This window comes from Oryctolagus cuniculus, chromosome 5, assembly GCF_051225735.1.
Source record: "Oryctolagus cuniculus isolate XC-2025 breed Fujian yellow rabbit chromosome 5, ASM5122573v1, whole genome shotgun sequence".
NCBI lineage: Eukaryota > Metazoa > Chordata > Mammalia > Lagomorpha > Leporidae > Oryctolagus > Oryctolagus cuniculus.
This window is the reverse complement of record NC_142871.1, coordinates 73842745-74996177: the sequence shown is the minus strand read 5'-3', so window position 1 is coordinate 74996177 and position 1153433 is coordinate 73842745. Positions and strand designations below refer to the sequence as shown.

Genomic DNA, 1153433 nt, shown 5'->3' with positions numbered 1-1153433 from the left:
GAAAAGCACCTGGCTCCTGGCTCCTGCCATCGGATCAGCGCGGTGCGCCGGCTGCAGCGGCGGCCATTGGAGGGTGAACCAACGGCAAAAAGGAAGACCTTTCTCTCTGTCTCTCTCTCTCTCACTGTCCACTCTGCCTGTCAAAAAAAATAAAAAAAAAAATAATAAAAAAATAAATAAAAAAAAAAAAAAAAAAAAGCTCATGAGAGCATTTCAGCCGTGGAAAGCCAAGACACTGTGACAAAAATGTCCTACACAAAGGACCTTTGTGGGTGAGACCCCAGTGGAAAGAAGTGGTCTTTAAAGAAGGATGTACTTTTCTCTGGAGAAAGGAAAGAACTTCCACTTTGCTTATGGCCTTATCTAAATACTGAGAGTTTGTGTATTCAAAGGCTTCCATAGCCTTGACAGCTCATGTCAAAAGTCTTGGGTGATCACTGACATCATACTTAAGAGTGTTAATTGCTAAATTAACAACAGGAGACACTGTGCACTAACTTCCCATGCAGGATCTCTGTCCTCAAAGAATTGTATTATAATTATGTCTAAGTACTCACAAAAGATGCATCATTGGGTGCTTCTTTAAAGTTAATCAAGTTTCTAAAAAAAAAAAAAAAAAGAAGTGAAATTAACTTCAAGATGCAATGACTTTGAACAGCCCTTGTCTTGACTGTTGAGGAACAGAGTTTTTGTTTTGTTTTGTTTTGCTTTTTATTTTATGGGTTTTTTCCATGCAAATTATTGAACTCTTTACTGGGTATAGAGTTGGTCTTCTGTGTATAAAGTTAATTGAAAATAGATCTTGGCCAGCGCCACTGCTCACTTGGCTAATCCTCTGCCTGCAGCCCCAGCACCCTGGGTTCTAGTCCCAGTTGGGGCATTGGATTCTGTCCTGGTTGCTCGTCTTCCAGTCCAGCTCTCTGCTGTGGCCCAGGAGGGTGGTGGAGGATGGCCCAAGTGCTTGGGCCCTGCACCCGCATGAGAGACCAGGGGGAAGTGCCTGGCTCCTGGCTTCGGATTGGCGCAGCGCACCAATCGTAGCAGCCATTTGGGGGGTGAACCAACAGAGGGAAGACCTTTCTCTCTGTCTCTCTCTCTCTCACTATCTAACTCTGTCAAAAAAAATAGATCTTGGCCAGCCGCGGCTCAATAGGCTAATCCTCCGCCTGGTCAGGGCACCGGATTCTGTCCTGGTTGCCCCTCTTCCAGGCCAGCTCTCTGCTGTGGCCCGGGAAGGCAGTGGAGGATGGCCCAAGTGCTTGGGCCCTACACCCGCATGGGAGACCTGGAGAAGCACCTGGCTCCTGGCTTCGGATCAGCAAGATGCTGCGGCAGCCACTGGAGGGCAAACCAACGGCAAAGGAAGACCTTTCTCTCTGTCTCTGTCTCTCTCTCACTGTCCACTCTGCCTGTCCAAAAAATAAATAAAAAATAAATTTAAAAAAATAGATCTTAATGGAGAATGGGACTGGAAGTGGGAGAGGGATGAGAAGGAGGGTGGAAGAGTGGGAGGGAGGGCAGGTATGGTAGGAAGAATCTGTATATTCCTAAAGTTGTACTTATGAAATGCATGATGTCTGTATTCTTCAAATAAAAAGTTTCTTTGTGTGTGGGGGGAGGGGCAAGGGCTTTGGAGAACATATTTAAAAAAAAAAAAAAACTCAGGGAACCCACTTAAAAAAAAAATAGAATACAGGTATAGTGATGGTGAGGCAGCCCAGCAGGAGCCTGACAGTCAAAATCAGGGATTTGGAGAAGAACCTACAAGCAATGGCCCCTGCCTCCATTCACTTGCAAGACAAACTTGTGTCAAGCTAGCACTTAGCACTCCAATGTTGTTTCCTTACCAGTAAACTGAGAATAATATAAGAAACTACCATGTAGAATAATTGTGAGAATAAAATGAGTAAGGAAAGGAAAGTCCTAAGCACGATACCAGGTAAATAATAAACACTGCCAATACATGCCATGGTAATAGCATTATTGCTATCATCATTTTCATTATAAACTCAATGGTTCACATATTTCTAGTACTCTACAAAGCAAAGTTTTACTTTTGTGTTTCCCACTGATTATTAGTTTCATAAAAATTTACCTTCACTGGAGTTACATTGAACTCTTCCAAGTCAAGCTAGCAAAAGCTGAAACTGCACTAATGACATATCTAAACTATAGAGTATTTTTCAAGGATATAATAAGAGATTTAATTTTTCTCCAAGGTTTTACATCTCATAGCACCTCTCCTGAGTTATCAGAAATCAAGTTTGACATTCCTTTTAAATTAAAGATTATATTACAAAATTCTACTCTTTCCTTTGAAATGATTAAACTCTCAGTAGATGAAACCACTTTATTTTATACTGACACACTGCACTATTAATTCTGAAAAAAATTCAAAATTATAATGAACGCTTGTAATTCTTGGAACACATTTGAAATAGAAAGGATTTAACTTTACAAAGCTGTGAAGATAATAATAGCAAGAAGAGAACTTTCAGAGATCCAGAAATTAATTTTTTACCATTGTCAGAGTCTGGTAGTGTGATTTTATTCTTACAATAATGTGGTATTGTTTTATTCTGAAAACCACATCCTTATTTCTTGTTCTTTTGTTATATTCTTATTATGTAAATTGTGGAAGAACTTTGCCAGTGGAGAAATGAAATTCAGAATGCTTAGGTAACTCAGCAACAGGGCAGAAGGCCAGTATGTGAACCCAGGAACACATTGTTGCTAAGCTATATAACTTCTAATACACTTACACAAAATTATCATATGTATTAAATATAGTTTGCAAATACTTTCAAAGCATTAAAATAAAAGTAGAAGCCTTTAACTGAAAACTATATCTACTAATAATTTTATTTTTAGAAAATTTTGAGAAGCAGAGAGAGAGAAAAATAAGGAGACAGAAAGCTCCCACCTATTGGTTCACTCCCTAAAAGTCCACAACAGCCAGGGCTGGGCTGGGCTGGGCTGGGGCAGGAGCCTGGAACACAATCCGGGTCTCCCACAATGGTGGCAGGAACTCAGTTTAATGGGCAATCACTGCTGCTTTCCAGGACCTGTGTTCATGAGAAGCAGGAGTCAAGAGCCAGAGCCAGGAATTGAACCCAGGCACTTACTCAGTGTGGGATGCAAGCATCTTAACCACTAAGGTAAATTCCTGTTCCCCACATTTAATTTCTGATAGTAAACAGAAATTAACATCCTGCAGCATCTCCATATCATCTTCAGAAAATCCAGGGTTGTTACCAGGGGGATAAAACATCTCATGGTGGATCAGGAACTCTTGAATTCAGCCTCTGCTGTTGTTCCACTTTAGACACCATACCTGAATCTGCAAAATGAAAGAGCACTACGGCCTCAGTGTGCAGAAGTGCAAGTATCATTAAAAGAAATGTTCAGTGTCCATTGCAGCATAAATCAATGCAAAATGCACTAGGATCATATTATGTCCTCAAAAAATGATTACACGTGGCTAAAATCTGACACGGGCTGAATTATGGTACATCCCCCCAACATTCACATGTTGAAGTCCTAACCTCCAGTTCCTCAGAACGGGGCTGTGTTTTGAGACAGGGCTTTTAAAGAAATAATTACCGTTAAACCATGTCATGAGAGTAGGCCCTAATCCAATATGACTGGTGTCCTTCTAAGAACTAGAAATTAGACACAAGCAGGCAGAGGGAGGAAGGATCAGGTGAAGACAAAGGCAGAAGACAACAATTTGAATGCCTAGGAGGGAGGCCTCAGAAGAAACCAACACGGCCAACACTTTGATCTCAGACTTCCAGCCTCCCGGAACTGTGAGAAAATACATCGCTGTTGTTTACGCCATTCATTCTGTGGTATTTTGCTTGGCAGCCTGAGAATCAAAGGATTCCACGTACATAGATATAAATGCTAGGTGTAAAAGGGACATTAGGTGTCTAATGAAATGTGAAGCTCTGAGACTTCACCAGGGGTCACACTTTCCTCATAAACACTGAAGAGAGCTCTCAGAGAGAGCTTGCAGGAGAGCTGTGTACAAAAGCCCCACGGTGAGCAGCACAATGGCGTCTCAGCCTCTCGGCACCAGCCAAGCAATGCTCTGCAAGGAGAAAATAAAGATGCCAGCACCATCGACCAGCACAGGAAAATCAAACTACACAATGGCAAATACTTACAATAGTCTCTCTAAAAGGATGAGTGTGTTCACAGAAAGTGGACGACCTTCTGCTGAACTAATTACTTTTATGTTTTTCCTCTTAAGTGGCAGAGTCATTTTCCTCGGGATACCAGCATTGATCAAGGTGAGTTAAGCTCTGTTCAGCAGGGCTCCCTGCCCCTGTCCCCACCTCTCTGCCTTCAACAAATCCACGTTGCACTGTATTCTTCTTTTTTAGGATACTTATTAAATTTTACCCAGTAGTGAGATAATTTGTATTCTGCCCTTATTCCAACTAATGACCAAGGACATTTAATTTTTATAACTCCTACCTCAGTACCTAGCTCAGAGCCTTGAACCCAATTAATATTTAGTAACATGCATTAACTAGAAGTGAACTAAATTACTATTCAATAAACCTCTGAAATGTTACCTTGCCTTTTAGGTCATAGATAAATACATATCTCAGTAGGAAACTTAGTAAGGAAAGCTGCAGTTCACATCGAGAAAAGAGATGAGCTTGGACAGATTAAGCAGGCAAGGAGCTTCTTCTAATTTAAGGAACTTGGATTTAATCCTTAGGATAATGAGAAGAATTGAAGCCAAGGGAGTGGCATTTTCACACTTGCATTTAAAAAAAAAAGATTTATTTATCACATTTGTATTTTTTATAAGAAGATTAGTCTGGTGCCAGCTGGAATATGGTTTACTGTACCCAGACTCATGACTAAGGCAGGACTGAATTAGAGAAGCGTCAGAGGTATCTGAGCTTTGCGGTCTTTGTAATTAACAGACTAGTGGAATCACTATCAAAACAACCAAAATAAGAACAATAGGTCAAAGTATGAAGGTGAAGATAGTGAATTTAATTTTAATTTTTTTTATTTTTTACTGAGGTGTTAAAGCAACATACTAAGATACATAAAATGCTTTACTTTGAAATGTAGTGATCAGTGTATTTTACATTTATATATACTAATGCAATGTCCACACAGATCAAAATAGGGGACATTTCCAGAACTTCTAATGCCTTTTTCTAAACAATAATTTATTAATTACAAGGAGATAAATAGTAATTTCACAGTGAAAATCTGGCAGATGCTAACTTAACAGATCTATCAAAGTTAACATTATCAAGATAAGATGAATTGACATCAATCATCTCCTGATATGATGCACTTCAAATGACGAAGATGGCCACAAATCCCGACACATTTCCCATACAGAGGTGTGGACTATGTTCCTTACCCTTGAATCAAAGCAGGCTTTTTGCTCTGACAAATAAAGAAGTGATGCTCTGCCAATTTATGAGCCCAGGCCAAAGAAGCGGACAGCACCACCGTCTTTGTCCTGTAGTGTTTGTTTGTGGAACCCAAAGCATCACCACACTACACGAGGCCTACACCACATGGACAGCCAACCTGTAGATGCTCTGAGCCACAACCGTGGCTGAACTCAGCCAACGAACAGCAACAACTGCTACCAGGAGTGGGGGATCTTCACTGTCCAGTCTAACTCAGATGACACCAGCTCTAACTACATGAAATCCCAAGGGAAAACTACCCAGCTGAGTTCTCACAATCTGCAGAACCATGAGAAACAATAATGAATTGTCACTTCAAGCTACTAAGTTTTGCCATGGCTTGTTATGGAGTAAGAGGTAACTGAAGAGCAGCTAACACTATAAAACTGCATGTTGAGAATTTATCTTTCCTGAGTCTGGTACATATAATTATTTTTGATAAATGAATAATATTACTAACTTGAGAAAACTATTTTAACAGCCACTTCTCTTTTAAAAGCTATTAATTTAAGTGCTTATATTTCTTTTGCTTAATAAATTACTTGAGGGAGAAAAGTTTTTAAAAATCACACTATTAATCTTATATCTACAGCCCAGAAGTGGGTCACATATTGACCTACCTAGAAGTAGGTTTCTTACAAAATAAAATGTGATGACCTAAATATTTAAAGGCCTCATTAAGAGTGTTGTTTTAAGGTTTTAGAATCTCTTAAGTTTGGCCTTTAAAAATCTTCCATCTTGGGGTTGGGGCCGGCGCTGTGGCTCAGTGGGTTAACACCCTGGCCTGAAGCGTCGGCATCCCATATGGGTGCCGGTTCGAGTCCCAGCTGCTCCACTTCTGATCCAGCTCTCTGTTATGGCCTGGGAAAGCAGTAGAAGATGACCCAAGTGCTTGGGTCCCTGCACCCACCTGAGAGACCCAGAGAAGCTCCTGGCTCCTGGCTTCAGATTGGCACAGCTCTTGCCATTGTGGCCAATTGGGGAGTGAATCATCGGAAGGAAGACCTCTCTCTCTCTCTGCTTCTCCTCTCTCTGTGTAACTCTTTCAAATAAATAAATAAATCTAAAAAAAAAAAAATCTTCCATCTTGCCTTTTGTTATTGTTCCAGAAAGCATTAGGGGCATAACAGAAGTAAAAGAGGTAACCTAAGAGGCAGAAAGGTAGGTACTCTTGCTTTTGGTGATGGTATTTCTGGGACATTAGCAAGAAGCAAATTTGCAGGAAGCAGCAGGAAGGCTAATATAAATACTGAATAATGAATGGATAATGGAGTAAAGAACAATGGACAGACCCAATCAGAGCTGAACACACTATGACCTTATGAAAGGATTTTCCTATACTAATAATAATCTAAATAATTAGGGGCTCTTCTGCATTTTATTATGTGGATAATTAAGAAGCTTCTATATACTCATCAACCCATATAAAGATATATAAAATTATAATGTACATTGAAATTAATTAAAAATAAAAATAGAAAAACATACTGATTTATAACAACTATCATCAAAAAAGGAAATGAAATAATAGATAATTCTAAAAAGTAGCAATCTTCATTAGATGGCTCAAATTACTAGATGATTTGTATTATGCTTACCTTGAAATGAAGGCAGACTTTTAAAATTTTTTATTTGGGAGGTAGGTAGGTAGAGAGCTCCCATATCCCAGAATTGCTAGGGCTGGGTTGGGGCTGAAGCCTGGAGCTCAGAACACAATCCAGATCTCCATGAGCATGGCAGAACTCAATTACTGCAGTCATTACTGCTGCCTCCTAGCATCTGCACTTGCAGGAAGCTGGAGTCAGGAACTGAAGCCAAGAACCAAAATCAAGTACTCTGATGGGGGTGTCTAAGCCACTAGGCTAGAAAGTGGCTTCAAATGAAAACATCCAAAGAAAAATTTGGCTGTTATATTATTCATATTGACAGTCACAAAGTGTGGGGGAAGCATGAATCATGGAATCAATGACCCAAATGTTCTGAATTAAAAACTCTGCATTTTTATAGTTTTAAACCAATAAGTACTTTTGATATTTCTTCAATTTTCCTAAAAAGTAATCCAGTCCTATTGCTCCTGAAGCATAAGAAATAGAGTATGCATATACAGATAAACTGGGTACCCACTCCCTTCTCTCAAACTGTTTCATGAATTAGTCTTTGTCAGACCAAATAAGACAGAGCAGCCATCAAACAATGAGTGATGGCTATTTGAGGTGCATAAAACCATTTTAACCTTTTACATTTGCTTATTTATTTGTATATTTCAACTTGGATCTACAAGCTATCTTTGAGCACAATTCAGGGTATTTTGAGCCACTTTAATTCAATCCTTCCAAGTATGGGTAGAAAAGTTTCCTTAACACTACCAATTATCTAGAGCCCCACTTTCCATTTCTTGGTATTACAGGTGTTTAAGGGCATTGAGTAAATATAGAGAAGAGAACATCCAAGTACTTGGGCACCAAGCAAAACCCTCTGCACATGAAGGAATCATTACTGAGTGAACATGAGATGTTAAATACTGGTAACTTGGAGCTAAGAGGGTTATATCCAGTTCCCAGGTGATCTTCAAGACCTCCGATAGTGTGTTTATTTTGTTTTTGACAGGCAGAGTGGACAGTGAGAGAGAGACAGAGAGAAAGGTCTTCCTTTTGCCATTGGTTCACCCTCCAATGGCCGCCATGGCCGGCGCGCCACGCTAATCTGAAGCCAGGAGCCAGGTACTTATCCTGGTCTCCCATGGGGTGCAGGGCCCAAGTACTTGCGCCATCCTCCACTGCACTCCCTGGCCACAGCAGAGAGCTGGCCTGGAAGAGGGGCAACCGGGACAGAATCCAGCACCCCGACCGGGACTAGAACCCGGTGTGCCAGCGTCGAAAGGCAGAGGATTAGCCTAGTGAGCCGCGGCGCCGGCCCCAATAGTGTTTTGTGGTTACACCTCCCACTGTAGCCAGGATATTCTAGTTCATGCCTATTGCCCCTATTGTCTTAATGTTAACTGATGCCTCCTTTCACTCTGGTGTCTCATTTCAAGTAATGAAATTATATGGTTCTCCTACTTATTTATGCTAAAACTCCCAAATCCAACCACTTTTCTACAGAAAGCCTCTCCTTATCAGCCTCATCAGTTCCTTGGATCCCAGTTCTTCTGACCAATTAACCTCCCACCTCCCTCCCCTTACCCTGCTTACCCCGCTTACCCCTAATCTCAGCTCCAAGAATTTTTGTCCTTCTCTCCATCAACTGGAAATCTTCCTTTCTTCAAACTTAAAACCTCTCTTCTGTTTATGCTCCTTCTCTTCTATCACAATGATTTGCTGACATTCAACTGCATGGATGAAGGGCACAGTATTGACATTCTTGGTGCCAGCGGTCATTAAATGTTTAAAACGCCCTTGGATCCAGAGTCCATCAATGCAGGAGTCTCCCAAACTAACCCAGTCCCTCAGGGCCGAAAGGATCCAAACATCTTTATTTTCCCCAGTGATCCTCATACAGTGATCACCGGTATTCCTAATCTCCACTTTCCCAGGCTGCCTGTGTGCCATTCCACTTCTCATAATCCTGTAGAAAAGCAATAAAGTACAGCAGGTAGGAATGCAAGGCTCTGAAAATAACCTACCAGGCTTTAAATCCAGGACTCAACAGTAAGTTATCTTCAAAAAGTTACTGAAGCTCTTTTAATTTTCCCAGTAATATTGCTAACAGCATTTATCCTTACATCTCTGGTAAACATTAAACAAAGAAACATCTGTAAAATACCTAGAAAAGTGTCTACACTTAATTTTCTGGTTTTAAACTCCATGTACTACCCAAGTGCTCTCCTATACATAATAAAAAGCAGTGTACTAGGCCAATGAATACGAGGCACTTTATCATGAGACACCATGTAACAATAGCCCTAACTTAGAACAGGGAAGATGGGTCAGACCAAAGCAGTAGACAGTAATGCTAGTATTCAGGTGTTGACCTTTACATGATAAAAGTTTTCATTTAGTTTCAAAAAGCAATTCTGTATTTTTTAAGTTCTTTCATGTTCTTCTTTAAACTATTCAATATATTAGATATGTCAATGAAACTCCATTTAAAAACAGCATTACCAGAAATGCTTCATTCCATCACCATGCTGAATCCCTTAGCATCTTCCATACCTCTTCCAAAGAAACCTATCTTCCTTCAGCAGTACACTGATAACACTAACATTTCCACAAATCACATATGCTACCCTTTGGAGATATGCTTTTGTTTAGCTTAATAGAAAAACTCACTAGGAGGATTCTGAAAACCTAAATTCTGGACTGGGCTATGTGACTGAACTACAGAATCTGAGGTCATGTATCTCCTCAGGGGTATGTTCTCAATCACAAACACCACCACTGTTCTTGGTCCTTTGTAGTCCTTTATTATTTGCCTTGACGTAACCCTTGGGTTTAAGTAAGGAAGCATTCATTATACTCATTTTATAGTAGAAATTCCATCTCAGAGGCTGTACAACCTACCCAAGATTCCACAGGTGCCAACATATTAAGTAAAGCTAAACTCAAAACAGCCAAGTACCTAGTACATGTGTTTGTGCTCTCAAGTTTGTGAATGGGTAAAACAATTTCCCAGATTCCTTTCAATAATCACACTTTACATTTCCACTTGCTATTCTTATTATTCTCACTATTATTAGTATCAGATTATATTTGATCAACAAATTCTTTAACATGGTTTCTTGGTTTAATTATTTTTTAAATTATTCTTGCAATTCTGTATCAAATAAAAAAAGCTATTTTTTTTTTCAAATAATTCCTACTACTATCTTTCTGAAAGCTTTTGATTTACTTGGCAATGCAAAAATTACTAACATTTTACATTTTATAAACATTAATTATTTTTTAATAATTACAGTATTCCACACCTAAATCAATTCAAAACAAAACAAAAAAACAGGAAGCAGGTGTTTAGCCTAATGGTCAAGACACCTGCACTTCATATTCCCGGCTTCTGCTCCTGACTCCAGCTTTCTGTCTATGCAGAGCCTCAGAGGCAGTAGTGGTGGCTCAAATAACATGGAGACCTGCATTTGGTTCTCAACTCCTGGCTCCAGCCAAGTTCATGTGGACATTTGAGGACCGAGCCAGAGGACCAGGAACTCTCCCTTTCTCTGTCTCTGACAAGTAAAAAAAATTTAAAGTCCTTGCTAATTCTTATTGAAGTAGTTTTCTAATTTTCTGTCCATCTCCTATCTGCCTTTATTGGAAATATTCTTATTCTACCTCACTGTCAAATCCTCCTTTTCCTAACAAGAAAATGTGTTAGGAAAGCTTACTTTCAACGTTCCATGGTAAAAAAAATAAGCCACCTAAATTGGAAAGTGAAACTCCATATGTTAAATGAGGGATTCAAGACATTTCCCAAGAGGCCATATGACTAGTTTAAAAGCTGGTAAGATGTGCCTAAAATACTTTAACTCTTTGACTTATAGTCATATTTTAAATCTGCCAATTAGACATATTGACATATACATTCAAACTATGCCCAAACCAAATTAAAATCCCAAAGAAAACAAAATACATTCAATGAGCAATACTGAGAAGTTAATAGCACTCAATAAGCAGTATGCTCTCAGAAGTAGGGAGCATTAAACACCCAGCAGTTTATATAATTTAATATGCTAAAAATGAGGAAATGAATGGGATGGTGGATGGGAAGTACACACACGAACAGTAATTTCACGATTTTCTTCATTTTGGTTGTATCGCTTTCTTGTCTTCAGGAGGAAAGACTTTGACTTCAAAAGTGACAAAATATTTGAGAAGGGAATTTACATCTTTCAGTTCTAAATGGTATTCCTGTGCTATTTTGTTAGCAGTCCACGTCTCTGGATGAAGCTTATGGTTATTGAGCAGTGTCAATGCTTCTACAATGGAAATTTTGCCTTTGGGAATGTTCTTAATATCCATCATATCAAAGTGATGGCCTTTCGGCAATCTGAATTCCTTTGGCTCCTGCTGAGTTTTGGCATCTTTTACCTGGTATGGAAAAAACAAACAAATAAATAAGGCTTTTAGAATGAGAGAAAAGATTAGATATCTACTTTCATACTTCTCAAATCTATACTATTCTCCTTCAAATAAATACTCCACATGCTTTCCCAAACTGCATTTTCTTATTACAATAAACTATGGTTTAGTTGCACTTTTGCTACATTATCTTTTTTTTAATTTTTTTTATTTATTTTTTTATTTGACAAGCAGAGTTAGACAGTGAGAGAGAAAGACGGAGAGAAAGATCTTCCTTCCGTTGGTTCACCCCTGCAAATGGCTGCTACAGCCGGCTCTGCACCAATCTGAAGCCAGGAGCCAGGTGCTTCCTCCTGGTCTCCCTTGCGGGTGCAGGGCCCAAGCACTTGGACCATCCTCCACTGCACTCTCGGGCCACAGCAGAGAGCTGGACTGGAAGAGGAGCAACCGGGACTAGAACCCAGGACCATATGGGATGCCGGTGCTGCAGGTGGAAGATTAACTAAGTGAGCCTCGGCATCGGCTCCTGCTCCACTATCTTTTCATTAACTAAAATTCTATGATCAAGAATTCATACAATTCTTGGAAATAACAACTGAATGGATACCATTCATCCCATATGTTCATCACATTTCATATACAGGTTGAGTATCTCAAATACAAAAATCTCAAATGCTCCAAAATCCTAAATTTTCAGAGCATCACCATGATGTCACATGAGGAAAATTCCCCCAGTTTACCACCTGGGACAATTCATTGTCAAAACACAGGTGCACTCATAACAGCGTAAATTACCTTGAGGCTATGAGTATAAGGTGTATGTAAGGGTACTTCAGAAAGTTCAGGGAAAACATAAAAGGCAAATTTATTGTAGAGTACAATTTTTAAAATCTGTGCTTAGAGGCTGGAACTGTGGCACAGCAGGTAGAACCACTACCTACAAATCTGGCATACCATATGGGCAATGGTTAGAGTCCACACTGCTCCATTTCCCATCCAGCTCCCTGCTAATGCACCTGGGAAAGCAGCAGAATACAGCCCAAGTGCCTGGGCTGCTGCACCCAAGTGGGAGAGAGAAGACGCTCCTGGCTGCTGGCTTCAGATCAACCTAGCTCTGGCCATTGCAGCCATGAAGGGAGTAACCAGTGGATGGAAGACCTCTCTCTCTCTGCCTCTGCCTCTCTGTAACTCTGCCTTTCAAATAAATAGATGAATCTTTGGAAGAAAAAAAAAGAAAAAAAAAAAAAAACCTGTGCTTTGGAAGATCTCCTTCACTCTCCTGCTCTCCCTTTCAAATAAATATTAATTTTTTTAAAAAAATAAGCAAATAAAAGCTGTGCTTGTGTGTGCTTTGGAAGGGCATGATTCTCATGCTGCCCTAGCAGCTTACTTGATGATAGGCTCCATTCTGTTTCCTAGTTTCACTTTTCAAAATTTTTTTCAAGATTTATTTACTTTATTTGAAAGGCAGAATTACAGAAAGGCAGAGAGAGAGAGAATCTTCCATCCTCTGGTTCACTCCCCGAATGTCTGCAATGGCCAGAGCTGGGCCAATGCAAAGCCAGGAGCCAGGAGCTTCTTCTGGGTCTCCCATGTGGGTGCAGGGGCCCAAGCACTTGGACCATCCTCTACTGCTTTCCCAGGCCACAGCAGAGAGATGGACTGGAAGAGGAGCAGCCAGGACTAGAACTGGAGCCCATATGGAACGCTAGCACTGCATGTGGCGGCTTTACCAGCTACGCCAAAGCACCGGCCCCTCACTTTTCAAATTTATTATTTTTCTTAAGATTTATTTTATTTATTTGAAAAGTCAGAGTTACAGAGAGAGGGGGAGAGACAGAAAGACAAAGATTTTCCAATCTGCTGGCTCACTCTCCAAATGGCCATGATAGTTGGGACTGGGCCAGGAATTCCACCCAGTGGGTAGAATTCCATCCAGGTCTCCCACATGGGTCACAGGGGTCCAAGCACTTGGGCCATCTTATTCTGCTTTCTCAAGCACATCAGCAGAGAACTGGATTGGAAGTGGAGTAGCAGGGACTCGAATCAGTGCTCCAATATGGAATCTTGGTATAGTAGGAGGCAGCATAACCCACTGTGCCATAATGCAAGCCCTGCTTTTCACATTTAATGCCTTTGAACACTTTGAATAAATTAAAATACTTCCTGAGAACTTGCCTGAGAAAATAAACTATTGCCTCCAATATAAATAGGACCTAAGCATACACAGAGCCATCCATATCTGTCTAATCCAAGCTTAACTCCTGAATTTGTGTTCTGTATTCCATTCTTATTATCTAGCTACACCAACCATTCTCTCCTTCTCTTCAGCTGCACTCTGCCTACTGCTGCTTCCTGCCCAAAATATAAAATCTAGTCACTATCTTTGTAAAACTCCCACTAAACCTCAAACCAATACCTCCTTTAAGAAGTTTCTTTTTCTTTAGTGAAGGTTTAAAAGCCAATGACATCCACTATCCCTAATGATACGCTAGTTGCTTTATTCAGATGGCACCTTTCAATCTTTCTCTTTGGTTTTCATGCCATGCCTCTCCCAGTTTCCCATCTATTTCTCCAGTGATTCCTGCTTGGTATTCTTTGTGGTCCCTTTCTCATCTGCTGCCACTTAAATGCTAGTGTGCCACGAGTTCTCACCCAGGCCCCCTTCTCACTCTACACATTCTTCTAAAGTAATCTCACACATTCCCCATCTTCCATTACTATCTGTGATCTAAAACTTACACTGCTTCATGACTTCTAGACTTAAAGTCCCACATGCCTAATGGGCTTCTCCACTTGGATGACCTACATGCACTTCAACGTCAGTGTCTAAAACTGAACATACAACCAATTCTACCCCCGTATTCTCAATCTCAGTAACCAATACCACCCACCTCCCATACCCATGTCAGAAAATAAGGATTATACCTGACACTTCCCTCTCTCTCACTGCATCCAATCAATGACCAAATCCTTTTGACACTGCCTCCTAAGTCTCCCAAGAACCCATTCACTTCTCCCCTACAGCCACAGAATTACCCAAATCTAAGCCAATGTCACCTGCAGAAACTATTGCAAACATCTGTTAGCCGGTCTCCTTTAACTGAATAAAAGTGCATTTTGTTCCCTCCCAGCCCACTGTCTTGTCTGACGCCATTTTGCAATTTGAAGCCTTTTAATGACATCCCATTGCCCCTAAGAGCAAAATTTCTTAGAAAGACAAATCAGGACCTTCACTCTGGCTCTATTATTTCCTAACCAAATCTTTTCTTCCAAATTCACCCTTCTCACTCTCCCGCAAAGGGAAGCATCATTCACTCTCATATCTTCATAACACAATCTTGGCCTGAAATACTCTTACTCACTTCTTCACTTTACACAACTCAAAGCTTCTCTCACTTTCCTATTACCAAGTACATCTTCCTTCCACTCCGAACACATCTTTATTCAACCCTTCTAATTAGTATTAAATACTAAAATTAATACTAACTTTTTGAAACTGGAAACATTTAACAAAACTCTCTCTTAATTAAGAAATACCAAAAATGTCTGAGGCCAGAAATGGGATAAAAGTATTTTTTAATCAGAAACCGCTATCATTTTATTAGAATCAATGCTGAAAGATCAGAAGCATCCTGTAAGGACGAAAACAGGTGAGAATGCTTTTTTAATGTTACAGACAACATAAAAGAATTTAGGGAGGATTCCAAGATGGCAGATTAGGGAGGGACTAGACTAGAGATAAACAGTGAAAGAAAGGGGTGTACAAAGTACACTTTCAGGAGAGAATTGGAGAGAAGACCGCAATGGAAACCCTACAAAAGGACGAGAAACCCTGTGTACCTGTGTGAAGGGTGTGGACGTGCAGCTCAAACACAGGCACCAGCTTGGAGAGGGAGGTGAGACCAGACTGCAACAACCCATGGCGATAGAACCGAGGGAGAGCGAGGCTTGAGTCCCGACTGGAGCCCTGGGAGCCGGCTGTTGCTAGCAGTTGCCAGCAGACCCAGTCGAAGTACAGGGGGCATATTTGTCTCACTCCACCTTCCCCACACAGCGCCTACTGCCCCGCTGAAAGAGGGCAGGCACCATCTTGGGTCTGGGAGGCAGCTGCACAAGACTTTGTGCACGTGCACAGGAACTAGCTGATAGAACATCACCTTCACAGCAGTACTGGCGGCGGCGGTGGAGCAACTTCCAGCCAGTGGCTCTTCTGTGCCCGTGTGATCCAGTGATTCTAGCAGAGGGAACAATCTGCAGTCCCCACTGACTTTGAGCCTAGCTGGGAGGTGGCTGGGCTTAGAGTAAACCCTGCGCAGGTCATCTGTGCAGTTCACACAGTGGCACGGAATACACTGGGGGCTAACACCTGGGCATTGAGATCTACAGGATTCTCGCTCCACCCTGGAGCACTGACCAGAGCTCCCTGGCCACACCCACCACACACTTTCTGATATTCGCTCAAAGTGCAGACATCCCACTAAGCCACACAGAGGCATAGCTCAAAGATAAAAGCCACCAGAGGAGAAAAACAAAAATAATCCCACTAAAAACAAACACAGAAATTCAAGAAACAAGAACAGGAAGGCACCATGAGCCCCCAAAAGAAACACAACACTTCAATATTAGTATGCGAAGATGAAGAGATTGAGGAAATGCTGGAAGCAGAATTCAAAAAAATTATGAAAACACTACCCAAAAACAATCAGAAGCAAATTCATGAATTAAAGAAAACCATACATGAATGAAAATTTTTCCCATGAAATTGAAATTTTAAAGAGAATCAAATGAAATATTAGGCATGAAGAATACAATAGATCAAAATGAAACATTAGAAATGAAGAATTCATGCCAGCACCATGGCTCACTTGGCTAATCCTCCGCCTGCGGCACCAGCACCCCGGGTTCTAGTTCCGGTTGGGGCGCCGGGCACTAGTCCCAGTTGCTCCTCTTCCAGTCCAGCTCTCTGCTGTGGCCTGGGAGTGCAGTGGAGGATGGCCCAAGTCCTTGGGCCCTGCACCCGCATGGGAGACCAGGATAAGTACCTGGCTCCTGGCTTCGGATCGGCGCAGTGCCGGCCGTGGCGGCCATTAGGCGAGTGAGCCAACGGAAGGAAGACCTTTCTCTCTGCCTTTCTCTGTAACTCTACCTGTCGAATAATGCATCTCAAGGATCTAGAAAAACAACAAACCAAACCCAAAATTAGTAGGAGGAAAAAATAATTAAAATTAAAGAAATAAAATTGAAACAAAAAAACAACACAAAAGATCAGTGAAATGAGTAACTGAAATGTAATGTATTGGAGTAAAATAGACATTTCAAGATCTAATGATTGTTTACAACCCTTTTCTCTTCCATTGAAGAACAGTGCTTTTTCTTCTTCATACTATTTGTTGAAATCTTTCACTCAGTGTAGGGTTACCTATGTGATTATTAAGTTCAGCTGAAAATAGATCTCTGTAAAAACTAGTAAGAGTTGGAATGTGAGAGGGAAGAAAAAGAAGGGCTGGAGCATGGGAGGGAGGGAGGGTTGTGGGGGAAATGTCACTATGTTCCTAAATCTATTTGAAATACATGAACCTTGTATAACTTAAATCAACTTTTTAAAAAAAGAATTAAGTAAATTAAGCAAATATTAGAAAAGGAGAGTAAGTATAATTTCTTACAGATGGGAAATTATCTTTAGAACAACAAGAGATATAATAACTTAGCATGGAGAACAGCTGCAATATAAAATTACTAGCTTTCTAACAATAAGCAGTTTTTTAAAAAAAACAGGGTAGGGGCCGGCACTGTGGTGTAGTGGGTAAAGCCGCCACCTGCAGTGCCAGCATTCTATGTGGGGGCTGGTTCAAGTTCCAGCTGCTTCACTTCCAATCCAGCTCCCTGCTATGGCCTGGGAGGGCAGAAGATGGCCCGAGTCCTTGGGCCCCTACTCCCATGTGGGAGACCTGGAAGAAGCTCCAGGCTCCTGGCTTTGTATCGGCCCAGCTCTGGCTGTTGTGATCTCTTGGGGAATGAACCAGCAGATGGAAGACTTTCTCTCTCTCTCTTGCCACAGCCTCTAACTCTGCCTTTCAAATAAATAAATCAATCTATAAATCAATCTTAAAAGGGGGGGGTGAAAAAGACCCTACTTATAGCAATAACCTTCCTTCTATTTCTCAAAGACTCAACAATAAGAAGATACTGAGTCTTCCTAAATTAATCTATAAACTTCAGTTCAATTAAACTCAAAAATCCAAATAGGACTTTTTAAAGACCATATCAGGGAGCCAGCATTCTGGTGGAGTGGGTAAGGCCACCACCTGCAGTGCCAGTGTCCCACATGGGTGCTGGCTGGAGTCCTGGCTGCTCCACTTCTGATGCAGCTCTCTGCTAAGTCTTGAGAAAGTAGTAGAGGATGGCTCAAGTGCTTGGGCCCCTGCACCCACGTGGGAAGATCCAGAAGCTCCTGGCTTCAGGTCGGCACAGCTCCAGCTGTTTTGGCCATTTGGGGAGTGAATCACCAGATGGAAGATTTCTCTCTCTCTCTCTGCCATTTGTAACTCTGCCTCTCAAATAAATAAATAAATCTTTAAAAAAAGAATTTGTAGGGCTAACATACAAAAATAGAAGGAAAAAAAGTAGAACTGATGAGTTCATACACAGACCTTAAGATGTAAGTACAGTAACATTTTGAGTAAAAAAGGTCTAGGTTGCTAAACAAGTTGCATATAAACAACTGGCCATCCATTTGAAAAGATGTTAAAATAGTCTCTGCAAATACCTTATTTAATGCCAAGTAAATATTTTAACATGAAATAGTTATAAAACTACTAGAAGAAAATAAGATTTTTTATGATGCTACGCTGGGTCCAGTCCTCCTGTATCATGAAGGACAAACAGGCTGACATATCTGACAGAATAATGAACAGCAACAGCCAAGTTGGACAACAAGTCTAGACATTGTTTGCTATATGACAGGCACAATTATCACTGATGTACAGACATCACAAATCATTAAGAAAACTATGGAATGCAGAAAACAAAAAGGACACATAGGCAATTCAATTTTTTATTATCACTTCCCTAGAGGAGTCTTTTGAGACTTTTCCTAATGCTTCCCATGAAATTTTAATGCCACTATATACTTTTTCATGTATTACATGTATACCTGTGACTTATACATAAAAAGTGTTTTCCCTCATGCCCCAAGAGCCAATTTTTGAATGCATAATTTAGTATGATGTAAGAGGAAAAAACTTGAAAGTATTACTCAAGACAAGCTTAAAAATAAAGTGGACATCACTCTCTTAACCTTTTTACTGTGAATATCTAGTGTAACTGAATCTTACAATCTCTTTTACAAGCCAGTTACAGTTTTATTTTTCCTTTTATGAAAACTGTATTAAAAACTCTCTGTGTTGGCCGGCGCAGCGGGTCACTAGGCTAATCCTCCACCTTGCAGCGCCGGCACACTGGGTTCTAGTCCCGGTCGGGGCGCCAGATTCTGTCCCGGTTGCCCCTCTTCCAGGCCAGCTCTCTGCTGTGGCCAGGGAGTGCAGTGGAGGATGGCCCAAGTGCTTGGGCCCTGCACCCCATGGGAGACCAGGAGAATCACCTGGCTCCAAGTTTCGGATCAGCGCGGTGCGCCGGCCGCAGCGCACCGGTGGCGGCAGCCATTGGAGGGTGAACCAACGGCAAAGGAAGACCTTTCTCCTCTCTGTCTCTCTCTCTCACTGTCCACTCTGCCTGTCAAAAAGAAAAAAAAAAAAAAAAAAAAAAAAAAAAAAAAAACCTCTCTGTGCAGGCCAGCGCCGCGGCTCACTAGGCTAATCCTCCACCTTGTGGCACCGGCACACTGGGTTCTAGTCCCGGTCGGGGCGCCGGATTCTGTCCTGGTTGCCCCTCTTCCAGGCCAGCTCTCTGCTGTGGCCAGGGAGTGCAGTGGAGGATGGCCCAAGTGCTTGGGCCCTGAACCCCATGGGAGACCAGGAAAAGCACCTGGCTCCTGCCATCGGATCAGCGTGGTGCGCCGGCCGCAGCACGCTGGCCGAGGGGGCCATTGGAGGGTGAACCAACGGCAAAGGAAGACCTTTCTCTCTGTCTCTCTCGCTCACTGTCCACTCTGCCTGTCAAAAAACAAAACAAAACAAAACAAAACAAAACAAAACAAAACAAAAAAACCCAACTCTCTGTGCAGTTTAATTCCTATCTAGCAAAAAGTACCAGAGAATTTTAGAATGGAAAATAAACAAACCTGTAAGTAGCTGTGAATGCTTTTTTATCCATCAATAAAATTCTTCCCATATCTAGGAACTTCCTGCCCCTGCACCTAGTTAATTCCAATTTTTCCTTCAGACCTAAGTTTACATGTCATTTCCTCTGAAATCATCCCTGATTCAATGTCAAATAGATCCCTCCGATACACTCTCACAGTGCCTATACGTCTCCTTGAGCAGTGATGTACCCCAGGTATAGCTGCACAGTAGCTCCTCTGTTATTACCTGTGTGCTTGACATCAAAAGCCCTGTACAAACAACTAGGTCTGTTTTGTTTAGCACTAAACACAAAGTACTCGTATCCAGCACTTACATGGATTTATGGATTTACATATAAAGGGGACTTTGGGCCAGTGTTGTGCAGCAGGGGTTAAGTCATTGCCTGCAATGCCAGCATCCCATAATGGTGCCAGTTCGAGTCTCAGCTGCTCCACTTCTGATCCAGCTCCCTGCTAAAGCACCTGGGGAAAGCAGTAGAGGATGCCCCCATCACCCACATGGGAGATCTGGATACAGCTACAGGCTCCTGGTTTCAGCCTGGCCCAGCCCCACCATTGTCATCATTTGCAGAGTAAACCAGTGAATGAAAGATCTCTGTATCTCCCTCTTAATCTGTAACTCTGCCTCTCAGATAAATAAATCTTTAAAAAATAAATATATACATGAAGAAACTTCAAAAAGCTCATGGAAAATTCAAATTACCTTATGATTCCATTCTTTCACAAGCCTTCTGAATTTCTTCGTACTGTGTGGATAGACTTATGTATTTACAAATTATACAAATGTTAATATAGGGATTCCCATTTCCAATATATTCTGTGACACTCTTCCTAATTTACATATCCAACCTGAATATATACTTAAAATAACAATAAACTCAACAAAACCCCAAACAACACTAAAGGAACCCCTGAAATTAGAATATACTTCAATTGATATTAATTTGAGAAAACAGTATTAAAGCCCTCCTTTTGCAACTCAAATGGCAGTGGCGCAGTAGGTTAATCCTCTGCCTGTGGTGCCAGCATCCCATATGAGCACCGGTTCTAGTCCTCGCTGCTCTTCTTCCAGTCCAGCTCTCTGCTGTGGCCCGGGGGTGCAGTGGAGGATGGCCCAAGTGCTTGGGCCCCTGCACCTGCATGGGAAACCAGGAGGAAGCACCTGGCTCCTGGCTTCGGATCAGCACAACTCAGACCGTGGCAACCATTTGGGGAGTAAACCAACGAACGGAAGACCTTTCTCTCTGTCTTTCCCTCTGTCTGTAACTCTACCTCTCAAATAAATAAAATCTTAAAAAAAAAAAAAAAAAAAAAAATGGTTGGCCAGCGCTGCTGCTCACTAGGCTAATCCTCCGCCTGTGGCGTCGGCACCCCGGGTTCTGGTCCCGATCAGGGCACTGGATTCCGTCCCGGTTGCTCCTCTTCCAGTCCAGCTCTCTGCTGTGGCCCGGGAGTGCAGTGGAGGATGGCCCAGGTCCTTGGGCCCTGCACCCGCATGGGAGACCAGGAAGAAGCACCTGGCTTCTGGCTTTGGATAGGCGCAGCGCGCCAGCCGCAACGCGCCAGCCATAGCGGCCACTTGGGGGGTAAACCAACGGAAAAAAGGAAGACCTTTCTCTCTGTCTCTCTCTCGCTGTCTAACTCTGCCTGTCAAAAAAAAAAGAAAAAAAAAAAAAAAGAAAAAGGCAGTAACTGGAAGTACTTTACCAAATCCTACAAGTTCTGATTGGTTATCAAATAATTCACATAGAGGCATTCAACTGATGCTTCCACATGTCTTTTTAAATAATCAATGAATCAACCTGGGTACATACTAATACTTTTACGGGTAATTTTAAGTATCCAATAAATCAAAGAGAAAATATCTTACTTAAACCATTGTGCTTATATTTAGTACTTAACTCTGATTTCAACTACAGAGTAGAGCAATCTCTGTGTACCACTTGCCACAGTTCTCTCATAATTTTCCTGGAGCTAAAAAATAAGTAATTTATTGACAATTAAAATACACATTACCTGACATCCACAATGGCTAAATAGGTTATAGCCACACTAACTTAAGCTGCTCTGAGATATAAAAAGAACAAGGGGAAGACTATGTTTCCAGGGGTCTGACAGAAATTTTCAGCAAATAAGTGAAAAAAGATAATGAAGACTGTGGGACCAACAGAAAAGACAGGAGCTGGCATTATGGCGTGGTTAAAGCTGCCGCCTGCCAGCCTTCTAGAATCCCATATGGGCATTGGTTTGAGTCCTAGCTGTTGTGCTTCCTATCCAGCTCCCTGCTAGTGTGCCTGGGAAAGCAGTGAAAGACGGACCAAGGGCTTGGGCCCCTGCACCCTCTTGGCAGACCCAGAAGAGGCTCCTGGCTTTGGCTTGGCACAGCTGCAGCAGTTGTAGCCATCTGGGGGGTGAACCAGCAGATGGAAGATCTCTTTCCTTCTCTCTCTCACTACATAATAAATCTTTTTAAAAATTTTTTCTTTAAATAAAAAAAAGAGAAAGAAGGCAGAGACGCCACTGCAGTCAGCCACAGGGCACAGCGCACTGCCAGCTTATAGCTGCCATCTTATCATGCCACATAGAAGAAACTTCTACAAGCCCCAGTGCTCAGTTTTAGCTGACAGGAAATTCTAGCTACCCACTGATCCCCCTCCCTCTTTTTTTTTTTAAAGATTTTATTTATTTGAGACGTAGAGTTACAGACAGTGAGAGGGAGAGACAGAGAGAAAGGTCTTCCATCCACTGGTTCACTCCCCAAATGGTCGCCATGGTCGGAGCTACGCCAATCCGAAGCCAGGAGTAAGGAGCTTCTTCTAGGTCTCCACGCAGGTGCAGGGGCCCAAGCACTTGGGCCATCTTCCACTGCTTTCCCAGGTCACAGCAGAGAGCTGGATTGGAAGTGGAGCAGCCGGGACTAGAACCAGTGTCCATATGGGATGCCAGCACCATAGGTGGAGGGTTAACCTACTGCGCCACAACACCGGCCCCTACCCACTGACTTTTACTTCAGCCTGGAGAGCTGACTGGGGTCTGAGCAACAGCAGGGCTTGCAGAAGAGAAGCAGCCCTGCTTCCTTTCCCTCCCTGACTCAAAGAGTGCAGGTGCACCACTGTTCTACCAGCACCACAGTCAGAGTCAGGGCAACGTGTGGGATGAAAGGACAGATCCCCTGCACCCTGCAACTGTGGGAGTTTTTGGGCATTAACCCCAAGTTATGCTCTCGCCTAACTTGCTCAATGTGAGCAAGGGGGATTCATCACCTTAGCTTCTGAGGGCTAACACCAGAAGCAGCCCATGAAAAAAATCCGCTCCCACCCTGGGAGATCTGGGTAATGACCTCACTATTCTCTGCAACACTAGCATTATAACAATCCATTTGAAATTTCTCGATGCCACTGGAATCTACCCAGTGGAGAGGGAAGAACCTTATCCATGTTCTACCTCTTTGGACTTATACCCTCCAGAGTAAAATCTGTATAATTGTAGTCACCCTGTAGGACTGGAACAGGGTCAGTTCACATCCCCTAGTTCCAGGACTAAGGTTGCTGGTATTATAAGCCATAGCACCAGTTGAACTTTCCTATGCGAACCTGAACAAGGGTCCATCCATATCACACAGTCCTGGAGACACAGCAATTGGTGCTTTAAGTCCCAGCATCACTCAGGCTTGCCAGTAGGACAAGGGGGCAGCCACCTCCGTCTCCCTCAGCACCAAGAACACCTGAGCTGTCATATTCACCACGGACACTGACACTGAACTCTCTGTAGACCAAAGATACACACCCAAGGAAACCTTTATTCATCTCAAAGCCACACTTGTATCCTTACAAACTGCAGCAGACTAGTCTACTGTGTCACTTGAAGACACAGCTGACATTGATTAAGACAAAGAAAATTACTCAGAGACCACATTCTTGGTCTTCCTTAGACCAAAGTCAGAGCAACAAGTTAAATGATATCCTGCATTCCAGCTAAACCATCAACTCTTTTCAGTAAAACTTACTCCATAAAGAAGGGACAAATACACCACATGGTAGATGTCAACAAAGGAACACAGCAGATATGAATAAGCAACATGGCATGCCTCCAAAAGAACATGATATTCCTCCAGAATTAGATTCTGAACTGAAGGAAATCTAAGAAACGGCAGATACAGAATTCAAAATAATGATCAACAAGATGCAAGAGACTAGATAGATTAAAGAAAAGAGGAAATCAATGAGTGACATGAATGAAAATATTACTAAGGAGATAGAACTCATTAAAAGCCAAATAAAAACTTTGGAGATGAAATCTTCAATCAGTGAAATTAAAAAAATAAAAAAAAAAAGACTGAACTTAAACAGCAGAATAGAATTTCTAACCCTGAATCCAAAAATTTTGAAATAACCCAAACAAAAATAAAGAGGAAAGAATTAAAAAGAATGAACACGGACACCATTACATGACCAAAATTTGTATTATAGGTATTCCTCAAGCAGAAGAAAAGGAAAAAGGCATTGAAAACCTGCTAAAAGAAATAATAGTTGAAAATTTCTCAGGTCTTGAAAGAGACATAGACATCCAGATACAAGAAGCTCAAAGAACCCCAAGCAGACTCAACCAATAGTCTTTTCCAAGGCATACTGTCATAAAACTGCCAAAAGTTAAAGAGGAGAATCCTAAAGACAATAAGAGAAAAGCAACAAGTTACATATAAAGGAAAACCAATTAAATTCACATCAGACTTCTCAGTAGAAACCATACAGGGCCAGAAGAGAATAGGGTGATATATTTTAGGTCTTCAAAGAAAAAACTTTCAAACAAGAATATTAAATCCAGCAAAGCTATCCTTTAAACATGAAGGAAAAATAAAGTGTTTTTCTAGATAAGCAAAAACTGAGAGAATTCACCACCTCTAATCCAGCCTTAGAAGAAATTCTGAAAGGCATCCTGCATTAGAAGTAAACATCAAGAAAACACACGACTGCCAAAATTCACTGACAGAGCAGACAGATTCAATGGTAGTTCAACATCTGCAAGTCAATAAATGTCATAAATCACATCAACAGAAAGAAAAACAAAACCATATGTTGTCCCAATAGATGCAGAAAAAGCATTTGATAAGATTCAACACCGCTATATGATAAAAACCCTCCACAAATTAGGTATAGAAGGAAATTCCTCAACATTATAAAGGCTATATGTCACAAATCAACAGCCAATATCATACTGAGTGGGGAAAAAACTGAACGCATTTCCCCTCAGATCTTGAACAATACAACAATGTCCACATTCAACTCTCTCACTCATTACAGTACTGGAAGTTTTGGTAAGAGCATCTCAGGAGGGGAAAGAAATAAAGGGCATCAAAATTGGAAAAGAGGAAGTTAAATCATTCCTGTTTGCAGATGACATGATATTGTACATGAAAAAACTTAAAACATTCCACCAAAAGCTGTTAGAGTTGATAAACCAATTCAGTGGCCGGCGCCGTGACTCACTTGGTTAATTCTCCGCCTGCAGCGCCGGCATCCCATGTGGGCGCCGGGTTCTAGTCCCGGTTGCTCCTCTTCCAGTCCAGCTCTCTGCTGTGGCCCGGAAAGGCAGTGGAGGATGGCCCAAGTGCTTGGGCCCTGCACCCGCAAGGGAGACCAGGAGGAAGCACCTGGCTCCTGGCTTCGGATCGGCGCAGCATACATATATGTGTGTGTGTGTGTGTGTGTGTGTGTACACATGTATATATAAGTGTATATATATATACACACACACACACATATATATATATATATATGTAGAGGCATGAAATCAGATCCATATCTCTCACCATATACAAAAATCAATGCAAGATGGATCAAAGACCTAAATTTAAGACCTGAGACTCCAAGACATTGGTGTAAGGGATGACTTCTAGACAAGATCCACAAAGCACAGAAAACAAAAGCAAACTAAACAAATAGGACTATATCAAACTCAAAAGTTTATACACAGCAGATGATTCAGGGGGCGGAGCCAAGATGGCGGAATAGTGAGGGCACGCACCGATAGTCCAGGAAAATTTAGTTTAATAAAAGGGGAGTTACGGTAGCCGCAGAAAAAAGAACCAGGAAAAAATTGCACGGGAATCGTGAATCGGAGGACCTACTGGGAGAACAAGGTCGCCCACCGCGCGGAAGCCAAGTCGCGGGACGGAGCCGCAGAAGCCCCAGTGCTCCAAGGGGAGTGCATGCCACACAGACAACAGCGGGGAGACTTGGGACGCTCCACACATCGGCGCTGGAAGGGGAGGTGAGCTCAATAACCCGAGACATTGGTGGGGAAACGGGGGTCAGAATCTAGAGGGGGGCCGGAAAGTGCAGCAAACTCACTACCGGAAAGAAGGAAAAAAAAAAGCTTCGGGGTTTCTCTTCCCCCTAACCTTGCAAAGGTTACAAGGCTGCAAGGCTAGAATTCCCAAGAGACAAAGAGCAGGCCTGCGCTCTGGATTTACATATCAATGGGGGAGAGCTAAGGAACTGAGTCACTACAATTCAGTAGCCTAGGCAACCCAGTGGGAGTCCAGAGGAGCCAAAGACTGGAAGCTAAATACCATCAATTCTGCACAGCCGTGCCCTGTGGTGTTACTTACCCCCTGAATAAATAAAATAAATAAATAAATAAAAAGAGAGAGATTTACCACGCATAACCTGAGGGTGTCACCTTTGCACACCCTTAACCTGGAAGAACCAGGCAGAGCTCTCAGGCCGCACCCATCTCAAGCCTCCAAGGCTCCTCCAACAGCAGGCAGTCCACTTAACACGGACACAGTATAAATAAAAAAATAAAAAAAAATAAAAAAAAAAAAAAAACGCACAGTGACGCAAGAAGAATTAACTATGCCGAGTAACAAACACAGAAATAGAGGGAGCAAGATCAACGATGACACTATGATGCCTCCAAATAAGCAAAACACCCCAAGCCAAGAGTATGAAGATGATGAGATAGAAGAAATGCAAGATACGGATTTCAAAAAATTTATGATAAGAACATTTAGAAGTTTTCAAAAGCAAATCCTTGAACTACAGAAATCCTTAATGGACAAGATTGAAAATCTCTCTCGTGAAAACGAAATTTTAAGGAAGAGTCAAAATGAAACTCAGAAACTAGTAGAACAGGAAAGTGTTATAGTGAAGAGAAATCAAAATGAAATGAAGAGCTCAATAGATCAAATGACAAACACATTAGAAAGCCTTAAAAACAGAATGGGTGAAGCAGAAGAGAGAATATCGGACTTAGAAGATAGAGCACAGGAAAACATACAGTCAAACCAAAGAAAAGAAGAGGAAATTAGAAACCTAAAAAATATTGTTGGGAATCTACAGGATACTATCAAAAAAACCAACATTCGAGTTCTAGGAGTTCCTGAAGGCATGGAGAGAGAGAAAGGATTGGAAGGCCTTTTTAGTGAGATACTAGCAGAGAACTTTCCAGGTTTGGAGAAGGACAGAGATATCCTAGTACAGGAAGCTCATAGAACCCCCAATAAACATGACCAAAAGAGATCCTCACCACGACACGTGGTAATTAAACTTACCACAGTGAAACATAAAGAAAAGATCCTAAAATGTGCAAGAGAGAAACGTCAGATTACTCTCAGAGGATCTCCAATCAGACTCACAGCTGACTTCTCATCAGAAACCCTACAAGCTAGGAGGGAATGGCGAGACATAGCACAGGTGCTAAGAGAGAAAAATTGCCAGCCCAGAATATTATATCCTGCCAAGCTCTCATTTGTGAATGAAGGTGAAATAAAGACCTTTCATAGCAAACAGAAATTGAAAGACTTTGTGGCCACTCGTCCGGCCCTGCAAAAGATACTTAAAGATGTGCTACACTCAGAAACACAGAAACACGGCCATCAATATGAAAGAAGGGAAGGGAAGAACACCTACCAGTAAAAGAGCATGGGAAGCTCAAAGCATATACTAGAAAATATTTCCGGGAAAATGGCAGGGCAAAGTCACTACGTATCAATAGTCACATTGAACATTAATGGTCTGAATTCTTCAGTTAAAAGACACCGTTTAGCTGACTGGCTCACAGAACACAACCCAACTATTTGTTGCCTACAAGAAACACATCTCTCTAACAAAGAGGCATGCAGACTGAAAGTGAAAGGTTGGAAAAAGATATTCCATGCCAACAGAAACCAAAAAAAAGCAGGTGTAGCCATATTAATATCAGACAAAATAAACTTTAATACAAAAACTGTTAAGAGAGACAAAGAGGGACACTATATAATGATTAAGGGTTCAATTCAACAGGAAGATGTAACTATTATAAATGTATATGCACCTAATTACAGGGCACCGGTCTATTTAAAAGATATGTTAAGGGACTTAAAGGGAGATTTAGATTCCAATACAATAGTACTGGGGGACTTCAATACTCCACTCTCAGAAATAGACAGATCATCCGGACAGAAGATCAACAAGGAAACAGCAGATTTAAATGACACTATAGCCCAAATGGATCTAACAGATATATACAGAACTTTCAACCCTACATCTACAGACTTCACATTCTTCTCAGCAGCGCATGGAACCTTCTCTAGGATTGACCACATACTAGGCCATAAAGCAAGTCTCAGCAAATTTAAAAGAATTAGAATCATACCATGCAGCTTCTCAGACCACAGCGGGATGAAGCTGGAAATTAGCAACTCAGGAAACCCCAGAAAGTATGCAAACACATGGAGACTGAACAACATGCTCCTGAATGAACACTGGGTCATTCAAGAAATCAAAAGAGAAATCAAAAACTTTCTGGAAGTAAATGAAGACAACAACACAACATATCAAAACTTATGGGATACATGGCCGGCGCCGCGGCTCACTAGGCTAATCCTCCGCCTAGCGGCGCCGGCACACCGGGTTCTAGTCCCGGTCGGGGCGCCGGATTCTGTCCCGGTTGCCCCTCTTCCAGGCCAGCCCTCTGCTGTGGCCAGGGAGTGCAGTGGAGGATGGCCCAGGTGCTTGGGCCCTGCACCCCATGGGAGACCAGGAAAAGCACCTGGCTCCTGGCTCCTGCCATCGGATCAGCGCGGTGCGCCGGCCGCAGCGCGCTGGCCGCGGCGGCCATTGGAGGGTGAACCAACGGCAAAGGAAGACCTTTCTCTCTGTCTCTCTCTCTCACTGTCCACTCTGCCTGTCAAAAAAAAAAAAAAAAAAAAAAAAAAAAACTTATGGGATACAGCAAAAGCAGTATTGAGAGGCAAATTTATAGCAATAGGTGCCTATACCAAGAAATTGGAAAGGTACCAAATAAATGAGCTTTCAGCGCACCTCAAGGACCTAGAAAAACTGCAGCAAACCAAACCCAAATCTAGTAGGAGAAGAGAAATAATTAAAACCAGAGAAGAAATTAATAGGATTGAATCCAAAAAAACATTACAAAAAATCAGCCAAGCGAGAAGCTGGTTTTTTGAAAAAATAAACAAAATTGACACCCCATTGGCCCAACTAACTAAAAAAAGAAGAGAAAAGACCCAAATCAATAAAATCAGAGATGAAAAAGGAAATGTAACAACAGACACCACAGAAATAAAAAGAATCATCAGAAATTACTACAAGGACCTGTACGCCAGCAAACAGGAAAACCTATCAGAAATGGATAGATTCCTGGACACATGCAACCTACCTAAATTGAACCATGAAGACATCGAAAACCTAAATAGACCCATAACTGAAACAGAAATTGAAACAGTAATAAAGGCCCTCCCAACAAAGAAAAGCCCAGGACCAGATGGATTCACCGCTGAATTCTACCAGACATTTAAAGAAGAACTAATCCCATTTCTTCTCAAACTATTCAGAACAATCGAAAAAGAGGGAATCCTCCCAAATTCTTTCTATGAAGCCAGCATCACCTTAATCCCTAAGCCAGAGAAAGATGCAGCACTGAAAGAAAATTACAGACCAATATCCCTGATGAACATAGACGCAAAAATCCTCAATAAAATTCTGGCCAATAGAATACAACAACACATCAGGAAAATCATCCACCCAGACCAAGTGGGATTCATCCCTGGTTTGCAGGGATGGTTCAACATTCGCAAATCAATCAATGTGATTCACCACATTAACAGACTGCAGAAGAAAAACCATATGATTATCTCAATTGATGCAGAGAAAGCATTTGATAAAATTCAACACCCTTTCATGATGAAAACTCTAAGCAAATTGGGTATAGAAGGAACATTCCTCAATATAATCAAAGCAATTTATAAAAAACCCACAGCCAGCATCCTATTGAATGGGGAAAAGTTGGAAGCATTTCCACTGAAATCTGGCACCAGGCAGGGATGCCCACTCTCACCACTGCTATTTAACATAGTTCTGGAAGTTTTAGCCAGAGCCATCAGACAAGAAAAAGAAATCAAAGGAATACAAATCAAGAAGGAAGAAGTCAAACTATCCCTCTTTGCAGACGATATGATTCTGTACTTAGAGGATCCAAAGAACTCTACTAAGAGACTATTGGAACTCATAGAGGAGTTTGGCAAAGTGGCAGGATATAAAATCAATGCACAAAAATCAACAGCCTTTGTATACACAAGCAATGCCATGACTGAGAAAGAGCTGCTAAGGTCAATCCCATTCACAATAGCTACAAAAACAATCAAATACCTTGGAATAAACTTAACCAAGGACGTTAAAGATCTCTACGATGAAAATTACAAAACCTTAAAGAAAGAAATAGAAGAGGATACCAAAAAATGGAAAAATCTTCCATGCTCATGGATTGGAAGAATCAACATCATCAAAATGTCCATTCTCCCAAAAGCAATTTATAGATTCAATGCAATCCCAATCAAGATACCAAAGACATTCTTCGCAGATCTAGAAAAAATGATGCTGAAATTCATATGGAGGCACAAGAGACCTCGAATAGCTAAAACAATCTTGTACAACAAAAACAAAGCCGGAGGCATCACAATACCAGACTTCAGGACATACTACAGGGCAGTTGTAATCAAAACAGCATGGTACTGGTACAGAAACAGATGGATAGACCAATGGAACAGAATTGAAACACCAGAAATCAATCCAAACATCTACAGCCAACTTATATTTGATCAAGGATCTAAAACTAATTCCTGGAGCAAGGACAGTCTATTCAATAAATGGTGCTGGGAAAACTGGATTTCCACGTGCAGAATCATGAAGCAAGACCCCTACCTTACACCTTACACAAAAATCCACTCAACGTGGATTAAAGACCTAAATCTTCGTCCTGACACCATTAAGTTATTAGAGAACATTGGAGAAACCCTTCAAGATATTGGCACAGGCAAAGAATTTCTGGAAAAGACCCGGGAGGCACAGACAGTCAAAGCCAAAATCAACTATTGGGATTGCATCAAATTGAGAAGTTTCTGTACTGCAAAAGAAACAGTCAGGAGAGTGAAGAGACAACCGACAGAATGGGAAAAAATATTTGCAAACTATGCAACAGATAAAGGGTTAATAACCAGAATCTACAAAGAGATCAAGAAACTCCACAAAAACAAAACCAACAACCCACTTAAGAGATGGGCCAAGGACTTCAATAGACATTTTTCAAAAGAGGAAATCCAAATGGCCAACAGGCACATGAAAAAATGTTCAAGGTCACTAGCAATCAGGGAAATGCAAATCAAAACCACAATGAGGTTTCACCTCACCCCGGTTAGAATGGCTCACATACAGAAATCTACCAACAACAGATGCTGGCGAGGATGTGGGGAAAAAGGGACACTAACCCACTGTTGGTGGGAATGCAAACTGGTCAAGCCACTATGGAAATCAGTCTGGAGATTCCTCAGAAACCTGAATATAACCCTACCATTCGACCCAGCCATCCCACTCCTTGGAATTTACCCAAAGGAGTTTAAATTGATAAACAAAAAAGCGGTCTGCACCCTAATGTTTATTGCAGCACAATTCACAATAGCCAAGACCTGGAACCAACCTAAATGCCCATCAACGGTAGACTGGATAAAGAAATTATGGGATATGTATTCTTTAGAGTACTATACCGCAGTAAGAAACAACGAAATCCAGTCATTTGCAACAAAATGGAGGAATCTGGAACACATCATGCTGAGTGAAGTAAGCCAGTCCCAAAGGGACAAATACCATATGTTCTCCCTGATCGGTGACAACTGACTCAACACCAAAAAGGAAACCTCCTGAAGTGAAATGGACACTATGAGAAATGGTGACTTGATCAGCATAGCCCTGACTGCTAATGGACAACTTAATACATTATCCCTCATAGTATTTTTTTTTGTCTGTTCTACTTAATATGACTGGTTTAATTCTGTAATTATCACACAGTTATTCTTAAGTGTTGAAAATTAACCGAAATGTGATCCCTGTTAAACATAAGAGTGGGAATAAGAGAGGGAAGAGATGTATAATTTGGGACATGCTCGGGCTGACTTGCCCCAATTGGTAGAGTTGGAAACATACCAGGGGATTCCAATTCAATCCCATCAAGGTGGCATGTGCCAATGCCATCTCACTACTCCAAGTGATCAATTTCAGTTCACAATTGATCATAATGAAAGGACTAAGAGTCAAAGGGAGCACATAAACAAGTCTAGTATCTGCTAACACCAACCGATAGAATAAATAAAGGGGAGAGTGATCCAACATGGGAAGTGAGATACTCAGCAGACTCATAGAATGGCGGATGTCCTAAATAGCACTCTGGCCTCAGAATCAGCCCTAAAGGCACTCGGATCTGGCTGAAAAGCCCATGAGAGTATTTCAGGCATGGAAAGCCAAGACACTCTGGCAAAAAGATCTCTGTGAGTGAGATCCCAGTGGAAAGAACAGGTCTTCAAAGAGGGAGGTGCCTTTCTCTGAAGGGAGGAGAGAACCTCCACTTTGACTATGACCGTGTCTAAACAAGATAAGAGTCGGAGAACTCAAGGGGCTTCCATAGCCTTGGAAACTCATGACTGGTGCATAGGGAGATTACTGATGCCATAAACAGGAGTGTCAATTGGTAAAGTCAACAACAGGAGTCACTGTGCACTTACTCCTCATGTAGGATCTCGGTCCTTAACGTGCTGTACACTGAGGCTTAATGCTATAACGAGTACTCAAACAGTATATTTCACTTTGTGTTTCTATGGGGGTGCAAACGACTGAAATCTTTACTTAATGTACACTAAACTGATCTTCTGTAAAAAAAAAAAAAAAAAAAAAAAAAAAAAAAAAAAAAGAAAGAAATTTTCAATTCCCAACTTGACTCTCACTGGGATTAAACATGACAATAGGTCTGATCTGATTTCATCATCATTTAAAAAAAATCATCTATTATTTTTCACTTTATGTTTCTGTGTGGGAGCAAACTGTTGAAATACTTACTTAAGGTATACTAAGCTGATCTTCTGTATATTAAGATAATCGAAAATGAATCTTGATGTGAATGGAAGGGGAGAGGGAGTGGGAAAGGGGAGGGTTGTTGGTGGGAGGGACGGTATGGGGGGGGAAGCCATTGTAACCCATGAGTCGTACTTTGGAAATTTATATTCATTAAATAAAAGATAAAAAAAAAAAAAAAAAAAAAGTTTATACACAGCAAAGGAAATGATCAATAGAGTGAAGCCACATTCAACAGAGTGGGAAAGATATATGCAAACTACCTGTCTGACAAACAATTAATATCCCCAACATATCAACAACCTTAAAAACTCAACAACAAAAAACCAACCAATCCAGTTATGAAATGGGCAAAGGACTTCAATAGTTCTCAAAAGAAGAAACACAACTGACCAACAAATATACGAAAAATGCTCAACATCACTAGCCATCAAAGAAATGAAAATCAAAACCACAATGAGACATCACCTAACCCCTGTCCAGAAAGGCTATAGTCCAAAAGACAATAACAAATGGTGGCGAGGATGTGGAGAAAAGGGAACAACTTATACACTGCTGGTGGGAATGTCAACTAGTGCAGCCCTTGTGAAAAACAGTGTGGAGATTTCTTAAAAAACTAGAAATACAACTGCCATATGATCCAGCAATCCCACTACTGGACTTATAGCCAAAAGACTGAACACAATGTATCAGTAATACCTGCACCACCATGTTTATCACAGCGCTGTCCACAACAGCCAGCATTTGGAACCCACTAAGGTGTCCATCATCAGATGAATGGACAAAGAAAATGTGGTATATGTGTATACACACACACACACACACACACACAATGGAATATTATTCAGCCGTAAAACAGAATGAAAGTCTACCATCTGCAGCAAAATGGACTCAACTGGAGGACATTAGGTTGAGTGAAATAAACTGGACCCAGAAAGACAAATACCGCATGTTTTCCCTTTTATGTGGGCGCTACATTTTTTTAAAAATGTGTGTATCAGTATTGTTGCAAACAGTTTTGTAAAGCTTTGTTTTATGCCTTTGTCAAACCAGTGGTTAAGAATTCTATATACTACTACAGTTTTAATGATCTGTGATTACCTTAAAATTTACTGTAAATGGGTAAAATGGTCATGTTTCCATTATTGTTTATAACTATTGTCTATATTCCTACTAAACTGGGGTCTTTCTGCTTTTTACTTGTTAAACTTATTTGGTGAAGTATTAAGACTGTTTACTGTAATGTAATTTTAAAATGTCATCTCAAAACTAAAAAGAGAAGGAGAAAGGAAAGGAGGGAGAGAGTAAGAGGGGAATACCATTCAGTTCTTAGAATTGTATCTACAAATCACATCGGAAGGTAAAAACTAAACATTTACATTTCAAATAATTTTTTAAATACACATTACCTGCACGGTAGTCACAGGATCTGTGGAATCAACATACACATCTTTTAGTAACGACAGCAGCTTGTCATCTTTTCTAGCAATTTCTCCCTTAATTTCTGGATGGTCTGGGTGGAAAGAGAAGGAAAAGTCACAATATATGAAAGGCGAGAACTCCCTCAGATTCTAAAAGCACACAAAACAGTCACTTCAACTTCTTTTTAATAAACAATCTTTGGGCAGTTCAGGAAACCTTTTAAATCGACGTCAAAACACTAGGCCCTCAGGGCCCGGCGTCCTTCGTTCTGGGAAGACACCTGCAGCAGACCTGGCTGCACGCGGCCCCCTGCTCCCTTGGATTCTCTGTACCCAGTCGCCACGCATGAACCACCAAGGCCGGCCAGGGACTGTCCTCGCCGGTCTCCCGCCCCCGGGCGAGGACAGCGTCAATGTCACCGACCCGGCGCCTCCACCGTCCCGCGCCCTGCCCACCCGAGCCGCTGTGGCCGAGCAGGCGGACCTGCGGATCCAGGTCCCCGGGCGGAACAGCCCGGCCGGCCGCACCGGGACCCCGCGCCCCGACGCGCCCCCGCGCCACTCACGGCTCAAGTGTTCTCTGAGAAGACTCTTGGTGGAGGGGTGCTTGGGAGCGGGAGAGGGCTTCATCTTGCTGATTTCCCGTTCCGCTCGGTTCTCCAGGTTGAAATTCCTGATCGCCCGAACCACCTGAGCCCCCATCTCTTTAGGACATGATGTCCTTAGCTTCACTGCGCACGTGGGAAAACACCGGCGCGGACGACCTCTGGAGCGCACGGAGCATGCGCACGTATAGCGTCGAGCGGGCCGGGAAGCGAGTGCTAAATGTGCGCTCATCGCCCTCTCGTGGTCTGGAGGCCACACAGCGCGTTTCAGGCTCCATCGTTTCAAAGGGAGTGGCTCCTCCCCGGGACACTCGGGGGTGGGGCCTAAGGCCAGGTTTTCAACGTTGGAGCCCGTGGAGTCACGGAAGAAGATAAAACACAATTTCATGCTAGGCACCACTCCAGACTTATAACTCTCAGATTTATTTATTTATTTAACTTATTTAACTCTCACATTGAGCCCTGGCGTTAGTTAGGATTTCCCACGTGATTCCAATATTGCAGTCAAGAACTGAAAATCAAAGTCATGAGGAAATTGATTTTGAAGAAAAATAATGTAGGGATATTCATTCTTGATGAATATTCTGGGCCATTCTTCATTTCCTGTCCCGTTGCCTGATGCATTTCCAGCCACCATATTCCCTTTTTCCATTAGATTTCACATCCTACTCTCATAACTCATTTGACCTAAAGCTATTGATTTTAGTGTATGTTTTCTTTGCCCTCTGTATTTTTGTTACTAATTTATTTCTCCATACTATTAAATACTGAGTCTCCTAATTTTTCTCCAATGTTTCTTCTTTCGTCTGCCTCTCTCATTTTATGTACTTCTGGGAGAACTCTGTGTAACTTAATGAAAGAAACAGCCCGTACAGGGCTAGGGAAAACTGAGTGTTAGATTCATATTCTCTCTCTCTCTCTCTCTCTCTCTCTCTGTGTGTGTGTATGTGTGTGTGTGTCCTTCCCTCTATCCATCCATTTCTTTCTCTCCTTTCCATTTCTGGTACAATAGTGCTGCTTTTATTTAAGATTCTTGGGAAATATTGTGATTAATCCACAATAAAAGAAATCCACCAGGAAGAAAGCAGTAGTGTATCTAAAGTTAAAATATTTGGTATTTGAGAATAGCAAAACAAAACCTGGTTTTGGTATTCTCAGCTCTGCTTCATGAAATAAGGTAGATGGATTGTTTTTGGCCAATTTAAAGTGAGAAGAGAATTGATGTTAATTGAATCGGGACCAGCATTGGGGCACAGCAGATTAAGTTGCTGCTTCCAATGCCAGCATGCCCTATCAGAGCCCCATTTCAAGTTTTGGCTGCTCCACTTCCCAACCAACTTCTAATGCGCCTGGGAAAGCAGTGGAAGATGGCCCAAGTACTGGGCCCCTGCCACCCATGTAAGAGACCTGGATGGATTTCTTAGTTCCTGGCTTCATTCATACTCTCTCTCTCTCTCTCTCTCTTCTCTCTCTCTCTCTTTCTCTTTCTCTCTGCCTTTCAAATAAATAAATATCTTTTAAAAAGAGAGATAATTGAGTCAAAGCAGTGAAAAAATAAGAATCAAAGAGACAGTTTTAAGAAAACAGAAGTAATTATTAAATATAGTGCTTAATCATAGCAAAAGCATTATTAGAAGGAGCACAGCTTCCACCATGGATTATCAGGAAACATTTTCACATGAGTGTTTAAAATTTGTAGAATTAAAGCCATTTTGCTCTGCTGGAGTTAATTGGAACATTATCCTGAAGGTGGCAGGCTGCTCCAAGATTTCCATCTTTGAGATTTTGAAGCCTGCTCGTGATTTGGTGCTTCTTAGTCAAGGTATTCATATTTCTGTGGATGTTAGAAAATTTTCATCTGCTTCATTATGTCTATAGATGTTAATAATAATTTTGATAGCTATTCTGCTCACTCCCTGTTAAAGTATTTTAAAAGTGAAAATGTTTGCAAGAAATCTACCAGACTTCTGACAGCATGAAAATGTAATGTTAGTAGTCTTGGGGTATGGGGCTGGCGCTGGTGGGAGTCCCAGCTGCTCTACTTCTGATCCAGCTCTCTGCTATGGTCTCGGAAAATAGGAGAGGATGGCCCAAGTCCTTGGGCCCCTGTGCCTGCATGGGAGACCCAGAAGAAGCACCTGGCTCCTGACTTTGGATTGACTCAGTTCCGGCCATTGCAGCCATTCGGGGAGTGAACCAGCAGATGGAAGTCCTCTCTCTCTCTCCCTCTCTCTCTCTCTCTCTTTCTCTCTTTCTCTCTGCCTCTGCCTCCCTGTAACTCTGCCTTTCAAATAAATAAATAAATATTTTTTTAAAATTTTTAAATAAAATATAAAGAAGTGTTGGGTCAGTGGAAATTACTATATGAAAGAATTTCTTAAATTACTCCATTCAGTTAAAGCTCTGATTCAACATTTAAGGAGTATCTAACCTGTGTTAGCTGCACTGCCTGGTCTTGTCCAGGACTGCTCAGGCAGGCATACTCCCCTAGAAAAGCACAATTAGCTGCCACCTTGGGGAATCATCATGGAAATACAACCCAAACTATGAGTGCATAATTCCAGCTCTTCTTGTCAAAACATATAAATTATCTGAAAGTCTAAATTTAAAAGCTTCCTTGAGGCCTGTGTTAAAGGTTGAAGTCAGATCCCCAAGGAAAGTGTTACTAGACTGCTGCTCAGAATTAAGCTTCTATCAGAGTAGAATATTATAATGCCTGTGTATGTCTGAATGTCTGAAGGTAGTAATTAAATAAAACCAGGATCTTCTAAACACACTGGACTGTAAATTGTTTGAGGACAGGAATTTTTGTGTGTTTTCTTCAGCACTGTACCAAACACACTGAACAGTGCTAGTACACAGTAGGTACTAAACAAATATCAGATTAATCGAAGGACCCCTGACTGGAGTTGGACCCTGGATGTGCTGCCTCTGCCTGAACATCAACCAAGCTGCCAGAGCTGGGACCTTGTGCAAGTTACTACATCTGGTAGAAGCCACTTCCCTCATGTGTATTGGGATCATCACATTTATCTAATGGACTTTCAGACAGATTAAATATATATGTCTAGTACAGTGCTTAACTTAAAATATGATTTCAATATTTGTATTGCATTCCATTGTCCAGAGGAGCTGGGAGAAGTTTAAAAAGAACCAAAGATATTATGAAGCTCTGGTATATAGGTGAAGGAAAGGGACAAAATAATTAAATATCTGAAAGTAAAGTAAGATCCATTTTCTCCGTGGATCTTATTATTTGATTAAAAAATTGGTATTCTGAATTTAATTTTTATTCAACTATTTTTAAAGGACTTTTTTCTGAATGGTCACGTGGTTATATCTTTTTTTTAAAAAAAGATTTATTTACTTAGTTGAAAGAGTGACAGAGAGGCAGAGGCAGAGAGACAGGCAGATGTATTCCATCTGCTGATTCACTTCCCAAATGGCTGCAATGGTCAGAGCTGGGCCCTTCCAAAGCCAGGAGCCAGGAGTTTCTCTGGGTCTCCCACACAGATGCAGGGACCCAAGGACTTGGGCTATCATCTGCTGCTTTCCCAGGTCATAGCAGAGAGCTGGATGGGAAGTGGAGCAACTGGGATTCCAAATGGCACCCACACATCCATCAGCACTGCAGATGGATGCTTAACCTATTATGCCACAATGCTGGCCCCTAAATTTAGCTTTTTATTTCCTAACTAGCATGTTCTTCACAAATGGTGGCATTGTTAAACTCATTAAGATTGAAATATGAATGAGAATCAGCCTAGGGGCAAGAACTGTCACTAGCCTTTGGCAGGAGAAATGGTTCCTAACCAGTCCTCCTGGCTTCCCCCTACCTCTTCCTCCTCAGTCTTCCTCTGCCCACACATTTTACCATTGTGTACTCCTTCCTTTGAACAAAGTTCAACAGCATTCTGTGTTCTCGAAAGGACTGCAGTCACAAAAGCCAGGTGACAGATGACTCAAGGAACAAAGGGGAGCTGCAAGCGGTTTTAGTGGCCTAAGTGCTACGGGCACAGCAGATTTATGGATGGATGACTGATCTTAGTAGAGATGTTGATGTTCAGGCAGCAAGAATCTCTCCAGTGCCTGCACTGGAGCTCAGGAGCCAGCAAATTCTAAGAGTTCTACTCAAGTTATTTATAGGATGCCCAAGCTTGGCCAGTTTCATAGAGGCAAAGGGTTGTAGGTTTGTGAAATCTAAAATAATTGGGATAAATCCCAAGCCCAAACTTCAAGCCATCTAGGCCTTGTGCAGATGCAGTATTTAGACTGCGAAGCACTGGGTCTCATAGACTGGAACTGTCAACCAGCAATTACACCCAGAAGGCTGCTGTGCGGTTACTGCACTCATGACTTTTGTCACTGTTAGTTCTCCATCACTACTAGTAAGTGACCACAAAGGAGAGACGAAAAACAAAAGTTTATCATCTTACAGTTCTGGAGGTCAGAAGTCTAAATTATGTTTATGAGGATGACATCAAGATGTCGGCCACGTGGTTTTCCTCCTGGAACCTCTCCGGGAAAATCCTCTTCTTCTGTTTTAGCCTCCTAGTGGCTTCTTGCATTTCTCGGCAGGCCACAATCGCAACACTGTCTTGTCACATTTCCTTCCCTATCACTTTCTTGCTTCCCTCTTCCCCCTTTAACACCCTTATGGATTTGTGTGGATAATCCAGGATAATTGTTCCATATCGCTATCCTTAACTCCATCACACCTGTAAAGTACCATTTGTCATGTACGGTAACATGCTCACAGCTTCAGGGATTGAAGGATGGACTTCTTGGGAGTGAAGCTATTGCTGTTTTTATTAAAGATTTATTTATTTACTTATTTGAAAGGCAGAATGATGGAGTGGGGGAGAGAGAGAGAGATTCCATTATTTGGTTCAAAAGCCAGCAATAGTCAAGGGTAGGCCAGGACAAAGCCAGGAGCCAGGAACTCCATCCAGGTCTTCCATGTGGGTGGCAGAGATCCAAGTGCTTGATCCAAGAACATCTGCTGTGTTCCCACAATGCATTAGCAGGAAGCTGGATTAGAAGTAGCTGGGACTCAAACCAGCACTCTGATATGGGACATGGGCATTTCAAGAAGTAGTTTAACCCATTGTGCCACAGGGGCTTTTGTTCTGTCCACCACAGTCAAAAGTGTGGAGAGAATGCCTTGTGCTCTTCATACGGTCACAAGACACTTATAAATCATCGAAAGTACCTAATTATTGAAAGATTTGACTTGGGCAGTAGCATTTTTTTTAAAGATTTATTTATTTATTTGAAAGTCAGAGCTACACAGAGAGAGGAGAGGCAGAGAGAAAGAGACAGGTCTTCCATCTGATGGTTCACTCCTCAGTTAGTCGAAACAGCCAGAGCTGCGCCAATCCGAAGCCAGGAGCCAGGAGCTTCCTCCGGGCTAAGGACCTGAGCCATCCTTCACTGCTCTCCCAGGCCATAGCAGAGAGCTGGATCAGAAGTGGAGCAGACGGGTCTCAAAATGGTGCCCATATGGGATGCTGGCACCTCAGGCCAGGGCATCAACCTGCTGCGCCACAGCTCTGGCCCCATGGGCAGTAGCATTTTTTTCTCTTAGGATTTGCTGAAGAGCCACTGCACACCACTAGCAACTTTGCTATTCCTTCACCAGCTAAGTACTTTGCAAGGGGAGCAATTCTGTGATTCCCAACCTCTCACTTCCTGGGGAGCTCTGTATATGAGAAGACCCAGTGAGCAAGAGTTTGAATTGTCCTTGCATATAAGACAGCATGACTAATTTCCCTAATTATGGCATCTTAAAGACACCAGAAGTCTATCGCTTTGCTTTCCTTGTTCTTCTTCCCATCTCATTATTTCCCTGTTGGCTTAGAATTTCACACGTACCCACTCATTGCTGTTTAAATTTGCATTAAAGTTTTTCTCCTCTTCTCTGCCTATAGCCATTTTTAGAACATGGACACTCCTGGGAAAGGCAAGATATTTGTAGAAGAGTTTATCAGTCTCTGGGATCTCAAAGTGGAAGAAGACAGCTGTCTGAAAAGGAGAGAGCGCTGAATAGAGACAACAGCTTCTGGGGAAAAATGGAAGATGAGAGAGAAAGAAAGGGACAAGAGCATGGAGTCTGCGGCAGAGTGGGGCATCTACATCTTCACGTGGCTGACACTTAGCACCCAGCTCCTCTTCATGGAGCTGCTTTTGCTATTTGATTTGTAAAAGCTATTTATCTTTTTTTTAAACTATTTATTTATCTTTTTTTAAACTATTTATTTTCATGTATTTGAAAGGCAGAGAGACAGGGACAGAAATCTCTCTGTTTCCATCCCCACCTCTGCCACTGGTTCACTTCCCTACTGCTCAAAACAGCAAGGGACCGCACTGTGGTGCAGCGGGTTAACGCCCTGGCCTGAAGCGCCAGCATCTCATATGGGCGCCGGTTCGAGACCCAGCAGCTCCTCTTCCAATCCAGCTCTCTGCTATGGCCTGGGAAAGCAGTAGAAGATGGCCCAAGTCCTTGGACCCCTGCACCCGCATGGGATTCCGGAGTCAGCTCCTGCTCCTGGCTTCGGCTCCACCCCGTGGCAGCCTATTGGAGAGTGAACCATCTGATGGAAGACTTCTCTCTCTCTCTCTCTCTCTCTCTCTCTCTCTCTCTGACTTTCAAATAAATAAATAAATATTAAAAAAAAAAAAAAACAGCGAGAGCACAGAAGTCAATCCAAGTCTTCCACATAGGAGGCACTATTTGAGCTATCACCTGCTGCTCCTCTCCCACACCACCCGCCTTGCAGTGTGCACAACATCAGGAAGCTGGAATTAGAGGTGGAGCAGGCACTTGATCCTAGGCTCTTCAGTATGTGGGCATCCCAAGGGGCATCTTAACCACCATGCCAAACAGCCCCCAATCCATCCCCCATACAAAACACTCTGAAATGAACAACATTGAAATAAACACTCACCAAAACCTGTAGAATTCAGCTAACATCATAATGGAAGAACATGTGACCATGTGTATTTTTGTATGTTATTAAACATGTTTGTTAGAAAATTAGAAAGATTTAAAGCAAATACATTTGAAGCAAGCTTTTAAATCAAAAACAAGAAAAAATAACATCACACCAAATCCAAAATATTAAAAGGACTTAAAGGTGAAACAGAAATTAATACATAGAAAACAAGCAAAAGCAGTTGGTTCTTAGAGAATATAGAATCCGATAAATCTGTATAAGAATAAATGCACTGATAAAGTACTTTAGGAATATTTTTAAAAAGAATATGATGAAACTTTTTAAAAATTGAGAGAAAACAATATATTCAACTTCATGATCACAATACTTCTACGACTATAGTACCTACTCCTGAGTGACTTGCTTCTTGCTGCAGAATATGACAAGTAAGAATAGAATTAAACACAACAGAAGAGAATACAAGAACAGGGCACAGAGATAGAATGAAATAGACAGAATACAATATGATCACTGTCATGATTATGTTATGTAAGGCTCCCCTTTAGGAGACAGGAGTGACATAGTCTCCTGCTGGACTTGATGATGACTGCACTTTGAGAACCTGTAAGGAGACCACTTGGCAAAGAACTTCAGGGGTTTTAGAGGTGAGAGGACCTCCTCCTCCACCTGTTCCCACCCCATGGCCTCCAGCAAAAGCAGGAAGTTCAACCCAGTAACCACAAGGAACGGAATTTCACCAGCAACCACAAAAGCCTGGAAGATTATCCCAAGCTCCACATATTAATACAGCCCAGTCAGTAATATGTAATTATTTAAATTTATTCTCAATATATTTTAGTTAATTTCAACATTTATTACTGATTATAAATATAGCTGGTGAGGAATAGAAAAGAACTTTCTTTAACTGACGAGGGTACATATCAGAAAATTATAGCAGATATATTGGATAGTAAAATGTTAGAAATGGGCCAAATAAAATCAGGGCCCTCTATCAACATTCTGAAGGTCCTAGCTAATAAAGAACAAGAAGAAGAATTAACAATCATAAATGTTACATTATTTGTTGTTTTGCAAAATCAGTACCTCTATCTTTCTAGAAAATTTGAGAGAATTATTCAAAGGACTATTAGACCTAATAAATGAGTTTAATAAGGTAACTGAATAGCTAGCTATCATGTACATCAATTAGAAAGCATAATGATAAAAAAATTCCATCGATAATGGACATAAATTCTATTATGCATCTAGGAAAAAAATCCAAAAATGTGCAATACCAAATTAAGTGAACCACAAAATTTATGAAAAGATATCCATCTATATGTCTGTCTTAATGTCTGATACTTTCTCTCTGTTTGTAGCTGTCTCTTTGTTTTCTTAACAGCCATGGTGTAACTTAAGGATTACTAGCAGGTGTGGCACCAGGCAGACCCACATCTGAATGCTGGTTCTGTCTCTTCTTGATTGCGTGATTTTTTGGTAAGTTCCTTAAAATTTCTGGTGCTCAGCTTCCTCATCTGTAAGTAGAAATACAACAATACCTCTTACCCCATGGGGCTGTTCTGAGGCATCACCTATTTGAGCACACAGGGTTCAGCAGGCAGTGGACATTCAAAAATTATTAGCTATCACTCTTTTTCATATCACAAACATTAATGTAACATAAAACATTTTAATAATAATATTTTAGGTCTGATTATTACTTTATAGCTTAGAAATTACTTTAAAGGTATGTGGTCTCATTAATATATTATTGTAAAATTCTTTAGTATTGTACTCATGTTGCAGATACTTGCCTGCCTGATGTGTCTAAAATAGTGCAGAATATCCTAACACATATATGAAGTGCCCATGCTTGTGGACTCTTTGGAGTAGTTTCTCCTTACTGTTAGTCAATGCCCTTGCAGCATAAGGGCCTTTTTTTTTTATCCTGATAATCCCCTCATTTGTCAGCTTCTCTCTCCATTTGTTTCTAGGAATTGCACAAAGTCATCCCAAGCTGTAGAGTACACCGTTTCCTGCTAAGTCTCATTTCTGTTGGATGTGGCACTTCACCCAAGGCTGGTGTGGTAGGCAGAATTGTGGGACTCCCAGTGACCCCAAGCAGAGAACACAGTCAAGTATGCCTGGATCTCTGACTTATAAGATTGTGAGATACTAAATTGATGTTTTAAGACTTTGCATTTCTGGTGATAAGTCATGATGTAATAGAAAAATAATAAAACAGGTATTCTGAGAGTAAGGTTGGAGATGAAGTGGATAGAGAGTGATGGGTAGTAGGAAAGAGACCGGGAGAATGCAATGTCACTACTGTTGAAGTCTCATGGAGCAGGCAGTAGATGTCTTTAAATGATGGAACGTAGAGGTTTGCCTTTATTCTCTATATGTGATGGTCCCTTGAATGGACGTTAGAGAGTCAAAGATCTGTCTTAGCAAGATAAGTGACATCTACCTAAAGAGAAAGAGACCAGTAAGAATCTATTCATATTTTTCATGTGATAGGCAAGCTTTTTTTTGCTTGATTCTGTTAGGGATATCTATCCAGTCTTTGGAGGGGATTGTTTAGAGATACTTTTGGGGCCAGTGCTGTGGCAGTGGGTTAAGCCTCCATATACAGCACTGGCATCCTATATGGGCCCTGGTTTAAGTCCTGGCTTCTCCACTTCTGATCCAGATCTCTGTCTTCCTGTGTAATTTCTTTCTCTCTCTGTAACTCTGCCTTTCAAATAAATAAATAAAATCTCTTTTTTTAATGAAAGAAATACCATCTACATGAGCTGGACAGATAGATAGCAATCTCAATAGTGAGGTCTGAGATTCAGAATCTGGAACATGAAGGGTAGTTAGATACTCTCAGTGAAGTTAATCTTTCTTAGAGCTTTTTATTGAATAGCAGCTCAGAATAAATAGGTGCAATCATGTTGCAGGTTCCTCACACATAGCCACAGGCACCGTAGCTCCTACATTTCCAGACAAGGCTAAAAATATCTATAGATCTCAGCATGTGATCTAATAAAATAGTATAAGAAGCTTCTGTTTTTGTCAAGACAATTCATGCACCTGGCTAGCTACATTTTAATAAGAGATTTTCATTTGTTTACTGTAATAAATTTTAAGTGTTTATGCAAGTAAGAATCTTGTTATTTAGCAATGTAGCTTTGTTAGAAATTTATGGTAGCTTGTAAAATATAACTTTTAATTATGAAAATTTCAAGATATTTAAGTATCCAGAATTTAGTATAATGAACCCACATATACTCATCATCCCTTATCTATAATGATTAATTTACGATCAATTCATTTCTCCTTTATACCTTCCTCTTTCCCACCTCTTGCAGTTAAAGAAAAGCATTTTTTTAGTAATACATATTTTAATTGCAAGAACATCTTTCACAGACAAGGACTCCTCTTTTAAAAACTAACCACAAAATAATAGCAGTCTTTATAAAAGAACCATGAATGAGAAAAAAGTACAATAGTTCACCCTTAGGAAACATTTTCCAAGACTTCCAACAGATGCCAGAAACCATCTGGGGATAGTCTGAATACTCTGAGGTAGAAGCATGTGTGATGTGGCACTTATGAATACTGATGTTGTCCCTTTAATAACAGCTAAGCCATAACTCCCCCAAAAAAGATCCCAGGCCAGCAAAGTTACCAGTGGTTTAGCTGTGTCTGCAAGGCCTAGCAATGTACTCCTTGGTTGAATACAGGGGAAACAGGAGGAAATTTCAAAATAAATGAAGAGTTTGTTAAGGTCATGGTTGCCCAGGTACAAAAGTACAAGCTGATGGTGACATCAAAGGATATGCTTGAAAATAGAAAACACCAAAACACTGCCACACAGAGGTGTCCAGGGATAAATGCAGACATTTAGCGACAAGGTGGGTGTTACCTGTACAACAGCACATCGGAATGCTTGGGTTCATGCATCATTTTGCATTTCTGAGTATTCCCACCTGCTAGGCCCTTACTAAGACAGTAAGCCTGAAAGAAGAGAGGACCAAAGTGTATCCCTCTGCCCGTCCTGCTTAAAACGTGGCACTCATCATTTGGACTGTGGTGTTGATTGCTTTGAATTATAGGATGCTAGAGCTTACAAATCATCTACGATTCTCGATCCATTTTTCAATGACAGCTGTCCATATCTCCCTCCCCTTACCTGCCCCTTGCTCCCACCCCTACCCCGCAGCGGCCCTGTCACCAAATTCTGGGGCTGACTCTACCATGCCTGCTGGCCACTCCCCGTCAGCTCTCCCTGGATAAGGCCTGTTGCCCAGGAAGGCCAAAGCTTTTCTCTTGTGCCTATTTTATTTCTAATTGTTTGGGGATAGATCTTGTTCTTTTGTTGGAAACAAAAACTGAATGAGCACTTTGGCAAAAAAGAGGATTGATTTGAAGGGTAGAGATCTGATAAAGGAAGCTCTTCCCATGAGCAGCGCTTGGGTTCTCAGCAGCAGGAGGACTAGGAAGCCATCATTCAGAATCTCAAGTCCCGCTGACTTCTGCTGCTGGACTTGTTTTCTGCCTCAGATTTACATTCCCAAGCATGAAGGTTAATAACGGAGTAGGTGTGGCTGATGTGTGCTTGTTATTCGAAACTGGCAACCCTACCAGCACTGCATGCAGATGAGTATGGCAAAAGATAGAGATGCTACAAGGAGGAAAAAATGCTCCTGGCAGCTCCTAAAATTAACTGGTCTTCTCAGGAATTTCACATGTGTGTCACGAAGGCTTATTTTTGGACTTTCTCTCTGGCTTTAATGACCTACTTTTTAGATTCAACAACTGTATGTGACTGCTTTTGATTTTGCTTGTGGACTAAGCTTTGCAAGCCAGCTTGGTTCACCCTTTTAGAAAGAGCAAACACACTGCTCCCCTCTCACCTGTTCTGGGTTACTTGTTCACTGAGGCAGTCCCATCTCCTTATTCCATAATGGACAAGCTTGAAAGGAACAGACTCAGGAAGGGGTGACTTACCTAAGACCCCACAGATGGTTGGGGGCAGGTTCAAGACTGGCACCCACATATAATGCTTCTCCACTCTGCTCTTTCCTCCTGCATCATAATTTGTTTCAGTCCAGCATTTGAGAGCCAACCGTAAAAGGAGAGTAAAATGAGCTATTGCCAGGACACTAGCACATTCAGAGGAAATAGTGTGTGTCCCTTTTGTGTACAAGGGTTGTAATTTGTAGACATTACAGTTAGAAATAGAATGCCAACAGTGGCATCCTGCTGCAATTGCATAATTAAGAAGGCAGAGTGGTGATTTTGAAATGGAAGATTTGAAGGACTTTGTCCTTTGCGTTTTTCCACGAAATAGATGTGATGGATGTGATAGATGGGAAAGGAGAGATGGTGGGAGAAGGACAGGGAGGTATGTGCCACCAGTTCAGAGGCAGGGTATACACAGTCATTTACTGCAGCTCTAACATGAGATGTCACTTTACCCAGACCCAGGAAAGCAGCCTCTCACTGTGGGAGTCAGAGCTATACCTGACTCCTGCTTTCACAATGCACCTCTCCACTACGCTCAACAGATCATCTCCTTCCACTGTCACTGGGGAGTGGCATCTGAGAAACCTCACACCTACAGCCTCTCTGTTTGCAGTAACGCAGTCCTAGGGGAAGAAACATTCCAACAGAAGATAACAAACAAAATAAAACAAAGCAAACACACACACACACACACACACAGACAAAACTTCCCTCACCCCAGAGCTTGAGGTTATTCAAAGGGGACTAGCCAAGTGTGAGTTTATAAGCTGAAGTGAAGAGTAGCTACCTTGGGAGAAACCACTAACAGTGCTTTAGATAAGCAGCATTTTGCAGGAGCACTCAGACTTGGGTTGTTTATGGTTTTTATGTTTCTGCTGGCTTCTCAACCTTATCATAAGACCTGAGCAGCAGTATCATTATCACTTGCCTCCCTGTATCTACAGTACTTGAAGGTGATTGGCAAACAGTGCAGCCTTAATTAGTGTTTATTGCTGATAATAAAATACAAGTTTACAATTTTTGCTTACTTTTAATATCATCTGTGTATTAATAGAAGTTACTGATTTTCTTCTCAATATTTGCTGCATTTCTACATATAATCCCTTAAGCCTTTTAGATAAATCCTCGGCATTAATAGAAACATGATTTTAATCTGGCTTACCATGAGATGATTAGATTTGGCACACAGTTTGCTAATGAGATCAGAGAACCATAAAATTGGAAGGGAGATTCAAACTTTAATTCTCAAGCAGATGAATGATTGTGATTTTTTAGTTTCTACTTTTATTAAAACAATAATTATACAGTATATATGGTTAGTTCTTTGTGCATATGCATTTTAAGTGTTAATTGTGTAGGGGCCATTGCTGTGGCGTAGTGGATAAAGCCACCACCTACAGTGCCTGCATCGCATATGGATGTCAGTTCTAGTCCAGGCTGCTCCACTTCTGATCCAGCTCTTTGCTATGGCCTGAGAAAGCAGTAGAAGATGGCCCAAGTCCATGGGCCCCTGCACGCACAGGGGAGACCTAGAAGAGGCTCCTGGTTCCTGGCTTCGGATCAGCCCAGATCTGGCCGTTGAGGCTATTTGGGGAGTGAACCAGCTGATGGAAGACCTCTCTCTCTTTCTGCCTCTGCCTCTCTGTAACTCTGCCTTTCAAACAAACAAATAAATAAATAAATCTTAAAAAATAAAGAAGAAACCACATATTGATACCTTAACTCCCCTCTTTAAACAAAATGTACATATAAGACACAACAATATTTTAAACATCTTTTTAAAAGCATATAAGCAGTGCTTTGACATTCTGCATTATGTGTCTAGGGAAGTCATAACAGCACCACAAATGAGCTTAAACCCCGGAAATTGATGGTCTCACCATTCTGGAGGGAGGAAGTCTGAGACTATGCTGTAATGGAGTTGCTTCTTTACGAGGCTGTGAGAGAGAATCTGTTCATGCCTGCTTTCATCACAGCAAAAACTACAGCAGAGTACCACAGGTTGGCGGTTTATGAACAGCAGAAATTATTTCTCACAGTTTTGGTGGCTGGACTTCTGAGATCATCATGCCAGCTTGGTCCAGGTGATAACTTTCTTCCAAGTGAAAGACTATTGCCTTCTCATTGTATCCTCACATGATGGAAAGAGAGTAAAAGAAGGTTCGGGGTCCCTTTTAAAGGAGCACAAATCCTATCCATAGAATCTATCCTCATGACTTACATACTTCCAAGACCCTACTGTAAGAGACCTGAATCCACGTGGAGACATCTTCCCCACTCTTTCCTGGTGTCAGGAAGACAAAAACACAGAGGTGCTGGCAACCTGGAGAGCCTCGTTGTTCTCACAATTTGTCCCAGCTGCAAATCAGGGAAAGATCCTGTGCCTCCTGGTCTCTATCACGGCCCCAGCTATGAATCAGGCAGCCTCAGCAACTCCCTGTGTCAGGGACGCCCTGCCTCACGGTATCTGCTATCCTCTCCAGCTGCTCCAGCCCACATCCCACATTCCTTTGTTTGGCTGCTCCAACTCATCTCCCACCTGTCTCCCTCCTCCCTTAACACAAGTTCCCTATAAAGCCCCAGCATTACACATGAGCCCTGAGCTCCTCCCCCTCTGAGGCTGCTCCCGGCAGTTCTTCACCCTAATAAAACTTTTTCTTTGCTCAGCGTGGTCTTGGTTGTTGTTCTCGGTCATAGCTGAAAATCCTAACACCTACCTTTTTTTTTTTTTTAAGATTTATTTATTTATTTGAGAGGCAGAATTACAAACAGAGAAAGAGAGAGGTCTTCCATCTGCTGGTTCACTCCCCAAGTGGCCAGGAGTCAGGAGCTTCCTCTAGGTCTCCCACGGGGGTGCAGACACCCAAGCACTTGGGCTATCATCCACTGCCATAGCAGAGAGATGGATCAGAAGCAGTGCAGCCAGGACATGAACCGGCACCCATATGAGAAGCTGGCGCTGCAGGCCGAGGCTTAACCTACTAAGCTACAGCGTCGGACACAGACCCTACCTTTTAATATGATCACCTTGGGGGTTAGAATTTCAATATGTGAGTGGGGTGAGGGGTAACAAGCATACAGTCTATTAAAATGTCTTTCATCTTATTTCTGGTAGTTTGCTAGCAAGGCTGAAAGTCTAAGATCCAGCTTCCCCAACTCTGTGGCCTCTCATGAGGAGCTTCTTGGTTGGGTCACCACATGGCAGAGAAACAGAACATGGCAGAGAAAGGGAACCAGAACTGCAGACAGGACCCACTGCACTGCATAGGGTAACCTCCCATTGTGAAAACCCACTCTAGCAAGAGTTAATTCATTCTGCAACAATCCCCTTGGTAGATCATGCCCCCAGGATATACTTCACCTACACTAGCCCCACCTCCTAAAGGTCCCACCACCTAAACATCACCACATTGGAGACAAAACTTTCAGGATTTGAGCCTTTGAGAGACAAACCAATTCCTTTCTTCCTAATTGGGAAAAATTGACCTGATTCTGATCCTTACCTAAGGCACAGAAAACGGTGCTCTTTTGCTACCCCATTTTTAGCTTTCACCGAAAGCAAGAAGAAATGATGAATGGTTATCATCTCTTACAATTAGGAGCTAGGTTTCCTTGCACTCCTAGCTATCACTCTGTCCACAGGCCTAGAAGGATCATGGTCTAACTTCCTGGGGGAGATAGGCCTGACCAGCTACCTTGCTAAGTCCGTTCTAGCTCCTCAGCCAAGAGGTGGCTAGACAGTTTCCCTCCATGATGCATCCATTTCCATCACAGTGTTACGGAGGAAGTCAAAACTCTTTGCACGCAATAAAACTTCACAGCCTTCAAACCTACCAGTTATACTGCATAAAGCCAAGGGGAGGCGGTGCCTTTTTTTTTTTAATATTTATTTACTTATTTGAAAGGTAGAGCTACAGAGAGGCAGAGGCAGAGAGAGAGAGTGACAGAGATATTTTCCTGCTGGTTCACTCACGAGATGGCCACAACAGCTGAGCTGATCCGAGCCAGGAGCCAGGAGCTTCTTCCAGGTCTCTCATGCAAGGACTTGGGCATCTTCTACTGCTTTCCCAGGCGATAGCAGAGAGCTGGATCAGAAGTGGAGCAGACGGGACTTGAACCAGTGCCCATATGGGATGCAGGCACTGCATGCCACAGCGCCAGCCTCTCCTACCATTGATGTCCCTTGACCCATCTGGGTATGCATCAGAGCAGCCTGCCTTACACTTATGGTTTGGGAGTAAAATTGTCAGATTCATGAAAAGAGACAAGATATTCCAGTTTCATTTTAGGTCTGAGCCCAGTGCTCAGACTCACCTTTACCAGAGAAGTCTTTGCACTGAAGTTTCTCAGGCACTTGACCAAAGGTTAGGAAAGCCATTCTATTGTTTGCTGGTACCTGCTGTTTTTTTTTTTTTTTTTTTTTTTTTTTTTTGGACAGGCAGAGTGGATAGAGAGAGAGACAGAGAGAAAGGTCTTCCTTTTGCCGTTGGTTCACCCTCCAATGGCCCCCATGGCTGGCACACTGCCTTGATCCAAAGGCAGGAGCCAGGTGCTTCTCCTGGTCTCCATGCGGGTGCAGGGCCCAAGTACTTGGGCCATCCTCCATTGCCTTTCTGGGCCACAGCAGAGAGCTGGCCTGGAAGAGGGGCAACCAGGAAAGAATCCGGCGCCCCGACCGGGACTAGAACCCGGTGTGCCGGCACTGCTAGGTGGAGGATTAGCCTATTGAGCCGTGGTGCCGGCCGCCTGCTGTTTTTCTTGTATGCCCTCACAATGTAGGCAACTCAGTGACATGTTAAGTCTGTTGACACCATTTTCATTTCTTCTCCTACATCTCACTGCTGAAAAAAAGTAAAGCAGGTTTCTGTCATGAGTAACCCTTTTCTCCAGTTCTCATCCAATGCCCTGCCACTTATTCACTGGAGCCAGTGCTTTCTGCTCTTAGCGGACTACAGAATTCTTGACCTCCGTTGCTGGCTTCTGATAACTGCTTCTTTTCTTTCAATTTGTGTCTTTATTTTATTTTATTTTATTTTATTTTATTTTATTTATTTGACAGGTAGAGTTACAGACAGAGAGAGGGAGAGACAGAAAGGTCTTCCATATGCTGGCCCATTCCCCAAATAGGGGCAACAGCCGGAGCTGGACTGATCCAAAACCAGGAGCCAGGAGCTTCCTCCAGGCTTCCCACATGGGTACAGGGGCCCACGCAATGCCCTCCCAGGCCACAGTAGAGAGCTGGATCAGAAATGGAGCAGCCAGGACTAGACCTGGTGCCCATATGGGATGCTGGCGCTGCAGGCGGAGGCTTAGCCCACTACGCCGCAGGACCAGCTCCTCAGTTTGTGTCTTTTTGAGGCACTTTTCATAACTCAGATTCCCACTTAATTTTCAGTTCTGTGCATTCCTGTCTTTGCTATTCTGTACAGCTTTGGAAAGTCTCTGATTTAGGAATTTCAGCTGTTATGCCAGCCTTTGTTCTCTGTAAGCAAGAGTGGAGGGATATGGACCCTCGCTTTACTTCAGACTTTTATGCTAAATCATTTACCACTAGGAGAAAGTAGGTAATGGAGAAATTATACCTGCACCCTGGCACTCCCCAGTTTCTGTAACTCTCAGCTGGCAGAGGACAAGTGGATCCACCTGCACTGCACTTATCAATGACCAACAAGCAAAGCCTTTGCCGCCACATCACTGTTCTTCCAGATTGAGAGATGAAACCGATTGTTCCAAGTTTCCAACAGTGTATACTCACAGTGGTAAATACTGCATTGCAGCAATAGCGGACACCAAGCCTGCTTTTATTGGAAGGCTTTTTTTGCAGTGCTGTGATAGAAAATCTGACTCAACTTCCCTTTCTCTGACTCCATTAAACACCAAAAACTTATTTTCATCAGTAGGGATTTTTATTGTGTGAACATTGTTTCCTATTATCCTCATCCTTATTTATTCTCAGTGATGTTCCCTGTGGGGAAAAGAGGGAGCATAAGGGAATTCGTATTATTGTGTTTGTTGAGACCCTTTATACATGCTGAAATGACAGCACTGAGTCATGAGCCTCCTGGCTAAAAATCACTGCCCTGTAGCAGCGCAGCTCTTGCTCCATCAGCCATCCCTCCCAGCAGGGGTGTTCCCAGACAGCTGTTTCATGCCACAAGGACGGCTTCAGCAGAGAACTTGTTCATGCTGCCTGACTCCAGGCTGACATACTTGCTTTTCCAGCCAGAGACAGCTTATTTACACCAAACCCATATGCTTATTGACCCCGAATTGCAAGGAGTTTCTTATATCTTCCACTTTCTTGATAGATGATCTTGGTGTTTCTTGTAAAGAAAAATAATTCTGTGCCCAGCGAGGTAAATGATTTAGCATAAAAGTCTCAAGTAAAGCAAGGGTCCAACTTGACCCTTCAACTTGACCCTTCCTACTTCCTTGGGGACCTGGAGTAGCTCTACTGCTTTCAACTTCTCCCTGTGGTTCTCACTGATCTGAACTCTCTGGATTCACAATGATCCTCCATCAACTGTCTACTCTGAACTCTCTTAACTCCAAAATATTTTTTTCTTTTCTCACCAGCATTTAAATGTAGCCAGGGCTCCAACAATTTGAAAACAAATAAACAACCTCATTGCTGTTTCCTCTATCTTCTGTCTGGTATCTATTCTCCTTTTAAAGTTAAGTTTCTTGACAGAGTTGTCTATATTCCTTTTTTCTCTTCCTTGTCTCCCAATCACTACTAACACTTGGCAAGCAGAAACTCTACTACTGCAGTGAGCATACAGCTAATCACATCACGGAGCTCCAAACCACTAACTCCAGTCAAAACTCTTTTGCCATCTTACTTGGCCATTCAAGAAATACTTGATTCTATTGCTTGTAGCCTTATTTTTGAAGTGTTCTTTCCCCATATATCTCCAAGACCTATCATTCAATTCCCTGTGGCTTCCACTCTTCCATTTGCACGTTAGATATAGATTTCCTTCATGCTTTGTCTCAGGCTTTTGACTGTACTCGCTCTACATCACTCCCTGTCTCATCTTCCTGCTAGATTCAATTTCCACCCTTACTTTACTGATTCCTGAATCTGTCACTCAGCTACCTAGGCATGAGAGCCACCTGCTTTTTAGACTACCCCTCCAGGTGCTCCAGGGGCTTTTCTCATGCAACATTATGAACTGGATTCCACCTTAATTCTTTGCCTGTCTTCATCCACTCTCTCTCTCTCTCTGCTACCTGGTCCCTACGAGATCTTCCACTGCACAACACTCCACCACTCCCCACTGTCATGTGCCATCCTGACCAGAAGCCAAACCAATGGGGCCACCTAATCATGAATTCTGAACTTCCAGAACCATGAGTTGAAATAAATGTCTTTCCTTATAAATGTAGTCTTCCCTCAGGTATTTTGTTATAGTGATGGAAAGCTGACATTAACAGCGCTCATGAGCAGCAGACTGCAGAAGACATCTCTAGAAGTCAGCAGAGAGGTGCAGAAGCAGATTGTCTCCTAGAGGTTCCACAAAGGAACTCAGTCCTATCGACTTTATGTTAGCCCACAGAGACCAGGCTGGACTTCTAACCTATATAATACAAAATCAACCTAGAGGAAAATGCATAAACATAATTGTACAATTAAATGAATTGCTATGAATGAACCCTTTCTAGAATCAAAACCATACTCAAAACCTTAAGAGAACACCATGTACAACTCATATAAGCACTTTTCATGTGTTGTTTCATACTGCCTTATTAAATTGTGAAGAAGACTGATATATACACACGCACACACACACACACACACACATATATATATATCTTCATATATATATGATGACTGGTGTATTAGCCAAGAGTCTTACATTGGAAATGATCTAAAACAAATTAATGGTCGGCGCCGCGGCTCACTAGGCTAATCCTCCGCCTAGCGGCGCCGGCACACCGGGTTCTAGTCCCGGTCGGGGCGCCGGATTCTGTCCCGGTTGCCCCTCTTCCAGGCCAGCCCTCTGCTGTGGCCAGGGAGTGCAGTGGAGGATGGCCCAGGTGCTTGGGCCCTGCACCCCATGGGAGACCAGGAAAAGCACCTGGCTCCTGGCTCCTGCCATCGGATCAGCGCGGTGCGCCGGCCGCGGCGGCCATTGGAGGGTGAACCAACGGCAAAAGGAAGACCTTTCTCTCTGTCTCTCTCTCTCACTGTCCACTCTGCCTGTCAAAAAAAAAAAAATAAAATAAAACAAATTACTGACCTCAAAGAGGGAATGATAAATTTATTTTACCCATCATCATCTGGGGATGGAGCTAGATTTAGGATAACCTAGGACACTAGCACTGTATTGCTTGATCTCTTTCACTTCCCCTTCTCTCCTTGCTCTGTGATAATCTCACTGTGTTAAGACAGTTGCTCCTAGAGATGTATACCCACAGCACAGACAGACTGAAAACTTATGAGATGATCCTTCTACTTTACAATGTTGTGGAAAGTGACATACATTAAGGAGAACTTGTGCTTATAATTTGAATGTTAGTCTTTCTCCATGCTACTGATATGCAGCGTGATGCTTTTGTGATGCTGGACAGAGGCAATGAATCATCGCTCCCTGTGGACACATGCTCACCAGCGCAAATAATTGATACTAGCATGCTGTATTGCTAAGCTATGTGTTTAGTAAATTACATTCATTTTTTTACTTATTTTATTTTCAATTTATTTGTGGATTTATTGGATGTATCCCTAGTGTAAGTTGAAAAGTGTCTGTACTTTCTAGCCTTCCAACCAGAAAGAAAATTATTTTTGATCAGCTTGAGTAAAAAAGAAAAATATCCTGAAGAAGGTCTTTGTCTGGCTTCCCTGAGTTATGTGTTGCCTGCGCTCCCTGCCCCAAATCAGGGTAGTGGAATCTGTTAACAGAAGAAAGATGATACCAGGGTGAACTGCTGGAAACAAAAAACAACAGCCATGAGGGAGGCACCATTGCTTGTGCAATCCCTCTGTGATCATTACAGCATCCTTAAAGGAGGCAATGCTATCTTTAATGTTGCTCAGGCCCAAGCAGGAGCATCCAGGGATCCCCTCTGGTATTCAGGCCTGCCTGTGCTGGATATGGCCCTGCATGCCACCAACTCCTGTGATGAGCTTAGGAGACTTCTGAGAGAAAAACCTCATCCTAAGGGAAAACAGAGATGAAGTGCATGTTTTGTCTTAAAATAGTCAGAGGCTGATGATTTTCAAGGATAGAACCTCTCTGTTACTCAAGTTCTCCTCTAGGCCACCTCTCTGAAGCTCAGGTCTATGTCTAGAGAAGGATTCTTAGTCATAGAATTGAAAGCAGGGATCAGATAACACTTTGTTGCAAGGAGCTGTCCTGTACATTGCAGGTATTTAGCAGCATCCTTGATATACCCTCTAGATGCCAGTACCACCTGCCCTGTCCAGCTAGGCAACACATTAATGACTTAGACATTGTCCCCTAAGGAACAAGATCCCCCTCCCTTGACAGCTGCTGAGTAGGAACAGAGAGAGAGAGAGAGGAGAGGTGATGTACAAGGCAGGTTGTGGAGGTTCGTTTGTGGTATCTACAGCAAAAGGACCATTCCTTGTGCTGCCAAGGATGCTTCAGGTGAATCATCAGAGTTCATTGAAAACTTTAAGAAAACTTGGAATAAAATTTGGGAAAGCCGAGGCTGCCGGCTTCTGTTAGCAGACCAGTTGAAGCTAAGGAATTATTTTTGTGTTATTTTTGACAGATATTCTGACCTAATTTTATCCTCAGGAGGAGGCCTGGGAAGTGTTACTTAAATGTGAATGAATGGATGATTTTGATGAATGAAGTGAACAAGTCTTTTTTTCTTAATTCCATGCCTAAATTCATACATTACTACTGTGGATTAGAATTTAGAAGCTCCAGGGACATTAATCTACCTTATACTGCAGTAAAATAGCAGTGATTTTTTTGTGAAAATTGATCCCACACAGGTAGTTCTAAAATTAGACACTACAATTTTGATGTATCATTAAGTGTTCCATTTAAATTCCATGATCAGTGGCCTAAAACACAAGAAAGAAATTTTTCAGAATAGAGTCCATGAGATGTCTTTATATTCAGTAGGTTATATTAAATATATTTTAAAGGAGTAATGGAACAGCAGAGGAGATAATAAAAGGAAGTATTGAAAGAAAATAACAGAGATGAGCATTTGGCCTAGCATTGGAGTAAGTCCCATATTGGAGGAGGTTCTTGGACTTGATACCAAGGTCTAGCTCCTGATTCCACCTTCTTGCTATTGTGGACCTTGAGAGGCAGTACTGATACCTCAAAGAATTGGATCCCAGCCACCCACGTGGGAGATCTGGATGGAGTTCCCAGCTCCTTGCTTTAACTTGGCGCAGTCCCAGTTCACTCACCCTTGTGCGCATTTGTGGAGTGAATCAGCAGTTGAGTTTCTCTCTCTCTCTCTCTCTCTCTCTCTCTCTCTCTCTCTCTCCTTCCATCTCTCCCTCCCTCCCTCCTTCAAGTAAGCACTTTTTTTTTGTAAAAAGGAAAATTATACATCTCTTCTATTAAGTCTCCCATTAGAAGATGGAGATAATGAATAGTTACTATTTTGCTTACGCAGCATTTCTTGGCCCTTTAAATTAAAAAATTTTACCATTATTTTTTGGAACCACTCATTCCTCATTCCACATGATCTTGTCCTCCCTCACTTCCCCTTCTTAGTACAGTAATGGGCTCATAATCTGGACAGAGCCAATTAGACTTTCCTGGGAATCTGAATCTTGAATAGAGTGAAGTTATTTGGATTCCAGGTCCCACTAAAATTTTGGATATTTAGGTTTTTCCTTCCAGACCTTCAATTCTATGTCACCAGTATCTTTCAAATAAGTATCTCCAAATTTAAGTTATCAGAATCAATTTCTGTTGTATAAAACAGAAGGCAAAGAACCGTGTCTGATATAGGAGACTGGTAAAAAAAATATTTTGACTCATTCGTCACTGTGGTTAAAGAGAAAGGCAGAGATTCAGGAAAGGGTATGGAATTATGACTCCAGACATTTATCTCGCAGCTACGTTGACCAAGTGTTGGAAATATATGATCTCCTTACATGTATTTCATTTGTTTGTTAGTTTTCCACCTGTACCAGGCACACAACAAGATAGTTCTGTAGTCAACAATGTGGCCAGATTATTTTAAGGACTCCTAAAATGTTTTGAATAATTTTTCTTCCTATGATGCTTAATATCTTGCAGTAATGCAACTAAAAGTGTTATAACACTGATTTCTTTAGGATGATTCTAAAAAGTACTTTTGTTCATTAGATCATTTTAATGTTACAAATGTCATTCAAGCTTATTATAAAAATTGCAAACAGATTGAGCATTTGACTTGCTGGTTAAGATGATGCTTCAGACACCTGTATCCCATGTTGGAGTGCCTGGTTCAATTCCTGGCTCTGCTTCTGATCCAGCTTCCTGCTAATGTATCCTGTGAGGTAGTAGGTGATGATTGAAGATCCTGGCTCCCTAAAACTCAATGTGAGAGTTCCAGACTGGGTACCATGCTCCTAGCTTCAGCCTGGCCCAGCCCTAAATGTTGAGGGCATTTGGAGAATGAAACAGCAGAGGAAGATCTCTCTCTCTCTCTCTCTCTCTCTCTCACACACACACACATACCCCTTCTCTCTCATAGATTGAAAATAAATAAATACCTACTTCTTAAAAATTGTTAAGAGTAAAGAAAGGCATAAAATGAAAAAGATAAGATCCATGTCATCTTCTTTCTCAGAGAAAATATTTTCTTATCTAGGATATTTCTAGATATACCTGCTAACCATTTTAGTTCTAGTGGAAGACATATTACAAAACTTGCCTCAATGGAGGATGACATTAGAGATGACAGTTTGTGAAAACAAACTCTATTTGCTTTTTGGTTTATTTATGAACTTCAAAAGCCCAGGCCTCAGAGGAAAGACAGAGTTTTGGAGGCAATGGGGAAGAATGAAGCTTGTTACCTGGTAAGACTAGATGGGGTTCCTTAGATTGGAATGACGGGAAGACAGTGACAACTTGATAATGAAGCATGGTCCTTGGGTAAGGGCAAGGGACTGGTCAAAAAGAATCCATGGATGGGTGCAGAGTTGACATCAGAGGCACTACTCTCCTCCACTTTCAGAATGGTCACCCCTGCATTGATCAACACTGAATCTTCATTCATTTGAGTCCAACACAACTGATATCTGTGATACAGAGCATGTCAGTCTTCCTTTCCAGTGAGTCCACCAGCTCCCAACACCCAGCAAGAAAGGATTTCATGTGTGTCCTAAGAGGGTCCATCCTGACCTTTTGGATGACTTAGGGCGTAGGTGAGACACTAGGTCACACAGTGAATCAGTATGTCCGTAATAGTGGAGTAACAGGCATTATGTATGTGGGACTGGGTGGAGCTAGCTTGAGATCCACCCCTTTGCTAATGAGCCAATAAAATGGAAAAACACACACTGTTACACAAAGTGATCTTAATACACAAATGATCTTCAACTTGCTTTTTCTCAGAGTGATGTATCTTTAACATCAGTGTAAGAAGATCTCTATTTGTTTGTTTATTTGAGAAGCAGAGGGACTCTGAGCTACTTATTCATTTCCCCAAATGCCCAAAATGACTGGGTTGGGGGCTAAAGCTGAGAGCCAGATCTCCTACGTGGGTGATAAGAAGCCAATTGTCTGAGACATCACTGCTGCCTCCCATCAACTGCAATGGTAGGGGGCTGCAATCAGGAGCCAGGGAGAGTAATCAAACTCAGGCCCTGAAACATGGGGTGGAGTGAATTTACCACAAGGGTACATGCCTGTTCCAGATTTCTATTTTTAAAATGGCTACTTCATATTCTTATACTTTGGTCCTCAAATGATGGGTCTGTATTTTCACTATCTCCCTCCCTCTCTCTTCCCCTCACCTTGGATATTACAAAGCCATCACGAGTGTTCTTTCGCATACATCACTGCGTTTTTGTTTGTGGTAGTCAGGATAAATTCTTGGAAGGGAAGTTGCTGAGTCAAAAGCCATAGTAACCAATGAAAATATTGACAAGTTGTTCTACAAAATGTTTGGTCTTGTATCCATTTGTGCTTTCATATGTTCCTATTTACCAACATTCTCTCTAACACCAGATTTTGCAATCTTTTTACATCTTTGCACTCTGAATAATCATACAGCAATTTATCTTTAAATTGGTCTCCATATTTTGGAGGAATCCATTCCAAATTTATCTGTTTCAATTTAGTAAGGTGATTAAACTATTCTGTCTTGTGGACAGGCACTATTTTTTATTCAGTATAATAGATCTTTACTAAACTCCCATCATGTGTCTAGTTGATTACATTGAATAAGACTGAAAACAGTAACAGAATTTTGTCCCACAGAAAGTGGCAGAAAAATGCAAACATCAGGCATTTTAATAGTAACAATTTTCCTCTGGCACAACTGGTTTTGAGTGATACTAGCCCCTGAAGAATAGGAAGACTTAGCTACAAAGTACACTTAACAGGTAATTGAACACATTGAAGTGTTGGAGTTATTTTGTATTTTTCACTTCAAAACTAGAAAATACCATGGCAAATCAATTTTGGTTTTGGCATAATAAATATTGATCTCTTCTCCCTGGAAGTGTGGTAATTAGAAATATGACTCAGTGACTCCTTCATGTCACTACTGATTTGTGACTGAAAACCATGACACTGGCATTAAAAATGACACTTGCTTCCTCACTTGCTATGGGAGGAGGCAGCTATGACAGGTAATCACTGAGTTGAATAAGGAACTGTGACATAGCTCTCTTTCGTGATGTCATCTTCGATTGAGATCTAATCTGTCTGAAGACAGTTCCAACTCTGCTTCTCACACAGCTGTTAAAATTGTGGAAAAGCTTATGATAACATTAGCTTTATGCTATGCTCTTACATCTTGGTTCATGGACAAGCTGACGATAGATGGGAAAGGAACGGTGCAACAATTCGTGCTTTCCCGAGGAGTACAGAGGTAAGCTGGGGGGCTGGGGTAGCGAGGGGTCCCATACTCAACCAGACTCCAGAATACTTAGGAATTGAAGGAGATTTCTTCAGTATAAGATTTCAGAGTCTTTAATACACCAGTGTGACAAGGATCCATTTTTCAGTGTTTCCCCAGCTCATTTGGCCTGGCACCATATTTCCTCCGATGAATTATGCTACTTTGTGCCACCCACCGTCCACTTTGCTTTCTTAAACCCGATGGGGCTTTGATGAATGGATGCTACCCCACCTTAACTGAGGGAAAAGCCACTGTTCCAAGTTAGGACACCTGGAAGCTGGGACATGAATTTGCAGTATAAAGAGCCATAGATTGGGCTTCACCCCTTCCAGCTGGAGACTCCTAGACACAACATGCCTGCCCTGATTATTCTGTCATCACTGCTTCTGTGTCCTCTAGGGTTGCTCTACCTCCTGCCAGCTCCCTACTCTGGGAGGCTTCCCATCAGTTCTCAGAGCTCCTGATACCCTTCTATGAAACTCCTTTTTGCCTAAACTGGATAGAATAAGTTTTCTAATGTTTGCAGTCGGAGGACACAAGCTTCATTTTTCTTTTTCAGCTCATCTCTCATCACATCACTAGATTGAAAGAGGGACACTAACTAAAAGCCCTACATGGACTGCATTGCCTAACACATTCTAAAAGCTAAGAGAAAAGGGCAGTTTGGGGCTGGCGCTGTGGCATAGTGGGTAAAGCCGCCTCCTGCAGTGTTGGCATCCCATATGGGTGCTGGTTTTAGTCCCAGCTGCTCCACTTCTGATCTAGCTCTCTGCCATAGCCTGGGAAAACAGTAGAAGATGGCCCAAGTCCTTGGGCTCCTGCACTCACATGGGAGACCCAGAGGAAGCTCCTGGCTCCCGACTTCGAATCAGTGCAGCTCCGGCCATTTCAGCCAATTGGGGAGTGAACCAACAGATGGAAGACCTCTCTCTCTCTCTCTGCCTCTCCTTCTCTGTACAACTCTGACTTTCAAATAAATGCACAAATCTTTAAAAAAAAAAAAAAAGAAAAAAAAGGCAGCTTTTAGGAAGCATTGTTTTAAGCTTTTTTTTTTTTTTTTAAGAAACTGGAAAACCAGATATAAGGATACCCGAGAAGGGCTAGTGCCTAAAATTTATTTTCTCTTCTAGTAACAGAATGAACTGGAAAATATCCTTGTGTTGAGTTTTGGTGGTTATCTAACAAACTACTAATTATTTTAAATAAATAAAACACTACTTGGTGCAGGAGCTGAGCAAAGCTGTTAAGCCACATCTTAGGGTGCCTGTGTCTATAAGAGTGCCTGCGTTTTAGTGCTGCCTCTGCTTCCCATCCAGCTACTTGCTAACGCACATCCTGGAAGGCAGCAATGATGGCTCAAGTACGTGGGTTCCTACCACCCATGTGGGAGACTGGATTGAGTTTTGGGTTTCTAGCTTTGGCCTAGTTCCATCCTGGCTGTTGAGGGCATTTGGGGAGTAAATCACTGAATAAAAGATGTCTTTCTCTGTCTCCTTGCTTTTCAAGTAAAAAAAAAAAAAAGAAATAAAAACCCACTTGTTTTTTAAAGATTTTTTGAGTTACAGAAAGACATAGAGCCAGAGAAAGAGACACAGAAAGAGGTCTTCCATCTGCTGGTTCACTCCCCAAATGACCACAACAGCCAGAGCTGAGCTCATCTGAACCCTGGAGCCAGGAGCTTCCTCCAGGTCTCCCATGGGGGTGCAGGGGCCCAAGCACTTGGGCCATCTTCCACTGCTTTCCTAGGCCATAGCATAGAGCTGGATCAGAAGTGGAGCAGCCAGGACTTGAACCAGTGCCTATGTGAGATGACAGTGCCACAGGCCAGGGCTTTAACCTGCTGCACCACAGTGCCAGTCCCAAACCCACTACTCTTAAGAAAATACTTGAGTCTTTTAGGAAAAATTTGCCCTCTCTGAATTAATTATTTAACAAACATTTTCTTAATTAGTTCTTAATAGCCATATGTCAGTAAGCAGTATTCATTGAGCATCTACTATGTGACAGACATCGTGCTAAGGCCAAGGATTCCCCCCCGCCCCCATGAGCTGGTGGTGGGAAGATTTCCATACAAACACAGTTATATTCTTCACTGTTTAATTGTATTTATTTATTCTGAACCAACAGATCAGTCAACCAATACAGATGAGTTTCAGATTCTTAGTGCAGCAACTTCGATGACAATCAACTTTTGAACCTTAAAAGAGGTGTTTTATTGATCTGCACCACTCCTTTTCGGTATCTGGGATTCAAATTGTACTTTCAAATTTGATCTGTTATCAAGCCACACTGAATGAAAAGAATCAAACTGCTCCAGAAAAATTCTAGAAATTGACACAGCAGCTAATGTTTTCAGTCAGCTGTTTTTCGTTCTTTCCTCTTTATCTGTCTTGGTGACCAAGACTTTCCTTACTTTTGGAACTCAGCATCCTGAATTCCAACTATCGAGACCACAGGATCCAAGCGCTGGAAGCCAGCCAGACATGCCCTAGGGGTAGCAAACAGATTGTGGGTCTAAAAGAGGAACACAATTGCTAAACCATTGACTTGAGACTAATGAGAATGTTAAGGACACCTCAAAATAGATGAGGGCACTGTTCCTCTTCTATTGTGTGTGGGAGGATACAAACCTGCAAGAGACAGGACTTAACATTCTGTGAAATTCTATCTTTGCAGTAGGCTAAACCCAGGCCTTCTACAAAATACAGCTGACTCCAATTTCACATTCAGTTCTGCTGATTCGGGCGGTATAATTCCACATGGGACCAAGGTTTTCAATTCTAAGGTGAAATACCTGTAACAATTATTGCTGTGCTTAAGTGTTTCACACAAGTTTGACGTGAATGAGCCGGCAAGTGCACAACAGCATGCCAAGCCCTGGAATTTAAAGGTGTTGCTCTGGGCCTTGTCTGCCTGGAATCAGCTGTGACAACATATCCTTTCATTTCCCAGGTTCAGGACTTCTGTCCACTTCTGGCATGTTGGTCCCCTGTCACTTCTGAAAGTTACCGTGAATCCGTTCTCGAAGATAACCATAAACTATATTACCGGAAGAAGGGTCGCTAGGAGTAGCAGCGGCGCCTTGAACTTTATAAGTAGGCAGGATCAGGGAGGACAGAGGGCCAGCGCGCCCTGGGGCAACACACTGGACACTGTGTCAGGTTGCGCAGGTTGCTCTCCAGACCTGGAAAAAGAGTGGGGGCGAGGCTCCAGGGTCTCAAGCGTCGCAGCAGGGCGGACAGCTGCGGCTGCAGGCTGTGCACGTGACCCACCGGCCGGCAGCGCAGGTGCCAGGGAGGGAAGGGGGGCTGCGCGGAGGAGCGGGACTTCCGGGGAGAGCGGGCACGCGCGCGGCTCGCCAGCGGCGGGGGCGGGGGCGGAGCGGGGAGGGGAGCGCGCGCGCCGACTACCCGCGGAGAGGGAAGGGGCGGGGGGCTGCGCGCGGGCTCGCGTGAGGCGGGAGTGGGCGGAGCCGCTGGGGCGTCCGAACCCGCCCGGGGGGCCCTAAAGGTGCGTCTGGAGGCTGCAGCCGGCTGCCTGGGGCCGAGCGAGCCGGCCGAGCCACCTGCCGCGCGGGCTGCTGCTTTCTATTTACTAGGGACCACAGTATCCGCCCGGGAGTCCGGGGGCGCGCAGGCGCGCGCGCTCCCTCGCCACTACTGCATCCCTAAACCGGCAGGGCGAAGCTACTGCGGTTTCCCTTAACCTCAGCACCGTGAGGAGCAAGCAGAGCCATTGTGCAACAGGGAGAGCCCGGTGCCCGCGCTGCCGCCTCCGGTACATAACCCAGCAGATCGCTCACCCTAGCGGGTAAGCCAGTCTGTCTCGTTGTAACCTGTCCGGGTTTGGTGTCTGCAGACCCAGGGGAGAGGGTGGGAGGCTGCTGGTGCTCCCGGGGTGGGGGGCGAGACCCGGAGTTGAAATTTCAGGGGTAGGCAGCCTCAAGCAGCGTCGTCTAGAGGGAGCAGTTACTACTCTGGTTACTTCTGCTACTAACCCCAGAGTTGCTCCCCCTTCCTCCCCTCACCCCCGGCCCAGGTATGTACAGTGTTCCTCGGTTGCCAAGGAGACTGGCTTAAACATCAGCCTTGGGACGTCTATTGAAAGAACTGATTTCTTAAATGATGCTGTTGTTTGTTTGATTTTTTTTTGTAATAAAATGTACACTGAGGACTTTGTAGTAATTTGGCATTCGTTCATCTGTGTGCAGGTTTCATTAAACTTCAGGAAAAGCTGTAATTGCCCTATGTGGCTTTTAAAAGGATTTGTCAGATGATTTTGCTCAATGGATTGTGTCTTGAATCATAAATTACTCCCATTTTGGTGATATCAAGACTTGACTTGATTGCGATTGAAGTCCCTTCTTCCTCTCGATTTCCATGTCTAGTTAGGCATGACATCCTTAGCATTAAAAGCAGAAAGTGGTTTGTGATTCCCCACACCAGAATAATATGTTGTAAAGTGACCAGAACAGAAATACATATGTGTCCATTCGTAGCATAACAAGATAGCATCCATGACATAGAGCTTTGCTAACATTTCTATATCCATGGCATAATTATTTATGTGCAGTTTTCTGCACCCACCTCTGCCTGTTTCTGGAAAGATTCTGTGTTCTTTCAAGTCTTTCATCGACTTTTGGAAGATATGTCAATATTCATTTGTTGATAGATGCAAAATACGTGCCATAGGTTACTACTCCAGAGTCTAAGGTTTTAGAGCTCATGTTAAACTGTAGATTTTTTTTTTCATAGACTGGCTCCTTTCCAGGAACATAGACGAGACTCTTGAAAGAGGTCAGGGTTTCAGTTCCACGGGAGCACCTGATACCTGGACTGTCAGTTTTGTTTTGAGGCTCCAAGTGCCTTGTGGGTGAACTTATAAACTAGCACGTGAAGGCATCAGCAAGCCAGTAATTACACTTTGCACCAATTTCATACCTTCACCACAGACAGAAATGACCGTGTAAGGAACTACTAGCATTCAACAATTCACATTATTTTCTGTTGTTATTTGTTCGTCTTTTCTACTGTTGTTGAATGAGAAAGGACATATATCAAATTAATATCATTTATATTTTTAAACTATGTCATACAAAGTGTAATAATGGAAAGGAATAAGAAAGTCAAATGACATTTAAGGTAGACATGAGGATTTATCCAACTCACAGAAGGCTGGGAGACAGATAATGATGACAACACTTTACATTATGGTTCACAAAGCACTTTCCATGGACTTTTTAAAATCCTCCTAACAATCTTGTGAGGTCTAGAAATTACCTTCAATTTAAAGCTGCAGGGTCTATGATACAAACCTGGTGGAAGAGCATGGAGCCAGTGGATAGGGAAGCTCTTTCTGGGTCCAGGTTCTATCCCCCCCCCCCTTTTTTTTTCTTTAAGGTGTCTGCATTTCAGGTGTGGGCAAGGATCCAACAGGTGGGATAGAGTGTAGCAGGCCTGATGGGAGACAAGTGAGAGGGAGGGTTATGGAATGTGGCCTCTGGACAGGCAAACCTCTATCAAACATTCTCTATTGGAGTTGATTGTTGCTGCCCAAGCTTTGAATCGTGCCAGATTTTCAAGGAAAACAGAAGCTTTGCATTTTTCATGGGAAGTCCTTAATTTTAAAAACTGTAAGGGCCACTTTAAAATAGTTAAGCTACATTTGATTGTGTTTGGCCAGTGTGCTATCCATGACGACTGAGGTCTCACCCAATTCCAAGCTGTGATTCTCTAATAAAATACTAATGTGAACAAGTATATCCATCATTAAAAGAGTGATCAGGAGTTTTCTGATTTCAGAATTAGCATCTCTAGTAAATGCTTTGTCTGTTCTTCAATACAGGTCCAAGTTTGTTTCTGAGGTTTCCAAGGTCTCTCCTACAACTCAGAGAAAATGAAAAACCAGGAAGTGCTCCACAATAGAATTTTTAAATCTGGTGGAGCAAAAGGATTTATAGTTCAAGGCTTCTGTTTTAAAAAATATTTTAAATTTTTATTTGAAACAATAATTTTACAGTGTGATATTTCAATACATGTATTGATCAGATGAGGGCAATTAGCATATCTACCACCTCAAGTATTTATGATTTGTGTGTGTGTGTGTGTTAGGAGCATTCTAAATCCTGTCTACTAGCTATTTTGAGATATATAATTAATTATTTTCCATCAGTTACCCCACTGTGGTATAGAATGTTGTAAGTATTCCTCTATCCAACTGCACTTCTGTACCCATTAACCATTGTCTCTCCCATTCCTTCCTCCCTTCTGCCCTTTCCAGCCTCTGGTCATCACTATTCTACTCTCTACTTCTATGAGATCAACTTTTGAAGCTTTCACATATAAGTGAAAACATGCAGTAATAGTCCCTGGGCCTGACTTATTTCACTTACTGTAATGTCCTTCAGGGTCATCCATGCTGCTGCAAATGACAGGATTTTACTCTTTTTATGCTTGAGTAGTATTCCACTGTGTATATGGAACCACATTTTGTTTATCTACTCATCTGTCAGTGTACACTTTGGTTCATTCTGTATCGTGGCTGTTGTGAATAGTGCTACAGTAAACGTGGGTGTACAGGTGTCTGTTCCCTCAACTCGTTTCCTTTCCTTGGGATATATACCCATGGTGGTTACTGGCTCATGTGGTTCTTCTATTTCTAATTTTTGAGGAAACTCCACACTGCTTTCCATAATGGCTGTTATGGTTCAAAACTTCATATGTTTCTGGTTTAATCTTTTTCCTCGCAAGAGGCTAAAATGTATAGAAAAAAATTATTTGAGTACAGTTTGCCCTCGTATTCACAGGTTCTATGAACCAAATGCAGGTTGAAAATATTAGAAAAAAATTTCACCTGTGCTGAACATGTACAAACTTTCTCATCTTTAGTCCCCTGACAATATACTGTAGCAGCTTTATTACACAGCATTTACACTGTATTAGTATTACAAGTAATCTAGGGGCTGGTGCTGTGGGTTAAGCCTCTCTGCCTGTGGCGCCGGCATCCCATATAGACATCGGTTCTCTTCTGATCCAGCTCACTGCTGATGGCCTGAGAAAGCAGTGGAGGGTGGCCCAAGTGATTGAGCCCCTGCACCCACTTGGGAGACCCAGAAGCTCCTGGCTCTTGGCATCAGATTGGCCCAGTTCCAGCCATTGTGGTCATTTGAGGAGTGAACCAATGGATGGAAGACCTCTCTGTGTCTCTCCCTCTCTCTGTAACTCTGCCTCTCAAATGAATAAATAAAAAAAACAAACAAACAAACAAGTAATCTAGAGATAGCTTTAAGTATACAGGATGGTTGTATAGATTATACACAAATACTGTATATTATGAGCATCTGCAAATGTTGGTAACTGCAGGGGCTCCTGGAACTAACCCTCCAACAAACCCGAGGAATGACTCTACTTGTAGTAGGCAGAGGTAGAATTTAAAAATTGTCAGAAAAAGAGCTTTGTGAGCTTTTTAATAAAAACTTCTGATTAGGGATTTAAGTTAAAACCCATCCCAGAACACTGCCATGATGCCAAAGGAACAAAAACATAAACGAGAGTGCAGGGATTTGGCTTAACCTTTAAGATTCCGACACCCTTATTGGAGAGCCTGGGTTTGAGTCCTGGCTCTAACTCCCAGTTCCAGCTTCCCCTCAAAGACTGGAATGCAGCAGGGATGGCTCAGTAATTGGTTCCTATCACTCATGTGGGAAACCTGGATTGAGCTCTGGCTCCTGGCATTGGCCCCAGCACAGTGCTAGCCATTTAGGGCATTTGGAGAGTGAGCCACTTGATGGGAGCATTTTCTGACTGCCTGTCTGTAACCATCTCTCTGCTTCTGAAGTAAGTTAAATAAATACATGGGAACTCAAGGGGACATTCAGTCCCAACACCCCGGCTTAGAAAATGCCATTTAAAACCATGGCTGAAAAAGAACGTGTAAGATCAGTCCCATTCACAATAGATTCACAAAAATTTAATTACCTTGAATAAATTTAACCAAGGAGGTGAACGATCTCTATGATGAAAACTATAAAATTAAAGGAAGAAATAGAAGACGACACACAAAAATGGAAAAATCTTCCATGTTTATGGATTAGAAGAATTAATATCTTCAAAAGTCCATAGTACTGAAAGCAATTGACAGAGTCAATGCAATTCCAATCAAAATACCAATGACATTCTTCTCAGATCTAGGAAAAAGAATGCTAAAATTCATATGGACACAAAAGAAACCCTGAGTAGCTAAAGCAATCTTTTTTTAAAAAAAGATTTATTTATTTACTTGAAAGAGATATATATAGAGAAAGGGAGGCAGAGAGAGAGAAAGATCTTCCATCTGCTGGTTCACTCCTCAGATGGCTGCAATGGCTGGAGCTGTGCCAATCCAAAGCCATGAGCCAGAAGCTTCCAGGTCTCTCACGTGGGTGCAAGGGCCCGAGGACTTGGACCATCTTGTACTGCTTCCCCAGGCCACAGCAGAGAGCTGGATCTGAAGTGGAGCAGCCGGGACTCGAACCGATGCCCATAAGGGATGCGAGCACTACAGGAGGCTGCTTTATCCATTACAGCACAGCACTGGCCCCAACTAAAACAATCTTAAACACCCAAAAACAAAGCTGGAGGCATTACAATATCATATTTCAAGACATTCTAATGGCAGTTGTAATCAAAACAGTCTAGTACCAGTGAAAAAAATTGATGTGTAGAACAATGGAATGGAACAGAAACTCCAGAAATCAATCCCAGCATCTATAACCAACTAATTTTTGACAAAGGAGCTAAAATTAATCCCTGGATAAAAGACAGTCTCTTGAACAAATGGTGCTGAGAAAATTGGAACTCTGTGTGCATAAGTATGAAGCAACACCCTTATACCTTATACAAAAATCAACTCAAAATGAATCAAGGATCTAACTATGACAAGATACCATCAAAATACTAGAGGAGAACTTTGGGGGAAGCCCTGCAAGACATTGGCATAGGAAAAGACTTCTTGGAAAAGACCCCAGAAGCACAGGAAATCAAAGATAAAATTGGCAAATGAATTACATCAACCCAAGAAGCTTTTGCATTTCAAAAGAGACACTCAGCAAAGTGAAGAGGCAACTGACAGAATGGGAGAAATATTTGCAAACTATGCAACTGATGAAAGATTAATATCCAGAATCTTTAAAGAGCTCAAGAAACTCAACAACAACAAAACAATCCAGTTAAGAAATGGGCAAAGGACTTAAACTGGCATTTTTTAAAAGAGGAAGTTCTCAAATGGTCAACATATACATGAAAAATGCTTGGGATCACTAGCCATCAGGGAAATGCAGATCAAAACCACCATAAGGTTTCACCTCACCCCAGTTAGAATGGGTTCCATATAGAAATCAACAAACCATAAATGCTGGCGAGGATATGGAGAAAAAGGTACCCTCATCCACTGTTGGTGGGAATGTAAATTAGTGTACCCATTGTAGAAGACAGTATGGAGATACCTCAGAAAGCTGAAACTAGATCTGTCATATGATCCAGAAGTCCCACTCCTGGGAATTTACCCAAATAAGTTTCTGAAAGAATTATCTGTACTGTACTGTATGTAGTTCAGTTCACAATAGCTAAGATATAGAATCAACTAGATGTCCATCAGCTGATGACTGAGTAAGGAAATTGTGTATACATATAGTATGGAATACTACTCTGCTATAAAAAGGATTGAAACCCTGTGTTTTGCAACACAATGGATGCAACTGGAAACCATTATACTTAGTGAAATGAGCCAGTCCCAAAAAAGACAACTACCATATATTTCCTTGATCTATGGTAACTAATAGAGTACCGAAAAGAATGTATATAAGTAAAATTTGACATTTTGAGATTTGATGATTGTTTATAGCTCTTGTCTCTACTGTTGAGGAACAATGTTTTTTTCTTACTCTTTGTTGAATTCTTCACTTAGTGTAGAGTTATTCTTATGGGTATAGAATTGACTGAGTGTAGATCATTATAAAAAATAAAGGAAGGAATTGGAAAGGAAGAAGGCGGGAATGGGAGCATGGATGAGAGGGAGGGTAGAGTGGGAAGTATTATTATGTTCTTAAATCTGTACATATGAAATACATGAAATTTGTTCACCTTAGAAAAAAATGTAAAAATAAAAAAATATTTTAAAAAGGAAATGTCGTTTAATTCTTAAAAGCATATTGTAGTGCTGCCACTTTCTCACATTTCTGCTAAAGCTACTGAAGTGCCGGTGGCTTCACTGGAGCAAATGGTCACAAGGAATGTTATTTTGTTTATGGTGTTTCTTTGGAGGATCCGTGAAGATATACTTTACTGGAAGAGAAGAAAAAGCAAAACAATCTGAGCAGTGACTTGTAATTGTTCTCTTGTTCTAATATAAAGTATTTCAGTTTTCATTTCAGGGAGATGTGCTGCACCCTTAGTAAATCGCTATGCAAGTGTTAAATCTGTGCTGTTATAACAGAGGCCTGGCTGTGACCATTCCGTTTCTACTCTTAGGATTCAGAGCAAACGTGCATACTGTTTCTGGTAGTGTCACATGTTGAGCTCCTCCTGTGTCCAAGTTACTTTTCATATTGTCTTCATAGCATCTCTGTAAGGGGCATCTTATATCTATTTCACAGATGAAGAATCCAAGACTGTGTGAAGTTATACTGGACCAAAGAGAAAAAACTTTAAACCTCAGCTGCTGTCTTGCTTATCCTTTCTTCTCTGCCTGTCACCTAATGGAGGTTATAGACATGTGCATGACTGAGATCTAAAGACTGTTCTACATTAATTGCTATGAAAGAAATTTGAGAGAACATAGAAGCACAGACACAGGAAGACATAGAAACACTCTGATTGTTGATCAGTTTAATCCTTATGTAGATGGGGAGTTAGTGCTGGAGTTAGTGTCTGGGTCTGATTATATTAAATGAAGATCCTTTTACCAATTGAAAGATGGGTGACTCTGCCACAGTCAGTTGGAAATGTGAGTTGGGAGGATGATGCTAGTGGTATCCAATATCAATGAGCTGACTGTGGCTGAAGGGAGGAAATATAATCTCCAAGATGGAGAAATGGGAACTAGGGATGGGTGGGAGGAGATAGAGGAGGACACAGTGGTGAAGGAGACCTGGAGGGGAGTTGTGGATGTGGAAGAGAATTCTAAGAGTGCAGTACTGATGCTCCTAAAATATTGGACAAGGTGGCAAGGGCGAGCCCAGCAGGATGTTCTCCAGGTGGAGTCACCCATGCACTATTGCAGTCTACATTTTTGTTTGTTTGTTTTTGCTTTTGTTTTTTTACAGTCTGTATTTTTAATGTCCAGTGGCTGGCACATAATTTAATCTCAGGATACCATTTTCTCTAGGAAGGGTTTACATATATTTTTACATTAATTGTAATGAATAGATACACAGATTTTTTTAAAAATGGGAAAAGAAGACTGAGTGGCTAAAATTGCTACTTAATGTGCCTGCAGCCCATATCAGAGTGTCTGGATTTGAGTCTCCACTCTTCTCACAGTTCCAGCTTCCTACTAATGCACACCTTCAGAGGCAGCAGGTGATGATTTAAGTACCTATATCCCTGTCACTCATGTGGGAGGTTTGGTTTGAGTTCCTGGCTCATGGCCTCAGCTGGCCCAGCCCTAGATGTTATGGGCATTTGAGAAGTGAACCAGGGGATGTGAGAGAGCTGCCTGTCTCTCATATAAATAAATGGGAGAAGAGATTCTGGCAAATTAGAAATAAAAGGTGCACTCATTTTCTTCTAGTGGAGTCATAAATTTAGAGGGTAGGAAGCTCTTGCAAATTGAGATTTTAATAGGAGATACATTTTTGATAAGTCTCATATCTGTGGGGCAGATACTGAGACATGTAAGCTATTTGTTCACCATTTGAGAACCTGTACTCAGAGCCAGAGGGAGCTTTGGTAATGGGTAAATATACTCTGCTGTCGATCCTTTCCCTGTCAGATGAGTTCCTGCTTGGAAGTAAGATCTTATCTGGATCCTTGGGTCAACATTTTTGTTACCTGCATGGAGATATCAAAGAAATGTGACAAGCGAGTGAGAGTTAGACTTGGATTCAAATACTAGATCTGTAGCCATTGGTTAGGAGAGTTGGCCATGAGAAGGTTGGACACAAGATAACAGGATGAAATAAAATAGAAAATGTCAGAGTTAGAGTTTAGCATAGGGTATGTTTGGCATAACAGGAATTCACTTTAAATTGGAAGGGATTTTAATTCCAATCAAGGACAGTGATGATGATCTGCCTTCACAGGCATATTTGGCAAATAATGGAAAATATTATGAAAAAGTCATATAAAGGGCCTTCTTTCATATTAAACAGGGCTTTTGGTGATGGTGGAGATAGACTTGGCCCTGTCTCTGTTTTCTCTGGTTTTCATTATTTCAGAATTTCTTCCAATTTTCAGAGCAACTTCAGAAACTATTCTAGGCTGGCACCGCGGCTCACTAGGCTAATCCTCCACCCGCAGCGCCAGTACTCTGGGTTCTAGTCCCGGTCGGGGCGCCAGTTCTGTCCCAGTTGCTCCTCTTCCAGACCAGCTCTCTGCTGTGGCCCAGGAAGGCAGTGGAGGATGGCCCAAGTGCTTGGGCCCTGCACCCGCATGGGAGACCAGGAGGAAGCACCTGGCTCCTGGCTTCAGATTGGCGCAGCACCCTGGCTGTAGCAGCCATTTGGAGGGTGAACCAACGGAAAAAGGAAGACCTTTCTTTCTCTCTCGCTCACTGTCCACTGTGCCTGTCAAAAACAAAAACAAAAACAAAAACAAAACAAAAACAAAACAAAAAACAAAAAACAAAACCAAACTCTTCTAGAGCATTTTATTGGAAAATACTAATGGAACTCAGCTGTTCATTGTTTTCCTGGTCATGGCCTTTCTAATCAGGCCCTTCAGTCCCTGACCCTGCTTGCTAAGATCTTTACCAAAGAGGTGCAGAGCAGGAGGAAATGCTCAATCTTTGGCATTTTCTTCGTTCTTGCCTTGCTTCATATGCATATTGCAATACATTAACGCATTGATTTAGACATATGGCATTATAAATTTTGGTAAGATTTTAAAAAGAATTGTGTATAAAAAACAGTTTTGCAGACTTGACTTGGAGTCAGATTAGTTCTACATATGGCAGAAAGCGTTGAATGCTGTAAATTTGTCTGAAACAGCTTTTTCTTTTGAAAGGTTGAAATCACAGACCTGGTAAGATGATTTTTAAATGAAGAAGTAAAATCTTTGGCAGTTTCCATGGACTCTTGACAACATTCCCCTATGTATTTATTTGAGGCACAGTATATTCGACTTTCTATACCAGATGAGCCAGTTCCAGTTACTGAGAAGCAGGGCTGTGCTCCCCTTTCCCACCTCTGACAGTACAACCAGTTTGCTATACAGAATATTAAGAGGGAATAAGTATCTTGTCCTGGCTGATTGCTTCAGTGGGAACGTATTTGCTGTTAATGGCGTAGACAATAAGTGCAGTGGAGGAGGCATGTTGAAGTTTTTTATGACACAAGTTTGGTACCTTGTTTAAAATCATTACTTAGAAGCCTTATTATTTATGATTGTTAGTTCTATAATTGAAAGTACAAGGTAGCATGATACAACCAGAACAGGAGCCTAGGATCCTGGCTTTGAATACTGTGTCGGATACTTCGTGTTCTGTCATTTACAGTTCAGCATTGAGTCCCCTCTAGGACTCATTTTCCTCATCTGTAAAATGAGAATTCTATTCCCTGATCACAGGGTGTCTTAGTCCCTTTCTGGTGCTACTACAGACTAGGCAATTTATGAATAATAGTGGCTTATTTAGCTCATGGTTCTGCAAGCTGGAAAATCTAGTGAGGGCTTGTTTGCTACATGGTAACATGGTAGAGGGGCATCAGCTAGTGAAACCACGCAAGCTCATCAGCCTGGATCTCTCCTAGAAAGCCACTAATCCTGTCAGAGATCTCACCTTCATGACTTCTTTTTTTTTTTTGACAGGCAGAGTGGACAGTGAGAGAGAGAGACAGAGAGAGAAAGGTCTTCCTTTTTGCCGTTGGTTCACCCTCCAATGGCTGCCACGGCCGGCGTGCTATGGTTGGCGCACCGCGCTGATCCGAAGCCAGGATCCAGGTACTTATCCTGGTCTCCCATGGGGTGCAGGGCCCAAGTACTTGGGCCATCCTCCACTGCACTCCCTGGCCACAGCAGAGAGCTGGCCTGGAAGAGGGGCAACCGGGACAGAATCCGGCGCCCCAACCGGGACTAGAACCCGGTGTGCTGGTGCCGCAAGGCGGAGGATTAGCCTAGTGAGCTGCGGCGCCGGCCTCATGACCTTTTTTCTCTTTCTTTTTTTTTTTTTTAACTTTTATTTAATGAATATAAATTTCCAAAGTACAGAATATTGATTACAATGGCTTCCCCCCCATAACGTCCCTCCAACCCGCAACCCTCCCCTTATCCACTCCCTCTCCCCTTCCATTCATATCAAGATTCATTTTCGATTCTCTTTATATACAGAAGATCAGTTGAGCATACATTAAGTAAAGATTTGAACAGTTTGCTCCCACACAGAAACATAAAGTGAAAAATACTGTTTGAGTACTAGTTATAGCATTAGATCTCAATGTACAGCACACTAAGGACAAAGATCCTACATGAGGAGTAAGTGCACAGTGACTCCTGTTGTTGAATTAACAAATTGACACTCTTGTTTATGGCATCAGTAATCACCCTAGGCTCTTGTCATGAGTTGCCAAGGCTATGGAAGCCCCCTGAGTTCACTGACTCTGATCATTTTTAGACAAGGCCATGGTCAATGTGGAAGTTCTCTCCTCCCTTCAGAGAAAGGTACCTCCTTCTTTGATGACCCATTCTTTCCACTGGGATCTCACTCGTGGAGATCTTTCATTTAGGTTTTTTTTCCCCCAGAGTGTCTTGGCTTTCCATGCCTGAAATACTCTCATGGGCATTTCAGCCGGATTCACATGCCTTAAGGGCTGATTATGGCCTCATGACCTTATTTAATCCTAATTCCTTCCCAAAGGCCGCATCTCCAAATACCATTAATGTGACTTTGGGGATTAAATTTCCAACACATGAATCGTAGGGGACACACCCAAACCCTAGCATAGTGCTATTCCATGATGATGAGATATTCATAGAGCCATCTAGACAATTCATGGTATATAGTAAAAATACAGTGCTTGCTCATTCCTTCCTTTGCCATCCTCAAAATGATGGTGGAATCCATTTATATTTTATGTGCCTGGTAAAGTATCTTATTCCAAGGTTTGCCAGACTCAGAGAGGTGGTAGTGCCTTTGTGTTTTGGAGATTTGAGAGACACTCTGTGCTGCATGGGTGGGCTTTGCCAAGGATAGGGATCCATGTCTTGGGTTAATGGTCGCTCTCTCCTCTGGAAGCCACTTGTCCCTCGTTTCTGCAGCTGGTAGAGCTCCAGCCTGGCCACAGGGTAAAAGAAGGAAGATCACGTTCTCTTTGTCCAGGCAAATCTCTGGGTTCTATTATTGGATCTCTTTAGGGGTCCCCACTTATAAAAAGGCATAGAGCTCTCCATTTTGTCCCTTGTGAAACTGATGATAGCATCACCAAATATCTGGTGGGTACAAACCTCTCCGCCTTTCTGCAAGGTCAATTTTTAGTTGCCTACATTGTTCTAGACAACTAGGGGTTTCCCGTCATGCTCAATTATGTAAATTTTATGAAAAGGTCAAAAGCTCACCAAGCTCAAAGAAAAAGCTCCTGAAATTCTCTTTCAAGTCAGATAGGATTATTTTTTTCCCAAAGAGAGTACTTTCTAGTTAATCTGTCTTTTTGCTCTGCACCACTGCCTTCCCCCTTACCTGCCTCTGCCCAGCAACAACTTGTCCTCAAAAGTGGTAGAGTAATTTTTTTTTTTCATTTTAAATCTCAAGTGAGTCTCTGATGATCTTGGAGTACATGAGGTTAATGTGTCTTGGCTTTCTAGAAAGTCGCCCCTACCCCTACCTTCTGGGCTTGTAGACATGAGTAGGAACTACACGGAACCCACTTCACTGGGTGTTCTGTAGTAGGGATAGCAGAGGACATTTTTTGAAGTGTATAAGTAATCCTCTTTTAAAAGCCATACCATATACAGATTATGTGTGATCTTTTAAAAAAGATGTATTTATTTATTTTAAAAGGTAACAGAGAGAGAAAGAAAAAGAGAAAGATCTTTCATCCATTGGTTGATTCCACAGATGGCTGCAATGACCAGGGCTGGGCCAGGCTGAAGCCAGGAGCCAGGAGCTTCAGGTCTCCCATGTGGGTAGCAGGGGCCGTAGCACATTCTCCACTGCTTTTCCTAGGCCATTAGCAAGGAGTTGGATTGGAAGTGAAGCAGCCTGGACATGAACCAGTGCCCATATGGGATGCTGACATTGCAGGCAGTGACTTTATCTGGTATGCCCCAGTGCCGGCCCAGCTGGCCCCAGCAGAGAACATTTAATGGAACTTAACCTGAGAGTAAACTTTAGAAATCCATAAAGCAAGCTAAGTTCTACTTTTCTCATACAATGAATTACAAAGTACATCCTTAAGCAAAAGACTTTCTCGTGCTGAGTGTGCTCTGTTTATACCTGGTACTTATGTATACATGTATCTATTTCAGTGTTTTAAAAAAATGTTGCAACTTCATAATTCATGCATGTTTTGGTTTTTAAGTTTATATACTTAAGAAAGGCATAGGCAATTGCTAGTGATAAATTTGTCATTATTTGCCAAAGGCAGAAAATCCTTTATTTCTTGATGACTCCAGAAGAGAAAATAGTTTAAAAAAGATTATGTAGTAGGCATTGATTATAGGAGGTATAGACTCAAAGATGAAAAATATGGTAGCCAAGGTGGCAACTTGCTGGTCTGCCTCATATTTAGAGACCAGCAAGTTTGCAGCATCTTACTACTTAAGAAAAAACCTCCGCTAAATGTGAAGACACTGATTTATTATCAGCCACTCCCCAAATGACAGCTATGGTTATTATTTTGGAAAGTTCGGTTCATAATTGAGATAGATATCTGACGATTAGAGATTAATTTTTATTGAGTCCTGCTTATACTTGCTTCCTCATCTACTCTGTTTGACATTCCCTGAAAGGAGACTTTAAAAAAAATAAAGCAGTTCTTGTGATAGGCAGTAGTGTAGATATGATCAAATAACCCTGGGCTCTGAAAAGATTCACTAAGATTCCCTAGTCTTTCCTAGCTTGATGTCCTTGAGCTGATAGGGCTGATTGGGCTTTTTGAGAACTCAAAGCCCAAAGAAGCATGGAATCACGGTTTTGGTTTTTCCTTCTACAAAAACATTAATTACTTACAATCTGATTTAATTTGACACAGCTTATCTTCTTTAGCTTGAGGTCAAAGCTGTTTATCATTTCTTGGGGGTGTTTAATATCACCTATAGTTGGGGCTCCTAATTGATCAAAGTTATTTGAGAAACTCATGTACAACCCTTAGGCCTTTCTACATAGCATTTGACTTGACTTTTCGCTGAAATTCTCTTTGGTGAATCTTGGTGTCATCTGTCGGGTTACAAGGTGAATCCCCTTCTCTCACAGAGTTGTCAACTTCTGCTTCCTGTTTTGTGCTCTGCCAGTGTTGATCATCAGATGTCCGCAACTAACTTTTTGTTGGAGCTTTGAGGCTTCCTAAGGGTAATGTCAGAGTTGATCCCTTTCTTAAGGCAGCTCGTATCTATAGTTGCTGGGCTCCCAGAGTAGCACTGAAAGGCCTCCCTGATGGTGTGCCTGTGGTGGAAGTTGAGGCTGAGGTGTGCACAGTGAAGTGAATTGGAAAAGCACGGGCAGGTGGAGTTAGATTCCTTAAGTTTCTGCTCTACATGGAGGCTTGGGGTGAACTTGACTTCAGAACTCTGGGTCTTTCTCCTCTGTGAATCAGAATAATGTGAAGTATCTTGCTTTTCTCATAGTGGTTCTCATGAGAATGAAACCAGATATATTTGAAAAGTGCCCTGTTGAAATAAACGTACTTTGGGGCTGGTACTGTTGCGCAGCGCGTTAACGCCCTGGCCTGAAGCACCGGCATTCCCATATGGGTGCCAGTTCGAGACCCAGCTGCTCCACTTCCCATCCAACTCTCTGCTATGGCTTGGGAAAGCAGTAGAAGATGGCCCAAGCCCCTGGGCCCCTGCACCCACGTGGGAGACCCGGAAAAAGCTCCTGGCTCCTGGCTTTGGATCATTGAATCTCCGGCCGTTGCAGCCATTTGGGGAGTGAACCATCGGATGGAAGATCTCTCTCTCTCTCTCTGTCTCTCTCTGTCTCTCTCTCTTTTTGCCTCTCCTCTCTCTGCGTAACTCTTTCAAATAAATAAATAAATCTTTTTTTAGAAAAGAAATAAAGGTACTTTATTCCTGTGTGTGCCACCGTTCTATAAATCAGTGCAATCTGGTCATTTGCAACCATTCTGATGCTCAGTGTGACCTGGAGTTGTTTTAAAGGTGTGGATTTCCAGATCCTCTATGTATACTGTGTTAGAATCTGCCTTGGTGTTGATCCTTCTTGTAGTAAAAGCAAAAACCAAAACAAAACCCATTCTTGGCTGGTTCTAATGATAACTCTAAGTTGTGAGCTTGCTCACACTCTGTGTCTTATTTCCAGTCTTCAAGGTCTAGCTGTGCCACCTGGATCTGAGTCTCAGCTTTCTTATCATCCACACTCAACAGAAACCAGCAAGTTAAATCAGTTGTGAGGTCACTCAGCTCTCCAGAGTCTCAGTGGACATTTAAACAAGGCAGGCAGTTCTCCACTAAGTAGATGCCCTGTGTGGATAGAAGTCATGCTGTGTGACTAACATCTTCATCGCTGAAACAGAGATTTTCTATTTAAATTTGTGTTCAGCTCAGCAGGTGCGTTACTGTAGAAAGCAGTCTTACAAATGTCCTCATTATATTGTCTGTACAGTATTAGATGGATTTAAAAATGTATATTTCTTCATGAGATAAAGTCAGATGTTTTTAACTTTATACCTTTTTAGATTTTGAGCATTGCTAGTGATTATATGGAATTATATAAGCTAGCTGGAGAATGCAGTTTCTGCTGTGGATAAAAATCTTATGAGTCATTGGTTATCAGGCCAGTAGCGAACTGCTACAGAATAGTACATGTACTTAGGAAGGATTAGGGGAGCAGATATGCTCAAATTGTAGTTTGTTCTTTATTTTTTATGAAGAGTAGAAGAGTAGAAGAGTAGAAGAAATTGAGCTAGTCAGCGACTAAATATAGCATTTTTAATGTTAGGCATTTTGAGGAGATAGGCAATTGTTAAGCTCTGGTGCATAAATAAGAAGAAAAAGAATGTATAAATAAATTTTAGACCTCTACAAAAATGATCCAGGTTATGCATAGTGAGCTATTGCTTGTTTATAACTTTAAAATACTCATTTTGCTGGGCAGATGTTAAGCCTGGTGGTTAAGATGTTGCTTGGGTTGCCAACGTGCTGAATCAGGGTGCTTGGGTTTAAGTTCCACTTCCACTTCTGATTCCAGTTTCCTGCTACTGTGCACTGGAGGAGGCAACAGATGATGGCTTAAGTAGTTAAGTCTCTACCATTCATGTGGGAGACCTGAATTGAGTTTCCAGCTTGCAGCTTACTCCCAGCCATTGCGGGCACAATGGGGAGTGACCAGCAGATGAGCATTCTCTGCTGTCCATACCTCTGTTTCTGTGTCTTTATCTGAAGAAAAACTCACTGTGAAACTGTGTTTACCGTCAGTTAATTTGGGGTCTGCAGCCTCATGAGGTGGTCAGCATTTGACCATTCTGCCAAAATAATCCTTCTAGTTACCTGTCCAAATTGTAGGAAGTGGTAGCTCTGAGCGCAGCTGCTGACTCTAATGTGTGTTTCTAGCTGTGTATTCCTGACAGTGACTACATGGAGAAATCCTCTGGCTAAAATGTGCAGAATAAATGAGGGAACCAAATGCACTCATACAAATTCAGGAGTGAGAGACCAGAGACTCAGTGTTTCATATCATGAAGTGATGTTAGATGTTACTTAGATCTCTAGACAAGAATAAAACCTTTTCTACCTTGATCTCTTCACCGTAGCTTTCTCCCAAGAGGAACTAAATCCCAAGAGAGATTAATCTCTTTTGGTACATCTTTGAGATGCTTCTTGAATTTACCTCTGTCATGGAGATGGATTTCTTTAATATATCCATTCATTAGTCCTTTTCCCAGCTCATCGGTCCCTTTAAGAGAATTAGTTAAAGATGAGTGCCTGCCATTTGATGTCAGTGCACTTTTTATTTGTGAGCTTGGACCAGAAGAGGAATCTTACTAGGCAAATTAAAGCTAATGTCATTAGCAGTATAATTAAGAAGTTATAAGAAATTGAGCTAGTCAGCGACTAAATATAAAAAAGGCTAAGAATCACAATTTTAAACAGACATTTCAATATCTCTCCTTGACATTTTTTCTCTAAAATACCTCAATGGATTATTGGAAGGAAATCTACCCTATGGGGAAAATGGTCTTTAATAGAAAGTCAGTACAATTATGTGAAGTGACTTTGGCACATACAGCTTAGCAAAGTTCCCTATACTTGTTTTTTATTTTTCTTTTTCTTCCAAACTGCCTCATCCAGAGCTTCTCCATCTTCAGCTGCTCAGGTCCCAAACCTCATGCTGTGCTCCTATTGGCTGCTACTTCTCACAGTTTACATTCCAGCAGTTGGGCAATGCCATTGGCCTGACCCTAGAAGTATTTCCAGAATCTACCCATTTCCACTGCCCTTTCTTGTCTCCGTCGGCACCAGCTATCACTTTAGTTGTTGCAGTAGATTCCGCAGTGGTCTCCTTTGCCTCTCAGACTGTACTCAGCACAGCAGACAGAGTGGTCCTTTGAAAACCTGATTGATGTTGTCTCCTTGCTCAGGATCCAGCAGGTTTACTGCAAGCACCAGTACCCCCTGCATCATCCACCTGCCTCTCACTTCCTGACCCCATCTTCTCTCTGCTTTCCTGTGCACACCTGCCTTAGCCTCACGGGCCTTCTTGTCTGCCTTGGCACCTGTGCATGACAGTCCACAGCTCCTCCCCCTGCATTGCTTTTCCTCCAGGTGACTTGCAGGCTCACCGCCTCCCCTCCTTCAGATCTTTTCCCAAATGCTGCCTTCTCAGCGAAGCCCGCTGTGATCACCCTACTTGCCTCTCCCCCACTCCCACCATTCACTTGCAGTTCATCCTGACCTGTATTACTTTTTCCACAGTTTCCATCACTTTTAACAGTTTTACTGACAGAAAAATCTGTATGCCATCAAAAGCACTGTGCTATAAGTTTGCAGTTCAGAAATTCTTAGTAAATGTGTACAGTTGTGCAGTGATCACCACAGTTAAGTTTTAGAAAGTTTCTGTCACCCCAAAATATTCTCTTGTGCTCATTTGTGGGTACCTCATTCCCACTCCATCCTAGGTAACCTCTGGACTATTTGTGCATCTATAAATTTGCTTTTCTTATATATTTGAATATTAGTCTTATTTGACTTTGTGCTTACTCAGCACAATATTAGGTTCAGTGGATGGGAGAGCTGCATCTTTGTGTAAAATACTAATACTACCATATGTCGTGTACTTCTGACCTTATCTGAAGATAAATCAGGTGTCAGGGAGTGTGGAAGTTGGGCTGCGATGGGAAAGAGGTGCAGGGGACAGATACTGCATCTGCATTTTGTCTGTCAGGTGATGTCCTTGTGGTCCTCCGTGGGGACATGAGCTGACTCCTCACACCTATTCCACCTATGAGTGATTCTGTGATTTCCTAATTCAGCCGTGTGGAGTAGGCGGTTGCACCTCCTTCCATACGCAGTCAGGGCCTTCATCCTCCCCTTCCCACCGTCTCGCCTATCCTCTTTGGCCCTTGCTCTTCTAACAGAGGTCCTCAGCACTCCAGCTGAGGACCTTACTGGTCTCTTTGCCACTCTGTTTTTCCTTCTATTCTGTTCAAGGGACTGCTGTCAGCCACAGCTTTAGCAACTTGGCTCGCACTCTTACTGTCCTTTTAGAAATCTCTATGAGTCTCTCTAAGACTCATGGCTTAATTACTTTCAAAAAGCATTTCCTTGCTTGACTTCTTTTTAGAATTTATTTAAAAGGCAGAGAGAGAGAGAGAGAGAAAGAAAAATCTTCCATCCACTCGTTCACTTCCCAAATTGCCGCAACGGCCAAAGCTGGGCCATTCCAAAGCCATGATCCAGGAGCTTCTTCCAAGTCTCCCACCCAAGTGTAAGGGACCAAGGACTTGGGCCATCTTCCACTGCTTTCCCAGGCCATGGCAGGGAGCTGGATCAGAAGTGGAGCAGCTGGGACTCTAACCAGCACCCATAAGGGATGCTGGCACTGCAGGCAGCACCTTTACCTTCCACGCCACAGCACTGGACCACCCTGCTTGACTTCTAACTGCATGTGAACCATCTCTGTTTCTCAGATTCTGTAGATAAACGGACTTTCAGGAAACAGTGATTGCTAGACAGCCTTTACTGTTGTGTTTGATTCCTAAGCATCTTTGTTAAATGACATAAAAAAAAGAAAACTTTAAAGCCTCTGCATGTTGACTATTGAAAGGAATCCAATAATGTATCTCAATGTGTTTTCCCAAGTCAGATATTCTCAAAACATTACAATTCCAAATTTGCTGTATACTTACCAGAGTTTCTCTGGTCACTTGTGAAGGGAAGCACATGACAGTTCCACAGCAGAAACAAAACTCAGTGTATCTGGCTAAGGCCTACAAGCATCAGAACCAGTGTTCAGCTCTATTTGGTATATGCTATTCCCTGCCATAGGGTTCCCTGGCCAGGGCTTTCAGTGTTGGTACTGTTACAGGGCTGGGCTTTGTCTTCTGGGCTCCAGCTTTTTGTGTGCTACAATGCCACATCTGATCTCTGTGCTATTGTTTTGCTTCTGGCTGCTCTGCCCACCTGTCCTTGAAAACCAATATATTAAATGCTGCCTTTGGACCACTTTTCACCAGCCACTCACCTCCTCCAAAGCCAGTAAACTTTGGCTGCTGATCGCTTCCTTTCTTTTTTCCAGCAGTAGCAGCTGCCACCATCACCAGGTCCATCAGTGGAACAGCTTTAGAAGCACGATGGACCTGGGGTTGAATCTTGGATCTTTCCTGTATTAGTTGTTGGGTCTTGGGAATATTAGTTATTATTTTGTAAAGATTTGTTCATTCATTTGAAAGGCAAAGTTACAGAGAGAAGGGAAGAGGCAGAGAGGAGAGATCTGCCATCCACTAGTTTACTACCCAAATGGCCACCATGGCTGGGGCTGGGTCAGGCTGAAGCCAGGAGCCCAGAGTTCCGTCTCCTTCTCCCATGTTGGTGGTACAGACCCAAACACCCAGGCCTCCTCTGCTGCCCTTTCATGCAAGGAACTGGACTGGAAGTAGAGAAGCTGGGATTCAAACCAGCGCTTATGTGGGATGCTAGCTTCACAGGCAGCAGCCCAAACCTCTGTGCCACAATGCCGGCCTAGGGAACATTATATATTGCTTTCAACCCTGGTATCCTTTGTACCCTGAGAACAGTCATACCTCCCCTCTGGTGTAATAATCTGGTCAAGTACAATCATCTACAACAATTTCTTTCTCCAGTGCCTGGCAGAAAGTCAGAGCCCAGCAACTTTTTGCTAGCTACTGTTAAGGTTTTTCTAAGATTTTTCTAAGGTGAATCAGAAAGAGTCAGGGAGCTGATGGTTGCTCCCATTTCATTAGGGGAAGCAGGACCTTCTTCCCATTCTCACCACTCTTTCTGTGGGTGTGGACGCAATGAAAATGTAGGCAGTCCTTTTCGCCACCACTATCTGCATTTCCTGAGACTTGATTTTTTTTTTTTAAAGATTTATTTACTTATTTGAAAGGCAGAGTTAGAGAGAGCCAGAGGCAGAGAGAAAGAGAGGTCTTTGTTCCACTGGTTCACTCCTCAAATGGCTGCAATGGCTGGGACTGGGCCAATCCAAAGCCAGGAGCTTCTTCTGGGTCCCCCACACAGGTGTAGGGGCCCAAACACTTGGGCCATCATCTACTGCCTTTCCAGGCCATAGCAGAGCGCTGGATTGGAAGTGGAGCAGCCAGGACTGAAACCCATGCCCATATAGGATGCCGGCACTTGTAGGCACCGGCTTTACCCACCACGCCAGAGCCGGTCCCAGAAGTCGATCTTTAATTCCAGCAGATTTGACTCATGGTCCACACCTAGTTGGTCTGTGGTAACCCGTGCTCTCATTTCACGAGAAAAGTTAGAAAAGTATTCTTTGTGGTTTGTGTTTCTTAAGTGTACTGCTGTTGGTGTTTTTGCTTATAAAGCATTGCCAGTTTTCTCATTAATATTAGTCTATTCTGTCAAGAATGCTCATTCGGAACATAATTACTGAGCATCTGTGAGGTGTTGGGCACTGTTCCAATGCTGATGATTCAATGGTGAGGGAAACAATCAGGTCCTTGTCATCTCATAGCTGACACTGTATTGGAGCAGGCAGCATTTATCAAAGGCTCTCCCAGAGAAGAGTAACATTACAGTGCAGATAGTGCTGGAAAGGGGAGGTGCATGGTGTTGTCAAGTGAGTAAGCAGGGCGTTCTGACCTGCTCTGGGAGTGTTGAGCAGATCTTCCTTGTGGAGATGGGTTTAGGGGTCTGAAGGAGGCAAGGATTTAATAACATGAAAGGTAGAAGGTAGAGAATATAGATCTTTTTTTGATTTTTCAAGGCTTTAATTAGACTGAAACATTTTATGAGATTTAATATGCTTTAACACATAGGTGAGGTAGTTAGATAAACAGTACTACCCATTTTAATACATACTAAACAAAAGCATAAGAATTAGCCAAATCATAGAAGCTTGGGGTCTTCTTTCTAGTCCCAAACATGAGGAAATGGAATATAACTTTTTAATTTTTCTTTTTAAAAAAGCATTACATCATTTAAGTTTTTTTAACACTTGTTTTTTGCTAATGTACTTTTTCTGAAGTTGGCACCCTTTTCTTCAATATGATTAACTGGGCACAACCCTTAATTCAAGCTAAGCCTTGCTTCTAAACCCAAGTTAGTACAAAATTAAGACATTATCTTGGAAAACTAAAATTGTATTTGACAGTTTGAGAATATAGATCTTTGTTCTGAGAATAGGGGAAAGCCATTTAGGAAGGTTTGTAATCACAGTGGTGGGAACCTGGAAGGCTGATGGTGTCTTCTGATTGGAGGAGAACACTAATTGGTACAGGAAGTTATACCTATTCTGCAGTATAATCAAGTGGACCAAGTACAATAGCACTGGAGTCCACTGACTCATTCAGAGCAGATATGATGGTAGCAACTTAATCCTGGAGGTAGGGATAGAGAGAGAAATTGGCTATTTAAGGACTGTTTAGAAGGTAAAACTTTCAAGGCTTGATGATGAATTGGATGTTGAGGATGTGGAAGAGAGAACTGGATGATTTATTAGTCTCTGAGGATGATGGTGCTGTTCCCTACATCTGGATGAGTATAGGTGCTGTTGTATAAACTGAATGGCTGGATGTGTCACTCCATAAATTGCATGAATGGTGAGGTTATTTGCCTGAGTGGTTATAATAATCCATAGAACTGTGGGGTTATGGCCATGTTACATTTGAGCTGTCTTTAAGATGTTCCAACGAAAATATCAAATAGGAGGTTATTGTAGGTTGGGAGCTCATAGAAAACTGTGAGACTGAGATACAGTTTTTGATTGGGATTCAAATTGCTTAGGGTCCAGCGTAGAAAATTAAGTTGAATCTCAATGAACTATAGCACTTAATGGCTACATAGAGAAGGATGGGCAAAAAGGAGCAAAAAAAGGTGCAACCGGAGAAGAGGGAGGAGAAACAGAGAGAATGGAAGCAGAAAAGCAAGGCAGGAACACAAGTCAAGGAGCGAGTCTTCAGTCATGTGGAATGCCACCAATATCCAATAGGCTGAGGACTCCAAATGATACTTGGATTAAATGATAGTTAAGATAAAGCACGCACGAGTGATGTGGCATCCAAAGCAACCTGTGGCCCAGCCCTCTTCTCTGTGCCACCACAGAAGTCCAAAAACCATGCTGAAACCCTCAAAAAGCAGATCTTCCCAACTGGTAGAACAGAAACTACAGCAAATGGGAAGATGAACGGTTTCTTGCATAACAGACTTTGCACTAAGTATCACATCTACCTTCTAAATGCTGTTTACTAGTTCAGTTAGCAAACTTCATTGGATGCTCTATAATGGAAGCTAGTGAGTGGTGCTCCATGCCCTGAATACTCTTACAGAACAGCAGAGAGGAAAGATAAAACAATACTAAATCTATAATGATTATATAGGCATGGTGCAGAATCACCAGCACAAGGACAAATTGTTGTAGTTCAGAGAAGGCAAAGCTTAACAGGTGATGTAAAATGCACAATGAAAAGTAGAAACGGTGTGGGTGTTGTGGCACAGCAGGTTAAGCCTTCATTTTGGATACCCACATCCCATATTGGGATCCTGGTTCAAGCCATGTTTGCTGTGCTTTGGATCCAGCTTCCTGCTAATGCAATTTGGAGACAGCACATGATGACCCAAGGTTGTGAGTTCCTGCCACCAACATAGGAGATTCGCGTGATGTTCTGGGCTTCTGGCTTTGGCCTAGCCTAGCCCTAGCTCTTGTTGGGGGTTTAGGGAGTGAACTTGTAGATGGAGATTTCTCTCTCTCTCTCTCTCTCTCTCTCTCTCTCTCTCTCTCTCCCCTTTATAGTTGATGAGAATAAATAAATAATAAATAAACAAAATAGAAACATGGAATCCACAATAAAAATTAGGCAAATGGGCAAATGTTTGGTTCAGTGGTTAAGATGCCACTTAGGAAACCCACTTGTCCTATCACAGTTCCTGGGTTTGAATCTGGACTTTGCTTATGATTCCAGCTTCCTACTAGCCTACACCCTGGGAGGCAGCAGATAATGGCTGAAATAATTGGATCACTGTTACCTATGGTGGGAGACATGGATTGAGTTCCTGATTTGTGGCTTTTGCATGGCCCATCCCTCACTGTTGTGGGCATTTGGGAAGCAAACTAGCAGATGTAAGATCTCTCTCTGTCTCTATCTCTTTATATGTCTTTCTGTGCTTCTTTGCATTTCAAATAAAAGTATTTTTTTAAAAAAATAAAACATACTCTGGGATATGAAGTCTGTTATCAACTGGAGATAATTCACACCATAGGATTACTTTAGAGTGTGTCACTGATAGCTTATTAGACTTTTTCAGGGGTCATTTCTTCCTTTATGCTTTTTGTAAACACTTTTCAAGTATTTTTTGAAGATTTACTTACAAAGTTGAAGTTTCAAAAAATGTTTTTTAAAGGTATACCTTCCGTTAGTCACATATTCCAAAAACAGCCAAATTAATTAAATCATCCGAAAAATCAGCACTTCTTAGGATGGAAAATATAATGATAAAGTTATGTTTTGTTCTTTCAAAATATTGACTTTGAGAGCTATCTCAAGCAAATAATTAGTCTTTTCTCCTAAGAAATAGTAAAATATGATTTTGGAATTTGATTTAAGAAATATTGTGATTTTCATATTTTTTCAAAAGCTGTTAGTAGATTGAAGAAATATTGTGATTTTTGTATTTTTTCCAAAGCCTGTTCAAGTTAGGTATACCAAGGAAGGAGTAAGAACAGTAGTTAGCACGTTACTGTGGAAGTTTGCATCGCATTATGGGAGTGCCAGGTTCAAGTCCTGGCTCTGCTTCAGATTCCAGCTTCTTGCTAATGTGCACACTATGAGGCAGTAGGTGATGACTCAAGTACTTGGGTCCCTGCTACCCATATGGGTGACCTGGATCGAATTCCTGGCTCCTGATTTCAGCCTGGCCCAGTTCCAGCTGTTGTGGGCTATTGGGGAGTGAACCTGTGGAAGGGGGATCTCTCTCTCTCTCTCTGAATGTGTGTTTGTCAAGTAAGTAAGATAAATAAATAAAAATTTTTTAAATTAAAAAAATTAACCACACCTATTCTGACTTAATTATTTAAATGTTTCCTTGGTGACTTAGATTCGTTTAGCCAAATGGGACTACAGTTCTTAGGAGGATTTATTTTATTACTCTAAAGAAGTTTTGTGTGAGGTGAACACCATAAAACAGTTCAGAGAAGGCTGGATGCCTCCTTTTCCTTCCAGATTCTCTCTACCAGGGTTAAGCTCAGTGACCATTTACTCCATGAACACCATTCCTGATTAGCTCTGCTGTAGAATATTTCCCCCCCATTTTAGAATTCCTCATCTACTCCGCCACGTAGCTATGTGGAGTTACATTTTTTTGTTCCCTGGTCATCTCATATGTGTTTCTTTAATGTGAAAGTACACTGATGATAGAAGCTATGTCCTGAGGTGCTAGAGCTGGAAAGGACATAATGTTGAGATCCAGTCTTTTATTTCACCTCAGCCACTGAGTTGCAGGGCTTGCTGTATCTGTGTTATGTCTGTTTGTGTGTGCACGTGTGCACTGCATTAAGAATATCCTCCACTGGGGCTGGCGCTGTGGTGTATCGGGTGAAGCTTCCGCCTGCAGTGCTGGCATCCCACATGGGCGCTGGTTTGAGTCCCAGCTGCTGAGACCCAGCTGCTCTATTTCTGATCAAGCTCTCTGCGATGGTCTGGGAAAGCAGTAGAAGATGGCCCATGTCCTTGGGTCCCTGCACCCATGTAGGAAGACCTGGAAGAAGCTCCTGGCTCCTGGTTTCAGATCTGGCACAGCTCTGACTGTTGTGGCCGTTTGGGGGAGTTAACCAGCAGAAGGAAGACCTCCCTCTCTCCCTCTCTCCCTCTCTCTCTCCCTATCTCCCTCTCTCTCTCCCTCTCTCTCTCTCTCTCTCCCTCTCTCTCTCCCTCTCTCCCCCCCTCCTCCTCTCCCCCTCTCCCTCTCCCACTCTCTCCTTTCCAGCAACCCTCCCTCCCTGTAACTCTGCCTTTCAAACAAATAAATACAGATCTTTTTTGTTTGTTTATTTTTTTCAAAGAGTCATTTATTCACTTGAAAGTTAGAGCTACACAGAGGGAGGAGAGGCAGAGAGAGAGAGAGAGGTCTTCCATCCAATGGCTCACTCCCCAGATGGCCTCAACGTCCCGGAGCTGTGCTGATCCGAAGCCAGGAGCCAGGAGCTTCTTCCGGATCTCCCACGTGGGTGCAGGGGCCCAAGCAGTTGGGCCATCCTCCACTGCTTTTTAGGTCACACCAGATAGCTGGACCGGAAGAGGAGCAGTTGGGACTCAAACCAACGCCCATATGGGATGCCGGTGCCTCAGGCAGGGGCATTAACCCACTGAGCCACAGCGCTAGTCCCAAATACAGATTCTTAAAAAAAAAAAAAGAAAGAAAAGAAAGAAAAAAAAAAGGAATATCTCCCCTCATGGTCTTGTTAGACTCTCTAGAAGGGAGGGAGTGGGGAGAAACTTAAACAGATTGAATAAGCCTTTTCTGCGGGTGTTTTCTTCAAGTGATTCTGATGCAGCCACCTCCCTCTCTACCTCCATCTCTAATCCTTTGTTGTCCTCATTCCTGATTCTGCAGAGAATCACTTGTTCAAGCAGAATAGCATCTGAATTGATGGTTATCTAGGCAACCTGTTTTACTGCTCTCTATTGCCCACACACATTCATTAAAAATTAAAACATTCAGTGCCAAAGATTTAAAGTAAGGACAATAGGCAAAAAGGGAAGAGAGGCAAGTAGATTGGTTATCCATGACCCTTCTATGCTAACACATAACCCCACCTATATATACACATGTGTTATTATGCACATGTGCAAATACCTAACCATACACTTGCAAGCAAACATATACTCTCCCCGTGTGTACACACACACACACACACACACACACATTCTCATCTCTCAGGGTAGAAGACTTTGATGGGCCCATTATTCTCTTCCTAAAAATGCATTTGACTTATGGTAATACAGAGCCTGTATTCCTCTAGAACTGGCTCTTGTCAGACTAGGTCTCATGGTGTCATTCACCCAGCATCCATGAGCTAGTATGATTTGTACTTCTATTTCAAAGGAGAATGAAGAAATCTTTGTAATACTATGCCAAGGAAATTTTCACCTGCACACAAATTGACACCTGCTTTACCTATTCCTGATGACCTGTCCCTTTTTTGGTTTATTTCACAATGACTGCGAAGAATTCTCCAGTCAAGTGAATCACTTGGATCCCTCCACTTATGCATGAAAGCAGAAGCTCAGAGAAGAAAACTGGCTTGCCCAAGGAGACAGTGGAGCTGGGACTTGGACACAGGCGTCCTTGATTGGTTTCATGGCCCTAAACAGTGCCTCACACAACGATGTTTTCTAAGCCTACATGTCTGTTTTTAGAAGTTAAATACTTTGAGCTTCCTGCTTTCTTCCCTTGCCATCTGCACAGACACTTGCCCCAGCCAGTGGGAAAGAGAAAAGTCCTATCTGGCAGGGGAATGACTGTGCAGATGCATTCTTTTTATATTACTCCAAAGAAGATTGCTGAAGGTATGATTTATTTAGCCAGTTTCTTCAGATCTAGATTCAAATGCCATGCTCATGTTCAGAAAATATTTTATTTTATAGAAAATGCTGAGAACATTAATTCTTTCTCAATCTGTGGTCTCATTTTTCAGCATGTGTCTCTGATTTGAGTAGCTCACTGACAGCTAGTACACCACCAGCATTAATTTGACCCCCAGCTGTATCTTTCCCCTGTAGTTCCTGTCCTTCAGGCTGTTGCTTATGATTATATCAAAGATAGGAGCAGCTGGAATCAGAGGCCTGTGGTTATTAAGATCCTAATTACTGATCATGCTGATATCCAGCATTATTAAGTAGTGCTTGAAAAAATTGAAAATGTTACCTGTGAGGCATGCATGGATTCAAGGTGTCAAAGTAAAAAGCATTATCTGAAATAGCCTAGGTGATAATAAAATATTTTTGTTTCTGTTTTATCCAGATATTCTGACTAAAAATGCTTTGTGGGATGATAGGACCTCCTTGTGTTTAAATAGTTGTCTTTGTTAACTTCTTTACAAAATAGATTTGTGTATTAGGATCTGGAGAAATGCTAAAGTAAATTTGGGGGAACAAATTTGCCTTCTTAGATTTCTCAAGTTATTAAAAGATTTCCATAGATTAATATTTTACTATTGTGGCTCCATCTACCACAGTAATAGAATGATGATGCTAAATATTTTACAGCAGAGTTTAAAAAGTACTCACATACTCATCATCCCATTTAGTATCAATGAAAGTGTCATGGGGTGATAATTTATCCCTGTTTTTTTTTTTAAAGATTTGTTTATCTGAAAGGTAGAGTTACAGAGAGGCAGAGGCAGAGAGAGAGAGAGAGAGAGAGAGAGAGAGAGAGAGAGAGAGAGGTCTTCCATCTGCTGGTTCACTCCCCAGATGGCTGCAACAGCTGGAACTGTGCTGATCTGAAGCCAGGAACCTGGAGCTTCTTCCAGGTCTCCCGCATGGGTACAGGGGCCCAAGGACCTGGGCCGTCTTCCACTGCTTTCCCAGGCCACAGTAGAGAGCTGGACTCTCTGGAGCAGCCAGGACTCAAACTGGTGCCCATATGGGATGCCAGTACTGCAGGCTTTACCCACTATACCACAGCACCTGCCCTTTATCCCCATCTTGAAGGAGAAATAAATGTTGGCTCAGAAAGGCTGAATGACTTGACCAAGTTACATGAGTGATGAATTACGAGGTCAGATTAGAACACAAGATTTGTTTGTGGCTTCTCAACACTTTCCAAATCAGTGAAGTTGCAGAAAATTCTATAACATGCCCATGCTGCACTTGGGAAAATACAATAAATATTGCCTTCTTTGGTGGACTCTTCTGCATCCACTCTTCATCCGCGAATGGGTATAGGAGAAAAAATATTTTCATGGACTTAATTGGAAGAATGGTCATCTCTACTCATGAATTTATAGCTCTGAGAACATGACTTTGACAAATTCTCATCATGTATGATTAAATTGAAGGACTTCTTTCCTATTTTCAGATTATTTCAGGAGTTTTATTCTGACTTTATAAATCCCTTGTTATAAACCACTCTGAATATTTTGATTTTATTTGGGGAAGCATTTCTCTAGGGATTGGATGCAGCTTCCCTGAGTCCATTTTTATTTACATATTTTTATAAAAGATTTGTTTATTTATCTAAAAGGTAGAGTGACAGGGAAAACAGAGAGCAAGATACAGAGAGACATCTTCCATCTACTGCTTTATTCCCCACGTGGCTGTAACAGGAGCCTGGAACTCCATCCTGGTTTCCCCTGTGGGTGGCCGGGCCCAAGCACTTCAGCCATCTTCCTCTGCTTTCCCAAGTGCATTAGGTGGGAGTTGGATCATAAGTGGAGCAGCCAGGAGTTGAACAGGCACTCATATGGGATGCCAGCATCCCAGGCAGCAGCTTAACCCACTCTACCACAACACTGGTCCTTTTATTGTTGTTGTTTAACATTATTGTTCCAATTTTTCATACTAGCTATGGACAGGGCATGGCAGGGCTAATTTGGATATTTTCCTTTGCTCACCATAATGTCACATAACTTTCAAAGAGTTGCGGGCGGACACCTCACCTCTCTTATAGCAGAAATGCCATCATGACTGTAAGGTTGGAAGAGCTTGTAGGGCAGGCCATTCCAGAGACCTTGTGGAGTCACTAACAGCGTATAGGCTTTGCTCTAGGCCAATAAGCCAGTGTCAGAGCAAGAACTTAATTCTGAGTACAGCACAGTGTCTGTGCTCAGGTGATTCCCTGGCCCAAATCTGCTTAGATGAAAGTCCAAGTTCTAGAAAGAGGAAAATGCTTTAAAAAGAGTAAGAAGAATTTTGAAAGTTTTTTTTTCTTTCAGCAAAACCCTATGGGACTCCACATGATGGTATTAGTGACTTGAATAGTGCTGGCACTTAGGATTTTGGTTGCTGTCAGAAAGAGCATTCTTGGGCAATTGTCTTCTTCAGAGAAGTAGCTCTGTGGCTTCGTGGAGGTGTCACAGGCCCTTGTCAGTGCATTTGCCACGAGCTTGCCTCCTTTGGCACATGCATCAGTGGAGTCAGCAGCACGCATTTTTTTTCATAGAGTGGACAAATGAGAATTTGGGGCCTGGGAGGATGGTAATGTTTTTTGAAAGTCCATGATGCAAACTTTGGATTTGAGGAGTTATTCTCCTCTGTGTAGTTTCTATAGTTTTGAGTGTGGGGTGCAAGACCAAAGAATGTTTTATAATAATTTCTAGGATCCTTGTTTACTCAAGTGACCTTGGAAATATGGGTTTATAAAAATGATAAGATGGAGCCGGCGACGCGGCTCACTAGGCTAATCCTCCGCCTTGCGGCGCCAGCACACTGGGTTCTAGTCCCGGTCGGGGTGTCGGATTCTGTCCCGGTTGCTCCTCTTCCAGGCCAGCTCTCTGCTGTGGCCAGGGAGTGCAGTGGAGGATGGCCCAGGTGCTTGGGCCCTGCACCCCATGGGAGACCAGGATAAGTACCTGGCTCCTGGCTCCTGCCATCGGATCAGCGCGGTGCGCCAGCCGCAGCGCGCCGGCCGCGGCGGCCATTGGAGGGTGAACCAACGGCAAAGGAAGACCTTTCTCTCTGTCTCTCTCTCTCTCACTGTCCACTCTGCCTGTCAAAAAAAAAAAAAAAAAAAAAAAAGATGGGTTTATTTATGAAAAAATAGTCACTTTGATAAAGAAATACAGAGTTAGTAATCTTTTAGAGATTTAAAATTAAGAGCCGGCGCCGTGGCTCAATAGGCTAATCCTCCACCTTGCGGCGCCGGCACACCGGGTTCTAGTCCCGGTTGGGGTGCCGGATTCTGTCCCGGTTGCCCCTCTTCCAGGCCAGCTCTCTGCTATGGCCAGGGAGTGCAGTGGAGGATGGCCCAGGTGCTTGGGCCCTGCACCCCATGGGAGACCAGGAAAAGCACCTGGCTCCTGGCTCCTGCCAGGATCAGCGCGGTGCGCCGGCTGCAGCGGCGGCCATTGGAGGGTGAACCAGCGGCAAAGGAAGACCTTTCTCTCTCTGTCTCTCTCTCTCACTGTCCACTCTGCCTGTCAAAAAAAAAAAAAAAAAAAAAAAAAAAAAAAAAAAAAAAAAAAAAATTAAAATTTAGTTAGGGAAAACATTTTTAAATTTTTAAGTAATCTATGTTCTAACCAATCTTATCACTCAGTATTTCAAATAATGAAGATTTTTTCAGTTCCCAGTAAACATTATTTTCTACATAAACCCTTCATCTTTTTTTTTTTATTTTATTTTTTTTGATAGGCAGAGTGGACAGAGAGAGAGACAGAGAGAAAGGTCTTCCTTTGCCGTTGGTTCACCCTCCAATGGCCGCCGTGGCCGGCGCGCTGCGGCTGGCGCACCGCGCTGATCCGATGGCAGGAGCCAGGTGCTTCTCCTGGTCTCCCATGGGGTGCAGGGCCCAAGCACCTGGGCCATCCTCCACTGCACTCCCGGGCCACAGCAGAGAGCTGGCCTGGAAGAGGGGCAACCGGGACAGAATCCGGTGCCCCGACCGGGACTAGAACCCGGTGTGCCGGCGCCGCTAGGCGGAGGATTAGCCTAGTGAGCCGCGGCGCCGGACCTAAACCCTTCATCTTGATCCCATTTACCTTATTTTTTTCAAAGCACTTCTTACTTCCTAGCACACCAAATTATTTACTTACTCACCATATATATTGTTTATCTGTCTTCTTGGGTAAGTTCCAATGGGCAGACATTTTGTCTGTTTGGTTCACTAGTGTGTTCTAAGAGCCTAGACATATACCCAGATATGGTGGCTACTCAGTAAATACTTGTTCATTCATATGTGAAGAATATGCCCTTGATTACTTATAAACTTGGAGTTATTATCCCTGTTTTGAGAGGAATAGATGATGAGGGGGCCTGGAGAAAGGTCTTCCTTCTGCTGGTTCACTCCCTAAATGGCATCAACGGCTGGAGCTGTGCCAATCCAAAGCCAGGAGCCAGGAGCTTCTTCCGGGTCTGCCATGCGGGTGCAGGGGCCCAAGCACTTGGGCCATCTTCTACTGCTATCCCAGGCCATAGCAGAGAGCTGGATTGGAAGAGGAGTGCTGGACTAGAACCGGCGTTTTAGGGCAGGGCTTTAACCTGCTGTGCCACAGCACTGGCCCCAAGAGAGTTCTTTAATATTGTTAATATTGGGCAGATAGAAAGTGTGGGAGAGAGCAGGGTAATCTTCAGTTTTCATCCTGTTTTTGCCTTTCCTACCAACTCTGCTTTCAGCTAGACCCTTAAGTAGATCCTAATGAGGAAACAACACCGTGTCTTCTACTCTTTCCATTTTCTATGCACTAGAGGGACAGATTATTTCATACCCTAGTTTTATAAGAAAAAAAAAAAGAAAAAGGAAGGGTTAACTTCAATGAGAAGAGGCTGGTAAATGAACAAGGAGTGCCATAAAATGAGCCATGACAATCATGGGGAGATGCATACTGTTGGCTTCAATATACTCACTAAAAGTGGCAGCACATTTAATTCTCTACTTTCTCAGCAGTCTCATTATAAAATGAGAAACTTGACTAATTACTCGATTTAAAGCATTTATAAATGTTAGAGGAAGTTTAATTGGGAGGCCATTAGACTGAGAAGCACACTGAATCCCAGGGTAAATGGTAAGCGAAACTTTAGCCTAACTACCCAGGTATCACCAACTAACTTCTAACTAGGATGTTACACCAGATCATACCCAAATAGGGCAAACAGCTAACTGGAACCAATCAAGAATTATCTTCCCTTTGCATCCATGTCCAGCTTGTAAAAGCCTGCTATTCACACTGCAGAGTCAAGTTCTCTGAACTTCCTCTGGATTCTGAGTGCTGCCTGATTCATGTATCACTCTTTGTTCATATAAACGCTTAAATTTAATTTGCCTAAACTTCCTTTTAAACATAAATAAAACCAGATGTCCAGCAGCATCAGTACAATTCATTTCTTTATACTAGGACCAGAAAAGAATCCATCTCAGGGATTCTTATGAAAAGGACATTGTTTAATGAAATTCATCAAAAGTGTCCACCAAGCATCCTTGCAGAGTCATTGCCTCTCATCTCAAATTCCTTGTTGATTTCATACCTCTGTATACAGGCTGATCATCATTTGGAAGTACAAATGGGGAGATCAGGTAGGGTCAAGCTATTGAGGGGTCTTAAGTTCATGGAAAATGCACAATATAAAATAATTATGCATGGATTTCAAATTTTCTTTGACCAGAATAAGCTTATCTTTTAATTCCATTCTTTCATGAACTTTTTGAAGTACCCTTGAATGTTGTGTTTTTGTTATTTTAAGTTTTCTACTCTATCTTAATGACAGCTAACACTTTCATGGATTTGATGCTGTTAACATTCTTCTTAGTACTTAGACTGACTCATCAAACGCTTATTAACATGCTGTGAGGTGCGTACTGCTAAACTGACTTATAGGATGAGAAAACTGAGGAAGAGATGGGTACTTGTCCAAAGTCATAATGCCAGTGGTTTGAACATTTTCAGAATATTGGCTGTTGTACATAACATTGGAAATTATTGAGCATCATTAAAGAGATTTTGCTCTCTGCAAAATTCCTGGGGTCTAGCTTTTTTGTGTTACTCATATTGGAGGCAGCATAGTTCATGATGAGGGGTGTGTATTCTAGTCAGATTTCCTGGGTTCTAATCCTCCTCTGCTAGTTATGAGCTTGGTGACCTTTGTAGTACTTTACCTTGTACCTCTAAGTTGATAATGGGATCATGTCCTCTGCTTGATATACCACTATAGTTAATGTTCCTAGAAATTTTCCACAAAGACCAAAAGTTTTTGTTTGTGTTTTTAAAGGTATATAAATAAAAAGCTTTCATTTAAGACATCAGATAGTTCCTAGGACTTACAGAAATTTTTTACTATGTACAAGGGTACTTCAGAATGTTTGTGAAAAATGAAATTAAGGGGCTGGCATTGTGGTGTAGCGGGTTAACACCCTGGCCTGAAGCACAGCATCCCATATGGGTGCTAGTTCTAGTCCTGGCTGCTCCACTTGGGATCCAGCTCTCTACTATGGCCTGGGTCAGCAGTGGAGGATGGCCCAAGTCCTTGGGCCCTGCACCCACGTGGGAGACCTGGAAGAAGCTCCTGGCTTCAGATCTGCGCAGCTCCGGCTGTTGTGGCCAATTGGGGAGTGAACCATTAGATGGAAGACCTCTCCCTGTCTCTCTCTCTCTCTGTGTAACTCTAACTTTCAAATAAATAAATCTTTAAAAAAATGAAATTAAAAGATAAGTTTAGGAGCAGCTATTTTAACTTATAAGATGTCTGTAAAGACTTCTACATCCAGGCCGGCGCTGTGGCTCACTAGGCTAATCCTCCGCCTTGCGGCGCCAGCACACCGGGTTCTAGTCCCGGTCGGGCCACCGGATTCTGTCCCGGTTGCCCCTCTTCCAGGCCAGCTCTCTGCTGTGGCCAGGGAGTGCAGTGGAGGATGGCCCAGGTGCTTGGGCCCTGCACCCCATGGGAGACCAGGATAAGTACCTGGCTCCTGCCATCGGATCAGCGTGGTGCGCCGGCCATGGCGGCCATTATAGAGTGAACCAACGGCAAAGGAAGACCTTTCTCTCTGTCTCTCTCTCTCACTGTCCACTCTGTCAAAAAAAAAAAAAAAAAAAAAAAAAAAAAAAAAAAAATTTAAGACTTCTACATCCCATTTTGGAGTGCCTGGGTTCAACACTCAACTCCAGCTCCTGACCCCGGCTTCTGCTAATGCAGACCCTGGGAGGCAGTGGTTACGGTTCAAGTAGTTGTATTCCTGTCATCCACATGGTTGATCTGGATTGAGTTTGTAGTTCCCACCATTGGCCTGGCTCACTCTGGCCATTGAAGGCATTTGGGGGAGTGAACCCAAATGGAGATGGAGTAGATGGAGAGCTATGTCTTTCTGCCGCACAAATAAATGAACACATAATTTTAAAAGAGGTTTTTTTTTTCTGGTACAAAAAATAAAAAATCAGGTTTATTTTTTATAATATCCATTTTCCTTGAACTTTTTAAAGGTCCCCTGCATGCATGGATTTCAGTTTTTTGTTTTCAAAAAATAAGCTTCTAAATTTCATTTTCTAGAAATCTGAAGTACCCTAGTAGGTGTGTTCTTATGAGCCCAGTCTATTTTTTTCCCATTTATACACAATTATGGAAACCATAGGTTATACTTTGAGTGTTTTTCTTCATAAAATAAGCATGATTGTTTTGTTTTCACTAGTGGTCTTTAGCAGTTTTATGTCTAGGATATCATAAAGTACAATGTTATTTTGGTTAAATCACTTTTTAAAAACCAATATTCCATGATAGATTCTGTGTATTGGGAAAACTAGGATTGATGAAGGAAAGGTTCTACTTCAGTCCTTGTGAAATATCAAGCATGATGGATTTGACAGCCTTTTCTCCCCTCCACCTCCCCCACGCTATTCTCTCTCAGATTCTTCCTCCCACGTGTCGAGCTCACCCAAGCCTATTGACTGAGCCAGGAAAACAGACTCTACTCTCCTCCTCCTCTTCTGACTCATGCCAGAAAGTCATGTAGCAATTCAAAACATTTCTCAAATCACTAAACATAATGTGGAAAACTTTCTTGTCTCTGACTTTGGAATATTCTTTAATGTTTGACATTTTTTAAATTAGATTGGCTCCATTTCTTCAGAGCCTTTCTGGAACCACTCAAGCTAAATGCCCATTGACTCCATCATATCATTGGGTCCTTGTGGCACCCACTGCTATACAGTGTTTTCCTGTTTTGTCTGTTCACTGGTATTCTGTTTCATGTTGCCATTTGTCTTTTTTGCCTAATATTGACTAAATTAGTATTTGGTAATTTCATTTTTATTTTAAAAAAAGTTAATGTTTTCCATAGAATGTATTTTCTGTGAGAATAGGAACACTCTTTGCTCTGTTTAAATTGTGTCTCCTGGAGGGAGTGGCACATAGTAGGAATTAATGAATATTTTTGAATGGATGAGTGATTCTAAATTCTCATGTGTTTTACTTCACTTCAGTTGGATCTCCATCACTCTGGCTAGTGCTCTTTTCCTGCCATTCTCTTTGCTGTCCCTCATGTCTATCCGCACTTGTCATCTTTACTTATTCAACCAGATTCAGAGTCTTTGAGTCTGGGGTTTTATTGTTGCCACCATCTTTCTTGCATAATATTGACTAAGCTGGCATTTGGTAATTTCATTTTTATTTTTTTTAAAAAGTTAATATTTTCTACTTACTTCAATCATAGCAGGGTTGTATGAACTGTTGATGACATCTTTTGTTTAATTTCTTAATATATCCCTGGTGAGGGTGAAATGAATGGCTTTGCACAACTGATAAATATTCATAATGTAATTGGTATTGTGATTAAAAAGTGCAACTTTCCTTTCTTTCTCTCCCCTAAATTTGAATATTTCTCAAAGCTATCTCAAGATATTTACCTTAGACCTAAGGAAATGAAACTCGGTATGTAAATGGTTTCCACTGATGTGAACTAAATATACTGACTTTAAAATTTGTTGCTCAAATCAATATTCTGTGTTCCCTTTGATAACTGTAAAGTTGTGACTTCAGTATTTCAAGTGCACTGCAGGCCATGACTTTAACTCACTGCACCACATCGCCAGCCCCTCAGAGGGCCCCATCTTGTTGCTCAGTTGTTCTGTAAAAAGCAGGACAATGTAATATTGTTTTAAAATTGAGGACTCTTGGGGCCAGCGTTATGGGGTCATGGGTAAAGCTGCCACCTGTGATGCCAGCATCCCATGTGGGTGCCAGTTTGTGTCCTGTCAACTCCACTTCTGATCCAGCTCCTTGCTAATGGCCTGGGAAAAGCTCCAAAAGATGGCCCAAATGCTTGGGCCTCTGCACCCACATGGGAGACCTGGAAGAAGCTCCTGGCTTCTGGCTTGGGCCTGGCCCTGCACTGGCTGTTGTGTCCATCTGAGAAGTGAATCAATAGATGCAAAGCCTCTCTCTCCCTCTCCCTCTCCCTCTCCCTCTCCCTCTCCCTCTCCCTCTCCCTCTCCCTCTCCCTCTCCCTCTCCCTCTCCCTCTCCCTCTCCCTCTCCCTCTGACTCTCCCTTTCCCTCTCCCTCGCCCTCTCCCTCCCCCTCTCCCTCCCTCCCTCTGTCCCTCCCTCCCACTTTATCTGTAACTCTGGCTTTCAAAATAAATAAATAAATCCTAAAAAATAAGATAAAATTTAGACCTCTTAATCACAAGAGTTTTCTCAAAGTCAAAATTTTAAAGCGATATTAATTTTTAATTGAAAAGGTTATTTGTTTTTTTTTTGTTCTAGATATCTTAAGGGTCCTGAGGATTATATGCATTTTTCATAAGAGACTTGAAGCGCTTTTTCGATGATAGAGGAAGTTATTTTGTGAAGTGTCTGGAATTTGCATTTCTGGTAAAAAGGCCCATTAACTCCATAAACAAGAACAAGTTATAAACAATCTATTTATTAATATGCCACCTAGAAACACAGCTTATTATGCACAGAGATAACTTGGACATGGTTGCTGACCCTGTAATTCGTAGTTAAGATGTCAGTTAACATGTAGCTCAACGCAGCTAAAGGAATTTAACCTCATGCCTGTGTCCTTTTTTCTACCTTACATCTCTTTTTCAAAAGAAAGCTATTATTTAAATGATAGCTTTTTTTTTAAAGAAAAGATTTATTTATTTATTTGAAAGTCAGAGTTACACAGAGAGAAGGAGAGGCAGAGAGAGAGAGAGGGAGAGAGGTCTTCTCTCCACTGGTTCACTTCCCATTGGCCACAATGGCCAGAGGTGGGCCAATCTGAAGCCAGGAGCTTCTTCTGGGTCTCACAGGGGCCCAAGGACTTGAGTCATCTTCTACTGCTTTCTCAGGCCATAGCAGAGAGCTGGATCAGAAGTGGAGCAGCCAGATCTCGAACCAGCGCCCATATGGGATGCTGACACTGCAGGTAGTGGCTTTACCCACCTTGCCACAAGTGCCAGCCCCCTAAATGATAGGTTTTTTTTTTTTATCAGTTTTCATTTTTTTTTAAAAAAAGACACTTTTTAATGCTTTAAAAAGTCATTCTTTATTTTTATTTTTGACAGGCAGAGTTAGACAGTGAGAGAGAGAGAGACAGAGAGAAAGGTCTTCCTTTTTCCGTTGGTTCCCTCCCCAAGTGGCCGCTACAGCCAGCGTGTTGTGGCCGGCGTGGTGCGCCGATCCGAAGCCAGGAGCCAGGTGTTTCCTCCTGGTCTCCCATGTGGGTGCAGGGCCCAAGGACTTGGGCCATCCTCCACTGCACTCCCGGGCCACAGCAGAGAGCTGGACTGGAAGAGGAGCAACCGGGACTAGAACCTGGCACCCCAACCGGGACTAGAACCCGAGGTGCCAGCGCTGCAGGCGGAGGATTAGCTTAGTGAGCCATGGAGCCGGCTAAGAAGTCATTCTTAATCTTACTCCTTTACACGCTTTCTTAGGGTATGGTAAATGCTATTTAAAGGTTGAATGAGTGAGTGAGTGAATGAGTAGAGGTTAGTGAATGGTGATTTATAGTAAGTTCTTTGTTATTCAGCCATGTAAGGTCTGTTTTCACAGGAAACCAAATATTTTGTCTGAGAGAAGTATCATGTCTACACCAGGAAGCAAGATTGAATAAAACTAGTTGAACAGGTTAGTTTGACCCCCTCACTGTAGACACTGATATTAGTAACATCTCTAAGATGGAGAGTCAGAAAAAATCTTCTGCTGTTGTACTGTGACAACTACCATAGACAAGACCTAGGGGCTGGCGCCATGGCTCACTTGGTTAATCCTCCGCCTTGGCGCCAGCATCCTATATGGGCACTGGGTTCTAGTCCTGGCTGCTCCTCTTCCAGTCCAGCTCTCTGCAGTGGCCTGGGAGGGCAGTGGAGGATGGCCCAAGTGCTTGGGCCCTGCACCTGGGAGACCAGGAGAAGCACCTGGCTCCTGGCTTCGGATCGGCGCAGCGCCGGCCGTAGCGGCCATTTGGGGAGAGAACCAACGCAAGGAAGACCTTTCTCTCTGTCTCTCTTTCTCACTGTCTATAACTCTACCTGTCCAAAAAAAAAAAAAAAAAAAAAAAAAAGACCTAAACAACTAAATGTGTCTGTGTTCCAATCCGAATTTACCAAAATAGGCAGTGGGCTAGCCCTGAGCTATGGGCTGTTCTGTATCAACCTAGATAAAGGGGTAATGCTTAAATCTTAGACTCTCCAGAGGCAGGTAGACTGGAGTAGAAAACCATCCAGTTTAGCCCCTGTGCTGACAGCCTACACAGGTGCTGAGTGGCCTTTGTGGTTCCTTAGCCTTATGCTTTCCTAGGTCTGCAGCACCTCCCAAACTCAGTGCCCTCCCCTGCCCCAAACTGAGTCCTAAAGTGCTCACCAGAAGGGAGGAAGTGGTGTGAAATCCAGCCGGTTGGTCCTCAAGGAGACTGATAAAGACTGATAAAAAGAGAGCCCGTGGTATTTCCTATAAAACTCTCACTGTACTTGGGATTCCACAGCACAACAAACTCACATAAAATCCTAGAATTCATGAGATGATAGCGGGAAAATGCAGTTTGTGTTTTGTAGACATGTGAATAGAGCTGTCCTTGATGGTTTTAAAAAGCTTTGTAAATTGGGGCTGGCGCTGCGGCATGGTGGGTTAAAGCCCTGGTCTGCAGTGCCAGCATCCCGTATGGAGGCTGGTTCTAGTGTTGGCTGCTCCACTTCCAGTCCAGATCTCTGCTATGGCCTGGGAAAGCAGTGGAAAATGGCTCAAGTCCTTGGGCCCCTGCATCTACGTGGGAGACCCAGAGGAAGCTCCTGGCTTTGGATTGGTGCAGCTCTAGCAATTACGGCCATCTGGGTAGTGAAACAGTGGATGGAAGCTCTCTCTCTCTCTCTCTCTCTCTCTCTCTCTCTGCTTCTGCCTCTCTGAAACTCTGCCTTTCAAATAAATAAATAAACCTTTAAAAGCTTTGTAATGCAAATTTCTCAGTTTGAACAAAACTATGCTTTCTACAAAATATGTAATTGTGAATGTTTTTTAAGTTACATTAGAACTGAGTCAACCTGAATATAAAGAGGTCAGTTTTCTTATTTAAAATGTTATGTTAATAATGGAAAAACATACATGGGTCAGACTCACATGGGCTCTGTTTCAGGATAAGGGAGACTTGAGCAACCTGACGAGGACAAAAAAGAAGCCAGGACCAGGTAGGGCTCAGGTAAAGGAAACAGCCTGGACTATCTGGGAGATCAGTGATTCTGCATGTTGTTAATGATGTGTCGCGAACTTGGGTTGTATTTAGCTGTTGTAAGAGAACAGTGACTATTACTCAAAATCAGGTAAGCCATAGGACGGCCCTGGATCTTTTTTTGAGCCTCCAGGGAGGCTTGGGGGTCCTTCTTGTTGCATCATAACATGGTGGAAGGTGTCGGATGGTGAAGGGGGAAGCGCGCACCTCACCCTTTTACAGGGAACGCACTTCCACCACAACAGCATTGATAATTTAGGACAGAACCCTCATGACCCAAGCACCTCTTAATGGTCTCATCTCTCAACAGTGTTGCCTTGGGGATTGAATTTCTAAGCCATGAACTTTGGGGAACACATATTAAACATAGCAGGTCATTATTCCATTTTATACGGCTGTGAGAGTCTAAGTGCTACTCATAATCAAGCCATGATTATTTTCCCTTTCTGTACAACTTTGTTTTTTCCTAGAGTTAGTAATCATCTTGTTTTTTCACTTGCTTAAGCTTCTATGTTATCACTATTTCAATTTCTAAACTGTCCTTTAGCTGTAAACTATAGAAGCCGCATTAGGTTTTCTATTAGTGTTGCCTTCTGAAAGAAGTCGGGGTGTTCTTCATAGTGACCATTGAGGATCTCCTTTCACTGTTACCTGGGTATACCCTTCTTTTTTTTTTTTAAGATTTATTTATTTACTTGAAAGTCAGAGTTACACAGAGAAAGAAGGAGAGGCAGAGAGAGAGAGTTTTCCATCCACTGGCTCACTCCCCAGATGGCTGCAGCAGCTGGAGCTGCACCGATCTGAAGTTAGGAGCCAGGAGCTTCTTCCAGGTCTCCCACATGGGTGCAGGGGCCCAGGGGCTTGGGCCATCTTCTACTGCTTTCCCATGCCATAGCAGAGAGCTGGATCGGAAGTGGAGCATCCTGGTCTCGAACCAGTGCCTGTATGGGATGCCAGCACTGCTGGCAGCAGCTTTACATGCTATGCCACAGCACTGGCCCCGCGGATACCCTTCTCATCTTTCTTGTGCTGACTCTGTTTCTTGAATTATATGCTTTCCTTTTCCTCAGTGTACTCCCTTGTTTAGGTGGAAAACATCTGCTAGTAACTTCCTGGGAAACAATGGCATATACTTTGCACCTTTTTTCTGCTTTTACACTTAGAAAACATTTTTGTGTGTTTGGATATGAAATTCTACATTGAAAAAAAAATTAGTTTGCTTTTCTAATTTTTTCTATTTCTTTTTCTTTGGTGGTTCCCCTTTGTTCTTTGCAAGCTTTTGGTAATTCTTTGATATCCATGCGCATTAAAGAGAAGAAAATATTGGGCAGAAGCTCTAAACACATGGTAAATTTGTTGCCCGTTGGGTACCTTGTAAGGTGATCTGAATCAGCTGCTTATTTGAGGAACCTGTGATGTCAGACCTTTAGGTTTTCCTGTAGGTTTAGTTATATTCTCCACATAATAGCCTTCTGATTCCCTTTGGTAATATAAGCCATTGGCATTCAGAGTTGAGTGCCTCATGAAAGCTTAGTGTTCTATATTTGGTCTGTAAAACTTTCACTCTTCTTGCTTTCTAAATGCCACTTTCACCCTCCAGTGTGCGTGTTTCCCCATCTAAACATAGGTTTATTCCTTCCAGAGAATACCCAATCTGCCTCAGATGAGACAGGGCCAATAGCCATGCCATGTAGAGTATGGGATGGGATCCAGGAGTTTGAATTACTTTTTAGGCAGATCTTCCCCTCATTTTTCTATTGTCAACTATCTTAGCCAGTTTGAGCTGCTGTAACAAACTATTATAGACTGGGTGGCTCAAACAAGACATACTCATTTTTTAAACTTCTAGAGGCTGGAAAGTCCAAGATCAAGGAGCTGGGAGGCCTGGGGTCTAGTGATGTCTGCTACCTGGTTTGTAGATGACCGTCTCCTCATTGTGTCCTCATGTGCAGGACAGCAATTGGAGGAAGCAGCTCTCTCCTGTTGCTTCTCATAAGGTGACTAATTCCAACATGAGCGCTCCACCTTCTTGAATTAGTTAGCTCCCGAAGGCTTTATCTCCAAAACTATCAATTTGGTTATTAGGGTTTTGTTGTGAATTTTAGGGGAGCACAAACATTCAGCTCATAGCATTAACCTCATGCTGGTGCCGTCAGTTCTGTAGTCTTCTGGATGTACATTTGTTGATGCAGTTGGATTTTTTTTTCTCCCCTATTATGAGATTGGAATTCACCTTTGCTGGTTTTACTAAATCAGTCATTGTGCATCCATCTCTTCCCCAGCTTCAAGTTTTATGATTTTTGTTTCTCCTTTTGTTTTCTTTGATGTGTTTGGTTTACTACTGTTGCTTTTTAATTCCTTTACAATGATTTCAGTGAAATAATTTCTTCCTTTACAATGATTTCAGTGGGATAATTTCATCAAATGATGATGATGAAATATTTCTTTTGAAATTTTACATCCTGGGGCCGGAGCTGTGGCACAGTAGGTTAATCCTTCATCTGCAGTGCCAGCATCCTATATGGGCACTGGTTCTGGTCCCGGCTGCTCCTCTTCCGATCCAGCTCTCTGCTATGGCCTGGGAAAGCAGTGGAAGACGGCCCGGGTGCTTGGGCCTCTGCACCCTCGTGGGAGACCCGAGAGAGGCTTTTGGCTCCTGGCTTCAGATCAGCTCAGCTCTGGCCATTGGGGCCATCTGTGGAGTGGACCAGCAGACGGAAGACCTTTCTGTCTCTCCCTCCCACTATCTGTAACTCTACCTCTCAAATAAATACAATAAAATCTTTTAAAAAAAAGAAATTTGACATTCTGAAGTCATGATGTTTGTTGCAGTCAGTGTAAACATTTGAGTAGACATGTTCAATCTACCATCTTTAACTTGAAGACTTTTGGTAGCTTTCATTATTATATACCTTGGACTAAATAAGAATTTGAGGTTTAAGGAAATAAAGTAACTCCATGAACAGTACCACAAACAGTACCAGAACCAGGTTGTGAACCTGGGTTATAGAGTTCCTGAACCCCCTCTTTAGTTTTTTTATTTTTTATTATTTTTTAAAAGATTTATTTACTTTATTTGAAAGGCAGAGTGATGGAGAGGCAGAGGCAGAGAGGGAGAGAGAAATCTTCCACCCACTGGTTCACTCCCCAAATGCCTGCAATGGCCAGAGCTGCACCCATCTGAAGCCAGGAGCCAGGAGCTTCTTCTGGGTCTCCCATGAAGGAGCAGGGGCCCATACACTTGGGCCATCCTCTACTGCTTTCTCAGGCTATAGCAGAGAGCTGGATCAGAAGTGGAGCAGCTGAGACTAGAACTGGCACCTATGTGGGATGCTGGCACTGCAGGCAGTGGCTATACCCACTGCGCCACAGGGCCAGTCCCCAGAACCCCCTCTCTTAACCAGTTCACTACACTGCATTTCCAGCTGGCACAGATTTCTCGTTTTACAAATGTGTAACTTAGAAGTCTCCATATCTGTGTGTATTGAACCATTCATTTCCTTCTCCTTTCTCCCCTTTCTCCTGTGCTCCTTTGTTTACCCTCCCCTGGTGTTCTCACCAATATCGGTATCTTCTTTGGTAGAACAGGTGGTGCAGATGCACATAAAAGAACTGGTTCAAGTCTTGGTTTACCAGATACCAACTTTTTAGTTCAGGCATTTCAGCTTTCTGAGCCTCTGTTTTTTCTTGGAAAATAGAACCCCTTTTACTTTTTTTTTTTCTAAAACATGTTTTTTGGGACTGGTGCTGTGGCGTAGCCGGTAAAGCCGCCACCTGCAGTGCCAGCATCCCATATGGGCACCGGTTTGAGTCCCGGCTGGTCTGCTTCCTATCAAACTCTCTGCTGTGGCCTGAGAAAGCAGTAGAAGATGGTCCAAGTCCTTGGACCCTGTATCCATGCGGGAGACCTGGAAGAAACTCCTGGCTCTTGGCTTTGGATCAGCTCACTTCTGTCTGTTGCGGCCATTTGGGGAGTGAACCAGTGGATGGAAGACCTTTCTGTCTCTCTCTCTGCCTCTGCCTCTCTGTAACTCTGCCTTTCAAATAAGTAAATAAATCTTTAAAAGAAAGTTTTAAAAATTTATTTGAGAAGCAGAGAGAGAGAGAGAGAGAGAGAGAGAGAGAAAGTTCCCATCTGCTGGTTCACTCTTCAGCTGCCTGTAATGACCATGGCTTGGCTGAGGCTGAAGCCAGAGCAGGAAACTCAATCCATCCATTTAATTTTTGCAATGCTAGATTATTGTAAGAATTAAATATAATAGTACATGTATCTGTATGTTCATAACCTCCACAAGTAGGCACTTGAACTACAGTGTTTCTTTAGTTCTGTTTCTCGCATATGTAAGAAGTATATCAGTACTATATATATATAGTATCAGTAATATATACATATCAGTAATATATATATTAATGTATATATTGTTTTAAAGTACAACTCTAATTTTAAGAATTTTAACATGAGAAAAATTTGTACATCTCTTAATAGAAGAAAATACAGAATGTCTTAGAGCATATAATCATATTTTTTTTGACAGGCAGAGTGGACAGTGAGAGAGAGAGAGACAGAGAGAAAGGTCTTCCTTTGCCGTTGGTTCACTCTCCAATGGCCGCCGCGGCTGGCGCATCGCGCTGATCCGAAGCCAGGAGCCAGGTGCTTCTCCTGGTCTCCCATGCGGGTGCAGGGCCCAAGCACTTGGGCCATCCTCCACTGCACTCCTGGGCCATAGCAGAGAGCTGGCCTGGAAGAGGGTCAACCAGGACAGAATCTGGGACTAGAACCCAGTGTGCCGGCGCTACAGGCGGAGGATTAGCCTATTGAGCCGCGGCGCCGGCCGCATATAATCATATTTTAAGTATATAGTATGTAAGTAAATTTAAGTATATAGTATAAATATATTTAGTATATATAGTATAGTTAGTATAATTGAATATGCAGATGTTATCCTTATTTTGTAGAATATACCTTATTTGAAGGCAAATACTATTTTTAATCTTTTCATGTATCTCATTAAATCTTGTTCTATGATGACTGAAAATGTATTAAGCATATAGAAAGTATTGTTGAGTGAATAGTCTGTTTTATAATTAAACAGTATGACCATTTCTCTATTTTAAAAATGTAATTTGGATCACATCAAGATCATAGAGTTGAGGATGTAAACCTTATATTTCCCAGGTGTTATGAGGCATTCTTTAATCAGAGAAGAGTGGTAATTTACTATCTGGTTAAGAACTTTTTTGTACAGAGTTTTCTGATGGAATAAAATAAGTGCATGTATGTAACACATTGATGATTTTACCTTATTTGAAGTAAATAATTCATGTACCAGCAGAACACTCAGGATCTATATTGTACGCTCTGTAAAGCTGCAGAAGGATAATTAAGTTTTAAGTGGCACAAGAGCTATAAGAAATTCAATAAAAAAGTTTTCATGGCAGCATTTTTGTAAAAGCACCTCCGGATGTTATAATTGCAGGTTAGGTTATTTTGACAAGACTGTGTAACTGATCCAAGCATTTTATGTTTCTATTCATAGAGGAGTGATGGAACTAAAAATTCAATTAAAATAAGAGCTGAGAAGAGGTGTGTTAATGTGACTGCAAGAACTGACATTATATTTTCATCTGGTTCCTTTGGTCCCCATCTGTATTCATGAGTGTTGCTGGATATTTTAACCTTGTTCTTATATAAAGACATGTTTGATATTTGGTGTAGTGTTTTGTTTTTTTAGGGAATGGATTTTATAATGTAATCTAAAATTTTGTGGTTCAATATATGCAAATAATCTGTCATTAAGCTCTCATTCTCTTCATTCTAAAATGAAGTACATTGTACTTCTACTTTTTCTGCCTTGGGAGATTTTGTGAAAATAAAAAATAGTCTCTGAGGATTCAGAACAGCAAGCAAGATAGTTATCTGTATGGATTCTGTCCATAGAGATTGGATGACCAAATGTAACATCCAAACTGGAAAATGAAAAAGAAAATTGGATGAAGTACCCTGGGACAATAGGCAACACTGACCACCCAGAAAGACTGGTCATCCACATAAAGATCTACTGCCTTGGGTAAGAGTGAGGTGGGGGCAACTGATGTAATTTCTGGTTCTGAGACTTCTGGTGAATTACTTACCCCAAAGTTACTTGTCAGTACAGTGAGAATTGTATCTCCCACATTAGCTTATCATGAGAATTAAATTAGATCATTCATTTAAAGCACTTCTTAGTATAATAGCAGCCAAAGAAAGCATTTAGTTCATGATAGTAGGTGAAATGGTTATTATTTCAAATATTTTTGAATTACAACTTATAATAGCAGCTGTTTAATAGAAAGGCTTCAAGGTTATTATTCCAGTGAGTATGTTCTGAATAATCAAGACTTTTATATACTAAAGGGGTTGTAGGGTGTTTCTGAGGAATAGGGCAGTGTTGTTCTTTTGGCCTTAATTTCTCTTGAGGTTATAAACTGTGCTCTTGATTATCCTCTGAACTTTTCCTATGAGCGGTCAGTCTTCTCAATTCTACTTTTTTTTTTTTTTTTTTTTTTTGACAGGCAGAGTGGACAGTGAGAGAGAGAGACAGAGAGAAAGGTCTTCCTTTGCTGTTGGTTCACCCTCCAATGGCCGCCGCGGCCGGCGCGCTGTCGCCGGCGCACCGCACTGATCGAAGGCAGGAGCCAGGTGCTTCTCCTGGTCTCCCATGGGGTGCAGGGCCCAACGACTTGGGCCATCCTCCACTGCACTCCCGGACCACAGCAGAGAGCTGACCTGGAAGGGGGGCAACCGGGACAGAATCCGGCGCCCCGACTGGGACTAGAACCTGGTGTGCAGGTGCTGCAGGCAGAGGATTAGCCTAGTGAGCCGTGGCGCCAGCCTCAATTCTATTTTATTTTTAAAGATTTATTTTTCTATTTGAAAGTCAGAGTTATATATAAAGAGAGCGTTCTTCCATCTGCTGGTTCACTCCCCAGTCGGCCACAATGGCCAGAGCTGCGCTGTCTGAAACCAGGAGCCAGGAGTTTCCGCCAGGTCTCCCAAGTAGGTGCAGGGGCCCACAGACTTGGGCCATTTTCTACTGCTTTCCCAGGCCATAGCAGAGAGCTGGATTGGAAGTGGAGTAGCTGGGACTCGAACCAGTGCCCATATGGGATGCTGGCACTGTAGGTGGCGGCTTTACCCACTACACCACAGTGCTGGACCCCTCAATTCTATTTCATTTGGAGGAAGAACTTAGGTGTCTTTGTTCTCTGAAATGGGAACCATCTTCATTGATCTTCAGGAATGAATTGTACCAGTATGATACCTTTGCATATTTGCTGTTCAGAACAAAAGACATTTATTAAGCACCACATGGATTATATCCTGATGTTAAAAAATTACTATTTTTTGCAGTAATCAGAAATTCTAGAATTAAAGATAAATTATTACTATATATAATGCATGAACAAAATTATAACTGTGTCTCAATCCATTTTATGCTTAGAAGCAACATTGCCTTTCAAGTCACAGTAATTTGATACAGAATTGAGATCTACAGCCCTTGAGCATGTTGAAGAATTATCTTGTGTAACTAGGCCTTCTTGGTAAAGACCTATACTTGTAATTCATAATTTTTTTTAATCTCTAGACCTTTTTCTCCAATGTTACACCTCTGTATCTCTGGTATTTTACTTTTGCCTGCTTAATGTCTAGTAATAGTTCCCTTTAATTACTAGTAAAAATTGCTGAGATCAAGAATAAGCAATACTTTGAAATCATCATATATTATTATGAGGAGTATAATTCTATTACATTATTAAACAAATACATAATAATAGCAAGAATAAACCAGTTTCTTTTAAAATATTTATTTTCATCTACTTGAAAAGCAGAGCAACAGAGAGATTGGAGGGGAGAGAGAGAGGAAGAGATCCGCAATTCATTGGTTCACTTCCCCAGTACTGCCAGCAATCAGGCTAAGCCAGGCAAAAGCCAGGAGCCCAGGACTCCATCTGGGTCTCCCACACGAGAGGCAGAAGCCCAAGCATTTCTGCCTCCTAGGAAGCATTAGCAGGGAACTGCATCAGAAGCAGATGAGCTAGGACTCAAACTAGCATTCCAGTTGGGTACAGGAATCCCAAGCGGCAGCTTAACCTGCTGTATGACAATGCCTACCCCCCTTTTAAAAAATTATTTAGTAAATGAAGGGAGACAGTCTGCGGGGGGCAGGAGAAGCAAGATCTCCCATCTGTTGGTTCATTCCCAGATACCTGCAACTGGGTTACCTGCCCCTAGATACCTCCAGGGCTGGAACAGGCAGAAGCCAGGGGCACAGAACTCAGTCCAGGTTTCCTACAAGGGTGGCAGGGACCCATTGCTTAGGCTGTATAGTCTTCTGCCTCCCAGGATGTGCATTAGCAGAAACTGGATTGGAAGTAGAGGAACTGGACTTGAACCAGACACCCCGATATGGGATACGGGCATCCCAAGCAGCCTCCTAACTGCTGTGCCAAATACCTGCTCCCACCAGTTCCTTACATATTGGTAGAACTGGAATGCATCCACATAACTGAGATGACTTTCCTCTGAGTACTTTATGTGTCCTGTGCTTACCATTCTAACCTAGATTAGCCTGTCTGCTCATTCTTGTTTTTCATGTCTTGAAGACTTCCCCCCTCTCTGTTCATACTATTGTGTTTCAATGAGATATATAGCTTTTTTTTTCTGAAAACAGTGTATCTTCAAGGTTCACTTCAAAATACCTAAATTAGACTCTGACAACCTTGAGACATTTTAATGAAATTAAAAACTCTAAAGTTTAAACCCCACCAGTCCTATGTAGCAAGCAGATTATATATTTGAAAAGAAGCTGATCAGTGACTGAGGTAATTCCACTAAGAACATTTCCCAAGAGTGAGGGCAGTGAAGAGTTGTGAGTTGCTGTAGTTTTTGAGAAGTATTTATGGTGTTTCTTGGGGTGCATGGCCAGCTTTCCCTGGGAAGCTTGGAGTGAGGGGTCTGCGTCAAACACTCTGAGGAGGATTGCTGCCATACTCGTTTTTGGTTTAAAAAAACCATTAGTACTTGGCACATGAACTACATTAGCAGGGAGTGAGTGAGATGAAAGTAAAAATCCATCTACATGCCCACCACGCAGGCAAGTACCCCTGTGATTCACATTTGTGTGTACAATAAAAGGGGACACATGTCGATGTTTACCAGTCCTTGAGCCAGGTACATGATATACATTATACTATCCTGTGACAAAGTGGTATTATTTATATTTTTAGAAAATGAGGCATTGAGGTTCAGGAAAGATAAGTAGCCCAGCACGGACCGGCTACTATATTGGCCAATTGATATGTGAAGTTTGCCTGGCTGGGGGACTGCTTGCCTAGCCTATGCAGGAGGTTAGGAGGGTGTGGCACACCATGCCTCCAGGGGTGGCCTGAGTGCTGGCAGATGGCAGGAGCACCAGGCACACCCTCACCCCCCACCCCGTTGAAGTGCTTTGTAATTACCAACCAGGTAAATGGCTCCCGGGTGTGGCCCAGGCCCATAAGGATTACCTGGAAGGCTACTAAGCTACGTGACCTTCAAGCTGATTGGAGAAGCATAGTGGTGCCAATATCGGCTTTATCCTATAGAATTAGTGTTGCACTGAATTAGCTATGCCCCCTCTGCCTGCCCTTTAAAAGGTGTGTTTGATAATAGACGGGCATATTCACCAAAACTTGTTTCCAATGCTTCTGGTTGAAGAACGCCATCGCCCCACCATCCTGGCACTGCAGGCCATGCAGGACAAGTCCGAACATAAATAACAATAAATCCCTTTCAGTGGTGAGTCTTCCTAAACTCATTTTAACTCACTATTAAAATGGTGTCCATGTCACTAACTTTGTAGCATGTTACAGATTACAACTAGGTTATTTGTTAGAAGACTCATTCAGTGAGTCGATCTCCAAACAATAAGCATCTGTAGAAGGGAATTTAATTTATGTTAGGATTTTTAATGAACACATTTGAAATGCCTAAGAAGATCAATTTAGATATTGTCTTTTCATTTTGAAATATTTTTAACTCTCGGGATTCTTCTTGTCAACTGATTGAATTGTTGAGAGGTTTTTTTTTCTTTCTTTTTAAACAGTGGGCTTTTCAGAGAGATAGTTTTTCACTTCCCTATAATAATAACTGTTCTCAACCATTTTAAAGTTCAAGTGTCTGTGTCTATTAGTGTTTGTGTTAGGCTATAACAGCCTGGAGTTTATAACCCAGATTTTGGAAGGAAATTGTAGTAACAACAGGTTGCTAAGCAAGTCTGTTAGCTAATTAAACATCTTGCTTTGAATTATTCCAACTGCCTGTGCTGCTCAGTCATAATGGATTAATTAAAAATGGTGGGGCCGGCGCCGCGGCTCAATAGGCCTAGCGGCGCCAGCACACCAGGTTCTAGTCCCGGTCGGGGCACCGGATTCTGTCCCAGTTGCCCCTCTCCCAGGCCAGCTCTCTGCTATGGCCCAGGAGTGCAGTGGAGGATGGCCCAAGTCGTTGGGCCCTGCACCCGCATGGGAGACCAGGAGAAGCACCTGGCTCCTGGCTTCGGATCAGCGCGGTGCGCTGGCTGCAGCGCGGCGGCCATTGGAGGGTGAACCAACAGAAAAAAAGGAAAACCTTTCTCTCTGTCTCTCTCTCTCTCACTGTCCACTCTGCCTGTAAAAAAAAAAAAAAGTCACTTTTTAAATCTGTCAAAACTTAAATGGAAAATAAAGGAAAAAAATATATATCCTATTTTCAATAATTAAAATATAATAAAAAATACAAAATGTAATTCTATAAAAATGTTTTAAATAGCCTGATGTGCAATAACAACAGAATAATAATAAGCCAAATCAAGATATACCACATGAAGTCTTATACAATCATATTGTATTTGTATATAATTTAATAAACTGTTTTAGTCAAACTACAGATTCTAATTTTAGAGTAATTACCACTTTATTCATTTCACAAGCATTTCTTTTTTTAAATTTTATTTAAAGAATACAAGCTTTCTGCATTTCACGTGTACCAATTGAGGAAGATAGTGATTCTTCCAGTTATACCCTCCCTCCCACCTGCATTCCACCCTTTTTCCTCCCTTTCCTATTTCCATTCCATTTTTCTTTTTTTTACACCTATTTTCAGTTAACTTTATCTCTACCCTGTTGTCACTTTTTGAAATAAAATTGAGATAGAAGGAAGCCTGTTTCATTTATCCAGTGAGTAATTCATTTTAATACTTGAGTGTATTAGAAAATGAGAGCTAGGCCCTCATTTGTAAAGTATAGTCATGGACCAGGTCCCAGACTACTCAAATAATTTATATTTCTGTTTAGAGTTACTACAATGATTAAAAACACAGGCGAGGGTGGGCATTAGAGACTAAAAGAGTAAATATAGAACCAAGGAGCAATTTCAAGCCTGATAACTCTATCCTCGTACATATTTCTGAAGCTCTGGTAAGAATCCATTTTTCATTTCCTCCTAATTTTCATCTTTCCTCAGTGTTGCCTTTTTTCCCATCAAATTTTCAGAAATATGCTCCTTGATTAGAAAATCATCTTTCTATAGACACTCAGCCAAGATATAATTGATTTTTAACTTAATTTCACAAATCATGTTTGGAAGGAAAGTAAAATCTCTGTAAAGGACAAGACAATTTGTATATCATTTTTTTAAAAAAATGTATTCATCTTATATAATTGAAAGGGAGAGAGAGAGAAAGAGAAACGGGCAGAGAGATCTCATCCACTAGATCACTCCCCAAATGCCTGCAACAGCTAGGTCTGGGCCAGGTGGAAGCCAGGTGCCCAGAATCTGGGTCTTCCATGTGAGCGACGGAAACCCAACCACTTGAAGAAGCATCACTGGCTGCCTCCTAGAGGTGCACATTAGCAAGAAGCTGACTTGGGATCAGAATTAGGACTTGGATTCCAGGACTTGAATCTGATATGGGTGTCCCACGTGCTGTTTTAACCTTTATACCAAACACCCGCCTCTTTAACTTAGATTTTTTTTTTTTTTTTTTTTTTTTGACAGGCAGAGTGGACAGTGAGAGAGAGAGAGACAGAAAGGTCTTCCTTTTGCCATTGGTTCACCCTCCAATGGCCGCCGCGGCTGGCGCGCTGCGGCCAGCCTGAAGTCAGGAACCAGGTGCTTCTCCTGGTCTCCCATGAGGTGCAGGGCCCAAGCACTTGGGCCATCCTCCACTGCACTCCGGGGCCATAGCAGAGAGCTGGCCTGGAAGAGGGGCAACCGGGACAGAATCCGGTGCCCCGACCGGGACTAGAACCCAGTGTGCCGGCGCTGCTAGGCAGAGGATTAGCCTATTGGGCTGCGGCGCCGGCCTCTTTAACTTAGATTTTAAAGCTTTATCAAATCTTAATTTTTCCCCTTGACCATCTGATGTTTTCATTTTGCATCAACCTTCAATTAACTCTTATTGATTCTCCAACATATTTTATTTCTAGTCCCCAAAGTTCCAATAATGTGAAAAACTTTTAAACCCTGAAAACATCCAGAACTGTTGCTTGTTAAAAGAGCTTTGTTGGGCTGGTGCTGTGGTGTAGCAGGTAAAGCTGTTGCCTGCAGTGCTGCATTCCTTATGGGTGCTGGTTCGAGTCCCGACTGCTCCACTTCTTTTTTTTTTTTTTTTTTTTAAGATTTTATTTATTTATTTATTTATTTGACAGATAGAGTTTCAGAGAGAGAGAGACAGAGAGAAAGGTCTTCCTTTTTCCGTTGGTTCACCCCACAAATGGCTGCTACGGCCGGCGTGCTGCACCGATCTGAAGCCAGGAGCCAGGTGCCGCCTCCTGGTCTCCCATGCAGTTGCAGGGCCCAAGCACTTGGGCCATCTTCCACTGCACTCCTGGGCCACAACAGAGAGCTGGACAGGAAGAGGAGCAACCGGGACTAGAACCCGGGGCCCATATGGGATTCCGGCACCACAGGCGGAGGATTAGCCAAGTGAGCCATGGCACCGGCCCTCAACTGCTCCACTTCTGACCCAGACCCCTGCTAATATGCCTGGGAAAGTAGCAGAGGATAGCCCAAGTGCTTGGGTCCTTGCACTCACATGGGAGACCTGAAGAAGCCCCTGGCTTCTGCCTGGCTGAGCTCCAGGCACTGTGGCCATTTGGGGAGTGAACCACCTGGTGGAAGACCTCTCTCCCTCTCTCTGTAACTCTGCCTTTCAAATAAATAAAACATAAATCTTAAAGAAAGATTGTGTCAGAATGTTATATGTTGACAATAAAACTCTCCAGGCTGCCTCCTGGGGGATTATAAATCTTTAGTGCCCTCAAGCCCCAGAACATGGTTATTTTGCGCCTGGCTCAATACGCTCTTCTTTGTCTTTTCTGCTCAGCTGGAATGCGTGCTGACTTCTCTGCCAACTTCTAAGACCGAGACCCTGAGGAACCCAGCTGGAGAATGCCGTCTGAACGTTGCCTCAGGTGTGCCTTCAAGGGTATGCCCCGGCTTTGTGTAGTGAGCCCTGAAGCAGTCACAGTAATAGTGCGCATTCTACGACTGGGTTTAGAGCAAGGGCTTGATGTGTAGTTGGAAGGAATGAAGTCTGAGCCTCTGTGAATTTAGTAGGGTCACGTAGGAACTGACTGCTGCGATTGGTTATTGGTCAAACCCGGATATACTTGATGACACCTTGAATGACACTACGTTTTAGCGTTAGCTTATTTAGGATGTCAACCTTGCTCAGACAGAAGGCATACTGCTGTAAAGGTGATTACAGAAGGAATCTAAAACTATGTGAGGGGACTTTGCAAAGGTTGTGGAAAAAATGGATTTAAAAGACAAGTTTATTTGCCGAAATCCATGCATAGTTTTTGAAGAATCTATTTTCCAAGAAGTTTTTTGAAGATCATTTATACATATAAATATATGAATTTGCCTCCTGCAAAGCAATTGTCTGGGGGAGTAAAAACACTTAATTGTGAAATACTCACAACATTTTTCTTTTTTTAAATTTTTTTTATTTTTGACAGGCAGAGTTAGACAGTGAGAGAGAGAGACAGAGAGAAAGGTCTTCTTTTTGCCGTTGGTTCACCCTCCAATGGCCACCGCAGCCGGCGCGCTGCGGCCAGTGCATCACGCTGATCTGAAGCCAGGAGCCAGGTGCTTTTCCTGGTCTCCCATGCGGGTGCAGGGCCCAAGCACTTGGGCCATCCTCCACTGCCTTCCCGGGCCACAGCAGAGAGCTGGACTGGAAGAGGGGCAACCGGGACAGAATCCGGTGCCCCGACCGGGACTAGAACCTGGTGTGCCGGCGCTGCAAGGTGGAGGATTAGCCTGTTGAGCCACGGCGCTGGCCTCAACACAACATTTTTCTTATAATTCATTTACTTAATGTACATTCATTTCTTGGTAGGGAGGATACAGCTATGAAGAATACAGATAAAATTCTTGCACTCATGAAATGTATCTGGGGAAAACATTCAAGCAAAGAATCCCATCAATAATGAAGCAGCTTGAGAACAGGGCTCTGAAGGATGAGTACGGGGTGGGTACAGTAAGGAAACACCCTTCTGAGGAAATGCTCTGTGAACAAATTTGGAGGATGAGACATGGGGGGGTTCCCTGAGGCAGGAAGGAGCTTGGCGCATTCCACATAGTGAGCCGCAGCCAGTGAGGAAGTGCATGGCATCCATGTGAATATTCTCACTGGAGGCAGATTTTTTGTCATCCTCCATGCAGCAAAGAATAAGGGAGGTGATACACTTAGAGAATACATTTTTTATGTTAAGAATTTCACATGTCTAGTAAATAACGGTATCTGCTTTCTTCTGTAACTCCGAAGCTATTAGAAATGACGTTCAGAAATGTGTTCAGAGAGGGTGGCATTGCTCTAGCAGGTGTAGTGTCTTTGTACTGTTGCTTTCAATGGGGGATGATTTTTGTCATCAGAGTACATTGTTCAATGCCTGGCAGCGTAACTTGGGAGTGGTGGTACAACTGACATCTGGAGGGTAAGGAGCAGAGATCCTGGGAAACAGGACAACCTCCACTGCCAAAACAGTCTAGCCCAGAATGTCAGTAGTGCTGAGACCGAAGAACCCTGCTGTAGATCTGGTGTTCAGCCAACATAGCACATGGAGACCATATCTGTTGGCCATCGGCTGTGCTGAGTGCTTTATTTCTGGCTACCAAGATCAGTGTGCACTCTCAAAATAGCTTCTTACTTGAAATCTGACATCCCTGTTTTCAAGAATAAACTCCCACCATGTCATCAACTCCTTCCTCAGTACAATTGTCTTTATAATGGTCTTTCCTTATCTGCTTCAATGCAGAGCCCTCGCCTCCCTACCTCTCATACTCTTCACTGTGCCGCGTGGAACTATTGCAGCATCACCATGCTGTGCCTCGTCTCCCTCGTCCTCGTAGGCTCTGCTCATCTCTGACTGCACTGAGGCTTGTCCTCCGTCGAGGACTGCTTCTCTTGTAACCCTCTGACATCACGGCATTTTATTTCCTCTCATCTCACTTGCTTTGGGATAGGTAGAAAGATTGTTGTAACTCTGGGACATAGTTGTGCTTCCGCATCATTATTTCTTTTTTTTAAAAAAGTTTTATGTATTTATTTGAAGGAGTTAGAGAGAGGAAGGGAGGGACAGAGAAAGAGAGAGAGAGAGAGAGAGAGAGAGAGAGAGAGAGAAAGCGATATCTTTCCATCTGCTGATTCACTCTCCAGATGGCTGCAATGGCCAGAGTTGGGCCAGGCCTAAGAGAGCAGCTTCATCTGAGTCTCCCACGTGGATGGCAGGGGACCAAGAATTTAGGCCTTCTGCTGCTGCTTTTCCCAGGCCATTAGCAGGGAGCTGGTTTGGAAGTGGAGCAGCTGGGACTGGAACCGGCGTCCATATGAGATGCTGGCATCACAGGCGGTGACTTTACCCACTGTGCTACAGTGCCAGCCCCTAGATCGTTCTTTGTTTGTTTGTTTCTTTTTTTAAATTTATTTGTTTGAAAGGCAGAGGTAGAGAGAGGCAGAGAGAGAGAGAGGAAAAGAGAGAGGGAGGGAGGTCTTCCATTCACTGGTTTACTCCCCAAATGCCCACAGTGGCCAGAGCTGGATTGATTGGAAGCCAGGAACCAGGAGCTTCTTCCAGGTCTCCCACGTGGGTGCAGGTGCAGGGGCTCAAGGACTTGGGCCATCTTCCACTGCTTTCCCAGGCGGGAGCCAGCAGGGAGCTGGATCAAAAGTGGAGCTGCCAGGACTCAAACCGACACCTGTATGGGATGTTGGCACGGCAGGTGGTGGCTCTACCTTCTATGCCACAGCGCCAGCCCCCAGATCATTATTTCTTAAACTGATTGTTCAGGAAAGTCACCACAACCAAACCAGTGTGCACCTTCTTCTGAAGGCGATGAGCTTTCTCTCTCTTTCCTCCTTCTTTTCCTGACTTTGGTAGGGCCGCTTCCTGAGCACTTTTTCACCCGGCTTCCAAACTTCCTGTGGATTGAAAACCCTTCACCACCTCCCAGGGCCCATCTTGTCAGCATGAAGGTTGTTTCCAGCTTTATGCCCTTGGTGCGCCAACCTGCTTATTTCCAAAGACCTCCCTCCATTCATCTACCTGCTCCTGTGGTTGCATCTTGGACTTTGTCATCGCCAGTAATTGCTCTGTTTATGAAAATCACTATGCCAGTTACTTCAGTCTTATGACAACTTCCTCTCTTTTTAGTTTGTTATTTACCCACCCTAACTGTGGTAGTATTTGACCTCCTTGCAAGGCCTCATCTACTGGCCCTGCTGCTTTTTATCAACCCATCTTTCTTTCTTCAGTTCTTTTCTCAATCAGTTTTAGATTCTGCCACTCCTGCTTAATCCTTAATTTCTCTCATTCCCTGTATTTTTTATGTATTTTCCTGAGAAAACCTTAATCCAGATAAATCCAACCTTCTATATTTCTTTCTTCTTTTTTTTTTTTTTTTTTTTTTTTGACAGACAGAGTGGACAGTGAGAGAGACAGAGAGAAAGGTCTTCCTTTTTGTCGTTGGTTCACCCTCCAATGGCCACCGCGGCTGGCACATCGTGCTGATCCAAAGCCAGGAGCCAGGTACTTCTCCTGGTCTCCCATGCGGGTGCAGGGCCCAAGCACTTGGGCCATCCTCCACTGCACTCCCGGGCCACAGCAGAGAGCTGGCCTGGAAGAGGGGGCGACCGGGACAGAATCCGGCGTCCCGACCGGGACTAGAACCCGGTGTGCCGGCGCTGCAAGGCGGAGGATTAGTCTATTGAGCCACGGCACTGGCCATCAACCTTCTATATTTCTATGCCTGCATTGTCCAGCTGACTGACCCACAAAATCTTTAAATACAACAAGACAAAAAAGTTTCCAAAGTTTGTGTGTTTCTGGTCCATTTATTCCCTACTGCTTAAGGGACAGTGCTTTCCCACAACTAAGCCCAGCCATGCTTCTGTGTTAGAATGCACTCTTTCTTATCTTCAGCAAACTTTATTTTTATTTTTATTTTTTTTTAAGATTTTATTTATTTCTTTGAGAGGTAATGTTACAGACAGAGAGAGGGAGGGACAGAGAGAAAGGTCTCCCATCTGCTAGTTCACTCCCCAGATGGCCACAACAGCCAGAGCTGAGCCGATGCAAAGCCAGGAGCCAGGAGCCTCCTCCTGGTCTCCCATGTGGGTGCAGGGGCCCAGGCATTTGGACCTTCTTCTACTGCTTCCCCAGGTTATAGCAGAGAGCTGGATCAGAAGAGGAGCAGCCAGGACTTGAACTGGTGCCCATATGGGATTCTGGCGCCGCAGGTGGCAGCTTTACCCGCTGTGCCACAGTGCTGCCCCCCTCAGCAACCTTTAACTATTGACAGTCTCTCAACTATATTCTTGAGATCCAGCTGTGCTTCTGTTACCTTCTTTATGCAGATGAGCCACAGGTTTATAACTCTAGTGAAGACATCTGAGCTCCAGATCCATAAATCAAGATACATATTTGACACTTTTAATTGTCTTTTTAAAAGATGTATTTATTTGAAAAGCTAAGCAAGAGAGAGAGAGGAAGAGACACAGAGAAAGAGAGGGGTGGGGGTGGAGAAGGAGAGAGAGAGAGAGACAGACAGACAGACTGATTTTTCATCTCCTGGTTTACTCCCCAAATGCCCAGATAGCCAGGGCTGTTCAGGCCAAAGCCTAAATCTGGGAACTCCATCCAGGCTTCCTATATGGGTGGGAGGAACCCATACTTGGGCCATCATTTGCTGCCTCCAAAGCACATTAACCGGAAGCTGGATTGGAAGCACAGAGTAGCTGAGACTCAAACCAGCACTACAAACATGGGATGCAAGTGTCCCACAACACCCACCTACTGGGTGTCTTAAAGACAGCTCAAACTTAACACTTCCCAAGCCAAATTCATCATCTTCCCCTTCTGTATTTGTAATCTTCTTCCACCAGTTCCCTTCTCTGAGAATATCAAGTTGCATAAGCCTGAAACATAGGCTTATCACCCACCTCCACATCTAATCCATCACCAAGACCTCTTGATTTTCCAGGTTACCTCCTTGAAACTCTAGTCCAAATCCAAGTCTGTGATTCTCCTGTACTACACCCACAGTCCAGCCTGCTCCAATGTGGCCCAGTCTCCTGACTGTTCTTTGTCCTGTAGGTTGAGGGATCTTTTCTGTGACCTAGCACTGCCCTTAGAATAAACCTGACCCAGAAATTCTGCGCAAGTGGGCTTCAGCGTCTGCTACACAGTCCTCTCCTGCACCATGCACTATCTTGTCCTCTGATCCAGTCATTTAATGTTCTGTCAACCCAGTCTAAGGGCCCTGCTCCCTACTGCCACAGCATCATAGTATTTTGCTCTTCTCCTGTATGGGAAACCTTCTCCCTCCTCTTTGCAGGGTAATTTGTTCTGTCCTTCAGTCTGCAGCTCCAGTGTTACTTTTTCAGGGTGGCCAGATTATTTTACTGATATATAGCTGCCCCCACCAAACTGAGCGCTCCACAGGGCTGTTACCACATATGCTTTACTCAGCATTCTATTCCCGGTACATAGTGCAATAGCTGGCCCATGCTGAATAAATATTTGCTGGGTGCATGAATGAGAGAAAGAAGTAAACTAAACTATTCTTTAATTTTTTTTTTTTAATTTTTATTTAAGGTATACAGATCTCATGTATTTCCCATATACAGATTCAGGAACATAGTGATACTTCTCACTTTACTCTCCCTCCCACACCTGCTCCCACCCTTCTTCTCCTCCCTCTCCTATTCCCACTCTTAATTTTTACAAAGATCTCTTTTCAGTGTATTTTATACTCATAAGATTAACCTTTTACTTAACTCTTTACACTATCTAAAGAGTTCAACAAGTAGTATGAAAACAATCACTGTTCCTCAACAGTGGAGACAAGGGCTGCAAACAATCATTGAATCTCAAAGTGTCAATTTCATTCCTATAAATTACCTTCTAGGTACTCTTAGTTACCACAGATCAGGGAAAACATAAGTATTTGTCTTTTGGGATCGGCTTATTTCACTAAGTGTAATGAAAACTATTCATTTATAATTAAATTTCTTTTTGCTTAGTTTTACTTCTTAATCATTCTGTAAGCATATTGTATCTTTGCTTATTATAATGGCCATTGCTATTAATTGTTATTAATTTAATAGCATTTAAAAATTATAAAGTGTTTTTTAAAAAATAAACTTCACTATATGATCTTTGAAGAGCCTGCCCACTTAAATAAATAGTTAATATATTTGAATATTAATGTTTAATTGTTATAAAAATATTTTGGCTATGCAAGTGAATGGATTAGGACATTTACTTGATAGTTCATCAGTAGAGTGAACTGAGGTAATTACATGTAATTCTATTTCTATTCAGAACTTTTTGCCCAGATTTCTTTCTTTTGTAAAGTAGTCTACTTAAGAAACGAGGATCTTATGCAACTTGACTGTTTTTGATATGTAAAGAGGTACATTACTTGGTAGTATACTTACTTGCACACTACTTACATGATTTTTTATATACCTGAGCAGTAGGTAAACAATGATATAGAAATTGACTTGAATTTTTGAAATGCAGCTGCTTAAAACCATATAGCTATTTTGGAATTTACATCTTAAAAGCTGACTTAACTTGGTTAAAATTTATTCTATGAAGACGTGACCCTACGAAATTTCTGTGACCAGAAATGTTAACTCCGTGAATTTAAAGTAGCAGCTTGAGCTCAAGCCACAGTGATTCACCATGAGTAGGGTGAGCAATGTTATGAACATCATGCTCTGCATTCGATTTGTGAATCTTTGTGATCAGTTCCAAAATGAAGGTTAAAGGCTTGAAGCCATGAGTAGTCTTGTTCCCTGAGGCCGCACTTATTTATCTCCTTGTTACTGGATGCCAACTTATGGCTGATCAAATGGTGGCTCCCTGGCGTTACTAAAAATCAAGTTGCAGCTTAGGGGGTCTGGGGCTTCCTGCTGTTGCACCAGGGCTTCAGCTGGGCTCTGTGAGGTACAGTAGCAGTCTTCCTGGGCATCCTGACTGAGTCAACTGAAACCCTTCAGGTGGAGAGAGGTAGAGGGACATACGCCCTTGGAAAATTGCAGACTGTCCAATAGAACCATAGTGGGAAGCGTATATTACTTTAGATTTCAAATAGTCACATTAAAAAGGTAAAAAGAAACAGATCAAATTAATTTTAACTGTATTTCACTCAATATACCCCAACTAATAAACATGTAATTAATGTAAAAGTTTAATGAGATAGTTGGAATTTTCTTCATGTTGTCTTGGACATCCAGTGTGCATTTTATAATCATGGCACATTTCAACTGGGCTAGTTGCTATTGAGTGTTAAGCAGCCATCCGTGTGACTCGTGGCTACTCTATTGGATGGTAGAGTTCTAAGGGATCCCGCAGAGAAGAGGGCGTTGGGGAAGCCAGGGCGCTCTCTGCATTCCCCTGTGACTTTGGAGGTTTCCCTGGACGACCTTTCCCTACTTCAGGATGGCATTGCAAATCTATATTTCTAAAGAAATGGGGCTCCTGCTGCATGTATTTTTCCAGTAATTTAGGGAATTTTAGAATATATTTTTCCTTTGCTTTTTCTTTGTTTCTCAAATAATAGAATTTTATTGCTCTATTCTGGAAGGTTTGGTTTGCTAACTTGGTGTGTGTTGTAGATGCCAAGGGAGCTCTTTGCAAGCATATGTCCACTCCCTATCTTAACTTAGTTAAGATACATCCTAGTGTTGATTCATCACCTCCCTGGTTTGTGATTGTTGACTTAGTAGATGGGGCCTATTGCACTCTATCTGCATTGTGTTGACACATTTGCCCTAACATTGGGAGAGTTGAGGTCTTCTCTACAGATTTATATTTGAGAGTTGAGTAGGAAGTTACTTTCAGAATGCAATAATGACTTGTTGATTAATAGGCTTTTATTTCTTGCCAAATGTTGGAGTGTTTGTTTTTGCTTTTAAGGATCCCTAACATATTGGTTCCAAAATATTTGGGATCTTGTGCCAAGTGTTGTCTTAAATATTTAGCATGTTATTTTCTTTAAGCTCGAATATTTTAAGCCCAGCTGAATGATCTTGTGAAACTGTGCAGCATTACTGTTGTTTCAAAGCTGAGCCTTTTATTCTTTGCCAGATTTCAGTTTACAGCTGCTCTTTCCCTGACAAGATTTATTCATTCTCAACAGATATCTGAAATGCAAATCCTGTTTCCGTCTTAATAGCAAGGACATGAATTGTAGCACTATATTTGGAAAATGAGTAAGGTGACATATTAAGGCAATCATTTTAATATATTCTTCTGTTATACTCTAAATGAAATTTCAAAATGTATTTATTTAGCAATTGAGGTGACGTGAAAGAGGAGAAGAGAAATTTAAGAAGTTTCAAATACATTTTCTGAAGTTACACAGATTGAAAGTTCCAGGTGGATATTGTGGCACAGCTGCCACTTGGGACGCCCACATCCCATACTGGACTGCCTGGGATGAAGTCCTGCTTCTTTCTACTGCCTCCAGTCCAGCTTCCTGCGAATGTACATCCCGGGAAGCAGATGATAATGGCTTGAGTACTGAGTCCTTGCCATCCACGTAGGAGAACTGAATGGAATTCCTGGCTCCTGGCTTAGGCCTGACCCAACCCCTGCTGATGCGAATATTTGAGGAGTGATCTAGCAGGTGGAAGATCCTCTCTCTCTCCCTTTCTCTCTCTCTTTCTCTGTCTCTCTGCCTTTCAAATAAATGTAATTCAAATAAATGAAATAAATATACTTCTGAAGCAATGAGAAATCTGTTTTCTATCCTAAAACTTTATTCACAATATGAAGGTATTTGTGAAATATGATTTCAAACACTTATTATTAACTTCATGTTATTGTATTCATGCATATTATTCTAAAATGATGGTCTTAAGATTAATTATATATAATTTAAGCATAAAAATAACATGAAATCTCAGCATATATTTTTGAGGTTTTCTTTACAGATATCATTTATTATTTTGGTTTTCATTTTTTATTTTTAAGCATGAAGGGGAGCTACATCATGTTCTTGGTGATATGCTTTTTTTTAAAAAAAAAGATTTATTTATTTATTTAAAAGTCAAAGTTTCAGAGAGAGAAACAGGAGAGCCTGAGAGAGAGAAAGGTGGGGGAGGATAGAGAGAGATACTCCATCCACTGGTTTACTCCTGAAATGGCCACAAACAGCAAGAGCTGGGCCAGTCCAAAGCCAGGAGGAGCCAGGAGCTTCTTCTGGGTCTCTCACGTGGGTGCAGGGGCCCAAGCACTTGGGCCTTCCTGTGCTGCTTTCCCAGGTCCATTAGTGGGGAAATGGATCAGCAGTGGAGTAACCAGGAGTCGAAGGGGTACCCACATGGGATGCTGGCACTGCAGAATGCAGCTTAACCCACTGTGCCCCAGGGCCAGACCCTTAGTGATGTTTTCAAAATGTTTGTCTTGTACTTTGAGTTTTCTTATCTATAAAATGAGATAGTAAGAGCACTTTCCTCATAGGATTGTTATGAATAATAAATAGAATAATAATTATAATCCCTAAGAATGGTTTATGGATTGTGGCAAATACTATGTATTTATTAAATACATAAAAATGCCATCCTAAGTGATCCCTGTTAGGAATTTGGAAAACATTATGCTGAGTGAAATAAGCCAATCCCAAAGGGAAAATTCCACATGTTCTCCCTGATAGGTGACAACTAACTGAGCACCAAAAAGGAAACCTGTTAAAGTGAAATGAACACTATAAGAAATGGTGACTTGATGAGCCCTCACCCTGACTGTTGATGAACAACTTAATATGTTATCCCTCTTAGTATTTTTTTTGTTTGTTCTACTTAATACTTTTGGTTGAATACTGTAATCAATACACAATTATTCTTAAGTGCTGAAACTTAGCTGAAAAGTGATCACTGTTAAATATAAGAGTGGGAATAAGAGAGGGAAGAGATGTGCAATTCGGGACATGCTCAAGCTGACTTACCTCAAACGGTAGAGTTAGAAACATACCAGGGGATTCCAATTCAATCCCATCAAGGTGGCATGTACCAATGCCATCTCACTAGTCCCAGTGATCAATTTCTGTTCACAATTGATCATAATGATAGGACTAAGAACCAAAGGGATCACAGAAACAAGACTAGTGTCTGCAAATACTAGCTGATAGAATCAAAAAGGGAGAGAATGATCCAACATGGGAAGTGAGATACACAGCAGACCCATAGAATGGCAGATGTCCTAAACAGCACTCTGGCCTCAGAATCAGCCCTTAAGGCATGCGGATCCGGCTGAAAAGCCCATGAGAGTATTTCAGGCATGGAAAGCCAAGACACTCTGGGGGGAAAAAAAAAAAGCTAAATGAAAGATCTCCATGAGTGATATCCCAGTGGAAAGAACGGGTCATCAAAGAAGGAGGAGGTACCTTTCTCTGAAGGGAGGAGAGAACTTCCACTTTGACCATGGCCTTATCTAAATATGATCAGAGTCGGTGAACTCAGGGGGCTTCCATAGCCTTGGCAGCTCATGACAAGAGCCTAGGGGGATTACTGATGCCATAAACAAGAGTGTCAATTTGTTAAGTCAACAACAGGAGTCACTGTGCACTTACTCCTCATGTAGGATCTCTGTCCTTAATGTGCTGTACATTGAGATTTAATGCTATAACTAGTACTCAAACAGTATTTTTCACTTTATGTTTCTATGGGGGTGCAAACTGTTGAAATCTTTACTTAATGTATGCTAAACTGATCTTCTGTACATAAAGAGAATCGAAAATGAATCTTGATGTGAATGGAAGGGGAGAGGGAGTGGGAAAGGGGAGGGTTGCGGGTGGGAGAGACGTTATGGGGGGGAAGCCATTGTAATCCAACAGCTGTGCTTTGGGAATTTATATTCATTAAATAAAAGTTAAAAAAAAAGTTACACCATGAAAAAAAAATGCCATCCTCTTGAAGAAAAGATTGTTCAAAGGCTGTCCTAAACCTGTTCTTTGCTGAGGCAATATTTCCATTACTATTTTATGTCCTCATTTCTTTAATTTAATGGTATTAATTAATCACCATTTTGTATTTTGCACAGAAATTTATAAAATTTATTTATGCTTCTGAATGTGGTTTTCAATGACTAATTTTAAACGCCTGCCTATAGTTAGAGCCACTAGATGAATATTCAATGACAGTAACCATTTCAAAACTCGCTGCTGCATTTCAACTGAAAATAATCCTCCCACCTTCCCACGAGAGCTTCCTGTATCATCACCTCCTGTCAAGTTATTTTCTTTCTGTAATTCTGACATTTCTGATCCTTCCCAATCAAAAATGCCCAGTAAAGCTTAATGACTGCAATCTGGCATTTCATGGGAGGTATATGGTTAATTTTAAGGTGATAACTTGTGCTTTACTGTAAGTTACCAGCCAACTGGCACCACAGGCGGGATGGAGCCCTGGCACATAAACTATCCGTGCAGACTAGGCTGGTGGTAATTCTCTGGCTCCCCAGAGAAGCTCTTCTGTGCGCAGAAGGAGGGCTTAGATGCAGGAATTATCAGTTAAGTAGGAAACAATGCTCAATCATTTTTAAGGCATCTGTACTCAGCTTTGTGAAGAGTCCATTGGCTAGAAGTGGACCTTAATGGTTCTTGTTCTCATTCTAGGAATAACTTATCACTGGCACATCTCATCCATACTAATCCCATAACAGATCTGAGATCTTAAAGCACTGGGAGATGTTTGTTGTTCTAAGCTGGAATTGTCAATAGCCATCTTAAATTCAGTTTGTATTTGTGTTTATGGCACTGTTTCTACATTATTTGAGGAAGACCTAAAGTTTCACTTAAGAGTTTAGAAAGGACATGGGGATAAATGTTTTAGGATAGGATAGAGTGAAGGGATATTTCACAATGAGTAAGTTTAGAAATCTCACAAAATACAAAAAAAAATGTAGATTAATTCATAAATCTAGTGCAGTGGTCACACATAAACACTGCAGGCTGATAAAGTGGACTTACTTCCTGCTTGAAATCTTTCATTTTCTTTTGATGTTCTCCTAGTGAAGCAAAATCTCACACAATTAAGAATAACTACAGCCCTTTTCTCTCCTAACCAACAGTTGCTCAGTTTTTTTGTATTTATTTATTTAAAGATTTATTTATTTATTTGAAAGGCAGAGTTACAGAGAGGCTCAGAGAGAGAGAGAGAGAGAGAGAGAACTCTGCCATCCAATGGTTAATTCCCCAGTTGGCTGCAACGGGCAGAGCTGTGCCAATCCGAAGCCAGGAGCCAGGAGCTTCTTCTGGGTCTCCTATGTGGGTGCAGGGGCCCAAGCACATGGCCCATGTTCTACTGCTTTCCCAGGCCATAGCAGAGAGCTGAATTGGAAGTGGACCAGCTGGGATTTGAACCAGCACCCATATGGGACACTGCAGGTGGCAAGTCTATCTGCTATGCCATAGCACCAGCCCCTCTTGTATTTAGTTATAAATGGAGGATTGTACTGTGTGTAGACATGGTCATGTACAAGGCTGGAGAAGGCATCTGAGTGACAGGCAGATGGTCAGATTGGAAAGAGTAACACACACACACTTGTGCACACATCCTGACACATGCAGAGAGTTTTGCAGTGAGATGCACACACACTGAGGAGACAGAGTGTCTAGGAACAGAGACTTGTAGGTATACTGGTTGGACCAGTTCAGACACAGATGGACACCCACACAAATACAAATTTGAGAAGAGGGGCTCTGTTAGAAGAGAGAAAAAGACTCTGTGGGGGTGAGAGGAGAAAATCAGAGGACAGAGAGCAAGAGAGTGGTTGAGAGAAGGAGAGTAGAGGAATATAAATATCATGCATGGAGTGCACCGGAGTCCGGGTCCCCTCAGTGATGTGGAGGTGAAACAGCATCGGGGCAGTGGGGCTGGTGAAAGAAAGCACACTGACTTGATTGCTCTCCTTTTTAGTATTCAAGAAATGCTGACAGGCCAGAGGCTTTGCCACTCTGAATCTCACAATGATAGCGTCCTGGCAGCGCTGAATCAGCAAAGAAGCGACGGCATCCTCTGCGACGTCACCCTGATTGCAGAGGAACAGAAATTCCATGCTCACAAGGCAGTCCTAGCAGCATGCAGTGACTATTTCCGGGTAAGTTAAGGTGGTTTGTTTTATCTGCTAAGATATCACTACACAGAGCATGGCAGTGTTTCCTGAATTGTCACTCAGCTGGTTCCTCAGTAGATCTGGAACTGAAATCATGATCCTATTAGATGGTGGTCCTCAGAGTTTGAATGTTGGGGACCTGTGTTCTTTCTTCAGAAGAATGAGATCTGGGGCCTTGTTGGGATCCTTCCTGGGCTGGACCCCTGGATGTCTGAGCAGACTTTTGTTTGCATCTGAGCCAAGGGAGTTGGCGCTTTACTACTGTGAGAAAGTATAGCACTGTAGTGTTCCATATGGGGATGTGTTTTTGAATTCAGAATAAGAAGAACAATCAACAAAACAGTTTGTTAAAATATAGGAAGTCCTCAAATGTGTTTAGTGTTTCATAATTTTTTTAAAAAAATGTCTATCTATGTTCTTAATGTTTTATAATTATTTGGTGCTGTGACAGAGGTGCAGTTGGCCTAATGGACTTTTCTGGTTGACAAGTGTGGTTGAAGAAGACCTGTTGTCTTGTTTAGTAGAACTGTGGAGTTTGCTCTCCAGCAGCTAAGATGTGGTGATGTGATTGTTGTTTTTTGGAAGATGGAAGTGTACAGTGTAGTTACAGTTGATCATATACCAATTACTTAGCATTTTCTGTGGTTCAGATGGTAGACAAAGAACTTCATATGCATAAATCATATAATCCTCACAACAATCTGCTGTACAAATGCATATGCATACTATTAAAATAATCCTTGAGTATATAAGGAAACTGAATCTCAGAGGTTAAGTAATAAGCTGTACAGTTCCAACATGGCAAATCTAGAATGCAAATTTATATCAACTCTCGTGAGCTGTTCTAACTCTTCCTATGGGAAGAACAAAAACCAGATTATTAACCAGAACTTTAGAAGTATTAATTTCTGAATATCTGCTATTTTAATTATTATGTAATTTTCTCATCTATGTTATTTCAATTAATCAGGGACCAGGTAATACTTTGGAAATGTAACAATCTGTAACTCTGTATAAGTGGTAATGTACATGAACCAGCTAAGATCAATGGGCATTTGGTTGGCTTGGATATTTCCAATAATAATTTTGTTTTTGATGTTTAAGAGAAAATATCAACTGCACTCAGGTGCCAACCAGCAGTCACAGAGAATTTTCAAAAATGCCAAACCATAAAAGGAAACTTTTAAAAAAAGTCATTTTAAATATGATGAGACTGAGTAATGTAGAGGATAAAGAGGTAATTGCTTGAATGTTTCTAAAATGAAAAATAGAGATTTGATCTAATTCTTAATTCTAAAAGAAGGGGTTTTATTCTACAGTAGATCTTAGAGTGACCTTTTAGTTCCATTAATGTAATGATACATTTTATACACCTTCACATTGTCAAGTATTAATCTTCCAGAAAGATGACATTAGTCAGAGGGCCTCTGAAACAGCAAAATACTTTAGACTACATGTACATCATGTGAGTTTTGTCTTCTTGTAGGCCATGGTGTAACCCTGTTGATGTTTAGCTTCTTTTTACATAAGTCTTGGTCTGTTGAGCTTTGAAATCATTTATAGGAAATGTGAGATAGAGGGTGTGAACAAGTGCATGCACACAGGCGCAAGACCATCTCTCTCCTTTGTTAGCCTTTGCCAATGTTTTCTGCTTCACTTGGCTTTTCGTCTGTTCTGCCACTGTGCTTCTTATACTCTGATAGGGTATAGAGAGTGCCTCCTTTATGATACCCATATTATGCAGGTTGTGAAGACAGCTTTATTACTCATGTTTTGCAAATGTCGTATATTTAAGTAACTTGCCAAAGGACTCCCAGGCGTTATCTAGAAGGGTTGATTTTCTCCATATTTGTCCACTGCTAGAGTCATACACAGTTCCTTCCACCTCACAACATGCTTGTAAAGTGAACATTAAGTGGCTTGCACACTGGTCATTCAGAAAGAGAAATCAAAACAAAGTGGGATTAGTTGCACTGAATTCCTCTTTGCACTGTGCAGAGTACCTAGACATACTCTGAGCTGTACAGAACTTGTGTGTAGATGTCATACTGGAAGTAATTTTTGCTTGTACCCAGTGTCTTTTGTTAGCTTTTGCTATGAAACAGACTTCCTCAAAATTTAGGATCTGAGTTGTTTTTCTGGTCTGCTAGCCCAGCTGATCTATGCTGGATTTGCTGTTGCATCAGTGATTAACTGGAGGCTTGGTTGGAGGCTGTATGATCTAAGTTGACCTTGTTTACGTGTTTAGTGATTGGTGGGCTGCTGGCTGCTGTGATAGGGAAAACTAGGCCATGTATTTCTCACACACAGGCTAACCTGGGCTTTTTCACATGGTGACTAAATTCTAAATAGAGATAGGTGGTAAGCTTTAATGCACAGGTGCCTTTTTTTTTTTTTTGGACAGGCAGAGTGGACAATGAGAGAGAGAGAGCGACAGAGAGAAAGGTCTTCCTTTTACCATTGGTTCACCCTCCAATGGCCGCTGTGGCCGGAGCACCGCGCTGATCCGAAACCAGGAGCCAGGTGCTTCTCTTGGTCTCCCATGCAGGTGCAGGGCCCAAGGACTTGGGCCATCCTCCTCTGCACTCCCAGGCCCCAGCAGAGAGCTGGACTGGAAGAGGGGCAACTGGGACAGAATCCGGTGCCCCCACCGGGACTAGAACCCAGTGTGCCGGTGCCGCAAGGTGGAGGATTAGCCTAGTGAGCCGCGGTGCCGGCCACACAGATGCCTTTCAAGCCTTTGTTTGTATCCTGCTTATTAATGTCTCATTGGCCAAGCAAGTCACAAAGTCAAGCCCTGAATTGATATAAAAGGTCCTGGAAGGGCATAGATGCAGGAAGAGGAAGAATTTATTGCCATGTTTGCAATCTATAGCTGTCAACAACTATCAAGAATCTGAGGTTTTACCCTATTTGCAAGCTACCTAGTTAGCCTAGCATGATTTCATGAATGCCAGTAGAAGACATGAGACTCCTAAGTCAGAAACAAAGGACATTTTATTACCCATGGCAGCAGCAGCATCTGTTTCCTGGATCCCAATTCACTCAGGATGACATGAAGAGGGCCAGATTACATTATTATACAAAAGGGTGGGTTGTATTACAGGAGAGGATCAAGTCTATCCTTTGCTCTGGAGAGAGACATTTTATACTGACAGCAAGTATATCTACCCTTTATCATATGAACATGTATTGTCTTTAGAGTTGTAAGAAAACCTGCCCCTTGCTCTGGAGTGAGATACCACACTGTCTTTCAAGGTTATTTGCTATGGAAACATCCTTGAGAATAGAGTTCAGAATAAGGAACAGTTGTCTCACTAACAGTCTATATAGAAATGCATGAGACCCATGAAGAATTGTCTCCCAACAGCCACTTGACTTAAACTTTTTTGTCTTTTCCTTGTCTCTTAAGCTCTACTTCACTGAAGCACCTGGAAATAGTATTCTGTCCTAATAATTGCCATTTCTCCGAATACTTAAAATATCACCTTATTCTTTGTAAGTGCTAAATATAAATATTGAGTGAATGGAGAAATGTTTTCTGATTGTCATAGAACTCCATGTATATTTCAATTGTGAAAATTCTGAATATAAAAATATTCAAGTGATTTGTGGGGTTTTTCTTCTAGGGTGATCTGTTCATGTTAATTAAGTAGTTTGATGTAAACTAGATTTCTGTATTCTATACTCTGATACCTGGCGGAATATTTTGATGCTAAAATAATTGTTGTTTTGATTCAGGAAAGATGGGGATTCAAGGGTGAGATGGACCAAACTTTGGTGTAAACTCTTCCTTTATAATGATCTCAGAGTGAACATCAGCTTCTCTTGCTTAAAATATGAATAATGAATGGTTGAGCAAAAAGTACTATGACTTCCTGTGCTCATCATTTTACAATAAAGCTGTAAAACATATTCTTCAGCCAAGTAATAATGACTTTCTTAAAAAGGTTAAAAAATAGGCTTAATTTCAGCAGTGTGGGCACAGCATGGCATTAGTCCAATGTTATAAATGAGTCAGCCCAGGGACTTCCTTTGTAACAGTGTACAGTAGTGGTGGAAGGAAGAAAAGGATGAACTTAGGAGTCAGATGTGGATTTGAATCTAACAGCAGGGACTTTATCTATCTGATCAAGGTTATTGGTCACAGTGCCTGCTATTTTAATTAATTGTTGTTGAGTTATTCATCTTCACTGTTTGTTCTAAGAGTTTAGGGAAGCCATCTTACTTCTGTGAACCTGTATTTTCTCAGCTGCTAATTGATAATCATCAAGCATAGCTCTCAGGATGGTCTCATATAAACCTTACCTGTTTCACTCCTTAGAGTCACCTACGATTTTTGGCCATGCTGTGCCTAGGTGCTGATGGGAAAAAAGGTCAATTTATCTCTAGGTTTGGCTTGTTGCAGGCCCACTCACCTTTGAAGAGTTAGAATAACTCAGGTTTCATCCTTTCCCATCTTCCTTTTCTGAGTCCTTGCTTTTTACTTAGAACATTAGCAGTAGCCACCTGACTTTTCTCCTCCTCTGTCAGTATCTTTCCAAACCATTGTGCAGATGATTGCATAAACAGCCTTCACTCCTGCTAAGGTTCCCCAAGGCTCCTCACTGCCTGCCAGACTCCTGGAGGGGCCCACATGCTGTCTCATCATCGTTCATCCTCCCCACTTTGTTCTCTCCTCTGTTCATCCCATTGTGCAGCAAATGCTGTTCCCCAGATATACTCTATTCCACTTCCAGGCATTTGTATGCCTCAGCTTTGCACCTGTAACTTCCTACTTGCCTCTCAGTCTGCCCTGTCCATCTTCCAAGGCTTGTTGAAGCCAACCACAAGTGTGATGTCCTTTATAAAGCCTGATTCTAAAAAGCATCCTCTGTCGCCTCCTTATATTCATATACAAGGTCTCCCTTTTCTGAAATTGTGAAACTTTCAGCTGGTTTGCTTCAAGGAATTAGTTTAGCTATCAGGTGTCACAGCCCTTTTCCTAAGTCTCGACTGGCGAAGGTCTGGTGAAGTCCATCAAAGTACTATTGAACGCAATGGAATAGGGAAGTTTCAACTAGAAGTAGCAGGAGAGGTGAGGGACCTTGTGGCCTAGCCTGTGTATACGGGAGGTGGGAATGAGTCAGCCTCTTGTCCCGCTCCCCTTGGAAGTGCCATTGACAGTGGGGACATATAAAACACAGGGCCCCAGTGTGGGCAGCCCTGGGCTGTGGGTCACGTTGTAGGTTCTGGAAACTGTTGTTTAACATTTGCTATCTCAAGCTTAAATTTCCGTGAACGCCTACACTTTCTGGCCAGAAAGCAGATGTCTTCACTGTCTAACATAGCTTCATATATGTGTTGGTAAAGTGATTCAAATACGACATTTTGGAAAGTTAAATATTTGAATTTCTTTTTCCTGTAAAGCCTAAGTGTACTTCTGCCTATGTTAATTTTTAGATTTGAGAGAAGGGCATAAAGCCCATGATTTAAAAAAAAATCTCAGTTTCATGTATCTTTGATAATCATCTTGATAATTGCTAGTTACTATTAAAATGATAGAAATGGCATAAAATTATTAAAATATTAAAGAATATATACTATTTAATTAGAAATGATTTTATTTATTTATTTGAGAGGTAGAGTTACAGACAGTGAGAGGAAGAGACAGAGAAAAAGATATTACATCCGCTGGTTCACTCCCCAAATGGCCGCAATGGCTGCAGCTGCACCAATCCAAAGCCAGGAGCCAGGAGCTTCTGCTAGGTCTCCCATGTGGGTACAGGGGCACAAGCACTTGGGCCATCTTCTGCTTTCCCAGGCCATAGCAAAGAGCTGGATTGGAAGAGGAGCCAGAGGGACTAGAACTGGTGCCCATATGGGATGTTGGCACTGCAGGCGGAGGATTAATCCCCTGTGCCACAGTGCCTGCCCATAGAAATGGTTTCTTTCAACTCAGTAAGCATTTGCTGTATACTGATGCTTTTCTAGACACTGAATGAACTCATAGTCTGGTTGGAAATACAGACAAGAGAAGAAATAACTGAAATACAATGTAATTGGTACTGGAGGCTTAGGGTAGTGTTTTGGGCCCAAACCTTGTTTTTCATTCCTTGACCCTTTTTTGTATTCTCAATAACAACAATAATAACTGCCATTAATTGAGCATTTACTGTGCTCTAGGCAATTACTCTGAATGTCTTGGGTGCATCCGTTTCATCCTCTGAGAAACCTGTAAGATGGGTATTAATATCATCTTCATTTTAAAAATAAAGAAAAGGGGGCTCCATATTTAAATTGCCCACATGCTTCACAACAATGAAGTAAGAGCTGATGCGGGGCCCTGAGTGAGTGAGGAAGAGGTGACTGGACACAGAAGGCAGCCTTTGAGGAGGGATTTGGAGGGGAGAGAATGGACAGGATGACCATCATAGCAGAATGGCAGGACACGTGATGATGGCCAGAAGAGGAAAGACTTACGGGGAAGACCTAAGGCTCCTGCTGTGGGTTTCAGGGACAGAGAGAGCAAGGGGGATCTTCACTCTGATCACAGGCCCGAGGAAAGGAGTGTGTTGGGATAAGGGCAACCACAAGGCATTTTAAAGGCTGCTGTACCACTGAGGGAGTGCATGAAGAAGACTGTGTGTATGAAGATGTTGTTTGAGCCCTCATAGAGAGGTAGCACCAATGCCTTTTTGCTGTTTGGATATTTGTGTTCCACAGTACCTAGCATGCCACAAACCCTCAATCTTCAGCTCCCTGTTGGCTTCCCACAGGAGCAGTTTCCTGCTGTGCTGTGCAGGTGAACCCTCATCAATTCCCTACTTAGAATTTTCCACCAAAGAATAGCCACATGTGTCCTATCTGTTTAACACACTGGCGTGTCTCATTTCCTAATAAGTACCCTGTACAGGCTTGAAGATAATAGCACTGCTGACATCAGAACATATAAGGGAACTGTTGCTGGGTCTGTGTTGTCTCCTCTGCATTCCATCTCTTGATAGGCTCTTCATTAACATTTCTGATTCTCAGAAATCCCATGTAGAGACCTATGGTGTTTATTACATTAAGCATAAACAGCAGCATATTGTCAATGATCTTTCTTCCATCCCCCAAGCCTGTAGCCTGCTTCCATCCCCCAAGCCTGTAGCCTGCTGCCTTTGTTCCTAGCCTGTTTCTCAACCTCCATCAGTTCTGTAAACCCCTTATATGCTTCCTTATATCTCTTCATGAAAATTAACAATAAAAAATCAGTGTACCTAAAAGCTATAGGAATATTAAATAGTTTCTAATAGTCATCCATGCCAGACCCATGTGCTGAGAGTCACTGGATTTGGTGCTATAATTACGATTCATTTGATCTGCAGGAATAGTGTCACAATCTGATTAAAACAGCCTCCTAGAATTAAAGTTTAGCTGGTGAGTAAGCATTTAGTCTGGTGGTTAGGATACTTACATCTCACATTAGAGTACCTGGATTTGATTCCTGCCTATGGCTCCTGAATCCAGCTCCCTGCTAATGCAGACCCTGTGAGATGGTAGGGATGGCTTAAGTAATTGGGTTCTTGCCACTGTTGTGGGAGACCTGGATTGCATTTCTGGCACAAGCTTTGGCCCTGACCCAACCCTGGCCATTGTGGGCATTTGGGGAGTGATACTGTGAACTGTGAAACTGTGATCTATTTCTCTCTTTCTATCTCTATCTGCCTCTAAAATAACTTTTTAAAAAATATTAGCTAGGGGTAACTTGTACCTAATCTTTATAAAAATAATTCCATTAAAACCAAATAAAATAACCCAAAAGCCTTCAATACATTTAGTAATTTTAGTTTGCCATTTTAAACATATTTATTTATTTATGTCTTCACTATTTAAGTGGTAGAGAGACAGGGACAGATAGGTAGAGACCTCCCATCTGCTGGCCTACTCTCCAAAGGCCCAGGATGAATCAGGCTAAGTTCCAGGAGCCAGGAACCCAATCCAGTATCTGTTAGAAATGGAAGAGGATAGCTAGACAATGAGGTTTCATCAGCTTTGAAATACAACAAAGACTCTAAGAAGGAAAGATAATAAACTGAAGAAAGTCTGTAATGGGCAGATCAACAGAGCCCATTCACGTGAGCATTCGCATGAATGGTGCTTTTTTGCAAAGTAAGTATTGTACTTTTTTGTCTGGGTTTTGATAGTAAAAACATTAAGAAAATAATTTGTTTTCCATTGTAGTCATCTATTGTCACTGTACTTTATGGAATTTTGAAATGAACAATTCCTGACAATAGAAAAAGATAACAATCCAAGTATTAGAATCAATTTGCCCCTACTCTGTTCTCTTTCTGATGTCAAATTTCTGATGTCATTCTATGCAACTATGAAATAATTTAGCTGTAATATTTTTTATTTTAAATAACTTTTCAAACATCTGCATTTTAATTTTCTTAGATTTTGCTTGATATTTAATATTTTATTTACTATGTTATTTTTTTTTTTTTGGAACTTAGAGATCTTTATTTTTTTTTTTAAACTTTTATTTAATGCATATAATTTTCCGAAGTACGACTTATGGATTACAATGGCTTCCCCCCCATACCGTCCCTCCCACCCACAACCCTCCCCTTTCCCACTCCCTCTCCCCTTCCATTCACATCAAGATTCATTTTCGATTATCTTAATATACAGAAGATCAGCTTAGTATACATTAAGTATGGATTTCAACAGTTTGCTCCCACACAGAAACATAAAGTGAAAAATAATAGATGATTTTTTTAAATGATGATGAAATCAGAGCAGACCTATTGTCATGTTTAATCCCAGTGAGAGTCAAGTTGGGAATTGATAATTTCTTTTTTTTTTTTTTTCTTTTCTTTTTTTTTTTTTTTACAGAGGATCAGTTTAGTATGCATTAAGTAAGGATTTCAACAGTTTGCACCCCCATAGAAACACAAAGTGAAATATATTGTTTGAGTACTCGTTATAGCATTAAATCTCAATGTACAGCACATTAAGGATAGAGATCCTACATGAGGAGTAAGTGCACAGTGACTCCTGTTGTTGACTTTACCAATTGACACTCCTGTCTATGGCATCAGTAATCTCCCTATGCTCCAGTCATGAGTTTCCAAGGCTATGGAAGCCCTCTGAGTTCTCCGACTCTTATCTTGTTTAGACAAGGTCATAGTCAAAGTGGAGGTTCTCTCCTCCCTTCAGAGAAAGGTACCTCCTTCTTTGATGACCTGTTCTTTCCACTGGGATCTCACTCGCAGAGATCTTTTGCCAGAGTGTCTTGGCTTTCCATGCCTGAAATACTCTCATGAGCTTTTCAGCCAGCTCCGAATGCCTTTAGGGCTGATTCTGAGGCCAGAGTGCTATTTAGGACATCTGCCATTCTATGAGTCTGCTGAGTATCTCACTTCCCATGTTGGATCACTCTCCCCTTTATTTACTCCATCGGTTAGCGTTAGCAGGTACTAGACTTGTCTATGTGTTCCCTTTGACTCCCAGTCCCTTCACCATGACCAACTGTGAACTGAAACTGATCACCTGGAACAGTGAGATGGCATTGGTACATGCCACCTCGATGGGATTGAATTGGAATCCCCTGGTATGCTTCCAACTCCACCACTTGGGGCAAGTCAGCCTGAGCATGTCCCAAATTATACATCTCTTCCCTCTCCCATTCCCACCACCATGTTCAACAGGGATCACATTTCAGTTAATTTTCAACACTTAAGAATAACTGTGCATCAATTACAGATCTAAACCAGTCATATTAAGTAGAACAGATAAAAAAAACTACTAAGAGGGATAATGTATTAAGTTGTTCATTAACAGTCAGGGCTATGCTGATCAAGCCACCATTTCCCATAGTGTCCACCTCACTCCAACAGGTTTCCCTCTTGGTGTTCAGTCAGTCGTCACCGATCAGGGAGAACATATGGTATTTGTCCCTTTGGGACTGGCTTATTTCACTCAGCATGATGTGTTCCAGATTCCTCCATTTTGTTGCAAATGACTGGATTTCGTTGTTTCTTACTGCGGTATAGTATTCTAAAGAGTACTGTTGGTGGGAATGCAAGCTGGTCAAGCCACTATGGAAGTCAGTGTGGAGATTCCTCAGAAACCTGAAGATAACCCTACCGTTCGACCCAGCCATCCCACTCCTTGGAATTTACCCAAAGGAATTTAAATTGGCAAACAAAAAAGCGGTCTGCACCCTAATGTTTATTGCAGCTCAATTCACAATAGCTAAGACCTGGAACCAACCTAAATGCCCATCAACGATAGACTGGATAAAGAAACTATTTTATTTTTTTTAAAGAATTTATTTATTTATTTGAGAGGTAGAGTTACAGACAGGGAGAGACAGAGAGAAAGGTCTTTCTTCCATTGGTTCACTCCCCAAATGGCCAAAGCCAGGAGCCAGGTGCTTCTTCCTGGTCTCCCACGTGGGTGTGGGCCATCTTCTACTGCTTTCCCAGGCCACAGCAGAGTGGATTGGAAGAGGAGCAGCTGGAACTAGAACTGGCACCTATTTGGGATGCCGGTGCCGCAGGCGGAGGATTAACCTACTATGCCACGGCCCCAGCCCCTATTATTTTCAATACAGTAGCTATTGCTACTTCATGCATAATCAGAACCTTTGGATGGTTTTACAAAAGTAGCAAAAAGAAAATGAGATGACAGCTGAAGGGACAGGGAAACAAGGGTCAGCAATATATCAACATATCATGAGGTATGTGTTTAATGAAAGCCAGGAAAGAATAAGTTTTGATAGTGACAGTCTGAGAAAGATCAATGAAAATTCAGAAAAATTGAACAAACTGGTTTCAGTTGAGGGAAAAGAAGCAAAACTAAAAAGTTCTATATAAAACTATCAATCACTGCTACTCAAAATGTGGTCCAAGAACCAGTGCCAGACTGTGAAATGCCTGTTCACTGTCCGTGCTGATGAGCTGCGGAATGTAAATCGGCTACATCATGCTGCTCTGTGTTAGTTCATTCACATTTTTCTCATGGGAAGTCATTCTCTAGGAAGCATGAAGGGAATTCCTTTGTCTTCTGGCAAGGGTTCCCTATGTTGTCTGCATTCACAAGGAGCCGTTTACAGACTATGTTGAGGAGCACTGATGCAGATAAATGCATGATTTCATTCTTAGATATTTTTGACACTGCTAGATAATATATGGTACGATTATAATCTCTATTGAGAATACTTTTGCCATTTTCTAGATATCAAATGAAACTGGCAGCAATTTTTTTCCTGCCCTTAGTATCATTTTTGGTATCATTATTTTTCATTCTAATAAGTTGAAAACAATTTTCTTAGATGTATTAAACATAATTGCTCACATATGGAGCAGTCAGTGTGTTCTTCACCAGGTGAGTAGGTTAATTCTGATATATCCATAAAATGGAATATTATTCAGTGATAAAAAGAAATGAGCTTTCAAACCATGAAAAGAGCTGGTAGAAACTTGAGTTTATAATATAAAGTGAAAGAAGCTATACCGAAATGCCTGTGTACTGTGTGTTTCCAACTATGACATTTTGAAAAAGGCAAAATTATGGCTACCATAAAAAAGTTTGCTAGGGAATTGAGAGAGAGAAGGAGAACTAGATGGCACACAGAATTTTAGGGCTTTGAAACTATCTCATATGATACTTTAAGGTGCCTATCTGTCATTATACATTTGTCAGAACCCATGAAATGCACAATACCAGGAGTGAACTCAAATGTAAACTCTGGACTTTGGCTGGCAGTGATGGGTAAAAGTCGATTCCTCAGTGTTGCCATTCGTCAGTCTTGCCATCAGTGGACATGCTGATGGTGGAGGAAGCTCTGCCCGGGAGCCGGAAGGAGCTGTGTGGAGTTATCTCTACTTTCTGCTCAATTTTGATGCAAACCTAAAAGTGCTCTAAAATAAGATTTATTAAATAGATATTTTATAAATGAAGAAAGATATTGCAGGTGCCGCACAGCTCTTATATAATTTAATGTTTTCAGGGAAGGTGACCTACCAGTGAAAGATCTATTTTTTTTTCTTTTTAAGCATTGAATAAGCAATTAGAATGTGAAAATGAAATGTATCCCTTTAGGGAAGAGTCCAGTTTTAATATAGTAAGTCGTGGTTGATCAGTTCTTAGTTTTAAAGTGGAGTGATTCTAAGAATAACAGGAATGAGTAGTTGTAGATGGAGAGCAGCAATCTGAAGATGAGTTAATGACTGTTCCTTTAAAGAGCATCACTATTCATTCTGATAGCATGTTGAGCACCTGCATATGCAGGACATTGTACTTGGGCTGTTGCAGGCGAGAAAAATAAATAAGACACCATTTTAGCTTGGGTGCTCTGTAGAAACAGATCCAAGAGGAGATAATGATTGATATAGATTGATTGATTGATTGATTCACTGTAAGGAATTGGCTTATGTGATTATGGATGCTGAGGGGGTTTCTGGATCTACGGTTGGCAAGTTGAAGACCCAGAAAAACTGATTGTATATTTCTAGTCCTAGTCTGAAGGCCTGAGAACCAGGAGAGCAACAGTGTATTCCAAGCCTGAGTAGTGAGTCCAAAGGTAGGAGAAGATCAATATTCCAGCTTAAAGACAGGCAAAGAGAACGAATGCTTTCTTATTCAGCCATTTATATCTATTCAGATCTTTAACCAACTGGATGTGGCCAACCCACATTAGGGGAAACATTTTTGCTTTACCTAGTCTTACCTATTGAAATGTTAATTGTATCCAGAGCATCTCACAGACACACCCAGATATAATGTTTAATCAAATATCTGGGTACCCCATGTCCCAGTCAAGTTAACCATCCTGTAAAATTAATAATCATAGGTATTTTCTTTATCCTAAAAATCAGAGTTATAGAATAGGTAAAATATTCATACATCATTATAACTCAAGACAGAATGAATTAGGATCCTGAAATCTGAACCTCACATTTTTAGAGAATCAAGTATTTTTCTTTTTCTTCTTTTTTAATAGAAAATTTTTATTTAATAAATAAATTTTGAAATAGAAATTTCAAAAGTACAACTTTTGGATTATAGCGGTTCTTCCCCCTATAACCACCCTATCACCTGCAAACCATCCCATCACTTACTCCCTCTCCCATTCAGGTATTTTTCTAATGAGTTCCAAGCTTCCACTTTCATAGCTTCTTGCCTCTTAATTCTACAGCCTCTGTTCCAGTACCCTGGCACTTGGTACTATTCTCACTTGTTTGCCCTTCAATTCACTTATTCATTTATCTATTTATTTATTTTAAGATTTATTTATTTTACTCGAAAGAGTTATACAGAGAGAGGAGAGGCGGGGTGTGTGTGTGTGTGTGTGTGTGTGTGGAGAGGTCTTCCATCTGCTGGTTCACTCCCCAATTGGCTGCAATGGCTGGAGCCACACCGATCTGAAGCCAGGAGCCAGGAGCTTCTTCCGGGTTTCCCACGCAGGTGCAGGGGCCCAAGGACTTGGGCCATCCTCCACTGCTTACCCAGGCCACAGGAGAGAGCTGGATTGGAAGTGGAGCAGTTGGGATTAGAACTGGCACCCACATGGGATGCTGGCATTGCAGGCGGCAACTTCACCCACTATGCCACAGCACTGACCCCTACTAATTCATTTATTTAATCATTTATTCATTCCACAGTTCTGTGTTGACTCCTGATACAGGCCAGGTCTAGATTGAGAAAATATAGCAATACATATACTCTATTACAGTAGATACAGAAAGGTATACAACCACAAAATTGTTGCCCATGGCACTCTAATTTTAGTTTATAATCAAATATAAGTAAGTAAATATGAAGCTTGTCTAATGAGCTTAAAGCTTTGGAGGATGATAGAGCATGATGAAGTAGGCAATGCTGGTCATAGTGGTGGTTCAAATTGCCAGTCTTTGATGAGATGATCTGGTAGGTCCATTGATATTTAAAGGAGTGAGCCATGTGCCACCTGGCAAAGAGTGTTCCTGGCATGGGGAACAGACAGAAGTCTGAGATACTAGCAGTGTTTGCGAGCAGCAATGGGGCTAATGGCTAAGGAAAAGTGAGCTCAGAGAACAAGGCTAAATCTGGTATGCTGAGCTTTGCTTATGATACAGTGTTCTTTCCCCCACCCTCTCACTCCTCTCACCAGTGGTACTATTGACAAGGAATGGGATGTTGGGCTTGGTCATGAAATCATACAGAGGTCTTCAATATCTGTGATAATGAAACATCCTTCAAGTGGTTAGCAACTTGTTGGTGAGATTTTGTTCAGACCAAGAACTGGTCTGCAAATGCTTCCCAGTGCTTCTTCTAGCTTGATAGGAGCCAAAGCCTTCCCATTCCACCTGAAAAAGTGAGAGTGCAAGAATAATAATGGTAATATATACCTATAACACTCTCATTTGATTCATACAACGGACCATTAGGTAGATGTTTTTATCCCCAAAGTATAAGTTAAGAAATCAGGCTCACAATAGCAACCGACTTGCATAGCTTTATATATTTGGGTGTTAGCTACCTGAAGGGAAAAATTGGAATTTTTAAGTTTCCTATGGGATATATTGATTTTAATATCACAGATGATGTTTTTATTGAATAAATGAGTGACTTTGAAGGCTGGAAAAAAAATTGGAGTTTTCTGGAAGACCTGCTGTAAGAGGTGTGCTTCATCCACACAGTGAAAGCTCTTGGAGGCTCTCCAGTCTGCAGGGTCTTTAAGGTAGTCTTAGAGGCAGAGGGCAGTTCAGCCTGTTTTGTGGCAGCTATTGTTCCAGTGAGTTTCTTACCCACCCTCCTTTTATTCTGACATCAACCAAGTGTGACAGCAATTCTCACTTACCTATATGAGAAAATAAAGACCGAAAGAGTTTGGGGAATGTTCTAAAGTCTGCTGGTTATTAAGTTGTACAAGAATAATACAGACCCAAAGTTGCCACTTCCAAAGCCATGTTTTGTCCTGGTTTTTTTTTTTTTTTTTTTTTTTAAATCAGGATACTTGCAGCTCTGTCCCTGTCACTTCTGTGGTTATATGAGATTATCCTGCTGTGAGCAGTATCTTGATCAGTTCATTAGAGCACACCAATGTGAGGAGACTCTCTCACTCTTAAAAGAATCAGAGAAGCTGTATAGTTTTAGAGTGAAACCAATCTGGTTGATAACATATCTGGTTCATATATTTTCTGACTGTGTATGCCTTTGGGAAAGTGACAATATCTCTAAAATAATTTTTTCCTCCAGTTGCTAAACTGAATTGTCATTTAATTGGGATGTTATGGAAGTAGGATAATCAATACCAGATGCAAACCAACAGTCTGAAACCAACTGCATGTTAAACTGATGATCTACTAGAATCAGTGGATTAGTGGCGGTGTTATCTTCCGAACACACGAGAGCAAAATGTTGGTTTTTCAACCAAAATTGTGTTAGGAAGCAACATTTTAAAAAGTATTTGAGGGCCTGGTGTTGTGGTACAGTGGGTTAAGCCGCCTTCGGTGCTGGCAGCATATATGGGCGCCAGTTCGTCCTGGCTACTCCATTTCCAGTCCAGCTCCTTGCTAATGCACCAGGAAAAGCAGCAGAAGATGGCCCAAGTGCTTGGGCCCCTGCCATCCACGTGGGAGACCCTGATGAAGTTCCAGCCTCCAGCCTCCTTGGCTTCAGCCTGTCCTGCCCCAGTTGTAGCCATTGGGGAGTAAACCAGGGGATGGAAGATACCTCTCTGCCTCTCTGTTTCTGTCTGTGTCTCTCTGTGTAATTCTGCTTTTTGAGTAATTAAGTAAATAAACCCTTTTAAAAACATTTGAAAGGCAGGTGTAGAGAGAAAGAGAAAGGGAGGGAGGGAGAGAGAGAGAGAGAGAGAGAGCGAGCGAGAGCTGACTCACTAAACAAGGCCAAAGATGAGAGTCAGGAACTCAAGCCAGGTCTTCTGCTTGGGTGGCAGGAATCTGAGGCAATACGTGAGCCGTTGCCTGCTGCCTTTCAGGGTGTGTGTTAACAGGAAGCTGGAATCGGTAGTGGAAGTGGGACTCAAACCCAGGCACTCTGCTATGGAAGGTGAGCATCCCAGCAAGTGGCTTAGCCTGCACCAAATGCCTGCCTCCTGAGCAACATTTTTAAAGGCTACTCAGCAAGGACAGTTTTCACCAATTTTATCTGTAATTTGGATTTTGATGTTTGTTTTTACTTTGAAATAATTTCCCCAGGACTGTGCTTTTCTGATGCAGATGATCAATTTTCCAGATCTGCTCTGAGCTCTCCTGCCCCAAAAGTTTGCTTCCCTCTTGCTTCTTCAGGATTTACTGACCGTGTTGTTGCTTCTGCTTTAATTTGCAATCCAAGATGTGTATAATTGTAATTTTAAATGTTTGCAAAGGCGTGTATGAGGTTAACAACAATGTGAGATGTCTGTTTGCAATATTAGTATGAAAGGGGAATTTTGTATGTTTTGTTGTTATATGTACTAATTTACTGGTTTGAGCATAATTTATTTTCCACTTTGAATTCCGTATTTGATGGAGGTGAAATGGAGTCATATTGGATGGTAGCAAAGTAGGTAGCCTCTATGTCAGGCTCAAATCTACCAAAGCAACATGCGAGGGACCTCTTGACCTTAATTCTGGCGTCTTTGAAACTGGATTTGAAGAGTAGAGTTTTGGGATAGTTGGCATTCTCCTCAAGGGAGCTTTGATTCAGGGACCCAGAGGCACTGTTCGTAGGAGGGCCTCATCTCCAGGCAGGCTGCTTTCTGCAGCCTGTAGCCTTCAGGACAGTGAGCACTTCTATTCAGCCATATATAGAAGTGGGTAAAAACGCAAACTGAAATGGCCCAAACAAGCCATTTTTTTCTCTAAACTTGGGAGAATAAAGGATTGTGCACTGGTTTTTAAAAGTGGAGGGAACATACGTGAAAATGTTTTTCGGACACCCTTGCCATGCTCCTAACTCATTGAAGTTTCCCAGTACGTGGGATAGGAGCAGCAGTGATAGCAGCAGCCGCATGGGTATCAGAAGCAGGAGCAGCATGGCTGGAGCAGTGGTTTTTGGTTCTGCTGTGGCTGGTGGAGCCAGGCTGATGGCATTAGAAGGCTCAGGGCTTGTCCATATATCTCTGTCCCTCTCCTCCCCTCATCCTTGCTGAAAACTCAGCCCTGGGCTTAGCATATCATAAAGTGCAGCAATACTTTTTGAAATATTTATGAACATCATTCAAATCATTATAAAATATTTTATAAATTGTAAAAATCCTATAAAGTGGATTGTTCTCCTTCATTATTTCCGATTATGCATCATCATTTTCTCTGACATAGAATAATTTATCCCTCATCTTTCTTTAATTTTCTGGGTATTTAAATGAAGAAAGAAGTAGAAAAGTGCTTCCTTAAAGAAAAAAAAATAACTTAATATTATCCATGTGTTACATTTTGGTTCTAATATTGAAAAACAAACATGCAAATGAGCTCAAACTTTGGTTTCTAAGGAAGGAAATAGGAAGTATTTTTAGATCTAATGAAAGAACATAAAAGAGTAAAAGATATATTCCCCCTATATTTCTTAATGCCCCCCCCCCCCCTTTTCAGAGCAGCAAAGCAGGCACTAGATAGTCTGAGTCTTTTGCATAGCGAATTAGAAGTTTGGAATATCAAGGCTACTCTTCCTTACTGGATATTTTCCAGCAAGATTTGGTGGAAATAGTGATGGGCATGTGGAAATATTTCCCGGACCTTAACATTTATGGTTGGTATATGCAGCAGCTTGTTCATAGGAAGATTCTACTCCTTGTGGGTCAGTGAGATTCCCAGTGAAGCCTTATTGTATCATAGGTGGGAGTGGGAAGAGGGACAGTGTTGGGACATGGTATATTTATCATATATGCCATAATTTCATTGCTGGGTCATTTATCTCTTGTCTAGTAAAGTCCATATTAAATCCCTTTAGGTCAATTCTTGAGGTAATATAATAAAATTGCTGTTTTGTAGAACAGGATACATTTTCTTTGAATATCTGAATTCTGCAAGAGATGGTTGCTGAAAATAATAGGAATTATAGCTTCACATTCAAGGCAAAGTCAGTTTCAAGAAGCTTTGTGATAAATCACCTACAGAAGTGCTGCATTATGTCCTAATGGTTGGAACGTGGCAAGCTTTCTAATAGTGATGACAATTATTACTCATCGCTAAGTATATATATTGTGGGAGCAAGTCTCACAGCTGTAAAAAGGGGGATTTGTGCTTTTTTAATTTGAGTGAAAAAGTTACTTTAAAGGGGAAAAAATATAAAAATATTGAATTTCCTTGCTAAATCTTTTTAAAGTGTTTATTTATTTTTTGAAAATTTATTTGAAAGAGAGTAACACATGCCTACAGAGAAGAGACACACAGACAGACATATTCCATCTGCTGATTCACTCTCAAGTGCCCACAACAGCTGGGGCTGAGTTTGGCTGAAGCCAGGAGCCAGGAACCACATCTGGGTCTCCCATGTGGGTGGTAGGATCTCAGTACTTAGCCGTCATCTGCTGCCTTCCAGGTGCATTAGCTGGACGCTGGATCAGACATGGAGGTGCAGGTGGATATGGGATACTGGTGCCCCAAGCAGCAGCTTAACCTGCTGCACAACAATACTTGCTGCACCCCGTCACAGTTTTTAAAAACTCTATTAAGTAGTCTAAAATGTCAACTCGCTGAAATGTGCAAAATAGATATATATTCAGTTATACTTTATCTTGAATTGAGATTCAGTCATCACAGATTCATCTCCTAAATGTTAAAAGTGAACCTCTTAGCAGAACAGGATATTGACAGTGCAAATATAGGCCAGAAAATTAGTATATTTTTTACTAAGAATGATTTTATTCAAATTGCAAAGTCTCAACATGGAAGGGACATTGCCATTTACTAAACGTCTTTGTTTGGTAGCCTCAGAGCTAGGTGTATTCACAGTGTTTCTTTTGTTTAATCCTCCAGTTACCCTTAGATGTAGAGATTATAGCACCTTTACAGATGATTAAATTGAACTTCCTGAATATTGAGTAAATTGTTTAAGATGTTCCAATTGCTGAATATCGGACCCCATACCGCAGCTGGGTCCATCTGCCTCCAAAACTCCTAGATGTTTCTTGATAGCAAGCTGTGTGGAACTCAGAGAACTTTCTGTGTAAGGTTGCCATTAGCTCTTGAGCATTATGAACAGAATTATGGCCCAAAAAGATGTCCACCTCCTACACCCTGGAGCCCGTGATTAAGTTAAGGACCTTGAGATGGAGAGAGATTCCGGATTACACAATTGGACCCAATGTAATTGCAAGTATCCTTGAAAGATGTGGAGGGAATCAGAAGAGTCAGAGAAGGAGATATGATGACAGAAGCAATGGTTGCGGTGCTGTGAGTTCTGGCTTAAAGGAAGGGAGCGTGAAGCAAGTGACCTCGAAGCTGGCAAAGACAGATTCTCCTTAGGGCCTCCGGTAGGAACCCAGGCCCAGCTGTCACCTTGGTTTTAGTCCAGTGAAACTCATTTTGATGTTTGACCTTGAACACTGTAAGATAACAAATTCGTGTTGCTTTAAGCTATGAGATTGTGATATTATCGTAGCAGCAAGGAATTTAAGCATCTTAAAATGACTAGCTGAAACTGTTTTCTGTGATGCTTTTGTGAATTTTGAAGTGTGGCTTTGCTCACTATTATTTGGAAGACCTGGTCTCATAGGGGCCACATGAAAATGCTGGGAAATGACACCCAATCACACTTGAAAAGCAATTAAGCCATATATAAGGACTAGTCTAAGAATTAATTGATTCTTTTACCTCACCAAAATAGCAGAAGAGAGTCAGAAGGATTTGAGATGTTAGGGTACATAAAAAAAAATTCATGGAAAAATGAAATTTGGCCAGCACCGCAGCTCACTAGGCTAATCCCCCACCTGCGGCACCGGCACTCCGAGTTCTAGTCCTGGTCGGGGCGCCGGATTCTGTCCCAGTTGCTCCTCTTCCAGTCCAGCTCTCTGCTGTGGCCCGGGAAGGCAGTGGAGGATGGCCCAAGTGCTTGGGCCCTGCACCCGCATGGGAGACCAGGAGGAGGAAGCACCTGGCTCCTGGCTTTGGATCAGCGCAGCACGCCAGCCATAGCGGCCATTTGGGGGGTGAACCAACGGAAGGAAGACCTTTCTCTCTCTCTCTCTCTCTCTCTCTCACTGTCTAACTCTGCCTGTCCAAAAAAAAAAAAAAAAAAAAAAAAGAAAAAGAAATTTAACAATAAAGTAATTTTGGTGCAAAAAGCTTTGGGAAATCCATGAACACTTTTTTTTGTAATATGCATTTCCCATCAACTTTGATGAAGACCTCAGGTATGCATGGATTTAAAAAAAAAATTGGGGCCAGCACTGTGGCATAGCAGGTAAAACTGCTGCCTGCAGTGCTAGCATCCCGTGTGGGCATGGGTTGGAGTCCTGGCTGCTCCACTTCTGATCCAGCTCCCTGCTAACGTGCCTGGGAAAGCAGCAGAAGATGGTCCAACCCTAAATCCATGTGGAAGACCCAGAAGAAGCTCCTGGCTTCTGGCTTCAGATTGGATCAGCTCTGGCTGTTACGGGCATTGGGGAGTGAACCAGCATTGGAAGTCCTCTCTGTCTCTGTCTCTGCCTTTCTGTAACTCTGCTTTTCAAACAAATAAATAAATCTTTAAAAATATTAAAAAATGTTTGTAGTAAAATAAACTTATCTTTTACAAATGTTTATTTATTTGAAAAGCAGGATGACACAGAGAGAATGAGAGACAAAGAGGGAGGGAGGGAGAGAGAGAGATGGAGAAAAAAATTTCATTTGCTGGTTCATACCCCCAAATGCTGCCAACAACCAGGGCTGGCCCAGACCTAAGCCAGAAGCCAGGAACTCCATTCAGGTCTCTCAACTGGATGGCAGTGACCCAAGTACTTGGGCCATCATCTACTGCCTTCCCAGGTACATTAGCAGGAAGTTGGATTGGAAGTGGAGCTGCTGATTCTCAAACTAGCACTCCAATATGGGATGCTGGTATTGCAAATGGTGGCTTACCCTGCTGTGCTGTAATGCCAGCCCTTAAACCTATCTTTTAATCCTATTTTCCATGAACTTTTTAAAGTGTCCTTATATTTTGTGTAGAAAATTATTTATTATTTTGTATTATTTATTATGTTTAATTATTATTTTATTATACATTTAAAATTTATTATCATAGTTATTATTTCACTGTTCCTTCCTTAGCACTGTAACTTTGAAGAAGCCTCTTCTTAATATTTCAGCTTTAACTTGTTAATAAAAAGGATCAGTATGTTCTCCAGTGGTGTCTGGTAAACTTTTTTTTTTTTTTTGTAAACTTAGAAAGCAGAAATCCCATGGCATTTAATTGTGTGTGAGAAAAGGATACTCTGTTGCCCTAGCCTTTAACTAGGCAAAACATAGTTCATGCTTTTAAAATAAGCTCTACATTTTCTTGTGGTGAATACTATTCTTGGTACTTTATGAGGAAAAGATTTTTAAAATTGCATTTTGTAGAAAGATGTCAACATCCAGTGTATTTCAGCAGTGTGGTATCAAGGAAACACCCACCTAGTGAAAGGTGATTTTTTATTAGACCCTTGTCTCTTGCTAGCTTGCCACATTATCTTAGGAAGCTGCCTTCAGTTTTTGTTTTTGTTTTTTGTTTCATTGTTAAAAAGAGGTAATGGTGGCTGGCGCTGCGGCTCATTAGGCTAATCCTCTGCCTGCAGCGCTGGCACCCCAGGTTCTAGTCCCGGTTGAGGCGCTGGATTCTGTCCTGATTGCTCCTCTTCCAGTCCAGCTCTCTGCTGTGGCCTGGGAGTACAGTGGAGGATGGCCCAAGTGCTTGGGCCCTGCACCCACATGGGAGAGCAGGAGGAAGCACCTGGCTCCTGGCTTCGGATTGGTGCGGCATGCCGCCGGCCGTAGAGGCCATTTGGAGGGTGAACCAATGGAAGGAAGACCTTTTTCTCTGTCTCTCTCTCTCTCACCGTCTAACTCTGCCTGTCAAAAAATAAAATAAAATAAAAAAATAAAGAGCTAATGGTAACTACTCTGTTATCATTTAAAAATATATAATGAGATGATACAGACGACAGTATTCAGAAATGAATACAGGGGCCGGCGCTATGGTGCAGTAGGTTAAACCTCCACCTGCAGCACTGACATCCCATGTGGGCACCTGGTTCAAGTATCAGCTTCTCCTCTTCTGATCCAGCTCTCTGCTGTGGCCTGGAAAAGTAGTCGAAGATGGCCCAGGGCCGGTGTTCTGGTGTAGCTAGTAAAGCGGCTGCTTACAGTGCTGGCATCCCATACGGGCGCTGGTTCGAGTCCCGGCTGCTCCATTTACAATCCAGCTCTTTGCTATGGCCTGGGAAAGCAGTGGAAGATGGCCCAAGTCTTGGGCCCCTGCACAAACGTGGAGACCCGGAAGAAGCTCCTGGCTCCTGGCTTCGGATCAGCACAGCTCTGGGTATTGCGTCCAGTTGAGGAATGAAACCAGTGGATGGAAGACTTCTCTCTCCTCTCTCTCTCCCTCCCTCCCTCCCTGCTTCTCCTCTCTCTGTGTAACTCTGACTTTCAAGTAAAATAAATAAATCCTTTTTTAAAAAGAGATGGCCCAAGGGCTTGGGTCCCTGTACGCATGTGGGAGACCCTGAGGAGGCTCCTGGCTCCTGGCTTTGGATGGGCCCAGCTCCGGCCATTGTCGCCATTTGGGGTGTGAACCAGCAGATGGAAAACCCCTCTCTCTTCTCTGTCTCAATGTCTATAACTCCACCTCTCAAATAAATAAATAAAATCTTTAAAAAAAATAAATGAATACAAGTAGTCATACCAATGTTGGGTAATGTTTTTGTTTCTAATAAGAAAGTCCCTGAAGTGCTCCGTCCCCACTTAGATCTGACAATGGAAGACCCACTTAAGGCCTCTTGATTCCATAGAAAAATAAAGTAACATTTAGTAAACGGCCCAAGTAGTTGTGGGGAGCAACCCGGACTAGACTAAGTTACTGGAATTAAGACTTATTCTATGCATCTGCTCTCCCACAATATGGCGCTTGGAGAGGAGGCAACAGCTTCTACACAGCTGCCTCCAGTTCAGCCAATAAACTGTAGGACCTACTCCTGATTGGAGGAGAGCAGCGTACTTGGCGTGTGGGCAGCAGAGTTAGGATTGGCGGAGGAGGACTATATAGGAGGAGAGAGACGGCATGCATCAGGAACATCTAAGGGGAACATCTGAAGGAACACCTGTGCAGCCCCCGAGAGAGCCGGCCGGCGGTGTGCCGCTCCCCCGCGGAAGTGGGGAGTGTGGCCAGGGGGAACTGCCCTTCCACGGAGGTGGAAGGGATAGTAGCCAACCCGGGAAGAACCAGCAGCAAACCCGGGGAGGGCCGAGCAGACAAAAGAACAACGCAGGGTTCTGTGTCGTTCCTCCACGAAGAGGGGCAGCGACATAATGGTGCCGTGACTCGGATATGAAGCCTAGGAGACATAATGGTGCCGTGACTCGGATGTGAAGCCTAGGCAGGGTCCTGTGTCGTTCCTCCACGAAGACGGGGAGCGACAGTAGTTATTAAGGATTGCCGTTCTTTTGATATAAGTTCTACAAATACCTTCAGTTAGAATTCATAGAGCTGAAATGTTTTATCGCCTACTGAGGCAAAGGAAGAAAAAGCGTACAATGGGAGCCAAGCTAATTTTGCAACTTGCTGTGATTACTGCATTAGATTATTTCCTCCTTTGTCCCAAACAAAATTTATCAAAATGGATCAAGTATTGTCTCATAAATTTGTAGCTATAAAATTTAAAAATGTTAAAAGTTAACATAAGGTGCAGTGGTCTCTGGGGTTGGGGTCTGTGCACCCCTGAGGGTTTAGATGAGTCCCAGATATGTGGGAGAAAATTGACTGTCTATAATTTTTTTTTTTTTTTTTTTTTTGACAGGCAGAGTGGACAGTGAGAGAGAGAGACAGAGAGAAAGGTCTTCCTTTGCCGTTGGTTCACCCTCCAATGGCCGCCGCTGCAGCCGGCGCACCGCGCTGATCCGATGGCAGGAGCCAGGAGCCAGGTGCTTTTCCTGGTCTCCCATGGGGTGCAGGGCCCAAGCACCTGGGCCATCCTCCACTGCACTCCCTGGCCATAGCAGAGAGCTGGCCTGGAAGAGGGGCAACCGGGACAGAATCCGGCGCCCCAACCGGGACTAGAACCCGGTGTGCCGGCGCCGCAAGGTGGAGGATTAGCCTATTGAGCCACGGCGCCGGCCTATAATTTTTTTTTAACTAAAAGAGTTGACAATTTTATTTTCACATTTCACAATACAAATGAAAACTGCACTTTTTGAAATCCTATTTCCCCCCAAAACTATTCTTTCTTTGATAAGAAGGGGGAGCAAGTCTTCTTTGTCATGCTGTTAGAAAACACCCAGAGTCACAGCACCATGATCTCCTGGTGAAGCAGAACAAGCGATACAGAACTGCTAGGAAGAGGCCTCCCCTCTCTCCTTATCTGTCCGGCCGAGTCATTCCTGGACTAGTGGGCACCATCATGGGACGGGCAGGAGGTCTCATCATTGGGGGCCCCGGCATCATTGGCATATGGCCTCCCATGGGTGGCCTCATTCCAGGAGCAGGTCCCACTGGCATCATCCCAGGAGGAGGAGGGCCCATCATTGGCATCATGGGAGGGCCTCCCATATGGGGTGCAGGCATCATACCAGGGCGAGGAGGACCTGGGAGACTGGGGGGAGGTGGGATCATCGCTCCTGCAGGAGGAGGAGCAGAGAATAGAGTAGGCGGTATCTTTCCTTGTTGAAATGCAGCCGTTGTTTTGTCGATCAGGCTCTGAGCCTGCTCTTCCATCCATTTCTGATAGTAGTCTTTCACATTCTCTTTGTGTTTCCTACCACTGCAGTGCGTCTTTCTCACAGATGGGGAATCATGGGTGAGGTACGTATCGCAGTAGTCACAGTAAAACTTGGGCATGTTGCTCTGCAGGCCGTTGGCCACTCCGTTCCCGACTGTCTATAATTTTTTTAAACTATCTGTAAATTTCTATGTCAATTCTATTTCTGCTTCAGAGTTTGTTTTATAATATATATGACAAAATGGTAAAGAATACATCTGTATAGTTTATAAATAAGTAAATATTATGGCTTGCTCAGAGATATGTCAGTGATATTTGCACAATCAAAACGTGTGGAGAGCACCACAATAATGAAATAGAACACAGAGTATAATATTTTTTTATTTATTTTTATTTATTTTATTTTTTTTTGATAGGCAGAGTGGACAGTGAGAGAGAGAAAGGTCTTCCTTTGCCATTGGTTCACCCTCCAATGGCCGGCCGCAGCGCGCTGATCCGATGGCAGGAGCCAGGTACTTATCCTGGTCTCCCATGGGGTGCAGGGCCCAAATACTTGGGCCATCCTCCACTGCACTCCCTGGCCACAGCAGAGAGCTGGCCTGGAAGGGGGGCAACCGGGACAAAATCCGGCACTCCAACCGGGACTAGAACCCAGTGTGCTGGCGCCGCAAGGCGGAGGATTAGCCTAGTGAGCCTTGGCGCTGGCCCTAATATTTTTTTAAAAGATTTATTTTATTTATTTGAAAGAGTTACAGAGAGAGGTAAATATAGAGAGAGAGGTCTTCCATCTGCTGATTCACTCCCCAGATGGCCGCAATGGCTGGAGCTGCGCTGATCACGAGCCAGGAGCTTCTTCCAGGTCTTCCACGTGTGTGCATGGGCCAAGAATTTGGGCCATCTTCTACTGCTTTCTCAGGCCATAGCAGAGAGCTGGATCAGAAGAGGAGCAGCTGGGACTTGAACCAGTGCCCATATGGAATGCCGGCGCTTCAGGCCAGGGCTTTAACCCACTGTGCCACAGTGCTGGCCCCCAGAGTATAATATTGAAATATTCTAGTTTTTTGTGAACTCATGACTCTAGTGAGAAAAGTGTTGTGGTTTATAGGTTTTTTTTTTTTTTTTTTTGACATTGCCAGAAAGAAAAAAGTTTAAAAGAAATGATAAACCATAATGATTCATTGAAAATTTACCCTGGGCTGTGAAGATGTGAACCTTTGCCACAGCAGTTGAGACTCCTCTTGGGACATGTGCATCCCGTATCAGTGCAAGTTTGAGTCCTAGCCCTGTCGTCTTAGTCCAGCTTGGGAGGCAGCAGGCGATGGAGTATGTGGGTTCCTTCCCTCCATGTGGGAGACGTACAATAGGTTCCTGGCTCCTTACTTTGGCCTGGCCCGTCCCCAGCTGTTTTGGGCATTTGAGAGCAAACAAGTGGGTGGGAACTCTCTCTGGTTGTTTCTCTCTCTTTCACTTAAATAATAATAATAATAATAAGGCACAACGTGGGCCTTCAGATATTACTCACTCACTTTCACTCTGTCAGCTACCTTAATATAGAAACAGTATTCACTGTTCTGATGAAATTTAATCTGTCTTTTATATTGAAAAATCAATTAGCTTTTTCCTGCCTTAGGGTGTCCAGTACATAGTTCAGTTCTCACTTATGTTGCCATTGATAAAAAGTAAGCATTCCAATTTTTGAATTCTTTACAAGAGGTACTTGCATTTGGTGCTCATGGGAACTGAGGGTTTGGTAGGTAGAGTAACCTGGTCAAGCTCCCTTAGCTGATAGAGGATGTAGTCTAGACTCCAACCCTTATCCCAAAGCTCAAATTCCCAGTACCAGGCTCATTTGCTTTCTACATTGCTCAGTAGCTTAGTATTAGAGCAAAGGTTGGAATTGCTACTGGTTCCTAAAGATGGTACAGCTGAAATCTGGGGAAGAAATTCCAATTACATTATACAGATGCTCACTACAAAATAATGGAATCCTGGACAATCTGGTTGGTTATTACATGCAGTGTGCTTGGCATTTAGGGGATTAAAAAACATCCAGGCTTGTGTGTCTGAAAGATTTGACTGAGCTCAGGGAGAGCTGACAAAGCTAATTCCAGCTGGAGCTTTGCAGATCCTTAGGGTTCTTGTCTACAGTTTAGGCCATCAGAGGGAGTGCACTGATCAGTAGGAGTCTGATCTATCTAGAGGTTAAGATTTGCTGGTAGCGTTCAATTTTGGAGAAGGACTGATGGAACAGATTGTGCCAAATGCAAAACAAAAGCTGGGACCCATGCAAGGATCAAGTGGAAAAGAGCGTGGGGTGGCTTTACCTGCTACGCCACAGTGCGGGCCCCAAATTTTTAATATTCTTCTGTGAAACTGAAAGATCATATAGATTCAAAAACAGATGTGCATAGTAGTATGGGTAGTATACTTGCCTAGCAGGTGTGAAAAGTGTTGTTAACTAGGTTGTTCTGATTGCGTGGTGAGTGGGCCATGAAAGACTCATTAAAACCAGAAGTCAATAAGCAAAGTTAATCTAACCTTGTATCATAAATTTGCAATTTATACAAAAAGTTTGTGACACGAAGGGAGAAATACATGTTGAAATGACAAAATATTTAAAACCAAGTACTGACGGAAGCAGTGTCCTTAACATGGGTGTTGAATGTGTTTCTGCAGTGGGATTCCTTGGCAGGAAGACTCAGAGGCAGTTTAGTGTGAAGAGGCCATGAACTCAGTGCAGGGTACTCGCAGCAGCTGAGTCAATCCCTGAGAAGTCTGGCTGTACACAGCGACAATGACAAATTTTTTAGAAGAGCAGGATCTGTGTGGCACAGCATAATATCTTCTCTAAGTCTTGATGCATTTATTTCAAAATAGGAAATATCTTGTTTAAAAGCTATGTCTTCAACACTAATAAAATGGCTAGAAGGAATTAAGGATAAAAGCAGACATTCATGAGATGGTTTAAAAAATTAATGCTCAAATATTTTTGCTATTTAAAAATAAATTACTTGGATGAACTTTGAGCAAGTTATTCAAGAATGGCAAAAAAAGAAGGAATGTAATATAAAATGAAAAAGGTGATGTTTAGAGCTGAAGAAAAACATTTATCAGATATACTATAAAAACTTTATAACAATAAACTTTAAGGCCTTGATAAAAAAATTTCTAGAAAGACACAAATTACTAAAATTGGGCCAAAGGAAAAAAAAAACATAAGAAATGTGAATAGTAAGGTCTAGAAAAAAGATAAAAAGCCTCACATCTCATTTTATAAGACTAGCGTAAATACTACCAAAATACAACAATGGCAATAAAAATGATAAATATACCTTTATTAAAATAGATATAAAACTTATAAATAAGGTATAGAAAATTCAGTAATTGATTTCCATCCCTCTTTTTTTTTTTTTGAGCCCCTGAGTGTTTTTTTTTTTTTTTTTAAAGATTTATTTATTTGAAAGTCAGTGTTAGAGAGAGAAGGAGAGGCAGAGGCAGAGAGAGAGCGGTCTTCCATCCGCTGGTTCACTCCCCATATGGCCCCAACAGCTCCGAAGCCAGGAGCCAGGAGCCCCCTCCTGGCCTCCCATGCAGGTGACAGGGGCCCAAGGACCGGGGCCATCCTCCACTGCCTTCCCAGGCCACAGCAGAGAGCCAGATGGGAAGTGGAGCAGCCGGAACTCGAACCAGCACCAACATGGGATGCCGGTACTGCAGGCAGTGGCTTCACCCACTGTGCCACAGCGCCGGCCCTTAGCCCCTGAGGTTTTGTTGTGGGCACTGAGATACCCAGTGAGCAGGGCCACTCTGCTCATTGTATTTTTCAAAACAGCGACACTCTGAAGAGTCTGGCCTTCTCCCTTTTTATTTTTTCCCCCAGAAATCTAATGTTCTTATCATCTGCAAGTGACAGGAAGCTTCGAGGGAGTGGCAGTCTGGGGGACGAACCAGGCGGGGAGGGGCGTGGCCAAGGCGCAGGGTGGGCCAGGCTCTCCCCGGGAGAGATGAGCGCTCACAACCCATGGGGGATGACGGCGGCACGTGGCCGGGAGGAGGCCCCGGGCTGTCACAGGCAGAGGGGGACCTCCGACCCCGCGGGAGGCCGACCAGCAGCTCCTGAGGCCTGGGCTCAACCGCGGACTCCCGGGGCGCCCTCTCCCCGGACACCAGAGCCTGTCCTGAGTGTTCTCCAACTGCCCATCCCTCATTTGTATCAGCTCATCAGCATGACAGGTACTTCCTATTCCTTGAAATACTTGCTTGGCTTTTGGGACTCAACATTTTCCAGGCTTTTCTCCCCATTCACTGACTGCTTCTTCTCAAACTTCCTTGCTGGTTTTTCCTCGTATCTCCAACTTCTTAAAATTGGAGTGACCCAGGCTCAGTTTTTGCACTTCGCTGTCTATATTGGCTTCTATGGTGATCTCATACTGTCTCATGGCCCAATATATACAGTAGGATGTAGGTATAGATTGAGAGAGATTTATTTTAAGAAATTGGCTCACACAATTCTGGAAGCATCCTAAAATGTACAGCTGGCAAGCCAGAGAGTCAGGAGAGCCAATGGTGTGGTTTGTTCCAAAAGCCAGCAGGCGTGAGACCTAGGAAGAGCCAATGTTTCAGTTCCTGAGAGTAGGAAAAAGATGATGTCCCAGGAGGAATGTAATTGGGCTGAGAAAATCTCTTCTTACCCAGACTTCTTGTTCTACTCTGACCTTGAACTTATTGAATGAGGCCTGTTCACATTAGGAAGAGCGATCTCCTTTAGTTGGTCTCCCGATCAACATGTTAATGTAGTCCAGAATCACCTCCACAGACACACTCAGAATATCAGAGGACTCCATGCCCAGTCAAGTTGGTACATAAAATTAATCATCCCAGATCAGAATCCAAAATTTACATCTCCAGATTAGACCTTCACCTAAATCCAGAACTTGTGTGTCCGATGACTTGCTGATCATCTCCACTTAGATGTTGAAGAAACAAAAAGTCTGTATCCAAAATCAAACTGTCATTTCCTCCCACAAAACTGCTCTTTGCACAGCTCTCCCCATTTCAGTTAATGGCAGCATTATAGTTAATGGAGTCCCCAAATCTCTGTGTTACCTTTCACTTTTTCCTCTTGCTTCCAAAATGCCAGCAAGTCAAAATATATTCAGACTGCAATCACTTCTATGATCAATATGGCCCAGGCCACCATCATCTTTTGCCTGGAGTTCTGCAGTGTCCTCCTCTGTTTTATTTTCCTGCTTTAATTCTTGATCCCTTGGCATCTATTCTAGTGCTGCAATCCTAGTGACCTTGTTATAAACACAAGTTGGATGATATCATGGCTGCTGAAAGGCTTTTGATGGTTTCCACTCTGTCCAAGTAAAAGCTAATGTCATTTGGCCTCCATGATTCTGTATCACCAGGCCTCCCTCCCACAACTCTTGTTCTCTATTCTCTCCAGTTCGTTGGCCTTCTTGTTCTTCCTCAGACATGCCTGGCATGTTCTCACCTTTGCTCTGCTTCTTCTCTGTCTGAATTGCTCTTTTCCTAGATCATAACTGGCTCCCTTGCCATCCTCTGATCTCTGCTAAAATAGTTCCATCGCAGAAAGTAGGACTTTGATTTTATCTATGATAACCTGATTTTTAAAAATTTACTTATTTGAAAGAGTTATACAGAGAGAGAAGGAGAGGCAGAAAGAGAGAGAGAGAGAGAGCAAGCGAGCTTCCATTCACTGGTTCACTCCCTGAATGCCGCAACGGCCAGAGCTATGCCGATCTGAAGCCAGGAGCCAGAAGCTTCTCCCACGTGGGTGTAGGGGCCCAAGGACTTTCCGGGGCCATAGCAGAGAGCTGGATCGGAAGTGGAGCAGCCAGGTCTTGAGTCATTGCCCGTATGGGATGCCAGCACTGCAGGTGGCGGCTTTACCTGCTACACAGCGCTGGCCCCTGATAACCTAATTTTTAAAGAAGGCTATATTCATGCATTGCTAATGTCATTAAAAACAGTAAAGCCCCCAAATTCTATCATTTAGGTTTAAAATATTTTTTGGAAGGCATAGGGCCTGATGAAGAAAAATCCCCCTGGGAATTTTTTTTTAATTTCATTTATTTGAGAGGTAGAGTTACAGAGAGCGGAAGACAGAGAGAAAGGTCTTCCATCTTCTGATTCACTCCTCAAATGGGCAATAAGCTGGAGCTGGGCCAATCTGAAGCCAAGAGTTTCTTCTAGGTCTCCCATGTGGGTGCAGGGGCCCAAGCACTTGGGCCATCTTCCACTGCTTTCTCAGGCCATTAGCAGGGAGCTGGATTGGAAGAGGAGCAGCTGGGACATGAACCGGCACCCCTATTGGATGCTGGCACTGCAGGTGGAGGCTTAGCCTACTACACCACGGCACCGACCCCTCTCCTGGGATTTTTAAGACATATTTATTGAGCAGTCATAAGATCATGGATCCACACATATGACTGCAAATATAAAACTGATCAGTGCCACCTGTTTCTTTCATGTCTTATAACTAAAAGTTATGTTTCTTAAAACTAAGTCATGTTTAAAACATTTTTATCATAGTGATCTCCCTATCACAGTTGACACTGCGTGGGAGTGAAAGAAGGGCTCAGAGACACTGGGGCACTATCTCCATTTTCCTTCTTCACGTGAGGATATGGCATTGCTGATGCTGAGACCAAGTCAAAATCCAGGAGAGTGATTACACTGTATATCTCCTGATAGAGAACTTAGATTTTTCATACCTATAAACTGCTGAACAGGAGGTTCAGGTGTTGAATCCAAAACATTGTGACCCAGCAGACTTTTGCTATTTTCTCAGATCCATGTGGCCTTGTCTTAACGTGGGCACTATCCTCTGAAGTCACTAAGAAGTTATAGGGCAGAGAAAATTGGCCAGCTGGCTACTTGTAAGTTTTGGAGTCCATGAATAATTAGTTGGGGACCTAACGTAGTAGCCTATAGCCTGTTGCCTTCAACCTAAAACTTTGAGAATCTGATTCAGAAAAGGGACCTGAAATGCTACAATAGAATTTTGTTATTTTTGAAGGCAATTTGACTTAAAAAAAAAAACAACAACAACAAAATAAAACATACACATATGCACACACACAATACAGTTTCAAGGAGCTGTAGAATTTGAGAAACAACCAGAAGAAAAAAAAATGCTCATTTTTTCCACCAAAGTTGTAATAGACTGTTGATTAGGAGTGGAAGTTAGCATTCTATGACTGGTATCTGATGATTAATCACTTAGTTAGTATCTACCAAGAGGATTGAAAATATAGCTTCCAAATTTGGCCAGGAAAAATAGCACCATTAATTATGACCTTGAATTTCAGGACAGCTGAATTAAGCAGTCAATCTGACATTTTATAGACAGCCTGTTACAGAGCCCCACATCCGGTGGACATTCAATAAGTGTTAATTGCCTGGCTGACAATGAGCAGCTGCACGTCTGTTGTTACAAAGGTTGTGCACAGTGGAATAGCTGGGAAGGACTGATTTGATAAGTATTAAGGGACAAGATCTTTTGAGAACCAAGAGGTGTGTGGTTGTTTTTTTTTTTTAAAGTAAAATGGTTTCATAGTTTCCTTTTAAAGATTTATTTGAAAGAGTGACACAGAGGAGAGAGAGAGATCTTCCATCCACTAATTCACTCCCTAAATGCCTGCAAGAGCCAGTTCAGACCAGATCAAAGTAAGGATCCAAGAACACCATCGAGGTCTCCCTCCCATGTAGTTGGCAGGAACCCAAGTAGTTGGACCATCATCTGCTATCTCCCAGGCACATTAGCAGAAAACCAGATCAGAAGCAGAGCAGCTGGACTCAAACTGGCACTTTTATGTGGGATGCAGGTGTCTGAAACAGTGAGTTAAATGCCTACTCTTAGAATTTCCTTTTAAAACTGAGCAAAGTTGTAACCATTTGGTACAGAAGTTGAAATGCCACTTGGGACACTCACATTCCATATCGGGGTACCTGGATTCAAGTCACACCTTCACTTCCCTTTTTGTAATCCAACTTAAAAAGATTTAATTACTTATTTGAAAGGCAGAGTTAGAGAGAGAGAAAGCGCTTTCTTTCATCTGCTGGTTCACTCACCAAAAGGCCACAATGGCTGGAGCTGGGCTGATCTGAACCAGGAGCCTTCTGGATCTCCCATGTGGATGTAGGGGTCCAAGGACTTGCGCCATCTTCTGCTGCTTTCCCAGGTGCATTAGCAGAAAGCTGGATCAGAAGTGGAGCAGCCAGGGCTTGAACCATCACCCATATGCACCATCCCCATACCTCCACTTCCAATCCAGCTTCCTGTTACTGTGCACCTTGGGAGGAAGCAGGAGAAGGTTCAAGTTCTTGGGTCCCTGCCACCCTTGTGGGAGACCCAGATTAGTCCAGGTTCTGGACTGGCCCAGCCCCTGCACAGCCTTGGCTCTTGTGGGCATTGGTAAGTGTTCCAGTGGATTGAAGATTCTCTCTCTCTCTCCCTCTTTCCATTCCTTTTAAAATAAAATGAGAATAAAATAATAGAATAAAACTAAATACATTAATTAAAAACAGAACTCCTTTGTCAATTCAAGGTGAAGTACAATGAGAGTGATCAAATGTTATTTTCTTTTTAAATAGAGAGCTTTGAGCCATCAGCACATTTCTTTTAAAACTGTTTGAATCAATGTGAGAGAAATCATTAACATTTCAGACTCAGATGATTATTATTTTCATTATTGATGATGCTTATAGTTCATTGTGTTTATTACAGTGAATAGAGAATGGTGAACTCTGGTCTGTATTTTATTCCTTTATTTAAACTGATTCACTTCTACTGAATGATTTTCCTTCTACTGAATGATTCTACTTCTACTGTGAAGGTAGAAAAAATATTTATAAGTAATTATAGTAGCTAGCATTCTTTTTCATCATTTATACTATGCCAGTCATTGTGTTAACGTCTTTGTATGTGTTTCCTTCAAGTGTGTATTGAAAGATTATTTTTTCTGCCATATATTTTAATGCTCATAAAATTATAATTTTCGTGCCAAGTTTTAGTAATGTCACTCATTCCCATTTGATCTCTAAAAGCAGAATCCATGTTTGAAGGATAATAAAGCTGATGAAATTTTTAAACCTTTAAAATTGAGTATTGAGTGAAAGCAGATGTTTCATAAGAAAGGCAGGAGAGCTGATCATGTGAACTTGCTGAGTTGGTATAAATGATTATTGGGATCCGGAAATAAGCCATGATTCTGTTTATCATGCTTGTAAAAAACTGATTCAGAATGAATTGTCCACACTGTGGGATGATCCAGCTGCTTGTTGAATCAATTGCTTTTAATTAGCCCATCTGATGATTGGTTTCTGGGCTTGCATTTCTGAATTCCTAAAAGATTGAATTACCATATTCTCGTTTAGAGAGATGTGACTCTGAAATGAAGAGATTTTCCTTATCAAATCATCTGTATCACTTTATAATCAAGTATATGTATTAGATCTGCCTGATCCTGCCACAACTCATGGAAACTAGATCACCTCGTGTGAGATTCCAGTAGGAAGTTATAGTGCAGTTCCAAGAAAGGCACTGAGTTATTCATCGTTCTGAGGTTGGCGGTGGTTGGGAGAAGTAAAGGAGAAGGTATTTGTGTTTGCTTTCCTTAATTTTAATTGAAGGATGTACTAGTTTCCCAGTGTATCCAACTGTACTTGAGAGGGAAGCAGGAGAATATGTGTGAAGAGTGGTAGTAAGTGTGATTCAAGTCCGACACTCGAACTTACCAGCATTGCCATCTTGGACCCGTTGCTTAACTTGACTGGGTCTAGTTTCCCCATGTTAAAAATAAGATATTAGTAGTACCCTCTTCACAGGGTTGTGAAGATGAAAATTTAATTCAAGTAAAACTCTGGCAGCAGGGCCTGGCACCTGGTAAAGGCTGAGTCCACAGGAATTGCTGTTGTCATTGATGTAATTATCAAGCTACAGCTGTAGGGAGACCCTTGGAGAAAATGTTTATTTCCCTTAGTCATTGGGCAAAACCCAAAGAAATGAAGATTAAGATGAATAGTATATACCTATGTATATGTTTTATGTGAAATACATTTATTTTTATATAAATTTTGAGAAGTAAATTATATCTGTACATAAATTTTCATGGATTTAGGCATTCTTCTTATAATTACAGTTGTCTTTTGCTGTTCACATGAGTTTGATTTGGTATCCTACCAAAATCCACAGATGTTCAATTTCTTCAGATAAAATGGTGTGGCATTTAAAAAGAACTTACACACATCTCCTTGTATACTTTAAATCATCTGCAGATTATCTAAATATAATATCCAATGAAAATTAGTTGTTACACTGCATTATTTAGGGAATAATGACCAAAAAAATCCTGTACAGACACATATTTGGGGGAGGGAAGTGATTTGCAGTTGATTGAATCCACAGATGTAGAACCTGTGGGTCTGGAGGGCTGAGTGTATTTTTAAAAAAGCATTTTTAACCCTGGTGGATCATTTGTCAACTCTTCTTTCCTGTTTTACAAGACGTAGAAACTTTGCAGTAGCCTGAATGGACAAAGCATAGAACGTGCAAAAAGTCAAACTTGAACATTCAGGAGGAGCTGAACACCTTTTATTTGAGCTAGCCTGGTCTGCCTTAGATTAGGAAGGTTCCAGTGAAGTGGTTACTTAGCAACTAATGGAGTTAGATGAAACAGTCTGTTAGCCAGGACTTTTGCACACTGCTGTGTGTATGCCTAATAATGCGAGAGTGGCTCCAGTGTGTATTGCCTGACTCACAGCTGTCAAAGTAAAGTGCTGAGTAAAATGAATGAGTGAGGAGAGATTCCGTAGCTGCCTGGACACCTATGTTTGTGGTCTTTTATGCCATATTTTATGTTAGAATATTAAAAGAAAAAGATACTGAGAGAGGGAATTAAAAATGAGAGGAACTGTTGAAATTTTAGGTTAAATTTTTGAGGGAGCATTAACTTATGTTAGATTTTAAGAGAGTAGGATAATTGAGTAAATCTCATACCCTTATTGTCAGCATTCTTCCAAAAAGTTCTCTATTGAAAAGGAGAAACAGCTTCTGTGGATGGCTTTGTAAATTCCAGAACAGAAAGTGTGCTTTGGTGCTCATCCTTTCCTGGTGCCTGTTTACAGCTATGACAGACATGATGGGTAGATCCTTACCACTTTCTCTGGAATTGGATGTAGTACCAGTGTGAGAATGGGCAGGCAAGAAACTTTCTTGTGATTCTTTATAGCTAACTGAAACTCCTTAAATGGATTTTACTCTTTGCATCCCGTAAGAGTATTCCAAATTATTTGTGCTGTCAACCTAAATAATGATGACAGTTGTGGGGAGCAACTGGGAGCAACTCGGACTAGACTAAGTTACTGGAATTAAGACTTATTCTATGCATCTGCTCTCCCACAATATGGCGCTGGGAGAGGAGGAAACAGCTTCTGCACAGCTGCCTCCAGTTCAACCAATAAACTGTAGGACCTGCTCCTGATTGGAGGAGAGCAGCGTACTCGGCGTGTGGGCAGCCGAGTTGGGATTGGTGGAAGAGGACTATAAAGGAGGAGAGAGACGGCATGCACCAGGAACATCTAAGGGGAACATCTATCTGAAGGAACACCTGTGCAGCCCCCGAGAGAGCCGGCCGGCCGGCGGTGTGCGGCTCCCCCGCGGAAGTGGGGAAAGCGGCAGGGGGAACTGCCCTTCCACGGAGGTGGAAGGGTCGGTAGCCAACCCGGGAAGAACCAGCAGCAAACCCGGGGAGGGCCGAGCAGACAAAAGAACAGCGCAGGGTCCTGTGTCGTTCCTCCACGAAGACGGGGAGCGACAACAGTCTCCAAACAATAATGATATTTGGGACTAGTAGAGTATTACAGTGGGGATATGTGTATCATGGTGTATAATGACTGTATTCAAGGAAGTGGGGTCGGGGGAGATCTTTAAAGTTGAAATGAAGAGGATTACATAAGATATTCTAAGTAATATTCCTTGACTACAACAATTAAGAACAGAGGTAGCACTCATCTGAGGTTGGACAGTCAGTTGAAGGGCAGATAGCCTTCAAAAAAGTATTTTTTTGCATAGTTGCTGTGACCTTAGGTTGTGGTTCAGGCACAGTTTTTTTGTGATAGTTATTATCAGGCAATAATCCATGAGAATCCTTCCTTCGTAACTTCCTAGTGTATTTATTTATTTGTTGGGGTGGGACCTAAGTGACTCCATTTTGATTCTTAGAACTTTCAGTATCAGTAGCATCTCTGAGATAGCCACATGAATTTCCTCTTCAGGAAAACATGATAAGGAGGAAACCAACCAGAGAAAACCAACCAGATTAGTTCAGATTAAAAAAGTGGTATGAAGGAGTTGCTTGAAGGCTCTTACAGCTGCCACCATCCAAGAATACTGGATGAGTTGCACTTTCAAAGACCAGGTCCTATCCTCTTATTGCCTGAGCAGTATTTGCCTGTGCCCCTTCAAACGTGGGCATCAGTCCTCCCTAGCTAGGATTTGGACTTAAGCCTTCTGCTCAGGCTACAGGATTTCTGGTATTAACTTCAAGTGCTCACATTTTATGACTCAGAGAATTCGGATTCGATGCCCTTTCCCTGAGGAGACTTAGGAGCCGTTACCAGATATCTGAATAGCTGGTAAGCGGAAAAGAGAGTGAACTTACTGAACTCCTACTAGGACCAATGGGACAAAGTTGTTAGGAAGGTGGCTATGATTGAGTATCTGAAGGGTTTACTAATACTTCTCCAGATGGACAGCCTGGCGTACAAGATGTTTGGTGTCTCACTACTTCAAATTCAAACATGCAAGAAGTACTACCAGGGGTGAAGGATTGATTACAGTGGTACTTCTTAAATATTTACATACATGCATGTGGTTCACCTGTTGATCTTATTAGAATTCAGCTTCCCATCCAGTAGGTGTGGGATGGCATCCAAGTGTCTGCATTTCAAACTAATTCCTCGGTGATACCAATAACTGCTGACCCAGGAATAACACCATAGCAAGAGTCCAGTGATTTGCAAAGCACCTTCCAGTTTTTAAATTCCAGTATTCCATTTACAGGAGAGAAGGTGGGGTTTAGTTGTGATTGTAAACATACCCAGCACAGCTTTGGTAAACCACGTAAGAGCCTTTTCTGTGTTCTACAGAAGTTTCCCTGAATTCCTACGTTACTTTCCTCACTATAGAATCCCCCACTCTGCTCCATTAGTCGCGTCATCTCTTCCTTTCTCTAGGTTTTCAACTTTTAAGGAAAAAAATGTGTACTCCAAAGCATTTCATTTCCTCATACTTACTTTTCTTGATTCTGAGTCCTTATCTCATCTACTCGGTCACTTCTGCATGCAGACCCCAAATTCTGTCTTGGGTCAGCTGTCAAAAATACAGGAAATCCAGGTATTATCACCATCAGGAAGCCCTAAGAAGATGGTGCCCTGTGAAGACAGACGAATGTTTTCTTTACACAGGAAAGGGCCTTTTATTCAATAATGGCTTATCAAATATATTAAATAAGCAAGAATCTAAGTGTGATCCCCAAATATCTTGAAGAGGCAAATGAAAGATGAAAGAATGGACTCCTTACATGGTGGGCTGTAAAGTACTGGGATCCCATACTCAGGTGATACCATTATATAATAAATAGTAAGGGAAACAGCAATCAGCAAAAGTCAAGGAAAGTGAGAGTGATTGATAGCTGAAGTCAAATTTGTGGATGCCGTTTTCCAGAATGCCTAGTAACTGACAAAATACGTGCCTTTCACATCAGGCAAACTAAAGGATACTCTATGGCCAATATCTTAAATTATAACTCAGTGGGGATTCAATGAGGAAACATAGGTAGGCAGGAAAGAAAAGTTCTAGGTTGTTAGACACCAAGTTGTGAAGAAACAGCACAGAAACCAAGTGGTTCTGGAATGTTAATGACAATATAACAAAGCAATTTTACATCTGCTGATTCTAACATCTCTTTGATTTTTAGTAATTTAATTTTATGATATTTTACAACATATTCATTGGCAAATAACTGAAAATAAAGCTGGCGGCTTACCACGGAGAGTTTGTGATGCCCTGGCCTAGCCACCCCTCAGATACAGTAAATGAAAGATCTCCGCGAGTGAGATCCCAGTGGAAAGAACAGGTCATCAAAGAAGGAGGTACCTTTCTCTGAAGGGAGGAGAGAACTTCCATTTTGACTAAGACCTTGTCTAAATATGATCAGAGTCGGTGAACTCAAAAGGCTTCCATAGACTTGGCAACTCCTGACAAGAGCCTGGGGTGATTACTGAGGCCATAAACAAGAGTGTCAATTTGTTAAGTCAACAACAGGAGTCACTGTGCACTTACTCCCCATGTAGGATCTCTGTCCTTAATGTGCTGTACATTGTGATTTAATGCTATAACTAGTACTCAAACAGTATTTTTCACTTTGTGTTTCTATGTGGGTGCAAACTGTTGAAATCTTTACTTAATGTATGCTAAACTGATCTTCTGTATATAAAGAGATTTGAAAATGAATCTTGATGTGAAGGGAGGGGGAGAGGGAGTGGGAAAGGGGAGGGTTGCGGGTGGGAGGGAAGTTATAGGGGGGAGCCATTGTAATCCATAAGCTGTACTTTGGAAATTTATATTCATTAAATAAAAGTTAAAAAAAAATACGTGCCTTTTGGGGCTAACCCAGCTTTGGGGTAAGCAGCACCCTAGTGTTAGCTAGGAAACAAAATAATTTGATTTTCATCTTTTCTCCATTCTGTTCTTTTATTCTCCAGAAGGCTCAGATAATTAAAACATGGCCACACCTAGGAAGAAGAGAATTCTAAAGGGACATAGGATAAAACATAGTGAGGCTGGTTTTGAAGGGCTCCTTATCACTGTGTGGTTAATTTAGGAAGCAGCTATGCCAAGAACCAAGCTGTGAAATGCAGCTACAGCCTGTAATAAACAAACTACATATTGTTTGAAGATGGTGGGAAAATCAATATATGGCATAATTTTTTAGCATGCAATGCAGATTTTTCTTTATTTTATATGGGTAAGATGAAAGAACAATTAAGAAATAAATTCTACTCACAATAGGTTTTATGAATATTTATGAATAAATTTAGCCAAAGAAGTGAAAGACCTCTACAACAAAATTATAAAATATTGATGAAAGCAATCATCAATGACACGCAGAAGTGGAAAGATATTCCTTCCTCACGGATAGGAAGAGTTAATATTGTTAAAATGTCTGTGCCGCATGAAACAATCTACAGAATCAATGCAATCCCTGTAAAATTTCAATGAAAATCTTTACAGAATTAGTAAAAGCCATCCTAAAATTCAAGTAGAACCATGTAAGATCAACCTCAATCAAAACACAGAATACTGATTACGAGAGTCCAGGAAGGGTAGCAGAGATAAAAGCAGTTTTAATTAAAAAAAAAAATGGAATCTGGCTATGGTTCACTCATGTCACAAATATACTAATATGAGATGTTAATAATAGGGGAAGGGAGAAAGGGGTTATTGGGAACTCTTTGTCTTACTACCTCATAATTTTTTTCTAAATTTAAAACTATTCTGAAATAAAATGTTAAAATAAGAAAGAGGAAAGAAAATTAATAATTTAGAGATAATAAGTTTTGCTACCTAATTTTTTATTTACATTAATATAATTTTACAGCTTTAGTTTGTTCTGTGATATTTTATTCCTTGAGTATTATTATATTGTTTGAGAAAAAATTAAAATAGCTCTAAATGTATAGGAGAAAACCCCCAACAACCAAACATCTCCATCCTTGCAGTCCATTAAGCTCCCTGGATGGATTGAGTTCCTTCTGCATTTGTGAGATAAAGGAGGATCCTAGTCCACTTGAACTGTGTCAGGGCCCCCTTCTCCCTAATGGAAGGGAAGGGGGACACTGAGGTTAATTGAACAGTCTTTCGCTGAAAGTCACTGGCCAGTCTGTATGTGAGATATTACCAAAATGCAATAAAGGACAATCATTATTCACACTAAATTGAGCAAAATGTAGTCTTTGTTGATTCTGAAGCTAGTGCCAACCTCGTGAGCACTGTGAACATCACTAATTATGTTACACTGAACTCACAGAAGATGTGAGGGACCAAGCTGGAACTGCTGCAAGCATTGCAAATTGCTCGTTTCATTGAACTTCTTTAAACATGTCTGCTTTCATTTAACTGCCTTACAAGGTAAGGGTGGATTGTGTCCCCAGATTCAATTATTTCACCTGGAAGGTTATTTGGATTCCTGGTTAAAATGGAAATTCATATTAATTTCTTGCCACAACCAGTATAACTTGCCACATCCAGTGTAACCCCAAGGCTGCACGGGCACTACCAGGTGTGTTTCACCAGCTTTCAGTGCCCAGGAAAGTCTGCCATCTGCTATCGTACTTCTTTTTGAAGCTGCAGCAGAAGTCCTGCCAGCAGGTGTTGTGGCACAATGTACCAACCTAAATGTGAGTGTGGCTCATCTTGTGGGTGCATGAAAACTAAAGAGACCCTAGAAAACAAGCACATGTACTGTGATTTAAAGACTCTATCATGTCATTTTTCTGTGAAATAGAGGCAATAACACACCATAAATCCACAACTCCCTGTGTGGTAGGCACTTAATGCTGTGTTATATTCTCACACACTGGGTTTTCAATTAGAAAGATTTGTGGTGGTGGCAGCAGATTATCAGCCAAGAGTGAGCTGTGACAACCGTAAATCACAGCCTGACCAAGCCTCTTCCAAAAAAAAAAATAAAAAATAAAAATGTGAACCAGGCAAGGGTCTGCAATGCTTTCATATTTCTACACAGAGCCTTATCCCAGGCTTGGCAGAGTGTTGAGGCTTGATGGAGGACATTGCCATGTGTTCTATTTAAAAATTCCTTTTCTAAATGTCTGGCTTTGGATGTCTGGCTTTGGGCTCACTTGTATTTCTGAAGCATTTAGCTTAAGGTGGATGCTCTTTCTCTTTAGCTTCATGATTCTATATTTCAGTGCCAAACACACCTTTCAAGCAAAAGCACTTGCTTATGTAGAACTAATTCTTTTTGTTTATAGCACTAATGTAAAACAACTGGACATTATCTGCGCAAGAGTTTTTTAAGAACTCGCTGATGTATTCATTCATTCATTCACCTCCATTTGTTGAATCCATGTCAGGCATGCTAATGTCTATGGGTACTACAGTGAGTAGGGAAGTTCTGATGCCCAGCTTCGTGGAGCTTAGAGTTTACCTTTTCAATAAATGTAATGCTAAAAGATAGCACCATCTTCTTACCCCTTTTACACCAAAGGAGGCTTTGCCCTTCCCTGTGGGCTTAGCAGGTCATTGACATTTTATCATCCTGGGCAAGCTAGCTGGGTAGCTGGTGTTTCACTGTGCCCAATGAACAGGTTCTTCTTATGTTGGTGGTGTTTAATGATGCTTTTCCTAATTTAGGGGCTTTGAAAATTTATTAAACTGAGAAATGGACTTTGATTTTTTTTCTGTTATTTATTTATTTAGTAAATATAAATTTCCAAAGTACAGTTTATGGATTACATGGCTCCCCCCCCATAATTTCCCTCCCACTCGTACCCCTCCCATCTCCCACTCCCTCTCCCATTCCATTCACATCAAGATTCATTTTCAATTATCTTCATATACAGAAGATCAATTCAGTATACATTAAGTAAAGATTTCATCAGTTTGCACCCACACAGAAACACAATGTGTAAAAATACTGTTTCAGTACTAGTTATAGCATTACTTCACATTGGACAACACATTAAGGACAGATCCCACATGAGAAGTAAGTACATAGTGACTCCTGTTGTTGACTTTACAATTTGACATTCTTGTTTATGGCATCAGTAATCTCCCTAGGCTCTAGTCGTGAGTTGTCAAGGTTATGGAAGCCTTTTGAGTTCGCCAACTTTGATCTTATTCTGACAGGGTCATAGTCAAAGTGGAAGTTCTCTCCTCCCTTCAGAGAAAGGTACCTCCTTCTTTGATGACCCATTCTTTCCACTGGGATCGCACTTGAAGAGATCTTTCATTTAGGTCTTCTTTCTTTTTTTTTTTTTTTTTTTTTTTCCAGAGTGTCTTGGCTTTCCATGCCTGAAATACTCTCGTGGGCTCTTCAGCCGGATCCGCATGCCTTAAGGGCTGATTCTGAGGCCAGAGTGCTATTTAGGACATCTGTCATTCTATGAGTCTGCTGTGTATCCCGCTTCCCATGTTGGATCGTTCTCTCCCTTTTTGATTCTATAAGTTAGTATTAGCAGACACTAGTCTTGTTTATGTGATCCCTTTGACTCTTAGACCTATCAGTGTGATCAATTGTGAACTGAAATTGATCACTTTGACTAGTGAGATGGCATTGGTACATGCCACCTTGATGGGATTGAATTGGAATCCCCTGGCACGTTTCTAACTCCACCATTTGGGGCAAGTCCGATTGAGCATGTCCCAGATTGTACATCTCCTCCCTCTCTTATTCCCACTCTTTTATTTAACAGGGATCACTTTTAGTTAAAATTTAAACACCTAAGTATAATTTTGTGTTAATTACAGAGTTCAACCAATAGTACTAGAACAAAAAAAAATACTAAAAGGGATAAAGTATTACATTGTACATCAACAGTCAGGACGAGGGCTGATCAAGTCACTGTTTCTCATAATGTCTATTTCACTTCAACAAGTTTCCCCTTTGGTGCTCAGTTAGTTGTCGCTGATCAGGGAGAACATATGGTATTTGTCCCTTTGGCACTGGCTTAATTCACTCAGCATAATGTTTTCCAGCTTCCTCTATCTTGTTGCAAATGACCGGATTTCGTTGTTTCTTACTGCGGTATAGTATTCTATAGAGTACATGTCCCATAATTTCTTTATCCAGTCTACTGTTGATGGGCATTTGGGTTGGTTTCAGGTCTTAGCTATTGTGAATTGAGCTGCAATAAACATTAATGTGGAGACAGCTTTTTTGTTTGCCAATTTAATTTCCTTTGGGTAAATTCCAAGGAGTGGGATGGCTGGGTCGAACGGTAGGGTTATCTTCAGGTTTCTGAGGAATCTCCAGACTGACTTCCATAGTGGCTTAACCAATTTGCATTCCCACCAACAGTGGGTTAGTGTCCCTTTTTCCCCACATCCTCGCCAGCATCTATTGTTGGTAGATTTCTGCATGTGAGCCATTCTAACCGGGGTGAGGTGAAACCTCATTGTGGTTTTGATTTGCATTTCCCTGATGGCTAGTGATCTTGAACATTTTTTCATGTGCCTGTTGGCCATTTGGATTTCCTCTTTTGAAAAATGACTATTGAGGTCCTTGGCCCGTCTCTTAAGTGGGCTGTTTGTTTTGATGTTGTGGAGTTTCTTGATGGACCTTGATTTAACAGTTCCTTTTTTATCTTTGTTAACTAATTTTTTAAAGCTATGATAAGCATTAAACTATGGTGTTAAACTACTAAGACAGTAAGATATCATAATGGAAGACCTGTGTTTGTAGAAATTGTGCTGATTATTTTTGTGAATAGATCATCCCATAAAGTTGGGGTGTAGGAGTATGCAGCAGAGATGGGAATTTAGAATGGGATCATCATTAAGACAATCTATGAAAAGAATAGATTTCGGCAGGAGTTGAGTGGTCTGGGCCATTTGTCCGCTCTCATTTCAGCTGGTAACAAGGTGGGACCTTGGAAAGTAGAACAGTCAACCTGGATTATCATAACAGTTTGTTTATTTAGCATAATACTGTGTACCAAGTATTATGCTTAACTTGTGCATCATTGTACCTAAACTTTTTTTTTTAAGGGAAGAGGTTTATTGAAAGAAACCCAACAGACCAGAGGGGAGGGGTGAAGAAGGAAGAAGAGAGAGAAGAGCATAAGAGAGGAATGAGAGAGACAGAGAGTGAGAGCGAGAGCGAGCGAGCGAGCAAGCGAGCGAGAGATCAGGAGATGGAGAGAAAGAGAGCCACATGTTCAGGAACAGGTCTTCTTAAAACTTTGCTGGGGGCGGGCAGGGAAGTAGGAGCAGTGAATCCCATTAGGATGGGGATGGAGCTGACACTGGTGGTTGGGCCATGTGGCCACCTGGCTTCCAGCAATGGCGATGGGGGCTACAGCCTAGGATGGCCTCAGGGGTATAGATCCTACCGTAGATAAGACTGCACCATTTTACTAACATTCCCCCTTTTATTTTTTATAAAGCAAGAGTTGTATGGGATTACATTAGTCCCAAAAGTCCAGGAGGAGTAGAGGGATGATAATCTTTAGAGCTACTTCCTGCTGACATGGGGCAATGAGCATTTTACCTAAACTTTAAGACTACTCTGGAAATTGGTATTATCCCCGTTTTACAGGGAAGGAGCTTAGGCCAAGAGAAGTTAATAGATTAACCAAACGTCAGGTATTCAAGTTAAATTGCCCACCTGACCAGTAGTAGGTTACAGAACCAGAATTGGAGTCATATATATCTTCTTGCATTGTTCCAAATATTAAAAAAGCAACACATTTTTTTAAACTTTTATTTAATGAATATAAATTTCCAAAGTACAGAATATGGATTACAATGGCTTCCCCCCCCCATAACTTTCCTCCCACCTGCGACCCTCCCCTTTCCCACTCCCTCTCCCCTTCCATTCACATCAAGATTCATTTTCGATTCTCTTTATATACAGAAGATCAGTTTAGCATACATTAAGTAAAGATTTCAACAGTTTGCTCCCACACAGAAACATAAAGTGAAAAATACTGTTTGAGTACTAGTTATAGCATTAAATCTCAATGTACAGCACACTAAGGACAAAGATCCTACATGAGGAGTAAGTGCACAGTGACTCCTGTTGTTGACTTAACAAATTGACACTCTTGTTTATGGCATCAGTAATCACCCTAGGCACACATTTTAAAAAGCCAACTGTCCGAAATATGCATGTGATACATGTTCTTGTAATGATCCATACAATACCTGTATAAATAGGTTACATTTCCATTCCCTCTACAATCATGAATAGCAGAATAACGTTTCAGTCAATGACAGACTGCTTGCATGACAGTGGCCCCACAGGATTACAGTACAGCTGAAGAATTCTTCTCGTCTAGTGATGTCATAGCCATCCTGTCAAAGCACAAGCATTTCTCATATGTTTGTGGTGACAGCGATGTAAACACATTTACTTACAGTGTAGGTTGTATAAATGTTTAGCATATAGTTAAGGACAAGATATAATATTTGATAATAAACAGCTATGTTACTGATTTATGTGCCATGGTGAACTATAGTATACTATACTTTTATTGTTATTTAGTACTTACTCCATAGATTTAAAAAGTTACTATAAGGGGCTAGCACTATGGCATAATAAGTAAAGCCACCTCCCACAGTGCCAGTATCCCATATGGGCACTGGTTTGAGATACAGCTGCTCTACTTCTGATCCAGCTTCCTGCTAATGTGCCTGGATAAAGCAGTGGAGGGTGGCTCAAGTCCTTGGGCCCCTGCACCCACATGGGAGACCCAGAAGAATCTCCTAGCTCCTGCCTTTGGCCAGTGTGGCCGTTTGGGGGAGTGAACCAGCAGATGGATGACTCCCCCTCCCCCGGCCTCTAATTCTGTCTTTCAAAAAATAAATAAATCTTTAAGAAAAAAGTTACTATAAAACAGTATGCTGTGTTAACACTCTCAGCTGCCTCATATGTCTTATGTTTACTGCTCTTCTGATTGCGTCAGGAGGCTCATTGAGTGATTGGTTTATACCATCTAGGTTTTTTGAGCATCCTGTATGATGTTTGCAAAATGATAAAACTGCCTAATGTCATGTTCTCAAAACATATCCTTGTCATTAAGTGACATGTGACTGTATTATAGCTTAGACAAACTTAATTGCACTGATATAAAGCAATTACCCATTTGGTGGTTTTTCATTGTTTATACAACATGTACAAACATAGCTGTAGATTATTGAAGGAATAGTGTTCTCTCCCCACCTACTAGGCAGGCTTCAAGTTCAGTGGCTCACAATGCTCTGATTGAGGATCTCTGTTTTATAACAGCATCACCCTGGTTACTTTTAAAAGACCTTAGGAAAGCAAATTTTCAAAACTCCTTTGGCAGCCTGTTCTGTATTTCAACCTTTGCTCTCAGAAAGTTTTTCCATTTCATTAACCCAGATCATTCATCCACAATTTGAACGCTTTCTGTCTTGCTTTGTGTATGGGGTGGATTGAATCAGCTGGTCACTGCACTGGGTACAACTGCAACTTGGGAGATCTAAACAAAGAAATTGGTATATGGAATATTAAAAAGCCATCCATCTATATAACAGAAAGCAGAAATTGAAAAGCTGAAATTTATTTCAGGTTCTTTTTGAAATGATCACAAGGAGAAAAAAAAATCAGAAATTCAGAATTATACAAATTGGAAGATTGAGTTTTTGCTTTTAATTTTGAAATTTCATTCTTCTACATACACATAATCAGACTCCATTTAACCCAAAGTTGATTTTTTCTCAGCATCTTTTAAAATCTATAACTACACTTGACACACCACCAAAAAAAAAAAAAAAACCAGTAACTGGGTATTTCTCTTAAAGTATCAATCCTTTTAACCAAGGATACATGAAAGAAACTTCATTCTATTTCATTTTTATCACAGAAAATAAGTTTTTCTACAAGCTTTCCATAAGTTGGGCATTGTAGTAAAGCCTTTAAATGTACTATCTATAATAGTCAAACCAGCTCATGAAGTGGGTACAATTTTTGGAGTTTTTCAGATAAGAAAACTGACTCATTGAGCCGGCGCCGTGGCTCAATAGGCTAATCCTCCACCTTGCGGCGCCGGCACACCGGGTTCTAGTCCCGGTTGGGGCGCCGGATTCTGTCCCGGTTGCCCCTCTTCCAGGCCAGCTCTCTGCTATGGCCAGGGAGTGCAGTGGAGGATGGCCCAGGTGCTTGGGCCCTGCACCCCATGGGAGACCAGGAAAAGCACCTGGCTCCTGGCTCCTGCCAGGATCAGCGCGGTGCGCCGGCTGCAGCGGCGGCCATTGGAGGGTGAACCAACGGCAAAGGAAGACCTTTCTCTCTCTGTCTCTCTCTCTCACTGTCCACTCTGCCTGTCAAAAAAAAAAAAAAAAAAAAAAAAAAAAAAAAAAAAAAAAAAAAAGAAAACTGACTCACTCACTGAGAGGTAGAGTGCTTGCCCACAGTCTCTTGTGTGTATTCAAACTCAGAAATGTTTGGTTATAGATGTGCCCTTACTCATTGTGCTCTACCCATGCTGAGGATTTTGTGACTTCAAATCCAGGGCTTTTGGGGCTGGCATTGTGGTTCAGTGGGTTAAGCTGTTGTCTGTATGCCAGAATCCCATATGGGTGCTGATCTGAGACCTGGCTGCTCTACTTCCAATCTAGCTCCATGGGAAAGCTGGGGTATATGGTCCAAGTTGGCTCCCTGCTGCCCACAAGGGAGACCTGGATGAAACTCCTGGCTTCTAACTTCTTCCTGGCCCAGAAGCCCTGGCCATTGTGGCCTTTTGGTGAGTGAACCAGCAGATGGAAATTCTCTGTCCCTCTTTCTCTGTAACTCTGCCTTTCAAATAAGTGGATGCATCTTAAGGAAAAAAGGTCCAGAGCTCTTTCCTTTCATTTTATTTGTGTATAATTGACAAATACAATTTTATATACATTGAAAGTGTACAGTTTGAGGTTTTCATAAATATGTGCATTGTAAAATAATCATCAAAATTAAGCTAATTAGCATATCTATAACCTCACATAGTTATAGCTTTCTCTTTTCTTTCATTGTTCATCTATTTATTTTTTGGACTAAGAATACTTAAAAATCTACTCTCCTAAGTTAGAAACGTGCCAGGGAATTCCAATTCAATCCCATCAAGGTGGCATGTACCAATGCCATCTCACTAGTCCAAGTGATCAGTTTCAGTTCACAATTGATCACACTGATAGGTCTAAGAGTCAAAGGGACCACATAAACAAGACTAGTGTCTGCTAATACTAACTGATAGAATCAAAAAGGGAGAGAACGATCCAACATGGGAAGCAGCATACACAACAGACTCATAGAATGACAGATGTCCTAAACAGCACTCTGGCCTCAGAATCAGCCCTTAAGGCATTTGAATCTGGCTAAAAAGCCCATGAGAGTATTTTAGGCATGGAAAGCCAAGACACTCTGGGGGGAAAAAAAAAAAGAAAAGAAAAAATAATACCTAAATGAAAGATCTCTGCAAGTGAGATCCCAGCAGAAAGAACGGGCCATCAAAGAAGGAGGTACCTTTCTCTGAAGGGAGGAGAGAACTTCCACTTTTACTATGGCCTTGTCTAAATAAGATCAGAGTTGGTGAACTCAAAAGGCTTCTGTAGCCTTGGCAGCTCACGACAAGAGCCTCGGGTGATAACTGATGCCATAAACAAGAGTGTCAAATTGTTAAATCAACAACAGGAGTCACTGTGCACTTACTCCCCATGTAGGATCTCTGTCCTTAATGTGTTGTACTATGTGAATTAACGCTATAACTAGTATTCAAACAGTATTTTACACTTTGTGTTTTTGTGTGGGTGCAAACTGTTGAAATCTTTACTTAGTATATACTAAATTGATCTTCAGTATGTGAAGATAATTGAAAATAAATCTTGATGTGAATGAGATGGGAGAGGGAGCTGGAGATGGGAGGGTTGCTGGTGGGAGGGAGGTTATGGGGGTGGGGAGCCACTGTAATCCAAAAGCTGTACTTTGGAAATTTATATTTATTCAATAAAAGTTTAAAAAACAGAATGTAAGGGGGAAAATCTATTCACTGAATAAAAAAAAATCTACTCTCCTAGCAAAATTTAAATATACAGTATGGAATTGTTAACTGCGGTCACATTGGTGTACATCGGATCTCCAGAACTTATTCATCGTGCATAACTGAAATGGTGGTCTTTGATCAACACGTCCCTCCCCCCACTCCACCCAGTCCCTGGCACACAAGTCTGACTATTTTAGATTTCATATATAAGTGAGATTATCCAGTATCTGGCATTCTGTGTCTGGCTTATTTCACTGAGCACAATATTTACCAGATTGATCCATCTTGCAACAGACAGAATTTATTTTTGTTTTTTAAGGCTGAATAACATTACTTTATATATATATATGTATATATATTAATCTTCAAAATATTCATAGAAGAATATACAATATCTTTTCTTTTTCCAGTGACTTTTTGAAAATGCCCTTAAATGTATACATAGGGGCTGGCCCTGTGGTATAGTGGGCTAAGCAGAGAGTTGATTGGAAAGCAGTAGAATATGGCCCAAGTTATTGGGCTAGTACACCCACATGGGAGACCTGGAAAAAGCTCCTGGCTCCTGGCTCCAGATGGGTGTAGCTCCAGCCGTTGCAGCAGTTTGGGGAGTGAACCAACAGATGGAAGGCCTCTTTCTTTTTTAAAATTTTTTTATTTATTTGACAGGTGGAGAGTTATAGACAGTGAGAGAGAGAGAAACAGAGAGAAAGGTGTTCCTTCTGTTGGCTCACTCCCTAAATGGCCAGCACTGCGCCGATCTGAAGCCAGGAGCCAGGTGCTTCCCCCTGGTCTCCCATGCGGGTGCAGGAGCCCAAGCACTTGGGCCATCCTCCACTGCCTTCCTGGGCCACAGCAGAGAGCTGGACTGGAAGAGGAGAAGCTGGGACTAGAACCGTTGCCCATATGGGATGCCAGCGCCGCAGGTGGAGGATTAACCAAGTGAGCCACCATGCCGGTCCCAACCTCTTTCTCTCTCTGCTTCTGTCTCTCTGTAATTCTACCTTTCAAATAAATAAATAAAATATATTTTAAAATATGTATATACATATATATGTGATATTAATGACATTTTCTTTATATACGCATCCATTGATGAACATTTAGTTCACTTCCATATCTTGCCATAAATGTGGGAGTGTAGCTGTCTCCTTGAGATACTGATTTCATTTCTTTTTCATTTATACCCATAGATGGGATCGCTGATTCATAAGGTAGTTCTATTTTTAATTTTTTGAGCCACCTCTATACTATTTCCCATAATGACTATACTGGTTTACATTCCCAGTAACAATGAACAAGCATTCCCTTTTCTCCACATGTACACCAAAACTTACATATTTTTGATAATAGTGAGTCTAACAGGTGTGTGGTGATTTTGTAGTTTTGATTTGCTTTTCCCTGATGATATGTGATACTGAGCACATTTTCATACACCTGTTGACTACTTGTATATCTTCTTTGGAGATACATCTATTCAAACCCTTCACCCATTTTTTTAATCCAGCTATTTGGGATTTTTATTTTTTGGCTTACATGGTTTTTTGTTATTGAGTTGTATGATATTCTCATATATTTTGGATATTAACCCCTTGTAATATATATGATTTGCAAATATTTTGTCCCCTTCCATAGATTACCTTTTATTATTTTCTAAATTTAAAATTTTATTTTATTTATTTGAAAGGCAGATAGAGATCTTCTTACCACTATCACACCCCAGATGTGCATAACAGCCAGAGCTGGGCCAGGGAAAAGCCGGAAGCCTGGAAATGAATATGGGTCTTCCACATGGAAGGCAGGGACCCCGCTACTTGAGCTACCAGTGCTGTCTCCCGAAGGCGTTAATTATCAGGAAACTGAAATTGAAATCCCAGTTGGGACTTGAACATAAGCACTGCCATGTGGGATGCAGGTGTCCCAACTAGAGGCTTAAGCACTGCTCCAGATGCTCACCCCTAGGTTAGCTTTTTAATGTCGGTAATTTTCCATGAAGAAACTTTTTAGTTTGGCACATTCTCACTTGTCTATTTTTGCTTCAGTTGCCTGTGTTTTTGTTGTCATATCTAAAAAAGCATTGCTGGGCCAGCACTGTGGTATAGCAGGTAAAGCTGCTGCCGGAAGTGCCTGCATCCCATTTGGTCACCAGTTGAAGTCCCAGCTGCCCCACTTCCCATCCAGCTCTCTGCTATGGCCTGGGAAAGCAGTATAAGATGGCCCAACTGCTTGGGCCCCTGCACCCGCGTGGGAGACCTGGAAGAAACTTCTAGCTCCTGGCTTTGGATTGGACCACCTTCAACCATTGTGGCTGTTTGGGGAGTGAACAAGTGGATGGAAGACCCCCCTTTCTCTCTCCCTGCCTCTGCCTCTCTGTAATTCTGCCTTTCAAATAAATAAATAAATCTTTGAAAATAAATAATTGCCCAGATCATTGTCAAGGAGACTTTCTTCTACTTTTCTGCATAGTTTCAGATTTATCCTTAAGACTTTAATATATTTTTAAATGATTTTTGGGGGCTGGTATTGTGGCGTGGGAGGTAAAGCTGCCTCTTGAAACTCAGGCATCTTATATGGGCACTAGTTCGAGTCCTGGCTGCTCCACTTCACATCCAGCTCCCTGTTAGTGTGCTTGGGAAGGCAGTGGAGGATGGCCCTGGTACTTGAACCCCCACACTCATGTGGGAAACCCTGAAAAAACTCCTGGCTTTGGACTGGCCATTTGGGGGGGATGAGCTAACAAATGGAAGACCTCTCTCTCTCTCTCCCTCTCTCTCTTTCTCTGTACCTGTACCTTTCAAATAAATAAGTAAATCTTTAGAAAAAATGATTTTTGTATATGTTGTGAGACCAGGATCTGATTTTATTCTTCTTTTATTCTTCTCCATTTTTTCTAACACCACATATTAAAGAGGGTGTCCTTTCCCTATTGTGTGTTCATGGCCCACTTGTTAAAGAATGGTTGCCATAGATGGGTAGATTTATTTTGGGGTCCTCAGTTCTGTTGCATGGACCATATATATGTCTGTTTTTATGCTAAAACCTTACTGTTTTGATTACTATAGCCTTGAAAAATGTTTTGAAATCAAGCATGATTCTTCCAGCATCGTCTGTTGCCATTGATTTCTCAACAATGTTGCAGTGGATTCGTTTCTGAGAGGAGCAGCGTGGTGGGGGCAAGAGGCCTGGAGTCACCACACAGACCTTGGGAGTCGGGTAAAAGCAGGCTTGAGGGGAGCAGCCCACAGACTCGTTATTACAGTTGGAACAACATCTTATATAGCCAAGACCAGCCAATCTGGTCAAGGGGCGGTCTATGCCCCAACCAATCACAGCCTGTTGCCAGGCAGGCTCCATTGCCAGGTGGGTTTCAAAGCCATTCCTGAGTAACTGACACTCGCTTGCCAGTGGCCATCTTGGCATGGCCTTCTTATTCCACCACAATTGTCCTTCTTGCTCATGATTGCTTTGACTACTCAGGGTTTTCTGTGGCTTCATTTGAGTTTTAAGATTGGTTTAGCCAAAGGCAGATTAGAGAGAGAGGGAGAGACACAGAGAGAGGAATCTTCCATCCTCTGGATCACTCCCCAAAGGGCCACAACCTCCAGGGGTGGGCCAGGCTGAAGCCAGGAACCTGGAAGTCCATCCAGGTCTCCCACATGGGTGTCAGGGGCCCAACCACTTGGGCCATCTTCTATCTCTTTCCCAGGCACATTAGCAGGGAGCTGGATCAGAAGTGGGGCAGCCAGGACTTGAACTGGTACTTACATGGGATGCTTGCATCACAGGCAGTGGCTTAATCTGATGCACTACAACATCAGACCCTCCATTTGAATTTCAGGATTTTTTTTCTATTTAAGTGAGGAAGACACATGGAATTTTAATAGGGATTTGGATATTTTAATTAATTTTTATCAGTTTATGAATATCAGATGTCTTTCAATTTATCTCTACATTCTTTATTCTATCAATGTTTTGTATTTCAGTGTATAAATCTTTCATGTCTTTGTTTAAATATATTCCTAAGTATTTTATTATTTTTGTTGCTATGGGATTGTTTATTACTTGTTATTGAAATGCCATTGACTTTGTATGTTTTATGTAATCCTACAACCTTATTAAACTTTTGAATGTTGATTTTTAATTCTACAACTTTTCTAAACTCTTTTATAAGTGATAGTTTTTTTTTTTATTGCTGTAGTTGAGTCTAGGATTTTCTACATATAATCTTGTCACCTTAAAGTGGATGATTTTACTTCTTCCTTATATGTGTTTTATATCTTTTTCTCATTTAATTGCTTGGGCTAGAATTTTCATACTATATTGAATAGAGATGGTTTCCTTTTTTGTTGTTGCATTCCTTTTGTTATTTGCTCTTTTTTTGTAATGGTTGGCTTTGAATCTTTTCTATTTATCTTTTTTATATCTATTATAAGTGTTTTTCCCTCTGTGATAATATTGAGGCCTGCATAAAATATTTTGTAGTCTAAGTTGATAACAAATTAATATCAACTGCACACAAAAACTCTGTGCTTTTACTTCCTTGCCCACATTTTGTGTTCCTATAGTCAGAGTTTATTTCTTTTTACATTGTATATACATTAATAAATGTTTGCCTTTTCACTTCTATATTAGAGTTAAAAGGAATTTACACTCCACAATTACACTACTACATTATTATGTATTTGTTTATGTATTTACCTTTACCAGTGAAATTATGCTTTAATGTTTTAACATTATTGTTTTGTATTTTTGTTTGAATTTGAAGAATTCCCTTAACCATTTCTTTTAAAAAAATTATTTATTTATTTATTTGAAAGTCAAATTACAGAGAGAGGAAGAGACACAGAGAAAGAGGGAGCTTCCATCTGTTGGTTCACTCCCAAAATGACCGCAGTGGCCAGGGCTGGGCCAAACCAAAACCAGAAGCCAGGAGCTGCTTCTGAGGTCTTCCATATGGATGGTAGGACCCAAGCACTTGGGGCATCTTTAGCTGATTTCCCACGTGCATTAGCAGGGAGCTGGATAGGAAATGGAGCAGCCAGGACATAAACTTGTGCCTATATGGGATGTCAGCATGACAGGCAGAGGCTTAAACCACTACACCACAACTCCCGTCCCTAAACATTTCATATAAGGTAGATCTAGTGGTGGAAGACAACCTCAACTCCTGTTTGTCTGGGAAAGACTCTATCTCATTGTTTTTTTTTTTTTTTTGTTTTTTTGTTTTTTTGTTTTTGTTTTTTTTTTTTTGACAGGCACAGTGGACAGTGAGAAAGAGAGAGAGAGAGAAAGGTCTTCCTTTTGCCGTTGGCTGGCGCGCTGCGGCTGGCGCACCACGCTGATCCGAAGCCAGGAGCCAGGTGCTTCTCCTGGTCTCCCATGGGGTGCAGGGCCCAAGCACTTGGGCCATCCTCCACTGCCTTCCCTGGCCACAGCAGAGAGCTGGCCTGGAAGAGGGGCAACCGAGAAAGAATCCGGCGCCCCGATTGGGACTAGAACCCGGTGTGCCGGCGCCACAAGGCGGAGAATTAGCCTAGTGAGCCGCGGCGCCGGCCAGATATAGTATTCTTGATTGGCAGGTTATTTTCTTTCAGGACTTTGCATGTATCATCCCATTTTTTCTTGGCCTGTGAGTTTTCTGCTGAGAAATCCACTGATACTTTTATTTCTATATACATCATGAGACACTCTGTTCTTGATACTTTCAAAACTCTCTTTTAACTTTTGCCAATTTAATTATAATGTGTTTGGGGGTAAATATATTTGCTTTGGTCAACTTGTTCAGAGTCCTTTCGGCTTTTTGAATCTGTTTTTCTATTTCTTCCCCTGAATGAGATGTTTCAGTAATTTTTCTTTCAGTAATTAGTCCAAATTATTCATTTCTTTTTTTTTTTCTGATTTTCTTCTACTTCTGGGGCTTTCATTATGTGGATATTGGTTTGCTTGATGATGTTCCATAAGCCCATAGGCTTTCTTTACTTATTTTCATTCTTTTTTCCTCTTCTACTGGATAATTTTAAATGACTAGTCTTCAGATTCACTGGCTGCTTCTCCTATTTGAAACTTATGTTGAAGCTCTCTGTTTCATTTTTCATTTAAGTCTTTTCATTTTCAGCTCTAAAATTCGGTTCCTTTTCATCTTTTGGTTTACATTCTCTTTTGAATGCTTCCATCTCTGTTTAAATTCTCATTTTTCTTATGTACTGTTTTCTTGACATCATTGAGTTGTCTCCCTGTGTTTTCTTGTAGCTTCTTAAACCAGTTATTTTGTCAGACAGTTCATAGATCCCCATTACTCTGGTGTAAGTTCTTGGAAATTGGTGTGTTGTTGCAGTGTAATAATCCCCTGATGGTTTGTGTGCTATGTAGCCTCATATTGGTCTTTGTACATTTGAAGGAACAGTCACCTCTTAAAGACACTTTGGACCAGATTTAGTGGTGAAGGATCAGCCTTGTAGTGCAAATGTGTCAGCCAAATGAGGTGCGCGGCAGTGCTGCATCTGGTACCCATTCTGAGAGGCACATAAGGACATTCGTTCTGGGGGTCTTGAGGCACCATCTGGAACCAGTGAGTGCAAGGCAGTGCTAGGTGTCAGGTGTGAGGCTAGTGACAGCTTACCTATGGTATGAGTATGTGTGTTGGTGATGGGTTTAGGGTACTAAGGAGGAGTGGAGTAGTATGGCAGCTCCAGTTCTGGGGGTGGAGGTTATGGTGCCATGGGCTCCAGGAAGATGCATCAGTTGGAGTCTGTGTTGGTGTCCTGCTCTCCTTTCACCTGTAAGGGGATACAGTGGCCAAAGAGATTTCTAGGATTTCTAGATTCCTTAGGAGATAGGGTAACACAAATAAAGTGTTTCCTGCACTTTTCTATGTGACCATTGCTGTCTCCAAAGGAACATTCAGAGCTTTTTGTATTTTATTCATGATAAGTTTTTGAAAATTAAATATATTCTGAAATTTTCTTTTAATATATCAAATACCACCACATATATTATACATTAAATATTCCTAAAATATTTAGAATATTTTAAATGTTATTTTTATTTTCTCAAATTGTAAGTATTTAAAAATATTCCTTAAAATATTTCTTAGGTAGGAGGGAATAATTTTGTATTTCTAACAGTAAAACTTTAAACTGTGTTACCATAGAGAATCCTCTTCTTTTAAAAATTATTTATTTATTTAATTTATTTGGAGGGGCAGAGAGAGAGAGAGAAAACGAGCTCCCATTTGCTGATTCACTCCCCTAATACTCACAATAACCAAGGCTAGGCCAGACTGAAGCCAATAGTCAGGAATTCAATCCAGGTCTCCCACAAAGATGGCAGGGTCCCCACTACCTAAGTCACCATCACTACCTCCCAGGGTGTGCATTAGCAGGAAGCTCCATCAGGAGTAGACCTGGGACTGAGACCCAGGCACTCAGATACAGGTTATAGGCATCTCAGGTGGTATCATAACTACCAGGCCAAAACAACCAACCCAGGAATCCTCTTTATTATGAATCCTTAAAACTCTCTCTAATGCAGTGAGACAGAAATGGGGATCTTTACAGTGAATAATGGACCAATCAATTTATACTGCTCATTCTATACATATTAATTTAAAATATATGGAATCGTAAAGATTAAAACCAAATTTGTTAAAATAAATTGCTACACATGGGTACATTGGCAAAAAAAATTCACATTTTTAAATAAAAAAATTTAGCATGATTTAAATAAATACCACATAGAATAGTGAGACTTTTTTTGTTTTTCTATGACTACGGAATATATTTCTATGAAGTTAGTCAAATTATAAAATCTGAAGGAATGATCTCTGTAGACTTTCCTCATTTTTAACATCAGATGCAAGTTCAGGGGGTTCCTAATACTACCTTGAGGTTTGTTATTCCCTATAAAGTCACCAGACCCACTGAAAACTTTGTACTCACAGGTATGGTTTATTATAGAAAAGAGATACAAATCTGTCAGTACAAACCAAAGGAAGAGACACCAGGGCAGACTTTTCGAGGGGAACCAGACAGATCTGGTTGTCTTCCCTCCCACCTATGGAGTAACAGATGGTGTTACCTGCTCCTGGACACCATATTTGACAATATGCACAGAGGGTTGCTAACCTGAGGAGCTCCTCTATTCACATATTGACTGTGTGGCTGACCTTTGGTCTGTACCCTCTTCTGGAGTTTGGACTAATATGTTTAGTGTCCAGTTTCTCTGGATATCACCACTGATAGGGTATAATGCAAAGTTCCATCACAAATCACATGGTTAAATTGTTGGTGGCTACAGCCCCTGAGCAAACAAGGACACTCCTATCAAATAGGATATTTCAAGGGCCTAGAGGTTACCTCCCAGAAGTCAAGAGAAAAGGCCAGGTCTCTCTTGGATAAGTTGATTCTTCCCTGTGCAGAAGAACAGGTTTTCAAATAGTGTATATCATCAACAGTAGCTGAAGTTGGATGTATTCTGTATTTGTTAAACTTATTAAAGGTGTACAAATTAACATGAGATTTTGTGTGTTGTTTTTTAAAAAATTAAATTGTTTAACCTGGCAAGTGTTTTTTTTTTTATTTTCAAGTTTTCATTTGAATGCTATCATTTATTGAAGAACAGGTGTTTCAGTTTGGATAATTGAGAGCAAACTGGTTTGCTCTTAGCAATGGCTTTCGAATTCTAGCAGGCATCAGAGTCACCTGGAGGACCTGTTAGAATGTTGACTGTTGGGTCTCATTCAGAGGTTCCAGTGCAGAGGGTCCGGGGTGAGGCCCTGAGAATGTACACTCGCCCAAGTTCCCAGATGATGCTGATGTTGCCAGCCCAGGGGCCACACTTTGAGAGTCACAGGAATGGGACGTGTGTTCCAGGCAGATGAAAGGAACAACATGTGTCTGTAAATGAGGCAGAATAAAGTCAGAGAAATCAAGAGACAAAAGTGCCACTTTCCATGACGTCAGGATAGTGTACATTACTTGCTAACACTGAGACCACAGGATGAGAGAATGAATTCAGTGAGCCTAAACCGTCACCTGCAATATGGCTGTGCACGTGAGAAAAGCATTGCTGTGTGCATTATTACTGTAACTGTGTGGACATCAAAGTGACTCTTGGTGACTTGTGTGAATGAAGTTTTGGAGAAGCATTTCAAAGCTCAAGATCCGTCTCTAACTCCGAAAACTTTTGTGTTTGTTTTCTCTATTCTGCAGGACCTCTCCTTGCTTCCTTGTTAAATCCCATGATTCTACCTCTCTTCTTTCTTTCCCGATTTCAGGCAATGTTCAGCCTTTGTATGGTGGAAAGTGGAGCTGATGAAGTGAATTTGCATGGTGTGACCAGCCTTGGCTTGAAGCAGGCTCTGGAGTTTGCATACACTGGACAGGTATGGTTCCATATGCTGTCTGAGAGCCCGTACACCATAGCTACAACTAAACAGAGGAGATTAACCTTGCAGAATGAGATTGGGTTATCGTTCTTGTTACTCATTGTGGTGTTCCGCAAATTGTTCACATTCTACTTAATTTTTATAACTGAAGTGGTAGAGAGTAAGCAGAGCAATTTTATTTTTAATATGATCCAGTATACACAGTATTTTAATCTTAACGCAGTGCTTGCTGGTATGTTTTAAAAATATACTAAAGAACTGGGGCTGGCGCCATGGCTCACTTGCTTAATCCTCCACCTGTGGCGCTGGCATCCCATATGGGCACCAGGTTCTAGTCCCAGTTGCTCCTCTTCCAGTCCAGCTCTCTGCTGTGGCCCGGGAAGGCAGTGGAGGATAGCCCAAGTGCTTGGGCCCTGCACCTGGGAGACCAGGAGAAGCACCTGGCTCCTTGCTTCGGATTGGCTCAGCGTGCCAGCTGTAGCAGCCATTTGGGGGGTGAACCAGCGGAAGGAAGTCCTTTCTCTCTGTCTCTCTCTCTGTCTAACTCTGCCTGTCAAATAAAAAAATATACTAAAGAATTATTATAAGGACAATTTTGCAGATAACTTGAATTCTCACTGTTACCACTGCAGCTCAGTGATTCATTCATGGCTTTTTGTTTCTTAAAAATTAAACAAAAGAAATTAAAGCTCCAAAAAGCAATGTCCAGTGTATGGCATCCTATCCTCTACACATACCTCAGAGTCTGGGTCTAAGACACTTAGGTTAGAATGTGATGGTTTGAAATCCTAATTCATTCATCCCGAAAATTGTGACAGGATTCATAGGGATCTTCCAAGGGCATCCATCTATGTTTGAGAACTCCTCAAATAAATCAGCTCGATATACAGACTGGATATTTATCCACTTTTGTAAAATTTTGTTCTTTGATTACATTTCATCCAACTTGGATTCAGTATCTTCTATACTTTAAAAAAAAAAAAAAACCTTCTTCTCTCTTGAAAGGTTCATATCCTGGTGAGATAAAGAGGCAAATATGTTATTACACATTCTCATTTGGATTGAAGTGTAAAGGAAGCAAAATATAAAACAGTATGGGGACAGGTGGTTGTGGGTTCATGGGGCCATCAGTACAATATTCCCCCAGAGAAGGTGGTATTGGGTCTGGAATAATGCATGGGAGTTCAGCGTTTCACCAAATTTTCTCTAGAAACACATGATATTGTCTACTGTCTTCTGATGTTAGTAGAGTTCAGGATATGTTCCATATGATAATTGAGGGAATTCTGGCAGCTGCAATGAAAATAGTGAAAAGAAAAGGAAAAATAGCCCATCATACTATAAGGCGTAAGAGTGTTAACTATTAACAACAGGAGTCACTGCACTAACTACCCATGCAGGACTTCTGTCCTCAATGAGTTGTATTGAGAGTTAACTGCAAAACTAGCTCAAATGGTTGTGTGTGTGTGTGTGTGTGTGCAAATTGTTGAAATCTTGACTTAGTATAGAGTTGGTCTTCTGTGTACAATGTTAATAGAAAATTAATCTTAATGGAGAATGGAACTGGCAAGGGGAGAGGAAGGAAGTGGAGGGGTGGGACAGTGGGTATGGTGGGAAGAATAACTATATTCCTAAGGTTGTACTTACTAAATTTATATTCCTTAAAAAATAAATTAAAAAATTTATAAAAAGGTTATGGGCCACAAATTCAAGGACAGCCCAGCCAAATTTTATGCATTGTAAAATTAAAGCAGGCAGGGGGCTGGCATTGTGGCATAGCAGATAAAGTCTCTGCCTGTGATGGAAGCACCCCATATAAATGCTGTTCGTGTCCTGGCTGCTCCACTTCCAATCCAGCTCCCTGCTGATGTGCCTGAGAAAGCAGCAGAAGATGACCCAAGTCCTTGGGCCCTTGCCACTTAACCTGGGAGACCCAGAAGAAGCTCCTGGCTCTGGACTGGCCCAGCTCCAGCCCTTGTGGCCTTTTGGGGAGTGAATAAGTGGATGGAATCAATCTCCCTGTTCCTATGTGTGTCTCTGTCTCTACCTCTCTGTTTGTAATTTTGCCTTTCAAATAAATAATTAAATCTTTAAAAAAATTAACTTAGGCAATGTCTCTTTTTTATCTGAATTATATTCTTGAACTTACGCATGCCTATCTCCAAAGATTTATAGCCATCAGCTCATACTTTACTGACGTGCTATGGAAATGACATAAATACTGTTTTTTTTTTTTTTTTTTTTAAATAAAGCTTACTGGCCTGCGCCGCGGCTCACTAGGCTAATCCTCCGCCTTGTGGTGCTGGCACACTGGGTTCTAGTCCTGGTCAGGGCGCCGGATTCTGTCCCAGTTGCCCCTCTTCTAGGCCAGCTCTCTGCTGTGGCCAGGGAAGTGCAGTGGAGGATGGCCCAGGTCCTTGGGCCCTGCACCCCATGGGAGACCAGGATAAGTACCTGGCTCCTGCCATCGGATCACCATGGTACGCCGGCCGTAGCGTGCTGGCTGCAGTGGCCATTGGAGGGTGAACCAATGGCAAAGGAAGACCTTTCTCTCTGTCTCTCTCTCTTACTGTCCACTCTGCCTGTCTAAATAAATAAATAAATAAATAAATAAAATAAAGCTTACTTAAGTAAGTAGTTTCTGTTCTTAACTGCATTAGCAACCAAATAGTTTAAACTTCGAGGCTAAAGGCTATAAAGCATGTTTAAATTGTCAGCAAACACAGGGCACAACAATTGCTATGAAGGCTGAGCTAAAATACACATACAAATATAAGAACCACCATTCTATTTGCCTTGATTGTTTTGTGTTTTCTTTCAGAATGTCCGAGTTTACACACACTCATATACACATGAACACTCATGGGATCTTCAAAGAAGTTTATGGGAAATGCACATAGTGACAAAACTATGCTTTGATTTTTAAGTGCTTTCTATGAAAATATACTTAGCTTTTAACTCTATTTTCCATGAAATTTTTGAAGACCATATATATGTATGTATGCATGCATGTGTGTGTCGGTGTATGTATGTGTGTTTACTGCCTGTGGCAAAAAATGTCATTGAAATGTGAGCTGAAAATAGAAGGGTAGCTGACTTTTCAAAAGGTCAAAACACTACTTGGCTGGGGCTGGCACTCTGGAGTAGCGCGTAAAGCCGCCACCTGCAGTGCCGGGATTCCCATATGCACGCGGGTTCGAATCCCAGCTGTTCCACTTTTGATCCAGCTCTCTGCTGTGGCCTGGGAAAGCAGTAGAAGATGGTCCAAGTCCTTTGACCCCTGCACCCATATGAAAGTTGCAGAGAAAGCTCCTGGCTCCTGGTTTCTGATAGGCGCAGCTCTGGCTGTTACAGCCATCTGGGGAATGAACCAGCAGATGGAAGACCTCTCCCTCTCTTTCTCTCTCTCTCTGCCTCTGCCTCTCTAACTGCCTTTCAAATAAATACATAAATCTTAATTAAACACACACACACACACATGCACACACACAAACACTACTTGGAAATAGGAAAGAAGTTTATAGAAGGGCAGCCATAGAGATAGCCCAAGAGTCAGGTGCCTCACTGCCTCAGATTCCACTTTTATGAGAAAAAGAGAAATATGAGAAACCGTGTATAGGTAGTTAGTTTATGCACCTTCACAAGGGAAAAAAAAAAAAAGGAAAGAAGGAGAAGGAAAATGGGAAAGAGATAGCAGAGGGGAGACCTAGGGTCGGACCTGGATTTGCATTTATTCTGTCTGGAGACCAGAGACCCATATTTTTCAGGATTTATTTATTGAAAGGCAGTTAGAGAAAGAGAGAGAAAGTAGGGGCCCAAGCACTTGGATGATCCTCCACTGCCTTCAGGTGTACCAGCAGGTTGCTGGATTGGAAATGGAGCATCTGGAACTCGAACTCATGCATATGGATGCTCGGGTCACAGGCAGAGGCTTAACCTGCTGTGTCAGAGTACCAACCCCAGAGAACCGTTCTTGACTCTACCTGCATGGAGCAGTGCTGGGCCTGCAGCGTAGGGTAACTACTCACCTGTTCAGTTTGTGTACGGAGGGGCAGAGCTGACATCTCACGGAATACCTTCTAAGAGAGAGTCTACAGCACCTGGAACTTCCTGTGTGCTGTTTAACCTCCTCTTTAAAACAGCTCAGAGGAAATTGGGTGAACCCATATCAAAGACGACAAGCCCAGGGAGGTGTAGCAAATTGATTGAGATAATTCTCCCAGTACATTTTGACCCAGTTAGTTAAACCCAGTCCTCCTAATTTCAAGTCTGTTGTCTTGTTTGAATGTCCTATGCCATGAGGAAAAAGTTAAGCTGTGTTTATTATATATTGTTGAAGGAGGCAGGGAAGTGTTTAGACATTTTAGAGAATGGTCTCTCAACACAGAAGTTATACCTTTGCAACATTCAGTCTAGGAGTATTTGGAATTGTTACACTGTACTCTTGATGTGATCACTCTCTGCTTCAGAGTGAAAGTTGATATGGTCTTTCCTAGACAAGATCCAAGGAATTCTGTTTCATAAGCATTAAATTGACTTCACAGTCAATGGTTTCCCATTGCAGTAGCAATGTAGACAATGGGGAAAAAAGTGAAATTGTCATATACTCAGGAATCATGAAAAGCTGCTTTCTCTTACTATGGAATTGAAATTAACATTAAGCAGAGTTGGGAATATCAAGGTATGAATGAAGGCATAATTCCTCAGTTCCTGGGTTACTAGTTACTGTAATGGACATTCACTGGTATATAGTCTTTAACCATGCCATGTATATAGATTTATAAAATTTCAGGGTTGACACTGAATTTATCTACTTATAGCGATTTCAACTGACAGCTGATTGTATGTTTTGTCAGTTGTAGTAAGTATAGTATAAAATTTAAGGATTTTAAGTGCCTGAAAATTGTTGCTGTCTTGGAGAGAAGTTGGAAGTACAGAGTGGGAGTGATGAATGAATACCGCTAAGTGTAACGACGTGTGTGTGTCCCTCCTACACACAGCTCTAAAGTATAGCCTTCTTAAAATTGGCCCACAGATTTCATCCTGGATATTTTAATGAAAAAGCAAACTTTCCATTAGGGTAATATATGTCCTGAAAATGCATGCACTTTTCCTACCAAGTAGCAAAGACAGGTCTACATGAGCACTCTGCCTTGGCACCTATTAGAGACGTGCCTTCTCTCTGAGCATGCCCTGTTCAATACTTTGCTTAAGCAGAGCCTGGGATTCATCTCAACCCTTGTGGATATCCTTGCACAGCATACAAAAATGCCATGGTTACAACAGACCCAGCCATGAAGGGAAAAGGGGCCAGCCATGAAGGGAAAAGGGGCCAGGCTACACCTCTTCTGCAGGCAGTGTTCTGAAAGCTAGGTCAGGTATAAATGGTGACATGTCACTAGGTAGATCTGCCTTAAGGAGAAAACAACTACAAAGTGAATCCATCTAAGAAAACATGAAATTCCACTTACCCTAGTGGCAAGGAGGCCCATCCTGTAACCCTAGACTCCTTTACTCTCCTGACCCTCCAGGTGGCCAGGAATGTTTGGCCCCAGTCTTGAGTAGAATAGGAGAAAAGACTGATGGAGATGTTGCCTGGGTTAAGCAATCCCATCCAACCTAGACAGGAAGTCAGCCACATAGAAGCAAGGAGATGATGCTAAAAACAAAACAAACAAAACAAACCGGAAAACAGCCATACAGCGAGAAGCAGACAGCATCTTCAGAACTTTTGATAAAGAGAAAAGCTCTGCTTGGAAAGTGGGAAAACTTTCATCCCCAAGGACCTTGGTTAAAGCCTTTAGGAATTTGAACAGCTTAGGACCAAAAAGAAAGCAAACAGGACTGAGAAGTGCAATAAAAACATGTTTGTCACTCTGGCTATGATGATGTCAAGGAAGAATATAATTTTTTTAAAGATTTATTTATTTTATTTGAAAGTCAGAGTTACACAGAGAGAAGAGAGGCAGAGAGAGAGGTCTTCTATCCAATGGTTCACTCCCCAATTGGCCACAATGGCCAGAGCTGTGCTGATCTGAAGCCAGGAGCCAGGAGCCTCCCCCAGGTCTCCCATGCGGGTACAGGGGCCCAAGGACTTGGGCCATCCTCTACTGCCTTCCCAGGCCACAGCAGAGAGCTGGGTCAAAAGAGGAGCAGCTGGGACTTGAACCGGCGTCCATGTGGGATGCCAGTGCCTCAGGCCAGAGCATTAACTTGCTGCACCACAGTGCCAGCCCCAAGGAAGAATATACTTGTAACCCAAGCACTGAGATAAGCACCTTACCTACAGTGGAGCAAGGGTTTTGACCTATTCAGCTTCCTCTTTCTTTTCAGGGAATGATCCTCTCCCATTCTGTCCCTTGCAGCCTGAAGGAGAGATTCTAGAGACCTGGTGAAGAGAAAAACTATCAAACATCAAATGATAGTGACACTTGTAGTTTCCTTTAAAATTCCCCCACTTCCAGGAATAGTGAACTTGTTGGCCATGAACCTGCTAAGTCATATCTGGGGCTTTGTAAAAGTACGAGCCTTTGGTATCTGTGGTCCCTTGCTTTTCTCTTCATCATCCAATAGCTCCAACTATTGGCTTTTCAACACCACAGAATAACTTAAAGGAGACACCCATCCTAAGTACCCTTCTCTTGAGAAATCTTCAGTGCAGTTTCCCCAAGGAAATATTGTGTAAATATAATTATTAATATTTAAAGCCTTTGGAAATCCAAAGACGTCATATTGTCTATTACTGAAAACATTTTTTTAGCTATAATGGCAATCATGTAAAAATATTCACACAGTCAGGAATTAAAAACTAAAGGAATGCTTCCCATTTAATTTCCCTGTTTCGACATAGTGAAATTTTTCTCTTTGATTCTCATTTCGTTCCCTAATAAATTCTTGTTACTTTTATAAAAAATATATGCCTTACAAGACTTACACAGTAGCATTGAATTTTGGTGATCATTGAGACTATTTATTCTCCACAGAGAAATACTGTTATCTGGAAACCTGAGCATCAGGCCTGGCTGCAGAGTGATGGGAATCTTGATTGGAACAGCTTTTCCATGGACCATCCCTTCAGGGGGTGGATGTGTCAGTTTATATGGGAAAAGTCCCCATCAGATTTACTTGTAAACATAACGTGGCCGAGCTAAATAGTAGCACATGGACCATATCTGGGGTAAATTTTTGTTAAATACTTCTCTTAGGAACAGTATTAAGACCATTCATACTCATATTGAATCTGTTAAAAATTAGTTAAAAATTAACTTTGGAAATTTATATTCACTAAATAAAAGTTTAAAAAAAAGAAAATGTGGTATGTAAACACAATGAAATATGATTCAACTATAAAAAAGAATGAAATTCCATCATTTGCAGCAAAATGGATGCAACCAGAAGAAATCACTTTGAGTGAAATAAGCTGGACCCAGAAAGACAAATACTGCACATTAAAAAACAAACAAAAAAGAAATATCTGTATATCAGTATTGCTGCAAATATAGTCTTGTAAAACTTTGTTTTATATTTTTGTCAAACCAATGGTTAAGAATGTTATACTGCAACAGTTTTAATGATCTGTGATCACTTTAAAATTTACTGTATATGGGTGAAATGGCCATTTTTCCATTAAAATATTATTTATAGTCATTGTCTATATTCCCAATTAACTAGGGTCTTTTTCCTTTTCATTTGTTAAATATCTTATTCTATGAAGTATTAAGTCTTTTTACTGTGATGTGATTTTAAAATGTTATCTCAAAAACTAAAAAAGAGAGAGAGAAGAGGGTGAAGGGAGGGGGAAATGAGGGAAAGTTCACACAGATTAGTCTGTTGCCTGCTTTAGCTGAAGTTATTCTGTGTTCACCTTGCTTATGAAGGCTGTGTGCCTAGTGAAAATTTTCTGGCTACCCAGGATGTCAAATAAAATAACAAACCCTATAATGATTTGGTGTTTAAAAATGGTGAGTACAAGTTGCTATCTGTTTATTGTGAGGCAGTAAGAAGTGAGATTCTCAGAAGTCCAAGTTGTGATGGATCCCCAACACCACCCTTTTCTCTGCTGAGAAACACTGAACAACATTTTAGGGCCCACAGCCTTGTCTGCTGCTCTTGAAGAACCATTGATTGAGACCAGATAGAGTCATGTGGGAGGCCTCCTCCCTGTGGAGCAGGGTCAGTTCTAACTGACCATCTCTGCTTCATGCCTCTCTTCTCCTTTATTTATTTATTTATTTATTTATTTATTTATTTTTGGGGGACAGGCAGAGTGGACAGTGAAAGAGAGAGACAGAGAGAAAGGTCTTCCTTTGCCATTGGTTCACCTGCCAATGGCCTCTGCGGCCGGTGCACCGCACTGATCCAAAGCCAGGAGCCAGGTGCTTCTCCTGGTCTCCCATGCGGGTGCAGGGCCCAAGGACTTCGACCATCCTCCACTGCACTGGAAGAGGAGCAATTGGGACAGAATCTGGTGCCCCGACCGGGACTAGAACCCGGCGTGCCAGCGCCACAGGCAGAGGATTAGCCTATTGAGCCACGGCGCCAGCCCTTCTCCCTTATTAAATCTCTGCGTGCTCTCTGATCACAATGAACACAAAGGGCAGTTGCTGCTGCAATGGTTACAAAACCATTTGTTCAGCAGACTGGGGGAAAGGGGTGTAACTGTGGCCACACTTCTGAGATCAACTTTCTAATTTAGTTACAGAACTAATGTTTTGATTCTTTTAGAAAGCACATCCCAATTTTCCCATAATAATTTGCAAGTTTTGAGTTTCTTAATTGTCTTTTAGTCACTCTGCCAAAACAGGATGCCTACCCTCCATCCACCCAAAATTTGATTCAGATTTGAAATGAATAATGCTGTACACACCACCACCAGCACCACCAGAGGAATAGAAGGTTTGTTACTCACATAATGAGTCTGTCTGTGGAGAGCAGGATGGCTGTATTCAGGGATGATTTGAGTACCTAAAACAGGGTCAGAATTTATTTAGGAAATGATTTTGAGTGCAGCTAACACTCATAAATTCCAATAATCAAGAAAGAACACAACTGTAATGACTTTTGTTGAGAACTATTTCCAGACAGAGCTATCAGCTAATTACCGGGGCAAAGGAGAGGACCCTGGATGCACACCATGGACCATAAAGCATGAGGTAGGGGACTTTTTGCTGAAACATTCAAGAGAAGCAAGCGCACACAGTGGAAAACCTCTCCTGCAGGGATAAGAATGGCTTGAAAAGTTATTTGTACCTCCATGGTTGTTGTAGCTCGATGCACAATGGCTAACATATGGAATCAACCCAGATGCCCATCAACCGATGACTGGATAAAGAAAATATGGTATATATACACTATGGAATATCATTCAGCTTGAAAAACAGTGAACTGCTGTCTTTTGAAACAAAATGGATACAACTGGAAACCATTATACTTAGTGATAATAAAATAAGCCTGTCCCCAAAAGACAAATGCCATGTTTTGCCTGATCTGTGGTAACTAATAGAGTACAAAAAAAAAAAAAAAAAAAAAAGAGCAAAATTGACATTTTGAAAGTTGATTATTGTTTATAGTTCTTGTCTCTACTGTTGAGGAACAGTGCTTTTTCTTCTTACTATTTGTTGAATTTTTTACTTAGTGGAGGGTTAATCTTGTGATTATAAAATAAACTGAAAAGTGTATCAGTGTAAAAACTAAAAGAAAGAATAAGGAAGGAAAGAAGAGGGAGGGTAGCCTCGGAAGGATCACTATGCTCCTAAATCTGTGTATATGAAATACATGAAATTTGCTCACCTGATATTAAAAAGAAATGGTTTAGAAGAGCAAAGAGTGCTGTCTTGTGTTGGCTTATATAATGCTTAGGAGGTGGGCCTGGGGCGAAGGTTCTCCATCCAGGCTGGGGCTTACATGGTTTGAAGGGAGCTTTTGGGCTTTCTTTAGCATTGCCCAGTTAAAGGGCAAGCATGAAAGAGGGAAAAGTAGGGCTTGAAAGCTGTCAGCAGTCAAACATCAAAAATCCAGGCAGACTCTAGCATTCGACTTGAGCAGTAGTCACATTCCAAGCACAGATATTTTCCTTTGGGTCATTGTTAAACTCATCCAAGTAATGAAAACAAAATATGTTTGAACACTATGCTTACAGTGTTTATAATTATTCTTGACACCCATCTGTGCAGGCAAACCCATTGGCCCAAGGTGCTAGAGCTGACAGGTATAGGTCATACACACTAGTAGCACTGTGAGGGTCTCCAGAAATCTGAGGTATTAGGTGACAAGGATGGGCATGGCCCCTCTGTTTTAACTGCATTTTTGTTATGTAAAATTCTATTCAAATGAACTTATTTGTTGCCCTCTTTTTATCTACTCTCCTTACATCTTTTTACCCCACTGCCCACAAAAGGAACTAGAAAGGGAAATAGTTCCTTTTTACTCTTGATAATGGTTTAATTGTCATAAGTAGGGCAATCAATAATTGCCCTTTCTCTTACTGATGTTGAAATTGGACATGACTCCCTAAAATTTACACAAAAAATGTGGCCCTTTAAAGTTCCCCAGAAATGCTATCTGGGGTGCCACATATGCTACTGGAATTTGGGGTGCCATACGATTTCACCATATGCTTATTAATAGATCCCAATATTAATAAGCCCGAGAGGGTTCTTGCCTAATATTTAGAGAAGAATTATAAATACCGGCACAGATAAACGAGGCAGCATGGTAACGTTTTAGGCTTTTATTTAGTGCGAGAGGTATCTAGGAAAAGTGAGGGCTTTAGTTCAGGCTGGAGAGAGGGGAAAGTCTGGGAACTGGGGTAGCGTCCATACCAAGCAGAGAGCAGGCCAAAAGCCACGTGCAGTGAGCACCTTGAGCTGCTATCCATGGCTTTTCACCGGCAGCAAAGCAGAGGCAGAGAGCTTCATTTAAGAGAGAGGTAAGTATGGATTCATACCGAGCACCAGGAACCAGCCACGTGGAGGAGCAGCATCTAGGCTGGGAAGCCTAGGGCGCATGGCCCAAAGGCCACAGAGGCGCTGGGCTACAGCAAGGCCCTCCTGGCAAGACCCAGGAAAAAGAGAAGGGCCGGGCCACACTGTGGCCTTGCTTTTAACCCACTTCCAAAGAGGAGTGGTTAATTAACCTGATTGGCTGGTGGGCACCCAGGTGTGGCCAGGTAGGGAGATGAGGTCACACAGGGGCTTGGTGAAGGTATCAGGTAGGGTGTGAAGTCACAGGGGCATAGCGAAGGCATGGTCTTCCAGCTCACAAATCTAATCAATTTTAGCCTGTATGCCTGCCTACTTCAATGTCTTTGAAAGTAAAAATGTCTGGTACTCAGTAACTAGCAACAGTGGACCAACCCACATATGTTATAGTTATGTGCGCTTGTTTTTCTTGAATGTCTCAGCAGAAAGTTCCCTACCACACATTTTACAATCCATTGTGTGTATCTGGGGTTTTTCCTTTGTCATGGTATTTCTAAACAGAAATCATTACAATTATGTTCTTTCTTCATCAACAGGATTTCTGATTGTTGGATACCCTCAAAATTATTTCCTAAATAAATTTTGATACTTTCTTTAGGTACTCCCTGAAATTGAGTGGAGAGAGGTTAACTGATTATTTAGTAAACCTTCTTGGTTAGCTCCTTAATTCGCTTAAGAAATATCAGCCTATTGATGAATTTTTAAAGTGCATGAATTTGTTTGCTTATTTGACAAAGGAGAACAATTGCACTCCAAGTGTCATCCTGTTTGTTGGACAGCTCTTAATCTATTTAGGAGAAATTATACACATAAAAGATTCCCCAGGAAACATATTGACTCTCCATCTGGTTTGTTGGCCTCAAACTCTTTTGCTAGGCTTTAATATAAAAAGGCCAGCACTGCTTTCCCAAGATGAAATTTTTAGATACTGTAACTTACCTACATAAATTTCCCTAGACTTCAGTAGAATGCCATGGCCATATTTTTTTGAGGGGGGGGGGTTGTTTTCTTTTTTCTTTTTAAACTTTTTATTTAATAAATATAAATTTCCAAAGTACAACTTTTGGATTATAGCAGCTTTTCCCCCCATAACCTCCCTCCCACCCACAGCCATCCCATCTCCCTCTCCCTCTCCCATCCCATTCTTCATCACAATTCATTTTCAATTATCTTTATATACAGAAGATCAACTTAGTATATACTAAGTAGAGATTTTTTTTGACAGGCAGACTAAGACAGAGAGAGAGAGAGAGAGAGAGAACTTCCTTTGCCGTTGGTTCACCCCCCAAGTGGCTGCCGCGGCCTGCGCGCTGTGGCCAGCGCAACCCGCTGATCCAAAGCCAGGAGCCAGGTGCTTCCTCCTGGTCTCCCATGCGGGTGCAGGGCCCAAGGACCTGGGCCATCCTCCACTGCCTTCCTGGGCCACAGCAGAGAGCTGGACTGGAAGAGGAGCAACTGGGACAGAATCCGGCGCCCCGACCGGGACTAGAACCCGAGGTGCCAGCGCCGCAGGTGGAGGATTAGCCTATTGAGCCGTGGTGCTGGCAGTAAGTAGAGATTTTAACAGACTCACCCACACAGACACACAAAGTATAGAGTACTGTTTGAGTACTAGTTTCACTGTTAATTCACATAGTACAACACATTAAGGACAGAGATCCTACATGGGGAGTAGTGCACAGTGACTCCCCTTGTTGATTTAACAATTGACACTCTATTTATGACGTCAGTAATCACCTGAGGCTCTTGTCATGAGCTGCCAAGGCTATGAAAGCCTCTTGAGTTCACCAACTCTGACCTTATTTAGACAAGGCCATAACCAAAATGGAAGTTCTTTCTTCCCTTCAAGAAAGGTACCTCCTTCTTTGGTGGGCCATGGCCATATATAAAGAAGAAACAAAAGGAAAGATATCTGTAATAAAAATAATCATATTTCAGCATGTACAGTCTAGGGCGCAACTCTTCCAAAACACATAAAGAAATAGTTACTTGTTTACACCTATAGGTACAATCATCATGACTGAGATAGCTACATACAGATACTAACTGACACACAGAGGTTGTGCAGATAACACAAGGGCATACTCTAGGTCACACGATTTTCCAAACTCATGAACAACTCCTAGAAAAATTCCAAACAAAGCAAAGTGACAATCTTCTCTTGGTTTTTATGGTGGTAGCTTTCTTGGGGGAAATTCTGTGTATCTTGACACAGAACAAGAGCAGAAAAAAAGGTATTTATATGTATGTAATACACAGTAAGGACCTGTGCTTCAGTCTTTATCAAGCTTTTCACTAGTGCATGCCTAAAAGGACATTCCAGTGTTTAGGCTGCAGGGCAATTTTTTGTGTGGGTGGCTGCCCTGTATATTGCAAGGCATCTGGCTGCCTAGGGCCACTGCCCAATGAATGCCAGTAGTGCTCACCGTTCTGAGGCAATAAAAATGCCCACATAAATGTTCAAATTGCCCTCTGGAATGTGGCATTATGCAACTGAAAAGCCATGCTGAGGGAATCCCAATTTTATTCTTAAATTAAGCCAGAAAATCAGAAAATTGAATATTTGTGTTCTAAAGAATTTCTTTATTAACCTTTACCTCTTTTTTATTATTTAGTAAATATAAATTTCCAAAGTACAATTTATGGATTACAATGGCTTCCCCCCCATAATTTCCCTCCCACTCGTACCCCTCCCATCTCCCGCTCCCTCTCCCATTCCATTCACATCAAGATTCATTTTCAATTATCTTTATATACAGAAGATCAATTTAGTATATATTAAGTAAAGATTTCATCAGTTTGCACCCACACAGAAACACAAAGTGTAAAAAACTGTTTCAGTACTGGTTATAGCATTACTTCACATTGGACAACACATTAAGGACAGATCCCACATGAGAAGTAAGTACATAGTGACTCCTGTTGTTGATTTAACAATTTGACACTCTTGTTTATGGCATCAGTAATCTCCCTAGGCTCTAGTCATGAGTTGCCAAGGCTATGGAAGCCTTTTGAGTTCGCCGACTTCGATGTTATTCTGACAGGGTCCTAGTCAAAGTGGAAGTTCTCTCCTCCCTTCAGAGAAAGGTACCTCCTTCTTTGATGGCCCATTCTTTCCACTGGGATCTCACTCGCAAAGATCTTTCATTTAGGTCTTTTTTTTTTTTTTTTTTCTGGCCAGAGTGTCTTGGCTTTCCATGCCTGAAATACTCTCATGGGCTCTTCAGCCAGATCTGAATGCCTTAAGGGCTGATTCTGAGGCCAGAGTGCTATTTAGGACTTGTGCCATTCTGTGGGTCTGCTGTGTATCCCGCTTCCCATGATGGATCATTCTCTCCCTTTTTGAATCTATCAGCTAGTATTAGCAGACACTAGTCTTGTTTGTGTGATCCCTTTGACTCTTAGACCTACCAGTGTGATCAATTGTGAACTGAAATTGATCACTTGGACTAGTGAGATGGCATTGGTACATGCCACCTTGATAGGATTGAATTGGAATCCCCTGGCACGTTTCTAACTCCACCATTTGGGGCAAGTCCAGTTGAACATGTCCTAAATTGCACATCTTTGTACAATTTGTAAACTTTACCTTTTAAGCAGTATTCTATAAAATATACTTTTGATGGTATTGAAATCATCACCAATTGTTATTAGATGTCAGAGCTTGGAGAAGCTGGAATATGCTTCAGCGTTTTCACTTTTGATCTCGTATTAGGTTTTTTTCTTTTTTAGTTTTGATGCTAGGAAGCTTAGAGCCACCTTTGGCCCACTTCTAAGCATTATCAGGATGGTTATATATCTTGCCTACACATACATGCGTATGGACATACATGTATACGTATGTATCATCTCCTGATCTTGTATTACTTTATGTTTCCCATTTTTTTCTTACCTTCAGGTATTTATTTTCCCCATATTTGCATCAATGCCTACTGTCCTCTTGAAATAGGCAGAGAATAAGTATATAAAATGAATACAAAGACATGGGTTTGTTTCTGAAAGGTTTTGGAGTTGCAGAGACCCTAATGTTAGCCATAGGCATGAATGTAAACTGGCACTGCACATCTTCATTTCTGTTTATGAAAAGGAAATATCTCCAGATTTCTGAGTTACTCCATAAATAACCATTTCTTTTGCTTTTCAAACTTTTTCAATTTGGATTCTATCACTAAGAGCAAGGGAAATGAAAATTTCTTGAAAAATAAATTACTCTTTTTTATCTATCAAAATCCAAATGTTTATACAAACAAATTTTTTAAAGATTTATTTTATTTATTTGAAAGACAGAGCTACAGAGAGAGATAGAGACAGAGAGAGAGGTCTTCTATCCACTGGTTCACTCCCCAGATGGCCACAATGGCCAGAGCTGTGCTGATATAAAGCCAAGAGCCAGGAGCTTCTTCTGGTTCTCCCACGCAGGTGCAGGGGCCCAAGGACTTGGGCCATCTTTTACTGCTATCCCAGGCCACATCAGAGAGCTGGAGCAGAAGGGGCACAACCAGGACTAGAACCGGCGCCCATATGGGATGCTGGCGCTTCAGGCCAGGGCTTTGACCTGCTATGCCACAGTGCAGGCCCCATACAAACATAATTAAGAATAAAAGTAAACAATAGTATAATCCAAATTCTTATTTATTTACACACTGTGTGTTATCTAGACTTTTTCCAGATATCTATGTCATTCAATGAAGATTTTGTGATTATTTTTACTTCAATATATTTCCCATAATTAGATAAGATATAAATTCATTAATGCATAAATGCATAGTATATAAATAATGTAGCTCTTTTGTAATCCAGCCTTCTATTTATAGGATTATATTTAGGTAACTTCTATTTCTGAAATTACTTGATCAAGAAAAGAAACATTTTTATAGGAAATGCTTTCTGTTCTAGTTTTACAGTGTGAGACAATGAACTTAAAAACTTTTCCCCTTAAAATAGAATTCTTGAGCCCTCTGCTGGAAGCATTTGGTATTTATGTAATGTGATAGCATATGGGAGTTTTACAATTTTAAACATGCAATTTAAAAAAGAAACGACCTGATAGCAAAAATACCTGGTCTTTGTGATTGATATCAAGATATATAATTGGCCAAACAGAAATTTTGAGAAGATTCTTTTTATTGCAGATATTCCATTTGAGGATGAGAACCTTGAAGTAGAGCAATGTGAATATATTGAATGCCCTACATTAACTGGTAGGGATTTTATATACTATGTTTTAAAAATCCATTTATATTTTATTCTCAAATTGAGATTCATTAATTTAACAACTAGTTAATGATCATCTACTATGTGTTAAGGATTTAAATGTTGGAGATGCATTGATGAAAAATGCACATTGAATGTTTTCTCAGAGTTAGTCAAACCATCAGTGGAAGTGCCAGTCCAATATACAACTGCATTTATATGAAATTAATTATGAAGGGTCTGAATTTTCTGGTAGGGAGCAGTGAAATATGTGAGGATGTTCAGTGCTCCAAAAACTCCAGTTCAGATAGGAGAATGAATCATTGCGTTGTACTACTTCATAGAGTTCTAGCTGAAGAATAAGTTATTTTTACACTGTACTTTGTGGGGCCAAAAAATAGTAATTTGTTCTATGCTCATCAAATCAATATAACTCCTGAAAAACTGATCATAGCCTTGTATCCTTATATGCATTTATCTGTCAGGGTAGAAATATTTTGGCACAGCCCAAAGAATACAAACACTGCCCCAAAAGGGAGCTACATTGGATTCCAGCTTTTGACAACTTTGGAGAGTTATTGGTGGGATCTAACTCTAACAATCACCTCTGCTGATATTGGTGGAGAAAGTCACTGTTCTCACTTCAAATGCATGCACTCAAATCTCAGATGGATATTCACCCTCACCAGGCAGTGCTAACTCATTACTCTAATAAATTTGCTTTCTTCTTCTTCCTGAAGAGTTTCTCATTCCTTCTCCACTCTTCTTCAAATATTACTCCCCCTGCCACTATCCTATGTACAATACATGTACTACAAACTAACTTTTACTTCCATTGAGAAAATAGAAGTAAATCTGCATCTTCTTTCCATCAAATCCCTAAGTCACCCTGTTTCTGTGAACTCATTCTGTGCATTCCCGTATTTTACAGAAGAGGTGTTCCTGGACTGTCACAGGCTAATCTCAATCTGAGTGCTACTCCCTGTTATCTGTCCAGACATCACTCCTGCCATGCTCACTTTGTCTTTTCTCTCATCAGTTTCTCTACTCCTATGTCTTCCCGCATTACGTAAAACATGCTCTAGGGATGGGTGTTTTTCACAGCGGTTATGCTGCCACTTTGGTTAAACCCATGCCATGTAAGAGTGCCTGGGTTTGAGTCCCAACTCCACTTTCAGTCTAGCTTCCTGTTGATGTACACCCTGGAAAGCCCCAGATAATGACTCAAGGACTTGGGTAACTGCCTCCCACATGGGACACCTGGATTGAGTTCTGGCTGCTAGCTTCAGTATGGTCAAGTCCCAGCTGTTGTAGGAATTTGGGGAAGCAACCAGTAGATGAAAGATTCTCTCTCTCTCTCTCTCCCTTTCAAATACAATGAAAATAAATAAAAATTTAAAAACATGCTCTATTGCTCATCTTTAAAAGCCCCTTTTTTATTCTTATAGTCCCCTTGAGCTATCATGTATTTCTCTGCTTCTCTTCATAACAGAGCTTAGGGAAGTGTTACATAAACTTGCTTTTCCTCATTTTCACTCATTTCTCACCCACTTTTCCAGTCATCAGATCTGGAGAGTGTCATCTTCAGCATTCCCCTGAAACTGTTTTTGCAGTGGCAAAGGTTGCCACATCCACTTAAATACTGTCACAGGTGCCCTCCCAGCTTCCTTCAGCACAGCCATCACAGATGCATGCATGTGCCCTGTGGACTCTTATTCTGGGAGCCACTCCCAGCCCCACTCTCTGTTATTCCTTTCTGGGTGTCTTTGCATGTCCCTCCCCCGTCTATAAGCTCTGAATCCCTTATGCTTCAGGCCCTCCTAGTTGGCCTAACCAGCTCCCTTGGGTAATGTTTTCCAGACCCATGTCATCTGATACAGTCCTGTAATGCTGATCCCTAGCTCTCACCTATATTTTAGACCAGAGATCAGTGTGTTTTTTCTGTGAGAAGCTAGGTAGTACATAATTTAGGCTTGGTGGGCCAGATAAAGTCTCTGTCACAACTACTCAGTTCTGTGGTGTACCAAGAACATCACCAGAGACAAATATGTAAATGAATCTGCATGGCAATTTAGAGTGAAATTGGATTGCATATAATTCCCATCTATCACAACATATTATTCATCTTTTAGAGATTTGACTATTTAAAAATATTAAAAATCATTCTTAGAAATCAGTACCACTTCAAAATAAAATACTTAGGTATAAGTCTAACATAATATATATAAGATTTATGTGAAGAAAACTGTAAGACTCTGACAAAAAGCTAAATTCATGGAGAGATGATGATGGACAGTAAGATATAAGACGGTCAAGAAGGCAGTCCTTCCCAATTTGATCTGTAGATTCAGTGCAACCCCAGTCAAAAACCAGGAAGTTATTTATTTATTTTTACAGGCAGAGTGGACAGTGAGAGAGAGAGAGACAGAGAGAAAGGTCTTCCTTTGCCGTTGGTTCACCCTCCAGTGGCCGGCATGGCCAGTGAGCTGTGGCCGGCGCACTGCGCTGATCTGATGGCAGGAGCCAGGTACTTATACTGGTCTCCCATGGGGTGCAGGGCCCAAGCACTTGGGCCATCCTCCACTGCCTTCCCAGGCCACAGCAGAGAGCTGGCCTGGAAGAGGGGCAACCGGGACAGAATCCGGCGCCCCGACTGGGACTAGAACCTGGTGTGCTGGCGCCGCAAGGTGGAGGATTAGCCTAGTGAGCCACGGCGCCGGCCTATTTTGTAACTATCAAAACACTGATTCTAAAATTTATAGTGAGAGGCAAAGACCCACAATAGCCAACACAATATTGAAGAAGAACAGAATTAGAGGACTGACACTATCTGACTTCAAGACTTACTAAAAAAGATCTGTGATAATCAAGATAGTGTGGTATTGGGAAAAGAACAGAGAAATAGATCAGTGGAATGGAATGGAGAACCCTGAAAAAGACCCACATACATATAGTCAACTGGTCTTTGATAATGGAGCAAGGACAATGCAATAGAGAACAGATAGGCTTTTCAAAAGTGGTACTGCATCAGCTGATCATACATATGCAAGAAAAATCTAAAGACTTTGTACCCTTCAAAAAATTGACTCAGGATGGGTTATAGAGCTTAATAATAGACATATAGCTAGGAAACTTCTAGATGACAGCAGTGGAAAGCCTAACTGACTTTGGGTATGCTGAAGAGGTACAACACCAAAAACATAGCTCATGAATGAAATAACTGATAATGTGGAATTCATTAAAATTAAAAATTTCTCTGCAAAATACATTATCAGGATAATGATAAAAGAAGCCATAACTTAGAGAAAATATATGCAAAATATGCATCCGATAAAGGAATATACAAAAAAACCTTAACACTCAGCAAAAGGAAAACATATAGTCTGATTTTTTTAAAATGGACAGAGGACCCAAACAGACAAAACAAAGATCTCTCCAAACAAAGACATACAGGTGACAAATAACCATATTGTAAGATGCTCACTATCATATGCCATGAGGGAATTGCAAATAAAAACAATTAACACTTCATACCTATTAATACCACACTAACATCAAAACATTGACACACGAAATTCTGGCAAGGATATGGAGCAGCAGACACTCTCATTCATTTCTGGCTGAAGTACAAAATGATTACAGTCCTTTTAGAAGACAGTTTGGTGACTTCTTCAAAATTAAGCATACCGTTACCAGCAGTTACACTCCTTCATATTTATCCAGATGAGTTGGAAATCTGTGTGCACACAAAAACCTGCACGTGGATGTTTATAATAGTTTTATTCATAATTGCCAAATCTAGGTAGCAACAAAGATCTCCCTCAGTAGGTAAATGGATAAACAAACTGTGGTACATCCATGTGATAGAATGCTATTCAGTGCTAAAAAGAAACGAACTTAACCCATAAAAAGACATGGAGGAAACTGGAATATATATCACTAAGTGAAATAAGCCAATCTGAAAAGGCTACATTCTACTATATGAGCTTCAGGGAAAGGCAGTACTATGGAGACAGAAAAAGAGCAGTGGTTGCCAAGGGCTAGGGAAAGGAAACGATGAATAGGCTGAGCACAGAGGATTTTTAGGGCAGTGAGACTATTCTGGCTTAATGGTAGAGACATATCATTATACATTTTCCAAAGCCCATAAAATCTAACAACATCAGGAGTGAATCTTAATGTAATCAATGTGCTTTAGGAAGATAATGATGTGTCAGTGTAGGTTCATCAGTTGTAACAAATGTAGCCTTTAGTGGGAGATCCTGATAATGGAGAAGGCTGTGCATGTGTCGGGGCAGAAGACAGAGATGATCTCTTTGTACTTCCTGTTGAATTTTCCTGGGAAACTAAAACTGCTCCTAAAAAAGTAGTCTCTTAATTATAAAGTTAAAATTTTTAAATGCAAATAAAAGACAAGTTAAACAATTCAAACCTTATGGGCTATACAAAAACATACAATAGGGAAATTTGGCCCGGGAGTCATAATTTGCCAACTAGACTCATTTATGTCTACTTGATGTTTTCTTCTTTTGGGGTCACTGATAGGCGTTGCAAACTTAGCATAACCTCAAACTGAGATTTGATCTTCTCTCCAAACCAGCTAGCTGATGGCACTGCAGTCTACATACATGGCCAGTTATAACTACACTCTGGGTATTATGGTGTCGCTCCCCCTCTTCGTGGAGGAACGACACAGGACCCTGCGCTGTTCTTTCGTCTGCTCGGCCCTCCCCGGGTTTGCTGCTGGTTCTTCCCGGGTTGGCTACTATCCCTTCCACCTCCGTGGAAGGGCAGTTCCCCCTGGCCACATTCCCCACTTCCGCAGGGGAGCGGCACACCGCCGGCCGGCTTTCTCGGGGGCTGCACGGGTTCCCTTAGATGTTCCCCATAGATGTTTCTGGTGCATGCCGTCTCTCTCCTCCTTTATAGTCCTCCTCCGCCAATCCTAACTCGGCTGCCCACACGCCGAGTACGCTGCTCTCCAATCAGGAGCAAGTCCTACAGTTTATTAGCTGAACTGGAGGCAGCTGTGCGGAAGCTGTTTACTTCTCTCCCAGCGCCATATTGTGGGAGAGCAGATGCATAGAATAAGTCTTAATTTCAGTAACTTAGTCCAGTCCGGATTGCTCCCCACAGATCCCCCTTTCTTTTTATTTTTTGGCGTTGATACGCGCCTGTCTTCGGTGTCCCGCGGCACACACTCTGCTCTACTTGCTAGAGTTGCCACAGGCTCTTACAAGTCCTATCAATCAGGCAAACCGAATCCGGGTCCTCTCTTCGCCATGTTGTGAGGAGGTTTTTAGGCACTGATGCATGCCTGTGTTCGGTGCCCTGCAGCGCATGCTCTACTCTGCTAGAACTGCCCGCAGGTGTTTACAAAACCTATCAGGCAAACCGAATCCAAGCCTTCTCATTGCCGTATTGTGGGGGAGACTTATTAGTGTTGGTTCGTGCCTATCTTCGGTGACCTGCAGCTCATACTCTGGTCGAGCTGCTTGCTGGCGCTTACCGCCTTAATTAGGCAGACCGAATCCAAGCTTTCTCATTGTTGTATTGTGGGGAAGCCTTACTGATGTTAATTCGTGCCTGTCTTCGGTGACCTGCGGCGCATAAGCTGCTAGCTGCCCGCAGGTGCTCATCGTGCTCATCGCCTCACTTAATCAGGCAGACCGAATCCAAACTTTCTCGTTGCCATGTTGAGGGGAGGCCTTTCTATTTCTCTATTTCTCTATCTCCGGGCATTCCTATTTCTCCCATTTTACTTCTATCTCCCAGCATTCTTATTTCTCTCATTTTATTTCTAAACTTCTATTTCTCTTATCCCTGCAGCTTCCCGGCGCCTCGCGCTGCCGGCAGCTTCACGGCTCCGCGCAGCTTCAGCCCGCGCCTCATCTGCGCGGCTCGGCTTTGCGCGCGGCTTGGCTTCGCGCGCTCTGCGGTCTCGCACTTAACCCTTTCACGTCTGAACCACGGCCTCGCCAGCCCCGTTCCCTATCTACTTGTGCCCCGCACGCTCTCTCTGCGCACGGCAGCCTCCGCGAGTCACACAGCGTAGCTTACGTGTCCGCCACTAGCATTCAATCTAAGTTCCCCGGGCTAGCCTGGCGAATTCAACCCAGCATACGTCTCCGCCCCACGGTTTGGCTTCCCATCCTTTGCTCCCCGGGCTAATCAGACGGATCCCAACCAGGCTCACGTTTCAGCTTCTGGTTTCAACTTTTCGCCCCCCATTCCCGGGCTAACTTGAGAATCCCAAAGTGGCTTTCGTTTCAGCCTTGGCCTGCACTCGCGGCTTCATTTTCCCTAACATTTTTCTCTACCCGGTATATTTCCCCCAGCTTTCCTCCAACAATATTCCTCCCTCATTTCTCCTGGCCTCTCCCCACAGTCCGCGTCCGAGTCTGTTTGTTCTAGCTTTCACTTTCGCTTTTGACCTTAGAGATTTCTCCCAGCTTCCCCCCGTAGTCCGTATCCGAATCTATGCCTAGGCTTTCAATAGCTTCTTCCGGCTCCTTTTTCGTCCGGCTTTTCCCTAGGCTGTTTGCTAGTCTCTCTCTCCGATATTAGCCCATTTCTTCCCGCTTCTTCCCTCCTAAGTTTGCTATCCGTCCTAGGTTTCCTAATCCGAGTTAGGTTTCCTATCCGAGTCACGGCACCATTATGTCGCTCCCCCTCTTCATGGAGGAACGACACTAAGCCCTGCCTAGGCTTCATATCCGAGTCACGGCACCATTATGTCGCTCCCCCTCTTCGTGGAGGAACGACACAGGACCCTGCGCTGTTCTTTCGTCTGCTCGGCCCTCTCCGGGTTTGCTGCTGGTTCTTCCCGGGTTGGCTACTATCCCTTCCACCTCCGTGGAAGGGCAGTTCCCCCTGGCCACATTCCCCACTTCCGCAGGGGAGCGGCACACCGCCGGCCGGCTTTCTCGGGGGCTGCACGGGTTCCCTTAGATGTTCCCCATAGATGTTTCTGGTGCATGCCGTCTCTCTCCTCCTTTATAGTCCTCCTCCGCCAATCCTAACTCGGCTGCCCACACGCCGAGTACGCTGCTCTCCAATCAGGAGCAAGTCCTACAGTTTATTAGCTGAACTGGAGGCAGCTGTGCGGAAGCTGTTTACTTCTCTCCCAGCGCCATATTGTGGGAGAGCAGATGCATAGAATAAGTCTTAATTTCAGTAACTTAGTCCAGTCCGGATTGCTCCCCACATTATGGCACCAAGAAAACTTGTTTGTCTTATTTATGGGCATCTCTGCAGTTTCTGGAAAGGTGCCTGGAATAACTGTAAGCATTAAGAAAAGATCTGCTGATAGAATGGGTAAATGTCCTTGTCTTCAGCTTTTTCAGCTGCCATTGGGGTAATATTTACTTGCAAGGGTGAGGAGAAGGAAGTACAAGAAAGACAGGTAACATAAATGAAATGTCTCACTTGGCATCTGGTACATAGTAAGCAATGTGTCAATATTAGAAGTAGAAGTGTGTCCTTATTGATGAAGTAGGTTATTTTTCAGGGAATTAACAATAGTAACAAACAGTAGTACATTTTTTGAGCCTAAAAAACATTCTGGGCATTTTTCTAAGCATTTCATCTGTGTTATCTCATTTTATCCTCACTCAAACCCTATGACAGTAGGTAGAAGTCTTCTCCAGTTTTTTTTTTCTTTAAGATGATGTTAAAAACAAATGGATCGGCCGGCGCCGTGGCTCACTGGGCTAATCCTCCACCTTGCGGTGCCGGCACACCAGGTTCTAGTCCCGGTCGGGGCGCTGGATTCTGTCCCGGTTGCCCCTCTTCCAGGCCAGCTCTCTGCTGTGGCCAGGGAGTGCAGTGGAGGATGGCCCAAGTGCTTGGGCCCTGCACCCCATGGGAGATCAGGAGAAGGACCTGGCTCCTGCCATTGGATCAGCGCGGTGCGCCGGCCACAGCGCACTGGTCGCGGCGGCCATTGGAGGGTGAACCAATGGCAAAAGGAAGACCTTTCTCTCTGTCTCTCTCTCTCTCACTGTCCACGCTGCCTGTCAAAAAAAAAAAAAAAAAAAAAAAAAAAAAGGATCTATGATTTTCCAAAGTCTCCCCAGTGAACTCTAGAGCCATACGTTTACCTCCATTTCTTATGAATCAAATGCAAGGAATTCTACATGGAATTGGATATTAGTTGAGAATTTCATAGCTTTCTTCAATGAAATTAGATGCTGCCAGCCTAGCGCTCTTACAACACTCTATGCCCACTGCCATCTTAGCATTAATTATACTGTGTGTGAACACTGGTATCAGCCCTATTCTTTTTTTCAGAGAACTTCTGTCTTTGAACGTTAGTATTTTAAAGTAATATTTCCTCTTTATTCTTGCTAGCACTTTAAGAAATGAACTCCACCATGGAGAAATCCAGCTTCATTAACAGCTCTGTGGCATGAAACCTGCTATCTTCATTACACTTGAAAGAGCACTGGTTATAAAAGTAAACCTTAATAATTAATTTGACTTTTCTTTTAACCTGCACTGACCTTCATGTTTTATTATATTTTAATTGCTGGGACCTCTTCTTTTTCTTAGAGTTAGAAATTATCAAAAATGTGTTCTGCTTTTAAAATAATTAGCCACATTTAAAATAAATAATTTATCTTTACATATTGTTAAATAATATATTTTATTAATTTAAACATAATGAAGAAAGCTATGTTGGAAATGACTAGCTGACAGAACTGTTCATCTCAAAGCTTTGAAATACCAGATTCATACTAATGAAGAAGGGTCCAAAAAGAAAAGGGAGGTTGCTCATGCAATATGAAATTACTGAAATTTTGTCACATGAAGAATTATTCTGCAGCTTTTTTCAATGAAATGAGGCATTTCTATCTAGCAAGTTCTGCACCGACACCCTGTGCCTCTGATAGTGTTAGCAATATTCGCACACAAGTTAGTAATTCCGTTTGATTTTTTTCCCATCTCTCTACTTGAACACCTAGCTCAAATATTTAATTAATCATGCTTCTGTATGTCCTAAAGAAGTAGTGATACATGCGTGTTTTTCAGTCTTTAAGAGCCTTTTTTTGAAGGATTTATTTTTATTTATTTGAAAGGCAGAGTGACAGAGGCAGATGGAAAGAAAGAGAAAGAAATCTTCAGTCCCTTAACTTCTTTTTTTTTTCTTTTTTTTTTTTTAACTTCTCGTTTTCATGATTGTAATTGGTATATCATCTTGCCAGAACTTAAAAGGTGTTCAACAGATTAACCTGATCCCTTGGTTATCAGAAGTAAACTGAGGAAGACCAGATGCTTATCTCCACTTCAGATCTGCACTTTCCACAGTTTTACAGAGCAGTATTCTGTGGAACAGAAGCTCGGCAGGCACCCAAGTATTTCTGAGAACTGCTTTTTGTCCCTGCCACGCCCCCACACGGTGGGGGAAAAGGAGGCAATGTTGCGGTATGGGTATTGCTTGTATTCAGTTAAATGGACAGAAATAGAAAGAAATGTGATCGCTTTAAAAGACAAGGCAGCCCTGTAGTCTAGCAGGATAAAATGTGGTCAAGTATTTCCTTTACAAATAGATTTATGAATGATTATTTTTCAGAAGGTAATTCCTTAATTAACTTTTAAATTCTGTACATAACGAAGCACAGATTCTTCATTTGGCTTCAATTTACTTCTTAGGAGTTTTCATCTTTCTGATCATCCATCGTCTTTTATATCTCTTGGCATTCTGTTTTTTCTGGGTTCCCCAAGCACTGTTCAAAAACTGGGCTGCAGCCTTCTTCACTGGTAAGCGCTTGTTGTCGAGAGACAGGAACTTGTTTACACTAGTTCTGTTGGTTCCTGGGCCATATAAAGATTCGTGTATGAAGGCCCTGGCCGCTTGCTGCCTCAAATCTCTCAGTTCTTGGTCTTTGAGCCTCAGGGCCCCCCGTAGCTTTTATTCTGGTGCCCGACAGACTGCACTTTCTGCACTTTCACTTTCTTGGAGTCGCTTCCTTTTTCGCATTCTTCTTTTTTCTTTTGCAAATTAACTTCTTTCAGCTTTCCTGGCGAGACCAGCATAAAGAAATTGCCAGTCCCTTAATTTCAATCCCTACAAATGGCCACAGTGACCTGGGCTTGGCCAGACCAAAGCCAGGGTCCAGGAACTCCATCCCGGTCTCCCACATTGGTGGCAGGGGCCCAAGCACTTGGGCTGTTACCTCAGGCCCCCCAGGATACATTAGCAGGGAGCTGGATTGGAAGCAGTGTAGCTGGGACTCAAATGAGTCCTCCATTATAGGATGCTGCTGTTTCAAGCAGCACCTTAATTCTGCCACAATACCTGCCCCTATTGCATGATGTTTTTGGAGCTTATTCTCCCAGAAAGTGTAGGAGCTGTGATGTGAAGTGAAGACAGGGTGGCCGCAAGCACATGGTTCACCAGATAGGTGTGGCAGTTTGGAGTCCCAAGAAATTAATTCTTTTTTTTTTAACTTTTATTTAATAAATATAAATTTCCAAAGTACAGCTTTTGGATTATAGCAGCTTTTCCCCCCATAACCTCCCTCCCATCTGCAACCATCCCATCTCCCACTCCCTCTCCCATCCCATTCACATCAAAATTCATTTTCAATTATCTTTATATACAGAAGATCAATTTAGTATATACTAAGTAAAGATTTCAACAGTTTGCACCCACACAGAAACACAAAGTATAAAGTACTGTTTGAGTATTAGTTATACCGTTAATTCATATTGTACCACACATTAAGGACAGAGATCCTACATGGGGAATAAAAGCACAGTAACTCCTGTTGTTGATTTAACAATTGACACTCCAAGAGATTCTAGCCAGGGGTTGTGGTGGGATAAGATTTTGCTAAGCTGTGTACGGAGTGTGGACTGGGTGTTGGCTTTTGAAGGATGAGTAAGATTTTGACACATGGTGAATGAAGATCTGAAAGGTGGACATTCAGGTGGGACAGTGGTATTGCCTAGGTGTGAACAGGGGGCTTTTTGTTTTATTAAAAGGACCAGAAGGTTGCAGAATTGCAAATACATTTTTTTAAAGCAAGTTGAGTCCACATTGTGAAAGTTTCTAAACACAGTGACAAAATGTTTGAACCATTTGATTTAAGTAGAATTTTGAGTTCTAACCAGGAACTTCGAGAGAAATATTTGTTAACATTTACCTATGATACACACACACATAAAGTAGAATTTATGTTTTATAATCCCTACTTAAATTATTTTTCCCTGCTTAAAAAATAAAGGTGCCAGTTATCCAGGTGCAGTACATAAATTAGAAAATCCTTTTGTTTTAAACTTGCGCCACCTTGTGGATAAAGAATCCTTAGAGAACTGGTTTTGAAACAAAGACTACATTGACAGCAATTTCTAGATTTTACATTTCATGTTTCATCTATAACACTGCTCCTTGAAAGAGCGACTTTGTCAAAAAGCTTTATGTGTACTACATAGCTTATTACTTACTACTTAAATGTATTCTGTTATATTCAATTTGCTTGGTGAACTATAAATTCAAAATTGTGAGTTTGCTCTTTTGCTATACTATATGAAAAACAAAAACTCCCAACGAAAAGATGTGTAAAGAAGAAGGGAAATGTGTCAGTTTATATTTATGAGTGCATCAGACACATATAATGTGCAGTTACATGACTGCTTGAGTTCACAAAAGTGCCCACGTTTGTGTGGGTGTGCGTGTGGGTGCATGTGTGCATGTGTGTAGGCATGCATGTAGTGAAGACCTTAGTTATCTGGTTTTAACATGCACAAAACCCTCAGCTCACTTTATCCACTAGCTCAGGAGAAAGTGCTTTAAAAGTCTCCTAAAGCACAAGTGAGGAAGGAAGCTTTGAAGAAAGGAAGATGCAAAATTTTCTGAAGATGCCAACTCACTGATGGGCAGAAGAGAAGGCCACATTGAGATTTGCCATGGCTATTAAAGACAGTCCCTACCAGGATCTAATCAAGGGGCGAGGGAAAAGTAGGAGGGCAAATAGAAGAAGACAGAATTGAGAGAATAGATATCAACTAATGTGGGAGGACGGGCTCAAGAGGAAAGGACCCGGAGGCAGGGAGTTCTGTGTGCTGTCCCTGCTCCTACCTGTCAATCCCAGTTCCACCTTTGAAGGCCCCTCTAGGAGAGGCCTGCACACTGACAGAGGTGCCCACCGAGCAATGTCTGGCTCCAGTCTTTCAAGTTCACTCTCCTGTATTCAATCACATGGAAGCCAGATGTTTGGAGATGCAGGGAGAGAATATTCTATAGAGATGGCCCTGTGGATAAGAGACGCTCATGTCCCATCCCCTTCGCCCCCCAGCCCTGGCCCCAGTTCCATTCCTGATTGCACTAAAACCTGTTTGGAAATCTGGAAAGGCCCTGTTCTGTCTCCACCCAATCAGATGAGTGTCACACACAGGCAATGCCCAGCCCTGTTTGAGTTCTTCACAGGTTTCACCTTTGATGATGGATTCTGGACCGCTGGGATTTATGCATTCTATTTTTTTTTTTTTTTTTTTTGACAGGCAGAGTGGACAGTGAGAGAGAGAGACAGAGAGAAAGGTCTTCTTTTTCTGTTGGGCCGGCACACCGTGCTGATCCGAAGCCAGGAGCCAGGTGCTTCTTCCTGGTCTCCCATGTGGGTGCAGGGCCCAAGCACTTGGGCCATCCTCCACTGCACTCCCAGGCCACAGCAGAGAGCTGGACAGGAAGAGGAGCGACCGGAACAGAATCTGGCACCTCAACCGGGATTAGAACCCGGTATGCCAGCGCCGCAGGCGGAGGATTAGCCTAGTGAGCCGCGGCACCGGCTGGATTTATGCATTCTAGGTTTCCTTTATTTCTTTGTCTTGTCCATGAGTTATGCCCCTGTCTGAGATAAGCTCCTCCAGACTGGGTCTGTCTAACAGTTCACATCAGCTGTTCTCTTGTCTAGCAGGGACTAGTCCTGGCTTCCTGCTGGGGTTCATTGAGTGACCTTTCCTCCTGTCCACCCTTGTTGAATGCCACACTGTATGTTGATAGGCATAAGTTTCTGGAAGGCCTAAATGTAACCAACAGATGGTTGGATTCAGCACTTGAATTTAGTTGTCATAAATGTGGGTGTTTGAGAGCCCTTTCTTCCACAGAAATATTTTGGCCAGTTTTTCAAGGCAAGTGATGGATAAATTCACCATAGGGTATGTAAATTTTGAAAAGATTGAACTTTTGCTCTTATTGCTGCCCAAACACAAATTTTCTGGGAAAATATGTGAGAGCAGCCAGTCGCCAGAGCAACAAAGCTCAGTGTGAAAAACTGTACTGCAAGTGTGGTTTTCAGACACTGGCTGTGTTTCTGTAAGTAAGAACCAGCTGCCTGGTAAGGTTTCTTTCTCCAAATCTTTAAAAGCAGCTAGAGATTTTGTGTAATAAAATATATTTTAGAAAACTTATGTTATCACAAGAGGAAGAAACAAACCTGCAGAACAAACAATAAAAAAACAAGCAAAATCAATTCCAGTATGGGTCCTCGTGTGCGGCTTGAAGTGAGGCTGTTGGGCCTGTGACACGTGCTATGGAATACTCATCTTGTCTCCCTGTGAGATCTGCCTGTGTGTTTGGCATTACTGAACCTGGGAGGTTATTGACAATGCCAGTTGTGTGAACTGAGTGCAACTGACAGGATTTCAAGGCTAAGACTAACTTTTCTAATCCTTCTATTCCCCATTCTCTGCCTTAGGCCATGATGCCTCTACAAGGCCATGATGCCTCTACAAGGCCATGCAACATCATTGCTCCTCTGATGGGAGCTGTGCTCATTTCCTGAATGTCACTCAAAGTCTCCCTCTTGGAGAAGTTAGAGAAATTCAGGTTTCTCCTTCTGACCGGGTGGGAACGGGCTGTTAAGAATTTTCAGAGTAAGCTGAATGAAGATATTTTTTGCCACATGGGCTCAACTTTTTCACTTCTTTGCTGTTCAGATACAGAATGTGTAGTCCCTTTTCCTCTTTATTTTTATGTTATATTGATTCTTGAAATTGATGAACAATTAATTCTGAATTAAAAATGTATGTAGAGATCACTTGATCATTAATATTTGTTTATTATGTTTCATTTATTTGAAAGGCAGAGAAACAGAGACAGACAGAGATCTTTCATCCACTGGTTCACTCCCCAAATGCCCTGAACAGCTAGATTGAAGTCAGGAGCTAGGAACTCAATTCAGGACTCCCAAATGGAAGATAGGAACTCAGATACTTGAGCCACCACCTGCTGCCTCCCATGGGCATTAGCAGGAAGCTGGAATCAGAAGCAGAGCCAGGATTCAAACCCACACAACTTAGATATGGGATGAGAGCATCCTAAATGACATTTCAACCAATGCACGAAGCAACTGTCCAAGAATATATTAATAAAATAAAATCATCAATGTTGAACAACAGGTATATGCTGGGAATACAATAGACCAAGTCCCTGCTTTCCTGAAGCTTATATCCTTGTGAGTGGAGAAAAATAAAATAATTTACTATATAAATACTAAATAAATTTACTATATAAATATGTAATGTGGCAAGCAGTGGTATGTACTAAGAAAAAAATAGAGCAATGTCAGAAGATAGAAATGATGGGTGTTGGGGAGTAGAGTACTATTTTACAGTGGTGGTCCAGGAAGGCTTCTTAGATGAGATGCTAGCTGAGCAGAAGTCTGAGGGCTGTGAGGGAGTGAGCCATGCTGATATCTTGAGGAAGAGAGATCCAGGCAGAGAAAACAATTACTGGTTGAACATCCCATCTCTGAAATGCTTGAGACCAGAAATGTTTCTGATTTCAGATTTTTTTTTCTAGGTTTTGGATAATTGCATATACCTAATGAGATATCTTGTGGATGGAACCCTTTAGACTCCCAAGTCTAAAAATGAGCATTTTTAAAAGATTTTTATTTATTTACCTGAGAGACAGAGTCACAGAGAGAGGGAGAGACAGAGAGAAAGGTCTTCCACCTGCTGGTTCACTCCTCAGATGGTCTCAATAGCTGGAGCTGGGCCACTCTAAAGTCAAGAGCCTGATCTCCCACGTGGGTGCAGGGGCCCAAGGAATTGGGCCATCTCCCATTGCTTTCCCAAGCTATAGCAGAGAGCTGGATTGGAAGAGGAGCAGCTGGGATATGAATAGGTAGGCATATAGGATGCTAGCTCTGCAGGGTGGAGGCTTAGCCTACCATGCCACAGTGCTGGCCCCCAAGATGAGCATTTTTTGTTTCACATACCCCTTATACACTAAAGGTAATTTTAGGAGTGTGCCTGTGTTAAACTGTGACCTATCATATGAAGTCAGAAGAGGAATTTTCCACTCATGTCATCCTGTCAGTGTTAAAAAAAAAACAGTTCTGGATTTGGGGGCATATCAGATTTTGGATTTTTGGATTAGGGATACTCGACCTGAAGTTAGAAGCCCCAAGACACTGAGCAGAGGAGGTGGAGGCTTGAGGAGAAAGGGGCACTTGTGAAATGGAGAAGAGCACATGGCTGACGTCAGTGTTGCTCTCACTTGCCTATGTGTCAGACGCGCCTGTGGGGCTTGGTTGAAACACTGCTTGCCTCACTGTGCAAGTCTGTGGTTCACAGGTCCCAGGGAGACACCTAAAAGTTTGTAGTTTTGACAAGATCTCTGCTGATGCTGATGTTACTGCAGATCCAGAGACCAGAGTTGGGAGCCACTTTATGGGGAAAATCAGTTAGAATGGACAACTGGGGTGGCAGGAAAGGCCTCCTTGCACCTGGTAGTCATGCGTGTGAAGTGAATGTTGCCAGCATGATTGTGTGTCTTTCTACAGACCTGTTTAGCAGCAGAAGAGCTGGCAGCAGCAGGCACATAGTTGGGTTTAGCCAGAATAAAAGCAAAGTATATATATATCACCAATTTATATCACTTGGGAGCTTTTGCCTGTGCAGTCTGTATATTCTGAAAATGTTACTTGTACATCCTTTATTTTAAATAGAAAAGATCAGAGAATCTGAGATTGAGAAAAAGGAACATGAAAATCTGTGGTTGAGGTGTACTGTTTTAGGCCTTAGAAGTAAAATGGAATAATGTCCACCTCTGGTCTTCTAAATAACTATTAACCACACTCTTCTGAAACCACACAATTCTGAAAGACTAAGATTTTTTTTATCGTAAAGATTATATCACAAACTGAAGTGTTAGAAGTCGACATTGTTCTTTGAAGATATTTGAAAATATTTGTATCCTACTACAAAAAAATTACGTGGTTAAGCACAGAGCTTTGCACACAAGAAATGGGTATCAGGCTGTGTAGGAAGAGGAGAATTCAGTTGTTGGAATGAAGCCCAGGTTTCATTAATCAGAAGAGAAAGAAAAGAGCTGACTTCCATAATAAGGAAAAGTCTGAACTCAGAACATATAAGACATCAATTTAAATATAGTATGGGATATTTACATTGAGTTTTAATGTGACTGATAGTTTTCTTTCCATTTTAAAACAACCAACAGATTTTGTTGGAACCAGGTGTGATCCAGGATGTGTTGGCAGCTGGAAGTCACCTGCAACTGTTGGAACTTCTCAATTTGTGTTCCCACTATCTCATCCAGGTATGTGACCTTGCACCCTGCTGCTGTGCCCTTCACATTCCTTTCCCCTACTGTAGTAAGTTGCTCCGAGCCCACCACTGGAGCCCAACAGTAAAAGAGTAGGGGTAGGGGTGGCCTGTGGTGGCAGAACTTCTGAAACAAGCTCCATGGCGGTTCTTGGGTCCTCTTACAGAAGTGGACATTTCCCTCACACCCCTTGCCCATCCCAGGTCCCCACTATCTTTGGGCAGCCAATTAACTTAACAGTCACACAGAGTTCCCAATGTGGCCCTTGGGGGATGACACTGGAAAGGGTTCTGGTGTGAAACGGTGTTGTCTGGTTATACAAATAACCACACAGGCAAGAGAAGTTGAGTTGTTGAACGTTACAGTACTGTTAATGTGTCATGATGTATAATTAATAATCCTATGAATGTCCTCAGCAGTATTCTGGTCATTCCTCTCTTGATTTGCTGGCTGGTCAGGAAAGGCTCCCAAACACCAGGCATCTGCTGTGTGTTCAGAGCTGACTCACGTTCAGCCCTCACAACAACCTTGCTTGGTTTTACAGATAAGAAAGTCAGAGGCTCCCAGTGCATCCCATTGTTGCTTAGGAGGCTTGCACCTTTCTGATTCTGAAGACTGTTTCTCTTGTTGGATGAAACTCTTGGTTTGGTTGGAAGGCAGAGGCCATTTATGCAGACAGTGTGGCTGTGAGACGCTTTGATTTTACAGAGAGAAGAACTAATTTTCTATTTTAGGATCCTCTGGTTTTCCCCGCTGGTCTGACTTTCGCTTGCATTTATTACAGCATTCTAACAACAGTGAAAATTAATTTAAAAAATACATCCACACAATTTAATTCTATCTTTGTGTATATGACATGGTTATTAGGGAGCAGAAAAATCTTATTTTCCTGCCCAATTACTTTATTTTCCTCCATTATCATTTTCTCGGATTCTAAATATGCCTTTCATCATTAGTTTCTGTTACCCATTAGGTAGTCTACAAAGCTCTTTCTCATATAAAGCATCTTATTTCATCTTTCCAGTAACCCTGGGAAATAGGAACCAGTACTTCCCAGGGAGACTGTGAGGAATGCCAGCCCTATTCATTCAACAAGCAATTCAAATACAGCATATGAAATTTTTATCCTTATCTCACCAGGTTTAGTCTAACAGTAAATGTTTAGCTATTTTTATCTTATTTTCCTTTCTTTCCCCCACAATATTGTTGGTTGGAATGGGAAAGCTGTTTTTAATTCCTTTCTGCCAGTAGCAAATGGGAATCACAGAGAAAGGTTACAAGATTTCAAATGTGTGTTTGACTTGTGAAATTGAAATTACATTTGTTTGACATTTCTACATCAAATATTGCAGTGTGAACTTTGAGCATCATAACCTGCATTTTTCCCATAGCAGATAATAATCAGTGATACACATTGACAAAGGTTGGGTGAAAGTGTTAATTATCATGATATGTATTGTAAGTTGTATAGACACATACAAGTGAGTATGTTTGTGTACTTATACCTAGATTTGTCAATACATGAGAATTCCAGATGTACGTCAGAAATTCATGGGTATTTTCTTGTACAACATTAGTTGGATTTATTGAGTTACTAAGTGACTTATGGACTTTGGGATTTAACTCATTATTTTGCTGAAGAAGAAGTATAAATTACATATCAACAAATTTTGTGAACAGTTATTACTTAGGCTTCTTGGATGGTGGTTGAAACTCCCACCATGTTTTCACAAATATGTTTTCCCTTCACTCTCTTGTTTGATTTTATTTTTCCTGTTTGTAATTTTTGCAAAATGTCAGACTTGTAGAAGAATACTTTGACCAAAGGGAACCAAAACCATATATGTTCAGAAATGTTTATTACCTTAGTCTTAAAAAAATATACCCTTCTCTCTTAGGATTTTAAAATAACCAGAATAGTTCATCTGCTTTTATAATTTGATACAATCTTTCTTTAAAAAAAGAGATTTATTTATTTATTTGAAGAGCAGAGTTAGAGAGAGAGAGAGATCAAGAGATCTCTTCCATCTGCTGGGTCACTCCCCGAGATGGCTGCAACAGCTGAGGCTAGGCCAAGCCAAAGCCAGGAACCGGGAACTCTCTCCGGATCTCCCATGTGGGTGGTAGGGACTCAAATACTTGGGCCATTTTCTCCTGCTTTCCCAGTGCATTAGCAGGGAGCTGGATCAGTAGTCGTGCAGCCAGGACTCCAACTGGTGCTCATATGGGATGCCAGGATTGAAGGGGGTGTCTTAATCCACTGTGACACAATGCTGGCTCCTTGATGCAGTTGTAAACTGTACCTATCTGCTATTTGGGGGCAATATTGTTCCAGAGATTGTTAATTTTACTTGGGGACATTTTATTGAGCATATAAAAAATTTTTGTTAAAATTACAAAAACAACCTTAAATGCTTAAAATGTACTTAGAATTTGTGCCTTATCAATCAATTCTAATCTATCCTATTTAGTACTCTGTCCAATTAAAAGTTTTTTAAACCATTCTCAGTAAAATGTTCTGTATCATTTTGTCATTCTTAAATTTCCATTATCTTTGGCTTTCCTACCAGATGTATTAAGGGTAGATTCTTGCTGTAGAACCCCCTGTTGTTCCCCAGGATCATTAAAATGTATGTCTGGGGGCAGACATTCAACCCAGTGGTTAAGCTACCAACTGGTATGCCCACTTGCCATATCAGAGAGCCTGGGTTCAGTGCCCTTCTCTGGCTCCTGATTCCAGTTTCCTGCTAACGTAGACCCTGGGAGGCAGCAGTGCTGGCTGAAGTACTCGGATCCCTGCCACCCACTTGGGAGACCTGGATTTTGTTCTCAGCTCCCAGATTTGGCCAGGCCCAGCCTGGGACATTGCCAACATCTGGGGAGTGAACTAGCAGATGAGAGGTCTTTTTCTATGTCTATCAGCCTGTCCCTCTGTGTCTCTGCCTCTCAAATAAATAACATTTTTAAAAAGCATGTCCAAAAAACATCCTTAGTGGAGGCTTCCTGAGTCTTGTTTGCCTTCAGCCATTGCCTTGGCCAAAGCTTCTCTGAACACAAGTGAAGCTGCCGCTTTCTGTAAGAGAAGAAATGGACACCTTGAGGCCACTGTGTGGATCTCTTGTCTTGCTTTCCCCCCTGGTAGCCTGCCAAGGGCAGAGACCCCAACCAGAAGTGGGAGAGTTGTGTCCCTCGGCATGAGAACGACTCCTGAATTAGCCCACTAGGCTTTGAGGTCTTCACACAGGTTCCAACGCGTGTTTGGGGAGAAAATGGAAGGGCTGGCAGTGAACGAGCTGCCAACTGACGAGGGACTGGGCAATGGCTGGCTGGAATAGCTCCTCATTTCCAGATAAGGGATTTACAAAAACTCCTCGAGTTTTCACCCTGTCTGACCTGCTTTGCAGTGGAATTTCACAAGATGCTGTCCTAGGTCGCCTGTCGGACTTTCCTATGCTTTTTGAGATCCACAGCCTAGATGGAATCCAGGTAAAACGTGGATGCTTCTTTTGCTCTTCCTTGTCCTTTTAAGACATTCATCAGAAGGAGACACCAATTAATTAAAGAGCCATTCCTGGTTCTAAAACGGACCCAGTAAAGTGCTTGAACTACCTTGATTTTCAGAATATGCTTACATTTCATTATCTTAAATTTCATAAAGGAAACCCTAGGAGACCACTTTCTGGTGGGACAGCCTTCTGCACCACCGTTATCTGCTCGTTTACTGAGGTAGAGCCATTCTGTCTTGCAAATAACACACCTGTTCTTTTCTCTGTCTCGAATCTTTTGCCTTTCCTTAGGCTCACTTTTCTTGCCTATGTGTCCTAGTTAGTTCATAACGCCCTCCTAACGGGTCTGCTTGTTTCCAGCCTCTCTCCTTGCCAAACTTGAGTCCCCAGAGCATCGTTATCTTTCCCAGGGAAGTGAACCGCTGTTTACTGAGGGCCTCACAGTGCTGAGTGTTTCGCTAGGACTCTAATGCACACTCTGCTAAGTAACTCATTAAGGCAGGTGGGTATTATTTTTCATTTGTGGATGGAGAAATTTAAATTCAGAACAAGGATGTTAGTCTGGTTTGGAAAGTTCCACTTGAGGACCATCCAAGTGCATTCTTTCACCTATAGAAATCCTTAGCCTCGTCTGCATGGCCTGGCCTGTTGCTCTCTGGCCTCATCTTTGGGTACAGTGCCTTTCCTGCTCTCCTGGATCCAGACCCGAAGGCAGATCTTTGTCTTAGGAGAAGATAAGGTAGTGGAGCTCCTCAGAGGCAGGCAGAGCCTTTCAGTACCCATCATATTGCACCAGGAGGCAGGAGCAGGGAAATCTCATACATGCACGCACCTTTCTCCTCTGTTGATGTCCCTAAGAGGCCATAAGATTAAGGATCGAAGATTAAGGATCGCTGATACTGGCTTCTGCACTTTGTGTTGTATCCCCTGGAAATGATGCTTTAGGAGCCACATGTGATTTGCTGAAGGTGTCTTTTATTGTGGCTAGCTTTCAAAAAAGGAAACATTTTGTACCACCTGTTCCAAATCCCACTTCTTATTGTTAAATTAACAAGGGTTCTTTATGTCCACAAAGTATCACATCCTTTACGATGATATGCAACATAAATGTATTAATAAAAAAGAATCACCATGTAGACTTTTCAAATAAAAATCATCAAAGTGGTGAATACTCAAATTCCCACGATAGGAATATGTTTCCAGTACCTATTTCTGGGCAGCAGGTGGCAGTGTGAATCCATCAGAATTCAGTAGGTAATTTAAAGCAAGAATTGGAAAAAAATGAAAAGAAAAATTATTTATTTTGCTACATATTAGTCTTCTGACCTAATCAGTAAAAAAGTCATTATTCACACCACACTGGGCAATATGCATTGTAATTTTTAACAAATAATAGGAAACTGTTAATGTGTTCACAGGAAATACAGTTTTGTCTTGGGCTGCTGTGGTCATTTATCACTGCACTTTGTGAAATCACTCATTTGTTCTAATTTGAATGTAAATGACTCTAAGGTTTTACAAATAAGGTGACAGACTCACATAAATGTAATTGCAGGGTTCATCTCCCTCTTTTTATATATCACTCATTAGGTTATGAATTAAATACATCGTATTAAACCAGGGGCATGTCCAATGATGATATTGTAATGGCAAATTACTCTATGCTATTAGAGGTGTATTTTTTATTCATGGACATTAATTTGTCATTAAGCGGCATTAGTTTAGCACTTTTATGTGAAAGACGTGACCTGCAAGAGGAGACGTGCTGTGGAGATGTGAGAGCACAGGGAGGCCAGGGCTATAGGTAGAGCATTTTATCACTGTAGGGAAAATAGGGTGAGGGCAGGGGGCTGTTTTGTTTTGTTTTCTGCTTTTACAAGCATAAAAGATCATTTCCCCAGATGGAGGGCGCTGTTCCGTTTACAGGGTGCATGTTGGGATCATCAAGCAAAGCAAAGCCCAGATTCTTACTACTAATCCTTCCGAAGCCAAGGGAATAGGAGAGAGGGAGCAGTTAGTTTTCCACCCCAGCCCTCCTGGTCTTTGAGGGAGGCTCATTTCCCCTCCTGTCTCCTTTGCTTTCACACTCAGTGGGCTACAGTGAAAATTGGTCAGTGAAAATTTCTTCAGTGAAGGTACAAAGGTTTAAAGAGTGTTATTCTCTCACAACAGTGATAGGGAGAATTCTGGGTGATTTTCTTCCTTTTTTCATAGTTGGCAATTTTACTATATTTTTAATTTTTTGTTTGCTAAAAAAATAGTTTTTGAATATTCAGCTTCAGGAAGTCCTGGATCCTTGAAATACTTTCACCAAGGCTGCAGGTGTACGAGTGCTGCTTGTGCACCATCCTGTGCCTGGTTTAATGAGGTTGGAAAATGCATTCCAGGGCAATAGATCTGCAGGTCAGGGATTGCACCTTACACAGACTTTATATCTTACCCCCCTCAACACACAAATAGACACACATACACTTGCTGCATATCCTGGGAGCTTAGTAGGCGTTCAGGGGAAAAAAAGGTGCCTCCATTCAGTCATTTTTCTCTGCTTTTAAACTATTGAAATCTTATATTATGCTGGGAAAATCATTAACACCCTTCTGTTAGTTTTAACCAATGAGTGCATTTTTTTAAAGTTGGAAATTCTCTCTCACTGTCCACTCTGCCTGTAAAAAAAAAAAAAAAGTTGCAAATACTTTATATAGGGGTTGAATTTGACTGAGGGACTCAGATATTTTGCAGTATTATAATAGATTACAATTTTTAAGCTAAGTAATACAACAATGACTTATCGGAGGTCATCTCTTCTAAGCAATGTATTATTGCTATTATGTTAATTATTAAATTAATGGTATTGCCTAAAAACATAATATATAGTGAATGTTCTGGATGGAATAATTTATCTGCGAGGCTGAGAAGAAGTTATAACTCATGCTCATTTTTCTCCAACACTGAGCCTTTTTTTCTAAGTTACAGAAGACAAATGATTACACTAACATATATATTTAATAAGCCCATAGTCAAATACACTCACTGCCTGCAGTTCCACAGTCCACTAGAGCTAATGCTCCTGTGTTGGAAGAAAGTTAAACATTTGGAAAGTATATTACAAATTGTTTATTCTTTTTTGTTGTTTTTAATCAGAGAAAATGATTAGAAAGGGTGCAGAATATATCAGACCTATTAAATCTTAGCCAGCCACTAATTATTTGTTTTAATTAAGAGTATTTGCTGTCAAGGCTTGGATAATGCAGAATATCATATTTGCCAAATAATATTCATATTTGGCTCTGAAAACCATCATAAGCTCTTTGGTAGTCATTTTAAGGTCCCAATTAATTTTTTCGTATGCTATTATGTTGGCTTTTATTCCCCCAGTGCGCACCAAAGGATGCCAGTCAGTGACAGCCCAGAGGCATGCTGACTGGCTCCAGAGTCATCTAGCATTTTAGTTGCTATGTGGATAATCTTGGGCTGACTGTACCTTCTTTGTGAGGTTTTTGTTTTGTTTTTAAGATAGGCCTGATATCTCTTTTTTAAGTTTATATATTTATTTTTATTTACTTGAAAGGCAGAGCAAGCGAGAGAGAGAGAGAGGGAGAGAGAGGGAGAGAGAGAGAGAGGCATCGTCAGTCCTCTGGTTCATTCCCCAAATACCTTTAACAGTCTGGACTAGTCCAAGCCAAAGGTGGGAATTAAGAACTCCATGCAGGTCTCCCATGTTGGTGACAGAGACCCAAGTACTTGATCTGTCATTTGCTGCCTCCAAGTGCACATTAGCAGGAAGCTGGATGGGAAGCAGTGGTGGGACTGCAACCCAGGCCACTGCCTTGGGATGTAGGCAGTGCAAGCAGCAGTTTGTGAGTTTTTAAAAAGAGGAAAGAAATCATGAAGTATTTTTTGAAATTGGAAATTTCTATTCACAGCAAACTATTGTTAGCTAGGCAATTTAAAAATCGCTTTTCAGCCTGGATTTTTCCTCTCCAAAATCAAATGTTTGTAATGTTTTGTTAGTGCTAGAGTTCATAATCAATAAACAATGCAAATATCAATCTCACTTAACTCTATTGTAAATATCTAGGAAATTAGGGAAAGCTAAAATAAAATTGATGTTTCCTTTAGGATATTCCTTCTCCCACCCACCTTCCACCTGCAGATGTTTCTAGTTGTAGAAAATGTTTGCCCTCTTCTCTGAGGCTAAACGCCCTTTTAGCTCCTTATTCCATCAGATAATTCATGTGTTTCCTGTGGGTTCAGTTTCCACTGGTACCTTCCACCTAGTTTATAAATAAGGTCAGCAAGTGGAAGAAGTTCTTTTTCTTGGGTCTGGCATTGTGGCACAGTAGGTTAAATGCTGCCTGTGACGCTAGCATCTCAAATGAGTGCTGAGCCCTAGCTGCTCTACTTCCAATCCAGCTTCCTGCCAAAGCAGCCTGCAAGACAGCAAGTGATGGCCCAAGTTCTTGGGTCCCTACCACCTGTATAGGAGACCTGGATGGAGTTCCTGTCTCCTGGCTTTTGGCTGGCTCTACCCTGGCTGTTGCAGCCATTTGGGGAGTAAACCAGCAGATGAAAGATTCTCTCTCTCTCTTTCATTCTGCTTTTCAAATAAATAAATCTTAAAAACTTATTCTTTCTCTGTCATCACCACAGCCCTTCCTTGCCTTCACTACCCCCCCCCCCAACTGATGTCAGCATTCTTTACTATCTATCCATTCTTCAGCCCTGTCACACTCAGTTTTCTGCCTTCATTCCCCAACAGCTATTCCAACAAAGATCACCAAAGTCTTCTAACTGTCAAATGCAGCAGGGCCTTTTGTTTTGTTTTGTGTGTATGTGTGTGTTTTGACAGGCAGAGTGGACAGTGAGAGAGAGAGACAGAGAGAAAGGTCTTCCTTTTGCCATTGGTTCACCCTCCAATGGCCGCCGCGGCCGGTGCGCTGCGAAGGCAGGAGCCAGGTGCTTCTCCTGGTCTCCCATGGGGTGCAGGGCCCAAGCACTTGGGCCATCCTCCACTGCCTTCCCGGGCCACAGCAGAGGGCTGGCCTGGAAGAGGGGCAACCGGGACAGAATCCGGCGCCCCGACCGGGACTAGAACCTGGTGTGCCGGCGCCGCAAGGTGGAGGATTAGCCTATTGAGCCACGGCGCCGGCTGGCCTTTTGTTGTCTTAATGTGGCCCCTCTGTAGCATTTTGATGGCTGGTGTTTCCTTTCCCAAGACTGTCTCCTGGTTCTCTTCCTGCTTCTTTTCAGTTTCTTTCCAAGTGCTTGTTCCTTGGCTCCTTGACTGTACCTTGGGGCTATCCCTTGACTCTGTGCAGGTGCTCGGGCGCTCTTCTCTTCTGCTCACCACCACTCTCTCTCTGCAGGGGGTTACATCTACTGTTCCCTCTACTGAGCTCCAGCCCTGTGTGTTCAGCCAGTATTCCCATCTGATATCCCATGTGCATTTCAAATTTTCTCTCACCCAATCCCACAAACCTTCCTTACCTGCCCATCTTTGTTAAGGGACCATCATTGTTTTTAGTCACCTAAACCAGAAACCTTAGTATCCTACACTCTTTCATGACTTCATGAATTCTACTAAGTTTTATTGGGTTAGCCTTTAAAATAGTTCTCAAACATACCACCTTCTCTTTCTACTCATCCTACAATAACTCAACTCTGCTCCCTGCCTATAGTTTGAATCTAATCAATATTGTACAGTTTAAATTGTTTTTCTGACCTACTAAACAATGTATTTCTCTGAAATCCGAGCTAGCTCCCCATTTCCTGGTTGCAGACCAATTTCCAGTCCTGTCCTTTCTCTTTCATGTTTTCCTAAGGTATCTTTTTCTTAACTGCACCCCAAGAATGCCTTATTTTATCATCTCCATCCAACTGCCTAGTCAGTACTTCCTCTTAGATATTCCACTGGCACGTGACCTTAGTGTGAACTCAACTCAGAATCTCCTAGAATACTCCATCTCCTTGTGTCCCACCTAACCTGTCACCAAGAGCTTTCAACTCTGTCCCACCGCTCTGTAAATGCTTCTCATTCTATTTTCATTATCACTGTCTTAATTCAGATCCTTTGTTACTTCTTACCTGTACTAAAGAAGCTTCCTGCCAACTGATGAACCTGTCTTCACTCTTGCCCTGCCCAGTAGTGCTGCCTCCAAAATTCTGTTTGATTGATTTTGAAAGTTTTTTAATCTATGAAAAATTCTATTTAATTGATTAGAAAAAAATAACAACCTGATCGTGTCACATTCTTGTGTAATCATTCAATATTCAGCAGTCGGTTCACCATAGCCTTCAGGATAAGGCTCATTCCTCTTAATTTGGCACACAACACATGTTTTTATTATGAAACTTCTTTTCTGTTTAGCCTGTTCTTGTTAACAATTTACTATCCACATGCTATGTCATAGTCACTGAGAACTGCACGCGTTTCCCTGTACCTAACTTCTTCATATGAAGCCTCCTTCTCCATGATTATTTTTCCCTTACTTTGTCATCTTCTGAGTTGCTATTTAATGTTCAAGTACTTGCCTCACATACTTTCTCCTCTTCCAGAATTGTCTGATCGGTACCCCCAGCAGCAGCTGGATTTCCTTCCTCTTCCCTAATTATGGGCAGTCCTGGGAAGTTGATCGCACCTCATTCTTTGTGTGGATTTATTTATCTGCCCATGATAGGAGTCCATGTCCCAAAGTTGTGTGACTTTGGGCAATTACTTAGCCTCTTTGCTCCATACACCTCATCTGTGAAATACAGATATGATCTATATCTCTGTATACAAGAGATGGTTCTCAGGGCCATTGAAAGATTCAGTGAGATGGTGTATGCAAAGTATCTTACAACAGCAGGCGCTCTAGAAACCAGAGCCAATATAATGGGCTGCTCCACTTTTGCTAATGTGTTCAGTTGGCCTTGGTAAATTTTGAAACATCGTTTTTGTGATACTTGGTGATTGGGGCCAGAATTATTAGTTCTTGGCAACAGCCGCGTCTCTGTGCTTCCTCCCTATGAGATTTCCACCTTATAGAGACTTTCCCAAGGAACAATTTAAAATTATTCATGAGCCTTGGATATTATGCATACAATTGATTATGAAAATGTACCAGTAACCTAATTGTAGCATTCCTCTGTTATACAGCACAAATATATTTAAATAGGCTTTCCAAAACACCAAGAATTAGAGCATGCTGGAATTTTTTCCATTGTATTTTTTGAATTGCCACTAATATGTTGCTTTTATGTAATCAAATTGTATAATGTGCCTATTTATATTAGCATATAAAAATATAATTAAATGCAATTGTCCATACATATTTACATGTTTATATACAAATATATCCATATCTCTTTATATGTGTATGTATGTGTATCTATTTACATATATATTATAAAAATATCTGGACTTATTTTATCATGAATAATCTGCCCTGCATTGTCGATGAATTGGTCATCTTTTTCTCCTGTAACTATTGGATTTTATCCTAGTAACTCAAAGATAGTGTTAAGAAAACTCATAATGGCTTTTTATAGATGATAAGCTTTTCTCTCTAGACTATTAAAGATTTGGCTTTTCTTTTTTTGTTGATTTGTTTGAACTATTCCGAAAGGATGGTCTCTCACCATATATCGCCACCAGCGCCCTTCATGTAACTCTCTCAGCTCCTGGAGCACAGTCCTTTCCTGCAGCACCAGGTTGAGTCGTAACACAATACCTTGTATATAACTAAGTTGAAATTCAAATAGGAGACAGGTGGAATCACAACTGGGTATGGTGCTTTGGATATTAATGGCTTGGCTCAGCAGTGGAATTTCTCAAGCTGTATACACTTTTTTGTCTTAATTATGCATTCATTAAAAGCTTTTATACCCAACAGAATAAAGTAAATATTTTTTGATCTCCATAGTGTGCTCCCAGACTGTAGATTTGCACAGCAGGATCTTGATAATCTGAATAAATTGTATTTCCCCAAGGAGTTTATCTTTCAAATAAGGTCATAAAGAAATTCAGCTCCCCCATCCTTAGATTTCTCTGTGTGTCTTTTCTACTATAAGTAATATAGAGCTTGGGAACTAGAGTACATTATAATAACACATACTTTCTTGTGGTCCAGTTAAATGTCTCAGTCCATTCTCTCTGCTTATCTCTGGTAAAGTATCTTTTAAGTACAAAAGAAATGAATGGTTTTACATGGCAACTATCATTTTGATGGATGCTATAGAAAAACAAAGTCTATATTAACATTCAGTGTTTTTTTGTCTGGTCCCCCAATCAGTGGATAAAATTTATTACATATACAAAGCTATAGTTTAAGCACTATTGGCAGCATTTTTAAAATGGAATAAACGGGCAGGCATTTGGCATTGTGGATAAGATCTGGCTTGGGGTGCCAGCACTGCATACTGAAGTATCTGGGTTCAAGCCCTGGCTCTGCTCCCAATTTCAGTTTCCTGCTCATATATACCCTGGGAGGCAGAAGGTTATGGCTCAGGTACTTGGGTTCCTGTCACCTACATGGGATACCAGGATTGAGTTCCAGGCTCCTGGCTTCACGCTGGCCCAGTCTAGACCGTTGTGGGCATTTGGGGAGTGAGCCAGCCGATAGCTGATTCTCTCTCTCTCTTTCTCTTTCAAATATAAATAAATAAGTAATTTGAAAATAAGTAATCACGATCACTGTTGTATGTTGAGCACCTGTTATGTAGAAGGCGCTTTACATACATTCTGGAATCCTTATCACAGATCTGGAATGCATTATCGTTCTCTTTATTTTTAGATGAAGGAACTAGCCTTGGAGAGGTTAAACACTTGCAGAGGCCTTCCAGATGGGTTAGCTTCAAATCATGTACTTTTCCTGCAACTCTAATGCCAAAGAGGGTCCCAGTGCCTTACACCCAAAGGATAAGTGAAGGAGACAGGGAAGGAGACACAGTGAAGGAAACAGAGAAAATATAAAATGATGAGCCTGAATAAATATGCACAATCAGTTAAACTTATCATTTTTCTTAGACAAAAAGAATAAGATGGCAGTACACCTCATATTGAATGATGGCCTAAAAAGAACACACTCATACACTTGTGAAATTCTTAGGCAATGGCTTTTTCTCTCTTTGTGTGCTGCCACATTTATCTCCAGTGTAGCTAACATTCTAGGCATATCCTTTTATTTAATTATTGAAATACTACAATACCTAATAAATTATTTACACTTAAAATATTTAAATATTTCTAGAGGAGCAGGATTATGTTTTATTGCACACTAAGAAATAAAAGCAATAAAAGTTGAATTTTTAAAGATCTGCTATTTTTTTTCTTGCCTCCCACTGTCCATCAATCAAACCTTTCCAAGTAGCCACTGTGTGAAGACAGAAAGATCTGAAGAAGTGAAGGTGCCACCTGCACCTTTGTGCACAGCTGGGGACTCAAGGGTCAAGCAGACTATGCAAGGAGTTAGTGCGGTGACAGTCAGAAGATGGAACAGTCCTTCAAGCTGCAGTGGCTGCCTTTTCGAGGAGGCAGAATCTGATCTGGGTTGTCCCCAGGAGGGGAAGAGGATTTCTGTTACAGAACATCCTCTTTCTTACAAGCTTTTCAGTCTGTTAAATCAAACAGTCTTCAGATGCTTCAGAAATAATAACTGTTTGGTACAAAAGAGTCTGCATATTTTTCTTCTGGTCTAAAGGAAAAGATGAGAATTCATTTCCATTTGATGTTTATGTATTTTTGGCAAGTAGTATGGAGATTCATGTTTTTGTGACCATCACTAAATACCCAGAGAGGGAAGAGGGGGAGAAAACAAACATGTGGACAGCCAGAAGACACAAGATTCACTATGCTAGCCAGGCTGCGGGTATCTGATCCACAAGAAGCCTGGTACCATGTTTACCAGTTGTATGAAAAACCTGACACCTAGTCAGCATCATCAAAGAATTCCTTAACTTCAGATCAAATACTTGAGAGTACTTCATCAGATAATTGTGGGAGATCTGTTCACTTTGCCCAGTTGTAATGCCATACCTACAACCAAGCTATCAATTCTTTTTCTGATGTGTAGTCATGGATGTGTCCCTTATCTTGTTTGGTTTTTTTCTTTCATAATCCAACAATGGTTTTTCAGTTATAATTTAATCTAATATAAAGGGGCATTATGATTGACATGGTGCAGGATGCAAAAAGCATAAGATGCACAAACCCACCTTTTACCTCAGATAGTCGTTGACGTTGGATGGTTTGACCTAATGATTTTTCAGATTGGTGCAAGAGTGATACATATTCAATAAAAACTGTACTACAAATTTTGAATTTTCATCTCTTTCCAAGCTAGTGATAGTGTGGTACCATACTGTTTCTCAATGCTAGCTAGCAGTGATGAACTGCAACTCACAGCTAGCCACCCAGTCATGAGTAGACAGCCTATACTCTACAGTGTTCTGTGTTAAGCTGCGATGCTCAGTAGAGTAAACGATTACAATATTTTCAGCTTAAGAGGGATTTGTCAGGAGGTAACCCCACCATAACTCATTGAGCATCTGTGGTTTACTAGAACATTTCTAATAGTTGGAAGGTAAGCTCTATGCATGGCTATACGTGATGAGAGACACATAGAGGGAAGCATTAGATTCAGTCCATAACAAAAGATCTCACACTTAACATAGCCTCGTTGGCACTTGATCCCTATAAGCAGCAGATACATCATTTTTATTTTACTTTGATAATACTGCTAAAATGTAAACCATTCTAATTTTTATACATAATTGGTTTACCAGGCTATTTGGAATAATTTTAGGAGCAGTTTTAAAAAGAAGCTTTCTTGACTTTCATAACAAGGGTGACATTGAGGAGCCCTCAAAATGTGATGTATTATCAACATTTTATATGGCAACTTCCAATTTCCTGTGTGCTATTACATGATGAGTACAGAAACTACCATGTTTCCTGGCCATCTTTATCTGTAGTGTTGATGTTTAGCAATTGAGGTGCCATTTTGAAGTGAAATTATGTAAATGAATGGCATTACTAATTGAAAATAAAAGACCTGGCTTTGTGGCATAGCAGCTTAAGCCTCTTCCTGCAACACTAGCATCCCTTATGGGTGCCAGTTCAAGACCAAGTTCTTTTATTTATTTGTTTGTTTGCGTGTTTGTTTGTTTGAAAGTCAGTTACACAAAGAGAAGAAGAGGCAGAGAGAGGTCTTCCATCCTCTGGCTGGTTCACTCCCCAGTGGCTGGAACTGTGCCGATCCGAAATCAGCCAGGATCTTCTTCCTGGTCTCCCATGTGCATGCAGGGGCCCAAGGACTTGGGCCATCTTCTGCTGTTTTCCTAGGCCATAGCAGAGAGCTGGATCAGAAGTGGAGCAGCTGGGACTTGAACCGGCACCCATATGGGATGTGGGCAGCAGGTGGCGGCTTTACCCACTACGCCATAGTGCCAGCCCAGCAGTTTTTCCAAATCTGATCCAGCTCCCTGCTAATGCACCTGGTAAAGCAGCAAAGGATGACCCAAGTCTCTCTCTCTCTCTCTTCCTCCCTCCCTTCCTCCCTCCCTCTTCCTTCTCCTCCTCTTCCTCCTCTTCCTCCTCTTCCTCCTCTTCCTCCTCTCTCTTTGGCTCTGCCTTTCAAATAAAAATAAATAAATAAATCTTAAAAAGAAAGTGGAAGAGTTAAAGAAGGGACCATAATTATTTGGTTTCAACAGAGCACTGTTAAAGTAGTCATATCTGTTAAGTGTTATGACCCAGAAAAATCTTGAATCCTGTTCATTTTGGGGTAGGGAGTGCTCTGCCATCCTCTGGCTCATTCTCCAAATGCCTGCAATGACTGGGGATGGGGCTGGCTGAAGCTGGGGACAGGAACCCAATCCAGATCTCTCATATGAGCGGCATAAACCTCATTACTTGAACTATTACTGTGGCCTCCCAGGGTCTAGATTAGTAGGAAGTGTAACATAGGAGCTTGAGCTTTAATATGAGAAGTGAGCTAATTTGGTCATCTTAGGGAAATTTTAGGAAATCAAAATTATATTTTTCTTATTTTAACCTTCAGAAAATTTTAATATTATTTTCAACACAGGTCATAGGCATCCAAATTGGTAATATATATTGTTGATGTTTATTTTTCTTTTAAAAATAGTGACATTCTCAGAAGTATGAAAGGAAACAAGAGAAACAGGTGTGACTAAGGCTGTATTTGCACAGGTATTGTTAGTATTAAGACAAAGGATCTCTATCAGATTTCTGAATTTTCTCAGTTTAATCAAGACTCCTAGATTTGATGGAGAGAGTTTGTGGGGCAGATATTGAAGGTAGTCTCTGATAGAGGCAATCATATGATGATAGATATTTTGTGTTCTGCATAATTGCTGTTGCCCAGGTAAGGGTTAAACTGCAGTGCTGGTTGGGCAAAGAGTTATTGACAGGCCAGGGAGTTATGGGTGGAACCATAACAAAGACTGGGTTTTAGAAACATGGACCACTGACTTTTTTTTTTAAGGGAAAGGGTTTATTGGGGGAAACCCGACAGACCAGAGGGAAGGGGTAAAGAAGGAAAAGAGAGAGAAGGAGAGTGTAAGAGAGAGATCAAGAGAGAGAGCGAGCGAGAGAGATCAGGAGATGGAGAGGAAGAGCCATATGTTCAGGAACAGGTCCTTTTAAAACTTTGCCTGGGGGCAGGCATGGAAGTAGGAGCAGTGAATCCCATTAGGATCGGGGTGGAGCTGACACCGGTGGTTGGGACATGTGGTCACCTGGCTTCCAGCAGTGGTGGTGGGGGCTAGAGCCTAGGATGGTGATGGACCGTTGACTTTCAGCTTATCTCCCCTTAGAAACACAAGACACATCTCTTGGCTGTGACCTACATAAGCTAGACTGGGTCATGAGCAGTGAATATGCAAGCCCTAACTAAAAGGCCACATGTTTTTCTATCATCCAAGGAAGTGTAGTAGAATGCAACTGAATCTGAATCTGGGAGACATTACTGCATAAACAGACTTAAATCTAAATTGTCAAATAAGGAGCCAATATTATGACTCAGCAGGATAAGCCTCTGCTTGCAACACTGGCATCTCATATTGAAGTGCCAGTTTGAGTCGTGTTTGCTTCAGTTCCAATCCAGCTCCCTGCTCATGTGCCTGGGAAGGCATTGGATGGTGGCCGAAGTGCTTGGGCCCCTACCACTGACATGGAGACCCAGATGCTGTGCTGCACTCCTGGCTTCAGCCTGGCCCAGACTTAGCCTTGCAACCATTTAGGGAGTGAACCAGCAGATGGAAGAATTCTCTCCCTTTCTCTCTCTCTCTCTCTCTCTCTCTGTTTGTGTGTATGTGTGTGTATGTCCCTCTCTGTCACTCTGCCTTTTGAATAAAATAAATATTTGAAAAGATAAATTATCGAATAACATACATTTGTATGAATTGGGGTCATTTATGTTGAATTCCTGCTTAAATGAGAAACAGCGTGGAGTCCCTCTGCCACTGATGAGTCCTGCAGCAGGCAGCACCATGGCAGAGACTCGCTGTTTTCTTGCTCCCATCCTGGTTTGGGTAGACTGGTAGAAGAGGCCCACAGTTAACCCTCGGCCTTGAACTGCCTTAACTCCTCCCACTCAGATCCTAACTCCTGATGGGTGCCTCCAATGTAATTGCATTGGAATATAACTCAAAATACAGCAGTATTTGCCTCTTGCATGCCTTTGTTTACCTACCATATTTAGTAGTTTTTCTGGGAATTAAGCATTTTAAGGCTATAGTTAGAGGAATAGGTCACACAGAAAGACTGAATTTGAGGAATATATAGGTTTAAGAATTATTAAACTTGAAAAATGGGTGTTTATTCCAGAGCTAGTACAGGACCAGGCTCACATTTTGTGGCTCTTCTTCTGTTATTTAACTTGCTATTCGAACCATAAGAAACAAATAGAAAGGGAAAGAGAAGCTAAATAGCCCTAAATCAAGGGAAAATAATGTTATTTAAAAATATTCCCCGAAGAACAACAATGCATGCACCATAATTCTGAATAGAAACTAAATTTCAAGAGAGAAGCAGTGTGACAGAAATGAAACCTTTTTAGGAACAGAAGACAAAGATTTTCTTTTACTCAAGAGAGTTTCTTGTTGCTGAGCTGTAATTTCCATTTGAAACCACTGTCTTTACCTGAGAACTTGGATTTTTAAGGCACAGAAGGTAAAAGACCTGAGACAATCTCATAATTAGGTCAAAGTATCACTTGAAATGGTATTTAAGATACTTTAATCTAAATTATCAGTTGATAAAGGAAATAATTCTCTTGGATTGAGAAAGAAATTTTAGATAGATTGAAATATTTTTCTCACAGAAAAATGATTATATAGCATTTTCTCATTAACACTTGTAGCTCTTGTCATTATTATTAATGTTCCATGTCAGAAAACTGAATGGCCAATAGCTTTGCCTTCAGGCATATGTGTAAGAAGGCCAGAAAGTGGAAGGGAAGATGAGGAAGACCAATGAAGTATCGAAAATGGCCCGAAGTGGATGAGGCTCAAAATTGGATAAGCATGTTGGAAAGACATAGGCTATTCTGTTTTTGCTTAATTCTTTTTTGAAAAGATTTATTTATTTGAGAATCAGAATCACAAACAGAGAGAGGAAGAGACAGAGAAAGAGGTCTTCCATTGCTGGTTCACTTCCCAAATGACCACAATGGCCAGAGCTGGGCTGATCCTAAGCAAGGAGCTTCTTCTAGGTCTTCCACATTGCTGTGGGGCCCCAAGCCCTTGAGCCATCTTCCACTGCTTTCCCAGGGAGCTGGATTGGAAGAGGAGCAGCCAGGACACGACCTGGCACCCATATGGAATGCCAGCACTGCAGGCCGAGACTTAACCTGCTACTCCACAGTGCTGTCCTCTGTTTTTGCTTTATTCTAAGCTATTAAGAAAGCTGATGGACATTCTTTCATTAAACACATGTGTTTTGAGCATTACTCCTTACTGGATACCACAGTCACATGAAATATAAAACATAATCCTTGCTACTCAGAGCTTAGATTTGGTAGAGGGAGAGAGAGCAATAATCACTGGGAGCTTACAGTGGCCAAGTGCTGTGCTAGAAAACTAGAGGGCAGGGTAGAAGCCCAAAGGAGGTAATGATCAATTTGACCTGAGCCAGGGGGGTTTGAAAAGCTGAACCAGGTTCACTCATTCAGCAGCTGGGGCTTGCATGGACCTGGCACTGCTTTAGGCACAGGGGACACACCGAGAAGAAAACAGGTCCTTCCTCCCATAGCGCTTATTGAGGCTTTAGAGAAGGAAACAGACACATTATCAACAAGCAGACAAGTAAGCACAGAGGATAATTACTGCTCGTGACGAGTACTGAAAGCCCGTCAGACAGTAATGTAAGTGCGAGTGACATGGAGAGGAATGCTCAGACAGCAGTGGAATCATGCTCCCCCACAAGAATTCTGTACGTGCTGCTTCCTCTGTTTGGAACATTCTCCCTGCAATCCCACCTCTGTCCTGTTTAAAATGTTATGGTATACAGTCCTACAGACTTTTTTTTTTTTTTTGACAGATAGAGTTAGACAGTGAGAGAGAGAGACAGAGAGAAAGGTCTTCCTTGCGTTGGTTCACTCCCCAAATGGCTGCTACAGCCAATGTGCTGCGCCAATCCAAGGCCAGGAGCCAGGTGTTTCCTCCTGGTCTCCCATGCGGGTGCAGGGCCCAAGCACTTGGACCATCCTCTACCGCCTTCCAGGGCCACAGCAGAGAGCTGGACTGGAAGAGAAGCAGCCAGGACCAGAACCCGGCGCCCGTATGGGATGCTGGCGCTGCAGGTGGAGGATTAACCAAGTGAGCCACAGCACCGGCCCAGACTTACTTCTAAGGGTACAGCCAAAAACTTGTCATGGGACTCCAATCCCATTAAAATTTGTGGTAAAAAGTCTTCTTAATTGTTAAAGTAATCATATTAAATGTTAAAGTTAACATATGGATAGGTTTAAGTATAAAAGTGATCATATAAATAACATCAAGTGCCTGGTAATAATAATAATAGAATTAAAAAGGAGGAAATGTCTGACATGAGAAGCAGTCCACACAGCAGACTCCTAGAATGACATTCGCTGTAAATAACACTCTGACCTCAGAATCAACCCTTAAGGCTTCCTGATCTGGCTCAAAGGCCTGTGAGAGCATTTCAGGCATGGAAAGCCAAGCAAAAAATATCCTACACAGAGGATCTCTTTGTAGACCTTAGTGGAAAGAAGGGGCCATCAAGGAAGGATGTACTTTTCTCTGAAGGGAAGAGAGAACTTCTATGCTTCTGGCTGCGTCCAAATACTGATGGAGTCTGTGGTCACAAGGCTTCCATAGCCTTGGCAGCCCATGGCAAGAGCCTCGGATGATCACTGACGTCATAAATAAGAGTGTTACTTGTTAAAGGAACAACAGAAGTCACTGTGCACTTACTCCCCATGTAGGACCTCCATCCTTAATGAGTTGTACTATGAGAATTAACTGCAAAACTTGTTCCTAAATTGTACTCTCTATGTTGTGTATGTGTGTGTATGGGTGGGTGCACGCAAACTGTTGAAATCTGTACTTAACATAGAGTTGGTCCTCTGTATATAAAACTAAACTAAAAAATGAACCATAATGAAGAAGGGGATGGGAGAGGGAGTGGGAAGTGGGATAGGAGTTGGGGTGGGAGGGTGTGTATGGGGGAAGAACCACTGTATTCCTAAAGTTGTACCTATGAAGTGTTTCTCAGGAAAGCCTTCACTAAGTCGCCACTCTAGGGCAAATCTGCATGGTCATTTAGAGTCCTATATTCTATCATTTGTGACTTCTATCTTATAATTTTCCATTTATTTGTAAGTTGTTTGGATTTGTGGCTCTCTCTTTCAGTAGTTTACACACTCCACAAGGCTTGGGGCTCACCTGGATTGGTTCATTGTATTGCTGGTGCCTGCTGTGGTTCTGGTGTGTGATGTGAATGTGTAGGTGGTTGTCATGGTTGAAGCCAAGCCAGAGTGCATGGGGTTGCTGCCTTGTGGGATGAGGAGGTCAGCAGGGTCCAGGTCAGGGAAGAACGTACAATGTTACTGAGTTTGGACTATTTCCCATAAGCAAATGGGATCCTGTTAATGAGTTTTAAACATGTGATCAGATTCAAAACATTATCAGGTTCGTGTAGAAAAAGAGGATTGTGAGATTGATGCTGGAGGCAGTAATGGTAATTTAGTACACTGTAATAGGAAGTATAGACTGGGGATGATGAGGGACAGAAGAAGAAATGCTAAGGAGAAAGAACGAATGGACTTGGTAATTGATTCAACATAAGAGAGGAAGATGGGCCAGCTTTCAAATTCCTGAGGTGTGAGTTTGGATGTGGCCTTTCTCCTAGTGAGGGCATATGGGAAAAAAGCTGCAGGATCACATAAAATAAAATAAATTTGCACAGGTTGAGTTCAGTATGGATGTGGGATGTCCAAGAGAAGATGTATTCTTAGAAACAGTTGGGAAAATGAATTCAGATCTTGGGAGAAAGACTCGTGTTAGTGATTTAGATGCAGGAGATATTAATGTACAATTAATTTATAGCTCAATTCCATGATTTTTACGTTGGCCACCTCATTTCCGTGACTTCACCATATATCTGAAGAGATCACTTTCTTCATTGTGAACTCATTGCATCAGTGATGAGTTAGGGCTTATGGATACCAGACAACAATGCTCAAATATGTCTTACTGTTCTTGCCACCTTCCCTTCAATCTACTATATATTTTCCATGTGCAGAGCTGTGATAGCATTCCTACATTGCCTCCATAACAACCCTGTGAATTGGCTGAGTTTTCTGTTTTTTTCATGGGGAATAGTGGAGGTTCAGTGATTAACCTAGGGTCCTGACCAATGATCAGAGACAGAGTTGAGCCAGGTCCACCTGACTCCATGGGCCTTGCTCTACTCTACCAAGCTGGGCTGCGTCTGAGTACCTGTGGCAGCTTATGATTTGTTCTGCTGTGATGCCATTATTCTTTCTCTTTATTTGACATATAAAAGGCTTCTTATTTAAAAGTCTAGAAATACATATACAAAAACATTAATAGTGATTATCTCTGCGTGGTGAAATTATGAATGATTTTTGTTTTCTTTTTCTTACTTTGTATGTCCTGAATTTTATGGACTGAACATTTATTACTTTTTATAACCAGAAACATAATGGCACTCTTTCTAAAACAGCAATGATTTTTTTCCTATCCAGAGTAATATAGGTAGGCATTTAATGCAATTTAACTATTGCTTCCCACTTTCCCCATCACATTAATGGAAACCCTTAAAAGCAGCATTGTTGGAGCTTAGTTTGCTTACACATGGTCTTAACCATTGGATGAAACATCATGTTTTTTGCTTAAAGCTCCCAGAGTCCATTTGCCCCCGACTGGAGTGTGTGCTATGGCATTCTGGCCTGAGAGAGGGCAGGTTTCCCCCAGCCCCCTGAATCCTCACTTTAACCTTAGTTTAATTACTGAGGTGCAAGCTAAGCAAAGAATGGTGAAAGGAAATCTCTGACACATCCAGAAAGCACTAGAAATTTGGAAAATTCTGTTTCTAAGCAGAAGAGAGGAGAAATAGACATGTAGGGAAGGAAACATCTTTACCTTCTAACCCTTGCACACAAACATGTATCAGTTCTGTTCCTGTTTGCCATGGACATTTGTTCAGTTAGCCATGGACATTTGTCCATTAAGCGTTCTCTGTTTTCCGCTAGTAAACTGGATATGCTTTTGTTAGATTGCATTTGAGGGGTATATAACATTATATGTTTAAGAAATGAAAATATTTCAAGCCTATGGTAGAAGACATTAAATAATTGCCTTCAAATGAAACACAGCAGGAAAAAACCACCAGTTTAAAAATTCTTTGTAAAAGTAATTTAGTTATTTGATTTCCCATAGCTCTGAGTTGAACCACTTTTAAGTTATACTTCAATTGGAAGAAATTCAGTATCTGCATATAAGTATATAAAGGTGAATAATAAACAATGCTGTGTTACCCCACATAATCCAGCTCACCCTATAGTTGGGTTCATTTTCTTGGCAGGTGAACAAATGGGAGAAAAGGTTTTCCCCTATCTTAGTGCCCATCCACCTCTTACTTTGCAGAGCCTGGTTGTTCTTGGCTTCTGGTGATGGCCATTTCTGTGTGCTGTGCTGCTCGGCACTCTAGGCATGCAGCTGGGATAGTTGAAAGGCTATCTCAGACTTCTGAGGGACTGCAAAGTAATTTTATTATTTATTTGAAAGTCAGAGTTACACAGCAAAGGAGAAGCGGAGAGGAAGGGGGAGGGGGAGGGCAGAGGGGAGGGGGAAAGAGAGAGGGACAGGGAGAGGGACGTCTTCCATCCTTTGGTTCACTCCCCAACTGGCCACAATGGCTAGAGCTGCGACAATCCGAAGCCAGGAGCCAGGATTTCCTTCCAGGTCTCCCACGTGGGTGCAGGAGCCCAAGGACTTGGACCATCTTCCACTGCTTTCCCAGGCCATAGCAGAGAGCTGGATCAGAAGTGGAGCAGCGGAGTCTCAAACCGGTGCCCATATGGGATGGTGGCACTGCAGGCAGCGGCTTTACCTGCTATGCCACAGCGCCGGCCCCTGCAGAGTAATTTATTTGGATGCCAAAATCATATCCAGGGCCCTAGTGCTGTAAAACTTGGATAACAGTTACCAGAAATAACCTACTCATCATAAGAAGAGAGTCCTCTGAAGTTTGCAGTGGAAGTTCCACGTGTCAGGATTATCCATTCTTAGCCCCCAGGGCAGACTTTGCCAACCCTAAGAAGCAAGATTTGGAGAACAAGTTTGTTATTTGAATTGGTGCTGGAATAAAAATCTTCAGTGTCGTTTTGATAAAATCTGCTGAATGGGAAGTCAGAATATTTTGATTGAATGGCTGTTTATAGAGCCTTTGATCTCAGAGATGAAGGGGACTTTAATGACCATCTGTGATGAACTACATTTTAAAGATAAGCATTTATTCTTCTTCCAGTCATGTTGGCAAATAGACCTATTAAGAGCCAGAATCTTAACCTGATTCCTGAAGTCTTCTAGCTTGACTCCTACTAGGAATATGATTAAAGTATCATCTTCCACCAGAAGAACCAGCATCTAGAACCAACATTTTAATCAAGTAGCCCTAGTAATAAAGCATCTGATAGTTTAACAGCTGCTTTATAATTTTTTAATTCATTTATTTTTTAAATGTTAACTGATATATATAAATTGTACATATTTATGGAGTACCATGTAATATTTTAATATGGGATATATTGTGTAATGTTGAAATCAGGGTAAACATATTATCAAACATTTATTATTTCTATATGGGGAAAACTTCAAAATCCTCTCTTCTAGCTTTTTTGTTCCCCTATTATACAGCACATTCTGATTATGTAAAAGTAGAGTCACCTAATGTGGACCCTTTAGTTCACTCCAGAGCTTTTTGCCTAGCCATTACTTAGTGCTACAATTTCTTGATATGTATTTTGTTATTTAGAATACTACTTACAGTCCAAATGAAATACAATGGGAGTCACATATGTAATTTAAAATTTTCTAGTAGCTACATTTTGAAAGTAACAGTTAATTCAATTATAATAAAATATTTAACCCAATATATCCAGGCCATAATTTCATCACATAATCAGTATAAAAATTATTGAGTTTTTCCATTTTATTTTTCTTACTCTTTACACTCAAGTGTGTATTTTACACCTATAGCACATACCATTTTAGATTAGCCATGTTTCAGACACCCAATAGATTCATGTGGCTAGTGACTATTGTGTTGGACAGCAAAGATTTAAAAATATTCACTTCTCAAATACCATGGAAGCATACACACTAGAAGAGAATAAAATATTTCTAGGTGGAGACCTTAATACTCTTAAATAACTTAGAAAAGAGGGGGTGTATGTTGATATTATTTAAATAGATCAACAGTGAAATAGCTGTCTGATGGCATTCTGTATTCCTTGAGTTATTGGAGCATATTGATCCCATACTAATAATCATGAATTAAAATGGAAGGGTAACCAGGACATGGCCCATTCTAATTCTAGCAGAAATAGGCAAGTTTTCTGCGGACAAGTATGTGTATGTGTGTGTGTCCACTCTGGTTTTCACAGGGTTACAGTGACAGAGCCACAGTTTTCTAAAGGCATTATTGTCCAGTCCTTCCTCTGAGTTTGAGCTCTTGTAGAGACAGGTGAAACCCAACCCCAACCCCACCCTCTTTGAATCACTGCTACAGAAACTCCTGAAAAAGGGGGAAAGAATGCTATTAGTATCTGAATAAGGCTGACCTAAAACAAAGAACAATTACAAATAATCCATCTTAGGTGGAGTCCTCAGAGAATTGTTAGGTCAGGAGGTTATTTTGTGAGGTTTCCTGAGACTTTACTGGTCAAATCTGTGTTTATATTTCATCAAATCAGAATGAGTTGTTTAATGAGTTGTTTTATTTACTTAAAGAAATATTTAGTTTGAGGTTATGGGAAAGAGCGAATTCGGTCTATCTTCATATGGAATTTGTCACCTAACCATGCATCCCACCTTACCTACCCTTATATTATCTGTAGTAGAAAATAAAGAAAGTTGTAAAGTATGGTGAGGCTAGAAAAATCGCTTGTGTTCATTGGCAAATGGTTTTAAAGAGTTGTGAAATACCATTTCAGCTAGTGAAACCAGAAAGCCCTCACAATCCTTTCTTAAAATGCCTTTAAATGTGAGTGTTTTAAGAGGAGTAAGTGGGGGCTGGTGCTGTGCCACAGTGGGCTAAGCCCTTGCTTCAGGCACTGGTATCCCATATGGGCGTTGGTTCTACTCCTGGCTACTCCTCTTCTGATCCAGCTCTCTGCTATGGCCTGGGAGAGCAGAAGATGGCCCAGTGCTTGGGTCCCTGCACCCACGTGGGAGACCCGGAAGAGGCTGCTTGCTTTGGATCCTCCCATCCCCAGCCTGTTGAGGTCATCTGGGGAGTGAACCAGCAGACGGAAGACTTCTCAGTCTCTCTCTGAAATAAATAAATAAAATTAAAAAAAAAAAAAAAAAAAAGAGGAGTACGTGAAGAAAACTTGACTTCCAGAACACCAGTTCTCTGCCCACCACCTTGTAAGTGGGGTTTGTTGGCTTGCTTGCTTGCTTGTTTTCACACCAGCAGTCACATTTCTCCCACCCCTGTCATGCCAACCTTTTTGAGTCCATCTGCGTTTCTTGCCTGCCTTTTCTTGGATTGATTTCTAAGCGCTCTTTCTTCCTTTTTATTTTTTTGGCACCCAGGAATTAAATAGCTTTAATTACTTGGATCTGTACAGACTCGCTGACCTCTTTAACCTCACTTTGCTGGAGAAGGCAGTGATCGATTTCTTGGTGAAACATCTCTCGGAACTCCTGAAGAGCCGGCCAGAAGACGTCCTCATGCTGCCCTACTGCCTGCTGCAGGAGGTCCTGAAGAGCGACCGTCTGACCTCGCTGAGTGAAGAGCAGATCTGGCAGGTAAGGGCGCTCTGCTCCGCCACCCCCGCCCTTCCCGTCGGCGCTGAAAAGGCGTGATGCGATTATGGAGGGCCAACGACGACATTTTGTCTGGTTTCATCCTGAGCGGGGTTGAAGTGTTGGAAGTTACACTCCCACGCTGAGCAGGAGTTTGGAGTCACCAGCCCGTGAGGCGTGGAGGCCTCAGCTCAACACAGGAACCTGCAGCTGAGATTCCCAGACTCCCCGTGGTTTCCCAGCAGTTTGTGTGACCACATCAAGAGTCAAAGGTTTTTTTTTTTTTCTTTCCCTGATAGAAATTGTTTCTTAATCAGAATATGGGAAGGGTGGGCTGTAAACTGGTATTGATACATATTTAAAACCAGTGGAATCAGAATGAATTCTAGACTTTTTCTGTAAGCAATTCAGAAACGGTTCTTTGTTACAGTACAGACAGCCTGGACTTTGAATGAACTGAAGCTCTTGTGGAATGCAGTGGAAAAATCTCCCTCAGTCCATTCTGCATTCATTGCTATTTGCCTAAGCTCTGCCTTTTCACCTGACATAGCATTCTTTCCACATTGTGTCATTCCTTTGTCTAGGGGACAGGAGCATGTCTTATGTTTTGAAGTTGATTATTCAATTAAAATTCTCCTCTGCTCATCCCGGGTGACTCTCCTGGAGCAGTCCACCTGGTATCTTTGGGAAGCGGTTGGAGCCCATCTTCCCCAGTCCTCTAACACTGTCTGTAGCACTCTCCAAAACACTGGCTAGCCACTTCATTCATCGTAGAGCATCATGGCTGGGAGATTTCATGATCATTCAAAAATAGTTATGTAAAGAATACAAGGGGGAAGTACAGGTCTTCTGTTAATGGAAGAGACCATTCAATCCTGGTATCTTATCAAATAATATCCAGAGAGCACTTTTAATTCTGCCTCCAAGCCTAATGCATTGGCTGATTATCCAGTATCTGCCTCTACTGATTGATGCTTTTCCTGGTGCCTTTCTCCCTTACTTATTCCTTCGTCTGACTTGAATCAGCAGTTTTCCTCTTAATTATTGCCTCCATCAATGAGACCATGAGCTGCAGTGCTCTGAGGGTTTTTTGGGTCCCTGGCTCCTTACAAACTGACTTATCCTGGGGCCGGCGCATAGCTCACTTGGTTAATCCTCCACCTGTGGCGCAGGCAACCCATATGGGTGCCGGGTTCTTGTCCTGGTTGCTCCTCTTCCAGTCCAGCTCTCTGCTGTGGCCCCGGAGGGCAGTGGATGATGGCCCAGGTCCTTGGGCCCCTGTACCCGCATGGTAGACCAGGAAGAAGCACCTGGTTCCTGGCTTCAGATCAGTGCAGTACCGGCTGTAGTGGCCATTTGGGTGGTGAACCAACGGAAGGAAGACCTTTCTCTCTATCTCTCTCTCTCTCACTGTCTATAACTCTACCTGTCAAATAAAAAAAAAAAAAAAAAAAAACTGACTTATCCTCCCAGCAGACCTGCAGAATGACTGTTACCAACTCCATCTTCCAGATGAACAAAATAAGGCTTCAGTGCCTTGCTCAGAACCAACCTTTAAATCCAGGTCTGCTGGTACCTGTCCCCATCTCTCCACTATTCTGCATTGCCCTTATTAAAAACAAAGAAAATAATAAGGAAAAAATGAAAAATTATACATTTTTGCTGCTTCTTGGACATTCCTGTTCATGTTTGTCCAGGCAAAAGTTGAAAGTGTTGGCAAAGATATGATTTTGTCCCCTTTAAACATAAATCATCAGAATTTACATTCATCAATTCAAAGTGGGAAGTAACCAAATTTTCTTCACTTCCCAAGGGACAAAGAAAGATTTGGAATGAAGTCTGCATTTAATTTTTTCTAACTGAATTGAGATTTGATGCCAACCATCCTTGTGGCTTCTGTCTCTTTCTGTGGCATGGTTGAAGGCACTGCCAGAGATCGACATGGTAATGTACAGATGGCTGAGTGTCAAGAAAATTCCATACTGTCCACGTTAGAGCTATAATTGCCTCTCTAAAGGTTACTAATATTATAATGTAGAATTTTAAAAGCTGGTTTCTGCTGCAGGCAATTTTTTTTAATACCTGGTCCTCAAGAAAGAATTAAAAGACTCACATAAATATTATCAATTTAGGCATTAAGCAGGCAATAAGAAACTGTTTTTGCTTTATCTTAGTAAATAAGTAATTCCTTCATACTCAACTCAATAGAGAAAAATCAAATCAGCCCAGCTATATTGCCTCAAGTATAGTTAAGTTCATCATTTTTGCTGAGGTTATACTAGTAATGCAATATACCATGGAAGAATCTAATATTCAGCCCAGGGTGAAGATTGGGTATGCCAGAGGATTAGTGTCAGGGTGCTTTATAGAAGTGAAACTTGATGGACAGGCTGGAGACAGATCTACAGAATCTCATTAAAGTGCCGAATTGTTCATTACAGAACGTCCTCACTGTAATAAAGTGCTCATTGACTTTGACAAATCTCCATCCCATGTCTTAAAGAAGAACAGTGAAGCAAGGGGTGTTGGGGAAGAGAAGGGAAATTGGCACAGAGTAGGACAGGTAATAGAAAAGCAGATGAAGGGGCTGTGCTATGTGATTAATATGTGTAGCCGGTAACTTATTTGAGAGCACCGTAAACACGCATATGTTTTCACAGATGGTTCTTCTACTATATTCTAAAAATGTGTTTTGGGACAACCTCATTTTTGCTGAAAGGTCTGGCTTTTGTTATTCACCAGACTTCACATCGTCTGACTCTGAAGACCTGTCATAGAACCTTCAGTTTATCCTGCTGTCCGTTACCTAGGCCCTTTGCTTCATAAAGTGTGCTACAGGCAGCAGTAATCATTCTGTGGATTCATGAATCTGTGAAATCCTCCAAGACTGAGTCTCACATCTGCTCTTTTTTTTTTTTCCTTCTGACCTCTCTGAACTTTAAGTCTCTTTCTTCACAGAGGACTTCTAGGTCCTCCTAGACAATTTCTTCCACCCTTCCATAGCCTGAAATTCCTTGATCTGTTGTTTAATGTCACTCTACACTCAGAGGTAGAGAGATTTGTATTGCATTCACACCTTACCTGCCTATGGACATAAGTCTTCTAAAAATGTTGTTTTCTAATTCAAATCAATGCAGCTCAACCATTTGATTTCTTAGGTTCCATATGAAAGACACAAAATTGTTACTGGGTTGAAAGAAAGAGGAGGCTGAAAATAAGCAAATTAGTTGAGGGAGAAATAGGAGGCATGAGGTCACTCACATTTATAACCTGGCAAGTCTCCACCAGTTTTGTGTTTCTTTCTGGTTTTATCACTATAAGACCCTGGTAAATGTATATTAGAGTCAACATACAGTTTCAGACTGTTGAGCCAGGGTCCTGCCATAAGGAACTAGGGGGTTGGAGAAATGGGGAGATGTTGGTTACAGGGTACAGAACTTTCAGTTATAAATTCTGAGGATCTGATGTACAGCATGGATGACAACAGCTGTGTTGATTAATCTGACAGTGCTTAATCATTACACAGTGGATACATGTAACAAATCATCAGTTTATACCTGGAATATATAAATCCTTATTTGTCATGTAATCGGTAAAACATGGCAACTTTTCAGAACAACAAACAGAACAAAATAATGGAGTAATTCCATAGCACTCCCACACATTGGGCCTGTTCTCATCTTTTGAAGCTCTGGCTAATCCCAGTTCTCTTCTAAGGAAAGTACATTTCCTGCTTCTTTTATCTTAAATGTTCCTCTAAGTGAGAAGGCGATGACTGTGTTCGATGGGAGTATGGTGTGAAGAAAGAGCCTGAGTATAACATAAATTCTTGTATGTTCTTGCATGGGGGAAGGCATGACTTTTCATCTATCAGTATGTATTCAGCACCTACTAAATATAGCAACCATGCTGGAGTGTAAGGCACAGGACAGGTTTCTTAACCACATTTTCCTCTCACAGGTCTTACCCTGAGTGGGAGGGATTCTTAGGATCTTATAACATTATTCCAGTTATCTGAATAAATCTTTATCTCTGAAGTATCAGAAGCAAAAGGATATTTTAAAGTGGATAGAAGAGGGTAGAAGTTTTGCACAGTGGTTAAGATGCCATTTGGGATACCTATATCCTATATTAGAGTACCTAGTGGGAATCCTGACTTCTCCACTTCCAGTCCAGCTTCCTACTGATGTGCACCCTGGAAGCATCAGATGATAACTCAAATACTTGGGTCCCTGACACCCAAATCAGAGGCCCGGATTGAGTGGTGGGCTCCTGGCTTTGACCTGGCCCAGCCCCGAATGTTGTGAGCATTTGGGGAGTGAACCAGCAGATGGAAAAATCTGTCTGTCTGTGTCTCTCTCTGTCTCTGTCTGTCTCTCCCTGTTCTCTGCCTTTCAGATAAAATAAACAAGTAGGATAAAGATAGTTTATGGAAATAAAAATGAGTCTTTTTTGAGCACCTATTTTATGCTCAAGTATAGAGTTTTTATATTTTATGCTCAGGTATAGAGTTGGAAACTAGATTCTGGGGCAAAAGCTTTACCCAAGGCCGGCGCCGTGGCTCAATAGGCTAATCCTCTGCCTGTGGCGCTGGCGCACCAGGTTCTAGTCCCAGTCGGGGTGCCGGATTCTGTCCCAGTTGCTCCTCTTTCAGTCCAGCTCTCTGCTGTGGCCCGGGAAGGCAGTGGAGGATGGCCCGGGTCCTTGGGCCCTGCACCCGCATGGGAGACCAGGAGAAGCACCTGGCTCCTGGCTTCGGATCAGCACGGTGTGCCGGCCCAACGGAAAAAGAAGACCTTTCTCTCTGTCTCTCTCTCTCTCACCGTCCACCCTGCCTGACAAAAAAAAAAAAAAAAAAAAAAAAAAGCTTTACCCAAATATTCATTGATTAGGCTACAGAGATTTAGCTCACTTTTGTCTTTGAATACAAAGACATTTTACTTTCCTTTAGTTATCAATTTATTAAATGTTTCCTACTTTTAGTCAGGAAGACTTACTATTTTGTTAAGACCAGTACTTTTCTTCCTTTGTTAACCTTTGAATTGTATCAATTCTTTCTTTGTTAACCTTGAAGTAGATGGCACCTCCTCCCTGTATTTTGAGCCTAACTTTGCCTGGACTTAAGTAGATAATAAGGGCAATAATTCAGTGGTCACAGAAATGACAATGAACAAGGTCAGGCTTTAGCAGAGAGGGGAGTCTCCTTTTTCCTGGTTAAGTCCCATTTCACTTTGGCAAAGAGAGACCATGACACCTGGTTTGGGTCTGGGGAGTAATCCTGTTTACATTTGTTTTTGATTTTACATTCCTAGAAGAAGAAGCTGTGGCCTGAAGTGTTTATATGTTCCCTGCCATGTTGTTTTCTTGCACTCTATGAATAATAAATAAAAACAATAATGTAGAGTTTCCATATTAAAATATATTGAATGGATAATAAGACATCCTACTATTCTTATAAAATGTGAATTTAGTCTAGGAAAATTGGTGTACAAAATTAGTTTGGCCTTTTAAAGACTGAATTTTCCCTGTTATTTTTGTTGGAAAATTTTTTTTAACTTTTATTTAATGAATATAAATTTCCAAAGTACAGAATATGGATTACAATGGCTTCCCCCCAATAACGTCCCTCCAACCCGCCACCCTCCCCTTATCCACTCCCTCTCCCCTTCCATTCACATCAAGATTCATTTTCGATTCTCTTTATATACAGAAGATCAGTTTAGCTTACATTGTAAAGATTTCAACAGTTTGCTCCCACACAGAAACATAAAGTGAAAAATACTGTTTGAGTACTAGTTATAGCATTAAATATCAATGTACAGCACACTAAGGACAAAGATCCTACATGAAATTTGCTTCAATAATCCATACTGTTAATAACACATTCACTTTATATCTATAAAGATAAAAGTCACATGTTGTTTAGAGAAATCTACAATCTCAAATGTGATGGTGTTTTGAAAAACTCCTCCTGGGCTTTTATCTGTGCCACAGAATCACCCACATTATGGTTTGATTTAATCACCTTTTTTTTTTTCCCTCAAAAGGGGTCCCAGAAGGTGAAGTGAAACAAAAACCTACTGTCTCTGTGTAGTGGGAAAGTAGGGGACATTAGTGATGTACTGAGCTTTCATCTTTTATCTTTAGATGACAGATTGACCTAACTGAACCACTGGCCAGGCCTTCAGACAGTACTGTATGTCAAGCAATGCTGTCATAATACTTCTGATTTGAATACCACATCACAGATTCAAGAACGCTTCTGCCTTTATCATGGCTCTGCTTTCCAGTAGTACAATAAGGGAAGCTGAGGTTAAAAATAACCTAGAAGTCAGAGTCAAGTCTTTTGTTTCTTGAGCTCTATTTTAGCCTGTGACTTCTAAATTCATAATAGAAGAAGCTCATGGCCGGCGCCGCTGCTCACTAGGCTAATCCTCCGCCTTGCGGCGCTGGCACACCAGGCTCTAGTCCCGGTCGGGGCGCCGGATTCTGTCCTGGTTGCCCCTCTTCCAGGCCAGCTCTCTGCTGTGGCCAGGGAGTGCAGTGGAGAATGGCCCAAGTGCTTGGGCCCTGCACCCCATGGGAGACCAGGAGAAGACCCTGGCTCCTGCCATCAGATCAGTGCGGTGCGCCGGCCGCAGCGTGCTGGCCACGGCAGCCATTGAAGGGTGAACCAACGGCAAAGGAAGACCTTTCTCTCTGTCTCTCTCTCTCACTGTCCACTCTGCCTGTCAAAAAAAAAAAAAAAAAAAAAAAAAAAAAAAAGAAGAAGAAGCTCACCAAATTCAGAAGTGAGTCACAGAAGTGCATCCGATTAAGTCTGTGGCTTTAGAAGGAATTAAGAGTGGCTTGCAGCTCTCTGCTGTGGCCAGGGAGTGCTGTGGAGGATGGCCCAAGTCCTTGGGCCCTGCACCCCATGGGAGACCAGGATAAGTACCTGGCTCCTGCCATCAGATCAGTGCAGTGCGCCGGCCGCAGCGCGCTGGCCGCGGCAGCCTTTGAAGGGTGAACCAACGGCAAAGGAAGACCTTTCTCTCTGTCTCTCTCTCTCACTGTCCACTCTGCCTGTCAAAAAAAAAAAAAAAAAAAATTAAAAAAAAAAAAAGAGTGGCTTGACCATTCCAGTTCCCTGGTGTAGTGCCCACAGATTGGGAGGATAATGGCCTTTCTGCTTGCTTCTATGTCTGTGTCATGTTGCTAATTGTACCTCTGTATTTCATGGCGGGGGCTTCATTCATTCTTTCATTCATTCCAAACAGTCATTCAGTGTCTAGTCTGCCCAACCATGTCCTCTTGAGTACCACTGTTGCCTGCTACAGGGTGGATGCTGGGCATCCAGTAATGGAGAGGACCGACAGGGCCTTGCTTTCATGGACCTTGCAGGCTCTGTTGTGGAGCCTTCTGCTTGCTACTCAGTCCCATCACATGCTGATTCTGGGCATGCCAGAATGATCCGGATACAATACAAAATAAAAAGTTTCTGTGGGACGTTTCCATACCACCCAGGGTAGCTTTGTCTTTTCTTTGTATGCAGCTCTAAACAGCTTTCAAGCTTCTGCCGTTAACCTAGCTGTCTAAATTACTATTTAATTTTTGAAGGAGCAGAAATAAAAAAGGATATATGTTTTAAAAAATCTTTCAATGCTATTTATTTGAAAGACAAAGATAAAAATATCTCATCTGTTGGTTCACTCCACAGATGCCTGCAATAGCCAGGGGTAGGTCAGGCCTGAAACCTGGGAGCCCTGAACTCAGTATGGGTCTCCTGCACGAGCAGCAAGGTCTGAACTGCATGAGACATCACCTTCTGCCTCCAAGGTATATATTAGCCAGAAACCGGAATTGGGAGCAGAGCTAGGACTTGAACCCAGTTACTCTGATATAGGATGAAGACATCTCAAATGTTGTCTTAACCACTGCACAAAATGCCTACCCCAAAAAAGAATATTTAAAAATGGATAAAGGAAGTTTGTAGGAGTAAAACTGTATATTTCTTCAGGATCTATTATGTGCTATGCATAGTGTTGAAAGCTAGCTTTGGTATAAAATCCAGAAAACTGGGTTAACTGTACAGTCCAAGCCTCCAAGAAATCAAACTGGGGGTGATTGTTGAATTAGAAATTGCAGTGGGGCACCAGCATCATGGTACAGTGAGCTAAGCCACTGCCTACCTCAGCAGCTTATATCAGAATGCCAGTTCAAGTCCCTGCCGCTCTGCTTCTGATCCAGCCTCCAGCTAACAGCCTGGGAAAGCAGCAGAAAGGGACCAAGTACTTGGGCTCCTGCTACCCACATGGGAGACCCAGATAGAGTCCCAGGCTGCTGGCTTCAGCCTGGCCCACCCCTGGCTGTTGTAGCCCTTTGGTCACTCTGCCATTCAAATAAATCAAATCTTAAAAAGAATATGACTAATGTTTGTTTTTTTTTTTTTTAATTTTTTTTATTTATTTGAGAAGTAGAGTTATAGACAGAGGGAGAGACGGAAAGAAAGATCTTCCATCCATTGGTTCACTCCCCAAAGGGCTGTGACAGCTGGAGCTGGGCCGATCCGTAGCCAGGAGCCAGGAGCCAGGAGCTTCTTCCAGGTCTCCCATGTGGGTGCAGAGCCCAGGCTCTTATGCCATACTCTGCTGCTTTCCCAGTCCTTAGCAGAGAGCTGGATCAGAAGAGGAGCAGCCAGGATTAGAAACAGTGCCCACATGAGATGCCAGTGCCACAGGCAGAGGATTAATGTACTGCGCCACAGCACCAGCCCCTAGTGTTCACAGTTTTAACACTTGGATTTGGGTAACTAGGAAAGGAATCAAATACTGTAGCCTATGAACTTGTATCCCCAAACAAAATTGCACTCCCCTATGGTGTTCTCGCCCTTCTTTACTTTTATTTTGTGTATGTGAGTGCATTGTTACTTGGTTTTTTTTCCAGATAGGCACTTTTTGGGCATCTTACTGATATCTCCTATCCCCCTAAACTTATCATTTCTTAAACCAATCAGATTTGAACACTTCCCAGTTTTCTTCCTAAAACTTCTTACTGTTCTTTTCAGCCTTTTCTATAAGTGTAACTGAGATGTCTCCGTTTCCTTCTTAGAGCTGTTAGTGAAGAGGCCAGGCAGAGGCGCCACCACTTCCCTGGTGTGCAGAGGGGATGTTTTACCCTCTCAGGTTGCTGAGCCAGACCCTGAGAAATGCTGCTCTTTTCTGGGGTTGGTGCTAAAAGCTGCCAGCATGTGTATTTAGTCATTCTTCCTGGTCTGCATGCAGCTAATTCCTCTGTGAGGATTCATCCCTGAGTAGCAGGACTAGTGGCTTTGCTGATGTTTGTCTGGGCTTGATGCCTTTGTGAGATGCGTGACACATTCAATTCAGAGGGACTTGGTTCCAGGTACCCCTCAGTGCCAGAGCTGTGTGTTGTCAAGTAGCTGTGAGGGGCCATGATTATCAGAAATTGCAGGAGACCCCACTTGTATTCATGTGCTGCTGTTCCCATGAGTTAATAGTTTCTTTTTCTTTCTCTCTCTCTCTGCTCTTTTTTTAAAGAATGAGCACAACAGAACAACAAGGTGATTTATGAGATATGACATATTTATGTTCTCTGCTTCTAATTTTCATTGTGATTCATGTTGTTTCCACACTGATATTTTTGTCATTGCTGCTATGAGAAGGAAAAAGATGACTGGAGAATATTACTTATGCATTGGTGGCCTGCAGTAATATTGCTGCTACCTAGGTTATCAGGGATTTAAAAATAAAACCAACTCTAAGCTGTGTATGAGGTAGAAACCCTGAGGCTAGGCACAGAAGTCCATCAATAATAACAACAGTAATAATTCTTTACAAGCCTAGAGAGCTTCGTATTTTAAAGCATTTTTACACACATAATTTCATTTGAGTCTCTCATCAGCCTTGTTAAGGGTGATGAGGCAAGCACCATCCAAATTTTAACTCGTGGGAAAACTGAAACTCACAGAGGTTTGTTCCATGATTGACTCATTTCACAGTGTAGGTTTCAGTGGAGATCTCATTGTGTTCCTTTGGAATACAGAAAATCCTTTGGAAAGCAATCTTAAAGTACTTTACGCATGTCATAAACCAGAGGTTTTTTTTATATATATATTATTCTATGATATGTGAGCCAGAAGTAGGTATCTCTTTGGTTTTTTTTTTTTAAAGATTTTATTTAATTATTTGAGAGGCAGAGTTATAGACAGAGAGAGGGAAAGACAGGTCTTGCATCTATCTGCTGGTTCACTCTCCAAATGGCTGCAATGGCAGGAACTGGGCTGATCCATAGCCAGGAGCCAGGAGCTTCTTTTGGGTCTCCCACAGGAGTACAGGAGCCCAAGCACTTGGGCCATCTTCTACTGCATTCCTAGGCCATAGCAGAGAGCTGGATTGGAAGAGGAGTAGCCTGGACTCAAACCAGCACCTAAATGGGATGCCGGCGCTGCAGGCAGAGACTTAGCCTGCTATGCCACAGTGCTGGCCCCAGAAGTAGGTATTTCTTAATAAATTACCAGTTTTCATTTTCACCTGTTGTGCTACTTTGTGGGAAGCTGTAAAATGACTCCAATAAAAGGAATACAAGAAGTGTTGCTGAGGCTCTTTTGGTCACAGCCCGGAAGATTGAGTCTGTAGATGGGCTGATGAGAAAGGCTGGAGACAGAATTCTGGAAGAGGAAGGGAACTACCTTTTGTTCTTTCAGAGTATAACGGGGTGAAGAATGAAGCAGGAAACTAGGGTTGGCAAGGGTGCATCGCTTTAAAATCAGTAGATTGAAGTCAGTGTAAAAGAGAACATGGAGCGCTATTACTTCTGCTACAGTGACACAGACTGTGTAGAAAGTCTGCAGGCTGGGGTCCCCATCTGGGATGAGAGATTGGATGGAACAAATGAAAATGATTAATCATTACATCTTCATTTGATGCCTAATATGTTGAAAATTTAGAAATATATGCAGAAGACAGTATGACAGATTCAGCAAACTGATAGGGAGAAATATTACTTTATGGACATTGATAAATGTTAGTCTCTTTCCAATACAGATGAACCTATGAGCCTGTATCCTGCAATATCAGGCCAGTTGAGTGTTCATAGTGTTAATGGCAGTTGGCCATGTAGACCATAGACAGTTCTTGTCCCTGGCTTTCTAAGAGAAAGGATCTAAACTTATTTTTGAGTGGCAGTCATTTGGTTTTGCAGTTAATATGCTGGTTCAAAGTGTGTGTGTCCTACATCAAAGTACTTGTGTTCTAAGCTGAGCTCCAGGGCCTGAGTCCAGCTTCCTGCTAATGCGGACTCTGGGAAGCAGTGGTGATGGCTCAAGTAATTGGGTTTCTGTCACCCACGTGGGAGACCTGGATTTCATTCCTGGTTCCTGAATTTTGCCCTGGCCATGTCCTCTGTGTTTTTGGCATTTGCGGAGTGAACCAGCAGATGGAATCTCTCTGCTTCTCTATCCCTCCCTCTCTCTCACTCTGCTTTTCAAATAAATACATCTTTTTAAAAACTTTTTTTGGGAAAAATTGAATTTAAAGATAAGGTTTTTAATGGAGAGAAAATATAAAACTGTGTGGATGTCATATCATTTGGTGTATAGTTATACATATAGCTTCACTAATTCATAGCATGTAAATAACAATATATTGTTTCCCATTATTATGGAGAAAATGGAAATGACATCTTTTCCAGTATTATGGAAAATTATTATGGTTAAAATATGGAGAAGGTGGCAATAGGACTTTTGGAGTACTAGCAATGTTTTGTGATGTTAGTTATAAGTGTGATAAGAGGACAAAATACTCATGTCTCTGTACACTGATGTGCAACTCTTGGTGTGTATACTGTATTCAAATGACTTTGAAAAGGATTTTTTGGTGCAGTGAGTTTTTAAATGCATGCATAGGTTTTTCATAATAAACATTTCCATGAACTTTTTGAATGTCCTTATATTTCTTATGCTTCAAGAACAGAAGCTAAAAAGAGCCCTGCTCACTAGAGGCTGAATGTACCTAACTTCTCTGTGTTGTTGATGAGAAGTGCCCACACACTACCTCCCTTGGCCAAACCAGGAAATCAGGTAATTAAAGGAGTGATGGATGGTGCGTTAAAGTTTAAACGTTTTAGAAGGACCTATCTTATTAACACTTTAAAACAAGTGAGCATAATATCATTAATTTTGATTAATTCATTTGCTCTTAATATAGCTTTTAATTTGTAATTCTATGTGAATTACAATGTAATTTGGCATTAATTATACTAAATTGACTATAAGTCAGCCAATCACAATGGGAAATTACTCACAGCTGAAAGTAAAACTAAACCTTTCCATCCAGAAAGGATGACACTTGTTAAGGAGCAACTATGCTTTCTATGTTGCTCTTTCTGACTGTGACAATGACATTGGTTCTGAGGACTATAAATGATTCTTTTTTCTTCCCACTGCTGGGACCGTGTATTCCTTGGGGTGAAGCCCCATATAAACCCAGTAGAGGGTAAATAACAAAGTAAACAGAGGGATTGATTTGTCAGGTTTTCCCGGTCCCTTGAAGAATCTTCATGCCCTTCTCATCTCATGTCAGACTTAGACAATGTATAGGGACTCTGTAATGCTGTGGAATGATTAATTCCATACCCTTTGAATTCGGGGGGTTATAATAGGCACTTACCCAAATCGGCCCACTTTTCATTTTATGCTCTGTAAACCAGCCAGGAAATCCTGTTTAAAATCCTAAGTGCATATCCCAAAGCCAGTCTTGTTTGACCTATACATGAACTGCCTTGTGGGCAGAAGGAAGTTGTGCCTTAAAAAGCCAGTACCACCCTGGGAGAACTCACCCGCCAGGAGTTGAAGGGGTGTGCGTATCACTGGTAAAGCTCGCTGGAGGTGCCTGTGAGCAGGCCCTTGAGGGAGTAAGGGAGAGTGATCCAGGATGGATTTGGAAAGTATGTGTGTTTCAACCCTTTGCAGGCTATCTCCATTTGAGAATTGTTGAAAAAACAAAGGGGCTGGTACTGTGGCTCAGCGGGTTTGCTGCTGTCTGCAGTGCTGGCAATCCCAAATGGTTGCAGGTTTGAGTCCTGGCTGCTCTACTTCTGATCCAGGTCCTTGCTAATGTGCCTGGGAAAGCACTGGAGCATGGCTAAGTGCTTGGGCCCCTGCACCCACGTGGGAGACCCAGATGAAGTTCCTAGCTCCCAGCTTCAGCCTGGCCCAGCCCTGGCCGTTGCAGCCGTTGGGGGGAATGAACCAGCAGGTAGAAGATCTCTTTCTCTCTCTGTCTCTCCCTTTCTCTGACTTCAAATAAATAAATACATCTTAAAAAAAAAACTTTGAGATATTATAGAAAGTCATAAGACAGATTTGAAAAACTTCTTCTTGAAGATTCTACATTTGTTTGAACATTCTGGGTACATTCATAGTGAACAACTCAAATTTTGCCAAATAGTGCATGGACAACTTGAGGCTGTTTTAATTCTTCTTTTTACTTCGTTATTTATAACATTCCAACACATAATATAGTAAATAAAATGGCCTAAGTTTTATGTATGAGGGTACTTTATAAAGTTTGTGGGAAATGGAATTAAAAAATAAGCTTCTTTTGATGCAGAAAGTTTTGAAACCCGTGTCTTGATTTTTTGTAATAAGCATTTCCCATGAATTTTTGGAGGCTCCTTGTAAAAATTTTGAGTGAAAACATTAAAAACTACCTTGGATCCTAAGCCTGCAGCTATCTTATTGTCTGTCTTACTAGCAATAATAATCCTGATAGACACCACCCTGAACGACTTAATCCTGCATGTTGAAATCCCAAAAGATCAAAACCCCTAAAGTCTGTTCACACTCACAAACATGGGTTGGATGCATATTAATCTTTGCAGCTGAAAGGCTTCACATTGTTTTTGCATTATTCATCCAAATCATAACATTCCCATGCCTGACCAGTTGATCTAAAATCAGAGAAAAAAGTAGAAGTTAGAAGCTTCTTTTTGCTTCTCCGAATGAATATTCCATTCACCACTAAGTATTTTAAGAACCTTAATGTCTGATTTTTAATAAAACAGCTATGTAAACCCAACTTTATAGTGTTTCAATTTTCTTCAGACCCCCTAGATGCCAAAATTGGCCCAGTGTGTTGTAGTTTTATTCCTTTTCTTCGGATGTTCCTTTTAGCATAAGCATCAGGTTGGTGGGTGCCAGTCCCCTCCCTACTGCTTGTGGTTCCCAGTGTAGCCTCAGATTCTCAACCCAAATCCACCCCTATTTGGTAGATACCTTCAGGTGGCCGAACACTTCTGTGCTCTTAATGGCCTCACTGCTCTTTAAGAGCAGTAGGTTTGGGGCAGCAGAACTAATACCAAGATGAACAGAGCGCTGGTGTTGAGAGAAAACATTTACAGGGCATTCCTGCCCTCAATTTTATCGTCTCATCATTTAGAATGCCAGCAGAATAAATGGGCCTGCTAATCAAACAGCACGGAGAGGTTAGGTCATTGGAAGCCTTTTTAGTCATTTTGTGCTTTTCAAGAGTGAATTTGTTAGAATTATGCTGAATACCCACTTAAAGCCTCAACTGATAACCCTACCTGTGTTTTATAACTCTGCACTGTCAGAACTCATAATAAGTCAAACATTCTTTCAGTGGTGCTCATAAGGGATGAAAAAAACCCCACAAATTTAAGAGTAATTTCAGATTGTAAATGAAAAGGAGAGGCACGACTGTTCATTTGCACCAATCATGCCTGCCTTTCATCTGCTCTGATTAGGCCTGGTGCGGTTTCATCAGACTCCTCCATCACCGAGCTGTCACTCCAGCCGTCTGTTGATTGAAAACAATCAAGGCTCTGATGGCACAATTATTCTGACCCTTTAACTAGAGGCTGCTGTGATAATGAAAGGTTGATTATGATAGTTTGTGCCTCTTTCAGTTTGCCAAGAAGGTTAATTTGGGCATCAGACGGATGTTTAATGGGCGCTTGCTGGCTACACTGAGGTAAATGAGAACGTGCAGTCTTGGATATTGCACGGATATAGTTTGGCTGTCAATCATTGTCATTTGGAGTTTGTGCCTCACACTCTGGAAATCACATTTTATTTTTTCCTTGGGATTTAATTTATTCTGTGCCCTGAGGAAGTTCTTTCACTCGGTGACCTTCACAGCAGCTTTCTCTGCCTTTTTTTTTCTTTTTTCAAATGGAGCTCAAAGGCACAACACATCTAGAAGAGCATTTTTCTTTCATTTTCACTTAAAAATGGAAACTTTAAAAATCCATCCTTATCACTGCCTTCCAATAGAGCAAATGTTTCCATTCTGATTGTGCGGTGGGGAAGTCAGAACGACAGGGATACTTCTGGGCAGTTCGCTACTGCAGCAGCTCACACGGTTGTTCTGCACTGATTCTTACACCAACCAGCAAACGAAGGGAAAATTCAAAGTGGGCCACATGTGTGGAACCGAAGGCTCCTTTCTCCTTGTGCTCCTCTCGCTGTGCTGTCTCATGGCACTTTGTTGGACTCCTGCTTCTAAGCGCAGCATCTTAGTCCTTTTCCCTCCTTCTTGCAAATCCTGGGGGAGGGGTTGAGGTAGAGGGGTTGAGGCAGAGAGACAGATATTTGTCTGTAGAAGGTTGTTAAAAGTTGCAGATTTCAATTTATATAAATCCAGCACCTAATCCTGTAGCTATGTGAAGTATAGGGTAAAAACGAGGTAGGCATCTAATAATGCTGGTGTTTACAATGTGTAACTCATACTGTAATGAGCTTTGTACCTATATTATGCACACCTTTTAAAAAGAAAAATAGAAGAAAAAAAAGGAAACCTTTATTTCTGTCTCTAACTTATGCATAGTGATCTCATATGTAGAGGCATATGAGAGCTAGACTTATTGTTCTGCATTTTTGTGTTGTCCTCATCTTCCCCCCCACCACACACACACTTCAGCATCAATTTCTATTTAGCCTTGGACATTTTTTTGACATGTCAATTGCAAAACTATCAAAGCTATAGATGTTAAAGTGATAGCATTATAATAATTATAATTTTACTTCTAGTGCTTTATTTTCACATTATTTACCTCTTGCTTTCAAAATAAAGCTATTTGTTTTTGAGAGCCATTATGTGATAATTCAGTTTCACCCCGAAGAGGCTCCAAAAATGAATTAAATCATTGAATCCAGTTACTGTTTTAATATGGCTCTTATTTAAACAACAGTGCTATTTAAAATGAATATTTAAAAAAAATGAGAATTGGATTGTACATATCTATATAGTCTTTCCAGATTCTTCACCACATTAGACTACCAATGATTACTTTTGTTTAACTCAAGGGACAATATGGATAAAATAATCTTCAGGGATGCTTTCTAATATTCTGTCTTATTTTTAAGCAACAGGAAGTAATGTGTCAATCAAACCATTGGTATTTAGAAAAAATAGTGTGTGGTTTAATTTTTTTTTAAATGTTATAAGCAGGGAGCAAACTTCATGTGTTTCATATATATATTTTAAAAGCATAATATTTACCACCTTACCCTCCCTCTCTCCCTCACTCCCTTCTTCTTTCTTATTTTTCTTTTTAATTTTTACAATGACATACTTTCAGTTTTCTTTATAATCACAAGCTTAGCCCCTCCATGAAATACAGAATTCAACAAGTAGCAAGTAGAAAAACCACTGTTCCTCAAGAGCATAGACAAGGGCTATTAGCAATAATCAAATGTCAGAATGTCAATTTCATTCATATACATTACATTTTTTGTGTGAGGTTTAATTTTCATATCAACTTGTGGTACCTATGACAATGAGTGACTATTGTATATTTTAAAGTCACACTTCACTGCCTGGCCTGTGCTGGCAGTTCTGCTTGCAGGGCTGGGACTGGTCATCAGGCCTAGTTTCTCTTTCCACTTGAATCCTTCACCTTCTAAGCTCATCTTGCTCTTCCTCCTAACCATTGAAAGAACATCTCCTATTTGTGATTTCCTTCGACTGGACTCCTCTGTTTTCTCCTTCAGCAAACACAGATTGGCTATGGGGGATAAAACAGGGTCCTCCTCTCACCTATCTTACAGACCAGCTTTTGAAACAGCTGCCACAGCTTACTCATCCCTTCAGTTGTAGTCACTCTCGAGATTTCTGAGACTGTCAGGCCACCAGCTCTCTCCCACAAGGGCCATCCCCCCACATATCTGTCTTCCTTGTAGGAACCTATAGATTGGGCTCTCCAGGCCACTTTCTGGACCCCATTCTGTCTGCTGGTCTGATTCTTACATGGTTGATTTCTGTTTTGAGACTCATTTGACATTGACTTGTTTGTTAAGGCCCTGTCATACATCAAAGTCTTTTATATGACCATCTGGGTATCGTCCTAAATCTTCTCTGAAATTTCTGGGTTAAAAAAAAGTTATGCCAATTGTGGTGAAGAGGGTATCTTCTTGGGTACAGCTATTTCTTTGTGTATTGTGCTCAAAAGTGTAGCAAGGTGGAAAGAAAGGATTCCTTGTATCCGAGTTACTTATACTATGATTAAGTGAAATTAGAGAACACAGTGTGGAATATGCTCTTTAAACATCAGTAGACAGACTGAAATTCACGTGGCAAAGGTGGTCAATGGGTGGAATCACCTTTATGTGTACACTTTGCAAGCCATCAACAAGTAGGCCCTGCCTCCCTCTCTGCAGCCCCACCAGCTGGCGTGGCACCTGCTCCAGGCTCTATCCCTGTGAGAGTAGAGATTAGCCCCTGACAATGCCTCGTCCTGTGCCTCAGCTAGCATGTTTCCCACTCCAAACTCCGTGTTCCATGGCTCTGAGTTATATTTAAAGTGACCTTCGAGGATTCTTTCTATTTGGAGACTGCCAACCTTAAACCCTCGAATCCAGCTTAGGTACTTCCTGGACATCTAAATTCTCATAATATCACTTGTTTGAGGGATTTAGTAAATCTGGGGCAGCTGTTTGAGCCAGTGAGACCCATTTATTCATAGTCTTAAAGGTTTAATTTCAGGTGGGGAAGCACACATGCCAGTGAACCTGCTATTGGCTCATTATTCTTGAATCAATTTATAAAGAATATTCAAAGACTTAATGCTCTCAGGATGCTCCAGGGCATGTTTACAAATTAAATAGTTTTTTAAAACCATAAAATTTATAAATGTGCCAGCAACATTTAAAACACCAGTGCAGTGACAACATAGGGAGATGGCTGTGGCATGTGCCTGAGAATCTGTCTGCAAAAGACGGGAACTTAGAAAATTGCAGGATTTGTTTACCCCTAGTTACAAATTCCATGAGTATATTTTACAGCGATACATCAAGATACCTGGGATCAAGTGTAAGCACTGAGTTTTGTGGCAGTAATAGAGTTGGGAGTGAATGGCTTAAATAAGGAGGTATAAAAGTATGCTGATTAGAATCTTCTCACATCAAGTAAGTTTCTGCACAGAATGGACACTCAAGAATTTAAGGAATGGATGAGTGAGAAAAACAGCAAGAAAAGATGTGTGATTAGGTCATTTTCCCAGGGGACAACACAGCCAAAAGAAAGGTAATCAACTGAGACAATCAATCATTATTTTGGGGTTCTCAGGCCAGAGAACTGGTTTATATATAGTTTTCCCTTACCATTAAGTTAACTGAGTTGAGATTTGAGAAGACTCATATGAATGTGAATTTAAGTGTTCTTAATGGAGGACCCAAGCCAGGTAAAGTGAGTGAGTATATGCCAGGTACTTTTCAGAAACAACTAGGTTTACGTGTGTATCTCTTCATTCATTCATTAAATTATGCTTCTCAGACATTCATTTAACAAAGCCACACAACTTAAATTACTGGGTTAGAAATACTGGGTTCATTTGTATGAAAACAGACTCACAATGAACGCTGGTTTTTAATCTGTTGCATTGCCATGCTTTTATTATCACTTTGCATGTGAAGAACTGTGTTTAATACTGTATAGTAAGTTTGTTACCAGCTACAGAAATGTCTCAAAATTTATGTCAGTATCACACAATATTGTATAATATAAGAATGGTCAGAATGTGGTGGCTTTCTCATAATTCAAAAATTAAATGAATTGAGGAATAGTTTCATCTCTCAGTAGCATGTTACCATTATATTAATCCCATGTATTGTCTAAATGCCACAGTTTACCAAACACTTCCACATATGTTGTCTAATTTAACCCTCTGTAGAACCCTATGGTATAGATAATATTACCTTGTCTCCCTTACTGGTAAGGAAACTGACTCTGTTGTTTTTCCTAAAGGCATAAATATGTTAAATTGCAGAAAGAGATATTTTGATATCAAGGCCTGCCTGCTTATCATTAGGTGTGGGGAGCAGCTCGAACTAGATTGTTACTGGAATTAAGACTTATTCTATGCATCTGCTCTCCCACAATATGGCGCTGGGAGAGAAGAAAACAGCTTCTACACAGGTGCCTCCAGTTCAACCAATAAACTGTAGGACTTGCTACTGATTGGAGGAGAGCAGCGTACTCGGCGTGTGGGCAGCCGAGTTGGGATTGGCAGAGGAGGACTATAAAGGAGGAGAGAGACGGCATTCACCAGGAACATCTAAGGGGAACATCTAAGGGGAACACCTGTGCAGCCCCCCAGAGAGCCGGCCGGCGGTGTGCCGCTCCCCTGCGGAAGTGGGGAATGTGGCCAGGGGGAACTGCCCTTCCACGGAGGTGGAAGGGATAGTAGCCAACCCGGGAAGAACCAGCAGCAAACCCGGGGAGGGCCGAGCAGACGAAAGAACAGCGCAGGGTCCTGTGTCGTTCCTCCACGAAGAGGGGGAGCGACATAATGGTGCCGTGACTCGGATATGAAGCCTAGGCAGGGTTTAGTGTTGTTCCTCCACGAAGAGGGGGAGCGACATAATGGTGCCGTGACTCGGATAGGAAACCTAGGAGGGAAGAAGTGGAAAATACCAGAGAGAGAGACTAGCGAAGAGCCTAGGGGAAAGCCAGACGAGAAAGGTGCCGGAAGAAGCTATTGAAAGCCTAGGCATAGACTCGGATATGGACTGTGGGAAAGAAGTTAGGATTGAAAGCGAAAGTGAAAGCTTTCATAGACTCGGATGCGGACTATGGCGGGGAAGCTAGGAGATTGAAAGCGAAAGTGAAACCTGGAGGAGGCTTGGACTCAGATACGGACTGTGGGGAGTAGCCAGGAGAAATGAGAGGAATATTGTTGGAAGAAAACTTAAGGAAACATACCGGGTAGAGAAAAATGTTAGGGAGGATGAAGCCGCGAGTGCAGGCCGAGGCGGAGACATAAGCCACCTTGGAATTCTTCAAGTCACCCCGGGGAGCAAGAGGCGAAGATCTGGAACCCGAGGCAGAGACGTGGGCCGCCAGGTTGAAATTCGCCAGGTTAGTACGGGGAACTTGGACTGAATGCCGGTGGTGGCGGAAACATTCGCGGAAGCCGCCGCGTGCAGAGAGAGCACGGGGCGTGAATAGATAGGGAACGCGGGGCTGGCGCGAGGCCGTGGTGCGGGCGCGAAGTGCGTGGAGACCGCGGAGCGTGCGCGCGAAGCTGAGCCGCGCAGAGCCGGGAGCCCGCCAGCGGGGCAAGGCGCCGGGAAGCTGCGCAGAGCCGTGAAGCTGCCGTGGGGCGAGGTGCCAAGAAGCAGCCTCGGGGCGAGCGCCGCCGGGAAGCCGCAGGGATAAGAGAAACAGAAGTTTAGAAGTAAAAGGAGAGAAATAGGAATGCTGGAAGATAGAAGTAAAATGGGAGAAATAGGAATGCCCGGAGATAGAGAAATAGAGAAATAGAAAGGCCTCCCCACAACATGGCAATGAGAGAGCTTGGATTCGGTCTGCCTGATTAGTGAGGCGATGAGCACCTGCGGGCGGCTAGCAGCTTATGCGCCGCAGGCCACCAAAGACAGGCACGTTATCAACACCAATAAGTCACCCCACAACATGGCAATGAGAGAGCTTGGATTCGGTCTGCCTGATTAAGGCGGTAAGCACCAGCAGGCAGCTTGACCAGAGTATGAGCTGCAGGTCACCGAAGATAGGCACGAACCAACACTAATAAGTCTCCCCCACAATACGGCAATGAGAAGGCCTGGATTCGGTTTGCCTGATTGTTAGGGCTTGTAAGCCCCTGCAGGCAGAGCAGAGCATGCGCTGCAGGGCACCGAACACAGGCACGCATCAGCGCCTAAAAACCTCCTCACAACATGGCGAAGAGAGGACCTGGATTCGGTTTGCCTGATTGATAGGACTTGTAAGAACCTGTGGCAACTCTAGCAAGCAGAGCAGAGTGTGTGCCATGGGGCACCGAAGACAGGCACGTATCAACGCCAAAAAATAAAAAGAAAGGGGGATCTGTGGGGAGCAGCTCGGACTAGACTGTTACTGGAATTAAGACTTATTCTATGCATCTCTTCTCCCACAATATGGCGCTGGGAGAGAAGAAAACAGCTTCTACACAGGTGCCTCCAGTTCAACCAATAAACTGTAGGACTTGCTACTGATTGGAGGAGAGCAGCGTACTCGGCGTGTGGGCAGCCGAGTTGGGATTGGCAGAGGAGGACTATAAAGGAGGAGAGAGACGGCATTCACCAGGAACATCTAAGGGGAACATCTAAGGGGAACACCTGTGCAGCCCCCCAGAGAGCCGGCCGGCGGTGTGCCGCTCCCCTGCGGAAGTGGGGAATGTGGCCAGGGGGAACTGCCCTTCCACGGAGGTGGAAGGGATAGTAGCCAACCCGGGAAGAACCAGCAGCAAACCCGGGGAGGGCCGAGCAGACGAAAGAACAACGCAGGGTCCTGTGTCGTTCCTCCACGAAGAGGGGGAGCGACAATTAGGTCATATTTATCTCCATGGGCATGTGCCAACTAGTAGCAGTAAAAAGTCTCGGGATTTCTCTGGACATTTCAACTGGCTTCAGCCTGATAATGTGCTGTGATGGCATGTAGTAGCTGAGAAAGAATGTGAAATGGCATGGCCCACGTCGTGTCACACTGGTCCCTGTTGCCAATGGGGTACAGAAGAGCTTTCTTCTATTGGCCAAGTTTCTTTTATTTCATTTTCCAGTGTTATTCCAATCATATAAGTAAGTGTATCGTCTTACAGATCAAAGGCAGAGTTCCTTCAGCATACACTGAGACATGCTATATTAATGTACCGGCAGTAACATCCTATTGAGCAGTCTCATGCCATCAGTCCAGCATCATGGAGTGCTCTGAAGCAATCCCAGCCATCACTGAATAGAGGGCTCAGAGACCACCATCAGACCACTGAAAGACAATTACGGGATGTTATTTCTGTAATTGTTCATAGATTTTGCTCAAACATCAGGAGATCAATAACGGGTTTCACTTTCCCTGCAGCATCATTGACATGGGTGATGTCAGTTGTCCTTTATTGTCCTGTAGGACATTCTTGCCATCTAAAACATTACCCTACGTTCTTAGTATGTACATGGTTATGGCATATTTATTTTTTATTTTTTATTTTTATTTTTTTGACAGGCAGAGTGGACAGTGAGAGAGAGAGAGACAGAGAGAAAGGTCTTCCTTTTGCCGTTGGTTCACCCTCCAATGGCCGCCATGGCCGGCGCGCTGCGGCCAGTGCACCGCGCTGATCCGATGGCAGGAGCCAGGTAGTTATCCTGGTCTCCCATGGGGTGCAGGGCCCAAGCACTTGGGCCATCCTCCACTGCACTCCCGGGCCACAGTGGAGAGCTGGCCTGGAAGAGGGGCAACCGGGACAGAATCCGGCGCCCCAACCAGGACTAGAACCTGGTGTGCCGGCGCCGCAAGGCAGAGGATTAGCCTAGTGAGCAGCGGCGCCGGCCGGTTATGGCATATTTTAAAGCAGTCCAGAGGTAAAATTTATGTGAACAGTTTACTAAATACTAAGTAATGGCATTTATTTATAAGATCTCATTCTGGGATTCTAAATAAATAGTACCTTGAAGCAGTCACTTTACAAATGTGAAATGTGTGTTCTTGGGCCAAGATTATTTCAATTTTATAAGAGATATTATCTGTTGACTTGGATAATATATTAAATTGTTCCCAAGAAGAAAAAGACTATGATGTAACCCTGTTCTGTCCTTGGGTGGGCCTGTGTGCATGTGTACCTTCACATGTGCACACAAGTGCGTGTATTTCCATTGAGTACAGAATCATAGAGGAAAAAAAAACCACTTTTTTTTCTAAAAAGATTTTTATAAAAACCATTCATGCTAGCCGGTGCCGCGGCTCACTAGGCTAATCCTCCGCCTGCGGCACCAGCACCCTGGGTTCTAGTCCCGGTTGGGACGCCGGTTCTGTCCCGGTTGCTCCTCTTCCAGTCCAGCTCTCTGCTGTGGCCCAGGAGTGCAGTGGAGGATGGCCCAGGTCCTTGGGCCCTGCACTCATATAGGAGACCAGGAGGAAGCACCTGGCTCCTAGCTTTGTATCGGCACAACATGCCGGCCGTAGCAGCCATTTAGGGGGTGAACCAACAGAAGGAAGACCTTTCTCTCTGTTTCTCTCTCTCACTAACTCTGCCTGTCAAAAAAAAAAAAAAAGAAAGAAAGAAAGAAAACATTTTTAAAAACCCATTCATGCTATAGAAACCTGCAGCTTGAATATTAGAAATACTGATTAATTTTGTTTGCCTCTCCCACTTAGAAGAATTTTGGAGGATGCTAATGTGAAATATTTTTGGTGACATATGTCCTTGAGGTAAAAGAGGCTATCACATAAATTTACTCATGTTAGATAGGAGAAACCAACCGACTGGTCCAGTGCCAGCTATATACTCACCCATCTTTTGTTATTGACTTTTTAAAGATAAGCTCAAATTGATAGCCACTTCTTAAGTAGAAAGAATTTCACAGGATACTAACTTCACCTCTGTTCCTATCTTTATTTTGTCTTCATCTTGATAAGACAACTTAACTTTTTAAAACTCTTGTGTTATAATGTGGAGCCAAAAGACAACACAGGTCACTTTTTGCCTGCCTCTTAAATAGCTACAACTTAAATGTGATCTGTTTCAGTGAGGTGTTTGTGGTGGTTCCTAAAGCCATAGGTGCCTATCCCCATCTGTCAGGAACCAGGAGCTTTATCCAGGTCTCCCATGAGAGAACAGAGGCCTAAGTACTTGGACCATCGTTTGCTGCTTTCCCAGGTGCATTAGCAGGGAGCTGGATCAGAAGAGGAGCAGATGCCGGCTTAGCAGGAGGTGGCTTAATCTGCTGTGCCACAGCACCAGCCCTTATAAAAATATAAATATATTTTTTGAAAAAATATATAATTATCAGAGCACAGATTTTATGCTAATGTTAAAGAAAGAGCATTTATCAATATCCCAACTTAATAAAATTTAAATGAAGAATGAAAGAATATGTGTTATTGTATCTGCTAAGCAAAATGTTCCTTTTTGAAGCTGCAGATTCTTTTTTTCTCACAGTATATGAATCTGGGGCCTCAACAGACTGATTCCATTGAAATATATTTCTTAGAGGGGAAAAAAATAGCCTATGCATCTTATGTAAGTCTGTAGTCAGCTATAATGGTTAATGTGCAACCTCCCTTGAAAAATCTGTTTTACAAGCAAAATGTTGACACAATTTTAATTATAGCACTCGAGTGAGCACTGTTATAATTTTTAATATCCCTCCATGGTAACATTTTCATTGTTCTGGTAGAAGAAAATGCTTTGATTCTGCATCTCTAGTTTCTGGTGTTTTTGGATTTTATAGGAATCACTGCCTTTCATTTGATTTTATAGAAAAGATGTGACTGCAAGATGTGGTACATTCATTTCTTTATATAAGCTTTCCTCTCCACAGCGTTACTATTCAGGTTTAAGTCACTAAATGGACCTTACAAGACACACATTAAGGAGGTGAGCTTCTGTGTAACACAGCATAGCAAATTTCAACACCTGCATTAGGCCAACTTTCACATTTTTAATCTAAAGAAACTTTATGTAATATTAAAAGAATGTCATGATAAAGTTTTATGTTTACTAGAACTCAAGGCATTATAAAATGTTCCCTAGATACGTACTTTCCTCTAATAAATAATAATCCCTGAACTTCCCATTGAGGGCATGGAATAGAAGACAGAGAGCATGGCTGGTCGTCTGTTTAGAAAGGGGAACTTCTGCCCACACAAGTCATTCGTTCTATTAAAAGCAGCATCCCTGATTTCCTACTCTGTGTTGTCCAAACACTCTAACATTCCCAGCTTTTCTGTTGATGTTCAGGAATGTCACTTTCTGGTGATTTACCCCTCGGCCCGCCCTTTGTCCCTTTCTGAATTTGCAGAACTGCAGAATTTATGCTGTCTTTCAGTCACTGAGGGGAGTCTGGTACCCTGGCTGATCTCAATGGGATGGCAAGATTGGTAAGGGTGTAGACACTGTGCCATCACAGCATGGGCCTCTGCCAAAAGGAGGGCTCAGTTTGCACTTTCAGCAAAGCTGTCTACAGCCAAGTTTTCCATAGGAAAGTAACAATAGCTTCTGCTGGCCAAAGTGGTAGAATAAGGCAAAGAACAAAAATAGCAGTCATTGCTTATTCAGCTGTGGCTGATGACTTCTATGATAAGAACATCCTTTTCACAGAGAAACAATATCTATGGGACAAGCCAAAGAAATAGTTACTTTAGACAATGTCATAAAGATTTTGTCTCTTGTTGATGTCACTTAAAAATATTTGATCAACTCATGCGATAAGAACCTGCTTTTGAAGGGAACTTGTGTATATGTATTTGCAAAACAAAGACATTTTGGGGGCCAGCACTGTGGCATAGCGGGTTAACGCCCTGGCCTGAAGCGCCAGCATCTCATATGCGAGCCGGTTCAAGACCCGGCTGCTCCACTTCCAGTCCAGCTCTCTGCTATGGCCTGAGAAAGCAGTAGAAGATGACCCAAGATCTTGGGCCCCTGCACCCGCGTAGGAGACCTGGAAGAAGCTCCTGGCTCCTGGCTTCAGATTGGCACAGTTCTGGCTGTTGCAGCCAATTGGGGAGTGAACCATCAGATGGAAGAATTCTTTCTCTCTCTCCCTGCTTCTCCTCTCTCTCTGTGTAACTCTGACTTTCAAATAAATAAATAAATCTTTAAAAAAAAAGACATTTTGATGGAAGAGTACACTGATTAGTGTTTTTAGATTTGGGAAGACTTCATAAGTAATAATTTTCAAGAAATTTGTGAGATTTCTTATGCTTGGAATCATATTATAGAGTACACACATACATGGATATACATGAGTAGATTTAGACATCAAAACACATACTTATTTAAAAGGATTAGGAATTCTAGATTTCAAACAACAGATTCTGAGTGTGTTTGACATGAACAGTAAAGGAATTTAGATCAAACTCAAGGACTTGATAATGTTAGGAATATATTTGGTCATTCAATTGATGTAGTTCTGAAATACCTGAGAATAAACTGAATAATTTAATTGAACCAGAGCAATTTTTGTAGAATTTAGAATTACATATTATTATATTTAGGATTATATATATATATATATATATATATATATATATTCTGCTTGAACCAAGTAGACTGTAAAGTTTCTCCTTGTATAAACTCATATGATTTATTTGAAGGCTTAAAAGACTATGATGTTCATTGTATTGCCAAGAATTTCAAATACAGGTAGCCAGCATTCAAGCATATAAGGGAAGAAAATAAGGGCTTATATATCTAAGTTTAGTACACTGCATGCTGCAGTGTGGAGCTTTGAGAGCTTAGAAAGGTCTTATTGGAAAGCCATAAAAAATGAGATAATAAAATAGAAAACTAAAGCCTGTGATAGATAAATAAATAAATATATAAAGAAATAAAGATCTTGATATTGTTTGCTTGTTTAAGAGAAATAGCCTACAAAGTTCTGTAAAGGATTTTCGATTTATTCAACAGATCTTTGTAGCCAACTATGTGCCAAGGACTGTTTTTTATCAGAGATAGAGAATGGGATAAGTTGAAGTTATATTAACCTGTGGCAAATGTTCGTTTTAGGAGGGAACAATTCTCCATTGCATCAGATACATTGGGTCAGGCAGAGTGCTTGGGAGGTCACTTGTTGTTCTTGGAGATGATGGTCCATTGTGTTTCAAATCAAATAGGAGACATCTTGCCTGATGGCCTGTTTCCTAAGCACTCTTGGTTGCGGGCCATTCCCCCAGCTGAATTGGTAATCTCTTTTCCACTATTGCTGGCTTTGTCTCCAAAAAAGTGGGAGACAAGCCGTTAGTTATTTTTCTCATTCTCTTTCTGATTAAATGCTAGATTTTAGGGTGATGGGGATATCAGTATGTCAGAATAAACAAGATACGATTTTATCATCCCATGAATTATGCTCTCTCAATGTAGTATCATTATTTTAAAAACCAAATAGTTCCTGTCATAAACTCTCTTAAGCTGAAACACAAAACATGCTGCAAAGCTAGCTGTGGTCTTTGGATTGTGTGATGCCCACTGATGGATCACCCTTCTACCATGACAGTCATTAAGCCCCTAAAATGGGCTGCAGGACTTCCTGCATCACATTGCCCTTAATTCAGCATGGCTTGAATAGTGCACTGGTGAGGTTCACAGCATAGAAGTGATTTGGAAGTGGCCCACTTTTTTTGAATTTTCTTTGCCATTCCTTTCATCATTTGGATACATGAGAATTATCCATGGATTTAGTGTTTTTTTTCTTTATATTTTTATGAAAGTAAAAATGGAGCATATTAACACTTTTATATGTATTTTTATCATTATAAAGGCAAAAGTGCAGAGTGTTTATAAGAATCAGTCCTTGATTTATAGACCCTGCAGAACTAAGGGTGTCAAAACATGCTCTCTTACCCATAATATTGAAGTACTTCAAATTATGCCTGAAAGATTTATTTATTTGAAAGGCAGAGGGGCAGACAGATGGAGAGAAAGAAATCAATCTTCTATCCCCTGGTTTACCCCCCAGATGGCTGCAACGGCTGTGCCTGGGCCAAGCTGAAGCCAGGAGGCCGAAACTCCATCTGCTTTTCTACATGGTTGGGTGGGGCCCAAGTACCCAGACCATCTTTGACTGTCTTCCCAGGTGCTTTAGCAGTGAGCTGGCTTGGAAGTGGAGCAGCCAGGACTAGAACTGGTGCCTATATGAATGACAATGTCACAGTTGATGGCTGAACCTACTATGCCAAAACACCAAATCTTTCTACGTAAAGTTGTGGGGAGCAACTGAGAGCAACTCGGACTAGACTAAGTTACTGGAATTAAGACTTATTCTATGCATCTGCTCTCCCATAATATGGTGCTGGGAGAGGAGTAAAAACAGCTTCTACACAGCTGCCTCCAGTTCAACCAATAAACAGGACCTGCTCCTGGTTGGAGGAGAGCAGCGTACTCGGCGTGTAGGTTGCAGAGTTGGGATTGGTGGAAGAGGACTATAAAGGAGGAGAGAGACAGCATGCACCAGGAACATCTAAGGGGAACATCTATCCGAATAACACCTGTGCAGCCCCCGAGAGAGCCGGCCGGCGGTGTGCCGCTCCCCCGCGGAAGTGGGGAAAGTGGCTAGGGGGAACCGCCCTTCCACGGAGGTGGAAGGGTCGGTAGCCAACCCGGGAAGAACCAGCAGCAAACCCGGGAGGGCCAAGCAGACAAAAGAACAGCGCAGGGTCCTGTGTCGTTCCTCCACGAAGATGGGGAGCGACAAAAGTGTGGTCTACAGAGTAGTAGCATATACAACACCTAGAAGCTAATTAGCAATACAGAATCGTAATTCCACCACCACCTACTGAATCAGAATCTGATTACCCCAGGTAACTTGTATACATGTTAGGTTTGAAGTTGGTGGCAGGATAGTTCCTTGTAACTTATATTCACCTGTGATCCAAAGTATGAATGACTTGTGTGGTCTGAAAATATTAGTAAATTATAAAGATGTGAAAATTATTTGTGAGAAATGTTGCAAAGAAATTCTATAAAAATTACCCCCAGAAAATACAAACTAATGTATGTACACAGAATATTCTGTAATACATAGTATCTGGGGAAATTGATCATGGATAGCAGGAGACATGTGACATGCGGTGATAGTAGACATAAAGCCAGAGTAGAACCCAGTGGTCACTGTTCCAGTGACAGTCTGTTTTGCTGGAGATTTCCTTGAGAGCAGAGCCTAGTTACTTTAGTGCCCCTTGCACAGTTAGTGACATAGTTTCCTAGAAAGATAAAGATGAGCTGGAGAATGTTTGGAGATGGGCTGCAAGATTGATTATGGCACAGGAAGAACTGATTTATGAAGAGAGAGAAAAATAATTAAATGGGCAGCACTCTGCAACAAAAAGAGGCTGTGGAGACCTGGGTATTTACCTAATGTTTCTCCCCAGCTGTTTCCCAGAGTGTCCATGTAAAGATGCAGAACAGTAAGGTGGTAAAATTAAGAGCAAAATTGAAGTTTGGGGTTCAGGAAATTTTACCTGGTACATGAGAAGTGATTTTGAATGAGATGATTTTTTTTCTGATTTTGAAAGCTTTGTGGACAAAGAATGGGAAATCAGTTATTAAGTTGTTGAATTATCCTGCAAGGAAGTTATTGAGATCTTGTCCCTTGAAACTTCTTTTTCTTTAACTTAAGGTAAACAAATTTCATATACTTCATTTATACAGGTTTAGGAATATAGTGATACTTCCCAGCTTACCCTCCCTCCTTGCCACGCTCCCATCCTTCCTTCTCCTTCCTCTCAATTTTTACAGTGATCTACTTTTAATTTACTTTATACTCATAAGATTAACTCTACACTAAAGAAAGAGTTCAACAAATAGAAGAAAAAACACTGTTCCTCAACAGCAGAGACAAGGGCTACAAACAATCATCAAATCTCAAAATGTCAATTTCACTCCTATACATTACATTTTTATACTCTATGAGTTACCTCAGATCAGGGAAAACACATGATATTTATATTTTTGGGGCTGGCTTATTTTACTAAGTATAATGGTTTCCAGTTGCATCCATTTTGTTGCAAAAGACAAGATTACATTCTTTTTATGGCTGAGTAGTATTCCATACTATATATAATACAGTAATTTCTATATCAAATCATGAGTTGATGGATACCTGGGTTGATTCCAAATCTTAGCTGTTGTGAACTGAGCTGCAATAAACATGGGGGTACAGATAACTTTTCATATGATGATATCATTTTCTTTGGGTAAATTCCCAGGAGTGGGATTGCTGGGTCATAGGGTAGGTCTATTTTCAGCTTTCTTTACTTTTCTTTTTTTTTGGCAGGCAGAGAGTTAAACACTGAGAGAGAGAGAGAGAGAGAGAGAGAGAGAGAGAGAGAGAGAGAGAAGGTCTTCCTTCCATTGGTTCACCCCCAAAATGGCTGTTATGGCTGGCACGCTGCACCGAAGCCAGGAGCCAGGCACTTCCTCTTGGTTTCCCATGTGGGTGCAGGGCCCAAGCACTTGGGCCATCCTCCACTGCCTTCCCGGGCCACAGCAGAGAGCTGGACTGGAAGAGGAGCAACCGGGACAGAATCCGGGCACCCCAACTGGGACTAGAACCCGGGGCGCCGGTGCTGCAGGTGGAGGATTAGCCTAGTGAGCTGCGGTGCCAGCCTATTTTCAGCTTTCTAAGGTATCTCCGTACTATCTTCCACATGGCTTTACTAGTTTACGTTCCCATCAACAGTGGATTAGGATACCTTTCCCCCACATCCTCATCAGCATTTATTGTTTATTGATTTCTGTATGAGTGCCATTCTAATTGGGGTGAGGTAAAACCTCATTGTACTTTTCTTTGAAGGGAGGAGAGAACTTCCACTTTGCTTATGGCCCTGTCTAAATACTGATGGAGTTTGTGGCTCAAAAGGCTTTCCTAGCCTTGGTAGCTCATGACAAGAACCTCGAGTGATCACTGACATCATAAATAAGAGTGTCAATCTTTTTTTAAATATTTATTTATTTATTTGAAAGAGTTACACCGAGAGAGAAGGAGAGAGAGAGAGAGGGAGAGAGAGAGAGAGGTCTTCCATTTGCTGGTTCACTTCCCAATTGGCTGCAATGGCTGGAGCTGCACCAATCGAAAGCCAGGAGCCAGGAGCTTCTTCCAGGTCTTCCATGTGGGTGCAGGGGCCTAAGGACTTGGGCCATTTTCTACTGCTTTCCCAGGCCATAGCAGAGAGCTGGGTTGGAAGTGGAGCAGCCAGAATATAAACTGGCGCCCATACTGGATGCCAACACTGCAGGTGGCAGCTTTATCTGCTATGCCACAATGAAGGCCACTATTGTCAAGTGTTAAATCACTGTGTACTTGCTCCGCATGTAGGAACTCTGTCCTTAATTAGAGCTGTACTATGAGAATTAACGGTAAAACTTGTCTTCAAACAGTACTTTATACTTTGTGTGTCTGTGTTGGTGCAAACTGTTGAAATCTTAGTATAGAGTTGATCTTCTGTATATAAAGATAATTAAAAATGAATCTTAATGAAGAATGGGATGAGAGAGGGGGTAGGAGGTGGGACAGTTTGGGGGTAGGAGGGCAGGTATGGGGGGAAGAACTGCTATATTCCAAAAGTTGTACCTATGAAATTTATATTTATTAAATAAAAGCTTTATAAAAAAGAATAATTTATATCAACTATGTTCACTGGACATACAAGGAGTCATCATAAAGCTCATGAAAATGTACATTGTCTTTTAATTACACTTTCCATGAACTTTTAGAAGTTCCCATGTATTGAATATACTTCTTTATGCTGGTATGTGGGGACATTTGCCAAACTTAAATATTAAAACATGTTAAAGAAATTACTTCAATTTGTCTATAACTGAATTACTTTGATTTTTAAAAAGCATTATTTAATTTATTTATCATTTAATGTACCCACTTTAGTTTTAAGAAATTCTCTTTGCCTGTAGTCAAGAGTTCTTACTCCTCTTCTTCTTGAAAGAGATCTGGATGGGAAAATAAAGAATTCCTGTTATATGTCCATAATACAAAGGTAATCCCGTGATAGTCAATTTTTGTGAAAATGGCTCTAACAAATTGCTGGTCTGTTACATGCACAAATAACAACTGTCTTCAAGGTCCAAACTAATGGAAAGAAAAAAAATAAAATGGACAGATTGCAGGCTTTTTTTTCCTTCTTCTTCTCTTGCTTCTAGGCTGTCATACTTAGCAAAAAGGGTGGAGGGAAAGTCTTTTTTCTTCCTAAATCATTCTGCTAGTGTTATATTGATTTTCTCTCAAGTACAGCCTGTGGTCTCAGATGATCACATATTTTCTTACATGATTTCTATTGATACAGCACCTTGATGCATGGGTTGACATACATTACTTCAGCTGTGATGGCACTGGTCACTGCTGACATTTCCTGGTTGGTAGGATGTTCCAAGCTTCTTATGCACAAAACGCAGGGAACAGACTGTTTTTCAACAATATTTGTATTCTTTGAAAAGCAGTTATTACTTATGCCTAGTGATATCTTAAGCCCCCATCAGTGTTGCTTAACACTGTTCTTACAACAATGTCGTGAATTCTCTTGTGTCTCTATTAACACAGAAAAAGGTTCCTCACCTGAATATCAGAATATTCCAGTGCGACACTGTTTCTAACAGAAAGTGTATTAGTAAGTCACAGAAAGAATTCATTGTGACCTGCTAGGCGCCCTTACTGTTGCTTTTTCTTTCTTTTCTTTGTATTCTCCTCTCATTCCACCTCCCTCTGTTTCAGCTAGCTGTGAGGTGGTTGGAACACAACTGCCATTACCAGTACCTGGATGAGCTCCTGCAGTACATCCGCTTTGGCCTCATGGATGTGGATACTCTCCATACAGTGGCCCTGTCCCACCCCCTCGTCCAAGCAAGCGAGACGGCCACAGCTCTTGTCAACGAGGCCCTAGAATACCACCAGAGCATCTATGCACAGCCTGTCTGGCAGACTCGCAGGACCAAACCGCGGTTCCAGTCCGACACCCTGTATATCATCGGTGGGAAAAAGCGTGAGGTGTGTAAAGTCAAGGAGCTCCGGTACTTCAATCCTGTAGATCAGGAGAATGCTCTCATCGCCGCTATTGCCAACTGGAGTGAACTGGCTCCCATGCCTGTGGGAAGAAGCCACCACTGTGTGGCAGTCATGGGAGACTTCCTGTTTGTAGCCGGAGGGGAAGTTGAGCATGCCAGCGGCCGGACATGTGCTGTGAGGACTGCCTGTCGCTTTGACCCCCGCAGTAATTCCTGGGCAGAGATAGCACCCATGAAGAACTGCCGGGAGCATTTTGTGCTGGGTGCCATGGATGAATACCTCTATGCGGTTGGAGGCAGAAATGAACTGCGCCAGGTTCTGCCTACAGTAGAGAGATACTGCCCCAAGAAGAACAAATGGACTTTTGTGCAGTCCTTTGACCGATCCCTCTCATGTCATGCTGGATATGTGGCTGATGGTCTCCTTTGGATATCAGGTAGAACATGCCTCCCTCATATGTTGGGGAGATATATATATATCTATATACACACACACATACATACATACATTATATATATTTATAAAGATGACATGCTTTAATTGTAGCACAAATTTAAAAGTCAGCACTGGTAGTGTGGCCACTTGTAATTGAACAATTGAGCATAGGGTGCTATTTTAGCTAATTAACATTCATTTATTGAGCACCTACTCTATAGAGAACAATGTAATTGGAAGTAATTGACCTTTCTATGACCTTCTGAATAATGAGTGGTGAGAAAATTCAAGATGGACGTTAGTGATCCATCACACCTGTTTTTCTACCAAGCCTTCTATTGTTTGTCAGTTCTTGGTCGTTCTTGATTTATCTAGGTCCTTTGCTTTTTCTTTCACCCTCAACTGCCTGTCTAGGAATGATTTCATTAAAGATAAGTCAGGAGAAGTAAAAGTCCAGTGAATCCATTTTGCTGGGTATAACAATGGGTGTATATCCAGGTCATAGCTATATTGTGAACTGAGGGAAAGAATTTAAGTTACTAAAGCAAACTTTGTGTATTATCTGTAAATGGTTAATTCATGTCATCCTAATCATTCATTCCTATTTATGCTTTTATTCTAACTGATTTTTGGAAAGTAAAATTTGTGCTTTATCTTAGGGTTTTTTTTTTTTTGTCTTTTAAAAAATTTTTTTTATTATGGAAATAGTAGAGAGACTGTTGTTATCAACCTCATGTACTCACAACTCACTCCCAGCAGTTACCCACCCGTTGCCAACCTTGTTTCATCCACACTCACGTACCCCTTCACACCCTTTTCTTTCTGCCTGTTCAGAAGGAGTCTGTGAGGCATGCATTATTAATAGCACATTACCAACCTATGTTTTCAATACTGTTACTGTGAAAGAGACAGAGTGCTTGCCTGTGAAAGGTTTGCCTATCAGGGAGGAAGGTTCCATCTTCTCCATTGTAGCATACCTGTTTTGTAACTCACTTGAAATTTGTTGAATTTCTGTGTCACTAAGGACAAAGAAGAATAGAAAAATCAAGTAACTTAAATATTAAGAGTAACTTCGATGTGTGTTCTTAGAGCAAATAATGACTTTTAAAGATATCTGCACTTTTAAGGATACCCACAAAGGTTTTCTTTGATACTGTTACATCTCTAGTTTAACACCTGTTTTGACAAAATTCTCTTTTATATAAACTAAATCATGTGACCCCTCTCTGTTTGTCCCTCTGCTATATTCAATAAATAGATAGTCACAGCCTCAACTTCTCTGGGTAAGGCCTCAATTATTGACAATTACATGATTTTCATTGGAGAAAACTAGCCCTGTCAGGGTTTAGGTGCTCAATAGACTAATGAGTGAATTTAAGATTAACACTAAGGAAGGGGATAAATAAAGTGGATACAATGATTACTGGCCCTATATACCAAAAAAAGTTACAGAAGTGTATTATGTTATTATATGTAGATGCACGTGGATACTCCAAACAATTCATGGAAAGCGGAATTCAAAGATAAGTTTATCTTGTTGCTAACAGTAATTGAAATCCATGCATAACTTTCACATAATATGCATTTTCCATGAATTTCCTGAAGCCCCTGCATATTCAAATAAAAATCCCACTTTCATTTTTCTTTAAATGTGCATTTCATTAGTTAAAAAAAAAAACTACTGGGAATATAGCCTCAGCTTTGCTGATAAAAATTCAAACTAGGTGCAAGCAAGTCTGCTAATAGAGGGACAGGTCTGTACTTTCTTGGATAACAAAGCCATGATGAATTTATGAAATCAGTGCAATTTATGTTTTCTCCCAGTTTACATTCTTTCCATTGACTCATTTGGTTTCATATATTGTTAATGCACTGTATTCCTAAATTTTGCATTGCACTTTTTAAATTTTGTATGAATTTCTTATAAATATTTTAATAAATATTCCTTATGTTTTTAGCTATAAAACTAGATTTTAAAAAATGTTGGAATTTCCCTTATACAGTCTTAAAGATATGACTACTTAATACCTTCTTCAGTGAGGCCTTAAGAAAGCACAGAAGCTCATCTTGCCTGAGCTAGATCTATCATCCTGGTATCAAACTGATACCCTTTTCAATATCGTCTCTATGTTTCCTTTTGCATTTGATTAAATCTATCAACTTAGTACAGATTTTACTGCTCTCCCACTTTGTTTTTCTCCTACTGTGAAAGGAAATGCATTTTCTTTGTTCTTCCCCTGCACTAATGTATGCTGCCTGTGTTAACCATACTTAATGAAAACAATCACAATTTTCTCAGGTTTGTTTCTCCCTACTGTGTACTTGAGATGAGAAACTCACTTTCCTGTGTACAGTACAATACCATTAATTGGAAAGAAGAGGAAATTGCCAGTGACATTTCTATTCCTTCAGTCATCCGCCTCTTTCCTCAGGCCCAACTCATAATAAATCTATTGTGAATCTAACCATGAATAGGGAGGGGTGGCTAGATTTGCTAATGGGTCCCTTAAAAAAAAAAAAGACAGGTATATTTCACCCTGCTTATCACTAATTTAGGAATGTTAGCCTGGTTGATTGGTGCAGATGAAAATATTTGAGACAATTTCTTATCCTTTACCAAATAATCAAGTTTTTTCAATGTAATTGATGGGGGTTGGGTTATTGGCATCCTTCTGGTACTTCCCACGGTTTGCATGAGGTGGAGGTGTATGCATGACAGTATGTGGATTTCAGGGGCTTAGTTCTGTTCTGTGGAACACAAAATGAATGTTTCTTTTGGGACTTCTCTCATGTACTCGCTCCCTGCTCACCACTTTCTCCTGTTTCTGTCCATTTTGGAGTCAGGACATCTTGAAACCTATCCATAGATTTTAAAGTACTACAAGCAGACAGGAAATCAGAAAATTGGGCTACGTGGATATTCCAATTAGTATTTCATTTAAGATGTTAGATATAGTCGAGTTTCACAGGCTCCCGTGGCAGCTGACATTGTGGTCCAGTGCTCCAGTGTTCCATATAGTACCAAAGTAAAATGAGCATTAAATATCCTGCAGCTGTGTTTTAAAAGATATAGACTCCACTGTAAAGAATAGTGTGTGAACTACAAAAAGATTGTTTTATATGAGGGAAAATTATCCTGAGTTCATCTTGCAGAGCTGTAGCTTTTCATTTTTATCAAATGACAACAAGATAATGAGAAGTTAACCACAAAATTAGTGCTTTAAAATGATAAAAATAAGATAAACATTATTGCATTTATTCAGAAGCAGTATTTAGTGCTCTCCTGATTGCCTTGGTAAGTGCTGTATCCTTACAGAGGGTCACAGATAAATAAGATTAATTCAGCAAGCATGCTTCCTGCCCTCTAGGAGCTGACAGTCAGAGTTTCTCAAACATCTCATTAATAAAACAACATTTCTATTAAAGATTTTGTGACTACCCAGAAGCTATGTTTATTTTCATCTTGATTAAATTTATATGTAGACTGCATTGCCCCATTTTAAATAATTTTAATGTATTCACCCTTACTGAATGGATTTTGGCTTTTCTAATATTCCTTAAAATTAAAACAATGTAGTTTTGTTAACAATTTTTTAAATGCTGTGGCTTTAGCTTTACTCTATCTGTGCAGATAGTTTTACTTGTATCTTGAAAATCATACAAAAATCATATAAAAATATTGGGAGCTAACAGCATGTATGCCAAAGGCTATGTTGTGGTACACCAAGATCCCAGACAGTGGTCACACACAAAAAATAATTGTAGCAATCATGAGGTGCTGAGCCAAGTCTCTGACCTCTGTAAGTCCTGTTCTGAGTACTGCTGGAGCAGCAAAGCTGAGTAAATTACCACAAACCATTAGACATAATGATAACATAGCATGTGATGGTGAGATAATAGAAATGTTTCCCAGGTACAGAAGTAGTACAAACAGGGAATAATTACTGTATGGGGTTGTAAAAGTTTGCCCCTCCGGCCTTATTTGGCCTCATGTCTGTTGGCTACTTTATAATTCTTCACGAACTTCTCTCTGTCCTCACACTTAAACTTCACAGTCCAGTCTTCTCAATGATTCTCCTGCCATCTGGCAAACACACAGTGTTGGAGAAACACAGCTTTCCATTTGATCTGTGTCTGACTGTAGGAGTTGAGCCTGTGGAAGGGGAACAGTTAACAGGAAGGCTTAGTGACCTCACCTCATCAGGCAAGCGGCCCTCTCCGTAGGCTCATACGCCTTTCATCCACTGTCCTTCACTGTCTGTAACTTCTTCACTTTCCTCTAGATCCCCTCTCTTCAGATTCTGTTTCTTAGAGCAGATGTAAGATGTAAGATGTAAGATGTAAGATAGCAGGAGGAGGAGATCGAGAGCATGAGGAGACTGAAGGGAATAGATCGTCTGGACAAAGGCCAATGGTGTTAGGTTGGGAAACACCTGGCAGGGATGGTGCAGGGTAGAGGGAACTAAGGAAGGCGTCAGCAAATGGGGTGTCAGCCAGGTCGGGGGAGGATGAGTGTCACAGAAACCAAAACCAAACAGAAGGATGGAGTGAATTAGAGCAGTCCAATAGCACAGGGACATCAAACTCCAAATAGTTGCACTGTTTTTTTCAAACAGCAAAGTGTGAGTGAAGGCAGCTTCAGGGCACTAAAGAAGGTGGAAACTAGAAACATGTTGTTCTTTAAGGAGTGATTGGAAAGTGAGCTCAGGTTGCATTGGCAAGAAGTCGGGATTAAAGGATGCGTTAGCCTAAGACCCATGAGCGGGGTATGCTCTAAACTTCCTGGAATCTGACTTTATCAGACGACTTTCCATATCTTCCTTCTTGTTTACTCCTGCATCCAGAATGTGCTGTTTCTAGGAACACATGTATTTCAGACCATGTGCTGGCCACAGTGTTTCCTAGTAAATTAATAAACAGCACTTTGGTTTTAGAAGAAAAAAAAGAGATTAGGAAGGAAGAGGCTATCTGAGAAAAGAGAATAGTAGAAGAAGAATACAGGGTTAAAGGAAGGTTTTTTTAAAAAAAAATTATTTATTTATATGAAAGACAGAATGGGGGGAGGTGAGACAGAGAGAGAGAGAGAGAGATCTTTTATCTGTTGTCTCACTTCCCAAATGGCTGCAGCAGCCAGGGTTTGGCAGGGCTGAAACCAGCAGCCTGGAGTCCCTTCCAGATCTCCCATATGGATGTAGGGGCCCAAACACTTGGGCCGTCCTCCACTGCTTTCCCAGGCACATCATCAGGGAGCTGCACTGGAACTGGAGCAGGGGCACTTGAGCCAGTGCTCATATTGGGTGCCCGCATCGCAGACAGCACTTAACTTGCCACACCAGAACACCAGCCCTAGGAAGGGTTGTTTTTTAAGGATGCAAGTGAATGAGGCAAATTTGTAGATAAGGAGAAAAAAGAGAGCAAAATTGAAGGTGCAGGGAAGGAGGGCCTTCATTTGGGGGGTAAAACCTGCTTGTACCTCCTAGGTACCAATAGTGGGATACATCCTGGGACTATAATGCTGACATACCCTGAATAGGCAGGAGGGAGTGAAGAGAGAGATCTTGAACTTGAGAAGACAGAGGCCTCTCAAGCACTAAGCCTGGAAAGAAGAGATAATAATGGGTGTGGACCCAGGTGTGCTCAAGGGTGAGGGGCAGGAAGCTGAGGAGGTTCCTTGTGGATGGACTCAAGTGAGACAGGGATTGTGTGATGGCCTGAGAAGAGTGATCTTGGGGAAACTTTGTGAAAGCAAATAGGCAAGTAGCAGGATTTAAAAAAAATGTTTAAAAAAATTTAGAGCCCCTTCTAAGATTGGAAACTGTAAAACTGTGGTGATCTTGTTGGTAGATTTGTCCTAATTTTTGGTGGTGCTCAGCAGAGAATTGGAGAAGACTGGTCTTTGCATTCACTGATAATAGAGGTTAATAGGCTGAGAATGTCCCGGAGGATCCTGCTCAAGGAGTCCAAAAAGCTGGGATCCCAGTTAGGAGAGACGAAAGAACTGAAGGTCTGCTTTAGGGAAAATAATGTGTTTTGCAGGAGTGAGTATGTAAGATAGTGCTGGCTTGCTGTCCCTGGAGACAGCTGTCATGTCAGGGCACCAACCTGTCTGGTAGAGATTTGGAGTTTGGTGAATTGACGTGTCCTTTTAAAGTTCCTAATGAATTGGTATGTCCATTAAGAATCAAATCATGGTGTGGGTGTTTGGCTTAGCAGTTAAGACATTGGTTAGGACAGCCATGTCCTACATTGGAGTACTTGGGTTCAATTCCTTCTTTGGCTCCTGATTCCAGCTTCCTGATAATGTATACCCTGGGAGGCAATAGTGATGACTGGGTTCCTGCCACTCACTTGAGAGACCCAGATTGAGTCTCCAGCTCCAGGTTCTGGCCCCAGGCCCAGCCTCAACTGTTGCAGGCACCTGGGGAGTGAACCAGGGGATGGGAGTGCTGTCTCTATGTATGTCTATCTCTGTCTCTCAAATAATCTTTTCAAAAAATCAAGGCTTTGTTGCTTTAGATTCTAGCAACCAGCATTTCCCAACAGTTAATGTTGTCTCTTACTTACAGCTGTCCCAACTTTACTGTCCCCCTACTACAGTATTGAACTGAGAGAGAAGCCAGACAGAAATGGTTCTACAGTTCTTTTAAAAGAGCTCAATGATTTGAAGGAGAGAAAGGAATCAGATCACCTAGATCTTCCTGAAACAAACAAAGCTCTCATGCTCATCTGACTGACCTGTGGCTGCTCAGGAAATGAGGTTTAAAGAGAGTAAATGACTCCCACACAGCTAATAGGCACAAAGTTAGAATTTGAATTCTGTGTCTCTTGAGTTTTTAAACTGTGCTTTTCCCAACAAGTAATGGAGATGCCGAGGTTTGTCACTACAGCAAAAGCCTGAACAATAGATGTTTAAATTCTGCAAGAACTTGGCAATGACATATGACTAGAAGTAAATAACTCACAGAATAATGCTACCTGGAGATTTGTTTAGAATCCACAGTCCTGTGACTGTCTTTAGTTGTCAAAGTGCCCATATTTCTCAGGGCACAGCATTGAGACGCACAATATCTTCCTTTTTGTGGTTCTACCACTTAGTTTCTAAAACAGAAAAAGCAATATGAAGTCAAAATGTACAATGAAACTTCATGATTGAATACATTGTCTTAGGTCAGCAAATTGAAATTATGAAAGAATTATATATATAAAATATACTGTATCCTATATAGTGTCTGTATATGTAATATCATATGTATATAATATATATAGTGATCTAATCACCTTTAAAATTAGTAGTGTAGTGGTTTTAAAAAAAATCCATGCTGTTGATTCCAGAATTCCACCCAAAGTTTATTTTTTATTTATTGTAAATATTCCTTTGGCATCAGTTTTCTCAAGGGCCAATACTGAGTTTAGCTTTATAAACTTGAACTCACACTTAATGCCATGTCATTTTTTAGGTAATTAAGCTATAAGGACTGGTGTTTTGGTGCAGTGGGTTAAGCCATTGCTTATGACACTGGCATCCCATAGCAGAGTGCCAGTTCAAGTCCTAGTTGTTCTCCTTCCCATGCAGCTCCCTGCTTATGTACTTTGGGAAGGCAGTGGAAGATGGCTCAGCTCCTTGGACCCCTGCCACCCATGTGGACAATGGAGTTTCTGGCTCCTGGCTGCAGCCTGACCAGATCTGGCTGTTTCAGCCATTCAGGGAGTGAACCAGCAGATGGAAGCTCTCTCTCTTTCTCTCTTTCTTTCACCCCCCACCCCATCCCTCTGCCTTTCAAATGAATAAATAAATCTTTTTAAAAAGGTAAACTGTGGCCGGCGCCGTGGCTCAATAGGCTAATCCTCCGCCTTGCGGCGCCCGCACCCTGGGTTCTAGTCCCGGTCGGGGCGCCGGATTCTGTCCCGGTTGCCCCTCTTCCAGGCCAGCTCTCTGCTATGGCCAGGGAGTGCAGTGGAGGATGGCCCAGGTGCTTGGGCCCTGCACCCCATGGGAGACCAGGAAAAGCACCTGGCTCCTGGCTCCTGCCAGGATCAGCGTGGTGCGCCGGCTGCAGCGGCGGCCATTGGAGGGTGAACCAACGGCAAAGGAAGACCTTTCTCTCTCTCTCTCTCACTGTCCACTCTGCCTGTCAAAAAAAAAAAAAAAAAAATTAAACAGGTAAACTGTAATATAAAACTTCAGTCTTTTGAGAATTGGAGCAAGTTTGCAGAGGAACTGAAGCAATTGCAGAAAGAAAAAGCCCTTGGATAAATGATAAAACTGGCCAGTGATTGTAGTAATCAGTGTTAGCGAAACTGGTGCCATCTTATCTGAGGCACCATCTTAAGCCTAGGGGGCCATCTTAGGCCTAGGCCCAGTGGCCATTGTGTGAAATAAGTTTCAGTTTCCTAAGTCCAGCCTGGTTTACCAGAAATCAGGTGACCAAATGGCCCAACCATATGGGTTGCCTTCACCACACCCAGTGGAATTTGCTTTGCTTACTTCCTTCTCTCTGCTAGGCCATAATAAGACCTGTCCTAGTACAGGCTGCTGTTCTCTGTTCTCTCATGTACAGCGAGGCAGCCTGTTGGGTCACCAGGTCTCCTCCTCCAACACCCCCCCCCCCCCCCGACAATAAAACCTTTCCTTTTACTCTGGTGATTGGTGTTGTTTTATGGTGGCCCTTTCAACTAATATAACTAATTACAAGAAATCTATTTCTTTCTTTTTCTTTTTCTTTTTTTTTTTTTTTTGACAGGCAGAGTGGACAGTGAGAGAGAGAGACAGAGAGAAAGGTCTTCCTTTTGCCGTTGGTTCACCCTCCAATGGCCGCCGCGGCCGGCGCGCTGCGGCCAGCACCGCGCTGATCTGAAGGCAGGAGCCAGGTGCTTCCTCCTGGTCTCCCATGGGGTGCAGGGCCCAAGCACTTGGGCCATCCTCCACTGCACTCCCTGGCCACAGCAGAGAGCTGGCCTGGAAGAGGGGCAACCGGGACAGAATCCTGCGCCCTGAACGGGACTAGAACCTGGTGTGCTGGCGCTGCAAGGCGGAGGATTAGCCTAGTGAGCCGTAGCTAAGAAATCTATTTCTGATGACAGAATTCATTTATTTGTGAATTCAATATCCCTTACATAGCCATTTGTACCTTTTATGGTAATGGTAAGGAATTTTAGTAAGCGAATGACCACAGTACTATAGAAAACTTCCCTTTATGGTATTCTGTATGCCACACACTCTAGTTCATCTAAAACCTGCTAAGGAGATATCATCATTTGCATTTTGTATCTGAGCTAGTCTATATTAAACAGCCCTCCCCCCAAGAACACAGTCACAAAAGAGCCCATGTTAATGCCACAGCCTTCCCCAAACTCTTCCCCTGGTGAGAAGCTGGGCACTGCAGGCCTCAAGCAGAATTGCAGAGGACTTGCCATGGTTCTCCCGATCCTCAGTTTGCTGTGGGATTCCACCCCAGAGCATGCTGCAGCCTAGGAGCATGGAGATGGCCAGTTCTTTGCATCCTGCTCCGTCCTCATTAAGCACTGGTGCTGCTGCTTTAGGAACCATGGCATTCCACTTCTCGAGTTTAGTGTGGAAGAAAAACAAAGCTAGCAGAGCCATCTCGGACTTGACCCACTCTGACCGAAGTATAACGAGAGCAGTTTTTCTAAACAGCCTATTTTATAGGCTCTCTCAGCATTGACTCGTGGTTGCTTTTGAGTACAATATGAGTTTGAGATGTCGGTGATCTCTGTAGCAGAGAAAAAGGTTGCTTGTTTGGCAGTCACTTGTCATCTTCTCTCCAGTGTGCATTCATCCATTTGTCACAATATTTTGTGGGGAGTTGTACAGGGAAGCTTAAGAAAAATGCTTTACTCTTGTCTTGATGATAGAAAGCATTTCTCACGGCTGGTAGCATGGTGGTAACTTTTCATTCCTTCTGGCAGTTTTTAAAGACTTATTTGACTTTGTGGGAACCTGCAGTATATCTTTAAGTCACAGTTCAAAAGTATGAGACAGGGTTGCTCATTTTCAATTTTGGCTGAAAAGTCTTAACTTTGACTGTGGTACTTCAAAGTTAGGGAAACTTGGTCTTAAAAATGGATGCTGATAGGAGATGGCATATTTAATGACAGATGTATCTATAGAAAGCTGTTAAGATGCAGATTATCCCCCCTGGGGTGGGGGAGGGAGATCAAAACTGCCAATCTATAAAATATACTCGATAGAGGAAGGCATGGAATCTATCTTTGCAAGTGCTTTGATTGCAGGGGACAGTATAGCAGCATGTGGCATCATAACCCAGAGCAGACAAATCAGCTTGATGACTTTCAAAGCCAAGAATACTGCTGCAGGCAAGGGTACTCCAGTCTAGGAGAAATTAAAACATATAGAGACTGTTATTAATTCCATATCTATTTTTGTATAGTCAAATCTGTATGCAAATCCTTAGCATCTCATTTCAGCAGATTAATCTAAAAGTGAAGAGTGTTATGTGAAGGGAATGTAATGATAAAGCTTTGCAAATGAGTAACATTGCTAAAGGAATGTGGGCTGCAAACTTGGATGCTTTTTTAAAATTTATTTTTTGTACTGAGAAGAAATGGCTTTTATTTATATGCTCATTTGGAAATTATTTCAAAGAGGGAGAGCAATAGGACCAATTTCCAAGATTTTCCTCTGTAATCCTGATTTGGCAAAAGTTACAGCCCTGGGTTTGTTAGCCACCTCCTGTGGTTTAACATTCTAGAGGTAATCAACCAAATAACTAACTGGGAGTTTTAATTTTGCTCCCAACTCATACCCAATATCTCATTTCTAAACATTGTCATGTGAGTGAAAATTTGTATGAAAGGGTAAGGAATCTAATTACTGAGTGCAGATTAAGAAAAAAAATTGTATTACAGATGCATCTGTGGAAGCTAGTAAATAATAATTCTGAACAATAATAATTCTGAAGAACATGGAGATGAATTGTGTGCCCCTGTTTGGGAGAAGGGATATAATAGCTGCACTCTAATGCATTGGTTGTACATTAAATCTATAATGGGCAGAGTCTGATACAAACAGTAACGTAAATATTTTCAGATAGTGTCATAAAGCAGATAGTTTACTGCAGTATCTATTAATTCTGCCCCATATTTCTAAAACAAGGAGAGAAACTTTCCAAGTTTTAAGATAATATGTGGAGCTTTACCCTCTGCTCCCTCTCAATTGGAGAAATGATTATAGGCGAGCTGGATATCAATCTGGTGGTTATGGCCCAGATCAGAAGCACTGGCAATCATTTTAACTCTGAAGACCTGTGAGGTCTCAGTCGATTTGATTATTCTTGTGTGGTTATGCTGATAAAGAATTATCGAACACTCCATTTTAATCAGATAAGAAAGGGAAGGTTGGGAGCAAGCACACCTCTATATTTATTTTGACACACATCTTGACTCTATGTAGGCATTGCAGCCTCAGCTTTCTTAAGTGTATTTTCTCTGCCTTTGATTTCATTTTAGAAATGAGATATTCAAGGAGAAAGCCAAAGAAGACTTTGTTTGAGGTCAGGAAGCTCATTTCTCTCTGTTCTTTGTGGATTTCCTCTGCAGACAAAGCTTTCGTTGATCTTAAAAGTAGTGGCAAGCTTCAGAGAGAATAAAAAAATAGCCTTCCAGTTAATAATAGCCATGGTCAATTACATGAAAGATATAATCTCCTTACTTGGATTGAGAGAGAGCGTAATGATTGGCCAGGACAGTTCCCTCCTCTTTATGTATCTATTGGTATTGATTGATTATTCCAGTTCAGTTGAGGATTAGGTCCTAATCCTCTGAATTCTGGTTACCTTGACTCCTGGCTATGCAGTTGATAGTGGTGACCTATTCAGAGTTTTAACTGTCAAAGCAAAAATTGCACTGGATAAGGTTAAACAGATGAAGAAAAGTTTATTCAAGGCTATTGCAACAGGGAGAGAGAAATTAGAATGCAGTTTGAAATCAAGTCCATCAAAATGAGGTTTTTAAGAGAATGGTTTTTAAGAACTGGGGTAAGCTAATGGAAAAGTACTAAAGGACTTTTAAGGGGAGGTTGATCTAGGAATGTGTTGAGTATGTTCGGTTATTCTTAAGCTGGCAGATTTTGTTTTTTCTCTGTTATTAGGCCATCTGTGTTTGCTAATTGGTGATTCTCAAAATTAGGCTCCTACCTGCTCATAGAAAGGGGAATGGGGTAGAATGGAGATGGAACACTCCCTTCTTTGATGATTATGAAGGGAGGAATCCCAAGTGCTTAAAGAAGTTATTCCTGGCTTATAAAACTGGGGAGCAGCTCTTAAGATGATTTACATCTCAAAAAGCAAGAGAAAGAATCTACAATTATAAATTTTCTAAAGTACATGCTCTAAGAAAAGGGAGATCAGAGGCCTCGAATCAGGAAGCTGCCTCTCTAAAACTTAGTCAAGCTGGGAAAATGTTAAAGCCATCCTGGTCAGTTTTGTGACTATATGCTTCTTTATTTCAAAAAAAGTGCAATAGGAAACTTTTTTAGTCTGGCTTAAGCTTCACTGTTTACTATAAAGTTAGCTACTACTTTGTGATACTTAATATAATATTATTCATTTTACACTAATGTCTAGAACTATGGATAAGGCAGTATTTCTGAAGATAGATTTTTTTGGTTCCCTTATTCCTGTTGTTTTATTATCAAACATTTAGTATATACTGGTGTTATTTTCTTACTCTGTTGTTTTAAAGAGTTTTTGTTTGTTTGATGATAAAAGAGTAGAATTAATAATCTTTAGGCTTTACAGGGCTTAGTGTATACTACAAGCATGAAAGAAAAGTATGAGAACAAATAGAAACTTACCTGGAAGTGTCATGATTTTTTTTAGTGGTTCTTTATTAAGCAGAAACTCTCAAGCCTCTCAGATCCATGCGTTTTCAAGGAGGCTTCAAAAACATTGACTGTAACAGCAGCTGCCATGGAAAACTCTAGCTGGTAGCCATTAACCACATTTGGATTATTAAGTACCTGAAACATGGCTAATCTGGAGTAAAATATGTGTGTCAAACACAAACTGAATTTTGAAGATTTAGTGTGAATAAATAATATAAAAATCTTGATTTTTATATTGACTTCATGTTGAGATAATATTTGGCTCTACCAAGGTAAATAAGATTTGTTAATAGATTTGATTTCACTGTTCCTGTTTACCTTTTAATGTGGTTACTGAAAAATTTTAAATGTATATGTGACTTACATTTGTGGTTCTTGTATATTCTATTGGATAGCACTGGCTCCAGATGCCTTTTGATAAATAATGCCTTTTGTTAGATGTGGCTTTTCCAAAAGAGATATCAATATATCACTGTATTTACGTCTGGAGGTTAGAGCTAAATTGGCAGTTACCTAGGGAAAGAAATTCCTTTGTGACTATCTCCCTGGCTTATATAGAGAGTTTCTCTGCTTGTGTTGTGTTCAGTCTTACTCCCTCCCTTTGTTTTGCCCCTCATTCTGACCATGCAGAGTAGCTCACCAGAAATGGGGCCCTCTGGGTAATAATTGAATACTTGTTGTGCAACTCGATTGCTTCTGAAATGTTTCTTGAAAATGAAACTGTTTCAACATTAAGCTTCTTAATTATGTCATGGGTTCACCACCAGGGTATACAAACAGATCTTCAGTAGTAGCTGATTTTTCTTTAATTGTATCATCCTTTTGTTGGAATATCCTATTTTTTATTCCTGAGAAGCTCTAACATATGTTAATCCATTACAGGTGGAGTAACTAACACGGCACAATATCAAAACAGACTAATGGTATATGAACCTAACCAGGTAAGAATCTTATAACAAAAGCTCATTACCTTAAAATGAATTTTGAAAGATTTCCACAGTGATTAGTATGTGGAATGCCAAGTCTACATAAATACACATGCATGCTAAGCCTATATAGAGGAAAGAAAGCTTCTGGATAAACTGCTGTGCAGTTCCTTTCTTTTTTTACATTTCAGCCCCTGAAACTTTATGCTCTACATGATGCTTCACTCTTTCAGTTTTGCATAATGTCCAAAGGATTTTGATTGTCCTGGTGTTATATCCTTTGTATCCGTTATATCTGTGCTCAGAAAGGAACGTGCTTGTTGTTTCATTATTCTCAGGTAAAATTAAAATTGTAATTTAACTCAGTGTAGCCAAAGTGTCCTAGAACATGTTGTCCCTGTCTAGGACAAGTCTGAGGTAGAAGTACCTGGAGAGTTTCTGTATGATTTTCATGTAACAGCTGGGGCCTGAATGGGAAGCGTTTTGGTGATGCCTCCTGTCCTTTTTTTCTGACTACTTCTCACGTACACCTTATGACTTTTCCTGTTTTCTCCCAAGGAACTGTTTTTAATTCTTTTTTCCTTCTACCAAAAAATCTATGACCTTGACGAATGCCTGCTGAATTTTATCATTTCTATGAGTTTGCTAATGTAAAGATTTTGCTTGATTATGAAAAATTCCAAAATGATTCGATTGGGGGGATTTACTATACATCAGCTGAAGATAACAGAATATGAAACAACAGGTTGACTCTGGCAGTCTGCGTCTGGATTGGTCACCAAATGTATATCCAGAGTGACCTCAGTGTATCCGGTATCTTTTTGTTTTAACAATTGCTTGATTCTGAATTTAACCAAACAGTTTCTGTCCACAAATGTGTTTCCTGATGTCATTAGAAACTGTACATTTCAAAGACCAAATGTCCATGGGTCAGCCGTCTCAAGAGGGATCATTAATTCCAGTTGCTTGTGTTTGGCGCACACGTGGTTAAAGAGGAAGAAGGTGTAAACATTTCTCAAATGAGTTCTGCTTCATGTTTGTACACACATGCTCTTTTTAAAAATTCTGCTGGCATATTGTTTACGGTGGGTACTGGCAAACATCACATCTGCTTGCGTCTTGCACAGAATCTCAATAACTCTATCATTCAGCTCTGGTGCTTATTTCTCTTCTAGGCCTTTGTGGAGAGTCGATAATGCCTGCCATCTGCCACAGAGCACATCGCTACCTGCCAACAGGCAGGCTGGGGTGACCTCTGCTTCCCCACCACTGATTAGTATTCACACGCTAGCTTATTAGGAATGACCCCACCAGGCCTCTCAGTTTCTTTGCCTTTGCAGTGGTTGGCGGCTCACCTGGCAGGCACTGCAGTGAAGGAAGCTAAAGATGTAATCAGGGGATGCAAGCAGGCTTTGCAAACCAGATGGCATCTCTAGTCTTGTGGCAGGGGACTGGACTGCTAATGCAAACATTGATTCCTAATTCTGTCATGGGTTGTCTCATAGAAAGCACCTAAGAAAAACATTTTCAGTTTTGGGTTAAATTCACTCACTCACATGTAATGTATTAAAGATATTTCTTAGCAAGATGTCTGAAAGAAAGGCTTGGCTATTTCATTATTAAATAAGATATTTGATTGGAAGGATATTCTTATGACATGTTCAAATAGGGGGAACAGGTCAACGCAGGGCTTTCGAACTGTAGAGATCACTCTCCCCTCCCCAACCCCAGGAGTACGTCTTTAAATGAGAAATTAGAAATGAGCCAGGATATATGCTCGTGGGGAATGGACACATGTTTCTACAAGCATGTTTTTGTTATTGCATTTCCTTGTTTCTTCCCTTACACCTTTGTGAACTGGTGAAATTCTATGAATTCAAAACATCATATGATTTTTTTGGTTGAAGTCCAAATTTTTCTTGGCAGAAAAGAAACCAGGTTCTTCCTATGTGTTTAGTGTTTATGTCAAAAGAAAATGGGTTTATTTACCTGTCCATTACTTAGTTGAGATTTAAAATTCAATATTTGCTGTTCATCTAATTTTGCAGTATACATGATATTTTGAATAGGAGCTTTTTTAAGAAGAGTTGGGCATACACTTCTCATTATTGGTGGTGACCTAGAATCAAATACTGAAAGTTTCACCATTCCCTAAAGTTCTCATATAGGCTTATTGCTGAACCACATCTTAACTTCTGCCAGTGATCTCAAGAGTTTAGTTCTGGAAAGAATAACAAAGCCAGCCTCACCCTAGCTTATATAGCAGGCTTTGATGCCCAGTGATTATTATCACAATAATTTTTAAAAAGTGAACGTGGATGTTAGATAGCTTTTCATCACTAGCATACATGAGAGAAGCTAACTTATAAAGAAAAGGAGATTTATTTAACTTCATTTTGGAAGTTCAACATTCAAGGTCAGGAAGCTCTATTAGTTTGACCTCTGGTGGGGCCTAAGAGCAAATGGGGTTAGATCAGGATTCCTGGTACTAATGAAACACCCACTGCTGTTGTCTGCCATGGAAGTCTCCTATTAATAGAAAGCATTTTAATTTCTTTTTTTCAGAATAAGTGGATAAGCCGCAGCCCCATGCTACAACGAAGGGTCTACCATTCGATGGCTGCTGTCCAAAGAAAGCTTTATGTTCTTGGAGGCAATGACCTAGACTACAATAATGATCGGATTCTTGTGCGCCATATAGATTCTTACAACATAGACACTGACCAATGGACGCGTTGTAATTTCAACCTGTTGACTGGCAAGTACCTTTGGTTAAGTAAGCCAATAAAAGTAGAAGTTCAAGAAGTTGCCAGACTTTCCTTAGGCTGCTTTAATGCATCTCTAAGTAAAGTATATAGTGGTGGAACAAAGTTGCTTTTGGTAGCCAGGAGGTGTGCTTCCTTTATGTCACAAAACTGGGCTCATTCAGCAGGCTGAACATCTAGTTTTTCTATTGCCTCTAATGGATCGAGTTTCTCTAAAGGCAGTGGCCTTTGTGCATGTTCTCTCGTGGCTAAGAGAGGCATGTCAAATCCATGATTGTTAAGTCAATATTTACATAGGAATTTTGAAACAAGTAGGAAGAAGAGCAGTTTATCTTTTACTTTCCCCTGCATTTAGTCCTCTTTTATTTCTTGTGAATTCGGAATGGTCTTCATTATTTGTCCCTGCCAAATGTCCTTTCTGAGTGTCTTCTAAAAACAAAACCTTCATGCAATTGTGGGCAGAACGGTTTGGCTGCCTTTCTGGACAAACAAACCCATCCAAGCATTATCATAGGGCATCCCTATGTTTGACCCATTCTCATTCCAAAAGGGAATGAAAGAAAGCAGTAAACAGCTTACCCATGATACTTCTTTATGGAATTGAAAACTTTTTTGCCCCTTGTCAGCTTGTATTATTACCATTCCTTTCAGGGTTGCTCAAATAACAGGAAAAATCACAAACTCCCAACAGTGATTGGATTAGTTCCTGAAGACATCTTAATATGCCAAGTGGGCTCTCAGTCCCTCACAGCTGCTGGGGGAGGCAACACAGGGTGCATAACTACAGATTTAGCTGCTTTGGAGTGAGTTCTTGTTTTTGGAAAATGATTTTTGAGGCCTAGCTACATTAACTTTAAGTTGTAGACCCTTGATCCCTTGATCTGTGATTCTACCTGCTGTAGGATTCAGCTTATTTATTACCCCAGTCAATCCTGTGTCAGCTCATCAATAAAATGAGACTACTTCACTGTCTGTTAGCCTCCAGGGAAGAATATGTGGTACTGAGTTATTCTGTCTTCTTTTTGAAATGGGAAGAGGAATCTTTCATCATTCTGGCGTGTCAGTATCTAGGGATTATCCAGGATGGTCCCAGTTCAGGAACTTTAAAACAATCTTAAAACTGGTGTGTATGTAAAGACAGGTAGAGTAGCAACTTTATCCATTTTTTTTCTGCCATGTGTCTTCATTTGGGGCATACTCATGGCATGGCTTCTTGATGTTGAAGCTGTTAATTTACAGATGTATGCATTTGCCTTAAAAGCACTTGTTAGTACCATAGGTATTTTTCATTTATAAAATATACCTTATTTACATTACTATAAATTAGTAGCATACAGCATAGTACACAACTCTTAGTGCCATGTAGCTTACTATTGCTATATTTACTGCTGTTTTTACTAACTTGGCTGGTTAATGAGTATTTCTGCCTGGTTCTGGTACAACACTGTGAGAAACAGTGGCTGATGCTTCTGAGTAGTGGGAGTCAGTGAATACCTGCCACAAAAAATCCCATGGAGTATACAAGCCAGCCACAGGGGGAAACTGTATTCCTCAGTGGCAAAAGGGTTAATTAAAGCATGTAAGAAATGGATTTATTATTTCTTTTTATTCCATTCTCTTTATGTTAGGTCAAAATGAATCTGGGGTTGCTGTCCATAATGGGAGAATATATTTAGTTGGTGGATATTCAATTTGGACAAATGAGCCTCTGGCTTGTATCCAGGTAAGTGGTTAAAATGGCTTTGAAGTTTGCTCCACTAGATCAGTGAGGTTAAATTTTGCAGTGCTAGGGGATTAAGATAGCAGAGTAGGGAGGGAGCCTGCTGCACTAGTCTAGGAGAAGATAGTTTCAAAAAAGTGGAAAGAGTGCAGTCTCAGGGAAGAGTTAGGGAGAAAACAGCAGAGGAAACTACACAAACAGGGACACAGTGGACCTGTGTGGAGGGCGAGGACATGCATGACCCAAGACCCCATCAGCAGAGAGCCTCTGCAACAGTGTTGAAGAGTGAGGTGAGACCAGACTGCAGTAGCCCAAGCCATTGGCAGAAAAGCTGCAGGAAGAGCCTAGAGGGAATCTAGCTTGGAGACTCGAGAGGGATAGTGTACCTGCCAAAATAGAGGAGAAAAAACAAAGGTGGTGGGGGCAGATTTTCTCTCTCCCTGATTACTCTGCAACTCATCCTGTAACAAGCTGACAGAGAGCAGGTGCCATTTTGGACAAATGTAACAGCTGCACCAGCTTGTGTCCACACCCAGCAACCAGTCAAGTGGAGACTCCTGAGTCTAGTGGGGAGAACAGACAGGGAGCTGGGTGCTCATGACTTTGGGAGGCTTGTGTGCCAGGACTATGAAAACACTGAGGCTGTGTGGGATGACTCAAAGTGTGGCTGGGCCTTTGGGAAGTCACTGTGGGAGGCTCCACATGTTCAGGGCTTCCTGGTTACCTGTTAAGGGACATTGCTGGGGAATCTGAGCTTACACTGAAGACTGCACAGATCCTTTGTGTGGTCCTTGTGGCATAGTGGACGAATAATATACCCACTGGGGCTAGCGCTTAGGCAGGCACTAGTCTTTGAAGAGAGGAGCTCAACTAAATCTATGCCAATAGACAAGAACAAACCTTCCCTCTGAAAAGAAAAAAAAGGATTTATCACACCAAACCTGGGTGTGTCACGTCAGACATGCCCTTCACCCTGGAGCACTGACCAGAGGTCCTTGGCTCCAGTTATTCCCTGAAAGCAGACACTCCACTAATCTACACAGACAATCCAACGATAAAAACTGCCACAGAAAAAAGCAAAGAAGACACCAACAAGTATCTCCACAAATGTCAAATAACAAACGCATCAATTCAAGAAACAAGAATAAGGAAGACAACATGATACCCCCAAAAGAACACAACACTTCAATACTAGATTGTAAAGATGATGAAATCAAAGAAATGCCAGAAATGGAATACAAAAAAAATGATTATAGGATTACTTAGAAGTAATCAGAAACAAATGCACAAACTAATGAAATCCATACATGTTATGAAAGGAAATTTCTCCCATGAAATTGAGTTCTTAAAGAGAAATCAAAATGAAAACTTGGAAATGAAGAATTCAGTAGAACAAATAAAAATGTGGTAGAAAGCCTTAACAGAATCGGTGAAGCAGAAGAAAGAATATCCAACTTAGAAGACAAAACACAGGAAATTATACAGTCAGACCAAACACAACAAGAAGAAATTAGAAAACTAAAAAAACACTATTGGGAATCTACAGGATACTATCAAACAACTCAACATATGGTTCCTGAAGGTGTGGAAAGAGAGAAAGGTTTAGAAGACCCTTTTAGTGAAATAATAACAGAAAATTTCCCAATTTGGAGATAGAAAGGGACATCCAACTACAGGGAGCACATAGAACTCCTAATAGACATGACCAGAAAAGATCCTCACCATTACACATTGTAATCCAACTCTTCCCAATAAAACATAAAGAAGAGATTCTCAAATGTGCACGAAAGAAATGCCAGATTACCTTCAGAGGATCTCATATGAGACTCTCAGGAGCTTTCTCATCAGAAGCCCAACAGGCTAGGAGAGAATAGAGATGTATTCCAAATCTTAAGAGAAAAGAACTGTTAATCCAGAATACTATATCCTGCAAAACTCTCATTTATGAATGAAGATAATAAAGACCTTCCATGACAAACAGAAACTGAAAGAATTTGTCACCACTCATCCAGCCCTGCAGTAAATGCTTAAGGAAACACAGAAACGTGATCATCACTACAAAAGTGGGTAAAGGAAGGAAATCACCCAGTAAAAGTACAAAGGAAATCCAAAGTGAAAAATAGGAATCTTTATGGAAAAATGGCAGGGCAAAATCGTTATTTGTCAAGTCACCTTGAATGTAAATGGCCTCAACTCTCCAGTTGAAAGACACAGACTGACTGAATAGATTGAAAACAAAACCCATGTATGTGCTGCCTACAAGAAATACATCTCACCAACAAAGATGTACACATACTGAAAGTGAAAGGATGGAAAAAGATATTCCATGCTAATAGAAACCAAAAAAGAATTGGGGTAGCCATCCTAATATCATACAGAATAGACTGTAATGGCTGGCGCCGCGGCTCACTAGGCTAATCCTCCGCCTAGCGGCGCCAGCACACAGGGTTCTAGTTCCGGTTGGGGCTCCGGATTCTGTCCTGGTTGCCCCTCTTCCAGGCCAGCTCTCTGCTGTGGCCAGGGAGTGCAGTGGAGGATGGCCCAGGTGCTTGGGCCCTGCACCCCATGGGAGACCAGGAAAAGCACCTGGCTCCTGGCTCCTGCCATCGGATCAGCGCGGTGCGCTGGCCGCAGCGCACCGGCCGTGGCGGCCATTGGAGGGTGAACCAATGGCAAAGGAAGACCTTTCTCTCTGTCTCTGTCTCTCACTGTCCACTCTGCCTGTCAAAAAAACAAACAAAACAAAACAAAACAAAAAAAATAGACTTTAACACAAAAACTGTTAAAGGAGACAAAGAAGGGCACTATGTAATGATTAAGGGATCAATTCAGCAGGAATATATAACTATTATAAATATATATGCACCTAGTTACAGGACACCTGGCTATTTAAAAGAAATGTTAAGAGATCTGAAGGGAGATGTAGAATCAAATACAATGGTAATTGGGGATTTCAGTACCCTACTTTCAGCAACGGACAGATTAACCAGACAGGAAATCAGCAAGGAAACAGCAAATTGTAGACCAAATGAACCTAATATATCTACAGAACTTTCCATCTTACAGTTACAGAATACACATTCTTATCAGCAACTGCATGGAACTTTCTGTAGGATTTACCACATGCTAGGCCATAAAGCAAGTGTCAGCAAAGTAAAAAAATATCAAAATTATACCATGCATCTTCTCTGACCAAAATGGAATGAAGTTGATAATCAACAACTCAGGAATCTGTAGAACATATGTAAATACATGCAGACTGAACAACATGCTCCTGAACGAACAGTGGGTCACAGAAGAAATAAAAAGAGAAATCAAAAAATTTCTGGAAACAAACGAAGATGACAATACAACATGCCACACCTTATAGGATTAAGAGGAGAGTTTATAGTAATTGGTGCCTATATCAAGGAATTGAAAAGGCACCAAATAAGTGAGTTATCAATGGATCTCAAGAATCTAGAAAAACAACAGAAAACCAAACCCAAAACTAATAGGAGAAAAGAAATAATTAAACTTAGAGAAGAAATCAACCAAAATGAATCCAAAAAAATACAAAAGATCACAAAATGAAGAGCAGCTTTTTTGAAAAAATAAGCAAAATTGATACACCATTGGCCCAAATAACCAAAAAAGAGAGAAGACCTAAATTAATAAAATTAGAGATGAAAAAGGATTTAACAACAGACACCAAAGAAATAAAAAGAATAATCAGAAATACGAGCTAGAGCTGTATGCCAATAAATTGGAAAACCTAGAAGAAATGGGTAGATTCCTGGGCACATACAAAGTACAAAATTCAGCCATGAAGGCATAGAAAACCTAAATATACGCATAACCAAGATGAAAGTTGAATCAGTAATAAACACCCTCCAAACAAAAGCCCAGGACTGGATGGCTTCACTGCTGAATTCTATCATACATTTAAAGAAGAACTAACTCCAATTCTTCTCAAGTTATTTACAACAATTGAAATTGAGGAAATAACTCCCAAATTCTTTCTATAAAGCCAGCATCACCTTAATTCCTGAACCCAGAAAAGACGCAACAAAGAGATCTACAGACTAATTTCCCTGATGAACATAGATGCAAAAATCTTCAACAAAATTCTAGCCAATTGAATCGAACAACACATCAGAAAGACCATTCACCTGGACCAAGTGGGATTTATCCTTGGTATGCAGGCATGGTTCAACATTTGCAAACCAATCAAGGCAATTTATGAGAGACGCATGGCCAGCATTTGATTGAATGGGGAAAAGTTGGAAGCATTCCCATTGAGATCAAGAGCCAGACAAGGATGCCCACTCTCACCATTCTATTCAATATAGGCTTGGGAGTTTTAACCAAAGCAATTAGGTGTGAAAAAGAAATCAAAGAGATTCAGATTTGGGAAGAAGTTAAATTATCCCTATTTGCAAATGACATGATTCTATATATAGGTAATCCAAAGACTTCAACAAGAGACTATTGGAACTATAGACAAGTTTGTTAAATTTGTCAGATATAAAATCAATACACAAAAATCAACAGCCTTTGTATACACAGAAAATGCCTCAGCTGCAAAAAAAAAAATCAAATACCATGGAATAAACTTAACCACGGATGTCAAAGATCTCTATAATGAGACTTGCAAAACATAAGAAAGAAATAGAAAAAGATACAAAAAAGGAAAAATCTCCCATGTTCATGGATTGGAAGAGTCAATATCATCAAAATGTCCATTCTTCCAAAAGCAATTTACAGATTCAGTGCAATACCAATCAAAATACCAAAGACATTCTTCTCAGATCTAGAAAAAATGATACTGAAATTCATATGGAAATACAGGAGACCTCGAATAACGAAAGCAATTTTATACAACAAAAACAAAGCCAGAGGCATCACAATACTAGATTTCAAGACATACTACAAAGTGGCTTTAATCAAAACAACTTGGTACTGATACAAAAGCAGATGTATAGACTGATGGAATAGAATATACACGTCAGAAATCAATCTAAGCATCTACAACCAATTTATATTTGACCAAAGAGCTAAAACAAATCCCTGGAGAAAAGATAGTCTCTTTGACAAATGGTGCTGGGAAAGCTGGATTTCCACATATGGAAGTATGAAGCAGGACCCCTCCCTTACACCTTACATGAAAATACATTCAGAATGGATTAAAGACCCAAATCTATGACTTGATACCATCAATTATTAGAGGACATTGGGGAAACCCTGCAAGATATTGACATAGGCAGAGAGTTCTTGGAAAAGACCCTAGAGACACAGGCAATCAAAGACAAAATTAACAAATGGGATTACATCAAATTGAGAAGCTTCTGTACTGCAAAAGAAGCACTCAAGAAAGTAAAGAGGCAATCAACAAAATGGGAGAAATTCTTTGCAAACTATGCAACTTATAAACTATTAATAATCAGAATATATAAAGAGATCAAGAAACTCAAGAACAACGAAACAAACAGCCCACTTAAGAGATGGGCCAAGGACTTAAAACAGACATTTTTCAAAAGAGGAAATCCAAATGGCCAACAGACACATGAAAAAATGTTCAGGATCACTAGCTGTCAGGGAAATGCAAATCAAAACCCAATGAGGTTTCACCTCACCCCAGTTAGAATGGCTTTCATACCAAAATCGACAAACAACAAATACTGGCAAGGACATGGGGAAAAAGGTACCCTAATCTACTGTTGGTGGGAATGTAAACTAGTAAAACCATTATGGAAGACAGTTTGGAGATACCTCAGAAATCTGAATATAGACCTACCATATGACCCAGCCATTTCACTCCTGGGAATTTACCCAAGGGAAATGAATTCAGCAAATAAAAGAGTTATCTGTACCCCCATGTTTATTGCAGCTCAGTTCATATTAGCTAAGACATGAAATCAACTTAAATGCCTGTCAACTAAAGACTGGACAAAGAAATTAAGGGATATGTACTCTATGGAATACTATGCAGCGGTAAAAGAATTAAATCCAGTCATTCACAACAAAATGGATGAATCTGGAATACATCATACTTAGTGAAACAGGCCAGTCCCAAAGGGACAGATATTATATGTTCTCCCTGATCTGTGATAATAGAGCACCTAAAAGGAAATGAGTAGAAGTGAATTGATATTTTGAGAAGCAATGTCTTGAACAGCCCTTGTCCTAACTGTTGAGGAATAGTTTTTTTTCTTTTCTTTTTTTTTCTCTCTTCTTCATACTATTTGTTGAACTCTTTACTTATCATAGAGTTAATCATATGTGTATAAAGTCAGTTGAAAATAGATCTCAGTAAAAAAAATTAAGAGTGGGAATAAGAGAGAGTGGAGGAAGTTTGTAAATGTAAAGCTGTATTGTTCTGCATACATTCCTATGAACTCACTTCTAAGGGTACAGTTTAAAAACTTGCCATGGGACCCCAAATCCCATTAAGCTGGGTGGTAGAAATGCCATCTTAAGTGCTAAAGTGACCATATTAATTATAAAAGTGATCCTATAGATAGGATTTAGTGTTAACAGGATCATATAAATAAGGTCAAATGTCGGATAATAATAATAGATAGAATTAAAAAGAAGAGAATATTCCAACATGGGAAGCAATCCACACAGCAGATTCATAGAATGACAACCGCTTTAAATAGCATTCTGACCTCAGAATCAGTACTTAAGGCATTCTGGTCTGGCTGAAAACCCCATGAAAGCATTGCAGGCATGGATAGCCAAGACTATAAAAAAATGTTCTACTTGAAGGATCTCTGTGAGAGAGACCCCAGTGGAAAGAAGTGGCCATCAAAGAAGGATGTGCTTTTGTCTGAAGGGAGGAGAGAACTTCTACTTTGCTTATGGCCTTGTCTAAATACTGACAGAGATTGTGGATTCAAAAGGCTTTCATAGCATTGGTAGCTCATGCCAAGAGTCTCAGGTGATCACTGAAATTATACATAAGAGTGTTGTTATATTAACAACAGGAGTCACTGTGCACTTACTTCCCATGCAGGATTTCTGTCCTCAATGAGTTGTATCATGAGAATTAACTATAAAACTTGTTCTCAAACAGTAAGTTTTTTGTGCGTGTGCGCAAATTGTTGAAATCTTTACTTAATATAGAATTGGTCTTCTGTGTATAAAGTTAATTGAAATGAATCTTAATGGAGAATGGGACTGGGAACGGGAGAGGGAGGAGGAGGAGTGGGTGTATGGGTATGGTGGGAAGAATCACTATATTCCTAAAGTTGTATTTATGAAATTTGTGCTGATTAAATAAAAGATTTCTTTGGGGAAACAACAACAAAAAACTTTTGCGGTGATGCTTCTGAAGGAAGATGCTGATATAGAGACAGAGGTTCAGGGTCCCTTTTTGTGTTAGCTCAGCCACAAAACTTTATCCTGTATCCTAAAAATGAAGCCCATTAAATGACTAAGCCTTCCTGAAAATAAAGATGGAGACAAGCTTTGAAAATAGATGTAATATATGTTGGAAATGGAGAAAGTGGAACACCTGTCCCTTTCTCATGGAAAAAAAAAAAAAAAACCTAAAAAGCTTGGTAATAAATAGTCCCTCCACAGCCCCCTGAAGCGTTGTAAGTGCCTCCTTTCAGTGCCATTGCCTTATTTTCTGTACCACAATTTGTTTATGTTTCCTAATTGCCACCTACAGAGGTGCTCTTCCTTCCTAGTGGAGGCTGTAAGCATTTGTGCTCTGTGATTGCTTTGACAGGACAGCCTCTGCCCTAGAGAACGGCCCATGGGCATGTGAGCAGTGCAGGCTGGGCAGTTTGCCAGCTGTGCCTTTCAGAACAGCGATAGTCTTTGTTGATATGCACATCTAAGGCACTATCCCTATTATTATTTTACAATTCTTACCATGATTTTCTATTTTACATGTTCTCTGATAAAATATTCACATTTTAGTACGACCTGACATCCAGAAAAGCATATCCTTATAAAAACTCACATTATCTAGTCTCATCTTTCTGGGAAGATTTTTATAACTGCTTCAAAATGTTTAATAGCTTTAGAACTGACCATGCTTTTTAGTTCTTCTAATCTTATCTCATAAGGCATATGTATATTTAAAGGAAACGTTTCCATATTGTCTGTTTTAAAAATTGCTATCACGTAGTTGTGTTATCTTTAGTTACATCTGCCTAAATATTAATAATAATTTCTGTTCTCTTCATTTTATTTGTCTTGCCAGAAGTTTGTCCGGAAATTTTAACATACCTCTATTATTTATAAGATCAAATAGAAGACACAGCAAGAGTAAGGTGGATATGAAAAATATAATTAGCAAACTTGGTCGAATGGATTGAGCTCTGGGTTGAATAGTTGAAGAAGATACATAAAGATATATACATGGGACATTTAGGAAAACCAATCATGTTCCAGGGTTAGGGTAGGAAAAGGTTAATAAATTTTAAACATTAAGTATTATATATCTTTAATACAGTGTAATTAAATTAGAACTTAACAAAAAGTTAAATAAACTTCTGTGCAAGGGTACTTAAGAAGTTTGGGGAAATGGGGCCAGCGCCTCAGCTCACTAGGCTAATCCTCTGCCTGTGGTGCCGGCACTCCGGGTTCTAGTCCCGGTCAGGGCGCCAGATTCTGTCCTGGTTGCTCCTCTTCCAGTCCAGCTCTCTGCTGTGGCCGGGGAGTGCAGTGGAGGATGGCCCAGGTCCTTGGGCCCTGCACCCGCATGGGAGACCAGGAGGAAGCACCTGGCTCCTGGCTTTGGATCGGTGCAGCGCGCCTGCCACAAGCGCCAGCCGTAGTGGCCACTTGGGGGGTGAACCAATGGAAAAAAGAAGACCTTTCTCTTTGTCTCTCTCTCTCTCACTGTCTATGTAAGGATTTCGTAACTGTTTGCGTGAAAATACACTTATTTTGCATTAAAATTTTTAATTTTCCATGAGCATTTTGAAGTACCCTCATCTACCTGTAGATAAAATACATTCCTACATAACTTATAAATAAATCAAAGTAGAAGGAAGACTATAAAAATACGGGAAAATTAATGAAGTAGGAATCAATAATACACTAGAAAAAATTATCAAACACACAAAAGGAAAAGCTTGCAAGCTTTTTTTTTTAAAGTTTTTTTTTTTTTTTTTATTTATTTGACAGGTAGAGTCATAGACAGTGAGAGAGAGAGACAGAGAGAACGGTCTTCCTTGCGTTGGTTCACTCCCCAAATGGCCACTATGGCCGGTGCTGCGTCGATCTGAAGCCAGGAGCCAGGTGCTTCTTCCTGGTCTCCCATGCTGGTGCAGGGGCCCAAGCACTTAGGCCATCCTCCACTGCCCTCCTGGGCCACAGCAGAGAGCTGGACTGGAAGAGGAGCAACTGGGAATAGAACCCATTGCCCATATGGGATGCCAGCGCTGCAGGAGGAGGATTAACCAAGTGAGCCATGGTGCCAGCCCTTAAAACGATTTTTTTAAAAAATTCTTATTTGAAAGAGATGGAGAGACAGGTAGAGACAGGTAGAGTATCCTCCATCTCTTTGTTCACTCCCTAAATGGCTGCAATGGCCGGAACTGAGCTGATCTGAATCCAGGGGCCAGGAGCTTCTTCTGGATCTCCCACATGGGTGCAGAGGACTTGGGCCATCCTCTGCTGCTTTCCCAGGCACATGAGCAGGGAGCTGGAACTGGCACCCATATGGGATGCTAGTGCTGCTGGCTGGAGCTTTAATCCACTGTGCAACAACACTAGCCGTGGCATGTATGGTTTTTAAGGGAGTTAACTGGAAGCTGCCATGGACTAGAGCTGTCTTCTCTTTTGGATCACAAGAAGTGAGCAAATTGTTTTCTCGCACAGAGCACTGCTTCCAGTCTTTATCCAAGCATGTGTTTGTCATTTTCATTGTCTTTGGGTTTCTTCAGGATTAGTAAAATATTGGATAGTAGTGTTGTGGAGTGTGGGGACAGTTTTTCAAGCGGCTTTGGATCACTTCACTTGACTGCTTGCACAAGGGAGTAAGTAAAGTTGCCAATAAGTGACCGAGTCCTGCCAAAAATGGGCACAAGTGAAACTGCACATGTTAAATGTATTCATGAGTATATTTCCACTCATTTTTTTTAAGATTTATTTTATTTATTTGAAAGACAGAGTTACATAGAGAGGCCTTCCCTCTGCTGGTTCACTCCCCATATGGCTGCAACGGCCGGAGCTGCACCGATCTGAAGCCAGGAGCCAGGAGCTTCCTCCAGGTCTCCCACGCAGGTGCAGGGGTCCAAGGACTTGGGCCATCCTCCACTGCTTTCCCAGGCCACAGCAGAGAGCTGGATTGGAAGAGGAGCAGCCGGGACCAGAACCAGTGCCCATATGGGATGCCGGTGCTTCAGGCCAGGGCTTTAACCCGCTGTGCCACAGCACCAGCCCCTCCACTCATTTTAATATCAAGTTAGCTCAAAGAACAGAAAACAAGTTGAAGTCCTAACATCATTAAAAAATAAAGAGGACTCTCTATCACATCATGTATAGGAGACCAGAGTGCTGCCAGAGATCACTTGTTCACATCTCCTGTTTTAGAATAGTCATAGATGTTAGCTTAGACATACTCATTTTAAAAACACCCAAACTAGAAAACGTTACAGTCACATCATTTTTTTTTGTCCCCAAAGAATTTTTCTTTAGAATGACCACATAGCATATGCACTAACTAATTGTTAATGTTTGGCTGTTCCCTAACAAGGAAATCCATCCTCAAGAGATGTAGGGAAACAACTGGCTATTTTAAAGCACAGAGGGTTTATTTATTTGAAAGGTAGAGTTACAGAGAGAGAGAGGGAGAGACAAGGAGATCTCCCAACTGCTGTTTTACGCTCCAAATGGCTGCAACAGCTGGAGCTGGGCCCAATCCAAAACCAGGAGACAGGAATATCTTCTGGGTCTCCCACAGGGTGCAGGGCCCAAGAATTTGGGCCATTTTCTGCTGCTTTCCCAGATGCTTTAGCAGGGAGCTGAGTCAGAAGTGAGGCTACTGGGAATGGAAATGGTGCCCATATGGGATGCCAGCGGCCCAGGCAGCAGCTTTATTCACTGTGCTTCAATGCCAGCCCTAAATCTTTCAAAAAAACAAAAACAAAAACAAAAAAGTACAGGAGAGTGGTAGAGAAAATTGTATACATGCTAAAAATATCAAAGTTTATTTATATAATGAGATGAAATCTATGTAATCCTTAACTCAAGATTAATATGAAGATTATTAATCCAAAAGCATGGTTGATTAATGAAGTCACACTGAAATAGTTCAGATTTTTCCATCAACATCTAGAAGGACTGAGTTTTTTTTTTTTTTTTTTTTTTTTTTTTTGCTTCAAAAATACCAGCCAATGATCTGTCTCATTCAAACCCAAATCCAGGCTCATTTGTCATTTGTAGGATTCAGCCACACTGAGATGGAGCACATTTGGTGTGCTGAAAGCACAGTATTTTATTTCCTTCTCCTGTTCTGATTTAGCAGACTATTTGATCTATCACAAGGAAAACCCAAACAAGAGAAAAGCTAAGATGCTCTTGAACTAATACTTGTTTAGATATTGACATTTGCACTTGTTAGTAATAGACTCATAGAAAAATAGTATAAATAGATTTCTGACAAAAGTGAGGGTCCTTTTTTTTTTTTTTTATGTAGTTGATGTGTAAGCAAATGTCTGGCTTGGAAGTTTGACTCTAATCTAGTGTGCCGTGGATGACAAGTAGCACATAAGGGAGCAGCTGCATAAGTGTGCAAGTGATTAGTCTGTGTTTCCAGATCACCTCTACTGTTCTCTTCATTTACTATTATTTCCTTTTGGCTGGAGGATATGCTGCCAAGCTGGCACCACCTTCTCCCAAATGTCTTCTTTCTGCCAGTTTACAGGGGAGTGTTTTGGAGAAAAACTGCCAATGCTTCCTTTTCCCTTCTCAGATTAAATACATTACATCTGCTTAACATATGCAGTCTCTGTTGGCCCAGGGAACCAGACAAAAGCTCTTTGGATGATTACCTCACTGGTATTTTGCTTCCTAAAAATGTATTCGGCTGAAAGGATGGATATCATGATGGCACGAATTCCTTGCTCTTTCTGGGTTGCATCCTTAAGCTCCAATGCTGGCTCTGCCACTTATTAGCTACGTTTCACAGAGCAAGTCATTTCATTTTTCCTGTATCTTAGCTCTTGTCAGTTGTAGTACGTAACCTTATGTATTCATGATAAATTTTAAATGATATCAAAATTACTGATGAAATACTATTCAAAATCCCATTCAGATTTCTCTCTTTTTCATGGGCTGGAATGACACTTGTCAAACTGTTCTTGAAACTCCTTTACAAACATTAGATGCATAAAAAACAACTAAGAAGTGTTTGAAGATGAACGAGATTTGCCTTGCCTAGTCAAAATAACTGTAAAAGAGACACTGCAAATGCATACATAAATTAATGAAAGAGAACAGAGAAAATATTTGTATTTAGTGTGTATGAGATATTTTGAATTAGCAGTGAAAGGGTATATTGTTCAATAAATGGTTATGACACCAAATGTCCTTTTGGAAAAAAATTGCAAGAAGCTCTTTTATAATTTTAGAGCTTAATGATTTTCTCATTTATGAGCTTGGATCCTCAAATTTCAAGGGTTCTTTTCATTTTTTTAAAGATTTATTTATTTATTTGAAAGAGTTACACAAAGAGAGAAGGAGAGGCAGAGAGAGAGGTCGGTCTTCCATCCGCTGATTCACTCCCCAATTGGCTGCAACGGCCAGAGCTGCGCCAATCTGAAGCCAAGAACCAGGAGCTTCTTCAGGGTCGCCCACATGGGAACAGGGGCCCGAGGACTTGGGCCATCTTCTGCTTTCCCAGGCCAAAGCAGAGAGCTGGACTGGAAGTGGAGCAGCCAGGACTTGAACCAGCTCCCACATGGGATGCCGGCATTGCAGACAGCGCCCTCACCTGCTGTGCCACAGCACAGGCCCCGGTTCTTTTTATTTATAATTTAAAAGCTTAAGCATTAACCATATTTGCTAGATAAAGGCAGGAGAGTGGAAAAATTAGAGGATACCAAGGGGCCTGTGTTTGGAAAATGTGGGCACACCTACTTCTAGAATGCAGCTAGAGGAAATGGGACAAAGGTAGATAGAAGTAGAGCAATGTCTGTGATAGTTTATTTACTGTGAAATCATGGACTCCAAGAAAGGAAAGGTTTTAGATAAGGCTGGAGGAAAGTTGAATAAGAGAGATTAAGATGATTGAGGACTGGAAAGAGCCTGATGAGTCTGCCGAATGGGATGAGAGGAGTTTTCATGAAGATTTTCTAGTAGTAACTGCACCAGGTTCAGTTAGCTGACAGCAGGCACAGACTAACCATGAAGCTGCGTCATGCAAGAGGAGACGGGACTCCAACTTGAAGGGGAGATAAGCTGGGGAAAAATTTCTAGAGTCAACTAATTTGGAACCTGTTACTAAGATGTTTTATATGTGCCAGACATGGAGCTAGATGTCACCGATTTTCACAACAAAGCTATAAGTTCCTGTTTTCATTTTACAGTTACACTTGTGAGCCAACATTATGACACTAACATCAGCTAGTTTGGGCACATTGTTTAACCAGGCTAAGTTGGTTTTATTAGGTGAGGATAATGCTGCCTACTCTCATCATTGTTCTGAACTATAAATGTATGTTTTGTACAGTCCCATGTGTATACATATATAGCACTTAATAGGAACTTAGTATTTCTCATACCATACTAGCAAAAGAAATAAAGCCTAAGGTATGGTGATGGTGGCATCAGTGAATTTAAATTCAGGCTTCCTTTAATGTGTCTGCAGCTTTATTTTGAACAGTTATCTTTGACATACAAGTTGCTTGTCTTCTCTTGTAGGTATTGGACGTGAGTAGAGAAGGCAAAGAAGAAGTATTCTATGGGCCTACACTCCCTTTTGCTTCCAATGGAATAGCAGCCTGCTTCCTTCCTGCTCCGTATTTCACATGCCCTAACCTTCAGACTCTTCAAGTGCCTCATCACAGAATTGGCACCATCTGAAAAGCCAGTGCTCAGTTCATAACCATCATGAACAAAACATGAGGAAAACAAAGGCTTGTCGTTCAGATACTGGGCATGGAAAGACTCAGTGCTCAATGCTTCCTTGTCTTGTTTCATAGGTCTTCTGTTCAGATAAATATTAGCAAAAAATGAACAGTTTTCTAAAATATGTTATTGAGAACTCTTGTCACCCTTCTCATCATGTCAACATACAATATGTATGACTTTTATTGTCATGTAGCTTAGTGCCAACTTAACAATCCATTGTTGTTTCATGGGTCTTTAAAGCATTCTTTGTGACTTTTTCTAATCAGTGCTGTCCAGGACATGACGCTATTAGGCAATTTATTTTACACAATGGCATCCATGATCTTTAAAAGAAAACTTTTGTAGTTCACTATTTAAATGTGGACTTGTAATTTGTCTTTTAAAATTCAACATTATGCAGCCTGCTCAGTTGAGACTCAACATTATTACACCATAAATTTTTAAGTGCCATATTTTATTCAAGGTGATATGAAAAATAGAAATACAATGTAATAGCAGTTGGAATACCCAGATTTTACACTTGGGTTACTCTGACCTAAGGTCAGGTCAGAACCTTAACTTTACAGTACTTCAGCTTTCCCACCTTTTAAGGAGAGAAATTATTGATTTCCATATTAATTCACATGAAAATTAGATAACGACTTTTAAGTTCTTCACCTAAGAGAAAAGGTTACTCAAATCACAAGGTATTTTACTGTCTTAACAACTTTGTAAATGAACCAGCAGATTATTTTTGAAGTTTAAAGATTACCAGGTAGAACTTGGACAGCAAGCTATGGGATAAATGATTCTGAAAAAAACTGCTGAAAGAGACAGACTAATTAGTAAAAAGGGAGTTTACCAACACCAAAGATATCTAACCTTGCACAAATCCTTTCCTCAAATAATAACTCTCTTAAATGTCTCATTTAAAATCATTTAATGAAAAAAAAATGACCTTTTACAGCATAAAAACCTTAGTTGTACTAATTAAGGTACCCTAAAGTGCTTTGACATAAGTTTGAACCTAGAATTGGCAGGTCTAATAAAAGTTTTTCCTCTTTGTTAAAGGTTATGTCAATCTTGAGTGCTTGTGGGATTCTTCACCACGACCAATACATATTTTATTACCAACACTTTTAATAATGCATAAGATTTCTTTTTTAGGCTAGGTTTTTGGGTTTGCTTTGTCTAGAACAAAAAAATAAACAAGTTAATAATCATATTTGAACATGAATTCAACAAGTCTTGAGTTTTCTGTTTTCATAATCATGTCAGGACTTAAGATCATCTTTATTAAGGCTTTACTTTGGCAGTTTAATCATTCAGCAATCCTCCTCTTACAGGAAACTTATTTCATACATGTAGCCATTTTTAGTAAAAAAAAAAAAAGGATGAAAAAAATCTTTACCATAAATAATTCACAAGCTTTATATATACATCATTGTAGGAAGCCTAAAGCATTATTTTTAAAATATATATGATTCAGGTCATTCAGATTAAAGGACACAGGGGAGACTGAGGATTAGGGAAAAAGGTGATTTAAAAAAACGGGTAGCCATGTGGTGCAGCAATGAAGTTGCCACTTATGATGCCTGCATTCCATACTGGAGTGTTTCGTTTGAGGTCCATTGACTCCAGTTCTGATCTAGCTCCCTGCTAATTCACATGTTGGAAGGAAACAGATGATGGTTCAAGTACTTGGGTCCTTGACACTACAGGCTCCTGGCTTGACTGGCCCAGCCTCAGCTGCTGCAGGCATTTGGAGGGTGAACCAGCAGATGTTTTCCACTGTATCAAGAACATGAATTTATTTTAGGCAAACAAAAATTGTTTATGGACAGTCCTGAACAGTGAAAACTGATGCCGACAATTTATATTTAGAGGTTATATTTAGAAAGGCATAAGCCATGTAAACTAAATTTTAAAAGTTAGGAGAGGAGCCAGCGCTGTAGCTTAGCAGGTAAAGCCTCTGCCTGCAGTGCCGGCATCCCATATGGGCACTGGTTCTAGTCCCAGCTGCTCTTCCAATCGTGCTCTTTGCTGTGGCCTAGGAAAGCAATAGAAGATGGCCCAAGTGCTTGTACCCACATGATAGACCCAGAAGAAGCTCCTGGTTCCTGGCTTTGGATCGGTGCAGCTCCGGCCCTTGTGGCCATCTGGGAAGTGAACTAGTAGATGGAAGACTTCTCTCCTTGCCTCTGCCTCTGCCTGTCTGTAACTCTGCCTTTCAAATAAATAAATCTTAAAAAAAAAAAAAAAAAAAGGGCCGGCACCGCTGCGCACTAGCCTAATCCTCCGCCTGCTGTGCCGGCACCCCAGGTTCTAGTCCGGTTGGGGCACCAGATTCTGTCCCGGTCACTTCTCTTCCTGTCCAGCTCTCTTCTGTGGCCCGGGAGTGCAGTGAAGGATGGCCCAAGTGCTTGGGCCCTGCACCCCATGGGAGACCAGGAGGAAGCACCTGGCTCCTGGCTTCAGATCAGCGCAGTGCACCAGCCGCAGCGGCCATTAGGGGGTGAACCAACAGCAAAGGAGACCTTTCTCTCTGTCTGTCTCTCTCACTGTCCACTCTGCCTGTCAAAAAAAAAAAAAATAAATAAATAAAAAGACACATGAATAAGAGAACATACATCATAAAAAAGTGAAGGGATTCTGGGATTCCACTCCAGAATTTCCGGTATCCTTTTTTTTTTTCTTTTTTAAGATTTATTTATTTGAAAGAGTTACGCAGAGAGAGAAGGAGAGGCAGAGAGAGAAGTCTTCCATATACTGGTTCACTCCTCAGAAGGCCTCAAAGGCCGGAGCTGCAATGATCCGAAGCCAGGAGCCAGGAGCTTCTTCCAGGCCTCCCATGTGGGTGCAGGGGCCCAAGAACTTGGGCCATCTTCTACTGCTTTCCCAGGCCATAGCAGAGTTGGATTGGAAGTGGAGCAGCCAGGACTCAAACTGGCGCCCATTTAGGATACCAGCACTGTAGGCGGCAGCTTTACCCACTAGGTATGCCACAGCACCGGCCTCCAAGTATCTTTTCAACAAGAGCAAAGCAAATAGTATTTTGTTTACTAAAATTTCTGCTTGGCACATGAATTATCTCTTCCAGCAGTTTTACCTTCTAACACCACTAAAATCTATTTGTATTCTGAGATACTGCATTAAATTAATGAAAGGGAAACAGTCTAAAATAAGGTTGCCTCACTTGATAATGGAAAGGCAGCCTTAGACTACACTTGATTATTTCTGTGTTAATTTCTAACTAATCACGTAAATCAGAATGTATTATAAAACCCCTCTTTGGTGATCTTTATCATGTATTACTAATATCACAGAATTGAATTCAGGATTTTAAAAAGCTCTGGATAGAACTCAGACACATTCTGTATACTACAGCCAAAGAGTAGCATCAAAAGTGCATCTTTTCAGAGAAAAGAAAAAACCCAGATCACTTACAATTAGATCCTTTTCTTCAAAATTGTAAGAAACAAAAATCCTATTAAATTATGTTTGGTCACATAAGCCAACTTCTGTTGAAACTACTCAGATATACATTTTCTATTTAAGTGAATAATCCTGTCATAAATCTGTTTAAAAAGATTATTTATTTGAAAAAATTAGGGAGAGGGAGGGACAGAGATCTTCCATCTGCTGGTTCACTCCCCAAATGGATGCAATGGCCAGGGCTGGGCCAGGCCAAAGCCAGGAGCCAGGAGCTTCATCCAGGTCTCTCATGTGGGTGCGGGGATGAGCCATCTGCTGCTGCTTTCCCAGGCATATTAGCAGGGAGCTTCATTAGAAGTGGAGCAGCCAGGACCAGAACCGGCACCCATATTGCCTGATGGTGCTGCAGACAGTGGCTTAACCAGCTGTGCCGCAGTGCTGGCTCTGAACCTGTAGTAAATTTAAACATTTACTTACTTTCATTTCACTTGAAAGGCAGAGGGACAAACAGTGATCGTTCATTTACTGACTCCCCAAATGCCTGCAACAGCCAGGGCAGGGCCAGGCCAAAGCCAGGAGCCCTAGATCTGGCAGTCCAGATCTCTCCTGTGGTTGGCAGGGATCCAAGTACTGGAGCCATCAACTGCTGCCTCCCAGGATGCACATTAACAGGAGGTTGGATCAGAAGGGGAATAGCTGGGACGCAACGCATGTGCTGTGGTACAGGAAGTAGGTAGCCTGCCCTGTTCTACAATGATTTATCATCCATTCTCATTCTTCCAAAGTAAAGGCCATATTTAAATTTGTATGGGAGGCAGGCCGGCGCCACGGCTCACTAGGCTAATCCTCCGCCTTGCAGCGCTGGCACACCAGGTTCTAGTCCCAGTCAGGGCGCTGGATTCTGTCCTAGTTGCCCCTCTTCCAGGCCAGCTCTCTGCTGTGGCCTGGGAGTGCAGTGGAGGATGGCCCAAGTGCTTGGGTCCTGCACCCCATGGGAGACCAGGAGGAAGCACCTGGCTCCTGTGTTCGGATCAGCGCGGTGCGCAGGCCGCAGTGCGCCGGCCGTGGTGGCCATTGGAGGGTGAACCAATGGCAAAGGAAGACCTTTCTCTCTCTCTCTCTCACTCACTGTCCACTCTGTCTGTCAAAAACAAACAAAAAAAAAACAAAAACAAAAAAAATTTGTATGGGAGGCAGGTGATGGTTGAAATAGTTAGGTCCCTGTTACCCACACGGGTGTCCTGGATTTAGTTCCTGGCTCCTGACTTCAGCCTCCCCAGCCCAGCTGTTTGGGCATTTGGGGAGTGCCCTAATAGATGGGAGAACTCTGTCAGTATCTTAGTGTTTCAAATGTAATAAAATATTTAAAAATGTTTATTTTTATAGTTAATAACAAAATGCCAGTTAGGTTAAGACTAGGATAATTTTCACATTTTCTTCACATTTTCCTCATACCTTAACTATTACCCTTCAGCAACTGCAATAGCAGAAAACCTAAAATGGAACTGTTTTACTGCAAATATAAAGGCAACAGGAATAAGATAGAAATTATTCCTCCCGGTAACATGCCTTATTTTTGTTTTTCAAGTAGTAAATCTGTTATAAAAGGGAAGCTTAGTAATCATGGGCACAATGTAAGCTGAATTTATACATTCTTGTTACATATACATCTTTAATCTTTAGTATATGTACAAATAACTTACAAACATGCATATAAAGTGAGAATATTCGATTTTTTTAAAAAGATTTATTAATTAATTTGAAAGAGTTACAGAGAGGGGAGGCAGAAGAGAGAATCCGCTGGTTCATTCCCCAGAAGGCTGCAACTGCCAGAGCTGCACCAATTCGAAGCCAGAAACCAGGTCTCTCACTTGGGTGCAGGGGCCCAAGGACTTGGGCCATCTTCTTCTGCTTTCCCAGACCGTAGCAGAGAGCTAGATCGGAAGTGGAGCAGCCAGGGACTCGAACCAGCACCCAGATAGGATGCCAGCATTGCAGGCGGCAGCTTTACCCGCTACACCACAGCGCTGGCCCCCAGATTTTTTCTAAAAGCACAGATCACAAATACAATAAATTGGATAACTATCAGCACAACATGAAAGTAGAAATTCCAGTCACTGGTATTGACTTTGGCTACCTTACTACTTAGATTAGCACAAGAGTCAGAGTACAAACTTCATGTCCCATTAAATATATGAAAGAATATGCTATGTTGCTAGCCTCCCAAACCAACTGTTTTAATCAAATAAAGCACGTTATTTATATTGGCATAATATACTCTTGCCTGACAAGGCAATATTTTTAACCCTGAGATGGGTAAGCATGAAATCAATTTTTGGAAAAAAGCAATGGTTTATAAAACTTTTGGTGAGGATTCTATATATTTTATCTTTGAAATATGAATGCTGATAATGCAGGACTTAGGGAAAGCGGATTTCCTAAAGACTCTCCCCAGCTGCATAGCTTCTCCAAGTTTTATATAACATGTCTTGTGAAAGGACAAGGATAGAAATGGGCCCATGCAATTGTTTAAGATCAAGTATCTTTTAAAATGTGTGACTCAGCATGGCAGATGATGATGAGTAATGAAAACCAACAAATAGTCTAAGGTTCACAATCATTTTCTTAAATAGATACTGAGACAGATGAAGTCTAATATGTCTAACAGAAGAAAACATACACGGGATAGGGAAAGATATGAGTTTTAAAGTATGAAATTTTCCTAATGCAAATGAATTCAGTACTGAATGATTTTTGCAGAGACAATCCTTTTTTTCCCTACAGTATGGACACTTTCAAATTAAATGTTAAATTGAAACTTATAACCAAATCTGAATGTCTAATAAAGTCCTTCCATCACTTTGTTGCTCTTCAATCATTTTTATACTTTATTTGATGTTTTATAGATATTATTTGAAAGGAATATGTAGCATGTACTTACAGTGTACATTTTAATTTTCTATTTAGGTGTCTCAAATATCCATAGAGGGTGGTATTCCAGATTGGCAAAATGAATGAGGCAGAGTGGAGAATGAACAGGGCTTTCAGAGAAAGCTGCTAAGAAAGTCTCTTGTTTGTAAAGATGTGAGACTGAAAAAAGGTATAGACACACAGCAGGAGGTATGTATTGAAAGGGTTTAAATAAATATCAACTTACAAACTATGGGAAGTTACTGGAGCTAACAACAGAGAAGTAACAAGAATAAAGTGCATTTTACCACACCTATTTCAGAACTGTAAGGTAAACTATAGAAAAGGAGACCAGACATTAGGAAATACATTTGCAATAACCAACAGAAAAAAACAGCTTGGATGTGAGGGCAGGCAAAATGAAAAACAAACCAAGAAACAAACAAACAAAAAGCCTAAGAGCCTGTACGGGCGATCACCTGAATGTGGGGAAGAATGAAGAATTTGGTTCCTAAAGTTAAAGGTGATGTGGGAAAATGAAAGTAGGTGCTTGGAATAGGTGTCATGTGTGGTTTGACTTCTTCCTTGAGATTTTGGGAGGTTCCAATAGGACAGGCTCAGAGCGCAATTAGCTTTAGAAATAGATTTTCTTTTTTTAAAGATTTTATTTATTTGAAAGAGAGGGGTAGAGACACAGAGAGAGAGATCTTCCATCCACTGGTTCACTCCCCAGATGGCCTCAAAGGCTGGAGCTGCGCCAATCCAAAGCCAGGAGTCAGGAGCTTCTTCCAGGTCTCCCATGTGGGTGCAGGGGCCCAAGGACTTGGGCCATCTTCTGCTATCCAAAGCCATAGCAGAGAGCTAGATCGGAAGTGGAGCAGCCGGGACTAGAACTGGCGCCCATATGGGATGCTGCCACTTCAGGCCAGGGTTTTAACCTGCTGCACCACAGCGCTGGCCCCAGAAATAGATTTGAGCTAGTATTATCTGCTCACCACTGGGAAAAAAATGTTGAAACATAGCAGATGAAAAGTCCTATTTGGGAAGAGGAAAGAAGACTCTCAAGATACAGCGTATATAGGAAGAGGAAGTATTGGATGAGAAGTTGGGCGAGAGGCTCAACAAATGAGAACATGCTTGCAGATCTGACCAGGAGAAAATGGCTTTAACGGCAATGGTGTAATAAAACTGTCTCAGCAATGAGAAGGTATTTAAGGGAAAATAGACATTAAAGAAGCAGGTATAAGGTACTCAAGTCTGGGGAGGAAGAAGACCACCAGACTGAAGTAATAAGTGATGTGCCACTGAAGATTTTCAAGAAAAGGAATTGAACCATACATTTCTGTCCTTTATTAAGAAAGTTTCTTTACAATTTTACATGTATATAAATACAAACATAAATATACAGTTACAGACTTTTTGTTGTTGCTGATTCTTAGGTATAAGCGCCAGTGATTTTTAGTATGATTCAGTAGCAGGTTTTCATGTCCCGTGAAATTTTCATACTCTAGGTAAGATTCTCCAAGATATCCTTGTCCATCTCCCCTGGAAAATAGTACAGACACACATTCTTTTTCTGTCTCTCTCTCTCTCTCTCACACACACACACACACACACACACATCCTCTTTAAAGGAATCATCTTAAAGACATACCATTCCTTTAACTGCTGAAATGTGCAAAGCAATATATTATTGGCTTTAAATCACTATCATAATGAATAGAAACTCATTGCTATGAAGTCTATAAAGCAACTTTAAGGAAGCTTTTATCCCATTTGTTGAAAGAATGAGTAAAGGTAGTTGATTTGGGCAGGGTGGGGGAGATAGACTATTTGTAAGTCATAAAAAATAACAATCTTTTGTATTTCATAAATTACAATTATGAGAGAGCTAGTAAATACAGAATGCTGATTACAATGTATTTCATCTTTAAAGATAACTTCTTGAGGCACAAAAGGATTGAAAACTTTTTTGAAGAACCATGATGAAGGTTCTAATTCCAAGAAGCTAAGAAATTGTTTTAAAATTAGTAAACATGACACCCAAAGGAGCACTGAAAAAACAGTGGGATAAGTCGACTAGTAGGACACAGCAGTAGGCAAAGAAGAACAAAACTGAGAGGTATTCTGTATATTGCGGATGAATGATCATCATGTCTATATACCTCTAAACAGAATATGGGCCACCAAATATTTCACCTAATTATCCTTGTGATTCTCATCATAACATTGCTCGCCTTTCTTCCAGAGAAATTGGGTTTAGAATAGTTATGTAACTTGTTCATGGTCACAAAGCAGGGCTGGGTTTGAGACTCAGGTGAATTCCAACACTAGGCCTAGAGCTCTTTCTGCCAAATAATGGTCACCACAAAAAGGACTCCAGGACAGGGCCCAGTCCATTAACTAAACAACTTGGATGAGACCGAGTTAAACAGCCGAGAAACAGTATCTACTGAAGAAAGCTAAACCAGTTCCTGTAAAGGTTATAAGATGCTCAGTTGTTAAGAAATTCTGATGGAAAAGCAAGGAGATGGAACAGCTCACTCCTCAGGTCTGTTATTAGTAATCTTGAGAATTTCCAAGAATATTGTTATTTATTCTCTTTTCTTAAAAGACCTGTATTTCTTCTTCTGGATATGTCTTTTAACAACTCTGAAAGGAAGGATGACTAGAGAAAAAAATCTGACAACTCTTGGAACCTAATCATAGAGACTGTTGGTATAAGTTTAAAAAACAAACCAGATTAGGATAGCCAGGTAATTTGAAAAAGTATCAGATTAAAACATAACTTGTAAAACAAAACAAAACAAAATATGGTCAGTCACAAATCAGGAAGTTACATTACAGTAAAAAGTCCAGGGATGAACCTGTACAAATCTGTTTAATAATCACATAGAAAACACTCCCAATTACAAAGTTCCTTTAGTTTAAAATCTCTTCAAAACAGAAGCAGCATTGCAAGATTCAAAGGATCCTATTACATACTTACTAATTATCCTTTATTTTCTTATTTGTACACTTTATATTTACAGGTATGTAAGGAAAAAAAATCTCAGACATTATTTTTAACAGAACATTATACAATTAATTAAAAATAGGAGTTAGAGTGGTGCAAAGTGGCTTTAGATACTGATAATCAATAGAGAGGACAAACCACAAAATATATTAGGTATTATCATTTTCCAGTCTCTGCATCTCATCTTGTCCCATCTGTCCCAGGTAAGACAAGAGTTTGCTATAGGCTTCCCTGTTTAGGAAAAAAGAAAACAAGTATATTTAATTACTTTTCCATTTATATATTTACAAGTTAAGTCTATCTGTGTATATATATCAATCTTTCTAGATAATTTTTTAAAAATATTTATTTATTTACTTGAAAGTCAGAGTTACACTGAGAGAGATGGAGAGGCAGAGAGAGACAGAGAAGTCTTCCATTTGCTGATTCACTCCCTAGATGGTCACAATGGCTGGAGCTGCACCCATCTAGAGCCAGGAGCTTTTTCCAGGTCTCCCATGTAGGTGCAGGGGCCCAAGGACTTGGGCTATCTTCGACTGCTTTCCTAGGCTATGGCAGAGAGCTGGATTGGAAGAGGAGCAGCTGGGACTAGAACCGGCACCCGCATGGGATGCTGGTGCTCAAGGCCAGGGCTTTAATCCACTGCGCCACAGTGCCGGCCCCTCTAGATAAAATTTTTAAAAATATACTTTAAATATATATATTGAAGTTAAATTTAGATGTTAGAATTTACTTACTGTTTGTTAGTATAACTTTTACATATAAAATGTGGGTTAAAATGGCATGTAAAAGTTCATTAAAAATCAAATAATATAATGTTCAAAGTTAATGAAATATTTTTATGGAATACTGCTTAGGGATAATGATGGTATGACTACAATGGGAAGGTTTGAAAGTATTAAAATACAAATTCTATAACCATAAAACAAGCCTGAATAATGGTAACAATTTTAGAACATACTCCACTGTCTTTATTTTTTAGAGGTAACAAAGTTTGAAAATAAAATGTTTTATCCAGTTAGATTCTCTATTACTTCCCTGTATTTGGGATGTGTTTTAGATGATTTGTTGTACCTGGCAGTTCTTTCATTAAACACTTGTGATAATCAGACTCTAAAACCAACCCTCTCATGGCATGCCTGGCCACACCACATGGTAGGTTAACAGGACATCTGCCCCCAAAATACTCTGTATTAGAGAGGTTCACATAAAGCTCTCCAGTTTTTCAGTTCACACTTGAAGACTGCTTAGAGAGCCCAGATGGTAGAGAGGTGTTTGGATGAGCTTGTTTTGTGACACAATAGTAAACACCATTTCCTCAAAACTATGACTTGACGTGCTCTAATCCTCTCTCCAGAAACAGTAAGAGGCTAACCAAATTACTGATTAAGAGAAGAAAAGAAATGTTCCACCCTGGTATGGAAAAGGTGTAACAGGGTAGGTTTCTCTGGTTTTCCCACTTTTTGGTTTTCATTTGCTGTTTTGGAAAGATAGGTTTCCTTAGTTAGCTAATGCTATAATCAATTTATTCATGTTTTTATTAAGTAATATCTCAAAAATGACATTGTACAGTCAAAAATTTTCAACTAAAAGTGGAATACTTAGTAGATACACACACATACAAGATGACTGAAGTACTTTGATCCTTTAACAAATTTTAGACATATAAATTCAGTATGAGTAATGATTCCTCTCAGTTTTTTTTTAAAGAAACTATGGGGGGCCAACACTGTGGAGTAGCAGGTAAAGCTGCTGCCTGCTCCACTTCCGATCCAGCTCTCCGCTGTAGCCTGGGAAAGCAGTAGAAGATGGCCCAAGTCCTGTGGCCCCGCACCCGTGTGGGGGTCCCAGAAGAAGCTCCTGTCTTCTGGCTTCGGATTGGCTCAGCTCGGTCATTGCAGCCATCTGGGGAGTGAACCAGCAGATGGAAGACTTTTCTCTCTCTGCGTCTGCCTTTCTGTAACTCTGCCTTCAAATAAATAATTAAATCTTAAAAAAATAAAAAAGAAACTATGGGTTTCTTTCCACAATGTTGTACCACTCTATAAATAATCCAGCAGTATTTGCGTTATAAACCTTTAAGAAAAAGAACCTTATTATCTATTTTTGACCAAAACCCATATTATCTACTTGAGTCACTCATTCACTGGATATGGATGATAAAGTTGACTTGACAAATCAAGCATCCCTCAAGTGGTTATTATTTGCTACCATAGATTAAACAAAAACAAGACATCTGATGCTCTGAAGTCAACTCCTAGAGGAGGACCACCAAGTTTCTTTTGAGCCACAGGAACACTGCTGAATTATGCAGCTTTCTAAAGCGGTCAGCTCGAAAGAACAACATGTGAATGGATGTATCCATTCTGTCAAGTCTGTTCATAAAGCTGTGCTGCTTTATAATCCAAAAGTTGTACTTTGGAAATTTATATTTATTAAATAAAAGTTAAAAAAAATAGAAACCCGATAATACATACAGAAACATTTAAGCCATTTCTATAGAAAGAAATACAGATTTTAGAAAGACACAAACCTTTGTGTAATATTTCTGCCGAGGCCCCATTTCCGCTCAGAATCCTTCAGAGATTGAGTGAGGGTAGAAATCAAGTGGATGACAACCTGCTGGTTCAGTGTTGCTACTTTTTCTAAAATGTTGTAAACTTGATAATCATATCTCATACCATAATCCTGGATAAACTGCCTGAAAGTATAACAGGTGATTATGATTATTTCTGGGGCAACTCTTTGGGCTGCTATCTACATTGCTATCAGCTATAACCTGAACACAGAAAGATGATTTCATCTAAGAGTACCTTAAGAAGCTGGACACAACACTTTAAAACAGAGACTAGAAATGCCTATTTCAGTGTGAACCAAGACCAGAGTGATGGCTTTGGGGGTGAGGGCTGGAGAAGAGGGAAGAGTTGGAATACTCAGAGGGAGAATATGGAGGAAAAATAGCTAGTCCCAGGGATGTTTTATTTCTATGTTTCCCACATTGAAGTTTCAGGTGAAAAAATGTGGAAGACACTAAGGGGAGGAGGGGGAGTCAAATTTTCTACTTCTTAGTCCTTCACCTCTTCAGATAAATATAATATTTTAATGAAACAGTTCTTCATAACATATGTTTATGTTCTTTAACTAAAGATCCATAGAAAGCCTTTAGAAATAAAATACATTTTAATCCTAAAATTTCCACTTCTCAATCAAAAAAATAAAAACTTAATAGATTGTAGATAACAAACAATCCTTTTTTGCCTTACTAAGGTTTTACAATTTTCACAAATTCATTACCATCAAGTGATCACAATCTAAATAAACTAAACACTTGGCAAATGGCAATTATGTGATGAGAAAAAACTGAGCAATCAAAATCCAGCACATGATGAAGGAACTGGACTCGAATAATTTATTATGGCAATGGTAAGGCAGAGATACTAATCATAAAGGTAAACCGTAGAAACCCTGAGAAAAAAATGTCCTAACAGAAAGCACAGACTCTGAAGGGGGCAAGGCAACAGAGGGAGGGGAGAGAAAAGAAAAAGAAAAGCACTCCCCAAGTTGCATTGTTATTCTTATGCACAACTAGTCTATTCCTAAAAAAGTTCATACTTCACAAATTAAACATAATGAAACTTCCTGAAGGTTTGTAGCCAAAGTCAGTCAGGAAATCAGGGATATTACTTGCACACTGGACCCTGGGTAACATGCTAAGCAAGCTCTGAAGGTTTGTACACCTGTCATCATGACTCACATTTCCCACTTTCTCCTCTCAAATACATGCGAGATTCTTCTTTACTAAATTCAGAAGTAATTTTAAGTCAGCTAATTTAGCTTCTTCCCTGGCACTTTTATTCTTCAATAAAGTAACACAATGTAACAAAACTACTACCAAATATACAATTATTGAAATGCTATAAACAAGTAGTAACACATTATGTTTTGGATAATTAGTTACTTAAAAAACATGTTGGCTGTCAAATGGTTGGCAATAGTCTCCTTGCCAGTTGGCATATTTTCCAGTTACCTAAACACAGAAGTCAGCTGGGCAGCAGGTTCTCCTTCTGACCCCACTTGGCAGGCTTTTACTATGCATTGCAGGTTCTCTGTGGCCAGCCTTTTAACTAGGAGGAAAAATTATAACATTACACACTGTGTCTGAATTGACCATCTGGATTCTCATTTTTAACACTCTTGATTTAGGAAAATATGTTCTCTTCTTGAAGTATGTTCATGCTGTTTTGTTCTTTTTTCAAAATGAAATAATTATGAGCTTTTGTTTTATTCTAATACACCTGAAGGTTCAAAGTCTATTTTTTATCTTAAAAGTCAAAAAAAATATGTGAAGGTCTATCTTTTTCTTAGAAACAGTATGCCAATCTAATGCTGCAAACACTGTTTCAATTGACAAAAGAATGCCTTTACAAATTAAAATTTTCAGGAAATGCAATCTATTATAGTAGAAAAACAAAACATATGATAAACGCAAATATTAAGTAGTATATAATGTTTTTCATGGTATGAGGCTAGTGGATAAGGAACATGTAGCACACCTGTCTTTACTGGACAAATATTTTTTACTTCTCAGATATAATCCTAGAGCCAGTATAATTGGCTCTTCTTAAAAGATGCCTTCTTGAAAGACAAACAAAAGTTCTTCTGTGGAAAAAGTAATAGAACATAAATAGCCTTCATAAAGTAGTAACACCAAACTTTTTTTTTAAATAACAGTTTTACTTAGATATAATTCATATATCATAAAACTAATATTTTAAAGTGAGTAATTCAGTGGTTATTAGTATAAAAAGAGTTGTAAGGTCATCATCACTCTAATTTCAGGATATTTTTACCACCTATTCCCCCAAAACCCATCTATCTATTTTTTTATTAGCCATTCCTTATCTTCTACCACCCATAGTCTCTGGCAACCCACTATTTTCTATTGCTATGGATTTGCCTGTTCTGGAAATCCATATAAATGGAATCACATTAACAGGCTTTTCTGAGACTGGCTTCTTTTACTTAGCATAATATTTTAAGGTTCATCTATGCATAGCATGTAACAGTACAACTTCATTTTTTGTTATCACAAAATAATATTCCATTTTATAAATATATGGAAAAATTTTAATCCATCATTGATTTGATGGACATTCTACATTTTGGCTATAATGAGCACTAGTATTATCAACATTAATGTGTAAGTTTCTGTGTTTTATATTTATATATGTAATATATATATATAAAAAATATGGTAATTCTTATTTTAACAAGTTGAGGAATTACCAGATTGTTTTCCAAAGTGATCACACTATTTATCATCCCCAATAGCAGTAATTAAAGTTCTGATTTCTCTACATCTTTCCTAATCCTTTTCTTTATGTGATTTTTTCATTATAGACAGCCTATTTTATGGCCTCATCCAGTGGAATAAAGTTGTATCCTGTAGTTTTGATATGTGTTTCCCTGATAACCAAAGGTGTCTAGAATCCTTTCACATGTTTATTGGCCATTAGTTTATCTTCTTTGGAGAAACATCTGTTCAGATCTACTGTCCAATTTTTATTTCAGTTATTTGTCTTTTGAGTTTAAGACTTCTTTTCTTTTTAAAATATTTCTTTTCTTTTTTTAAAGATTTATTTATTTTTATTTGAGTGGCAGAGTTACAGACAGAGAGGTCTTCCATTTGCTGGTTCACTTCCCAAATGGCCCCAGTGGCTGGAGCTGGGCACAACTGAAGCCATGAGCCAGGAGCTTCCGGGTCTCCCAAATGGGTGCCCCTCCTACTGCTTTCCCAGGCACATTAGCAAGGAACTAGATAGGAAGTATAGTTGCCAGGACATGAGCCAGCACCCATATGGGATGCCAGTGCAACAGGCAGCTGCTTTACCTGCTCTGCCACAGCGCAGGCCCCAGGAATTCTTAAATAGTTTAGTTACAAGCTTTGCTAAATATAGGACTCTTGGTTGACAAGTTTTGCCTTTTCTGGATCACGCTAAATATTATCTCAGTCTAGGGCATCCCTTGTTTCCACTAGGAAGTAGCTGTTAATCTTATTGGGATCCCTTGTAAGTAAGATTACTTTTATTTTTTCTTTCTGTTTTCAAAACGTATTCCTGTCTTAACTTTGAGCATTTTTACTATCAGATATCTGTTAATGAAAGCTCAGCATTGACTTTACTTAGAGTTAGCTGAACTTTCCTAAAAGTATAGTTGTCTTTTGGAGAAATTTTTAGTCATTATAGTTTCAAATAATTTTTCTGCTCCTGTTTCTTGTTCTCCTGGTCCACCTACAACACGAAGGATAGTGTACTTAATGGTGGCACACATCTCTCAATAACTCTGTTCATTCTCTTAATTTTTTCCCACTGTTTGGATTATATTATTTATACTGATTTTCCTTGATGTTTACTAAATCTTTCTTCTGCCAGTTTCAAACCACTAGGAGCCCCTCAACTGAATTTTTTGGTTCAGCTCAGGATTTCAATTTGATCCTTGTTTAAAATGATCTCTGTCTCTATTTGCTTGCTCCCATCTGTTAATTCATCTCCAAAAATGCGAGTGATATCTGAGGCTAAGCCAGCAGCCAGGAACTCAATACAAGTCTCCCAGGGGAATGGTACAAAGCTAATTACTTGTGCCATCACTGCTGCTACCAGGGTCTGCATTAGCAGAAAGCTGGAGTTAGAAGCCTGAGGAAGGCACTCCGATATGGGATATGAGTGTCATTACTGTTAGGTCAAATGCCTGCCCTGATAATTTCTGTCTCTTTGTTGATACTCTCTATTTGAAATGACACCATCCTCTTCCCTTCATTTACTTCATTTATCATGCTTTCTTCTAGTTCTTTGAATTTATTTATAATGGCTACTTTGAAGTTTATCTATTAAGCCCAATATCTGATTGTTTTCACTGACAGTTTCTGTTGCCTGTTTGTTGTCTTCAGTGTATGGCTCTTATTTCTGTTTCTCTGTCTTGCATTTCACTGCAAAAATCAAACATCCTCTCTATGAAGCTTCTGATGTTGCTCTTCAAGTGTATGTTTAGTCTCCTTGAAGACAATTACTTTGGCAGGGCTCTCTCACTGTCCCCTTTCCCTACCCATACCCAGGTTAAGGTCCATGAAATAATTTCTGGCTAACTGCTCTACAGACTAATCCAATCAAATTCAAGTTCTTTTGACAGGAATTTCTGCAGTCAGTGTTTTGGATTTATTCTGATTCAAGGATCCTTTCCAGCTGTCCCATTTACTGAGTCTATCATACAACTGAACTGGCCTAACAGATTAACCTGTATCTCCAAAGAATCTACCAACCCACCTATTGCCTCTCACCATCATTCCCACTGTTTTTGAGAGCACTCTTAGGCTTGAACTTTTCCACATTCCATTACAAATGAAGGGAGAAATTCAGAGATCTCTATTCTATGGTGTGCTTCCTTCCTTGGCCCCATCTAGGCAAAATCTTAGAGGTGCAGCTTTGGTGATGGTGGTCAGGGCAACGGTGCCCACAAATTTCTTTGTGGCACAGCCATTTGTGGGAAGAGGGGCAGCAATCCCAGATCCTCTTGGCTTGTTTCTCTTAAAAATACTCCACTTAGGGAGACTGCCGTCCCAGCATTCACAGTGGTAACTACACTAGATGTTGAGCTTCTGTCCCATGAGTCGAGGCTGAGCAGAAGATCATGAGCTTTTATCTCTATGACACACTCCCCTGGAACATAACTTCATCAGGCAACAGGGTTGGCCTGGCCAACCCCGGATGTTGTGGGCCTTCAGGGAATGAACCAGCAGATGGAAGATCACTATGTTACATTCACATTAAAAATGAACAAATACATTTTAAAAAAGAAAAAAGGGATTATTTACATCTCAAGTGGGAAAGACTGAGACAGCACAAGATTTCATTCCACTACTCAGAATGACATGTCATTTAAAATTTATTACTTGTTTATTTCTGAAATTTTCATTTAGTACCTTTGGACCACAGCTGACTAGCTGGGTAGCTGAAACTGTGGAAAATGAAACCAGGGATAAGGGGTGACTACTGTTCTACTTGCTCTTTCTCAACAAATTTTGTATCATAAAATACAACTGGCCTTCACTGAAATTCAAAGTAGGCGTAAGTTTTCAATGAGGGCAAAATTACTGGAGAAGAATCTGGAGTCTACCTTTGGATATTCTCCAGTGAAGGGGATGCCAATTTCAAATGTAATAGTTGTAAGCCAAAATTTAGCAAGTAATTTTCAGAAAACTAGGGTTAGGAACAGAGAAGAACATTTTAAATCTGATATAAAGATGGATAAATAAAAATATGCATGTTTTTAAGATGAAACAGGACATTTCAAAGAGTTTTTTGAAGTTTCTGCTTCCACTTTGGGCACTGCCCTAAATTCTTCAGGGTATGCACTGTACTCACTTATCTCAGCATGTGAAAGTACACAGGTGGAAACACGGGAGAAGCCTTCCTTCAACAATCACCTTAAAATGATAACCACACACACCCCCTCCTACTTACATTAGAAACTCCTTTTGGAGAGAATTATGGGTACTATTCTGCATATTACCAATAAGCTTATTTTATGTATTTTTTAAAGATTTATTTATTTACTTGAAAGTCAGAGTTACACAGAGAGAGAAGGAGAGAAGGGAAGAGAGGGTCTTCCATCCACTGGTTCACTCTCCAGATGGCCACAACAGCCGAAGCTGAGCCAATCTGAAGCCAGGAGTCTGGAGTTTCTTCTGGGTCTCCCACACGGGTGCAGGGGCCCCAGGCTGCACCCAAGGATTTGGGCCATCTTCTACTGCCTTCCCAGGGCACAGAAGAGAGCTGGATTGGAAGTGGAGCAGCCAGGACTTGAACCAGCGCCCATATGGGATGTAGGCACTGCAGACGCAACTTTACCTGCTACGCCACAGTGCTGGTGCCACCAATAAGTTTATTAAAGCATGTTACTTACATTAGGGATTAAATAATATTTTAAAGCAATTACTGGAAATGAGGATGGAAATAAGGCTGACACGACTGAAAACAAGAACAGTAGAATCAAAAGATCCTTACAGGTTAGCTCCTAAACCAGCTAGCAGAACACAAGTTATGCTGACCTCTTACAAACAAGTTGCATTTAATGCTGGAATCAGATTTAACAACCATTCTTTGAGAATGGCCCTTGGGGCCGGTGTTACAGCACAGCTGGTAAATCTGCTGCCTGCAACACCTGCATTTTGTGTGGGAGCTGGTTTGTGTCCTAGCTGCTCCACTACCAATCCAGATCCCCGCTAAGGGCCTGGAAAAGCAGTGGAAGATGGCCCAAGAACTTGGACCCTTGCTGCCCAAACAGGAGACTTGGAATAAGTTCCTGGCTTTGGCCTAGCCCAGCCCTGGCCATTGAGGACATCTAGGGAGTGAATCAGCAGCTGGATGTCTCTTTCTTTGTCTCTTTCCCTCTCTAACTCTGACTTTTAAATAATCTGTTTTTAAAAGATCTTTTTTTTAATACTATTCCTTGCAGGAGAAACAAAAAAAAAAACATTAAAATATACTCAAACATGTCCATTTTTAACCATTTAAACCACAGTTCATTCTTTAACTATAATCTATGCCAATAAATTTAAAATGATCACATATCTTTTGTTATTATCAATTCAGCTGATAGGAAACAGTTTCTTGACTTGCAAACATAAGGTGATGACAGAAATGAAAGCTTAAAAACAAACTAACCTTGGGGTTCATTGACCAACACCAAACATTTTAAGATGCCAGGGAGGAGTAGTTCAACTTCACAAATATCTATGTTAGTTTCTTTGAAGAGTTGGAGGATGAAGGCCAGAACGGATGCTAAGCGAGGAGGAGGTGAGGGCCCTTTAAACTCAAGATAAGATTTCCTGAAAAGAAGTGAAATTCAGTTTTTACTTCTGTCTAAGTCTTTCACAGAGCAGAATCAAATGTTATATACTTGAAGGATATTGGCAAAATATTCATGATCCTTCTCCTCCACTAAAGTGCAATTTTTTAAAAGTATGTACATTTTATCAAGCTATCTTCAAACATAAGATTTCAGAAACATTTTTTTTTTGGCATGCTGTAAGGCCCCAAACATAATCCAGACAGAAACTAAATTTAGAGCAACTTGGTTTTTAAACAAACAATGAAAATTTAATTGTTAATGTTTTCTCCTTTCTAATATAAATCTGATCTCATCTATCAGCTCTTCAATGCTGTCACACTTTTCTCTAATGTCAAATTTGCATAAAGAAATCTCTCCTCAGATTTATTTACTGAAAGATTAGGGAGAAGTCTTATTTTCCCAAATGAAGAAGAGGGCTGTCCTAAGAATTAACTTCCCATTCCAGCTTTACCTCTTTCTTTTCTCCAGTAAGTAAAAGAATCAGAGAATTAATACAGGATTTAATATATTCTGTCAGTATAAGACAAATTCTAGCTCTCAAATTCAAGAAAGATTTTAAAGGTAGTAACAACTTATCTGACTCATCTTTGTATCTCCACCTCTTAGAACAGGACCTGGTTCAAGAGGGGTTCAGTATACATTTACTAAGTGAGTAAATGGAAGTAGGAGTTGCTCAGTTTCTAAAAGTGTAGATAACATACAGATTTGTTATATACAGTTAAATAAATTAGACGTCTATATACAAAGTAATAGCAACATGATAATTAGGCATAGAAATCACTAAGGATTATAAACTCCTTAAGGTCAGGAATTGTGTGATAGTAATCATTTCTATTCCCTATAGTAGCTTTAGCCAATATTACATATTAGAAGTCTCATTCACTCTTTGAGGGCAGAGATTTCTGTTTGCTTTGTTTATTGTTGGATTCCTATTACTAAGAACATTTACTGGCCGCTTATGGTGTGCCAGATGTAAGTATAAGAACAGTTATACAAAGTTAAGTAAGATATGGTTTCTGAAAGAAAAGTAAAGTTATACACAAAAAGAAATCAAAACAGTTACAACACAGAGTAGCAGATGCTCTGACAAAGTAAAGTACAGAATTTTCATGAATTCAAAGGAAGAAGCCCTAACTCAGAAGGGCCTGGGGGATGGGAAGTACAAAAGCAGAGCGTGGAAAAAGTGATAGGAGGTACTCTCTGTATCCTTAACAAAACACAAACTGTTATATTTTGGGGTCTTCAACCAGAAATCATGAGAAAAAATGTTTTCACTACATACCAGGTGAAGAGGAAAGCCAACAAATGCAGCCAGGATCCTAAACAATGCAGCTTAACTTCACTTGAGCACATGTCATTTAGCTTACACTAAAATTACTTATGCAACATCTCAAACATTGGTAGATTACTATAATCATGTTGAAAATTCAGATGCATGTAACGCAAAACTATTATAATTCTTCAAATTGAGTTGTGCAGGGCATAGGATTTCAGAAAAGGAAACATCATAGTACACTGACATAATAGGGGTGGCTTTTATAAAGGATAGGTGGGATTTAGCTCAGAGGGATGACATTTTAAATAAGAAAATGGTATGAACAAAGCTGTGATGTAGGGAAGTATAATGTATTTTTCAAGGGGCAGTAACTAAATCAATCTCATTAGGGTTTGTATATGGCACCATTCATAACACATTTGGAAAAGTTAAGTGACAAATCCTGGAGAGTTAAGGAATGCAGAATTTGTTCTACATGCAAGAAATAGCCAATGAAGGTTGGGGCAAGGAAGTGTCATGATAGAGTGGTACTGCACGAAAAGTAATTTCACGGCATTGATGAAAGCTAGACTGATTAGAAGATTCTGGTAATAGCCCAGGTGTATTGTGACAAAGGAGGAGAAATGTGAAAGAAAGAAAGGGAAACAATCATTTGCCAAAGATGATAAAGAAGAGGGAACAAGAGGATAAAGACTGTAAACACAAGTAAGATACTAGTAGCACAAAAAGGTCAGAGGAGAGAGATTTTACACATAGAATTCTGTACTGAGAGGTAATAGATATTAACAGGTCATTAAAAAACACAGAAAACTAACACTAGCTAAGAGTAATATATATTGCTGTAGCATCTTCAAGTTTAGAAAGTTGAAAAAGTAAACTCAAATATTTTATAAAGACAAACATCATTTTTATTATTGAACCTTCTAATACTACAGTTAAAGGAATAGAAGTCTAGTGGAAAAGCTAAGGAGTTTCATTGATTCATTTCCCTAATATTAAAAAGGTTGCAAAGACACATAACAGACTGACAAAAGGGAACTTAATATTGCTTCCCTTTTCATATTAGCATTCATCTTTTCACATATATAATTACTGGATTTTGAATGGAACATAATATAATTATTGTTTATCTGATGAAAACCCCCCAAAAATATATCTTTAGGACATATACAGAAAATAATAGCTACATAGAGAAAACAGAAGCAATTTAAAGAGCATTGTCTTTTGCCATGAGCAAATGTCATTTTAATAAATTCTCAGATAGGTTTTTCAGGAACAATGTTCCCAAACTACCAGTATTCGAAGAGTTGCCAATATTTTTGAAGCATTCTCTTATTACTCCTAAGTAGAAATTATTAATTTGTACATATCATCTATTTTTAACATTTATTACCTGATGACTTGTACAATGCATTTCTTTAGTGATGCTATTGGTGGAACACTGGTCGAGTTTCTCAGTGCCAACAAAACAGGATGTTGTCCAAGACCTGAAACATATGGTGAAGCTGGAAGAAATCGCCCAATATACTGCTCAATAACAGTCCCCAGCAATTGATTCAAATAGGCATTTGGATTTTGAGACTGACAACACACGATACACATGCCCTAAAAGAAAAAAAAAAAAAACAAAAAACAAGAAATCAGAAATACTAAGGTAAAGTTTTAAAAAAGATGTATAAGAACTTACTATTATAAGCCCTAGCATTAATATTCATGTCAGAATCTGTTAACTTATTGCAATCCAAAAGGACATCTCGCATCATCAAGAGATAATGCACATATAAACTTCTGGGATTTAAGCTTCGATAATACAGACATATGATATCTAACCAAGCATCTTTGAGACACTAACAAAGGAAGCAGGAGGGAAATGCAGGATGATAGGGAAATTCTTTCTTCTTCACATCCTCAGAAATCTTGATCACTAAAACTTGATGATCAACTGTGTGTGTGTGTATGTGCAATTAAAAATTTATAAAATACATTTTTAGGTCAGTCTTTTTTATGTGAAGAACTGGCATTTTGTCTAGGACTATAAAATTCAAGCTAAAAATCTTTCATGTTAGGAAATGTAACTTTAAAAAACAATAACTAACAAAAGAATAAGAATGTAGTTGATTAAAACCCAAGATAACAATAATCCATTTACAGTTTTGTCAGGCATTGTGTCAAATGTTCTAGATACATTATTTTATTTGGATTTTTCAGAAAACTCCACTGAAGTTAGTATTTCTGCATATCCACAGCTAGGAAAAGTAAGGTATAGAGAAATACAGAGCTTAATCAAGGTTATACAGAACTCATAATGTCTTGTTGCACATCTGTTATTTAGTTTCTTCCATTTGCATTGCAGTTAACAAAATACTTTTATATGGATTACAGTGTATAATTCTTAAGAATCATTAGACCAATACTCTGAGAAATAAATGAAATGCATCTCAGATTCTAGAGTAACTGTCTATGTAGACAGCAGTGCTGCTGAGATGGGAAATTCTGGAGATGAAGGTAAGAATTAGTTTTTGAGCAACATTAATTTAAGGTGTTACAGACTGTTTAAGTAACTATGGTAGGTGTTTTGAGATATTGATTTGTCACTCAAGGAAAAGACAGGGCTGGAGGTTTACTTCCTTATTCATTACTGTTTAATATTGAAATATTAAGTCCTTTTTTTAAACTTTTATTAAGTAAATATAAATTTCACAAGTACAGTTTATGGGTTACAATGGCTTTCTCCCCCCCCATAACTTCCCTCCCACCCGCACCCCTCCCATCTCCTGCTCCCTCTCCCATTCCATCCACATCAAGATTCATTTTCAATTATCTTTATATACAGAAGATCAATTCAGTATATATTAAGTAAAAATTTCATCAGTTTGCACCCACACAGAACATAAAATGTAAAATACTGTTTGAGTACTAGTTATAGCATTAATTCGCATTGGACAACACATTAAGGACAGAGATCCCACATGAGGAGTAAGTACACTGTGACTCCTGTTGTTGACTTAACAATTTGACACTCTTGTTTATGGTGTCAGTAATCTCCCTAGGCTCTAGTCATGAATTGCCAAGGCTATGGAAGCCTTTTGAGTTCGCCGACTTCGATCTTATTCTGACAGGGTCCTAGTCAAAGTGGAAGTTCTCTCCTCCCTTCAGAGAAAGGTACCTCCTTCTTTGATGGCCCGTTCTTTCTACTGGGATCTCACTCGCAGAGATCTTTCATTTAGGTCCTCTTTTTTTTTTTTTTCCAGAGTATCTTAGCTTTCCATGCCTAAAATACTCTCATAGGCTCTTCAGCCAGATCCAAATGCCTTAAGGGCTGATTCTGAGGCCAGAGTGCTGTTTAGGACATCTGCCATTTTATGAGTCTGCTGTGTATCCCACTTCCCGTGTTGGATCGTTCTCTCCCTTTTTTATTCTATCAGTTAGTATTCGCAGACACTAGTCTTGTTTATGTGATCCCTTTGACTCTTAGACCTATCAGTATGATTAATTATGAACTGAAATTGATCCATTGGACTAGTGAGATAGCATTGGTACATGCCACCTTGATGGGATTGTATTGGAATCCCCTGGCACATTTCTAACTCCACCATTTGGGGCAAGTCAGCTTGAGCATGTCCCAAATTGTACATCTCCTCCCTCTCTGATTCCCACTCTTATATTTAACAGAGATCACTTTTCAGTTAAATTTAAACACCTAAGAATAATTGTGTGTTAATTACAGAGTTCAACCAATAGTATTAAGTAGAACAAAAAAAAATACTAAAAGGGATAAAGTATTAAACTGTACATCAACAGTCGGGACAAGGGCTGATCAAGTCACTGTTTCTCATAGTGGATAAAGAAATTATGGGACATGTACTCTATAGAATACTATACAGCAGTAAAAAAACAATGAAATCTGGTCATTTGCAACAAAATGGAGGAATCTGGAAAACATCATGCTGAGTGAATTAAGCCAGTCCAAAATGGAGAAATATCGTATGTTCTCCCTGATTGGTGACAACTAACCGGGCACCAAAAAGGAAACCTGTTGAAGTGAAATGGACACTATGAGAAACTAAAAGTCCTTCTTAATATAAGATCCAGCAGGGGAAACTGAGGAAGAAGGAAGAAATGGATTTTGATTAGGTGACAAGTGATGTCTTCCATAGACAGATTCTTGGGATTGCTGAGAAGTTTTTAGGTTGACTCCCTAATTGTGTTCATGATAGCACTTTAAACAAAGCTTAGATGTCCAGTGGGAAGACACAGAAGGGGCAGGCACAGTACAGTCTGACCTGCAGTCTCCCAGAGGGCAGGTAGATAGGGGAGAGTTGTGAGCAGCAGGCAAGTGTGAAGTGTTTGTTCCATGTAGTCCTCTTAAAGTCAAACAGTCCAGTTAACAGGAATTCTTACAAACTTTCAAGTGGTAAATTGAAGATTTCATAGATTATTCATTTGACAGAACTGACTTGGAATTGTCATTAATTTCATCAAGGAATCCAGCTCTCTCCAGAATTTTCAAAAAGTACCCATTTGTACTTCATCTTTTCCTGTTTTAATGCACTTCTCCGAAACAAAGCATTACAGAAGCACTTGGGGAGATGGCATTGTATAGCAAGTTAAGCTGCCACTTGGGATGCTGTAATCCTATACCTGTGTGCTTGCTAATGTGCCTGGAAAGGCAGCAGATGATGGCCCAAGTACCTGGGTCCCTGCTTACCCACCTGGGAGACCTGGATGGAGTTCCTGGCTTCTGGTTTCGAGTTGGCCTAGCACTGGCTGTTGTAGGCACTTAGGGAATGAACCAGTGAATAAGAGATCTTTCAGTCTTTTTTTTTGTTTGTTTGTTTTTAAGATTTATTTATTTGAAAGGCAAAGTTAGAGAGGCAGAAGCAGAGACAGAGAGACAGAAAGGTCTTCCATTCACTGATTCACTCCCCAAATGGACGCAACAGCCCGAGCTGAGTCGATCCGAAGCCAGAAGCCAGAAGCTTCTTCAGGTCTCCCACATGGGTGCAGGGGCCTAAGGATTTGGACCATCTTCCACTCCTTTCCCAGACCATAGCAGAGAGCTCGATTGGAAGTGGAGCACCTGGGACGTGACCCATATAGGATGCTGGCACTGCAGATGGTGGCTTTACCTGCTATGCCACAGCACCGGCCCCTCTCACTCAGTAAGTGGTTTAAAGGAGAGACCACAAAGGTTTTTGCAATCTGCTGGGCTCTATTCCTATTGCTCTAGTTCAGAACCTTCAGATAATATATGGGTTATTACAATGAATAGTCACTGCCTTCTAAGACTTTAATCTAACCTTTACACCAAGAATCTTAGATGTTGACCCCAGAATCATCTTCCTGAAATGTAAAAATTATTATCTGACTCCTACTTCTCTGCTCAAAATATATCAGTCATTTCTGTGTAAAGGATTAAGTTCAAACTTCTTAGCATGGCATATGAAAGCCCTCCAGTATATGGCTTCTCTTGCATGTATCTCCAGCCACAAGTGGACCATTTGCTTTTCCCCAGTATGTTGTATTTTCTTAAAGCGCATGCCCTTGCTCATGTTGCTCCCTCTGATGGGAACAGTCCTCTAATTACTTATCCATTCTGCTCTATCCTATCTCCTCACCCCTGATCTATCTGGTAGAAGGCTGAGGTCTCTAAGGAAAACACTGAGCACATTCCCATAAATGTTTGTGCTATTCTGCTTCTTCTCTCAACTTTGAGTTCCTTTAAGGGAGGAGAAATTGCCTTTTTCCATATTTGTTTTCTGAGTCAAACACAAAAGAAATTTAAAGCTTATTCACTGGATGTGCCACATGTACATTAGAGATTGTGGGGTATGCTTTGTGAATCTGCATTTAATAAACTATGTCTTCAGGGGAAGTTTCAGTTTTTGTTTTTTAAACTTTCAAGCAGTCACACTTAAGTATACCTGGAGATACAAAGGAAGACTCTTCTGAATCGCAGTCAACATAGGGGCAGGCAGCTCCTTCTCTTGCTGTAACACTGCATGTGGCAGCAATAAACAATCTATGATCCGATACAGTAATTTTTGAGCTTTAGAGGTGGCAAAGATCTGTGCCCACGATTTAACAAGAATTCCTAACAAAGAAGAGAAATAACAATAGTTACGGTTATCTTCTAACTGGAACTTTTTGTTGTCATCCTACACTTGATCTTAGCCAAAAGGCTGAGAAATGATTGTTGTCATCCTATATAACAATTTATATTTAAAGTGCACAGGACCAAGTAGAAACAGTAGGAGTAGACAGACTGTATCAAGACGTGTATTTTACTTAAAAAAATACATTTTGCTCAAAGTTCTGCACCAAGATAAACATAAACTTTCTTAGTAATTGGCACTTAATATGTATATGCTCACATACAATGTGATATATTTATACATGCCACTATATAATAAATGATGAAATTAATCAGATTTTCCTTTTTTTATGTGCATACCAAATTTTCCCGAGGCCTCATTGTGCCTTTTTTTAAGACTTATTTTTCATTTATTTGAAAGGCAGAGTTACAGAGAGAGAAAGAGAGAAAAAGAGAAAGAGAGGAGAGAGAGAGAGAGAGAGAGAGAGAGAGAGACTTCCATCTGCTGGTTCACTCCCCAAATGGTTGCAATGGCCAGGGCTGTGCCAGGCCAAAGCCAGGAGCCCACAGCCTCTTCTGGGTTTCCCATGTGGATGCAAGGGCCCAAGCACTTGGGCCATCCTCCACTGCTCCCCAGGCACATTAGCAAGGAGCAGGATCAGAAGTGGAGCAGCCAGGTCTTAAACCTGTGCCCATATGGGATGCTGGCATCTCAGGTAGTGGCTTAACCTGCTATGCCACAACACCAGCCCAATATTTAGTTTTCTTGATACTCCAAATTCTTTTTATTTTGGCTTGTATATAATTTTATAGGCTGCCTCAATCTACTTTGCAACAAGCAAAGGTATAATTAAATTTAATTGTTAAAATAGGAAAAATAGAATTACCAATATTTTGGAGAAATCACTTTATCTCCTTGAACTTTAACTTTTTATCTATCTATTAGTTAATATAAACAAACATAATTTTGATCTGAAAAAAAGAGAAACAGGCTTATTTTATACTTGTAATATATTATGGTTTCCTTGATGCTAGGAGTCTGTCAACTGTCAGGTTTGATGATAGTAAAGAATAACCAACGAGTACTCTTTGCTTAATAAAGTAATTAAGAGCAGATATACAATTACCACTAGAACATATTAATGTTTTTAAAGTGTCTTACTGAAAACTGAATTTTGAAAATGATTTAGTACTTTCCAAATAGCACAGTGGTACATCTATTGCATACAATTTTGTTATAGTCCACCTCAGAAAGCAAAAATGATGATTAAAGAATTCAGTCATTTCTAATAAGCAATAAATTTACATTAGATCTCTGAATGGAAACGAAAAATACTTAGAAAAAAAACAATAATCACCTCTAAGAACAACAAATGGCAATATTAATCTGCTGTAAAAGGAAGCACAATAATCAATCACAAAGAAATACAATGTTCACTTAGCAATATTTTAAATAATGCTAGCTTGCTTCTCATATCTTTCAGTATGTGGAAAACTTGAGTGTGATAGCAGTATACAAATAAATCACATGTTAGCTAACATTAACACACCTATAAGAAGAACTGGCATCACCACCAACTCTTGAAAGGATACATGTCACACTCAGGTGTCACACTAGTTTTACCTACAAAGAACAGGGATCTGTTAACCCTAAATCATCATCTACCCTCACGCAAATATTTCGTTTTCTGCAATGTTTAAAATCCTGCGTTGAAGATCTTAAGTCTTATGAGTTCATAAAGGGCATAGGTAATACATTTGTTTTATTGATGTATGAGACTCCTACTTTTAAAGCTTCAGCAAAGAATATTTGTATGTTTATATGTATGTGTGGTACCACAAATAAAAACAAAGAAAGATGAAGAGAAAGAATGGTTTTAAAGATTTATTTATTTGAAAGGCAGAGCTTCAGAGAGAGAGGGGAAGGGAGGGGGAGAGAGACAGAGGGAGAGGAAGAGAAAGCGAGCAAGGAGGTAGAGAGAGCTGACTCCCGAAATGGCATTAAGAGCCAGAACTAAGCTAGACTGAAGCCAGGATCTAGCAACTCCATCTGGGTTTTCTATATGGGTGGCAGAGGCCCAAGCACTTGGGCCATTCTTTCCTTACTTCCCAGGTGCATTAGTAGGAAGCCAATCAGAAATAGAGCAGCCAGGACCAGCACTCTGATATGGGATACTGGCATTGCAAGTGGCAGCTTAAGCCACTGTGCCGCAACTCTGGACCTAAGAAGAAATTTTTTTAAGTCAAAAACTACAGGAAAAGGTTAAATAAATATATAGAGTTACTTTGTAAAAAATTAACAAAAACTCCATCTTTTTTCCTGGCTATAAACATATTATTTGCTTACTGATGAAACTCAAATAGATAAAAATACTAATACAAAGATAATCCTCCAATCCAAAGAAAACCACTATAAAAGTTCTTGCGTATTTACTTATAACATACACTACTTTAAATACAAGGGAATGGGATCACTACAATATACATTTAAAATTTTATTAAAAGTTAGAAAGTAATTTTGTTCATCTAGAAACACCAGAAAATATATACTGAGTTTATAAAACATTAAATTCTGGAAATAATATTTAGTGTATGCTATTTCTTATATTGGATAAGCTCTTTAACCTATAGATTCCCAGGTCCCCAATTTAGTGCCTGATAGATACCCAGTAAAATTATTTTTTCTTCAAATACAATGTGATAGGAATGAAAAATTCAAAAGAATAATTCCTTTAAAATTTAGGAGTAGTATGTCAAAGACAAATAACTATAACAAATTATAATCTACAAGAAACAGTGTAAGAGAAAGACAAAATACAATCAGTGAGATTAAGCATACTTGGGAATATGGGAAAGGTGTGACATTTGGGCGGGGTACTGAAGGGTCATGGACAGAATTTCAACTACAAAGACAAAAAGGGAAGAACTGAAGACACAGGGCTGGGGGAACTGGCTAGGCAGGTAGAGCACAGTTTCAGTGGTTGGGGTGAGTGGTGCAGTAGATAAGATGCTGATTGAGATGCCCACATCCCGTATTGGAGAGCTAGATTTGAAACCCAGTTCTGCTTCCACTCCAACTTCCTACAAATGCATACCCTGGGAGGCAGCACGTGAGGCTGAAGTACGTAGGTCCTTGTCACTCACACAGGAAACCCAGATTGAGTTCCAGGCTCTCAGCTTCACCCTGGCCTAGTCTTATCTGTCATGAACATTTGGGAGAATGAACCAGAAGATGGAAGATCTCTCTGTCTGTCTCTCCCTTTCTCTATCTCTCTGTCATGAAGAAAACAATAAATTGCCTGGGCAACACTGTAGCAGTATATTTTATTCCCAGGCTTTGAGACCTAGATAAAAGGAAAGAATATAGATCTGGTGGCCATTAAGTAAAGAACAAATAAGGCAGTAGGACAAAGATCCTCATTTCTTGGTATGTAGAATTTTGCCGTAGGTAAGGTCTATATATCACCAATCCAAATGTAATTTTATAGTTCTTAGTATTTCATTAAATAAAGGTATATCTTGAAATCACAACATTTAGCTTGACAAAAGCTAAATCTAAAAGCAGCGGAATACTTTTTCAGAAATTAATAAATTATAAACATTTTAGAATACTTGTTAATCTATATTTTACTATATTAAATTTATAATAAGTTCTCACACCTTTCTTTAAAATTAAGATGCTGGAATTGCTACTATTGCTTTCACTTCCAAATCATCCATATTTACACATTTTCACATTCTCCTTTGTATTTCACAACAAAGATAAAAGGTTTCAGACAGCTCAAATCAGGTTTATTCACACATTCACAAGATTAAAGGGAACAGACAGATATAAGGTTCCGGTCACAGATAAAAAAAATTTAAATTCTAAATAAAAACTTCTAAAGAATTTCTTCTCATTTACCTTTATTCAGTTCCTATTTTTGGTTAGCAACATGGTTTCAGTGAACAAAGATATTCAAATTACTGACTTCCTAAGAACGATGAACTCCATTGTCATAGAACAGGCACAGAAAAAGATTTCTTTTTGAAAAGAGAAAACACAGTACTACTGTGAGAAACAAGAATTGAAGCATAAATATTGTCAGTGCTATATAAAATCCTCTCCTGACCTCCTTCATAAAGAGCAGAACATGAAAATAGAAAGCTGTTCTAGTTTTCTGATGTTTTTCATTCTAACCAGTATAGATGAGCATCAAAAAAGAGGTTCATTTTGGTTGTTCAGGTATTCACAATGTGATTCACAACAGACTACTGATAGCAACTGGTGTTGTTGATACATGTTTGTATTGATCATAATTAATTTTAATATTAATATAAGCTCAACAAGAGTACTGAAAAGAGGTACACAAGACACAGATATACTTGAAGGTCAACATGTGTTATTTTAAGCAAACACAGCACTTAGAGAATTATTCTTAAGAGTGTATGCAAAGTAGTAACTTATTCAGTCTAGTCCTATTCACCATGGTACTACAGGCTTAACCTAAGAAAATGTTACTAGCAAAATAATATCAGGAATACATACCCATAATCCCATAAGTCAGCTGTAGCCCTGCACTGGAAACTTTTTTTCCCAAATAAGGCTTTATATACTTTAATACTTCACCAAGGTATTCTAAGGACTTTGTGACCATGGCAGATTTATCAGAAAGTGTCTGGAGATTCCCATAAGTTATACCAACAGCCTATAAATAAAGGAAAACATTATTTAACTTTTCAAGTCTTATACAATACACACTTTGGAAAATAAAGATAATCTTGCTTTCTACAGACACATACACATACACCTCTTACATTTAAGCCTTCATCTTTAACTTTGCAATGATGTTTCACAGCAATTAAAATGCAAGTGACAAGAATTAAATTTTACCTTTCACAATTAAAATAAAGATTAAAGAAATACTACATATATTCACCATATTATTTCTAGAAGGTCAGCCTTTACAAAAAAAAAAGAAACATGAAATTGATGTTCAAGAAGCATGTAACCAAATCACATCAAGACCTCCAAACAGGTTGGCTCATCATATTTCCAGTGTATGACTGAGAATTCAAAATCCTTAAATTCCTATAAGGAAGACCAACAAGTAACATTATCAAATTCTTAGAAGTAAAACTGCTATCAAGTTCAGCTATATGATATGAACTGATTTTTTTCCCATAGACTTGTTTTTATGGTCATCAGATGCCAGCTAAACTTTCTCTGAGGATAAATGGATGGGATAGGGAGGGCAGAGATAGCAAAATGAAAAGGTAGTGGACAGAAAGATGAGTGCGGGCAGTAAAAGAACAATGAAGTAGGAAGAAGAGGTAGAGAAATAACGTGAGGGTGTTGGCTAGGAACAGTTGAAACAAGGCTTAACTCACTGAAGGTGGGCTGGGAAGGAAATGAGGATGGATAATGGGGTTACCCATGAGCTGGGGGGTGGGGCAGGTGCTCTGCAGTCAAACAGTTCTCAAAAGTTCCAAGTGATGCCATGGTTCAAGAGTTTAATGATGGAAATTAATGGATAAAGGAGAAGTGAAGTGAAGATCACTGAGGAATTACTGGAGAGGCTTTGAAACGAGAGCTTAGATCAACTTTGGTGACATAAATGTTGTAGATAAGGAACTGAATGAACTAAAGTGTGTGACTCTGAGATGGGCACATGAGAACCACCTCCAGATATACTTCATTAATCTTCTCCATTTAGCTCTCTGTCCTGTGTTTCCTATCGTCCTTTCCATGACCAGAAGCTCCCAAATTTGTCTCAATCCTCTTTAACAAACTTAAAAATTGAGAATCTTGATAAGCTTTTTATTATTTGGGTTATACCTGTTGGTATTTATCATATTAGAAAAATCTTTTAAATTTACCAATTCATTAAAAAGTAATAATGAACATTACAAGTTAACATATATAACATGCTACTGAAAATTATTTTCCAAAACAGGTGGTATTTCTTTTTTTAAAATCTTATTTAAGTTTCATATATTTCATATATACAGATTTAGGAACACAGTGGCATTTTCTCCCCTCCTCTCCCTCCCGTCCATGCTCCACCCCTTCCTTCCCCCTCCCTCTTGGATTCCCACTCATAATTTTTACAATGATCTATTTTCAGCATACTTAATGACTGTATAGTTAACTCTACGTAAAAGAGTTCAACAAATAGTATGGAGAGAAATAAAACACACCTAGATTCTCATATTTGCTTCTGCATGTAATTAATATTACAGATGAAGAAAATTTAGCCTCACAAATATATGTGGTTGGAAGAAGAAAAAGCATTTTTACAGATTTTTCAGGTAACTGCGGGGCCTCCTCTTTGCTATTATACCAAAACTTGACAAGTGCTATTTCTTGACAGTTAGCTATAACTAAATCTTAGAATCTGACAAATTATGGAATTGGAAATCATGTCAATAAATATTTTGTTCTCTGCCACATAAAAAGTCAAAGGTCTATCTTGTATTTTGAATGAATCTTTTACCCTCCTGCATGCTTTTTTAAAAAGCCTGTGCTGGTAATTTGGAAAACTGTGGTTCACTGAGTTACACACTTTTTTTTTAAAGATCCAGTTAGGAAAAAAGGGTATCTGTTAATAACACAACCATTCTCATCAGAAAAGACTTTAAGTAATAAGGAAGCTCTCAAACTCTTATTGGCAAAAACAAGTTTTCCAAAATTTTAATTTTCTTGAAAGCCTGAATTACATTATTAGCAACAAATACTGTCAATTGTTTTTCTTTGAAGTGATAGTTCTACTTCACTCATTTTTGTGAAAATGTCTGCCAAATACCCATCTAAATAACCATATTTTGTCAGTTGTTCTTTCAAGATAAAAGCAGTCAATTCAGCTTGCAACTCAAATAACTATACAAGTGCTTTTCATTTAGACAACTCCATTGCTTTGGTATGCAGCACAAGTGCTTTAAGCACACTCTGCATTGTCATTCATAGAATATGAAGGGTCAAAATTTAATAAAATAATCATTTCTATGTTTCATTAAAGATATTTTCATCAGGAAAACTGGCTTTTGTTTTTCTGTCAGTGCATGACGTATAAATTATAAGGATTACTAGTGTGATCTTAGGCCCCAGTGTTGATGCATGCTAAAGTTTTTGTATGCTTTGTCAGAATGCCAACATAGTATTTTTTTTAAAGAATTATTTTATTTATTTGAAAGAGTTACAGAGAGAGGTAAGTTGGAGAACCTCCTGACAAGGTATCATTAACCCCCGAGTCTATGAACCATATTTTTTAACACATGTGGCCCATACATGTCACCCTTTCTCTACATTTAGGTTTAACTTCCCCAAACTAAGACACGTGCGTGTGTGTGTGTGTGTGTGTGTGTGTATAACATGGCTATACCTGCATATATTTCACATTGTCATTTCTCTGGAGAAAAGAATGAACATAGCAGACCCGAGACTGCCATCATTAAAAAGGTCTGCTTGCAAGGAAGGTTCCTGGCTGGTGCTTGGGGCCACCAATTTTGGGAGCCTTCCCACATTCTCTGACAAGAATGACTCACTGGGCCTACTTAAACTGTCTATGAAAACAATAGTTTTTTTTTTTTTTTTTTTTTTGACAGGCAGAGTTAAACAGTGAGAGAGACACAGAGAAAGGTCTTCCTTCTGTTGGTTCACCCCCCAAATGGCTGCTATGGCCGGCTCACTGTGCTGATTCGAAGCCAGGAGCCAGGCGCTTCCTCCTGGTCTCCCATGCGGGTGCAGGGCCCAAGCACTTGGGCCATCCTCCACTGCCTTCCTGGGCCACAGCAGAGAGCTGGACTGGAAGAGGAACAACCGGGACAGAATCCGGCACCCCAACCGGGACTAGAACCCGGAGTGCCGGTGCCGCAGGCGGAAGATTAGCCAAGTGAGCCGTGGCGCTGGCCGAAAACAATAGGGTTTGTACACAATGCATGCTTCTCTGATGAAATCTGGAATTCTCTAAGTGCAAGACAAAGGGAGCGTATATGTGACCAGTCTCTAGTTAAAATCACAGGCACTGAACTGTTAATGAATTTCTCCGGTAGACTGTATTTCACATGTCTTATCACAACACTTTTCTGGAAGTACTAACCGGCATATCCTTTGTAACCTCACTAGGATAAGACTTTTGGATGGTGAGCCTGGTTTCTGCAGACTTCACACCATATACCCTTTCCCTTTACTAATAGTGTTTTGTGTCTTTCTCTATATTTGGTCAGAACTCTTAAGTACAGCTATATACCAAGTCCTGTAAGTCCTCCTAGTGAATCACAGAATCTGGGATGATCTTAGGCACTCTCCACACAACTTCAAACCAAACTGAACTCCTTGCCTTCTTTTCCTGTACCCTAAATCATGATGTTTCTATTTTTTCTTAAAGTAACATTTCTCTTGTAGTTAAACACAGTACTTATTTCTTATACATTCAGAAATTCCATCCACTTAGTCTAACTCCTTCTAAATTTCACTAGCTTCTCCCCAATATTTTCCAGCACCTTTAATCTACACTGCTGTTACTAATTTTAAAAACAAGTCATTTGCTCAAATCAGACATGTTTAAAAACTAACAAAACTTATAAAATCTATATAATATTCACAGGATAAAATCTAAAATTCTTATACCAAGTTGCTCTGAATTTCTTTACCTACTAACTAACCATGTCAACCATTGGCACTTAGCATAAACTGCCTTTTATATTATTTTAAACATTCTATATATTTTTCTGAGACAAGTAAAACTTTTCTCATTGAAAGACTACCTTTTTTGGTTTATGATATCCCTAAGAAGTCCTAGCACAATGATATACACAGTTTAGCAAAAACTATCATTTTTTTATGACAAAAGAATAATTAATTCAGACTAGACTCCATTAGGCAAGTCTTTGAAAACTATCAACAGAGAGCTTGACTTCTGATTCAGTCTGTTTTCTAGCCCCCATAGGTGTTAAATTAATTCAGGTAAAGATCCAATAACAACCACATAAACAGCTCAACACAAAAGTATACACTATATAGATATACAGGAGGAAACTTCAAAGCATTTTGTGGAAAACATAATTAGAAGATATATTTACTTTGGTACAAAAAAATCCATGCATAGTTTTCATACTACTAATTTTCCATGAGTTTTTTGAAGATACCTCAAACTACTACTAAACACTTTTTAGGATTATATCACTATCATTCCATTATACTATAAAATAATATAAACAAATGGTCGAATTAACATTTATGAAAAGAGATTATTGGCTGTAACTATTTTCATTGCAGTTAATACCAATCTGTGGAAAAATGAACCAACTTTTACTGTGAACAGCTTACAAAGGACACAAATCTAAATACATTACTGACTTTAGGCTTGTAAAACAACATTTTTACATAAGACGAATTCCCGTAAAATTAATTAAAAATGGAATTTTCAAAGTGACTATTGTGGTGACAAAATAGATTGGTCTTTTTAAAAAAAGATTTTATTTATTTATTTGAGAGGTAGAGTTATAGACAGAGACAGAGAGAGAGAAAGGTCTTCCATCCACTGGTTCACTCCCCAAATGGCTGCAACAGCTGGAGCTAAACCAATCTGAAGCCAAGAGCCAGGAGCTTCCTCCAGGTCTCCCACCTGGGTACAGGGGCCCAAGCACTTGGGCCATCTCCTACTGCTTTCCCAGGCCATAGCAGAGAGCTGAATCCGAAGAGGAGGAGCCGGGACTTGAACTAGTGCTCATATTGGATGCTGGCACTGCAAGCAGAGGCTTAGTGAACTATGCCACAGCACAGGCCCCACAGATTGGCTTTTAATGCCCCAACCGCACTATCATGTAAATAGCTGGTTCTTAGGCTGACACTGTTTGCTACTAGGTGATAAGCAGTAAGCTGGAATGATTATAGGCCCTATCCAAAAAAATTTAGTTCCTAAGTACATGAAGAAACTTGTTACCAAGCAATTTCAGCAATAAGATATTCCTATAATTTTGGTAAGCCTTGGAGTAAGTTTCTATGTACTATCTTTTAGCCTTACTAATTTTCATTAAATGTAATCTTTCTGAGGGTGAATTTCTCTGTATGGATTCATATTTCTCTTCCTTTAGAATTTCATAATAGTAGATAGTAGTCAATAATGTACTTCAATCCAAAGAATTCACTTTATAAAAAAAGCTTTAAGAACATTTGAAATTTTCCTGAAAAATAACTGCAATTGATCTGAATGATTAAGTAAATAAATGAAAAATACCTCAAGGAATTGAACAAGTGCATTTTTAGGGTCTTCTGGGGTAGGTAAATATTCAACTTGAGCCTTTGAGAAAACACTCTTTACTTCTGAGAGCTTAAATAGTAACCTTGTCAGTTCAGCCAACTGTTCCATGTACTCTTTTTCTGTTAAAATAAAATATATAATATTCATGGATAGTATATAAACTAATATAATAAAATTTATACTGTATGAAGGTATTTAAAAAACCTGTGGAAAATGGAATTAAAAGATTAGTTTATTCTGGAGGTAGAAAAAGAATTGAGAATATGCATTTTGCATGGGTATTCATGCATGTGGGGTGTGTGTGTTTGTGTGTGTATGAGTGTGTATGTGTGTGTGTATGAGTGCAGGAATGTAACATTCTCCATTTAATATGTTTTCTCTTAAATTTCAAATTTCTACAAATTTTATAACTTTATGTTTCTCTCACTGAAGAAAATAATAGCCTCAAAAGTTATCCATGTAAAGCCAGCCAGTGCAATAAGATATCAAAGTAAAATGGGAGCACTTTTTAAGGCCAACCTTCAAGAAATTTAGGAAAAAGTCTGTTCCTCAGGCAACAGAACTATATGGGATATTTATTAAAAAGCCCAGTATCTCTCAATGACTAACAGTGAAACACAAGAAAGGCAAATATAAAATGGGAGCAAATTATTCATAATTGGATTTTTTAAATTGAGTGTTCACAGTGTGATATTCAGTTATTCAGATTTTCACTTTTTTTTGTGATCAGTTTCTTCAGGGTAGAAAAAGAAATAGCTTGTCACCTGAGGAACATGTTTTTTGTTCTTGGCTTCCAAGGAAGCAAGTTCTTTTATCTTTTTACCTGGGAAATCTGTCATATATAATAACAAGGAAATATCAAGAAAAAAGAACAGGTTGCAACAGGATATGAATTTCTGCTTACATTCATACCTAATTACACATATATTTTGTATATTTTCTATTAACTTATATAATAATAATCTAGATAGCAAAATGCTTTTCCTTCGATTCTCCTCAACCCCAACACCTCCTCCTGACCTACACCCCACCCAAAACGCCTGCACTACTTACCAAATGCTTGTTCAGAATTTATGTCCATAAACAAATCATCAGACCCAGAAAGGTTTTTTATATACATTTGTAAAATACAACGGATCCACGATCTTATAGTCAAGGCTTGAAAAGAAACATGGCTTGACTGAGAAAGTGCTTCACACAATGTGCTGTGAAAACAAGTAGATGGATATTAAAAAATTAATAAATAAAACCAGCAATATGCTTCCTGAGTAAGAGATTAGGTAAAGAGTAACTTCCTAACACTTCTTTCCTTTCTTGGCCTTGCTTATTTTTCCGATGAGAACACTAATGTAGATACACATTACTAAAAATGAACATTATAGATACAATATAAAAATACATTAGTATTTCTGGTTTCAGGTGTAATGCTCTAATTTATAACTTTCCTTTTTCCATTGTTGGCATACCTTGGTGCAGGTTTATGCCAAGGGAGAGGGCAAGGAAGAATAAAGTTAAAATGGGAAATGAAAGGGCTTTATAACCCACTAGGTGAGATAATAATTAAGGAAATGTCAAGGAGAATAAAAAACAGTGTCCCTTAGATTAAGTAAACACAGTTCACAAGCATATAGGTAAGGAAAAAGTTAAAGGCAAAATATATTTCTATGTGAGTCCCCTGACCAATTCCATTCCAGCCCCTCCTTGTCCCCCAGCCCACAGGCAGTGATTAACAAGGATTTCTTCACACAGAACTCCAAAACAATATCTCCCAGAAATTAAAAAACAAATAAAATTCTGAACAAAGTAAAAGGCCTGGCTAAATCTGATTTCTAATTGTTTATAAGTGGGAGCAGAAAGGCTAGGGATGGCCTTGACTTAAAGTGTTATATAAAGTCAAAAATTCTTAAAAAAATACATTAAAGTCACAATCCTAAAAATGCTGTTTTGAAATATTTTAGCAAAACTGTCATGAAAGAGCTCACAATGCAGAAGAGCACAGGCCATCTGATACCTCTGTGTTCTCATTTTGTTTCTTTGTTAACAATAAATCAATTATTTTAAAAATAAGAATATTTCAACAAAATATTTAATAAATAACATAAATGTTCCTTATTAAACACTGTATATTCTCTTGTATTGAACAGCGATGCCCTATAATCAATGACACTTTACTTTCTTCAGAACTCACAAAGTCTAGGAACTAGAACTCCCTAGTTAACCATATTGAACAAATATATTTTGCTATTTCCTGGGAATCCATCTACTCAATTTGTACTATATTAATCTATGTATGTCAATAAAATGTTTATTAAGAACTATGATCTATGTAGCTCTTATTAGAAGCAATTCTAAAAGTAATCCAATTGAAGTTGAACTCCTTTACTTTACAACCAAAAGCCCAATGAGAAATTACATACAAATGAGTCTGCTTAATGAATCTCCTTGGGAAATGAATTATCCCACCAACTATCTTTCTCTTCATTTCTCACTGACTGGCAGCTTAGATAAAACCTACATTGCCACTTATGCCTGTATATTTTATTTTCTCTTAGCTTGAGGTTCTTAGTCAAATCTTTGTGATCACTCTATTCTATTTCTATAATAACTTTATTTACTATATATTTGTTCTATTAAATTTCCTTAGGTGTTTTATGTAATGTAGCCAGAGACAATTACAGAAAAGGAAACCATGTTCAGGTGAAGTGCCTTGTTTATGATCTCACAAGTTAACAGTAAAATCTTTAAACTAGTTGTAATAAGGAAACATCATTAAATATAAAACTGCAATAATACATCAGTGTCTCACAGCCTTGGCAATAGTAACTGTATAATTTCTTTCACAATGGAGAGCATAAAAATGTCACTTCAAGATGATAATAAGACAGTTAAAACAATTTTGAAAGGGTTTAACCAGAAATACTTTTAAAGAAAAGCAGGCCACAAACAGTTGGCTTTTCTACTGTCACTATTGTAAAAATGCTAAGAAGTCTAAAAGCAAGAAACTGCCAAAGTGAGAGTATATGTAGTATAGATCACTTTTCTTCTTCTTTTTTTAAAATATTTTAAAAATTTATTTGAAAGGCAGAGTTACAGAGAAGCAGAGGCAATGAGAGAGAGAGAGGTCTTCCACCAGTTGGTTCACTCCCCAAATGGCCACAACAGCCAGAGCTGTGCTGATCCGAAGCCAGGAGCCTGGAGCTTCTCCCGGGTCTCCCACGTGGATGCAGGGGCCCAAGCACTTGGGTTATCCTCTGCTGCTTTCCCAGGCCATAGCAGAGAGCTTGATTGGAAGTGGAGCAGCCGAGACTCAAACTGGCGCCCATATGGGATGCCAGCACTGCAGGTGGTATCTTTACCCACTATGCCACAGCGCCAGTCCCAAGATCACTTTTCATTTGTTAAAATTCTTACCTTCCTAGGATGGACTTGCATTATTAATGCGTATGCCTGAAATAAAAGCACATACCTATTTTGTAGTAAATGACTTAAATATCTTGCTACAACTTGAGGCCAGATGATATCATCCCAACCAAAAAGTTGAATTATTGATATAACTGGTTGAGGCTGAAGATCTGATGGAGCTGTGCTTGGCAAATCCACTGCTAGCAAAGTGAAATCTAGATTTAAAATGAGAAAAACTTAAGATGAAGAAATTTTTAAAACTCTCTTTCCAAATATTACATTAAGTGATAAAAGAGTATCAAATATTAAAATGTCACATTTAGAAGTATAGAACGAACAAAAAGTTAAAACTGAATGAACTTCAGGCTGTCAAAAAATTTCTCAAGTAGCACCATTTAGATTGCTAATCTCAAAGACTCTATCTCACCATTATCATTACAAATCATGATGACCTTCAATTGCAAATTTTTATTCTGAGGAGTCTGCTAATGTGATCATTCAAAGGACTATTAAAAAAAAGATTTGTTTATTTATTAATTTGATAGGCAGAGTTACAGAGAGAGAAGGGGGGAGAGAGAGGTCTTCCATCCGCTGGTTCACTCCCTAAATGGCCACAACGGCAGTAGCTAAGCCCATCAGAATTCAAGAACCAGGAGCTTCCTCTGGGTCTCTCATGTGGGTGCAGGGACCCAAGCAGTTGGGCCATTTTCCACTGCTTTCCCAGGCCTTTAGCAAGGAGCTCACCGGAAGTGGAGCAGCCAGGACTCAAACCGGTACCCATATGGGATGTTGGCACTGCAGGCGGAGGCTTAACCTATTATGTCACAATGCTGGCCCCTCAAAAGACCTTTCTTTAAATAATGTTTTAATTTACCTACTCCAGAGGAAGAGAGAGAGACAGACAGACAGCTCTCATCTGCTGGCTCACTTCCTCCCATCTGGGTAGCAGGAACCCAATTATTTGAGCCATCACTGCTGCCTCTGCCTCCCAGGGCCTGCACTGGCATGAGGCTGGAGTCAGGAGCAAGAGCCAGGCACTGAACCCAGGTACTGCATTATGGGATGCCAGGGTCTCAACTGGCATCTTAGCCACTAGTCTAAATGTCTGGTCCCAAAAGATATGTTTTTAAAAATATTCCCAGCATTGACTCTTCCCCAATTAAAACAATTTGTGGGGTTGGCACTGTGGCATAGTGGGTGAGGCTGCCACCTGAAGTGCTGGCATCCCATATGGGTGTAGTTCGAGTCCTGGCTGCTGCGCTTCCAATCCAGCTCTCTGTTATGGCCTGAGAAAGCAGTGGAGGATGGCCTGAGTGCTTGGGCCCCTGCAGCCACATGGGAGACCTGGAAGAAGCTACTGATTCCTGGCCTCAGATTGGCCTAGCTCCAGTCATTGTGGCCATCTGGGTAGTGAGCCAGTTGATGGAAGGCTTCTCTCACTAGCTGCATCTGCCTCTCTGCAACTCTGCCTTTCAAATAAGAAAACAAATCATAATAAAAAAAACTCTTTAAAAAACTTTGCTTGCCATCTACCATACTGAACAGTTCATTCCTACATTAGACACTGGACATTCTCTTCTATTAAATCGTATTCTCCTATAAGCAATGACATTGTACTTTCTTCAGAACCCCTGAGATCTAGGAACTAGAAATCCTTAGTTAACTATATTAAACTAACATATTTTGTGATTTCCTGGGAATCCATTGACTAAATCTGCACTATCTTAATTTATGTCTGTCAATAAATTGTTTATTGATCACTACCGTCTATGGAGCTCTCTCAAACGGTGGCTGTTTGTTCCTATGTTCCTTTTATGCCATGTGACCTACAGACAGATGAATTTCCTTCTTGGTCTACAATGCTGCTTATAAACTATTCTCCCATTTTCCTCCCTAAAACTCTCAACTTTAAATCATCAGGATGTACCAGCTACTAACCAGTTGCACTCACCTGCAGTTTCCTAGTTCACACTCTCACATTCCCTATAAACATCACTGCCAACATAATACAGGTATCAATATATCAATATTATGACATCAAACTCTATCATGATCAGCTCATTAACATTCTCTCCTATAGCACCCCTGTTAGAATCCTTCATGAGTTTTCTTCGAGTATCTTAACCTCTTGATTTCCTGAATTCCTCTCCTCCAATGAAGCTATCCTCCATTGTACTTCAACCACTCAGTCCCAAGGTAATACCTCAGCATTACTAGTATCTACAAATCCTTTTCAGTTTTGATTTAAAATTCACAACCTTTTGACATCAAACTGACTTTTCAACTCTCCCCCAATGTCAACAATTCTTTGCCCCCATCAGGACCTACAACCCAATGACCTTAAAACTTTTCCCTGCCCTTCACTGCCTTCATGGCTTTCCTTTCCTCTTTAGTCAACTTGACTTCCGTGACTATACTCATTTGTGTAGACCACCAACTCCCTAGCTCACTTTATTTTCAGAATTTCTAATTTAATTCTTATTTATTTCAAATGTAGAGAGACATAGACACAGATACAGACACACACACAGATCTTCCAGCTGCTTATTCATCCCCCAAATGCCTGCAGTAGCTGGTGTTGCCAGGTTGAAACCAGGAGCCTGGAACTCAGTATGAGTGCTTTGACCTAGGTACTTGAGCTATCCATCACCTGCTATCTCCCAGAGTTAGCTGGAAGCTGAATCAGAAGCAGAGTTGGGACTTGAACTCAGGTACTCCCGTACAGGATGTGGGTGTCCCAAGTAGCAATTTAACCTCTATATCCTATATTCCCCCTCCATCCGCTTTGCCCCTGCTCATTTATTGATGCCTTGTACTTGACTAGAAAAAACATTACATGTTTAATTCTAACTCTTGGCCTTTTCCCTATATGCACCTATATCTGTTCCAGTGTAAATGGTTGATGTACAACCATGCTGGCTGACTTTAGTTTAATTTTATTGACTACAAACTTCAAAAGCAGGCCCTTAGAACAGGCTGGCATTCCTACATTTCCCAAGTCCATTCAGTCTTTCACTCTCCCATGGACTACTGCATATCCTTTTGTTCCTCTTCATCAGTGGCAAGCACCTCCCCTCCCTATTTACTTTCCTCTGAGGGCCTTACTTACTACTTCCTAGAGAAATGAAAAACACTGGAAGAAACTACTGCTTATTCACTCCACATTTACCCATCTGCTTCCATCTGGGCGGATTTACTCTGCCTTATCTTCTGCTACTACGCATGAACTGAATCCCATGTGCTCTATAGGACTGCATCTTCTCTAGGTACTAAAACAAAAGTGGTTTTCTTATATCATCATATTTTCTTTATTCTCAAATATTCCCATCAGCATTATAAAGATACTGAAATTTCTCCCATTAAAACAAAAACCAGGGGCCGGCACCGTGGCTCACTTGGTTAATCCTCCGCCTGCGGTGCCGGCATCCCATATGGGCGCCGGGTTCTAGTCCTGGTTGCTCCTCTTCCAGTCCAGCTCTCTGCTGGGCCCTGGAAGGCAGTGGAGGATGGCCCAAATGCTTGGGCTCTTGCACCCACATAGGAGACCAGGAGGAAATATCCGGCTCCTGGCTTTGCATCAGCGCAGTTCCAGCTGTTGCGGCCACATGGGGAGTGAACCAACGGAAGTAAGACCTTTCTCTCTCTCTCTCTCTCTCTGTAACTCTACCTGTCAAATAAATAAATAAATAAATCTTAAAAAAAAAATCTTTCCTCCTTGACCATCCTTCCCACTCTACTTAATAGCCCCAGTTTCTACCTTTCTTAAATAGTGGTATGAAAAATGTTGTATCTACATTTGCAGTCTGCAATTCCTCTTTCCACATTTCCCCTTGAATTATCTTCAACTGGGCCTTTGCCTCTACAGCACACAAAGCTGCTTTTCAATGTCACCAGTGGCTTCCCTCTTATTAAATCCAATGAGCTGTTCTCAGGCCTCATCTTACTTGACCCATTATTATTTGGGCTGTTGACCACTTCTCTCATGGTTTCTTCTTACTGTACCTGGTGTCCTTTTCAGCCTCTTTTCTTGTTTGTCCTTACTCTACAAATCTGAACAGAGGACTACCCTAGAACCCAGACCTTAAACTATTATTTTGCCCTATACTGGTTATACTGGTGATCTAATCAACTTTCATGGCTTTGAAGCTATCTATACACAGATAGTTCTCACATTTAAATCTGCAGCCTGCGCCTCTTCCCTGAATCTTAGACTCATTATCCAAGTGCCTAATTAACATGTCTACTTGAATTTTAACGGACATATAAAATAATGGCCAAAATTAAAATCTTTCCTCACAAAATCTGCTTCTGCCACAATCTTCCTCCACTCAGTAAATGACTCTCTGTATCTATTGTGATCACTTGCCCATTTAACAGGTTCTGTCAACTCCCCCTTCAAAATACCTTCTCTACCTTCAGATGAGAAATCTGACATCTTCTTAGTACTCCTCCACTTCACCAAAGCCTACCAACCAGAAGGATCCTATCACTTCTCTTCTCAAAACTTTCTGGCCTCTCACCTCCTTCAGGTTTGTGCTCAAGTGCTACTTGCTCAGGGCTCCCAAATTACTCTGTCTAAAATTACAACTTGACCAGAACCCTTCCTATTCCAGCCTCTTACGTATTTTCATGTTTGTCCACAACATTTATCACTACATAACATATTACAAATTTTAGTGATGGAATGACTGATTGGTCTCCCCCCACTAGACCATAAGCTCCCTAAGAACAGGTTTCTTTGTCCTTTTTTCCCCACTGATATATCCCCATTGCCTATAAAGGTGGGTCTTCAGTGAGTTAAAAAATTATCTAAAAGAATTTCACATATAAAAATTGTGCATATTGTTCCAAAGGAGGAAATCAATCTCTCTTAAATCTTTATTTCAAATCAAACCTCAAACTCACACATTTTGCTTTATACTTATGTTTATATCCCACTTGTCAGCATCTAAGACAGCATCAACTAAACTAATATAATATTTTTTTGAATGGCAGTTGGGATGATGAATATAAGAAAGATAACTTATATTGTCTATTAATAACTGCTTTAGTTAAACTGATTGGATATCAATATTTATTTTCACAAATGTTACAGTAGTTGGAAACTGATGCCCTGTTACAATTCTTCAATCTGTCATTGTGAAGTCTTAATTATTGAAGTGCTACCAGGATTCTAGATCTTTTCAAATCTATATTTTTCCACTTCCTTATGTGGTTGTTTTTAGATCAGCTTTTCTTATGCACGCCTAGATAAAACATGGTTTGGATCTTAAGATTTTTAAATGTATTATATTTAAATAAATTTCATTTAAATAAATGTAGTCACCTCACCAGTCTGTTTATTCCAGTACCTCTTAATTTATTTTGGACAAAATATTCCTTTGAGAAAGATAATGACCTCTTCTAGAAAACTGCATAGATGCACAAATATTCAAATTCAGCCTATAATTTCATGTGATTCATGGTTCCCTAAAGCCTACAAAAATGTCCTTAGGCCAATAATCAAATTAAGCAAATATTATAACATAAAATAGAATTTCAGAACAATAACATTTCATATATTCAATATCATTCTTGTATCAGCTTCTTGGTAGTATTCACTTTATATTCTTCTGTGCTTTATACAAATTAACTTTATCTTTTATATGCATTCAAAAAATTTGAAAATAAGCTACTTGAACTAGATGTAACCAGTATCTTTCCACAATATGTGCATAAGAAAAGTTTTTATACATTCAATTTTTTAAGACTGAAAGTTATCTTGTATTTTTAGCAAATAATCAAAATTTTAATAATTTTTAATGTACAATTTGGTTCATCTTTCTAGCTGTAAGTCCTTATTATATCATAATAATCAAGAGTTTATTACCAAGCAAATATGAGAAGAACTGACAAAAAGTTTACAAAAAGAGAGTTATTACCGCATTAACAATTGCCACTGACCTGCAGCTGCATCTGCAAGTTGTGAGAGAGGCACTATCTGTGTCATTCTCTGACTCTTCAAAAATGAAAAGAAATGTCTCCATAGTGCACTGGCAATTGCAGCAAGATGGCGCTCTTTAGCCAATAATGAAGATTGCACAACTAGGTCCACATTTTCTCTTTGAAGTTCCTGGCACAATTGCTGATATATACTCCTAAAAAGAAATAAAAATACAGCTAGCACCCAACAAATGCTTATAGAAATCTTCTGGGTTGTTTTCATTTCCACCATATGAAAACTGAAGGACCATTTTATATAATTAAAACCTTTATGCCAAGACATAATGCATTTCTGGTTATTTGATAGATGAATGATGGCATATTAAGCACCATAAAGTTAATGTTAATTACTAATGTCAACCATTAATTATATGCTTTTTAATATGTCAGATCCAAATGAGAAACAGGCAGCTTCAGAATGAAGGTCTGCATTTTGCAATTCATGTATGACAAGTGATTTTACTTATAATCTAGACATGAAAAAAACTATAAAACATTTTCTCCTGAGGGCTTTAGGACATGGATGTACCAACAGAAAGGTAAGTATCTCCAGGTTATGTGTGGTAGTTTAAATTAAAATATTTTCCTTGTACAGAAAAGACACAAAAGATCTTGTGTTAGTATATAAAACTGTTCTGGATACAATTTAAGTACCTCGACTCAAGAAAATACATAATTATTTTGACATAACAAACAGAAATAAACAATAAAGAATTACATATGATTATTTATAAAATATAATTCAGTACTGCCTGAAATTTTGATTCATCATTATCCATTTTTCCTGCTAAATGCAACTGAAAATTCAGATATCTCTAGACCAACCTCAGTAGAAACATATCTTCAGGAAATTGAGATTACCAAAGTAAGAGGGGGAAATACTAAGAAATTTTCTTGGTTATCTGGAAATAGAAGGCATTAATGTAATGCACCCAGCAATTAATAATATGATTAATTAAAACTATATGCATAACTATGCTCCTATTCCTGTTTCTGTGTACATTACTGCCAGATCAACTATAGTAGACATACACATACATGCCTGGATACCATCCTCAAATCTGCTGCCTTCAATTATTAGGAAAACACTGAAAAATTAACTGTGAGAATAAGGTAAATGACTTCCTTCAATAGAAGCAGCTTTCCACTAAGAAAAATAATTAGTATTTTTAAAAGGCAAGAAGTATTATATTAATTCCAGTGCATTATTTCTGACATGCGTTGAACAGTTTATCCAAGAGAAGTGGACAATCAAAAAAACTCTATCCCAAAACAGAACTAACACATATTCCTAAGCAATTCCACAAAATGATTCAGCTGGTTCCAAGACCACATCTTAGAACATTTCATTTAACTACACCTAAGTGAAAGAAAATTCTAAATGTAAATTATGTAACATTAGGGCCTTGGTACCAGCACTGTGGCTCAGCAGGTTAAAGTCCTGGCCTGCAGTGATGGCATCCATATGGACACCAGTTCAAATCCCGACCGCTCCACTTCCAATCCAGCTCTCTGTTATGGCCTGGGAAAGCAGCAGAGGATGGCCCAAGTCCTTGGGCCCCTGCACCCATGTGGGAGCCCAGAAGAAGCTCCTGGCTCCAGGCTTAGGATCAGTGCAGCTTTGGCTGTTGCAGTCATTTGGGGAGTGAACCAGCAGATGCAAGACCCCTCTCTCTTTCTTTCTCTCTCTCCGGCTCTACCACTCAATAAATCTTTAAAAAAAATTAGGGCCTTGCGTCTTTCCATTGGAACTCCCAGATAATAATGGAGCACTACTGAGTGCTACTTGAAGCACTGAAAAATTATACAAATGCCTGGAGGAATAGTCATAGAGCAGGCAGTTCTTACAAATGCTCACTGAATATGCACTATATCTTCTCTGTGTAAAAACCTGCCTGAGATATTCTCAGCTGCTAGAGATCCATTTCAGGTCTTTATGCTTAGAGTAAGATAAATAATTAACAATCAAACTCTATTTGGCAACTAACTCAAATGCCTATATCAAAATAGCAAAGTTTATATTTCTACACATGAGAGTCAAGTAAAATAATAACACCATTTTCACTATTCTTTATAAATTTTGCAAAGAACATTGGTTACAAATGATAATATATGGCTTACTATATTTAGGTAGGATGGAATTTGTTCACTATTTCTAAATAAGTGATTTTATTCACTAACTAAAACCTATTCTTTAGGAATGAGTAACATTTCTGATCATTTTTTATGTGCTAGAAATTCTTCTAATTAAAAATCGAAACAATTTTATGACATGAACATTGTTCTTCTTTATAGATGATGAAGCTGATAGCAAAGATTAAAATTTTTTTTTTAAAAAAGATAGCAACAAAGTCTAAATAATATACCCCAAAGTCACATGGTTGGAAAAGGCTGACCCCATAATAGGAACTAAATCTGAATGTCAACTCCATACTTTATCCTCACACACTAAGACACACATAAATTTTAAAAGGATGGAAAAAAAAATGCTGGTAAATTGTCTTCTTTTCCAACCTTGGCTGAAGAAATTTCAGCAAGCCTAAGAAAAACAGCTGGAAAAATCACATGTAGCTTATTCTTTTAAAAGGACAGGGTGACATCATAACAAAGAATATATTAGGAGACTCAAGAAGACATACCAACATTGCAGAAAAAAAAAAAATCAGAATTTTTTTTTTTTTTTGACAGGCAGAGTGGACAGTGAAAGAGAGAGAGACAGAGAGAAAGGTCTTCTTTTTCCGTTGGTTCACCCCGCAATGGCCGCTGCGGCCGGCATACTGCGCTGATCTGAAGCCAGGAGCCAGGAGCTTCCTCCTGGTCTCTCATGTGGGTGCAGGGCCCAAGGACCTGGGCCATCCTCCACTGCCTTCCCGGGCCACAGCAGGGAGCTGGACAGGAAGAGGAGCGACTGGGACAGAATCCGGTGCCCCGACCGGGACTAGAACCTGGTGTGCCGGCGCCACAGGCGAAGGATTAGCTTATTGAGCCGTGGCGCTGGCCAAAAAAATCAGAATATTGAGAAAGAGTAAAAAATCTATACCATCTTAGACCTTTCCAGAACAAAATGTTTAGAACCAGAGAGGGTAATAACTAAGAGTTAGTGTGGGAATATGATTCAGAACTCTGATTCTGTTGGGTAAAAAGACAAAAACAACAACTCATAAATGTTCAAGCTAAATCAGACTGGATAAGAAGAATGATTATTTGCTATTTTTACACAGAACAAAGTTGTTTAAGACCTTATGCTAATTTCATTAAACATGAAGAAACCAGAGTGCCAACACTCGAAATCCCAAGGACTTCCTTGGAGCCTGACAGAAGAATCAAATCTCTACACTCTAGCCAAACAGTTAGAAACAGCCCTGCAGTCACAAGTTTTCTGGACCAGGAAAAAAAAAAAAACGAAAAAAGAAACTACATAAAGACTATTGAAAAATAAGTTTATTATATAAGATGTAATTGCTGAATATCTGCTAAGGATATATTTAAAAATGCAAATATTAAAAGATGTTATATCACCAGAAGTCACAATATAAAAAAACAAAGCATAAAACACATGTGAAATGTTAAAAGGAATATAATGTAGCTCTAGATGCCATGGCTACTTTATGAGATATTACCTACCCTCTTTAACAAATGGTACAAAAATAGGAAAGTAGATTTGAGGCACAAAAGAGAAAATGTGATTTCTGGTCAAAAACTAAAAGATTTAACACAAGATGTAGGATCCTACAATACTTGGCAACCATTTTGTTTGAGACAGATTTCACATGTGTTAAATTCATCATGGAAATACATATATATGGAAATAGATGTGGGAATCAGGCTATTTTGCATTAAAAAAGATGCAATATAGTATAGTAGAAACAAAATTTGTAGAATGTCAAGTTACTCAAATTGCAGCTTCCGTAATAGAAATAATAGCAATATCCAGCATTTATTGGTGTTTACCAAGAGCCTGGTGCTATACTATGTCAAGTGTTTCATAGAGCATTCTTTTTCATCCAATGAGGTAGACACCATAGTTATTCAGACCATTTTCTAAAAAATCTGTTTATGGTATTTATATAAACAGGGAGCACATTTCAGGCATTACTTCCCACACTATCCTCCCTCCCTTACTCCAACTCTCCCTCCTCTTATTTTTAATTTCTACAATGACAGACTTTCAATTTACCTTATAATCACAAGCTTAATCCTCCACTTAATAAAGAATTCAACAAGTAGTAAGAAAAACCACTGTTCCTCAGGAGTACAGACAAGGGGTATAAACAATAATCAAATCTCAAAACATCAAATTCACTCATATATATTACATTTTTTGGTACTCTATATATTAGTTACCAAAAATCAGTGAAAACATAAATTTGTCTTTTTGGGACTGGCTTATTTCACTAAACACAAAGGTCTCCACAATTACATCCACTGTGTTGCAAAGACAGGATTTCACTCTTTTTTTACAGTTAATTAGTATTCCATCATGTATATATACCACATTTTCTTTATCTAGTTGTCACTTGATGGACATCTGGGTTCATTCCATATCTTAGCTATTGTGAGTTAAGCCACTATAAACATGGAGGTGAAGATGAATCTTTCATTCCCTGATTTCATTTCCCTTGGGTAAATTCCCAGGAGTGGAATGGCTGGGTCATATGGTAGATCTACTTTCAGATTTCTGATTATTCAGATCTTATAAAGAGATCGAGACAAAATTGGGAAGCAGAGCTAGTTATTAGCAAACTACTTAGAGCTATGTGACCTTGGAAAAAAACTAGTAGCCTCCCAATTACAGTTTAAGGGGCAAAAATAGGAAAAAAATGCTATATCCACCCTAGAAGGTTACTGTAAAGCCCACACCTCTCTACCATTAAGCTATGCAAATATGCACACTTTCACATACAGCTATCCAGCTGTTCTTAAAGCTTATTTTTAAGTTCTGCCTTCTCTTGCCTTCTTTAAGCACTTTGATTCCTTCATCGTACCATTCTTTTGCTCCACTTTCTAGGATTTTTCTGTTTTTATCTGCTTGCTACTTCTTGCCTTAATTTCCTACATGCACTTACACATCTTGCCTATGCCAGGTACCTAACCCACGCAGACACACATGAGAGACACAGAAATTTTATGTTTGACTGGTACTATACCCTCTAGCCTGCTATCTGTCAGTCTGGACTCTCAGTAGCTGTTCTGCCTTTATCACATATGCTCTGGGAATACTTACTGCTCTACTACTTATGGGTTTATCTTGGTGTACTCTTGTTTCTCTGGTAACTGAAAATTACAGAATAAGATATGACATCCTAGGGATGGGCATGTGGTGCAATGGTTAAGATGTCACTTGAGACTCTTGCATCCTGTACTGGAATGCCTGGATTTGTGTCCTGACTCCACTTCCAATTGCAGTTTCCTACTAATGAGCACCTTGGGCAGCAGGAAGCAAGTGATAGCTTAAGAACTTGGGATCCTACCACCCCAACATGGGAGTTCTGGAACTGAATTATGAGCTTCTATTTTTGGCCTCGTCCAGAACCAGCAGTTGTAGGCACTGGGGAGTAAACCAGAGGATAGAAGATCTTTCTCTATCTCAGTCTCCTTGTGTTTAAAATAAAAGAAAAATAAATGAATAAAATTAACAATAAAAAGATATAATATTCTATATATATTACTTCCTGGTGTTCACAGTTGTATATTTAACATTTCTAAATAATATGCTTCAAAATTTAAAGAAAAGTTGTCTATTGTAGGACCCTGCACCAACAGAAAAGGCATACTAGGTGACTAATGAGACCTAACAGAAAGCAGGAGAAAACAGCAGTAACTGAGTTCGTTTTATTAGCGCTACTCCAAACATGGCAACTTTTAAAGATTTTCATTAATGCAAAAAACAAAATTCTTAGTTAAAGAGTTGGTTCAAATCACAATGAGTGATTATTACAACTACCTTATTGATCTAACTAATGTAAATCTGAATGAGAATCAAGATACTCTAACCATTTTTATCGTGTACACTTCCATAGAAGAGGACTATAATCTATCTAACTACCCCAAAGGAATATAATATAACAATAGTAATGACATCAACAGAAAAAATGAAAAAACACCAAAGCTTTAAAGGTTACAGTAAAAATTATCTAATCCACTTCTATCTCAAAAAAATAAAACAAAAACAAAAGCTAAAAACCAAAAAACTTTTAGGTATAAAGAGACTTCTGCATAGCTTCTCTATGATACAACAGTAACTTCACTTCTGACTCCCAATCTTACGCATGCACAAATTATCAAGGAGAGGCAATACAACAGAAACTAGGCTGGCAAGTAACAGTCTAGACATGAAAAAGGATACCTGACTATAATGGTGTGTTTGAGTTCATGTGGAGGAGGAGATGAATGAGTGGTAGAGGAAATAAAACAGTATGTTAGATTAAAGCAAGGAGTATGTGGACTGTTTTGATTTTGGAGGGACTACAATGGATAAAAAAGCAGAGCAGTAACAATGATGCTTACATTCTTATGTAATGCACTATTGCTGGGGGTGAAGGGAGCTCCGTAGACATAGGAGAATTACTCAAATTCCAGGTTGTCACCTGGAAAAGTTCAGATTCAGTTTTTTATCATTAGATGGGAATAATGCCCTACTATCCTCCATGGAACTCATAAAGCACTTAAAACACTTTGTACATTGTAAGACAGAACAATAGGCATTGTAAAGTCACATTGTTACTGCTTCTAAATCTTAATATCCACATTCTTAAAGGCAGCAGAGCATCTCTAGAAAGACAAGGGCTTTGGAGACAGACATATCATAGCATACATCCCTTGCTATCAAATGCTGATGGATAGCCACTTCCTCATCTGTTGCAAGTATTAAATATGATACATTCAATAAGTGGAGAATAAGATTATTAAATAAGATACATTCAATAAGTGGCTTCTATTGTTGGCCAGAGAATTAAGTACACAGATAGTAAGTAATTTTCCTGGTTCTCCTGTTAGTAAGCAGCAGAGCTAGGATGTGATCCCAAGCAGTCAGTCTAGCTACACCACTCTAACTTGTAATTGCTATGCTATAGGGGTCTCAAACATCATGTTTCCACCCAAATAAATTCAGGTATCAAATGTTACACTGCTGTATTCCTTCATTCATATGTTAAGTTCTTAATAAAGGTAGTTACGAAGTAATATAACAGTCAATCCCAGGTGGCACACCAGATGCACACACATTGAAAGTTTAATTCTCCTGGGGAGTGTGGAGTATTCTACAGGAATCCCAAAGGTCAGTGATGTGTGATAACTTAAAGTTTTCTTATATCCACAACTGAGTTACACGGCAAGAGTGGGGAAAAAAGAACAAATCAAGAATTTAATGATGAACCTATCAAACCAAGAATGGCTATACTAATGCCAAGTTTTATAGACTAACACTGGTGAAATGCTTATAATGAGGTTGCTTTCCCATCCCAACAGCAATAGCTACTACTGGTACAAAAATGTGCCAATAAAAAGTCATCGTTATTATCCCTCTTAGTATTTTTTTTTGTTTGTTCTACTTAATATTGGTTGAATTCTGTAATTAATACACAGTTATTCTTAAGTGTTGAAACTTAACTGAAAAGTGATCCCTGTTAAATATGAGTGGGAATAAGAGAGGGAAGAGATGTACAATTTGGGACATGCTCAAGCTGACTTGCCCCAAATGGTGGAGTTAGAAACATACCAGGGGATTCCAATTCAATCCCATCAAGGTGGCATGTACCAATGCCATCTCACTAGTCCAATGGATCAATTTCTGTTCACAATTGATCATAATGATAGGACTAAGAACCAAAGGGATCACATAAACAAGACTAGTGTCTGCAAATACCAACCGATAGAATAATAAAGGGAGAGAATGACCCAACATGGGAAGCAGGATACACAGCAGACTCATAAAATGGCAGATGTCCTAAACAGCACTCTGGCCTCAGAATCAGCCCTTAAAACATTTGGATCTGGCTGAAAAGCCCATGAGAGTATTTCAGGAGTGGAAAGCCAAGACACTCTGGCAAAAAAACAAACAAACAAACAAACAAAAAAAACAACCAAACAAACAACAACAACAACCACCTAAATGAAAGATCTCCGCGAGTGAGATCCCAGTGGAAAGAACAGGTCATCAAAGGAGGAGGTACCTTTCTCTGAAGGGAGGAGAGAACTTCCACTTTGACTAGGACCTTGTCTAAATATGATCAGAGTCGGTGAACTCAAAAGGCTTCCATAGCCTTGGCAACTCATGACAAGAGCCTAGGGTGATTACTGAGGCCATAAACAAGAGTGTCAATTTGTTAAGTCAACAACAGGAGTCACTGTGCATTTACTCCTCATGTAGGATCTTTGTCCTTAATGTGCTGTACATTGTGATTTAATGCTATAACTAGTACTCAAACAGTATGGTTCACTTTGTGTTTCTATGTGGGTGCAAACTGTTGAAATCTTACTTAATATATGCTAAACTGATCTTCTGTATATAAAGAATTGAAAATGAATCTTGATATGAATGGAAGGGGAGAGGGAGCGGGAAAGGGGAGGGTGGTGGGTGGGAGGAAAGTTATGGTGGGGGGGAAGCCATTGTAATCCAGAAGCTGTACTTTGGAAATTTATATTCATTAAATAAAAGTTAAAAAAAAGTCATTGTTATTAGAAATTACCCTTATGCTTTCATTAGTGTTGGTTATGGGTCTCAAATAACTTTAGTTTTTCAGTTACATTTCACTAAATTTTGTTACATTAAAAACAAGATCTTTTCAGTAGTTTCCAATTTTAACTAAGTATTTCTAAAAATACTGATGTCCTGGTCTTGCTAAAGATCCTTCTGCATCTACAGCAATGAGGCCTAGTGTACTATTTGAATTCTTACTCAGGTTTGGGGAAGGAACTGACTCTCCATTTCTGTCAGGCAAGTGGTGCCAGCCCACAGACTGCAGTTTCAGTAGTAGACTTCCTGGCTTTTTTCATCTATAAAATGGGAGCAATAATAGCACCTATAGGATTAAATTAGCTAACGAAGGCCAAACACTTAGAAAAGGGCTGGTACCTACATTCTTAATAAATAATGTTTGATTCTCTGAACAAGAATGATTATTCCACTTACTGTATATGCCCAATTTAATTCTTGCAACATATAAGCCAATGACAATGCTAGAGTCCATGGACCACACTAAGTAACAAAACCATGCATAATTCTGTGATGGAACAGGGTTCAAAACCACCCATCTATACTCTGAAGCTATAAGTGTAAAACAACCTTTTTTTTTCAAAAAGGGATCATTGAGGGAATGGATTGGTAAGGACTGGTTAGGTAAAGAGAAAGAAAGTTAAAACACAAATTCACATATAAGAAATCCATTCATTTACTGTCTAACTCAATACATACTGCATATATTGTAGAATGTGGGCAAAGGAAACAAAACAGATAGAAACTTTGCTCTTCTAGACTTCATATTCTAATGAGAGACAGGTCATTAAACACATATATAGATATGAAACACGTCAGCACAAGGTAAGCCCTATGGATAAAAAGAAATCGCAGTATGGAAATAATGAGTGACGGGAATTAATATTTTAGCTAGGATGGTCAGGAGAAGCTGACACTTGGGCTAAGCTGTAAATAAGGAAGAGAGGGAATCATAAGATAGATGGGGGAAGAGCATTCCAGACAGAAGCAGCAGCAGTGCAAAGGTACTGAGGCTGGCAATCTCACAGGCTCAAGAAACAATAATAGGCAGGCCAATGTGAGTGAGGCACAACACATGACAGAAGGGACAGCATATGATACGAAGAGGTGGCTGGGTTTCAGATCACATAAAGGGTTATACACTGTGGTATGAATTTTGGATAAAATCACAGTAAGAAGCCATGAAAACAGAAGTGTAAGGTATTTTATAACATAAAAGAAACCTGCAAAAGAGCAAGATGTTTAGAGGAGAGAAAATAAAAGAACCATTCAAATTATATTTGAGAGTTTTTATAGTACCATTCATTAGAAAGCAATGCATTTAAGAATAGAAAGAGGCCCTCTTTGTTCAGTCACATTTTCTTCATTCACTTTACCAGCTGTTATTTAATGTCAGTCACTGTGTCTGATGCTAGAGATTCAAAAACATGGTTTGGGAGATCTTGCTGTAAGGAACCATTGAAGGATTCTGCACACGAGAATGATAATAAAAACACTGTTTTGGGAAAGATTAATCTGGTAATGATAAACAGAATGGGTCTGAGAAAGAACTGAGGAGAGAACTATTTGGAGGGTTCTGTGGACATCTCAGTAGAAGCTAACATACAATTTTAATTATTTTAAGAAGCAAAAAGAGAGGTACGCATTTTGGCAAAGCAGTTAAGGTATCTCTCCAAACACTCTTATTTCATATGGGAAGTCCTGGGTTTGAGTCTTCCCTCTGTTTCAGATTCCAAATTCCTGCTAATGTATACTCAAAGAGGCAGCAGATGATGAGGCAAGTACTTTGGTCTCTGCCTCCCACATGGGAGGCTCTGACTGAGTTCTAGGTTCCCAACTTTGGCCTGCCTCAGCCCTAGTTGTTGTGGGCATTTGGGGAGAGAACCGAGGGACTGATCTCTTTGTGTCTGTCTCTGTCTCTCTGCCTTTCACACCAAATAAGCAAATAACACTTTCCAAAAAAGGAGAAAGAAAGCCAACAGTAATTATTTGGCATCCTGTAAGGGAAAGGAAGGCAAACCCATGTAATTTCCAGTTTTGTGGGGGAGGAAATTGAAAGGAGGAATAGTAACTACTGAAGAGTGCAATTTTGATACAAAAACAGAAAATTTAAGGAACAATATCCAAATATTTTTTGGAATCTGGACCTAGATCACATTCAGGAATCATCCTGCTCAATACTCAGCTCACTATAAGGACATGTCTATGTCTACTAACTACATAAGGCAGTGCATTAGGTGCTTGCTCTCAAAGAATGTATAGGGAAGTGATTTGGGGGGCGTGGGAAACTAGGAGGGGGGGCTTCAGTGAAGACTTCTTAGAAAACATTGCTGTTATGGAAGTTGTAATAGCTGACTGAAAAACAATACCAAAACATTCAAGTGAAATGATGAGTAGAGCACAGTGATAGAAATTGCATGGTATATGAGGGGAATCACATTTTTGGTTTTTACCAGAGGAAGAAAGATCAACTGAGAGAACGATGGGAAATGTAACTATCGACAGCTATGCCATTTCAAAAGTCAGAGCCACAAGTAAATACTTCGTTTTCTTTTTCTAAAAAAAGCATTTATTTATTTGAAAGTAAGAATTACAGAGCGGGGGAGAGAGAGAGAGAGAAAATGAATTAATGAATCTTCCATCCGTTGGTTCACTCCCTAAATGGCTGCAATGGCCAGGCCAAAGCGAAGAGCCAGGAGCCTCAAGTTCTCCCACATGGGTGCAGGGTCCTCTGCAACTTCCTCAAGTGCATTAGCAGGGTGCTAGATCAGAAGTAGAGCAGCCAGAACTCAAACCAGTGCCCATAAGGGATGCCAGCACTGCAGACAGTGGCTTTACCTGCTATACCACAACAGTGGCCCCAGCAAGTAAACAATTCTTAAAGGTACAGAGAACCAATCAAGAAAAAGTCCAATTTATATACCCAACACATATTTCACTAATGGTTAATTCCCAAGATAACCTAGAGATTATAGGGATTACCTACACATTTAAACACCCTATAAAACTGCACAGGGCTAATATTACAATGCTAGTTTTCTTGGAATATTTTCATTAAAAAACAAACTTGGTAAATATGTACATGTGTGACTTTGTACATATTCAAATATATATAACTACTCATCATACTATATCATACACACTCTCTCATCTTTAGGGATATATACACATATAATTACTATACATATATATAAACTATTGCTCAAATGCTATCTAATGCTCTCATCTAATAAAAATGAGTATGGCAGACCAATATGAGTAAGCCTGACCCATAAGCATCAGCATTATTTACACAACATATGGCAAATGGGTGCTCTACTGTACTTAGTTGAATGTTGACTTTTTTGTGGTCTTGTTTCTGCCATTTATGGTATGTTTTGAGGGAGAGATTAACCTATGATCATAAAGTAATAGTCCTGACTATACACAAAATATCAAAGAAAAGGGATCATGCTAGACATTAAGACTTAAGTTTCACAGCCTTCAAGGAAATGGTTGAAAATAAACATTATAATTAAGGCTTGGGTGAAGTTCTTTAACATTATAACCATCAGAAAATATAGGTAGAAAGATATCATGACTTAGGGATCCTCAGAGAGAGAGAGAGAGAAACAATCATCTGATGATAATTCATTTCCAAAGGGTTAAATAAAACCACTTTAGTTTTCTACTGATTCAGCACAGAACACCTATATCAAACATATGCTGAGAGATTTTATATATATTATATTTACTCTCAATAAATTTCATTCAGTTTTTTTCTGTTTTTGTATTCCATTAATAACTGGCAGCTCTTTCTCCTTTTAACAGAATGATTTTAATTTTCTCTAGATGCAAGGTAGTATGTTTCTAAGCCTATGGAGAGCATCTTTTAAGCCTAATTAATAAAACCATCCTCCAAAAACTAGCTTAGCTCTCACCTCTCAGCAGCCTTTACTGAAAACAGTAGGACACAGCCAGTGCCACCTCTAACGGCTGCTGTAATCATTCCACCACACATGTGGCTAGTAGCTATATGCTATGTGGGGGAATCTGCTTTGTTTTAAAAGAACAAAGTAAAGGTTCCCAAATTTTGAGATCAAATATGCCACAAAAAGTAACCTAGTGTTAAATTCGATTTGTGAGTATTTTTCTAATTGGTAGTAATAAATTTCTAAAAAGAAAGGGCCTAATGGTAATGCTGACTGATTCTTAACTACATCAACCCAAATGTTCCTGTCATAGTGAAATCTGCTCCATAATTCACCTTAATGGACTAGGTGCATAAATAAATATTGAAAATGACCAGTCTCTTTTCTCCACTCCATTTAAATCAAATCCAATTCTATGTCAACAGATTGTACCAGTGTATAATTACAAAAGCTAATGCACTGGGAAAAGTAGTATTCTTGGCTAAATAATTTTTCTAAAGCCTCTTAAGCATTCTGCATCTTCAATATTTCTCTCACACTCAGGAAATGCAGTAAATTACACCAGACACTACTGGCCATTTCCAATTGTGTTAATTGATCCAACAAAACCTCATCCTCCTCCAACAGTGACAAATTTTTTGGATCCCTAAACAAGTCCAGCAAGAGAGTCAAAGTTATCTAAGGATGTTTTGGAAAGGACCCTCCTCATTAAATGCATGACCAAAGTCTAACAGAAGGAACAGCTTGTTATATAACAGCTTATAATATAATGCTGAAACCAGGGTATGTAAATAAGCTTAAAGAGTCTGTGAACTCCTTGAAATTATGTGTAAAGTTTGGGGAACATGTAAATGTATAGAAATCTTGCCCCTTTTCTTTTGTCTTCTAGCATTTTACAAACACATTTTAAGTAGAAACTAAATGTTCACTTTGATTTCTCACCCTCAGTCCTCCACTTCCTCATTTTAATTTCTCCACTCTGTATCTCTACTGTCCCTAAGAACCCAGCTGTAACCTTTAAATACCAAATACACTAATTTGGAATATTTAATCTGAATTCTACACAGATATGCTATGACTAGTCAATGTACAAAACCAGACATAAAAACAACAAAAAAAAAAACATATGTATTTGTTTGGAAACTGTATCTAACAGTAAATAAATATGTTAAGTTTAAATTATAGTTATCTCAGTTACTTAAACACACATTTCTCTCTAGAGATGTTATTTACCACTTTTACTGTAGTTCTTTAAAAGGGAAGAAAACACAGAGGGAGAAAAGTTTTTCTACAAGATTATCCATTGAGTCAATGATCTGTGGGGTTTATTCTAAAGCTCCATTATTAGGGCTGAGAGCCTCAAAGGCTTTTATTATATCACTAATTTCTTTTTGCAAGGCTTCAGCAAATGAACCACTTTATCTGGTTCTGCATGCTTGGGGCTTGATACATGCTATTTGTACATGACAGGTTTCATCTGCACAGCACCATTGATAACATTTATCTGTACATCAAAAAAGCACATCTCCTGATGCAAAATAAAAAAAATCCATGCATATGGTGGGATAGGAAATGTTAAAGTGGTGAATAAAAGATCTGTGGTATCTCATAAAATGGAACCAAACTACAACAAGACTCACAATTGAGTATAAATGTGCATTTGTGCTATAGGAGGATATAATGCCAAAAAAAAGAAAAGGATCCTTGCTCACGCTGTCAAAGAAGTAGGGCTTAGTTAGCACTCTGTGAATTTTAACTAGAAATGGGAAAAATTAATTTACTTGCAAACAAGAAAAGATGAAGTTTCATAAAACTTTATGTCTGAAGCATTAGTGTTTCAAAATAAATTTTAAAATAAATAGTACCCATTGTTTATAACTCTTAGCAGGAAAATTAACCCATGAAATTTCGTATGGGGAGAAACATTTTAGATTAACTATGGCTGTGGTCCACAGTTAAGAACCTGAGCTTAACATCTTTGCAGCAAAGTAACTTTAGAAACTACAGAGACAAAAAGATAAATGTAAAATTGCTGTTCTTTCAGAAATGATTATGAGCTTAAAAGCACCTATGAAAAGATGCTGAAAAGCAGGCACACACATTTAAACATCAAGGAAATAAGGTATTTCCAAATTTCTAACAGATGACATATACACATTCTTTGGACAAAAAAAATCACCGTTTTTATAAAGAAGTTATACACCAAGTTAAAGAGTTTGTTCTTGTAATTCATCATCTTTCAGAACATGAGGTTACTTAGGCTCCAATCACCCCCTACTTTTACTCCTCCCAGCATTTGGTAATACAGACAGTGGAGCTAATTTTCTGTCATTCAGGAAGAACTGTTGGATCACTAAACTTGTATCATCATCACCTCTGAAACACGGTAAAAATCACTGTTAGAACCAATGGTTTATTAGATAGAACCTACCATCAACAATGTCAACGCTGCCTGGTTGTGTTAACAGGAAAATGTTTTACGAGTTCCACCACTGGGCATCAATTTAACTTCCAGCACCAGCTATGCTGTAAAACCATGAACGTAATTTATATGGTGACCTGTGTGTGCGGGAAGCAATATCTAGGTGAAACTTCTCACAGTCTGACAAAATGCTTTGATTTGCACCATTCAGATGATTGAGCAAAAAGAGTTTAAGCAATCACCACCAATAGCCTTTATCTCCAAATGCACTAAAAATTTATTACTCTATGAGTACAACCTATTGCTTTAGAGCCTAGCTTGATAGAATAGAAATGATTGGATAAATATTACATTTTCAACTGGTACACATCTTGTCCATTAGGTTTAAATATTGGACAAGCTACATGTTTAAGATAAACATCGGTCTTCGCTGATTCCATCACATAGTACATTTAGAAAGCCTCTAAATGTTTCCATAGTAACATTTTTGTGCTTACATATAGCTGAGGACACATATTCATTGTCAATTAGGAGAAAGTAAACTGAGAGATCACTGTTCTCAAACAATGTACCTTTGTCTTTTAGTTAGTATTTAATATAGATGACAAAAATTACACATTCCCTTCTGTGTATAAAGAAACTCAATAACCACTCAAGCTAGAAGGGACATAAATAGAGTGTATCCACCTATTCTAAAAATAGTTTACTAAGCATCTTTTATCTGAAATGCTTGGGACTGAAAGTGTTTCAGATTTTTTTAAAATTTTGGAATATTTGTGTTTTATTAGGGATGAGACCCAAGTCCAAACACAAAATTCATTTATTCTCATACACTCTTTATACACATATCTTGAGCCTTTGTTCTGACTTCTACACATTACATGAAATCGGCTGTGGAATTTTTCCACTGTGGCATCACGTTCATGCTCACAAAGTTTCAGATTTCTGAGTATTTTGGATAAGGGATGCTCAACCTGTAGCACATCGTTCTTACTCATGTCTTCCAGTAGGCACTGCTGTGAATTAAGCAAAGGATATTTACCTGGCAACCTGAGCCCACTTTTCTGAGACCTCATACCTTTAAAAATGGCAATGATTTTTCAGATCTATAGGTACAGAGCAAAGCTTCCAGGATTACTGCAAAACAGTTTTTTAAATATACCTTCCAGCTTCATAGGAGGGATTCTACATATATAATCATCAATGCCTTTGGGCTACTGAGCAACAACAGTAGCCATAACTAACCTGATTAACTGTTTACTTTCTACTATTTTTTTTTTTTTTAAGATTTGTTTATTTATTTGAAAGTCAGAGTTACACAGAGAGAGGAGAGGCAGGAAGAGAGAGAGAGAGAGAGAGGTCTTCCATCCGATGGTTTACTCCCCATTTGGCTGCAACAGCAGGAGCTGTGCCAATCCGAAGCCAGGAGCCAGAACTTTTTCCCCCACGTGAGTGCAGAGTCCCAAGGACTTGGGCCATCTTCTACTGCTTTCCCAGGAAATAGCAGAGAGCTGGATTGGAAGTAGAGCAGCTGGGACTAGAACTGGTATCCATATGGGATGCTGGTGCTTCAGGCCAGGGCGTTAACCCACTGCACCACAGCGCCAGCCACAACTTTCTACTATTTTTAAATTTGGTTTCATTAGACATTGCACAGTAAATAATATCATTTCCATTTTGGTGATGAAAAATGGACTCAGAGGGGCCAGAGTTGTGGCACAGCAGATTAAACCACCAACTGTGATGCCAGCATCCCATATTCACGCTTGTTCTTGTCCCAGCTGCTCCTCTTCTGATCCAGCTCCCAGCTAATGGCCTGGGAGAAGCAGCAGAAGGCCTAAGCACTTGGGCCCCTGCTTCCATGTGGGAGACCCAGAAGTTCCTGGCTCCTGGTGTGGACCCAGCCCAGCCTTGGCCGTTGAGGCTATCTGGGAGCGAATCAGTGGATGGAAGATCTCTCTCTCTCTCTCTCTCTCTGTAATTCTGCCTTTTAAATAAATAAATAAGTCTGAAAAGAAGAAAAAATGGACTCAGGTTAAATAATTTGCCCAGTAAGGGATAGAAATGGAATTGTAACCCAAGTCTATGTGATTCCAAAGCAATTTCTACCACTATAAGTTATCTTTGTTCAATCAGACTACAATAATTAAAATTTTAGAACTTAAGGTTTGAAAAAGTACTTAATAAGAAAAATAAGACTAAAGTACACATAGGATCATTGAAAAAGAATGTATCTTTATAATACTTCTAATCACTTGCCTTTATTCACAAAGAAATATACTACTAATTAAGGGATCATCAGGTAGAATGACAATTGGTCATAATGCTGCCAGTTGGGTTCTTTTCCTTAATTAAAGTTTCCAGCTTTGATTCCATTCATTTTGTATATCACATTAAAAAAAACTGCTTTGTGCAAAATGGAGCAAAAGCAAACATCTATACTATTAAGAAACAAATCACCCCATATTCTATATAAAAGCCATTTGCTATAGCACCATAAAAAAGGACTTGAACATTTAGCTTGAAATGCCTAGCAAGATCTTTTAAGCTGTTTTTCTTATCTTGTTCTTCAAAATTCGAAACTAGAAAATCCCACTTGACTAGAAAGGCAAAAAGGAGGTTGTCCCTTCTAGGGTTAACAGATGCTTTTTGTAAGATTTTAGGTAAGATTAACCTTTTGCTCACAATAGCATTGGTTATTGGTTTTATTTTTTTACTGTCTTTAACTCAGGTAAAAAATCAATACAGAGTGAGACAAAGGGCTCTAGAGGGTCTGGCTACACCAGCTTTTGGTTTGGCTCCTGCACAATTCTACAACATGCTGAGGCTGGGAAGGATTAGCCTGCTTGTGTTGAGTAAACCGATGATACTCAATAAACAGTTTCTGTTGTAAACCCCTTAGGATGTGCAAAGCCACACTAGTTGGCAATAGACCAGATAAGCGGCAGAACCAGCTGTAATCTCATTTAGACCTGAGCTGATCCTCCTGTCCTTTCATTCCACAGGATCAAAGCAAACCACTGAGGAGGCAGCTGTATTATAGCAGCTCTGCTTGCTGGATGCAGCAAACATTTCATAAATTCCACTCCTTGAAGCAAGTCTCTACCTAATCTACCCAGAGCTGGGACAATCAATGAATTTCTGAATTCATTAGACTGATTATTACAGGGTAACCATATTCTCTTTGGAGAAATGTGATGACTGCAAGCCAAATTTACAAAGCAGATTCTAACTCTGACCATTGTCAGAATGGCCTAAAGTTTCTCCCACAATGTGTCAAATAAAATGCTTTAAAACTATTTAGCTCATTACCTTTTAATGCACATTAACAAGCAAACAACATATAATGCTAAATTCCTTCAGATGTAGTAGCTGACTACCATTCAAATGCAGCTTTAACAGTAGCCTGACTTTTCCAAGGTCAATGACATAGGAGGGAATGCCAAATTCGTTGGTGACAAAGCACCATACTTTGGCTGAAACTGATGCTCAGAAAAAATTAATGGAAAAGGTTTTTGCAGTTCATTAGACAATATCATTTAACACTTAATTGTAATTTTTCAATAAAACAGAATTCAATGTTTAAAGTGTTCACTGATGCAGTATTAAATATTTCAAAACAAGCCAAACACTTTCTTTGTCTCTACTCCCCCAAAAAACAGACACTTTAGTATCTCATTTTACCAGATAATTTCTTTTAACAGAAACCTAGATTTCAAGTTCTGAAGCCTTAGAAAGCAGCTACCACTCCAAGAGAACATCAATTAGATGTTTAATGGGCACTGAAGAGGCAGGTAATGGATGTCACATCAACAGCTCACTATAAAATAGTAAACATGAAAGAAATGAAACACAAGATAGATATAGAGGGCTAGAAAACATCAGCATTCAGAAAGGACCAACTATAACTTGATACTCAATGTCAACGGTTGAGAGGATCCTTTGGGAATATGTAGTCATGGAGTTGGCAGACATTTTTTGTACATAGTTAGGCCTTGAGGGCCACACACAATGTCATGTATTCTTCTGATTCTTGTACCAACCTTTGAAAATGTCCACAACAATCTTAAGCTCCATGGCTATATAAAATCAGGCCAGGGGCCAGATTTGGCCTGCAGTGCTTTAGTCTGCCAGCTCTTTCTAGTCCAAACTACTCATTGTACAGATGAGGACACAAACCTTCCAGAACATGAGTTGTTCTGGGTAACTAAGCAGCCAGTGTCAGCCTAAGAATTCAGATTTCCTGAGTACCATTCTAGTGCTTCTCTACTGTCTCCTAAAATTTATCTTGCTTTTATGAGAAAATGATACAAAGATTCTATTGTAGTCCAGAAACATTTGAAAAATGTAAACAAGAATGTCATTGTAGATAGCATATCAAGGTGGCCACACATTTACTGACTCAATGATCTCCTAGTTAACAAATAGGACATTTAGTGAGTTACTTTCTCTCCAGTGCATTCTTCAGACATGAAAGGATCCCATTTAACATAATCACAGAGCAATGGCAGAAGTGATAAATATCGAAAACTTAAGTCTTCTACTATTTGCAAAATCCAGATCTTTGTAATAATAACACCATGATAGGAAACTGCAAAAACTCTGTAATTATACTTTAATTGTATTGTGAGGCATGCATTAATCACAAAGTTTAAGTACCAAGGATAGAATTATAATAATTCTGTAAAACAAATTTAAGCTGGCTAAGTAGGTCAGAACCACTAACATGCAACAGGAGACCTCTGGGAATTTATCAGTTAATGGCTATTTATGTGCAAATGAGTGCCCTCCAACCCTCCAAAATCCTGTGTAGCTGAAGGGTATTTCTGTTAACCAGGAGCACTGCTTAACTGCAGAGGCATAAATTAGACCATTTTATTGGAATGGTTTTTAATTCCTCTACTCTCTTTTTTCACATTCTCCCCTATTTCTTCAGAAGCAAAATTTATTTAACAATAACAACAACAACAAAAAGGATGCTGGACAGTTTTCAAAACTGATCTCTCCTGACCCCTACATGTGCATACACAATCAGGATTCAGCAAAATGAAAGAAAAAACATTTCTTATACTTCACATCCTCCAAAGAGGACTTAATATTGTTTTTTTTTTAAAGAGCTAATAAGCTTTAATATAAGCACACCATTAACACAATTTTTACAACCAACTACATAAAACAAAACCCTACATTATGTCCTTATATAAGAATCTGACAGAAGACAAAAAAGGTTCAGTAGTTTGTCTATCATAATTTATCACAAAAGTCAAAATATATTCCTATCAAAGGCACCCTTTGAAAACAGGAAAAAAGCTTTTACCTTTTGTTAAAAAGAAAAACCCTAAGCACCTCATTTCTGACTTGCCTTAAAAGAAAACAAAACATTTGGATGTTTTTTGAAGAGAGTAGGGAAAAGGCAGAATATTTTCTAGTATTATAGAAATATGGTTAAGAGAGACCACTGAACACCCATTATTAGGACCAGACCAAACTTAACTTAGTACAGAGGTGGCCTAAAGTACAGATAGATCTCAGGCAGAATAGCAGTTATTTAAAATTACTCTTTCTAAAAAATTTACTAGAGTAGCAATTTAAAAGTTTTAAATTTTGCTAACATTCCCATGGAAGCTCTTTCTTTCCACCATTAACTGAAAAATAAAATAAAAATAAAACCAAATGCTAAGTTAAGGCCAGAGTTCAAAATAAAACATTTATCTTTTAAATTATAATATTTTGTAATAAAGTAAACCTTAGCACTTTAAGATAGAGTCAAAAAATGCAATCTTTGTGGATACTTTCTATTTTAGGCATAAACATAATAAAAGTTTGTGGTAAACTCCTTCAAAAAGATAAGAAAACTCCTTCAAAAAGATAAGAAAAAATATGTTTCACTCATCTTTCCAGAATTGAATTTTCTAGAATTCTAAGTAGATTATAGCAGAGCAAATGATTGCATCAAGCTTGCTCTGATTATGCTTTGGAAACATCACTCCTGGATTCACAAAGCAATCATCAAAGGTGTCAAGTGCTCTACCGGACAATTATGCTCGTATATAAAGTCTCTGGGTTCATGTCATGTGTTAAATGTATAATACATATATAAGATGCATTTCTGAACTGAAAACATAATTTCATCACAACTATCTGCTTTTAAGAAGAAAAATAGTAACTAAAAAAAAATACAAACTGTCGCACAAATATAACCATCTGTTAAAGGGCATCACTCTGTTTTAGAAAGGAACTCCCAGAAGCTGTATATCTAGGACTCACTTGAAGCTCTCTCCTCTCTTTGGTTGTGGGCAATGCAGTGGTCACATCAGCATCTTCCAGACACAGGCAGATTCTCAGTCAGATCTTTGTATACCAAGCACTGCCCTAAGGCTTAATTAACCCTATTCAGAAATAAGCAGGACCTTCTTTTACTAAAGAGAGGACAGTCAACTTGCTGAAGGGGTGACAAAATTAAGAATTATGTTTCACATTTTGACTATTCTTTCCAAAAGAGCCTAACATTACAAAATAGAGCGATCTGCATGGGTATATGCAAATCACTGAAAATAACCAGCCTCTGAATTTATATGGCCGAAATGACAGAGAGAATGACATTAATGTGCCTTCATATCCCAGGGAAATGTGTTCTAGAGTCCCAAGCAGAGAAATTCTAGACCACAGGAACAGCACAACATGTTCTAAACAGCAAAACATAAGTAAAAGGTTTATTTAAGCCTAAGTGTTTGGTTAGGTTAAATCATAATTACTAAAATCTCCAGAATAGTTCAAAATGCTACTCACATATTATTTCCTGTCTACATGAACCAATCTGGGCCATCAAATCACCTTTGATATCTTTTATCTCACAGTCTCAGTCATTACTTCAAAACTAATGTTCTTGCCTTCTTTGCTGTATTTTTTTAAAGGTTACTTCAGCACTCTTGAATACATTTTTTGTATTACTAGACTTTGTCACCACAAAGATGTCCTCGCTAGTTTCCTTGCCTGAAGTTCCCTTTCAATTCATGGTGCATATCACCACTAGAACCACCTATAAAATTATCATTCATTCATTCATTCAAAAGACTTATTAAGCAACACTGTATGTCATGCACTTTAGCTGAATACCTAGGTGCTGAGGATACAAATTACAGTAAGACAAATTCCCTACCCTCACAAAGTATCAGTCTAGTGAAGGAGAGGAACGAAGCCAAGTGGCAAGTACTCTGGGTACTAGGATTAGGAACATGGTAAGTAAGTGAGGAGGATGCTTGCTCTCCCTGGATGGCCTGAAAACCCTTCACAGGGAAAACTGCATAATTTACCTCCATATGAAAAGAAATAAACTTCCCAGGCAGGGAAGGGATCAAAGAATATTTCAGGGAGAGGGATTAAGAAGAAAGAACAGGTAAGATCTTTCTCTCAAAGAGCTTGTGATTTAGTAGGGGAAGAAGGATACATGGAGGCTTTAAAGAGCTGCTCACATCCTGTTGTCCCTTGACTTAAAAATCTTAGTCCTTGATTTCCTCCTTACCTTGATTTATACTCCTGTCCTAATTTCAAAACCCTAGATAATCTGGTGTTATCTTCTACTAAAGCATGTAATCTCTGCTTTCATCAGGCTACTTTACCCTATGCTCCCCCCCCCAATCCCTCCCCCAAAAAAAAACCACCTAACCCATTCAAACTTCCACTTCGCAGGCCATTCTCCCAGTATTATTTTCTCCCTTTTCTACTTCAACAAGTTATATAATTGTTGCTTATATCCCACCCTTTTTCAAGACTTCATCCCTCCCCGTTCCTTATCACAAACAGAAATTCTACAACTTCAACACCCAGTTCAAATGCTATTTCAAAAGATCTGTAGTCCTTTCTCTTCCCATCTCTTTTCTTCCTTCTTTTTCCTAAAGTGAATCACCAAAAAAATCTTAAATTTTCATTGTTTATTAATTTTCACTTTGAACTATTCTAGTTTATTACAAAATACTTTTCCTAAGGACAGAACGTAATCTTTATTTTGTACACTAAGAAGTATCTTGCATGAGTAAGAAGTGAGTAACTGTTACTGAGTGACCAAAGTTTCCCATTAATACCTTTTTCTACTGTGTATGGTACATGTGTCCTGGTGAATCATACCTGGTGCCTCTGTCATGTCCTATCTGGCACTAGGTCAGAGAACCACTCCATACAAAGCACCTAAGAAATACTTGCCTAGATCTTCCACAATTCACACACTCCAAATTGCCCAACTACAATTTATTTGTAATATTCTTAGTTTCTTCAGACCTCTCTGCCACCTCAAAACCAAATATAAGAGCTAAACTGTCTAAAGTCCTTGACAAACCAGAAGCTCTAAACAAATATGCTCTTTAGAAATGAAGTATGACATATTTATGTCTCAACTTAAAAACACACCTTTTACAAAGTAGCCCTCTGAATATTTCTTGACTAAATGATTTATCTAATGCATAACTAAAAATCTCTAACTACTGGCCAAAATAAAAACAGCTGATAATATTTGTAGCACCATAATTGCAGCATTGTAAATTGGTGCTTATGAAAAATCTTTCTGGGGTGACACTGTAGCCCAGGGGGTTGAACCACAGCCTGCGATACCAGCATTCCATATGCTTTCCAGTTCCTGTTCCAGTCCCAGGTACTCTGCTTCCAATCCAGGTTCCTGCTAATGTGCCTGGGAAACCAAAGGAACATGGCCCAAGAGTTTGGTTCTCTGTCACCTATTGCAGCCATCTGGGGAGTAAACCAGAGAATGGAAGACCTACCCCCCTCCTCTCTCTGCATTTCTAATAAATAAATAAATCTTAAGAAAAAGAAAAAAAGAAAAGTCTTTCCTACATGTCACTCTTTTCTACATTTTTATGTGGTATAGATAAAATGGGTAAAAATGACTGTATAAGTAGAAAACAAAATGAAGTTAATTGGGTAAAATTTAGTTTAATTATGCTGGCAGTGCATACATCCCCATTTCATATATCAACTTAGAAAGCAAAACAATTTAAATCAAAAATATTAAAATACTCATATATAACACTATAATTAGAAAAACTTTTAGTAATCTCATTTAATGCTTTATTTTTCCAATAAAATACAGAATATGAGGACCAGTCTGAGGTCCCAGAGTTAGATTTGAATTAGGTACAAAAGGATCTTTTCATCACTTTATATCCGACCTCCATTTTCTTTTTTTTTTTTTTTCTTTTTTTTTTTGACAGGCAGAGTGGACAGTGAGAGAGAGAGAGAAAGGTCTTCCTTTTGCCGGTGGTTCACCCTCCAATGGCCGCCATGGCTGGCGCGCTGCGGCCGGCGCTCCGATCTGAAGGCAGGAGCCAAGTGCTTCTCCTGGTCTCCCATGGGGTGCAGGGCCCAAGCACTTGGGCCATCCTCCACTGCCTTCCCGGGCCACAGCAGAGAGCTGGTCTGGAAAAGGGGCAACCGGGAAAGAATCTGGTGCCCCAACCGGGACTAGAACCCAGTGTGCCAGCGCCGCAAGGTGGAGGATTAGCCTATTGAGCCACGGCGCCGGCTCCATTTTCTCTTCATATAATTTGTCCTTATGCCTGTGGTCTGGCTCCTAAAATAAATGCAAATATCCTACTAATGAATACTTGAGGAGATACAGAAAGATTTTAACATGCAAGGTCACAGGTGAACATGAGCAGGTAACAATATTAGCCTATTTCCATGATTTTAAAACCTTGTTAAACATAACTGGAAGAAGTGAAACAACAATGTGAATAAAGGATTCTCTAACTTCAGTGATTCCAATGTCATAAAAGAGAATAAAAGAAATGATGCATACATCTGTATGAAAATCAATCCTGACTTCTTTCTCCCAATCATTATTCCAATGGGGATAAATTTACCCATCTAAACAAAATTTAAATATATATATATTTAAATGATGCAATTTTCTTGGTACCTACCAGTACTATTATAGATGATAAATTCAAAAATAGCATACCAAAGACAAAATACAGTTCATATGCAAATATGGGAAGATTGAACCATGTCTAATCTCTAAGTTAGGCAATATACAACTACTTCTGGGAAATCATAAATATTATAGTTACGCCATCTCAAAAACTCCCAGTTTAATATAATTAATTTGACCCAATATATGGAACATTTTATATTCCGGGGAAAAACTACCATTTATGACAGGGTTCTTTAGAATACAACAAGTTGCATATACTGGGTCAAACATTTCAGAATTCAGAAAAGACAATGATGAGAACATTAAGAATTTGGAGGTATTAAATAGTAACTGTAACTTTGAAAGTATAGAAAATATTTTCTTTCCTTTTTTTTTTTTTTTTTTTTTGCTTGGTCAATAAGTTTATTGTCTTTATCAGAAAAATCTTCATAGAAAATTGTTTGGTTTAGCTCTCAGCAGCCCGCTCCTGAGCTCTGAGGACGCTTGCTTTCTTTTGAGCTACCCGATCTTTCTTCTGGGCAAGGGACATTTTGGGACGGGTCCACCTCTTCTTTTTAACTTCTCAAAAATATGGAATGCTTCACGAATTTGCGTGTCATCCTTGCGCAGGGGCCATGCTAATCTTCTCTGTATCGTTCCAATTTTAGTATATGTGCTGCCGAAGCGAGCACAGAAAATATTTTCATATATACCAGAACATTTACTAGCACTGTTCTGGGAAGCAGAAAGAATACAGGAAATAATTTCTGAATTACAACAGAATTCCTCTTAAGAAACCAAAAGAAAAAACTGTTAACTGTTTATATGTGTGTGTATATGTATAATTTTTTTAAGATTATGACAATAAATAAAACCTTTATACATCCAAAAATAATGTGAAACGCAAATTCCAAATGGGATCAATATATTTGAAACATATGTGATGTATAAAGTTGATGTAAATATATGATCTGCTATGGTAAATTAGCATTAAAAGACAAAATAGGTTTCTTAGTGATAAGTCATCAGGACAATTCCTCTTCTCCCATCCAAGCTAAGCCAGACCCTGCTTAGCTTCTAAGATCAGTATGGCCATGGACTACACTTCCTGTTTTGGGTTACAGGCTTTTCAAAGCTAACATTTTATAAGGTAGTTACTCTTCCCTCATGTGGAACGTGAAGAACTGCTTTCTTCTTTCCTCACTTTTCCTAGAGGCATTCCTTCCTTCCCTCATCATCAGTCTATTTCAATCTGTAACAGGGGAACCTGAGCCAGGTGCAAGACTTTCTTCCCATTGCTTCATTACTGTGTACTGGACCCTCCATCTCCTGAACCCAAAACATGTTTTGTTTTTGGCTGAATCCTTCATTTCCCTAAATGCATACTTCCTCTGGTAGTATATCGCAAAAGTCTTAACGCCAAAATGAAAACAGCAAATTGCACAGTTTAGGCAGCATCCCCAACATAATCACATTTACATGAACTTTTAAAAATGTACAAATACTACATTGATTATGAGAATGGGAATAGAAGGAAAACAGATACCAGAAGAAATGTGGTAAAGTATTTTAATGACACAGTCTGTAATAACAAGACTGTACATAACATGTATAGGTAGCTAAGTATTTATTATTAATGGTATATGTGAAAAATGTCACAAGTTTAAAATTTTTTTAAACTACTATCTACATAAGCACAAGCTTCTCAAGATTTATGTCTCCCTTCTAAAGTCTGCCAACAGTAAGAATGTGACAGAGTGTGACTGACTTACTGATACATAATCACTTGCTTTATTTTTGTGTAGGGGGAATCTCAACTTTTGTCTGTTATTCTATCAATCACAGTGTATTTCATTTATTTGTTTCTATGTCTGTCTCACTACATGTGGGGCACTTGAGAGCAGTGATTTGATTTTATGTATCTTTATTTTTTCCAAGACCAGCACAAAGTCTGCCATAGCAGGTACTCAATAAGAAAATGTTGACTGAAAAATACAGTAATTTCTTTTTCATGTGTAAGTACAAAACTAATATAGCAAAATTGCTAAGCCATAAAAAAATAAGAGGAGAGAGATGAGACCATATGTATTTTATTAAAAGCATAAATAGTATTCAAGAAATAGCATTGAACTGATTCAGAATTGAGCCTGAAAAATCTAATTTAAGGTGGGAAACTATTTTATATTTACTTTTCAGTTTATTCTGAAGCATTTGACATGTATTATCTTCTTTTTTCTTTAAACTGGCTCTTCAATATGTATTATTACACACATTTTTTCAGTTTTGAAAAACTGGGGTTCAAGGAAGTTACATGATTTGTGCAAGATCAAAGTAAAAGAGCAGAGTGAGTATTTAAATTCACATTTGCAACCTTTTGACAAATACATATTTTTTTTTACTATAAGCAAAAGACTATCCCATCTATGATATGACACAAACTAAATGATGAAGTGGAAATAGGCTCTATTGGTTCAAACACTGGATACATCAATAAGTTACAAAACTGTACTATGGTTAAATGAGCTAAGCAATCCTAATTTTCAAGCAACTAGAATCCTGGAACTAAATTAATGTATAGTTCCTAAATGTTCACCGGGTTGAGTAAACAAAGGTTTATTTTTACAGTAAGACACTATGTAACCCTAAACATTTATGTGCTTTTGCCCATGCATATGTACACAGACCTATCTTTGATATCTTTTTCAGTGAAAAAAATGAAGATGTAGAAATTTCAATGGTAGAATCCCACTTTAGTTTCCCCCCCTTTCCTTCAAAATAAAAAGTGATTTAAAAAAAAAAAAAAAAAAGCAGTGTAGATAAAAGGAGAAGCATGGGGCTGGCGCTGTGGCACAGTAGGTTAATTGTCTGCCTGCAGCGCTGCCATCCCATATGGGTTCAGGTTCTAGACCTGGCTGCTCCTCTTCTAATCCAGCTCTCTCCTATGACCTGGGAAAAGCAGCAGAAGATGGCTCAAGTGCTTGGGCCCCTGCACCCACATGGGAGACCTGGAAGATGCTCCTGACTCTTGGCTTCCAATTGGCCCAGATCCAGCTGACGTAGCCTTTTGGGGAGTGAACCTAGAAGAAGTTCCTTGCTCCTGGCTTTGTATTGGCCCAGCTCTGGCTGTGGCAGCCATCTGGGGAGTGAACCAGCGGGTGGAAGACCATTCTCTTTGTCTCTCCCTCTTACTGTCTGTAACTCTGCTTCTCAAATCAATAATCAATAAAATCTTAAAAAAAAAAAAAAAGGAGATGCAACCACAGCTTAGAATATTCTCCAAAGTGTTAATGGTAGTTCCATCTGTGGGAGAGGGTTTAGAAGAATACAATTTGTATGATTTGCATTCTTTGCAAGATACAAGAATTTTGATAATATAAAAGAGAAGCATTAAAAACTCTCTCTAGGGGCCAGTGCCGTGGCACAGTGGTTAAAGCCACCACCTGCTGTGCCAGCATCCCATATGGGTGAGGTTCGAGTCCAGGCTGCCCACTTCCAATCCAGCTCTCAGCTATGGCCTGGGAAAACAGTGGAAGATGGCCCAAGTCCTTGGGCCCCTGCACCCACATGGGAGACCTGAAAGAAGCTCCAGACTCCTGGCTTCGGATTGGCAGATGGCTGTTGCAGCCATCTGGGGAGTAACCAGTGGATGGAACCTCTCTCTCTGCCCCTGCCTCTCTGTAACTCTGCCTTTCAAATAAATAATCTTAAAAAAAAAAACAAAGAAACTCTCTCTAGAGACTTCAAATGCTTTAGAAGTTATATTCAAAATTTTATATTTGATATTAATAGTAAGAAAAAAGCATAAGAAAAACAGTACAAAAAAAATCTTAATTCTGAGAAATAAAAGTGAATTTATTAACCCTTTGATCTGTCATTTTGCCATAGACTCTGGAAGTTTTCTATTTCTAGTCTTTCAACATGCAGAACAGTACGATTTTACTTTAAAAAACAAAATGGAAAATTTTTTGTTAATCTTTCTAGTCTAAGGCTTTCTACTAGTTAAAAATTTGCTTCTACAGGATTCATATGATTAAGTATATACCTATATATTATAAATCTAGAGTATAATTAAATCATGGCTCCAAATCATTTTTTAAATTACATATAATCTGCTATATTTTAAACTAAATCACTTAAAAAAATACCCTCTGAGGTCAGTGTTTAGTGGTTAAGGTGCTCATGTGCCATATCATAATTAGGTTTGATACTACCTTCTGATTCCTAATTCCAGCTATTGCAGACCCTGGAAGGCAGCAGTGATGGCTCAAGTAATTGCATTCCTATCATCCACATGGGAGTCTTGGATTGCAATCCTGGCTCCCGACTTTGGCCTTGTCAGCCCTGGCCACCACAGGCACTTTGGGAATGAATCAGCAGATGGAAGCACCAACTGTCTCTCAAGTACATAAATAAAAAATACCTCCCACTTATAATCAAACAAATTCATTATAATCAAAGCCATATTTACAGTGTTGAGAATGGCATCCCTTGGAGTTGTGCAGCATGCAATGCATAGAGTTCTCCTGACTCATTCACCATAGCTTTGTATCTAGTCATGAAAAATTCAAAACACATTAAGTTTTACAATTAAGAAAGGACCGAGTAAACTATGGTATATCCACACAAAGGAATAATAAGATGACATCAAAAATAATATATATGTCATTGATATGGTAGCTGCTGCTGATACAGTAAGTGGAAAAAAGGGGGCCACTAAACAGCATTTAGTCCCTTTTTGGGTTTTTAAAAAACTTTATGAATAAGAAAAGTATGGAAGGATACAACAATATACCATAATAGTTCTCACAGCATAATGAGACAAGTAATTTTATAAAAACTCAACTACATTTTCTACCTTTAATACTACAAACATAAAATAATAGCTTAATATTGATTTCTTAAAAACTTTTAACTGCAGGATTAACATGAAACAAGATCTTATATCACAGGACTTTGCTAGGCTTTTTTTTAATTATTTGGTTTGTAGGAGAAATATTTTCCTTCCATCCTACTCCCTCCCTAAAAGAGAGATTTATGCAGAATAAACTACATAATCAGGGGTGTTTTTTGCTTTGTATTTTTATCAGGTGCCTTTCAAACTGTGCTAACACTGTGGTTGGTAGTCTGTTGTTTCTGAAGATTAGTTGCTAGTAAAGTGCTGCTATTGGTAAAAATACATAATTGAGAGATCAACCAGCCCAACTGAGACCCCCTGAAAGAACATGATTCCAGAAGGGTACACAGATGGGGTTTCTTGCTCTGGGTAGTATCACTTCATAAATGGATTAACCTTTGTCCCACTAGAAAATTTTAGAGCAACCAATTTCCCCTACATTGGTGTTTTAAAACCAATTTACTAGTAAGTATGCTTTAAAATATCCTTTGTTTTTGCATTCTTCCAATAGCAGCTTTTCACTGCCAAACAGCCCCCGATTTGTGGAAACCAATGGAAGAGGCTTTTTACTTCATTATATTTTCCTGGTTTCCAGGAAAACTGCCAGTAGGAGGCAGCAACGACTGGCTGTGGCAACAGCAGAGGCTCCATTCGGCACAGTAGTTAGCTGCTGGCTTCATTCTTCTGTCATTATATAAGCAAGATGACACTGTTCTCTAATCCAGCCAAAGCTGATAAGTACCATCAACCTGTCACTTCCCACATTTCAAATTCTAACATCACAGCATCAAAGAGTTTTTACATTTCGATTTCTTTTGCTGGCAGCAGCCGGTAGCCTCTCATTCTCCCACGGTGTTCTAATGCTGCATTTGCACACCGGGGTTACTCCCAGACTGAATAGCAGGTCATCCCCTGCTCACTGAGCTCATCTGTGGCCCATGTGCTAGGCAATTTAGATCCAATCAGCCCTTATTTAGCTCAAGAGTAATGAGCAGCATAGTGACACAGACTTAAGCCTGACCCTCAGGACACTGCTCATCAAGCAGTAAAACTGTGACAAAATCATTCATCTTCCACCCGCTGGCAAGAAATAATACTCGCACTCACTGTATTACTTTTCAAGATAAAAAAAAAAAAGTCCTGAATTTTCATGATGTGAGACATTAATTTGCAGAAAGCTGAATTCCCTTAAACCCCCCTGTTGCTATGAGCTCACCAGGGGGAAATAGGCCTTAGGAGACTGAAATGGAATAAAGAAAATTGCTCCAGCTTTCTTTTCATTTTAAATAAGCCTTAAATCTGACAAGAGATATCCTAAAGAGAGAAAAATATATATCTTGTAAGGTAAAGAAGAAACAATTGAAATTAAGAGTTTAAAATGCTAGTTTCACTCCTTGTTTGTTCTCAATTTTGTTAAAATGTAAGTAAATAAAATTCAAAACAGAGTATTTACTCTTTTCCATAAGATGGAGAAAAAGAACTATTTCTTATAAACAATATGGTGGAAAAAGGAAATTCATACCGTAAAACAAAGATGTGCTCCGATGTTTACAACAAAACACATCCCAAGAAAATAGCTCTAGGGTACAAACCAGAAAATGGTGATGATAGCTAGGAGTATATTAAAACCATAATAGATCTACTTTTCCCTCAATTAATGTTACCTTCTGAGGTTTGATTAATCCAAAAATAATTAATTATGGGAATAATTAAGAGATTGATTTTGCTCCCTCACAAGCATATCACATCATTAAAAAAAATGTCAGGTAGCTTATTCTATATTTACTGGAAGGAGATGCTTGCTAAGTACTTCTCTTATATTATCAAAAGTCACCATGTGTATCAGTTTACCTGAGTTTCTTTAGACTGGATCCACTTATTGAAGTCACCATTTCTGTTTTTACCTATTCCATGGTTGGAGAAGAGTGAAGTTTAGCAAACGTGTCACGAATGGGATTTACCAGTCTTCAATATATTTATTATGACAACATGCCTTTGGCTTAAGGAACAGCACTGTGTGGTGCCATGAAAGAGCACAGTAGTGATGTCTTCCTACAAACTCATTGCAGAATTTCATCTAAAGCTTCAAAGATCTGGGAGGTCTAAATATCTATAGTGAACCATGGGGTTCAGACAAGGAACTACCGTGACATAAATAAGATTGGGAAAAGTAGCTTTTGCCTCAAATCAACATTTTTTGATTTATTACCATTTACTAAAGAGAAATATTCCAGTGCTTGGTACAGAAAATAATCATGGCACTTCTATTCCCTAAACAACTGAGCTGATCCATTTTCAAAAGAGTAAAATGCTGTTTTTACCAACTATATTTATTTTGTCCTTGTCCTTTCATCCAGTGTTCTTCATTCTAACATCTGTTTCAGTTTTCTTATTTCCTCTTTTCTTTTCCTCTGAAATCATAAGACATGGAATTTTTGGATTTTATCTCACAAAATCAGATTTTTGCTATTTTCAAACTTCGGTAACAACTGTGAGTCAGAAAAGAAATAATTAAATTATTCATCAGGGTCAGCATTGTGGCATAGTGGGTAAAACTGTGGTCTGCAACCCCAGCAACCCATATGAGCGCCAGTTCATGTACTGGCTTGCTCCACTTCTGATGCAGCTCCCTGCTAATAGCCTGGGGAAGGCCCCTGCTACCTACTTGAGATACCCAGATGGAGCTCATGGCTCCTGACTTCAGCCCAGCTCAGTCCTGGCTGTTGTGGTCACTGGGGAATGAACTAGCAGATGGAAGATTCTCTTTTTCTCTGTCAGTCTGTCTCCCTCACTGAAAAACTTTCAAAATAAATAAATAAGGGCCCAGTGCAGCAGGTAAAGCTGCCACCTGCAGTGCTGGCATCCCATATGGACGCTGGTTCTAGTCCTGGCTGCTCCACTTCCAATCCAGCTCTCTGCTGTAGCCTGGGAAAGCAGTGGAAGATGGCCCAAGTCATCGGGCCCCTGTAACCACTGGGGAGACTTGGAGGAAGCTCCTGGCTCCTGGCTTTGGATCAGCACAGCTCCAGCTGTTGTAGCCAATCAGGGAGTGAACCAGCAGATGGAAGACCTACCTCTCTCTCTCTCTCTGCCTCTCCTTCTCTCTATGTAACTCTTTCCAATAAATAAATCTTAAAAAAAAAAAAAAACTTTAAAAGGCATCCATTTAAAATAAATAAATAAATCTTAAAAAACCTCTATCATCTACTTCTTAAATGTAGGATTAATACTGAAAAAAATCTAAGACTTCATTCACCTCCTACTTTAATTTTAAAATTATTAGGAACTGGGATTAAATAGATCTGAACTAGATTATAACTGGAGATTACAAGACTAGGGAATAGGAAGTACAAAAAATAGATATCTAAAAGGGTTGGGGAAAGATCATGAAAGCTCTAGTATCTTTATTTTATACCTAATATTCTAAATTTCACACAGATAGGTCCTGCTCTGAATCTATTTTCTTAACTGTGCTGGCAAAACTAAGTGTTTTTAATGAGATCTTCAGCCTGAGAAATTTCCTTAGATTGATTTTATCCTTCACTCTATTTTCTCAGTTACTGCTTCCAACTACCGTGCTTCCAACCCAGTTCCAGTACAGATAGTATCTAATTTTAGAACCAGAATTTGTTCCTGTAACCCAACCTTAATGGAGAGGTTCTCAAATTTCTCAAAATCAAGTAAAAGTTCAAAGGCCTACTTGTTCCACCTGCTTTTATGTTCAGTTTTTATGAACAGTTTGATAAAAACTACTTAAGTGGAAAAAATAAAAAATGGTCCAAAACATTGAACTAGAGTAAGAACACCTTTATCTTTCAATAACATCAAAAACCATTCATGTAATTGAGAATGAATCTCCTGTAATTCTTTGAAAGTGCCTTCAGTCCACTGGTGCTTAGGAGGTATAAAGACACAGAGAAGAAATTCATATTATGTATTAAATGCGCATTCTGACAATACAAATACTATTGTCTACTTTCATGTGGATACTGCTGAGTAGGCAGATAAAATGTACGGACAAGGGTAAGTCATCAAGTAAAGCTGATGACTGAAATAGAAAATATGAATTGGTGGGAAAAAAAAACAGTGATGGTTTAAATAAATATCTAAGTTTCTTTCTCTTTTCTGTTTCCTTGGTCCATTTAATGACAGCAGAAATTTAACGCTTTGAAAGGTCAGTATAATTTTATAATGGTGCAGTTGAAATTTGGGAAATGTTAAGTAATTTCCAGACACTGAACCACTGTTAAGTAGAGGAGGGGTGACTTGAACTCAGGTTCACTGACCGTAAAGCTATGTACTTGGTACTACGTTTCAACAGTGTCTTCTATCAGACCTGCCAGGAACTGCTTGAGGAGCAGTGGCAAAAACCGCAACTTACTGTGCACAAAAATCTACTCACTGCAACACTGGTTCCTGTCACATATGATGCTCACTGATTCTCTAACCAGCTCTCCTCTATTACTCTAACTTCTGAAATTATATTTCCTAAACCCCTAAATCTGTCTAAATTGGGTTTTCCTCTTTCTCTGTACTCTGCTAACCCACCTTCATCCCTACAGAGACCAGCACCAAGCATTTCCAAGTTCAAGTTTCGACAATTACTTTCATTCTCTGGATTTAATGCTTTTCTAAGCAGTGTTTCTCACATGATGTCAGTGAATTAGGTGCTATTACAATCATTTTACCAATAAAGAAGTCAGGACTTCCTAAGTTTCCTCCCATAATATTTTAAGCAAACTGTTTTGTACTATTCAAGAACTCATACCTATGTAGCAGAACTAGTTGGAGACTACATAGATGACCCAAATATACATCCCCACATATGAAAAATTAAGTATACAAACTGTTTCATCAGAATACCAAAAAAGTGAATAAGCCCTGCCAAGCTAATACAGTGAGTAGTTTTAGATTACTGCATGGATTTATAAAATATGTAACATAAATACACCATGCAAAATTCAAGCCTGGCAAAAAGCAAATTAGATCAAAATACTAATTTACAGAATATATGTAAATAGTTGAAATATACAACAACATAAAGAAATTTTATCTTTATATACATCATACTTTATACAAAGCTAAAGAAATCTTTTCTTTATATGCTTCATTCTTTATACAAATCTAGGATTTATAATATATTTCCTTAGAGATAGTATGCTTTCATTGAGGCAACCAAAATTGGCATGGCAGATGGATCACTCTTAGTAAACAACAGTTCTCTACTTGATTTTTCAAATAAAAGCTGGTAATGTATTCTTCCACAGAGCATACTCATGTGCTCTCTCTAATTACTAGTATACTGTCCTAAAGTTTCCATCAAATTATATATATGAAAACAGCTGACATTTTGGGCAAACTGAGATCCACAATGTATATATTGTAAAAATCTTATCCAGTTTCAATTTTCTCTATAGTCAACTATTTTTCAATAATTAGAAACTCTAACTATTTCATACTAATAGGATACACAATAGCAAAAGAAAGAGAAAGCTCACAGATTGTCAACAGCATCCTTTCTATTTTTCCTGAAATATCATGTAAATTATTTCATACACAGCAGACCCTCAAGAGAATACAGTTTCTCTTTCCTACCTAGGCAACCTCTAGTTCTCCCACTGAAGGAAGAAAAAAAGAGAAATCTTTGTTTAGAATAAATGATATATTACCAATAAAACTAGTGAGCATAAAATATTTGACAGGAATAATAAACAGTTCTTCTGCACACACACATAACATCCCAAGTGTTAAAAGCAGACATATAACAGAGAGATGATCTTCTGGTCTCATGGGGAGAGAGAAAAAAGATTTAAAAATATATGTATTTTGAAAACATTTTGAAAGCAGGGAAAACAGCCTTAATCTTTTCAGGAGTTGTACTTTATTAGCACACCACATCACACACACCCACAAAAAGTAATAATCCCTTTTGAATTCTTTTTTCTTTTCAACATTTAGTATTTTAGGCAACTTCTCAACTGCCTTCAGACTTCTTTGAAACTGAGCTCTTGTTTAATACAAAATAGATGTCAGTTGATCAATATCCATTTGGCTTAAATTCATAAGTCCACAACCTCCCTTAAGTGGTAGAACAAACAGGTACAAAGCCTGAAAATTTATTGTTTCCTTTTAAACTCCAAATGATATTTGCAGATGCCAAAAGGCATTTTGAAATCATTCACCCTTACATCAGTAAAAATGAAAAAAGGGGATGGGGAGGAGGGAGAATCTCATGAGGCCTTATATGTCAAGTTTTTGCCCAGAGCTAATTTTCATAGCTATGTTATAAAACCCTGAAAATGGAGGTTTATAATGGAAATGCTGACAGACCCTTAACTATAGCAGCATGAATGGATATAATTAAAGAAAAGCTTTTGGCTACACCTAACTCCACAAATGAAAGACTGCCATTTTTATATTAACGTCAAATAACAGAAAGTGAGAAGTAGAAATGTGATTCTAGAAAAGTAACATGAAATGTTAAAGATGACTGCTGAAACTATTTGACATTCAAAGTTTTAAACACAGAGGCTTTTAGTTAACATAACCAAGTCAGTATTTTCATAAGGCTACTTAATCAGCAATAAAGAATGCTCTGGTGAGCCATCAGCTCCAGTTAACAGAAAGTGGCATATGAAGTTATGATTTGTTCCACAGCCTAGAGGGAGCTGCTTCTTCCTTTAATCAGTGATCTTAGTGCCTTCCTACCTGTAATTTCTCTGTCATACAGTTATAAACTATTACCCACCTCAACACACACACACACACACACACACACACACACACACCACATTTATGCAAGGACTGGTAACCTTATTCCCATCTGATTTTGAAAACAGAAGAGATAGCGAAGGCAAAGTATTTCATTTTGTCCCTTGTCAGGAATGCAGCAAGGAATAAATATCATCAATCTATGCAATCCACCTGCCTTACCTAAACTAAAATTCAAAGAATTTAGCTCTGCTCTTAATTTAAAGGGGGGTGGGGAGAGCCTATGCTTTAATTTTTAAAAACTGTCCAAAGTGGTTTTGACCTTTCTAATGTTAGTATTATATAGCATACCTAAATGACTGCTGTGAAAGATCTTCCATGGAGTTCCAGATTTGGGGTTAAGAAATAAAAGGAACACACTTATCTATGATTAAATAATTAAAGGACTTTTCTTGTTTTCTTGCTCTCCTTCTCTTCCTTATTTCTCTGTTTAAGGTAAAGTAATCCTAAATGATCTCTGGAGCTCCTCGCCAAAAGATCTCAAACTAAAAGCTGGTTTGTAATTACAATACCTACCTCGGGATAAAATGAAACTATCCAAGTCACAATTCCTCTTTTTATGTGTATACTATAATCAATCTCACTGAATAATTGTGTGTAAGTTACCATACAAGCTTCAGAAACTAAAAGGACTGCAGTGTCTAAAATGTGACAGCATTTATAAAGATTTGCACCATTCTTATTCATACTCTGACCTCATCCTTCTGTTAAAATGGGTCTATAATTTTGGCAACAGGATTTGTACATGGTTTGAAATTCTTCTACAGCAACTATTTAAAAGCATTGTGGATGTCAGGTCTTTTGGTATGTAGTCATAAATATTGCTTCACTGAATCATACCTTGTAATGACACTTTCACATGTTAAAAAAAGAAGTGGCGATGTGGGAATAGTGAGGTTGTTGGTTATTAGCTTGATCAGTTGACAAAGAAACTCATTATGTGCCTTTCTTGATATGTATATCATATTTGAATAAAATATTTTTAAAGAAAAAAAAAAAATAAAAGCATAGTCTAGGCCAGCACTGTGGTTCATTAGGCTAATCTTCCGCCTGTGGCGCGGGCACCCAGGGTTCTAGTCCTGGTTGGGGCACTGGGTACTAGTCTAGGTTGCTCCTCTCCCATCCAGTCCAGCTCTCTGCTGTGACCCGGGAGGGCAGTGGAGGATGGCCTAAGTGCTTGGGTCCCTGCACACGCATGGGAGACCGAGAGGAAGCACCCGGCTCCTGGCTTCGGATCGGCACAGCACCGACCATGGCGGCCATTAGGGGAGTGAACCATCAGAAAAGGAAGACCTTTCTCTCTCTCTCACTGTGTATAACTCTCTCTCTCTGTCTCTCTCTTTCACTGTCTACCTCTGCCTGTCAAAAAAAAAAAAAAAAAAAAGCAGTCTAGCAGCATGAAACAAAAACAAAACAACACATTTGTGAGAAAAATCAAATGTTATCAACATAAATATCCATGTCCTTTTATCATAGGCTTGTCCTAAAGATCAACAGCAACCCCTTTTCTACTCCCTCCCTCCAGAGCATAGCAACCTAGAAACTCAATTTAGATCCTCTTAAAAGAAAACTCTTAATATGAAAGTAAACTTATTTTCATCTTACATAATCCTACAATCTTGGTTAGCCTTTGTATATCTGTACTTCTGAGTAATGATCTCGCGGATTGAGACACTTTATAGCTTACAAGGTACTAGCAAGCAACATTTTTCCAACATCCCTTAAATAGCTTAGGCTTCAATGCTAAAAGACTTCCACCAAATTGAATTTTAAAAAGCAAGTGACTGTATTATAAGAAGTGAAATTTAGATGATTGATACGATGTTAATAAATCAAGACAAAGTATTGTAAATGAAATGTGATTTACTTGTCTCCACAGCACTCAATGCATTTTTCCAACTAACAAAATTTGGAACTCAGAAAATTATAAAAACAGAGTACATAAAAGTCCCTAAATTATAAAACGCAATTTTTCCATTAGCAAAAAAGAAAACGTAAATGCATTCAAAGGTATATGAATAGTGTTAATAATTTCAGGTTTGCAAAAACTTTGTATATTTCATTCAACTACCTCCAATTTATAAAAAAAATTTATGATTAGTTTCAATTTAGCTATTTATAAACTACTATAAAGATGGTGTAAAAACTCAGCTGTGGCAGTGGGTTAGAAATTCTGAAATTAACTGTGTTATTTTACTAAGTAACAAAAAAGTCCCATGTTTTTCCAGTTCCATCTAAAAATAGGGATGGCAGGGTAATAAAATAAAGAAGCAAATGGTAAATGTTTCAAGAATACAATAATCATTCTGTGTTTCTAGTTACTACTTTTGAAAAATTACCGGGAGTCCCAATTAAGAGCCTCAAGACAAAAGAAGTGAATGAATAAATATGAGAAAAAATAATTTTCTTGCTTCATATTTCCATTTCTCATTCTCCTACTACCAAGCTTCCACTAATGTTTTTAACAAACTTTTGTGTGCTCTTATTTTAGGGTACATTTTTTTTAAGTACACTCCATACAATCATCTAAAAACAAAAATGGTGGCTTTTTCATATATTTTTAGGGACAGAAAAACTGGTACTTTGTTTTCTTTTTAAGAAATTTGGGGCCAGCGCCGTGGCTCAATAGGCTAATCCTCCACCTAGCGGCGCCGGCACACCAGGTTCTAGTCCCAGTCGGGGCACCAGATTCTGTCCCGGTTGCCCCTCTTCCAGGCCAGCTCTCTGCTGTGGCCCAGGAAGGCAGTGGAGGATGGCCCAAGTGCTTGGGCCCTGCATCCCATGGGAGACCAGGAGAAGCACCTGGCTCCTGCCTTCGGATCAGCACGGTGCGCCGGCCGTGGCAGCCATTGGAGGGTGAACCAATGGCAAAAGGAAGACCTTTCTACCTTTCTCTCTGTCTCTCTCACTGTCCACTCTGCCTGTCAAAAAAAAAAAAAAAAGAATTTGGTAATATCGTTCATATTTAAAATACACACACATGACTTAATTCAATGTTAGGAATTAATCAACAGATATACTTCACAGAGATGGATATAACAAGATGTAAAATAAAAATGGGGTTTTTAATAACATAAAATGGTAAGCAATGTAAATATACATCACCGGGACTAATTAAACAAAATTTGGTACATGTACCTAATAAAATACTAAGTAATCATCAAAAAGAACTGGTCTTGGGCCATCCTTGTGGCACAAAGAGTTAGGATGCTGATTATAAGGCCAACATCCCATACTGGAGTGCTGGTTCTAGTCCAGGTTGCTCCGCTACTAATTCAGCTTCCTGCTATGCACCTGGGAAAGCAGCAGAAGATGGCCTAACTACTTGGATCCATGCCACCCATGCGGAAGACTTGGATGGAGTTTCTGGCTCCCAGCTTCAGCCTTGCCCATCCTTGGCTGTTGTTGCTATTTAAGGAATGAACCAGCGATGGAAGATCTCACTCTCTTTCTTTTCCCCTCACCCCACTGTTATTCTGTCTTTGAAATAATAAATACAAATTTAATTTGTTAATAATGAATAAATCTGGTAATGAATAAATTTCCCAAACTTGGAAATTTTACCAAGCTTATTAACTCTGAAAAATAGGTGCTATTTTTATGTGATCTTGGGAGAAAGCAGTCTGTACACTAACTCCAGACCCTGATTTCAAATAAAATCGCATTTCTATACACAACTTTTATACAACTTGCTAACAACACTAAGTAATAGTGTCTAACTTCTAAAGAACATGTACTTTAAAAGTAAAACTGTTATATAAAAAAGACTTAAAGATAATATTAACCATTGTTCTTATCCATCATTAAATTTGGGTTTGAGTATATCCACATATTTTACATACTTGCCTAGTTTAAGTGATTCTATAAGTTTGGCATAGGTGATTGGTGTTGTAATGGTACAGTATGGCTAAAATGTCCCTATGGAAACAAAATTACATATGCTTCAATGAAAGCCACCTCAGGTTCTAGCTCATAGAGTTGTTTAGAATACCCATAACACACTGCTGGATAATAAAAATTTCTGAGAGGCGGTAGGGGAAGGAAAAGTAAGAGACATGGTTCTGGGATTACATAAGAGCTAATGAGTTTACTTTTGCTCCTTATTTGAATATAAGCTTTCTTTTGAAGAGCTATTGTTTGAAAGAAGTTTGAAAACTACTGATTTATGCCCTTGTAGCTCTTCCTTCTACATTTAGATTTCATAAGCATGTCAAAGGAAAAATTTTAAATAAAATCAATATAGATGATATAAAATAAACTAGTAAATATAGCACAATGCAGGAAAACATACCTGATTCTGGCCAGAATAGCTTGTAGAAAGTTCAACACAGTCCTAAGTTCAGGTTCCCGACAAGCTCGCAGAAGCATACTAAATCCATCATTGAGCAGTTTCTCATGAGAAGGATACAAGGAGTAGCTGGTTTCAAACACTTCTTGAACACCATCAATGTAGATGGAAAGCAAAGACCACAGAGCCTGTCTCTGTGCCATTTCATCCTTCTGAGATACCAGGAATTCCTTTGCTTTTTCCCGGAAAGCACACGAAAGTTTCTCAGCCAAAACAGCAATGTCCAGATTGTTCTGGGCATACATCAAGAGGAAGGCCATCTGACCTTTCCAAATGAGGGCCCTGTGAGATGTTGTAAAGGCAGGCTTCAGGAAATTAAGGAGATCTAAAACATGACTTGCTACATCTTCAACCTCTGCCACAGCTGCTAATAGCAGAAAAAGGTTGAAAAAATTTTGCAAACCAACTTCAGTTAATTCTTCCATTCTTTTTTGATGGAATTTAGAATATATTCTGTGAAACATAAAAAATTGCTTTAATAGAATGGTTTTCTTAAAAAAAAAAAAAACCCCTACCTTTTAAAATAAATTTCATTCAATACTCTAGACATATTAAAATATAAAATACATAAAGTGTATAAAATTTTAGCTAATTTTAATATTGCTTTGTCATTTTTTCTGTTTAGAAAACAAACTCACACAATAGCCCTACTTTTCAGGTTTCTCAATGTTTCAGCAAATCATCTCTAGGTGAATCAAAGAATCAAGGGTCTCTCCCCAAAGAGCAGAAGAAATTTTTTTTCATAGGGTACAGAGCATTCTCTTAGAGTCGCTCATCACCTTTTCCCCCCTTATTTTTATCAACAAACAGGAAAGGATGTATAATCTTTTATGTACAGTTAGACATGTTTTTATAGAAATCTTAACAATTTTATACAATAATGTTCATTAAGCCCTTTTCTCCCTCCATCCTTCACAGACTTGTTCTTGCTTTACTTGTACCCTAAAACCATTTAAGTGCTAGAGGAACCATTTTTATCCACCTGCAAAGAAAAATCATTAGTGCTCAAATGTCCAAGACTACTCATTAAAAAAAAAAATCTTTCATTAGCACTACTTAATACAAATTAATGGTTATACTTTTCTTTCATCAATTAAGGGCTTAACATTGGTAGCAATTCATTTTGAATTCCTACTTATCGATTACGTTTTGTAACTTCTTTATTTAGCTTATACAGGAGAGAAATGACTAATGCTTATGAGAGGTTAAATGTTGATTTATAAGTAACTATGTAAGAGCTAATAAGCTCTGAGAGACTGTTTAACTTTTTTTGTATATCCTCTCATTTCCACCATCATGCTTGACAAAGAGTACCTGCCTAATAGATTTGTTACTAAACAAATTCCGATGGTTTCTTTTAGCAATAAAATTCTGAGTAACATGTTTTCCAAAAAATTGTTTAAGATTAAAAAAACAATCTGGCAAACAGAACAAAAGAAAAAAACTACTGTTTGAACCAATTATTGAAAGTATAATAGAAAAGTTATTTTAAAAAAATCTTCTAAATAATAAACACGAACTGTATCGTCACATTTTTAAAGGAACTATCAGTCACTGTGAAAATAAAATCTCATTCAGTAACTCTTTAGAAGTCTCTACTTAGATTAAGAAGTAGTCTGTTCTCAGAGAGGTTCAGCCAAACAAACAGATAGTGGTGTACTATACACTGAAGACTGAAAAAAGGTTAATAATCAATGGAAGTAAAATAAGCACAGATGATTAAAAGTTGTATCCATTAATTTTAATGGTTCCCAATAGAAAGAAGTGATAAATGAGATGATAAATATACCAATTACTCTGATTTGATCATTACATATTGTGTATATATATATATATATATACACACTGAACTATTACACTGTACCCTGTAAATCTGCAATTATGTGTCAGTCAAAAATTCTCAATTTTTAAATTGTATACATTAAACAATTAATTCTCAAATAGAAAAACAGACTAATATGATCAAAAGTTTATTTTATCACAATAAAAATGAATACAGTCTCACAAAATGAATTCATTAGTGTTACCTGAGTTCTACTACACTTTGCTGATAAGTATTCATGAAAAGAAGCAAAGCTTGTGAACTGCTAGACTTAAAGAACATAAAGCTTTTATACATTGAACCTGTTAGTTATTAATACACGATTTGGAGATTTTTTTCTAGCATTTTTAATGGATTAAGTAGTGAAATTATAATTAATTTTCGAAAAATATCCTAACAGTTTCCTAATATTCTTACATTTCATATATAGAATTCTTGTAATCCTCAACATTGTTGTGAGATAAGAAACTGAATCCATGAGTTATGAATATTAGGTTTGTTTCTGACTGTAACAAATTGGTAGGACCAAAAAGCCCCATATTTTGCTCTCACATTAAGGAATACATTTTAAATGTGCCAACTAGAAAGATTCTAACCACAAATTAGCTTAAAAAACACAAATGGGAATACTCTGGCAAAAATGAAAGTAAACAGTCACAACAAAGAAAAATATTACACACACCTTCCTTTGACTTGTTTCCAAGGATGAGGGCCATTGTTCTTCATTGCTTTCTTAACAACTTTTGCCAAAATGCAAAGGAAAATGTTGTAACTATTGCTGGATTTATATAGGTCATGGTCTTGTTTATCAGAAAAGCAGGTCTTCACCATTTCAAGCATAGTTAAGGGTGACTTCATATTAATAAAGCCTCTTAAAGGAAGCCAAGAAATAGTGAAGGAACTATTCTAAAAGCAAAAAGAAAACAAGTATTAGCACTTTAGTACATAAAATGGAAGTCACAAATTCTAATTATCTCATTAAAAGTTTTCATTTTATTCACAAAAACCATAGTATCTCTATCATATACTCCCTCAAATAAAAGTTTCGTAACAGCATAGAACATTAAGGAGTATTCAAATTATGGATTATCCAAAAACATGTTTCTAATAGTTGATTTGTCCAAATTAGGATACGAATAGGTCCATACATTGCATTCAGTTGATATGCCTCTTAAAGCTCTTTTATTCTGTATGTATCCCAAAATTTCTGTTATACTATTTTTTATAACAGGTAACATAAAGATTGAACCAGGGTGTCAGCCTGATCTCTTCATTTTAGAGATTCCTACCAGCCTTTCACTAAATGATTTTAGCAGCCACTGATAGTTCAGATGCCTTATTTCATCAGATGCACAAAATGGTAGTTTAAACTAAGGATTACAATGTATTTCAGGTTTTAATCCATTATAGTCATTATTCCTTCTTACGCTCAAATTTTCCCATTCTTTGGACAATGAGAGGTCCTTCAAGCTATCTCTTGTTCCCCTTTTTTAATAATAAAATATTATTTACTTGAAAGGCAAAGTGAGAGAGAAGGAGAGAGAGAAAGATCTTCCATTTACTAGTTCACACCCAGATGCCTGGGTCTGCGTCAGGCTGAAGCCAAAAGCCAGGACCTCCACTGAGGTTTCCCACACAGGTGGCCAGAACCCAAGTACTTAGGTTACTCTCATGCTGAGACATGAACAGGAAGGTGGACTGGAAGTAGAAGTAAGACTCAATTCTGGGCACTCCAATATGGGAGCTTAACTCTCAGTGCCAAAAGGGCTGCCCCTATTATTTTTAATAATCTCCATTATGTACAAATCCAAAGTTGGTATATACTGGTAAATCTTCCACTAACATTGTCCATCTTGACTGAAAAGTTCACTACACAAAAACCCACAAATTCCAAATCTCCTCTTCTCTACACAAATTAACTAAATCTTTTACACCTACCTTTTAAGTTTTCTTCCAACCCCATCCTCTCCTTTCTAAATCCACTGTTCTGTTTTAGTTCTCAGTCATGGTATTATCTGTTCATACTAGAATGGATTAACTCATCTGTATCCAATTCAGCTTTCTCAAACATACCTAACATGTCACATTCCTTGCTTTCTAATGTCTCCTGGATCAACCAGGAAACAGCTGTACATTATCTTCAACCTTTCATAGTCTAGTCCAAGACTGCCTCCTTTATTCATCCTCCCATCTCTCTCCCTAATAACATCAGACATATCATTCAGAACTATTAACACTGGAGGAATATACCATACTTGTTGATATCTCCATACATCTGTTCATAATGTTCCTTCCACCTAGATGCTTTTTATCTTCTATAGTTAGAAAATTCTACTCATTTGTAAGACTGTTAACAATTATGATATCATAAAGTCTTCCACAATTCCATACACTGGGTAGCATCCTCCTTCTTCTGGCATTTCACAGTATCTTTAACTTCTACCATAATACACGTGTACCTACCAATTAGCCTATAAGTTACTCAAGTGCTAAGACTGCAACTTATTCAAGTCTATATGGCCTGCTTAATATGTCACAAGCAATCAATGATTATTACAAAAAATTTAAAAATGAAGATTTAAAAAATATTTTTCTGCATTCACTCTCAAAAAAAAAAAAAAAAAAGAGGTATCAAGTGCTGTCTTCCTTACACCAATTCTCTAGAGACAATACCAATACTTGTAAAGGATAACTATTCTTAATCTTGTAACAAAATTAACTTTTCAAGATTTCATACTACTCATAATTAAACCACAAAATTATCCCTTAAAAATCATGTACAAATCCTTCAAATTTCCATCACAATTATTTATTCTGCTACTTACCAGGTTCTTACTATAATATTCCCATAGAATGGTGACAATTCCAATATTTGGTTCCCAGAAATCACAAAGTGTCAAACAACAATGAAGATACATTCGTAATTGTTCCTCTAATATACCATCCTAAGAAAATAAAGTTATAAGGGAGTAAATGTGCCCTGGTAAGATGACTGTTATCACCTGACACTGCACGAAATAACCTAAGGTTACAAAGAACATGAATATGTATCATCAAAGCATATCCATTTCATCTTCAGGTATACTTCTAAAACTTGTTTAAGGGACTATTAGATACTCAGAAAATGGCAATTATGTAACTCAATTTTACTTTAACCCAATTATTTAAAAAATTACAGTACATGTTTCATAAATTAATGACGTTAGAAACCCAAAGACTGGAAAGGAAACCCATATTAAAAGTGGAAAAAATGATCTAAGAATTAAGATGTGAAGAAATTGAGAAGGCTTGAACATACTTAAGTATCTGGTCAAATTCTTTTAAAGGATAGTAACAGCTATTCTTTTAAAAACCAAAGGCTAGGGATAACACATGTATTATCTTTCAGGAGATGGAAAAAGGAAGTAGACTTTTTCCTTTTTTTCAAGACTTATTTACTTGAAAGAGTTACAGAGAGGTCTTTCATCCACTGCTTCACTCCTCAAGTGGCTGCAATGGCCAGGGTGGAGCCAGGCACTTCATCAGGTCTCCCACATGGGTGGCAGGAGCACAAGCACTTAGGCCAACTTCTGCTGCTTTTCTCAGGCACATCAGCAGGGAATTGGATCAGAAGTGGTGCAGCCAGGACACAAACCTGCATCACATGGCTTCATTCACAACACTGACCCAAAAAGTAGACATTTTAATCTTCTATGATGAACTAATCATGCAAATTCATTTAAAAATGACACACCCAGGAATTCTCATCATTCAAGTTATATTTTTAATGTTTATTTTTATTTTCAGCTACTATAAAGGCAGAGTGACACACAGAGGGAGAGACTGTTCATCTGCTAGTTTACTCCCCAAATGCCCACAGCTGCCAGGGATAGGCCACCTTCAAGGTAAGAGCCAAAAATTCTATCTGGATCTCCCACATGACTGACAGGGCCCCAAGCACTTGAGCCATTATCTGCTGCCTCCCAAAATAAATTAGCACGAAGCTGGACTGGAAGCAGAGAAGCTGGAACTGGAACCAGTACTCTGATAAAAGATGTGGGCATCCCAAGTATTGGCTGAACCAACTCTACAACAACACTCACTCAACACTTACATTTAAAGCTTACTAAAAATATTAGGCATTGTTCTAAGATACTAGGCATAGAGTAATGAATAACTCAGACACAGACATAGCATTTGCACAAATATGACTTATACTTTTGGGAAGGAAAAGAGAAATGGATACTAGAACAAGGTAAATTCAAACAGTTCTATCTGCTGTGAAAAAAAATAAGTAGGATAATGCAACAGAGTAACTGGTGGAGGAAAAGCATCATTATAAAATCAGGTGCTATGAATGAAAAGGCCTTTTTGAGGGTAACATTTGAGCTAATGATAGAATGAAAGAGACTCAAACCTTTAAAAATCTGAAAGAGAAGCATTAAAACATAGAACTCAAGAGGAAAGTTCCTGAGTTAGCTTAGTATTATAAGGTTAAGTTAGATCTAGGCAGTTAGTTAAGTTAGATCTTTCTGAGAAGACTCAAATCATGATCTAGTCACTAAGAGCAATCTTGATCAAACAGGTATCTGCTAAATGCTTATTTCTTTTCTATCCTGTTTTTACAAAGTGACCTAGAATTGTGTGTATAATAGAGACTTCAGAGTCATAAATCTTAGCTACCAATTAAGTGAGCTTGAGTATGCAATTTGGAAGTTCTGAACCTAAACCTTCATATTTGAAAAGTGAAAATAATAAATCTGGGATGATATGAGACATTTAAGAACTAATATGGAATTAAAGATAGTTTACATTAAGATAGTACATATTTTCCACAAACTTTTTGAAGCTCCGTTGTATTCTATATTTCTCCATTTTGTACATTTAACCATTGCTGTGTTTTGAATAATTTCCCTTTAATATTCTTCACATACACACCCACGCACATGCACTCACATACACATACACACACACACACACACACACACTGAATATGAAGAGAAAGAATTTGCCCATTTTCAACTCCAGGTAGCCCAAATGAGAATATACAGCAGTGAAGAATAGGGGAGGTAGCAGACACATTAGTGCTCATTTATAAGAAAAAACAAACTGAAATATGGTAGAGAGGACTATCTGAGGAGATGTTCCCATGACACACTTATTGGAGTGAGAAAACAACAAAAGGAAACACTACAGAAAACTAAGCTGTTTGACCACAACAGATCTAGAACCAAAACATACAATTATGCAAAAACACAATGACAAAGAAGCACTAAAATAGCAATAATGAGGGCCAGCATAGTGGCGTAATAGGTAAAGACACCACCTGCACCACCAGCATCCTCTTTGGATATCGGTTCATTTCCCAGCTACTCTACTTCCAATCCAGGCTCCTGGCTTCAGCCTGGCCCAGTCCTGGCCATTTTGGTAAACTGAAGAGTGAACCAGCAGATGAAGATTGATCTCTCTGTCTCTCCCTCTTTCTCTACAACTCTGCCTTTCAAATAAATAAATGTCTTAAAAAAAAAGAAACTTAACAACTGGTTATAAAATACACATAACTGAAGAACTCGTTCATTTCTTTATGCATAAAAAACCTATCATTCAGAAACAATCAGAAGAATAAAATTTATTTGCAAGCTAAAATTACAACTGTTATCATTAATTTCTCTGCATTCATTTTTATGATTATATAAATAAAATTGGACTGTAGTATTCTAGTGAAGATTCCTCTGCTGAAGAAAACACTGTATTTTTAATTAGTAAATAGAGGAGTATCATCCCACATTATTTGGATCTAACAATATTCAGAGTCGTTTTTAGACCTGGACTCTCCAAATTAAGGTGTATTTGAGAAATCAAAATTAGTTTTTTAAAAAATCAGACTGCAGCCGGCGCCGTGGCTCAATGGGCTAATCCTCCACCTTGCGGCGCCGGCACACCGGGTTCTAGTCCTGGTCGGGGCGCCGGATTCTGTCCCGGTTGCCCCTCTTCCAGGCCAGCTCTCTGCTATGGCCAGGGAGTACAGTGGAGGATGGCTCAGGTGCTTGGGCCCTGCACCCTATGGGAGACCAGGAAAAGCACCTGGATCCTGGCTCCTGCCATCGGATCAGCGCGGTGCGCCGGCTGCAGCGGCGGCCATTGGAGGGTGAACCAACGGCAAAAGGAAGACCTTTCTCTCTGTCTCTCTCTCTCACTGTCCACTCTGCCTGTCAAAAAAAAAAAAAAAAAAAATCAGACTTGCTTTTTTTAGTACACTTTCAAGAATACTACAAAACTAGAAAACTATTCCTGTAATCTACAAAAAAATAAGGCCTTTAAAAAGTAGTTAATAGAAAAAACTTTTCATATGAAAATAATAATGTTTTAAAGGTAGAATCAATATCTGCAATCAACATTCAAAAATATGAGGAGTCTTTAAAAAGTTCATTGGCACTAAAAATTACCTTTTAATTCCATTTTCTCTGAAATCAAATTAAACAGTATCCTCATATTAAACAGGATTACCTCTTAAAAAATCTCTAAAGCACTTTAACTATTCAACTGTACCTATATAAGGAAAACTAAACAATATTTGCTATACTGAAGTTCAATGTCTGTTTCTGGAATATACTCAGGCTACAAAAAAATATGAAACATTATTTCCTTAATTAAAGCTACAGTCAAATGTTTACCAATTGTATTTGAAGACTGCTGCATATTTGGAAGGTGTGTGTGTGTGTGTGTGTGTGTGTTTAAACAAATGTGGCACACCTTGGCAAGTGGATTCTTTCACTGCTGGAGATCAAGACAAAGAGCATGAACATGGTAAAGCTTTAATTTACCTTAGAGGGAAACAAACAAATACAATCAAACTGACAGCTCTATCCAAACATATTTATTCTTCATGACCACCTACTGTACCAATAAAATTGGTTTCAAGAACTCCAGCATTTGTCTTGTACTACTTATGGAATATAAAAGTATTAATTATCAAGAAAATAAAGGTATTTAAAGAAGGCTTTCATCTCTTAGGCAAAATTGCAAAATTTTATAGGAATAGAGGTGATGCCAATTTCTCCCTCCTGTTGCTCCTGACCAGAATGGGTATAGTTATATTTATTCATATAAACCTTACTGTTTCCGAAAAGACACAATGAATTGAAACTAGCTGAGCAAAAAAGAAATTCATATATTATTATAGCTGAAAAGAAGTTTAAAAATAACTAAATACAACAGAAACAGAAGTTAGGAAAAGGAAATTTAAACGACACCAGTGGTTACAACTTAATTTGGGAACTAAACCTCTCAGTTACTGGCTTAGGTACAGTAACTGTCAATAGAAAAATAATGTAATCCAGACTTTACAGAAATTCTTTGGACTTGATTTTAACCAGGCTATGTTAAAGTATTAAGATAAGACTAACAACATATGCAAATAATGGTGACTACTGTAATATATACTTCTGTTGTTTCAAATGTTTTAGTAATACCCTACAATGAGAACATATAAGATTTTTGAGACTAAATCAGTATGTTCTCAAAAAGAATGAAGAAAACCAGTTAAGATGAAATAGAGAAAAAATGAAGTATAAATGAAAACTTGTACCGTGGTTGGGAAAAGATCATAAAAGGATTATAGGTCTTTTGTTTTTGCTAAAACTTATGTAAACAGAAATCTTTGGCATTAAAAGCTAGTATTTTTAGTTCATAATTGTAAGACACATGATATAACTAACTATACTTATGTTTCACCTAAAAAAGACTTAATATACACCTAATATAAATAAAAATAATTAAATAAAATTTTCAAAAGGGTAGAAGAAAAGACTTAGTACAGATAACAGGTAAAAGGAAAATTCAAGCAATTAAAATCATTTTCAAAGATGTACCTACTATACATATACACACACATAAAGCAACCTTATACTATAATATTTCTTTATTCCTCTTCAAGTTTTAAACAATATTAACAGAAAAGTAATTTATTTTTAAAGTTAAAAAAAATCTTTACTCTAATTCCTATAAACTTACATAAATGATAATTTATTTATATTACAAAGCTTTACAGAACTACAATATAACATGTTTAAAGATGTGATGAACAGCGTATTTGAAAGTATTTTAAAAGGAGGTCAAGTCTGACCTCTGGGCCATGAAGCACTACATTAACAGCTCTGCAGAAAGAAAAATGATAAGGTATGAAATGAATGCTCAGAAACTAGGACCTTATCAGTTAGAATACGATTCAAGCCTGTAAGACAAATTGCTCAGTAAGGCAAGTCACCTTCCTGCTGTGATGAGGATACAGCTGAATTTCCAAGTGCCACTGACTATCTCCCTCATCATGTCTCCTACTTTGATATCATACAAGGAATGGCTTATAGTTCTGAAGCATCTACCACTTATTTTGAATACATTTTGTCAAAGTCACCAACTAGGATAATTATCTTTGTCCTTTAACTGACAACTCAATGTTAAAAACAAAAATCTTAAAGGAGAGTGAGTAATATGAATCACTACGAGTTGACCCTTCAAAAATGATTCTATCAAAGATTTTTAATAAGAAAATTATTTTTTATTAAAGTCATTTTAACAGTTTGCTTGGTTTTTTCAAATAATATTTGTAACATAAAAATTTACAAAGTCCACAAACTGTCCAATTTTAATTACATACCTGAACACTGATGGACTTTTTTAGCAGTTCTTCTACAAAGTTCCAATTAGATACCATTTGTCTCTAGAAAGGAAAAAAAAAGCAAAAAAAAAAGCACTGTTTCATCATTAAAGTATTGCTCTCAATTATGTATATATTTAATATCATAGACATGAAGGACATTTTCTCTGCCATCAAATATCACTACAATTTCTTGAATTTCTAAAATTAACTAGACATAAGGTGAGTTGACAGATTTGGTAGGAAAAAAAAAAGTATAACTATTTCAATGCAATATAAACCTTAACTGGAGCTATCTCACTGAACAGTGGTGCTTCAATAAGATTAGAAATATTTTAATAAATGCTTAATTTCTACTCAGACATGATCTAACAGAAAAAACCCTTCATCCAATTTATATGTATTTTTGGAATTTTAAATGCTAAATGTTCTTTCCTATTCACCTTGCTAGAGATTCTTTTCCTTTCAATTTTTGCATAATGGCTCTGAGCTGGTCTACCTTGGTCACAAAAAAAAAAAAAAAAAAAAAAAGGTAAAAACACACCACTATACAGAAGATTAAGAAAAACTTTGTACAGTGCTACTTCATTTAGTCAATGATTACCCCTCTGGTAACTTTGACTATCTGGAATACTTTCCACAATGAGGAGAGCTAAAAAGGACATTTATAAGGATTAAGCATTGAAAACAACTCCACTTTTCTGACAGGTCATTCAGTTCACTTAATGCTCAGTTCTTAAAGGTTCACACAGGTACAGGCTGGCATTGTAGCACAGTGGGTTAAGCAGCTGCTTACAATGTTAGCTTCCCATATCAGAGTGCCAGTTGAAGTTCTGAGTGCTCCACTTCAGCTCCTGGCTAATGTGCCTGAGAAGGCAGCAGCAGATGTTCCAAGTACCTGTGTCTCTGCCACCCATGTGGGAGACCAGGATGGAGTTTCTGGCTTCAGCCTGGCCCAGATCTGGCTGTTACAGCCATTCGGGGTATGAACCAGTGGATGGAAGAACTCAATCTCTCTCCCTCTCCCTTTCTCTCTCTCTGTTGCTCTGCCTTTCAAACAAATAGAAATCCTTAAAGAAAAAAAAAAAAAAAGGAAGAAGAAGAAGGGAAAGGAAGAAAGAAGGAGGATGGAAGGAAAAAGGAAGGAAGGAAGGAGGAGGAGGGGGAAGAGGAAGAAGAAGAGGAAGAGGAAGAAGTAGTAGTAGTAGTAGTCGTCATCGTCTTCATCTGGACATGTGGAGTAGATACTAAAAAAAAAGCCAGAAGCAGGGACCAGCACTGTGGCATAGCAGATAAAGCCACTGTCTGTAGCACTGGCACCCCATATGGGCATTGGTTTATGTCCCTGCTGTTCCACTCCCAAACCAGCTCCCTGCTAATGTGTCTGGGAAAGGCAGCAGAAGATAGCCCATATCCTTGGGCTCTTTCACCCATGTAGGAGATCTGAAGAAGCTTTTGGCTCCTGGCTTCAGTCCAGCCAATCCTGGCTACTGTAGCCATTTGGGAAATAAACCAGCAGATGGAAGACCTCTCTCTGTCTCTCCCTCTTTTTCTCTCTATAATTCTGCTTTTCACATAAATAAAATAAATCCTTAAAAAAAAAAAAAAGCAGAAGCAAAGAGAATCTAAGAGGATACAAGTAACAACTAGTTTCTAATGGGGAGAAAGATTATGAAAAGTAATCAGAAGACCCTAAAAAGCAGTCATTGGCCTTAAAGAGTAAAGGCAAGGACCCTCATATCCTCTATCCTTATTAAAATGATGTTCTTAAGAATGAACTCAAATTAACTTTTAGTTAAAGCATGCTGAATATTCATGACTTTAAATGCTTGACAGTGTTCCTGTGAGAATGTAACAACAGCTAATCAATAAATAAATACTACTTCCTTAAAGAAAGGTGATTTGATTACGGTAGCCAACCTCTAAGATGGCTCCCAATAGCCACTACTTTCTGCTTATTAATGCTTTGTGTATTATCCTCCATGAACAGACTACCAGTGTCAATGAGTGATACTGTATCACTTCCAAGATTCAATTACAAGACACTGGAATTTCCTTCTTGACAACACTCTGGTTAAGATGATCCGGGAGAAGTCATATCATGAGCGGCCTATGTAAAGAGTAACTGACTCCTTCTACCAATGTAAATGAGAATAGCAGTGAGTTCTCTAGTGTCGCTCCCCCTCTTCACGAAGGAACGACACAGGACCCTGCACTGTTCTTTTGTCTGCTCGGCCCTCCCCGGGTTTGCTGCTGGTTCTTCCCGGGTTGGCTACCGACCCTCCACCTCCGTGGAAGGGCGGTGCCCCCTGCCACTTTCCCCACTTCCGCGGGGGAGCGGCACACAGCCGGCCAGCTCTCTCGGAGGCTGCTCAGATGTTATCTGGATGTTCCCTTTAGATGTTCCTGGTGCATGTTGTCTCTCTCCTCCTTTATAGTCCTCTTCCACCAATCCCAACTCTGCTACCCACACGCCGAGTACGCTGCTCTCCTCCAATCAGGAGCAGGATCAGCTCCTGCAGGTCATCACTCAAGTTGGCGAGAGGCAGCTGCGTAGAAGTTGTTTACTCCTTCTCAGCGCCATATTGTGGGAGAGCAGATGCATAGAATAAGTCTTAATTCCAGTAACTTAGTCTAGTCCGAGTTGCTCCCCACACTCTAGCCCTATAAGTCTGCAGAAACTGAGGCCTGACTGACAGCTTGACTGTAACCTCATGGGAAACTGAGCCACAGCAAGCCAGCTAAGTGGCTCCTGAATGCCTGAGTTTCAAAAACTAAGAGTGTGAGGTAACAGTGGTTGTTTTACACTGCTAAATTTTGTTACATGGCATATATTAAAATAACCTAGTCATTTTTAGCAAAAGAGTTACTGACTTTTTGAAGTGAATCCAAAATGCATTGTCAGGAAAGAATATGGAATAAAAAATTTGACCTTGCCCAAATAGGCAAATGCAGATTCAGTCTTACAGACTGAGACCTGAAACTTGGTAGTTGGCCCCAACACTCCCTCCAAATGATACAATTTTGCTCTATCAATACTATATGTTAGGCTTTTTATACATTACTTTCTCAAAAAAATTATCATATCACAGAAAAACAATTACATCTCAGAAAGGTCATATATGTACATGCCAGAGAATGGATTCAGATTCAAGTTGATCTGACTCCATGGCTAGTATTCCTTCTCCTATACCATGTATCAGTAACCAATCTTTTTTTTTTTTTTCCCCTAGTAAGCCTTTCTTCAGATTTCAGCAATTTACTTTTATATCATTTTTTATTAAGAAAATGTCACTACTAGTTCCAAGTAAGCAGGAACATAATAAGATTGATATAAGTTTTAGCTTCCCAATTGGATAGTGTTAATAAATATATTTCAATTGTTCTGTTTTATCAATGCATTTGAATCACAAGCATTACAGAGAAGTAGTGCAATTCTCACCCAAAGAATTTCAGCTATATGGATCAGTACTGTGGCTATCCAAACAAAAATAAACCATAATTCAAAGGAAAGATGGCAGTTATATCATGCCAAATCAAAGAGAATATCTATCTAAGGAATACCCATCTTTCTTCCACAAGACAATCTATAGTTTTTTTTTTTTTTCCTATGTACTAAGTTACATCCTTATAAACTCTTTTTTACATACCAAGTTCTGCTAATAAAAAAGAGGTAGCAAGTTCTCAATTTGGGGCTATGTTACATATCTCTTAACTCACTATTAAAACTAAGACACCACGAAAAATATAAAATAGATCCTTCACCCACCACTTGCAGCAGACTAGGTAGCCTGCTGCAAATCTCATTTTAAGGTTGCATTTCACACATTTTTCTGGTTGCCATTTCAGATGTTTCAAAGACAAATATCAGTGAAGCTGACCGATCATACCATGTTCTGGGCAAGGAAAGCACTATTAAAACTGACCCCTGTGATGCCCAAAAGAATTTTCCTCTTTCAACTGTACTGGGTTTTAATAAACGACTGATATTGTAAGAGAAAAACATACTATGATCTAGATTGAAAGCAAAGAATGAAACAAAAATGTATGCAAATCTAAAGCCTCTAATATAAGAAGTGAAAAACAAATTTTTTCTCATAGCCCTATCCTAAGAAATTGGATAGTCTTATGATTTAAGTCACATATTGCAAAACTCCAAATTGCAGACACTTTTAAAATAAAAAAATTAACCATATGTAAAGCCTATTTAAAATGTAAAGATTTCATATTAACCTTAGGGTGAAGTAGTTCACAAAAATTCAATAATCTCCATATTGTCACAGGACTAGAGATATTTCTCTGATAAAGAACATATGATTGACAATCATCTCTCACACCAGATTACTGTTGAACAGAATAAAACATGCTTACCGCACAACCATTTTCTCTACTGTAGTTGACTATACTAATATATCATAAGGAAAAAACACTTAGATAATTTTCAAAATTCTGATCTACATATATAAATGAAATCCAAATTAATAACCTATATAATCTCTCTGAAAGAATGACTCAATATGCCTTTATGTTCATAGATTAGAATGACTATGTGACTTATCAACTAAGCTCAGACACTTTGGAGAGTAAAAGGGAAAATTAATAAGATAGGATGAGTGCATAATGGGCATACACTAGGACTGTCCTTGAAAAAAATGGAACAGATGGTTATACTTATTCATAAGAGAGAACTCTCTAATATCAAGTTTATCTAAGTGATAAAACAGGGTAACATTTAATCACAGTGTATCTCAATTTCTTCACCTGTAAAATGGATCTAATATCACCCTCTAACCTGTTTAATAGCTCTTAGAGATTAAAAAATCTCACTGTGAGATATTAAACACATTACAAATGCAATATATGTTTCACCTCCAGTGAAAACTACTAACTAAAGAGATTGAGTTTTCTTTAAAAGCCTTTATGAAATTCAGAAATATTTGACACTCTCTTGAGGCAAGGCTGATTTTACAGATATGTATATAACCTGTATGCTTACTTTTATCATATGAAAGGTTCTTTGTTAAACACAGCTTTTTGATTTTAAAACATTCTACATACTTTAGAGAATTAAGATTTTTTTTAAAGATTTATTTGATTTAGGCTGGCACCGAGGCTCAATAGGCTAATTCTCCACCTGTGGGTCCGGCACAAGGGGTTCTAGTCCCGGTCACCCCTTTTCCAAGCCAGCTCTCTTCTGTGGCCCGGGAATGCAGTGGAGGATGGCCCAAATGCTTGCGCTCTGCACCCGCATGGGAGACCAGGAAAAGCACCTGGCTCCTGGCTTCGGATCAGCGCAGTGCGCTGGCTGTGGCAGCCATTGGAGGGTGAACCAACGGCAAAGGAAGACCTTTCTGTCTGTCTGTCTCTCTCTCTCACTGTCCACTCTGCCTGTCAAAAATAAAGTAAAATAAAAAAAAAAAAGATTTATTTGATTTTATTTGAAGGCAGAGTTAGAGAGAGAGGCCTTCCATCCGCTGGTTCACTCCCCAGTTGGCCACAATGGCAGTAGCTAGGCCAATCCGAAGCCAGGAGTCAGGAGCTTCCTCCTTGTGTAGGTGCAGGGGGCTCAAGGACCTGGGCTATCTTCCACTGCTTTCCCAGACCATAGCAGAGAGCTGGATCACAAGTAAAGCAGCCAGGACTAGAACGGGTGCCCATATGGGATGATGGCACTGCAGGTGGCAGCTTTACCCACTACACTACAATGCTGGACCCAAGAATTAAGATTTTTAAGAAAGTATCTTGGCAAGGGGCTGGCACTGTGGCGCAGTGGTTAACGCCCTGGCCTGAAGCACCGGCATCCCATATGGGCACTGGTTCAAGACCTGGCTGCTCCATTTCCAATCTAGTTCTCTGCTATGGCCTGGGAAAGCAGTTAAAGATGGCCCAAGTCCTTGGGCTCCTGCACCCATGTGGGAGACCAGAAAGAAGCTCCTGACTCCTGGCTTTGGATCAGTGCTGCTCCAGTCATTGCGGCCAATTGGAGAGTGAACCATCGGATGGAAGACCCCTCTCTCTCGCTCTCTTTCTCTCTCTGTGTAACTCTGACTTTCAAATAAATAAAATAAATCCTTAAAAAAAAAAGAAAGTATCTTGAAAAAAGAAAAATCGCAATAATTGTTGATAAAAATTAAGACACCAGCATAAGCTAATTTATTATTTTTTTAAAGATCTTATTTATTTATTTGAGAGGTAGAGTTACAGACAGTGACAGAGAGACAGAGAAAAAGGGAGAGACAGAGAATAAGGTCTTCCTTCCGTTGGTTCACTCCCCAATTGCCGTAACGGCTGGAGCTGTGCCGATTGGAAGCCAGGAGCCAGGTGCTTCTTCCTGGTCTCCCCTGTGGGTAAAAGAGCCCAAGGACTTGGGACATCTTCTACTGCTTTCTCAGGCCACAGAAAAGAGCTGGATTGAAAGAGCAGCAGCTGTGATTAGAACAGACACCCATATGGGATGCTGGCGCCACAGGCAGAGGATTAACCTACTGCGCCATGGAGCCGGTCCCCAGCATAAGCTATTTTAAACACAATTTATTATCATAAATAAATCTCTGTAGATTTATGAAAATATCAGCAATAATCTATTGGTGTTCAGGTCACTGCAACTCAATACTACTCGAGTAGCAACAATGATATATATTGATGTGGGTAGATCACCTACCAAACTGGGAAAACCTGGGAGTACCTGAGATGCTGTCAGTACTAACTGACAGACTCCATGGATGATTTCTCACAGCAGAGTCTGTCCAGTACTCCAAAGAGAAAAATATGACAAGCTAATTAAGGAGTATGTTTCATAAAAACATTTACAGTGGGGCAGATATTTAGCCTAGCAGTTAAGATACTGGGTCCTATACTGGAGTACCTGGGTTTGATATTGGGTTCTACCCAATGTGGATGCTGGGAACAGTGGTGTCAGCTTAAGGAATTGGATTACTGCCATCCATAGTTGAGGAGACTCAGATTGAGCTTCCAGCTTCCAACTCTGGTCCCAGACAAGTTCTTGCTGTTGTAGGCATTTGTGGAATGAAGCAGTGGATGGGAGATCTCACCTCTACCTCCACCTCTACATCTGCCTCTCTGCCTCAACCATCTCTACCTCTACCTCTCTCTCTCTTAAATAAATTAACCAAAATTTTAAAAAGACAGAAGATTAATTGAAAAAAAAAAAATCTTCAAAGCAAAAGGTTCCTATGTATCACAGAACATGAGTACCAAGAAACTTTTTTGGAAGTAAGAACTCACAGGCCAGCACAGTGGTATGGTAGGCTAAGCCTCTGCCTATGGTGCCAGCATCCTATATGTGCACAGGCAGGTGTCTCAGCTGCTCCATTTCTGATCCAGCTCTCTGCTACGGTCTGAGAAAGCAGCAGATGATGGCCCAAGTGATTGGGCCGCTGCACCTGTGTGGGAGACCCAGAAGCTCCTGGCTCCTGGCTTCAGATTGGCCCAGCTCCAGCTGTTGTGGTCATTTGGGGAGTGAATCATCAGGTGGAAGACCTTTCTCTCTTTCTCTTTTTCGCTCTGTCTATAACTCTATTTCTCAAAAAATAAAATAAATCTTAAAAAAAAAAAAAAAAAAAAAAAACTCTTGGGGGCCAGCATTATGTTGCAACAGGTTAAGCCACCACTTGTAAACCCAGCATCCCATATAGGAATTGGTTTGAGTCCCAGATGCTCCACTTGTGATCCAGCTCCCTGCTAATGTGCCTGGGGAGGCAGCAAAGGACAGCCCAAGTATCTGGGACCCTGACAACCCAGTGGGAGACTTGGATGAAGTTCTAGGCTCCTGGCTTTGGGTTGCCCAGTGCTAGCTGTAGTGGCTATTTGGGAAGTTTACCAGTAAATGGAGGACTGGTATGTATATGTGTGTATCTATATATGTACGTACATACACACACACACACATCTCCAGTTCCTGTCACTCTGTCTCTCAAATACATAAAATTAATAAAAAATTAAATTAAAAATTAAAAATTAAAAAATGAATTTCTAAACTCAAAAAAAAATCTAGATCTCCAGGGTGAGACCTAGATAGAAATTTGAATTTATAAAAACTCAAAGGTAGGTCTGATCTTCAGTCAGTTTGAGAACCACTCCCATTAAAAAAAATTTTTTTGAAAATTTAGACACATCGGAGACAAAATTTCTAGAGGTTACTTTATGAAACTCAAAGGCTAATATACTATTCATTTCTCAAAGTGGAAGGCACTACATACAAATAAGGCCTCAAATAAATATATTTTCTAACTGGTTTTATTCATAGGTTTTTTTTTTTGTTTTTTGTTTTTTTTTTTGACAGGCAGAGTGGACAGTGAGAGAGACAGAGAGAAAGGTCTTCCTTTTGCCACTGGTTCACCCTCCAATGGCCGCCGCAGCCAGCGCGCTGTGGCCGGCGCACTGCGCTGATCCAATGGCAGGAGCCAGGTGCTTCTCCTGGTCTCCCATGGGGTGCAGGGCCCAAGTACTTGGGCCATCCTCCACTGCACTCCCGGGCCACAGCAGAGAGCTGGCCTGGAAGAGGGGCAACCGGGACAGAATCCGGCGCCCTGACTGGGACTAGAACCTGGTGTGACGGCGCCTCAAGGTGGAGGATTAGCCTAGTGAGCCACGGCGCCGGCACTCATAGGGTTTTTTTTTTTTTTTTTTTAAAGTATCAATGTAAAACCATTTTTCTAACTAGAAATTAATAGAAATAAACTTCATGGTTGTTTAATACATTAAAATATCTCTGCAATGGGGTGGATATTGTGATGCAGTGGGTTAAGCTGCCATTTGGGACATCTGTATCCTACATTAGAGTTTCAGTACCAGCTACACCACGCAAGTGATTCAGCTTCCTACTAGTGCATCTTGGAGACAGCAGATGATGGCCCAAGTACTTGGGTTCCTGCCAGCCCTATGGAAGACCTGGATGAAGTTCCTGGCTCTTGGCTTCAGTTTGGCCTACCATGGGTTATTGTGGGCATTTGGAGAGTGAACCAGTAGATGGAAGATCTCTCACTCTCTCTCTCAAGTGAACCAGTAGATGGAAGATCTCTCTCTCTGTCACTCTGCCTTTCAAATATATAAATTAAAAAAAAAAAAAAAACTACAAAATTCTTCAATAAAGAAGTATTATTCTCAACAAATACTTTTCTTAAATATTTCACAAAAAGCAATTCATTTCTAAAGACAACATATGATTTCCCTTTGCAAATCTGAGATTTTAGAACTAGAAAGAACCGTTAGGACAATCCAATCCCATGATTTTTAGATGAAGCAACAAACAGCCATTCAGAACAGTTTAGGTAAGTTACTTAGGGTCACACAATTACTTAATAGCAGAGGCAAGACTGGAAACCAAGTCTTATCTCTACACAATGCTTTTCCTTAAACAATAAAAAAAGTTATATTAGGATGTTTACAGAAAGGTCTACACATTTGTATAGAAATGTTATATATAGGTAGTAAGGATTTATCTCTCTAAGATTCCCATCTGATTTTTGGTTGTTTCCCTTCACGTCTTAATTTGTCTAAAAAATTTATATTAACTAATAATATAAGAAAGTTTAAGAAAATAAGACCTTACCGTTTCATCAGGTACTCCATGGCGATCAAATTGGTAAAAAGATGCTATATGAGTAATAATCCACCAACTAAAACCTGCTGGATCCCTGGACTGGATTATAGGCACAGAATGTCGTCTTCGGTCACTGGATTTTTCAAAGAGTGTTTTAAGTAGCTTATTCAACCAGTTCCAAAATGACTATAGAAACAAAAGTAACATAATTCAATTAAATTAAGACTGTTCCAATAACTTTTCATTTAAGATTTCCCTCACATACAAAATAGAATATAAAACTTCATATATACTTTCTAAATACTTTTTATAAATATTTATACACTTTCATATATAAATATATATAATTATACATAAAAGTATTTAAAAATAGTATATAAAAGTATTGAAAGTATTTATACTATATATATATATACTTTATAAAAATAAACTTTAAAATAATGAAAACATTCAAGTTAATTAGAACATGACTAGTACTTTAGAAAGACTCTATATGCCCCTACAATCACATCTTTTTTGATCCAGGTCTAACAATTATCCTGACTTTCATGATAAATCATTCTCTTGCTTTTATAAGTTTTGCCATACAGGTATATAAGCCCATAACATTGTTTGGCTTCACCTGTATTTTGTTTATACAGGTTTTTATTCTTTTTTAAAAGATTAATTTCTTTATCTGAAAGAATTATAGAGAGAAGAGGAGGGAGGAAGAGAGGGAAAAAGGGACGGAGGGACAGAGGTATCTTCTATCTGCTGTTTTACTCCCCAAATGGCTATAACAGCCAGGGACTGGGCAGACTAAAGCCAGGAGCCAGGAACTTCATCCTCCCATATTGAGTGGCAGGGGTTCAAGTATGTGGGCCATCTACCGCAGTTTTTCCTGAAGCTTTAGCACGGAACTGGTTCAGAAGTGGAACAGCTGGAACTTGAACCACTGCCCATACAGGATGCTGGTGTCACAGGTGGAAGCTTAATCCACTGCACTACATCCCCAACCCTAGGTTTTTATTCTTAAGTGGCTTGTTTCTACTCTTTAGCAATTTACTTCTTTTGTTTAATATTAGGTTTCTGAGCACACCCATATTAATGTGTATAGCCACAGTTCACTGGCATATTCTAATGTATGATAAAGAATAAACCATTTATCTAATCTGCTGCTGATTACTTATTGAGCTTTAATAAGCTTTTTAAACAGGTACTTCATGCAAATGTTCAAGTTATTAGTCATCAAGATCTGGCAATTCCTCTTACCTTTCTAATGTTTGCAGAATCTGAAGCTACTCCCCTTTATTTTGATTACTGTCTCTTTTTCAGGAAAGATTGGCCAATTTTAATTACATTCCTACATCTCAGACCTTGGAATTGGCATCACTATTTTTCAGCCTAAATCTTTCAGGTTTCCCTTCAATTCTGTTTCATAGATTTACTTCACCTCATTCTTGAAAGATTTTAAGTGGACAAATAAAAAAATATATATATATGTATATCCCTTCATTTTTGTCAGTACAGACTAAATAGGCTCTCATTGTATAAAATAAAATGAAAAGAAGGAAATAAACATAAAAACCAGATGTTATTTCATTATTGACTAGTTTAAAAGATTTTTAATTTAGAGGCACACGCTTTGTCAATGTGTAACAATCCTCTTTCTTTCCTGGATTCTTTTTACTTTCAGAATTTTTATTTGGATTTTATTGGTAAAGTAGAGAGGAGAGAGAGAGAGAGATATCTTCTTGTTAGCTTACTCCCAAATGTCGACAATAGCCAAGCCTGGATCAAACCAAAAGCAGGATCCTGTAACTCAATCTGGGTCTCCCATGTGTGTGGCAGGGACCCATACACTTAAGCCAGACCCAGGATGTGCTTTAGCAGGAAGGTGGATGAGAAGCTGAGGAAGAGGGACTTGAACCAGACACTCAAGAGAACGCAGGCAATTCCAAGTGTTACTTAACCACTGTGCCCAGTGCCCAACATCCATCCACCCTCCTGTTTCTGTATTCCTTTTCATTGGTGTTGGTTATAGGAGAGTGGGGGAGTCTTTGGTTTTTTAGTTTATGTGGTATTTGTTTTACAAGACACTAAATTCTCTACTTTTGTTTCCTGTTCCCATAACCACCCAATCAACAAAGAGTATCACCCTCACTCTCTTTTTGCCCTTTTGTTATCCAGAAAGTACACAAGAAACTTTTTTTCACTATTTTCTGTTCTGGCAATGGTTTTATATTCACTTTATGATCACTTCTAATTTTCTTCTCTCCTTTGAGCAGTTTTTCTCAAATGTGTTTGCTTGTTAAAAAGGTTTATGATATGAGCTTTGCTAATTTTTACTTCTTTCAATTTATAGTTTTGAGCATTCCTTTTATAGTTATACTGTTGGCATATCTTTGTGTAAATGTATTTGTTCTTGTTATTCTATCCTTTGTAGGGAGTTTATGTTTAGCCACCCATCAGTTGAATCTGGCTACAAAGAAATCAACAGATTGAAATTTTTAATGAAATCTACATATTATGAACTCAGGTTACAAACTTGCATGAGAGCTAGATTGAAATAATAAATACACAGTAACAATTTTAACCTTCTGCAAGACAGCACAGTTAAAGACAGGCTATTTTCCTTTCAAATTAAGTTGAGTTTCTAGTCTATCTTTTGGGTGTCCAGTTGTTAGCAGGTTTTCAACTTGAGTCAAGTCTAAGCTTTATTATTTCTATTCTTTTACTCTATCATGTGTGAAAGTCAAAGTTTGAGTTTGCATAATTTAGAACCTGCCTCCAAGGGCATGAAGCAGATTCAATGTCCCACTGATCTGAGTTGTCACATTTACTATTTGATTTTAGTACCTACATTCTGCTAGCTTAATGACACACTCAGAATGATTGCTTTTTTAAACAAGAAGTTCAGATTATTCTACTGTTATGAATAGAAACTGTTATTTAAAAAAAATTCTTATATTTATATACTTTTTATTTATTTATTTTAAAGGCAGAGAGACAGAGTTCCTATTCACTCCCCAAAGGCCTACTGTACCTGGAGGTGGTCCAGGTTGAGGCCAGGAGTTAGAAATCCCAGTCAATGTAGGTGTCCCATGTGGGTGGCAAGGATCCAAGCAGAGTATATGCATTAGCAGAAAGCTAGAAGTAGGATAAGAGCCACAACTCAAACCCAGACACTTCAATTCTGAACGCAGGGATCCCAAGCTGTGTCCTAATCTCCACTCCAAATGAATGGAAATTACTTACTTGATAAAAAAAAAAAAAAAAAAAAAAAAGCCTTTAAAATCTGAATATAACTTATTTCAGTTGTATAACTTTGGTTATTTTAAAATAAATAACCTTGTTACCCCAAAATGAAAAGTATGCAAATCATATAAGCTAAATAATTCTATAAATATAAATTTCTACAATTAAGAATTTTAAATTGTGCATATTTGAGTGTTTAAAATCTAGAAAGGCTACTAGAAATAGGATGAACATGCATATACTAGCTAAAGACACTTTCAGATTGAACGTCTTTAAACAATAACTCTAAAGAAATGCAAAATCCTTGTAATAATGAGTAAACATAGAGGTTACAGAAAATTGAAAAATTGATGCCTATCATGTCAATGAAATTTTTAAAAATTAGTAAATAATCAAAGGGGAGAAAACTTTATGACATTCAAAAAAAATAAAAACTTGAAAGTCAAAACATACCTTACACTTCTAGATGTTTCAAATCACTAATTTAAGATTAAAAATAAATTAGGTATTCTGTATCCTGTTACTGCTCTGTTTGGTGATTGCTATTGCTGTATTATAAAGAAAGAATTTAGTAATATTTTTCTTGATGAAACTACTGAATAAATTCAATATAAGAGTTAGTAACAACAACTACCATCAATTTTCCAACTTACTTCTGAAAGAGACCATTTACTTCTGTGGTCTAACAGATGAATGAGTAGAATCCATAATTCTTTAACACACAGACATGGACAATGATGATTCATTAATGCTTCAGTAAGCCTAACCTGTAGGAAAGAACCAAAATGAGTTACCTATGAGGCAGCAACAAAATTACACATGCTATACATGCTTCTTCCACTTGTTTTAAAAGAATTAGAGAACTTTGTTTTCAATTATAGAAAACTATGAAAAATATGCCATTTCATTAAATTCTAAAGTAAATTTCCGGGGGTGAGAATGTGACATAAAAGTTAAGTTGCTGCTTGAGGTGTCCACATCTTATATTGGAGTGCCTGGCTCTGATTCTGGCTCCTTTACTTTGGGTACAGCTTCCTGAGATAAGAATGCACATACTGGGAGGCAGCAGATCATGGCTTAAGTACTTGGGTTCCTATCACCCATAAAGGAGACCTGGATGGAGCTCCAGGCTCCTAGCTTTGGCCTGGTCCAGTCCTGGGTGTTGTTAGCATTTGGGAATTGAACCAGCAGATGGAAGATCTCTCTGTGCTGCACTGTCTTTCAAATAAAAAACTGAAAATAAATGTTTTAAGCCTAAAGATACATTTCCGTTTTAAAACCAAAACTACAGGAGCCAGTGCTATGACATAGGTTAAGCCTCCACCTGCATGCAGGCATCCCAAAAGGGTACCGGTTCAAGTCCTGGTTGCTCCTGTACCCAATCCAGCTCTCTGTTAATAGCCTGGGAAAGTAGCATAGGATGGCCCAAGTGCTTGGGTCCCTCCACCTATATGGGAGACCTGGAAGAAGCTCCTGGCTCCTGACTTGGGATCAGCCCAGCTACGGCCATTGCAGCCATTTGGGGAGTAAACCAGCAGATGGAAGACCTCTCTGTCTCTCCCATCCTCTGTCTGTAACTCTGCCTATCAAAGAAATGAATAAACGTTTAAAAAAAAAAAGCACAAAATGAATTTAATTTTTTACTTAAAAAATTTTTCTTTTAAGATTTGAAAGAGTTAGAGAGGTAGAGGTAGATGCAAAGGCAGAGAGAGAAGAAAAGAGAGAGAGAGAGAGAGAAAATCTTTCACCCACTAGTTCACTCCCCAAATGGCCCCAATGGCTGGAGCTGGGCTGAAGCCAGGAGCCAGGAGCTTCTCCCAGGTCACCCACATGTGTGTAGGGGCCCAAGGACTTGGACCATCTTCCACTGCTTTCCCAGGCACACTAGCAGAGAGCTGGCTCAGAAGTGGAGCAGCCAGGACTCAAACCGGTGTCCATATGGGATACCAATGCTGCAGGAAGCAGCTTACTCACTATGGCAGAGTTACAGCCACCCAAAATTGGTTTAATCATCTGATCTAGTGGTCAATAAGTTTTCTCTGTATTTAGAAATACTTAAAATATTGTTTTCAATATAACCTGTGTCACAACTACTCAATTTTGCTGGTGTATTAACGTCAGCAGTTACAGATAACAGGGAAGAGAGACAGGGCTGTGTTACAGCAAAATTTAACTTACAAAAACAGGTAGAGGGCTAGATTTGACCTCTGGATCATGGATTACTGATCTAGTTCTAATCCATGTAACACATATACACAAACACACAAGTATCTTATGAAAAGATTAGAAAACAATTTCTGATCCAATGAAAAGTGAAGTAAAAATTCTTGTAAGACAGAAAAAATACTTAGAAATTTATAAAGATTAAGTGATTGCAAAATTAACATCAATGGCCAAGAGTAAATGGAAAGTGTTCTGGCCTCTGGGCTTTGGCCTGGCCAGTCCCAACTCCAACTATTGCAGCCATTTGAAGAGAGAATCAGCAGACTGAAGATCTCTCTCTCTCTCTCTCTCTCTCCCACCCACCCCCCAACATGTTTTCAGATAAATAAAACAAAATTCACAATTCTTAAAAAAAAATTCACTGCCTCCATTGAGCACTCCAGCAAACGCAACCTAATAAAAACAGTCAATCGACCTTTCATGGAAAAAAGAGTAAACAAAAACTTTTGTTAAGTAATTTAAGTATTCATTTTATCATTATGTACAGCAATACAACAGATTATTAAAGAGATAGCTAGCCTCTCCTATTTGAACTGAAGTTTAACTTCCAGTCATTTCCACAAGCATCTTGTTTTATTTTTTTTACAAGTTAAGAAATACTATTTTTCTATGAAAAAAAAAAGCTCCAAGATACTAATTACTAATTGCAGTATATTCAAAATATTCCAATTGAAATTATTTTCCCTTTCAGCTCCTTTATAATAGTAATTAAATATAAAATTAAGAGAATTAACAAGTAAACCATTTTGATTACACTTACACATTTTGATTACAGACTAAACAGCACACCTTAAGGACTATTAACATTAAGTACCAAAAATACAAATAAACTTATAAAGTATTACCTTGTCATACCTGTTGAGTGATAGGCTTATTAAATCACAAAGGAGATTTTCACAATGTTCTTCAAACAGGCTGACATTGGTTAAATTATCACCTGCCAGATTCATAAACTGATGACTATAAACAACTTGTTCTAAAAAATGTAATAAAATAAATTCTAATTAAAACTAGAGGTTTTTTTATTAATTCAGAAGGGGAAAATAACTGCATACCTTTAAAAGACAACAAAATTGAAAATACACTGTTTTAAAATCTTTTCTGCAATTAAAAGTTGAATTTGAAGACAATAGCTATCTTTTTTGAGTGCTGATAAAAATTTTAAAAAGTTTTCCATCCTGCCAAGTATCATTTAATAACTTTCCTGTTACAATAAATCTAAGTATGAAGAGTATTAATGCTATATCACTTAAAAAAAAGTGAAGAAACACCATAAAATCTTCACCAAAATTTCTAATCAACAGACTTTTAAATTATTATTCTTTTAACAAATCCTAATAAATCGACTTCATGTAGTTGTTTTTTCAAATTTTGTACCTGTTATCAGAGTTACTGTTCTGAGGAAATGTGTGAGAGTCCATATGAGATAGGAAATCATGTATCTATACACCTCTTAATGCATACCTTGATTGTACCAAGAGGCCACATGGCAGGATTGACTTACACAATGTAGGTTTTCTAAGTACGCACTATGATGTGTACACAATGATAAACTCTCCTAATGACACATTTCTGAGGATGTATTCTCATCATTATGCAATGAATGACTGTATAAACTGACCATACAATTGGAAATAACCAGGAAAGTACAAAATAAGATGTGACACAGTATCAATTTCCACATATCAATTGGCAAAAAAACTATCTGAAATTATAATTGCAAGAGAATAAGATAGTCACGTTTACAAGTAATATATGTAGATTGGTAAGAGTAGCTCTATAGCAAATGAGTAGCATATATAATATTAAAACTGCAAATACATAGATTAAATATATATATGTACATAGATTAAATATATATAATGGGGAAAAATGTTCAGTGAAAAATTATTTTTAATATCACAAAATAATAGAAATGTTTAAAAACGGACATGGCTACATAAAGTACAATAGATCTATAACATTAGCCCTTAAATGAATAAAGTAGAACTATGTATACTAATATGAACAGCTCTCTAAAATATTCCCAAATAAAAGATCACATTGAACAGTATGATGATACCATCTGTGGTTAGAAATAAAACCAAAATGCTAACTATGCTAACTATGATATACATGTATATACTATACATGTATGTAATAGAAAGTAAGTATGGAAAGATGAACAGGCCAAGCTATTCCCAGTAGTTTTCTTTGGGGAAAAAAAAGAGTGAAAAGTTCTTCCTTTACTTTGCTCACTATTCATTAAAAAAAAAATTATAGAGGGGTGGGTATTGTGGTACATCAGGTTAAGCCACTGCTTGCAATGGTTGCTTCCCATGTCAGCATGCTGACTACTTCTGGTCCAGCTTCCTGTTAAAGCTCCTGGAAAGGCAACAGATGAGGGCTCAACTATGAGGTCCCTGCCACTAATGTGGGAGATCTGGATGGAGTCCCTGGCTCTTGGCTTCAGCCTGGCCCAGCCCTTGCTGTTGTGGGCCTTTGAGGAGTGAGTTAGCAGATGGAAGATCTCTCTGTGTCTCCTTCACTCTCTGTCACTCTGCCTTTCAAATATATAAATAAAATAAATCTGAAATAAATATCAGAAAGCACTCATCATTTCTAGTTTTAAAAAGCAGTGAAAGTTTAGAATAAAAAAGGGTATAAGTCAAAAACCCATAAACTTACTCATTTTTTCACCTAATATGTGAAGAATTTCTAGGACCAGCCAATGGATATCCAAATGGAGATGTAATAAATGCCATGATGGTGGAAAAAGCTGTGAATGACATTATCAACTGTAATTGAGAACTCATGATACATCACTCAGTATTTTATAGCATGAAACAACACTCCTTCACAAGCACAAGGATAAAGAACCAATTAACCTACCACTATTCAAAAGCTCAGGGAAAACCTCTGTCTTGTTCATAAGAGGATCCTTTCACTGAAGGTCTTTGAAAGCGGGATATAGTTTCATCTGCTGGTTTAAGATACACCCACCTTGGAACTGCTGAATAGACTTGTACAGTAAAGATCCCTTCCAACCAATCTCTGATTCTACTAAAGCTGCAAAGCAGTAAAAGAATTTTTTTAAACACTTGTTTTTGTGATTTTGCTTTAGAATTTTGCTACGAAAAATTTTTTTAATGTAATGAGTACCCAGGAACTCCCTAGACTACCACATATACACTATTATCCTCTTAAGAAATGGAGGTTATAAGACAGTTGAAGAAATTTAACTGAATTCATACAGTAGGATTCAAATCCAAGTCTATTTGATTCAAAAGCCAGTACTTTCAATTATTGTGTTGTACTGGGTTATATTCAATAACTATCCCCCAGTCAACATTTAGAATAACAATAGAAATAAATATAATGACATAAATCTGTTTCACTAAAACAACTAGAAAGAAAGATGAAGAAAGGACCGCATCATCAGATATACAAACAAAATAAGATGCCATGCTAATAAAATAATGTTGGCATGGGAATAGATAATTAAATACAGCAAGAATAGGGATGAAAGAGATGGATAAATATGGTATCTCAAATCAGCAGGGGAAGCATGGGTCATTCAATAAAGATGGGTTATTAACTTATCCATTGGCAAGAAACTAGAGTTAGATTTCCTACCTCACTGCTCATTAAGAAAAGACTGAATAGATTATACAACAAAAAGAAAAATTGACAAATATAAACTAAATAAAAAGCTCCAGTTATCTATCTGGGAAGTCAATTTAACTGGCGAAATAGAGAAATCTTAGAAAATGTTTGTAATACATACTACCTAACAAATAATGTGTAAAAAGAATTTCTTAAACTAGACAGAAGTTCAACTGAAAATACACATTAAAACAAGATGTTTCAGTTACCAGATGAATAAAATATAATATATAAACAGACTCTTGTAAGTTTTACTTTGTAAATTTTTTTTCATGTTTCTGAAAAGAACAGCAATGCCTTTTTATTTGTTGAAGAGTGCAACTTTAAAAATTCTGAGTTTCTGAGCTTCAAATAACCTAGGTAAACTCTAGTATGAGGACCTCTGTGCACAAATTTTTCTTTTTGTTGCTAGATAAAATTATTCAGTTTTATTTTTATGTAGTTAATATCCAGAAAATATAGTGATATCCAGTATAATTTATAGAAACTAGTAAAAAGGAAATAAATTCTTTCCCCATAAAATGCTCATGAATCTTTATTAAATGATATAATTAAAAGCAGTTATTTGCTTGCTTTCTATGGACTGGATATATTAGTCTGTAAATGCAGTTGGAACTCTATTTACTTTTATTATTACATATATTGATTTCATATAAAAGTTAATTTTTGTTTTGTTAAATTTCATAGAAATATAAACATTTAATTATATATTTTGGTGAAGACATGTTTCTAGAACCTGAATGCTACTCAAATTGATGAAGCCAAATAGAAAAGGCAAAGTTTAGGGAATAATGTTATAAATTATCATGTTTTATCTTTCACATTAAATCTCATTTTCTCATGGTGATTTTGTTATTTATAAGCTGGGCCACATGAAAAATACAAATTTTATTTTAAAAGTAAATTTGAATGGAATGATTACCACAAGTAAGGAAAAAAACGGCATAGTCAAAACAATCTTAATCATATGCCATAAAGATCTCAAAAGTCAGAACACAAGGTAGGGGTTGTGACATAATGCGTAAAGCTGCCTCCTGTGATGTCAGCATCCCATATGGGTGCAGATTTGCGTCCAGGCTGTTTCACTTCAGATTCAGCTCCCTGTTAATGTGCCTGGGAAAAGCAGCAGAAAATGGCCCAAGTGCATGGGCCCCTGCCACCTACATAGAGACCAGGATGAAGCTCGTGGCTTCAGCCTGGCCCAGTGTTGGCCACTGCAGCCATCTGGGGAGTAAACCAGCAGGTGAAAGCTCTCTCTCTCTCTTTCTCTTCCTCTCTCTTTGTCTCTGTTTTGTCTCTCCTTCTCTCTCTGTAACTCTTTCAAAAAAAGGATACACATGATTACAGTTTTGAAAGTATATTTTTATAAGGCAGTCTTGAATCTTACTATATAAATTATAGTTTGCCCAAACCTTTGTCAATGAGGAAAATGATACAAATTTTAAAATACAAAAGTTAGTTTATTTACATTCAAGCTTCTAAACATTTCACATCTTCATAAACAAAAACAGCTATTGGTTCAGTGTATACTACATGTTTTAAACATTTTGTACATATTCATTTATTAAATTCTCTCAATAACTCTAGAAGTTATATGAATTATACAGTTAAGGAGAGGGATGAGATGAGACATTTTTTTCCAAAAAACATATAATTAATAAAAGGGGAGGCCAACACTCAGGCAGTCTGCTTCCAGAGCTGTACTCTTGACTGATTTGTTTCACTCTTGAATAAATATTTCTTATGGGGAGAAAGCGCTGATAATTCAAAAATTAAATGAAACAAGTCAAACCTTAGTGTGGTTTTGATTTACAAATGCTCCTATGGTAACACTGGGAAGTTCAGATAGATGTCCAATATACAAGAGTAATCCATGCAGCTCATCAACCAACACTGAGGGAAGCTGAGCCTCCAAAGTCTCATAGGGATGGACAGGAACATGACTCTCAGCCTCTTGTACTTTCAGATATCTGAAAAATGATTATATATATTAAACAACAATAGTCTGGAAAATATCCACATAGAAATTCATGCAATAATCAAAATATTCATCTGACATCCTACCTGAAGATGAAAACTTTAACATAATGGAGAAATATTACGCACTGTTGTCTAATACTGTCTGCTTTCTCATGTAGGGCTGATATCTTCCCTGAAACCAAAATAGACAATGTTAACCATAGCATAAATAATCAGCAGGCATTAGTGACTTCATAAGCCATATTAACAGCAATTCTCTATCTTGTAACTTCCCATGGATTTCCCTGTCATTCTTGCCCACATCACTCCTCAAAACTACTCTTACCAAGGTCACCAATGAAAGCCATGTTGCCTAAGCTAATGGATACTATCTGTCCTCAAATAACTTGTCTTCAGTATAGCAGTAGCTACACGTGGCTTTACTGAAGCCATATATGACTGGTGTTTTTATCTACCTCTTTGCTGGCTCTTCTTTCGCAACTTTACTACCATCATGGGGTCTCCTCAGGAGTCAGTTCTGAGTCTCACTCTCTTTTCTACACATCTCTTCCGACATGTTGGATGTCTTCAGTTCCTTTATTAATCAATGATAGACTCCCAGAGGTTTACATAAACCTCATATTTTTCCTTTGAACTCCAGACCTTGTGTGTCAACCAGCATAACAGGCTTCTAAACTCAAATAGTATTTTCCGACACACTGCTCAGATAATGCAAAAAATGCATTCTTTGCTTTCCTTCACAACTTCTTCATGCTAAGTTTCCTCCATTTCATTCCATAATGCTACCAGCAGCTTATTTCTTCCTTGATTCTACCATTGCATTTACCCTCCATCACAGTCCCATTAAGTTTATAATCAAATATATCTTGAAATAGTCATTTTCTTTTTACTGTCTTAAACTACTGCAACAGGGCTCCTCACACGTCTTCCTTTTTACCCTCTTGAAGCACCAAATCTACTTAAAATATGTCTCAACTTTTATTACTCCCAAGTCAAAATCCATGAAAGGCTACCAACTGTATTTAGAAAGAAATCAAAATTGTTTATAATTATTTACAGGCTCTCTTCTCTTTCTTCTAATCTCACCCCACGTCATCTTTCCCTCCTTTAACATTTATACCATCTAAAATTATCAATTATTAGCATGATGTACAAAATATTGAAGTAAAAGATACTCATGAAATAAAAAGAGAGAAAATACATATGAATTACAGGGAATAAACCCTAAACCATATTAAATGTAAAACAAAATTCATTTCTAAATTTGAATTCAAATAAGCAAACATGACTACTACTTTGACAAAGCTAACATGACCATAAATGTCAGACTGTTTTGCAAATACCTACATATTAAACTACATTGTTATGCCTTAATTTCATCTACAAAAAGTTACAGACCATGATATGGTTTGAATATGGTTTGTCCCCTCCAAAACTCAGGTTGATATGTGATTGTCATTGTGTTGGTATTGGAAGGTGGAGTCTTTTGAAGAGGCTAATGAGGTCAGTAGAGGAATTAATGTCACCTTTTGGGAGTAAAAGTTTGCTCAGGGGATTAGTTATCACAAGAGCAGGTGGTTATAAAGGTTGTTCACCCCATATATTTTGTCTGTTATGCAGCTCTTATTTGCTGCTCTTGTACTTGCTATTGTCATGTGATATAAACAGCATGTTACAATGTAGCAGGACACTTCTGCCAGTTACAATGGTCTGATCTAGAATTCACCAGCCTCTAGAACCATGGGATAAACGATCTCTTTTCTTTTTTCTTTCTTTTTTTCATTTCTTTTTTGTTTTACCTCTTTTCTTTATAAATTACCCAGTGTTGAATATTCTTTTAGAACATAAAATGGTCTAAAACTATCCCCCATTTTCACAACCCCCAGCCATAAAGACTGCTGTGAACTTCTGCAGCCAGGCAAGATGGAATGAAAGGGTCAGATTTATCCATCTCCCGTCTTAAACTTGAAACCTGAGAAACAACACAAAACAAGTTTCCAGGCACTAAAAACAAGGTAAAACAAGACTGCTATCCCAGGGAGAAGGTAAGCCCTGTGACTGCATCTGCTTAACAACTAGAGTTTCCAGGCTGTAATAGTACAGGGGAAAAAGCACAATCACTGTCCAACTCATTGAGCTGACAAGACATTAATTCTGAGTTTAGAGAAGCCTGAATTTACAGAGCAAAGAATTGAAGAAGAAAGGAGATTTAAAACAAATAACAAAAACTCTGGAAATGTATGCAATCCCTGCCCCTACCTTTACCCCACCCTCCAGCCTCTGAAGTCTTTGACTGAGTACAGGTATGTTCAGGTATGAGAGAAAATTACCCAAGACCATGGGAAAACACTAAAAAACAATTCTCTTCAAAGCTTATTCAAGCTGGGAAATAGTTTCAGTTCCTACCAGCAAGAATTTTAAAAACCTCATAATGTACCAGGCATTAGAAAGAAATTTCAGATACTTTACAAAACTAATTTAATAAGCTTAGTTGGCATTAAACTAAGCACTACTTTTGAAAAGCCCTAACAAAATTTTTAAAAAACCCTCAGAATGATCCCATGGATTACAAGGGATCAACAGCAAATCAGAACAATATTTATATAAAGAAATACAAGAAAATCCAGAAAGCAGCCATGGAAAATCTACAATGTCTACCATATAATAAAACATTATTAGATATTCAAAGGAGCAGGAAATTATACCACAGAACCAGGAGGGGAAAAATCAATCAATACAATCAAAGCCAGAAATGACAATGATGACAAAATCAGCAGCCATTTACATTAAAAATGTGCATGTGTACACATACTTCCCATATCCAAGATGGATGTAAGCAAGTATGACAACACAAATGGGTGATACAAAAAAAAAATCCAAATGAAATATACAGCCAAAAAACACCAAGAAAGGGCAACCTATCAGGTATATTTAAGAAATTATCAGCACACAGTATGTCATTCTGCCTCAACTAGAAAGCAACCCAGGGAAAATAAGAAATAGAACAAGAAATATAAGAAATATACATAGCAGTACGTGGACTTACATAAGAACTCCCTAGGAGAAGGCTGAGGGCCAAGGTTCACTACATGAATTTATTAACAAAGTCCTGATATAACTGCCAGCTGGGACAAGCAGATCTACTTTAGCACTTTAGCACTACTAACCCATCTGACAAATCTCTCAAAAGCTTTTCTAAGCACCAAAAATACCAAAATGTTAGTGTAACAATAATCACCTAAACAATCATAGCCATCCCTCATCACCCAAGCAGCATTGCTTACAGGATGACCTGAGAATTCCAAATACACAGATGCTCAAGTCCCTAATGTAAAATGCTGTAGTCCTCCTCCATGGATGTGTATACTGCAGATATGTGGGGTGGACTGCAGTCCACTATAGTGGCTTTAGGTTGTTAAGAGTGTTTTTTTAAACAAATAAGTTTGCACAATACCTTCTATTAACCCAATTTACTTATGTCACTGTATGTAGTAAACACATTTTTACTCTTATAATGCAATCTTGGTAGCGCCCTACAGGGTTCTAAACTAAATTCAGACTCTGGCATGATTTCCAGAGCCAACTATAATTTTTTTTTCCTCTTTCAAATTCATCAGTTTCATATATATCCCATATGTAGTTATTACTTACTCTATGCTCCCTAAATGTTTATGTTTTTAACATACTTGAATGTTTTTTACTGATTTTTACTTCCTGGAAACTCTTTCTGTCCCCAAAACTTTCCCTAAATCTTTTGCCAAACAAATTTCTTCCTGTCCTTGAGGACCCAGATCTAGAATCACATAATCATGCACACAAGCATAAAGCCCTTGGCTCCCATAGCGGCTCATCCGTATCTCCATGACTGCATTTTCCATTTACCATGCTGACTCATGCTTGCATGTCTTTCTGTGTTACACAACTACAAATTCTACAGCATTGTTGGCATCATATTTTTTCTCTTTGATTCATTAGATAATGAAAAAATAATAGTTAATTTTTGCTAATCATATACTCAGAAAACAAGGCAAACCAAATAAAATGGTTCAGAAAACTGACAGCGAACAGCTAGGGTATGATCTTCTTAGATTAATGATAAAAAATTTCTATAAAACATAAAAATAATGATAGCACCACTCTATGATAATTGTGAAAACAGAAAACATTTCATTTCTGAAAAGAAAGAAGGTACCATATAATAATCACACACACACACACACACACACACACAAATATCAAACAAACAAAAAAATACAAAGAAACACATATTTCCCTCTTCTGGCCATCAAGACTGTTGATTCTTTACTAAATAGGAGCCTTCTCATTTTTCCCACTTTTCGGATAAAAAATAAAATACCCAATCATTAAATTGATCCTACTCTTAACAGTATCCAATCCAGAATAAAGGTATATCCTTCTTTAAATCCTACTCAAAATCATGTAGCAGTTAAGCCCAAACTCTGTCACAAGCTCCTTCATATTCCTGATTCTTTCTGAGGAGGCCCAGTTCCTCATAATGTGTATTTTCCCTTGCTTCCATAAGATAATCAACCTGTTTGACTAAAAGTGCCACAGGTAGATGTTGGTTGCTCAACATCATTAATGATATATACTGCGCTAGCCTTCACAAGAACTCTTATGAGGTAGGAACTATTACTTGATGTGATATTCCCAATCAACTGGGAGTTGGAACCCCAGGCTGAATATAAAAGTTATAATTCTAAATTCTACACTGTATTAAATGTGCTGGAAAGGAGAAGCAGCTGGTCTGAAAAAAAACAACAACAACAACAAAAAAAAACAAAAAAAAAAAAACACAACATACTGCCCTTCAACTTCCTTTATTACTTTAACTATGCTAATCTCTCCCAAATTAACAATCCAATAAATGTCAAACCAAACAAGAAAGCAGAGGTTAGCTTATTTTTAAGTCAGTTTTACCTTTAAGATCTACAGATTTGGAAAAAATAGCATAACTCTGAGCTACAAAGTTAAATATCATACTTCTTCTGAATGCTAAATACACTGTATCATGTGCTTCTGGTGTAATACTTTATAATATTGTAGTACACCATTACATACCATGTGTTAATCACTGTAACTTAAATTCACTGTAATGGAACAACATTTCTTTTTTGCTATTGAAGATATATTAAACTTACCAAAATCACAGCTAGCTTGTAACAAGGTTTCCAAGTTGTATAGTCTTTGCCTAATTTAAAAAAAGGGAGAGTTAATTTTAATATACACTATGTAACAAACATATGGATAATGTTTCCAAATCCACTATACTGCTTCAATACCTCTCCTTTATGGATGAAATTTAATACTTTGTGAATGCTTATTAAAGGGTATACTTTAGGTAGTGAAAACTTTGAGAAGACAAAATACAATTTTGACCTCCCCAAAACATCTATTAAAAGCTGCATATATCTCACAAATTATTTCAAATATCAAAAATTTCATTGTCAGTAAAATACTGTTTACATCCATAAGAAGTTTCAGATACTTACATGAAACATTGTAGCTTAACAGTTTTATAATACAGAAGTTCAGAAAAGGAAAGGAATAATGTAGCTAATTATGCAAAGCTATTTAGATGTCCCATCTTCTTGCTGTTCCTCCTTGTTGCCTTCAAATTCTTTAAGACTAACCCATATTCACGACTTATGCCCTCAACAATGATTCATAAACTCTGTAATGTTCAGGATTACATTGCATCATGTAAAACTCAGCCTATTCTTCTGATAAAACATATCACAACAGGCCATAGATATGCAACATCTCTTCTTGAGGTCTCATGGGGGGCTGGCTCTGTGGCATAGCGGGTAAGGCCACCGCCTGCAGTGCTGGCATCCCATGTGGGTGCCTGTTCGAGTCCTGGCTGCTCCACTTCCAATCCAGCTCTCTCTGCTATGGCCTGGGAAAGCAGTGGAGGATGTTCCAGGGCCTTGGCCCCTGCGCCTGTGTGGGAAAACTGGGGGAAGCTCCTTGCTCCTGATCGGCACAGCTCTAGCTGTTGCGGTCATCTGGGGAATGAACCAGCAGATGGAAGACTTCTCTCTCTCTCTGCCTCTCAAATAAATAAATTAATTTAAAAAAAAAAAAAAAAAGGTCTTATGGGATGAGGGTGAGAATACCTTCTGCCTCTCAATTTTCATATAAATGCATCAAATATCATTCTTAATGTGTTTCTGAATAACTGGTCCAAAACAGTGGATTTAAGAATCATCTAAATTAAATTTATTTTATTTATTTTTTTTAAGGATTTATTTTATTTATTTGAAAGACAGCATTACAGATAGAGGTAGAGACAGAGAGAGAGGTCTTCCATCGCTGGTTCACTCCCCAACTAGCCACAACAGCTGGAGCTGCGCCAATCCAAAGACAAGGGCCAGGAACCTCTTCCGGGTCTCCCACATGGGTGCTGGGGCCCAAGGATTTGGGCCTTCTTCTACTGCCTTCCCAAGCCATAGCAGAGAGCTGGATCAGAGGAGGAGCAGTCAGAACCAAAACCAGTAACCATGTAGGACACCAGCACTTCAGGCCAGGGCTTTAACCCAATGTGCCACCGCAACAGCCCCCTAAATTAAATTTATTTGCAAAAATGGTACTCATGCTTTTTTTCACAAGTTTATTTTTAAAAAAGCATACTGAAGTAATTAAAGGTGAGATGTGTGATACCTGAAATTTGTTTACAAATACTTAAGCCAATAGAAGGGAGGTTGGTACAAATGAAAGAAAGAAGGAAACCTTGATTCTTATTGTAACTGAGAAAGGATATGTGGAGGCTCATTAATCTATTCTCTCTACTACTGTGTTTTAACATTTTATAAAAACTTCAAAAAATGTCACCTAAGAGAATTAATCAGATTCTATTATGGAAGATAGATTTAAAAGTTTGAGTTCATTCTCTAATCATTGAAAGACTAGGCTTTTAAAAAAGTATTTAAATCTTTTACCCAAAATTATAATATGGTTCAAAACTTTAAAATTCAGTATTTAGTACATAATATAAAATACAAAGAATAAAGAATATGAAAAATCAATTTACAAAAACAATAAAACTATATTTCATCAAACCATTACCATTTGGTTATTGTTACTAGAAGATAATCAAGTGAGCAATAAGCACAATTCTGGTGTTACTACATTGTCAGTGTTAGAATCCACCCAGCGTCAGATCTCACAAAACTGAACAGCACCTACATTCAGGGAATTTGGAACAAAAAGTACCTGAATAAATGAAAGAGCTCTCTAGAGGAATCCACCAATGCTGTTTCAGTAACCCACTGAATGCCAAATAGTTCCACTGTGTCCTCTTCAAAGCTAGTTGGTAAAGGATCGAGATTCAAAAATAATCTGAAATAAAAAGTCTAGTTTAATTGCATAAGAAATATACTAAAGACCATAGTATATTACATCTTTTTTTTTCATTATCTGAATCAGTACGATACATGACACAAATAGTCACGAAACAGCTTAGTATCTTACATAATCAGGATCACTACAGCTAGACTGCATCAAAAATTTCAAACTATCTAGTGATTCAACAAAGTATAAAGAACAAAGTAATTCAGAGGAGAAAACACCCAAAAAGGATTCTAAGGAACCCACTTTTGCCTGCGTTTACTAATGGTCTCCATGTGTGGAATTTCATTGTTTGAGGGAACATTTGCTTTAAAAACAAAACAAAATTGAAAATTATTCTGACCTATATCTGGAGAAGAGCATAATCATGTTAGCTAATCTCTTTTAAAGTCTCTAACAGATCTATACTTGTCTCTAACAAGTATATAAAGCAACAAAAGTGCTTGCCTTTCAGACTGAAATCACCTCAGTAGGCATGGCCAAAACATTTCAAGAACAGTAATCTTACTGTAGTGTATACATATAGCTGCCCAATGTACAAATAAGTCTATAAGACTTCTAAATGTATAGAACATAAGAACAGAAGGTACTAGGACCACACACACACAAAGTGTATGTCTTACTCAAAAAGTAGTGAAAGCTCTAGAGCACTGTCCTACTGTCCTATTCCATAGAAAGAAATACCAACTCAGAAGGCCCAGCTTCCTATTCAAAGCTGAGGTTGCAGGAAGGTAAAAGAGCACTAGTTAACAAGCAAGGTCTCTTTCATATTCAAAACACTTACACATAAGCTTACTTGGGAAATCAACAACAGAACTCTCATTACTTCATGCCCTTATGACACACCAGGCCGATTCACAAAACACGGCTCAGCAAACACCAGTTTAAAGGATTGGAGGATGTCTTTTGTTCGTGGACTGTGTGTGGACCAGGCTAGTGCAAAACTGAAATAATAATGAAAAAAAAAAACTCCCTAACGAACAGAATAACCTGACGAAGGAAACAGAACCCCCAGCTTTCCTGCCTACCTCTTAAGTGTCCCACTGGAAAGGTAGGAGTCCCCAGAAAAGTGGTTTCCTCCTCCTCCTCCTCCGTTGTCAACAGCACAAGAAAAGCAAGCGGGCTTGCACCATTCCGTCCCCAGCTCCAGCTCGAGGCTGTCGGTCAGGAGCGTCGACACACCAGAACAGTTATCCATCATCTACTTCACGTCCTGAGCTGTTTGCGGCTCATTATGCTTCTCAGTAGGCTCTCCAAAGAGAAGCGGTGGGGAAGACTCCTGGAGGGAGGAGAGGAGAGTTATCCGACAAAGTTCCCCAAGCGTCCTCACAGCACAGCGAAAAACTGAAACACCCAGGAGCCAAATCCGCCCAGTCCCGACCCCGCACAACACCCCGGACCAAGGCTGTCACACAAAATGCACCCCCGACAGGACAGCGGCAGAGACTGAAAATCTGCGTGCTGGGTCGGATTCTCCGGCCGGGGACAGACAGAAAAGAAGGTCTGCAGGGTGGCCCCGGTTTCAACTTCCAGCTGTTCCCTGCGTTACGTTACTACACCGATCCTCAGCCCGCTTCCCTTCTGCAAAGTGGAGACAGCGCCCTTGCCAGTTCCGGGTGGGAATCCGGAGGGCTTCGCCTGGGCGCCAACCTGCACCCCTCCGGCCCGGAAGCGAGATCCACCGGGCCTGCTGCTCGCAGGGCTGGGAGCGGAACGTGAAGGAAGTCGGAGTCCCGCTCGCGGGCTTGAAAGCCTGGCAGGCGGGGAACCCCTTTTCTGCGATGCACTGCGTACCTGCTCACACTTCCAGCTTCGGAAATCTGCCGCTTGCGATCCAGACTACAGCCCGAGAATCCCTGGGCTCTACACCAGGAACAGGCGAAATTCCCGCCACGGCGCACCCGCGCTCTGGGAGGGCGGAGCCACGGCACAGCCCGTCCCCCAAGCGGCCAGTCCTCTCGCGAGGGCTTCTCTGAAACCACCAGAGCTCGCACTTCTCGCGAGAATCTCTCGGCCGGAACCTAGATACCGATACTTTTTTTTTTTTTATTGACACCGGAGGCCGGAAGGACAGGCTTCGTTGGGAAAAAAAAAAAAAAAAAAACTTAAAACGGGCCAAGGTGAGAAAGGCCTAAGGACAGCGAGGTTATCTTCTATCCCGGCGTTAATAGAGGAGTCTTTTATTCGAGTGAGACGCGGGGGTCTTGTTTACCCCCAGATCTGCGCCGCTCCCTCTGCTGCTTCGCTGCCAGTCACTCTTTTTGTTGGGCTGGAGGATGTTTTTTGTTCGTGGACTGTGTATGGACCAGGCTAGTGCAAAACTGAACTAACTGGGTGTTTGGTAGCACAGTTTAGGTCAGGCGGCCCTTGGTGTGGATTTAGGAACTATTTCTCCCCTTCTTTGCATAACCTTTGGGCAGAGGGTTGGCAGGCTTTTGTAAAGGTACAGTCGTTTGCAGGGTTCTTTTTACTGTTCTGTGAAACCGACTCCACAGAACGGTTAACACAGAAATAACACATTGCAGTATGTCACCGTTTTTGAAATTTATGAAGACTAACAGAATTTGCAGTGCAAATGCTGTGCTGGTTTGAGCATTTGCCTTTTGCTCATTCCTCTACAGTACGGTCTGTACTGTGGTCAATCTCTGCATGGGAAACCTATCATCATTTTCCCGTAAAGTAAATACACGTTTTCTGATGAATGGGATAAAGTGAGGGGAAAAATACGATTTCAAGTCTGGCCGCAACCTAGGGCTTTTGTGGTCGGTGTTATATCTGTTTTGCTCCTCTGATATACTGTGATACCTGATGCTTTGTTGAGGAGTGCTGCTGCTCCTTAATGGCCCGTGGGGAGTCTAGCATGAGGTATGAATCCTCCACAACCACCTCAAGGAATTATTACTTAGATAAGAGATTATTGTGCCCTGCCACTGCATTTAGGAAAGTGTGATCAGTAGACATTATTACTTCTTCCTCTAATCAAACTTTGAAATAGACTCCCTTTTCATTTTTTTAAGTGTCTAATGTCAACCAATCAACTTACTTGAATCCAGTGAGTGGGACCAACATAAGCTCCATAACTAACTTAAGCTAGTAGTATTAACATATTAGTAAGAATGCAGGTGGCTACTCTAGAAGAAATTGAAAGGAGCTTAGTAAAAGGGTCATTTAAAGAGTTGTAGACAGGGTTACCAGAAAACAAAAAGTGACTAGAGCTCCTACAGTTAACCAGAAAACTATTATCATCCTTAGGCCTAAGAAGTAAAGGGAAGGAGAGATTACCAGAAGGCATTGAGTCTTATTGCTATAGTAGACAGCAACTACCTGATAGCGACTTAGGATGCCTTCATAGAGGAACATAATCCCTACCAATTTAACAGAGCATTGGGAAGTACACCTTTCTTCCCACATTCTGGTTTCCGCCTGGTATCTCCCATGAGTCAAAATCAATTTAAAAGAAGGGAAGAATACTTTGCATAAAGTTTCCTGGGGTGGAAACTAAACTGAAAAAAGATGGAGAGTGAACCTCTCAGAAAAGAGTCAATTTTATTAGGCAGGTATAGGAATACTAAATGTACATATGTCTAATAACAGTTTCAGTGTACATGAAGCAAAAAATACTATAACTTTTAGGAGAAATATTCAAATAATTTTAATGAGAGCCATAGCAACTCTGCCCTCTGTAACTGATGAAACAAATAGGAAGAAAATTGATTTAAAGAAAACTTTAATAGCTGCCAATCAACTTGACCTAGTTGATATTTATAGGTGAATATATTCTATCCAATAATAGAATACATACTCTTGATAAGTGCACATATCCTAGTGAATACACCATTTTCTAAGTGATAAAATAAAGTTCACCAGCTTTAAACAGATTGAAATCATACAAAGTATATTGTCTGACCACAATGGAATTACACAGAAGATACATAAGAGATACCTAAAAACTTTAAATATCTGGAAAATCAGCAACACACTTCCAATTAACCTATAAATCAAAGAATAAATCATTAGGAAAATTAAGAAGTATTTTCACTTTAAATTAAAATGAAAACATTACAATTTATAGTACTATTTACATTAGAAAAGAAAAATAATGTAAGCATCTGTCTTGAGAAAGTAGAAAATAATTTTTAGCAACAAAGCAAGCAAATGAAGGAAGTAATAACTTGTAGAAAGATATAGGATGAAACAAGAAAAATAGAAGAAAGAAATGAAGTCAAAAGTTAGTTCTTTGAAAGGGTCAATATAATAGATAAACCCTCCAACCCTTTTTTCACAGAAAAAAGAAATAACACAAATTGCTAATGTAAGTTATTAAAGAAGTGTCTCACTATAGATTTTGTAGATATCCAAATGATAAAGATATTAGAAGCTTTTATGCCAATAAACATAGCTCAAATAGACAAATTCCTTGAAAGACAAAACTGCCAAAGCTCACAAAAGAAGAAAAAGGTAACAGATAAATTTGTGTCATTATAGTTACTTGAAACTTTTATTTAAAAAGTCCTCTCCTCCTCCTCCTCCTCTACCTCTTCTTTCCTTCCCTTCCCTCCCCCCTTCTTTTTCTTTTCTTCTTCCTCTTCTTCCTCTTCCTCTTTTTCCTCCTCCTCCTTCTTATTCTCTCTTTCTCACACAGACATACACACACACACACACACACACACACATGCTACTTATTACAAGAGAACTTCAGGATCAAATGTTTTACTGTTGAATTCTCCCCAACATTTAAAGAAGGAATAAACCAATTCTGTACTGACTCTTTCAGAAAATAGAAGAGGATTGAACACTTTACAGTTTACATTATGAAGCCGGAATTTCATTGATTATCAAAACCTGACAGAGACAAGAAAAGAAATTACAATCTAGGAGGGCAGGCGGAGACCACCCCAGAACAGACTGCTGGTGGTATCATGATGACCTATAACCCCCTGCCCCAAGAATATGAAAGTGATGACAACTCTTATGAAGTGTTGGATATAACTGAATATGCAAGAAGACACCACTGGTGGTATCAAGTGTTTGGCCACAGTTTGGGACCTATGGTAGAAAAATACTCAGTAGCTACCCAGATTGTAATGGGTGGTGTGACTGGCTGGTGTGCAGGATTTTTATTCCAGAAAGTCGGAAAATTTGCAGCAACTGCATTAGGGGGTGGTTTTCTTCTGCTTCAGATTGCCAGATACAGTGGCTATGTGCAAATTGACTGGAAGAGAGTTGAAAACGATTTAAACAAAGCAACAAGGCAGATTAAGCAACGAGCAAATAAAGCAACACCTGAAATCAGCAATATTATCGAAGAAGCAACAGAATGTATCAAACAGAACATTGTGATATCCAGTGGATTTCTGGGAGGCTTTTTGCTAGGCTTTGCATCTTAAAGACATGAAGGCTCTACCAAAGTAGATTCAAATATGAGAAAAGAAGTTTAAGCCACAGGATGCTCTCTTAACAGTACATGCCTCCAGAGTCCCCACAGCAGGGAGAAACAATTAGCTGGACAAAACTGAACTTACAACTTAGCAGTTTGACATCTGAAGCTTGGCAAACCGGTAACTGCAGTAAAACAACCTATGTGGCATGTGAATATAGTATTCTAGAGCAAAACATGGCTTCTATCATTATTTTAAAAATTGCATCTTTTTAGATACAAGCCTATAAATATCGCCATGAGCTGTAGATTTGGACAGAAATATTATCCTCTATTTAGATTATTAATTGTGGTTCATGGTATAGTACCAATAATTAAAAATTTATGTTATAGCTTCTATATTAGGGCTGTTTTTTTAAAAAGACTTATTTACTGGAAAGGCAGAGCGACAGGGAGAGACGGAAAGAGATCTTGCAACAACTGATTCACTCCCCAAATGGCTGTAAAGACCTGAACTGGGTTAGACAAAAGCCAAGAGTCTAGAAATCCATGAGGGTTTCCCACGTGGGTGACAGGGCTCCAGCCACGTGGGTCATCATTTACTGCTTTCCTGGATGCCTTAGCAGGGAGCTGGATGGAAAGCAGAGCAGTTGGGACTCAAACTGGTATACTCATAGGGGATGCCAGCATTGTTGCCGGCAATTTAAACTGTTGCACTACAGTGCTGGCCCCAGGGATTTTTTTGTTTTTTAAGATGTTTACAATAAACTGAAGAACAACAGACACAAAGAATTTCAATCCAGTATCACTGGAACTAAGCTCTGACAATATATAGAAAAGGATGATGTGTGATAAGAACATCAGATTTATTTTAGGAATGCAAGGTTGTTTCAAATTTCAGAAAGGAATCCATGTAGTTCATTATGCCAACAAACTATGAAAAGTAAAATCACATCATCATTTCAATAGATGCAAAAAAAGTTTTTGAAAAAAATCAGTATACATTCATGATAACAACTCTTGAAATTAAGAATAGAAGAAAATGTTGTATTGTTGACAAGCATACTGTTCACATCATACCTAATAATGAAAATGAATACTTTCTCTGTAAGCCTGAGAGCAAAGCAAGGATGTCTGCTTTCTCTGTGTCTTTCAACATTTTATTGGAGGAAACTAGCAAATGCAATAAGATATGAGAGTGAAAGAAAAGTTATATGTATAGGAAAAGAATAAATGAAACTGTCTTCATTCTCAGATGGTATAATTATTCATGTAGAAAATCCTAAAAATTTCCAGATCCGTGATTACAACTAGTAATTAATCCAGCAAAATGGCAGGATTCCATGTTAACATATAAAAATCAATTGCATTATTATAGACAAAAACAACATTTAGATTAAAAAGCAATACCATGTAATGGCCTAAAAATAAACCTTACAAAATATGCCCATGACTTTTTGTGCTGAGGATTAAAACCTATTGCTGAAAAAATTATCCTTTCACCATTTTCCTTTGCCAAAAACCAACTGACCATATATGTGTGTGTGTGTGTGTGTGTGTCTTGGAGAGGGACTGGTTATTCCTGTGGTCTATATTCTATTCCACTATGTCTAGCCTTGGATCAACACGTTTTCGATTATCACAGCTTAATAATTAAGTTCTGCCATTGGATAGTGTGAATATCCAGTTAAATAGAATAATACAGTATGATCATGATTTGGAAGGCTCAGTATTAGAATTTCTCTTAAAATGTATATATATAGAGAGAGATAGAGAGAGAAAGAGAGAGACTCAAAGGAATTATCAGTGAGAATCCTGGTGATATTTTCTTTTGTCAAAACTAACAAATGCATCCTCAAATTGATATGGAAATGCAAAAGTCTAGAGTAACAAAAATGATTTTGAATAAGAAAAGCATAATAAGAGTCACACTATCCAATGGCAGAACTTAATTATGAAGCTGTGATAATCGAAAATGTATTGATCTATGGCTAGACCTAGTGGAATAGAATATGGACCACACGAAAACCAGCCCCCCCAAGAGATATACACACACACACACACATATATATATGTATATACACACATGTATATATACACATGTGTATACACACACACACACATATGGTCAGTTGGTTTTTGGCATTGGAAAATGGTGCAAGGATAATTTTTTGAGTAGAATTCTTGGATACTGATACACTTTAAAAGGAACCTTGACTTTTACCTTACACTATTTAAAAAACTTAAGTCATTATGTGTTATAGAACTACAGCTATAAAACTTGTAGATATTCAAATCAATAGTAAACAGGGAGATGTAAAGCTGGTTCTTACTTAAGAGAAAACTTGAGTATGCGATATGATATAATGATATGATATCTATCATGAAATCTAAGAGGTATATTTTGTGAGAGACTGGACACTGTATATCAAACACTGCTGTTAACTTGAAAATGCAAGTTATCCATTGGGTGTGGCAAGATATAGATCATTATTGATGTTAGTAAGAGTCATTTCAGTTTAATAATAGGTTTCAGCTTATTAATGATTGTTATGGGTCAGATGGAAAATGGGAGGTAAGTAAGCTAATCTGGGAATTTTAACCAGAAATTAAAATAAATGAGAAAAATTGAGCAAGAGAGAAATGTGGCAGTCAACAGACAGAAGGTTGAAGACAGGAGATAGTAGAACATGTTTTGGAGGTTATGGTAATTTTCAAGCATAAAAGGAAAATTTTCTGCTGAAGAGGAGAATGATTGCAGGGGTTCATGCACTGAGATGAGAGCTGATGCCATCACTACACAGATGACTTATCAACCCCTGATAGAATCAAGGACAATTTTTCATTATAAAAGAATAAAAGGCATGCTGATAAAGAAGGCCAAAGTTGGTGAATTGGGTGGCAGGAAGTTTAGTTAGTTCCTGCTTTATTTCATCTATTGTCTCTGTTTCATCTATTGTCTCTATAACACATGAATTGTAAATGAGAAGAAAGAGTGGTTGTTAGGGATTTGAGAAGAGGAAAAGTGTGAGTGTGATATAGTCATTTTGGTTGAGTAAAAAAGTATATTTACTATGAGGGTCTAATAGGATTGTCTGGGAGTGTTGAGTGACCATCTGAGATTTATGACAAAAAAATTATAGGTCAGTCAGCATGGTTTTGTCAGTTTTTCCAGCAACACTCAGCTATTTGGTAAAAGAAGCAAGGATATATGATGGTAATTGCATGTTGTAGTTTGGGTGAACCCATTCTAACTTGCAACTTCCTTTTAATGTATTCACAAGTCATCTATTTGATAATTTATTTTATGTTTATAGATATCAGATTCAAAGCCAGTACTTTATGTTTTTAGTAAAGAAACTTTTCACAGATTCAACTTAATATAATATATTCCAATGGTTAAAAGTCTGCAGTGTGGGCCAGCGCCGTGGCTCAATAGGCTAATCCTCCGCCTTGCGGCGCCAGCACACCAGATAATAGTCCCGGTCGGGGCGCCGGAGTCTGTCCCGGTTGCCCCTCTTCCAGGCCAGCTCTCTGCTATGGCCCGGGAGTGCAGTGGAGGATGGCCCAAGTCCTTGGATCCTGCACCCACATGGGAGACCAGGAAAAGCACCTGGCTCCTGGCTTCGGATCAGCGCGGTGTGCCGGCCACAGCACGGCGGCCGCTGCGGCCATTGGAGGGTGAACCAACGGCAAAGGAAGACCTTTCTCTCTGTCTCTCTCTCTCTCTCTCTCACTGTCCACTCTGCCTGTCAAAAAAAAAAAAAAAAAAAAAGTCTGCAGTGTAAGAAAATTTTCATAATTTTGATTGAAATCTTAGGTAAAGACCATTCCTTCTTGTGCCTTAAATGAAACCAAGGATCACTTTATTTCATTATGGTAATTACTTTTAAGCCTAGAATTGAAGTTGGCATTTTCGTAGAATCTGACCAATATTTAACCAAGTTCAATGATTTTATTATATAATTGGCCACCATTCAGGATATACTGAGATAGCTAAAGTCGGTGATGACTTTCAGTCTTACATTATTGAAAATATTATTTTATGGAACCCATCTTTTGCTGCCTTTGTGTTGTTGATACCTTGTGTTTTATTCCAATAATTGTAAGCAACATATATTGAACTCTTAATCTCTCAACTGCTACTCCCTGACATAGATACCATGATTTAAACAACTACCCCAGTAGTGACTGAAAGTTTTCAGTAGTTGAAAAAGAGCAAATTTCCTGTATAGTGAAAGGAATCATCAAGAAGTTAGGTCATTAACAATTTAGTACTTTACTTTTATAACCTTGAAGAAAGTTTCTTTGTGGACTATTGGACTGGGGTCCACAACTTCTCACTGTTGGCCAAAGTCTGCTTTCAGTTTCTGCCATGTGGGCCTCTTCTAACATAGAAGTTTCTTTCATCAAAGTCAAGAACCACAAGAAAAAATTCATCATTGGGCCTCATTCTTTTTTGTATCTTTATTTTATGTATTTATGTATTTATTTATTTGAAAAGCAGAGAGACACCCAGAGAGAGAGAGAGAGAGAGAGAGAGAGAGTGCTTCTCTCTGTTGGTTCACTCCCCAAATGCCTTGGGACAGCCAGGGCTGGGCCAAGCAAAAACTACAAGGCCAAAATACTTAAAATACCCTTACATGGGTAGCAGGGACTCAAGTACTTGGGCCATTATCTGCTGGCCTCCTAAGTGCATTAGCAGGAAACTGGATTAGAGGAAGATTCAGGACTCAAACTAGCACTCTGATAAGGGTACAAGCATTCCAAGCAACAGCCTAATCAACTATATCACAATACCTGACATTGTATCTTTGGCATCTTTCCCTCTTATAGTGCTCTTATTCCATCTGCTTCTTTTTTTTTTTTTAAGATTTTATTTGAGAGGTAAAGTTACAGACAGTGAGAGGGAGAGATAGAAAGAAAGGTCTCCCTTCCATTGGTTCACTCCCCCAAATGGCTGCAACAGCTGGAGCTGTGCCAGTTTGAAGCCAGGAGATAGGTGCTTCTTCCTGGTATCCCATGTGGGTTCAGGGACCCAAGGACTTTGGCCATCTTCCACTTTTCCTAGGACATAGCAGAGAGCTGGATTGGAAATAGAGCAGCCAGGACTAGAACCAGCATCCATATAGGATGCTGGCGCCACAGGTGGAGGATTAACCTACTGCATACAGTGCTGGCCCCTCCATCTGCTTCTACCTCCATGATCTTGGCCCATCAATTACTATTCTTCCCTTTTCCTTAAGTCTCTATCTCTTCCTTCTTTCCCTAAACCTGCTGTGGTGGGCATCATCTAACATGGTTCCCAGTGACATCTGCCACTAGTAGTCATGCTTCTGTGTAATATTCTCCCCCTTGAGTTTGGGGTGAACTAATAACCTGTTTCTACTGAATAGAAGAAAGCAAAAAGTGATAATATATCACTTCCTTAACTAGGTTATAAATGACTCTTAATTACATCTTGCTATTATTCTCTCTCTCTCTCTCTTTCTCTCTTGCACCTTCTTGACTTCTTCACTTTGATGAAGGAAACTTCTATGTTAGAAGAGGGCCACATGACAGAAACTGAGAGCAGACTTTGGCCAACAGTCACTGAGAAATTGTGGCCCTCAGTCCAGTAGTCCACAAAGAACTGAATCCTGACAACAACCATGTGAATGAGTTTGGGAAGTAGATTCTTCTGTAGTTGAGCATTGAAATGGCTATAGGCATATAGTAAAGAATTTATCACTATTCAGTGAAAGGTCTTGCCTTTCCCCTTGGCCTTTTGAGGCCATCTCTAAGTCAACATTGTATTTGATAGTAAAAGTGTATTTTTTGCTGCGGCCTGGATCATGTTGGGTGGTATAGTAATATGATTTGGGTTATTAGATGACCATGCCTGAAAGAACAACAATATACTTTAGAGTAGGCCTTTGGGTAAGGCCTGGAGATGGAGATCAGTCATATGGGTAATAATTCCATAATGCTACATAACATAGCTTCACTACAATATCTGACCTCTGAAGTTTCAGCAGCCTTCCCCGAGCGGCAGTATTCTGTGAACATTGTCACAAAACAATGATGAATGAGTAATGTATCCTGACTCCAGTGGTAAAACACAGTGGAGGTTCTACAAAGTAGAAGTTTAGTACTTCCTTAGACTACCCTAGGTTTGTTTCCCCTGGTTGATTTGAATATGTATCCTTTCCTTATAATAAAACATAACTGTGAGTATAATAGCATTCAAGGAGATTTTGAGAACTCCTTGAAGTTGCAGATGGTGTCAGAGTGAGCACAATCTTGTGTGGACTATCTGGCTCCTAACTGGTAGCTGCCTAAGCTGCTGTAATAGCATTGCTTTTGGCTAACCGCTGACTGTGGCTGACAATTTGATTGCAGCCTGTAAAAGTCCTTAAAGCAGAGGATCCAGCTAAACTACATCCAGATTCCTGGATAAGATAATCTGTCTTGTTGAGATAATAAAATTTTATCTTCAGAAAATCTGAGATAAATTTTATTGTTTCAAGCCACTAAATTTTGACATTACAAAGCAATTGGTAACTAATATAGCCACTAGCATACCGAAAATCTCAAAGCAAAACAAACAATAAACAGAACTCAAAAAACAATAAAGCAAAATAAACCTTGCTTGTGAGTATCTAAATAGTCATATTGATTCTAAATTTAACCAAATGGTGATAAGCTCCTTTTAGGTGTCACTCTGTTTTTCTGGGAAACCTATTCATAATCACAGTTTCTATTCCTAATTCTGCAAAGTTTACTCTAAAATGCATAACTCATTCTAAAACCTTTCCTTTGCGTTTCATAGCTGTAAATGTAACTGCTTATTAGTATCTCCTCATGGATGTCTTAAAAACCTTCCATTTTGGTTTTTCATAATGAATACATCATGGTTTCTCCAAAACCAGATCTTTTTATAAAAATGTCATCCCTGTGAATGATTCCATATTCTTTCTTGACCGAATACCTAAAGCTTTTATAGTAGTCTACTTCAACAATCTTGTCTCCCTTATTTCCACATTTATTTCCTTACCAAGAGTCAGTTTTACTTAAATTTGTCAGAACCCAGCCATATATATAAAGCTATGAAGAATTGTGACTATCTCTCATCAAGAACTACAATAACTTCATAACTTGTCATCTAGCATTCACTCTGCCTGTGATCTTCACCCATGTCTTTTCCACCTTTCACTGAAGTGATTTTTTCCCCATAATGCTAGGATGAAAAGATCAATATTTACCCTCTTTAAAAAATCACTGCCCTGAAGATTGAGACAAACTTAATATGGCATATGAATATTTTTATTCCTGTGTACCTGTATCACTTCCTTGGGGAAGCCTTCCATCACTTCCCTAGTAATGCCAAATGCTTATATTGTAGGTAGCCACATAGCTCACATGGGAAGTATATGCTACAGGTGCAATTTTCTATTGACATAGGTAATTATTTGATATTTTTAATATCTTATACTACACTGTAGTTTCAAGAGGGGAGGAACTTTTACTTAACACTATACCTTCAAAGTACAGCAACTTTATCTTGAGGATACTCAGTGTTTCCCAGATAAATAATGGGTGAATGTATTGTTGAAGTGTATTTTTCATGTAATAGAAAGATCAGGGTGATTTTGAAGATAGATTTCATTTTGATGCCTGTCTTTATTTATTCTGTTGCTGCATTCAAGCCACATTATCTCTCTTGAGATCTACTTTTTCGATTTGTACCTGCCTGGCCTGTTGTGATAATTACATTAAAAAGGTAAGTAAAGCCTCCACAGTAATGTAGTATGAACTGTCCAGCCTTTGTTTTGAGTTTGCTTGAATCCTAAGGATTGGAATAAGATAGAAGGTAGCCCTGATCTGTAGTGTTACGGAAGTTGTAAACCTTTAAAAAGATATGCAAATACATTAGTAGAAAACATATAGATGTCAGGACCAGTGCTATGGTATAGTACGCTAAACTTCTGCCTGTGGTGCTGGCATCCCATGTGGGCACTGGTTTGTGTCCCAGCTGCTCCTCTTCCAATCCAGCTGTCTGCTATGGCCTGGGAAAGCAGTGGAAGGTAACCCTGAAGAAGTTCCAGGCTCTTGGCTTCAGATCTGTTTAGCTCTGGCCATCACGACCATTTGGGGAATGGACCAGCAGATGGAAGACCTTTCTGTCCGTCTCTCCTGCTCTCTGTCTGTAACTCTGCCTCTCAGATAAATAAATAAAAGCTTAAAAAAAAGAAAGAAAACATAGTGTCAAATAAAACATATTAATTGGCCCAATTGGCCTTCTGGCTTCTAGTCTGAAATCCTTCAATCTAATCTGGATCAGAATATCGCTATGCAAATGAAGATGGATTTGTAAATACTTATTTTAAATAGATAAACCTGTTTTGTTCCCTCTACCTTCTGCTTTTCTTTTTTTAAGATTTACTTATTTGAGAAGTAGAGTTACAGAGAGAAGGAGAGACAAGGTCTTCCATATGCTGCTGGTTCACTCCCCAAATGGCTGCAATGGTTGGAGCAGATTTGATCCATAGTCAAGAGCCAAGAGCTTCTTTGGATCTCCCATGCAAGTGCAGGGACCCCAGCACCCGAGCCACTTTCCACTGCTTTCCGAGGCCATAAGCAGAGAGCTGGATTGGAGGAGGAGCAGCTAGGCCTCCAACTGGCAGCCATATGGGATGCCAGTGCCGTATGCAGAAGCCTAGCCTACCACACCACAGTGCCAGCCCCTGCCTTCTGCTTTTTTTTTTTTTTTTTGACAGACAGAGTGGACAGTGAGAGAGACAGAGAGAAAGGTCTTCCTTTGCCGTTGGTTCACCCTCCAATGGCCGCCGTGGCCAGCGCGCTGCGGCCGGTGCACCGCGCTGATCCGGTGGCAGGAGCCAGGAGCCAGGTGCTTTTCCTGGTCTCCCATGGGGTGCAGGGCCCAAGCACCTGGGCCATCCTCCACTGCACTCCCTGGCCACAGCAGAGAGCTGGCCTGGAAGAGGAGCAACCGGGACAGAATCCGGCGCCCCGACCGGGACTAGAACCCGGTGTGCCGGCGCCGCAAGGCGGAGGATTAGCCTAGTGAGCCGCGGCGCCGGCCCTGCTTCTTAACACATCTAAAAGATTCTATGTATATTTTGACAAGGATTTCTTGGTTGACACTCGCTCTAAGACCACAGGGAATGAAGAAACAGTGGTTTGTGAATACAAAAGCTTAGTGCTGTCACCAAAGGAAGAAGGATGAGATGCTATATAGGTCAGCCAGCAGATACCCTTTCTGCATCCCTGACTGGTAGAATTTTCTTATTTTAATGTATTCCGCACAATTCACTTCCTCTGTGATGTCACTTCCTATCAAAATCCCTCTGTTCAGCGAAAATAAGCGATTGTCTCTTTTACATTTTTTATAAGTATATGTAATTACCTTTACTTTTTTTTAAAGATTTATTTTATTTCTATGAAAGATGGAGTTACAGAGAGGATAGAGACAGAGAGAGAGAAGGGTCTTCCATCTGTAGGTTCATTCCCCAGATGGCTGCAGTGGCCAGAACTGAGCCAATCCAAAGCTAGGAGCTTCTGGGACTCCCACATGGATACAGGGGCTGAAGGACTTGGGCCATCCTCCATTGCATTCCCAGGCACATTAGCAGGGAACTGGATTGAAAATGGAGTAGCCGGAACTCGAACTGGTGCCCATATGGGATGCCAGCACTGCAGGCCGGGGCTTTAATTGCTGTACTACAGCACCGGCCCCATGTAATTACCTTTAATGTGCCACATTACCTTTAATGTGCTAGAATGTGTCTGCCTGCCTCTTAAAAGCAGCTTCCTCTAAGAAAGATTCCACCCATAGATAGCCTGGTACTTCCTATTCTGCTTCTAGTGACAGCTTCTTGCATCTTGTCTTCAGTTACCTGGTTTCCCCTTTTCCTGCCCTCTTCTCTAATTGTAGATCCTTAACCCTATTCCTAAGACGTTTGTAATTTCTCACTTATCTCAAAGCATCTTCTGTAACTTGCCGTACAAACTCCATGACCCTGGCTATCTGCCAACACTTCACTTCTCTGACCAATGGCTAAACTGAAGGCCGTCCCAATGCTTTATACTTCCTTCCTTCCTTCCTTCCTTCCTTCCTTCCTTCCTTCCTTCCTCCCTCCCTCCCTCCCTCCCTCCCTCCCTTCCTTTTTGACAGGCAGAGTGGACAGTGAGAGAGAGAGACAGAGAGAAGTCTTCCTTTTCTGTTGGTTCACCCCCCAATGGCCGCTGCGGCCGGCCTGCTGCACTGATCCAAAGCCAGGAGCCAGGTGCTTTTCCTGGTCTCCCATGGGGTGCAGGGCCCAAGCACCTGGGCCATCCTCCACTGCACTCCCTGGCCACAGCAGAGAGCTGGCCTGGAAGAGGAGCAACCGGGACAGAATCTGGCGCCCCGACCAGCACTAAAACCCAGTGTGCCGGCGCTGCAGGCGGAGGATTAGCCTAGTGAGCTGCGGTGCTGCCTATAGTTCTTTTCTAAATGTCCTTGGGTTAGATTTTCACTTCACACTGGTAGGACACATAAGTTTTTTGTTTTGTTTTGTTTTGTTTTGTTTTTTTTTGACAGGTAGAGTTATAGACAGTGAGAGAGAGACAGACAGAGAAAAAGGTGATCCTTCTGTTGGTTCACTCCCTAAATGGCCACTACGGCTAGCATTGCGCTGATCTGAAGCCAGGAGCCAGGTGCTTCCTCCTGGTCTCCCATGCGGGTGCAGGGGCCCAAGGACCGGGGCCATCCTCCACTTACCTCCCAGGCCACAGCAGAGAGCTAGACTGGAAGAGGAGCAACCAGGACTAGAACTGGCGCCCATATGGGATGCCAGTGCCACAGGCGGAGGATTAACCAAATGAGCTATGGTGTCGCTCCCCCTCTTCATGGAGGAACGACACAGGACCCTGCGCTGTTCTTTGGTCTGCTCGGCCCTCCCCGGGTTTGCTGCTGGTTCTTCCTGGGTTGGCTACCGTCCCTTCCACATCCGTGGAAGGGCGGTTCCCCCTGCCACTTTTCCCCACTTCCGCGGGGGAGCGGCACACCGCTGGCTGGCTCTCTTGGGGGCTGCACAGGTGTTCCTTCAGATAGATGTTCCCCTTAGATGTTCCTGGTGCGTGTTGGCTCTCTCCTCCTTTATAGTCCCCTTCCACCAATCCCAACTCTGCTACCCACACGCCGAGTACGCTGCTCTCCTCCAATCAGGAGCAGGTCCTACAGTTTATTGGTTGAACTGGAGGCAGCTGTGCAGAAGCCGTTTCTCCCTTCTCAGCGCCATATTGTGGGAGAGCAGATGCACAGAATAAGTCCTAATTCCAGTAACTTAGTCTAGTCCGAGTTGCTCCCAGTTGCTCCCCACACCATGGCACCGGCCTAGGACACATAAGTTTTTAACATATATACACAGAATAATCATGCTTGTCTATGTCTTCACTGGACTTGCCTAACCTTGCTATTTGTTTATTATGTTCTCAGAATCTAGGATAGTACCTGAAAATAGTAGTGCCTTAAAAATTCTTTTTGATTATGTGGATAAAATATTGCATCTGTTATTTAATTATCAGCAATCATATCTATGCTTTGGAAACCTTTTTGAAAGATCTTATAATGGCCTTAGAGTTTCAGCTGAGGCACGAATATGAGAAAAATAACTGTCTGAGCTGCTATATCACCATTGCAAAGGAGGTTCCACAAACCGGCTTTTGTCAGCAAATTTGCTTTTAGTAGGGATGAATTCAGATGGGTAGAATTTCTAGAATGAAGCCTTTATATAGATTAGGAAAAGATAGCTTCGGTGGCTCCCCTTTCCAAGAGGAACTTCAGAGAACCACTTAGAGAGGATGACATTTGTCCTCTGGCATTTGAATCTGTGTCAGTGCTGACAAAATAAAGGTAAAAGCTTGGCCAAAGTGACTTGTGGTGGCAGGACAAGGAGAGTGCTCTGGAAAGAGTAAACTGTACTTTCAACTGGAGTAGGGAAATCATGTGTGCTTCCTGGGGGAAGATTCCAGATGTGAGGTATCTTAGGAGGCATTTTGTATTAAAACAGTTGCCTGTAGGCATCAGGTGGCATCAAAAGAAAGAGACTAGAGAGGGGCTATTGGAAACCAGCCACGAGGTGGGAGGATGGTCATTTATAGCAAAAATTGTATCAGATCTCATACTTGCTTAAAATACTACAGTGATGTTTTGATGGGGATCTCATAAAATCTGTAGACTATCTCTGATAGTATGAGCATTTTCACAATGTTAATTCATCTAATCCATGAACATGGAATACTTTTTCATTTTTTATGTATCCTTTATAATTTATTTCATTAGTGTTTTATAATTTTCACTGTGGAGATCTTTCACTTTGTTGGTTAAATTTTGTCCTAAATATTTTTGATAACTATTGTGAATGAAATTGATTTCTTTTTTATTGTTTGTTATTGTTTTTTGTATGTTGGCTTCATGTCCTTAAAACATACTGAATTTATCAATTGTAACAGCCTTTTGATGGAGTATTTAGTTTTTTCTGTGTATAAAATCATGTCATCTGCACATATGGATAGTTAGACTTCCTCCTTTCCAGTATCAGTGCCCTCATTTCTTTCTCTTGTCTAATTTCTCTTCCTAAGATTTCCAACACTTATAGAATAAGTGATAAAAACAAACACCCTTGTCTTCTTCCAGATCTTAGAAGGAACACTTTGAGTTTTCCCTATTTCAGATGATATTGATTATTGGTTTGTCATATCTAGTCTTTATTATCATGAGTTATGTTCCTTCTGTACCTAATTTTTTGAGAGTTAAGGAATGTGGAATCTTATAAAAATCTTTCTCTGAATCCATTGAGAAGAATGACATTCTTTACAGAATAGAAAAAAACAAGCATATGATTCATATGGAATCATGAAAGTCTCAGAATAGCCAAAGTGATCCTGAGGAAAACAAATGACACTGAAAGTATCACAATACCCTACCACAGCATACTATAAAGCCATAGTAATCAAAACAGCATGGTACTGGTATAAAAACTGACATATAGAATGATGGTTTAGAATGGAAAACCCAGAAATCAATCACATGTATATATCCAACTGATTTCTGACAAAGGTGCCAAGAACATACATTAGAGAAAAGACATTTTCTTAAATAAGTGGTGCTGCCAAAATTGGATATAGAGGTATAGAATGAAATTAGATCCCCACCTCTCATCATATACAAAAATCAACTCAAAATGGATCAAAGGCCTAATTGTATGACCTGAAACCATAAAATTACTGGAAGAAAACAAAGAGGAAACACTTCAAAGCATTGATGTAGACAAAGATTTTTTTGGTTAAGACCCCAAAAGCACAGGTAACAAAAGTGAAAATAGACAAATGGAATTATATCAAAATAAGTTTCTGCACAGCAAAGGAAACAAAGGGTAAAGAAACAACTAGTAAATTGATAGAAAATATTTACAGACTATTCATTTGACAAGAAATTAATATCCAGAGCACATAAGGAACTCAACAGCATCAAAAACGCAAATAATCCAACTTAAAAATGTGTAAATGATCTGAGAAGACCTTTCTCAAAAAATATATATAAATGATTAACATGAATATGAGAAAGCCGGCGCCGTGGCTCAATAGGCTAATCCTCCGCCTTGCGGCGCCGGCACACCGGGTTCTAGTCCCGGTCGGGGCGCCGGAGTCTGTCCCGGTTGCCCCTCTTCCAGGCCAGCTCTCTGCTATGGCCAGGGAGTGCAGTGGAGGATGGCCCAGGTGCTTGGGCCCTGCACCCCATGGGAGACCAGGAAAAAGCACCTGGATCCTGGCTCCTGCCATCGGATCAGCGCGGTGCGCCGGCTGCAGCGGCGGCCATTGGAGGGTGAACCAACGGCAAAGGAAGACCTTTCTCTCTCTGTCTCTCTCTTTCTCACTGTCCACTCTGCCTGTCAAAAAAAAAAAAAAAACATGAATATGAGAAATGCTCAATATCACTCACTAATCGTGAAGAAAATATAAATAAAACCAAGCAAGATATCATCCCCAGAACTGTTCTAATTTCTATTACCAAACCCTCCCCACCAAAAAAAAAAAAAAATCATATGCTGATGGGAATGTGGAAGAAAGGGGAACTCTTATAAGCTACTGGTGGGAATATAAAATACTGCAACTACAATGTAAAACAGTGCAAAGATTCCTTTAAAAACTAAAACTCTACCATGTAATCCAGCTATTCCACTACTGGATATATGTTCAAAGAAATGATGCCTGTACTTTCATGTTTATTGCAATGCTATTCATAGTAGTTTAGATATAGAATCACCCCAGAAATACATCAATAAGTGAATGAATAAAGAAAATATAGTATATACACACAGTGGAGTATTATTCAACCATAAAGAATTAAATGTTGACATTTATAGCAAAATGGATGGAACTGGAGACATTATGTTAAGTGAAATAAGCTAACATAGAAAAACAATTATTGCATGTTCTCCTGAATATGTGGAAGCTTTTATTAAAAAAAAAGTCCTGAACATGAAATGTATTACTAGAAACTTGGAAGAATGGAGGTAGAGGAGGATAAAATGAGGCAGATTAACAGGTAGTAAAACACATCATAAGTTCTAATGTTTCATAGTACATTAGGATAACTATAGTTCACAATAACCTGCTACATGAGAGTACTACAAAGAGTAAACAGAGAAATATAATTAAAAAATAATTTGTATTTTGTACAAAAAATTTGAAAACCATGCAGAGTCTTTTCATAATGCATATTTTCCATAGATTTTATGAATATCCCTGGAGTATTTTGTGAAGAAGTAGAAGAGAGGAAGTTGAAGGTTCCAATCATGAAGTAATGACAAAGAGAAACATTGAATCCTGACTTGATTAGTACACAATAGATACATTTATTAAATATCATACCATACTCCATACATATGTATAATTAGTAAGTGTTAATTTTTTAAAAAATCAAAGGAGATGGAAATGTTAACTAATCTGATTTGATCACCATACATGGAATACAGTGGCCTCCTTTCAGTAAAATATGAACTAATTATCTTTATGATTTTACCTCTTCCCTTGCCTACAATCTCATTCTGTACAACTTCTCACATCTCTTGTATCAGCCATACTGGCCTTCTTTCAATACAGTGTATTCTTCTCTGCTTCAAAATGTTTGCACAAGCTGTGCCTTATGCCAGAAGTTTTTATTCTCTTGCTTTAAGTCTTGGGGCTTTTTCATTCTTGAGATCTTGACTAAACTCCCTTCCCTAATAGAGAATTATGAATCCCTCCATTTAACATAAATTTCTGTTAATTTGAGTTGGGGAAAATCTGCAAGTAGTGTAAAACTCAGTACAATTGTGATTTAACAAGAAAAAAATGTTTCTTCGCCTCTCATATGAGAGTCATGTAAGCAATCTAGATCTGGCAGTATTGTATAGTTTCAGGATCCAGGAACCTGAATCCTGTGTCTTCAGTATGTGGCCTCTATTTTAAATTTGCCTTGTGCTTTTAGTGCAACCAGAACATGTATAGTCCAGCTGACAGGAAGAAGAACAAGGAAGGTGATAAGACCTTTTAAGATCAGTTGTACAAGTTGATCATTCTACATCTGCTTAGGTATCGCTGACCTGAATTTACACATCACAGTCAGCGACAAGTTAGGCAAGCCAGGAAAGATAATCCTCATTATGGCTGGCCACATACCTAACTAAAAATTAGGGGACAAGTTAAAATGGATGTAAGGGACAAGTTGTAGCTGCTACAGCAAACACCCATTAGTTCCATTTTCCCACAGCATTAAATTATAGAGGCTAGAACTTTTCTCTTTCATAGAAACTTTTGACCACTCATTATAAAGTAAATTTCTGTAATAGTTTGAGTCAGACTGAGCTGCAAGTGACAGGCAATTTGGTATAAAAGTGTCTTCACAAGAAAACAATTTAATGCCCTTTCAAATGCAAGTCATTTAATCTGTATATTTACATGGTGCTTTATAGTATCCAGAAAGGGAATAATCAAATTGTATCAGTTATATCACTCATCATAATATATCCAGTGAGCCAAATCTGGCATGCCACCTGTTTGTAAGAGTAATATTTTATTGGAACACAACCACATCTATTGATTAAAGTTTTACTCATGATTGCTTTCTCACATAATGGCAGAGTAGAGTTTGCAACCAAGAGTTTATGGCCCTCAAGGACTAAACTTTCTACTATCTGTCCCTTTATAGAAAAAAATTGCCAACCGTTGAGTTATATTAACTGGTTTGTTGAATAACATTATTTAAAGGCATTAATTTCCTTGGAACACTGAGAATTTTCTGCTGAAAACCAGCAGTTGTTAAGAAAGTGTTTTTTTAATTTTTTCCTACAATACAATGCACACCACCACCAAATATATTCTTTAATTTTTTTTTCCTTTGGGAAGTAAGATGATGATATTTTAGTTTTGTTACTTTACCTTGTTATCTTGCTAATTCTAATAATGTCACCAGTCTAAAAATTCTTGTGCCAGAGCAGGAAGTTACCTTAGTGGCTATTATGTGGCATACTCTACTGTGCTACCCAGATTCCCTCTTAAAATGAAATACTTATTTCCCTAGCTGTGGAAGTTTTGTTGTCAGCTTGTAGCTGTTAACCCCTTTCAGAACTGCTTTTGGTAAAGAGAGCCTCCTTACCCAAAGTGGGACATCTCTTCCCTTCAGAGAAAGGTACCTCCTTCTTTGATGACCTGTTCTTTCCACTGGGATCTCACTCGTGGAGATCTTTCATTTAGGTCATTTTTTTTTTTTTTTTGGCCAGAGTGTCTTGGCTTTCTATGCCTGAAATACTCTCATGGGCTTTTCAGTCAGATCCGAATGCCTTAAGGGCTTATTCTGAGGCCAGAATGCTGAAAAATAACTTTCTTAAAAACAGCATATGCTGTAGCTAGGATTTGTTTATCCATTAAGCCTGACAATTTGACATTTCATTGGTGTGTTTAGATCAATTTCATTTAATATAATTATTAATATGGTTGTGTTTAGGTCTACCCCACTAGGTTTTGTTATTGTTCCCTTGTTTCCTCTTTATCGAATGTTTTGGATTGTTTAACTCAAGACATTTTTGCCTAGGTTGATGTCTTGAAATCTTTCCTCTATTAATTTGGTGGTTTCAGGTCTTAGGTTTAGGTCATTGATCCATTTTGAGTTGATTTTTGTATAGGGAATAATGTGATTGTCTTATTTCAAACTTTTGCATGTGGAAATCAGATTTCTTAATGCCATTTGTTGAATAATTTTAGTTCCTTTGTCAAAGATGAGTTGACTGCAGATGTGTAGGTTAATGACATACATTTGTATTTTTATGCCATTACCAGGCTGTTTTGATTACAACAGCCCTGTAGTATGTCTTAAAATCTGATATAAGATAATCGAAAATGAATCTTGATGTGAATGGAAGGGGAGAGGGAGTGGGAAAGGGGAGGGTTGTGGGTGGGAGGGACGGTATGGGGGGGAAGCCATAGTAATCCATTATTCGTACTTTGGAAACGTATATTCATTAAATAAAAGTTAAAAAAAAAAAAGAGACCTTTTAACAAAAAAAAAATTTGCAAAAATTTTGAAATGGTAATTTAGAAGGAAAATAAAATATTTCAGTGACCTATAAAAAAAAAAATCTGATATTGTGATGCCTCCATCTTTGTTTTGTTGTTTAAGATTTCTTTCTGTATTTGGGATTTTTTTTGTGTTTTCATATGACTTTTAGGATCAGTTTTATGAGTTCTTTGTAGACCTTCATTGGAATTTTCATTGGGCTTGCTTTGAATGTGTAAATTGCTTTAGATAGTATGGACAGTTTGATGATATTAATTCTTTGAATCCAAGAATATAGAATATTTTCCATTTTTTGGTGTATTCTATTTCTTTCTTTAATGATATCTTTTTGTGGAAATCTTTCATATTCTTAGTTAAACTTATTCCAAGGTATTTAATTGTTTTTTGTAGCTACTGTGAATGGGACTGATCTTATAATTTCTCTCTTAGCCAAAACATTATTGTGTATAAGAATGATTCTTCTTTTTGAGTGTTGGATTTATATCCTGCCACTTTATTGAATTCACTTATGAGATCTAATAATCTCTCAGAGGAGTATTTTGACTATCCTATATAAAGGATAATGTCACCTGCAAACTAGGATAATTTCACTTCCTCCTTTCTAATTTGTATCTCTTTGATTTCTTTTCCTTGCTTAATGACTATAGCTAAAACTTCCAGACCTATATTGAATGCTAGTGGAAGAATGGTATCCTTGTGTGGTTCTGTATCTTGCGGAAATGCTTCCAGTTTTTCTCCATTCTGTATGATGCTAGCTGCGGCTTTGTCATGTGTTGCCTTTATTGTGTTAAAGTATATTCTTTCTATACAACAATTTTTGAAGTTTTTTTTACATTTAAAAAAATTTATGTAAGTTGTACAAGTTTCATGCATTCCATATATACAGATTTAGGAACATAGTGATACTTCTCCTCTACCCTTCCTCCCACCCATGTTCCAACCCTTCTTCCTCCCCTTCTCCTATTCTAACTCTTAATTTTTACAAAGATCTATTTTCAGTTTACTTAATACTAGCAAGTTTAACCCTATACTAAGTAAAGAGTTCAATAAATAGTATAAAGAAAAAAAATCACTGTTCTCAACAGAAGAGACAGGAGCTGTAAAAAATCATCGAATCTCAAAATGTCCATTTCACTCTAATACATTATATTTTAGGTACTCTATTAGTTCAGAGAAAACATGTTATTTGATTTTTTGGGACTGGCTTATTTCACTAAGTATAATGGTTTCCAGTTGCATCCATTTTGTTGCAAAGACAGGATTTCTCCTCTCTCCTCTCCTCCCCTCCCCTCCCTTCCCCTCCCCTCCCCTCCCCTCTCCTCTCCTCTCCTTTCCTCTCCTCCTCTCCTCCTCTCCTCTTCTTCTCCTCTCCTCTTCTCCTCCTCTCCTCCCCTCTCCTCCCCTCTTCTTTTTGTTACAGTTGGGTAGTACTCCATAGTGTATATATTCCATAATGTCTTTATTCAGTCATCAGTTGATGGACATCTGGGTTGAGTCCATATCTTAGCTATTGTGAATTGAACTGCAACAAATATGGGGGTACAGATAACTCTTTCATATGTTGATTTGTTTTGGTTTGGGAAATTCCCAGGAGTGGGATGGCTGGATCTTATGGTAGGGCTATATTCAAATTTCTGAGGTGTTTCCATACTGTCTTCAACAGTGGCTGCATCAGTTTATATTTCCATCAGCAGTGGATAATTTATTTGTTCATTTATGAAAGTGGGATGTTGAAGTTCCCCAGTATTAATGTAGTGGAATTTATGTATCCCTTTAGATCCATTAACAATTATTTTATAATTCTGGATGCCTTAGCATTATTTGCATATATATTTACTATAGTCACATTTTCTTTTTGGCTTGATCCCTTAATCATTACATAATGAACTTCTTTGTGTCTTTTAACAGGTTGTGTCTTAAATTCTGTTTTGTCTGATATCATTAAAGCTACTCCTGCTAGCTTTTTATTCCATTTTCATGGAATATCTTTTTCTATTCTTTAATTTTCAGTCTGTGTATACGTTAATTAGTGAAGTATGTTTCCTGTAGTCACCATATAGTTAGGATTTGTTTTTTGTGTTGTTTTTTTCTTTTTCAAAAAATATTTCTTTATTTGAAGGGCAGAGTCACAGAGAGAGAGGGAGATGTAGAGAGAGAGACAGACAGACAGACAGAGACATACACACAGAGAGAGAAAGAGATCTTCTACCCACTGGTTCACTCCCCAAATGGCTGCATTGGCTGGGACAGGGTTGGGCTGAACTCAGGGGCTAGAACCTTCATCCAGGTATGCCAAATGGGTTCAGGGACCAAGAACTTGGGCCATCTTTCACTACTTTCGTAAGTACATTAGCAGGGAGGTATATTGGAAGTGGTGCATCCAGGATTCAAACTGGCAACCATATGAGATGCTGGTAGTGCAGATAGTGGTTTAACTTGCTGCACCACAGCACCAGCCCCAGGTTTGTTTGTTTTTTTAATCCATTCATTCAGTCTGTGTCTTTTAATTAGAGAGTTTAGTAAATTTATATTCAAGGGTATTATTAATGAGTAGTGACTTGGTCTTGTCATTTTTCCATTATCACTTCTAATGTTTGTTTTGATTCCACTTTATTCTTTTACTAGAGGGTTTTTTTTGCCTTCATATTCTTTTGTGATGCTGTTTGCTCTTTTCTGTTTCTGTATGTAGTACACTCTAAAGTATCTTTTGTATGGCTGGTCAGGTGATGACAAATTCTTTCAATTTTTGCTTGTCTTAGAAGCTCTCCATTCCATCTTCACTTATGAATGAGAGCTTCACTGGGTATAGTAGTCTGGGTTGGCAAATATTTTTCTTTTAGAACTTGGACTATATCTCTCCTGGACTGTAGGGTATCTGTTGTTAAGTCTGCTGTTCGTCTGATGAGCATTTGCTTAAAAATGACAAGGTCTTTCTCTCACAAATTTTAGGATATTCTCTCTCTGTCTCTCTTTATTTTAGCACAATTTATTGGAAAAGGTAAAGAGACGTAAATTGCTGCACCTGATAGACCAGCTGGATGTCTCAGTAAAGGACTGAGAATCCAGTCTGCATTCACATCGGGGTTTTTATGGACATGAGTATGGGTCCCCCATTTCATCTCCCCTCCTTCCCTTTCAGTAAAGGCTGGGAGGAGGATTTTTGGATGTGGAATTCCCTAAAACAAACCCCTTTGGACAACATTGATCATTAAGGTTCTTATTCAGTCCAGTGATTTTTGGGCCAACTATATTGCTTCCTCAATTCAATGAATTCTTTTTTATTTTATATTCTTTTTATTTATTTATTTGACAGCTAGAGTTAGACAGTGAGAGAGAGACAGAAAGAAAGGTCTTCCTTCTGTTGGTTCACCCCCCAAATGGCTGCCATGGCTGGAGCTATGCTGATCTGAAGCCAGGAGCCAGGTGCTTCTTCCTGGTCTCCTATGTGGGTGCAGGTGCCCAAGCACTTGGGCCATCCTCCACTGCCCTCCAGTCCGCAGAGAGCTGGACTGGAAGAGGAGCAACCGGGACTAGAACCCAGCGCCCATATGGGATGCTGGTGCTGCAGGTGGAGGATTAACCAAGTGAGCCATGGTGCTGGCCCCTCTTTTTTATTTTCTTAGCACATGTATATTTCTTTGATTTAAAAAATATTTAATTTAAGGTAAACAAACTTCATGTAATTCATATATACAGACTTAAGAACATAGTGATATTTCCTACCATACCCTCCCTCCTCCCACCTTTCTCTTTCTTCCTCTTTTATTCCCGCTCTTAATTTTTACAATGACATGCTTTCACTTTACTTTTACTCAGAAGATTAGGCCTACACAAAGTAAAGAGTTCAACAAATAGAAAGAAGAAACAAAATGTTTCTCAACAGTAGAGAAAAAGGCTGTAAACAATCATTGAATCTCAAAATGTGAATTTCACTCCTATACATTACATTTTTGGTACTCTATTAGACAACACACATCAGAGAAAATGTATGATATTTGTCTTTTGGGGGCTAGCTTATTTCACTAAGTATCATGGCTGCCATTTGCACTCATTTTGTTGCAAAAGACAGGATTTCATCTTTTTTATGATTGAGTAGTATTCCATGCCATATATAAATACACACACACACACACACACACACACACCACAATTTCTTTATCCAGTCATCTGTTGATGGACATCTAGATTGATGTTCCAAGTGTGGTGAGGATATGGAAAAAGACAGCCCTTTCACACTGTTGATGGGAATGTAGGTTAGTACATTCATTGTGGAAAATAGGTTCTCCAGAAACCTAAACTGTTTCTACCTTATGATCTAGCAATTACAGTTCAGACCATATATACAAGGGAAATTAAATCCATCTGTCAAAAAGACATCTGCACTCCCATGTTTATTGTAGCATCGTTCACAATAACAAGGAAATGGAGATAGCCTAAGTTCCCATCACCTGTTGAATGGGTAAAGAAAATGTGGGACATAAACACAATGGAATATTATTCAGCCATAAAAGGTGAAGTATTGTCATTTGTATGCAAATGGGAGACCTAGATGGAAATCCTGAAGCTGGGCTTTAGCCTGACCCTGCCCTGGCTTTTGCAGCCATTTGGGGGATGAACCAGTGGATGGGAGATAGTTTTTCTCTCCCGCCCCACCTCAAATAAATAAAACTTTTAGAAAAGATAGATTCTTAAAATATTTATTCATAGGGGCCAGCATCATGGTGCAGTGGTTTAAGAGGCTGCTTGAGATGCTGGCATTCCATATGAGAGCACTGGTTTAAGTCCTGGCTGCTCTTCTTCTAATCCATCTCCCTGTTAATGCACCTGGGAAAGCATCAGATGATGGCCTAAGTGCTAGAGTCCCAGCCACCCAAATTGGAGACCCAGGTGAAGCTCTGGGCACCTGGCTTTGGCCTGTACCAGCCCTGGCCATCGTGGCTATCTTGGGGAGTGAACCGGCATATGAAAGATCTTTCTCTCTTTCTCAGCTTCTCTCTATATTCTTCCTTTCAAAATAAATAAATAAATCTTTTTAAAAGTTTATACAAACAAAATATTAATAAATATAAAAATAAATAAAACACACAAACAAACCTGAAGCTAATCAGTTTCTTTCCAGATCTTTTCCCCTCCTACAATCAAAGCTTGGCCTTATGGTTTTAGTAGCTATATTTATTTTTTGAAGTTTGTTATACCCAATGATAAAACCCAGTGTCTTACTGAGCTTTCAAAATGGTAAAATTTTTTAATGGAAATTATCTACAATCTTATAAGAAACCATTATTTTCTATTATTCACCATTCTTTTCCACCTATAATAAAGATACCCTTTGTCATTTTTCTGAAAGAACAACTAAATAAAAGGCACTTAGTGAATGTTCCAGTTATCACTTACTCCATTACAAACCACCCCTCAACCCAGTGTCTTAAACAAATTATTTATTATGGTGTATTATTGGTCTTACCTGGAAAGGTTTTGCTTGGTTAATCTTTTACTATAGCAAACAAAGGGATATTGGTGCCAAAGTCATTTTAGGCTTGAATGTCCTGACTATCAAAAGTAGTTTCTTCCTCATATGTTTGAGTGCCTCAGCTCAGATAGATAAAATAGATGGGGACTGTTGAGATACCTTTATCTCTCTCATCTCTCTCTCTCTCTCTTTCTCTCTCTCTGTCTCTGGCTTTCCCTTGTGGTTGCTTTAGCTTTTTAATAGTATGAGATCCCCAGATAGTCAGATTTTATTAAATTGGCTAGCTTTCCCATTACAAGGCAATAGACCCAGGTACAAGCTGTGAGACTTCTTACGTTGGCTCAGGAGTCATACAATGTTAGGCAAAAGCAAATCACTTTGCACTCTTAGACAAAAGCAAGCTGCAAGTCTAGCCCACATTCCAAGTGGAGAGGAATACATAAAAATATGAATTCTGAGATTTATGGCTTATTGGAGGTCCTTCCTTGAGGACTGCCATAGTGAGTCTATGGTCTTTGGTAAAACCAAAGCCCCTTTTAAGAAACTTGTAGTATGGGGCAGGACATTTGGTGCAGTGTTTGGGATGGCATTTGTGATGCCAGCATTCCATGTTGTAGTCCCTGAGTTTGAGTCCTGGCTCTACTTCCAATCAAGATTTCTGCTAATGCACAACCTGGGAGGCAGTGGTGATGGCTCAGTTGCTTGGGTTCCTGCTATCTATGTGGGACACTCGGATTGAGTTTCAGGCTCTTGGCTTTGAGCTGATCCTACCCCAGTGGTTGTGGGCATTTGGAGAGTGAACCAGGAAGACCTCTCTCTGTCTCTCTGCCTTTGAAAACATTTTTTAACAGAAGAAACTTACAGTATAGTAAAGAGCAAAGGTTTTTAATCTTGGCACTACGGACAGCTTTCTTAAATTTATTTTTAAAACAGATTTAGATTCATATCAAAATTGCAAAGATAGTATAGAGAGTTCCCATATACTTTCTTTCCCCTGTTATTACAACTTCTATTAATGTGATATATTTGTTATAATTAATGAGCCAATCAATTGACACATTATTAATTAAAGTTCTTATTTTATTCAGATTTCCTTAGTTTGTACCTGAAGTCTTTTTTTTTTTTTTTTCTATTCAAGGATCCTGTCTAGGAGACCACATTAAATTTAATTTTCCTATCTCCTTGCATTCCTCAAACTTCCTGTTTTTGGTGATCTTGACAATTTTGAGGAGTTTTGGTCAGGTGTTTTATAGAATTCTCTTCTACTTGAATTTTTCTGATGTTTTTCTCATATTTAGATGTGGGTTATCATGTAGACATGTTTTACCACTGTTAATTTCAACCATATGGCCAAGGTATATTTTCCCATTTTATCCACCATAAGTTTAGTCTCCCACTCACACCCCTCTGACCTACCACTTGGAAGTCATGATACACAGTCCACACTTTAGGAGTAAACAGTTATGCCCCATCTCCTTTATAAACATTTTAACGTATTTATTTTCATTTTATTTTAAAAGCAAAAAGAGAAACAGAAAAAGGTCTTCCATCAGCTGGTTCACTCCCCAAATGCCCATAGTAGCTAAGGCTGAGCCAAGTTAAAGTCAGAAGCCTGGAACTCAATCCAGGTCCCCTATGTGGGTGGTAGGGATCTAAGCACCTGAGCCATTATCTGCTTCTTCCCAGGGTGTGCATTAGCAGGAAATTGGATCAGAAGTAGAGGAGCTGTAACTTGAACCAGGAACTCCATTGTGGAATGTAAGTGTCCCTTATGAAGTTTTAATGACTGTTCCAAATACTCATCCCTACTCCTTATCCCTGAGGAAGGATTATATACATAAGTTAGTTGGAATTCTTCTGAAAGGAAGATTTGTCTTCTTCACTCACACATTTTTCAATATTTTATCAGTGTGAGCTCATGGATATGAGTGTACTTTGGGCTATAACCTAGTACTACTCTATGTATTTTATTGCTCAAATAGTTGGAGCTCTAGTAAATGGGAGCTCTTTTCAATTGTGTCTCTGTGACATATCTGTATCAGTGTGGATTTTGTTTTGTTTTGTGTGCATTTATTGTTTACTAGCACTAGAAAACATGATGTTCCATGCTTCCTTTGTATATTTCCTGCCCCAGTCCTAGAACCTTTCATCCAAGCACTTCAAGTTCCTTTTATTAGAAACCAAGATTTTTACCATGTTTAGCAGCATCCTTGACTTCTACTTATTAGATTCTATTAGTAAACTTCCTCCAGTTGTTGTGAAAATCAACAATGTCTCCAGATATTATCATATTTTCCATAGAGGTCATAATGGCCCCTAATGGATAATCATTGTTCCAAAGACAGATCTGCTAAAAATTACAGTAAGATAGTATTATGGAGTATAGAAGGAGCATTTTAGAAGCCTTTGAGCCTGTTTTCTGATATTGGGGAAGAATTCACAAAGGAAGTTTGCTGGAGTAGGCTGCATTTGAATTGGGAACTGATTTGCAATTCTGTTTTATTGTGCAATTATCATGAACCAGACAAAAGGTAATGTTTTATTTGCATTATCTCAGACTGTTCTACCATTAAAATGTCTTTTTACAACTGAAGAAACTAAAATTTATATGGACAAAGTAACTTGCTTAGGGTGCTTAAACTAATCTTGAAGGATCCTGTCAGCCATGTGACTGGAAGGTCTCAAGGCTTCTGATATCTGCCTACACTGCTCAGATCAAGACTGTACAAACTACTTCCTTTGTAAAAGTATGATTCCATCTCATTTTTTATTTATCTTTCTCACTGAATTCTGGATTCTTGAGAGCAGAAGTCTTTCACTGTTCATCCTACATATTTTTTCTTCCAAAATGCATGCAATGTGATAGGTGTTCAATTTATGGTTGAAAGAGTCTATACCATTGAATGTGACACTCTTGTATCCTTCTGGTCAAATTGATGTCCTGGGCAGAGATTTAGCAGAAGACTAAGACACCACTTGGAACACCTTGCATTCCATATCAGAGTGTGTGGTTCAAATCCTAGCTCTTTTGCTTCTGATCCTGCTTCTTGCTAATATACACTTAGGAAACAGCAAGTGATGGCATAAGTACTTGTGTTTCTGCTTCTCACATGAGAGACCTGGATGGAGTTTCAGGTTTCTGGGTTTCAGCCTTGTCCACCCCTGACTACTGCAGGCATTTAGGGACTAAACCAGGGGATATAAGATCTTTGTCTGTCTCTCTGCTTTCAAATAAAATGGTGAGGGGGGAATTGCTGTCTTACAGGTACCTTGGGTGGAGGACTCATTGCTTGGCACACCAGCCAAACTTCAGTAATCTTTTCATCAGTCTGTCTTGATTTTTTACTTTAAGTACCTCAAAATACAGGTCATGGCATCCTCTAACTGATTATGGTCAGTAGCATTTTGCCATGGCTTAGAGTTGCAAAAGAGAAGGAAGAAAAAAATATATCTGTGCTGTTAAAATGCTAGAATGTATTGCTATTTGTTTACACAGATAATATTAATTATTTACTTTTGACAATTCCTTTTCTCCATTTTATTCTTAAAACATTTTAAGAAGTTCTATGAAGATTATAAAAGGTTTGTTTTGCCCTTTCCTTCAATTCTTTTTCTATTCTCCTCCTATTTTATTTTATTTATTATTTATTTGGTGGTGGTGGTACAATCTATCTTCGTATTTACTGAATAAAACAAGGAGGGAAAATGCCCTATAATTCTTTTTTGTTCCTTTCATTTCCCTAAAACTTCTAGATGTACTATTTTCACTTACTATGAAATTTTAAGAGCCTATTGCATTAGAAGTTACTCTATTTGACTCACTTTCTTTTTTTCCTTTCTTTTGCTAAAAATCTGTTCTAATTAAAAAAACAGTAGATCATAGTTAAATAAAACTGTACCCAGGATAACCCTAATTTCCATATGCAGATTTATCTGCACTGACAGCCTTCCCCCCACTACACACACACTCTCTCATTCTCCTTTCCCTCCTCTCCATCTCCCTATTGCATTGTGTCTGACTGATTTTTCAGAGCACCTTCGCTGTTTCCCCCTTCTCGTTCTCTTTCTGTAAAATATCTAGACAGGAAGGAGGTGGCTGCAGAGGCTGAACAAACAATTTCATATTCTGCCTGCAATGTCATCGTTTCTCTCCCCCATTTTAGGGGGCTGAAGTTGCCCAGGAAGGGATCCAGAGGAGCTGGAAAGGAAGGGGGGAGCTCTCCAGAGGCAGCTGCGGTCAGGGGCAGGGACTGCCGCCAGATGTGCTTGCCTTTCTGGGCTTTGATGCGAGAGGGGCAGCAGGAGGAAATATTGGGAGACAAAAGCCCCGGTTTAAATGATCATTTTCTTTATTTAACATGGCAGCAGACACTCTCTGCGTAGGATCTTCTTGCCGAGCATAAACTGGACTTTCCCACTTGCCTGGCAGGAGTCAGACAGCTCCTTGTGTGCTAAATGAGCATCGGAGGTAAGACGCACTGTTTTAGATACTTGATTTTTTTTCCTAATCAATTAATTTTCTTAAATATATGTTTCAGCCTCAATCACAAACTGTATAGTGGGGACAAATCTGTGTTAATTTGCATCTAAAGAGCCAAGAAAAAGCAGAGGTATAATATATTCAACTCAATTGGGGAGGTTAGTTACTTTGTTAATTCTGTGTATGCTGTTTGTTTTTTATGAAGAATATTTGGTTTAACAACAGACTAGTTTCATCATCATCTACCACTGGTGATAATAGTGATGTTCAGACTCTTAAAAAACTTTGCAAAAAGACAGTAAGCTACAAATGCGTGTGCCATATTTTTAGCTCACATAGAAATATTAGAACTCCTATTAAAATGTTAGGGTGTTTTTTTTTAAGCAGAGAAGGAATGAATGCTGCATAATTAAGTACAGTATTTAATTTGGCTGTTGTGAAGCAAAAGAATAAGGTAATAATTTTTATTGTACTAATCAGTCTCAAGATGTTCTCTGTGTTAATTGGGTTAAAAAAATTGCAGTACTTATTAGAAATTCTAATTTCACAATGCAGCACTGACAATAAGCTCAGCCAGTGAATTATTCACATCTTTAATTTGCTCACTTAATGACAGTGTTCTGTAATCAGAGTGCAGAGACTGCTGCCTATGCATTATGTATGATGCTCAGGACTTAAATGCAGGACATTATGAAGCTCTCAGTGGTTTAGTAATTAGTTTTCCACAAGACAGGATTTAGATATTCACAGATAAAAGTCCACAGTTGGATAATGCTAAGGTTGCAACACAAAATAACAAAGGAAAGGAAGCTCAAAGTTTGGACTGAAACTTTGTCTCTAGGGCCTTGTCCACCCTGGAAACAGAATCATACCACCTGAAATAGTTGCCTAGCTCTGATAGCATGTTTGAAAACTGTTTTTGAACAAAGTTGTAGCAGGCAAGGCATTTGAGCAATTTTAGTGGACCAGAGGGGAAAGATAAAACCTTTTTAATTAGTGTTCACAGAAGCCCTGCAATATATCCTCCTAACAAGTCTGTAGTATGCGTAGAAGGCATTCTCAGTGTGCTTTGTAACTTAGTTAGTGCAAATGCAAATTAGGTTACAATAGTGTTTGAATGTAATTGTGTTTATAAAAGGGTTACATGCCCAAATGGAGATTGAGCTTGCTCGTGGTTTTGTTTCAATTGCTTCTGAGGGAAGGTTTGAAAATCAAATGAGATATTAAGTTAATCTGGGCGTGAAAGGAAGTATATCTGAATTTCTTACTTGTCAGTTTGGAATTGACACTTTTGTTTTAATGATGATAAGTTGGTTCTGTCAATGAGTTATCTAACTTTAGTGGACTACCAAAAACCATTAGCAGCATTTTAAATATGTACACTGGCTTTGGGAAATCATTTCAGAGCATCGTTTCCAAAGTTTAATAACTAAACTTGAAATCATTAAAGTGATCTTTAAAATAGAAAAGTTGACTCCTAACTTCTAAACTGAACAGTGATTTCAACAAAATAAAAGTTTTTCATATATGTTTAGGAAGCCATTGCTGTTGTGATAACATAAAACACTTTTTACAAAAGGATACTTTGTTGGGGGAGAAATAGGATATTGAGCAGCTAGGAAGGTGACTTGGCTTTGATTTCGGACTGTATCTGGGTTAGGATCCATAAATGTACAATTTGTAGCAATGAAGTACCAGTGGTGCCAGTGGTAGCTCATTTTTTTTAAAAGAAAATGATTAGAAATTAGGAAAGTTTAGTTCTAGTCACACTTCTGCCACAAAACAACCATGGAGTTAACATGGGGATAAATGAGGTAGGAGAAAAACTGTATTGTTCATTATTGCAAATTTTCATCCAAATTTCTAACATTCTGTAATATAAAAATATTCTCAAGTAAATTAATTTTAGTTTGATTAAATGAAAGTAAGCCACAGGTATTTGGCAGAAAGTAAGATAATTTTGAAGTTTCATGAACATCATTGTAATGTCAACACTCCAAAAAGAGGAGTAGTCATGATGCTTTAGTCAGGGTCTTCCATCCATCACTTAGGTGACACATACATTTATTACTAACCTAATAAGTATTATGCATGGAATGTCTGCCAATTACTAGACTTCAGCCACGTCTCTTGTTTTAGATGATATGAATCAGGTTGAAATCACAGCACTAGAATTTTGGAGCGCTTCTTCACCAAAAATCAATCAAATCAGTGACTGGCTATTAATTAATTTATCCTTTCAACACATTTTGAGCACTTTCAATGCTCAATTTATGAGGCAGTATCTCCATATTCCAGAAGAGAAACTGAAGCTAAAAGAAGTAACTTGGTTATACCACATAACTAGGGAGCAGCCGAGTTGGAATTGATCTAGATTTAGGCTCTCTCAACCACTAGACTACATTGTCGTTCTCAAGATCCAGTGTTAAAGTGCTGATAAGAAAATTGTATGAGATCCCTTCCCTCTAACAGCTTACAGTGATGATGCTTGCATTTTTTCCATGGAGCTCTGTCGTAGGTAAGACTCTTTCTTCTAGTACAGATTATGAGTAACAGCATTGACATTATCTGGAACCAGGCTTAGCTGCTTCTGAACCATTGTTATGGACTGCAAATCACCCAGGAATCTAGTTAAAATACAGATTCTTATGCAGTAGGTCTGAGATAGGGCCCAACAAACTTTTCTAACAAGTTTCCCAGTGATGCAAAGTTATAGTTTTGATAAACTTCCTTTTGGTGAGTTCTAGAATTATTCTTGATTTCAGGTGTATCTAAGGTAGATCCAGTACACCCAATTCCTTACTAAGTCCTTGTCTTCCTTCAATTCTGATATCATTTATGCTGAGGCAAATCTTCCACCTTGGTTTCCTAACTCAGCTTTCTGAAGTCCTGAGTTCCAGCTTACAGTCCTGGCTTCCTGGTTAGCTGTGGCTTAGGCCTTCTCTGATGTGTCTAATTCCACACTCAGTTACCAGCAGTGGCCTTTTCTGAATCTTGTATAACATCATCCTGGTTGAGACTATTCATTTTTTTTTTCTGCATCAGAATCACTCATGAAGTTTATTAAACACCTGCAAGGCCCTTTCAGCCCCACTACTCTAAGATTCTGATTCTGAGGTCAGTCTTAAAAATGTCTTTTCTTCCTTTCTTTCTTTCTTCCTTTCTTTCTCTTACTTTCTTTCTAAGATTCTGAGGTCAGTCTTAAAAATGTCTTTTCTTCCTTTCTTCCTCTTTCTTTCCCTCCCTCCCTCCCTCCCTTCCTCCCTTCCTTCCTTCCTTATTTCTTTTCTTTTCTTTTCACTTCTTTTTTTCTTTTCTTTCTTTTCTTTCTTTCTTTCTTTCTTTCTTTCTTTCTTTCTTTCTTTCTTTCTTTCTTTCTTTCTTTCTCATATTTGATTGTGAAGGACAGCACAAACTGAAAAAAAAAAAACTTCCCTAGCATCTCCTGAAGTTCTCTGACCTGATGGGATATTTTTGGAAAGTGACACTGGCGTGGCTTAGGTTTAAGTTTGCCATACTTTGAGAATATTTTTCTTTGCCTCTATGTTAGCATTGGGAGCACAAAATATGGGAAACATAAAACTTTGCTGAGCTAGTGTCAGGAAGGCTTTGCTGAGTGATTGGCATTTGAATTGGACAGAGGATGAATGAATAGGGTTTTTTTTTTTTTTAAGCCAAAGTAATAGCATATGCAAGGATGTAGAAAAGGATATGAGAAATGTATCTTAAAGAGTAGGACATCTTTTAACAAAAGTGTTGCTTTTAATACATGTTAAGGTAGAAGTAGCAAATACAATTATGCTTGTAAAAAAAAGTAAATGACATTTTTAGGACATTATATGTTAACCCAAAGAGTTCTCGCTTTATTCTCCAGACCATGAGAATCACCAGAAGAAAGATGGAAAGCAAGCTGAAAGATGTGAAATGTTGTTTTTGGGGCACATGAATTTAGTAGGGCAAGGAGACCAGTCAGATGCCAGTAGTAAAAGAGTTTAAGTGAGAAGGGAAAGGATTTTTTCATCATGTCACATGTCTGGCCCTCCTGTCAGCCACTGGTGATATTCTTGTTCACATTTATATTTTATAGCAATAGCCTGCAATTTAGACCTAATTTATAAAATAAGAATTCAGAGACCTCCAAGTTCTTCTCCTATTTTATTCTGTACTGTTGAGATCGCTAGCTCTAGGGTTCTTTCCCCAGGAGCTGCTTAGAGCTTCCATGAAAATTATTTGGTATCAAAATCTAGGCTGGGCTAAAAGGAACTTGAAACCAATTAATGACCAGTAACAATAATGCCAGTGGTTGAGAACTGCGTCTAGACCAGTTGAATGCATTGCTCTTGCCCCAGCTTTGGAGAGAAACTTTGTCTTAATCTTACCCAGCTTCATTTTTTTTAGTTCCTGCCTCTGGATTTGTTCCTTTTAGAGTCAAAACGAAAGTCTGCCATCTTTTAAACATCAGCATAGATTTATTGCTTCGCCAGCTTTCATTCACTCATCTCTTCATGGAAATTTTCTGACAGCTACACATATTTCATCACAGAATGTATTTGGAGATAATAAGCTCACTCTCAGATGTGCGTACACATTTTACCCAGTGTTTGATCCAGTCTAATTCTTCCTGTTTTGCACTTTGGTACTTTCTTGTTTTTAGCTGAAGTGTCTTCCCTAACTCTGAACTTGTATGTGCTTGTATGTAAACTGAAAGATGCCTGTCCACCAAAGATTTCTACTTCATGACTCCTAGAGCTTGTGAATATTAGTGCCTTATATGCCAAAAGTGACACAGCAAATATGACTAAGAATCTTCAGATGGGAAGATGATCCTGGATTATCTGGATGGGCCCAGTGTAATCACAAAGGGCTTTGTAAAAGGTAGGCAGGAAAGTCAGGGTCAGAGGGATTAGGAGGTGTTGCTCTGTTGGACATGAAGACAGAGGGAGAGGCTGTGAGCCAAAGTTTGCAAACATCCTCTGGAAGCCAGAAAAAGAATACAGACAGAATTTACCCTAAAGCCTCCAAGAGGAAGCAGCCCTGTCAACACCTTGACTGCAACCTACTGAGATTGATTTTGGCTTCTTATCTCCAAGACTGGATGACAATGAATGTGTGTTATATTCAGCCACAAAGGGTATGGTAATTTGCTACAGCCGCAATAGGATACTAATAGTTTGGGGCATATGTTTGACTTGTCATGTGTTTATTGGCTGATTGTTGCTTTTCCTTGAATGTCTCTCAGTTTGTGGGTGGGCACACCTATTCTTTCTGAGCTTCCATTTTCTTGCTTAAAGACAAAGGTACTCTCTAGGAGATGAGTGACTGATAAGGCTGTTCTGAGGTGAGATAAGGCCATCAAATACTACACAGTGTCTGATGTATGGTAGATATACAATAAATACAGTTCCTGTCCCTTTATGGGGTTTTTATAAGCTGATTGCTGGGGTTTTACTAGTCCAGTGTTGGGAAAAATTCAAAAGCTATTTTGCATATTAATTGTTCCCAGGATAGAAAAGTTTCATTTAGAATTTATATTAGTAAGTGCTTAGTGCTAGTGACATTTCTAGATTTATTTATTTATTTATTTATTTGACAGGCAGAGTGGACAGTGAGAGAGAGAGAGAGAGAGACAGAGAGAAAGGTCTTCCTTTGCCGTTGGTTCACCCTCCAATGGCCACTGCGACCGGCGTGCTGCGGCCGGCGCACCGCGCTGATCTGAAGGCAGGAGCCAGGTGCTTCTCCTGGTCTCCCATGTGGGTGCAGGGCCCAAGCACTTGGGCCATCCTCCACTGCACTCCCTGGCCACAGCAGAGAGCTGGCCTGGAAGAGGGGCAACCGGGACAGAATCTGGCGCCCTGACCGGGACTAGAACCTGGTGTGCTGGCGCCGCAAGGCGGAGGATTAGCCTATTGAGCCGTGGCGCTGGCCTAGATTTATTTTCTTAAATCCATTGTTAGTCTCATTCAAAAGTTCTTGATTTTTATGACAAAATGTTTTATGTGTGTAAGTAAGTATTTATTTATTTGAGAGGGAGAGAGAAAAGAAGAGGCAGAAGTAGAAGGAGAGAGAGGGAGGGAAAGACCTTCCACTGACTTATTCCCCAGATTATCTACAGTGGTTGGCAGGGACTCAAGTACTTGAGCTAATGTTGCTTCCTAGGGTGCACTTTAGCAGGAAGCTGGAGTCAGGAGCCTGAATAGAGTGTCAAACCCAGTTTCTTTGAAATGGGACACAAGTGTCTTAACCACAGGGCTAAATGCCCACCTTAGTTAATGTTTTGTTTGTTTGTTTGTTTATGGCCATTTCTACACTGTACAGACTAAACTAAAGCTTAAAGCATCCATTTTTTTCTTTGTCAGAATTCCTTTTCCTTCTTCCACCCCATTTTCTGAGTGTGTCTTTAGACACACACATGGACACTGTCTACTTATAGTCAACAGTACAATTAGTGTCCTATAAACAAGATTCTGTAAGGATTAAAGAAGAATACAGAGTACTATACAGTGTAAATTGTTGACCTATTTTTGTGCTAACATGGTTATGAGCTCTTTAAGAATAATTGTGTTAATTATTTCTTTGGATCCTAAAAGCTTTACAAGATTTGTTAAATAGATGAGTAAATAAAAGTTGAAAAATTAGGAGCAAGACAGAGAAGTGGATTTGGAGAAAAGAAAGAGCCAGACCCAAATTTGTTAGTTCTCTGGTAGGATCACCAAATGTTTATCTCAGAAATGGTTCCATGTCAGCTGGTTGTGCTCCTTTCTGGAGGTTCTAGGGAAGACTCTGGTTCCTGTTCTTTGAGTTGCTGGCAGAGTTCAGTTCCTTGTGGTGGTGGGGATGGGACTCTGTTTTCTGGCTTGCTTGGTCTGAGAACAATTTCCAGTGTCAAAAGGCCATCTATATTCCTTAACTCATGTCCTCCTTCTTCCATCAAGACTCACAGCGAGTCTTGAGCAAGTCAAGACCTTTTCTCACTTCAAATCTCTCTTCCTTTTTGCATGTCATCTGACCAGCTCTTCTGCTACCCTCTTACAGCTTGAAGGACCAATGTTATTTCATTGGACCCACCTGGATAATCTAGGATAACCCCCCCCAACTAAATCAAGGGTGGAGAATGTCTAGCCCACAGGCCACATAAGCTATGCAAAATATTTCTGTTGGGCCCTGTCAAGGCCCAAACTGCAGCAGGACTCAAAATTCAATAAATCTATAGTAGGCTAGTTTTTTAAAAAGATTTATTTGTTTCTTTGAAAGTCAGAGCTACAGAGAGGCAGAGGCAGAGAGGGAGAAAGATCTTCTATCCACTGGTTCACTCCCATAATGGCTGCAAACGCCAGAGCTCTGCAGATCCAGAGCCAAGAACCAGGAGCTTCCCAAGTGGGTACAGGGACCCAAGGACTTGGGCCATTTTCTACTGCTTTCCCAGGACACAGCAGAGAACTGAATTGGAAGTGTAGCAGCCGGGACTCAAACCAGTGCCCATATGGGATACTGGCACTACAGGCAGTGGCTTTACCTGCTGCACCACAGCACTGACCCTAGCAGACTAATTTTTTAGTTCATACTTTTGTATGGACCGTGAATGATGTTGTAAATCTCCAAATGGCCCTTGGAAGAAAAAAGGGCACCCATCCTTCTAAACAACTTTATCTTGGTCACATCTGCAAATTTCCTTTGCCTTTGAGGTAATGAATTCACAGGTCTGACCATTAAAGGTGGATAACTTTAAGGGACCATTATTTTGCCTACCACAAAATCTTTGTGGGAGATTGGTGTTACATTTTTTCCCTGTAAAGATTTTGTTTCCTTCCTTATTTATTTGAAAGGAAGAGAGAGATCTTCCATCTTCTGGTTCACTCCTCACATTCTTGCAATAGCCAGGGCTGGGCCAGGCCAAAATCAGGAGCATAGAATTCATCTGGGTTTCCCACCTGAGTGGCAGGTACCCAAGCACTTGGGCATCTTCTGCTGCTTTCCCAAGCGCATTAGCAGGGAAATGGACAGAAAGTAGAACAAGCCAGGACTTGATTCCATGCCCTATGGGATGCCTGTATTGCCTCTGGCAGCTTACCACAACACTGGCCTCACCCCCACACATTCTGAATTGTTTATTAAACTACTTAGGCTAGTCCCTGTACTTTAGTCTGAATCAACTTTTTACAGATTCTAAAAGAATATTTTCCCTCTAAATTTTTTGTCCTGGTAACCTGATATGGTTTCTAGTACCAAGCATTTTGAGACATCAAAAATGTGGACTAAGTCAATACTAGGTAGGAACAGGGCTTAGAAAGTTGTTTTGTGCCAGGATGCCTTTTATTCTCTGATGACGACCTTATAAGAGATTAACACAGGAATGGGGCTGACTCCTATAGTGTGTTCAGGAGTCCATATTCCAGTATTCAAGGGGAAATAGTTCCAAGTCTGAGGTAAACTACCATTAGTATAAAAATGTACTTAAGGCCGGCGCTGCGGCTCACTAGGCTAATCCTCCGCCTTGCGGCGCCGGCACACCAGGTTCTAGTCCCGGTCGGGGCGCCGGATTCTGTCCCGGTTGCCCCTCTTCCAGGCCAGCTCTCTGCTGTGGCCAGGGAGTGCAGTGGAGGATGGCCCAAGTGCTTGGGCCCTGCACCCCATGGGAGACCAGGAGAAGCACCTGGCTCCTGCGTTCGGATCAGCGCAGTGCGCCGGCCGCAGCACGCCGGTCGTGGTGGCCATTGGAGGGTGAACCAACGGCAAAGGAAGACCTTTCTCTCTGTCTCTCTCTCTCTCTCTCTCACTGTCCACTCTGCCTGTCAAAAAAAAAAAAAAAAAAAAAAAAAAAAAAAAAAAGTCTGCAGTGTAAGAAAATCTTCTGCTGCCTTTCCAGGCATACTAGCATAGAGCTGGGTCAGAAGTGGAGCAGCTGGGATGAGAACTGGTGCCAACATGGGGTGCTGGCATTGCAGGCAGTGGCTTAACAAAGTGGACCCCCCATAAGCCAAAATCTGTAAAAAATTTTTTTCAACTAAAGCTTGTAGGCAGGAATTTTGATTGCACTCTTTTTTTTAAATGTTGTATCCTTAAAAGCTGCTTTTCCAAAGAAACAGTATCTGTCTTTCCTTTAAGCCCAGATGTGCTTCTTCTTCAGTATTCTTGTTGTCATCATGATAGCTGCCTACCACAGGAAGATGCTTCCAAACAGCTTTGCCTTGGTCTCCATGACTGTCTCTAGACTCACTGTTGAGCTCTTTACAATAAGCCACTTTTTGCATCATACAACATTTCTGAGACCTAAGCTTTGCATTTTGGTTATTATTCTACAGATGGGAAAACTGAAGTTCTGAGTGAGTGATTGTGTCCAAAACTCATTAAAAATATCCTTTATACAACACCCAACTTATTTATATTTTCTTGTGGGGAGAGAATATAAATAACATCAATGGCAGCACTTTACATCTCTATAGTACTTTAGAAATTTCTCTTTCCATCCTAGCCCCTGCATATTACAGATGTTTTTCTAGAAGACTAATATGGTAATGATGATAGTAATATTTGTTAAAAAAAAACCCTGCCATATCACAGGCCACTGTGCTAAGTGCCTCATATGTATTATCTCATTTTATCCTCACAGCAATTCTATGAAGTAGAAATTATTATCCTCATTTTTAAGATGAGAAAATGAGGCTTACAGAGATTAAATAGCTTGCCCAAGGTTACTGCTGCTTAAACCAAAGCAATCTAACTGCAAATTTCTGTCCCCTAACCACTCTGCTCTGCTGCTTGCCTTGTACCTAAGGCTCTTCTTGTTTCCTACAGTGTTTCTTCTTTTTAGAAAGCAGTTGCAGGAGAATGACTTCTGCATTAATACTGTGCTATTAAGAAGCACTGCTGCTGACCAACCCCTTCAAACTTCAATGTGTCTGAAAATTATTTTCTCAGATGGCCCTATACTTTTCTGAAATTTAGTCTAATTATTATAGAATGTAAAATAAATGAATTGCAGTAGCTTAGTGGCTAAAACCCTAAAAGCTGGCATCATCCATGAATATTTATGTCATCATTTCTCAACTTATTTTTATATAAAATTAGATATTATAACACTAGTTGTATTAACAAAAGTATATGGTACCTTATATTTGTACTTCTTAAAATTGTGGGATATATCAGACAGCATCTTTATTTTTGTTTCTTGGAACTTCCTACAGAATTGAGTAATTATTGCCCATGGAGGTTTCCAACTAGATAACACAACTCCATGTTGACTTTTTTTTTTTTTTGCCAGTCTTTTTTTTTTTTTATCTTTTATTTAATGAATATAAATTTCCAAAGTACGGCTTATGGATTACAATGGCTTCCACCCCATAACGTCCCTCCCACCCGCAACCCTCCCCTTTCCCACTCCCTCTCCCCTTCCATTCACATCAAGATTCATTTTCGATTCTCTTTATATACAGAAGATCAGTTTAGTATACATTAAGTAAAGATTTCAACAGTTTGCTCCCACACAGAAACATAAAGTGAAAAATAATAGATGATTTTTTTAAATGATGATGAAATCAGATCAGACCTATTGTCATGTTTAATCCCAGTGAGAGTCAAGTTGGGAATTGATAATTTCTTCTTTTTTTTTGTTTTAACAGAAGATCAGTTTAGTATACATTAAGTAAAGATTTCAACAGTTCGCACCCCCATAGAAACACAAAGTGAAATATACTGTTTGAGTACTCGTTATAGCATTAAGCCTCAATGTACAGCACATTAAGGACAGAGATCCTACATGAGGAGTAAGTGCACAGTGACTCCTGTTGTTGACTTTACCAATTGACACTCCTGTTTATGGCATCAGTAATCTCCCTATGCACCAGTCATGAGTTTCCAAGGCTATGGAAGCCCCCTGAGTTCTCCGACTCTTATCTTGTTTAGATAAGGTCATAGTCAAAGTGGAGGTTCTCTCCTCCCTTCAGAGAAAGGTACCTCCTTCTTTGAAGACCCATTCTCCTTCTCCACTCATTTCCCATCCCTCACACCTGTTTCTGAGAGCACTTCCCACTCAAACTACCTGCCTGCAAGCATTTTTCTTAGGTTTTTAGAGGGACCCAGGCATATATGTATAGCAATACTAATCTCTCTCATTTCCTATCATTTAAAGATCATTGCAAACCCAATGATTCAAGGAAAGTTCATATAAAATTGTGGATATCTGAAAAGCAGAACTCTAAATTTTATTGGCTTCAACTGAATAATTTTACATCAAGAGTTGAAATTTATTGTAGTGATTCATGAATGTAACAGGAGATGAAATACTAGCAAGTTGCCTTCATCTCTGGAGGTAGGAGACTGGAATGGATAACTTTTTTGAGAAATACTAAGGATTTTGGTGATTATTTGCTCAGAGACAGGCTCTTCTTTTGTAGAAGGAGTGTTCTCAGGAAAGTATGTGTAGGGCACACCTGTATCTCAAAGTTTGCTGTAATTTAAAAGCAGAGTTTTCTTGTGGTGACGCCAGTATCATCTTCACCTGGCATTCTGCCTTAAATGCATTGGCCTTCTCAGTTTCAGTAACTCTCATGGTTGCATGGAGGTTGCTTGTAAGGTAGTCCAGAAGTTCTTTAAAACTACGTATGGACCAACTATATAAAAATGTCTTGGATAGCTTTTCAAAAATAGATGTTTCTGAGTTCTACCATTGGGTATTTAGATTGGGGCTGGGCTTGTTCGGGTATGTGAGTGCCAGGTATGTAGTCAGTGTTGAGTGACTCCACATTAGTAGCTAGCAAATGCTACAAATTAGAGATTTTTTTCCACCTCAAGAGCTCGTTATAAAATATTTACTAACACATCACTGGACTGGGGCCATGGACCTAGTATAACGTCCTACTCAGGTAAGGAATCTGCTTTTTAGGAAGTTTTTTAGTGTTTCTATTTCTGATTTAATATGAGCTATTCATCTGATGGTAGTATTGGCAATTTATCCACATTTTCTTTGCAAATATAATTTTTAAGTTACGTCTGTTAACGTTTTTATTTGAAATATTGCTATTGAAATTAGTTTAATAGGGGCTGGTGCTGTGGCATAATGGATAAAGCCGCCGCCTGCAGTGCCAGCATGCCATATGGGCGCTGGTTCTGAGTCCTGGCTGCCCATTTCCGATCCAGCTCTTTGCTATGGCCTGGGAAAGCAGTAGAAGATGGCCCAAGTGCTTGGGCCTTTGCACCCACTTGGGAGACCCTGAAGAAGCTCCTGGCTCCTAGCCTCAGATCTGCCCATCTCAGGCCATTGTAGCTATTTTGGGAGAGAACCAGTGATGGAAGACCTCTCTCTCTCTTTCTCTCCCCTCCACCCCCTTTCTTTGCCTTTGTCTCTCTGTAACTTTGCTTTTCAAATAAGTAAATAAATCTTTAACTGATCCTCTGTAAAAAAAAAAAAAAAAGAAATTATCAACTCCCAACTTGACTCTCACTGGGATTAAACATGACAATAGGTCTGATCTGATTTCATCATCATTTAAAAAAAATCATCTATTATTTTTCACTTTATATTTCTATGTGGGAGCAAACTGTTGAAATCCTTACTTAAGGTATACTAAGCTGATCTTCTGTATATTAAGATAATCGAAAATGAATCTTGATGTGAATGGAAGGGGAGAGGGAGTGGGAAAGGGGAGGGTTGTGGGTGGGAGGGACGGTATGGGGGGGAAGCCATTGTAATCCATAAGCTGTACTTTGGAAATTTATATTCATTAAATAAAAGTTAAAAAAAAGATGAAGAAATTAGTTTAATAAAAATACCAGTTTGACTTGTACTACAGTAACTAATGTAAATAACCTATTTTCTGAAAAGCAATTCACATTAATTTAACTTGCTCTGTGTTACTATTCTACAAAAGTAAAATATCTATCTGGTTTGGTTTCATCACAGTTATTTTTTTAACTTTTATTTAATAAATATAAATTTCCAAAGTATAGATTTGGATTACAGTGGCTTCCCCCACCCCATAACTTCCCTCCCACTCACACCCCTCCCATCTCCTGCTCCCTCTCCCATCCCATTCACATCAAGATTCATTTTCAATTATCTTTATATACAGAAGATCAATTTAGTATATATTAAGTAAAGATTTCAACAGTTTGTACTCACACAGAAACACAAAGTGTAAAGTACTGTTTGAGTACTAGTTATTGCATTAATTTACACTGTACAACACATTAAGGACAGAGATCCTACATGAGGAGTAAGTGCACAGTGACTCCTGTTGTTGACATAACAATTGACACTCTTGTTTATGGCATCAATAATCACCTGAGGCTCTTGTCATGGGTTGCCAAGGCTATGGAAGCCTGTTGAGTTTGCCAACTCCGATCTTATTTAGACAAGGTCATATTCAAAGTGGAGGTTCTCTCCTCCCTTCAGAGAAAGGTACCTCCTTCTTTGATGGCCCTGTTCTTTCCACTGGGATCTCACTTGCAGAGATTTTTCATTTAGTTTTTTTTTTTTTTTTTTTTTTTTTTGCCAAACTGTCTTGGCTTTCCATGCCTAAAATACTCTCATGGGCTTGTCAGCCAGATTTGAATGCCTTAAGGGCTGATTCTGAGGCCAGAGTCATCACAGTTTTTAAAAGTTATTTTAATAGAATCTTGGACCATAATTAGCTTCCAAAATATTATAATTTAATGAATTATTACCATGCTAAACCAAATAGTTACCATGGCAAGATTTCATCTGATATTTGGGGATGAGAGAGGTGGTTTAATTAGAGAAGGATGCCTATCTCTTCTCCCCAGGGGCATCCATATTATTAAGCCTTACACAGGTGAGGTTGGAGAATTCAGTACTTATTTACAAGGAGAAGGAGCAATGATTCTGAATTCTATGCCTATATTTCAGTAACTGGCAATGGTGACTTAAAGACAACTTATTGATGCATGCCATTTGTAATAGAGTTTGTACTGATAAACTGGAAAGACAGAACTTATAATTTGGTGTTAACAAAAAGAGAAACATCAAATTATTCAATATGAATAGTATTCTCAAAATTGAATTAGATGTGAGAAAGAAATGGATTCTGGCCTCAGCCTTATCATTTCCTATTCAAGTGCCATGGATCAAGTCACATAATCTTTCTCAGCATTGATTTTTTTTTTCTTGAAACTAGTCTATGTATATCTCTTATTCTGAGGATCAAATGAGATAATGCATGTGGGAACACTTTGAATACTCTACATTACTTTTCAAGTGCAATAAATCCTTAAACCTTAAGCTTTTTTATTTCAAGATTTAGGAAGAATATTATCTTTTACTGAAATGATTAAGGCTAAACATATAAAATATCTAGTTTTGATAAATCCCTTGTTAGAACTTTATTATTTAGTGAGTCTTAATTTCCCACTGACAGATGTGTTTTCCTTCTTTTGGATGCCATCTTGAATTATGAAATGACTTTCCAAATTTAAATTTCTCTTAATAGCCACATGTATTATTTTGCAGGTATTTCATGGAACAATGACTATAATCTTTAAATATATGTGAGTGTGGTAATCTAAATAAGGAAAATAATGGCTATCATTATGTGTTATTGTTTTTGAGGAATTATGCTACAATTAAAGTAGTTATTAGTAATGTCTCTTTTTTTTCAGATGGACAAACTAGGGTTTAGGCATATTCAACTCTTCAAAGTCTAACAATAAAATCATAAAGCTAGAACTCACAAATTATTCTACCTAAAATTCAAACTCAAACTCTAAAATGCTAATATTGGTTCTTGCATTACTCATCTTATCTTTAGTCTCATCTGAATCTCACCTTCATCACTGTTTTTTTGTGCGTATGTAGGTGGGTTTAACAGTGGCTGTGAACTATATAATATCCTGGTAGTCAATTATTTCTGTCAATTACAGTCATGCTAATTTCTAGCTGTAATAAGTGGTATTTTCTCACTAAATCCATATTTGAAGATGAAGTGAAAATTTCCCCCAAGGGGTACCATTATTTGGCTTACTGGAAGAAAATAATAATCACAATTCTTACTAGTTGAATGCCCACATATTTATATTTTTAGATTTATAATCCTTAAAAAAGCCATATATAATCATTTTATAGATAAGTTGCTATTATGAAGAACACCTCCTCTGAGGGTCACTGTTGCTGAGTGGCAGAGCTAGAATTGAAACTAATATCTTATATCCTGGGCCTATTGTTTTCTCATGAACAACACAAAAAACATACCATGTATGGAATATTTGGGAATCCCCTGTTAGAATTGATTATTTCTGAATTCCATAGCTTTGTTGACTGAGTGGGAAGTCAAGCCATGCTACATTTATGATTAATTGACAAACTGATGTTAGAATTGTAGTAGCTATCCCAAGAACAAGCCAAATACTCTGTGAGACAAATACTCTTGTAATTGACATTTAAACTACTTAGTAGAATTCTGATGATATTCAAAATTTTGTTGGTGTGAGTTTTAGGGTTTGTAAAATGAAATTTGAATTGTAAAGAATGATGGTATTTTAGTGTCAAATATTCTAAGATCCTACATTTTGTTTGGAAACAACCATATTGAAACATGGGAGGTGAGTTTGAGAGGGTGCAGTAACCTCATTTTGTTCATTGTTTTGTAATTTTTGTCATGCAAAACTTAAAGGAGCTAATTATCATTACTTTATATCATTATTCAGAGGGGATAAGCAGATTTTGTTTTCTTGACTAGAGGTTAATATAGTACATCTCCCCTAAAAGCGAAGTCATTTTCATAGGCGGAGATGATGTACAATGTAATACTTTATCCATTTCAGTATTTTTTTTGTTCTTGTACCATTGGTTGAACTCTGTAATTAACACACAATTATTCTTAGGTGTTTAAATTAACTGAAAAGTGATCCCTCTTAGGAATTTGGAAAACATTATGCTGAGTGAAATAAGCCAATCCCAAAGGGACAAATACCACTTGTTCTCCTTGATAGGTGACAACTAACTGAGCACCAAAAAGGAAACCTGTTAAAGTGAAATGAACACTATGAGAAACGGTGACTTGATCAGCCCTCACCCTGACTGTTGATGAGGAACTTGATATGTTATCCCTCTTAGTATTTTTTTTGTTTGTTCTACTTAATACCTTTGGTTGAATACTGTAATCAATACACAATTCTTCTTAAGTGCTGAAACTTAGCTGAAAAGTGATCGCTGTTAAATATAAGAGTGGGAATAAGAAAGGGAAGAGATGTGCAATTCGGGACATGCTCAAGCTGACTTACCTCAAACGGTAGAGTTAGAAACATACCAGAGGATTCCAATTCAATCCCATCAAGGTGGCATGTACCAATGCCATCTCACTAGTCCAAGTGATCAATTTCTGTTCACAATTGATCATAATGATAGGACTAAGAACCAAAGGGATCACAGAAACAAGACTTGTGTCTGCAAATACTAGCTGATAGAATAAAAAAGGGAGAGAATGATCCAACATGGGAAGTGAGATACACAGCAGACCCATAGAATGGCAGATGTCCTAAACAGCACTCTGGCCTCAGATCAGCCCTTAAGGCATGTGGATCTGGCTGAAAAGCCCATGAGAGTATTTCAGGCATGGAAAGCCAAGACACTCTGGGGAAAAAAAAAAAAAAAACCTAAATGAAAGATCTCTGCGAGTGAGATCCCAGTGGAAAGAATGGGTCATCAAAGAAGGAGGTACCTTTCTCTGAAGGGAGGAGAGAACTTCCACTTTGACCATGGCCTTGTCTAAATATGATCAGAGTCAGTGAACTCAGGGAGCTTCCATAGCCTTGGCAGCTCATGACAAGAGCCTAGGGTGATTACTGAGGCCATAAACAAGAGTGTCAATTTGTTAAGTCAACAACAGGCGTCACTGTGCACTTACTCCTCATGTAGGATCTTTGTCCTTAGTGTGCCGAACATTGACATTTAATGCTATAACTAGTACTCAAACAGTATTTTTCACTTTATGTTTCTGTGTGGGAGCAAACTGTTGAAATCTTTACTTAAGATATGCTAAACTGATCTTCTGTATATAAAGAGAATTGAAAATGAATCTTGATGTGAATGGAAGGGGAGAGGGAGTGGGAAAGGGGAGGGTTGCGGGTGGGAGGGACGGTATGGGGGGGAAGCCATTGTAATCCATAAGCTGTACTTTGGAAATTTATATTCATTAAATAAAAGTTTAAAAAAAAACAAAAAAAGTAAAAATAATCAAAAAACAAACAAAAAATAAAAAAAATAAAAAAATTTATAATTACAAAACTGAAGCTAATGTACCAATTAAAAGTGCCAATTTGGCAGGATTTTTTTTAAAAACAAATATTGTGTTTCTTATATTTATTTTTATCTTATATTTATATTTATATTCTTATATTTATATTTATTATGGGAGATTTTATTCATGTGTAGGAAGTCAAAAATTATCTCAGGTAAAATGGGAGTGAATGCTTATTATTTCTAGTGTTTGAAGTTAATGGTATTTTTGTGGTTATGGTACAGTTTTCTCAGAAATTAGGGACAAATATCATCTACATACATGTTGAGAATGTTTAGACCATTTAAAAAATTACATTTCTTTTTTTAAGATTTATCCATTTATTTTGAAAGAGTTACAGAGAAAGAGAGAGACCTTCCATTCACTGGTTCAGTCCCCACATGGCTTTAAAGGCCAACACGGGAAAAAGTTGAAGCCAGGAGCTTCATCCAGGTTTCCCAAGTGGGTTGCAGGGGACCAAACATCTGGGCCACCCTCTGCTGCTTTACGTTGGCCATTAATAGGGTGCTGGATAGGAAGTGGAGCAGCTGAGACCCTAACCAGCACCCAAATGGGATGTCAAGACCCTAGTCACTGACTTTACCCACTACGCCACAATGCCAACCTAAGCTTATATTTCTTAATGTGATAACTTATGTAAAATCATTTCTGAGTTTAAAAAGCAAATTTGAGTTTGAGTTCTGATTCTACTCCCAATTCCAGCTTCATGTTAAATCCTCAGAAGGCAATAGGTGATGACTCAAGTAGTTGGATCTCTTCCACTCATGTGGGAAACTGAGTTGGTGACCCTTGGGTTCAGCTTGGCTCAAACATGGCTGGTACAAGCATTTGGGGAGTGAACCAGGGATGGGAGATATCTCTCTGTCTGCCTTACAAATAAAATAAATTTAAAAAATATAAAATATGCATAATTAAAATTGGTTTACCGTTGTTCTCAACCCGAGGCCAAAAATATTACCTGTTGTTTGTGTGTATACTTACACAGATATTATATTAAATATAAGCAAGCAAGGATTGTTCCTGCCACATCTCTGTTGTGTAGCCCTCTTTACACATGCTATTACAACTTACACTTAGTTTGGAACATTGGTCCCACAAAAATGTTTATGAGAAATGTAATTAAAATATATTTATTCTGGTGCAAAACATGAGGTCCATGCATAAAAGTAGACTTAAAGTTGATGGAAAACGTTTTTTATGAAAAAAATTATGCATAGATTCCAATGTTTTTTGAGACCAAAATAAGCTTAGCATCTTATAATTCAGTTTTCCCATGAACCTTTTTAAATTTTTTTTATTTATATGAAAGGTAGAGTGACAGAGAGATAGAGAGACAGAGGGAGAGAAAGAATCTTCTATCATCTGGATCACTCTCCAAATGGCCACAGTAGCCAGGGTTGGAACAGGCTGAAGGCTCCATGGCATTCCAATATGGGATGCTGGTGTCACAGGTGATGTCTTAACCCACTGTGCCACAACACTGGACCCTCCCATGAACTTTCTGAAGTACCTTGTCATCTTGGAGATTATTTCAAAGCTGAGGTAATGAGTTTACTCATTACTGATAAGTATTGCCTTTGTAGATATTTCTTTTTTTCCTTTATTTTAAGATTTATTTATTTGAAAGTCAGAGTTACACAGAGAGAGGAGATGCAGAGAGAGAGAGAGGTCTTCCATTCGCTGGTTCACTCTCCAGTTGGCCTCAATGGCCAGAGCTGTACCCATCCGAAGCCAGGAGCCAGGAGCTTCTCCCAGGTCTCCCGTGCAGATGCAGGAGCCCAAGCACTTGGGCCATCTTCTGCTTTCCCAGGCCATAGCAGAGAGGTGCATTGGAAGCAGAGCAGCTAGGTCTTGAACTGGCATCCCTATGGGATGCCGGCGCTTCAGGCAAGGGCATCAACTCACTGTGCCACAGCACTGGCCCCTTTGTAGATATTTCATAATTGATTTAACTAGTTTTTGCTAGGCACATTTAGGTAGTTTCCAATTTCTTATGACAAACCATATTGCTCTGAGCAACCTTTTATACAGATCTTTGCTTCCATAAGAAATTATGTCTTTGGGAAAAATTTTTTAAGTTGCTAGAATAAAAGCATATGTTTCTGTAATTTTGTCAAATATTTTTAAGTTACCTTCTAAAGATATTGTGCTAATTTATACTTTGGCCTGCATTGTTGAAAAATGCCTGTGTCTCTACTGTGTGGCCAGAGTATTATTAATTTTTAAAAATTTTATTTAAGTTATACAAGTTTCATGTATTTCATATACACAGATTTTAGAACATAGTGAGACTTCCCCCTCTACGCTCCCTCCCATTCACACTCCATCACTTTTCCCTCCTCCTTCTCACTTTCCCACTCTTAATTTTTACAAAGGTCTATTTCCAGTTTACTTAGTGATTGTATAGTTAAGTCTACACTTATAAAAAAATTCAGCAAATTGATGAAAAAAAGGAGACAAACTAAAAAAAAAAACCCACTGTTCCTCAATAGAAGAGACAAAGGCTGTAAACATCAAATTACAAAATCTCTATTTCACTCCAATACATTACATTGCAGGTACTCTATTAGTTACCTTAGATCAGGGAAAACATATGATATCTGTCTTTTTGAGACTGGCTTACTTCACTAAGTTCAGTGGTTTCTAGTTGCATCCATCTTGTTGCAAAAGATAGGATTTCATTTTCTTTTTTAAAGCTGAGTAGTACTCCATAGTGTATATGTTCCATAATTTCTTTATCCAGTCAACAGGTGATGGACATCTGGGTTGATCCCATGTCTTTGCTACTGTGAATTATGCTGCAATGAACATGTGGGTACAGGTAACTCTTTTATATGCTGTAGCATATAAGTTGTAGAAAAACTGATACAGATATTTCTTGTTTTCGTTTTTTGACTTTTTGTTTAAATTTTAGCTGCACATACAAGGGAGTACATGCAATGTTTGTCTTTCTGTGTCTGGTTTATTTCACTCAACATTATCTTCTAGTTGTAACCATTTTGATGTAAATGATAAAATAAGCAGAATAATATTCTATTGTGTATATATACATTTGTATTTATACCACATTTTCTTTATTCATTCATCTGATGATGGACACCTGGGTTGATTCCATATTTTAGCTATTGTGCACAGTACTACTATAAACATAGTGGTGCAGGTGTCTCTTTGATACATTGTGTTCACAACTTTTGGGTATATACCCATTAGTGGAATGGCAAGTCTTTCTAGTTTTTAAAGAAATCTCTGCATTGTTTTCCACAGTGGCTGTGTTATTATACACTCCCGCCAACAGTGTCTAAAAATTCCCCTTTCTATACATCCTTGCATGCATTTATTACTCTCTATCTTTTGGATAATAGTCCTTCTTTCCCTGATGGACAGAAATGTTGAGCACTTTTTCCTATTTGTTGGCCACTTGTATTTCTTCTTTTGAGAACTGTCTCTTGAGGTACTTTGGTCATTTCTTAACTAGATTGGTTGTTATTTGTTGTTTACTTTTTTGATTTGTTGATATATTCTAGATATTAATCCTTTGTCAGATAGGTAGCTTGCAAATACTATTTCCCGTTCTGTTAGGAGACTCCTGATTCTTTTTTTTTTTAAGATGTATTTATTTGAGTGGCAGAGTTACAGACAGAGAGCAAAAGTCAGGGAGAGAGGAATTCCATCTGCTGGTTTACTCCTCATATGGCTGCAATGGCAGGAGCTTGGCTGATCCTAAGCCAGGAGCCAGGCGCTTCTTCCAGGTCTCCCATGTGGGTGCAGGGGCCTAAGCACTTGAGCCATCTTCTGCTGCTTTCCCAGCCCATTAGCAGGGATCTGGGTCAGAAATAGAGCAGCCAAGACTTGAACTGATGCCCATGTGGGATGCTGGCACCACAGGTAGAAGCTTAACCTACTACACTACAGTGCCAGCCCCTGGATGTCACCCCACTGTATTGATTATTTCTTTTGATGTATAGAAGCTTCTGAGTTTGATATAATCCAATTTATTAAGCTTTCATTTTGTTGCCTGTACTTTGGGATTTTTATCGGAGAAGTCATCATCAATACCAGTGTCTTGAAATGTTTACCTATATTTTCTTCCATCAATTTTATAGTCTCAGATCTTAAATTTAGGTCTGTGATCTATCTTGAATTTTATTTTTGTATATAAGAGGTAAGGATATAATTTTTTATTCTACATATATATATCCAATTTTGCTAGCTCTATTTATTGAAAAGATTAACCTTTCTCCAATTTATGGTCTGGGCACTTTTGTCAAAAATCAGTCACTTATGTATGACATCAGTGATGACCTGAGATTCTTGACACAAGCTGCATAAGCTATGGAAGCCTTTTGAATCCATAAACTCTGTCAGTGTATACAGAGACCATAAGCAAAGTGGAAGTTCTCTCTCCTCCCTTCAGAGAAAAATACTTCCTTCTTTGATGACCACTTCCTTCTATTGGGGTCTCAGACACCGAGGTCCTTCATGCAGGACATGTTTTTGCCACAGTGTCCTGGCTTTCTATGCCTGAAATGCTCTCATGGGCTTTTCAGCCAGACTAGAATGCCTTAAAGGCTGATTCTGAGGGCAGAGTGCTACTTACAGTGATTGTCATTCTATGAGTCTGCTGTGTAGACTTCTTCCTATGTTGGAGCATTCACTCCTTTTTTTCTATTATTATTACCAGACACTTCATCCTATTTATATGATCACTTTAAGACTTATGATGGTATTTTTATCTCCAAGCTTGAGGGTATTTGGAGTCCCATGGCAAGTTTTTAAACTATAGCCTTAGTGGGGCCAGCACTGTGGTGTAGCGGGTTAATGCCCTGGCCTGAAGTGCTGGCATCCCATATGGACACCGGTTTGAGACCTGGCTGCTCCACTTCCCATCCAGCTCTCTGCTATGGCCTGGGAAAGCAGTAAAAGATGGCCCAAGTGCTTGGGCCCCTGCACCCACATGGGAGACCCAGAAGAAGATCCTGGCTCCTGGCTTCTGATCAGCACAGCTCTGGCCATTGCAGCCAATTGGGGAGTGAACCATTGGATGGAAGACCTCTCTCTCTCTCTCTCTCCCTCTGCACCTCTCCTCTCTCTGTGAACCTCTGACTTGCAAATAAATAAATAAATCTTTAAAAAATAAACTATAGCCTCTGAGGTAAGTATGTAGGAATGTATGTAGAAATATACAGATTTAGTTACAAACTTCATATAGTTCATAATTACAACTTTAGGAACATAGTGACTATTCCCATTGTGCCTGCCCTCCTACCCTTCTTCCTCTTCCCTCTCTTATTCTCACTCTTATTTTTTACTAAGATCTATTTTCAATTGACTTTTTACACATATGATTAACTCTATGTTAAGTAAAGAGTTCAACAAATAGTATTAAAAAAAAACAACAAAACCTGTTCCTCAACAGTCAAGACAAGGGCTATTCAAGGGCTATATATATATAATATATATATATATATATGAATTTATCCATTTATTTTAGAGTTTCCAGTTTGTTAGAATGTAGTTTTTCATATTAGTTTCTTATGATCCCTTTTATTTCAGTGGTCACTTGTAATGTCTCCTTTATCAACTAATTTTATTTGAGTTTTTCTCATTTTTTTTTCTGGGTTAGTTTGGCTAATCATACATTTTTTTCTGTGTTTGGAAATCATACATGGTATGATTTCAGTATTTAAAAATTACTGAGAGTTTATTTGTAATCTAATATATGGTCTATTCTAGAAAATATTCCATGTGCCAAGAGAAGAATATGTATCTTGTAGCTGTGGGGTGAAATGTCATGTAAATGTTAAGTCCCTTTGCCTAATACTGTTGTTAAACTCTGATGTGCCTTTGTTGAATTTCTGTCTGATGATCTTTCCATTGATGACTGTGAGGTTTTGAAGTTACCCACTATTATTATATTGGAGTATATTTCTCACTTTATGTCTAATAGTAATTGCTATATATATCTAGATGGTCTTGTGTTGGTGCATATATATTTATGATTGTTGATCTTCCTGCTGAATAAATTCTTTTATTAAAATATAATGTCCTTTTTCTCTTTTTACAGTTTTTATTTAAAATTTCTTTTATCTGATATGGGTATAGGTACTCCTGCACATTTTTTGTTTCCATTTGTCTGGTATATCTTTTTCCAGCCCTTCACTTTCAGTGTGTGTATTTTTTATTTGTGAAGTGGGTTTCTTTTACAGCTTATAGTTGTGTATTTTTTTAATCCATTTATCCAACCTAAATCTTTTAGATAGAGAATGTAATCCACTTACATTCAAGATTGGTATTGATAGATAGGAACTAATACCTGCCATTTTGTTGACTGGTTACTGATTGTACCTGCTGTGTTACTGAATTTGGTAGTGTCATACATTTTCTTTCTTTTCTGTTTTTTTTTTTTTTTTTAAAGATTTCTTTATTTATTTGTAAGGCAGAGTTACAGAGAGGCAAAGGCAGAGAGACAGAGAGAGAGAGAGAGAGAGAAATCTTCCATCTGCTAGTTCACTTCCCAAATGGCTGAAATAGCCATAGCTAGGCTGATCCGAAGCCTGGAGCCTTGAACTTCTTCTGGGTCTCCCACATGGTGCAGGGGCCCGATGACTTGGGCCATTTTCCACTGCTTCCCCAGGCCATAGCAGAGAGCTGGATTGTAAGTGGGGCAGCTGGGACTTGAACTGGCACCCATATGGGATACTGGTACCACAGGCAGTGGTTTTACCCACTATGCCACAGCTGTGGCCCTGTGTCATGTATTTTCATGATATTTACTTCTAATGTAAGACTCCCTTCAGAATTACCTATAATGCTGGTCTGTTAGTGATGAATTTTCTCAATTTGCTTATCTGAGAAATACCTTATTTCTCCCTCACTTATAAAGGATAGCTTTACTGTATATAATATTCTTGCAAGCTTTCTTTTGTTTTAAGATTTATTTATTCATTTTAAAGTCAGAGTTACACACAGAGAGAAGGAGAGTCAGAGAGAGAGAGAGGTCTTCCAACCACTGATTCACTCCCCAATGGCCAGAGCTGCACTGATCTGAAGCCAGGAGCCAGGAGCTTCTTCCAGGTCTCCTACATGAATGCAGTTGGCCCAAGGACTTGGGCCATCTTCTGCTTCCCCAGGCCATAGAAGAGAGCTGGATCAGAAATGGAGCAGCCAGAACTCAAACCAGTGCCAATATAGAGTGCTGGCACTGAGGAGGTGGCTTTACCCACTACACCAGAGTACTGACCCCAGAAGTTTTCTCTTTTAAGACTTTGACTGTATTATTCCCTCTTCTGGCCTGTAGTGTTTCTGCTGAGAATTTTGCTGTTAGTTGAACTTGTTTTCCTTTATATATAATTTGACACTTTTACTGTCTTTAGGATTCTCTCCTTGTCCTTAACTTTGTACAATTTGACCATAATATGTCTCGGAGAGGATCTTTTTTGGTTGAGTCTGCTTGGTGTTCTTTGAGTTTCTTGTATCTGGGTGTCCATGTTTCTTTCAAGAATTGGGATGTTTTCAATGATTATTTCATTTAGTAGGTTCTCTTCATCCCTTTCCTTGTCTTCTTCTTCAGGAATCCCCATAATAAAAACATTTGATTTCTCAATGGTATCCCCTATTTCTTGCTGGCTTTTTTCTTCTTTTAAATTATTTTCTCTTTATTTTTGTCTGATTGGACTATTTCAGAAGTCTTGTCCTCCAGATCAAATATTTTTTATTTACTTGGTCTACTCTGCTGCTGAGACTCTCAATATTATTTTTTATTTAATTAAGTGATGTTTTCATCTGTTTCTGTTCTTTTTAATTATTTCTATTTCATTTATAATTTTTTCACTCAGATCACATGTTGATTTCCTCAGTTCATTAATCTATATTGTTTAGCATCACATTTACTTTCCTTACCATCATTATTTTAAATTATATTTCTGGCATTTCATAGATTTCCTTCAGGTTAGCATCTATTTCTGTAAAGCTGTATTGTGTTGGATATGTTATGCTACCTTGCTTCTTCATGTTTCCTTTATATCTATGCTGATGTCTGTGCCTCTGGTATAGTGTTTCCTTCTTTATGGAGTATATTTTATTAGAAAAGAGTTTATTGATTAGATAGAATCAAGAAATCACTTGGTTTAACCTTGGTTTTTTATTATTAGTTTAAGCTTGGTTCTAAGTGAATCCAGAAGTATAACTTTTGAGAGATTTCTTTTTGCTTTAATTGGTGTCAGCTGTATCTACATATGACACAGTGATCTAATCTTCAGCAGTGACTTTGAGGTAAATATGGGCTTCCTAAGGTATGTATCTTAAGTTCTCAGAGTTGGGTGTTAGAGCATCATTCTTGATGCTGAGAGACATAATGCAGACTATCCCCTGCCACACTGGTAAGCCTGATTGATGCTGGGGATTTTGGCACCAGTAGTTGTGCTCTAGGTCAGTGTGTAGTGGTTGGGACCTCCCACAGTCCTTCTGAGATAGTGTGCCTCGTTCCTTATCTGAGAACTGGCAGATGTGAACTTAACCCTGCTCTAGTCCAGTAGGGTGATTACAAGGTATATAGGAGATTTTGTACTGGCAGGTATGGATCCAGAGAGGTAGAATTCAGGCAAGTTCTTCCCTATATTCCACCAAGTAGATTCAACTGGGTTTGAGGAAATTAATACTGACTGTTAACAGTGTTGTAGTTACAGGATACTGTGGGGTTATAACCCAGGTCTCCCTGGGTGGAAGCTAGATGTTAGGGATGGTGATAATTACTTGCCTGAAACAGTGTGATTCAGAGAGCACTCTAGATACTGTGAATGAATGTGAGTTACTCCTAAGATTGTAATGCCAGCATCAACAGTACTGACTCTGCAAGGTACACACAAAACTTCCAATTCTCCTGGGGTATGCAAGGGTGGTGCTGGGCCTTGTTTCTGGTGTTTCCAGCTCCATGAGCTGGGAGTTGCAGTGGGAATCTCTTCAGGTTAGGTCTGGATTTGCCATAGGCTGCTGCTGGTTCTACCCACTAAAGTGTGAGAGGAACCTCCCTGATGACACGGAGTGAGTGAAGGCAGTGCTAGGCTTATGCGCAGAACTCCCACAATTTCAGGAGGTAGGGGGCTGCTCTATCTGTGTAATTGCCCTGATTCTAGCTCTGGTCACTTCTGTTAGCAGGGTAATTGGCTGTTGCCTGATGAGTAAGAACAGATTTCAGTGGTAATTCTATCACACCAAATTGAGTCTGGCAATTTGGGAGGGTTGTAGAGGGTTGGGAGGCAATGTGGCTTTCCTTTTTTGGAGCAAAGTAGTCACTTGAACTCCAGTCAGCTCTGCAGGCTGGACTTGAAGTCAGTGGGAACTGTGGAATTCTCCTTCAGTTAAAGCTGCTGGTTGTAGGGTGCCATGGCAACTTCTTTCTACTATATTTTGGTAATGTGGTGTTTCCCATTTGGGAGCTGGCCAGCCATGGTGGTATGTCTGGTCTCTTTCCTTGCCGTCCTACGGAGTCTCTGTTCTGTGAATTCCGCAGTGAAAATTTCTTTCAATCAGACTCATGAGAACATGGCTTTTCCTTAGTTTTTATGGTATTTCCCTGAGAAGCTGCACTGACCTTAGTTGCAGGAAAATACCACAAAAACAAAGGAAAATCCATGTTCCCAAGAGTCTGATTGAAAGAAATTTTCAGTGGGGAATTCACAGAACAGAATAGACTCTGTGGGACAGCAAGGAAAGAGAACAGACACACCACCATGGCTAGTCTTGCTGCCATCAACCCCTGCAGCTAGGGTCAGTGTGGCTTCTCTCTATGCAGCCATCTTGGATCTCCAAGCACAACTTCTTCAATAAGGAATAGCCTCTGTTGCCCAAATGCTTCTCTGAGAACTTAAAAGTAGAGAGTCAAAGAAGGGAAGAATGTAAGGTGAATGAATTCTCCAATCCTCTACTCCACACATTTGGAACTGTGATCCTATATATCCTTCAGGACAGGGAGAATCTTTCTGACTTGACCTCAAATGTTTTTCTGAGTAATTATAATAATATAAATATAATTCTGGGATTATAATATTTTTACTCATGGGCTCCATTTTGTACCCCATTTCCTTTTCATTTATTTGGCATATGATTAGTTTCTCTTTTTTTTAAAACTTTTTTTTAAAATTAGGGATAGCTCTAAATTAAAATTCAGTTACTTTATAGCAAAGGAACCCATATAAGTACAACTGTGCACATGAATTCCCAGTTATTAGAGACTTTTTCTGAACAACTGTGTTTCTATTTAAGATTAGTGAAGAACTCTCTGTGGTAGTTTCTAAAATTTTGTAATTTTGCTTAAAACTATCATTATGTTTTTTTCTTGTATATTTTCCTTTTGAACACAGAAACATATGCTATTGGAAGCAGGAGTCACATTCAGTCCTTTAGATACCCGATGGGTTAAGTAGAGTGAGCAGATTATTTAGTTACTGTATATATTCTGTTTGGTTTTCTTGATTACAGCTAAAGAAACAAACAATCCCAAATCAATAAAACATTATTAATAATGATCATAATATCTCTATAACAAACTAAGTGGAAAAAGGATGTTGATATTCTCTAAAATCTGTTTTATTACAAAACTTTCTAAATTGCCTCATTTCATTTTGTGAAATCTGTTTTTTATACTTTATTTTTTCATGTTAATGTAATATTAACAGAACCAGGAAAGATTCAGTATAGTTTATAGGTCCTATTCTAAGAATGTTATGATATCCCCTTCCTTTCCCTTCCACCTTCCCTCCCTTCCTCCCTCCTTTCTTCCCTCCCTCCTTTCTGTTTTTTAGATATCATTTTTAATGAACATTACAGTCAAGGCTTAATTCTTCATAAATAAAGAAATCAAGAAGTAAAAAGTAAAAATACCCTAGTTCAGCAGTAATATAGGCAGGGTCTGGTGTTTAGCTAGTAGTTTAGTGCCTGCATCTGTTATCAGAGTGTCTGGCTTCAATCTCCAGCTCTGCCTCCAGATTCCTGCTAACACAGACCTGGAGGCACTGGTGGTAACCTAAGTGTTTGGGTTCCAGACAGCTACATGTCAGCCCTGGATTCCATTCCCAGCTTTAGTCCTTTCACACATCCGGGATATGAAGTGGTGGGTGGGAACTCAGTCTCTCAAATAAGCTAAAAAATAAGCTGTTGTTGGTCTGGTTTTGTGGCATAGTGGGTAAATCACTGTCCGTGATGCTGGCATCCCTTATGGGCAATGGTTTGAGACCTAGCTGCTTCACTTCCTATCCAGCTCCCTACTAATGCACCTGTAAAAGTAGCAGAGGATCACCCAAATGCTTGGGCCCCTGCACCTATATGAGAGACTGGGAAGAAGCTCTTGGCTTCTGGCTCCTGTCTTTGGCCTGGCCGAACCCTGGCTGTTACAGCCATTAAGGGAGTGAGCTGGCAGAGGGAAAGTCTCTCTCGCCTCTTTTTTTTTTTTTTTTTCTGTAACTCTGTGTTTCAAATAAATAGATCTTAAAAAAAAAAAGTAAGCTTTTGTTCATACTATCTTGGCTATAATGGTATGGGTTCCATAGTTGAGAGCCTATATAATCCAGCACCTTCTAGGGTATAGAAAGACTTTGTACAGGCAGGCTTTCTGGGGTGCCTGTGTCCCATATCAGAGTGCCTGCTTTCAAGTCAGCTCCACTCCTGATTCCAGCTTACTGCTGATGTGCACTCTGGGAGACAAGAGGTGATGGCTCAAGTAGTTGGGTCCCTGCCACACAAGAAAAAGACCTGGCTTGAGTTCCAGCTCCTGGCTTTGGTCTGGTCCAGTCCCAATGATTGAGGGCATTTGCATAGTGAAATAGCAGATGGGAGTATTCTCTCTCTCTTTCTCTCTCTCAGTCTCAAATAAAGTTAATTTTTATTTTGAATAAAGGAAGGATACTGGAATTGCTGATATGTTGTGGACTGAATGTTTCTTTCTCAGAGATCACATGTTGAAGCCCCACCCTCTAATGTGATAGTTTATATCTGTGAATATAAACTTTCTGATTTATATGCATGGTATTAGGTGTTGGTACTCGGCAGGGAGGTAATTAGGATTAAATAAGGTCTTGAGGGCAAAGTCTCTTTGAATGGGATTAGGGCTCTTAGAAGAGTACCAAAACAGATTGCTTCTCCCTACTGTCTGCAAGGTAGAGACAGAAAAGTTTACAACCTATAAGAGTCCCCTCCAGAAACTAATCAAGGTAGCAACCTGAGCACAGACTTACAGCCTCCAGAACTGTGAGAAATAAATTTTTGTTGTTTATAACCCAGTAAATCTATGGTAATTTATTTCAGAAGCTTGAACTAAGACAAATTCTATCAGAAAATCTTTTACTTTCTTGAAGGACAAAAGCATATAAGTAAATGTTTACCTAGTGAAGATTTTAGTGGGGTTAAAAGATGCATAGGACAACAGTGCTTTTCATGAAGTTATGATTTTACAATAACTTTTCCACTGTAATTGAAAGAGATTTTATTACGTTACAACATTTGTGATGTGCTGAATTTATTTACAGCACTTATAATATCTCATTTATTTTAGGAAAGTATGAATTTTAGTGTGTATGCGATTATCAAATTAAAAATTGCCTCTAAGATTATTGTGTTTTCTAAACTTTATCACTGATTATAGATACAAAGCACTTCTATCATTTATTCTAAAGACCGTTCATTAACTTGTCTTTAGGCTAGCTCAGATTGCATATTGCTAAGAAATTAAGTGCTTTGGACGATCAGTAATTTGCATAATTATTGTTTTGGAGATAATTCTGTAAGGACACATCTATATCTATGAATATTTATAAACTATCTGATTTATAAACATGGGAACAATGAGTATAATATATTGTTATCTACTTGTTTGAAAGATACTAAAATATCCACGGAGAAGAAATGTAATATCTTTAATATGGCTCAATGACTTCATCACTAGTCATATATTAGAAAGTAAAGAGAGTTGAAGGGGACATTTTTCATTATTTAGACTATTCTCACTTTTGGAACACAGTCTGAAATACTCGGGATAATAACTTATGTGTGAGTTTTAATATCTATGCATGGTGACATGTATGTAATATGTATAGAATGAGGCATGTCATTTTTATGTTATGAATTTAAGTGGAGTTAATAGCAAACAAAATGAATGCCTATGAATTGAAGCTGACCCACTGTCTGTTTTGTGAATAAGGTTTATTAGTATACAGTGATGTTCATTAATTTACATTTTACCTGTGACTATTGTCAGGCTAAAAGAAAAATTAAGGATGGCCTGAAAGATTCTGGACCTTGACCTAATATTAATCATACAGATTTAGCTGACTCTAATGCACCAGAAAAATTATGTTGGTATATTTTTACATATTGCACTATTGATATGGTTTTCTTCCTAATATATGTGAAAACTGGTGAATCTGTAGGCATCAAATAAGATCCAATCAATCTTTATCTTCAATCTATATTTATAATCATAATCATCCAAGGTAACAATATCTAAAACATATTATTACAGAAATCAAATATTTTTCTTAAAATGATATAAATTTTGTCAATGCTTTTTGAATAATTAGGGATTACCTAATTAATATCTTGGAAAACCAAACACAGAAGTTAACCTACATTTGATGGTTTGTCCTGTGACCCTCCAAATTCATTCCTTTCATCACAAGAAGAAAATTTCCAACAATTCTCTATCATTTTAGATTGAGGACAAATGAGAAGAGCAATTCTTATATAATCCTGAAAAAAATTTGTATCATTATGTAAAGATTTTGATTCCAATTAAAACAAAGAGTTGAATCAAGTCCCTTTGATTTTCCTCTAAATTTTAAATTTAAATAATTTTTTTCAAATTAGTATAAGCATTTATCAAGCATAAATAAATTTGTTCCTTTCAAGAATCAATTTTAGTTTGTTGTTAAAACAACAATAATAAAAAGAGCTAATAAATAATTTAGAGCTAAATAATAATAAAAAGAGCTAATAAAATAGCTCTTTTTCATAAGCTCATTAACTAAATAGAAAGAACATATTCATGGGTTGAAACTAATCATTTTTAAGTTGTCAATTCTTTTTAAATTCTATAGATTAAATAAAATCTCAAACAAATTCCAGTAGAATTTTTTTGTTTAGAAATTGGTAAATTGATTCTAAAACTCATGTGAAAATGCAAAGGACTTAGAACAGCCACACAATTGTTGAAGAACTTAAATAAACCACTTGATTTTAAGACTTATTTTAAAGCTATAGTAATGAAGATATGTTTTTGCTGGGACAGAGAAAGGGAATTAGATCAATTGAACAAAATAAACACATTTACAGTCAATTTGTTTTGGATGAAGATACCAAATCAGTTTAATAAAAGAAAGGAAAATCTTATCAAATGGTCATAGAAAAAACTGGAAAATTAATCTCTATCCCTATCTCATACCTTAAATCAATTAAATCAATATGTGTCAGAGATGCACACTTAAAAAAAAAAAAGGTTTATTTTCTTGAAAGACAGAGTTAGAGAGAGGGAAAGACAAGCTCTTCAATCTGCTGGTTCACTCATCAAGTGGCTGCAATCACTATGTCTGGGGCAGGCACCGGGTCTTAACACACGAGTTCAGATGCCCAAGCACTGAACTTCTACTATCTTCCCAGGCACATTAGCAGGGACCTTGATTGGAAATGGACCAGCTGGGACTCAAACTGGAACCCATTTGGGATGCTGCCTTTGCAGGCAGCCACTTAACCTGCCATGCCACAATGCTGACTCCAGAGATGTATATTTAAGAGATAGAATACCATACAGCAGTCAAAAACAATGAAACCCAGTCATTTGCAACAAGATGGAGGAATCTGGAAACATTATGCTGAGTGAATTAAGCCAGTCCCAAAGGGACAAATATCATATGTTCTCCCTGATCGGTGACAACTAACTGAGCACCAAAGGGGAAACCTGTTGAAGTGAAATGGACACTATGAGAAACAGTGACTTGATCAGCTCTTGTCCTGACTGTTAATGTACAGTGTAATACTTTATCCATTTTAGTATTTTCTCTTTTTTTTTCTAGTACTATTGGTTGAACTCTGTGATTAACACACAATCATTCTTAGGGGTTTAAATTTTAACTGAAAAGTGATCCCTGTAAATATAAGAGTGGGAATAAGAGAGGGAGGAGATGTACAATTTGGGATATGCTCAATCGGACTTACCCCAAATGGTGGAGTTAGAAACGTGCCAGGGATCCCAATACAATCCCATCAAGGTGGCATGTACCAATGCCATCTCACTAGTCCAAGTGATCAATTTCAGTTCACAATTGATCACACTGATAGGTCTAAGAGTCAAAGGGATCACACAAATAAGATTAGTGTCTGCTAATACTAGCTGATAGAATCAAAAAGGGAGTGAATGATCCATCATGGGAAGCAGGATACACAGTAGACCCATAGAATGGCAGATGTCCTAAATAGCATTCTGGTGTCAGAATCAGCCCTTAAGGCATTTGGAAATGGCTGAAGAGCCCATGAGAGTATTTTAGGCATGGAAAGCCAAGACACCCTGGGAAAAAAAAAAAAAAGAAGACCTAAATGGAAAATCTCTGCGAGTGAGATCCCAGTGGAAAGAACAGGCCATCAAAGAAGGAGGTACCTTTCTCTGAAGGGAGGAGAGAACTTCCACTTTGACTATGACCCTGTCAGAATAAGATCGAAGTTGGCGACCTCAAAAGGCTTCCATAGCCTTGGCAACTCATGACTAGAGCCTAGGGAGATTACCGACACCATAAACAAGAGTGTCAAATTGTTAAGTCAACAACAGGAGTCACTGTGTACTTTCTTCTCATGTGGGATCTGTCTTAGTGTGTTGTCCAATGTGAAGTAATGCTATAACTAGTACTGAAACAGTATTTCACACTTTCTGTTTTTGTGTGGGTGCAAACTGATGAAATCTTTACTTAATGTATACTGAATTGATCTTCTGTATATAAAGATAATTGAAAATGAATGTTGATGTGAATGGAATGGGAGAGGGAGCGGGAGATGGGAGGGTTGTGAGTGGGAGGGAAATTATGGGGGGGGGGAAGCCATTGTAATCCATTAACTGCACTTTGAAAATTTATATTTACTAAATAAAAAATAAATAAAAAATGAAAAAAAAAAAGATGGGATTCCAATTCAATCCCATCAAGGTGGCATGTACCAATGCCATCTCACTAGTCCCAGGGATCAATTTCTGTTCACAATTGATCATAATGATAGATCTAAGAATCAAAGGGATCACATAATAAGACTATTGTCTTCAAATACTAACCGATAGAACAAAAAAGGGAGAGAACGATCCAACATGGGAAGCAGGATACACAGCAGACCCATAGAATGGCAGATGTCCTAAACAGCACTCTGGCCTCAGAATCAGCCCTTAAGGCATGTGGATCTGGCTGAAAAGCCCATGAGAGTATTTCAGGCATGGAAAGCCAAGACAGTCTGGAAAAAAACAAATGACCTAAATGAAAGATCTCCGCGAGTGAGATCCCAGTGGAAAGAACAGGCCATCAAAGAAGGAGGTACCTTTCTCTGAAGGGAGGAGAGAACTTCCACTTTGACTATGACCTTGTCTAAATATGATAAGAGTCAGTGAACTCAAAAGGCTTCCATAGCCTTGGCAACTTATGACTGGAGCCTAGGGTGATTACTGAGGCCATAAACAAGAGTGTCAGTTTGTTAAGTCAACAACAGGAGTCACTGTGCACTTACTCCTCATGTAGGATCTCTGTCCTTAGTGTGCTGTACATTGAGATTTAATGCTTTAACTAGTACTCAAACAGTATTGTTTACTTTGTGTTTCTATGTGAGTGCAAACTGTTGAAATCTTTACTTAATATATGCTAAACTGATCTTCTGTATATAAAGAGAATTGAAAATGAATCTTGATGTGAATGGAAGGGAGAGGGAGCGGGAAATGGGAGGGTTGCGGGTGGGAGGGAAGTTATGAGGGGGTAAGCCATTGTAATCCATAAGCTGTACTTTGGAAATTTATATTCATTAAATAAAAGTTAAAAAATAAATAAATAAATAAATAAAAATGAAAAAAGTGGAGGCATTTCAATATCGCTTTGGCTATTTTAAGATTTTTGGTGTAAGATACATAAAGATTATCTTACAAAGGGAAAATAAAAGATGGACTTTATAATAATTAAAATTTTTCTCATCAAAAGTATATCTAAGAGGCTGACTTTGTCTTAGAGGGTAAAGCCTCCGCCTGCTGATATCCCAAACATATGCTGGTTTGAGTACTGGCTGCTCCACTTCTGATCCAGACCCTTGCTAATGTGCCTGGGAAAACAATGGAGGGTGGCCCATGTCCTTTGGCCCCTGTACCCATGTGGGAAGACCAGGAAGAACATTCTGGCTCCTGGCTTTGGTCTGGCCCAGCTCTGGCCCTTGTAGCCATTTTGGGAGTACACCAGCAGTTAGAAGCCCTCTCTCTGTGTGTGTCTCCCTCTCTTTCTCTCTGTAACTCTGCCTTTCAAATAAATAAAGTAAATCTTTAAAAAAAAGTATATCTAAGAAAACAAAAATAAGCTAAAAAGTAGAATACTTGCAATATTTATATTTTTCTTTTTTTAACTTTTATTTAATGAATATAAATTTCCAAAGTACAGCTTATAGATTACAATGGCTTACCCCCCATAACGTCCCTCCCACCCGCAACCCTCTCCTTTCCCACTCCCTCTCCCCTTCCATTCATATCAAGATTCATTTTCAATTCTCTTTATATACAGAAGATCAGTTTAGCATATCTTAAGTAAAGATTTCAACAGTTTGCACCCACATAGAAACATAAAGTGAACAATACTGTTTGAGTACTAGTTATAGCATTAAATCACAATGTACAGCACATTAAGGACAGAGATCCTACATGAGGAGTAAGTGCACAGTGACTCCTGTTGTTGACTTAACAAATTTACTCTCTTGTTTATGGCCTCAGTAATCACCCTAGGCTCTTGTCATGAGTTGCCAAGGCTATGGAAGCCCCCTGAGTTCACTGACTTTTATCATATTTAGACAAGGCCATGGTCAATGTGGAAGTTCTCTCCTCCCTTCAGAGAAAGGTACCTCCTTCTTTGATGGCCCTGTTCTTTCCACTGGGATCTTACTCGCGGAGATCTTTCATTTAGGTCATTTTTTTTTTTTTCCAGACTGTCTTGGCTTTCCATGCCTGAAATACTCTCATGGGCTCTTCAGCCGTTTCCAAATGCCTTAAGGGCTGATTCTGAGGCCAGAGTGCTGTTTAGGACATCTGCCATTCTATGGGTTTGCTGTGTATCTCACTCCCCATGTTGGATCGTTTTCTCCCTGTTTTATTCTATCAGCTAGTATTTGCAGACACTAGTCTTGTTTATGTGATCCCTTTGGCTCTTAGTCCTATCATTATGATCAATTGTGAACAGAAATTGATCCCTGGGACTAGTGAGATGGCATTGGTACATGCCACCTTGATGGGATTGAATTGGAATCCCCTGGTATGTTTCTAACTCTACCGTTTGGGACAAGTCAGCTTGAGCATGTCCCAAATTGTACATCTCTTCCCTCTCTTATTCCCACTCTTATATTTAACAACAATCACTTTTCAGTTACGTTTCAGCACTTAAGAAGAATTGTGTATTGATTACAGTATTCAACCAAAAGTATTAAGTAGAACAAACAAAAAAAATACTAAGAGGGATAACATATTTATATTTTTCAAGATATATATGTAAGTATATATAATGCAGAATATATAAAGAATTATCCAGAGCATAACAAAGATGACCAACACAATAATAAAGAGAACAGACTAGGTCAGATTTTTGACAAGAAAGAAGAAAAATAAATGTCCATTTAGCTTATGAAAATGCTTTCAACATCACCATGAAAATACAAATTAAAATCACAAATGAAACACCATTTAATAAATAGCTAAAATTAAAGAGGTTGACAAGAACAAAGAATAATAATGTGGAAAATTGGAACTTTCATATTCTTGGTGAGTGTGTATAAGCACTTAGAAATAATTTGACAGTTTCTTACAAAATTAAAAGTAGTCTACTTGTGATTCATCCATATCACTCCTAGATATTTACTCAAGAGAAAAATAAAAAGGCTGTAATTTATTATATTCATAATAGATGAAAACTGAAAACAGTTCAGGTATTCAGTAGTAGGTCAAAAAAATAAATGGAGATATAGTTATATAGTATATCACTACTCATCAATGTAAAGGAAAACATTAGTGAAACCTGCAACATGGGTGAATCTTAAAAATGTTTATGTTGAATGAAAGAAAGCAGATGCAAAGTTCTCTTTGGTAATTGTCTTTATCCATTCAGACTGCTGTAACCCATATTTATATGAAGGTCAAGAAAAGGCAGGACTCAAAAAATGGAAGAAAGGTAAATATCCATCAACTGGCAAATTAATAAATAAACTATGGCATACATACAATGAAATATTCAGCTTTAAAAAAACAAAAAAAGAGAAATAACCATCTGATACAACAGGTGTAATCTTACAGTAAATGTAAGAAGCTAGACACAAAAAACTGCATCTGATCATAAACTTTCCAGTATATGCTATCTATTTAGACTTAAAGCAGATGGTAATTGCTGGGTCTGGGAGTGAAAATGAAGATTGAACATAGATGGACATGTGGGGACTTGGGAACTTAATTTTTTTTAAAGATTGGTTTATTTATTTGTGAGACAGAGTTAGAGAGAGAGAGAGAGAGAGAGAGAGAGAGAGATAGAAAGAGAGAGAGTCAGTCTTCCATCCACTGGTTCACTTCCCAAATGGCCACAATGGCCAGAGCTGAGCTGATCTGAAGCCAGGAGCCAGGAGCTTCTTCCAGGTCTCTCACAAGGGTGCAAGGCCCAAGGACTTGAGACATCCTCTACTGCTTTCTCAGGCCATTAGCAGAGAGCTGGATGGGAAGGAGAGCAGCTGGGACATGAACTTGCAATCAAATGGGATGCTGGCTCTGCAGGTGGAGGCTTAGCCTGCTGTGCCACAGTGCCAGCCCCAAGGTACCTTTTTGAGTTAGTGGACTACAGAATTATATCATGGTGATGATTGTTAAACTCTCTAAATGTACCGCATATCACTGAATTATATAGTTACAATAAGTGAACTTTGTGATAAATGTATATATATGCATAAAGAACAGACAGAGCTAACATGTAGTGATATAACTCATATCAATGGTTGTTTCAAAGTAAGGAGTGTGAGGATTGATGAGCTTTTTGGGATGATGGAAGTATTTATCTTGATTGCACTAGCGGTTATACATGGGTGTTTATACTCTAAATTCCTAGAACTCTCCAGTTACTATTTTTGTATTTATACAGTATGTAAATTCTACCTCAAAAGAAAAAAGTCACTACACATTTGGATTTTATTGTCTTGGAAGAAAGTACCAGTAGAGTTAGCCAGATTCAATTTTGTTCATTGTGAAGGATGGAGGAAGATGCTGATTTTATTTATTTGGTTTTATGTGAAATAATTTCTGGGGCTGAAAAATATGCAGGAGCTTGATGAGAGAGAGATAATGTTGATGTAGAATTTTTTGCTCCTTTGGATTCACATGATTAATAAAAGGAAGTAATTCTCCTAGAGACCATTGCTACTTTTCCCCATAACCAGAATTTTAAGAAGATTGTTATGGGCCATTGCTATGGCGTAACAGGTTAAGCCACTGCCTGCAGTGCTGGCTTCCCATGTGGATGGCAGTTTGGGTCCCAGCTGCTCCACTTCTGATCTGACTCCCTGATAGTGAACCTGGGAGGGCAGTGGAGATGGCACAAGTGCTTGGGCCCTTGCACCCATGTGGGAGAGCCAGAGGAAGCTCCTGGCTCCTAGCTTTGGATTGGCCATTTGGGGAGTGAACCAGCAGATGGAAGATCTCTCTCTGACTCTGCCTCACACACAACTCTCTCTCTCTGTAACTCTGCCTTTCAAATAAACAGATAAATCTTTAAAAAAAATTGTTAAGCATGTAGAGCTTTCCTCAGTTTGCAACTGGAAGCACTATCCATAAGATAAGAATTTTCTTGAAAGTAAAGCTTAGGTCTAATTGAGTAGTGTTGGATAAAACAGGTATATGACTTACATCTAGATTTTCTTTTTTAAAAATATTTATTTATTATGCAGAACATCAGGTAGAAGTGATGAGAGAGAAAGAAAGAGAAGGAGGGAGGTTAGGAGGAAGTGAGGGGTGGGAGGGGGGAGAGAAACACACAGAATGAATCTTCCATCCCTAAATGGCTGTCTACTGACCTCCAGATTATTATTACTTAGCCCTTATTAAACATTTCCATATTTTAACATGTTTTCATGGTAAAGGCCAGACACAAATTTTAAATGTGTTTTAAAAGAAAATATTACAGATTTTACGGTTCTTTCATTTTTTTCTTCCGGCTTTGCATTCCTCATTTTCTTTTTTTTTTAAGTTTTTTTTTTTTTTAATTTATTTGAAAGGCAGAGTTAGAGAAGGAAAGACAGATTTTCCATCTGTTGGTTCATTCTCCAAATGGCCACATGGCAGGGACTCTGCATGCTGGACCCAGGAGCTTCTTCCAGGTCTCCCACATGGGTGTAGGAGCCAAAGGTCTTGGGCCATCTTCCACTGCTTTTCCAGGTGCATTAGCAGGGAACTGAAATGGAAATGGAGCAGCCAGGACTTGAACTGCTGTCCATGTGGCGTGCTGGCACTTGAGGCTGTGGCTTAACCTGTTATGCCACAGTGCCAGCCTCTTCCTCATTTTGTCAACACTGTGTTTATCTCTTGATTTTTCTCCTGTTCGACAGAGCTTCTCAACATTCTAAAATTTCCCTATTTCTGAAGTTTATATGACACCAATGCATTCTACCCAGAAATCTCTTTATCTTATAAATCCACCCCCCACACCACCTCCACACTTCTGCTAGGACCTTTATCTTACCTCTGAACACATTGGCTTCATCCAGATGCTGAAATTCCATTCAAAGACTTCTGAGTGGGAGCTCCTGCTGGTGGAGCTTCCTAAGCACAAGCTGTCAGAGGGACTATGAGTACCACAACGTCTTCACCAGGTGTTCCTCCAAGGTCATTTTTCCCTCTTGGTTTCAAAATCCCTGGACCTTGGATTTCTTCACTGTTTGTCAGGTGAGATGAATGTCTTTTTTCTGCAACTTCATTTCCTTCATCAGCAAGGCCCTACTCTGTTTCTACTTGTGTTTGACATTTCTTGTCTTCTTTCATCTGAGCTTTACAAGAATTAGGGCCCCTTTATCTTCTGCCCTCCAAGATGCAGGAGTCTGCTGCATCTGAGTTTATTCCTCTTTTCTTACTTTTGCTCACAATTCTTGCCTTAACACTGAGAAAGCTTTTTAAATTTGTTTTTAAGCTGTTTCTGTGAAAGTGTCTGATTCCTTCAAAAGCTGGTGATGGTTTCTATTTACATATCATGAATTTGCTTTCTTGTTTAAGAATGTGAATGAGTACTTTCATGTTGTGTATATGTGTGTAATAGATAGCTTACTGTGTTTGCTGCTGCTGTAGTGCCAATTAGATTTCTGGGGCTAGTGTTCCAGGCAGAAGAACCAGTATGTTTTTTAACTTGAAAATATTGTACTTTTTCTTTGCTTTGGTTCCTGTTGACACATCCACTATCTGATTCTGGAATCGGTTCTTACTTTTGCAATCCTTATTGAACTTTACTTCAAATAAACATGAAGTCTTTTCGAAGTTATTGGCAGTGATTAAGTCTTAGTAGTTTATACTACTACCTTCCCTCTTTTTAATTTTTAATTTTATTAATATAAAGAGAACAGATTTCATGTATTTCATAGATACAATTCTGAGAGGATAACCACACTTCCCTCCTTTCATTAATACCTATTCCTTCCTTCCTTTCTTTTTCTTACCTTTAATTCTTGCAATAACATGCTTTCGATTTACTTTATAATCACAGGTTTAATGCACCACTAACCATAATGTTCAACAAGTAAAAAGTAGAAAAATCCTTTTTCCACAAGGGGTATAAACAATTAAGTCATAAGATGTCAATTTCGTTCTTATACATTTTTTGTATTATATATTAACTACCACATATCAGAGAAAACATGATATTTGTTTTTGGGAATTGGCTTATTTAATTAAGCATAATGGTCTCCAGTTGCATCCATTTTGGTACAAAAGACAGGATTTTGTTCATTTTTTGTGGCTGAATAGTATTCCATCATGTATCTATACCACATTTTCTTTAATTCATGCATCTACCTTCTCTCTAAGAAATAAGATTAAGAAGGAAACAATAAACTAGAATAGTGAATTCCAGATCACCTATAAACGAAAATGCTGAACTGCATTCTAGTGCATATTTGAAATAAATCTTTCCAGAGCCTCTGTTTGAATTATAACCTACTCTAGGAATAGATCTCTGCACATATGTAGGATAACTTATGTGTACAGCTACTATTTATAGATCCTTAATTGACCTCAATGTAATATTAATATTTTTATAGAAAGCTTTTATTTAATAAACATAAATTTTGTAAGTACAACTTTTGGATTATAGCGGTTCTTCCTCCGATACCCACCCTCCCATCTCCAAACCATTCCACCTCCTACACCCTCTCCCATCCCATTCCTCATTAAGACTCATTTTTAATTATCTTTATATACAGAAGATCAACTCTATACTAAGTAAAGATTTCAACGGTTTGCACCCACACAGACACAAAAAGTGTAAAGTACTGTTTGATGACTAGTTTTACTGTTAATTCTCATAGTACAACACATTAAGGACAGAGGTCCTACATGAGGAGCAAGTGCACAGTGATTTCTTTTGTTGATTTAACTATTGACACTCTTATTTATGACATCAGTGATCACCTGAGGCTCTTGTCATGAGCTGCCAAGGCTATGGAAGCCTCTTGAGTTCACAAACCACAACTGTAAGATTAATCTTTATTGACTCTCAATACCATCCATGGTATTTAAAGCTTGTAATATATAACAAAGATTTAAGAAGTTAAGTGACATATAGCTCTAAACATTTGATATTTGGGGAGTAATAGTTCTTCCCAATTAACCATTCACTGTGGAATTCTCATCATACTGAACTATTTCCAGTGGAGTAAAAATTGCCTATGAACCAAGATGCACAAATATTCTTAGTCTCTTGCTGCATAGTTTGCCAAGATACATAAGCACAGGAGAAATTCTGTAGGCAAATGTGCTGTACATATTATTAATAGCTGGATTTTGGATCTCAAACTTACGTGAACTGTTTTGACTATACGTGGTATATCAGAACCTCATGTTTTCTCCTAATTTGATTGAACCAAGAGAACTCATTCTTCAAGGCCTATTTGCTGATCTGATTCCTTGGGTCTGATCATCAATTTTGGAAAAAATAAGTATGTAAAATGGAACCCAAGAATATAATGTTCTTGTAATCAGAGATAGAGCTGACCTAGGCCATCTCTTCCATGTTTTCCTTCTGGAGTATATCCAAATCCATATACCCAGTACCTTTAGTGGGACTGAGAGATAAAAGACCAATGAGTTGAAGGCAGTAAATAGGTTTTAGTGGGGAGATAATAGAATTATTTGTCTGTGTTAAAGTTCCAGTAAGTAGTTTGAAAGACAGGACTTGTAGAAGTTATCTGTATGAAGTGTTTGGGCCATGGAAGTAGGTAAAAGATTGTGCTATAAATGAGAAGTACATATCCTAGATTGCGATGTCTAGATTTAGTTCTAGCTTTATCACATTTTCATTAGAGTACCTTGGGCAAATTATCTAGTATCTCTGATCCTCAATTTTATGTTTCTCAAATGAGATTTGCCTTGGGTTATCTGTAAATTCCCTTTTAGCTCCAAAATTGCACTATCTTAAGAAGTTGTTTAAGGTGTAGAGAGAAAATTTAAAGAAATTGTTAAGGACCCAGTGGAATTGAGACTTAAGGCAGATTTCAAAGCTGAGAGCAACTTAAGAATGTGCATATTTGAATGAGATTATTTGTTTCTTGATTAACACATGAACTTTTTTTCTTTCCCCCCTGATGAGTATTAGGGCCCAATTTCCATTAAAATTTCCTCTTCACGAGGTAAAATGCAGTACTCTAAATAGATTACAATAACTGAGACTAATGATGGTTTAAGCATCAAAAATTAGAATAAAATGAGTGAATTTTAGGGATGATGTTTCTATGATAAAATAGCAACTGATTACAACCTGAATGTGGTATGAGAGAAGCAAAGTCAATTGGTTCCCAGATTGCATACCTATGATATGCTATAATTGAGGATGTGGCATAAGAGGAATGGAAATTAAGGAGTACTAATCATATGGGTGTCTTTATGATGAGGTCAAAACACTTTAAACACATCAAATTAATTCTTGTTATATCTTTAAGAAACAGGTTAGAGAACAGATAATATCTTTAGTTAAAAATGAATGGCTGGTGTTTATGGAGTGGGTCCATGGCATATGCAGAGGCAATCAAGTGTCACCCCTGGAATAATGTATCCTGCCAAACTCCCAGAATACCATCCAACAGGCATATGTCATTAGGCAAGTTGCTTCTTTGAGCTTCAGTGTTCTTACCTATAAAATGGGAATAATGATCATTAATGGTTGGTAGGATGAAATAATGTGTATAAAGTACTTCTACTTATTTCTGCCACAGAGTAAATGTAGTGAATATAGATTATTATTTCTGCTACTATTACTGTTATAATGACAGTTAATACCACACAGTAAGGATTTGCTACATATAAAGGGGAATTTATGTTTCTTGATTTTATAGGGGCTCCATTCTGTATGTGTGGTCTAGAGGGTGACAGGGACTATATGGGTTCTTGTTGAAGTTCATAGTGTGTTCTCCATTAAAAATTAACACATTTTAAAATTTATTTACTTTTTACTTGAAAGGCACATGACACACACACATATTTTCCATCCATGTGTTCATTCCCTAAATGTCTGCAATTGCTAGGACCAAAGAAAAGCTAGGAGCCAGAACTCAATCTGGATCTCCCACATGGGTGGCAGGGACCCAAGTACTTGAGCCATCACCTGATACCTCCCAGGGCATGCATTAGCAGAACTTGAGCTTGGTGTTACAAGATAGGATGTGGGAGTCCCAAGTGGCAGGGTAACTATTGTACCAAATGCCTTCCCCTCCATAGTATTAACATTAATGATGAAAAGCACCTTCATGTTTGAGTGCAAAACTTATTTATGGAATTTCATCAAAGGTAGGTAGAAGCTGATTGCATATAACGTCTTTATCTATTCCTATTTTGTGTCTTTAATGGACAGTGATAGCTGGACTTGGAATAGAGGCATAACTTGAAGAGTATTTCTCTTTTTGAAAATCAATGAAAAATAAATGCTTGGGAGATATTGTACAAGCTAAAAAGATTAGTGATATGTAAAATGTTAAATGAAGGAGGTTAAACCAATAGCCCACTGTACAGTTATTACGATTCTACTCCCTACCCTATACTGCTTCAGGATTTGTTTCTACCCAATTCTTTTAGCTAAGCCTTACCCTTAGAAAAACTCTACTCCTTTGACTCATTAATCCAGGTTTTTCATTCCTTTCATGCAGGATATGACTCAAAACATCCTGATTATCTCCCACATTTGGGTCACCAACTGAATCACCTCAGTGCACCTGTGTTGTTTGCACTGTTTTTAATTTGCACCTTCTTACATGTTTCTTTAGAAAACCTATTTTAACCTTTTTGTATAGTGTAGATAATCAGTACTACTGGAAGTTCTTTCATGTCAGGGGCCATATCTTATGTTTCTATTGCATCTTCCTAGTATACCTGTCATAATGCTCAGAAACATTTATTAAGCATCCAGTGAAGCTTAGTGAATGTTATTGATTGACAAGACTTTCACATTTTTGAGATTACAGGAAGATATCGAGGATTTCTGGGAGACTAAGATAGAAACAAAGGCCAGACATATAAAGATTTGAGTTCTATTCATGTAACGACCATAGTTTACCAGAAAAAAGACCTAGGTTTTCTGAAACTGTTTCATGCATATTAAGTGTTCTATGTCTTTAAGAATTTTATTCTTTTCTTTCTTTTCTTTTCTTTTCTTTTCTTTTCTTTTCTTTCTTTCTTTCTTTCTTTCTTTCTTTCTTTCTTTCTTTCTTTCTTTCTTTCTTTCTTTTCTTTCTTTCTCTCTCTCTCTCTCTCTCTTTCTCTCTCTCTCTCTCCCTCCCTCCCTCCTTTATTTATTTATTTATTTGCAAGGCAGAGTTACAGAGAGGCAGAGAGAGAGAAAGATCTTCCATTTGCTGGTTCACTCCCTAAGTGGCCACAGTGGCTGGAGCTGGGCCAATCTGAAGCCAGGAGCCAGGAGCTTCCTCCCAGTCTGCCAAGTAGGTTCAGGGGCAAACCACTTGGGCTATCTTCTGCTGCTTTCCAGGCTCATTAGCAGGGAGCTAGATCAGAAGTGGAGCAGCCAGGGCTGGAATTGGCACCCATATGGGATGCTAACACTGTAGGCGGTGGCTTTACCCACAGTTCCACAGTGCCAGCCCCTAAGCCTTTCCAATGTCTTCTTCGTATACTCTTACAAAATTTCTATGCCTTTATTTTGAAGAAAGATGATCTTAACTGAAAGGTGGAAGAGAGCCACAAGTTACATAATGGTATTATATTTTCTTTCTAATATTCTCCAGTTGTGGAGAGCTTTAAGATGGTCCCTGTTAGCTAACTATGTCATATACTGTAATTTTAAAAATAAATTCATTTTTTCATTTTTATCTTATGATATATCATCATGAAATTTTCAACAGTCTATGAGATTAGCATTAAAAAACTAAAACCAAACATAATTCTAAAAAATAAGGAATATATTTCAATCACAAATATAATCTAGTATATATCTTTTTTTTTATTTATTTGAAAGGCAGAGTTAGAGAGAGGGAGAGACAGAGGGAGAGAGAGAGAAAGAGAGAGAGCGCTTCCATCTACTGTTTCACTCTGTCAATGGTCAGGGCATGGCCAGAGTGAATCCCGGGGCCAGGAGCTTCTTCTGGATCTTCCACATGGATGTAGGGACCCAAGCACTTGGACCTTCATCGGCTGCTTTCCTTAGGCACATTAGCAGAGAGCTGGATTGGAACTAGAGCATCCAGGACTCTAACTGGCACCTACATGGGATGCCAGTTGCTTCAGACAGTGGCTTAATTGGCTATGGCACAGCGCAGGTACCTTGTGTCTTTGTTTAATGTGGAAAACATTCTGGGAGATATTTTACATAACAGGAGAACAAAATAAACCCATTTTTTTCTTTTTAATTTTTCTGAACTTGTGTTACAAATGCCAGAGGAATAGAAGCAGTATAACGTCAACTGTAGTCACATTCCTTCAAGGAAACACAGTGGTACTAATTACCATTTTTACGTGACTACCATGAAAAATAGTCAAATAGTCTTCCCTCCAGATAATCATATGGGCTATAAGTTGCATGTTTACACAATATAAATATTCAGTGTGTCATACAGCATATATCTAATATATGCATATGTAGTATGTATGCATGCATGTGTTTATAAAAGATTCTGATTAAAATATAACATGGAAATGCAAAAAACCCCTTGAGATGCCATTTTAAAAAGACTCTCAAGAGAGTAAAAATAAAAATATACAAATCCTGAAATCTATACAATATAATATTGTTTATAGTAATTGTCGTTGATGTGGAGACTGTCACCCATGAAATACGGCACATGAGAGGAGAAGAGCACTTGTTATTGGCAAAACAACAAAGTCATGGATGTAAGCTCATGCATGCTATATAAAATAAATTTTGTCCCCTCTACTATGCATATCAGAAGTTAGTTCCAATTTATTATGTTACAGGAGCTAATATATAACTAAGGTTAATGATCTTTGGGCCTCAGTACATTCAGTTACTTTTGTAGCAAGTGTCTTTCGTATGTTAAGGTAACAATCACCTAGTCCATATACTTAAATAAGGGTTTGTTTGCCTTACAGTAATTAGAGTGAGTTCTTTCATTTGTTTTCACCTTGGTGCTCTCAAGCATCATTACTTTTTATCTCTTCCAGGCTAATAAGACAGCAGATCTAATATTGAGAAGGATATCTGAAGTTTCCAATTAAAATATTGAAGAATACATGTTGTATTGTTTTTTAATTATTTATTTTTAAATTTGATTTAAGGTATACAAATTTCATGTATTTCATATATATAGATTTAGGAACATAGTGATACCTCCCGCCCTTCCCTCCCTGCCACCCATGCTCTCACCCCTATTCCTCTTCCTTCTCCTATTCTACTTCTTAATTTTTTACAATGATCTTCTTTCAATTTACTTTATACTTGTAAGATTAGCCCTATACTAAGTAAAGAGTTCAACAAATAGAAGAAAAAAACACTGTTCCTAAATAGTAGAGACAAGGGCTGTAAACAATCATTGAATAACAAAATGTTGATTTCATACCTATACATTACCTTTTAGGTACTCTATTAAATATCACAAATCAGGGAAAACATATGGTATTTGTCTTCCTGGGACTGGCTTATTGCACTAAGTATAATGGTTTACAGTTGGATCCATCTTTTTTGTAAAAGGTAGGATTTCATTCTTTTTTATGGCTGAAAAGTATTCCATAGTGTAAAATACTATTAGTAGCCTGAAATAAGCCATTGAAAATGAAACACAAGGTTATTTAATTGGAACATTATTGTGGATTGCTAAGATAATTTTTACATCTTTATTGAGGATATTGGAAAAGTCAGATTTTTAAACAGTAATCTTATGAGACAAATTTAATGTTTTACAGAAAAAAACACAAGGTAGACACCACTTCTGCCTTTGGATAAGTTCAGAGAAGAAGGAAAATTTGGTGTTTTTTTCCTCCATTAATTGTTATTACAAGTTGAGTATCTGTTATCTGAAATGTTTGGGAAATAAGTATTTCAGATTTTTAAATCTTTTTTGATTTTGGAATATTTGCATGTATGTAGTGAGTTACTTGGGGGTAGAACTGAAATTTAAGCACAAAACTCATTTGTCTCATATTCATCTTATACATACAGCATGATGGTACCCTTATGCAGTATTTTAAGTAATTTTGTGCATGAAACAAAGTTTCATGGTGTAGTTCCAATTGTTGTTATGTTGGTACTAAAAATGTTTCAGGTTTTAGATTATAGATGTATAGCCTGTGTATGGCAAGTCCATCAAACTCATGATCAGCAAGCAATACAAAGTTGTGTGAATGAAAAGCAAAATGGCAAAACTGTCATGAAAGGTCGTTTATTTTTATTGATATGGTTTTCCAGTTCACAAACAATCTTGAATCTGGGGTATTTTCATTAGGCAGGCTGATGTGAGAGGAAAAGAAATGAAGCAAAGCTTTGTGTTAGTCGCTGAAGGTAATCCTGAGATACCTGGTGTTTGAGATAGCTATAGTTCAGAATTGGTCTGTGTTTTTTGAAAAACAGGAAATGGAGTATAAATTTTAACTGAAAAGCGATCCCTGTTAGGAATTTGGAAAACATTATGCTGAGTGAAATAAGCCAGTCCCAAAGGGACAAATATCATATGTTCTCCCTGATCGGTGACAACTAACTGAGCACCAAAAAGGAAACCTGTTAAAGTGAAATGGACACTATGAGAAATGGTGACTTGATCAGCCCTTGCCCTAACTGTTGATGAGCAACTTGATATGTTATCCCTCTTACTATTTGTTTGTTTGTTCTACTTAATACTTCTGGTTGAATATTGTAATCAATACACAGCTATTCTTAAGTGTTGAAACTTAACTGAAAAGTGATACCTGTTAGATATAAGAGTGGGAATAAGAGAGGGAAGAGATGTACAATTTGGGACATGCTCAAGCTGACTTGTCCCAAACGGTAGAGTTAGAAACATACTAGGGGATTCCAATACAACCCCATCAAGGTGGCATGTACCAATGCCATCTCACTAGTCCCAGTGATCAATTTCAGTTCACAATTGATCATAATGATAGGACTAAGAGCCAAAGAGATCACAGAAACAAGACTAGTGTCTGCAAATACTAGCTGATAGAATAAAAAAGGGAGAGAATGATCCAACATGGGAAGCAGGATACACAGCAGACTCATAGAATGGCAGATGTCCTAAACAGCAGTCTGGCCTCAGAATCAGCCCTTAAGGCACATGGATCTGGCTGAAAGGCCCATGAGAGTATTTCAGGCATGGAAAGCCAAGACACTCTGGCAAAAAAAAAAAAATGACCTAAATGAAAGATCTCCTCAAGTGAGATCCCAGTGGAAAGAACAGGGCCATCAAAGGAGGAGGTACCTTTCTCTGAAGGGAGGAGAGAACTTCCACTTTGACTACGACCTTGTCTAAATATGATAAGAGTCGGTGAATTCAGGGGGCTTCCATAGCCTTGGCAACTCATGACAAGAGCCTAGGGTGATTACTGAGGCCATAAACAAGAGAGTAAATTTGTTAAGTCAACAACAGGAGTCACTGTGCACTTACTCCTCATGTAGGATCTCTGTCCTTAATGTGCTGTACATTGTGATTTAATGCTATAACTAGTACTCAAACAGTAATTTTCACTTTATGTTCCTATGTGGGTGCAAACTTTTGAAATCTTACTTAATATACGCTAAACTGATCTTCTGTATATAAAGAGAATTGAAAATGAATCTTGATATGAATGGAAGGGAAGAGGGAGTGGGAAAGGAGAGGGTTGCAGGTGGGAGGGAAGTTATGGGCGGGAAGCCATTGTAATCCATAAGCTGTACTTTGGAAATTTATATTCATTAAATAAAAGTAAAAAAAAAAGAAAAATAGGAAATGAGGGAACACTTTGAAATTCTATCAATATGGTTGTGGAATATTTCTTGGCAGTTACATTAAAATAAACAAAAATACAAATCCTTCCAAAATTGGAAATTGGTGGCTACCTGGACAAAACATGTATTAAACAATAAAGGTATTTAATTTATGATTATATTACAAAACTAATAAAACATTAAAGCATTCATTGTTATATTTAAATAGTTCTTAAAAGTGATGCCTTGAACTGCAAATCCATAGATTCCAACTTATTTTGTCTAAGATAGGGCTCAGGGATGAATAATTGTTTTAGGATCTCTGTATGCTTCTGGCATGAATATATCAACAAGAACCAGTGCTTAGGAGCCAGTGCTGTGGAGTACTAGGTGGCCCAAGTGTTTGGGCCAGAGACAACATGGGAGACTGGAAGAAGCTCTTGGCTGCTTACTTTGTATTGGCCCAGCTCCAGCCATTGCAGCCATCTGGGGAGTGAACCAGAGGATGGAAGACCTTTTTCTCTGTCTCTCCCTCTCTCTGTAACTCTGCCTCTCAAATAAATAAATAAAATCATAAAAACAAAATAAAACAGCGCTTTGCATTTTGAGAGGAAAGCAAAGACATTAGGGTAGATTGACCCTTAGTTGAAATCTGGGCTCTGCCACTTGCCTTTAAGAGCTCCCTCTCAGCTGCTGCCTCCTTATTGAGATACGAAATACAAAATTACAGGATTCCTATGAGGATCTCATTGGTTAATTTGGTATGGCTCAAAAATACTTGTTCTCTTATCTTTAGTGCATTTCTGAGTCTCTAATATAAAGTCACTTATATCATGTAAAATTGGTGTCCCCAAATTATTATCTAATTAAATGTTCACCATTTTTTGAGGATTCTTTGGGGATGAAGTTATTGCATGTAATTTACAAAAATTATTTGAGAGGCAGAGTTATAGAAAGAGGGAGGGAGGGAGGCAGAAAAAGAGAGAGAGAGAAAGAGAGAGAGAGAGAGAGAGAGAGAGGTGTCTTCCATCTGCTGGTTTACTACTCCAAATGGCCGTAACAGCCAGGGCTAGGCCAGGTAGAAGCCAGGGACTTCATCTGGGTCACCCACATGGTTGGCAGTGGCCAAAGCATTGGGCCATCCTCCTTTGCCTTCCCAGGCACATTAACAGGGAGCTGGATAGGAAGTAGAGCATCTGGAACTCAAAACAGCACCCATATGGGATGATGGCATTGTGGGTTAGGTTGCTGCCTCTGGCCCCACATGTAATTTTTGGGGGCTAACTTTTCCTGATTATTAAATTTTCATTCTCTGCCACCATTTTTTTTTTTGCTTCTAAATATTTTTGTGCTTTGAATGGCACCATTGGAAATGTCCCTAAACCTTTGCTACTGAAAATTTTATCAACTGTAGGTAATTTTACTGAAAGTTTGTGAATCAGCAAACAACTTAAAAATCACTTACCAAAGAGCTCTTTTCTTTTAAAGATTTATTTATTTATTTGAATGGCAGAGTTAGAGGGACAGACGGATCCTTCATTCTTCCCTCTGCTGGTTCATTTCCCCAAATGGCTGCAGCAACAGGAAGTGGGCCATAACAGAAGCCAGGAGCTTCATCTGGGTCTCTCATCTGGGTGGCAGGGGCCCAAGCACCTGAGTCGTTAGGAGGCAGGGAGCTGGATCCAAATTGGAGAAACTGATTTGAACTAGGGTCCATATGGGTTGCTGCTGTCGCAGGAGGAAACTTAACCCACTGTGCCACAACATCAGTCCCCATATAGCTCTTTTCATTAAAATTCTTCAACCATTTCTAGCTCTAAGGAACATTTATTTGTTATCTCTTCTACTGGGGAGGGATCTGACCTCCTTTCATATGTTTTTCTATATGTTTTTACTTCTAAATCTTCAAGTAATTATTTAGTCCTTAGTTTTCTTTTTTTGTCTCACTTCTAGGATATGCAGTTATACCATGATTATTATCTGGTTTTCTCCCACAAAACTGTCAAACATGTTATTGTGCTAAATAATAATTCTTCCCTCACAGGGTAATTTTGCCAGTCATTAGAATGAAAATTTTATTAGTCTTATGTTGTGTTTTGTTATAGCTCTCCAGTGGGGCTGGCATGTTGGTATAGAAGGTTAAGCCTCCGCCTGTAGTGTGGGAAGCCCATATCTGTGCCTGTTTAAGTCTCAGCTGCTCCACTTCCGATCTAGTTCCGGGCTAATATGCCTGGGAAAGAAGTGGAAGATGGACAGAGTACTTGGGTCCCTGCACCCATGTGGGAGACAAGGGAGAAATTCCAGGCTCCTGGCTTCTGCCTGGCCGAGCCCCAGCAATTGTGGCCATTTGGGGAGTGAACCAGCAGATGGAGGATCCCTGTCCCTCTCCCTCTCCCCCTCCGCCTCCTCCTCCCCCTCCCTATCTCTATCTCTGCCTTTCAAACAAACAAATAAAAAATGTAGTTCTCCAGAATAAATAGCAAGTGGTTAGATACAAAAATCTCAAACTTTAATGGGCACAAGAACAGTCTGTGATTTATAAAATTGTAGATTTTTGTCAGATTTTGATTCAGTGATTTAGCAATGTTAATTTTAGTGAGCATCTGAGATTATTCCAGTGTAGTTACATGTATTGCATATTGAATAATATATACATTGCTTGGTTCAACTAGATCCTCATGGAGAAGTCCCTGTTTATTGCTGATGCATATCTATTCTTCTTTATTATAATAAAAGATTCAGTACATTGGGATGAAAGGAATGACACCATTATCATCCATGTGGTTTGAATGAGATTTACTTCATCCTGTATCTGGGATGCTTTCTTTAACTTTTACTTAGTAAATATAAATTTCCAAAATACAGCCCATGGATCACACTGGCTTTCCCCCCAATAACTTCCCTCCCACCTGCAACCCTCCCCTCCCCCACTCCCTCTCCCATTCATATCAAGATTCATTTTCAATTCTCTTTATATACAGAAGATCAGTTTAGTATATATTAAGTAAAGATTTCAACATTTTGCACCCACATAGAAACATAAAGTGAACAATACTGTTTGAGTACTAGTTATAGCATTAAATCACAATGTACAGCACATTAAGGACAGAGATCCTACATGAGGAGTAAGTGCACAGTGACTCCTGTTGTTGACTTAACAAATTGACACTCTTGTTTATGGCATCAGTAATCACCCTAGGCTCTTGTCATGAGTTGCCAAGGCTATGGAAGCCTTTTGAGTTCACCAACCCTTATCATATTAGACAAGGCCATGGTCAAAGTGGAAGTTCTCTCCTGCCTTCAGAGAAAGGTACCTCCTTCTTTGATGGCCCTGTTCTTTCCACTGGGATCTCACTTGAGGAGATCTTTCATTTAGGTCATTTTTTTTTTTCCAGACTGTCTTGGCTTTCCATGCCTGAAATACTCTCATGGGCTCTTCAGCCAGATCCATGTGCCTTAAGGGCTGATTCTGAGGCCAGAGTGCTGTTTAGGACATCCACCATTCTATGAGTCTGCTGTGTATCTTGCTTCCCATGTTGGATCATTCTCTCCCTTTTTTATTCTATTAGCTAGTATTTGCAGACACTAGTCTTGTTTATGTGATCCCTTTGGCTCTTAGTCCTATCATTATGATCAATTGTGAACTGAAATTGATCACTAGGACTAGTGAGATGGCATTGGTACATGCCACCTTGATGGGATTGAATTGGAATCCCCTGGTATGTTTCTAACTGTACCGTTTGGGACAAGTCAGCTTGAGCATGTCCCAAATTGTACATATCTTCCCTCTCTTATTCTCACTCTTATATTTAACAGGGATCACTTTTCAGTTAAGTTTCAACACTTAAGAATAACTGTGTATTAATTACAGAATTTAACCAATAGTATTAAGTAGAACAAACAAAAAATACTAGGAGGGATAAAGTATTAAGTTGTTCATAAACAGTCTGGGCAAGGGCTGATCAAGTCACTGTTTCACATAGTGTCTATTTCACTTCAACAGGTTTCCCCTTTGGTGCTCAGTTAGTTGTCGCCAATCAGGGAGAACATATGATATTTGTCCCTTTGGGACTGGCTTAATTCACTCAGCATAATGTTTTCCAGATTCCTCCATCTTGTTGCAAATGACCAGATTTCATTGTTTTTACTGCTGTATAGTATTCTATAGAGTACATATCCCATAATTTCCTTATCCAGTCTATTGTTGATGGGCATTTAGGTTGATCCCAGGTCTTAGCTATTGTGAATTGAGCTGCAATAAACATTAAGGTGCAGACAGCTTGTTTGCTCGCCAATTTCATTTCCTTTGGGTAAATTCCAAGGAGTGGGATGGCTGGGTTGAATGGTAGGGTTATCTTCAGGTTTCTGAGGAATCTCCAGACTGACTTCCATAGTGACTTAACCAGTTTACATTCACACCAACAGTGGGTTAGTGTCCCTTTTCCCCTGCATCTGGGATGCTTTTTGTTTGTCTTAAGTCAAATGGTAGGACACATCACACTGGCCTCTGTATGATTCAGTGTTGGATTTATAAACAAATTGGAATTATTCAGCTTTAAAATATGTTTTTAGTGGTTACTTGAAAAGCAGTCTACTTTCATTTCCCTTTTGCATATGGTGAATGTGATGCTTGGAATTGTAGCAGCTATCTTCCTTAAGAATTGAGCAAGCCACAGGAATCAGACAGAGCCAGAAGCTGGTTTTATGATTAGATTTTGTTCATGGGCTGAACTTACATATACTGATAGAGTCTGTTCTGCTTGATCTTGAGGTGAGGGTCTATAAGTGACAGACTTAGAAGACTAGAGTGAGTGAAAGCCAACTGAGGGCAATTTGGAAATTCCTTTTTTTCTTTTTTTTTAAGCATAAGTTTTACCAGTTCTTATCTACTGGTGAAAAAGCAACTTAGAGTAATGCCTATTGATATTTTGGGATTGTACATCTATAGTGGTTGCAACAATATGGGAGAAGGTAGGAAAGCTCAGGTTAATTGAGTATCATTGCTACATTTTGAAGTCTTTGGTAAGGTCTATGGTATAGAGTTAAGCTAAGGCATTAGCTTTTTTAAAAAGATTTTATTTATTTGAGAGGTAGAGTTACAGACAGTGAGAGGGAGAGACAGAGAGAAAGGTCTTCCTTCCATTGGTTCACTCCCCAAATGGCTACAATGGCCAGAGCTGTGCTGATCCAAAGCCAGGAACTAGGAGCATTTTCAGTGTCTCCCACATGGGTGCAGAGCTCCAAGCATTTGAGCCATCTTCTACTGCTTTCCCAGGCCATAGCAGAGAGCTGGATTGGAAGAGGAACATCCAGGACTAGAACCGGTGCCCATATAGGATGCCAGTATCTCAGTTGTAGGATTAACTTACTGTGCCGCAGCACTGGCCCTGGCCTTAGCTTTTATGTGAGCAGGTACCCAACCACTAAAGCCATTACCTAATACCTCTCAGGAAGCTGGCATCAGGCACTTTTATATGAGATTCAAGTATGTTAACTCTTTTAAAGAGAGCTCTTTCTCCTTGGAGCTTGTAATGCAAAATAATTAAAATGACTAATCCTATTGAGAGAGTACATCTCAAAACACTAAATGGCTAACTTTCAACCAAAGTTAGTGTTAATGGAGACAAGGAGCTGGAATCAAAGCAGAGGGTAAGATTGGAATCTAGGAAAAACCTCATTGATCCTGTCTGGAGAAATGGGATAGTCACCACCATTATGAGAATGCAGCCTGTGGACAGGGCAGATTAAGACAATCTCTGTCTTATCCTAATATATCATAACTTTTTAAAAATGAAGAAAAATTATTTGAGGGGAGGGAAAGAGTGGGAGAAAAGGAGATAGAGAAGAAGGGAGAGAAAGAAAAGTGAGAAAGAGAGAGAGAGGAAGAGAGAAATAAGAGCAGTCTCATCTACTGGTTCACTTCTCAAATGCTCACAGTGGTCAGTGAACCAGGCTAAAACTGGGAGCCAGGGACTCAATCCAAGACTCCCATGTGGGTGGCAGGTACCCAACCACTTGAGCCATTATCTTTTGCCTCAGAGTATATATTAGAGGAAGCTTGAAATAGGAACTCTCATATGAGATTTAGGTACCTTAACTATTATGGTAAATGCCTGCCCTTCTCATACCTCTTTGAGTTACAAGGCAAGATGGGAGCAGGAAATTGAGTGGTAGGGAATGAACACTAGAGATCTATTATAAAGAAACTACATTTTCTGCTCCTAGACATTGTAATACCAGATCTATGCCTTTTGTTGCTAGGTATGGCACTGACCGGTAGATATAACCTATATATTTTCAAAATATTTTTTCTTTTTAATTTTTTATTTAGTAAATATAAATTTCCACAGTACAGTTTATGGATTACAATGGCTCCCCCCCCCATAATATCCCTCCCACTCACAACCCTCCCATCTCCTGCTCCCTCTCCCATTCCATTCACATCAACATTCATTTTCAATTCTCTTTATATACAGAAGATCGATTTAGTATATATTAAGTAAAGATTTCATCAGTTTGCACCCACACAAAAACAGAAAGTGTGAAATACTGTTTCAGTACTAGTTATAGCATTACTTAACAATGGACAACACATTAAGGACAGATCTCACATGAGAAGTAAGTACACAGTGACTCCTGTTGTTGACTTAACAATTTGACACTCTTGTTTATGGCATCAGTAATCTCTCTAGGCTCTAGTCATGAGTTGCCAAGGCTATGGAAGCCTTTTGAGTTCGCCGACTTTGATCTTATTCTGACAGGGTCCTAGTCAAAGTGGAAGTTCTCTCCTGCCTTCAGAGAAAGGTACCTCCTTCTTTGATGGCCCTGTTCTTTCCACTGGGATCTCACTCCCAGAGATCTTTCATGTAGGTCTTCTTTTTTTTTTTTTTCTAGGGTGTCTTGGCTTTCCATGCCTAAAATACGCAACAGATAAAGGGTTGATAACCAGAATCTACAAAGAAATCAAGAAACTCCACAACATCAAAACAAACAACCCACTTAAGAGATGGGCCAAGGACCTCAATAGACATTTTTCAAAAGAGGAAATCCAAATGGCCAACAGACACATGAAAAAAAATGTTCAAGATCACTAGCAATTAGGGAAATGCAAATCAAAACCACAATGAGGTTTCACCTCACCCCGGTTAGAATGGCTCACATTCAGAAATCTACCAAAAATAGATGCTGGGGAGGATGTGGGGAAAAAGGCACACTAACCCACTGTTGGTGGGAATGCAAACTGGTTAAGCCACTATGGAAGTCAGTCTGGAGATTCCTCAGAAACCTGAATATAACCCTACCGTTCGACCCGGCCATCCCACTCCTTGGAATTTACCCAAAGGAAATGAAATTGGCAAACAAACAAGCTGTCTGCACCTTCATGTTTATTGCAGCTCAATTCACAATAGCTAAGACCTGGAACCAACCCAAATGCCCATCAACGGTAGACTGGATAAAGAAATTATGGGACATGTACTCTATAGAATACTGTACAGCAGTAAAAAACAATGAAATCTGGTCATTTGCAACAAGATGGAGGAATCTGGAAAACATTATGCTGAGTGAATTAAGCCAGTCCCAAATGGACAAATATCATATGTTCTCCCTGATTGGCGACAACTAACTGAGCACCAAAGGGGAAACCTGTTGAAGTGAAATGGACACTATGTGAAACAGTGACTTGATCAGCTCTTGTGCTGACTGTTGATGTACAATGTAATACTTTATCCATTTTAGTATTTTTTGTTTTGTTTTGTTCTAGTACTATGGGTTGAACTCTGTAATTAACACACAATTATTCTTAGGGGTTTAAATTTTAACTGAAAAGTAATCCCTGTTAAATCTAAGAGTTGGAATAAGAGAGGGAAGAGATGTACAATTTGGGGCATGCTCAATCGGACTTGCCCCAAATGATTGAGTTAGAAATGTGCCAGGGGATTCCAGTACAATCCTATCAAGGTGGCATATACCATGCTATCTCACTAGTCCAAGAGATCAATTTCAGTTCACAATTGATCACACTGATAGGTCTAAGAGTCAGAGGGATCACACAAACAAGAGTAGTGTCTGCTAATACTAACTGATAGAATCAAAAAGGGAGAGAACGATCCATCATGGGAAGCAGGATACACAGCAGACTCATAGAATGGCAGATGTCCTAAATTATTTTTATTAATATAAAGAAAACAGACTTGAAGCCCCTATATTTTTAATATATTTAATTCTATTGCCCAAGAAATACCGAGCTTGGACAATGAGAGCTTATGACTACTTATCCCGTATGTCTGTTTTTGGATCATCAACTTGTGCCTGGAGGAAGTGGGATGCCAAAGAGGTTCAGCACCTAGTAGTGGCAAGCACTTATCTTTAACATTGGCTGGCGTCTACTGCAGATATTTTTCTATCCAAAAGGAAGCAGCCTGAATTGATGTCAACCCAAAGGCAACAATTGATTATGCCACTGAATCCTTAAAACAGGGACTGCCTGAGGCTAGCCTCCTATAGACTTTGTAGATAAAAACAATACATTTTCATTGTGGTTTGAGTTTAGTTTTGGCACTTGTAACAAATACGTAAAGAATAATCAGTAATACCTGGGTATCCTTTACAAATGACTTCATAGTGTTAATTAGCTTTTAGAAGCCTGAGTTTCTTTTACCATGCAGTGGGAACAATAATTATTGTGAGCCTTATGAATAGTGGGTGCTTAGTTAATGTTACTTCTGTGATATATAACAGTGTAAAGAATCCCCATCCCCCAAGTGAAGAATCATTTCTCATCAACTTCATTGAATATTTTGGTTACTTCATTGGTGAGATGGGACTTTCTACCCCAGGGTTATGGGAATAGTAAAAAATGGGACATCTGACAATAGACAGGTGAGCTAAATAAAAGTTTCACAGGGAAGGAGGTTATTATGTACAACCCAGGGCCACTTGGGGTTGCACTTGGAAACAAAACAGGAGTTGTGGGAGGCAGACTTTGCAGAGTTGAGAGGATAGGGTTCCTGCAGGAGGTTGTGATTGGTTGATTTGAATAATTCTATGGGCTAGAAGAGAACTGAGTTGCAATAGTCAGGGATAAGCAAGCACTGAATAGCAAGAGTCAAGGGTTAGCTTGGTCCCTGTGACAAAGAGGTTTTTTGGCTATAAGATGTTATTTCCAGAGCATCGTGGATAGAATTTGAAATTTTCTAAAGAGTGATGCAGCACATAATAGTAATTGTAGGTCACATACCACATTGAGGTAGAAGAAAAAGCACTTGGCTTTGGTCAGAATTTCCAAATGCCACGTAATCTACAAAATGAGGATAATACTAGCTCTGTGTCTTTTAAAGTATGTTTTTTTTAAAAAAATTATTATAAAGAGAATAGACTTCATGTATTTCATAGATACAATTCTAAAAATATACCATCATTCATACTCTATGAACACATCAGATGTTCTTTCTTGTGGTTGTTTTGGCTGATACTAGAAAGAGTATCTGTGGCCTGTGACACCATTGACATGTTTACATCAGAGCTTCAGGAGTTGTACAGTCAGGTACAAGTTCAGGATAATCGTTCTCAAAAGTTCAAGTGCTTAAGAAAAAGCCACGGTTGCTGGTAAACATACACTCATACATGCACACACACATACAACAACAACCTTTACCAAGCCAGGATGCATTTTCAGGGATTATAATTCAAAGTTTGGGTGGTTTAAGGATGTATTAATTTTATAAATATGCATTTCAATGATATCCCAGATCACTGGTATAGAATCACATTTCTTAAATGTTAATATGAATAGGAATCCTTTGAGGACTTGGTAAAATATACATTACTGGGCTTCATCCCCAGAGTTTCTGATTCAGTGAGTCTGAGTGGGGTACATACAACAAATTGTATTTCTAATACATACCAGGGCTTTGTTTCTGAGTCAAGGGCTACACTTGAGAACTGTTAGTTTAATACAGTGTTCTCAACTTTGTGGGAATTTGTCCTCCGAGGACATTTGCCAATGGCTGGGGATGCATGGTTGTCACAACTGGGAGTAGTGACATCTCATGGACAGAAGACAAGAATGTTCCTGAATACATTGCAATGCACTAAACACCAACTATCTCAACAATCAATAATTACCCAATACCAATGTCATTGTTATTGAGACTGAGAGCCATTGGTTTAGTGGCATTTCTATGGAACAAAAAGTTTGGAGGATGAGAGAGTCCTTTTCTGGCTGCAGGTGCACATGGTTTGTTTATATAAATAGAGACTCAAGGAGGTGGCTTTACTTGAAAAGAGCAGTTAAATGGGATTTGCCAAAGATATTTATAAAAGAAATAGTTTCACACTCTTAATGAGCCACTTACTTCCTATCTTGCTTTCTACCCCACAGAACTGATCTGAATCAAATGATCCTTTTAAAGTCAATGCAAACTATTCTTTGGATGGGAAAAGGAATGAAAAGAAACATCTCTCTTGATTCTGATTTAACCAATGTTGTTCATTCCTTTTGATTAAATTGCAGGTGGAAGGCAGGTAAATGAAATGATGTAATAGAGAGTAGGCACCAAAAAATAAAATACAAATGAATGATTCTGAAGCAAAACATAGGTGAGATTTATGTGGATTAGTTGATTTAAAAACAATGTCTTTGTAAGGCTATACACAGATGTCTAGACACTCTTAGTCAACAATCTGACACTTGCTACTTAAGGTATAAACTGAAATGAGCAGTTTTCTTTCTGTTGCATTCACAGTAATCAAGTAATTTTAATGACTCCAAAGCTGACAAAAGATTATTAAAGGGCAGAAATCTGACAGGTGAGATTTTTCTCAAAGGCTGGAGAAAATACTGAATTACTTTAAGTTACAGATGGTGGTGAAGAAAAGTAAATGTATTTCCCCCCGAAAGAATATGTAAAACAGGTCACATTTACTGAGGCTTCTTTAAAAATCTGTTTATGGAACTGAGCACAAAGTAAATATCATTTTTATGAAACATGACATATTCTCAGGTACTGAACTGCCTAAAATTTAATGTTGGACCTACCACATGCAATATTCTGCAAAAAGCCCCCTACCATCTTTTACAAGGCAAAATTAGCAGATCACATTTTGATCTTCTTTCCCCTACTCCTCTTCAATCAGTAAAAAGACTAGGGGAATGGAATTAATCTTGGCGAGGAAGAAAGCTAAAAGGACAAATTCTCCCACACTGACTACTTTTCCGAATCTTACTAATGTTAATCCCAATTACACATTTTTAGCAAATGGTGAACAATCTTTTAAAAATATGTAGGGGGCCAGTACTGTGGCATAGTGGGTAAAGCTGCCGCCTGCAGTGCTGGCGTCTCATATGGGTGCCAGTTTGAGACCCTGCTGCTCCACTTCCCATCCAGCTCTCTGCGAATGGCCTGGGAAAGCAGTACAAGAAGGCCCAAGTCCTTGGGTTCCTGAACCCATGTGGGAGACCTGGAAGAAGCTCCTGGCTTCGGATGGGCATAGCTCTGTTGCAGCCATCTGGGGAGTGAACGAGCAGATGGAAGACCTGTCTCTCTCTGTCTCTCTCTGACTCTCTCTCTGCCTCTGCCTCTCTGTAACTCAGTCTTTCAAATAAATAAATAGATCTTTAAAAAATGTTTAGATATGATAAATATTTTAGATATGTAAATATATCATTAATTTTTCATATTGTATAATCTCTTGTGTGAGTTTTAATTTCCAGACTGGTAAATTATTTTCTCCTTTTGTCAAATAAATATTTTTAAAAATTCCAATAAGAATATGTAAAACAATCGATCGTCTGCCCTGGTTGAACCATAGATATAACTAGGGTTTGGGAGTTAAGGCCTGCTTCCTTTATCCTCATGGCAACTCCTGGAGGAATGTCATAAAGGTTTCAGGTTACATGGAACAAAAATCAGTGATCCAAATTATTAGGTACCTTAAAAAGCCCCTTCAAACTTGCCAAAGATAGCTACTTACTACTTCCAAAAGGGATTTATAGTTACTGTTGAGCCTTTCTTTTATTTAAATTGAGGAAGAAAGAAGTCTCTTGAAATCTGACTCAGAGCTTCCTTGTAACAAAAATAGAAAAGAGTAGATAATAGTTTACCTGGATCTCTTTGTCTAATAAATGTATATAAATTATTGAATGAATACTTGAACTATTTTTTTTTTATCTTTTATTTAATGAATATAAATTTCCAAAGTACGACTCATGGGTTACAATGGCTTCCCCCCCATACCGTCCCTCCCACCAACAACCCTCCCCTTTCCCACTCCCTCTCCCCTTCCATTCACATCAAGATTCATTTTCGATTATCTTAATATACAGAAGATCAGCTTAGTATACCTTAAGTAAGTATTTCAACAGTTTGCTCCCACACAGAAACATAAAGTGAAAAATAATAGATGATTTTTTTAAAATGATGATGAAATCAGATCAGACCTATTGTCATGTTTAATCCCAGTGAGAGTCAAGTTGGGAATTGAAAATTTCTTTCTTTCTTTTTTTTTTTTTTTTTTTTTTTTTTACAGAAGATCAGTTTAGTGTACATTAAGTAAAGATTTCAGTCGTTTGCACCCCCATAGAAACACAAAGTGAAATATACTGTTTGAGTACTCGTTATAGCATTAAGCCTCAGTGTACAGCACGTTAAGGACCGAGATCCTACATGAGGAGTAAGTGCACAGTGACTCCTGTTGTTGACTTTACCAATTGAATACTTGAACTATTTATCAAGCTTACCTATCAAAATAATAGATACTTTCAAATATGACTTGATAAAATATGGAGTGGTCCAGAACACGTGGCATTTTAGTGCATTATTGAATAAGATTGAGTATACATTACTGAATCTTGAATTTCAGAAACATGGAGATCATTTATGAGAGGATTAAGGTAAATATAAAAATGCTGCTTTGTCATGACACAGCCTGGCCTATGGGAATTGTGGCTCACATGTCCTTTAAACCGAGATCATTTACATATGTTAATCATTTCCATCTTTAATCATAGGTAAAATTGAGTTTCCTGGGCAGTGAATGAAGTACAGATTCTGTATATAATGGTTTAAAAGAAGATGCTTGTGCTTCTTTCTACACATTGTCCAGGACAGATGGTGGGCATGCTCTCATGAAATTAAGGAAACCCGATGCTGAATGCAGGGTAGGCACCTATTTACAGTGATGCATAAAAGGGATTTCTGCAATGTGGAGCCATGTTTTCTCTTAAAGCAAAACAAAACTGCTTTTAGTACATATAAATATCTGGAACATTACTCAGGATGGCATACAACTTTCAGAAATCAATAGGCATGATTGTGTCCTAAAAAAGTATCTGTAGTGGTTGTCAGTTGTTTACAGCTTAGACCTTAACTAAATTTAAGACTTGGGTTAATGAAGTAATTAGTTAGAATTATCAAAATGACATTATCAAAATGACAAAAGGTAAGAAGTGATGGTGAGGAAATGTATAAAAGGAAACCCTTGCACTGTTTTTGGGAATATAAATTCATATAGCCATTGTGGAAAACTGTATGTAGGTTCCTCCAAAAAGTAAAAATAGGGGTGAGAGTTTCATTATAATGAGAACTAAATCAAACCATTGCATGTATACAGGGTAGACTTTATATAAAAAGAATTAAAATTTTTAGAGTATTTTTAGCTTCATAGCAAAATTGAGAGACCCACAAAGGGAAACCTCATGTAATCACTGCTCCTACATATACAAGCTCCACCCACTTTCAACATCACCCACCGAAGTGGTATATTTGTTACAATTGATGAACCCACAGTAACACAACATGGTCAACCAAAGTCCATAGTTTATGTGGTTTCACTTTTGGTGTCATACATTCTTTTGGTTTGGACAAATTGTAGAATGACACTTGTTGACCATTGTATTATCGTGTAGAGTATTTTAACTTTCATAAAAATCCTCTGTGCTTCACATGTTCTTTTTTTAGGCTTATAAGACAATACTTCTATCTTACTTTTTTAAAAAAAATTATTTATTTATTTGAAAAGCAGAGTTGCAGAGAGACAGAGGCAGAAAGAGACACAGAGTACAAAAGAGGTCTTCCATCTGCTGGTTCACTCCAAAAATGGCCGCAATGACTGGAGCTGGGCCAATCTGAAGCTAGGAGCCAGGAGCTTCCTCTCGGTCTCCCACAAGGGTTCAGGGGCCCAAGGGCTTCAAAAATCTTCTACTGCTTTCCAAGGCCATAGCAGAGAGCTGGATTGTAAGTGGAACAGCCAGGACTTGATGCCCATATCGGATGCCAGCACTGTGGCCCAGGGCTTTAACCCACTGTTTTATAGTGCCAGCCCTGACAAATAACTTATGTTGTTTAATCATAAATATTATTAATACTGTTTTATATACAACAACACATTTTTAATGTATTGGATTATTTCCATAATGCTAATTCTTCCAACAGGAATTAGAGGTCACATTGCTATGAAATTTATTTTAGCTGTTTCTCATGTCCTTGTAACGTCACCAGCATGAAAAAGGGATGTTTGTCTTCCTGTTTTCTTAGGAAGGATAAATGTGATTCTCAACTTCACTGGATTATTTTTGTATAAATAAAAAAAAGAGAAGCAAAAGCAGATATAAATATAATGCTATGTATAAGTATTAATTTTTGTTTTTTTTTGTGCCTTAGAATTCTTATATATTTTCTGCACATATCTTTCTGATTTAGGAAATTGTGTGAGAAAATACATATTTAATATTTTTTATTTTTTATATTTTATTTATTTATTTACATGCATTTCATAAGTACAACTTTGGGAACGTAGTAATTCTTCCCACAGAACCCACCCTCCCACGCATACACCCACACCTCATCAACCTCCCTCTCCTATTCCCAGTCTTGTTTTTTACTAAGATCTATTTTCTTTTTTTTTTAGCTTTTATTTAATAAATATAAATTTCCAAAGTACAGCTTTTGGATTACAGTGGCTTTTCCCCACCATAACCTCCCTCCCCCCACAAACATCCCATCTCCCGCTCCGTCTCTCATTCCATTCACATTAAGATTCATTTTCAATTATCTTTATATACAGAAGATCAGTTTGCACCCACACAGAAACACAAAGTGTAAAGTATTGTTTGAGTACTAGTTATACCGTTAATTTACATAGTACAACTCATTAAGGACAGAGATCCTACATGGGGAGTAAGTGCACAGTGACTCCTGTTGTTGACTTAACAATTGACACTCTTGTTTATGGCATCAGTAATCACCCGAGGCTCTTGTCATGGTTGCGAAGCCTTTTGAGTCGCCAATTCCAATCTTATTTAGACAAGGTCATAGTCAAAGTGGAAGTTCTCTCCTCCCTTCAGAGAAAGTTACCTCCTTCTTTGATGGCCCTGTTCTTTCCACTGGGATCTCACTCACAGAGATACTAAGATTTATTTTCAATTAAAAATTTTTTAAATATTTGATTTATTTATTTGAGAGGTGGAGTTACAGACAGTGAAAGGGAGAAACAGAGACAAAAGTCTTGCGTCTGTTGGTTCACTCCCCAAATGGCCACAATGGCCAGAGCTGCACTGATCTGAAGCCAGGACCCAGGAACTTCTTCCTGGTCTCCCATGTGGGTGCAGGGGCCCAAGAACTTGGGCCATCTTGTACAGCTTTCCCAGGCCACAGCAGAAAGCTGGATTGGAAAAGCAGTAGCTGGGACCAGAATCAGCCCCTATATGGGATGCTGGTGCTGAAGGCGGAGGATTAACCTACTGTGCCACAGCGCTGGCCCCCTTCAATTAACTTTATACACTGTCTAGGTAGACAGTTCAACACTTTGTATGAGAAAGAAAAAGAAAAAAAACCTGTTCCTCAACAGTCCAGACAAGGCTGTTCAGGCATTGCAGCTCAAAGTTAATTTCTCTTCTTTTTTTTTTTTTTTAGTATGTTTTGAGAAGATTAATAACTTTAAAGAAGAACCCAAGAATGATACATCTTTTGCGAGTACTTAGACATAACTCTAACTTATGAGACATAGAATATCCTCCATTTAAGACATTAAAATTAAATAATTCTTTGAGGACAAGTTTTGCTGTTAACTCTCATAAAACAACTCTTTGAGGACAGGGGTCCTGCATGGGAAGTTAGCGCATAATAATTCCTGTTGTATTTTGTCAAATGCTCTCTGCATAATGAGATAACCAAATGGTTTTTGTTCTTCAATTTGTCAATGTGATGTCTTAAAATTATTGATTTGTAAATGTTGAACCATCCCTGAATACCAGGGATAAACCCCACTTGATCTGGGTGAGTGATCATTCTAATGTGTTGTTGGATTCACCTGGTGAGTATTTTGTTGAGGATTTTTGCATTTATGTTTACCAGGGAAATTGGTCTGTAGTTCTCTTTCTCTATTGTATCTTTTTCAGGTTTAGGAATTAAAGTGATGCTGAATTTATGGAAAGAATTTGAAAGGATTCCTTCCCTTTCAGTTGTTTTAAATAGCTTGAGAAGAATTGGAATTAGTTCTTTAAATGTCTGGTAGAATACAGTGGTGATACCATCTTGTCCTGGACTTTTCTATGTTGGTAGGGTCTTTATTACTGATTTGATTTTTGTCTTGGTTATTTGTCTGCTTAGGTTTTCTTCATGGCTCATTTTAGTTAGGTCATATGTGTCTAGGAATCTTTCCATTCCTGATAGATTTCCCAGTTTGTTGGCATACAGCTCTTTTTTTAATTTTTTTTGCCTTTTTTAACTTTTATTTAATGAATATAAATTTCCAAAGTACGATTTATGGATTACAATGGCTCCCCCCCAATACCGTCCCTCCCACCCACAACCCTCCCCTTTCCCACTCCCTCTCCCCTTCCATTCACATCAAGATTCATTTTCGATTATCTTAATATACAGAAGATCAGCTTAGTATACCTTAAGTAAGGATTTCAGCAGTTTGCTCCCACACAGAAACATAAAGTAAAAAATAATAGATGATTTTTTTTAAATGATGATGAAATCAGATCAGACCTATTGTCATGTTTAATCCCAGTGAGAGTCAAGTTGGGAGTTGATAATTTCTTTTTTTTTTTTTTTTTTTTTTTTTTTTTTTACAGAGGATCAGTTTAGTATACATTAAGTAAAGATTTCATCAGTTTGCACCCCCATAGAAACACAAAGTGAAATATATTGTTTGAGTACTCGTTACAGCATTAAATCTCAATGCACAGCACATTAAGGACAGTGATCCTACATGAGGAGTAAGTGCACAGTGACTCCTGTTGTTGACTTTACCAATTGACACTCCTGTCTATGGCATCAGTAATCTCCCTATGCTCCAGTCATGAGTTTCCAAGGCTATGTAAGCCCTCTGAGTTCTCTGAATCTTATCTTTTTAGACAAGGGCCTAGTCAAAGTGGAGGTTCTCTCCTCCCTTCAGAGAAAGGTACCTCCTTCTTTGAAGACCTGTTCTTTCCACTGGGATCTCACTCACAGAGATCTTTTGCCAGAGTGTCTTGGCTTTCCATGCCTGAAATACTCTCATGGGCTTTTCAGCCAGATCTGAGTGCCTTTAGGGCTGATTCTGAGGCCAGAGTGCTATTTAGGACATCTGCCATTCTATGAGTCTGCTGAGTATCTCACTTCCCATGTTGGATCACTCTCCCCCTTATTTATTCTATCGGTTAGTGTTAGCAGGTACTAGACTTGTTTATGTGCTCCCTTTGACTCTTAGTCCTTTCATTATGATCAATTGTGAACTGAAATTGATCACTTGGACTAGTGAGATGGCATTGGTACATGCCACATTGATGGGATTGAATTGGAATCCCCTGGTATGTTTCTAACTCTACCATTTGGGGCAAGTCAGCTTGAGCATGTCCCAAATTATACATCTCTTCCCTCTCTTATTCCCACTCTTATGTTTAACAGGGATCACATTTCAGTTAATTTTCAACACTTAAGAATAACTGTGTGATAATTACAGAATTAAACCAGTCATATTAAGTAGAACAGACAAAAAAACTACTAAGAGGGATAATGTATTAAGTTGTTCATTAACAGTCAGGGCTATGCTGATCAAGTCACCGTTTCCCATAGTGTCCATTTCACTTCAGGAGGTTTCCTTTTTGGTGTTCAGTCAGTTGTCACCGATCAGGGAGAACATATGATATTTGTCCCTTTGGGATTGGCTTATTTCACTCAGCATGATGTGTTCCAGATTCCTCCATTTTGTTGCAAATGACTGGATTTCGTTGTTTCTTACTGCGGTATAGTATTCTAAAGAATACATATCCCATAATTTCTTTATCCAGTCTACCGTTGATGGGCATTTAGGTTGGTTCAAGGTCTTAGCTATTGTGAATTGAGCTGCAATAAACATTAGGCTGCAGACCGCTTTTTTGTTTGCCAATTTAAATTCCTTTGGGTAAATTCCAAGGAGTGGGATGGCTGGGTTGAACGGTAGGGTTATCTTCAGGTTTCTGAGGAATCTCCAGACTGACTTCCATAGTGGCTTGACCAGCTTGCATTCCCACCAACAGTGGGTTAGTGTCCCTTTTTCCCCACATCCTCGCCAACATCTGTTGTTGGTAGATTTCTGAATGTGAGCCATTCTAACCGGGGTGAGGTGAAACCTCATTGTGGTTTTGATTTGCATTTCCCTGATTGCTAGTGACCTTGAACATTTTTTCATGTGCCTGTTGGCCATTTGGATTTCCTCTTTTGAAAAATGTCTATTGAGGTCCTTGGCCCATCTCTTAAGTGGGTCGTTGGTTTTGTTTTTGTGGAGTTTCTTGATCTCTTTGTAGATTCTGGTTATTAACCCTTTATCTGTTGCATAGTTTGCAAATATTTTTTTTCCCATTCTGTCGGTTGTTCTTCACTCTCCTGACTGTTTCTTTTGCAGTACAGAAACTTCTCAATTTGATGCAATCCCAATAGTTGGTTTTGGCTTTGACTGCCTGTGCCTCCCGGGTCTTTTCAAGAAATTCTTTGCCTGTGCCAATATCTTGAAGGGTTTCTCCAATGTTCTCTAATAACTTGATGGTGTCAGGTCGTAGATTTAGTTCTTTAATCCATGTTGAGTGGATTTTTGTGTAAGGTGTAAGGTAGGGGTCTTGCTTCATGCTTCTGCACGTGGAAATCCAATTTTCCCAGCACCATTTATTGAATAGACTGTCCTTGCTCCAGGAATTAGTTTTAGATCCTTGATCAAATATAAGTTGGCTGTAGATGTTTGGGTTGATTTCTGGTATTTCAATTCTGTTCCATTGGTCTATCCATCTGTTTCTGTACCAGCACCATGCTGTTTTTATTACAACTGCCCTGTAGTATGTCCTGAAATCTGGTATTGTGATGCCTCCAGCTTCGTTTTTGTTGTACAAGATTGCTTTAGCTATTCGAGGTCTCTTGTGCCTCCATATAAATTTCAGCACCATTTTTTCCAGATCTGAGAAGAAGGTCTTTGGTATCTTGATTGGTATTGCATTGAATTTATAAATTGCTTTTGGGAGAATGGACATTTTGATGATATTGATTCTTCTAATCCATGAGCATGGAAGATTTTTCCATTTCTTGGTACCCTCTTCTATTTCTTTCTTTAAGGTTTTGTAATTTTCATCGTAGAGATCTTTAACGTCCTTGGTTAAGTTTATTCCAAGGTATTTGATTGTTTTTGTAGCTATTGTGAATGGGATTGATCTTAGAAGTTCTTCCTCAGCCATGGCATTGCCTGTGTATACAAAGGCTGTTGATTTTTGTGCATTGATTTTATACCCTGCTACTTTGCCAAAATCTTCTATGAGTTCCAATAATCTCTTAGTAGAGTTCTTTGCGTCCCCTAAATAAAGAATCATATCATCTGCAAAGAGGGATAGTTTGAGTTCTTCCTTCCCAATTTGTATCCCTTTAATTTCTTTTTCTTGCCTAATAGCTCTGGCTAGAACCTCCAGAACTATATTGAATAGCAGTGGTGAGAGTGGACATCACTGTCTAGTACCAGATCTCAGTGGAAATGCTTCCAACTTTTCCCCATTCAATAGGATGTTGGCTGTGGGTTTTTCATCGATTGCTTTGATTGTATTGAGGAATGTTCCTTCCAAACCCAGTTTGCTTAGAGTTTTCTTCATGAAAGGGTGTTGTAATTTATCGAATGCTTTCTCTGCGTCTATTGAGATGATCATATGGTTTTTCTTCTGCAGTCTGTTAATGTGGTGTATCACATTGATTGTCTTGCGCACATTAAACCATCCCTGCATACCAGGGATAAATCCCACTTGATCTGGGTGGATGATCTTTCTGATGTGTTGTCGCATTCTAGTGGCCAGAATTTTATTGAGGATTTTTGCATCTATGTTCATCAGGGATATTGGTCTGTAATTCTCTTTCAGTGCTGCATCTTTTTCCAGCTTAGGAATTAAGGTGATGCTGGCTTCATAGAAAGAATTTGGGAGGATTCCCTCTTCTTCGATTGTTCTGAATAGTTTGAGAAGAATTGGAGTTAGTTCTTCTTTAAATGTCTGGTAGAATTCAGCAGTGAATCCATCTGGTCCTGGGCTTTTCTTTGTTGGGAGGGCCTTTATTACTGTTTCAATTTTTGTCTCAGTTATGGGTCTGTTTAGGTTTTCGATGTCTTCCTGGTTCAATTTAGGTAGGTTGCATGTGTCCAGGAATCTATCCATTTCTGATAGGTTTCCCTGTTTGCTGGAATACAAGTCCTTGTAGAAGTTTCTGATGATTCTTTTTATTTCTATGGTGTCTGTGGTTACATTTCCTTTTTCATCTCTGATTTTATTGATTTGGGTCTTTTCTCTTCTTTTTTTAGTTAGTTGGGCCAATGGGGTGTCAATTTTGTTTATTTTTTCAAAAAACCAGCTCCTTGTTTGGATGATTTTTTGTAATGTTTTTCTTGATTCAATCCTGTTGATTTCTTCTCTGATTTTAATTATTTCTCTTCTCCTACTAGATTTGGGTCTGGTTTGCTGTAGGTTTTCTAGATCCTTGAGGTGAATTGAAAGCTCATCTATTTGGTGCCTTTCCAATTTCTTGATGTAGGCACCTATTGATATAAACTTTCCTCTTAACACTGCTTTTGCTGCGTCCCATAAGTTTTTGTATGTTGTGCTGTTATCCTCATTTACTTCCAGAAAGTTTTTGATTTCTCTTTTGATTTCTTCTATGACCCATTGTTCATTCAGGAGCATGTTGTTCAATCTCCATGTGTTTGCGTATGCTCTAGGGATTCCTGAGTTGCTAATTTCCAACTTCATTCCTTTATGGTCTGAGAAGCTGCATGGTATGATTCTAATTCTTTTGAATTTGCTGAGACTTGCTTTATGGCCTAGTATGTGGTCAATCCTAGAGAAGGTTCCATGTACTGCTGAGAAGAATGTAAAATCTTTAGCTGTAGGATTGAAAGTTCTATAGATATCTGTTAGATCCATTTGGGCTATAGTGTCATTTAAATCTACTGTATCCTTGTTGATCTTCAGTCCTATTGATCTGTCTATTTCTGAGAGTGGAGTATTGAAGTTCCCCAGTACTACTGTATTGGGGTCTAAGTCTCCCTTTAAGTCCGTTAATAAATCTTTTAGATAAACTGGTGCCCTGTAGTTAGGTGCATATACATTGATAATTGTTATATCTTCCTGTTGAATTGATCCCTTAATCATGATATAGTGTCCCTCTTTGTCTCTCTTAACAGTTTTTGTGGTAAGGTTTATGTTGTCCTATATTAAGATGGCTACGCCTGCTCTTTTTTCATTTCTGTTGGCATGGTATATCTTTTTCCAGCCTTTCACTTTCAGTCTGTATGGATCTTTGTTGGAAAGATGTGTTTCTTGTAGGCAGCAAATAGATGGGTTTTGTTCCTTAACCCAATCAGCCAATCGGTGTCTTTTAACTGGACAGTTCAGGCCATTCTCGTTCAAAGTGACTAATGATAAGTGGTAACTTTGCCCTGCCATTTGCCAAAGAGAAGTTCTAATATATGCTTTGAATTCCCTGTGATCTTTTGCTGTGAGGTTTCCTTCCTTGGTTTCCTTCCTTTACCTTCTTTCATATTGATGACCGTGTTTCTTTGTTTCTGTGTGTAACACATCTATAAGCATCTTTTGCAGGGCTGGACGAGTGGCAACAAATTCTTTCAATTTCTGTTTGCTATGAAAAGTCTTTGTTTCACCTTCATTCACAAATGATAGCTTTGCAGGATATAATATTCTGGGCTGGCAGTTTTTCTCTCTTAGTATTGGTCTATATCTCTCCATTCCCTCCTAGCTTGTAGAGTTTCTGATGAGAAGTCAGCTGTGAGTCTGATTGGAGATCCTCTGAGAGTAATCTGACGTTTCTCTCTTGCACATTTTAGGATCTTTTCTTTATGTTTCACTGTGGAGAGTTTAATTACAACGTGTCGTGGTGAGGATCTCTTTTGGTCGTGTTTATTAGGGGTTCTGTGAGCTTCCTGTACTAGGATTTCTCTGTCCTTCTCCAAACCTGGGAAATTTTCTGCTAATATCTCACTAAAAAGGCCTTCTAATCCTTTCTCCCTCTCCATGCCTTCAGGAACTCCTAGAGCCCGAATGTTGGGTTTTTTAATAGTATCCTGAAGATTCCCAACAATATGTTTTAGATTTCTAATTTCCTCTTCTTTTCTTTGGTCTGACTGTATCCTTTCCTGTTCTCTGTCTTCTAAGTCCGATATTCTCTCTTCTGCTTCACCCATTCTGTTTGTAAGGCTCTCTATTGTGTTTTTCATTTGATCTATTGAATTCTTCACTTCAGTCCCTATCACAGTTTCCTGTTGTACTAGTTGTTTCATTTCATTTTGATTCCTCCTTAATATTTCATTTTCACGAGAGAGATTTTCTATCTTGTCCATTAAGGATTTCTGTAGTTCTCAATTTGTTTTTGAGAACTTCTTAATGTTCTTATCCATTTTTTGAGATCTGCTTCTTGCATTTCTTCTATGTCATCATCTTCATAATCTTGAATTGGGTTGTCTTTTTCATTTGAGGGCGTCATGGTGACTTCCTTGTTTTTATTACCTTGGTTTTTGCGTTTGTTATTTGGCATATTGGAGATATTTGGTTTCTTCACTGTGGTGCTTTTTCTTGTTATACTATGACTCTAGATTAAGTGGACTATCTGTTTTTGATGGAGCCTTAGGGCTTGAGATGGGTGTGGCCTGAGAGCTCTGTTTGGTGTGCCAAAGGTGACACTCCCAGGTTAGGCGTGGTAAACCTCTCTCTCTCTTTCTTTTTTTTTTGATTCAAAAGGGAAGTTATTCTGCACAGCTGAACGAAGTTGGAGGTAGTTAGCAGGCAAATGATATACCCACAGGAGTCAGAGATCGGAAGCTCTTTCCCAAGGGCCACACACGAATCTGTTCTGCCCTCAGAGTGGGTCTCCCACTGGGTTGCCAAAGTTACGGAATTGTAGCGTCTCTGGAGAGTGCCCACGTGAATTCCGTGAGTTCTCTCCCCCACCGTCTCTTTTTTCACAGTCTCAGTTCAGTAGCACCACAAATTTACTAGGTCCTAATCTCCTGTTAATTCGCCCCGCCCAGAGTCAGGTTTTTCTGCTAGGCTCAGGGCTGGTGCAGACCTGAGGTCGCTCTGCTTATGACGTATGTCTAAGATGGCGCCTGCTCTTTGTCTTGCTCGCCCTTGAGAGGTGAGCGGGGAGAGAGAAACCCGTGTCCGTACCAGTCACCTTTTTTTTTTTTTTCCTCTCTCTCTCTTCCAGCTAGCCTGGTGAACTCCCCCCCCTCCCGGGGGTCGTTCCCTCTAGTCTCCTCTCTCCGCTTGCCTGCAGGTGTCTCGGGCTATTGAGGTTGGCTCACCTCGCGTTCCAGCGCTGGTGTGTTGAGTCTGCTGCTGTCCCGAACTGTGGGCTCCCACGCTCTCCACACAGGTCCGCTCCCCTTCCAGCGCCGATGTGTGGACTTGGAGCCCTGGACGTCCCAAGCCTGCCCGCTGTTGTCTGTGTGGCACGCACTCCCCTTCAAGCACTGGGGCACAGACCCTGCAGCTTCTGCGGCTCGGTCCCGCGGCTCGGTCCCGCGGCTCGGCTTCTGCGTGGTGGGCGACCTTGTTCTCCCAGTAGGTCCTCCGATTCACGGCCACTCGATCCAGAAGAGTTTCCTCTGCAATATTTTCCTGGTTCTTTTTCTGAGGCTACTGTAACTCCCCTTTTATTAAACTAAATTTTCCCGGACTATCGGCGCGCGCCCTCACTATTCCGCCATCTTGGCCTGTCGGCATACAGCTCTTTATAGTAATTTCTGATGATTCTTTTAATTTTGTGATGTCTGCTGTTACATTTCATTTTTCATCTCTAATTTTATTAATTTGGGTTTTATCCCTCCTTTTTTTGCTTATTTGGACCAATGGCATCAATTTTGTTTATTTTTTCAAAAAACTCCTCATTTGGCTGATCTTTTGTATTAGTTTTTGGTTTTCATTTTGTTTATTTCTCCTCTGATTTTAATTGTTCCTTTTCTCCTACTAGTTTTGGCATTGATTTGCTGTTGTTTTTCTAGATCCTTGAGATACATTGATAGCTCCTTTATTTGGTGCCTTTCCAATTTCTTGATATAGGCACCAATTACTATAAACTCTCCTCTTAATCCTGGTTTTGCTGTATCCCATATGGTTTAGCATGTTGTGTTGTCATCTTCATTTATTTCCAGAAATTTTTTGATTTCTCTTTTGATTTCTTCTAAGACCCGCTGTTAAGGAGCATGTTGTTCAGTCTGCATGTATTTACATATGTTCTAGAGATTCCTGAATTGTTGATTATCAACTTCATTCCATTTTGTTCAGAGAAGATGCATGGTATAATTTTGATATTTTTAAAATTTGCTGATACTTGCTTTATGGCCTAGCATGTGGTAAATCCTAGAGAATAGTCCATGCATTGGTCAGAAGAATATGTATTCTGTGGCTGTTGGATGGAGAGTTTTGTTAATATCTGTTAGGTACATTTGGTCTATAGTGTTGATTAACTCTGTTGTTTTCTTGCTGACTTTCTGTCTGGTTAATCTGTCTATTGCTGAAATTGGGGTATTGAAGTCCCCCATTATTTGAGTCTATGTATCCCTCTAAATCTCTTAACTTTTTTAATATAGCCTGGTGCCCTCTAATTAGGTTCATATATGTTTATAAAAGTCACATCTTCCTGTTGAACTGATCCCTTAATCATTACATGGTGCATTCTTTGCTCTTTTAACAGTTTTTGTGTTAAAGTCTATTTTATCTGATATTAGAATGGCTACACCAGCTCTTTTTTGGTTTCTGTTAGCAAGGAGTGTCTTTTCCATTCTTTCTCTTTCAGTCTGCAAGTATCTTTGTTGGTGAGATGTGTTTCATGTAGGCGGCAAATAGATGGGTTTTCTTTTTTAATCCATTCAGCCAGTCCGTGTCTTTTTAATGGAGAGTTGAGGCCATTTACATTCAAGGTGACTATTGATGAGCAATGACTTTGCCCTGTCATTTTTCCATAAATATTCCTATTTTTTACTTTGGGTTTTCTTTGCACTTTTACTGGGAGATTTTCTGACTTTGCCTTCTTGTGTAGTGATGACCCTGTTTCTGTGTGTTGCACATCCTTAATCATCTTTTTAAAGCTGGATGAGTGGAGACAAATTCTTTGAATATCTGTTTATCATGTAAGATTTTTATTTCACCTTTATTCTTAAAATGAGAGCTTTGCAGAGTACAGTATTCTGGAGTGACAGTTTTTTCTCTTAATACTTGGAATATATTGCACCATTCTCTCTTACCCTTAAGGTTTCTGGTGAAAAGTCTGCTGTGATTCTCATCGGAGTTCATATGAAAGTAATCTGGTGGTTCTCTCATGCACATTTTAGAATATTTTCTTTTTACTGTGGAAAGTTTTACTACAATGTATCATTGTGAAGATCTTTTCTGGTTGTGTCTATTGGGAGTTCTACATGCTTCCTGTACTTAGATGTTCCTTTCTTTCTCCAAATTAGGAAAAATTTTGTTATTTCACTGAAAAGGCCTTCTGTTCCATTGTCTCTTTCCATGCCTTTAAGTACTCCTAATATCTGTGTGTTTAGTCATTTGATAGTATCTTTTTTTATTATTATTTTTAAAATTTTTGACAGGCAGAGTGGACAGTGAGAGAGAGAGACAGAGAGAAAGGTCTTCCTTTTGCCATTGGTTCACCCTCCAATGGCCGCCATGGCCAGAGTGCTGCGGCCAGTGCACTGTGCTGATCCTAAGGCAGGAGCCGGGTGCTTCTCCAGGTCTCCCATGGGGTGCAGGGCCCAAGCACTTGGGCCATCCTCCACTGCACTCCCTGGCCACAGCAGAGAGCTGGCCTGGAAGAGGGGCAACCGGGACAGAATCCGGTGCCCGGGCTGGGACTGGAACCCGGTGTGCCGGCGCCGCTAGGTGGAGGATTAGCCTATTGAGCTGTGGTGCCGGCCATTTGATAGTATCCTGTAGATCTTCAACAGTGATTTTTAGTTTTCTAATTCCTTCTTGTTATTTTTGGTCTTAGTGTAAAATTTCCAGAGATTTGTTTTCTAATTCAGATATTCTTTGTTGTTAAGACTTTCCACTGCATTCTTTATTTGATCTATTGATTCTTCATTTCTTTATCATTTTGATTTCTCATCAAGATATCAATTTCATGGGAAAAATTTTTCATTTATATCATATATAGTTTTCTTTAGGTAGTGAATTTGATTCTGATTATTTCTGAGTAATCTGATGATTAGTTTTTTGCATTCCATTTCTGGCATTTCCTTAATCTCTTCATCTTCACCTTCTAATATTGAAATGTTGTAGTGTTCCTTGAGGAGGCTCATAGTGTCTTCCTTATTATTTCTTGAATTTTTGCTTTTATTTTTCAGCATTTGTAGAATTTTTTTTTTGTCTGATGGCTTTTATCTTTGGTCTGTCTCTGTGGCTTAGTGGGATGTCTACACTTTCAGTTAATTCCCAGAGGTGTGTGCTGGATGTGGCCAGGGTGCTCTGTGCAGTATTCTAGGGTAGGGCATGTATCCAGGGTAAGACCCCAGTTGAGTGTGGTAGCTGTTCTCTGGTTAACTGGATGGCTAGGAATGGTCACCTCTGTTGGTGCAACCAGTCCTCCTCTTCACAGCTGAGAGATGCCTGGTGTTAGTTTCCATTGTGCTCAGTATTCATATGCTTTGTTTTATGGACTGCACATTTATTCTCTGGAGTCTTTCCTGTGAGGATGGTTCCCTTTGCTATGAGCTGCTTCCCCATCCCTAGGGGCAACTAGCTTGGTGCAGTTGGCTTAAAGGAGGAAGGAATTCTGAATTGCTGTGGCCCTTGTTGACTGGGTGGAAGGTGACCCCTGTTATTGCTGGGTGGCGTATATGGGAGGTGGGGTAGCAGCTAACTGCTTATGTCCAAAAATGGTGCGAGCCCTCTCTGATGCTGGCTGCAGGTCTTTGCTGCAGGGAGAGGAGGAGGGAGCGACACACCACCATTTTTTTTCTGCCTCTGGTAGCACGGTCACCTGCTGTCTTAGGGAGTACACCAAGCTCTCCGTCCTGCTTTATCAGCAGCGCCATGGGCCCATGGATTCCCCTCTCACCTGATTTGCCAGGGCAGGCATCTTCCTCCCTGGATCCAACCTTTTGTTGTCTTTTATTGTGTATTTGCTCTTTTAGCAGGTCTAGACCTTTTCTACTTCTTTCGCAGGGTCTCCTGTTGTGTTTCTGCTGCAGATGTACCTTAAGAGTGTACTTTCCTTTCTCTTACCTCTTCCTTTTTTTTAAGATTTATTTATTTGAAACTCAGAGTTAAACAAAAAGAGAAGGAGAAGCAGAGACAGAGAGAGGTCTTCCATCTGCTGCTTCACTCCACAGTTGGCCACAGAGGCCAGAACTGCAAAGATCCAAAGCCAGGAGGCAGGAGCTTCCTCCAGGTCTTCCCACATAGGTGCAGGGGTGCAAGGACTTGGGCCACCTTCTACTGATTTCCCAGGCCATAGCTGGATCAGAAGTACAGTGGCTGGGACTTAAACTGGCACTCATTTGGGATGATGACACTGAAGGTGGGGGCTTTACCCACCATGCCACAGCACCAGCCCCACCTCCTTTTTTAAATATTAATTTCCCCCCACATAAATCAGACCATCTTGTCACTATTCTACCATCTTGGAACCTCATATTTAATATTTTAAATGACTGACAAGTTAATAATATTTTTTAACTTGCCAGGAATGGTCCTAGGGCCTGGGTTTACTCTGCCTTCTCTCTTCTTGTACTTAATATCAAGAAAAACTGAATGGGGAGACCTATATAAATTAATTTATCCAATGACTGTTGTATACCCTCTGCTGCATGGGGGTTAAGTGCTAGCAGTACAGATATGTATATGACATGATTCTTGTTCTTGGGAGCTCATGATTTGCTGGGAGTGGGGTGCGGGTTGGGGGAGACCAGGTCACCAAATGATTGTAATCCAGAGTGGACGATGATGTTGTGTGATGTGCTTACTGACTGGGGAGTAGAGAGCAAGAACTGACCTCTCTGTAGAGGAAGATGGTCAGAGGAAATTTGACATAGCTGCAGGCCCTAGAGATGGTTCCAGTGTAAGGCTAGGTGTAACTCGCCATCTTACTCTTGAGATAAAGGGACAGATCAAAAAAACACAGCAAGCTGAGAGATGGCATTATTGTTAATGAAGTCAACAAAAGCTTATGCATCAATTAGACAGTGATTTTTTTTAAAATTAAGTTTGTCCAATATGTGATACTTTTGTGTTCAGCTTAATTAGTAGATATTTGTATATTCAATGATGTGATCAACCAAAATAAATCTCTTTGCAGTGGTGATGTTGTTCCATGTTTATAAATATATACATGCTCATTGAAAATCATGAAAAATTTGGCCAGCACCACGGCTCAATATGCTAATCCTCCACCTGCGACGCCGGTACCCCAGATTCTAGTCCCGATCTGGGCACCAGATTCTGTCCCGGTTGCTCCTCTTCTAGTCCAGCTCTCTGCTGTGGCCAGGGAGTGCAGTGGAGGATGGCCCAAATGCTTGGTCCCTACACCTGCAGGGGAGACCAGGGGAAGCACCTGGCTCCTGCCTTCGGATCAGCGTGGTGCGCGGGCCGCAGCGGCCACTGAGAGGTGAACTAACGGAAAAGGAAGACCTTTCTCTTTGTCTCTCTCTCTCTCACTGTCCACTCTGCCTGTCAAAAAAAAAAAAAAAAAAAAAAAAAAAAAAAAAAGAGAAAAAAAAAGAAAGAAAGAAAATCATGAAAACATGGAAAAGAATAAAAAAAAGGTATCATCCAGGCATGGCATAAGTACTGTTCATGTTTGAGGGACATGTTTAAAAAAATTTCTAAAGTTACTTTCTAATGTTTCTCAAATGAAAATATTTCATATAAATATACACATTCTGTTATTCTGTTATGTGAATATTTCAGTTTTTGAACAAATGCACCTCTTTTGAGATTTCCCTTTTTAATTTCTATTAAATAATGCTATCTTAGACAGTCTTTTATAGTCATTTTTATTTCTTTATTTCCTTAGAAAGAATTACTGGGTTAAAGTGTATATGTATGGAAGCTGCCAAATCAGTCTTCTGAAATTTCATCTTATTTTATTTACATCTTCACAAAGAAGTATAAGAGAAAATAGCCAAATCTTTCTCCAACTTAAATTGCTTTCATTGTAAAGATAGTATTGTTTTGCCCATGATAAAATCATCACTGCCAATATACTTCAATTAAGCTTGTGATTCGATTATAAATTGAGGAGCAATCAATACCTCTGTGCTTATGAATATCCTCCTTCAAGAATGTTAAATGAAAGTTTAGCAGTCAAAATTGAATATAAACAAATTTAAAGTAATTTAATATTATAAATTTGTGGATTTTTTCTAAAGAATTAATAGAAACTTGAATGTAAATCTTGTATTTTTATCCAAGATGTTTTGACACTGAAAAACTTCATGTTTTTAGTTGTGATCTATTACTAAACAAGATCATCCAGAATTTTATACCCACAAACTAATGTTCCTTGTCTTCAAAAAAATTACCGAGGAGGTTTTGTGAACTTAAATGATCTTCTCTTCCAATATAGTAAATTTTCACTTAATTTAGTGCTGTAAATAATCCCTGTAATCTCAATTAAGACAGCTTCTCAAAATGTCCCATTTACCTCAGATTGTTTCAAATTTTAAAACAAAACTGTAGGTTTATATGTATTTTCAGTATTATTGCTATTTAGTGTTGAATGTTAAAAACTTAACTACATTACCCTCCTAAGATTTTTATAGCAATTCAAAATCGTGTATTAGTATATGGATTTATTCATCATGATTACTAGTTTAGGCATCCCGAATTCTTGGTAAATTAGATTCACTTCAGGTAGCCCTTTTTGGAATAAAGGAGTGTTTTCCTCTATGCATTAAAAAATGTTTCAGAATTGCTTTTACATTTCCTTGTCTTATTTAAACAATCCTCAGGTAATTATTGCATAACTATTATGTTGTTCTCAATGCCTGTTGAATTTTACTTTTGCTAAGGTTAATTGACTCTATATTGGTCTGTTAAAAATGTTTTAAACTTGCTTTGTATTTTTCAGTCTTCTGCTATTTGTTAATTGTCACATGTTCTTGTTTACCTACTTGTTATATTTCTGGTTTACCGGTACCAACCTGCCATACATACCTATGCTTGTTGAGATTGTATAAACTAACAGTAGATAAGAACCGAGGAAGGAAATAGCTTCTTTTTAAGTAGAGAACAAAATTTTTTCTCTATAAATATGTATATTATTAATCTACTGACCAAGCCAGGAGTCTATTTTGCTGATTTCCTACTCTGGCTAAAGTTTGAATAGGTAAGCTATTTTTAATTACTCTAAGTACTCCTGTTGACCAAAACTAAATGTCAAGCCAAAGTGAGTTTTAGGGGAAGTATAAAAAAACTGTCATGCCTCTCCTGTACTACCTTCAGGATAAGGTGCAACTTCTTTAATTGCATCAACTATTATCTCAGTTTGGAAATTTCTTGCTTCTATGCTCTTTCAGCATCAACCAACCTCTGCCTGTAAGGTTCTGTGTTTATAAACATCTGCTGTTGTTTTTACCCCACTTCTCCTACAGCTCTTAGATTTTTTTTTGGTAAAAAATTGGAACAAAAGGTGTGTTAGCTCATTTTTAGCATCACAAGCATTAGAGAGGAACTCATCCTATTGTGATTCAGCAATAATAGGCATACCATATATTGGGGGAGTGTCTGGCCAGAGTTACTGGATTAAATTGGAGCTAAAGTTCTCATTTGAGTTTGATAGATTTTATAGTCCAATGTACACTGAAATCCTCCTTGGCCTGAGAGCAAACTGGAACTGACTGAGCAATACACTTAAAGATGAAGAATATATACTTGAAGGAATTGCTTACTGTGGACATAAAGTTTGCAAAAATTTAGAAAGCATGTCTAATGATGTAAACTGTTATAAAAAAGTTAAAAAGATAATCTTCTAGCTAATATTTGATATTGATTGGGTTAATTATTACCTAGTTTATGGATATATTTAATACCTCTGAAATAAATTATACAATATAATCATTTTAGAAAAATGACATTTAGGTATCATGCATAATTATTTGAAGCACCTTAGTATACCCCTTTATTTATATACAGTGCCACCAAAGGTGAGTAGATTATTTTCTCTGATAAGTATTATGTTGTTACAGAAAACTCCTGACCAATTGCTTTTCTGCTTTTACTGAGAACATGATAAACCACATATAATATAGCCATTATTCTTCTAAAATTCTTTTTGGAATGGTCCTATAAAAGGCATGGTACACTAAGAGCCTCATGATTCTATTTTTAAAAGACCAGCCAAAAAAAGAATGGAAAGATATGAGCATTTTCTCATTTAAATGATACGTAAAGAGGGTGATCTTGCTCGATTCTGGATTAAAGATGTTGGTCATTTTCCTCCCATCAGCAGTGCTGCTGATGGGGAGCACTGACCTCAGGCTTTCTCCTTCCCATTATCTGCAAATATGTCACTTTTCCATTTCTGGAAGGAGTGCTTAACATATTATATGAAACTTTGACAAAGGTTTTACAGTTACTATTTTTTTAAAAAATACATATTCATGTGGTTTTGGAGAACTCTTGCATTTCAGTTTTACTGCAATTTGTGAAAACTACAGCATGAATATTTATTTGAAAATATACTATGATAAGATATAAATCCTTTTAATGGGAGGAAGACTGATGGCCTGTTTTAATCCTTCTTCTTACCAATTTCCTCCATGAGTAACATTGACAAAGTGTATGGCAATTCATTTTTACTAGAAATAAGTTACACATTGTGCAAATATTATTTTGTTAATGTAGTTAAACCAGAATGATTACTTAGAAATATTTTATGCACTAATAGCTTTGAATAATTACTAGACCACTTACATAAAAGTGGCCACCTATCAGATTATATGTCTGCAAAATGTTTTCAAATATACCAAAAAATTGTGGGTTAATTATTGCAATGCAGAAATGAATTCTAAATCCTCAAATTACTGCCTATTCAGAAGATGTAACCATCTTAGTAAATCAAGTAAAGCATCTCTGCAATGAATATGTTACTATAAAACAACATAGACTTAAACTCAAAGCAGCAAAATTTAGCGGCAAAAAGTGCTGCAGAGCCAGAGATCTTGTGCCAGTTACTTTTTGGGCTTGTCCCTCAGTTTCCTCATCTGTAAAATAGGATCAATAAAAACAGTTACTATATAGAATTGTTTAGAAGATTGAACGAGATAGTTCATATAAAGTGCTTAAAATATGGCCTTCCCCAGACAGTCCACAAAATGGGGTCTGTCATGATTTGTAAGAGTGACTGCAGCAATACCAAAGGAATGCCTACACAGTGGAGGATACAGGTGCTTTACTTACACAAGATTGTTGTCACAACAACCCTTCAAGGCAAATAGCATGTATATTTTATATATAAAGCTGAGTTCTGGGTAATTTGGCAGAGTCCCATTGCCAACATCTATAAGAGCCATGGTTTAAGAATCAAAGCTTAGGTTCTTCGTAGTAATCATGTGGTGGTTATAACTTATAAAAACGTATAAAATTGAGAATAATACACTTTTTGAAATATACAGAATATACTTAATATCAAAATACCTAAATTATCTACAATTGGAGAAATTAGTGAAGTTATAAATACTTGTAATTTCAGGTATTTTTGTAAACTGATAATTTAGAAATCACTGCAAAGAACATTTTCATTGCTATCTAATACACTTAAATATATGCATTTTAAAAATATAAACTATTTCACTGCTATTATTTTACAATTTAATCATAGTAAGAACCAATCTTCTTGCATTTTTCTTTTCTATTACTATTTTCCACTGAAGGAAGTTGGCAGTTGTTTATTATTAATCAGAATTCTATGTACAAAGTATAATGTAGTCAATTTAATCTACTATCTATGAAATATCAGTTTAACATATTGAAATTTCATTAGAACTAATCTTTTCCCATAATGGAGAATTTTATTGTGAAAATAATACATCCTAAAACATACTCTTGAAGAAAATGCAAATACTATAGAAAAGTATGAATAAAAATAAAATGCTCTAAATCACATCTGAGATTCAGCCTTTCTCAGACATCTTTCTGTTTTTAAATTGTATACACACATAGAATTTTTATATGAACAGAATTATGCTACATATTCTATCTTGTAATTTTTCCAAATCACATATAGACTTCATTTGTTGAATAGGAATTTTCTGATTTTTATTGTAGATAAAAGATGCTGTAATGAACATTACACATAAGTGCTTTAAGTTTAATTTAACACTTGATTTGAGTTTAGCAACCTTCTGCGCTTTGTCTATGTGACTGATAGATTTTTGTCCAGAAAGTATAAATTCTATGTATTATGGCATATCAACATGAGTGGAGTCCTCTTAATTTAATTTGGGAGTCATTTTTTCCCAGAGATGCTGTTTCTAATGAAGTAAGTGAACAGTCTGCCTTTTACCTTCCCTTTTGTGGGTCTATCACTTGTACAATTCCTGTTTGAGTTCTCCAAAGTGAAATTCCATTTGTTGTAGGGATGGAGTATTTCTGTAGGATTGGAAAGAACACATACCACACTGCCTGTTATTAATGAAAGATATAGCAGGTAAAGGGATGGAGAGGCAGTGTGTACCATAATTAAAAATTCCTAAATTTAGAGATGGGAAAGACCTCAAATATCCTCAAACCACTGAATTTTATACCAAAATAAAAGTAAATTTCTTCATTGCTTTGAAACATGGAAAAGCCTTTTGTATTTTTTTATAGAGTTCAGAAAAATTTTAATATGAATTCTCTTTGGAAGTTCAGATTTGGAATTTGCATTTAGCTCTGTAATCATTGGGAATATATTTTGAAATTTGTGTAAAATTACATCATGATACAGCCCTAATAATCACATTAGAAAGACAGATATGTGTACAATATCTAGCACTGAGCACTGTGCCAGGGCTCTATTCATTTTTTTGTTTTAAATTGTTTATTAAAATACAGCATGCATATCAAGAAATGAACTTAAGTGTACAGATCAATGAGTTTTTTTGTCTTCTGTTCACTCTCATAATGAACATTCTAATTAAGGACAGAGCATTAATAGTACTGCAAGGATGATATTATTCCCTCCATCCATTTCTTTTTTTTTTTTTTTAGTTTTTTTTGTTTTACTTTTATTTAATGAATATAAATTTCCAAAGTACAGAATATTGATTACAATGGCTTCCCCCCATAACGTCCCTCCAACCCACAGCTCTCCCCTTATCCACTCCCTCTCCCATTCCATTCACATCAAGATTCATTTTTGATTCTCTTTATATACAGAAGATCAGTTTAGCATACATTAAGTAAAGATTTCAACAGTTTGCTCCCACACAGAAACATAAAGTGAAAAATACTGTTTGAGTACTAGTTATAGCATTAAATCTCAATGTACAGCACACTAAGGACAAAGATCCTACATGAGGAGTAAGTGCACAGTGACTCCTGTTGTTGACTTAACAAATTGACACTCTTGTTTATGGCATCAGTAATCACCCTAGGCTCTTGTCATGAGCTGCCAAGGCTATGGAAGCCCCCTGAGTTCACTGACTCTGATCATTTTTAGACAAGGCCATGGTCAAAGTGGAAGTTCTCTCCTCCCTTCAGAGAAAGGTACCTCCTTCTTTGATGGCCCATTCTTTCCACTGGGATCTCACTCGTGGAGATCTTTCATTTAGGTTTTTTTTCCCCCAGGGTGTCTTGGCTTTCCATGCCTGAAATACTCTCATGGGCATTTCAGCCGGATCCGCATGCCTTAAGGGCTGATGCTGAGGCCAGAGTGCTGTTAGGACATTTGCCATTCTATGGGTCTGCTGTGTATCTCATTTCCCATGTTGGACCATTCTCTCTCTTTTTATTCTATCAGCTAGTATTTGCAGACACTAGTCTTGTTTATGTGATCCCTTTGGTTCTTAGTCCTATCATTATGATCAATTGTGAACAGAAATTGATCGCTGGGACTAGTGAGATGGCATTGGTACATGCCACCTCGATGGGATTGAATTCGGATCCCCTGGTATGTTTCTAACTCTACTGTTTGAGGTAAGTCAGCTTGAGCATGTCCCGAATCGCACATCTCTTCCCTCTCTTATTCCCACTCTTATATTTAACAGTGATCACTTTTCAGTTACGTTTCAGCACTTAAGAAGAATTGTGTATTGATTACAGTATTCAACCAAAAGTATTAAGTAGAACAAACAAATAAAAAATACTAAGAGGGATAACATATTAAGCTGCTCATTAACATTCAGGGTGAGGGCTGATCAAGTCACCGTTTCTCATAGTGTTCATTTCACTTTAACAGGTTTCCTTTTTGGTGCTCAGTTAGTTGTCACCTATCAAGGAGAACAAGTGGTATTTGTCCCTTTGGGATTGGCTTATTTCACTCAACATAATGTTTTCCAAATTCCTAACAGGGATCACTTTTCAGTTAAAATTTAAACACTAAGAATAATTGTGTGTTAATTACAGAGTTCAACCAATGGTACTAGAACAAAACAAAAAATACTAAAATGGATAAAGAATTACATTGTACATCAACCATCAGGACAAAAGCTGATCAAGTCACTGTTTCTCATAGTGTCCATTTCACTTCAACAAGTTTCCCCTTTGGTGCTCAGTTAGTTGTCGCCAATCAGGGAGAACATATGATATTTGTCCATTTGGGACTGGCTTAATTCACTCAGCATGATGTTTTCTAAATTCCTCCATCTTGTTGCAAATGACTGGGTTTCGTTGTTTTTGACTACTGTATAGTATTCAATAGATTACATTTCCCATAATTTCTTTATCCAGTCTACTGTTGATGGGCATTTGGGTTGGTTCCAGGTCTTAGCTATTGTGAATTGAGATGCAATAAACATGAAGGTGCAGACTGCGTTTTTGTTTGCCAATTTAATTTCCTTTGGGTAAATTCCAAGGAATGGGATGGCTGGGTTGAATGGTAGGGTTATATTCAGGTTTCTGAGGAATCTCCAGACTGACTTCCATAGTGGCTTAACCAGTTTGCATTCCCACCAACAGTGGGTTAGTGTCCCTTTTTCCCCACATCCTCTCCAGCATCTGTTGTTGGTAGATTTCTGAATGTGAGCCATTCTAACCGGGGTGAGGTGAAACCTCATTGTGGTTTTGATTTGCATTTCCCTGATTGCTAGTGACCTTGAACATTTTTTCATGTGTCTGTTGGCCATTTGGATTTCCTCTTTTGAAAAATGTCTATTGAGGTCCTTGGCCCATCTCTTAAGTTGGTTGTTTGTTTTGATGTTGTGGAGTTTCTTGATCTCTTTGTAGATTCTGGTTATCAACCCTTTATCAGTTGCATAGTTTGCAAATATATTTTCCCATTCTGTCGGTTGTCTCTTCACTTTCCTGACTGTTTCTTTTGCAGTACAGAAACTTCTCAATTTGATGCAATCCCAAATGTTAATTTTATCTTTGACTGCCTGTGCTTCTGGGGTGTTTTCCAAGAAGTCTTTGCCAGTACCTATATCTTGCAGGGTTTTTCCAATGCTCTCTAATAATTTGATGGTGTCAGGTCATAGATTTAAGTCTTTAATCCATGTCGAATGAATTTTTGTGTAAGGTGAAAGGTAGGGGTCTTGCTTCATGATTCTGCACGTGGAAATCCAATTTTCCCAGCACCATTTATTGAATAGACTGTCCTTACTCCAGGGATTGGTTTTGGATCCTTGGTCAAATATGAGTTGGCTGTAGATGTTTGGATTGATTTCTGGTGTTTCTATTCTGTTCCATTGGTCTATCCATCTGTTTCTGTACCAGTACCATGCTGTTTTTATTACAACTGCCCTGTAGTATGTCCTGAAATCTGGTATTGTGATGCCTCCAGCTTTGTTTTTGTTGTACAAGATTGCTTTAGCTATTCGAGGTCTCCTGTGTCTCCATATAAATTTCAGCACCATTTTTTCCAGATCTGAGAAGAAGGTCTTTGGTATCTTGATTGGTATTGCATTGAATCTATAAATTGCTTTTGGGAGAATGGACATTTTGATGATGTTGATTCTTCCAATCCATGAGCATGGAAGATTTTTCCATTTCTTGGTATCCTCTTCTATTTCTTTCTTTAAGGTTTTGTAATTTTCATTGTAGAGATCTTTAACGTCCTTGGTTAAGTTTATTCCAAGGTATTTGATTGTTTTTGTAGCTATTGTGAATGGGATTGATCTTAGAAGTTCTTCCTCAGCCATGGCACTGTCTGTGTATACAAAGGCTGTTGATTTTTGTGCATTGATTTTATACCCTGCTACTTTGCCAAAATCTTCTATGAGTTCCAATAGTATCTTAGTAGAGTTCTTTGCGTCCCCTAAATAAAGAATCATATCATCTGCAAAGAGGGATAGTTTGAGTTCTTCCTTCCCAATTTGTATCCCTTTAATTTCTTTTTCTTGCCTAATAGCTCTGGCTAGAACCTCCAGAACTATATTGAATAGCAGTGGTGAGAGTGGGCATCCCTGTCTGGTACCAGGTCTCAGTGGAAATGCTTCCAACTTTTCCCCATTCAATAGGATGTTGGCTGTGGGTTTTTCATCGATTGCTTTGATTGTATTGAGGAATGTTCCTTCTAAACCCAGTTTGCTTAGAGTTTTCATCATGAACGGGTGTTGTATTTTATCAAATGCTTTCTCTGCGTCTATTGAGATAATCATATGGTTTTTCTTCTGCAGTCTGTTAATGTGGTGTATCACATTGATTGTCTTGCGCACATTAAACCATCCCTGCATACCAGGGATAAATCCCACTTGATCTGGGTGGATGATCTTTCTGATGTGTTGTTGCATTCTATTGGCGAGAATCTTATTGAGGATTTTTGCATCTATGTTCATCAGGGATATTTGTCTGTAAAAAAATATGGAACGCTTCACGAATTTGCGTGTCATCCTTGCGCAGGGGCCGTGCTAATCTTCTCTGTATCGTTCCAGTTTTAGTATATGTGCTGCCGAAGCGAGCACCATTTCTTTTTTTTAACATGTGAAACGAGTATATTTTTTTAAATGTGAAATAAGAGTATATTGGTAGCTGGCGCCGTGGCTCACTAGGCTAATCCTCCGCCTAGCAGCGCCGGCACACCGGGTTCTAGTCCCGGTTGGGGGCCGGATTCTGTCCCGGTTGCCCCTCTTCCAGGCCAGCTGTCTGCTGTGGCCTGGGAGTGCAGTGGAGGATGGCCCAAATACTTGGGCCCTGCACCCCATGGGAGACCAGGAGAATCACCTGGCTCCAGCCATCGGATCAGCGCGGTGTGCTGGCCGCAGTGCGCCGGCCGGGGCGGCCACTGGAGGGTGAACCAATGGCAAAAGGAAGACCTTTCTGTCTCTCTCACTGTCCACTCTGCCTGTCAAAAAAATTAAAAAAAAAAAGAGTATATTGGCATTTATATGGTCTGATTCAGTGAAACAACATTTATAAACCGAATGATAAGGTATCCCCACAGTTTTTATCCTCCCTCTCTAAATTAATTACCACAAATAAGAAAAACCATATGACATTTTTATTTTGGGACTGGCTTTTTTCACTTAGCATAATTTCCATTTGCATCCATTTTGTTGCAGATGTCAGGATATCAGTTTTATGGCTGAGTAGTATTCCATCATGTATATATACCATATTTTGTTTTGCCAGTCATCAGTTGATGGACATTTATGTTGATTTCATATCTTGGCTGTTGTGAATTGAACTGTTATAAAAATGGGACTACAGGTGACTACCATGTGCTGCTTCCATTTCCTTTGGAAGTGGTAGCAGGAGTAGGATAGCAGGGTTATATAATGTATGTATCTTTTAAATTTTCTGGGGAAGCTCCATACTTTCTTCCTTAATAGTTGTAGTAGTTTGCATTCCCACTAACAATGTATTAGGGTTCACTTGTCTCAATATCCTCCCTAGCATTTGTCATTTTTTAATTTTTAAATGGTAGCCATTCTAATTGGAGTAAGGTGAAACCTCATTCTGGTTTTTATTTGCATTTCAAACCTGATGGCTAATGATCCTGAGCATTTTGTCTAATATCTATTGGCCATTTGTATTTTCTTCTTGAAAAATGCCTGTTCATATTCTTAACCCATTTCTTAACTGGGTTGTTTGTTTTGTTGTTGAGTTTCTTGAGTTCCTTATATATTCTGGATATTAATCTTTTATTGGATGCATAGTTTGCAAATATTTACTCCCATTCTATTGGTTGCCTTTTCATTTTGTTGTTTGTTTCCTTTGCTGTTCAGAAGCTTTTTAGCTTGATATAATCTCATTTGTCTGTTTTTGCTTTGTTGCCTGTGCTTCTGGGTTCTTATTCCAGTAAGTCTTTGTTTTCCTCTAGTAATTTGATGGTTTCAGGTGTTATGCTTGGATCCTTGATCCACTGTGAATTGATTTTTATATGGGGTGTAAATTAGGAGGTCTTATTTCAAAATTTTGCATGTGAATACCCAGTTTTCCCAGCACCATTTGTTGAAAAGATTGTCCTTTATTCAGGGAATGATTTTTAGCTCATTTATCAAAGATTAGCTTTTTATAGATGTATGGATTAATTTCTGGGATTTCTATGCTGTTCATTGCTCTACATATCTATTCTTGTGGTAGTATTAGATTGTTTTGAGTATAATGTCTTTGAAATCTGGTATTGTGTTACCTCCAGCTCTGTTTTTATTATTCAATATTGCTTGAATTATTCAAGGCCTTTGTGTTTTATATGAATTTTAGGATTGTTTTATCTAGATCTGTGAAGAATATCCTTGAATTTTTTATTGGTATCACACTGAATCTATAAATTTCTTTGGACAATATGGGCATTTTGATGATATTAATTCTTTCAATCCATCCATGTGGAGATTTCCAATTTTTTGGTGCCTTATTGTCTTTCTTTCTTGAGATTTTGTAATTTTCATTGTAGAGATCTTTTACATACTGCTTAAATTTATTCCAAGGTCTTTATTATTTTTATAGCTATCGTGAATGGGTCTGGTGTTACAAGTTTTTTCTCAAAGCGTTGTTAATGTATCAGAATGCTATTGATTTTTGTGTATTGATTTTGCATCCTGCAACTTTGCTGAATTCTGTCAGTTCTAATAGTCCCTTAATGGAGTATTTTGGTTCCCCTATATAAAGGATTGTGTCATCAGCAAACAGGGATAATTTGACTTCCTGTTTTCCAATTTGTATCCCTTTAATTTTGTTTCCTTGCCTCATGGCTCTGGCTAAACATTCCAGAACTATATTGAATAATAATGAGAGTGGGTATCCTTTTCTAGTTCTGTATCATAGTGAAAATGGCTTCTAGCTTTCCCCCGTTCAATATGATGCTGGCTGTGGGTTTTTTCTATATTAGCTTGTCTGTTGAGGAATGGTCCTTCCGTACCCAATTTTAAAGATTTTTTTATCATGAAAAGATGTATTTTATCAAATTTTTTCTCTGCATCTATTTAGATAATTATATGTTTTTTATCTTTCATATTGTTGATATGATGTATCATGTTTATTGATTGTATGTTGAAGCATACCTGGGATAAATTCCACTTGGTCTGGTGGATGATCTTTTTGGTGTGTTGTTGGATTCTATTTGCTAGTATTTTGTTGAGGATTTTAAAAGATTTTATTTATTTGAGAGGTAGGGTTACAGAGAAAGAGAGAGGGAATGACAGAAAGGTCTTCCATCTGTGGATTCATTCACTCCCCAGATGGCTGCAATGGCTGGAACTGAGCTGATCTGAATCCAGGATCCAGGAGCTCCTTCTGAGTCTTCCATGTGGGTGCAGGGGCCCAAGGACTTAGGACATCTTTTACTGCTTTCCAAGGCCACAAGCAGAGAGCTGGATCAGAAGAGGAGCAGCTGGAACATGAACCAGTGCCCACATAGGATGCCGGCACTGCAGGTGGAGGCTTAACCTTCCACACCATACCACTGGCTCCTTTATGTAAGATTTAAAAAAAAAACATGTATTCATTTATTTGAAAGTCAGTTACACAGAGAGAAAAGGAGAGGCAGAGAGAGAGAGAGGTCTTCCATCTGCTGGTTCATTCCCAATTGGCTGCAACGGCCGGAGCTGGGCCGATCCAAAGCCCGGAGCCAGGAGCTTCTTCTGTGTCTCCCACATGAGTGCAGGGGTCCAAGGACTTGGTCCATCTTCCACTGCTTTCCCAGGCTGTAGCAGAGAGCTGGATTGGAAGTGGAGCAGTCGGTACTTGAACCGGCACCCATACGGGATGCCAGCACTGCAGGCAGCAGTTTTACCTGCTATGCCACAGCGCTGGCCCCTATGTAAGATTTAAAAACAACAATCAAGTTATAACTGTAGAATGCACATGCAGTTTTAAAAATATTTATTTATTTATTTGGCAGAGTGACAGAGATAAAGAGAGTGACATCTTCTATTTGCTGGTTTGCTTTCCAAATGGCTGAAATGGCCCCAGGATATGGCCATGTGGGTAACAGTGGTCTAAGCACTTGAGTCATCATCTGCTGCTTTCACAGGTGCATTAATAGAGATCTGGATTTGAAGCTGAGCAGCTGGATCTCAAACTGGCCCTCAATATGGAATGGTGGCATCACTAGCAGAGGCTTAACCCATTCGCCACAACACTGGCCCCCAATATACATGCATTTTTACTACAGTTTGAATGCCCATAGATAATCACAATGTCACAGATGGTAGTATTGGATATATGGAAAGATAGAAATTGGGACTCAGGTTTGGAGATATATAATCCAGGTATTCCCCCACTCCTCTATGAAGTGATATTTTTGTTGTGTTCTTTCACTCAGTGGGAACTCTCCCATCAGGTCCATAGTCCGTTATGCGAAACGGTTGGTAATCTGGCCTTATTCTGTCTACTAAAGCAGATTTACAGGTTACAGATCACCTCACAGGGGAAACTTATGATGCCATATGTGAGCAGTTAGTGTGATATGTGTCATATCTTGTGTATCTTAACTGTGGACATCATGGGGCTGATGTTGATTCTAATTTCTGACTTTTATCTGGAAATTCTTAGAAAATATGTATCAAAATTATAGCTATCTACTGCAGGACTCCAGCCCCAAGGCCTGAGTGGCTCAGTATTTCTGTATTTCAAAGCTACCACATGCAAGTCCATGAGCCATAGGCACCAGTTGGGAAGTTCTGATCTAAATCCTACAGAAAAAAAGACAAAGAAAAAAAATAAAGCAAAAAGAGAAAAACAAAAGCAATCCAAAACAAAAAATCCTGCAGAAAAGGGCTGAGTGTTGTGATACAATCAGTTGAGCCACCACTTGGGATGCTCACATCCCATATTGGATTGGCTAGGATCAGTACCTCTGCTTCTGATATAGCTCCCTGCTAATGTGTACCCTGGAAGACAGTAGATGATGGTTCAAGTACTTGTATCCCTTCCACTTCTATGGGAGACCCAGATGAATTTCTGGGTTCCTGGGTTTGGCCTGGCTCAGGCCTAGCTTTTGCAGACATTTGGGGAGTGAACCAGCTAAGATCTCTCTCTCTCTCTTGCTCTTGCTTTTCAAATAAATAAAAATAAATTAATAAACTTTAAATTCTACAGAGAAGAAGAGTAATATAGGAGAAACTTTAGCAGAAATCTCCAGGGACAGGCTAGGGTATTTCTGGGCCTTCCCTCAATTACTTCACATAGTTATAGTTAATAGGTCTGGGATAACAAGGATCAATTCAGAACTTCTGCAAGCTTAAATGCACACCTGTGACCCAACCTTGATTACAAGAGGCTAAGCCATTTCTGAGCTATTATTTTGCCAGAATATGCACTGAATACATCACATCTGGACTCCAGCACATCTCCTCACTCAGGCACCATTTTTTTTTTTTATCTTTTATTTAATGAATATAAATTTCCAAAGTACATCTCATGGGTTACAATGGCTTTCCCCCCCATACCGTCCCTCCCACCCACCACCCTCCCCTTTCCCACTCCCTCTCCCCTTCCATTCACATCAAGATTCATTTTCGATTATCTTAGTATACAGAAGATCAGCTTAGTATACCTTAAGTAAGGATTTCAACAGTTTGTTCCCACACAGAAACATAAAGTGAAAAATAATAGATGATTTTTTTTTAAATGATGATGAAATCAGATCAGACCTATTGTCATGTTTAATCCCAGTGAGAGTCAAGTTGGGAATTGATAGTTTCTTTTCTTTTTTTTTTTTTTTTAACAGAAGATCAGTTTAGTGTACATTAAGTAAAGATTTCAACAGTTTGCACCCCCATAGAAACACAAAGTGAAATATACTGTTTGAGTACTCGTTGTAGCATTAAGCCTCAGTGTACAGCACATTAAGGACAGAGATCCTACATGAGGAGTAAGTGCACAGTGACTCCTGTTGTTGACTTTACAAATTGACACTCCTGTTTATGGTATCAGTAATCTCCCTATGCACCAGTCATGAGTTTCCAAGGCTATGGAAGCCCCTTGAGTTCTCCGACTCTTATCTTGTTTAGACAAGGTCATAGTCAAAGTGGAGGTTCTCTCCTCCCTTCAGAGAAAGGCACCTCCCTCTTTGAAGACCTGTTCTTTCCACTGGGATCTCACTCACAGAGATCTTTTTGCCAGAGTGTCTTGGCTTTCCATGCCTGAAATACTCTCATGGGCTTTTCAGCCAGATCTGAGTGCCTTTAGGGCTGATTCTGAGGCCAGAGTGCTATTTAGGACATCTGCCATTCTATGAGTCTGCTGAGTATCTCACTTCCCATGTTGGATCACTCTCCCCTTTATTTATTCTATCGGTTAGTGTTAGCAGATACTAGACTTGTTTATGTGCTCCCTTTGACTCTTAGTCCTTTCATTATGATCAATTGTGAACTGAAATTGATCACTTGGAATAGTGAGATGGCATTGGCACATGCCACCTTGATGGGATTGAATTGGAATCCCCTAGTATGTTTCCAACTCTACCAATTGGGGCAAGTCAGCCCGAGCATGCCCCAAATTATACATCTCTTCCCTCTCTTATTCCCACTCTTATGTTTAACAGGGATCACATTTCAGTTAATTTTCAACACTTAAGAATAACTGTGTGATAATTACAGAATTAAACCAGTCATATTAAGTAGAACAGACAAAAAAAAATACTATGAGGGATAATGTATTAAGTTGTCCATTAGCAGTCAGGGCTATGCTGATCAAGTCACCATTTCTCATAGTGTCCATTTCACTTCAGGAGGTTTCCTTTTTGGTGTTCAGTCAGTTGTCACCGATCAGGGAGAACATATGGTATTTGTCCCTTTGGGACTGGCTTACTTCACTCAGCATGATGTGTTCCAGATTCCTCCATTTTGTTGCAAATGACTGGATTTCGTTGTTTCTTACTGCGGTATAGTATTCTAAAGAATACATATCCCATAATTTCTTTATCCAGTCTACCATTGATGGGCATTTAGGTTGGTTCCAGGTCTTGGCTATTGTGAATTGTGCTGCAATAAACATTAGGGTGCAGACCGCTTTTTTCTTTATCAATTTAAACTCCTTTGGGTAAATTCCAAGGAGTGGGATGGCTGGGTCGAACGGTAGGGTTATATTCAGGTTTCTGAGGAATCTCCAGACTGATTTCCATAGTGGCTTAACCAGTTTGCATTCCCACCAACAGTGGGTTAGTGTCCCTTTTTCCCCACATCCTCGCCAGCATCTGTTGTTGGTAGATTTCTGTATGTGAGCCATTCTAACCGGGGTGAGGTGAAACCTCATTGTGCTTTTGATTTGCATTTCCCTGATTGCTAGTGACCTTGAACATTTTTTCATGTGCCTTTGGCCATTTGGATTTCCTCTTTTGAAAAATGTCTATTGAAGTCCTTGGCCCATCTCTTAAGTGGGTTGTTGGTTTTGTTTTTGTGGAGTTTCTTGATCTCTTTGTAGATTCTGGTTATTAACCCTTTATCTGTTGCATAGTTTGCAAATATTTTTTCCCATTCTGTCGGTTGTCTCTTCACTTTCCTGACTGTTTCTTTTGCAGTAAAGAAACTTCTCAATTTGATGCAATCCCAATAGTTGATTTTGGCTTTGACTGTCTGTGCCTCCCGGGTCTTTTCCAGAAATTCTTTGCCTGTGCCAATATCTTGAAGGGTTTCTCCAATGTTCTCTAATAACTTAATGGTGTCAGGACGTAGATTTAGGTCTTTAATCCACGTTGAGTGGATTTTTGTGTAAGGTGTAAGGTAGGGGTCTTGCTTCATGCTTCTGCACGTGGAAATCCAGTTTTCCCAGCACCATTTATTGAATAGACTGTCCTTGCTCCAGGAATTAGTTTTAGATCCTTGATCAAATATAAGTTGGCTGTAGATGTTTGGGTTGATTTCTGGTGTTTCAATTCTGTTCCATTGGTCTATCCATCTGTTTCTGTACCAGTACCATGCTGTTTTGATTACAACTGCCCTGTAGTATGTCCTGAAGTCTGGTATTGTGATGCCTCCGACTTTGTTTTTGTTGTACAAGATTGCTTTAGCTATTCGAGGTCTCTTGTGTCAGGCACCATTTTGAAAAGCTATTGATGTACCATGTGACCTTTACAAGAAGTACTGAAACCAGGTGAGAAACCAAAGTGCCTGGTTTTAGTACAGTAATAAGAAAAGATGCATTGAGTAAAATAGGAAGGAAAAGGAACCTGTGTTCTGTCTTCCAGCTCTAGGGAGCACAATGTGGAGAGAAATACTTCCACTCCCATTTGGAAGAGGAAGAAGAAATTAAGTCTATATCACATATTCACCAGGTTCACTGTAAAATAACCAGTGCTGGACAGGGCTTAATATACTCTGGCATCAGGCCCATACCTGCAGACTGAGACTTTGGACCTTCCTTAGCCAGGCAGTTCAGAAAACACCTCTATTACTTTTTCTACAACTTCTGGAAGACAATGGAGCAAGACTCCAGTGTTTGGGGAATAAAGCAGGAAAGGGAAATTAGGACCTTTTCCAGGAAGTCAGAAACAGTCCTAAAACCATGCAACCAGCACATAGTAATGCCGAAGGGTCTTTACCTTTAGATCAATACTCAAAGAAGGGAGCCTGTGGATTTGCTTGGCATCATTCAGAAATCTGTGCCCTGGTAGAACAGAGTCATTTTGACATGAATCATCACTGACCTCATATTGGCCTGGCATGGAGCCCTGAGATTTTGCAAGGCCTTTTGAATATGAGTCAGAAGTGTGACCGAGCTTCATACCAGCCTAAGTGGCCAAGGAGTTGCCTTTATCATCAGCCCTCCAGCCTCAGACAGATAGCAAGGAACCAAAGACTGTCTTAATACTCAATGCTGGGCTGGTGAAACCCAACAAAGGGGTTAACACTAAATGGTCCCTCTACTTAGGCTAGAGCCTGTGAATGGTAGATCAGGATTTTCCCCCATGTCAAAAGAAGTCTTGGCACCAATGGATTAGACTTATATCCCAGTTAGCATCACCTGGGCTGGTTGCAGTTTCTTCAGGCTTTGAGTCCGCTTCATCAGTAGACAGTCCATAGCAGTGTAGGCTTTAGTCCTACTGTTGTGCTGTGCTGCTTTTTGTGGGCTGTGTGCTCTAAAAGTTGTCTAGTATTGGGTGTTGGTGACTAAAAACTTTGTATCTGGTCCTTCCTCAGCCCTAAGAAGTGGCTTATAAGGATGACCTACCCCTTTTCAGACACTTTCCTAGTTCATTCTGAATAACACACCAATAGCAGATTTGGAATAAATGTGATATTCTAGGACTGAAACAGTGACTACACACCGACAGAGGACTCACGTCAATACTGAGCCTAGGGTGCCATCTGGTGCTGAAATAGAAAAAAGTGAACACAGGCCAAGAAAAAGAAAACAAACTGCTTAGAATTTCTGAAAGGAAATCTGAAATTCTGAAAGGAATTCAGAATTCTGAATTTCTGAAAGGAATTCTGAAAAGCCAGATTATGAAGACTGGAAAAAATAATGAATTTTAAATGCACAGATGATGTTGTTTGTTAACAAGCATCAAGGAAATATAACTTCATCTAATGAACAAAATAGGATGCCAGAAACCAACTAGCTAGGAGCTTTCTTAAGTTCTTAAATGATGTTTTCAAATAACTTGCTTAAGGAAGCTCAAAAACTTCCAGAGAACACAGGGTTGCAATTTATTACTCTAACAAAAAGACTTGAAAAGACAAATGGAAATAATTTTTAAAAATCAAACATAAATGCTTCAATTGAAAAGTACACTAAGCAAAACTAAGAATGTGATAGAAGGGTATCATTAGAAAAATAGATAAAATAGGAGAAGGAATGAGCTATTTAAAATATGTATTTAGGCTATTTAAAAATACCTAACTGAAGAATAAAATAAATCAATAAGAATTAAGAAAACTTATGGGACATTTGAAATATCATGAAAAGGCCAAGTTTCAGTGTCTTTGGGGATACAAATGGACTTAGAATGCCAAAAGGCAGAAAGCATACCAAACTTAGAGAAACACATATCTGTACAGGTGCAGGAAGGTCAGACATCACCAGTCAAGTTCAATTTAGCAAAGGATATCCCAAGATATATTTAAGTTCTCCAAGTTTAAAGACAAAGAGGATTCTCAAATCTTCAAGAGAAGAGAAAAAATGACACCTGAAAGAATCTACAGACTTCTCCACAGAAATATTATGGGCCAGAAAGGAGTAGGATGAGACTTTCACAGTACTGAAAGAACAAAAGATAAAACAGCCTTCCATGAATACCATACCCAGCAAAACTATCCTTTATAAAAAAGGAACAGATAAAAGCATTCAAAGACCAAAAAGTTGAGAGAATTTATCACCATCAGACCTCCCTTAGAAAAAGTGCCAAAGACAGTGTTTTTCAAGGGGGAGAAATATATGCTAATTAGTAAAAAGAGACTCTCAGAAGGTAGAAAACTCAGTGGTAAGAGTAGCTATCCAGAGAAATTCAGGATGTTCTAATATCATAAAACATTGTTAGCATAAAGACTAAAAGAGAAAACAAATTAGCTACATTGATATTTAAGATACCTGAAATTTAGGAAGATGTAAAATGAGATCAAAAAGTCTAAATATGGGGAGGAATGGAATGCAAGTATAGAGTTCTTTGTTAGTATGTCTTATCTCTTATTTCCTTTCCTATCTTTAAAAAGAATGTCAACTTGCTATTTCTTTTTTTTAGTTGTTTATTTTTATTTTTTATTTAGTAAATATAAATTTCCAAAGTACAATTAATGGATTACAATAGCTACCCCCCATAATTTCCCTCCCACTCACACCCCTCCCATCTCCCGCTCCCTCTCTCATTCCATTCACATCAAGATTCATTTTTTTTTGACAGGCAGAGTGGACAGTGAGAGAGAGAGACAGAGAGAAAGGTCTTCCTTTGCCGTTGGTTCACCCTCCAATGGCTGCTGCGGTCAGCACGCTGTGGCCGGCGCACCGCACTGATCCAATGGCAGGAGCCAGGTACTTATCCTGGTCTCCCATGGGGTGCAGGGCCCAAGGACTTGGGCCATCCTCCACTGCACTCCCTGGCCACAGCAGAGAGCTGGCCTGGAAGAGGGGCAACCGGGACAGAATCCGGCACCCCGACCTGGACTAGAACCCTGTGTGCTGGCGCCGCAAGGCGGAGGATTAGCCTAGTGAGCTGCGACGCTGGCCTAAGATTCATTTTCAATTATCTTTATATACAGAAGATTGATTTAGTATATATTAAGTAAAGATTTCATCAGTTTGCACCCACACAGAAACACAAAGTGTGAAATACTGTTTCAGTACTAGTTATAGCATTATTTCACATTGGACAACACATATTCCTGTTGTTGACTTAACAATTTGACACTCTTGTTTATGGTGTCAGTAATCTCCCTAGGCTCTTGTTATGAGTTGCTAAGGCTATGGAAGCCTTTTGAGGTCGCCAACTTCGATCTTATTCTGACAGGGTCATAGTCAAAGTGGAAGTTCTCTCCTCCCTTCAGAAAAAGGTACCTCCTTCTTTGATGGCCCTGTTCTTTCCACTGGGATCTCACTCGTAGAGATCTTTCATTTAGGTCTTCTGCACATTAATGTTTATTGCAGCTCAATTCACAATAGCTAAGACCTGGAACCAACCCAAATGCCCATCAACAGTAGACTGGATAAAGAAATTATGGAACATGTACTCTATAGAATACTATACAGCAGTCAAAAACAATGAAATCCAGTTATTTGCAACAAGATGGAGGAATCTGGAAAACATTATGCTGAGTGAAATAAGCCAGTCCCAATGGGACAAATATCATATGTTCTCCCTGATTGGCGACAACTGAGCACCAAAGGGGAAACCTGTTGAAGTGAAATGGACACTATGAGAAACAGTGACTTGATCAGCTCTTGTCCTGTCGATGTACAATGTAATACTTTATCCATTTTAGTATTTTTTGTTTTGGTCTAGTACTATTGGTTGAATTCTGTAATTAACACACAGTTTTTCTTAGGTATTTAAATTTTAACTGAAAAGTGATCCCTGTTAAATCTAAGAGTGGGAATAAGAGAGGGAAGAGATGTAAAATTTGGGACATGCTCAATCGGACTTACCCCAAATTTTGGAGTTAGAATATTGCCAGGGGATCCCAATACAATCCCATCAAGGTGGCATGTACCAATGCCATCTCACTAGTCCAAGAGATCAATTTCAGTTCACAATTGATCACACTGATAGGTCTAAGAGTCAGAGGGATCACACAAACAAGACTAGTGTCTGCTAATACTAACTGATAGAATCAAAAAGGGAGAGAACGATCCATCATGGGAAGTGGGATACACAGCAGACTCATAGAATGTCAGATGTCCTAAATAGCACCCTGGCCTCAGAATCAGCCCTTAAGGCATCGGATCTGGCTGAAGAGCCCATGAGAGTATTTTAGGCATAGAAAGCTATGATTTCAAAAATAGCTTATTATAATCTAATATTTTTATAAGATTCAGGGTAACCACAGGTAAAAATCTAAACTAGATTTGCCAAAATTCACAAGTGAAGAACAAAAATGCACTATTAGAGAATACCATTTAACCACAAAGAGTTTGTTAACAAAGGGAGAAAGAAAGGAGCTACAATAAAATTAGAAAAAGTATTAAAATGACATTAGTAAGAATTTACCTATTAATAATTACCATAATTGTAAAGGGTTATGTACTGCAATTAAAAGACATACAGTAACTGAATAAAGTAAAAAAGAACACCCAACTATATACTATTTACAATAAACACACTTCAACTCTAGTAATACATATAGATTGAAAGTTAAAAGATGGAATGATATATTCCATGCATATGCAATTCAAAAGAAAACGGGAGTAACTCTACCTCTATGAGATAAAAAGGGTTTTAGGTGTCAGAGTTGTGCCATAGCGATTAAAGCTGCTGCCTGTTATGCTGGCATTCTTATGAATATCAGTTCATGTCCTGGCTGCTCCAATTCTGATCTACCTCCCTGATAATGGCCTGGGAAAAGCAGCAGAAGATGGTTTAAGTTCTTGAACACCTGTTACCCTTGTGGGAGACCCTGATAAAGTTCCTGGCTTCAGACTGGTCCAGTGCTGGCCATTGTGGCCACCTGGAGAGTGAACCAGCAGATGGAGGAACTCTCTGTCTCACTTGCTCTGTAACTGTGACTTTCAAAATAAATAAAATCAATAAAAAGAGACAAGGAAGGTCAACATATAATGATAAAAGACTAGATCCACTAAGAGGAAGTGACACTTAGAAGTATATATGCATTCAGTATTGGAGCACTCAAATACATAAAGCAAATATTAATAGACATGAAGAGAGAGAGAAACTCCAATACAAAAATTGCAGTGGACTTTAATATCCCACTTTCAGAAGTGGGATATTGCAGTGGACTTTAATATCCCACTTTCAGAAGTGGGATATTAAAGTGGACAGGTCATCTAGATGGAAAGCCAACAAGGAATAGAGTTAAACAGCACCCTAGATCAAATAAATGTACTTAACAGATCTCTCAGAATATTCCATCCAGAATGCACATTCTTCTCAGCAGCATATGAAACAGTCTTCAGGATAGATCATGTGGTAGGTCACAAAACAAATATCAACAAATTAACAGAGTAGAGATCATATCAAATATCTGCCCTGAATACAATGTAATATAACTAAAATCAATAAGAAGAAAAACTTTGAAAACTATGTAAATGCTTGGAAATCAGACAACTTATGCCTGAACAACCAATGGATCAAGAAAGAAATTGAGAGTGAAATTTGAATAATTTATTGAAACAATTAAAAATGGAAACACTTCATACCAAAACCTATGGGACACAGCAAGAAGCAATACTAATAGCAATCAATGCCCACATACAAAATCCAGGAAGATCACAAATAAACAAATCATTGATACACCTTAAGGAATTATAAAAATAAGAGTAAGTCAAATTCAAAATTAGTGGAAGAAAAGAAATATTAAAAACTTAGAACAGAGACAGGTGAAATATTCTAACAAGCAATATCAAAAAGTAAATTAAGAAGTGATTCTTTGAAAAATAAAGTCAACAAACCCTTAGCTAGATTAACTAAAAGGAGAGAATACTCAAATAAGTAAAAGCAGAGATGAAAGGGAGACATTATAACAGACATCATAGAAATATAAATGATTGTTGATGTTATTATGTATAATTTTCTGGCAGTGAACTTGATAACCTAGAACAAATGAACACATTATGGACACTCCAAGATTGAATCATGAAATGAAATACATAAACAGACCAAAAATGAGTAGTACTGTGATTGAATTAGTAATAAAAAAGTTCTCATCAAAGAAAATCCCAGGACCAGATGGCCTCACTGCTAAATTATACCAAATGTTTAAAGAAGAATTAACACCAATTTTTCAAAAATTATTCCCAAAAATTAGAAGCAGAAGGAAGGAATGCTTCTGAATCTATTTTACACATTAGAGCATACCTTGGTACCAAAACCTGACAGAAACACACAGCACAGAGTGCTCCAAGGCCATATCTTTGATGAATATATATGTAAAAATAACAAAATACTAGTAAATTGAACCCAGCAGCACACTAAAAAGCTTATTTATCATGACTGATTATAATTTTTATCAGAGATAGATGACAACATATGCAAATCAACAGATTTGATGCACTATATCAATGGACTGAAGGACAAAAATAATATGGTCATATCAATAGATGAGGAGGAGGCATTTGATAAAATGTAATTTCCCTTGATGATAAAAACTATGAATAAATTCCATGTATAAGGAATGTAACTCATCAAAGGCTGCATTATAACAAGTCAATAACTAGCATCACATTGAAAGAGGAAAAGCTAAAGACTTCTCTCTACAAGTGGAATAGGACTGTCACTTTTATCCAACACAATACTGGAAGTCTGGCCAAAGCAATTAAGCAAGAGGAAAATCAAAGTCATTCAAATTGGAAACAAGGAAGGCAAATTATCATTGTTTGCAGGTGACATAATTTTAAATATAGAAAACCCCTTGGTATAGTGGGTAAAGCCACCGCCTGCAGTGCTAGCATCCCATATGGGCACCAGTTCAAGTCCTGGTTGCTCCATTTCCAATCCAGCTCTCTGCTATGGCATCGGAAAGCAGTAGAAGATGGCCCAACTCCTTGGGCCCCTATACCCACAGGGGAGACCTTGAAGAAGCTCCTGGCTCCTGGCTTTGGATCAGTGCAGTTCTGGCTGTTACAGCCATTTTTGGAGTGAACCAGTGGATGGAAGACCTTTCTCTCTCTCTCTCTCTGCCACTACTTCTCTCTCTGTATAACTCCGACTTTCAAATAAATAAATAAATCTTAAAAAAAAGAAAACTCCAAAGACTCTACTGAAGAATTATTATAATTCATAAACTCATCAAAGATGTAGGATACAAATAAATGTACAAAAATCAGTAATGTTGCTAGACATTAATAGCAATTTAAATGAAAAATAAAAGAAGCAATCACTTTTCCCATAAGTACAAAAAATACTAAGTAGAAATAAATCTACCCAAAGAGGTGAAACATCTCTACAATGAAAATTATAAAACATGGATGAATGAAATTGAAGGTGACACAAATAAATGGAAATAAATTCTATGTTCATGGGTTGGAAGACTCAGTATCATTAAAATGTCCATAATGCCTAAAATGATTTGAAGATTCAATGCAATCCCTTTCAGAATATCTGCGGCATTATTCACAGAGGTAAAAACAAAACACAACAACAAAACTACTAAATTTGTGTGGAAACACAAAGAACCAAAAATATCCAGTGCAATCTTGAGCAAAAAGAACAAAGCAGAAGCCATTATACTGCCTGACTTTAAAAATATATTATAAACCACAGGAATTAAAAAAACCATGGTGAGGAAGGTATTTGGTTCAGTGTTTGAGCCATCACTTGGGACATGCACATTCCATATCAATGTGTTGAGGTTCAAGTCTCAATGCTGCTCTCCATTTAAGCTTCCTGATAATGGGCACCCTAGGAGGCAGCAAGTGATTGCTCAGTAGTTGGGTCCCTGCCATCCACATGGGAAACCTAGATTGCATTCTGGCTCCTAGCTACAGCCTGGCTTAATTTAGTTGTTGTTGATGGGAGATCTCTGTCTGCCTTTAAAAGCAAAAAGGAATTGCCGTGAAACCATACACACAGATTAGTGTTGACAGAATAGAGACCCTAGAAATAATCCAATGTGTCTATAACTGATTTTTTAAAGATTTATTTTTTTTTTATTTGAAAGGTACAGTTGAGGAGGGAGAGAGAGTGAGTGAGTGCTTCAACTGCTTGTTCACTCCTTAAATGGCCACAATGACCAGGGCTAGGCCAAACCGAAGCTAAGAGCTTCTTTTGAGTCTCCTATGTGGGTGCAGGGGCCCAAGCAGTTGGGCCATCCTCTGCTGCTTTCCCAGGTGCATTAGCAGGGAGGTGGATCAGACATGGAGCAGCTGGGACTTGAACTGGTGTCTGTTACATATTAATGTTAGCCGTTGCAAAACACACCTTTTCCTAACAGTGTCCATATGGGATGCTGGTGTCACAGGCAGTGGCTTTGCCAGCTATGCTACAATGCTGGGTTCAACCAACTGATTTTTTAAAAAATATTTATTTTATTTATTTGAAAGAGTTACAGAGAGAGGTAGAGACAGACAGACAGGTCTTCCATCTGCTGGTTTACTCCCCAGGTGGCCACAAGAGCCAGAGCTGCACTGATCCAAAGTCAGGAGCTTCTTCCGGGTCTCCCATGTGAGTGCAGGGACCCAAGGACCTGGGCCATCTTGTACTGCTTTCCCAGGCCATAGTAGAGAGCTGGATTGGAAGAGGAGCAGCCGGGACTAGAACCGGCACCCATATGGAATGCCGGCACTTCAGGCCATGGCTTTAACCCGCTGTGCCACAGCACTGGCCCCCAACCAACTGGTTTTTGCCAGATGTGCTAAGAATATGCTTTGGAAAATCTTTTCAATAATTGATGCTTGGGAAATTAAATATATATATCCAGAAGAATGAAACTAGACTCCTATCTCTCACCATGAACAAAAATCATCTCAAAAACGGATCAAAGACCCAAATGTGAGGATGGAATCTCTGAAACTACTAGAGGAAAACATAGTAGAAATGCTACAAATATTTCTTTGTTCATACCTCGAAGCACATGAAACAAAATCAAAAGTAGACAAATGGGATTTCATCGGACTAGAGAGCTTTTTGCTCAGCATAACAAAGGAAAAAATCAATGAAGTGAAGATACCCTGCAGAATGAAAGCATTTTTTTAAAGATTTATTTATTTGAGAGGCAGAGTTACAGAGAGAGGGAGAGACAGAGTGAGATAGATAGATAGATAGATAGATAGATAGATAGATAGATAGATATAGATAGGTAGGTAGGTAGGTAGGTAAGTAGGTAGATAATCTTCCATCCACTGGTTCACTCCCTAAATGGTTGGAAAGACCAGAGCTGGGTCAGTCTGAAGTCAGAAGCCAGGAGCTTCTTACAGGTCTCTCTCATGAGTGCAGGGGCCAAGCACTTGGGCCATCCTCTGCTGCTTTCCCAGGCCATTAGCAGAGAGCTGGATTGGAAGTGGAGCAGCGGGAATATACACTGGCACCCTTTTGGATGCTGGTGCTGCAGGTGGAAGCTTAACCTACTATGATACAATGCCAGCCCTGGGAGGAAGTATTTGCAAGCTATACATCTGACAAAGGGTTAAAATCCAGGATATATAAGAACTCAAACAACTCTGTAGAAACCAAAAGTAAAAAAACAGCAAATAATCTAATTTAAAAATGGCACTGGGTAGAAACAGATGTTTCTCAAATGGAGGCACACAAATGACCAACAGGTATCCAAAACGAAATACTTTGACTGATCAAAATTGCAATGTGATATTACCTCACTCCAAAAATACTGGTATATATACACACATACAAAAGATGTCAAGTGTTGATGAGGATGTGAAGAAAAGGGAATGCTTGCACATAATTGATGGGAAGGTTATTTAGTGCAGCCATTGTGGAAAGCACTACAGATGTTCCTCAAAAAACTGAAATAGAGCTACCATATCATCCAGCAATCCCACTACTTAGTATATAGCCAAGGAAATTAAAATCATTTTGTTGAAGAAACATCTCTAGTCTCATGCTTATTACAGCACTGTTCACAATAGCCATTGCATGGAAACAACCTTAGGCATTGTGTTACAGTGGGTTGAGCTGCTGCTTGAGATTCCTGCATCCCATATTGGAGTGCTTGGAATTGAGTTCTGCCTCTGTTTCCTATCTAACTTCCTGGTAATATGTACTCTTGGTGACAGCAGATTATGGCTCAAGTACTTTGTTCCCTGCCACCCACATGGGAGACCTAGATTATGGCTTTGGCCTGGTCTAGTCTCAGCTGTTGTGGGCATTTGTGCAGTGAGCAAACAGATTGAAGTTCTTTGTGTCTCTCTCCTACTTTTTTTCCTTTCATCAGTCTGCCTTTCAAATAAATAAAAATAAATAAACTTCAAAAATTTAAACAAACTTAAGTGCCCATCAACTGATGGACTGATAAAGAAAATATCATACAGGAACCAGCATTGTGGCATAGTGGATTAAGTCATGGCTTGCAATGCCAGCTTCCTGTATTAGAGTGCTTGCTTGAGTCCTAGCTATTCCACTTCTGATCCAGCTTCCTGCCAATGTGCCTGAAAGGCAGTAGAAGATGGTCCAATCTCTTTGGCTCTTGCCGTTCATGTGGAATACCTGGCTCCTGGATTCCAACTGGCCCAGGTTTGGCTGTTGCAATCATTGAGGAATGAACCAGCATATGGAAAACCAATCTTTTTCACACTCTCACTCTTCCTCTCTCTCTGTCTCTATGCATTTCTTTCTTTCTTTCTTTCTTTCTTTCTTTCTTTCTTTCTTTCTTTCTTTCTTTCTTTCTTTCTTTTTTTTTGGACAGGCAGAGTTAGACAGTGAGAGAGAGAGAGACAGAGAGAAAGGTCTTCCTTTTGCCATTGGTTCACCCCCAAGTGGCTGCTATGGCCGGAGCTTTGCAGCCAGTGCGCTGCACCGATCCGAAGCCAGGAGCCAGGTGCTTCTTCCTGGTCTCCCATGTGGGTGCAGGGACCAAGCACTTTGGCCATGCTCCACTGCACTCCCTGGCCACAGCAGAGAGCTGGCCTGGAAGAGGGACAACCGGGACAGAATCCGGCGCCCTGACCGGGACTAGAACCCGGGGTGCCAGCGCCTCAGGTGGAGGATTAGCCTAGAGAACTATGGTGCCGGCCTGCATTTCTTTTTTTTAACATTTATTAATTTTATTTGAAAGGCAGAGCTACAGAGAAGCAGAGAGAGAGAGAGAGAGAGAGAGAGAGAGAAGGAGAGAGAGAGAGGGGTATCTTCCATCTGCTGGTTTACTCCCTGTCGCTCCCCGTCTTCGTGGAGGAACGACACAGGACCCTGCGCTGTTCTTTTCGTCTGCTCGGCCCTCCCCGGGTTTGCTGCTGGTTCTTCCCGGGTCGGCTACTATCCCTTCCACCTCCGTGGAAGGGCAGTTCCCCCTGGCCGCATTCCCCACTTCCGCAGGGGAGCGGCACACCGCCGGCCGGCTCTCTGGGGGCTGCACGGGTTCCCTTAGATGTTCCCCATAGATGTTCCTGGTGCATGCCGTCTCTCTCCTCCTTTATAGTCCTCCTCCGCCAATCCCAACTCGGCTGCCCACACGCCGAGTACGCTGCTCTCCAATCAGGAGCAAGTCCTACAGTTAATTGGTTGAACTGGAGGCAGCTGTGCGGAAGCTGTTTACTTCTCTCCCAGCGCCATATTGTGGGAGAGCAGATGCATAGAATAAGTCTTAATTCCAGTAACAGTCTAGTCCGGTTTGCTCCCCACAGATCCCCCTTTCTTTTTATTTTTGGCGTTGATACGCGCCTGTCTTCGGTGTCCTGCGGCACACACTCTGCTCTACTTGCTAGAGTTGCCACAGGCTCTTACAAGTCCTATCAATCAGGAAAACCGAATCCGGGTCCTCTCTTCGCCATTGTGAGGAGGTTTTTAGGCGCTGATGCGTGCCTGTGTTCGGTGCCCTGCAGCGCATGCTCTGCTCTGCTAGAACTGCCTGCAGGTGTTTACAAAACCTATCAGGCAAACCGAATCCAAGCCTTCTCATTGCCGTATTGTGGGGGAGACTTATTAGTGTTGGTTTGTGCCTATCTTCGGTGACCTGCAGCTCATACTCTGGTCGAGCTTTGCTGGCGCTTACCGCCTTAAATCAGGCAGACCGAATCCAAGCCTCCTAATTGTTGCATTGTGGGGAAGCTTTACTGATGTTAATTCGTGCCTGTCTTCGGTGACCTGCGGCTAGCCGCCCAGGTGCTCATCGCCTCACTAATCGGGCAGACCGAATCCAAGCCTTCTAATTGGCATGTTGAGGGGAGGCCTTATTTTTCTCTATTTCTCTATCTCCGGGCATTCCTACCTCTCCCATTTCACTTCTATCTTCCAGCATTCCCATTTCTCTTTTACTTCACTTCCAAACTTCTGTTTCTCTTATCCCCGCAGCTTCCCGGCACCTCGCCGCTTCAGCCCGCGCGCCTCTCTCATCTGCGCAGCTTCCCGGCTTTGCGCGGCTCGGCTTCGCGCGCTCCGCGGTCTCCACGCTTAACCCTTTCGCGTCTGAACCACGGCCTACGCCAGCCCCGTTCCCTATCTATTCATGCCCCGTGCTCTCTCTGCACGCGGCGGCTTCCGCGAGTAACACAGCGTAGCTTGCGTCTCCGCCACTAGGATTCAATCTAAGTTCCCCGGGCTAGCCTGGCGAATTCAACCCAGCGTACGTCTCCGCCCCACGGTTTGGCTTCCCGTCCTTTGCTCCCCGGGCTAATCAGACGGATCCCAATCTGGCTTACGTCTCAGCTTCTGGTTTCAACTTTTCGCCCCCTATTCCCGGGCTAACTTGAGAACCCCAAAGTGGCTTTCGTCTCCGCCTCGGCCTGCCCCCCGCGGCTTCAATTTCCCTAACATTTTTCTCTACCCGGTATGTTTCCCCAAACTTTCCTCCAACGATATTCCTCCCTCATTTCTCCTGGCCTCTCCCCACAGTCCGCGTCCGAGTCTGTTTGTTCTAGCTTTCACTTTCGCTTTCGACCTTAGAGATTTCTCCCAGCTTCCCCCCGTAGTCTGTATCTGAGTCTATGCCTAGGCTTTCAATAGCTTCTTCCGGCACCCTTTTCGTCCGGCTTTTCCCTAGGCTGTTTGCTAGTCTCTCTCTCCGGTATTTTCCCAATTCTTCCCGTTTCTTCCCGTTTCTTCCCTCCTAAGTTTCATATCCGTCCTAGGTTTCCTATCCGAGTCACGGCACCATTATGTCGCTCCCCCTCTTCATGGAGGAACGACACTAAACCTGCCTAGGCTTCATATCCGAGTCACGGCACCATTATGTCGCTCCCCGTCTTCGTGGAGGAACGACACAGGACCCTGCGCTGTTCTTTTCGTCTGCTCGGCCCTCCCCGGGTTTGCTGCTGGTTCTTCCCGGGTCGGCTACTATCCCTTCCACCTCCGTGGAAGGGCAGTTCCCCCTGGCCGCATTCCCCACTTCCGCAGGGGAGCGGCACACCGCCGGCCAGCTCTCTGGGGGCTGCACGGGTTCCCTTAGATGTTCCCCATAGATGTTCCTGGTGCATGCCGTCTCTCTCCTCCTTTATAGTCCTCCTCCGCCAATCCCAACTCGGCTGCCCACACGCTGAGTACGCTGCTCTCCAATCAGGAGCAAGTCCTACAGTTAATTGGTTGAACTGGAGGCAGCTGTGCGGAAGCTGTTTACTTCTCTCCCAGCGCCATATTGTGGGAGAGCAGATGCATAGAATAAGTCTTAATTCCAGTAACAGTCTAGTCCGGTTTGCTCCCCACACTCCCCAGTTGGCTGCAATGGCTAGAGCTGCACCCATCCAAAGCCAGAATCCAGGAGCTTCTTTCAGGTCTCCTGCATGGGTGGAAGGACCCAAGGACTTAGGCCATCTTCTGCTGCTTTCCCAGGCCATAGCAGAGAGCTAGATTGGAAATGGAGCAGCTGGTACTTGAATTGGCCCCCATATGGGATGCCAGCCCTGCAGGTGGCGGCTTTACCCACTGTGCCACAGCGCAGGCTTCTCTATGCATTTCAATAAATGAGTACATAAATTTTAATAAAAATATGGTACATACACAATGGGATTCTATCCAGCCATAAAAGGTAGAAATTCTGTCAATTTACATAAACATGAATGAAACTAGATATCATTAAGTTAAATAAGCCAGGCACAGAAAAATAAGTACCACATTATCTTTCTTATAGGTGGATTCTTTAAAACATGGTCTAATAGAAATTGAAAATCTAATGGTGTTTACCAGAAGTTGGGAGAGATGGTGGAATGGAGAGATAGGAAAAGTTATTTAACAGGTCCTATGTTCTAGTTAAGATTAAGAAATATATCTATATAAAATGATACTGTATTGTATGTTTCTTTAACAAATGAGAAGAAAGTATTTTGAATATTCATAAAGAAATATTATGTGTTTGAGGAGATATATATTTTTGCCCTGATTGGACCTTATATATAGTGTATATACACACACGCACACACACACATATATTTGTCAAAACATATATATGTCAAAACATTACATTGTATCCAATAAATATGTGCAACTTCTAGGTGTTAAAAGTTTTTAAAAAACTATGACAAAAGGAAAGGAAAGGAATGGAAAGGGAATTTATAAATGTAATTTGAAAATAAAAATGTCTAGGTTGTATTAAAGAAAGATGAATATAACTACTGTTGAATCTCTCTACAATCTCAAATTCAGGTTATTTCTGTAAAATCATTTTCCTTTTGAAATACTGAAATTATTTTGGAAAAATCTGTGATTTACTTTCCTAGTGATGATTTATTCTTAGATTTATTCTTAGAGCTTCAGGCCTATATTTTAGGTTCATGTTTGACTGGAAGAACGTGGCTTTCAGTTTAAGTAGCACAATTCACAGGTTGGGTCTCAATGGTCATATGCTGTTTTATTTCTCTTTTTAAAAAAATGTTTATTTGAGATAGGCAGGGTGTGTATGTGTGTGGCAGTGAGGGCTCCCATTGGTTGGTTAACTCCCCAAATGTCCTCAATGGCTGAGAATGGGCTGGGCCAAAGAGAGCAGTAAAAACTTAATCAAAGTCTCTCATTTGGGTGGCAGCAACCTAATTACTTGAGTTGTCACTTGCTGCCTCCTAAGGTTTACATTTGCAAGAAGCTGGAGTCAGGAGTTGTAGATGAACATGGGACTCAGACATTCTGATGGGATGTGGTATCTTAACTGGTGTCCTAAGCACTAGGTTAAATACCCACCTCATTTGTCATTTGTGAACCAACCCTATGACCAAAGGAATGAATTATTTCTACTAACCTAACTAGTGATATATGCTTCAACTCTGTTACTGGTAGTAGATTCACTTCTACAAGAAGCACATAGTTTCATTATAGAGTAGTGTGTGATCTTTCTTAAACATATCATAGTTGAAGAATTTCTTGGATTGACTAGAATGGTTAATAAGACTTTGGGTAGAAAATACAATGAATTCCTACACTAAGAATGTAACCATTGTTGAAAAGATAGTCCTGGGCTTTGAACCAATAGAGACTGAGTCATGATTCAATGGGCTCAATCTGTACAACAAACTGTTATTTTGAGTGAATTACTTGAGGCTGCGTAGCCTAGTGAATGATGTATATAGTTGAAACTCCTTGTCTAATTGCCAAGCCTTTGATCATTTTTTCTATCATTATTGATGGTAAAATCTAGGTAGGAATTAAATACAAATATTTAGATATTGTGTTGATCACAGGAAATGAAAATTCTCACAGCAAAAAAAATTCTTTTAAAAAGTCATTTAGCTGGAGAAATAGTTATATACCATATCTTGTTAAGTGGCTTGGATATTTGTATCCTCCAGTTTGAGGGTTGATAAGCAGGATCTTTCCTTTCATGTGTTTCTTTCCACACATTTGTTGCAGAACTGCTATAATTCTAGACGGTTCTTACCTGGGTTTCTACCATAGTTTGACATTGCTATGTTTCCCCATTCCATTTCACTTACTTCCCATATTTTAGCCTCAGATTCCTTGGAGCTCCTAGCTAATCCGACTAACATATGACAGAGAATTCATAGAAAATCTGCATGCTAGAACATAGGTATTTTCTTCTTGGTATTAGCTGTCATCTATTTTTTTTTTTTAAAGCAGGGGAGAAGAGAGGAAGAGAGGAGAGGGAGGGGCAAAAGGGGATAGGAAGAAAGAGCGCATCCTTTTGTTTATTACCCAAATGCCCACAAAGCCAGGGCTAGGCTAGGCCAGAGCTGCAGCTCAATCCAGTTCTCCCCTGTGGGTTGTAGGGACTCAAGTACTTGAGCCATCATCTGATGTCACCAAGTGTGTGCATTGGCAGGAAGCTGGAATTGGGAGTGGGGATTGACTGGCACCCAGGCACTCTGATATGGTATGTGGGCATCCCAAATAGCTCCTTAACTACTGCACCAAAGGCCTGCCTCTGTCATAATCTAATAGAAATCAGTCTAAAGGAGATAATTTCAAACATGGTGGAAAGAACAATGCTGTGACGTAAGGTTTCTCTTGGTGGAAACAATGGATCAAACACATCAGATTTTTACAGGGGTTGTTCTTGACTCCTTTTATGGATTTTTTTTAAAAAGAGTTTGTTTGTTTACTTGAAAGTTATAGAGAGAAAGAGGCAGAGAGAGAAAGAGAGGTCTTCCTTCTGCTGGTACACTCTCCAAATGACCACAACGGCCAGAGCTGTGCCAATCTGAAGTCAGGAGCAGGAGCTTCTTCCAGGTCTCCCATGTGGGTGCAGGGGCCCAAGGACTTGGATCATCTTCTACTGCTTTCCCAGGGCAGAGCAGAGAGCTGGATCAGAAGTGGAGTAGCCGGGACTCGAACCGGCACCCTTATGGGATGCCGGCACTGCAGGTGGCGGCCTTACCCACTACACCACAGTGCCGACCCCTTCCTTTTATGGATTTTTATGTAGGAAAGATAAATGCAAGTAAACCAAGAACTAAAAATAACTTGAGAGTTTTAGGAAGTAACAGAATGTGTGATTAATGTCTGGCTAAAATGCTATTAACTCAGCAAATACTGTTCAATATGTCTAAATGATTCCCTGTTTAATTATGTTATAATTTTTCAAAAATTCATATGTATTTCATGTCTAACTTTGATTAACCAGTGACAGAACAATTTATTTCTGGGCTGTATTTCATTGCATCTCATATGGGATGCTGGCAATGCAGGCAGAGGCTTAGCCTACTATACCACCTTGCTGTTCTACCATGTGTTAATTTTATTTCCTGCCACTTTACCAAACTCTCTTATGAGTTCCAATAGTCTCTTAGTGGAGTCTTTTGGTTCCCCTTTATATATAGAATTCTGTCAACTGTAAACAGGGATAATTTGACTTCCTCCTTTCCAATTTGTATCATACCTTTGATTTCTTTTTCTTGCCTGATGACTCTGGCTAAAACTTCCAGGACTATATTGAATAGCAGTGGTGAGAGTAGACATCCTTGTCTGGTTCTGGATCTTAGTAGAACTGTTTCCAACTTTTTCCCATTCAATATAATGCTGGCTTTGTCTTTTTCCCCCAAAGAAACCATTTATTTAATGAGTACAAGTTTCGTAAGTACAACTTGAGGAATATAGTGGTTCTTCCCAGCATACCTGCCCTTTGACCCCTAATCCCACCCCACCTCATCCTCCCTCTCCCATTCCCAGTCCCATTATCCATTAAGAAAAAGAAACAAACAAAACCAAAAAACTGTTCCTCAGCAGTCAAGACAATTGCTGTTCAAGTCATTGCTTCTCAAAGTGTCAATTTCACTTCTAAAGATTTCCTTTTAGGTGCTCTATTAGTTATCACAGATCAAAGAGAACATATGTATTTGTCCCTTTGGAACTGGCTTATTTCACTGAGTATGATGTTTTCCAGATTCATCCATTTTATTGCAAATGACCGGATTTCATTTTTTTTTTTTACTGCTGTGTAGTATTTCATGGAGTATATATCCCATAATTTGATTCCATGTTTTAGCTATTGTGAATTGAGCTGCAATAAACAGGGGGTGCAGATAACTCTTTTATTTGCTAATTTCATTTCCATTGAGTAAATTTCCAGGAGTGGGGTGGCTGGATCTTATGATAGGTCTATATTCAGATTTCTGAGGCATCTCCAAACTGATTTCCATAGTAGTTTGACCAGTTTACATTCCCACCAACAGTGGATTAGGGTACCTTTTCCCCCACATCCTTGCCAGCATTTGTTGTTTGTTGATTTCTGTATGAAAGCCATTCTACTTGGAGTGAGGTGAAACCTCATTGTGGTTTTGATTTGCATTTCCCTGATGGCTAGTGATCTTGAGCATCTTTTCATGTGTCATGTTGGTCATTTGGATATCCTCTTTTGAAAAATGTCTGTTTAAATCCTTGGCCCATTTCTTTACTGGGTTATTTGTTGTTGTAGAGTTTCTTGATCTCTTTATATATTTTGGTTATTAATCCTTCATCAGTTGCATTGTTTGCAAATAATTTCTCCCATTCTGTCTGTTGCCTCTTCACTTTCCTGAGTGTTTCTTTTTCAGTACAGAAGCTTCCTATTTGATATAATCCCAAAGCCAAATTTTGGCTTTGATTGCCAGTGTCTCTGGGATCTTTTCAAGAAATATTTGCCTGTGCCAATGTCTTACAGGGTTTCCCCTATGTTCTCTAGTAATTTGATAGTATCATGTCATAGATTTAGGTCTGTAATCCATTTTGAATTGATTATTTGTGTAAAGTATAAAGTGGGGGTCCTGCTTCATACTCCTGCATGTGGAAATCAAGTTTTCCCAGCACCATTTGTTGAAGAGACTGTCCTTGCTCCGGGTATTGGTTTCAGCTCCTTTGTCAAAGATAAATTGGTTGTAGATGCTTGGTTTGATTTCTGGTGTTTCTATTCTGTTTGATTGTCTATCCATCTGTTCTGTGCCAGTACCAGGCTGTTTTGATTATAACTGCCTTGTAGTATGTCTTGAAATCTGTTATTGTGATGCCTCCAGCTTTGTTTGTGTTGTATAAGATTGCTTTAGATATTTGGTGTTTCCGTATGAATTTCAGCATCATTTTTTTCTAGATCTGAGAAGAATGTCTTTGGTATTTTGATTGATATCACATGGAATCTGTAAATTGCTTTTAGAAGAATGGACATTTTGGTGATATTGATTCTTCCAATCCATGAACATGGAAGATTTTTCCATTTTTTGGTATCTTTTTCTATTTCTTTCTTTAATGTTTGGCAATATTCATTGTAGAGATTTTTGGTATCCTTCGCTGAGTTTATTCCAAGATATTTGATTATTTTGGTAGCTATTATGATGGGATCGATCTTAGAAGTTCTTTTTCAGTCATAGAATTGTCTGTGTATACAAAGGCTGTTGATTTTTTGTGTTGATTTTATATCCTGCTACTCTCCCAAACTCTTCTATGAATTCCAAAAGTCTCTTGGTGGAGTCTTTTGGATCCCCTATATATAGAATCATGTCATCTGTAAATAGGGATAGTTTGACTTCCTCATTCTTAATTTGAATCCCTTTGATTTTTTTCTTGTCTAATGGCTTGGCCAAAACTTTCAATAATATATTGAATAGCAATGTTGAGGAAGGGCATATTGGTCTGGTTCTGGATCTCAATGGGAATGCTTCCAACTTTTCCCCATTCAGTATGACACTGGCCATGGGTTTTCATAAATTGACTTGATTGTGTTGAGGAATGTTCCTTCTATACCCAATTTGCTTAAAGATTTTATCAAGAACGGATATTATATTTTATGAAATGCTTTCTCTATATCTATTGAGATCCAGTCTTGAGCTTTACTTTGATGGGAAGGGTCTCCTTTCCTTTCCTTTCCTTTCCTTTCCTTTCCTTTCCTTTCCTTTCCTTTCCTTTCCTTTCCTTTCCTTTCCTTTCCTTCCCTTCCCTTCCCTTCCCTTCCCTTCCCTTCCCTTCCCTTCCCTTCCCTTTCCTTTTTTTTACAGAGGAGGGGGAGAAAGAGAGAGAGAGAGAGAGACAGACAGACAGACAGACAGATCTTCCATCCTTTGGTTCATTCCCCAAATGGCTGCAATGGCCAGAGTGGGCTAATTTGAATCCAGGAGCAAGGAGCTTATTCTGGGTCTCTCATGTGGGTGCAGGGGCCCAAGTACTTGGACCATCTTCTATTTCTTTCCCATGACTTAGCAGAGAGCTGGATGGGGAGTAGAGCAGCTGGGACTCAAACTGGAACCCATGTGGGATGCTGGCACCACATATAATGGCTTTACCCACTACGCCACAGCACCAGCCACTGGAGGGTCTATATTAATGATTCAATATCTTCCTTGGTTATCGGTCTGTTTGGACTTTTTATGTCTTCATGACTCAATTTAGGTAGATTGTATATGTTCAGGAATCTATCCATTTCTTCTAAGTTTCTCAATTTCTTGGCATTTAGATCTTTATAGCTGTTTGTCTTAATTCTTGATGATTGCTTCTATTTCTGTGATATTTGTTAATGCATCTCCTTTTTCATCTTATTTTATTGATTTGGGTCAATGGTCTATCTTTTTTTTTTCCAAAAAAAGGCACTTAATTTCACTGATCCTCATTTTTTTATTTCAATTTTGTTTATTCTCTAATTTTAATTATTTATTTCCTCCTACTAATTTTGGGCTCAGTTTGTTTTGTTTTTCAATGTTCTGGAAATGCATAAATAGCTTATGTATTTGATGCCTTTCCAATTTTTTTTGTGTAGGCACCAATTGCTATAAACTTCCCTCTTTCCTGCTTTTGCTGTATCCCCTAAATTTTCATATGTTGTATTTTCATCTTCATTTGTTTCAAGGAATTTTTTTATTTCCATTTTGATTTCTTGTATGACCAACTGTTCATTCAGGAAGATGTTGTTCAGTTTCCATGTGTTTTCACATTTTCTAGAGATTCTTGTGTTGTTAATTTCCAGCATCATTTTGTTGTGGTCAGAGAAGATGCATGGCATGATTTCAATTTTGAATTTGCTGAGACTTTCTTTGTGGCTGAGTATATGGTCTATCCTAGAGAAAGTTTCATGGACTGATAAAAAGAATGTGTATTCTGCAATTGTGGGATGAAAATGCAGTACATAACAGTTAGGTTCATTTGGTCCATAGTGTAGATTAGCTTTGCTGTTTCTTTGTTGATTTTCTGTCTAGTTGATCTGTCCATTAATGAAAGTAGGGTGTGAAGTTCCCTGTTACTATTGTACTGGAGTCTATGTCTCCCTTTAGATCCATTAATGTTTGTTTAAAATAGCCAAGTGCCCTGGAATTAGGTGCTTATATATTTATTATAGTCACACCTTCCTGTTGACTTGATCCTAAATCATTACATAATGCTTCTTTGTCTCTTCTAACTTTTTTTTTGTGTTAAATTCTATTTATCTGATATAAGGATGGCTATATCTACTGAATTTTGCTTTTTATTAGCATGGAATATCTTTTTCCATCCTTTCATTTTGAGGTTGCCTTTTTCTTAGTTGGTGAGGTGTGTTTTTTGCGGGCAGCAGATAGATGAGTCTTGGTTTTTAATCCATTCAGCCAGTGTATATGTTTTAGTTGGAGAATTTAGGCAAGTTTCATTCAAAGTATAATTGAAAATTAACAACTCGGCCCTGCTATTTTTCCATAAATATTGCTATAGTTTGCTTTGGATTTCCTTTGTACTTTTACCAGATTTCCTGCCTTTACATTCTTTCATAATGATGGCCATCTTTCTGTGTTTTTGTGTGTAGCACATCCTTAAGCATCATTTGTAAGGCTGAATGAGTGGTGAGAAATTCTTTTGATTTGTGTTTGTTAAGGCAAGTCTTTATTTCACCTTTATTCGTAAATGAGAGCTTTGCATGGCACAATGTTGTGGGTTGACAGTTTTTTCTTTTAAGTCTCGGATTATGCCTTTCCATCTCTCATGGCCTGTAGGATTTCTGATGAGAAATCAGCTGTAAGTCTAATTGGAAGACGGTGTCATGGCTCACTTTGTTAATCCTCTGCCTGCAGCGCCAGCATCCCAGGTTCTAGTCCCGGTTGGGGTGCCGGGTACTAGTCCCAGTTGCTCCTCTTCCAGTCCAGCTCTGTGCTGTGGCCCGGGAGGGCAGTGGAGGGTGGCCCAAGTGCTTGGGTCCCTGCACCCGCATGGGAGACTGGGAGGAGGTACCTGGCTCCTTGCTTTGGATCGGCACAGTGCTGGCTGTAGAGGGCATTAGGGGAGTGAACCAATGGAAGGAAGACCTTTCTCTCTGTCTCTCTCTCACTGTCTATAACTCTTTCTCTCTCTCACTGTCTAACTCTGCCTGTCAAAAAAAATGTAAGTCTAATTGGAAATTCTCTGAAAGAAATCTGGCATTTTTCTCATGCACATTTTCTCATGCACAATATTTTCTTTGTGTTTTAATGTTGAAAATTTGACTACAATATGTCATGATGTAGATCTTTTCTGGTCTTCTCTATTATTAATTCTATGCCTTGTGTAATTTGATATCCCTTCCTTTCTCCTATTTAGGGAAATTTTCAGTAATCATTTCACTGAATAGACCTTCTAATCCATTCTGTTTCTTTTTCTTAACATTTATTTATTTATTATTTGAAAGGCAGAGTTACAGAGAGACAGAGCAGAGAAAGAGAGAGAAAGTCGTCCATCTGCTGATTCACTCCCCAAATGGCCACTATGGCTGGAGCTGGGCTGATCTGATGCCAGGAGCCTGGAGCTTCTTCCAGGTCTCCCATGTGTGTGCAGAGGCCCAAGTACTTGGGCCATCTTCTACTGCTTTCTCAGGCCATAGCAGAGAGTTGGATTGAAAGTAGAGCAGCCAGGATTTGAACTAGCATTCATATGGGATGCTGGCACTGCAGGTTGCAGTATTACCCACGCCACAGTGCCAGCCCTTCCACTCTATTTCAACAGCTTCAACAACTCCCAAAACCTATATATTGGGTTGTTTGATAGTATCCCATAAATCTTGAACATTGTTTATAATTTTCCTAGTTTCTTCTTTTTTTTTTTGTTTGAGATATTTCAAAGATTTGTCTTCTAGCTTGAATGATGTTCTTTCTTTTTCCTTTCCAAGTCCATTGTTGAGGCTTTCTACTGTGTTTTTTGTTTGACATATTGAATTTTTCATTTCTAATACTTCAGTTTGATTTCTCTTCAAAATCTCAATCTCATGGGAAAATTTTTCCTCATTGTCATATATAGATTTTTTTTAACTTGTGAATTTACTTCCCATTGTTTCTGAGTAATCCTGTGATCAATCCTTTGAATTCCTTTTCAGGCATTTCATCAATCTCTTCATCTTCCCATCTAATATTGAAGTGCTATGTTCCTTTTGGGGAGTCATGTTGTCTTCCTCATTCTTGTTTACTGAACTTCTGCCTTTATTTTCAGGCATTTTTGAAAATACTTGTTGATTTTCTCCTTTGATGGATTTTACCTTTGAACTATTCCCCTGTGGCTTAGTGGAGTGTCTTTTCTTTTAGTGAATACCTAGAGGTGGGTGCTAGGTTGCAGGCTCGTCTTACGAGGCCCACACTGTCAGGATGGTGGGGTGATGGCATTCTTTGACAAGAATCGCCAGGGACAAGTTTCAGTGAATATGTGCATTTATTAACAATCCAGCACAAGCTTTTAAAGGGCAGGCAGAGGGGGTGTAGCTACTTCAGTGCAACACTAACCATAGGATAAAGCCAATATTGGGTCTGCTATGCTTCTCCAATCAGCTTGAGGGTCACGTAGCCTATGTAGTTTTCCAGGTGGTCCTTATGGGTCTGGGCCCCACCTGGGAGGCTGTTTACCTGATTGACAATTATAAGGCCCTTCACAGGAAGTGGGAGTGGGGGAAATGTGCCTGTGGCTTCTGCTACCTGCCAGCAGTCAGATCATAGGACCCTTCCTGGGAGGCATGGTGTGCCATGAGATCTTAACCTCCTGCGTGGGCTAGGCAGGCAGTCTCCCATCCAGGCACAGGATCACCCACACTAGGTGTTGCCAGGGAGTTCTGGTTAGTGTTCCATGTTAGCATGAATATCATGTTAGGGTGACACTTATGTTGGGCATGGTTGATCTCCTCTATTGTAGCAGGGGGAGAGTATGATAACTTCTCTTGGTATAATCATACCCTAAGCTCATCTCTTTCAAGATGTTCAGTGCCCAGGGCTAACCAACAGTGGGTGCAACCCTCACCCTCGCAAATGACGTGTGCATTCCTCAGTGTGAGCATAGATCCCACAGCAATGACCTACTTCAGGCTCTCAGGGAGCCCTGAAGCTCTTGCGCTAGAAACAGTGATTGCTCAGAGAATCTGATACACTCAGCACCCTATCATGCACATAGTTCTTATAGTCTCAGCACACAAGGCTCCCACAATCAGAAGGTGCAGTAGATCCACTCCTGTCCTGTCCATGAGGAGAGCAGAGATATTTCCAGAGCCAGCTGCCTGCGGGTGCTCTGCCTTGGTGGTTTCAGTCCTGGAGCCTGTGATGTATTGAGAGGTTAGGGGCACCTCACAGTCCTATGTGTGTACCCAGCCCCCAGTCAGCCTTCCCAGCCAGAATCAATATCAGTGGGGAATGCACATTTTTTCTCTCTGGTAAAAATCTCCTGATCACACGCACACACAAGAGCCTCTGCAGCTGCTACTGGTGTCAAAATGGCACCTTCTCCCTGCAGTATGCTCGTTGCCATTGTGCAGTTGATGGGGAGAAAAGAGGTGCTTTTTTCTTTGCTAGGTTAGGTGGGTTCTCTGCCCCTTGTTAGGGCTACAGGTGAACTCAGACAATGTGGTCCACAGGGCTCTCCCTCTGGCAATATCACCAGTGGCATGGGCTGCTGTAGTCTGCTTTCCCCTTGCTCTCCAAAGCTAGCACATCCTCCAGCTCTTAGCTGCAGGGATTGCATATTGCGTCTGTGCTCGTTGCTGTGTGTCCACATCTTACGTGCTGATCCATGGCATCCCTCTTCCTTCTGTGGAATTTCCATTGCAGATTTCTCTCCAACTCTCCCCTAGGAATGCACTTCCTCCACTTTTTTTTCTGCTATTTTCCCCTTGTCTAAAGCAGTATGTCTTTTCCCTATTCAGCCATTTTGGCACCTCTGTTACTTTCATATCACTTTCCTATTTTTTTAATCACTTTCAAAATAAATTATGAGACATGACATTAACATATCAAAAGAAAATACAAAAACAAAATACAAATCCTTACATATTGCTTTCTGAAAGGATTATGTAGGTATTAGTTTACCATAGCTTTCCCTGTATATATTATCTATATTTGAAATTTAAAAAAAGATTTCTTATGGTGGCATCACATTGATGTTTGGATACTATGCTTTGATTATTAGTGATGGTTATTTGTTGGGGAATAGTCCGCGGTGGCATTGCTAGGCGGAGGTTTTCAGTTTCAGTTTTGACCGGGGGCTTTCCAATGGGTAGCGCTCTCCGGAGGCAGAGGGACCGAGGTTGCGGTAAACAACAAGATGGCTCCAGGACCCCCGCAGTGAGTCTGCCTGCCTGCCTGCTGCGTGACACCTCACCTCATTGGCCAAAGGACGCGTGCCCTTCACGTGAACAGAGACCGGATTGGTGTGCCTGATGCATGGACTCTAGCTTGCTTCCGATTGGCCACATTTTGTATATAAGCCACGGGTGTAAGGCGGAAGCTCTCTCTCTCCTCTCCTTTCCTCCTTCCTTTCTACGTCTGTCACGTCTATTTTCTCTAATAAAAAGTCTACTGAAGACCGATAAGCGTTCTTTTCTCGCCCGAGAAACTGTCGTTGTGGGCCCTGGGTTGAGTCTGCTGGCCAGACTCCCCGAGACGCTAGCGGCAGTTATTAATTTTATATTTGCACATAATTATACTTGTGCAAATTATTATCCCTTGAGTGGATTTTCGGTTTATATCCATCTTTATTCTGTAATTCCCTTAATGTCTAAGAATTCTTTATAAATATATTGTTTTACTAAAACTACCTTCAAAATCGCCTTCTAATCATTTTAGCCATCACTTTTCCACTTATAATTCAATTTTCACTACCTTTTGTGTTTTAAACTGGGCTTTAACTGGCAAAAGAATGTTTCACAACTCAAAGGACCACTGTATACATCTATATAAATATAGAAGACATCTGGTGTATAAGACATCTGGTTGGGCACTCATGGAAATGGCACTGAGGTATCACCTGGGAAATTAGGTGGCAGTGGCCTTATGTTTCAGAAAAAGTATCAACTCATATCAGCTAGATCCAGCTTAAGTTTTTGCTCTGTCACAAGCTGGATAACATGGACCGATAGCATCTCTAAGGCTCATTTATAAAAGTGGGATCTCAAGCCTTCACATCATATAGGCTAAATGAGATAATTGTATATAGTAGGAATCGAATGAGTGAAAGATAATGCAAGTTGTAGAAGCCCAGTAAATAAGTTCCTTTTATTCCACTTCTTTCTTTTGATGGGAATCCTCCAATTACCTTGAGAAAGAGTTCAGTAAAATTTTTCCTTTTGTACGCCATAAGGGGAACCTGTTGTGCCTTTTCTGAGTGCCATGATTGTGGGCAAATCACCTGACTTCATCTGTAACATGTTATAACAAATGTTATCTTAGAGCCCTCACAGGATTGTTGTGTAGAATAAATAAATGTATGTGTGAAAAAAAAAATCACAAACAAACCTGGGCTTTAAAAACTAACATTGAAATGTTTCTTTTTCCCTTGGTAAGAAACTGTTCTATTTTGATGAAAATGAGAGTTTAATTTTAATAAAAGAATTAGTTGCATTATTTAATATAAACAAAAAGTACTTTTGGAATGGTTAATTTGGGTAAATAACAAAATTTGTAAGTTTCAGATCTTTAACTCTGTCTTACCAATTTTCACTTAAAATATACATTCTTTACAGCTAGCTTTTGGCTATTTTTACTAGCAAATTTTCTTTTTTTCTTTTTGACAGGCAGAGTTAGACAGAGAGAGAGAGAGAGAGAGAGACAGAGAGAAAGGTCTTCCTTCCATTGGTTCACTCCCCAAATGACCACTATAGCTGGTGCGCTGTGGCGAACCAAAGCCAGGAGCCAGGTGCTTCCTCCTGGTTTCCCATACGAGTGCAGGGCCCAAGCACTTGGGCCATCCTCCACTGCCTTCCTGGGCCACAGCAGAGAGCTAGACTGGAAGAGGAGCAACTAGGACAGAATCTGGTACCCCAACCGGGACTAGAACCCAGGGTGCTGGTGCCACAGGCGGGGGATTAGCCAAGTGAGCTGTGGTGCCAGCCACAAATTTTCTTTTTAAAATCCAATTCAAACTGTTGGCAACTCTAAACTTAATACTTTCATTGTTTATAATTTTGTTCCTCAGATTTCTCATATTAAAGAAAACTCCCGTCCCGGTTGCTCCTCTTTAGGACTAGCTCTCTGCCATGGCACGGGAGTGCAGTGGAGGATGGGCCAGGTGCTTGGGTCCTGCACCCGCTTAGGAGACCAGGAGAAGCACCTGGCTCCTAGCTTCGGATCCACACAGTGCGCTGGCCGCAAGGCACCAGCGGTAGCAGCCACTTGGGGGGTGAACCAATGGAAAAAGGAAGACCTTTCTCTCTGTCTCTCTCTCTCTCTCACTAACTTTATGTGTCCAAAAAAAAAAAAAAAAAAAAAAAAAAAAAAAAAAAAGACAACTCCCTATACAGCATCCTCCAAACACAGAAAAATCCATTTGAATATAATAGAGAAGAAAAAAGCAGAAAATCAAATAGTAGATGATCCTTAAATTAGGTATTTGGGTTACTGAAATTGACAATGATTTTTCTTTTAGGGGGCCATTCTTATTTAATAGCCAATGAATATATAAATAAACAAGCATTATTTTTCTTTTTTTTTTCCTAAAGCCTACAGACAAAAAAGAGGATGCTTTCAGAACCTGATACTCATGCACATATTCCCCCACCAGCTATTCAACACTCCCAGAAACATCAAATCTAATCGGAGAATGTTCAAAACCATATTTGCTTGCTACTGCAACTGGTACAGTGAACTAATTTTTCTGAGGTGATTGGCCCTTAACCTGAATTTCTCTTCAGCTGCCTCCATCAAATGGAGTTAGAGTCTTTTCCATTGCTGTGAGGTTAATAGCATTTTCAGATTCTAATCTAGTCTCAGGAAAATTGTCTTTTTAAAAAATTAATCAATAATACTCATTTTTACATCAGTATGTCAAGGCAGAATGTACCACACTAGGTATTTCTGCCACTAACTGTACTATCAGTAGGTATTCCTACACTACAAGTCAATAAACTCCCCATGCTTGTAGTATTGCCATTTGTTCGTGCTTTTAATTCACTCATGTATTAACCTACCCTGGAAGACTCACTGGGCAAAGACATTAAATTCCCCTGAAGCAAATATTTTCAGGAAAAAGTGTTAAATACACTTTCATGTCTGTATCCTGACTTTTTTCTTTAGGGATATTGGACAAATGGTCCCTGAAGACAATTTATGTGTACTACCACAAAATAAATAACGAATTAATATAAAAAGTAGATCTATTTAAAAAAGGAATGGGAAAGAGTTGTTTTGGGGATTGAATTAGATGATCATATAAAAGCATAAATTCTAATGTCAGAAACACAATAAATAGTAGATATTAGCAATAATGAACATTACTAATTGTTATTACTTCTAGTATATGAAATAATTATAAATTATAATTAGGACTCTAGATAAGGCAATAATAAGCATAACCATTTCTGTCATTGATCCCACCATGGTAATATTGAGTGCTATAATGGCAATGTGAATGCCAACCAGAAATAGGTTTATTTCTTTTTAAAAAGAGAACCAAACTGGTTAGAAATAGACTAAAATGGTAATAGAATATCTCCTGGAAGAAATTTTTCATTAGCTTGATTCTGAAATAGCATCTTTAGGTCAATTCAGTTGACATTGAACCCCTGCAATGGGTCAGATTCTTCACTGCAGATACTATTGCATTCCATAGGGGATAAAATATAATTTTTGTTTCTTTCTTAAAAATCCTGTAACAAAATATGGGAGATAGGAATTTAAAGTAATAACATTACAGTGTGATAAATGCAATAAAACAGGGTACAGGACATGGAAGAGAGAAAGGTTATTATTAGTAGTAAAGGCTGATAATTATGAGAATTATAATGATTATTTTCTGATAATTGCCAGGAAAAGTTGCCTGGAAGTTTATCCTAGTGGAATTTTGAAATGTGAAAGTTGGGAAGAGTGTGTGACAGTGTGAGAGAGGGAAAAGTTGTGCGGAAGTTTGCCAGCCAGAATAAGTACGGTACTTGAGGAAGATTTAGGATGACTGCAGTGGTAAGTATGAAATGAAGACAATTAAAGAGATATGAAGCTGGCGTACTAAATGGAGGTCACATTTTGAAAGGGTTTTAACTGTTTTAAGGAATATGGACATCATTTTAAGTCAATGAGGAACCTCTGAAGAATTTGAACCATAAGATACAGATCATTGATTATTCTTAAAAATTTTAAAAACTCTAAGTCCAGAATGTGAAAGAATTTCCAAGAGGGGAGAATGAAAACAGAAATTTATAGGTTTTTACTTTGACTGCTATAGAAACTAAAAGCCCTGTGGCTGATGTCGTGGCATATTGGGTAAAGTTGTCACCTGCTGTGCTGATATCTCATATAGAAACCTGTTCGAGTCCCAGCTGCTCCACTTCTGATCCAGTTCATTGCTAATGGCCTGGGAAAAGCAGCAGAGGATGATCTAAGTACTTGAGCCCCTGCCATCCATACGGGAGACCTGGAAGAAGCACCTGGACCCTGGCTTTGGCCAGTTGGGGAGTAAACCAGCGGATAGAAGACCTCTCTGTCAGCCTCTCCCTCTCTCTGTGTGTTTCAAATAAACAAATAAATTAAAACAAACAAACAAAAAAAACCTGAAAGCCAAACATGATGGGAGTTTCTGTTTCTCATTGGATCCTTGATAAATAGTTTGAGGCAATGCTAGTTTCTTTTTTCCATCTGGTCACATGCTCTAGTTTTATTATCTGATTCTAGGAGATTATATCAATATCAGTATATTTAAGGATGCAGTATGTTATCTTAGGGGAATCACCACATCCTTACACACATATCTATGTACTTGGTGTAATGCATTTGGGAGTTTGTGAATGAGGCAAATACTACAGAAAAATTTACTAGCTTTTTTTTTTATTATTTGAAATTCAGGATAACTTGGAGGGTGAGGCAGTTTTGAAGGATTCTATGTTAAAGAGCAGAGAAGCTTCAGCCTGAACCAGTTGCAGTATAGATGGACACGGGGAACTCAGTATTCTTTTGGAGTTGTCTGATGGTTCCAAGCTCAGGACTGGACATAAATTTCCTACAGTATGCTAGGGCTTCTGTGAATAGGACTAGGCTAGGCTCCTTGTGTTCAAGCCTTCACCTTATATTCTGGTCTAGTTCTGTATCTCGGGAAGAGGCTGGAAGTCAGCCCCAGTTCCAAAAGAGGCTGTCTTTTTGTTGGCATGGTCTTTTGTGTCTGTTTTTGTTGGAATAGCTTACTTTGGCAGCTGGTTTGATTTCTAACATAATTTGGATACTTTCTACTATTTCTAAGACCACTTGTGTGTTTTATGTTCTCAGTTAAATAATTACTATACCAGTGTTATTGATAGTTAATCCACTTAAGGGTATAGGTGAATGAATTCTAATGAATGAGGAGTTAAGATCAATCTAAAAATTGAAAATTTTAAGATGTTCTCAGTTCAGAAAACTTTTTAGCAGGTAAATTCCAGACATATTTGCAAAAGAAATTTGAACATCAGTCAGAGAGTTAATAGGATCCAGTTATGACTTTGGTATTTCTCCTTTACAAGGATTCTTCTTTCTTACATCTGGAAACATTCTAACTCTTAAGGACTTGGTTCAGTTTGTGGACTTCCTCAGATAGATTTATGTTGCTGCATTCTGGTGGTCCTCTTTCACCTCCTCTATCCACCCTTTGTCTTTATGGCCTCACCACATCATACTGTGTTGTAATTACATGTTCATGTATGTTCTCTCAGACCCTCTGGAGACTGGGGGCCATACTTTGTTACCCTGGCAGCTAGCAGGTCGCCTGCATACAGCAAAAGTCAAGAAAAGTGGTGAGTGGAATGAATGAAACAAATATTACTGACTTAGCTTAGGTATCAGATTCAGGTTATTCTATTTAGTACCTTAATGCTTAGAACTTTTTTTTTTAAGACTTATTTATTTATTTGAAAGAATTACAGAGAGGCAGAGACAGAGAGAGAGAGGTTTTCCATCTACTGGTTCACTCTCCAAATGGCTGCAACCACTGGAGCTGGGCTGATCTAGGTCTCCCACATGGGTGCAGGGGCCCAAGGACTGCGGTAATCCTTTACTGCTTTCTTAGGCCATAACAGAGAGCTGGACCAGAAATGTATTAGCTGAGACTCGAACCAGCACCCATATGGGATGCCTGCACTGTAGGTGGCAGCTTTATCCGCTACGCCATAGCATTGGCCTCAGGATTCTTTCTTTTTAAAAAATGATTAAAATACAGGCTCACAAAACAGCCCTAGTAAGAGCACTTGTTTAATTATTTTGTAAAATCCTATGTTCACGGGGCTGGCACCATGGCCCACTTGGTTAATCCTCTGCCTGCAGTGCCAGCATCTCATATGGGCACCAGGTTCTAGTCCCAGTTGCTCCTCTTCCAGTCCAGCTCTCTGCTGTATCCCGGGAGGGCAGTGGAGGATGGCCCAAGTGCTTGGGCCCCTGTACCCGCATGAGAAACCAGGGGGAAGCACCTGGCTCCTGGCTTTGGATCGGCGCAGTGCCAGCCGTGGCTGCCATTTGGGGGAGTGAACCAATGGAAGGAAGACCTTTCTCTCTGACTCTCTCTCTCTCACTGTCTGTAACTCTACCTGTCGAATAAAAAAAATCCTATGTTCACATAGAAACCATATGTAAAATTAAACCAGTTCAGCATAGCAGTCATTTCAATGGATGAGAGAGGCGTATCAGTGAAGACAACTAGGGCTGGAGTTCCTGCTGTATTGGTCATGTTTCATTTTAAGCTAGTGGCCCATGAACTTATGTTCATTGCATTATTTATTCATTTTTGCATCCCTATTTTTATGTATAGAAAGAAAGCACTATGCCCTTGAAAATAATCTTCCTATCATAGAATATCCTGTACTAAATGTTTTAAATGAAAATTGGAGATGAAACATATTTAAAGAAATATGCAGTTTTTAAAAAGATATTACTTAGTATAAGAGATGCATTTTCTGGACATAGATTTTTATATTATGTTGAAATAAATACTCCAAATAACATTTTCCCTAAATACTTATTTTATTTTATTTTTAAATTTAATTGACAGAGTTAGACAGTGAGAGAGACAGAGAGAAAGGTCTTCCTTCCATTGATTCACTCCCCAAATGGCCACCACGCCGATCCGAAGCCAGGAGCAAGATGCCTCTTCCTGGTCTCCCATGTGGGTGCAGGGCCCCAAGCACCTGGGCCATCCTCCACTGCCCTTCTGGGCCACAGCAGAGAGCTGGACTGGAAGAGGAGCAACCGGGACTAGAACTCGGCGCCCACATGGGATGCCAGTGCCACAGGTGGAGGATTAACCAAGTGAGCCATGGCACCGGCCCCCTAAATACTTATTTTAAAATATTGAAATTTATCAGTCTGTTTATTTGAAGATCTTTTGATAGCATATTCATAAATAGCTTCAAGATATTTTTAAAACATGATAAAAAGTGAAGTTTGGTACATTTAATCTTTTCTTGTTTTTTTTCTATGCTGAAAATATAATTATGGAAATGAAAGGGCTAACTTAATTTGTAAACATTCCATTAATGATAAGATTTTAAAGATAACAAGAACAAAAGGAAGGAAAACTAGGTCTACAATGTAATGAGTGATTCAGGAAGAAAGTGAAACTTGATTGAGGCTTTGAAGAACAAATAAGAGTTTGCAAAAAGGTCAAGGAGTATAAAACCATTCCAAGCAAGGAAGAATTTAATGCAAAGACCCAGAGATGTGAAAGGACAAATGATGTGGTGAGAAAACGTGAATGAACTAGGAATGCTAGAGTGTAAAATACAGGTGGGAGACCTTATTCAAAAGAACATAGATATCAGTAAATGAAGAACCTTATGCCTTTCCAAGGAATCTGGACCTTCTTTCTTTTTTTAAAAAATATTTATTTTATTTATTTGAAAGATAGAGTTAACAGAGAGAGGTAGATACAAGAGAGAGGTCTTCTATCCACTGGTTCACTCCCAGATGGCCCCAATGGCCGGAGCTGCACCAATCCAGAGCCAGGAGCCAGGAGCTTCTTCCAGGTCTCCCACGTGGATACAGGGACCCAAGGACTTGGACCATCTTCTGCTGCTTTCCCAGGGCAGAGCAGAGAGCTGGATCAGAAGTGGAGCAGCCGGAACTTGAACCAGCACCCATGTGGGATGCCGGTGCTTCAGGCCAGGCTTTAACCAGCTGTGCCACAACGCCGGCCCCTGGACCTTATTTCTTAATGATGAGAAATCTGAAAATTTTTGATCAATCTGGTTGGGTTTTTGTAAATTAGGTCAGATCTGTAGGATAAGATGATATTAGAAGGGAGTTTAGAGGCAGACATAATGTCTGAAGTTCAGGTAGGGCAGAGCATAACTGAGGACAGAAGCTTAGGTGGCAAGCGGGATGTGGATGTGGGAGCAAGAAATGTAGATGGAGGGCCGGCGCCGTGGCTCACTAGGCTAATCCTCCACCTTGCGGCGCCGGCACACCGGGTTCTAGTCCCGGTCGGGGCGCCGGATTCTGTCCCGGTTGCCCCTCTTCCAGGCCAGCTCTCTGCTATGGCCAGGGAGTGCAGTGGAGGATGGCCCAGGTGCTTGGGCCCTGAACCCCATGGGAGACCAGGAAAAGCACCTGGATCCTGGCTCCTGCCATCGGATCAGCGCGGTGCGCCGGCTGCAGTGGCGGCCATTGGAGGGTGAACCAACGGCAAAGGAAGACCTTTCTCTCTCTGTCTCTCTCTCTCACTGTCCGCTCTGCCTGTTAAAAAAAAAATGTAGATGGAAAAATGACATAGATGAGTTGAAGTGTATAATTAAGTGAAATGTTGGGGCTGGTGCTGTGGCATAGTAGTGGGTAAAGCAGCCACCAGTTCGAGTACTGGCTGTGTCACTACCAATCTGGCTCCCTGCTAAGGTGCCTGTGACAGCAGCGGAAGATGGCCCAAGTGTTTGGGCCCCTGCTCCCACTTGGGACACCCAGAAGAAACTCCTAGTTCCTGGCTTTGTTCTGTTCTAACCCTGGCCTTTGAGGCCATTTGGGAAGTGAACCAGTGGGTGGAAGATCTCTCTGCCTCTCCCCTTCTTCTCTCTGTAACTCTGCCTTTCAAATAAATAAAAAAAAAAACTTTAAAAAATTGGGTTATTTAAAAAATTAAATCAACTGTCCTGAGAACTCATTATCTACTCAAACACAAATATAAGCAAATAATATATTACAGAAATTTGTTGTACAAAATTAAAAATAATAAGCGTGAATTCTTCTCAATGTATAGGCATTAATTTTTAATTAAATATCCCATAGGTGAAAGATTCAAAAACAGAAGACTAAGTTGATAATTTTAAAAAGAAAACCCTCAGTAGATAAGTCATAGATTGCTATTTTTCCTTATTCTAAATAAAGAATATTAATTAAAATTGGTATTTATATACCCCTAATATCTCATAAGACTTTCTTAGTCTTTAATACCTTAAAAATCAGATAACACTGGGCATGATGAGATAATTTTTACCACTCTGACCTCTTGTCATCCACTCTAATTGTTTAAGTGTCAAATTTCCTGTCTAGTTAATAACTGTATTGTTGCTAGGTTGCCCAAGTGCCAGATCTGTAGATTAGCCAAAAAAAATTACATTTGCCCATAAAATTCTTTTCTTGTATTTTTGGTTCCTTGTTGTCTGAAAGCAGACGTGAGATCTGTAAGGTGAACAGCATCAGTGGAACACTGAGAGAAATGTAGACCACCTCTGTTTTTTACACTAGGAGGATGTGGAGAGATGACTAACCCATCATGGGGGCAATTGTTTGATCTTCTGTTCAAGTGTCCAGGGTGAAATACAGTGCATTCCATCTTGGCATATTGTAGGGTTTGAGTGAGGTTCTGATTAGAAAGCTTAGTATATAGTGAGATGAGATTATCAATTATGTATTGTAGGGTTCTATTTTGTTTAAAAATTTTAAAATATATTTTATATTTGTTCAAATAATATATTTGTAGTAATTTTCAAAAAGGAAATTAGTTACAATTAAAATACTGATAATACATCCTTTTAAATCTGTGAGGAAGTAGGTGCAAAAAACCAGCAGGTTCATAGGATTTTTTTTAAATTAAAACATTTACAAATTTTTATTTAACAAAAAAATTTTATTTAACATATACAAATTTCATGTATTTCATATACAGATTTTGGAACATGTTGATACCTCCCACGTAACCCTCCCTCCTGCCCATATTCCTACCATTCTTCCTGCTTCCTCTCCTATTTCCTCTCTTAATTTTTTTTTCAATCATCTACTTAGTTTATTCTACACTCATAGGATTAACCCTATACTATGTAAAGAGTTCAACAAACAGTAAGAAGGAAAAAACCACTGTTCCCCAACAGTAGAGTCAAAGGCTGTAAACAATCATTGATTCTCCAAATTTCAATTTCACTCTTATACATTTCATTTTTGGTAATTTATTAGTTACCACAGATCAGGGAAAACATATGGTATTGTCTTTATGGGACTGGCTTATTTCAGTAAGTATAATGGTTTCCAGTTGCATCCATTTCATTGCAAAAGACAGGATTTCATTTTTTTTTTATGGCAGGAGACTCATAGGTTTGTTGAATGAATTAATAACTGCTTCTTAGCTATAAATTTGTGTTCACGCTCCTTTGAGTACAGTGCTGAGCACTACTCCCATCTAGTGGCAATCTACCTGGAATGCATGAGTAATTGAAAAGTGAAAACTGAACTCCCTCTGAAAAGGAATTACATGTATTGACCACTTGTAGAGTGACTGCTTGCTTACATTAAATTCTGTCTTTAACATTATTTCATTTACAGAAGGAAATTGCCTTTTAAAATCCAGTTCTAAGTTTTATATGAAAATATGGTTGAAGATTTTGTTCATGACATTCATGATTCAGTATAGGTTGTTTAAAGCTACAGTTTTAAAGAAAATAATGCCTGGAAATGAATGAAAGAAATCATTTACAGATAAGAAAAAATGTAAATTCTGATAAGTATATGGACACATTTCAAATTCATTTGCTAGCAATAAATACACATTAAGATATTACAGGTTGATATCTGAAATACTTGAGAAAGGAAGTGTTTAGGATTTTGGATTTAAAAAAATTTTTGGGAATATTTGCATATAAATAATGAGATATTCTGGGGATGTGACCCAAGTCTTAAAAATGAATTCATTTACGTTTCATATATACTTTATACACATAGGCTGAAGATGATTTTACATAATATTGTTAGTATACCTGCATTTTGAGTGAGACCTGTCATATGAGAATAGGTATAGAATTTCTGCTTGTGACATTATGGCAATGATCAAAATGTTTTAGATTTTGAAGCATTTCAGACTTGGATTTTTGAATTAAGGATGCTTAGCGTGTATTTCTCCCCATCAAAGTAGCAGATTCCCAAAAACAATAATACTCTGCTGTAAGGAAAAAATGAGATAAATACTTGCAACAAGTATTGGTTGTAGAGGAAATCTGTCTGTTTTTAAACATTGTATTTGAAAACAATTTCCAGTTTATGGAGTAGTTGCAAGAATATGATTAGTACAAATAACATCTTCATAACTATTACCCAAATCCATCAATTGTTAGTATTCTGCATTTGTTTTATAATCATATTATGGAACCATTTCAGGCTAAGATATATAAATCATGACCCTTTAAGCCTGAACACTTCAGTGTATATTTCTCAAGAATAGGGATATTCTCTTACATATACACAGCATGGTTTTTGGATTCAATGTGATGAAAGTTGATGTAATCATTTTATTAAATCCATTCACTTCATAATTTTGTCAGTTGACTCAATAGTCTTTTATGTTGATTTCTTCCCTTTTTAGTACAAGAGCCAGTCTGTTACCACCTGTTGCATTTAGTTGTTCTGTCTGGTTAGTTTCTTTAACCTGAAACATTTCCACAGCCTTAATTTGTCTTTTATGAGCTTTATATCTTTGAAGATTAAATTTTTTTTCATAGAACTTTCCACATTTTGAATCTAATGTTTCTCATGTTGATTATACATTCTTTGCTGAAATATTTTTATGTGATGTTCTGTCCTTCTCAGAGTATCGCGTATAGAGGCTTATGCTATCCTTCTTCCAGTTATCAGCAATGTTAGTTGTGTTTACCTGGACAAGAGTGGTCCAGTTTCTTCACTGTGTAGTTATTGTTTTTCTGTGAAGAAATACTTTAAGACCATATGAAAGGGTGGACATTTTGTCTAGTGTTTGAGATAATGGTTCAAATGTACACATGCCATATTGGAGTTCCTGAATTTGATACAGGGCCCTAGCTTCTTGTAATACAGATCCTTGGAGGCAGGGATGATGGCTCAAGTAATTGGATTTATGCTACCCTCATGGAGCACCTAGATTGAGTTCCTGGCTTCTGGCTTCAGCCAGGGTTGCAGGAATTTGGGGAATGAATCAGTAGATGAAAGTGTGCTTTCTTATTCTCACTCTTTCCCTCTCTCTCCCTCTGAAAAATAAAAGCTTTGGAAAAAAGACCATACAAATATTCTACTCTTCATAAAAATTCTCCTAGGGTTCAGGACCACCAATCGATCATTCTGCTTGTCTTTGCTATGAAGGTTGTAAAATGCTGATTTTCAACTCCAATACTCCCTTCACACTTGTCAGTTGGCCTTCAGCATTGTACATAACAAGAGCACTCCCTCCCCCATTTGTCTGAATGGACTCGTTCATTCCTATTTTTTAAAATGGCTTATAATTCATTACCATATCCAGTATCCCAAATTTGGCTGGTGGAAACCTTGTCAAGATATATCTTTCTGTGTAAAAAATGAAAAAAAGTAAGGAGTGCATATTTGTGATTTTTTTACACTTTTTAAAAGTATCTACCATATTTTCTGGAAAGTATTCCATCGCAGTTAATAGTCATCTTCCTCACTCTTTTTATAGATTCATAGCATCCCAATGATTTTCTCTAATAGAAAAGAATATGACAAATCTTTAAAACATTTATTCCCATTGACCTGGTAAGTTCAATTTTAGAAGTCATTCCTAAAGGAAATTCTCAGAGATGCAGATAAAGTATGTTCAAAAAGATTCAATAAAGCATTATTTATAATGGTAAAAACTTAGAAATAATCTGAGTAGCTTATATCCAAATATTTCTATATCCAAGTAATAATGAAGCACTGTGCATGTTTTAAAAAGTTAATTTAAAGTGAAACAAACAGATCTCTAAATTGTTTACCTAGATCTCAATCATGTATAATGTCCAAAAAAAAGATTGGAAGGAAATATATTGAAGGGTGAAAATAGCTGTTTCGGAGCATAGGATTTTCAAGATTTTCCTCCTCTTTATTTTCTCTTCTCTCCAAGTTATCCTCTGAACACATTTTATTTGCAGAAAAGTTGAAATCTGTTGTGTATTAGATTTCCTTCTTATGAATTGTAATGCGTCTTCACTGCAGGTCATCAGAGTTCTTCATGATGCTGCATTTATCTTTTGTCCTGGGTGCCAGGAACCAACTCGGAAGGTCAATCATAGCAATTTATAAAGCAAAATCCTGCAATTACATGTGACTTCTCTTTTCTCCCTTTTCTTGATTTTTGAAAGTATTTTTCTTAACCTTATTATGATATATTTTGTTGCAAACTATTTCAAATCCTTTTAAGTCTGAGGTATGGTATAATTTAATAGAATATGTATGGAATTCCTGCATAACCATTGTCCAAAAGTTGCTGAAGTGGACATTATGGATACATCATAGATTTAGTTTGAATATTGAAAATGCTTTATTGCTTTCTGCAGCAATCAAGTGTTAGACTTCTCTGATAGTCAGTGGATTGAACTGGAGAGGAATTTACCTATATCTCTATTTTATAGATAAAGTAAAAAGAAGGAAAAATTAAATCCATGATCTCGAGTTGACATTGAAAAAAATGCAGTCAAAAGCAGATCAAAATTTTATCTTAAAAAGTTATCTAATATTTTTAGAATAGAAAGTTCCCCATCAGGAGAGAAGCCATGTGGTATTTCTGTTCCCAGTTGACTAACCCCACTAATATACAAATGTGCTTGAGGACCTGCTCCAGTCCTCTCTGCCCAGGATTTAGGAAGTGTCCAAACCAAATCTTCATGTTCTCATTTAAGCATGTTCCTTGTGGCAACATCCTCTCAGGACATGTAAAGCAATTGTCTAACATCCACGAGATGTTCTTTCATAAAAATTAAGACAATTCTAAGACTTAGCTCATCTTTCCCCCATCTCATTCTTTTTCAAAATAAATTTAAATGAAAGATAATGGAACTGTTCACTTAACTAGGGAAATAAGCATCAGCTAAAAGTGGTAGGGATTTCAGGCTGTTGAGAAACCACCAAATTTGATCTCCAATATCCATATAATTTTTTTTTTTGACAGGCAGAGTGGACAGTGAGAGAGAGAGACAGAGAGAAAGGTCTTCCTTTGCCGTTGGTTCACCCTTCAATGGCCGCCGCGGCCGGCGCTGCGGTCGGCGCACCGCGTTGATCCGATGGCAGGAGCCAGGTACTTATCCTGGTCTCCCATGGGGTGCAGGGCCCAAGTACTTGGGCCATCCTCCACTGCACTCCCTGGCCACAGCAGAGAGCTGGCCTGGAAGAGGGGCAACCGGGACAGAAACCGGCACCCCGACCAGGACTAGAACCCTGTGTGCTGGCGCCGCAAGCAGAGGATTAGCCTAGTGAGCCGCGGTGCCAGCCTAATATCCATATAATTTTGACACAAAAGAATGTTGCTCATTAATTTTTTAAAAATCAGGAGAAGCATATTCTCTCTCTTTTTATTGTTTGCATAAACAGTGATTAAAAACTAAGAATAGACTCCTTCCACCCCTTACCCTGCCAAATCAACCAACCTTTGTTCTTCTGCATGAGCCTTAGTGTCCTCAGTGGAGACAGAATGGAGCAAGAATTTACGTAGCTGGGGCTGACGCCCTGACTCACTTGGTTAATCCTCTGCCTGCGACGCCAGCATCCCATATGGGCGCCAGGTTATCTTCCCAGCTGCCCCTCTTCCAGGCCAGCTCTCTGCTGTGGCCCTGGAAGGCAGTGGAGGATGGCCCAAGTGCCTGGGCACCTGCACCCACGTGGGAGACCAGGAAGAAGCACCTGGCTCCTGGCTTCAGATCGGCATAGCTCCAGCTGTGGCAGCCATTTGGGGAATGAACCAATGGAAGGAAGACCTTTCTCTCTGTCTCTCTCCCTTACTGTCTAACTCTGTCTGTCAAATGAAAAAAAAAAAAAAAAGAATTTACGTAGCTAAGTTTGCCTGACAACTCTTATTAAGCTAATTTTGATCTTTCTGGGATTTTAAAGATTGAAGTCCTGGTCCTTTAGAATTTTTCTACAGATATTATTTTCTAACTAATTTACCATATCTATAACTTGCCTGTGAATTGTTTTCTTTTTTTTTAACTTTTATTTAATGAATATAAATTTCCAAAGTACAGCTTATGGATTACAATGGCTTCCACCCCATAATGTCCCTCCCACCCGCAAGCATCCCCTTTCCCACTCCCTCTCCCCTACCATTCACATCAAGATTCATTTTCGATTCTCTTTATATACAGAAGATCAGTTTAGCATACATTAAGTAAAGATTTCAACAGTTCGCACCCCCATAGAAACACAAAGTGAAATATACTGTTTGAGTACTCGTTATAGCATTAAGCCTCAATGTACAGCACATTAAGGGCAGAGATCCTAAATGAGGAGTAAGTGCACAGTGACTCCTGTTGTTGACTTTACAAATTGACACTCCTGTTTATGGCATCAGTAATCTCCCTATGCACCAGTCATGAGTTTCCAAGGCTATGGAAGCCCCTTGAGTTCTCTGACTCTTATCTTGTTTAGAAAAGGTCATATTCAAAGTGGAGGTTCTCTCCTCCCTTCAGAGAAAGGTACCTCCTTCTTTGAAGACCTGTTCTTTCCACTGGGATCTCACTCACAGAGATCTTTTATTTAGGTTTTTTTTTTTTTTTTTTTTTTCTGCCAGAGTGTCTTGGCTTTCCATGCCTGAAATACTCTCATGGGCTTTTCAGCCAGATCGGAATGCCTTTAGGGCTGATTCTGAGGCCAGAGTGCTATTTAGGACATCTGCCATTCTATGAGTCTGCTGAGTATCTTGCTTCCCATGTTGGATCACTCTCCCCCTTATTTATTCTATCGGTTAGTGTTAGCAGGTACTAGACTTGTTTATGTGCTCCCTTTGACTCTTAGTCCTTTCATTATGATCAATTGTGAACTGAAATTGATCACTTGGACTAGTGAGATGGCATTGGTACATGCCACCTTGATGGGATTAAATTGGAGTCCCCTGGTATGTTTCTAATTCTACCATTTGGGGCAAGTCAGCTTGAGCATGTCCCAAATTGTACATATCTTCCCTCTCTTATTCCCACTCTTATGTTTAACAGGGATCACATTTCAGTTAATTTTCAACACTTATTAATAACTGTGTATTAATTACAGAATTAAACCAGTCATATTAAGTAGAACAGACAAAAAAAACTACTAAGAGGGATAATGTATTAAGTTGTTCATTAACAGTCAGGGCTATGCTGATCAAGTCACCGTTTCTCATAGTGTCGATTTCACTTCAGGAGGTTTCCTTTTTGGTGTTCAGTCAGTTGTCACCGATCAGGGAGAACATATGGTATTAGTCCCTTTGGGACTGGCTTATTTCACTCAGCATGATGTGTTCCAGATTCCTCCATTTTGTTGCAAATGACTGGAATTTGTTGTTTTTTACTGCGGTATAGTATTCTAAAGAGTACATATCCCATAATTTCTTTATCCAGTCTACCGTTGATGGGCATTTAGCTTGGTTCCAGGTATTGGCTATTGTGAATTGTGCTGCGATAAACATTAGGGCGCAGACCGCTTTTTTGTTTGCCAATTTAAACTCCTTTGGGTAAATTCCAAGGAGTGGGATGGCCGGGTCGAACGGTAGGGTTATATTCAGGTTTCTGAGGAATCTCCAGACTGACTTCCATAGTGGCTTGATCAGTTTGCATTCCCACCAACAGTGGGTTAGTGTCCCTTTTTCCCCACATCCTCTCCAGCATCTGTTGTTGGTAGATTTCTGAATGTGAGCCATTCTAACCGGGGTGAGGTGAAACCTCATTGTGGTTTTGATTTGCATTTCCCTGATTGCTAGTGACCTTGAACATTTTTTCATGTGCCTGTTGGCCATTTGGATTTCCTCTTTTGAAAAATGTCTATTGAGGTCCTTGGCCCATCTCTTAAGTTGGTTGTTTGTTTTGTTTTTTTTTTTGGAGTTTCTTGATCTCTTTGTAGATTCTGGTTATTAACCCTTTATCTGTTGCATAGTTTGCAAATATTTTTTCCCATTCTGTCGGTTGTCTCTTCACTCTCCTGACTGTTTCTTTTGCAGTACAGAAACTTCTCAATTTGATGCAATCCCAATAGTTAATTTTGGCTTTGACTGCCTGTGCCTCCCGGGTCTTTTCCAGAAATTCTTTGCCTGTGCCAATATCTTGAAGGGTTTCTCCAATGTTCTCTAATAACTTAATGGTGTCAGGACGTAGATTTAGGTCTTTAATCCACGTTGAGTGGATTTTTGTGTAAGGTGTAAGGTAGGGGTCTAGCTTCATGCTTCTGCATGTGGAAATCCAGTTTTCCCAGCACCATTTATTGAATAGACTATCCTTGCTCCAGGAATTGGTTTTAGATCCTTGATCAAATATAAGTTGGCTGTAGATGTTTGGGTTGATTTCTGGTGTTTCTATTCTGTTCCATTGGTCTATCCATCTGTTTTTGTACCAGTACCATGCTGTTTTGATTACAACTGCCCTGTAGTATGTCCTAAAATCTGGTATTGTGATGCCTCTGGCTTTGTTTTTGTTGTACAAGATTGCTTTAGCTATGCGAGGTCTCCTGTGTCTCCATATAAATTTCAGCACCATTTTTTCCAGATCTGAGAAGAAGGTCTTCGGTATCTTGATTGGTATTGCATCGAATCTATAAATTGCTTTTGGGAGAATGGACATTTTGATGATATTGATTCTTCCAATCCATGAGCATGGAAGATTTTTCCATTTCTTGGTATCCTCTTCTATTTCTTTCTTTAAGGTTTTGTAATTTTCATCGTAGAGATCTTTAACATCCTTGGTTAAGTTTATTCCAAGGTATTTGATTGTCTTTGTAGCTATTGTGAATGGGATTGATCTTAGAAGTTCTTCCTCAGCCATGGCATTGTCTGTGTATACAAAGGCTGTTGATTTTTGTGCATTGATTTTATACCCTGCTACTTTGCCAAACTCTTCTATGAGTTCCAATAGTCTCTTAGTAGAGTTCTTTGTATCCCCTAAATAAAGAATCATATCATCTGCAAAGAGGGATAGTTTAAGTCCTTCCTTCCCAATTTGTATCCCTTTAATTTCTTTTTCTTGCCTAATAGCTCTGGCTAGAACCTCCAGAACTATATTGAATAGCAGTGGTGAGAGTGGGCATCCCTGTCTGGTACCAGGTCTCAGTGGAAATGCTTCCAACTTTTCCCCATTCAATAGGATGTTGGCCGTGGGTTTTTCATAGATTGCTTTGATTGTATTGAAGAATGTTCCTTCCAAACCCAGTTTGCTTAGAGTTTTCATCATGAAAGGGTGTTGTATTTTATCAAATGCTTTCTCGGCGTCTATTGAGATAATCATATGGTTTCTGCAGTCTGTTAATGTGGTGTATCACATTGATTGTCTTGCGCACATTAAACCATCCCTGCATACCAGGGATAAATCCCACTTGGTCTGGGTGGATGATCTTTCTGATGTGTTGTTGCATTCTATTGGCGAGAATTTTATTGAGGATTTTTGCATCTATGTTCATCAGGGATATTGGTCTGTAATTCTCTTTCAATGCTGCATCTTTTTCCGGCTTAAGAATTAAGGTGATGCTGGCTTCATAGAAAGAATTTGGGAGGACTCCCTCTTTTTCAATTGTTCTGAATAGTTTGAGAAGAATTGGAGTCAGTTCTTCTTTAAATGTCTGGTAGAATTCAGCAGTGAATCCATCTCGTCCTGGGCTTTTCTTTGTTGGGAGGGCCTTTATTACTGTTTCAATTTCTGTCTCAGTTATGGGTCTGTTTAGGTTTTCTATATCTTCCTGGTTAAATTTAGGTAGGTTGCATGTGTCCAGGAATCTATCCATTTCTGATAGGTTTCCCTGTTTGCTGGAATACAAGTCCTTGTAGTAAATTCTGATGATTCTTTTTATTTCTGTGGTGTCTTTTGTTACGTTTCCTTTTTCATCTCTGATTTTATTGATTTGGGTCTTTTCTCTTCTTTTTTTTAGTTAGTTGGGCCAATGGGGTGTCAATTTTGTTTATTTTTTCAAAAAACCAGCTCCTCGTTTGGCTGATTTTTTGTAATGTTTTTTTTTTTTTTTTTTGATTCAATCCTGTTGATTTTTTTCTCTGATTTTAATTATTTCTCTTCTCCTACTAGATTTGGGTCTGGTTTGCTGTAGGTTTTCTAGATCCTTGAGGTGAATTGAAAGCTCATCTATTTGGTGCCTTTCCAATTTCTTGATGTAGGCACCTATTGATATAAACTTTCCTCTTAACACTGCTTTTGCTGCATCCCATAAGTTTTGGTATGTTGTGCTGTTATCCTCATTTACTTCCAGAAAGTTTTTGATTTCTCTTTTGATTTCTTCTATGACCCATTGTTCATTCAGGAGCATGTTGTTCAATCTCCATGTGTTTGCGTATGCTCTAGGGATTCCTGAGTTGCTAATTTCCAACTTCATTCCTTTATGGTCTGAGAAGCTGCATGGTATGATTCTAATTTTTTTGAATTTGCTGAGACTTGCTTTATGGCCTAGTATGTGGTCAATTCTAGAGAAGGTTCCATGTACTGCTGAGAAGAATGTAAAATCTTTAGCTGTAGGATTGAAAGTTCTGTATATATCTGTTGGATCCATTTGGGCTATAGTGTCATTTAAATCTACTGTATCCTTGTTGATCTTCTGTCCTGTTGATCTGTCTATTTCTGAGAGTGGAGTATTGAAGCCCCCCAGTACTATTGTATTGGGGTCTAAGTCTCCCTTTAAGTCCGTTAACAAATCTTTTAGATAAACCGGTGCCCTGTAGTTAGGTGCATATACATTGATAATTGTTATATCTTCTTGTTTTATTGATCCCTTAATCATTATATAGTGTCTCTCTTTGTCACTCTTAACAGTTTTTGTGGTAAAGTTTATGTTGTCCAATATTAAGATGGCTACACCTGCTCTTTTTTCATTTCTGTTGGCATGGTATATCTTTTTCCAGCCTTTCACTTTCAGTCTGTATGGATCTTTGTTGGAAAGATGTGTTTCTTGTAAGCAGCAAATAGATGGGTTTTGTTCCTTAACCCAATCAGGCAATCGGTGTCTTTTAACTGGATAGTTCAGGCCATTCACGTTCAATGTGACTAATGAAAAGTGGTAACTTTGCCCTGCCATTTGCCAAAGATAAGTTCTAATATATGCTTTGAATTCCCTGTGATCTTTTGCTGTGAGCTTTCCTTCCTTTACCTTCTTTCATATTGATGACCGTGTTTCTGTGTTTCTGTGTGTAACACATCTTTAAGCATCTTTTGCAGGGCTGGACGAGTGGCAACAAATTCTTTCAATTTCTGTTTGCTATGAAAAGTCTTTGTTTCACCTTCATTCACAAATGAAAGCTTTGCAGGATATAATATTCTGGGCTGGCAGTTTTTCTCTCTTAGTACCTGGTCTATATCTCGCCATTCCCTCCTAGCTTGTAGAGTTTCTGATGAGAAGTCAGCTGTGAGTCTGATTGGAGATCCTCTGAGAGTAATCTGACGTTTCTCTCTTGCACATTTTAGGATCTTTTCTTTATGTTTCACTGTGGAGAGTTTAATTACAACGTGTCGTGGTGAGGATCTCTATTGGTCGTGTTTATTAGGGGTTCTGTGAGCTTCCTGTACTAGGATTTCTCTGTCCTTCTCCAAACCTGGGAAATTTTCTGCTAATATCTCACTAAAAAGGCCTTCTAATCCTTTCTGCCTCTCCATGCCTTCAGGAACTCCTAGAACCCGAATGTTGGGTTTTTTAATAGTATCCTGAAGATTCCCGACAATATGTTTTAGATTTCTAATTTCCTCTTCTTTTCTTTGGTCTGACTGTATCCTTTCCTGTTCTCTGTCTTCTAAGTCCAATATTCTCTCTTCTGCTTCACCCATTCTGTTTGTAAGGCTCTCTATTGTGTTTTTCATTTGATCTATTGAATTCTTCACTTCATTATGATTTCTCGTCACTATCACAGTTTCCTGTTGTACTAGTTGTTTCATTTCATTTTGATTCCTCCTTAATATTTCATTTTCACGAGAGAGATTTTCTATCTTGTCCATTAAGGATTTCTGTAGTTCCAGAATTTGTTTTTGAGAACTTCTTAATGTTCTTATCAATTTTTTTGAGATCTGCTTCTTGCATTTCTTCTAACTCATCATCTTCACAATCTTGAATTGGGGTGTCTTTTTCATTTGGGGGCGTCATGGTGACTTCCTTGTTTTTATTACCTCAGTTTTTGGGTTTGTTATTTGGCATATAGGAGAAATTTGGTTTCTTCACTGTGGTGCTTTTTCTTGTTATACTATGACTCTAGATTAAGTGGACTGTCTGTTTTGGATGGAGCCTTAGAGGCTTGAGATGGGTGTGGCCTGAGAGCTCTGTTTGGTGTGCCAAAGGTGACACTCCCAGGTTAGGCATGGTAAACCTCTCTCTCTCTCTTTCTTTCTTTTTTTTGATTCAAAAGGGAAGTTATTCTGCACAGCTGAACGAAGTTGGAGGTAGTTAGCAGGCAAATGATATACCCACAGGAGCCAGAGATCGGAAGCTCTTTCCCAAGGGCCACACACGAATCTGTTCTGCCCTCAGAGTGGGCTCAGATTCTCCTTCAGTCTCTCACTGGGTTGCCAAAGTTACGGAATTGTAGCGTCTCTGGAGAGTGCTCACGTGAATTCCGTGAGTTCTCTCCCCCACCGTCTCTTTTTTCACAGTCTCAGTTCAGTAGCACCACAAATTTACTAGGTCCTAATCTCCTGTTAACTCGCCCCGCCCAGAGTCAGGTTTTTCTGCTAGGCTCAGGGCTGGTGCAGACCTGAGGTCTCTCTGCTTATGATGTATGTCCAAGATGGTGCCTGCTCTTTGTCTCGCTCGCCCTTGAGAGGTGAGCGGAGAGAGAGAAACCCGTGTCCATACCAGTCACCTTTTTTTTTCTCTCTCTCTCTCTTCCAGTTAGCCTGGTGAACTTTTCCCCGCCCCGGGGGTTGTTCCCTCTAGTCTCCTCTCTCCACTTGCCTGCAGGTGTCTCGGGCTATTGAGGTTCGGCTCACCTCGCGTTCCAGCGCTGGTGTGTTGAGTCTGCTGCTGGTGTCCCGAACTGTGGGCTCCCACGCTCTCCACACAGGTCCACTGTGAATCACGCGTTCCGGAAGAGTTTCTTCTGCTGTTTCCTTCCCTACTCTTCCTTGAACCTGCAGTATCTCCACTTTTATTAAACTATCTCTCCCCAGACTATCAGTGTGCTCCCTTCCTATTCCGCCATCTTGCCGTGAATTGTTTTCTAGTTGTCCAGATTCTGTGAATCTAAAATAAGGTGCAGTACTATAATAAATTAGTGTGGTAAATAGATAAAAATATCTTCTCATGCATTTAATGTTCTCTGTATTGCTCAATTTGCTTACAGTATTACTTTTATGAAAATGCTAATTTGTTATAGATTTTTATCAGTCAACCAAAGATTACCAGTAATCAACATCCAGACTAGTAACTGACCATGACCCAACATAAGAAGGGAAGAAATGATATTTATTTTGTTCCTCGCTGTAACTACAGTTCTGAAACACAAAAGGCACTCTAATATTTATAGTTGAGCAAATGAATAGGTGAAATTTTATTCTGCATTTCATGATTTGCAATAGAATTTTTTAAAAAATATTTATTTATTTATTTGAAAGGCAGAGTTGCGGAAAGAGGGGCAGAGAGAGAAAGAGAGAGAGAGAGAAAGAGATATTTTCTCTCCACTGGTCAGGGGTTAAACCAAACTGAAGCCAGATTCCAGGAGCTTCTTCTAGGTCTCCTACATAGATGACAGGAACTCAAGCACTGGGTCATCTGCTGTTGCTTTTCCCCAGCCATGAGCAGGGAGCTGAATCGGAAGTGGAGCAGCTGCAACTTGACCCGTAACTCATATGGGATGCCAGCACCATAGACAGAGGCTTAACCCAAGGTACCATAGCACTGGCTCTGAGCCAATTCTTTACCTGCCTCTAGAGTTTTGTATAGATGCAGCATCAGGCTTTGGAATATGGTGCGGCCTCAAGCTGAAATCATCCAAGTGACACTGAGTGAAACAGGTCAGAGGGCTGGTGCTGTGGTGCAGTGGGTTAACGCCCTGGCCTGAAGCGCTGGCATCCCATATGTGCGCAGGTTCAAGACCTGGCTGCTCCACTTCCAATCTAGCTCTCTGCTGTGGCCTGGGAAAGCAGTAGAAGATGGCCCAAATACTTTGGCCCCTGCACCTATGTGAGAGACCTGGAAGAAGCTACTGGCTCCTGGCTTCAGATTGGTGTAGCTCCTGCCATTGCAGCCAATTGGGGAGTGAAACAACGGATGGAAGACCTCTCTCTTTCTCTCTGCCTCTCCTCTCTCTCTGTAACTCTGACTTTCAAATAAATAAATAAATCTTTCTTAAAAAAAAAAAAGAAATAGGTCAGGTCAGGTCAAGGGACTTCAGTATATGCATGCATGGAACCATGAGGAAATGATCTTTTTGTGTATGTTGGTTTCCTTTTTTAAATGATTTATTTATTTACTTGAAAGTTAGAGAGCAAGAGGGAGAGAGAGAGAGTGCTGTGGCCAGGCCAAAACCAGGAGCCTGGAACTTCATCATGGTCTCCCACATGGGTGGCAGAGCCATCTTCCACTGCTTTCCCAAGCCATTGCAGAGCACCGGATTGGAAGTGGAGCTTCTGGGACTCGAACCGGTGCACATATGGGATGCTGGCACTGCAGACGGTGGCCTTACCTGTTATGCCACAACGCGGGCCCCAGAGGCCATGAACTTTAAAATATAAATATGTTTACTGGATATTTGATCATCCTAGTGCATTCAATATTGTCTATTTCCAAGCATATTTCAAGTATTGATTATAGCTTATAATTCCTAAGCAGTTTGAGTCTTTTTTCTATATGAACAACTTAGAGTGGCTACAGAACTGTGGGAGTTAATTCTGAGGTTCATTAGCTGGTGACAAGAAGACTTGTGGAGTTCAGCGAAGGCTTTAATTATCTTTGGCAAGCAAATCCAACCTATTGAGTTTGGGGGCATCCTTACAAGCACTGCTTGATATTGGGTACTGATGGCTGCCACTGTGCCTTATGTGTTTTAGCTAAATCTTTCATGTTTGCATTTGTATCTTCAGGCAATTTAATCCTGAAACATGTAAATTGATAAGTTAAAAAAGATGCAGAAATAATAAAGGTAAAACAAAAGTAAACAAATGCACTCTATCCTAAACAGAACCCAAATAAAAATAACAAAAAAAGACTTTTAAAGTGGGCTTTAAAGACTAATCTGAAGAGTTTCCTTTTCCTCTCTCTGGGGTTATTTTTATTTATAATATCAAGGGAGTGTTTTTTCTTAGAACTATGAACTCCCCATCATTCTACAATCAATAGTGTGGCAAAGCGCTATTCCTAGATGAATTATATTTCTTTCTTAATTGTATTGGGGTAGAAAATTTTCAAGGATGCTGGAGATGGGGAAAGAAAGAAGTATACTGTAATTAGAATAGTAAGAATTTAGTTAGAATAATGTACATTTAAAAGAACTGTAACAAAAGAATCATTTAACTTTTTAAAGAAAACAATATTATTAAAATCTTCAGTAAAAAATCTCTATTCAGACTTTTAAACTTTCTACAGAAATAAACCACACAACTTCAACTTCACTGTGCAAACTCTGTCGCTGAGTTTGCCCTTTGCAGTATCTTTGATGAGCAGAATCTTTAATTGACATTCAGTAAGCAAGATATTATTCCACTTTTGGCTCATAGCACTTATGAAATCAGTCTGGAAAGTGTTGTGCTGTGACCCAAGACTTTTATTGAACTGCCAGTTCATGGGAGAGGGCCTTCTGTGTGCCCTTTAATGCCCTGGGGTTTAAAGGATAGTGAAAACCTGACTTAATCACCAGGCTAGCAGCATGGCCACAGTGCAGAAAAGCCGATTTTTCTCAGCTGCTCTAATGTTCACTGTTTCTTTGAGATGCAGAGGTTCCCAGAGGTGTTTTTCAGTATAAGCTGGTTGGGTCTCCGTGAGCAGAGCACTTATTGTCCTTTTCCTCTAGGATCTTCTTCAATTGCAAAAAAAAAAAAAAGCTTTTGCTGGGCAGTGGACCCGCTTTCCCTCATTACTTTCATACAATGCAAAAACAAAAACACCTTAAAGATATTTTACTTAACTTTGCTTATGGTGTTAGAATCTCCAGTAACTCTTCATCGTCAGGTGAGTGCAGGCTTTTTCTTGAATCACATTCTTCTGAGAGACTTGATTCCTCTCTATAGGTACATAAACAGGTTAACCATTGTTACAGCTTTCTAGAAGTTCTATCTATTACTTGGTGAAAAAGGTTTTCATTAGTGGAACACACTCATAGTGGGTTTGCAAGTGTGGAGTTCTGTATTTCACCTTTTAATTTATTCTAAATTTATATTTTTAGACATCAATCACCTAAGAATTTGCATTTTCATTGAATTTACTAGTTGTTAAACTTTTTCTGATGGCCATTTTACGCACAAAAATCCAAAGTGTAAGAAAGCCAAAAAGAAATCCATCACTCATGAGAATTACTATATTTGCAACAAATGATGCCGGAGCATTAAGAGTGAGATGGGGGAAGGAGCTGGAGGTGGGATGGGAGTGGAGGTGGGAGGGTGGGAATGGGGGGAAGAACTGCTATATTCCTAAATAAAAGCTTTCTAAAAAATAAACAAATAGCTTGCTCCTGTCTGCCCAGGTGAGATCAATCCTAGAGATATGAAATATGATCTTTGTATAATTGAGATATGCTTTTTACGTACTTGGATTCTTCTCTTAGAAAAGTGGTAAATATCACTTTGTGACTATTATCTCTAAATGGTGTATTAACATTTTTTAGATATCTGATTACCGAATGGTAATATTTGACCTTTTGATAATCTTTTGGGTGATCATCATTTAATTCCTATCAATTTATTTTCCAAATAGTCTCTTATCAACATTGCTTATTCTATTAAATCATTAAACCTTTTTCAGTAAATAAGGAACACAGTTTGATTGAAGACTTCAATCACATCACTCTACTTTAGTATTTTTTTTAAAGATTTATTTATTTATTTGAAAGTCAGAGTTACACAGAGAGAGAAGGAGAGGCAGAGAGAGGTTTTCCATCTGCTGGTTCACTCCCCAGTTGTCCACAATGGCTGGAGCTTTACCCATCCGAAGCTAGGAGCCAGAAGCTTCTTCCATGTGGGTTCAGGGGCCCAAGGACTTGGGCCATCTTCTACTGCTTTCCCATAGCAGAGAGCTGGATTGGAAATGGAGCAACCAGGACTCAAACCAGTGCCCGTATGGGATGCCGGTACTGCAGGTGGCGGCTTTACCCGCTACGCCACAGTGCCAGCCCCCTAGTGTGTGTGTGCGTGTGCGTGTGTGTTTTATCAAACCTTGACTTGAACTTTTCATTAAAGGTATTTTTAAACAAATGTTTTCTCATTTTGATTATTTAATGAGTGAGTTTCCAGTTATATTTTAGAGGCAATATATAAAGGATTCTATCATATCAAATGTAATCATGTGTACACTCAATTGTACAAAACTTAAATTTTAACCCAGGGCATGTATTCTGTGCACCAGGTTAAGGTACTGCTTAGGAAACCTGCATTGCATATCAGAGTGCCTTGAATCAAGTCCTGCCTTTGCTTCTGCTGTAGCTTCCTATTAATGGACACCCTGGGAGGCAATAGATGATAGCCCTAGTTCCTGGGAGACAAAGAGAGAGTTCCTGTCTCTGGTTCATGCTGGCATTTGAGGAGTCTATCAGAGGGTAGAAGTTTCTGCTTTCTCTGTCACTTTTCCTTTTAAATAAATAAAACTAACTAAATGAACAGGTAAATGCCTACCTGCACTTAGTGATTACTTGAGTGGATGAATTTTAGGTGGAACGTAGCTCATGAATGGTTTTTGTTCACTAGTCTCCAATATCCTTCCTTTTTTTGAGTTTTAAATGCTATATAGGATTTCTTTAAGTGAAATACCCAATGTAAATACAAATTTTGTCCAGCATTTAAATTGAAATAAGTTCAATAAATATTCAACTATAAAAAGAGTAATTCATTTAAAAATGATTGCTACTTTGTCTGCTTTTTATGTTTAAAGTTAAAAAAGAGGTAGGCTTAAATTCTACCTATGAAAGTACATTTTTTGATGTGACTCATACACTTATATGTATCTCAGATCCTTTTAATGTCTATGGAAAATGTATTGACATCACCAAATGTTAGAATTTGAGTTACATGGAAAGTCTACCCTGTTGATGGTTTATAAACAGTACTTGCATTAAAGGCACATGATATGTTAGTTTTTCTTCCTAAAACCTAATTTATAGAAGGCATGGCAATTTAATTTTATTAGTGATCATCTAAGGCTGTCACTTCTGAATATAAATCAGAAAATAACATGGTAAGTCTCCTGAAGTTGTAGAATCACCATTCACCTGTAATTAGAAAGTTTGAGAGATATTCTTTTCTCCACAAACTTCGAATTTTCTGCTTTTTATCATATTTGTTATATATGTGCTTGTGTGATATTTATTGAAGGCACAAAATACCTGAGGCCAAATAAAACACAAGAGAGAGTACTAATAAAAGATTTTATATATAAATATATATAATATGAATTTTATATATAAGTAAATATAAATATATTTAAATATAATGTATGTAAAAATATATATTATGAAAAAACTGTGCGTGGATTTAAATTTTTCTTATACCCAAATAAACTTATCTTTTAATTTTACTTATATATATATATTTTTTATTTATTATTTAATTTTACTTATATATATATTATATATATAATTTTATTATATGTAGTCATATAATATATAACATATATATAAACAGAAATTGGCTCATATGTTTATGGAAGTTAAAACTCCCATTTTCTACCAACTGCAAGCTGAATGACCATGAAAGCTGGTGGTCTGTAATTCAGTCTGAATCTGAAGGCTTGAGAACAAAGGGAGCTGATCATGCAAGTTCTGGTCTAAGCCTAAAAAATATTCAGTGCCAGACTTCTGTATATCCACATGAATCCTGAACGTATAATGATGATGCTGATGAAAGTAAGAGTGAATATCGAGCTATTATTATGTTTCACTTATTATACATGGCCTTTAGGTACTATTATAATCTCCATTTTTCCATGGAGAAAAATTGAGGCATAGAGAGTAAATAATTTGCCAAAAGTCAGACAGATAAAGCTCAATAGATCTGAATTTTAGATCCAAATACCCATGACAAACTAAATATTGCCAGGTATTAATAATTGTATATAGAATATATAGAGAATGTTTTTGAAATTCAATAGAAGGAATTTTGTGTCAGTGTGGTTGAGAAGGAAGACTTCACAGATGTAGGGCAATGATCTGGATTCCAACACAGTAAGCTTGAATTCTCCAAGCCAAGAAAATGGGAAACATTTCTGATAGAGAATATAAACAAAAAATCCTGAGGGAGGAACAGTAGTGATTTATTTTGGAGGAGTGGCAAATGTAACTAGTTGTTGGGGGAATGAGCTGGGAGATGAGGTTACAGAGTTTGGGGTCTTAAGATGACTGATAAGAACTTGGGCTAAATCCTATCAGTGGGGGTAGAGAGCCATGAAGCAATTTTAACAACAAGGGAAAAAGATTGTTATAGTAACAGTTAACACTTAATACACCTGTTACAATATGTTTAAAGTACTTTACATATTTTAATTCAGTTAATATTCATAACAACCTTTTATTATTTCAATTTTATAACTGAGGAATCAGGCAGTGAAGTTAATCAATAGTTTAAGTTGACAATAGGTGGCAGAGATGAGAATGAACCCAGATGGTCTACTTTCAGAGCTCTGGTCTCATCAACACACCATAGTACAAAAAAAAAAGTCTCTGGAGGCAGTGTAGGAAATGGACTAAATAGGTCAGGGGTTGGGGACAAGGAAAACCACTTGTAGTTGTCTATGTAGAGAATACATAGGGACTGAAATAGGTTAGTGGTGTTGTTTCCAAGATCAAATTGAAGAATTTCAAGAAAATGTAACTGGGTTAGTACACTAGTTTATATACTGAGGGAGACTTCCAAGATGACACTCTTATGGTGGTTACAAACTCAAATGATTAAACGGGGAGTAGTTAGCTAATTAATTTCAATTTGGGGATGTATGTGCAAGATACTAGGGAGTGGTAGAGACTGTGAGGAATATAGTATGGTCTATAGAAGATAGTTGTTCCAAGGCCGTTTGTTAGTATTTTTCCTGTTAAAAATGTGCCCTGCTCTCTGATGTTCTTGAGTAAAGGAATTAAAAGATAAACTTAGGTTGGAGTAAAAAATTTTGAAATCTATGCATACTTTTTTATAGTACACATTTTCTATGAACTTTTAAAAACTTCTTGTGGTTTATTCTAATTTCCCCAAAAAATGTTTTCAATTTGAATATTCAGGGAGAATCTACCTATATTTATTTGATAGTAAGTGATATAACAAAAGAAAAACAGCCCTGTATGATTATTAGTATTAATGTTTGTGAGGAATATTGGTCTGTATGTTTTTTTTTTTTTAACTCTTTCTCTGATTTAGTATAAGGTTAACACCAACACCATAAAAATAATTTGGAAGTGTTCCATTTTCTGTTTTGTGGAAGCAATTGTGTAGCATTGGTGTTACTTCTTACTCTTCTTCTTTTTTTATTTGACAGGCAGAGTTAGTGAGCGAGAGAGACAGAGAGAAAGGTCTTCCTTCCATTGGTTCACCCCTCAAGTGGCCGCTACGGCTGGCCGGCGCGCTGCACCAATCCGAAGCCAGGAGCCAGGTGCTTCCTCCTGGTTTCCCATGCGGGTGCAGGGACTCAAGCACTTGGGCCATCCTCCACTGCACTCCCGGGCCACAGCAGAGAGCTGGACTGGAAGAGGAGCAAATGGGACAGAATCCAGCACCCTGACCGGGACTAGAACCCGGGGTGCCAGTGCCACAGGTGGAGGATTAGCCAAGTGAGCCAAGGCGCAGGCCAAGTATTACTTCTTCTTTAAATATTTGATATAATTTTCCAGTAAAACATCTGGTCCTGGAAATATTTTTGGGTGCTATAAAGTTGTGAGTTCAATTCCCTTAATAGTTATGAAATATATATATGTGTGTATATATATATATGTCATATGATTGGATGAGTTGTGGTAAAATAGCTTGTCTAAGTTGTCAAATTTATAGTTATTTAGTATATTAGCATATATTTCGATATCTTGAGAGTCTATAGAGGTAGCTTCTATTTCACTCCATTTCATTTAGCAACAAAATATAGACAATCTTTCTTTTCTCTTGTTAGTAGAATTGCTAGTCTTGTGAGACATTGGCCAAGTTCATCTTTTCAAAGAAACAGTTCTTTGTTTCATTGATTTTGTCTTGCTTTTGTTTTCCATTTCATTGATTTGTGTACTTATTTTTATTATTTTCTTCCACATGCTTTCAGTTTACTATTTTTTTTACCCCAGGTTCTTGACATAGGAACTTAGATTATTGATTCGAGGTTTTTTTTTTTTAATCTTTTCTAAATTATACTGCAAATTCCCTTTCATTGTTGCTTTACCTGTGTCCCACAAATTTTACTATGTTGTATTCTCATTTTCATTAAAGTGTATATATGTTATATATGTACATATGTATTCATATATATTTTATTTCCTTGAGATTTCCTCCTTGAATCATGGATTATTTAGAAATGTGTTCTTAGTTTCAAAAAATTTTTCTGCTAATGATTTCTAGTTTGATTCCATTGTGGTTATGAAACTTGTTCTGCATATTTTCAGTGCCATTTGGTTTTGATGCATAATTCTCTTTACATATTACCAGATTTTGTTTGCCAATATTTTGTTGAGGGCTTTTGCATCTGTATTTATAAAAATGTTGCCTTTAATTTTTTTGTCTTTTACCTGGTGATATCCATTATCTACACTGATGACAGCAAATTTCTGAGAGCACTTTTGATTGATCAGACCTACACTCTGAGGTAAGGGATCATGCCACTTTTTGATAAGAGGGGTAATGGCCTCATGAATTGAGTTGGGAGGTGTTCATTTGTCTGGGTTTTTTGGGAATAGTCTAGGAAGAATTGGTATTAAGTCTTCTGTAAAAGTATAGTAGAATTCATAGAAAAGATATCTGAGCCTAGAGTTGTCTTTGTGGATAATTTATTATTATTACTAATTCAGTCTATTTTTTATAGGTGTATTCAGATTGTCTTCTTGGATCAATCAGTAGCTGTATTTTTGGGAATTTGAACATTACATATAAATTTTCTAGTTAATTGAAAAATAATTGCTTATTATATTATAATATTTACCATCAATTTATTTTTAACTGACAACAATAATTATGTATATTAATGAGATATCTATATGGCTGGTATTAATGTCACCCCTTTAGTTTTTTCCTTATTTTAAGATTTATTTATTTAAAAGGCAGAGATACAGAGAAGGAGAGGGAGAGATCTTCTATCAGCTGTTTCACTCCCCAGATGACTGCAATGGCCGGGGCTGAGTCACATTGAAGCCAGAAGCCAGGAGGTTCATCTGGGTCTCCCATGTTGTGTAGGGGCCCAAGCACTTGGGCTGTCCTCTCATGCTTTCCTAGGCACATGAACAGGGAGTTGGCTTTGAAATGGAACAGCTGGGATTTGAATCATTACCCATATGAGTGGCTGATGTTGTAGGCAGTGTGTGAACTTGCTACACCACCATGCCATCCCTACCTCTCTAGTTTCTAATTCCACTAATTCGGGTTCTCTCTCCTCCCCTTCAATGTAGTTAATGTTTTGTGAATTTCCTTAATATTTTCAAAGAACCAACTTTTGGTTTCATCACTTTTTTCTAGTCTTTATTTTTTAAATTTACACTGTGTATTAATTATTGCCTTTCTGGGTCTTGTGTTTCTAGGCAAAAGTTTAGGTAATTGATTAGAGAATTTTTAAAAATATGAATATTTACAACTCCACATTTCTCCCTAATCACTGCTTTACTGAATTCCTTGTTTGATATGTTGTGTCTTGTTATTTATTTTGCTTCAAAATATTTTCTAATTTCCATTTTGATTTCATTTTTCACCCAATGGTTTTTCAAGAATGTTATTTATATTTGTGAGCTTTCCAAATGTATTTTGGTTACTTATTTCTAATTTAATTACATTGTGGTAGGAGTTCATATTCTGTATGTTTGACCCTTTTAAAGTTATTGAGATTGGTTTTATGGCCTACTTTATGTTCTATCCTTGAGCATGTTCCATGTACACTTGAAAAGAATGTATATTCGGTTTGGATACTTTCCTGTGGTGTCTGTAACAAAATGTCATAATTTGGTGACTTATTCTCTTACAGTTCTGGAGGCAAGAAGTCCAAATCAGTTTTATTGGTCTGAAGTCAAGCTATTGTCTAGTTTACAGTCCCGTGAAGGCTCTAGGGGAGGGAACCTGTCTATCTCATTTACTTATGGAGGCGTCAGTACTCCTTGGCTTCTGGTTAAGTCACTCGATTGCAGTCATATTCATGTTGGGAAGTTTCTGTCCTCTTATCTTCTACTTTACTGAATTGTTCCTGTGTCCCTTACATTCTAAAATTGAAGCCATTTACTGAGTTTCTTTATTTTGGTTATTGAATTGTCAGCCCTAAAATTTTCATTTCGTTATTCTTTTATCCCTTTTTGCTGACATTTTATTTTTCACTTTTTCAAGCATATTTGCTATAGCTTGTTGAAAAAGTTTTATTAAAATATTCATAAGAGGGGCTGGCGCTGTGGCATAGTGGGTGAAGCCATCGCCTGCAGTGCTGGCATCCCATACGGGTGCTGGTTCAAATCCCAGCTTCTCCACTTCTGATCCAGCTCTCTGCTAAGGCCTGGGAAATCAGTGGAAGATGGCCCAAGTCCTTGGGCCCCTGCCCCTGTGTGGGAGACCTGGAAGAATCTCCTGGCTCCTAGCTTCGGATAGGCCCAGCTCTGGCCATTGTGGCTATCTGGAGAGTGAACCAGCGGTTGGAAGACCTCTCTCTTTCTCTCTACTTCTGCCTCTTTGTAACTCTGTCTTTCAGATAAATAGTTAATAAATCTTTAAAAAATATGAATAAGAAAAATCTATCACTTTCGTCTTAGTGTTGACATCTATTATCTTTTGCATCCTGTTTGACTTGTTCCTGGTTCTTGGGGCAACCTTTTGCTGAGATGTTTGGCTGCAGTAAGGTTGTTATTATCTGTACATATCTTGCTACACTGCTCCTTTCTTGATTCTTTTTCTAGAGAAAGCAAGCTTTTTCAAGTACCTTGGTCTATGTCTGTGTTGTGTTTCCAGATTCTTTACCTCCAAGTCTGGTGTATATGAAGCAGAAAGAAAACCCAGAGAACTCACTGCCATATTGTTTCTCAGATCTTGAGGTCTCTAGTTCCATGGAAGTCTTATATTTTATCTCTGCTTCAATGTTATATATAACACTGGAAATTATATATGTGTAGTCAGTTACATATAACAGGAATAATTGGGAAAAGTACATCTTTTTATGGTTGCCAGAAATAGTGTACCCTTAGATAAAACTAAAGTTATTTACTTTCTAAGCTCTTGGTTGTGGAAATTTTCAAACATAAACACAAACAATAATTTGAGAGCACAGTGAATATTCTGCTTCAATAATGATTAATATTCTCCTTTTATTTTTTTAAATTTTTTCCCAATATACTATTTTTGAGAGAGGTTAGGATAATATAAATATTTTCCATTCTACTTGGTTTTATAGGAAAATCTTTAATCCTTCTTTAAGTTTTGTTTTGTTTTGTTTTTTGACAGGCAGAGTTAGTGAGAGAGAGAGACAGAGAGAAAGGTCTTCCTTCCATTGGTTCACCCCCCAAGTGGCCACTACGGCTGGCTGGCGTGCTGCACCAATCCGAAGCCAGGAGCCAGGTGCTTCCTCCTGATCTCCCACGTGGGTGCAGGGCCCAAGGACCTGGGCCATCCTCCACTGCACTCCTGGGCCACAGCAGAGAGCTGGACTGGAAGAGGAGCAACTGGGACAGAATCCAGTGCCCCGACTGGGACTAGCACCCGGTGTGCCGGCGCCACAGGTGGAAGCTTAGCCTAGTGAGCCGCGGTGCTGGCCAAGTTTTTTATTTTAAAGATTTATTAATGTATTTGAAAGTCAGTGTTAGAGGGAGAGACAGCGAGATCTTCTATCTGCTGGTTCACTTCCCAGATGGCCACACCCCATCAGGGCTGGGCTAGGCCAAAGCTAGGAGCCAATAGCTTCTTCCTTCATTTAGGTATCCCATCTGGGTAGCAGAGGCCGAAGCAGTTGGGCTATCTTCTGCTTCTTTTCCCAGGCACAGTAGCAGGGAGCTGGATTGCAAACAGAAACTAGGACTGAAACGAACACTCCTGTGTGGGATGCCAGTGTCATAGGCAGTAGCTTGACCTGCATCAGCCCCCTTAATATTGCTTTGTACAAAAATTCAGTTTTTCTTCCTTGAGATATTTGTATATATTATTAATTGAAACTGATTGCACACATACATGTTTTATTCTGAGCTACCATTCTATTGCCACATATTTTTATTGACGTGACATAATGAGACTTGGTGACTTCAAATAAGCACAATCAATTAAATGTTCTTTTAAATACAGAAATTAATGTTTTGTTATTGTTTAAGGAAGTTAGAATACTGGTTTGGGAAAACTTTAATGTAGAATTGTGTGCTTGAATTTATGAATTATGAACATATGTATCAGTGCTAGACTTTAAAGATGAAGAGAAAATTTAATAAATGGGTCTGGTTGGCAAAATCAAGATATAACTGTGGTCTGTATTAAGTAATAATTATGATAAGTTACTCATTTTTTGTAGGCTACAAAATTTGGTTTTAGGATCTGAATGCAAAAGCTGATTCAACAGAAGCCAAACAGTCTGAAGAGCAATAACTGAGCTGAGAAGGCTTAGTATAGATTCAAAATCCTGAAACTTTTCTTCTAAAGAGAAAAATGCTAAGCAGTGTAGTCCAAACATAAGTAAAAAAAATGCTGCACATAGTTTAATGACATAACCCTGAGAGTAAGTGTAGTTTTGGTCATGGTAAACTCTAAAGACAGATGACAGCCTATCCAAATAGAGGTCCATAACTCTACTGATCTTTGAATAGGATTTATCCCAACAATAATGTAAGCTCTCTGCATGTGTCAGAATATGTGAAGCTAGCCTTTTTAGGAGTTAATACACATTACCCTAGACCTCTTCACTGATGGGTTTTGGTCTAAAAATACAGATATGACAGTGATATGTTTTTTTTTTTTTTTTTGTTTTTTTTTTTTTTGACAGGCAGAGTGGACAGTGAGAGAGAGAGACAGAGAGAGAAAGGTCTTCCTTTGCCGTTGGTTCACCCTCCAATGGCCGCCGCTGCAGCCGGCGCACCGCGCTGATCCTGGCAGGAGCCAGGAGCCAGGTGCTTTTCCTGGTCTCCCATGGGGTGCAGGGCCCAAGCACCTGGGCCATCCTCCACTGCACTCCCTGGCCATAGCAGAGAGCTGGCCTGGAAGAGGGGCAACCGGGACAGAATCCGGCGCCCAACCGGGACTAGAACCCGGTGTGCCGGCGCCGCAAGGTGGAGGATTAGCCTATTGAGCCACGGCGCCGGCTGACAGTGATATGTTTTAAAGGAGAGCTATTGGAACCTTTACATTATTCCTCTTTCCTTCCTTGTCCTTTCCTTAAAGTTATATATTCTAGAAGATTAATGGAGCAGTTATCCTGAAAATATGAAAATTAAACTGCTTTAAAAATAGTTTTGCGGGGGCCAACCTTGTGGTATACCTGGTTAAATCATTATCCAGTTATGCCAGCATCCCATATGGGAATGGTTCAAGTCCCACTGTTGCAGAAGAATGCCTAATTCTTGGGGCCCTGCACCTATGTGGGAGACCCAGATGGAATTCCAGGCTCCCAGGTCCAACTTGGCCAAGTCCCAGCCATTATGGCAATTTGGGGAGTGAACCAGTGTATAGAAGACCTCTCTCTATAACTTTGCCTTTCAAATAAATAAATTTTTTAAAAATAGTTTTGTGAAGTTCTATTAGTATAAGACTCTTGAAATAGGGTTTCTTCCTTCTTATTTTGTACAAATTTTTATCATGTCATTAATGGTTTTTAGTTCTTGGAGTTTTTTTTTTAATTAGTTCTTCTTGTGTTTCCTTGATGTTCTCTGCTTATGGCCATATTCTATAGTTTTGGCTCCTTGTACTTGTATAAGGAGAGAAGTTTGTTTCTGCAATGAGATTTTAAAGCACACTGGAATTTAGAGACTGTGTTACTACTTTCATATTCTTAGGATGTAGTACAGTGACTGGCACATGGGCTTTCAGTCACATCCAGATTGAAAATTTGAAAAAGGATGATTTGAACTAAAGGAGAGATAAGACTTGTGGTTACTGGGAATGGATGAGAAAGGATGTACATTACAGTGGAAGAAGGGAGAGAGAGAGGTTGGAAAGATCAGAGGTAGGAATTACTGGGAAGAAAGCTGATGCTTGGAAAAATTGATAAAAATCAATGTCTTCTTGCATGAATTTTTGCTGTTAATAATCCCTCCTCTTTCATTCACAAACAAAACAATACAAAGTGCCCTAAAATGAAAATCATTTTCAATTAATTTTCCTCTGTCAGCTATAGTTTCCTCCCGGCTGGATACCTTATTTGAAAATAATAATAGATACAAATGTAGATAAAATGTTAAAGACAACTTCCTAGAATCTTACTCTACAGGATTAATGTCAGTGTCCTTTCAAAGCACCTTCATCCTTACTATGATTTCTGCTCTTACAATCTCCTCTTTTCTTTTCATAAGAATTTTGTTGGGTGTGGTGGGTGGGAGGGGCAAGAGCAAGAAAGTTCTCATCCACTATTTCACCCCCAAATGCTTACTACCTGGGTCAAAACCGGGAGCTTCAGACTCAATCCAGTTCTCCCACAGTGGTGGCTGGAGCTCATTTAATTGAGCCATCACTGCTGCCTCCAAGGAATGTTTGTATTAGCAGAAAGCTAGAGTCAGGAGCTTGTATCAAACCCAAGTTCTGTGATGTGGGAAACATGTGTCTTCACTGGCATTTTTTTTTTTTTTATTTGACAGATAGAGTTATAGACAGTGAGAGAGAGACAAAGGTCTTCCTTCTGTTGGCTCACCCAACAAATGGCCAGAACTGCACCTATCCAAAGCCAGGAGCTTCCTCCCAGTCTCCCACGTAGGTGCAGGGGCCCAAGCACTTGGGCCATCCTCCACTGCCCTCCTGGGCCACGGACTGGAAGAGGAGCAGCCAGGACTAGAACTGGCGCCCATATGGGATGCCATCGCGTAGGCAGAGGATTAACCAAGTGAGCCATGGCGCCGGCTGCATTCACTGACAACTGAAGTGACAGGCTAAACATCCACTCCTGATTCCTGTTTTTGGAGTAGGAGTTGTGTTGGTCTTTGTTCCCTTTCCCTTGACTCAATTGTAGCATCCTGAGCACAGCAGAGGAACAGTGCCTACAGCTATTTAAGTGATGGCCAATCTAGCTTTTGACCTGATTAAGGAAGCATATCAATATACTTAATAAAAGAAGGAAGACATATTTTTCTTTAACTTCTATAATTAATAGCTAAAGTAAATCAGTTTTGCCTTTCATCCTTTCCTTTCTTGATTTGTATTGAATCTCAAGTGGAACAAAGCCTGCTATGCTTTTATGAGACTTTAAAATTAAACTTAAAGGGAAAAAATAAAAGAAATATTTTGTGGAAGTTATTCATCTTTGCTTTTAGAACCCCCAGATGATTTGACTATTTCTACAGGATTTTCTTTCAAATATTATCCTATTCACAATGGTTAAAAGAATATTCTCTTGTATCCCAAATTGATCATATCATGTAAAGCCAAAGAATAGATATATGTCATAAAACCACTTATTGAGCATCAGTGGGTGTCAGACACAGAGCTTAATGGCACTGGGAAAAATGTAAGTAAGTTCCATATTAATATCCTTAAGGACCTTGCAGCATAGTCAGGAAAAAGGATGTCAAATATAAGTGCCCACTAAATGAAAGGTGGTGAAGTGATGTGAAACTAACAGGAGGAGATTGGTGCTTCTTTCTGATGTAGACTGTAGGAAATCAGAGCATGCTTCACAGTGGAATCATATTAGAACTGGACAATAAAGAGCATGGGAGACAGCGATTTCAAAGAGAACACCCTTGAGCCACAGAGAGGGCAGTGGTAGCTGACATAGCCCAGAGGATGGCTTGGTCATCTTCTCAGAGACATTCTGGCATTAAAGAACTGATGTTTCACACCTACTTTATATCTCTAAAGGGTTGTTTTGTGGTCCCAAGAACCAAGCTACTAATATATTGTCAAGTGGATACTGTCTTCAACTAATGATACTGCTTTTTGAGCTATTCTTTTCACCTGGGATCATTATGCTGTTGCTGTGCCACACAGGAGAACATGGGCTCTCTTCTCCATTCTTTGGCTCTGGAGAGTTATTGAGCTAAGGTGGGAGAACAAGAAGAGAAAAAGACAGTATGAGTGGAGTTACATAATGCAAATGTAGCAGCGACCTCAAGGGATATATTCTAATATCCTTATATTGAAAAAGTGCTTTCAAGTCTTACAAAATGGATAAACATAAACAATAATATTTACAAAATAAAATCTGCCCCCCCCCAAAAAAAAGACCACTTAGCATAATGCTTCGTACATACTTTCTTCAAGAAATATTATTGAGTGACTAGTTTGGCTATTTTGTTTTTGTCTGAAGATGAAGAAGCTTTTATTCTAAAATATGAAAGGCTATCCATTTCAGTGTAAAAAAGAAAAAAATTGGCCGGCGCTGCGGCTCACTAGGCTAATCCTCTGCCTTGCGGCGCCCGCACCCTGGGTTCTAGTCTCGGTCGGGGCGCCGGATTCTGTCCCGGTTGCCCGTCTTCCAGGCCAGCTCTCTGCTGTGGCCAGGGAGTGCAGTGGAGGATGGCCCAAGTACTTGGGCCCTGCACCCCATGGGAGACCAGGATAAGTACCTGGCTCCTGCCATCGGATCAGCGCGGTGCACCGGCCGGCACCACAGTGTGCCGGCCGCGGCGGCCATTGGAGGGTGAACCAACGGCAAAAGGAAGACCTTTCTCCCTGTCTCTCTCTCTCTCTCACTGTCCACTCTGGCTGTAAAAAAAAAAGAAAAAAAAAGAAAATTAAGTTTCTGGCTTTAAAAATCCTTGGAAATCTAACCAGTGCTTAATTCTTAACATAATTAGTTACAACCCACACTGACAAAGTGAAATTCTTTATATGGCAGACTGAACAGAACATAATGGATAATTCCTTCTGTGATGTTTTTCCCCCAAAATTCATAATTCAAAAGCGTCTCATCACAAAAGACAAAGAAACAATTACAAATTGGAAAAATAAGTCAATGCAATGTGAAATCCAGGGTAGGATTCTAAAACTGAAAAAAGACTACTGAAAAATTGAGAAATTTGAATAAGGTCTATAGTTTAGTTAATATTATTATATAAATGTTAATATCATAGTTTTGATAATTGTATCATGGCTAAGTACAAGATGTTAACATTAAGGGTAACTGTGTGAGGGTATATAGTTTACTACTTTTGTAATTTTTTTTAAGTCTCAAATTAGTCATAATAAAGAGTTAAGAAATCCTCATACATGCTTAAATTCTTTATCCAGCTGCATAGCAGCTTTGTAATTTGTGTGTTAACAATGTCAGTGATTATGAGTGGTTATTGTAAGTTTAGAAGTGTTTGTGTAACTATAGACATGATAAAGTTTTGAGTAAATTTAAAAAGTTATTCATGTTAACTCAAGATTTTATTTTTTTTTTGAAAGCTTTTGGTTGAATTCTCCCTTTTTAAGCCATATTTTCTTTGACATTTGGGCTAAGTATTCATAATTTTGTATTAGATTATAGTAGAAATAAAGTTAAAGTTTTTTGGTTTATGAACACATAAGGATTTATACACCTCGAAGTGGCAGTTGATTCTTGAAAATATTGTATTAACAAATTTGCTTATTTTAAAAAAAATTCTGCCCTTCCCCCCCCATAGTTTTTTGGACTTGTGAATGGCGTTGTTACTGCCTTCTCTACTGCCCTCTAAGGGCAGACTAGAGAAAACTCAAGTCATTGCAAACTGAATTTGTGATTCAGAGGGAAATAAGGTTGGAAATTTCTGAATTTAATGGAGATAGATATATTTCTTATAACTTTTTCCAGTTATATAATAAGTACTATAACTTTTACTAATTTTTGCAGTATCAATTTTTATCTGGAATTGCCAGCATGTTGTTTTAAAACCTACTGTTTATTTTGGCATTCATAAGTCACATTAGCCTTATGCCAAGTAGAATACCTGGGGACATAGAGGACATTCTATTCACCAAGGAAATGTGATCAACCTAAGCCTTCAGCATCAATCTCTCATCTGTGACCCTTCCTCCTGTACTGGGCATAAATCCCTCCCAGAGATGCCTCAGATTCTTTGTTCTGTTAGTGAGCTGCTTTTCAGAAATAAATGACAATGAAGAATTAAATGTTACTTCATGTATTTCTATTTTGAGAGAAACAACCCTTCTAAAAATACATGTCCTACTAATAATGGATTTTTCCTCAATATATTTGTTTATTCTTTCATCTCTGCATTTTCCTTGGAGTTTAGGTGTTAAGAGTTAGTAACATATTTGCATAGAATATTTTTATTTGTTGAAAAGTCTCAGAAGTATGTCATCACAAGTTTTTTTTTAACATTGTGCTGTTATTAGTGTTACTGAGAATTATTCCAAGAAGATGGGTTTAAAATGAAATGTAACATATCAGTTGGGTACATATTTTACTTCTTGATAGAAATATAATCTCTAAAAATATATTCTATGAATGTACAAAAGTATACATCAATTAACAAGAGTTTGGAATTGATGACATTTTCAGACTAGACTTTAACTGAAGTTACCTATACCTGCAAATTTTTTACCCTTATTTTAAATAGTTTTGCAATATGATTTCAAACTTATCATTATTATTGTTTTCCTATGAGCAGTATAAAAACCACCACAATGGAAAGCTGGATGGTTTCAATAGCTAATGACTGAACTTTTCACCTCAGGCCTTGGTTCACATTAGGCTGTGTTTTAAAGTGATTGACAGCCATTTCATAGTAACCTGCAATGAATTGGGGGTCAAAATCATCCAAATGATGGAGAGAACATGCCTCCATTAGAGAAAAATAAAGGCAGAAGTAAACTAACCAGTGTAGTTGAAACTAATTGGCCTCCTTATTGGCAAAGGATTGAACGGGCACAAGGACTGAATTAATCTCTTGAATTCGGTGGCAGATCCTTGCAGGTCGAAATTGTGAATTGGCAGGTTAGCATAATGGGAGGCTATATTCCCTTAGCATGTGATACTTCTGTTCTGTGAATTTCCATTTTGTGGAGCTGTCAATCTGAGGCTTTTGTGAGCATTAAACTTTCTTTGGAAACAACACCACTAAAAAAAGGAATGACCCCACCTCCTAAACTACCACATAAATCAGCTTGATTAGTAATCTCTATGAAGAGACATTGAGTTTTGAATAGGCTGGGTATTGTAGGTCCAGAATGAGGGACTTGGCAGGGCCAAATAGGGAAGTTTGAACAACATCTGCCCTGCCCCTTCCTAGCACTTCTGCAAGTTTTAAGCCTATTCATAAATGGCCTATATTATAAAAGCCCAAATTGTGGTTCCCCACAAGCAGTTTTTCAGATAAAATTAATGGATGCACGCATAAAGTATTAGTATTTATTAAAGGTATATAAATCTCATAAACATTTTATATTAATAAGAAAGATAGCAGGGATATACCTTTATATATGAGCCTATTAATGGCAGCTTTCTCTTAGCATTCTTCTTTGCTTTAACAAGTGAAGTTTGATCTTGAATTTTTATTCAGAGCTCTGTAAAGCAAAGCCACAGATGGGGTATTGCTGTGTCATTTCCATGGCCTTATACAGATTACAGAATGTATGCAGCTGTCCCATACTCCCTTAATAGACCTTCAGCTTTTCAATACATCTTCCACTGATGGCATTTCTGTGGATAAACATCATTTCAGAATGAAACGTGCCATATGTCCTGCAGTGCATTTAGGTACAACAAGACACTTTCAAAAAAAGTCGTGCCTATATTATTTACTCATTTAGATGTGACTTCTGGGATATACATTGGAAATCCAAAATTTGCTAAATGAGAGAAGAAATATTATAAATAGTTTCTAACTCACTTATACTTCAGAATTCCCCCAAACACATGTTTCTCAGACCATAAAGAAATCAGTATTTTATATCTAGGTTTCTCATAATTTCTCCCTCTAGGAGACATAACTCAATCAAAATCTCTGGTTACTACTGAATAGAAATAGTCCTTTTTATTGAGGTTAAAAATTGCTAGATCAGGGATTTGGAGTATATATTTATATATATATATTATATATATTTCTCCTTTAGTAGAGATAATCTTAAGAGTCATTCTTCTCAACATACTTGAGTTTTATATTTTGATCATAAGAAATTATTATTTTCAAGTTATAAATTTACTTTTTTTAAGGGCTTGGAGAGGGTGATCCAAATGAAAATAGAAAACCAGTGAGAAATTGTTATCAATATCTTTCCAATATCAGCATTTGAATTCATCATAAAAAGTGCAATATGCCACATGCTTAAATGCTTGATTGATCATTGATTGCATCACTTTTTCACTTTTAATTTTTTTTGGGGGGGCGTACTTGCCACTATATTCAAAGACTGTAAAATCCTGGACATAAAGACCGTGTCTCCAGTCGCTTTAACATACCTTGTCTCAGCATAATGTGAGATCTTTCTCAGTGTCTGTTGGCTGTATTAAACCAAAGTGGAGCATGGAGATACATGGCAAATTTTTCTATGATGTATTACATTTTCATTTGACATTGTTTATAGATTAAGCAAAATATAATATAGACTTCACTGAACTTAATTTTGATGTTGAAAATTGTGGTGACTTTGCAATTTCTGAAAGTGTTTTGTGTACATTTCTAATATTTTTAAGTGTGTTTTTAAAGAGGTAGCCCAAGTAATAGCTAATAGAACTTAGGCACAGAACCTTACATGGTCCACTGTTAAAGGCAACATTTTGAAGTTCCTTAGCACCCCCTAGGAGTCATATAAAACAAAAATGATCTTAAAAATTGCTGAAAGGAATCATCTGTGAAATATTTATCCTAAGTAAAATAAATTAATGAAACAGAAAATGTCACTCTTAGAATGTGAAATTATTCAAAATCCAGACATGTATTTAATTCAAAAAGTATGAATCCTGAGACTGTGTTCCTTTCTGTGTATGTAATCTCTAAGAAAACTATCTGAGACCTAATGATTTCTAATTCACTTAATACTTTTGTATATTGCCAGTTCACATCTTCCTTCTAACAGCAATGTTCTTAACACAAAATATACTACTTTTAGAAAATGGAGACATGTTTATAGTTTGTTTTGCTATCAAGTTTTAAGAAAATATACATCAATGCTTGTAGTTCTTTTTCTGACAGCTGCGTGGTAAATTTTCCGATTCGTGGTGTGTAGCTGTCTCTTTTGGGCTGCTGTGTTTGCAGCCATGCTGTCAGCATCCACCAGAGAGCAGAGGAGCTCCAACACCCACATCTTTCATACTAGAAATAGATGGAGACAGTAACACAGCCCGATCCTTGGCCAAACAACGCGGATCGCAGTTCATTTCAAAGGTCAGCGCATATTTAAGCTTGCTTCATTACTGCCACCTTTATGCCTGAGATTTTCATTTTTTAAAAAAAATCAGTTTACCCAGGTTCCTTTAGAGACAGAAAAATGAAAGTGCTGAGTCCTATTTTCATTTGGAGATATCAAGCTTTTTATCAAATTATAGAGGTGGCGTTTCAGAATATTTCATATCTGATCAAGAGGGAAATCCAAAAATAATTTTCTCTTTATTCTGGAGTCTTTCAGGCCAGAGAACTGCTTTATTTTTTATTTAATACTGTGCTGAATTCAATCATTTTGAATTCAGAGAGAAAAATAGATATTTAAAATAATCTATAATAAAAATTTGCAGTTCAGTATTTTTATTTATATTCTCTAATGAAAACAACAAAATATGTATTCATTTGCCATGTTTCTACCCAGCACCTTGTAAAATAAATTTACACATTTCAATTTTTTTTTGTTACGGGTGATCAGCAAGTGAGTAATTAGAGAACATTGACTTCCTAGTTAAAAAGAAATTACTTGCCTTTTAATAAAGCAAAAATGCTTTATCTTATTTTAAAATAAAACTGTACATTTATGTTAGGAATATTAATATGTCCAGCACATATTAAGGATTCCAAATGATTTTTGTCACAAATATCTTTTTTTGAAGACTGATAATTTATTTTAATTAATACAATTCTGGAAGATGCTTTATATCTTCTTTGCAAAAATAGAGCTCTAGAAAGGGAAAGAAACCATTCTGAGATATACCACCACAGAAAAAAATATACTTCAGATAGTGTTTTCATAAAGGCCTTTTATATCAAAATGTAATAAAAATGTTTTGTTAATCATTTGGAATTAAGCTGCCCATAATTTTAAAAAATGATAAACAACATGTAGTGAAAAGTTTTCAAGCTTGGGGATACTGGATCATATAAATTTATGTTTTTCTTGTGACACATTGTAGGAACATAATTATGGAAATATCCTAAAGAGAGTTTAAAATGAATAGTTTGAGGCTGAAGGCATTCTAAAAGACATTCACATACTCAAATTTTGTATCTGGATGTGTTGTGACTGTGTGTGTATAGGTGGTTTTAAGTAGGTTATTTTGATTTTGGCATTCAAATATTCTGAAATGGATATTTAAAATGCCTTATAAGTGTATCTGAAACAGGAAAAAAATGCCTGTATTTTAAATATAATCATTTTGGACTTATAAATAGATCAAATTATTTAAAATAATTAAGGAATAAATGTGGCTTAAAATCTAATCGGTTTAATGTTTAGACTTGGACCATTTTATTTGATTCTGTAGGTTGTTTTCTCATTTATTTTCAGGAGTAATAACTTATAAAAAGTATGTGAATAGGATCCAGGAAATATGATAATAGCGCCTTACAATGAAAATAAGAAACATAAAATGTGAGAAAATTGAAAATTGGAAGCTCAAGTCTCTTGGGCCATCCAGGTGCATCTTTCAACCTGAAAGATAAAATCAACCTGTTTTCTCTTCCCTCTCAGTTTCTGAAGTAAGGTGGTGCTGCTGTACTTGCATAAACTATAATGTGACTTAAGTATAGGTTCTGTGCTTCTTCATTAAGTGTTATTTAAGCAACAGCAACAAAGAAAAGTAGGCATCTATTAGTTTTTATTTGTATTTTAAAGGAAGTAAAAAAACGATAGGTTGCGCATTATTTGCCCAGCAGTACACTGTCACATATTACCGTCATGGTCATGCTAGGAGCTGGGTGGTGCTGGGCTTATTTTAGAGATAAGAGGCTAAAAATTTAAGAGTTTATCAATCATCTCAATTACCTAGTGAGAATTTTGTTCCAGGTCAGATGATGCCAAATCTTATTCCTCTCTCCCTGCCCCCACCATGCTATGTTAGAAATGCTGGGCAAAGGTCTGTTCTTCAAAGTTTAGCACTCTTAGTGATTATTGACAAAAAAAAAAAAAAAAAAAAAAAATTAGGAATGGCCCAGATTAAGTGTGAGGTGCATGGTAGTGCGTTGGTGATACCTGTTTTCAGTCTGTGGTTTATTTCTGTAGTTCACTGTCTGTGTTAAAAAATAGACAAGCATTTTTATGCACCAATGAAAGAGGAAAAAAAAAAAAACTAAGCAACTACTCTCAAAACTTATACCAATATTTAAATGATCAGGTCTTGATTCCAACACCATGATTACTTGGAACAGAATAGTGAAACTGATTTTATTAAATATTTCTGATAAATGGGTTGTAAAAATAGAGGTTTTTTACATATTAAAAAAATGAGGCATGTCATTTTCCAATAATTATCATAGTGAATTATATGTGATACTTAAGGCTATGGCTTTAAATGTGACACAGTGATTTTAAGGATAGAAATATAATTTAGATTGACTTTGTTTTTAAATTTGGATCAGGAAGTTTAGTGTACACAAATACTACAGAATCATGCTATTAATATTGTTTTCAAAGTTTATTGCCAAAGACTTTATGCTCAAATTCCAGTACTTAAGAAAGCCATGAAGGCTAGTTTTCTTATTATTCATCTAGGCCTATACTTCCCAGCTTCCCAAATCTAGCATGGACCCGTTTTGAAATCATGAGTTCAAAAGTTAAGTCTTTTTCGTTTTATACCATATAAATGAGAAATTAAATTCAAATGGTGGTTTACAGGTAGAAATTAATCTTTAAACTCTTCTTGAGTTTGTGTTAAGTTTATATAAGGGTACCTCAAAACATTCATGGAAATGGAATTAAAAGGCAAGTTTATTTTGGTGCAAAAATATGAATATCCATGCATATGAGAGGTCCTCAACAACTTCATGAAAAATGTATATTATGGAAAAAACTATACATGGATTTCAAAAAATTTTTGCAACAGGATAAACTTAATTTTAATTCCATTTTCCATGAAGTTTTTGAAGTACCCTCATAGAGAGGTAGGGGATCTTTGGCCTCACTTTAGAATTTGATTACAAGTTTTTGAAAGCCTAATAGCTCTTTACGTATATGCTTTTGCTGCAATACAGCAGCCAAAGGATAGTTTAAGTGCTGCTGTGCTGCTGTGGACAGTTTCTTTTCATTATATTTATTTGCTTATTAAAACAAAGGTGCTTAGCAACACAGTAGGAAAATTTCAACTAACTCTCCAAAAGGCCCTTTATGTGCATTCAGTTAACGTGTTTTTTTCTCTCTGAATTGATCTTCAAACCTACTATTCTTATATCCTCAGAAGTTTAAAACTAAACCTCGTATGATTTAAGCAGAATAATTATTTAATAGAAAAATAAAGACGAATCGCATTTTTTCTTTTCACAAGGCCATTATCTTTCTCTGAGTTCTGAAGATGTTAACACTAAAATTCCTATGATTAAAATTCTCTTTAAACTCCATGATGGGAACCAGGGTCCTCTGTAGAAGGTTCTCAAGAAATGTCACCCAACAAGATATTGTTCAAAACTTATGTGTTTCTTGTTGTTGTTAGAAGTTGTGCATATTAAAGAGCTTGCATTTTACAGGACAAGTATTACAAGGATATTTGAAAGTGCTAGTATTTTTTTAAGAAATTCATTTACATTTGAATTCATTCTATCTGAATTTTTAAATAGACACAGGAGTAAGCAGGATCTACTTTATCATTATTAGGTCATGGAATAGCCTTATGAAAAGACCCTGATGAAAAGATAATGGGAGCAGTAAATTTTTCTCATATTCTTAAAATTTAAGATAAAATGAAGGACCACTGTACAGAAACTTTATGAATTTGATTCACTAGCCCACTAAGAAAGGAAAAGAATATATTTTTAAGGTGGAACATGAGAATGTGTACTGTACTTCAGATGATGATTGGTTTTTAGTGATTTAGACCAGTATTATGTTTCTATAGAATTGTTATCTGCGTTTCAGTGTTTTTTTTTTCTAACAACTCCTATTTTGCCTTATGCAGAATTCTTCATAATGTAATGAATCCTGTTTTTTAGTATATGGCATTGTTGTTAACCAGGTGACCTCATATTGCCTGTTATAGAATTATAGATGACCTGTTTTCATTTATTTCCTTAATATAACCCAAGATATTTTAATATAGGAGTTTGCATATGGAATTCCAAATTTATTTTTTGGTGGCAGCCTCAAATTTTATAGTATAATATTGATCTGTTGGGCTAAGAATCCAAGCCAGTCTATGAACCCTGGAAGAAATTAAGAAAAAAAATAAAAGACTAGAAGCCTAATTTCAGTAGGAAAAAATTCTGAATTGTTTTTGACATATAAATATATTTTGAGGTATGTTCTTGAACCAAAGTTCAAGGTCCTGATATTTACATAGCTCCTTTACATAGTATACCAAGTTGATTTGTGAGGAAATGAAGGGAATTTAAATTAAAATTTTAGACCATGAATGTAAAATTGAAGGATATTTGCACATGGAGCAGGGTAGGAGAAGTTTTTTTAAGTTATCCATATGGTGGCAGAAGTTTTAATAAACAATAGTTCTAACACAGATTCTTTATAGAAACAGAAAATGGGATTTATGAGGTGACATTTTGAGTATGTTAAGTAAAATGAAATTAGATTAGCTTTATTTTCCTATTTCCCCCAGTCCTGCAAAGGTTTAGTGGCTGAATTACTACTTATAATTTGTTTTTTCATTCCATGCATGCATTTCATTAACCTATTCCTGGCTCTGCAGTCAGCCTGCTGAGAAATTTCAGCACAAGGATTTCTGAGCAGATTGGTTACAATACTCTATAGGACATATTTCAGAACCCAAGGACAATTTGATACTATTACTTTGTTTCAGATTAATAATGTGAATTGCTTTTTGTTTAAATGGTATCATAGGGTGTTAATATTATTTGATAATGTTTAAATAAAAGTTATGAGATGTTAATAGATGCTCAAAATTTAACCAATAGCTCATTGAAATTATTCTATTTCAGACTCAGAACTAAATAGCTTAGTATTGAAGTTCAGTTTTGGGATTTTCCCACTTACTTAATGAACTATTTTGTTACTATTAGACGGGTAACAAAAGTTTTTTGTAGTAAAGTTGATTTGTCTTTGTAATTTTTGAGACTTATGCAAGAAGGGTGGGAGAAATTGCACATAGATATAATTGTACAGTTCTCTGGATATAACCAAATGCCCCTTTCTTTTTTTTTAAACGAGAACTCTCAATTATGTATTTTAATGCAATAATGCAACTGTGCATAAATAAAATTGGTGTTGAATTGCATAAAATTATTTTTCATGTCAGAGTTACCAAAATATAATTATATTTTACACTGGCTTTAATTTCACATATTTGCATTCCCCAATAGAGAATGATGACTGAGAATGCCCCAGGTGAGAGGATGAGATGAATCTGTGATATAAAAATTGCAATGACTAAAAAATTCTTAAAGTTAACAGGCACTGTCAATTTAACTTTCTATCCCTCATATTCTTAAATATCCAGCATTCTCTGGTACTATTTTACAGCTTATTATCTCTTTGAGCCAGTGAGAGTACAATAAACAACCCCTGGTACAAAGCAACCTCCCCTTGTGCTGGGATATTTTAAGAAGCAAGTTGCTTCTTTCTTCTCACTTATTTTGGGCTGCTTTCCTGGGTGCTTGCTTATTTTAAGCTTTCCTTTTCTCTTGCTTATTTTGAGCTCAACTCTGCCCCACAATAACTTCTATTTGCTGTTTTTTTTCCTGTGGCAGAAACTTTGAGAATGCCACTCATTTTCTACATAAAATTCAGCTTTTCCTCCTTTCCTCTGTTCTATTTAACAGTAAAAGTCCTAGAAAGAGTCAGTTCAACTCAATAAATATTTGTGGAGCCTCTGACACAGTTTTGGGCTCCTAAAATATAAAGAAACAAAACAAAGTTTCTGGCCTTAAGGAAGCTTCTATTTTAGTTGGAATCAGAAAACCAAAAACAGTAAGTGTATTGAATGATACCATTGACACTAAGGGCTTTTCTTCCCTTTTATTTTATTCATCCCAAATCAGGCTTTTATCCATATGATTTTTGTGACCCACTCTAAGCTACTGAACTAGGGTCTCTTTCTCTCTTCCTCATTCTCAGTTTAAATCTTATCATTAGCCTTTGAAAAGCTGAACCACACCCTTCCTTTTTGCAATAATTTCTTTATTTTCAGCTTTCTTTCCTTATTCTCTTGCCACCTTTTTTACATTCTCCTTTACCAGCACCTTCTTTTCTAGGCTTTTAAGGGCCCTTGGGCTCTGTCCTCCAGGCTCATCCTGCATAGTTCTTCCTCTCCATCTACAGTGACTTCCTAGGAAATATCAGTTTCATAACTTTAATTCTGTATTTATATTGCTATCTCCCAAGTGTTCTATAATTCAAAGAACCTAAGACACCAATCCTGAGATTCAATTCTAGTGCACTGGAACACAATTTTTTGGAACTATCACTGCTGTCTCCAAGGGTCTGTATTGGCAGGATGCTCTCTGATGTGGGATGCAGGCATCTTAACCACTGAACTCTGCCTGCTCCCTGGACTCTGTGTTCTGATTGATAACTGGTTAGTTTGTCTCTATGCTATTCTTATTGTGTCTCAGCTGCTGAAGATATTAAGTAATCACACATAATAGGTAAAATAATTTTCCTGAACTGATTCTTCTTTTGGAATATTTAGGCTATCTTTGACCTTTGAATATTTTGTATAAATTTTAGAGTCATATTGATATCGGCGATGACCCCTAAAATATATATGAAAATGTGGCCCTTTACAGTTCCCCAGAAGAGCCATCTGGGATGCCACATATGTTACTTGAATTTGGGGTGCCATATGATATCACCATGTGCTTATTACTAAATCCCCAATATTAATAAGCCCGAGAAGGATCTCGCCTAATATTTAGAGAATTCTAAATACCAGCATAAATAAACAAGGCAGCATGGTACATTTTAGGCTTTTATTCAATGAGAGAAGTAATAGGAAAGTGAGAGCTTTATCTAAGAGAGAGAGAGAGAGGAGTAAATCTGGGTTCATACTGAGCACCAGGAACAAGAGCATCTAGGCCAGGAAGTCTAGGGCAGGTGGCCCAAAGGCCACGTGCCCTGGAGGTGCAGGGCTACAGCAAGCCCCCTCCTGGCAAGAGGCCAGGGAAAAGAAGAGAAGGCTGGACACACTGTGTCCCAGGCTTTTAACCCACTTCCAAAGGGGAGTGGTTAATTAACCTGATTGGCTGGTAGGCACCCAGGTGTGGCCAGGTAAGGGCATTAGGTCACACAGGGGCATGGTGAAGGCATGGCCTTCCAGCTCACAAACCTAATCGGTTTTAGCCTGTCTACTTCATTATTGTCAAGTTAAGTGAAAAAAATCAATATAGATTTTAGTTGGAATTTCATTGACTCTATTGGTTGGTATAGAAAAGCTTGACCTGAACCAGCCACCTGATAAATTCTTAGGCACTGAGGTTCTATTAAGCATCCCTGATAGATAACTTTTTACATGTGCTGTCCTAATTTGTATCCTTTCACTGCAATAAGTCTTAGCCATGAACATGGCTGTACATCGAGTCCTGTGAGTCCATCTATCAAATATTGGATACTCTCTTCCTACCTATTGTATTTTTGCATTGCATTTTCAACATTTTCATGACCTAATGTTTTAATTAATGTTCTTTTTTTTTTTTTTTTGACAGGCAGAGTGGACAGTGAGAGAGAGAGACAGAGAGAAAGGTCTTCCTTTGCCGTTGGTTCACCCTCCAATGGCTGCCGCGGCCGGCACATTGCGGTGCCGGCCAGCGCACCGCGCTGATCCAATGGCAGGAGCCAGGTACTTCTCCTGGTCTCCCATGGTGTGCAGGGCCCAAGCACTTGGGCCATCCTCACTGCACTCCGTGGCCACAGCAGAGAGCTGGCCTGGAAGAGGGGCAACCGGGACAGAATCTGGCGCCCGACCGGGACTAGAACCTGGAGTGCCGGAGCCGCAAGGCAGAGGATTAGCCTAGTGAGCCGCGGTGCCGGCCCTTAATTAATGTTCTTTAAGGAAGCCCCTTTGTAGTCTTCCTTTGTACCTTTGTAGGGAGGCTTTATTTGGTTCATAACTTTAGGGTGTTATCCTTTTTTTTTTTTTTTTTTTTTTTTTTGGACAGGCAGAGTTAGACAGTGAGAGAGAGAGAGACAGAAAGAAAGGTCTTCCTTCCAAGTTGGTTCACCCCCAAAATGGCAGCTAGGCCGGCATGCTGTGCCGATCCGAAGCCAGAAGCCAGGTGCTTCCTCCTGGTTTCCCATGTGGGTGCAGGGCACAAGGACTTGGGACATTCTCCACTGCCTTCCCGGGCCACAGCAGAGAGCTAGACTGGAAGAGGAGCAACCAGGACAGAACCAGCGCCCCAGTTGGGACTAGAAGCCGGTATGCCGGCGCCGCAGGCGGAGGATTAGCCTAGTGAGCCGTAACGCCGGCCAGGGTGTTATTCTTAAGGGTCCTAATTTTATTATTTTTCCTGGATGTCTACTTTGACATTTCATCAAGTTGGGGCTTAGACTGTCTCCTTTTTTCACATGTGCGTCACTAAAAACAAAGGGATTGGCAAATCCTACAAAAATGTAGCAGTCAGCATCTGCAAGCTGTGTAACCCTCTTGGGATTCATATTTTATCTTTCATATTTTTTTCTCTGTAAACATTTTTTGTGAGTGTCATTACCATTTAAATATTTTGGCTTCCAATTTAGTCCCCTATCAGAGGCAGTGACAATGTTCCTTGAGTCCCCTATGAAACCTGCTATCTTGATAGCCCAGTCTCGGTCCCCAGGGTTGTCATGGCTTGCCTAGGAAGAGACTTGGATCTAGATGAGTTGTAGTCATTCTTTTAACAAAAAGTGGGCAACTGTTTCAGTTACAAGGGTATTTGTTCTAAACACCTTTAATTTTTTTTTTATAGGGCATATAATGTAACATGAACATGGGGGAAACTGGATTGATTTAATGTAATTCTTCATGTTTTTGGTTTGACTATTTTTTTTTTATTTGACAGAGTTAGACAGTGAGAGAGAGAGGGAGACAGAGAGAAAGGTCTTCCTTCCGTTGGTTCACTCCCCAAGTGGCTGCCACGGCCGGCGCCAATCCGAAGCCCCTAGGAGCCAGGTGCTTCCTCCTGGTCTCCCATGCGGGTACAGGGGCCCATCCTCTACTGCCCTCCACAGCAGAGAGCTGGACTGGAAGAAGAGCAACCGGGACTAGAACTGTATATAGAGGGACTTTAAGCAGAATTTTTTAAAAGTCACATTCTCTTCCATTAAAAAGTAAAACAGTAATTGAACAATGATTTTATGGCCTTTCTCCCATTTTTTTTTTTTTTTTTTTTTTTTTTTACAGGCAGAGTAGACAGTGAAAGAGAGAGAGAGAGAGGTCTTCCTTTTGCTGTTGGTTCACCCTCCAATGAGAGAGAGAGAGAGAGGTCTTCCTTTTGCTGTTGGTTCACCCTCCAATGAGAGAGAGAGAGAGAGAGAGAGAGAGAGAGAGAGAGAAAGGTCTTCCTTTTGCTGTTGGTTCACCCTCCAATGGCCATTGCAGCCGGTGCTCTGTGGCCTGTGCACCAGGCTGATCCGAAGGCAGGAGCCAGGTGCTTCTCCTGGTCTCCCATGGGGTGCAGGGCCCAAGCACTTGGGCCATCCTCCACTGCACTCCCGGGCCATAGCAGAGAGCTGGCCTGGAAGAGGGGCAACCACGACAGAATCTGGCACCCGGACCAGGACTAGAACCCGGTGTGCCGGCACTGCAGGCAGAGGATTAGCTTATTGAGCCGCAGTGCCGGCCTTTCTCCCCATCTTTAAGTGTTTCTTTAACTCCCTAATGTTAATCTCAAAGATATTTAGGGGAATATCCAATCTTTATTTACACCTATTCATGTGGGTCCTCATTATGTAACAATATTGGTTGTAGGTGTAGTTCTGTTTATAACCTGAGCAAAGCTTGGATCTAAGAAACTCTTTAATCCCAGGCTCTTTTTAAATTGTATTTTATATTTATAAAAGATTTATTTATTTATTTGAACCGTATAGTTACAGAGAGCCAGAGGGAGAGGCAGAGAGAAAGACAGGTCTTCCATCTGTTGATTCACTCCCCAAATGGCCACAATGGCCAGAGCTGGGCCAGTCTGAAGCCAAGAGCCAGGAGCCAGGAGCCAGGAGCCAGGAGCCAGGAGCCAGGAGCCAGGAGCCAGGAGTTTCTTCCAGGTCTCCCGTGTGGGTAAAGGGGTCCAAGGACTTGGGCCATCTTCTACCATTCCCCCAGGCCATAGCAGAGAGCTGGATCAGAAGTGGAGCAGTTGGGAATTGAACTGGCACCCATATGGGATGCTGGCACTGCAGGTGGTAGCTTTACCCACTACACCACAGAGCTGGACCCCCAGGCTCTTGATCTTAGAAAAAAGTTATGGAAGGCTCCAGGAAAAAATGGAGCCATTTATATAATTCTGAAGACTTGGCTAATTAAGATTTTTGGATAATGAGGGAAGATAGAGTCTCTATCAGTTTAGAAAGCGGATGTGTTCTTGGTCTTGGTTTCTGCAGAAGAAATATTGTTCCGTTGGGATTTCCAGAATTTAAATTAAATTAAATTTTCAGTTACATGATTTTAGATCATACAGGTAAGTGTATCTTTGCAAAATTCTTTGATGGGAAAATTTCATTGAGGAAAAGGGAAGATAAATCAAGTGTTGTATTGACAATACAGAGATGATATTTGTTGAGTACCTTTAGTATATCAGATGTTATAAAAACTCAGTAAATTTAAGCATCTAAAACCTCCCTTTACAGATGAAGAAATATGACTCAGATTGAGTGATTTACATGATGTCATATTTTCTTTGGCTCTAATGTTTTGCTTTGTTTGGTTTAAATACCAACTCCTTGTTCCATGGATCATATATATAATCAGCTTTGGAAGAAATGGTTGACATGTAGGTCATCAAGGCAGAAACCCTTGAACATAATGGGAACTGTACTAATTTAATGTAAATCTTCATGTGTTTGAGTCCTTCCATCTCAACTTGGTTTATACCAAAACCCATGGATCTCAACTCATATACCTATAGACTAAAGTTCAACATATTGATGAGGATTAAGTAGATTTTGTGAGACCTAGAGCCTGGAAGATAATACCAAAGCATGTGAACATATGGAGATAGATTTAGGGCAAATGGCTGGGGCCAGTGCTGTGGCATACTGGGTAAAGCCACTGCCTACAGTGCCACCATCCCATATGGGCACCAATTCAAGTCTTGGCAGCTCCACTTTGGATACAGCTCTCTGCTATGGCCTGGGAAAGCACTAGAAGATGGCACAAGTCCTTGGGCCCCTTTTCCCACGTGGGAGATGGGGAAGAAGCTCCTGGCTCCTGGCTTCAGATTGGCCCAGCTCTGGTTGTTATGGCCATTTGGGGAGTGAACCAGCAGATGGAAGACTTCTCTCTCTTTCTCTCTCTCTCTGTAACTTTTCCTTTCAAATAAATAAATAAATAAATATTTAAAAAAAGATCAAATGGCTGATCAAAATGAGAGAAATAATTAAGAAGGGGTTTTGAGGCAGAAAGAATTTGAATTATCTCTTACTCATTGAATGTTTACCAAATGACTCCTTTGCTTATGACACACCTGGGGACAAGTAGAGTTAAGGTGAAGTTAAGTTTTCTGCTCTTAAAAACTTCCATTACACAGCTTACCTTAATATATGGTGGAATGGAATAACTATAAAATAGAAAATAGATACCAAATAGAAGAATGAATATCAAGTACAGGAATTTTATGGGATCATAGACCAGTGCATTAACAGAAGAGGTGATACATGAGCAAGTTATTGAGAGATTTCAAATGGCAGAGCAGGTGACAAATTTAATGAGAAAACACAAGGCACTGCACAGAAAGGAGCATTGTACAAAGAGGTGAATGAGAAAACCAACTGAATTCTATTTGGGAAATGACATGGATAGGATAAAGTAGACATGATTATTTTTTGCCCACTGAATGCTCATACTGCCTTCCTGTGGGAACAGATGTTTTTTCTTACTGTGGAGGCCATCATTTCCCCATTTCTCAGTCCTGAGTGTTTGAATGTGACTGCTGTTCTTTCCACAAATTCAAGAGTAAGCATGTGGTCTAGGCCTGTCTAATGTAGGCACCAACTACAATTATTAGTTCAAAGATAGACATATGGCCTGCTGGTTCAACTGGACTTGTTCCTGGGATCTTAACTGGGAAAGATGTCTTTTGGCTAAGGTTGCTGAACTGTGAGGCTATTTGAGAATGAAGCATCCAGATAGAAAGTGAGAGCCAAAGGTCCTGAACCATCCCTGAATTTCCAGTTGCTGAAGCCAGTACCACCACCACCACCACCAGCATCACCAACACCAGCACCACCAGCACCAGCACCACCACCACCACCAGCACCACCAGCACCACCACCAGCATCACCACCACCAGCACCACCAGCACCACCAGCACCAGCATCACCACACCAGCACCACCAGCACCACCAGCATCACCACCACCACCACCACCAGCACCACCACCACCACCAGCACCACCACCACCAGCACCACCACCAGCACCACCAGCGCCACCACCACTAGTACCACCACCAGCACCACCAGCACCAGCACCACCACCAGCACCACCAGCACCACCACCAGCACCACCACCACTAGTACCACCACCAGCATCACCACCACCAGCACCAGCACCACCACCACCACCACCACCAGCACCACCAGCACCACCACCACTAGTACCACCACCAGCACCACCACCAGCACCACCACCACGAGCACCAGCACCAGCACCACCACCAGTACCACAGCATCACCAGCACCTCCACCACCAGCACCACCAGCACCACCACCAGCACCACCAGCACCACCAGCACCACCAGCACCAGCACCACCAGCACCAGCACCACCACCACCACCACCACCACCAGCATCACCAGCACCTCCACCACCAGCACCACCAGCACCACCACCACCAGCACCACCAGCACCACCACCACCAGCACAACCAGCACAACCAGCACCACCAGCACCAGCACCACCACCAGCACCATCACCACCACCACCAGAACCAGCACTACCACCACCAGCACCACCACCAGCACCACCAGCACCACCACTTTTTTACTTGAATTTATTTGAATTGCAGTGTAAATTGTAACGAATGGGTCCTGGCTAATAACAGGGCAGGAAGCCACATCTTGGAGACTGAGCAGAATAGAGTGGTTGAATGGATAGGAGCAGTTTGTCCTTGTTAAGTGTGTTGAGAAGTGAGAATGGGAAAGTGTGATAACATAAGTGGGCATAGAGCTGAGGAGATGATTGATACTTACATTAACAACCAGGAATCATTCTATTTTTTGAGCAGTAGACTGATACAGTGAGGATTTTACTCTTTGTTTCTTTCTTGTGAGTAGCTTTTTAGCTTTCTACTTTCTACCCTATTTCCTCTGAAATTGGTTATATTTAAAGAAATACAATATTCTCTCCCTCTCTCTCATACTCTGCACACACATATACACACACCTCCCACACATATATATGCTATCTTTTGTAGAAATTAACATTTTATCAAAACCCCGAATCTTAGATATTAAATCTCTCTGAATAGAGACAAGGAGGATTTCCTTGAGGTGATACATAGTGAGCAGAATCTTTCTAGATGCCTCTTAGTTACATAAATTCTTCCCCTTTTCAAATCCATATACCTGCTGGTGCCACGGCTCACTAGGCTAATCTTCTGCTTGCTGCGCTGGCACCCCGGGTTCTAGTCCCGGTTGGGATGCCGGATTCTGTCCCGGTTGCTCCTCTTCCAGTCCAGCTCTCTGCTGTGGCCCGGGAGTGCAGTGGAGGATGGCCCAAGTGCTTGGGCCCTGCACCCACATGGGAGACCAGGAGGAAGCACCTGGCTTCTGGCTTTGGATTAGCGCAGCGTGCCAGCCATGGCGGCCATTTGGGGGGTGAACCAATGGAAGGAAGACCTTTCTTTCTGTCTCTCTCTCTCACTGTCTAACTCTGCCTGTCAAAAAAACCCATATACCACAAATTAGTACCTTTTATGGCAATAAACTCAGTATGAGTTGTGCCATTGTTCTGTGGGCACTTGATTCAAAGTACCCAACCCCTACTCTCCCTTTTATTTTATTTTATTTTTTTAAAATATATTTGATAGAGTTATAGACAGTGAGAGAGAGAGAGACATAGAGAAAGGTCTTCTTTCTGTTGGTTCACTCCCAAGTTGCCGCTAAGGCTGGCGCTGCGCCGATCCGAAGCCAGGGGCCAGGTGCTGGGTGCTTCTTCCTGGTCTCCTATGCTGGTGCAGGGGCCCAAGCACTTGGGCCATCCTCCACTGTCCTCCTGGGCCACAACAGAGAGCTGGACTGGAAGAGGAGAAACCTAATTTTCTCAAGGTTTTGGAGTTTAACTCTGCCATGTGTGCTGCCTGCTCTTCCCCATTAATTTCAATTTTAAAAACAGTTTTCACCAGATAATGAGAATTAACATCCAGCATGTTGTCATGTGGATAAAATGCATTTCCAATGTGATATGACTAAAGGTTATTTTACCTGTGTTATTTTCTTTCCAAAAATAAATAATCACAATCTAATCATGTGAACAATAACATAGACCTGAATAGGGGGCTTTTATATGATACGTGGCCCTTCTTAGGATACTTCTTAGGACTGCCAAGACCATGCAAAACAAGAAAAGACTGGGAAGCTATCACAGACTAGAAGAGATTAGGAATATTTGACTTTTTAAAGAGTTTTTATTTATTTGAGAGGTAGAGAGAGAGAGGGAGAGACACAGAGAAAGGTCTCCCATCTGTTGGTTCACTCCCCAAATGGTTGCAGTCGCCAGAGCTAAGCCAATCCAAAGCCAAGAGCCAAGAGCCTCTTCTGGGTCTCCCGATCAGGTGCAGGAGCCCACATAGTTCAGCCATCTTCCACTGCTTTCACAGGCACATTAGCCAGGATCTGATTCAGAAGTCTGGCACCCATCTGAGATGCAGGCTTTGCAGGCGGCGGCTTTACCCTATGCCACATCAGCACATGTGTAAGAGATTTTATCTTGTGGTTGATCCAATGTCTTAAGTTCTGTGTTAGTTAGGAATAGCATTTAAAAATTAAGAGATTTCTCAAAATGGCTTGGGTTTTCAGCTTTTCTTAAAAAAATGTATACCTACTGGGCTGATTCCCATGTGGTTACTATTCAGAGGCGCAGAGGAGCTGCTGCTCCGGGTTCCTCACAGCCCATTTTGCCCTTTTCATGGCTGCCTTGCTTCCTACACACCCTAGGAGGCTTGAGACACTTGAGCTGTACAAGCGATATGTGTATGCCCCCATATCACACACACACAGATTCTTAAATGTTGTCATTGATAGTGTCGATAAATATAGGAGAGTGAAATCATTTGTATATACCCACACATAACTTGAGATTTTCAACCCTGTATGTGCTTTGGCAACTTTTTTTTTTTTCCCTGCAAAGCAGTGATATCATTTCTTAAGGATACACAAATCTGTTTTCTGTAATTTTTCAGTTTTCTAAATTTGAAGATTTAAAAAAAGTTTTATTTATTTGAAAGGCAGAGTGACAGAGAGATAAAGAGATAGAGATAGACAGATATATAGAGATAGACATAGTTATCTCTTCCTTTACTACCCAGGCTGAAGACAGGAGTCAGGAGCCACCTCCTGATCTAGCAGTTGGGTGGTAGGGATTCAAGCACTGAGCCATCATTGTTTCCTCCTTCACAGGAAAATTATCATGGAACTAGATTGGAAGCAGTGTAGCAGGGACTTGAAACCATTTAAACTGGCACTTTGATAATGGGATGCAGGCACCACAAGTCTGGACTTAACCTACTAAGCAACCATATCTACCCTTCTATTGCAGATTATTCCACTCTGTTGCAGTTTATTGTGAGGGCTTGATACTCTTATGTATAGGACATGGTTCCAACTGTTGAAGTTGTACAAAGCAATGCACAGCCTAGTCCTTCCCTTTGTGGATCATGCTGAGTAGCAAAACATACCCACAAGTTATTTTGCAATTCAGTACATTTATTGAGAACTTGCTATGAGCTAGAAACGTGGGAAGAGGACTTGTTAGATGCAAAGGAAATGGCAAGGCTAAATAAGATGATTCTTGATCAAGTTCTCATTATCTATGGAAGTAGTCCTTAAGAGTTGCATGTGCTGGCACGAAGATCCCTGAGTCCACCTGAACAAGTTCTAATTGTGATTGAAGTAAGGTTCAAGCATCTCTAATTTGAGTGTGTCAGGCAGAGGCCCATTAACTGTCAGGTTAACAGGGCTTAAATGACTGAGACTCACTTGCTCTGACTCTGGGACTTCTGGAAGTAACTGGGAGTTACAGAGTGTTTTAAGTGGAGAGGGGAGCAAGTTTCCACCAGGAACTATTTCTGTGCAAGCATTCTAAGTTTTCCAAAGTGACCTGAGTTTCTAAAATTTCTATTAGTTTGTTGTGCTTTCTCATACTAAATATTCACATTTAAATCTAACTTTGATTTAAACATTATATTTGTTTGAAAAATAACCTCATCAAATTATGTAAGTTCCAGACTACTTGTGTCACATGATTCTGGTGCACATTGCTGTGGGATCAATCTTTGAAAAATGCTGATTCAGGATTCATGGAATGGGATGAGGAATATGATATCTACTATGTGTAAAGCTGGAAAGATAGCATAAGGATTGTTAGAGAGTCAAACATAATAATAGATGTGGACACAGGAAATGAAATTTAATTCTGATTGGAAATTTTAAGCTGTCAGGCTTATGACCAACCAAAGCCAGTCAATCATGCAGTGCTGTTCAGTAGTTTCACACATTTGCTGAATATAGTCTCGTCACAGGGATTTGTTAGACGGGTACCCAATTGTGGGCATCATTTTTATTTTTTAATTTGAATATTGTTAAATGGATGGGAAGGCACTTTTAGGGATAGGCAACTCCTCAGTTACTTGGTACTTTTTATACCATCTTCAGATTTTCAAAGCTGAATCCACTGTTTGTCACACACTTTTCCCATCATATCCAAATTTAGAGTGTCCCTATTTTAGAGGCAGTTCTCATGGAGCTAGAAACTGTTTGAGTATTTCCCTGCTCTACCATATGATTGGGCTCCCAGTTATGCCCATAGCCCAGAGTTGAGGGTCTCCCTAGAGCTGGTAGGCTGTATGTCCTACCGACTTTTCAAGATTTTGCCAAAAGCAGAGCTGGGAGCCAGGAGGTATATTTGCATGTAATCTACCTCCATTCTTCTTACTCATTCTTTCTAATACTCAGAAATAGCCAGCCCTCAGATCTAGCATACCCCATGATTTGGCTTAGTCCAAATTGAATGTCTCAGAGTCACAGTTCCTACTGAATGTCAGCCTGTCACTGCTGAAGAACAAGGTTTGCACAGAATCTGGGGCTGCAGATGGTACAAAATGATTTTCTAAAGTAGTACAGAGACATTATGGTTATACTCTCTCTTCTCTTTATTTACTAGAGATAACCCTGTCACATCACAACTTTTGAAGGATAGCATTAGGATATTGCTGAAAACATTTCCCCCTAAATGATCCTCGATTCTCTTAAAGACAAATAGGTACCATGATTTCTAGTTATCTTTCATAATCCAATTAGCAGATGATTGGGGGTAAAAATGAATGAATTATTGAATAAATTGTAGGTTCTGATAACTATGACATGTTAGTGCTTTAGTGGATGCCTTATATGTATTTATCATGTAGGTATTATAGCAGACTCTCTCTATAGTTGATAAAATTGAGACTTGATGAGAATGTATATGTTGCTCAAAGCAACATGGAAATAAGGAGAAATGAAATTTGAACTCAGATCTTAGGGACTCCAAGTTCACTGTCTTTTAGATCAATGATTATTTGCCTTATTATGTTTAAGCCATACTTCTCATAATTCTACATGGTTTATATCTACATACAAATTCTACATGTATCCCTACCCAGGGCAAGGTATTGATGAGGAATACCAAGGTAAAAGTATCCTTAATAGTAGTGACTTAGAAACCAGGAGATTAGGTGAAGTTATTTGAAGCAACTCAGGTAAGGGTAATAGTGTTTTGTCATGGCTGTTGCTCAGATCCCTAGGAATACTTTCTGTTGACCAGGAAGAAACAAGCTTAATAGAATTCCTAATTAGATGCATGGAACCATTTTTTTCCTACTAACTACGCTAATTCTGAGCTATCAAGACCTAATGTGGGTGAATTCTAATTTGTGTTGTAAAGCAAATAATAGGATGGCCAGTGGTATCATTTCTTAGGATTGAACTAAGTCATGTGTTCTACCTTTAAATGGGAGCACTAACTCTTGGCACTTTTTGCATTTGGTAACAGGACCACCATCACTTCATTTGTACAAGGTATACAATCACCTTGTCAAGTTTTGGGGCTTCTGCAATATAATTGTGCGAAGAACTTTGTCTCTTCATTGACTCTTAATGCAGTGTTGCTGAAAGTGAAGAATGTGGTATAAATGACTCCCAGGGAAAGCTATAGAGTCATTTCCGGTGGAATGTAGATGTCATCAGAGACAGAAGAGATCTTTAGAAATGATGCCACTGGCTGTATTTATAAAGCTGTGTAACCTGGGAGTATAGAGTCCCCCTGCCTAGCAGCGGCAGTCCCCCAGTGCATGCAAAGGTTATGCCTTTGGACCCAGCTCACACTTCTTTCTCAGTGGCTGCTTCATCATCCCACAGACCTCTGGCATACTATGATGAGCTATGAGTTTATCCTTTTCTCTCCTCACTCTTTGAAAGAACACATTTTTGTTTTCTTAGTGTTGCAGAGGATAAACTCCACTAAACAGCACTTATCTGTAAGTTTGCCAAGCTAGATATTGTTTGGCTCATTTTTCTAGCCCATTCCTCTGGGAATAGGTGGGAGAAAGTGAAATCCCAGAAAGGTTACCTCAGTGAACACCACCCAAGACCTCCTTTGAGAAAGTGGATATGTATCATCATTTTCTAGACTGCTAGATAACTATGTTCATTTGATTTTCTATTTGGAACTTGCAAAGGCAATGTTTACCTGACAAGGCTTTGAAATATCCTTGTTTGAAGGAAAGTATTCATTATGGTCCTGGGTTTAGGGATTGCAGCTTCCTCCTCTTAGAGTCCTGCACAGGGCCTAGCATGTCCTGGGCTCACAGAGCAGGGTGGGAGATGAATCACAGTGACTGGAAGGAACCAAGCCCGTTTTGTGGTCACTTCTGGGCGTCTGTCTACATACACTTCCTTTTTATACTGAAGGAGATTTACAATGAGGATATTCACATTTATATTTACCCTCATTTCGGGGACAGTGCAGCTCCAAGTGCCCTCTGCATGTGTGATTAAATATTAATTAGGCTTCTAATATAAGCAAGTGAGTTCACAGGCCCAGGCGTCACATGAATAATTTATGAGGTACCCGAAGGCTCAGCCTGGAAAGCTGATTGGCCACCTTGGATTTGTATAATTACGAAGTTTCATTATTAACAGTGGAAGCGGTGGAGAGATTTGCCTAGCTTGAGGGACTTTGTAAGCATAAGCTGTCTCATTAGGGAAAAAGAGAAGAAGGCAAAATATGCAAACTTGTTAGCAGAAGAGAAGGGGGGTGGATGAGATTTAAACTTAACTTTCAAACATGACTGTGGTATGTATGCTTTAAAAATATATATGGGAAATCGGTATTCTGATTGATAAGTATGTTTGCTTTAAGTTTTTAGTATATCAACCAGTACTTCAAAGCTTTTGTTTTAAATTGAATGCCCAAATCTTTAATATTTTACTGAAAAAGCCACAGGTAGCGTAATGGGCCCTGTGGAGTGAGAGGTTTAGAGGTAAAAGAATGAAGACAGTCCAGGGCTCTTGCTAGAATGTGTGTTGTGCATGCAATTAAATCTCAAGGTCAAACAATTTACAGACAATTACTTTTCTAACATCTCCAGAAATGCCTGCTTACACGTCTTTAATTTTAAATGATACTGATATTCCAATTCTCCCCAAAGGTTAATGCTGACTAAATCCAGCTGTGACCTGACACGATGCGACAGCACAGTGCCTAATTATCCTCTGGATAGTCATTTACTTGAAACCATTAAAGGAATAGTCTGAGAGGAAGATTTAGGACCCTGAAAAAATGTTAGCCTGACTTCTTTCTTCTTGAAGATGGGATGGGCTGAAAAATAAAAATAAAATCCTGCTAAATGTTAGCCATTTGCTTTGATGGCAGAAAATTGTTCATCCCACTCTGTTTTTTTACAGGTTAAATTGCTAACTAGTTCATTTTATCCATTGCCTACGGCTGGCGCTAAATGTCAGTGACAAATTTTGTACTTGTCTTGAAGAATGAATTAAGTTATGCACAAAAGCTATAGTGCTCTTTTAAGATGAGTGAATTGCAGAGGGAAAAAAGTTGCTCTTTTGAAAAAGGATTATTTTGATTAAAGGCCTTTTCTATTGTAGCTGAAGACAGGTAGTGGTTTAAGATAATTCTGACAGTTACCTCCCACAGAGGCTGCAGTCCTTTACTAGAAATTTCTCTAAGAGCAATTGTGTCAGATTATATACTATGATTATTATCATAAGACCATTAGTGACAGTGAAAGAAGTTACTAAAAAAAATAAAAAAATTTTAAAAAATCATCTAGTTTTCATTAACTAGAGGAAAAAAATGTTTTTCTATTGTGGAATCAGCATTCCAACACTGTTTTCTGAATATTTCTCTTTGAGGTAGAGTGGGAATTAAAGAGGGATGCATATAATTGCCAAAACATCGCAAAAATGAAACCCTGAATCCTTTGGTAACTAATGATAGGAAAATAGGTCTGCAACTGGTAGAGATCTCTATCCCTCTTATTTTTAGTTACTTGGCAATTGAGTTCTGACTCATGATCTCTCAATGAAAACCCTCAACAATTATTAGTATGCCAGTACCCACTGAGTTATAGCTAATATAAAATGAGATTTTCATAAGTTTCTTTTCTGATTTTCACTTTCTTTTAAAAATAGTCTTGCTTATTTGATATACACAGTTTAACTCCTAATTTTGTCATAGTACTGAATTATTCTAATGAAATTTTAGCACTCTTGATGAACAAAATTAGGAAAATAAGAATGCAATTTTAAAATACATTGCTGGTTTAAAGCCAGCAAGTGTGGAGGAGTATTTTATCTGCATTTTATCTATGTTACCTATAATTCTAACTGGTAAGTATTTGGGTGGAGGTAGGCCTTACTTCGAGGAGTTCCAAGAATGTGACTGACTATAATTAGTTTATATTTTTCTATTCTGTTAGCCCAAAATATTTACTTGAAGAAGCAATTATATGTTTATGGCTTCTTTGTGAAGTAGTAATACACTTTTTAAAGTTACCACTACCCTTACAGCTTAAGGGTCAAGTATAACCACACATTGTTAATTGTAAACCAAGCTACTGCACTGTAAAACTATTATAGGAATTTGATTTTAAAGAAAACTATAGTGATTAGTTTCAAGGCCTTAAATATTTACTTACTTAGGATGAGCTCTTTTAAATTGCATTTAAATTAATAAAATGAGCTGTCAAATCAGCTCTTACTAAAGTGATAGATAAATACAGGTGTTTGAATTTCTGTTAAGACCAAGTATTTAGCCCTGGCAAGGAATGGCTTTTGTGACACGCGATTTTCTCCTGTACTCTTCCACGCCCCTCCCACCCTCCCTCTAACTACTGCAATCCTGTTCTATAATTATGAGTAGTCTGAATGGCCTCGCAGTTGGAGTTGCCATTATCTTCCTTCTTCCCAGCAAGAGTTTCAGTCTGATGATGTAGAACAAGATTTTGAGGAAACAGTCCAGGACTTAGTATTAGGGAAAAGAGATCTCCCAGAATGTTGTTTAGGATAATTTCCTTCTCTCTCTGTCTCTCTTTCTCTTTCTATTTCTCTCGTTCTCTCTCTCTCTCTTTCTCTCTCTCTCTCTCTCTCTCTGTGTGTGTGTGTGTGTGTGTGTGTCTGACAGTGTGATATGGAGAGGGAAGTGCTAACTGAAGTGAAATAAAACTTATCTACAAAAATTGATTCTTTTGATCTTTCCCGAGTTTGGGTTCACACCATCTCTTTGGACAGTTCTGAAGTGTCCAAATGCCTTATCACCATATAGTATGTGTCCACATTTTCCAAGAGTGACTAAAGAAATTTGGATGGCACATAATGATCATGTGGATGGTTTACTCAACTTACTGGAGTAGAGTGCACTAGTTTCCCATTAATGTGATACTGATTTTTATTTGGCTTTTCTTTTTGTATTTTATAGCCCACAGTATATAAACTTACAGATGTAAATATAGTGTTATTTAGTTTTTAATGAATAGCTGTGTTTAGTAATGAATGTTTGCTGTGTAGATTTTGTCTTCAAATTTTTCCGACTGTGATTTGTTGGCATTAATGTGACAACTGGAAGGGTCAGCGGGAGGAACAGGAAATGTTGTTTTCCCCGGTGAAATTCATCTCTACTATCTCCATGCATGTGGCTGAGAATGTAGACCTACTACTAGAAAGTGCTCAATATTGCAAGAGATGTGTAGTGAAGCCTAGAATATTTTGGCATCTTGCTTCCTAATGAAGCTTCTTGTATAATCAATCCCACTGTGTTTACATGTAAAACCTTATTGTGCTTTCTAAAAAAGAAAATGGTGTAAAAGGTTGGGAATGTAGAAACTTGAAGAACAAAATCTTCTGCCATAATGTAGACTGAGAGCCAAAGTAGTTTGTGTTGTCTATAATTTGGACATATAATAGCAATTTGTTTTTAGTTACGAATTCTGTCTGGTTACCTGTTGTCATTAGCCAATGTTTCCAGAAAGAGTGTTTTCTTTAGCGATTGTTAATATTCTGCACAATATTAACGAATATTCATTTAAAGAACTTTCTCAACTTATTTGTCATAGACTGTAAGTCATAAATACAATACAGTTATGTAAATGCAATACAAATTAGTTCATTTAACTCTTTCTATTGCATGTTTACATCATTGAATTTTTTTCTGTTTTTTAAATGTTATTACTGTCCTGCATCTAATATCTTATGTAGCAACTTGTACAGCAATTATATGTTCAATAGAAGAAATAGAGCATCTATAGAAGATTGAGTGTCCATAGGACATTTTCTACTTTAGTCTACCTTTGTTTTCAAAGTTTTCTTTTATATAATCAGGGTATTCTTTAACCCGATCTACTTTTCAGAGAGATTTCTTTCCTTTGCTGCTCATACTATTTCAATAATTTAATTTTGATCCAATGTTGATAACATATTATACTAACATTATCTCTTGAGAGCTATGTACTGTATTTGATATTTTACTTTGAAAATAAGTTCTATTTTCTGTTCCTGTTACTTATTTCTAGACCCACTAATTTAAAATGTTTCCTTCTTGTCCTTCATGGTTGTTCAGATCACAAAGCTTTTCATAGATGCTATGGGGCTCATAGAGAATAAGTCTAAAATATTGAAAAATGACATCACTTATGCAACCATAATATTAACCTCATGTGCTAACTTCATATAAAACGCATAAACTAGTACCGTCTTCCTACGGACTTGGACCTTTTTTTTAAAATTAAATTTTTGGTTAGCCTGTAACAGTAACACATTGCATTATTTCAATACATGTATACAGCACAACATAAATTAAATAAGGTGTTTGGCTTTTTTACTTTCTTGTGTTTGTAGCCTATGAGTCCCTCTCTCCCAGTTCTTTATATTCTGTATTGTTATTTAAATTAGTCATTCCATTATACTGTAGAACTAGAAGTAGTAAGGAGTTTACTACTTCTAACTACATTTTGGTATCCATTTTCCAAGTTCTGTCTACCCCACCCCATTTCACACTTCCTAGCCTCTATCAATCAGTGTTCTGAATTCAGAGTTTTTTTTTTATAATTTCCACATATGAAATATGAAAGAGAATGCACAGTATTTTTCTTTCTGTGTCTGGCTTATTTCACTTAATACAGTGACTCTGAGTTCCATCCATTTTCCCAAAAATGTATGAATTGTGTTCTTTTTATGGCTGAATAATATTCCATTGTGCATGCGCATGTGTGTGTGTATTTGTGTGTGTGTGTGTGTGTGTGTGTGTATCATCAATGGACACCTAGGTTGATTCCCTGTCTTAGCTATTGTAAATAAAGCTTCAATGAACTCGGAAGTACCACTAACTCCTTAACATACTTACTGATTTGGACTTTCTAGTTGCCTCATGTAATGGTTTTGAAATACTACTAATCAAAATGAAATAATCAAATTAAACTAATACTTTTCCCTACCTAAAGTTGAGTAAACTTACCTATTCCTAGCTCAGAAGGCCTAAGCACATTGTCTAAAAATGTTGAATTTGCAGACAAGTTTGTCATATTTTATAATTCCTTCTGTCCAACTTAGATCTTCTGTTTTCTCTTGAGAATATCCCCTCTGTTTCAGCAGAGGCTGTGGTCTTACTGAGTCAGACTCAGGCAGTTCGTTAGAGAAAGCTAGCTGAGAAGTCACAAGTAATTGTACATATTCCATAGCAGATTAATATCCATCTTATTTATTTGTGGGATGTTGGAAATAACTTGAAGTGTAGATATATTACTTCAAGCAGACACAACAGATGAAACATTGTGCTTTATAGAGCAAGCATATTACTAAAGATAATGACAATAGTAACTTTTTGGAGCACTTATTTTATGTTAAATACCTAATAAAATGCTCTTATTCCCTGCATTAACTCTGCAAGACAGAATCTCTATTTTACAGATGAGAAAATGGATGTTTACTACTATAGAATATGTATGAAAAGAGTGAATCTATTTCATTACATCATTTTCTTGCTTTCATCTGTGTTTAAACATAAATACTCTGTGACTGAAAGATTAAGTACATTATCTGGAGTGCAAGTTTGTGCACATATTTTCTCATGATATTCAAATGTGGTGTTGGTTTTTTGCTGCCATCTCTACCCTACTGAAATATATTACTATGCACATCAGAACAGGCATCTGTCCATCAGACATTTGTGATCTACCAACCAAATAAGAATAAGACCACTGAAGACTTGCAGAAATATTTAGTGTTATGATTTTATTTGGTCTAGGTGATTTTAGAAATAGCTGATATGCTTTTTTTTTAATAAGGGAAATTATACATTAGTAAATAAAAGAGAAAGTTCAGTTAACTTCATTTTCGATGTTATATTTTAAGCCCTTCCTGGGATCTGCTTTATGCTGATGCTATGGGCACCATATAAACAGTATGTTGTAGAGCTCCTTCTCTCCCTTCTCTCCTTGTGCCCCCACTTTCCTCTCCATCCTAGTAAATCCTTTTAAGGTTTTATTATTCAGGGGTGGGAAGATTGAAGTGAAAGCTACAGAATGATTTAACACTGTGGGAACTTAATCAATAAGAGTGTTGCGAGAGCTCCCAGGAAAGGGTGTTGTTTTCCATCCAGATGATAATGAGGCCGAGTAGCAGCAACCTCTGGAGGAGGAGTGCTGGGGCAGCGATTCTTTGGTGGTGCTTTTGCTGGTTGCTAATTAATAGTTTTGAGGCCAGTGGGGCACCTTTTGGCCTCTCTGACATTTGCAAGCTTTTCTGTGGCTTGTCCCACATGTCTTTCCACCATCAGGGGTCACTCTCAACTGGATTGGAGTCTGACAAGTCTAATTGGCTCGAATCTATGCAGATTTAAACATCTAGCCCACATGCCAAAAATCTGATGTTTTCTCATGCTGCTTCTGAGTTCCTGGCATTATGGGATCCGTGCATGCCTGAATTATTATGTACCAGCTTATCCTTCTGTTAGCATGTTAAAGAGCAATTAGCTGGATGTGGTGTAAGAAATAGGGGAAAGAGCTTCAATGCAGTTCAGTTATAAATGCCTTTTATACTTAAAAAAAAAAAAACAACAACTGTCAGACTATTGAGCTTTACTGGTTGGAAAGCAGATTGAATCCTATAGTAAAATTTTTAAAAGGATGAATAATTTCCTGAGAGTTGGCTAAAAAAAAAAAAAAAAAAAAAGAAATCCTTGCTGGGCAAACATACAACGATGTTATAATGTAAATCACCCAAACATTCCTGATTTATTCACGTTATCCCACTTCCTTTCTGCCCCTAACCTGAAACTTCTCTCGAATTCCCAACTTTTATTTTTCAAAATTTTCAACTTCCTAGAGCTGGTCAGTGCCCAACTTATTATATGGATTTTATATTGTAGGTTATATTTTGTCATCACTGCCAGTTTATAGAATCCTGAATTAATGGCAGAATGCTGAGCTAGATGCACTCACAGTTATCCCAAGTCATTGGATGACATAATAAATTCTCACTTTTCTTGGAAATAATTTATTTTAATTGACTATTACGACATACACAGAATAATATAGCAGCTATGCTGACATATTGCCTTATAATTTATACAATGTTTTGTCATGTTTAATCTTCACAACAATTTTGAGATGACAGTAGGGCAAGAGTAGGTTAATGTCCTTAAATTTATAAATAAATATATTGATTTACAGAAAAATTAGATAGAATTGACCAATATGCCCATGCTACCTAGTGGCAGAGTTGGATTTTGATTCCAAGCCATTCTTTTCACATAATGTATATGAGACAAACTTGGTTTGTAAAGTTGGTAGATTACTTCATAAAAGTCTTTTTTGACTGTAGACTCTAATTTTTTAATATGTTAACATATTCTTAAATAACCCAAGGAGTCCATGAAAGATAGCAATAAAGTGAGGAATAATTTTACTTATGTGCCATTTGAAAAAAATTACACTTAAATACCCTAGAAATGGACATTTCATTCGATATCTATTTGTGTTATCTTTGAAAATTCACAAAAGATGTCAACTTTGTCATACTACCAGTAAAAAAAAAATCTGATTAGTCCTTAAAAGTCTTCTTTAAAAAAAAAAAACTATAAAGGTATGTTTTGTGCAAATAGTAATTTAAAATATCAACTCAGTGTTATTCTCAGCTGTTTTCTTAAACACTTGAGAACTAAAATAATCATTTTTTTTCCTCTACATTTTTCATTATCAAATGCTGTCCATTTTCTGGTAATTCTTTGGTGTCTCAAAGTTACTGTGGTCTTAAACCTCTCTGTCTCCTCTCAACTTATGCATATTGTAGTTGCAGTTTTGGAAAAAAATATTACAGGATAAAAAGTAGTGTGTATATATGTGTGTGAGAGAGGGAAAGTGTGCATTTGTGTGTGGATATATGTATAAATGTGTATAGTGTGGTGGTTTCACAATAATTTAGAATTTTCTAGTCTTCAGTAGAATTGATTACATGGAATATAGTGAACCAGATTTGTTATTTTTGGTTTCTATTTACATATTATTGGATACTGTGAGTCAGAAACATGGACATTTAGAGATCAAACTAGTGGAGAACATATATATCAGTAGTTTCATTCCTCGGTATACTTTATTTTATTTTTCTATAATTCTAAAGGGAATAATTTGGCACAAATTAATGTACTACATATTACAGTTTGCAAAAGGTTATTTTGAAATTGAAATTTTCCAATAGGGAAAGAACAAAAATTAATTTTAACACATTTTAACATTTTTTTTAAAAAAAGATTTATTTGTTTGAAAGTCAGAGTTACAGAGAGAGGGAGAGAGGGAGAAACAGATCTTCCATCTACTGGTTCACTCCCTAATGGCAGCAACAGCTAGGGCTGGGTCGGGCCAAATCCAGGAGTGAGGAGCTTCATTCAGGTCTCCCATGTGGGTGGCAGGGGCCTAAGCAATTGGGCCATTTTCTGCCGTTTTTCCCATTAGCAGGGAGCTGGATTGGAAGTGGAGCCACTGGGACATGAACGGTCACACATATGGGTTGCTGGCATTGTAGGAAGTGGCTTGCTATGTACAATGCCAACCCCAGCATATTTTTAACATTTAAACAATTTTAATAAATAATTTCTCAGAATTACCATTATAGATAAGAAGGAAGCCATGTGTGTTTCCTGAGGGGGAAAGGAATTTATATTTCTTAATTTTCAGTGTTAGATTGGGTGACCAGATGTTTCAGTATGATTTAAACTTATTGCCTGGCCTAAACTTGTTGTCTGGACTACTACTGCTACCCTTTACTCTCAAAACACTGGAATATATGGATTAAATGAATGACATCTGTTCCATTTGTCTAAATATTCTCCAGTAGAATTAATTCACTGGGAGATCTAGGTTTCTAGCTTGGATTAACCGTTAATTAATCGTGTGATTTATGTCAAATCATTTACCTCTCTGTAAGCCAAGTTCTCAATAGCTAAATAGGGACAATATACTTTTCCTGTATAATAATAGTGGCTCATCAAAATTTCTAGAATGGCTAGTACATTTAGAACATATGCAGAGAATTAAAAATAAAAAAATTATGAAATAAAAATAATTATCTCAGGGTGGTATGTGACTTGATTTATACAGGCTTTGATTCAAATCTGGCTCAATTCTTCTACCAGAGATGATTTCCAGGGAAGTTACATAAGCTGTGGATTTTTTTTTCTCTTTGTGGTTGTGTTTTTGGTTTCAGTGGTTGAAAATCAAAGGAAAAGAGCTAATTCTCTTCACCTTTCTGATATATGCTTGATAACTGATAGAAACTGAATAGTGTGGGGAGCAACTCGGACTAGACTAAGTTACTGGAATTAAGACTTATTCTATGCATCTGCTCTCCCACAATATGGCGCTGGGAGAGGAGAAAACAGCTTCTACACAGCTGCCTCCAGTTCAGCCAATAAACTGTAGGACTTGCTCCTGATTGGAGGAGAGCAGCGTACTCGGCGTGTGGGCAGCCGAGTTGGGATTGGCAGAGGAGGACTATAAAGGAGGAGAGAGACGGCATGCACCAGGGACATCTAAGAGGAACATCTAAGGGGAACACCTGTGCAGCCCCCGAGAGAGCCAGCCGGTGGTGTGCCGCTCCCCCGCGGAAGTGGGGAATGTGGCAGGGGGAACCGCCCTTCCACGGAGGTGGAAGGGACGGTAGCCAACCCGGGAAGGACCAGCAGCAAACCTGGGGAGGGCCGAGCAGACGAAAGAACAGCGCAGGGTCCTGTGTCATTCCTCCACGAAGACGGGGAGCGACAAATAGATACTAGTTTTTTCTGTTTAGTTTTATAAAAATGATTGGACAAGTGAACTTAGTCATTTAAGTGTGGCTTATCATTGTTGTTATATAAATAATAAGTAATGATAAAATGTGTTCCATTTGATTTCGTTCACTTAAATCACTGTTTAAGTCTTCTTGATCATTGTTCTTAAACAAGGATAAAGGATTTGAATAGCTTCATATTACATGGAGGTCTTGTTTCAGTGATGGGGATTAAGAAAAGCTAGGAAGGGGCCGGCACCATGGCTCAATAGGCTAATCCTCCACCTGTGGCACCTACACCTCGGGTTCTAGTCCCAGTCGGGGTGCTGGATTCTGTCCTGGTTGCCCCTCTTCCAGGCCAGCTCTCCGCTATGGCCCGGGAATGCAGTGGAGGATGGCCCAAGTGCTTGGGCCCTGCACCCCATGGGAGACCAGGAGAAGCACCTGGCTCCTGGCTTCGGATCAGCGTGGTATGCTGGCCGCAGCGCGCCGGCCGCGGTGGCCATTGGAGGGTGAACCAACGGCAAAGGAAGACCTTTCTCTCTGTCTCTCTCTCTCACTATCCACTCTGCCTGTCAAAACAAACAAACAAACAAACAAAACCAAAAAGCTAGGAGGGGCCGGTGCCGTGGCTCACTTGGTTAATCCTCTGCCTGCATCCCATATGGGCGCCAGGTTCTAATCCTGATTGCTTCTCTTCCAGTCCAGCTCTGGTGTGGCCTGGGAGGGCAGTAGAGTATGGCCTGAGTGCTTGGGCTCCTGCGCCCCCATGGGTGAATAGGAAGAGGCACCTGGCTCCTTGCTTCGGATTGGCGCAGCGCCGGCTGTGGCAGCCATTTAGGGAGTGAACCAATGGAAGGAAGACCTTTCTCTCTGTCTCTGTCTCTCTTTCTCACTGTCTATAACTCTACCTGTCAAATAAATAAAAAAAAAAAAAAAAGAAAAGCTAGGAAAGATATTAGCTACTTGAGCCAAAAGAGATGTGGTCTCATTGGGTTTCATTTCTAGAGGAAGGGACCAAAATAGGAGTCTTACCAACTATTTGAGAATTAAGAATAAGGAACCTAGTGAGAGGACCAAGGTCTGATGGGGAAATGTCGGGAGGGATGTGATTTATGGGTCTCAGTATATCCCTGGGCTTATACCAGGTCAAAACCCGGTCTTCTGGAGACAATGTAGAGAAGGGTGGGCCTGTAGGAGAAGTAGTTGGGAGGAATATTATGCACTATTAGCGAAATTTTAGCATGATTGTCAACCTTGATAGATCCCATGACTGGTTGAAATCATTGGTAAATCTATCTTGCTGTGACATGAGTTGAGGAAGAAAGATGTGAATGATCTGGTCTGATCTGGTTTGCACCTTGTAGTCAGACTTGTTAGGTAATGGTACCTCTACATGAAGAGTTAATTAGAAACTGAGTATATGAGATCTTTGCTTGTACTAGAATACAAATGAATAGATAATCTCAATATTGTTTAGTAGTAGAGGGCAAGAGCTCTATATTTAGCAAGATTTATCCACCAGTTTACTCCAGAATTTAACTAAAGGGAATAAATGGTTAAGCAATTATTAAAACTTTTTTTACCCATTATCCTTTTAAAATTCTGCTTCTAAAAGACATGTTTGTAAATGTATTTAGAATGCTTATTTATTGAACATTAAAAACTTTTCTTTTTGTTACTGAGTTAGAAGGATCAGTCTCTCAAGCCCACAATCAATTGTGACTGCATCCATAAAACTAACAGTGGATGTACATTTTCAAAATTGAAAGTCATTATAAAACAATGTAGGCCACTGTAAATCATAGCTAAAAACAGTCATAATGGAAATCTTTTATCTATGTCTGATCCACTAACATGCAGTTATTCTGAGAACTAATAACTTTTTCTTGGAGATAGGGCCCAAAATTCAATTTTATAGCTCATAGTCCCAGTAAATAGAAAAAGTCTGCCAAACCTGCCTTTATAAATCCTAGTGATTTCATGTTTTTACCATATGTATTGCACTAGAAAATAAAATGAGAAGTAGGTTTGATTTTTTTTAACTTGGCTAATAAGCTCTGTTATGTCTATACGTGAAGTTATATTACTTATTTTTATATTATTTCAGAGATATGTTACTAGAATTAATTATTGCAGTAAAATCTAAGTATTTGTGAGAAATATTTGCTCCTTTTTCAGGCTGTAATTTAGTCTCAACTATTTGAACATGCCATCAATCCTCATTTTGTACTCATTGAGCAGCTGGGCTACAATAATCGACTCCCACCATAATGTTATTAGAAGGAAGTATACTGCTCACTTACTGGCAGTGGACTCCTTTGATGCTTCCTATTTGCAAAAGAGACATTTACTAAATAAAGAATGGTGCTTTGGAAAATGAAAAACTTGCGAACCTGTGTGAATCTTTCAAACGGAGAAATTGATTTCTCATTAAGAGACTCAGATTCCATGTTGTAATTAGCTCTTGACATTATTTAGTAATATTTTCAAAATTATTTTTATTTAAATATTAAAATAAATTATAATTGAATCTCTTATTTAAGTCAAATAATTTAATTAGAAATTGTTTTTAGTTACACACAAAAGAAGCAGGCCAGCTAATATAAAGCAGAAAAGGAATTTGTTGAAAGGATGTTAGATATTATCCAATTATTAAAATAATATTGAAATAAATCTCTTGAAAGGCTAGAGACTCAAGTCTATACGAAACACTGACAACCCAAAGTTGTTTTTCAGAATGATCTGTCAGACACAGATATAGCTCCTTGCACCCCTGACAATTCTCCCCCGGACCTCAGGTGTGCTACTAGAGTCTTGGTTCCTGGAATCTGGAAATAGTTGCTGCGGCAATGTGCTTGTCCTTACTAGCATAAATTCTACATGGTCAGTGCCATATATTGGTTCTCCTCTCCTCTGCTTTGCAAACATTTTACTATCCTGGAGACAGACCCAGACATTTAAATAACAAAAACTCTACAAAAATGCTGGGAGCCCATCTAGGAGGGTTGCAGGCTTCTTTTAACTAGAATCACTCAAGTAGAAACTAGTGTGAGCACTTATTAGGGATATCTTAGAAGGAATTGTTTCATTGTACAAAATCTGAACCAGATAATGTTTAAGGATTACAATTGGTTTAAATCTGTGCAATAATTAGTATAAATGGACATTTTGGAATTTATTTATTCTTCCATTTGTTAATTTCTTTACTTTTTTTCCCCTAACGATCTGCAAAGACATCTGTTAATCATTCCCTGTTCATGTCCCTTTCTAGATGTTACTAGAGATGAATGAAAATAAGATACAGATTTGAGCATAAGAAGGCTCATTCTCTCAGTTTTATTTGCCAGTAACTGCTTCTAGCTTAATAAACTCAAAATAAACCCAAAATAAAGAAAAGTATTATAGATGTTATGCACTTGTAGTTTAACATGGTGGGTTGATACTTATCTTTACTCCTCATGAAACTCAATTAAAATGACAAGAGATTAATATATATATCATATATATATAATGTGTATATATACACATACACATATGGACAAAAAGAATAGGATAGGAGAGGAAACTAGATGAGAGGTTTTTCCAATTTGGAAGATAGAAAGCATACATGAAAGTGGTACCTAATGATAAAACAAGAGAAGTATCTGATTGATGTCACAGTACTAGTGAAAATTTCAGGAATTGTAGGCACCAGAGAATTCTAAGTCTGTGGTGAAGTATGGGAATGAAAGCAGAAGGATTTATTATCTTTTTAGAAAGAATTATTTTTAATTGGTATATGGAGCATTTAGGCTTGAGATCCAAGAAGTTTAAAGCAAATAATAGAAAAGAAAAATGTTAGACTCCGAGATTGAGAAAGATCATAATGGATAAGGAAGAAGAAGATCACACCTTGTTAATAGTTCAGAGATCTTTCGTAAGGAAAAGTCAGTCTAAGTCTTAAAAAGATGAGATAGATCTCCAAATTCATATAAGCTACTCAGGAGCTTACATGTTTCTAGGGTTTTAAGAATTACCCTAGATATTTTAGTAAAACCCTTGAAATACTGCTACCTCTGTTGAAAATTAATTAACTCATACCTTTGTACATTTATCCAATAATTATATGTTTTCCTATAGATATAGTTGGAAGCTGAGGGTACATTTAATCCTCATAGAAACTCCACAAGGCTTCACTTTTCATCTATATTTTTAGTAGCTATTGTTTTAAATTGCTGTAAAGATTAAATAAGGTAATGGATATTCTTGGCTTGCAGGGATAGGAACCTTTTTTCTGCCAAGGGCCATTTGGATATTTATAACATCATTTGCGGGGCATACAAAATTATCAACTTGATATTAACCTCCTACAGATTTATTGAATTTTGAGTCCTGCCTGTGGTTGGCTTGGCACAGGACCACATGATTTTGTGGGTCTTCTAGGGTCCACAGTTCAAATGTTTCCCACCCCTGGTTAGTGCTTGCCACTGAATAACAATTCAACAATGTTAACTATAGCTACTATTTGAAAATTATTTTAAAGAGATAGACACACATACACACACAACCAAATGGAGGTCTTCCATCCATTGGTTCACTCCCCAAATACCTGCAGTAGGTAGGACTTGGACAAGTTTGGATCAGGAACTAGTAACTCAACGTGGGTCTCCCACATAGGGGGTAGGGAACCAAGTACTTGAGCCATCACAAGTTACCTTCCATGGTGTGCAATAGTAGAAAGTTGGAATAGGAAGTGGATTTGGGACTTGCATGTGGGCACTCTGATATTTGGTACAGGCATCACAAATAGTCTCTTAACTCTTGGGCCAAATACTTACTGCTTCCTTTTTTTTTTTAACTTTTATTTAATGAATATAAATTTCCAAAGTACGGCTTATGGATTACAATGGCTTCCCCCCCATATCGTCTCTCCCACCTGCATCCCTCCCCTTTCCCACTCCCTCTCCCCTTCCATTCACATGAGGATTCATTTTCGATTCTCTTTATATACAGAAGATCAGTTTAGCATACATTAAGTAAAGATTTCAACAGTTTGCTCCCACACAAAAATAAAGTGAAAAATAATAGATGATTTTTTAAATGATGATGAAATCAGATCAGACCTATTGTCATGTTTAATCCCAGTGAGAGTCAAGTTGAGAGCTGATAATTTCTTTTTTTTTTTTTTACAGAAGATCAGTTTAGTATACATTAAGTAAAGATTTCAACAGTTTGCACCCCCATAGAAACACAAAGCGAAATATACTGTTTGAGTACTCATTATAGCATTAAGTCTCAATGTACAGCACATTAAGGACAGAGATCCTACATGAGGAGTAAGTGCACAGTGACTCCTGTTGTTGACTTTACACATTGACACTCCTGTTTATGGCATCAGTAATCTCCCTATGCACCAGTCATGAGTTTCCAAGGCTATGGAAGCCTTTTGAGTTCACCGACTCTTATCTTGTTTAGACAAGGTCATAGTCAAAGTGGAGGTTCTCTCCTCCCTTCAGAGAAAGGTACCTCCTTCTTTGAAGACCTGTTCTTTCCACTGGGATCTCACTCACAGAGATCTTTCATTTAGGCTTTTTTTTTTTTTTTTTTTTTTTTGCCAGAGTGTCTTGGCTTTCCATGCCTGAAACATTCTCATGGGCTTTTCAGCCAGATCGGAATGCCTTTAGGGCTGATTCTGAGGCCAGAGTGCTGTTTAGGACATCCGCCATTCTATGAGTCTGCTGAGTATCTCGCTTCCCATGTTGGATCATATCCTTGTGATTATGATCTATGCTTTAGGACTCTATCTCTACAAATTTCAGGAGATGAAATTTAGAGATGTTACATAACATGCTTAGATATTACGTGGCAGAATTGAAATTTGAATCCAAGTTTGTCTTACTCAAGACCACATGCTCTCTCTACTCTGTAACAGGTGACTGGATAAAGAAATTATGGTATATATACACTATGGAATACTACTCAGCCATAAACAAGAATGAAATCCTGTCATTTGCAACAAAATGGATGTAACTGGAAACTATTATACTTAGTGAAATAAGCCAGTCCCCAAAAGGCAAATACCATATGTTTTCCCTGGTTTGTGGTAACTAATAGAGTACCAAAAATGTAACATTTGAGAGTGAAATTAACATTTTAAGAGTTGATTTTGAATAGCCTTTGTCTCTACTGTTGAGGAACTGTGTTTTTTTTTTTTTTCCCTCTTACTATTTGTTGAACTCTTTACTTAGTGTAGGGTGAATCCTGAGTATAAAGTAAACTTAAAGTATGTCATTATAAAAATTAAGAGGGAATAAGAGGAAGGAGGAGGAAAGGCGGGGACATGGGTGGAAGGGAGGGTAGAATGAGAAGTATCATTATGTTCCTAAATCTGTATATGTAAAATACATGAAATTTGTATACCTTAAATAAAATTTAAAAACATGGTCAAGTTCATTATATACATTCTCTTTCAGATTTATTTGCTACTGAGCCAGTATTTTTGAAAAAAAAAAAAACAATTCAATAGAAAATTGTGATCAGATTTTCAGATGAGTGCCTTAAAAAAGGAACCATTGGAATATACTTGGCTTGTAAATGGCAGTTATATAGCAATTGTGCCATCAAATACATCCCTAGTAACTTGGGAAATTTGACTTGCATTTCTTAAACCAGTAAAGGGGATAGTTTGATTTTTCTCATTTTGGAGTGTCCCCAAGTAATGTGTGATGACCTGTTCAATTGCAGGCAGAATTCTGTATAGCTTGACCATATTCCTTCCTTAAAACCATTTCTAAAAGTAGATTTAAGTTATATTGAGGGCAGATAGCTGAGTCACCAAGGCACCGTATGTTGAAAGACTTGATGATTGGGACTTGTAAAGCTGGAACGCAGGGAGATGGGTGGAATATGGGAGTCAAGGAGAGTAACCCTGAACTGGAAGTGAAGAAATGCAGAGCATGACAGCATTTCTGTGACTGGTAGGTGAGGGGCAAGAGTCAATATGATTGTTTGGAGCCATTCATGAGCCCTTCTGTTTAAAAAAAAAAACAAGCTTTATTTATTCATTTATTAGAAAGGAAGAATGACATAGAAAGAGCAGGAAAGGAACACAGAGAGAGAGAGGGGTAGGGGAGAGAGAGCAAGCAATTATCTTCCATTTGCTGGCTCATTCCTCAGATGGCTGCAATGGCCAGGGTTGGGCCAGGCTGAAGCCAGGAGCCAGGAGCTTCTTCTGGGTTTCCTACATGGGGTCAGGGAAATAAATACTTGTGCCATCACCTGCTGTATTCCCAGGTACATTAGAAGGCACCTGGATCAGAAGCAGAGAAGCTAGGACTTGAACTGGCACCCTGGACTCTTTCTTTGATGTATGCCCTCCATATCCACATGTTCCACATCCACAGATTCAACAGTTTCTGAACTGAAAATGTAGCTAGATCTTTATGATGGTTGCATCTGAACTGAACCTATACAGATGTTTTCTCCTTCTCATTATTACCTAAATAATACAGTATGACAACTATTAATTTGGCATTTAAATCGTATTAGGTATTGAAAGTACAGGCTGAGCATCCCTAAACTGAAAAGCCCAAAACCAAAATGCCATAAGAACTGAAACTTTTTTTTTTTTTTGCTGTCAATATGGATCACTAATTTGGGTAAGTTCCTTCATACATATTTAGATATTCATAATATAACATCAATACTATTTTTTTCCTTTTGGAATACTTTTAAATACCTAAAAAGTTGTAAAGACAGCACAAAGAGTTCCTGGTTGCCAAAATGTTAGCCTCTTACACAACTCTGATAAGAAGTTAGCTTTGGTATACTACTGTTAATTAAATCGCACTTTATTTAGGGTTTGCTGTCTTCTGTAATGCTTTGTGTTTGGTCCAGGGTCCCATCCAGGATATCATATTTGGTAAGATGTTAGCATTGGTATACTACTGTTAATTAAATCATACTTTATTTAGGATTTGCTGTCTTCTGTAATGCCATGTGTCTGGTCCAGAGTCCCATCCAGGATATTATATTGCATTCTGTTGTTTGTCTCTACAGTCCCTCTTTCCTTGGCAGCACATTCTTAGTTTTTCCTTATTTTTTGTGACCTTGACAGTTTTGAAGAGCACTCATCCAGTATTACAGATAAGTCTTTCATTTTGAGCCTATCTAATATTTTTCTCCTGGTTAGATTGGGTTTATGTTTTTCTAGGGAAAGATGAATACTGCACTGGTTTTAGCCTTTCTCGCTATGTTGTTTCAGAGTACCTGATATCAATGTGCCTTATCACTAGTGCAGTTAACCCCGATCATTTGGTTAAGTTATTGTTATTATTTTACAAGCTTTCCCTGTAAATTCCTAATCTTTTTTCCCCTCTATATTCTGTTCATTTAAAGTAAGAAATATTAGAGCATGGGTGAATAGGAGGGTACAGTGTGAAGTATCACTATGTTCCTAAATCTGTATATATGAAATACATGAAACTTGTCTAACTTAAATAAAATATATATATATATAAATGACTTACTTCACATATATAAATGACTTATTTCATATATATATATATATCATATATATATTTTCATATATATATGTATATATATGAAGTGTATATATATATATATATATATATATGAAGTAAGTCACTACATTTGGCCTGCACTTAAATGGGGAAGGATCAAGTTCCACCTTCTGGAGTTGGGGAATATACTTGGGCTTCTTTACTTACTATGGTATTACCTACTGATAAACTCATTGTAAATTGAAAATTATGTGTATGGAAAATGCATATAGGGGGCGGGCATTTGGTGTAGTATTTAAGATGTTGCTGGCAATGCCTGCATACCATATCAGAGTGCCTGGCTTCTAGTCCTGACTCGGCTCCTGATTTTAGCTCCCTGCTAATGTGCACTCTGGGAGGCAGCAGTTGATGGCTCAAATAATTGGGTCCCTGCCATCCATGTGGGAGACCTGAATTGGTGATACCAGCATTTGGGAGGTAACAGTGGATGTGATTCCCTCCCTCCCTCTCTCATTCCCTCCCCTTTTCTATAAAGAACGAAAGCAAAAATAGAGAGAAATTAAATCCATTTAACATGCCTAATCTACCAACACTATAATTTAACAACACAATATACTGTAGGATAGGAGTTATTTAGCCTCATGATTGCAAGGCTGACTGGGAGCTGTGACTTGCTGCTCTTGCTTCACATCGTGGGAGAGTATGGTACTGCATGTTCTACAGCTAGGAAAAGATCAAAATTCAAAATTAGAAGTATGATTTCTATTGAATGTATATCTCTTTCACACCATCATAACATGAAAAATCATCTCAATTGAACTACACTAAGTGGAGTGCCACCTACTCACCATTCAAAATTCTTCTGAGAGGATTATTTGTCTTTTCTACCTTCCCCTTTTTCTTTTATTCAAGGATTTATTTATGTTCATATGGATTCTTATATTTTATCTTGTACCTTAAGTTATAATCTAATATTTTATTACTTCTTTTCTTGCCTATAAGTTTAAAATGGCTTTCGTTAGACTTTTAAAATGATTCAGATGATTTTATGGCTTTACATGTAAAATCTGTATAAATATAATTATACTGGCCGTTTTAGTGCTATGTGAGATTTACTATCTAGGTGCAACTAAATCAGTTATAATGTGCTATTTTATCTTAATTTGTTTTTTTATCATGGTAAAAAGATAACAAATTTAACCTCCTAATTTTAAAGTATAAATTACAATATTGTTAATTATATGCATTGTTGTGTAATAGATCTGTAGAATTCTTAATCTTCTATGACTAAAGCTATATTCACTAAATAATTCCATTTCCCACTCCCCTTAGGCCCTGGAAACTACTAATCTATACGAGTTTGATTAATTTAGATACTTACATGAGCGAAACTATTCAGGATTTGGCTTTTTTTATGGTTGGCTTATTTAGCAGCATGGTGCCCACAAGTTTCATAAATGGTGTAGCATATTGCAGGATTTCTTAATTAGAGTTAAAGGATGAACCATTGTGTGCATATACTATATATTATCTAGTCATCTCTTGGTGGACATTTATAATGCTTCCATTCTTGGTTATTATGAATAGTGCTGCAATTAATATGGATGTAAAAATATTTCTTTGAGATTCTACTTTTAGTTTCTTTTGATATATATACCTAGAAGTGGGATTGTTGAATCATATGATATTTCTAATTTTACTTTATTGATGAACCTCCATTATTTTTTCCACAGTGGCTGTACCATTTTATGATCTTTGGACTAACAGTACTCAAGGGTTATGATTATTTTACATCTTTATCAAAACTTGTTGTTTTCTTTTGGTTTTCATAGTGACTATTCTAATAACTGTGGGAGTGATGTCTCATTGTGATTTTGATTTATATTTCCCTGATAATTAGTACATTGGATATTGTTACATATCCTTCTTGGCCATTTGTATATCTTTGGAGAAATGGCAAACAAATCTTTTACCTATTTGTTAATCTGGTCATTTTGTTGTTATTTTTGAGCCATTGGAGTTCTTTACCTATTCTGGATATTTCTCCTCATTCAATGTATGGTTTACAAATACTTTCACACTCTGTTGATTATTCTTTGCTATGTGATAGTTGTGAGGGTGGATGTAGTCCCATTTGTCTATTGTTGCTTCTGTTACATGAAACTTTCCCCCAGTGTTTTAAACACTATTTGTTTAAAATACTACCTTTCCCTCATGGTGGAATTTTGGCATACTTGTGAAAGATCATCTGAACATATATGTAAGAGTTCAATCTATTGGGAATTCTATTTATGTTCTGTTGGTCTATATGCCTGTATGCCAATATGTTACTCTTTTGATCACTATAGCTTTGGAATACGTTTTGAAAGAAAGTACTATACATTCTCTACCTTGTTTTTTCCTCAATACTGCTTTGGCAATTTAGAGTTTTTTGAGATTCCACATGAATTTTAGGACTATTTTTCTAGTTTGCAAAATTGCCATTTGAGTTTTCATAGAAATTGCATTGAGTCTATAGATCACTTTGAGTAATATGGAAATTTTAATATTATATATTGCAAGCATGGAGTCTTTCTGTTTATTTGCATATTCTTTCATTTCTTTCACCAAAGTTTTGTAGTTTTCATTATATAATTCTTTCACTTTGTTGGATAAGTTTATTCCTGAGCATTTGATTTATTTTTATGCTATTGTAAATTGGATTATTTTCTTATTTTCCATTGTATGTAGTTCATTGTTAGTGTTTAGAGACAAAATTGATTCTTGTATGTTGATTTTGATCCTGCAACTTTGCTGAATTTATTTATAGTTCTAGTATTTTTTGTGGTATTTTTGGGATTTTCAATAAATCAGATCATACCATCTGTGGACAAAGACAATTTTACTTATTTGAATTCAGAGTTCATTAATTTCTTGCCTAATTTCTCGGACTGGGACTTTCTGGAATAAGTTGAATAGAAGTTGTAAAAGTAGGGATCCGTACCTCATTCCTGATCTTACTGGAGAAGCTTTTACTTTTACCATTGAGTATAATGTTAGCTTTGGGCTTTTCATATATTACCTTTATTATACTGAAATAATTTCCTTCTATCCCTAGTTTTTGAGTTTCTAGATGATGAAGAGGTACTTAATTTTGTCAAAGTTCTTTTTGGGGCATCAGTTGAGGTGATTCTGTAATTTTTTTTCCTTTGTACAATGTTTACATGATATATTGGAACTATTGATTGCCAAATGCTGAATCATCCTACATCACAAAGACAAATTCCCATTAGAGTTTATTATTTTTTAAATATGTTGGTGAATTCAGTTTACTTGTATTTTGTTGAGGATTACTGCATCAGTCTTCTTCGGGTCTTCATGTATGGCAAGAAATAGTTACCTGAACATCACTGCTAGCTCCAAACATCTACATTGGCAGGAATTTGGAGTCAGGAGCTGGAGCTAGGAATCATACCCAGGCATTCCTTTGTTGGATGTGGGTTTCTTAATCACCAGGTTAAATGCCTACTCCCTTTCTTCTTTCCTTAGTTGATCTAGCCAAGGATTTGTCCATTTGTGGATCTTTTCAAGAATTGTTAGATTTACTAATCCTTTTTTGTTATTTTTATGTCTCTATTTTACTTATTTATCCTCTAGTTTTATTATTTCCTTTTTACTGTTGACCTTGGTTTTCATTCAGCTTTTTCTAGTACTTTGAGACCTTTTAAAATATATACGTTTGTTGTTATAGACTTTTCTCTTACAAATGCTTTTGCTTCATCCTATAGATTTTATGTTATGTTTTCATTTTCATTTGTTTTCAGATTACTCTAATTTCCATTGTGATTTCTTGTTTGACCTATTAGTTATTTAAAAATGTGTTATTTCCACATTTTCATGAATTTTCCAGTTTTTCTATTGTTATTTTTACTTCATTTATTGTGATAAGAAAAGATATTTGATATGAAATTAATCTTTAAAAAATTTTAAGGCATATTTTGTACATGTTTTGAACATGATTTGTCCTGGAGAATACTCTGTGTACAGTTGAACAAAATGTATGTCTGCTCTGTTGGGTTGTGTGTATTACATATGTAGATTCAATTGGTGTATAGTGTTGTTCAAGTCCTCTGTCATCTTATTGACTTCTCTCTGGTTGTTCTATCCATTATTGAAAGTTGAGACTTAAAATATTTTATATTCTGCTACTATCTATTTCTCTCTTCAATTCTGTCAGTTTGTTTCATATAATTGTAAGCTCTGATATTGTTGCATGTATATTTATAATTGTTATATCTTACTGGTGGATTGATCCTCATATCATTATATATTCAGCCTTCCATATACATTGGTTGCATATTCACAGAATCAACTAACTCCATATCAAAAATGTTTGAAAACAATTGCATCTGTACTGAACATACGCAAACTGTTTTTATTGTTGCCATTTCCTAAAAAATACAATGTAACCACCTTTTATATAGTTGTTATGTTGTGTTAGGTATATCTAATCTATAGGTGATTTAAAGTATATGAGAGCACATGTGTGAGTGATGTGCAGATACTATGCCATTTTATATAAGAGTCTCGAGCATCTGCAGATTTTGGTATCTTGGGAAGTCTGAGCAATCCCCCATGGATCCTGATTTTTACACATATGATATCCTTCTTTGTCTTTTGGCCTAGTTTTTTTTTTGTTGTTGTTTTTTAACTTAAAGTATATTTTTCCTGCTATGAGTGTGGCTATTTCTACTCTCCTCTGTTTACCTTATGCAAAAATATTTATCTCCATCCTTTGATTTTCAGGGTATGTATGTCATTTCATCTATGTGTGTTTTACAGACAGCATATAGTTGCATCTAGGTAACAGAATGGCAAAAAAAGGATTGTTGTGCAAAAATTAAGGAACAAATATTCATCCATTTGAGGGGAAAAGATCTTGATTTAAGATTTCAAAGTAGAATACTAGATTAGTTAATTTGCTAGAATTTAATTGATATTGAGATTTTGTTCATGAGAATAAGGAATATATATAGTAGATAAAGGAAAATATAGTAACTATGAAAGTTTTAAAAATGTAAGGAATCTTAGGAGAAGCATTTCTTATTTAAAATTGTAGATTTTAAATATTTGGTATATTGCTGGAAAAATTTCTAAAGTAAAATAGATTGGTGGTTTAACCAATATGTTTTATCTTTGACTTATGTCCTGTTTTGTATGCATAGCAGTATAAGGTTAGCATTTTATTTCTTTTGTTTAAAGGTCTGTTGAGTGTAAGGTAAATAGGGTATGATATTTAGAATGAATTTCAGAGATAAATTCAGAAGATTACTATATATACATTAAAGTTGCATTTTAGCATAGAATTTAGAGTAGAAATTGCCAATCAATGCCATTGTAGTTATCCATAATTATTCAGTAAACTTTGGCTCTAGTCTATTGAAGCACTGAAGAAATAGAGATACTCTGAGTTGTGATCACAGCTGCAAAGAAGTGATTTACTCTTTTCTTCAGATACTTCTAATGAAGCTTGTATTTAAAAATCTTATGTGTGTTCTGGCTTCTGTCCAGGAGCATGGAGTGAATTAATAGAGTATAAAAAAGGTCCTCCAAAGAGAGTTGTGCAAGATGATCTATTATTGTATGCAAGATACTATGGGAATTTTCTTATTTTTTACTTAATTCTTTTAAAACTTTTGTGTACAAATCGAAGTCTATAGTACTGCAGTATAGATTTATTTTAAAAGGAAATATGAATATTGATTTACAAATACAAGAATATATTAAAAGGTTCTGCGGTTGTGGCATAGCAGAAAAAGCCACGGCCTTGCAATGCTGGCATCTCATATGGACACTGGTTTGAGTCTTGACTGCTCCACTTCCCATCCAGCTCTTTGCTAATGGCATGCGAAGGCAGCAGAAGATGGCCCAAATATATGTATCCTTGCCACCCATGTGGGAGACCTGGAAGAAACTCTTGGCTACTGGCTTCGACTTGGCCTAGCCCTTGCTAGTACAGTCATTTGGAGAGTGAACCAGTGAATGGCAGATAGATTTCTCTCTCTCTCTCTCTCTCTCTCTCTCTCTCTCTCTCTCCTCTTTCTCTCTCTCTTTGACTTTGGAAGGAAGGAAGGAAGGAAGGAAGGAAGGAAGGAAGGAAGATATATTAAATTTATTGATACATAAAAACCATAAAGCTTACAGATTTCATCATAGCAATGACTTTATTATTAATTTGAGAGGTAAAGTATAGATAGAAGGAGAGAGAAAGAAAGGTTTTCCATCTGCTGGTTCACTCCTCAAATAACCCCAAAGGCTGAGCTGTGCTGGTCCAAAGCCAGGAACCAGGAGCTTCCTTGCAGTCTTTCATGTGGGTGTAGGGACCCAAGCACTTGAGTCATCTTACACTGCTTTCCCAGGCCACAGAGAACTGTATTGGAAGAAGAGTAGCGGGACATGAACCAACACTCAAATTGGATGTTGGTGCTGCAGTTGGAGGCTTAGCCTCCCATGCCATAGCACCAGCCCCAGAAATGACATTTTTTAAAAAAGGAACAGGGGTTGGTTTTTTGATGTGGTAGGTTAAATTGCTGCTAGCAGTGCTGGCATCCCATATAAGAGTGCCAGCTATTCCACTTCCAATGCAGCTTCCTGCTAATGCACATGGAGGGATGACAAGATGGCCTAAATACTTCGATCTCTACAACCCATGTTGGAAATCAGGCTGGAGTTCCTGGCTCTTAGCTTTGGCCTCTCCCAGACCTGCCTGTTACAGCCTTTGGGGGAGAGAACCAGTGGAAGGAGGATAAATCTTTCTTTCTTTCTCTGTCTCGTCTCTTCCTCTCTTTCTGTTGCTCTTTCAAATTAAATAAATAAATAAGCTTCTTTAAAAAATGGAAAAGCAAATTTATTGAGGTATATTTGATATACACTAAACTTCACTTTTTTAAGTATACAATTATTATTTGCAAGCCTACAATAAAATGACTTCCTAATAATTTTTTAAGATTTATTTATTATTTGAAAAGCAGAGTTATAGAGAGGCAGAGGGAGAAGGAGAGAGAGGTCTTCTATCTGCTGGTTCACTCCCCAGATGGCTGCAACAGCCAAAGCTGTGCTGATCTAAAGCCAGGAGACAAGAGCTTCCTCCCAGTCTCCCACACGGGTTCAGGGGCCTGAGGACGTGGGCCATCTTCTACTGCTTTCCCGGGCCAGAAGAGAGCCAGATAGGAAGTGGAGCAGCCAGGACAAGAGCGAGCACCCAAGTGGGATGCTGGCACTGCAGGCGGTGGCTTTACCTGCTATGCCATAGCACCAACCCCAACTTTCTAATAAATTTGTGAAGTTGTGCAACCATCACAGCCAGTCAGGTTTAGAATATTTCCATTGTCATAACATTTTCTCTGATGCCAATTTAAGGTAAATTCCTATTCCAATTTCTGTCCCTATAAATTTACCTTTTTTAGACTTTTCATACAAATGAATTCATGTAATAAACAACCTTTTGTGTCTGATTTCATTTACTTAGCACAATATTTTTGAGGTTCACCCATTTGGTAGTAGAAATCCAGGTTCATTTTTTTTTCTTTAAAAGTATTCCATTGTATGTATATACTGTATTTTATTTACTCACTAATTGGTGGGCATTTGAATGTTTTTCAGTTTAGAGCCACTGTGAATAATATTAATGTGAATATTTGCCTAGAAGTATTTGGACTTTCTTTACTTATTTATTTGTTTGTTTATTTATTTCAATTATTTATTTTTGGTTAGATTCCTAGCAGTAGTATTGTTGAGTGGTGTGGCAATTGTATGTTTAATGGTCTAAGAAACTGCCATGCTGTTGGCAAAATGTACCATTTTGCATTCTCATTAGCAATAGAGTTTCAGGTTTATACATACTTACCAACACTTAATATTATCTGTCGTTCACAATGCAGCCTATCTAGTGAGTGAGTAATGGTATTTCAGTGAGGTTTTGCATTGAGGTTTTCTTTTTTTTCTCTTTTTTTTTATTATAAATTTCCAGTCTACTGTTGATGGGCATTTGGGTTGGTTCCAGGTCTTAGCTATTGTGAATTGAGCTGCAATAAACATTAGGGTGCAGACCGCTTGTTTGCTTGACAATTTCATTTCCTTTGGATAAATTCCAAGGAGTGGGATGGCTGGGTTGAACGGTAGGGTTATCTTCAGGTTTCTAAGGAATATCCAGACTGACTTCCATAGTGGCTTGATCAGTTTGCATTCCCACCAACAGTGGGTTAGTGTCCCTTTTTCCCCACATCCTCGCCAGCATCTGTTGTTGGTAGATTTCTGCATGTGAGCCATTCTAACCGGGGTGAGGTGAAACCTCATTGTGGTTTTGATTTGCATTTCCCTGATTGCTAGTGATCTTGAACATTTTTTCATGTGCCTGTTGGCCATTTGGATTTCCTCTTTTGAAAAATGTCTATTGAGGTCCTTGGCCCATCTCTTAAGTGGGTTGTTGGTTTTGTTTTTGTGGAGTTTCTTGATCTCTTTGTAGATTCTGGTTATTAACCCTTTATCAGTTGCATAGTTTGCAAATATTTTTCCCATTCTGTCGGTTGTCTCTTCACTCTCCTGACTGTTTCTTTTGCAGTACAGAAACTTCTCAATTTGATGCAATCCCAATAGTTAATTTTGGCTTTGACTGCCTGTGCTTCTGGGGTGTTTTCCAAGAAGTCATTGCCGGTACCTATATCTTGCAGGGTTTTTCCAATGTTCTCTAATAATTTGATGGTGTCAGGTCGTAGATTTAAGTCTTTAATCCATGTTGAGTGAATTTTTGTGTAAGGTGAAAGGTAGGGGTCTTGCTTCATGATTCTGCATGTGGAAATCCAATTTTCCCAGCACCATTTATTGAATAGACTGTCCTTACTCCAGGGATTGGTTTTGGATCCTTGATCAAATATGAGTTGGCTGTGGATGTTTGGATTGATTTCTGGTGTTTCTATTCTGTTCCATTGGTCTATCCATCTGTTTCTGTACCAGTACCATGCTGTTTTGATTACAACTGCCCTGTAGTATGTCCTGAAATCTGGTATTGTGATGCCTCTGGCTTTGTTTTTGTTGTACAAGATTGCTTTAGCTATTCGAGGTCTCATGTCTCCATATAAATTTCAGCATCATTTTTTTCTAGATCTGAGAAGAATGTCTTTGGTATTTTGATTGGTATTGCATTGAATCTATAAATTGCTTTTGGGAGAATGGACATTTTGATTATATTGATTCTTCCAATCCATGAGCATGGAAGATTTTTCCATTTCTTTGTATCCTCTTCTATTTCTTTCTTTAAGGTTTTGTAATGTTCATCATAGAGATCTTGAACGTCCTTGGTTAAGTTTATTCCAAGGTATTTGATTGTTTTTGTAGCTATTGTGAACGGGATTGATCTTAGAAGTTCTTCCTCAGCCATGGCATTGCCTGTGTATACAAAGGCTGTTGATTTTTGTGCATTGATTTTATACCCTGCTACTTTGCCAAAATCTTCTATGAGTTCCAATAATCTCTTAGTAGAGTTCTTTGCGTCCCCTAAATAAAGAATCATATCATCTGCAAAGAGGGATAGTTTGAGTTCTTCCTTCCCAATTTGTATCCCTTTAATTTCTTTTTCTTGCCTAATAGCTCTGGCTAGAACTTCCAGAACTATATTGAATAGCAGTGGTGAGAGTGGGCATCCCTGTCTGGTACCAGATCTCAGTGGAAATGCTTCCAACTTTTCCCCATTCAATAGGATGTTGGCTGTGGGTTTTTCATAGATTGCTTTGATTGTATTGAGGAATGTTCCTTCCATACCCAGTTTGCTTAGAGTTTTCTTCATGAAAGGGTGTTGTATTTTAACGAATGCTTTCTCTGCGTCTATTGAGATGATCATATGGTTTTTCTTCTTCAGTCTGTTAATGTGGTGTATCACATTGATTGTCTTGCGCACATTAAACCATCCCTGCATACCAGGGATAAATCCCACTTGGTCTGGGTGGATGATCTTTCTGATTTGTTGCATTCTCTTGGCGAGAATTTTATTGAGGATTTTTGCATCTATGTTCATCAGGGATATTGGTCTGTAATTCTCTTTCAATGCTGCATCTTTTTCCGGCTTAGGAATTAAGGTGATGCTGGCTTCATAGAAAGAATTTGGGAGGACTCCCTCTTTTTCAATTGTTCTGAATAGTTTGAGAAGAATTGGAGTCAGTTCTTCTTTAAATGTCTGGTAGAATTCAGCAGTGTATCCATCTGGTCCTGGGCTTTTCTTTGTTGGGAGGACCTTTATTACTGTTTCAATTTCTGTTTCAGTTATGGGTCTATTTAGGTTTTCTATATCTTCCTGGTACAATTTAGGTAGGTTGCATGTATCCAGGAATCTATCCATTTCTGATAGGTTTCCCTGTTTGCTGGAATACAAGTCCTTGTAGTAGTTTCTGATGATTCTTTTTATTTCTGTGGTGTCTGTTGTTACATTTCCTTTTTCATCTCTGATTTTATTGATGTGGGTCTTTTCTGTTTTTAGTTATTTGGGCCAATGGGGTGTCAATTTTGTTTATTTTTTCAAAAAACCAGCTCCTTGTTTGGCTGATTTTTTGTAATTTTTTTTTTGATTCAATCCTGTTCATTTCTTCTCTGATTTTAATTATTTCTCTTCTCCAACTATTTTTGGGTCTGGTTTGCTGTAGGTTTTCTAGATCCTTTAGATGAAATGAACACTGTGAGAAATGGTGACTTGATCAGCCCTCACCCTGACTGTTGATGAGCAACTTGATATGTTATCCCTCTTAGTATTTTTTTTGTTTGTTCTACTTAATACTTTTGGTTGAATACTGTAATCAATACACAATTCTTCTTAAGTGCTGAAACTTAACTGAAAAGTGATCGCTGTTAAATGTAAGAGTGGGAATAAGAGAGTGAAGAGATGTGCAATTCCAGACATGCTCAATCTGACTCACCTCAAATTGTAGAGTTAGAAACATACCAGGGGATTCCAATTCAATCCCATTAAGGTGGCATGTACCAATGCCATCTCACTAGTCCCAGTGATCAATTTCTGTTCACAATTGATCGTAATGATAAGACTAAGAACCAAAGGGATCACATAAACAAGAATAGTGTCTGCAAATACTAGCTGATAGAATCAAAAGGGGAGAGAATGATCCAACATGGGAAGTGAGATACACAGCAGACCCATAGAATGGCAGATGTCCTAAACAGCACTCTGGCCTCAGAATCAGCCCTTAAGGCATGCGGATCCAGCTGAAAAGCCCATGAGAGTATTTCAGGCATGGAAAGCCAAAACACTCTGGGAAAAAAAAAAAAAGAAACCTAAATGAAAGATCTCTGCGAGTGAGATCCCAGTGGAAAGAATGGGTCATCAAAGAAGGAGGTACCTTTCTCTGAAGGGAGGAGAGAACTTCCACTTTGACCATGGCCTTGTCTAAATATGATCAGAGTCAGTGAACTCAGGGGGCTTCCATAGCCTTGGCAGCTCATGAAAAGAACCTAGGGTGATTACTGATGCCATAAACAAGAGTGTCAATTTGTTAAGTCAACAACAGGAGTCACTGTGCACTTACTCCTCATGTAGGATCTTTGTCCTTAGTGTGCTGTACATTGAGATCTAATGCTATAACTAGTACTCAAACAGTATTTTTCACTTTGTGTTTCTATGTGGGTGCAAACTGTTGAAATCTTTACTTAATGTATGCTAAACTGATCTTCTGTATATAAAGAGAATCGAAAATGAATCATGATGTGAATGGAAGGGGAGAGGGAGTGGGAAAGGGGAGGGTTGCGGGTGGGAGTTAGGTTATGGGGGGGAAGCCATTGTAATCCATAAGCTGTACTTTGGAAATTTATATTCATTAAATAAAAGTTTGAAAAAAAAGAGAAATCCATACATGTAACAGTCTTCAAAAACTTCATGGAAAATGCATATTATGCAAAAATGGTACATGAATATCAAAAACAAAAACCAAACAAACAAAAATTTCCAAAGTACAGATTATGGATTACAATGGCTTTTCCCTCCCATAACTTCCCTCCTACCGGCAACCCTCCCATCTCCTGCTCCCTCTCCCATTCCATCCACATGAAGATTCATTTTCAATTATCTTTATATACAGAAGATCAGTTTAGCATATATTAAGTAAAGATTTCAACAGTTTGCACCCACATAGAAATACAAAGTGAAAAATACTGTTTGAGTACTAGTTATAGCATTAATTCACATTGTACAACACGTTAAGGACAGAGATCCTACATGAGGAGTAAGTGCATAGTGACTCTTGATGTTGACTTAGCAAATCGACACTCTTGTGTGTTGTTGAACATTTTTCATGTATTTATTAATCATTCATATGCATATGACTTCCTTGAGATACCTTTTTAACATTATTTTGCTAATTTCTTACTTGAGTTGTTTGTCTTATCATTAACTTCAAATTATTCTTTACATATATAAGAATCCTTTACCACAAATATGATATGCAGATATTATTTTCCAATCTGTAGTTTGTCTTTTTATTGTATTATTGATATCTTTTGATTTTCAAAATATTTAAGCAAGGTCAGTATATCATTTTCTCTTTTATGATTTGTACTTTTTCTAAACCAACACTACAAATTTTTAACCTGTGCTTTCTTTGTAAGTTCATATCATTAACTCTTCTATTTAGGACTATGATCCATTTTTATTTAGTTTTTGGTGTATGAGATGAGGATCTTAAACTGAATTTTGATACATAGATATTCAATTATCCCAACACCTCATTTCCTTTTAGTCCTTAGTAATGCCCCATTTTTTGTATGTACTCAAGTTTTGGCATTTCCTTGCCAATACTTACTACTTTTGTTCTTGTTTATAGTCATTCTGTCGGGTGTGAGGTGATATCTCTATGGATTTGGTTCACATTTCCCTCATGATTAGTAATATTATTTTCTCTTGTCTGGTAGCAATTTGTACATCTTCTTGTGAGAAAAGTATATTATATCATTTTTCTATTTTAAAATTATGGTTATTTGTGGTTTTGCTACTTAGTTGCTTGAGTTCATTATAAATTTTGGGTTTTTGTTAACTCCTTATAAGAGGTATGGTTTACTTCTTCATATACTTGGGATCAGTTTGTCAATATCCACAAAATAATTTGTCAGTATCAATATTGTGTTTATGATTGTGCTAAATCCTTAGATTAAGTTTGGATGAACTGACATCTTGACAAAATTTTCTTCCAAATAAGTGGATATATTTCATATTTTTTTAGTTATTCTTTGCTTTTTTTGTCAGCTTTATAGTTTTGTTCATATAAATCTTGTATATATTTTAAATTTTTTTTCTGGGGCTGTTAATGTAAATAGTATTCTGTTTTAATTTCAGATTTCACTTGTTTATTACTGGAATTCAGAGAGCAATTGATTTTTGTATATTAATATTTCATCCTGAAACCTTGCTTTCAGAATTTTTTATTTGTTCTTTTGGATTTTCTACATGCTTTGTAGTTTTCCATGTGCAAGACTTGCAATTCTGTTCTTAAGTATATTTTAAGTTTCTTACTGATTTTGATACTTTTATGAATTGAATTGTTAATCACATTTTTTGGATTCATCATTGCTAGAGTATACAATTGATTTTTAAAACATGGGTCATGTGTCCTATAGCTATCATAAAATTATTTACTAGTTTTGTTACTGTTATTCTTATTTTTTCATATATAGAATAATGTCATCTGTCAATAAAAATAGTTTTATTTCTTCCTTTTCAATGTAGGTCCTTTCTATTTACTTCTCTCACCCTCTCATTACTCCTATTCTATGTTTTATTGGATAGAACCTCAAATATACTGCTTAACAGCAGTGATGAATTTAGATATCTTTTCTTTCGAAATGCAGTGGGAAAGCATTCATCTGTGATGTCAGTTCTAGATGTTTTGCAGATTCCCTTCAGCATTTGAGAAAGTTCCCTTCTACTTCTGATTTATTAAAATTTTTATTATGAATAATTATTGGAATTTGATACATATTTTCCTGCATCAGTCAATGTGGTTTTTGTCTTATATTTATATTATGATTTATATTATGTGTTAGATTGACTGATTTTCATTTGTTAAATGAACTTTGTATTCCTGACCTATATTCCACTCTGACATAAATATATCATCAAAAATCTAATAATTTAAAATTGTTGCTGGATTCACTTTACTAAAGTTTTATTAAGGATTTTTGCTTCAATGATAATTAGATAGTGATTTATAATTTTCTTTTGATGCCTTTTAATCCAATATTAAAGTAATAGAATATGTTGGGATGTGTTCTACTGAGAGTTTGTGAAGTATTAGTATTATTTCTTTATGAAATGTGTTAAAATAAATCAGGTACATTTTTATTTTTAAATGAAGTAAAAATTCATTTCTAAAAGTAAATTTTATTTAAAATTGTCGCTCCCCCTCTTCATGGAGGAACGACACTAAACCCTGCCTAGGCTTCATATCCGAGTCACGGCACCATTATGTCGCTCCCCCTCTTCGTGGAGGAACGACACAGGACCCTGCGCTGTTCTTTCGTCTGCTCGGCCCTCCCCGGGTTTGCTGCTTGTTCTTCCCAGGTTGGCTACTGTCCCTTCCACCTCCGTGGAAGGGCGGTTCCCCCTGCCACATTCCCCACTTCCGCAGGGGAGCGGCACACCGCCGGCCGGCTCTCTCGGGGGCTGCACAGGTGTTCCCCTTAGATGTTCCCTCTTAGATGTTCCCTTTAGATGTTCCTGGTGCATGCCGTCTCTCTCCTCCTTTATAGTCCTCCTCTGCCAATCCCAACTCGGCTGCCCACACGCCGAGTACGCTGCTCTCCTCCAATCAGGAGCAAGTCCTACAGTTTATTGGCTGAACTGGAGGCAGCTGTGTAGAAGCTGTTTTCTTCTCTCCCAGCGCCATATTGTGGGAGAGCAGATGCATAGAATAAGTCTTAATTCCAGTAACTTAGTCTAGTCCGGGTTGCTCCCCACAAAAATATCTTATGTTTGGGCCCCACTTATGGCTTCACATTAAATTTTGAATAGAATCCAAATTCCTTAGAAGGCCCACTGTGGAAAGAGCCTGTCTACTAGAGCTGACCTCACCTTCTACCACTTTACTACTTGGACATTCTGGTTTTACATTTTAAAATGATTTATTTATTTGAAAAGATGAGTGAGAAGGAGAAAGAATGAGAGTGAGGGAGGTAGGGAAGGAGGAAGATGGATAAGGAGAGGGAGGGAGAGAGAGTCAGAGAGAGAGAGACAGAGAGAGAGAGAAAGGAATTTTCCATCTGCTCGTTTACTTTCCAAATGTCTGCTACAGCCAGGGCTGGGCCAGGCCAAAACCAGGAGCCAGAAACTCCATCTAATTCTTCCCTATGCATGGTAGGGACCCAGGTACTTGGGCCATTGTTTGCTGCCTTTCCAGGTGCTTTCCCAGGCCTTAGCAGAGCGCTGGATCGGAAGAGGAGCGTAACGGGCTAGAACCGGCTCCCATATGGGGTGCCAGCACTTCAGGCCAGGGCTTTAACCTGCTGTGCCACAGCACTGGCCCCAGAATTTTCTCTCTTATCTGCTTTAAAAATCAGTGTATAGATAATCATTTAATTTTATCTGATTATCTATTTTTCTGTTCACCACCATCATAAAAAAATTTCTACCGAATGTGATTGAAGTTAAGTTGAATACTGCGTGCTATGTGAGAATGAAATGTCTTCGAGAATTGGCTTACTTCAAAAATCAAATAAGAGAAGACCAGTATCTTTCTTATTTTAGCTATAAATTATGGTAGTATTTAATATATTAGGGTTGACTTCTTATTTTTTGTTCTCTAACTCAAATTTTGGTTAAAATACTTTTATCATTATGAAATATTATTAATGTATGAAATTGATAGATTTTATGCAACAGCTATGCCAGATGTGATAGTATGGTGTTAAAGGTATGCTTTGGAGAAAGACTTTGTGGATTCCAATCCTGACTGTCTATTTTCCTAGTGATGAGATTTTTAGGAAAGTTGCTTAGCCTCTGTGTGTCTAAATATCTTTATGTGTAAAATGAGGATGATAAAATACTAACAAATACTTAGAAAATGTCTGATGCATAATTAACATTGTGTAAGTGTTTGCTATTATTATTGTAAACAATGATAGCAGTTATGTCTAGTGACAAATATTAACACCAGCTCATTTAATTGTGATTTATTTTCTTTTTATCTATCAAACTGTTTTAATTCAAAATATATTTACTTGTTAGCTATCATTAGATTGCTATCACTAGGCGAGATAGGCTCCCCTGCCAATTATAACTTTGCATTGACATATGTATTTGACAAAAATCCAGTTAACTATAAATAAATCTAAATATGATAGGAAGAAATCCATGTTTCATAAGCATGTACTCATCACTCCTTAGAATCTCCTTATTCATTTTTTACTTGGGCATGAAAAGATCGATATGACCTGCATTTTTCTTTTGCAGATTCATAATTTATAATGCTGCTTCTTGACCTCTGAGCAGATGCATTCTTGTACTTGCTAAACAACGTCATCTCTAATTGCTGAGTCTGTATGATTTATAATTTGTAATTAAACTTTGATAAAATAATATTTTTTAAGATTTATTTTATTATTTGAAAGAGTTACAGAGAGAGAGAGAGAGAAAGAGAGAGAGGGATCTTCTATCTGCTGGTTCACTTCTCAAATGACCACAGTAGCTGGGGCTGAACCAGGCCAAAGCCAGGAGCCAGGAACTTCACTGAGATTCCCTACATGGATGCAGGGACCATCTTCTGCTGCTTTTCCAAGCACATTAGCAGGGAGCTGTATCAGAAGTGGAGCAGCCAGGACTCCAAATACTGCCGTATGGGATGCTGACATCAGTATCCCAGGCAGCAGTTTAACCCATTACACCACAAAGCCTGCCTGACAAAATAATTTTTAAGCATTTGAAAGAAGATATTTTTAGAAAAGATTTTTAGCTTTTCAAGGAAAACAGTGTGAAATTAAATGCTCAGTTTTTTCTTGCACTATCAAAGAGAATTGCTTCATGATTCATACATGAATTTTGAAATAGTGCACATTCTTAAATGCTTAACCAAACTTTCTTTATCTAACCAAATTTGAGCTAGCTTATAGTGGTGCTTTGTAGACCTGAAAGTGTAAACGAGTCATCTGAGGGTCTTATTGACAGGCAGATTCTGAATCAGTATGTTTGTGGTGGACTTGAGCTTCTGTATTTTTAACAAGCTCTCTCTGGTTTTGCAACTGCTGTTCATCTCATACTGTACTCTGAGAAGCAGAGGCTTAAAAGACCACACAGAAATATCATATGCAATGTTTAGCAATATACCTCTGAAGATTAAGCTACTTCTGAGGGCCCTGTGACCATTGCTTTGAATCTTAAACTGGTTTGTTGATGGCTTTGGAATATGTATTAATGTGCTGAGTTTAAGTCATGATGATATGAATGGTTTGGTTGATTATATAGTCTTGTAGATTTGTGGGTAGCAGATTTGAACTTGGGTACATAGCCAATATTCCTTGGACATCCTTGCCCCCAGGTGTCTCAAGTAATCCATTTTTAGAAACTGTTGTGAAATCTCTGGGGTATACATAGTTGCCAAGTTCTAAATGGCAAATTAAATATTTAAAAAAATTGCCTTTGACCTTAGATTTAGGAACTCTCTTCCCCACAACATTCCATAATCCAATGAAGTAGTCAGACAATTAAAATTTAGTGGCATATTACATGTAATTGAAGCTGGTCTAGTGCTTTGGCAATTTAAAAGAAATTTCAAAATGCCTACTCCAGTATTTTTATTTCCATCCTTTTTCTGCTGTTCCTTTGTACTGTGGTCTCAGCAGTGGCACCTCTGTCATGGACGTCTATAGTAGGGAGAGGGAAAAACACATTGTGTGGAGTAGGGAGGGGACTTAAGTGTCATTGCTTGAACAAAGAACTCTTTAATTCTAGGCATTATTTTTAAACTGAATTTTTTATTGAAGTAGTTGAAAATTTACATGAGCTCATAAGAAATAACACAGAGAGATCTGTCTACACTGTGAGAAAAAAAATAGGTACCTAAATGAGAACAAACAGATTATTTTCCAGAACTTGCTGGTGGAAGGGGATCAGGCTCTATCACTTGTACGCATTTTGCAAGGATTCAAAGGCAGACAGGAAAATAGAGAAATTTTATAGTGGATAAAGGAAAAGCCTCAGCTGTGTTCTGATTGGAGATTAATGGCATAGGAAAACCGGGGGTGGGCTAATGAGATGTGGGGTATCTTTTATGATGGATTTAGAGATGTAAAAGGGATCCTCATGGAGTTCATGGAAAATGCTTTTTAAGAAAAAACTATGCATGGGTTTCAAATCTTTTTTGCACCAAAATATATTTATCTCTTAATTCCTTTTCATGGAAAATATGTTTTATAAATAAACTATGCATGAATTTCAAATTTCTTTTGCACCAAAATTAACTTATCTTTTAATTCCATATTTCCATTAACCTTTTTGAAGTTTCCTCATATTTGACTTTCTCTGGTTGATCCTGGGTTGATCAGGTGTCAAAAATAGGAAGGTGGAAGTTATAGAATGAGTTACAACCAGTCTAAACACATTGCTCCAGAAGTTGTGGGTCAGAGTTCTATTGTCATATATGACCTTGTTGCTGTCCATTGTACATGTAGTCTCTTAACACTTTACTTAGCTTCTCCTGATGGTACCATTTTTATAAAACTATAATATTACAACCAGGTTGTTAAGAATGTTAAAATCAGTATATTTGTTTAGGTTCCCAAAATTTTACTTGTACTCATTTATGTGTGTGCTTAGTTCTGTATAATGCTATCATGTGTATAGGTCCATATATCCACCAACATGGTAAAGATACTGAACTTAGCGGTTCTGTCACCACAAGGATCCCTTGTGTTGTTCTTTTATAATGACATCCACCTCCGCTCCCTTCACACCCCATCTCTAAACCCTGGCAACCACTAATTGGTTCTCCATTTGTGAAATTTTCTCATTTTAAATATGTTACATAAATGGAATTATGCAGAATGTGACTTTTTCGGATTGGCTTTTTTCACTCAGCATAATCCTCAAGAGAGTCCTTGTTTGCTTTTTAATTACTCATGTGATACATGAATAAATTTTCCTTGTGAAACAGTAAAACAGTAATAATAAGGTTAAATATTTCTTTGACTAAAAACCCTCTTGATTCTGGATTCCTTCGGATAAATAATTAAATATTTATTTAGTCCTTCTCTTATCGAAGTCCACTATCCATTTTTTTTTTTTTTCAGAATTACGGTACTACAAAAAAGTCAGTGAACACCGTTGTACACCCTTCCCTGTGCCAATTTTTTTTGTGCTTCATATCTAAAAGTGGGGCAGTTGAATAATACAAAATGTAGTTTACATTTGAATACATTTTGCCCAATTTCCCTTCCAATTGGCTGTACCTATTTATACACCTCCTAGTAGTATCCTCAAATGACCATTCCCTCTTAGTCTACAAGGTCTAACAGATACGAAACAGTTTTCTTTTCTCCAATGTTACAAGTTCATAATGTTATCTGATCATTTTTTTAGTTTACATTTCCCTGGCTACCTATAAAGGTGACTATCATTTTAAAAATCTATTTACTGTAATTACTTGCACTATTTGTTTTACAGTGTCTTATTTATGTTTTTGTTCCATTTTTTCTGTATTTAGAAGAGTTTTAAAAAGATTCTGAATACTAATCCATTCTTTATCTTACATAAGTGTGCATTTACATGTACAAAGTTGTTTTCTACAGTTAATCTCTTAACATTGCATATGTTTACTTTGTTCATTTTGCTATTTTAAGATTTAATAAATTTTCACTCTTTTTAAGTTTATTTATTTTGTCTTATTTTGAAGGGAGAGAGGGAAGGAGGGAGAGAGAGTTGGAGAGAGAGAGAGAAAGAGACAGAGAAGGAGATGGAGAGAATAAAATGAGACAGATTTTCCAACTGCTTGTTCACTCTAAATGCCTACAACAGTCTGGGCTGAGCCAGGCCAAAGCCAGGGTCAATCACACATGGATAGCATTGACCCAAGTACTTGACCCCTCACTTGCTGCTTCTCTGGGTGTGCATTAGCAGGAAGTTGAAAGTGAATGCAGAGCCCGAACTTGAATGCAGCCACTCCCATATGCTATGTGGATGTCCCAAGTGCTGTCATAGCCATCGTGCCAAACATCTTCTCCTCTCTTTTTTGTTCCTTTTCAAAAAAGTTTATTTATTTTCATCTGCTTGAAATGCCTGTAACAGCCAAGGCAGGGCCAGGCAGAAGTCAAGAGACTAGAACGCCACCTGCGTCTTTTGTGTGGGTGACTGGTGCCGAAGCACTCTAGTCATCAACTGCTAACGCAAGGATGCATTAGCAGGAAGCTGGATCAGAAGCAGAATAGTCAGGATTCAAATTGCACTACTCTATAGGTTTCAGGTGTCCCAAGCAGTGGCTTAAGCCACTGTACCCAAAACACCATTTTTCTAGAGAACATATTCCTATACTTCATTTAATAAAAGTCTTCTGTTTTCTCATAATTCTATGATATTTTATGTTTCACAGGCTTTGGGGCAGGTTTTTCCATGTATTATCTTGGTTTAAGTCTGCTCTGATTCCTGTCTTAGCTAAGGTGTCTTCCTAATCTTGTCTACTGAAGTATCTTGTCTTGCTTTTGGCCATATCTAAGAAGTTGCATATATTGGTTTTTAGTAAAAAAGCAAGGTAACAGTTTAAAAGAACATTTATTGTTATTATATGTAAGACATAGAAACAGTTGGTGAGAAGGAGATAGAGATAGAGAGAGGATAGAGAAATGAATCTTCCATTTGTTGCTTCACTTCCCAAATTCTCGAAACAGCTGGGGATGGACCTGCTGAAGTCTGGAGCTTGGTGCCTGGAACTCAAATCTGAGTCTCCCACATGTGTGGTGGGGACCCAAATTATTTGAACGATCACCTGCTGCCTGTCTGGGTACATATTAGCAGGAAGCTGGAATCATAATTGGAGCCAGGACTCAAACCCAGGCACATGGATTCGAATGTGCCAAGCAGCATCTTAACCACTGCTCCAAACACAAACCCTGAAAGTCACTCTATATTCCATGCCAGTGCCACTACTTTGTTTCATAAGGATTGTTTAATCATTAGAAAGCCTGATAATAATGAAAGCATAGGTAATCCCAAAGATAAACTTTTAGAGAGAATGGATATAGTGTATAATAAATTTTATTTATATATTTATTTTTATTCTTTTTAATATATTTTAGATGAAGGTAAATTCAGAAATACTCAGGTAGATTTTATTTTAATCAAGATAAATTCAGTAAGCCAAATTTGATGATTCTATATAAAGCAAATTTTGGTCTATCACCTAAAAACCAACTTGATGTCTGTTTCCTGTGGAAATGAAAGATTGCATGCTTTTACAGTAAATATTACTTAAAGAAAAATTGCCTAACAGTTCTTGGCCAAGTTTCTTAGGTCAGATGGAAAACCTTTGGAAACTTATAACTTTGGCAGTTTCCTATACAGTAGTAATATTAATGATTTAGTTTCCTAATAAAAGTTTGAATTTATTTAAGTTCTCAAGGAGATTATGTCATCTGAAGAGATATGATAATGGCAAGAAAAGTAATATAACAACATTGAGATTTTTAAGTATAGATTTTAGAAACACTTCACACTAAACGCATCTGATGTAGTAATTAGTTTATATAGTTTTTCCTTCCATTGTATTTATAATTCTTACAGAAGTATTTTTAAAGCATAATAGGTTGTCAGCAGGAGTTTAAGTAATAAAAATAAAGAATGGATGCCATTATGATTTTTTGGAGATTTCTCCAACTTTCTTTCTGTATTCAATAACTGTTTATTTGTGCATTTATAGTTAAATTTATCACTGTACTTTTAAGCAGGGTTTTTTTTTTTTCTGATACATTTTTACTGAGGGATCACCCTGGTGGTACTTAGAGCCAAAAAGGTCCAGAATCAAATTTTCTGTGTTCATACTCAAGTTTTCTTCTTCTGAGTTCCTTGATTTGGTCATGATTTCACCCTCCATTTTTCAATCAAAGACAAAAACGTTTAGTTAGATTTGGATTCTCTCTTTAACAGCTCATATCTAATCAACTTCCAGATCCTTTGATCCTCCTTTATAACTTTTGAGACCATATTTTTCCCCATGTATTTGTTACTATTGGTTTCAAACTAGTTTCTTTGCCCAGATTCTCATTCTAACCCTCAACCATCTAACCTGTCTTCTAGGCTGTGTTAGTCTAGGGCTTCCACTATAGCAGATAGTGAGACCAGGGCTTGTGTGCTGATCATTTCTTTTGGGAGCTGATCTATGGAACAGGAAAGAGCAGCTGAGAAGAGCAAAAACAAGCAAGGATAGAAAGATAATCTAGGGTTGTTTTATCAATCTGGATTCTACTAGGGACCCTTAGGAACTGAGTATAAGATATCTCAGAATTGAATATCCAAGGGACAGAAGACGGGAGCCTTAACTACACTCCTTACTGATTAAGATTTAATAGATTTTTTTTAAAAAAATTGTTTATTTATTGAAAGTCAAAATATAAAGGAGAACCAGAGAGAGAGAGAGAGAGAGAGAGAGAGAGAGAGAGAGAGAATTGACTGATCTTCCATCTTTTAGTTCACTCCCCAAATGCTCACAATAGCCAGAGCTAGGTTGACCCAAAGCCAGGAGCCAGGAGCTTCTTTAGGGTCTCCTGCGTGGGTACAGGGGCCCAAGCACTTGGGGCATCTTTTGCTGCTTTCCCAGGCACATTAGCGGAGAGCTGGATGGGAAGTGGTGTAGCTTGGATTCAAACCAGCACCCATATGGAATGCTGGCACTGCAGGCTGAGGCTTAAACTTCTATTCCACAGTGTCAGCCCCATATCAATAGATGTTAATTCACATTCCCAAATTTAATTGAACATATGCTAAAGAGAGGTTGTAGCAGAGACGTTCTCTTCAAGAAAGCAAGATAACAGGGCTAGTTGTGGATATTGACCTATGTACTCACAGGGCCCACACTTTGAAGGTACTAATGCTTTGTTTATTGCTCCACTGTCACATTTTGAAATTCATTATTGTTTATAAACAAGATACTTTTTAAGATTTATTTATTTGAAAGGTAGAGTTACAGGGAGGGAGGGAGGGAGGAAAAAGAGAGAGAGAGAGAGAGAGAGAGAGAGAGAGAAATATCTTCCACCTGCTACTTCACTCCCCAAATGACCACAATCCACAATAGCTGGTATATGCCAACCCCTAAGCCAGGAACGTTGAACTCCATTGGGGTCTCCCACATGGGTAGCCGGGCCCAAGCACGAGGCCCATCTGCTGCTTTCCCAGGCACATTAGTAAGGAGCTGGATCTGAAGCAGAGCAGCTTGCACATAAACCAGCACTTATATGGGATACAGGCATCTCAAGAGGCAGCTTAACCAGCTGTACCACAACACTAGGCCCAAGAGACCCTTTTTTGGGTCATTTATATTGGACTCCACATTTAGGAAGTAAGTCTTGGTAGAGGCACACAGTGGACTTTAGGTGAGAGGCTTCTAGGCCATTCCTGAGAGCAACTGACTGCCAGAGTAAAAGCTGCAGTAAAAAGGCAAGCCAAGGGAATTTGAAATCAGGCCTATGACGTGTCCAGTGCATATCCCATAACATGTCTATATGTCTATGTGTCTAGTCATTAAGCAATGATGGCTCAACAAAGACTGACAGATATCCTGCTGAGGAAAGTACAAAGCTGGTTCTTCCTGATCTATCCAGGGCGTGTGAGCCTGCAGCTGCTGTGCCCAGAACAGTCTCTGAGGGGGACCCTGTAGGCTCTGCTGGTCACTAAATTAAGTTTAAGGATGAGGTCACAAAGGTTTCCAAATAAGTTACTTCCGCCCTTCCTTGCAACTTTCTCTGCACCAGTTTTGAATTGAAGGGCTCAGCCTCACCATCTGCGGTGGAGGCATCCCACCAAGGCAGGGAAACACAGACAAAAGCGTGGCTTTGAAAGAATCCCACTTATGTTTGTTTATTTTCTTCCTCAATATGGTGACTGATAGTCTTGCTCTGAACTTTGAGGAGGAACACACCAGCAAAAAGTAATAGCTATTTTTAATATGTACTTCTTTTAATTTTTTTGGTGGGGGGGCTTGGGGGCTACCTTTTATATACCATTATAAAAGATCTATAGGAAAAGGTAAAAGGATGTCTTTCTGTGAGTGCATATACTGAAGCGTGCTGTATCCTCTACCCAAGAATATTTTTATTGGGTAAACACTTTTGTTAGCTTTTTAAAAAAAGATTAATTCATTTATTTACTTGAAAGGTAGAGTGACCAAGGGAAGGAAGAATGGATGGATGAGGGAGGATAGAAGAGAGGGAGGGAGGGTGAGAGAGAAAGAGAGAGAGAGAGGGAGGGAGAGAAGGAGATCTTGTATTCACTGTTCTTTCCCTGAATGGCTACAACAGTGAAGCTGGGCCAGGCTGAAGCCAGGAGCCAGGAACTCCATCCAGGTCTCATGGGTGGCAAGAACTCAGGTACTTGAGCCGTCATCCCCTGCTTCCTAGATTCATTAGCAGGGAGCTAGATTGGAAGCAGAGTAACAGAGACTTGGATTGGCACTCCAGTATGGGATGTGAGTATCCAAAGCAGCTGCTCAATTCACTGTGCCACAATGCCCACTCCCTTTAGCTAGCTTCAATTTTAGAGACTGAGAGTGTTTTGATTGTTTCTAAAGTAAACTTTTATTTTTTGAGAGACTGTAGAAGAAACACAATGCAAAAAGAATATGTGTGCATGTGTGTGTGTATGTATATGTATGTATATTGGAGCCACTTAAAAAGATAAATATGAATATGTCAGTATGAACTCAGCTTGGCATTTTGCTCATTGAATTGGAGTCTCATATCAGCTGAAAATTTGAAGACATTCATCATTAGTTTCTTAATGCCCCCTCTTTCCTTTTGGTCAAAGGAAGGGAATTGTTTTTGTTAGGATTACAGAGATTTCTAATATTTGTTTGTTCTGTGAGTATCTTTAGTTAATTATATGCATTCAGGTTTAAGTGAATCATTGTGTAGAGGACAGTCAAAAGATTTAATATGATTTTCTTTACATTGATAAGTGAATCATGTTTATGTACAAACCCAGGGCAGAAATGCATGCATTCATATGTGTATAAACATATAAATAAAATATGAATAATTCAAGCACATAGATAATAATGGTTATTATTGTGGTATTCCTTGTCCAAAGAGGCAAACAGCTATACTCCACTGAACACTGGGTTTTTCTTTGTGTCATTATTGTAAATTAACTTCTTGTGATGATCTCCATGAAAACTGATGACAGATTATTTTTGAAAAATGTAGATACATTCATCATCATCAGTTGTGATCAGCTGCATTGAAGATGTTATTTGAAAATGAAGTATTCCAAATTAAAATGTTTAAAAAGTACAAACACCAAAAACAGAGTGAATGAAACCCTCTGGTTTTCAAAGTAGGTATGTGAATGTGACCATTTTTAATGAGGAAAATGGTATCATCATCAATTGGGGTCTTTCAAGAGAACACAGCATACTGTACCAATTAGTAGCTATTCTCAGGAGGCCACAGTGACATGGCTCTTCATCCTGCTGCCAGCTGGCACTGTGCAGTGGTAGGCACAACCTTGTATGAAGCCTAAAATACCTGCTTTGACCTGCCTATATGTTTGTGTTTCAGACCCTGGTAACTGATTCCATTGCAAGGATGAAAATGAGCAACTTCTACAGATTTCCATATTGTTTGTATATAACAGACGTTAAATAGGTCTTAATCTTCATTTTGGAAGAGAAGTTTCTGTGCTGGTGAAAAAAGCACAGAAGAGTGAATGAAAGACTCATGTTTTCCAGCATCCATTATAATTGGTACTTATGCCTCATGAATACTTTACCATGAATAAAAAAATCCTGTTAGACCCTGGTCTCTAGGCTTGGTTTTTGTGACTAACTGGAATTGTTTATTGAGCACTTACTATATGCCAGGCATTGTGCTGATGATTCCCATAATAAACTCATGTGCTAAATACTGTCATTTCCATTTTACAGATAAGTGAGGCCCAGCACACTAATGGTTTACTGAAGGTCATAAATTTTTTTAATTGCAAAGACAGGATCTAAAGCTGTGTCTTTTAAATTTTTTTAAAAAGATTTATTCATTTTTACTTGAAAGTCAGTTAAACAGAGAGAGAGGGAGAGGCAGAGAGAGAGAGAGAGAGAGAGAGAGAAAGAGCAAAAGTGAGAGAGAGAGAGAGAGAAAGTGAGAGCAAGAGTGAGGGGGGTGGTCTTCCATCTGCTGGTTCACTCCCCAGTTGGCCGTAATGGCTGGAGCTGCACAGATCCAAAGCCAGGAGCCAGGAACTTCCTCTGGGTCTCCCACGCGGGTGTAGGGGCCCAAGGACTCTTGGGACATCTTCCACTGCCTTCTCAGGGCACAGCAGGGAGCTGGATCAGAAGTGGAGCAGCCGTGACTCGAATTGGCTCTATCTGCTACACCACAGCACTGGCCCCAAAGCTGGGTCTTAGATATAAGATTTATGCTCTTTTGTTTAATTGTGAACTAATCAGTTCTTTGACATCATAGACAAATTACTTTCTGGGATTCGGTCTTCATTTTTTCTCATATTTAACTTGCAGGTCTTGGATGAGGTATGGGGGGTACTTACGTTTTCCTAATAAAGAGCTACTTTTATTTTTCTCGTATCTTATGTTTCTATTGGAGCTAGACATAGGGTATTTATAATCCAAGTTGCCAAGCTTGGAAAATGACCCTATAGATAATGGCTTTTAAATTGTTTGTAGAGAGAAATGACTGTTTTTGAAATTTCTGCATCCTCCATGAGACTACTAGACAATAATAATAATTTGTGACTGTACATGTAACTTTTGCAGGTTAATATATTTGGTGATCAACTATGTAATTAAAAAATCTTATGTAAGATTAGTTTTAAAGAAGGTCTGTAAGAAGGATAGAGTAGTGGTGGAAGGATTTGTTATAAGTAGGTAAGGTAGAATTTCTGAGAAATTGCTACAAAAAGACCAATAATATTTAAGGGAAACTTCTGTCAGGTTAGAAAATAATTCTTCATAGTGAAAAAAAAGTAATACAATAGAAGGAGAAATAATAGAATCTCGTGATGGGAGCACAGACTCCATATTTGAAACTACTTTGCTGAGAGCACTCTGATACCAGGAACAGATGAAGTGGATGACCTCACAGAGCTTTTCTAATTTCTGTGATTCCAAAGCAGAGCACTCTGCAGGTGCCTTGCTCATGACACTCCTGGATTTACATTTTACCACATAACAAACTGCTGAATGATTCTGTCTAAACAGTTTCCCTATTATGGCACGAGTCATCTTATTATTGAATGGAACAGCCCTATGTGCTCCGCAAAGCTCAAAACTGGAACTTGACTGTAATGATTTTCTAAGTTCATTCCACACTCAGTGAGGCAATGCTTCATATTCATATCCATAAATATGAAAGGTCTTGAGGATTCCACATGTGACCAATATTACATGCCATTAAAATTATGCAATTTATTTTTATAAAATATAAAAATGACTGGAATGTTGCAGAAAGCATGGAGTGCAGATTTCCTTTTTATTAGTATCCCCCCCCCTCGCCCCATCTCCCACAACACCCAATTTAGTGCAAAGACAAAACAAAAGTGTATCTTGAATATGCATCACAGGTTCCAAAAATGAAAAGAAATTGGATTTGGATAGCACTTACTCAATAGACAGATATGATACATGGTAAGAAGGTGCACTGTCTGCCCTGTGATAGATTAAACTACTTTGTAGGAAAATTACTGTGAGCCAGTCACCACCACCACCGTGGCTAAATCTTTAATAAAATTCTCTTCCATATTCAGGAGTGAGGTATGAAGTACACAATAAGCAGAGTGAAGTAGAGTGCCATTTATCAAACACCAGCCAGCTCTGTAATCTTCTGCTTTATCCTTTCTTTGTACTTTATTTGTCTTTATTGTTACAAGGAGGGATATTTACCCAGAGCAGTGAGCATGAAGCCCTGATAAACCTCCTCCTCCCCTCTTTCCACCTTTCTTATTCCTTTTTGTCAGCCTTGTCAGGATAATTTGTTTATTTCCTTTTAGGTGGTCCTTGGCTTGTTAGACATTTCTTTTGTCTCTTCTTTTCCTCTGCCTTTCTTTGAAATATGCATTCATGTTATGGGGAATGATACACAAACTACAGAACAATGCAATAGGAATGCTAACAGCTACCAAGAAGGACTGTCCAGGATGCATTCTGTAATGACTTTGAATGTCTTTTGGTAAGAAAGCAGTGTTAAAATGTTGTAGACAGCCCCTGGGTGGCAGTGCGTAGCCAGTCCTGATGCCAACAAAAGCATTTTAAGTGTAAAGATTTTAATATATGTATGTATATATATGTACCTTAGTTAAATGTTCATGTTATCTATGTACATATGATATATGGATATGTATGTATATATGTGTAATGCATATGTGTATTTATAATATATTAGGGATCTTCAAAAAGTTCAAGGAAAATGCAAATTATGAAAAAACTATGCATGGATTTCAAAACATTTTTGCATCAAAATGGATATCTTTCCATGAGCTTTTAAAAGTATCCTTATATGTTACATACATGGCCATGTGATATATGACGTATACATTGTATGACATGTTTATATATATATATATATATATATATATGTTTATCTTGATATCCCTAAACTAAGGACTTCACAGTAACTTTCTCTTTGAAAGATACTAGCTCCCAATCTAAACTATCCATTTTTCTCAAGTACAATAATGATATCACTAAAAATAACATGCACTTTTAAAAGTCTTATGCTAAAAAGATTCTGGATTTTCCAGCCATGTCATGATACTTGAATTATCTTTGAAACCATGTAGATACTGGTACAGATGTAGTAGAATGGTTCAGAGAGTAGTGGGAATGTGACCAGAGATATTTTGTGCTCTTTAATCTGAACACTGCTAGTCTATGTGGCAGCCTTGGGGGTAAATTATTTTTAGTACTATTATAATCCTTTTTTATTGTTTGAATAGCAGTTTTATGACAAAACATTTATAGTCAGGCTGCCTTTGTGCTAGACTGAAAGAGAGCAATCATGGAGAGTGATAAGGCAACAATGGTCATGATAACTGCATTTGTAGAAATGTACAAAATTTAAATGGGTGTGCTAAAAGAGACTGACAGTTGTTTTCCACCTGAACCAGGAGCTGAAACAGACACAGTTCTTGTGGTGGGGATGCTTTTGTTGTTTTGCGTTTGTGAGTGTATGCACGCACGCCTTTGCCATTGTTCCTTCCTTTCAGTTTGTACACTTACACCTGAAACATAGGGGTAGCAATAGCACTCAGAGACATATTCTATATTTTTTATTGACTAAAATAATAATTTTGTCAGATTTTAATACAATGCAACTGCATTTCTGAATAAACTGTTCAACTTAAACCTTAGTTCCTAAAATTGTGATTATTTGCTCTTATCTAGCCTTGGCCTATCTGCCTCTTGAGAATCTATCTCTCATGAAAAATTGATAATTTTCTCTGAGAAAGAGAGGAGGATGCGAGTGTATTGTTTCTCAAAACATAACTCAAGAGCAAGAGGTCATTCTATCCACTTGGCACCAGTAGTTTCCGTGTATTTTTAGTTTCACAGATTTTGTTTATTCCTAATGTTCTGATTATAAGTAAAAGTGAAGCTTCCTTTGGTCAATTTATATTCCCCTGCTTTTTATTTTTGAATATTTTGTAGCATTAACATAATGCATCTACGTAATAAAAAGTGTTGACATTGTGCAGCAGCTTTGTGCTGTCCATAAAACTAAAACTACAATGTAGGTTAGAAATAGTATCTTCTCCTCAAAAGGTATCCCCAAGGTCTCTTAAAATCAACCATACATTGCCAAAGTCTATATTTTTCTCTTCCCTCGCTTCTTCTCCTCTTCAGCGAAGTTAATAACTTCTATCATGAAGGGAAAAGTCAATTTATTTGTGTCCCGCCTTGTTTCAAAAAGAAATTAAGGTGACTTACAAATATACATAAAATAAACTTTAAAACTAAGTGAAGCAAATGAAGCCAAGGAAAAGCGAGAGGAGGGAGGGTTGGACATGGAGAATAAGTGTGGAACCAAACACCTGCTGGGAAGCCCTATAGACTAGGTAAATGAAGCCTACAGGTTTAGTCCTCAGGTCTCTGGCAGCCCACACAAAAATGGGAATGATGAATTTCAAGACCCCCATAGTCAGCATCAATAGAATGAAGAAGTTCCTCAGGAGATGTGCCATGATTTCAGGGTACACAGGATGTTCTGGGTACTTACAGAGAACCCTGTGAAACTCTGGAAATATGCTTAACTGTAGCTAGTGCTAAATACACGTATTATATAATGAAATTAGTCACACATGTTGTAGAATCTTGAGGAAGCAAAACTCAGTGAAGCTGAGTATAAAGTTATCCATTCAGTAATCATCTGTTTGCCTGACTACAACAGCAGGAGACAGTAGTGAGCGAGAGCCATCACCCTTGTCCTCATTAAACTTAGAAACCTTCTCTGAAAACTTAACGTCAACAAATTAGTTAAGTGTGTGATGAATAGTCCTCCAGGTAATCAGCAGGAGAAGCCTGGGAAATACTGAGACTTCATAAAATTTAGATAGCTCTGTACAAATGACATTTCTAGGATTACAGCTTTTAATTTGTGTTGAGTGGTGGTGAGTCCAATGTTGTGCTTCCTTGTCCACAGCCTCCTTTTCCATGTTGTCCGCTGATTGCAAACCACACACTTCTGGAATCAGTTGAGCTGAAGCTAGAGAGAAAACAAGAATTGAGAGAATTTTATACTTAGCTATATTTTATTTGCTTACATGGAGGAAAAAGGAGAGAAAAATGTTTATATTTGCATTTTGACTGCTTTACTTCTTCCATTATGTGTCTCCTTTGCAATGTGTTTAGTTTTTTCCTTCAAGCTTTCTTTTTGTAGCATAACTCACATAATCTGGATCCTTAGAATTTTTAAACATTATTTCTATCAACAATGACTGTTAAAAGCATGTTTAAGAAGACACATTGAGGCCAGCACCACGGCTCACTAGCCTAATCCTCTGCCTTGCAGCGCCAGCACACCAGGTTCTAGTCCTGGTCGGGGTGCCGGATTCTGTCCTGGTTGCCCCTCTTCCAGGCCAGCTCTCTGCTGTGGCCAGGGAGTGCAGTGGAGGATGGCCCAGGTACTTGGGCCCTGCACCCCATGGGAGACCAGGATAAGTACCTGGCTCCTGCCATCGGATCAGCGCGGTGCGCCGGCTGCAGCGCGCTGGCCGCGGCGGCCATTGGAGGGTGAACCAATGGCAAAGGAAGACCTTTCTCTCTGTCTCTCTTTCTCACTGTCCACTCTGCCTGTCAAAAAAAAAAAAAAAAAAAAAGACACATTGTTTAGAAGGCATACATATTTGCCAGTAAAAATGCATGTATATCTATTTGGAAAATAGCATTTTGTGACATTGAGAAATCTATTATTTCATTTTTAAAAATTTATTTATTTGAATTGCAGAGCATCAGGGAGAGAGAGAGAGAGGGAGAGAGAGAGAAAGAGAGAATGAAAACAAGTCAACTCGCTTTTTCATTCCCCAGATACCTGAGAAAACTGTGGCTAGATCAGGCCAAAGCCAGGAAGACAGGAATTCCATATGGGTTTCCGGCATCGGCAGCAGGGGCCCGAGTATGTGGGCCATTGTTCATTGCTTTCAAGGTGCATTGAGGCGGAATCAGAAATAGCAGCTGGGACTCAAACAGGCACTTGGATATAGGATGTGGGCATTGTAAGCTGTGACTTCACCCACTGCTCCAAAATAGGGGCATTAATAATATTCATTAATAATATTGTTGGGCTGCAAATGCTACTGTTATTCTCTTAACATGACTTCGTTTAAAAATATGAAGATAAAATACTTCTACCTATCTATCTCTTTGATTATGTGTATCCCTAAGAATGGTCTTATTTATTTAGATTTGAAATCTTTTCTGGATCCATAATTACCTGTCTATTACCTGTCTTCCTGTGATGTACTCATTCCTCCTGTGAAACTATATGTGAAGTAAAAGGATTATGAATCTAATATTATGATAACAGGATGAAAAAACTTCACAACAAATTCTGGCTTCATGGTAGGTTACAAAGAGCATCAAGTTTTTTGGGTAATAGGCTACATGGTTTATAAGTTTATATGTTTAGTATGAAATTCTTTATCACATGGAAGTGATTTGATAACTTCACTCAGAAAAGTAATTCCTGAGTCTGTTTTGATTAGCAGCCTTCTATTCCTGCCTTTCCTATGGACCCAGGACCAGCTATCACATTAAGCACTCCCTCTTGATTTGCACCTACATTCTCTGTCTTCTTTGCTTCAAAGTGATGTAATTAAGAAATTATCCTCATTACAATTGACTAGAATATGGAGAGTTTAGAACAACTCCAGGTAGGAAAATGGATTCCATCTCCTACACTCTGATACATCAGAGAATCACAATTTCCTTCGTTAAAGTGGACATAACTATGAGAAATGGGCAAAGGAGAAAGGCAATAGTTTCATCTCTTCTCTAGATAACCCATGCATCTCATGACTTTTTGAATATTACTAGGAAGAGTACTTCATCCAGCTACTCCATCTGCCCCCTCCTAGCACCATCCCTAGCTGTAAGCTCTGTAAGAAAGACAGGAATTGTGTCTTCCTTTCTTCCCTCTTAATGAAGTAGAAGCCACAGAAATATCGACATTGTTTTTACAGTTTTACAGGCTGATTCTGGGAGAGTCCCAACTCATTTGTCTGCCTGCTCCTTGTGAAGGCAGTTTGGAGTTAAAAAAATAGGGGAAGCTGGCTGTGGTTCATTGTGACAAAGATACTAATATAAGATGTTAATAGAGGAATTTGTATGAGGAGTATGCAGGAGCTCTTTCTATTATTATCTTACACTTTTGTTTTGAAGTGTAATGTTGAAAAGACAAAAAGCAGCACAACAAAAATGATATTTTTCCCCTGACCCATTGTAGTTAACATCTATTATTAAATTTAAATTTAAAAATAGTAGTACAGAGGTACATCCAGACATTTTGGAAAAGCCTTTATGTTAATTAGAAATAGAAATGCAGAAAATTAAGGAAAAACCCTAAGTTCCTCCTTTTGTTGCCCTAACATCTATTTTGTGTTGCTACTTAGCTGCTATTAGTTCTTCAGTCCTGTAGTTTCTTAGATTATATAAAATTATTGTACACAATGAATAAGTGAACTACAACTACCTGAATCTCTTAATTATTTTCAAAAGATTTACTTATTCATTTGTAAGGCAAAGTGATGGGGATGGAAGGGAAGAGAGGGAGAGGAGGAAGGGATGTGTGTGGGGGGAGAGAATATGTAAACTATCTGATGGTTCAACCTCAAATGGGCCTGGGTCAGGCCCAAGTCAGAAGCCTGGAACTCATCTGAGAATATTGTTGGTATATTGATTGGAATCACATTGAATCCATAAATTGGTTTCAGTTATATGGACATTTTGATGATATTAATTCTTCCAATCCACAAACATGGAGGATTTTCCCATTTTTGGATGTCTCCTTCTATTTCTTACCTCAATATTTGGTAATTTTCCTCATAGAGATCTTTCCCCTCCTTGTTCAGATTTATCCCAAGGCATTTAAATTTTTTTGTAGCTAATGTGAAAGAATTTACAAGTCCTTTCTCATCAATGGCATTGTCTATGTATACCTAGGCTATTGTTTTGTGTGTTGATTTTATATCCTGCAACTTTACCAAACTCTCTTATGGTTCCAATAGTCTCTTAATGGAGTCTGTTGGTTCCCCTGTATATAGAATAATGTTATGTGCAAACAAGATAATTTGACTTCCAGCTTTCCAATTTGTATCCCTTTGATTTCTTTTTGCCTAATGTAGGCTCTGGCAAAAACTTCTGGAACTATATTGAGTAGCAGTGGTGAAAACTGGCATCCTTGTCGGGTTCTGGACTTAGTGGAAATGCTTCCAACTTTTCCCCATTGCATATGATGATAGCTGTGGGTTTGTCATAAATTGCCTTTATTGTATTGAAAAATATTTCTTCTTTACCCAATTTGCTTAAGGATTTTAATCATGAAAGGATATTGTATTTTATAAAATGCTTTCTTTGATCTATTGAGGTAACCATATATATTTTACTCTTTGGTTTGTTAATGTGATAGATTACATTTATTGATTTGAGTATGATGAAACATCCCTGCACACCAGGGATAAACCTCACTTGGCCTGGGTGAATTATCTTTCTGATGTGTTGTTGGATTTGATTAGCTAGTATTTTGCTGAGGATTTTCACATTTATGTTCGTCGGGGATATTAGCCTGTATTTCTTTTTGTTGTATCATTTTCTGGTTTTAGAATTATGGTGAGACTTGCCCCATAGAAAGAGTTTGGGAGGATTTAATCCATTTCAGTTGTTTTGAATAGTTTGATAATTGGAATTAGTTCTTTAAAAGTTTGGTAAAATTCACCAAAGAAAGAAGCCATCCAGTCCTGGGCTTTCTTTTTGGAAGGGTCTTTTTTACTGATTTAATTTCCATCTTGGTTATTGGTCAAGATAGATTTTCTATGTCTTCATGACTCAATTTTGGTAGATCATATATGTCCAGGAATGTATCCATTTCTTCTAGATTTTCAAATTTGTTGCATATAGCTGTTTGCATTATTTCCTGATAATTCATCTTATTTATGTGGTACTTATTATTATGTCTCCTTTTTTATCTCTCATTTTATTGATTTGGGTCTTCTCTTTTTTTCAGTTAGTTAGGCTGATGGTTTATCAATTTTTTGAGATTAATCTTTTATTTGCAATATGACAAAGAATATAACATATGACAGCTGACAGCACTAAGAGGAACAGCAGGCATTGAACATATAGTCAGTCCTCTCCTTTAATTGCCTATTTACATACTTTGGCTTCTTGAATTATGAGTTAGCAAACATTTTTTCATTTTATTTATTTGACCTCAGAAATACATAGACTGGAGGAGAGACAGAGACAGAGACAGAGAGAGAGATATCTTCCATCCACTGGTTCACTCCTCAAATGACTGTAATGGCCAGGGCTGGGCTAGGCCAAAGCTAGAAGCTTCATCAAGGTCTCCCATGTGGGTACAGGGGCCCATTTTCTGCTACTTTCCCAGGTCTATTAGCAGGGAGCTGGATTGGAAGTACAGCAGCTGGGACTCCAACTGGCATCCCTGTTTGGGATGCCAGTGTCACAGGCAGTGCCTTTACACAATGTTGGCCCCAACATTTTTCATGTTAAAACAAAATTATGAGTTCATTTCAACAAACAAAATTAATTTTTAATTCAGATTAACCTATTATTTGTGTAGCTACTTACCAGAATTCAAATTAATATATGTACAGGTAAATAGCTGCTCAAATAATAGACTAAAAGATCTCTAACTCCTAAGGGCATTTTCAAATTCCAGTGGTTACTTCTTTTTTGAATTACTAACTCAACAGTAGACTGGATAAAGAAATTATGGGATATGTAATCTATAGAATACTATATAGCAGTAAAAAATGAAATCCGTTCATTGGCAACAAAATGGAGGAATCCGGAAAACCTCATGCTGAGTGAAATAAGCCAGTCCCAAAGGGACAAATATCCTATGTTCTTGCTGAACAGTGACAACTAACTGAGCACCTAAAAGGAAACCTGTTGAAATGAAATGGACACTATGAGAAACAATGATTGATCAGCCCTTGTCCTAACTGTGGAGGAACAACTTACTACTTTATTCCTTTTAGTATTTTTTTGTTCTACTTAATACCATTGGTTGAACTCTTTAATTAACACACAATAACTCTTAGGTGTTTAAATTTAACTGAAAAGTGATCCCCAATGCATATTAGTGGGAATAAGAGAGGGAGGAGATGTACAGTTTGGCACATGCTCACTCAGACTTGCCCCAAATGGTAGAGTTAGAAACGTGCCAGGGGATACCAATTCAATCCCATCAGGGTGGCATGTACCAATGCCATCTCACTAGGCAAAGTGATCAGTTTCAGTTCATAACTGATCATAATGATAGGATTAAGAGTCAAAGGGATCACATAAACCAGACTAGTGTCTGCTAATACTAACTGATAGAATTCAAAAGGAGAGAATAATCCAACATGGGAAGTGGGATACACAGCAGACTCATAGAATGGTGGATGTCCTAAACAGCACTCTGGCCTAAAAATCAGCCCTTAAGGCATTCGGATCTGGCTGAAAGACCATGAGAGTATTTCAGGCATGGAAAGCCAAGATAGTCTGGCAAAAATAAAATGACCTAAATGAAAGATCTCCGCGAGTGAGATCCCAGTGGAAAGAACGGGCCATCAAAGAAGGAGGTACCTTTCTCTGAAGGGAGGAGAGAACTTCCACTTTGAATATGACCTTGTCTAAATAAGATTGGAATTGGTGAACTCAAGAGGCTTCCATAGCCTTGGTAGCTCATGACAAGAGCCTTGGCTGATTACTGACGCCATAAACAAGAGTTCCAATTGTTAAATCAACAGCAAGAGTCACTGTGCACTTACTCCTCATGTAGGATCTCTGTGCTTAATGTGTTGTACTATGTGAATTAATGGTGTAGCTAATACTCAAACAGTACTTTATACTTTGTATATCTGTGTGGGTGCAAACAGTTAAAATCTTTACTTAGTATATACTAAATTGATGTTCTGTATATAAAGTTAATTAAAAATGAATCTTGATGTGAATGGGATGGGAGAGGGAGCGGGAGATGGGAAGGTTGCAGGCGGGAGGGAGGTTATGGGGGGAAAAAGCCACTGTAATCCAAAAATCTAGGCAGGGGAAGGTGTTTCACATAGGAGGCTCTGCTGATACACACCCTGCAAGGCAGAACATCATGGCTCTACTAGTTGGGTCCTTACCACCCATGTGAAAGATCTGGATGAAATTTCAGACTCCTGTCTTGGGTCTGATCCATTCTTGATTGTTTCTGGCATCTGGGGAGTGAAGCAGTAAATGGGAAATCTCAACATCTCTTACTCATTTCCTTGCTGTAAATAAATGTCATTCTCTCTGCCTTTCAATAATATAAGATCTAAAAGTTATCTTTCTTAAAAAAAGGATTAATATATCTACTTATTGAAACTCAGAGTAACAGAGAAGAGAGAGAGAGAGAGATCTGGATCTTCTCTGCTGGTGCACTCTTTAAATGACCACAATGGCTAGGCCTGGGCAGATCAAAGCCAGGAGCCTGCAATTCCATCTGGGTCTCCCATGTGGGTATTAGGGACTTAAGTGTTTGAGCCAGGAGCATTAGTGGAGAGCTATATTGCAGCAGAGCGGCTAGGACCCCAACCAGAACTTGGGTATGGGATGCAGGTTGATCAAGCTGTGGCTTAACCAGTTGTGTCACAAGCCCACCACAAACTGTAATTCAAAAAAGAAATAACCACTGGAATTTTGTTCAATTTTTTTTAAAAAATTCAGCTTTTCATTTCACTGATCTTTTGTATTTTTTGTTTCAATTTTGTTTATTTATTCTTAATTTTTCTTTCTTCCTACTAATGTTGGGTTTGGATTGTTGTTTTTTGAAGTCTTTGAGATCCATTGACAGCTCATTTGTTTGATGCCTTTCCAATTTCTTGCTTAAGGCACTAATTGCAAAATCTTACCTTTTAACAATGCTTTTGCTGTATACCATAAGTTTTTTTTTCAAGATTTATGTATTTATCCGAAAGTCAGAGTTACACAGAGAAAGGAGAGGCAGAAAGAGAGAGAGAGAGAGAGAGAGAGAGGTGTCTTCCATCTGGTAGTTCATTCCTCAATTGTATGCAACGGCTGGAGGTGTACCAATCTGAAGCCGGGAGCCAGGAGGTTCTTCCAGGTCTCCCATGCTGGTACAGGTGCCCACAGACTTGAGCCATCTTCTACTTTCCCAGGCCATAACAGAGAGCTAGATCAGAAGTAGAGCAGCCAGGACTCGAAACAGTGCCCATATGGGATGCTGGCACTGCAGGTGGTGGCTTGACCCACTAAACCACAGCACTGAACGCCCATAAGTTTTGATATGTTGCGTTATCATCTTCATTTGTTTCTAGGATTTTTTAGTTTTCTTTTTGATTTCTCGTATGATGTATTTTTCATTCAGGAGTATGTTGTTTAGTCTCCCTGTGTTTGCATATTTTCTAGAGATTCTTAGGTTGCTAATTTCAAGCTCCATTGCATTGTTGTCAGAAAAGAAGCATGGTATGATTTTAATTTTTCTGAATTTTGAAACTTGCTTTGTGGCTTAGCATTTGGTCTATCCTAGAGAATGTTCTATGCATTATGAAAAGTATGTGTATTTTGCAACTTTGAAATGAAAGGATCTGTAGATATCACTTAGGTCAGTTTGGTCCATAGTGTCAATTAGCTCTGCTGTTTCTTTGTTGATTTTCTGTCTAGTTGATCTGTCCATTGATGAAATTGGGGTGTTGAAGTCCCCCCTTACTGTTGCATTGAAGCCTATGTCTCCTTTCAGATCCAATACCATTTGTTTTAAATAGCCAGGCATCCTGGCATTGGGTGCATATATATTTATTATAGTCACATTTTCCTGTTGAATTGGTCCCTTAATCATTACATAATACTTTGTTGGTCTCTTTTAACAGTTTTTGAATAAAAGTTTATTTTGTCTGTTAATAGTATGACTACACTTGCTCTTTTATGCTTTCTGTTAGTGTGGTATATCTTTTTCCATTCTTTTACCTTTGAATTTGCATGTAACTTGGTAAGGTGTGTTTCTTATAGGCAGCAAATAGATGAGTCTTTTTTTTAAAGTATTTTAATTAGCATAATTTTTTTAACTTTTATTTAATGAATATAAATTTCCAAAGTACGGCTTATGGATTACAATGGCTTCCCCCCCATATCGTCTCTCCCACCCGCATCCCTCCCCTTTCCCACTCCCTCTCCCCTTCCATTCACATGAGGATTCATTTTCGATTCTCAATATCTACAGAAGATCAGTTTAGCGTACATAAGTAAAGATTTCAACAGTTTGCTCCCACACAAACATAAAGTGAAAAATAATAGATGATTTTTTAAATGATGATGAAATCAGATCAGACCTATTGTCATGTTTAATCCCAGTGAGAGTCAAGTTGGGAATTGTTAATTTCTTCTTCTTTTTTTTTTTTTTACAGAAGATCAGTTTAGTATACATTAAGTAAAGTTTTCAACAGTTTGCACCCCCATAGAAACACAAAGCGAAATATACTGTTTGAGTACTCATTATAGCATTAAGTCTCAATGTACAGCACATTAAGGACAGAGATCCTACATGAGGAGTAAGTGCACAGTGACTCCTGTTGTTGACTTTACACATTGACACTCCTGTTTATGGCATCAGTAATCTCCCTATGCACCAGTCATGAGTTTCCAAGGCTATGGAAGCCTTTTGAGTTCACCGACGACTCTTATCTTGTTTAGACAAGGTCATATTCAAAGTGGAGGTTCTCTCCTCCCTTCAGAGAAAGGTACCTCCTTCTTTGAAGACCTGTTCTTTCCATTGGGATCTCACTCACAGAGATCTTTAATTTAGGGTTTTTTTTTTTTTTTTTTCTTTTGCCAAGTGTCTTGGCATTCCATGCCTGAAATACTCTCATGGGCTTTTCAGCCAGATCGGAATGCCTTTAGGGCTGATTCTGAGGCCAGAGTGCTGTTTAGGACATCCACCATTCTATGAGTCTGCTGAGTATCTTGCTTCCCATGTTGGATCACTCTCCCCTTTATTTATTCTATCAGTTAGTATTAGCAGGTACTAGACTTGTTTATGTGCTCCCTTTGACTCTTAGTCCTTTCATTATGATCAATTGTGAACTGAAATTGATACTGGGACTGGTGAGATGGCATTGGTACATGCCACCTTGATGGGATTAAATTGGAGTCCCCTGGTGTGTTCCCAACTCTACCATTTGGGGCAAGTCAGCTTGAGCATGTCCCGAATTGTGCATCTCTTCCCTCTCTTATTCCTACTCTTATGTTTAACAGGGATCACATTTCAGTTAATTTTCAACACTTAAGAATAACTGTGTATTAATTACAGAATTAAACCAGTCATATTAAGTAGAACAGACAAAAAAACTACTCAGAGGGATAATGTATTAAGTTGTTCATTAACAGTCAGGGCTATGCTGATCAAGTCACCGTTTCCCATAGTGTCCATTTCACTTCAACAGGTTTCCTTTTTGGTGTTCAGTCAGTTGTCACCGATCAGGGAGAACATATGGTATTTGTCCCTTTGGGACTGGCTAATTTCACTCAGCATGATGTGTTCCAGATTCCTCATTTTGTTGCAAATGACTGGATTTCGTTGTTTCTTACTGCAGTATAGTGTTCTAAAGAGTACATATCCCATAATTTCTTTATCCAGTCTACCGTTGATGGAAATTCAGGTTGGTTCCAGGTCTTAGCTATTGTGAATTGAGCTGCAATAAACATTAGGGTGCAGACCGCTTGTTTGCTTGCCAATTTCATTTCCTTTGGGTAAATTCCAAGGAGTGGGATGGCTGGGTCGAACGGTAGGGTTATCTTCAGGTTTCTGAGGAATCGCCAGACTGACTTCCATAGTGGCTTGATCAGTTTGCATTCCCAACAACAGTGGATTAGTGTCCCTTTTTCCCCACATCCTCGCCAGCATCTCTTGTTGGTAGATTTCTGCATGTGAGCCATTCTAACCGGGGTGAGGTGAAACCTCATTGTGGTTTTGATTTGCATTTCCCTGATTGCTAGTGACCTTGAACATTTTTTCATGTGCCTGTTGGCCATTTGGATTTCCTCTTTTGAAAAATGTCTATTGAGGTCCTTGGCCCATCTCTTAATTGGGTTGTTGGTTTTGTTTTTGTGGAGTTTCTTGATCTCTTTGTAGATTCTGGTTATTAACCCTTTATCTGTTGCATAGTTTGCAAATATTTTTCCCATTCTGTCGGTTGTCTCTTCACTCTCCTGACTGTTTCTTTTGCAGTACAGAAACTTCTCAATTTGATGCAATCCCAATAGTTGATTTTGGATTTGACTGCCTGTGCCTCCCGGGTCTTTTCCAGAAATTCTTTGCCTGTGCCAATATCTTGAAGGGTTTCGCCAATGTTCTCTAGTAACTTGAAGGTGTCAGGTCGTAGATTTAGGTCTTTAATCCATGTTGAGTGGATTTTTGTGTAAGGTGTAAGGTAGGGGTCTTGCTTGATGCTTCTGCACGTGGAAATCCAATTTTCCCAGCACCATTTATTGAATAGACTGTCCTTACTCCAGGAATTGGTTTTGGATCCTTGATCAAATGTGAGTTGGCTGTAGATGTTTGGGTTGATTTCTGGTGTTTCAATTCTGTTCCATTGGTCTATCCATCTGTTTCTGTACCGGTACCATGCTGTTTTGATTACAACTGCCCTGTAGTATGTCCTGAAATCTGGTATTGTGATGCCTCTGGCTTTGTTTTTGTTGTACAAGATTGCTTTAGCTATTCGAGGTCTCGTGCCTCCATATAAATTTCAGCACCATTTTTTCCAGATCTGAGAAGAAGGTCTTCGGTATCTTGATTGGTATTGCATTGAATTTATAAATTGCTTTTGGGAGAATGGACATTTTGATTATATTGATTCTTCCAATCCATGAGCATGGAAGATTTTTCCATTTCTTGGTATCCTCTTCTATTTCTTTCTTTAAGGTTTTGTAATTTTCATCGTAGAGTTCTTTAACATCCTTGGTTAAGTTTATTCCAAGGTATTTGATTTTTTTTTTTTTTGTAGCTATTGTGAATGGGATTGATCTTAGAAGTTCTTCCTCAGCCATGGCATTGCCTGTGTATACAAAGGCTGTTGATTTTTGTGCATTGATTTTATACCCTGCTACTTTGCCAAAATCTTCTATGAGTTCCAATAGTCTCTTAGTAGAGTTCTTTGCGTCCCCTAAATAAAGAATCATGTCATCTGCAAAGAGGGATAGTTTGAGTTCTTCCTTCCCAATTTGTATCCCTTTAATTTCTTTTTCTTGCCTAATAGCTCTGGCTAGAACCTCCAGAACTATATTGAATAGCAGTGGTGAGAGTGGGCATCCCTGTCTGGTACCAGATCTCAGTGGAAATGCTTCCAACTTTTCCCCATTCAATAGGATGCTGGCTCTGGGTTTTTCATAAATTGCTTTGATTATATTGAGGAATGTTCCTTCCATACCCAGTTTGCTTAGAGTTTTCATCATGAAAGGGTGTTGTATTTTATCAAATGCTTTCTCGGCATCTATTGAGATAATCATATGGTTTTTCTTCTGCAGTCTGTTAATGTGGTGTATCACATTGATTGTCTTGCGCACATTAAACCATCCCTGCATACCAGCGATAAATCCCACTTGGTCTGGGTGGATGATCTTTCTGATGTGTTGTTGCATTCTATTGGCGAGAATTTTATTGAGGATTTTTGCATCTATGTTCATCAGGGATATTGGTCTGTAATTCTCTTTCAATGCTGCATCTTTTTCTGGCTTAGGAATTAAGGTGATGCTGGCTTCATAGAAAGAATTTGGGAGGACTCCCTCTTCTTCGATTGTTCTGAATAGTTTGAGAAGAATTGGAGTTAGTTCTTCTTTAAATGTCTGGTAGAATTCAGCAGTGAATCCATCTGGTCCTGGGCTTTTCTTTGTTGGGAGGGCCTTTATTACTGTTTCAATTTCTGTCTCAGTTATGGGTCTGTGTAGGTTTTCGATGTCTTCCTGGTTCAATTTAGGTAGGTTGCATGTGTCCAGGAATCTATCCATTTCTGATAGGTTTCCCTGTTTGCTGGCATACAAGTCCTTGTAGTAATTTCTGATGATTCTTTTTATTTCTGTGGTGTCTCTTGTTACATTTCCTTTTTCATCTCTGATTTTATTGATTTGGGTCTTTTCTCTTCTTTTTTTAGTTAGTTGGGCCAATGGGGTGTCAATTTTGTTTATTTTTTCAAAAAACCAGCTCCTTGTTTGGCTGATTTTTTGTAATGTTTTTCTTGATTCAATCCTGTTGATTTCTTCTCTGATTTTAATTATTTCTCTTCTCCTACTAGATTTGGGTCTGGTTTGCTGTAGGTTTTCTAGATCCTTGAGGTGAATTGAAAGCTCATCTATTTGGTGCCTTTCCAATTTCTTGATGTAGGCGCCTGTTGATATAAACTTTCCTCTTAACACTGCTTTTGCTGCGTCCCATAAGTTTTTGTATGTTGTGCTGTTATCCTCATTTACTTCCAGAAAGTTTTTGATTTCTCTTTTAATTTCTTCTATGACCCATTGTTCATTCAGGAGCATGTTGTTCAATCTCCATGTGTTTGCATATGCTCTAGGGATTCCTGAGTTGCTAATTTCCAACTTCATTCCTTTATGGTCTGAGAAGCTGCATGGTATGATTCTAATTCTTTTGAATTTGCTGAGACTTGCTTTACGGCCTAGTATGTGGTCAATCCTAGAGAAGGTTCCATGTACTGCTGAGAAGAATGTAAAATCTTTAGCTGTAGGATTGAAAGTTCTGTATATATCTGTTAGATCCATTTGGGCTATAGTGTCATTTAAATCTACTGTCTCCTTGTTGATCTTCTGTCCTATTGATCTGTCTATTTCTGAGAGTGGAGTATTGAAGTCCCCCAGTACTATTGTATTGGGGTCTAAGTCTCCCTTTAAGTCCTTTAACAAATCTTTTAGATAAACTGGTGCCCTGTAGTTAGGTGCATATACATTGATAATTGTTATATCTTCTTGTTGTATTGATCCCTTAATCATTATATAGTGTCCCTCTTTGTCTCTCTTAACAGTTTTTGTGGTAAAGTTTATGTTGTCCGATATTAAGATGGCTATGCCCGCTCTTTTTTCATTTCTGTTGGCATGGTATATCTTTTTCCAGCCTTTCACTTTCAGTCTGTATGGATCTTTGTTGGAAAGATGTGTTTCTTGTAGGCAGCAAATAGATGGGTTTTGTTCCTTAACCCAATCAGCCAATCGGTGTCTTTTAACTGGACCGATCTGGCCATTCACGTTCAATGTGACTAATGAAAAGTGGTAACTTTGCCCTGCCATTTGGCAAAGATAAGTTCTAATATATGCTTTGAATTCCCTGTGATCTTTTGCTGTGAGGTTTCCTTCCTTTATCTTCTTTCATATTGATGACCCTGTTTCTGTGTTTCTGTGTGTAATACATCTTTAAGCATCTGTTGCAGGGCTGGACCAGTGGCGACAAATTCTTTCAATTTCTGTTTGCTATGAAAAGTCTTTATTTCACCTTCATTCACAAGTGAGAGCTTTGCAGGATATAATATTCTGGGCTGGCAGTTGTTCTCTCTTAGTACCTGGGCTATATCTCACCATTCCCTCCTAGCTTGTAGAGTTTCTGATGAGAAGTCAGCTGTGAGTCTGATTGGAGATCCTCTGAGAGTAATCTGACGTTTCTCTCTTGCACATTTTAGGATCTTTTCTTTATGTTTCACTGTGGAGAGTTTAATTACAACGTGTCGTGGTGACGTTTATTAGGGGTTCTGTGAGCTTCCTGTACTAGGATTTCTCTGTCCTTCTCCAAACCTGGGAAATTTTCTGCTAATATCTCACTAAAAAGGCCTTCTAATCCTTTCTCCCTCTCCATGCCTTCAGGAACTCCTAGAACCCGAATGTTGGTTTTTTTAATAGTATCCTGCAGATTCCTGACAATATGTTTTAGATTTCTAATTTCCTCTTCTTTTCTTTGGTCTGACTGTATCCTTTCCTGTTCTCTGTCTTCTAAGTCTGATATTCTCTCTTCTGCTTCACCCATTCTGTTTGTAAGGCTCTCTATTGTGTTTTTCACTTGATCTATTGAATTCTTCAGTCACTATCACAGTTTCCTGTTGTAGTAGTTGTTTTGTTTCATTTTGATTCCTCCTTAATATTTCATTTTCACGAGAGAGATTTTCTATCTTGTCCATTAAGGATTTCTGTAGTTCAAGAATTTGTTTTTGAGAACTTCTTAATGTTCTTATCCATTTTTTGAGATCTGCTTCTTGCATTTCTTCTATGTCATCATCTTCATAATCTTGAATTGGGGTGTCTTTTTCATTTGAGGGTGTCATGGTGACTTCCTTGTTTTTATTACCTCGGTTTTTGCGTTTGTTATTTGGCATATTGGAGATATTTGGTTTCTTCACTGTGGTGCTTTTTCTTGTTATACTATGACTCTAGATTAAGTGGACTATCTGTTTTTGATGGAGCCTTAGGGCTTGAGATGGGTGTGGCCTGAGAGCTCTGGTGTGCCAAAGGTGACTCTCCCAGGTTAGGCGTGGTAAATCTGTCTCTCTCTCTCTCTTTCTTTTTTTTGATTCAAAAGGGAAGTAATTCTGCACAGCTGAACGAAGTTGGAGGTAGTTAGCAGGCAAATGATATACCCACAGGAGCCAGAGATCGGAAACTCTTTCCCAAGGACCACACAGGGAATCTGTTCTGCCCTCAGAGTGGTTCTCCCACTGGGTTGCCAAAGTTACGGAATTGTAGCGTCTCTGGAGAGTGCTCACGTGAATTCCGTGAGTTCTCTCCCCCACTGTCTCTTTTTTCACAGTCTCAGTTCAGTAGCACCACAAATTTACTAGGTCCTAATCTCCTGTTAATTCACCCCGCCCAGAGTCAGGTTTTTCTGCTAGGCTCAGGGCCTGTGCAGACCTGAGGTCGCTCTGCTTATGACGTATGTCCAAGATGGCGCCTGCTCTTTGTCTTGCTCGCTCTTGAGAGGTGAGCGGAGAGAGAGAAACCCGTGTCTGTACCAGTCACCTTTTTTTTTTTTTTCTCTCTCTCTTCCAGTTAGCCTGGTGAACTTTTCCCTGCCCCGGGGGTCGTTCCCTCTAGTCTCCTCTCTCCGCTTGCCTGCTGGTGTCTCGGGCTATTGAGGTTCGGCTCACCTCGCGTTCCAGCGCTGGTGTGTTGAGTCTGCCGCTGGTGTCCCGAACTGTAGGCTCCCACGCTCTCCACGCAGGTCCGCTGTGAATCACGTGTTCTGAAAGAGTTTCTTCTGCTGTTTCCTCCCCTACTCTTCCTTGAACCTGCAGTATCTCCACTTTTATTAAACTATCTCTCCCCGGACTATTAGTGTGCTCCCTTCCTATTCCGCCATCTTAATTCTATGTCTTGTTTTATAATCCATCTAGCCAATCTGTCTGCTAACTGGAAATTTTAGGCCATTTGCATTCAAGTTATTAATGACAAGTAATGACTTGATCCTGACATTTTCCTGTAAATATTTCTATTGTTTGCTTTATATTTCCTTTGTAATTTTACTAGAGGATTTTCTTTTTTTAAGTTTTTATTTAATGAATGCATTTTTTCATAGATACAACTTTAGGAATATAGTGGTTCTTTCCCCTACACCCACCCTCCTCCCACAACTCCCAGCCCACCTCCCTCTCCCATCTCCTTGTTCATTATGGTTCATTTTTAGTTGGTTTTATATACAGAGGACCAACTCCATTTTAAGCATAGATTTCAACAGTTTGTACCCATGCACACACACAACATGTAGAGTACAGTTTGGGAACATAATTTACAGTCAGTTATCATAGTACAATTCATTAGGGATGGAGAAACTATATGGAGAGTAAGTGCCTTACCAGTCATTCATAATGATGACTATCTTTCTGTGTTTCTGTATGTAGCACATCCTTAAGCATAATTTATTAGGTTGGATGAGTGGTAACAAATTCTTTAGATTTCTGTTAGTTATGAGAAGTCTTTAATTCACCTTCATTCATAAATGAGAGCTTTCATGAGTATAATATTCTGGCTTGACAATTATTTTTTTTTTAGAACTTGGACTGTTTCTTTCCATTCTCTGCCAGCCTGCAGGGTTTCTGATGAGAAGTCAGCTGTGAGTCTAATTGTAGATCCTCTAAAAGTAATCTGGTGTTTCTCTCATGCACATTTTAGAATATTTTCTTTATGTTTTACTGTTGAAAGTTGAACTACAATGTGTTGTGATTAAGATATTTTCTGGTTATGTCTATTAAGAGTTCTATGTGCTTCCAATGCTTCCTTTCTTTCTCCAATGTAGGGAAGTTCTCTATTATTTTAGTGAGTAGGCCTTCTAATTCTTTCTGTTTCCACATAATCAGAAACTGCTAATATCTATGTGTTGGGTCATTTGATAGTATCCCAAAATCTCACATACTCTTTAATTTTTCTGATTTCTTCTACCTAATTTTTGGTTTAACTGAGATATTTCCGAAGATTTGTCTTCTAGCTCAAATATTCCTTAATCTGCCTTATCAAGTCTGTTCTTAAGGCTTTCCACTATATTTTTATTTGCCATATTGAATTCTTCATTCCTTTTTTTAAGATTTTATTTATTTATTTGAAAGTCAGTGTTACACAGAGAGAGGAGAGGCAGAGAGAAAGAGAGAGGTCTTCCATCCGAAGGTTCACTCCCCAATTGGCTGCAACGGCCAGAGTTGTGCCGATCTGAAGCCAGGAGCCAGGAGCCTCCTCCGGGTCTCTCATGTGGGTGCAGGGGCCCAAGGACTTGGTACATCTTTTACTGCTTTCCCAGGCCTTAGCAGGGAGCTGGATCAGAAGAGGAGCAGTTGGGTCTCAAAGCGGCGCCCATATGGGATGCAGGCGCTTCAGGCCAGGGTGATAACTAGCTGCAACACAGTGCTGGCCCCAAATTCTTCATTTCTAATATTTTAGTTTGATTTCTCATAGAAATCTCTAACTCTAGGGAAAATTTTTCATCCATGTTATGTCTGAATTCCTTTAACTAAAGAATTTGCTTCTCATTGCTTCTGAGTAAACCTGTAATTATTCTTTTGATTTCATTTACAGGCATTTCATCAATCTCTGGATCTTCACATTCTAATATTGCAGTGTTATTCTGTCCTTTCAGGGAGTAATGCTGTTTTACTTGTTCTTGTTTCTTGTATTTCTGTATTTGTTTTTAGGCATTTGTGGAAACACTTATTTGTTTTCTCCACTGACGGGTTTTATCCTTGAACTATGCCTCTGTAGCTTCATGGAGTGTCTTCTCATTCACTGAATACTCAGAGTTTTGTTTTGGGAAGAGCCAGGGAGTTCTGGTGGGTGCTCAAAAGTGGAGTGAGAATGCAGGGTTCCACTCATATTGGGTATGGTAGATCTTTTCTGCTGTCAGCAGGGGGAGGGTATGATCACCTTACACCCTCACCTCCTCTTTTCCATTGTGATGGATGCAAAGATTAGCCCACAGTGAGTATAACCCTCACCCAGGCTCACATATGAATCATACAACAGATTTGTGTACTCCTCAGTGTCAGCATGGAATCCCTGCAATGACCCATACTAGGCAGTCAATGAGCTCTAAGTTTCTGATGCCAGACACAGTGATTACCCGGAGACCTAGCTACATCCCATGCCCTCTGGTTTTGTCACAGAATTCCCACATTCACAACATGCAAGGCTCCCACAGCTGTGGGTTGCAGAGGATTCCCTCTAGCTTCCTAGATATTTTTATATTATATTTATATTATATTCCTAGATATTTTTATATTAGTCCTGCCATTTAAAACGTGGATTTTCTTTTCCTCCCATTTATTTTCATTACACTTTTTTCTTTTCTTATTCTATATTTTATAAATATTTCTAGAATTTTTATAATTGTATTTGTTTTTAAACAAGGCCATTTGTATTATATATTTATGCATGTGTATGTATGTGGTTACTCTATGGTTTATGATATGCAACATTAGTTTTTCATGGCTTAATTAGAGTTAATATTGTGTTACTTTAAGTAAAATGTAGAACCCTCGCAACTGTATGGGTTCATTTATCACTCTCTACTTTCTTTTACTATGTAATTTACATAAGTAATACATATACATACATTATAAACCCCCACAGATTCACCACAGATTTTAGAAGTGTGTGCTTAAAACATTATGAGGAAAAATAGTCTTTTATATTTACTTAGATGTTTATAATTTCTAATGCTCCCCATTCATTCCTGAAGATCTGTGTTTTCATCTAATCTGTTTACCTTCAGCCTAAAGAGCTTCCTTTAGCATTTCTCATAGTTATGTTTTTTGCAAGTACATACTTTTAGTCTTCTGTTACCTAAAAGGTCTTGCTTGGGATTTTGAATGATGTTGTTCTTGATATAGAAGTTAAGATTTACAGTTTTCTTTCCTCTGAGCACATTGAAGATATTTTGTTTTCTTTTATTGTTTGTTTCTGATAAGAAGTCATCAGTTATCTCAATGGTTATTCTTTTGTATTTAATGTGTTGTTTTCTCTGCTTTGATTTTATCTCTATCTTGGTCCTCACTATTCTGATTATTCATTCCAAGACATGTTTTACTTCATATTTATTATTTATTGTACTAAAATAATTGATTCTGAATATTTATGTTTTTCACAAGACTAGGAGTTTTTTTTGTTTTTTTTTTTTTTTGCTTTTTTTCAATAAATTACTTTTACCATTTTCTTTTCTTTTTGGGGTTGTATTTAGCCAGTTTAGACCTTTGGATAATATTTCACAGGTCTCTGTGGCATTACTATTCAGTTCTTTTTTAAAAACATTTTATTTCTCTTATCTTTATGTAGATAATTTCTCTTGTGCTGTCTGCAAGTTTCGTCTTTCCTCTGAAATTTGCCTTTCACAAGTAAACTCATCTAGTGATTTTTCTTTTGCATCAGATTTTATACATTCCAGTTTTAGAACTTCACTTTCCTCCACCCCCATATACAGCAAATATAGATGGCAATTCATAAACCAGAATAGTGAAGAAAGGGCCCAAGGGCCCATTAAAGAATCTCCAGAAACGTAGTGGAACAAAAAGTTGAGAATATCCACATAGAAAGAATTTCAGGGGAGATCAGCTTACCTGCAATGTCAGGAGAGAACTAGGAACAAAAAAGAAAGGTGGAGGATATTGCTTTCAGCCACACAGCAGAAATCACCGTGGTCTTCAGCAATCTGCTCTCTCAAGAACACTACCTGTTTCTACTAGAGAACTCAGAGATGAAAACTTAATTGTATATATCTCTCTTCCACCCAAGAACTGAGCCACTTTTGGAAAGGAAATACAACCTCCTGCATAGAGCAAGAGAGGAAGAAAGGAAAAATAATGTATTAAAAATAAGGCAATCAACCAACTTAGTTTTAAGTCAGAAACTTTTAAGACAAAGAATGTCAATTTATAATGATAAAAGGATCAATTCTTCAAGAAAATATTACAGTTATGAACATACATGCATCCAATATTGGAACACCTAAATAAATAGATATTAGCATACTTCAGTGAGAATTAGACTGAGCTAAAATAATAGCAGAAAAATTCAGTACCCATTTGAAATAGTGGATAGATCATCCAGACAGAAAATCAATAAGGAATCAAACTTGAACTATAACTTAGACTTAACGGCTCTAATAGACATATAGAGAATATTCTACTCATCAGCAGCAGAATACACATTCTTTACCTAAATTTTTTTATTTATGAAAAGGGAACAAATTTCATGTATTTCATATTACAGCTTTATAAACATAATCATACTTCCACTCTAACCCCCTTCCTCTCTTTCTACCTCACTCCTACCCTCTCTCCTTCTTTTCTTAGCTGTCTTTTAATTTTTGCAATTTTATACTTTAAATTTTCATTATAATCACAAGAGTATATATTCTTTTAAACTAAACATAGAATATTCTACAGGATATTTAATCCAGACCATTAAACAAGTATCAACAAATTTAAAATTGAAATCATATCAGTTAACTTTTCAAACTACATAATTTGAAACTAGAAATCAACATGTGAGGAATTTCAGAAAATTTACAAATATGTGACTATTAAAAATCATAATCCTGAACAACCAATAGATCAGAGAACTGAAATGAAAATTTAAAACTATGCTGAGATAGATGAAAATTGGAAGACCACATAACAAAACTTAGGAGATACAGCAAAATTAGCTTTAGTACAGAAGTTTATAGCAATAAATACCTACACATACAAAAAAGGTAGGTTCAAAATAAGAGAGCAGGTGCGTAGCGGATAAAGCCACCCCCTGCAGTGCCAGCAGACTCATATAATAGTATAGAAGACACAAATAAATAAAACCAGAAATGAATGTGGAGACATTATAATTGATATCACAGAAATACAAATGATCATAAGAGGTTACTAATTATTTTCCAACAAACTGGATAACTGAGAATAAATGGGGAATTCCTAGACACATGCCACCTACTAAGACTAAATCAAGAATAAATACAAAATCTGAACAGATAAGTAAGAAGACTGAACTAGTACTATAAGTTATTCCAGAAAGAAAAGACCACTTGGAAATATGGCTTCACTTCTACTAAAGATTTGAAGTAGAATTAATAGCAATCCTTCTCAAAATCTTTCAAAAAAATGGAAGGGAGGTCAATATTATCCTAATATCAAAGCTTGTCAAAAACATTACAAAATAGAAAGAATGGAAGAAAGAAAATAAATTTTACAAGTCAGTGTCTGCGATGAACGTGTTGCAGAAACTTCCTTCCTTCCTTCCTTCCTTCCTTCCTTCCTTCCTTCCTTCCTTCCTTCCTTCCTTCCTTCCTTCCTTCCCTCCTTCCCTTCCCTTCCCTTCCCTTCCCTTCCCTTCCCTTCCCTTCCCTTCCCTTCCATTTCTCTCCCCTCTCTTCCTTCCTTTCTCCCTCCATCCTTCCCTCACTTTCTTTCTTCAACCCCCTTCAACCTCCCTCCTTTCCTTCATTCCACATTAACAAAATGAGGGAAAAGATATAAGAGTATCTGAATAGACACAAAAAGAGCCTTTGACAAAATTCCATGTCATTTCCTGATTTAAAAGAATATCACTCAGGGACTGGCACTATGGTGCAGCAGGTTAAAGCCCAGGCCTGAAGTTCCGGCATCCCATATGGGCGCCGATTCTAGTCCCGGCTGCTCCTTTTCCAATCCAGCCCTTTGCTGTGGGCTGGGAAGGCGGTGGAGGATGGCACAGGTCCTTGGGCCCCTGTGCCCATGTGAGAGATCAGGAGGAAGCTCCTGGCTCCTGGCTTTGGATTGGCGCAGCTCCGGCCGTTGCAGGCATCCGGAGATTGAACCAGTGGACGAAAGATCTCTCTCTCTGTCTCTACCTCCCTCTGTAACTCTTTCAAATAAATAAAATAAATCTTTTTTAAAAAAAGAATAACACTCTACAGATTACTCATAGAAGGAATGTATCTTAACATAATAAAGACCACTATGTTATCCCTCTTAGTATTTTTGTTTGTTTGTTCTACTTAATACTTTTGGTTGAATACTGTAATCAATACACAGTTCTTCTTAAGTGCTGAAACTTAACTGAAAAGTGATCGCTGTTAAATGTAAGAGTGGGAATAAGAGAGTGAAGAGATGTGCAATTCCAGACATGCTCAATCTGACTTACCTCAAACGGTAGAGTTAGAAACGTACCAGGGGATTCCAATTCAATCCCATCAAGGTGGCATGTACCAATGCCATCTCACTAGTCCCAGTGATCAATTTCTGTTCACAATTGATCATAATGATAGGACTAAGAACCAAAGGGATCACATAAACAAGAATAGTGTCTGCAAATACTAGCTGGTAGAATCAAAAAGGGAGAGAATGATCCAACATGGGAAGTGAGATACACAGCAGACTCATAGAATGGCAGATGTCCTAAACAGCACTCTGGCCTCAGCATCAGCCCTTAAGGCACGCGGATCCGGCTGAAAAGCCCATGAGAGTATTTCAGGCATGGAAAGCCAAGACCCTCTGGGGGAAAAAAAAACCTAAATGAAAGATCTCTTTGAGTGAGATCCCAGTGGAGAGAACGGGTCATCAAAGAAGGAGGTACCTTTCTCTGAAGGGAGGAGAGAACTTCCACTTTGACTATGACCTTGTCTAAATAAGATAAGAGTCCGTGAACTCAAAAGGCTTCCATAGCCTTGGTAGCTCATGACAAGAGCCTAGGTTGATTACTGATACCATAAACAAGAGTGTCAATTTGTTAAGTCAACAACAGGAGTCACTGTGCACTTATTCCTCATGTAGGATCTTTGTCCTTAGTGTGCTGTACATTGAGATTTAATGCTATAACTAGTACTCAAACAATATTTTTCACTTTATGTTTCTGTGTGGGAGCAAACTGTTTAAATCTTTACTTATGCTAAACTGATCTTCTGTATATAAAGAGAATCGAAAATGAATCTTGATATGAATGGAAGGGGAGAGGGAGTGGGAAAGGGGAGGGTTGCGGGTGGGAGGGAGGTTATGGGGGGGAAGCCATTGTAATCCATATTCTGTACTTTGGAAATTTATATTCATTAAATAAAAATTTAAAAAAAGAAATACAAAAAAATAATAAGGAATAAGAAAATAAACATTTTCTTAATTGTGGAAAACTGTGAATGCAATTGGAGATAAACCCATTTTGAAGTCTGTAAATGTAATTTTAATTTGTTTTTAAAATGGAAGCCATTATATTTAGTGAAAATAAACCAGGCCCCAAAATTGACATTTGGAGAATCGATAATTGTTTATAGCCCTTGTCTCTACTGTTGAGGAACAGTGTTTTTTCTTCCTAAAAATGCAGTCTTTCTATTGTTTTGTTGTAAAAATTATCAAATATATTCAGACGCTGGGTTAAGATTCTCTCTTTTAATATATAGGTCTGAGACAGGGAAGATGTTCAAGCCAGCCATGAAGTTATGTGGTCAAGGGGCCTGTCAGTTGTTAGTCGGGAAGCAGCAAGCAGTCTTTGTCCTTTGGGGATCCTGAGACTGATGATGGCTATTGTATGACCAGGTCACTTGGCAGAACTAAAATTAACCGGGTAGTGGTACTTTAGTTATGTAGGTAGTGAAACAGCAGTGGGCTCAACCACTTTATGTGACTCTTCTTGTGAAGTCAGAAGTTGACTGGCTTTGTGTGGAAAAATCAATAAGGCATTTATAAACCTTCATGAAAGAGAAGATTTTTGAAAGGGGAATATGTCAGTTACATGGAGAGATGACCCTTTGTGAGGGTGGGAAGGGTTAGAGTAAGCGGATTAAGTGGTAGTGACTACAGGGAACACTTGCCAGTATTTTTGATTTATGTTTGCGTTCATGTAGTGAGTACTACCTGGAGAATAGCAGTGCTTTTCAAACTGTATTGATGAAGCTCTGCACACACATGCCGGTTTTGCAGAGTTACCGGAGTGTACTGTGTTGAAAGATTCCACTTGTGTGTAGCAGATGATCCTTTTATTTCTTAAGGGATGCCTGATCTACTTTTTATAATTTGGTTAATAGTTTGGCTCAAATTTCCTGCTCATATACGATGTGATCAGTTTCTTTTTTCACTTTAAAGTTTCTGCACAGCCAAATTTACTCTTGTCTAAGTTCTAAATTTGAATGATCAGGCCTCTTACTCTATCCTTTCTCGTTTTGCTTGGTTATTTAGGGTGGCTCTAGTTGTCATGGTCATGTTAATTTTCCAAGTATATACCATGGCTCATTTATTATTATTTTGTTTAAAATCTGAGTAGTATATTTTAAAAATATTTATTTATTGATTTTTAATGATACATACACACACACAAACTGAAAAAGATATTTTCATGCCTTGGTCCATTCTCCAAATACTCATTAAAGCTGAGGCTGGGCCAGGGCCAGGCTTAAGCCAGGAGTTTGCAACTTAATCCAGGTATCCCACAAGAATGGCAGGAATCCAGTAACTGAGCCTTCAGCTGCTCCCTCCCTGGGTGTGCATTAGCAGGAAGCTGGAATCAGAGGTGAAGCTCAGACTCAAAACTAGGCATTCTGATAGGACATGAAGATGTCCCAAGTAATGTTTAACTGCTGTATCACATGCTTGCCCTTATTTAACATTTTAATTGGTCTGCTTTGTAGCATACTTTCCTACTCAGAAATTTAAGGATCATCAGTTCCAATAAAATAAATTACTATTGGGCTTAGAAACACTGCAATACAAAGAAAGGTAGATTTGTATATATTTTGTCAATGCAAACCTCTGACAGGAATTGAGACTGTTTTCTAAAATATAAGCATGCTGGGAAGAGACTTTGCACAAGTGGATTGGCCTTCAGGCAAAAACTGCCCGTATACCCCTCAAAGCTTTCTTGTATCTTACATGATTTTCCCTGCCAAAGCTACTTTTAAATTTGTAAATGTGAAATGGCTGGATCAAAGTCTTAGAAGATTCAAGGAATCTAATCCAATTTGATGTAGAGCAAAACACAATTTAAAATCTAAATAATTCCCAAACTCAAGAAGCTGCTTTCTGAACCTTCTTTTCCAATCATCACAAAGCAAGACACCTGCTGTATTTCTGTCTTCTCAAGATAGTCATCTCTTCTATGCATCTCTTTGGCAACCTTAAAAAAATTACCCCTACACTGGTTCATTTGATTTAGTGGTCTTAAAATTTGAAAATGAGGTTGTCTGTTAAAGGTGACCCCCTGCAGTGGCTTTGGCAGCATGGGGTGTTCTGGAGCAGAGCAACAATGGCAGAATCCCCCTGAGAGAGCAGTGGCACTGACACATGACTGGGCAGAACTGCAAAGGCTGATTTCCTCACATTGAATCTCTCCTGCCCCAGGCATCTTCCTCTGATTGTCACCCTATTAATGCACAGCAATTGCTAGGCACTCTCCAAGTCATCACCTTCTGAAAAACAACAGATGGGTTAACTGGCTTGAGGTCACTGGATGAGTCAGGAGCAGAGCTGGGGTTAAGTCCCCAGTCTCCTCATATTCATCGTGGTATAAGACCACAAATATCCGTTGTGGCTCCATCAGCAGATCTAATGCTTGGGGAGCAAGCTCATTAAACAGTTCTAAGTTGATTAAAACCAGGTTTATACCCAGTTTCTTTTTCTTTTGCTCTTTCATTAAAAAATCCTGGATTGATCATGCCCCGCTTATTGTACAAATCTGCAAGGAATGCTTCCTAATCATACCTCCTACTTCTCTGTGTTGGCTCCTTATATCAAGTCATAATCTTCCACATCTCCTCACATTTTATTGTGAAAATGTAAAGTCTGTAATTAAAAGTAGCAAGATTTACTCTGCATTCTAGGAGAGGTGACTTTTTTCTTTTTTTTCATTTTAATTAATTTTAACAGATTCAATATTATTTGTAGATACAAGTCTAAGAATATATATTCCCTCCCTCCCTACCTTCTTCCTTCTACCTTTCTGTCATTTTTTTTTTTTACTTTTAGAGATACATTTTAAATTTACATCACAGTAATAAGGCTTAATACTTCACTGAATAAGAAATTTAACAAGAAAAAGAAAAAAAGACTACTTTTCTTTTTCTTAAATGATTATTCTGATTCCATTTATAAGCTGCCACTTCTAAGTAGCAGCTGCTCTTTGATTTTATATGGAGAAAGAAAATCACATTTAATTGAAAAAAAGTTACTTTAGTTGAACTTATTGAATTTATACCATGGTTTTATTCAAAAGTATATGAAAGATAGGAAAATTAGCTGATGAATTTAAATTTTTCCTTCTGACCAATTATCAAAATTATTGAAAGATGAGAGAGAGAAAAACAGAACAAAAATAATTTGCAAACAATTTGGAAAGGTAAATAATAGACTTTGTTTTGAATAACAGTCTCTCAAATCAGTGGTTTTAATTTGATTTTCATTTTTTGCTTCTGGATCTTGACTGTGGATAAAGTTTGAAGATCTTAATATTATGAGCTCTCTTCCCATAATCTCATTCTATACCGTTGTAAAGCCCATCAAAGGCTTTATACTTAATTAAAGTACCCAAGAATAAGATCTGGAATAAAAACCTAAAAATGAAATATTTCTAAGTAATACTGGACCCAATCTAAGGATTTTTAGGTGAACCATATGCCCCAATGTACTAACTCAAGAAACACATTTTCTAGATGCAAAAGCTAACATCTCTCACTTTTTTTTGTATTCCCCAGTCCTCCTATGCCATAACTCTATACAACAATGGACTTAATTATTATTATGGAATTAAGCAGAGAGGAATTTTGAGGAATCATTTGAAATTCTAATGCAACCTTTGGCCCTTAGATTAGTACAAACCTAAAGCATTTCCAAAAAGTGAAATTCCGTTTGTAAATTTCCATATTTACATTCATTCTCAAAAGTTAATGTAAATATTTTATACTTTCCTGTTATAAGAAGAAAATTTTCTTTAAGACCTAAATTTTTCATCCCTCAGATTAAATAGTTGTGTTTTTTTTTTAATCACCACTGGAGATGATGCACAGCTGGTCAACATCTTCTATGTAATAAAGCTCTGAGAAGTACTTTTTTTTAATCAACTAAAATATGTAGATAATAGGTTGTTTTGATTGTATATTTAGTCTTGATCAGCTTCTAAAAGATTTTGCTGTGATTTAAACTCCTTGAATTTCAGCTTACGAACCAGAGTTTCTTTGGAACAAGCAAAACATGTTAAAATAGCAATTACTCTCGTAATTGCAAATAGCTGAAAGTTCCTGGATTTTTGATGCTCTTATTCTAGGTTTGATTTTCAATATGTTTTTGATTGCTTCTCTTAAATTTCTTTGCATTTTCTTGTGGATATATATATTTTTAAAATCATGTTTATAGTTTTAAGCTCATCAGGAAAGAAAAAAAAGGAAGTCAATTGGGTGGAATGGGAAGGAAGCAAAAGAAAAACTGCAATCTCAAAATGTCCTATCTTCTTCTAAAGAACTCCATTCAGATAACAGCATTTTCTGAAGATTTTTTGTTTATTTTCAATTAATATGCTAAACTTCACATGGATTCTTGGGAAACTTCACCTGAATTATAGTTAAAAAGGTTAAGTTTTACCATTGAAAGAAATATATTTCTTTTCCTGCCACTCTACTTTCTTCCCCTCAGTAAATGGCTGACAGTTTTTCATATTTGCCTGTAATCGTGTTACTAAGCTTTTGTTCCTAACAAGTATATTACACAATGCAAAATGTTGCTCAATGAATAGTTTTTCGTTGATAGGTTACTCAGGCTGGCATATGCTCTATTCAAAGGGTCTGTCTTTATCATTTTTCGTTTCCTAATTATGACCTTATATATATTGACTTCATGTCCCTACCTACAATTCTCCTTCCTTGAGACAGTATGATTTCTAGTTCTAGGAGACGTTTAAATTGATTTTATCAAACTATTAATTAAAACAGGAACCATCAGAATTATTTCTGCACATTTTTCTCATATATTAACATTTTATACTCAGTTGCAACAGATGACACAAGATCACAGATGCACAAATACACATGATAAACATAATGCTACAGTATTAGAAATCAATAGTTTGTGGTTTATGGTATACTGTACCTAAAATATACAATAGGGCGACTTACATAAATCATTTATTCCAAGTCATGATTGATGACCTCATAACTCATAAGTGACGGGGCAAAGCAGAGCCCCAAATGAGTTATGAAATGTCATCAATAACGAGTGGAAACAAATGATTTATCCAGTGTCACAGCCCATTGTATGGTCAGTTTATGCAACAGCAGTTAATGATAAAAACACTAAAAATGGGTGCAGTTTGTATTTTATCTCATATATGAACATACTTTTTCTATACTATTTTACACTGTGTTAGTGCTTAGTGGCCATGTAGAAAATGATCAAGGTTGAAATGGGAATGTAGGTTGATAAAGAAGATAGTCTTTATATATGTAAAACTTTGTAAATTGTTTCCAGGAGACTGGTTTTCTCCTTTTTTTCTTTTTTTTTTTAAAATATCTATCCCTTTTTATAGCAAAGAAAACACAGAAATGGTATCTCTAATTATGTAATTTGTACTTTTTTTCAGTTGATATTCTAGAAAAGAGTTTAGTATGATTTAAAGAATATTGCTTGACCTTAACCCTATTTTTCTTCCATGTGTTTTTCTTTCTGTGCATGTAGCTTAGGATCGTGGCGTTTTACGTTCCCATGTTCAAATGCAGTTAAAAATATGACTATCACACTATTTTTATTTTCCAATCTCATCCTGTGAATCCAATGTGAGTATATTTGGAAGTGCTACATGTTTAACATAGGAAATCTTATTTACAACATCAAAATGCATTTATCTTCTTGTAAATTTAGAGATGTATTTTACTGAGTTTAGGTTTATTGGTGGTTGCTGAAAACTTACATTTGAGGTTAATTTAATGAAGTGCACATCCTAGACTCAAAATAGCATTAACTATTGTGGAAAAGATGCCATTTTAAAAGAATGTCGTTTGTTCTTTTGAATGAATTAAAAGTCTCTTGTGATATTCTCCTTATTTATAATGGAAACTCACAAAAAAACTCAGAATCTTGTTAGATAGAACTATATCAAGTTAATTTAAGAGACCATAATATGTGTATCATGCTGTGTTGATTGTGAAAAGTTAAACAGATCTGGTTTCTAACTGAAATGAGCAATTAGACAAAAGGTAACACGATGATTAGGCATAAGGATATCTTTGTGAGTCTTCACCATTATAAAAATTCATTGTTTGTAGGCATTATATGAAAGCGAATGTACCAACCTCCACACTTTGCTTTTGATTCCTTTAGGACATAGTTCCACAATGTAGTCTGACTCCACCTACTTCTTCAAATATCCATTGTCATTATTGTGGCTAAACAAATGAATTTTCTCCTTTGTTTTATCCATTTTGGAATCATTCAAACTTTTTTCTTTATTTTCTCTTGTTTCCCATCAATCTATTTTGCACATCATAGCCATGAGTAATTTCTTAAAGGTTTATTTTTAAATTTATTTGAAAAGTAGAGTTACAGAGAGGAGGAGAGACACTGAGAGAGATCTTTCATCTGCTGGTTAACTCCCTAAATGACTGCAATGGCTGGAGCTGGGCCAGGCTGGGGCCAGCCTGAAGCCAGGAGCCAGGAACTTCTTCCAGGTCTCTCACTTGGTTGCAGAGGCACAAGCACTTGAGTCATCTTGCACTGCTTTCCTAGGTGCATTAGCAGGGAGCTAGATTGGAAATGGAGCAGCCAGGTCTCAAACAGGCACCTATATGGGATCCCAGCATTGCAGGTGGAGGCTTACCCTGCTATGCCACAACATTGGCCCTTAGTAATTTTTTTTTTTTTTTAATGTAGCCTTCCTTGCCACAGATTACCAGTGTCTACATAAGATGTTTAGGATAAGCCTAAGCCACTTTAACTGGTGCCTGTATAACCTGGTACCTATGTAACTCTCCAGCCTCGCCATAATCCATTTTCCTGTTCATTTCAGCTACATGTCTTTTTTTCATTTCCCCAGAGGTGCTGAGCTCCTCATTGCTTGGTGCACTATTGCCTCTGCTTGGATTTGGCCCTTTGGCCTCCTTTAGTCTACATATCATTCAGGTCTCTCCTAAAATGACTCTCTCAGAGAAGTCTTCCTTGAATTTTGATCAAAATCAGGCCCCAGTGTTTACGTTCCCATGTTCAAACGCAGTTAAAAATATGACTATCACACTACTATCATTCTACTTTTCCTTCTCAATGTTGATCACACTTTAAATTGACTACTTAGGTTTATTATCTATTATTTGTTCAATAAATGTTTCTCCAAATAGATCTTAACTTTTATAAAGAAGGGAACAAAGATTCTATTCATTGCATTTCCAGTGTTTCATATGGTGCCTGGAACCTAATAAACCCTTAGTAAATATTTACTGAAAAATACAAGAAACTGATGTTTGAAAATTACAGAGTAGGAAAGAAAATGAGTAATTTCCTTTGAATAATTCTTACTTTCTTGATCAACTACCTAATAGAGACTATAAAACCCAATGTTGTAGATATTTGCTATGGAACATAATAAATTTTACCCTTTGAAAATATATTAAATATGAGCACCTAAAAGCAATTCAAGAATTTATTGAAGATTATGAATAGAGAGGAGGTAGAATTAATTCTGAGAATTTTATTTATATGGGTAAGTTTAAACCTTAATTTAAAAAATAAAAGAAAAGTTTAGCACTTGGGAATTGAAAGAGCATTGCTATTTCCCATGTTGGAACCTGCATAAAATCATACAGGCATAAATTACTAGAAAGTTGCCACATCTTTCTCAAAGGTCTGTTTTTCCCAAGCAGACCATCACTTGATTTGAAAGATCTAAAATAAATGCAGATTTAACCTATGTTAATAAACTATAAAAAGAACAGTGTAATGATCACCTTTGAGCCTTGAACCTTGGTTCAGATGTTCAATACACAGGAACAGGAAGATGATATGTATACCTCCTACATTCTGTGTGTATGTTAAAAATTAAAATTTTTATGTAATTTTAGACTTTATCACAGGAGTAAAGCATTTAAAATTAGGGAGATAATAATTTATTTATTTATTTTTAATTTTTTAATTTTTTTTTTTGACAGGCAGAGTGGACAGTGAGAGAGACAGAGAGAAAGGTCTTCCTTTGCCGTTGGTTCACCTTCCAATGGCCGCCGTGGCCAGCGCGCTGCGGCTGGCGCTCCGCGCTGATCTGATGGCAGGAGCCAGGTACTTATCCTGGTCTCCCATGGGGTGCAGGGCCCAAGCACTTGGGCCATCCTCCACTGCACTCCCAGGCCACAGCAGAGAGCTGGCCTGGAAGAGGGGCAACCGGGACAGAATCCGGCGCCCCAACCAGGACTAGAACCCGGTGTGCCGGCACCGCAAGACGGAGGATTAGCCTAGTGAGCCGCGGCACCGGCCAGAGATAATAATTTATTGATATGCATTGGTTAGACCTTGCCTAGAGTTCCTGTTTAGACCTACTCCACAATTACTGTATCATAATTTATGTGAGTGGGACCTTGGAAATTCTGTTTAAAAAAATCAAACTTCTAGACCAGCACTTGGGAAACACTGAATCAAAGTATAATCAAGAACACATATGTACATATGATTGGACAAAGAGGGGCATAAATTTTTGTCTTAGCAGGAAGGGTTGAAAGAGTAGGAGATACTTGATTTGGAAAAAAATGACATAATTTTCTCTGAATATTTCAAATGTTGGCAGGTAGAAGAATAATATGACTTGATCTCTGACATTCAGAGGATAAAATTTGGATCAATGTCTAGAAACTTCATTATGATTTGACATTAGCATGGAACTTTACTAGTTTTCAGGGTTGTCCATAAAATGGGTCATGTTAGTAATTTCTGGGATTTCTATAATTGTAGGTATTTAAAAGCTGGATAATCTGAGGGAAGATCTCATGTCAATCTTCCCACAACATTTCTCTCTTCTTAATGGGGCAAGTGGTAGAATAGGTATGAAAATTTCCCGAGTTGTGAATGACAGAATATATATTTAAAAAACATTGTCTCTATCTCTAATATATATGAAGGTATTTAAAAAATTTGTGGAAATGGAATTAAAGTGTGAATTTGTTTTGTTGTAAAAATTTAAAATTCTATGCGTGGTTTTTCTTTTCATATTCCACACTGCTGATAAACGAATGAAGACCCCTTCCTTGTATGATATAATTATAAACATGCATGTCTTACTTATCTTGGTCCTAGAAATTTCTATCACTAAATTATCCCTGTGTTTCAAGGAATTTAAGGCTGCTGCTCAAATGAAGTTATCCTGGGGGAAGGTGACAAAATAAGCCTTTTCAGCTGTCAATTTATTTCAAGAGATTGCTAAAGGAATTTCATGAAGAAAACTTCACTTGTGAAGGTAGTGAAAGGGAATGGAAGAGTTGAGAATGTGTACTCTGTTAAGTCAGTTTAGGGCTGCCAAAATGAGATATGAGGTTTTGTTGATGGTGGGGAGTTGGATTGGGGCACTGAGCCCCTGGGACAGGGCAATATCTTGTGTGGGGTGGTGGAAAAACACTCAAAGCTGAATTCCTATACCTCAATGTCTTGCTTAGAGTTATCCCTGATTCTTTATTCATATTCAGGGAACACATTATCTTTCCTAGGTCCCTTGTCCATACCTCTGATTAGAGTTCGTCCAATTCATAGCACTTATCCCTGAATTTCACAGTAGCAGGTGACAGAATCAGCTGATTCCCTGTTAGGTGTTTTGAGAATTGTGGGTGTTCACTCCTGCAATACAATGTGATCAGGACACAAATCTGTGTTTCTCAGTCTTTACCTATTGAGCCTGTCAATGGGATTGGGTAGCTGTTCTTAGTATATAGCAATGAGATTGGGTAGCTGTTCTTAGTATATAGCAATTTTTGTTAACTATATTTTTCTTGTGATCATCAACTCTATGTGATGATAACCTGGCAGAGAAAAGAAGATTCTTTGTTGCTGGGTGTAGACCTGGTGCCAAAGCCAATGAGCAGAGTTGCTAGTCAGAGCAGGAAACCATCATTTTCTCTTTCATTTCTCTAATGGCCACTAAGGCTCCTCATGTGTAATATATGTCCTTTAAAGACATAGCTCTGCTTTAATTTTGTTCTGATTTTACCCAACTGGAAGTGTTTGGAGGATGAGAGGGAGAAGGAAGAGAAAGCAGAAATTCCCTGTGTCATCCTTGATATGACTCTGAAGATAGGCTCTTGTACATTAAGTGATTGATTTCTTGCCTTGTATCCTTTTGTATTTAACATAACTTACAAAAATAATACAACAAGTCCCATAAAACTTGGGATAAAATAAAATTATAAATCAGTGTGAAACATTGAATCACAATCCTGGTTATAAATCAGAATCAGCTTTTATTTTGTTTTGTTTTTATTACAGATAGCTGAGTTATACCTCAGACATTTTACCAGAATCATTGTTATCTGAGCTAGGGTTATATGTACTTAAAAAAGGTGAGTTTTATATATAGTTTATATAGTTAGAATTGAAAACAGTTTTCTTAGGGTAGGAATTCAGAGGCGGCTTGGTTGAGTGGTTCTGGTTCAAAATTTCTCCTGAGGTTACAATCAAGAAATCAGCAGGGTCTGTTTTCTTGACTGGAACTAGAAAGTCCATTTCCATGATGGCTCACTAACTTGGCTGTTGATGGGAGGCCTCAGATCCTTACCACATAGGAGTCTCTGGATGCTGTTTGATTTTCTTGTGACATGGGAGCTGGCTCTGTTTGAGCAAGTGACTCAAGAGAGGGAAGAAGGCAGAAGCCATTTGTGTTTTGTGACCTTCTAATTGTCAAACAGGCTATTTCTGTGATGCTATGATAGGGTGCTATGCAAAAATGTGAATAACCATAACCAGGGATCAGTGGGGACTATCTTGGTGAGCAATTACTATACCTACCATGACTCATATCTGCTGTCACTCTACGAATCAGGGAAAACTATTGAGATTGTACAATCTGTCAAAAATGTCTGTTTCTACTATGTATTTAGAAACTATGGATAATAACTACAGGATGAGTTTGCAGACACACTGAATTGACTAAGTGGTGGGTTTGGGCTAAAATCTAATTTGTCACTTGGCTATCATGAGCCTGTTCTCTATCTAGTGAGTCACAAAGGGTTCCCAAGAATTAATTTTAGCTCAGAGACAAAATTGAAAATTTTCAAAAAGTCTGAATGTTTCTCTTTCTGCACACACACTCTCTTCAGTGAATGACTACAGGTTGTTTAGGGAAGATCATTGCAGGTCCTTCCCCCTGGCTTTTTTAGGTGAGACACTGTGATTTTATATTAGGGTGACTCAAGCCCTCAGATCAGGCCTCTGTACTATATCTAGAAGTTTTCATCTATTACATAGATCAAATTAAACTGCCCATTTATATTAGTCCTAAAGACTCTGTATTAATGGAAGCCCATTCTGATGATTCTTTCAGTTTTAATATGTATTATGGTGACCATATTCTCCTTATCTTTTGTAGTTGAGTCTTTGCCACCTTCAGTTTTTAATAGCCATTTTATTTTTATTAGCCCCACTGAAGTAACAGAGTCCATTTAAATGGCAACATATACCAAATTCCTCTCTGCCTTTAGAAGACTGCTGTGGCAGTTCTTCCTGTAGATACTGGTGCTCCTTGGACAATTCATTTGTCAATGATTTGTGAAGAGAGTGTAATTTCAGGGAGAAATAAGTAGTGGCTACATGTGGTAATTTCACCCCAGTATTTCTATTTTCTTAGGGTTTTGACTACCTCTTCCATATAATACTAAAATGTTTCCAGCATTCTACAAAATTATTTTAGGATACCAGTGAGGTAAATTAACTGTGTGGTAAATTATTAACAGTCTGGTAAATTAACTGATTACATGCTAAAATTGATACAGATCTAGAAGTAAATAGGACATGGGCTGAGGAGAATTGGCATCCAAGTAAATGGTCTCAAGTGAGGTCATTCTTAGTTCTTCACTGAAGATAGAACCAGCCTCATCATTCAGGGAGAAGGTATCTGCTGACTCAAGAGGTTCAGTGTAATTTTGAGCCACTGTGCACTTCAAGATCCAACTGGCACTCTTATTTATGTTGTCAGTAATCACCCAAGGCTCTTGTCATGAGCTGCTAAGGCTATGGAAGTCTCTTGAGTTCACAAATTCTGACCTTACTTAGACAAGGCCATAATAAGAGTGTCAGTTGTTAAATCAACAGCAGGAGTCATTGTGCACTTACTCCTCATGTAGGATTTCTGTCCTTAATGTGTTGTACTATGAGAGTCAATGGTAAAAATAGTCTTCAAACAGTACTTTATACTTTGTGTGTCTGTGTGGGTACAAACTGTTGAAACCTTTACTTAGTATATACTAAATTGATCTTCCGTATATAAAGACAAGTAAAAATGAATCTTAATGAAGAATAGAATGGGAGAGGGAGTAGGAGATGGGATGGTTTGTGGGTGGCAGGGTGGTTATGGGGGAAAAACTGCTATAATCCAAAAGTTGTACTTTTGAAATTTATATTTATTAAATAAAAGTTTTCTAAAAAAAGATCCAACTGGTACTGATCTCAGTTGTCACCTTTAAATTCTCAAGGTTCTGTTCTTTCCTAATACAATTTCTTCTTTTTCACATATGAAATTTAAGGACTTGCTTTGATTGTCTGAAGGATCAGATTCTTCTTTTGGTTTTTAGGTAATAAGCTTTATGACAGTAGTGATAAAAGATTCTTTTAGACAGTTGGAGAAACTTCCTGTTCTCTGATAGTGATTAAAAGAGAGAATTCAGGTTAGAGCCTGTTATTTTTCTTGTAATTGTCCAATGCAGTTACAAACCACTGATACACCTGACCATCCTTGCATTCTTATGCTCATCATACTATGTTTTAGAAACCACCACTCATTTCCTTGAAATTGTACCTTTGGGAGCCATTTCATTCCAGATGACTATAGCTTGTATCTGAAGTATCTGCTTTACCACTGAAAACCATGGGCTACTGAATTTCAACCCTTTCTGGCTACACTGGACTACCAGGGAGACTCCAAGAATAATACAAAAGTTTCTGTCCAAGAAACCACATACTCTGCTATAATCCAGAAGCTGGAAAATCTACCCCCAAAACTGTAGACTCCAGGGCCATACAATTCCTACCAGATCTGATACCTTAATACACTTATTAGTACCTGAATTCAAGTGCATCTAATTGGTATAACCTAAACTACATCTGGAATTCTAGAGACAAGGAAGCATGTGACATGTATTTTTAGCTCAATAATGAAGTCTTTTTTTTTTTTTTTTTTTTTTTTTATTTTTATTTTTTTGACAGGCAGAGTGGACAGTGAGAGAGAGAGACAGAGAGAAAGGTCTTCCTTTGCCGTTGGTTCACCCTCCAATGGCCGCCGCGGCCGGCGCGCTGCGGCCGGCGCACCGCGCTGATCCGATGGCAGGAGCCAGGAGCCAGGTGCTTTTCCTGGTCTCCCATGGGGTGCAGGGCCCAAGCACCTGGGCCATCCTCCACTGCACTCCCTGGCCACAGCAGAGGGCTGGCCTGGAAGAGGGGCAACCGGGACAGAATCCGGCGCCCCGACCGGGACTAGAACCCGGTGTGCCGGCGCCGCTAGGCGGAGGATTAGCCTAGTGAGCCGCGGCGCCGGCCCAATAATGAAGTCTTTATATGAAGTATTTATTAAAGTTATTGCAACCTCATGGAATATTAGTTATTTTTATTGTTACCAAGAAGTCTATCACATGTCATCTGAGTACACAATACTGACTGGGGTATACTCATGCTTTACGGTCTCCTTATTTATGCTCCTGGCTGGCAGAGAATGATTTTATGCACATGGATTTTGTTTTCAATTGCTGTGTTCCCAGGTGTGTTCAGATATTTGCATCTAGCACATATAACATACTGTCATTCTCATGTAGCTTCCTATAGTGAAGGATTGAATAAGAAATAGAATTAATTTAAAAATATTTGAGAGGCAGAGAGACAGAGATAGAGAGCTCCCACATGCTGCTTTACTCCCCAAATTCATGTATTGGCAGAAGCCAGGAATACAATCCATGTCTCCTATGTAGTTGGCAGGAACTCAATCAAGTACTTGAACCATCACTGTTACCTGCCAGGGTCTGAATCACTAGGGAACTAGAGTTAGGAGCACAGCTGAGAGATGACTTCAGGCGTTTCTTAACCACCAAATTTCCGTTCCAGGGTTAGAGTTCTTATAAGTTCTTGTAACAAATAACACAATTATTATGACTCTTCCGTTTGCTAAGCCCATTTTATTATCTTGCAGACAATTAGGAGAGCATTAAAATACAATGGAGAAGAAAAATTAATTATGCTTTCAAATTCTAGGAAGAGGATGCTTATAATCAAAATATTTTAGGTTTGATATTGTCTCTGTTTCCTATGTGTTACTTGGTTTCCTGAAGGTTGCCTTATTTATTGTTGAAACATATGACAAACAGTGTGAGACTTCAGAATACTTAGCTAAATAACAATGAAAATTCATATATTGATTGTAAATGCAAAACCCAAACCATAACTCTTACATAGTGGCCCAAATATTGACAAAACTGTACAGATGTGAAAGAAAAAGTAGTTCTAAAAATGTTGACATTTCAAAGGAGGTTCCAGCTGGAAGAGATATTAAAAATCATCTAGTCCAACCTTCTCATTTCATGGGTCAAGATACTGGGAAGCAGAGCTGAAGGAAATGATCTGGAGTCATAATGCTGGTTACTTGTCAAGTCCAAAACTGGCCAGTCCTCTTCAGCATTTGGTCCAGTCCAACCCTTATCTCTAGTTATTATAAAAGCCTTTCCCTGTAGTATTCTTACTATTCATTATCTAACTCCTCTTTATCTCATGTTTCTTCAAAATTACTAGGAAAATCAAAGTGTTCCTATTAGTTTCAGTATTAAAATATTTCTGATCTTTTTCTGCTGATTTTGAAAAGACTTGTAAATGCTTTTCGCAAACTGTTTGCCTTGCAGTATTGGGAGTATAAACATTTTATTTCTACATATTTTTATTGTCCAATAACCCCTTTTTCATATTCACTGGAGTGGAGCAGTGGTGGCATCCAGTGATTAATTAGTTCAAAAAGTGTTAGTTCCCCAAGGATAGCCTGTTAGATACTTTACAGGTCATTAAAAAAAAATCTATTACTCATGTTTACAGGTGGTGGCACAGTGAATCTAGATTGGTTATAAGGCACATAATAAATTTGCTATATCTGCAAGTCTCATTGCTACTCCTCTGATATTGTATTTTCTATCATCAATTCAAGTTTACCTTAGACAACAGAGACAACTCACATTTGCCTCTTTGATTCCATATTATGTTAAACATTCTTTGTAATTCTTGTGATGGCCTGTATCATTTGTGTCTAAACTTTTCTTTTTTTAGTTAAGTTCCTAAAGACTTAATTCCTTGATAAGTCCTGAAAAAATTTGGTAATTGGGTGAATTCTGTAAATCACTGGCTCTAGTCTTGTATACGACTGTGGACATCTATAGATCAATGTCCAGATACAGTTTGATTTCTGATGTTTCCCCCCATATAGTGATGGGCATTCAATTACATGATAAAGTGTACATTGTTCATTAAAACATTATTATGATGTTTCTGGTGCTTGAAAATTGCTACTTGATCTTGGTACTGAAGCAATAGCTTATATACACAGTGAAGCTAAGAGATTCTTGGCAGAAATATCAATAGAGAGTTAGAGAAACTTTTATGTGAATGTATGAAGAGCCCTATGAAAAGATATTATCTGATACATTTTGTAAAGATTTGATCTTCTCTAGGGTTTAGAGTCATTGGATTCCCGAGGCAAAATTCTAGTTGATTCAATATAACAGGAGCAAGTGTTGGGTATAGCTATTTAGATACCATTACAACTCCCGAGAGCCTTACTTTGTACAGTATGGTTGTTGAAACAAACACATTTTCCTTAAGCCAGATGCCTAATGTGCAGGGTGCTCCAGAGCACCAAGAGAAGCACAAATAGGCAAGGTCATGTTGGCCTGCCAGGAACACAAACGCTGGACTCTTGTAATTCAACCTCTTATTAACCATTTTTCCATGGCTATCAAGAGAACTGAATTAGAAGAGCCAGACCTTAAGCTCAGTTATGAAATATGATCTGGTTGTCAAAGGGCTCAGAAAATGGGCTTCAGTGAGGGCAAAACTAGACCTTCATTCTTTTCTCTTTGTTATTATCTAAGATTGCATGGGTAGAATTCTTTCCCGCATCTAGTAAGCTTCTTTAATTACAATCTTGAAAGTGTCAAATAAATAGATTAAAGACTGCCAATATTAATTTTTAAATGTATTACTCTTTCTATACCTGTATTTTAATTTCCCTCCTCCTTGGAAAACTGAGACAGTGGCTCTGCATTTTAATTTCATTTTATTTCTTTATTTTAACACGGGTTATTATTGTAAATATTTCATGAAATTAATTTTACATGATAAACCTTTTTTTAAAGATTTACTTATTCATTGAAAGGCAGTGTGTGTGTGTGTGTGTGTGTGTGTGAGAGAGAGAGAGAGAGAGAGATCTTCCATCTCTTGGTTTGCTCCCAAAATGGCCCCAATGGCTGAAGCCATGATCCAGGAATTTATGTGTGTATCCCATATATGTGGCAGGGACCCAAGTACTTGGGCTGTCTTCCATTCCTTTCCCAGGCACATTAGCATGGAGCTGAATCAGAAGCGGAGTGGCTGGGACTAGGACTATTGTTCATATGGGATGGCAACATCGCAAATGGCAATATAAACCCATTGTGCCACAATGCCAGTCCTAGAAAGCCATTCTTGAACTCATAGGTGAACAAGAATCTATTGGAAATGTAGTTTTGCTTTATTTTAAATTGAGATGTGTGATCTTGATAGTGAATGCTTACATTTCTAGACTAAGAAGTTTTACAAAATTAATCCAAAGAATACAGTTTTTCTCCTCATTATTCACTGTTGTAATCATTACCAAAGGCTATTTGAAAAAATCATTTATCTGTATTCAGCTCTATGCTATGAATAAACTACTTATTTACTGACTTGTATATTAATAGTCTTTCCCTCCAGAACAAAGCTGTCTCATGCCATAGAAATGTCATGAATTAACCACCTTACAAACTCCCTAAAAGATGGTATTTTAACTGTCCCCTCCTTCATTTATCTTCTCCGTCTTTTGGTAAAGGTGGCTGGTTTTCACTAGAAGTCTAAGCAGACTCCCTTAATGGCTGGCTGGATTTCAGTTCTCAGGTCCAGGCTGCCGCTGTCCTTGCCCCATTCTTGGCAGTCTTATTCAAAGGATGTCAGTTAGAACCTCTAGTGCACCAAGATTATTAACTACACAGCTGTAAAAGAGAAAAAAGAGATCCTGTTTTTTGAATCAAAATGGACTGACCTGGAAACCATTATACTTAGTGAAATAAACCAATCCCTAAAAAACATATACTGTATATTTTCCCTGGTCTGAAGTAACTAATAAAATACCTGAAAGTTAGTGTATGGAGGTGAAATTGACACTTTGAAATGTGATGATTTTATAGCCCTTGTCTCTTCTTTTGAGGAACAGGGTTTTTTTTTTCACACTGTTTGTTGAACTATTTTACTTAGTATAGGTTTAACTTTATGATCATTAAATAAACAAAGTAGATCCTTGTAAAAATTAAGAATGGGAATGGGAGAGGGAGGAGGAAGAATGGTTGGAGGGTAGGTGGGAGGGAGGGTAGTGTGGGAGACATCACTAAGTTCCTAAATCTGTATATATGAAATATATGAAACTTGTATAACTTAAATAAAATAAAAAAGAGACCATTAAATATTCTTTGGTCTTTGGAGTAGCCACAGAAGCAGTTCTAGAGTTTCAGTTTTGTCTCCAGAGTGACCAGGGTGTCATGAGGCCTGTTTAACTTACTGTGGTGAAAGATTTTATTCTTTAAGATGCCTCTTGTGTGAGGTTAAATGACAACTATGTCCCTTGTGAGCTCAGAGAATTGCTCGTGTGACTGGTCAAGGGTATTTTCAACCACTGTGAAAGGGGTCCAGGTGTTTCAGTTGATGACTTAGCATGCAGTTTTTCTCAAACATATTACACTTTTTCATAAGTTAGTGTGGTAAATCTGGTTAGTGGTCTGCTTGGCAAATGGATAGTCACATAAATTGTCTAGAAAAAGTGATTTTGTCATATTTATGTAGAACCAGTGTAAACCACAATCTTCCCTGACTGACTCTCACAGTGGCTTTGTGCCGCTGCTTCCATTCATTACACTTTCTCTTCCAGTTCATTCTCACTCATGCAGCTGAGTGATATTTGTAAAACCATCTGTCATAGGCACAGTTCTTCTCCAATCAAACTTTTCATCACTTCTCTTCACTTCGAAGAGGGTTCCTCTTGACTTGGCCTCTGTTGAGCCCACACGAGCTCTTTTAGCCCAAGATTAACTTAATTCTCACGTTAAGTCCTTTTTGAACTTTTTGCATTTTTCATGGTGTGTAGCTTTACCATAATAAAATTATCTGAGTAATTGATGGTTTACTCTTTCTCCTTCTTTAGGATACATGTTTCAGGAGGATAAGGCTGACAGTTTTCTTGTTCAGCATGTTCACTGCAGTATTTCCACAAGCAAGAGAATGTTCTGTTTTGGACCACACAGTATGGTAGCCATGAACCACTGTGGCTACAGAGTCTTTCTGATGTGGTTAGTGTGACTGAGGAATTGCATTTTAGTTTTATTTAATTCTACTTAATTAAAGTTTAAATTTAACCACATATATCACATTAGACAGCATAGGTTTAGTTCATATCTCAGCTTTCTAGCATGGCATGTGGTAGAGTAGGTGCTCATTAATGTTTTTCAGATGCATGATTTATTGTTGCTTATATTGCTTTTAACTTCTTATTTAAGAATAGTTGTAAATTCGAATACGCAAATTGTAAAACAGTACATAGATTTCCTATACGCTCTGTATAAAGATTCCCCTTTACTAACACCTTATTTTAGCATGATATATTTGCCTGAATCAATAAACCATATCCAGCTTCCTCTATTATCAATATCTCATGCTAGTGTGATATATTTGTCACAATTCCTAAACCACACCAAATTTCCCCTACTTTTTTAGTTCAAACTCTTTTTATTTGTCACGCCCATCCTATCCTCTAGTAATCAGGTTTATATTCTTAATCTCATTTTTGGATTGTGAAAATGATGGACAGAGAGAATGTGGCATTCAATCACAAGTAATTCATATTTTAGCTAAGATTTGCTTCCAAATGAGATTGGTTCTGTAGGTAGATAACTTTCTCATTTACCAAGATTCAATTCAATTACAAATCCCTGTATGCTATGACCTATTACTTCGTCTGCAATATTAATTCTCAAGTTTCTAAGCCCCAATTTCCTAAACAGTAAATGTGAAATATAATTGTAACTATCCTTTTAAGTTAACATTATTAAATTAAATAACGTGTAGAAAACATTTTTCACAATTCTCAACACACAAAGAGTATTCAGCAGATGTTGTTTGCAGTTATTATTTATTGAGCCCACATATAGTCTGTGATACTCTTTTTCTACTTCCCCATAACACAGATGGTTGCTGCCTCTGTTTTAGGTTAACATTGCTCTTTAAACTACCAAACTGGGGCTGGCGTTATGGTGTAGTGGATTAAGCTGCCACCTGTGAAGCCAGCATCCTATATGTGCACAGTTCATGCCCCAGCTGCTCCACTTCTGATTCTGTTCCCTGCTAATGGCCTGACAAAAGCATTGGATGATGGCCTAAGTGTTTGGGCGTCTTCTACCCATGTGAGAGACCTAGATGAAGAAATGGCTCCTTGCCTTATCCTGGCTCTACCCAGTCTGTTGTGATTACTTGGGGGGAGAACCAGCAGATGAAAGATCTTTCTCTTTCTCTCTAAATCTGACTTTCAAATAAATCTGAAAATTTCTATATTAAAGAGCATATGTATTTTGTAACTATTTATTTACTTTCCTCCTCAGTGATGACCTTGTTGATATCAGGGATTCTATTTTCCTATTTCTAGTTCTATTCCCTCACACTTGGCTTAAAGCAGGAGCTGAAAAATGTTCATCAAATGAATGAGTGAACCAAATAAAGTTAGAGTCAAATCTACAGGTTTCCTCCTTTTACTTAACTTTGCTGTTTCAATTCTCAAAGTGGAAAGGCAGAATATTCTTTTCTTAAAAAATTAAACATATTAAGGAAATTTTTTGAGTGACATGAAGTATAGTTTTTCAACACATGTATACAGAATGAACTGATAAGATCAGATAATTACCATTTAATTCTTTATTTTTTGGAGCCCAGTAGCTCCTTTCCTCTTGTTCTTTATCAATTATACAGTGCATTATTGTGAAATATTCCTTATGTCTAAATGTGTTTTAGTAACTGTTTCATCTTCTCTTCCATATTGGGGCTGGTGTCTAAGAAGAGTGGACTCTTCTCAGCTTCTAGAAATCACTGTTCTATGTTTGTATCAACTTTTAAAAACTTCCATATATAAGAGAAAGCATGCAGTATATGTCTTTTTGTGACAAATGAGAGGAGCTCATACTTTCTATTCTTGAATAATATGCCATTGTATGTTTATCACATTTTATTTATCCGTTCATGTCTAGGTTGATTTCTGTGGCATCTTTTCTCTTTCTCTAATTATATTTATTTGAATCATCATTTTATTCATTAGTCTAAAGATTTGTTGATTTTTTTTATCTTTCACAAAAAGCAACTCTTTCATTTATTTCTGCTCATTGTGTTTTATTTTTTTGGAAGAAATTTTAAAATTCCTATTTGATTTTTTCATTTAAAAGCATGTTCATTCTCCATGTATTTTTATAATTCCTGAAGTTTGTTTTGTTGATTATTGCTAATATTTTATAAAATTTAATTTAATTTATACAAGTTTCCTGTATTTCATATATACAGATTTAGGAACATAGTGATACTTCCTATCCTACCCTCCATCCTGTCTACACTCTAACACTTTTTCCTCCTCCATCTCCTAGTCCCATTCTTTTTTTTTTTTAACTTTTTTTTTTAACTTTTATTTAATGAATATAAATTTCCAAAGTACAGAATATGGATTACAATGGCTTCCGCCCCCCATAACGTCCCTCCAACCCGCAACCCTCCCCTTATCCACTCCCTCTCCCCTTCCATTCACATCAAGATTCATTTTCGATTCTCTTTATATACAGAAGATAAGTTTAGCATACATTAAGTAAAGATTTAAACAGTTTGCTCCCACACAGAAACATAAAGTGAAAAATACTGTTTGAGTACTAGTTATAGCATTATATCTCAATGTACAGCACACTGAGGACAAAGATCCTACATGAGGAGTAAGTGCACAGTGACTCCTGTTGTTGACTTAACAAATTGACACTCTTGGTTATGGCATCAGTAATCACCCTAGGCTCTTTTCATGAGCTACCAAGGCTATGGAAGCCCCCTGAGTTCACTGACTCTGATCATATTTAGACAAGGCCATGGTCAAAGTGAAAGTTCTCTCCTCCCTTCAGAGAAAGGTACCTCCTTCTTTGATGACCCGTTCTTTCCACTGGGATCTCACTTGTGGAGATCTTTCATTAGTTTTTTTTTTTCCCCAGAGTGTCTTGGCTTTCCATGCCTGAAATACTCTCATGGACATTTCAGCCGGATCCGCGTGCCTTAAGGGCTGATGTGAGGCAAGAGTGCTGTTTAGGACATTTGCCATTCTATGGGTCTGCTGTGTATCTCACTTCCCATGTTGGACCATTCTCTCCCTTTTTGATTTTATCAGCTAGTATTTGCAGACACTATTCTTGTTTATGTGATCCCTTTGGCTCTTAGTCCTATCATTATGATCAGTTGTGAACAGAAATTGATCCCTGGGACTAGTGAGATGGCATTGGTACATGCCACCTTGATGGGATTGAATTGGAATCCCCTGGTATGTTTCTAACTCTACCGTTTGAGGTAAGTCAGATTGAGCATGTCTGGAATTGCACATCTCTTCCCTCTCTTATTCCCACTCTTATATTTAACAGCGATCACTTTTCAGTTAAGTTTCAGCACTTAAGAATAACTGTGTATTTATTACAGTATTCAACCAAAAGTATTAAGTAGAACAAACAAACAAAATATTAAGAGGGATAACATATTAAGCTGCTCATCAACAGTCAGGGCAATGGCTGATCAAGTCACCGTTTCTCATAGTGTTCATCTCACTTTAACAGGTTTCCTTTTTGGTGCTCAGTTAGTTGTCATCTATCAAGGAGAACAAGTGGTATTTGTCCCTTTGGGATTGGCTTATTTCACTGAACATACTCTTTTCCAAATTCCTAACAGGGATCACTAGTCCCCTTCTTAATCTTTATGATTATGTCTAGTTTTGTTCTATATTTGGGCAGAGAATTTATATATCCAAGATATGATTTAAATTTATTGAATTTATTGAGTCTGTTTTGTGGCCCAATATATGGTCTGTCCTAGGTGATGTTCCATGTGCTGATGGAAAGAATATGTATTCTGCTGCTAGTGGAAAGGGTGTTCTGTAATTGTCTGTTATGTCCACTTGGCCTATAATATAGTGGAACTTTGGTGTTTCTTTGCTCACCTTTTTTTCTGATTTATTTGTCCATTGATTAAAGTAGTGTGTTTATGCCCACCAGTATTATTATATTGGAGCCTTTCCCTTTGAATCTAATTGCATTTAATTTATAAAATTAATGCTCCAGGGCCGGCGCCGCGTCTCAATAGGCTAATCCTCCACCTAGCGGCACCGGCGCACCGGGTTCTAGTCCCGGTCGGGGTGCCGGATTCTCTCCCGTTTGCTCCTCTTCCAGGCCAGCTCTCTGCTATGGCCTGGGAGTGCAGTGGAGGATGGCCCAAGTGCTTGGGCCCTGCACCCCATGGGAGACCAGGAGAAGCACCTGGCTTCTGGCTTCAGATCAGCGTGGTGCGCTGGCTGCGGCGGCCATTGGAGGGTGAACCAATGGCAAAAAGGAAGACCTTTCTCTCTTTCTCTCTCACTGTCCACTCTGCCTGTCAAAAAAAAAAAAATAGTGCTCCAACAAGGTACATTTATAATAATTATATCTTTCTTATTGGATTGATCTCTTGCTCATTATATGATCTCTTGTTCATTATATTTTTATAGTATCTTCTTTGTCTCTCTATATAGCTATTTTTTTTTCTGATGTGAGTAAGCTATGTCTAATCACTTTGGGTTTCTGTTAGTATAGAATCTCTTTTCAATCTTTTTACTTTCACTGTGTTTTATTAATGAAGTGAGTTTCTTATAGGCAACATATCCTTGGGTCTTGTTTTTATATCCATGGAACCATTCTGTATCTTTTAACTGGGAAATTTTGTCCATTTATGTTCAGGTTTCTTATTGATAATTAGTCCCTGTCATTTAACACTTTCTTGTGTTTTTTGGAATATCCTTTGTTAGTTTCTTCTATTGTTCATCTTTGTAGTTTGATGATTTATTGTATAGATAAAGTTTCATATTTTTCTGTTTCACTCTTGTTTATTGGCTTTTCTAGTGGGTACTATATTTTAATGTTTTTGTGAAGATAGTTATATTTCTCTTGTTTCTGGATATAGGAATCATGTAGGCATCTTTTGTAAGTTTGGCCTGAAGGTGAGAAGTTCCCATAGTGTTTGATTGTCTAGGAATTTTTTTGCTTGTCCTTTGTCCTTCATTTGTGACATGTAGTATTCTTGATGGGCAGTTTTTTCTTTTCAGAACTTAGAATATACCATTCCTTTCTCTCCTGGCCTGAAGTTTCTGCTCAGAAATCTGCTGTTAGTCTTAAGTGTGTGTGTTCGGGGCGGGGTTCCCTTATTTGTGACTTTATACTTTTTTTCTTATAGTTTCTAGAACTCCATTACTTTTATATTTTAGACAATTTGACCGTAATATGTCACAGTGAAGATCTTTTTCTGGTAATGCATATTTGGGGTCCTAAGAGTCTCCTGTACATGTCCATATATTTTCCATTATTAGGGAAGTTTTCAGCCATTATTTTACTGGACAGATTTTCTATATCTTCTCTCTTTTCTTCTGGAATCCCCAAATTGTGTGTGTGTGTGTGTGTGTATGTGTGTGTAAAATGGTGTTTCAAAGAGTTTAGATGAATTTTTGTCTTCATTCTTATTTTCTTCTTTCTTTCTTGCTTTTTTGGATTCACTGGAATCTTTCAGAAGACATGTTCAAGTTCAGATATCCTTTGTTCTGCTTGATTTGCTCTATTGCTGAAACTCTGAACTATATTTTTATTTGATTTACTGAGTTCTTCATTTCTAAGGACTCTGTTAGATTCTTTTTTTCTTTTTTAATGTTTTATTTTATTTATTATAAGTCAGTATTAGAGAGAGAGAAAAAATGAATCAATCTTCCATCTGCTGGTTCACTCCTCAAATAGCCAGGAGTCAGGAACTTCTTCTAGGTCTTCCACATGGGTACAAGGGCCCAAGCACTTGGGCTATCCTCAGTTGCTTCCTGAGGTACATTAACAGGGACCTGGATAGGAAGTGGAGCATCTGGAACTTGAACTGACACACATGTAGAATGCTAGCGCTGCAGACAGCAGTTTAACCTGCTGCACCACAGTGCTGGTCATGTTAGGTTTTTTTCTATCTTTTTGCTGTATTTCTCATTCCTGTCATGCATTGTTTTCCTAATTTATTTAAGCAGTTTTTATATTCTTTTAAAAAAAATCTTGTGGAGATCCCTTATAATCATTCTCTTGAATTCTTTACCAGGCAATTAATTAATATTGTTTTCTTAGGAGTCTGTTACTAAAATATTATTGTATTTCTTTGGAATGGCCATATTACCTTATTTTTCATCTTTCTTTTGACCCTGTATTGGTATATGGTCATTTGGTAGATCAGTTGTCTCTATTACTTTTTTAAAAAATATTTATTTATATGAAAGGCAGAGTTACAGAGAGGCAGAGGCAGAGGCAGAGAGAGGTCTTCCATCTGCTGGTTCACTCCCTAGATGGCTGCAACAGTTGCAGCTGTGCCAATCCGAAGCCAGGAGCCAGGAGCTTCTTCTGGGTTTCCCACATGGGTGCAGGGGCCCAAGGACTTGGGCCATCTTCTATTGCTTTCCCAGGCCATAGTGGAAAGCTGGATGGGAAGTGGAACAGCCAGGACTCGAACCGGTGCCCATATGGGATGCTGGCACTGCAGACGGTGGTTTTATCCTCTACACCACAGTGCTGGCCCCTCTTCTACTTTTTCAGAGTAACTTTTGTGTTAAAAGACTCTTATTTTTTGTTTAAAATTTACTTATGTATTTGAAAGGCAGATTAACAGAAAGAGAGCGAGTAAGCGAACGAGTGTGCTTCTCTCTACTGGTTCACTCTCCAAATGGCCACAATGGCTAGGGCTGGGCCAGGCCAAAGCTGGTATCTTTGAACTCTCTCCAGGTCTCTCCTATGGGTGGCAGGGACCAAAGTACTTGGGCTTTCATCCATTGCTTTCATAGATGCATTAGTACTTGAAACCAGAGTTCTCATATGGGATGCCTGCATCGCAAGCCATGGCTTAACTATCTGCCACAACACTGGCCCCTGAAGACTTTTTCTTTAAGATGTGTCTTTGGCTGTTAGTTGGATAAGCTACTTTGGCTTTTAGTCTCAATTAAATGTCATAGTTTAATTTTTCTATGACTTCTTCTTCTATAATTGGTGACGGTGGTGATGGGACCATGGAATGCTGCTTCTCAGTCCCAGTGGGACATACAGGCAAATGGTGGTGGCTTATAGTGTCAGGGATGGGAACAGGGATGCAGAAACATGTTACTGCAATCTGGTAGAGTAGGTGGGTTCTGGTGGAGGTATATGGTGGTAGAGATGTACCTGGGGTTACAGGAGCACTTGTGTGCTGTTTCAGGGTGGCTTGAGGACCCAGAAGTATCCACTTGTCCCAAGTGGGAGAGGAAGGGAGGAATTGGGGAGAAGAGGCTCCAAATCTGAGGAGGAAAATTCCTTCCATCTAAGAGTTCTTTTTAAGATTTATTTATTTATTTATTTATTTTTTATATGTTTTGTAGTGTCTGATGAATAGGCACCAGTTTTATAATAAGGATAACATATTAAAATTACACAAATATCTTATGACTACCAACGGTATTTTCATGACACTTGTGAATGTGCCCTCCTCTCCATATGACCATGATGTCAGGCTGTACAATAATGTCATAAAAGTTCCTAAGGATTGTATGCTTGTGATTAAAAAGCTGATAATCTCTTCTAGTGTCAAGGAGATCTCTTCCATTGAATCATATGTCCTTATAATATAGTTAGGTGGGAAAAGAATAAGAAAATTACTATATTTATCAAACCTCAGAGAGTTTTCTGTGGAGTATTACAACATTAATTATGACTAATACCTACTTCGAATATTCCAATGTTTACACATTTTCCACTTACCTTTGAACCCTGAAAACTGTGTGTGTGAGTGTGTGTGTATGTGTGTGTGTAAAAGGGTAATTTATATTTCTTTATAACTGTAGCAACCATTAAGAAAAGACCAATTCCTCTGAATAGACAGGTATCTCTGTGTTCAAAGACACAGTGACACATCAGAGGTTGTTGAATTAGAATTCAAGATTCTTCTTTCTTTTGATTTTGTACTGGATTTATTTTAAAGGGAAGATCCTGAGTAGAGCTTGATATTAACTTTTCAGCATGTGAACAGGAAAATATGATAAAATTAGCCTAAAGCTATTAACGTTTGTACATTTAAGTATATTAAGTTATAAAATACCAAGATATATATTAATAATTAAAGAAGTTGGCCGGCGCCGCGGCTCACTAGGCTAATCCTCCGCCTTGCGGGGCCGGCACACCAGGTTCTAGTCCTGGTTGGGGCGCCGGATTCTGTCCCGGTTGCCCCTTTTCCAGGCCAGCTCTCTGCTGTGGCCAGGGAAGTGCAGTGGAGGATGGCCCAAGTGCTTGGGCCCTGCACCCCATGGGAGACCAGGATAAGTACATGGCTCCTGCCATCGGATCAGTGCGATGCGCCGGCCGCAGCGCGCCAGCTGCGGTGGCCATTGGAGGGTGAACCAATGGCAAAAGGAAGACCTTTCTCTCTCTCTCTCACTGTCCACTCTGCCTGTCAAAAAATTAAAAAAAAAATTAAAGAAGTTAACATAATGACTGTAGTGTTGATGCATGTGTAATTTCAAAGTTTTGTTTATTTTTTTCTTGTTATGAAAGGAATCTAAATATTAATTTCATGCTCATTTATTCAAATAGTTTGGAACTCTGTGTGCAGATGCCATTCTCCAATTCTAATGTTGATAAACATGAAAGGGCCATAACTCAGACACTTAAGTCATTTTCCAATAGAATCATTTTTCTCAAGTAGTCCCCTATATTTACATTTCTCTTCAATTTTTAAAAAGTTGCTCAGGAAGCCAAGTCGTTTACTTAGTATTCAAAGTTCAATCAAAAGAGAAATGTCTATGTTAAAGCTTATGTGTGGAACTGGTTTTAGACTATGCAGCATTTTCAATGAATTTGAAATAGTTTTCTAAGTAAGAGTATAAAAATGCATCATTATTGAGTTAAAATGTAACCACAGACACTATTATTTTTTTAACTAGAAAAACTTTAATGAGTCTGAACTCATATTTATAACATAGAAATTTAAAAATGTATTTTCTGCCAAATTACATAAGGGCAAGTCTATTTGTAAGTGAGCTCATCCTTAACAAATAATTAGCCTAATGGCTACTGTATGTGTGACTTTCAAAGTAGAATCTGAAAATAGACAACAGTGATTTCATACTTGAGCACTCTTAGTTACTACAATGTAGTCCCTAATTGCCTTTTTCCGTGCTCTGTTCAGTGGGATTGTAACTTATGCCTGTGTATATGACATATTTGTCAATGTTGATAAATTTTTATAACAGGAAATTAAAAGGTGCATTGAAGCTATAGGCTTATTTACAGACTAATATTGCTTTATCTTAATGAGAAATGCTAATTTAAATAATGTTTCAATGTCTGTTATGAAGGCAGTACTGAGTGCTACAATAAAATTCAACTGACAGATATCCTTGAGACCTCAGTATATATCAATTAGTAAATAGTGTCTTATAAGTATTTTCAAAATTTTACAGTCATAGGTATAATTCAAGTTGCAAGACAGGACAGAGAGCATGGCATAGGAAAGAACTATTGATTGAATGTAAAGGTATTCAGGTTTCTATCTAGTCAATGAGTTGGGTGGGCTTGGGGAAATCATTGCCCTCACTGGGGCTTTATGTTTTCATCTGTCAAATGACAGGTCCTGACTAGTTGAACTCCAAGAAGTTTTATTTTGTTTAAATTTTCGGTATTATAAAACTTAAAATTGAAAACAGATCACAATTCTAAGTGTAAGAGAAATATGCACCAGGTTGTCTATTATATTTTATATTGTTTTTATTCATAAATATTACATGTTCAATTGTATTTTTTATTAACAGATGAATTGGGCATTAGTATCATGTCTCTAGTTTTTCTATTTTTCTTTGTTAGAGTTCTCTATTTCTTTGGAGATCTATTTGTAGCTAGATTATTCTTGTATTGAAATAGAATGTATAATCCATCTCCTTCCCTTCCCAGTACAGGGTAATAGTAACTAGTTAGAAATATTGTAATTTCCTGGACATAATGACAAACTTGACTAGGATGAAATTACAATTTATCTTCTAAATTGCAGACTTTTAAGGATGAAATGGGTAACAATTATGACAACCACTGTTAACCAGGACTGTGAGGGAAGTTCATAGAGGCGGCAAAGGAGATGATACTAGTGTATTCATACAGCATTACATTCTTTGCTTTACTGATTCTCTTCCCCTCTTGAGGCAGAGACAGAAAAGATTTAGGTTTGAATAAAGGTAAAATTTTAATTCAAATAGATAAATTATAGGTTTTACTTTTCATATCTAAAACAGAATGAATTAATGAATAAGAAGGCTCAAATTTGGCCAGAATTTCAGGAAAAGACAATTAGACATAATCCAAAAAAATCCACTGAAATACACAGTTCAGTACTTCATCTTGCTTACCTCTCCATGAAAGGTCAAGAGTACCTCATGCTGTGATATGTCTGAAATCCCTGAAAGATTGATTAAATTTCTATATAATATGGAATTGCTGAGTTAAGTGAACCATAACTTATGTAATTTGTACTATACTTTATCAGTCACCTTTTGAAAATGTTTGAGGATGAAACTTTCTCTGGTAAGAAATAGGAACCTAAGAAATATTTTCTTTTTTTATAGTAACTTTAATAATTTGTTTAACTTAATTATCTCATTGGTGGCATAAATTATTGAAAGGGATTCTGTGTAACAATCAATTATTTTGGAATGAAAAAGTCTAAGAAAAAACAAGATTGATTTTATCTTTCATGAGAAATACAATCTTTTCATAAATGGTAATAAAACAGATATTTGAAAACTTCCCTTGCTGACCCGTAATTTCAAAGACATGATATAGATATAAGTTATAGGAACCTATTAACACTTAGAAAATCTATTATTCATGAGTTCCTCTTAAGTAGAACCTATTCCTGCAAGAAGAGAGTTGGGAAAATCAGAGTTAGTTTAGTGGTGAAATATGTTGCGCCCCTGGACATGTGGAGAATTTCTTCTTTCTCTGCGCCTCACCTATTTTGCCTTCACCACCAATTCCTAATTCTCAACTTATTTCAAAGCTTAACACAAATGTATGCTCAATGAGCATTAGATCTTCAAATAATTCTTAGAAGATAGATCACCCTATATGTCCATTGAATGATCTTGGCAAGTTAAGATGATCCCTTTCTCCATGAGTAGCAGAGTTCATACAAGAGCTCCCTGAAAACTGTAGAGGTGCTCCTAGAGACTCTTAGGATGAAAATCTCCAGTAGAACGGATGTCTTATGATAACATCAGAGGGAAATGTGAATAATACTCTCATCATTGGGAAAAAAGTTGAGGTCTTTTATATGGTATTAGAAATTCAACATGAATTTTGAAGGGGAGAAATCCCATCCAATCTATAGCAGGTTTCGTTGACAGAGGCTTGCTTTCTCTCTTGCCCCCAATTTTTAATATATGCAGTAGTTCAGTCAATGTGACCCAATGTCCTATGAGACTACAGCATGATAGTCATAAGTTCAGAGCCAAATATAAATTATAACAAAGCTTTGGGAGTCATCATGCATAGAGTTTGATAAGAGCTATGTTTTTGTAAGGCGAGATGGCACAGTTATAAGTATTTTCTGGATTGGGTTTGAATTCATATTACAGTTCTGACAATCTTCTTGTTGAAGATCAGGATTCACCAAAGGATCCACATATTACCCTTGGATTAGCAGAAAAGTAAAAACTCTTCTCAGTCTTGACTGATATATTTGTTTGTTCCTATCCACATTAGTTTAGAACCTCCAGAGAAACAAACCAGTAGGATTAGTGTATTCATTTATTTTAAGGAATTTGTCTTATGTGATTATAGAGACTCAGTGACTTAAAAATTTGATGAGGTGGCTGGTAGGTTGGAGACAGGAAAGTGTTGTAGTCTTGAGGCCAAGGCAGTCAGCTATAAAACCATTAACAGCAGATGTTGTTGATGAGTCTGAATTTATGTAGATGGAGAATTTTGGTAAGAGGAAGTCAGCCTGTTGTTTCAGCCAGTCCTTTCCAGAGGCCAAGACACCTTATGGAGGTTAATCTGCTTTATTCAAAGACCACTGATTTAAATGTAAATATCTTCAAAAAACATCTTGACAGAAACATCTGTAATAATGTTTGATCTCAGTAGAGTGGTTTTCCCAAATTGACCCATAAAGTTAACCATCACAAGGCCCCTGCAATGAAGTCCTGTATTTACCATTAAAGCCTTATATTTTTCTGAGACACAAATATTATTTCTTCATTCTAGAATTCTTTTGTTTAGAGGAATTAGGGAAAAATAAATTTTTAAAAAATATTTATTTGATGATCAGAGATACAGAGAGAGGACTCGAGATCTTCCATCTGCTGGTTTATACCTCAGATTCCATCTGCTGGTTTGTACCCTAGATGGCTGTACCAGTGAGGGCTGGGCCTGATCAAAGCCAGGTGCTTCTTCTGGGTCTCCCAGGTGGATGCAGGGACCGAAGGACTTGGACAATCTTCCACTGCTTTTCCTATTACATTAGCAGGGAGCTGGATTGGAAGTGGCACAACCAGGACTTGAACCAGCACCCAAATGGGATTCCGACAGCACAGGTGGTGGTATTACCCTCCATGCCACAATGCAGACAGAAGAATTTTTCTCTCTTGATAAAAGACACTAGATCTATAACATGACTGGAAAATATCTGATGAATTGAAATGATCTTACCGTTCAACCTTCAATGTTAATTCATGTCATAAATAAGGTCATAAAAATGAATGGATTCACCCATCAAGGTGGCATATACCAATGCCATCTCACTAGTCAAAGTGAACAGTTTCAGTTCATAATTGATCATAATGATAGGATTAAGAGTCAAAGGGATCACATAAACAAGACTAGTCTCTGCTAATAATAACTGATAGAATTAAAAAAGAGAACAATCCAACATGGGAAGTGGGATACACAGCAGACTTATAGAATGGCAGAGGTCCTAAACAGCACTCTGGCCTCAGAATTAGCCGTTAAGATATTCAGATCTAGCTAAAAAGTCCATGAGAGTATTTTAGGCATGGAAAGCCAAGACACTCTGGCAAAAACAAACAAACAAACAAACAAACAAAAACAAAAAAACAAACACCTAAATGAAAGATCTCTGTGAGTGAGATCCCAGTGGAAAGAACAGGCCATCAAAGAAGGAGGTATTTTTCTTTGAAGGGAGGAGAGAACTTCTACTTTGACTATGACCTTATCTAAATAAGATCAGAGTTGGTGAACTCAAGAGGCTTCCATAGCCTTGGTAGCTCATGACAAGAGCCTTGGCTGATTACTGATGTCATAAATAAGAGTATCAATTGTTAAATCAAGAACAGGAGTCACTGTGTACCTACTCCCCATGTACGATCTCTGTCCTTAATGTGTTGTACTATGTGAATTAATGGTATAACTAGTACTCAAACAGTACTTTATACTTTGTGTTTCTGTGTGGGTATAAACTGTTGAAATCTTTACCTAGTATATACTAAATTGATCTTCTGTATATAAAGATAATTGCAAATAAATCTTGATATGAATGGGATGGGAGAGGGAGCAGGAGATGGGAAGGTTACAGGTGGGAAGGAGGTTATGGGGGGAAAAAGCCAGTGTAATCCAAAAGCTATATTTTGGAAATTTATATTTATTAAATAAAAGTTAAAAATAGCAACAAAAAAGAAAATGAATGGATTCAATGTATATAATTAAATTTAGCAAATAAGTTATTTTTTGAGCATTTACTGTATGCCAAACCATGAGTTAGGAATGGTTAAAACAAAGGGAACAAATATGAATTTCACCAATGACAGAGTCTGAAGTTTAGTAGGTGACCCAAATACAAATCACTAAAACATGGTGAGACCTCCATGTCAGGATATGTTCACATTGGAGTTCTAAGGAAGTGTGTAGTAAGTGATTTTAGAGGCCATAAAGTGGGAAAGATAATAGAAATATGACAGAAGCTAAAGACTATAATCCATTTATGTTCATATATTTTGCCAGCAGAGATATAGATGTCTATGCCTTAGATTTTGTCATTCTATTCTTTATTTTCACCACTACTCAGGTAAAGTTCTGAAATTTGCTGGTGTTGAGAAGATATGTATCTTACATATCAGATTCTATGCGTCAGAAGTATTGTTACAAAGAACTGTCCAGGGACAGTTAGTGGGCAAGAATAGTTGATATGTAGCATGTAAAAAGGAGGTGAATATTTAGTCCTGGTACTGTAGGGTCAGAAATAAACATATAATTACTTTAGGAGTGGAGAGATAACATTAAGACCTAGTTTTAAAGGAACTTAGTCGTCAGAAATGATAATAGGTACTGAGGGCAGGGAGACAGAAAGCACTGGATAGAGACTGATATCATGGTGAGGTACAGACCTGGGCATTCAAACTAGAAGGCAATGCGATTTTGGAAGCCACACAATAATTTAGGAAGTTAATTGCCAGAACTGTGGCTCCAGAGTAAAATCAATAGTAGGCTGACTTAGTGCTGAGTTTGCCACCCCAAGTTTCTATGAAGATCTCTAATTTGGAGGAGACTGAGACCCAAATACTATGTTGGAGGTAGTTCTACTGGTGGCATTAGATGCAGTTCAACTGTGGCAGTGGCCAGTTGTGGCCAGGTATGCTAATTCAGCCAGTTGTTAGACACTGTTCCACCATTTCATAGGTTTTCTGTGGTGCCCAGGAAGATGAAGATATTTTCATCCCACAAGAAGGGTAGAGTGCACAGCAATAATGCTGGACCCTGAGGATGCATAGAACATGCAACTACATGAGTAGAACATACAACTACGGAAATGATGTACAGAAATCCTGTATATTCTGGTTCAGAGCCACAGAGGAAATGTTACCATGGAGTTTTGAAAATCTATTTTTACCTCAGCCTTTGGTTTGGCCCTGGATTTCTTGTGTATCCTTACCAGTTGAGTTTATATTCTCTTGCTTTCTGTATAATGCTTTGTGTTACAAACCCCTACTCAGTAGCTATCTTTTTGCTAATAATGATAAATGACTTTTGCAAATTGGAGAAGATAATTATTGTAAATAGAATGACTTTTCCACAGTCACTGGAATTTGAATAAATTGAAGCCTGTGGAAAGAAGTTTGAAGAAAAATACCATGACACTCTTGCAACTTTTGTCTATATTCTCTAATTGTTAATATTGTACCATAGTTAAAAATGTCTATCTATTGATAAATCTATGTTTATTTATGTGTGTGTTTATATTTGGTTAATAATTTAGATGTTCATTGTAGAAAAATGTCTTCCTTCCATTGGTTCACCCTGCAAATGGCCGCTACGGTCAGCACTGCGCCGATCCGAAGCCAGGAGCCAGGTGCTTCTTCCTGGTCTCCCATATGGGTGCAGGGCCCAAGGACTTGGGCCATCCTCCACTGCACTCCAGGGCCACAGCAGAGAGCTGGACTGGAAGAGGAGCAACCGGGACAGAACCGGTGCCCCGACCGGGACTAGAACCTGGTATGCCGGTGCCGCAGGCAGAGGATTAACCTAGTGAGCTGCGGCGCTGGCTGTTTTTTTTTTTTTTTTTTTTTTTTTTTTAATTTTTTAAAAGTTTTTTCACCTTTAAATGCTTCAGTCTCTTTTTGGTGTGTGTGTGTGTGTGTGTGTATGTGTATCTATCTATCTATCTATCTATATATACATATATATATATGTTTTCCTACATAAATATAGTACCGTTAGCACTCCCAAAATATTTTATGTTGATGCAACAAAATAATCAAATATACAATATACCAATTAACTCAATAATGTTCTTTATAGTTTTATTTTATGTTATTTTTACAAGTCCATTTTTGTGGAGTAGTGAGAAATAAAACTAGCAACACAGCATTTCTAAGATACAATGGAAAAGTGTGTCTGGTGGATATATTGTACAGTTTTCTCAAGAAAGTAATTGTTTTATTCTTTTCATTGAGGAGAAAGCAAACTATCAATCAAGAACATGCATACTAATAGCTTTTACTTAATGGAGTTATAGTGAATTTTCACCTTTACTTTAAAGTGGGTCTTCACTTACTGAATGCTAGCTTTTATATTTAAATTGTATTCATACTTGATCTTTTGGCTAAAGCAGCAAGATACTAGTTAGAAAAAAATCTATTCCTCTTAATTTAAAAGCAGTGATTAAAGGAGATTCAGAGCTTTGAAACTGTTGTGAGTAGTCTACTTAAGAAAATAAACACTAATTGAAAGGGCTAATCAAAAACTCATCATTCTTAAGGGCACTTGGATGGTTCACAAGTATGCAGCTTAGGTAGACAAGGTGCTCTTATGAAAACCTTGCTGTTCTAAGTACAAGGACCTAAAACTATGCCTTAGATGAGTCCTCCTAATGAGTGACTATTTATGATGAAAAAATATATCTGCCATTAACTTCCTTCAAAATTTAGCAGATGGTTTATAGGGATAATTCATCCTCAATCAGTATCAAAAAATTTACTTACATATATTATGAAATTTCTTAAGGAATTCTCACTTTTGCCAGTTGTAGACTATGTGTGTTTAATTCTACCACACGATCTGAAAATATTTGGGTAAATAAGTAATCATTTCTCCCCAAAAAGTGCTCTTTAAAAGCACATGAATAACTAAATCCTTCTTCCTTATTGAAGTTACAACAGAAACACCTCCTGTAAATGGGAATTTTGCCTTGTCACACTGTAAGTTAATACTTGCTGGCTCTAAAGATAAATTAATGATAAAGGAATTATAACAAGTATTTTCTGATAAGGTCACTGTTGAGTTGATAGTTGGAAAAAGGGGCTTATGGAGTGTCTGGGAAGCTTGCTTATGAGACTGCTGCCATTGGCAATTTTATTGGTCATTACAAGTGCTTTTGTGTAAAATGGAGTTAAGTAAGTGAGGCTGGAATGCAATTAATCTACATAGGCCAATGGCTGGAATGCAATTAATCTACATAGGCTAAACAATCTGATATAGATATTTAAAAAGTATTTTGAAAAAATCATAATCTGTGTGTTTATTAGTCAACTTTTTGTTACATTTAGTTAAATAACTGACAAAAACTTCTTGGAAAGGAAAAACCTTATTTTGTCTTAACAGTTTGAAGGTTCATGATTCAGGATTGGGCAGCTCAGTTATTTTGCTTTGGTAGAGACTGGGTATTGTAGAACAGTATGGAATTATGAACATGTGGTGAATAATTAGGACTCTGAGAAATACACAGGAAGCACGCCTGGTTTGTATAACTGAATAAATAATCCTCACTGAATGACTACCTTCTGAGGCAAGCCCCCAATGACCTAACCATCTTCCACCAAACCCACCTCTCAGGTACAATAATTACATCAAATCTCCACCCTTGAGCTTTAAATCTCTTCATGAGTTTAAGGAGTGAAGACCTGTTAAACCCATAACACTGAGTATATAAATGTTGTCAAAGTTGGTGGTAGTAGGAATTCACTTTTCTTTATGAGGTGCTATTCTACCATTTGTAGTAGCTTAAGTCTTGTCTTCTGCTTTGGCACTCTTATTGCCTTCAGTACCTTTGTTAGTTTTTATCAAATTCTAAAATAAATAACTATATATTTCTAAAAGCTTACTAGGAAAGGAAAGCTATTAGTAGGAATCAGCCCCAATACATAAGAGTGGCTCAATAAATATTTGAATGTGGATCTGAATAGTTAAAAGTCACTATTATGAAGTAATAACCTCTGCATTCAAGACTACAACATTACAGGGAACTTTCCTAGGATCAGTTATTCAGGGATTTCATAGCTGTAGTTGTTGTCAAGTCTGGAAATGTTTGTTATTTATATTTACTCACTGGTTTAATTGATTATTAAAAGAAGAACATTCTTAAGTTCATAATTGATCATAATGATAGGATTAAGTGTCAAAGGGATCACATAAATAAGACTAGTGTCTGCTAATACTAACTGATAGAATTAAAAGGGAGAGAACAACCCAACATGGGAAGCAGGATACACAGCAGACTCATAGAATGGCAGATGTCCTCAACAGAACTCTGGCCTCAGAATTAGCCCTAAAGGCATTTGGATCCGGCTAAAAAGCCCATGAGAGTATTTCAGGCATGGAAAGCCAAGACACTCTGGCAAAAAAATGACCTAAATGAAAGATCTCTGTGGGTGAGATCCCAGCGGAAAGAATGGGCAATCAACAAAGGAGGTACCTTTCTCTGAAGGTAGGAGAGAACTTCACTTTGACTATGGCCTTATCTAAATAAGATCAGAGTTGGTGAACTCAAGAGGCTTCCATAGCCTTGGTAGCTCATGACAAGAGCCTTGGCTGATTACTGACGTCATAAATAAGAGTGTCAGTTGTTAAATCAACAGCTGGAGTCACTGTGTACCCACTCTCCAAGCAGGATCTCTGTCCTTAATGTGTTGTACTATGTGAATTAATGCAAAACTACTACTCAAACAGTACTTTATACATTGTGTATCTGTGTGGGTGCAAACTGTTGAAATCTTTTCTTAGTATATACTAAGTTGATCTGTATATAAAGATAATTGCAAATGAATCTTGATGAATAATGGGATGGGAGAGAGAGTGGGAGATGGGATGGTTGTAGCTGGGAGGGAGGTTATGGGGGAAAATCCACTATAATCCAAAAGTTGTACTTTGGAAATTTATATTTATTAAATAAAAGTTGAAAAAAATAAGAACATTCTCTAAAGCTAAACTACCAACTAAATCAATAAGGCTACTACTATACACTCTACATATTTGAAACATGAAAGAGTTGGTTTAGTCCTATAAGAAGTATGAACATTGCTGATTATATTTATTATTTTGTTGTAGTCCTATCAAGAATTGTATGCAAATGTATTTGTTTTATGTAGGAAAATAAAAAGTATAAATTTTACATATTACTTGTGTATAGATATTAATGGCCTCATATTAATTTAGTTGTCTGGACATTTGCTATCAAATCAAAACTGAGCTTGGGAGACTGCAGGTGCACTATTCCATCATTTTTTATATTTTTTGCATTCTTTATTCTTTTTTTCATATAGAGAACAGATATTATGCTTCTGATGGTACAGTACAAAAACGACAAACACAATTCCCTCATTCCCCTACTTGACCCCAACCTCCTTCCCTCTCATATCTTAATCAGTTTTTACAAAGGCACAACTTTTAATCCACTCTATATTTACATGCTTAATGCACCACTATTCATAGTATTCAATAAATAAAAAGTAGGAAGAACACAGTTCCACCAGAGTATAAATAAGGGCTAATGCCAATAATCATATCTCAAATGACCACTTCATTCCTATACATTTTTTTGTATTCTTTATACTGCCACATAGTAGAGAGAAAACATAGTATATTTGTCTTCTTGAGACTGGCTTATTTCACTAAAAATAATGATTTCCAGTTGCAAACATTTTGTTGCAAAAGACAATATTTCATTATTTTTTATGGTTGAGTAGTATTCTATAGTGTGTGTGTGTGTGTGTGTGTGTGTATCACATTTACTTTATCCAGTTATCAGTTGATGGATATCTGGGTTGATTCCATCTTAGTTATTGTGAATTGAACTGCAATAAAAATGAGGTTGCAAGTAACCCTTTCATATGCTGATTTCATTTCATTTGGATAAATGCCCAGAAGTGGGATGGCTGTTCGTATGGTAGATTTATTTTCAGATTACTAAAGAATCTGCATTACTGTCTTCCACAATGGCTGTACTTTGCATTCTCACCAAACATGCAATAAAGAATCTTTACTTCTACATCCTCTCTAGTATTTGTGGGGAGCAATCCGGACTAGACTAAGTTACTCGAATTAGGACTTATTCTATGCATCTGCTCTCCCACAATATGGCGCTGGGAGAGAAGTAAACAGCTTCCGCACAGCTGCCTCCAGTTCAACTAATAAACTGTAGGACTTGCTCCTGATTGGAGGAGAGCAGCGTACTCGGCGTGTGGGCAGCCGAGTTGGGATTGGCGGAGGAGGACTATAAAGGAGGAGAGAGACGGCATGCACCAGTAACATCTATGGGGAACATCTAAGGGAACCCGTGCAGCCCCCGAGAGAGCCGGCCGGCGGTGTGCCGCTCCCCTGCGGAAGTGGGGAATGCGGCCAGGGGGAACTGCCCTTCCACGGAGGTGGAAGGGATAGTAGCCAACCCGGGAAGAACCAGCAGCAAACCCGGGGAGGGCCGAGCAGACGAAAGAACAGCGCAGGGTTCAGTGTTGCTCCTCCACGAAGAGGGGGAGCGACAAGTATTTATTGTTTTTGATTTTTGGATGATAATCATTCTATCTGGGGTGAAGTGAAACCTCATTGTGGCTTTGATTTCTTATTTTTAAAGATTTATTTATTTATTTATTTGAAAGGTAGAGTTACAGAGAGGCAGAGGCAGAAGCAGATAGAGATTTTCAGTCCACTGGTTCACTCTCCAAATGGCTGCTACCCCTGGAACCAGGCTGTTCCAAAGCAGGGAGCCAGGAGCTTTTGCCAGGTCTCCCATGTGGGTGTAGTAGCTCAAGCACTTGTGCCATCTTTAACTGCTTCCCCAGGCCATACCAGAGAACTGGACTGGAAGTGGAGCAGCTGGGTCTCAAACCAGCACCCATATGGGATCTCAACACTGCAGATGGTGACAGTTTTACCCACTGTGCCACAGAACTGGCTTTGCTTTTTATTTCTTTGGTGTCTGTTTTAACACCTCCTTTTGCATCTCTGATTTTATTAATTTAGGTCTTCTTAATTTTTTTCATTTAGTTGGACCAGTATTAGTTTTGTTTATTTTTCAAAAAATTCTTCATTTTGCTGATCTATTGTATAATTATTTAGTCTCAATATTATTTATTTATTCTTTATTTTAAATTATGTCTTTCCTCCTACTAACTTTGGGTTTGGTTTGTGTTTGTTTTCTAGGTCCTAGAGATGCATTGTTAGATTATTTGTTGCCATTTTAATTTCTTGATGTAGATACCACTTGCCATAACCTTCCCCCTTAACACTGCTTTTATTTGTATATTTTTATTTTATTTGTATTTTATTTTATTTGTATCCCTTTTATTGTATTTTATTGATATGTTGTATTATCATCTTCATTCATTTCTAGGAATTTTTTGATTGCCCTTTTGATTTTTTCCTATCACCCATGTGTTTGCATATTTTCTGGAGCTTCTTAATTTGTTAATTTGCAGCTTTATTTCATTGTGGTCAGAAAAGTTAGATGGTATGATTTCAATGTTTTTTAATTTTTGAGACTTGTTTTGTCACATAGCATATGGTCTATCCTAGAGAGAGTTCTATGCACTGATGAAAAGAATGTATATTCCGCATCTGTTGGATGAAATATTCTGTAGACATCAATTATATATATTTGGCCCATGGTATAGATTAGCTCTGTTGTTTCTTTGTTGATTGTCTAATTGATCTGTCCATTGATGAAAATGGAGTGTTGAAGTTCCCCATTATTATATTGGAATCTATGTCTCCCTTTGGAACCATTAACATTGCTTTTAAATAGTGCTCTGGCATTGGGTTATATACATCTACCCCAGTCACATCTTCCTGTTGAATTGATCCCTTAATCATTACATAATGCCCTTCTTTGTCTCTTTTAACAGTTTTCGTATTAAAATATGTTTTGTCTCATATTAGGATGGCTACTCCAGCTCTTTTTTGCTTTACATAAGCATAGCATATCTTCTTCCACATTTTAGCTTTCAGTCTGTGTATATCTTTATTGGTGAGTTGTGTATCTTGCAGGTAGCAGATAGATGGGTCCTGTTGGTTAATCCATTCAGTCAATCTGTATTTTTGATTGAAGAGTTTAGGCCATTTATATTCAAGATTATTATTGATAAGTAGCAATTTGGCCCTGCCATTTTCCCCTAAATATTCCTATTTTTTTTTTTTTGACAGGCAGAGTGGACAGTGAGAGAGAGAGAGAGACAGAGAGAAAGGTCTTCCTTTGCCATTGGTTCACCCTCCAATGGCCGCCACGGTCGGCGCGCTGTGGCCGGTGCATCGCGCTGATCCGATGGCAGGAGCCAGGTACTTATCCTGGTCTCCCATGGGGTGCAGGGCCCAAGCACTTGGGCCATCTTCCACTGCACTCCCTGGCCACAGCAGAGAGCTGGCCTGGAAGAGGGGCAACCAGGACAGAATCCGGCACCCCGACCGGGATTAGAACCTGGTGTGCCGGCGCTGCAAGGCGGAGGATTAGCCTAGTGAGCCGTGGTGCCAGCCCCTATTGTTTTATTTGAATCTTCTTTGTACTTTTACTAAATGTTCTGCTTTCACATTCTTTCATAATTATGACTATCATTGTCTGTTTCTGTGTGTACTCTTAAGAATCGTTTGTAAGGCTAAACAGGTGGTGACAATTTCTTTCAATTTCTCTTAGTTCAGGAAGGTCTTTTTTTAAAGATTTATTTGTTTTTTGAAAGTCAGAGTTACACAGAGAGAGAAAGAGAGGGAGGAAGGAAGGGAGGGGGAGAGAGAGGAGAGAGAAAAAAAGTCTTCCATCTGCTGGTTCACTCCTCAACTGGCTGCAACTGCTGGAGCTGCACCGATCAGAAGCCAGGAGCCAGGAGCCAGGAGCCAGGAGCTTCCTCTGGGTCTCCCACATAGGTGCAGGGGCCCAAGGACTTGGGCCATCTTCTACTGCTTTCCCAAGCCATAGCAGAGAGCTGGATCAGAAGTAGAGCAGCCGGGACTTGAACTGGCACCCACATGAGATGCTAGCACTTCAGGTGGCGGCTTTGCCACCTATGCCACAGTGCTAGGCTCATGGAAGGTCTTTATTTCACATTCATTCTCCCTCATTCACCTTAATTCTTCATTCATAAATGAGAGCTTTGCTGATAACAGTCTTATGCGTTGACAGCTTATTTTTTTTTAATATTTTAATTTTGTCTCTCCGTTGTCTCCTAGCCTGTAATTTTTCTGATCAGAAATTAGCTGTTAGCCCATTTGGGAATTCTCTGAAGTTAATCTGGTGTTTCTCTCATGAACATCTTAGAATCTTTATGTTTTAGTGCTGAAAGTTTGACTATAATGTGTCATGGTTCAGATCTTTTGAGATTGTGTCTATTTTGAATTCTGTGTGCTTCCTATGCTTAGATGTTCCTTTCTTTCTCCAAATTAGGGAACTTTTCTTCTATTTTTTCACTGAATAGGCCTTCTAACCCATTCTTCCCTACTATACTTTCAGGAATTCCTAAGACATGTATGTGTGGTTGTTTGATAGTATCCCATAAGTCTCTAAAATTATTTTCAGTTTTTAAAATGTTTTCTTCTTTTTTAGTCTGACTCAGATATTTTCATAGATTTGTCTTCTAGTTCAGATATTCTTTCTTCTGCCTAACCAAGTCTATAATTGAGGCTTTCCCCTGTATTTTCTATTTGACATATTACATTCTTTTTTCTAATATTTCAGTTTGATTTCTGTTCAATATCTCTGTCTCTCAGCAATTTTTTCAACCATACTTGTATGGATTTCTTTATCTCATTCATTTGTTTCTGTGTGTTTGTGAATAATCTTATCATCAGTCTTTTGAATCCATTTTCAAGTATTTCATCAGTTTCTTGGTCTTCACCTTTTTTTTTTTTTTTTTGACAGGCAGAGTTAGACAGTGAGAGAGAGAGAGACAGAGAGAAAGGTCTTCCTTCCATTTGTTCACCCTGCAAATGGCCGCCATGGCCGGCGTGGGGTGCTGATCCGAAGATAAGAGCCAGGTGCTTAGTCCTGGTCTTTCACATGGGTGCAGGGACCCAAGCACTTGGGCCATCCTCCACTGCCCTCCTGGGCCACAGCAGAGAGCTGGACTGGAAGAGGAGCAACCGGGACAGAATCCGATGCCCAACTGGGACTATAACCCGGGGTACTGGTGCCACAGGCGGAGGATTAGCCAAGTGAGCCGTGGCGCTGGCCATCCTTCACATCCTAATATTGAAGAGTTGCTGTGTTCTTTTTGGGAAGTCATATTATCTTTCTTGTTCTTGTTTCTTGTATTTCTTGATTTATTTTTAAGTGTTTGTGGAAATACTTGTTGATTTTCTCCTCTGATGGCTTTTATCTTTGAATTATGCCTCTGTGCCTCTGTTACATAGAAAGGTATCCTTATTCAGTGGATATCCAGTGGCATATACTGGGTGCTACTAGGGAACTCTGGTCAGTACTCATGGGTGGGGGGAGAATCCAGGGTGACATGTAAGTTGGGCATGGTAGATCTCTATTGTCAGCTGCAGAGAGGGTGTAATCATGTCTGTTGGCATAATCACAGCATCACCTCTCTTTCTCTCTCTCTTTTTAAAGATTTTATTTATTTATTTGAGATGTAGAGATACAGACAGTGAGATGGAGAGACAGAGAAAAAAGTCTTCCTTTCATTGGTTCACTCCACAAATGGCTGCAAAGGCAGGAGCTATGCCTATCTGAAGCCAGGAGCCAAGAGCCAAGAGCTTCTTCCTGGTCTCCCATGTGGGTGCAGGGGTCCAAGGACTTGGGCCATCTTCCACTGCTTTCCCAGGCCATAGCAGAGAGCTGGGTTGGAAGAGGAGCAGCCGGAACTAGAACTGGTCCCCATATGTGATGCTGGCGCTACAGGTGAAGGACTAACCTACTGCGCCATGGCATCGGGCACAGCATCACCTCTCTCTTCCAAGGTTATCCATATCTGTGGTTAACCCACAGTGGCTACAGCAACCCCCCACCCCCATGCAGGCACATGAACCAATAAAAAGGATCTGAGTAGCCCTAAGTGTCAGCACAGAACACTCTGCAATGACCCACCCTAGGCAGTCTGAGGCCAGACACATTGATTGCCCAGACATAGCCACATACACATCCTACTGTGCAGTGACAGAATTCCTAGAATCATAGCATGCAATGCTTCTGCAATCATAGAGAGCAGGGGATACACTCTCAACTTTGCATACCTGCCCTGTCCATGCAAAGAACTGAGGCATTCCCAGAGGCAGCTGTGTGTGGGTGCTCCACCGTGGCAGTTTAAATCCTGGAGCCTCTGATGGAGTGGGGGGAATGTGAGTGCCTCACAGTCCCAAGTGGTGCCCAGCCCCTGCCAGTCCTCTGGGCCAGACTCAAAAGTCAGTGGGGAAAGCAGGTTTATCTGTCTGATAAAATCACCTAGTCCTGTGGGCGAGAGCCACCGCAGCCTTTGCTGTCGTTAAGATGGTGTTTTTTCCTGTTGGTCACCTGGCACCCTTGTTGGGAGATAGGGAGAAAGAAATGTGCTTTTCTTTCATGGGGCACTGCTAGGGCTCCAGGCAAGACTCCAAGTCAGTGTGGTTCACAAAGTTCTCCCTCAGCAATATCGCCAGTGACTGGGCTGCTTCAGTGTGCTCTCAGAAGCTGGCACTGCCTTCAGCCCCTGCCTGCAGGATTCACCGGTAGTGTCCTTGCTCATTGCTGAGTGCTTGTACTGTCTGTGCTGCTCTCCAGCTTCTCTCTCTCTGTAGAATTTCCACTGCAAACTTCTCTCCAACTCTCTCCTGGAAATGCATTTCCCTTGTCTTCTGTTATCTTTATCAGGTCAAAATCAGTACTTCTTTTCCCTTTTTAGCCATCTTAGAATCTTCTGTTGTTGGCCGGCGCCATGGCTCAACAGGCTAATCCTCTGCCTTGTGGCACCAGCACACCGGATTCTAGTCCCGGGGGTGCCAGATTCTCTCCCGTTTGCCCCTCTTCCAGGCCAGCTCTCTGCTGTGTCCCGGGAGTGCAGCCCCGTATGGGAGACCAGGAAAAGCACTTGGCTCCTGGCTTCGGATCAGCACAGTGCGCCGCGGCAGCCATTGGAGGGTGAACCGACAGTAAAGGAAGACCTTTCTCTCTGTCTCTCTCTCTCGTTCACTCTGCCTGTCAAAAATGAAATAAATAAATTAAAAAAAAACTTCTGTTGTTTAAACTTGATTCAGTTAGTTAAAATTGATTTTGCCTTGGTTGAGAGGATTAAAGCTTTTTTTTTTTTTTTAAGATGTTTCATTTATTTATTTGAGAGGTAGAGTTACAGACAATAAGAGGGAAAGACAGAGAGAAAGGTCTTCCATCTGCTGGTTTACTCCCCAAATGGCCCCAGGAGCCGGAGCTGGGCCTATCTGAAAGCAGAAGCCAGGAGCTTCTTCTGTGTCTCCCACATGGGTGCATAGGCCCTAGAGCTTGTGCCATCTTCTACTGCTTTCCCAGGCTGTAGAAGAGAGTTGGACTGGAAGAGGAGTAGCCAGGACTAGAACTAGTGCCCATATGGGATGCTGGCACCGCAGGCAGAGTATTAATGTACTGTGCCACAGTGCTGGCCCTAGATTAAATCTTTTAACATTACAGAAAACTCAGACTGTATCATTTGCAGTACTTCCCCACTTCAGGAATCACATTAAGAAAAAAAAAAAGCACATAGGTATCAGTGCAATGCCAATGCTTCAGCTTTTCTGATTTTTGTCTTCTAAATCTTATTCAGAAGGCTCTACACTTAAGGGAGGAGAGAGGATTAGTAGAGAATTCAACTCAACACTACAGTTTTCAGGGATCCATTCTTCACCCCATGGAATTTGGAATTTGCTTGTATCTGAATGGGAAACCTGACTATCATTTGTGAGGGCTCTAAATTGCTGCCCTTGAAAGATGTGCATTGTTGAAGGGGTATTGGCTGTGTGAATAGGTTGAGGTTCAGAGCAGTGTGTTCCAAAGGTTCATTTGTGGGAACCTGTGGCACTTGTACCATAGAACTACATGGCGGGGCTGATATGATAATGAGCAGAGGCCAAATCAGAGACTTATAGGATGCTGGTAACTATCTCCTTGAGTTGAAGAAATAAGAAAGTCCCTTTATGTTCACCATTCTTCTCTTTACTCTCATTTATAAAATTTACATGCCTTGTTAGTTCTTGGAGAAAAGAGAAGCTGGAAACCTGCATTTTGTTATTTGTAACAGAAATTAGGGTAGATATTAATAAAACATATTCTTCAATTTTAGCTTCTTTTACTAAGATACCAATTTAACATGAATTGAAAAACTTTTTCTAATATTGTAGTATCATAATTTTAATGTAGATGCTGTGAAAATGGTAAATCATAGGACAAAGTCTGTGGTCAGAATGGCTTGAATATATCCATAGTAAGGGTTACAGGGGATGTTAGAACATCATTCTATGGTGCCAGTTAAATTTAGCATGAGGTCATTTAACAGTTCTCTGCCCATTGAATGCAACTTTCTTCTTGAGGGTTGGTTTGGTATCATAGATGACTGATCAAGATTGGTGCATTTTTTTCTAGTATAGACCATATTTCCCATGTGACAGTAGTTGAAGAATATCCAATAGTGTTGGTGTAATACACTGCACTCATTTCATAGTGTACAAGTTTTGCTTAACTGCATATCACTGAATTAGTCACCCATAGTCATTTATATGGTTAGAGAAAGTTTAGTGTGCAAGTTATCAGAGGTGTAGAAAAGCTAACAGTATATATTGGATACTGCTATTAATTATTCTGTTTGGTTTAAGGACCAAAACAAAGAAATATCTCTAAGGCTATGTAGATTCAATTTCTACCCTGGCTCCCTGTGTGTTTTGACACAAGCCATTTTACATCCCTCCATTTAATTTTCCCCGTCTATAAGATTAGGGAGCAATAGTGGATAATTGCAAAGCAAATATAAATGATTACTTTCATGTTAGATCATCTTTTCAAAGTGCATGGACAAGGTTAAAACTAATTTGAACATTTGATCAATAAAAAACCATGGATGCTATTTTCTATTGTTTTGTGCATTCTTAGAACTAAAGGGCAATTACATGCCAGGAATAGTAGAAGGAAAATATGAAGGTATTAAATATATTCCTGGTTAGAGCAGTGTGATTTCTTAATAAGGAAAGACATTAGAATGCTCTATAAAGTTTATGAACTTGTAATTTGCTTCTATAATTAGATGAGACTCTGTCAAACTTATCCTTTTACAATTTGAAAATTGAGAATCTTTTGCTACAGTAGTCTTGAATCAGATATACATAGACTGAATGGACTAACTGTTTTAAAGACTGGCCGTGGCTTATGCAAAATAAGAACAATCTTTAGAGCAGTTTAAAGTCTGTCTGTCACAAATAGTTTTTGAAATTTTACTTTCATTTTTAACTATAAAGTTAAGGCATCTTTAGTTATTTTTATTTTAAATTGTTCCTGCTGCTGTTCTCTTAGGAAGTAGCCATTATTCTTTTCACTTCCCCCTGACCATTGTAATATTTCTTACATGAATAAAAACAAAATGCTTTATTTTTTAAAAAAAGAGTTTTTAAAATCCTCCTTTGCAATTGCAGGGAAAATGCCTTACCATTATCAAATTGAAAAAGGAATAATGTAGTGGCAGTTACAAGTGAGTTTTATCAATGAGTCATTTTCTTGGGTGTTTTCGTATTCCAGAAACTCTGCTGCATCCTTTAACATCTGTGGCTAAAAAAGTTGATTCTGAAAACAAAGTACATGTGGAAAGGCAGGTGATTGATAAAGGCAACAATTAAAATTGGGTACCAGTGGCACAGTCTCTTACTTTTTGGCCCACAGGAGTCCTGGTAGAAATTAATTGTTTCTGTGATTCTTAGACCTTCATCAATCAGATGTAAATTACGCCATGCATGATTGGCTGCTTTTCCATTCTTGAGTTCCCTATTGAGTTGTTGGCCGCCAACTGCTCCAGAGGCACAGCAGAGCAGCAGCCTGTCCATGGCCACCCTGGGATCACAAATGGAGGGATGGAGCTTACTCTCAATCACAGTAGTGAGCCCAAGGATGCAGCCAGCACCCTTCCAAAGTAATTTCTGTCCAGGGCATGAGAGACATTTTTCAAACCTGTGTGACCAAGGGATGACTTTTAAAGATGGTTTCAGACCAATCTGATGCTAGAGAACAGAGCTCTTAGCAGACAGCAGGAATAAACATGAAATTAATCTCAAGATTGATTAGGGAAAAACAAATATAGACAGTCTTAAAAATAGGTTTCCTAAGATACTTTATGCACTTTAGAGGCAGCACTAATAATAATAGCTGAAACTTAATTAAAATAACATAAAAGACCCCTGCCAGGAGATCTTGTGACTATATTTGTAGCTAAGTACTAAATTTAATCCCAAGAAATATGAGATCTACTTTTCATCTTTCAGCAATTTACCATTTCAAAAAACTCGGACTAAGGAGGTGATCAGAAGCTACAGAGTTGCTTTACTTCATATATAAAGAAATAAAGATTTGAAAATGTAGAAGGGCACCTTCTCAAAGAAACTTCACAATTAAATGTTAAACATATATTGGGAAATGTGGGGAAGTTGGAATGACCTGGATACATGAAATGTAGATTTTTTTCATCTTGAAGCATTATTCAGATGTTTTTGGACATGTCTTTAGTATAAATTATTTTTATTCATGATTCACATTTTAAAATCCCTTATAAATGTGAATTGAAAAAGAAAATCCCTACCTAAGTGATAATTGGCTGTTAGTGTTAGGGTTAAAGTTTCAGATTGTCTGGATTCAAATTTAGACTTGTGTCTGCATAACATGGTAAATTATTTAATCTTTCTATTCTTTATCTTCCTTATCTATAAAATGGACAAAATAAGCATTCATATCTCAGCAGTTTGAAATATATGAGCATTCACTTCCAAGATAGTTTGACTCTTAACACATGTTTAACAAAGTTATCATCCTTATTATTTTATATGTATTATTTCTAACTCATTAAAATATTATAAGAAGTGCAAAATTGTTTTCTATGAAAGTCTTTCAGTTATTTGCATTTTATTTGAATCGGAGGAAGAAAGAAGGAAGGGAGGAGGGGAGGAGGTAGAAAGAGAGAAGGGGAGAGAGAGAGAGAGAGAGAAAGAGAGAGAGAGAGAGAGAGAATCTTCTACACAGGGGTTTACACTCCAAATGCCTGCCATAGCCAGTTTGGGCCAAATCAGTGCCAGGAGCCGGAACTCAATCCAGGTTTACATGAGTGTCAGGGTTCCAATTACATGAAAAATCACTGCTGCCTCACTATATATATTAACAGGAAACTGGAATTTGAAGCAGGGTCAACTTGAGCCAAGATGCTTTAATATGGGATATAGGCATCCCAAGTGGGTCTCAATTGCTTTGCCTAATGTCCACCCCAGAAATAATTTATTTACATCAATAACTTCTTAGGTATGAATTCCCCATACATTTCTAGGAGCACATTTTACTGTAAAATACAGTTTCTGCTTCTGTAGCTTGTATTAGCTTACGATTGAGAGGTTCTTCTGCAATTACGTAGTCAATATTATTTCTAGATATTAGTATTTATTTCACATATTTCAAGTTTGTAGAAATAAGTGATTAAATATATTGACATTTGTGAAAGTACTGAGCAGAGTCTGGTTTACAATAGGTCCTAAGTAAATCTTAGTCTTTTAGATACAAAATTGCTTTCCTGTGGCAGAAGAGAACCAGTGTTAATAATTCCAAACAAAATGACTGGGTTTCATTGTTTTTGACTGCTGTATAGTATTCTATAGAGTACATGTCCCATAATTTCTTTGTCTAGTCTACTGTTGATGGGCATTTGGGTTGGTTCCAGGTCTTAGCTATTGTGAATTGAGCTGCATTAACATTAATGTGCAGACAGCTTTTTTGTTTACCAATTTAATTTCCTTTGGGTAAATTTCAAGGAGTGGTATAGCTGGGTTGAATGGTAGGGTTATCTTCAGGTTTCTGAGGAAACTCCAGACTGACTTCCATAGTGGCTTAACCAGTTTGCATTCCCACCAACAGTGGGTCCCTTTTTCCCCACATCCTCTCCAGCATCTGTTGTTGGTACATTTCTTAATGTGAGCCATTCTAACCGGGGTGAGGTGAAACCTTATTGTGGTTTTGATTTGCATTTCCCTGATTACTAGTGATCTTGAACATTTTTTCATGTTTCTGTTGGCCATTTGGATTTCCTCTTTTGAAAAATGTCTGTTGAGGTCCTTGGCCCATCTCTTAAGTGGGTTGTTTGTTTTGATGTTGTGGAGTTTCTTGATTTCTTTGTAGATTCTGGTTATCAACACTTTATCTGTTGCATATTTGGAAAACATCATGCTGAGTGAATTCAGCCAGTCCCAAAGGGACAAATATCATATGTTCTCCCTGATTGGCAACAATTAACTGAGCACCAAAGGGGAAACTTGTTGAAGTGAAATGGACACTATGAGAAACAGTGACTTGATCAGCTCTTGTCCTGACGGTTGATGTACAATGTAACACTTTATCCATTTTAGTATTTTTTTTTTGTTCTAGTACTATTGGTTGAACTCTGTAAATAACACACAATTATTCTTAGGTGTTTTAATTTTAACTGAAAAGTGATCCCTGTTAGGAATTTGGAAAACATTATGCTGAGTGAAATAAGCCAGTCTCAAAGGGACAAATATCATGTGTTCTGCATGATTGTTGACAACTAACTAAGCACCAAAAAGGAAACCTGTTAACGTGAAATGAACACTATGAGAAACGGTGACGTGATCAACCATTGCCCTGACTGTTGATGAACAACTTAATACGTTATCCCTCTTAGTATTTTTTTTTGTTTGTTCTACTTAATACTTTTGGTTGAATACTGTAATCAATACACAGTTCTTCTTAAGTGCTGAAACTTAACTGAAAAGTGATCGCTGTTAAATATAAGAGTGGGAATAAGAGAGGGAAGAGATGTGCAATTTGGGGCATGCTCAAGCTGACTTACCCCAAATGGTAGAGTTAGAAACATACCAGGGGATTCCAATTCAATCCCATCAAGGTGGCATGTACCAATGCCATCTCACTAGTCCCAGTGATCACTTTCTGTTCACAATTGATCATAATGATAGGACTAAGAGCCAAAGGGAGCACATAAACAAGACTAGTGTCTGCAAATACTAGCTGATAGAATAAAAAAGGGAGAGAACGATCCAACATGGGAAGCGAGATACACAGCAGACCCATAGAATGGCAGATGTCCTAAACAGCACTCTGGCCTCAGCATCAGCCCTTAAGGCATGCGGATCCGGCTGAAAAGCCCATGTGAGTATTTCAGGCATGGAAAGCCAAGACACTCCGGGGGTTGGGGGGGAAACAAAAAAAAACTAAATGAAAGATCTCCGCGAGTGAGATCCCAGAGAAAAGAACAGGTCATCAAAGAAGGAGGTACCTTTCTCTGAAGGGAGGAGAGAACTTCCACTTTGACCATGGCCTTGTCTAAATATGATCAGAGTCAGTGAACTCAGGGGGCTTCCATAGCCTTGGCAGCTCATGACAAGAGCCTAGGGTGATTACTGATGCCATAACCAAGAGTGTCAATTTGTTAAGTCAACAACAGGAGTCACTGTGCACTTACTCCTCATGTCGGATCTCTGTCCTTAATGTGCTGTACATTGTGATTTAATGCTATAACTAGTACTCAAACAGTATTTTTCACTTTGTGTTTCTATGTGGGTGCAAACTTTTGAAATCTTTACTTAATATATGCTAAACTGATCTTCTGTATATAAAGGGAATCGAAAATGAATCTTGATGTGAATGGAAGGGGAGAGGGAGTGGGAAAGGGGAGGGTTGCGGGTGGGAGGGAAGTTATGGGGGGGGGAGCCATTGTAATCCATAAGCTGTACTTTGGAAATTTATATTCACTAAATAAAAGTTAAAAAAAATTCAAACAAAACATTGTTTCCTTTTTTTAAATTTGTTTTTAAAGAATATAAATTTCATAAGTATAGCTTTAGAAATGTAGTTATTCTTCCCACCATACCGTCCCTCCCACCCACACTCACATCCCTCCTCCTCTTCCCTTTCCCCTTGCCAGTTGTATTTTCATTAAGATTGATTTCCAATTAACTTTGTACACAGAAGACCAACTCTATAGTGAGTAAAGGTTTCAACAATTTGCACACACTGACACACACACACAAGTGTTTGAGAACTAGTTTTACAGTTAATTCTCATAATACAACTCACTGAGGATAGAGGTCCTACAAGGGGAGTTAGTGCACAGTGACTCCTGTTTTTGATTTAACAATTAACACTCTGATGTATAATGTTAGTGACCACCCAAGGCTCTTGGCATGAGCTGCGTAGGCTATGGAAGCCTTTTAAAAATTTTTAAGGTTTTATTTATTTATTTGAAATTCAGAGTTAGTGATAGAATGAGAGGCAGAGAGGTCTTTTTTTTATAGAAAGCTTTTATTTAATTAATATAAATTTCTTAAGTACAACTTTTGCATTAGAGAGGTTCTTCCCCCCATACCCGCCCTCCTACTCCCAAACCATCCCACCTACTACTTGCTCTCCTATCCTTTTCTTTATTAAGATTCATTTTTAATTGCCTTTTGAGTCCACAAACTCTGTCAGTATTTGGACAAGGCCATAAGCAAAGTGGAAGTTCTCTCCTCCCTTTAGAGAAAAGTGCCTCCTTCTCTGATGGCCCATTCTTTCCTTCATGTAGAACATTTGTTGCCACAGTGCATTGGCTTTCCATGCATGGGATGCTCTCATGGGCTTTTCAGCCAGACCAGCAAGTTTCACCACTGAAAACATTCATACCCCTGAGGTTGAGACCCTTTTTTGAACTATTCAACATTTTTGTTTAAATTTTGGCAATTTTTTTTTACTTTTTTAACTTTTATTTAATAAATGTAAATCTCCAAAATACGGCTTTTGGATTACAGTGGCTTCCCTACCCCCATAACTTCCCTCCCACCCACAGCCATCCCATCTCCCACTCCCTCTCCCATCCCATTCACATCACGATTCATTTTCAATTATCTTTATATACAGAAGATCAATTTAGTATATATTAAGTAAAGATTTCAACAGTTTGCACCCACACAGATACACAAAGTGTAAAGTACTGTTTGAGTACCAGTTGTAGCATTAATTCACATTGTACAACACATTAAGGACAGAGATCCTACATGAGGAGTAAGTGCAGAGTGACTCCTGTTGTTGAGTTAATAATTGATACTCTTGTTTATGGCATCAGTAATCACCCAAGGCTCTTGTCATGAGCTGCCAAGACTATGGAAGCCTTTTGAATTCACCAACTCTGATCTTATTTTGACATGGTCATAGTCAAAGTGGAAGTTCTCTCCTCTCTTCAGAGAGAGGTACCTCCTTATTCGATGGCCCATTCTTTCTGCTGGGATCTCACTCAGAGATCTTTCATTTAGTTCATTTTATTTATTTATTTATTTTTGCCAGAGTGTCTTGGCTTTCCATGAAATTTTGGCAATTCTTTAATCTTAAACCAGAGTGCTTGCTTTCTAGGAAAGTGGATTCTAATTTTGGCATCAGTGACTTCTTCGGCTAGAATTTGCCAAGGAATACCAGGAGCACATTAAACTGTAAAAACCACTCTTTCTGCTCTCATATCAATTCCTGATGGACAATATTGTATCCTCACTTGGCCACTATTTGGTAAATGTATTCTCTCTAAACCTAAGTTTCTTTGACTATAAATTGGGACTATACCATCTATTTTTTTAGGATTATTAGGATTGCATGAAATAGTCAACAAAAATATAGAACAGTAGGAAGTGAATAATAGATGCTTAATAAATGATAAATAAATTCATTAGTAATATATACGGACAACCCTGTAGTTTGGAATTTGTAGACTACCTACCCATATAGGTAGGATTTCAAAAAATATAATTTAAAATAGTCATCATTGAATACATTCTAACAATTTTTCACCATAAGGACTTCTTGGTTTATGAATAAATTGATGCATTAATGTTTGAAATAATAGTGCACTATGTGATTATTAGAAAGATTGGATTTTAAATTTTTTAAAATCAATAATATTTAAGGAAGCTCTACAATGTGAAAATCAAAACATGAATTAGAAGGAGAAAAATGATCAGCCTTGTTTGGAAATATCAACAATATTCATTTACAAATTAACATTCTTATTTGAAGGGGCTTTCTATTTTTTCACCTTCTATGCCCAATAGTTTCTCAGTTTAACAGAGGAACTATCATAAAGCATTCTGTTGATTTCTTTCCTCAAGTCACAATCAATGCAGAATAAATTAATGATTTTAGGAAATAATTTTATGAAATGAACTTCTTATATATTACATATCTGCTGTGTATATAATCTTTTCTTCAGTTGAACATTTAATAAAAGTAACTTTTGCCATAAAGATTATACCATTCCACAATGAATTAAAATATTTCCTAATGCTCTAATTATCTACCTTTTACATTTTGCAAAAGAATAGAACACTAAAATATAATATTTACCATAAGAGTTATATCTATTGTTCAATTTAAATTTTTTAGCTGTCCTATGTATAGCACATTTAGACATAATGCATTAAGTAGTTCTGCAGTCAACTTAGAAATGTCAGCAAGAAAACATTTGTTGAGTAATTGAGATTTTAAGATTATTTTTCCGTAACAATTTAGCCTAAACTGGAGGATACAGACAAGTATAAATAATATTGAATTGAATACTTTCTATGGGCAAAAAATGACATTTCTTAATTTTATACATGGTTCACATGATATTCATAATAATTTTATGGGTTAGAAATGATCACATTCCTCTTTCACACTTGAGAAAAGTGCAGCTAATCAAATTTGTTTAAGATTTTGTATCTAATGCGATATATTAAATATGAATCATAATATAAATCTAGCTAATTTCTAAGTCTCATCTACATAGGCCTGCCTCATAGGGTTTAAGAATTATATATTATATAGTATAATATGTCCATCTTACAAAAGAGTACCTTAAACTTATTAATTACCTGTTATTTGTAGTTTTATTAGCTAGTTGTAAAGCTGAAGCATAAACCATTAAACTCCTCAAACTAGAACCCAAACCTATAATCTATACTCGTGGCCTAGTACTCATGTTTGTGTGATTTTATCTTCATATACTCATGTAAAACTATACATTTCTAGATTTAGATCTTTGATCCATTTTGAGTGGAATTTTGTTTAAGGTGTAAGGTAGGGGTCTTGCTTCATACTTCTGTATATGGAGATCCAGTTTTCCCAGCACAATTTGTTGAAAAGATTATCCTTGCTTCAGGGATGGATTTCTTTGTCAAAGATAAGTTGGTTGTTGATGCGTGGATTGATTTCTGGAGTGTTTTTCTGTTCCATTAGTCTATCCATCTGTTTTTGTACCAGTGCTAGGCTGTTTTTATTATAACTTCCCTGTAGTATGTCTTGAAATCTGGTTTTGTGATGCATCTAGATTTGTTTCTGCTGTGTAAGATTGCTTTAGCTATTCAAAGCCTCATGTGCCTCCATAAAAATTTCAGTATTGTTTTTTTTTTCTATATCTGAGGTGAATGTCCTTGGAATTTTGATTGGTATCTCATTAAATCTGCAAATTGCTTTTAATAGTATGAACATTTTGATAACATTGCTTCTTCCAATCCATGAACATGGAAGATTTTTCCATTTTTTTCTATCTTCTGTTTTTTTTTTCTTTAATGTTTTGTAATTTTCATCGTAGAGATCTTTGATGTCTTCGGTTAAATTTATTCCAAGGAGTTCATTTTTTGTAGCTATTATAAATGGGATTGATCTTAGAAGTTCTTTCTCAGCTGTAGAATTATCTGTGGATACAAAGGCTGTTGATTTTTGTGTGTTAATTTTATATCCTGCCACTTTAGCAAACTCTTTTATGAGTTCCAGTAGTTTCTTAGTGCAGTCTTTCGGATCCCTAAATATGGAATATATCAATTTATATTGACTTTTTTTAAGATTAAAAATTAACATACAGTATATTTCTATTTTTATCAATATGATAGTTTATTGCCTAGATAAGGAGTGAAAACATTCTGAATCCTTACTTTGTATTCAATAGTTACAGAACAATTTTGATTTTTAAATTATGGATTCTTGGTTGTGATATGACATTGCTTATAAGTTTCCTTTCCATTTGTGTACAAAAATGTAAATAGGATAATCTTATTTCTTAAGATGCTTTGAATGTTTATCTTTAATTTCTTGTTCACTTCACCTTTAAAATTAACTTATTTTCATTCAACTAAATGTGGCCATACCATATTCAAAAATAATTTAAGTTTATTAAATTAAATAGATATAACAAGTATTTATTTTAAGGAATATTTATTTTAAAAAAGAAAAACCCATTTAAAATGCTCCTTTTATAAACTCATGCATTAACAAGTCTTGTAAATATATAAACTGCCATAGAGCTTATTAATAGGCGTTTTGTTTACATATTTTTATCTCAATTATCTATGCCCATAGGACTCATTCAATCAATTTTTCACTAAGTAGTTTTCAAAATATAATTACTCTTATGGGTAGGTCTATGAACAGCAGTGTCATTTACACCATAGTTCACTAATTGCACTTCGAAGCTATTATAATGAATTATACCAGTACATTCTTCAAGAAGATCAGTTAATGCTAATCATTTGTATCGCATATATCACTTAGAAGAGATCCATCCATAAAAGCCCTTCATTTACAGCCTCATTTCTTTTTAATTCTCTTGTAATGCAAGTTGTAGCTGTAAATATATACAACTTGTGCTTCTGTTACCTGTTAGCCTGGTGAATGATTCTGAATTAAATATTAAAGTCAAGATGCATAATATTCCATGTTGGGAGTAAGATTATTTATTTTGAAATCCCATGTAATAATTGCTCTTAATGAAATTAAATTATTACTATATGTATAATGATCTATAACTGGATAAAATTTTAAAGCTTAAATAAAATGTCATTTCCTATGCTCTCTGTCTCTTCCTCTTTCTTTCTATAACTCTGATTCTCAAGTAAATAAATCTTTAAAAATAAATCTCATTTCCCCTAAATTTTTTATTATTCTTGTCAGTGCTTGCAGATCACATTTCTGCATTTCTTTCCATATTCAAGACAGCTGATATTCAATGTGTCTTTCAGTTAACAATAAATGACAAGAAAGTTTATGTTTTTAAACTAATACATCATGGGAAGATTTTACAGACAATGAAGGCAGAACTAGATTTTAAGCATATCACTTTATGGCAAAATAATGACAAAATAATTTTGAGACCTAGTATCATGATGAGAGAATATAAATACAGTGACAATAATGTAGAGAAACCTCCTTTAAAATATTTCTTGGGGTAAGCTTTTGGACTAGTGGTTAAGTTGCCAGTGAGAACATCCTCCTTCCATATTAGAGTGCCTGAGTGCAAGTCCTGACTCCATTCTTATTCTAGCTTCTTGCTAGTATGCATCCTGGGAGGCATCAGGTGGTGGCTCAAGTGGTTGGGTTCCTGCAAATGACCTGGGAGACCAAAACTGGGTTACTGTGGGGTCAGTGCTGTGGTGTAGTGGGTAGTGGGTAAAGCCACTGTCTGCAGTGTTGTCATCCGATATGGATGCAGGTTCCAGTCATGGCTGCTTTGCTTCCCATCCAGCTCTCTGCTATGGCCTGGAAAAGCAGTAGAGGATGGCCCAGGTCTTTGGCCCCTGCATCCTCATTGGAGACCCATAAGAAGCTCTTGGCTCCTGGCTTTACTTTGGCTCATCTCCATCCATTGCGGCCATTTGGGTAGTGAACCAGCAGATGGAAGACCTCCCTTTCTCTCTCTCTGTGCCTCTGTCTCTCTGTAACTCAGCCTTCAAATAATAAATAAATAAATCTTTTTTAAAAAAATGTCGGGTTACTAGCTCTTAACCTCTGGCTGTTGCAGGTGGGCATTTAAGGGAGTGAACCAGCAGATGGGAGTTCTCTCTTTTCCTCTCTCCCTTCTCTGTCTTCCTCTCCCTCTCCTTCTTATATAAATTTATAAATATTTTAAATAAAGAATAAGATCTTTTTATTTGTAAAGTTATGTAATGTTTCTATATTTGTTATAGAAATTGAGAAAGATCCCTCTAAGTATCCTTATTGTTATGATTGCATGTGTTACAGTAAAACATAATTAAAATTTGAACATTAGGGAAGCTTCTTTATTATGAGTTATTTGTGTTCTCAAAATATACTTTTTGGAAAAAATATAATGCCTTCTAAAGTAACTAAGTGTATATTATCATCATAATTTTAATTTTTGACCTTGTATCATAAAGTCAGGACTATAAGGGAAAGAAGTTTGGTGAATTTTTATGAGGAGTCAAGGTGATACTAATATGTGACTAATAATGTATAAATCTGATTGCACATATTTTATTTAATTATGCTACTGCCCACTTTTATAGCTAGTGAAACCGAGAGTCAGAGAAGTAACTTATCCAAAATTACAATTATAAGGGGGTAGCACTGGGATTTAAATTCACTGGTTTTACTCCATAAATGTAATCTCTATGTTTACCTGAATTTTGGTGTAAATCTTCACACTGAGTTGTAGCTATAATAGGTTACAGTACAAAGCTTTCTCTATAAACTTTATTTTGTTGTTCTTTAGTACAAGATTTCGCATTTGTCTGATATGATATTTGTTACACTTATTCAGGGGGAATGAATTAGTCCTCCTCATTAGTTTCTGTAAGCAGCAGAATTATGGAAGCATTTAGCAGTTTTGTTGCTAGTTATCATTTCTCAATCCTTTAAGAACAGACACTTTAAAGAGTTATCATCCATTGATATGCTTGATCATAGAGGAAACAAATCTCACTTTAAAACATATCAAACATGGATACAGATCAGATTAAGTTGTGCTTCACCAAAATGCCTTCTAAATAAAAGCCTAAGAATAATAATTCTGTCACTAACACCAGCATTACAATTGTTGAATTGCTTTTTATTGCTGCCTTCTTATTTAAAATATTATTGTCATTTAGGATATATGTTGATTTTTTGTTTGTTGGGTAGGGACTCAGAGAAGAGCTGTTTCATTCAACATTCAAATATATGGAAGTCAAGTTTTTGGTTACTAAGAATCCACCAAATAAAATCTCTTGAGATGTACTGAGGAGTTCCCTTTATATAGTCTTTGTCAAAATATCCATTTATGCATATGGATGAGGATGCCACCTGAAGCCAGGGTAATAGACCCTGGGAAATAGCATCCAGAGCAATCATGGGCACTCACAAAGGGCTGGGAATAGCTTATGTACCTATAAGCCAGGGAAGGAACAACTCCTAATATATAGGCTTTAAGTAGAGTCCTCAGGAATGATGCTGCCTGAAGGGTGGGTCCAAAAAAGTCCCAAAGACTTACCAGAACTCATACTAATAAATCTGAAAGGAAGCCTTAAAGGGAACATGATTTCTAAGCAATTTAATTATGTCCTAGAGCAAACCTCAACCATATTTAAGGGAATACAAAAAAAGTCCAGTGCCTAGAAATGTAAAGTTCAAAAAATGCCTCACATGAAATGAAAAGTTAACAGGCTTATTAAGAAGTAGGAAACGATTTACCATAAATGGGATTAAATTAATCAACAGAATCAGACCCAGAAATGGGAGAGATGATAGAATTAGTGGAGGACATCAAAACAACTATTATAATATCTATATTTTAAAAAAGGTAGAGCAATGCAGGAATAAGACAAAGAGAAAAAATTATGCTAAAAGGAAGACTCACATTTTTACATGGGAAATATGATATATGACATTAAAAAACACACTGACAGGAAATAATAGTAGTTTAGATACTATAAAAGAAAGACTAGTTAACTCAAAGTTATAGGAATAAAAACTAGCCAAAGTGAAACACAAGAGAAAAATACTAGGAAAAAAGCAGCAGTATCAGTGATATATGGGACACAATAATTTGGTGTATTATATGAAAGTACTAAGTTCATAGAAAAATATATCAAATAATAAGTTTACTTTGCTACAAAAATTAAAATCCATTTATAATTTTTAAAATATATATTGCCATTAATTTTTGAAGATCCTTGAAAATGCAATTAGAACTTCAAAAGGAGAATGAAGGAGCTCAAAAATATTTAAAGAAACAACTGTCAAAAATTTTCAAATTTTACAGAAGTTCTAAACCCACAGAACAAAGGAGCTCAATGAAGCCCAAGTAGAAGAAACATCCAATGCACTCAAGTAGTCATGGCAACAAATTTTAATCTCTTTACTGTGAAGAATTTTTTAGATTTTTGTTTCTGTTCTGCATGTGAGAAAATGGAAGTCCCTTGTGTTCATCCATCCATAGTCCTCCGTTTGGCCCTACTTCCTTCCATGAAATCAAGTCTGTTTAGTTTTAGGGTGCTGGCTGCTGAGCTACAGCTTTTTGAGATAGTCCCTTTGATCTAAAATTCAAGAACGTAAAACCATATGTAGCCTAGGTACCTGTTGTGCATATTATTGTGTTTTGAATCATTGACTCCTATGATGCATAAAGGATGCCAGCTGCTAATAAACAGCTTAGAATTGGGGGAATGGAAGACATTATCTATCAGTAATATGTCACTCTGGAGTGCATACTTACCTATAGAGAAATAATAATTAGTAGATGAGAACTAAAATTAGGATTGTTGTTTATTATGCCAGATAAAAAAGAAAGAACAATGGAAGAGAATGAGAGTGAAATCAATTGAGGAATAAGATTGAAAACAATAAAAGGAAAAGATAATAGCACATAAACAGGTTTAATCAAAATCTTTACAACAAGATCCAAACATGAAGGGATGATTAAGTTAGGCAACTGCTTGTTGCTTGCTTTTTTTTAAAGAGGTGTTTTTTCATCATTATTTAGTTTTCTAACATCTCTTCTCTGAACTGCATAGTATTATCACATCCCTATTCTAATCTCTCTCTTGCTGCTTAAAATTATCAGTCTTTAATTTCAACATGTGTCTTATTCTTTGATCCACTAATTGGCATTATTACCCTAGAACCCTTCTTTCCTTCTCTGTGTGTTGCCTGATGATCAAAAAAAAAAATAACATCAGCTTATTCCCACTATTTCTCACTCATCCCTCATTCCTTCCTCTTGCCCCTGTCCTCTGGATATTTAATACTGTAACACAGAAACATTCTGTCTCTAAAAGATCTTTCAGTTTTTGTAAGCATGAGACCCGTTCGGAATCGTTGAATACATAAAGTAACTTTGAAGACTTATTTATTTGAAAGACAGAGCTGCAGACAGAGGGAGAGACAGAGAACCTTCCATCCACTGGTTCACTCCCCAAATGGCCCTAAAGTCTGAGGTTAGGCCAGGCCGAAGCCAGAAGTCTGGAGATTCTTCTGGGTCTCCCACAGGGCTGTAGGGGTGCAAGCACTTGGGCCATCCTCTGCTGCTTTCCCAGGCACATTAGCAGGGAGCTGTATTGGAAGTGGAACAGCCAGGTCTCAAACTGGGCCCATATGGGATACTGCCAGCCCCACAATGTAACCTTGGGACATGTGCACTATATCATGAGTTTCTGAGACATTTGGGATTCTGAGATTTTGTGAGTCAAACTTTTAAGTACTGAAATAAAACTCCACAACTTCTTTTCTAATCTCCTTATCATACCAACTTTTCCTGGAATCAGAATATTTTAATTTGGGTTCACAAGAAGTATGTGGAGAGAACGGGGATGAAAGCTAATGTCACACCTTCGTTTTTGCAAACTTGTAATGAACTTTAACAATTCATTCAGGGGCCAACGCTGTGTCGCAGCAGGTTGAAGCCCTAGCCTGTGGTGCTGCATCCCATGTGGGCACTGGTTCGTGTCCCAGCTGCACCTCTTTCTATCCGGCTCTCTGCTGTGGCCTGGGAAGGCAGTAGAGGAGGGTCCAACTCTTTGAACCTCTGCACATGCGTGGGGGACCTGGAGGAGGCTCCTGAGTCCTGGCTTCGAATCAGCACAGCTCTGGCCATTTCGGTCATTGGGGGAGTGAGCCAGCAGAATGGAAGGCCTCTATCTTTCTATGTCTCTGGCTCTACCTCTCTTTGTAGCTGTCTCTTAAATTAAAAAAAAAATTCCTTCAGTTACAAAGGTACAAAAAACACAATTGTGTTGGTAGTATCTTAGCTTTGGCATTAATAGAAATTATTGGTATTTAAAATCAAACTATAATCAACACAGATAACTCAAAATTATTTACTTTCATTACTACTTTAAAGTTAGAATTGCGTGAATCACTGTTTACATGAAATAATAAAAATTTAAAACTTTTTAAAAGCTATTTTGACATTGAAATTTCAATAGATTTGATTTTCTATGTAATCTAATGTTTATAATTTCATATATCTAATAACACTATCTGAGAAGGGGGTCCTGGTACAAAAAAGGTTGGAGTATTTGTCCTAGATAATGGTACAGTGCAATTCTGAGAGAGGTCTGTATTGGTTTACCTGAGGCCCAGGTGTTGAGGCTGTTGTGATCAACAGATTTTCTTAATATTTCGAGATTATTCCTTAAGTGTCTCCTGCAAAAAAATTTTTTTTCAGTTTATTGTTACTTATTGGTAAAAGATTGCAAGGCTAGTTTCAGGTCTGTTGTGACCTAATCAACAGAAAGAATGATAATATATGTTCACAGAGTTGCTTTGCCTCAGAAGAAATTAACTCAAATTGGTCAGCAGGAACCAAATATTCAAATCTAGGCTTAGAAGTTGCATGAGTTCTGTCTCTTGCGTTTTTTGTTCTCGTCTGCAGAATAAGAATTATATTTGGCAATGCTTAAGACCAGTTTCTTTTGTGATATTATGTGATTCTTCCTATGAATGTTGCTGCAGTTAACTCCTAGACCATTTTAAGGAGCTTCTCCACAGTCAAGGAAGATCCGCTCAGATTCATCCATCCTTTTCTAGTCCCTTGCACTCTGATCAATGTACTTATGTAAGTTGGCCAATTAAGATTAGGAAGTTGTCAGACAGTCTCAGGGTGACTGTAGACAGGTGACTTGCATTCTCTGAACATCGTTTTTCTTACTGGAAAGTAATAATAATTCCTTTGAGAATGATAAAGATTGAATAAAATATCACATGTCAAATACCTTGAATGGGGTCTGGCAAACAAACAGATGTTTAATCAATCTTAGACCTCAATCCCACTCAGAACAGAATAAAACTAAATGTCTCAATGAAGACTAGACTACAATACTTTGAAATGTCAGTCCCACTCTGTGAGGTTGAGCTAACAGGCCATGCTAAAGTGGATAAATGTGGATATGTGTACATTTGTGCAGCCAGAGTGGGTCCCAAGGCATCCTTGCTGGGAGTCTATCTCAGTAATTTATTAAAAATAATTGTTGATTTATCCTCTCCTATCTCCTTTACTTTTATCTTCTGTCTTCCTTGTGTTAGAAATGCTATTACAATTTTTTGCATGTATTAAAATTTTAAAAATAATAGATCATGATGGTTTTCACTCATGATGGTAAATAACCATGGCATGGTAATTACCCCCAAAAGAGCTTTTTTTCCCCTTTGGAGGCAGTGCAGTGTGTGTGTGTGTGTGTGTGTGTGTGACAGGGAGGGAGGGAAGAGAGAGAGAAAAAGAGAGAGGTAGCTGTTTATATACTTACATACATATATAAATACATATGAAATAAATGTGCCCACATACATAAATATACCTATGTATTTATATCTATCTATCTATCTATCTACCTACCTACCTACATATTCATGCTACCAAGCCTTCTCTGTTTGCAATCAACAAAAAGTTTCATTTTATCAGAATACATACTGGATTCATGATAGTCTAAACATGCCTGCAGAGGATATGAGTATATTGAATTTTCTCACTTTACTGTTTCTCAGACTCTATCCTAACCAAATGGTATAACTTAATTGTATCCACCTAGAAATATATATGATTTTATTTAATGTTAAAAAGATCAGTAGCTTTGGAACTTAAAATCTTTCCTGTCTTCTTTTCTTTGCTGGGAGTTCATCATCAAAGGATTATAAGATATCCTTCATAAAATGTAGAATTTTATAAACTTAAGTTTACTTATTCATCTTCCATCTATAGTTAAATTCTTTTGATGAATACTCCCTAAGCATTTGAAAAAGCAATATATACTTTATTGAATGAGAAGTGAAATTTATAGTAACATATTTGATATAAATATTACTTTTGAGGCAATTTTTGAATTTTAACTATTATTGAACATTATATCCTTTTACCCATTTCAGCCATATTCCAATGTTTTATTGTTTTACTTCAACCTAAAAATGTTTCAGTTACCTGAATGGTACTGTACTACTTTCAGAATGAAACCCTGCTATTTTCTATTCTGCTTGATTTTTAGAACTTTGTTATCAAATACATTCTAATTAAAATTTAAAATAACTCATTATAACTAGGGCCATCTCCAGATAATTTCAGGGAAGATTTCCTTTTCAAAAGGAATCCTTACCTTTATTTAGCTTCTTAGTTGAGAATATAAATTTGTTCTAATAAAATAAAGCAAAAATTACAAACTAACAATTAATGAGTTTAAAATGAAGGAAAATGTGATTGATTCTTTTGGAATTTGGAGCTCAATGAGCCTTGTCTTAAACATCCAGTTTTCACTGTGATTTTAAAACAAACTTCTCTTTCTTTGGATACAAGGAAGAGGAAGGGCTTAGGGGAGAGCCAGTAGGCTCACCATCATTCAGCAGATAATGCAGGCTTGAGAATATACCTTGAGTCTTTTCATTTCTACTTCCAAGTCAGATTTCCTGGAAATATCTGTGTGGACTGGGCATATCTTCCAATATTGGGTCAACATATATCAGATTACTTATGAAAGTGACTGGCCAAAGCATTTTTAGTTCAAGAAGAAAGTAATTTGGAATTTCTTTAATATAGGTATGCTTGTTTAGCACTTCTGTTATAGGAGAGATTCAACAGTAATAATGCCACTATTATAATGCCATTTCTATAATAATAGAATTTCTGTTATAAAACACCATTATTATAAAAATGCTATTATAAGAAAAGCTCTGTTATTTAGAATTGCTTCAGCAATAAAAGTGCTTTAAAAAGTCTTCTTGTATTATAGAAAATTATTGCAGATTTTTCTTGCTTTGCAATGAAATTTTTATTCCAAATCTTATTTGATTCTCCTATAAAATGGCTTTCAGATTTTATTCTGATGACTCTGAGGCATGGGCCAGATTGCTGTTTTAGGACAGGAAATTGCTTGACAGCCAAAGTCTGCTTGTTCAAATAAGTAGGCTTCCTGTCTGTCTATTTCAATGAGGTCAAGGGATCCTTCCTACTTTGCTTTATTCATTCTCACAATACTATATTCTATTATTGTCTTTATAAAAGTATTTATTTGTTCATTTATTTGAGGGGCAGGGAAGGAGGGAGAGATGGAGTAATGGAGAGAGAGACAGCACTCCTATACACTGGTTTACTCCCCCAGTTCCCTGAAAGACTGAGACTGGGCTTGGGGTGTCAGGAGCTCAATCCAGGTCTCCCATGTGGGTTTTCAGAAACCTGATTACTTGATCAGTAACTGCTATCCCCAGGGTGTGCACTGGCAGGAAACTGGAGTCAGAAGACAATGCCTGGTTATCAAACCAGGGTACTCCAATGTAGGACATGAGGATCCTAATCAGCGTCAACTTCTGTACTAAGTATCTTCCCAATTTTACTTTGTTTTTAAAAAAGCCTATGTACTATGTTTTTTATAGAAGTTTCAGGCAATTATTATTTATTATATGAGTTGGGTGAGAGAGGGAGAGAGAGAGTTGTAAGAGAAGGAGAAAAATTGATTTTGATCCTATCTGTTGGCACACTCCCTAAGTTCCCACAACTGTCTTTTTTTGTTTGTTTGTTTGTTTTTGACAGGCAGAGTGGACAGTGAGAGAGAGAGACTGAAAGGTCTTCCTTTTCTGTTGGTTCACCCCTCAATGGCCGCTGCGGCCAGTGCGCCGCGCTGATCCAAAGCCAGGAGCCAAGTGCTTCTCCTGGTCTCCCATGTGGGTGCAGGGCCCAAGGACTTGGCCATTCTCCACGGCACTCCAGGGCCACAGCAGAGAGCTAGACTGGAAGAAGAGCAACCAGGACAGAATCTGGTGCCCCAACCAAGACTAGAACCCGGGGTGCTGGTGCCGCAGGCAGAGGATTAGCCTGTTGAGCCCCGGTGCCGGCACATCACAACTGTCAATATATTTGAGCTATCACTTTCTACTTCTTAGGGTGCACATTAGTAGGAAACTTGAATTGGGAACAGAGCAGGGACTTGAACCCAGGGATTGTGATATGGGACGCAGACATCTTAACCCATTGGCCAAACACTTGCCACCAAACAATTTCGTTTTCCTTAAGATAGCTAATCACAATATTGTTTTCATTTTTTGTCTGTTAAACTGAACACAAACATAAAGTATACCAAACATAAAGTTTATATAAAGTGTAACCAACTAGAACAAAATAATTTAGGTTTAAACTATACCTTATTTCTACTTTACATATTGGACATGATCAATTTTAGTGACCTACATGTTGTAAGTATTAAATATTAACTGAGAGAAGTAGTTGTTTATAAGTATAGAGATACATTTAAAAATATATTTCTTCATGTCATATTGAAACACTAGGATTGCTTGAATTAATTTAAGGCTATCCACTTTTTATAAATCCACTTATAGGACCTAGTAAAGACAAGCTAGAATTCTAGAGTTCTCTAACAAATCAAAATTATACAGTATAAAAATCATAGGCTCACATATTTTAAGGAACAATGATTATGCAAGTGGTTTCCACACATTTTTAAACACTAGAAAATACCACTTAGAAATGAAGTTTTATTCAGAATCTTCAGCATTTAAACAGATAACAATGACATTTTGCCCATCTAAAATATCATAAACTCTGATTTATAGCTGCTTCTTTTATGTACACAATCCAATGTGACTGGATGCGTACACACTTGAAATTGGAGAGTATACATGCTGCTTCCTCTCTTCTGTCCACCTCATTGTATAGTATCATCCTGTGTTATGACTTGGTTGTCCGGAATCAATAATATCCTAAATCACACAAGCAGTTGAAAATAATAATAATAATGTCACAATGTCATTCTCTTTGTGAACACTTACAGAAACTTGAAAGAGTTGAGGGATGGAATTTGATTTCAAGATTGAATTAATAACTATACTTAAAAATAGATTTATTCATTCATTGCCCAGTCTACTACTTTGTTTTCAGGATACAGTTTGTTGTGTGCTCATTTGTTCTCTTTGTCAGCATACAACTGACTGTTTTATATTCAGAGGGCTTCCTCAGTGCTGATGCCCCACAGTGATATTTCATAATTAACTGAATGTTGTCGCTCCCCCTCTTCGTGGAGGAATGACACAGGACCCTGCGCTGTTCTTTTGTCTGCTCGGCCCTCCCCGGGTTTGCTGCTGGTTCTTCCCGGGTTGGCTACCGTCCCTTCCACCTCTGTGGAAGGGCAGTTCCCCCTAGCCACTTTCCCCACTTCCGCAGGGGAGCGGCACACCGCCGGCCGGCTCTCTTGGGGGCTGCACAGGTGTTCCTTCAGATAGATGTTTCTCTTAGATGTTCCTCAGGTGTTCCTGGTGCATGTTGTCTCTCTCCTCCTTTATAGTCCTCTTCCACCAATCCCAACTCGGCTGCCCACACGCCGAGTACGCTGCTCTCCTCCAATCAGGAGCAGGTCCTACAGTTTGTCAAGTTGGTGAGAGGCAGCTGGGTAGAAGCTGTTTTCTCCTCTCCCAGCACCATATTGTGGGAGAGCAGATGCATACTTAATTCCAGTAACTTAGTCTAGTCTGAGTTGCTCCCAGTTGCTCCCCACAGATCCCCCTTTCTTTTTATTTTTGGCATTGATACGCGCCTGTCTTCGGTGCCCCGCGGCACACACTCTGCTCTGCTTGCTAGAGTTGCCCACAGGTGCTTACAAGCCCTATCAATCAGGCAAACCGAATCCGGGTCCTCTCTTCGCCATGTTGTGAGGAGGTTTTTAGGCGCTGATGCGTGCCTGTGTTCGGTGCCCTGCAGTGCATGCTCTGCTCTGCTAGAACTGCCTGCAGGTGCTTACAAGCCCTAACAATCAGGCAAACCGAATCCAAGCCTTCTCATTGCCGTATTGTGAGGAGACTTATTGGTGTTGATAACGTGCCTGTCTTTGGTGACCTGCAGCTCATACTCTGGTTGAGCTGCCTACTGGTGCTTATCGCCTTACTAATCAGGCAGACCGAATCCAAGCCTTCTCATTGCGGTATTGTGGGGAGACTTATTGATGTTAATTCGTGCCTGTCTTCGGTGACCTGCGGCGCATAAGCTGCTAGCCGCCCGCAGGTGCTCACCACCTCCTTAATCAGGCAGACCGAATCCAAGCTCTCTCATTGCCATGTTGAGGGGAGGCCTTATTTTTCTCTATTTCTCTATCTCCGGGCATTCCTATCTCTCCTATTTTACTTCTATCTACCAGCATTCCTATTTCTCTCATTTTACTTCTAAACTTCTGTTTCTCTTATCCCTGCGGCTTCCCGGCGCCCACCCCGAGGCTGCTTCTTGGCGCCTGCCCCGCGGCGGCTTCCCGGCTCTGTGCCGCTTCAGCCCGCGCTTCTCTCATCTGCGCGGCTTCCCGGCGCCCGCCCTGTGGCGGGCTCCCGGCTCTGCGCGGCTCGGCTTCGCGTGCTCCGCGGTCTCTAAGCCCTTTGCGCCCGCACCACGGCCTTCGCGCTAGCCCCACGTTTCCTACTCACGCCCCGCACGCTCTCTCTGCGTGCCGCGGCTTCTGCAAGTCATACAGCCCAGCTCACGTTTCCGCCACCACCGGCATTCAGTCCAAGTTCCCCGGGCTAACCTGGCGAATTCCAACCTGGCGGCCCACGTCTCTGCCTCTGGTTCCAGATTTTCGCCTTTTGCTCCCCGGGCTGACTTGAAGAATTCCAAGCTGGCTTACGTCTCCGCCTCAGCCTGCACTCACGGCTTCATCCTCCCTAACATATTTTTCTCTACCCGGTATGTTTCCTAACTTTTCTTCCAACAATATTCCCCTCTCACTTCTCCTGGCTTCTCCTCACAGTCCGTATCCCAGTCTGTTTCTTCTAGGTTTCACTTTCACTTTCAACCTGCAGTCCATATCTGAGTCTAAGTTTCTTCTTGCTTTCACTTTAAATCCTAACTTCTTTCCCACAGTCCGTATCCGAGTCTATGCCTAGGCTTTCGATAGCTTCTTCCGGCACCTTTTCTGTCCGGCTTTTCCCTAGGCTCTTTGCTAGTCTCTCTCTCCGGTATTTTCTCACTTCTTCCTGCTTCTTCCCTCCTAGGTTTCCTATCCGAGTCACGGCACCATTATGTCGCTCCCCGTCTTCGTGGAAGAACGACACAGGACCCTGCGCTGTTCTTTCGTCTGCTCGGCCCTCCCCGGGTTTGCTGCTGGTTCTTCCCGGGTTGGCTACCGTCCCTTCCACCTCCGTGGAAGGGCGGTTCCCCCTGGCCACTTTCCCCACTTCTGCGGGGGAGCGGCACACCGCCGGCCGGCTCTCTCGGGGGCTGCACAGGTGTTATTCGGATAGATGTTCCTGGTGCATGTTGTCTCTCTCCTCCTTTATAGTCCTCTTCCACCAATCCCAACTCGGCTGCCCACACGCCGAGTACGCTGCTCTCCTCCAATCAGGAGCAGGTCCTACAGTTTGTCAAGTTGGTGAGAGGCAGCTGGGTAGAAGCTGTTTTCTCCTCTCCCAGCGCCATATTGTGGGAGAGCAGATGCATAGAATAAGTCTTAATTCCAGTAACTTAGTCTAGTCTGAGTTGCTCCCAGTTGCTCCCCACAGAATGTGTGGCATCCATGTGATGGGGAAAATACCTGTTAACATGGTACTCAAATAGGATGGCTGGTGACATAGTAAAACACACTGGTATATAGTTAGTATTTTTATTAGTATTTATAATCACACATTTCAATATGTTTTCAAAATCAAAGTTATGAAAATGACATGTATTTTCAAAAATTTTGAAGTTTTTAACTGAGGTTCTAGAATTGGCCAAATCTGAAAAACTCAATTTTTTTATATCTGCAAGTTATAATTGATTAAATATCAATAAATATGGGTTTGCCTCAAAGGTGAGAAATCATGTTACATTTTTCAGAAATAAATATAGCAGTAGGTGAATTTATAATCAAACTATGCACAAAGGCAATATAAAAAGATTTAAAGGTAAGTTGATATAAACAATACATATCACAGTATAGCTAAAGACTTCATAATTAACTTTTTAAAATTTTATTTGTTATATGTGTTTTATATATTTCATATATACTGATTTAGTAAAAATCAATCACTGGAGCAAGAACATTAACATTTAAAAATGCTGCTGGAGAAACTGGATTTGATTAGCTAATATTTTGTTGAGGATTTTTGGATCTATGTTCATCAGGGATATTAGTCTATTGTTTTCTCTTGCTGTTGAATCTTTTTCAGGTTTAGGAATTAAGGTGATACAGGCTTTATAGAAGGAGTTTGGGAGGATTGCCTCCCTTTCACTTGTTTTGAATAGCTTAAGAATTGGAATTAGTTCCTTTTTAAATGTCTGGTAGAATTTAGCAGTGAAGCTGTGCAGTCCTGGGCTTTTCTTGTCGAGAGGTTCTTTATTACTGATTAAGTTTCCATCTTGGTAATTGGTCTTTTAAGATTTTCTATGTCTTCATGACTCAATTTGTTAAATTGTATGTGTCTAGGAATCTATCCATTTCTTCTAGATTCCCAACTTTTGGCATAGAGCTCTTTGTAGTAATTCTTGATGATTCTTTCTATTTATGTGGTATCTTGTTACATTTCCTTTGTCATCTCTGATTTTATTGATTTGGGTCTTTCTCCTCTTTTAGTTGCACCAGTGGTGTATCAATTTTGCTTATATTTTCAAAAAACCAGTACTTCATTTCACTTATCTTTTGTATTTTTTGTTTCAATTTTGTATTTTTCTTTTCTAATTTTAATTATTTCTTTCCTCCTACTATTTCTTGGTTTGCTTTGCTATTGTTTTCAGGTTCTTGAGATGCATTGATAGATCATTTATTTGGTAGATTTCCACTTTCTTCATGTAGGTGCTGATTACTATAAACTTCCCTCTTAATTGTGCTTTTGCTTTATCCCATAAGTTTTGCTATTATGTACTGTCATCTTCATTCTTTTCCAGAAAGTTTTTGATTTCTATTTTTATTTCTTCTTTGACCCACTGTTCATTTAGGGGGGTGTTGTTCAGTCTCTATCTGTTTTTATACGATCTAGAGATTCTTGAGTTGTTGATTTCCAGCTTCATTCCATTGTGGTCAGAGAAGATGCACGGTATGATTTTGATATTTTGAAATTTGCTGAAATTCACTTTATGGCTTAGCATGTGGTCTATCCAAGAGAAAGTTCTATGAACTGATGAAAAGAATGTATATTCTGCCACTGTGGGGTTAAATATTCTGTAGATATCTTTTAGGTCTATAGTGTCGAATAATTTTGTTGTTTCCTTGCTGATTTTCTGTCTGGTTGATCTTTGTATTTTTGAAAGTAGGGTATTGAATTCTTCAGATACTGTTGTATTGAAATCTATGTCTCCCTTTAGGCCCATTAACATTTCTTTTAAATAGCCAGGCAGTCTGTAATTGGGTGCATATACATTTATTATAGTCACATCTTCTTGTTGAATTGCTCCTTTAATCATTACATAGTGCCCTTCTTTGTCTCTTTTAATAATTTTTATGTTGAAGTATATTTTGTCTGATATGAGGATGGCTATACCAGACCTTTTTTCGTTTCTGTCAGCATGCAATATCTTTTTCTATCCATTCATTTTCAGTCTGTGTTTATCTTTGTTAGTGAGATGTGTTTCTCGTAGATGGCAAACAGATGGAACTTACTTCTTAATCCATTCAGCCAGTCTGTATCTTTTAATTGGAGAGTTGAGGTGATTTATATTCAAAGTGACTATTGATAAATAATGACTTGGCCCTGCCATTTTTCCAAAAATATTTCTATTGTTTACTTTGGATTTTTTATACTTTCACTGGGAGATTTTCTGCCTTCTCTTTCTTTCATAATGATGGCTATCTTTCTGTGGTTCTGTCTGTAGCACATCTTTAAGCATCTTTTGTATAGCTGGATGTATGGCAACAAATTCTTTCTTTTTGTTATGTAAGGCCTTTATCTCACCTTCATTCATAAATGAGAGGTTTGCAGTGTATAGTATGCTGGTTTGACAGTTTTTTCTTTTAAGACTTGGACTAGAGATACTCAATTTTTGAAGCCCATGAGTATTTATGAGAGTAGGGAGCCCATTTTTTCCCCAGAAAGATCCAATTTGCCCTTTAGCAATTCTGTGGAAAAATTCTTCCTTGTGTTGAGCTGAGATATATTTTTTCTGAAATTTCTATCATGTGTCAAGTTCTATTCTTTTGAATAAAACTGAAAAAAATCTACAATTTGTCTTTGTGGTAATTTCAGATATTGGAAGATGATTTTTATAATTTCTTTTAGTTTTTATTTTGAGGTCGTTGTGGATTCACATACCTGTAAGAATTTATACAAATATCCCTGTACACTGAATACTTTACCTAGCTTCCCCCCATGGTAACATCTTGCTATAATACTATAGTACAGTATCATATAATACTATATATATATATATAATATAATATATATATATAGTATATATATATATAATACTATAATACTATATATATATATAGTATATATAATACTATATATATAGTATATAATACTATATATATATATATATATATATAATACTATAGTACAGTATCATCACCAGGACATTGACATTGATTACATGACAGAAGAGGCATGACAGTTGAATGTAATTTGAAAACCTTAATTGGATATTTAGATTTTTAAAAATTACAAAGTATATTTTGGGACATTAGTGCAAATCTGAATATAGTCTATATGTGAGGTGATATTAAATATTTGATTTGTTGGGTATAGAAATGACACTGTATTCTTGGTGGAAGAATGGCTTTATTCTTAGGAGATACCCACTGGATAATTTAAGGGTGAGGTAGCCTAATGTGTGCGAGTCACTGCAAATGGTTCAGACAATACAAGTCTCTGTATAAAGAAGAGATTTTTTTTTATTTTTCTCCCTTAGAAGTCCCAGTATCATCAAGTCCTTTATTTATTTATTTTTGTACACAGTTCAGCTTGCTTGCCCTTCATTATCTTGTCTCCTCTCAAATGAGTTCCATAAACCTATATGCCTATTAAGAAAAAGTACCTCAACCTAAGTATATATATGGTTTGATTTCTTTTTTTTATTAGACAGGTAGAGTTACAGACAGTGAGAGAGAGAGAGAGAGAGAGAGAGAGAGAGAGAGAAAAGTCTTCCTTCCATTGGTTCACTCTCCAAATGGCCGCTACGGCTGGTGCTGTGCCTATCCGAAGCCAGGAGCCAGGTGCTTCCTCCTGGTCTCCCATGCGGGTGCAGGGCCCAAACACTTGGGCCATCCTCCACTGCCTTCCTGGGCCACAGCAGAGAGCTGGACTGGAAGAGGAGCAACCGGGACTAGAACCCAGTGCCCACATGGGTTGCTGGCACCACAGGTGGAGGATTAGCCAAGTGAGCCACGGCGCCGACCCTGTGGTTTGATTTCACTGGGAATAGTGACTAATTATCTTCCTTTTCCAATATATGAAAGTGTTTTGAATTAAGATTTCATTAAATATGCTAGTTTACTTCATTCTAACTTATTGTCATCAAAAATTACATTGACTTAGAAACTAGAGAAAAGTCAATGCAAATATATATAACTTAGACTCAACCCTTTCTAGTCTACCATTTATTTATTTATTAATTTGAGAGGCATAGTTACAGAGAGAGGGAGAGAACGAAATGTCTCCCACATGCTGGATTACTCGAAAAATGACCACAATGGCCAGAGCTGGATTTCTTTCAGGTCTCTCACATGGGTGCAGGGGCCAAGGACTTGGGCATTCTTCTACTGCTTCCCAGGCCATTAGAAGGGAGCTGGATGGAAAGTGGAGCAGCCAGGACTTGGTGCCCCTATGGGATACTGCCACCACAGACAGAGACTTAACCTACTATGCCACAGTGCTGGCCCTTTAGCCTACAATTTTTATTTCTTCCTCTGCCACCCTTTATATTTTTTATGTATCTTTGTCAACTGAAAAGTTGAGAACATTCTCTGTTTATTCAAATAAAAGATGAAAAATCATTAAAACCATTAATGATAACTTTTGCTTGTCAATTATTTCTCAAGTTTATTTTATTTACTATATTTAAAATATTTCAGTTTTATAACATTACAGTAATTTAAAAATTATATGTACTGAAAACATTATTTCTCTAACATACATGCAAACTGTCTTCTCATTCTGGAATTTAGCTAAGTATTGTTAAACTCAGTATTTTTTTATGTGTCTATCTTTTACTTTCTGTTTCTTTCCTTTTCCTCCTTCCCCTTTGGAATATGGCAATTCCAGTTTAGTTTTTGTTTTGTTGTTGTTGTTGTTAAGCTTGGAGTACCCTGTAATTGAGTCCATTTCTCAAGGGTGCACAAGTATTAACCAATCTTATTGGAGACAAACATATAAGCAAAATTATAATCTTATCAATTTATAACTTGATATTGAACTCTTATGAGGAGCATAGTCTTCTGTATCTATATTTCTATAACATTAAATTTTATTCAGAAGACAGGCTGGTGACCATGACAGAGAGTGGCTGTGGCAGTATCCTCAAGCTGCATGCTCAAGTTACCAGTGAAGTGTTCAAGTCTGTTTGCCAGAACATACTTTTGCTAGGGTACTACACTTTAGTTTTCCATGATCAAATATACAAGTGTCTTCTAGATCCACAAGTCTTTCTTCAGGTGTATTTTCTAAAAGGAATTTATTAATGCCTTACATTCTTAGGGTGATAGCAAATGCATGATAATTACTACTACATAATTCTCATGTTACTTCATTTGGTCAAGTCTTGCTGTTGCCAGGGAGCTCTTCCTTGTCTTTAAGGTGACTTTGTAGATCTGATTTCTTCCTATTGTATGTAAACTTGACAATTATGAAGGGTGTCTTTTCTTATTCTCCACTGGAAGAAGCAGCAGGCCTCTGCAAATTGGTGGCTGACATCTGAATCCAGCATAGGCATATTGTGCCATCTGGCATATTTTATTTCTCTTCTGTTTACTTTAAATATACCTTCCTTTTCTATATGATAGTAATATGTACCTTAAAATCTATTTTTATTGCTCCTGAAAAATTTGAAGATCTGTTAACTAAAGCCTCAATCGCTTATGTCAACAACTGAGTGGCACTGACCAGTCTTACTCTAGGGAAAGCCTGTGTTCTCAGTTTCCTACTAACTCATCTCCTTCATCCACACTATTTGTCTGCCTTTAGAGGAATTAGAGTTTCAGAAGCTTGAATACTGTCTTTGTAGTTATTTCTACTCTCATCCTCAGTGCCCCTAAGAACATTCTCTGACTTTTGAACTTTTCCTTAAATATTTCCAATGTGGTTCAGTAATCTCACTTACAAGTTCCACTGGTACCCTGAAATGTAATACTTCAGGGTAAAGACATTTAAATTCACTGGGAATTGCTTGATACACTTTTACTGTCTCCTGAATAATTTTTCCTTCCTTTGCATTTCCTATCCACTAGCATTCTATCACTAACATCAAGCACTATGTTCATTCTTTATTTAATCATCTTACGTAATTCAATATCCCATAATAAAAGAAAGATGTTTACCTCAGTGTAAAAATCTTCTACTATAGGTAATGTAATTTAATCATTCTACACAGTATTCTGTATAACTTGTTATATATATTATTAGTTTATATTGTATGACAAAGATATTCGCAGAAACATAACAGCATGGCTAGAAATCTTATGTCACAGGCAATATTAACAAAATATAGATTTTAAAAAAACTCTTCTGATCAAAGGATAAATGGAATGAAATTAAGTGAGCAGGTCTACCTTGTATTCCCAGCTATGATTTTTCAAGATTGGAGAAATCAATGTAGAGATACGCCTTATAGTTTACTATAAAGATGGATTTGACTGTCAACAAATGCTTGGGTAAAGCTGTAACGTGTTGAGCATTGGCTTCCTCAATTATAGAAATAAAATTATGAAATATAGACTTGTTTTTAGTTTTGAAATCTCTTTTGCATGTTTTTGTGTTATGGAGAAAATAGAATGAAAATGAATTCAGCTTTATAATCACTGGGCATCCCATAAGTATTTGCTCTTAATTTTCAAGGCATCTTTTTTAATTTAATACTTAAACTTACTTCATATGAATTTGATTGTGGATGTGAGATAGCCTCATTTGTAATTTTCTTATTGCTAACATATAATGATATATCAAAATAGCTTCTTGTTTGCAGGATATGAAAAATTCTAAGCACAGAGATAACAGGTACTATATATTTTGTTTCAATTCTGGTTGACTTAGTACTAGGAAGTAAAGAGAATTAAGAATTTCAATATTATTTGATCCTGAAAAACCCAATCCAGAGTATGGTTATATAATACCCTAGCAAGGAAATTCTGTTGAATAATGTTAAATAGAGGCTTAACCAGAATGGTAAATGTAGGAAAATATTATACTTTGGAATACTAAGGCACTGTGATACCTTTTTTCAGTAGTAGAGTTTTGCAAAATTTTCTCTATAAAGACTGCAACTGTAGATTTGTTTGTGAGTTATTTCGTTTGAGCATTATAGGAAACAGTAAGGCCAGTTTGGATTTCTTAGTGTACTGGTATCTCACACTGACCATAGCCTCCAGCCTCTAAAACATTGTGGAATGTCTTCTTAAATTAAAGCAAAGAAAGAACTACTTTTCATTTTGAAAATTTAAGATATTTTTTGTCACATTAACCTGGACTCAGCATCTGAATATAGTACTTAACTTTCTGAAGTAGGATAAGAAAAGCAGTATTTACTTCAGCGAATGTTATGTGAATTAGTAAAGTCATAAATATTGTCATTTAGGTGGTATTCTATTAGTTTTTTCTTCCTTCCTCAATGCCTCCATATCCCCCCCACTTTCACTCTTTCCCCTTCTCCCTCCTTTTTATAACATTTTATTCTTCAAGTCAAAGCACATTTTTATGGTTATAATCATTGTGTACATATTTTGTGGTTGATGATTCTTTATATTGCATGCATTTAAACATGCACCTCAAATTTACTGAGCACTTTTTCTGTGATAAGGCACTTTCATAGAGAATAAGATTCAGAGATGAAATGAAAGACAGTGTTTCTGCCTTCAGTGATAAAAACTGAAACATAAATAAACCAACAGTTACAATACAATGTGCCATATTCCATTTTTGGGAGGCAGTACTGTGAAAACCTGGATGGGCAGAAAAGCCATCTGTAGCAGAATACACCTGATCTGGAGGGGGAATGACACAAGTGAAAAAGGAAGGGAATCAGGTTGTAAGACCTTCTGGCATGTTCAGGGACCTGCAGAGGTTGATTTGACTCTAACACACAACATAGGTTGGCTCATAAAGGGAGGAACAAATGTGAGAGCAGAAGCAGAGATGGTCTAATGAGGCTCACTGTGTGCCTTATTTAGAGGCCTAGAACTTTCCCTACCTGGTTGTCTTCATTAAAATTTTCAGTGATTGCATAATACAAATATTATTTTTGTGTCACTTTGCTTGTTTCTTTCCCTCTCTGGATGATTGTTCCTATGATATTCTCAACCCCAGTTGCACATTAGAATCATGGGGGGAGGGAAGACATAAAGAAATCAAGAAGCCTCAGCCCACTCCTAGAGATTTTGAATAAATTGTTGTGGTAGTCTGGTTGCAGGGTCATTTTTCTATCATATTTGGGCAATTGATCTTCTGTTTTTATTAGAAGTCTCCTCATTCATTGTTTCTTTCTTTTAATCAGTTTTAATAGGGTACTTGAGATCTCTTCTTAGAAAATCATATTATATGTTACAAAATTCTAACACAATTTGCTCCTAGAGCAATGGAAATAAGATTAGGAGGAAAAGATTAGGGAATAGGATTGTGGAGGAAAGTGTTTGGACATCCAGTAGTTGAAAGTGAGATAGGGGCAATATATATTGCTGAAGTTTTAGACACTAATGTTGTGGCACAGCAATGCTTGCAGCAGGTGCATCCTATCAGAGTGCTAGTTCGAGTTCTAGCTGCTCTGCTTCTTATCTGGCTTCCTGCTAATCCACCTGAGAAGGCACAGAAGATGGCTCATATCCTCCAGTGCCTATCACCCATATAGGAGACAAGGATGGCTTTGTCCTGATTCTGTCCTGGCTGTTGTGGCATCTGGGGAATGAAACAGTGGATGGGTGGAAGATCTCTGTCTGTGACTCTCTCTACCTGTCACTCTTTCAAATAAATAAATAAATAAATCTTCTTTAAAGATTTTATTTATGATTTACCTCCAACATATTTCTCAGATGGAAACTGCTTCAGCCAATGAGTGCTGCAGTGGAGATCTATGAGCCTAAGTTTTTTCTAAACTTTTTGAGTAATAGTTCCAGAAGAATTACTAGGTGAAAAGCCTGATGTACAAGATCCTAGCAATGAAGGAACACCCATCACAACTCTAACAGTGAAGCAGCATGTTAACACCATTTTTTTCATTGTCTCAGAGTTCACACAGCAGACTGGTTACATAGATTGGTTATCTTGAAGGTGAGAGTGAAGCGGATAGAGATTGGACAGCTAACATTTCTTTGGAAAGTGAGTTGTTTGTGTGTTGTGGAATTTCCTCTTCCTTCGCAGTGCTAAGGAGAGGGGCCATTTCTCCTCACAGGAGAAGCCAGAGACACTTAAAAGAGCTACTGAGACTGTGTCCTGTGTAAACTGAAACATAGGGGACAGAGGAACTGGAACCCAGCTCATGGCTTAGAAGTCTAACAGAATAGGCTGGCTAGGTCCTAGGAACAGAGGGCAACTAGCTACATTATCTCTAGATAGAGCAACGATCCTTGGGTTTCCAGAAAGTCAAATGAACTGGAGGAAGGGAACCCAACTATACCATCTTGAAAGGAATTCTGCTCTGGAAGACTCACTTCCAAGGGAAACAAATTTTCTGGGTTAGTAGAAACTTCCCAGTGGGCAAACAATGGGCATTATAGCGTTCCAGAAGTCAGAAGCTTAAGCAGGGTTGTCTTAAATGCCCACTGCCTTGAATCAAAAAGTTCTTTGAAATGTCCTAGGAGAAAAGCAGGCACTGATGTCAGACAACATGTATTAGCCATAGAACACTGTCCCTTTCCCAGTGTCCACTTTTCCCATATCCAAGTCTAAAGGGTGGTAAAAATGGCAGATAGGTAGGGAGAGGTGGAGGGAAGTAAAGAAGGGTCTGCTTGTACTCATGTTTCTTCCATTTCTTCAGGTTTCTGAGTTGAACAAGAGGGGAAGAATTTCGTTAGTTGATCATTGGAGTTTTCCTGTTACAGAACTAAACTATCTGCAAGTGATTCTGAATAGCTTTGAGATCAGATTAATCAGGGACTGCAATGCAATAGAAAGAAAAAGTCAGTTGTTGGCTGCACATGACTGATGTAGTGAAGTCCTTTAGTAACCTCAACCATTACAACTAGTGTTTTTTGAGATACAATTTCTCATTGATTGGATGTCCTAAGTGAATGTGTATTAAAATCTGTTGATCCTTTCTTTCTTCAAGGCTGAGAAAAGGATTCTTTCAGGGCTCTGATAATTATTCTATTCTTTTTTCATTATTCAGCAGTTGATGAAATATTTAACATTTCTGTGAAGTTTACTTTGGCATGCAGTAAAATGTTCATTTAATTCATATTATCTTGGATTACTATCTATGCCTGAAAATTTGTGTTTTTTTCATTCATATATTCTGCCCTTATACATGTGAGCCTTAATGTTTTTTAGGTCTTTATACTTGGAGCCTCTTATGCCTCATAAATCTGAGACGTACATTGAGATTTATCTTCTTCTTGAGCCTGAGGCTGAAAATAGAAGAGGAATGTGTATGGTAGATGCAAATGAGCTAAATGTACTCTAGGCACCACTTGATACAACTGACCACCCCTTTTAAAAAACATTATTTAGGGACCAGCGCTGTCGCATAGTAGGCTAAGCCTCTTCCTGTGGCACTGACATCCCATATGGGTACTGGTTCGAGACCCGGCTGCTTCTCTGTGGGGAGCAACTCGGACTAGACTAAGTTACTGGAATTAAGACTTATTCTATGCATCTGCTCTCCCACAATATGGCGCTGAGAAGGGAAACAGCTTCTACACAGCTGCCTCCAGTTCAACCAATAAACTGTAGGACCTGCTCCTGATTGGAGGAGAGCAGCGTACTCGGCGTGTGGGTAGCAGAGTTGGGATTGGAGGAAGAGGACTATAAAGGAGGAGAGAGACAACATGCACCAGGAACATCTAAGGGGAACATCTGAGGGAACACCTGTGCAGCCCCCGAGAGAGCCGGCCGGCGGTGTGCCGCTCCCCCGCGGAAGTGGGGAATGTGGCAGGGGGAACCGCCCTTCCACGGAGGTGGAAGGGACGGTAGCCAACCCGGGAAGAACCAGCAGCAAACCCGGGGAGGGCCAAGCAGACGAAAGAACAGCGCAGGGTCCTGTGTCGTTCCTCTACGAAGACGGGGAGCGACACTTCTCTTCTGATCCAGCTCTCTTCTATGGCCTGGGAAAGCAGTGGAAGATGGCCTAATTGCTTGGGCTCCTGCTCCTGCATGGGAGACCAGGAAGAAACTCCTGGTTCCTGGCTTCAGATAGGTTCAGCTCTAGCCATTGCAGCCATTTGGGGAGTGAACCAGAGGATGGAAGACCTTCTCTCTATCTAACTCTACCTCCCAAATAATTAAATAATGTTTTAAAAAGATATCATTTAGTTATTTGAGAGACAAAAGGAAGGGAGTGGAGTGAGGATGGATGACAGACAACTCGACTTTACTGGCTCACTCCTCAAGTGCCTATAACAGCTAGGTTTGCACCAAATGAAAATCCAGAGCTCAGAACCCAATCTGGATCTCCCATGTGGGTGGCAGGGACTCAGCTATCTTCAGATATCATTGATGCCTCCCAGGGTGTGTATTACCTGGAAGCTGAAATAGGGAGTGGTCTTGAACAGGCACTCTGATGTGGGTGAGCACATCCCAAGTGGTTTTTTTTAAGTGCTGTGCCAAATGCCCATTCTCAACTATCCTCTTCAGCAGAGTAGATGGCTAGAATATTCTAGCCAGCTCCTAACTCATCCTTGGATTTTTCTTTACATTTTTCTCATATATCTAATTTATTAAGAAAAACAACTGATTACAATGTGAAAATATATCCCTATATATCTATACATTTTTTCTGTCTGTTTACATTTCACTTTTCCAAGTTGCTGTTTCCTCTAGTCAATTTATTACATCTTTAAAGATCCTCTTTTGCCTGTCTCTCTCTTTTTGCCTTTTTAATTTTAATTTAATAAAATATTTCAAATAATACAGAAAAGTGTAAAGAAGCAGCCAGTGAACACATATAAGTTTAACAGTTTATAACATATTCCTAATTCATAATATATAAATAGTATATATACAAATACATACTATTTCTATTGAAAGCAGAGATATTAATGTCACACAATGAAAGATCCATGATAAGGATCACAAAGTGAGGAAAGAAGGGTATACTATTTTATTATGTAGAGTGTATAATTTAGTGAAGACATTTATAAATACATGCCAAATAATACATTTCATCCACATATTTTTATAATATATATAACATTTATATATATATAAACTTTCAAATATGAATGGAAATACCAAGAATTTGTCTTTCTCTGTCTGGTTTATTTCACTTAGCATAATGGTCTCCATTTCCATCTTTTTTTTGCAAATGTCAAGATTTCATATTCTTTATGGTCAAGTAATATTCTATCATATAACATGCCATTTTCTAAAACCTAGTCATTGGTTGATAGAAATTGAGATTGGTTCCATATCTTTACTATTGTAAAATGGCTTTCAATAAAAATGGGAGTCCAGGCATCTCTTTCATATGCTGACTTCTTTTCTTTTGCATTTATTCCCAGAAGTGGGATACCTGGGTTCCATGATGGATTGGATCATTTTTTTGTCTTTTGAGCAATCTCCATATTGTTTTCTGCAACAGCTGTACTAATTTTCATTCCAATCAACCCTTTATTAGAGTTCCATTCTCTTCACATTCTTTCAGAATGTATTATTGTTTGATTTTTCATTAACAGTTATTCTCACTGGAACGAGATGGTCCCTTATTGCATTTTTTATTTGATCCCTGCCTATCTTATACTGCCTTATTCCTGATATCATTGCATTTAACACAATTTCATCAGTTTGTCCATTAATGTTCTTTTTTGTTGAGCTGTTAACTTTAAATGGACAAGAACCACATTTGACTTGTTCTTCACCATGTGCCCAGTGTCTACCTAGTTACTTAAAATATGCTAGACTCCTGATAGAGAAGACAATTCCATTCAAAAATGTTATTTGAATTAATTTGCCTTTTTATACATGGTTATAGTTATACTTTGGATAAAACTCTTAAACTCTTTGTGACAGGTTTCTTTTTTTTAAAAAAAGGATTTATTTATTTATTGAAAAGTCAGAGTTACATAGAGAGAGGAGAAGCAGAGAGAGAGAGCGAAAGCGAGAGAGAGAGAGAGAGACCTTCCATCCAATGGTTCACTCCCCAATTGGCCACAATAGCTGGAGCTGCACTGATCTGAAGCTGGCATCCAGGAGCTTCTGGGCCTCTCATGCGGGTGCAGGGGCCTAAGGACTTGGGCCATCTTCTATTGCTTTCCCAGGCCATAACAGGGAGCTGGATAGGAAGTGGAGCAGCCGGGTCTCGAACCAGTACCCATATGGGATGCTGGTGCTTCAGGCTGGGGCATTAACCTGCTACCCCATAACGCCATCCCTGGGACAGGTTTCTTAATCTACAGAATGAAAAAGGTTAATACAATATCTAAAAGATATAAATTTTTCCTATTATTTCCTAATTCTTTGTTTCATACAGATTTAGTTATTAAAAGAAACTATTTTATGTTTTATTATTTTACTGCTTATATATTTCTATCCCCATGCAAAAGATTTTAATACCAGGTATTTATTATTATTAAGTAGGTCTCCTTATGGCATGGACATTTACATGCATTATATAATCTAACTTATTGGTTAATTTAAAAATCCTTTGGTTGGGCCCCTAACCAAAATCTTTGTAGATTTCTTTTAATTAGTCAGAATGTGTGTTTTGCAGATAAAAATTAAATTTGTTGGCTTTATTTTTGCAAATTAATATTCTCTATGTGTATTTTATTCTTTAGGCTACAGTATCCTCTTTTTCTTTTCTTTTCTTTTCTTTTTTTTTTTAGTTGATTCTCAACATGCTTTGTATTGGATACTGTCTGTTGTTTCAGTGACCTATCGAAAATTTCCCAAATTCCTGATTTAAGTTTCTTTTTCTTTCTGCTACTACAAGAGTATGAACTTTGAGACATAATGCTATGTGTGACAATGGTTATAATTCTTTTTCCTTTTTTAAAACTTTCTTTTCTCATAGTGTATGTCAAAGTAATATTTCTTAAGAATTATAATTAATCTCAAAAATGGCTTTTAATACATTCATTACACAGTGACTATGGTTTATATATTTATCATTCATTCACTAATATTTATTTTGATATTGTTAACAGAAGTATTTACTATTCATATTGGATCAGCTCATGAGAATATGTATTTTAAATAAAATTCTTAAAAAATTTTTCACCACTTTGATTAATTTGAAATGATTGGAATTAAATTAGTAGATATATTTATTTATGTATTTAAATGTCACATTTCTTACAGTTTTGCTTTTACGTATCTTAGCGCAAACCAACTGATCTGTCTTTTATAGAACAGATTATTGGTTGGCATTTCTCAGTTAATAATATTTGATGAACTCTTACTAGATGTTCTTTTTTTTTTAACTTTTATTTAATGAATATAAATTTCCAAAGTACAGAATATGGATTACAATGGCTTCCCCCCCCATAATGTCCCTCCCACCCGCAACCCTCCCCTTTCCCACTCCCTCTCCCCTTCCATTCACATCAAGATTCATTTTCGATTCTCTTTATATACAGAAGATCAGTTTAGCATACATTAAGTAAAGATTTCAACAGTTTGCTCCCACACAGAAACAGAAAGTGAAAAATACTGTTTGAGTACTAATTATAGCATTAAATCTCAATGTACAGCACACTAAAGACAAAGATCCTACATGAGGAGTAAGTGCACAGTGACTCCTGTTGTTGACTTAACAAATTGACACTATTGTTTATGGCCTCAGTAATCACCCTAGGCTCTTGTCATGAGCTGCCAAGGCTATGGAAGCCCCCTGAGTTCACTGACTCTGATCATTTTTAGACAAGGCCATGGTCAAAGTGGAAGTTCTCTCCTCCCTTCAGAGAAAGGTACCTCCTTTGATGACCCATTCTTTCCACTGGGATCTCACTTGTGGAGATCTTTCATTTAGGTTTTTTTTTTTTTCCCCAGAGTGTCTTGGCTTTCCATGCCTGAAATACTCTCATGGGCATTTCAGCTGGATCCGCGTGCCTTAAGGGCTGATGCTGAGGCCAGAGTGCTGTTTAGGACATCTGCCATTCTATGGGTCTGTTGTGTATCTCACTTCCCATGTTGGATCATTCTCTCCCTTTTTGATTCTATCAGCTAGTATTTGCAGACACTATTCTTGTGTATGTGATCCCTTTGGTTCTTAGTCCTATCATTATGATCAATTGTGAACAGAAATTGATCCCTGGGACTAGTGAGATGGCATTGGTACATGCCACCTTGATGGGATTGAATTGGAATCCCCTGGTATGTTTCTAACTCTACCGTTTGAGGTAAGTCAGCTTGAGCATGTCCCGAATTGCACATCTCTTCCCTCTCTTATTCCCACTCATATATTTGACAGCGATCACTTTTCAGTTAAGTTTCAGCACTTAAGAAGAATTGTGTATTAATTACAGTATTCAACCAAAAGTATTAAGTAGAACAAAAAAAATACTAAGAGGGATAACATACATTAATAATGCAGCCATAGCTCTTCTCTCATGGAAACAGATTTGTAAGAAGGAAAAGTTCCTGTAAACAAGTAAATATGTAGTAAGAATCTTTGGTAAATGCTTTATAAAAAAATGTGTCTTGAAAGAGAATTGGAGGAACTTTACTTTTGTTGATCTAGCTCAATGTATTCAGTTCAACCTCTTGCCTGTTATGGACACATATTTTTCTGCTGTTGCTATATCTTTCCATTATGTATGAGCATGTAGTGCCTAAAAGCAAAGCTCTCCATGTCCACCCTCACGTTTCTCTAACTCTTCCTTCTCCTTTCCTTCTCCTTCTTCATGTCATTTGTTGAATGAGTACTTTTTGCCATGAAATTTACAAGGCATTTTACATACAATAACTTTGTATTTTAACTGTAGGCTAATTGTTATTATTAGCTAATATTATTTTACTTTTGAGAGTTGAGATTTATCAAAGATGAAATAACTTTCTCTTGGTCACCTGTCAACAAATATTCAATTTTTTTCTTCTGATTTCAAAGTTAATGGTCTTTCTTTGTGGTACCTTGTTTCCACTATTGTTGTGGCCACTCTCTACTAAAAAGATTACTTACATTTTCTTCAGGTAATAATCAATCCCATAAAGTGGATGCTACTTTCATTTTACACATGAGACTCAGAGGTGTTAAGTAACTTCTATAGTGTCTTATATGTATAGTAAGAAGCTATTTAAGGAAACATTGTACTCTTTCCTCTTCATCATATACCTATGCCATCATTTCCTTCTATGACACTTGATTAAAATCATTTACTTTTTTCTTGCTTGCTAAGTTCTTGATGCTATTGATGAAGTCTGCTATGGCTTTAATATGGTAGGTGCACAATAATTATTTATTAAATGAGAAGATTCTATAGCAAGCTATTTAATAAATTCTTAAAATTATATAAAATTTGTCAAAAATGACTGTTCATTTTTGAAGCTAATGAGTCACCCTGCCCTTGCTTTAAGACAACTCTGTTTGAAACAATTTTCCTCAGGCAGGCCTGTAATCCAGAGCATACTGACATTCTGTCAAGCTGAACTCTAGTTCCTCATTCAGTCAGTAGCTTTTTGAGGATCTATAATACTAATACACACACACACACACACACACACACATATATATATATAAATGTAAAGCCAAGGTAAATGATGTGAAAAAATGAGAATTCGATGCTAATATTGTATTTATCAAGAGGAGACAAGCCTACTCTGGATGGGATGAGAAAACAGGGGATTCTGTCATGAAGGTGCCTTGAGAAAGTATCTTTTATCTAGGGAATAAAGGATTTTTAAGCTGTTATGCTTGTTAGATCTGTCAAGAAGTGTAGATAGAGTATGATACTAGACTGTTTTATAGGTACACTTAAGATAGAGCAGATAGCCCAAAATTTATCTTGACTTATCTCACTAAGTCACTTATCAGTCGACTCAGATGCCTCCTATAATTGGCATGTAAGAGACCCTCTTTGTCCTGATGTCCTTCTGGATGCCCTTCGAAGTCTTCTGGGAAGTCATCTTTCTGGGCTCCTGCATCTGTCCCAAAGTTCCTGCAGATGGCTTTATGGTAGAAAGGAGAAAGTGAGTCCTATAACTGTAGTGGACTCAATAATCTTCTCATGGGGCTGGAGGGAGAGAGAAAAACCATACTATCAAGAGACCAGGGAGGAAAGTTTGGGAGATCTAGAGTACAGAGAAGTGATTTGAAAAGGGCCTATAAAAAAAGTTGAATGTAGACAATGATTTAAACTCCAATTCAGCAAGCGCCTGAATTAGAAAAGGAGTAGAGAACATTGTAGTTTTTCCAAAATCTCCAGGATCTTAGACTATTAAGTTCTGGATGTTTTGTTAGTCCCACATTCCAAATTTTGTTTCTACAAATGCCTGAGATTGAGATTCAGTAAAGCCCTAAGGCATCAGGATATGTTTGTCCTCTGCTTCTGTGGTCTGCCTGAAAATTTGTTAAAGTTGTAAAGGGAACATTACTGGTAAATGTGGATCACCAAAATGTTCTTAAATCTTGGTTTCACTAATTACTTTTTAAAAGCCTTAAAGTTTATTAAAAAATTCTCTAAAGAAGCATTAATTGGACTGACATCTGGTTTCTCAACAGAAACACTAGAAGCCAGAAACCCATGCCATATATTTCACTTTGAAACCAAAACCTGATAAATATGATTTTTTATATTCTAAATCATTTATAAGAAATAAATATTAGTGAGTTTCATACAGAACAACATGTACTTAAATATACCAGATCCAGAGTGAATAGGTTTTATTCCTAGAACTCAATACACACACACACGCACACACACACATACAATTTTACTAATGTAAAAATTGACTGTGGACAAAGTTTTTATTTTCAAATGAATGATACAGAATAAAGTAGATACATAGTAATGAAGGCATAAAAATGCAGGGTGTAATCATAAAATCATAAATTTTGGGTGATATTCAGAAAAGATAGAGGTTTTGGTTGGGTGCAGATATATCAGGGATTTCAGATGTACTGACAGTACTCTTTTATAAACTGTCAAGGCAAATGCTTATGGAAAATTTTGAACATAGAGGCAAAAAAAAGCTTGATAAACTTTCATATTTACTAATCACATCTCCCAGGTGTTTTTAATATGCTTTTCTGTCCTCCCATATTTTCTAAAATTAAAAGTTATAACTAGAATATTGTCCCCCTAGAGTTTGGTTTGTTGCAGGTTTCATTTGAAGCACGATTTTGGGGGTTGGAGGATAGAACATTCTGCAGGTGATATTGTGTAATTCTGTTGGATAGAATGTAATGACTGTGTCTCTGTAAGATTATCAATATTTGATGTTCATTTTCTAGATGTAGTGTTTCAAAAAGGACATTGCAAAATGGTGATATTAATATTCTGTTTCTTTAGGAAGTGCTTAGATGGGTTTTGTTTTATAATAATTAACTCAGACATTTAAGGACTTTACTTCCTATGTGTTTTATGAAAATAATTTAAAAACACATACATGTAACCACGTGTGTTTGACAATAAGTAACAAATAGAAAATATCAAGAGAAATACCTTAAAATTATAATTATTTAACCAACATATTTTACACATTTCCAGAAATTATTAACTTACAAACAAGAAATTTCCTCAATACTCTCAGCATTAAAAATGAAACAAATAATAGTGATGAATTACATATAATTGCAATGTGGTTGGTTCTTTAGGAGAATGTCTAAACTTACTCACTATATAGGAAATGTAAAAGTAGAGTGTGAAGATGGTGAACAAAGTATGGATGTTGCTTCATAAGGATTAAATACGCTCTTGAGAAGAGGCTCATATCTTTTTAGTAGCATCCATTAATAAATATTACAGTGTTTTATGAATAATTAACAGATAGTCCATTTTAAAAGTGATAACTTTATTGGGCTTTCGGACATCAAAGAATCACAAATGTTTATTCAATTTGATGATTAAAGAGCAATTTATGTGTTCTGTACTTTGCATCCCAATTGATTCTAGATAGTGTCTCCCTAGATAGATTGACCAAAGTGATGCAATTAGATTTAAAAATATATTAAATTTCTCCCAGCTTGTTGATAGCAATAGAAAATTCAGAATATATTCCATTTCACAGAATAGAATAAAATGAAGAGTTTACTACATTCTTGCTATGGAAGGATTATAATCATAAAGCCACTTTCCATAAATCTGCATTTCAAATAATATTTCGAAGGAATGCTCAGTCACTGGATTTAAATACTTCTAAGAAATGCAAAAAGAAAAAAGTTGCCTCACTATATCCTGGAAAAGTTTGCCAGTGTTTTCTCTAGTGCTCAAATTTAAATTCAGTAGTTGCCAATGGACTTCAAAAAGCATCTTATTTATTAAAATATGTTTTGGTGATATTGTGAATTATTTTATGTTCTCCCAATCCATTATACTGTTAGGCCATTTATTGTTCTAGTCTCACTGTACTTGTTACTCCAGTGATCTATATCTTTCTATCTACCTTTCTGTTTATTTATTTCTATAAAGGGGAAAGATTCATATATTTCATAGGTACAATTTTAAGAACATAATCATACTTCCCACCTCGTTTTTTCCTCCTCCTTTCTTTCTTATTTCTCTTTTAATTTTTGCAATCACATACTTCCAATTTACTTTAAATTACAGGCTTAATACTCTACTAAATAAGTAATTCAGTAGGTAGTAAGGCAGAAAGACCACTGTTTCTCAGGAATATAAACAAGGAATATAGACAATAATCAAATCTCAAAATGTCAATTTCATTAATATACATTTTGTACTTTTTGTACTTTATATATTAGTTACCACAAATCAGAGAAAATGTAGAATATTTTACCTTTTGGGACTGGGTTACTTCACTAATGATAATGGTCTCCAGTTGCATCCATTTCGTTGTGAGACAGAATTTCATTCTTTTTTATGGTTGAGTAGTATTCCATGGTTCATATATACCATATTTTCTTTAATAGTTATCAGTCGATGGACATCTGGGTTGATTCCATGTCTTACCTATTGTGAATTGAGCTAGCATAACATGAGGGTACATATAATTTGTTTATATGCTGAGTTCATTTCCTTTGGGTAACTTTTCAATAGTGGGATGGTTGGGTCATTATGATAAACCTATTTTAACAGATTTCTGAAAAATCCTCATACTGTCTACAAAATGGTGTATTAGTTTACGTTACTACCAACAGCGCATTTGTAATTTTTTTTAAAAAAATTTTGATATAGCCATTTGGATGATAACTGGAATGAGATGAAAACTCATTGTGGTTTTGAATTGCATTTCCCTTTTGGCTAGTGATGCTGAGCATCCATTCATGTGTCCACTAGCTGTTTATGTTTCATCCTTTGAAAAATAACTCTTGGTGTCCTTAGCCCGTTTCTCAACTGAATTGTTAGTTTTGTTGTTGAGTTTCTTTTGTTCTATAAATATGTTCTATAAATATGTTGTATATTAATCCTTTATCAGATGTATAGTTTATAATATTTTCTCCCATTCTGTTAGTTGCCACTTTTTATGTTGAGTGCTCTTTTGACATGCAGAAGCTTCTTATCTTGATATAATTTCATTTGTCTATTTTTGCTTTTATTGCCTGTGCTTCTGCAGTTTTATTCAAGAAGTCATTGCCTGTGACAATGTCTTGCATTTTCCCTATATTTTAATCTAGTAATTTGGTGGTTTCAGGTCTTAGGTTCAGATCCTTGATCCATTGTGAGTTGATTTTTGTATAGGGTGTAAGGTAGGGGTTTTGTTTCATACTTCTGAATGCAGAGATCCAATTTTCCAAGCACCATTTTTTGAAGAGATTGTCCTTTTTCCAGAGATTGATTTTAGCTCATTTGTCAAAATTAATTGATTGCATATATGTGGATTAATTTCTGGAGTCTCTGGTCTTTTCCAATGATCAGCATATCTATTATTGTGCCAATACTAAGATGTTTGGATTTTAACTGCCCTGCAAGATGTCTTGAAATCAAATATTGTGATGCCTTCAATTTTATTTTTATTATTTAGGATTGCTTTAACTGTTTAGAGTTTCTTGTGACTTTAGGGTCATTTTTTCCAGGACTAAGAAGAATATCTTTGATATTTTCTTTGGGATCACATTTCATCTGTAAATTTCTTTGAATAGTATGGACATATTGTTGATATTAGTAATTCTTCTGATCAATGTATAAGGAAGATTTTTCCATTTTTTGTGTCTTCTATTCTTTCTTTAATGTTTTATAATTTTTTCCCTTTCAGAATTCTTTTTTTGTTTCCTTTTTAATATTTTTTTATTTTTTTCAACTTTTATTTAATGAATATAAATTTCCAAAGTATAGAATATGGATTACAATGGCTTCCCCCCCATAACGTCCCTCCCACCCGCAACCCTCCCCTTTCCCACTCCCTCTCCCCTTCCATTCACATCAAGATTCATTTTCGATTCTCTTTATATACAGATCAATTTAGTATACATTAAGTAAAGATTTCAGCAGTTTGCTCCCACACAGAAACATAAAGTGAAAAATACTGTTTGAGTACTAATTATAGCATTAAATCTCAATGTACAGTACACTAAGGACAAAGATCCTACATGAGGAGTAAGTGCACAGTGACTCCTGTTGTTGACTTAACCAATTGACACTCTTGTTTATGGCCTCAGTAATCACCCTAGGCTCTTTTCATGAGCTGCCAAGGCTATGGAAGCCCCCTGAGTTCACTGACTCTGATCATATTTAGACAAGGCCATGGTCAAAGTGGAAGTTCTCTCCTCCCTTCAGAGAAAGGTACCTCCTTCTTTGATGACCCATTCTTTCCACTGGGATCTCACTTGTGGAGATCTTTCATTTAGTTTTTTTTTTCCCCAGAGTGTCTTGGCTTTCCATGCCTGAAATACTCTCATGGGCATTTCAGCCGGATCCACATGCCTTAAGGGCTGATTCTGAGTGCTGTTAGGACATTTGCCATTCTATGGGTCTGCTGTGTATCTCACTTCCCATGTTGGATCATTCTCTCCCTTTTTGATTCTATCAGCTAGTATTTGCAGACACTATTCTTGTGTATGTGATCCCTTTGGTTCTTAGTCCTATCATTATGATCAATTGTGAACAGAAATTGATCCCTGGGACTAGTGAGATGGCATTGGTACATGCCACCTTGATGGGATTGAATTGGAATCCCCTGGAATGTTTCTAACTCTACCGTTTGAGGTAAGTCAGCTTGAGCATGTCCCAAATTGCACATCTCTTCCCTCTCTTATTCCCACTCATATATTTGACAGCGATCACTTTTCAGTTAAGTTTCAGCACTTAAGAAGAATTGTGTATTGATTACAGTATTCAACCAAAAGTATTAAGTAGAACAAACAAAAAAAATACTAAGAGGGATAACATATTAAGCTGCTCATCAACAGTCAGGGTGAGGGCTGATCAAATCACCGTTTCTCATAGTGTTCATTTCACTTTAACAGGTTTCCTTTTTGGTGCTAAGTTAGTTGTCACTTATCAAGGAGAACAAGTGGTATTTGTCCCTTTGGGATTGGCTTATTTCACTCAGCATAATGTTTTCCAAATTCCTAACAGGGATCACTTTTCAGTTAAAATTTAAACACCTAAGAATAATTGTGTGTTAATTACAGAGTTCAACCAATGGTACTAGAAGAAAAAAAATACTAAAATAGATAAAGTATTACATTGTACATCAACAGTCAGGACAAGAGCTGATCAAGTCACTGTTTCTCATACTGTCCATTTCACTTCAACAAGTTTCCTTATAGGTGCACAGTTAGTTGTCACCAATCAGGGAGAACATATGATATTTGTCCCTTTGGGAATGGCTTAATTCACTCAGCATGATGTTTTCCAGATTCCTCCATCTTGTTGCAAATGACTGGGTTTCATTGTTTTTGACTGCTGTATAGTATTCTATAGAGTATATGTCCCATAATTTCTTTATCCAGTCTACTGTTGATGGGCATTTGGGTTGGTTCCAGGTCTTAGCTATTGTGAATTGAGCTGCAATAAACATTAATGTGCAGACTGCTTTTTTGTTTGCCAATTTAATTTCCTTTGGTAAATTCCATGGAGTGGGATGGCTGGGTTGAATGGTAGGGTTATCTTCAGGTTTCTGAGGAATCTCCAGACTGACTTCCATAGTGGCTTAACCAGTTTGCATTCCCACCAACAGTGGGTTAGTGTCCCTTTTTCTCCACATCCTCTCCAGCATCTATTGTTGGTAGATTTCTGAATGTGAGCCATTCTAACTGGGGTGAGGTGGAACCTCATTGTGGTTTTGATTTGCATTTCCCTGATTGCTAGTGATCTTGAACATTTTTTCATGTGCCTGTTGGCCATTTGGATTTCCTCTTTTGAAAAATGTCTATTGAGGTCCTTGGCCCATCTCTTAAGTGGGTTGTTTGTTTTGATGTTGTGGAGTTTCTTCATCTCTTTGTAGATTCTGGTTATCAACTCTTTATCTGTTGCATAGTTTGCAAATATATTTTCCCATTCTGTCGGTTGTGTCTTCACTTTCCTGACTGTTTTTTTTGCAGTATAGAAACTTCTCAATTTGATGCAATCCCAAATCTATATCTTGCAGGGTTTTTCCAATGCTCTCTAATAATTTGATGGTGTCAGGTCATAGATTTAAGTCTTCAATCCATGTTGAATGAATTTTTGTGTAAGGTGAAAGGTAGGGGTCTTGCTTCATGATTCTGCACGTGGAAATCCAATTTTCCCAGCACCATTTATTGAATAGACTGTCCTTACTCCAGGGATTGGCTTTGGATCCTTGATCAAATATGAGTTGGCTGTGGATGTTTGGATTGATTTCTGGTGTTTCTATTCTGTTCCATTGGTCTATCCATCTGTTTCTGTACCAGTACCATGCTGTTTTGATTACAACTGCCCTGTCCTGAAATCTGGTATTGTGATGCCTCCGGCTTTGTTTTTGTTGTACAGGATTGCTTTAGCTATTCAAGGTCTCCTGAGTCTCCATATAAATTTTAGCACCATTTTTTCCAGATCTGAGAAGAAGGTCTTTGGTATCTTGATTGGTATTGCATTGAATCTATAAATTGCTTTTGGGAGAACGGAAATTTTGATGATATTGATTCTTCCAATCCATGAGCATGGAAGATTTTTCCATTTCTTGGTATCCTGTTTCTTATTTAAGGTTTTGTAATTTTCATCGTAGAGATCTTGAACATCCTTGGTTAAGTTTATGCCAAGGTATTTGATTGTTTTTGTAGCTATTGTGAATGGGATTGATCTTAGCAGTTCTTCCTCAGCCATGGCATTGTCTGTGTATACAAAGGCTGTTGATTTTTGTGCATTGATTTTATACCCTGCTACTTTGCCAAAAGCTTCTATGAGTTCCAATAGTCCCTTAGTAGAGTTCTTTGGGTCCCCTAAATAAAGAATCATATCATCTGCAAAGAGGGATAGTTTGAGTTCTTCCTTCCCAATTTGTATCCCTTTAATTTCTTTTTCTTGCCTAATAGCTCTGGCTAGAACTTCCAGAACTATATTGAATAGCAGTGGTGAGTTGGGCATCCCTGTCTGGTACCAGATCTCAGTGGAAATGCTTCCAACTTTTCCCCATTCAATAGGATGTTGGCTGTGGGTTTTTCATCAATTGCTTTGATTGTATTGAGGAATGTTCCTTCCAAACCCAGTTTGCTTAGAGTTTTCATCATGAACGGCTGTTGTATTTTATCAAATGCTTTCTCGGCGTCTATTGAGATAATCATATGGTTTTTCTTCTGCAGTCTGTTAATGTGGTGTATCACATTGATTGTTTTGTGCACATTAAACCATCCCTGCATACCAGCGATAAATCCCACTTGGTCTGGGTGGATGATATTTCTGATGTGTTGTTGCATTCTCTTGGCGAGAATTTTATTGAGGATTTTTGCATCTATGTTTATCAGGGATATTGGTCTGCAATTTTCTTTCAATGCTGCATCTTTTTCCGGCTTAGGAATTAAGATGATGCTGGCTTCATAGAAAGAATTTGGGAGGACTCCCTCTTTTTTGATTGTTCTGAATAGTTTGAGAAGAACTGGAGTTAGTTCTTCTTTAAATGTCTGGTAGAATTCAGCAGTGAATCCATCTGGTCCTGGGCTTTTCTTTGTTGGGAGGGCCTTTATTACTGTTTCAATTTCTGTCTCAGTTATGGGTCTGTTTAGGTTTTCGATGTCTTCCTGGTTCAATTTAGGTAGGTTGCATGTGTCCAGGAATCTATCCATTTCTGATAGGTTTCCCTGTTTGCTGGCATACAAGTCCTTGTAGTAATTTCTGATGATTCTTTTTATTTCTGTGGTGTCTGTTGTTACGTTTCCTTTTTCATCTCTGATTTTATTGATTTGGGTCTTTTCTCTTGTTTTTTTTTTTAGTTAGTTGGGCCAATGGGGTGTCAATTTTGTTTATTTTTTCAAAAAACCAGCTCCTCGTTTGGCTGATTTTTTGTAATTTTTTTGGATTCAATCCTGTTGATTTCTTCTCTGATTTCAATTATTTCTCTTCTCCTACTAGATTTGGGTCTGGTTTGCTGTAGGTTTTCTAGATCCTTGAGGTGAATTGAAAGCCCATCTATTTGGTGCCTTTCCAATTTCTTGATGTAGGCACCTATTGATATAAACTTTCCTCTTAACACTGCTTTTGTTGCATCCCATAAGTTTTGGTATGTTGTGCTGTTATCCTCATTTAGTTCCAGAAAATTTTGATTTCTCTTTTGATTTCTCCTATGACCCATTGTTCATTCAGGAGCATGTTGTTCAATCTCCATGTGTTTGCGTATGCTCTAGGGATTCCTGAGTTGCTAATTTCCAACTTCATTCCTTTATGGTCTGAGAAGCTGCATGGTATGATTCTAATTCTTTTGAATTTGCTGAGACTTGCTTTATGGCCTAGTATGTGGTCAATCCTAGAGAAGGTTCCATGTACTGCTGAGAAGAATGTAAAATCTTTAGCTGTAGGATTGAAAGTTCTGTATATATCTGTTAGATCCATTTTGGCTATAGTGTTGTTTAAATCTACTGTCTCCTTGTTGATCTTCTGTCCTATTGATCTGTCTATTTCTGAGAGTGGAGTATTGAAGTCCCCCGGTACTATTGTATTGGGGTCTAAGTCTCCCTTTAAGTCCCTTAACAAATCTTTTATATAAACCGGTGCCCTGTAGTTAGGTGCATATACATTGATAATTGTTATATCTTCTTGTTGTATTGATCCCTTAATCATTATATAGTGTCTCTCTGTCTCTCTTAACAGTTTTTGTGGTAAAGTTTATGTTGTCTGATATTAAGATGGCTACGCCCACTCTTGTTTCATTTCTGTTGGCATGGTATATCTTTTTCCAGCCTTTCACTTTCAGTCTGTATGGATCTTTGTTGGAAAGATGTGTTTCTTGTAAGCAGCAAATAGATGGGTTTTGTTCCTTAACCCAATCAGCCAATCTGTGTCTTTTAACTGGACAGTTCAGGCCATTAACGTTCAATGTGACTAATGATAAGTGGTAACTTTGCCCTGCCATTTGGCAAAGATAAGTTTTAATATATGCTTTGAATTCCCTGTGATCTTTTGCTGTGAGGTTTCCTTCCTTTACCTTCTTTCATATTGATGACCGTGTTTCTGTGTTTCTGTGTGTAACACATCATTAAGCATCTTTTGCAGGGCTGGACGAGTGGCAACAAATTCTTTCAATTTCTGTTTGCTATGAAAAGTCTTTATTTCACCTTCATTCACAAGTGAGAGCTTTGCAGGATATAATATTCTGGGCTGGCAGTTTTTCTCTCTTAGTACCTGGGCTATATCTTGCCATTCCCTCCTAGCTTGTAGAGTTTCTGATGAGAAGTCAGCTGTGAGTCTGATTGGAGATCCTCTGAGAGTAATCTGACGTTTCTCTCTTGCACATTTTAGGATCTTTTCTTTATGTTTCACTGTGGAGAGTTTAATTACAACGTGTCGTGGTGAGGATCTCTTTTGGTCGTGTTTATTAGGGGTTCTGTGAGCTTCCTGTACTAGGATTTCTCTGTCCTTCTCCAAACCTGGGAAATTTTCTGCTAATATCTCACTAAAAAGGCCTTCTAATCCTTTCTCCCTCTCCATGCCTTCAGGAACTCCTAGAACCCGAATGTTGGTTTTTTTAATAGTATCCTGCAGATTCCTGACAATATGTTTTAGATTTCTAATTTCCTCTTCTTTTCTTTGGTCTGACTGTATCCTTTCCTGTTCTCTGTCTTCTAAGTCTGATATTCTCTCTTCTGCTTCACCCATTCTGTTTGTAAGGCTCTCTATTGTGTTTTTCATTTGATCTATTGAATTCTTCACTTCATTATGATTTCTCGTCACTATCACAGTTTCCTGTTGTACTAGTTGTTTCGTTTCATGTTGATTCCTCCTTAATATTTCATTTTCACGAGAGAGATTTTCTATCTTGTCCATTAAGGATTTCTGTAGTTCAAGAATTTGTTTTTGAGAACTTCTTAATGTTCTTATCAATTTTTTGAGATCTGCTTCTTGCATTTCTTCTAACTCATCATCTTCATAATCTTGAATTGGGGTGTCTTTTTCATTTGGGGGTGTCATGGTGACTTCCTTGTTTTTATTACCTCGGTTTTTGGGTTTGTTATTTGGCATATTGGAGATATTTGGTTTCTTCACTGTGGTGCTTTTTCTTGTTATCCTATGACTTCTAGATTAAGTGGACTATCTGTTTTTGATGGAGCCTTAGAGGCTTGAGATGGGTGTGGCCTGAGAGCTCTGTTTGGTGTGCCAAAGGTGACTCTCCCAGGTTAGGCGTGGCAGATCTCTCTCTCTCTCTTTTTTTGATTCAAAAGGGAAGTAATTCCACACACCTGAAAGAAGTTGGAGGTAGTTAGCAGGCAAATGATATACCCACAGGAGCCGGAGATCAGAAGCTCTTTCCCAAGGACCACACAGGGAATCTGTTCTGCCCTGAGTGGGCTCAAATTCTCCTTCAGCCTCCCACTGGGTTGCCAAAGTTACAGAATTGTAGCTTCTCTGGAGAGTACTCACATGAATTCCGTGAGTTCTCTCCCCCACCGTCTCTTTTTTCACAGTCTCAGTTCAGTAGCACCACAAATTTACTAGGTCCTAATCTCCTGTTAATTCACCCTGCCCAGAGTCAGGTTTTTCTGCTAGGCTCAGGGCCTGTGCAGACCTGAGGTCGCTCTGCTTATGACGTATGTCCAAGATGGCGCCTGCTCTTTGTCTTGCTCGCCCTTGAGAGGTGAGCGGAGAGAGAGTAACCAATGTCCATACCAGTTACCTTTTTTTCTCTCTCTCTCTCTTCCAGTTAGCCTGGTGAACTTTCCCCCCCGGGGGTCGTTCCCTCTAGTCTCCTCTCTCTGCTTGCCTGCTGGTGTCTCGGGCTATTGAGGTTCGGCTCACCTCATGTACCAGCGCTGGTGTGTTGAGTCTGCCGCTGGTGTCCCGAACTGTGGGCTCCCATGCTCTCCACGCAGGTCCACTGTGAATCACATGTTCCGGAAGAGTTTCTTCTGCTGTTTCCTCCCCTACTCTTCCTTGAACCTGCAGTATCTCCACTTTTATTAAACTGTCTCTCCCTGGACTATCAGTGTGCTCCCTTCCTATTCCGCCATCTTCATTGTTTTATAATTTTAATTGAAGAGTCTTTTCACATCCTTATATTTATTCCAAGGTATTTAAATTTATTTGTCACTATTATGAATGGGTCTGACCTTACAAGCTCTTTCTCAGCCATGCATTGTTTGTGTATAAAAAGGCTCTTTTAAATTTAGAGTATTGATTTTATATCCTGCCACTTTGCCAAACTCTCTTATGAGTTCCAATAATCTTTTAGTGGAGTCTTCTGATTCCTCTATATGTAGGATTCTATCATTTGTGAACAGTGATAATTTGACTTCCTCCTTTCGCCTCATGGGTCTCGCAAACAGTTCCAGAACTATACCAAATAATAACAGAGTGGTCATCCTTGTCTGGCTCTGGATCTTTTTGGAAATGTTTTTAACTTTTCCACATTCAATATGATGCTGGCTGAGGCTTTGTAAAAAGTATGTATTTATTTGGAAGGCAGAGTGACACAGGGAGAGTCAGAGGCAGAGGAAAGCAGGGGGAAGGAGAGAGGGAAGGAAAGAGAGAGAGAGATTTCATTTCCTTTCCTAGGCATATCAGCAGTGAGCTAGATCAGAAGTGGAGCTGCTGGGACACAAATCAGTACTCATATGCCAGAGTGATGGCCCTGCTCAATTATTTATAAAATAAGATTCTTTTTCAACTGTATCTATTTTCATTTTATTTGAAAGAGAAAGAGAACACTGTTTCATCTGCAAGTTAACTCTAAACGTTTGTAGCAGTAGCCAGGGCTGACAGGATGAAGCCAGAAGCCAGAAACTCAAACTAGATCTTCCTGATGTGTGGCAGGAACCCAAGTACTTACTGAATTCTATACTTGTTGCCTACCAGAATGTGCTTTAGCAGGAAGGTGGAATCAGAAACAGAGCTGGAAGACAAATCCAATACTCTATTGGATATGGATGTCCCAGGTGATATTGCAGCACCAAATATCTGCCTTAATATTTCCATTATTTTATAAAATATGTGTTTTAACAGAAAATGCTAAATTTCTGTTGGAATTATTTTTAAAAATTGGCAGGCCGTGTTTTTTTATAATTTTAAATATTATATTTATATTATATAAGTTTCATGTATTTCAAATATACAGATTTAGGAACATAGTGACACTTCCCACCTACACTCCCTCCCACCCTCGCTGCAAACCTTCCTCCTCTTGCCTCTCACATTCCCACTCTAAGTTTACAAAGATCTGTTTTCAGTTTACTTAAGGAGCATGTAGTTAACCCTACACTAAGGTCAAAGAACAGTACGAAGAGAAAAAATAGTTTGAAGAGAAAAAAAACACACAAAACAAACCACTGTCCCTCATTGGAAGAGAAAAGGGCTGTAAAACAATCATTGAATCTTAAAATGTCTGTTTAATGGCAATACATTACATTTCAGGTACTCTATTAGTTACTTTAGATCAAAGAAAATGAATGATATCTGTCTTCTTGGGACTGCCTATTTCACTCAGTATAATGATTTCTTGTTGTGTCCACCTTGTTGCAAAAGACAGGATTTCAAATTTCAAAAAAAAAAATTGTTGTTACAGCTGAGTAGTACTTGTAGCGTATATATACCATAATTTCTTTATCCAGTCAACAGTTGATGGACATCTGGCTTGATTCCATATCTTTGCTACTGTGAATTGTGCTGCAATGAACATGGGGTACAGGTAACTCTTTCATATACTGATTTTCTTGGGGTTTAAGTCTGTTTTTGTGCCAGTCCCAGGCTGTTTTGATTATAACTACCCTGTAGTATTTCAGGTAATGTGATGCATCCTTCTTTGTTTTTGTTATACAAGATTGCATTAGCTATTCAGGGTCTCTTGTGTTTCCATGTGAATTTTAGCATCATTTTTACCAGAATTGTGAATAATGTTCTTGGTATTTCAATTGGGATTGCATTGAATCTGTAAATTACTCTTGGTAGTATGGATATTTTGAGATGCTGACTCTTCCAATCCATGAATGTGGAAAATTTTCCCATTTTTCAATGTCTTCTATTTCTTTCCTTAGTGTTTTGTAATTTTTATCATATAGATCTTTAACATCATTGTTTAAAATTATTCCTAGGTATTTAATTCTTTTTGAAGCTATTGTGATTGGGATTGATCTTAAAAGTTCTTTCTCAGCCACGATATTTTTTATGTATACAAAGGCTATTTATTTTTCCATGTTGACTTTATGTCCTGCCATTTTACCAAACTCTTTATGAGTTCCAGCAGTCTCTCAGTGGAGTCCTTTGGATCTCCTTTATAGAGAATCATGTCATCTATAAACAGGGATAGTTTGATTTCCTCCTTTCCAATTTGTATCCCTTTGATTTCTTTTTCTTGCCTAATGGCTCTGGCTAAAACTTCCAGGACAATATTAAATAACAGTGGTGAAAGTGGGCATCCTTGTCTGGTTCTAGATCTTAGGGGGAATGTTTCCAGCTTTTCCCCCAATGAGTAGGATGCTGTTCATGGGTTTGTAATAAATTTCCTTTTTTGTTTTGAAATGTTCCTTATGAACCCAATTTTCTTAAGGTTTTCATCATGAAAGGATATTGTATTTTATCAAATGCTTTCTCCAAATTTATTGAGCTAACCATACTGTTATTGTTCTTTATTTTGTTAATGTGATGTATCACATTTATTGATTTGTGAATGTTGGATCATCCCTGCATACCAGGGATAAATCATACTTGATCCAGTTGAATGATCTTTCTGATTTATTATTGAATTTGATTAGATAATATTATGTGGAGGATTTTTACATATATGTTCATCAGGGATATTGGTCTATTTTTCTCTCTCTCTTGAATCTTTTTCAGGTTTAGGAAGTAAGGTGATGCAGGTTTCATTGAAGGAGTTTGAGAGGATTGCCTCCCTTTCAGTTGTTTTGAATAGCTTGAGAAGAATTGGAATTAATTCTTTTTTTAAAGATTTATTTATTTTATTTGAAGGGTAGAGTTACAGAGAGGCAGAGGCCAAGAAGAGATAGAGAGGTCTTCCATCTGCTAGTTCATGCCCCAAATGGCCTCAATGGCTGGAGCCACACCAATATGAATCCAGAAGCCAGGAGCTTCTTCCAAGTCTCCCATGCGGTACAGTGCCCAAGGTCTTCGACCATCTTCCACTGCTTTCCCAGACCATAGCAGGGAGCTATATTGGAAATGGAGCAGCAGGAGCTCAAACTGGTGCCCATGTGGGATGCTGGTACTACAGGTTGCGGCTTTACCCTCTATGCCACAGTGCCTGCCTTGGAATTAGTTCTTTAAATATCTGGTAGAAGTCAGTGGTGAATCTGTTCAGTCCTGGACTTTTCTTTGTTGAGAGAGTCTTTATTACTGATTCAATTTCCATCTTGGTTATTGATCTGTTTATGTTTTCTTTGTCTTCATGGATCATTTGGTCCATAGTGTCAATTAACTGTGTTGTTTCTTTGTTGATTTTCTATCTAGTTGACCTGTCATTTGGTGAAAGTAGGATCTTGAAGTTCCCCTTACTATTGAACTGGAGTCTTTGTCTCCCTTTAGATCAGTTAACATTTATTTATTTATTTATTTATTTATTTATTTATTTTTTTGACAGGCAGAGTGGACAATGAGAGAGAGAGAGAGACAGAGACAAAGGTCTTCCTTTTGCCGTTGGTTCACCCTCCAATGGCTGCCGCGGCTGGCGCGCTGAGGCTGGCGCATCATGCTGATCCGAAGCCAGGAGCCAGGTGCCTCCTCCTGATCTCCCATGCAGGTGCAGGGCCCAAGGACTTGGGCCATCCTCCACTGCACTCCCGGGCCATAGCAGAGAGCTAGCCTGGAAGAGGGGCAACCAGGACAGAATCCAGCGCCCCGACTGGGACTAGAACCCGGTGTGCCGGCGCCCCAAGGCGGAGTATTAGCCTATTGAGCCATGGCGCCAGCCAACATTTCTTTTAAATAACCAGGTGCCCTGTAACTTGATGTGTTATAATTTATTATAGTCACATCTTCTTGGAAAATTGATCCCTTAATCATTAAATAATGCCCTCTTCATCCCTTCAGTTTTTATGTTAAAATCTATTATGTCTGATGCAAGTATAGCCACACTTGCCCTTTTTTGTGTTCCATTAACATGGACTATTTTTTCCATCTTTTCACTTTCAGTTTGCATATAGCTACGTTGGTGAGATGTGTTTCTTGTAGCAAATAGATAGATCTTGTTTTTTAATCCATTCAGCCAGTCTGTATCTGTTAACTGGAGAGTTGAAGCCATTTAAAAAGTAATGATTTGGCCCTGACATTTTTCCATAAATATTCCTATTGTTTACTTTGAATTTTTTTTGTACTCCTACAAGGGATTTTCTGCCTTCTCATACTTTCATAATGATGGCCATCTTTCTGAATTTCTAGGTGTAACACATCCTTCTTTTGTAAGGCTGAATGAGTAGCGACAAATTCTTTTAATTTCTGTTTTTTTTTTTTTTTGAAGGTTTTTATTTCACCTCCTTTCATAAATGAGAGCTTCGCAGGATACACCATTCTGGGTTGACAGTTCTTTTTCTTCTAAGACTTGGACTATATCTCATCATTCTCTTCTAGTCTGTGGGGTTTTTGAAGAGGAATCTGCTGTGAGATTATTTGGAGATTCTCTGAACGTAATTTTGCATTTCTCTCATGTATATTTCAGAATCTTTTCTTTATGTTTTACTGTGGAAAGTTTAACTACATTGTATTGCGGTGAAGTTCTCCAAAGATTTGTGTTCTAGTTTGTATATTCTTCTTTCTGCCTCACCAAGTTCCATTGTATTTTTTATTTGATCTATCCAATTCTTCATTTGTAATATGACATTTTGATTTCTCTTTAAAATCTCAATTTCATGGGAAAAAGTTTTATTCATGTCATGTATGATTTTCTTTAGTTCATGGATTTGTTTCTGATTGTTCTTGAGTAATCCAATGATTAATTTTTTGAATCCCATTTCCAGTATTTTCTCAATCTCTTCATCTTTACATTCTAATTTTCAATTGTTGTGTTCTTTTGAGAGTGAGGGTTATGGTGTCTTCCTGAGTCTTGTTTCTTGAATTTCTCCATTTTTTAGGCACTTGTTGAGTTGGTTTTTGTTTTTTCCCTCTGATGGCTTTTATTTTTAAGCTATGCCTCTTTTGCTAAGTTGAATATCTGCTCTCTCAGTGAATACCAAGAGGTATGTGGTGGATGTGGCCAGGGAGCTCTGGTCAGTGCTCCAGGGTGGGGCGATTATCCAGGGTGCCACCCAAGTTGACTGTGGTAGATCTCAGTGACTGTGTGTTAGCCCCCAGGGTGTTCTGTGCCACAGTATAAATCATACTAATGATCTGAGCAGTCCTCATTGTGAACGCAGTTTCCTTTGCAATGACCTGCTCATATTTGCCTGATATTGAATTTCTAGTGTGTGGAGCCACACCCAGTGATTGCCTGGAGACCCAGCTACAACCTGCACCTTCTCATGTAACCACCATATCCCCATAGTTTTAGCACACAAGGCTCCCACAGCTGCTGGGTGCAAGGTTTCTCTCTGCCTTGCCAGCCTGTCCAGTCAGCAGAGAGACAGATGTTCCCAGAGACAGCTCTGCCTGGGCATCTTGATCCTCAGAAGCTGCGAGCACCTCTCTGTCCTATGTGGTTGCCCAACCACCTCCCAGCCAGGCTAAAAGTCAGTGGGGACTGCAGAGTGTTCCCTCTGCTACCATCTCTGGATCACATGTGTATGCAAGAGCCACTGGCTGAATGTTGTTCTGTCCTCGCCACTACTGACAGTACTGCAGAGAAGGCGTCCTGTCTCAGCCAGTTGCTTTGCGAGTGCATAAAGGCTTCCACAACTGCCTGCCAAACCCCAAATTTCACCTGCCCTTTCTCAGCCTGATAGTGGGTGTTGTCCTGGGGAAGTTGGAGTGAGATAAGCATGCTCCCTCTACTTCCACTGGGTCTGCAGGCAACCACTAGCAACCGCTAGCCCCCAGGGCTCCAGTCCGGATTCATGCCGTGCTCTCCCTCTGGCTTTATCACTAAAGGTTGCTGCAGTCAGATCTCACTTCCATCTCCGAGCTCCACATGCTCCAGTTCTCAGCTGCCACAGTTGTGCTTGTATCTGTGTTTGTGCTGCACATCCACACCCTCCACAGAAGTCCATGGCATTCCTCTTTCTTTTGTAGGATTTCTAGTGCAGTTGTCTCTCTAATTCTCCCCTGGGAGTGCACTTCCTACATTTTTTTTTCATTGTTTATCCCTAGCATTAGCTCAGTATGTCATTCCCTAATTGGACACCTTGGAAGTGAAAGTTGGAATTATTAAATCAAATGGATATATGAAAAGTGGTTCAATGCCTAAAATAATATGTTTACTGTTACTAGTTTATTGATACAATTGTCAACTTTTTATATTCAGTAGTGAAATATAAAATTAAGCTAACATCAAAATTTTTGTTCTTTAAATTGCAGTTAGCGTGACTGGAGTTGTGTTGCAGTGGATTAAGCTGCTGCTCACTATGCTGGCATCCCATATTGGAGCACTTCATTGAAGTCCAGTAGCTCCAGTTCCTTGCCATTGCTTCTGGGAAAGCAGAGGATGATGGCCCAACCATGTGGCTCCCTGCCACCCATCTGGAAATCAGGAAAGTGCTCCTGGCTCCTGGCTTTGGCCTGGCCCATTCCTAGACATTGTGGCCATTTGGGGAATGAATCAGTAGAGGGAAGAGCTCTTTCTGTGTCTTTACCTCTTTCTTTGTTACTCTACTTTCAACTAAATAAATTGAATCTTAAAAAATATAATTTAAGTTAGTGACAACATTCTGGATTCAAGTAAGTTGTTGGTGAAATTTTAAGAAATCTCAGATTTGGGGCTGGTTCTGTGATACAGTGGGTTAAAGCCCTGGCCTGCAGCCTCAGCATCCCATATGGACACCAGTTTGAGTCCTAGATGATACATTTCCAATTCAGCTCCCTGCTAATGCAACTTGGAAAGCAGTGGAGGATGGCTCAAATTCTTAAGCCTCTGCACCCACATGGGAGACTTAGAAGAATCTCCTGTCTGCTGGTTTTGAATCAGCCCAGCCCCTGTTGTTGGGGCCATCTGGGGAGTGAACCAGCAGATGCAAGACCTCTTTCTCTGTATGTACCTCTCTCTGTAACTCTACCTTTCAAATAAATAAAATAAATCTTAAAAAAATCTCAGAATTGAATGTAGAGGCATTAACATCTCCAGTGTGTCCAAATTTTTCTTTTGTTCTTTTTTCCTAAATTAAAATTAGTTTTCTGACTCATTTTTCAGTATTGAATAAACAAAAAAAGTAAATGCTACATGATTGTTTACTCAGCTTCTTTGGTTATCTACTTAATGCAAAGCACAGAAATGGGTTTTTGGGGAGAAGGTTAAATAATATGGCCCTGTCTTCAAGCAGCTTGAAGTCTTGCTGGAAAGACAAAATAAAAGTTTGAAATAAAAACTTCATCAAATATAACCATCAGAGACTAAGAATTGATTCAGTATACAGTTATGAATATCTACTTTGGCTGTGCTTAAGAAATTCTGAGCTGGACATTATTAGTGCCTCCATTGAGAAAACTGCCTTTGAAGCTTTTGTGGGAATCTCAATCATAAGCCAAACTGAATGTGTCTGGAAGCCAGGGAATGCAAAGGGAAGAAATGAGCTTGAAGGTGTCCTTGTGCTTGTCCTTGGTGATCTAGTGGCAAACTCTGAATGGTGCATGCTGTGCAGGGGTGTTAAGCGGGAATGGAAGGGTAGACACAGAGTCTGTTGGTGAGTGGCAAGAACCATCATGTCTACCTCAGGAAAGGCTCTGAATTCCCACCCTTTACTATGGAGAGTGTGGACGTGCATGTGCCAGGGCGCCTGGAGCCATGGGCAGAAGGGTGCCCTCGGTATTCCATGCTGGTGCTCAAAACCCGCAGACCTGTGGGCAGAACTCAGTCTGGGGTGTTGGGGCTGGGCATGGGAATGGGAACTACTGCCACTGGGTAGGAGGGTTTCCTTGGTGTCTGACAGAATGTTCGGGAACCAAACATTGTGATGAATGTGTCCAGTGTTCCTGAATAATGTTCTTTAAAATGGACAAAGTGGTAGGTTGTATGTGAGGCATGTTTTACTATAATTAAAAAAAAAAGCGAGCTACACATGGAGAGGTAATTATGAGAAAACTTCCTGGAAAGATAATTTCAGAGTTGGGTTTGTAAGGGCATAGATTGATTTAAACAAAACAAAAACAAAAACAAAAATAAAACAAAAGCAAAAACATGGATCACAGCCCAGTAGGGGGGGATGAAGAGTAGGATTGATTTGATAGTGGTGTGATGATGGTGGTGCTGCAGGGAATCACGTAGGTAATGACACAGATTTAGAAAAGAACAATTAGCCTCAAAGAGATTATCCTGTTTTTCAAGTTACATTTCCTTTGAACATTATTTTATGACTTCTTTCTCTCCTTCCTTCTTCTGTGTCTTGTTTCTTATGGGCAAGCATAACATGAGATGGGTTATTACTTATCACTTTTACCAATGGGATTGCTCTACTCATCTGAAGTGACCTAGGGCTTCAGAGGAGACTCAGTGTTTTTGATCCTTGATAAAAACTGTACTGAAAGTTTTGCACTATATCAGCATGAAACTCCAGGAGTTTCCCTGCTGTAACCTTCAACAAAGAGGAAGAGGCTTATCTTACTGTCCTACAGCCAGTGGAAAGCAAAAGAGGTTGGTATCTTATGCAACAGGCTTAAGTGCCAGAATTTGAAATGGTACCCATCATTTCTATCCATTTTCTGTTGGCCACAACTTGCATGACCCCTATGTCTGCAACGAGAACTAGAAAGTCAGAGTTCCCTGAAAAAGGAGAGCTCCTGAAAAAGGAGAGCAACTTAGATCCTAAATGGGACTTTGAGGCATGATCCTGTGTGTTATCAGAAAAATAAGAAGCAGTGGATCAGGCTCTGCTCTCAATCTGGATGGTAGCTTAAGCAAGTTTTTATAGCTGGTGTATGGTGGGTATCCGAGCAGGAATAGTAGAGACCACAACAGTAGAGACCAAGGCTTGATACATTTTTATACCTTAGTGCAGCTGCATGAAAATATAGAAATTGTTGCTATTTTACCCTATCATTGTACACAGGAGCCCAATACATCTTCACTAAATCCTCAGCGCTCCCTCATCACCCTTCATGTTATTAATGTTTGCCTTTTTGGTGTATGTGCATGTCCTTAGAGATTTATCTATTAAAGTCTATCAGGTATTCTTGCATGCAAGCATCTTCTATCTTCCATATGTTTCTGTTTTCCCTGTGCCCAGTCCTGGTTTTAATTACTATGCAATGCAGTCAAAAGAATCAATTTATCTTTATGGGAGGTGCTGAACCTGTATGTGCACCTACATTCACTTGTTTCAATTCTGTGAGTTTATTTCTCCTTTTAGCTCTGAAGTTTATTAACAGTTTAGTTTTTTCTTATTTATTTTTCCTAAGAGTTCAGTGTAAAAGTATCCTTAATAAATAAATGCTTACTGAGTAATGGTTATTCTGCAGCTACAATACTTTATATAGAATAAGAGATTTTAAATAGATGTTATTATCCATTTTATCCTTGTTCTTACTGGCTGCAGGGTCAAATGTACAAGGTATTTGTGCTTAGCTCTGCTTCATCTACAAGGCATAGATTTGTTTCTATCTTCAGATGCATTCTGTTTTTTAATATTTTAAGCATCAATTTTCTTATACAAAATCATTTAATGAAAAAGATATTAGTGATAATAACTGTGTGTGTGTATTTTTAGTGTTGATATTGTATGAGGGGAGTTTCAGTAGCTTTTAACATAAAATAAATGCTTTATCTTTGGTTTCAAGTCTTATTTATAAACAACATCTATGTATGTATTTTTGTGCATGAATGAATGTTTCAAGTCTTATTTATAAACAACATCTATGTATGTATTTTTGTGCATGAATGAATGACAGCAGAAAAGTGATTCCATTGATTTTGTAGTTTAATATATTACCTTAGTTTGTAGGAAGTTTATCGTGCCTTAATCAATGGATAGTTATTTCTTTGTGCTCTCAGTCAAGTTCTATATAAAAGAGGCCATACAACAAATTGAACCCCCCATTTAACATTGGGTTATAGACATAGAGGAAGCAAATGTTTTCATTTTTTTTGAAAATAGGTTTATAGTGCATATGCTTTATTACTAGATTAAGGGAGTTAATTATGAACTGATAAATAATTGATTCATTTCACTTATCAAATTTGGAAGAGCTGTTTCCCCAAAAATAAATTTAAACTGAATATACTTACTTATTTTATTTTCAAATATTTTCCTAAATTGTAGAAAATAATGTATACATTGGTGGGAAATGGTATAGTGCAAATAAAAGAGGAGTTTTGTCATGTAGCATTAATTCAAATACTGGTCTAGACTCTGATGACATTTGACAAGTTATTTCAAAGCCTCAGTTTCCTATTCTATAAAGTTAATATAATAAAACTTTATGTTAGATTTGAGAGAATTATAAATTACTTGTATGACCTATCCCTATATAGTGTCAGTCCTTAGGCAAGTTATTATTTGAATTACACACAGATAAAGTTTCCTTTTCCTACCACAATTAAAAGGGAGGGCATGAATTGTCGTCTGTTAGAATAAAGCACTGGGACTCCTGCAGCAGGGTTCTGGGCAGGGTAGTGGTTATTACCTTGCGGTAAGATTGCTAAAAGCAATCTTTACATAATTTTGATAGAATTATGGCTTGTAAGTTGAGAAAGCTAGTTCACAGTTTATATCCTTTGAAAAGTTAGAGTTGACTCTCTTATCTTGGTTAGGCTTTTCTGCTTAAATGTCCAATGAAATGGAAGTATTGGCATCATAATGGAAGGAAACCAATGACTTCATTTTTTCACCTTCTCTTCTAAGACAACGCCATTCAACATTAAGATGTGACCTACATGATGTTCCATATATTTTGAAAGATTATTGCTGGCATAGGCATCGAAGAGTTTTACTTTAACCTACATCCATTTCTGTGATTCACAGGACAAGTTTTTTTTAAAGATTTATTTTATTTATTTGTAAGATAGAATTACAGAGAGAGGTAGAGACAGAAAAAGAGAGAGGTCTTCCATCCGCTGGTTCACTCCACAGATGGCCGCAATGGCCGGAGCTGCGCCCATCCGAAACCAGGAACCAGGGGCTTCCTCTGGGTTTCCCACTCTGGTGCAGGGGCCCAAGAACTTGTGCCATTCTCCACTGCCTTCCCAGGCCATAGCAGAGAGCTGGATCAGAAGAGGAGCAGCCGGGACTAGAACCAGTACCCATATGGGATGCTGGCACTTCAGGCCAGGGCTTTAACCTGCTGCGCCAGAGCGCTGGCCCCAACAGGGCAGGTTTGAGTGGAGGGCATCTCCCCTTGAAGAAGAAACACAGGCTACAATGACAGTCCTAATGTTCTTAGCTCATTTAAGGCACAAAGAGATGGTCCTCTTATTAATTTTCTAGGGTTTCTGTAATGAACTCAGTGACATAAAACAGTGGCAATTTATTCTTTTTCACTTCTGGAAGCAAATGTTCAAAATAAAGATGTTGGCTGATAGGTCCACACTCATTCCAGAGTCTAAGGGGAGAATCTCTCTGTATGTCTTCTAGGTTACAGTAACTCCAGGAGCTTCTTGACTTTTGATCACATCGAACCAATCACTGCTTCTAGTTAGCATTGTCTACTTTTCTGTGTGTCTTCTCTTCTTTCCTTTCGGAAAAATACTTGTGTATCCACCTGGATAATCCAAGGTGATATCTCAAGATTGTTAATTTTTTCTCAAAATTATTGAGGTATAATTAACAGTTAAAAACTGCTTTCTTTTGCATGATTAGATATTTATGAGGGTACTCCAAAATGTTCTTGAAAAATGGATTTGGGCCGGCGCCACGGCTCACTAGGCTAATCCTCCACCTTGCAGTGCTGGCACACCGGGTTCTGGTCCCGGTTGGGGCGCCAGATTCTGTCCCAGTTGCCCCTCTTCCAGGCCAGCTCTCTGCTGTGGCCAGGAAGTGCAGTGGAGGATGGCCCAAGTACTTGGGCCCTGCACCCCTTGGGAGACCAGGATAAGTACCTGGCTCCTGCCATTGGATCAGCGCGGTGAGCCAGCCGCAGCACGCTGGCCACGGCGGCCATTGGAGGGTGAACCAAGGGCAAAAGGAAGACCTTTCTCTCTGTCTGTCTCTCTCTCACTGTCCACTCTGCCTGTCAAAAAAAAAAAAGAATGGATTTGAAAGCTAAGTTTATTTTGGTCAAAATATTTTTGAAATCCATGCATAGTATTTTTCATAATACACATTTACCTTGCATCTTTTGAAGTGCCTTGTATACACATTGTGAAATATTCACTATTGTTATAACAATTAGCATTTCACTCATTTCACATCCCTACTCTCTTTGCATGTGTGGGGAAATCTACCTTTCAGTAAATTTAGATTATGATATTCAATGGTAGCCATTTTTTTTTACTCTATGAATGGACATATTTAGATTTCAATGTGAAATCACATCTGGATCATTTCACTGAGCTCCAGTTTCATTCATGTTCTTGCAAATGATACTACCTTCTAAAGGTGGAATAATATTTGATTGTATATTTGACACACATGTACCACATTTTTATTATTCATTAATACATTGACAGACATTTATGGTACTCTCATACCTTGACTATTATGAATATTATCTTTGATATACTGATTTTATTCTCTTTGGATATATTCCCAGAGGTAGAATTCTTAGATCATAAGATAGTTCTTAGTCCATTTTCTATTGCTGTAACAGAATACTAAAAGTTTGGGAGGCCAGAAGTCTAAAAACCTATGGGTACATCTAATATGGTCCTCTTATTTCATTGTAACGTGACCAACAAAGCAGTATGGCCAACAGGCTTTGCAGATGAGAAAAAAAATGGGAAGGATGACCTCACTTTGTAGCAATGCATTCTTGCAGTAACTGATCCAGTCCATTGAGAATGAGAACACATTCCTGTGAGAAAGGTATTAAAATAATATCTTAAAAGCCCTTTCCACCTCTGTAGACTTAAAATTTCAGCATGAGTTTCAGAGGGGACAAACTAAGTAGAAACCAATATAACTTCTATTTTTCAGAATTTTCAAAAATATTTATTTATTTATCTCAATGGAAGTTACATATATACATATGTACAATGGAAGTTACATATATATATATATATATATATGGAGAGAGAGAGAGAAACTAAGAGAGAGACAGGGAGATCGATCCTCCATTTGGTGATTCACTTACCAAATGGCTGCAATAGCTAGGGTTTGGCCAAGCCAAAGTCAAGATCCAGAAACTCCGTCCAGGTCCCCCTTGTGGGTGGAAGGTGTCCAAATACTTGGGCCACTTCCTACTAGTTTCCCAGGAGCTGAATTATAAGTGTACCAGCTGAGACATGATCCATAAATCTGATATGGGATGCCAGTGTCACAGGCTATGGCTTATCCCATTGTACTACAATGCCAACTTCTATTTTTAAATTTTGAAGAACATCTATATTCTGCCATAATTTGTCTATATCAATTTGCATTCCCACCAACAATATTCCAGGATTCTCTTTTCTGTGCACCATTGCTAACACTTCATATCTTACATGTTTCTGATCATAGCCACTTTTACAAATATGAGGTAACTGTGTTTTCAATTTGCATCTCCTTGATAATTAGTGTAGTTGGGTAACTTTCTACATACGTATTAGTCATTTGTGTTTTTCTCTCAGGAATATCTATTCAAGCACTTGTCTGTTGTTTAAACAGGTTTTTGTTGTTGTTTCTAGTTTTGATATTGAATTATAGAAGCTTCTTATATATTTCAGATATTAGCTCATTATTAATGATATAATTTATAAATATTTTCCCTTTCTGTAGACTCTCTTTTTACTTGATTATTTCCTTTGCTGTGCAGAAGCTTTTTCGTTGGATGTAATCCCCTTTGTCTGGTTTTGATTTTGGGGTGATGTAAAATATGTTGCTCATTGGCTGGTGCTGCGGCTCAATAGGCTAATGCTCCACCTGCGGCACTGGCACACGTGGTTCTAGTCCCGGTCGGGGCGCTGGATTCTGTCCCGGTTGCGCCTCTTCCAGGCCAGCTCTCTGCTGTGGCCAGGGAGTGCAGTGGAGGATGGCCCAAGTGCTTGGGCCCTGCACCCCATGGGAGACCAGGATAAGCACCTGGCTCCTGGCTTCGGATCAGCACAATACACCGGATGCAGCGCGCCGGCCGCGGCAGCCATTGGAGGGTGAACCAACAGCAAAAGGAAGACCTTTGTCTCTGTCTCTCTCTCTCTCTCACTGTCCACTCTGCCTGTCAAAAAAATTTTAAAAAATAAAAAAAGAAAAAAAATATGTTGCCCACACCAATGTCAGGAAGCTTTTTCCATATATATTTCCTCATAATTCTATTATTTCATTTCTTATGATTGAATCTTCACTACATTTTTAATTGAATTTTGAGAAAATAGGATTCTAAATTCATTCTTCTGCATGTGAATATGCAGTCTCCCTAGCACCAATTTAGAAAAAAAAAAAAAGGATTTATTTATTTGAAAGGCAGAGTAACAGAGAGATAGAGAGAGAGAGAATGAGATCTTCCATCTGCTGATTTGCTCCCCAAATGGGTGCAGTAGCTAGGCCTAAGAAAGGCCAAAGCAAGGAGCCGGGAATTCTATCCCGGTCTTCCACATGGGTGTATGGGTGTCAGGGGCCCAAATGCTTGGGACATCCTCTGTTGCCTTCCCAAGCATGTTAGCAGGGAGCAGGATAGGAAGTGGGACACACAGGACTCAAAACAGCACTCCCATATGGAATGCTGCATTTCAAGTGGCAGCTTAGCTCACTACGCCACAATACCAGTCCCCATTCAATCTATTTTTTCATGTTGATTTTAAATCCTCCAACTTTATGATTCATTTACTAATTCTTTTTTTTAATTTTTAAAGATCAAGTTTATTGTAGCACAAATTGCACATTTTAAAATTTACACTTTAAGGTATTTAGTTTGATGAGTAAAATTTTATAATTGTTCAAATAACTATTTCTTAATAAACCAGTTTCAACAAATCCAGTAGATCTATTAATTTTTTTCAAAGATCATTTTCAAAAATAAAATTCTGTCTAAGATAAACATATTGTTTACTGAAGTGTAGTAAAGAAAAAAATGTAATCCTTTCTATACCGATTATCTGAGTAATAAAAATAATATACACAAAATAGTTACTCTTGGCATACATTCACAGATTTAAAAGGAGTCCTTGGTTGTACATCTCTCAATTATTTTTTGAAAGATTGTGCTTTTTCCCAAATGGGTTTTCTGGATTTTTTTCATTAAATTCCTACAATCTTCTTCAAGGTTGCTTTTTGTCATTTAAAATTTGAAACTGTGATCCTATGTTTGCTCTTCCAGGTAAAACCCAGTGTTTTCTGTAAGGAATATACTCTATGTACTGACACTGGGCTACCTCATAAGCTCAGAGCAAATACTATTAATTACAGACATTCTCCAGTCTCATTTCTTGGTGATACAGAACTGTGCACTTACTCCCCATGTAGGACCTCTGTCCTTAATGTGTTGTACAATGTGAATTAATGCTATAACTAGTACTCAAACAGTACTTTACACTTTGTGTTTCTGTGTGGGTGCAAACTGTTGAAATTTTTACTTAATATAACTAAATCGATCTTCTGTATACAAAGATAATTGAAAATGAATCTTGATGTGAATGGAAGGGGAGAGGGAGTGGGATTTGGGAGGGTTGCAGGTGGGAGGGAAGTTATGGGGTGAAAAAGCCACTGTAATCCAAAAGCTGTACTTTGGAAATTTATATTTATTAAATAAAAGTTTAAAAAAATAAAAAAAGAAAGACAACTTTGGTGAGAGGGGAAAGATGGTATGGATAATAGCATTGAACTCAAATACTAAAACAGTTCTGTATCATTTACTAATTCTAACAATTGTTTTGTTGAATCTTTTGAGTTATCTACACATACAAGTGCTTCAATAAGTTAATGGAAAGTAGAATGCAGAAAATTTTATTTTGGTGCAAATGTTTTGAAATCTCTGCAGTTTTTAAACTATACATGTTTCCATAAATTTTTTGAAGACTCCTCATATATATGAGAATGTCATCTTTAAATACATGTACCTTTTCTCCTTTCTTTCCAATTTCTATCTTTCATTTGTTTAGTTTTTCTCTATTTATTCTGCCTGAGACTTCTAGTACTACTGGACAGAAGTGGTGAAAGCAGGCATCCTTGCCATATGCTAAAACAGAGGGAAAGCTTTCAATTTCTCCCCATTGAATAAAAGGTTATCTGTAGAATTTTCATATTTGGCCTTCATTGTAGTAAGCCAAATTTAATGTATAGCTCTTTTGAGAATTTTAATCACAAGTTGATATTGAATGCTTTCAACTGCTTTTTTGGCATCTATTGATATGGTCATGTTGTGTCTTTTCATTGGGTTTATTTCTTTTATTTTTTTTGTTTATTTATTTATTTTCATCTCCTTTTTAAACTTTTATTTAATGAATATAAATTTCCAAAGTACAGCTTATGGATTACAATGGCTTCCCCACCCATAACGTCCCTCCCACCCGCAACCCTCCCCTTTCCCACTCCCTCTCCCCTTCCATTCACATCAAGATTCATTTTTGATTATCTTTATATACAGAAGATCAGTTTAGCATATATTAAGTAAAGATTTCAACAGTTTGCTCCCATACAGAAACGTAAAGTGAAAAATACTGTTTGAGTACTAGTTATAGCATTAAATCTCAATGTACAGCACACTAAGGACAGAGATCTTACATGAGGAGTAAGTGCACAGTGACTCCTGTTGTTGACTTAACAAATTGACACTCTTGTGTATGGCATCAGTAATCACCCTATGCACCAGTCATGAGCTACCAAGGCTATGGAAGCCCCCTGAGTTCACTGACTCTGATCATATTTAGACAAGGCCATGGTCAAAGTGGAAGTTCTCTCCTCCCTTCAGAGAAAGGTACCTCCTTCTTTGATGACCCATTCCTTCCACTGGGATCTCACTTGTAGAGATCTTTCATTTAGGTTTTTTTTTTTTTTTCTCCAGAGTGTCTTGGCTTTCCATGCCTGAAATACTCTCATGGGGTTTTCAGCTGGATCCGAATGCCTTAAGGGCTGATTCTGAGGCCAGAGTGCTGTTTAGGACATCTGCCATTCTATGGGTCTGCTGTGTATCTCACTTCCCATGTTGGATCATTCTCTCCCTTTTTGATTCTAACAGACACTAGTCTTGTGTATGTGATCCCTTTGGCTCTTAGTCCTATCATTATGATCAGTTGTGAACAGAAATTGATCACAGGGACTAGTGAGATGGCATTGGCACATGCCACCTTGATGGGATTGAATTGGAATCCCCTGGTATGTTTCTAACTCTACCGTTTGAGGTAAGTCAGCTTGAGCATGTCCCGAATTGCACATCTCTTCCCTCTCTTATTCCCACTCTTACATTTAACAGTGATCACTTTTCAGTTAAGTTTCAGCACTTAAGAAGAATTGTGTATTGATTACAGTATTCAACCAAAAGTATTAAGTAGAACAAACAAAAAAAATACTAAGAGGGATAACATATCAAGTTGCTCATCAACAGTCAGGGTAAGGGCTGATCAAGTCACTGTTTCTCATAGTGTTCATTTCACTTTAACAGGTTTCCTTTTTGGTGCTCAGTTAGTTGTCACCTATCAAGGAGAACAAGTGGTATTTGTCCCTTTGGGATTGGCTTATTTCACTGAACATAATGTTTTCCAAATTCCTAACAGGGATCACTTTTCAGTTAAAATTTAAACACCTAAGAATAATTGCACATTGATTAACTTGGATATGTTGAACTACTATTGCATCCAAGGGATAAATCCTACTTGATCATTGTGTATGATCCTTTAATGTATTTTTGAATCCTATTTGCTGGTATCTTATTGAAGATTTTTACAGCTATGTTCATTAGGGATATAGACCTACAATTCTCTTTTTCTAAGGTGTTTTTGTGTAGTTGTGCTACAGAATTGATTTGGAAGTGTCCTTTCAATGTTTTGAAACAGTGCAAGAATTGTGATTAATTCTTCTTTGAATATTTGATAGAATTTACTTTTTAATTCATTGGTCATTGGCTGTTCTTTGCTGAGAGTGTTTTGTTTACTGATTCAGTTTCTTTTATTGGTTACTGGTTGGTTTAGGCTTTTTATTCCTCCTTAATTCAGTTTTGGTAGATTGAATTTGTCAAAGAATTTGTCCTTTTCTTCTAGGTGATCTATTCTATTGGCAAACAATTATTCATAATACTCCCTTATGATCCATTTTATTTGTGAAGCATCTGTTTTAATGTCTCCTCTTTCAGCTCTGATTTTATTTGGGTCTTTCCTTTTTCTTCTTAGTTTAGCCAAGGCTCCATAGATTTTAAACTTTCAAAAATAAATTCTTGATTTTAATGATTTTAAAAATGCTTTAAATAGCTATTTGATTTATTTCTGCATTATTTTTTTATTTCCTTCCTGCTGCTACATCTAGGCTTATTTTGTTATTTTTTCCCTAGTTCTTATATGTGGAAAACTAGGTTTTTTGCTGAGGTCTTTCTTTTCCATGTGGGTATTAATATGAAATTATACCTCTTAGCACCACTTTGGCTGAATTCTTACATTTTCCTTTTTTTTTTGAAGGTTTTCTTAATGAATACAAATTTCATATGTACAGATTCTAGGGATATAGTGTTACTTACCCCCATTCCTGATCTCCCACCCCAAATCCCATCCCATCTCCTACTCCCTATCCCATTCCATTTTCCATTATGATTTATTTTTAATTGACTTTATATACAGAAGACCAACTCTATACTAAGTAGAGATTTTAACTATTTGCACCCACACAGACACACAAAGTATAAAATACAGTTTGAAGACAAGTTTTACCATTAATTCTCATAGTACACTTCATTAAGGACAGAGGTCCAACATGGGAAGCAAGTGCACAGTGACTCTTGTTGTTGATTTAACGACTGACATTCTTATTTATGACTTCAGTGATCACCCAAGGCTCTTGACGTGAGCTGCCAAGGTTATGGAAGCCTTTTGAGTCCACAAACTCCATCGGCTTTTAGACAGGGCCTTATACAAAGCAGAAGTTCTCTCCACCCTTCAGAGAAAAGTACATCCTTCTATGATGTCCTGTTCTTTCCACTGGGGTCTCATTCAGAGATCTTTCATGCAGAACAGTTTTTGCCATGGTGTCTTGGCTTTCCATGCCTGAAATGCTCTCATGGTATTTTTAGTTAGATCTGAATGCCTTAGAGGCTGATTCTGAGGTCAGAATGCTTTTTATGGCATTTTCATTCTATGAGTCTGCTGTGTGGACTGCTTCCCATGTTGGAACTTTCTCTCCTTTGTAATTCTGTCTATTATTACCAGGCACTTGGTCTTATCTTGTGATCCCTTTGAATTATGGTCCTATCTATATGATCAATTCCATACTTAATATGATCTTTTTATAACATAAGATGGGATTAGTGCCACCAAGCTAACTGGGATTTAGAGTCCCATGGCAAGAATTTAGCTCCATCCTTAGGGGTAAGTCTGTGGAAATGTGTGCCAATCTGTATAAATCCTCCCTCTCTCATTCCCACTCTTATTTTTAACTGGGATCTATTTTCAAATTCTAGGTTAAATAAGGGGTTCTACCAATGGTCTTGAGTAGAGAAAAAAAGTAAAAATAAATAAATAAATAAAATGAAATAATAAACTGTTCCTCGACAGTCAAGACAATGGCTGTTCAAGTAATTGCTTCTCATAGTGTCAGTTTCACTTCTACAGGTTTCCTTTTAGGTGCTTAGTTAGTTGTCACAGATAAAGGAGAACATTTGATATTTGTCACTTTGGGATTGGTTTATTTTACTAAGTGTAATATTCTCCAGATTCATCCATTTAGCTGTAAATGACCAGATTTTGGTGTTTTTTTTTTAACTGCTGTGTAGTATACCATAGAGTACATATCTCATAATTTCTTTATCCAGTCTTCTGTTGATGGGCATTTAGGTTGATTCCATGTCTCGGCTGTTGTGAATTGAGCTGCAATAAGCTTGGAAGTGCTGATGACTCTTTTATTTGCTGATTTCATTTCCTTTGGGTAAATTCTAAGGAGTAGGATGGCTGGGTCGTATGGTAGGACTAGATTCAGGTTTCTGAGAAATCTGCAAACTGTCTTCCATAGTGGCTTTACTAGTTTGCATTCCCACCAAAGGTGGATTAGGGTACCTTTTTCCCACATCCTCGCCAGCATTTTTTGTTTGTTGATTTCTGTATGAGAGCCATTCTAGCTGGGGTGAGGTGAAACCTCATTGTGGTTTTGATTTGCATCTCTTTGATGGCTAGTGGTGCTGAGCATTTTTTTCATGTGTCTGTAGGCCATTTGGATTTCCTTTTTTGAAAAATGTCTATTTAAGTCCTTTGCCCATTTCTTGACTGCTCTGCTATTGTTTTTTGATTGCTTTATATATTCTGGTTATCAGTTGCATGGTTTGAAAGTAATTTCTCCCATTCTGCTGGTTGCCACTTTACTTTCCTGTTTCTTTTCCTGTACAGAAACTTCTCAATTTGGTGCAATCTCACTTGTTAAACTTGGTTTTTATTGCCTGTGCCTCTGGGTTCTTTTCCAGGAACTCTCTGCCTAGGCTGATGTCTTGCAAGGTTTCCCCAATGCTGTCTAGTGGTTTGATGGTATTGGGTCATAGATTTAGTTCTTTAATCCATTTTGAATGCATTTTTGTGTAAGGTGTTTTTTGTTTAATATTTCTGCATGTGGAAATCCAGTTTTCCCAGCACCATTTGTTGAAGAGATTGTCCTTGATCCAGAGGATGATTTTATCTCCTAGGTCCAATATAAGTTGGATGTAGATGGTTGGACTTATTTCTGGCATTTCTATTCTGTTCCATTGGTCTATCCATCTGTTTTTGTACCAGTACGAGGATGTTTTGATTATAACTTCCTTATAGTATGTCTTGAAATCTGGTATTGTTATGCCTCTGGCTTTATTTTTGTTGTATAAGATTGTTTTAGCTATCCAAGGCCTCTTGTGTTTCCAAATGAATTTTAGCATCATTTTTTTTTTAGATCTGAGAAGAATGTCTTTGGTATTTTGATTGGTATTGCATTGAATCCATAAATTATTTTTTGGGAGAATGGACATTTGATGATACTGATTCTTCCGATCCATGAACATGGAAGTTTTTTTTTTTTTTCCCCATTTTTTTATGCCTTCATCTATTCTTTCTTTAGAGTTTTGTAATTCTCTTTGTAGAGATCTTTGACCTCCTTTGTTAAATTTATTTCAAGTTATTTAATTTTTTTTTGTAGCTATTGTGAATGGGATTGATCTTAGAAGTTCTTTCTCAGCCATGGCATTGTCTGTGTATACAAAGGCTGTTGTTTTTTTTGTGTGTGTTGATATCCTGCTATTTTACCAAACTCTTGTATGAGTTTCAGTAGTCTCCTAGTGGAGTCTTTTGGTTCCCCTCTCCATATATAATCATAGCATCAGCAAATAGGGATCGTTTGATTTCATCCTTACCGACCTGAATCAGTTGGATTTCTTTTTCTTGCCTGATGGCTCTGGCTAAAACGTCCAAGACTATATATGAATAGCAATGGAGAGAGTGGGCATCCTTGTCTGGTTCCAGATCTTAATGGGAATTCTTCCAACTTTTCCCCATTCAATATGATACTGGTCATGGGTTTGTAATAAATTGTCCTAATTATGTTGAGGAATGTTCCTTATAGACCGAATTTGTTTAGGGTTTTCATCATGAAATAGTGTTGTATTTTATCAAATGCTTTCTCTGCATCTATTGAGATAATCATACGGTTTTTGGTCTTCAATTTGTTAAAGTGATGTACCATATTGATTAATTTGCAAATGTTGAACTATCCCTGCATATCAGGGATAAATCCCACTTGGTCTGAGTGAATGATCTTCCTGATGTGTTGTTGAATTCAATTGGCCAAGATTTTATTGAGGATTTTTGACTATGTGTTCATCAGGGAAATTGGTCTATAGTTTTCTTTCTCTGTTATATCTTTTCCAGATTTAGGAATTAAGGTGATGCTGGCTTCATAGAAGGAATTTGGGAGGATTCCCTCCCTTTCACTAGTTTTAAATAGCTTGAGAAGAATTGGAGTTAGTTCTTTTTTAAATGTTTGGTAGAATTCAGCAGTGAATCCATATGGTACTGGGCTTTTCTTTGTTGGGAGGGCCTTTGTTACTAGCTCAGTTTGTGATTTGCTTATGGGTCTGTTTAGGTTTTCTATGCGTTCATGGCTCAGTTTAGGTAGGTTGTATGTGTCCAGGAATCTATCCATTTCTTCTAGGTTTCCCAGTTTGTTGGCATATACCTCTTTGTAGTAATTCCTGATTTTTTTTTTTTTTTTATTTCTGTGGTGTCTGTTGTTACATTTCATTTTTCATCTCTAATTTTATTGATTTTGGTCTTTTATCTCCTTTTTTTAGTTAGTTGGGCCAATAGTGTTTCAATATGTTTTTTATTTTTTGAAAAACCACCTCTTTGTTTTGCTGATCTTTTGTATTTTTTGTTTCAACTTTGTTGATTTCTTCTGTAATTTAAATTATTGATTTCCTTCTACTGGTTTTGGGTTTAGCTTGCTGTTTTTTTTTCCTAGATCCTTGAGGTACATGGATAGTTCATTTATTTAGTGCCCTTCCAGTTTCTTGATGTAGGCACCAATTGCTATAAATTTTCCTCTTAAAACTGTTTTAGCTGTGTCCCACAAATATTGTTATGTTGTGTTATCATCTTCATTTGTTTCCAGAAATTATTTGATTTCTCCTGTGACCCACTGTTCCTTCAGTAACATGTTGTTAATTTTCCATCTGTTTGCATATGATGTAGGGATTCTTGAGTTGTTTTCCAGCTTCATTGCATTGTGGACAGATAAGATGCATGGTATTACTAAGATTTTTTTGAATTTGCTGAGACTTGCTTTACGGCCTAGGAGGTGGTCAATCCTAGAGAAAGCTTCCTGTACTGGAGAGAAATATGTGTACTCTTTGGTTGTAAGATGGAATGTTCTGTAGATATCTGCTAGGTCTATTTGGTGTATGGTGTCAATTAACTCTGTTGTTTCCTTACTGATTTTCTGTTTCATCGTTCTGTCTATTGCTGAGATTGTGGTATTGAAGTCCCCCATCACTATTGTATTTGGATCTGTATCTCCATTTAAATTCTTTAACATTTCTTTTAAATAGCCAGATACCCTGTATTTGGGTGCATATACATTTATAATGGTGTCATTTTCCTGTTGAATTGATCCTTTGATCATTATATAGTGTCCTTCTCTGTCTCTATTGATGGTTTTTGTGTTAAAGTCTATATTGTCTGATATTAGGATGGCCACACCAGCTCTTTTTTGGTTTCTGTTATTATGGATTATCTTTTTCTGTCCTTTCACTTTCAGTCTGTGAGCACCTTTTTTGGTAAGATGTGTTTCTTGTAGGCAGCAAATAGATGGGTTTTCTTTTTAATCCATTCACCCAGTCTGTGTCTTTTAACTGGGGAGCTGAGACCATTTTCATTCAGTGTTATTATTGTTAAGTACTGACTTTGCCCTGCCATGTTTCTGTAAATAGTTCTGTTTATGTACTTTAGATTTCATTTGTTCCTTTGCTGGGTAATTATCTACTTTTCGAGTGATGTTTCTGTTTCTGTGTTTGTGTGTAGCACATGTTTTAGCATGTTTCCTAGGGCTAGATATGTATTTACAAATTCTTTCAATTTCTGTTTGCTCTAGAAGATCCTTATTTCTCCTTCATTCATAAATGAGAGATTTGTGGGGTACAGTAATCTGGGTTAACAGTATTCTTCTATTAGGACTTGGAGTATGTCTGCCATTCTCTCCTTGCCTGTAGGGTTTGATGAGAAGTCTGTTATCAGTTTAATCGAGTTTCTTTTGAATGTGATTTGGTGTTTCTCTCTGGCATATTTTGGGATCTTTTCTTTATGGACTACTGAGGAGAGCTTTGCTACTATGCTTTGAGGCAAGGATCTTCTCCGGTCATGTGTGTTGGGAGTTCTGTGTACTTCCTGAACTTGGATGTCTCTTTCTCTGTGGTGGGTGGAGGGGTTCTGCTATTATTTCATTAAGAAGGCCTTCTGATCCTTTCTCTGTTTTGATGCCTTCTGGAATTCCTAGGATCTGTATGTCAGATCACTTGATAGAATATTGCAGATCTCCAACAGTGTTTTTCAGTTTCCTAATTTCTTCTTCTTGTGCTAGGTCTGACTGTGTTATTTCCAGAAATTTGTCTTCTAGTTATGATATTTGTTCTTCTCTCTCATTTATTCTACTTTTGAGACTATCCACAATTTGCTCTATTAAATTCTTCATATCTAGAATTTCATTCTTATTTCTCTTCAATATCTCAATTTCTTGAGAAGACTTTTCATTTAGGTCATGAATGTGTTTCTGATTGCTTCTATGTAATTTGATGATTTATTTTCTGAATTCTGTTTCTGGTATATCCTCAATCCCTTCTTCTTCTGCTTCTATTATTGAAGAGCTGTTGTAATGTTCCATTCTGAGGCTAATACTATCTTCCTTAGTCATTAAAATTTTCCCCTTGTTTTTCTGCATTTCTCATTCCTTTTTTCTTTAATATGTGTCTGGGTGCTTGTGGTCAGATGGGTGTGCACAAGGAAGGCAAATACGGTAGCACCGTGTTTACATTCTGAGATGTAAACAAACAATATGGCTTCTCCCAGCCATCTACATTTCCAGTTGATGGAGGGAGAGATGTGGATGGGCAGGGGTATGCCTGAGTTCTCCATCTTTTTCATATTCTTCTCTCTTGGAATTTCAAACAGTTCATCCGGCTCTCCCACCTGCTGCTAACCATAGCTCCGTGGACTCACTACCTCAAGACACACCTGGACCACCTGAGAATGTGGGAGGGCATGGCATCAGTCACCCCACTCAGCTTTTCCACCACACCTGTGCTGCTGTGTCTCAGTGACACTTTGCTCCCTCTGTTTGGTCCTGGTCAGTCTCTGCTGGACACCCAGGTCAGTCTCTGCTGGACACCCAGGCTTCTCCGCTCAAAGCTCTCATGTCTCTGTCACCAGCCCATATCTCCTTTCCTTATTAACAATCTGTTTTACCCCTGAGATTCAGAACTTCTTGTTGCTATACTGCCATCTTGGCTCCTCCTGCCCTACATTTTCTTATGTTGTTTTTCATGATCCTTATTTTTTTTTTCATTTAAAAAACTAGTTTTATTAGAGTCAAAGGCCTCCTGCCAGAGTGGCATGGAGTGGGTATTTCCAAGAGAGGAAAAACCTCAAAGGACCCCATGGCACTGGGGTTTTTTAGTAAATTATTGAAGAAAAAAAATTGACAATCAGATTGGTATCCAGTTACCAGGCAGGGACAAAACACATTAAAAGACATAATTTATAATCCTTTATCCTATCTGGCTTGCTCATGATAAAACAACAAACCTGCAAAGAATCTCTTACTAAATAAGGAAAGTTCACAGAATCCAGAAAGTTAGTTATGAACCTATATTTTTGGGAAGCCAATATTCAAGCAAGCATAATCCCTCTAGTCTCTAAAAGAAATATTAAACAAAAAACAAGTCTCATATCTAGAGATTGCTAACAGAATTTTTTGCCAATAATGCATGCCTTCTACCTTTGCTACCAAGGATACTATTATTTGTTACTGCACCTCCCAACATATATTTTACTCCATACCCTTCAAAGTCCTACCAACTTAAAATGAAAGAACTTAATAACTAAATGATGAATGTGAGGGAATCTTATAGTTGAAAACATCAAAAGGTCTCCAACAATATTTGTTTAGAAGGGGAAAGAATGAGATATAATGAGGAGATTGAGGGAAACTTCCTAGGAAACTTGTAGAATTAACGTTGTCTTTCTCTAGTCAGGATAGGGATATTTCTCTAGGAATCCTTGGTGTCTGCAATGCTACTCACACTTACCAGTGTCTTTGAGTCTTATGAGAAATTTTTTTTTTCAATAAGAAGGTTAAAGAAGAGGCAGGGTCATGGGAAGAGGTGGTGCTGTAGCTTAGCTGGTAAAGCCCTCATATGGGCATCAGTTCCATTCTGGATGCTCCACTTCCAATTCAGCTCTCTGCTATGGCCTGGGAAAGCAGTAGAATATGGCCTGAGTCCTGGGGTGCCTGCACCCACGTAGGAGACAAGGTAGAAGCTCCTGGCTCCTGGCTTCGGATTGGCACAGCTCCGGCTGTTACAACCATCTGGGGAGTGAAGTGGACGGAAGACGTCTCTCTCTTCCTGTATCACTGCCTCAGCCTCTCTGTAACTCTGCCTTTCAAATAAATAAATAAATAAATAGATCAATCTTAAAAATAGAAGGGGGGGATAAAAGAAGAGATTTCCTACTTCTGCTAAGCTACCTGACATTATGCCCAAATATGGAAGTGGGCAGAAATGTTAAATGCTTTAAAAATTGTGCAGGGATCAATATTATCCCTTAAAGTGAGTAACTCAAATAGAATATAAATGGGAGAGGTTGGTGTAGAGGAGAGTAAAGATATGATAGTATCCTTGCATTCTTAAAAATTATACATACACCCACGTACACATATTTAATTTTTTCTTTTTTCAAAAGTTGATTTGTTTATTTTAGAAACCATAAGCTCCTTACTCTGTGAACTCATTTATGTTTACTTGATTTCAGAGTCAAAAGTTACCCTACACTCACTCTGCTTCTTTTGTGGCCTTTTCTGTTGTGGCTTAAATTCTTTTTAGAGCTACTATGGTAGTTTTTCTATAGTATAATGTAGATATTATTGTAAAATAAAACAAACAATTTTGTGATAGGCATTATAGTTAATTTAGGTTCAGAGAGACAGGCAAGTGTAGTAAAATCTTTTGACTGAAGATTACCCCTGAGGATGTCTGGCAAAATAATGGGTGAACAGAGGCAGCTACAGATAAGTCATCGACCTCCCCACATATATTTTACTCCATCACTCTTAAATGATTTTCCTATGCTCACCAAAATCAGCTATTTGCTTTGACTGACTTGATTTCATTTAACTGGACTTAGAGCAATCTGAAGACTGATAAAATTGTCTTGATACATTTGAGTATCATTTTTTAAAAAATTGAACTGGAATTCACATGACACAAAAATAACTATTTTAAAGTGTAGAAGTCAGTGGCATTTGATATACTTGCAAACTTGTACAGCCATTTACCCTCAATCTTGCTCCAAATATTCACATCAACTCAAAAGAAACCCGTATCCATTAAGCAGCTTCTACTCAACCCTATTTTTCTAAACCCCTGACAACAACATTTTTGTTTTCTGATTATGTCCTTGGACTTGACAAACAAGAAAAGAAAAAGAGAAAATTGAACTTCTATTTTGGATTTTCTATAAATGGAAACATGCAATTTTGTTTGACTTCCTTCACTTAACATTATGTTTCTAAGGTTCAGCCATATTGTACCATGTATTAGTACTTCACTGTTTTGTAAGCAAATAATATTCAATTGTGTTGATATACTACGTTTTTTTTACTTATCAATCTATTCATTCATTTGGATTTTTCTACCATTTGATACTGTGAAGAATGCTATGAACACTCATATGTTCTTACATGATTGTATTGTATGTGTCATCACATATATGATTTGAAAATATTTTCTCCCAATTGGTAATTTGTCTTTTCACTTTTTTATCACCTTCTTTGCACAAAAGTTTTTGATTTTAATGAAGTCCAATTTGCTTATATTTTTCTTCTGTTGCTTATATTTTGATATCATATTTAAGAATCCATTATTGGGTCCTATGTCATCAATATTTACACCAATATTTTATTTAAGATTTTTAGAGTTATAGATATTACCTTCATTTCTTTAATTTGAGTTTTTCCACTTTATTCCTTGTATGTAAATTCCATTCACCCCAGTCCCATTTGTTAAAAAACATTTTTTTCTCCATTGAATGCTCTTGGCATCTTTAGCAAAACTCAGTTGACCATAATGTTTATTTCTGTACACTTAATTTTCTATTAATCTATACTTTTCTCATTAAAGGGGTACTACACATGTTTTTGATTACAATAGATGTTTTAGAATAATTTGAAATTAGGAAGTATTAATCCTCTGATTTCACTTGTGTTTTGTCATATTGTTTTGGCTATTCAGGATTGCTCATTTTTTACATAAATTTCAAGATCAGATTTTCCATTTTTGTCAACAATATCATTGAAACTCCCATAAAGATTGCATTAAGTATATAGAGCATTCTGGGTGGCATAGATATATTATAATATAGTCTTTTAATCCATGATCAGAATATGTCTTTCATTTTTAGATCTCTTAATTTCTTTCAGCAATTTTTATAATTCACAGAGTGTATATCTTATAATTACATGGTTAAAATTATTCTTAAATATTCTGTTCTTTAAGTAACTATTTTAATTTAATATTTAATTTTTATTACTATAAAGAGGACAGATTTCATGTATCTCTTAGATACATTTCTAAGAAGGTAACCATATTTTTATAGTGGTTTTTCCACCCATAACCTCCCTCCCATCCACAACCATCCCTCTCCCACTCTCTTTCCCATCACATTCTTCATCAAGATTCATTTCAATTATCTTTATACAGAAGATCAACTTAGTATATACTAAGTAAAGATTTCAACAGTTTGCACCCACACATATACACAAAGTATAAAGTACTGTTTGAGTAGTAGTTTTACTGTTAATTCACATAGTACAACACATAAGGACAAGATAACTGCATGGGGAGTAGGTGCACAGTGACTCCTGTTGTTGACTTAACAAATTGACACTCTTATTTATGACGTCAGTAATCACCCAAGGCTCTTGTCATGAGCTGCCAAGGCTATGGAAGCCTCTTGAGTTCACCAACTTCGATCTTGTTTAGATTAGTCCATATTCAAAGTGGAAGTTCTTGCCTCCCTTCAGAGAAAGGTACCTCCTTCTTTGATGGCCCGTTCTTCCTGCAGGGATCTCACTCACAGAGATCTTTCATTTAAGTCATTTTTTTTGGCCACAGTGTCTTGGCTTTCCATGCCTGCGAAACTCTCATGGGCTTTTTAGCCAGCTCTGAATGCTTTAAGAGCTGATTCTGAGGCCAGAGTTCTGTTTAGGACATTTGCTATTCTATGAGTCTGCTGTGTATGCTGCTTCCCATGTTGGATCATTCTCTCTTTTTTGATTCTATCAGTTATTATTAGTAGACACTGGTGTTATTTATGTAATCACTTTGACACTTAATCCTATATTTTGATCTATTATGAGCTTAAACTGATCACTTTAACAGGTAAGATGGCATTGGTACATGCCACCTTGATGGGATTGAATTGGTATCCCCTGGCACATATCTCGCTCTACCATTAGGGGTAGTCCGAGTGAGTATGTGCCGAACTGTACATCTCTTCCCTCTCTGATTCCCACATTTATATTTCACAGGGAACACTTTTCAGTTAAATTTTAACAACTAGAAATAATTGTGTGTTAATTACAGAGTTCAACCAATGGTATTAAGTAGAACAAAAAGATACTAAAAGGAATAAAGTAGTAACTTGTTCCTCCACAGTCAGGACAAGGACTGATCAAGTCACTGTCTCTCATAGTGTCCATTTCACTTCAATAGGTTTCCTTATAGGTGCACAGTTAGTTGTCACCAATCAGGGAGAACATATGATATTTGTCCTTTGGGATTAGCTTAGTTCACTCAGCATGATGTTTTCCAGATTCCTCCATCTTGTTGCAAATGACTGGGTTTCATTGTTTTTGACTGCTGTATAGTATTCTAGAGTACATATCCCATGATTTCTTTATCCAGTCTACTGTTGATGGGCATTTAGGTTGATTCCAGATCTTAGCTATTGTGAATTGAGCTGCAATAAACATTAAGGTGCAGACAGCTTTTATGTTTGCCAATTTAATTTCCTTTGGGTAAATTCCAAGGAGTGTGATGACTGGGTTGTATGGCAGGGTTATATTCAGGTTTCTGAAGAATCTCCAGACTGACTTCCATAGTGGCTTAACCAGTTTGCATTCCCACCAACAGTGGGTTAGTGTCCCATTTTCCCCACATTCTTGCCAGCATCTGTTCTTAGTTGATTTCTGTATGTGAGCCATTCTAATTGGGTGAGGTGTAACCTCATTGTGGTTTTGATTTGCATTTCTCTGATGGCTAGATTTCCTGAACATTTTTTTATGTGTCTATTGGCCATTTGGGTTTCCTCTTATGAAAAATGTCTATTGAGTTCCTTGGCCCATCTCTTAACTGGGTTGTTTGTTTTGTTGTTGTGGAGTTTCTTGATCTCTTTGTAGATTCTGGTTATTAATCCTTTATCAGTTACATAATTAGGAAATATTTTGTCCAATTCTGTTGGTTGCTTCTTCAGTTTCCTGTTTCTTTTGCAGTACAGAAACTTCTCAATTTGATGTAATCCCAATTGTTAATTATGGCTTTGTCTACCTGTGCCTCCGGGGTCTTTCCAAGAAGTCCTTGCCTATGCCTATATCTTGCAGGGTTTCCCCAATGTTCTCTATAAGCTGATGGTGTCGGTCGTAGATTTAGATCTTTAATCCATGCTGAGTGGATTTTTGTGTAAGGTGTAAGGTAGGGGTCTTGCTTCATGCTTCTGCATATGGAAATCCAGTTTTCCCAGCACCATTTATTGAATAGACTGTCCTTGCTCCAGGAATTGATTTTAGATCCTTGATCAAATATAGGTTGGCTGTAGATATTTGGATTGATTTCTGGTGTTTCAATTCTGTTCCATTGGTCTATCCATCTGTTTCTGTACCAGTACCATGTTGGTTTGATAACAACTGCCCTGTAGTATGTCCTGAAATCTGGTATTGTGATGCCTCCGGCTTTGTTTTTGTTGTACAGGATTGCTTTAGCTATTCAAGTGCCTGTGCCTCCTGTGCCTCCTTCTCCTGTGCCTCCATATGAATTTCAGCATCATTTTTTCCAGATCTGAGAAGAAGGTCTTTGGTATTTTGATTGGTATCACATTGAATCTGTAAATTGCTTTTGGGAGAATGGACATTTTGATGATGTTGATTCTTCCAATTCATGAGCATGGAAGATTTTTCCATTTCTTGGTATCCTCTTCTATTTCTTTCTTTAAGATTTTGTATTTCTCAACATAGACATCTTTGACATCCTTGGTTAAATTTATTACAAGGTATTTGATTGTTTTTGTAGCTATTGTGAACGGGATTGACCTTAGAAGTTCTTTTTCAGCTGTGGCATTGCCTGTGTATACAAGGCTGTTGATTTTTGTGCATTGATTGTATATCCTGCTACTTTGCCAAACTCTTCTATGAGTTCCAATAGTCTCTTAGTAGAGTTCTTTGGATCCTCTAAATAAAGAATCATATCATCTGCAAAGAGGGATAATTTGACTTCTTCCTTCCCAACTTGTATGCCTTTAATTTCTTTTTCTTGCCTAATGGCTCTGGCTGACTTCCAGAACTATGTTGAATAGTATTGGTGAGAGTGGGCATCCCTGTCTGGTACCAGATCTCAGTGGGGATGCTTCCAACTTTTCCCCATTCAATAGGATGCTGGCCATGGGTTTTTCATAAGTTGCTTTGATTGTATTGAGGAGTGTAACTTCTATACCCAGTTTGCTTAGAGTTTTCATCATGAAAGGGTGTTGTATTTTATAGAATGCTTCCTATGCACTTATTGAGATCATCATATGTTTTTTTTTCCTGCACATTGTTAATGTGGTGTATCACATTGATTTATTTGCGAATGTTGAACCATCCCTGCATACCAGGGATAAATCCCACTTGGTCTGGGTGGATGATCTTTCTGATGTGTTGTTGCATTCTATTGGCCAGAATTTTATTGAGGATTTTTGCATCTATGTTCCTCAGGGATATTGGTCTGTAATTCTCTTTCAATGCTGCATCTTTTTCCGGCTTAGGAATTAAGGTGATGCTGGCTTCATAGAAAGAATTTGGGAGGATTCCCTCTTTTTCGATTGTTCTGAATAGTTTGAGAAGAAATGGAGTTAGTTCTTCTTTAAATGTCTGGTAGAATTCAGCAGTGAATCCATCTGGTCCTGGGCTTTTCTTTGTTGGGAGGGCCTTTGTTACTGATTGAATTTATGACTCAATTTGGGTCTGTTTAGGTTTTCTGTATCTTCCTGGAACAATTTAGGTAGGTTGTATGTGCCCAGGAATCTATCCACTTCTCATAGATTTTCCTGTTTGCTGGCATATAACTCTTTGTAGTAATTTCTGATGATTCTTTTTATTTCTGTGGTGTCTGTTGTTACATTCCTTTTTTTTTTCATCTGATTATATATTGTTTTTGGTCTTTTCTCTTCTTTTTTTAGTTAGTTGGGCCAATGGTGTATTAATTTTGTGTAATTTTTCAAAACACCAGCTCTTCGTTTGGCTGATCTTTTGTAATATTTTTTTTTTTGGATTCCATTCTGTTGATTTCTTCTCTAGTTTTAATTATTTCTCTTCTTATACTAGTTTTGGGTATGGTTTGCTACAGTTTTTCTAGATCCTTGAGATACATTGATAGCTCATTTTTTGGGTGCCTTTCCAATTTCTTAATGTAGGCACCCATTGCTATACACTTTCCTCTTAACACTGTTTTGCTGTATCCCATAAATTTTGATATGTTGTGTTATTATCCTATTTACTTCCAGAAAGGTTTTGATTTCTCTTTTTATTTCTTCTATGACCCACTGTTCATTCAGGAGCATGTTGTTCAGTCTCCGTGTGTTTGCATATGCTCTAGGGATTCCTGAGTTGCTAATTTTCAGCTTCATTTCATTGTGCTCTGAGATCCAGCATGGTATGATTTCAATTCTTTTGAATTTGCTGAGACTTGCTTTATGGCCTAGTATGTGGTCAATCCTAGAGAAGGTTCCATGCACTGCTGAGAAGAATGTGTATTCTTGAAGTGTAGGATGAAAAGTTCTGTAGATATATGTTAGATCCATTTGGTCTATAGTGTCGATTAAATCTGCCGTTTCCTTGTTGATCTTCTGTCTGGTTGATCTGTCTATTTCTGAGAGTGGAGTATTGAAGTCTGCCAATACTATTGTATTGGTGTCTAAGTCTCCCTTTAAGTTCCTTAACAATCTTTTGAATAACCCAGTGCCCTGTAACTAGGTGCATATACATATATAATAGTTATATCTTCGTGTTGCATTGATCCCTTAATCATTATATAATGCCCCTCTTTGTCTCTCTTAACAGTTTTTGTGTTAAAGTTCATTTTTTTCTGATATTAAGATGGCTATGCCAGCTCTTTTTTGGTTTCTGTTGGCATTTATTGTAGATACAACTTTAGGAATATACCCCATACCACCCCACCCCAACCTCCATCCCACCTCCCTCTCCCTCTCCCACCTCCTTCTTCATTATGGTTCAATTTTAGTATGATTTTATATATAGAGGACCAAATCCATGCTAAGCATAGACTTCAGCAGTTTGCACCCACGGACATATACAACATATAGAGTACAGTTTGGGGATAAAATTTGCAGTCGATTCTCACATTACAATTCATTACGGACAGAGGTCCTACATGGGAACAAGTGAACAGTGACTTCTTTTGTTCCTTTAACAATTAACACTCTTTTTTATGATGTTGGTGATCATCTGAAGCTCTTGCCATGGGCTTCTTAGGCTATGGAAGCCTTTTGTGACCATAGACTCCATCAGTATTTGGACACGACTGTAAGCAAAGTGAATGTTCTCTCTTCCCTTCAGAGAGGAGTATTTTTTTTTGTTGACCCTTTCTTTCCACTGAGGTCTCACAGAGATCCTCCGTGTAGGTTAAGCAATAGCATAATCCAATTTATAATCACATGCTTAATGTACCATTACCCATAACATTCAAAGACCACTGTCCCACAGAAGAATAGATAAGGGCTGAAAACAATAATCAAACCATAAGATGTCAGTTTCATTCATATATATATTCTGTATTAACTACCACATATGATCTTTGTCTTTTGTGGAAATGGCTTATTTCACTCAATATAATGGTTTCTAGCTGCATCCAGTTTGTTGCAAAAGACAGGGTTTTATTATTTTTTTTTATTGCTGAGTAGTATCACATTTTCTTTGTACAGTCATCAGTTGATCGACATCTGAGTTGATTCATATATTAGCTATTATGAATTGCGCTGCAATAAATGTGGGGGTACAAATAACTCTTTCTAATGCTGATTTCATTTCCTTTGGGTAAATTCCTAGGAGTAGGGTGTCTAGGTCATATGTTAGACCTATGTTCAGATTTCTGGGGAATCTCCATATTATCTTCCATAATGGTTGTTCCAGTTTACATTCTCACCAACAGTTGATTAGGGAACACTTTTCCCTACATTCCTACCAGCATTCATTATTATTTTTTGATTTTTGGATGACATCTATTCTAATGGGCTTGAGGTAAGACTTCATTGTTGTTTTTATTTTTATTTCCCTGGTGACTAATGATGTTGAACATTGTTTTATGTGCCTCTTGGCTATTTGTGTTTCATCCTCCAAAAAATGCCTATTCTTGTTTTGTCCATTTCTTAACTGGATTGTTGTGGAGTTTCTTGAACCATTCATACATCTTGTATATTAATTCTTTATCAGATGCATAGTTTGAAAAGGATTTCTTCCATTGTTTCATTTGCCTCTTCACTTTGTTGAGTGTTTTCTTTGCTATACAGAAACATATTATCTTGATGTAATCCCATTTGTCTATTTTTGTTTTATTGCCTATGTTTCTGGGGTCTTTTCTAAGAAGTCTTTGCCTATATCTTGCAGAGCTTCAGCAGTGTTTTCTTCTAATAATATGAAAATATCATGTCATAGAATTAGATCCTTGATCCATTCTGAGTTGATATTTGTGTAAGGTGTAAAGTAGGGGTCTTGTTTCATATTTCTGGACATGGGGTGATTAAAATTTTTTAAATTTTATTTTCAAATGTTAATTGCTTGTGTATAGATCTACCTTATTTTTATGTGTTGATATTTACCCTGCAATATTGATGAATAATTTACTTACTATAACAGTCTTAGGAATTTCTATATATAATATCATGCCATTTGTAAATAAAAATAATTTTGTACCCTCCATTCCAATGAGTATATCTATTATTTATTTTTCTTGCCTACTTGCCTAGGCTACACCTTCCAGTAAAAGGTTGAATAAAAATGATGTAAATGGATATCCTTGTCTTTTTCATAATCTAAGGGGGAAAGCTTTAATTTTCTCATCATTGAACATAATGTGGGCTTTTTATAAGTGCCCTTTATTATGTTGAGTATTTTTTGTCATGAAAGTGTGTTGGGTTTTATAAAATCCTTTTTTCTAAATTAATTAGATGATTATGTGTTTCCCTAGTCCCCTTTTGTCTCTTAATATTCTGCATCCCATTGATTTTTATATATTGAACTCTTCTGAGGCATCATTTTAAATTTTAACATATATATGAACCATGGATTTTGCTAACAGTTGCATGCATACTTTGATTTATTTGAGATAGATGCAAACTAATACTACTTCACCAACAGATGGCATAAAATCATTTGTAGGAAACTATTTTCCAGTCATGCATGAGCAATATGAATTGCAAGGGGGGTAACAGTCTTCAAAGTGTCCCTTTGCCACTTATAAATGAGAGCCTATAATGCTTCCCTTTCCTTTGCCTGGAGATGTGACTCTGAAGTTTGTTTCAGAAATGAGAGCCTATAATATTTCCCTTTCCTTTGCCTGGAGATGTGACTCTGAAGTTTGTTTCATAATGCCTCTCAGAAAGTTCTGTTAGGTTAGACAACCAGTTGTTCATAATGACTGTGACTTGATAATATACTCTTTAATATAATATATATATATTTATTTATTTATTTTCCCTTCTGTTTTCATTTCCCCTATCTCTTGATCATACTTCCTGAATTTGTCTTCTCAAATAAATTGATCACTTTTAGACATTATGTTTGATCTTTATTTTGGGAAAACTAGGCCAAGTTACAGGTAAAGTATCTGTTGTACTCATAGGGTAACATTGCATAATGTAGCAGAAGCTGACAGGGTATGTTGAAACTCCCGTGTTTGGTCTTGCCACTTTTACCAGATGTGACATAGAGCTGTAGAACTGTTTTGTTTTCATTTCTGGGGATGCTGAAATGATTTTTATTATTGATTTGATGTTTAGAGTTGTTCTTGAACTCATTGAAACTTCTTTCCCTTACTATTTTTTCTCTTCTTGAATTTTGGGCATCTTCTAAAATAATTGCCTTCATTAATTGGAAAGCAATAACTTCCAGGAATTGGAATAAGAAGGGTGATTCTTAGGAGTATATGTAAATTTTGAATTAATGGGAGTGATAATTAATATAACAAATTATATTATAAAATTATTATGTATCAGGCACTGCATTAAGTTTAATCCTAACATCCCCATAAAGCAAGTGCTAATATTAGCTCCATCTTACCTTTAAGAGTTTTAAATATACCCCAAGTAACACTGGTCTCAATCTTGTTTTAGATGACCTTAAGATGTTCTTCCTGTGAATGAGTTAACATTCTAGCTATAAAATTCATGAAATGTTTGAATAAAAGCTCCATAAAAAGTAAACACCTTGTCTGAGATTCTGTCCCTTTTAAAATGAAAACTGAGCTAGTGCAAACAAATTACGGACAAGTTAGCCTTTGATATAGAAAACTTGGTTTCAGGGTATGCTGCTATTTTTGATGAAATCTTGAAATAGAACAAAGCTGCACTTAACGGACTTGATTCTCTTGATGATATACTCTGAGCTTTTAAATCTCAGTGTTGCTCTTGTGTCTACACAGATTGAGTTGGGAGATGTTAATTTTTTGTTATTTGTCTTCTAGATGTCCTTGGCATGTATACCTCAATGGAATCCAGTTCATCTCCAATCTGTCAGAAGACATCATAGGTGGTTCGGCTCCTTATGTCCAAAGTCTGCACAAAAAATATGTGAGTACACTGAAATAAAGAGGCCAATATTGCTGTTTTCAAGCATCTTCTAAAATGATTTTGTAGTGGCTAATATATTGGAATGAAGTCACCTACCAGTTCCAGACTGAGGAGAGAAGGATAATGTTTGGTCAATATTAGAAAAATATCTCCTTGGAATTGTGCTAATGAGTGTTTTGTTGTTCCAGAAAGGCTTTGATGAACATGACTCTAAGTTAAACCCAAGGTTAACTCACTGCAAAGATTAGTCTCCAGTGTATTTATCAAGTAGCTTCAGTATTATCATATGATACAGCATATATTTATTCTCCAGTGAAAATTTCCCACTGTAAACTATCACCTCTTTTATTCCTGTATTTTAAGGAGGTAACATGATCCCTTCTCTCTGCCTCTGAATCATGTTACTATCATATCAAAAGAACCCTAGAACTTTGTAAGGCTTACTAGTGAAGCTAGTGGCTATACCCAGAAATTAGACATTTTAATGCCTCGAGAAACTGTTTTACAATTTTTGCATATGTAAGTTTGAGGAGACAAAATGATTATTCCTCTTGGCAAAAATACTATCTTTTACATTTTTTATTTCTAGGGATTCAGACAATGACCAATAACTGAATTTTCATTTTTTGTGAGTGTTTATTTAGTCTTTGAAAATCAGAACTAAATCATCTTAATGATAGATATTATATGTTGAAAAATAGCATAATTCAATTAGTTCCATGTAAAGTTAGAGAAGGGGATATTTAATATTTTTACTAAATAAATATACTTCACTTTTTAGCCAGTAGGCTAAAACTGTCTTTCTTCACTTTTGATTCGTTTAAAGTTGACGTCAGTTTCCCATATCAGCCAAGCTTCTTGATACAGTTTATATTCATAAATGAATAAGCTTCAGAGAAGAAGGTATTTATTCTCATACTTGCAGACTCTTTCTGTAGGAATGAAAATGGAATGGAGTATTCTAAATTAAAGAATAATATTTTTAGAAAGCTTAGGTTTTTTTTTCAATATTTGTTATTAATTTGAAAGGCAGAGTTATAGAGAGGTAGACACACACACACACACACACACACAGAGAGAGAGAGAGAGAGAGAGAGAATATCTTCCATTTACTGGTTCATTCCCCAAATGGCTGCAAAATCTGGAGCTGGGCTGATCTGTAGCCAGGAGCCAAAAGCCAGGATCCAGGAGCTTCTTCTGGGTCTCCCATGTGGATGAGGGTGCCCAAGAACTTGGGCTATCCTCTGCTGCTTTCTTAGGTACAGCTCCCTGCTTAGCAGGGAGCTGAATCAGAAGTGAAGCAGCTGAGTCTTGAACCGGCAACCAAATGGGTTGCTGGCATTGCAGGTGGCAGCTTTACCCACTATGACAGAATGGCAGCCCCAAGAATAATATTTTTTTTAAATAATAATCTAAGGGCTGGTATTATGGTGCAACAGGTCGAGCTGCCACTTGCAATGCCAGTATCCCATGTTGGAGTGCTGGTTGGAGTTCACTTCTCTTCAAGCTCCCTGCTAATGTGCCTAGGAAGACAGTGGATGATGGCCGTGTGCTACCCATTTGAGAGACCCATGTTGAGTTCCTTGCTGCTAGCATTGGTGTGGCCCAGTCCTGTGCGTTGGGGCCATTTGGAAGATCTCTTCTATTCTGTGTCTCCTTCTCTTTCTGTCACTATGCTTTTCAAGCAAGTAAGTATATCTTTAAGGAATAATAGCCTAAATTGTTTAAATAAAGAAAAGGAAAAAAAAGCTCTTTAGAATGCTGATTACTCTTAATTAAAAGAAAAAAAGAGAAATTTTGCCTGTTTATATGGCTTATGTTTTATTACACATCCTAATTAGGGAATTAAGGATTGTTGTAGAGTCTAGATAGAACTCAAACTAGCTCTTATTTTAAGACTTCTTGATAATCTTAATGGATCTAATGATTTTTGGGAGAATTCTAATTTCCAGCCAGCCTCAATTTTAGGAACATTAAACATGATATTTCATTTTCCCAGTTTGCTTCAATATTTTTAAGAGAAAGTCACATGCATGGTCTTTATTTCAGTAATTAGAACAAGGTACAAATGATCTTTTAAATAAGCCATAATCCATTCTACACAATCTGCTTGTCAATGAAGATATATATCATTATATTTTAAGAGCCTTTCAAATAAATAAAAAACATTGTCAATAGAACTTACTTTAAATATTTTTATCAAAGTTTTCTAAATAATGCTTTAACCATTAAGGAATGATGGACCTTTATTCCAGGTCAGTCGTTGTACACACTGAGTTACTTTTTTCAATTTTAGAATCTCCCTTCATAATGTATATGCTTATTCTTGAAACTCCTTCATTTATACATCAACAATGTTTCATTTATCTTCCACAGGCATTCTGTATTTTGATAGACATATCAGATTCCTTTTAGCCTTTTAGGTACTATATTTCATTGCAGATGTCTATCCTAGAAACCCTACTATCATTTTGTGATTTTCACTTTATCTTTCTCTTTTACTGACACCTTGTCAATGGTGCTCATTTTCTAGAAGATACAAGTGAAGCACATATGGAAGCTAAAGTTTTGTGTTCTTGAATCTAGCATGATATACTCATCTATTATTACACTTGATGCATACTATGACTAGCAGCTATTTATTTATATTTTATTTTAAAATATTTATTTATTTGACACAGAGAAAGACACTCAAAGAGAGAGAAAGAGTGTAGAGCAATTCAGAGAAAGAGAGCTCATATCCACAGGTTCAATCACCCAATATCTATAATGGCAGATTGAAGCCAGGAGGTGGGGACACAATCTAGGTCTCCCACTGGGCAGCAAGAACCCAGCCACTTAAGCTATCAACTGCTGCCATTCAGAGTGCCCACTAGCAAGAAGTTGGAGTTTGGAGCTGGAGCTGGGGATCCATGATGTGGAACGTGGGTGTCTTAACCAGAAGGCTAAACACCCACCCCTGAATTTTGGATTCAAATAATTCCCTCTCAAACTTTGCAGATATCTCTTCATTGTTTTCTACTATCAGTGTTTTTGTCCAGAAACATGACTGTATTTAGGTTCTAGATTCTATGTTTTGGTTTCTCTCTTTCACGTTAGAAGATCTCCACATGTTGGGTACTCCTTAGCTATTTCTCCATACTAAAGAGTACGGGCCTCATTACTATCTGGAGATTCCTTATAATGGGATGTATTTTTTAAAGATTTATTTATTCATTTGCAAGTCAGAGTTACACAAAGAGAGGAGAGGCCGAGGAGGGGGGGAGAGAGAGAGAGAGAGAGAGAGAGAGAGAGAGAGAGAAACTTGGGCCATCCCCTACTGCTTTCCCAGGCCATAGCAGGAAGCTGGATCAGAATTGGAGCAGCCGGGTCTCAAACCAGCACCCATATGGGATGCCGGTGCTTCAGGCCAGGTTGTGAACCTGCTGTACCACAGTGCTGGCCCCATAATAGAATATATTGAAAGGTGAGGTTGATTACAGTGTGATGCAATAACATAACATTTTAATTAAGAGGGTCTCAATATCATATATGGACCGGTATTCCACGAGCCTTTCAATTTCTCTAGAGAAGATTCTTCAATATAATGATTGGAGGGTAAAGTGTAGCTTTCTATATTCTGGGAATAAAACTGTGGAACTGCCTGTGGGTCTCCCCATTCAGAGTAGAGATTTGTGTTGTGTTCTGTATTACTTAATAGAATATCCCTCCTCATTTTTTGCTGTTTGCACCTGTAACTGAAAGTAAAACTTGTAACTTCTATTGAGATCAGGGAAGTCAAGTAGTATCTAAATTTTTCACAAGAAAGATTTTAACTATTTTAACTTATATTGCCATTTCACCTTCAAATATATATGAGTTTTCATATCCTGAGACTTTGATCTTTTGAAATAAAACTCTCAGCTTCCCATTGGCTTGCTTCAATTCTAGTGGAGGTTTCAGCCTGTTTTGTTAAGCACCTACTTTTCATCTGTGTACATTCTTTTTTTTTTTTTTTTTTTTTGGACAGGCAGAGTTAGACAGTGAGAGAGAGAGACAGAGAGAGAGACAGAGAGACAGAGAGAAAGGTCTTCCTTTTCCGTTGGTTCATCCCCCAAGTGGCTACCACGGCCGGCGCACTGTACCAATCCAAAGCCAGGAGCCAGGTGCTTCCTCCTGGTCTCCCATGTGGGTGCAGGGCCCAAGCACTTGGGCCATCCTCCACTGCCTTCCCAGGCCACAGCAGAGAACTGGACTGGAAGAGGAGCAACTGGGACTAGAACCGGTGCCCATATGAGATGCCGGCGCCACAGGTGGAGGATTAACCAAGTGAGCCTCAGCGCCAACCCTTAATATAATTTTAAATATTGTCAATTACTCACTCTAATATCTGCAAATAAAATAGAGCTTAACTGCTCTGAAAGCATGGAGGCCTGCCTTCCTCTGTTTTCATGCTGTTTTCTCAGTAGAAGAGTGCATTCTCCTGAAACCTTTACAGAGTCTCCTACCTGAGTTCTCCAGTCATACTTTGCAGAGCCTTCTGTTATAACACTTACTACCTTTTCCTCTGTTTATTTATCTTTCTCCTACTAAGCCATAGCTCCTTGAAGGCAGATATTAACTCTTACTCCTTTTTGTACTCCTTAGGCTTAGCATAGCAGTTGACATTATGTGGGTGCTCTGTATATGTTTACCAAAAAATGATGAAATAATGTGTTAATAATGTCTCTATATTTTAAAGGACTTCCTAACATTTCATTTCCAAGTGATTTCTTTCTAGTCTGTATCGTTTCTCCTTTCCTGTGTCATCATTCCTTATCATTTCAGTTCTAACAAGCAAGATCAATATTTCTCATCATTTAAACTAAGTGGTATTGGTAAATTTATGTATATTTCTTGACTGGAGCATAGGGAGATTACTGATGCCATAGACAGGAGTGTCAATTGGTAAAGTCAACAACAGGAGTCACTGTGCACTTACTCCTCATGTAGGATCTCTATCCTTAATGTGCTGTACATTGAGATTTAATGCTATAACGAGTACTCAAACAATATATTTCACTTTGTGTTTCTATGGGGGTGCAAACTGTTGAAATCCTTACTTAATGCATACTAAACTGATCCTCTGTAAAAAAAAAAAAAAAAAAAAAAAAGAAATTATCAATTCCCAACTTGACTCTCACTGGGATTAAACATGACAATAGGTCTGCTCTGATTTCATCATCATTTTAAAAAATCATCTATTATTTTTCACTTTATGTTTCTGTGTGGGAGCAAACTGTTGAAATCCATACTTAATGTATACTAAGCTGATCTTCTGTATATTAAGATAATCGAAAATGAATCTTGATGTGAATGGAAGGGGAGAGGGAGTGGGAAAGGGGAGGGTTGTGGGTGGGAGGGACGGTATGGGGGGAAAGCCATTGTAATCCATAAGTCGTACTTTGGAAATTTATATGCATTAAATAAAAGTTTAAAAAAAAATTGAATACAACAGAAAAAAAAATTTATGTATATTTCTATTGCATAATAGAATAATGTAGTAAAAAATCAGTGAAGATTTTATTTTTGGGAATACTGATATTTGAACACAATATAAAAATATTTGTGAGTCAGATGGAACAGAAGAGGAGAAAATTGTAGAACAGACCCATAAGGAAGCAACTGCTGTAGTCTGGGAAGAACAAATGAACTTCTGAGAAGAGTAAAGATAATAAGAATAAAATATAATTTTAAATGAATTTTACTATCAATTTGCATTACTATTCACTTGTGTACTTACCTATTGTTTGTCTCCTCATACGAGAATATAATCATTCTGAGAACAAGATTCTTCTTTATCTCCTTCATAATATCCTATGTCTAGAACAGTGCTTGCAATATTATAGATGTTCAGAAAGAGCTCCTTGAGTGGATTAAGGTGGTAGACAATTAAAAAACAACATAAAACAAAACCCCAAATGACTGAAGGGAAAAAAAAAACAGATGAGGAAGTCTCATATATATGAATTGAATGAAATAAATTTAAAAAGGCCAGTAATATGAAATAATACAAATTAAATGAACTCTCCAACTAAAAGGCAAAAATTGTCACATTTCATTTTTAAAATTCCAGTTGTTTGCTATATATTAATGTTTCATACTTAAAGCATAAAGACATAGCAAAGATGAAATTAAAAGGATGGAAAAAGTATCCCAGATAAATACTAACCAAAATAAAGGTGATGTCACTGTATTATTTTATACCAAACGGGCTTTAAGCCAAAATAAAGTTAAATGGAATGTATGAACATATTTATGTACATTTTAAAATTACATATACCTAGTAATATAATATTATTTTAAACTTTATAAGCATAAATGGACAGACCTACATGGAAGTCTGAAAAATACAGAGTCTAAAAATAGTTTAACATATTTCTGATTAACTTACAGAAGTTTCATCGAATGGTTCTGTGTCAAACTTGCATAGAAATTTCTTTTCAAGCACTTATGTAATATTTAGGCTGAATGGGAAAAATAAGGCCATTACAGACTAGAAAGAAAGCAGTAAGATGAAGAACAACTGAAAAATGCATATGGCTGAGGCACAGGAGGCTTTGAGGATGAGAGTGGGCCTTCAGGATGAAAGTAGGAGGGACAAACACACAGGGGCTTGGCTTAGAAGAAACTAACATGAGATATGGGGTTTTGAGCTGGGGAATAGCACCATCAGACAGTGCTGAGAAGGTAATTCTGTTCAGAATTTATAGAACACTGTGAGTAAGAAAGGGTGAGATAATAGGGAGAGCAGTTGGGAGATGATTTCAGTAGTTCAGGCATGAGACAATGAAGTCCTGAATTAAGGCAGTATCAGCAAAGATTAAGAGGTTGATTTTACTTTGGTCGATTATATGGAAATATAATTGTTAGCACAAGCTGACTTATTGAGTGGGAAAATACCAGACTGGATCCCAGGTTTCTGGTATAGCTGAACAATAGTGCATTTAACCAAGACAGTCTGTAACTCTCCAAGAGAATTTCTCTGACACTTGAGGTTTAGAGCACATTTTTATCTAAAATTGATTTTACAATATAAAAATACTTATATTAGTAAAATAATGGAAATTTTACTTTCCTACAGAGTTTTACCCCCCTAATGAGACAAGGTAACATAGAATCTTTGACTTAGATGTACAGAGATCACCTGAGAGACTTTTACCTGGAATTGAGAGACCTGAGCTTAGTTAAGTCTGGGTTCTGCAGTTGCTATGTGACCTTGTTTATACCTATGTGCTATAGTGGTTTTGTCTTTTTGTCAAACAACAATTTAAGTAACTCTGTGGATGCAGAAAATTTCTCAATCCATTCCTTGAAATATCATCTATAAGAACCATTCCAATTTAGCTGCCCTTGAATATTCATGATTTGAATCAATGAGGCATGTTACCTCCATGGTATTCAGCACAGTTCCACTAATATTTGATAGATGTAAACATATCTCACTTTACATGTCATGTTCTTTACCTGTTTTAAGAACTAACCTTCAAAAAGTAAAAAATCATGAAAATAATCATAGTGATGTAAATGGTAGTGATGATGATGAAGAAGATGATAAAACTAGTGAGCTTCTTATGATCCTTAACTTGAATCATAATTTAAAATGTTTAACTTACATTTTAAATGTGATCCTTTCAAAGATATCAAATTGTAGGTGTTATTAGCCCTATTTTGTATTTGAGCAAATTAAGTGTCCAATAAGTTAAGCAGTTTTAGAGATCATATTGCAAGCAAAAGGTAAAGACAGAATGTAATTATTAGGAATTATTAGGAATGTTTATAATTATGCTGAATGCAATAGAAAATTCTACTTGGATTTGATCAGTTAAAAACAACTTTTTGTATAGTGCCATGCTGTATTAAGAGTACATTGCCTTGGGTTTCTTAGAAAAAACAATGCATTTCTTATGAGTCAGGCAGTAATTGTGCAGCTCGTGTCTAGAAAGGAGTTGTGTCTGTACAAAAGAAGAAAATGGTTAACACAAATTTATTTTCAATATTTGTATCTTTCAATGAATATAAATTTTTTGTCTTTTTATTAGTACAACCAGATAAAAAGATGTAATAAGTATGGCTTTTTGCATTTTTAAAAAAGTTTTGAATTATGGCGGACCTTGGATGTTTCTTACTAGAAGACAAACAAAATTCTGTGTTAATTCTCAGAACTGAAACAAAAGTTTTCAATTACATATTGTTATTATAAATGTCCAGGAATGTTTATATATTTACTATGGTGCTTGAGGAATTTGATGACTTACAGTTACCATTAAATGATAGCCTTCCTAGTATTGATTTTAGTGGATGTCATAGCTGTGTTGTGGTCTCTTCCAAACAGGGGTCTGCTTCTGAGAAAACAATTGCATATTTTTACTTTTGTAAAATTAAAGATCATCTGTAAATTGTCTTTAACCTTTGCCCTATTCTGGGAAAGGCTCCAAAATTTCTGCCAGATCATATGGTGCATTTTTGTTGACTATTAATACTAGTAACAATGATAGTAAGAGTTTACAATAGTTGTGTACCATGTACCAGGAATTGTGCTGTATTTCCTTAATTCACTAAACAGAAATTTTTAATATATATGGTTGCTCTTCCCTTTTAAATGTGAAGACCATGGGCCTGAGAGAAGTTGAATAACCTGCTGGGGCTCACCAGACTGAATGTACCCAAATGGGGCCTTGATCTCAAAGTCTACTCAAGTGTGTTCAGAGGCTCTGCAAACAGAGTTTGCAGTTTCAGAGAGCATTGGAAGCATATAGACGTCGTGTTTGTTTCTGTGCTGTGCCACCTGGGTCATCATTCATGACAGTTCAATGCACACTTAACTGATTTCAAGTGTTAGTTGAGAATGGCTGATGCAATAGCCCTATAGCATTCACATTTGCTGGAAAAATCCATGTTGATCTTTATACAAAAAACAGTTGCTTAAGGTTCTGATTTGGAGTGTTTTTGTTTTTTTGTGTGTGTGTGTTTTTGTTTTTTTTTTTTTTGGTCATGGTGTATAATTGTGAGTGTTGGGGACTCAGCATGCCTGAAGTGTGAGGATGATGTGCTTCCTGTAGGCATGAAGCCACTGAGATAAAACAAGGCCATGGAACTGTCATTTGTTGTTCTTCCTACTCAGTCGTTAAAAAAAAGAAACTAAGGTCAATTAACTGGGAAGCTTAACCTCTCTTAGCCTGTCTTTCTTTGCATAGGCTTTTAGCCTTTTAAATAAATCATTTTTTTCTTTTCTCCCTCCCAACCCCCTATCCGTTTTGAACACGTTCTTGGATTTCTCATGCTGGGCCTAAGGAGCAGACTGCTTATATTCAAGAATGATTTGGAGGGGATAAAGTGTGCAAGATTTTGAATTCTTGCCATAAGTCCCTGGCAGACAGCCAGGCAGCCTCAGAGGAATAAGGCTAATGAAGGGAGGGTAAAGAAGATCCGGGAGTGCGGCTGGTAATGCAGTATTCATTTAATTGGGAGCAGGTACCGGTGCAAACTTCTCCATTTTAATTGGAAAAAGGGAAGGGGATTGTTAAGGAAGAAGGAAAAAAGAATGCATAAAGTTTTCAAGCCGAGGAGCCAAAGGCAGCCCTGTCTATGCCAGAGAAAGAACTCAATTTAGGGCAATTTGCTCTGCAAGCTGGGCTGCAGTCTCCCCTGGGAATAGGGATGAGGAAGAAAATGAAACCAAAAGAGAACTTGATAAAATCACCTAGCACAGACAATCTCAGTAGAATAGGTTTTACTGAGTTAAATCTGCCCCAATCAATATGATTCTTTTCATATAAGTTACAAATAAAAAGCCACAAGATTACAATAAAAATCGAGACTCCAGCGCTGCTGATGTTGCACCTGGGAGTCTTAAGAACTTGTTATGGAATATATGTTTTTGCAGCTATAATGTTTGTTTTTATTTTCACCCTGGTCATGCGAATCAACTCTTTGCTTTCCCTCCCCATCCATCTGCTTTTATATATTGTTTTTTAAAACCAACAGTGACAACTGTTTCTGCTTAATTTCTCCTGCACTGGAGATTGAGGATCTGTGGTTTCTTTTTTATCTTGAAATGTGTTGAATCTGTCAAGGGCTCATTTCTATACTAATGATAAACAAAGAGATTTCTTCTTATTGTATATTTGTGTAATGTAGGGATTTATAAATGTTTCATGTATGTACAAATAAAACAAAAAAGAGAGGCAAAATTTCTTGTAAGGAAACAGTGCTTTTGATGCATATAAGAAACTATTAAAATAAGACGTCCTGAAATTTCATGTTTAATAACTATCAGCTCTTAATAATCTAACTGTGTAGTGGAAATAAGAGTTTTGAGCAGCTGACAGTTTTAATTTGATAACTTTAATTTTGATCATTAATGAATAAGCAGGCAAGAGACTAAGTAAATGATTTTAGTCTGTCATTCAGGGCAATTGACTAATCGACAAAGAATTGGAGAGAGTCTTTAGTATATAATATATGTTTATGAAATAACTGTAAAGGGCTTATGGAGATTTCAACTTTCCGGGAAATCCTTTTTTTCTATTAAATTTTTTAAACGATAGAAAATGGAAAAGAGGAAGTCTACGGTGCCTTGTTGAGAAAGACTCTATTCTCAGTCTGGTTAGTCACAAATTCACCACCGGTATATCTGAAAGAAGAGTTAACTGAGCATTTTATCTCTTTGATAGTTATGCTTGTGTGTTGGGAAGAGTCTTTACTGTTAAATGGTAGCAGACTATGGCCTTCTCATTTGATTTTACCTCAGTTACTAAACATGTAGGATTATAACTGAAAAATGAAATTTCTGGGCATGAGGAAAAGGGTAATATCTTAAATGTAAAAGCAGTTGTCACCCCAAAGTTTCAGTCTGCTGTTTTCTTACTACCCTGCTAAATAAATGAATCAATCTATCTATCAAAAATATTTACAGTGTTCCTTTCTGGATTAAGCAATGTGGAAGATGCAAAGATCAAACAGCATGGAAACTGTCATCAAGAAAATTATTTTTTTAGATAGAAAATCCTGAACAAACTGAAAAATAAAGGTCAAATGCAAAATTAGACAACCAAAGAAATGATGTTTCCTAACAATGTATAATTGATAAAGTCTCTGCTCATATTTTTATTACAGTTAGCAATGCTAATATTTGAATATCTGAACATAATTTATAACATTTTGGGAGAAGCAATATATCCAGATAGTTGAAAGCTGACAAATTTATTGAACCAAAGGTACTTGACCTGCCTAACATGAAGCTGCTTCAGAAAACTCATGGAAAAATGGGATTAATCTTATTTTGGTGCAAAAACTATTGAAAACCATGCATAGTCTTGTTCATAATATGCATTTGCCATGAACTTTTTTTTAAACTTTTATTTAATAAATATAAATTTCAAAATTACAACTTTTGGATCATAGCGGCTTTTCCCCCATAACTTCCCTCCCACCTGCAACCATCCCATCTCCCATTCCCTCTACCATCCCGTTCTTCATCAAGATTCATTTTCAATTATCTTTATAAACAGAAGATCAACTTAGTATATACTAAGATTTCAACAGTTTGCACCCACACAGATACACAAAGTATAAAGTACTGTTTGAGTAGTAGTTTTACTGTTAATTCACATATTACAACACATTAAGCATAGAGGTACTACATGGGGAGCAGGTACACAGTGACTCCTGTTGTTGATTTAACAATTGACACTGTTATTTATGACGTCAGTAAAGACCTGAGGCTCGAGCTGCCAAGGCTATGGAGGGTGCTATGAACTTTTTGAGGACTCTTCATATTTAGATGAGAAGGAGGGAATGCAAAGTGCCATATCATGTTCAAGAAATAATATACAATGATTAACGTAAGATATTCAGTGGGTGGAATTGTGGCATAGCAGAATACCTACATCCAACATCAGAGTGCATGGCGAATCTTGGGAAGCAGCAGATGATGGCTAAAGTTCTTGAGTACCTGCTACCCATGTGGTTCCTGGCTCAGCCCAGCTTTTGTGGGCCTTTGGGGAGAAAACTAGGAGATACAAGCACTCTCGCTGTCTCCTGCCCCCCTTTCTTGCTATCTCTGCCTTTCAAATAAAAAACCCACTTTTTAAAATATAGAAAACTCATAGGAGAGAGTGAAAACACTGATTATAGCATAGGTTGTTACTGGGAATTAATGGGAATTAGTTGAGGCCACATTTTGGAGGGTTGTGATCAAAATGTTTTCTTCCTCTTAAATTACAGAAATATCTTCAGATTTCTCATTAATTTTTAAAAATAAAAGCATACTGTTAGGAAGGCTGACCTAGTGACATGCAGAGTAAATTGATGGGACAGAAGCTCTACATTTGCTCAGAATCCTATTTTTTCCCCACCTGACCAAATATTCACTTTCTTCTCTGTTGATCTCTACTAACAGAGATCTTCTGTACTAAACTTCACCTCGTTACCTTCTGCAAGGTGGCTCTTCTGTCTTTCCCAAGTTCTGGTGGCAATGTCCATAAAGCTGCCAACCGTCAGGGCCACTGGAGTGCAGGGTGTAGGATAACAAGGAGAAAGTCACTTTCCTCGTGTCAGAATTCCACTCATGCCAGGAGTTACCCAAAGACTCTCATATAGGTACCCCAACAGTTTCTGTCTCTCTAGCCTTCTGGGAGTCACTGTAAATTTCTCAGAGACAGTTATGGCACTTCCACCCCTTTGCCTCTGGAACCTAATGGGATCAGAAGGGAATGAAGCTGCCTCCTTCATTCTTATTTCCCCCAGCTTGGTGGCTTTTGGCCCCAACTCAAGTTTCCTCCTTTTCCTCAGTTACAAAATAAGATTCCCACACAAAACAGTGATTACAAACAAGGATCTAAGTGTATTTTACATGCATGACTTAGGGAAGCATTATTCTCTATGGTTCAGTTGTCCAAAATGCTCCGTTTGACTCTGGTTCTGTTTATTGCTGTTTGTGTGAAGGAGTTGGCCTCTGGAAAAATATTGAATTTGGGATTTTTCTTCCCTGTCTCTCTTGTTGGTCCCTTTATGCCCCCTATTTCCATGAAACACATTTAAAATAGAAACAAACAATCTATCTTTGAGGTTGGGCAGGGTGTTTCAACTGTTGGTCCTTTCCGTGGGGTTATTGAGTGTTAGTACTTTGAAAAATTATTAGCGTTATTTGTAAAGATTTATTTATTTATTTATTTATTTATTTGAATATCAGAGCTAGAGAGAGAGAGAGAAAGGGAAAGAAAGAGACAGGGATCTTCAGTCTGCTGGTTCACTCCCCTGTTGGCTGCAATGACTGGGACTGAGCCATGCCAGGAGCTTCATCTGGGACTCCCACTTTGGTACAGGGACTCAAACACTTGGGCCCATCTTCTGCTGCTTTTCCCAGTTAATTAACTGGGGGGAGCTAGGTCAGAAGTGGAGCAACTGTGACACGAACCAGTGCCCATATAGGATGACAGTATTTCAAGTAGCAGCTTTACCTGTGATGCCACAATGCGAGTCCCCCAGAAAATTGAGAGGTAGAAAAAGTCACAGAGACAGAGAGCAAGCTCCCATCCACTGGATCTTTATCCAAATGCCTACAATAACCAGGGCTGGACTGAAGCTGGAGCCAGGAACTGAGAACTCAATCTGTATCATCCACAGGGGTGGTGGAAACCCAATTACATAAGCCATTATTACTGCTCCCAGGGTCTAAATCGATGGCTTTTTGGGTAAAGAGGTGAAGGGCAGAGGATCTTTCTGCCACGATATTTCTCAAAATGTATTTCCTAGATTATCACTTGTTTTGTTCACGTATAACATGACTCTGTTCTGAAAATGTAGGAATATTTCTGGAAAAAGACAATCTACCAGCCTATGCGTTAAGATGCGAAGTTAAGATGCCTGCATTCCATATATAGTAGTGGAGCTTGAGTCCCAGCTCTGCTTCCAATTCCAGTGACCTGTTAATGTGGACTCTGGGTTACAGCAGGTGATGGCTCAACTAGTCAGGTCCCTGCCACCTACATTGGAGACCTGGATTAAGTTCCCAGCTCCTGGGTTCAGCCTGGCCCAGCCCAGCTCTTATGGCTATTTCTGGAGTGAACCAGATGATGGGAGATCTCTCTGTATGAAAGTATGTATGTATGAAAGGCCTCTCTCTGCCTTTCAAAACATGGTAATAAATAAATGGGAAAACTACCTATTTTGAGTTATTTGAGGGAACTGATAATTACCAAAGTAAAATCAACACATTGCTTTGGAAATAAGAAGTAAAATGATTTTAGGTATATTTATGTTTGAAATGATAGAAATGATTTATATTTTAATATCAGTTGAACAAATATTGGGGAAAAACATTAATTGAATATCTGGAAATCACTTACGGATGAGAATTTCTAATTAGTTTATTCCTGACCTCATGCCTTTTTGGGAGTTATTATTTTGTATAAATTATAATTGAACATTGTCGTCCCTGCTGGGAAGTAGCGTTAAAATGCCTGAAATTCAATGTGATTCTCCTTGCAGACAGCACTAATGACTATATTAATATAGGAAGAACCAAGTTACAGCACTGGTTTTAGTAGATAATACCAGATTCAGTTTCAAATATCTGTGGAGTCCCTAATCTGGCTAGACATTGTGTGTTATTATGTGTTATCTAATATTTAACCCAACAGCTCATTTTTTCTTTATTTTTAAGTATTTGTTTATTTGAAAGTAAGAGTTACAGAAAGGCAGAGGCTGAGCAAGAGAGAAAGATTGAGATCTCCCATATGCTGGTTCACCCCCAGATACTGCAATGGCCCAGGCTAACCAAGGCTGAAGCCAGGAGCCAGTAGCTTCTTCTGGGTCTCCCATATAGATGCAGGGGTTCCAAGAAACACCAGCAGGGAGATGGATCAGAAGTGAGGAACTGGGACTTGAACCGATGCCCATATGGGTTGCCAGCAAACAGGTGATGGCTTCACCTGCTACACCACAGTGCCAGCCCTGACTCAATAGTTCTTTCGCTCAAGCAATGAAATCAATGTTCAGGTTCACATTTTATATTTGAGAAATGAAAAGTCTAAGTTAGATAGCCAGTTCATCTTAGTGGATGATAGATGTCAGGATTTTTTTTAAGATTTACTTATTTGAAAGTCAGAAGTACAACAGAGAGAGAAGGAGAGACAGAGACAGAGAGAGAGAGAGAGAGAGAGAGGTCTTTGATCCACTGGTTCATTCACCAATTGGCTGCAACAGCCAGAGCTGTGTTGATCTGAAACCAAGAGCCAGGAACTACCTCTGGGTCTCCCACATGGGTGCAGGGGCCCAAAGACTTGGGCCATCTTCCACTGATTTCCCAAGTCATAGCAGAGAGCTGTATCAGAAGTGGGGCAGCCAGAACTCAAACTGGCGCCATACGAGATACTGGCACAGCAGGTGGTGGCTTCACCACAGTGCCGGCCCCATAGATGTCAGGCTTTAAGCCAGGATTCTCTGATGCAATGTGGAAGTTAACCAGTTATATTTATGTCATTAAATTAGTGACCCCAATCCGACTTCCATTTAATCACAAATCTAAATACTCTTTTGGAACTGTTCAGACAGTTACTGAGTCAACATGAATTATTACACATGTTTGGTGGATGAGCATAAACATATGAGACAATTGTGTGCCTATTTCTGGTAGAAATATCACTTTAATAAACAAATAGCAAAATTGTAAAAAAATAACACATGGTTCTCTTAATCATTTTTACTTGCTGAGAGACTGTTAAGTAACCTGAGTATAATTTTATTTTGATGCCTTAGGTACTATTTCTCTTTGTGCACCTAAAACTTACAAATGAATGATTTTATATTTATTAATGCTAAATTATTTTAGAAATATTTCCCAAATTTGTTTTAAAGATTTGTTTATTTAAAAAGCAGAGCTATAGAGAGGCAGAGGCTGAGAGAGAGATCTTACATCCTCTGGTTCATTCCCCAAATGGATGCCATGACTGGAGCTGGGTCCAGCCAAAACCAGGAGCCAGGAACCAGGAGCTTCTTCTGAGTCTCCAGTGTGGGTACAGGGCCCAAGACTTGTGCCATCCTCCACTGCTTTCCCAGGTATATCAGCAGGGAGCTGCATTGGAAATGGAGCACCCAGGTCTGAAACCACTGTCCAAATAGGATGCTAGAACTGCAGTTGGTGGTTTTACCCTCTACATCACAATGCCAACTCCATTTCTCAAGTTTTTATTTTGAAAAATTTCAAATCAATGAAAAACCTTAAAAATTGTATGGTGACGATCCATAAACTCAATACCTAGATTCAGTCAGGTATCAATTCACCATATTTGCAATCTCTCTCTCCTTTCTGTGTCTTTCATATATAGGCAAATATTTTCAGAAGTATATGAAAATCAGCTATAGATATCATGATAATTCAACTCTAAATATTTCCACATCTATTTCCTGAAAACAAGAGCATTCTTCTTCAGAACCTTAGTGCTGTTATCATACACAAAATATAAAACATTGATATAAGAATGTTATCTAATATCTAGCCCATAAGAAAACTTTTCCTGTTATCTATCAATTATAGCTATTTTCAACTAATGATTTAATAAAGGATAATTAAATATACTTAGCTGTCTTAATCTCTTTTAATCTAGATAAATTCCTTTTTATCATGACTTTGATGTTTTTGAAAAGTCCAGGTTAGTTTTTCTATAAAATTCCTTACTAGCTAATTCTGTATTTTTGGAATCAAGTTAAACATGTTTCTCAAGAATGCTACGCAGATGACCTTGTGTCTTTCTCAGTGTGTTACATCAAAAAATGTAATATTGACTTGTTCCATTATTGGTGATGCTTTATTTAATTATTTAATTTAGTATAATTCATTATTTAATTAACTGGTGTCTCCAAGATTTTTCCATTGTAAAGGTAACCTTTTCTCTTGCAATTAATAACTGGTTGTTAGTGATGCTTCAAGATTTCTGAGTATCCTGTTCTCAAAAAAAAAGCTTTATTCAATATTATTAGCATTCATGAACTTTGCTCAAATTAATTCATCAGTGCTTAAAAATAATGATTTTTTCATTTATGTCATTCATTTTGCATTTACTAAACAAACATTATTTAAGAAAGAGATTTATTATTCCCTCCTCATTACTTTCAAAAATGCATTATGAATTTAAGAGTTTATTTTTATATTTGATATGTCACTATCCATTACTATATCATTTTTGGATGCTAAAATTATTGTAAGAATGTATAATGAAAGCCCTTTCAAGGTAGTCTCTGTATTGTTTGAAATGCCCTCATCAATCTTGGAATACTTCTGTGCTTTCTGGCTGGGTATGATATTTCCTAACGTATCTTGTATGTGTATATTCTCTGCCGAAGACCTGTAATCAGTCATTTCTCCAAAGAGCACTGATTCTGTTTTAATGAGGAGTTGTATTTAGAAATCAAGATCTGGGTTCATGATGTGCTTATTATTTCTGTGCACCTTCAGTGGGCACAGCTAGAAAAATATGCACTCAGATGTACCCATATGTGTGTATGTAAATGTACATACATTTGCATGTATGTATATTCTAGACTGATAGCCACATTGCAATGTTCATCCACACTTTTCTCCAGTGCATCCCACAGTACTCTCAAAGTATCTGCAGAATTATTACACTATTACTGCTGCACATAAAACTTGCTAAGTCAGCTTAAAGGTTTTTAGAAATATATTCTATGAGAGGTTTAGTTGTACCATGTTCAAAGATTATTTATTCTTTTAAAGATTTATTTACAGAGAAAGGTAGAGACAGAGAAAGTGGTCTTCCATCCGCTGATTCACTCCCCAGATGGCCGCAATGGCCAGAGCTGTGCCAATCTGAAGCCAGGAGTTTCTTCTGGGTCTCCCACATAAGTGTAGGGGCCCAAGGACTTGGGCCATCTTCTACTGCTTTCCAAGGCCATAGCAGAGAGCTGGATCAGAATTGGAGCAGCGAAGTCTAGAACCGGCGCCCATCTGGGATTCTGGCGCTTCAGGCCAAGGCATTAAACTGCTGCACCACAGTGTTGGCCCCTTAACTTATTTTTTTTTAAGATTTATTTTATGTATTTGGAACAATTATAGAGAGATGCAAAGAGAGAGAGAGAGAGGGAGAGGGAGAGGGAGAGAGGTCTTTATCCACTGGTTCACTCCCCAGATGGCCACAATGGCCAGAGCTGTGCCGATCTGAAGCCAGGAGTCAGGAGCCAGGAGCTTCTTCTGGGTCTCCCACGTGAGTGCAGGGGCCCAAAGAGTTGGGCCATCTTCTACTGCTATCCCAGGCCATAGATAGAGCTGGATCAGAAGAGGAGAAGCTGGTACTATAACTGGTGCCCATATGGGATGCCGGCACTTCAGGCCAGGGCTTTAACCTGCTGCACCACAGCACCGGCCCCACTTAACTTATTTATGTGTGTGTATGTAAGCATGCTTATTTTATAAATTTACAGCAAAAGTCATTCATTTATAGTTATATTCAATGTCAGTGTTTTGGTATTTATTTTATTTTGGAATTTAACAATGCTCATCCATCAGATACAATATGTATAACTGGATTAATCAGAAAAACCTTATTTTTTTTCCTTTCTCTTCTTAAACTTATTCACATTCACCATGTTTAGGTAACCCTATTTTTCCTATATCTCTTTATAAAAGTAAGCAATTTGAGACATCTTCAAAAATGTGTAGAAACATGGAATTGAGATGTTTATTTCAGAGCAAAAAAAAATTTTGAAATCCATGAAGTTTTTTCCACAATACACCTTTTTAAATAACTTTTTTAATAAAAAAGATTTATTCACTTAAAAGCAGTGTTAAAGAGGGAGAGGCAGAGAGAAAGAGAAATCTTTCATCCCATCCACTGGTACACTCCACACATGGCTGCAACGACCAGGCAGGGATAGACCGGAGTCAGGACTGGAACTCCATTTGGTCTCCCAGATGGGTACAGGGGTGCAAGGACATGGCCATTTACTGCTGCTTTCCCAGGGTCAGAAGTGGAAAAGCCCGGACTTTGCCTTTCATGCCACGGCACGGGCCCCTAACTTGTTTTCTTTATTTTACTATTTCAATTAATGTTCCAATGCATATCCTTGCACATGTATTTTTTGTAGTTATGGAGATATATCCTCAGAGTAAATTTCTAGGAATGGAATTGCTGAATCGGGATATATTTCCTTTTGGTAGATATTGCCAAATTTCTTTTTGTTAGATTTTTTAATTTATTTGACAGGTAGAGTTACAGACAGTGAGAGAGAGACAGACAGAGAGAAAGGTCCTCCATCTGATGGTTCAGCCCCCACATGGCCACAACGGCCAGAGCTATGCCAATCCGAAGCCAGGAGCCAGGTGCCTCCTCCTGGTCTCCCATGCAGGTACAGGGCCCAAGCACTTGGGCCATCCTCCACTGCCCTCCTGGGCCACAGCAGAGAGCTGGACTGGAAGAAGAGGAGCAACCGGGACTAGAACCGGTGACCACTTGGGATGCCAGCGCCGCAGGTGGAGGATTAACCTAATGCGCCATAGCAAAGGCCCCGCCAAATTTCTTTATAACAGAATAGTACAATGTTATGTTCTCTCCAACAGTGTGTGGACATATATTTTTTTCATAACCTTGCTAACAGGATGTGTTGTCAACTTTGGATTTGTGTTAAAATGATGAGTGATACATGGACAATCAGTGGAGTTCTTCATATTTTTTGGAATATTACTTTTTAAAAAATTATTTATTTTATTCTAAAAGCAGAGTTGCATAGAGAAGGAGAGTAAAAAGAGGGAAATTTTCCATTTGCATGTTTGCTCCTTAAATGGTTGCAATGGCCAGGGCTAGAACAGACCGAAGCCAGGAGCCAGGAATCAGGAGCTTCTTCCAAATTTTCGACTTGGATGCAGACTTGGGTCATCCTTCATTGCTTTCTCAGGCACATTAGCAGAGAGCTGGATTAGAAGTGGAGCGGCAGGGAACCAGACCTACTTATATGGGATACTGGTGTTGTAGGCCATTACCTAGCCCACTGTGCCACTATGCCAGCCCCCAGGAAATATTACCTTTTTAATTGCAAAATATTTTGCAAATATTTTTTCATGTTTTGTTATTTTTCTTTTGATTTTGCTTATATCATTGTTTCCCCAAAATATTATTTGAAAATATTTTATATGGTTGAATTGATCCTTCAATGCATCTGAATTTTAAGGCAAAGTTAAGATTTTTCCCAAGTCAAGGATTTGAAAAAATTAATTAATGTTCTGTTGAAGCAAATTTGTGATTTCAATTTTTTATTTAGATATTCATTTTATTTATGCTGATATATTTGAATTATAGACTGATATTACATTTTTCAAAATGGTATCTAATAACTCAAACTATTTATTTAAATGTACGTATTTTCCCAGTGATAGAAATGATAGCTTATTTTATTTAGATATGTCATTACGTCTATTTCTGGTCTTTTTCTTTTCATCCATACTTATATAAAACACTATTTTAATTATCTTTTTAATCTCTTTGGCATAGGTACCCTCTATTATTAATTTTAAAGAATTTTTCTAGTTTTCATCACCATTATTTTCCATAAAAGTTTTAAATCAATTTATCTCATTTCAAAACATATTGCTATATCTTTATGGTGTAATGCTGTTCCTATAACCTGGTAAGAACTGACATCTTCATTTATGCACTATAAAGTCATCTTCAATAGGATGCCTTAATATTCTTTTAAATATTTTTGTATCTAATTATTTCCTATTATCTGATTTTATTTATTAATGTCTCAAATATCAATCGATAATTAGATATAATCAAAATTTTTGTCTCATTTCTGACCATAGGGGAGTATCTTTAGCTTTATTTTTTTTTACTAAGTCAACTAAGTCAGATATTTGCTTTAGGACACATACATACCCAAAATAATTTTTTTTTAGTTAGAATGGTTGTTAAAATGTATTGAGTATACCTTCATATCTTCAACGTTTATAGAGTGAATAATGTGAATTTTCTTTTTAGAGTTATTGCTGTGGTAAAACACTCTAATAGATATCCAAATATTAAACCATTCTTGAATTCCTGGAATAAAAGTCATTTGGATATTATCTATGTTTTTATAAACTATAGATCTCTGTTTGCTAATATTTGTTTTGAATTTTGAAGAAATGTTAATAAGTTGTATTATTTCTTTTTTTTAGACGTTATTACTAGGTTTAGGTATTATGGTTTTGTATGCCCAGAACAATCAGTGTTTGGAAGATTTCATTTTTCCTCTTTTATTAGGGGTTTATTTAATATCATTGGATTTAGTTTCAACCTTTGAAGTTTGTTATAATTTGCATGTGGAACTATTTGGACTTAGTGCATTACTGTGTCGGGTAATTCCTTGATAATCTTTTCTGTTTCTTCTATGGAAATTTGCTTGCTTAAACTTTCAATCTTTTTTGAGATCAGTTTGATAAAAGTACTTTCCTAGGGAATAATCTATTTCATTGAGGTTTTCAACTTTATCTGCTTAGAGCTGTACAAAGAAGAAGTTACAATGTTTTAGTTTACACTATATCATTGATTCTTTTCTCTCCTATAGTTTATTATTTTAAGTATTTGTGTTTCATCATGATCAGTCTGATCAATAATGCCTATTTTCCTAATTTTTATTAATATGCTAATATTTCTAATATATTCTGTTTTATAAAATTACTAATTCCTTTTTTTCTTTGAATTACCTTTTGTTCTCCTATAACCATTTGAATTATGAATTTATCACAGGTATCTTCCTCTGGTTAGTAATTTAATTTAATCCCATGAATTCTGATATGTAGTGTGTTAACTAAAGATGTTTTATTTTTTAAAGTATGTAATTTTTTTCAGATTAGAATGGCCTTAGGAATGCTGTATTTTTAAAATTTTGTGACACGTTCAAATTTATATAATTTCCTCCCTTTAAAATATATTGAGAACATATTGAGAATTTTGTTCTGGTTTAATATGCATTCAATTTTCATGAATGTTCTATAAATGCTTTATTATAATGTAAATATTTATTTTTGAGATGTATAGTTGAATACCCCTCTCACTCTCTCTCTCCATTCACCTACATATTTCTTGCCTTTCATCTTATTATGTAATTTATTATTTTAAAAATATTTACCTATGTTTTCTCCACTTGTCTTAACTGATACAAAAATGAAGATTAATATCTTTAGATATGTGTTTCTTTTTCTGATAGCCTCATTTGTAGTTGTGTTTTCTGAAATTGGTCAAAGACATTTGTTTGTTGTGTAGAAATTGATACCTCATTTCTTCATTGTGAATTTTTGTCTTCATCAAATGATCTCTTTTGTCCTAAAGTTGTATTTAAAAAAATCTCATTTGGAGGCTGTGCTGTGGCATAGTAGGTTAAGCCTCCTCCTGTTGCACTGGCATCCCGTATGGGCGCTGGTTTGAATACCTGCTTCTCCACTTCTGATCCAGCTCCCTGCTAATGGCCTGGGAAAACAGGAAGGTGGCCCAAGTCCTTGGGCCCCTGCATGCATGTGAGAGACCCAGAAGAAACTCCTGGCTCCTGGCTTCAGATTAGCCCAGCCTTGGCCGTGGTGGCCATCTGGGGAGTGAACCAGAGGATGTAAGACCTGTCTCTCTCTCTCTCTCCCTCTCTGTAACTCTGCCTCTCAAGTAAATAAATGAACAAATATTCAAAAAGATCTCATTGAGTGCTTTCTGGAGTAGACTTTTCCTTATCTTGTTATCAATATATCAACCACTGCTTTGTTTGTTTGTTTGTTTTGTTATTTGCTTGAATATTCTTGCCTATCTCTTTGTTTTTAGCCTTTCTGAATCACTTTTTTGAGGTTTTTGTATTGCATGCAGTGTAGCATTGTGTTTTATTTTGTAGGAAAACTTAGGTTTTTTTTTGGTTTATTTAGTTAATATGTTAAGACTATTCACTATTCACACTAATATGACTGACATATTTATATCAGCTCTCATTATGTTATATATGTATGTTTATTTCATGTATTTTCAGAATGGGGTGTACTTATTTATATACCTTTTATTTAGGTTTTCAGCTATAAATAGCACATCGTCTTACTTCCTCGATTTCATATTTGCTGGTTAATAAGTTTACTTGATTTCCCATATCTGTCATTTTCTTAGTTGCATTATTTACCTTTAATTTAAATTTTATTTATTTATTGGAGGGTTACAGAGAGAGTGAGGTGGGAGAGAGAGATATTTCATCTTTTTTTTCCTTTCCAAATGCTCACTGAGGGATTGAGGCCAGAAGTTGGAAACTTAATCCAGATATCCTGACTAGTGGACCCATATGCTGTCTTTCTGGCTCCATTCTCAGGAAGCTGCAATCAGTAGCCAGAACTGGTTATTGTATCCAGGTACTCCAATGTGAGATGTGTAAGTCCTAACCAGCTCAACTGTTAGACCAAAGCCCATCCCACGTTATTCATATGTGCCTGGACACATAATATGTACATCCTTACATATTGGTTCACAGATTTGCTTTGTTTTCTTTGTCATCATGGGTCCACAACTAGATATATAAAATGCTTATCAATTTTTCTGTGGCATTTCTCTCCATCTTATTGGATGAAGCTTCTACTCTAATTGGTCCCTAGAGACATAACATCCTTTGCTATTATAATATATATTATATATCATATATTATATTATATATAATATTTATATATATTATATATAATATATATAAATATTATATATTATATATATTATATATAATATAATTATATTATTATATATATTATATTATATATATTATATATAATATAATATATATACATTATTTTTACTGTTTTACATACTTGAGAGACAGTTTTTTTTAGGCCTCTGAATTTCTTGGAAATGGTGCTCTACTTTATATGAGAATTCTTATTCCAACCTTGTATTCTTTCCTTTGTAAATCCCTTGATTTTTTTCTGTAGAAACCCTAGAGAATTGTTTTATCTTTAAAATCTACTATTTTTATTAATGCATGACTAAGTTGACCATTCTATATCTACTTTCCTAAGCACAAATTGAACTTTGAAGAAACATAGATAATGTCTTTTATTTATGGAATGCTTCCTTGGTTTATAATTTTAAATTCTGGTTTATTCTGTTCAGTGGTGTCTTGCCCTTCATGAAATTCATTTATATGTGTTTTGGATATTCTTTCTTTTTTATTTCTCACTTTTTAAAATATTTTTAATTCTTCATTTAGTTTTCATTCTTTTGGTTAGTTTTACAATCCTCCCCCATTAGTTTTTAGTTAAATATATTCTACTTGTTCATTTTAATTTAATATTTATTTCTGAAATGAGTATATTTTTGTTTTATTCCTTCCTGAGATTTATTAATTCTTATTTTCATCTCTTTTTTTCAACTACAACTTCAAATTCTCTGATTTAATGTTTATTTCTAATGTCAAGAACTGTTTCTGAGGTTATTTGTTTCAGATGAGAATGTAGAGTTATGTTTTCTATGGTTTAAGATTGTTTTGAGGTGAAACTTAATCAACTAGAATAGTTTTAATTTTCTATTTTTTCTTATAATAGCATGAATGGATATATTTTTTTTTAATAGGCAGAGTGGACAGTGAGAGAGAGAGAGAAACAGAAAGGTCTTCCTTTTTGTTGGTTCACCCCTCAGTGGCTGCTTCGGCTGGCGCGCCGCAGCCCGTGCACCACGCTGATCCGAAGCCAGGAGCCAGGTGCTTCTCATGGTCTCCCATGCGGGTGCAGGGCCCAAGTACTTGGGTCATTCTCCACTGCACTCCTGGGCCACAGCAGGGAGCTGGACTGGAAGAGGAGCAACTGGGACAGAATCCGGCGCCCTGACTGGGACTAGAACCCGGTGTGTTAGCGCCATAGGCAGAGGATTAGCCTAGTGAGCCACGACGCCGGCCATTAATGGATATATTTGAAATTACCATTGATTTTTAAGATTTTTATATTCAGTGGGTCAGTTAAAGCATGTGCATTTAGAATGAGTGGGAAATATGGGAGTCTTATAAATGTATTAATTCATGTACTTTTCACTTATTGTGAAGTACCATTTATTTAAGGGAGTACTTTTCTGGGGAGAGGGGTTGTATATCTTTGATTTTATGACTTTCATTTGTTTGCGTGGGGTCTGAATTTTTACCACTTATTTTTGTCCTTGTTGTTACCAACAAGGTAACAGGTTTTTTCTTAGGATCACCATCTCTAGTCATAGGCATCTTCAAAACTCCCCTCCTTTTCAATTCCAACAGCCAGTTCCCTGATCTACCTAGTAGCAGATCTGTTATCAATATGTACTTACTCAATCTAAGATTTTTTTTCCCCATTGGATGAGTTAACTTCAAGTGCATCAAAATAGCCTCCTAATTCCTTCTCCTTTTTTTCCATGCTGTTTCCATGTGATATTCACATAGAATTTTGAAATACTCTAAATGCTGCTTGTTTTGTGTATGTTCCTTTTGGCATAAAGTTTGAGGGATTTTAGTTAATCTGATTTTTACCCATACTATAGATATGGATTATGGATGGATACTTTCCTTGTTTTTCTCTTTCTTTCTCCTTCTTTTGGGATGTATATAGAATTTAAAATTTTGGTGTCTGTTACTGCTTAAAGAAACCTAGAGGCTCCCTTCAAATATTTTCACAGTAGCTTGAATTTTAGAAATATAATTTAAATTTCACATGAGGTAAACAAATGAGATTGATATCAAATTAACTTACCAGTGTGGAAGTTAACAATGTGTATTTCTTTCTTTCTTATTTTTTAATACACAGCAGTTATGTTAAGTTTCTACACTTTTAATCATAAGCCAACAAGTGCTAAAGTGAATTTCACTAAAAATCAAGAACCTGCAGCAAAAGCTTTGTTTAAGCACCAGCTAACTGATGACCCTGGCAAGTCACATTAGTTCACTTTAGTTTCCTCATTTGTAAAACAGTGGATGAGAGGCCAGCATTGTGGCACATCAGGTTAAGCCACTGCCTGCAATGCCAGCATCCTGTGAGTCCTCACTGCTCCAGTTCCAATCCAACTTCCTAGTACTATGCCAAGGAAGGCAGCGGATGGTGGTTCAACTGCTTGGGCCCCTGCCACTTACTTGGGAGACCCAGATGCAATTCCTAACACCTTGTTTCACTCTGGCCCAGACTTAGTCACTGTGGCAATTTTTTTTTTTTTTTTTGACAGGCAGAGGGGACAGGTGTGAGAGAGAGACAGAGAGAAAGGTCTTCCTTTGCCATTGGCTCACCCTCCAATGGCCGCCGCGGCAGGTGCGCTGTGGCTGGCGCACCACACTGATCCGATGGCAGGAGCCAGGTACTTATCCTGGTCTCCCATGGGGTGCAGGGCCCAAGCACTTGGGCCATCCTCCACTGCACTCCCTGGCCACAGCAGAGAGCTGGCCTGGAAGAGGGGCAACTGGGACAGAATCCGGCGCCCCCACCAGGACTAGAACCTGGTGTGCTGGCGCCGCAAGGCGGAGGATTAGCCTAGTGAGCCACGGCGCTGGCCTGGCAATTTTCTAAAACCACCAAGTTAATTGCTCAGAAATTACTGTCAACACATAGTCTGAAAATTTCTTCCAGCTCATGTAATATTTAAGTTTCATAACTCATACTCTAACAAGCTCTTTAACTTGGCTGATCATTATTCAAAGATTTGCAGAGCAGTATTTTAATACATTTAAGTGTGTGTGATCTAGAGTTGAAAGTACCCGAGTTTATGGCTGCGTTTCATCACTCACAAACAAAAGTTATTTAATTCTTCCTTGCCTTAGGATCCCTCATGACAAATTGGTGTAACAGTGGTCTCAATGCATATGGTTGTAAATACATAAATAAAACTGAAACTACTTTGCATGTATTAAGTGTTGAATAAATATTTTCTTATTCTGAAATCACTATTTTTGGCTAATAGGCCAAATGTTACTGAGTTATTTGTAGTTCTCCTTTACTAACAAAATATTTCCTTGAATCTTGCGAAAAATATAATAAAACTGCCCTGTAGTATGTCTTGTAATCTGGTATTGTGATGCTTCCAGCTTTCTTTTTGCTGTTTAAGATTGCTTTAGCTATTCAGGGTCTCTTGTATTTCCATATGAATTTTAGCATCATTTTTTCTATATCTGAGAAGAATGCCTTTGCTATTTTGATTGAAATGTAAATTACTCCCAGTAGTATGGACATTTGATGATATTAATACTTCCATTACAAGAATATGGAATATTTTTCTGTTTTTTGTGTGTTCTTCTATTTCTTTCTTTAATATTTTGTAATTTTCATTGTAGAGCTCTTTCACCTCATGATTAAATTTATTCCAAGGTATTTAAATTTTATTGTAGCTATTGTGAATGAGACGGACCTTACAAGTTCTTTCTTAGCCTTGGCATTGTGTATACAAAGGCTGTTGGGATTTGTGTGTTAATGTTATATCCTGCAACTTTATTAAACTACTTATGATTCACATACTTTCTTATTAGAGTCTCTGCGTTCTCCTAAATATAGAATAATGCCATCTGCAAACAGGATAATTTGATTACTTCTTTCTAATTTGTATCTCTTTGATTTCTTTTTCTTGCCTAATGGCTCTGGCTAAAACTTTGAGAACTATATAGAATAGAAAAAGTGAAAGTTAGTTTCGTTGTCTGCTTCTGGAGCATAGTAGAAATACTTCAAATTTTTCCCCATTCAATATGATGATTGCTGTGGGTTTTTCATATGCTTCTTTAATTGTGTTGATAGATGTTCCTTTTATAGGCAATTTGCTTAAGGTTTTCATCATGAAAGGATGCTGTATTTTATCAATTTTTTTTTCTTCAAATATTGAGATAATCATATGGTTTTTATTCTGCAATTTGTTATTGTTATATATTAAAACAGCTTGGTACTGGCACAAAAATAGATATGTAGACCAATGGAATAGACTCAAAACCCAAAAACTAAATCCATGTATATTTAACTAATCTTTTGTATATTATTATAATTTTGTTTTACCTAGAAACCTTTTATCTAAGGTATTCAAACTTCATGCATTTCATATATACAAATTTAGGAATATAGTGATACTTTCCATCCTGCCTTCTCTCCCACTTGTACTCTCACCTTTCTTCCACCTCCCTCTCCTATTTCTATTCTTATATTTTACTAAGGCCTATTTTTTTTTTTTAATTTGAGAGAATTAGACAGTGAGAGAGAGAGAGACAGAGAGAAAGGTCTTCCTTCCATTGGTTCACCCCACAAATGGCTGCTATGGCTGGAGATAAGCCGATCCATAGCCAGGAGCCAGATGCTTCTTCCTGGTTTCCCATGTGGGTGAAGGTGCCCAAGCACTTGGGCCATTCTCCACTGCCTTCCCCAGGCCACAGCAGAGAGCTGGGCTGGAAGAGGAGTAGCCAGGACTAGAACCTGACACCCATATGGGATCTGGTGACGCAGGTGGAGGATTAGCCTAGTGAGCCATGGCGCCAGCCCCTACTAAGGTCTATTTTCAATTAACTTTATATACATAAGATTAACCCTACACTAAGTAAAGGGTTCAAAAAATAGTATCAGGAAAAAAAAAAAATACAAAACTGTTCCTCAACTAATCTTTGAAAAAGGAACTAAAATCAACCCCTGGAGAAAGTCAGTCTCTACAACAAATGGTACTCAGAGAATTGTATCTCTGTGTGCAGAACCATCAAACAAGATCCCTACCTTACATCTTATACAAAAATCAACTCAAAATGGATCAAGGATCTAAATCTATGAAATGATGCCATCAAATTAGTAGAGGAGAACATTGGAGAATCTCTGCAATATATTGCCATAAGCAAAGACTTCTAGGAGAACACCCCAGAAGCACGGGAAATCAAAGAAAAAATAGACAAATGAGATTACATCAAGAAGCTTCTGCACGGCAAAGGAAGCATTCAACAAAGAGGCTACTATCAGAATGGGTGACAATATTTGCAAACTATGCAACTGTCAAAGATTAATATCCAGAATGTATAAAAAGCTCAAGAAACTCAAGAACAACAAAACAAACATTCTAGTTAAGAAATGGCAAATAACTTGAACAGGCGTTTTTCAAAAGTGGAAATGCAAATTGCTTACATACACATGAAAATATGCTCAGGATCACTAGCCATCAGAAAATGCAAATCAAAACCACAATGAAGTTCCACCTCACCCAGTAAGAGTGGCTCTCATACAGAAATCAACAAACAATAAATTCTGGTGAGGATGTAGGTGAAAGGCACCCTATTACACTTTTGCTTTGAATGTAAACTAGTTATTATGGAAGACCATATGGAGATTCCTCAGAAATCTGAAAATAGATGTACCATATGACCCAGTCATGCCTCTCCTGAGAATTCATCCAAAGGAAATGAAACTAGTATATGAAAGAGTTATCTGTACCGTCCATGTTTATTGCAGCTCAATTCACAATAGCTAAGATATGGAATCAACCTAGATATTGGTCAACTTATGACTGGATAAAGAAAATGTGGTATATAAATTATGGTATACTAATCAGCTGTAAAAAAGAATGAAATAAAAAAAAGAACAAAATGAATGCAACTGGAAACCATGATATTTAGTGAAATAAGCCAGTCCCAAAAAGACAAATATTATATTTTCCTGATCTTTGGTAACTAATAGAGTACAAACCAATGTAATGTATATGAGTGAAATTGACATTTTGAGGTTTGATTGTTGTCTACAGCCCTTATCTCTAATGCTGAAAAATAGTAATTTTTTTCATTTTATTTTTTAAATTCTTTACTTAGTGGAGGGCTAAGTTTATGATTAGGAAATAAACTGAAAGTATGTCATTGAATAAAATTAAAAGAATAAGAAGTGAAGGAGGAGGGAAGATAGTTGTATGGGTGAGAGGGAGGGTAGGATGGAAAATACCACTATGCTCCTATATCTGTATGTATGAAATACATGAAAATTTCCCATCATATATAAAATAAAAAATAAAAACGATCCATTTAAAATAGGAAATATAACAAAAATTAAGAGTAGTCTTGAATAGTTTTGAAAGGAATTCTCTTTAGAGTATTTGCTCTCTGTGGGAGTATGGAGATCAGTTAGTGACAGAGTTACTGTTTTGGAATTATTAGTGCAGGTTGTGATCTTTTTAATACAAATATTATTAAGCATTTAGCATCTATAGTTAAGTGTAATGTTTATTATTATAATCCTTCTTATTTGTCATGCTAAAATCCTTGAATATACAAATAACTTTTACTTTTAAAAAAGATTTATTTATTTGTTTGAAGGAGTGACAAAGGCAGAGCAACAGAGAGAGAGAAAGAGAGACAGCTTTCATCTGCTGATTCGCTCCCCCAAATGACCACACAGACGGGGCTGAGTCAGGCTCAAACCAGGAGCCAGGAACTCCATCTGAATCTACTACGATTTTGGTAGAGACCCAAGTACTTGGACCATGATTTACTGTTGCCCAGGTGTGTAGGAAGGTAGCTGGATCAGAAGTGAAATTACTGGGACTTGAACCAGCTGTCCTATATGAAATATGGCTCTTTCAGATGGCAGTTTAACCCACTGCACCACATCGCCAGCCAGGTAATTTCTCTTTTAATTAGATATATTTTATTTTCATAAATCAACTGCATATATAATTAGACTATCCATCATAATTTGAGAATATTTTTTAGGTTATGAGAGCTTAATTTTTTAACTTCAAATAGGGGACTATTCTAAATTTAGGAGTTTATTGATGTATCTTCATTTGTATACATACATATTTTTGTATGAATTGGACATTTATAATCTGAATCTGAATAAAGGGGAATAATGCAGATTATTATTGAAACTCCTCTTCACCTACTCTGATCCCAACTCTTAGTTCTGCTTTTTTGGTATATTTTTTGTTTGATGTATAATTTGAAGACTTAATTATCTGACTTTCTCCTTTGCTGTAAGTGTGGGTTATGGGTGAGTTTTACTCTCTCTCTCTCTCTCTTTCTCTCTATGTATGGAGAGTTTCAAAGTTAGGTGTCTGTTCACAGGTCTGTGCACATTTTGCATCTGCTAGGGTCATATGGTGTTAACAACCTGGAGCTGTTGTTATTGAACCTTTCAGCCTGGCAATTTCCTAATCATGAGATGGTATGAATTTGAACAACAACATCGCTTTATGTGAACAGGCCTAAGGCTTCCCATTCTCAGGGGAGATTATTTATTTTTCTATTCCAAAACTCTGACTCTCAGTTTTGCTTCAAAGACTGTACTGTTGTTCAAATATAAGTTCACCCTTTTGTGATACCAATTTACTCTTCATTTTTACCCCTTGGCTCCTAAGGGTATTCTCTTATTATTTGTGAGCTTATTAATTCACTATAGGATGTATTGATTGTAATATGTTTAACATGTGGGTGTTTTACAGTAATGGAGTTTTAAAGAATACTCTTGAACTATAACTCTGACTTTCAAATTTTAAATTTTAGCATTGTTTCATTTTCTAACCTTTTGCAGTATGTCTTCCAGAGTTGTATTTTAGTGGCATATAGATTTTTTCACTACCAGAAAATAGTTTTCACATGCTTAAACCCAAAATATAGGTAGTTTTCTAGCTCATGGAAAACTATAATTAAAAGATAAGTTTATTTTGATGCAAAAACTTTTGAAACCATGCAATATTTTCATAGTACACATTTTTTGAAGACCTCTCATAATTAAATGTAAGACTGTATTGTTGGATTATATTATCTTCACAAAAATCTGGGATTCCTCATTTCTTCTGGATTTAGGCATAAAGGAGAGGCTGGAGCCATCCTTTTATATTTATTTATTTTTTTCTTTTTAAGTTTGTTTCATCCTAGTGGTTTGTTGTTGCTTTAAGCTGAAAGCTAATGCTATTTTTAACATTATTATTCTTGTAGTTTGAAGTTGTTAAAAGGATGTTCTTTTGTCATCATGCCTTTTAAAATTTGATTCTAGAAAACACTATTTAAAACTTATGTAGTGTATATGAATAGGTCAGACTTAAACAAGTGAAAATTTAATAGGTCTTATCTGGGACATCACAAGGAATAAAATGGGTTCCCTTACTTCACTGGGAAATTCTTTCAGTTCAAAAAGTGTGTTCTCTAAGAGTGGAACAACAGACTTCCCAGTTTTATAGTTATATAATTCCTGCATCACTGAGTCAGGAGAGGCACTAGAAAAAAATGAGTTTCACATTATTTCCCAGCTAGTATCATGAGCTATAGGTAGTTTTGACATTCTTTGATGTGGTCGTAGTATTATTTTCACATTCATTTGGTTTTCAGTTTTTATATTTTCTGTGTTCATATGTATGATAATACTTCAAAACATTCAAGCAAAATGCAGTTAAAATATGTATATTTTAGTGAAAAACAGTTTTGAAATTCATGCATAGTTCTTTCACAATACACAGTTTCTATGAAGTTTTTCAAAATGCCCTTGCATCTGCTGAAAAGAAACTTCTTTAAGGGCTTCTGATGAGAAAATATTTCCAATCAGTCTGTTTACATTTTAGTCACCTGTAATCTATTATTTTGATAGGTTTAAATTTTCACTTGTTTAAGTCTGATCTATTCATATATACTACATAAATTTTAAATAGTTGATTCATCTTTCCTTATCAAAATTTGCCACTGCTATCTTGGTTATTTACCTTTTATAAACTTTTCATTTTGTCATTGAGATATATATATATATATATATATATATATACACATTTCATCAAGAAGCAGAATCCTAGTTAAAAGAGTATTTTTACATTGTAAAAATTAATCTGGGATATAGTCAGAAAAAGGGGTGCATTTTTTGATAGAATTATTTCTATATTTTATTTTTTTCTTAAAGATTTTATTTATTTATTTGAGAGCTAGAGTTACAGATAGAGGGAGAAACAGAGAGAAAGTTCTTCCGTCCGTTGGTTCACTCCCCAGATGGCCACAATGGCCGGAGCTGTGCCAATACGAAGCCAGGAGCCAGGAGCAGCCGGGACTAGAACCCATATGATGTGTGTCGGCACCAGAGGTAGAGGATTAACCTACTACACCATGGCACCGGCCCCTAGAATAATTTCTAGACATGTCTTTTTCTAAAATGTAGTTGAACAATATCCTACAGTGAAATTAAAAGTAATAGCTCAGAAAGAACTTGATAATTGAAAATGAATCTTGATGTGAATGGAATGGGAGAGGGAGTGGGAGATGGGAGGGGTGCGAGTGGGAGGGAAATTATGGGGGGGGGGAAGCCATTGTAATCCATAAACTGTACTTTGGAAATTTATATATATTAAATAAAAGTTAAAAAAAGAAAAGTAAATAGCAATAAAGTGTCAACTTATTTATATTTTAAGAAATCTTATTTATATTTTAAGAAGTCAATCAAAGGCCAAATCTCCTTCTTAAACAATAAGTTTCAATTTTAAAATTACCACCAATATATTTTAAATCATAAAGTTATATGAACAAAAGCTAGTTGTATAACCACTTAAATAAAAATTAGCAATTGAAATTCAATACTAGCTAATTGTGGTTCTCTGAACTATTACATTAATTGAGTTATCATCTATAAGATTTATCTATAATGTGTTCTAAATAACACAGTACTCTCTCTTTTAAAGAACTAATTCTGAACGTCAGTCTTTGATTGCCAATATTCAAGAAAAAGCTTGTATTCAAGAAAAATAATCAAGAAATGAAATGGATTATTTTCCTGTACCCCTTTGTAGTCCATTTGTTTTCCTGTAATTGGGACCAGAGATTTCATCTGCCTTAGTCCTCTGTTAATGATCATCAGATTTTCCCTCTTTGAGTTTCTGTTACTGTAACCTTTGATTAAACGTCATGTTTTCGTTTTCATTGTTTTGGTTTCTTTTCCTATTTACATTTTGACAGACTTTTCTCTTAACGAATACTGTTATCAATTCTTTATTTTCAGTCGTCTCTCAAATGCCTATATTGTCACACTAGTGTTTCAAAACTTGAATTTTTACCCTGTATTCCACTAATTGACTTTTTTTTTCATTTGAGAGGCAGAGTTATAGACAGTGAGAGGGAGAGACAGAGAGAAAGGTCTTACTTCCATTAGTTCACTTCCCAAATGGCCGCAATGGGCGGAGGTGGGCCGATCAGAAGCGAGGAGCCAGGAGCTTCTTCCCGGTCTCCCATGTGGGAGCAGGGGCCCAAGGACTTGGGTCATCCTCCACTGCTTTTCCCAGGCCACCGCAGAGAGCCAGATTGAAAGTGGAGCAGCCAGGGCTACATCTAGCAGTGATATGGGATGCCGGCACCATAGGCAGAGGATTAACCTACTGTGCCAGGGCACTGGCTCCAACTAATTGACTTTTCTTCTTGCATCCCCTTTGTGCATCTGACCTTTCTTTCCATGGTATATCCTGTCCACCAGGTTTGAGGTCTACCCAGAACTTTTTACTTTGTGTCCTCTCTCTTTACTCATAGGGCTATTATTAATATTTCCCCCTCCACTTTCCCAACATTTTCTGTGAATCTGATATCCATTTTAATGTTTTCCTAGAATAAGTAGCACATTTACCCATTTTCAAATAAATTTCTTTAAAAGAAGTATGTATATTATGAAATCAGTATCTTTTGATGAAGTGTATGCATTGGCTTCAAAGCTGAGAAAATGTATATAATTAACAAGCTTTTGTTTTATTGTATTCATTTCCATTTATATTTTCCCTGTGGTGAGGAATGAGTACAAATATGTGCTTATTATTCATTCAATGGGTGCTTTTCTCTTTAAATATGAATGTAGTCAAAATATTATTATAGGACATTAAAATTTATACTTACTTTTTTAGAGAGTTTGAACATGTGGCAAAATCAAAATGTATGAAAATGAGCCAAGACAACATTTCTCACAAAAGTTTACAGATAAAATGAGTGATGAATTTGTCAAGTTGTTCTATTTGTAATATACTCAATATATTTCATTTAGTAGGGCTATATCTATGAGCAAATTATTATTATTTAAGGATTTATTTATTTATTTGTCAGGCAGAGTTATAGAGACAAAGGAAGAGGTAGAGGGAGAGGTCTTCCATGTGCTCGTTTACTTCCCAAAAGGCTTCAATAGCTAGAGCTGAGCTGATCTGAAGCCAGGAGCAAGGAGTTTCTTCCTAGTCTCCCTTGTAGGTAGAGCGGCCTAAGGACTTGGGCCATCTCCCTCTACTTTCCCAGGCCATTAGCAGGGCACTAGATCAGAAGTTGAGCGGCTGAGACTTGAACCAGCACCGGTTTGGGACGATGGACTGCAGGTAGAATCTTAACCTACCACATGACAGCACCAGCAGTGGACAAATTATTGATGAGTATGTTAGTACATATAGAAGCTGTTCAGTCCTACCAAAATTAAAATTTTCAAATGATTCATAAAGTTTTCAATTTATTTTATTTACATGGAACTTTTAAAAGTATGTTTCTTTTTCTTCACTGCAATTATTTTTGTGATATGCACAGACTAAAATAGGCTCGGTTTCTACTATACACTTACAGTCTAAGCAGCATGGGTTTTATTAATTGAAGATCATTTTCAAATTCTTACTTGGTAGGAAACATGTCATTGGTCAGCTCACCAAGAGGAATCAGGACAGAGATTCAGGACTAACAAGTATTTACAAGGACTATAAATTGTGTGTACATAATAGCAAAATGCTGACCAAGAGGAATAAAAGTGTGGAATATGCCATCTAAGTTGAAAGATGAAGTGTCACAATGAACACTAATTGTCCTAAAATGTGCCAGGAAGTCAGTGAATAAATCAACACATAAGAGAAAACGACACCCCACCAAATACATTTAATGTATTTCTATACTGTGTATTAGGTGTCTAGGCTGACCGCATCACACAAGCCTAGAGAAATCAGATTAGCATGGATTTATAGAAAGGAGCAAATTAAAATTTCCCATAATAGTTGAGCCTATGTTAAAATCAGAGGACCAAAAATATATTAATAGATTATAGGAAAAAGATAAATGTGAGAAAATAGGTTGGATTCTGTAAAATACCACTGTTATAAATATTTTTTATAAATTATACCCAAAAGTTCAAGTCTGTTTTTAACTTTAGATCAGTAACTGTTACATGAATTAATACATTACTCATAACATTTCTATGGTTTTGTCAATATAATTCCCCATATTAACTTATTTTATGCTAGACTCTAAATATTACCTGTGAACTTATTATTCAAATGTATTTTCAAAAACATTTGCTATATTTATATTTGGAAAATTTTTATTACCTGTTTTAACTACACATTTTAATTGGAAACTCTGCAAGGACAAGGAAAACTTCTTTGGCCACAGAATTAACTCATTAGGAGTTTAGTGGCCAGTGCTTTCTACATTAAGGCGTGGAAAGAAAATTTTACATGATCTGCAAATAAACTAAAAGGAGTGGGCCTGGACATTGCTGCCAGATCTCAATATCCCTGTGTTAAATATGTGCTGATCGATATGGTAGATAACTAGCCACATGTGGCTGTTAGCACTTGAAATGCAATGTTCTTTAAATCAAAATATATTCTGAATTTTGATGACAGTTAAAAAAAGGAAATGTAATTCATGAATCACTTTATATTGATTATACCTTGAAATAATAGTAGAGATACAGTGGATTAAACAAAATATATAAATAAAATTAATTTAATTCATTTCTTTTTTTCTTGTTTTCATGTGGCTACTAGAGAATTTAAATTTTTTGATTTGGCTCGCATTGTATGTCTATTGGAAAGTGCAGGTCAAAATGGTGCCAGATTTTTTAAAAAGCCATTTAAGTTTAATATTCTGCTTACTTCACATAGATCAGACATTAGTTTAAGTTTTATTGTCTCATCTTCATCTATATTTTGGCACATGCTCTGAATCATGTGTCTATACATTTTCTAAGGGATATCTCCATAGATTTAAAAAAAAAATCTAAGTAAAAACTGTTTAGCTTTATTGGTATTTCACAGTACATTTTCATCATTCCTTTGAAATCATTTCTGCATCAATTTTTTCTGGAGCTGAGAACCATGAGAAAAAATAAGTTTTGTAGTTTGATTCTTCTCTTTCTTACCTTCTGAGTTAATGTAGTGTTCAAAAATATTTGGTTAAGTGAAATCAGGAGCAGATCATCTGATGTCTCCTGAACTGGGTTTGCAAATTTGGATTATGGGGTCAGGGTGTTTGGGTAATGTAAATAAACTTAAATAGGTCTTTTGAAAACTGAAGTAATCATTTTAGAAATTTATTTATTTATTTGAAAGGCAGAGTGACAGAGAAAGGGAAAGAGAGAAAGAGAGAATACTCTATCAGCTCTTTCATTCCACAGGTAGCCTTAGCAGCCAGGCCTGGGCCAGGCCATAGCCAAGAGCCAGGAACCAAGAGCCAAGAGCTCCATCCTGGTCTCCACATGGGTGGTAGGGGCTTACCTATTTGGTCCATTTTCTTCCACCTTCCTAGGCACATCAACTGGAAGCTGAGTCAGAAGCAAAGCAGCTGAGACTAGAAACTACTATGTGGGTGGTTAGTGCCTGCTCTGCTGCAACGTAGGTCTCTTTTTGTTTTGTTTTGAGAGGTATTTATGTATGAGAGAGACAGAGAGAGAGAGAGAGAGAGAGAGAGAGAACTTCTATCCTGTAGTTGATTCCCAAAATGGTCCCACAAGCTGGGAACTCGGATGGGTTGAAGCCAGAAACCAGGACATCCATCTTTGTTTCTCCCACATGGGTGGCAGGAATTCAAGTACATGAGCCATCATCTGCCGCTTCTCATGTGAGTTAGCGGGAAGCAGAAACAGAAATGGAGTAGCCTGGACTTCAACCAACACTCTGAAATGGGACATTGGCATCCCAAGCAATAGATTAACCTGTTGCATCACAACTCCCAGTCTAGAAGTAACTTCTTGAAGTCACAGAAGAGAATTTAAAGGTTTGCTGCCTTTCTTCTCAGAAAAAAATCATCCATTCACTTTTCTTACTGAAAAGAGAGTGTTGGTGTTGATAATTTTGTGATGAACTATCCCCATTTGCATTGCTTTCCAAATAATTTACACTTTCCCTTTGATTTCCTTTTCAATAAAAGGGTTAGTGAAGAATGGGCTTTTAATTTCTAAGTCTGCTGGAATTATTTGGTATTCAGCATATATCTGGATTTTACTTTTAAACCTTATAAGATATTTTTGTTGTATAATAAAGAAATTTAACCTAGCATTTAGTGAAATGATTGACACATATATGAGAACTTACTCATTTTGTATCTTCCTTTTCCTATACTATTCTCTATTTTGATGGCTTTTATAGTTAGCCATTTATTCTACTTTGGTTCATTTTTTGATTCCTAAGAATTACTATGAATTAAAATTCTTGCTATCACAAATCTTTTTATTTCTCTTTATCATTATTTGAAAAAAAATAAATGTCAAGTATTATTCCTCACTGAAATACATTCTTTTCTCCTTTGGTGTATATTCTAAATAATGATTTTATTATAGATATTTCAAAATAGAACCCACATCATCTTTTTTTTTCAATTAAATTATTTTTTTACTGCTCTGAGTGGATTTTTACAAATTTGTGTTTGGTCAGAAGAGGGTTAAGAAACTGTAGCTGCTGTGATATATCCACAACTCTTTTGGTCTTTTTAATCTTAGTGTTTCTTTTACAAACAGGTACTTTTCTTCTATGTGATATGCAAATCTCCCAGTTCCTAAGAGCAACTGGATAGGGATATGTGTTTCATCTTAACACAAAGACCAAGAAAAAAAATAATAATATGATAAAGTTATTCAAAGGATTTCAGAAACAGGTGTTCTAAGTCTATACTAATTGGATTTCAGTTAATTATTCCTTTTACTTTAGGGAATATAAGTAAGAAATTAAAAAAAAATAAGTACCTGGAAAACTTCACTGACATGCTAATTGCTCTAATATTATTTAACCTGGAAAAAAACCAGCTACCTAATTTCTAAATGTGACAGAAGTCTTAATTACCTTTTTAATTTTTAGATTTTAAGATAAAAATTATAGAACTTTTCATACAGAACACATTTCAGAGTGTTGTGGCATACTCTAGTTTTTCATGTATATGCAATTTTAATTTCCCATTGCCAATGTACAGAAAATATTTTATATAATTTAAGGATTGAATTTTCCACTAACCTCAGGGATACCAAACTAAATCTCTCTTAGACTTTAGGTCAATAAGTCTGTTGCTATTTGATTTTAGACAAATTTTTCATTTTCCCTTAATCTCATTTTCCTCTTGGCAAAAAGAGCAGTAATTTTTATATATTATTCTGACCATTAGCATTCTTCAAAAGTGTGGGTTGAGCAACAAGCATACAAAAGGAGCAGGAGTCTTGTTCGTGAAATAAAACATGAGTTCAGAATGTAACTCTGTGTTTGGATTTTTTGTTGGTGTTGCATTGTTCATTGCACTTTTCCTAGTGCATGAAACCAGGACTGGGACATAGCTATATTATGAAAGAAATTTATTTTGTATTTACTCTGGGTAATTTAATGAATGAATGTAAAATTGAAGGAAGTTAGCAATGAATTTTTAGAATAAAATATCAGTTTTTCTGCAGCTAGATAGTATACTAGATAATAGTAGGAAGGGAATGATTGAATCTAAAATATAGTCATATACTGAGTTTCTGCTTCTATTTTATTTGTAAAATAAAAATAGATTATGGGTTAATAATCTAATTATGAGTTAAATCAATCTTCTGTTAACTTTATTGATAAAGGTCAAGAGTTCAGTAGTTCAGTGAAATAACTTTAAATATATGCACCAGAACTGAGAAGTGTTCAATAAACATTTGCTGAATAAATGAATGTATATTTAGTATACAGTTTGTCATGTTCCTCAAACCAATTAGGAATACTGGTTGAAACAGACCAGTAAACATGGTAAGTTTTTAAGCTTTTTATTCAGTGAGAGGAATACACAGAAGAGTGAGGGCTTTATTTAGGGGAGAAGGAGAAGTCTAGAAGCTAAGTTAGGTCCATACCAAACAGAGAGCAGGCCAGGAGCAAGTCATGTGGAGCAAGGGTATGGTTATGAGCAGCCACAGGTAGCTTAGTGAGTAGCAAAGCGAAAGCAGAGCGCAGGCCAAAGCCACAGGGCAACAAGGGAAGGGCCCATCCTGTTCCAGGCCTTTTATTTACTCCCAGTTGGGGAGAGGTTATGTAGTCTGATTGGCAGGTGGTGTCAGGTAGAGGCATGAGATCACACAGGGGGCATGGTCTTCCAGTTCACAAACCTAATCGAATTTATCCTATTTGCCTGCCTATATCAGTAAGATAAGCCAACAGCCAAGCATATTATTATTGTTATGGAATTGGGAAAAATATACTTTATTTCCTTGTATTCTTGCTTTGTGTCTTCAATAAAATAATGAACTATTTTTTAAAAATTAATATTTGTATGTCATGCATGTCATGAAATATTTCAAATGGTTCAGGAGAATAAAATAAAAATAGTAAAAGAAGTATAAGTAGCTTCTTTATGACTCTTGTTCCTTATCTTTCTTTTTGAAATTATTTTGATGATTACCATTATATTTTAACTTTTTATTAAACAGCTTCTTGAATTACAAGTTTTTCAATATTTTTGAATGCCAGGAAACTTGAAGAATTTAACACATAGTTAAATTTTTACCTCTTGCTTTTAACAACTAGATTTTAAAGTTATATTATTGTTACCTCTTGCCAAAGTTTAATGTATAACTATAATTAAAATTTCTAAGCTTGAGTATAAATTGAATCTAAAAATGTTCCTCTATATAAATGACATTCATGATTCTAGGCTTATGTACCTGTTATTCAGGTAATCAAATATTAGGCCTGGACACATAGAGAAGAAAATGTCTGAAAATGTCAATGGTACCAGATCTTTAAATTATTTACTTTTTTTCCCAGTGTGTCTTGTTTATAATTAAGTGAAACTCTTTCATTGTATCTCTTGTCACCAGACTTCCTAGCTTTCTCCTTTTCATTTTGCTGGAAAATACTCTTGAGTAATGTTGCATTGGAGGTTGCATGGGAGATACATTTTCGTGTTTTGCTTATTCAAAAGTATTTAAATTTGTTCTGACAGTTAATTGATGGATTGAAATGAACACAGAATTATGATCAAAACAACTTTCTTTCATGAATTTGAAGGCATTATCCTATTGCTAGTTTTTAAAAATTTATTCATTTGAACTTCAGAATGTCAGAGAAAGAGAGATAAAGAGAGGGAGAGAGAGTAAGAGAGGGAGGGGGAGGGGAAAGGTGGAGGGAGAAGGAGAAGAGAAGCTAGGGCTGGATCAGGCTGAAGCCAGGAACCAGAAACTCCATCCAGGTCTCCCATGTGGATGGCAGGGGCTTAAATACTTGAACCATCATCTGTTGCTTCCCAAGTGTGTTATCAGGGAGCTGAACCAGAAGCAGAATTTCTATGACTGGATGCAGCATGCTCCAATACAGGAAGTGGGTATCTCAAATGGAGGCCATACTTACTGTGCCGCAACACCTATCCCATTCTACTGTTTTTTTAATGTGAATTGTGATTTTGAAAAAAAAAAAAAGTTATGTTTCAAATCTCATTGCTTATTATTGTCCTGTTTTTATCTTCTCTGAGAGATTTTAATTTTTTCCTTATCATTGAAGAGCTGAAATATAACCAGAATTTACTTAACTATGTACTTTTTTCAACTTGACACATATCAAGTAATTTAGTTCTGAAGATGTGCTTCTTTTTTAGCCTAGTAAACTTTATTTTTCATTTCTTTGACTTTTTTTCCTTCTCTGTGTCATCTAATGTCTATTCAGGAATTTTTCATTCTTATTTTTTTATCTCTTTTTTGACCTCTGTCTTTCATACTTTCTATTTATTTGCTCTTGTAAATAATTATTTTATTCCCTCCATCCAGTAGACATTTTTTGTAATTGTATTTTTAAATTTTCTAAAAGTCTGTCTTTTCTATCACTGATTCTTTGCCTTGACAATCTGTTTTTGTACAGATGGAAGTATTCCCTTAAATCACTTAATAATTTGATTTATATATATTTAAATAAGTTCCTTCTGTTTACTGAATATTTTCCAAAGGTAGAGATAAGGCATGTTTGTATCTGTCATTCATTATCATGCTATATATCCTCTTGAATCAAATGCATGGTCAGAATCTGACTTTTCGGCCTGCGCCGTGGCTCACTAGGCTAATCCTTCGTCTTGCGGTGCCTGCACACCGGGTTCTAGTCCCGGTTGGGGCACCAGATTCTGTCCTGGTTGCCCCTCTTCCAGGCCAGCTCTCTGCTGTGGCCAGGGAGTGCAGTGGAGGATGGCCCAAGTACTTAGGCCCTGCACCCCATGGGAGACCAGGAGAAGCACCTGGCTCCTGCCATAGGATTAGTGCGGTGCGCCGGCCGCAGTGTGCCGGCGGCGGCCATTGGAGGGTGAACCAACGGCAAAGGAAGACTTTTCTCTCTGTCTGTCTCTCTCACTGTCCACTCTGCCTGTCAAAAAAAAAAAAAAAAAAGACTTTTCTATTGTCTGCCTGAGCAACAAAGGGCAAGTTAATTAACCACTTTAAACTTCAATTTATTTAATAAAAAGTCATAATAAATGTGTTGTTGTATGTGATACTGAGATAATTTAGCATAGCATCAGCTCACAATCCATTTTAAATTTCCTCAACTGTCTTCTCATTCATCAATGACATAGTTATAATGTTTTGTGGTGCAGCTATAATTCTCTGATCTTAAATCTGTGATAAAATATATTTCTACTGAACAATCAGGGTACATCAAAACTTTTCTGTAAATGAAGACAGTTAATATTTTCAGCTTTATGGGTCACATGACATCTAAAGTAGCTGTTCATTTTTGTTGTTATATCACAAAAATCACAGAAATAGATGAGTGTGACTCTGTTCCAAAAAGTATTTACCGTGAATAGACAATGGCTAGTATAGACATCACAGTTTGCCTATCCCTTGAATTTGTTATGTCATCCCTCGAATTTGTATGTTCACTGGGATTTTCATTGATCATTGCATTGGGAATAAGGGTTTTTAATATCACTTATGTTACACAGAGTAAGTCATACAGTCTTTTTAGGCTTCATTTTTTCCAGTGCATAAAACAAGAGTGAATAGAATAAATTATCATTTAGCTTATTATAGCTCTAAATTATTGTTCTTAAAATCAATAAAAGCATTTCAATGGGAAATTTTTCATCAACATACAGTGAAGATGTCTAATCATTGTAGCTGATGTTATTTCTGAGAAAGAGAACTAGATCTAATATTTTGTTTCAGTTGGTATAGTTAAAATAAATTTCACCGTTACATTTTGTTTCAGGAATAGTAAGTTACTGATACACATAAAATTAAACAATAAACAACAAAACATGATTTAACTGGCCTTCTATAATATTTGAAAAATGAACTAAGAAAACTTTGTCTTAGCTTTCTTTAATTAACTGAAATAAGGTTTAAAATAAGATGCTACTGGAGCCTGTAAAACATTTAAGAATATATAGAATAAATATATTCTAAATAAATATTTTCTTTTTTGACAGGCAGAGTTAGACAGTGAGAGAGGACAGAGAGAGAGTTATAGACAGAGAGAGAGAGAGAGAGAAAGGTTTTCCTTCCATTGGTTCACTCCTCTAATGGCTGCTACAGCCGATGCTGCGATGATCCGAAGTCAGTAGCCGGGTACTTCCTCCTGGTCTCCCATGTGCGTGCAGGGACCCAAGCACTTGGGCCATCCTCCACTGCCCTCTCGGGCCACAGCAGAGAGCTGGACTGAAGAGGAGCAACCAGGACTAGTACCCAGCGCCCCAACCTGGACTAGAACCTAGCGTGCCAGTGCCACAGGCAGAGGATTAGCCAAGTGAGCCATGACCCTAAATAAATATTTTCTAAATATAGAAAAATGTAAATTTCCAAAGAAGCAGTGATTACCAGTTACAGTGGTAATTATAAAGGTCTTATCCAGCTCAGAATTGCAATCTATTTTTGAGTGATTATTTAAATCTAAAATTTAACACGTTTGCATATCAATAATCAAAGATAAGGTACATGCTTATTATTTTTCTGGAACATTGTATAAGGAAATAAACATCTCAACATCAAACTGAAATTTCAAGTCAAGTTTTGATATTTTCTTGAGTTAGCATAATTACTCTTGTTCCAGTGTTTTCATATGTTTACTTAAATTTGTAAAAGTATTTTTGCAATAGCTGTTTACAAGGGCACTTCAGAATTTCATATAAAATGACATTCAATGGTAAGTTGATTTTGGTGCAAAAATTTTGAAATTCATGCATATTTTTTCCGTATTTCATTTCCATGAACTTTTTGAAGGCCTTTTGTATACCTTATCCCCTGCCTGCTTTCTTTACTTCCTTTTTATTTTCTTCCTCAAATGCTTGTTAATTATGCTAAAGATAATAGTATCTCAATGCTATCCTCAGTTGGAGAGCACTTTCAGTCTGTGCTTGCATCTCCCAGTGAAGAGTGAGCATGCCATAATTCTTAGTTGTGTCTTAAAAGTGAATTGAAAACAGGGCAGTCTCCAGCCACGATATGGAGCTACTACCCTGTGTCTTACCTAGGTGCATGAAACTTCAAATGGATTTGGAGCTCTTGATAGTGGGAGAGGACAAAGGGATAACTTGGGTAAAGAGCTCCACTACATGGGGTTAAGTTCCTGATATAGAACAGGGACTAACAAAACTAAAAAGAATGGCAGTTTGGATTCCTTTGGAAGACACTGGAGGTGTCTCTTACATAGCATTTCAATAGTACTAAATTGTACTTACTACAAATGTGTACACTGCTGATTATTAAGCTATTATCTCTCAGCATATAGCCCACCCTTCCATCTTTAGCTTCGTACACATTCTTCTTAATTCAATACTTTTGAAATTACTAGGTTAAGGAATAGTATAATGTTTTGAGAGATATATTTTTACCAACATTACTTGTGAAAAATCTCTATGCTTCATATCTGAATCATTCTAAATGTCCAGATGAATTCTAAATTAAATGTTTACCTTGTCAACCTTTAGTGTGTATGTATAATACATCTTTAACCTTTAGCATCTACATATGATTATCTTTGTGTATATATATAATTTTTAAAAATTAAAACTTCAAAACTTGATCATATTTCCAAAACAAAGATCTCCGAGTATGACATTATAAATTGTTATATGTTTTCTCATGTTTAACCTTTCAATTTTACATTTATGATGATATTATAATTAATCTCTGACATATAGAAAAATTGTTACTTGCTCTTACAAAATGAAAAACAAACATCAACTTTATTAATCAGTGGAGTCTTTCATCAGTTTTCTTTGTAGGTTTTTTGACTTGCTTATCACTTCTTTTTTTTTCTCTCATAATTTCTAAATGCATTGTTTGTTCTTAGTCTCCTAGCTATTTTGATTATTAAAAATACACTTACTTTAGCTTAGGATAACAACTACACACTAGGAAATTGTGTTTATGTTTTTTTCTGGTCTTTTTCCTAGTTGATACAATTAGGAAAACACTAGAAATTGGAAGAAAATTCTTGCATTCTGTGAAATCAAATAGCACTTCATTTTGTTGAGAAAGTGAGTTAAAGTGGCTTTAGTGGTATATACTGATATATGTATTTTCCTGAGTTTATCTCCAGGATCCTTTTTAACCATTTCTTCAAAATATTCATATTTATTATTTCAATAAAAGGAAGTGATCGTATAGAGGCTTGAGCTCTTGCTCAAAAATTTGTATGTTTCATACATTCTACATTTGAAATATAGTAGGGGAAATATTTATGAGCACCATAAGATAGGAAGCTGAAACTGCAATCGTTTCTAAATGAAAATTGTGTGACAGTTCATCAGTATTTAATGCTAACATTGGCTGATGTGAGCATGAAGAATTTAGTAGCTATTTATCATAACCCCGCGTGTGGTTAGTTCTCTGATACACTTGCTTGGAGTAGAATGATGTTTTAATGGCAACATGAACCACAGCTTCAGTTTCAGATGTTAAATAAATGGAGATGCCAAAGGAGGATTTGTTTTTGTTGTTTGGAGTCTGTGTGTGTGTGTGTGGATGTGTGTATGGATGTGGATGTGCTGCTGTTGCTTTCCACAGTCCCATTAAAAGTAGCCCCCAACACCTTGCACGGCTTGGTTTTTAATCCACGCTCCCATAAGCCATGGCTGGGCTCCTGCACCAGATGCAGGTGTCCCCTTGTGCTGTCAGCCAGGAATGATTAATGAGGATTTGCCCCTACTGAAAGCAGTCTTTGGAGCATTGTTCAGGGCATCTGTGGAACTGTCGGGGGAGACAAGGACACAAGTGAACAACCAATTATTTGGCCATCACTGAGGCAGCATGAAAAAGACATCAAATTGGACAGAGAAGCAATGCTTTTGTTTAGGGATCAAATATTATTTTCTAGGTGTTAATAGTAATATGAGACATTTAATTTGTTTGAAAAGAATTTCTATGTTGACTTTTAACTAGAAATATCAGATTTTTTTCTTTAAAGCTAAATGAATTATTTGAAAGCAGTATAAAAGGAATAAAACATCACCAAATTGATTCCTAAGTGTTCCCTATTGTATAAAGATACATACTTTTGCAGAAAACAAGGATTAAGTATGCAGCAGAAATGATCCTCCATGCAGAGTTCCTAATTGCTGGTCATAGACCATGGGGTTCAGGGGTTGCACAAGTGATCAGAGGGTCAGAGACTTTGCACTAGGATGCTGAAGCAGAAAGTGAAAACAAACAAATAAAATTTAAAGCTGGGAAATATTTCCAAGCCTAAGTTCATCATGTTGTGTTCCTTTTTTTCCACTATGACATACACACCTAAGTCTTACTGAGTAGAAAAAGGTTTTTTAGATTCCCACATTGTTGTACTAGGTCCATGATTTAAATAAAAAAATTTAAAACGTCTAAAAAGAGCACTATATTTTGAGCACAATTCAAATGCGGATGAAGAGTGTCTTTCTTTCTTTCAGTAATGTGCTTTCTTTTCTGCTCTGTCCTTTTAGGCCTGCTGTCTTTAGGTTATTAAGAATTGAAAACTAAGCCCTGAAACCACCAAAACCTTCAAGAAGTAGATAATGATGTTTTAATATATAAAAAGTAGTGGTCAGTAACAACTTTAATTAATGTGACCTATGTGACAATGATAATTTTTTTTTTTATTTTGCAGGTTAATGCTCTCATATTGACTTTCTTTTGAATGAAAAGACATTCAGTTACAGAGAATTAGAAATCATATCAAGGTTAAAACAAGGGTCAGATTGTGTGTGCGTGAGTGTGTGTGTGTGTGTGTGTATAAAAACATATCTTAGAATAAACTGATTTTACAAGTGTTTTCTGGGAGAATGCATTGCTTTATTGCTCTTAAATAATTTTGTCTTGTACTGTAGTGGCGTAACTGCTGACTGATTTATATTTACATGGTCAGTTCTAGAATACATAAGTTTGCACTTCTCGAGCCAATCAGAATTTCTCTTATTGATCAACTATATGACAAAGAATACGTATCATTGCTCATATTTAAAAGTTTAGATAGATGCATTTCTGTATGAAAGCAGCTAAATGAACTACGCCCAAATCATGAGAACCATTTAAGGTTATTGTGAGTAGCAGCTTTGACATGAAATAGGCTGAATAGATAAATCTAAACCTAAGTGAACACTAATACTGCCTCTCTTCAGTGTCATGAAAACAGCAGTTTCACTGTTTCTCATTTACTACTCCCATTAAAATAGTCTCAGTCAGAGAGATAAAGTAATTCAATTACCTTTTATTAATAACCCTATTTTTTAAAAATGTTAGCAGATTGAACTTGTTATAGCTCAAAAACATTGAATATTTGCTGTGTCTCCTGGCAAATGATACAGTTTCCACATGCTAAGTATTATATAATTTTTCCCATACAACTTCTGCTTGGAGTTTTGAATCTCTTAAAATCATTTTTTGCTGGTAAGAATTGATTATATGTAGATGGTCTTGGAGATTTAGTTTCATGTCTTTTTTTGTTTATTTTTTTTCTGTCGTCTTGATACTATCATGTCACTTATCCATAGTTACTGTATTTTTTTTTAAGATTTATATATTTGAAAGGCAGAGTTACATAGAGAGACAGATCCAGAGACAAAGCACAGTGGGGTGGGTGTGGGTGGTTAGAAATCTTCCAACCACTGGCTCACTACCGAAATGGCTGCCACAGATGGAGCTGGGACAAGCTGAAGCCAGGAGAGCAGAACTCAACCTGGGTCTTCCACATGGGTTGCAGGGGCCTACGTGCTTGTGCTATCTTTTGCCTTCCCAGGGGTATTAGCAGGGCGCTGGATCAAAAGTGAAGCACTGAGACTTGAACCTGCACTCATATGGGATGTCAGTGTTGCAGACAGCACCCTTATTAGCTATGCCACAATGGTAGTCCCCTTTGCAATAGTGTTAAATGACTTTAAGCCAAGGCAGATTCCAAAGAATGACTGTTCATTTAATTTCTTTTGTTTGTGAACCACTGATGATCATCTTTGAGTATGGTGCTCCAAACATTTGATCATTAAGAATAGCATTTTTTTCTAGAATCTTTATAGTAAGTATATAATGGCTAAAGCAAATGCTATAGTTGACTTTTATTTCTTGCTTCTATTCATTTATATTTCTTCTTTTTTTTTTTATTTTATTTTTTTGACAGGCAGAGTGGACAGCGAGAGAGAGAGACAGAGAGAAAGGTCTTCCTTTGCCATTGGTTCACCCTCCAATGGCCGCCGCGGCCAGCGCACCGTGCTGATCCGATGGCAGGAGCCAGGAGCCAGGTGCTTTTCCTGGTCTCCCATGGGGTGCAGGGCCCAAGCACTTGGGCCTTCCTCCACTGCACTCCCTGGCCACAGCAGAGAGCTGGCCTGGAAGAGGGGCAACCGGGACAGAATCCGGCGCCCCAACCGGGACTAGAACCCGGTGTGCCGGCGCCGCTAGGCGGAGGATTAGCCTAGTGAGCCGCGGCGCCGGCCCAAGCTTCTATTCATTTATATTTCTAATCAAAGATTGGGTTGATGTGCCATGATTTGTTTTCTTGTCATACTGTTTTTCTAGTAGCTCTCAGTTTCCTGGTTTGAAAGTAATCTTTTGAATGTTTGCTCCTGTTCTCTTTTTGTGTATTGCTGTGAAATTGTATTTCAGGCTTCCCTATATCAGTCTCTTGATATTGCACAAAAGATAATTATGGTTACTGAGAGAGGTACTTGACATCAGAATCTCAGCTTTGAAGATCCAAAAACTTTCCATTTTAAGGAATTCCAAGCAAGTTTCTAATTTTAACTCTCAATTGATATTGGGAAATTTGACTTTGCAATATTGCTTAGGCCACAAGAATCAAATAAACAGCATTATTAATATTTCTCTTCACAGTTGAGAGGCATTTAGGATTGCCGGATAGTTTATTAGATACCCAGCTAAATTTGAATTTTAGAAAAAGAATGAATTCATTTTAAATATAGGTACCTCTCATATGAGTTTATGCCAAATTGTCCACTGGGACATAGTTATACTAAAAATAAATTCATTGTCTATTGGAAACTCTAAATTAGTGTCCTATATTTTTGTTTGCTAAATCTTTCAATTGTAGATGAAGCCAACCACTAAGAATTCAGTGACTATATTTTGGATAACAATGTAGAGCTGGTCATTTAGGTTCTGTCCCAGAATTTCATATAACCCTGCCTAGTTTTTTTTTTTTTTTCATGTCTATACTGGTTTTAAGTGTCCAACTACATTATTGAATGTTTTGAAGGTAACTTTATCTTAAACAAATTTTCCTTGTACATTCAGAATTTCTTGGCATCAAGTCTCACATGAGTAAAAGGTGCCCCCCAAAGACCAATTAAAGTTTTTTTTAAACTGGTGAATTCAACCTATTTGAGTTGAGAGAGAGAGAGAACTGTCATCTAGGAGAGAACTAATGAAATGATTTCCATCATTTATAATGAAGTGCATGAGAAAGAAAAAATGCTTGATCTTGACAGAAAATTGAAGTTCTTTAAAAATAGCAAGAGTTGAAAGGGAAGTTTGAAGTTCAAATATGTTGTAGGGTGAATGGAGACAACTGCCTAATTCAAATTTGGTATGCAAGATGCAAATTCGTTAAGAAATAAAATGACTTCAGGACTTACAAAGGCGTTGTCAGGCCCAGGTGCCCAACTCTGCCTTAGTTTTTTTTTTTTTTTTTGGTCTCAAAGCATTGCTTTAAAACAATGTTTTATGATATAAATATTTATTATACTATAATCTGTACTATTTTTTTTAAATGAAGAGTAAGTGAAATTCAACCTATAATCCTTTTCCATGAATTTTTCTCCAGCAGATATAGGATTATTTGGACCTTTGCCAGACATTCTTATGGTAATTACACTCAGGTTTAAGCTATGAGTACGTGCTAGTAGCTGAAGTGGCAGGCAAGTATTTTGTTTTTAAGGTACAAACATAAACAAAGAATTATTCTGTTGAGCACATTTTAATAGGTGTTATTAGGCATTCATTCTTCATATAATGCACAAGACTTACAAGGGGAAAACAATTATTGACAGGCAACCAAATTTACAGCCCTGCTCTTCACTGTCACCACAGAAAAATTGGAATAATATTCTGGGTCCCCAAGTTTTATTTTGCTTGTAGAGTTCATTGGTAGACACAGGAATTCCTTAAAGGAACTGTTAACTGATACATACTTAGGATTGATTGGCAGGCTTTATTCAAGTATTAGCACAAGTGAAAATGAGATGTCTTTAAAAATCAGTCACAATATATTATTGATTTCCTATTGTATGCTATGTGAGGTACTATAATAGAGGCTTTCTATTATATTGAAATGTTAGGTTGTGTATTATTGCAAATGTATTTGTTCACTCACCCTTTTTACATAATAAATATATTTTATATATAAAAGGATTAGTTACATTTACCAGTCAGGATCAAAACAACCCTCTAAATTCCAGTGAGCACAAACACCAAAGTTCACGGACTTCATGGAGATAATGATACCCATCAGATGAAAAGACTATCTTCCTTACAAGAATTTACCTGCATTCTTTCCTATATTTCTTCCTTTCTTTAGAATTGAACAAATGTCTCTTTTCTGGGCCAATCATTTGACACAGGATTTTTTTTAATTAATTTATTTGAAAGTTAGAGTTACACAGAGAGAAGGAGAGGCAGAGAGAGAGAGAAAGTTCTTCCATCGCTGGTTCACTCCCCAGTTGGACACAAGGGCCGGAGCTGTGTCAATCAGAAGCCAGGAGCCAGGAGCTTCTTCCAGGTCTCCCACGCGGGTACAGGAGCCCAAAGACTTGGGCCATCTTCTACTGCTTTCCCAGGCAATAGCAGAGAGGTGGATCAGAAGTGGAGCAGCTGGGACTTGAACCAGCACCCACATAGGATGCCAGCACCGCAGGTGGTAGCTTAACCCGCTATGCTACAGCATCGGCCCCCTGAAAGAAGGTTAAAACAAATTTGTATGTGTTTTTAGGTACACAGTCCTTTCAGTTCTTGGGTTTTCACAAATTTACCTTCTAGCCTCTTCAAAGACTAGCCAAGTGATGAAGAGTTGTGCTAAGGAACTCATTGTCACTTGTTTTTTTCGCTGGAAGGAAGTCTTTCATATTTATGTCTGTGGCATCCTGCAGTCCAGAAGTCATGCCTCTCTCTCTCCTTCCCTCCCTCCTCTTCTCCTTCCTTCCTGTCTTTCTCTGTTTCTGACTTAAGAATTAGAAAAAGTTACCCCTCCGAGTAGGAGTATCCCCCTAGACATATAGATTTGAGAATATATTATGAAGAAGGTGTATTTGCTCTGTGGAATGCCACAGGACACCTCAAGGGCAAGGCTCAGTGAAAAGAGCATTGAATTTTTTTTCATTCTAAAGGTACATCCTGTTAACAGGTTGCTATTGTATGGGGCGCAAAATGGTCACTATATTTAGCCATCATGCCTCATAATAATGGTCCTATTTGCTTGTTGGGCTCCTGTAAACTAAACTTCCCCTTGTCTGTCCAGAGTGATTTTCTTAAGGAGATCACTATACTTTGGATATTTTCTTAGCTCCCTTTAATACTTTGTTTTGGAAGATTTATTTATTTCAAGGCAGAGTTACAGAAAGAGCAAGAACGAGAGAGAGAAAGGAGAAACAGAGCAAGAGGGAGATTTCCATCCAGTGGTTTACTCCCCAAGTGGCCACAACCACCATGGCTGGGCCAGGCAGAAGCCAGGAGCCAGGAGCTTCGTGTGGATCTCCTATGTGAGTGAAGGGGCCCAAGCACTTGAGCCATCCTTTGCTGCTTTCCCAGACACATCAGCTGGATCAGAAGTCAGAGGAGTCGGCACTCGAACTGTCATCTATAAGGGAGACAAGCCCTGCAGGCCATGACTTTGACCCACTGCACCACAGTGCCAGCCCTCCCCTTTAATACTTTTTTAAGGCTCATATTATCAGAACATTGCCTTTTACTTTCCAAGGTGGCAACACTTTAGTCCTTTCTATTGAAAGAGCAGTATAGATATTAAAAAAGAAGTTCAAGAACTTTTTAGTTTAGTTTAAGGAAGCAAATAAAGGCACCGTTGGACACTTAAGACAGAAAATCTTTTGGGCAGGCATCTGGCACAATGGGTAAGTAAATACGTTAAGTCACCATTTAGGTCACCTGTCTCCCATATATAAGTGCCTGGTTTGAGTTCTGGCTTCTCACCTTCTGATCCAGCTTCTTGCTAACATGTACCCTGGAAACCAGTAGATGTTGGCTCAAGTACTTGGTTCCCTGCCACCCATATGGGAGAACTGGATTGATTTCCAGTTTCTTGGCTTCAACCTGGCCCAGCCTTGATAGCTCTGGGCTTAAGGGCAGTGTACCAGAAGATTGAAATTCTGTCTGTCTTTCGCTTTCGCTCTGCCTTTCAAATAAAAATGAAGATTAATATTTTTAAAAAGTCAAAAAAGCTTCTTAGTGGCTCTTGTTGATATATTTTGTGGGGAGCAGCCCGGACTGGACTGAGTTACTGGAATTAAGACTTATTCTATGCATCTGCTCTCCCACAATATGGCGCTGGGAGAGAAGTAAACAGCTTCCACACAGCTGCCTCCAGTTCAGCTAATAAACTGTAGGACTTGCTCCTGATTGGAGGAGAGCAGCGTACTCGGCATGTGGGCAGCCGAGTTAGGATTGGCGGAGGAGGACTATAAAGGAGGAGAGAGACGGCATGCACGAGGAACATCTAAGGGGAACATCTGAAGGAACACCTGTGCAGCCCTCGAGAAGAGCCGGCCGGCGGTGTGCCGCTCCCCTGCGGAAGTGGGGAATGTGGCCAGGGGGAACTGCCCTTCCACGGAGGTGGAAGGGATAGTAGCCAACCCGGGAAGAACCAGCAGCAAACCCGGGGAGGGCCGAGCAGACGAAAGAACAGCGCAGGGTCTTGTGTCGTTCCTCCACGAAGAGGGGGAGCGACATATTTTACAGGATGATGTTAATTGTTGCACATCTCAATTGAAGTGTCCAGAACTCTTGTATGGTCTTTCCTTGAATCTCCCATGCGGAGTAAATGAAGATGAACTTGATATTCTGTATTGAGATGTAAACACCAGAGAGTAGTAGAGGATGACATTAAGAAATGCATATTCTGTATATTGAGTATATTAACTTGGAAAATAATAGTAATTATTTTTTTAAAAAAAGATTTATTTGAAAGGCAAGAGTTACACAGAGAGGGAGAAACAGAGAGAGATACCTTCCATCCGCTCGTTCACCCTCCAAATGGCAATAACCAGAGCTGGGCCAGTCTGGAGCTAGGAGCCAGCATCTTCAGAGGCCCAAGAACTTGAGCCATCTTCCACTGCTTTCCCAGGCATATTAGCAGGGATCTAGATCAGAAGTGGAGCAGCCAGGACTTGAATCAGCTCCCATATGGGATGCTGATGTGGCAGATGGCGGCTAAATTCACTATGCCACAGCATCGGCCCCCAGTAGTACTTTTAATAGCACCATTAATAGTACTTTTAAATCAGCTTTTCTATCATTTATAAAGTATCTTCATATATCTTATCTCCCTTAATGTTCAAAATCATTTGTGAGGCAAATCATGTGTTATATAATGCAATGATTTTTAAAAATCTATGTTGGTCTATGAAGATAAGGGATTTACAAAGTATGAGATTTAGCTTGTCACAAAATATTACATGGAGGAAAAATCTAATAGAAATTTAAATTTTAATAATTTATTATTTTTTCACTAGAAATTACCTCCCTAAATATGAGTAATGTCTAAAAGACAAGAGCAATTTATATCGTGTCACCCAAAAGAAGGAGATGAATTTAAAGAAAAAAAAATCAAGATTATGATGGCATTTCACTTTAAAGCAGAAATACTGGTGGTGGCTTAGGAATCAGAGCTAATGAGGGATATGAACACAGAACCAACCCTCTTAATCAAACTCTAAATAGATGCTTTGCCACCTTATTGCCAGCAAGACTAATCATTATCAATGGTTTGAGGACCTCCAGTATGCTGAAAAAAAAAAAAAAAAAAAGGTTCTGTCCTTCTAGTTTTAAATGAGCCTAATACCTACCTTACATGGTGCTAAAGGTAACTTTACTGCCAGAGGTAATTGTAGCTACCAGTTGCGTTAGAGTTAGAAAATCTTTGAGAAGAAGGCTCAATCCATGCCGAAAGTTGGCAGACATTCTCAATTGCAGAGCAATTTATACAAATTTTCGAGCAAAATTACACTCGAATAGTTCAGCAGGTCTTATGATTTAGGTATACATAAAAAATGGACATTAGTTGGCTTAAGGGTTTTTCTGTAATGTAGTACGCTCCAATTTTCTTTAAAATAATTGGCTATAAATTTGTTTCTTTTAGTTTTCTTCCTTTTGTAAATGAAAGCAGAACAAATGCAAAAGTTCTAACTGAAAACTCAATATAAACACACCCTATAAGGAAACCAAGATATTCTTCCTTAAATTGTCCCTAATTTTTACTTTTTTTCTAAAAAATATTTAGCATTAGATCAAAGAATTTATGGTGATGATTTCAGTGTCAGTAGTTGAAGCAATTTATGAGTGTTCTTAAAGGTCTTCAGAAAATATATCGTTAATCTGGATTATTATGAAATTATGAAATCTTAAATTTTTCCAACATGAAAATTGCAAACCACATTATATTTTAACACAAAAGAGAAAGTGATTATAAAACATCAGTTAAATTATTTAATGTTCTAGGGTGCTGAATATTATTAAAAGTGATCAAAATGTTCTCTCACCTTTCATATTTCATTATAAATACAAGGAAAGTTCCCCCAAATGTTGGATTTCCTGGAGTGCAAGATGATAACCATACAATTCTGAACTTTTTTTGGAAATTGTTTCTTTGTCTAACTACTGACGCTGAAATCATCACCATAAATTCTTTGATTTAATACTAAATATTTTTTAGAAAAAAAGTAAAAATTAGGGACAATTTAAGGAAGAATATCTTGGTTTCCTTATAGGGCGTGTTTATATTGAGTTTTCCATTAGAACTTTTGCATTTGTGTGAGTCATTCTTCTATAGAATTCTTTGAGCTTCCTTGAAACTTAAATTAAGAGGTACTGTCAGTGACCATAGAGAATCAGCCCTCAACGTAGATACAGAGAGAAGCTCTACAAACAGCAGCAGTAGTCCAGAGTGGATAGTGATTGCTGAGAGGCTGACCAGGCCTTTCCTGCCTCACTGCCTCTTAACCTCATATCCTCCAGGAGGAGTTCTGAGACTGTTGATAATCGTCATAGCGCATGGATCCCAGGCCTTTCTACTGCATAGAATTCTCATTATTTCAAGGGTTTTTAAATCAGTAAACGGTAGAAGACAATTACTGTTTAGATAGGTTTAATGAGTTGATTTGATGCCCAGAGCATGTAAATTTGCAACCAGGTTATTTTTGCTAGCTATGGAATCATAAATTAATGGCAACACTTTGGGCTATGAAGATGATGTTCTGTATAAACTAACCTGCTGGTACAATTCTAATGGATTAGGAAGAAGATTGACATCTATGAAGCCTTTTACTACAGCATGCCTCTCATGTCGACTATTTTTGGTCATCGTTAACCATAATTCATTTTCCACCAACTTTTATCAACACATTTCTAGTTTTCTATTAAAAACATAATTAAAGTATTAATATAGATCTATCCAAGATCTGAGTATTTAATTTAATTAAAAATTCATTTAATCTGTGCTATTTTATCACTTAGATGTAAATCTATATCAACTAACAAATATACATATATAAATATAGTATTTCCTGAGGATCTGAAGACCTTGGATTCAAAAAGATGCTTCCATATTATCTGGTAGGTATATTTAGTGGTCTTAAATTATATTTCCAACTTGTTGATATAGTGTGACATCTCACTTTTCAATCCATCGCCATTTTTTATTTGCCCCCACATTTATGAAGCAAAGAAAACACATATTTTCTCCATCAGAAAATACTGTCCTTCCACAAATGTAAATTAGTTTGAGATAAAACAAACAAAAAAGAAACAGAAGGAGACAAAGAGAGAATCTTTAAAGCCTTTGACTGGTTGCTTGAGCATTGTTTGGTGAGTAGACATAGTCACTATTCCCACCATGATTTTTAGAAGTTGTGACAAGAGCCATCCACATTCTTTTGTGTGTGACCAGTGGTACTTTTGTGACATGGTCAGCGGGGGTTGGGGCTGTGTCTAAGAGCAGTTTTCTTTCTGTGAAGTTAATGGGCACATATGGAGATTGAACAAGTTTAACTATTCTTTTGGGTTCCTCCTTTCCTGGCCTTGGATTTGAAAAATTGCCGCAGAGACTAGAGTCAACGATCTTCTTTCTAGCACTGTCTTTTATATAAGTCATTGCCATTAATAGAAGACACCAAGCATCAGTTAAATTTGGTTGAAGGTGAGATTAGACACCGAGATTTTACTTTTATTTTCACTTTACCTCCCACATCATCTCCAACTACTTACTGTCATATATAGTGCCCTTACTGATCTGTTTGATGTGGCCAATATTTGAACAGTTTGTGTGGGACCCTACTTTGTTTATAATAGAAAACAAAATAATTAACTTAATTCTAAAGCTTTCGAAGGGGAGATGAAAACCATACCGGAAATCTGAATGATTCATGGTAATCATATCTGAAAAGCCTGATTGCACTGGATCCATCCTTTCTTAGATTCAATGAAAAATGCTTCTACTTGGTGTAACAGTCTTGAAAATTCAGAACAATAGGGTGGAAACAATGGTATGGAACTTTTTTTCACAGTGTTAAGAATTTCCAAATTGAACTCTTTAGCTCCAAATAAACTATCTAATGCCTATCGTGGATTAAACTTCATTTCACTGACGCCAGTGTATGTAGAAGTAAATTTTGATTTCTTTCTAAATTCAGAGTAGAGAATAGATTTGGGTTAGTGTTTAGGTGACTGAGTTTAGCTAAAGTTATTTCATATTGGTAGTAAACTGTCTATCTAAGCTCATTGTGAAACAGGAAATTTACTGGTGCTGATTAGTTTGCGAATGTTTAATATTGTCAATTGGCAGAAGGACTGCAACCCCTCCCTTTTTAACTTTTAAGATTAAAGGGTTAGCATATTTGTCCCCCAAAATTTATATACATTATCTCATTAATTCCCATAACAACTAGTAAGGAGTAGGTGTTTTTCCCACTTTATAGATTAGAGAACTAAATTTAAAGTAGATAATGTCAAGTTGAAGCTACCTAATGATATGTAGCTAGTAAATAGAAAACCCAATCTCCCAGGCTCTAAAAATCCCTTTGGCCCTCTGCTGTGTGTTGTTGCTTGACTTCTTTGTTCCTCAGTATTTTTTTAAAAAAATTGTATTTTTTCTTTTTATAATAATATTATAGACTTCTTATGACTATACTGGAGTACTTGTATATGTAGAAAATTTTATATATACATTTATGCATAAAATGAAAGAGCTGAATTTTATTAGCCTCACAAATATACTTTCCTGTCCAATCATAACTATCCAGAGAGTGATTTTAGTCAAATACGAGTTTCTCTGAGACAGGCTTGGCAATATTTGTGAAGTCAGACAGAAGGGTCAGATAACAGGGGGAAGGAAATCAGACTGGTAAACAATGAAAGGACTGAAAAAAGGTGGCAATTTTATATAAAATCAAGGAATTAGAAAACTTTGTACTTAAATGCATTCGTGAAAAATTTGAATGGAACGCATTAATTTTCTCATTATTTTCACTGTAGCTGAAAATAAAATCGAGTTCTTTAACAGCATTCAGGCTGCAGTGGCTCCTGACACACAGTTAATAATAGCTGGTGCTGAGGGGCTGGCTGCCATGATCATGTGTGGTTTGTGGAATTAGGAGTACATTTAGTATAGTTACTTTCTAAATTAAATATGTCTGTCCTGGATAGCAGGAGGTAGGTTATCACTGATAATCCATTATCATAGTATTCACATGATATTCCAGGGAAGTCTTTGGCTTTTTAACTTTAAAATAAATAGCAAAATAGTACAAAATATTATCATTAGCTAACAAAAGGGACAGCTTTATGCCTTAGATATATGTAGTGGACCATTATTGTAGGAATGTGTTGAGAGAAGCTATTGGAATGCTAAAAATATACTATTTTAATAATAAACCATGCATAAAGAACCAAAAGAGAAGATATGGTAGAGAACTAATGAATTCTGGATTTTCTTCATACTACTATTTCTACAAAAATTTAATTCAAAATATTAAATTATAATGTTTAAAGATAAAAATTTAGAATCTGAAACATTAAAATGAATGTGAATCATGTAAATGTTAAATTTTTATTTAAATGTATCTTATTTTATTTATATTCAAAACAGATGCATGATTGTAAATACAGGGCTGTTGTAATATTCTAAGCACATATTTTAGGGACTTCCTCCCTTTTCCAAATCGCACTCAAGTGGAACATACACTCATTTCTGTAACAAAAATTCTTTCTACTCTATTGGCAAAATGAATAGCATCAACTCAAAATATTTAAAAATTTAGTCACATCCACATCCTGCAGCCTATAAGGAGCTTTCACGCTTTTGGGCTCGCTTTAGATCTTTAATACCCTTTCCTTTTGTGTCAAGGAGCTCACGAGGCGTAAAGAAGCACTGATAAACCCACTTAGATCCCTTCCTGGGCCGTCACCTCTCGCTGCCAAGCGGCTTTAGGTGGTAACTGATCTGTGACAGGCTGCCAGTCAAACAGAGCATTTCTGAAAGCTGACACAAAAGACTGAACGATGGAGAATGGATAGGAAAAATAAGAAAAGGACCCAAACTGTATCAGTGCCCCCCACTCCATCTCGGTCTGTTCCTCTTCGCTACCGCCCCCACCCTCGGGCCCACCCCTATCCTCCCTAACCTTTTTTGGTTGGTTTCTCTCTCTTTTCTTTCTCTCATTCTCTTCCCTCCCAACCGTCCGCCTCCTCCCTCCCCCAGTCCCCTTCCCAGAGCACAGCCTTTCCCCCCTGCTCTCAGGCTGGCTCCTTCAGAGTCAGGTTCATGGCAGGGGCAGCGGTAAAGCGGAGAGATAGGGATCTGCAGCCCTTCCAAGCAGGGACTGCCCCAGTGCACTGCAGATAATAGAGGCAGAAGTGAGAGTGACAGTCAGATGGAAACTGACACAGGCCTTCTGTCAATGCCGCAGCTGCCCGTGGGACTGAGGAGGAAAGAGAGAGAGAGGGAGGGAGTTGAGCTGAAATGTCAGCGCCGATAACTGCACCAGCTCGCAATTTTTCTGTGTAGGTGTCTTGCTATTCCACATGTGAGGCAAGGTTTTTTTCAAACTCTGTAGCGTTGCACTCAGTGTTTCTTTTTGGCTTGTGTGAGTGTGTGAGTGAGAGCAGCTTACTTGGTGACATCCTCACTTAATTTCTTCTGGTGCTGTGGAGCCCCGGTGCTGTGATTGTGTTTGACAGTTTTTGTTCTCACAGCCTTTTGAGCATTTTAAAGATTGATAAATCTTGTCATATGAGAACCCTGAGTGATGCCGGAATACTTCACATTCTTACAGCTGTAGATGATTTCTGTATTTTTCTACATTAAAATAAGGCTACAAAATATTAACAGAGTAATAGGGGCAGTGACTCATTTTTTTTTTTTTTTTTTTTCTGTCCAGCAGTGTGATAGGCTGAAGATACCACTAATAAGTAACTTTTGATCTTGGCTTTTGGGAGTTCCCTGGAGAGAACTTAAGGGTAGCCCCTCATGGACAATAGTAATCTTGATTTCAAGGAAACTCAGCGATATCATTGTTGATCAGTAGATTCCATATTTCTTTTTCCGAAGGAAAGCCATTTTTTATATAATTGACGAAAGTCTCTCCCCCTCTTCTGTTCTCTCTCCCCAGCCCCTGGCAGCAAATAAACTGACTGATGGTGACTGTAGTCTTAGATATACAACAACATGATTTTAAAAAATCGTTTCAGTCCTGCTGAATCTAGACCTAAAATCTTTCATGACTCAGTATCTCTAAAATACTGTAGTGGGTTGAAATTTTCAGGGCTTCTATATTCCAGAAAGCAGAATCACCTGACACTGTACCCCAAGCTCAGTTTGCTACAAATCACCTCTGCTTTTCCTTTTAAGAAAGTTCTTAGCCTGGATATTATCATTTGATTATAATAAGGAAAACCAAAGATCTACACCAAAGGAGGTGAGTACAGAGGAACTAATTTCTCTTATTTTATGTATTTAAATGAAGGCAAGTGATGATGAATATTTTAGGTGAAATAAAAATTATTAATTAGACCATCACACCTTTATAGGATGTTGCATTATAGGAGCATATTCTCTCTCTCTCTCTCTCTCTCTCTCTCCCTCTCTGTCTCTCTCTGTCTCTCTGTCTCTCTCTCTCTCTCTCTCTCTCTCTCTCTCTCTCACACACACACACACGGAGAAGAGAGGGAGACTGGGGTGGACAGGGAAAGAAACATCCCATGGGAGAATATTGATTGTTTTTAATGGGATGATTTAGCTTTTCATTTTCGTCTTTATGTTTTTTCCTTTTATATTCTTTTATATATCCTAGGGATATATTTTGTTCAAGTTACCAAACACCAAGGAGAGTAGCTTGAAAGAAAGTAGCTTTGTAAATTTAGGGGAGAAATGAACCAGTTATGGTTAGAAGAACTATATGTGTTTATAATTTTGGCTTACTGATATTTTATTTGAGATCACCTGTCAGAAGCCATTAATCAAGTCTGTGTTTATATGATATTCTATAAAAATTATGCAAATGGAAAGGCAAGAAAGACAAGCCCTGGATACCGAGGAGCTTTTTTCCCTAAGACATATAGGATTAATGAAGTTTTAATATGCTGCACAAAGAGTAAAGGATAGGCACTGGCCAGATGCATAAATTAGATAAACAAATGTATGAAAACACCATTCCATGCCATTTGGTCAGTAAAGAGCATGGAAGAAATAGTTAGAATCATCATGGTAGTGTCATGTTTAAAGAGAGAGAGACAAGAAATGGGAAGGCTTTCTGGATAGCATAAGATTTCAGGCAGTGCCTAAAAGGGGTAAAAGAGGAATCGTGAACCAGTTTTCCCTACTTCCAATAAATGCAGCAATATCTCAAGGATCTTTTTTTCAATTCTTGGATCTTGACCTTTATACTTGCTTCTATGAAACAGATATGGCACCTCTGTTAAAGAGGTCCGAATGAGACTTTTAACTGTAAAGACATTAGAAATTAATATTTATTAATGTAAACAGTAAAGTACTGCTGTAGATGTTGTTAATTCTAACCTCTTCTCTTTTTCTGCAAAATTTTATGAGCTAAATATTGCCCTATTTCATAGGAAAGAAAGTTAAGGATCAGAGATGTGAAATATTTTGCTCAAGATTATGTAGGTAATGAGGCCGAACAGTCTTTCAGTCCAGGCCATAATACCTCACATGCTGTGCTTTTGCCACAACACATCCACACTCATCCATTCATGAGACCTATATGACGTCAAATAATGTAAGCTCTAATCAACTCAATGAGTTACAAAGGACTCAAACTTTTAATTGAAAGCGGATCTTGCTTCTTAGCTTCTTTCCTTTCCCAATGAGAATGACTATTTTTTATACAGTGGTTCTCAAACTTGATAAACATCTGGAATAAACTGGAAAAAATCACTTGAAACCTTGCAGAATTTAGAGATCCAGTGTCCTATTCAGGGTTTCTGTTTCAGTAGATATGGTTGGGGTGTGAGTTTGAGAACTTGCATTTCTGGCAAGGTTTTAGGTAAGCTTGATACTATTAATTGGGTTATATGAGGTATGGAAAAAATAGAGAGGTTAATATGATTTTTGGCCTTAGCAACTGGATGAATGGAATTGCCATTGACTGTGAGGAAGAAGATACAGGTAGAGATTTAGTCTCAGAGATCATGAATTTCAGGTATTTATTTGATATAGTGTTGGGAGAACCAGGCAGGAAGTTGGATGTTTACAGCCAAGCTGGAGATACACATTTATTTGGAATTCAGATGACATTTTAGGCATCCATATTGGATGAGATCATTAATAATATCAGTATAGAGGAAACGGAAAGGATGAAGAACTGAGATCTGGGAAGCTTCAACGGTAAAAATTTGGGAGAAAGATCACAATGCATAAAGTATTTTATAAATGAAAAACAATGGAAGTAGTAGAAAACCAATAAATTTTAGTATCCCTGAAGTCATATGTCTAACTTCCATTTTAAAAGGATGACTCTTTACAACTGTGTTGAGAGTAAACTTTAGTGGGAAGTTGCAGGAGCAATGGAATCAGTTAAGTATATATTGCTATAATCTAAGTGCTATGAAATTATTTATTTTAAGATTTATTTATTTGAAAGGCAGAGTTACAGAGAAGGAGAGGCAGAGGCAGAGAGAGAGATCTTCGATCCTCTGGTTCACTTCCCAAATGTCCTCAATGGTGAGGGTGGGCCGAGCTGAAGCCAGGAGCCAGGAGCCTCATCTCCCAGGTGGGTACAAGTGCCCAAGCACTTGGGCCATCTTCTACTGCTGTCCCAGGCACATTGACAGGGAGCTGGATTGGAAGTGGCATTTGGGACTTGAACCAATGCCTATATGAGATGCCAGTTCTCAGGTGGCAGCCTAACCTGCTATGCCACAGTCTTGTCCCTAAAATGATTTTTTTAAGAGAAAGAGAGAGGAAGGAGCAGTACATTCTGCTTATTCAGTATATTTCTGCTGAAAGAGTTGAACTGCAAGAGAAAAAAAATACTGATGGTTCAGGAGAAAGGAGATTACTAGAGTAATGTTCTTGAGAAGACGGATGGAATCTAACGCACAGGCCAAGGTGTTAGAGCTATACAGGATCAAAAGCAGTTCAGAGGAAGTAAGTATGTTTGTATTTATGTGAGCTTGCAAATGAGTGGGTTGATGTGCTGATGGGAACCTACAGAAGTTTTTTCCTAGTTCTATTTTCTCTGAAAAATTCCTTTCTTCTGAGAGCATGGTCATGGGAAAGGTTTGGTAAAACAGAATGACCTAGCCAAATAAAAATCTTAGATAAAAACTTATTTATTCTCTTTGGTGAAATACATCAGTTAAGCAAATAATATTTAGGCCAAGACTAAGGAATAAGTAAGCCAACATCTCCCTCTCCATTTGAATACCCATGCCTTATAGCTCTACTCTTTTTCCAATGGATAGCTGTAAGCAGTGATAGTCAGGAACTACAGTAGTTTTCCTTGTTTAATCCACAGTGCCTACCATTGATCTTAGAAATGGTATTCTTAGTTAATAACCAAAACTTTATTGTCTTTTTCTGGTTTTCTCTGGACAAGAGGATAGGGTTCTTATGAAGCTAGATATGTTGAAACATGCTACTTTTATAGCATTCACTCAAAGTCATATGGAATTCAAGGGAATACTTTATAACAGTGTTCTGCAGTAAGAACCGCATATAGAAAAATTAGGGAAAGATCAATTGGTGTTAGTCTCATGTGTTGAGCTTCTTATTTTCAACATGCAAGTAAACAGGTATCTTGTCATTTCGTAGTGCTTAATGAATAGTGTGGTTAATAAAAACAAAGCACATGACTAATCTTAGAGAAACAGTATAAAGCATATATAAATTAATCAAGCTAGATTAATATCTACTCTTTAGTAGATAAAATGGTGTATTTTACTGAGAGGGGTTCCAGAAGTAAGTGTAGTAAGAATCATAGTTCTTAGAGAGATGTGAACCATGATGATCTTAAGCATGAAATGGCTGAAGCAATTGAGGGAAGCTCCATAGAGCTAGTACATCTTTTCTCTAAAAGACCAGGGCACCTGTTCACGTAGTTCTACCATGTAGGAGGTTCTGTCTTAGTCCATTTTCTATTATTATAACAAAATATATGATAGCAGGTAATTTATAAATAATAGAATTTGGTTTGCCTTATGATTCCAGAGACTGGAAGGTCCAAGAATAAAGTGATGGCATCTGATGAAATGGGGAGAGTACTTTTTGCTGTATTATGGCAGAGAGCATCACATGGCAAGAGAACAGAACTTGCTTTTGTAACTAGGATACCTCCATGTAATAGCCTTAATCCAATCATGAGGGTGGGGCCTAAACATTTCCTTTAGACTAATTCCCAACCCTGCCATGTTGTGTATTAAGGTTCCAACACATTAACTTTTGGGGGACACATTTATGCCATAGCAAGTTCCATAATCAATGAGACTATGGATGCAGTGCCTCTGTAAGGATCAAATCTCATTGTGATTTTAAAATGGGTACATTCATTAAACATTATGTTGAGTGAAATAAGCCAATCCCAAAGGGACAAATACCACTTGTTCTCCTTGATAGGTGACAACTAACTGAGCACCAAAAAGGAAACCTGTTAAAGTGAAATGAACACTAGGAGAAAGGGTGACTTGATCAGGCCTCACCCTGACTGTTGATGAGCAGCTTAATATGTTATCCCTCTTAGTATTTTTTTTTTGTTTGTTCTACTTAATACTTTTGGTTGAATACTGTAATCAATACACAATTCTTAAGTGCTGAAACTTAACTGAAAAGTGATCGCTGTTAAATATAAGAGTGGGAATAAGAGAGGGAAGAGATGTGCAATTCGGGACATGCTCAAGCTGACTTACCTCAAACGGTGGAGTTAGAAACATTCCAGGGGATTCGAATTCAATCCCATCCAGGTGGCATGTACCAATGCCATCTCACTAGTCCCAGTGATCAATTTCTGTTCACAATTGATCGTAATGATAGGACTAAGAACCAAAGGGATCACATAAACAAGAATAGTGTCTGCAAATACTAGCTGATAGAATCAAAAAGGGAGAGAATGATCCAACATGGGAAGTGAGATACACAGCAGACCCATAGAATGGCAGATGTCCTAAACAGCACTCTGGCCTCAGAATCAGCCCTTAAGGCATTCGGATCCAGCTGAAAACCCCATGAGAGTATTTCAGGCATGGAAAGCCAAGGCACTCTGGGGAAAAAAAAAAAAACCTAAATGAAAGATCTCTACGAGTGAGATCCCAGTGGAAAGAACAGGTCATCAAAGAAGGAGGTACCTTTCTCTGAAGGGAGGAGAGAACTTCCACTTTGACCATGGCCTTGTCTAAATATGATCAGAGTCAGTGAACTCAAAAGGCTTCCATAGCCTTGGCAGCTCATGACAAGAGCCTAGGGTGATTACTGAGGCCATAAACAAGAGTGTCAATTTGTAAAGTCAACAACAGGAGTCACTGTGCACTTACTCCTCATGTAGGATCTTTGTCCTTAGTGTGCTGTACATTGAGATTTAATGCTATAACTAGTACTCAAACAGTATTTTTCACTTTATGTTTCTGTGTGGGAGCAAACTGTTGAAATCTTTACTTAATGTGTGCTAAACTGATCTTCTGTATATAAAGAGAATCGAAAATGAATCTTGATATGAATGGAAGGGTAGAGGGAGTGGGAAAGGGGAGGGTTTCGGGTGGGAGGGACGTTATGGGGGGGAAGCCATTGTAATCCAGAAGCTGTACTTTGGAAATTTATATTCATTAAATAAAAGTTAAAAAAAAAGAAAAAAAAATTTCAAAAACCTAGGAAACAATTTAATAACATGATGCAAATGTAGGGTATGAAGAAGGAAGAAGAATCAGTGTATTTCTTGGCTTGCTTTTCACAATGAAATTATTGATTTAGTGAAGATTATCTCAAGTCTCAATTATGAAACAGTGATTTGCTCCTAAAATATTTTAAATAAATATGGCTGATGGTTGTTTGTTGACTTTAATCATATATAGCTACTGTATATAAAATTATGTTCTCTGACTTACATGGGTTTCTTATTCGTTAGATTTTTCCCAGAAAGCTTTCTCTTCTTTCTTTCTTTCTTTCGTGTGTTTTCTAAAGAGAAATAATATAAAGATGATTCCAAATATTGCATCACAGGAGAAAGTTTCATTCTTAGATTTCATGGTAGCAGTATCTATATACAATATGTGCTGGATTTTATGATTTTATATTAGTGTGTGGAATGAAACTATCATATAACCTTAAATTATTAAAATAAATCATTTGATCTTCTTGATTAGAAAGAAACTATATCACACCAATCAATGAGTATCACAAGTGAAAAGAAAATCTCAGATGATTTAGAGTCATTCACACATCTTTGTTCTCAGTGTTTGAGACATTTCTAAATCTCCATGAGAAAAAATACCCATGGGTGCATTTGCATGCCTTCTGTAATAAGCATGGAGATTATGATTTCAAAGAAATGTGAAAGAGTACCAAATGAACACCAGAGTATCAAAAGCTCTATGAAGACTGTGAATTAAAGTAAATAAAAATGTGTGTGTGTGAGTTTGTGTGTGTGAGAGAGAGAGAGAGTGTAAGAGACAAGAAGAATGGGTTTTCCAGTTCCTGAAATTTTTATCATATTAGGAATTTTTAGTCCATCTTCCATCACTAGCTTTGCATCCAATTTATATGTGCTTAAATGATATTTTGTTGTTTTTCAAACAATTGGGAGATACTGGAAATTTTAAGAGATTGTAAATCTTACGTGAAATTATAATCCTATTGGTACAATTACTTTGCATTTAATAATTCTGTAAAAGATTATATTTATTTTTTAAATGTAGACTCTATAGTTAACAATTAGGGAAGATTGATAGAAAAATTGATAGAAAAAATTGATAGGGAAAATTGATAGAGATTTCTGGTTCTATATTGTATGTTTTTTCTGTATTTGTTGAACTTCTTTTATTTATGTTTTTTTCAAGTTTATTTATTTATTTGAAATTCAGAATTACAGAAAGGGAGAGCCTGAGAGACAGTTTTCTTCTGTCATTGGGTTCACTCCCACGTGGGTGGCAGGGGCCCAACCACTTGGGCCATTTTTAATACATTTCCCAGGCCATTAACAGGAAGCTGGATCAGAAGTGGAGCAGGTAGGACATAAACTGGTGCCTATATGGGATGCCAGCTTTTCAGGCCATGGCTTAGCAAGCTACACCACAATCCGGTCCCTGTTTGTAAATTACTTTCCTGATTTTGTTAGTTGACTATTTGTATTATCTTGTAGCCTGCTGAGCTTCTTTAAGGCAATTGTTTTTTATTCTTTTTCTTGCAATTCATAAATTTTGATTGCTTTAGGGTCAGGTACTGATGTTTTGTTCATTCAGTGTTGTGATTCCTTGATTGTTCATGATCCTTGTGGCATTATTCTCGTCTAAGCATTTTAAGAAGCAGTCACCTATTCCAGTCTTTCCAGGCTTTGTGGCTTGAAAGTAAGGTCACTGCTGGAGTCCTCAAGCAGGTTGATGTGGTGCCTCAGATGGCAGGTGGGTAGGCATGGTCCTTGGGTTTGTAGGATTGGTCCTGGAACCTGGGATCACTTGAGCAGGCTGAGAGAATGGTTGTGTTGGGATAGGCCTGTATTTGGGCTCACAGGGGCTGTTGCAGTATCAGATCCACTTGAGTAAACCTGTTTGGTTGACTAGACTGGTGAAGGGCTGCCTGGCACCAGAGGTCAGCATGAATCCTGAGTTCACTGGAGCCTAGGGCTTTGAAGACTAACCAAAGATTGGGAAGCAGGAACCAGTCTGGAGCTTAAAAGTGAGGGATCTGTCCTGGAATCTGGTTCAGTAGGGCCATTTTGGCTCTGGCATAGACCTGAAGGCTGAGTCTGTAAGTGTGGCCTGGATTTGGGGGCCATACAGATAATAGTTTCTGAGTGGGCCTGAAACATATGTCCTCAATGTCCAGCCTGGTACTGAGGTCTACTGGGATAAGTCTGGACCCTGAAATGCTAGAGTAGACCCCTGTATCTGCTGAAATATGGTTCCATAGTCTCTGGCCTGGAGTTGGTTCCACCAGTAGCATAAGTCATGGGCAGCTGGGCCTGCAGGCACTAACCTTTGAGTCTGAAGCCAGACTGCTGCTAGGCTGGTGGGGTCTGAGGATGGGCCTGGAGCCTATGGGAATTTCCTGTTCTATCTGAAAACATGGCTTTAACTGATATTATCTTTAAGAAATTATCTATATCTATATCTATATCTATATATCTATGTTAACAATTTTGTGATAAACCATTAATGAAAAATATATACATTGAGTACTTAAACATCAAATTTTAAAATTCAGCTAATTTACTCTGTTTTATTTATAACATCAAATTCACTTAAAATTTTACTTATTTATTTGAGAGAATATTTATATGGAGAAACAGAGAGAGTGAGAAGGAAAGAGAGAGAGAGAGAGAGAGAGAGAGAGAGAGAGATCTTCCATCTGCTAGCTCACATCCCAGATGGCTGCAGTGGCCAAGGAAGGTTGGGTCAGGCCAAAGCCAGGAGCCGGGAGCATCATTCCCGTCTCTCATGTGGATGACAAGGGCCCAAACACTTGGACCGTCTTCTGCTGATTTTTCCAGGTCATTAGCAGGGAGCTGGATCAGAAATGGAACATCCAGGATGTGAACTGGAGCCCATATGGGATGCCAGAATTGTAGGTGCCTGCTTTATCCTCTATACCAAAATGCTGGCCCCTCAAATTCACTTTGGTAAGTCAAATTATTTGTGAATGTTTAGTTTCCAGCCACTTGAGAAAAGTATAATTACGAAAGGTGAAGTTTAGATTATATACCTAAGATAATAGAATCAACCCTTATTGGAAGATGGCATGCTAAAATGAAACAACTTCACAACCTACTATATACAGACACATACAGGGGAATTAAGAAAGAATTTTTCTGTGATCTGCAAGAACATGACAGTAGTTTTATAATTTTGATACTGACCATAATAGGTAATTATTTTAGGGTTTTGAAGTCAGGTGTGTAATCAAATCCTGAAAAATTATACTTATTCATTCAAGTTTTCTATACCTAATATGAACATTCATGTTGTTAAACTGGTTCCTAGCATACCAATGTTTACCCACAAACATTTCAAAACAGAAAAATACAAAGAAAATTCAGAAAATATCATCATTGTATCATCAATTGAACTATCTACCATACTTGTAGTTTTTCATTTGATGTAGTATGTAGCAACAGTTAGTAGATACCTACACAGTTTTATTAGATGCCCCCCCAGCTTTAGTTTTTTGGCCTAATATTATGATTTTCTTGTTGCATCTAATTTGAATTTATAATTTCTGTTAGAGCAGAATGTTCTAATACCAGGACTTCTCTAACTTTCAGCTTCTGGGCTACTAAGGGCTGGCAAAGTTTCCCAGTAAACTCACAGAATCCATATGGTTTGTTTGTTTAGAATCTTATATTTCATTCCCCTTTTAGATTAAACTAAAAGAAATGGTATGTCAAATTGACAGGATGTAATTAAATATGTTTTGGTATAATCATCAGTTTTTAATACTTTGATATTCAAAATTTGTAGTTTTTTGTCTTTGAATATTGTAGTCTTCAAACTGATATTATTGTTCTCACCTTGATCTCCTGCCTAACAGCTGGTGTCAATGGTCTTGTTTCTTATTCCCGTCTGTCTTTTAAATTTTTCTTTAGTATTCTAGAATTGCCTATAGTTTATTCACATGACATAGCTGTATCTTCTACTTTGTTCATCACTTCTTTAAGAAGGAAAATATTTCCCGTTCTCTTACCTGATTATTTGCACATACCTTCAAAAATTGTTTTGACCCACTCCAGTACTTTTTTTTTACTCAGTCTTCCATTTTTCACCTGGATGTCTGTTCTTGCTGCCTTTTTACTTGTTGGAGTTCAAGACATACCCCTAACTTCGACTTTGCTTGGGGATTCCTTTCAAAGATGTTAATCTATTGAAGAATAAATGTCTACAGAAGAATAGAGGAATAGGTTATTAATAATTGCACATGTCTAATAATCCTTACTATTTGGGAAACTGCATTGGAAAACGTGACTTGGTATATAAGGTTTAACCTAGGTTCCTACCTTCTACTTCATTATGCAATCTACTCCTATTGGATGAGTAAGCCAGTGAACACTAATTTTTTCCTCTTCCTATTCCACATACTCAACCATAAAGTTGTTAGGAATAACTGGACTCTTAGCTTTAAAGATAAGGAAGTTAGGATCAAAAGGCCTGGCTTATACCTCTTGACCTGAATCTCATTTTCAAATCCAATTTTACTCCATAGCTAAGCCTCACTATCTGTCTTGGAATGGCAGCACTCATGTAGGACCTTCCTTCAACAAAAGTTTTCAGGTACTGTGTATGCCACTATATTTTCCCTTTTGGAAACCAGAGATATAGCAGTGGGAAACTTGGAAGACTAAAGACCTTTTTTCAATTTCATATGGATTTGGATGTTTAGAAGGCATCCATGACTCTAAATTTCATTATCTGCCCTTACTATTTTTATCCAGTATAACTTCTGAACCTCTCTAGAATTTGACTTCTATTTTTATACCCCCCAAAGCACTACACAATTATTTCTTTTTGATCTGTCTACATAGTCATTGTTAATATACAAGTGCCGAGTATGCTTAGCAATGCATTACATGATTATGTGTTCTTGTTTGGTGTAAATAATATATACTCAATGTATAAAAACACAGAACATAATTGAGAATGATAACTACTGTTATCAAAAGAGCAGCTGTTTGTTGTACATCTACTATGTGTCAGGCCATTCAGTAGGCTATTTTATCATCTAAATTTTCAACATACTTTTAATATAGACATTATTATCTGCATTGTGTAAATGTAGAGATAACCTCAGAGGAATGAGTTTGCACAAGACACTTCAAAAAGTTAGTAGAAAATATGTATTGTGAAAACTGCCTATGGATTTCAAAAATTTATGCTAAAGTAAATTTTAACACTGTTTCCCATTAGATTTTTGAAGTGCCCACGTGTATTTCTTAAACACATCTTTATTTCCAAATATAACTTTTGAGAATACAGTTTGTGTGTTTACGTGCAAGTACATATAATTCATCTAAATTCAGAATGTCTTTCAAAGGTCACAGGATGCTGGGGAAAAATTCCAGAGATAATTTTAGAGTAATAGCCCAAGAAGAGCTTAAAAAAATAAATAATCTTCTTTGATGGCTAAAACAATTCCTCATGTCAGAAAATCCTAGGTTTGGAGAAATAACAGAGTGATTTGACATATGAATTGGAAGAGATAGATTTTTGTTCCATTATGGGTATTCTTTTTATATTTTAAAAGTTGTAACATTTTTATTTATAGAATGAATTGACTTTCTGGGCATGTATGGTATATACTTTAAAATTATTTGAGTTTCTTCATATTTTTAAGAGTTCTTCAGTTTTAAAGAACAAAGCTTTCCTACAAATACAAGGCAAATTACTCTGTGAGACGTGCTGGTCTATCACCTCTGAATGGAAATACTCACAGAAGTGCTGAAGTGTCCTTGTAATTTTACAGCCTTTTTGAATTATGTTCCTAGAACCCCAATCATTTTCAAGCTGAAGCACCCTCATAATTTTGAAATTTCATAAACAATACAAAATGATTTCAGTATTTTATAGCTTCGTATTTTAATACAATATTTACAGAAAATAATCCATGCACATGTTTGCCTCCAGGTGTTATATGTGATTAAAACTTTATCAAATTTGTAAATCAAGTTGAATTGGATTTGAAAAACAAATAAAGATATTCTAATTTGTAATAGATCTTTCAGAAATATGAAAAACACTGGTAAAAGGACATCTTAATTTTTATGACTTAAAACAGATAAAACCAAAAGTTGATTGATTATTTTACAAATGAGTTCTCATGAAGTATTGTAACTGAGTACTACATACAATGGTGTCACAAAAGGGAGACATAGATCATTTAATGTTGGTCCAAAATGATTGAAAAGGAAGAAAATCTAGTATAGTTACAATTCTACAGCTTCTCTCTTTGCCACAGAATTATTCAGAAAAACAATCTGGGCTCATTTATATCTGGTGACCTTACTCTATGTCCCAGAGATATCATAGTTATCTTGTGCTATTAAGCTTTCTTTAGAAAATGTAAGATTAATATTAGTTTAATTGAAAGATTGAACAGAAACACTGACATCCATTCAACCAGATCATTAAATTCAACACTCCATATGGACACAAAGAACATCTAATTTATCCAATTAAAATAATTTCTGTGCCCTTCAAAGGTGTATTGCCATAACAAGAGATGAACCACTTTTTAATAATGCTACACTCTGTTCTTTTATGATGATTTTAACAGAAGATAAGTAATTTATTTGTTAGACTAGGTAAATTGGATCCTAAACCTAAGCTTTATACAATAAAAAAGAAAATAGTAGAGTCTCCTTTAATAATTCCTCTTAAAATTTTGGCAAATAAATTTATTTTCTTTGCTTTTTCTTCCACATGAATTATTTTATTGGCAGGTTTGTTTATTAATTATCCAGAGCAATGGTTTTGAGAAGCTCAAGCAAGACTACTGAATAATAGATAATGTAGTCTTCCCAATAAGTCCACCAGGAATATTCAAGTTATTCTTGACAGTAATAAAAACTGTTCTGAAATGGAAGCAATTTATGAAAAATATCTGGAAGTTGAAGTCAAGTGCATCTTAATGCAAAGTGATGTTGCTGTTTTTCTAAGTGAACTGTAAAAAATCATAATAAAGTGTAACAATACAGATGGAATGGACTTCCAGGAAATTCTACTATGAACAACCATCGTAGAGAGACCATTAAATTCATTCCTTTTATTTCGGAAATAAACTTTGATGTAATGTAGTTGATTAAAATTTAAGCCTAAAAATTTAACACACTTTTCTGACAAAAAGTAATCTAAACATGTCTGTATTTTCTGGTGTGAATGGTTAAATCCCTGAATTCAGATAGGATTTACAGGTAATATTATAGAAAACAGAAGTAATAGAAGACTGGAATTCTAAGTTTTCTGTAACTTTTAAATAATAAAGAAAATCAATGATCTACTTTTTGACCTAAAAGCATTCTATTGTATGTTATCTAACATAAACATGGATATATAGATAATAAAGTGATAACATTATAAACTAGACTGAGTCAAGTCCCACTAAATTATCAGGATTATTCTTATTTTTCTTTGTTCATATGTTAACCCTAGAAATTCAGTAAAATTAATGTAACTAAGTGTCCACCAAAGCATTTAAGGATATCTTGATGTCAAACTATTGTATAGTCTGAAGATACATAGCTTATTTAATAACAATAGAGAGGCAGCTTAGTAATTTATTGTTTATTTCCCAAAAATGCATCTTAATATATTTATATCTATAAAATGTATAATCACTAGGAGTCCTCTCTTGGTCATCCCATGATCAGTTTCTTCATTAATTATTGGAAGGAGACAATGAATTGCATGAGAATCACTTTTAGAGATAACATAAAGGTTAAATAGAGTGGAAAATTCATCATTGGTTAACTAAGTCAAAAGTATTATGGTGACCATTCATTTTTCAGTTGTTAGATAAATGAATTATTTCACCAGAGAGGTATTATGTTGAGCAAGGATTAATAATATATTTAATAAGGAGCAAAATGCCATAGAAAAAGTGCACAAATGTATAAAAAAGATTTAGTTGATTAAAAACCACTTATGACTTACCAATGAGATAGAACTGCCTGTGAATTAGCCTGTCCTTACCACAGAAGTTAATCAGAATTCTAGTCATTTTGCTGTATGGTAAGAGTACAGTGTACTGATAAATGACGACTCCCCATGAAGATCAGATCCTAACTAAACCTGTTAAGTTCCAGGTGCCATTCTTCATATTGGAGCTGATCAAAATAGGAGATATCTGGGGAAGGAGGCAGGGTGGAAGTTCTGTGAAACTGCCATGTGGTTAAGATATTTGTGCCAAATATCTTTTTCTAACATTTTATTCATACTATCTAGTGATGATTAACAGTATATGGAGGAAAACATCTCAACCAAGTATCTGTCAACCAAATCTTATATCTGATCTTCTATTTCAGAGAAACTCTTCCACATAGTCATTATGGTTTATGTTCCAATATATCCAATTCTATAAGAAATTCTCACTTTTTACTTCTAAGTTTCATTTGACAGTGTTGATAACCACACTCTCCTTTTTTGAAATTCTATTTCCTTAGCTTCTAGGAAACTGCATTCTTCAAACTTTTGTTCTATTTCTGGCCATTATTTTTAATCTGTCTTAAAGGTTGCTCTTCTCCCCTTCTCTTATATGCTGGTAATCCTCATCCCTTTGCCTATTTTCTCTCCTTATTTCAATGAACACTGTCTTAGAATCATCTTCAACTATCATCCATGTACAGAGGCCTTTCGACTATGTTCATCAATTCTAGACTTTTTTTTTCTGACTCCAGGCTCAATTATCCAATGACCATTTAGTAAAAGAAGTTGGGGTCGGGGGAGGATGTATTTCTTGAAGTGGCAAGCCAGTCATTCTGACTTGATTATTTTATCAGACTATAAGAAAATGAGATTGTATGCCTTGCTTAAGGCTGCATTCACGGAACCAGCCGACACTTTCTGAGAGGCTCTTAATCACTACTAGTTAATTGAATAACTGAATGATCAGTGGGCAGAACATCAAGCTCAGACAGTTGACAACTATAAGAAAGTTTTACACTACAATTCCCTGATCATATACCCCATTATTTTTTCTCCTGGAATTCAGCAGTAGAATTCCAGTTGATCCTTTGAAAACTAACTTTCTTTTATAAATCTTTCATAAATTAATCCATTTGCAGTAAAGCAATCAAAGTTAGCCATCTAAAACATAGAACTTAATCAGACTATTCGGTTGTTTAATAGTTTTAATAAATTTGCACTCAACATTCCTAAGCTTGGTCTACAGTCTGTACACTTCTTTTGAAGTTATAACAACCAGTTTATGTTTCCCCATTATTTTTTATGCTATAAATACCATGATTGTTTTTACTGCTTTAACTGTGCCACCTTTTCCTCTTAACTTGTATTTATTACCTAAGTCTTTTAAAGTATTGGAATAAAGTTACTTCCTCCAGAGACCTCCCTTGATTATTATTATTATTATTATTATCCAAGTTAGTCTTTCCCTTTGGCTTCCAGGATACTCTGAACTGCATAATTAGAGCTTTCATACATCTTCATGTCTTGTTTCATTATAAGTCTTCTCCACTAGCTTGCCCTTTGTGTAGGACAGGACCCGAGTGATCTTGTCTATAGTTAGGTTCCCAGATCCTGTCATAGTGGCACATCATAAACATGCAATTGTTGAATGCATGAACAGAGCTACTGCCATGTGTTCAGATTGCCCTTCTTGTTTCTATTGGAATGTGCTGTTCATCTAGATTTGATACAATTTAATGCATGACAAAGAAAATCAAACACCACTAAAATCATTCTGTTTTGAAGTGTAGTAATTTGTTTGCAGACCAGATATTTAATTAAAATGAATGAGTTATGTAAAGAAATATAACAATTGGATTCATAGAACTCTAGTCTATAGTCTATTAACTCTAGTATTTATAATGTAGTATGGCAAATAATGTCTAAAAAGAGTTAAGAACAACATTTGAATAGGTTTAATATTGTTTCAGTATTAGTTTGGAATCAATTAAATGGGGAGTTTAAAAAGAAATCCAAAGTACCTTACTTAAAAATATTCAGAATTTAGGATCTAGAACTAAAAGTTTGGCTTGCATGTGTTTTAACTTAATTGCAATACCTACTCCCAAAAGAACTGAGTGATATTCGTTACATACTGACATAAGAAAAATATTATGTTCAAATGCTTAACTCTTGCAAAAGAAACAAGTTACTCTGTGTCAGGATTGTACCACAAGCCTGAATCTTCTAACTGCTCACTCTATGTTTTATGCACTAGGCTAAATAGAGAATCTTGTAACTCACTTTACATAATTTTATGGTCCATTTGCTCACTTGCTTCAGCAAATATGCTCCTTCATTACTTCATTTACTTCTAGATATCTTACCCTCTTTGTATGTCCATTTTAGCCCAAAGGAAACAACTCATTTTAAAATGTCTGGTTTCCATAAAGCATCTGGAAAGTTATAGAAGGAGGTCCCCTGAAGATCCAAGTGCTTTTCTCTAGAAATGATAGGCACATGATTTGTATGGAAAAGTTAGTCCTCATTTTTAATTAAGGGGTAATTGAAAATTAAATTTTAAAGGCTAAGCAACAAATCTATGATGTTTGCCAAACATCACTTACTGTTCTTAGTGCTCTTCTTGTATTAAGTTATATAATCCTGTAAATAACCCTATGAAAAGGGACTATTGCTACCTCATTTTACATACGGGAAACTGAGACATGGAGAAGCTCAAAAACTTGTTCCTGAGCGGGAAGCCTATAGATGAGATTCTGACACAGGCCATAAAGCCCAGAGTCTGGTTTACTCACCATGGAAACCAGTTTCTGAAGTGTGCTCTCCAGACTTCCTTATTTCTCTTCAATTCACTTATTTAACAGACATTTAACAAACATCTATCATTGGTCTTGCATTGGAGGGGAAAATCAGATATGATCCTTGCTCTGATGGAACTTTTTGGCCTATTTCTACTGATAGAGAATATTACGTGGAATGTGTTTTCTTCCCGAGCTGACTATCTACTGAAGGTCCAGCTATGTTATCATGAGAAATGTTGTTTGAAAAGATGTTGAAGTGTAGTTGGCAAACTCATATGAAATTTCTTTCTTTTGAAAGATGCTATATAATTTTAGATGTAAATTTTCTTTGCAAATCTGTGTATGAGAAACAGACTATGGGCAATACCAGTGTAAATAGAGGATATCGGGATGAACATGGGAAGTATGTGAGTATATCTGTGTGCTAATACTTGTGCATATGTGTGCAGTATTACTATACCAAATAGAAAGTCAATTGCTTGTTACAAAAACAGTATTGTAAATATAGAAAAAGGGGGCACTGATAATAGAAGAGGAGATCATTTGTGGTCCAAAATAAGGGGAGCTAAAAAACAAAAAGGAAAATAATTTTTCATAGTTATGGACAAAAAAACCAAAGAATAATCTTTGAAAATTATAAAAAATATATTATTTAAAAGATTTTACTCATTTACTTGAGAGGTAGAGTGACAGACAGAGATAGGGAGAGACACAGAATAAGATCTTTCATCTGTTGATTCACTCACTCCTCAAATGGACACAATGGCCAGAGCTGAGCTTATCTGAAGCCAAAAGCCAGAAACTTCTTCCAATCTCCCATGTGGGTACAGGGGAGAGTACTTGGTATTTGGGCCATATTCTACTGCTTTTCCAGGCAATAAGCAGAGAGCTGGATCAGAATTTGAGCAGCTCAGACATGAACTGGCACCCATATGGGTTACTGGTGCCACAGGTGGAGACTTAATCTGCTATGCCACCAGGCTGGCCCCATAAAATATGTATATTACTAATTATTTGTGCGAAGTAACAGTAACTAGAAAAAAAATCTAAGGAATATTTCTTTTTGACATATTCTTCGCATAACCAAAGCATCAGCCATTAATGATTTTTACCTTCTTTATTCTGTTTTTCCATTTCCTAGCTACTCTATTTCCCTTCACCACCATGTCTTCTCCTCAACCATTACATGAAGTCTATTTAGAGGAAGTTAGATCTGCCAAGTTCGGCCAATGTAGTGTGATACAGGACTTTTCTCAAGCCCCACCTAACATTTTGAGGATTCAAACTATCTTAGTAAAAACTGCCACTGAGCAGTAATACCTAAAATGAACATTACATACATTTCTGGGCAGTTTAATATTGAAAATATGTCAGAAAGTTGGAATTATTTCAGGAAAGAGAGACAAGACAAAATTGAAACTTCACTTAAGAAATACTAAGACAAATATATATTGGGTACTTCAAAAAGTTAATGATAGGGGCTGGCACTATGGCATAGTGGGTAAAGCTGCCACCTGCAATGCCAGCATCCCATATGAGTGCCAGTTGGAGAACCAGCTCCTCCACTTCCAATCCAGCTCTCTGCTATAGCCTGAGAAAGCATTGGAAGATGGGCCATTTGGGCTTCTGCACCCATGTGAAATACCCAGAAGAAGCTCCTGGCTCCTGGCTTTGGATCAGTGCAGCTCTGCCATTGTAGCCATCTGGGAAATGAACCAACAGATGGAAGACCTCGCTCTCTCTCCCTCTCTCTCTCTGCCTCTATGTAACTCTGTCTTTCAAATAAAATAAATAACTCTTTTAAAAAATTAATGGTAAATGGAATTAAAAGAGAAGTTTATTTTGATGCTAAAATTTTTAAATTAAAACCAAGAAATTACATTGTCAAAAATGCTAGATGTCTATAATCAAAAGATGAAAGCTCAAAAATTTCAACACCCATCCACTTCATGCAGGACTCAAGTATGGAAACAGAGCACCAAAGGAATGGGAAAAAATAGCTATTGCTCCCTTAATATCAATATTAATGGAGGAATTCTTAGAAGAAATGGAAATCTATCTAATTATAATTGTAACAATAATTGTTACTGAAATAACATGATATCGAATTCTGTGTATCACTCTCATAATTGGACTTTGAAATTGGAGTATTATCAATTCCTCTAGAATGTGAGATAGGATACTTTACCATAAATATCTCTGTATAGCATTTGATGTAAGATAGATTTGCATGAAAAATTTACAACATACTTTTGGAATTCTAGTTTGAATTCAGAGCCCAGCAAGATTTTACTAAAGATTATTTCATAGATAGAGATAGTAGACTTATTTATTGCAATTGGCTGTATCATTGTCATGAATAAATACCCTTATTAATTCATTGCTGAGCTTCTGTTACATGTTACACTCAGCGTGGAAAGCATCATGTTCTTTAAGTTGTCACATACTCAGCCTTTGGTAGGAGACCATGTCTTTAACAGCTACTATTTCATATTTGCTTTTAACTTTCAGTTCATCTGAATTTGTCTTATTTTGCATTTTAAAGTGAGAAGATGATGTCTGAAACAGTTTTTGTCTAACTCACCCTACTTGCTGATTAATCCTAGTTTTTGTTGCATCATTTACCAGGTTTATCATTACTGGGTTCTTACATTCTCTAGGACATTTTTCCAGGATTATTTATTTTGCTCTTTGATTGTTGACTCTGCCACTGATTTTAAACATTGTTACTTTATTATACTTTTTAATATCTGATATGGAAAATGCTCTGGTTAATTCATTTTTCTGCCAAATTGTTTGCAACTGATTTTTTTCAAAGGTGCCAAGGACAAGCATTGGATAAAGATAATCATTTCAGTAAATGGTGATGGCCAAACTGGATAACCATATGTATAATAATGAAATTAGACCCCTATCTTTAACCATATTAAAAAGAAGAAAACTGAAGATGGATCAAATATCCCAATGATGTCTGTGAGTCCAGACACATTGTAAGTTCATTTTTAGATAGTTAAATGATTGATGTACAGAAATAATTCTTTTATTGGCTGGCACTATGACATAGCATGTTAAGCCTCCACTTGCAGTGCTGGCATCTGATATGGGTGCCAGTTTAAGTCCAGGCTGCCCTACTTCCGATTCAGCTTCCTGATGATGCAACTCAGAGGGCAGTGGAAGATGACTCAGATGCTTGGGCCCCTGCAACCACATGGGGGACCCAGATGAAACTCCTGACACCTGGCTTTGATCTGGCCCAGTCCTGGCCATTGTGGCCAGTTGAGGAGTAAACCAGCAGATGGAAGACTTCTCTTTCTCTATGACTCTCTCTCTTTCTGTAACATTGCCTTTCAAGCACATAAATAAATATTTTTTTAATCTGAAGCTGTTTTCAACCTCTAAGTATTCTTGGAAAGAATTGCTATATTGATGATGTTAAGTCCTCCACAAATCAAAAATTGATATATCTCTTTATTCACTCCAAAGTTTTAATTGCAAAGAAATTTTTCATTTCCCTAGTATATTTCCTTGACTCTTTACATGTTTATTGCTTATAAAGAGATTACCCCATTATTTTACTGCTTAAGGATGTAATAGAGGGAAGATATAGATATTTTTGAAGGCATTAATATTCTATGTAATGGCTAAATTATCTTGCTAATGATATAATTTTCATTTTTTCATTTTGTGTTTTCTCATTTGAAGCAGACAATGATTCTTTTTCCTCCTCTTTAATAGTTACACTACTTATTTTTCTTACACTTATAATTGCAGAGCAATGTTAAATAATACTCAGATCAATATTAATAAAATCGGGAAAGTTGTGATGGATTTTAGTACAAATGTTACCCATGATTCAGTCTAGGAGATATTGAGATCAACAGTCTTGATCCATAGTTCCTGGATTTGAATTACTTGTGCCATTTACTAGTAGTGTGATGCTAATTGTATGATTTAACCTCCTCAACTCTGAAAATAACCTCACCTGTAAAATAGGTTAATAGCACATATGCCAAGATTTATTATGAAATGAAAAATATAACATATTTTATTACAAGATAGTAATTTCAGTATATGTTAATAACAATTATTAAATAATAAATTTTGAAAATTTTATTTAAGGTATACAAATTTCTTGTATTTCATATATACAGATTTAGGAACACAGTGATACTTCCGACCCTACTGCCCACACTCACACCATTCTTCCTCCTCCCTCTCCTATTTGCACTCTTAATTTAAAAAAAAAAAAAAAAACAAACTATTTTCAGCTTGCTTTATACTCATAAGATTAACTCTACTCTAAAGACTTCAATAAAATGAAGAAAAAAATACTGTTGCTCAACAGTAGAAACAAGGGTTATAAATGATCATTGAATCTCAAAATGTCAATTCCACTCCAATATATTACATTTTAGGTACTCTATCAGTTACCACAGGTCAGAGAAAACCTATGAGATCTGTCTTTTTTGGGGTTTGGCTTATTTCACTGTGTAAAATGGTTTCCAGTTGCATCCATTTAGTTGCAAAAGAGGATTTAATTTTTTTTTTACCATTGAGTAATATTCCATGCTATATATATAAAACATAGTTTCTTTTTCCAATCATTAGTTGATGGAAATATGAGTTGATTCTGTATCTCAGCTATTGTGAATTCAGATGCGATGGATATGGGGGTACAGAAGACTTCTTCATATGCCGATTTCATTTCCTTTGGGTAAATTTCCAGGAGTGGGATTGTCGGGACATTTGTTAGGTCTATTTTCAGATCTCTGAGCTATCCCATATTGTCTTCCACAAAGGCTGCACCAGTTTACATTCCCACCAACAGTGGATTAGGTTACCTTTCCTCCCATATCTTCACCAACATTTATTGTTTGTTGATTTCTGTATGAGAGCCATTCTAACTGGGGTGAGGTGAAACTTCATTGTGGTTTTTATTTGTAATACCTGATGCCTACTGATCCTGAGCTTTTTTCATCTGTCTGTTGGCCGTTTGAATTACCTCTTTTTTTTTAAAAAAAGATTTACTTATTTATTTGAAAGGCAGAGTTACAGAGTGGCAGAAGCACTAAGAGAGAGAGAAGTCTTCCATCTGCTGGTTCTCTCCCCCAGATTGTTGCAACATCTAGAGCTGTGCCAATCCGAAGCCTGGATCCAGGAGCTTCTTCTAGGTCTCCCATGCGGATGCAGAGGCCCAAGTATTTGGGCCATCTTCTGCTGCTTTCCCTGACTATAGCAGAGAGCTGGATTTGAAGTGGAATAGCCAGGACTCCAACTGGCACCCAAATGGGATGCTAGCGCTGCAGGTGGTGGCTTTACCTGCTATGCCACAGCACCAGCTCCTTGAATTACCTCTTTTGAAACTTGCCTGTTCAAGTTCTTTGCCTGTTTCCTAATCGGGTTGCTTATTTTGTTGTTGTTGGGTTTCTTGAGCTCTTTACAGATTCTGGATATTAATCCTTTAGCAGTTGCATAGTTAGCAAATATTTTCTCCCACTCTGTCATTTGCCTCTTCACTTTGCTGAGAGTTTTATTGCTGTGCAAAAGTTTCATGGCTTCATGTAATCCCATTTGTCAATTTTGACTTTGCATGTGCTTCTAGGATCTTGTTGAAGATGTCTTTGCCTATGCCAATGTCTTGCATACTTTCCCCAATGTTCTCTTATAATTTTATGGTATTGGGTCATAGATTTAGTTCTTTGATCCATTTTCAACATATTTTTGTGTAAGTCATAAGGTAGGGATCTTGCTTCATAGTGCTGCATGCAGAGATCCAGTTTTCTCAGCACTATTTGTTGAAGAGACTGTCCTTGCTCTAGGGATTGATTTTAGCTCCTGTGTCAAATATAAGTTCATTATATATAAGTGGATTCATTTCTGGAGTTTTTATTGTGTTCCAGTGGTCTACACATTGGTATTTTGCCAGCATCCAGGCTGTTTTGATTATAACTGCCCTGTATTATGTCTTGAAATCAGGTGTTGTGTTTCTTCTGGCTTTGGTTTTGTTGTATAAAATTGCTTTAGCTATTCAGGGTCTCCTGTGTTCCCATATGAATTTCAACATCATTTTTTCTACATCTAAGAAGAATATTGGTATTTTGATGGGATTGCATTGAATCTGTAAATGGCTTTCATTAGTATGAATATTTTGATGATATTATTTCTTCCAATCCATGAACATGGAGGATTTTTCTATTTTTTGTGTCTTCTCCTATTTCTTGTATTAATGTTTTATATTTTTCCATTAATTTCACTTTATCATTAATCTAATCATCTCATCCAGTTATTAAATTAATTATTTTGTTTAATAGTTGATTTATTTAATTCATTAAATTAATGTTTTATAATAATCATAGAGATCTTTGACATCCTTGGTTAAATTTATTCCAAGGTATTTAAATTTTTTGTAGCTATAATGAGTGGAATAATCTTAAAAGTTTGTTCTCAGTAATGACATTATCTGTATATACACAGGCTATTGATTTTGTGTGGTAATTTTATATCCATCTACTTTACCTAACTCTTTTATGAGATTGAGAAGTCTGTAAGTAGTGTCTTTTAATTCCTCTATGCATAGAATCATGTCATCTGCAAATAGGGATAGTTTGAGTTTCTCTTTCCAATTTGCATCTACTTGATTTCTTTTTCTTGCCTCATGGCTCTGGCTAAAACTTCTAAGACTATACTGAATAGCAATGATGAGAGTGGACATCCTTGTCTGGTTCCAGATCATAGTGCGAATGATTCCAACTTTCCCCCTTCAATAAGATGCTGGATGTCGGGTTGTCATAAATTGTCTTGATTGTGTTGAAGAATCTTTTTTCTATACCCAATTTGCTTAATATTTTCATCATGAAAGGATTTTCTATTTTATCAAATGCTTTCTCTGCATCTATTGAAAAAACTATATCGTTTTTGTTCTTCTATTCGTTAATGTAATGTATCACATTTATTGATATGTGAATGTTGAACAATCCCTACATACCAGGGACAAATCCACTTGGTCTGTGTGAATGATTTTCTGATCTGTTGCTGGATATCATTAGCTACTTTTTGTGGAGGATTTCTCCATCTATGTTCATCAGGATATTCTCTTTCTAAGGTTTTTTTTTTTTTTAATCTGCTTTAGGAATTAGGGTGCTCCTTAGGCTTCATAGAAGGGGTTTGAGAGGAATCCTTCTATTTCAATTGTTTTGAATAGCTTGAGAAGAATTGGAATTAGTTTGTTAAATATCTGGTACAATTCAGCAGTGAAGCCATCCATTCCTGGGCTTTTCTTTGTTAAGAGGTCTTATTACCGACTCAATCTCTGCCTTGGTTTTTGATCTGTTTAGGCTTTCTATGTCTTCCTGACTCAATTATAGTAGATTGTATGTGTCCAAAAATTTATTTGTCTCTTCTACACTTTCTGATTTGTTAGTATATAGCTCTTTGTAGTAATTCCTGATGATTCTTTTTATTTCTGTGGGATGTGTTGTTACATTTCCTTTTCATCTCTGATTCTATTTATTTGGATCTTCTCATTTTTGGTTAGTTGAACCAATGATGTACCAATTTTGTTTATTTTTTCAAAAAACAGCTCTCTGTTTCACTGATATTTTGTATTTTTATTTATTTCTTATCTAATTTTATTATTTCTTTCCTCCTACTAATTTTGGGTTTGACTTGTTGTATTTCTAAGTCATTGAAATGCATTGATAGTTCATTTATTTACTGCCTTTCCAATTTCTGGATATAGGCATCAGTTGTTATAAACTTCCATCTTAACACTGCTTTTGCTGTATCTATCCCATATGTTTCCTGTCAGATTGATCTCTTAATCATTACATTATGCCTTTGTTTGTCTCTTTTAACAGTTTTTGTTTTAAAGACTATTTTGTCTGATATTAGGATGACTACATCTGCTCTTCTTTGGTTTCCATTAGCAAGTAATGTCTTTTTCCAACCTTTCACTTTCATTCAGCATGTAATTTTGTTGTAGAGGTGTGTTTCTTGTAGTCAGAAAAAAGATGGGTCTTGTTTTTTAATCAATTCAGCCAGCCTGTATTTTTATTAACTTTTATTTAGTAAATATAAATTTCCAAAGTACAACTTTTGGATTATAGTGGCTTTTTCCCCCCATAACCTCCCTCCCACCCACAACCATCCCATCTCCCACTCCCTCTCCCATTCCATTCTTCATCAAGATTCATTTTCAATTATCTTTATATACAGAAGATCAATTTAGTATATACTAAGCAAGATTTCAACAGTTTGCACCCACACAGAAACACAAAGTGTAAAGTACTGTTTGAGTACTAGTGATACTGTTAATTAACATAGTACAACACATCAACAACAGAGATCCTACATGGGGAGTAAGTGCACAGTGACTCCTGTTGTTGATTTAACAATTGACTCTCTTACTATGGCGTCAGTAATCACCCGAGGCTCTTGTCATAAGTTGCCAAGGCTATAGAAGCCTTTTGAGTTCACCAACTCCGATCTTATTTAGACAAGGTCATAGTCAAAGTGGAAGTTCACTCCTCCCTTCAAAGAAAGGTACCTCCTTCTTTGATGGCCCGTTCTTTCCGCTGGGATCTCACTCACAGAGACATTCATTTAGGTTTGGTTTTTTTTTTTTTTTTTTTGCCAGAGTGTCTTGGCTTTCCATGCCTGAAATACTCTCATGGGCTTTTTAGCCAGATCTGAATGCCTTAAGGGCTGATTCTGAGGCCAGTGTGTTGTTTAAAGCCTGTATTTTTTAATTGGAGAGTTTATGCCATTCACATTCAAGGTTACTATCAATAACTGATGACTTGGCCCTACCATTTTCCTGTAAACATTCCTATTGTTTGCTTTTGATTTCCTTTTTTTACTTTTATTGGGAGATTTTCTTACTTCACATTCTTTTGTAATAATGTATACTTTTTTTGTTTTGGTGTCTAGCATATCCTTAAGCATCTTTTGTAAGACTGGATGAGTGGTAACAAATTCTTTCAATTTCTGTTATGCAAGGTCTTTATTTCACCTTTGCTCATATATGAGAAGTTTGTAAAGTACAATATCCTGACTTGACAATTTTTTTTATTTTAAGACTTGGACTATGTCTCTATTCTTTCCTAGCTTGTAGGGTTTCTGATGAGAAGTCAGCTATGAGTCTAAGTGGAGATCCTCTGAAAGTAATCTGGCATTTCTCTCATGTACATTTTGGAATCTTTTCTTTATGCTTTTCTGTGGAAAGTTTGACTACAATATGTCATGGTGAAGATTTTTTCTGGTCATGTCTATAAGGAGTTCTATGTGCCTTGTGTACTCGGATGTTCCTTTCTTTCTCCAAATTAGGGAAGTTTTCTATAATTATTTAACTGAACAGGCCTTCTAATCCACTCTCTCTTTCCACACCTTCAGGGAATCCTAATACCTGTATGTTAGGTCTTTTGATAGTATCCCATAAATCTCCAATGATGTCTTTAATTTTTCTAATTTTTTTGTTTGATTGAAAAATTTCCAAAGATTTGTCTTCTAGCTCAGATATTCTTTCTTCTGCCACACAAAGTCTATTGTTAAGACCTTTCACTGTATTTTTTATTTGACACATTGAACCCTTCATTTATAATTTTTGAGTTTGATTTCTCTTTGATATTTCAATTTCATGGGAAAATTTTTCTTTCATGTCATGTATGGATTTCCTTAATTCATGAATTTGTTTCTCATTGCTTATGAGTAATCTTATGGTTAATTTTTTGAATTATGTTTCAAGCATTCCAACAATCTTTAAATCAAAGATTGTCAAAACTTTTTTGTAAAAGACAGGAAAATAAATATTCTTCCCTTTGTCTGCAGTACAGTCAGTGACAATGCTTCAGCCCTGATGTTGTAGTGTGAAAGCAGACATTGAGAATACACCAATGATTGTGCATGCTTGTGGCTTTCAATAAAACATTATTTATAAAATATGGTTACAAATAACATTAGACTGATTATTGCTTTGAGCATTTAAACTTGTCCTTACTTTTGCTTATTCAAATTGTATGAAGTTTCATACAATTCTTTTTTTGTTTATGTTTACTTTAATTGTATTTCTTAAACAATTACATTTATATACATGCTGACCTTTGGAAGTACAAGAAGGAATAAGATTGTCTATTGACTACTCATTTTATGATTAAGAAAGTTTGAGTAATTTACAACTGAAAACCCACAAATGTTCAATAAACATGAACATATGCTTCATCTCACTAGAAATGAAATAAATAAACATTTCAAAAGTGCTTCTATATTTAGATTTTAATTTTATTTATATTCTTATCAAGCTGCAAAAAATGAAAAATCATTATCAGTTATATGTGTAAATGACTGTGTTCAATGTTACGAACTAAGGAATTGATTTTTTGATGAAAAATTAAAAGGAGCTAAACATAGATTCTTTTTGGAGAGTAAATGATGCATGTCAAAGTCTTGAAATATATACCAGCAAAACATAGCAATTTTTTGGTAGGAATTAAAGGAAATAACCATAAGAAGCCAAAGGTGTATTTTTTCAAATAATTTTTATTATGGTCTAATATTTAATAGTAAATAACAACAAATGGAAATAATACTAATATCAATCAAATTGGATGAATCTAGAGGTATTTATGTTTCTTCTAATGGTGGACTGGAAATGCAAACCAAATATTCTAAAAGGAGGCAATGATCAAGCAAACAGAAAATATAGTAAAGTATAAAACACCATAAAGTGTTCACATAGTTAAGAAGATACTAGACTATCAGGAGAAAAGTGTAAGAGTTAAAAGAGGCAGGTCTCAACCAAACAATGGCTGTGGAAAGCAGCTAAATTGTTAACTGAGATTTTGGTAGAATATCAAACAGAGATTGAAGTTCAGTCCTTGTGGAAGAGAAGTCCCCTGTTCTGGCCAACATCTTTGAACTACTGCTTTCTGGAAAATGAATATAAAATATATTTGGAGTGACCATCTAAATTGTCTCCAAAATCTCAATTCTTGGTCTCAGCCATCACTTTATGCACAAAAAGAAATGAAATTTCCATCTAAAAATATTGTTTTCCTGGGTCTCAAATTACTGCTAAAAGTAATATTTTCAAATATATATACAGTGAACCAAAAACAGCAAAGTATACAGTTGGCCTAGACAATATCAACTACATTTAGAAGAAACAAAATGAAATAGAAATAAATCATTGGGACTCCAGATAATTAAATTGTTATTGATACTATTTATATATGAAGGTAAGGGTTAAGCTTAAAATTTTCAGTATAACCTGGAAAAATCAACTTGAAATGAAAATAATATATCAATTTGATATTGAGATATTGATAAAGAATGGGCTTACTATGAAATATTTAGGTTTGATATATTAATTGTAGGGTAAGTTATTAGAAATGATCAAAAATTAAATATATAAGGAGAGTCATATGGAAAATTCAGGAAATGGTAAGAGACTGAATTATGGGAATATTTATCATGTTTGAGGACCATAAGAGGAAAGAAAGAAAACTGCAGACTGAGATAGAGCAAGATCTTCCATCCACTGGCTGACTTCCTAAATGCTGGACCTGACTGAAACCCATAGCTGGCAACTCAGTCTGGGTGTCCCAGGTGGAAAGCAAGGACCCAATTACTTGAACCATCACCTGTTGCCTCCCAGAGTATACACTAGCGGGAAGGTGGAATTGGTACTAGAGCTAGGACTTGAACCTTGGCACTCAATAGGGGATGCATATGCCCCAAGTGATGTCTCAATTGCTGCACCAAATACCTGCCCCATCAGTATTTTTAAAATGTGGACATGTGTATAGAGAAGTATCTCAAATATATAATAATAAACCTGTTCATTATATACTTCTTCTTATGTATTTCATAATTTTCCTATAATTATTATATTTTCATACTATAATTTGAAAATCAAGGTCAAAACATAACACTCAGTGATATTGAGATACTACTAAAATAGATACTTGCATGCCTTGATGTTAGGATTGTATTTTAAAACAAACTATGTGGGGAACTTGATTGTATCTATCAAAATCTGTACCCATGGTTATGCCCATTATATGATAATTTAATGTATGGATATTTACCCTAAGGAAATAGAGATTTCCAGAAAGACTTATATAATGCACATAGTTTCTGGATTTGCAAGTGCTTTGCATAGAAAAATCTCATTCTCTGGATCCCTTCAGGTTTCAGGTGATGTATCTCCCAATCAGCATGATCTTTCTTCATTATCCACAAGTGGTTTATAATCCCAATTGATATTTTAAAATATAATTTAGACTTTATTTTAAAGTAGTTTCTTGTTTCTAAATTTCTCTATATATTTTATATCCTTTACTTGTTTTCTGTTTACTTTTTAAATTCTTTGGCTAACTTCTCAAGTTGTTATTTTCTTTTGTTTCTTCTCTTTTAATAATTGAAAGAATTCATAAACTTCATTTTGAATAGAGATTTAATAAAATTTTTTTTACATTTAGTGTTCTCCTTTCTGTTGTTTTTAAAGGAAAGTATTAACGTGCTAGATTACCAGGTCACAGCAAATGCATGATAATTACAGCACAATTCTCATCAAATCTCACATTAATGTATTAATACAAAGAGAACAGATTCAATGTAGTTTGTAGACACAATTCTTAGATTATAATGATAATTCCCTCCCTTTCTCTCCCTCCTTCCTCTCCTCACCTTTCCTTCCTTCTCCTCTCCTCTATGATCTCCTCTCCTCCATTCTTCCCTCCCTCCCTCCCTCCCTCCCTCCCTCCTCCCCTCTTCCCTCCCTCCCTCCCTCCCTCCCTCCCTTCCTTCCTTCCTTCCTTCCTTGTGTCTTCCTTTTGGTTACTTTTAAATGAATTTTAATGATAGTTTATTTTAATGATAAGTTTTTCTGCTAAGGCAACAATATGTTCATGGTAGATAAGTGAAAAAAAAAAACACCTAGGAAGGTGAAAGAATAAATAAATCATTATAATCCTATCCACTCATATATAAATATATGTTCACATGCATATATAGTAAGGGATTTCTTTTGCTTAAAATTGGGATAATAATCTATTTGTAGTTTTCTTTTGAAGAAAGATTTATTTATTTGACAGAGTTACAGGGAGAAAAGGAGAGACACAGAGAAAGAGATATTCTGTCCACTGATTTACTCCCCAATTGGCCACAACAGCCAGAGGTAGACCATGGTGAAGGCTAGAGCCAGGAGTTTCATCCAGGTCTCCTACATGGATGACCAGGGCCTGAGTACTTGGGCCACCTTCCTCTGCCTTTCCAGGTGCGTTAGCAGGGAGCTAATGATGTGAAGCAGCTTGGACACAAACCAGTGCCCACATGGGATGCTGGCTTCACAGGCAGTGGCTTCTCTGGCTATGACACAATGTCAGCCCTCTATTTGTAGTTTTGCAAACCAACTCTTTTCCATGTTGTGCTCAAATATTTTTAGATATAATAATAAATTTTTGATAAAGAATAGTATTATTGTAGGAGAAATGCAAAGACCATAAACGAACATACAGTGACTGTAATCTCCCCTTTCCCCATTACCAGAGTTTTCTACCTGCCCTTGCTAGAGGTGATCACTGTTTCCCATTTGCCATTGTCTTTGCAGATATTCCTTTACAAAAGCTAATATGTTGTTTCCTCTCCTTCCTCATCAGGATATATGTTGTTTCTTGTGCTATTTGTGCTCATATCTGTGAGTCACTTTTCTAAATCTAATTCAGTTAATTGTGATGTTGGAGATTTTTCCTACATTATGGCAATGGGCAGTTGACCCTTGTTTTTAGTATATCTTTTCATTTTGTGTTTTTTCTTTCATAGGTATTTGTCTTAGTCCATTGTTTGCTGTTGTATCAGAATACCTGAGATTGTGTAATTTCTAAATAACAGAGATTAGTTTCTTATAGTCCTTGAGGGTAGTCGGTCTAAAATCAAGAAGATTACATCTGGCCAGGATGTTCATGCTGTGTCATCCAATGGCAGGGTTTGGGAAGGCAAGAAAGCATGATATCACAAAAGGGGATTGAACTTGCTTCTGTGAGAAACCCACTCTAACAATAAGGACATTAGTCTGCTTATGAGGACTGAGGCCTCAAAGCATAATACTCTTAAAAGTTCCTCTACCCAATACTGTTACATTGGAGATTAAGTTTCCAATGCATGAATTTAGGAAGTCACATTGGAACAATAAAAACATTTCAGTAATACATTTGGGAACCTGAAGTAACAAGTTCATAGAAACAAGTTCATAGTTCCTTTTGCCAGGAGAGTTTTATATTTTCCTTCCTTTAATTTGTTGTTTTTGTTATTTGAGGGGATATTTAATTGTATTCCTTTTTTAACTTATATTTTTATCACCATACCTTTTTCAGAAAGGGATGAACTATAATTCAATCTATGTAACTAATATTACTGTGCTATAGAAGAATTGCTTTTACCAAATGTTCATCATTAGGAAATTGAAGTAAACCTTGCTGCAAAATGATGCTGTATCAAATGTTAAAAATGTGTTTTATTGACACCTAAAATGCTTATGGTATTTTTCTGAGAAAAAAAGCAAGTCACAAAGTACTGTGTTTACTGACATGACATTAATACAGAATTGTTTATGTCAAACTATATATGCCCATATCCATACATGCCTAAGTTTTCCCCATCTACATATCCTGATGTAGCTTACTAGCATATTTTTGTGCTTCCTATATATACCCATAGCCATATAAACATAGAGAAAGTGTTGGAAGGAAGTGATAATCTGTGAATAGTGTATCTTATATGAGTTTTATAATCTCTCAATTATGCTTCTGTTGGTTGTTTGGATTGCCCATACATACATATATGACTTTATCAAAAAACTAATGTTCCTAAAAGACAAATGAAAAATTTTACATTAAATAATTATTATGTCCAGAGTGCCAGAGACTAAAACTCAGGCAATATGTTAACATGCAATTAGTATATATTTTTCCAACTACATCTAGATTTACCTCTAACTTTAAAGTTAACACATGGCAACAAATCAACATTTCTAATATCATTCAATAAGGCTATAATTTCTGTTTACAGACAAGGCACTAAAGTTTGAAGCCAATTTTACATATTGTACGTAACAGTGAATGGATCATTTTATCCTGTTTTCTTGTCAATTGCTGTTTTAGAAATAGCTCTAAACAGAAAACTTCATAGAGAATGTAGAAATCATGATTTGTTTTTAGAGTACATGATATCTTTAAATACTAATAAATAATGTTTACACACTAAATTAGGAAAACTTTAAGTTTGTTGATAACATATGTATGTTTGCTCTGCAGTTCTCAAACAGGAAAGACATGAAGGTTGTATATAGAAGTTGGTTAATAAATATTCAGGCTCGGTTTACTGGGACCTTTATTATACTACAAGAACTCTTCTGTAATGATGAGCTACTTGTAACATCAAAGCATAAAATATATTATCTCTTCCCCCCATAGCCCATGACCTAAAAGCTTTCTTTTTATCTTTATATGAAAGAAAAACATACTTTTCATAACGGCCTCAGTAGATCATGAACGTTCTGTGCATCATGTAAAATGGGCTGTGGATTAAGTCTACCATTTTTGCTTTGTCCAGGTGTTTTGTTCCCCCCTCCTCCCATTTATACTTATTATAACTTTTTTAGAGAATAAGAGAAAGGAACTTTGTTTTAAATGAATTATGAGAAAGAAACTGCCTTCTAACTGGCATTACATTTTCCCTCTCATTTTTTTCCAAATAATCTGAAGCTCTGAAAAAGTAACAGTCCTCAGACCAGAAGTTTTTGGGCCTTCTTTTATATTCTCTTATAAAATAGGGGAAGCATATTTTGCCAGACTGTAGGGAAAGTTTAGAAATCTAAACTTTGCATAGACATTTATAAAATAAATACTACAACCAAATTTAGCTCTCATACTAGAGCTAGATGCACCTGAGAGCTAAGGGATAAATGCCAATGTGCTTGCCCCTTTTTTATTCTGTATTGAATATGGAGTGTTGGAAGCAAAGCAAAGATGGATGTGATATACAACGAGAGCACAAGGAGAGGAGACTTCTCTGGAGACAGTTTCAGAAAGTTTGACCTCCAACTGATTTTTAAAAATGTATTTATTTATTTATTTGAAAGGTAGAGTTACAGAGAGAGAGAAGGAAAGAGAGACAGAGATCTTCCATTCACTGGTTCAGTCCCCAAATAGCTGCAATGGCTATGGCTGTGCCAGGCAGAAGCCAGCCTCAAGGAGCTTCCCCCAGGTCTTCCAAATGGGGGCAGGGAACTGGGGACTTGGGCCATCTTCTGCTGCTTTCCCGGGAGCATAAGCAGGGAGCTGGATCAGAAGTAGAGAATCCAGGACTCGAACTGGCACTCATATGGGATGTCGGTGCTGCAGGCCATAGGTTAAACCTCTAGGCCCCCATGCCAGCCCCTCCAACTGATATTAATTGCATCTTACAATGTTGTATTTATAGGATTTTGTTTAATTAATCAAGTTATTTCTTTTTGCATTGAGAAACACAATGATGATAAATGTTTTTAAAAATTTCTGAAGGCTGCAAGAAAAATGTTAGTGTTCAATCTTAGGCTATGTGAATAACAATGATTTGTTATATGAAAAATTTCAAACTCTAGTATTTATTTTGTTGTTTAGAATCATTAGAAATAGAGAGAAAAAGAGTAGAGGACATTATGTTAGGTGAAATAAGTCAAGTGTGGAAAGACAAATACCACACGTTTTCACTTACATGTGGAAGCTAAAGTTGATCTCAAAAAAATGGAGGATAGGCGGCGGCCATTGGAGGGTGAACCAACAGCAAAAGGAAGACCTTTCTCTCTGTCTCTCTCTCTCTCACTGTCCACTCTGTCAAAAAAAAGAATAATTTTTTTAAAAAAAGAAAAAGAAATGGAGGATAGAGGAATTGCTATCAGAGCCTGGAGAGAGTATAGAAGAGGGACATATGGAGTGAAGATTGGTAATGGGAACAGGAGTACAAGGAACAATTTCCAAGGTTCTATAGCAAGGTAGGATATGTTGACAACAATTAATTGAATATTTTAAAACAGTTAATAGGATTTTGAATGTTGGCAACACAAAGAAATGATACATGTCTGAAGGGAAAGATACCCTGAGATGATCCTTACACATAGTATAAATGTATTGAAATGCCACACTGTGAGGGTGGAGTAAGATATTGACCAAAAATTGTCTCCATTCAGAGACACCAATTTGAACAGCTATTCATATATGAAATTACCTTCACAAGAGCTAAGGGAGCTGGGTGTGAGACCACAGTGCCTGGCTTTGGTGTCTTAGAGAGAGGCATTGAAGAAGACAGAAAGAACGAGTTGACTCTATCACTCTTCCCCCAACTCCAAGTAGTGCACTAGGGAGAGAAACATCTCCCACTTGGAAGAGGGAGAGAATAAATTCCACACCTTAGACCTGAAATACAGAAATATGTCTGCTACAGTGAAACCTAGAGCCAAACAGGGTCCCACAGCTCCTACCTTCAGCCTGAACATTTGGCCTCTCATTAGCCAGGCAGCCAAAGGACCATATTCATTAATTTCCAGGACATATCATGACTTCACTCACTGAAAAATGGGACAGCAAAGGGAATTGAGTGTTTTTATTGGAAACCTAGCACCAAAATTGCTATGGTGAAACATGGCATCAGATACAACCCAAGGGCCTCTATCTCCAGACCAGTGCCAGGAGACTGAGTCTTTAGGTTTGTTTTGGCATCAGAAGAAAGAAAAAAAAAAAAAACTCTGCCCACGACTCATTTTAGTCCATATCATCACTTGCCTTGTGCATGCCAGGCATGGTAATGATGACTGTGAGATTTAGATGTGAGCCAGTTTAGTGACAGTCTGGATAGCCAAGAGTCTGCATACATAACTCCACTCCAACTTCCAGAAGAAAGTGGAACATAACTCCAGCAGCTGGGAAGTAGAGTGAGAGTGAGCTCAGTATTTTGCCTAGAAATTCAGGACCAGGACCATTGAGACCACTGTCAAATACAGACCAGAGGCCCCTATCCACAGGCTATTACTCACATATCCTTTAGACTTGTCCCATAACGAGGTAGAGACCTGTGACTTAATGTGTTGAATGTGTGTTTTAGCTTTTGTCACCCAAGTCATGCATAAATCTGTCATGCTATGGCCAGACAGTACAGGGTCCTATGGCTGCAAGACTCAGGTGCAACCCAGCTCATTCTCAGCCTGGGTGAGCAAGCAGCTGTCTTTATCACCCATCTGGCAACTATGTGCAGCCAGCAAAGAGCAAAATCTAGCCACTGTGGAGTAAGGTACTAAAACAATGACAGGACTGCCTCTTGGGACTAACAAAACCAACTGTTAATATAGAGACCATCTGTATATTCTCTGGTCCTAAATGGGTACTAGTGGGTACTAGTGGCCCCAACCAACTGAACTTTATCCCTAACAGAGTTACCTGTTGTGATTGTAAGTGTCAAGGGCCCCAAGTCCCCCACAGCAGCAGCAGTCCTACTAAAGAGGACATTAGCCCTACCTTAAGTTTTGCTGGTAATGGCAGTCCGTGGGCTCCAAGTATGATCTAGCATTGTGGCATAAATGACCTCAACACTCCAGTCCTCCTACAACTCCAGGTAGCATAACATTGAAAGAGGAGGTGTCTTCTTGAGAGAAGAAAATGTTGGTGTGTGCCAACATATTGCATAGAACCTTGGGGCTGGCTTGCAGAGACATGTGCATCCCTGCTAGACTGATGCTGTGGCCACCCCACCCTGGTCATGCTCTTACTAATAAAGGTGAAGCCAGGAGGACTCTGGGCTGGCACTGTCATGACTCCAGCAATATTGGATTGAGGGCTGGTGATATTGAATCCCATGTCCCTGATTTGTGGACATACTAAGTGATGCACACACCCCTGCTGGGATTAGGAGGAATACCCCATGTCCCAATTGCTGTTCTCCTCAACTACAATGGAGAAGATATTAGAAGACTACACTACACAGTCAAATAGAACTAAGGCCAAAATGGGCTATCAAACTGACACACAAAGACACATATTCAGGAAAAATCCTTTTACTATGAAAGTCACTCATTAATAGTGGTAAAAGAATGGTGTTTGGTTCACTGGTTAAGCTGCCACTTGAGCTTCTTCCAGGTCTCCCACACTGGTGCAGGAGCCCAAGCACTTGGGTCATCTTTTACTGCTTTCCCAGGCCATAGCAGAGAGCTGGATTAGAAGTGGAGCAGCCAAGAAGGAATTCGCACCCATATGGGATGCCAACAGTGCAGGTGGCAGATTTACCTGCTCAGCCCCAGAACCTCCTTTACATCTTAATGTTAATGAACACCCTTCAAGGCAGGGTAATACCTCAAGTATTTGGATTTCTGTCAACTGTGTGGGAAACCCAGATTAAACTATTGGCTCCTGGCTCTGATTTGGTCCAAGCTGTCAATTGAGCCAGTGGATGGGAATTATATCTCTCTGGCTGTCTCTCTTTCTATATCTGTCTCACTGTCAAATAAATATAATATATACAAATTTGAAAAAATAGTAAAAGCCACTAATGTGCAAGTTGAACAGATATCAACATAAGAACATAAGCAATATGAAAAAGTGAGGCAATCAGATGCCCCAAAGAAATGCAATAATACTTCAGTAATAGATTCCAAAACAAAGGAGATTAATGATATGCCTGATAAAGAATTTCAAAGGACTATAAGAATGTTTGAAGAGATAAAAGATAATAAAGATAAGTAGTTGGAAGAAATCGGAAAACACTGCAAAATAGGAATGAGAAATGCATGGAAGATGGCAATGTCGAAGAAAAATATAAAATGTTGGGAGTGAATAATTCAATAAGTCAAATTAGGAAATAAAGTTGAGAGCCTCAACAGTAGACTAGATCAAATAGAACAAATACTATCTGAATTGGAAGACGGATCTTTTGAAATGTCTCAGATAAAAATAAAGGTGAAGATAATAAATAATGAAGACTGTCTTGAGATCCTTGGGACATCTTTAAAGAATCAAGTATCTGAAGTTTAAATTCTTGAGGGAAAAGAAAGGACTAAATGCATTCAAAACTTATTAAATGAAATAATAGCTAAAAGTTCCCCAGTCTTATAATCAAGGAAATGCTGGTCTCATGGAATGAATTTGGAAGAATTCTTACTTTAATATTTTGAAAAAAATTTCATATAAATCATAACTTAACCATTCTTCCTTAAAGTTTCAGTAGAATTAAGCGTGAAGCCATGTGTTCCTAGGCTCTTTTTTGGGGGGAGGGGAGAGACTTTTAATAAGTGTTGCAATCTCTTTACTCATTATTGATCTGTTCAGGATTTCTGTGTTCTTGGTTCAAGGTTGGTAAGTTACGTGTGTTCTGGCATTTTATTGCTTCTAGTTTTCCAATTCATTGACATATACTTGTTCATAATAGTTACTAGTGACCTTTTACATTTCTGTAGTATCAATGTAATATCTCCTTTTTATCTTGTTTTACTTTATGAATCCTCTATTTTTTGGACATCTAAGTACTGGAGGACCCACGAAGACATAGCTGGGAAAAAAATCCTTGCTGTGACACCTTAGAGGCATACTCTCAAAAGCACAACACAAAGAGAGATTTCTAAAATTTTAGAGGACAAAGCATGAACTCACGCTTATGGAGGCCACTATTAGAAAAAGAGCAGATTTCTTGGAAATGTTACAGATCAGGAAAGAATGGCATGATATGTCCCAAATTCTGAAAGAAAAAAAAAATCCCTGCTAACTGGGGCTGACATTTAGGCTCAGTGTGTTAAGCTGCTGCCTGTGATCCTGGCATCCCATGCAAGCACGAGTTGACTCCAGAGCTGCCCCTCTAATCCAGCTCCCCATTAAAGCACTTAGGCAAGGAGTTTGAAGTGACCCATTGTTCACTTCTCTGTCACCCATGTGGGAGACCCAGATGGAGTTCCAGCCTCCTACTGACAACCTGTCTCATCCTTGGCTATTATAGCCATTTGGAGAATGAACCAGTGAGTGGAAGATCTCTCTCTCTTTCTCTCTGTTTCTCCCTGTCTTTCTGTACTCTGCCTTTGAAATAAATTATATATATATATACATGTACATATATATATGTATATATATATATATAAAACCTCTGCTTATAAAAAATATCATATCCAGTAAAAATATCCTTCACAAATAATGGAGAAATAAAGGCTTTTCAATAAATGCAAATACTGAGGGAGATCAACATCACCAGACTGGTCTTACAAAAGATGCTTAGTGGGGAGTTCTATATACAAAAGCAGAAGAAAGATGAAAACCATCTTAAAATAAATGAAAGTGTAAGAATCACTGCAAAAGAAACAAATGATATTAAAAACAAGGAGGATTTAAAAAAAATTACAGTACTAAATCATAACTTAACCATTGTAACCTTGAATGTAAGTGGACTAAGTCCCCCAGTGAAAAGATACAGGTTAGCTGTATGGACAGAAACCAACTGTATCCAATGATATGCTGACTATAATTGCTCAAGGGTTTAATTCACCAAGAAGAAATGACCATTGCAAATATATGCACATCTAATTCTAGGTACCTAATTTCATTTTTTTTAAGATTTATTTATTTACTTCAGAGGTAGAGTTACAGAGAGAGAGAGGGAGAGACAGAGAGAAAGGTCTTCTATTCACTGGTTCACTTCCCAAATGGCCGCAATGGCTGGAGCTGAGCTGATCCAAATCCAGGATCCTGGAGCTTCTTCCAGTCTCTCACATGGGTGCAGGGGCCCAAACACTTGATCCATCTTCTACTGCTTTCCCAAGCCATAGCAGGGAGCTGGATCAGAAGAGGAGCAGCCAGGATATGAACCAGCACCCATAAGGAATGCTGGCACTGCAGGTGCTACGCTACAACACTGACCTCCCAATTTTATTTAACAAATGTTATTAAATATAAGGGGGGAGAAACATTGCAATACAATAACACTCAACTTGTACCCTTACCATCAAATTAGCATACATCAAACTACAGTATACTCCAAAGGGATCTAACACGTATTTACAGAACAATAAAATGAACAGCTAGAAAGGATTAAGTGCTAAAGTGATCATATAAATAGGGTCAAGTGCCTGGTAATAATAATAAATAGAATTAAAATGGAGAGAACGTTCCAACATGGGAAGCAGTCCATACAGCAGAAAATCATAGAATGACAATTGCTTTAAGCAACACTGACCTCAGAATCAGCCTTTAAGTCTTCCTGGTTTGGTTAAAAAGCCCATGAGAGTATTTTATGCATGGAAAGTCAAGGCACTTTGGCAAAAAATGTTCTGCATATAAAGGATCTCTGCGAGTGAGACCCCAGGGGGAAAGAAGGGGCCATCAAAGAAGTATGTACTTTTCTCTAAAGGGAGGAGAGGACTTCCACTTAGCTTATGACCTTGTCCAAATACTGACGGAGTTTGTGGTTCAAAAGGCTTCCATAGCCTAGGCAGCTCATGTCAAGAGCCTTGAGTGCTCAATGATGTTATACATAAGAGTTCTGTTGTTAATTGTTAATTATTGTTGTTAACAATTAACAACAGAAGTCACAATGCGCTAACTCCCCATGCAGGACCTCGGTCCTCAATGAGTTGTATTATGAGAGTTAACTGTAAAACTAGTTCTCAAAGAGTTGTGTGTGTGTGTGTGTGCAAATTGTTGAAATCTTCACATAGTATAGACTTGGTCTTTGGTGTATGAAGTTAATTGAAAATGAATCTTAATGGAGAATGGGACTGGCAAGGCGAGAGGAAGGAGGAGGTGAGGTGGGAGTGTGGGTGGGAGGGCAGGTATGATGGAAAGAATAATTATATTCCTAAAGTTGTACTTTTGAAATTTGTATTCTTTAAAAAATAAATTAAAAAATAAAAAAATTAAGTTAAAAATAAACTATATAGAGAACTGCAAGAGAGGAAGTTAGGAGCCAATAGGCCTTCCCCCCCCCCAAAAAAAAAAAAAAAAAAAAAAAAAGAAAATGTAAGGAACAGTGGCCTGTGTTGAGTGGGTTTAGGCTATGTATATGTGCCAAAATGTTACATTGTACCCCATAAAAATGTCCCAGTGTTATGTGTTAATCAAAAATTAAAAAAAAAATTTATAAAACACAGAAAACAGAAATGCTACATTATACAAATAGGTACAATTAATATGTTGTCAATTAAAACTATGTTCAGAGGCTGGCACTGTGGCACAGTTGGTTAAAGCCCTGGCCTGAAGCGCTGGCATCCCACATGGGTGCCGATTGTAGTCCTGGCTGCTCCTCTTCTGATCCAGCTCTCTGCTATGGCCTGGGAAAGCAGTAGAAGATGGCCCAAGTCCTTGGGCCCCTGAACCCACATGGGAGACCCAGAAGAAGCTCCCAGCTCCTGGCTTCAGATTGGCGCAGCTCCAGCCATTGAGACCATTTCGGGGAGTGAACCAGTGGATGGATGACCTCTCTCTGTCTCTACTTCTCTCTGTAACTCTGTCTTCTAAATACATAAAATAAAACTTAAAAAAAGAAAAAAAAAACTATGTTTAAAAAGAAAGAGAGGAGTTTTGGAGTTTTTAGTAATTTGAGAGGCAGAAGTCCTGGAATCATACTCTTTTGCTTGTTGAATAAAACACTGGATGTCAGTTTGAGGTGTTATGGAAAACTAACAAATAATCCAGACTGTTGTGGAATAAGGTCATCATTATGATAGCATCAGTAGGAAGAGACACTATTGCAGGTAGTTAAGGTGGTGAGATAAGGTTTTGTTTTTGAAACAGCTAGGTTTTATTCAAATATATGGCTTTTGTATATACGAGGAAAATGGAATTCTAACAGTACTTAACAATATTTATAATTTTATTTATTTATTTTTTTGACAGGCAGAGTGGACAGTGAGAGAGAGAGACAGAGATTTTCTGGAGTGGTTTTTACAAATTTTTTTATATAGGAATGATCATTCTGTTAAAAATATTTGCAAATAGCTGATAAATCATAAGCACTTCAAATGGTGTTTAGCACTAACAGTTACTCAAAAAATCATAGGTAACTGAATGAACTGTAGAAATTGACCCCTATTCCTTTTTTTACATTTTTATATAAATTTATTTATAATTTTTTCCAATTCTCATATTAATGTGTTATTAATACAAACAGACCATATTTGATTTAGTTTTTAGATACAATTCTAAAAATATAATGACACTTCCCATCCTACTTCCCTTCCTTCATCCCTCCCTCTCATTTTTTCCTTTTTAAAGTTTTGAGATAATATATTTTTAATTTACATTATACTAAAATACTTGACAGTCCACTAAATAAATAGTTCAACAAGTAAAAAGCAAAAAGACCCTAGCTCAGCATGAATATATATTTTGAAACCATTGAGTTTCATGTAGCTTTTCAGGATGTTAACAATATATTCCACAAAATTATTTAAGTCAAATGTTTGTTAACATTTGAAAATATCATTTCTTAACATTAAATATCAGTTACAGGTGAATGTCTGGAATAGGATTGTCTTTTTGAATCAATTTCAGGAATGACCTTATAGAAATTCTTTGTTTTTCAAATTTGGTATTAGTTATACAAGTTTCATGTATTTCATTTATACAGATTGAGGACCATAGATATACTTCCCACACTAACCTCCCTCCAGCCAGTGCTACAACCCTTCTTCCTCTTCCCTCTCTGATTCCCACTCTTAATTTTTACAAAGATATATTCTCAGTTTACTTAATGATTGTAAAGTTAACCCTACACTAAGGAAAACAGTTCAATAAACAGTATGAAAAAAGAAAGCCACTGTTCCTCAATGGAAGAAACAAGGGCTATATTCAATCATTGAATATCAAAAGGTCCATTTTACTCAAATACATTACCTTTTAGGGACTCTCTTAGTTACTTCAGGTCAGCAAAAACATGGTATCTGTCTTTTTGGGAATGGATTATTTCACCAAGTATAATGGTTTCCAGTTTCATCCATCTTGCTGTAAAAAACCTGATTTCATTTTGTTTTACAGCTGAGTAGTACTCTATAGTGTGTATGTATAATAATTTCTTTATCCAGTCAACAACTGACGGACATCTGGGTTGATTCCATATCTTAGCTATTGTTAATTGTGCTGCTATGAACATGAGGGTACAGATTACTCTTTCTTATGCTGATTTCTTTTGGTTTGGGTAAATTCTTAGGAGTGGGATGGCTAGGACATTTGGTAACTCAATGTTAAGATTTCTGAGGTATCTCCATACTGTCTTCAACAGTGATTGCACCAGTTTATATTCCCACCAAGACTGGATTAAGGTACCTTTTTCCCCTACATCTTTGCCAGCATTTTTTTATTTTTGTATGAAAGTCATTCTAACTGGAGTGAGGTGAAACTTCATTGTGGTTTTATTTGTATTTACCTGATGATGATGATGATGATGATGATGATCATTTTCTAAAGTGTTTGTTTGCCATTTGAATTTCCTCTCTTGAAAAATGCCTTTTCAAACTCTTTGCCCATTTCTTAACTGGATTGTTTGTTTTGCTAATTTTGAATTTTTGAACTTTATTGATTCTAAATATTAACCCTTTATAAGTTGCATAGTTTACAAATATTTTCTCCCATTCTGTTGGTTGGCTCTTCACTTTTCTTAGTGTTTCTTTTGCAGTGCAGAAACTTCTCAGCTTGATGTAATTCCATTTGTCAATTATAGCTTTGATTGCCTGTGCTTTTGAGATCTTTCCCAAGAAGTCTGTGCCTATGCCAAAGTCTTACAGAGTTTCCCCATTGTTCTCTAGTAATTTGATGAGATAAGTTTGTAGATTTAGGTATCTGATCCATTTTGAGTGGATTTTGTGTAAAGCCTAAGGTAGGGGTCTAGTTTCATGCTGCTGCATGTGGAGATCCATCTTTCCCAGGACCATTTGTTGTAGAGATTGTCTTTCCTACAGGGATTGATTTTAGCTCCTTTGTCAAAGATAAGTTGCTTGTAGATGTATGGATTGATTTCTGGAGATTCTGTTCTGTTTCATCTGTTTTTGTTCCAGAACCTAGCAGTTTTGATTAAAACGGTCCTTTAGAATGTCTTGAAATAAGGTATTATGATGCCTCCATATTTGTTTTGTTGTATAAGATTACTCATCTTGAAAGGATGCTGTATTTTATCAAATACTTTCTCTGCATCTATTGAGATGACCAAATGATTTTTGTCCTTCAGTTTATTAATGTGTTGTATCACATTGATTAATTTGTGGATGTTGAAGCATCCCTGCATACTAGGGATAAATCCCACTTGGTTCGGGCAAATGTTCTTTCTGATGTTTTGTTGGATTCAATTAGCTAATATTTTGTTGAGGATTTTTGCATCTATGTTCATCTGGGAAATTAGACTATACTTTCTTTCTCTGTTGTATCTCTTTCTGGTTTTGGAATTTCTATGAGGGTGGCCTCATAGAAAGAGTTTGGGAGGGATCCCTTCCTTTCAGTTGTTTTGAATAGCTCAAGAAAAAATTGAAATTAGTTCTTTAATTGTCTGTTCGTATTCAGCAGTGAAGCCTTCTGGTCCTGGGGATTCTTTTGGGAGGGATTTTATTACTGATTCAATTTCTATTTTGTTTACTGGTACTCTTAGATATTTTTTGTCTTCATGACTTAATTTTGGTGATTGTATGTGTCTAGGAATCTATCCGTTTCTTCTAAGTTTCCCAATTTGTTGACATAAAGCTCTCTGTAATAATTCCTGATGAATTGTTTTATTTCTGTGGTATGTGTTGTTATATGTCCTTTTTCATCTCTGATTGTATTGATGTGGGTCTTCTCTCTCCTTTTTTTGGTTAGTTGGGCCAATGGTATATCAATTTTGTTTGGATAGGTGGTAACAATTTCTTTCATTTTCTGTTTGTTTTGGAAGGTCTTTATTTCAACTTCTTTCATAAATGAAAGGATTGCAGGGTACTGTATTCTGGGTTGACAGCTTTTTTTCTTTCAAGATTTGCACTTTGTCTCAGAATTCTCTTCTAGCCTGTAGGGTTTCTGATGAGAATTAGCTGTGAGTCTAATTGGAGAGCTTTTCTAAGTAATCTGGCATCTCTCTCATGCACATTTAAGAATCTTTATGTTTTTCTGTCAAAAGTTTGACCACAGTGTGTCATGGTGAAAATTTTTTTCTGATCCTGATTATTAGGAGTTCTATGTGCTTCCTACACTTAGATGTCTGTTTCTTTCTCCAAATTGGCAAAGTTTTTTGTAATTATTTCACGAAATAGGCCTTCTAGTCCATTCCACACCTTCAAGAACTCCTAAGACCCATATGTTAGGTCATTTGGTTGTATCCCATAAATCTCCAACACTGTATTTAAGTTTTCTAATTTCTTACTTCATTGTTTTTTTTGTTCTGACTGAAAGATTTCCAGTGATCAGTCTTCTATTTTGGATATTCTTTCTTCTGCCTCACAAAGTCTGCTGTTAAGGATTTCCACTGCATTTTTTATTTGACGCATTGAATTTTTGATTTCTAATATTTCATTTTGATTTCTCTTTAAAATTTTAATTTCATGAAAAAATTTCATTCATGTTATCTATGGTTTTTTTTTAGTTTGTTGATTTGCTTCTGATAGCTTTTGAATAATGCTATGATTATTTATTTGAATTCTATTTCCAGCATTTCATCAATCTCATCATCTTCACACTCTAATATTGAAATGTTGTGTTCCTGTGGGGGAGGGGGTGTTCTGGTGTCTTCTTTATTCTTGTTTCTTGAGTCCGTGTTTATTTTTAGGCATTTGTGGAGTTACTTGTCCCCCTCCCCACCATGGCTTTTATCTTTGAGTTATGCCTTTGTGATTTAGTGGAATGTCTGCACTTTCAGATAATACCAAGAGGTATATGGTGGGTATGGCCAGAGAACTCTGATCAGTGTTCTAGTGCGGAGTGAGTGTCCAGGGTTACACCCAGGTTTGGTGTGATAGAGCTCCTCTTGTTAGGGAATTGCCACCTCTTTTGCTAGGGAATGGCCACCTTTTTTGGTGTGGCCTTCACCTGCTCTCCTCCAAGCTGTGCAATGTCTGGGTGTTAGCCCCCAGTGTGTTCAACACTCATCCACACCATTTTCTGAATCGCACAAACAATTTGTGCAGTCCTAACTGTGAATGTGGTGCTCGCCACAGTGACCAGTACCAGGTTACCAAGGAGCTCTGAGCATGGGGAGCTATACTCGGTGATTGCCCAGAGACTCATCTACTCCCTGTTCCCGCTTATGTAACCACTGAGTCACTCCTCTCAGCAAGGCTCAAAATCAGTGGGGGCTGAGAATTTTTCCCTCCGCTGGAGTCTCTGGATCACAAGCGTACATAGAAGCCACTGGCCAAATGTTACTTCCTCCCCACCACTGCCACTAGTGCTGCTGAGAAGATAGCAGCCTGTCTCAGCTAGTTGCTGTGTGCACACACAAAGGCTTCTGTAGCTGTTGCTGTCCAAACCCAAAATGGTGCCAGCCGTTTCTCAGCTAGGCAGTGGGTTATGTTGTGGTGAAGTATGGGTGAGATAAACATGCCCCCTCTACTTCTGCTGGGTCTGTGGGCAACTGCTAGAACCACTAGCCTCCAGGGATCCAGTCCCGACTCAAGCCAAGTTTTCCCTCTGGCTTTATCACCACAGGTTGCTGCCGTCCAGTCTCACCTCTGTCTCCAAGCTGCCATCTGCTCTGGCTCTTGGCTGCTGCAGTTTGTTGTGTCTGTGTTCGTGCTGCGTGTCCTCACCTTACACAGAGGTCCACAGCATTCCTCTTCCTCTTGTAGGATTTCCAGTGCAGTTTTCTCTCTAATTCTCCACTGAGAGTGCACTTCCTTCTTCCGGGTCTCCCACGTGGGTGAATGGGCCCAAAGACTTGGGCCAACTTCTACTGCTTTCCAAGGCCATAGCAGAGAGCTGGGTTGGAAGTGGAGCAGCTGGGACTTGAACCAGCATCCAAATAAGATGCCAGCTCTGCAGGCGGTGGCTTAGGCACTATGCCACAGCGCCGGCCCCAGTAGTTTCCTGAAAAGGACATTTAAGCCAGTGACATGCCAATGCCATTTGTCGTTGACCTATTCTAGGTGTTTTGCTGAAAGCATTGGGGGCTCAGTATTTGGATCTCTGTTTATCTTCAAAATGAGAGGTTGGACTAAAACATCAATAAGCCTAGGTTCAACCCTTATAGCCCTGAAAATCTATGTTCATCCAGTAAAGGAAGGTAAGAGAAAAACTGTACGTTCAGCATTAAGATTCACAAGCAAGAAAACAACTGCTATAATAATTTTGACTATCTTAAAGTGTCCCAAAGCATTTATTAAACCTAAAATTTAATAACTACTGGATTACCAACAGCTATGATATCCTAGAACACTTTGAAAATTATATATCTACATCTATACAGTATTTATGTAATTTAATATATATGTATATACCATTTTTAAAGTCCCTGATCTTTCTAGTGTATGTTCTCAAGTTTTACTGCAGTCTTAGAGCAGCTTGCTATGAGTCATGAGCTTAGAGAGGTGATTAGGAATGTGAAAAATTAGAGAAGATGGAAGGTTTTTGAAGTTGCTATTCTGAGGAAAGCACAACCAAATGAGTATTCTGAGGCTTTAGGAGACTTCTATCCAGCAGCAAAGCTTTTGTGTGTAGGCTGCTCGTGTGACTATGTGCTGCGATGAGGCTGTCTTGCTCACTAAGTGATTAGTACAGCCTTATCATGGAATATCACTCATGTTTATTTATAAGTATTTTTTAAAGATTTATTTATTCATTTGAAAGGCAGAGTTATGGAAAAAGATGGAACAGAGTGTGCTCTTCCATCTACTGTTTCACCACCCAAATGGCTACAATATCTAGGGCGGGGTTACGCTGAAACCAGGAGCCAAAAGCTTCTTCCCGGTTTCCTCTATGGGTGCAGAGGCCCAAGTACTTGGGTCTTCTGCTGCTGCTTTCCCAGGTGTGTTAGCAGGGAGCTAGATCTGAAGTGAAGCAGCCTAGCATAGAACTGTTGCTTATATGGCATACCGGCATTACACACAGCGACTTCATTAGCTATGCCACAGTGCAAGCCCCTATGAGTAGTTTTATTGAGAATGACATAGAACACTCCCTCCATGAAAACCCCCCGCCACATCCCCATATACTTTTCTCCTGCACTACTGTGATCAAATAGATTTGAAGGGCACTAGAAAACATACTCACATTCTATGTGTCTTGTGATTATCTCACAAAGAAACTGTGGAACGTTAAGAAATGTCAAGTTGGGTATAAAAAACTAAGGAACTTACTTTTAAACTACGTATCTTGTTGCATAAATGTATATATACAGATAATATATGTAATCATACATGTGATGCACATGTTTATATAATATAGACATTAAAATATTGAATATTTTGGAATCTGAGCCTCTGCATTACTAATCCCTCTGATGTTCACGTGTACTCACATGTATAATATATATAGCATATTATATATAGATATATAATAATAGAGATGGAGTCTGATTTCATTCATTCACAATGTGACCAGGAGGACTATTTATTAGATTTATAGGGCAAAGAGACCCTGATGTTTTGAAAATTTAGATACACTTTATGTTTTCTTGGATTGCCATATTTTAAAACTCATGATTTCCTGGCATTACAAATATAAAGATATTATAATTTTATTTTAAAAATGCTGATAATTGGAAACTGAGGTTGTGATATGTTATTTACTAGGCTTCTTATTTGAAATATATATATATATGTGCTTTTTTTCTATACAAAGTTTTGTACAAGTCATTTTATTCTTGCCAATATTGAGTTGCTTACATTTATGGGTACAGAAAGTAAACTACATAAATTGTGTAATATTGTATTAGCTTTTCAGGAGTGAAAAAATGTTAAAGCAATTCTAATAAGCCTGATTACTGAAAAAGCTTTTTGTAGATTTTAGAAAAGCTAATCACTTAATTATGTGATCTTACATCACCCTAGTTTCTACATGTATAAATATAGTATTATCTTATAATTATCTAGTTAGTACTTTTTATCTTATTTGTATGTGTAGAAGATTCTCAACCATACAACTTAATATGTTAATATCTGATGAAGTAAGCTTAGCTTGTGGAGGACATATGTGCCCTAGAATAAAGTTCAAATGACAAAATTACTTTGTGTTCCTGCAATGACACATAATGGTGCATTTCTGTCCATACAGACTTTAATAAATACATTAGTCACATATCTAGATTAGGAGAAAATTTGAGAAAATACTGCCTGAAGTAAAATTTAATTTATGCTGAAAAATTTTAAGTGTATGTTATTTTGCATCAAACTGCAACTATCAGTAAATTATGCATGGTGATTTCCTGTTGCTTAAAGCTTCTTGCAAAAAAAGAAGATTTTTATTTGCATCCCTCTAATATGCCAGGGTTTGATTAGTAATGTTTATTTTTGTTTGCCACAGGTAAAATGGATGAAACATCAGACAGCTCATTATAGAGACAAGTAAGCTTCATTCCCAAAGTTGGATGACAGAACAAGTCATGGTGCATATTGTAATTTTAGTGGTACCATGCATCTTCAAGCTGTCTTTGGTAAAATGCTTACTAAGCACTGCATTGGCGCTGTCAGAATGCTTCACCAGATGGTAATTAAATAAAGGCAGTGTTATGCTTTTGTGGAGCTAAGCCAATATCTGGTGCATCTAGAAATCTCTTGTTGAAAGCTTTTATTTTGAATCTTAAGTTTTAGGAAAGGTACAATTCACATTTATTGACTGTATCATACACTGAAAGCACACTTTCTAGGGTATTCACTGAAAACATCCTCTTCTGTTTGCCTGTGATAAGTCAATGTCCAGTTCACCTAGTAGAGAACTCAGTTGTCAGCACTGTTACCCTTCGTAATGTCAGTTTTCCCTCTCTCAAATTGTATGGTCAGATCCTATTTTGAAAACCTCAAACAGAAAGATTTAAAACACAACTACTAGAAAGATTTATATTTAGTTACTTCTCATTGCATTTTACTTCTCTAAAAATTAATGCCCTAGGTTAAAAGTGAATTGTCATATATCTCAGTAGGAAATGCCATATTGTTTTGTTTTTTACCTATTTATACATGATTATCTGGATGATTATAAGCTGTGCCATAGGTAAAAGCATTGTATAGCCCAACACTGGAACTGGCAACCTGTGGCCTAAAAGACAGACTGGATCCTCCCTCTATATATATATATTGTTTTTGTAAACAAAGTTTTATTGGAATGTAGTCCATTTTCTTTTCTTTTCTTTTATACAGGCAGAGTTAGACAGTGAGAGAGAGAGAGACAGAAAGATCTTCCTTCCATTGGTTCACCCCCCAAATGGCCGCTATGGCCGGTGTGCTGTGCCAATCCGAAGCCAGGAGCCAGGTGCTTCCTCCTGGTTTCCCATGCGGGTGCAGGGCCCAAGGACTTGGGCCATCCTCCACTGCCTTCCCGGGTCACAGCAGAGAGCTGGACTGGAAGAGGAGCAACCAGGACAGAATCTGGTGCCCCAACCGGGACTAGAACCCAGTGTGCCGGTGCCACAAGAAGAGGATTAGCCAAATGAGCCACAGCTCCGGCTGGAATGTAGTCTGTTTTCAAATAAAGGTGTTGTCTGTGGCTGCTTTCATGCCACAGTGGTGCAGCTTAATAGTTTTGACAGAGGTCATAAAGACCCTTAGTATTTGGCCTATTATGGAAAAAAAAAAAATTGACCCTACACTGGCACATGGAGTTTTCAAATCTGTATTTTTTTGTTTTTGTGTCATGTAATCATGAGGAAGAATAAGGCAATTTATTAGTTTGGATGACTTATTTTCTTTGTTATTGATAATACTTGTGCTGTTTCTTAATATCTTTATAAAAGATTTATTTATTTGGAAGGCGGCGAGACAAAGAGAGGGGGAAAGAGATCATCAGTCTGCTGGTTCATTTTGTAAATGGCTGCAACAGGTAGGCCAGGGCCAGGCTGAAGCCAATAGACTAGAACTCCATTCTGGTTTCTCATAAGGGTTTAAGGAGCCCGAGTCCTTGGGGTACCCTACTCTGTTCTCCCAGCCATTTTAGCAAGGAGCTGGATCTGCAGAAGAGCATCCATGACTTGAACTGACGCTGTAGTATGGGATGCCAGCATCAAAAGCAGCAGCTGAACCTCTGCACCACAATGCTGGTCCCCTTGCTACTTCACATTTTTAAAAAAGGTATAAAAATGTCCCTCAGGAGGGGCTTGTGCTGTGGTCTTGTCTGTGTGTGCTGTTAGGTAGATAGTAAGAATTACACTTCAAAGTAGAATATTTTCAAAGTATGCTGTGAGACTGCTATAGAACAGAAACTGAGAATGGGATTCAGGTGGGTCAGTGAAGTGGCTTCTAACCATGCTGTATTGTACAATTGAAAACTGCATGAATTAGGTTAGTCTGTAAGCCCTTACCAGCTTGTTCTTGGCAAGGGTTCCAAACCTCTAACTGTATTATGGCTGTGGATTTGATCTCTATAGCAGTCTATTCCTTAAGACTTTCTCAAAAATAGTCTTGGGCCAACTTACATTTTTTAATTTGTCACATTTACTTTCCTAAAAAAAAGTAAAAAGAAACTTGTCAGGAAATAAAAAGGGAATATGAGCTGATATACACACATACATATGTATCTTGACTTAGCTGGGATGTGTGTGTGTGTGTGTGCACGCAACCATGATTAAAGAAAGCTGGTAGGATTGTGAAGCAGTGTACTACTTTCCAAAATATAGCTTTTTTTTAAAATATCTAGTAGAAGGAAAATAGGTAATGATGCAGTGGTTAACATTAGTATTTTCAAAAATTGAAAAGAAATCGTCACTTGAAGCCAGTTTGGTATTTTCCTATAAGACATCCTATTTAGGACTCTGCATCTCAGCTGTTCAGTTCTGTGAATCTGAATCCAACAGAGAAGACATAGCTTTCATACAATTTTCTCCAGTTATAAGAACCATAATCGTTCCAGCTGTAAGCCTGGGTCACTTAAATCATTTCTGAAGACAGCAGGTGCTCTTCAGGGACAAGCAACATGAGGAAGGTACTTGTTGTTCATTGCATCACAGCATCACCTCAGTAGTCTTAGTGGAGGTCAGTGTGCTCAGAATAGATTTTTATGGAGAGGTATATGAAAATGTTGCAACTTAGCAAATGAGCTAAAACATAACAGGGAATATTTTTCTTGTAATACTAAGCAGTCTAGGTTCACAAAAATGTTCAGATACCTCCATTCATAGCTCTGAGAAAGTAGCTTAATTGAATATAAAAATAAAGATTCAATATTTACATTGAAATATAACTATATGAAAGAATCATTTCTATATATTGAGTTAAACTAAACAAGGATATTTTCATATTCAATGTATCCTCCTCATATTAACTTACAACAAATCTTTGGAAAGTATGGTTTATTTTCCTCTTCTTGTTTGTTGTTTCAAGATAGAAGATTTCTATACCTCTCAATTTCAATGAAATATAGAAGAATTTTAAAGACACATAGTAGAGGTCAAGATTTGTCACATTGAGACAAATAAATTCTGTTGATATTATATTAGATAAAAGTGTAGTTTTAGTACATTGGAATTTTTATTTAAAAATTCACATTCCCAAATTACATTGAAAATCTGGGATATTTTGATAGATATTTTGTCCTAAAATTTTTTTAACATCAAAGTCATGCATGCATTGGTATATAAAGCCAAATATTACAGACATTCATAAAGAAATGTTCTTGATCTCATTCCCATTTCCACATTTTCTTAAATATTCTTCCATATATGCTCATGGTTTTATATGAATATGCAAGTGAAATAAATAGTAGGAAAAAGATAAATACATTTTTCTATGCATGTTAACTTTTATTACATTATTGCTTGATGCTTTCTTTTATTACAGTTATTGTCATTGATTTTGCATTTTTAAATTAAGTTCTTACCTTTTATAAATTCTTTTCTGCTTTTCCATGTAAATTCTTTATTAGAGAGGTTTCAAATGATGTCCCGTAAGGCTTGGCATGAACTGTGGTCCATGAAATGGTTGAGGAGGGATAAGGAGTGCAGGGGGTCTCCAGCTCCCACTATAAACATCATGTAGCATTCTTCTTGAAGCACCTGGCATTCTTTACTGTGGCCATCCAAAAGTTTCATTTTGGTGTTTTGTTGTTGTGGTGAAGGTTTTTCTTAAGCTCAAAACCAATAGCCATTTTTATAGTAATGCTTATCCTTTCTTGACAAAAGATTGTAGATAATCCACTAGGTTAACATCATTTGAACTCTTCTGATTACTTGATGATTTTAAATGGAGAGCCATCTGTGTAATTCAGGCTGTTTTTGATACTTTCCCATTTCTTTTCACTCCTGTATTTATTAAATTCAAGGTATTTGGGGGCCTGATCAATGGAAAAGAAATGACCATCAGGTGGCAGTAGCACACAACAAGCTCTTCCTGAGCTGTGCTTCGATGAGTTTCCAAGAGGAGGAAAGCCCTCCCAGCAGGACACCTCCATAAGCAATGGGTGGGGGCTGCTGCCCAGGAGAACTGGTCAAAGAGCACTCCTGGGAAGGAGGAGGTCAGTGAGGGGGCCCTGAGGATAGATGATTTTGTTCATATAGTCTCTGGGTCTGAAAGTTCTAAAAATCTTGTCTGTGATTGGCTGAGTTAGGTGCATTTTGTAGGACATGCAAAGAAGGCAGGCTTTAAATGAGTAAAAGTTTGCTTATATGGACTACATTTCAAAGGATTGTATGGGTGAAAAACTGAGTTTCTCATCAGTGGGTTTTGAAGCTAAAAGTTTCAGTTTTCTATGAAGAAGTAAACAACAAAGGACCAATATAGAGATTGTACATTCTTTGGCTTATTTGTATAACAATGAGACCACACAGTTTGTGTGTGTGTGTGTTTATGCATGTCTATACGTGGCTTGTAATTATAATGTACTCCAAATATTCATAAAATATACCCTATGTATTTGTAAATATATGCAAATATACATACAAATATAGACACCAAAATAAACCTTAGCATGTGAACACCATCTAGACTTTTTTAACCTTATAATCAATCGTATCATAATTGTTCCAGGTTTTATGAAGTTAAAAACCAATAGAATTGAGTTTTTCTGCACCCCTCCTTTAAAGTATTCCCTCCTTGTCTTCTTCAGCAAGGTATCCCATTATGTTTAGATTCTAATTCTCACACATGTAAAATTTAAAAACAGCTTCTAGGAGTGAACATTTGGTACAGCAGTTAAGATGCCTCTAGAGACACCTGCATTCCATTTTGGAGTTTTGTTGTCTAAGTCTTGGCTCCACTTTCAATCCCAGGTTTCTGCTAATGTGCACCCTGGAAGGCACCAGATGATGTCTAAACTAGTTGTGTTCCTGCCACCCACATGAGGAACCTGGGTTTAACTCCTGGCTCCTGGCTTTGGCCTGGCCCAGTTCCAGCTTTTGAGGGCACTCAGGGAGTGAACCAATGGATGGGTGATCTCTGCCTGTCTCTTTGTTACGAATGAAATAGCAATGGATAAAAGATTACCTCAATTCTTTGTCTCACATTTAAGAAGAATTTCCAAGGAAACAAGGCAGAGAGAAAAGCAAGATGTATTTTTTTAAGATTTATTTATTTATTTGAAAGTCAAAGTTACACAGAGAGAGAAGGAGAGGCAGAGAGAGAGAGAGAGATCTTCAATCCACTGGTTCACTCCCCAATTGTCTGCAAGGGCTTGAGCTGTGTCCATCCAAAGCCAGGAACCAGGAGCTTCTTCCAGGTCTCCCATGCAGGTACAGGGGCCCAAGGACTTGGGCTGTGTTCTACTGTTTCCCAGGTCATAGCAGACAGTAGGATCAGAATTGGAGGAGCCGGGACTCAAACTGGCACCCGTATGGGATGCTGGCACTGCAGGCAGTGGCTTTACCTGCCATGCCACAGCTCTGGCCCCCACAAGATGGATTTAAAAGCAAGATTTATTTAAGTCAGAGACCTCCTGGCAAAGTGGCTAGGAGGGGGGCTCCAAGAGAGGCAAAACTCAAAGCAAAATTTGGGGGAGGAAAAAAAAAGTTATCAGCTTGACATGCAGTTACAAAGCAAAGACAAAGCCCATCAAAAGACCTGATCTATAATTTAGGCTGAGGGGTGGGATAAGTAACTTGTGTTTATAGTGAACTGTGAGCTCAGAAGGATCAGTTGCTACTCTCTTGCTATTCTTATGGTAAAATTTGCTGTTCTCATGCTATTCTCCCCATGGAGTAGGGGAAAGCAGTTGACCTAGCTAAAGATAACTTTTTGGGTAAACAAGCATTTTGCACCCACAATTTCCACTGGGAGCAGCCTGGCTACCTATTAAACTATCTGACTCCTATCTTTATCCATTTCCCTCTTTATGTCTGCCCTTCAAAGAAATGGAAAAAAAAACATATAATTTATAAAATTTTTAGGCTGAATGAAAGCTTTACATATATGACATCATAATGTAAATATCCTTCTGCTCCCTACTTGCAATCTTTGGTTTTTTATATTGATCCAATTGGTGCCTGTAGCTCAATTTTATTGGCTTTAACTGCTAAATAGTATTTCATTATGTTTATATAACATGACTTTAAAACAATATCATATTGAGAGCCATTTAAGTTTCCAGCTTTAAAAAATATTTATTTGTTTGAAAGGCAGAATGACAGAGAGAGGAAGAATGAGACAGAAAGAGTTCTTCCATATGTTGATTCACAAATGGCTGAACAGCCAGGGATGGACCAGGCTTGAGCCAGAAACCAGGAACTCTATCCAGATTCCCAAATGGGTGGCAAGGGTCCAAGGACTTGGCCGTCTTTTGCTGCTTTTCCAGGCACATTAACAGGTAGTTGGATTGGAAGCTGAGAAACTGGGTGTTAAACTAGCACTCTGATTGGGCTGCCAGTGTTGCAGGGACTGACAACTCACTGTACCCCCAAGTTGGGCCCATTTCCAGCTTTTTGGTTTTGTACTTAATACTGTGGAAAATATTTCTGGACTTGTTTTATTATGTAAATGCTGCTACTTGGCTATTTATTTAGGTATTATGAAGGTAAATCAGCAAATAATTTTCGAATATCACACATTCACATGCCTTGGATTATATTGAAATTAGATATAATTACTATTCTTACTAAATTTATAATAGTTATAAACCTTGTTTATACTTACAAAATAAGAATCATTATATTACTTGATAGTGTTAATCTCACCTGTAATTGTACCAAGTTTAAGTGTGTTTCTAAGGCAGATACATCATTAGTGTCATTGCTTGATTACTTCCCCCAATATCTTGTTTTGATAATTCCCCAAAGATGCATAGGCAGATGAGAGTGAATTAGTTTTGTTTTTAGGAGAACATTGTGTTAAAAAAAAAAAAAAAACACAAAAACTTCCCGAATTTCCAACACTGTCACTACTCAGTTAATGATTTATCAAATACATCAGAGCAATTAGAATAGGATTTTTAAAAAATGTTTTGTACTACAGCTCAAGGAATTTAAATCACTCTCCTAAGAGATACACATTGGGAAAAGTCATAAGTGGTATGCACATGACACTGTGAGGATAATGATCAGTGTAAGCTGATCACTTCTAATGGGAAATATATACAGAGCTCTGGAATTACATTCCAAATCACTTGTTTTTCCAGCATTTATTGTATGCAGCAAACACATAGGAAATGGTTAGCTAAAACAGGTAGTTTAAAAATATTTTAACATTTTTATCTAAACGAATGTCAGATTTTTTTTTTAAATGAAAAATGCTAAGTATAATAAAAGTGTGTATTTATGCTCTCGGCAGCCAAATGTGCTTTTTAATGGAATTTAAATAAATGGAATTTTTATGACAAAAAAAGCAACAGTAAAAGCAGTGATTATGTTTTTCATAGTTCATTTGCCTTCTTTGCCCTGCAGACCTTGTGTGGAGGAAAATGAGATCCCGAGTGAAGTCTACAATGTCATTGACTCTGAAGAAGGACTCAGAGACCTATTGGTGTTTAATGACCCTTACTGGCCTATGCAATGGGAACTGGTATGATCTTCCGAAATAGATCTTTGGCAATGTTAAAGAAATATTATTTTCGTCATGTTTTAATGCAGTAGACAGATACTTTTATGCACTGCCTGCTTTTATCTATTGATTTTGTAGAGAAAGACTCAGCAAACTTTTTAGAAATATTACTGCCAGCTTATTAATGAGCACTAATCCTTTTAATTTGATTGCATCCTTAGGGTTTGATTTATGTCTATAAAATGTTCTACTTTAAAAAAAAACCCTAAGATATTTAAATTTGGTTGTACAAGCAGACTCATTACATAGAAATGTTATGGCAGTTCAGGATTGAAGTTTTTGTTCTAGCATAACTCTGAATATATTCCATACTGCATTGATAGTATAGAACTCACCTTTGTCTTTGTGTATTAAGCAGATGTTAGAACATTGCATGAGAAACTTTATCCATAATGCTTATTTAGTTGGACCTCTTAGAACAGCATAACCTTGTCATCTATAAAAGACTGTGATATTGAAAAAGTCTATAAAATATAGATATAATTTTTAGTATAGTATGTCCTAAAAAGTTCTCAAGGATACAAATGTGTTTAAAGGAAAATATTTCTAATGTAAAAATCAGTTGGTGATAATTTTAGAATTTGAAGACCTTGTTCTATCCATACTTAGTTTTTCATAGGTCTGTAATTATTCTGTGTTGTAGCAGATCCAAGGATGTTAAATGGAAAAAAAGGTCAAATGTGTTTTATCATTTTAATGGATATAATGAGGTGAAAAGTGGGAAACTATTGTGTTGGCTCATTTGAATGTTGGTCATTGGCAGTTACTAATCCTACTCTCTGAAATGAATTGAAAACCCATACTGGAAAATGTCCAGTTCAATTTTCTGTAATTTCAACTTTAAAAAATGAAACATGACTTACAAAACTGAACACTATCTGTGACTAAATTTGACAATTCAAACAAACAAACAAAAACCTACTCAATCAGCAAAACTTTGAATATTGCTTCAATTACTTGGAGGTAAAATAATCATTAAAAAGTGAGTGGATTGGAGTCAATTAGGAATGTGAAAGTCAAAGAGAGAAATAGCAAAATTAAGAAGATGGTGTGAAAGAAGGTAATTAGATAAGGAAAGAGGAGATGAAATAAGGGGGGGACTATTTTCTTTTGTTTGTTGGGTTTTTGACCTGAATGGTAAGATGAATATTTGAAGACTGCATGTATCAAAAATTGTAATTAGTCACTTCAAGGGGAATACTTCTTTATATTGACAATAAAATGTTAAGCCTCTGTACATGGAGGTCTAAAATTTTAGGGAACAAACTTTAGAAAAGAGATGGAAGGCAGGTGATACAAGAAAGATTAAAGGAACTGAGTAGCATACAGTTGATAAAGTGACAAGATTTGGAATGGAGAGAAATCTCAGAGACTATTAACGAATACATCCTCTGAAAAGTAAAGAGAAGTGACCATAAAAAGAAAAGGCATAAGGTAGCAATAAGATGACTCTATACTGTTTTCTAGGATAGGAGTTGGAAACTTTTTCTGTAAAGGATGAGATAGTAAATATTTAAAGCTTTTTGGGCCATGAAATTGTCTGACACATTCTTATATCCAAAAATGACCTATTCTTTTTGGTTCTGTTTTTGTTGTTGCAGTCCTTTAAAATTGTTAAGAAAAAAAAATCTTAACATAGGGCCATACAAGAACAGGTTTTAGGCCTGGTTTCACCTGCAGGTCTTGGTATACTGGCAGAGAAGAGGAGTCAGAGAGGTGGCAGCAATTTAGATTGAGCTGCCTTCAGGCATTGAAGTGCTGTGCTGAGTGATACTCAAACCACACTGCTACAGCTCAAAGCTAGAAAGGTCAAGCCCATTCAAATTAATGTCACTAGTCTTCTGGATCATTACTGTTTCCACCATTCTAGAACCATGCCTGTTAATATGGAAGAGATTGCTTTTTAAGTACTGAGAGAAGCCACAATGTAAAACTGCAAAGAAATTACAATTGGATGTTCTATCTAAAACATACACTTAAAAGCAGATCTAAGCAGTGCTGCAGAATCCATCCTCTTCCAGAATTACCAGCTTTATCTCCATGAAAGACTGAGTGTAGCAGGTGGGTTATTTTGCCCTGACAGGACATTTGAGACCTTGTGCTTCTTGACAGCTCCTTCATGATCTCTCTTGGGTACCAGTTTCTCCCCCTTTGCATTAGAATCAAGCTTCCTGAAATGGTAGTTTGTTCTGCTGTTCATTTTTCTGGCTTTGTGATGGCCTTGCACTATCCCTGCCATCTTCCCCACTATACTATACCTAGATTTCAGTGCGATAGAGACTTTCCAGGTTTTGTTTTATTGAATCATAGTTTATGAACTTGTAACCATCCAAATAAAAACCTTCACCAGAAAGAGTCAGCGTTTCTAACATGGTATAATAAGTCATTCATAATCTTCTTTTGTTGACTTTACTAATTTTAATTCTGACCATTTTAATTATGCATACAATCCATAGACCAAACAGAAAAAAGTCCCCATAGGAATGCAAATGGTTGCTATTCCTTTCCCAAATACTCTTTGCTTGTGCCTCCTCAATATTCCTTATTGACTATTATTTTTTTCTCATTCCAAAATTCACTCTGGCACTCCATCTTAAGAGAAGATTCTTTGTTCATCTATCAGAGTGAATTAGGTTTCTTTTACTCTCACAGTATGAATACGTTACTGCTTAACAATTTGTGTGTCCTCTCAGCTGGAGAATAATATATTTAAGGACAGAGACTGTATCTTATTCATCTGTATATTGCAACTCATGGCAAGATACCTGGCATTTTTCATAGAAAATAAGCATTTGTTTATTCAGCACATTTTAGACTGCATATATGAATGTAGCTGCTCATATTTTTTTTTCTTTTTAATGCTTATTCTAAAATCAAAATCAAAATCTGATTAGCCCTTATCTTCTATAGTCTAATAAATGTTCTCACTTAAAAAGTCAACTCTTATCTCTTTACCAATATTTAAGGACCAAGAAAAAAGATCCTGTAATAAGAAAACCTCAACAGAGTGACTTAAGCAGACAGGTTTGCTATTCCATGTAAGTAGAAGAGTTGGTTCAGAGCCAGTATGATGTCTCACAGTACGGGACCCAAGGCTCCTTCCATCTGTTACCCCCTTCACAGAGCTCACCACCTCTTCTGCACGCCACCTGGTGGGAGAAAGGAAAAAAGAAAGGAGGTGCATGGCACACCCCATTCCCTTGCAGACATGGCTAGAAAGCTGTACAAGTTTGGAGGTTTTCTTCCTTGAAGAAGAGATATGGGGAGACAACAGTCTCTTCCATGTATTAATTAGAAAATCAAAATATTTTAAGCAAAATGTAGCTAATTGAATTCCCTAAGTTTTTTATATTTGTGTTTAAGATATAGCATTAAAAAAAGAGAGAAATAGTACTATAAAAAAGGGGAAACATGGGGCTTCAGAACAATTTTTGAGATTTCAGATAAATTTTTGTAAATCTAATTAAAACAATTGTTCAGTAAAGTGAAACTCTCTCCTTACCTAACAGTAATTCTCCAAATTTATCAGAGTAATTATCAAGGAATTGATTGTCTATCGGTTCAAACAGAATACCATTTGGCTGGGCTAATTTCACTATTTTAATAAAATATCAGAAATGAATGCATAAAAACTGATAAATTATTTCTTTTATGTCTAATTCCACTGCTACTGTTATTCTTGGGGAAAATAATTTATTATCAGAAACCTACATGCAAACAGCCAGGTTATTATTTTATTAGACACTTGCAAAATTCTGATAATGTAAGGTAATATTTTTTACTTTTTAAAGTACTAGTCAATTTTTTATAGCACATTTCTTGACGAATTCTTATCAGGCTTTACATATTGTAGTTCTAAAAGTTTGTGTATAAACTTAATGCTGCTTCTGCCTAAAACTGTGCTAAAAACTAAATCAGAAGTATTTGAAGGAAATATTGACTTAACATTATGTTTTTTGAAGTATCATGTTCTAGTAACAAAGACTTTAAAGATCTTATACCATATTTTTGTGAACACAGTAAATGTTCCATGATGATGTTTGGAATAAGTGGCAGCTTTATCAGTTATGCCACAGCACTGACTCCTGTTCTTCATGTTTTTTAGAATTTATTGCCATGACCTGCAATATTAGCAAATATATAGAATTTAGGGTTATACAAATATGGATTTAAATCCAGGGTCTGTAACTCCAGGCTGTGGCATCATTAGCAGTTTTTAGAAAGATTTATTTATTTATTTATTTATTTGAAAGGCAGAGTTATGGCGGGGGGGGGAGAGAGAAACAGGAAGAGTAAGAGAAGGAGACGAGAAAGAGAGAGAGAGAGAGAGAGAGAAAGAGAGAGAGAGAGAGAGAAAGAGAAAGAGAGAGAGAGAAAGAGAGAGAGAGAGAGAAAGAGAAAGGTATTTCATATGTTGGTTCACTCTCCAAGTGGTTGCAATGGCCAGGGCCTGGAGCCTGGAAGACCTGGAACACTGGGTCTCCCTCATGGGTGGCAGGGACCCAAGCACTTGGGCCATTTCCTACTACTTTCCTAGGCACATTAGCAGGGAGCTGGATCAGAAGTAGAACAGCTGGGTCTTGAACTGGTGCCCGCATTGGATACCAGCATCACAGACAGTGACTTAATCCACTGTACCACAGTACCAGCCCCAACATTAGCATTTTAACCTTTCTGAAAATCTATGAAGTAGATATAATGATAATGATACCCTCATAGGATTTTTCTTAAAATTCAATAATAATACGGGGATGGGGCACCAGTCACACTGCTTGGCATCTGGTGGAAATTCAGTGGAAAACTTTACAACTAGGCAGATTTTGTTTCTCTCTATAATGAGAGAAATCTCCCTTATATGGGAAATAAACTTCTGAATGCTCATTTGTCAATAAAACTAGATGACAAATGTAATACTAGTATAGGATATTAATATGTTTGTTGTAATAAAATAGAATAATTCCTATGATAGTGATCTCCAAAGAAAGGCCTCTCCCACAAAATGTTGCACAAGCAGGTTCGTTTGTATCTAGGGACCTGTATGAGAACTTCAATTTACATTTTTTATTCTTAGTTTTTTCTTAGTCTACTATAATGCAAGCAGTATGTTAAGATGTTATTACATTTTTTGTTTTATAAATAATTATTCACATAATATGGGTGTGTGCACAAAACTTTCTAATGACCATTCATGAACAAAATGTTTGAGGCAACTGGTATACTCAACAAATAGACATAAAATGGTACAACAGTGTTTTTATTGAGTGTCTGTTACATGAACAGGACTAGGCATTAAATCTCTGAAAATGAATCATATAGGAATTTTGACACTAAAAGGCTTAAAGTATAAAAGAAGTGATAGCAATATACTAATAAATAACTATTACCAGACAGAAAGCCATTCTGTTAAGAAGACTCAATTAAAGAAGTCATTTCTAGCTTGTTGGAGATAATATTTAAGCTAGCACTAAATGTGGAAACACTATAAACAGAAACATGAAGATGGGAAAACACTATTTTTGTTCAGAGGAAAATGTCTGGGATGCTTGGCTGAGAAGTCCAACTTCTATTCCATACCAATAAAATTTTAAAAGACTTCTAAGCAGAAAATTTGAGTAATGCTTTAATAATATCCATTTATTATTTTTCCATTAATTTATGAAACACCTGTTTGTCAAATACAGTAGTCAGGCCCAGTGCTAAGTATGCAAAATACAAATACAAATTGCATGCTGTTCTTGTTCTTAGAGGGCTCATAGTCTTGTGAGATAGCCAGGGAAATAATATTTGCTGTGCTTTATGAATCTTTAAGAGTCATATATAAACGAAAACTAGGGGCTGGGAGAGAGCAGTGCAGAGTGCCAAACAGCTTATTAAGCCCAAGTCTGTTGATAAACCTCCACTGAGTCAAAGGAGAAGGCTGGCTAGTTGTGGCCTTGTTTATGTGGCAGGAGCCTAGAGAAACAGCAAGGGAGAGTAGCCTGGAGAGTTCAGGTGGACCCAATTCCAATAGACTGAATCTGCCAAAATGAGGCATTTTCCCTTTGTCCAATAGCTCATAAGGATTTATGAGAGGGAAGTGACTTAACCGTCTTTGTCCTGTAAAAAGACAAATTAGGTAGCAGATTGAGGAAAGAATAAAGGACACCAACATAGAAGGTGGAAGTAAAGAAGATAGGAGATGTCTACCAAGAAAATGAAAAAAAAAAAATGGCCTTCTACATAGATATGAAGAGGGAAAAGTACAAAACAAGGCTATATTTAGGATCAAGATAATAATAAGAATTTTATGTAAGTCTGGATACAAGCATTAAGGGAGAAGTACATGTCCGGGATGCTTTTGAGATTGGTTTGTGGCATGGTGAGTGATTGTATTAGTCTTTTCGGGGTGCCATAACGAAATATCCATGATGGCATGATTTTAAAAATAGAAAAGTATTTCCTTGTAGTTTTGGGGCAGAATGTCCAAGATCGGGATCCTGACAGGGATGATTTCTCCTGAAGCCTCTCTCCATGGCTTGCCTGTGACTGCATTCTCCCTGTGTCCTAACATAGCTTGTGCTCTATGGGTATGCATTATAGTATCTCTTCCTCTTATAAGGATACTGGCCATGTTGACCTTTAATCTTCATGATTTCTTTAAGGGTAATTGAAAGGCCTTATATAAAAGCCTTGTTTTCAAATATGATCATAGAGGGGCTTCACAATAAGAATTAGGGGAGAATATAATTCAGTCAGTCTAAAATAATGATTCAATTAAGAGTGTGTGTGTGTGTGTGTGGGGGGGAGTTTGGTTATATGGTACAGGTAATGAATTAAGTGTTAGAATGGCCAAGATCTATCTATCTATAGCATATTTGAGGAAATATTGAAAGAAAATTATAAGAATATTTCCTAATTGTAAAGGGAGATAGTATCATTATCCCAACTTTTTTTAAAATTTATTTTGTTCACTTGAAATCAGAGTTACAGAGAGGTAGAGACAGAGAAAGAGGGAGAGAGAGAGAGAGGTCTTCCATCTGTTGCTTCACTCCCCAAATGGCTGCAATGGCTGGAGCTGAACTGACCCAAGCCAAGAACTAGAAGCCTCCTCTGGGTCTCCCATGTGGGTGCAGGGGCCCAAGGACTTGGGCCATCGTCCTGTGATTGCCTAGGTACAGTAGCAGGGAGCTGGGTCAGAAGTGGAGCAGCCAGGTCACAAACCGGCACCCATATAGGATGCTGGGGCTGCAGGCCGGGTTTTAACCCTCCGTGCCACAGTGCCAGCCCCAATTATCCCAACTTTAATAAAGGCAACATTAAGGAACATATAATTGAAGATAACAAGAAGGATCTTAAATTTGGGGCCGGCGCTGTGGTGCAGTGGGTTAACACCCTGGCCTGAAGTACCGGCATCCCATATGGACGCTGATTCTTGTCCCGGCTGCTCAACTTCCGATCCAGCTCCCTGCTATGGCCTGGGATAGCAGTAGAAGACGGCCCAAGTCCTTGGGCCCCTGCACCCGCGTGGGAGACTGGGAAGAAGCTCCTGGCTTCGGATTGGTGCAGCTCCTGCCATTGCGGGCAACTGGGGAGTGAATCATTGGATGGAAGACCTCTCTCTTTCTCTCTGCCTCTCCTCTCTCTGTGTAACTCTGACTTTCAAGCAAAATAAATAAAAAATCTTTAAAAAAAGAAATATGGAAATTGATGTGTTACATTGTGGGCATTATAATTACAGATTTGTTTATTTAACAACTATTGCAAATATAAGAAATTCTCATTCATGTTACAAATATGTAAGTACAACATGTTATTCAAAATGTAGCTCATCAATTTCTAAGTGCCTACCTATATCTTCCAAAGCTATGATTCTCAAAACATAATAAACTTGTAATTAACATATTCTGTTTTAGGGTGTCTATGTGTGTATTTGGAGGTACATTAATAAAAATGTGGGTGGTTATTGAATAATATTGCTGAGGAATATATTCTTGGTGAAAAGAGAGGAGGAACAATATTTATAGGCCAAATACAGTACACTGGTCTGAAAGCAGTGTGTAGGTTGAAATGTGAGACAGGAATAGATAATGGACATATGTTGGGAGGCTCTTGCAAAAATTCTGTAATGAAAATTGAATATGTGGACTGGTATGATGCACGGAGAAAGGAGAAAATAGGACAAACTTATTGACTTAGTACTGAGTGACTAGAAAAGTTTAGATAATGTGGAGCTCAATAGTGAATAACATATCCCTATCTCAATGAGAAATAATATTATTAAACCAACAATTAATGGTAAAATGTAACTGCTAGTCATGTGGTTGGTGGCAAAAACTAGAAGTTCCTAACCTGGTGTTAAGTGCATAGGAAAGTTTTTGTTGTTCTTGTTTCCAGACCTTTAAATTGAGAAGTAAGATGTATGTAATTTACAAAGAAATTGTCATGATCTGAGGAGTGGTTATTTTAGTCAGGAAGACAGACAATTGTGGAGCATTGAAGAACTGAAAGGTTTGTCAGTATAGTCAAAGCATATGCTTTAAAAGGGAAAAGGAACCTGATAGGTTGAAGCAGAATTCAGAGACACAAGAAAAACCAGGAGAGTGTGCCATATGAGAATCTAACATAAATGGTGTTAACTGTGGGCAAAGCTTGGGAGCAAACAACATTTCTGCATGCTCTTTGAATCAGTAACAATTGCCTGGACAATAGAGAAAAATATAAAGAGCAAAATGCTGCCTATAGTCTTTTCACCTGTTTAGACACCTATAAAGACAAATTGAGCAATAAATATACCACTCGTGGTAACTTTGAAATAAATATTATATAATTGAAATAGTCATGGAATAGAAAACTTGGGACTGAATGGGTTAATCAGAACAATTCCAGAAGTTAGGAATAGAAGTCACACTGCCATAGACTGATGAATGACTAGATGTTGAGGAAGTGGAGACATTGAATAAAAACCTATTGTAGGAGTCTCCCTAATCTATTTATTATCGACCTCCTGAGAATATTAGCATAGATTTTGGAGTTCAAGGTACCTATAAATTTGAGCATTGGTGAATTTATAATATAAACAATGGAAACCAGAAGAAATTGGAATTATATCTTCAAGAAACTGGAAGAAAATTATAACAACCTGAAAGTATATTGCAGGGGAAAAAGTATCTGTCAGAAATGAAGGTGAGATGAATTTATTTTCAATCAAGGAAAATCTGAATATATTCATCGGCCAATTCATACTATAGGAACTACCAAAAGACATTAAATCAGATAAAAATTTGCAAGTTATCTGAAGCACAGGATGAGATTATGTTTCTCAAGAAGGGATTTACCTTTGCTTCCATCAGGCAGTCAGAGAAACTAGTAATGTGGGATCATCAAAACCTAAGATCAAAGATCAAGATTATTCCAAATTGGGCATCAGTTCAAGAGAGAGGGAGAGAGAGAATGAGAACTACTTGTAATGTACCCTGACTCCTATCAAAAGAGCTGTTCATCTTCTCAGAATATGAGCCAAATTTTCAGGAACTGCAGATGTCCCTAAGGGAAAAATAAGCTCCATTGCCAAGCTTACTTGTGTTAAGTTTCAGCTTCTCCCAGATCTTGGCCTTCAGAGCTCTCCAATGCATTGAAGTATTTGAATAATTATCCAGTTTTTTTAGTGTCTTTAGCAGAAGTGTAGTAAGGATTATTTAACCCACCATTACCAGAAATAGAAGTTTGAAGTTTATGCTATGTATATAACCAAGTAACCAAACTTTAAAGATGTAAATTGCTTTAACACAGTCACATAAAACAAGTAAGACCATCACACTAAAGTTGTCCTTGGATGTATGCTTTTTGCCAGAACAACACCAACATACAGTTTGAACAGGGAGATATTATTTTAAGGGTAGGAAAATCTGTCTTGCCCAATGGTCAGAAATTCTTTCAACTGGATTCTCAACTTCTCTATGAGACATTGTCATGTTAAAATAATGGAAAAAGAGCACATATTGAAGAGAGAGTCCACATGCATAGCCATGGGACATCAACATTTTCATCTGTTCCATATGGTGAACTGCTACTGGAATGGAAACATTTGTATTGATATTTTTTTCTGATTAAAAAGTAAATATTTAGACAATAGAGAAAAATATGGAGTGAAAATACTGCCTATGGTCTTATACCCATACATAGCCACTATGAACATTTTGTTACATATTTTCTGATAACATTTTATTTCTGCAATATGTACAGTAACTAAATTATACATTGTTTACTTAAAAATACTCAAAGTTTCAAATAAAATTACCATGCATTAAGTAACTATTTTGTTTTTTATTCGACATATGTTGGTGATTTTTTCCATCTTAGTTTATTTGGATTATCTCATCTCTTTTAATATTGCTCATCATGCCTTAATGTTTACTGATAGTCTTAAAGTAGTTTATATTATATAGACATTGATCCTGTGCCCAAGGTAGACTTTGTCCTGTGGTGGTGAGAAGACTCTGAAAGGGGATTTTATACTGCACCTCTGAGGAGTTCACATAAGTGACAGACCAGTAGGCAATACCATTCATAGACAGTTCAAGGATCTGATGCTGCTGCTTTTACTCTGGAAAATTGAAACACTAACTCACATGAAGCCTGGTGTGGAGGGCTGGGCACTTCTTGCCCTATTAACTCTAGCAGGGTTCTCAAAGTCCTTTGATTTGTTCCCCACCAAGTGGTCCTTACCACATTCCTTTTTCCAACTCTATTGGTGGGAACTTAGAAATGTTTCCGAACTATTCACAGGAATAGTTGTTAGTAGGAAGGTAGAAAACAGGGGAATAGTGATGGCTTTTGTGAAAGAAGAAATTCTTACATTATTTTCCTTTCTTTTTGGTTTGTTAAGGTTGATGAAGGTTGGCAGGGAGTATTCCCAGTCCCTCCCCAAGCTCCGCCTTTAATTTGTCCTACCTTCCCTGTTGAAGAACACCATGATAAAAATCAAACTTCACTTAGTACAACTGTGCACAAGATGAAGTCAAAGACAAACAGTGGTCAACCCTTCTGGGAAACAGATTCTTCTAACAGCTGTCTTTACTTTATGCCCTGCTGTGCAGAACTTGGGGATTTCCTGAGTTGTGTCTGGAAAACTTAACCATTTAATTTGTATACTGAGCTTTTATCCTTTCAAATATTGAATAGCAATCAGTTTTTCCTTTAATCTAAGTTGTTCCTCTTCACAACTTGCAGAATAAAGCAAATTTTGTTTCTTGACCATTGATAGTTTCTGAAATTTAGTAATGCAAAATTTTTATTTTCAGTTTGTCTTTCTATTTTTTGTCATGTTGGTACTTTATAGAGAATGTGCAGACTCAAATCACAATTGGAATGGGATATTGGTCCTAAAAAGACTTTATGAGGAGAAAGCAGATGAATGTATCCTGTGTCCTTGCTAGAGATATCTTGGCTTTGTGAAATGTTGCTGATATTTGACTCTATGCTCATTTGAAGTAATGCCAGACTCTTGAGTTGATGTGAGGAGTGTGATCCTAGGCTGCAAGGTGAATGTGCTTATAGAAGGGGTCATACTTGGAAGCATACTTTTTTTTTTTGTTTTACTTCAGATTTGTGTAGAACAGACTCTATGGATGGAATATGAATGTTATAAGAAGATTTTTTTGGGTGCTAGAGATCTATTAACATCTTCAAAAGAAGTTTTTCTTGAACTGTCTTCCAGAATGAATCAAAATGTTACAAGCCATTATTTTAGAGCTTCATTTTCTGAATTGGTTACTTTATAAGCTCCCACCTATATTTGGATGGAGGATGAGTTGCTACTGGCTAAAAGCCACTCCTTAAGGAGACATGAAGGGAGTTGTGCTGGCAACCAAATGAATTTGTTCTGTATATCCTCTCTGAGTGTCATGTGATATCAATGTGAAACCCCCGTTTTGAGGTCATCTTATGAATTTGCTATTCAGATATTCTGGTTCCTACATGTGAACATACATAATTTTTCATCAATTTCTGATTATATGGTTACTTATACATATAATGCATATTTTTCTATTCCCAATCAGATATTAGATGAATCTTTTCAAAGCTGTATGATAACATTGATTAAAATATTTACCTTATGTGTGTAGAAATATTGCATAGGACCCCATAAAAGTGTATGAATATTGCATATTAATTAAAATGTAAAAATAAAAACTTATACAAAGAGTTGTCCTAATTCCAACATGAATAATTTACTCTTGCCTTGCCTAGGCCCCCCTTCCTTGATTGTTGTGCTCATTCCTCAGCTACTTGCAGTGTTGACTAAATGTATCAGAACTCCCACTCACCCACCTAACTCCTAATTCTCCGTGTCCCCCACTTACTGTATCCTGAGATTGCTCTTAACCGATCATATCAGTCTAGCTAGGGAGAACGTAACACTCCTTTTTAACTTCAGGAATTATATGTAGACAATGTCTGTCTGACATAGGGATACAGAAGACTAGTGTCCTTACCTCAAGATGGTACAGCACTAGGATAAGCTTTATATTCCAGATAGAATCCAAATGCATTAGACCAAGGCTGGACTTTACCCAAGAAAACGTTCTTGATCAGCTATTTCCCCTTGTATATCCTGATTTGCTCTCACTTCCAAGAGTATGCTTGAAAATAATCTGCCTCAATATTCAATTAGAACTCTGAATCAAGCTCTTTTCTAGGTAAGTTGACCTAAGATGATCCCAAAAGTAGTTTAGGAAGTGGGATTCAAGAATGGGATCCCAGAAGTATAAATCTGAAGGCTGGTTTGCAACAATGACCTTATCACTGGTAGTGGATAGAGTTTGCCTAGCCTCTGGCATGTAGCCACAGTGCAATTGCTAAGGTTGTCACTGAGGCCCATCGAGACAGGTTACGGACAGAAGGAGATACACCAGTTAGTTCAGTATTTCTGGCACTTGAGAGTTACAAAAGAAATATAAATTTAAAGACTGAAATTGAGAGGCTATTTCTGAATGCCACTGATGCCTCATGGAGATGAAATAAAAGACTCGCGGCAATCAATCACCAATTTAAAGCCAAGCATTAGAGTCAGAGGGCTTCTTTGGCTGCCCCTTGAGCTGGAAGGCAGATGAACTAGAGACTAGACATGGGACTTAATTATTAAAGCCATAGAACTCAAGAGAAGGCTTACTTCTCAGGTTTGGCAAGTTTCATATGCCAAACTCAGAGCTCTGAATGGCAGTGAATGAGACATTGAAATTTAGGATAGGAATAACTTAGTGTATAAACATGTAATTTTTGGATTCTCACATTTTCCTGAAATTTCTGGACTTATGCAGTGATCTCTTTTCTTGAAAGCTAGAGCTTTCCGTACCTCTTGCTTGAAGACTGGGGAAAAGCTTCAAAAAAGGCATGGTAGACCAAGTGCCTTACAGATAATACTGAACTACTTATGGACCCAGCTTCCTTCCTAGCTACATAAACAGCAAGTAGGATTGTTTCTCAGCATAACCCTGTTGGCAAAGTGCTGATCCTGCTAATAGATAGATTAGATCGTGCTAATAGGATAGATTAAATGACCGATGAGTTTCAAGGAAAGCTAACAAGTACAATGGTAACTAGGAAAATATCCCTGAGTAGATTATGAAAGAAGTAAATCAGGGTGATAGGGAGGAATACAAAACTGAATGAAGGACAGTATGTTAGTAAGGGCATCCTATTGTGTTTTAGGACTTAATGCTCTGCAAATGGTTCTTGGAAGCTTCTTAGAAGCTTGAAAAACAATAAAATTTTGTACTGTTATACCTAAATGAATTTATATTTAATGTAGTAAAGGTCCAACAACAATGACAGACTAGTTAATAATACGAGAGGCTCAGAAAAATGAGTATTCCGGGAATTATTTATTGTTTAAACACTGAAAACTGCACTTGTTGATTTTGTTTCTTGGAATAATTCATTCATGAAAGACTCACAAGCATCATTTGAAGTTTGCAATTACTTTACTCCGTAGCTGAGACTAATTGCAGGAAATGCTAAAATAGAATTGGCCTCTTTGGTATCAATGGAGTTGATAAATCATGATATAGTAGAGGCCAATTGGACATATTATTTAACTGTTTAAGTAAGTTGGGAGTGATTTTAGTAATGAGCCACCAAGCAAGATTGGCAGTTGAGAGGATTAACCTATAAAGATCTATAGAGATGGTTTGTACAGCACTGATTGCCAAGTAACAAGATGGGTATAATATTGACTAGTTATATAGCTATACTCTGCGTGTGTTTATAGATAAATAGCCCTATTCTATATTTTGGATATATGCTATAAAATTTTCCAATTGACTTTAAACTTTTGTAAATTCATGCTCAGTCTCGCCTTAATTTAGATAGATAGATAGCATGACAGCACAAAAGCTAACAAATAAATGGGAAGATAAAACTAAAGATATTAGACATAGAATTCATCAACTTGAAGAGAGATCAGGTCCATTAGGAATGAACTTGTAACATCATGTCAATTTTGTGTAGTAATTTTCATTAATTTTTTTCCAAAGAAACATATCTGTTTACTTGATGACTATATACTAAGCAGAGGTGAAAGCCAAGTATTTGAGGTCTGTTGGATACACTATCTGATTTGATGCTTATCCTCAGAACCAAAGCATTATCATAATTAGCCTTCAGTAAAGAGGCATATGTGACCAGTTAAAAATGGATTCCTGGCCCAAGTATGTCTTGCAAAGGGTCCATTGGCTCACAGATCCATTTGGTAATCATTTTTTTTTGCTTGTCCAAGAATGTATAATCAAAATGTACATTCTTAACAGTTGGCAGAACTTTAAGATGGCTCCTTGATATCCAATAAGAGCAATCGTAATGTATGTGGAAGCCCCTGAAATTGCTTATTAACCCACCTTGAGTCAAAATAATAAATCAGAAACAATATTGTATCTACATGGATATAATGGATAAGATTAGTGTTATCCTCAAAGTCTAAGGGTTATGGTACCCATAACATCTTCATTTTGTTGGTCTAACCTGTGTAAAAATCAGATGAACTATAAAAGAAACAGTGGGTTAAACACAAACATAACCAAAAGGTAATCTTAACTATGTCAACTGTGGCAAGTGTATCTTTATTAGAGCAAGTTAACACAACTTTGGATATGTGGGATATGGTGAGTGAGGTCTAGAATACATACTTCTACACATATATAAAGAGGATCAGACACAGTTAATATATGCATGGGACCGACATCTGGAAAAACTTAGTCTTTCTTTAGAGCTGTGCTAATTCTCTAGTTTTCTCATAATGTTCTTCTAAGATAAGTAGACTACCTGTATATCCCACAGAATATTGTGTTAGTTCCTTATATTATTGAATAAGTTTATTATGTTACTGAATAAGAAGTGGGAATAACTACATGCCCTCAGAGACTGAGAGATAAACTTCACAATTATTCAGGGGCTTTATTAATGTGGCAATGGCAGGAGCAGGGCTGGTTTATGTTCTATGGCTTAGGGCATGCAAACATATCCACTACTAAGTAACACAGGGTAGGAGACAAAATTTACAAATATTCAGATCTGCCTCAATGGTGCAGTTTTATGTCTGTTGGTTTGCTTGTTTTTTGGTTTGGAGATATTTTCTTCAGGGGAATGGATTAGTATTTTAGGTCATGGTTCACCATCCCTTTTAAAGTAAGGGAAAATTAATTATTCCTTTCAAATAAAGGATAAATAATTACTCCTTCATTTTTCTTTCTATTAAAATTCATATTTTATATTTGATGTCTTCAGGTTTGAGAGGCAAAATATTCTACATTGGGAATACTTCTGTGAACCAATTATCAGATGGTCTGGAAGCTGATAGGTCTGAATGCTCCTTAGAGCAAGAAATGGCCCTGTGGATGGTCTAGCTGTTGTTCATGTATCCTGATATTAGGCAATATGACCAGGATTCCTTACACTACTAGAGGATTTATGGTAGAAAATGATGCTATGTAGAGACCAGCAAGCCAAAGCGGCAGTTATTTTTTTAACATAGAATCCTGAAGTTCTTGGTGCAAGGACATGCCATATGCAGCAGAGAACTGTGAAGGTATTTTGGAACATTCATGAAGAAATAGAATTAAAAGATAAGTTTGTTTTGGTGCAATTTTTTTTTGAAATTCATTCATAGCTTTTTCATAACATGCATTTTACATTAGCCTTTTGAAGATCCCTTGTATAAGCCATTCTGCAAAAAGCTCCCAGAATGCGACTGGATGCTTATAGAATCACACATCTGAGAGTGGACATCAGTGATCATAAAGCCAGAATTTCTCAGCATAAACTGGGAAATGTAAGATGATTCAGACATTAGATTTGATAGGGTGTGCCCAGTATCAATCGATTTTAAGATGGAAGTGATGTATGTAGGATTTGTAAGCTCTAACAGTTCAGAGGGTTCATGAAAGTTAAATTTAGAAGGCAGAACTCACCATTATATATCACGCTTACACTTAGCAATCTCTCTTAAGTTCATACCAAAAAACTTTTTAAGGATACTCTAAGGTATTTCACAGTTCCCCATTCAGTGAGGATTCAATGTCCCTTCTGCCAGGGGTTCTATCAAAAGATATTCTTTAGTCCTTAAGTGTTTCAGGGATTGCCTCAGCTTCAGAGCTTCCTCATCCAGAATCCCTTCCTTTCTGATCAATAAACATGTAAATTCCTGGTCACTTTGCCCCAACTTGGCTAATTATGAATGACTATTTTAACTATCTACAAGAAATATTTATCTGAAAATCCTCATGGGATTGGTCAAGTCTGCATTACAGCTTGACTTATTCTCTTCAGTCCTGCTTCTTTCTTCTCTCTCCCACAGATGTTTATTCCAAGAGACACCTTAATAAGCATCCTGGATTATAAATACCATTGAGCCTACGTTAGAAATGACTTCATGAGAATTCCCTTTGACAGGTGACAGAAGAGGACCATATTTGACCTTTATTCCCAGATGATTTGACTTGGAATGTTCATGCAACCTTAAGATGAATATTCATACATTATATTCCCTCTCAGTTGTGGACTTGAAAGACAATAGTGAAGGATTGCACCCAGCCAATCAAGAGCTTTGGGCAGAGGTCTTGACTGTGTGTAGAGAGAAGAAATGGTTTGTAGGTACAACATACATAGGTTCATAGAGAGTAACATATAATTTAGATTATTATTTTTTAATTTTATTTAAGATATACATATTTCATGTATGTCATATATACAGATTCAAGAACATAGTGATACTTTCCACCCTACCCTCCATCCTGCCCATGCTCTCACCTTTCTTCCTCCTCCTTCTCCTCTACCCATTCTAATTTTTTTTACAAAGATCAATTTTCAGTTAACTTTATACATGTAAGATTAACCCTATGGCTGGCGCTGTGGTGCAGTGGGTTAACGTCCTGGCCTGAAGCACCAGTATCCCAGATGGGCACCAGTTCAAGGCTCGGCTGCTCCACTTCCAATCCAGCTCTCTGCTATGACCTGGGAAAGCAGCAGAAGATGGCCCAAGTCTTTAGGCCTCTGCTCCCACATGGGAGACCCGGAAGAAGCTCCTGGCTCCTGGCTTTGGATTGGCACAGCTCCAGCCGTTGCGGCCAATTGGGGAGTGAACCATTGGATGGAAGACCTCTCTCTCACTCTCTCTCTGCCTCTCCTCTCTCTGTGTAACTCTGACTGTCAAATAAATAAATAAATCTTAAAAAAAAAGATTAACCCTACATTAAGTAAAGAGTTCAACAAATAGTATGAAGAAAAAAAAAAAACACTATTCCTCAACAATTGAGACAAAGGCTGATAAAAATCATTGCGTCTCAAAGTGTCAATTTCACACCAATAGATTGCCATTTAGGTACTCAGATTATTAAGGGATCTGGAAAGAGAAATTTTGTGAGATCTGGGTCAAAGAGATCAGAAAACAGACATGTATTTTGGCTATTTGAGAGTGAGGAAGTTGGAAGTTATTATCATATACATGACAGGTCTCATAGTAGAAGAGGTATAAATAATAATCTGGACAGACTAATTTGGCCAGTTGTTGTTAGTCATCCCCTGTGTTGACTGTGACAAAAATCAAGTGAATGAAGAAATCATGATGGCATGGGAGACCAGGAGAAACACTTGGCTCCTGCCTTTGGATCAGTGTGGTGCGCCAGCCGCAGTGCGCCAGCCACGGCGGCCATTGGAGGGTGAACCAACAGCAAAGACCTTTCCCTCTGTCTCTCTCTCTCACTGTCCACTCTGCCTGCAAAAAAAAAAAAAAAAAAAAAAAAATCATGATGGCAGTGATGGACTTACACACACCCAAGAATAAGTACTCTATTGACTCACAAAACTGTATCTAACCACATGTGGCTACTAAATGCCTGATCTACAAGCAACATAGACTGATATTAACTGTACCATGTGACACTAACCTCCCAGAGACATATCAGCCTCTTAGTGGCAGTTTGATTATTTATTTATTAATTTTTCAATAACATTTTAAATTTACTATTTTTTTAATTAGACAGGCAGCGTTAGACAGTGAGATAGAGAGACAGAGAGGTCTTCCTTCCTCAGGTTCACCCCCCAAAAGGTCGCTATGGCAGGCATACTGTGCCTATCCGAAGCCAGGAGCCAGGTGCTTCTTCCTGGTTTCTCACACGGGTGCAGGGGCCCAAGCACTTGGGTCATCCTCCACTGCCCTCCTGGGCCACAGCAGAGAACTGGACTGAAAGAGGAGCAACCGGTACTAGAACCTGGCGCCCATATGGGATGCCGGAGCCACAGGCAGAGGATTAACCAAGTGAACTATGGCGCCGGCCCCCTAAATTTACTTTATAATCATAGGCTTAATGTTCCACTAAATAAAGAGATCAACAAGTAAACAGTAGAAAGACTACTGCTCAACAGGAATATAAACAAGGGCTATAAACAATAATCAAATCCCAAGATGTCAGCCTCACTCATATACATTATATTTTTGTACTCTATTTATTAGCTACTACAACTCAAAGAAAATGTGATATTTCTCTTATTGGGTCTGGCTTATTTAACTACTAATACTAAGAATATTATGGTTTATATTTGGATCCATTTTGTTGCAAAAGACAGAATTTCATTCTTTTTATGGCTGAGTAGTATTCCTTTGTATGTGTATACTACATTTTCTTATCCAGTCATCAGTTGATTCTTTTCTTTTCTTTTTTTTTTTTTTTGACATGCAGAGTTAGACAGTGAGAGAGAGAGAGACAGAGAGAAAGGACTTCCTTCCATTGGTTCATCCCCTAAATGGCCGCTATGCCGGCACATGGTGCCAATCCGAAGCCAGGAGCCAGGTGCTTCCTCCTGGTCTCCCATGCGGGTACAGGGCCCAAGCACTTGGTCCATCCTCCACTGCCTTCCTGGGCCACAGCAGAGAGTTGGACTGGAAGAGGAGCAACCAGGACAGAATCCGTTGCCCCAACCAGGAATAGAACCCAGGGTGCTGGTGCTGCTGGTGTAGGATTAACCAAGTGAGCCGTGGTGCCAGCATCAGTTGATTCTATATCTTGACTATTGAGCTGCTGTAAAAATGATAGTATAGCTAATACTTTCATCTACTGATTTCATTTCCTTTGGTTATATGCCCAGGATTGGAATGGCTGGGTCATATGGTAGAACTATTTTTAGGTTTCTGAGGAATCTCCATACTGTCTTCTGTAATGATTCTACTAGTTTATATTTACACTAAAAATATATTAGAGTGTTGCTATGGGTTCGTTCTGAGAGGAGGAGCGCAGTGGGGGCAAAAGGTGCGGAGTCACCACACAGACCCCGGGAGTCAGGTGAAAGCGGGCCAGAGGCAAGCAGTCCGCAGAATCATTTATTTCAGTTAATACAGCAGCTTATATAGCCGAGGCAGCCAATTGGGTCAAGGGACATTTATGCCCTAACCAATCCAGCCTGTTGCCAGGTAGGCTCCATTGCCAGGTGGTTTCCCAGGGGGTTTCGGAAGCCATTCCTGAGCTCTGTTGCCAGGTGGTTTCCCAGGGGGTTTCTGAAGCCATTACTGAGTAATTGACACTCACTTGCCAGTGGCCATCTTGGCATGGCCTTCTCATTCCACTACATTAGAGTACCTTTTTTCTCCACATCCTCGTCAGTAAAGGACTGATGACTGACTACTACATAAGGAACTCAAGAAACTCAACAACAACAAAACAAACATTAGAAATAAGAAATGGGTAAAGACCACGAACAGGTAATTTTCAAAGGGTGACATACTGACCAAGAGACATATAAAAAAATGCTCAGGATCATTAGCTATCAAGGAAATGCAAATTAAAACCACTATGAGATTTCACTGGACCCCAGTTAGAATGGAATACATGTCATATGTTAGTATGTATTGAATGTATTCTAGCTTTAGATGACATAGCACTATACAATTGATATTGGTTTAAGGGACATGCTACATTCTTAAAACTAATGCTTCTCCTTTTAATTTATCATCTACAGGATAAATTTTACCTTTTCCAAGATAGAAAAGGTTCCATAAAATAAAACTGCCATTCTAACCTCTCTCCCAGTGACTTCTTGGGGAATTTGTGACATCTAACTCTAAGTTCACCTTAAGTTCTGCGAATATGGAGGTACTGGGTTTCTACAGCAGTCTCATATAGCTTTGGATATATTAATATTCTACTGTACATATAATATTAAAGTATAGCTGTCACCTGGTTGCTTTGGAGTATGCCAATAGATCAACAGAGTATAAAAGTATTGGATTTTTATTTTGGAGTCAAAAATTCTATGAGTAGAGAAGAACATGTTTGGTACACAGAGGACATCAGGGCTATCTTCCCATGCTCGTTTATAACTGCAGATGTTGGGGCCGGCACTGTGGTGCAGTAGGTTAATCCTCCACCTGCGGTGCTGGCATCCCATACGGGTGCCGGTTCTAGTCCTAGCCACTCCTCTTCCAATCCAGCTCTCTGCTATGGCCTGGGAAAGGAGTAGAAGATGCCCAAGTCCTTGGACCCCTGCACCCACATGGGAGACCAGGGGGAGGCTCCTGGTTCCTGGCTCGGATTGGCGTAGCTCTGGCTGTTGCGGCCATTTCTGGGATGAACCAACGGAAGGAAGACCTTTCTCTCTTTCTCTCTCTCTAATACTCTCTGTAACTCTATCTCTCAAATAAATAAATAAAAAGTTAAAAAAATATTATAACTGCAGATGTCAAGCACAACAACTATGATCTTCCTAATAAGAACATCATAAGAGGAGCTCAACTCCTAGGTATAAGACTGTTATTCTACTAGGTAAGCTGCCTAGGCCAGTGAAATTGTTAGAGACAGAGAAGAAATAGAATGCTTTGATCATGTACTCAGAATATCTTATGGAACTGAAGCAAAGACAATTAGTAATAAGATAAATTCAAGAGGACAGATCAATAAGCTTGGCTTCACAAAGTAACTTCTCTTTTCCCAGCACCCTGCTATCACTGGGTGTGCAATGACATGAAATACAGCCTCAATTTCTGTCAAGGTCACCATCTAGATCAGAAGTGAAAACACAGATGTGTACACAACTTAACCTCACTTTTCTCATTGCTATATTCCACCAAATTCACAAGAGGTAAAATTGGAGGTCAGAAAATGATATTGTTTTACTTATAAATTTCAATACTTGAAAGTAACTATCAAAATGTTTGTTATATAAAGGAATTTCAAGATCATAATTAGAAAATTTACATGAGGTTGATGATATATATCAAATTGATTAAATCAGTGGTATATTGTTAATTATTGCATTTATAAGACCTGAATTCCGGCATATAAATCTCCAAAATTTAGGATTTGAATTTATGCTCTCTAAAACAAGTTGTTCATTCAGAACTGGACAAAAGCCAAGTGCATACTGACCAGGTGCCACTGAACACCAAGAGCACAGAGCACCCAGAACACAGAGCACACTGCTTATTTTCCCCAGAACTGTCAGATAGCAACCATAGGGGGCAATCCAAGCTCAGCAGTAGCATTCTCAGCTCCCTGTCTGCACCAGCTCTAACTGTCCTTTTAAGGTATTGCTGTTTTATTATTCTGGTTTAAAACAGTTTGAATCCTTATAATTTCACAATGTTTCAAAGTACATAGCTGCTTTAGTTTGGGTGTAGGAAATGTAAAAGAATGAAACCCAGTGAAAAATGTTTTATGAAGATACAAATAGCAAATGGGTTAGGGAGGGCTTCAGATTCAGTTGCAATTGAAGTGGGCCAGATGTTTGTAGTGCATCCACTAGGAATCTTACAGTTCTAATTTTTGTTTGTCCAAGTCCTATTTCCTGAAAAGATAAATCTGTAGGAATGAAAACTTTCTCATTTAAGATTAGTGGTATTTCTTAGTAAATTGATGTGTGAATGAAGAGACAAATGTTAAATAAATTTGTTATAACAAATCATTTAAGCAGTATGATAGGTGTTTCACATATTTCTTTTCTCTTATTTGAAGGTACCAGAGTCAGTGTACCAACATATGTGTATGGATACATATTAATGAGTATGATTTCCCTGCCTGTCATTATAAAAATACTTTGCATAGTTCAACTGTTAATGAAATGATGAGAAAATCTTAGGTGAACATTTAACAGTCTATTTTCATTTTGTTTCATCAAAAAGAATCTATTTTACAATTACTATTTACTTGCAATAACCTACAGCAAAAAATGATTTAATGTTCAATATGTGCATTAAAATGCACTTGCTTTTTTAATATGTAAAAGCTGATGGAAATTTCATTTAAGCACAATTCCTGTATCACAGATTTTAAGCAAAATGAAAGGAAGTTAGGGTACCATTAAAACATGGCTATAAAAATAATTTCTTTCAATGGCTGGAGGGAAGGAAGGATTGGTCAAAGTAATTTTTATCTTCGATGGGATTCCCCACTAGCCCGCTTTCTTATTTGACTTAATTCATGCCACAATAATCATTGCTATTTCTTGCTAGCATTTTTCTAGCTCACAGTAATAAGAATAATTGCATGGTGTTTATATTCTAAAGTGCCTTTTCTCAGTAAGCTCTGAAGTCCTTTCTGAGTATTAATTCTCACAAGATTTCTGTGTGGCACACAAGGGTATGTATTATTATCTTGTTATTCCCCTTTTAGCAACAAGAGCAAGGTACAGATGTAGTAAATGATATACAAGACAGAGTCAGGATGCAAGAAATATATTAGGAATTCTTACTTCCAGTTCAAACGCCAGACTATGCTTTCAAGGAATATGTAATTCTGTTGATGATGGAATCTTGTCAGTTAGTAGTTATTTTTTAACTCCTAAATTTAACTTCTAAAATACAATCATAAGAAGGAATAATTTGATAACTTGGAGTAAATTAATTCTATTGTATTACTGGTAAACGAGAGATTAAAAACAAGCAAGTCTTAGTAACTGCAATAATAGGAGAGATCATTGATGATTATTTGAAGTACAAATATTTAATGGTATATATGTAACATTCACAATAATTAAAGAAAAACTTTTAAATTATAGCCAGCCTGAAGGCTGCTAGGAAAAAGACTTAGGTGTGTAACTTGAGTATAGAATCAAAGCTGTGTAAATTTATTGGCTAAAATGTCTTAAACATATAAATTAATAAATTCATATATGTGCTAGATAAGATTCTTATACATCTGTTATGAGGAAATACAGCTTACTTTTGAGGAATTTAGATATATAGGAATCTTTTTTTTTATCTATCAAGAACATAGTAAAGAAATAAAACATATCCTACATAAAGTGGGAGCACTCAGAGGGTATGTGACTATCATGAGATAATATCCTGACACTTATTATTATTTGAACTATGTCAATAAAACTGCTATATAACAATGCAAAAAGAGAATTAATAGTTTGAGAAGTCACATATTTAGGATCATTATCATGTGCTAGAATTTACTAATTTGGTAATTTATTTCAATCTGTAAGTCTCCATCTCCTCATATATAACATAGATAGAATTAGACTTACATTTACCTTAAAGGATTTTACTGAAGTTTGCATGTGATCAGCTTTTATCTGGTACTTGATATGTGTAACATAAACATAACTAATAATTTAAAACTTGATTTTCTCATTTTGAGAGACATAAAATTAAAGCCAGAGACAGCTGCATTATTTTTAATGAAGAATGAAACTCTTCATTACAGAACAGCTAGTAGGAAAACATTACCAGAGAAGAGAGAGGAAATAATGGCAAATCTGAGTTTCCATTAGCATAGAGACTCAAAGTCTTACACTCATTGTTAAAGTTCACATATGCCTTTGTATTGCAATACAGAAAGATGGTGGTAAAATAATCATTTTAAATCATTAAGAGTCAGACTAATGAATGCTAGCTGTTGTAACACACAAACCTAAGATCTTGGAGGCTTAACATGACCAAAGATTGTTTCCCATTCATGGTGATGTTGGTCACAAAGTTTTCCAGGGAAGCTCTTTATCCAAACTCCTTTCCTTTAGTTCTGTCTCTCCCTCGGATGTCTGAATTCTCTGATGGATTGTGCTCATTTCTTTAGTCAAAGGAACTGAGGTTCCATGGGAATGCATGGCATTTCTAGGGGTCATTTTTAGAAATGAAGCTCATCTTTTTCACCACTGGCCATGCATACAGCTTGCTACAAGGGGCTTGAGAGTTGCAGTCTTCTTGTGTATCCATGATAGGGACCGTAGACCATTGTCTGTTCTATAATCAACAAATAAAGAAGTGCCTCCTCAGTTCTAGGGAACTGGATACAAGAACCATGTAGATAGAACTATGCTTCCATCTGTAACCTCTGCTGAAGTATAAACTTGGACTAGGGAAAGGACTTGATCAATTTTGACTTCCAGCTAGTGCTCAGAAAATAGTATCTGGTAGCTAGTCTGCTTGTTAATTAATCCAGAAAGTCTAGTTTCTTAAAGATTCTGTATCATATTATATTTATCACGATAAATCTTGGAAATAAGCCTGTTTTTCAAATATTAAAGAGAAAGTAAATGTAGCAAACAATTTATTTTGGTCTTGAAGCTTTTACATATTGATTGAATAGTTTAATTAATAAAATTTATAGTATTTGAAATATTAGGCACATTTTAGACACTTTACTAGACCAGACAGAATTATCCCCTCATTTATGAGGCTGGAATTTTCATAAATATGGATTGTACAAAATTCTTTAAAAAGAATACAAGAATAGTATATAATTTTCAAAAAATTTTCCAGTTTATTTGAAAGGCATACATAGGAGTTGGTGCTGTGGCACAGCGCGTTAACTCCCAGGCCTGAAGTGACGGCATCCCATATGGGCACAGGTTTGAAACCCAACTGCTCCACTTCTGATCCAGCTCTCTGCTATGGCCTGGGAAAGCAGTAGAAGATGCCCAAGTCCTTGTACCCCTGCACCCACATGGGAGACCCAGAAGAAGCACCTGGATCCTGGCTTTGGATCAATGTAGCTCCGGCTGTTGTGGCCAATTGGGCAATGAACCATTGGATGGAAGACCTTTCTCTCTCTCTCTCTGTGTGTGTTTAACTCTGACTTTCAAATAAATAAATAAAATCACCCATTCACTGATTTATTCCGCAAATGTTCATAAGAACTAGGGCTGGGCCATATCAAATTTGGAAGCCAGGACCTTGATCCAGGTCTACTACCTGGGTGGCAGGCACCTTACTAAATAGGAATTTTCTAATGCCTCCCAGGGTTTGCATTAACATGAAGCTGGAATCAGGAGTGGAGTCAGGATTTGAACCTAGGTACACTGACAAGGGATGCAGGTATCTTAACCACTAAGCCAAATGCCTACTCCTACATAAATAGATTTTGTCTATTCCTTGCCTTCAAAAATGATCTAAAAAATATATCATTTTTCAAAATATTTCTTTCCCTTTATATCTAGAATCATAGAAAAGATGAAATCACACGTTTTTAATTTCCTTCTAGCAATCAAGAGGGAAATGAAGATAACCTGATCCATTTATGAAAATATAGATTTTAAAATTCATTGGCATGTGGAGGGCAGCAGAACAAATGAGTATTTTATAAAGTGCATTAATATTGCTGGTAACAAAGTCTCCCACTGACAGGGACAGAGACTCGGAGCAGTTCATACTTGGCAAATGAGACTCTGGACAGTAGCAAATAGAAAAAGTACTGTTCATGCCAAAGTCACTTATAGGTATCAGTATTGGGGATGGTTTAGACCACTGATGAGAGTTAGTGGCATAATTTTAGATAAAGACAGAGAGAGAAAGAGGTAAGTACCTGTTTTTATTAGCAACAGTGACAATGATAAAACCATTAAATATAAGAATTAACTGGAAGGTACTACAGATGTTTTAGATATTTTCTCCATCTTTATCATTGATTCTGCTAAACCTTACTTCAAATAAATACTCTTGTCACCTGTACAACCCAGAATTTAATAAAAGAATTTCATACAAAATGCCCATAAAATTATTGGTGCAAATAGATTGTTATTTTCACTTATTTGAAATATAACAGTACTATTATCAGTGGAATCTGGAAACTGACAGAAAAATACTACTGAGAAAGAAAATAGAGATGTATAAAAGCATGGTTAAAAATAAGTGGATTTTTTAAAAGAAGATTCAGTACCATTTTCTTAAAAATTCAAAACTATATTTGTCAGAGTAATCATAGAAAGTTGCTGCCAAAAGTTTTTTGCCCATCTCAAATCAAACAAAATAAAGGAAACGTTAGGCTTGGTAGAATAGATTGTGTTGAATATAAGATATTTGTTTCATATCATCAATAGAAATGGAAACTGGTCAAAATTCTAAAATTTATGAAATGACACACATTGTTGACTTGTTTTATTTCAAATTGAAATTATTGGTTGGGCTTAATGATGACTGGCTTCTTTTTAAAGTAACTAACTTGACAACCAACACTGAAAGTCTGTTTTCAAGTTCTTTTCATGTCTTTTTCCACCTAAAACATATCTATGCATAATTCACTTTAAAATGCATGCTTTTTATGTCCTCTCCCACAGTTATCATTTACAGGATTTAAGTCCAGAAAGGAACTGCAGAAACAATTTCTAGATAGTGTTTACCTTGCTTACACATACACCCATTTTCACTTTAAATGAACATAAGGAAGATGTGTAAGGATTATATCTTTATGCTGATATAAACTAGATTATTTAATATTAAAGATTAGTCAAATTTTTCTAATTTTTTTTAAATTCAACCAATATCTTTAAGGTGTCCTTTAGCCAGCTGATACAATCTGAAATGTGTTCATTTTTAACTTAGGTGGAATTAAGTCTAAAACTGTCGTCTGTTTTTCTTTCTTTCATGAATAAAATTCAGTAGTACAGTGGTAATAGTGCAAATTTACAGTATCCATGAAAGCACATTATTTGTATTGCTTTTCTTAATGCATTAGAAAGAGAAGACCACTTGGCAGATATTACATATCTACAAACAAACAAATGCACTAAAATCAAAATTGCATTACTTTTGTCAATAATTTGTGTTATAATTTTTATGGCAAATATTAATGGAAAGGATCCCTTAAATAAAAATGAGCCTGACATTTTCCTTTTGTTGTTGTAGCCCTGATTGTATTTACATCCAGTCATTTATTGCCCATTAAAGGAGTAATGCTATGTTAATGTAAGGGGGAAAAAAAATCAATGCTACTGAGATCAGTAGCTGTGGGGAAACAGTGCGGCAGCTGGTTTGCAAACAGTGAGCCCATATAGATCAATGAAATTACAAGCTAAATCTGCTGATGCTCACAAACTGCTCCAGTGGTGTGCTGTCTAACCTTTTTCAAGTTCAATAGCTCTAGAAAGCCAGTGATAACTAAATGGAAACGGTGCAAAGGCAACCAGGAGACGGTGACAATGCACCTGGAGAATTCTGCTGTGATATGTGATACTCTATTTTTTCAGTTACCAAAATACCTGCACATTTTTAACCTTTGCAAAAGCCCTATAACCTGTAAGTGAGTACACAGAAAGCCTTCTACACTGGAAAATCTCTACCTTAACAGTGTTCCATGGCCTGGAACATTAAAAGACTACAAGATTCTTCAAAAAAAATTTAACTAAGCTTGTAAAGATAAAATCCAGGAAATATTCATCAGTGAGCTAATGTTGGAATTCTGGGATGCAGTACTAATGTTTTCTTTAATATACAGATAATGTTTTTTATATATATATATATATGTACATTATGACTGCTCCTTAATAACAACCTACTGATCAACTTACAGGTACATTTAATATATAAAAAAGACAATAAGCTTTTCATCTCAATAGATTTTTATGTCAACTTAAATGCCATCATTAATAAGTGTTTTTCCATATAATTATGTAGTTTTCAATTTTTCTTTTAGTTAAGCCTTCCATAGATACTTGTTGTGTTTTATCTATATTTCCTTACATCTACAGAAACTGTGGGAGGGACTGTGATGGGGATAGCCAGTGTTCAGAGAGAATCATCATAACTTGTTGAGGGATTTTAAAATATTAGGATAACTCTGTCCAGAACTAGAAGGATTCTCTAACTCTCTCTCTCTCTCTCTCTCTCTCTCTCTCTCTATATATATATATATATATATATAATGTTACTTTTTAAAATCATTCAGATAGAATAAAAGTCTTCTTCAATGTACATACCTCTCATATTGTAATGCTGGAACTCATCAAGGTGCTTCTAGGCTAAGGCAGTACTGTCCCCATCATATGATGTTACCATCAATACTAATTTTGATGAGAAAAAGGAGAGTGTAGAAGGTAGAAGAAAGTAGAATGAAGATTTCCATGAGATGTTTTTATGCAGTGGTATGCAGACATGATTCTAACACTAAAATCTTACATGGAATTAAATTAATAACTAAATATCATTCCTACTAAATTATTCTTTATCAAGTTGTTGTTGATAAGGATAATGAGACTCTATCTTTTCCTTTCCTGCCTCCCTCTCTTTTTAAATTATTTTTTAAAATGCAAACCATAAAACAGTGGTTACAGGGTGAACCAAAGCCTGGCCTACAAGCTAGGCACACCACACCTGTCTCATTCTCAGATACTCTATGAGTAAAATGTCCTCAGAAGCACTTGACATTTTTTTGTTGCACTATCACTGAGCATTATATTGATTTAAATCATTCTGTCTTGGGGAAGCATTGTGGCAGAGTGGGTAAAGCCACCACTTGCAGTGCCAGTATCTCACACGGACACTCTTCATGTCTTGGCTGCGCCACTTCCTATCCAGAACCCTACTAATGGCCTAGGAAAAGCAGTGGAAGACCACCCAAGTCCATGGGCCCCTGCACCCATGTGGGAGGCCTTGATGAAGCTCCTATTTCTTGACATCAGCCTGGACCAGCCTGAGCCAATGCAGCCATCTAGGGAGAAACTCAGCAGTTGGAATTTCTCTCTCTCTCTCTCTCTCTCTCTGCCTCTGTAGCTGTGACTTTCAAATAAATAAATAAATCTTTAAAAAAATCATTCTGTCGGCCGGCGCCGCGGCTCACTAGGCTAATCCTCCGCCTAGCGGCGCTGGCACACGGGGTTCTAGTCCCGGTCGGGGAGCCGGATTCTGTCCCGGTTGCCCCTCTTCCAGGCCAGCTCTCTGCTGTGGCCAGGGAGTGCAGTGGAGGATGGCCCAGGTGCTTGGGCCCTGCACCCCATGGGAGACCAGGAAAAGCACCTGGCTCCTGGCTCCTGCCATCGGATCAGCGCGGTGCGCCGGCCGCAGCGTGCCGGCCGCGGCGGCCATTGGAGGGTGAAGCAAAGGCAAAATGAAGACCTTTCTCTCTGTCTCTCTCTCTCACTGTCCACTCTGCCTGTCAAAAAAAAAAATCATTCTCTCTATGTCAGTCCTCAAAAATAGTCACATAAGATAACATAGTCTTTATTGGACCAGCTCACTAGGTAATGGTTGAAATCTCGGCCAACAAAGCAGCGCTTGGTAAGCCTCATTGTTCAGGGCCCTGGTTGACTTGCCCCAAATGGTAGAGTTAGAAACCTACCAGGGGACTCCAATTTAATCCCATCAAGGTGGCATGTACCAATGCCATCTCACCAGTCCAAGTGATCAATTTCAGTTCACAATTGATCATAATGAAAGGACTAAGAGTCAAAGGGAGCACATAAACAAGTCTAGTACCTGCTAATACTAACTGATAGAATAAATAAAGGGGAGAGTGATCCAACATGGGAAGCAAGATACTCAGCAGACTCATAGAATGGTGGATGTCCTAAACAGCACTCTGGCCTCAGAATCAGCCCTAAAGGCATTCCGATCTGGCTGAAAAGCCCATGAGAGTATTTCAGGCATGGAAAGCCAAGACACTCTGGCAAAAAAAACAAACAAACAAAAAAAAAAAAAACAAAAAACAAACAAACAAAAAAACAAAAAACCTAAATGAAAGATCTCTGTGAGTGAGATCCCAGTGGAAAGAACAGGTCTTCAAAGAAGGAGGTGCCTTTCTCTGCAGGGAGGAGAGAACCTCCACTTTGACTATGACCTTGTCTAAACAAGATAAGAGTCAGAGAACTCAAAAGGCTTCCATAGCCTTGGAAACTCATGACTGGTGCGTAGGGAGATTACTGATGCCATAAACAGGAGTGTCAATTTGTAAAGTCAACAACAGGAGTCACTGTGCACTTACTCCTCATGTAGGATCTCTGTCCTTAATGTGCTGTACATTGAGACTTAATGCTATAATGAGTACTCAAACAGTATATTTCGCTTTGTGTTTCTGTGTGGGTGCAAACTGTTGAAATCTTTACTTAATGTATACTAAACTGATCTTCTGTAAAAAAAAAAAAAAAAAAAAAAAAAAAGAAGAAATTATCAATTCCCAACTTGACTTTCACTGGGATTAAACATGACAATAGGTCTGATCTGATTTCATCATCATTTAAAAATCATCTATTATTTTTCACTTTATGTTTGTGTGGGAGCAAACTGTTGAAATCTTTACTTAATGTATGCTAAACTGATCTTCTGTATATAAAGAGAATCGAAAATGAATCCTCATGTGAATGGAAGGGGAGAGGGAGTGGGAAAGGGGAGGGATGCGGGTGGGAGAAACGATATGGGGGGGAGCCATTGTAATCCATAAGCCGTACTTTGGAAATTTATATTCATTAAATAAAAGTTAAAAAAAAAGAAATTAAAAAAAAATCTAACATTTTACATCCAATACCAGTTTTGTTTTTGTATAATTTGCTAAAACTCTAAGCTAAATATAAGTCATTTCCTTGTGCACACAGAGCATAATAATACTTGAGACAAATTGTTACGTTTTGTGGAGATATATATTATTGAAATAGTGTCAATAATAAGCACAGAGTAGATACTTTTTCCTAAATAATTTTATAATAAACTGCATATTAGAAATAGCCATATTTTGCTAGCGGATGTTTTAGGCAGTATGAACCCTGACAAATTTATCATTTGTTATCATTTCACATTATTTGTTTATTTGAAAGAGAGAGAGATATTTGATCCACTGGCTCACTGGTTCACTCCCCCAAATGCTCACAATGGCCAGGCCTAGGCAAGGCCAAAGTGGTAAAACTAGAATGCATTCCCATGTGGATGGCATAGACCCAAGTACTTAAGACATCATCTGCTGCCTCTCAGGGTGTACATTAGCAGAAACCTGGATCAGAAGTAGAGTGACTGGGATTTGGGCCCAGAATCTCTGATATGTGGCTTGGGTTTCCCATGAAGTATCTTAACTGCTGTATTAAACATCTGTCCACCATGTGTTACAATTTAAAGATTTATTTATTTATTTATTTATTTTTATTTATTTTTTTGACAGGCAGAGTGGACAGTGAGAGAGAGAGACAGAGAGAAAGGTCTTCGTTTGCTGTTGGTTCACCCTGCAATGGCATCTGTGGCCGGCGCACTGCTCTGATCCGAAGGCAGGAGCCAGGTACTTATCCTGGTCTCCCATGGGGTGCAGGGCCCAAGCACCTGGGCCATCCTCCACTGCACTCCCTGGCCACAGCAGAGAGCTGGCCTGGAAGAGGGGCAACCGGGACAGAATCCAGCGCCCCGACCGGGACTAGAACCCAGTGTGCTGGCGCGGCAAGGCGGAGGATTAGCCTGTTGAGCCGCGGCGCCGGCCTTAAGTTTTATTTATAATGCTTATCCATATATTTTTAATTAATTAATAAATAGTAATTCACTTCCCCATTCTGATATCCTCTTTCCATACTATGAAGTAGGTAGATTGAATATTACTAGCTTTAGTTCAGAAAAGGATACAGATAGAAGCTAAATTGTTTGTCCAAAGTCACTTGTCAAGCACAGATGAAAATTCAGCTCCTACAAACTCTATTACTTCATTACTGACAGTCTTTTATGCTTTGACTTGGAATGTATAAGTAAAGGAAAATCTGAGAAATAATAGGGAAAATTTCAGTTGTTTTGTCTTTCATACTACATGATACTAATGATTATGATTCTGAGAAAGAAGGCACTTGGTGTCTATAAACTTGAATAAGGGAGTAAATTCATATTTCAAAGATCGTTTTCCAGGACTTTTAAAGGAGCCATGTGTTACTACTGGCAGAGCATCACAGAATTATGGTAAAGTATGCATGAAGAAGATAAGAAATAATTAAATGTACAACCATATTTTTACTGTAGCTGTGGAATATAGTTGATGTAACAAAAAGGAAGTATCATAGAGCTAATTATACCTGCATTATGTATGAGGCATTTTCAAATAGTTCTTGACCTGGATATTGTCCTTTTTCTGCTAAAATCCAGAGTTATTTCTATAATTCTCATCTCCTACCACCAGCAAAGTGCAGTGGTGGTGTTCAGGGCAAGTGGACAGAGGGCAAAGAAAAGGCAATGCCTCTAGCTGTCAGTAGAACACACTGAAGGGAATAAAATCTGTAATTTTCAGCACTACAACAATTTCTAATGTCAGCCCTTCTATATCCTGATACATCATCTTAAATCAGGCTAGAGATGGCAGATATAATTTTAGGTACCAACCTACAATTGCCCCCAAACAAAACATGAGCTAATCTCAAGCATTCTGATCCTAATTGCTTCCTGTTTATTGGCATTTTCTTATTATGTAGACCCTTTGTTCTCTCTACTGGTTTATGGATACCCCTCTATATTCCACCCTGATTTCTTGTCATATGTCTGATCATGGAAACATTCACAACTCCAGGGTTATCGTCACTGTCAACAATTTATACTGGAGTAACACATCTATTACATATTCATATAGGTCTATTACATATTACATATTCATATAGGTCTATTATCTAGACCTATATGAATAAATCATTGTGATCCAAAGTACATAGTTTATATTAAGATTTACTCTTGGTGTTATGCATTCTAAAGGTTTTTAAAAATGCCTAATGACATTATGGACACCAGTATAGTATCAAACAAAATAGTTTTACCTATGTAAAAGTTCTCTGTCATCTGTCTACTCATCTTTCTTTCCCCATAGCCCTCTCAACCATGGATCTTCTTACTCTCCACAGCTTTACCTTTCCTGGAATGCCATATAATTGGAGTTATACAGTATATAGACTTTTCAGATTGGCTTCTTTTACTTATATATACATTGAAAGCTTCTCTGTTTTTTCATTATTAATAGCTCATTTAAATTATTTGAGAGGTAGAGAGAAAAAGAGAGACTGAACTCTCGTCTGCTGATTCATTCTCCAAATAATTGCAATGTATGGGGAGAAGGCACAGCTGGGAACTGAGAACTCAATCGGATCTCCTTTATAAGTGGCAGAAATGCAACTACTTCAGGTTAATTTCCCAAATGAACGAGAAGTTGGAATTAGGCACTAGAGCCAGGTATTGTACCTAGGTACTCCATTTTGTTACTGGTATCCTAACTGCTTGGCAAAACACCTGCCCCAGCCCACTTTAAAAATTGATTAACATGATCGCATTGCCTGGATGTACCACAGTTTATTCATTCACTTACTGAAGAACATCTTAGTTGTTTCCAAGTTTTAGCAATTATGCATGTAGTTTCTATAAACATCCATCTATATGTTTTTGTGTGAACATAAACTTTTTTTCACTTGGGTAAATATCAAAGAGTACAATTGTATATTATGTGGTAAGAGTGAAAGGATACTGCCAAATTATCTTCCCATGTGACTAACTTTGCTAAACTTTCCTATTTTTTCATCCATTGCCAACATGCTTTCTTTTACATCCATAAGCCCATTTTTAATAGATGTTATATAATCTGTGCCTGAAAACTTCAACATATGACTCATCTTGTAGTTGGCTTCTGTGAGCACTTTCTTTTTTCTTGAGACTATGACTCTTTTTCCTAGCTTGAATAGAGAGCAATTACACATATTGTCCTAGATATTAGACATGTTATGTTTTGGATTTTCTCAACTCTGCTGTATTTCTTCAAAGAGTTCTATTGCAGTGTTATTAAAAGCAATTAATTTGATTAAAATCAAATTTCAAGCTCTGTCCAACTTGTGGCAGACAGCAGCTTTGATCATGTTTTCTCCTTTCTTGGATTCTTCCTCATTCCCTGATGGCTCTGGGTGGCCCATGTTCCTTTCTCTTGTTCCCCCATCCAGAAAGCTGGTTAGTTTCTATTGGTGGTTAGCCATTCTCCTCCATGGATACAATTGTGTCTTCCCATAAGATAAACCATAATAAATTGGGCAGCCCAGGATAATTGCATCCTGTATATTTCAGTTCCCCTGTAAAATCTACCTACATTGTTCACTTTCGGAGTCATGGAGTGTTTTGCATGTTTGTTCTTCATGCTTTGTTTTCTTCCCTGAATTTACAGTTGCTATTTGCAGGACTGCAAGAAGCTTGGTTTGAAAAATTACTCTTCCATAAAAGTAGCAGATCTTTAGACCATCTAATTCTTAATGAAAGCCATGCATCTCAGAAAGAAATAAACTACTGCCTTGAAGAGTCACAATGCTCTATTATCCGACTTGTCATATGATTACATTTTTTAGATGGGACACTGAAAATTTTTAATTAGTAAGTACAACTAATAGACATATTAATCTTAGAATATAATTTCATAAAACAAAACTCCAAGGAGAGAATTCAAAAATGGAGCAGTGAATGAATAGGGTTTTTATTTTTTACATTTCAGAGACAGTGTGCATGAGAGAGTGGTAGAGAGCAGGGGAGAGAGAAAGAGAGTCTCCCATTCACTGGTTCACTCTTCAAATATCCTCAATGGTTAGACCAAAACAAGGAGCCAGAAACTCAATCCAGACCTCTCATCTCGGTGGTAAGACCCCAGTCACTTGAGTCATCACTTCTGCCTCCAAGAATCTGCATTAACTGGAAGCTAGAGTCAGGAGCCAGAGCTGGGAGTCAAATCCGGGTACTACAATGTGAAACAGATATTTTAACTGCTAGACTAAATACCTACCTTACACATGAATAGATTTTGTTTGGCAACATATAATTTGAGTAAACTTTCTGGTTGATGAAATGAGAGATGATAAAACCAATTCACTCTGACATCTATTTAGCATTCCAAATTTTGATATATAGTTCTAATTTATTTCTTTTTTCATATGAATAACTATTTTAAGCTTAAGGTTCTTCTATTGATGAACAAAACTGAGGAGGCAGAATCATGCAGTGCATGAGATTAAATTATTTCTGCTTAAATTACAACCACACCACTTCCTAGTTGAATTACCCTATGTGTAAGTTAATTTCCAATATATACATTTCTTCACCTATAGAATAGTGATAGGAATGCTACCTACCTCATAAGATCCTTGTTAAGAGATTAATATATGTTTACAAATGTACCTGACATATAAAATGTCATTATTTGTTATGTATCCCAAGAAATATTAGGATAATATATAATCTATATATACATTCATGTATACATATAGATACACACATCTATATATGTGTGTGTATGTATATATGTATATATTGCCCCCTCTCTTTTCCATCTTGAAAACCTTTTTAAGTATATACTTAAAAATTACCCAATTATTGCTTACCACATAATTAAAGCACCCCTGAAAAGCAGCATAATGTATCAAATAAATACTTTGGAATCAGATATATTTTTCGTATCAGCTCTGTCACAAGGTGCAGAGAGTTCACTTCGCCTTTTGAGCCTTTTCCTCATCTACAAATAGGGAGAATGTTATCTATATAAGAGAAATGTTATGAGAATTAAGTAAGATGGCATGTTTAAGTGCTCAGAGTCTCAGAAATGTTAGTTGCCCAATAACAGTGAATCCCCTTCTCCTTTCTCATGTCATTTTGCTTTGAAGTGTTCCTTAACACTGCCAGGAAGCTCACATCCGGCCTTCCTCCAGCCTGTCGTTTGAGATCCTCATCACAGTCCTTTAATATGTCTTTCTTTACCACTGTGCTGACTCTTCCTGGAGGACACAGACTGCATGACTTCCAGTCATCTGTGCACCTACCGTAGCACTTAGGCCACTGCAAATTATCTAAATGTTTGTTTATTTAGTGGATCAATAAAAAGCACTATGACTTAGATTTTATTTGAACATAAAATTTTCACTTACTAATGAAAACAATTTGAGGGCAGATCACAAGACATTTAAGTCAAATGAAACATTATAGGGGAAAACAAGTATGAGCACTTTTCTTTTGTAATATTCTGACATTTTTTAAGGTAATGAAAACATCCCCATGACCAGAAATCCTCAGGAACGACTCCTCCTGACTGCAGTAAGTACCTGCTTTGGAGGAACAGAAAGCTGATGAGCTGTGGGCTTCCCTGCTGCTAAATTCATCTAACAAGGCGCTCCTGATGTGTTCTGATTTTAAGGCCAATAGGAACTCCATGGATCGGTTTGCTTCTCTCTTTCCTGCTAAAGAAAGGGCTTTGAGATGTGCATGTGTATGTTGGTAAATAAATTCTGGTATGAAATGGAAATCCAAGAATCAAGTGCAAGCTTTAAAAAACAGCAATAAAATGAGTTTGTAGGCGTATTGATTTTGGTGTTTCAAGTACAAGGTCTGCATAGAGAAGGTAAGGTTAAAAAATTAGTAGTCATCTGCACTTTCAGACCGGTAGCTAGGGCTTGAAATGGCCTTCCCTCTGTTTCTTACAGGATACTGGAGAGCTATTGGTTCCTTTGAATGAATTAATCTTTTTTAATGTTATGTGGTTAGAAACTGAAGCAGTGATATTAGAAGCGCCCAAAACCAGATTGATGCAAAGTGTGCCAAATACTAATCAAAACAAAAATGGCCTTTTTATTTGTATGTAGAAGAAGTATCTGATAAAAAGGAGTTAGATTTGCTCCTGAAGAAGCTGGAAAAATGCTACTAGCTGAGAGAAAAGAGCAGGTTGACTCAACTCCAACTGTTACATTCTATTTCAAGGAAAGTAGTATGCAAATAGTAAAGACAGAAGACACAAAAAAAGGAAATCAAACTTGAGACTGGTGTAAAGATGCAAGAAAACAGGCATCTGTGACATATGAATGATTACCCCTTGATTTGACACTTTTCATGCTAGGATACTGAAAGCATGTAAGACAGGATCACAGAAATATCATGATTAATCTATTAGGAATCACAAAAAGTAAAGGAATCAGGGTAGTGTAGGGGAGAGAAGGAGATAGAAGGGGAAGGAAAGAGGGGCCAGCACTAGGCATGGACAGTAAAGCACCAACTGCAGTGCCGCCATCCCATATGGGCGCCTTCCTATCCAGCTCCCTTTCCTGGAAAAGCAGTGGAAGATGGCCCCAGTGCTTGGGCCCCTGCACCCAAATGAGAAACCCAGAAGCAGCTCCCGGCTCCTGGACTGTATGATGGTGTGAAAGCAATGTGCATTCAGTGGAAACTGTATTTGAAATTTTTAATTTTGATCTTTTTCCAGGCTAGTAATATGCAGTATGATATACTCTTGTGATGCTGAGCTTTGCAATTATATGCAGCTTCCAGTCTCCTGTATGATAAGGAGCATAAACAACCATTCATCTACATTATACTGTGTTACTAAGCTATGATGTTGCATAGGTTAAGAATGTTAAATGAATTTTCTACTTATGATATTTTCAATAGAACAAAATCCGTGGTCATGCAATGAGAATCTATATCCTAAAACATTTTTGCTAGGTCAAAATAATCCTATTGTCTTGGGATATATTTTCTTCAGAAAGGTGTTTGAAGAGTGTTCTCCAAAATGTGCTAATGAACATATCTTAATGAATGACATATCTTGCATACTCATGTTCAAGAAAAGGACATTGACACTGTAGGCAGTGTCACAATACTATGGAATTTGTTAATAGCAAAGGATTTTGAATCAGTCAAACCTGAGTTTGAATCCTGTCTCTGAAGCTTAATACCCATGTGACCTTAAGGAATGTACTTAAAGTACTAAGTCTGAAAAAATGGAGATAATGATGGTGTCAGTCTCCTAGAGTTGAAAGAAGATTAAATGTAATAATACATTGTTTTCCAGCAAAGTGACTGGTTCATAGTAATAACAGTACATATTAGCTTAGAAGGGTGATTTGGTGGAAACAACAAGTACCACAAAGGCACCTAGGAGGGTAACTCATCCTTGTATGGAGTAGGAGTTAGAATTGGGCAACAAAGAGTAAGTGTGGAAACTGATACTAGGAGCTCATATACACAGGCATGAGGTCACAAAGTAGATGCATTTCCAAATGGTGGTTACAGCTTTGCTTGGAGAAAAGAGTACTTGTAGAGTAGATGAGGGTGGTAAAGGACGAGATGGGGCTGGGAGGAAGGGATAAAATAAAATGGGCTTTGCATATCCTATTCAGGGTCTTAGAAGTTATACCAAGTATATAATATCAGAAGAGGCATTAGGACAACTGGAAATAATGGAACTGAAAATATTTTAGTAAATATAATATTAAACTTTTTAGTAGCTAGTAGATTAAAATTCAATAGCTGTGCCACCCCTTCAATGAAAAAGCACATATTCAATGAACTTCCTTATCTTTATGCTCAGTAGATTAAGAATAGTTATTTCCCAATAACTTTAAAATATTTCTATTTTTGTCTTTATATTCAACTTCATTTTTTATGTAAGTTCTATCCTCAAAATGTAAATTATGGCATTTGGTAAGGCTCTCACAAGAGAGTTTTCACATGACATGGTGCTGAACCTTAAGCAACACACGCATATGTGCTAGACTGGAAAGAGAGGTAGACATTAGTGACTTTTAAGAAAGATCACTAATGGAAGGGAAAAACTAGTCTTCTTGACTTTTTTTTTTTTACTTCAAAGGGAAGCTTTAAATCCTAGTACATTCTTTAAATCTCTTTAAGATGGGATCAAAATTTAAAGCAGTTGGTTTGCATCTTGCAAGTGATTCTGAGTTCTTTAAACTTTGGGAATGCAAGCAAAGCAAAGATATGACATTATTCTATTTTTCAGGATTTTGTGTATTATTATATCTGTTTTTGAAAATACCTGAATGAATATATTATCAGAAATATTGTTCATGACCTTGATAACAGTATGCATGGGCTATGACTGAAATAGTAAAAGAAGAAAATAGGGTGAGTTAAGTGAGCTGTATGCCTATGCTCAATATCCATTCTTTCTGCTTTCTTGAATCATGCAGACTGTCTTTCTCAAACTGGAAAGTAATGTATTGAAAAAAATATATTTGAATTTACTTTTTTCCTTCCAAACCTTTATATCCTGTATCAGCTTTTCAGTAATAAGCTTCATGTACAAAGAATGTAGTGGAATTTTCATCTATTCCTTCCTCTAAGATAAAAAATTGTAAGCACTTATGATTATCATAGCTGTGCTTTTCATTTTCTTAATTATTTTGGACTTTATTTTGGACTTTAGTCCTGCATTTGAAGACCAGAATTGTATACATATCTCAACTTCATATTTCATGCAACTAGAAGTGACTCTGCCTATAATGTTTATTACAATATTGAGGATTTAATTCCACGACTGTAGTATTAAGTATGACATTCATATAACACAAGTGATAGCCCCAGGTATATGAGTGAAGTCACAATACAACCATAGAGTGAAGGGTGGATTCATGGATGACCTGTCTGAGGGTTGACAAGTTCGTGATTACATGACAGCTCTTCATCATACTTTGCTTTTTGATTGATGGCTGCTACTGATGGTTGCCTTGATGCTGCTCTCCAGTGGTCTATGCTGTTTCTCACTCGAAGACAATGGGTTAGGCTTCTTTCTGTGATATTTGAATTTTCTTCCCATTTCAAATACGTTTTATTGTGTACATTTGAGATTCACAACATGATAGTATGGATACATATAGAAAACAAAATGGTTAGTATAGCAAAGGAGATTAACACATCTAACTTCTCAAGGTTATTTAGAGTGTGTATGTGTGTATATGACAAAAGCAACTATAATCAGTACAAAAATCACTAATATAGTTTAGTAAGTTCAGTGCTCATGCTGTACATTAGTTATCGAGACTCTTCATTTTACATATTTGCTATTTGTATCCTTTGACCTACCATTCCCCATTTCTTAGCTGCACCAAGACCGTGGTACCCACTGTGTCATTCTCTATGTCTGTGTTTTAAATCTCTTATTAAAATTCTACATATAAGTGAGATCATGAACTATCATTCTTTCCATGTCTATTATTTCACTTAACCTAATATCCTCCAGGCCTGCTTCTGTTGTGGCAGTGGCAGAATATCCTTTTTTTTTTAAGATTTATTTATTTACTTGAAAGAGTTACACAGAGAGAGGAGAGGCAGAGAGAGAGAGAGAGAGAGAGAGAGGTCTTCCATACACTGGTTCACTCCCCAATTGGCTACAATGGCCAAAGCTGCACCAATCTGAAGCCAGGAGGCTCCCTCTGCCAGGTCTCCTACATGGGTGCAGAGGCCCAAGGACTTGGGCCATCTTCTACTGCTTTCCCAGGCCATACCAGAGTGCTGGATTGGAAGTGGAGTAGCTGGGACTTGAAACAGCACCTCTTAAGACTGAATAATATGCATTAAGTACATATATGTATACCACATTTTCTTAATCCATTCAACAGTCTATGGGCAGGCTATTGTAAATAATGCTGCAATAAAGATGAGAGTACAGATATCTTTAAGAGGTGCTCCTGGGGCCAGTGCATGCCGTAGTAGGTTAAGCCTCCACTTGTGGTACTGGCATCCCATATAGGTGCTGGTTTGAGTCCCAGCAGCTCTATTTCCAATCCAGGTCTCTGCTAATAATCTGGGTAAGCAGTGGAAGATGGTCCAAGTGCTTGGGCCTCTGTACCAACATGGAACATCCAGAAGAAGATCTTAGTTCCTAGCTTCACATCAGCCCAGCTACAGCTGTTGTGGCCATTTGGGAAGTGAACCAGTGGATGGAAGCCTTCTCTCTCTCTCTGCCACTCTCTGTATTTCTGCCTCTCAAATAAAAAGCAGTATATGATACTCCTTTAGGTGTATACTCAGAAGAGGGATTCATGGGTCATACATTAGCTTTATTTTTAATTTCTTAGGAACTTCCATGCAATTTTCCATAATGGCTATACCATCTCTTTTAACAGTTTTTGACTACCATTTTTTCTGATGTGTGTACAGCTACTCCTGCTTTCCATTATTACTTGCACAGAACATGTCCTTCTGTCTCATGGCATTCATCTTGTGTGTGTCCCTAAGATTAAACTGAGTCTTTTGTAAGCCAAATATTATTGAATTTTTCAAAAATAGTTTTTTAGGGGTCAGTATTGTGGTGAAGTAGGTTAAGCCATTGACTCTGATGAAAGCATCCCATGTTGGAGCATGGATTCAACTCCCAATTTCTCTGTTCCAATCCAGTTCTCTGCTAATGTGCATAGGAATGCAGTGGAAGATGGCCCAAGTACTTGAGCCCCTGCCATGAATGATGGAGATCCAGGTGTGGTTCCAAGATCCTGTCTTTGACCTGGCCCAGCCTTAGCTATTGTGGCCACTTTGGGGAGTGAACCAACATGTGGAAAATCTCTCTCTGTCTCTTTTTCTCTGTAGTCCCTCACTCTGTCACTCTGCCTTTAAAGAAAATACAATAAATCTTACAATTAAAAATGTTTATTTTATTTATTTGAAATACATAGAGACAGAGACTTCCCATCCTATTGCTTACTCCTCAAATACCTGTAGCATGTAGGACTGGACCAAGCAAAAGGTTGGAGCTGGAAACTGAATCCAGGTCTCCCACATAAATGGCAGGGAGTCAAACACTTGAGCCATCACCTATTGCTTTGCAGCATGCATGTGAGGAGGAAGCCAGAATCAAGAGCATAGCCAGGACTCAAACCTATGCATACTGATATAGGATTCAGGCATCCCAAGTAGCATCTTAACCATGATGCTAAACACTCACCCTTGAATCTTTTTTAAAAATATCCACTTTGGGCCAGCGCTGTGATATAGCGGGTAAAGCCACCAGCTGCACTGCCCACATGCCATATGAGTGCCAGTTCAAGTCCTGGCAGAACATTTTCCTATCTGGCTCTCTGCTATGGCCTGGGAAAGCAGTGGAAGATGGTCCAAGTGCTTGGGCCCCTGAACCCGTGTGGGAAACCCAGAAGAGGATCCTGACTCCTGGCTTCGGATTGGCCCAGCTTTGGCTGTTGTTGCCATTTGTGGAGTGAACCAGTGAAGACCTCTCTCTCTCTCTCTCTCTATTTCTCTCTCTGCCTCTGCCTCTCTGTAACTCTGCCTTTGAAATAATAAATAAATTAAAAAAATTAAAAAGCTAAAATTTCATTTGGCCTCTATATTTTTTTAAAGATTTATTTATTTGAAAATCAGTGTTACACAGAGAGAGGAGAGGCAGAGAGAGAGAGAGAGAGAGCAGTCTTCCATCTGATGGTTCACTCCCCAGTTGGTTGCAATAGCCGGAGCTGCGCCAATCCAAAGCCAGGAGCCAGGAGCTTCTTCCGGGTCTCCCACGTGGGTGCAGGGCCCAAAGACTGGGGCCATCTTCTACTGCTTCCCCAGGCCATAGCAGAGAGCTGGACTGGAAGAGGAGCAGCCGGGTCTTGAACCAGCACCCATATGGGATGCCGACACTTCAGGCCAGGGCTTTAACCCACTGTGCCACAGAACGGGTCTTGGCCTCTATGTTTATATATATATATATATATATATATATATATATATATATAATTCAAAGTTATGTATTATGAACTTACTCTTGCCATTTTTAGTTGTTTTCTGGTTGTTTTGCAGATCTTTTGTTTCATCCTAACTTGTGGCTTATTTTTTGGTTTGGTGATTTTTCTGTAGTGCTAATCTTTGATTCCTTTATACTTCTCATTTGTGTGTCTGCTTTAATTTTTGGCTTTGTGGTTACATAATGAAAAAAAATCTTGTTGTTATAATTGACTCTTTAAGCTGATTACAACTTAACTTTGGTCACATAGGTATACTTTAGACTTTTACCTTCTCACAATTTCTACTTTATTGCCACAATTTGCTTTTTTTTTGTATTGTATATTCCTTAACAACTTATTGTAGCTATAGTTATTTTTGATTATTTCTACTTTCAACATTCATACTAGGGCCTGTGATTACCTCTGCACCACAGGAAGAATCCCTTTCTGGTCCTGAGCTAATTCCAGGGGAGAGAGTGTGGTTCATTCCTTTCTGTATGCAGCCAGTCTGAGGTTCTATGCTCTGCAGGTTTGTTTTCACTCCCTTGCCATATTCCTGAGCTCTCCTTTAGGCACTATACTGAACATGTGGTTATGTGGTTGTCTATTCATAGTTTTCATCCTTTGCAGTGGTGGAGACCAATGTTAGGCAGCTTTGATTGGCTATCTTGCTCCCTAGCTAAGGTTTTTTTTTTTTTTTTTTTTTAAACAGTAGGCTATATATTCCAATGACTGCATCTAGTTCCCCCAAGCAATCTAGTAATGGACGCAAAAACATTTCTTGTAATTCACTGAGAATTTCAGGGTGTTCATGACTATGCATATGATGAAAATACAGAATAAAAAAGCTTTTATTTCCTTTTATGTTTTCCTCATTCTCCTTGAAACTGAGTGTAAATCTATGAGCAAACAACCTAACAGCTATTTACTGAGTGCCTGATTGTGTCATACTTGTGTTATGTATTTTTATGGATTACTTTGAAATGATTGTATTATTCCTTTTCCTTTTGTATTATCCTTTTAAGGGCTTAGGTTAGCTATTTGAGCAGTTTTTACCAACTGGAATTGAATAGTGGCAAAGAACCCTTCTTTTTTCACACTTTATGTGATGCTGAATAGATCGATGATCCAGCTGATCTATTTGCTGATTTTTCACTGGGGTTCTGTAGTCTTCCAAACAGAGATTGAGCAGAAAATAAACTCACTTGTTCACCCATTAAATGTGTGAAAGGGACAGTATGGATCTCAGAGTAGCATGATGTGGCAGGAAAGGCATGTGTAGCAAGGAAAGAGGAAAGCAAGTATAATGTCTGCATTACTAATATGGTTGTAGCTTCACAGAGATTCACAGCAGGTTGCTTGGCCTAGAGATCTCTTAGAATAGGGTAGATCTGAAAAGAGTCAAGGAATGATGCACCAAGGGAGAGCAAGTTTTCTGACATTTCCTTCTGTTCTTTCGCCTTTTGCTGTTCCAAGTTCAGTTAAGTAACCCATCTTCCTAGCAGTCTGAGCTTTGGAAACACAATTCTCACAGAGAATTTCTGAGGAAGTATGGATATTCAAGATGATCTCATTTCTGGTGCTGCTATCCAAATAATCCTAGCAGCCAGTGGAGCAGTCTGACCCCATGCATTTGGTCACTGCACTTCTACTGAGAATAGGTGTCAGGCCAGTAGGGAATTTATATCTTCCATTTACTATAAGTCACTATGAAAGGGCATGCCTATGCCCAATCTATAAACTGGTAAAGCTGAACCAACAGGCTGGGCCTCTCAGTGGAGCAAGTTACCGACCTCCCAGATAGCAAGTAGGTTCAAACAAATCTGGAAAGGTATGTAAATCTGGCTCATGTAACTGGACTTTTTAACAGGCCTGGTATAAAAATAGGATGCATATCAGAAATTTATATTTATTAAGGAAAAATATGTGCCAGGCACTCAATGAAATTTTTTTTCTCAGACATATATTCCCTAATACACATGATAATTTTTATTCATTTCTTTGATTTAAGTAAATGTGTACCAAAAATTTTGTAAGGTCAGATTGACCCAGAAGGTACTTCCTTATCTCATATTTCCAAAATCAAATTAATTTAGTCAAAGCTTTGAAATCTATTTAATTGTTTATGTCTCTCTTGTTAACTAGAAATTGGATATTGTGTGAGGATTGGCCTATCCCTGGTATTCCCATTGAGCTTTGGCAACCTGCATCTGGTTGCTCATACACAGTTACATTTGCTGATTTATACCTGCAACTACCCCATTTAAAAATTACCTGTATCTGACCTTTCCAACACTTTCCTGTATTCTGCCTAACCTCTCCCCTTCTCAATGGACTTGGAATTCTTCACATCCAAGATTGATTTCTCTGCCTGTGTCTTTGCTTCTACTGCTTTTGCTAGATTTTTCTTTTCTTTCTTTTTATTTGATTTATTTATTTGATAGGGAAAGTAAAAGAGAGCGCAAGAACTTCCATCCACTGGTTTACTTTCCAAATGGCCACAACATCCAGGGCGGGACCAGACCAAACCCAGGAGCCAGGAGCTTCATTAAGGTCTCCCATGTGGTTCTAGGTGGCCTAGTACTTGGAGCATCTTTCCCTGGTTTTCCAAGCACATTTGCAGGGAGCTGGACCAAAATTGGAGCAGCCGGGACTTGGACCATCAGCTGGTACTGCTCCATCACCACCGATGCTGGTGCTGCAGGTGGCGGCTTAACACACTGTGCTACAGCACTGGCACCTAGACCGACTTTCTTTCTTTCTTTCTTTCTTTCTTTCTTTCTTTCTTTCTTTCTTTCTTTCTTTCTTTCTTTCTTTCTTTTAGATTTATTTATTTATTTGAAGGGCAGAGTTACAGAGAGGCAAAGGCAGAGAGAGAGAGAATGTGTGAGAGAATGGTCTTCCATCAGCTGGTTCTCTCCTCAAATGGCCGCAATGGCTGGAGCTGGGCCAACATGAAGCCAGGAGCCAGAAGCTTCCTCCAGGTCTCCTATGTGGGTGCAGAAGCCCAAGGACTTGGGCCATCTTGGATACTTTCCCAGGCCATAGCAAAGAGCTGGATTAGAAGTGGAGTAGCTGGGACTTGAATGGGCACCCATAAGGGATGCTGGCACTGCAGACAGTGGCTTTACCTGCTATGCCACAGTGCTGGCCCCTAGACCTTTCTTTTTTAGGCAGAGATCTCCAACTATCCCTCTTTCCTCTTTACCTCTCCCTTTCTGTAGTGTTTTTCCTTTCATGATCGGCTGTGGCAAAACCACCCTAAATTCTGTCTCAACTACTCATTTCTTTTTGTTGCTAACAAAGCAGAACACAAATTTTATCAGGTGTTCATCTTTTGCTATTTTGTGTTCCATGGAGATATCATTTTCTAGACTCAGGGGGTGAGTCTTGTTATTTATTGTAGTCTCACTATTGATCATGATTGGATAGGGGCTGGCTATGTGATACTATTTTGGCCAATACGAATCAGGATAAGTTTCCTAATAGATACTAGGAAAGGTTTCTTTACTTCAAAAGAGAAGGGGGCTATATTCTTCCCCCACCCATTTTTTTCCTATTTTTGCTACTTTGGATTTAGTGTTTGAAGTTGCTACAACTGTCATAACATGAGGAGCTAAGCCTGAAGTCAAAATCCAAAATGAAGACAATATAATGACACAGAAATATGAAAAAAGTAGAATCCTTGATGATATTATTTTACTACTGAGTTAAAGAATACAGGATTTTTCCTGCTCCAATAACAGGTAAAATTAAAAAAAAAAAAACCTTAGTTTTTTATTATCAAATTTTTTTCATTTTTTAAAAAATGTTTTTCTTTATTACCTCAACACTTTTATTTATTTGAAGGTTTATTTATTTATTTATTTAAAATCCAGAGTGAAAGAAAAAGAAGGAGATACAGAGAAAGAGAGGTCTTCCATTTGCTGGTTCATTCCTCAAATGGCTGTAATGGCTGGGACTGGGCCAAGCTGAAGGCAGGAGCCTGGAGCTTCATCCAGGTCTCCAATGTGGATGGCAGGATCCCGAGTGCTTGAGTCATCTTCCACTGCTTTCTAAGGTACATTATCAGGGAACTGGATCTGAAGTGGAGCAGCTATGACTCAAGCAGTCATTCTAATATGAGATGCCAGATTCAAAAGCAATAGCTTAACCCACTGAGCCATAATGCCTGCTCAGGTTTTTTTTTAATCTTCTTTTTACTCTTGTACCACATGAGATATGTCGTCTGACATGTCTTTTGAAGCTTTGCTCAGTAAACTCATAAAATCATTCAATTGACAAAACACTGACAGTTTTTTAATCCTGATCTTGCATGGCCTTTTTGTTTCATGATTGACCTTTTCCTACATGAAATGCTCCCCTTCCTTAGATTCAGTTAAGTGTCTCTCTCCTGCATTCCTATCTTTCTGGACAGTGTGCAGATTCTTTTAAAAATTGTTTTGAAATATTTCATGTGAACTTAAAGTGTAAAATATAACACAACAGATACCCATATTCTCACCAACTAGATCCAGCAAATGTTCACATCTAGTCGTTTTTATTTAGTTGGAATATGTTTAGATTCAGTCTTCTTTTACCACTCCTTAAAGTTGCCTTCTCCAGAGTACTTCTGCTATTTTTATAATTATTTACCTGTGCCTTCCTGGATAATTTTATTCACACTTATGCCCTTGGAAATATTACTCCATCAGAGCTTGCCTATCTATGTTTGGAACACATGGATCATAAGATGTATATGAATATCCCATAAAAGTACTTTAAAACATTAAATAGACAATTCAGAACCTGAAGGGACAGTGTTTTTTATTGGAAACTCCAGGACATTCTCAGTGGCTCTCATCATCCAGATGCTTAAATAATCTGATTCCATCAATCATGGATGTCTGCATCAGATACTTGAAGTAAAGAAATCATGGATATTTTACACTGGTTCTAACTTCAAGGCATTGAATATGCTGGGTAAGAACATTTCAACTCATAAAATACATGCCACCCTCTTCCTAACTTCTCTTTGTGCCTTAGTCTTCCTTTACTTGGGACCCACTAATAGTACCAAAGTCTTAGCTGTCATATCATCTATTGATTACTCTCTCTGCTTCCTACCACAGTCCCATTTTTACCACATTCCATCTGGGAGCCCTTTGCCACAGCATTGCTCCTAGGATCAATGTATGTGTTCATCTTTCAGACTTCTAGATAGATAGAGCCCAGGTGATCTCATATAAATGGGACCTATTGTAAGAATGGAGCAACATCTCTGCTTTAATGCTCAGCCGTTTTGATGTCTCTTTGTTTGTTTCTCACTCTTGGTATCTTGATCTGTGTATATATATTTCAAACTACCTATCCAAGAGGTTATGCTACTCAGCTTTTCATTGCCACAGTGAAATACCTAAAAGAAGCTGCTTACAAAGGAAACGATATTTCTTTGGAGGTTTACAGTCCAGTGTCTGGTGTGACCCATTCATTCAGCATCTGATGATGTTCTTTCTGGTAGATTCCTGAGGTAGTGCATAACATCACATGGAAATAAGGACCACCTGTGTCTATGTCTCCCCTAATAAAGCTACCATGACTTGATCATGACATGACATCCCCCTAACAACCTAACCCAACCACATTACTTCCTATGGGGTCCTACCTCTTATTTTGTTTGTTTTTGAAGATTTTATTGATTTGAGAGATAGTTACAGAGAGAGGAAGAGACAGAGAGAAAGGTCTTCCATTCACTGGTTCACTGTCCAAATGGATGCAACTACCAGAGCTGGGCCAGTCTGAAACCAGGAACCAGGAGTTTCCTCTAGGTCTCCCATGCAGGTGCAGGGGCTCACACACTTGGACCATCCTCTACTGCTTTCCCAGGCCATAGCAGAGAGCTGGATGGGAAAAGAAGCAGCCAGGACACAAACTGGCATCCACATGGAATGCTGGCACCATAGGCTGAGGCTTAGCCTATAACACAACAACGCTGCCTCACATCCTACTTTTGAATATGATAGATGGATTGAGTTTCTACCTTCTTAGTATGATAACAAAGTACTTAGGGAAGCCATGCTTTACCATATGAACCTTTGGAGAACAACAAAAACTCATATCCAAACCATAGCAGATGATATAGACCACCAATTTCAATTAAAATTTGGGTTAGACATGGGTCTGTTACCCAACATGAGTGAAAAAGAAATTACACATAACTTTGCTAATCATAAAGAATAATGTGAAGATATTTTTCTAAGAAGGAGACACCACTTGGCACTGTTACTAGCTAATTATTAATGTCTGATACCTGACCAATCAGGATATAGTAGACATATGGTGAGTGAAGTTACAGAAAGGGTACTTAAAGAACTGATTTTAAAAAGAATGAAATTTCAAAGGAGAAATTATAAATAGTACCCTGCTTAAATTAATTCTCTATATACCCACCATCAGGTATTATTTCTATAGTGTTGATTCATGTCACTCTCTAATCCTGGAATAGCTTGTATTTTTTCAGAGAAGAAAGTCTGAATTTCTAGAAGTGGCCTAAAAGCCAGAGAGAATCATTTATGTGCAAATATTATTATTTTCTTTCTTTCCTTTTTAAAAATTCATTTGAAAGACAGATAGAAAAGGGAGGGGAGGCAGGGAAGGGAAGGGAAGGGAAGGGAAGGGAAGGGAAAGGCAAAGGGAAAGGGAAAGGGAAACGGAAAGGGAAAGGGAAAGGGAAAGGGGAGGGGAGGGGAGGGAAGGGAAGGGAAGGGGAGGGAAGGGGAGGGTAGGGGAGGGAAGGAAAGGGAAGGGGAGGGGAGGGGAGGCAAGGGAAAGGAAGGAAAGGGAGGGAGGGGAGGGGAGGGAGAGAGAAAGAGAGAGCAGGAGAGAGAGATAAATGAATGAATTCTCATCTGTTGGTTCACTTCCCAAATGGCCACAACTGCTGGGACCACCAAATATGGGAGCCAGGAACTTAACTGAGGTCTTTCATGAGGGTGGCAGGAACCCAAAGTACTTGAACAATCATCATTGCTTCTCAAGGCCCACATTAGCAAGAAGTTGGAATCAGGAGTCAGGGATGTATGTTGAACCCAGGCATTCAAGTATGGGATGCAGACATCATAAATGGAAGTTTAACTGCTAGAGCAATCACCTCTCCCAGACATTATTACTTGTATCACTCCTTTTACAGCTTTCATATCAAATTTACTAAATTACTCATTATTGCCTGCATTCATTATATTTAAATTACTCACAGGAAGCCAGAACAAGTGACAAGAAACAAATGAGTGTCATTTAATTAAAAGTACCTACCAAAATAAAATATAAGGACACTTCTAAATGTTCATGGAAAATTGAATTAAAGTATAAATTTATTGTGGTGAAAATTAATTGGAAATCCATGCACAATTTATTCATAATACATGTTTCTCATGAACTTTTAAAAGACCCCATCATATACAGTCAACTGTTGTAATTCATGTGATAGTAAAGATAAATGAAAGTTAATTTATACCTTCAAAAAGTGTAATAATAATTTTGTCCTGTTATTTAACTACTATTATCTCATAATTTCTCTTCTGAGAATTATTTTGTAGAAAATTTTATTTCATAAATATTGACTGGTCTACTAGTAATAACATAGGAGGTGTGAGTTAATCTTTTAAGATTGAAACACTCTAGGCAAATGGCAATAACTCTGCAGGCAGATTCCCTGATGGACATGGTCTGATGGTCACTTATCAACACCCAATAATATATTGATTGATAGAAAATGGGCTGCATACAATTTTTCAATCTATTTTGCTCTCTGATATAAGAATTCCTGTGGTTGCCTCGAACTATGCATTTTTATATTTCTAGAACATCACATTGCTTGATGAATTGCTTTTAGTCACTTTTACATTTGTTATATTTTTTCAATGTGACTAACTTTAGTCTCCTTTCATTTTTACCATCATGAATTATGCCCAGATATACGCACTTAATATTTGCTGTCAGTACCTGGCCAAGTTCCACCAGACTTTTTAAGCTTAAAAGTTGGCCAGAGGTTTGGTGTTGATGCTCTATCATTGCAATGAAAACAAATGATCAGTTTAACTTTTCTGAGATTAATGACTATTTTCTTGGTGTTAATAGGCCATCACTGAGTTTACATTTTAATTTTGTAGTACTTAATATATTTGGCAATAAAATTGCAAATTTAAAATTATAAAATAAATTTAGAAAATACTTTAAACTCTAAAATTTAATCTACTTTAAAAGTTATGAGCTCTTTGAAAAGTCTCTCCGATGATGCCCATAGATTTTTTCAAAAGCAATAGAAGTAATGCAGAAAGTGACAATCCATTTTTTAAAAAAGATTTATCTATTTATTTGAAGGGTAGAGTTAGAGAGAGGCAGAGGCAGAGGGAAAGAGAAAAAGGTCTTCCTTTTTTGGTTCACTTCCCAGATAGCCACAATGGCTGGAGGTGTGCTAATCTAAAGCCAGGTGCCAGGAGCTTCCTCCAGGTCTCTCGTGCAGGTGCAGGGGCCCAAGGACTTAGGCCATCTTCTACTGCTTTCCTAGGCCGTAGCAGAGAGTTGTATTGGAAGTGGAGCAGCCGGGACTCAAACTGGCACCCAAAAGGGATGCTGGCACAGCAAGCAGTGGCTTTACCCCTATGCCACAGCACCAGCCTGGAAAATCCATTCTTTAACCAAATCCATATCTCATGAGTGCTACAAAAAGCAAGTATTGGAAGTTATCCTATATGACTCAAAATCACAGTGATTTAGATGAAGATTAATTAAAACTCCTCTTTCCTAAACCCTTTATTTTTACCCCCATAAACATGATTCATTTGTGTTTAAATTAGTACTTAACATTAACAGAACAAACAAAATAATGGAGTGTCTTGTCTGTTGTCTTTATTTTTCTTATGTATCCTACAGTAAAAATGAAGTTGACATCATTCTTAAATGAGATAGTATATGTAATTAAATGTGTACCAATAACAGTGGTTTTATTAATATCTTTAGCATCATTAATTTAGTTTTTATCTCCTCTTTCATTCATTTGAAACAAGTTCTTAGTACCTGGGATCACTTCAGAAACTGTCATACTTTTCTTCTGCCAACCTTCAAAGGTCAAAACTAGCTATGACACCTAAAATTCAAATGTAATTAGTTTGAGATTTACAGGGATTGAATGCCAATCTTCCAGTAGCTTAGAAGTGACGTGGTATCTAACCTTTAGTGGCCCCAAGAGATATTCAGATAGAAGTGAAGATAAATACAAAAATATAACCCACTTCATACACTGACAGTCTGCTTTTTAGAATTGTTTTCTGATTTGGATTTTGGAGTTTGAATGTTTGTGTGTTCTCTTGATTTCAAGACAAACATCTCTTTTTGTCTCATATTCTCCTAGCACCATGTTGGTATTATTTAAAGCTTAGCTCACGTGCTATATACTTGGATCATTAAACTGAAGGACTTGTACAGTCATGATTTTTAATGAAGCATGTTTGAATAATTATGCTAATTTAAAAAGCACTAGAATCAAATCAAGTGATCAAAGTTTTCATGATTGCTATCATGTGTTCCTAACCCCCCTCTGTCACCCTCACAATTTCCTGAATGTAGAAGTCTTTCTTGGGAATGTATTTGAAATGGGTATTAATCAATGCTGAACATTAGAAAAATATTTCAGGAGAGGTATAATGCACTTTATGTTATACTTTTGTAAGTGGACTATATGAGACTGTGAAGGTAATACTTTTCTACCACATTCTTGCCTAAATAGAGGCTACAATCAATACTGAATTCTGCCTTGACAGAAAGCTGAATTTTTATCTGTTAAATGTGTGAGCTTGGGGCAGTGATGTGTCTGACATGGTTTAAATCTGAAATGTGATGTGTTGCGAACAGAGTTGATTGACATCTTTGTTTATTGAAAAGTATTACATGAACAACAAAACACAGGCAGAGGCAGAACACTCCATTGCAAAATACAACTGTGTTATTTTTCAATCCTGTGTACTGTGTCCCTTTGAAGCTTGTCTGATGTAATAAAGCCAGAGGATATAAAACAAACAATAATCTTCTTGATTCACCACTCAAAAATTTAGACAAGGATTCCTTTTTTGTTTTTGTTTTTGTTTTTTGGCTTGGGGTAAAATATCTTCCACGAAACTCTCCCTGCCCTAAAATTCTATCAGCGTATTTACTATGAAAAACTGTTAACATTTTAAAATTGTGTTCTTATGTTTATAAAATTGAACATAAATTCAGAATTGTTTAATAAGAAAATAATAAGAGATGTTTGGATATTTTTATGTATCCTGTGTAAATGAGAAAAAGGACATTAATGACACTAATCTTAAGGTACTAAACATGTAGAATAAGAAATTAAATTCTCTTTAAATTTTATGTTAGAATAATTATCCCCTTCAATGCAATTTGCCCGTGTTTTATTAAACCTTTATTATGTCAAGGTAAATAGAGGTTAATGCTGCTGTTACTTCTTCCAATGAAGTATTATCTTTAATCTTGCTTTAATAAAATAGTGGTAAATTGCACAGAAGGGGTAATCACCATAGGCTAATTTAGAGAGTTGTAAAATCCTTTACCAAGTATAGACTGTGGTTAAAAATAGAAGTAGTCTTAAGAAAACACAAATTGCAATGCAACTTGGAGGAAGTTAAGTATATTACTGTTCAAAAATTTAATTACTTACTTAATTACATAGATCTTTATTAAGTACCTACTATGTGTAAGACACTGTTTGCCTGTGTTGAGGATATGGACATTTATAAACATGATCTTTCTCCTTAACGAGTTTGTCATTTACTACTGGGTAAATACCTTAAAACCAATAATTATTAAGTATGAAGCCTGCCATACCAAGAGATGAATGTCCTTGTCATGGATGTTCAGAGAAAGATTACTTCAGGTAGGACTTTAAGAAAGGGTGATCTGGACAGAGTCCTAAAAAATGGTGTAAAAGGGAACGGATATCAGTGAGTGGGAAGGATATTTTAGGTGGGTAAAGAAGAGTAAAGGACTTATGTCAAAGAGTAGCAGATGTCCAATCAATACTGTCTTGCCTAGTTCAATTAGAGGTGAGACCTAGAAACAAAGACCATTGCAACAAGCCAGGAAAGAAGCAGAGAGGATTGACCCTATAGCTGGTAGACATTCTCGATTGAACATGCTTAGCAGAAAAAGATTTCAAAAGCTCACAGATAATGTACCTTCCAAAAGTTTTCAAAACATGCATAGAAAAAGCATATTTTGAAGAAGCTGTGCAAGGATGTAAAATTGATTTTTGAACCAAAATAAGCTTATCCTTACTTATATTTTTCCATAAAGTTTCTTGAAGTCCTTGGTGGCTGTGTATATATACACACACACACACACACACACACACATATATGTATATACATACATATATATGTATACATACATATATACATACATAAGTGTGCACATGTATGTCTCACATATTACTATGTTAATGCATTATAAATATTTTTAAGCATTTGCAAAGATACAAAAAATAAAAAGGATATTTTAAAAGTAGAAATCCTAGTGTTTTCTTTCTCTCTCAATGCATAATCTTATGTTTTTTGGAGAACATTGACAATATTGGTAGCTGTAAGAACATAAAATAATTAAATTACAAAAGAGCAGGAAGAAATAATTATGAACTTGAAATGTGAGATTTGCTTAAGGAGTCAATGGAAACTCCAAGGACTTGAACCTTGGATACTGGGAAAACAAACACTATTAATAGAAAGAGATATAAAAGAAGAGAATTAGGAAAAAAATGTTAAATTTTGTTTAGAATGGATTGAGTTAAAGTTTTTGGTGAGATATCAGTATGAAAGATGGCAAACAGTTGGAAAATAATATTTGGAGTTGAGTTGAGGAAATGTTTGCTTTAGTTGTTTAGAAATACAGAAAAATCAAGTGAACTAAATTAATATGAAAGAATTACCCTCAAATATTCAAAAATATGTGTTAAAGTGAAATGATTATTCAAAGTTATTTTGAGGTTTCCAAAGGGGAAAAAATAAGACATTTTGAAATCATTGAGTGTGTAATGGGGTGTTGAAGACTTCAAATGGGTCATTGTCATCAAGATGGAGCCAGTCCCGTACTGTTGAGCCTATTTCCTGTTCTTCCTGGTAGTGTGTTAGAATGAACCATAAGTTGAGAATATGTAGTTTTTCCTTTTTGTGTTTTCATTACCAATTTTAAATGAACAAAAATTTATTATGGTAATGTTTACCTTCTTTAACATTTTTTTGAAGTTGTGATGGTACTTGTACATAGAAAATACAAACAAAATACAAAATATGCACCCCCTCTTAGTTTCTTTATTTTATCCTGTTACAAATTTTACTTTATTTTTCTCCATGAAAAGCTTTGCAGATTAATGACATTATGTCTGGAGTATTCTTGTTTGTTTCAAGTTTTTTTCCTCTCCCCATCAAAATTACTATTGCTCTAAACTCTCCAGAATTTCTCTCAAGTGTAGAAGTAGTTATTGGTATGATCAGAAATTTCACAAATCATAAATTTCTCACTTATACTTGTAGTAGAGCCTGAAGAACATTGTACACAGTCACTCTGCTGCTTGGGGTAGTGGCATTCCTTAGTTTGCTACTCCTGTGCCACTGAACAGCAAGAAAAGGAGAAATAGCAAGTCTGATTGTAAGACCTCTCACCATGCAGAATACTTGGCCACATAACTCCTGGCTCTGCTCTGCCTTTTGTAGTCTAACAGAGAGACCATAGCTCTTTCAGGCCAGAACTATGACTAACCATTTTCAAAAGGGGAAAGATCGAAGCTGTCCTTTTATAGGTTGGAGAAAATGTCTATAGAATTATTCAGTGATGAGCACAAAGGGTCGAGAAAACCAAATACAAATGGAGTTCTCCTTTAATTTCACTGTGTGTTGTCCTGTAAAGCAAATAACTCTACATTGGATGACTTCTGTGGATGATGAGCCTTTTCCTTCTTTCATAGGCATCTGTGACAGTAAGATATATAAAGCTCTGGGTGAACATCTGAAGCTGTTATTAAAATGGAAATATTCAAAGCAGGCAGGAGTCTGTGAGAGTATGTTCTGGACACATTAATGCATTTGAAAAGATATTAAAGCTTAACATGGAGGGAAATAGTTCTAAGCAGAATGTAAAGCTGCTTAGCAGAATTACACCTAGAACTCACTGTATTATGTCTCAAACACCTCTACACTTCTACTACTCAGAATAAAGCTGTATGTTGGTTTGAGTGCTTTTATGGTTTTACAGTTTTCTTATTTGAGATTTTAGTCGTCTTAAGTACAAAAATTTTGTTCTGGTTTATGTCGTTGTAGAGTTCGTTGATACTGCTCACCCTGAGCTTGGGGCTTGAGGATGTGCCTTGTGTATCAGGCTTGTAAAGGTTATTTTTCTGGAGCAATAATTATAACCTTCTCTTTCACCTTCTCTGAGACTATTGAAGGGAGATCGTTGTTCCACGGCATAGAAAGTGTATTATGCCCTGGAAGCAGGGGAGAAGAGGAATGGTCAAAAACTAGGCAACAAGAAACACTGAGCATCTTTTATGTTTGCATGAAAGAACAACATAATATTCCTATGTAAAATTTTGAGACCCATTCAATAATTTCACTGAAGCAGCACAAGTCAGAGGGGGCCAAGCTGATGAACTTTTTGTAATCTAGATCAGTCACTCTTTTGTTATAATCATAACTGCTTCCTAGATGTCCCTGAGTAATGGAGGGTGGTTTTGATTCTTTTCATCATCTATGATGCCACTTCAAACTGAATATTCCAGAGCATTCCATAAAGAACACTGAAAATATTTCACTACCAGTTTCTGTTCTAAGGTGTGTAGCATACTTGTGTTATTTTATAATTCCATACCTGCTAGGTGAGTAAGCATCTGCCTTGAGAGATACTATTGGAAAGATTTATTTTTTTTTATTTTTTTCAGCAACAGTTTTTTTTTTTTTTTAATGATACAATAGCTAGTACACATGTTTGCTTTCTACACAGTAGGCACTGTTCTAAGTGCTTAACTTGGATTATTCTATTTACACTCCACAAGACAATGCCATTATTATTTAAGTATAGACACTGAAGCTGAAGCACAGGAGGGGTTGAGCAACAGCTAACGAGAGAGGTGATGACAGATTTGGAATCCAGGCTCCTGACGTCAGAGCTCATACTCTTGTCACTACGTCATACTGCTTGGAGAATTCTAATGTGCTAACTTCAGAGTCTGTTAAGTTTCTACTATTTATTACATCAAGTAGGGCTGGAAGCCTCAGACAGCTATTTTGAACAATACTCAACACAGCCCACTGGACTCATTTTTCTCCAGATTTCCATAAACCATCTTGGTTCTTTTATAAGGCTATTTCCTTAAAAAGCAGATCAGCTTGTTTTTCACTTGTCAATGTAGATAGGAAATTATTTATTGAATCAAAGGCTAATCCCTTGGGAAGTTGTGTTTTACCTTTTGTACATCAGATTCTTGCTTAGTAAGTGTAACCTCAGGCATGCATTAAGAATGATCTGGTTGGGGCTGGTGCTGTGATGCAGCACACTACACTGTTGCTTGCGAAACCAGCCTCCCATATCAGAGTGCCAGTTCCAGTCCTGACTGCTCCACCTCTGATCCAGCTTCCTGCTAATGCACCTGGGAAGGCAGCAGATGGCGGCACAGGTGCTTGGGCCCTTGCAACCCACGTGGGAGACCGGGATGGAGTTCCTGGCTACGGTCTTCAGCCCTGCCCAGATCTGGCTGTTGCAGCCATTTGAGGAGTGAACCAGCGGATGGAAGACCTTTCTCTCTAATTCTGCCTTTTAAATAAAATAAATAAACAAATCTAAAAAAAAAAAAGGAATTATGTGTTCAAGATGAGTCAGCCATCAGCAAAGAAAACCGAATTGGTCAACACAAAGGAAAAATCTGTAAGAGGAAAGAGAACTTGAGAGGGAGAACAAGAGTGAAAATTAGAGCAAGGGAAAGATTGATTTTCCGTTGGCTCCCCCAATGCCCACAACGTCCAGAACTAGGTCAGGTGGAAGCCAGGAGCCAGGAACTCCATTCAGGCCTCCCAATTGGGTGGCAGAGGCCCACCCAAGCACCTGAGCCATCACCGGCTGCTCTCCCAGCCTCATTACTCAGTACCCACCCCCAACATTTGCAGTGCCTGGGACTCTGTTAGCTCAGCCTGCCCAGGTCCCTAGAACATCTGGCTCCCAGCTCCACCAGAAATCACACCCTCCTTTGTCCCCGACTGCCTCCCATCTGCCTGCCCAGGCTGCCTTTCCTCTTCCTGTCCCTTCCGGGTATGTGTGGCTGCCACTCTTGACCTGTGTCAGGACATATCTCCTGCTAGAGATCCTGCCAGCAAGTCAAGCGCTTGTTCAAACACTAATTGTTATCCTCTCCACCCCCAGGCTGGGTTTCCTCCTGAGTCCTCTGTTTCTGCAAATGCATCACCCTGCTCCAAAACACCCAGGTGCAAAACTGGCATTTTTTTTTTCTTTTAGGGTCTTATATGCCTTCAGTTACCAAGTCCTCTAGATCCATAAAAATCTCCCCAAACCATTTGTACATGGAGATTTTTTAATGAGAAATAAATGTGATACTAATTTTTTAAAAGATTTATTTATTTATTTGAAAGTCAGAGTTACACAGAGAGAGAAGGAGAGGCAGAGAGAGAGAGATTTGTTTCATCCATTGGTTCACACTCCAATTGGCTGCAAGAGCTGGAGCTGCACCGATCCAAAGCCGGGAGCCAGAAGCTTCCCCTGGGTATCTCACATGGGTGCAGTGGCCCAAGGACTTAGGCCATCTTCTGCTGCTTTCCAAGGCCACAGCAGAGAGCTGGATTGGAAGTAGGACAGCCGGGACTTGAACCAACGCCCATGTGGGTTGTCAGAATTGCAGGTGATGGTTTTATCCACTGCACCACAGTGTCGGCCCCAGTGATGTAAATTTAAATCTTAGATTACTGCTTGATAATTCATTTCTTTATATACCAAGATTATGTACAAAATTATAAGGTATTTTGAAAAAGCTTGATTTAGAGGCACAGGTGGACAGAGTATGCTTAGCAAAAGAAAAAGAAGGGAGAATCTAGGCTTGAGTACATTATTTAATATATCTAAATAATAGATCAAAATAAGTATTAAAATATTTGTAGTCTCACAACAAACTTTGTTAGCTTATTTATTCACTGCTTAAATTTAAAAGAAAGATAGTTGCTCTTCATGGAGAGATTAAAAAACAGTTTTAAATAATTTCCATTTCAAACATGCAGGCGAAACAATTGAAAATTATAATGGTGAGTTAAATTTGTCTCTAATTTTATCTGTAGGTCCTGCAGATGTCCTTCCCAATAGACTCTATCTTCATTGTGTTCCTTCTGTAAACATAGAATAGCATGATGTTAAATGGCTGTGCTTTGCAATCACATTCAATTGATGTAAATCCCTCTTTTTTTTCATTTCAATTAAAAAAATCAATTTATAAGTTTGAGCTCAGGTTTGCTAACTTCAAAATTGTCATAAGTGACTATGTCCCAGAATTGTTCAAAAGATTTAGCACTCATACAGTGCTAAATGTAAGGTAGCAGTTATTAATATTTTATAAAACATACTTTTTTACATATCATGATAATCCTAAAATCTTACAAAAGAAGAAAAAACTCCAACATCAGTAGGTTTGGAATTAAAAGAAACACAAAGAGCAAAGTGAATAGAAAAAATATAATAAATGTGAATAAACGAAACTCTAATTAAAATAAAGATTTTCAGGCTGTTAAAATCAAATAGTATGTGCCATATGCATTCAATGTGTTTACAAAAGACAAATTGGAAATTTATGGCTAGATAAATGTGTAATTCAAAGGAATGCAAAAGAGAGCAGATAAAGTCTAAGCACATGGAAACTGGTATAAATAATAATTTCAGACAAAATAGAAAAAGCAGAACCACATTAAAACAAATGAAGAGGAACATTACATGATTACAAAAATTTCAAATTACAGGCAAACAATAATTCGAATTACACTTGGTGTAACCTCAAAATATGAACAGAAAAATTGGCAGAACTATATGTAAAACTAACAAATTAACTTTATTATTGAATAACTTAAATAAGTGTAAATGATAAATTAGGCAGACAAAATATCAATAGGATATTAAAATTTTAGTAGCCAAATACATGTTCAATCTATTGGGTAGACGTTGAAGTACTTCACTAAAAACTGTGATGTATGTACTCTTTTTAAGCACATTAGGAACATTTTAAAGCTGGCTATGTCCTAAGCCATACAAAACTAGTCTTGAAAATGTTCAAAGATCAATTGCCTAAAGATTATACTCTTTAATTATAACAATTTATTTATTAATAAACAAGAAAGCAAGAACTACAAAATAGCCATGCAATTAAAAAGCAAAACTCCTAATGATTTATGAGACATTAGAAAGTACTTTACATGAATCATTTTCAAAATGTTAACTTTCAAACTATTTGGGATGCAGCTAAAATGAAATTTTGGCAGAAATGTATAGCCCTAAATACTTATGAAAAAGTCTAAACTTCCAGATTAAGAAGTTAGGAAAAGATTCAATAGAAAACAATTGTAGAAAAAAAGTGCTATGAGAGCAAAAATCAATGCTATAGAAAGTAAATTTTTACTGGAGAGGATCAATAAAGCACTTATAAATACTAATAAAGTAAGCAAACATCTATAAAAATTATCAAAAAAGAATGAAGAAGACCCTTATAAAAGTATAAGAATAAAAAGGGAGTATCACTACAGATACAAAAGAGATTAAAATGGAGTAAGATACTGAAGAATAATTTTGTATCAGTCAATTGAAAACTTATATGAAATTGGCAAATCTTTAAAAACATTCATCAAAACTGACTTAGGAGAAATAAGTGCAGAAAAGGAGAATTATAAGCATACTGTTCCTGAAAATGGATGAAAAATTCCTAAGCAAACCAAATCCAGATAAAAACCATACATTAGTCATGTTGGGTTTGTCTCAGAAATACTGGTATTATGTAGCATTAAAATATCAGAATATCAACTAGTGTATTTAAACATTAACAGATTAAAGAGGTAAATCATAGGACCCTATCTTCAGATACAGAAAAAAAAATGGTAGCATTCAGTAAGATAGAAATTCTTAGCACATGAGGAATAAAAGGTGCTGCCTAAAATTGATACAGGTTTTCTCTGCAAGCTCAGTGCATACATTATGTATTTTTAATGAGAAAATATGGAAAGCACTATTTTTATGGTTAAGAAAATGAAAGATCCTCTGCTCTACAGAGTCATTTATAGAAAGTGTGAGTTTCCCTCCAATAATTTTTTAAAGATAATTTATTTGAAAGGAGGAGTTACAGAGAGGGAGAAGCACAGGCAGAGAGAGAGTAGTCTTCCATCTGCTGGTTCATTCCCCAGATAGCTACAATGGCCAGGGCTGGGCCAGTCCGGGGTCAGACCAAAGCCTAGAGTCAAGAGCCTCATCCACATTGGTGCACAGGCCAAAGAACTTGAGTCATCCTCTGCTGCTTTCTCAGGCACATCAGCAGGGAGCTGCATAGGAAGTGGAGCAGCTCAGACTCAAACCTGTGACCATATTGGATACCAGCACTGCAAACAGCAGCTTAACCTGCTGTTCTACATCATCGGCCCCTCCCTGGAGTATTTTAAAATCAGAATGGGGAGAAGAGTAAAACCCAGGTGACAGCTGGAGGGCAACTCTTAGATACAGCACTTAATGGCAAGTAACTTTCCCTGATATGCTGATGATAGTGGTGATGATGGTTTTATACAGCAGAGTACCAAATTAATAATTTAGAATGCATGAATTCATTCATCCTTCAGAAACCTTTTGTGTACTTTGTACTCAGAAATGATAATGACATGGTTACAGCCCTGTGTCGCAGCGCGTTAAAGCCCCAGCTTGCAGTGTCAGCATCCCATATGGGAGCAGGTTTGAATCCCAGCTGCTCCACTTCCTATCCGGTTCCCTGCTAATGTGCCTGGGAGAGCAGAGGAAGATGGCCCAAATCCTTGGGACCCTGCATCCATGTGGGATATGCAGAAGAAGCTCCTGGCTCCTGGCTTCAGATCAACTCAGCTCTGGCCCTTGCAGCCATTTAGGGAATGAACCAGTGGATGGTAGACCTCTCTCTCTCTCTCTCTCTCTCTCTCTCTCTGTAACTCTTTCAGATAAATACAATAAAAATTCAAAAAAAAAGAAATGATAAACTACATTTTCAGTGATCAGCATATGAAGTTGACTTAATCAATTTTCTATGTATTTTTTTTTATTTATTATGGACTATTCAGAATGTCTTTTTGTGTAAAATAGTTTACTTCTTCAGTTTACTAATGGAAGACATAGGGCTAAATTTTATTCAGCCTATGGAGAAAAAGCAGAAGGCAAACATTGTTTCTTAAATAGCATGATCTTTTTTGTGACAATTGGTGATGAGTTTTCTAATTCTACAGAAGATAAAATGGAATGAATTGGTTACTTCATCATATCATATTGCTATATGATTTAAAGAAACATTCATTTAAAAGTTGTTATTGTAGGGGCTATAAAAGACAACTGCTGAGCTTACTTCTTTTGGGTAAATATTATGATGACTTTAATTTACCTCTTTTTTTTTATTTTTTGAAAGGCAGAGTGGACAGTGAGAGAGAGAGACAGAGAGAAAGGTCTTCCTTTGCCGTTGGTTCACCTTCCAATGGCCGCCGCAGCCGGCGCACCGCACTAATCCGATGGCAGGAGCCAGGTACTTATCCTGGTCTCCCATGGGGTGCAGGACCCAAGGACTTGGGCCATCCTGCACTGCACTCCCTGGCCACAGCAGAGAGCTGGCCTGGAAGAGGGGCAACCAGGACAGAATCCAGCGCCCCGACTGGGACTAGAATCCGGTGTGCCGGCGCCGCAAGGCGGAGGATTAGCCTAGCGAGCCGCGGCGCCGGCTAATTTACCTCTTTTTAAAAAGAGTATAAAAAATGTTTTTGTCAGGTGAAATAGTCCTATAGAATGATTTCACTTTCTTTTGGTCACTTTAATTTGACTAGTCAAATTCATCTTATCCTCTTCTGTTATCTTACATCTTATCACTTAAAAATCATTCCAGTTTGCTCTGATTCATATAGACTGCCTAACTTATTGAACTCCCTATTTCCCATAGACTATCCTGCAATTTAGTCTATGGAAGCTGTTACTCTTTCGTGTATACTGTGAAGTTCATTTTTAAAAAAAGAGAGCTTATTTGAGTAGTTTTAGGTTCATAGCAGAATTCAGTGTGAAGTAAAGAGAGGCTCATATAATCAGTCTCCACTGCCATCACTACTTTTCCCCCATATACAACTCTTTCCACTGTCACCATCCTGCACCAGAGTAGTATATGAGTTACAGTTGAGGCATCTACCATGACCCATCATTGTCATCCAAAGTCCAGAGTTTACATTCGTGACCCAAAAATTGGTGATAAGATTACATAGAAGTAACCAAAAGCAAACACATGAAATACTGAAATCCGTGCAAGACATGAAAGAAAATTTCTCCCATTAAATTGAGATCTTAAAGAGAAATCACAATGAAATGAAGAGTTAAATAGAACAAATAAAAATGCAGTGGAGAGCCTAAAAACAGAATTGGGGAAGCAGAAGAGAGAATATTGAACTTAGAAGACAAAGCACAGGAACATATACAGCCAAAACAAAGACAAGAAGAAGAAATTAGAAAACTAAAAAAAACACTGTTGAGAATCTACAGGATACCATAAAAAAACCAACATATGGGTTCTAGGAGTTCCTGAAGGCATGGAGACAGAGAAAGGATTAGAGGGCCTTTTTAGTGAAATGATAGCAGAAAACTTCCTAGCTTTGGAGAAAGAAAGGAACATCCAAGTACAGGAAGCACACAGCACTTCCAATCAACATGACCAGAAAAGATCCTCACCTCGACACATTGTAAGCAAACTCACCATAGTGAAACATAAGGAGATTCTAAAATGTGCACAAGAGAAATGCCAGATTACTTTCAGAGTATCTCGATTAGACTCACAGTGGACTTCTCACCAGAAACCCTACTGTCTAGGAGAGAATGGCGAGATATAGTCCAAATCTTAAGAGAAAAAAATGGGTCATCACAGAATATGATACTCTGCAAAGCTCTCATTTGTGAAATAAAGTGAAAAAAGAACTTTCATATGGAGGCACAGGAGACCTCAAATAGCTAAACCAATCTTACACAACAAAATAAAGCTGGAAGCTTCACAATACCAGATTTCAAGACATACTACAGGACAGTCAAAACAGCCTGATACAAAAACATATGGATAGACCAGTGGAACAGAATAGAAACACCATAAATCAATCCAAACATCTACAACCAACTTATGTTTGATCAAGAAGCTAAAACCAATTCCTGTAGCAAGGACAGTCTATTCAACAAATGGTGCTAGGAAAACTGGATTTCCACATGGAGAAGTATGAAGCAAACCCCTACCTTACATCTTACACAAAAATCTACTCAACATTGATTTAAGATCTAAATCTATGACCCCAAACCATCAAATTATTAGAGAACATTGTAGCAACCCTAAAATATTGGCACAGGCAAAGATTTCTTGGTGTTTCCATATAAATTTTAGCATCATTTTTTCTAGATGTGAGGAAAAAGCCCTTGGTATTTTAATTGGGATTGCATTGAATCTTTAAATTGCATTTGGTGCAATGGAAATTTTGTTGATCCATGAAAATGAATTATTTTTCATTTCTGTTTCTCTTTTATTTATTTCTTTAATATTTTATAATTTTCATCATAGGGATATTTGTCATCCTTAGTTAGAGTTATTCAAAGGTATTTAATTCTTTTTGTAGATATTGTGAATGGGATTCATCTTAGAAATTCTTTCTCAGCCATAGATTTGTCTGTGTATAAAAAGGCTATGGGAGCAGAGGAGCCAAGATGACAGTATAGCAACAAAACGTGCTGAGTCTTGGGGGGAAAATAGATAGTTAATAAGGAAAGAGGATATGGGCTGGTGATGGAGCCATAAGAATTTCAGGTGGAGAAACCCGGGAGTTCAGCAGAGACTGAGCAGGACTGCACAGAGGGAGCAAAGAGTCCCTGAGACACAGCAGAGGTGCGGTGGGGAAGCTGAATTGGGCAACTGATGGCATGCTCTCCCCCCTCCCTGGGCAGGCCAGGTGAGCTGTGAGGTCAAAAGTCCATGGAGCTGCCATTAGCAGCAGGTGAGAGAACTGGGTGAACTGTTTGAAATTCCAAGCGGAAAGGACAGAGAACTAGGGCATACCCCTGCCCAACCACATCTCGGCCATCCAATTGGACCTGCAGCCGGTTGGGTAAACATATTGTTATTTTATATCTCTGAATGTAAACGTGGTGCTACAGTATTTGCCTTCTGTGTGCATGCCCATCAATTGTGGGGCCACCTCACCACATGCCTCTCACCTGGAAACAAGGATCACATATTTCAGAGTAATTTCTCCCCACCACCACACGAACTGTACGATAGTGAGATATTCTAAACATTGAAATCCCTAGCTCCTTTCACACAGCAGAGCCCAGCCCAAGTAGGCAGGGCTTAGTGCACCAGAGATCTCTTATCTGTCTCCATCACCATTCAGAAATGAGCAGGACTTCCAGAGGCGGGGCTATGTATTTCCACTGGCAATGCACAGACACATAGTAGCTCATAGCAGAGGGAAATCTCACCACAAGCACCAAGACACATATTAAAGATAAAAGGAATTGTAAAAGCCAAAAAACAAGGGGAAAACATTTAATAAGACTAAGGAAGATAGTATTAGCCCCTGAATGGAACATTACATCAGCTGTTCAATAATAGAAACAGAAGAAGAAGGGATTGAGGATATGCCAGAATCACAAATCAGAAAACTGTCAGATTACTTAGAAGCTATCAGAGACACATTCATGACCTAAAAGAAAAGTGTTCCCAAGAAATTGAGATACTGAAAAGAAACCAGAGTGAAATTCTAGGTATGAAGAATTCAAAAGAGCAAATAAAAAATACAGTGGATAGTCTCAACATAGAATAAATGAGACAGAGGAAAGAGTATGAGAACAAGAAGACAAATTTCTGGAAATAACAGACCAAACACAAGAAGAAATTGGGAATTTGAAAAAACATGGTTGGAGATCTGCAAGATTCTATCAAACAATCCACCATATGGATCCTAGGAATTCCAGAAGGCATCAAAACAGAGAAAGGGTTAGAAGGCTTTCTTAATGAAACAATAGTAGAGAACTTCCCCCTTCAGGAGAAAGAAAGAGAAATCCAAGTTCAGAAAGTACACAGAACTCGCAATAGACACGAGCAAAAAAGATCCTCACCTAGACATAGAAGTGACAAAGCTTTCCTCAGTAACACATAAAGAAAAGTTCCTAAAATGTACCTGAGAGAAACGCCAAATAACATTCAGAGGTAACCCGATTAAATTCACCCCAGACTTCTCATCACAAACCCTACAGGCAAGGAGAGAATGGCAAGATATAATCCAAGTCCTACAAGAAAAAGAAAACCTGTCAACCCAGATTACTGTACTCTGCAAAACTCTCATTTATGAATGAAGGAGAAATAAGGATCTTCCACAGCAAACAGAAATTGAAAGAATTTGTAAATACATGCCTAGCCCTAGGAAACATACTCAAACGTGCTACACACAAACACAGAAACAGGAACATCAGTGGAAAAGTAAATAATTACCCAGCAAAAGAACAAATGAAATCAAAGTTACATAAACAGAACTATTTACAGAAACCTGGCAGGGTAAAGTTGGTACTTAATAATAGTAATATTGAATGTAAATGATCTTAATTCCCCAGTTAAAAGACACAGACTGGCTGAATGGATTAAAAAGAAAACTCATCTATTTGCTGCCTACATGAAACATATCTTACGAACAAAGATGCTCATAGACTGAAAGGGAAAGGATGGAAAAAGATAACCCATGCCAACAGAAACCAAAAAAGAGCTGGCGTGGCCATCCTAATACCACAAAATCTAACACAAAAACCATCAAGAGGGACAAAGAAGGACACTATATAATGATCAAAGGATCAATTCAACAGGAAGATGTGACCATTATAAATGTATATGGACCCAACCACAGGGCACCTGGCTATTTAAAAGAAGTGCTAAAGGATTTAAAGGGAGATACAGATCCAAATACAATAGCGATGAGGGACTTCAATACTCCACTCACAGCAATGCAAAGATCAATGAAACAGAAAATCAGTAAGGTAACATCAGAGGTAATTGACACCATAGACCAAATAGACCTAGCAGATATCTACAGACATTTTCATCCTACAGTTGCAGAATAAACATTCTTCTCAGCAGTGCATGGAACTTTCTCTAGGATTGACCTCATAATAGGCCATAAAGCAAGTTTCAGCAAATTAAAAAAAAAAAAAAACAAACAAACAAAAAAAAACAAAATCATACCATGCATCTTCTTGGACCACAATGGAATGAAGCTGAAAATCAGAAACTCAGGAATCTCTAACATATGCAAATAAGTGGAGACTGAACAACATGCTCCTCTATGAACAGTACCTTAAAAGAAATCAAAAGAGAAATTGAAAAATCTGGAAACAAACAAAGGTGACAATACAACAAACCAAAATTTTTGGGCTACGCAAAAGCAGTGCTAAGAGGAAAGTTTATAGCAATTGGTGCCTACATCAAGAAAATGAAAAGGCACCAAATAAATAAACTATCTATGCACCTCAAAGACCGAGAAAAAAAAAAACAGCAAACTAAACCCAAAACTAGTAGAAGGAAAGAAATAATTAAAATTATAGAAAAAATCAACAAAATTGAAACAAAAAAATACAAGATATCAGCAAAAGAAAGAGCTGGTTTTTTGAAAAAATAAACAAAATTGACAAACCATTGGCCTAACTAACCCAAAAAAAAGGAGAGAGAAAACTCAAGTCAATAAAATTATTGATGAAAAGGAAATATAGCACCAGACACCACAGAAATAAAAGAATAATCAGAAATTACTACAAAGAGCTGTATGTGAATAACCTGGGAAACCTAGAAGAAATAGATAGATTCCTGTACACATACAACCTACCTAAACTGAGCCATGAAGACAGAAAACATAAACAGACCCATAACTGAGATAGAAATTGAATCAGCAATAAAGACCCTCCCAAAAAGAAAAGGCCGGGACCAGATGGCTTCATTGCTGAATTCTACTAAATATTTAAAGAAGAACTAACCCAAATTATTCTCAAGCTATTTAAAATAATTGAAAGGGGTGGGATCCTCCCAAATTCTTTCTGTGAAGCTTGCATCACCTTAATCACTTAATCTGAAAAAGATGCAACAGAGAAAGAAAACTATAGACCAATTTCCCTGATGAACACAGATGCAAAATTCTTCAATGAAATCCTGGCCAATTGAATTTAACAACACATCAGGAAGAACATTCACCCAGACCATGTGGGATTTATCCCTGGTATGCAGGGATGGTTCAACATTCGCAAATTAATCAATGTAATACATCATATTAACAAATTGAAGAACAAAAACTATATAATTATCTCAATAGATGCAGAGAAAGCATTTAATAAAATACAATGCTCTTTCATGATGAAAACTCTAAGCAATTTCAGTCTAGAAGGAACATTTCCTCAACATAATTAAGGCAATTTATGACAAACCCACAGCCGGCATCCTATTGAATGGGGAAAAACTGGTAGCATTCCCACTGAGATCTGGAACCACACAAGGATGCCCACTTTCTCCATTGCTATTCAATATAATCCTGGAAGACTTAGCCAGAGCCATCAGGCAAGAAAAAGATATCAAAGGGTTTAGATTGGTAAGGATAAAGTTGAACTATCCTTATTTGCAGATGATATGATTATATATATAAGGGAACCAAAAGACTCTACTAGGAGACTACTGGAACTCATAAAAGAGTTTGGTAAAATAGCAGGATATAAATAAACATACAAAAAAAAAAAACAGCCTTTGTATACACAGGCAATGCCATGGGTGAGAAGGAACTTCTAAGATCATTCCCATTCACAATATCTACAAAAATTTAAATACCTTGAAATAAATTTAACCAAGGAGGTCAAAGATCTCTATGACAAGAATTATAAAACTCTGAAGAAAGAAATAAAAACGTAAACAATAGAAAAAACTCCAGTGTTCATGGATCAGAAGAATCAATATCATCAATATGTCCATTCTTCCAAAAATAATTTACAGATTCAATGCAATACCAATCAAAATACTAAAGATATTCTTCTCAGATCTAGAAAAAAAGCTGCTGAAATTCATTTTGAAACACACAAAAAAATTGAAACCAAAAAAAAAGTACAAGACATCAGCAAAACAAAGAGCTGGTTTTTTGAATAAAAAAAAAGAGGCTTAGGATAGCTAAATCAATCTTATACAATACAACAAAAATAAGGCTGGAGGCATAACATACCAGATTTCAAGACATACTACAAGGAAATTATAATCAAAACATCCTGGTACTGGTACAAAAACAGATGGATAGACCAATGGAACAGAATAAAAATGCCAGAAATCAATCCAATCATCTACAACCAACTTATAAAGGCTCCATAGCCTTGACAGCTCATGTCAAGAGTGATCATTGATGTCATAAATTAGAGTGTCAGCTGTTAAATCAACAATAACAATTATTGTGCACTTGCTCTCTGTGTTGGACCTCTGTCCTTAATGAGGTGTATAACAAGAATTAATGGTTGGGCCGGTGCCGTGGCTAACTTGGTTAATCCTCTGCCTGTGGTGCTGGCATCCCATATGAGCACCGGGTTCTAGTCCTGGTTCCTCCTCTTCCAATCCAGCTCTCTGCTGTGGCCTGGGAGGGCAGTGGAGGATGGCCCAAGTGCTTGGGCCCTGCACCTGCATGGAGACCAGGAGGAAGCACCTGGCTCCTGGCTTTGGATCGGCGTAGCACTGGCTGTAGCGGCTATTTGGGGGGGGGGAGTGAAACAATGGAAGGAAGACCTTTCTCTCTGTTTAACTCTGACTGTCAAAATAATAATAATAATAATAATAATAAAGAATTAATGGTAAAACTTGTCTTCAAACTGTACTTTATACTTTGTGTGTCTGTGTGGGTACAAATAGGTGAAATCTCCACTTAGTGTACAGTTGGTCTTCTGTATATAAAGTCAAAAATGAATCAATAGAAAATGGAATGGGAGGGGAGTGGGAGGTAGGATATGGGGTAGGAGTAGAGGGTGGGAACGGGGGAAGAAACACTATATCCCTTAAAGTACATATGAAAATTTGTATTCATTATGGAATGGGAGAGGGTGCGGGAGATGGGAGGGTTGCGGGTGGGAGGGAAGTTATGGGGGGAAAAGCCATTGTAATCCATAAACTGTACTTTGGAAATTTATATTTACTAAATGAAAGTTAAAAAATTTGTATTCATTAAATAAAAACATTCAAATAAGCTATGAATTTATTTACAAAAATCTATGGTGAGTTCCTAAGTCTCTCAGTGTAATCTTCTGGTTCTCCTATTATAGAATCATGTCATCTGACAAAAGGGATATTTTGACTTCCTCTTTTCCAATTTGTATCCCTTTCATTTCTTTTTCATTCCTAATGTCTCTGGGCAAACTTCGAGCACTATTTGCATCACAGTGATGAGAGTGGGCATCTTTGTTTGGTTCTGGATCTTAGTTGCAATGCTCCAACTTTTTGCCATTCAATAAGATGCTGACTGTGGGATTATCATGGATTGCCTTGATTGTCTTGAGGAATGTTCCTTCTATACCCAACTTGCTTAAGGTTTTCATCATGGAAGAATGTTGTATTTTATCAAATGCTTTCTCTGCATCTATTGTGATATAATGTTGTTTTTATTCTTCAGTTTGTTAATGTGATATATTACATTTATTGATTCATGAATATTGAATCATCCTCGCATACCAGGGATAAATCCCACTTGGTCCAGGAGAATGATCTTTCTGATGTGTTGGATTCAATTAGTCAATATTTTGTTGAGGATTTCTGTATCTATGTTCATCAGGGATATTGGTCTATAGTTTTCTTTCTAAGTTGTTCGTTTTTCTGATTTAGAAATAAAGGAGATACTGGCTTCACAGAACTAGTTTCAGAGGATTCTCTCCCTTTCAATTGTTTTTGAATAGCTCTAGAAGAATTATAATTAGTTCTTTAAATGTCTGATAAAATTCAGCAGTTAAATCATCTGGTACTGTTCTTTTCTTTCTTGGGAGGGTTTTTATTACTGATTCAATTTCTGTCTTGGTTATTATTTTGTTTAGGCTCTCTGTGTATTCATTACTCAATTTTGGTAGATGTGTGTGTCATGTATGTCCGGGAATCTACCCATTTCTTCTAGGTTTCCACACTGGGAAAAGTTCTTTCTAGTAATTCCTGATAATACTTTTCATTTATATAGTGTGTGTAGATTTCTTTTTTTATCTCCAATATTACTGATTTGGGTCTTCTCCCTCTTTTTTTATTTTTTTTGCACCCATAGTGTATCAATTTTTTTAACTTTTATTTAATAAATATAAATTCCCAAAGTACAACTTTTGGATTATAGTGGCTTTCCCCCCCATAACCTCCCTTTCACCTACAACCATACGATCTCCCACTCCCTCTCCCATCCCATTCACATCAAGATTCACTTTCAATTATCTTTATATACAGAAGATCAATTAGTGTATACTACGTAAAGATTTCAAGAGCTTGCACCCACACAGAAACACAAAGTATAAAGTACTGTTTGAGTACTAGTGATACCATTAATTCACATAGTACAACACATTAAAGACAGAGATCCTACATGGGGAGTAAGTGCACAGTGACTCCTGTTGTTGATTTAACAATTGACACTCTTACTTATGGCATCAGTAATCACTCGAGGGTGTTGTCATGAGTTGCCAAGGCTATGGAAGCCTCTTGAGTTTGCCAACTCCAATCTTATTTGGAAGAGGCTATAGTCAAAGTAGAAGTTCTCTCCTCCCTTCAGAGAAAGGCACCTCCTGCTTTGATGGCCTGTTCTTTCTGCTGGGATCTCACTCACAGAGATTTTCATTTAGGTCATTTTTTTTTTTTTTTGCCAGAGTGTCTTGGCTTTCCATGCCTGAAATACTCTCATGGGATTTTTAGCCAGATCTGAATGCCTTAAGGGCTGATTCTGAGGCCAGAGTGCTGCTTAGGACATCTGCCATTCTATGAGTCAGCTGTGTATACTGCTTCCCATGTTGGAATGTTCTCTCCTTTTTAGTTCTATCAGTTAGTATTAGCAGACACTAGTCTTGTTTCCATAGCCTTGCCAACTCATGACAAGAACCTAGATTTTCTTCCAGCAACTTCATATTTTCAGGTCTTAAATTTAGGTCTTTGATCCATCTTGAGTTGGTTTTTATATATTGTGAGAAGTAGGGATCATAATTTCATTCCTCCACATGTACACATCCAGTTTTCCCAGCACCATTTCTTGAAGAGATTATCCTTTCTCCATGTATGGTCTGAACACTTTTGTCAAAAAATCAGTTGGCTATATGTATTTGGATTACTTTGACTCTATTCCATTAATCTTTGTATCAGTTTTTATGCCAGTCCCATGGGTTTTAATTGCTTTGGCTCTGAAATTATAGAGGATCTTTAATTTGGGTTCCATGTAAAAGCCAGGTTTTAAGAAGCAGTGCCTCTCATCTATTTGAGACTATGGGTGTACATTTGCAAAACCCACTAAATGGTCTCCCTGCCTCTAGTATGTCCACCTTCAAAGGTCTTTTCTGCAATGCTACAGGAGAAATATGCTTAAGGCTTAAAAATATCTTCTTGATATTTGTCATTGACTTTCAGTCAATGCATAGCACTTGAGATCCTCCATTCAGTAACACTGAACCTCTCCACCCTCAACCTTCCCTGCTCTCTGAGTCCATTTATCTCTAGGCATCTAAACCTTACTTTACTCTCTTGTTCTACACTCACCATGTCATGGATTATGTTATTCCTTCAGCCAGGATGTTTCCCTTCCCTTCCCTTCCCTTCCCTTCCCTTCCCTTCCCTTCCCTTCCCTTCCCTTCCCTTCCCTTCCTTTCCCTTCCCTTCCCTTCCCTTCCCTTCCCTTCCCTTCCCTTCCCTTCCCAATTTATGTCTAACTGCTGCCTACTATTAATACACACAATAATTTCCTACAAGAAATTTTTCTCTGAGCCTGACTGTGCTGTCAATTTTTTTCCTTTCTAACGAGAGCGTCCACTTACCATTTTATCTCTCTTAACAGATTGCATAGTACCCAAGATTAAGAATCATTTCTTTTCTTATTCTTCTTTGTATTTATATTGCACAATACCTGTTAAAATTGTTTTTTGATTTCATTCTCTGATCTTCCATACCTATCTTGCTTTGAAGTCTGGATTTTTTCCATGGAGACAGCAGGGAAGCAGAATTGAACAATGACTTATTTGAAAGTTGAAGCTTTGGGGCTTAAACCCTCTGTGTTACAAAAGATTGGAGATTTTTTTTCTTAGTGTCTATGTTTTACTATATATTACATAAATATTTTCCTTCACAATTCATTTTATGAGAAAAAAGTGAGAAACTTTCTTACAATGAGTTGAATTCAAATGCATAGAGAGCCTTGGTTTATATGTAAAAGAAAGTGAAGAATTTCTTTTTTAAATGTCTAATAATCAGATATCTTTAAGCCAACTTGTGAATGTGATTTGAAAATTTTTTAAAATTATATAATTATAAGAAGTAATTTTCATTAGCAGTACATTTTATTATTACTTTACTATTCTTTCTGCCACTCAATTTCTCAGATATCTGTCTATATGTTAGGTTTTCTTATGCCTGATGATTTTGCAAATTTACTTTTGTCTTCTTTTATGGTTAATTTAATGAGTCAATTTCATTAGGTGATGGATCCCTGATATTTGGTCAACATAGTCTAGATGTTGCTATGAAGTTGCTTTTTAGATATGATTAATGCTTAAATCAATAGACTGAAGTAAGGCAGATTATCTTCTTATATATGAGCTGGTCTTATCCAGTCAGTTAAAGGCCTTAAGAGAAAATATACAGATGCTTCCCAGAGAAGAGGGAATTACCTGAAGTCTGCCATCATGCTTGAGCTGCAGTATAAACTCTTCCCTTAAATGCTCAACGTCCTGGTATACACTATAGTTTTAGAATTGTCAACATCCACTATCACTAGGTCAATTATTTAAAATCTTTCACTGTATGTGCATAAACACATATACACACAGACAAACCCTCACACACACGAAATATTTTTCAAACAGTTCACAGAAATGTATTTTATAAAAAAAGCGTATATTTCAATTTTTACATCAACATAACTATATCTTTTAATTCTATTTTCCATAAACTTTTTAAAAAATATTTTATTTAAAGAATGCAACTTCATGTGTTTAATATATACAGATTTAGGAACATGAGAGTTATCGTATATATAAACAAAAACACAGGGACAGGCATTTGTGGCAGTGGTTAGGATGCCATTTGGTCCAGCTGTATCCCATATTGGAATGCTTGTGTTTGAGTTTTGGCTCTTCTTTCAATTCTGAATTCCTCCAGTATTCACCAGTGAGGCAGTAGATGATGGCTCAAGTCGATGTGTTGCTACCACCCATGTGGTAGACCCAGATTGTGTTACTGGCTCCTCTCTTAGCCTGGCCCAGCCTCATCCTTTGTGGGCATTTGGGGAGTGAACCAAGGGATAGAAGCTCTGTGTCTTTCTTCCTTCCCTACATCTGGCTCTATCTCTTTGCCTTTCAAATAAACAATAAAAGCATCTCCCTGTATATATAATTATGTATGTATAAAGCACATGTATATATAAATTACATATAATACATACTACATGTACGCATATAATTACACACAGACATATTCCATTGGTTATTTTAAAAAATCTTTCTTATTTATAACTTGCCATGACATGTACCAGTCAATAACTACTTTGCCATCCCAGTGTCATCATCCATTTCATGAACAAGAGAGTGCATCTGAATTGCAACTCTTCCCACCACCATATAGATGTGGATAATTATTCATTATGACCATATTTGAGAATGAAATTCAAATTCTATAGATTTCTTTGTTCTTTAAAAATTCTATTTTTTTATTTTTTTAACTTTTATTTAATGAATATAAATTTCCAAAGTACAGAATATGGGTTACAATGGCTTCCCCCCCATAATGTCCCTCCCACCCGCAACCCTCCCCTTTCCCACTCCCTCTCCCCTTCCATTCACATCAAGATTCATTTTCGTTTCTCTTTATAAACAGAAGATCAGTTTAGCATACATTAAGTAAAGATTTCAACAGTTTGCTCCCACACAGAAACATAAAGTGAAAAATACTGTTTGAGTACTAGTTATAGCATTAAATCTCAATGTACAGCACACTAAGGAAAAAGATCCTTTTATTTTATGAGAGTGACAGAAAGAGAGAGAGAAAGAGCGAGAGTAAGATATCTTTCATCTGCCCACAACAACTAGAACTGGGCCAGGTCAAAACCAGGAATCCAGTACTCAATTTGGGTCTCCCATGTGTGGGCAGGACCCCAATTACTTGAGACTTTTTTTTTAAAGTTTTTATTTATTTATCTGACAGGTAGAGTTATAGACAGACAGAGAGACAGAGAGAACGATCTTCCTTCTGTTGGTTCACTCTCCAAATGGCTGCAACGGCCAGAGCTGCGCCAGTCCGAAGTCACGAACCAGGTGTTTCTTCCTGGTCTCCCATGTGGGTACAGGGGCCCAAACACTTGCGCCATCTTCTACTCCTTTCCTAGGCCACAGCAGAGAGTTGGATTGGAAGAGAAACAGCTGAGACTAGAACCGGAGCCCGTATGGAATGCCAGTGCCACAGGCAGAGGATTAACCTATTGTGCCACAGCACTGGCCCCCTTGAGTCATTGTTTTGTTTCAGCCCATGGTGCATATTAGCAGGAAGCTGACTGGAGGTGGAGACAGAACTCATACCAAGCACTCTGATAAGAGATGTAGCTGTCCCAAGAGGCATTTTAACTGCTGCACCAAAGGCCCACCTATAGATCTCTAGGTTTATGTAAACTAAATAGTTTTTTTCTACAACACGGTAATCTGGCACCCAGTTTGGCTCACAAAGACTCTGACTGTGGATAAATACTTAATTTAATTCTTCAAATTTTATTCAAAATAAGATGGCATTAGAACAAAAGGAATTGTGTCTGCCTTTTTATTCTCACATCAATTTGACTGTATAGTTTATTTGTATTCATTATAAAGATGTTATTTAATGTCATAATAACATGAAGTATTAATCAATTTATAAAGTGAGATTATAAGAATTTCTTTTACTATAACTAAACATTCTGTTATAAGCCCTAATGTACTAACAGAAATGTAGTTCTGACTCAGGATTTCTCACCTGCTCTCCTTTTCTCTTTGTAATTTGGGGAAAGGAGCATCAAGGGCAGGAGGAACGGAGTTCTTGGTTGGAAAATTCCTCATTGTTGCTTGTGGTGCTGTCTTCAGGCCCTTCTCTGGTTTAAACTGATGGCTCCAGAGCCTTCTTGTTCTGTCTGCTGGGCTCCTTCAGATCTGCCTGCTCACTGCCCTGGTCCTCAAAACTCCAGAATAAAAGAACACTACTGGGCACGTGGTGACTTGCATCCTAACATAAAATCCAGTTCTATTTCTCACCTCATTTCTTAATTTTCTGTTGTAACTGGATGATAAATATTTATTCTTTTTTGCTTTTAATCTTTTTATTTGTATAGTGGATATGTCTGCGATAACCATCCTGTCACTAAGTTTTTTTTTCTTCCTTTTCTGTTTTTCTCCTCATAATGAAAGAAACCTTTGTCATTAACTGTCATATCTGATATGCCTACCTTAGCTTCTATTATATTTCAGGCTTTCTTCTTTGTATTTTTAAAATTATTCTTGATTTCTTTGTTCTTTTTTGTTTTTAGAATTTTTTAGCATTTCTAAAATTCTTCTTTTCTGAGTTCCAAACAATACTTATTGATTGCTCTCTACATCCTCATTTTAAGTGGTGAAAGAATTTTACATGAAATTAGTACCTTCCTTCTTTTACACTATAGTTTTGCTGATAAGATGTTGTTGGCAATGGGGATTACTTCTTTTACACTGATTTTGTGTCGAATCACTTTTTAGTTAATATAATAATTCATGAGCCATATGCTTTCTCATCTTAGTCAACTGAAACACACTGAGTTTTTTAAAAGAGTGATATGGTTAGTATACTCCTTGAGTTTGCATGCTTGAGGATTTATTTTATTTCTTTAGTAAAAGTGGTTTTGCTTAAGTGTAGAATATTTGGACTATAATTCTTTTTATAAAAGGGTATACATTACATTATTATCAAATAATGGCTAGAGTTACAGAAAATATGCTTGTAACTTGATTGCTATAGGATAGCCATATACAGTGAGCACAGAATGACTTCATAGAGAAAGTGAATGTCCTATATCACTTTATCATGTTTCACATAAAAATGAAAATTAAAGGAGATTTCTCTCCTCAAAATAAGGTACAAGATATGATTATCTCCATCACAAAGCAGGTAAATTGAAATAAGAATAAGTACGGCTTAGTTCCAGACAGGAAACAAGAAGATCATTCGGGATGCAGTTTATCTTAACTTTCAGGAACACCAAAGTCCTTTTGTGACAAGAATTCTTTGGTTTTTCTACTTTTCTTCCATCTAATTCTCCTTTAGTTTCATTTTCCTCAAATCATGAGGTTTAAGTGAGTTATTTAATAGCTCCATGTCTCAATGTCTGCATTTAAAGATATGTATAGTAATGTTACCTATATATGTTAAACAGCATATATGGAATATGCTTAGTAATAAGTCTGATTATAGTAAGAATTCAATAGAATTATCTGTTAACCTGTGAAAGATCCTGTATTGCCCTGTGGATTGCTTCAGGAGGCAAGGCACACAAAGAAGGTGCCAGGGAAATAGAGCTTTTCTTGAACTTTTGACTTTCATTGTCTATACAAAAGGACTTCTTTTTTAACATGAGGATTTATGTTGATGATTTAGAAAATGATTATCACATCCCCAATTGCATATCAGTATACTTCAGGTCCAGCAGTAGGCCTTATTTTGTCACATTTTGTTTCCTAGAGATCTCATATACTCCATGGCTTAAATTGCCATTTGTATCCTAGTGAGGCTCACATTTTTGTCAGTATTTTACATAACTTTTCTTCACTCCACATCTTAGTATACAATTGCTTAGGGGCTGGCAGTGTGGTGTAGCAGGTTAATGCCCTGGCCTGAAGCTCTAGCATCCCATATGGGCTGGTCGCCAGTTCAAGACCTGGCTGCTCTACTTCCTATCCAGGTCTCTGCTATGGCCTGGGAAAGCAGCAGAAGATGGCCCAAGTCATTGGGCCCCTGCACCCACCTGTGAGACCCAGAAGAAGCTCCTGGCTCCTGGCTTCAGATAGGCACAGCTCCGACCATTGCGGCCAATTGGGGAGTGAACCATCGGATGGAAGACCTCTCTCTCTCTCTGCTTCTCCTCTCTCTGTGTAACTCTGACTTTCAAATAAATAAATAATAATAAAAAAGTATACAATTGCCTATTTGTCATTTCTGCATTTCTTAGAGTTACTTCAAACTCAATGTATCCCAGACTCAGCTCTGCGTGTTTCCATTGCATTTTCTGGCACCAGCATGCTTTCTCATTCATTCATACTCCAAACCTGCATGTTGTTCTTCAGTTGTCCTGGTCCTTTTCACATCCATAACCAATTTCTATTGATTGGGCATTCTAACTAAATCCTAAACGGATCCTCTTATCTCCATTTTTAACCTCTGTTAGGTAATGGTTATTGTTTCTTCTAATGGAGACAATTTCCTTGTCTCCAGTTTTCCCATCTGTCTAATCTTCTCCAAAAAGTAGCCAAAGTACTATTTTTTTAAACTCAGACTTAATAATACTGTTCTCTTACTTAAAACACTTCAATAAGTTTAGTTGCTCTTATAATGGAATCCAATTTCCTTAACATGTCCTACAGGAAGACTTTTGTCCTCTTACTCAGTTCCCAACTCTGTAGTCACAGACTCTCCACAATTCTGCTGTGGCTACTTCTATAATTCTTTTAGTATGCCCTGCTGTCCTTACCTATGTTTTTTTTTTTTTTTTTTAACACTTTTTACCACACTTATTAACTCCTGCTAGTTATTCATGCCTCAATTAGATGGCACATTTTGGGGGAAATGCTGCTGTAATGTATCAGTATTAGGTACTTCCTATTTAAGTTATAGTTTAGCATGACCCTGGAATTTAATTTTCTTAATGTGTTTCTCTTCAATTAAAACACATGGAAGGCAAAACTATTGTCCATTTTGTTCATCAGTGTATTCCCATAGCCTACCTTGTATCTTATACAAAAGTCAACTCGAAGTGGATCCAAGATCTAAATCTGACCTGCTATTATCAGATTACTAGAGGAGGACATTTGGGGAAACTCTGCAAGATTTGCATATGCAAAGAATTCATGGAAAAAAACCCAGAAGAACACACCATCAAAGCCAAAATAGACAAATGAAATTACTTCAAGCTGAGAAGCTACTGCACTGCAAAGGAAACAGAGCAAAGTGAAGAGGCAAGTGACAGAATGGGAAATAATATTTAAACGGTAAAACTATCAGATCAGCATCTAGAAGCTAAAACTTAATCAGTAAACTCAGTAACAACAAAATAAACAATCTAGTTAAGAGATGGATAAAGTTTTGTTTTGTTTTGTTTTGTTTTGCTTTGGTTTGGTTTGGTTTCTTTCTCATCATGCTATTAGTTGAACTCCTTTACTTAAGTCGGGTTAATTATATGATCATTAAGTATACTGAAAATACAACATTGTAACAATTAATAATGGAAATTTGAGAGGGAACAGAGGGAAGGGTTGGAGCATGGGCAGGAAAGGGGGGGGGGAGTTCCACTATGTTCCTAAATCTGGATATATGAAATATATTAAATTTGTATAACTTAAATAATATTTTAAAAAAGAAATGGGCAAAGGACCTGAATAGGTATTTTTCAAAGAATGAAATTCAAATGGCCAACAAATACATGAAAAAATGCTCAGGATCACTAGCCATGGGGAAATGCAAATCAAAACCACAATGAGGTTTCACCTCATCAAAGTTAGAATTGTTCTCATTCAGAAATCAACAAATAATAAATGCTGACAAGGATGGGGAGAAAAATGTACCCTAATCCACTGTTGGTGGAAATATAAACTAGGACAGCCATTGTGAAAGATAGTATTGAGATACCTCAGAGCGCAGAAAATTGATATACCTTATGATCCAGCAGTCCCACTCCTAGGAATTTACTCAAGGGAAATTAAATCAACATATGAAAGAGTTATCTTAACCCCCATGTTTATTGCAGGTAAATTCCCGATAGCTAAGATATGGAATCAATCCAGATGTCAATCAACTGATGACTGAGTAAAGAAATTATGGGGGGTGTGTGTGTGTGTGTGTATACACACAGAGAGAAGGAGAAAGAGAGTGAAAGAGAGAGAAAAAAAAGAATGAAATCCAGTCTTTTGCAACAAAATGGATGCAATTGGAAATCATGATACTTAGTGAAATAAGCCAGTCCCAAAAAGACAAATACCATATGTTTTTCCTGATCTGTGGTAACTAAAGAGTAACAAAAATGCAATGTGTAGGAGTGAAATTGACATTTTGAGATTTGATGATCATTTACATTACTTGTCTCTACTATTGAGGGTCACTTTTTTTCCTTCTTACTGTTTATTGAATTCTTTACTTAGAATCAATCTTATGAGCATAATGCAAACTGAAAGTATACCATTGTAAAAATTAAGAGGGAGAAAGGGTGGAAGGAGGAGGAATCATGGAAGCATGGGCAGGAGGGAGAGCAGAGTTGGAAATATCACCATGTTACTAAATCTGTATGTATGGAACACATGTGAATATTTTACCCTAAATAAAAGTTTTAGAAAGCATTTATATTGAAAAAAATGAATTTAAGTGTGGTTCTTTCTTTTTAAATGAGTTGTTATTTTTTTAAATATTTTATTTATTCATTTATTTAAGAGGCTTTATTTATTTATTTATTTGAGAGTTACAAACAGTGAGAGGGAGAGACAGAGAGAAAGGTTTTCTTTTTCCTTTTTATTTATTTTTTTGACAGGCAGAGAGGACAGGGAGAGAGAGAGACAGAGAGAAAGGTCTTCCTTTGCCATTGGTTCACCCTCCAATGGCTGCCGCGGCCAGTGCACCACGCTGATCCGATGGCAGGAGACAGGTACTTATCCTGGCCTCCCATGGGGTGCAGGGCCCAAGTACTTGGGCCATCCTCCACTGCACTCCCTGGCCACAGCAGAGAGCTGGCCTGGAAGAGGGGCAACTGGGACAAAATCTGGCACCCCGACCAGGACTAGAACCCGGTGTGCCGGCGCTGCAAGGCGGAGGATTAGCCAGGTGAGCCGCGGCGCCGGCCTGAGAAAGGTTTTCAATCTGCTGGTTCATTCCCCAAATGTGCACAACGGCTGAAGCTGGGCCAATCTGAAACCAGGAGTCAGGAGCTTCTGAATCTCCCACATGGGTGCAGGTCCAATCGCCTGGGACATCTTCCACTGTTTTCCCAGGCCATAGCAGAGATCCGGATTGGAAGAGGTGCAGCAGGGACTAGAACTGGTGCCTGAATGAGGCGGAGGCTCATCTAAGCAGACTTAGTCTGCACCACAGCGCTGGCCCCAGTGAATTGTTATTTCTAAGAAGTATAAGACATAGTCATGCATTTAACTTACTTAAATAAGAGTTACACATATATGCACTTATTTATTTATTTCAGAGAGAGAGAGATCAGGTGGGAGAGATAGAAATAGCGAGGAGAGAAAGAGGAGATGGAGGGGAAGGGGGGTGAGGAAAGGGGAAGAGAAGAGAGACAGAGGTTGTTAGTAAGAAAGAGTTGTTTCCATTCATTGGTTCACTCTCCAAAAGCTCACAACATCTAGGGCTAGGGTCAGGCTGAATCCATAAGCTAGCAACGCAGTCCAGGTTTCCTACTTTGGTGGTAGAAACTTAGTAACTTCAACCATCACTGCTGCATCCCAGGGTCCAATAAGCAGGAAGTTGGAGGATGCAGATGCCTTTACTGCTGGGCTAAATACCAACTCTAATACTGAGATATATTTTTGTACCTATAGTCGTTTGTTGATTTATGTATGAGAGCTTTTCCAGCTGGGGTGAAGTGAAATCTCACTGTGTTTTGATTTGCATTTCCTTGATAGCTAGTATTCCTGAGCATTTTTTCAAGTGTCTGTTGGCTATTTGAATTTCCTCTCTTGAAAAATGCCTATTCAAGTCCTTTGCCCATTTCTTAACTGGATTATTTGTTTTGCTGTTGTTGAAGTTTTGGGACACTTTATAGATGTAGGATGTTAACCCTTTATCAGTTGTGAATTTACAATTATTTTCTCCCAGTCTGTTGGTTGCCTCTTCACTTTGATGAGTGTTTCTTTGGCAGTGGGGAAACTTCTCAGATTGATGTAATCCCATTTGTCAATTTTGGCTTTCATTGCCTGGGCTTCTGGTGTCTTTTCTAAGAAGTCTTTGCATATGCCAATGTCTTGCAGAGTTTCCCCAGTGTTCTCTAGTAATTTGATGGTATCGGGTCGTGGATTTAGTCTTGATCCATTTTGAGTGGATTTTTGTTTAAGGTGTAAGATAAGGGTCTTGCTTCATGGTTCGGCATACTGGGATCCACTTTCCCCGCACCATTGTTAGAAGACTATCCTTGCTCCAGGAGATTGATTTTAGCTCCTTAGTCAAAGATAAGTTGAGAGGCCGGTGCCCTGGCTAACTTGGTTAAACCTCTGCCTGCAGCGCCGACATCCCATATGGGCACCAGGCTCTGGTCCCGGTTGCTACTCTTCCAGTCCAGCACTCTGCTGTGGCCCGGGAAGGCACTGGAGGATGGCCCAAGTTTTTCAGCCCCTGCACCCTTATGGGAGACTAGGAGGAAGCACCTGGCTCCTGGCTTCAGATCAGCATAGCTCTGGCTGTAGCGGCCATTTGGGGGGGGGGGGGTGAACCAATGGAAGGAAGACCTTTCACTCTATCTCTCTCTCTCACTGTCTAACTCTATCTGTCAAATAAATTTAAAAAAAGTAAAAATAAAATAAAATTAAAAAAAAAGATGTTTGTTATAGATGTGTGAATTGATTTTTGTAGTTCTGTTCTGTTCGATTGGTCTACACATCTGTTTTGTGCCAATACCAGGCTGTTTTGTTTTTTTCAGCTATCACATATTAGGGAAAATATGCTGTATTTTCTTTTGTGTATCTGGCTTACGTTAGTTAACATGATGCGTTCCATTTCTATTCATTTTCCTGAGAAAGAATTTCACTCTATTTTATGGCTAACTAATCTTTCTTTCTTTCTCTTTCTTTCTTTCTTTCTTTCTTTCTTTCTTTCTTTCTTTCTTTCTTTCTTTCTTTCTTTCTTTCATTCTTTCGACAGGCACAGTTAGACAGTGAGAGAGAGACAGAGAGAGAGGTCTTCCTTTTTCCTTTGGTTCACTCCCGAAATGGCTACTACGGCCAGCGCACGGCACTGATCCGAAGCCAGGAGCCAGGTGCTTCCTCCTGGTCTCCATGCAGGTGCAGGGCCCAAGGACCTGGGCCATCCTCCACTGCACTCCCAGGCCACAGCAGAGAGCTGGACTGGAAGAGGAACAACTAGGACACAATCTGGCACCCCAACCAGGACTAGAACCCTGAGTGCAAGCGCCGCAGGCGGAGGATTAGCCTAGTGAGCCGTGTTGCCGGCATGTTAACTAATATTTCATTATTATGCATTTATATGTATTACTTTTGTTTATCAACTCTTCTGATGGATACCTTGGTTGATTCCATATCTTTTTCTTTGTGAACAGTGTTGAAATAAATATGGTAGATGAAGTCTCCATTTGGTACAATGTATTTCATGTCTTTTGGATACATACCCAGTTGAAGGATTCTGGATCACATGGAGGTTCTATTTCTACTTTTTATGTAAATTTTCATACTGTTTTCCATAGTGGCTGTACAAATTTATATTCCCTCAAAAGTGTATGAGATTTCTCCTTTTTCCAAAACCTCCCAGCATTTGTAACTTTCTCTTTATGATAATAGCCATTTTAACAGGGATTAGGTGATGTTTCTTTGGGGTTTTGGTTTGCATTTCTCTGATGGCTAGTGATATTGAGCATTTTTGCATATTTTTGTCAGACATTGGTATTTCTTATTTAGAGAACTGTCTTCAGGTCCTTTACTCTTTTCTTAACTGGATTGATTGTTTTTGTTGTTGAGTACTTTGAGTTCTTGATGTATTCTGTAGTTTAGTGGAGATATTTATTTTTCAGTAGCTTGCAAATATTGCAGTTATGTGATATGTCTCTGTTAATTATTTTCTTTTCTGTACAGAAGCTTCTGAATTTTATATAATTTCACTTAACTAGTTTTGCTTTTATTTCCTCTGCTGTTGGGTTTTATCCAAAAAAATCCTCGCCTACACCAGTGTCTTCAAATGTTTCTCCTTTGTGTTTCTAGTAATTTCATAGTTTTTGGTCTTATATTTGGGTCTTTATCAATCTTCAATTTGTTTTTGTATATCTGTTTATGATCTGTATATTTTCTATATATTTTGATTTACCCTTGGTAGGTTGTACGTATCCTAGAATTTAAACATTTCTTCGAGATTTTCCAATTGGTTTGTATATAGTAGTTCCTAGTAGTTTCTTGGGATTCTTTGTAGTCCTGTGCATTTCAGTTGTAATGTTTCTTTTTTATGTTTAAATTTGTTTATTTGAATGTTTTCTTTGTGCATCTGAAAACACATGAGAGTACAAATTTCACTAACAGAGATGCACAAAAGACACAGAGAAGATAATCCAAACTTGTCAAACAGAAAGCTGCCAAAACATGAAAATAAATAATAAGACAGAAAGAAACATAATACAACTAGTAAGAAATCAACAAGATGACAGGAATTAGTTCTTAATCTATCAACATTAACCTTGAATTTAACTGGATTGAAATCATCCAGTCAAAAGCTATGTTAGCCAAATGAATTAAAAAAAAAAAACAAACTATATGCATCTTACAAGAAATTATCTCCACAGGTAGAGATACACACAGACTGACAATGAAGGTTTGGGAAAAGATATGCTAAGAAAAAGGAAGCCAAAAGTGAGCAGGTATAGCTATGCTCACATAATATAAATAGCCTTTAAAATAAAAACTGTAAAACTAGATAAAGAATGTTATATTTTGATAAGAGGATCAATTCAGCAAGAATATATAATAATATTATATTATTATAATATTATTATATTATTATAATAATCAATCCCATCAAGGTGACATGTACCAACTCAAGATGGATCAAAGACCTAAATTTAAGACCTGAAAATATGAAGTTGCTGGAAGAAAATCTAGGTTCTTGTCATGAGTTGGCAAGGCTATGGAAACAAGACTAGTGTCTGCTAATACTAACTGATAGAATTACGGCCGGCGCCATGGCTCAATAGGCTAATCCTCCGCCTCGCGGCGCCGGCACACCGGGTTCTAGTCCTGGTCGGGGCTCCGGATTCTGTCCCGGTTGCCCCTCTTCCAGGCCAGCTCTCTGCTATGACCCGGGAGTGCAGTGGAGGATGGCCCAAGTGCTTAGGTCCTGCACCCCATGGGAGACCAGGATGGGTACCTGACTCCTGCCATCGGATCAGCGTGGTGCGCTGGCCGCAGCGCGCTGGCTGCGGCGGCCATTGGAAGGTGAACCAACGGCAAAGGAAGACCTTTCTCTCTGTCTCTCACTGTCCACTCTGCCTGTCAAAAAAAAAATAAAAATCCTAACTGATAGAATTAAAAAGGAGAGAACATTCCAACATGGAAAGCAGGATACACAGCAGAATCATAGAATGGCAGATGTCCTAAACAGCACTCTGGCCTCATAGTCAGCCCTTAAGGCATTCAGATCTGGCTAAAAAAACCATGAGAGTATTTCAAGCATGGAAAGCCAAGAGACACTCTGGCAAAAAAAAAAAAAAAAAAAAAACAAAAAACCAAAACCCTAAATGAAAGATCTCTGTGAGTGAGATCCCAGTGGAAAAAACAGGTCATCAAAGAAGGAGGTAACCTTCTCTGAAGGGAGGAGAGAACTTCTACATTGACTTTAGCCTTTTCAAAATAAGATTGGAGTTGGCGAACTCAAGAGGCTTCCATAGCCTTGCCAGCTCATGACAAGTGCCTCTGGTGATTACTGATGCCATAAGTAAGAGTGTCAATTGTTAAATCAACAACAGGAGTCATTGTGCACTTACTCCCCATGTAGGATCTCTGTCCTTAATGTGTTGTACTATGTGAGTTAATTATATAACTAGTACTCAAACAGTACTTCATACTTTGTGTTTCTGTGTGGGTGCAAGCTCTTGAAATCTTTACTTAGAATATACTAAGTTTATCATCTGTATATAAAGATAATTGAAAATGAATCTTGATGTGAATGGGATGGGAGAGGGTGTGGGAGATGGGATGGTCGTGGGTGGGAGGGTGGTTATCGGGGGAAAAACTGCTATAATCCAAAAGTTGTACTTTGGGAATTTATATTTATTAAATAAAATTTAAAAAAAAAGAAATTAAAAAGGAATTAAAAATATCTTGAAACAAAGGAAAAATCGAAGAACAACATATCAAGATCTGTCAGATATAGCAAAAGCAGTATTAAGAGCAAAGTTTATAGCAACAAGTATATGCATTAAAAAATAGAAAGATTTAAAATAAACAATTTACTGATAGATGTTAAGGACTTGGAAAACAAGAACAAACTAGGTCACAAAAAATAGGATCAAAAAATAAACATCAGAGAAGAAATAAATGAGACAGAAACTTAAAGGAATAAAGTAAAAATTTGATTTTTAAGAACTATTGCCAAATAAAATACATAGAACACCCTCCCTCATTGATCCAAAGGCTAAAAAACACCAAGAAATTGTGCTTGAATGTCAACTTTAAGACTCCGTGGTTGACTCCCCACCAATTTTTAGAAAACATTCATCGTATGTTGACTTTAACACAGTAGCTCTCAAATTTTTAGCACTCTACTTAACTCTTTTTTAATTATTTTTATTTATTTATTTATTTTTTGACAGGCAGAGTGGACAATGAGAGAGAGAGACAGAGAGATAGGTCTTCCTTTGCCGTTGGTTCACCCTCCAATGGCCGCCATGGCCGGCGCACTGCTCTGATCCGAAGGCAGGAGCCAGGTACTTATCCTGGTCTCCCATGGGGTGCAGGGCCCAAGCACTTGGGCCATCCTCCACTGCACTCCCTGGCCACAGCAGAGAGCTGGCCTGGAAGAGGGGCAACCAGGACAGAATCCGGTGCCCTGACCAGGACTAGAACCCCGTGTGCCGGCGCCGCTAGGCAGAGGATTAATCTAGTGAGCCGCGGCGCTGGCCTCTACTTAACTCTTAAACCTATTGGATAGAACCATCATTTCTGTCTGTTATATCTAGTAGTATTTATTTATATTTGGAATTAAAATTAAGCATTTAAATATTTATTTAAATATTATAACAAAAAATTGCACATAGCATAGTGTTGATGTTTTGATTCACTTATATATTGTATAAAATTTATCCATCTCCTCAGTAATTTCACATTTTTATGGTAAATACAAAGTATCCAAATATTTTTAGAAATAATCTATCAAAGTACTGATACTATTAAATTTCATTTAGGTCCTGGAAAATTTCTCTGAACATTTGTGAAACAATAAATGTACACAAGAACATTATATCTTAGTATTATTGGAAAGCTTTGTCCTCATGGACTCTCTGAAAATGCCTTGGGAAGCCTAGAACTTCTTGGATCACACTTACAGAAATTATCTTTAATATATTACTATTAAAACTCCAAAGATTTCAGTACTCCCTATACATACCAATGCTACAGCCTTGTGATTAAAGGCTACAGTTTTTCTTTTCATCCGTCATCCTTGAGTTGCTTTTAATAATACAGTAGTTTGGGTGGAAAGCTTTGAACAGAGTGGTTTGGAATGCATCCTTACCATAAAGGAGGCTTTTCTCTTCCCATTGTATTGTACTTTACCATGTCAATCTGTATTCAGACAGGCAGGTTCTGGATATTAAATGAGAATTAGGAGAAATACTATTCTCTGCCTTCTTAGTAGTAATTTTTATCATCAGTATATATTTAAAAAATAGCTCAGATAGAAGTTATCTAATTAAGTTAAATGATGCACAAAGCAGACTTTTAGCAAACAATTCCAGTTAGTTGAACCTTAAAGTTTTTCTGGTTTTTTAATAGCTTCAGTTTCAACTGCATTTGAGAAATTTGGGGATAAACAAACCTACATAGGTTCATTTCTGTGAGACTTCTCAGATCCATTCACTTGAAAGTAGGTATTATCAATTACTGAGAAGTGAAAAGAATATATAGAATACCAAAGTACACCTGATCATGCAAATTTTAATAGGCGTACATTTCAGACTTGAGTGCGCCAGAGTATGTTTTGGAAACAGAATGTTCGATATCAGTAAAACAGGACAGTCTTTGTTTCATTTGTTGTTTGCTTTTAATTTCCTGTGCTGCTAGAAATATATTTTTAATTATTTCATTATGGATAGAAGAACATCAAGAAAACTGCTTTCATTCACTAACAATACCAAAACAGGAAGAGAGGGATTATTCGAGGTTTCCAAGGAAAGTAGCTATAACACCAGGTAATAAGTATTTTATGGTTACTCGACACTAAACTAACAGTAAAGAACAAGTGCCTACTCTTGCAAACCAAGATGAAGTCAGTAATTATCTTTGAACACATTGAGCACAAACTGATGTTCAAGTTGGTGATGGGATCAGGTCCTTTTTCACAGCATCTACACAGGGCCAGAACCCAGCTGCTAGAGCCCAAGAACATGCAAGGGTGCTTCATATTCAATCCACAGCCTTATAAAGAGAAGAAAAATGAGCCTTGTCCAAAACTCTAGCCTCAGCACCCACTGGCAAAAATAAAATGTAAGCTGGGGACCAAGTCTCTTTGAAGCTGATTTAAAAAAAAAAAAAAAAAACTCTCTAACAGGCCTCTAGTGGTTACAGATATTGATCGTCAGAAAGTAATCTGTTCAGGTTTGGGGGCATGCCAGTACAAATTGTGGCATGCATTCCTTCCTCTCCAAGGACATGTTGAGCTTTTTATATTGTCCATACTAGTTCACTTGTCAGTTGTCTACCCTATTTGACATGAGTTATTTTCTCCCTTTTGTGGCTGTATAATTAAACACATTTTAAAAATAAGAAATTTTATTAATACAGAATCCTTAGCTTGAGTCAAAACATTCTTTTCATCTTTTTTAACCCTCATTTTTCTTCCATAATCATTATTTGATTCCCTCTGGCTGCCTGCTACTTATTTGTAGTAGTACCATTCATCCATTGAGACCTTTCCATCTGTCACACGGCTTTGCTTTCTTTCCCCAGAAGCTTTATTCTCCTACTGTGCCATGCTTACTTTTTTTTCCCTCCTCTTTCTTTTTATTTTTTTTTTTGTCATTAGTTGTATTGAGCACTCTTTTATACAGGTGTTTCATGTTTTAGTTTTATATTGAAATTTTACCAGGAAAATAATGCTGAATTAGATAAAACTGACACTCAAAAGGAGCATATTAGTTTACCTTTATATGTTAATAAAATTCTTAAAAATTCCATATGTCTTTGTTCTGAGATATATACATATGTGTGTGTATGTGTGTGTGTGTGTGTGTGTGTGTGTGTGTATATATATATGTTGAATCGGGGTACACCTGGAACATTCTAACATTCTGAACAAGTGAAATAGTAGGCATTGCTACAACAATTACTTACATGGGGGAAAAGAGTGATACCATTATTTCACTTTCTTTGTGTATACTTAGATGGTTGTTAGCTGTATTTGCTGATTATTTGCTTATTTATTGTTCAATACTTAGAAATACTTAAACATAAAGAAGAGCATTTTTGGATATGACTTCACCTCACAGATTACTGTCAAGTTCTATTAAAAGACAGATATCTTCTGAATTGAGAATAAATTCTAGGGACAGGAAAATAAATGCAAACACTCACAAAAAAATAAATGAATGAAAAAGTTTCCATTTGCTTACATTATTGGAGAAACTTAATGAATTATATTATGGTAAATCTTCAAGGAGAAAATTATTTCCTTGTTTATGAAAATGTCAGGAAAGATAACCTAGCAGATTATTTAATGTTTTCCAGAAAAATAAGGAATTTTATATTAAGAAATGAAAATTAATTTATATTGTATCATCCTAGGGAAGACACTGACTTTTCTTCTTGGTGTTTATTATCTAAACAATAAAATTTAAATCTTGACTGATGTTTTTTTCAAAATGGTCTGCAGTGCTCTACTAATGAATCCCTCAGTGGCACTGTAACTAGCCAAGTTTGTGTCCTGAGCTGGAACATGTTGCTTTATGATCACAATGGCTTGGAAAACAGACAAATAATAATCCTGTTATGACCATTCAATTAAAATGTAATTTAGTGCCCTTTCTGAAGTTTGTAGATGATCAAGTCCATATGTATGAAACTGCCCTTTTTGTGTGTGTGCTGAACTCACTTTGGAAAGGGAATATCAGTACCTGTTAAGCAGAGAGGACAGCTTTTCCTGTCAAGGGCACACAATCTGTTGGCAGAGATGACGTTGACTCTTCATTTAAAATGTCCAATGTGACACAGAATACTGAGAATGTACTTTTTGAAGTATGAAAGATTATGCTCTGATCACACTTAGGGTCAATAAAGAAAAAAAAGTTTCTTGAAATTCTTTAAAAGACTGTTTTAGGGAGATCAAAGATATATCAAGGGATAGAACAGAAGGAAGATAACAGCAATCAGAAGAGTGGTAATTAGGGAGGTCTTAAGGTCTTTTCCTTTTGTGTGGGTTTTGGAGGTATAAAAAAAGTGTGGTCGAAAAACCTTAATAAGTTTACTAACAATTAACTTTATAACAATCCCTTGGGAGCCAAAGATCATGAGCCAATGTCTTTAACCATAAGTAGTAGCAAGATAGTAATGGACATATTACACTCATGAGTCTATAAGATTATACTGAATTTCTTTCTTAAGCCACAGTAAAAAAAAAAAATCTGGTTTTTATAGCGAACTCTGTTTGGAGAATGATATAAAAGGTGGAGGAAACACTAAAAAACACTGTTTGAAGGTACTGCAGTTAAATCAAAGGAGGCAGGTTTTAAAGGGCTAAGGTTTTAGAAAAAAATAACATACACTGAAATAAGATCGACATTTGATGACACTTAACCTTGATGGGTTTGCTGATTCCCAGACTTCCTGAAACAGGAAGACACGATGTCAGGAAAAAAAAAAAAAAGTTTTGTTTATTTATTTATGTATTTGTTTTGGTTGCATCACAGCTTTAGGGAGACAAAAATAGGAGTTAAGTTCTGCAAAAGAAGAAGAAACCTCAAAAAAACTTGGGTTTAGAATTGAGAACCCAAAAGGACAATGCTCTAGGATTAAGAGAAATCATAAATGGATCAGCTCTCACGAATTTTGAAATCCAATTTCAAATCATTTTTATTCCTAATATGAATAAGATGACTTGTCATACCTAAATTACATGCTTGGAGAAAATATAATAATGTCATCTATAGACTTTATTTCTTCACTTTCTATATCTGGAATTTTATTTACAAGATCATCACAAATGCCAGCAGACAGGAGCAAATGAGCAAAATCGCAGAAAGACAGATATGTTCAAAATAAAGATATAATTAAATGATGGCAAACTTAAAATATATATCTAAATGATAAATTATATATTTAATTATATTAATAATTAAATTTAATTATATTAAATGATATATTTAAATATATATTTTAAGAAAATAATTGTACTCTGGGGTACTTAAAACAAAATGGAATCTATAAATAAGAATCACATGGATATTCTAGAACTATAAAATAATTGAAGTTAATGGAAGATTTTAACTGCACATTCACATAACTGAAAAGAAGACCAGCGAACTGAAAGACTGGTCAGTATAAAAGTATCAAGACTGTGGGGTCTGAATGTATTTGTGTGCCTTAAAATACAAAAAAATCAGAAAAAAATATTCAAAACAACCACTTTCAAATAACAGAGAATCGGGACACTTGTTGACTGTTGAGAAATGAAAGCAAATGAGCTAAGTCCTATAATTGACTCTGGCTTTTTGTATGAAGGTGGTCTAGTCCATAGCACAGAAACAGGATATAGCAGTCTTTCTAAGGGACAATGACTAGTAAATGGAAAGTCTGAGTTTGCTAGAATTTATAAGGAGGATCAGAGTTATCAGCTATGTGAGAAATCATTACAGAAATCAATATGGCCCAATAAAAATGCTAAGATAAAACTATGGAAGCCAAATTATAAGTTCCAAAGAAATAACATTTTGGGGGGAACATTAAGCTCAGCTTAAAAAAATTTTCCAACCCCTTACAAAGCTTTGAATTTTTTAAATTACCACCATCAAACAGGGAGTGAAACTACTAAATTATGGTGGGTTGAGACTCATGCTAAAATGTGAATAAATGAATGAATGAATAAATATTGAAATAATGATTAAACTGAATCATAAGGAACCTGACTATATTCTAGTCAAAAATTCAAAATAAAGTAAGTACAAAATTCAGTATCAACAATAAGCCATGATATATAGCATCTAATTCTAGAAATATGGAGAATCAAGAAATCAGGGCCGGCATTATGACACAGCCAGTTAAGCTACTGCCTGAGATTCTGGATGCTGGCATCCAATATGAGCACAGGTTGGAGTTCTGGCTGTTCCACTCTAATCCAGCTCCCTGATAACGTGCCTGGGAAAGCATCAGAAGATGGCCCAAGTGCTTAGACCCTCGTCCATCCAAATGGGGAACCCATACCTATTTCTAGACTCCTGACTTCGGTCTGGTCCAGCCCTGGCTGTTGTGGCCATTTGGGGAGTGAACCCAGTGAATGAAAGATCTCTTTTCCTCTCTGTCTTTCTTTATCTCTCTTCCTCTCTCTCTCTCTCTCTCTCTCTTAACTCTGCCTTTCAAATAAGTAAATAAATCTTAAGAAAAAAGAAATCTGGACAATTTTAAAAGAGACAAACAGAATTACTAGAAATGAAAAATCAAAATCTAAAACAAAGCTCTCAAGGGATGAGATTAACAGACTAGACACCACAGGAGAAAAAATTTCAAAGAACTTGATGGCATAGCAATAGAAAGTAGCCAAAATAAAGCGCAAATATAGACAAAATTAGTGGAGACATAGTGACTTATGAGACATTATCAAATAGTGTAACATAAGTGCATTGAATTTTTAGAAGAAATGAGAGACAGAAAAATATTTGAAAAATAATACTTAAATTGTTAAGAATTAATTCATTTATGTTAAAAGTAAAGAAAGACAGGAAGAAAAGAGAGAAGTAAACAGAAAGGGAGCTTTCATCTGCTAGTTCACTCCCTAAATGCCCACAACTGTCAGGTCTGGGCCAGACCAAAACCAGGAGCCAGGAACTCAATCTGGGTCCCCACATGGAGAGCAGGTACCCAATACTTGAGCCATTACTTGCTGATTCTCATGATGCACATTAACAGAAATCTGGAAGCAGCAGCAGAATTGGACTCAAATCCAGGCACTCTGGTATGGGAGAGAAAGGAGGAGGGGGCATAGAAGAGTGGGTGAGAGGGCGGGTATGGTGGGAAGAATCATATTCCTAAAGTTGTACTTACGAAATGCATGAAGTCTGTATTCCTTAGATAAAACGTTTCCTGGGGGGGGGGGGGATTAAAAGAAAAGACATACTGTTGCACCAAATGCCTTTCCCATAAAGTATTCTAAATTTGATTTACAAATTTTAAACTACATTTTAAAAAATGGAGAAAAAAATTCATGCAGGATAATCTCAATGAAAACCACATGAAATAACATCGTAATCAAATTGTCTAAAATAAGAGATAAAGCAACCAGAGGAAAAATGCAATAGAATCATAAGAATCATTTTGAATTTCTTATCATAAATTATATAAGCCAAAAGACATTGGGATGATGTTTCACATGCTATAGGGAACACATGTTAACTTTCATATTGAGTGAAATGATGTTTCAAAAGTGAAAAAAAATGTTTTGTCCTAGAAATGACAGCTGAGATAATTCATCACCAATAAACAAACATTATGAAATATGTAAAATGAAATTCTATAGGCAGAATTACAATTGAAAACAGGGCCAAATATTTGGTCTAGTAATTGATACACTAGTTGAAATATATGGATCACATATTGGAGTGCTTGGGTTTGAGTCCTAACTCTGCTCCCAATTCCAGCTTTCTGCTAGTGTACACCCTTGAAGGCAACAGGTAGCTGGGTCCCTGTCACCCACATGAGAAACATGGGTTGAAAAAGTTGCCAATTCCCAGTTGTGGCCTGACCTAGCACCAGCTGTTGTGCACAGTTGTATTTGATGAATGAACCAGCAGATGAGAATATTCTCTCTCTCTCTCTCTCTCTCTCTCTCTCTCTCTCTCTTTTTCTCCCCCCTCTCTCTTTGTTGCTTGGAAAAAGAAAAAAATTACAAAAATGTGGAAACCTGAATATATGAAAAGCAATGAAGAACAATGGCAATGGTAATATGGATGATTAAAATCAAAGATGTTTTTCCTCTTTAAAATGTTTTTAAATGGTTTGAGTTTCAAAAGAAAAATATAATGCCAATGTATTCTGTGGTTCATAATGTATATAGGATACATGCTAATAATGGACAAATGAAGAGAGAAAGAAATAAAAGTGTAAACTTATAAAATTGTTATATTATTCCAGAAGATTTACAGTATTATTGAGAGGATCTCTCTGAAAGATACATATTTTCAATGCTAGAGAACCACTCAAAATAAAAAAGGTATACCTACCATTCCAATTGTGTAGATAAAATGAAATCATAATTAAACAGAAGAAATAAGTGGAAGAAGGAACTAAAACAGATGGGACAAACAGAAAACAGAAAGGATGTAATTAGATTAAATACAACCATACTATTTTTATATTAAATGTAACTGGATAAAAATTCAATTAAAAAGGAAATTTTCTGACCAAATCTTAAAAACTGCAATTTATTCATAAATTGGAAAATTATGCAAAAGTGTAAGTGCTATGTTAAAATCATAAGAAATAGGCAGAGAAAATGCTCAGTGATAACTATGAACATTTCATAATTATAAAGGTTTGAGACCTCAAGAAGATAAAATAATCCATTTTTTGCTTCAAAATAGATTAGGCAAAAGTTGACAGATTGAAAGAAGAAATATACAAATCTAGGATTAATTACTAAGATAACAATTGACAGAACAATTATATAGCAAATTTATGAGTATATAGAAAATTTGAGAAAGATTTCAATCCGAGTGGGCATTTGGCACAGTGGTTAAGACACTTATTGGGATGTTCACATCCTATATTAGAGTACAAGAGTGAGTCTTAGCTCTACTTCCAATTTCAGTTCGACAATGCACATCCTGGGAGGCATCCAGGTGAAGGCCCAAGTACTTGATTCCCTACCATCCATGCTATATCTGCCTTCTGACCAAAACAGTCCTGGGTGTTGTGTATATTTAGGAATTGAATCAGCAGGTGAAAACTCACTCTGTTTCTCTCTCTCTCTCCCTTCCTCTCTTTCTCTCTCTATGCTTTTTAAATACACTTTAAGTAATAAATAAAAATTTGAAAGGACATGTATCAACATGAATTAATTAGTATTTTCAGAACACTACACCCAGCAAAAGGTGAATATATATTCTATAACTTGGAACAATACCTATTAAAAATCATGCATTGCATGGGTTCTGCCTATAATGTATTTCAATGAAAACCAGTAAGAAAAAGATAGTTGAAATTTCTCCAGATATTTAGAAATGAAATACTTCTAAACCATATATCCACAAAGACTTTGCAAGGGATATTAGAAAATATTTCAAGCTGAATAGAAGTGGAAAGCACCATGTTAAAACTTGCATGGGGCAAGTTATAGATAAATGTATAGCTTCAAGTGATTCACTTAAAAATGAAGAAACCTGAACAGACTTCTACCTTAATAAGCAAGTAAAATTTAAACCTACATCATGTAAAAGAATTAAATCACACAATTCAGAAATTATTGAAGTCAAACCAAAAAACAGAAAAATCAACAAAATCAGAAGTTATTTCTTTGGAAATACCCATGATATTTTCATGCTCAAGCATGGAGAGAAAATTCAGCAAAAAAAAACACATACATGTGGAACAAAATTTAGAAGATTAATATGTGGAATTGCGAAATTTGAAATACAGAAAGAGGACATAGTTTGGGAGAAGCAATGTTTGAAAACATGGGGGCAAAGATTTTCCAAAACTATTAAAAGTTACCAAGCCACACATGCAAAAAGCTTGGAAAGACGAAAGCAGGATAAGCATAATTAAAGTAACACCACGCCACATCAAAATAATACAGCTGGGCACCGTTATAAAGACAAAATGAAGACATTTTTAGATAAATAGAAATGAGAAGAATTTCTTACCAATCTATTATCTCATTATATTCTTCTTTGTATTTATCCTATTTTTCTGATTTTTTTTTCTGATCTACACTTAAAAAATACTAAAGGAATTCTTCAGGTAGAAGGCAAATAATTCCTGATGGAAGACTAAATGATTAAAATGCAATTAAGTTGTAAAAATATGTAGTCTTTCAATGTGTGATCATATTTAAGAATAGATATTTACAAAAATAAATAAATAAAATGATGGTGCACACAGAGGAAGATATGAAGTAAATGTAAAGACCTTTCTACTTCTAAAGGTAGAGAATAATAAATATTTATCTTTTAAAGATAAACATTATATGTTTATCTTTTAAAGAAAAGTTCCAAAATAACTGGAGTGTGTGTTTTACCTAGTGGTTAAAACCATATCCTGTAATGGAGTGTCTGGGTTGGAGTACGAGATTCACTCTTGGTTACAGCTTCCTATTAATGCTCTTTCTTGGAGGCAACAGGTGATGACTCAAGTTGTTTGGGTCCCTGACACCCAGGTAGAACACCTGGATTGACTACCTGGCTCTGAGATCCAGTCACCTGCCATTGCAGCCTTTTGGGGAGTAAACCAGTAGATGAGAGCTCTCTCTGCCTCACCCCCGCCACACACATGTGTGTGCTCTCTCTCTGCCTATCCAATAAAATTTTTAAAATGTATGACAAATTAGCTAATAGAAGGGAGTGAATAATAAAAGTTCTTAATTAGTACAAAATAATACAAGGAATGAAAAAATCAGAAAAATAGGATAAATACAAAGAAGAATATAATGAGATAATATTTAGTAGTTTTCTGAAATCTAAACACTTAAAACACAAACATCTTTTAATGACATTAAAGATGCTATCATATGTAGGTTTCATGGGACATACCATACAAGAACAACACAAAAGGCAAAAAAGCATACGATGAAAATTTATAGTAACTAGTATAATAAAAATATTGTGGAATTTAAGGCAAGAAATTGTTATTAATGATTCTAAAGGTAAAGATATAAAAGCGATTAAGAATTTACTGGGAATGTACAGTAATTCTAAGTTTATTACACATAATACTGTAGTACCAAGATAGAAAAAGCAAAATATAAAACTGGGAGAACTATAAGGCAAAATGGATAATTCCAGAATCATATTTAAAAATGAAATGACCTCCACTGATAAAATACAAAATACTGCAGCAATGGAAGAATTAGTAAATTTTATTTAATCTATTCAAGACACTGAACCCCACAACATTTACAACTAGTAGATTTGATGTAGTTGATCAGTTTGGAGCAGTAAACCACATACACAAAATATGCATAATTTCTGTAAAGCAAGCCTCAATATATTTCAAAGGATTAAGTTCATAATGTTTTCTGATCATGGTAGAAGGTTAAACTTGTTAGCAAACAATCCTTTATTAATAAAAAAAAAAAAAAACAAGAGAATATCCAAGTGTTTAGAAAGTAAACACAGTACTTCTAAATGATCCATGAATCAGAGATAATAAGAAACAAATAAAAAGGGTGAAATAGCAATATAGTAACTTGAATAATGAAACTAATGTATTCAAATCCATGGGATGCCTGGATTAAAGAGAGGCATATAGCTATGAAGGCATATTTAGAAGTGGAGCCTAGAAATAAATGTCCTTAGTATCCATCTCATGTGGTATGAAAATAACAAGAATGAAATCCAAAGGGAGAAAAACAAATGATTGCAAGATGAGTAGGAATTAATGATATAAAAACAAATGCACAATTGAGAAAGTCAATACAGCTAGGAGCTGATTTTTCCAAGGAATATTAGCATTTATAAAATCTTAGTATTAGTGAAGGGGAAAATAAAATAAAGCACAACATATAATAACATGAATTTAAAAAAAACCACACCCCCAAAGATTCTGAAAGCACAAAAAATTGTGTGCCAATATATTTGAAAATATATATGAAATCCCTCAAAAACTGCAACTTTCCAAGCTGAATATCAAAATTAATATAAATATAGAATAGTATTGTATCTATTATAGATTGAATCTATAATTTAAAATCCTTCCATAAAGAAGATTTCAGACCTTGGTATACTTAGCCTTAAAGGAAGATCATACCAATACCATAGAAACTTTTCCAGGAAACAAATAAAAGAAACAAAATAATTTCCATCTCATAAATATATATTTATGAGATGAGCATAAGAGTTACACCAAACCCAAGAAATGTTTTATGAGAAAGAAATACTACAAACCAATCTTCCATGAATACAGAGAAAATGAAAGTCTTAAACAAAATATCAGCATACAAAGTCCAAGAGTATATAAAATTATAATACGCAAGAAATAAGTTAGATTTATTTTAAGAATGTAGGTATAGTATTCAGCTTTTCATTATTATAACTAAATACTCTACAGAGGCCACTTGTGGAGTAGAGGTTTATTTTGGCGCGTGATTTTGGAAGTTCATACTCAGCAATCAGATGGGCTTCATGGGTTCCATCACCTGGTGAGGTCAGAGGATGGCAGGGATGGAGCAGGTGCAGAAGAAGGATCGCATGATAAACCAAAGAGAGAGACAGCAGCTGATCCCAACTCTCAGGCTTTTAGAACCAACCATCTTGCAAAAACTACCTTTCAATAGCATACCCTTAATTATGAGAGGACCCTCACAGGGCCTACCTCTAATATATCATAAATACATCAGTCTTCTCAGCTCCTCCAATGCATGACTTCAGAGATTAAACATCTGCATGTGTTTGGGAGCCAAATATTGCTCAAACCACAGCATTAAATTTTTTTCAATATTTAACAATTGGTATATTTTACTTCATTAACTAAGTAAAAGAGAACAATAGTTTGATTCACAACATGCAGAAAAAACATTTGATAAAATTCCACACTGATTCATATTTTTTAAAACAGCTCAGCAATCTAAGAATAAAAAAGTACTTTTTAAATCTAACAGTCATCTATAAAGTTATAATATTTTGAATACGGAATTGCGTATTTTTTTTTTTTGATAGGCAGAGTGGACAGTAAGAGAGAGAGACAGAAAGGTCTTCCTTTTTTCCGTTGGTTCACCCCACAATGGCCACTGCATCCGGTGCACTGCGGCTGGAGCGCTGATCCAAAGCCAGGAGCCAGGTGCTTCTCCTGGTCTCCCATGCGGGTGCAGGGCCTAAGGACTTGGGCCATCTTCCACTGCACTCCAAGGCCACAGCAGAGAGCTGGACTGGAAGAGGAGCAACCGGGACAGAATCTGGCACCCCGACTGGGACTAGAACCCGGTGTGCCGGTACCACAGGCAGAGGATTAGCATATTGAGCCATGGCACTGGCTGGAATTGTGTATTAATTAAGGTTTAGCACACTTAACTACCAGATATGGAAACTCTAGTCCTAAATATATATATTTAGCATATATATGCATAAAAATTAAAAGATAATTTTTAAAAATGCATTACTTGTAATAGCTTGCAGCTGAAAACATTTCAAATGTCTAGCTGTAGTGAATGAGTAAATACATTGTGTTATACTCAAGCAATATACTGTTCAGCAATAAAAATCAGCCAATTACTGTTCCATAAAATATGTGAAGAAAACTCACAAACATATTGAGCAAAAGAAATCACAGAAAAAGTGAAATTAATCCCATTTATGTGGAATTCAAAGCGAATCATCCATGGTGAGTGAAGTTAGAGTGACAATTCCATTTGTAGAGATTATGATGAGGATGGCACAAGGGCAATGTCAGAACTCCAGGCAATTTGTATTTCTTGACCTATGTCATGGATACTTGGGTATACTCACTTCGCAACATTTGATCAAGACATATTCTCGGGAAAATGTTTGGCCATGTACACATCATATTCCAGAGTGCCTGGTACAAGTCCCAGCAACTTTGCTTCAGATTCAGCTCCCTGCTATCGTATAATCTAGGAGGCAGCAAAAGACAACTCAAGTACTTGGGTCCCTACCACCCTTATTAAAGAACCAGATGGAGGTCCCAGCCCTTGGCTTTGGCCCTGCCTAGCCCTGGCTGATGCAATCCTTTGATTAATGAACCAATGAATGGAAGATTTATTTCTATATCTCTGCCTTTAAAATGACATGATTATATATTCTTATGGTTCATACACTTCTCTGAATATAAATTTTACTTCTGAAAAAAAATTTTGCAGAAAGTATTAAATATACATTGATATCTTTCAGCAGTGGTATAAAGATACAAATATTAGTAGGAAGTGGAAATATAAAAGTTGAAATGTTTTAGCTGGTTTTGAAGAAAGGATACAGTAAGCCAGCAGTGAAGAATGGGCTTGAGGCACATTAGGAAAAATGATACAGGGTCATGAATACCATTTTTGTTCACGTTCTATCAGAGGGGGCTTCAAAGTGTTTATGGAAAGCAGAACTAAAAGATAAAGATAAAATTTGAAAGACAAGCTTTGTTTCTCAATATAAACTCCACCCAGTTTCAGACTTTTTGAAAGTGATGATATAAACCACTTTATTCATCCCTAAAGAACTTGAGTTCCTGGGTTTTTAGCCATCTCCATGTAGTCTTTTCTGCATTGCAACAATGCATTTAATGATTTTTTTTAAGATTAACTACATCAGAACTGTTAGGTGGATGACTAATCATTTTCCATCAGAACTCTTGTAAAACTGCCCTTGTTTGATGAGAGGAATGAGCAGCTGTGTTTTTGTGCCTGGGAAAAGCACTCTTTGATGAAGGTCTCTAGGGTGTTTTTCTGCTAAAGCTATGACTAATTTTCTCAAAACATTGTCATAATGAGCAGATGTCATTCTTTGGCACTCCAGAAAAATCAATGGGCAAAAGGCTTTGAGTATCCAAAAAACTGTTACGTAACTTTTGCTCTTGACTGGTCTAATTCTGCTTGGCCTGGACCACTCCCACTTCTCAGTAGCCATGGCTGGGATTGTGCTTTGTCTTCAGGATTATGCTGATAAAAGCATATTTTATTTCCTTTTCTATTATTTGAAGAAATGCTTCAGTAACTTGATCCTACTTGTTTAAAATGTCCTATCTGAAGCTGTCTGGACACAATAGTTTGGGCACCCATTGAGTAGAAAGCCTGCTACACTTTAATTTTTCAGTCAGAATTGTGCAAACTGAAGCAGTTGAAATGGGTGTGCTGCTGGCTATTGTTTCTTTTTTTTTTCAGAAACACAAAGTGTAAAAATACTGTTTCAGTACTAGTGATAGCATTACTTCACATGGGACAACACATTAAGGACAGATTCCACTTGAGAAGTAAGTACACAGTGAATCCTGTTGTTGACTTAACAATTTGACACTCTTGTTTATGGTGTCAGTAATCTCCCTAGGCTCTAGTCATGAGTTGCCAAGGCTATGGAAGCCTTCTGGGTTTGCCGACTTTGATCTTATTCCGACAGGGTCATAGTCAAAGTGGAAGTTCTCTCCTCCCTTCAGAGAAAGGTACCTCCTTCTTTGATGGCCCCATTCTTTCCACTGGGATCTCACTCACAGAGATCTTTCATTTAGGTCTTCTCTCTCTCTCTTTTTTTTTTCCCCAGGGTGTCTTGGCTTTCCATGGCTAAAATACTCTCATGGGCTCTACAGCCAGATCCGAATGCCTTAAGGGCTGATTCTGAGGCCAGAGTGCTATTTAGGACATCTGCCATTCTATGATTCTGCTGTGTATCCTACTTCCCATGTTGAATCTTTCTTTCCCTTTTTGATTCTATCAGTTAGCATTAGCAGACACTAGTCTTGTTTGTGTGATCCCTTTGACTCTTAGACCTATCAGTGTGATCAATTGTGAACTGAAGTTGATCACTGGGACTAGTGAGATGGCATTGGTACATGCCACCTTGATGGGATTGTATTTCTAACTCCACCATTTGAGGCAAGTCCAATTCAGCATTTCCCAAATTGTACATCTCCTCCCTCTCTTATTCCCACTCTTATATTCAACAGGCATCACTTTTCAGTTAAAATTTAAACACCTAAGAATAATTGTGTGTTAAGTACAGAGTTCAACCAATGGTACTAGAACAAAAAAAAATACTAAAATGGATAAAGTATTACATTGTACATCAACAGTCAGGACAAGAGCTGATCAAGTCATTGTTTCTCATAGTGTCCATTTCACTTCAACAGGTTTCCCCTTTGGTGCTCAGTTAGTTGTCGCTGATCAGGGAGAACATATGATATTTGTCCCTTTGGGACTGGCTTAATTCACTCAGCATGATGTTTTCCAGATTCCTCCATCTCGTTTCAAATGACTGGGTTTCATTGTTTTTGACTACTGTATAGTATTCTATAGAGTACATGTCCCATAATATCTTTATCCAGTCTGCTGTTGATGGGCATTTGGGTTGGTTCCAGGTCTTAACTATTGTGAATTGAGCTGCAATAAACATTAATGTGCAGACTGCTTTTTTGTTTGCCAATTTAATTTCCTTTGGGTAAATTCCAAGGAGTGGGATGGCTGGGTTGAATGGTAGGGTTATATTCAGGTTTCTGAGGAATCTCCAGACTGACTTCCATAGTGGCTTAACCAGTTTGCATTCCCACCAACAGTGGGTTAGTGTCCCTTTTCCCCCACATCCTCTCCAGCATCTATTGTTGGTAGATTTCTGAATGTGAGCCATTCTAACCGGGGTGAGGTGAAACCTAATTGTGGTTTTGATTTTCATTTCCCTGATTGGGCTATTGTTTCTACTCTTAATCTTGCCCTGTTCATTTAGTGCATGAACAAACTTAATTATTCGTCAAAAACTAATGTGGATGGTCTGCTGATCTGAGATTAAGCTTTAGCACCATCTTGTCCTTTTTTTAAAAAATAAAAGATTCATTTTATTTATTTGAAAGACAGAATTACAGAGAGAGGTAGATACAGAGAGAGGTTTTCCATCTGCTGGTTCACTCCCCAGATGGTTACAACGGCCGGAGCTACACTGATCCGAAGCCAGGAGCTTCTTTCACGTCTCCCAAACGGGAGGCCAAGGCCAAGGCAAAGGCCAAGGACTTGGGCCATCTTCCACTGCTATTCAGGCCATAGCAGAGAGCTGGATCAGAAGGAGCAGCCGGGACTAGAACCGACACCCATATTGGATGCTGCACCTCAGGCCAGGGCTTTAACCTGCTGCACCACAGTGCCAGCCACATCTTATCATTTCTTTTTTTTTATTTATTTATTTTTTGACAGGCAGAGTGGACAGTGAGAGAGAGAGACAGAGAGAAAGGTCTTCCTTTTTCCGTGGTTCACCCCGCAATGGCCGCTGTGGCTGGCGCACCGGGCTGATCCAAAGCCAGGAGCCAGGTGCTTCTCCTGGTCTCCCATGGGGTGCAGGGCCCAAGCACTTGGGCCATCCTCCACTGCACTCCTGGGCCACAGCAGAGAGCTGTACTGGAAGAGGGGCAACCGGGACAGAATCCAGTGCCCCAACCGGGACTAGAACCAGGTGTGCCGGTGCCGCAGGCAGAGAATTAGCCTATTGATCCATGGCGCCGGCCCCATCTTGTCATTTCTTAAAATAAGTTATTCATTTGTAAGCGAGTGATTTCTTTTAGACACTGTGCCTATAAAATTTCACAAAACATGAATTATTTCATCATTGTATCACATAAGTATCACCATAAATTACATGTTTATTCTTGCTTCCATTTACTAAAATACATGCTGTTATAAAAGGGATTCTCCTCAGAGTACTGTCTTCTAAGTAACTAAATCATGGTAGTTGAGTTTATTTTGGTGTCCAAAAATCCACAAATAATTATCTCATAAGCATTTATGTGAACCATTTGAAACTCATTTGCATGAAAATCTAAAGTTATTTTAGATTGTTATGCTTAAGTAAGAGTAGTCCAGGAAGGAAGGACCGCATATACACTAGACAAGGAGAACTTACAGACTATTGTTACTAAAGTTCAAACACAGTAACTTTGTAATGTTGATTATGCTTTTAGTACTATGTGCAAGTAATCATAGGTTCTTTGCCGGTCATTGGTGTTTGTTCTTAGAAATCCCTTTCCATCTTTGTTCTATGTTATTTGTAGTCATCCTTAACCACTTTCTAATGGTGTCTTCTTGGCACAGTGAACTTATTTTCTTTTTTCTTTTTCTCTTTCTTTCTTTCTTTCTTTCTTTCTTTCTTTCTTTTTTTTTTTTCAGGCAGAGTTAGACAGTGAGAGGGAGAGACAGAGAGAAAGCTCTTCCTTCTGTTGGTTCACTCCCCAAATGGCCACTACAGCTGGCGCTGCACTGATCCGAAGCCAGGAGCCAGGTGCTTCCTCCTGGTCTCCCATGCGGGTGCAGGACCGAAGCACTTGGGCCATCCTCCACTGCCTTCCCGGGCCATAGCAAAGAGCTGGACTGGAAGAGGAGCAACCAGGACTAGAACCTAGCACCCCAACCGGGACTAGAACCCAGGGTGCCAGCGCCACAGGCAGAGGATTAGCCAAGTGAGCCACAGCACCGGCCCAACTTATTTTCAAAACATGTCCTTGTCCCAAGGACGTGACTGATATGTAAGATGTTGTAACCCTAGCTGGGAATACTGCTGCTTGTTCATTTTTTAAACTATCCATCTTTTAGGCACATTTAATCACTGATTATTTCTATTGCCCTACGAGTGTCTAGAAACAGATAATAGGGGATAAGTAGGAACTATGGCCTTTTAAATGATAGATTTGTCCTGGGAAAGATAAATTTAGGGGCACCAAGTTATAATATCAAAATCCTGTCAAAGATTCCTGCAGGAAAAACTTTGTTGGTGGACTTTGGTGGCTGTGGTGGAGGTAGTCTCTGTTCTGATTTTTTTTTTTTTTTTTAATTTGACAGGTAGAGTTATAGACAGTGAGAGAGAGAGACAGAGAGAAAGGTCTTCCTTCTGTTGGTTCACTCCCCAAATGGCCACTACAGCTGGCGCTGCACTGATCCGAAGCCAGGAGCCAGGTGCTTCCCCCTGGTCTCCCATGCGAGTGCAGGGGCTGAAGCACTTGGGCCATCCTCCACTGCTCTCCCGGGCCACTGCAGAGAGCTGGACTGGAAGAGGAGGAATTGGGACTAGAACCGGCGCCCATATGGGATGCCAGCGCCACAGGTGGAGGATTAACCTAGTGAGACACAGAGCCAGCCCATCTGTGTTCTGATTTTCAAGTGCAGTTGTCACTGTGGCCATGGTCATTGATAGCAAGATGTCAACACACAGGTATGGAATACATGGTTTATTTAATAGCAAGAATATGGGAACTTGTAGATATAAATAATGCTAAGGAAGGAGAAAGACAACATCCAAAAAAGGGTTGTTTTCCTGAATCTCAACTTCCCTACAAGAAAGTACATAGTAGCCAATGCATTCACTTTATCAGAGTGAGGACCCATCAAAATTTTACAGTGCCACTCAGTCTTTGTAAGTACAAGTAAATAGTTTTAATATGCCTTTCTATCATCATCCCAATGTATTCCTGAGAAAATTTTGTAAGCTGACTTGAATCAAAGGTCAGTTGTGGGAATTGCAGAGATTTGACCATCCCACCTTGGATTCAGCTTCAGATTAGAAATCGCAAGCAATAATGAATTATTCAGGGTAAGCCAGTGCAGCCAGCTGCCCAAGTGACTAATTTCTTCTCATAATAGCAAATTCACCTGCCTATCAAGGTAGGAAAATGGTTGTCACAGAGAAAGCAATCAAGAAGGATTGAGTAGAAGGATCATGAAATATGATTTCTTGGGAAGGAAACAGAGGCTCTGAAGTCAAAGGTCATGTTTTTAACTTTTCATCCAGTATAAGGCCATGATTCTGAGCAAGTACAGAAAATATACTATCAAGAAAGAAAAACTGTAATTATTTTCATGGCTTGTGGCTGATAATTTCAGATGATTTGCCACCTCAATTGTGACATAATCCTTAGGACATCAAGAATGTGTATTTTTAAATTGATTCACAGATCTGATTAAGAATTGAAATATTACCTGAGAAAGAATGCTAATCCAACACACCGTTTAGAGACAGGATAATAATCAGCTGGATAAATGCAATGCATGTAGAATGATGGAATCACAGCAGCTGACATAAACTAGCGGTATGCTGGCCAAGAGCATAGTTATCTGTACAATATAGGAAAGCATGGCAAATAAGTACCCGTAATTATAAAGAAGAGGTAAAAAAGTCAATAGACTAATCAATATTTATGCAAGGAAATAGACATGTACAATTCCAAGCATATATACAGAAATCACATATATGCACATGTACACATATATATGTGTCAAAATCAGCCATTAAATACTAATGAAAAGTAATAAATCTATTGATATCACCGAGACTGGTTGGATTAGATTTATAATTAAGTGTATTGCTATACCTTGTTTTTTAACGTCTAATTTGTGACGCAAGTGTACTTGAATATGTGTGTGTGAATCCACAGGCCTATCTATGGAAGAAAATTGAAATTATTTGAGAAAGAAATGGAAGTGAAGTGTAGGTAATGAAGAATAGCACTAATTTTTTATTCCAGTAATATAAAACATATTTGATGTATTTTCACTCTCATAATTTTTCATAAAGGTGAGTAAGCAACGTGATAAATTGTATTGTTTTGTGTAAGAGCTTGTATATAACATAGAAATGATACCAACCTTGAGAGAAAATGATGTATTGGAATTTTAAGTAGTGACATAAAAGTGTAGCCAAATCCTTCTGTGATCACCTTATAATTCAATCATTAGATTTCAAGAGTTCAGAGAGCTATATGTGTGATATTCAGGGACTCTAAACAGTAATTCTGTTAAAAAATAATGAGGTTCAAAAAAAGAATTTTGTTATGATTTTAAAATTAGTATCATATTAACCTGAGAATTGGTGAAAATTGTGTTGTAGTAATAATGCATTTGTTGTGACTGAGAATCTAATATATTAATACCTTAAAAACATACTGTCATGAAATACAGGAATCTACCTATGTGCAACTCCATGTTTTATCCACATCCAAAAAGCCTATCAACATGAAAGATGAAATAAATCAAGAATGAATCCAGGGGCCAGCGTTGCGGTGCAGTTGGTTTAGCGGCTTTTGATAGGAGCATCCTATAAGGATTTGAGTCCCAACTGTTCTGCTTCTAATCCAGTTTCCTGTTAATGCACCTGGGAATGCAGTGGAGGATGACCCAAATGCTTGGGATCCTGCTACCCATATGGGACACCCAGATAGAGTTCCAGGTTCCTATCTTCAGCTTGGCTTAGCTCTGACCATTACTGCCATTTGAGGAATGAACCATCAGATGGAGGATATCTTTCTATCTTTCTCCTCCAACCCCTGTTTATGTGTGCATGTGTGTGTGTGTGTGTCCCTCTCTTTGCCTTTCAAATAAATAAATAAATCTTTAAAGAGAGTTCAAATGAGTAACATACTTGTGACACCAATGCTAAAATGAATACCCCAAATCATAATATTTACAGAAAACTGATAAGGTAGAAAGGGCCTTCGTGAGCAAAATTTTAGGGCAAGAGGAGGAGTAGGCCCAGTGCCTTTGATATTAATGATGAATGAAAAATATCCTCAAATCATTCAATCTGTTGAGTGATTATTGTTGTGCTTTGGTGTGTAAAAGAGAAAGATCTTTCTTCAAAAAGAAATATTTGTTTAATTCATATATGAATGGTAATCAATTAATAATTAATTAGAGAAGGTCAATCCTATAGAAATTATGAGGAATTATGGAATAGCATATACTTAAATAGGAAAATGTAAGATTTAAGGAGAGTATTATGGTTGTTTTCACTATTTTGTGGATCAGGCATGCAAATTCACAAGTAGCTATACTATATAATAGACTGCCAGGTAGGCAAATTTGGAGTGTATAAAAGGCAGTTATTTATTAAAGTTGAAAAGGATTTTAAACTAAACAAGTAAGGTCTCTTTCAGCAGATGTCTTTCAACAGATGATCAACTGACAGAAAAGGATTCCTTCTATGGGAAACAAGATACCTGTCAACATTCTTTTCATTTTGAATATTGTGAGGTCAGATGATAGCATGGTAACAATTTAATCTAGGAAACAGAGCTAGAGGTAATGGTTTCATTAACTGTACTGTGAGGCCAAATGCATGAAACTGAATGAAGATCTAGATAATCAATCCTAAACTCTAGGTTTTAGAATTGAGTAGCAGCAAGAAGGATGCACAAGCAAAAGACCAGCAGTAGGAAGAAGTCCAAACAATTTCAAGAATTCTTCCTGAATTATGATATTCAGGAGTGGATCCCTGCCTTTTTTCATAGGGTAGAGGTAGCATTGAAGTTAATGCTATTTTGGAAGGAGGGATAAAATATAGACTGAAATATATCATTTGATCCAGCAACTGAAGCAAGTATTAGAGACTTACATTTGCCAAGACATATTTAATAAAAATTACAATGGTGTAAATAGAAATCCTAAAACATAAATACAGCATATACCTTTTGGAAGATATTTATGCTACACTAATGTCTAGAGAAACCAGTTTTTATCCTTATGTATACCAATAACAAAAACTTAATAAGTACGGGTGTATAGTTACATGTATCATCTCATAATTTTGTCTTATGCTAACTCTGTGAAGTTGAAACAATTATCATAATTTTATAAGTAAGGAAACTGAGACCTTAAAAGTAAGTAATTTTTAAGTAATTTGTCTTAGAACAGAATCCAAAAGTAGTAAAACCCGATTTATTTTATCCTAGCTATTCTGAAACAGGAATTCTCTTCGTTAATGATAGTGGTGTGTATTTCTGATGTTGTTGGAAATCAAACTATTCTGAATTTGAGCTCTGGGAAACAAAGAAGTGGAAACCTACTTGAGATGGCCTGTATGCCTTTTGGGAGGTTGGCAGTCAAATGTGGCACCAAACTCAGTATCCAATCAAGTGTTTGGTACTGTCCAACCTTCCATATGGTTGGGAGGTCTGGATCTGTCACAGATGTCGCAGGCAGCTTCCCGCATCACCTGCAAGACATATGTGGCATAAATGGGGAAGCAGGATTACTGAAAGTGTGCCCCCAGCTGAGTCTGTGGCTGGGAAGCAAAGATCAGCACACCAGCTAGCATAGGAATTGGACAAACTTGGGGCACAGTTCACGTAATGGTCCGGAGTCAGCTGCTCAACAGGAAACTGAAATGGGGACATTGTGAGTAGGAGTAGGCAGGGCTGGCAAAAGAAAGGCTCCAAGGACACATTGAATCACAACTTCTAACAATGTGGCATGGCTGTGCAAACAACATCAGACAGGCCAAACTTACATGCAAAAAATCAAAGACTGAGTGACTCTTTTTGGGCAAATGTGTCTGGCAGCCTACAAGGAGGAAAGGCAGGGCTGCAAGTACAATATGCTCTACAGACAGAGGAGAGAGTCCCATCCCAAAGACAGCTTCCATGTGTATGAAGTGTGGAAAATCTGAGACATGCACTGGGCTCTTCAGCCACATTCTCACCCTTGGAAAGCTATCAGCCAGAAGAAAAATCTCCAATTTAAATGACATCAAAATGTATGCTTGGAGTTATCTGACCAAATTAGCAACTGAGATATTCTAGGGCCTTAATTTGCACATTGAGTTTTAATAGTATTATATTTGTATAGCAGATTATATAACCAAAAATGTTAATGGGAAAATGATTTTATTTGACTGGGAAATTGGCACCCCGACTAATTGTCTGAAAAGGAGCCAATTTTAAAATTCAGATGCTATTTGAATGAACTGTTATTGGCTGAATTAGGATTTATTGTGTAAAATATGCAGTTTTTAAAAATAGCCTAAGGAGAGAAAAAAGGACTCAGTAAACCAAGTTTGTGTACTTTATTATGTTCTGTGATGGACTTTGGGGTTGTATAAATCAGACCATCACAAAGAATATGGAGATGGATGTAGGGGTGGAAGTTGAAGGAATGATCTGAAATGAACATGCAATATGGTGTGTGTGGTCATAGTAAATAGGAGAATGGCTTATGCCAGATAGTAACCCTTTACTAAGACGTGTGATTACCTTTTATAAATGACTTGAGGTTTTATGTGCCTATTTCAGACTGATTAGGGTTAAACACCAAACATATTTTGGAATGATCATAGGTTTGGTGGCCTATTTAGCATATTCAACAAAGCTTGCAATTAATGCTGAAGATAATTTTTCTTATTGTGAAATTTACTCATCATAATTGGCCATCAGCACATAAGAAATAAGTTCGGGTGTCATATATTTTTACAGGGAAAGGCTTTTCAAATAATATTTTTTTTGTTTTTAAATATATCTCATTCTTTAAACAATTACAATGATTTTATTATTCAGGCTCCCCCCATCTTCTTCTCCTGAAGTAGCTTAAGTATGTCCTGTAAATAACAGTTGAAATCGCCCACATCATCTATTGCTTGCCTTCAGGAAATGGAAAGCACCAAGTTTCCTTAGAAAACCAGGCCTTTTCCTCTCCACCCCACCCCCTACAAGCCCTAGTCTTTAAGACAACATCTTCAAGTTGCCACAGACCAACTGTGAGTGTTAAATGAATATCTTTGACAGGAGCTAAGTCTTTTGGGCATTGAAATAAGGTTTTCCTCCTCTCTTGGCATGTGAAGATGGAGAGTGTGCTTTGACACTAGTAGCAGGGAATGTGAGCAAAGCAACTTCAGAGCATCAGAAGTGTCAGCAGAAGGGAAAATCAGCACAAGTAGAAAGCATCAAGGTAATGTTCCCACCTATGGTATTCCATGAAGTCACTCAGCCACTGCCACTCCTAGTTGATGGAGCCTCCATCTCTGTTGTGAAACGCCACATAAACTCTCTGTCAGCCTTTAGGACTGCTCAGCTTTCTCACATAGAAAGAAACACAAAAGTAGAAACAAAGGCAGCAAACTATTAAGCGAATTAAAATTTAAAAATAGTATTTCATACTTCGTTTGTAAGTGCATATTTTGGGGGCATTTTCCTTGAACATCACATAGCCACAATTCCTACTGAATTAATTTCTTCAAGAGTTCAAGAAATGCATTTATATGTGAAGAAGGATTTTATACTGTGTGTCTGGCATTTATTTTTAGATATAGAACTGAAAATATGATAATATTTCTGCATTGTGAACACATGAACATATTAAAAATTTCACTGCTAATGTTAAAGTTTCTTAAACTTTTTATTAATAAATAAATACTATGCACAAAAACAATTATACCTATCACAAATTGAGTGCTGTTGAACTTTTTAAAACTGTACTCAAATATGTACCTGGTATTCAGATTAAGGACAGAATGTTACTCTTGCTAAGTTTTTCAGTAAGTTGCATTTTCCAATTGATCTTACTTTGGTGACTTCTCAGGGAGTCTTGAAAAAAAATTTACCTCTGTGGAGTGGTAACACCTGTACTCAAAAATCTACTTCCTCAATACATTGCCTCATAGAACCATCAGATAATTTTCATTAATGTTTAATTCATTGCACATAGCAACCTGTATAACTATAGGAAAGGACATAAATTAGCATTGCAGAGTATGAACATTTGCTACATGGCAAAACTGTTCCTTTTGGCAACCATTTTGCATTTTTAAAGCCACAGCACCCTGCCTAACAGAACTCCAAATAGAGGAGCAGCAAAATGGGAGGAAGGTGCTGTAACTAAATGAAGGAGAGCTGAGGGGTTAAAATCGTTGCTGGATGATTTCACCACTGCTGCCCCATATTCATACTCTCGGTAAATGAGTGAGGAGAGCCCCATGTGGGATTATAAACTTGCTGGGAATGGATGAGAAACCTTCTGCTCTGCTGGAGTTTGTAAGTAGTTTCTAAGAGCTGATTTCTGCACAAGTGAAATTGATTGGATTGTTTTAGTTTTCTTCTGGCAAGAAATGTTTTTCATCTCTGCATATCCCTCTCCCTGTTCTTTTTGGTTGGCTTGATGACAAAACCCTCTGCAGGCCCCAGACACAAGTCGTCTCTTCTGTGATGCCTTCCTGATTACACTGCCCCAACCCCTGCTCCTTCTTAGATTAAGTAGCATTCTCCTCTTTAACAATTAGCACCATTCCTTGATGCCTGTCAGTAGGAAACTCAGTCTCTTCCACTCCCTCATAAACTAGGTTGTGAGCTTCTAGAGACAACTGCCCATGTCTTTTCAACTTTGTATGCTCCTTTCCCAGGTTGGCTTTCTTATACCACCACTGCCTCTATCTGAATGGCAACAGAAACTCAGCTGCAGGTATGAAAATCCATCGGCAGATTACCTACAGTGAGAATGAGATTGCCTTAGACCATCATCATCCAGAGTTCCTTACTGCTAATACAGTTGTTCTTGAGACTGACCTACCAATTGTTTAACCAGCAATGCACTCCTGAGCTGGGATAAATGATCACCTAACCAGACTGCCTTGTGAAGTATCATAATGAAAGAAAAGAGCCAGCATTTGCTGCTATTAAAGTATATTCTAAAAAACTTATATTCCAGGAAAATTGTGTGAATCCTGCAACAAAAGCATAAAATAAAAGCCCATGTCAAATAGTCATTGTTAATTGAAAAAATAGTTGTTTTGCTTTCACAACCTCTTTTGAAATAAGAATAACACACCTACAAACTCCTCTAATCCTATTAACGTTGAAATAAAAGTAAAAGTGGCTGAAATCCGTTGTTCTTCCTTAGAACCTGAGGTGGCCTCCACCTTTTTCTCCCCTTCTTCTAGTCAATCAGTCAGAGGTGTTTTTGTCTTTTTGCTGTGCATCCTACCTTTTGAAATTTTAGTTTCCTGAAGATGGACAAACATATGTGATAATCATCACATCTCTTCTGACTGGTAAATTATAATTTCCTAGGTAAATCATGTAATTTTCAATGTCAATTTGAATATCTTCAAAAGAATATTCCTATATTGGGGCATTGCAACCACTGACTTATTAATATTAGAATATTATTCACAAGACAGACTGACTACATTTAATTCTGGCTTCCACTCTAAAGGCATTTACTCTTTGGCAAGTTTTTTTTAACCTTTCACTTATATAATTGAATAATAAAATACATCTCTTAGGTTGTTTAGAAAATTAAATATGTCAGTATATGTAAAGCTCATATAACAATGTTTGGAACATAGTAAATGTTCCATAAGTATTTAGCTATTATGTAATAATGGCCATTATTGTATTATATAAATCATGCTAGTGCTGATAAATAATTACAACAAAAGAAGAAATAGATATTAAAATGAAATATTTTAGTATTATATATAAGAATTAATGTTCCTGTTGTGACAGCTAGGCTTTTCAAATTTTTGAATCATATTAAACAAAAAGGATTTTCTTTAAGGATTATAAGTAGTGATGGTCACTGAGAACGGAATTCATATATTGTCCTTTGTTTTTCTCCCTTTATGTAGACAGAAATATTTAAAAGCTACTGAGATATTAGCACATATTCAAAAACTATTGTGTAAGTGAACTATATGAAATGCTTTTATTGAGTCAGATTTGTGAGAAAATATTTTGTATAAGAATTAATGAAACTTCTATCAGTTGGTAAATTTTAGAATTAGGCTTTGGAACACTTACTGGTAACCTAAAAGCATAATAACAATGCTGTCTTTTCAAAAACAAAATGAAACAAACAAGCTTAAATAAGAGACCACTATTCCTAGAATATTTTGTGAACTTAAAAATAATTTTGCCAGCACTGGTGTTATGGTGTTTTTGATACCATGCCTTTTTCCATTTTGTTGCCTGAAATGCCTTTCTTCTAAGTTTTCAGAGATGTTGATATGATTTCTGAACAGAGATGTGGGGATCTTCCATCCAAATGATCCCGTGTGATTATTTTACCAGGGTGTGAATCTATGGTTACAAGAAACAGATGCCTTTATATTGCATTGCTTGTGGAATATCATCATACCGAAACTCTAACAAATCTAGAGACAAACCTCATACAGAGATGATGGATGTGGTTACATATTATAAGTTGGTTTAGAAAAATAGATACTGAGTATCCAGGAAGCATAAATTCCCAGTATAGAAATAATGACATTAATCTGACTAGTCCTCCTTTCATAGGTTTAAAAACAACAGACTGCAATTTTAATTATTAGAAGTTAAAAATATATGTAAATTATTTCCAAAATATTGATCCTAGTTTTTTCTAGAATTTGAAAGAAATATTAGTTTTCACCATCTCACAAAACTTTTACATTAAAAACATTTGGAAGTGAATAAACAGTAATTATTAGTGACCTTTTTATAATAGAATCTGTAAGCAATAAACCATGTTTAAATCTTTGTAGGAACTGAAGTACTAAAGAGTATCATCTTAATTAGGATGCTTTCATTGGGTCATTATATGTGTTGATTACTAAAGTATTTATTGTGTCAAAAGAGAGGGAGAGGATGGAAGAGAATTGCATACAGAAGCAATAGAGCAATGCATTTCCATAACTAATAATCTTTCATAGTTATATTTGCTCCCGATTGGAGCCCAGATAGATTCGAAAAGACAAAGATGAAAATGGACTGCCTTAACGTGGGGAGTGGGATCAGTGCAACTCAGGCTAGATCATTATTGTTGATGACAAGTTACTGTTATTTTGATGAAGGGTGTCATTATGTAACATGTTACTTAAATTGTTAAGGCTTTTATTTAACTTACAGCAGTGTCAAACTTGAGAGTAGATATACTTGCTTTTTTTGGTCATTGCTCAGACTCTTACTGTTTTCTCTGGGAACCACATCCTTGCTGCTTTTTCACCCTCCCTCTCCTGCCTCCCCTTTTCTTGAAGTGTTTCTTTTGTTTGTCTCCATTACACCAGCGTGCAGGGACACAGTGTTTCTGCACAGTGGGAGTTGGCAATCTCCGAAGAGGCTTTCCAGCATTGCTTTTTAGACTGAAATCATTACAATCTTCAATAGCTACTTGGATTAAAAAAAAGGGAAAGAAAGAAACTAGCACATTATTATTCTCAAAACCATCTCAATGTAAAAAGAGGCTATTTGCTTGGTCCTTCCCAACTCCCCCTTTTCCACTCTCCTCCTGCAACCCCTGCTCATCCTGCTCCTTTTCTCTTTGAATGTTTCCTTCACACCTAAGTTCAGTTTGCATGTTCCTGATTTGCTAATTTTATTCAAACTGAGTATACAAATGCATATTTTTTCTGTTGCTTCTGAATATTTTTACACTGCTTATGCAAAGGATTGTAGTGAGACATATCTTGCCTTCATTGGTATTTGCATTATTACCTTTGAGAATGTGAATTAAACCAGCACTGACCCAAGATAATATTTTGAAACCCAGGAGTTCTTAACATGTGATAACTTGATGGGAAAGTTGTTTTAGTAATAACCCTGCCACTAATTTTTAGTAGGGGAGAATACTTATAGTTATTCACGTATCAAACATTGCTACTCTATGTTTTTGTCATAGTTCTGAGTGCCTGCTTCTCATCAGTAGTAATGTTTGTTTATGCACCTGCCCAGGAGTGACCCCAAGTGCACAATGGAAACTCAGGATGTAAAGAACTGTTTGCAGTGCCTTCATCCTGTGCAAGGAATTAGTGTATGTGAACACATAATATTTCCAACAGAGGTTTGAATAATGTCATCATAAATTTATTTGTTCTCTTCAGTGAGCATAACTATAAATAATGAAAGAGAATGGCATGGATAAAGGGGAGAGTAATTTATGCACTTTAACAAAGCAGCACAACCAATTTATATCCTATACAGCACCCAGATGTATGTATATTTAGATAGAATAGACATAATATGTTTTTCTTTGTTAAGTATAAGTAGAATACACTAAAATATGCCAAATATATAATAATTATTATTGATGTTTGTTATGTGGATATCTTTTAAAATAAGTTCTCAGTGAAATGGGATAGGGTAGATGTGGTTTTATTTGAAGGCAGTGTTTCCTGGACATGCCATAGAATTTTCCCAGAAGATGTCAGTAAAGCCATTCCATCCTTCCATCTCTAGTCATTGGGCTTCAAATATAACAACTAGTATAGAATTTTTATTGTTGTTGTTAGCTCATACCATTTCTTATCTCTTGCATATTCTGATTTTTGAACCAGATTAGAAACAATATACGTGATACTTATGTACCCTAAGTCAAAGGATTTTAATCCTTTTGTAAACATTTAATTTAGTTAGAGTTTTTATTTAACAGGGACAAATGCAAGTTTAACTAAAACCAGCTTCTTAGAACACATCTGACCAACATTTTTCTTTTCAAAATTCTGTCTATAATTTAAGGTCTGGGTTAAATGCCAAATTTTCCATGTGTGCTGTGCTAGACACACTTCTGCCTTTTTTTTTTTAAATGCTATGGCCCAGTGTTTGTATGTTTTTCACAGTGCACATTAAACTTCCTCTTGCTTCATAAGCATTTGTGTAGCATCTCCTCTCTCCTATTGTTTCTAAATCCCTGAAGGACTATTTGGTGTGTCCTCTTTCATTTCAAGTTCTTCCAGACTCTGTCCTCAGTACTTTGTTCATAGAAACTAGTTGCGCATTTGACTAAAAATAGAAATGACCACAATTCAGTATCTTTTGTGTGTCACAACTTCCTATTAGAACAAAAACAGCAATTTATATATTAATATGGAATAAATCAGTATGTATTACTTTCAGATCCAGAAAACATATACACACATTAATATGGAAGTTATACAGGTGAAATTCTTTTATTAAAATAAAAATTCATGAAAAATGGAGCCATAGATTACCTTACCCATGTTCTACCAATAAAAATTATAATGTAAAATAGAGTGAATAGTTCAACATTAGTATCATATCTGCAAATTACAGCTCTTCAAAATGCACCAGTTGCTTAAAAGGTTATGAATGATGTCATTTGCACCCATATAGGGAAAGGCTCTTGCCTGACTTTTCAGATCTATTTACAGAGATCCAAAATGTTCTGCCTATTTGTTTATCTAAAATATGTTCCTTCCTGAATGCCAGAAAGGAATTGCCACTGTAATCCCAGGTATCAATTTGCTTCCTGTAGGATATTGCCTTATGATCCCTGCTCGGTCTCCTTTTATTTTTTTATAATCCCAAACCCGAGAGGCATCATTTCAGCCTAAGTCAGTGATTTAGAGGCTCTTGTGCTTTTATTTATAAATGTGTATGCCATGAAAAGTTACATAGCCCAGAGTATAATGGAAACTGGTCACAAAATTTTGCTTTCAAAATCACAAACATGTCCTAATAAATATAGTTTCTGCCCAGCCATATATTTTCTTGATTCCAGAATAGCTGCTTGCTTGTACGTATTTGCATTTGGTTCAAATCCATGTTTATATGTGGGAATCTGATTTTTATGGGTCATGCTACACATTTAATATCAATATGTTGGCTAGGAGGTTGCCACCCTTCTCAGTCATTCTTCCTGGGCAAGATCCACTCAAAAGGTAAGCCCTAACATGGCTGCTTTGGGCTAGGCATACGATAGATGCCTGCTTCCTCTGCTTCTTATGGAGGACCCAGTGTTAGATTGTGAGGAAGAAAGCAATGAATTCACCTTTATTAAAGTTCCAGATCCTTACAAGTGCTTTACATATATGAGGATGCTTCAAAAAGTTCATGGAAAAGAGGAGTTAAGAGATAAGTTAATTTTGGTGCAAAATATTTTAGGATCCATACATGGTTTTATTGTAATATGCATTTTTCTTACATATTCCCATAATGTGTATTTTCCATGAAGTTTTGAATTCTCCTCATATATTATCTCATTCCAATACTCATGTATCTCCATATAACAGCTGATAAGTCAGTTAAAAGCTGACTGCTGACCTGCCAGACTTCTTTGCCTGGTTGGAAGGGTTAATCCTGGAGTTACTTTCAGTCACTGGCTTCTAGGAAAGAGGGAAAATACTGGCTATTCAGGGTCAGAATCTACTCTTCAGGTAACATTTTATTCAAAACTGAGCAAATGGACACTGCCCAAGTTACAAACAAAGGAATCGATGGAAGTAAGGGAAGAAGGAAGAAAAAGGCAACAAAAAGGAAGGAGAAGAAAAGGTACAGAATTTCAATAAATTTTTAAAATATACTTTTTGGTTAAAGATAGGTTAAATAAAGCCTACTGTTTTGATTTAAATATATTAATTTCAATTGAAGTACTCATGCTGACATAATAAAAATGTTTAAAGGTAATGAATCATTATTTTAAAGGTCACCAATTAAATTCCTTCCCCTGAATAATTTTCCACCTGCCATTCTGGAGGAGGACCGTCTCTCATGCACAGCTTCATCAGCTTGGGCTGTAGTCACCCAACATAGATGGAAACAAACATACTTTAAAGAACCCAGATCTGTGGCTAAACTATGCCACTCAGAGATATTTAGATGTGACTAGAATTAAACTTAAGTGTTCCATTTCTCAGTTTTTGTCTGAGTTGAGGATATATCCCAGAGAAATTGACAGCAGATCATGAAAATAGCTGCTTTCTATTCTCTATTGAGGTATGGATTTTGCATTTCCTGCACATCTACACTGTAGTTCATTCTCTTATATTAATTCTCCTACTCCATCAAGCAGGGCTCAGAGCTAATGCTGGTATAGCACTAGCCTCAATAGAGTTGAAGAGCCTGGGACAACCCAGAATATGCCAGCAGGCCTCAGTGTAAGTTTAAAACCCAACAGGTGGATATGGAAAGAATTTCTATCAGGAAAACCTCAAAGAAAAAGATAACCTAGTTCTGAATTTAGGGCTGTTTCTTGGTTTTGTGAAACATGGGGAGAAGCAGTCAAAAGACTTTGGGAGCATACTGCTAAGTCCCCCAGAGAGCTATAGAAGGGGCTTGTGCAAATGACTGGCCCTGAAACTTAAGTTTCTTATAAAGGAGCATGAGTAGAGAACAATCTCCAGAGGTTGGGCTTGAATGGTTCTAGCTAAAAGCCAAATACCTGAGGTCAGGAATCAGAAGATCTGAAGAATCAATTGTGAGGGGCAGATTCTGGAAAAATAAGATGCCCAATTGGAGTTGACAAAAGCAATGGCTGTAGTGCACCCACGACCTTCTGGGTGTGGCAAGGGAACTGGTTACTGTATTATTCAAGGAGGGACAAAAGGCCCAATATGTCCCTTAAAATAAATGTTTTAGCATCAACTGACACAGCAAAATCAAGGTTTGGATTGGTATTTTATGACATATTTGTCACTCAAAGCATATCCAAAGTCTGAGGTCTGGATGAAAACAAAGAAATCAAGTTTTCATTACTTCACTGTAAGAGCTGGAGATTTGTAGCAACACTGAGGGGGGAAATATACTGGTAGTTTTCTAACAGCTTGTTCCTTACCTAATATTAACCCGCTGGGCATATCGGAGCTGTATGGAATCTGGATACAATAGTAAGCTCTCGTTGAAAAAAAAATTCACCGATCAATAGCTTGTATTACTGTAAAAATCCTTCTGGGCTTAAAATTTTATTTTCTTGTATTATGATAGAAACCCTGAAGAGCAAGAATGAGAGCTAATCAAAGAAATAGTAGAAAACAGCATATGTGTCCAATACATGATGGTCTCTATCAAGGAAATTATGGGTTCCACATGGAAAGCTATATAGGAGGGGGATTTTTTGTTTTGTCTAAGTGTCTGTGGTGCTGTTTCAGGGTGCTTTTTATAGATATCTTTCTAGCAACCAAGTAAGTTCAATAACTTTTTAAAATAGAAAAATAATTCGTTGCCTAGGGTTGAGTGTGTATGTGCATGCATGTACCTGTATGTGTGCTCTCGTTTCTGCTTTAATGTTCTATCTGAAACACTTAGAAATTAGAAATCTGATGTGCTCTTGGAATGTAATTATTTCATATGTATTCTTTATTTCAGTAGCCAATGTTATATAAATATCTATCAGAATTGCTTTTATCCTAAAATGTTGATATCACTGGATAAGCATAAAATGTGAGAAAACCAATTACATAGATTTATATTATGGCTGTTTCTTTTTAGAATAGCTTATTATGTGAAATACATAAGCATATGATTAATGCTATAAATTTACAACCCTGTTTCATTGAAGACTGCAATTTATTTGCTCTTTATTGTTTCTCCTCCCCAGGAGAAGGAAGTTAGCCGGAGTTGATTGAAGTCTTAAAAAACAAGACCAAGGAAGTGAAATCAGGTTTTTCCTTCTGATGTTCACTGAAAGATCTGACCTACAATTTCTTTTCCATGGTCAATCTACACTAACATAGTCAAATATAGTCAAGCAATCATTCTATAATGTGAACTTCAAACTCAGTTATTTTATTTCCCCCATTAAATCCTTTCAGTGTCTCATTTTGACCTATTATACATTTTGAACTTCTACCCAGGTCTCCCAAGCATACCACATAATTTGTACCAAGCTTACCAAACTGATTGTAGTTGTCTGACTACCATTATACTCTGTCCTGGTGCTGTTCTTTCTGCCTAGCTGCCTTATTCAGTGTTTTCTTGCCATATATAACTCATTTTGTAAGATGTGGCTCTAACACCATCTATTTTAGAGGAGCCTTTTGTTGGAAACTTCCACTCTGAGCATTAAACCCAAATCACTGTATCCCTGCAATACTTGTACAGACTTAAAACTTAGGTTCCGTTGTATATTTATTATCCTGTCTTCTCATGAGAGTGCCAACTCCTTAAAGGCAGAGACCCTATTTAGCTTCCATATAGGATTCTGAACCACTTTTTTGTTTATATTTTAATAATTCTAACTGAAGAGAGGGTGGCAAATAAGTTATGGAGTGAATTAAACTTCCTCTAAGGGCTTGCAAGCAAAAATCTACGAACACTGTAAATATCTCATTTAAAATGATGGCTTTTCTCCGAGATGTTTTTGTTTATATTCAGAAAGATGCTTGTTCTTACTTGCTTGAGGCTTTCTGATAAAGAAAATCCTCTTACATATTGTGAGGTGAGACATCAGGTGAAGAAAACTTGTAAGTAGAACTCACATCTATTGTTTCCAATAAATGTTAGTTGGATGAATAAAAGACCTTTAAAGAAAACTTCAATCCTGCCTACCTTGAGATTGGACACATGATTCTGAGCATAATTCACTTGACAATATATCCCACCAACTTCAGTAATGAGATAAATTCCTGTTTGAGTGTAAAATTGATGACATAGTGCTGGATAAAGAACTATTGAACACAAACAGAAAGAGAAGCAAGACTTGTTAGGTGCTGGGAAGTAATTTGAAGTATAGGAAACAGAGATGGGATTGAGGAAAAGAGAATGGGACAATATGTGTTTCATTCTCCAAAAGGGTTGTACCAAACCATCAGGTCATGTCTCTGGGAACTTTCCCACTGCTGCTCTTTCATCAGATAAGTTTGAATCTAATTTGCATCAGACTCTGTACCTAATCTAAATAATTAGAAACAGTTTTTATCATATCACAAGTTGACTGTAAAACAGTAAGGAATAACTAATTTCTTGAAGAGATAAGGGGGTTGACAAGAACCAACCAACCTATTTCCCAAGAACATTATCTGGAAATGAGAATCATGTCTATAAAATTATCATTTGAAATGGTTCAGAGGGTACATACCCATTGCTGGATGAAAGCTTCCTTTTATTAAATGATATCAATTTAATCACTTAAAAAATAACTTCATCTGAGAGTTAAAACAAAAGGCTGCTTATATATGAACCAAAATTTAAGGACAAGTTGATGTACATTTACAATTTTAACTTTGAAAGTTGTCAGAATGAAATCCATGAAAAGCAACAGAGACTCTGCGGAGACACCCTGCTTTGGTTGCATGATGGTGTTCTAAACGGTCTGTTGAGTAGCAATCAACACATGATTACTAAGTGCAGACTAATTTGATGGCCCACAACATGCACGTGGTATCTGCATTCAAGAATGGCAATGGTTTCTTTATATGAAGTTCATAGGTGTTTTTGACACCTTTGTATTTATTGAATATGAGGACAGAAATCAGTATTTCCTCTATATAGACAGGCCCTTAGAGATTTTAAAATAATTGAACATTTACTTATTTGTTTATTTATTTATTTGAAAGGCCAAGTGATAGAGAGGGAGACATAGAGATAAAGAGATCTTCCATTCACTGATTCACTCCCAAAATGGCCTCAACAACTAGGGCCAGGCCAGGCCAAAGTCAGGAGCCAGAAATATCATTCAGGTTTCACACATGGGTGACAAGGACTCAAGTACTTAGATCATCATCCACTGCCTTGCTAGGTACCTTAGCAAGGAACTGGATCAGAAGTGGAGCAGCCAAGAATGGAACTGGCACTCCAATATGCCATTTTGCAGGTGGCAGCTTAACCCATTGAACCAAAATGCCAAATGCTCATTTAATTTTCTTATTGATCATATGCTTACTAGATTATTCTTTGTTTTTCAGCTTTCAGAAAATACATTCATAGTTTTATTTTCTTACAAATTAAAGCAATTCAGAACATTCTGAGGCTGGCCATTATTCTAAAGACAAACCTTTTTGGTACCCTATAGTAGATACAAATGTAAAATTTGGTTTGGTTTCATGACAGGTTTACTTTCAATAAGTCCATAGCATTGCATTTGTTTTGTTTGATTTCCTGCTTTTCCTGTGCTATGAATGTGCCTTGAGATTGTATTTCATGAAGGACTGTGCCTATTGGTAGAGTGGGTAAGAAAGGAGGCTTTGGGACCTGAGAAACCAGGTTTGAATACAAGCCCAGAAATTTACTAACTGCGTAGCCTCTAAAACCTGACTTACCTTCAATTTTTTTCCATCCAAAATATTGAGATGCTAACAACACTTGTCTTTGACTATTGTGATGAGAAAACAAGAAAACATGAATAAAATTTTTTGAAATCTGCCTGATAAATACTAGCTTAATGCAAAATAGTGTTATTTTCATGTGACCAGGTATGTGGATTCATGGGTTATATTAACCCCTATAAAAGAAAAGTATGCCTTCAAAAGTTTTTTGTGGGGCCAGAGTTGTGGGGCAGTGTGTTAAGCTGCCATCTATGATGTTGGCGTCCCATGTTGGAGCACCAGTTAGCATACTGGCTGCTCCATTTCTGATCCAGCTCTCTACTAGTGCACCCAGGAAAGTAGTAGATGATCATTGAAGTACTAGTGCCCTTGCCACCTACATGAGAGACCCAGATGGTGTTCTAGGCTCTGCATTTTGACCTGGCCCAACCCCAGCCACGGTGGCCACTTGGGAAGTGAACCAAACCAGGTGAGGGAAGATTTTTCTCTCTCTCTCTGCCTTTCAAATAAATTTAAAAAAATAACTTTTGGGGCCGATGCCATGGCTCACTTGGTTAATCCTCCACCTGTGGCGCCAGCATCCCATATGGGCGCTGCTTCTTGTCCCGGTTGCTCCTCTTCCAGTCCAGCTCTCTGCTGTGGCCCAGGAGGGCAGTGGAGGATGGCCCAAGTGCTTGGGTGCCTGCACCTGCGTGGGAGACCAAGAAGAAGCACCTGGCTCCTGGCTTCGGATCGGCGCAGCACCAGCTATAGCGGCCATTTGGGGAGTGAACCAATGGAAGGAAGACCTTTCTCTCTCTCTCTCTCCCCCTCTCTCTCTCTCTCTCTCTCTCTCTCACTTTGTATAACTCTACCTGTCAAATAAATAATAAAATAAAATAGCTTTTAAGGAAATTTTTTTTTCAAAAGTAACAAAAATCAAGTATGCTAATAAAGCAGGCACAATGTGTGAAAAAAAAAGTTATAGGCAAAGTTGGCATTTATTTCTCATGTATAATACTATGTAAAAGTCATGATGACCTATTAAGTCTCACAAGAACTTGGCCAAATAAATTAGACATTATTAAGAACTCTATTTGATGTGTGTTACATCCACTGTCATAGATTTAATGTCACATTCAGTTTATTTTGGTCCTTGAATTCTCCCCTAATAGCACATGCCATCACAATTAACACATTTAAAAAATAACCACCCAGATTATGAAGATAAAAAGCTGCAACTTGCTCAATTACTTTATAATGCTTTCATGCTCATTATTATATTTTCTTATTTTCTGAACTCAGTGATAAGTATTTTTTTAACTTTTATTTAATGAATATAAATTTCCAAAGTACAGCTTATGGATTACAATGGCTTCCCCCACATAACGTCCCTCCCACCCACAACCCTCCCCTTTCCCACTCCCTCTCCCCTTCCATTCACATCATGATTCATTTTCGATTCTCTTTATATACAGAAGATCAGTTTAGCATACATTAAGTAAAGATTTCAACAGTTTGCTCCCACACAGAAACATAAAGTGAAAACTACTGTGTGAGTACTAGTTATAGCATTAAATCACAATGTACAGCACACTAAAGACAAAGATCCTACATGAGGAGTAAGTGCAGAGTGACTCCTGTTGTTGACTTAACAAATTGACACTCTTGTTTATGGCCTCAGTATTCACCCTAGGCTCTTGTCATGAGCTGCCAAAAAAAAAAAAAAAAAGGCTATGGAAGCCCCCTGAGTTCACCGACTCTGATCATATTTAGACAAGGCCATGGTCAAAGTGGAAGTTCTCTCCTCCCTTCAGAGAAAGGTACCTCCTTCTTTGATGGCCCTGTTCTTTCCACTGGGATCTCACTCCCAGAGATCTTTCATTTCCTTTTTTTTTCCCCCAGAGTGTCTTGGCTTTCCATGCCTGAAATACTCTCATGGGCTTTTCAGCCAGATCCTCATGCCTTAAGGGCTGATTCTGAGGCCAGAGTGCTGTTTAGGACATCTGCCATTCTATGGGTCTGCTGTGTATCTCACTTCCCATGTTGGATCTTTCTCTCCCTTTTTGATTCTATCAGCTAGTATTTGCAGACACTAGTCTTGTTTATGTGCTCCCTTTGGCTCTTAGTACTATCATGATGATCAGTTGTGAACAGAAATTGATCACTGGGACTAGTGAGATGGCATTGGTACATGCCACCTTGATGGGATTGAATTGGAATCCCCTGGTATGTTTCTAACTCTACCGTTTGAGGTAAGTCAGCTTGAGCACCCTGACTGTTGAACAACTTGATATGTTATCCCTCTTAGTATTTTTTTTTTGTTTGTTCTACTTAATACTTTTGGTTGAATACTGTAATCAATACACAATTCTTCTTAAGTGCTGAAACTTAACTGAAAAGTGATCGCTGTTAAATATAAGAGTGGCAATAAGAGAGGGAAGAGATGTGCAATTCGGGACATGCTCAAGTGATAAGTATTTAAAAGCCACTTTTGAGATTTCTTAATAACTTTGGTAAAGTCTTTGTTTTAATATGTAATCTACCAGTCATATACTTCTCCCCTTTATCTTGACACCATTACCATTAGCCTACAGAAGCATATTACTCTCTTTCCTAGATTCATTTGTAGCAAAAGGATATGCATTCTCATTATGTGCTATGAAGCATGAGGGCAAGTCTGCTGAGGAGCATCTGGTTATACTTTGTTCCGGACACAGCCATGGCTAGTACTGTTCCCTCCCTTTGTCTCTTATAGTTGGAATAATGAAAGCAAATTTTGCAATTAATGGTCAAAAAGCACAAAAACCTGGAAAATTGGAAATCAGATAATAGCAGTGCAAAAAGATGGAACCAACTTCACCTTGCTGACATTGATGAGCGACTGTAAAAACAAGGAGCCGCCTCCCTCCACACTTTTTTTTTTTAATCTCCATGACTGTGCTACTCAAACCAGTGCAAGTTCAGTGATCCTTATAGCTAGCTAATAGCATTTTTGTAATGTGATTTCAACAATTTACCCATTTCCTTTATTATTATTAATGCTACCTCTTGTTCCCCCAAAATATGTGAAATGATTTATAATACAGGAAAAATGAGAATTTGTAGGTTACGTCAGTTATCTAAAAGTTAGAATCAACACAGATAAGCTCTAATCTTTTCTCAGAGAGAGTTTTTTCTCTTAGTACAGATTTCTAAGTAATACTTCCTATGTGCCTCTTGTTTATAGGAAGCACCAAATGCAGCAAGTGATGCAGGGGTAATGTCTTTTACAACCTTGCTAACTGAACTGCAATTTTCATAGGGATTTTATAGAGCAGCTTGTTGCATGCTGCCTTCTATAGAGCGAGTCAGAGGCATCAGCACACAACTCAATGGCATCTATTATGTGTGGGGTGAATAAAAGCCATATATGATACTCTCTAGTAGGACGTTCTGACTCAAAGAATTTATAATTTATGAGGATGGAATGATCTTCAGTTTTCTCCCCAACCATCATAGTTGCCACAGTTTGATTTTGATGGACATACAAGGTCTGAGGGATTAGAATTCTATTCCCTGATGGAGGCCCAGGGAAGAAGTATTCTGTATTTCTGGTTGAGGGCAGACCCATATGTCTAAGAAACAGTGAAACTGGTTATGTGGTTTGTGCCCTACAAGCTGTGGTTGGAGTACTTGAGGTCTTATCACAGAATAGAAAGCCATCACACTTTGCCTGAAGGTGGCCTCATGGGCATATGGTTTCTTATGAGGCAGCATTGGGTGCCTTGTAAACATGAACTAGTGACAAATTACTCTTCAAAGTTCTGGCCATAGGCAATAATAAAGATGATTCTGGCCTATAAATGTTCAGAGCAGGTCTTACCACTCACCCATCTTAGCTATAGAACAACAATCCCTCTAACCTCCAAAAATCTCTCTCATGCTGGATTTTGTTCACAAATTTCTTAATCCTCTAATTTTATATTCTTACATTTTGACCAGTGTGGTCTCCATCTGAATCTACTGGGATGAATTCTCTATGGAATAATCTATTAGAAAATTCAGATTTTATTTGTCAATTCAGAAATAATAATTTCAGCATGAAAATTTTTTATATAAAGCCATTCCTACCGACAGTTTTTTGGCGTAACGTCTAGTTTGTGACAATTAAATTTTACAATCAATGTAGAGCAATATTATTTTTATATTTTTTCAGAGAAAGGAGGAAAATATGTCCTTTATGAGAGAGGGAATAAAGAACTTTTAGATGCTTTTCAGAATATGTTCCTAGACTGAGAGAAATAAATTTGTATTTGTAGATACTCCCTTAGGCTAATAGCAGGCAGAAAAATAAGGAAATCCACCCTCTTTGGAGATGATGCCAGAGTGTTTATTCTCATCTAGTGGGTATCTCTCTTTTTATCAGAATCTAAAATTAATAAGAATCTAAAAAATTAATATGATGCACATGGATAAGACAGAGAAAAGAAATTTTAAAAATTAAGCCTGCTGAATTAAAATATTTCCCCTGAATCCCACATCATTTCTTGTTTTCAGAATGATACCTCACCACTCTACCTGGTGGATAAACTAGTTTCTGCTCTAGTGTAAACATGCATCCATGTTATTTCATTTCTCTTACTACTACTGTGGTTTTCATACTCCTTCAGTTACTGAAGATTTTTCCAAATAGCAAAACCTTTTTCTTTCATGGTTCTGGTTTGTTTCCCAGGAAAGTGCCATTAGTGTCTGTGTTTATCTTCTTTATCAAAAGTTAGTCTAGGAAGTCATTTTCAATAATTTTCCTTTTAGCTTAGCCTCACAGAATCTATTATTCCAAAGCTGGGATAGCATGTCACATTGCACCTCTGCCTGTGCTGCATAAGCACTTTGAATGATGACAGATCAGAGAAGATGGGTCTGGATGCATAATTATTGCACCATGTAGTTAACGTTGGTTGATAAAAGTAGGCACACACAATTAAGAAAACATGCTTGATAAAGCTAGGCAGTTTATTAAGGAACTAGGTAGAACAACTGTGAGCAGTTATAAGGATTCATAAACTTCCTTTTCCCTCTTCGAATGTCACTGTCTCTGATTGTCTTCCCGGTCCCTGTATAACGTTTGTCTCATGCATAATAATTTTCTTCTTTCCCTCCGCCTCATTCTAGAACAGTTTTGCCTTTTCAACTAGTTACTGTTACCACCATTTAATAAGAAGGTTTTGCTGGGCTTTCTAATCGAAAACTTGCTTTTATCTTTCTTCATGAAAGAATTGAAATGGCTTCTTTCAGGTTGCCGTAGCCTCTGGGGAGATAAGGACCCTGCGGTTAACAGGATGAGAGATTTTTGTTTAGAAATTTTTATTTAGACAATGAAAAATGACCTCTGTAAACTCAAAGCTATCTTATTTTGGGGCTTTAGGCTTCTGGCAGATAAATCAATTGGGCCCTTGGGACAGCAAAGGAAAAACCTTTGCAGTAACTATGTCAGGGCAACGCAATAGATTTGTTGTGAGTATGCAGTTGTGTTGAATGTAGAATGCACTTAAAAATAAATATCATTTTATTTTCTATTAAATATTCAGGATCTGGATTCTATTCTTTTCAGCTGTTGTGAAAGAGTATTTCTTTTTGTGATGCAAACTGGGGAAAGCAGATCTTTTTATGTATAAAATATGTAGCTATTGTTGATATTTTGATTTTGACTTTTTAATTATTTACCTATCTGTTCTCTGATGGGGAGTGCTTTTAGATTTAAATTCTGAAAGTTATATCCTCATATTAAAGAATCAGTACTATAAACTGTTCTTTTGTGGGTAAACAATTTCATTGTTACCTAAATAATACAATAGTAGTTTGTCTAAAATATGCTTTTCCAGATTGCTGGAACATTTTTCACACCTGTTCATAGGCTCAAGGAGCTTTGCAGATCTTCACAGCATGAATTTGCACTGCATGTTCACTGTAAAGAAAGAGTGTTGCACTCGGCTGTGTGCTTTTTTACCTATGTCATGTAGAGTGCAGATTCAGGGTGAGAAGTTATGCAGAATAATCTGTAAATTTGACAAGGAAACAAAGTAAGAGACAGATGTGCAACCAAAATGCATGGATGTGCAATTGTTAGCGATGGGATTGTACTTTGACATAGTAAAGAGGCAGTTTGAAGGGGTTAATTTTTTCCCCCATTGTACAGGAAACCTTTACACACCATCTCATTAAGGCTATGATGCAAACCAATAAAATGCAGGAGATCAGAAATTAAAGTATATTGGATAATAGTGGTGGAAAATACTTGGCAAATATCACATGAAGACTCACAGTAAACACAGTGGGAAAGACAGAAATGAGATTTAGAAGATGACCAAGGAATGTAAGAAAAATCCATGTTCCTGCTTTTGAAAAAAAAAGCTGTAGTTCTGACCAACCATTTTGAAGTGACAGCAACCCTATTTGATTAACCTCTTCTATCTTCTTATCTTTTATTAAATAGCCTTTTCATTTTTCTCCTTATTTCTGAAGGTTGATTCATATTATGCAATAGTCTGAATTAATGACTAAAACATATTTCATTTATTTGACAAAATTTTTAATTTAGAACATTGAATAATATAAAAATATAAAACAGATATATTGGTTAAATACCCACAATTTGTCCACGTGACTTTTCACAATGATAAAATGTAGGTTGCAATTTAAAGGAAAATGTGGTAATTTGCATATATATGTGTATATATATATATATATAATTAGGGTTTCTTTTAAAAAATTCATATGCACGAATCTCAAAATAAAAAGAATAAGAAATATTATATGTACATATATGTAAATAAATACATAAATACATGCATACTTTAACTAATGGTTTTTGAGTACTTGCCTGTGCAGGTTTTGTTTACATATATTAATTTATTCCTCCAAAGAATCTTATAGGATATGCTATAATAATCCCAGCAATTGGGGAAACAGAGGCATAGAGAGGTTAATTAATTTACCCACTAATAAGTGGCAGACTTGGCAATCAAGCCAAGAGGCTCACACTGTTAACACCTGCAATGTGGTCCTCTATGCCAGGTGCACAGTGTACATTCAGGAAATAACAAGGATTCCACTTTTTCCCTTCGTTGAATCCCATAAGGATTGAATCTGTCATTAAGAGGTTTCATTCATCTCAATATCTGACTTCTTGTTCTAAGTCTACTGACTAGCATATCTGTGACATTTCATGTGATTTCTTCAGTTATCGGACCACAGTGTACCTGTTAATTTATGCTTTTCTTTTAAATAATATATTGTACTGGAGTATTTGATTCAATAAATAGTCAGTATTTACCATGCCTCTAATATCGCGCTATTCTACTGTTGATTATATAGAGTAAGTTAATATATCTTACGGTCATTACCAGTAACTTAAAAAGCACGGAGAAAATCATTTTACTTGTGACCTGAGTTAAATAAATATTTTAAATTGTTAATTTAACTAAAATCATATGTTGATGGTATAATACAGATACATTCCATGGATTGTCAGATTGAAATATATTTGGTTAGAATTAATAATGAGTGGTTCATGGAAAAATCTTTGAACTTAAGTTTATTTAGACATTTCTGAAAATTTACTTTTCCATGCACACTAGAAATGACATAAAGGCCAATTATATTTACAAACTATTCATGGAATTCATTTTTATGAAGTTTCACTTATTTCAATATCTGACATCCTGTTTCTCTGACTTTCTGTAAAATTGTTGCAAATGCAGAAATGGACTTCCCTGAACTGCAAAACTGTTGCAGTGGCTGCAAAGTCCATTTGATATAAGTCTGTGCATGCTACTCGAAGATGACCCAAAGACTACTCAGGACTTGTTGTTATATGCTATTCTGTTTTCCAAGGGGGTTGCAGATTCAAAATATTAACTGAGAAAGAAAGAAAGGACTTTTTAAGGAGCACATGGATGACACTACAATGTTCTATTCGTTACTGGTGACGCTAAGCTCAATGTTCCTGACAATAGTGTTCTTTAAATATGTGTTGAGTAAAGTGGCAGTAGAAAAACCAAACTGTAAAAATAAAAAGAGAAATAGAATTGTACAAGAGGCTGTGATTGTTTAGCATAGGAACCAGGGGAATATTTTAAAATCTCTTCAAGACATTACTTCACAATATTTTTTGTTTCTAATGAGTTGTTTGATCAGTTAACACAAGTTCTAAATATTAAGTTTAAGGACTCAGTGTAGTTTATGAAGTTTTTTGGTAATATTTTCATCAAAGATCTGAAAATTTTTAAAAAATTGTGCAAGAAATGAAAAATTCAGCATGGGGAAATAAAAAATAAAAAAAAAGAGATAAAGGTGAACACCCAAATAAAGAGTAATGGTATAGAGATGCTGAAGAACAAAATAATCACAGCACTAAGGTAAGTGAGAGTTATCAAAGCTGGAACCAGAAACTGATAGCGCATCTGGATAAATTCTGAATTCACACAGATGTGGAAGAAGTTGATAAGAAACAGCTGTAAGTATCTCAGTCTCAGAGAAATGAGGAGAGAGAGCAGTTACCGAAATCTGGAAAAAGACTCTGGAAAAGATTACCTTCAAGGGACTTCTTGAGGACAATAACCAGCTGAAGAACTCTGGCAAGGGAAGAGATACCAGGTATCCTGATATCATTCCTCTGCCCATTAAACCTGTTGCTGGTGCCCTTCCATCAGCTGAACCCAACTGTAAACTGGAAAGTGAGGCAACTTACTGCTGCAATCCACATAGGTCAAACTCTAATGACAAATCAGGGTGTAGAGAGAGATTCTGGAGAGACAAAAGGAAGATATCTAGCATTAGAAGCAAAAGTACAATCATGTCTCAAAGCACTTAGTCTGAGCTATCAAGACACCATTAAAATTGGTGGTGAAATTTTAAGGGGAAGTGGAAAAATTGAAATTCAGAAAAAATTATTAAAACTTTGAGAACAGGCATTTTGAAAATGCCTTTCTATTCTTAAGTGCTGAAACTTAACTGAAAAGTAATCACTGTTAAATATAAGAGTGGGAATAAGAGAGGGAAGAGATGTGCAATTCGGGACATGCTCAAGCTGACTTACCTCAAACAGTAGAGTTAGAAACATACCAGGGGATTCCAATTCAATCCCATCAAGGTGGCATGTACCAATGCCATCTCACTAGTTCCAGTGATCAATTTCTATTCACAATTGATCATCATGATAGGACTAAGAGCCAAAGGGAGCATATAAACAAGACTAGTGTCTGCAAATATTAGCTGATAGAATCAAAAAGGGAGAGAACGATCCAACATAGGAAGTGAGATACACAGCAGACCCATAGAATGGCAAATGTCCTAACAGCACTCTGGCCTCATAATCAGCCCTTAAGGCATGCGGATCCGGCTGAAATGTCCATGAGAGTATTTCAGGCATGGAAAGCCAAGACACTCTGGGGAAAAAAAAAAAAAAAAAAAAAAAAAAAAAAACCTAAATGAAAGATCTCCACGAGTGAGATCCCAGTGGAAAGAACAGGTCATCAAAGAAGGAGGTACCTTTCTCTGAAGGAAGGAGAGAACTTCCACTTTGACCATGGCCTTGTAAATATGATCAGAGTTGGTGAACTCAGGGGGCTTCCATAGCCTTGGCAGCTCATGACAAGAGCCTAGGGTGATTACTGAGGCCATAAACAAGAGTGTCCATTTGTTAAGTCAACAACAGGAGTCACTGTGCACTTACTCCTCATGTAGGATCTCTGTCCTTAGTGTGCTGTACATTGAGATTTAATGCTATAACTAGTACTCAAACAGTATTTTTCACTTTATGTTTCTGTGTGGGAGCACACTGTTGAAATCTTTACTTAATGTATGCTAAACTGATCTTCTGTAGATAAAGAGAATCGAAAATGAATCTTGATGTGAATGGAAGGGGAGAGGGAGCAGGAAAGGGGAGGGTTGTGGGTGGGAGGGATGTTATGGGGGGGAAGCCATTGTAATCCATATTCTGTACTTTGGAAATTTATATTCATTAATTAAAAGTTAAAAAAAACTTGGAGGAACTTAAAAAAAAAAAAAAAAAAAAGAAAATGCCTTTCCACAGCATCAGGCAAAGCGAAGGCTGGAGCTAGGAGGAATTGGTTATTAGTACCTCTTAGCTGGTTAATAGCCCCTAAGGACAAAGAAACAGTTGCACTACAATTCCAGATAGCCCCCAAATTCCAAAATCTCCTTTGTTCTTTGATCTTCTCACTAAGAGGTTCATGCAACTTCTTATACGATCACCTGATAGGTTGTTGGAATTGAGCAAGGCAACAGAAGTGCTGAAAGCACACACACACACACACAAACAGGTTTATGACATCACCAACATACTGAAATGCATCCATTCCTTTCAGAAGAAGTCTAAGAACAATACCCAGTTGATGGGCTGCAGTTAGTCTGGGAATGCAGATTTGCTGACCCATTGCCAGCTCAGTTGAGAAGAGAAAAAATTAGGTTAACTGATCCAAAGCTGCAACTCAGACCTCAAACTGTTTACTGAAGATTCAAGAGAACCAAGGATTAGCTTAGGTTGTATATCAATATATTTGAATAATTAGTAATCTTAAAGACCAATGATTATAGTTATCAAAGCACCTTATCTAGTGATAAGACTTGAAGTTTCTGTCTCAATAGAGCACCTACAAATACATTTGGCAAGTATTAAAACACCATTGGGCCGGCACCTCGGCTCACTAGGCTAATCCTCCACCTGTGGTGCTGGCACCCGGGTTCTAGTCCCTGTTGGGGCGCTGGATTCTGTCCCAGTTGCTCCTCTTCCAGTCCAACTCTCTGCTGTGGCCTGGGAAGACAGTGGAGGATGGCCCAAGTCCTTGGGCCCTGCACCTGCATGGGAGACCAGGAGAAAGTGCCTGGCTCCTGGCTTCGGATCGGCGCTGTGCATTTGCGGGGTGAACCAACGGAAGGAAGACCTTTCTCTCTTTCTCTCTCTCTCACTGTCTAACTTTGCCTGTCCAAAAAAAAACAAAACAAAACAAAACAAAACAAAAAAAAAAAAAAAAAAACCACCATTGAAGTTTACTTGTGTCCAGAAGAAACTGAACCACACAATCCAATGAGAACAAACCATGACCACAATGGGAATATTCTTAAACCCAGCTCCAAACACTTTGCTTCCACAAAATCAGACTCAGTGATTGTTCAGTTTCTGTACTGATCACTTCTCTTTTCTTCTGCCCAGACAACCTTTCACAGCAAATAGAAGACCCAATCTCTTCCAACCTCAAAGGGCCTTTCATGAACTATCTCCCCTGCAACAAGAGGTCGGCTTACTAAACCTTGGGGAGGAGCAAGAAAGCTTCAGGGATGTCTTTGAAGCTTATGGTTTGTTAGAGCTTCCTCTGGTGGAAGATTTTCCGTGTAGTGGATTATGTATTGTGTGAGCACTCCTTATAAACATTGTGTGAAACTCCTTATATATGTTGTGGAAGCAGAACACCTGTCACACATTGTCATCCCTTTCTACTTTTTTCCTCTAAGAGGACATCATGAAGTAAACTATGAACTACGGACAAAACTGACATTTTAATAATTTCTTGAAAGAATTGTATAAACACACAGTTGTCGCTCCTTAGGGAGAAAAATAATCCCTGCCTTGTCCCAAGTTCCAAATCTCCTGGATGAGTCAGCAGGTCACAAAAATCACAAAATCATGTGGCTCTCACCTGTACACGTCTTTCTTCCCTTGTTCCCTTATTCCTGGATGGGGTTGCTCTGCCTTAAGGATGGGCAGTGAAATGGACTTTGGACATGCGTCAGCCCCAAAATAGCAATCTCCTTAACAGCATTTCAAGCCGTGTCTTCTGTGCAGAATGCATGTTTTGGGGTCTTCTAATGAATGCAACTGCAGCAAAAGGTGTTAGGATTATTTGTTACTGTCCTAATTCAGTTTAAGCTATGGACCATGTCCAACTATGAGGTCAGTAGACCCTCCAAAGCCTTTCAGATGAAGAACCGATTTTCATGTGCTTGTTGCAGATACTTGTTGAGAGTTCAGCCACTCAAAGCTGTTGTGGATTTTCCTCTCTCCATTATCTACATCCACTCCCACTCCCTATTCCCAATGTATTTGTGAGCTTCCAGTTGGTTTGTAGCAAATGCCTACTTAGTAGCTCTTTGTGGATTGCTTCAGACATGCACATTTTTAGCTGCCATGTAAATATTCTTGTGGCACCCATCACTGTTTCAATTGAATTGTTTACATGAAGCAGTTTTTGCAAATTTTTATTAGTGAAGCAGATGTAGAGAGCCTCTACTGACCAGAGCATCTAAACTGTGATATGAGATTTTTCATTATCTGAAAGACACACTGTCTGATCTTGGAACTTGCTGATGGGGTGACTTGTTGAAAAGAATAGGTCAGTTGGTGACACAGTCCCACAGTCATGGATCCCCCATGGCTGGGCTGCTGGAGGAAAGAGTTCTCTTGTGCCACATTCAGAAAGACCCCATTCTCAGGATAGGGTCAGATGGAAGAACTCAAAACTCCCCTGTGTGTGAGTGGTTATTCTATCAGTGGCACTTCCTTACGCAGAGAGCTCCCACTAGGTCAGAGGCTGAATTGTCCTGGACAGACCTGGTCTTCTTCCCCTGGGAAGGATTTGTGCCAAAGGAAGACTAGAGGTATATGATGCAGGGATAGAATGCTAGGGAATCTTCTCTAGTCTTCAGGGAAGATGTCCCAAGTTGGAGACTTCATGTCATCTGTGAATTCTACCAACTGTGCCCAAAAATAGCATACACACTGGCATGTGATGATTGACATCTCCCCTTGGGAATGTGGCATAATATATCAAACTGATACCTTGGATGCTAAAAACTGTGGGAATGAAAGACTCATATAAAAGCAAATTACCAAGTGAGCATTTGAATTGAATTGCCATGTGCCTTACCCAGTGGGCAGCACACACTAGAGACTTCACTCATCTGTATTTGGATTGAAAATGGCCCAAGGAGGAAAAAAAAAAAAAAAAAAAAAAAAAAAAAAAAAAAAAACAATAAAAGCAACAACTAGAGCCCTAGGCAGTTTACTGTAGCTAGAATTCCACAGTTTGGTGGTGGAGTCGAGACAGATGATAGTAGCACTTTAAACTATGTGTGGGTGTGTTGGGGTAAACATTTAGAAAGAAAACCTAAGTGCAAACTACCTTCCTTTTTCTCTGTAACATCCATCCCCATTCTCCTCTCCTTCCACATGCTAGACTTGGACAGAATTTCCATGTGGTCTGACATGAAGTGTTGGGGTGGAGGAAGTTGGAAGATCTTTGTGTTGGTGCTTATTGGAAATACACTGTGTGGTTTTTCATATATGGGCACCCATCTATACCAAACTTTCTCTCCATTTCCCGTTTTTAGCTCATCTGGTCACCTGCCTCTGCTTCCAGTTTTGTGTAATTGTCTTTGCCGGATGCACAAAGCTAATATTTTTCCCCAAATTCTGGCTTCCCTGGCTAGGTTGCTGTATGTTTTGTTGTTATGTATTTATTGTTTTAAAATGAAAGAGATATTGGGCCAGCACTGTGGCATGGAGGGTTAAAGCCCCAGCCTGCAGCACCAGAATCCCATATGGGCACCGGTTCTAGTCCTGGCTGCTCCTCTTCTGATCCAGCTTTCTGATATGGCCTGGGAAAGCATTAGAAGATGGCCCAAGTCCTTGGGCCCCTGAACCCGTGTCGGAGATCTGTAAGAAGCTCCTGGCTCCAGCTCAGCTCAGCTCTGGCCTTTGCAGTCATTTGGGGAGTGAACCAGCAGAATGGAAGACCTCTCTACCTATATTTCTCTCTGTGTGTAACTCTGACTTTCAAATAAATAAAATAATTCTTTTAAAAAAATGATCAGCATAGCCCTGACTGTTAATGAACAACTTAATACATTATCCCTCTTAGTAGTTTTTTTTTTTTTGTCTGTTCTACTTAATATGACTGGTTTAATTCTGTAATTAATACACAGTTATTCTTAAGTGTTGAAATTTAACTGAAATGTGATCCCTGTTAAACATAAGAGTGGGAATAAGAGAGGGAAGAGATGTACAATTTGGGACATGCTCAAGCTGACCTGCCCCAAATGGTAGAGTTAGAAACATACCAGGGGACTCCAATTTAATCCCATCAAGGTGGCATGTACCAATGCCATCTCACTAGGCCCAGTGATCAATTTCAGTTCACAATTGATCATAATGATAGGACTAAGAGCCAAAGGGAGCACATAAACAAGTCTAGTACCTGCTAATACTAACCGATAGAATAAATAAAGGGGAGAGTGGTCCAACGTGGGAAGCGAGATACTCAGCAGACTCATAGAATGACGGATGTCCTAAACAGCACTCTGGCCTCAGAATCAACCCTAAAGGCATTCCGATCTGGCTGAAAAGCCCATGAGAGTATTTCAGGCATGGAAAGCCAAGACACTCTGGCAAAAAAAAAAAAAAAAAAAAAAAAAAAAAAAAAAAAAAAAAAAAAAAAACAACAACAACAACAACTAGATGAAAGATCTCTGTGAGTGAGATCCCAGTAGAAAGAACAGGTCTTCAAAGAAGGAGGTACCTTTCTCTGAAGGGAGGAGAGAACCTCCACTTTGACTAGGACCTTGTCTAAACAAGATAAGAGTCGGAGAACTCAAGGGGCTTCCATAGCCTTGGAAACTCATGACTGGTGCATAGGGAGATTACTGATGCCATAAACAGGAGTGTCAATTTGTAAAGTCAACAACAGAAGTCACTGTGCACTTACTCCTCATGTAGGATCTCTGTCCTTAATGTGCTGTACATTGAGATTTAATGCTATAACGAGTACTCAAACAGTATATTTTATTTTGTGTTTCTATGGGGGTGCAAACTGTTGAAATCTTTACTTAATGTATACTAAACTGATCTTCTGCAAAAAAAAAAAAAAAAGAATAAGAAGAAATTATCAATTCCCAACTTGACTCTCACTGGGATTAAACATGACAATAGGTCTGATCTGATTTCATCATCATTTAAAAAATCATCTATTATTTTTCACTTTATGTTTCTGTGTGGGAGCAAACTGTTGAAATCTTTACTTAATGTATGCTAAACTGATCTTCTGTATATAAAGAGAATCGAAAATGAATCCTCATGTGAATGGAAGGGGAGAGGGAGTGGGAAAGGGGAGGGTTGCGGGTGGGAGGGATGTTGTGGGGAGGGGGGAAGCCATTGTAATCCATAAGCCGTACTTTGGAAAGTTATATTCATTAAATAAAAGTTAAAAAAAAAAAGAAAAAGAAAAAAAAATGAAAGAGATACTAATAAGTCTTAAAAGTTCCTTCAGGCATAATATTTTTCCAGTTAATGGCTTAATTTTGGACCATTAATTAGATATTCAATCTGTATTACCTTTGCAACAATAATCTTTTTGACATAGTATCTGGCAAACAGAATAAATTGGTACTACAGTATTTATAGTATTTGGCTCAAAAAGCAGGTTGGTACTACGGTATATGTGTTTCTTTAAGTACTCAGACATGAAAAAGCTAAAAGTTCCAAATGTGAAAATTATGGCTACATGAACCTTAGAAAATAAAAAGTATAAAAGCAATACATGAGCTATGCAGCTCTGTTAGGTGTTTATATGTACAGCTGTGCACAGAAATTATCTTATTTAAGTTGATATGTGGTCTACTCACAGGTTCATTATTTAGAAATATATTACAAAAATATCAATCAACTACCAAAATATTTTATAGTTAGTTTGAAGTTTTTTAAGAGTGTTACTTTTTTGTTTGTGTCTCTGTGTGTGTGTTTCTTGTTTTATTTTTGTTGTACATATAGATCTCTAAATAAAATCACAATATTTAAAACTTTAGGTTCCACATAAAAGAAAGTAATAACTCAGTGTGTGCATGACAACTTGAATGCGTGGGGAAAAAAAAAGGATTTGAAAGAAGATGTCTTGCTCAATCACTGGAGTGATACTTGATTTTGCAAAAAAGAGGATATTTCTCCCAAAACTAGGAGTAGGAAATATACTAATCAGTTAATCTTTATGTTGTATGCTAGCTTACAAAAGGAAATAAGTAATATGAAGTAGAAAAACAATAAAAGCTTTTATGTTGGATTTTGTAAATATTTACAGGGTAACTGTTCTCTAGATGTGATCTTGCCACTTCAAATGGGTGTAATCGGAATAAATGTTGTCTGATAAAGGATCAATAAAATCATTTTTAAGACAGCAAAAAGCTTTAGGAAAAGTGTTCTCTAAATTACCTGAATGAAATGTAGAATTATCTAAGCAAAGTTGAAGATAAAATTGTGTGTGTGTGTTTGTGACTGTGTGTATGTGTTTCCCACATGAGTATACCTCTTTGGAGAAAGAGAAGGAGGGAAGATGCTCTAAAATAGAGGATATCAATGTAGGAAAAAAAAACATATTAAAATGTTAGGGCTTTGAGAGCAGGCTCCATATTTTATTCTACTTAAAATCCACATCTGAAATTAAGGTCTTGTTTGAAACCAATAAGATGCAAAATTTAATAGTGTACCAATAATATGAAAAAGTCGAATAAACAATATTTTAATGCAAAATATTTAAAAATGAAACAAAGCAAAAATTTTAACTAAAGATGTTTTTAAGACCTTGTGTTGCTGTACCACAGAAAGCTGTTTCCAACTATTCTGTCATCTTTTATCTCTGCAAGTACTGCAGACAGCACCAATTCAGTGTAGAAGAGTTGAGCAGGATATAAAGACTGGGAAGTGTGCTGTTTTATATATTACGGTGATTGTGGTTATAGAGCTTTTAATCAACTACTTTTACTGGACCCGAAATATGGGAAAATATTTTAATACATTTAGACAGAGACATACTTTTTCAGTTTGCCTCAAGTTCCAATATGACTCAATGCCTGACTACTGAACATTGTTCCTAACATACAGTTGATAATTGCTGTTTACTTAATGAAAAAAAGATTAAATAAATTAATGTGGTCATTTCCTTCTCCCTATGCATTACTAAGATTTGGCATTCTTTTCAGCTCACTTATTTTCTTTTTGCTGCATAATTTATGGGTTTTCCATATCTCACGTTCTTCCTCAAAGTTGCAAGGGCAGTATAGGGGCATGCTTGGGGACATATTGATGTGCAAAGAAGGCTGTTATAAAAATTTTATGAACAATGTCCCATGTAAAAGATCTTATAATATTAGTTTACCAAAATTGCCAGCTTTCCCCCCACTTTCATAATGACTACAATACTGATAATCTTATTTCTTTTCAATTATTTTATATACACTTTTTATATTTACTCTAAACATTTCTAAATAATCAGCTTCACTATTGAAAAAACCTCTAGTTTCTAACTGTTCCTTCCTAGTATTTTCACATTTGTTTTTAATTTGTTTTTATATTTACTTGTTTGAAAAAATATATGTAGATATATAATCTCTTAAAACTAAGTGGATCTTGGAATTCTCTGTTGTAACTATAAGATGGGGTAGAATAAATATTAATTGGTGATAACCATAATAGTAGTGATACAGCAATTTAACTTTCTCATGGCTTTGATCACATTACCTTTCCTTAAGGCCCCACTGGAATCATATTGATTTTTACAACAAACATAATTTCTTATCCATGAAAGCCTTTTCTTCTGTCTCCATTTTAATGTCTCTCATTATTGTTCTGCTAGACATAGATGATGTGAAGAAAGACACCATTGATTTATTTATATTTTACATAACTAAAATCTGAAGAAAACAAAGGTGAATTTTGATATAGGAAACTTCTAAGTGCCAGATCATATAAATGGATATATGGTCAGGATACATTTTTCAAAGATTTTAAAAATGTTATGTGTAATATTTATTTTTAAGGTAACAAATAGCGTCATTCATAATCCTTGTATAGTTGTGTAATTCTACTTCTTGAAATATTTTTTCATGAAAATATTTCACTTAGATATTTAAATTGTGCATTTGTTGGGACCATTTCACCAACTGGTCCATATCCACATAACTCATGCTTTACAGTCATAGACTAGTGTGACACAGTGTAATAGAAAATGATGCATTGCCTGAATTTAAAGGAACATGGACTATTTCTGGATCTGCCATGCAGCATAAGATCTGTATCACATTTGAAACAAAGCTAACCAAGCATACAGAGCAGAAAGATATCTATAGCATCCATTAATCAGGGAAGAGTATATATATTTTCAGCATCTTACTCTATTTGGTTTGTGTATATTAAGCCTGATACTCAGAGCAAAAATAGCCTTAGTGACCATTCACATCGATGCTTATACCACTATCTTTAGTAGAATCATTTCCTTAAAAAGTCAAAGCAAATTCAATTTGGTTGAAATTCATTAGTTAACATTACATGTTTCACTTTAGTCCATCTTTTGTCAGTGAGGTGCTATTAAATATTCTGCAAAAGCTAATTAGATCCAAAATAATTTTAAACATATTGTTTATAAGAAATGCAGGTATCAATTTAGTTCACATTTGAACTAGGGAGAATAAACAAGATAACAGAATCCACTAAAAGATATATATATATATATATATATATATATTCCCTCCCATGGAAGCCCATTGATTTGGGTACAGCTTTAAAAACTATGAGGCAGAATCTCCTTCCAATCCATGAATTATATTAAGAATACTCAAGTTTTTCTCACATAAGTATATCCTGTTTTTCCTATAGCATTTCTATATCTAAAATCCTTGAATCCCCCTGTTCAAATTTTCAAATCACTCACTAATTAAAGTGCAGTGAGGTAACAACTGCTGACATGTATATTTTCCCCAGAGGGTCTCCACCCCATCATAGAGCAAAGAAGCAAAATATCTGTAACCTAACTGGAAGTAGACATCTGTGATAAAAACCTCACCATCACCCAGGTTTTATTAATACTTTTTTTTTTCGTTGATTTTCCCTTTCTTTTGTGTCATCCTCACATACTCATTCTCTCTTGCCTTCCTTCACAATCCTTCATTTTAGGTTTTCTCGTTATCTAAAAAATTACCTACCACGGTTTCAAGTGTTCTTTTATATAACTAACTCTCAAACTTTCTTCCCCTCGTTGGTCTAGATAAATACACGCAGGTGTGTTTAGGTCAACCGTCGTTAGAAACCAGCTAAATGTGTTATGTTGTACATACTTCTTTTGCCCTGTGACAATCATGCATTCACTGTTCCACAGTTCCTGGTAACCTCCTCACTACTTTCACAACTGACTAGGCAGTGTCATATGAAGAGATGCACACAAGTGAGAAAGAGGAAAATGAGTCTGAGAATGATATTTAGTACTTATTTGGTCTGTTAACTCAATATTATCCTTCACAGTCAGCCTAGAAATAACATTTAACAATTTTCTCTATGATATTTCTGTATGTGCCACTGCCATTTCAGTCACACAACCACACTGAGCCCAGTTTCATTCCATTACTTCACATCCAGTCTCTGCCCTCATCCTTTTCTTGTTATAATCTATTGTAGGCACAAAGGTGGAAATAATCTCTCACACATCTACAATGTTTCTTTTTTCCCCACTGTGTCAGAATGACACTCTTCCATCCTTTTCATTTTAATCTCATCAACTATATTTTTCTCGATACACTTTGTGAACAGTTCATTCAATTCAAAGCAATCTGTTGTTTCAGAGAAATTGGATTGGAAAAAAGAAATTCTCCTTTCTCTTCCCATTCATCTTTCCTTTTCTTTGCCTTCTCTTGCCCTCCCTTTCTCTCTCTTCTTTCCTCCCCCTTCCTTTTTCTTTACTCTTCTCCCTCTCCCCTTCCCATCCATCCTCCCATCTCTTTTTATTTTCATCATTAAAATCTTATTGAATACCTACACTTTTTTATCTTGGAGCTAGAAAATAAATCAGATACAATTCCACTGCAAGGCTTCAAAGTAAGAAATGTGCATTAATCCTCACAGCACATTTGTAAGCGAATAATCTATATTTTATAGAAGAGAGAACTAAGATTGTGAAAGATTGCATCATGCACATAGAGCAGATAATAAACAGATCTGGGATTGAAATCTAAACCTTTCCAATTCCAGAAGCCATATATTTGAAATCCCAATACAGGAAGTTTGGGACACTGAGGGAGAGATTTGAGAACAGAAGAATCTGAGGCACTGAAACATGAAGAGCGAACAGTGGGTTTTGAGGAAGTAAGCTTGGAGGCCTAGGAGAGGATATGTCTGTCCAGCCTTATAGTCCATATTAATCAGGTCACTTTACCTTATGAGCATTGGGAAACCACTGAAGTGCTTTAAATAAGGAGATGATGGCATAGGATTAAAATATTGGAAAGGTAGCATTGAGAACAGGGTGAATGTGGGTGTTCCATCAGTGGAACTAAGACACTGAACTAAGGTGATATGATTCAATAAACTTAGATATAAAACAATAGGATTCTCTGATGGATCCCATGTACAGATGAAAGGTTAGGAGTTTTTAAGGATGACTCAGAGGATTCTGCTTCCCATATGAGGTAAAAACCACTTTTGACTTAGTTTGGAATGTCGAGGTGAAATGATAAACACATGTGCATGTGTGAGGAAGAAAAAAATAAAAAGTGATAAGGACCAAGTTACAAAGAGATACAGGATCAATGGCTAGATAGAGAGGGGTAATCTAGGAAAAGGGACAATGAAAAGAAAACCAGAAACAAAACTATATCAAGGAAACGAATGGAAGCAGAAGGAAGATTTTTCAAAGAAGGAGTGGTGAATTGTATCAAATAGTGTTGAAATTAACACTGAAGGCTGGCACCGCAGCTCACTAGGCTAATCCTCCATCTGCGGTGCCGGCACTCTGGGTTCTATTCCCTGTCGGCGTTCAAGATTCTGTCCTGGTTGCTCCTCTTCTAGTCCAGCTCTCTGCTCTGGCCTGGGAAGGCAGTGGAGGATGGCCCAGGTACTTGGGCCCTGCACCCTCATGGGAGACCAGGAGGAAGCACCTGGCTGTTGGCTTCGGGTCTGTGCAGCACGCTGGCCATAGTGGCCATTTGAGGCGGTGAACCAACGGAAGGAAGACCTTTCTCTCTGTCTCTCTCTGTCTCTCTTGCTGTCTAACTCTGCCTGTCCAAAAAAAAAAAAAAAAAAGAAAAGAAATTAACACTGAAAATGCCCATCAAATTAACTCATGATCATTTCTAACCTTTCTAACCTTAGCAAGAGATGTTTGAACTCAAGGTTGCAGAAATCAGCTGAGAATGGATGAAGTTAGGAAGTGGAACTGGAAGAGCAAGGAATGTTTCTGTAGAGAGACTATGGTGCCCATCAGGGGATCATAGCTTTTTTCCATTTTTCTTAACATCTTATTGAAAGATAATTCCATGCTGGAAACAATCTCAGAATGTAGAATAACAATTTTCATATGTCTATTTGACTATTGTTATTTTCACAAAAGATTTATGTATTTTTTAAAAGGCTGAGCAAAAGAGAGAGGGGAGAAGGGAGATACAGGGAGAGAGCAAGAGCCCAAGAGGGATCTTTCCTTGCTGATTCATTCCTCATATGGCCACAAAAACTAAATCAGGACCAGGCTAAAGACAGGAGCCAGAAACTCCACCCAGGTTCTCCACATGTGTGGCAGGGGTCCAATAACTTGAGCTATCCTCTGCTGCCTTCCCAGGTGCCTTACAAGAAGCTGGAACTTCCAACTAGAAGTTTCATATGGGATGCCAACATCACAAGCAGTGGCCTCACTTTCTGTGCCACAGCTCTGGCCCCTAACTACTTGCCCTTTTTTTTCACTATTATAATTCTTTCAAATGTGTAGACAAACATCTATTGATCAATTAGTCATAAACTATTTATTACATATATTGTATTAATGAAGCAGTTTATTTTACTGGAACCAGCTCTCTTTCAGAATTTAATTTTATATTTTCATTCAAATGATAATCTTTTTAAAAAAGATTTATTTATGTATTTGAGAGACAGAGATACAGACAGAGAGAGGGAGAGACAGAGAGAGAGGTTTCCATCCACTGGTTCACTCCCCAAATGGCTGCAATGGCCAGAGCTGTCCCTATCTGAATCAAGAGCCAGGAGCTTCTTCTGGGTCTCCCACATAAGTGCAGGGGCCCAAACACTTGGGCCATCTTCCACTGCTTTCCCAGGCCATTAGCAGAGAGCTAGACTGGAAGAGGAGGAGCCAGGACCCAAATCGGCACCCATATGGAATGCTGGCACCATAGGTGGAGGCTTAACCTGCTATGCCACAGTGCCAGCCCTAAATTATAATCCTAAAATAGCGATCAATCATGTTTTAGATAATCTGATGTAGCACTAAGTGCTGCCGTGAAATTTCAGTGCCCAGATTTGCATAGGTCATTTGCAGTTTATTTTTCTCATATGAAGATATGGTTTTCCATGTGAACAATTCTCAACTGAACCAAAAAGAAGAAAGTTTGTGATAACTGAATTCATGTACACTCGTGGTATGCAAACCTGTGGACCAGATAAGGCCGCTCTGTTAATAGATTCACATTCAATTCAAAAGAATTAGATCCTTCTGCATAGGCACCAAGTTTTTAAAATAGCATATAATTTTGTAACTAGATTTATATAGAGAAGAATGAGATTAGATCCATACCTCTCACCATATACAAAAGTCAACTCAATGTGGTTCAAAAACCTCAACTAACTGAGCACCAAAAAGGAAACCTGTTAAAGTGAAATGAAGACTATGAGAAACGGTGACTTGATCAGCCCTCGCCCTGACTGTTGATGAACAACTTAATATGTTATCCCTCTTAGTATTTTTTTTGTTTGTTCTACTTAATACTTTTGGTTGAATACTGTAATCAATCCACAATTCTTCTTAAGTGCTGAATCTTAACTGAAAAATAATCGCTGTTAAATATAAGAGTGGGAATAAGAGAGGGAAGAAATGTGCAATTCGGGACATGCTCAAGCTGACTTGCACCAAACAGTAGAGTTAGAAACATACCAGGGGATTCCAATTCAATCCCATCCAGGTGGCATGTACCAATGCCATCTCACTAGTTCCAGTGATCAATTTCTGTTCACAATTGATCATAATGATAGGAGTAAGAGCCAAAGGGATCACATAAAGAATAGTGTCTGCAAATACTAGCTGATAGAATCAAAAAGGGAGAGAACGATCCAACATGGGAAGTGAGATACACAGCAGACTCATAGAATGGCAGATGTCCTAAACAGCACTCTGGCCTCAGAATCAGCCCTTAAGGCATGCGGATCTGGCTGAACAGCACATGAGAGTATTTCAGGCATGGAAAGCCAAGACACTCTGGGGAAAAAAAACCTAAATGAAAGATCTCCACAAGTGAGATCCCAGTGGAAAGAATGGGTCATCAAAGAAGGAGGTACCTTTCTCTGAAGGGAGGAGAGAACTTCCACTTTGACCATGGCCTTGTCTAAATATGATCAGAGTCGGTGAACTCAGGGGGCTTCCATAGCCTTGGAAGCTCATGACAGGAGCCTAGGGTGATTACTGAGGCCATAAACAAGAGTGTCCATTTGTGCACTTACTCCTCATATAGGATCTCTGTCCTTAGTGTGCTGTACATTGAGATTGAATGCTATAACTAGTACTCAAACAGTATTTTTCACTTTATGTTTCTGTGTGGGAGCACACTGTTGAAATCTTTACTTAATGTATGCTAAACTGATCTTCTGTATATAAAGAGAATCGAAAATGAATCTTGATGTGAATGGAAGGGGAGAGGGAGTGGGAAAGGGGAGGGTTGCAGGTGGGAGGGACGTTATGGGGGGGGAAGCCATTGTAATCCATATTCTGTACTTTGGAAATTTATATTCATCAAATAAAAGTTAAAAATGAATAAATAAATAAAAAAGAAAAAATAAGTTAATTAATTAAAAAAAAACTCAATTTAAGACATGAGACTATGACATTGCTGGAAGAATGCACAGAGGGAACACTCCAAGACATTAGTATAGGGTAGGACTTCTTGGGAAAGATCCCCAAACACAGTGGGCAAAATCAAAAGTAAATAAATGGGACTATATCAAACTTGGAAGCTTTTACACAGCAAGGGAATCAATAGAATAGAGATATCCAGCAGAATGGGAAAAATATTTGCAAACCACCTATCTGGCAAAGGGATTAATATCCTGAACTATATTAAGAACTTAAAAATTCAACAAAAACAACAAAAAGCAGCCAATCCAGTTGAGAAATGGGGAAAGGACTTTAATAGACAGTTTTCAAAAGAAGAAACACAAATGGCCAACAAATATATGAAAAAATGCTCAACATCACTAGGCATCAGGAGAATGCAATTCAAAATGACGATGAGCTATCACCCCACTGCTGTGAGAATGGCTAAAATCCAAAACACGGAGAGGAAAAATGCTGGCGAGAATGTCAACAATGGGAAACACTCATACATTGTTAGTGAGAATGTAAATTAATGCAGCCACTGTGGAAAGCTGTGTGGATATTTCTTAAAAAGACTAGAAATAGACTTGCTATATGATCAAGCAAGCCTACTACTGGGTATATATCTAAAACAGTTAAATACTGTGTATCAAAGGGATACCTGTACCACCACATTCATAACAGCACTGTTCACAATAGCCAAAATTTGGAATCAACCAAGATGTTTATCATCAGATGAGTGGATAAAGCAAATGTGGTATATATACACAATGGAATATTATTCAACCATTAAAAAAAGGAAATTCTACCATTTGCAGCAAAATGGACAAAACTGGAGGACACCATGTTGAGTGAAATAAGCCAGACCCAAAAAGACAAATACTGCATATTCTACCTTGTACGAGGGAACTAAAATCTAAGAAAAAAAAAAGAAATGTCTGTATACTAGTATTGATGCAAGTATAATTTTGTAAAACATGTTTTATACTTTAGTGAAACCAATGGTTAAGAATGATGTATTGTTATAGTTTCAATGATCTGTGATTACCCTAACATTTACTGTATATGGGTGAAATGCTTATTTTCCCATGCAATTATTATTTGTCTATATTCTCACTAAACTAAGATCTTTTTGCTTTTTACTTCTTTTTTTATAGAATGCTTTTTTAAAAAAAAAATTTATTTGACAGAGAGTTATAGAGAGTGAGAGAGAGAGAGAAAGGTCTTCCTTCTGTTGGTTCACACCTCAAATGGCCGCTACGGCGGTGCTGTGCAGATCCAAAGCCAGGAGCCAGGTGCTTCCTCCTGGTCTCCCATGCAGGTGCAGGAGCCCAAGCACTTGGGCCATCCTCCACTGCCCTCCCAGGCCACAGCAGAGAGCTGGACTGGAAGAAGAGCAACCAGGACTAGAAGCCGGTGGCCATATGGGATGCCAGGGCCGCAGGCGAAGGATTAACCAAGTGAGCCATGGCGTAGGCCCCTGGTTTTTACTTCTTAAACTTTAAACTTATTATTTGATGAAGTATTAAGCCTTTTTACTGTAATGTAAATTTAAAACAGGTTATCTTTAAAAAAAAAAAGAAGAAGAAAGAGAAGAAAGGAGGACAGAAGGGAAAGAGAGAGAGAGACAGGGAGGGCAGAAGGGAATATCATTATGTTCTTAGAATTGTATCTACAAAGCACATTGAATCTGTTAAAAACTAATTAAAGTTTAAAAGAAAAAGAAAAAAGTAAAATAGCAAGAAAAGTAATGAATACACATGGAAAAGTTATTTTCCATTCTTTTTTTTTTTTTTGGAATTTTTTTTAACTTTTATTTAATGAATATAAATTTCCAAAGTATGATTTATGGATTACAATGGCTTCCCCCACATACCGTCCCTCCCACCCACTACCCTCCCCTTTCCCACTCCCTCTCCCCTTCCATTCACATCAAGATTCATTTTCGATTATCTTAATATACAGAAGATCAGCTTAGTATACATTAAGTAAGGATTTCAACAGTTTGCTCCCACACAGAAACATAAAGTGAAAAATAATAGATGATTTTTTTTAAATGATGATGAAATCAGAGCAGACCTATTGTCATGTTTAATCCCAGTGAGAGTCAAGTTGGGAGTTCATAATTTCTTCTTCTTTCTTTTTTTTTTTTTTTTTTTTTTTTACAGAGGATCAATTTAGTATACATTAAGTAAAGATTTCAACAGTTTGCACCCCCATAGAAACACAAAGTGAAATATATTGTTTGAGTACTCGTTATAGCATTAAATCTCAATGCACAGCATATTAAGGACAGAGATCCTACATGAGGAGTAAGTGCACAGTGACTTCTGTTGTTGACTTTACCAATTGACACTCCTGTCTATGGCATCAGTAGTCTCCCTATGCTCCAGTCATGAGTTTCCAAGGCTATGGAAGCCCTCTGAGTTCTCCGATTGTTATCTTGTTTAGACAAGGTCATAGTCAAAGTGGAGGTTCTCTCCTCCCTTCAGAGAAAGGTACCTCCTCCTTTGAAGACCTGTTCTTTCTACTGGGATCTCACTCACAGAGATCTTTTGCCAGAGTGTCTTGGCTTTCCATGCCTGAAATACTCTCATGGGCTTTTCAGCCAGATCCGAATGCCTTTAGGGCTGATTCTGAGGCCAGAGTGCTATTTAGGACATCTGCCATTCTATGAGTCTGCTGAGTATCTCACTTCCCATGTTGGATCACTCTCCCCTTTATTTATTCCATCGGTTAGTGTTAGCAGGTACTAGACTTGTTTATGTGCTCCCTTTGACTCTTAGTCCTTTCATTATGATCAATTGTGAACTGAAATTGATCACTGGGCCTAGTGAGATGGCATTGGTACATGCCACCTTGATGGGATTGAATTGAAATCCCCTGGTATGTTTTTAACTCTATCATTTGGGGCAAGTCAGCTTGAGCATGTCCCAAATTATACATCTCTTCCCTCTCTTATTCCTACTCTTATGTTTAACAGGGATCACATTTCAGTTAATTTTTAACACTTAAGAATAACTGTGTATTAATTACAGAATTAAACCAGTCATATTAAGTAGAACAGACAAAAAAACTACTAAGAGGGATAACATATTAAGTTGTTCATTAACAGTCAGGGCTATGCTGATCAAGTCACCGTTTCCCATAGTGTCCATTTCACTTAAGGAGGTTTCCTTTTTGGTGTTCAGTCAGTTGTCACCGATCAGGGAGAACATATGGTATTTGTCCCTTTGGGACTGGCTTATTTCACTCAGCATGATGTGTTCCAGATTCCTCCATTTTGTTGCAAATGACTGGATTTCGTTGTTTCTTACTGCGGTATAGTATTCTAAAGAGTACATATCCCATAATTTCTTTATCCAGTCTACCGTTGATGGGCATTTAGGTTGGTTCCAGGTCTTAGCTATTGTGAATTGAGCTGTGATAAACATTAAGGTGCAGACCGCTTTTTTGTTTGCCAATTTCATTTCCTTTGGGTAAATTCCAAGGAGTGGGATGGCTGGGTCGAACGGTAGGGTTATCTTCAGGTTTCTGAGGAATCTCCAGACTGACTTCCATAGTGGCTTGACCAGTTTGCATTCCCACCAACAGTGGGTTAGTGTCCCTTTTTCCCCACCTCCTCGCCAGCATCTGTTGTTGGTAGATTTCTGAATGTGAGCCATTCTACCCGGGGTGAGGTGAAACCTCATTGTGGTTTTGATTTGCATTTCCCTGATTGCTAATGACCTTGAACATTTTTTCATGTGCCTGTTGGCCATTTGGATTTCCTCTTTTGAAAAATGTCTATTGAGGTCCTTGGCCCATCTCTTAATTGGGTTGTTGATAGGCAGAGTTAGTGAGAGAGACAGAGAGACAGAGAGAAAGGTCTTCCTTCCGTTGGTTCACACCTCAAATGGCTGCTACGGCCGGTGCTGCACCGATCCGAAGCCAGGAGCCAGGAGCCAGGTGCTTCCTCTTGGTCTCCCATGGGGTGCAGGGCCCAAGCACTTGGGCCATCCTCCACTGCACTCTTGGGCCAGAGCAGAGAGCTGGACTGGAAGAGGGGCAACCAGGACAGAATCTGGCGCCCCAACCAGGACTAGAACCCGGGTTGCTGGCGCTGCAGGCAGAGGATTAGCCAAGTGAGCCACGGTGCTGGCCAACTTTCCATTCTAATATCCGGTGATAACTAGTTGTGATACCTTTAGTGCAGACGTTATAACAGCAATGTGAACATTTTATTCAAAGGAAAAATGTAGCTTTAAAGAGTCAATTGCAAGGGGCCTGCACTGTGCCGTAGAGGGTTGGGCCTTCACCTGCAGCTCCTGCATCCCTCAAGTTCAAGTCCCAGCTTCTCTGCTTCTGATTCAGCTCCATACTCAGGGCCTGGGAAAGCAGTGGAAGTTGGCCCAAGTCCTTGGGCTACAGCACCCATATGGGAAACTCGGAAGAAGCTCCTGGTTCCTGGCTTAGGATCAACCCAGCTCTGCCTGTTGCAGCCACTTGGGAAGTGAATCAGCAGGTGGAAGGCCTCTCTGTCTCTTACTTTCTCTATTCATGTATTTATTATTATAATACTTCTATTCCTTTCACCTTTCTTCATTTTATTCATTTTATTCATGTGAATTTTCCAGATGGGGGACACTAGTACAAAATTGTCTTTGGAAACATTAGGAGTCTCAAAAATAGAGGAAAAAGGACAATTGCTAAAGAACATTTTTCTTCATTAGTAGATTAATTCTGGACCTAATGTTTATTATTGTACATGTGAATGTATATTATACAGTTAAACTGACAACATATAAAAATGAGCAAATGCATTTACATAATCTTAGTCATGTACATTTCATTTAATATTTTTAACCTTAACAAATGAAAGTATTTTGCTACATCCTTCATGTCCTAGCTGACAAATACGAGATCTATTCTGATTTTCGTAGACTTCTTTAAGAGTGTGACACCAGCATATATCACCTCTTGCTTTAATGTTCTCTCAGTGAAGCCATCCCATGCTACAGAACAACCTTGAAAACAACAACATGCTAAAATTTTAAAGATAGCCTCCTTCTAGCAATAAGACTTTCTTCAGAAGTAGAACCTTTTCTAAACATATTAATATTTTCAAAAAGATGATAACCCTGTCAGGGATTAGACCGTCTCTAGGGTTAAAACCATAATCTGGTAAATAACTTCAACAGAGGATCTCTTTCTCCCTGAATAGGAAACTTTCTCATCAGGGAATCCCACAGATACTCGTTTCTTCAAAGACGGGACCATTAAAACATGTCAGAATCTTCAAAGTGGGAAACATGCCACCCCTTAGCAAAATGAAGTCCTTTAAAGTAGAAGCCCAACAGCATTCCGAGGGCTCTGAAGGAAAACTCCCAGAGCTCTACAAAATACTGCTTCCAGTGCCCAACCCTCAGATTTTAATTTAAAAATGCTATGCAGATAGCATGCAATCTACTTTTTCAAATAGACTATTTTTAAGATTAGTTTTAGGCTCGTGGCAAAACTGAATGGAAATGGAGACTTCTATATTCCCCTGCCTCCATGCATGTGTAGCCTCCCCCATTATCAAAATCCTCCCCCACCAGAGTGGACAGTGACAACTGGTGATCTTTCATTGATTAAGTAGTTTAACTTATATTGCATGGTTTACATCAGGGTTCACTCTTGATGTAATGCACCCTGTGCATTAAAAACATATAATGACTTGCATGCATTTACTGTTACAGTAACATGCAGAGTAGTTACACTGGGCTGAGTACTGTCTGGTTCACCTATACATCTCTCAATCTCTCTAATACCTGGCAATCACTGATCTTTTTTTTGGACAGGCAGAGTGGATAGTGAGAGAGAGAGAGACAGAGAGAAAGGTCTTCCTTTGCCATTGGTTCACCCTCCAATGGCCGCTGCGGCCGGTGCACTGCGCCAATCAGAAGTCAGGAGATAGGTGCTTCTCCTGGTCTCCCATGAGGTGCAGGGTACAAGCAGTTGGGCCATCCTCCACTGCACTCCCGGGCCACAGCAGAGAGCTGGCCTGGAAGAGGGGGCAACCGGGACAGAATCTGGTGCCCCAACCGGAACTAGAACCCAGTGTGCCGGTGCCGCAGGCGGAGGATTAGCCTATTGAGCCACGGCACCAGCCCAATCCCTGATCCTTTTACTGCCACCATAGTTCTGCCCCTTCCAGAGTCCCATGTTCTTGGAGTCATAGAGTATGTAGCCTTTTCATTATTAGTATTAGTATTCATTAGGTCTTTAGGCTACTTTCACTTAGGCAAATGCATTTAAAGGTACTCCATCTCTATTCAAAACCTGTTAACTAGTTTATTTTTTTATTTTCTTTTTTTAACTTTTATTTAGTAAATATAAATTTCAAAAGTACAGTTTATGGATTACAATGGCTTTTCCCCGACATAACGTCCCTCCCACCCGCAACCCTCCTATCTCCCACTCCCTCTCCCATTCCATTCTTCATCAAGATTCATTTTCAATTATTTTTATATACAGAAGATCAATTTAGTATATATTAAGTAAAGATTTCATCAGTTTGCACCCACACAGAACATAAAGTGTAAAATACTGTTTGAGTACTAGTTATAGCATTAATTCACATTGAACAACACAGTAAGGACAGAGATCCCACATGAGGAGTAAGTGCAGAGTGACTCCTGTTGTTGACTTAACAAATTGACACTCTTGTTTATGGCCTCAGTAATCACCCTAGGCTCTTGTCATGAGCTGCCAAGGCTATGGAAGCCCCCTGAGTTCACCGACTCTGATCATATTTAGACAAGGCCATGGTCAAAGTGGAAGTTCTCTCCTCCCTTCAGAGAAAGGTACCTCCTTCTTTGATGGCCCATTCTTTCTACTGGGATCTCACTTGCAGAGATCTGTCATTTAGGTTTGTTGATATTGTGTCTGTGTGTGTGTGTGTGTGTGTGTGTGTTTCCAGAGTGTCTTGGCTTTCCATGCCTGAAATACTCTTATGGGCTCTTCAGCCAGATCCGAATGCCTTAAGGGCTGATTCTGAGGCCAGAGTGCTTCATCCAGGTCTCCCACATGGATGGCAAGCCCCAAGCACGTGGGCCATATTTTGTTGCTTTTCCCAGGCCATAAGCAGGGAGCTAGATTGAAGTGAAACAACCAGAACATGAAGTAGTGCCCACAGAGGATGTCAGCATCACAGGCAGTAGATTTACCTGCTATGCCACAACACTGGTCCCATCTCCTTGTTTGAATTTGCATTTCTCTGGTGACATCTAATGCGGGGTATCTTTCCATATGTGTATTTGACATCTGTATATATTCCTTGAGAAGATCTTTGTTAACACAGTTGAGCCATTTTTAAATTAAATTTTAAGAATTCTTATTTTTGTAAGGTAGTTCTTTTTCAGACTTTTTTGCAAATATTTCCCCAAGCCTGTGGATTATCTTTCCATTATTTTAACAGTGTTTCCAGAGAAAAATTTGTAATTCTCTTTATTAAATTTATTTGACAGGTAGAGTTATACACAGTGAGAGAGAGAGAGAGAGAAAGGTCTTCCTTGCATTGGTTCACTCCCCAAATGGCCGCTACGGCCGGTGCTGCGCCAATCTGAAGCCAGGAGCCAGGTGCTTCCTCCTGGTCTCGCATGTGGGTGCAGGCTCCCAAGCACTTGGGCCATCCTCCACTGCCCTCTTGGGCCACAGCAGAGAGCTGGACTGGAAGAGGAGCAACCAGGACTAGAATCTGGCACCCATATGGGATGCTGGTGCTGCAGGCAGAGGATTAACCAAGTGAGCCACGACGCCAGCCCCCCAAAATTTTTCATTCTAATGAAATACAGCCTATCAATTCTTTTCTTCAGATCATGCCTTTAATGGACAGCTTGGCATCATGGCCAAACTGAAGTCATATTGGTTCTTCCTAAATTATCTTCTGGGGCATCATAGTTTTGTATTTTGCATCTATATTTATGATCCATTTTGAGTCAATTTTTGTGAAGGATGTAAGGTTGATGTCTAAGTTAAATAGCTGTGTGTGGATATTCAGTTGTTTCAACTATTTTTTTCAAAGAATATATTTTCTAATATTATTTCCTTTGCTTGCTTGTCTATTCTGTTCCATTTGATCTTTTGCCAGTACCATACTGCCTTGATTATCATAGCTTTACGGTAAGTCTTAAAGTTGGATGGTTGCAACCAATCCTTCTGTTCTTCTTCAATATTGTGTTGGCTCTTTTGAGTCTTTTACCTTCTTATATAAACTGTAAAATAAATTTGTAGATGCTCACAAAATAGCATTCTGAGATTATATATATTTATTATATATCATAATATTTTATATTTATATATGTATATAATCAATGTATTATCATATCAATATATTATCATATTGTATTCTGCATCAACTATTAATATTAATTATTAATATCATAAATGATAATTATATGATAAAATATTAATATTGATTGTATTAGTACATGATTTCATTATTATATTGGTATATTATTAATGCATTATATATTATGTATTTATGATATATTATTTAATATATTTATATTATTTATTATAATTATATAATCATATAATGAACCATTAATATTTATTATAGTATTTTATATATATATATATATATATATAAAGGCAGAAGGACAGAGGAAGAGATAGACAGATCCTTTACACATTGGTGCACGTCCCAGATAGCCATAATGGCTAGGGCTTCCCAGGCTGAAGCCAAGAAGCCAGAAGTCCATCTGGGTCCCTTACATGGGTAGCAGTGGCCCCAAGCACTTAGGCCATCATCTGCTGCTTTCTCAGGCACATTAGCAGGTAGCTGGATAGGAAGCTTAGCAGCCAGGACTTGAACCAGCACTATGATATAAAATGCTAGCATCCAAGCAGCAACTTACCCTACTGTGCCATGATACCAGACCATTTGCTGAGATTTTTGTTGGGATTTCATTGAATCTATAGCTCAAGTTGAGGAGAAATGAAATCTTGATGTACAATCTACTTTTGAAATATTCCCATTTCACTTGTGTCATTTTCACTGACAAGTAAAATGCTGTAAGCTCTATTTATGTTTTCTTTTTTCTTTAATTGAAGCTTGGTATAGAGAGCTGGGTATGTATAGTATTTAATAGGATCTGGTGAAAATAATACACAAATGGTGAGCAGACACATGTGGAATTGCATTGTTTAAGTACAGTCTCACCCTCAGTTCTTGTTAATTGTGATGTAAAGGAGGGGCCTACAAGGTAGAAGGACAGATTCTCTGAGGATAAGTTAGTTATCTTGATTGTTGTAATCTTCTCTTTAGGGAAAAAGATTAATTTGATCTATCAACTTAGAGGCATGTTGTGAGACTAAGTAATATCAGGGAAAATTCAGTGAAAAGTGATGGGTGCTAAGTCATCATAGCCATACTCATCATTATGAATGATCACTACATGATTGCTCCTATTTTCCTCCTGAGGATTTGATTGTAACCAAAGAATATATTATTCATCTAAATTTGAAATTTTATTGGGTGCTGAGTTTTGGATATAAACTAATATTATGATTGCAAAAGATTGGATGCCTAAGAGGATCTATTGAAATGCATAGATACCAAAGCATGTACAGAATAATTATAACAATAGTTTATTCCCATTTTTACATTTGTTATTACTATAGAGTTACTTTATATATTTCATAATAGAAAATATCCTTTGAATCCTATCAACAGTATTTTCTTTATAAGAGAAAAAGCTAATTCAGAATTTATTAATTTTGAGGTCATGTGGATCCAGATCAGTAAGTAGATTAGGCTAATTTTCTTTTCTCTCCCTCAGTTATTAATTTTTTAAAATGTTGATGCTTTTATACATTTGGAAGAGGACTAAAAGCACAATGGGTATGTGTGTGTGTGCGTGTGTTTGTGTGTGGTTGTAAGAATTGAATGTATGATAGAATATCATAATATTCAATGAAGTTTGTACCACCAATGAAGATGTAGATATGATTAGAAGATACTATGCACACATATAGTGGATTTTACTCTCAGAATTGAAATGTTAGTTATAGAGTTTTGTGGTTAATTGATACTATATTTTATTACCTGTTACTGAATGTATCTTCTACATGATCACCTGAAACCACTCTGCAAATGTGCCATTCTACATCCTGAGACAATTTTCTACTCAGTAACAAAAATCACTTTAACAATAATCAACTTTTTAATTCCATAACTTTGAACAACATAATTTTTTTGAATTCTTAACACTCTTACCAAAAATTCTGAGAATTGTCGTATCCCAGAAACAGGAGCCTACTCTGGGAAGCACAACCTCAGTAAAAAATCTGTGGCTTCCATGGAAGGTCAAATGTCAACTACCCTTTGTCACAATTGTGAGAGATCTCAGAAGCATGGTTTCTTGGCCATCTATTGCCATAGATGAGAGCTTTTTCTCTTATTGGAGGAAATTGTGGAGCCAATAAAATGAATGCATCAAAAGAAACCCAATATATTTAAGCATTGTTGTATTCCAGGTGTTTTGAGTACCTGCTCTCTTGCTATCTCCTGTAATCTCACAGCAACTCTAAAAAGTGAATCTTCTTATCCTCATATTAAATAAATTAAAACTGAATTTGAATGACTTGAAATTTTCATTTTGAGGAGAGAGGAGAGACTGAATAATAATAACTGCTATGAGATTCAACTGAATTATTAAATGGATTCTTTCATAGGATTGTAGAAAATATGTTTTGTCTTATTGCAGCTCAATTCACAATAGCTAAGACATGGAATCTACCTAAATGTCCATCAACAGAAGACTGGATAAAGAAATTATGGGATATGTACTCTATAGAATACTATACAACATTAATAAATGAAATCTAGTCATTTGCAACAAAATGGAGGAATCTGGAAAACATCATGCTGAGTGAAATAAGCCAGTCCCAAAGGGATAAATATCCTATGTTCTCCCTGATCAGTGACAACTAACTGGGCACCCAAAAGGAAACACGTTGAAGTGAAACTGACACTATGAGAAAAAATGACGTGATCAGCCCTTGTCCTGACTGTCAAGAAACAGCTTACTATTTTGTTCTTTTTAGTATTTTCTTATTCTACTTAATACCATTGGTTGAACTCTTTAATTAACACACAATTATTCTTAGACATTTAAATTTAACTGAAAAGTGATGCCTGTTAAATATAAGAGTGGGAATAAGAGAGGGAGGAAATGTACAGTTCAGCACATGCTCACTTGGACTTACCCATAATGGTAGAGCTAGAAATGTGGGATTCCAAATCCCATTAAGGTGGCATGTACCAATGCCATCTTACCAGTTAAAGTGATCAGTTGAAATTCATAATTGATCATAAAGTTAGGATTAAGTGTCAAAGGGATGACACAAACAAGACCAGTGTTTACTAATAATAACTGATAGAATTAAAAAGGAGAGAATGATCCAATATGGGAAGCAGGATACACAGCAGACTTATAGAATGGCAGATGCCCTAAATAGCACCCTGGCCTCAGAATTAGTCCTTAAGGCATTCAGATCCGGCTAAAAAGCCCGTGAGAGTTTTGCAGGGATGGAAAGTCAAGACACTGTTGCAAAAAAAAAGGACCTAAATGAAAGATGTCTGTGAGTGAGATCTCAGAGGAAAGAATAGGCCATCAAAGAAAGAGGTACCTTTCTCTGAATGGAGGAGAGAACTTCTACTTTGATTATGGTCTTGTCTAAATAAGGTCAGAGTTTGTGAACTCAAGAGGCTTCCATATCATAGAAGAAATCAAAAGAGAAATCAAAAACTTTCTGGAAGTAAATGAGGATAACAATACAACATATTAAAACTTATGGGATACAGCAAAAGCAGTGTTAAGAGGAAATTTTATATCAATAGGTGCCTACATCAAGAAATTGGAAAGGCACCAAATAGATGAGCTTTCAACACATCTCAAGGATCTAGAAAAACTGTAGCAAACCAAACCCAAATCTGGTAGGAGAAGAGAAATAATTAAAATCAGAGAAGAAATCAACAGGATTGACTGCAAAAAAATTACAAAAAATCAGCCAAGCGAAGAGCTGGTTTTTTGAAAAAATGAATAAAATTGACACACCATTGGCTCAACTAACTAAAAAAAGAAGAGAAAAAACCCCAATCAATAAAATCAGAGATGAAAAAGGAAACGTAACAACAGACACCACAGAAATAAAAAGAATCATCAGAAATTACTACAAGGACTTGTATGCCAGCAAACAGGGAAATCTATCAGAAATGGATAGATTCCTGGACACATGCAACCTACCTAAATTGAACCAGGAAGACATAGAAAACCTAAATAGACCCATAACTGAAACAGAAATTGAAACAGTAATAAAGGCCCTCCCAACAAATAAAAGCCCAGGACCAGATGGATTCACTGCTGAATTGTACCAGACATTTCAAGAAGAACTAACTCCATTTCTTCTCAAACTATTCAGAGCAATTGAAAAACAGGAATCCTCCCAAATTCTTTCTATGAAGCCAGCATCACATTAATCCAAACATCTACAGCCAATTGATATTTGATCAAGGATCTAAAACCAATTCCTGGAGCAAGGACAGTCTATTCAATAAATGGTGCTGGGAAAATTGGATCTCCACGTACAGAAGCATGAAGCAAGATCCCTACCTTACACCTTACACAAAAATCCACTCAGCATGGATGAAAGACCTAAATCTATGATCCAACACCATAAAATTATTAGATAACATTGGAGAAACCGTGCAAGATATTGACACCAGCAAAGACTTCTTGGAAAAGACCCTAGAGGCACAGGCAATCAAAGCCAAAGACCCTGGAGGCACAGGCAATCAAAGCCAAAATTAACATTTGGGATTGCATCAAATTGAGAAGTTTCTGTACTGCAAAAGAAACAGTCAGACGAGTGAAGAGGCAACCGACAGAATGGGAAAAAATATTTGCAAACTATGCTACAGATAAAGGATTAATAACCAGAATCTACAAAGAGATCAAGAAACTCCACAACAACAAAACAAACAACCGACTTAAGGGATGGGCCGAGGACCTCAATAGACACTTTTCAAAAGAGGAAATCCAAATTTCCAACAGGCACATGAAAAAATGTTCAAGGTCATTAGCAATCAGGGAAATGCAAATCAAAACCACAGTGAGGTTTCACCTCACCCCGGTGAGAATGGCTCACATTCAGAAATCTACCAACAACAGATGCTGGCGAGGAGGTGGGGAAAAAGGGACACTAATCCACTCTTGGAGGGAATGTAAACTGGTCAAGCCACTATGGAAGTCAGTCTGGAGATTCCTCAGAAACCTGAATATAACCCTACCATACATCCCAACCATACCCCTCCTTGGAGTTTACCCAAAGGAAAATAAATTGGCAAACAAAAAAGCGGTCTGCACCTTAATGTTTATCACAGCTCAATTCACAATAGCTAAGACCTGGAATCAACCTAAATGCCCATCAACAGTAGACTGGATAAAGAAATGATGGGATATGTACTCTATAGAATACTATACAGCAGTGAAAAACAATGAGACTCGGTCATTTGCAACAAGATGGAGGAATCTGGAAAACATCATGCTGAGTGAACTAAGCCAGTCCCAAAGGGACAAATATCCTATGTTCTCCCTGATCAGTGACAACTAACTGTGCACCAAAAAGGAAACCTCTTAAAGTGAAATGGACACTATGAGAAATGATGACTTGATCAGCCCTTGCCCTGACTGTTAATGAACAACTTAATACTTTATCCCTCCTAGTATTTTTGTTTGTTTGTTCTACTTAATACTCTTGGTTGAATTCTGTAATTAATAAACAGTTATTCTTAAATATTGATACTTAACTGAAAAAATGATCCCTGTTAAAATAAGAGTGGTGATAAGAGAGGGATGAGATGTACAGTTTGGGACATGCTCAAGCTGACTTGCACCAAACTGTAGAGTTAGAAACATACCAGGGGATTCCAACTCAATCCCATCAAGGTGGCATGTACCAATGCCATCTCACTAGTCCCAGTGATCAATTTCTGTTCACAACTGATCATAATGATAGGACTAAGAACCAAAGGGATCACATAAACAAGAATAGTGTCTGCAAATACTAACCTACAGAATGAAAAAGGGAGAGAACGATCCAACATGGGAAGCAGGATGCACAGCAGAATCATAGAATGGTGGATGTCCTAAACAGCACTCTGGCCTCAGAATCAGCCCTTAAGGCATGTGGATCTGGCTGGAAAGTCCATGAGAGTATTTCAGGCATGGAAAGCCAAGACACTCTGGCAAAAAAAAAAAAAAAAAAAAAAAAAAAAAATAAAAATAAAAAAAAAAAAAAAACCTAAATAAAAGAACTCCGCAAGTGAGATCCCAGTGGAAAGAACAGGTCATCAAAGAAGGAGGTACCTTTCTCTGAAGGGAGGAGAGAACTTCCACTTTGACTATGAACTTGTCTAAATATGAGCACAGTTGGTGAACTCAAAAGCCTTCCATAGCTTCGCAACGCATGACAAGAGCCTAGGGTGATTGCTAATGCCATAAACAAGATTGTCAATTTGTTAAACAGTCAACAACAGGAGTCACAGTGCACTTACTCCTCATGTAGGATCTCTGTCCTTAGTGTGCTGTACATTGAGATTGAATGCTATAACTAGTACTCAAACAGTATTTTTCACTTTGTGTTTCTATGTGGGTGCAAACTGTTGAAATCTTTACTTAGTATATACCAAATTGATTTTCTGTATATAAAGATAATTGAAAATGAATCTTGCTGAAGAATGGGATAGGAAATGTAGTGGGAGATGGGATGGTTTATGGGTGAAAAGGAGGTTTTGAGTGGAAAAGCTACTATAATCCTAAAGTTGTACTTTGGAAATTTATATTTGTTAAATAAAAGTTTAAAAAAAAGAATTAAATAAAAGAAAATATGTTTTGTCTTAAGGAAGATGGTATACGAACCAGAACTCATAAGGTGATCTCTCCTTGTTCACTTTTGGAAAGGATGTAGGAAGTATCCTGAAACTTCCGTGTGATTAACTACAGATGTTTCTATTTTGGAGGCTCCCTTGTATTGGCATCATCACAATATCAAAAGCCACATGCTTCTGAACTTTAATTTTCTCATTCCAAATCTGGTATCTGGAGTCCTTTTGTAGTGATAGGTCACAAAATTTACACTAACACATTTCTTCTGTTACTGAGTCTCTTTGGCTTAAAAGAATATTCGAGGTAAACACATGAGAGATGCTATGACCCAATAGAGATAAAATAACCAGTCAGAAGAACCCTGCTTCTCAGTCAAAGCAATTACTCACCATTAAAATGAGCTCTCTGCCAGCATCAGGAATAATGCTAAGTTGATGAAGATGCAAGACCATGTCCTAAACCTGCTATTCTTAAACTCTCTAGTTTCATGACTTATGACAGGAATGTATGTTATTTTCTTAGAATTGTACCCATGAAATATGTGTAGTATTTTCTCTTTATACTATAAAGTTTTTTTAAAAAAGAAGAAAACCAGAAAAATATAACTATTTTTAAAGATAAAGTTATTTATTTGAAAGGGCTAAGAGAAGAAGAGACAGAGAGAGGTCTTCCATCTACTGTTTTACTCCCCAGATGCCCTGGACCAGGCAGAAGCCAGAGCCAGGAGCTCCTCCAGGTCTCCTGAGTGGATGGCAGGGATCCAAGAACTTGGGCCATCTTCCACTGCTTTTCCCTGGCCTTCAGCAGAGAGCTGGATTGAAAGTGGAGCAGCTGGGACACAAACTGGCTCCCTTATAGGATGCTAACATCATACGTGTAGCTTTTACACATTATAACACAGTGTTGGCCCCAAAAGAGTAAATATTTTAAAGCAATTCACCTAAGATAACAGGGTTAAATGCATTATATGCTAACTTAGATAATATATTTTTTACTAAAAATAACTATTTCCCAAGAATGTCATTGCTTTGTACTTATAAATGTCATTCATATTGAAATTAAGACAATGGTCAATTCTTATATCTATATCTTCATTTCATTCACTTTAATACATTATGATTAAGATAAATGAGGGAACTGTGGGCTCACACACATATGCATTTATTATTACTCTTAATTATAGATATTCCTCTTTGATTCTATAACACAACTCAGAACAAGATTAATTTTTAAAATATTACAATGTGGAATCTAAAATCATATAAATAAATGGTTCATACTTTGTTATCTTAAAATATATAGGGCTCTTACTCACTTTGAAAGGATCTTTTCTCATTCATGATTTTTTAACACCATTTGCAAACTATTGACTCACTGAGTTATAAAGATCTTCCAAATGTCAAAATCTGCATTCATTAACATCTTCACCTATTTTATAGAAAAATCTTAAGTATTCTGAATCTCAAAGTTTATCAGCACAAAATTTGGCAGCAAATTCTGTTTCTTTCATTTACAAACTACTTTAATAATTTACATTAAAATGTCCCACAGATAGCCATGTTTGAGTAACTGTGGTTTTCTAGTCATTCTGTAAAAAATAAATAGTTCATCCTGTGATTCAATTGTACAAGTGGTTTTTCTTCAAAGAACCATCATTTTTCAATATATAAAAACTGCTTTTTGCCTAAATCTTTTTATATTTTTTGAAGTTTATTTGAAAGGCAGCAAAAGGGGGGGGATGGGAAGAGAGAGAGATCTTAAATTTATGGGTTTGCTCCTCAAATGCCTGTAACACTTGGGGCTTAGGACAAGTCAAAGTCAGAAACCCAGAGTTTAATCTAGGTCTCTGATATGGGTGGCAGAGACTGAAGTACTTGAGTCATCACCTGCTGTTTCTTATACTTAACTGAAAAAAAAAAAAAAAATAGGATTCTCCTACTAGGGAGAGATAAGAACACTGATGACCTGTACAGCAAGATAGATGCTAAATAACATAAAGCAGAAATATTCTATTGTGTAAAACTGTGACAAATACAGCTGCTTTTTGCTGCTGTGTGGATACAACCCCTATTTGACCTAGCACCAAACTTAGCCCATCACCATCAGCCTTTATCCCCACTGAAGGACAGCGATTATACCTCACACTGTTCTAGTGCCTCAATGTTCTCTCCAGGATCAAGTGATGGAAATTTTTATGTACAATGTGTCGCATGTGATTCAGCTACACTGATGACTAACCATTTTAAGCTGAACTGAGAGCACTACAGCCTCTCTAAGTTTCCTGAATCTTATCCCAATTATATTTCATTTAATAACACTCAGTGAAATATCTGGTGGCAGGGGAAATGAAACTACATGCTTTTATGGGATCATTCATCAAGAACTAATTGAAGCTTTCATACAGTTTAGTGCTGATAAAACAGTGTAACAATAAACAATAACAAAATTCACTGGAGAAGGATTTGTTTTGCCGTGAGGAAAATGGTTCTGTTTCATCCTGGGATTCCTGGTTAAAAGAGTCTCCAATTTACAAAGGGATAAGCACAGGCTCCTCTGCATAATGACAGGGTGGAAGCTGTGTCAAATGTATTAGTGTTGCTCCACTGGAGCCATTCTCAGCCTAAGTATTTGCTATTGTGTGGTACTCTGGCAAGAGGCTGCAGGACCAATAGGATTTTTAAAGTTTCTTTTTGCTATTTATTGATACTGTGATGGAAGCAATTCCTCCATAATTTTTATTGGAAAATAAAGAAAAATTCTAAAGGTGTCTTTTCACTAGATTTAGAATTTTTTTTTGTTTTTTTTTTTTTTGTTTTTTTTTGTAAATACTGTTTTGAGAAGTTCCTTTTTGAATAGTCTGAGTAAGGCATTAGCTGGCTCTTTGTCATTGAGAGTCTCATTCTTCCACAAGTAGTGTGTAGACATCTGGATGAATTGTAAAGGAAGAGACAGAAAATGGACTCCTTACTCATTTTGAGGGGAATGACTTAAAGTAAACTGTAGCAAAGTGCAATGTGTGAGAAATGTGCTGTGAACTACTGCAGGCTTGAACCTCTGCTTGTATAACTCCTTAAAATGCGCTGCTAAATTTGTATGACATAGATGGCAATGAGTACCGTACAGTAGGTACAGAGCTTACTTGGTAACTGGCATGGCTTAAGTATGTTAACTTCAGATTTTCTTGGTGAAACATGTTACCTAGATGGGACTTGAGGAAATAAAACTATCCTCTACTGTCACCATTTGTAAAGTACTCAAATTGAAATCGGACATGACCCCCTAAAATCTGCACTGAAATGTGGCCCTTTAAAGTTCCCCAGAAATGCTACCTGGGGTGCCATATGTGCTACCAGAATTTGAGGTGCCATATGTTTTCACCATATGCTTCTTAATAAATCCCCAATATTAATAAGCCCGAGAGGGTTCTTGCCTAATATTTAGAGAAGAACTTTAAATACCGGCACAGATAAACAAGGCAGCATGGTACATTTTAAGCCTTTATTTAGTGAGAAAAATGCATAGGAGAGTGAGAGCTTTATTTGAGAGGTAAATATGGGTTCATACCAAGAACCAGGAACCAGCCACGTGAAGGAGCATCTAGGCCAGGAAGCCTAGGGCGCAGGCCTACAGCAAACCCCCTCCTGGCAAGAGGACAGGCCAAACAGAAGGGCAGGACACACCATGTCCCAGGCTTTTAACCCACTTCCAAAGGGGAGTGGTTAATTAACCTGATTGGCTGGTGGGCAGCCAGGTGTGGTCAGGTAGGGGGATGAGGTCACACAGGGGCATGGTGAAGGCGTGGTCTTTCAGCTCACAAACCTAATCAGTTTTAACCTATATGCCTGGCTACTTCAAAATGACATTATATGGATACAGATTTTAAACAAATTATCATAATATAATAAAGATCATAAAATGATAAGGCATTAATATTGATCAATGTGTTTTGAAAATCTACCTGCAAAACAAGAAACTTTGAAAATTTAAACATGGCCATTGTAATTTTAAAAGGCAGTTTTAGCACAAATTTACTTTGCATTGATAAAAGACAATTTCTTTTACAGGATTTTTAAACAGTAGCTTTCTAGAAGATTTAATTCATTTTAAAAAAAATCACTAACAAGCCTAAATTATTTCCTGGAATGGGAAATTTAGAGAAAACACAATCATGTTTTCACTTGGCTAAGAAGCTAAATTAATGCTGTGTATACTTAGTTGCCAGTCACTTGAATATTTTGTAGCACCATTAAGGATACATACATATCATAACATCTAAAAGTATCAATATAAGAGATATGTTTGGTGATAAAATAATGATTGTGGATTTCACAGTTTTCATATTGTAAGTCATATTGAATTTCCATATTCAATTATACAGTATGAGGACACTATAAACATTTCCTGGAAAAATAAAGCTAGATGATGTTTACATTGCTGCAAAAAGTTTTTGAAACCCATGCATGTTTTTTCATAATTTCATGGAATTTTTGAAGACCTGTCATATTAATGGATTTAAAATTTTTGCACTAAAATAAGCTTATCTTTTATTTTCATTTTCCATCGACATTTTCACGTTCTGTTATAGATTTGCCAGATAGCAGAATTTTATAGTGAAGGATTTTTAACATTGGTACAACAGTTAGCCTACGTTAAATTAGCACCATGTTAAAGTATTTCCACTGTGTTTCTCAAAACCACAAGGCAGCTTTGACCCCAGGGCCGTCCATCTTCATGATATCCTCTTTCTCAATATTTCCATAAGATTTATTCATCTATTTTAGGCCTTTATCAAATGACCCATTATCAGTGAGGACTTTGGGACCACCTTATTTTGTGTATCAACTCACACCCACATGCTCGCATATCCTAATTGTTATTTCTTTGTCTTTCCTCATAAACCTGAATCATTGTCTGTCACCATATTGATTACTTATTTATTTGTTTGATGTCTAATTCTGCTCTAGAACAAAGCCTCATGTGGGCAGGTTATTTGTCTGTTTTGTTCATTAGTGGATTTCTGCCTAGACCCTGAAATAAAGTAAGAGACTTCAGTGACATGTGTGTAGTGAACATGTTGGAATTATAGACCTGCCATGCCACATGCATTAACTGACTTCTGTAAGAAAGAAACTTAATGTATGTCATATTGATTTTGTGGGAGTATGTAGGGATACCAGTAGGTAGTAGTTTCCAAAAATCTAAAACTTCTTGATTTTATCCTTCCAGTCCATGGAAAACTAAATTTGTCATATCTTGAATTAGAAATGCAGGGAGGCCGGCGCCATGGCACAGTAGGTTAATCCTCCGCCTGTGGCGCCAGCATCCCATATGGGCATCGGTTCTAGTCCTGGCTGCTCCTCTTCCAATCCAGCTCTCTGCTATGGCCTGGGAAAGCAGTAGAAGATGACCCAAGTCCTTGGGCCCCTGCTCCCACGTGGGAGACCCAGAAGAAACTCCTGGCTCCTGGCTTCGGATTGGCGCAGCTCTGGCCGTTGCGGCCATCTGTGAAGTGAACCAGCAGATGGAAGACCCCTCTCTCTGTCTCCACCTCTCTCTCTGTAACTCTGACTTTCAAATAAATAAAATAAATCTTTTTAAAAAATGCAGGAGCATATAAGAATCAAAATGTTCTTTACTGGTATAATGGGTAAATAAGTAATGCTGTGAATGTGGAAATTTGTTTTTGAGGCCAAGAAGACTGTGAGGACATATTGGTGAATGCTGTTGGCTTAGTTGTTGGTGATCTGGACAAGTGTTTTGGTGATAAAAAGATACTCAGGATTTTCTAGGGTGAAAAAAAAAGAGTTGCGGATGATAAGATCTCTTGCCATAACATATTTGTATTTGGTTGTACCATATACCAGGAATGAGCCACAAGGAAGAGGAAGTAAATTAAGCATGAACCAGAAGCATAATTGACATTGGAAAAAGGATAAGAAATCTGGGTATGATTAACATTTTTAAATAGCAATCTAAACTGATTTCTTTAAAGAATTAATGAGGCAAATCATTCTACTTCTATCTGATCCAATTTCTCTAGTTTATGAAGAAATCAAACTAGTATACAGAATAATCCAGGCAGGAAATTGATGAAATGGATATCTCTTTGGTGTACCATCCATCTGCACTTTTTATAAGTCTGAGCCTTCCCCAGCCCCTGTCATTCATATCATAACAGTAGGATCAATCCTACTTCCACGTGATCCCAATTGACTGGTGGGAGGCAAAGGCCGGATACAGAAACTAGAAGTTTAATACATGAGTTCAAGAGTGCTATGCTCTCACTGGAGGGTCTGGATTGTGAAGAACAGTGTATGGGTCAGGGAAGATGAAGAAACTGCAACACAGAGATAGAAAACATGAAGGAGAACCTCAGAGAGGAGCAAAGGAAAAAGTTGTTCTTCCCACTTTTTCCTGAGATACAGAACCACTGTTATTTTGGGCTTCACTTAGACATCTCATATCTTTATAAAATTCCTTCTTTATCTTAAAATGATTAGAGTTCGATTCCTCTCACATCCAGTCATGAAAGTTCTTACTGACTACTCTTGAAATTAATGGAGCTAAGAGGAAAAAAAAACAGGGCAGCTTCCATATTTGATATTCAAACCAGGATTATCTGGATGATAAATGTGGAAAAACATGATGATTTTCTAAATTCTGACTGGATAATAGATGTCACTCTAGTAAATAATAAATAAATTGATAAAGGTGACCCATTTATAGATAAAAATAGCATTTAATGAATAACTGTAACCTTTTGAAAAGGTCTTTTTAGTGTTTAATATGATTTTTAAATGACAATAGATTATATTTTTTTCATGACTGATGCTATAGAAAGGTAATAGTAATAGGTTGATTATAGTGAAACTTTCATTTCAGGGTTATTTTCAAGCTACTCACATAAAAAGACCAAACAAAATGAAACCACTCCCTTTCAAATGTATTTCATAAGGAAATGTGTATTTTTAAAAGTTAAAATTGAAAATAAATAGAGAAAATAAAGTCCTTCTATAGAGAACCTATCCACTTAAATAAAGTTTAATGATAGTGGAAAGAACCCAAATCCAAAAGTTTTTTAACAATAATTGAATCTTTAACATCTAGGATTTCTGAAAAAAATTTTAAATCTATATGCTCTAACACTCATGCATATGTGAGATATTTTACTAGTGCATCAAGAACAAACACAGGAAATAGGATAGTCTTCAAAAAGTGGTGTTAGCAAAACTGGGTATACATATACATAAAATCTCTACCTCCTACCTATACAAAAATCAACTTAAGATGAATCAATGACCTACATATAAAGCTTGAAATCATGAAATTTGGGAAATATTTCAAGACTGCTGTAGGCAATGATTTCTTCAATAAGACCCCAAAAGCAAAGGCAAAAAAAAAAAAAAAAAAAAAAAAAAGCAAAACTAGTTAAATGGGATTATATCAAACTTGGAAGAGTCTGCACGGAAAGAGACAACTAATAAAATGAAGAGAAATCTGAAAAACTGTAGAAAATATTTGCAAGTACCTATCTAACAAAGGATTAACAAAAACCCTCAATAATAACAAGAAACATTCAATCCAGTTTTACAAAATGGACAAAAAACCTGAATAAAGTTTTCTCAAAAGTAGAAATACAAATGGCCAACAAATATATGAAAGAATGCTCAATATCACTAGCCATCAGGGAAATGTAAATAAACCCATATCACCTCCCCCACTTATCACTATCTCCAAAAAGACCAAAACGAACAAATATGAATGAGGATGTGAAGAAAGGGCAACCCATACACTGTTAGTGGGAATCTAACTATAGCCAAGAAGGAAAACCATATAGAGATTTCATAACAACAAACAAAAAACAAAAACTAACACTAAAAAAACAGAATTGCCATATGACTCAGGAATCCCACTACTTAGTGTATATTCAAAGGCATGAAATCATTGTATCAGAGAGATGCCTGCTTGACTATGTTTATTACAGAATTGTTCAAAATAGCCAAGATATAGAATCAACCAAGGTGTCCATCATCTACTGACTGGATAAAGAACATGTAGTATTGATAGATAATATAGTATTATTCAGCCTTCCAAAAGAATAAAAATTTGTCATTATCAGCAAAATGGATGTGAAATAAGCCAGACAGAGAAAGACAAATATTACATGTTCTCCCTCATATGTGGCAACTAAAAACAAACAAAATAAATTTTTAAACACTCTATCTAAACACAGAAAGGAGATTAGTTGAGGCTGGGAGGGATTGAAGGAATTTGGTTAAACAAAAGATGGGCAGTTGGGTGTGGTTCATTAAGTATTACAAATATACTAACATGAGATGTTAATAGGGAAAGTTGGGTGTGGTTTATTGATTGCGATTGCGACAAATATACTAATATAAGATGGTAATAATAGAAGTTAAGAGTGCGGTATATGGGAACTCCATACTGCTTCACACTTTTGTTTTATAAAGTTAAAAATATTTGGAAACAAAAATTTTATTTAAAATAAAGAAAGCCTCTATACCACAACACCAGCCTCCAATATAATTATTTCTAAAAGGAAAAAAATCCTAGTAGAGAATTTACTGTATCGAAAGAAATGAGGTTTTGAAGGCTACTGATATGTCTTTTTAGCTGAAACTTAGAGAATTTTTTGTTGGCTTTACCATATTTAACATATTTATATTAAACAGTGTATATAGAATGATAATAATTATTCATCTAGCCATGAGACTTTTTCCATTAGTAACTGTCCATTGCCAAAGTAAGAAATGCTGGTGGGGCATTCTATTTGTTCATGTAAACATTTGCAGACATATAGATATTAGTGAATTTCTTTAGTTTGTTTCCAGGATAGAATCATAAATGACATTTCTCTGTGAACTACCTTTACTTGTAAAATACAAGTAAAGGTAAGTTAGTAAATTTTTAAATTTTTAAAATTTTGAAATTATTATATTCTCATATACTTACAATTTTGTATAAACATAATGATATCCTGTTGCTTCTTTGTGTGCATTTAATTTTAGCTTTTTCTCACCCTTCACTCTTCTTTCAGTTTTCGTACCATTCCATACTTTCCTTAGGAATGGGTAACATGATATAGAGCCAGATATATGTACATACAAATAGTTATGTTTATCTAATTTATGGTAATTTGTATTTTACTTTAGAGTAAAAATATTCTATACTCTTAACAGAATCTTTGCTTCCTTACTTATATGTATCCTGTGAAAATTTTAAATTGTTGAAGTCAAATGATATACAGTACTAATTCACCTTATTATGATGGACATATATTAGTTTATCTTGTTGAAGTGTCATACATTGTTTGAATTTAACTATTGATGATTCTTATACATTTCAGTTTTTGCTGATTTGATAGTAAAATTTCAAAATCTAGTTTTTTAAATTTCCTTTTTGTGTGATTATTTTCCATGTATTTTCAACCATTTAAATAAGTTTGAGAATTCCTTTCTTTTTCCTAATATTTGTTTACTACTGGAGGCTTAACCTTTCTATTAAGTACCAAATGCTTTCTATACACTTAAGTATTAACCCTTTTCCTGCTATACATTTAGCAAATATAGCCCCCTAATTTGCTATTTTCCTTTTATTTTACATTTTGGAGTTTAAATTTTTGAAGGAGAAATTTTAGTTACATAGCATAGTTTCTTTAAAACTTTAAGTTTATCTGGTATTCATAAATAATATATGTGCTAGGATCAATTATTTTAGTTTTACCTGCCAAAGACAAGAATGCCTCAGGATATAAAAACACCATGATGTTGTATGTATTTTATATGATAATCTGTTCATAGGTTTGGAGATGAACTTGTGGATTAAACCAAATTTTTATATATTTTATTACTTGCATGCTTTTCTTAATTTCCATATATACTAACATATTTTTAAGAATTCGATATTTTTATTTGTGGCCAATGGGAATTATCATGTTCATGCTTCTTTTATAGTTGACACTGATAGGCGTGTGTATCAGAAAATCATTATTTGAATATTAGTCTAATGATTAAGCTGTAGACCATTAATTGCTTTAAAGTTTTTTTCTTTGAATTTTAGGTAGATAAGAATTTGACAGTAATTTTGATAATTTTACCTTCTCATTTTCAACATTTATATTCATTTTGTTGTTGCCTTTATGCTCATGTTGAGTTGCTTTGGATAGTTTTGTGTATATTAATATGAAAGAATATATTTTTCTTATTTTGGTTCAGATGGACTCAGAATAGCACTTTATTCTTTTTTAAAAAGCATATAATTTAGAAATTTTTAAGAATTCCAGAGCAAATCTTAGATTTAGCCAGTACTTGACTTTTTATGAGATGGTCATAATTCTGTGCTCTGATCTGTTGAAGGATGTGTGATGAAAGCCCTATGTTACAGAATGAATTTTTTGCACCCATCCTTTGTTATGTTTTAACATATGATTGAATTTTATGTGCTAATATTTTATTTAGGTACTTTGCATCACAAGAAGAAGGAAATTTTCCATGTTACTCTTTTTTTTATTTTATTTTATTTTTTGACAGGCAGAGTGGACAGTGAGAGAGAGAGACAGAGAGAAAGGTCTTCCTTTGCCGTTGGTTCACCCTCCAATGGCCGCTGCGGTTGGCGCACCGCGCTGATCCGATGGCAGGAGCCAGGTGCTTCTCCTGGTCTCCCATGGGGTGCAGGGCCCAAGCACCTGGGCCATCCTCCATTGCACTCCCTGGCCACAGCAGAGAGCTGGCCTGGAAGAGGGGCAACCGGGACAGAATCCGATGCCCCGACCGGGACTAGAACCTGGTGTG

General features: G+C 38.3%; 6 protein-coding genes, 1 long non-coding RNA gene, 2 other non-coding genes and 1 pseudogene across 18 annotated transcripts in view; 5 read left to right on the top strand and 5 right to left on the bottom strand.

The window, feature by feature from the left end:
- Positions 1–9832: 9832 nt before the first annotated feature.
- On the bottom strand, positions 9833–35390 carry NDUFAF4 (NADH:ubiquinone oxidoreductase complex assembly factor 4). 3 transcript variants are annotated; one of them, XM_051855455.3, is made up of 3 exons: positions 35109–35384; positions 34531–34634; positions 9833–11470 (listed from the first exon to the last, which is right to left on the bottom strand). In XM_051855455.3, exons 1-3 carry the CDS (start codon positions 35377–35379, stop codon positions 11183–11185), a joined length of 663 nt encoding a protein of 220 aa, XP_051711415.2. In that variant the 5' UTR covers positions 35380–35384; the 3' UTR covers positions 9833–11182. The 3 variants fall into 3 exon arrangements, with proteins under 3 accessions (XP_051711415.2, XP_089188999.1, XP_089189000.1); XM_089332873.1 differs by lacking the exon at positions 9833–11470 and adding an exon at positions 15743–16635 and having other exon boundaries at positions 35109–35390; XM_089332874.1 differs by lacking the exon at positions 9833–11470 and adding an exon at positions 20424–20483 and having other exon boundaries at positions 35109–35386.
- Positions 35391–64560: 29170 nt separating this feature from the next.
- Positions 64561–316033, top strand: KLHL32 (kelch like family member 32). Of its 5 annotated transcripts, none has more exons than XM_008263237.5 (11): positions 64561–64966; positions 117901–117988; positions 131011–131191; positions 190147–190254; positions 222901–222999; positions 248823–249038; positions 281743–282469; positions 296213–296271; positions 298822–299014; positions 300650–300744; positions 314608–316033. In XM_008263237.5, exons 2-11 carry the CDS (start codon positions 117966–117968, stop codon positions 314767–314769), a joined length of 1863 nt encoding a protein of 620 aa, XP_008261459.1. In that variant the 5' UTR covers positions 64561–64966; positions 117901–117965; the 3' UTR covers positions 314770–316033. The 5 variants fall into 5 exon arrangements, with proteins under 5 accessions (XP_008261459.1, XP_051711402.1, XP_089188997.1 ...); XM_089332871.1 differs by lacking the exon at positions 64561–64966 and adding an exon at positions 110453–110583; XM_051855442.3 differs by lacking the exon at positions 117901–117988 and having other exon boundaries at positions 64755–64966.
- Positions 155463–156210, bottom strand: LOC100346889 (U1 small nuclear ribonucleoprotein C). The gene has a single exon (XM_051855456.3). The coding sequence runs from the start codon at positions 156173–156175 to the stop codon at positions 155696–155698; it is 480 nt and encodes a 159-aa protein (XP_051711416.1). The 5' UTR covers positions 156176–156210; the 3' UTR covers positions 155463–155695.
- Positions 316034–322476: 6443 nt separating the features above from the next.
- MMS22L (MMS22 like, DNA repair protein) lies at positions 322477–442494 on the bottom strand. 4 transcript variants are annotated; one of them, XR_016233842.1, is made up of 26 exons: positions 442309–442494; positions 441543–441793; positions 440380–440505; positions 438306–438355; positions 433228–433315; positions 432956–433133; positions 430186–430276; positions 428364–428494; positions 425949–426062; positions 422068–422244; positions 412497–412559; positions 406687–406806; positions 404544–404767; positions 401983–402492; positions 361020–361213; positions 355141–355291; positions 352728–352879; positions 351651–351793; positions 345962–346121; positions 345338–345456; positions 341264–341433; positions 336733–336944; positions 333877–334040; positions 328185–328281; positions 326691–326858; positions 324004–324388 (listed from the first exon to the last, which is right to left on the bottom strand). XR_016233842.1 is itself a non-coding variant. In XM_089332868.1 (25 exons), the coding sequence occupies exons 2-25, from the start codon at positions 441713–441715 to the stop codon at positions 324307–324309; spliced, it is 3738 nt and encodes a 1245-aa protein (XP_089188994.1). In that variant the 5' UTR covers positions 441716–441793; positions 442309–442494; the 3' UTR covers positions 322477–324306. The 4 variants fall into 4 exon arrangements, 3 of the variants coding, with proteins under 3 accessions (XP_089188994.1, XP_089188995.1, XP_089188996.1); XM_089332868.1 differs by lacking the exon at positions 345338–345456 and having other exon boundaries at positions 322477–324388; XM_089332869.1 differs by lacking the exons at positions 345338–345456; positions 430186–430276; positions 432956–433133; ... (3 more) ...; positions 441543–441793; positions 442309–442494 and having other exon boundaries at positions 322477–324388; positions 428374–428494.
- On the bottom strand, positions 386612–386718 carry LOC127493308 (U6 spliceosomal RNA). Its single transcript, XR_007923367.1, has one exon. It is a non-coding gene; the product is annotated as a U6 spliceosomal RNA (small nuclear RNA).
- A 2808-nt stretch (positions 442495–445302) lies between the features above and the next one.
- On the top strand, positions 445303–446033 carry LOC100347410 (FUN14 domain-containing protein 1). The gene has a single exon (XM_089332867.1). The coding sequence runs from the start codon at positions 445434–445436 to the stop codon at positions 445899–445901; it is 468 nt and encodes a 155-aa protein (XP_089188993.1). The 5' UTR covers positions 445303–445433; the 3' UTR covers positions 445902–446033.
- A 26936-nt stretch (positions 446034–472969) lies between these two features.
- Positions 472970–992338, top strand: LOC149126554 (uncharacterized). Its single transcript, XR_016233841.1, has 4 exons — positions 472970–473431; positions 864065–864170; positions 980064–980181; positions 991085–992338. It is a non-coding gene; the product is annotated as an uncharacterized LOC149126554 (long non-coding RNA).
- LOC127493309 (U6 spliceosomal RNA) lies at positions 560962–561068 on the bottom strand. Its single transcript, XR_007923368.1, has one exon. It is a non-coding gene; the product is annotated as a U6 spliceosomal RNA (small nuclear RNA).
- A 97880-nt stretch (positions 992339–1090218) lies between the features above and the next one.
- On the top strand, positions 1090219–1115224 carry LOC149126553 (transcription factor E2F3 pseudogene; annotated as a pseudogene).
- LOC149126552 (uncharacterized) overlaps positions 1092697–1153433 on the top strand; it is a 494872-nt gene continuing 434135 nt past the window's right edge. The window contains exon 1 of the mRNA XM_089332866.1: positions 1092697–1092891. The gene's annotated coding sequence lies outside the window, so the exon portion shown is untranslated. The remainder of the gene's footprint in view (positions 1092892–1153433) is intronic.

Coding starts and splice junctions, on each gene's coding strand:
- KLHL32 (XM_008263237.5), top strand. CDS start 117,966: ATGCCGTCTGAACGTTGCCTCAG. Junction 190,255..222,900: donor AGTTTGCATACACTGGACAG/GTATGGTTCCAT, acceptor AACAACCAACAG/ATTTTGTTGGAACCAGGTGT. Junction 282,470..296,212: donor TGGTCTCCTTTGGATATCAG/GTAGAACATGCC, acceptor AATCCATTACAG/GTGGAGTAACTAACACGGCA.
- MMS22L (XM_089332868.1), bottom strand. CDS start 441,715: ATGATGGATAACTGTTCTGGTGTGTCGACGCTCCTGACCGACAGCCTC. Junction 422,245..425,948: donor GTAAATGGTCTCTTTCAGAA/GTAAGTTGGAAA, acceptor TTGTTTCTATAG/TCATTTTGGAACTGGTTGAA. Junction 324,389..326,690: donor GGCAGAAATATTACACAAAG/GTTTGTGTCTTT, acceptor TTTCCTAAACAG/GGAAGCCTATAGCAAACTCT.
- LOC100346889 (XM_051855456.3), bottom strand. CDS start 156,175: ATGCCCAAGTTTTACTGTGACTACTGCGATACGTACCTCACCCATGAT.
- NDUFAF4 (XM_051855455.3), bottom strand. CDS start 35,379: ATGAGCGCACATTTAGCACTCGCTTCCCGGCCCGCTCGACGCTATACG. Junction 34,635..35,108: donor TCTCAGAGAACACTTGAGCC/GTGAGTGGCGCG, acceptor CTTTCCACCCAG/ACCATCCAGAAATTAAGGGA. Junction 11,471..34,530: donor ATCCTGTGACTACCGTGCAG/GTAATGTGTATT, acceptor TTTCCATACCAG/GTAAAAGATGCCAAAACTCA.
- LOC100347410 (XM_089332867.1), top strand. CDS start 445,434: ATGATGACCTATAACCCCCTGCCCCAAGAATATGAAAGTGATGACAAC.